Below are 1153433 nucleotides of genomic sequence, written 5' to 3' on the forward strand. Positions count from 1 at the left end.
GTGTGTCTGTGTCTCCTTCTAAATCTTCTTCATCTTCATCCATATAAATGGCTTCATACCATTTATTATTCCTTTTCAAATATAAATTTGCTCTTTGTACTTTCCGTACATCTACCAATTCCTGCCAAATTTTCGTATTCTTTGTAGGTACACCATTAACCAGAATAACTAATGGTTCAGTTTCCAAAGTATCTGTGTCAATAGTTTCCATATTTTTTTTCAAATCCAACGGCAAATAGACAACTCTTCCTTTTAAACCTCTCTGTAAATCTGAAGGAGGTAATTTGCCTGTTTTTGGCTCCATACGTACTATGGTCTGGAACGGATGAACACATTGAATGAGTATAGACTCATACGTATTTAAATCAGAAAGTTCTGCAGGAACTTCAACCAATTCTAAATTATTATGTACAGCTCTAGCTGGCATTTTATTTTCTTCCAACTTGTTGTAACAGTATTTACAAATACGATGATCTTCACCCAAATCAAAACAATTTTCAAGAAATATATATGTTGCAAAATCCTTCCACTTATAATTATCTTCTTCTTCACTTTTTTTGTGGAGATCAACATTCCTTGTTTGGATTTTGTAATGGCTTCTCCGGCAAAAAATACAAGTAATATTTGGTCTTTCATTAGAGATGATAGCAAATTTTGTAATTTGATCTTCAAATTTCTTATTTACGGAGGGTTCTACATTCTCTTCCACATTTTCCTCAATAACAGTGTCATTCCCTGCACTTTCTTGTTCTGGCCCAAAGTAACAAAACTGAATCTCATCAGTAACCTTCTCAACATCTGATACAGATCCACGAAACAGAGCCTTATTCAACTCATTTAACTTTAGTGCTGGACTTTTAGCAAAATACAATCTTCTCACAAATTTCCTAATTTCAGTATGATGAACTGCCAGCATCCTAAAATGGTGAAAAACACTTTGACAAACTTTCCTAGATAAACAAGCCAGAGAGTGACCTTGCAAACCAGTATTCTCTCTCACTCTGCATGGATCTAGTCCTTGAAGCACCTTAATCTTCTGTTTAACACTCTTTTTACTATATTCTCTTAAAAACTCACGTAATTTATCAATAGATTCCTGTCGCAAAGTACAAATACTACTACAATTCCAAGTATACACTGGGGCTTTAGGACGTCTCCCCATAACCTCATCTGCAATCACTTCTTCCTCATTTCTTGGAACCATTTTCTCCTTTTCCATTATACAACCATCCTTAACTTCATATGCTCGACCACTGGTGTCAACTGCATGCAGCAAACTATTACTTTGAAGATAACTCTCTTCATTAAAAAATGGTTCAGTACTTGAACTATGCATCCATTCTCCTAAAAACACTTCACAAAAGTTATTTCTTTTTACTACTCTTTTCTTTTTGCTTTGTGACTTCATTACATTAACTATTTTTTCTAATGTACGCATCCTGTTCAAAATTAAAATGAATAGTTTTCTTTTTAAATTCAAAGCTTTTGCTACAATGGCTTCAATATCTTTTTTTCTCTTTAAAAATTTTGCTCTTTTCTTATATTTTTTCACATCCTTTAGCAAATTGGACATCACTCTTCTTTGAAACATTTTCCTACGGATCTCTTTAAATGCTGATTTTCTTTTCAAATTAATTATTATAGCTTCTGCTTGTACATTAGCATTTAGTAAATTCTCACTATTCTCCTGTTGTTTTCTACTTGAAACAGTTTTTCCAATGGGGGCATTTTTAAAAATGTTCCTTTTTTTGAATATATTTTTAAAGAATTCCTTTGTCTGCTTACCAGAAGACTTTTTCTTTTTCCCAACATGAGCATCTTCAACTAACTTAGGTCCTCCAGTTGTCTTCAAATAAACCTTTTTTTTCTGTTGTTTTCTTTGTCTTGATTTTATAGGCATCTTATATTTCCTTCACTGCTCTGCAGCAATACCTGAAAGAAACTAAAAAAAATACCTTTTTTGTAATTTAAATATATTACTATATTTGTCATGATCATTTCTTTTCTTATAACACTATCTACCCCTTTCCTACAAGTGAAAAACACAAGAAAACCAACACGAATGTAATCTCTAAGATCAATTCCTGTGTGCACACAGACTCTTGGTGTAATTCTAGACAGAACACGATATTTCTTTTGCAATTCAAAAGCGCACTTATTTTTTTTTTTTTTGCAATTGTTAATTACTCTAACAGTCTGACACATTTTCTTTATAGTTTACAGAGGCAGAAAACAGCACATGTGAAATCTGCTTTTTTCGAGCATATGCATGTGTAACCTGGCAGACTGACTGCAAAGATAATGAACCTTGGTGATGTTGAATGCATTAGCATTTGTCAGGGGGTCCAAAAATGCCATAAAAGACTCATGCTGTGACTTTACGCAGAAAATGAAATTTGCTTGCCAATTTCAAAGCACACTTAGTACTGTTTTTTTCCTGCAAGCGTTAATTACTCTAACAGTCGCATACATTTTCATTACAGTTTTCAGACACAGAAAACAGCACATGTCCAAACAGCTTTTTCTGACCATGAACATGTGTGACCTTGGTGACTGACTACACTCCAGCAAAAGAAATCAGCCTTAGTGATGTTGAATGTATTAGCGTTACTCACTGCTTCCATAAAACACCAGTCACTTGTGAATACTCAGCATGATTCTACAGGATAAACTGCTGGGTGTGTGCTAACAGTCTGCTTTTGCAGACTGTGTATTTTCAGTTGCAAGAGACATACGCATGGTTACTTCCCAAAAGAACCAGAGAGACACCAAATACATCTCTGACAGCAATTCCTCTATGCTCACAGACTCATGCTGTGATTTTACGCGTAAAATGAAATTTGCTTGCCAATTTCAAAGCACACTTACTACTGTTTTCTGTGTTTTTAGGCAGAAAACGAAATTTGCTTGCCAATTTCAAAGCACACTTAGTACTGTTTTTTTCCTGCAAGCGTTAATTACTCTAACTGTCGCATACATTTTCATTACAGTTTTCAGACACAGAAAACAGCACATGTGCAAACAGCTTTTTCTGACCATGAACATGTGTGACCTTGGTGACTGACTACACTCCAGCAAAAGAAATCAGCTTTAGTGATGTTGAATGTATTAGCGTTACTCACTGCTTCCATAAAACACCAGTCACTTGTGAATACTCAGCATGATTCTACAGGATAAACTGCTGGGTGTGTGCTAACAGTCTGCTTTTGCAGACTGTGTATTTTCAGTTGCAAGAGACATACGCATGGTTACTTCCCAAAAGAACCAGAGAGACACCAAATACATCTCTGACAGCAATTCCTCTATGCTCACAGACTCATGCTGTGATTTTACGCGTAAAATGAAATTTGCTTGCCAATTTCAAAGCACACTTACTACTGTTTTCTGTGTTTTTAGGCAGAAAACGAAATTTGCTTGCCAATTTCAAAGCACACTTACTACTGTTTTTTTCCTGCAAGCGTTAATTACTCTAACTGTTGCATACATTTTCATTACAGTTTTCAGACACAGAAAACAGCACATATCCAAACAGCTTTTTCTGACCATGAACATGTGTGACCTTGGTGACTGACTACACTCCAGCAAAAGAAATCAGCCTTAGTGATGTTGAATGTATTAGCGTTACTCACTGCTTCCATAAAACACCAGTCACTTGTGAATACTCAGCATGATTCTACAGGATAAACTGCTGGGTGTGTGCTAACAGTCTGCTTTTGCAGACTGTGTATTTTCAGTTGCAAGAGACATACGCATGGTTACTTCCCAAAAGAACCAGAGAGACACCAAATACATCTCTGACAGCAATTCCTCTATGCTCACAGACTCATGCTGTGATTTTACGCGTAAAATGAAATTTGCTTGCCATTTTCAAAGCACACTTACTACTGTTTTCTGTGTTTTTAGGCAGAAAACGAAATTTGCTTGCCAATTTCAAAGCACACTTACTACTGTTTTTTTCCTGCAAGCGTTAATTACTCTAACTGTTGCATACATTTTCATTACAGTTTTCAGACACAGAAAACAGCACATATCCAAACAGCTTTTTCTGACCATGAACATGTGTGACCTTGGTGACTGACTACACTCCAGCAAAAGAAATCAGCCTTAGTGATGTTGAATGTATTAGCGTTACTCACTGCTTCCATAAAACACCAGTCACTTGTGAATACTCAGCATGATTCTACAGGATAAACTGCTGTGTGTGTGCTAACAGTCTGCTTATGCAGACTGTCTATTTTCAGTAGCAAGAGACATACGCATGGTTACTTCCCAAAAGAATCAGAGAAACACGAAATACATCTCTGATAGCAATTCCTCTGTGCTCATAGACTCATGCAAAATTCACCACATACATCCCCTCTCAAACTCATAACTCACCTTTAAAATTTGTTAGTTGAGAAAGAAATGTGGCACTCAAACAGCAGACTATCACAGTCAGAATATCAGAGCTGTACACCTCTCTCCTCTGAGCAGAACCAATTAATGGCAATGTTTCCCTCTCTTTTTTCACACTTATACATGTTAATTACAAATCTCTGTGCTTCCCACTTTTTTTTAAATGAAATCATACATTTCTATTGGTTGAAAACTTCAAACCTTTTCCAATTGTTCCCTTCCCCCAACTTGACTTTTGCCTGCTACCATAGCAACAGCTCATGGAACACTGCTGTGAGGAGAGAGGTCAGAAGTTCACCACACAATGTTTCAAATCGAAAGACCAAGAGTGCTTCACCTGTCCAACCTAACAGCAAATCCAAACTATTCTTCTGTGGGAACACAATTTTCTAAACCAATACAAAACATGCTTCTATAAATGTACACATACAGCCTAGTTTTTAGTGTAGAATGGTGTGAAACAGCCAATGAGTTCTTTTTATTTAAAAAAAACATGTATGCCTCCATTTTCAAACTGTCTTTCATTTCATTTTGCCATTCTACTGAAAGACACCTTCAGAGTGCATCCAGATCTCCTTGAAAGATGTTCACAGTGTGGATTGTAGGTCACAGCTATGTCTTCTGGAGTGAAAAATTTGCAGAAAAAAGAGGTATGGTGAGAGACCTTGCTTTGCCAAATGTAGACATTAAATGGATTGGTCAGAGAGGGTTAAAGTGGCACCAATTAATGCCTTTGGTGAAAACCTTTCTACATCTCCCACACCCTAACCTTATTATTGTGCACTGTGGTGGAAATGACCTAGGCACTTTAACTGGTGTAGGTCTGGAAATGCTTATTAAGGACACCTTTGTGCAATTGATGTCGCTTTTTCCTCATTCTGCCTTTGTATATTCTAACATATGCCAAAGGCAAAAGTGGAACTGGTCCTACCAATTTTGTCCGCAGATTGACAAAGCAAGAAAGCACGTCAACAAATCTGTTTCTGCTTTCCTCAGAGACTATGGTATGGGTTCTATATACCACAACAACTTGCGTTACAACATGCAAGACATTTATAGAGGAGACGGTGTACATTTCAATGATGAAGGGAACAGAGTCTTCCTCTTAAACTTTAGACTCTGCATCGGTACCTACTTGTAGGTACCAAAAAACACTCAATGAACACAACGGCTCTTTTTAGAGCCCCCTAATATCTTATCACTTAAATTTGTTTTTTTCTTCTTTTTTTGTTATTTTCTACCGTATGCGTACGGTAAGCTTACCGTACGGGCACCCCGCGATTTTTAAAAAAAACATTTTAATGTATTTTTCATACTTTTATGGCCTTCTTGGACCCCCTGACAAATGCTAGGGGGTCTGCAACTCTCTTCGTTGCCCCCTTTCCACGTTCTCCTCCTTTTTTTATCAGTGTGAGACACACAAAATGGAGGCCGACACTTCCTGATTTCGACCGATTCGAATGTTTACAGCCATGTAACCACCAATCAGAATTGAGCTCGCACATGGCACCGTGCGCATACGGTAAGCTTACCGTAAGCGCTCGGAGCGCGCCTATAGATATATATATTGATTCAAATGCTATTTTCTCAGCAAATACTGAACACATTTACACCAGACCTACAAAAGGCACATACCTGACCTGAGGACTACCTCTTTGCCAAATTTCAAGTAATTCTGTTCAGCCATTCGGGCTGCAGCTTGGACTAAAGGTCCTATGGAAAAATGCATGGGGAAAACGCGTTTTGGGACCCCCCATTTTTCTCAGCCCCCACTTGACGAATCCCCCCGAGACTTTCAGGGAAAGAGCGGAGCGGAGCGCCCCACCTATTTTGAAAATTTCGCGAGGATTCATCAATTGGCGCAAAGTTATTCAAAATAGAATGTTGTGGATTTCCTATGGAAACACGGCCCTAACTATAACTACCTACTGGCGACTGCCAGTAGGTAATATATATATATATATATATATATATATATATATACATACACTTATACACAAATGCATAACCAATAAAGGCATAAAGAAATAGCAACAGATCAAGCATTTCTCACTATTAAAACATAAGCATGATTAAGACATATTAAAAACATTCATGCCAAACAATAAAAGCATCTTTTTGGTAGAAACAGGTGGACAACGGGGAGGCGGGTGGGACAGTAGGAATCCACAGGCAGATACTGTATCCACCAGAAAAAGCGTTACCAAAGGTAAGTAACTTGCTCTTCTGATGGATACTTCTGCCTGTTGATTCCTCACCTTTTTAACAGAATCCACAAGCCGTACCTCACCCGGAGGATGGTGTCCACCTGACTAGACCAAAATATCTTGCAAAACAGATCGAGCAAAATGGCCATCCCTCCTAACCTCCGAATCCAATAATAATCGAACAATTTTTAGTCGAAATTATATTGAAAATAATACTTTAAAAATACTTTTATTAATACATTTAGACAAACACTTAAAGGAAAACTTTTATTTATAATTAATTTAAAGATATTTCATACTTTACAAATTACGCCGAAGTCGCGACCCCAGCGCGACTTTTCAAAATGGCTACCGGAATGCACGCAGCCATCGTGTAGGGTGTGCGAAGGGTGCGCGACTTCTGTATAATATAAAAAGAAAAAAAAGAATGAATATAGTTGTCCTTACTACAAATTATTCACAATTTTTTTAAATATATATACATGTATATAAAATAAAAAGAACATAGGATTGAGGTACATTAGACTTACAAATTTTCATTTAAAAAACCTTTGAAATTCACTGGAAAAACCATAGGTTTCAGGCACGTTGTAGTTAGAAATTAGCATTTAAAAAACCATAGAAATTCACTTAAAAAACCATAGGTTTCAGGCACGTTATAGTTAGAAATTAGCATTTAAAAAACCATGGAAATTAACTGAAAAAACAATAGGTTTCAGGAACGTTATAGGTAGTTGGACATTTCACTCGTACAAAACCATAGAAATTCTGGCGTTATAGTTAGTTCAGCTAACTATAACTCGCGCCCCCGCAATGCACTGCTGATGACGTCACATATTACATCATTCATGACATGGTCGGTGACATCACTGATGACATCACTGATGACATCTCAAATGACATCACTGATGTCATCACTGATGACATCATCCACGTGAAAATCTGATGCACCTCCTCACACCTGAATATAACCTTTGATACACCCACTCTAAAATACAGACTACCATTTTCGAAAAAATAGACACATCAATACCAGTTACTAAATACGCACTGACTGATTCCTAAGTCTATACGCACATCCACTCATTCACCCAAACAGTCACTCATACATGCAGTCACTCTTCATTCAACACTATCAGATACACTCATACACCTATACAAACACTCACACACTGCCACATATCCAGAGTTACTCACACACTTAGTCAGTCATGCAAAGAATCAATCATACTTCCATTTACTCACCTATGCAGTTATAGAGACACAACCTCACTTATTCATACAGATACTAACACATAATTACTCTCTTATAGAATCACTGATACAAATACACACTCATCCATGCAGCCAATCTCACAATTACTGACTCTCACATATAGTTATTTATATACACCATCACTCACATATACTGCCTTTTACATATTAAGTTACTTGCACATGTACCACTGAGACATCCATTCACTCACCAACACACCCATACACACACTCACCCACCCATACAGCTGTATCCACATGCACTCTTGAACCCATACACCTAGTGAATCAACCACTCACACATCTATGCACAGAGTCACACACCTCCCACCCACCCACACACACACTCAGGCAGCCATACAAATACTCAGGCAAGCAATCAATAAAACCATATAGACACTCATGCAGCTACTCACCAACCCATGCAGCAGCTTACACAACAACAGACAGACTGATACAGACTTTCACACAGTTTAGTCACCAACTCATGCATTCAGTAAGACACATTTAATCACTCACTTATACAGTCAGTCACGTACCTACTAAATCCTCCATACAGACACTTATATACCCACTCATTCCTCAATACAGCTTGGCATATATATAAAACACAATTAAACTTTACAGAAACACACAGTCACTGGATGATGTCATCAGTGATGTCATTTGAGATCTCATCAGTGATGTCATCAGTGATGTCTCTGACCATGTCATGAATGATGTAATATGTGACGTCATCAGCAGTGCATTGCAGGGGCGCGAGTTATAGTTGGCTGAACTAACTATAACGCCGGAATTTCTATGGTTTTGTACGAGTGAAATGTCCAACTAACTATAACGTTCCTGAAACCTATGGTTTTTTCAGTTAATATATATATATATAGATACGTAGATAGATAGATAGATAGATAGATAGATAGATAGATAGATAGATAGATAGATAGATAGATAGATAGATAGATAGATAGATAGATAGATAGATAGATAGATAGATAGATAGATAGATAGATAGATAGATAGATAGATGGATAGATAGATATTTGTGACACGTGGCAAAACAGCTATACGTATTTTCTAATGGTTCGTATAAGACAGACCTGGTTGTAGGATAACATGGTTATTGTTTATGCATTAATCTCATTAGAGAGTGTGGTAAAAGTGCAGAGCCTGGAAATTAATGTTAATAGTGCAGCTAATAAACTGTGTGCGTGACTGTCATGTGTTTCTTAGGCTCATATTAACAAGGCAGAAAATAAACTTTTCCTTTTCTGATGTAGAAGCTTTTCATAAGCATGGCAGCTGAAATGTGGCTACAAAAAGAGATGGTCTTAGGAAGAAGGAAGGAGATAAGCAGTAAGCTTCCATGTACTGATATACATAGAACAAGAAGGATTGTTCACTATCGTATATAACAAAACAGGAGCTGGGCATGAGCTGACCCCTCCTTGCTCCACAGGGCTTATAAGCAAGCTATATAAAATATCGGAGTAAGTATGGAAATAGGCACACAGACTTGTTGCAGAAAGGATCTGAAACACAGAGCTCTGACTTCAGGACTAATGGCACAATAAGGTACAAGGCTGATGACTTGGTATACTCTAGGAACCTATGCAGCCATTCAGTTACACAGCTTGTTCGACTAGTTGGAGTTTTATTGGGGAACTAAATTCATGGAATATAATGAAAGAAGAGTATTTGCTAGGTACCTGATGGAGAAAGTGAAAATGTAAAGATAACAAATAGAGAAATGAGAAAAAGGAAGACACTGAAATAGAAGGACTTAAAAAAGACTATAGAAATACATTTCTTCTGAATTGGCAGTATGAGCCAGAAGGTGAAAGATCAGCAGGCACACATTTTCCCCCAAAAATCACATGCATTGCATATTAACATATTGATAATTATAAGTTAATGACAAAGAACCGATGGTATCAAGACCAAATACCCTAATAAATATGTATACGAGAGGTCTGCTTGTATTTCGAGAAACCTATTGTTTGATGCTTAGCATCAGTTTTCTGAGTAAACAGCATTGCGCTCCCACCGTAGGTGGGTTCTAATGGTATATCTTTAATAGAAAAATTATTGTTATTCTCAGTGTGAGCGGTTAGTGACCTCAGTCACTGCTTTCAAAGAAACCTCTCCTCCCCTCCATCGTGTTTAGACTGCTCTGAGTAGAGTTAGAATGCTGAATCCATTTGCTTTCCTGTATGTATATGATTTTTCCAGGGCCCTCACGCTTTGCGGCCAGCATCTGCCAGTGTAGGTAACAAATTGTAGTAATTCCCACTCCTGCAAGCATTTGTAACCTGACAGCTACTTACTGATAGAGTAAGCGGGTTGGCGTATTTAGCCCTCCTCACCTACTGCAGGCTACGTACTGATAGAGTCAGCGGGTTGGCGTATTTAGACCTCCTCGCCCACTGCAGGCTATGTACTGATAGAGTAAGCGGGTTGGTGTTTTTAGGCCTACTCGCCTACTGCAGGCTACGTACTGATAGAGTCAGCGGATTGGCGTATTTAGGCCTCCTCGCCCAATGCAGGCTACATACTTATAGAGTCAGCGGGTTGGTGTAGTTAGGCCTTCTCGCCCACTGCAGGCTATGTACTGATAAAGTAAGCGGGTTGGCGTATTTAGGCCTTCTCGCCCGCTGCAGGCTACATACTTATAGAGTCAGCGGGTTGGCGTAGTTAGGCCTCCTCGCCCACTGCAGGCTATGAACAGATAGAGTAGGCGGGTTGGCGTATTTAGGCCTCCTCGCCCACTGCAGGCTATGCACTGATAGAGTCAGCAGGTTGGTGTATTTAGGCCTCTGTGCCCACTGCAGGCTATGTACTGATAAGAGTCAGCAGGTTGGGGTATTTAGGCCTCCCCCCACCCACTGCAGGCTATCTACTGATAGAGTCAGCAGGTTGAGGTATTTAGGCCTCCTCGCCCACTGCAGGCTATGTACTGATAGAGTAAGGGATTGGTTTATTTAGGCCTCCCTGCCCACTGCAGGCTATGTACTGATAGAGTAAGTGGGTTGGTGTATTTAGGCCTCCGTGCCCACAGCAACTATGTACTGACAGAGCAGGCGGGTTGGTTTATTTAGGCCTCCGTGCCCCCTGCAGGCTATGTACTGATAGAGTCAGCGGGTTGGTGTGTTTAGGCCTCTTCGCCTACTGCAGGCTATGTACTGATAGAGTTTAGCGGGTTGGTGTGTTTAGGCCTACTCGCCTACTGCAGGCTACGTACTGATAGAGTCAGCGGGTTGGCGTATTTAGGCCTCCTCGCCCACTGCAGGCTACATACTTATAGAGTCAGCGGGTTGGCGTAGTTAGGCCTCCTCGCCCACTGCAGGCTATGTACTGATAAAGTAAGCGGGTTGGCGTATTTAGGCCTTCTCGCCCACTGCAGGCTACATACTTATAGAGTCAGCGGGTTGGCGTAGTTAGGCCTCCTCGCCCACTGCAGGCTATGTACTGATAGAGTAAGCGGGTTGGCGTATTTAGGCCTCCTCGCCCACTGCAGGCTATGTACTGATAGAGTCAGCAGGTTGGTGTATTTAGGCCTCTGTGCCCACTGCAGGCTATGTACTGATAGAGTCAGCAGGTTGAGGTATTTAGGCCTCCTCGCCCACTGCAGGCTATGTACTGATAGAGTAAGCGATTGGTTTATTTAGGCCTACCTGCCCACTGCAGGCTATGCACTGATAGAGTAAGCGGGTTGGTGTAGTTAGGCCTCTGTGCCCCCTGCAGGCTATGTAGTGATAGGGTAAGCGGGTTGGCGTATTTAGGCCTCCGTGCCTACTGTAGGCTATGTACTGATAGTCAGCATGTTGGAGTATTTAGGCCTTCTCGCCCACTGCAGGCTATGTACTGATAGAGTAAGTGGGTTGGTTTATTTAGGCCTCCGTGCCTACTGCAGGCTACATACTTATAGAGTCAGCGGGTTGGCGTAGTTAGGCCTCCTCGCCCACTGCAGGCTATGTACTGATAGAGTAAGCGGGTTGGCGTGTTTAGGCCTTCTCGCGCACTGCAGGCTATGTACTGATAGAGTAAGCGGGTTGGCGTATTTAGGCCTTCTCGCTCACTGCAGGCTATGTACTGATAGAGTAAGCGGGTTGGCGTATTTGGGCCTTCTCGCCCACTGCAGGCTATATACTGATAGAGTAAGCAGGTTGGTTTATTTAGGCCTCCGTGCCTACTGCAGGCTATGTACTGATAGAGTAAGCGGGTTGGCGTGTTTAGGCCTTCTCGCGCACTGCAGGCTATGTACTGATAGAGTAAGCGGGTTGGCGTGTTTAGGCCTTCTCGCGCACTGCAGGCTATGTACTGATAGAGTAAACGGGTTGGCGTATTTGGGCCTTCTCGCCCACTGCAGGGTATGTACTGATAGAGTAAGCGGGTTGGCGTATTTAGGCCTTCTCGCCCACTGCAGGCTATGTACTGATAGAGTAAGCAGGATGGTTTATTTAGGCCTCCGTGCCTACTGCAGGCTATGTACTGATAGAGTAAGCGGGTTGGTTTATTTAGGCCTCCGTGCAAACTGCAGGCTATGTACTGATAGAGTAGGTGGGCTGCCAATTTCACGCCCACACAACCGCACAGGAGTGATTCAGATGCTCTTGCTGGGCCTGTTAATATTGGCTCATCCTTGCTGTCAGGTCTCTGCTTCTCACTCACTGGGTAAGTCGATTTTTTTGACAGCAGCAATGTATATATAAAAAAGCTACCCAATCATATTAAACGGTTGATATTTATGTGACAGTTCCACCTTCTATGACCCTCAGAGTGAGCATTGTATCTTATTTTGTTGTGCTCACCTGGGGGTTATTCTTCACAAGCCTCTATATACCATTGCGGTGAGCTTATGAGCCCATTTTTCTCTGGTTTCTGGCCATGAGTCAACCAATGATTTCTGGGTTTCTCTTTTTGGGCTAGCATTGAGACTGTTTTTATGACTCTGTGGTCTTTTGACCTACTACAAGTACCCTACCTACTATTGTAGTCAAGCCATGCAAGCTCTCCACTAAATATTATCTAATATGTATTCTTAGATTGATTTTTCATCTCTGTCCTAACGAGACCGCCACATTTTAAATGAGGTCGAACCATTGCTGGCAAATACTACATTCTTACTTAGGAACTTGGCGGCTTATTTACAAGCCTTGCGCCGCCGGTGCGTCTCTTTTAATATGGGAAAAAGTGATGCACCGTCAGTGCAAGGGGCTTGCAATAAACCCCGTCGTGGTTTATTTATAAGCCCCTTGTGCCTACCGGCGGAACAAGGGGCATGGAGCTAGCCCCATGCACCGCCGGTGCGTCACTTTTAATATGGGGTAAAAGAGACATATCGGTGGTGCAAGGGACTTGTAAATAAGCCCCTTTATGTCGTATATTAGACTCTTCGCAAAAAAAGTCAAGGCAAACCAACTGCCCTACCCTGTGTGTCTCTTTTTAAGTGATAGGGTAATCGGTTTGTCAAATACATGATATTGCTTCACCTTTTTTTCTGTGTGATCGCTGGGGACAAAAAGCACTTAATCTCCTCTGTCTCACTATTCAGTACCAAACTAAAAATATTTTTAGGAAGAATTCTTTTATGTTTATTTTTTTATGCATAACACATTTGCATAATGAACTGCTTGTAGCTAGATTGAAAATTTGGTTCTGCTTACATTGATTGTTGATTAAGGTGGGTTCTAATGGTATATCTTTAATAGAAAAATTATTGTTATTCTCAGTGTGAGCGGTTAGTGACCTCAGTCACTGCTTTCAAAGAAACCTCTCCTCCCCTCCATCGTGTTTAGACTGCTCTGAGTAGAGTTAGAATGCTGAATCCATTAGCTTTCCTGTATGTATAGGATTTTTCCAGGGCCCTCACGCTTTGCGCCCAGCATCTGCCCGTGTAGGTAACAAATTGTAGTAATTCCCACTCCTGCAAGCATTTGTAACTTGACAGCTACTTACTGATAGAGTAAGCGGTCTGAGAGCACTAGGGATAATATTGTGCAAGCCTGGCATGTACACTATGGCCCAGATTTGGAAAGATGTCACAGTACGCAGCACAACACCTAAATTAGCTGGGTTGTTCTGCACTGCGTTGCGTGACAGGGAGCGAGCAAGAAAGTGCGCTATCTTCAGAAATGCAGCACTATCCTACTCTCTCCAGGGGCAATGTCATGCTGCCGAGCACCACGCCCACATCTTTGCACTATGATCCAAGGGTCTGTGCATGATGTCTAGCGTAGGTTTCGTATTGGAAGGGTATCTTTCCAGCACAAAATACTATTGCTAGATAAACTTCAAAACGTTTCCCACTTCAAATGTGTGCTGTGCTGTACAGTGCAGCACACATGCAAAGTGGGAAAAGTTAGGAGAAATAATAGCATTTCTCCTTTTAACGCCTGCTTCAAAGTGGTTTTATTTATTGGCGTAAAACCCTGTCTACTACTGTTAGTCGTTAGGGTTTTCCGTCAAAAACCATGAGTAGTTTCATGGGAACGCCTATGTACCACGCGTGGAACGCTCCCTTGACGCAGAGTCACTCAAAACAGCGCAGCGATTTCAGTTACATTCAATCAACTTTCCAATGCAAATCAAGTTTTGTGTTGGAAAGTAAATAAAAAAACACATTTTGCACTGCTTTGCTTCAATTTCGTGACACTAACTCAGCACAAAATGTTTATAAATCTGGCCCTAAGTTTTTTTGAAGTGTACATGTCCAGCTGTCAAATTTAAATATTACTATTACTACATATTTTGGCATAGGGCAGCGCCACAAGCCTTTCTGCTGCACTGCCTTGTGTCAAAAGAAAAGAGCAGGAATGCGCTGTATCTATGAGAAACGACACATCCCTTTCCTCTTCCACTGCGCTGGTGCACAAATGGCTGCCACAACCTGATTACAGCACAGGCACCCTGGCACCATGGCGCAAGGGTGTCTATGTGGAAATCAGTTTGTTATTGTGGGGGAGCGGATACCTTCCCTCCCAAAAGCAACCCTTACATCACCCCTGGGGAGTCATAGGGTTTTGATGCATTACCAGGTTTAAAGCTTGTTGTAAATCTGGCAATGTGTCAAATGCCATGGGTGCTTCATGTGAAACCCACCGTAACACCCGTGGCATGCCTCCACATTGCAGCGTGAGGCAACACAGCGACATGCACTGCATTGCCTCACACCATAAGGCCATGAAAAGCCAAGCAGGGTGGCCGTACGTGGCCTCGTAGATATGGGTAAGCCCGGTGCGCAGCCGGAACGTCATTAAAAGTGACATTCCTGCAGTGCACTGGGCTTGTAAATAAGCCCCACAGTGACTTCTGACTATCACAATCCCTTAACCAGGGTAGCTTTGAAAGGTGATGGCCCTGAGAATCTGCCTCTTTGCTCACGTCTTAAAACATCTCCACTGGCAGCTTCTATATATAATGTTGCAGTATTATTTCCCTGAAACAAGGGGACAGATGTACTAACCTATTTTACAGGCATAAACACTCTGTATCACAAAATAGGAGCGTTTGCGACCTTCAAATCGTTTTTTCTTCTGTATGAAACCCATTTTACGAGTGATTCATCCTTTACTGACTCCAAAAATGGGTTTGGAATGGTTAGACATTTCCTGCTTGCAAGTGGCATGTGTGAGTGTCCCTTCCAAACTGCAAATCGGTCCCACATGAATCAATGGCATGCAATCAGAACTCCAGTTGAAAACCATTGAAAATTGACCTTCTAGCAAGTTGGGATGGTAACAAAGTCATAGAACAGAAGGTGTCGCCTTTGGAGCCCTTCCCCCTTGGTAATTGGTGAAAATGTTATAGGGGGACTAGACACCACTGTCAACAAGTACAGATACTTTTCAGAAAGAACATTTTACTTTTGTAATAGAAGCTATGTTTCTTTTACAGAATCTGCTGTCAAACTAAAAATCTTTATTAAAAATAAGGCTCCAAGTTTTCAGTTTTTACTGATTTTTACAGACAAATTTCGGACAGAAAACAATATGTTTCCTGTCTCTATTTATTTTTTAAAAGCAGAAAAATGCTGAATATTGTACTTCTAATGACTAACTTTCCATGCTGTCTGCTGTGAATTCCAAGACAATAGATGAGCAATGAGACGGCATGGGAAGTTATAAAATGAGTTAAGATATCTTTAAATACAGGCATATGTTAAAATATATCTGTAGTAAACTGTGAATATTTACCTGTGGTTGTTGTTTTGCTATAGTTGCCTGCTGAATTTGCTAAAATGCGACAGGCATCACAGTTTGAGTGCATGTTCATCTGTTAAATAAATGTGGAAATGTACCATTTTTTACTATATTTATTCACAAACCACAAAATAAATATGGATAAATACTAATAAGATGGGCAAAAAATAAATATGGATAAATACAGACGGATAGGTTAAACAAAATAAATACCATAAAACCGGGAGCCCTAATTAAAAGCAATCAGAGATATGTTGGCCTGCTGACCCTTGAGGGTTGTTTCAATTTAAGAGTGAGTTGCAATTTGCAACCTAACTAATTAATATTGATTAGGTAGGTCAGATTTTGTCCCACTCTGATTCCCTTTTTTGCAGCTGACCAATTAGTACATGAGGTCAGTTCACAAACAGTTTGCTCACAATTTGCGACCGCTTTTTGCGACCAGAATGTTAACATATCTGGGCCATGGCTGTTAAACCAAGAACTTCTGATTCACAGTGTCAGGTATTTAGTCTATGATAGGAAAGCCTTCTTTCTAGTGCGGCTTCGCTAAAAAGTGAGAGAAATGGAAATGGTAGATGCGTGTAGGAGGCAGAGGCAATGTGCCTGGCGTGCCCAATGGTTTACAATTTACTTTTAATGGACTCTTCACTTCTTAAATGAGGCACGGCACATTGAAGACATTTTCTGACCTTCTGCACACATTTAATTTCACTGGGAGCTCAGGTGCTGCGCCAATGGCTTTGGAGACAGCAATCTGTGCAGCGGCGGCAGGATCTTCCATCACCACATCAGCCATATTACCCAAAGTGCATCTTGGTCATCGCTGCTAGATTAAAACATCTGCGGTTACTGCTCCAGCTTCACAAGGCATGCTGGGATGTGCTAGAAGCGCTTTGATTCAGACACCCAGAGCTGCTGCTGCCTTTTTAGCATCCCTCTAGGCACCAGTATTTATGATCATGTGCCTAAATGCACAGAGTACAATTGATCACAGTAATCAAATATGAGCCAATCTCTTCTGCATGCAAATTAACAGATGGGGTCATTTACACCATGGCAGGTGAACTGCTGGCCCACCTGGCAGAGGATCACCCACCAAAGGTAGGGAACCCAAGTAGTGGCTCCACTGAAGGAACTGAACTTTGAGGAGCAGGTGCCTTGTTCCTTACTCATGCTTGTAATTGAATGGCCATAACAGAGATAGAGATTTCTCTCTGTGCCTGGGGGGGGGGGCAATTTTTGTGGTTTTCCTTTCCTGTGACTTCCAAGCCTGCCAACCATATAAAGGACAAGTGGTCGGGTCAAAGGTTTACACCAGCAGAGTCAGAAGAGGTTCAGCTTGTGTAAATCCAGTCATTCCCAGGGCTCTAACTAGAGCAGAATGGGATAGAACAACTGCTGGCTTACAACAGTGCTCCAGCTCAAAAAACTGTAAAATACAGCTGAGAGTGTTGATTCATAGATGCATGTTATTTATACAGTATCTCATAACGTACGTACCAGATGAGGCTCTGACGTTAATGCCGGTTTAGACCGAGGTATGTAGTCTAACAAGGACAACCCCTTCTATACCCACGGGGGACCAGGGTCAGGGTACTTTATATACAAAACAGTGTCCACCGTAGGACTCTTTTCAGAAAAATATTGGCAACCATCTTACATCAGTTCGGGGAAGCCCCCATTTCAATGATACCTACACACTTTGGCAATCTTTCATACAAATATGAGTGCAAACAACAATACAAATATATATATATATATTCACTTAAAAAACCATAGGTTTCACACACGTTATAGTTAGGAATTAGCATTTAAAAAACCTTGCAAATTCACTGAAAAAACCATAGGTTTCACACATGTTATAGTTAGCTGGACATTTCACTCGTAAAAAACCATTGAAATTCCCCCGTTATAGTTAGTTCAGCTAACTATAACTCGCGCAACCGCAATCCACTGCTGATGACGTCACATATTACATCACTCATGACATGGTCAGTGACATCACTCATGACATCACTGATGACATCTCAAATGACATCACTGATGACATCACTGATGACATCATCCAGTGAATATGTGTCTTTCTGAAAAATAAATATTTTTTATATATGTATATCTAAAGGTTAAAGGAAGAATAAATGGGTAAATAAGTGTCTAAATGGATGTTTTTTTTTGTAAAATTAATTGTATAACTGACTTATTAACAGTATCTTAGTGAATACAGTGATGTAATATGTGACGTCATCAGCATTGGATTGCGGTCGCGCGAGTTATAGTTAGCTGAACTAACTATAACGGGGGAATTTCAATGGTTTTTTACAAGTGAAATGTCCAGCTAACTATAACGTGTGAAACCTATGGTTTTTTCAGTGAATTTGCAAGGTTTTTTAAATGCTAATTCCTAACTATAACGTGTGTGAAACCGATGGTTTTTTAAGTGAATTTGCAAGGTTTTTTAAATGCTAATTTCTAACTATAACGTGTGTGAAACCTATGTTTTTTTTAGTGAATTTGTAAGGGCTTTTAAATGCTAATTTATGTATGTATTATTATATTTTTTATATATTTATTTTACAATAAACTACCTAGGTATATAGTTATAGATTGACTTTATCCTGTAATATGGAATGGCTCAGCTCTCTTTTTTGAATTTGGATAAAGTTGAACAGCATAGTTAATATCTTCTATAAACTTATAAACAGTTTAAAATGTTTTTTTTTAAGGGTTTTTCACGGTGCGTGCACCGTGCGCGCACCCCGCGATTTTTTGTAAAAAAATAAAATGTTTTTTTCACCCTTCGGGGTCCTTCAGGGACCCCCTGACAAAGGCTAGGGGGTCAGGAACTCTCTACCCTGCCCCCTTTTCAAGTTCTCGACCTTTCTTTTTCACTGTCACACACAAAATGGCATCCGACACTTCCTGATTTCGACCGATTGGAATGTTGACTGACATCTAACCACCAATCAGAATTACGCTCGCGGACATTTGGTGCGCGCCCTGTGCGCGCACCGTGCGTGCAAGGTGCGCGCATATAGATATTTATGTACTTTTAACTGCAATTTTCTCAGGAACTACTGAACAGATTGACACCATATATGCAAAAGGCACATGCCTGACCTCAGGACTACCTCTTTGCCAAATTTCAAGTAATTCTGTTCAGCCGTTCGGGCTGTACCTTCGACTAAAGGTCCTATGGGAAAATGCATGTGTAAAACGTGTTTTGGGACCTCCCTTTTTTCTCAGCCCCCGCTTGACGAATCACCCCGAGACTTTCAGGGTAGGAGCTGAGCGCCCCATTAGTTTTGAAAATTTCACGAAGATAAGTCAACCGGCGCCAAAGTTATTCAAAATAGAATTTTCAGATTTCCTATGGGAACTCGGTCCTAACTATAACTATCTACTGGCGACCGCCAGTAGATAATATATATATATATATATATATATATATATATATATATATATATATATAATTAATAATATAATTTTTTTGCTATTAATTACAAAAACGTTCTATATGCAGATAATCGTTTAATGAATAACGTAAGTGCAGTGCTCAAGTTGACAAACATATATTGGAATATACACATAAGAAGCAAGTTATAAAGGTTCACTGGTTATGTATTTACAGGGCAAACCTGCATTTTAGGCAGAGCAGCAGGCGCTAGCTGACAAACTCCCCTGATCCTCCCCCTCCTCCTGCTCTCAAAGAAATATCATCGAGGGCAACACAGCGGTAATTTTGAAATCGCGCTTGCTTAATATAATGTAAGCAGCCTACGCCTTTTAATTCATTAGAAATTTTGCGTTTTTAAACTTGCACTTACCCCCTTTGCAGTCTCTCCTGAGCCGTCTCCCCGGTCCACCACGGGATATCCCGGTTGTGTGGAGGGAGGTACTTCCGGCGGAAGGAGGTCAGCGCACCAGCTTTTCCCCACTTGCTCATTATAAAACTCATGGCCAACGGAGCGCGCAGCGGACGCGCCCAGCGGGCGCGCCAAAGGCAAGCCCGTCTGCGTCCGACCGCCACCAGCCGCCAGAGACTCTGCCCAATCCAACATAGACCATGGTGCCTGCGCCAAAATCATCTACTCTAGCAAAGAGCTGATGTTGATTGGAAGTCGCTCCCCCCTCCCCTCCCTCCACTGTCACAGCAAAGGGCCAACTCTACCTCTAGCCCTGGAAGGCTTCTTGTCCTGCCCCCACTGTCAATTTCAAAGCGTACATTGCGCTACAGACCACTGTAACACCCGCTCCCCCTCTTTCCCGCCCGCCACACACCACCAAGAGGACATAAGGTGGGCACCCTCCCTCAAACCCACTGGGAAAACTCTCCCCCCTCGGTGTAACTGGAAAGGCTTCCTGGGAAATGTAAGATCTCTCCCTAAGCACGCAGTAGAGCTTTGGGATCTTCTGGACAATGACTCACCCGACATTGGCCTCATCACTGAGACATGGCTATAACCCTCAAACACTCCAGCAATCACCATTGCCTTACCCGAAGGGTATAAAATCCTTAGGCTCGACAGACAGCCCAGAACCGGTGATGGGATTGCCATAATCCACAACGACCGGGCAAAAGTATCCATCCTGGAACAACACTCTAATGACACGATTGAGATCTTGATATTCAAGCTCGACCTCTCCCCTCAAATAAACTGGAAGGGAGCTCTGGTCTACCGCACCCCGGACCCCCTAGCTAACTTCTCTCTCTTGTTACTGGAATTACTTGCCCCCCATGTGATCTCCTCCAACAAATTCATGCTCATGGGAGACTTCAACATCCATAGTGAAATCCTTGCCAATACAGATACCGCATCCTTCCTCAACGATCTCTCCACCCTCAACCTTAATAAAAATTAACCATGGCCCTACCCACTCAGTCGGACAAACACTGGACATCATCTTTTCTAACTCCCCCCTTCTTACATGCAACGCTCCAAAACCAGTCACTTGGTCTGACCATGCCATCATTAATTTCCAGCTACAGGAACTTAATGTGACCCATCGTTCTACTACTCAAAACCGACCCTCATACAGACAATGGTATAAAATCAATCCTGACACTTTTGCCGCTACCTTTATCGCACCAATAAACTCCCCCATGACAAACTAGAAGACAGCCTAGCACACCTCAATCAATCCGCCCTGGCCATCGACAAGAGTGCTCCTATAAAAAAGAGCTCATCCAAACCCACATCACCCAAGGCAGCATGTTTCTCCCCGGAACTCCATGTAGAAAAAACCAGCTGTAAAAACCTTGAAAGGAAATGGCGTCGCACCAATCTTGAAGCCAACAAAGAGAAGTACAGAACCGCCTTGTCTCTCTATCATAAAAATATTAAACGTACTCGCAAATCTTACATAGCTCTTCAACTCAGTACAGCTAAAAACACCCCTAAAGCCATGTACCAAATTCTATGCGATAAAATTAGTAACCACTTCATACAAAAAATAGACACCATCTATAACAAAATCATCTCCTCAAAGAACCTCCCCTCTTCAGATACTACCCCTGATATCCCCCCCCACTCCACCTCACTACCCTCCTAAAATTCCCACCACTCACACAAGAAGACACCGAGTCCATAATGGCCAAAATCACCTCCGGCTCTCCCTTAGACATAATTCCGGCCAAGATCATGGCATCCTTAGCAAAACAACTCTCTCGCCCCGTCTGCTCCATTCTAAACCAATCACTGGAGGAAGGACATCTACCTCTTGCCTGGAAAGCGGCCCAAATCATCCCCATCAGGAAAAACACTAACTTACCCTCAGATAACTTGTCTAACCTCTGCCCCATCTCCCTCCTGCCATATCTAAGCAAAACCATAGAAAAACATGTGCATAAACATCTATCCAACCATATCGAACCAATCGGCTACCTTGACCCGACCCAATCGGGCTTCCGCCCAAACTACAGCACAGAATCTGCCCTCGTAGCCGTCACCGACAACATCAGACGCACCTTAGATCAAAACCAACCTACCCTCCTCGTGCTATTAGACCTTTCGGCAGCGTTCGATACGGTCGATCATCAGATTCTGCTCACAAGATTCAGAGAGGCAGGAATTGGGGGGACGGCCCTGAGATGGATGAACAGCTTCCTTGCTAATCGCTCCCAGACCATCAATCTCGGACCTTTCCGGTCCAATCCTCAAGACCTTACCAAGGGAGTTCCACAGGGTTCTTGCCTAAGCCCGACCATGTTCAACATATACATTGCCCCCCTGGCCACCTTATTGAGACACTATGGATTCATCCCAATATCCTACGCGGATGATACGCAGCTCACATTCTCCTTCAACAAAACCTCCCAGACAGCTCAACGCACATTCTCTTCTGGCATGATGGCCATATCTCGCTGGATGGAAAACAACTTCCTCCAGCTGAATGCTGGAAAGACGGAAGTCATGCTCTTCGGTGATGCCCCTCTCCTGTGGACCCCGCAGTGGTGGCCTCCAGAACTGGGCACCCCTCCCACCCCGGCAACTTCAGTAAAAAACCTTGGGGTGCTCCTCGAACAGTCCCTCACTATGAAAAAAAGCATATCACACACAGTGGGCTCATGCTACCACATACTGAGCCTTCTAAGGAAAGCCTTCCCCTTTCTCCCCGACTCCATCAGAAAGACCCTTACCCAGACCCTTGTGCTGAGTAAGTTAGATTATTGCAATGCTCTCCTGATCGCAGCCAACGAGTCTTCACTTGACCGCTTGCAGGTGGTACAGAACACCGCTGCTCGTCTGATCTTAAATGCACCTTACAGATCTGCCTCTCTCCCCCTCTTCCATCAACTCCATTGGCTGCCCATTCGACTACGCGTAAAATTCAAGATATGCTGCTTCACCCACAAAGCGATCTGGGAAACACCTCTACACTCCCCTCCGAGATCTACGCTCCAGCTCCAAATCGCTCTTACAAGTCCCCAAGATTAGGAAAGCACGAACAGGAGGAAATTGCTTCTCCTACCTGGTCCCTCGCATTTGGAACCAGCTACCGCTGGCCTTAAGACAATGCCCCAACCACTGGAAATTTAGGAAAGCTCTCAAAACCGCCCTGTTCCCAGCCTGATAACCTCGACCTATGCTTCACTGCCGCCTCCGAGCGCTGAGATACCCCCCCGGGGGTGATTCATTGCGCTATATAAAATAATAAATCAAATCAAATCAACTGCAAATGTCTCAGTTCACAGTGATGTACCAACCCCGAGTCCACAACACAGCCAACTTTCTGTCACACCACCCGCTAACAAGGACAAACGAAACAAGCGATAAAGAAAAATAGACTGAGGACTTTGTTAACCTGTTCATCCAGGACACATGCCCCACAGCCATCACAGCTGTGGGCATCAGGGATGCAGTCAAGGCAGACCCCTGCCTCCAGAAAGCCCAGAAGGCCCATCAAGACCACCAATGGAGTCACTTCCTAGAGGAAGCCAAGAGGTGGTATGCCCTAGATACAGCTGTTCTCACCCAGCTGTGGCCTGTTCGCCACAAGCTCATCGACACCTCGGACAGGCTCCTGTTAAGGGGGGGACCTTATTGTAATACCACTTAGCAGGTGGTTGACCGCGATCTACATGGAACATCGAGGGCACCAAGACAAAAGCCAGTCTGTGGAGGAAAGTCTGGTTCCTGGAGATGGACGAGCTGTTTGATGACATCATCGACAACTGTGTGACATGCCAGATCACTGGGGGTGGAGTAGCCCCAGTCGCTATGGAGGACTCCCCCAACAGCCATGGACACACCTCAGCATGGACTTGGGTCGCTTCCCCAATGGGTAGTCTGCGATCATCTTCATGGATGACTGCTCAAAGTACCCTGTTATAAATAAATGGATGGTGGACCACTCGAGGCCACTGTAAATAGAGTGATTCTGGTGTCTGTCTTGTTTCCCCTTGCCCAAGGCCTGCAGTGAGGGCCCCCGGCCCGTTACAAGCTACTGAGTCCTCTATTAACTTGATTTACTATTTTAAATAAAACTCTGTCCCCCCCTGACTACACATATGCCTTAAATCTGCACCGATCGCTCAATGACAGTGAACCATCGCAGCAACAATCCCACCACTAGTTAATTCCTGTTTAATCGCTGTTGTCGCCGCCAACTTCACATGAAAAGCAAGCATGAGTCTCCTTTATTTTATATTTATGTTATGCTCGAGCTGAGCCTCAATTCCCTATTAATAAGCAGAGTGCCACTGTTTTTCATAATTGCATACTGGGGCTCTGTAAAACCTGTAGTGGAACCCTGTTTTTCAATCATTAATTCGAGATCTCAGTACAACTTGAAAAAAGGTTGCCTCCTGTCTGGCTTAAAGTAATGAATATAGCACATCACCTTAAAAGACATTGACAAACTATTTTGTGTTTACAATGTGCTTAATGTATCTGTATCTGATTGTGTGTGAATGCTCCTAATTTTGGCTGAAGGTGATAATAAGAAGGCAGAGGGCTAATAACTCGTTTTCTAAGGATCACTCAGCTTAGTTAAGTGGGGAGCTGATATTACAATGTAAAGGAGTTATACTTTTCAGATCTCATTTACCTACTTGCTTCCTGCCTCGGGGAACTCACCAGTCTGATTTATACGATTTATCCATGTCATTGAGGGGGAAAAAAGGTGAAGCGATAACAAGGCAGCAAATTAAATGTATAGTTTTTAACTTTTTTTCCCTACACAATATGCAGTAAATTGCTCCATATTGCCGTGTATTTTTCATCGTTTTCTACTTGGGAGAACCCTCACCCCTCCACCCCCTACTAAACACCCTGATTGGCAGAATTGGTATATCCAGTGCTTAATTTGTAAAAGAATACATGCCGGGGGGGGGGGGGTCCAAAGGGTTTTTCAGAAGCCTGCTACTGGCACTGCCACACGTCAAGGATGCTGAATGCCTACGCTGTCTAATCTTTATTCCACCTCACTCCTCTTCTTTCAGTATTTGGATAAAATATCGAGTTTAAATATAAGGATTAGGGGGCGTGGCTTGGCGCTCAACGGCAATGGCGGCGCATCCGTGAGGCTCCCGGCTCGAGGTGGAGGCAGCACGTCTTTCTGCCCTTCGGCGCTACATATTTTTTGGAGTGCGGATGTGCGAACTGCTCCGTGAGGCAATGGGGACATCTTCGTAACCTTGTGCAGCGCCCTTTGTCCGCTACGCGCAGGTAATGAAGCGGAGCGAAACCGCACTGCCGCCATTTTACAGCCCGGACTTCTGCCGCGTATGGCTCGTATGAGCGTACGCTTGACGGGAGGACTCCCACGCTTGCTCCTTCTGTCAACACGCCCTCGCGTGGGTATTTAAGGCTCCACTTTATGTCCTCCTGCTATTTTTTTTTTTTTAAACGCGTTTTAAGCGGGAAAATGACCTATTGCCAACAAAGTGCATGTAAGGTCGCCATTTTGAGGATCTGCCAATCTCCTCAGAAGTAGTGTGAGACTGCTACCAAGCACCAGCTGTATGCTCAATATATAACAAGGTTTTTAGTGGTTATTCTTCATATCCAGAGAAGCTGAGACCCAGTTTCACCTCATCTTCCTTCAGTGGCTGAGTTGTTGTGAGTGAAGTTACCACTTCATGCTTTGGTAATTACTTTTTGGCAACATTAAACGGAGCACCAACTTTGTTATGCCATTTTGTGTGGTTTCACAGGACTCATTCTGTTCAAGTGGCTATGTCTTTGAATCCTTGACTCGGTCCTGTGTGTGGAGTGGTTCTTATCTCGGCGCTTTTCAGGTGCTTTTCTCGGAGTGCTGATCGACCTGGTCTTTCACGTTTGAAGCTGGCCATTATTCTCGGGTTGCACTTATTTACAATTTAATGAGGCGAACAAACAGTGCTTCCTCTGTTAGCTCGAAACCTAAGCGGGTCTTCATTAAAATCTCTAGGATCTTTTCGGAATTCTCTAAGCTGCATGATCTGGAGACTCCTGAAGCGGAGCAGGGCGACACAGAAATGGAGACTACGCAGGCACCACCTGGGAAGACGAATGTGAAACGTCTCAAAAAAGATCCGCCTACCCCCCCTAAACCATCTTCTCCAGTTTCCATGGAACTACTCTTACAGGAAATGAGAGCGCTTAGACCGTTTGTTGAGGAGACTAACACTAAATTACAAATCCTGTCTGATAATTGGTCGCAGCTGGATGTTAGACTCACAACCGTGGAACAAAATGTTTCTTCTTTCCAGGACACTACTAAGCATGTCTCCTCTTTACAATCTCAAGTATCTGCACTGCAAAAGCAGACCGAGGACCTAGAAAATCGAAACAGACGGAATAATCTTCGTATTTACAATTTGGCGGAAGGACTTGAGGGTACTGATCCAATTGCTTTCTTTAAGTCCTTCCTTCCTAAGATACTCCATCTTCCAGAAGACACTATCCTGAATATACAAGGGCTCACAGACTGGGGCGGATCACAGCCACCTCGTCTTCTCCACAGAGACCGAGAGGAGTCATTCTGTATTTCCTGGAATACACAGACTTACTTAGAGTTTTGTCTGCAGCCAAGTCTCTTCAAAAGATATCCTGGTCTGGCGCTACACTATTTTTCGCTCAGGATTACTCCAGAGCCACTGCGGCGCGCCGTAAAGCTTTCCTGGATATGAGGCCTGCCCTTCAATCTATTGGTGCCCGATATGGCTTGTTCCACCCTTGTTTGTTTAAAGTAACTTATAATAATAAGACTACTTCATATGAAGATCCCATTCGCCGGCAGAGCTTCATCAATGCCCATAAGACGGATCTTATGGACTCTGCGAGGCCATCCTCATCACATGGATCTTGATTCTCTCTATTATCTCATTCAATCTGTCATTTTCCTATTTAGATTGTATTTGCTGTTATTATATGTCTTTATGCATTAACTTCTCGTTTTTCATTTTTGCATTAGAGTTGTTATTATTGGCTTAGTAAATTTTTGTTCTTCTTGTTTCGCCCTTAGTACTTAGATTAGAGATAACCTTGCTATTGTATTGTTTCTATTTTTACAGTTACACCTATGGTCGACGTGCCCTCTATGCTCTCCAGCCTGGTCCTCATTGGATGTATCGTCTGTTGCCCCATGTGGCTCCACCTTCCCCCACCCTTATTTTCCCTTATTGTAGGTATGTCACTCGTTTTGTTTTTTGTTTTACCTTACATCTTCTTTTATTCTTTGTTCTTGGTGTCTTTTACAGATACTTTCAGCTTCCTCCTCGTCAATGCGATATACTCTTAGCTACTTCCTTTCTCTATTTCTCTTATTCCTGGTCTCCTCGATTTTTCGTTATCAACTTTCTTTTTCTCTCCTCTTTTCTGCATGCTTCAGTTTCATGGTCATTGCTGTTTCCACTGTATATTTTTCTATTACTCAAGCTGAATATTTTTTTTTCATTATCTTTATTCTGTTTTAAGATTCCGTGGTGTTATTATAGCGATTCAGACTTAAGTTTTAGAAGATTATTGCATTTTGTCATTAATTACTTATGTCATTGAAAATTGTTTCATGGAACGTTAGGGGTTTGCACTCCCCTATCAAAAGACAAAGGGTACTCACTCACTTAGCCAAATTAAATGTTGATCTGGCGTTTTTGCAAGAAACTCATTTAATAGATAGCGAGTCCTTAAAATTGAAAAAAGGTTGGGTAGGAGAGGTATTTTTTTCTCCTGGGGATGGCAAACGAAATGGAGTGATGATACTTTGTCGTAAAACACTTCCAATTTCACTTGTGTCGCAAAAATCTGATAAGGATGGTAGATGGCTCAATGTTAAATTGCTTTTAAAAGATGTTCTGGTTTCTCCTTTTAACGTTTATGCCCCCACATGTGGTGACTCCTCCTTTTGGTCTACGTTAGCCAAACAAATTACGCACTCCATGGAGGATAACTTCATACTGGCTGGTGATTGTAACCAGGTTTTCGATCCATTTATTGACAGGAACTCTAAATTTCCCTTTGTCCCTAATAAACCTCATAAAATTTTTGTCCACACTATTTCTCAGCATAAACTTTTGGATGCCTGGCGCTTATGTAACCCAACTACTAAAGAATTCACTACTCATCATATCCAGTCTAGACTTGATTATATTTTTGTTTCGCAGAACATATCTCAAACGCTCACTTTCACTGAAATTGGCCCTATACTGATTTCCGATCACGCTCCTGTTTTGCTGGGTATCGAGATTATACCCGTGTCCTCTGCTCCTAAACGCTGGTGCTTTAACAACACTCTTCTCACAGATCCAGATTTCGTTTCACTAACTTCTCTAATGAATATTTTGACCTAAACCATACTGATTGTTTACCATTTTCAACTATAAGGGATGCTTACAAAGCGTCGGCAAGAGATTTTATTATTGGGTTTGTTGCCAAACAACGCCGAGTTGCACGTGCACACGCTAGGACCCTTCTTCAAAGCATCAAGAAGCTAGAACATTCCTATTACACTTCACATTCACATGCTTCTCTAGAAGCTCTTGTTAGTGCTAAATTACAATTCAATAAAAAGTCGACAGATGATGCTTCACTTTTTTTATTAAAATCTAGCTCACGATTCTACGGAGGCAAAAATAAAGCTGGCAAAATACTAGCTAATTACTTAAAGATTAAGCTGAATAAATTGAATATAGAATCAATATACGATACCAACTCCAACCTATGTTTTAAGGATGCTGATATTCTAAATGAATTTTCCATCTTCTACAAGTCCTTATACTCGTCTGAGACACAACCCACTTCTTACTCCTTATCGAGTTTCTTTTCTAATATACCAAGACCTTGCCTTCCCCCTGCAGACTCAGATATCACACAACAAGAATTATTGTCTGCTCTTCAACTCCTTAAAAAAGATAAAGATCCAGGTCCAGACGGTTTCACTGTTGAAGTTTATTTGCACTTTTCCAAAATTCTTTTACCTAAATTATTTTCCTTAACCAATTTTTTTAGTTCTCAAGGTTAGTCCTGTGGCTCCTTTTCAGAGGCACATATATGCCTTATCCCTAAGGAAGGCAAAGACTCTAAATTTTGCAAGAATTATAGGCCCATCTATCTCTTTGGTGAATATTGACTATAAAATCTTCTCAAAGGCATTAGCTATCAGATTAGATTCCTATCTACCAGATGTATTGGGAAAGGAGCAATCGGGTTTTGTAAAAGGGCGTTTCATTACAGACAATACTCGACTTCTTTTTAACATTTTATCCAAATCTTCCCGTATGGATTGTCCCCTGGCAGCAATCGTATTAGACGCGGAAAAAGCATTTGACAGGGTTGAATGGACTTATTTATTCCATACCCTTAAATGGTTTGGCTTTGGTCCTAAATTTCTCTCTTTGATCTCTCTCCTCTACTCCAACCCTTGTGCTGCAGTTTGTGCCAACGGTTTAATTTCCCCTTTTTTTGATCTGGGTAGAGGTGTTCGTCAAGGGTGTCCTTTATCTCCTTTCTTATTTAATTTAGCTCTGGAACCCTTTCTTTCCAAGCTTCGTCAGAATTCCCACATACATGGGTTCCAAATAATGGATCAACAAGTTAAACTTGCAGCCTATGCTGATGATATCCTGCTCTTCATTTCCAATCCAAGCGACTCGCTTCCTGCTTTTCTGGCTGAAGTCCAGGCATATTCCCACATTTCTGGTTATAAGTTAATTAATGACAAATGCAGAATTTTACCCCTGGCAAAATACACTTTTAAATTGGATTTTGCCGCTTCAAACTTCACGTGGAATCCTAATCACATTAAATATTTAGGATTATACATTACCCCCAGCATTTCAGATACAATTGCTTTATGCATGAAGAAGTGTACTCAAAAAGTCTCAGATCTAACTACTAGATGGCACCCTCTTTACTTGTCATGGTGGGGTCGCTTAGATACCATTAAAATGATGTTGTCACCCATAGTGCTATACACTATATCCAATATACCAATTCCCGTCCCGGTAAAATCACTTAATAAAATTAATTCTATTCTTTCTACATTCTTATGGAATAACAAAAAACCCAGGATGTCTCTGAAACGATTAATTTGTTCCAAAGATGAAGGTGGAGTTAATTTTCCGGACTTTCGTGCTTATCAGAAAGCATTCCGTCTCCGTCAGGCATCCTTTTGGCTCCTTGACCTCACAGACGCTTCTCCTCTATGGACCTCAATTGAACATCTTTTTCTATCTCCCTTTTCTTTTCAGGAATATCGATCTTTTTCGCGCAAACCACAAGTTATGTCTTCCCCTATAATTAAATCCACATCCAAACTCCTTCAGCCATTTATCCCCCCCCATTGCACACTACAGATGCCTTCCTTGCTTCAACTATTTGGCACAATCAAAAAATGCTCATTCAAAATAAACCCTTTTACTGGAAGCCTTGGAGGCGGAGAGGATTGATTTGTATTCACCAGTTATTTTCCCATTCCCTTTTCTTGTCCTTTGCCTCACTTAGTCGCATGTTTAATTTACCTAATTCATTTATAGCTAAATATAATCTTTTAAAGGAGGCCGTGATGTCCGCCTATCTTCATATATCCAACACCTCCGCCTCCTCTAACACTTCTGACCCTCCCTCGCATTTGACTGTCATGTTAAAAAGCACGCCTAAAGCATCCACTATCTATAGCCTCCTATGTGCCAACGACACCATTAGACAGAAATCTAAGGTAGAAACAGCGTGGGAGCATGACTTCCAAACCTCCTGGCCAGTTCCCTTATGGGAAAAACTGTGGGTTAAATTACGCAAATACTGCAGAGCAGCAAATACGACACAAACACTTTTCTTTATGTACAACAGATTGTTACTGTCACCACATGTTTTAAGCAAAAGTTTTTCAACTGCATCGGATGCTTGCTGGACATGCTTATTTTCAAATGCTGATTTGTATCACATGCTGTTTTCTTGTGCCTATGTTTGTAAATTCTGGAAACAAGTATGGACTCAAATTAATTTGATTTTTGGCGTCAATTTTTCTTTCATTAATCTTTTTTTGGGAAGTCTCTCACCAGTTTGGGAAAGTACTACGTTAAATGTTAAAATTCTTGATCTGTTATTGGCTGTTGCTTTTCAACAAATTACTGCTAACTGGAAAGATTTTACGCAAATTTCTTTTAGAGCCTGGTGGTATGCCGTCTGCCACAACCATAGGTTAGATACTGCTTTTGTTTTTCTGGTCAACCTGGCAACGAAACGCTTGGCCTTATGGTCACCTGTTACGACGTTTCTTGATATGCATGCTCAAAAATCCTCCCAGCCACAACCCTCACAACAAGAAGTTCTCAAGCCCCCCTGACCCCCTCCTTCGTTCTTATATTCTATTATAACTTATTGACTTTTAGATAATTTGTGTATTAGTTATTTTTGTACTACATTACATAGTATCATTCATAAGTCTGATTCATGTATTCGCAAATATGTTCACCTTAGAGGCATTGTTATGAGGTCTTAATATGGCTGTTTATTGACACCCTTATAATTCTTAATAAAGCTTTTTGAACTAAAAAAAATTTAAGGATTAGGAAACATAGGGGGAAAAAATTGTGATACAAAAATATCATGATGCAGGAATATCAATTTCAATAATATTGTTTTTTTCAGGTAAGAGATAGCTTTGTTGTTAATATCGTTTTCAATAATATAGTGATACAAAATATATTTTTTCATTTATCTTAATGTGTCTTAGCTCATATTAATTTTATGTTATTATTGTTTGTATAATTGTTAATAATGTTTATAAATATAGTTTGTAATTTTAAGTGATATATAATTTTGTATTTAAATTCTAATAAGACTTTTTAATGTCATGGCCAGTTGCTAGGTTTGAAGGGGTATAGGGTGTGAAGTTAATCAAGTAATAATAATTAAAAATGTATTAGTAATGTATTGTTAATAATTTAATTGATTACTAATGATGTAAATTTGTAATAGTTATATTTTTAAGTCAGATTTTAGGTGCAGGCTTCTGGATTTGTAGAGGTATAGGGTGCAAAGTTAATTAAGTAATAATTAATTAACAATTCATTATTAACTATTTATTAAGTATTTAATTGATAATTAATTATGTAAATTGCATAATAATTATATTTTTCAGTGATACTATAAGTGCGGGCTGCTGGGTTTTAAGAGGTATAGGGCGGGAAGTTAAGTTATAATTAATTAAAAATTATTTATTTATCATTAATTAATTGATAATCAATTATGTAAAGTGTGTTATACTCATTTATTTTAGTTATATTTTTAGTGTGGACTGCTAGCTTTGTAGGGGTACAGTGTGGGGAGTTAAGTAATAAATAAGTAACACTTTTTTTATTTGTCATTATTAACTTGTTTAATAATCATGTAACTTGTTTAACTGTTTTTATTATACATATATATTAACTAAAAAAGAGCATATTAAGAATGTTATATTTTTTCTAAATTATTAGGATTGTTTAAATAAGTAATGTGTTTGAAGTAAAGTACTTTTCCTACTGTTGCTTGGTGTGGAGTGGGAATAGTAAATGTTACTCCTCCGAAGTCCAACGCTTTCCCTATTGTTGTACAGACTGGCGTGTGAATAGTAAATCTTAGCCCTCCGAAGTACAAAACTTTCCCTACTGTTGCACAGACTGGAGTGGGAATAGTAATTTTAACCCCTCCGAAGTCCAGGCTTTCCCTAATGTTGCACAGACTGGAGTGAGAATAGTAAGTTTTACCGCTCTGTAGTCAAACGCTTTCCCTGCTTTTGCACAGACTGGAGTGGGAATAGTAAATCTTACCTCTCCGAATTCCAACACTTTCTCTACTGTTGCACAAACTGAAGTGGGTATAGTAAACTTTACGCCTCCAAAGTTCAACACTTTCCCTGCTGTTGCACAAACTGGAGGGGAAATAAAAAAAAATTAATATAATGTAAAATATATATCTTTAATGATATTATTACAACATAGTTATGTAAATATAAATATACACACATATATGTGTGTGTGTGTTTATATAAGTAAATATTTATATGTAGTGTTAAATGTTATTTACATTTATTTAATTTACATAATATTAATGTTATATTCGGAAATTTTTAGGATTGACTATTTTAAACTATATATATATATCCCCGATACATGAGACTTTTGTATGTTTTGTGATTATATTAGTGTGAAACAATCTTTTTTCCCTCCAATATTTGTACTTACCATCCATCATACGTATAGATTGACGATAATTAAAAAAAATATATATTTTTCCCATGATATCTTTATTACACCATATTATTGTTGTCGATACACCCTGCACTCTTTGCCCATTTATCTCACTCTTGCAGATTCCTTTTAATTCTGAATTGTTCTCTTTGTCACAGTTTTTCAACCTTTCTTTTCCTCCTTCTGTCAATTCCCCCCCCCCCCACACACCCCCTCCCCACCTCTCCCCTCTTATCTGCAAGGGCCACTCCTGCTTTCTAAGGTTTTGCTGCAGCTATAGATTTCATTTTTAAAAGTTTGGTAAAATGAGCCCTGAATATATTGGAAAACAATAAAGATGAGCCCCACAGTCATGTAAACTGGTGTGGAGTTTGTTAGTCTATATGAGCAATTCTAACTTCTGTGGACCCGTTTCTGAATTACTATTGGAAGCCGGGGACCCCAGCCTAAGCAAGTTCTATGATCTGAAACAAAGAAAATCACAAAAATACAGAAAGACGTATGTAACAAATGATGCCCAAATTGTGAAATATTGGATCTAATTACCAGACAAAAAAGATACAAATTTGATATGTTAATTTTAAGAGAAAGTTCGTAGCTTTTCAAAATTTGGTTTTATTTCTAAAAGACAAAGCAATATGATAGACTCTAGGATGCCACTTTGCCTTTTATACTCCTGGTGCATGTTCTCTTTTTGTCAGCTCATGCCAGTACCCCGATTGAGCCATGAATCATCCTTATTAGATTCTGTTTGCTGTACTTTATTGCTCCCACAAACCAAGCTTAGGATAGCAACTTACTTTTTAGCCTCCAATTTTAAGTTCCTTTATATTCATAGTTTTTATTTAAAATGTTGCACTTTTCTGTGTAGTGCACTTTATTAATCTGCTAATATTATTTAATTTTCTAAAGAGTTGCATACCTCATAAGTGGTCATCACAGGCCGCCAGGGGTCCACTGACTCCAGTTTAAGAACTGCTGATCTATATGGTTAAAAATGACTTTACATTTTGTGTGTTTTTGTGTCAGCCGTCTTGAGCGGCTAGAATAAAAATATAGATGTACACACAGTCCGTAGGCAGATGACAGATTGCTGCAAGAATAGGTGTTTGGCCGTTATTGAGTCAGCATGAGGTCATCTCAGCACTCTTAATGGGGTGGGGGGGGGGGGGGCAGATCCCCTTTCCTAGGCACCCTTTAAGTGAACAAGTGGGTCACAGGAGACCGGGATAGGATGTGTAACCGAACCTGCTGAGATAGCCCTTTGCCATAGTTTGCATTAAAAATATCTCAACCCTGAGGGTTGTATGTCAGAATGTCATTGACAAAGATATCGTCTGACATGAATATTGTGTCCTAAATATTAGTTACAAAAAATATCGTCCCATTGGATGTAGACTATTATTAACTCCAGTGACGTGATATTTTGGAAACAACGCTTGGGACGCAATGTTTTTTTCAGACAATCTTTAGTCCATGCAATGCTGGTGCCATGTCACCCAGAGCAATTTTGGAAATGTGTTCACACCTCCATCAGAACAATATGCAAACAGACTTTTGCAGCAGGTCACTGAAGTTTACCTTGGCAGCAACAGCTCTGTGTGCAGCTGTTTGTTTGTGCTCAGCTCAGCTCTGGTGCCATGGAGGGCAATGGGCACCAAGCAGGGAGGGAAGCATTAACTCTCTGGCAAACACAGAGGAAGTGGAACAATCCATCATGGACATGACCCTGCCATTATCTCACAGTTACCAGAAAAAGAGCAGAGGGGGGCTGAGTCACCAGCTCGGATGGGCCATGGGTAAAAAACACCTTTGAGTGACAATTTTAACCTTAGGATGAAGTCAAGCTCCAATGTAAACTGTGATCGTGGGAAAAGTAGCAGAAATGAAAGCTTGCAAAGAGGTTGGCATGCAATACTGCTGGCTTTATCCTTTCCCCAGTTTTTCCCTTTCACAAGAACACTGCCGCCCTTTGCCTAAAATTAGCAACACTGATAGCCCGATATTGAAGCCTGTGCTTATTTTTAAATGTATTTATAAGTTGGTGAACTCTGGTTTTCATTCGCTTTACACTGTTACCTGTGATTTAATTGTTGGATGCTGTAGCGAATTTTAGAGAAATCTTCTGGTTCAGTGTGGAAGTGCACACCATCACTGACTTTTTTCCTGCTGATTCCTTATGAACTGTGCTCGGATACCAGGGGAAAATACCGGATAGTGGTACATGCGGGGTTCATCACCGGTCACCAGAGGGCTTGGGACCTTAGTACGTAAAACTGTTCCCTTCCACATTACACAGACATGGGAGACCCCAGATGGTTGTCGGGCCGCTGTCCCTGGTGCCTGGAATGGACTTCCCTTGACAGTTGTATCGTGGTACCTCCCATCCGGGACTGCAGACGGATGGGCTGGCGAACTTTGGGATTGGCTGTTGACACTCTCACCCTTTTCAGGGGACCTCAAAATGAAAGCACAGGGAGATTGAGATAGGATAGACAGTCGAGACAACCACCCAAGACTGACGCTTGCCTGACATCATTGATGGGATCCATGGGTCTGGCTGACCTATAGAAAGTGCAACATCCTAGGGGGCAACAATTCTCATATGCGGCCGACGACATGAGGCCATTTTCCAGACTGGACTACCTCTTGGTCCCACAGCATAAATCCCCTGGTGGAGAGACACCCAATTTCTGCCTTGGGGTATTTCAGACCACTCCCCAATGCTCACGATTTGTCAGGTGCCTGGGGGAAACCGTAAGGCAAGTTGGAGCCTTGACCTGTGGGAGCTCACGGATTGGGACACTAGAAAGTACTTGGCGGTTATGACCACCAGCTATTTTGAGAAAAAAGAAGGGCTCAGTGAAATCAGGGGTGGCCTTATGGGAGGCCTATAAGATGGTGATCTGGGTGAAATTGATCTCACAAACAATGGGGGGGAAAGGAGATGGAAAGGGAATGCTTAGACCTAGTAGCAAAACAGGTGAAAGGTGAGGCGGATTTCATCTCCCCGTCAACCCTTGACTTAGTGATCAGAAATTAAAAGACTAGAGCTATGTAGAGAACTGAAGAAACAGGAGGCCAAGGCACATTTCCGGGCGAAACAAGGGTGGGTATATGAATCCGCGATAGAGCCAGGAAACTCCTGGCCTGGCTGGCTGAGTGGGAAGAAGGGCAGAAATGGATGCACAGACTCAGGGGGAGAGGTGGAGCTGTGGTACAGACACCAGAGCGTACTTGCGGGAGGTTTACAGTCCACCCACCATCAAAAACAAGGAGGGGCTATTCAATTTCGTCTGAGATCTCCCGACTCCTTCTATTGGAGATGAGGAGCGAGAAACTCTTGAGTCTGAGATATCAGACTCTGAGATTGCTGAGTTCCTGACCCATCTGAAAGGAAGGAGGGCACTGGGATCCAAAGGTCTGCCCCCCACTGAGTTCTTTAAATGTCTTAGTACGCAGGTAGAGCCCCACCTGGGGGAGTTGTTTCATAGTGCGAGGATGGATTGGGCACTGCCGGACGGTCTGCTTAGGCCCTGATTGTCCCAATATATACGAAAGGAAAACCACAGGATGATTGGGCATCCCACCGCCCTATTTTGTTGCTACATGTGCAGGAAAAGGTGCTGGTGCTGGTGCAGGTCCTTACAACTCGCATGATGCACGTGGTGAAGTTTCTGGTGGCAGCTGACCAATCAGGCTTCATGTCACATACCGTGACACATCATGATCTTAAGCTCTTGTTTGGCTGATTGTCGCGCTGTGGGAGGATCAGGAAACTGGCAATACTCTTATCGTATGAAGCTGAAAAGGTGGTTGACTCTCAGGGGCACAGCTTCAGGGGCAAATTTGGGGCGTTACACCCCCCCCTACAAAATGTATTCTGTAGAGAGTAGTTAGGTACAGGTGCTATCAGTCGGATATGGTGAGTTGTGTGTCGGATTTCACCTAGGATTTTTACATGCCTCACACCAACAAAACACACACACTCTCTATCGTGTTTTGAAGACCTTAAAAAATGCTGGACAGTTTTAAAAATATTGTGTTTAAGTAACCTTAACAATAAGCAGTCCTCTCTCTCTTTCCACTGCCTCTCCCCCCTCATGTCCTGTTTCTCATATAATATATGTTAACAATATCTGCAAGCGTGTTTGTTTGGAAATCTAAAACTCACCCCCCAATCTTACTGACCAAGCTATGCCGCTGTTGACTCTCTGGAGTGGCCATACTTGTGGGCGGTCCTGAGGAAGATGGGCTTCGGCCAGCCTTTCATGGGGTGGGTCAAACTGCTTTATCGAAACCCCAGGTGCGAGTGAATGGTGACAGAGGGGATACAGATAGTACAGGGCACTAGACAGGGCTGCCCTGATGTCCCCAATGCTGTACGCAGTAGCACTCGAGCAGCTCACAAACTGGATACGTAGTGATGTTAAAGTCTGGGCCCTGAAGAGAGACCCGGACTGGAAAGATTCAATCCCTGTATGTAGATGACATTGTCTTATACCTGCAGAGCCTGGTCGATCTCTCCAGGGCAAATTAGAGATTTGGCATGTTTCTGGGGAAAATACAGGGCTCTACATCAATTGGAGCAAATTTGTGGCCTACCCTCTGATGGATTAGTAATCTTAACCCACCGGACCATTCTTGTTCCTCTGGGAGTCATATGGTTTTAAATACCTGAGCATATATGTTACAACTGAGAGGGAACTGTTCCTCTGTGAGAACTTAGGTAGGATTTTGGAGGCATATGAGAGTGATTCGAGACCCTAGCGACCCCTTCCGTTGTCATTGTTGGATAGGGCAGTGCTGTATAAAATGATATACCTACCCAAATTCCTATACGTCCTCCAAAACACACTACTCCATACCTGACAGGTTTTTCCAAAAGGTGGATGAGGTCACGACGAAACAGCTCTGGTACGGGTCCCTGATCACCCTGACGATGCTGACATGAAGGAAGTGGGACGGAGGCATCGCCCTGCCTAACCTGAAACTGTACTACTGGGTTGCTCTTTTGGTGGTCCTGAACAATTGGGTCTTTTCTGATCAAAGGGTGCACTCCCTTTTGGTAGCCAGAAGAGTACTGAAATGTACCGATTAGTTGCGCTACCTATACTGAAGGAGGAGGACTCAAGGAGTGCCACCACCAACAGTCATTGTGGTGGATATCTGGAGGAAGGCCGAACAGTCCATGGGCTGAAGGAGGGGCCTCAGAATGGCAACGCCTCTGTGGGAGACGGAGGCCCTAAAGGACCTTAGAGAGATTGAGGGACATAATTAATGCAACATGATGGGTATTTCCATAGTGGGAGATGTCTAGAAGGAAGGGGGGATGATTCCCTTCCCAGAGCTGCAAGGAGACTATGAGATGTCAGGCACCCAATACCTTAGATACCTGCAGATGCGGTACATCCCTAAGAAAAATAAGCTTCACCTTGTGGACCTGCTGCAGGAATTATCCCTTGAGTTCCAGGTGCTGGCCTCCCCCTGAATGTGCATCCCATATCGCTAATATACACTACACTACTGGCCCAAAGCCAACCCCCCACTAAACACACTTCGAGATAGGTGGGAGCTGGATCTGGGTAGTCTGGAGGATCCTGCATGGGGCGAGGCCTGCCGCTACCCATGGGAGGTGGCCATAAGGGTAGGCTTTCACCTGGTGCAGCTAAAATTGCTGCATAGAACATACTACATGAGGGAGAAACTACATAAAATAGGGCACAGTGAGGCTGACCTATGCCTGAGGAGATGTGGCCAGAGAGGTACCTTATTACATAGGCCCACTGGTGCAGAGATGCTGGAAGAGAGTTGGATGATGAACATCTGAGGTAACAGAGGTGCAAATACAACTCTAGCCTCAATTGATTGCCCTGGGCATCTGAGGGGAGCCACCTAGGGAGAGAAATACACTGCTCTTTGGCAAGGTAGCCGTAGCAGTGGCATGGTGGGGTATTGTCGGGCGATGGAATAGCCCACCACATCCACTGTGTGGCAATGGGAAAGTACTCTTGCCTGTGTATGAGGACGGAGAAATTGGTTATAAAGCCCGAGGTTGTCCTCGCAAGTTTGAGAAAATATGGAACCCCTGGCCGACGGAGGGGGCCGTTCACTGACAGCAGTTGAAACATGAATAGGGCTGAAAGAGGGAAATTGCCAAGGCTCAGGCACACGCAGGAAGGAGACCAACTATGGAGATGGAAGCGGTCGGGCCATGGGAGGATGAGCCGAGGCCTGAAGACCGGGGACCCCGGCTGGGCTACTGCTATAGACATCAACAAGTGTTCTGCACAACTGCTGAAATCACAGCAGGTGGTATAGCTCTTGGTGACCCATACAGCTTCAGAATGATTGATGCCATCTGCCTGGACAAAAGTCAAGTTGGAGCGGGGCACAATCTATTGCTTGTTTGGAATTGTCGGCGATAGTTCTGTGCTGTCACATAGGTGAGAAGCACCACTAAGTGGTGTGACAAGAATTACTGTATGTTATTTGTTGAAACGGCCATTAAAAAGATTTTTTTTAACTGTGCCTGGATACCAACAGTTGAATGAAAAAAATATTGATGTCTCTCATAGCAGCAATCCAAAAATACAGGTAACAAATCACCAGGCAACTTGCAATCACAGGGTACTTCACATTAGGAGGACCTTGTGAATTCCCTTGAACTAAGTGGGTCAGTAAGCGTATGCGCATAGGACCAGAACGTATGGTAGGCAGGTTTGGTAGCAGGTATGAGTTATTATTTGTTTGGCTGGTACAAAGGACCCCTTTGTGGGTTTTTTTGTGCCAGAAATAGACACGGAAAGGGAAAACAAGAAAGCAGAGTTTTCTACAAAGTCCCTGTCATATGACTTGCTAACTAAAGATAGCTTCAATGGCAACATCAATATGGAACAGTAAAAAACGATTTCACATAGGGAGAAATAGACAGAAAATATGAAAAAGTGCAAATACTCTGAATGCTAAAAACACCAGATACCGCATTTAAAATACATCACTGACATTTTGGCCGCATGTCACAACTTTGTTGCCATCTCTGCATACTAGTTTGGTTACTGTTTCTCCCTACCAAGTGGTGCAAACAACTTTCCTCGAAGACAGATGCCAAGACGTTTGGCAGCCACTCTTCTCATCTGGCACCAGTGGTGTCGTGGTCGAGTGCCCCAGGGCTTGGCCCTTGGCCCTACCATGTTCAACATCTACATGACCTCATTAGCAGCATTTGTTGAGTGTTTTGGGACAAGATAATCTCGCATGCCGATGACACACAGCTTGTGTTCTCCTTTAAGAAGGGTGAGCCAATTGCCCAGGATGCCATCAAGTCCTGACTGGCAGCAGTTTTTCAGTGGAGGAGCATCAACCAACTCAAATGTACACTGGCAGAACAGAGGTCCTTGGCTTCGGCTATATTTGCAATCTTAACCTGCAAGCACATTGGCCGGACGGGGCCGCCCCGCCCAGCCCTCAAGATGACGTGGTAAAACACTTGGGAGTCAAGTGTGATAAACAACTGACACTACACAATCAATGTAGCGCATGGCATAAAAAAGTTTGCATCTCTTCTCCTTACCCTTGAGAATACCAGTGATCCTGGCCTTGATCATGTCCGTGCTGGACTATGCCCATGTCCTCTATGCTGGTCTTCCACAATATCTGGTGAGGACACTGCAAACATTCCAGAATGCATCGGCTCGCCTGGTCCTCAGTCTACCTAGACAAGCACATGCGGACCCTGCACTGGCTCCCTGTTAATAAGAGGATTCTGTTTAAGACTCCTGTTCTCTTGCAAAGAGCAATGACCTGGATTCCCTTTCATCCAGGATTCATCACTATACTCTTTCAAGAACCTTGCGCTCTTCCTATGGCTATTTGACCAAAGTTCCGAGGGTCCGGCTTGCGAAGGCAGATCCTTCTCCCTTCTGGGCCCACCAGCCTGGAATAGGCTTCCTGCTGAACTGCGTCAAATAGAAGGCGAGAGGCCTTTTAGAAACAAACTCAAGACATGGCTTTTCACACTTTAGAATTTCTGCATCTTCTTTCATTTTATAATCCTCATAGCGCCGGGACATCGCGCTCTTAAGAAATCTGTGCATGCATTCATTCATTCATTCATGGCAGTGGTACTTCAGCTGTATAACTGCATTTGCATTGCATGGCAATGTGCATTGCTTGGAAGTGTAACTACGGAAGTCTTTCATGTCCACTTCATGTTCACATATTTAGTATGAAGACATCCAGATGTTAAAAGTGGTCCTGCAGTAACACAACAGTGTTTTAATTCATTTTCTTTATTAGGTTTTTAACAGTGTTACACTGTACACAGTTCCAGTGAAAACATACCTTAGGTCCGATACAACAAGCCACCTTGCACGTAGCAAACCTGCAAAAGTGCCAAATGAGTCAATCAAACCTCCTAGTCCTCATCAGGCCACAACCAATCGCCAAGGCCTATGACTCCACCTCCCCCTCCCCCCCCCATGTATGACCCTCGCCTTAATCCCACATCCCAGGGAACCTCAGAGTCACTGAAAAATAATTTGCCCCCCGCAATAAGAGAGAGGACTGTAAAGCTTGCCAAGGTGAGTCTCCCCCCCCATCTAATAGGAGGTACCCCCACTTTCAGTCTGGAAGGAAAGAATGTACCGACCCCTGGGCCACACAACAGCTTTGAATGTATATTAACATATAAATGCATTGCGAATGCAAAGGCAGCAACCTTTCACCTCTCATCTCTGGGAATATCTATATCGTGATAGTGCTGATGCATCCTCACAAATGTAGTTAACCTATATGGTAGTTAATATTCCTTGTATGTGTAACTAGAGGAGCCTTTCGTGTAGACTTCCGATCCACGCATTTAGTGTGAAAACAACAAGATGCCTGCAGTGTCTGATGCGACACTTGAGTGTGAACTTCAGTAGTGCTTCATTTTTATGTAATATATACACCTAGATCAGTGATGGTATCAGTGCTTAATTTGAGCCGGTGGTAGCCGGTGAGAGCCCCCGCACTTATTTTTGAGGAACAGCATCTATTTTGGCTGAATCAGGGGAAAAACACACAGATTGGGAAGACGGAGGAAGAGAAAGATGACAAAACTGTCACAAAGAGAGAACGCAGGAACCTGTAAGAGAGAGATGAAGGGGCAGGGAGCCTCTGGTGGTGGGTTAGAGAGGAATGAGGTGGATTTATAGCTACCAGCCTTGGTATTCGGCGTGCTGATGTTTAACTGCACCGGCCGCAGTGTACTGAGCAGAGCTTCAGGCGCCGGCACTCTTTATTTTACAAATTAAGCACTGGTTGGTATTTATAATGTGGGCTCTGATGTCATCTCTCTCAAAGGATATTTTCATGGGCATATGCATGATTTTTTTGGGAAGCCATCTGTGTTGCCATGTGTGAGGTTTTGAGAGCTGCGCAATGAGCTGAGTGTTGCATAGGTAATGCCAGGGACAACAAATTGGCCCTGGGCATCAAAATAAAAGTGGCCCGATAGGATAGAACAATGGCCCATGTACGGAAATCCGACAAGTTTTCAACATGTAAAGACACACTGCAGAGCTATTTTGCAACATTTGGGAGACTGCATGCATTTGTGCTTACTGCAAGCAATGCTTGTGGCAATATCATGGAAATCAACAGGAAAAAACAACGGACCTGGCCATAAAACAGGCCCACACACCATGTGGCAGCTGTCATAAGTGCTAATGTTGACAATTAAGTGCAGGTGCCGAGCACCGGAAACCACTGGCTCTAATGAAGCTCTGGTAATAACCATACACTGCAGCTACTGAAATTTCCCATTTAGGAAACGCTGCATGATCCAGGTGCCCCAAAACGACTGCCCATATTGATCTCACGCATGACATCACAGATAACGTCAGAAGCGTCATCTTTGATGACCTAGATAAGATGATGATCAGTGCGTTGAGTAGTTATGGTTTTGCTCCAATACTTGGGATATTCCAGTGTTTTTCAGACTAATGAGGCTTTCCCTGTATATTTCAGGTAGTTCCTCAAATGAAGTTTTTTATGGGGGTTATTTTGACCGGGTAGATTAGTTTATGATAAGAACGGAGGATTGGAGCGGCCAGATCATACCCACATAACACTTTCCCCTTAGAGAGGAGATTGACGCATTCAAGATCAAATATGGAGACACTCTTTTAGTGCTACTGTTTCTCCAGGAGACAGACTGACCCATCCGGCCATCAGAAGCCATTAACGTAATCACAGCCTAAGCACATTTGCGGCCTTCCTTCCCCAACAGGGGCCTCTGCACTTAAGACTTTGCCCTTCAGTGGGCGCCGAATGCCTTCAAGTCTGAGATATAAACAGACAAGAAATCGAATCCCTGCCTCAGCATCTCTGCTCACCTGACAATGCTTAATGCACTGAGAAGGGCTTGAAGCAGCGAGAGGAAGATGGCCAGTGGGAGATTACTGGGTAAAGCCCTTCCCATGCTGTGAGCGCTGCCAGGCTCCCACTGCAGCACAGGTAGGCGGGGAGGGGCGGGAGATGATGTGGTGGGCTGGTCAATAAACATTACTGGAGCTTAGTGGAAAAGAAGGATGAACCAGGACGTTCACACAGTAGAAAGACTGAGGCATGATTCACAAAGGTAAACTTGCACTTTTGTCTAAGTTTAAGATCGTTTGCTATTCACAAAGGTATTTTACGAGTAGTATCTTCATAAGTGCGGAACCTCCACGCATAGAAAGGTAGGACTATCCTCAGCACATAAAAGATGCTAAATACCTTTGTGAATAGCAAGCAATTGTAAAGTTACACAAGTGCAAGTGTTCCTTTGCGAAACTGGCCCTGAGTGAGCATTTGCTCTCTTGTCAGGTGGTTTGTCCTGCTGAATTTGAGAGTATTCCCAATGTTCAGGTCGTCTGCTGCTGCCGCCTACTGTGGGTGCTGTAGTTGTGGCTTAGTAGATCCATCTAAGTATAAGCTCCTCTGAGATGTTAAGCTGTGTGGAGTCTTTTCCTAGGGTTGACACCGCATTACCTCTTGTAGAGTCATTGGCTCTACCCTTCTTGCTGGACATTGTGGTCAGACGTTGGTCATCACAACTCGAGACACAAGAGATTTTAACTACCACGTTAGAGCGGCCAGGAGGCGAGGTGGTACTCACTGAACACTAGCAGATGGCCTAACAGCTAGGGCGGTCGACCTCGAATCTGGGGAACCTAGTTCGAGTCTCGGCAATGACGCTGAACATCCTGTGATTCTGAGCAAATCACTTAATCTCCCCGTGCCTAACAAAAAATGAATGTGTTCTCATGTAATGCATCAGGTGCTATGTAGAGCGCTCTGATACCCAATTCGGGTCAAGTTTGCGCTATATAAAACGCCGTAAAAAGTTTTTTTTTAAAGCCCGCTGCATCCAAAGAGACGAGCCTGAAGAAATGAAGTGTGACAAACCTCAGCACCCCACCCTCAGATCCAATGTTTGTCCGGAGGCCACCTACACACATCTTACTCGAAGGTACAGCTCAAGGGCGAAATGGCTCAACCCTAGAAGACACAAACATATTAACAACCATTGTTCACAGCCCGAGAAAACAGGAGTGGACCTTTCTCACTGAACTAATATTGGTTAGAATGGCCACCATTTAAGCAGGCACGCCCAACAAATGTCCAGGAGAAACAAATCAACGACACTTTCAGAATAATCACAAAGTACATGAATGATAGTAGATGGAACATTGACAAAATATTGGATGAGAGATTGGTCCAGAACACCCTTCTTTTCCTTTGGATTGGACTTTCCGTTAGGTTCAAGAAAATGGAAATGCTCCGAGAATAGAAAACATACATTGGACTCATTGCTCGATGTGGACGCATACTGATAGGGGCATATTCTCAAGGATGTATCGGCGAGTTATCGGCACTTAAGCGCAGCCAAAGTCGCGCTAAATTTATTTCCCCATTCACAAGCTGGTGCAAACAGCCGATATCACTAGTTAACCAGCGATAGCAGCCGCAAAAAAACACCACAGATGACCCCGGCAAATATCGCTAATGAGATGCAGAGTAGGCGTTCCCGAGCAAAAAGCCGCGACAACACCACACCGCAACATTCTCAACGACCAGCTAGATCGGCGATAAGATCCCAAAATATGCGATGAGGCACGTAAGCAGCAGGAAATTAACACCTGCTCTGACCTGGTGCAAAGTCGGACGACAGCCGGCACCAGAAAAGGGAGCCCAGCCCACAGCCACACCTGAAGAACAACAGATGCCATGGAGCTACTCATCATGCAGCTCGGAGCCCCTACAGGGCCACAACACCCAGGGCCACAACACACACCACCACCACCCCAAGGACCGCCACTCCCCCTGAGGCCCCCCCCCGGACCGCCACAGAGGCAGTGCAGACGTGCGAAGGAGGCAACTGACCCATGAATGAGAATGTACACAATGCCAAGTGTGCATGGATGTGCTGGACAGACTGCAGTATGCAGACCACAGACATATCCATGTCGACACAAAATGCTGGTGGTGGTAGTGTTGTGGACAGTGGATGCAACCATTTCACCCCAGTCAATGGGGAAGATCACAGAGTGGGCTGGCCCAGCGTACGTCAGGCTAGCGCAGGGGTGTGAATAAAAAGCACATAGCCATGGGCGTGGTTCTCTTCCTGAATGCCCAACGTGTCTGCCAGGGTGGCGCCTCTCACCCCGCCATGAGGCGGACACCATGTGCGGCCGTGCCTAAGATCCTGGGTGCCTGCTGCAGCCCGCACCGCTGCTCCCCGAACCAGTCTCGTCCGTCCCTGCGCATTACAGGCCTCACTGCTCACCTGTCGACACCGGTGTGTCTCCAAGAGTGCCCACCACATGCTAGTGCCAGCCACAAGCCAGAGGCCCGTGACCTTGGCAGCCTCCTCAGACCATCGCGAACTCCGCGAGCAAGGCCTGCAGTACTCCTTTCCCGTTGATGCACTCCACCAGCATGCGCAGCAGACAAGTAGGTTACACATTTGGAACTGAGTCTTGATTACACGATGGCAGAGTAAATATTCTTGGCATCGTTTAAATCCCTATACTCCCTTCGATGTAGTGCCACCAACTCTGTGCATAGCATTCCGACAACACGTGTCTGTGGGCCCCTGAGGACTTCTGCCTGAGGTCTACACACAGGTCCAGCAGGCCTCAGACAAATCCAATTCCAACCCGTCCCAGGCAGGACACGGCATTGTCGCAGGGTGTACACCCGCTCAGCTCTGGTGCCCCCACCTCCGTCAACCAGGAATCTTCCCCACACGCCATTCCAACGCCGTGTGTTAGAGATTCAGGAGGAGCTGGCTGCACAGCGGTTGCCCCACGCTGACCACTGCCTCCGGCATACACTGCGGTCGAGTAGAACACACAATTGGAACTGAGTCTTGATTTGTTCATTGCATAGTTTATATCATTGTACAGGCCTCATCGCAGACTGCATCCCCTCACAGCTCTGGATATGTGGCCGTGGCAATAAAAGGTGCCGGGCACACGTGCCTGTAGCCAGTTCCACAAATTCTCTCAGTGTGTCCGTGTGGTCATTATGTATGCATGAGGGCCCCGGGCCATACCACATCACGTTGTGCTATGTACAGTGTGCGCAACCTTGTCACCTTAGGCAGTGGGGTAGACCTGGGACATGTAGCTATGCTGGACCCCCTGTGAGCGTAAGTGAGTGGACCGGCGTACAGAAGCACGGCGCAGTGGTGTGGTCATTCGACACGTGGCTCTGGGCGTGGTTGAGTGTAGGCCTTGACAAGGAGGTAACATGCGTGTGCTTCGGCCGAGGGGTACATGAGGGTGAGCAAGCCCGCCCGGGGTCCGGGATCAGACATGCCAACTGTTGTGTGTGTCGCTATTTCCTCAGCATAAGCCAAACAAAGGTCTAACCTCAACCTCAGGGCGAGTTCAGCCAGGCATGTACTCTACATCTGTGTCCGCCCTGTCCTTACCATAGGCCTACACACACGTGGCTGCCCACCTTCAGCGCACAACATCACAGTGTCGTTGTCAGGCTTGTGGCCATGCGCCGACGGGCATGACAATAGTGTGCCGTATGGGTGCAAGTGATGCAACCGCACTGCGCACACTAGTGAATAGGCTAGGGGGGAGGGAGGAGCAACAGTGAGGATACGTAATACACATTGATGCTGCTCAATTTGCAACAAGTAGCACATGTCATACAGGAATCACAAAGTCACACATCAATGAACCAGTGAGCCTGCCAACACATCATGCAGAACTAACTATTGACTCATGTCTCTCTGCACTGTCACAGGTGACCAAGGATATGCACTCTGCGCTTGGATGATGACGCCCCTCCGTGCCCTGAACACACAGGCCCAGAGGCAGTACAATGCGGCCCACAAACGCACCAGGGGCATCGTGGAACGCACATTTGGCGTGTTGAAGTCACGTTTCAGGTGCCTGGATGTCACAGGTGGAAGGCTCCTGTACAGCCCTGACATCGTGTGCAAGATGATCGTTGCATTTTTTGTGTTGCACAACATATGTACGCAGCAAGGCACCATGAATACCAGTTCAGACAAGTGTTAGTGCGATATGTTTTGACGATTTTATGATGTGTTCATGGATGGTGGATGTGTCACTTCTGTGCAGAGGGGCTGTTTGGGGTGTCACGTATTCTAAATGCCAGTTCTGTGTGTCACAGTTAGTAGGGCATCCCACTCCGGCGTTTCAAGGTCATTCCATTTTGGCTTCCATTTGTGACCTACAGGTGACAACAGGGCTCCTTTTGGGGTCAGTTATGTACCACCATGATGCAGGGATGCCCCCTGTGACTAAAGTCCCACAACATGGGCGACATGTATGTAAGCAGGAGTCACTGTCCCTACATTCGTCCATGCTGTCATTATTGATTGATCATGGCAATGGCACGTCTGTGTGCAGGAGGGATAGCCTGTCCCTCTGCAATGTGAAGGGGAGATGCGGTTTCACTGTGTGTTCCATGCATGTGTCTGCATTGGCGCAGTTGACATGCAGACTGCATGTCAATGTACATTGTGACTGTGAGGAGATGCCTATGTGATGCGGGACAATGGTCATTTGTTCAACGTCACGGATGTGGGGTTGTGCTCATACATTGTCATTTCAACGTTTTTGTACTCTGCTTTTATGGTGCCTTTTCCCGCATGTCGCGTGTCTATTGCAGGCCTATTGCTGGTTATCGCTGATTTTTGTATCGCTCTTGGCCTCATCGCAGCTTTTTTTGCGTTTGTGTTTCGCATTTTTGCGGCGTTCTGTTGGTTTTAACGCGGTCATTTTACACGTTGTCGTGGGTCTATCGCATGGTGCCGCCGTGTTGTGAATACCACGTGAACACAGTTTTATTTTCCCGCAATAGACTGCGATGTGAATAGTTGCGTTGAGCTACTTTTGCGGTAGTTATCACACATTCTTGAGAATATGCCCCATAGAGTTTTAAACAGAGGACAGGGTGTGTTTACCATCTGATTATACTCATATTATACATATTATACAGGGAGGTGGTACACACACTTAACCCTTTTTGTAATTCATTTTCCTCTACCACTATGCAAATAATATTCATTTAGAGCCATTATTTGCAAATCTATTTTAGTCAGTTTACCTGAAAATCTGGGGTGGATTCAGTCCGACTATACCGGTGGTGGAGACCACTGTCCGAAGTGAATGCATGATTTTTGCAGAAGCATGCGATAGTCAATTTGCTGCACTGATTAAGTGGAATTAATTACTAAATTTCATTTCAGTGCTTAAATATTCTAGTGCTTAGCTGGAGAAAGAAATATGAAGACAGCTTCCGAACTTCTGGCCTGATTTATGTGGGTGGACAGCCCACCGTTCCGCCAGGGGAACGGAGTAAATTACTCCGTCCACATGGTGGAAAGGTCGCCAGCCCAATTTATGAATGACTGCCAAGCCGGCAGTTAATTATAAAAACATTGTGAGGAACCGCCCTCATGTCATGATGGTTCCTGGAAATGCAGATTACTCTGTGCTACAGGCAGCTGCAACCCGTGAAGTAGGAGCAGCAGGGTGGTGGGGCCTGTGGGGGGGTGGGATTATGACTGACAATGAGGGGAAATAAAATATGTATTTAATTTTCCCTCGTTATCATCCGTCGAAACAATAAGAAACACTAAACAAGCATTGTCATAGCCAATAGGTCTCGCCTATGGCTTCGCTATTATGTTTTAGTCATGTACTTTAGTATGCCTACTATTCAGTATGGATAATAGTTATTAATGTAAAGGGGCGTGGAGTGAAGTGTTCTAAAGTTGAGTAGAGTGTAAAGTTATGGAGTGGCATGGCGTGGAGTGGCGTGGTGTAGAGTGTAGTGGTGTGGCTTTGTGTAGAGTGAAGTGGCGTTTTGTGGAGTTGCGTTGCACAGAGTGCAGTGGCGTTGGGTGGAGTGTAGTAACGTGACATGACGTAGAGTGGAGTGGTGTAACAAAGAGTGGAGTGCAGTTATGTGGAGTGGTGTTCTGTAGAGTGGAGAAGCATTGCGTAGAGGGGAATGGAATTACGTGGAGTGGCGTTGTGTGGAGTGGTGTTGTATGGAACAACATTGCATGTAGTGATGTGTAGTGTTGTAGAATGGAATGGCGTAGTGTAGAGTGGAGTGCAGGTGCATGGAGTGGCGTTGCGCAGAGTGGAGTGATGTTGCATAGGGTGCAGTGGCCTTGTGTGGAGTGGCATTGTATAAAGAAGTATGGCGTAGAGTGTAGTGGTGAGGCTTTGTGTGGAGTGGAGTGGCATTGCGTGGAATTGCATGGCACAGAGTGGAGTGGCATTGCGTTGTGTGGAGTGGAGTGGAATAGCGTGGCATTCCGTTGAGTGGAGTGGTGTGGCAAATATTTGGGTGCAGTTGTGTGGAGTGATGTTGTGTAGAGTGGAGTAGCATTGCGTGAAGGGGAATGGCATTGCGTGGATTAGTATTGCGTGGAGTGATGCTGTATGGAGCGACGTTGCATGGAGTGATGTGGAGTGATGTAGAATGGAGTGGCATGGAGTAGAGTGGAGTGCAGTTGCATGGAAGTGCATTGCATAGAGTGGAGTGATGTTGCATAGAGTGCCGTGGCATTGTGCGGAGTAGCATTGTGTAGAGAACTGTGGTGTAGAGTGTAGTGGTGTGGTAAAGAGTGGAGTGCAGTTGCGTGGAGTATTGTTGCGAAGAGTGGAGTGGCATTACATAAAGTAGAGTACAGTTCCATGGAGTGGCGTTGTTAGAGTGGAGTGGTGTTGCGTAGAGTGCAGTGGCATTTCATAGAGGGGAGTGGTGCGTGTGTAGAGTAAAGTGGTGTGGCGTAGAGTGGCATTGCATAAAGAGCAGTAGCATTGTGTGGAGTGGGGTGCAGTGGCAGTGTGGGGAGAGGAGTTGCATAGAGTTGAGTGGCATTGCATGGCATTGCGTAGTGTTACATGGAGTCTCATGGTGCCAAGTGGCGTGGCATAGAGTGGAGTGGTGAGACGTAGAGTGGAGTTCAGTTACATGCAGTGGCATTGCATAGAGTGAAGTGGAATGGAGTTGAGTGCAGTTATGTGGTGTGGGGTGGTGTTGTGTAAACCAGAGTGGTGTTGTGTAGAGTGGAGTAACATTGCGTGGATCATAGTGATGTTGCGTGGAGTGGCACTGCATATAGTGTCGTGGTGTAGAGTGGTGTGGCGTGGCGTAGAGTGGCACTGTGAAGACTGGTGTGGTGTGGCATGGCATAGAGAGGAGTGCAGTTGCGTGGATTGGCATTACATAGAGTGAAGTGGCATTGCATGGAGATGAGTTGCCTTGCGTGGAGTGCAGTGGCATTGCATAAAGCACAGCTGCATTGCATAGACTGGAGTGGCACTGCATGGAGCAGAGTGGCATTGTCTTGAGTGAAGTAGTGTTGTGTTGTGTAGAGTGGCGTGGAGTGCAGTTCCGTGGAGTGGCATTGCGTTGCATAAAGCAGAGTGGTGTTGCATGGAGCGGAGCAGTATTGCATGGAGCAGAATGGCATTGCATAAAGTGGTTTGGTGTGGGGTGGCATGGAGTTGAGTGGCATGGCATAAAGTGGAGTGCAGTGGCATGGAGTGGCGTGGAGTGGCGTTGCGTTATATGGAATGGAAATATGTTGCGTACACCAGAGTGGCATTACATGGAGCAGAGTGGCATTGCATGCAGCTTAGCAGCATTGTGTAGAGTGGATTGGCATAGATTTAAGTGGTGTGGCATAGAGTGGAGTGGCATGGCGTTCGTGGAGTGGCATTGTGTTGAGTGTTGTTGTATGGAGTGGCATTAAATGGTGTGGTATTGCATAGAGTGGTGTGAAGTGGAGGTGTGGAGTGGTGTGGTGTAGAGTGGAGAGCTGTTGGGTACAGTAGCATTCCATGGAGTGGAGCAGCATTGCCTAGAGTGGAGTGCAGTTGCGTAGAGTGGCGTTGAATAGAGTGGAGTGTCATTGCATGGAGTTGTGTGGTTTTGCATGGAGTGCAACTGCATGGAGTGACATTGTGTGGAGCGGAGTGGCATTGCGTGGAGCGAAGAGGCATGGAGGGGTGTTGCGTGGAGCGGAGCGGCGGTGCGAGTGCAGTTGTGTGGAGTGGCATTGCATGGAGTGGCATAGAGTGCACTGCATGGAGTGGCATTGCATGAAGTGATGTTGCTTGGAGTGGAGTAGCATTGTGTTAAGTGGCATTGAGTGGCATGGTGTAGAGTGCAATTGCATGGAGTGGTGTTGCGTAGAGCAGAGTGGCTTTCTGTGAAGCGGAGTGGTGTCGCATGGAGCGAAGTGGCATTGTGTGGAGCAGAGTGGCGTTGCATAGAGTGGAATGGTGTTGCGTGGAGTGCAGTTGCATGCAGTGGTGGTGCATAGAGTAGAGTGGCTTGGCATAGAGTGGTGTAGCGTGGAGTGGCATTACATGGAGTAGAGTTGCATGGAGCAGTGTTTGCGTGGAATGATGTTTATTAAAGTGGAGTAGCTTTAAGTGGAGTGGCTTTGTGTGGAGTGGCATGGCGTAGAGTGGAGTGGCTTGGCATGGAGTGGAGTGCAGTTGCGTGGAGTGGTGTCGCATTGCATAAAGCGTAGTGGCATGGTATAGAGTGTAGTGGCATTGAGACGAGTGGTGTGGCATTGTGTAGAGCAGAGTAGCACTGTGTAAAGAACAGTGGTGCTGTGGAGAGCGGAGTGGCATTGCGTGGAGTGGCGCTGCATAGAGTGGAGTGGAAAAGAGTGGAGTACTGTGGCATCAAGTGGAGTGGTGTGGTGTAGAGTGGAGTGGAGTTTTGTGGAGTGTGGCACTGCATAAAGTGGAGTTGTGTTCTGTAGAGCCTAGTGGCATTGTGTGGAGCAGAGTGGCATTGCGTTAAGTGCCGTATTGTAGAATAGAATGTGTGGTGTGGCGTTTCATAGAGTGGTGTGGAATGGCATTGCATAGAGTGAAGTGGCATTGCATGGAGGGGAGTGGTGTTGCATAGAGTAGAGTGGAGTGGCATTGTGTGGAGTGGCATTGCATTGAATGGCACCGCATGGAGTGGCATTGTGTAAAACGGAGTGGTGTTGCATAGAGAGGAGTGGCATTGTGTGGTGTGGAGTGGCATTGCGTGAAGTGGCACAGAGTGAAGTGCAGGTTCATGGAGTACAGCTGCATAGAGTTGATTGGCTTTGCATAGAGTGGAGAGGTGTTGGGTAGAGTGGAGTGCAGTTGTGTGGAGTGGCGTTGCGTGGAGTGGCAATGAGTGGAGTGGAACGGTGTTGTATGGAGTGGCATGGCATTGCATAGAATGCCATGGCATAGAGTGAAGTGCAGTTGCGTGGAGTGGCATTGCATAAAGCAGAGTGGCATTTCGTGCAGCGGAGTGGCACTGCATGGAGAGGAGTAGCGTTGTGTAGAGTGGGCTTGCGCTATGCAGAGTGCAGTTACGTTCAGTGGCAGTGCGTTTCGTGGAGTGGTGTGGCGTTGCATGGAGTGGCATTGCATGGAGTGGCGTGGCGTGGAGTGGCATTGCTTGGAGTAGTGTTGCATTAAATTAAGTGGCATTGCATGGCATGTCGTAGAGTGTAGTGGCTTGGCATAGAGTGGAGTGGGGTTGTGTGGAGTGGCTTTGCCTTGTGTAATGTGCAGTGGAATTGCATTGAATGGAAAATTGCATTGGGAAAACCTGTTTTGGGGTCCCCCTTTTTTCTTGGCTCCCACTTAATGGATCACCCCGAAACTTTCCAGGAAGGAGCTGAGGTAGCAGGACATTTGTTCTGTAAAGTTTTGTGAAGCTTCGGCAAACAGTGCCAAAAATATTATTTTAAGGACACATGGTCGTAAGTATATATATATATATATATATAAATATATATTTGTATATATCTAAAGATATATACATATATATACATGTATATATTTATAATATGTGTCTATGTGTGTGTGTGTGGATTGAAAAAGGCATTGTGCTAACTACGACCAAAGGTTAAAAAGGCGTTATACTTATAGTTAGGTGAATATTTCAGTGACAACATTAACGTTTTGAACAAAACATGCCCTTTTCCCTTTAGATTTGGACCCCAGGGGGTGGGGTCCATGGGGCCAAAATAGGCTTATGGACTGGGGCCGCTCCCCCCTTTTTAAGTGCATTAGGCCCTGGGGATGGGGTTCCCGGGGTCCTATTAAGGCTCAGGCCGAGGGGGGGGGGTGCGCACTATACATATATGCATAGAGATAGACAGACAGACAGACTGACAGACAGACAGACAGACAGACAGACAGACAGACAGACAGACAGACAGACAGACAGACAGACAGATAGATAGATAGATAGATAGATAGATAGACAGACAGACAGACAGACAGACAGACAGACAGACAGACAGACAGACAGACAGACAGACAGACAGACAGACAGACAGACAGACAGACAGACAGACAGACAGACAGATAGATAGATAGATAGATAGATAGATAGATAGATAGATAGATAGATAGATAGATAGATAGATAGATAGATAGATAGATAGATAGATAGATAGATAGATAGATAGATAGATACAACTTGGGAGGTCAAGAACCAGCAGAATCTGACTTGTTTTCAAAAACTGCTCAAGTCTTCGATTTTTTCATTTCCTTTTTAAACTTTCATATCTGATACATGTCAGCGCCAAGACGCCTTCGGACATTCATGCTCTAAATAAAAATTATCAATATCAACAAGAGAGAAAGAATACATAATGGGTAAAGTTTGTTGGTATCTTCTACCACCAGGCCGAAAGCTGAGTGGTTTATAAATGTCCTGAACGCTGAGATCGCAATTGAGGTACATTACTCATAATGTTTTTTTTATATTACATGATTTATTAATTGATTGAAGTACTCTTTAGAAAGATGTAGGGCATTTGAGCACCATCCATTTACTATACATTGTTTGCCTGAGACTGCATTTATGTCTGTCAGTGTTTTGAGCAATGGGTGCATTTGCTCGGAGTAATGTGGTAATATTAAAAATATGTTTTATGCAACAATGTGTATTATTATACATTAAATTTTAAAAGCAAAGTGCATTATAAGGAAATTAAAAACATACATTTAAAATTCTTGTGTAGTACAGGTTTAACTAGACTATGTAAAGAAAGAAAATAAAGTGCAACGCTTTCTGTGCTAATGTTTATTTTCACTCACTGGGGAGGATTAATTGGTAGATACTTGCATCACAGCTGGGCTCCCAAGGGTGGGCTTGTCAGGTGTGCTGCTTAATGTTCTAATAGCACTGTCACGGTAAAAGCGATTTTTTTAACAGCACTGAAAGAAAAATTGAAATGTGTTCAGCTTTTTTTGTTTATTTAGGAGATGTAATTAATTCAGCATTGAGAATTACAGGAAAAGATTCACTCTTTTCTGTGAAATAGAAGATTTGGGAGCGATAAATAGATAGATAGACAGACAGACAGACAGACAGACAGACAGACGGACGGACGGACGGACGGACGGACGGACGGACGGACGGACGGACGGACGGACGGACGGACAGACAGACAGACAGACAGACAGACAGACAGACAGACAGATACTGCCAGTGCAGTCTTGCTCATTACATTTTTCATTTACATGTATTCTTTGCAAGAGAGAGCAATGCTCTATCAATGTGGCTGGGACTATTTTTTCTTCAATCCATTGTATTGCAGAAAAGGTTGATCTGAAGTGCGCGCCGCTCTAGAAGCCACAGTGGGAGGGGGACCAGTTGCGGGTGATGCGGGGACCTGTGTTACGCCCCTGAGGGGGGCGAGAGACGGACTGTGGACTAGTTTCTTGCAGTGATGGGAAAGTGGCAATATGAAATGCTGAGAGCTTAGCCATTAGATGTGATGTGATGGTTCAGAGGTAAAGTCAATTACTGTCTGCGAAGTGACGGAAGTAGCTTCAGATTAAAAAAAGTCTCTGCCCAGTCTTTGGACAGAAGATTCTTCACAAGACAACTTGATTGAATACCTTTATTCTAAATGGCGACCCCTACACACCTGTGCTTCCATTATTGGCTACAGAAGTGTCCAGGTGGAGTTTCCGGAGTTTGTGCACGCTTCCCAGGATCCCCAGGTACTTCCAGGTTGCAGAAGTGGCCATACAGGTTTCTAGGACCCTAGCTGCATTCCACATTGCATGGGCACAACCTTTGCACCTGCACCGTGTGAAAAGGTCATGCTCCCATTTACATGAGGGGTGACCCGGGCAAGTGGGGGGACGTGTTTACCCTGACACACTACCATGAGCTTAGCCTGCCGCGTCATCCACGGTTCCCTCAATATCCATCTCCTCTGTCTAGTTGAATTGCACCCCTGAATTATTTGTGCAAGGATATCTTCCATTTGGTCAGTGAGCACACATCATCGTCACGTGATGTAGAAGGTGCCAATAGGCTCCTTCAGGCATTACTGGGTTTGCCTGAGGATAAATTCTTCACAGTCCTTGAGGGACTGGGTGCCACGTTGCCTCGTGAGGGCCTCTACGGATGCATCATAGTTATCTACTTGGCCAGCGGCCAGAAGAGCGTAGAAGAGTTTGTGGACCCTTCCTCATCCACGTGCAGTAGAATCATGCATTTGATGGCTGAAACATTTTCTTTTGTGACCAATAGTTCTCCAGGCGAGCTACCCAAAGCCTGGCCCTGAGGGTCTCAGAGGAGTAAGGAGAACGTGTTAAATAGTAGTATTGCAGACAGGGCCGGACAGGCCTTTTTTCCACCGGGCACTGCCCGGTGGGCTGGAGCCCCTGGAAGATGGCTTTGACAGGCAAGGGCCAGCCCTGATGCGTCTGTCACCGCCTCAGCTCCCCGAGGGTACCTACAGCAGGCACAGAAAGGCTTCAAGAGAAAGAGGGAGGGGGGTGAGAAAGATAGGGATTGAGAGAGCTAGAGAGAGTGAGGTTCCCCGGTCTGGCGCTGAGCCTGCAAACCTTGGAGATATATATATATATTCTGATGATCCTTTTGGCCTGAGCACCGACATGTAAACATGGCTGCAGAACGCATAAGCGACCAGCAGCCACAGATTAGGAGAGGAAGGGGCATGCCATCAGGAAACAAGCATTGGCATAGCCAATAGGTCTCGCCTTTGGGGCCTTATAAGTGTTTAGCCAGAGCTATTGACTTTGTCAATGTCTTTAAGCTGTAGAGAAGTGTGGCTGCTGTTCAGCATGCTAAAAAGTTTTAATAAAAAAGTGTCACAAGCATTTTTGTTACCTGATATATGACCAAGAAGGCATTATGTACAACTGAACGACCATATTAAAAAAAGTATTTACAATAAAAAATGTCCTCAGTTTTCTTTTGTTCTTGCAATGCTGGCAACTTGTTTCTGCCTATTCCAATGGTTGTTTGTTAAAGATTTTTTATGAGTGGGCATAAACAATCGGAGGGTGAAGGTTGGGAACTAGTACCTGTATTATAACACTAGCAGCGGCCAGATGCTAGGGGAGAATCAACAGATGCCAGATTCCAAGAGCAGGCTGAGGTGGTGCTGAGTGATGCTGAGGTGGTAGTGGTGGTGGTGGTGGTGACTGGTGTGGAGACGATGCTGAGGTGATGCTGAATGATACTCAGGTCTTGCTGAGTGTTGATGATGTGGTGGTGTACTAGTGCAAAGGTGATGCTGAGTGATACTGATGTGGTGCTGAGAAGATGCTGTTGTGGCGCTGAGTGATGCTGTGGTGGCGCTGAGTGATGCTGTGGTGGTGCTGAGTGATGCTGTGGTGGCACTGAGTGATATTGCTGTGGCCCTCAGTGATGCTGTGGTGGTGCTGAGTGATGCTGCGGTGGTGCTGAGTGATGCTGTGGTGGTGCGGAGTGATGCTGTGGTGGCCCTGAGTGATGCTGTGGTGGCCCAGAGTGATGCTGTGGTGGCCCAGAGTGATGCTGTGGTGGCCCTGAGTGATGCTGTGGTGGCCCTGAGTGATGCTGTGGTGGAGCTGAGTGATGCAGGGGCAGACAGCGCCCGAAAAGCCTCAAGGAACACAAGGACCACCTCAGACCCCAGGGAGAAGAGGTAGAACCAGAGGCTGGGCCCACTGTAAGATCACACACACAGTGACAGAAGATAGCTGAACACACCTCAGCCGCAAGCAGAGGACAAGGCAGGGACAGCTCCACCGCCAAAAGCGCAGCCGGAAGAAAAAGGCACAAGAATACATCAAAGGCCACAATGGTGTATTAGAACAAACAGGCCTGCACCGGCATGCACAGCTGATATCTGACAACACCGCTGAATGGTGCACCCAGGACAAGCTAGATGCCAGCCAAAGGCAGAGGCCAGGAAGGGCCAGGAAGGGCCAGGACACACCCCAAGGGAGGGGCCGGCACACACTGACCCACGAATGAAGTGGAACCAGGCAGACAGAAAGAGAGGATGGGCCAAGCTGTCCACCAGAACACAAAAACCAGGAAAGCCAGTCCCCCCCCCAGAACACCAGACAGAGGACCAAGTCGGACAGAAGGGCAAAACCGCTACAACGCGATGCCGCAGACAGCAGGCCAGACTAGGCTTGCGACAGAGCGACCCAGGAGAAGGACGGACCGGGGCGCAACACAAGCCACTACAAAACAATCAGCAAGAAGATCGCACCTGCGATATACTGTGACGCCACGGAGAGCAGAAGCCCGAAGGGCGACCACACCTCCCAGCACATGATAGAGCTATGTAATAGCTACCATTACCCCACATATGGCATGTTACATCCCAAGAACATGGGAACCCTCTTAGGAAAAAGTTTCCGCAGCAGAGGACAAACAGAAAGACCTGCGGAGAAAACCGCAGACGGCTTGCCAATCAGCCAAGAAACAACATACAGAAGGCCTAATCTCAGGGCCTATTAGGCTCACAACAGCCAAACCACAAGTCAAAACAGGGCCGTACCAGCAGCCAACAGCACCAAAGTCCTAACAAAAGGACCTGAAGGCACATGAACCACACAGAACACACAACCGGGGCGACGCGCTACAATGCCCCACGAAAACAACAGGAGAACACCTCCCAAAACACAGACCGACTCACAGGTCACTGAGGAGGAGAAGGAGGAGGAGGAGGAGGAGGAGGTGGAGGAGGAGGATAAAAGCCCCGCAAGAAACCTCTGAATGACAGAGTCCGCAGGGGCGTGGAACAAAAGAGTGCCATCAAAAGGAAGGTCCACCAACCGTTCCCGCATGTTCTCCGGGAACACACTATCCTGTAGCCAGGCATGTCGACGAAGGGCCACCGAAGAAGCCTTGGTACGACCAAGCACGTCCGAAACGTCCAGAGCCGAGCGAAGAATAAAGGCCGCCAGCTCCCGGCCATCCAACACATGGTGCCGGAGATCAACACAGGCACCCTCCTGAGAAACGGCAGACATAAGGGACTACGCCGAGTCCCACAAGCAAGAAGTGGCCCTTGCCAAAACACAAAGAGCGTTAAGGGCCCACAAAGCCGCGCTGGTGGAGGCGAAGATATTGCGCCCCCAGGAATCTAACCAGTGGGCCTCCCGTGACGGGGGAGACAACACCGATGGTAGGGAGGGAAAGGCAGTCTGTAAATGAGGAACCCTGGTAGAGGGGTGAAGGGAAAGACAGACCGGGTCATGCGGCGCCGGATGGTGGCGGTGCAGAAGTGGCTGGGGCACCAGGTCCCCCGTGGCGGGCCGCCCCCAAAAGAGACATGTGGAGCGAAGCCTCAAAGGGAAGAAGCAGCTTCCGACCCCCATAACTCTGATGGAGGACCTCCGGAAGATGATCCGTGGGGAAATGGGCAGCTGGATCGCCCATGCGCAAGATCCCCGCCGCCGTGGAAACAGCCCGAGCGATGGCAGCACCGGCCTCCGTAGGGCCCCGTGGTGGGGAAAGCAGTTCCTCGGTGGGCGATGGCTGCAAGCTAAGGCGGCTGTCCCCAGGCCAACCGGAGGAAGGAAAGGCCAAGACCAGAAAGGAGGAAGGGGGGCCGAGGAATGGGGAACCTGAGGCCCTTCCGGCGAGGAATGCGGGTGCGGAGACGGTGATGAGCAGTCCTTGGAAGACGCCAGGAAAAACTCCACGACACGGCGGCCCGTCTCTGGAGAAGATGAAACCAACAACCGCCAAACCTCTGGAGAAGAGGGGGCATCCGAAGAGGACTCAACGACCCGACGCCGGCCCGTCACCGTAGAGTCCGTGACCGGCGTCAGGTCAACGTCGATCGGCGCCAAAGGGAACGCCGGAACGACCTCCACCACAACGCGCAGCTCAGGAGACCGGAGCTGGGTCGGAGCCGGGGCGGCTAAGGAACGGCGTCGAAAAGGCGTCGACTTGACCTCCGATGAAGCAGCCGCCTGCGTGGAGGAACGCGGGGGGCCCGGGGACATGCCCCGACCCTAGCCGGCCCCTGGGGCGCCGCCAGGGCCAGCCGCCACCAGCGCCTGAGCGGCGTCACCTCAGCCTCGGACAAGGCCGCCGCCTGCCCAGAGGACCGAGGGGGACTCGAGGACATGCCCGAGTCCAGGCAACCTCCCGCGACACCACAGGGACCCCCGCTGGGTTCTGCGGCGAGGCACTGGCGCCCGGGTCCGAAGGAGGGAACCCCAAAGGGCCGCACCTCAACGGCCCCACATCCTCCAAACCTGGATCCGAACCTGTCGGCGCCGGGGCTGGAGCCGCCGCCGATGCCGCAGAAGTCTCCGCACGCGGCAACGGATCCGCAGACGTCCCAAGAAAAGGAGGAGGAGAAGGAAGAGCCAAAGAGGCCTGCAAGGCCGCCGCATATGACTTCATCTGGGCTCTGGTCGCCCCCGCGCCGGGGAACGGTGGATAGGATGGCGACAAGCGGGGCCGCACCACCTGCAGAGAACCCACACCCCCAACAGGCCGGGGACCGGTCCTTGGGGACAAACTGCGACACTTACCAACAGGTGAGTGACGCCCTTGCGGCCTGGGAGAAGGACGATGTCGGAGACGGAGGCGGCGGTTCTTGAAGCCGTCCGCGGGGGACGGACACGGCGACGACGCCGACCTGGACATGCATGCCAAAAGGAGCTCCATCCGGCGCTCTCGCCGGGACTTCAGCTTCATTTGCTGACACGCCTCACAATCTGTGGAGTCATGGTGCTCCCCCAAACACCACATGCAGATGGGGTGAGGATCCGTCTCCGACATCTGGCGCGCACAAGATGAGCAAGTCTTGAAGTCCGAAGGCATTCGCACATTGTTTTCAAGCAAAAACGCTTAAAAACGGAAAAAGAAGGCCTGAAACAGGCCAGGAACACGATCTGGGTCCGCGGTGCAAGCGGAAAAGAAGAAATCTGACGTCAGCGCGCCGGGGTGGGGCTTATGTGACCTCGCTAACGTCACGCCCGCAGAGGACGTCAGGGCGGAGTCGCGTGTTACAGCCCCCCGGCACGCAGAGATGCTGGGCAAGAAAGTTTTCCGGGTCCAGTCTCACGCATGGGAATAATTTTACGTTAAGGAATCTGTGGCTAGTAGTTTCTATCAGATACAGAAGACTGTGTACCTTTTAAGAAAAAGACGTAGTCATTGAGGCACACACAGCCTCGGGATTGATGGATTCCTAAAAAAAGTGACAGAACTATGTTGAAGAATATGACCTTTAACTACCACGATGTCGCGTTGCAACCAGGCTCGAAGAGAAACAGCAATAAATTCCCTTGACTTCAAAGTGCATCCGTTCACTGCGTTGTAACCGGAGCACTGGGTGGAAAAGTCATTAAGTACCCAGCCGTCATGATGTGCACGTGGGGGGGCGCGTCGTGAGGCCATATGTTTTGAATTATCGCACCCGTGTCTGGGCACGATAATTCAAAACATATGGCGCCCGTGCAGGTAACCGCAAGCAATAGGCCACGCTCGTGCGTGTGTGGCCTATTGCTTGTGGTTACCCGTGTGTGGTGAGCTTTTGAAAACCCCTTACAATAAGTCTCACAGGGCAGCGCATGCGCGCTGCTAGGAGAGACCTAAAAATACACAGCTCAGCAGCGCACAACCTGTGTCAATCAAGTGTTAGGGAGGGGATAACTAGAAATGTTCTGGCCCACCGGCTCAGTGGGGCCAATGAGAGGACTATGTGCCAGAAAGAGAGCAGGCATCACAACTGCAGGGGTGCCTAGCGCACAGAAGACAGAGCGAGGTGCTGCAGGGGTGCACCTGAACCAACCCCACTTTTTTGCCAGCGTCGCCTTTGGTAGGCCTCTCAGTTTCATTAGGGGCACATGTAATGACTGCTACACACAGCACACACTCTGTTTACTTGGTACTGAGAGTGTAGGAGCCCAGCCGCCTCGCCTTTAATAAACTGTCTCGATGACCTCACAAGGTCAAGATAACAGACTCCTTTTGGAATATAAAAGCGCACATTGAGCTCTCGCTGTCTTTTATTAAATCTAAACCTCACAGGGCGCAGTGGTGGGGGAAGTCTTCCATAACATACAGACCATTCAAAGATGGGAAATAGAACACACTACCAGATCCAGTACTCCTCTGCTTTTCATTAGATCTATGACGTCACAGGGTCAGGCCAACAGGGCGCCGTGATAGGAGGAGGGTCGTGCGTGCTAGTCTTGCATGCCAAAACACTCCCATACTGCCAGTGCCTCCCGGCCATTTAACTCTATCACCTCACAGGGCCAGGCCAACAGGACGCAGTGGTGGGGGGAGTCATCACATGCCACAGTGAACATACCTCACAACCGGAGAGGGCACGTCTTGTACTGTGCACGCCTTCTTAAGACTGGCCCAGTTAAGTCTCCTGGCTTGAATATATTATTTTCTAAGAAATGGAAAAGAACAAAAATGGACTGCGCAAATGTCTCCACCCAGCTCCCCGCTTCCTCCCCATTAACTCACACGCACGTGCGTGCGTGCGCACATCCACCCACTGGTGTCAGCACAGCTTCTGGGGTTTTGCAACTGCCTGTTTTACTAAATTGACTTGCATTTTTAACAGTTTTTAGTGACAGGGAAAGTGTGAGGTGCCTTTTCGCTGCTTAACTGAAAATACATTTGAATATTGTATGCATTGCTTCTGTTTGAAGAAACACTCAACATCAGTGCGATTATGTCGGCATGTTTAATTTATGACTCCGAGGATTTGTTTGCCGATGTATTTTTTCACTGAATTCTCTCACTTGTGTCTCTATGCATCATCAGTGATTAGAAACATTTCTACCTGGCGGGAAAAACGCGTCTCTTTTTTCATGATAAGCAAGAGTTTTCATGATATGGTCTATGTGGTGATACATTAATAAACTGTACGTTATGACGCCTCTACGTCTATTTTACAGTGTCTGGATTACCATAAAAGGACAACCACATATAATAAAGAAAATAATCAACTGCTATTGAAAAATCGTCAGAAAACGTGCACTGGTTCCAATTAACAAAAAAAAAACGAAATAAAAGGACATATTAACTTCCCCCTTACACCTCATCATAGTCACTACTGCAGTGATACTCAAAGTACCGTTTGACCGTTACATGCCCCCAGCCCCCCCCCCCCCAACAGCAGCACCGGGCTGCTATTTACTCGACTCAGCACTAACATTAAAAAAAGGTATATATACAGCAAGCACCTATTTAAACGTTAATTGCAGTTAAACAAAAGGAAGTAACTTTAGGAACACTTTCATTTTTAAAGACAGCAAACATGTAAAAATATAATAGTCTTTTCAAAATTCGAAAAGGGTATTTCATTGACCCGTAGAACCATTTCAACTTAGTAAATCAAATTTGTAGCAGTGACTTCAGAAGTATTTTTTGGAAGTTATGATTTTCAAACATAAATTTAGAAACGTTCATGCTTCCCCACCCTGACAATGCCATTAGTGATTACATCGGATCACTGCCAGAATATCGAGGAGGAAAATATCGACCTGCCAAAATATCGAGGAAAAAATAGAGGGGCATATCAGCAACACCAGGCGATAATTATCGCTCAGCGCTCTTAGCGTGAGGATAATTATCGCCGGGTAACGTGGATTGTTATCGCTGAGATAGCGTGCTATTAGCAACGCTTATCTCCTCAGCGATAAAAATTCTCACGCTAACTGCCTAACGTGAGATTATCGCTGGAAACCCAGCGATAATCTCACGCAATGTGGAGTTAACTTGCTGATAGGGACTCACAAACTTAGCCATGATATCCACCTTCCATAGGATATCATGGCTAAGTCAGTCCTGAAGCAGGCGTAAGGAAAGTAGCGATAACAGGGGTTATCGCTACATTTCCTGACGCTATGCTTCATAGCGTGGGGCTTGATGATAGGAGTAATGTCGCTTAGCGACATTTCTCCTGTCATGTTAGGTCAGGAACGCCCACTTTGCATCTCATTAGAGATGCAAAGCTGGGCGTTAGGAATCCTGACGCTAAAGCAAGGTTTCACGCGTTAGCGTGGCCTTGCTAATTAGGCGATAAAATTATCACCGCTTTTTGGCCGAAAACGGCCGCAAAAGCGGCAATAATTTTTTATCGCCTGCTTGTAAATATGCCCCATAGAATGCCAAAATATCGAGTCCCTATCTACAAACAGGTAAGTACAAAAATATCAAATCCAAAATATCGTTGTAAAAAATATAGCCAAAATATCGAATTTTTTAAATGTCTTAAAAGTAATGTAAAATGAATGAAATAATAAATATAATTAACCAAAACATACTTAAAAATACTTAAATAAGTTTAAAATTAATAAATAATTAATGTAAGTAAAAAAAATAAACATTTATTTTTATTTTTTAATACATAGATATATTAACGTAATATTAATAAAAAATATTCAATATTTTTAGCGTAGGATAGTGGGGGGGTAAAATTTACTATTACCACGCCAGTAAGTGCAACAGTACGGAAAGCGTTGGATAGCGGGAGGGTAAAAATTACTATTCCCACTCCAGAGAGTGCAACAGTAGGGAAAGCGTTGAATAGCGGGAGGGTCAACATTACTATTCCCACTCCAGAGAGTGCAACAGTAGGGAAAGTGGTGAATAGCAGGAGGGTAAAAATTACTATTCCCACTTCAGAATGGAGTGCATGGTCATCATCTTGTAGGTGGCTAGTCATCAAATATTTTTCTTTTTCTGAAATACATTTCCAAAGCAGGATTTTTATTTTTTTATTATTTTTATTTCATGGTTGTGGGGGTTATTCTTGTTTTTTAATTCTTGATTTAATGTTTACCCAGGTGGTGATGGACAGGAAGCAAAGGACATCAGATCGACTACCCTAAATAAAAGTGGCGGTCTGATGCCCTTGCTCTGATGGCTTGTACTCCATTGGGCCAGCTAGATAGGTTTTCCGATAGAGGGTGGAAGGGGTGGTTTCTGGAGTCTGTTCGCTGAAGTTGTCGTAGAGGGCCCTGATTTTGAGGTGGAAGTAGGAGCCGAGCGTGTTGCAGAGGTCTTGGGAGGGAGTGACGTCCGTGTCTTCACTGGGGGGATTGGTGAGCTGCTGGATGATGTTGAAGAGTTTCTTCGAGTTGCTGGAGTTGGTGAGGATTTTGTTCTGGATGAAGGTCCTGTTGGTGGGTTTTATGAGATGGTGGTATTCTGTCATGGAGTTCTTGTAAGTGGTCTGGTCTTCGGTGGTTTTGCTATTTCTCCATCATTTTTCGATATGTCTGTAGGAGCATCTAGCTTCTTGGAGGTCAGAGGTGAACCAGGTGGCCTTCAGGAGGCATTGTCTGTCAGGGTTGTGAAGGGATGCAAGCTTGTCTGCGCAGCTGGTGATCCAGCGGTGTAGTTTCTTGGCTGCAGAGTTGGGGTTGGTCATGGCGGAGGAGGGGGATCATGGATGAGGGTGAAGGTGAGGTGCTCCTCTGTGACCTTGCTCCAATTCCTTTGTGTCTGGCACGGAGTGGGCTTCTGAGTGCGGGTGGTGTTGAAAGAGAAGTGTACACAGTGGGCGTCTGTTCAGAGGGGCTGCGAGGTGTGGCTAAAAAGGATGTTGGTCCCTCCTGCGAAGATCGGGTTGAGGGTGTGTCTTGCCTTGTGGGTGGGGGTGGAGACAAGCTGCTTCAGTCCGAGGTTAGTGAGGTTGTCCAAGAGAGTGGGGGAGTCGGGGTCGCTGTGGTTGAGGTGGAAGTTCAGGTCTCCAATCAGTATGTAGTCCATGGAGGTGATGGCGTGGGGTAGGATGAGGTCGGCAATGGTAGTAGTGAAAGAGGCGCAAGGCCCTGGGGGTCTGTAGGCGAGGGTGCTGCACAGAGTGGTTCTAGGGCTGGCCTGGAACTGGAAGTGAAGGTGTTCAGTGGTGGAGGAGGAGTCGCTCATGCTGGAATTGGAGCGTCGGAGGGAGCACTTGTGTGCGATGGCTAGTCCTCCTCCTGGTCAGTGGGGGGCGATCCTTCCTCTGGAGCTTGGATCTGTCAGGGATGGTGGTGGTGATGTTGGGAGTGGAGGAGGCATTGGTCCAGGTTTCAGTGAAGAAGGCAACGTCTGGAGAGAGGGTGTCGAGGAGGTCCCAGATCTCTATGCATGTCTGTGCAGGGAGTGTACGTTGTGGAGGATGCACTTCATGGCTTCGGTGGTGCGGGCGTCCGGCGTTTGTGCGGCGGTCATGGGGGTGCTGTGGATGGTCAACGATTGTCGGCAGTGCCGGCAGGAGAATTGGCCGTGGGTGGTGTTCGGCATAGACCGCTGGCAGTTGTTGTTTCTTCTGGGGTTGAGTGCGAGGAGGGTAGCAGAGTCGTAGCGGTGTGGGGTCGGAGATCTAGGGTCCCTGGTGCTGGTCACGGTTGGGTCACGGACAGGCGAAGACGGGATTGCCTTTGGCATGCCATCAAATAGGGGAGGGTGGAAGGCAAGCGCAGCTGGGAGGTGGGAGCGGGAAACGTCAGGGGCAGCGGCGGGAAAAAGCGCTGCAATGTGGGCATGGAGGAAAAGTGGCAAAGGACAACTAGAGAATAAGTAAAAAAGGCACAAAATAGGAAGGTACAATACAAAATGGCACAGTAAAAGAGGCATAATACCAAGAGCAAGAAGGCACAATAAAAAATGGCACAATGTAAGAGGCACAATACCAAGAGCAGACCGGCGGCAAGCGGACTTGAACCCAGCCTACACAGGGCAGTGGCACAACAACAGCAGCGGCACCACAGCAGAGCTGCAGGGGGAGAGAGCAGGTCTCTGACCAGGAGGTCAGAGGTCTTGCTTCCTGTGTTTGTGTGGCCTGGGTTAGGCTGTTATTGTGGGAAGTGGCAGTGGGGGGTGCTAGGTGTAGCGCATGATTATATCTGAACTTATAGGTTGCAGCAGAACAGGGAACTGGGAATGCCAAGATAGCGGGACTTCCTCAGGACTTGCCTGAAGTAGGGAGAAGATAGGAGGTGATGTACCTTCCTAAAAAGGTAGAACTGGAAGCTGGGAAATGCATATTATTTTGTTGATTTAGATGGATGATGGATAATGAAGTCTGCTTGTATGGCTTCTTCTTTTAAAATTCTGAGGCAATACATGCTGGAAGGTATCATATGCTATTGATCTGTCCCATTATAGAGGACCATAGGGAGAGAGTCCCTGTTATGGTCACGAGAATGACCAAACAAACTGTGTTACGACAGCCTGAATCATGGTTCCTCCGACTGACACCTTAGAATAGTATATCTAGCACAAAATGTGTGTATTTGGTATTGCTGTTGGCTGAACGAATGAGTGTGATAAATTGATATGCTTCTAGATCTTCTGACGTCACATACTGGATATTTGAAGTTTAGGAATGACACACCTTTGAAAATGCAATAATGTCTATAGAATTTTTTTTTTTAAAATACAAGCTAGAATGTCTGCAACCCTAACCTGCGATGAGTTTCTGATGGCACTGATGAGGAGGCACAATAATGGTAGACCACCGTGAATGTGCTGCCTGCTGAGCTAATAATTGAGTAACTAAATATATAGCAGATGAAAACATATTTTGGTTTGTTGATATACACTGACATGTAGAGAAAGGTCATTATGATACCGATTGTAGCGCAACCCCCAGATCCTTTACTCCTCAGTAACATTGCTGTGGACATGGCAATAGCTTGCTTATAAAGATTATGGGGTAGATTTATGAAACAGCCACGCAACGTAATGCAACGCAGTAAGACAACTTGCTGTGCTGCGTGACAGGGAGAGAGTAGAATGCACCAGATCTACTTAGATCTGATGCATTCCTGCTCTCTCCCTGCGCTGGTGCACTGAGTGCTGCCTAGCGCCAATGCAGGCACCCTTTCGCAATTGTGCAAGGGTGCTTGCATCACAGACAGAGTTGTTTTTCTGCCAGAAGGGACACTTTCCTGAACCAAAATAATCCTTTAAGGCATTTTCCTCTTTCTGCAGCACACATAGAACGGGCAAATAACAAGGAGAAAATAAAGATATTTCTCCTTGTTACACCTTTGTTGGGAAGGCGCAGCACAGTGGCGGCCGACACGGTAAGAGCGGTGGGGTCGTGGGGCTGGGTGGAGGTCAGGTAACATTAAATGAAAAATACATAAAACCACTTACCTTGCGCTCGCCTTATCTCCGATTTAGCGATGTGGCGAGAACAAGTTAAGTGAATTTTTAAAAATTTGATGTTTCTAATCCCGCCGTCTGTTGACTTACCTGACCGCCACCCCACCCTCACCCACGCCTGCCGCGGCTGCTACTGGTGTAGCATTTTGGCATATTCAGCAGCCATAGGGTTCACTATAAGCTGCTTTTCAGATACTGACTTTGATCACCTTGGTGATGACCACTTCCATGTTTCAACTGTTTCCAGAAGATAACTGAATGAAAAAGAGGATACTGGATGCGTCCCAAAAAGCACTAATTACCCATTGTCCCTTATAAGGTCCTACTTTCTTCAATATTTAGGGGATGATTTAGTCCTTTGTAGTCTTCACTGTGTCCGTCTGTGTAACAGAAGACAATATGTCCATCACCCTGATAAACAGAAGACCACCATACTTTGAGCTTACCACCAGCCTGCCAGTAATCTGTGCAATCACAGGAGTCACTGCCATGCGGCTCCTGTGAAGGCACTGAAAGTTGGGTGCATGGTCATCATCTTGTAGGTGGCTAGTCATCAAATATTTTTCTTTTTCAGAAATAAATTTCCAAAGCAGGATTTTTTTTCTTTAAACACATTTTATTTCAAGGTTGTGGGGGTTATTCTTGTTTTTTAATTCTTGATTTAATGTTTACCCAGGTGGTGATGGACAGGAAGCAAAGGACATCAGATCGACTACCCTAAATAAAAGTGGCGGTCTGATGCCCTTGCTCTGATGGCTTACTCCATTGGGCCAGCTGGGTAGGTTTTCCGATAGAGGAGCCAGCGGGACCACCACCATTGGAAAACTGACAGTCTGCCCGAGTCAAAATAGAGAGTGAGACCGAAGCTTTGGCGGGCAGGATACTTTGTCACGATTGTGACCAAGTGCCTTCTCTGCCAGACTCTAACCTATGTCCTTAGTTGATTGTCCTTGCAAAGCAGACTGTGGCACAAAAAACATTTTGCAACCTTCTCCCTAATCCCAACTTGGCCCAGTTCTTTCAACTCTCCAACAGGATAGGTGGCCCTTTTGATGGCAGGCCTATGATTGATGGGTTTTTGTACCAGAAAGAAGATGACAACAGGCGGGGCCTGCCCGGCCACTCCCCAAAGACATGAATATGCTGTCCTTCATCCCCATCTCATAGTAGAGTCGTTTGCTCAGATGTTGCTCTAATTGTTCACAGGCTCAGGATTTTAAGGTTTACCGAGAAGTCTAACTAGAATATTCCAGTCATCCAAATCACCTTTAGACTTCAGTTCAAACGTGTCCATAGAAGGCACCAGCACTATATGAAAAAATCATTTACTCAATGAAGAATTGGAGTAGTTGTAAGGGTCATAGTGAATTAACTGAGGCTGGGCTATGCTCCGTTCTGTTGCTTATAGCGATTCCTGCAGGCAACATAGACTAGATTCTCAACCTCAAGAAGGTCAACAGACGTTTTTCCTGTGCTGTGGCACACTTCTATCTGATTGTGCGGTACCCACTAGATCCCTAGCTTCATGCGCACCCCCTATCCCCCTTCACCCTAACGTATAAACATTTCGCTGCTTTTTGGTTAGGTAAAGTGATTTCCTGTTTTGCCATTCAGCATGTCTGCATTAAGACTGGCAAAATGTAAATTACGCCACTATAATTTGCATAATTTGGGGAATTTTGCATTATGCTTCTAACGTGAAATTCCTCAAAAATAAGCCATTACGCCACTTCGCATAATTACACACTACTCACTGTAACAATTTACAATGAACGTGCTATTTGCGATAAAAGTTTACTTCGAACACAAACACCAGAATACTAAGTCTGGTATTTGTAGTTCTTTTTTTAAAATGCGTCTTCAAGCCAAAAATGACACAGACCACTTTCACACTTAAATATAGCATTTTGTGTAAATACATATTATTTCACGTAATTTTGCGGTAATTTCAGATAATTATGGGAAAGAAAAATATATGAATTGCACACACCCAAGTTGCCATTTATCAGGGTGTTCACAAAAGTAGTTTCAATTGCGCCCTCCCCCTCGCTGCGTGAAGTGCAGTGTAGATTTTTCCTTATCATCAAGATGCTAAGAGGAAGAAAGGTGTCTGGAGGACACTATGGCATTTGGATCAGGGGTGGGCGGAATGTTTCATTCCATTCAAGGAATTGGTAGAATTTTGGTCACTCCACACTACTCTTTAACACAGAATTCCGGCCAAATTCCACCAAGTGCCACATGGTGGAATTTTTCTCAAGCTAGGCTACAGAAAATGTGACTGAGATTTGGTGTCCCTTAGCGCGATTTTCTAATGCTGGTGGTCGCAGGCAGTTGTGAGCGGACACGATCAGAGGGCTGCCACTCGAGTAGATTTGCTGCTGCTCAAGGAGATTTTCTGAGAGAAGAACACATGATGGCCCAAAGTGGCAGACGTGGTGCACACTCTTTGCCCTGGGGCAGAGGCTAAACAGGTCCCTATTCACTGCCTATCTCCCAGGGAGGTCCAACACCATCAAGTTCCAACATGCTTGTGATCATTTTAGAAGGACATTTCCTTCCTTGGTCTTCTATCATCTTTATTCAAAGAGCTTCATATCAGGCACCCAAGCTGGGATCTGCCATAAATTGATTTACGTACCTCCCAAAAGGATGCACTCTTGCAGTCCATCTGTTCCCAGGAGAACTGGCCATAGACAGTGCAAGCCAAATCTTTCCTCCTGCTGAGGAGGCTGCTTTGCATAGCTTTCCCTATTTCCCTCCTTCCGAATTACTGGGGAGGGTAGTGTTTCCTAGACTTTGACTGTCCCCTATTGGTTCAGGAGACCATGCTTTTCCTTTCAGCTCTTTTAAGACAGCCACTTCTGCAATCGATTTTAAATGATTTTTCTAAATGTAAGTCAGGCTTGACCTGACGGAGATGGAAGATTTGCATGAATATAGCTTATAGCCCACCATAGCGGGCTATACCGGCCATTAAAGTCCCGGTTAAAGGCCTACAGTATAGCCCAGCTACGGAAGGCTATCAGAACATTCTATCACAAGACGGCAGAATGTTCTAACAAATAAAACAAAGGCCTCACGGGGCCGGAGGGGATTGAAATCCCCTTGGGCTAAGTAAGGCCTTTGTTCACAGCAACAGCTGTGAACTACAACATTAGAATGCTGGAGCTCCGGGCTTCTACCGGCCGTTAGAATCCAGGAGCACTCCATTGTTTTCAATGGAGCTTCCAACATTCCAATGTTCTAATATGTCATATACGATTCGCAAAGGTAGGTATGGACTTCACTGTATAAAAATACATCTGCAAAATGCACTGATGTATACAAGAGTAGTTAGCTATCATGTTAGACTACAATATATACCTGGCTTTTCCCAGAGATGTGTCAGAGGAGTTGTCACAGAAACCATATGCTAATATAGTGAACACCAAATCCAACTCTAACTCAGGTGTAACTTCACAGAGCATTCTCAGACAAGTGGAAATGCACAGCTCACAGTTTAATACTAGAATTTGGCATTCAAGTAGGTTGTGTCGTGTACACTTTAAGCACACAACTTTAAGCAAACACTGAATCCATTATACATTGTCAAGGGCATGATGCCCAGGTTTGCGGATTAAATTAATATTATTCAGAGAACCGACGGAGTATATTTAAAATTTAAGAAAAACTCCAAGATATTTTGCAAAACAAGCAGCTACAAAATTATTATCGTTTGTGCACGTCATCTATAAAAAGCTTTACAGAGAAAAGTTACATTTGGTCTTTCATTCTTTAAAAAATATTTATGGCCTAGCATCCATTTTTAGACATTTCCATTGCGGAAGGGTCTGAAAGATGCCTTAGAAAATGTTTGATTCTACTTTAAGCTTTTTCAGCAAAATTCTATCACCCAAGAGCACATTAACGAAAATAACCAATCGTTGTGTCTTCGAATGTCAATGTTTGCGCTGGACATTATTTTTAACTCTGTAGTGTCATGTGCTTTTGGGACCTCTTGCAACATTTCTTCACTGTTTCCATGTACAGACAGACCAGCCGTTGGATGTACCAGAACTTTATAAGGGGAGTGTCGTGATCATCACGGAGGTCCCAGGACACCATGCTATCCCCACACCTTAGACTTTGCCTGTAGAGCAAAAACAAGCATTGGCAAAGACAATAGGTCTCGTTTACAAGAGCTATGACTTTGTCAATGGGTTGTTTAGCTATGTTGGACAGCCACACATCCGCGTGATATTACTTTGTTAAATTGATGGAGGCTGAGGTATGAGGCAAGATAGAGTGAGAGCCTGTGGAGGGGCAACACGCAGAAAAAGAAAATTTTTAAAAAGTAAGCGCCATGACGCGACCAGCACAAATCATGTTATTGGCCTTATGAGACGACACATACCAGAAAGACTAGATATGAAGGAATATACAGGCTAGGTTGTGCCTGGTTGTTTACTGTCATTATTTGAAAAAAACTTGACAACAATCCTTAATGAGCATGTTTCCATGACAGCAAAAGAAACGACGAGTGAAGTTCCAGCAAGGATATCATCGTCATGGAAGGAACTGGAATATACACTTTCTCAAATAAAGTTGGAAGTTGAAAAACACAAGTTGTCTTAAATTTATGGTGTGAAATCAACATCCGCTGCAGTTCTTGGTCATAAGACAGAAAGCATGTACACTGGATGTCCCCTAGAAGATAAAAAGGAGAAGCTCAGAGAAAGGAAGGCGTGGGGGTGGAGTGGCTACATGAAAAAACAAGCATTGGCAAAGCCAATGGATCTCACCTATGTGAGAGCTATTGGCATTGCCAGTGTCTAGTAGCCTGGTTGTACAGCAGCATAGTTGCTGTTTAGCATGGCAAAAGTTAGTGGCGTAGAATAGCATAGAGCAGTGTCGAGTGGCATAGAGTGAAGAGAAATGGAGTGGTGTACATTAGCATAGTGTTGAAAGGAGTGGCATTGAATGGAATGTTGTAGAGTAGAGTGGAGTGGTGTAGGGTACAGTGGCGTGGTGTAGAGTGGAGTGGCGTACAGTAGAGTGACATATAGAACAGTGGAGTAGCATAGAGTTGAGTGCATTGGGTAGAGTGGAGTGGCATAGAGTCAAGTGGCATAGTGTTCAGTGGCGTAGAATACCCTGGCATGGAGTGGCGTAGAGTGGCATAGAGTGGAGCAGAGTTGAGAGGATTAGAGTCGAGTGGTGTGGAGTGGTATAGCGCAGAATGGAATTGCATAGAGTGGCATTGCGAGGAGTGAAGTAGAGTGGCGTATAGCAGAGTGGCATAGAGGAGAGAGTTGTAGAGTGGAGCAGAGTGGCATAGAGTACCATAGAGTGGCACTGTGTGGAGCGGAGTGGAATGGAGTGACATAGAGTAGAGTGTCATAGAGTGAAGTGGAGTGGAGTGGAATAGAGTGGAGTACAGTGGCGTGGAGTAGAGTGGAGTGGTGAGGGTAATAGAATGGCATTTACTGGAGTGGCATACAGAGGAGTGACATAAAATAGCGTAGAGTGGAGTGGCACAGAGTTGCATAGAGTGGAGTTGCATAACGGGGCCTATAGTAGAGTTGCATAGAGTAGAGAGGCATAGAGCAGAGTAGAGTAGAGCGCAGTAGAGTGGCACTGTGTAGAGTAGGGTAGAGATGTGGAGTGGCGTAGAGTGGCATAGAGTAGAGTGGTGTAGAGTAGAGTGCTCTGGAGTGCTGTAAAGTGGCATTGAGTGGACTGGACTGGACTGGAGTGGCGTTGAGTAGTTTGGTCGTATGTAGTGGAATCGAGTGGAGTGGCATAAAGTGGAGTGGTGTAAAGTGGCACAGAGTAGAATGGCATAGAGTGAAGTGGCGTTGAGTGGATTAGAGTAGTGTATAGTGGTATGTAGTAGAGTGGTATAGAGTAGAATAGCAAAGAGTGGGATGGACTGGCACAGAGTTGCATGGAGTAGAGTGACGTACAGTGAAGTAGCTTAGATTAGATTGGAGTGGCGTACATTAGAGGGGCATTTAGTAGATTAATGTGGAGGCATAGAGGAGAGTGACTTAGAGCGCGGGGAGTAGAGTGGAATAGAGTGGAGTGGAGTGGCGCTGAGTGATGTTATGTTACATAAATTTATAGCGCGCACAGCTCTTCATTAGTATCCCGGCGCGGAGCCTAGCGGGGGAGAAAATGGAGTACTAGCAGAAGAATAGATGAGTTTTCAGTTTCCTCCTCAACACAGCAGGGTCCTAGATAGTGCGTAAAGCAAGAGAAATGGCGTTCCAGGCAGCCGCCGCCTTCACCGTAAAAGAACTGCCCCCTATTCTCTGAAACTTAAAGCGAGGGATCAGAGCATAGCAAACGGACGAGGACCGCAAAGGATGTGCAGGAACATAAAAGGAAAAACGCCTCTGTAAATAGAGAGGACCACAATCACGCAGGGCGCAGTGGGCTAAAATCAAGGATTTAAATTTAACTCGCTCCAACATGGGGAGCCAGTGAAGGGAGCGTAGCTGTTGCAGGACACTGTTTCTAGTCGGAATTCCCAACAAAAGTCTAGCTGCTGTATTCTGAACCACCTGCAGTTTTTTCAGCAGGTACCCAGGCACATCAGCATAGAGGGTATTCGCATAGCCCAACCTAGACAAGATCTGCGCACAGGTAACAGTTTTCTTCGCTGCTAGAGGGAGAAAAATCTTCTGAGGGGTTTAAGCAGGCCAAAACAACATCCAGCCAGCTCTTTGATGATGTGTGTCAAGAAGGAAAGACGTTCGTCAAACCAAACCCCCAAGTTTTTTGCTGCATTCCCTGATGAGGTGGGTGAGGGAAACTCAGGGGGCCAGAGCTGCTCTCTAAAATTTGCCAAAGAGCAGAACCTCCGATTTTTCTTCATTACATTTGAGCTGCGCCTCAGCCAGCCATTTGAAAATGGAGGACAGTCAGTGTTGAACCGGTAATACCATGTCCGCCTCTTTATCCCAGGTAAAAAGCAGCTGGGTATCATCTGCATATGCCATCACCTTAGCCCCTAACTCCTCCGCCAGATAGATCAGCGGGGTCACATAGATGTTAAAAAGAAGGGGGCTAAGGGAGGAACTCTGTGGAACACCAGTTGTTATGGGTTGAGGGGAGGAGGAGGATGGTGAGATCCAGATCTGCTCGGCACGCCCATCCAGAAATGACTGATGTAGAGTAGAGTGACACAGGGAGAAGTGAACCTTGCACTGTCACACCTTGTTTTCTCAGAAATGTCTTGATAACAATATATTTAATGTAAAACTATATACATTGTAGTTTCTTTACATTTATGTGTCTTCTAAACTGCCTGCAAGCATTAGTTGAGTTTCAAGTTACTTTATGTCATTGAATCATTTTATGACAACCTATTTATCCCTTATGTGTAATCGCACTTTCCGAAGGAACCACAGTTCTTTCTTCTTTACCTGCCCAGGTTCCCAGGGTTAATGAGCTAGCCCCACAGATGTAAATATATGTGTCTTGAACACTGGTTACCCTCTCTGCTCTGAAACAATATATTTATTTGGCTATTTTGTAAAGCACTGATTGTTGATAAGATTGGCCAGTTTTATGTCACCACTACTAGATTTGCCAATGGCGTATACTTTTAAAATATGCCGTTATTGGCAAAGCTAAAAGCGCAGACAAGCCATTTTGATGTTTGTTTCTTGTTGTTTCAAGACAGCTGCCATGTTGCATGACCCAACACAGTATGAGGCAACATAGTGGCTTTTCATAGTTTCAAGATGACCACCACATTGTGTGATGCAACGAGACACAACATAGCAGGTGTCTGAAAAAAATAGAAAATATTTCTTTCATACTTTCAAGATGGCAGTGGCATTGAGTCATGACACGTTGTGTCACACAACGTGTCATGACTTCTGGGCAAATATCAAAATAATATTTTCTATACTTTTAAGATGGTAACCTTGTCATGTCACCACGTCACATGGGACTGGTGGCCCTCAGAACTCAGACATACTCCTACCTCCACTGACCACGCTAGGTACCTAGGCATCTTTCTGGACAACAAGCTAACCATGGTGACACAGGTCACCTCCGTCTCCTCCTGCTGCTTCTTCACCCTCCACATGCTTTGTAAGATATTCAAATGGCTACCCCAAAGCTCAAGCCCCACCATCACCCAGGCCCTCATCTCCAGCCGACCGGACTACAGTAACGCTCTCTATGCACGGATCACAGCTTACCTCCTCCGAGGACTAACCTTAGCCAGGCTCATCCTCGATCTCCCTAGACAAACCAACATCAGCCTATACCTTATGGAACTCCACTGGCTCCCTTGTACAGAAAAGATGCCAATTCAAGCTCCTGACTCATGCACACAAGGCCTTACTCAACTGAAGACCCACCTATCTGAACCACCGCCTGAATTTCCTTCAGCCCACCAGACTTTTCCGCTCAGCTTCCCTTTCGTTTATCCTCACCACACGCATCCGACGCAGCAGATGCGGGGGTCGCGCCTTCTCCTATCTAGCAGCAAAGACATGGAATGAGCTACCCTTTCATTTACGAACCTCTCCATCTCTTTCAGAGTTCCAAAAGTGCCTGAAGACCTGGCTATTAGGCTAATCAACTGGACCCTACAAGCCCCTGGATACCCTCACGGGTGACAAGTTGTGCTCTACAAATCTTCTAATTGATTGATTGATTGATGTGTGTCAATTAAAGAGCTGCCTTATTTATGTCAAGGTTTAAAGAGGCTGTCTTTTTGTTCCTGGTGAATATACTAATACCAGCAGAAAATTTTTCCAGAGTTTTTTTTTTTTTAGCTTTTCATTACAGTGAAATGTGGTATGTAATGTTTGGGTCTGGGGTGCACTTTCCAGGTCCTGCAGCCCAGATCCTATCATTGATCAGTAAAATGCAGTCTGCTGTCAGCGTTAAACCTAGAACAGTGTTCATTGAGTTCAAACCTAATCACGCTCTTGCCTGAAGCAATTAATTTATCCAGATTTGCAACTATTAATTTGCTAATTTGTTTATGTGCACACTGCCCGGAAGCGAGAGTCAGCGCCTGTACAGCATCTAACACAGAACACATTAAAATAAAAAATAAAATAATCCTAACGTTAAGGTTAAGAAACTAAAATACCATTGTGTATTTTTCATAAATAAACGAAGCACGTTTCAGTGCAGACCTCAGTCTTGATATTTCTCCCTCATTCCCTGCGAGGGACGAAAAAGACCTGAGCCTCTGATACCAGACCGGATATGACAACAATTTTGTTGGGTTTAGCTAAAGGTCATGGGGTTAGTCAGCCAAAGCAACCCAAAAAAGACTGTCAGCAAAAAATCTTCCACTATATCCTCGGTTGCGGAGTTTAGATAACAAGCATTGTGTAAGACAATTGTTATTACTGCCTATCCGGGTTTACAGACCCACCCAGCACCAACCTGCAAACCAGATGCCCCATCATCAAACCGGGTGGCAGGATCACTGTCCATGCAATATTTTGCTCTTGCTAATGAGAGATGGAGGATGGGTGAATGGGGTGTCACCCAAAGATGCTAATGCTACACTCCACTTTTTTGGGTGGCTGGATGATGTCATGCTTTGGTCCTCTTGGGTCCTTCCAGACCAGAAACAGATGTTAGAAAAGGGTATGACACTGTCCTGGTGGGGTCTGGGCTAGGGAGCAGGCGAGTGACCCTCATGGAAGTTGTATAGCGTCTATGTTATGCTTGTTGCTGGTACTGGAAATGGTCTGACTTGGTCTGACGCATTTTAGATGGATTCCATGCGCTGTTAGTTGTTGCTGTTCGGGATGGGTAGTGTACTGCGGGAAGTCATTTTTAGCCACACCAGTTCTGGGCTCATGTAGTCAGTTTGGGTTTTAACTAAAGTTATTATTTGAAATATTAGGGATTTAAGTGATTACTTACAAGGAGGAGGGTGGGCTTCTAGTTGAAGCAAGACAGTGTCAGAATTACACTCCTCCAGGACATACACCTTACCAGGCAAAGAGGTGCCATAATCAACCAACCTAGAGGGTTTATTTTTACCATGCACTGCATTCCTAGCATGGACAGCTCCTGGACTGCAGGTCTCTGTCACACACTTAGAGGCATATTTACAAGACAATGGCGCAGCGCAGTGCCGCAAGCAATTTTGAGGTGCTGGGGGGCGTCATTGTCTACGTGCAGGAATGCTCCATATTTACAAGAATACGACACATTCCTGTACTCACCCATGCGCACAAAAAAGCAGACGTGCACCAACGCAGACTCCCTTGCACCATGGTGCAAGGGTGCCTGCATTGCAGGGATGATTGTTGTTGTGCAGAAAGGGACATCTTCTTGCACAAAAACGATCAATGGAGGCGTTTTGCTCCTTCAAGCGAAGTTTTTTGTGGTAGAGGCACACGTCAAATATATATATATATATATATATATATATATATATATATATATATATATATATATTTATGACTATACATCAACAATTGCCCGAAAGCTTGAAAAGGCACACTCAACGCTCCGACCATCCGGCCTCTCCTGCAAACTCCCTTTGGCACACCGATGTGTATCTCTGATGCCTGACGCGTTTCAAGGCTAAGGCGCCTCTTATTCATAGGCTGGCTTGTAAAACAAATGTGGCAGATAAAGCTCCTTTTTGTTTCTATTTCAGCATGCTTTATTGGTTAATGGCCCCCAGTAAGCCCCGTCCAGTGTGTTTTACAGTCCACATGCATGCTGGGACATGTGGTCCCTTTTCTCCAGCAAATTATTACCATAAGTTGGTTTCTGCTGCACTTTGTATATTAAACGCAAGTTTCAAGTCCTTTAGTAGGATACGATGTGCCGCATTGAGTTCAATTTAAGCTAGGAACGTCGTGCTGACCGGTACAGACTCCGGGGCAGATTTACAAGCCCCTTGCGCCACTTTTGCGTCACTTTTCCCTTGTTAAAAGTGACGCAAAAGTGGCGCAAGGGGCTGGTAAATCTCACCCTCAGTTCCTACCGCAGCCCCTCCTTTCATCACAGAGGTGGTGCTCCTTTCCACGGCAGGGCCGCCGTGTCTTATGACTATATACATATATATATTTATGCACATCTACCACAAAAAAACGATTACTCACGTCAGTCTGGGAAAAATAGACTCTTGTGTGATAATATTTTGCATTACATGAACAGATGCTGTTTATCGGTGGTGCAGAGCATGTATAAGCTTTCATATCCAAGGGAGAGTCTTTTTACGTCTACAGTGCTGAGAGAGATGATTCAGATGCATTAAAATGTGTGCCGAAAGTTATGGCCGTTTTTGCACTAAAACAACAGCACTTCACCTTGTCAAACAGTATGGGGCATATTATCAAGAACGGCGTTCAAATTATTTTCGCTTTAGTGGCAGGAAACTGCTGCTAAAGTGGCGATAATGGGCTTGATAATATACCCTGGAGAATTCCAATAGAAGCCCATGTTGAGACCAGAACATGGGCTTCTATTGGAACTCTCCAGGGCATATTATCAAACCCATTATCGCCACTTTAGCGGCAGTTTCCTGCCGCTAAAGCAGCGATAATTTTAACGCCGTTCTTGATAATATGCCCCAATGTCTGTGCCTGACTAAACTAGGCATGGACTAGGCCAGACCTCCATCTTGAATCTCAAACTCGGCCATGAACTGCGTGCGCTTTCATTTCTCCTCTCATCGCACTTAGCCAAATGTGCACTATGAAAATATTCTGTGTTGACATGCAGTTTATGAAGAACTCTGAAGACAGCCCTTTGCTACAATTCAAGGCTTTTCCTGCCTGTCCCTCTAGGCTATTCAAAATATGAGACTGCTACTATGTAACTAGATGTGTACTGTCAATTCCGATGACATTAGGTCAGAAGGGGTTGTATTAATATATATTTAGGGGATGGTGTTGGGATGGTGTTAGATGATGCTGCATTACATTTCGTGTTCGATCGCCTTATGCTGACTGAGATTTCGCTGTGCATGTTTCTATGAAAAGGCTCTATTTGGGAGGTGAGCCAAGTCTGGGTTTTCTTTTTGTTTTTTTTTATTTTTCATATGTATGTAGCCCAAACTCGACCCGAAGGTATTGGAGCACTTTACACAAGCACCGTATTTATATTACACATTCAGGCACGGGGAGATTAAGTGATTTGCCCAGAATCACAGGATCGGAAAGATTAAGGGGCATATTATCAAGGGACATAACGCCGCTTTTTTGGCACATAGCACCGAAAAAGCGGCGTTATGTCCCTTGATAATATGCCCCTTAATCTTTCCGATCCTGTGATTCTGGGCAAATCACTTAATCACTATTTATCGCGGTGATTTATTTATCGCACAATCATCAAGGCGACGCTAACATTCATTAGCGCATGTTAGCTGCCGTTTCCGTGACGCTTTGCATCTTAGCGATATACATCGCTAATTAGATGCAAAGTAGGCGTCCCTGCCATGAAACAACATGAAAGATGTCGCTAACACGACATCGTAGTATTTACAAGGTGGCCCCGGAACCGTGTTGCGATTGAAAAGTCTGCGCAAACCGCGGTTATCGACGGATTCTTACGCCTGCTTGAAAGTTGACTTTTGGTTACGTCCACACTCCCCTATTACCAATCTTTTCATTAGCGTGTGAAATCATCGCTGGGTTTCACACGCTAATGAGGATTATCACCGTCTATCGCTGGTTTGTACACCGCCTGTTGGCAGAGCGTTGTTAATACGCCGCTAACACAGCGATTTAATCCTGCGATAGACGGCGATAATCAAATTCGAGCTAAGCGCGACTTGCGATATTTATTGCTACCCGTTGATGATATGCCCCTAAGTGATTTGCCCAGAATCACAGGATGTCAACGGACCCCGAGGCTCGAACCCTGCTTTCCAGCACCAAAGTCGGCAGTCTAGCTGACGAACCACACCCTCACCCCGTTTGCCCTGCCTTTAGAGAGTGGACCCACGTCAGTCCGTCTTTTGCTTATGATTAGGAACGTTTTACTCAGGAACTTGACTTCATGTCAGACTCTTCGCTGCTTCTCATTGAGCGTTATGCTATTTCACTATATCGATTTACCAAGGATTTCACTATTATTTTTTCTTTTGTAATGCGCTTTAAAATTATTTAATAAACCTTCATGGTTTATACCCTCATTGAGCCTGAGCGTTCTTGAATCACATGACTTATTTAATGCTGCTTATTTCCTGACAATTTTGATTCGGTTAGGAGTACATTACCTCATCTATTCTTGAGGATACCACTGTTTCTTATCAAAGATAGGATCCGGTCAACAGTGCTTTTGCAAATAGCTTTTTTAGTCCAGAGTAGGACCTTCAAGGGAAATTTACATTAACCCAAAGATATAGAAAGCTTACCATTGCACTATGGCATGGTACTCTTGATTTGAGGGATTTATTTGACAGTAACATTAATATTCCAATCAAAGATGGTTTACAATAGCATCTGTGATGGTACATAGGTCAAAAAAGAATGAGGTGGTTACAATATATGAGGTAAAATACCTGCTGCATACATTATAATGATTTTCCTGTCACCAAGGAATTTTGTGACCATAATCGAGGAACAAGGTCACATAACTCCGAGGTGACTTGCCATATCCTTCTAGTTTATGGTAGGGGGTATTTTATTGCTTTTAATATATGGTCACGCCATAACCCTTCCCACAAACCACTTATATCCTTGGTCTTATGCTCTTTCATATGAAAGAGATAGGATGTCTGAAAATATGAAGGATACAATTTGAATCTCTAGTGCAAAACTAAACACACCGAAAAGTATTTAGATATTTGTTGGAAATAAATATATTATATTCAGTTTAGTACAAGTCAAATAAAAAAAGGTGTAGCGTAGAATGCGTAGAAATATGCAGCGAGATCTATCTTTTCTATAATTACCTAGAGGTGAAAACAATAAACATGGTGCCATAAATATCTCCTTATGCTTATCACTGTATGACTAGAAAAGCAGAGCAGTAGAAAAAAGCCATTTTTTTCATATTTTAAATGCAGCTTTAATTACCTGCCTCTCCTTTTTGCTGCTGGTTCTTGCAGCAGGCATTGTGAGGTAGGAACTTAATTGTAACAAGATATTGTTGCGTGGCTACGTAATTTCTTTATTACAGGCGAGTAAATGTATCACAAGTCCACCATAATAATGAAATTAGACAGTCCTTTATACAGGCATTACAGGCTCACATGTATAATAGGGTGAAATGACTGGCTGCATGGGTTAATTGCACCTCTCTCTGAGACTAAGCTTGGCGATGACCAAACATTAACTGGCTATTACAGACCGAATTATGGGGCATATTGTCAAGACAGGCGATAAAATTATCGCCGCTTTAGCGGCAGAAAACTGCCGCTAAAACGGCGATAATGTGTTTGATAATATGCTCTATGGAATTCCAATTGAAGCCCATGTTAGATGTCCTTCACATCTAACCTGAGCTTCAATTGGAATTCCATAGAGCATATTATCAAGCCCATTATCGTCGTTTTAGCGGCAGTTTTCTGCCGCTAAAGTGGCGATAATTTTATCGCCTGTCTTGATAATATGCCCCTAAATGTTTTGGCAGGGTGAGTGGATACGCACAAGAATGAGTATTGTGCATAATTACAGCAATGCAAAGAGTATTTAGTTGCTTAAGTTGCAAGAAGCGACTTTTTAGGCTGGTCTGAATTCATTGGCTTTGGTTTAGTCAAAGTATTTTATTTGAATCTTTCATCGTATTATTTAGGGTTTTGTAAAAGAGTAGATCAACATGTGAGTAAGACACAGCAGATAAGATGTTACAATCATGATTCAAATGGTTAAGGGAAGTGTACCGCCTTAAACAGTGTGCAGAATGTTTAGCATTCTGCTTAAGACAAGCAGGCACAGAAAGTTAGCTCCAAAAGGTAGGACCCATAAGAATGCAGGTAACTACCTCCAAATCGTTTGAACCATGACAGGAGCAATAGGAGTTAGTATTAGGACGCCGACCTTTAGCATCTGTTCCAGAGGCATCATGTAAATAATTTAGGGGCATATTAACAAGGTGGCGATAAAAAATGATCGCTGCTTTTGCGGCCGTTTTCGGCCGAAAAACGGTGATCATTTTATCGCATTATCAGCAAAGACACGCTATCACGTATTTTGCTGATTTATCGCCCATTACAACAACGCCCAGCTTTGCATCCCTAATGAGATGCAAAGTGAGCGTTCCGTGCCAGAATAACTGTAGAAATGTCGCTAACCGACATTTCTCCAATTATCAAGCTGCACGCAAACAAGCAGAGCGATAAGAAAAGTAGCGCTAACCACAGTTATCGCTACTTTCCTTACGCCTGCTTGTGATCTGACTTAGCCATGTAATCCAATGGGAGGTGGATTACATGGCTAAGACCACCCTGCCCTATCTGCACGGTATCGCCGGTCGCAGTGTGATTATTGCTGGATTTCCAGCGATAATCAGACTGTTTTCCAGCTAACGCATGGATTCCTATCGCTTGGGAGATAAGCGTTGCTGATAGCATGCTATCTCCACGATAGAATCAAGCGTTAGCCTGCGATAATTATCCTCGCGCTAAAAGCGCTGAGCGATAATTATCGCAGGCCCTTGCTGATATGCCCCTGAGTACTCTGGATTACAGCAGTGAAAAGCCTTGTGATCAGGCAGAGAGATTTATATTAAACCTTTTGGTTGTTCTATAGCCAGTGGAAAGGCAACATTGCTGGTGTGATGTGCTCAGTTCTTGTCAGCACTACATTGAGTCAGGTAGCAACATCATTCACTGCTTATGAGGAGGGCAAGCAGCTAATGAGAAACAGGAAGGGGAAGGATGTCCAAAAGCAATGACAATGCCAGAAGGCCTTCTTGGAGACATGGCTGATTTTGTGGATTTCTAAGGCAAAGATCATGCTGAGATTTCTTACCAGACTTAAAGAAGCAAAAGTAAAAGGAGAGGATGTAGCCTTACGGCTAGAGAGGTCGACCTCGAAGTTGGGGAACCGGGTTCAAGTCTCGGTAACGACGCTCAAAACATCCTGTGATTCTGGACTAATCACTTAATCTTCCTGTGCCTAACAAAAATGAATGTGTCCTTGTGTAACGAAACTGGTGCTCATGTGAAGCGCTCTGATACCCGGTATCTTCGTGTCTAGTTCACACTATACAAAACTCTTTTTTTTAAAAAAAAAGGGGTGTACTTAGGGTCCGGCCAGAGAGAAGAGAGCACTATTGGCCCTCTACAGCCAAGGAGCAGGAGCTCAGGTATACCTCCATCCATGCAGTGCCAGTGACCTGCCACCAATGTGCTTGGACCTTTGCAGGTTTTTGTCATGGTCCATTTTTCCTTTTTGATCAGTTAGCCGACAGCTCATGGGCAATGAACCAGAAATGGGTAGAAAACTACCTACTGCGGACAGTCTATACCCTGTGCAGAACCCCTCTACAGAGAGCCCCCTCTCTCTAGACACCTAAAGCTCCATCAGTGGTAACGATCCTACTGTCCCAGCCTTCACCCTGCACCGAATACTTAGCAGATAGCCGTCCACTTGTGGGCAATCAAGTAGACATGGGTAGGCAAGCACCAGATGCGGTTAGTCTTCACTCCGATGCACAGTTTCTCATGGAGTGCCCTCTCCCTCCAAACACGCAATGTCCTTAGGAGAGTAAGCATCTTCTACGACAACCTTCACCCTGTTCCAAATCTTTCACAGATAGCTGACCTCTTGTGGGCAATCAACGTGACACGAGTCTGCAAGTCTCTGATGTGACAGGTCTTCACCTTGTGCACAACCATTCATGGAGAACTCACTCCCTTTACTCTCAAGACCCGTTAAGAGGCCAAGCATATTGCTAAAGCTTACACCAATTAGCAGTAAGGAAGCATCAGAAAATTAGGTCAAGATGTAACTTAGTGGTGTCATCAATGATGTCATTAGAGATGCCCAACCCCACAGAGGTAGGCATCTTCCGCCCATCAATGTCGAGGGGTTGGTCGCAGGGCCTCGCCTGTGGCCAAGCACTGGGCCAAACCTTGTGGGCAGCCAACTCCTGTGGTCAGATAGTGCCCCACAGGCCTCCAACCCAGCAGGGACGCTCACCTCACATTTTCCATTTTTTGTCAGTTTACTTTTTAAAACATTCTCAGGGTCCCAAGCACACTTGCAGGACTACATGGGGTCCACGTTGGGTCCCACAGGAGTCATAGTGGACCACACTGGAGGCTTTGCTGTCTGCCCTGGAGTGCTGCAGAATGCGCAGCATGAAAAAAAAAATGGGGGTCATGGGTTTCTGAAGGACCCCCACACTAGGGCCAGTGGATCCAAGTACCTAATGTTTTTTTTTTCTCTCAGGACACAGGGACTGAGTCCCCTAATCCCTAAAGCAGCAGCAACAACATTTCTATTGATTTTGCGGTCAGCCAATCAGATTGCTTGGTGCACAGGATGATAGATTGATTGGTAGATAGATAGATAGACAGACAGACAGACAGACAGACAGACAGACAGACAGACAGACAGACAGACAGACAGATAGATAGATAGATAGATAGATAGATAGATAGATAGATAGATAGATAGATAGATAGATAGATAGATAGATAGATAGATAGATAGATAGATATGCTAATTGAAAAACATTTAATACATAAAACATTGAAAGAAGTTTTTAAGAGAAAGTTGAAATCTATGAAAAGATGTTTCGGTCAAAATAATATACTACATAGAAAAACAACATTTTTTTAAAAGGAATTTTTACAAAGGATGTTTTGGAAAATGATACAATCACATGGCACCCAAACCTGTACTAGGAATGGCACAGTCTTTTCTCTCTCTCTGACGTTAACCCATTCTTTTCACTCTTTCTTTAACTCCTGCCATTCACTCCTTTTTCATCCTTATGTTTTTTAATGGAAAAACATATTGGTGGGGGCCTCAGGTGAACCTATTTCCTGCAGTTGCTTTTCTTTAGTATGCACACCTCGAAAAAGATGGTTGTCAGGAGCGCAGCAAGGGTACCATGATGCAACCAAGAAAAACAGGATGCAACCGAGAAAACAGGATGCAACCAAGAAAGACAGGATGCAACCAAGAAAAAAGGACCCAACCACTGCCAGTTGAATAGTAACCATGCTAACGCTCACGCCTATGGACCTAGTGCCATTGCACGTACTGTACGAAAGTAGCTATGCCATGGTGACTGTCAGCTACACACCAGCTCCCCTGGTTTTGTACTGCGTGTTTTTGCCCCATTAACAGACTGGACAACACTTTTCTTTGACCTGATAAAGTTTTGTTCAGAGTAAAAGGTCTTTGTGCTTCATGATGGAAAGGTTAGCCCCTGTACTGGTAACTTCCTTTTAAGAACCTCCAGTCATATTTCATGCACATTTTTTTACATTTGTTGGTTGGGGCTTTTATTAAAGTGGTGGCAAATGAATATTGGACTTTCTTAACAATACATTTGCTCAAACTAAACATGAACAAACTGAACTAGTGATCTTTGGAAAGAAAGCATCCCCGTGGGACTCCACCTGGTGGCCAACTAACCTCAGACCCTCATCCACCCCATCACCAACGCAAGAAATCTAGCAATCATCCTGGACGAGAAGTGCGTATAACAGCCCGAGTAAACACCGTTTCAACCACCTGCGTCCTCCTCCTCAAGATGCTACGAGAGATCTTCAAATGGCTTCATGAGAAACCGAGGCAAACAGTTACTCAGGTTTTGATCACCAGCAGACTCGATTATGGCAACACACTCTACGCAGCCATGACTAAGAAGCGACACAACCAGCTCCAGACCATTCAAATGCTGCAGCAAGACTGATACTCACCCTCCCTTGCCGCACCCACACAAGCCACACCTCAGGGAACAATACTGGCTCCCCATCCACAAAAGTATCTACAGGGCCGGCTTTAGAGCTGTTTGTTGGCGCCCCCCAATGACCACCTCCGCCAAGGATTCCCGAACCACCGCCCTTTAACAGTGCCCGAATCTCCATAACCAATCTCTCTCAGATACATTTTTAGCGCCACTCATACCAGTGTAGGGTGTCAGAGCACTTTGCCTCACACACACATTACACAGAGACAATCAATCATACGTGTGTAACTCAGCGTATATGAAATGTTACAAAAGCCACAGGACTACAAGGTGTAGGAGTCACATGTCATCCATACTGGCAGGCAGTGTAATTTAATAGTGTTACTTGCAAATTATAAATTGAAATACTAGATTAGGATTTTAACTTATAAATTGCAAGTAACAAAGGGATCTCTCTTTTAAAAGCTGTAACCCACTGACCTATATACATTCTATGCACTGTGTAACCTGCTCGGTATTAGTTTTCTGCAACAGGCGCATTAACCCCCTGAGCTACTTTATAGTGAGTCAACCCCAATTAAACAAAACTCCGTTGCTCTTCAGAAAGAACATAAATCAAAGGATTTATCCTGACATTTTTTGTTGCCCGGAAATTGCTGGAGGGAACGAACACGGCAGCAGGTGCTTTAAAATCAATAATATTCTTGCAAATACGGCGCCCCCCGGAAGCCAGCACCCGGTGCGGTGGCACCGGTTGCACCGCCCTAGAGCCAGCCCTGAATATCTAATTTAAACTGTTCACACACACATACAATGCAATACACAACGCCAGCCCGCATACCTGAAAAGCCACATAAACTTCAACACACCTCCCAGGCACCACTGCTCAACCTAATTTTCACTGGCAAACATACCCCGCATCCACAAGTCCATCGGCGGAGGGTGCACCGTCTCTTAGCATGGAACGACCTCCCTTACCACATGAGAGCTCACTTCGACAGCTGCCGCCCTCCTGCCAAGCGCTGGGATACACTCACAGGTGATTAGTGCGCCACAAAAGTACTCATAACAATACTTAACATAACACAACACATGCTAGTGTTGTGGCAAATCACTCTGTCTGCAAGAAAGAAATGATTTAACCTTTGCTGTTACCAGCTGCATTAAAACTGTTCCATAATTATATATGTACAGTAGAAGGTGGAAACAGAGTTGCTTCATTTTTAAGAACTCTATTTAAAAACGGAGCTACGGGCCAGATGTACGAAATTCTTATTTAGCATTTCCAAAATAGGGACTCCTTAGAAACCGCTATTTAGGGAATGCAAAATGGAATGTACAAAAATAGGGATTTGCTGATAGCGATTCCTACTATATTGAAAGTAGGAATCGCTATTAAAAAATCGCTATTTAGGTAATTCTACGCCATTCGTTCCTATGAAGGCCCATAGGTATGAAGGGATTTGCAGTTCCTAATTTGTGATTTCCTATTAGGAAGTCGCACATACAGACATGTTAAAGAAAGGGTGATGTTCAGTCTAAGGCCCGCCCTTGCTGCACCCCAAACAAAGTAGTGCACATGAAGAGCACACATATGCCCTAGGAGCATGTGTGTACTTTATTGCACTTTAAAAGCTTATTGCGGTGCTTCTTTTTAAATTGCACATGGTAATTGCATTTCCTAAATGCCCAATTCTTATTAAGGAAATGCTTTCTAAATAGAAAATCGCAAATAGGAAATTCCTATTTGCGATTTCCTAATTGGGTGTCGCAAAATGCAATTTCAGCCGGGTAAAAATTTAATTCTGCGATTCCCAAACGGCCTTTGTACATGCCAAAAGGCTATTACGCATTTCTTAACGGGCCGAAATAGCGATTCGGCCCGTTAAGAGATACTAACTAACAGCCTCATGCATCAACCCAAAATCCAGTCGGTAAAATACCGATTCGGTAATAGCTCCAGGTATTAAGTAAAAAATACCCAATCCCAATGCATCAACCCAAAAGCAGAAATCGCTATTTAAGGAATCCTTAAATAGCGATTCTTTAAATAGGGATTCCTTAAATACCGATTCCTTAAATAGCGATTGCATTTAAGGAATCCCAAAGTGAGATTCCTTAAATGCAATGCATCAAAGTTAAAAAATTAGCGATTTCGCTAATAGGGGGAGCAAATTACCATGAAGATGAACTGCATGGTAATTTGCAAAAACTTTGAAAAATGCACTTTTGTGCATTTTTCAAAGTTTCATGTTGCGCACACACATGCCCTTAGAGCATGTGTGTGTGCAACATATGTGCACATATCATTTTCAGGGGTGCAACAGGGTGTCCTTTTGACACCCTGGCACCCTTGAAAGTGCTCCCGCTATTAGCGATTCGGTAATACCGAATCGCTAATACAGACTGGCTTTACATTCATTCCTATGGGCCTCCAAGCCCATAGGAATGAATGGGTAGGTATTCCTTATTACCGATTCGGTATTACCGATTCGGTAATAAGGAATATTAAGGAATCGCTATTTGAATAGCGATTCCTACATGCATAGCCTTTTGCTATTCCTTATTAGCGATTCCTTATTTTTCGCTAATAAGGAATCGCAAATGGCATTGTTGATGCATAGGCCCCTAACTTCCTACATCTCTGGCCCTTTGACTCTAATTGCAAAATATATTGACTTTAATCTATATTTTATTGCTGCTTTATACACATTGCAAAGTGTGTATGAATCTGTGTCTAAAGAGACAAATACATTTTTTTTAAACATTGTTATTATGAATTATATGAATTATATGCACATGTTAACAATTTTAGCTACATGGTATACAAATCCTAATACTGAGAATGAAGCAATAATTTCCAGTTAATCTCAGTTTTACAGCCTAGTCGGCCCGCGGGGGGGTTAAGAGTCGCGTGTTTCCTGAAGGAAAACTGGTTACATGAAATTAGTTTCAGTAATCTGGTCATGTCAAGAAATATGAGCTGGAATCCAAGATATCGCAGGCAATTCCTCCATTCATCAGCGCCGCAAACTACTTAACAGGCCTCTGTCCCACTCCTATTAATTCATCTCTTGTGGGACTGGGGCCATGGAATCATTAACATCTTAATTAATGTAAAACAATGTATCAGTCAGCGGCTGCACATGTTGATGTTATTCTGCCTATAGCTACATTTAGGAAGGGCTGCTTAATCACAGGCCGCAATTGGCTGGGTCCTTGTAAATGAATTGAGCGGTTCACGCCTGACCGCCGCGGGCCCCTGAAAGCAGCGCTTACAGTAGCGAAGATGGCCGCCTAGGAGGAGAGCGCGTTCCTAACCCTGTGCCAGGGAGAATCTGCTACCCTTTGGGGATTTCCAGGATTGTTTTTCCACAAGAGCAGTGTGGATCATTTATTTCTGATATAAGACATTGTCGTGTTGGCCCAGAGCTCTCACCTTGTTTAGAAAGGATACACACAGTGCATAGACGATTTAAAGAATGTCTCAAGTACCATCTGCAAAAAGAACATCGCCCATGCACCAGATTGGATTGAGTTTCAAGCTTTGTTGACAGTCAGTACTCACTGCTGCACTTATACCATACTTAGGTTTGTTTTGTTGCAGGTGTGGCGGTTTAGAGTGGATGCATGTGTGGTGGATTGGCATGGATACATGTGTAGGGGTTTAGCATGGCTACATGTGTGCTAGTTTTGCCTGGCCGCTTTGTGTGTTGGTTTAGCATTGCCACTGTTCTGGTGGTTTAACATGGATACATGTGGGGTGATTTAAAATTGTTTCAGGTGTGGCGGTTTAGCATAGTTACAAGTGAGGTGGTTTAGCATTGCTACCAATGGGGGCCTGTACTATTAGCAGGGAGGGGGGCAGTCGGGGCACAAACGTACACAAACACTCACTCACACTCATGCATTCACACATGCACGTACGCACACACACACACACATCCATTTGTAACACTCACTCCCAAATATTCATGGACGCACACACCAAACATTAAAAATAAAATCATACTTACCTGCGCAGCGCTGCCTTGGAGATATCACAAGAGATGGGACTGCTGCCTTCCCTCACTGGCTGACCTATGGTCGGCCAATGAGGGAAGGGATCAGTCCCTCATTCGTCAGAGTGAGATGGGGTCTGTGAGACTGCTGACCCCACCCCACACTGTGACCAGGGCCGGACTGGGAACCAAAACCGGCCCTGGCAAAGTGCATGGCCGCCCCCCTTTCCACCCTCTGGGGTTAGGGGGTGCCGCCGAGCTCTTTGCCAGGGCCGGTTTTAGGCCGATTTTGTTACAGGGCCGATTTTGCAGCTATGCTGCAAAAACGGCCCTGTAACAAAAATGGCCCCCAGAGGCCCAAAACTGTCCCCCACCCGTGCGGCACACTGGGGGTTTGCCCGGTGCCCGCTACGGCCAGTCCGGCCCTGACTGTGACGAAGTGGCAGTGATTGGCACTCAGCTCTGGGCACTTCAGGGCTTAGAACTGAAGTGCCCGGGTCCGGGGCAATCAATTACGTTCTCCCTTGTCAAGAGGCGGGAGGGCATCGAGGTTTTTTCCCAGGCTGAGGATGTCACGCCCACAGGAGCTGTGACTTCTTCAGCCCGGCAAAGTTCAGCTCAGCCAGTCAGGAGCCTGTGCATTTAGCTTATATCTGGTTCCTGGCTGGCTGACCCAAAAATAAAAAGTGTTTGTCAGGCTGGCCTTTGCTTAGCCTGACAGATATTCCTTATAGTGGCCAAAAGGTGAGTTGGTTTGTCCCCTCAGACCATTAGGACGGGGGCAGCTGATTGCTACCGGTGTGGAGGAGTAGCACTGCTACAGTGGTGGTGGTGGTTTAGCATTGCTACAGGTGGGCTGGTTTAGCATTGCTACAGGTGTGGTAAATTAGCATTGGTACGTGTGTGGCGGGTTAGCATTGCTACGGGGGTGTGTGTTTTTTATTGGTACAAGTGGGCTGGTTTTGCATTGCTACAGATGTGATGGTTTAGAATTGCTACAAGTGAGCTGTTTTAGCATTGCTACAGGTGGAGTGGTTTAGCAATGGTACAAGTGGGCTGTTTCAGCATTGCTACAGGTGGAGTGGTTTAGCAATGGTACAAGGGGGCTGTTTCAGCATTGTTACAGGTGGAGTGGTTTAGCAATGGTACAAGGGGGTGTTTCAGCATTGCTACAGGTGGAGTAGTTTAGCAATGGTACAAGGGGGCTGTTTCAGCATTGTTACAGATGGAGTGGTTTAGCAATGGTACAAGGGGGTGTTTCAGCATTGCTACAGGTGGAGTGGTTGAGCAATGGCACAACGGGGCTGTTTCCGCATTGCTACAGGTGGAGTGGTGTAGCAATGGTACAAGGGGGCTGCTTCAGCACTGCTACAGGTGGAGTGGTTTAGCAATGGTACAAGGGGGTGTTTCAGCATTGCTACAGGTGGAGTGGTGTAGCAATGGTACAAAGGGACTGTTTCCGCATTGCTACAGGTGAAGTGGTGTAGCAATGGTACAAGTGGGCTGTTTCAGCATTGCTACAGGTGGAGTGGTTGAGCAATGTTACAAGTGTGCTGTTTCAGCATTTCTACAGGTGGAGTGGTTGAGCAATGGGTCAAGTGGGCTGTTTCAGCATTGCTACAGGTGGAGTGGTTTAGCAATGGTACAAGTGGGCTGTTTCGGCATTGCTACAGGTAGAATGGTTGAGCAATGGTACAAGGGAGCTGTTTCAGCATTGCGACAGGTGGAGTGGTTGAGCAATGGTACAACGGGGCTGTTTCCGCATTGCTACAGGAGAAGTGGTTGAGCAATGGGTCAAGTGGGCTGTTTCAGCATTGCTACAGGTGGAGTGGTTTAGCAATGGTACAAGTGGGCTGTTTCAGCATTGCTACAGGTGGAGTGGTTTAGCAATGGTACAAGGGGGCTGTTTCAGCATTGCTACAGGTGGAATGGTTGAGCAATGGTACAAGGGAGCTGTTTCAGCATTGCGACAGGTGGAGTGGTTGAGCAATGGTACAACGGGGCTGTTTCCGCATTGCTACAGATGGAGTGGTGTAGCAATGGTACAAGTGGGCTGTTTCAGCATTGCTACAGGTGGAGTTGTTTAGCAATGGTACAAGGGGGCTGTTTCAGCATTGCTACAGGTGTAGTGGTTTAGCAATGGGTCAAGTGGGCTGTTTCAGCATTGCTACAGGTGAAGTGGTTGAGCATTGGTACAAGGGGGCTGTTTCAGCATTGCTACAGGTGGAGTGGTTTAGCAATGGTACAGGTGGGCTGTTTCAGCATTGCTACAGGTGGAGTGGTTGAGCAATGGTACAAGGGGGCTGTTTCAGCATTGCTACAGGTGGAGTGGTTGAGCAATGGTACAAGTGGGCTGTTTCAGCATTGCTACAGGTGGAGTGGTTTAACAATGGTACAAGGGGGCTGTTTCAGCATTGCTACAGGTGTAGTGGTTTAGCAATGGGTCAAGTGGGCTGTTTCAGCATTGCTACAGGTGAAGTGGTTGAGCAATGGTGCAAGTGGGCTGTTTCAGCATTGCTACAGGTGGAGTGGTTGAGCAATGTTACAAGTGTGCTGTTTCAGCATTGCTACAGGTGGAGTGGTTGAGCAATGGGTCAAGTGGGCTGTTTCAGCATTGCTACAGGTGGAGTGGTTTAGCAATGGGTAAAGTGGGCTGTTTCAGCATTGCTACAGATCAAATGGTTGAGCAATGGGTCAAGTGGGCTGTTTCAGCATTGCTACAGGTGGAGTGGTTTAGCAATGGTACAAGTGAGCTGTTTCAGCATTGCTACAGGTGGAGTGGTTGAGCAATGGTACAAGTGGGCTGTTTCAGCATTGCTACAGGTGGAGTGGTTGAGCAATGGTGCAAGTGGGCTGTTTCAGCATTGCTACAGGTGGAGTGGTTTAGCAATGGTACACGTGAGCTGTTTCAGCATTGCTACAGGTGGAGTGGTTTAGCAATGGTACAAGTGGGCTGTTTCAGCATTGCTACAGGTGGAGTGGTTTAGCAATGGTACAAGGGGGCTGTTTCAGCATTGCTACAGGTGGAATGGTTGAGCAATGGTACAAGGGAGCTGTTTCAGCATTGCGACAGGTGGAGTGGTTGAGCAATGGTACAACGGGGCTGTTTCCGCATTGCTACAGATGGAGTGGTGTAGCAATGGTACAAGTGGGCTGTTTCAGCATTGCTACAGGTGGAGTGGTTTAGCAATGGTACAAGGGGGCTGTTTCAGCATTGCTACAGGTGTAGTGGTTTAGCAATGGGTCAAGTGGGCTGTTTCAGCATTGCTACAGGTGAAGTGGTTGAGCATTGGTACAAGGGGGCTGTTTCAGCATTGCTACAGGTAGAGTGGTTTAGCAATGGTACAAGTGGGCTGTTTCAGCATTGCTACAGGTGGAGTGGTTGAGCAATGGTACAAGGGGGCTGTTTCAGCATTGCTACAGGTGGAGTGGTTGAGCAATGGTACAAGTGGGCTGTTTCAGCATTGCTACAGGAGAAGTGGTTGAGCAATGGTGCAAGTGGGCTGTTTCAGCATTGCTACAGGTGGAGTGGTTGAGTAATGGTACAAGTGGGCTGTTTCAGCATTGCTACAGGTGGAGTGGTTTAACAATGGTACAAGGGGGCTGTTTCAGCATTGCTACAGGTGTAGTGGTTTAGCAATGGGTCAAGTGGGCTGTTTCCGCATTGCTACAGGTGAAGTGGTTGAGCAATGGTGCAAGTGGGCTGTTTCAGCATTGCTACAGGTGGAGTGGTTGAGCAATGGGTCAAGTGGGCTGTTTCAGCATTGCTACAGGTGGAGTGGTTTAGCAATGGGTAAAGTGGGCTGTTTCAGCATTGCTACAGGTGAAGTGGTTGAGCAATGGGTCAAGTGGGCTGTTTCAGCATTGCTATAGGTAATTTGTAATTTGTAGGGGTATTTGTAGAGCGCAACGGTCGCTCCGGAAGGAGCATCTTGGCGCTGAATTTCCAGGTGGACGATTCAAGTAACTGCCTAAGAGGTAAAAAAGTTAGATGGCTGCCATGAGGTAGTCGTCGGGAAGATTAAAAATCCAAGTTTTTAGTGCTTTCCTGAAGATTTTTTCTTGAGTAAAGGACCTCAGGAATTTAGGCATGCTATTCCAAGCTTTAGAGGCAAGATGATTTAAGGTTTTGCCACCTTTGGTTTTCAAAGAGAACCTAGTAGGAAGGATTAGATTGTCTTTAGAGGAACGCAGGGATCTGCTAGGGTTGTAGTGAGGGAAACGCTTGATAAGATATTTAGGGCCGGAGTGATTAAAAGCCCTAAATGCTACCATAAGAATCTTGAAGAATATTCTTTTGTGCAGTGGTAGCCAATGTAAAGATTTTAAGGCAGCGGATATTGAAGATTTCCTGGGTAACTTCAGGACTAATCTGGCTGCAGAGTGAAGTACACTTTGGAGTTTTTTAAGTGTAGCTTTCTTGGCGCCAGCCAGGAGGCCGTTGCAGTAGTCCAAGCGAGCAAGAACTAGGGCTACTGCAACGGTTTTTCTGGAGTCCAATGGTAGAAAGTCAAAAAACTTTTTTAGAGACTTGATAATTCCAAAACACTGGCCGGCCACAGTCTTTGCGTGTTGAGCGAAAGATAGATCGGTGTCAAACAGGACACCAAGGTTCCTTGCAGTTGTTACAGTCTGGGGGGGACAACTGAGTCTTCAGGCCACCAAAGGCTGGGACAGAAATTTTCATTTTTTCCCATAGGGAGAATCTCGGTCTTGCTGGAATTACATTTTAGATGGTTTAGATCCATCCAGTGAAAGACAGCTTTCAGACAGCATTTGAGGTTCTGCTCCGCCTCAGTCGAGTGTTCCTCTAGGGGCACAATGAGTTGCGTATCATCGGCATACGAAGTTACGAGTATGCCGAATGACTCAATCAGAGAAATGAGTGGGATTAGGTAAATGTTGAAGAGGAGAGGGCTCAAGATGGAGCCCTGAGGAACTCCAGATGAGACTCTCTTCTTTTCGGAGAGAAAAGGACCTAGGGCGATCGTTTGCGATCTATCCGTTAGAAAAGACTTTATCCAAGCAAGAGCCATCGCTGAGATCCCAATATCTTCAAGTCTGCTAATCAGAATGGAGTGCGAGATGGTATCGAATGCCGCTGTAAGGTCTAGAGGTGGAGTGGTTTAGCAATGGTACAAGTGAGCTGTTTCAGCATTGCTACAGGTGGAGTGTTTGAGCAATGGTACAAGGGGGCTGTTTCAGCATTGCTACAGGTGGAGTGGTTGAGCAATGGTGCAAGTGGGCTGTTTCAGCATTGCTACAGGTGGAGTGGTTTAGCAATGGTACAAGTGAGCTGTTTCAGCATTGCTACAGGTGGAGTGGTTGAGCAATGGTACAACGGGGCTGTTTCAGCATTGCTACAGTTGGAGTGGTTGAGCAATCGTACAAGGGGGCTGTTTCGGCATTGCTACAGGTGGAGTGGTTTAGCAATGGTACAAGTGGGCTGTTTCAGCATTGCTGCAGGTGGAATGGTTGAGCAAAGGGTCAAGTGGGCTGTTTCAGCATTGCTACAGGTGAAGTGGTTGAGCAATGGTGCAAGTGAGCTGTTTCAGCATTGCTACAAGTGGAGTGGTTGAGCAACGGTACAACGGGGCTGTTTCAGCATTGCTACAGTTGGAGTGGTTGAGCAATGGTAGAAGGGGGTTGTTTCGGCATTGCTACAGGTGGAGTGGTTTAGCAATGGTACAAGTGGGCTGTTTCAGCATTGCTACAGGTGGAGTAGTTTAGCAATGGATCAAGTGGGCTGTTTCAGCATTGCTACAGGTGGAGTGGTTTAGCAATGGTACAAGGGGGCTGTTTCAGCATTGCTACAGGTGTAGTGGTTTAGCAATGGGTCAAGTGGGCTGTTTCAGCATTGCTAGATGTGGAGTGGTTGAGCATTGGTACAAGGGGGCTGTTTCAGCATTGCTAGAGGTGGAGTGGTTGAGCAATGGTACAAGTGGGCTGTTTCAGCATTGCTACAGGTGGAGTGGTTGAGCAATGGTACAAGGGGGCTGTTTCAGCATTGCTACAGGTGGAGTGGTTGAGCAATGGTACAAGTGGGTGTTTCAGCATTGCTACAGGTGAAGTGGTTGAGCAATGATGCAAGTGGGCTGTTTCAGCATTGCTACAGGTGGAGTGGTTGAGCAATGGTACAAGTGGGCTGTTTCAGCATTGCTACAGGTGGAGTGGTTGAGCAATGGTACAAGTGGGTGTTTCAGCATTGCTACAGGTGAAGTGGTTGAGCAATGGTGCAAGTGGGCTGTGTCAGCATTGCTACAGGTGAAGTGGTTGAGCAATGGCGCAAGTGGGCTGTTTCAGCATTGCTAGATGTGGAGTGGTTGAGCATTGGTACAAGGGGGCTGTTTCAGCATTGCTAGAGGTGGAGTGGTTGAGCAATGGTACAAGTGGGCTGTTTCAGCATTGCTACAGGTGGAGTGGTTGAGCAATGGTACAAGGGGGCTGTTTCAGCATTGCTACAGGTGTAGTGGTTTAGCAATGGGTCAAGTGGGCTGTTTCAGCATTGCTACAGTTGAAGTGGTTGAGCAATGGTGCAAGTGGGCTGTTTCAGCATTGCTACAGGTGGAGTGGTTGAGCAATGTTACAAGTGTGCTGTTTCAGCATTGCTACAAGTGGAGTGGTTGAGCAATGGGTCAAGTGGGCTGTTTCAGCATTGCTACCGGTGGAGTGGTTTAGCAATGGGTCAAGTGGGCTGTTTCAGCATTGCTACAGGTGGAGTGGTTGAGCAATGGGTCAAGTGGGCTGTTTCAGCATTGCTACAGGTGGAGTGGTTGAGCAATGGGTCAAGTGGGCTGTTTTAGCATTGCTACAGGTGAAGTGGTTGAGCAATGGTGCAAGTGGGCTGTTTCAGCATTGCTACAGGTGGAGTGGTTGAGCAATGGTGCAAGTGGGCTGTGTCAGCATTGCTACAGGTGAAGTGGTTGAGCAATGGCGCAAGTGGGCTGTTTCAGCATTGCTACAGGTGGAGTGGTTGAGCAATGGCGCAAGTGGGCTGTTTCAGCATTGCTACAGGTGGAGTGGTTTAGCAATGGCACAAGGGGGCTGTTTCAGCATTGCCACAGGTGGAGTGGTTTAGCAATGGGTCAAGTGGGCTGTTTCAGCATTGCCACAGGTGGAGTGGTTGAGCAATGGTGCAAGTGGGCTGTTTCAGCATTGCTACAGGTGGAGTGGTTTAGCAATGGTACAAGTGGGCTTTTTCAGCATTGCTACAGGTGAAGTGGTTGAGCAATGGTGCAAGTGGGCTGTTTCAGCATTGCTACAGGTGGAGTGGTTGAGCAATGGTACAAGTGGGCTGTTTCAGCATTGCTACAGGAGGAGTGGTTTAGCAATGGTACAAGGGGGCTGTTTCAGCATTGCTACAGGTGGAGTGGTTTAGCAATGGGTCAAGTGGGTTGTTTCAGCATTGCTACAGGTGGAGTGGTTGAGCAATGGTGCAAGTGGGCTGTTTCAGCATTGCTACAGGTGGAGTGGTTGAGAAATGATACAAGTGGGCTGTTTCAGCATTGCTACAGGTGGAGTGGTTGAGCAATGGTGCAAGTGGGCTGTTTCAGCATTGCTACAGGTGGAGTGGTTGAGCAATGGTGCAAGTGGGCTGTTTCAGCATTGCTACAGGTGGAATGGTTGAGCAATGGTACAAGGGGCTGTTTCAGCATTGCTACAGGTGGAGTGGTTGAGCAATGGTACAAGGGGGCTGTTTCAGCATTGCTACAGGTGGAGTGGTTGAGCAATGGTACAAGGGGGCTGTTTCAGCATTGCTACAGGTGGAGTGGTTGAGCAATGGTACAAGGGGGCTGTTTCAGCATTGCTACAGGTGGAGTGGTTGATCAATGGTACAAGGGGGCTGTTTCCACATTGCTACAGGTGGAGTGGTGAAGTAATGGTACAAGTGAGCTGTTTCAGCATTGCTACAGGTGGAGTGGTGTAGCAATGGTACAAGCGGGCTGTTTCAGCATTGCTACAGGTGGAGTGGTGGAGCAATGGTACAAGGGGGCTGTTTCAGCATTGCTACAGGTGGAGTGGTTGAGCAATGGTACAAGTGGGCTGTTTCAGCATTGCTACAGGTGGAGTGGTTGAGCAATGGTACAAGTGGGCTGTTTCAGCATTGCTACAGGTGGAGTGGTTGAGCAATGGTACAAGGGGGCTGTTTCAGCATTGCTACAGGTGGAGTGGTTGAGCAATGGTACAAGGGGGCTGTTTCAGCATTGCTACAGGTGGAGTGGTTGAGCAATGGTACAAGGGGGCTGTTTCAGCATTGCTACAGGTGGAGTGGTGTAGCAATGGTACAAGTGAGCTGTTTCAGCATTGCTACAGGTGGAGTGGTTGAGCAATGGTACAAGTGGGCTGTTTCAGCATTGCTACAGGTGGAGTGGTTGAGCAATGGTACAAGTGGGCTGTTTCAGCATTGCTACAGGTATAGTGCTTTAATATTACTACAGGAGTGGGGTCTTAGGATGATCTGGTAGTGTGTTATTCCACCTCGAGCTGACACACTCTGAATCCCAAACAAGGGATGTACTTTTCTGTGTTGACGTGTGAGTTTAGTGGACTCCGCAGGTCCTTGCAGTGCCCCTCCCAGATGAGGCTCACTGAAGGCGTGTGTGATGTGTGCGTGCGTGTATGTTCATTTCACGCTGCCATGTCATGTGTGCAATGGCCCCAGTAAAGTATATGTTGCTGTGACACATTGCCTGAGGTAAGTGCCTATTACATGCCAAGATTACACGTTAAAAGCTAAATACACATTTTATGCCAGAACCATGATATCCACTACCACGTGCCAGTATGCACCCATACCAGTTAAATATTGCAATTATAAGTGGTTCAAGTATTGCAGCTGCCCACTGCCGCCCACATCTGTCACTGAAGGCAGTAATATTTCCCACATTATGAAAAAAGAGGCATGGGTCGTAGCTGGCCCCGGGATTCAGAGTTTTTAATAAATAAATTAAATGCTGTAATAAACATAGCAGTAAAAAATGGGAGATTCTAACGAGCAATGCTTTTTATGGTTCATCAATCTGTCCATTTGTGGTCTAAGGACCTGCACGAGGAAGGAGGTGTTACTATGTAACCAAAGAGGATTATGACTACAGAGGATGTGTTGGGTTACCTGATGTACTTGTGACCCCTGACAACTGATCAAAGACCACCAATCTATATGAAAACGAGGAAGAGATTAAAAAAAAAACTTTTTTCATTAACAGCGTGGCAATACCAATCTCAGCAAACTGGAGCATACACCCATGCACAGGGGTACCACCTGCTACAGCGCTACACAGCTAAATAGTCCAATGATGCCTTTGGGTGCACCCATCCCCATGTAACCAACCCCAGATAGTCGAGTAAGAGACGAAGCAGTGTGTGGGGTGGAAAGAGAACACCAGCAAGGAGAAAAGACAACTGAAATATACTGGGTTGGGGGCACTTACGGCCAGAGATGAAAGAGTCCTAAAATCCGGCGAGGGCGAAGCAGCGTAATGAGGCATCGAGGAGGTCCCGTATACAGGATTGGGGGGGCCCTAGGGTCGGCTTTTGTAGGCTTGTAGGCCATGTCGGCAGCCAATCGAGGGCCAAACAGATCAGTCGCCCTCAGCAGAAGCAACTTCAGTGATTAGTACAAGTCGCCTCGTTGCACGGGCCATCCCTCATCCCTGGCCTTTATTGAAAGCTTCATAGACTGATCTTGGCCTCAGTGTCCAAGTTGCAAAAACTACAAAGCCTTTTTATTATCAACCAAAGACTTACTTTGCATACTTCCTTGCTAGAAATCACAGCAAAAAATATAGGTGTCCATGAATGAATGAGTGAATGAACATTGTTCTTTCTAGATAGAACTATGGAAATTCCATCTTTCTGTTAGCCCCCAAGAGACTTTTGGTCAGACGTTCAGTTGTGCAAAACACTGACGTCCGCTTGATTCATGTCCTTAACAAATCTGAATTGATTACCAAAGCAAGAACATGTCTTCACTGGTCTTCAATTCTTGCCAGAATCATCTATAACACTATCGCCTTTGTCCATAAATACGGCTATTTATGCTCACTCTCAAATCTTTATGGCTAAATCGGTGACACAAATTACAAAGAAATCTGAGGTCCAACAATCTTTTCCTTTCTGTCCCAAAATCTCGGACAACACGTTTTGAAGACAGTGAATTTTCTGTGGCCACAGTAGACATTTGGGACTCTCTGCCCCTTAGTCTCCGTAGTATTACAACCATTACTGACTGTAGAAAAGTTACAAAAATCTATCTTGTTACTGGGTTTTTTCCTCCTTTTTAAGCGCCAAGAAAATGTGTGCGCCATATCAAAAAACATATGTTCTTAAAATTTGAGGATCAGGTTATCAGTCATTTGAAAGTAGGTAGTTCAAAAGTGGAGAGTTAATTTATTTCTTATATATCTTGTAGTCGTTTGTAATCTAAGGCTGCTGTGGGCGCATTCGTTTCTGCTCCCAGCTAGTGGTGAAAGGTCTTGGCATAAGTCAGCTGGATAGGGCAACACCAATATATGCACCAATTTCCTCTCTGAACTTGTTTTGTGTGAATAGAGAGAGATACACAAACCAAAGCCATGAGGGTCTCGTTGAAATTGAAAACCAAACGACAATGTGAACAAATTAGATATATTGGATTTAATGATGAAGGGTGACATTGTGAATCCACTGGACTATATGTGAAACTCACGGTGGAGGATGGTAGAGAAAGAAACAAGACAAACAACTGTGAGGAGTTCTATAGTAACGAAATATTATGGCAGATGTGTTTTGAGTACATGGATCTTACGCAAGGTTTCAGGAGACTTGGTCTGTTCCACTTAGCTGCATAATTGGAGTAGAAACATCTTCAATAGACCGTGTATCTCTCACCTTATCGGCGGTCAGTACACGTTGCCTTTTCACATTACTTTCTATTGTGATACACGTCATCCAAACCACAGCTTTCAGTTTAGAGTTAGGCAGGGCTGGGGGGCTCTAGAATCACCATAAATTCCTTGCTTCACCGCCCACCTAAACTCATGGTTCCCCTCCATCGATTAGAGTCAGTGAGTAGCAGATCGACTACTTGTGTAACCCCTGCCAGCAGTCAATCATTGGTGTCACCCTGTCCCTCAGATTGCTGCCGACTTTAAAGGTTGTAAAGTTCCAGGTCCGGAACTGCGACACCACTACCGTCCATGGGAGGACAGAGTTTGGCCAACCCCCGCCTCCATCGGCCCGATCTCCATATAAGATGGAGTATGAGGGCGTCCATCTCGTGAACGATGTATTTCATTAACTAAAATGGCAGGAATGCAAAATAATATAGGAGACAGGGAAGAGAAACCATCTTTCACAGCGTAGCCCTTCTCGCCACAGATAAAGGTAGGGTCAGGCAAGCCAAAATGTGATAGAGGAACGAAAGGACGTCAACATAACCATAAGTTGTCCTCAAGAATACTGGCCACTGTGTGGTAAATACGAACACACATGTAGGAGAGTAGGATCTGCTTCACATGGGTACCCCACTTTTTGCTGGTGTTTCACTGTTTTTCGACCTTAGTCTGGCTGTGGCCCTGCTACTCAGGAACACAGTGTTATATCCTGCTAATGTCAATCCAATGTTATTCAATCACAAGTGGAATGTTAAGGTGATGATGCTATCAGAATGTTGGGAAGTCTGTCAGAGAAGGGACAGTTGACTGGGCTGAGCTGCCTGCTGGCTGCTCCTGGTGGGGTCTTTATCTGATCTAGACTTGGTCTTAATTTGATCTACTTATAATCTACCTGTGATCTTTTACCAACTTGAAATAAATCTCTTTAAAACATCCCAACTGAGTGGACTTGATCACTACAGAATTTTGGCGACGATTTGAAGTTAAAGAACCTGCTACTTCAACCTCATCAATCTTCAATCAACTCAAGCTGGCACCCCTCTCTTCTCTCATTCTAGACCCCACCAGTGACCCCCCATCGGTCGCCCTCTATGCTAAGTGCCAGTTCAAGTCTATTATCAATCTTCAATCAAAGTGCTTGTTCCAGTCTACACAGCACAGAGTTCTTTCAACTCAATGTACCAGTTTCTGTCTGCACAACACAGACTGCCTTCAAATCAAAGTGCCTGTTCCAGTCTACACAGCACAGAGTGCCTTCAACTCAATGTACCAGTTTCTGTCTGCACAACACAGACTGCCTTCAAATCAAAGTGCCTGTTCCAGTCTACACAGCACAGAGTGCCTTCAACTCAATGTACCAGTTTCTGTCTGCACAGCGCAGAGTGTCTTCAAATCAAAGTGCCTGTTCCAGTCTGCACAGCACAGAGTGTCTTCTAATCAAAGTACCAGTTCCACCCTATATAACACAGGGTGCGATGATTTGATCTTACCCTCTACGTGCTCAACTCAAGTTCAATCTTCAAGAAGGGAAGATATTCAAAAGCTTCATCAATCCTCAAACTTCAAAGACTCTGGCACCGCATCCAACTTCAAAGACTCTGGCACCGCATCCAACTTCAAATACAAACTGTGGCACCATGCCAGATCTATTTTCTATTTTCTTCAATTCAAGTTTGTTCTCAACATCTTCAACATCAAGCAGAGCTGAGTTCTTCCAAGCATTCACTCCTCAACCTCAGCACTACAACGGAAACACCTCAAGAACCAAGTCATCCACTAACTTTCAAGCGCCATTCAATATTCAAGCTTCTGTGTCTACAGAGCCTCTACGAGCAAGGTAATCAGCTGCTGCCTGTGCCTCACACTACGCAGTGTAATTCGAAGTGCACTCGTACACAAGCTGTTTTGACTATTCTCACAGTGACAGAGGCTAGTGGACATACTTCTACTATTGGAATAAGCTAGCAGTGGGGTATGCAGTGAGCAACAGTGTCCACTCAACTCTTAAAAGGTCTGTTTTTGCTGTCCCTTCAATGTAATTGGTCTGCTTCAACCCAGGTAACCTGAAGGGCGCACAAGCTGTTTTCCTGTTTTCACAGTGTAGAGGCAAGTGAACTTACTACAACCTGCCAACTTTTGGAAAGTGCGGTTATCAATGTCCCAGCGGCATCAAAGACATTGTCTCAATTAACATCATTACACCTTCTACAAGTGTATTTGTGGATTTCTGGGGTAGGTTTATTTTTATTGATTTTGGATTCCCCAGTTGCCCCTTTCGACGGGATCACAATCAACCCACCAGGTGATCTGGTTCTTTTATTCATTATGGGGAGGACTCAGGCTGTGTCATGGATTTATTTCTTCAGTACTTTCCCGTTTTTTACATTTGTGCCTCTGCCTCTAACTTTTCAATCGCAGTTGAACCACTGCCTGGCTTTTCAAATTTGCCTCGAGCTTACAAGCAGAGCGCGCGCAGCCTTACCTTCTTCGTAGAGTTCTCTGATGTCTCCATGGTTTCCCGCACCTTCTTCTTCTTCTTCGATGTCCATTGCTGCTTCTGGACGTCTACATGCCAAGACGTGCTGTGAGCCACCCGGCTCAGCGTTGGTTTCCCGCACCTTCTTCTTCGATGTCCATTGCTGCTTCTGGACGTCTACATGCCAAGACGTGCTGTGAGCCCCCCGGCTCAGCGTCACAAACATGGCACCATCTTGGGTTTGGAGGTACCACCGATTCCCTGGAGCCGCACTGTTTCATGGGTTTTAAAGAGTTCTCTGCCAACCACCTTCACATCTTGGTGTTTCAATAAAGTTATCATTACTTTCAATGACTTTAGATCGGTGCAGAAGATCTTCGTATTTCACTGCAGGTACTTTGTTTTCATTTTGGTAAACGTTCTGTCCCTCCTGCATTGGTCTATGAGTGAACTCTTCTATTCCAAGTGATTTTAGGTCGGCGGATTCTACTCCTTACAACAAAGTGCTCTTGGTTCCTGGACGCCTGTCTCGCTGATCGCGGTGACTTATGGCAATGAAAATGAAGACACAGACAATAAAGAAGAAATGCGTGAGGCCCTTAGAGCATTTGACAAGGATGGCAATGGTTACATCACTGCAGACAACGTGTCAATACTTGTGGACCCCATGTCTCTTTCTTTGGTTTGGACACACTCCAGTCATGACACATGTCGACCAATTTCAATACTTCATTACTTCAATATTTCTATGCGGTGAAGGTACTTTTCCATTTTGAACGCTACGCAATCGTTGGAACTGTTCAGGGTCTCCTCATGTGTTTTGTGTTAAGACAGCTCTAGCGCTGTGTCATCTAGGTTTTCAAGGAGCGTGCTGTTCTAGCTCAATGTCTTTCTTGTGCTTATTCAAGCTAGTGATCACACGTGTTTACCTGAGCACAACCTCTCCTCATGTGCTTTTCAAAGGGAAGTTTTTCATGTTTCTAGCACTATGTCAAAGACCAAGCTTCGCTGTGTTCTCTTTCATTTAGTTCAATATGCTCAATTTCAAATGCTATATATTTTTTATTTTTTTCTGCTTGGGCATAGTTTGTCCAGTGCAGTTTTTCTTTTAAAAGGGAAGTTTAAGGTTAACCATTACATGACCTTGTACTCAAATATTCGCTATATGGCATGTTATGTCTTTCTATTCAGTTTAAAGGGGTATATACGACCCTAGTTTCAAGCTTTCAATATTTCAATTATGCAATTATCAATGTACTTGCATGTGTTCAATTACTCAATTATTTCAATGTACATGTATTCCTTAGTAGGAAATGGGTACCTAAGTTCACTTATCGAGTTGCATGCATTCCAGTAGTATTTCCAGTAGTATAACCTCAACATTACAACAGCACCACCTCAACAAGGAAGGTAACTGGTGGTTGCCTGAGGGTGTCTCCCGTGCGTAGTAAGGTGTTCAAGTTCTGCGCATATCAACTTCAACCAAGCAAGTGTGGTAAATTGTTTATGTGCTGTGCTGGAGTGGTGTGGGCAAGAGTTGTGTTCAACAACAGAGCGGCATTTCTCCAGTGTCTCGACACTACACTAATGGACTTCTGCTCAACCTGCCAGTTCCTGTTTCTTGCCATTTCCTGCCACCCTCCTGCTGCGCTCTTAGTACCTCAACTTCTACCTCCACAAGCAAGGTAATAACTCTGGCTGTGTTTGTGATCAATACCTTTTGGACAAGCTTTGTCTGCACACAGTCAAGTTCACTTTTACTACGATGTTAAACTGCTTCAAGAATCAAGGGTTGCCACGACGTCTAGATGTGGGCGCTACAAAGGGGTGTGTACATGATGTTTTCAAGTGCTCCTTGCATCTACAGTAGGAGCAGAAATCTCTACATAGGGTCCTGCAATAAAATGGACCTGTCAAAATACTGTCAACTGTGAACATATTCTACGAGGAAAACATCGCATGTAACAGAGCTGTGCACATTTACAACGTTGATACTTCTAATCAAGCAGTTATCCAGTTATGAACTTATTTTTACTCAATTGTGGCCCCAGTCATCCCCTCAACATTTTGCAAGTTCAAACTGTCTGAATAAATGGCAATATTTTGTTTTTGTAAACACCATATTGGTCGCCCCAAACCTGTACATAACAGATTTTTCAACTCAAGTGTGTTCCCAAAATATTCAACATCAAGGGAATCGTAGACAACTTTTCTACCACCTTGCAGAGGGTAGCCTGACTCAAAGTGCTTCCCTAGAATCAACAAATCTGTCAGCTTTGCTGCATGTGGTGGGACTGTGTTTTACTATGCATCAAAACAACTGGGGAAGTGTTGGCTAGGATTTTTTTGTTTCACTCAATATTTTCTGGCAATCCACAAACTGTGTTTCCATAAGATGTCAACCGCTTTGCACGGCGTTAAATGTTTGATGGCAACTTTATGGTTCGGAGTGTGACCAGTGTCACACTTTGCGACATGTCCTGTTTTGCCGCGAACAAGTGTGGACAGCTGTTCATGTGCAGTGTCGGACCGGCATGCACAACACCGGAGCCGGGTTTTCCAGTGTTTCGGTTTAACATGAAGTGACTTCGCACAACATTACGAATGTCTCAATACGGCTTTCGGGTAAACCTATTTTTTTTTTTTTGGGGGGGGCCCGGCCGTTCTCTCGACATTTTCGGAGCTCAACTGCCTGTTTGAAAACTCTTCACGAGCCACCTGTTGCGCATTCTCCCTGTGCGTTCCTTGTTTCAAAAGATGCATCGCTAAAGCCTCTGCACCTTGTGTCTTACCTGTTCCAGCGAAACCCCGTGCATCCCTTGTGACGTCATTCTTTTGGAGTCTTCTATGTGGTGAGGTCTTCGCGACCGCCGGCTCCTGCTTGATGTTTGGATGCATAAACGTGTCGTGATCCACCCGACACTACCTGCAAAATGTGCCGCCATCTTGTGTTTGGCTGAGGCACATGACTCTTCACCGTGCTCTCCTTTTGTTTCTGCCAACCACACTCCGAAATTGGCAGTTTACCTTGTTGGTTTTCCGCTTTCATTCCTGTTCTGGCCAGTGGGTGCGTTTTGGGGAAGTCTTTTGTACTTTCTTATATCCTCGAACGTTGTTGTTTTTCTTCGCTGTTGTGTGAGAAGGGAGGATGGTTTCTATGTTTCATTTCTTTTCTGTTTCTTGGTTGCTCTCCTTTCTATGGATGTTCTCACATTGCTCTTCTTTTGATCGATGTTCTTTTATTGTTGTTCCTTTTGTTTGTATAATCATTCTGTTTTCACTTTATCAGGGTTTTCTGACATTTCTAGTTTTTTTTGTTTCCCGTATAAGAAAGGGAGATATGTTATATCCTGCTAATGTCAATCCAATGTTATTCAATCACAAGTGGAATGTTAAGGTGATGATGCTATCAGAATGTTGGGGAGTCTGTCAGAGAAGGGACAGTTGACTGGGCTGAGCTGCCTGCTGGCTGCTCCTGGTGGGGTCTTTATCTGATCTAGACTTGGTCTTAATTTGATCTACTTATAATCTACCTGTGATCTTTTACCAACTTGAAATAAATCTCTTTAAAACATCTCAACTGAGTGGACTTGATCACTACACACAGCCTAGCTGCTTCCTCTCTAAAATGGTTTCCATGTACATTAGGTACATATCTAATTGGATTCTGGAGTGCCTTATAAGCCCCTAGTATATGGTATGCTATGTACCTAGGGCATAGGTACCTCAGAGGCCTACCAGGGACTGCAGCATATATTATGCCAACCCTGGGAAGCACTCCAAAATGGCACCACAGGTCTGCTACTGCAGCCTGGGTAAGGGTGTGCTTGCACCCCTTACAGTGGTATAGGCTACCTATATCCACACATATATACAGACACATATAAACCTATAAGCAACTCCTATGGCAGGCCTTGACAATCCTGAAGGCAGAGTGCTTGGTTTTATGTGAGAGGGTGCCCAAGCATGAGGTGAGCCCCTCTGCAGCTTTCGGAAATACTTCCTTATGGCTGTACTGTGATACAGCCATACCATATACTCTTAAGTGCATTATAACCTTGCGGTAAAAGCTAACTTTGGAATGGCTGCATCAAAACATGTCGTGTTTGGTGTCAAACGCTTTGGAATACTACCCCCCCCCCCCCCCCCCGCCAGTTCTGGCGTCAGGGGTAGCATTCCACCCTTCTAGAGGGATAGACATGTTCACACTGGCTAAACCCAGTAGGACTTTCCTGAGCCCTGGGATCACAAAATGGATGCCTCTGCCACTGACACGGGTCTGGCCTCCTGCTGCTGACCGAAACTCCGGCAGGGGAGGCCTGGACAATAGTTTTCCACCTCCCCAGACAGGCAGATGTGTATTGGGGCTGGGCGGGAGCACTCTCTGGTGCTTTGAAGTCCTGCACTTGGGGCACGTTTGTTGTCCCTGTGAATAGCCCAGTTCAAACCGGTTGCAGGGTCTACCTGCCCCTGCTCTGGCGCAAAACTGGACAAAGGAAATGGGTGTAACCACCCCTCTTTCCAGGCCCACCCATAGGTGGGGCCTTAGAGTTAGTCCATCCCCTAAACTTACTATAATATAGGAATCCAGTCCCTAGGACTTTAGATTACCCTGGACGAAACTCTGCTACATATATCCTGGACCTTCGACGTTCTACTTTAACTAGAAGACTGAAGAAATTTCCCTTGGGGTCAAGGAGTGACTCCCCTGCTTGGCAGGCACCAAAGAAGCAACTGACCGGTCTGCATCGCTGAAGCTCCCGCCGGATGCAGAAGTCTTTGCATCACCAGAGGTGGATTTCCAGACTTTCCCGAGGCTACCCTGAGTCCACAGCAAAGCTGAGGCCCGTGGCTATCGTGTGTGACGTGGAACCGTGACCCCTGAACACCGTGAACTTTTGCAGCAACACTATCTTCCTGGTCCTCCTTGAAGTTGTGCTTTAGGCTCTGAGTAGCCCCAGCCTTGAGCACCTTCTGCACCGAAGATTGTTGGCCTCCACTCCACGAGTGATCCGTGGGCCAGCTTCAAGTGCGACCGCTTGAGGCTCCTTTGCGATCACTAGCCCGTTGGCTAGCAGGTCCCCAAGAAGGCAACTCCTTTTCTGCTTGCGCTTTTCTGGTTGATCCAGACGTGCCCTGACTTACCCTTGCTGGTGAGACCCTCAGACCTTGCTGGTCTGCACCGCAGTCCTTTCTCTAAATTCCAGTGACTTGCCGTTGCCAAGGTTTGTTGGGTCCATTCTGGTGGCTGACACCGCAGCACTCGCCAGACTTTGCGGGGCAGCTCAAATCCGGCTCATGGACTTCGTTGACGCCTCCTGGACCTCGTGGCTGAAGAGTCAAGACACCCATCAACTCACCTGAAGCACCCGACATCTGTGGGCATTGGTCCATCCTGCCCTAGGTCACTGGCAAGTGACCCAGACTCTGTCCCCTCTGTTTTCAGGTTCCTTCCATCCCAGATCAGGCTTGGATCTCTTCGGACACTTCTCCTCTTCATGGCAGCAGCAGTTCTTTGCAGGCTCCCATTGAAATCGACGATGAACCCCGACACCAAAAGACACCTATGCACCTGGCTTCCCTGGGTGAGGTAACTCGAGTACTCCGGTGCTCTCGTGGATGCTAGCCCTAGAACTTCTTAAGTCCAAAAGGGTTTGGTCCTGACTCGATTAGAAGTGTCCCTAATCTTTAAATTTCCAACCGCGACATTGCCCACAGAAGACACCGGGAAACCGCGGTTGTGTTTACACACTGCATACAGTCCCCGTGGGTCCCCTGTGTCACTACCTTGGGTGGTTCCTTGGGGTCCCAGCGATTCCAGTCATGGTTCTTATACCACTTTTTTGGTATATAGTTTGGTACGCCCCTAGGGCCCAAACGTGTATTTGTGCTATTACTGATAATTGCTGACTTGTAAACAAAGTACTTCGAACTCCAGTCTCATAAAGAGACTAGAGGGGTGTGTTTTATACTAAATACATATATTTTAAATATATACCTGTTGTGGTTGTCTTTTCATTTGATCATTCAAGAGATTATAGACTGGTAAAACAAGCTGCTTTACATTCCTTCAAGACTTAGCCTGAAGGCTGCTCTCCATTGCCACCACTAGGATAGCTTTCAATAAAGGTTGTTTTTAACCTATCACCATAAGGGGTTGTTTGGACTGATACAAGGTGCCCACCAGAACTAGTGGACAGCATATATCAGGCCACCTTCTTACAACACATATACCAAAATGTGTGTGGTTCCCATCGTACAGCAGAGCCCACCTCCAATGGAGCAGCAGTTGTGCCTAGTGCATGAACTGGAAAAGCAGTTGTTTTATCCTAGTTTACCCTAAGTCCTGATAAACAACCATACTTCTCCAGGGTACGACAAGTGCCCTCGACATCCAAGCATTGTCCTCTATGATATAACAACAAATTGTCAGCGTAGAGGGATAGGTAGAGAGGATAACCATCAATCTCCAGTGCTTGCTAATACTGTCAAGGCAAATACTGCTGTCAAACAATGTCATTGATTAAGGGATGACCCTAGGTAGGGGGGGTGATGGAAAGGCAGAAATGCATGTTATTTATCCAATACAGCGCATTCCTCTCCTTTCCCCTTGCGCTGGTGGCCTTTTGGCAGTATAGCACCAACGCCGACACCCTTGCACCATGGTGTAAGGGTGCCTGTGTTGCATGCAGGATTCTTTTAGTGCAGAAAGGGACACCTTCCTGCACAAAAACATTCCGGAGAGGCTTTTTCCTCTTTCTACATGTGCTGCACAATGAACCACACATCGAAAGAGGACAAAACAAGGCGAAATAAAGATATTTCTCCTTGGAAGGCATAGCTTTTTGGCGCATTCACAGGTTTACAAGTTCATGTACATCTGGGACTGCGTCAAAATCTATGGATGTTGCGTGGGAACAGCCATGCAACACTCATGGAAATGTCTCCCTGACGTAGAGCAATGCAACACAGAGATTTCTGCTGCGTTACATTACTCGAGATTTATGAAGCCACGCAGGGCAATGCAAAGTCACCGTTCATGGCTTCATAAATCTCATTTTACATTTGCGTCACTCTTGCACCACGTTGCGCGGTGCAAGAGCGACACAAAAGGGCTCATAGATATGCCCCCTGGTCTGGGAAGACCTTGTCTCATCTTCTTTCAATGCTTTATCTGCTGATATCTTGCTTGACACAATATCAACTCAGACCTGGTTCACCTATTGACCCATGCCATGAAGAAATTATAAAGGTTTTAGAACCAGCTGTCTTGATACCTTAAAGACACACCCTGAATTCTTCTTTGGCGCGAGGTGAACTTCCTCGACAATTTAAACAGGCTCAGGTTACCCCCATGGTTTGGAAACCTTGTGGCTGATCCTGCTCAGATGAGTGCTCACCACCACAGCACCCTTCTGGCAGCAGCCACATTCCGGCATGTGAAGTAGCAAAGGACATACCTGCCTTCTTTAATCCACCAGTCCTCTGGATCTTTTTAAGGATCCTGGCACCAAGATGGTGCTCCGGGCAGTGCTGGATGACCTCTGGATGGGGCCAGATAGCAGCGGTGTCAGCACCCTGGTTCTCCTGGATCTAGCCTTACTAGAATGACATTCCTGGGCAACAATGGACTATACGAAAATCAAGTCCTATACATCAGGAAATGATATCTACATAGGCTCAGTGTAATACAACAATAGTTAAAAATATTTCATTTTATTCATATAGGGTTTAAAATTCTGACATAGACAAACATAATGAAACATTAATGACATTACATACAATATACGACATTTTGTATATAAAGAAAATCATTTGGCACACAACCATCAAACAGTAAACTAGAAAGGTGTCAAACACATGGGATCAATATATAGGTGGTATGAACCCTGCGTGGCTCGATTCGTTTTTCAGATGGTTTTGAAATTTTCTCGCTGGGGGTCGCGTAACTAATCTCCTGGATCTAGCAGCAGCGTTAGATACCATCAACCACTCCATCCTGTTGCGTCATCTACAGGCAGCTGGGACCAGCCCCTCCTTGTTCTGCTCTCTTTCACCTTCTCTTTTCAGACATTCAACCTGTGATCCTAGCTGCTTCCCCTTCTACCCCTGCTCCACTGAACTGTGGAGTCCTCCAGGCTCCAACTAGCCAGGGCCACCATTAGCCATGGAAGACACCCTAATGCTAGCAGGTTGGGGTACACTATGCAAATAAAGCCCACAAAATGTCAGGCCACAATTATGCCAGTGGTGGCGACCAAGAGAACCACAATATGTCAAAATTGCTACTATTTGACCAAAGCCATCATTATGCCAAGGGTGGTGGCTGTCAAGCTACCGGGATTGGGGCAAAATATGCCAATGACGCCCACAATATTCCAGGGCCACCATTACATGAGCAACAACTACTAGTTTGCACCAAATGCCAGGGATGTGCCTCCCATCTAAACTCTTCAAAGCAGTCCATGGACACTGACACCAGTGATAAACTCAATGTGTGTACATACACACACACACACACACACACATATTGGTGCATACATTCACAAACAGGCTGATTCAAATGCTCTTAGTCCTTGCAGCCTGCTCTCTTTTATTGACTTACCTTCAAACCAGATAGTGGTGCTGATAGCTGCCCACATGGGTGGGCTGGGATGGGGACTGCAGGCTCATCAACCCAGGCTCTCGAGGGCTCAGGAAAAGAGAACGGCAGGAGACGGCCCAGAAACAAGTAAGGGACAGGCAAGGCCTAAAAGATATGCATCAGCAGGAGCAGGCAGACAACACTGAGCACGACTGGCTTCGGCGCTGGTGGCGCCCAGTGCAACAATGTTTGTTGGCGCCCCCTAATTACCCCCTCTGCTACAAATTCCCTCATTACCACCCTTTAACAGTGCCCCTCAAGTCTCCATAACCACTCTCTCAGATGCATTTAATAAGTTTTATAGCGCCACTCATACCAGTGTAGCGTGTCAGAGCACTTTACATCATAAGACATACATAAGACCGAGACTACAGTCAATCAATTAGAGGCTTGTAAAGCGCGGCTTCTCACCCGTGAGGGTCTCAAGGCGCTGGGGGTGGAAGGGGGGCTGCTGGTCGGACTGGTTTCTCAGACAACTTTGCTTGTTGCGTAATATTCTGAATCATTTGATTAATGAATGACGTTGCTTTCTAGGAACTACCCCTGATGAAGGGCAAGTCCCGGAATGCTTGGTTCTATTGACAATATGGATAACTGATGACCATTAAACTCATGTAGTGTGATTGTAAACACTATATTATGGATGAAGCCTACATGAATAATAAAAAAAGGAGCAATGATCAACTACTATGCGAGTACATGAATATCCTATCTTTGAAGAAAGTTAATAAACAAAAAAAGAACCCGTAAAATTTGACTTTGTGAGTGCCAAGTGGGGACGTTGTGTCCTCTTCAGGAAAATGCATTTTTGGGGATCATTCGAAGAGCCAGGTCTTGAGGTCCTTCCTGAATTGGGTCAGTGATGCTGATGGCCTGAGGTGCAGGGGTAGGGAGTTCCATGTCTTGGCAGCGAGGAAAGAGAATGATCTTCCTCCTGTTCTGGTCTTGTGGTACCTGAAGATGGAGGAGAGGGCGAGGTGGGCAGATCGGAGTTGTCTTGTGGGTACGTGAAATGTGAGGCGGTGGTTCAGGTACGCTGATCTTTAGTTGTGTAGGGCTTTGTAGGCGTGAGTGAGGAGCTTGAAAGTGACTCTTTTGTTGACTAAAAGCCAGTGGAGTTGTTGGAGGTGTTGCGTGATGTGGCTGCCACGGGGGATGTCAAGGACCAGTCTGGCGGTGGCGTTTTGGATGTACTGTAGTTTATTGAGATGTTTCTGGGTGGCGCCCGCATATAAATGTAAATTTGATACTTGTATAGCGCACTACTCACCCGCAAGGGTCTCAAGGCGCTTGTACGAATACCGCTGTGGAACCCATCCTGGCTTTCCCTGTGAGGCGTCCACTCCTGGGCACCCCCAAGGTGGAGGCCAGGCATCCTTAGCGTTGTGGGGGCCGTTGTGGAGATTAAGCAAGCTATTGCCCAGAGTTGCAGAGTGGGACTCCATGATTGGAATAGGCACCGAGACGAGAATTATCAGGTCCGTGGAATTTTTGAGCCCAAGACCCGCCGAGGCGGGGAATTGAACCCTGGTCCCGGACTAGACCTCTGCATCAGGGTCTGCCGCTCTAATCATTGAGCCACACTTCTCCACATAGAGTGCGTTGCCGTAGTTGAGTCTGCAGGTGATGAGTGAGTGGGTGACTGTCCTTCTGCACTCCATGGGGATCCATCTGAAAGTCTTTTTTGGAGCAGGCGGAGCTTGTGGAAGCAGGCTGAGGAAACTAGGTGTAGGAGTCACATGTTATCCATACTGGTATGGAGTATAGTTTAAGAGTGCTTGTTCTGGAGAAGCACAAACTCAGAATTTAAAACGGACCACCACGGTTGAGGGTTCTCTTTAATAATAACTGATTTCTATCCAAATTAATCTTTTTAGCAACATTAAGATTATGAAAGACTGGAAAAAATCATAACGGTCTAATCTATAGTTTGCATGCAGCTCTTTGATAACAGTTAATAGCTAACTCTTCTATATTGGGATTTTCACCTATACTGCAAGTAACAAACGGATCTCTCGGACACAAGGAGTAATCCACTGACCTCTTTACATTATATGCACGTTGTGATCCGCATGGTACACCTTATTTGCAGCAGGCATATTAATCCTCTGCGTTACCTTACCTCGTGTTAAAACTTCCACTAGACAAAACTCCGATCTCTCTCCAGGAGGAACATTAATCACCAGAGTTATCTTTACATTTTTTTTTTTTTTTTTTTTTTTGAAACCGTTTATTACAAATCTCAATAAGATACAATTATGGGCCCACAACCTTCCGGCCGGCCGCTAGGAATGGCAGAAACATATGGCATACGTTCATAGAACCCTTGGCATTACAAAGGAGCATAAGCAGGAGTCATCAACATCATGGGCCACAGCCATAATACGTCACAGTGCGGTTTCATTTTATACAAACAACAAAAAAAAAAACAACACCCACAAGGCTACCCTACAGTCGAAAGTAACAGCACGTGCTCCCAAAAGGGGGAACCCCAACTATTAGAGGAGTCCAAAGAGGGGAAGGGAAACAGAGCGAGGACTGGGGGAACCTGTACCCGGGGCTAGGGGAAGGGGTCAGCTAAGGGGACGGGGCTGGTGAGGCAGCAGGCAGCAATGGTGGCGCGCAAATACTCCCACGGTAGGCGTTCCAGGGGCCCCACACTTTCACCCATGTCGCAGGCTTACCCCTCGCCACATACACCACCTTTTCTCGAAACATGCACCAGTCCATGTGCTCTTTCCAGGCCGACACCGTCGGGGGGTTCTGGGATCCCCACAGTTGCGCAATGTCACGCTTAGCAATCATATATCCCAGAGTCACCCACCACGTTTGCGGAGCCGAGTAGTCAGTTGGTTCCCACACATTCAGCAGGCATCTCCTCGCTTCCGGCAGCAGCGCAACACGCGTAACCACTCGCAGGACCTCGTGCACACCGCGCCAGAGTCGCTCCACCTTCGGACATTCCCATAAAATGTGCAGGAAGGTCGCCACGGCACCACAACCACGCTTACACAAACCATCCACAGTGTAGCCCATGTGCAGAAGCCTTGGCCCCGTCATGTAGACCCGGTGGAGTATTTTGAGCTGGACGAAGCGAAGGCGAGCCGGTATAGCCACCTCCTTCGGAGAGGCCACCGCGGAGATCCAGTCCTCATCGTCCAATTCCAGACCGTCAGCAACCCAAGCCTCGCGAAGGCCAATCAACAAGCCCGATCGATCATTAATCAATTTTTTATAAATAAGGGAGATCGTACTATCTGGGACGTGGCCATCTAGCACTCTATCCTCCAGGGGGGAAGACTCCGGGATGGAGGCGACGTCTGGGAAGACGGAGCCCAGTGCATGACGGATCTGCAGGTATCGAAAGTATTCACTACCCTGCAACTGAAACTCCGTCTGCAGCATCTCAAATGTTTTAAATCCTCCCCTCGACCAGAGATCCCCCACTTTACTGATGCCTATCATGTCCCATTTCGCGAAGCCCTTCGAGGTCCAGAGAGAGCCCAGCTTCTCAGACGCATACAGCGGTGACGCCCGGGTCAAACGGTCCTTCCACCCCATAGCTGCATTAGCCGCATGCCATACTCTGATCATGACACGCGTAGGTCCCGTCAAGCGAGCATCGGGCGCGCCAGAGTAGAGCGCTCGATTGTAGTCGCCACCGGGCAGTAGCATCTTGTCCATCTCAAACGCCGGGTTCAAGGCGGGCCCATAGAGGCCATGGTTAATTGCAGCTAGCTGGGAGGCCCAGTAATACCGTTTAATGTCCGGGAGGGCAATCCCCCCGTCATACCATGGGAGCGTCAACTTCGCCAGAGCAATCCGCGGCCTCCCGTCCCAGAACAGGCGGCGCTGTAAACTCTCCACCTCACGGAAGTAGCGCGCCGGGACTGGATCCATAGTGTTCTGGAGAGCGTATAAGAAACGTGGCAACGACATCATCTTAAACAACGCCGCCCGGCCGAGCGGCGAAAGCGGCAGGCGCCGCCAACGCACGACGTCCTCCTTCAAGCGCTGGAGAGGGGGAAGCAAGTTCCGCTCGTAGCGAGCCTCTGGGTCCAGAGTAATGTAGACACCCAGGTATCGAAACCCCTGAGGGGCAATCTGAATCGGACAACCCGGCGGAAGGACCGGAGCCTCCCCAGTGAGCACATACACGCATGATTTAGCCCAGTTGATGACAAGGCCTGAGTTCCGGCCGAATGAACGTAAAACATCAACCAGGACTATGAGTGACTTACGTGGGGAGGCTAGATACAAAAGGATGTCGTCAGCGTATAGGGACACACGGTCCTCATACTCGGGGGTCCAACGGAGACCACGGATGGAGGGGTGCCACCGCAGCCACTCCGCCAGGGGCTCCAAGGCCAGCGCAAACAGGAGCGGCGACAAGGGGCAGCCCTGTCGCGTGCCCCAACCCAGCTCGAATGGGGCCGAAACTCTTCCATTCACCACCACCTGCGCCAATGGGCCCGAATACAACAGTTTGACCCAACTGATGAAGCCCGGGCCGAATCCAAACTTCGCCAGCATCGCCCAAATGTATGGCCACTCCAGCGTGTCAAACGCCATAGTGGCGTCTAAGGACGCCAAAATGGCCGGCTCCCGCACGAATGGGACACGTGCGAGCACCCCGTGCAAGCGCCGCAGATTAAGGGCTGTGTTGCGATGGGGGATAAAGCCGGACTGGTCTTGGTGGACCAGGTCGCCCACCACGCCGACCAGCCAATTGGCCAGCACTTTGGCGAGAATTTTGGGCTCCGCATTCAAAAGCGAGATAGGCCGATAGGATGTGACCCGGTCCCGAGGCCTCCCCTCCTTGTGGATCACCACGATAGTAGCCAGACGCTGGTCCGGCGGGAGGGAGCCCAGCGAGTGGGCCACCAGGAACATCGCGCGGAGGTGGGGCGCCAGCACATCTGGTCGCAACTTATATAACTCGATAGGGATGCCATTTGGGCCCATGGCCTTGCCAGAGGCAACCGAACGTATGGCGAGGGCAATTTCGTCGGATGTAGGAGCGGCATCCAGCGACACCCTGTCTTCCTCCGAGAGGGAAGGCAGCGCGATATCTCTAAGCAGGGAATGGGAGTCCTCCTCCGAGCAAGGAGAGACCGGAGAATACACCTCGCGGAAATAATCCGCGAAACAGGAGACAATTTCTTCTGGCTCGGTGACACTCACACCATCCGTCCTCTCAATCAGCGGGACCACACGATTCACTCTCTCCTTTTTATCCAACCACGCTATCAGCTTGCCCGCCTTATCACCCACATCATACAGTCGCCCCTGCTGCTCCCTACTGAGGCCCCTGGCCGCCTCCGTAACGAGGGCCCTGTAGGCCGCCTGCTTAAGTTGTAGGACATGCAGTGCAGCATCCGTCACTCCGCCCTCTAAATCACCCTCCAATTCAGCAATTTCGGCCTCCACCCGGGTAACCTCCTCCCGCTCGCGCCTCCGGGCATGGGAAATGAGGGACAGGGCCTCTCCTCTGAGAACTGTCTTGAAGGCTTCCCACAAGGAGATAGCCGAAGGAGTGGACCCCACATTCTCATCAAAGTATCGCTGCAGGGATTTAATCACAGCAGCGCGAATAGTGGGGTCGCGCAGGTACCAGGCATTGATGGGAACTACCCTGCCCTCACCCCTCGGAAGGACATCAAAATGGAACAGGAGCGGGGAGTGATCTGAAATAACCCGTGCCAGATGGCGCACCTCCCCCACACTCCCAGCATAGGCCGCCGGGACAAGGACATGATCAAGCCGTGAGAGGCTACCATGTGCCCCCGAGTGGAAGGTGTACTGCTGCTGCGTGGGATGTTTTAAGCGCCAGCAGTCCACCAATCCCAGTGTATCCAAGAGGCCAGGTAGCCACGCCTGGGCCCGGGGGAGGACCCTAGGGGGGTGACGATCCAGAGTCCCAGAAACCACCGCATTGAAGTCCCCCCCAACCACTAGGAGTCCCCCCGGAAGGCCCAGGAGGAGGCGCCCCAGGTCTGCAAAAGTGGTCGCCTGCAACCCCGGTGGGACGTATACCGATACAAAAACCACCACTTTGCCTTCCATTCTCCCCACTAAAACAGCATAGCGCACCCTATCATCATGGCGCACCTCATCAATTTCCAACGGGAGCGAGTTCTTCACCATAATGCCCACACCCCGTGAGCCCGACGTGAAGCCCGAGTGGGCCACCAAACGATAGCCACGCCGATTCATGGCGCAGAAAGAGTTTCCAATAAGGTGTGTCTCCTGCAGGAAGACTACATCGGGTGAGATTCGTTTCAAATACTGCAGGACCACACCTCGCTTGATCCTATCCCCCAGTCCATTGACGTTCCAGGACAACAAAGTCAACTCCCTACCCCCCATAACACACAGAAGCCATCAATCGTCCCCCGGAGAGCACCTTAAAAACAATACAGAAAAGGGTTTGCCTTGTGGTGAAAACGAACAACAACACCCCACCCCAACTCCCCCCCCCAACACAACTCCCCCCTCCCTGCACCCCTGCATGAGCCCAAACAGCCCCCCCAAAGTGCAGTGTGCCTGTCGCCCCATAGATGGTGAAACTAACTAAACCCCCAGAGGAGGAGGGAGAACCCCCAAGAGACCCCACACGACCTCCACAGGAGGAGACTTACTCAAACAGGTGAACAGTCTAACGTGACATCAATGTTGTCCAGAGCGAGGCATAATATTAGGCCCTCAGTCCTGATCCGGCGGGCCCTCTCCCCCCACCGCTCCCCCCCCACCCCCCCCGATCCCGATCCCCAGGCAAAGTATCTAACCAGTCCCCGGCTGCTTCAGGACGATCAAAGAAGTGCGTACGGCCATCCAACTCCACCCGCAGCTTAGCCGGGAAAAGCATAGCGTACTTGAGATTGAGGTCCCGTAGACGACGTTTGACTCCGAGAAAACTTAGTCTCTGCTTTTGGACCGCTGGGGTGAAGTCAGGATAAAAATTTATATCCATATTGTCGAGTCTGACCGGCCCTTGTAGTCTGGAGGATTGCAGGATAGCGTCTCTGTCTCGGAAGTTGAAAATCCGGGCGATGAGAGGCCTCGGGGGGGCTCCGGGCTTAGGCCTTCCCCCGGGAACCCTGTGGGCCCGCTCCACCGCGAAGAATTTACTCAGTCCCCGGGGCTGGAGGTGGGTAAGAATCAAGTCTTCCACGAATAGATCCGCCGCCGCCTCCTCCCGCCCCTCAGGCACCCCGAGAATACGGACATTGTTCCTCCGGGCCCGACCCTCAGAATCCTCCAGGCGACGATCCATCAGCGCGCTCGCCTGGCCAAGCCGGCGCACCTCCTTTTGGAGGGCTGCCACATCCGTCGTGAGGCCCGATGTGGTGTGGGCCAACGAATCAACCCGGTCATTAGTCTTGGATAAATCGGCCCTCACCAGGCCAACATCCACAAGGACCGAGTCAATTTTCTGCGCCAGTGTATCAAAGCGCTGGTCCACCGAGGCCTTCATCTCATCGATGGCGCCCATCACGTCTCGCAGGGTCAGGTCCGCGGGCAGAGCAGGAGCATCAGTCGGGCCCTCCGGGGACTTACGCGGCACCTCGGGAGATCCCTTCTGGAGGGTGTAGCGGTCCATGCTGTTAGACTGGGGGACTGCGCCACGTCGGGTCGATTTCACCTTTGCCCGATCTCCATCTTGCTTTGTGGACATGGTTCCAGTCCCACGGTCGTGCCAGGCACGTCGTAAAGGGCGGGCAAGCCGGTTCACGGGATCCGGGGGGGGTTCACCACAGGGCCACGGGGCAAGTCACAGCCGGCGGGCCGGCAGGGCACCCCAACGGGGCCACACTACCCCACAGTGCCCCGCAACCCAACCTCGCCGAAACAGCAAGGAGGGTGCAAAAGCGAAAGTGAAAGTGCGGGGTACGCGAGCCGCCGCGCCCAGCCCGCCGCTGTTGTTGACTTTGCCTCCGGATCACCCCACAACTCCAATCCGGGGTCCGGCGTGGAGAAGGCCGGAAATCTCAAACGGCGCTACCGCCGGAGTCCGAGGTCCAATTTGGAAGCGGAAAGCAGGTGCCACCTCAGCTCTGGCTCACCAACACAGTCCCCTCATCTAGGACAGGATATTGTCAGGATATATGTAGGAGGTCGCGGAGGTCCTCGGGAGCCTCGCACCTACGCGGCCATCTTGGTTGCGCGCTAGGCTCCTCCGCCTATCTTTACATTTTTAATGTTGCCTGAATATTGCTGGAGGCAAGGAATGCGGCAGCAGGTATTTTAAACCCATAATCTATTTGCAAACAGGGTGCCCTCACCCGAAGTCAGTGTCCGGTGCGGTGGCACCGGTCGCACCGCCCTGTATGTAACATTCTTTTCGCCTCACAGTTCATCAATGGCTTCATTACCGTCCAATGTATATTTTAATGGATTTTGTTTCTTCAAGGGCACAGCCTGAATGGGTTTCTTCTTTCTTGCACTCGCGTTTTGAATTGATACCTTTTGTTCATCCGAGTTACCCGGATTCCCCTGCAATCGGGGATAGGTTATGTGAATACAGCGCAATAATTAATATCTCTCACTTTGCTCCAGACATAATGCAGCTTTTATAAAGCGCCTCCGGAGCCTGAGAACAGGCGCTCGATGGACAAAGGAACAACGTCCGACATGTTTCCACTCACAAGGCTTTCAATCACATGTAGTGGAACGTCCACCCTATAGGTTGCCATAGTAGCCAGCGGCGGCTTTTCATAATGGCTTTGTCTTTCACAGACTGGAGTTTGGGATTTGATTGAAAGGTCTGGCGGTCTGTTATCAGGTGACATCCACTGCGGCGGCTGGAACACAACCCTTTGTACCTGTTCCCATTTCAGCACATACTGTGCTCTGAACGAGTTTGAACTTTTTAAGTGCCACTCTCAATCTATTTTCGTTTTTTCCCTTCATTCCGGCTTCTGTTTTGGCACAAATGTATGCCTGCAATCAATATTTAATGTTCCTTCCTGCCATGGGACTGTGAGAATTGCGTATAATTCATCACTCTTGATCTTTGCTCCATCCTTGAATTCTTGCTGACTGTGAACCCGGGCATCGGTGGTCTCAGACCTGCCTAATCAATCAACCACCCTTGGAAAAACAAGACTTGCTGCTGCTTCCCCTCTGCTATCCCAGGCATCGGCTGTAAAACCAGCTTCCATCGTGGTCTAAACCTGCCTAAACAATCAACCACCCCAGGAAAAACAAGACATGCTGTTACCTCCCTGCTATACCAGGCTTCTGCTGTAAAACCAGCTACCTTCGTGGCTCATGCCCCACCAACACAATCAAACACCTCTGGAAAAACAAGAACTGATGCTACCTCCCTGCAATCCCAGGCATCGGTTGTAAACCAAGCTACCTTCGTGGCTCAGGCCCCGCCTACACAATCAACCACCCTTGGAAAAACAAGACGTGCTGCTGCTACCCCTCTGCTTTCCCAGGCTTCTGCTGTAAAACCAGCTTCCATCGTGGTCTCAGACCTGCCTAAACAATCAACCACCCTTGGAAAAACAAGACATGCTGTTACCCCTCTGCTATCCCAGGCATCGGCTGTAAAACCAGCTTCCATCGTGGTCTCAAACCTGCCTAAACAATCAACCACCCCAGGAAAAACAAGACATGCTGCTACCCCTCTGCTATCCCAGGCATCGGTTGTAAAACCAGCTTCCATCGTGGTCTCAAACCTGCCTAAACAATCAACCACCCCAGGAAAAACAAGACATGCTGCTACCCCTCTGCTATCCCAGGAATCGGTTGTAAAACCAGGTACCTTCGTGGTCTCAGGTCCAGCCTACACAATCAACCACCCTTGGAAAAACAAAACATTAAGCTACCTCCCTGCTATACCAGGCTTCTGCTGTAAAACCAGCTACCTTCGTGGCTCAGGCCCCACCAACACAATCAACCACCTCTGGAACTGATGCTACCTCCCTGCAATCCCAGGCATCGGTTGTAAAACAAGCTACCTTCGTGGTCTCAGACCTACCTACACAATCAACCACCCTTGGAAAAACAACACATGCTGCTACCTCCCTGCGATCCCAGGCACCGGTTGTAAAACCAGCTACCTTCGTGGCTCATGCCCCACCAATACAATCAACCACCTCTGGAAAAACAAGAACTGATGCTACCTCCCTGCAATCCCAGGCATCGGTTGTAAAACAAGCTACCTTCGTGGTCTCAGACCTACCTACACAATCAACCACCCTTGGAAAAACAACACATGCTGCTACCTCCCTGCGATCCCAGGCACCGGTTGTAAAACCAGCTACCTTCAATCAATCAATCAATCAATCGCATTTATAAAGCGCGCTACTCACCCATCAAGGGTCTCAAGGCGCTGGGAGGGGGAGGGGGGGGGGGTCAGTGCTCGAAGAGCCAGGTCTTGAGCTGCCTTCTGAAGGAGAGGTGGTCAGGTATGGCGCGAAGGTGGCTGGGCAGAGAGTTCCAGGTCTTCGCTTCTAGAAAAGATAAGGATCTTCCTCCGGCGGTGGCTTTGCGGATGCGGGGTACGGCTGCCAGGGCCTGTCCGGTGGAGCGCAGAGTACGCGGGGGAGTGTAGAAGGAGACGCGGTTGTTGATGAGTTTGGGTCCGAGGTTGTGAAGGGCTTTGTGTGCGTGGGTGAGTAGTCGGAAGGTGATCCGCTTGTTGACGGGTAGCCAATGGAGTTTTTTCAGGTGTCCGGAGATGTGGTGGTGGCGAGGGATGTACAGGATGAGTCTTGCGGCAGCGTTCTGGATCCGTTGGAGTTTCCTCTGCAGCTTGGTGGTGATGCCGGCGTACAGGGTGTTCCCGTAGTCCAAGCGGCTGGTGACGAGGGCGTGGGTGACGGTCTTCCTGGTGTCGGTGGGGATCCAGCGGAAGATCTTGCGGAGCATGCGGAGGGTGTTGAATGCCGAGGTCACCGAGTTCACCTGTCTGGTAATGGTGAGGGAAGAGTCCAGGATGAAGCCGAGGTTGCGCGCGTGGTCGGTGGGTTGGGGAGTGCTGCCTAGGGCGGGGGGCCACCAGGAGTCATCCCATGCGGTGGGAGTGGGGCCGAGGATGAGGACCTCCGTTTTGTCTGTGTTCAGTTTCAGACGGCTGTCTGTCATCCAGTTCGCCACTTCCTTCATTCCTTCATGTAGTCTGGTCCTAGCTGATGTGGGGTTGTTAGTGAGGGATAAGATGAGCTGGGTGTCGTCGGCGTATGATATAAGGTCGAGTCCGTGTTTGCGTGCGATGTTCGCCAGGGGGGTCATGTAGACGTTGAAGAGAGTGGGGCTGAGGGAGGATCCTTGAGGTACGCCGCAGATGATCTCCGTGGCTGTGGATCTGAAGGGGGGAAGGCGGACTCTCTGAGTCCTCCCGGAGAGGAAGGAGACGATCAATTCCAGGGCCTTGCTTCTGATGCCGGCGTTGCTGAGGCGGCGTCTCAGGGTGCGGTGGCAGACCGTGTCGAAGGCTGCAGAGAGGTCCAGGAGTATGAGGGCCACGGTCTCTCCCTTGTCGGTCAGGGCTCTGATGTCGTCCGTTGCTGCGATCAGGGCGGTTTCGGTGCTGTGGTTGGCCCTGAAACCGAACTGTGTGGGGTCGAGGGAGTTGTTGGTTTCCAGGGCGTTGGTGAGTTGAGCGTTGACGATTTTCTCAATCACTTTGGCGGGGAACGGCAGGAGAGAGATGGGCCGGAAGTTTTTGAGTTCGGTGGGGTCTGCTGTAGGTTTCTTTAAGAGGGCGTTGAGCTCTGCGTGTTTCCAGCTCTCCGGGAAGGTGGCGGCGGTGAGGGAGGCGTTGATGACGTCTCGGAGGTGCGGTGCGATGATGTCGTCGGCCTTGTTGTAGATGTGGTGCGGGCAGGGGTCCGATGGGGATCCGGAGTGGATCGAGTTCATTATGCGGGTGGTCTCCTCGGTGGTGGTAGGGTTCCAGGTGAGGATGGTGGTGGTGTCGGTGGCGGGTTCCGGAGGGGGGCTTGTGTCGGCGGTCGGGAAGCTGTTGTATATGTCGGTGATCTTGTGGTGGAAGAAGGTTGCGAGGGAGTCGCAGAGGTCCTGAGAGGGAGGGATGGAGTTGTTTTCTGCTTCCGGGTTGGAGAGCTCTTTGACAATGCCAAATAGTTCCTTGCTGTTGTGGGCGTTGTTGTCAAGTCTGTTCCGGTAGGCTGTTTTTCGTGCGGCGCGGAGGTGTTGGTGGTGTTGGCGGGTGGCGTCCTTGAGAGCTGACATGTTCTCTTCGGTCTGGTTAAGCCGCCACGTCTTCTCACGGGCGCGGCATTCTTTCTTGGAGTTCTTGAGGTCGGGGGTGAACCAGGAGTTTTTCTTGTGGTTTTTGGTGCTGGCTTGAGTCTTCAGGGGGGCCAGGAGGTTGGCGCAGTCGGTCTAAGGCCCTGTCTACAAAATCAGTCAACTCTGAAAAAACAAAACATTATGCTACTTCCCTGCTATACCAGGCTTCTGCTGTAAAACCAGCTACCTTCGTGGTTCAGGCCATGCCTACACAATCAACCAGCCCTGGAAAAACAAGAAATGATGCTACCTCCCTGCGATCCCAGGCATCGGTTGTAAAACCGGCTACCTTCGTGGTCTCAGGCCCTGCCTACACAATCAACCAGCCCTGGAAAAACAAGAAATGGTGCTACCTCCCTGCTATCCCAGGCATCAGTTGTAAAACCAGCTGCCATCGTGGTCTCAGGCCCCGCCTACACAATCAAGCACCCCTGGAAAAATAAGAAATGACCATACCTGCCTGGTATCCCAGGCATTGGCTGTAAAACCAGCTACCTTAGTGTCTCAGGCCCCGCCTACACAATCAAATACCACTGGAAGAAAACAAGAAATGATGCTACCTTCATGCGATCCCAGGTATCGGCTGTAAAACCAGCTACCTTCGTTTTGGGCAGACCCCACCCTAATTCACATTTGCCCAAAAGAATCCCTGGCGTCTAGTGGTCTTTCTGCCCCTCCCGGGGGCAGATGGGGACATTAGCCCCCAATCCACCCCCCCCGGGGGGGCAAAAAGCCCACTAGATGCCAGGAGTGTTTTTTGGGCAAATTTGAATTAGGGAGGGGGCTGCCCAAAATGGGCATGCCCATGCCCCACCCCCTCCTCCACAAAAATTACAGCCTACTGCCCCCCTGGGGGGCAGATGGGGCAGTAGCCCCCAATCTGCCCCCCCAGGGGGGCAAAATGCCCACTAGACGCCAGGGATTTTTTTGGGCAAATTTTAATTAGGGTGGGGGCATTGGCATGCCCGTTTTGGGCAGCCCCCTTCCTAATTAAAATTTGCACAAAAGAATCCCTGGTGTCTAGTGGGCTTTCTGCCCCCCCCCCCCCGGGGCAGATGGGGGCATTAACACTCAATCTGTCCCCCCAGGGGGGGCAAAAAGCCCACTAGACGCCAGGGATTTTGTTAGGGCAAATTTGAATTAGCGTGGGGACTGCCCAAAACGGGCATGCCCATGCCCCCACCCCCTCCCCCGCAAAAATTACAGCCTTTCTGCCCCCCCTGGGGGGCATATGGGGCTGTAGCCCCCAATCTGCCCCCCCCGGGGGGGGGCATAAAGCCCACTAGATGCCAGGGATTTTTTTGGGCAAATTTGAATTAGGGTGGGGTTGCCCAAACGGGCATGCCAATGGCCCCACCCTCCCACAAAAACTACAGCCTTCCTGCCCCCCCTGGGTGGCATATGGGGCAGTGGCCCTCAATCTGCTCCCCGGGGGGGCAAAAAGCCCAATAGACGCCAACGATTACGCTGGCTTTTTTTTATGCGTGGAGGTGGAGGCTGCCCAGAATGGGCATACCAATGCCCCCCAAAAAATAGCCAAAGTGTTTCTGCCCCCTTGGGGGCATATCGGGGCAAACCCACCCCCCGATACCCCCCCACGGCGGCAGAATGACGAATAGGCGCAGACCTGTGTTTAGCAATGTGCCTAGCTGTGGATTTTGGGCCCTAGCACAGCTGGCACATAGGGAAACCTAGCAAACCTGTATATTTTTGTAAACTAGACACCCAGGGGAACCCGGGATGGGATGACTTGACTGGCTCTCACCAGGTTCTGTTACCCAGTATCCCTTGCAAACCTAAAAATTTGTCCAAAAAACACATTTTCCTCACATTTCTGTGGTGGAAAGTTCTGGCATCTGTGTGGATCCACAAATTTTCACCCATTCCCGCGTTCCCCAACGTCTTCCCAGAAAAATGGTACCTCACTTGTGTTGGTAGGCATAGTGCCTGCATCAGGAAACGCCCCAAAATGCAATGTGGACACACCACATTTTCTCAGTGAGAACTGACCCTTTTTTTGCAAAGTGCCTGGCTGTAGATTTTCAACCCTAGCTCTGCCGGCACCTAGGGAAACCTAGCAAACCTATACATTTTTAATAACTAGACACCCAGGGGAATCCAGGACGGGGTGACTTGACTGGCTCTCACCAGGTTCTGTTACCCAGAATCCCTTGCAAACCTAAAAATTTGTTTAAAAAAACACATTTTCCTCAAATTTCTGTGGTGAAAAGTTCTGGAATCTGCGTGGATCCACAAAATTCCACCCACCCCGCGTTCCCCAAAGTCTTCCAAGAAATACGGTACTTCACTTGTGTGGGTAGGCCTAGTGCCCACGACAGGAAATGGCCCAAAACGCTACGTGGACACACCACATTTTCACAGTGAAAACTGACCCTTTTTTTTCAAAGTGCCTAGCTGTAGATTTTCAACCCTAGCTCTGCTAGCACCTAGCGAAACCTAGCAAACCTATACATTTTTTTAAACTAGATACCCAGGGGAATCCATGATGGGGTGACTTGACTGGCTCTCACCAGGTTCTGTTACCCAGAATCCCTTGCAAACCTAAATATTTGTCTAAAAAACCAAATTTTCCTCACATTTCGGGTGCCGCGCATGCGCATTTGTGAGGAAGAAGTCGGCGATAAAGCAGGAAGAGGGAGCCCCGGGACGCCACAGCTCAGGTAAGTAATTTTAATTACTTTTAAAACGCGTTTAAAGATTGTAAGAGCATTTAAAAGAGGGCGGGTGGTGGGCATTTCCGCTCCGCCATGGCGTTTGCGTAGCCTGCCTACTACGCGGACCGTGATGTATGCAAAACTATGCACACTCCGCGGGTGGAGCGGAGCACTACGCCCACAGTTACCTTCTTCGCCAGTGGGCAGCATGGGCCCATATCTCCAAGATCAAATATGTGGATGGTACATGGTCTGCTTCAGAACGGGATAAGCAGTAAGCGTTCCATGCTTTCTTTAGTACACTTCATGAGGAAGAAAACACCTCCCAAAATGACATCAACTCTTTCATGTCCTCTTGTCCATGGACACCTCTTGATACATACCATTCACAACTCCTAGAGTCCCGATCACCCTAGCTGAGCTGCAAAGGGCTCTCAAAGGCCTGCCAGTTGGTAAAACCCATGGCCCAGTTTGCCTCTCGGTTTCATTCTATATTATATTTTTGCCCTAAATCCAGGACCACTTGTTGCGTCTTTTTAATCCGTTTTCTGAAATCACGGGCCTCACTCCTACTATGTCCGCGGCTGACATAGCTCTCATCCACAAACCGGGTAAAGACCCCTCACTGTGCACATCTTACCGCCCTACTGCCCTCCTAAACACAGATGCTAAAATTTACACCAAAATCTTGGCAAATCGAATGGAACCTTACTTACCCGGTCTGGTTGACCCAGACCAGGTAGGATTTATAAGCCAGTGTCAGGGGGTAGATAACATATGTCAGGTAGCACATCTAGTCGAGAAGGTCCACTGCATTTTTACTCTCCTTAGATGCTAAAAAAGCATTTGACCGTGTTGATTGGATCTTCTTGCATGCAGTTCATCTGAAAAAAGGCTTGGGCCCGACTATGATTTCTCGAATTATGGCATCTTCTGCCTCTTCCATAGCGCAGATCCGGGTTAATGGCTGGCTTTGCCCGCCCATACACATACAAAGGGGCACCAGGAAGGGCTGTCCGCTCTCACCCCTACTTTTTGCCCTGGAGGTTGAACCACTGGCAATCGCAATACGCCAAGCTGTGACATCAAGGGCATCCCCTTTGGTGGCCTAGAACACAAGGTTGCTTTATTTGAGGACAACCTCTTACTTATCATGACTAACCCTAGGACCTCCCTGCCTACATTAGTAACCCTTCTCCAATCCTTTCAGGTAATCTCAGGATTTAAAATCAACATGGCAAAATCCCAGGTGCTAAACCTTTTGATACGTGCCCAAGATATACCAGATTTACAATTACTTGCTCCCTTTCAATGGGCTCCACATTCGCTCTGCTATTTATACTTGAACCTAACTCCCTCCTTGGTCGTCTCAATGCGGTCAAGATGTCCCTTTTGGCAAAAATCCTACATCTATTCCAAATGTTTCCCACTCCTATTCCGCAGGCCACTATCCTATGCCTCCAACGTGATGTGACTGTTTTTATCTGGAGTTCTCTCTTTTTTTTTTTTTTTGCTTTTGAAAACCTTTATTAAAGATTAAACCACATGTTGCGTTACAAACTATCGGTGACAAAACGCCCGAGATTCTCTAACAAACTCCCCATGCTACCCAGGGACCAGGGGGCCTAGCGTGCCCCAACCTCTTGGAGTACTATTGGGCGTCACACCTCCGGTATATTCCGGAATGGGTTGTTCGCAAAAGCAAAAAACACTGGTTTCATATGGATCGTGCAGGGGCCTGCAGACCACTATGGGATCTGGCTTGGCTCCCGAAGCACTTCCGACCCCGTAGCGCTTATATAACCACCCCCACGAATATGGTCCTTGACATTTGGGATAAGACTGCAACCCATAGGGGTCTTACCTCCTTCCCTTCTCCCAACAGTCGTCGGGCTCGCCACCCTCACTACCCCCCTGCCTTGCAACCGCAATCATTCTCGGCATGGAGAGAGGGCAAGTACCACATGATTCAAGACCTCTTTGAGGGGGACTCATCCAGACTGCAATACTATCAACTCCGTCACTGGCTGCTCGAACCATTGAACACGCATGCGGCGACTCAGCCACTCAGCCCCTTTTGAGACACTGGTACGCTCTTTTGACGGCACACGGGGTTTGATCTCCCACACATATCAGGTGTTGCAACACTCCACCCCTACGCAGCTTCACACCTATCAAACACAATGGCACATGAACACTACAGAGAAAATCTCTCTGAAACAATGGGAGCAGCTATGGTGAGATATCCCTAAAATATATAGGAGCAGACCCCAACATAAATCCGCTGACAAAACTCATGACTAGATTGTATTACACTCCCCTATGCTTAGAAAAATCCACTTCTGGTGGTCCTGCCCGCTACTTGCCTTATACCGGAAGGAAGTCCTGCGCCACATAAAAGACACTATTAGTTTCCCTATTCCGAACTCACACACCATCATCATATTGGGCATTAGACCCCCAACACTTACTGCTATGAACCATGCCAAATGGCATCTCATTGCACATATGCTAGGTGCGGCCAAACAATTACTTTCCCTTCACTGGAAGAAACCCTCTGCACCATCTATCGTTGCATGGTTCACCCGCCTCTGGCATGTCATGGGGATAGAGTTCTTTCCATGCTGGGTGACACACATGGAACCCAAATTCACTCACATCTGGCAGCCACTGCTCGACCATTTCTTCAAACTGGAATACATCTGCTTCACCACTCCTCAGCTCCGCACTCTCCAATTGTTCAAAGACGTTCCCCTAGCCACTGGAACTGAAACCCCTCGGAGGAATGCCCAACCCAACAACATAGAAAGCCCAAGGCCCTCCCCTTAAATTCTAAAAAAGGCCTTGGCGGGTTCAACCCGGGATGGCCCATCCTGTCCTCTCTCTTACCCCTCTCTCTTTTTCCCTCCCCCCTCTCCCCCTCCTCTCGTTTTCTCTCTTTCTTGATTCCTTTCCCCCCTCTTGCCACAACTCCGCCCCTCCGGCAGGATACAGCTATGCTTTTAATCATTATGCTGCTGGATACGCAATACAAGATGACAATTGCCTTCAATGTATGCCTTATGTGTATAAGACCTGATTACCAAGATCAGCTGCCTGTCATATGTTTTACACTGTGGTACAAGTTTACAACCTTCTATAAAACGATCTGGAATAAAACATTTGTACTTGAGTGTTATGCCATCTGGAGAGCTCCCAGCAACAGTCTAATCCGATGAATATAAATTAATGATGAGAACACTGCTGTGTGATGGACTAGAGCTCACATTTTATGAAACAGTCTGGGGCGGGCCAAGCCCTGGTGCCTGGCACCAATGAAGACAGATCACAATACACACCAACGTATCTGGACTCTCCAAGGGTGACATTATGATGCAGAACTCTGGCATCCTGCTATGAAAACCAGCAAACCAATGTTTGCAGGTTGCAAAAGCCCTGCTTCTTCCACAAACCTCAGAGATCTCAAGCTGTCATGCTTCTGTACGACGCACAAGATACAGGCGTCAGTAGAAGTCTGTCCCATCATTTTAATAAGTTGGCAAAAAGCACTTTGGGCTGATATGGTGTAAATGCACACATACAAGAAGTTCTTTCTATTTAAAAAGCACTCTGAAGCTGTTAGGGCAGACAGAGGCGAGACTTGCCTCCCGCACAGTGGTGTACGAATATAGAGTTTCCATTTCGAAATACACTAATGGAACACAACATTGGGTTGGCATGGTGATAGCACTGTCTCCCTGCATCAAAGTCTCCAGCCTGCGGAGGAGGCAGAAGTGAGTGCCATGTGAATAGCGGGGTGAGGACATCAAGAAAGGTGTTTCAGTTTGTGGAATTCAGACTTACATACAGGAATATGTAGAACAATTTTCTTGACTGTTCTGGAAACATCTATAAATTATTCAACCATAAAGGCAACTCTCCACTCTCCCGAGTCCTTGTACCAATTTACATTTCTTCTGACTGAACTTAGGCGAGCAACCTCAGTGGACAATCACCCAACCATGCCAACATATATTTACTGTTATAGCACAATTGTCAGAAAATCAACTGCTTGCCTGTTTGTGAACTCATTTCGCCAGAAAAGACACAACCTGGCCTTGTATCCCATTGGGTAAGGCGGCGCCACATGCTTGGTTTTTGTTACGAAGACTAATGCACTGTATTAAGAACATAGAATCAATGCTCACCCAACATGGCGGCCGCAAAGCAGTCTGAGGTCAGTGTTCTAGTTGTTGCGGTCATTCTCCGCCTTTACGCCGCTTTGAAGCAGTAAAAGCTTTGCACTTCAACTGAATTCTTATTGAAGAGAAGAGCGTTTCTATTAGGTGCCTGCTTTGAAGAGATTTTTGAGTGTTTTCTCTTCGCGCCGGCAATTAAAAAACAATTTATTTCACAACTTTCGGCTCTGCCTTCTGTGGAGCAGTGAGCAACATCAGGAATTTTTATTCTCGGGAGATTAGCGTCTCCAATAAACCCTTGAAGAGAAATCAAGTTTTGTGAACCCAGTGAGAAGAAGTTCAAGCTTAGTGAACCCAGTGAGAAGGAGAAGTTTCGTCATCACCTGATTCAGGACAGTAAGAATAAGAGACTAAAGAATTTGTACTTAATTTGAATACCTTGAGCAACTCTTCAGACTTTGTTCGTAGTGTTAGTAAAACATCACCCTTGTGGTAAGTCTCAACTCAACTTCCAAGTCGTATTATTAATAAGGAAATGTTCGAGGATTTAAACATTTAATATTCATATTACTTCAGAGAGAGGCAAGCCAGAGCAGTGCCCAGGTTGCTCCACAGAAATGTTTCCCATGATATTATAAGTCTACCTAGCGCAGAGTAGACAATTACAAACAGTATCGTGAGAAGACTCAGGCAGAATTCCTGGACCTGGAGGCAGTCTCTCTTTCTTTCCCATTCCCCTTTCCCCCTGGTGGATGTGAGAAGCAGGTTTTACATACTGATCTGCACTTGCAGTCACACCGGAGATTTGGGAAATAAGCATCTGCTCCTGTGGAAGTTCTGGCACTAGTAAGTCCCTGAATGGACTGGAATTGAATTGTTTATCCTGTTCACTATTCTCATAATGCTAATTACGCTATTCTGTTTCCTTTTATTGATTATCGTAGTGCACATATTTTCTACAAGAATCACAATGCTTCAATAAATATTGAAATGCCTTGCTGGGTTTTTCTTGTGTATTTCTTTGGGTATGCATGAGTAACCATATGAAAGGGTTCTAGATCTGTTACTGTGATTTCCTTGAGGAGGCAGGGTTATTTATTTATTTGAGTTTTATATAGCGCTGGCTAGACCCGAAGGTATCAGAGCGCTTTACATGAGGTTTCACAATGTTACAAAGTTATATCAGTTACAAGTTACATCTGTTGCTAGAAACATTTAAAAAGCATAGAAGACGAGAGAAGTGGAGAGTAGAAGGGTAAGGGGGTGGAAGAAGGGTAGGAGGGAGATAGGGTGCAGAGACGAAGGAAAGGGAAGGAAGGAGCCATAGCAGGGAGACGAAGAGGAAACTGTGCCCAATGTCCGGCTGGGTAGGTGACGATCGAGGGGGAAACCCGGGACAATCTCCTCTATAGCTGTCTAGCAGCTCCACTGGACATCAGCCATGTTGCTCAGGTCTCAGTATTCAGAAAAGCAGATTCGAATTGAAACATGGGCTACAGTTGCAAAGTCAGGAAGCGGAGGAACATGTCCCCACTAGGGGGCATAGGTAAAAAGGAACTGGGGAGGGGGAGTAATCCAGAGAAGGAGCTGGGGCTGTCTTTAGGCTGCCGAGGGAACGAAGGCAGAAGTAGCCACCATATTAAAGTCAGGCACATCATGTCCAGGCCTCTGGAACCCTCTGTAGGCCCTGCTCGTGCCCACCTAGGATCAGATGTGGTGGCTGTTAAAACTTGCAGCGGTTGGAGACAGAGTGAGGCCCTCATAGGGGGTGCTGGGCATAGAAGAGAGAACAGTTGGGTGCTACTGTAGTGCATGGGGGATCGTGGACAATGGACGCCTGACATGGGTAGATCCCACATACCTCGAATCAGCGGCATGGCCATCTCCGGTGCAGTCACGCTTCAACAGTCACTGAGGTATCCTCAAATGTCCACTGTTCCTGTGCTGGCCGCCAGGGCTCTGGTCGAGTCCTCCGGGATGTGGAAAGACGGTAGCAGGGAGCAGTGCTAGAGGTAGCAAAATGGCGCCAGAGGGCGGATGGGCGGATGGGCCCGGTGAAAATTGCCCCCTTGTCGAGATCGAACTAGATGTCGGTCCTCCGTGAAATAAGGCGGAGGAATGCCAAACAAGCCCACATCGGGCTGTCAGCTAACGGGCCAGGTCTAGGACTAGGAGAGAGAGAGGCTGCAAGGAGGGTTGCACTGGGTGGTGCCGGAAATCCAATGGCGCTGGCTACCACTGCCGGGCAGCCGGGCTCCGGGCGCAGTGCCAGAATTGCAGAATGACACCGGAGAACAGGTGGGGGCAGTGGCGTCACTAGGGGGGTGCGGGGGGTGCGGACCGCACCGGGTGACACCCTCACATGGGGTGACACCAAAGGGCCGGTGTGTGTGGCAGTGGCTGTGCAGAGCAACGCAACCGCGGCGCAACGCAACCTAACCTGCTTTCAGGAGGAGGAGGTGCCTGTGCACAGTCACAGTGCGCACTGTCTCCTCCTCCACCACGTCTGCGCGCCTCGGCATCGTCACTAGAGGGGTGCAGTCACAGTGATAGTAATTTTGAATCCGGCCCGGGCCGGAAATCCCGCATGCGCATTGGGCCCTAAGTGCGCGTGACTAGTCGGCATCACGAGGGTCGGGGAGGAGGTCTCAGCAGGTTTGACCGCCCGCCATAATTTAATTTTATTCTAAGGAGCCAGGCTTAAGGCTAGCCACCGACCGACCGACGTAGTCCCCCCCCCCCCCCCCTGTCTGCCACCATTGCCAACTCAGCAGGTGAGTGTGTTTCTCCGGCACTGCAGACCGGGCGGCACCAATTGATTAAGCCATTAAGCCATGTGGGTCAGGTGGCGGTGGGTGGTGGTCAAGCCGCGGTTATGCGGATCTCCGCTCGTGTCTGTACCTCGAAGGGTGTTATACTGTGTGTATCTCTTCTTGTTGTAAATAACTTCAGGCCTCAGTCTCGCCTGCTAGCGCGGCAGTTCTTCTCTAGTCTGACTCTTACTGAAAACAGTGGCTGCCTGCAAGACGGGGTTCTCACTCTCTTTCCTCTCCTTTCTTTTATTTGCACCCCTGTGAAATGGATCCAAAAAAGAAAATCACTTTTGCTGGAAATCAATGTCGTATTTTTCTGACATTTAATTCCAAAGGGCAGCATCGTGAATAAAAGTTTAAAAATATGAAAAATGAATAACTAAATATTGTAAGACAGAGTGGTAACAAACTGGCCAGATTTATTGTATTCATACCCAAACACATTAGCGCCAGTTTTACAGAGTTTGCCAGTGAAGCGCTATTTTTGTTGTCTTGGCTTTGTTTTCCCTGGGCTTGGAACTAGTGCACCAATCCTGGAGGTACTGCAATGTGAGGATTGAAAAACAAAATTTGTACTGCTGCTCTGCATCTAGGGATGTTGTCTTTTTTTACCATACTGCTTACGGTTTTGTAAGGATATAAGCAATGGCCATTGAAATAGGTCCATTCAGGGCCCTGTAGTCATGTCCTTAACTTTTCAGACAAAAGCACTCACTGATTTCTGAACAGTGAGTGTAAAAGCGTTAAGGTAAGCATGTTGTTCCTGCTTACATTTCACATGGTTTGTGAAATTTTGCATCCCCTATGATTGTTTGCTTTTTCCAGGATGCTGTCACTTTTTTTTGTTGTAAATGTAGGCCACATATTGCTCTTGCCCAGTGTGTAATTTCAATTGAGCCGCATCCAGGTGTTTATAGCTGGCAACAATTGGGTTGTAGTTGAAGGCAGTGTGAGTTTTTCTCAGTGGGGCAGAATGGTGTTCAGTGTGGGGGAGAGGTTGTGGCACTATGGCCAGAGCTGCTGAATTTGGAACTGGGGAACCAGGTTCAGCCTTCATGACCAGTCCATCAGACCACTCTACTGAGAGAGCACTATCTCATGCTAGACCTTATATTAGAAGCCCCGGTGTCGTAGCACCAGCAGGGAGACCGTAGCATGACAAGTGTAGGTTAACTTTCAAGGCTTGTCCACCCTTATTCATACTGAAGTTCACCTCCAGTCTTGAGGGCAGGCCTATGAAGCAGCACACCCTAGAACAACAGTGACCCTGTCACTAAGATCACAGGACCCTTGATAAGGGCCAGCTCTAGGGTGGCGCAACCACTGTGACCGCAGCAGGTGCTGACTTTAGGTGGAGGCATCATTTTTGCAAGTATATTATGGTTTTAAAAGTGCTTGCTGCCTCCTTCCTGGCCTCCAGTAATTTTCGGTAACAATAAAAATGTCATGATGACTCTGGTGATTAATGTTCTACGTAGAGAGAGATCGGAATTTTGTCTAATGGAAAATTTGACTCATGGAAAGGTAGCTCAGAGGGTTAATGTATCTGCTGCAAAGAACATGTACCATGCAGATCACAAGGTGCACATAATGTAAATAGGCCAGTGGGCTACTGCTTTTGTCAGAGAGATCCTTTTGTTACTTGCAGTTTATAAGTTAAAATCCTAACATAGAACAGTGAGCTATTAACTGTCATCTACTCCGCAGCAACACAAGTCACATTTTTTATTAACTTTTGATACGTTTGAGCTACAAACATTTTATTCGTTTAAATGGTCAGATCATGCTGCAGATCTTGCATTATGAGGCAAATATGGCAGAGCCATTATTATTTAGAAAACATTTGCAAACTAGGATTTTTAGCCATTCATGTTTGAACTGCTGTTGTGGAAAAGGGAGAAGTGCTGATGACAGAAACTCCATGGCTCGGAGACAAATGGCTTGTGCTTTTTATCGTATTTGGGGACATTCTATAATTAGAAGTATATCCCACTTTGTGAATACATTTTACTGTCAATAACTCATTATAACCTTAAATAATCATGTGTTTCCATTGGTTGATTAAACTGGGCAGTCAAACCAAATACAAAAAATAGGGATGTTTGCGCATTCTGGCCACACCTCTGGCTCCGCCCACTGATCCAATCCTTGGGTTATTCCCGCCCTCAGATTCTCCACCCACAGTTCCCCTACTTTTTCCCCCCCCACTTCGACCACTGATATTTCATGTTGCCGGATAGTGGGAACACCACACCAGTATAAAGTACTATACCTATGATATTATAAATTCCAATAAACTGTTCACTAGCAGGTAGCCCACTGTACAACCTGATTAATGAGTCATTATCACACTGTTGTTAACAGGCATAGGGGTCTCTGTCTGCTGAGGCACGGCTGGGCGCTCACTGTCTACACAGATTTGGGTGGTAGAAGAATAATTTGGTTATATTTAAATTCATGTTTCATGCTCGACATTTCATTTTTTAGTGTTCTCTGTAGGAATGTCTGTGATTTATGACTGGATATCCTGGTGCTCTATAAGGTAATCATTTACTATGCTTTAAAAGTTAATACAATCTAATATGTAATGATCAATGTGTTGAAAAATGCTTTGTTTTGCCCTTTCCGTCTCCCAAATTTTCTTGGGGTGGAGAAGTTCAACCCCCCAAACTCCCCCTAGTAGTGGTTGCTCACTGCGCTTGCTCGCTACACACCATGTGGGGGCTGGTCTCACTTTTACTTTGTTCCCTCTGATTCACTACTTGTGTCTATTTTTGGTGTTCTCTGAAAGAATGTCTATGGGTACATATGACTGGGTGGGTAACCTGATGTTCTTTAAGGTCATCATCTACTATTTACTGTGCTTTGAAAGTTGATACAATTTGAATATGTAATGAAAAATGTGCTGTAAAATTCACTATCATGTGACCTGGTGTCCTGGCAGCCATCTGTAATTTGAAATGTGAAGACGACACAAGGGGTGAATCTGTGGTGCTATCATTTTTCAGACCGACCATTTACTTCTGTCACTCCCATAAGAGTACAGGAAGGGGGGCGGGGCTATATTTGGCTGCCCTTTATTGGGCATTTATGTGCTATTGATCGGAGACCTTTATTTGGTATAGCTTGTAGGAGCACCTCCCCCCCGATGTCCATGCCTGGGTGGGAGGCTCAACTACGGTGTCATTGCCACACGACTCCACCATGGTGGAGAGCTGCCTGGCAGAAACGCTGTTAAATCTGGTTAAACCGCCAGGCACGCCCTGAAATGAGGGGGAAGCCGGACTCGGAGCGGAGGAGGTCCATGCGGTAAGTCGTGAGGGGGTGACACCATGAGTTACCCGCACCGGGTGACACCAACCCTAGTGACGCCACTGGGTGGGGGCAGAGAATACTTCCCCCCTACTGAAATCAGGCGGCTCCGGTCGGGTCCTCCGGGATGCGGAATGAGGCCAGCAAAGAGGAGAGCAAATGGTGCCGGAGAGTTGTGCCCCCCCCATGAGAATGGGCGAAACGTCGGTCCTCTAGGGGTGTAGGGGAAAGACCCATCGTTCAGGTGCTGGCCGCCTGGGCTCCAGTCGGGTCCTTTGGGATGCAGAACGACTGCAGCAGGCATCTGTGCCAGGGGCAGCAAAATGGAGCCCGGTAGCAAATAGACCTGGTGAAAATTGCCCCCTAGCTGATGTCGGACGAGACGATGATCCTTCGGGGGGGGGGGAGGGGAAGCCTCACCCTTCAGGAGCTGGTTGCCGGGGCTCTGGTCGGGTCCTCCGGGACGCGGATCAATAGTAGCTGGCAGGGTCTCGTCGCCTAACGCCTCTGGCCAGCGGGAGAGACCTTACAAATGGCGCCTCCATACGAGGTCCCCACTGGCACCAGGAGACCTCGATCTTCGAACATCAGGAGGTCAGCAGGGACGGGATCAGTGGAGCCGCCAGCGTTGAATCCCATGGCTCGTCGCAGTGGATATATGCCTTCCAGCAGCAGATTGGCCACGGAGCGGGCGATTAGCCGAGTGGTGCCGGAGTCCGGGCAGCGTAGGACCGGAGCAGCCACGGTGGTCGATCCAGGGGTAAGATGTTGTCATGTTCTGAGGTTGCATAATCCACCTGTTGCCTGATTTTGTTTGGCGTGCAGATGGTGCACTGTGAGATAGCAGGACTACAGGCCAACATATCCTGAGAATGTGCACGGAATCAGTCTGGCACAATCCCAATGTTTATGTTGAGCAACCAACGCACAGTTTTAACAGAAAGGTATAAGCAGTACAACAATAGGCCCGCAAAATATGGAAAATATATCACAGTGAAATATCAGTTTTATAACTCCGTTTTTTGTTCAGAAAAGTAGCTACACGTACTATACACATGAGTGTGTATATTTATAAATGTGAAATCTGAAGATTCACGTGAGGTCAATCCTATAGTACAAGTGAAAAACGTGGTAATATACCAGAAACATAAAATAATATTTTCATTGGCAAAAATCCCCGGCTCCTCAGGACCGCCCCATCAATTGGATTAGGATAGACATGGACTGCTGCAACAAGAGAGTTTTACAAGATTTTCATTACTTAATGTATATCTGGCATATCTAGGCAACTTAAGAAATATATAAATAAATAGATTAAAAGATACACTTTATCCTTAGGTCTTATGCCATCTGGAGAGCTCCCAGCTACAGTCTAATCCAATGGCTATAAATTAATGCTATGATGATCGACTAGAGCTCAAATTTTGTGGCGCAGTCAGGGGTGAGCCCAGCCCTGTTACCTGCCACCAATGCAGACATACCACAATACTCACCAACGTATCTGGACACTCCAAGGGTGACATTATGATGCATAACTCTGTCATCCTGCTGATGAAAAACAGCAAGCCAATGTAAGAAGCTTGCAAAAACCCTGCTACTTCCACACACCTCAGAGATGTCAGGCGGCAGGGCTTACGCACGCCGCGTAAGAATACAGGCGCCAGTAGAAGATGGCTGGCCCATCATTTTAATAAGCTGGCAGAGAGTACTTTGGACTAATCTGGTGTAAATGCACCCATATACAAATGTTATTTCTATTTCCAAAGCACTCCAAAGCTGTTAGGGCAGACAGAGGCGAGACTGGCCTCCCGCACAGTGGTGCACAAGTATAGAGTGCATCTATTTCGAAACACACTAATGGAACACAAAATTGGGTTGGCATGGTGATTGCACTGTCTCCCTGCATCAAAGTCTCCAGCCTGCGGAGGAGGCAGAAGTGAGTGCCACGTGAAGAGCGAGGGGAGGACATCCAGAAAGGTGTGTCAGTTTGTGGAGTTCAGGCTTACATACAGGAATATGTAGAGCTTTTTTCTTGACTGTTCTGGAAACATCTACAAGTTATTCAACCATTAAGGCAACTCTCCACTCTCCCGAGTCCTTGTAACAACTTAGATTTCTTCTGAGTGAACTTAGGTGAGAACCTCAATGGCCAATCACCCAACTGAAGGAGCACAATGCCGACAAAAGTGGTTTACAGATATTTAAATAAAAGCTACAAAGCACAACATAGCAGAAATAGGATATTTTGTTTTTTGTTGGGTCAGTACTGCGTAATTGTTAGGCTAGGACAGCTTTGCTTAGAAAGCGCAAACTGATGGTAGGTCGGGAGGATGTCCACTCACCCTGTTTCCACTAAACCGATGTGGCCCACCCCCTCGGTGGCTTGGAGACCAGCATGATGGAGGAGCAGAGGCCACACTGCCACTCCTTGCTTCGGCTTCCTAATCACAGCACATAGGGGGGATTCTGTGGGCCTGCAAGATCGATTTCCCTAAACACAAATTACAGGATGCAGCCTGGGAATTCAAAGTCGCACTGCCTGAGAAAGGCACTATATTCTACTAGAAAAAATCGTAAAGGTAAATTGTTTGTTACCCACCTCAATGTCCCGCTGCACATTGACCAAACATTATAGACAAAATATGCAAAATAAAGCGAGAGGCAACAAACGTGAAAGTAATAAGAATAAATGTTCTTTAGTCCTGCATGTTGAAGCCGATAATATTTATTCTCAGAGACGCGCAGCCAATGCGTTTCACCTTGAAAAAGGCTTCATCAGGGCTGCAAATATGACACAATTATATTTATCACAAATAGAAAAATGACAATGCTGAAAATGTACAAGCTCCTAAATAAAAGAAATATTATTTTTAACTTTTTTCCCCTCTCTGCTCTCCTTTTAGGATTCTCCCTTTTTTGAGGACTCACTACACACAGTTTCAGCTGTCTGTTGCAGACGGCATTGTATACAGTATTACATAGAATGGACTTTAGGTAAAGCTCTGGTTGACAATTGGATAACTTACCTCCCTATTCTTGTGTTTGTCCCACCCCTGGAACAATTCTACTTTATTTGATTGGATTAGTTGTATTCTTCCACTGCTGACGTCATAGACCTATCAATCTTTTTTTTCCTTTCATTTCTCATTTAGTATCTAATGGGAGTGCATGTCCTGCTCTTTTCTCTCGCTCTCTGCATATACAGTGCCCTTGTGAACTCTACCTCACTCTCGCAGCCTCCTACTCTCTGTCTCTTTACTTCCACCCTCACTCCAAGTCTCTGACACTCAACATAGCTCTACTACAGCTCCATCCTCTCTCTTCCCCCGAGGCCTTTCTATCCCTTCTTCACTTCTCTCTCACCTCCCCGCTCTCTCTTTGCTACACATCGGCCAATATTGTTGGCTGGATGCTACTGAACACGCACTGGCATGGCAAAGCTAATAGCATCAAACAGCTATCTTTTTAATTTATTTTAGAATTTGTGAAGCATGCAAATGACTGTTATAGTGTCGTTGTGCTAAAATTCTGAAGATAATCTAGGCGCTGTCTGGTCAAGTAGATGTAAAGAGCCAGGGTTAACTGCTCTGGAAAAAAAATAGCTAGTAGAGATGCGTAGTCCGAGAGCCGCAGATTTACAAATTTGAACAACTTGGTAGGGGATAAGTGCAACCACATTAGCGTTGTTTGTTAATCAGTAGATGTGTTGAAAGAGATCCGACACAGCTTCTGAGTGCCGAACCAGGGCACCCAGAGTAATCACAACACTGCATTGCAGTATGTGATTGGCTCAGGAGAGCCTGGGTGTTTCCTGGCTGCTTCCTGTTATGGCCGGACAGAGAAGTGGAAATTAGCGACGAGGAGGACACAGTGAGAGGACGCGAGAGGTGATAATTTTAACTTGATTTTTTATTTATCCCCCTTCCCCTGCCTGCCCGCTCCGCCACCCAAGATCCACACGCCGGCTGCAACTGCATTTGAGTAAGAGGCAGGCTAAAGCAGTGAGAACCGACTGCATCTGATGCCTGTAGCAGGAAGCCCTAAAGACAGGGCGTATGAAAGGTCCAAGAGCAAGCCCACCACGGCTTGAAGAATTGGAAAGTTGATATGGTTATGAAGGAAAGGAAAAATCTTCCTTAAATGTATAAGGTGCAAAAAACATAGCAGAAATCCTTGCCATCTGTGGCTCAAAGGTGATCTTATCATCTGAGTAGAAGCCAAGATTCTGGTCTATTCTTTGTGGGAAAAAGGTCATAAAGTGTCAGGCCACAATGCAGAAAACCAACTATAGGGACCCACCGTCCCTAAAGACCACCACCTTATTTATGTAGGTTTTTAACTTGAGAAAGTTGACATCCACTTGGAAACTGCAGTCAAACCACATCTATGTGCCTGTCTAGCATCAGTAAAAGTCACGTATCATCAGCAGAACACTAAAAGGAAAGGCTGAACAAGCAAAGGAACTTACCTTACACATAAAAATTAAACTGGGAGTTGCTAAGGAAGGAATTTGATCTGCGATGCTACACTGATATAAAATTATGCACAGTCAAGCGTATTTGATATACTTTCAAGATGACTGAAATGTTATGCAGCGCAATATGACATGACACAATGTGGTGGCCATCTTCTTTTCTATGTTTTCAACATGGCCACCACATTTCTTAATGATTAAAATATTTTTGTAAACGGCTGCAACACTGTAGCATGCTACGCTCAATGTGGCAGCCATCTTGAAAGAACAAAATATTTTTTTCTATACTTTTAAGATGTCAGCCACATTGCATCATGTCCAAATGCTGCATGCAATATAGCAGCCAACTTAAAATTACAGAAACTATTTTCGCATTGGCCGGTAGCTTCTATTGGATTTACCAATTCTCGCACAATTTTAAAACCATTGGCTAAGCCTACACTGCGGAACAGTAAGAAATAGCAAAGTCAGACACACTGGGCCCGATTCACAAAGCTAAACTGAGACGAAAGTCTAACATGAAGACTTTCTGAATCCACAAAAGGCATTTGCTACTCATAAATGCCCTTTGTGAAGACCGAAAGTCAAACTTTATGACTTTGGGTATTCACGAAGGGCATTTATGAGTAGTAAAAGCCATTTGTGGATACCGAAAGTCGTAAAGTTACACTGTCTGTGCCAAAGGTTTTTTTTTATTACTGCAATGGGCATAATGTATTCCAGTGAGGTCTCTTTTCCCAATAAACTGAAAGTGTCTCATTTCATTCTTTCCCTGTGTCTCTTTGTAATAAAGAATTCTCACCACTGAAGCAGGTGGTAAGGGCAGAAGGACGGGTTACCTGCATTTTCTCAGAAAGAGCACCTCCTTTTTGCACTGATCACCCCAAACAGAAGTGCCTTTTGAAATTCCATCCTGACCCATCATCAGCTTGACTTGTTGCCACTTCAGAGGTAAATGCATTGTCACACGGACACTAGGCAAAAGTTCAGCAGGTATCTGATAGACAAAAGTCGATAACAGTGAGTTGAAAAGGTTTTGGACCAAACACTCTGGTGTCTGGATCTATGAAAGTCAACTAGATCATTGAGAATAGCCAAGAGTCAGACACTGCCCCAAGGCGTGCGACTAACACCCAGTAAGAGAACCTCTACTCCAAGGTGTGGGGCAGAGCTTACTTTGTGAAAATAATAGTGCTGGTGCCTGAAGCTCTGCTAAGCAGCACACGGCCCGTGCAATTAAACTTCAGTGCAGCAAATACTAAGGCTAGTAGCTTGAACTCACTTCAGGCCTCTTTAATCCACTACCAGACACTTCCTGTCCCTTTATTTCACTTTTGCAGTTCCTGCTTTCTCCATACCCTGACGGGTTTTCAGTCTTTCTCTTCCTCCTTCTTATCGTTTTGTTTGTTTTTCCATCTCTTGCTCTCTGGAAATTTTTGCTGCAGAAAATAAGCCACTGGCAACCACTGGCTCAAATGAATCACTGGTGTGGGATGCACACCAAATGAGTGAGGCTGTGTTGCAAGATATGAGACTCACATTAATTGAGGATGAATAAGGCGTAAACTCAAACCCAGTGAGTGTGGTTGTGCTCCAAGGTGAGAGACATGCCTCAAAGTAGACAGATGCTATACTAATGTGTGCGATACAAACTCATTGCGAAAGAATGTGCTCAAAGGTGTGGGATTTATGCAAAGGAGTGAGTTCATGCTTCAAAAAGTGAGCCTCACACCCATTGGATGAAACTGCTCCAACACGTAGATTTCAGGCTGAACAAGTGGAATGTATCACCAAGAGGTGAAACTGACAACCTAATGAGGGAGGCACTGCTCAAAAGCATGAGACTGCTACCCTACTGTTAGTCCCATTGGTTTCTGGCTGGCTGGGACTCATCAAAGCCAGACAGAATCCACCGTCCTAAATAGGATGAGTATGATACACTTGTTCGATAACCTGTGCTCACCTTTTGGTAGCTTGGCACAGACCCATCTGACATATCCTCAGGGTCCAAGTGTAAATTATTGGCACAACACCACCCTCTCAACACACTGAGTACGCAACAAAAAGACTCCACACCATATGTATATAACATTGGAATTTGAATTAAACACACGTTGAAATCAAAACTAAATACACATTGGACATATACTTTACAGTTAAATGCAATTGTCAAACTCTCTCATTAGCAGCAGAACAACATGAACATATATGCACTAGTCATAGGTGTTCTCCTGCGCTGCCCTCAGGCTCGTAAGCAACATAAACCCATGTTAGTACTTCCCTGAGGTGTTCACGATCCAAGCAATCACTCCCACATCAGAAGCAACAGAAACATATATGCAGGCTGTTCAGAGGTATTCCACTTTCCCACTAACACATTAGCATAGACCATGCCATTCCCAATATTGCATACCCCAGACAGTAGCAATGGTCAAGAAGACGGGTTTTTAACTACGCCTCGTGACCCAGCCACTCAAATGACACCAGCCAATGATACGGAGGCACCCAATCATAACACTTTGATTAGATTGTCGGGACCACCTAATGTGGAAGGAAACAGTTATCCCTCCAGATTAGTCTTCAGGCTTCCAGCAGCACCTTCACGAGTGTGGGATCACTATCCCCTCTTAGGCATAGGACTGCCACCAGGAGCTGGAGCGCTTCCAAAATGGAGAAATGTTGAGGTGCGACCTGCAGTTGCTCCAGGCAGCCAGCCATGTGTGCACACAAGGTACAACGAGACCCCTCGGGTCCAGTCACGATATTCTAAACAACATAGTACCATGTGGCGTGGGTCCGGGAATAGGGAGCTGGCAAACTCTGACAGAGGCTATGATGTCCGGCACTATCATCCACCTGAGCTGGAGGTCGGAGACAGTCTAGGCTTCCAGCTCAGGTCCCGCAGACTCAGCAAATGTCCCCCAACACACCTCGGACACCACACGCTATAGAGTACGAGCTAGCACATGTTTCCAGGTGCAAACATGGGTCCCTCGGACTCAGGAAACCTCCCCAGCACTCTTCGAACTCCTCACGTTCTGGCACCCCAGATAGGACATTGATCTTTACGAGCACACTCCTCTGCACAGTGTGATTATGATATACGTCAGGACGGTCCTTGTCCCAACCAACGATAACTTCTACCTGGGATCTCATGGACAGGAGGCAAGCCAACCAGCCCTTGGAGAATGCTTAGGGACCCAGGACACCACAGTTGGCAATTAACTGCAGGCCAGCAACATCCAGGCAAAACCCACCAAGTGATAGCCCCCTTCCTGGAGCATGATTAGCCCCAGGCCACCACAAGTCTGCGGACAATCCAGTTGCAGTCCCTCCTGCTCCAATGGTGCCTCTTGTCAATGTCCCAGCGTCAAACCAGCGTAGTATGGTTCCAAGCCGAAAAGCTTCTCTAACTCCGGAGGGCAGAACCCCAGTACTTATACCCACAATGGCCTTTGAAGATGAAATCAGTTCAAAAGGCCATCTTTGAAATGCACCGGACCTCTCTAAATTGTGTCCTGTCTGCCATCCTACTCTGGGAGGCTTGATCAATATCATTATTGAGGCCAAGACCTTGCCTCTTGGAATGCAGGTGCCAATTACACCCCCTTGTATCCGTCCCAAGAAGGCCCCTAAGAGTCAGAGATCTGAGATTTCCCAGAGCCCCTAGTTTATGGACTTCTCTCAGGAATGCAGATGTAGCTGCCCCACCAGCACCCAGATGTGGATTGGAGACAGGCTGACAGGCACACAGAGTCAACCGCACAGAAATGCCCACTTTCCCAAAGTGGCATTTCCACCTCAGTAATGCTGAATCCAGTCACACGACCAGAGAGGATCTGCCTGTGCTAACTCATTGTTACCAAACGCTATACTGCTACTTTTCTGCACGTAGGAAATACTGCTCAATAGCTTTTCCAATGGTCCCCCATGTTAATAAATGCGAGAAGCAAGCCCCACCGCACTGAACACACTATTGGGTGCCATTCACTACCAGTGCATGTAGTGAACCCGCGCCCATGTCCTGCCTCTTCCCGACACAGCACCCTGCCCCCAGGGACTACTACGATGTAGTGAGAGACATGCAGAACCTTGGTAAGTAACTTTTTAAATGCCAAGCCGAGCAACAGTAAGCTGCACACACAGGCCCGGCCAAGGCAAACCTGTGGCACATTTGAAGAGCTACCTCTGTGGGTAGCACAACCAGTGCTACAGGCCTACGGAGGAGCATTTGAGTGTCATGCCTAGGTATATGTCTTACCCCTAGACAAGGGGCTTACAGCTAACTCAAATCAGCCAATCATGTTTACACAAAGCACCAGCAAAATCACAGCGCTTCAGCACTGACTACCAGTGTCAAAGTGCTTAAAGTCCTACACCAGCAAAATAAGGTTGAAAAAGGAGGTCGGAAGCCAAAAAGGTCAGGAGAGGCCACTCTAAAAGCTGCCAGGTCTAACACTTACCCAATGAAAGAAACTGTGTAGGAAGTTGTGGAACTTGCACTAAATGAGTGAGACTTATCCAAGAAATGATACTAACAATGAGTGAGCCCGACCAACAGGAAGAGACACTGACTTTGTGGCATGATGAACTGTGAGCATGTGTACCTGTTAAGAGTGGAATGTTATAGTTTCAATCAATTAAGCAATCAATAAATCAGGGTTTATAAAGCACAACCACTCACCCGTAAGGTACTCAAGATGCTGGGCGGAATTGAAAACGGCGGGGGTCGGGGGGGAGAGATGTAGGCCCGTCAAATGCGCTGTGGTTCAGCGAAGAGCCAGGCCTTAGGGTGCTTCCTAAATTGAGACAGTGAGGGTGATTGCCTGAGGTGGAGAGGCAGGGTGTCCCAGGTCTTTGCTGCGAGGTAGGAGAAGGATCTTCCAGTGATCTGTGTGGATTTGTAAGTGCAGACATTTTTTGATGGTCACAGAGCCTTTACTTTACGATCACATAGACACCAAATGAGAGAGGGTGTGTTTCAAGGCATGAGACGCAGACATACAGTTTATTAGTGAGACTGCACTTGTTCCCCTCTGCTCTCTCTGCACCTTGTCATCCCATGCCCCATTCCTATGTGTTCCATTTGCTGCATGCTATTTAATCAGTAGTCACTGATCGTGCAGCTTTTCAAGATATCTCGCTGTCCATACTTTGCAGCTTCAGCCTTTGGCAGGATTCTATTTATGAAGCACCAAACTGAACACCACCTAGCATTAGTCTCAGACCACGTTGGATCAGATACATGGAAGAGAAACAAAAGTAGACATTCATTGGAATGATATTATCCTCACAAGGGATCTGTAGGCCATGTACATCTTGGTGAAGAGTCAGTGGAGTCAGTAAAACGCAGGATGAGATGGAATTATAGTATACAACTCACAGTCCTGAGGTTCCAGCAGCAGAACAGAGGCAGGTACCTGATCACTTACCATAGGTCTAGGTGTAAACCAGAATATTGGGCAACAAAATCTAATACTAGCATAATAGATAGCATAAATATTGATTCTCAAGATATTATGATGGATCTATATATATATATATATATATAGAGAGAGAGAGAGAGAGAGAGAGGGAGAGAGAGAGAGAGATATTTATTAGATATTTTATTGTTAATTCCACATCTATGTACCTGGAAGATTTACATTTTGTCAATATTTCGGTAGTAGTTTTCCTGCCTACGATACATTGGTAGCACGATCTCTACCACAGGATATTCCCGTAGTACACCCTGAGGGTTGCTTTAAGTGATGGGATTTTAGTAATCACCTGAACATGGGAATGTCGGTTCTATTTATAAAGTCAGGGAGTTTTACAGGGATGAGCCTTTCATGCAAAAGGTCTTTCATCTTTTCTCCTAAGTACTGGTAATGATTCATCCTTATGGATAGTAAGTCATGGTAGGCAGATCTTAGTTTTCTTAGAGAGTAAATTCGGAAATAGGCCATTTAAGGCTTTATAGATGAGGTGAATGGGTTAGAATGATTTTCCTTTCTTTTCCAGAGAGTCCGTGACAGGTTTCGAGAGGCTTGATGTGGTGGTGGTATTTGAGGCTAAACAGGAGACAAGCAGCACTGCTCTGCACTCTTTGGACATTTATTTGTTGGAAAGTCCACTATGAGGGCTATTGCAAAAGTCGAGGCAGAAGAGGAAAGCGCTATAGGGGATTACAGCAATTTTCTGAGAGGGATGGAGAAGGTGAAGAACAGTTCTGAGCAGCTGTGGCCAGCAGAGTGTGGGAGCTTTTATTATAGGGCTAAAGGAGAAATATTGCCAAATAGTGTGCAGATGTTGTAGGCTTTTTACCCAGTGTGAGGTTAATTTTAAGGATTTAGGTGAAGCCTGAGGCAGTGGAACAAGGTATCCAGTTTTTTTTGAGCCATTTTTAAATATGAGAGACAATGCAATACATTAATTGGGTTGCCGAAGTGCGTTCAAGTTTGATATGAGCTGAGCATGACCCACGTACAGATGATAGCCAATATTGCTCGTATCCAGGGCCATTTAATATTGAATATGGTCGAAAACAGAACCAGTCCTTGGAGTACCCCAAATACGATGCATGGGGACCTGGAACTAAAAGACTGGGTGGGTGTGGCATTGTACAGAATAGGTGAACCATTCCTGGATAGGAAGGAGCGCCTTTATGACCTACCACACTGTCCAGGAATTGTTAACTTCTCCTTTACAATACCACACCAGGAAAGGCAGATAAATGGTCTAATAAAATAAAGACACATTGTGTGCCCTGCTCTTGGGTTGGTAAAAGGTCTTTCATGTTTAAGGAAGGCCAGATTAAAAGAAAAAAAACAAATTCTTTGTATTCAGGGCTTACACCTACAACATTTAAACATTTACATATTTTTAGGGATTCATATAAATAGCCAGGAATTCACCCTGAAGTCTACTAACTTGAGTTATGTATATATTGGTATTATCTAGTGTGAACATAGCTGGACGGAAACAGAGCACTGTACACTCTGGATCCACTACTATGCAGGGATTTACATTTTCTATCAGGTAGGTACGTACATAGTTGAATTATGCAATTATATTTCAGATATTTACAATTGTATTTTCCATTTTTACATCATCATTAGGAAAAGGTCATGCGTTTGACTGAGTGTTTAATAGACTAAATAGCAACTTACATTCTAATGATTTATATGATGTTCTTATCAGTGGCCCTTAACATTTCTGTTAACGTAGCAGGTCCATATTCGAGGTTTTTGTTGACTGGTTTAATGTTGAGTGAGTTCACTGTTGGTACATTGTACCATCATCCTACTGTCTGAGGAAATTGTTGGTCGCACGTGTTTTTATGTGACGAAATGATGAACTAAATCGTCATGCCCCAAAGCTAGGGGACTTGCATATCTCTGATCTTTTGTACACAGACAACGTGATTCTCCTCAGTCAAACAAAAGTCGGCCTACAACGCCTCATTGACCAACTATCTGATTACTCAGTAATTAATGGCACGTCAATAAATCAAAAGAAAATCAAAGTCATGGATGTGAGTAACAGGACACAGAAAGGGCATACATGGTATCTACAAGCAGTTGGAATCAGTGAAAACCTATAGATACCTTGGAGATTTATTTGATGATAAGGTATCCTTCCACTAACACAGGCAGGAGCTTCAAAGGAAGGGTAGCTCACTGATTCTGGCATTTCGAACATTACACAGACACTTGAAAGGTCCAAGTTTCCGACCATTGCTAAGGGTCATAGCAACAAAATGAACTCTGAGCCTATTCTATGGAAGTGAGGCATTACGAGGCACAGACCTAACGACTTTGAACTCAATAATCACAAAAACATTCAGAGGGGTTTTTCGTCTCCGAATTACCATTCTACCACATTTTTAATGCAAGCTGCAAAAAAATTGAAAGACAGTGATACTCATTAATCTTGCTGCTTTGAGCCAACAGAGATCATTTTGAATTGCCATTTGAAAGCAAGCTGCAAAAAAAATTAAAAATAAACTGTGATCCTTATTATGTTTTTTAAATATCAAGTTCATTAAGTCCTTTTAATTGTTTAACGTCTTATGAAATTTGCTGTGGCTCTCGCAAACGTATCCTAATGTATACTGAGGTTTTTAATAACTATGCATAATAAAATGACCCTACTTACTTATATTATGAAATTTTTATATTTAATGAATTTGATCATATCGTTACTTTGTACTGATGGTTTTATGTACTGTTATGGTTCACCTAGACCTATGTCTCCATGCCAGGGTCCACAAACACCTGAACACACCTACCTCTGGCGCTGGGACTGTCCAACCACACTCCAAAATGTGCAAGTAGCCAACATATGGGTGAATTGCTGTACAATGGATGCTGAGGGATCAAAATTAAATGTAGCCCCCCATCCCCTCCCAAAAAAACCCGAGTGGATTTGTATCATACAGAGTGTGTCCAAGTCCAACATCCAAGGCAGTCTTGGACACCCTGTCCTTCACTCACCGCCCCAAAGGTCGATTCCTGGACTGACAGACTTTCGTAGTAGAACTGTTATTTCACAAAGTGATCTGTGTGACTACCTTACCGGAGATACCTTATCGGTGAAGACTAGAGGTAAGCAATTGAAGAGATCATGAAAATTCCTTTTGGTGATTGGCTTACAAAGAATATTGTTGTTAATGATAAAAAAAGCTTTCTATAGGAAGGACGAAATGAAAAGTGCTATTGTCAAGACTCCACAAGCCCCCTGACAGAGTGGAAGGAGCAGCTTCAGGCTAACGAGTTTCCATTCCTACGTATTTCACTTCCAAGATTCCCTCCTACCTACTTGTATGGTGTCACCACCTATAAAAAAAGATTTTTTTCAGAGCAGGTTAACTTACATTTTTTAGCAGTTGCAAAACTGTTGCAATTCCATTCACAAAATATACTTATTTTCAAGGTGTCACCAGTCTTTAAAAAAGGCAAAACACGACAAATGCATTAAAATTCAAGAAGTCGACTAAAAGTAGGACAAGCTAGGTGCCATCTGTCAGAACCAGTGCAAGATCACAGATGCACAAGGAAAGGGCATCCTTTGAGGTATCACCTCCCGCAGGTGATGCATTTCACCCGAATAAATAGACAAACCATTCTGCCCTGGAGAGAAGAAAATGTCTATTTCGAGAAGCGAGGGTCGCCGCTTGAAAGATCCGCGTCAAAGCCCCGGAATTCATCCCATTTCAAGTCCAGTACTCATATCTGACTGCACGCGACATCAGTCACCAGAAGAAAGAAATTGTAACCTATTTTCTGGGAACATGCTGCCAATCACAAGACAGATGTCAGATGCCACAAAACATGAAGTACCCATTTTTCAGCTCGCGAATGTCTTCAGATGTATTGCAATGAAAGTGCAGAAAAATCCCACACCTTTCAGCTTCATCTGTTTTGACAGCTGACAGAACACAAGGAGTCCCGTTTTATCTTCATATTGCAATAATCTTCATGAAATTTAAACAAGGTTGTGGGTGATGGCATCAGCCCGAATTGCACTATTTGCCGCGCAATAAACTTGAGTGAGTGGCTAAGAGAAGCAGCCTCCTGCCATTGGAAGGGAGGAATGATGCTGCGTCTTTTACATCAGAGCCTCCTGTTTCAATCTGCAGCTGAGGACAGCTTCAGAACTCTATTACAAGCATCTATGCACTCACCTACAACCTTGTGCAAATACAACAAGCACTGGCAAAGACAAACGCTGAACCCTTGCACAGTGACCGATACACACATCTAGGCACGCGTTGTCTTTGGTCAAACATAACTAAAAAACACAGCATCTGCCTCCACCTGCTAACTACCACGTGCTCACGTCTGCCGGGCAATGGACACGCAACCCGACCAAGAAGGTCCAAACAGGATTTTTGCTACTGCCTTCATGCCGCATCAATGAAAATCACAAAACTCTTTTGGTACATCCTTACAAAAGAGCTACAGTCCCTCTTGCATGTAAACACACTCCTCCTCTAACTTAATGAGACCTTGGTCTGTAATATAAACTTTATGATCGTTTCGGAAAAGTCAGTTCGGATTTTGGAAATAGCTGGAATGCCATGCTGATTCCAGAAAGCATGCTGACCAAATGTTGAATAACAGAAACACATGCAAACACTCAGAGTAGAATACCTACACACATCTATGTGAATATTTCCTGTACTCCTACAGACAGTCGTGTATTCAGACCACTTGACATGCATGTGTCCATGTACACAGTCCCACCTTTTACTCAGGCTGCAAGACATGCATTTGCACATGCACGCGTATCAACACACAGAGATTCACAAACACACAGACCGCATACAAGCAGGAACATATAGCACAATGTGCTAGACAAAGTCAGTGGAATAGACTGACGGCTGGAGGCTTCATATCAATTTATGAAGGCTGAGTCTGGTGGCTCAGTGGACTAATGCGTCTACTTCAGGGGCCTGTGTTCGGCCTCATGGTCACAGGTTCAAATCCCGACAGATTCACTCAGCCTTTCATCTATCTGAGGTCGATAAAATGAGTACCATCGAGTTGGGTAACAACAAACATCTGTTATTCAGCGCCAAGATACCCGTAGCTGTGAATGTGCACTTTACAAATACACATGTTTTGTTTTTAGGAAAACAAATCTGAGATGGAGAAGTGTTACGATCCACTGACTCCTTGGCATTTAATGGGAAAAACCTCCATTAGGTAATGGAATCCTTCCGCCTCCACGCCCAACCAATCCTGGCCCTCTTTGGAATGGCCACATGTAGGTCACAGTTCAGTGCTTAATACATCCCATTCCATCCTTGGGCTTTCTGCTATAACCACAAGTGTAGCACTATTATTGAGTACTGTTGTCTCTCTGCTAGTAACATACCACAAACCTAGGATTTGACGTTAAATGTACTACCGCCAACACTCTGTATCCTCCCTTTACCTTTCATTTACAAATCGCCGTCATCAATGGCGTTGGCGCAAATAAAGCAAAGTTTACAGCTCCCAGAATGCTCTGATGTATTGGCTGAAACGCTTCGACCAAAAAATATGACAGCTGTAGATGGCACCCCTGCAAAAGCCTACTTTACTGCAGTCTGCAAACATTACCTTTACCAGGCCTAAACTTCAACACAAACATACTACACGTGGTGTCCGTGATGTTGATAATTTCACTGATTTTCATGTTTCCAGTTATGAAACTAATTAAATGCCTAATTCAATTTTTCAAAATAGTAAAGAAAAAAAAGGTATTATTATATGTATTCCTTTGATTCCTTTCAGTCTGCTGAGCCATTGAAGCTTTTCATCAGCCTTTTAGATTTCATTTCCTTGTGTACAGCTGGTCTCAAGCAATAAGTGTTGGTAAAGGGAAGAAGGATGACAGACAACAAGCCACTCTGCAGTTGATGACATATGACTCTCTTCAAAATTGCTTCAGTGAAGACAGATTTAATTATTTTTTCCGGCACCACCAGTGACAACCACTGATGCCACATCCACGCGGTGCATCCGCTGAACTCAACGAAAGCATGAGTCTTATAAACCTTTGGCTAAGCCAACTGCAAACTCAGCAATTCTACTTGTCACACCCCATACCCAGGTATTTCCCAAAGGCCTCAAACAAGTATGTGATTTCACAGAGTAATCTTTTTGGTTGAGTGGAAAAAGCCACCATTCCGCAAGATGCGCGATTCATGAAGGGCCCCGTTCACTATGGAAGTCACTGCCCTGCCCAGTGCATTCAGGTGCTGCACAGAATTCATCTGTGCGGACTTCCTTTCTTTCCCAGTTTGGTTTGGCAGAAGCCAGGACAACCCACAAAAGAGAAGGATCAAACTAGTGCTCAACTTCAGATTCCCGCAGTAATCTGTTCCCAACCATTTTTGAGGAAGAACCCTGCAGACTCGTTGCTTAACCTTCTCGAACACTATCAAGTGTATTCAAGTAATAAAGACACATCTGTTCCTTTACACCCAGGTAGGGTTCAGCTACAACCAGACATCAAATGCCTGTTTCAAACTGTTCACTCCCTGCCAACTCAATGAGCCCTGCTCACTCATTTCTTCATCTGAAAACACCTGGATTTGGCCTCACAGTTGTATAAACTATTCACAAAAGCGAATTGATAAATACATGTGGTCTTGAGCCTCTGTGGTCAACTGCTTAAAGGTGAGACCAATGTTGTAATACTCGAATGCCCAATTCATCAAACTGAGTGATTGGGAAAAATCAGGGTCTCGGTTCCCCTGCCTACCAAAGTGTAACATTGACCAGATCCCGAGCAATAATTGTGAAAGAACAATCTTCCCAATGAATGGAGTCAGCAAACTTTTCGAAAGGTGTACATCTGTAACAAAGGTCTGATAATGGTTCCAATATTTTCGCAATTGTTTGTAAGTTTAGAATATTGATTGGCCTTGGAAGATACAGAGAGAGAGGTGGAGTGAAAGATGAGTCAGTTCTCCATCAGAGCTTCTTAAACCTCCTTAGGCTTTTTGAGTGTTTCTTGGAGCTTTTCCCTCGATCACTCACTCTTAAAACAACCAGACCCGCCAGTTTGGGAATACGTTTAATCAATAAGCAGGCGTAATACAACAAGCCAAAGTAAACTGGACTGATTAAAGTGGTAAACGAAAGTGCAAATATCTGGTCTAGAGGGCAGTTCCTTTCGCGTGTCAGCATTCGCATGGTAGAATTTACTTCATTTTTACTTTGGTAACCCAACACTTTGTTGCGAGTTCATTATGACCTCAAAATTACTATCGTTCAACACACCAACCTATCTGCCTTTAGACTTGATAGTTACTAACTACACTATCAGGAAAAGTTTAAAACCACAAGGATATGCACCTGTTTGTGCCGACAGCTGCACCATCTTACACCATGTTTGCATCATCCAGATGTTCAGATCCTAAAGACCAATGAGAAACTACCTTCACAATTTTATATTGCTCAACAGCAGAGAACATGGATCTACTGGACTGAGAGTGCACCCAAGGTGTGCACTGGCACCTAATCTAGGATGGTACCAGTTGATTCAAGAGAAAAGTGTACATACCTATTCACTCACCCCATCCCTCTAAGATAAAGTCCATTAAATCTTACAGAACTGGGAATCTTCATTTCTCCATGTGTATGTGGTATGCTTTTTAATGTATGTAACGTGCTGTCTGTGTGTATTGGAGGCAAAGAGTACTTTTCACACAGTCACAACAGCAGTTTACCACAAGGTTAGTCTCTGAGGGCTTGTCCAGCTGCTTCTAGTTCTCCATAGGCGCCTCTGCATAGATGTTCGGCAGAGAAGAGAGCTTCTATGCCCAACATCTACCCCTTGGAGCTTCACCAAAAATGCTCCTACATGCTTAGATTGGCATGGACAATAAACATTCCACTGGGCATCTGTTAGCCTCTCCTGTGCTTTCACTCCTCTAAGAAAGGAACATCTGGCAAAAAGCCAGCAGATGTGCCCACTGCTTTCCTAGGTCAAGGGATCCAAATCTGACTCCGGTGTGCCCCTCGACTTTTCACCAAATCTTCTCCAGTGTCCTGCACTTTGAGTAATCACCAGCCCTCTGCACTAGACTAGTGCTAGTAAACAGTACACCACTGAGTACCATTGAGTTAGGTAACAATAAACATCTGCTATTCAGCGCCAAGATGCCTCCGGGTGAACGTGCGCTTTACAAATACACGTTATGTTATACCTAAGACTTCGGGGATGAAATTTACAGGATGGCTGAGTTCTTGCCAGGACACGGATTCGCCAGCCTCTTCAGTGCTGGGAACAGGTTTTACCTGACAAATGTTTAAACTGCACTTGGAGGATGAACAGAAGCTAGTATGTCTTGACTGGAGCTGCCCCGGTCCCGAGATGAAGCGTCAAGGTGAAGCTGCAACTGCAGCATTGATGAAGATGCAGACAAGGAGACACGAGGAGTGAGGCCTGCTGATCAGGATGAAAGACAAAGAATTAAAACCCTGAGGTGAATGTTAGCAGTGAGACAGATTACCGAACTGCTTTGCCCAGAGACATTCCTGCAGCATAATGCTCTAGTCAAGAGATTGCTGATCCCGACATCCAGGATGTTCGTCTTTCTGCCATGGTTTGAACCACCTTTGACCTTCTGAGGTCAATGGGCTATACCAGAGCATAGCCATGACCTCTGGCCCATCCACCAACTCTCTCTCTTGCATGGTTTGCAAGTTACTGACAGTGCCTTGCCAATAAATGTCCCATGGGCGCCTTGACACTGAAAACCCTTCACTGCAACCAACATAAACTAAGTTGCAGTCAAGAAGTTTCACAACACCTTTGGGTGCCAATTGTGAGGTGCGATCTGGCTTCACAGCACCCTTCGGTAACCTCAACTAGAAAATACATTGCAGGACATTTAGGAAACATTCAAAGTGATGTGTGTGCACGAGTGGAAGCCAATCTGTGTGTAAATCAACAAATAAGAATGTGTTGAGATGTCCTATTGCCACTCCATATACAAGCATAACAGCAAATGTACTGGGTATGAATACGGCAGAAAATTCAACATATGATTAAGGATGGCTGACAGGATAAGCAGCAACGGTGCATAAATGGATTGAGGTTCAAAGGCTTTGATATTAGCAAAGTTTTCCGCCTTCAGTGCATTCTGAGTACATGGAACTGCCCGAGGTAAGTGCTCATAACTAGGAACCTGCGTCTCCCATGGACACTGGCCTGAAGGCACCACAAAAGGAGCTTGAGTCACACTTTGCAGCTAATGAACTTACTGCCAAGTAGTGTCACTGATGGCACTGGGGTGCGGCCCGCCTTTCCCAAAACATGATGAGCGAGTGTCAGGCTATGCAAAGGTCTGCCTGACACACACACACACACACACACACACACACTCGCCATCTCAGAGTCAGGCAGCAGGTGCTTTAGATGCACTAAAGCACAGGCACCTGGCTGCCTGAGGCAAGGATTGAGGGGTTGAGGATCTCATAGCCACGAGGGCTGTGACATCATCACAGAGGCAAAGCCCTGCGAGGATCCTCCCCTTGATGACGACGAGGAGCGTCACTGATACAGTCAGCCCTGGGAGCTTCAGATTCAAGCCGTGTGGTGCCAAGGGCTGACAGTCTATTAGTGACACCTCACAGCACCCTTTCCCAACTTGTCACAGAGTGGTCGAAGATCAGCGAGTCTTCCTGACCCAATGTCACTCTGTGACGAGTTCGGGAACGCCCTTCTCTCCTTGTCAGGGTCAGCCAATCAGAGGAGGTGGCAGGATCTTCTGGTTTTTTCCTTCCTTCTCTGAAGACTCTAGCTCCTTCCTTGGCCATTGGGCTTCTCCGTCCCACCACTCACTGGTGCTGCCTTCACCGCCTGGTAAGTGCCTTATCGAGTCTTTTGGTGTGAGCATGTATGAATGTGTGTGTATTTGCTGTGTATGATGTGAATAGGCGTGGGCAAGTGTGTGCATGAATATGCTTATGAATGAATGGGAACGAGCGTCCGTGCACCTGTAAATGAATGGGTGTATGTTCATCCATGAGCGCTTCTGAAGGGATGGGTGTGACTTATCTGCACGTTTTTGCTGCTGAATGGATGGGTGAGCGTGTACGCTTGTGAATGGGTGAAGTGAGTGAGTGCCGACCCACTACTCTTCTAATTAACCAGCCACTACTGAGCTCCTTATTGAGAGCAGCTAACCCCGCCCATATGACTGTTTCTGCCTTTGCCAACAACACAGTAGTTGAAGAAGGAAAACTAGTGCGAGGAGCACGGAGATTGCAGTGCACCACCATTGGTGAACTCTATGAATTCTGGTCTAGCCAGCACCAAAATCTGCATGTTATTCCCCACTGTCAAGGAAAAACGTGTATTTTGGAGGTATTGATCACACCTGATAAAATGTTATCACACAAATTACCGGCACACTTGTAATGAGGCTGCCCAAGTGAGGTTACCGGAGGAAATCACGGTGCGGAGGTCCATCAGGAACGTGAGAGAGGAATCATGCGTGGCCTAACACTCCTGGCTTTTTTGTGGCATAGATGTTGAGGATGAGAAGCAAGAGACTGAGTCCTGAGGCTTTTGAGATTCTAATACACCTCTATGAAAAGTCAGTTTCTGCAGCATTAAACCATGGCGTGCTTTCATCCACCCAAGACTCCGTAACTTTGAATGTTGCAGTGATGGTTTCCAGTTGCCATAGGGCACTGCTAGAAAGTACCACTTATAGCTGTAAAACCAAAAGCCAGCTTGTCTGAGGAGGACTCCCAGCAACTGCATGCAGAACACTGGACTTGGTAGAATTAAAACCGACAAATAGGCTTGAAAACAGAACTTGAAGCATGGACTGCAGGTGGCAAACAAGGATGTTAAAATGGAGAGTGTCAGAAGCAGCTGAAACGTCAAGCAGGATCCGTGGGGCTTTGCCATTCAGACATAATAATTTAAGAAGACTGCAGACTTCATCCATAGAAGTCTGGGTACCCTCTGTATCTTCAGATTGCACTAAAGGAAATCGACCGACCAAAGACAGACCAAACAGGAAGACAAAAACACATGGAGAAGAGGAAGAGCAGCCAAGCTAGAGAAGGCGGCCATGCCGTGGGACAGGGAGTTTTAAGAGAAAGCCAAACTCCCAAAGAACTTTGCACAATTTTTGTAATTTGTACCAGAAGGTCGTAAAAACAACACTTCATAACTTCACACACACACACACACAATTATTATTCTTCACACTGACAAACCCTTTCTTTCATTGGGTAAACCTGACATTCACCTTTTTGCAAATTTTATTTAAATGATTTCAAGAAAAACCTATATTTAGAATTTACATTTCTCCAGATTTCAGGCATATTTTTAAAATGCCTCTTGTTGAAAAGGTTCATGTTAGATGTAAATTTTGATGTCTTCACCATAAAAGCTCTGCCCCGTTTTTTCTATCATACTTCCCTCTATAACTGTGTTTTTAAAATTCTTAACATGCAAACAACAGCAATAGCAGATTCTAAAGATGTTTTCATAAGTATATCAGCATTACCACCTGGGCTTGAGAAATACGATGTGGAAGGGGCATGCCAATATTCATTAAGGTTAAAATAAATTTCCCATTTGCACAGTGAGCGGGTTTCTCGTTTTTGACGGTCACCCCTTCTGCAACCTGAGCGCAACAGAGGAGAGAACACACTTCCCTGAGAGGGAATTTAGAGTATGGCGGTTGGTAGAACATGTCTGGATCGCGTAGGCTTATCCACTTCTCAGCCTTGTAACACAACAGCGGCTCGCCGCTACACCAGCAGCGCTGCTCTCCTGGCAGCTGGCCGACATCGTTTCTCTGATCTCCACAAGTTGAGTCCATCAATAATATAAGCTTTCCTCTGGGACAATGCTGTGGTGAGGTGAGAGCGAACAGGCTTGGAGCCAAGATGGGAAGAAGCGATATTAGCACTGAGAGCGCTCATTAACTGGTGCCCGCGCATACAGAAGCGGCAGTTTCTGGAACGCAACACGGGAAGCACAACAATGCAAACCTCCAGGAGCAGGAGGGCTGCGTCACACAGGACTAGTGTTTGAATGATTAATGAGTGGTTCAATCCTAGAGTTATTCTTTCTGCTCTTTTCCAAGAAAGATCGGATTTTTGAAGAGCAGAACTCTTCTAGTTCGATTAATACGTAAGCATTCAAAGAAACTACTGGAAAAAAAACCTGAAAAAGTTTCAACTGTACAAATGAGGACTGGGCGATTTCAACCGCAGCAAGCGGTATTTCTTTTATCGTTTTATTTCCCACCAGTGTACCTTCAATTGAGCTCCTTCTGATCCAGTTTTTCCCCTCAGATGGTGCTAAACTAACAATATGGAGATGCTATTTGCTGTCACCAAGCTCGGTCTATTGTCAGCCCTCTTTGTCGCCCACATGAGAAGTCTATGGGCCCAACCTCTACTGGATTGCTTTAAAGAGAAGATACTCGTGCGCTCACGCCTATTCCTGTGCACCTATCAGCCGCTCCTGCTCACGAGAGCGTCATCTTGATAATGGCAATACATTACAACCTCACCTGCTCAAGTCTACCTTGGGTCCCCTCCACGCCACCTCATGTGGCTCGGTCCGACTCTTCAATGTTGCCAATACGTCAACCCACATCTCTCCACTTTGAGAAGATGGCTTCTTAAAGCCAGCCCACATATGAAATACCAAACACAAAACAGAACAAAAAAAAAAATCAAAATCAAACTCTGATCCAAGCTTTGTTCTGCCAAACTCCACGACTATGCAATCCACAGTCGCAAGATACAATACAAACCAAATCTGTCACTTTTCTGGAATGAATTAAATACTCATCATTTCAATATCTTAAACAACTCTTTCCTCCGATACAGGCTATCTAATGATTTGTCCTTGTTTCCTCTATAATGTGACCTACTGGTTTGTCAAGTGCTTTGTTACAACTTATAGCTTGCTCAGCACTTTAATAAATCAATTCTTTAAATAAATAAATACCATCTTACTGAAAACTGCAGAGCAAAGACACTTTGAAATGAGAGCTGAGATGCATAGCTTTACTCTGAGATGTGCCCGACTATTGTCAAGAGGTTGTGTAACTTAGACCAGCAGCATTCTTTAGTTAAACTGCACAAATAATCCAACGAACACCATTCATGGGCATCGCCTAACGGCTCCTTTGGAATAAGTCTGAGTTGAGTGAAACCACTCATCAGTGTGCCACAGACAGTCTAAGGCATGTCAGATTGCAAAAGTGCTCATGGTACATTATAGATCACAAAGCCTTAAGAGCCTGCCGGCTTAGGGCAGGTATGTCATACAGATCTATACTCTAATCTAGACAGCCTTTTAAGTGCAGTGACGTAAGAAAGCAGAATAAGTCCATCGGCCACCGGAGATAGCACAAATACATTTGTAAACTTATAATCAAGTGAGCTCTCTTTAGAAATGTTTTGCCTTGCTAAATGGTTTGTAATTATCAAAAAGCCAAAATTATATCTAAGATCTGCCATTCAGAGGATCCCAGTCAGAACAAAGCAATGGTTCCATGTTATCATCTCCTCAAATGGAAGATGTTCAGACATAGCCTCTTGCATGTCATTTGCTGTCACGATTCATGCATCGGCTAACTTGCTTCCTGTGACCCCAATAATTGTGTTGTACAGTTAGAATCACTTGTTTACTTAATCTATGCCAATATACTTTATATATGATCTGATTGGGTTGTCCCAAATAATGAATAAAGCAAAATCAATAACTTGTGGATCCACTTGTCTGGGGTGCTCACTGCATTTGTTGAATGATTTTTAAATATACAGATCCCTGTGTACGACTAGAGCATGTTGTTGAACTGGTTGGGTGATTGTTAAATGGCGCAGTTGTCCCATCTTCCTATGGTATTCGCTCATTTGCCCCTTGGAAGGTGGTGGCCTTATTTAAACTTCAGACTTCAATGACCTAAATAAAGCTTACATTATGCCTGGCTTTGTCCAAATTCCCACCTTTATCTAAATTTAGAGATCAAAACATTTGTTAAATGAGAAAATAACAACTGAAGACGGGAAGACTACAGCTGTGTAAAGAACACCCACAGGTTCCGCTAGGGCTATTACAATACCAAGCTTGAATCCTCTGTCTACAAAAGTCAACCAAGTTAAAACATTCTACGTTGTTTCATAATCCATAAATGTATGGGTGTAATTCACAAAGGTATTTACGTGTAGTAAAGTTACGGGTGTGGACTCTCCGCACTCTGTGTACCATCTCTGCTTTGAGAACTGCAGTGCAGAGATTCTGCTCCGAAAGCGGAGACTTTGCACGCACACGTTTACTACATGTAAATACATTTGCGGATCAGGCCCTAAGTGTTTACGACATTAAAGTTGTGATAGAAACCAGAACACCAGCAATCAAACTTCAGCCAGGATGGACTTGCTCAACCTCCCATTCGCAGTCACTTTGCTCACTGGAAGATGCAGTTTGTGAATATTGATTTCTCTATGTCCTCTCCTCTTTGACTACATTGTTGGGCACCACAGTTGTCCGTCTTGGTTGGGTATAATGGTGAGATCTGCTCTTTCAGAAATTTATATGAAGATTTATCTTGGCGTGTTGGGTCTGGAAAAAAATAAAAGGCAGAAACTCTTCCTTGACTCTCTTGATAACTGAATGGACGTCTTCTGTCTCAAGTCTTAACTCTATTAAAACCACTACATTCTAGTAACACCAAATGAATATTTCTTCCCTCAATGATATTCTGCCATCAATTCAATCCTAAATCAACATTCTGGGAACTTTACTCAAAGTACTGTCTCAGATGATAATTACAAATCTGCGTCTTACCAAAACGACCTTTCATGTACACTCAAACCACTAACCCCTTCAGAAGTCTTCTTTCTGGACAGTGGACATTCTTTTTCATTGGGATGGTAATAAAGCTTTAGTTATGGGTTACCTTAAATCAGCAACAAATGGAGAGAAATCATATAAAGTAATGCAAAATAAAATGCACATGGAACATACTCTCAGATCCCAACACAAGGACAAACATATTTACCATTAAAGCAATCAAACAGGCAAAATTGCCAATTATTGATTTGGATTTTGTATAGCGCGCTCAAATCCAAGAGTGTTCTGGTGCCGAGAATAGAACTGAACCAAATATATGGGTAAAAGCCTCGCTACCATCTTTGACCACTGCTGCTGTAATTTAATTTTCCTTATTCATATGATTGTATGACTACTCCCCTCATGTTCAAACTATTTTAACATGCTCATTTTTGTAAACATCTGCAACGCAGCTGCATAACTTAAGTATACAAAAAAGTGATGGATGGAATGCTTGAATTAATCTGAGACACTGGAATTTACTCGAGGCCACATCCCAGTCCTTTGTTATTTTGCACATCATGCCACATCAGTTTGGACCCAGCCACATGATGGAGGAGGACATGGCCTGGCAGTTCGGGCTGGACTGTTCCCACTGGAGCAGGGTCAAGATGCTGCCTCAAGTAATTATCAGTGGCTGAGACAAATTCAATCGTTCCATCCACCACTTTTCGTACATTTTAATTTGTCGCCCTAAGTGGGACGGGTATATCTGGGCATGGAACCAAGCTATGCCTGGCTGATGAGCCCTAACTAAGGTGAAACCGGTCCCAAGTTGCTTGTCTTCCAGTTCAGGGAGGTCCTGGTCTGGCAGTTCTGGCTGGACTGTTCTCATTGGAGCAGGGTCAAGATTGACTGAGGTGGCATAATGTGCAAAATAACAAAGGACTGGGATGTGGCCTCGAGCGATTGTCAGTGGCTGAGATGAAATCAAACATTCAATCCATCACATTGTTGTTGTTGTACGCAGCTGCATAAAGCATGTGGTGGTATTCATTTCTGTGTTCTACGTAGAGTATTCTTGAACCCATGGGGCTAGTGCCGCATTCATGAAATATACTCAACACAATACAAATCAATGACACTCCATCTAACCATATATTGAAGATGGAGTCACGTTTAGTTATTTATCATTCCTCTCTAGCTTTATATAAACTTTAACACCTAAGCATCAGTGTCGCAGATGCAGGTTGACCATTGCAAAAGATAAAAACTGCACCGGTTTTGATTTTGCAAGAAGGAAAAAGAATGTTGTAAACTTACCAATGTAGAATGAAACTTTTCACCACGTTGGTTAATGTGCTGTGGAACCCCAGCAGATATCCTGCTTTAACTTCATTACAATGGACGTCATCATAGAACCAGAGGGAATTTCATGAAATTAATAGTGTAAATTAATAGGATTTAACTAATGTACTATATATATATATATATATATATATATATATATATATATATATATATATATATATCACTGTTTATTCATGTGACAAATACCATCAGGGATTAGTTGTACATTTTTATTATAGTTTAACACATTTCCATGTTCTCTGAATAATAAATAAGGGCACAGTACCAGCCAAGTACCAGTTTCAGGTTAATTTCTGGTCCATATTTGTAAATAACACATAAAATGCAAATAACAGAATATTGCAGGATTATTTATGAAATGACACTGCTAGTCTCACAATAATCTTACTCTGAACCTTCATTTATGTGGCTGCGCGCAAGCAAAAGATAAGATGTGTAGTCTGCTGGAGCGGTCTTCCAATGCTGGTGTCAAAGACACCACGGTTGTTGTGGTTTTACCAACTCAGACTGTGATTCTGGGGTGCTGCTGGCTGGGAGTAGATACCTGATGGCAGGTGTGCTGGGGTAGACACACAGCAGTGATAGCCTGCAGAGCAGGCACTAACTAGACCTCGGTTTCTAATTAGAAAGTGAACCTATTATAACATAACACACTTGCCGATTAAGAACATGAGCACCACTGGAGTCGTGTCTTAACGCTGATAAGAGGCTATCAGTGTTTGTTTTATCGACCTCTGGTGGATGAAAGGGTAGGTGCACCTACAGGGATTAGAACCTCTGACACCCATGATGTGAGCTTCAGAGACTGCTGATCGAACAGACTAGCGATGATACGACTGTGGATTTAAGAAAATCTTATATAAAGAAGCGCAAGCTCAAAAATGTAGTGATAAAAAAATGAGTATCAAAATAGTTGGTAATTAACTTGTAATTCTATGTGCAATAAATACATATAGTGGTAAAAAAGTTACATATTTCCACGTATGCCTCATTACGATAATTTAAACCCACCGGTCAACACTTACCCCAAACTCTGTCCTGATCCTAACACTAAATATAGCCCTGACGCTGACCCTAACATAAACCCTTCTTCTTACCCTAATCCAAACCCTAAACCTAACTTAACCCTAAACCCCAGCCTTCCCTACACTTGACCTGCAACTCCCACCCCTTATTCTCTTAATTCCCCTTTGTATAAATCCATTTCCTACCCAAACCCTTACTACAGTTCACACCGTAAACTCATGCTTTAAACTGAACCTTTCCACGCGTCTGAATCTTAAACACTTTAAAAAAAAGTAATATGTAAACACATATGTTGATTTTAAGCCACAGCTTTACACCTTCTTTTTGGAAAATAAATTGCGCTATTTTTTCAGATACCTTTTGTGTGTCACTACATTTCTTTCAAACAAAAGCGATGATAGAATACTCTCACAGGGTTTAACCTTGCTGGGATGAGGTGAAGGATCAGAGCCTGGTCAATGACGTAGCCGGACTAGCTAGGGCGGTCGACCTCAAATCTGGGGAACTGGGTTGGAGTCTCGGCAACGACGCTCAGCATCCTGTGATTCTGGGCTCATCACTTAATCTCCCCGTGCCTACCAAAAACGAATGTGTCCTTATGTAGCGCAACTGGTGCTCATGTAAAGCGCTCCGATGCCTTCGGGTCATGTTCGCGCTATATAAAACTACGGGGGGAAAAAAAGATGACAGCTTGTTGTCAGCTTAGCGAAGCTACTGTAAGAGCCAAGAGGCAGAGTATGACGTACACAGCAAAATGGTTGCTTGCAAACTGGCATCCAGGCTGTTGGGCCAGAACAGTATGGCTCTCCAAATATCCCAGAAGAGGAAGTGCTTGAGGGAAGGCGCATTGTTTTTTACATTTAATAAAATAAGTCCTAAACCCTGAGACACTCATACGTTCAGACCTCACAGGCAAACTTAGAGGCGGTGACTGGTGATTATGATTTTGCACTTCCTTATTTATATATGGGATGTCACAGGAAGAGGGACAAACAGACAGTCTGATCTATTTTTTATGGTTGGGATTGACAGCTGGGAAATGAAGGCAAGAGTGTGGTTTGGGGGAATGCACAGGAACACAGATCTTGGCAGTCACCCAGACGCTGGACACCACTTCGGAAAGAACCACAGGCTGCACCAACACATCTATATGGACAACAGTGCAAAAGCACAAAGCAAATCACTTGTATTTCACCGGCCCTTTAAGCAGACACATCACCAAGTTAAAGAAAGCTAAATGCTCGCTGTGACTGAGCTGGCTCTGTCCCTAAACAAACTGTTCTTTTGATTTTTAGACCTCCTGGTTTTTGGATTTCTGCTGTGAGTACCTCCCAAAAGGAGTACTACTCACTGTAAGCCTTCTGTTAAAATAGATTTGAGCTGTAATCACTAGTGCCCACCAACTACATTCAGCTCCACTGCTACACAGCTATGTTAAGAGACTCGTTGCTAGTTACAAGTGAAAAGGTGAGCACAGCAGAGGAAGATTGGTGGCTGAGTCAGTCTAGTCTCTGTGCACATGTAGCTGAGTCACAGATGGGAAACACAATAAATTAGTTAAGTCCTTTTTCAGTTACTTGAGGCCAGGGCTTAATTTGTAAATAAAATTAAAAAAAAGTGCTAGGGCTCTCATCAGGAGGCAGCTTGCACCAGCTCATTTAGCTGCCTAAAGTAGAGCTCCTGTGCCGACCAAAAATGAATGTTTCAGCACTCCAATACCTTTGGGTCGAACTCGTGCTATAAGCGCCGATGTTCATGATTAAATTAAGCACTGCATGAGGCCACCTAGATCGCAAACTCTGCCCATAGGCCAGACTTAAAAATATGCAATGGATAAAGAGCAGAACATCAGCTTTTGACGTCATAGAAATGTTGGACTCTCAAATTTCATTTTCAACATCTTCTCCCTTATTTTTTCAGCAGAAAGCAACACTTTCAACAAGCATTTTTGTAAAGCTCACTAGAACAATTAGCTTAAGATCTACTAAATACGTTGATTTTGCTCTGGGTAGACCTTATAATTTAATTGGGAATTTAAAATGGAACGCCCCTCTTTTAAACCATAGTGTTTTAACATTTGTATTTACTATTTGGGTAAAAAAATCTTAAAATGTAAGTTTGGATTGGCTGAAATTAGAAAAGCTACTAACATATGTGTTTCTATATTTTTGCAGGACCAAGCACATGTACTAGAACCCTTCGGATCCATAGGCACTCCTTTAGGTATTTTATCCTTTGCAGTAATCCTCTAAAGCCAGTCCTACTGAGATTTGGGTTTTGAACTATCCTGTTGGGCCAAGTTAAGTACTCCCATGGCTAGCGCACAGGTCATAGACTCGCCCCGAACAATAGGCTCATTTGGTGAGATTAGCCTTCTGCATAGGGCGACTGGCTGCCATGCTATAACAAGCTTTGGTAGAGACAAAAACGGCATGCAGAACTCTGGCAACAATCACACCTGGGGCTTGCATTTACGTCTTAGCGGGAGAGAACCGATATTGGCTGGGTGGATTCAGGCTCAGAGAGGAGAACTTGCCGCAGTTTTCTCGATCCTGCCAATTTAAAACTTCCCAGAATTCAATGCTGGGGGTGGGACAGCATGTGGGATGTTCACAGAAAGTGTCAGTTAGGGGTGGAAGAGTGACGTGGCATCTATGGATTGGGTAAAGGCACCCACTCTCTAGAACTCTTCACCCCCACTTTTAAATGCCTACACAAATTCAGAGACTCTGACAACAATGTAAGGACAGACGAAGAAGGGCCGACCAGCAAGCAGGCAAACCCCTTTGTGGAGTGGAAGGACTCTAGACATCTGCTTTTTGAACTCTGTCTTCACAGCTTGTGGAATTACCACACCCTAGCAGTGCAGATAGACTTGCTGGGGACCCTGCAATAAAAGCAAACCCTTTGAACTTCTATGGGCTCATCCTATCTGGGGATGCCTTGGTAAGGGGTACCCTCCTCTGCAAGTGAGACAGGCGGGTGCTTGGGGAGTAGGAAGTGTAGTCTGCCTTAAAGGCTATGTGGCATTAATACAGGCAGACCCCAAGCCAAGAGACTGTCAGATACTGGGATAGGAGGCTCGGCCACCAAAGCTCGTTGCATTTTACTGCTGGTTGGAGTTGGGTTGATTATTGTATTGTAGATACATTTATAAGGCGCACAGCTACCCACCATGGGGTCTTCCGGCGCCAACAATAAGGAGGCTAACTGAGATAATTGTCTACTGCGCGAAGAGCCAAGTTTTCAGGCCCCTACGGAACTGTGTAAAAATGGATTGACATTTTAGGGATACAGGCAGGGAGTTCCAAAGCTTAGGGGCCAGATGCGAAAAGGAGCAGCCCCCCATTCTCGCCAATTTGAATCTAGGGATCACGTAATTGCCCTGGGAGGCTGATCTAAGAGCGCGCGAAGGGACGTAAGGGTGGACCCGTGAACGCAAGTACTGAGGTGCCGAACCATGTTTGATTTTAAACATGACGCAAAGAGCCTTGAATTTAATACGGCTCTCTATACGCAGCCAATGTAAGTCCCGCAAACAAGGGGTGATGGAAGATCTCTTCGGGGCCTTGCAAAGGAGCCGAGCGGCAGAATTCTGCACCAGCTGGAGCTTCTTACGTACCTCTTGTGTGCAACCTAGATAGAGTACATTGCCATAATCAAGGCGAGAGGTTACAAGAGCTTGGACCACTTTACGTCTTGTTGGAACGGGAAGAAGCCAGAGAATTTTTCGAAGCCACCTTAAGATGGTAAAACAGGTGGCTGAAATGCTGACAACTTGTTGGCGCATCGATAAAGAATCGTCCAGCAAGAAGCCCAGGTTGCGTACATGCGTAGGGCCAGTGATTAAGGCCCCAAAGATGTTTATCTTTGCCCAGTATGACTAACTCGGTTTTATCACCATTGAGTTTTAACAGGTTAGCCTGCATCCATTCAGCAACACGACCAAGTCCCTCCTGAAGTGTAGAAGAGGAGCATTCCTTATTAGAGGAGAGAGAAAAGATGATCTGCGTGTCATCTGCATAAGAGTAAAGAAATAGTCCCGCCTTCTCCACTATTGAGGCCAGGGGTCGTACGTAGATGTTAAAAAGCATGGGGCTTAGTGTAGACCCCTGAGGAACCCCATAAGCAGTTGTACGGATGGAGGAGGAGCAGCTTGATGAACAAACCTGAAATGAGCGCTGACACAAGAACGAGGCTAGCCAGGACAGAGCAGGCCCAACCACCCCAGCCTTTTTTAATGCGGTGATAAGAATAGAATGGGACACCGTATCAAAGGCGGCGCTCAAGTCAAGTAGTATCAGTGCCATAGTTTCGCCTTGATCCAGATGACTACGCAGAGTCTCAGTAACCCCCAGTAAAGCAGTTTCTGTGGAAAAATTTGCACGGAAGCCTGACTGAGAGGAATGCAAATAACCTGTTGCCTCTATATGTGCAGTTAGATGAGTATTAACATGCTTCTCCAAAATTTTTGAAAACATGGGTAGTAGGGAGATAGGCCGAAAGTTAGCAAAAATGTTGGGGTCCGCCCCAGGTTTTTTCAAAAGGGGAATCACCATGGCCTTCTTCCAGTCAGCGGGGACAGTGGACTCCCGAAGAGAGGCATTAAGCAATTCTTGAATCACCAAAAGGGGGGCTGGTGCGAGCTGTCCCAGAACAGTAGGAGGCATGGGATCTAAAGGGGAGCCAGATTTCACCTTAGAAAAACACAGACGTAGGGACTCTTGGTCCAGTAATGGTCATTCAGAGATCACTTCCTTAGGAGAAGGGCTCTCACCATACATAATGGGAGAAGACTCACTTCCGGGCAGTGGTGTATTAACTGCCAAGGAATTATGGATAGTTTCGACTTTGGTAATAAAAAAGTCAGCAACCTCATTACATTGGGATTCATCCAGTATTGGAAGGGCTGGAGAAGTATCTGCCCCAGCCAACTTTTTTATCATGGAAAAAAGAGCCTTAGGGCGATTGGTGGCCTTAGAGATGGATTCAGAGATGAAAGTCCCTTTCTTCTTCCTACAGGCTAGATGATAATGTTTTAAAGCTGCCCTATAAGTTAATTTACTCTCTACTGAGTAGGTTTTCCTCCAACACCTTTCCAGGTGTTTGCACTTAGCCTTCATTGTTTTGAGGTCCTGCGTAAACCACGGAGCAGGAGGCAAATGTACAAGGGGACGCTTGGTTCATAGAGGAAGATGGTGCTCAATTGTGGATGATAGCCACTGTGACACCTCCAAGTTCAGAGAGGATAAAGGGCCAAATGTATCCGGGCATGTAGATGTCAGCTCAGCGTTGAACTTATCCAAGTTCATTTTAGACCAAGCTCTAAATTTAGTAGCATTAGGAGGAAGGTCTGGAGGAACGCCGCTAACTGAAATAAACCTAAATTGAACAGCAAAATGATCGGACCAAATAAGGGGGAGGGGTGAAATACCACAATCCAGCGAGATATTAGATAAAACTGGATCAAGTAGATGTCCTGTCTGGTGGGTGGGTCCCTGATTGCATAATACTAGATTAATTGCCTCACAGTCGGCAAGGAACGCTTTGCTCAATTTGTCATTGGTGTCTTCTAAATGAAGATTAAAATCACCCAAAATAACAAAGTTTGCCGCCTTCAGAACATAAGGAGCAATCAGCTCTGAGAAAGAAGAAAGCCACTGAGTGGATTTATCTGGGGGACGATAGAGGAGAATCCCTGACATGGTAATGTGAGGTGAAAGTGCTAGTTTAAACAGCCCAGCTTCACAGTCTGGAAATGGCAGGGCTTCTAACCGGCATGTGTAGGTATCTTTAAATATAATTGCAATCCCACCACCTCTCCCCGAACTGCGATCTATTCTCAATATAACATAGCCCGGTGGAAGAGCACTGGCAACATCTGCGCAGGAACTGGCATAAAGCCAAGTTTCTGTGAGAAATAAAGCGTCCGGGAGAGCGGTGCTTAGGAGATCGAATATATGTTCCTTGTGTTTTGGGAGGGACCTACAGTTAATACTCCAGAAATTGAAAGTGGTGCTTACTGACCCCCGTGAAACTTTTGTTATAGAGGGTACAACTTGTGTTTTATCTCTATTATAGTTAAATGTAAAGTCACAGCCTGTGCAGTTGGTCAGAGGTCTAACTGACAAGTCAGATGGCATGCCAACGCATTCCTTACCCCGTAAGTGGTGCAATGCCTCAGCAGAGTATATGTGGCGAAGGCTGCCATCCCCTTCATCAGAGACATAATTTCTGGCCGCTGGGCGCTCAAGGGCGCGGACGAGCGCAGACGGGCTTGCCTCTGGCGCGCCTCCGGTGCGCCATCGGCGCGCCCGCTGCGCGCTTACATCAGATGGAATAAATAGCAGCCGGAGGAGCAGGGGGCGTGGCCTAATGCGGAAGCGACCCACCAACCACCTTCGCGGATTAGGAGCGAGTGATTGTGGGCGTCTTCACAACACAACACTGGTAACAGCAAATGTTTCCCACGTATGCCCCCACAGCCTCACACAGCAAGCGCTTTTAATGGCAAATTAAAGGAAATAAGGAACAAAGTTCCTCTGTTAAAAGTTTTAAGTGCAAGTATGAGGGCAGAATAATTGGCTCAGCGGCAGCGGAAAAGATCACAAAGGACTGTGATTATGTTCTGGATCGGAGAGGACCAGGCTTGAAAGTTCGCGCTGGGCTGGACCAAGTGTGATTTGCTTGTGGCTTGGTGACATGCTGTGCAAAAATACAGTGGACTGGGATGCAGTTCAAGTCAATACCTGTGCCACTGAATAATTCAAGCATTACCCCCATCACGTTTTTGGCTTACTTTAGTTGGAGGAAGCAGCAGTCCTGAGGGGTGGATACAAGTATTTACCTTACACCTGGGAAACCAGCAGAAAACTAAACTTCTAGACCAGGAGTGCCTGAACCAACCCTCCTGGAGTGTTCCACTAGCAGTGAGGAAAAAAACACATGTGATTTGGGCAGCAGGGCCTCATATACGTTTACTTGTTCTCACCATGACTGTGAAGTTGGAATTAACTGCAGTGGTGCCACAGAGCTCAGGGTACCACCATGGGTAAGCTAATCTCTAGTGAGATTTCAATATATCCCCCTGAGAGCCCATGAACCTGTGGGTCCACCCGGAAATGAGCACAACTGAAGCGGCATTGCGCTAATGTTCACCAATTACTCCTATTACATGTGGGTCGTACAGATGTTACTATTCGGGTCTGGAGAGTCTAGGCCTGATCTACATAGACAGGGCTCTTAAGGCTGCCGACGCTTGGTGTGCTATATGCCTTTTCCACCCTTGCCGACACAAACTAGAGTGTGCCGCCCAGGCAGAGAGCAATGTATGAATGCTAGAGGACACAATTAATGCAGTCTTTACACAATTCTAGTCAACAGTCAGATCCACTATGACAGAGGGAGTTCTGGGTGCAGAGTGGCATTCATATGATCCGCTTTTTTACCTGAGATGAGGGTAAGGATTTCTTTTTATTACCATGCTTACATCTGAGACAATCAACAATGGATAGAAAGAGCGATCGTAACATGTTTCCCTTTGTAGGAGTCTTTTGTGGGACATTATACCAGTCTTTTGGGGGTGCAAGTTACCTTTAGTTTACAAGACTAGTAGTACGTTTCCAGCGTACACAGAGAACATAAACCGACCAAAGAACAGGAAGGGGTCCACACCCTTGTTTAAGAGCTGCTCTGGAAAAGCCCCCCTTCTCATGACATTGACTGGTATTTGGACGAGGTCGACATTCTGAGAGTCTCAGGAGGGCACCATTATTTTAGGGATATGCACTACAACATTCACCTCCTTCCTGGGCCTCTGTAAATAATGGAATGTAGATAGGATAGAAGGCTTGACCCGATGGGGCCTGCAGAGCCCGGTCTACAGAGCCAGGAAAGAACGCGTCTGCACCTCCCGCGTGTCCTGCATTTGACAGGTTTTAAATATTCCTATTTGCTAATATCACAAGAATCCATTCATCCACGCGAACACTTTTAAAATTAAATTTAAAAAAAAGATAAACAATGTAGCTGCTTCAAATTCAACTGTGTTCAATATCTTCGATTGATTTCCTGATACACATCATAGATACAAATATTAGTCCTTCAGCGAGGCCAGGTGGAGAGGAAATAAGCAGGAGTCAAGGAAACATCTGAAAAGGCCCCTACAGACTGCCATCAAAGCATTAGCGCCTATCCATCCTTGAAGGTGCTGCGGAAGGTGCTGCGGCGACTGACACACAAGCAGGACCTCATTCCAAGGTACCCGCCGCCAAGACTTCTAAAGAGGAAAATTCGAGCTTTTATTCAATCACTTCAAACTGAGAATTGATAAGAAGATGGAAATCTGCACAGGCACTACCTCAATAAAAAACAATGCTCCAAAGTTAAAAAAACGTAAATATGCAAATAAAATAAAATAAATATATACGCAACAAACCTTTTACGACCAAGTGTTCTGTACTTGATATAGTTGTTGGAAAAAAAGATGTTCGTGTGTCTAAGAGTCTGCATGGAACTGCATGAATGGGCAGGGTGCATATTTACATGAAGTATTAGGCAATGGACTCCAGGGTTAGCGCATTTAATATCTTTGGAATTCCAAATCTATAGCTTTAAAATTGATTCCATCTATTTAGCTTGCTTTAGAAAATCCTGGACGTTTTCAATATAACATGAAGCAGGAGGGTACCCAAAGAATTGTATAATAACTGGGAAACTGGAGTCTGGTGCACCTTGGGGATAGGCGGAACAGCAATACACAAGAGGTGTTACAAAAAGTGTGAAAGTCACTTAGTAATCCAACCTGCAGCTGTCCCAGAGGCTGTGCAGTGTCCTAGTTCAGGGCTATGGAAGCAGCGCATCTCCATGAAGAAGAGAGGCGAAGGCGGGCTGCATCCGCTAAGGCCAAAGTGATTCTCAGCTAATGTACATTGTTTCATGTTAATTTGTTCACTAAGGGTACTAAAGTTTAGGGTTGGGTCTACGTCAGAGGTTCCAACTCATAACACTGCCGTTTAATGCTAAAACAAACATATCAGCTGGGAAAGGGTTCGAGATACATGTATATTTTAACAGGCATACATCAAGTATTCAGTTTTAGACCAAAAAAGCAGGGAGCATAGGAATTAGCTTAACAGAAAGCTAAAATCTTAACAACATAGTCGAGAGCAGTTGAAACTAAATTATATCAATATGGTTTTCAGGTAAAAGTAAACATAATTTTGAATTTGAATAAAAAGAAATGCTTCTCTACTTTACAATGGTTTGAGGGAAGTATTTTTAAAGGCATGAACCAATACTAGGAGACACATCTTTAGTTCTCTCTGCTCCTTAGACCCTCTCCCTGCCCTCTACTTCCCTCCTCAGAAGTTTTATTTGTAGGCTAGTAAGCATCACATGTTCCCCTTGAGGAATGGATCATTTGTCAAATTGGAGGGAAACTAGAGAGCCAAATGAGATGCCCATCCCAACTTAAGATCAGCATTAACATCTACATAGAATCCAAAAGCATTTAATAAATTATTAAGCAATTTTAGTAAGAAAAATAACAAGCCATATGGAAAGAAGCCTGGGTCAAATTGTGCTGTGTTCTGTTAAGTGGCATGTCCAGGCTTGCTCCTTCACACATAAATAGGTTGACAGACTCCGCAAACTACAAATAAATAAATTAATAAAATATCAATACCTTTGTTAACAGTTTCTTGATGAAATCCTTCACACCGCCTGTCTCATTACTGTACCCTTATTTGGCATTGTCCCTTTTTCACTTAAAATAGTATGACTGCCACCACAGGAAGTACAATAATTGAAATTGAAACATTTTACTTAGGTCTTTTTTAAGGCGAACTATCTAATTAATACTAATCAATATGTAGCAAGTAAAAAACTCATTCTTAAAAAATGTATAAAAAGAAAAATTAAGAACTGACCATATTATGTGAAAGTGTGACTCTATTCAAGGTTTTCAGTGCTCAACTCTGTTATGTAAATATCTAGGAAGCACCCTTTAACAAGTTGCTGCCCATAATGGGAAATAAAAGAAAGACGGGGTTAAACCACACTAGACATCAACTGGGGAACAGGCAGTCTTAAGTTGCTTACGAAAGGCTAGCCTGTACAGGATACTTGTAAGCAAGGCATTCGACATGGGAGGGGCGAAGGCAACTCAACATCTGCTCCGCTCTGTGATTTTACGGTTCTATGTTCTTTCGGAAGTACAATGAGGACTATCTTGGGGATATCCCTAATGTAAAGTAAACCACCTTGCTCTGGAGAAAAAGTGCCTCTAAATTGTAGACCCACATCCATTTTCTGTGAAGTGACGGTCTTCTGCCAAAACTGGGCTTTACCTCAATTTGTATGGCGTTGATATCATTGGGTAATTCCCAGAGTTGAGCCACTGTTTGCTTTGCACTCTCAGTAACAGACAATCACAGACCTCACGATGCAGGATGCCGAACAAGTTATTTTACAGTGGGGGTGAACACAGAGGGAAAGAGAGCACAGAAGAAACCTCAAGTGTTGATTGGTTAGAGAGTACTGGGGTCACCCGTCAGGTATGAGAGTCAAGAAACTAGGCAGGAGCCTCAGGAGAGGAAAGGGCTGTAAGGAATCCAACAGCACAGTAAGCATTGGAGAGATGGGCGGGTGGGGTTAATGTCTAATGCGATTTAGAATGAGGAAAAGAGTCCATCAGCGATTCCAGCCGAGAAGTGTTATTTTATGAACCGTCATAGAGAAGATTATCATTCAGGGATATCAGTTCAGGGATAATAGTTTAAAGGAGGGGAGAATGCCTGTCTTCCCGCCCTGGACTTAAGGCCTTGAGCGCCTGTTTGAAGGAAAGGCAGTTCCAGCACTGTACGGCTTTGCCAAGACGGAAGCCGAATGGGTTCTATTGTAGCTCTCCGTTTCTCATTTCTACATCGATCCCATGGTGAGAAGCATTCTGTTTTTACTCCCGGTATTAGCCACCAAGCTTGACGTGCTCACAACCTAAAAATTAAAGACGTGATTGATCATTTTATGCATAATATACAGATGAACTGTAGAAAATAATGAACGATCAGTGCTCTGGGGAGTCATTCATTGGAAAGGTGCCTGTGTTACAGCCTCTTATATCAGTGTAGCGTGCCATAACGAAAGACTAATATGTGCTGGTAGGCTGAAACCTCCACAGTGTTGCCAGCTGCAGCATATGGAGGGACTCATGTTTAGCGTAGTCCATAAAGCCCATTTCTTATCCCTGGTCTTAAGTGAAGGCGCGTCCCTCAAGAATGCTGTGTTCTGTAATCCGCAAGTTTGTTGGCAGCACTTGTTCGGTTCAGGAGGGGAACATGACTTGATGGCACCACATGCAGTCCATCAGGCTGGCACCCCGACAGAGGTGCCCTACGGTCAGTCACTGCCCGGGTGCACAGTAGTCGCTTCTCATCCAAACTTTCAAGGTGGTATTCACACAACTCGATCAGCGACTCCACCTGCTCATGAATGGGAAGGGTCTTGAACTTCCGCTGGGCAAGGTAAAGGAAGGCTTCCACAAAGGCCTGCAAGCACATGCCTAGGAAACAAAAGAGAAGAGAGGTTACAACACACTGTGTTCTTTCAGTTCACTGAAAGGCAACATAAACCAATGTATGCCACACTATCGAACGACAAAATATCCTCCGGCTATGTTATATGTTATTGTTTCCAGTCTACTGACTACCACAATGGTGTGAAGGCAAGTGTGTGTGTGTGTATATATGTACAAGTTACTTACTTGTGTAACAATGTATCTGGAAGAGACATTAGTTAGGGATAGATTCCTTATCTTAGAATATCCCCAGGCGTCAGACTGGATCCGGAAAGTTTTCGTCAGCAGTACCCCAGCACGTCGGTAGGCGTCGTCATGCGGCTCCGCGTACGTCGCTGGCGTCGTAGCCGCCGAGATGACGTCGTCGGAGCTACTTAGACGCGCCCACGCGCGCTGACATCAGTTATGTACACAACTTTTCCGTGCCAGGAGCGCAGAGCCATGCCAGAGACCGACTACTGGTGCAATATAACTAGGGCCCTAAAAGGGATAACCTGAACCCTAGAGAACAGTTCGCAGAACGGGGAGGATGGGCGGGCGGTAAGGAATCTACCACTAACTAATGTCTCTTACAGATATATCATTACACAAGTAACTTGTGAATCTGAAAGAGACACGTTAGTGATAGATTCCTTACCTTAGAATACATACCGAAGCAATACCAACCCCGGTGGTGGGTCTGCGAAGTGAGATTACACCAGAAAGTCACGGAGAACCGAACGGCCAAAGAAGCCGTCTCTCCGGACCTGACTGTCAAGGCAATAGTGCTTAGTGAAAGTATGCAACGAGGCCCAAGTGGCTGCCTGACAGATGTCTTGCAGGGGGGCACCGCGCCCCAATGCTGTAGTAGCTGCTGTCACCCTTGTAAAATGAGCGCGTTCCTTATTAGCCAGAGAGTAACAGGCTTTAATGCACAAGATAACCCATCAAGAGATAGCTTGTGCACAGCCCGGCCTTTCTTGGCGCCCACATAGCCAACAAAGAGCTGGTCATCCACCCAGAACTGTTGTGTGCGGTTGAGATAGAACGAAAGCGCACGTTTTGGGTCCAGTCGGTGGAGCCTCTCCTCTTCTCTTGAAGGGTGCGGAGGAGGAAAGAAAGTGGGCAGAGTGACAGTTTGCCCGAGATGAAAGGCAGAGTCTACCTTTGGTAGAAAGGAGGGACGCGGCCGAAGCACAACCTTGTCCGGATGAATCACCAGGAACGGAGGTTTACAGGAGGTAATGGCCACCAGGAAGTCAGTCTTCAAAGTTAATAACCGCAAAGGACAGTTATGAAGAGGTTCAAAGGGAGTGCACATCAAGTATGTGAGAACCAGGTTCAAGTCCCATTAAGGCATCACAAAAGGAATAGAAGGGAAAAGGTGAGTAATGCCTTTGAGAAATCTATTGACAAATGGGGACTTGAAAAGAGAGGGCTGATCAGGCAGCCTAAGAAAGGCTTTAAGAGCCAAAAGATAGCCCTTGATAGTGCCCAGAGCAGAGCCCTTCTGGCCAAAGAGAGAAGGAACAGTAGGGCCTCAGAAAGAGGGGCAGAAAGAGGATCTACAGCTTCCGCTGTGCACCATGCCACAAATTGTTTCCACGGACAGGCGTACACTGTTTTAGTGGAGGGACGCCTGGCTGCCAGAATGACATTACAGACTTCAGGAGGCAAGTCAAATGGAATCAGCTGTCGCCGCTCAATCTCCACGCAAGGAGGTGGAGGCTGGACAGGTTCGGGTGGAGGACCGTCCCCTGTTGCTGCAACAGGAGATCCTCCTGAAGAGGCAGTCGGATTGGGGGATCCACGCTCATACTGAGTAGCTCGGGATACCAAACTCTTCGAGCCCAGTCCGGTGCCACAAGAATGACTTGGGCCCGGTCGCGTCTGATTTTCTTCAGCACTCTGGGCAGAAGTGGTATAGGCGGAAAGGCGTACAACAGACCACAACTCCACTCACGACGAAAAGCGTCGCCTAGCGAGTGCCTTGGAAATTCCAATGCATAGAACTGCTGACATTGCGCGTTCTCTTCGGTGGCGAATGGATCTAACCAAGGTTCTCCCCAGTGCTGAAAGAGACCTTGTGCCACCTCTGAGTGAAGACGCCATTCATGATCCAACATGCACCTGCGGCTGAGTTCGTCCGCCCTGGCGTTCAGGGTACCTGCCAGGTGTTGAACCACCAAGGAAATGCCTTAACGTTCCAGCCACGTCCAGAGATGTAGAGCCTCCTGACAGAGTCCACGATCCCACCTCGCCCTGCTTGTTGCAGTACCACATGGCGGTGGTGTTGTCTGTGAACACCTGCACTACTCTCCCCTTGACAGAGGGAAAGAATGCTTTCAGTGCAAGTAGGATCGCCCTGAGCTCCAAAAGCTTGATATGGAGCTTGGACTCCACCAGATACCAGAGGCCTCTGATCTCCGCCTCTCCCATGTGGCCGCCCCATCCCAGGAGGGACGCGTCCGTCACTACTGTGTGCTCCGGTTGGGGAAGGGAGAGGGATCTGCCGCTGACCCAACGCTGGTTCGTGAGCCACCACTGCAAGTCCAGTGCAGTGCCCTCCGAGATCTGGACGTAGTCGGACAGGTTTCCCTGATGCTGAGTCCACTGGAACTTCAGGTCCCATTGCAGAGCCCGCATATGCCATCTGGCATGATAGATCAGCAGGATGCAGGAGGCCATGAGGCCCAGTAGCCTCAGGGTCTTCCTGACCGAAACCCAGCACCAGGGCCAAAAGATCGGAATCACAGCCTGACTGTCCCGGACTCGCTGTTCGGGAGGATAAACCCGAAACTGCGCTGTATCCAGAACCGCTCCGATGAAGAGGAGCTTCTGAGAGGGAATCAGGTGCGACTTCGGCATGTTGATGGGAAACCCCAGTAAATGCAGGAGGTCGGCCGTAGTCTGGAGGTGGGAGAATACTGCCTGGGGCGAGCCCGCCTTCAACAGCCAGTCGTCGAGATAGGGGAAGACTGAAACTCCTGATCTGAACAGATGAGCTGAGACCACCACCATCACTTTCGTGAACACCTGAGGGGCGCTGGTAAGGCCGAAAGGGAGCACGGGGAACTGAAAGTGCTCGTGGCCCACTGTGAACCGTAGGTAACGCCGGTGGGCTGGCAGGATGGGGATATGAAAATAAACATCCTGTAAGTCCAAAGCTACCACCAGTCTTGCGTGTCTAGGGCAGACAAGACCTGAGCAAGCGTGAGCATCTTGAACTTCTGCTTCCGGAGGAAGCGATTGATGTTCCGGAGGTCTAAGATAAGGCGCAGACCTTTGTCCTTCTTTGGAACCAAGAAGTAGTGGGAGTAACAACCACAACCTACTTCTGGCGTCGGAACGCGCTCGATGGCCCCCTTGGCCAAGAGGGCCGCAACTTCCTGTTGGAGAAGTGCCAAGTGATCCCCAGACATGCGGTGGTATGACTGGAGGGGTAGACTCGAAGGGGAGGATGTAGCCCCTTCGAACTATTTGCAGAACCCACCTGTCTGAAGTGATGGTATGCCAGTGGGGGAGGTGATGGCGAATCCTGCCACCCACTGGCGTCTGGTGGGTATGAAACACGACTAGGAAGGTTCTGAGGCAGCGGCAGGAGCGGTGGTGTATTGACCTGCTCGCTGGCCTCGGGATCCACCACGTCGGGTCCCACGTCCGCAGCTGCGCTGAGACTGTGGCTGCGCAGGCCTCTGGGACTGAAAGGAACGCGATTGGGCGCCTCGACCCTGACCTCGAAAGGAGCGAAAAGCAGGCCCCAAGGGAGTGCGCGTGGTGGCGAGACCCAAGGACTGGGCCGTAGCCCGAGAGTCCTTAAAGCGTTCCAGGGTGCTATCCGCCTGGTCTCCAAAGAGGAGTGTGCCATCAAAGGGCATGTCCAACAAAGTGTTCTGAACATCCCGGAGAAGCCAGTTGTCCTGAGCCAAGCGTAACGGCGGAGCACCACCGTTGAGGAAAGTGCCCTGCCGAGTGAATCGGCCGTGTCAAGTCCACAACGGATAGTGAATTTAGCAGCATCTCTCCCCTCGGTAATGGCCTGGGAGAGCACCGCCCGAGCTTCCACAGGGCACTGAGGCAGCACCTGTGCCACCATGTCCCACACAGAATGTGAATAGCGGCCCAACAGGCACGCAGTAGTCACCGCACTCAACCCTGAACTGCCAGAAGTGAAAATCTTTTTCCCAAACTGCTCCAGTTCATTAGATTCCTTGTCTGGAGGGCAAGAAGGGAATGTGCTCGGCGAAGCAGAGGCCTGGACAACCAGACTCTGAGGCATCGGGTGTTGTGTGAGAAAGCTGAGGTCGCCGGGCGGTGGCGGCGCGCTACACCCTTATCCATAGGAGCCCATGTGTTGGGTTTGTTCCAGGTGCTCAACAGGACGTCGGTAAGGGCATTGTTGAAGGGCAGCAGCGGCTCCACAGAAGAGGACGCTGGCTGCAGTACTTCAGTCAGGAGATTGGTCTTGATAGGCACAGAAGGGAGCTCGAGGTTAAGAGCCTCGGCGGCCCTACGCAACACTACAGAAAAAGTCCCAACCTCCTCTATAGCCACTGAAGAGGGGGGGACAGTGTACCAGGATGTGGAGAGAAATCCAGATCCACTAGACCTTCCGTATCACCTTCCCATTCTGGCTCATCCTCGCATTGAGCTGCGAGAGGGTCTTCAGACCCCTCCCAGTACTCCCCTTCGTCCACCAGTTGTTGAAGAGGCCGGTAGGGACGAGGTGCCCGGGGAAATGGGATAAACTCTCCACCCAGAAACGGAACCTGGGGGGTAATAGACCAACCCCGGTTCTGCGCCGTCCGGCGTCGCATCCGACAGGAAAGCCTGTATTTCGTCCGGAGTCGCGTGCGGGCCTGGAAAGGTCAGGTAGGCCGCAGACAACAACGGAGTCTCCATCGGAGCCGCGGGGTAGTGACCGCCGGCCCCTCCATCGCGTCCCGAGACCGGTGAGGGGTAGACAAAGAGCGACGTCACTTCTTCGACTTCTTATGGCGCCGTGACATACCAGTCCCCGAGTCCGACGAGCGATGGTGACGGCTCCGCGACCGGGCCCTCGACCTCCCACATGAGTGGGACCTCAATCGGCGCGGAACCGATTGCGGGACCTCCAATAACTTTCGGGAACGCTCCCGCAAAGCTTTCGGTGCCATGGCCCGACAATCAGGGCACGCCTCGGGGTCATGGGCGTGCCCCAAGCAGAAGAGACACACATTGTGCGGGTCCGCTACCGACATGCTCCGACTGCAGGTCCTACAGGACTTAAACCCGGGTATCCCTACTGCACCAGGAGTCGAGTACTCGACAAGATAAGAGAAGCAAGTTCTCAGAAACCAAGTTAAAATATTTACTAGGGGTACCGCTCTCTCTCGGATCTGCGCTTGCTGGCACGGAAAAAGAAAGAACTGACGTCAGCGCGCGCCTAAGTAGCTCCGACGACGTCATCTAGGCGGCTTCGACGCCAGCGATGTACGAGGAGTCGCACGACGACGCCTACCGACGCGCAGGGGTACTGCTGACGAAAACATTCCGGATCCAGTCTGACGCCTGGGGATATTCTAAGGCAAGGAATCTATCACTAACGTGTCTCTTTCAGATATATATATATATATTAAGGAATATTAGAACACTGTAATGTTGAGAGCTCCATTGAGGACAATGGAGTGCTCCGAGCTTCCAATGGCTGGTAGAAGCTGGAAGCATCAACATTTCAATGTTTGTTCCGAGCTGTTGCTGTGAACAAAGGCCTCACGGAGCACAGGGGGATTTCCACCCCCTTGGGCTCCGTGAGGCCTTTGTTTAACAAATTAGAACATTCTGCCCTCTATTAGTGGAATAATCGAATTGCCTTAGAGCCCTTAGGCTCTACTGGCCAATAAAGGCCCGCTCCCTTGATAAAGGCCCTCGCTGAACGCTGGAGCAGGCCTTTAATGGCGGGCTCTAAGGCTATAGTATATTTTCTGACAATGATTAGGAGCATCTGTGTGTGTCTAGATAGGCTAGCCTGTAGCGGTAAGAAGATGAACGTTGTTGTCTCCTCATGTTTTGAAGCCCAGTCTCAACCATATTTATTCTGGAATTGAAACCATAAAGTCTGTTGTTTATATTTATTGCTGCTTATGAACATTCTACCCATAGAGGTGGTAATTGGTGCTTGGGTTGGACTGCCCCTCAAAGAGTACATTTGTGATTTGTGTAAAAAGTCTGTGCAAAATTTAGATCACGTTTTATTCACCTGCCCTGCTTTGTACTTTAATTGACATCTGTTCCTAAAACCTCTGTTTCTGAAATACGGTGTACGCACAACAAAAGAGGCAACCCACTTGATATTTCACCACCCCCCCCCCATGAAATTATATTTTAAAATTTTTAAATATTTTGAAAGCTTTTTACATTTGTATTGATAATTGTTGATTGTAAATTTTAAGTTGATTGTATAGTGGTTTAAGTCCATCTCATTGTAAATCTGAATTTTCATAATAAACAAACATTGATACATGCAAGAGAGACATGAGCTGCATTTTCTCTAGTCACTCTCCCTCCATTAAAAACATTCTTGTACACTATGACCCTTTAACAACCATAATGGCAGTCCCTAGTTGGGCAGCAAGCACAGCCTACCAGAGTCTGATGTCTAAATCAATTCACCTTAAAGTGAGCCTGACAGAAGTTCTATGTGCTAGAATCCTCAAATAGTTTAAGAGCATGATTTCACCTCTAGACAACTGCCACTGGGTCTCGGAGGGATGCTCCACGTGGTGGGCCTGGTCTAATTAGCTGGCAAAATGGCTGCTTCTCAATGTTTCTAGCTCCACTACAATGCTTGAACCGTGCATTCCACGGCACAGTGGTCGCCCTCTTGAAGAAGCAGACAGTCCGGTACTGGACAACCAATGCTCTAGACATCACCGCTTGGCACAGAATACAAACACATCCTACCTAACATAGGGACCATGTTCACCTGTGGGCTCATTCTGATGTTGACTACGAGCCCAAATGGTGTGTGCACCAAATAGCACCTGGTTTCACATTCTGAATGGGGAAATTGCATTTCCATCGGGGTTTTTTCGATGCACAAATTCCTGCAGGTGTACCCTGGAGAAGCGCGAGAGCGATAAACTATATGCGGAACACTGTGAGGTTTTACAAGTCGGTAAGCCTAACACAGCACGTTATTCCCCATTCTGGTGGGCACGACCACTTTCGGGAATATTTTTGCCTCACTGAGACAAAAGTGAGTCTTTTTGTCAAATACACAACATCACCGGTGCAACCCTCGCATGTTCACCTGTGTGTCCATGCTGTACAGATTCCAGCCATGAATTCACTGCGCACACAACCCTTCCAGCAGAGGGACGGGGGAGTTTAACAAGCGCTTGTTGTTCGACCTTACAGGTTAAACTATATGACTTAACCGTGACATTTTCTGTTTGGGGCTGTTTGATAAATGACACGCAGAAGGTTAACGCTCTCTAAATGAGAGCACATTTTACGCTAATGTGTCGCTCCCTGTAGCCCTCTTAGCAGGCCCCAAGGGTGCAGTTACCACTTTGTGAAGACAGAAGGCGTCACTGCTTGCAATTTGACTCCAGACTGGGCAAATGTGTATCCTGACAGGGCTATTAGGATAACGAATGGATTGATGCTGCTGTTAAGGGGGAACAGGAAAAATGTACTGCAGTGGAACACTTTCAAGCAAATGTCTACAAGCCATTGCTTGTCTGGGCACCTTACTCCAAGATACTCTAGGTCACTGATGCAATGATATGTCCCAGAGTGTCATCCAGCAGAAAGTAGGAAGATGCTGTGCTTACAGTTTACACGGTGCAGGTAATCCGATGTGGTGTGGCGGTGGTGGTTCAGGCAATGCCGCACCCACGGTCCGACCGGCCTATTACAACTAGGGAAGTGGGATCGCCTTGGAACCGCCGCAGATGCAAGGGAACTGCCATTTCCTGGCGATGGTGTGGTGGTCAGAGGAAGCAATATGCTTGGCAGGACCGCCGTGGTCCCGCCAAGCATACACGAGTTTCCTCTCCGCCAGGGTTTTCCTCTCCGCCAGGGTTTTCATGATGGTTCCACTGCTGTAACACCCCTGGTGGAGAGAAAACAAAGTGGACCCTACAGAGCCCCCTAGCCTTCTCAGTTTGTGCATGCACAATCAATCAATCAATCAGGGGAACTTGTAAAGCGCGCTACTTACCCGTGAGGGTCTCAAGGCGCGGGGGGGGGGGGCGGGGGGGCCGCCACTGCTTGAAGTGCCAGGTCTTGAGGAGTCTTCTGAAGGTGAGTAGGTCTTGGGTCAGTCGTAGGTGGGTTGGGAGGGTGTTCCAGGTTTTGGCGGCGAGGTAGGAGAAGCATCTGCCGCCGGCGGTCGTTCGTTGGATGCAGGGGACGTCTGCGAGGGCAAGGCTGGCGGAGCGGAGCTGGCGGGTGGGGGTGTAGAAGCTGAGTCTGCTGTTCAGGTTGGCTGGTCCGGCGTTGTGGAGTGCTTTGTGTGTGTGGGTGAGGAGCTTGAAGGTGATCCTCTTGTCGATGGGGAGCCAGTGCAGGTCTCTCAGGAGGGGGGTGATGTGGCTGCGGCGGGGGGCGTTGACGATCAGTCGGGCGGAGGCGTTTTGGATGCGTTGTAGCCGCCGTTGGTGTTTGGCTGGGATTCCTGCGTAGAGTGTGTTGCCGTAGTCCAGTCTGCTGCTGACAAGGGCCTGTGTCACTGTTCTTCTTGTTTCGGTCGGGATCCATTTGTAGATCCGGCGGAGCATGCGTAGGGTGTTGTAGCAGGAGGAGGAGACGGCGTTGACTTGCTTGGACATGGAGAGGGAGGAGTCGAGGATGAATGCTAGGTTGCGTGCGTGGTCGGTTGGTGTCGGTGCTGTCCCCAGAGCGGTCGACCACCAGGAGTCGTCCCAGACTGAGGGGGTGGGTCTGAGGATGAGGACCTCCGTCTTGTCCGAGTTCAGTTTCAGGCGGCTGCTCCTCATCCAGTCGGCGATGGCCTTCATGCCCTCGTGAATGTTGGTTTTGGCGGTGTGAGGGTCCTTGGTGAGGGAGAGGATGAGCTGGGTGTCGTCGGCGTAGGAGATGATGCTGAGGTTGTGGTGGTGGGCCACTTGTGCGAGGGGGGCCATGTAGATGTTGAACAGTGTCGGGCTGAGGGATGCACACAGTTGGGCATAACATGTACCCCCCCTGTGCACATTCTCAAAAGTTCTTACACAGCATCAGTCCATGGCGTGCAGGAACCTTGTGAGGCGTTCCCATTGCCTTTGAAAGAGGCACCGCCCTGGGAATGCCACGCTGCCTGCCCGGAGTACAAATAACTTGTAATCTGGCAGGCACCGGCGAGTCTCAGGAGTGGGGGAGGGGAGTACTGCCCGCTCCTGCACCACCGAAAAATCGCAATCGAGCCCTTAGTGTCAATGCGAGATTCTACAAGAGGCCTGAACATGAATTAATGGACAGCTTTCAAAAGAAGTATATTTGTACAGGTTGCAGGCTCTACTGAAGGAGAAGTTATCAGGGACTGAACTAGTAAGGAAATTCAGGTTGTGAGGTTTCAAACCTACAGAGAGGAAGTTACCTTCCATGTGAGATCTGTAGTACTGAAGAAATACTCCGGCTTCACTGACCCTGCAATATTCCCAGAGGTGTTGCAGATGCAGTGTACTTCCTCAATGCTTTCACATTGAAGTTCAAACGTTTATACACTCGTTTCTCAGAAAAAAAATAGGGACCTGTTTGATAACACTAGCAAGAGTGGATCTGTGTGGACTTTTTCATTACACTGTGTATAGAAAAGAATAAGAACCTGGGCCGGGTAGGCAAAGCCGGACCCGATAGGGGCCCGGGTAAAACGCCGTCCGGGGGCCAGGATAGGCCCCCGCAAACGTGGCGAAATCAGTGGGTGAGCTTGTTAGGGCGAGGGGGAGATAAAAGGGGGCCAAGGGAGCACATACACCCCCCTCGCAATTAAGGAAGGAGAAGAACCTACCGACTGCCGAGCGACCGACGGCTGGCTGCTGGACGACCCTTGGACGACCCTGCTGAGGACGACTGCTGAACAGAAGACGGGCGGGCTGGTTTTGCGCCCTTTCTACCAGAGCCTCCACTCCCGCCTACCGCAGACCTACAGCGAGTCTTTGGCCCTGGGCTTTCTTCGCCCCCTTCCAGCAGTGGTCGTCAGGACCGAGGGCGGCGGGAGCAGCGTGAGCGAAGCTTCCACCCTGCCATCTCCAACGTGCAGCCTTTGTCGGCGGGGGCAGCGTGAGAAGAGCCTCCACTCCTGCCTTCTCAATCAGCAGCGGATCGGTGGGAATTGTTCATGTCGGGTTTCCTTCTCCCCCTCTACCGGCCTGAGTCGACGGCGGGAGCAGAGTGAGCAGAGCCTCCACCCCCGCCTCTGAGAACAGCAGTGGGCCAACCTTCGATCAGCCAGGGTGCGGCGGGCGCAGAGTGAACAGAGCCTCCACCCCGCCTTTGCTTCAGCTGACCGGGACGAACAGCAGGCAGCTGCTGGGCTTCTCTACGCGCCCTCCCCGTGGCGGCAGCTACAGCGGGTAGCAAGGACAGCAGGGGGTGGCAGAATGGGCTTTTTGCGCCTCTGTTCAGGGGCACAACCAGTAGGAGTGAAAACACGGAAACGGCGCAGGGGGTGGCACCAGCTGAAGGAGCACTCCTTTCTTAAAGGGACACGAACAGCTGAGACGCTGTGGATCGGAGAGTGGATGCACAGGTTAAGGGGGAAGACCAAAGTTATTCTAACTCTCTTTTGGACTAAGATCAGCAGTTTGGGTGTCTTATTTAGTGCACACTGGGCCCAGGGAATCACTGATAAACGAGCAGAAGCAGCACAAAGGGCAATTTCCCTCGCATTTGGGGCATAAGGACAGACAGAACATAAAGAAACAGGGCAACTGAGCCAGTGCAACACAGTTTTGGTAAACGCACTCAACAGGAGCTGCGCCTGGGACACGTGGGCTGCAGTGGGCAAAGGAGGTCCTACGACCGGCATGAACAGCACAGGAGTGCGCAAAGATGGCTGGCAAGAAAAGATCGACTGGGAGGAAGACACAGCCCCCGTTACGGTTCAGGGAGAACCAGGAGAGGCCAGCACCACCGAAGAAAGGCCAGAAAAGACGTGGTAAGGGATCAGGACCAGACCTGGATGATGACCTGCAGGCCATGCTGGAACAAGCCAGGGCCCTGGTTGCGCTAAAGGGACAGAGCTGGATGGACCAGCAAATCAAGGAAGGAGCCCAAGGAGAAAAGGCAGCGGCGGGCATTCCCAGCATTGCCGCCCCCTGAGAAGGGGGCAAAAAAGGTGTCTGCAGCCAAAACGGCGGCCCCAGAGAAGAGCAAAAAGGGAACAGGCAACAAAGGAAAGGGCACCCCGCAAGCCACGAAAAGAAAAGCGGCGACGCCATAGCAGGGGGCTAGCTCGGAGTCGGAAGAGAGCAGCGATGAGGAGGGGTCTGTTGCCAGCACGGCAGCCCCTCAGGAGAGACACGAGAGAGGAGGCGGCGTCGTCAAGGCACATGGTAAGCATGGCACGCGGAACAGCGAGCAAGGGCGCGGGAGAGGGCAGAGGGCCCAAAACAGCCTAGGGCAAAATGTTAATATGGGAACCCAACTAGGGGAGAACAAAGGAGGCAGGGTTAGGCTAAGGGTGACCAGAATTCCAAGGGGAGGCCTGAACCAAGGGGGCAGCGCAGTCAACAACATGGATGCCCTGGTGGCAATGGCCAAGGATGAGGGCTCCATTCCCTGGGAACACAGCATGGGGCGCAGGGGGTCAAGGGAGCAGACCGGCGCCAGACAAGAGGGCCGACAAGGGGGCTATGCAAAAGGGGCGACAGACAAGGAGCCAGGTGTGGCAAGCCAGTTGCAACAGGGCGAAAAGACAGGGACTGAGGCGGCCGCACACGGGAGTACAGGGGCCTCAGGGGGGGTAGAGCCCAAATACGACCAAGACAGGAGAGAAACAGGACAGTAACGGGAAGCCAGCCAGTGAGTACCTGCGCCCCTCCCCAAGCGACCCTCCCACGACAACAAAGATGTTAGGGCTGACCAACCTCATTCCACTTACAGTAAAGGAGACGATTTGGAGAAAAGAATTCATAGACAATTTTTCACTGATGGAAGTGTGCCAGGCAGGTTTAGACCTAACAGCGCAAGATAAAAAAGACGAGGAAAGGAGAGCCCTCCACAAACCTAGAGTAGACAGATCAATAGAAAATTGGCTGAAGGCATTCATAACACTAGCTTGCGTGTTCATTGAAAAATTCAATCGAAGCGCGCAGCACTGATCTTTTATGAGCAAAAGGTGCACGAGGCGCAGCAACAGTATCAGGGTGATGCATTGCTGCAATACGATGAGGGTTTTAGAGAGAGGATGCAAGCGTGGCCGTTAGTAACCTGGGACTGCCAGGACATGGAAGGTTTCACGAAACACATGGTGGCGGCCAGGGAGGGTGTTGGCGCAAAAGAGACCAATATTCGTCCCTACGGGAGTAAGGGCAAATTCGAGGGCCAGGGAAAAGATTTCAAAGGGAAATGCCAGGCTGGTAGCAAATCAATGTAAATGGGGAACGTCATGCAGGTTCAAACACGAAGGTGGGTCATGCCGGGGAAACCACCCCACCATATGCTGCCGGCAGGCCACAGGGCCAGGGTCAGACAAAGGCAAGACAGGCCCCAAATAATTAGGTACAGGCCCCTACGGGTGGGGACAGCGGGAAAAGGGGCGGAGGACAGACACTACCGACACCCATAAAGACAAGCGGACTGCTACATCTTTTGAAAGACTATCACAAATTAACAGACAGACAGCTGCTAGCAGAAGGTTTCACACAGGGTTTTCCAATCCCATACAAAGGGCCCAAAGGCTCACGGGAGAGAATAAACCTAAAATCAGTTAGAGACAGCCCCGGGGAAGCAAACTAGAAGGTGGAGAAGAAAGTACTACTGGGGCGGGTAGCCGGTCCTTTCCCTTTCCCCCCCGTTGGAGGATATGGTGGTATCACCACATCGGCGTAGTGCCAAAAAAGGAGCCAGGGAAATTCCGGCCGATTCATCACCTGTCCCACCCCGAAGGGGAATCCATTAACGACTGGTTGGAACAGGGACCTTGCACTGTGGCCTACGCATCTGTGGGCGATGCGGTAGACCTGATTAGGCAAGAAGGGAAAGGGGCCTTGATGGCAAAATCAGACATAGAATCAGCTTTCAGATTGTTGCCAGTGCACCCAGACAGCTACCACCTGTTAGGATATAAACTAAAAGGACATTACTACTATGACAAATGCTTACCTATGGGGTGCTCGATATCATGCGCACACTTCGAGGCTTTCAGTAGTTTTCTAGAATGGGAATTGGGAGCGCGCGAACCAAAGGGCGGGTGGGCGTGTCCACTACCTAGATGACTTCCTTTTCATTGGTAGGGCAGGCACAGAGGATTGCGTCAATCTCCTAAACAATTTTATAAAGATGGCCCAGGAGTTAGGCATCCCACTGGCGCAGAACAAGACAAAGGGCCCCACCACTAGACTGGATATCCTGGGGATAGAGTTGGACTCAGTAGCCGGGACATGCAAGCTGCCGTCGGAAAAGGTAGCCGAGCTACTCGAGAATATAAAGAGGTTGAGGCAGCAAAGAAAGGCAACACTGGGGGAAATACAGCAGCTGCTAGGAAAATTGAACTTTGCCACACGAGAGATCTCCGCAGGGCGCACCTTCGCAAGGCGATTAGCATGGCTAACTAGGGGCATGACACAGAAGCACCATAGGTTCCGCATCAAGTAAGGGGTGAAGGAGGACCTGGGGCAGTGGGAGAGTTTTCTGGCAGATTTCAACGGCACCCTGATATGGCGAGAACCTTGGGTGCAGGCAAGCGATCTAGAACTTTACACTGACTCGGCAGGGGGGCACGGCTTTGGAGCAATCCTAGGGACTGCATGGCCAGCGAGGGAGTGGCCAATAGCCTGGCAAAATGCTGGGCTAACAGCAAACATATCCTTACTAGAGTTGTTCCCCATAGTGGTAGCCTTCCACATTTGGGACCCACAGCTGGAGAATAGACAGATTACGCTGTGGTCTGACAACCACGCAGTGGTACAAGCAATTGACACAGGGTCCGCACAATGCGCAGCAGTAGCAACCCTGCTGCGGAAACTGGTTGGCTGCCAATTAAAGGGCATCATCGCGCTTAGGGCGAGACACATTCCGGGAGTATCAGTTCCGGGAGGATCAGTTGCGGATGCCATTTCTCGTATTCAGTGGGAGAAATTCAGAGAGCTTGCCCCAGACGCAGACAAAAGGATGACTCCAATGCCACAGGTGGTGTGGTCATGGGTGGAACCGGGTTGAAGTCATTACTGAACAATGCACTGGCCTTGTAGAAAAGCACCCATTATAGTAAGTGCTGGGAAACATTCAGGGCCAGAACAGGACTAGAAAGGGGATGGTGGGCCACGCAGGAGGAGGTCCTACACTTCATCGAGTGGGCTTTTCTGGCTGGAAAAAAGAAAACCTGGGCACAGGAACACTTAGAGCAGGAAGACCCAACCAAGGCTTCAAAATGCAGAATGGCAATGAAGTGCTGGGGTAGGCTACAGCAGACAAAGAAAGACTAAAGGCGCCCCATCCGCTTCAGCATGCTACAAGGGATGCTGGGCGCTTTAAGCACTCTTTCGGGCAGCCTTCACAATGGCATTCTTTGGAGCATACAGGGTCAGTGAGTTAGTAGCCCCATCAGTTGTAGACCCAGGATCAGCATGCATCCACAGAGGGGATGTAGAAATACACAAAGTCTACATGGACATCCTGCTGCGGCGGTCCAAGACGGACCAGACAGGCAAGGGAAAATGGACCAGGATACACTGCATTAAGGACGCAGCCTGCTGCCCGGTGTGCTTACTGCGAAAACACCTGGGAGAGAGGGAAGGGAACGATGGGCTGCTTTTCAAGCTCAAGAACGGGTCTTTCCTCAGCCGCTTTCAGTTCATAGGAGTAATGAGAAAAACCCTGGAAGCAATGGGTCTCCCTGCGCACGAGTATGGCTCCCACTCTTTCAGAAAAGGGGCAGCCACTACGGCAGCGGGGCTAGGATTGGAAAGTGGGCTGATCAAGGGAATAGCATTTAAGTGTTACATACGCCCGATGCCGAGCCAGATTTCTCCCGCCCCGTCTAGGTCCGAGCACTTCACGGAAGAAGGTGTGGATCATGAGGCACTCCTACGTGACGCGGGCCAACGATGGGCGGCAGCCAGATGCAATTTCGGTGGAATATGGCTGCGGGAAACCAAAATAGACTGGTGGGGATGCTCGGGAATGAAGTGGGACCAACTGCTACCCGCGGTGTGGGAAGTATTACAACAAGGTGGCAGACCAGACGCGGTAGTGGTCCACCTGGGTGGAAACGACTTGGCAGCATTGGGAAGGTGGGTGCTACTGGAATACATGCAGAGAAGCCTCACGGCTTTGGTACGCCTTATCCGCCCCGCAGAAGCCATCTTTTCAGAGATCATAGTGCGGAAGGACTGGCAGGAGGCTGTGGAAAAATCCAGACGGAAACTTAATATCACCATAGCCAAAGTTTGTAGGGCCAATGGATGGGGCTTCACGAGTCACGGGTTCATAAACCTGAGGTCCCCAGGGTATCACCTGGAAGATGGGGTACACCTCACAGGGGTGGGAATGGACATGTTCGTACTGAACATTGTGTGGGTACTGGAGCAGATGGGCTTCAATTAAGAGCGAAAGGGAGGCAGGGGTAGAGGGGAGCTCCCTCCGATCGAGAAACCGTAGGTAGCGTGGCAGAACAAACACAACAAAGTTAGTAAGAGGAGAAGATTTACTAGAAGGTAGATGGAAGGCCCTCACAGTGTCCTTGGGATGCCTCATGGCAGGGGCACTGAGTAGGCCAAGGGGCGGCGTGCCACCAGAGAAAGAATAGATGTGATGCTCCCGCAGGACCCTTGGGATGCCTCACGGCAGGGGTACCGAGGGGGAAGATGGCAAGGGCACAGCCTCATGAAAGGTAGATGCTCAAGTATGGTCCTTGGGATGCCACACGGCAGGGACCCCTGGGAGAAGGGAGGGCCCACGAAAGGGTTACAGGGCAAGCGGGACGTCACTTGCAGACCGGGCAGGTCCAGATGGACACCCTCCAAATCGGTAGCCAGCTAAAGCCTAGACACGTTAATCGGGAGCCCAGAAAAAGGGGTCCCTCCCCTCCCAGGATATTGAGGAGGCTGGGTCCATAATGCAAGAAAAAGGTTTAAAGAGCAATAGATGTAAATATATAACATGGAAAATTAATGTAGATATGACCGTGAACAGTTGAAATGTATAAAGTTATGTTGATGAATAAACTGCGACCTTTTCAGGCACCAAAGAACGTTGTCAGTGGTGATTTAACGTAAAAGCGCACAGTTGGGGAAAACGGGCAAAGGGAGCGGGGCGGAACAACTCGCCGCCTGGAGAGGGTTGAAGAAAAGAGCATATGACCTTCCTAGACAAGTGCAGAGGGAAGGAATATGACAGCCATTTTTCATTTACAGTATGTATTTATGTATTCATTTAATGCAGAACTTTATCATCTTACAGTCACTTCAGAGTGCTGGAACAGCAAACAAAGTAGACATCGAGCATCATAACTGAAGCCTAACCGAATACAATTGCCCCCTATCCAGTATTCTTCAGGTGCTACCCACTCGGTGAGCCTAGTTAAAAGGAGTTTACTGACCAGCTCCCTTTTCAGAAGATCCAGTTGTCTGATCACAATCTGGTTGGGATTATGCACGCTAAGATGTCAGGTCAGAATGCACCTATGAAACCTGGGCCTTTGCTTCAGCGCCCTTTGTGAGTAGCACATAGGATTGTGCATAGGAGTTTGAATGTCATTTGCTACTATGAGAGAGCCAGTACATGCTTTCAGTGCCAGCTTCACATGGTGACTTTTCCTGAGATTGGCAGGTAGGGTCTGCATTCTTTGAACCCCAAGTGAGACCAATGTCTTTTATGCTGCAACAAACAAGGTGTTCCACCCCCAACGCTCTCGTTAGCTCTTCCTTTTTCTGGGTGTTGAAAAGCTGGCCATTCAAACAGTTCTATGCCCAGCCCTGAACTTTTCACCTACAAATCACTGATTTCAGGAAAGTTTCTAAAATGCCATTCACTTCATTCAATGCAACACAGGTACAGTTAGCAAAGGCCGTTTTTTTGCCCATTGAATTGCCTTGTAATAACCTAGTGCTGGCTTGTTAATAGAGGAGACAGGGCAAAGTCCTGCTACCTGTGAGTGGCCAAATAATACCCAAGCCTCTGCTCACACTCTCGATTATTTATTTTAGCAGTGTTCCTAACAACACAAATGTAGTGTTTTACGAACACTACCAGTGCGCAGGCCTGGCCTTCCAGCTTCAACAGGCTCCTGATGACAGTGGAAGCACAATCCAGCTCCAGATTGTAGGTGGGTGTATGGATTGGGCCTGTGTGAGGACGTACCTGAGCCGTGTCCCCTCACACAGGCACAGTGCATATCATAACTCAATCAATCAATCAGGCATTTGTTAAGCGCGACTACTCATCTGTAATGGTCTCAAGGCGCTGGGGGGTGGGGGGGAGTGCAGGTTCCAGTCCATCAAGGAGGGGGTCTGTCGAAGAGCCATGTTTCGAGGTTTTTTGCGAAGGTGGGGAACGATGTTGTCTGTCTGAGGTGGAGCAGAAGTGCGTTCCAGGCTTTGGCAGCGAGGAAGGAGAAGGAGCCGCCTCCCGATCTGGTCTTTCTGATGCAGGGGACCACAGCATAGAGAGCTTGGCTGATCGTAGGGTCCTTTGAGGTGCGTGGAATTTGAGTCGGCTGTTCAGGTATGCTGGTCCAGTGTCGTGGAGGGCTTTGTGTGCGTGGGTGAGCATCTTGAAGGTGACTCTAGCCTCGATGGGGAGTCATTGAAGTGTGCGCAGGTGCTTGGAGATGTGGCAGTATCTTGGCAGGTTGAGGAACAGTCTTGCGGCGGCGTTCTGGATTTTCTGTAGCTTGCGGTGAGGTTTTTGTTTATTCCGTCGTAGAGTGTGTTGCCGTAGTCTAGTCTGCTGGTGACCAGGGCATGAGTGACGGTCTTTCTGTGTTCGAGGGGGATCCATTTGAAGGTCTTGCGTAGGAGGCGGAGGGTGTGGATGCAGGAGGACGAGACGGGAGTTGATCTGGCGGTCCATTTTGAGCTCGGAGTCCAGGATGATTTCCAGGTTGCGTGCGTTGTTCGTGGGGGTGGGGGGGCTTCCGAGGTGGGGGGGCCACCAGTTGTCGTTTCAGGTGTCGGGGTTTGGGCCCATGATGAGTACTTCTGTTTTGTTGGTGTTTAGTTGTAGGCAGCGGTTTTTTATCCATTTGGCGACGGCTTCCATGTCTTCTTACAAGTTGTGTCTGGCGGTGTTGGGTTCGTTGGATAGGGAGAGGATGAGTTGGGTGTCGTCTGCGCATGACACAATGTTGAGTCTGTAGTTTCTGATGATGGGGGCGAGTAGAGCCATGTAGACACTGAAGAGCGTAGGGCTGAGGGAGGACCCCTGGGGGACTCCGCAGGTGGTTGTTGTAGGGTCCGAGAGGAAAGGGGGGAGTCTGACCCACTGCGTTCTGCCTGAGAGGAAGAAGCGGATCCAGTAGAGGGCCTTGTCCTGGCAAGGTAAGAAAAGTAAATCCAATGTTGTTTCTCTGTGCATGAGTGAGTGAGGAATTTGCCTCCTTATTCCGCATGCCTTCACTCCGGATGCAATAACAACGCGGTTGTTCCAACGACCGCGTTGTAGCAACACATACCATTACCCTGCAAGTCATTACAACGACTTGTGGAGGGGGGCGCTGGATGTTGGAATAGTATAATTTACTATTCCAACTCCAGTCTGTGCGGACAGTAGGGAAGGTGTTGGATTTTAAATCCAACACCTTCTCCCCCTTACGCAAGTAGTTGTTACGACTTGCGGGGTAATGGTATGCGTTGTTACAACGTGGTCGTTGTAACCACTGCGTTGTTACAACGCGGTTGTTGTAACGACCGCGTTGTAATTGCATGCGGGGTGACAGATTCGTTGTAAGGGCTGTTTACCGTGAGTGAGAGTGAGTGAGGGTGTGAATGCGAGTGTGTTTGCGAGTGACAGAGTGCATACGATTTAGTAAAGGTGACAGAGTGAGAGTGTATTAGTGACTGTTAATGAGAGGGGAAGAGAGTGAGAATTAGGGAGAATGACAGAGTATGGATGAGCAAAAATGAATGCGAGGGAGTGAAGGAGTGCGAATGAGGTACAATTAGAGATATAGTAAGAGAGGAAGTAAGTCATAGGCAGAGGTAGGTACCAATGGTGCAGCAATGCTCAGCAGCCTGAGGGGCTTACTGAAACCTAGTCATTAAAGCACAGCACCTATACATCAGAAGGTCAAAGCAGAGCCACTGAACACCAGCGTTCGAACAAGAGTTAATGAGTGTAAAAGAGTGCATGTGTGTAAGTATTTGGGAGCGAGAATCGGTGATTGTGAGCAGGTTTATGTGTGAGTGACAGCGAGTTGGAGTGAGTATGAGTAAGAAACAATATGTGGGATGTGTGTTTTAGAGTGAGTGAGGGGAAGAGTGAATCAGAGAGGGATTGAGTGTGAGTGATCTATGTGAGAGTGTGAGTGTGTTAGCATGCGTTATGCCCACTGACCATGGCATACCTGAGATAAATCTTGACTATTGGAGGCACCAAAGGAAACACACTGTCTCTGGTATACTGGAAATAAGTCTTGACATAAGGGACACCACTGTTTCAAATGGAGGCCTTGACATAGAAGAAGTAATTCCTGGCCTGCGGGGACACCCAAAGCAAAATAATGGTGCTAGCATACTGGAGGTAATGTTTGGCCTTAGAGAGGGCAGCCATGGCATATTTGAGGAGGGAGTGGGTTAGGGGATGCATACCATAAGAAAATACTGGATGTGACATACTGGATTTAACTTCTGAAATATGTGTCACACATGGTATATGGGTAGCTTCAATGGAAATATTGTGGTACCAGCATATTGTTTTTTATTTTAAAGGTTTTATATAGCGCTGGCTAGACCCGGAGGTATCAGAGCACTTTACATGAGTATCAAACCACAGTTGCAGGTTACATCGTTATAAAGGTTACACAGTTATTAGAGCATGGCAACATAGTTATATGTAAGGTCGAAACAAACAATAAGGACATATACATAAGGGAAAAAGCAGGCAAGGGGAGAGATTCAGTGGGGGGGTAGGAGCAGGGGAAGTAGACAGAGAACGAATGAGGGAAAGAGGAGGGGAGGGTGAGAGACACAGCATGGAAAGAGGAGGGGGGTGACAGGGACACAAACTGGTAGACGAGTCATAGCTGCGTCCAAAGTCCAGTAAGCTGTGATCCCAGGGGAAGTGGTTCATTTCCCCATCTCTGTAGCGAGAGGTTCCCTTTACACAGTGGACTCTCTCAGAGGGGTCTCTGAGACTCCAAGGCCTACACACTGGATCCTTCCCCAAAAAGCGGAGAGGGAGTGCTTTGGCAAGGGGGGGGGCCATACCATACCATACCTCAACTGTGAGTGGCTCCCCTGGCGCTGTGGACTCTCGCAGCGGGTTCGCTGAGACTCCAGAGTATAAATATTGGATCTTTCCCCAACAAGGGGAGAAGGAGTGCTTAGTCAAAGGGCACAAAGGACAGGGGCTAGGCAGTGTAGCAGGCAAGGGGAGAGATTCAGGGGAGAGGGGATAGGAGCAAAGGAAGTAGTCAAAGATAGAAAGAGTACTATGATTTATGAGCGCTTTACATGAGGAGAGTTGCGTATCTTACACATTCTACATTGTTACATCAGGCACAACAGTTACAAGTTACATTTTTTAGAAAAATGGCATGTAGAGGGGTAAGGGGTAAAGTAAAAGGGCGAGGGGAGGGAGAATTTAACGGAGCATAGGCAAAAGGATAGACAAAGCAAGCCGGTGGAGAGGAATTCTGGGGAAAGAGGAAGGGAAAGTAGAGGTAGCCAAAGGATGAAGGAGGGAAGCGGAGGTGGAGGGGGTAGGGGAAACAGCGTGGTGAACAAGGAGAGTAACTGTGTTTGAACGTCCGGTAGGGTGGGGCAGGGATCATTTTTCAGTCCTCAGTTTTGTGTGATTCCCAAATTCACGGTGGACTCTCTCAGCGGTGAGACTCCATAGCATAAGAATGCAGGATCCCTCCCCAACAAGGGGCGAGGAGTACTTTGGTCACGGGCACATTCTGAAGAATGAGGGAGGGAAGTGGTGGGGGAGAGGGAGGGAAAACCCAGCAGGGACGCAGTGTCTGACGTCCGGCAGGGTAGAAGACGGTTCCCATTGTAAGGGGATCGGTGACCCAGGGAGTGGCACAGGGGCTCTCACCCAGTCTCTCATACCTCGGGTCTGTACTGTGATCACTGTCTCTGTATTGTATGTTATTCCTGGCATTACTGGAACCCCATGATAAAATGCTGGCATTGGCATACTGTCGGTAATTCTTCACATATAGAGGTCACCATATATTATGAAAACAATGGAGAAAAACTGTGGTAAGCGTTCACCGCGGGCCACTGGGAGCCAGAAGAGGTCTGTGCAGTGAGACTCCATGAAAATACAAGAGTCTAAATATAAATAAATAGCAGTGTGTGGAGACTAAGGACATTATGTGGTTGCTCACAGGTGGGAGGGCACTGCCCAAATGCCCCTTTTGAGGAGCCACCATGTACAAAGACCCTTTTACTGCCTTTGGATTTTTAACAAGTTTATGTGAAAAGTATGCTTGAAAATGTACTATTTGTTCCCATTTTTTTCAGAAGTATTTTTCAGGGGGATATCTCCATCAAGCCCTCTTATCTGGGCGCCTTCCGTTTGAACATTTACTGGAATTACTAGCAAGAGATTACCAGCCACCACTGTGGTAACCTCTACTGTGCATCTGGTGCTGAGGTTTGTAAATCTGGATCACATTTTAAGCAATTTATACCACATTTCCCTATTAGTTCTGCCATTTTACTAATAAACCATTTATTCTTAGTTTTGAGGTCTACCTTTTCTTTTTTTTTATATTGTGAAAATAATCTTTTTTAGCATTCTCCGAGGTAATGCTGACTTCTGAAAGCGGCATGACCAAGCGCCAACACATGCTCTCATATAAAAAGTACTAGTAACTATTGGCTTTACAAGTAAGACCTAGAGAGAAATATCCCCACTAGCTGGGACATCACGTTTTCAACATTGTACTTTGTAAGCTAGTTATGGCCGTGCACAACTTTCCATGCTTCTTGGAGAAGCACTGTGGTTAACCTTACAGAAGCTATGGGAAAGGGCACCCTTGTTACTTTATTACTACATGATCAGATATAATTATGTCAACTATAGTGATTGGGACAGATTGTCCATAAGGGTTGTTCAGTATGCAGTATGGTTTGTTTTTCTTGGCCATGTCCTGTCCAGTCACATTTGTTGTTTCCCCTTGCTTCCAGGTTGATGAGTATAATGATTCCAAAAATCCTAACTGCGGTTAGATCTCTGCTACTCCACCGTGAACAGTCGTACTCGCATAGTGTGGTATACCACCACAAGATCATATTAAAGTGCAAGGGGGGAGAGGCTGTGGAGATGGAGAGATGCAAGGATAGAGCAGCAGATGGGAAAGTTGGGGACAAGATAGGGACTATGAAAGGAGCCAGGTGGTCACTGTGCTCTCCAGTAAAAACCTACAATCAGCCTGGTCACACCGACAGGATGCTGGGAATTACCCCCTCTTTAAGGGCAGCGATGGAGAAAGAGCATGAAAGAGACCATACAAATAAACAACTATTTCACTGCATGCTAATAAGTTTACTCACAAAAGTAGGTAAATAGCCATCATCAACGAGAAAGATGCATTTTTTTATTTGCAAAGTGCTCAAACAAATAAAACAATAGCAATGTTAATCTTTGAAACTATTGATATTTCTGGGAATTATCATTTAATCCAATGAAAAAACAAAATGGTGCCGGAGACCGGAGTCATTCAATAATAAACCCGCACAGCAATGTTTTATGTCTGGGCTCTCCGATGGAGTGGCTGCTGTCTCTCCCACTCTTTTTATGAAGGTCATTAACGAGGTATTTTAATTTAGTATCTAATTCGCAATTTAAATGAGGTTTTTGTTGTGCATGGATGATATATTTCAAGACAATCACAGCAACAACAAATGAGAGGCACCTATGAACTCTTCTGAATTGGAAACTTTAATGTGATCCCAAATGTGATGTGAACAAAATGAGAAGAGCTTATTGCCCACAGCACCATGTAGCACCCAACGTCAAACAAGCACTGCTAGATGTCTGCTCATTACTCGCCTATTTGCATCAGAAACAAAGAGGAATGCAAATGGGCTGAATTAGAGAGCAAGGAAGACAAAGTTTAAATGTGAAACAAACCAGCACATATGCAAAGGAATCTACAATTTAATGTGACTGAGCTGACTATTAAATAAGGTATCTTCCAGTTTCATTAAATGGTGGCCAGGTTCCACTCTCTTCTTGGTTCACTGGACGGTGCAACGTTTATTCACCTTTTGATGTATGGCACTTTCCAGCACTTCAGCACTGCCAGACAGTTCTACCACTGCTAAAACCCTGCACGCTATTCAAAAGTAGGGATATCATTTATTCCAGGTAGTGAGTAGTCTCGAGGGCAGAGGAGTTTAATATCCTTAACAAACCCACTATATAAACTTCTCCTAAGAAACAAGCATTGGCATAGCCAATAGGTCTTGGTTCTGGGACCTTATAAGTATTTAGTTATGCAGCACAATATCCTTTGTGCAACAATATCAACTGTTGCATGGCTAAGCACTTATAAGGTCCCAAAGGCAAGACCTATTGGCTATGTCAATGCTTGTTTGTACAGCAGAGTGGTCCAGCAGCAATCTGCTGCTGTTGGGCCTTTAACATTTTTGTTTTGTTATATTAAATGAGATATGGAGATGGGTGACAGAAAGTGATGGGTAGGAAAGTGGAGAGAGCGGAGACGGGATTGGTATTCCAACTGTATACTGTTTTTGCTGAGATGCCAACTGTTGGGGTTTTGTGGGAGCAGATAGGATTTCCAGATGGTGCTCAGGGGGAGTGCTGGCTCCACATTTGTGGCTGATGCTGACGCGAGCCAGGCAGAACTAAAGAAAGGTATTATTAAAGTTAAAGCGGTGTTATAAGCGGCAACTCGTGAACCAAGCCACACAGAACAAAAGGAAGGTGCCTGGCGATAATAAAGTTAAAGCGCAGCATTGCGTGCTGCCAAAAATTCTATTTTATTTAAATAAAGGTTGAGTTGGGCGCGCCACACAAATGAGACAAAAAGCCCTACCATCATGTTAAAGATGAAGTGTGCCGCGATGTTCAAATAAAACAGATTGGTTTAATCCAGGCTCTCTTACTGAGCAGTACACTCTAAGGAGGAAGCGTGTAGCTGTCGTAAGATACCGGTTGTTGCTTTTGGGTGGAAGTGGATAAGATTTCCGGCTGGTGCTTATCGGAAGTTATGGCTCCACGTTTGTGGCTGCTGCTATAAGGGGCATCTTCTGACGAGAGCTGTGCAGAACCAAAGAAAAGTGCGTGGACGCCGTTATTAAAGATTAAGTGCGGCATGGCGCGCTGCCACAAATAAAACATAGATTGTTTTAATCCAGGCACTCTCACTAAGCAGCGTATGCTAAGGAGGAAGTGTGTAGCTGTCGTCCTGCTGCTATAAGCGGCATCTCCTGACGTGAGCTGTGCAGAATCAAAGAAAGGTGTTGCCACTATTATTGAAGTCAAAGCAGTGCTGTAAGTCGCATCCCTTGATGTGACACGTGCAGAACAAAAAGGCACACGGCTCCCATTATTAGAGTGGAAGCATGTCAAGGCCTACTGCTAAAAAACAAGCATTGGCCGCGCGGCAGTAAAAGTAACACCGCGCGACCGTGAAAGCAAAAGTCATCGTGATCGCGATCACTCTGAAAGCAAAAGTGATCGCGATGACGAGCTAAAGCACGCTAGGGATGCACGCCAAGCAGTGCGCGTGCTTGTGCGCGTGACAGTAAGCTGGTGGCCGCTTTGGTAGCATTTTCAAAAGCAGCTACTAAATGTCTCGGCCAGACCAGCGCATGTGCTGGATCAGGCAAGACCTAAAAAGGCAAAAGTAACAGACAGACCTCTGCCCACGGAGGTTAGTGATATCAAAAATCATACTTCAGACCTGAAAATGGGCTTTAAGCTGAAAAATATGTATTTTCATTTCCATGAATATTCAGCTACCCAAAATATACATCTGTTTTTTATAATTTGAAACATATTTTATTTTTTTATCTGCTTAAAAATACTTCCTGAAAAAAACCAGGTTTTTTTTACTCCTTAAGAAATGACTTCACTACCAACTTCCACAAGCAAGGCCTAAAATACTCACACTTCAAAACATTAGAAACTGTCCTGCGATAGTTTGCACAATCAAAGGGTCGTGACTCTTGGGATAAAGTACCCGCCGACATATATTATAAGGAGAATGCAAGTCACCAAGGAGTTCTGTAACTATATAAAGGAAAAAAGCTGAAGGCTAAGTTCCTTCATAAGGCAATGGAAGTCTGAGGTGACTTGCAATATCCATAAAGTGTACAGCAAAGGGTATTGTATTCCGTACAACACAGTCACACACTCACCCTTCCTGGAACCCACTTAAATACTAACACCCTTATGCATCAAGCCAAAATCCAGTCGGTAAAATACCGATTCCTTATTAGCTCCCGGTATTAAGTAAAAAATACCCAATCCCAATGCATCAACCCAAAAGCAGAAATCGGTATTTAAGGAATCCTTAAATAGCGATTCTTTAAATAGGGATTCCTTAAATACCGATTCCTTAAATAGCGATTGCATTTAAGGAATCCCAAAGTGAGATTCCTTAAATGCAATGCATCAAAGTTAAAAAATTAGCGATTTCGCTAATAAGGGGAGCAAATTACCATGAAGATGAACTGCATGGTAATTTGCAAAAACTTTGAAAAATTCACTTTTGTGCATTTTTCAAAGTGTCATGTTGCGCACACACATGCCCTTAGAGCATGTGTGTGTGCAACATATGTGCACATATCATTTTCAGGGGTGCAACAGGGTGTCCTTTTGACACCCTGGCACCCTTGAAAGTGCTCCAGCTATTAGCGATTCGGTAATACCGAATCGCTAATACAGAATGGCTTTACATTCATTCCTTTGGGCCTCCAAGCCCATAGGAATGAATGGGTAGGTATTCCTTATTACCGATTCGGTATTACCGATTCGGTAATAAGGAATGTTAAGGAATCGCTATTTGAATAGCGATTCCTACATGCATAGCCTTTTGCTATTCCTTATTAGCGATTCCTTATTTTTCGCTAATAAGGAATCGCAAATGCTAATGTTGATGCATATGCCCCTAAGTGTCTTTCGCTCTCATAAGAGACAGACATGAATAATAAAAGCGAAATCAAGTGCAAAATTAAACACATCAGAAAGTAGTTAGTAATTTGGTGCAAAAATATGATAGAATCGGTTTAATATAAGCCAGACGACCCAATTGGGAAACTCACACTGTTTAGATAAATGTAGAACGATTCTGTTTTTCTTAGGTGTAAAACAAAAATAATCGTGTTGCCTTAAATACCTCCTTTCTGCTCATCCCAGATCCTTTTAGAAAAATAGATGGGAAGAACAGAAGCTAGTTCTCGTTTTGTTTAAACTACTGCTGTAATGGTGCTCCGTGACCTGTCTTTGACCTTGGCTAGTGGCTCTAGCAGCAGGCCTTATGACGTCACAATTCAACTGTTATAACTTATTACAGTTGAGCCACCACTTTATTTTATTATTACAAATAACCGGAGACGTCACAATTGGCCTCTAATAAGGAAATTAGAGACAAGCTTTTAAACTGAAATTGCATCCTCTTACCTACATAAATGGGACGCTTGATTTAAACTATGCCTTTGGATCTGCAAATCAAACAATTCAACATGTGCGAGTGTGAAACAGGAGCTTCCTAGATAACTAGTTCCTGAAGTGAAGGAGACTAACATAGAATTTGTAGATTCCTTTAATAACTGAGGAGCATCAGTAAGATACATCATCCATCTCCTATTCCAGCAACGGTTCTGGTCAACCACGCAGTGGAACCAGAATCCCTTACAAACCCACACATTCTGTACAACACGAGGATGCAAGGTAACTAGTTACCAAGCAACACAACACTTCCCCTCTTTATATAAAAACAAGAATTAAATAATATATACAAGGGAATAACAAAAAAAAAGGTAAAGGAACAAGGGAAAGGACCATAAGAATAACAAAGAATATGGAACACACTATTATTACCATAACTGAACCTCACTCATTGTTAACCACATAATCCCCAAGCCACACGGGAGCTTTCTTTGAACGTGGAGCCCTCTGGTTAACAACAGGAAGACCAGAAGACGGAATGATCTCACCAGAGGTAGGAATATTCTCACCAGAGTTAGGACCAGCCAACTTTGGAACCTCCAATACCACCCCATCCCCCTCCTGAACCACAACAGGCTGCTGCATATTACAGCCATCTGCCAAATCAGAGGAAGGACACGCTACATTATTAAAATCATCTTCCAACCAATCTGAATTGTAAGGATCCTCACTGAATCTCTTACTAGTCTGACCGGAATGATCCATAGCAACCCTTTTCAAATTCCTAACCTCACAATTTTTAAGTCTCACGGCATTGTGAAGCACTTCTACCACTTCTTCAGCGTCAAAGAAAGCGCTCTCACCTTTGCACACAAACCCAGGCTTTTTAACTCTAACCCAGTCACCCACTTCAATCACAACTGGTTTGGTGGAGTGTTTAACATTGTAGTATTCACTGTTTTTTTTATGAATACGCTGCATCCTATTCCATACCTCATCCTTTGACCAATTAACCAGACCCGAAGGAAATAACCAACTAGGGTTAAATTTAGAGCGGGGTTTACGTCCACGCATGATAATAAACGGAGGTAACCCGGTCGCTTCGGTAGCAGTCACTCTGTAAGCCCAGACAGTCTTACCCACCTGTGAAATCCAATCTTGTGCATTACTAGAAGCAATTTGAATTATCCCTTTTAACACACGGTTAAATCTCTCTACCATGCCGTTCCCGCGAGGGTTATACAACGAAGTAGTCCTGTGATTCACGCCCAGTTTTGCAAAGTACTCCTTAGCCATATTGGACACAAATTGGACTCCACTGTCACTAATTAAAGACGCCGGAATACCCACCGAGGAAAAAACCTCATCCAAAAATTCAAGAACTGCCGCAGTATCCACCTTATCCACAATCTTCACAACTGGCCAGTGTGAAAAAAGATCCATAAGCACGAAAATATACTTCTTAGACTCGCTACACTGATCTTTAATGGGTCCAAAATATCAATACCGACCGTATCCCACGGATCCTTTGAAACTATAGTATCACACATAGGAGGTCTAAGGGTCTTTAAAGACTTGTCAGAATTACCACATGTAGTACAATTCCTAACCACTCTTTCCGTCTCAATATCCAAGCCAGGCCACCAGAACAATTTTTTAATCACAGCCTTGGTTCTGGTAATACCCGAATGACACAGTTCCACAATAGAAGAACGAAGGCTCAAAGGCGGAATAACCCTCTCACCTCTTAAAAGAAAACCGTCACAAAAGGAGAGTTCTGATCTGCCTTCCCAAAAAGGCTTGACCATGTCGGGTATATTATCCTTACGAGGCCAACCATTCAAAGTAAATGACACAACTTTAGATAATGTCTCATCACCACGGAATTCAGATTCCCATTCACCTTTGTTGATAGCAGAGCGGCCCTGACTGTGAATCAACGCAACCTGAAAATCATTCCATCCCTCATCTTCACATTTTTCCAGCATGACAGGCATTCTAGACAAGAAATCAGCTACTAGATTATCGCTGCCTGGGGTATAAACAATTCTATATGTAAAATTTAGCATCCGCATTGAAATTCTAGACAGTCTAGACGAGACATTAGAAGATCCTTCCGAGGACAAAATTTTGATCAAAGGTTTGTGGTCAGATCTTAGAGTGCATACCTTTCCCCATATGAATGATTTAAAATGGTCAAGACCCCAAGCACACGCCAATGCCTCCTTCTCAATTATAGGGTACTTCTCCTCACATGGAGAAAGAGACCTAGACGCAAAGGCGATGATGTTCTCTTTGCCATTACTCGCGTATTGAGATAAAACTGCCCCCAATCCCTTATTACTTGCGTCGGTAGTCACAAAACTTTCTGCAGCAGGATCAAAGCTACTGAGGCAGGTCGCATTTGCAATTGCGGTCTTGATAGCATTAAAATCCCTATCACATTGAGTAGACCAAACGAAATTCACATTTTTCTTCAGAAGTTGCCGAATATTGAAACACTTGTCCGCGAAATTAGGATCGTATTTAGCACAAAACTCAGCCATGCCTAAAAAGGATCTAACATCATCCTTACTGCAAGGAGTTGGTGCCTCTTCAATAGCTGACACTAAAGACGCCTTTGGTCTAACACCATTACAATCAATGACGTGTCCCAGATAAGTTACGCTTTCACAAGCAAACTTACACTTAGCAAACTCAATAGTAAGGCCTTTACCCTCCAAGATCCTCAAAACCTTGCTGAGCCTAGAGTCATGTTCCTCCTTGGTTCCCCCATAAATTAGAATGTCATCCTGGAAAAAGGTTACACCCGCCTCCTTTTTAAATAAGTGAAACATCAACCGTTGGAATACCGCACCAGCTGACACAAGGACAAAGGGCATGCGGGTAAACTGAAAACATCCAAAGGGGGTTATGAACAACGTGAGGTGTTTGGAATCATGAGACAAAGAAATTTGGTGATAGGCTGAAGATAGGTCAACCGTGGAAAACCACTTCGCACCCTTAAGGCAACTTACCATCTCATTGATTTCGGGTAATGGAAACCTGTCAATAACAATATTGTTGTTGAGATGGCGAAGGTCGACACAGAGTCGGATTTTTCCATTGGAACGTTTGGCGATCACAACTGGAGAAATCCACTCTGATGCCTCTATTGGTTCTATCACCTTCGCTGCCACTAATTTCTCTAACTCCCTGGCTACATCCTCCTTAACCAGTATAGGAACGTTGCGACAACGGTGCAGCTTGGGGACAGCGTTTTCTTTAAGGCGGATAAGATGTTCAAAACCACGTAAATTGCCCAGTTTCCCACCAAAAACAGATGGGAATTGTTTTATCATTCTCTCACCCAACGAAGAACCTTCAACAAGGATCAACACTTGTTCCTTGCTGTTAGGGTCAAGAATAATATGCAAAACTTTCTGATCCAACCATTCCCAAAACAGGAGGTCCATTCTTAGCAATGTACAATTTAGCACAACAACGTCTGTTTTTAAACTAAAAAACAAACCATCTGAAACCAACAAGGTCAATTTTCTCACCACCATACCCCTCAGGGTGGATATCAGGTTCGAACAATTGTTCACCCACCTTACTAATAAATTTATGTGATCGAACCTTCCCCCGGGTCCCCAGCCCCGTACGCATACCGCCCGGATTATCACCTCTCCGGTGTTCTCCCTTCCAGGACACGCAAAACAGAACACTCACCAAAGCGTCCGTGACAACGGAGACCCCACCCCTCTCTCTCTTACAGGGTCCAATCAGGAGAGACGACGGACTGGAAGGACTAACCCGGTGCCCCGGAAGTCCCCCCCCCCCCCCCCGGCCAGCCACAGAAAAGACGGAACAGGAGAGACAGAGAGCGTCGGAAGATCGTGGCAGGAAATCTCGACTGGAGGTACGGCGGGAGGAGAAGACGGAAGCGGAGAACCTGAGGAGTGGTCCGAAGACTGGTGGAGTCCCCCGGAGGTGGCTGAAGAGCGGCCGTAACTCGGAGGAGAGTTACGGCGGAGCGCGTGAGTACCATCTACCATCTCCCGAGCACGCTAGGTGCTCTGTAGGAAGAAGTACGACCCCTGTATATATTCCCTCTCTTTCGTAGTCACGTCCTTGCAAACCGGACACCCACCCTGTATATAAATATATAGCACCTTGCACTGTGTGACTCCCGTTACCCCCACGACCCCTTTCGAGCACCATTTTCTTTACCGAGCCTTACCCTGCCCCTTCTCTTCCCTTTTCCCTTACGGTCTATTTCCGCTTCACCACCTCAGGTCACGGTTACGGTATCTGGCTCAGAGTCCCAGCAGGACTAACGGCTCCTCTCTCTTTCTCTTCCGGTCCTCCAAAGAGTACCCGCCCGGCCTACGACCACCGGCTACACCCAAGACAGGAGAATTCCCAGAAGCATCACCCCAGACGACCGCGGCTGAAGACCATCGCATCGTTCCCCCTGCCCTTCTTCCTGTACAATCTGAACTTGTGTGCATTAAAGAAAAACACTATTGCCCACTATATCCGGCCTCCTCGTCTGCTTTTCCAGCCCGCCACCCACCCACGACCACAGGTGGTGTCAGAAGTGGGATTTCCTGGAGACATGGAGGCCGTGATGCAGAGGATGGCCGCCTCCCAAGAGCAATTGGGGAAACTGATGGAACGATTCCTGAAAACCGCCGAAGATGACCGCGGACAGCTCCACGACGTACTGAAAGGCCAGGGAGACACCCACGAACAAGCCATGGGAAAACTGACCACTGTTTTGGAGCAACAGAGACCAACAGCCTCCCTACCCTCTGTGGTCCTCCAGAAGTTCGTGCCGAGGAAGACCCGGATTTCTTCTTTACGAATTTTGAAAGGTTAGCCCAGGCTGCCTCATGGCCTATCGACCGTTGGGGCCATTACCTGGGGCCCTTACTGACTGGCGAATTACAGGCAGCATATCAACAAGCAAACGTCCAAGGCCTCACTCCTTACGCGGACATCAAGGCATGCATCTTAGAGCGGTTGGGCATCGATGCTGAGGCCTACCGGGTTAAGCTACGTCAGGTCAAGGAAGGACCGCACGGAACCCCCAGAGCCCTTTCATTCAGAATCAAAGACCTGACCTCTCGGTGGCTGAAACCGGATACCTCCACGAAGGAAGAGATCCTAGAAAAAATCCACTTAGAACAATTTCTGTCGTCTTTACATCCCGGTACGCAAAGGTGGGTACGTCAGCATGCCCGCCTATCCTTGGAGACTGCAGTGGAAATAGCAAGCGCGTACAGTCGCGCACAGGAGACGCCGCGAAGCAAGGAGGAACACCCGCAGAAACCCCATCCAACCACAGGCCTCCGACCACACCGTCCCCCTCTACCTAGAAGATCCGAGCTAGCCCCTCTGTTTCCTACCCCGATGGCCCCGCGACCTACCAACCCCGGACCCCAATGTTACAGTTGTGGGGGTTTTGGACACAATGTTCGAGTGTGCCCCCACAAAGAAGAACCGATGGAGGTCGGCCTTGCCCGAAACTATGTGTGTTCGATTCCAGGTACCGCCCCGCCCTCGTTCCATCGGCCAGTGAACATTGACGGACAAACCCTCATGGCTCTGGCAGACTCTGGGTGTCGACAGAGCGTTCTCAGGCCCCAGGCCATGCATAACCCTGTTAGCCCACCATCAGGTATGGTCGCCATTCAATGCGTTCACGGCGACACAAAGAGATATCCAACCACCCGAGTCCAAGTCCAACACCCCAAAGATCCAGGAACCACCCTCACCGTAGGTCTCATCCCCTCACTTCCGGAGGAGGCCATATTAGGGAGTGACTATTCCGGTCTACCCGGACTTCTCCAGGACACAACTGATTCCCTAACCAAATGGTGGGAAGAAGCCCCTTTTCCTCAGGGGCTATCCTCTCCCACAATCCAACCCAAGACCCCGAAAACCAAAGCACAGAAGAAGAAGGAGAGAAGAGACTACACCAATGTCTTCCCGGTGGTCCCGGACGAACACCCCTGGCAGATCGACAGAGAGTTCCGAGCAGCTCAACAAGAAGACCCTATCCTGCAGGAAGCATGGGCTATGGCGTTAGAGCACAAGGATCCCCTTACCGTAGGTCCTTACTTCTACAAGAAACATGGGTTGTTATACCGTAAGGGAGGGGCACAACAAAAGGCCCAACTTCTGATCCCCGGCCCTTTTCGAGACAAGGTCCTGTTCCTCGCACATAGCCACCTCCTGGGCGGACATTTTGGCGATGAAAAAACCAGCCAATCCATCCTGGAAAGATTCTACTGGCCCGGGGTATACCAACATATTAAAACCTACTGCAAGGAGTGCCCTGTGTGTCAAAAGCACAGCAGATACCGACCCCCTCGGGTACCCCTACAGCCGCTCCCTGTTATTGACGTCCCGTTCAGCAGAGTAGGGATGGACATTATAGGGCCCTTGTTACCCTCTCGAAGCGGCTGTCGCTACGCCCTAGTCCTCGTGGACTACGCCACGCGCTTCCCCGAAGCCCTGCCTCTGCGTCAGCCTACTACCCAGAACATCGCTAAAGCCCTCATCTCCGTGTTCTCTAGGGTGGGATTTCCCCGGGAGATCCTAACCGATCAGGGCACCCGTTTTGTCTCGGCCCTGATGAGACAGGTCTGCTCACAACTGGGGATCAAACAGATACGGACCTCGGCATACCATCCACAAACCGATGGGTTGGTGGAAAGGTATAACGCCACACTGAAACAAACACTTAAGAAGTTGCTGGGATTAGAAGCCAAAAGGTGGGAAGATATGCTGCCCCTGGCATTGTTCGCTATCCGTTGCAAAATCCAGAGCAGCACCGGCTATTCGCCTTACGAGCTACTGTATGGCCGACCCCCACGTACCCTGTTAGACATATCCCAGGAAGCCTGGGAAGCCGAACCCGACCGTACTCGTCCCCTCCCAGAATACATGGCCAACCTGAAAACACACTTAGCAATGATAAGGGACATTGTACACCAAAACCTGGAGAACGCCCAGACCAAACAGAAGGTACAATACGATAAGGGTACAAAAACCCGGGTCTTCTCCGTGGGGGATTTGGTTCTGTTAATGATGCCTTCCTCCGACCACAAACTCCTAGGTCAGTGGCAGGGTCCTTATGCCGTTCTTCGACAAGTAACCCCTGTCACCTATGAGTTAGACCTGGACCCCACACGGGGCACCAAGCAGATCTTCCATGTGAATATGCTGAAGAAGTGGGAAGGCCCGCGTCCCGTCCTATCCAGCTCTGTGGATCAGGTACCCCTTTCCTTTGCCGCCTGCATAGACTCGGGACTACGACCCCAGCAGTGTCTCGAACTCAAGAACCGCCTATACCCCTTACGCCAGGTGTTTTCTTCGTCACCTGGTCATACGACCATCACCGAACACACTATACGAACAGTACCCGGGAAGGTGGTCCGACAAAGGCCGTATCGAGTCCCTGAAGCCCGTAGGGCGATTATAAAAAGTGAAACAGAACAAATGCTGAAGATGGGCATAATAGAACCCTCGGTGAGCGATTGGAATTCTCCAATCGTCCTGGTACCCAAACCCGACGGGTCCGTCAGATTTTGCATTGACTTCCGGGAAGTCAACAAAATATCCTCTTTTGACACTTATCCGTTGCCCCACGTCGACGAGATGGTCGAACGCATAGGGAAGGCGCGGTTTATCTCCACGTTAGACCTCTGTAAGGGATATTGGCAGATACCCCTCAAGAAGGAGGACAGGAAGAAAACAGCATTTTCCACCCCTGAGGGATTGTACCAATTCCTTTTTCTCCCTTTCGGCCTTCACGGCGCCCCTGCCACATTCCAACGAGCTATGAACCACATATTAAGACCCCACACCCTATATGCGGGTGCATATCTAGACGATATAGTCATCTATAGTGATAGCTGGAGACAACACTTGGACCACCTTCACAAGGTTATCACCTCCCTCTGATCATATGGCTTTACGATCAACCCCGCCAAAACCACCCTAGCAGCCCAAACAGTTAAATATCTGGGATACCTTCTAGGGGAGGGCCTCATACGACCCCAACAAACCAAAACCGAAGCCATCCATTACCTCCCCTTTCCTCAGACGAAAAAGGACCTACGTGCATTCCTGGGCCTCCTAGGATATTATCGGAGGTTCGTACCCAACTTTTCTCAAAGGGCAGCACCGCTCACAGACCTGCGGAAAAAGTCCACAGACACTGAGACATTACTCCGAAACCCAACGCCCTTGTTATGGCAGGCTTTTTCTGATCTAAAACATGCCCTGACCTCCGATCCCGTGCTAGTGAGTCCTGACTATTCACAACCCTTCCTTCTTCAGACAGACGCCTCGGAACAGGGGCTGGGGGCGGTGTTATCACAAAAAGACCCCTTTGGGAACGAGAAACCCATCCTCTACCTCAGCCGGAAGTTATTTCCCCGAGAAAAGAATTATGCCGTTGTAGAAAAAGAAGCCTTGGCAATCAAATGGGAGGTGGAAAGTCTCCGCTACTACTTAGAAGGCAGGGACTTCACCATTTACACCGACCACGCCCCCCTGGAATGGATGGCTCGGAACAAAGGACACAACGACCGGGTCCTCCGATGGTTCCTGGCGCTACAGCCCTACCGTTTCACCACGGTACATCGGAAAGGGGTGGACCAGGGTAACGCGGACTACCTGTCCCGATATCCCATATCCTCGCCCGGTACACGAAAGACAGCTAGGGAAAGGGGATGTGATCGAACCTTCCCCCGGGTCCCCAGCCCCGTACGCATACCGCCCGGATTATCACCTCTCCGGTGTTCTCCCTTCCAGGACACGCAAAACAGAACAATCACCAAAGCGTCCGTGACAACGGAGACCCCACCCCTCTCTCTCTTACAGGGTCCAATCAGGAGAGACGACGGACCGGAAGGACTAACCCGGTGCCACGGAAGTCCCCCCCCCCCCCCGCGGGTGGCCAGCCACAGAAAAGACGGAACAGGAGAGACAGAGAGCATCGGAAGATCGTGGCAGGAAATCTCGACTGGAGGTACGGCGGGAGGAGAAGACGGAAGCGGAGAACCTGAGGAGTGGTCCGAAGACTGGTGGAGTCCCCCGGAGGTGGCTGAAGAGCGGCCGTAACTCGGAGGAGAGTCATGGCGGAGCGCGTGAGTACCATCTACCATCTCCCGAGCACGCTAGGTGCTCTGTAGGAAGAAGTACGACCCCTGTATATATTCCCTCTCTTTCGTAGTCACGTCCTTGCAAACCGGACACCCACCCTGTATATAAATATATAGCACCTTGCACTGTGTGACTCCCGTTTCCCCCACGACCCCTTTCGAGCACCCTTTTCTTTACCGAGCCTTACCCTGCCCCTTCTCTTCCCTTTTCCCTCACGGTCTATTTCCGCTTCACCACCTCAGGTCACGGTTACGGTATCTGGCTCAGAGTCCCAGCAGGACTAACGGCTCCTCTCTCTTTCTCTTCCGGTCCTCCGAGGAGTACCTGCCCGGCCTACCACCACCGGCTACACCCAAGACAGGAGAATTCCCAGAAGCATCACCCCAGACGACCGCGGCTGAAGACCATCGCATCGTTCCCCCTGCCCTTCTTCCTGTATAATCTGAACTTGTGTGCATTAAAGAAAAACACTATTGCCCACTATATCCGGCCTCCTCGTCTGCTTTTCCAGCCCGCCACCCACCCACGACCACAATTTACTTTTCCACAACTTTTCTTCAATTATGGTGTAAGGTGACCCTGAGTCAGCTATGATGTCAATATTCAAACCACCAATCAACATATTGCAAATCGGTTTGCTGGTACATACAATGTCGTTAATATTTAGCATCAAATTGCTTCTAAAGTTTTTAGACAAATCCTCATTCAAAATCATATCCACAGGATCAGGATTTGATTCATCCACACTCTCACAGTTCATATCCGTGACACATTTAACCTTGTAGTTTCTTCTTTTACATACCTTCGCAAAATGGCCTACCAAACCACAATTAGTAAATTTCTGCTTCATAGCGGGACAATTCTTACTATGAGCAAGGTGGTCTAAGATTCCGCACCTATAGCATTTAGCACGTTCCTTAAATGGAGGTCTATCTTTAAACTTGTGAGGAATTCTATTGAAATCATTAGGGAAACTCGGTTTACTAACTAGCGCAACATTTTGAGTATCATTCTTTAAAGCGACAGCACATCGACCAGAAATCTCCGCTTTCCTCACAATAGACAATATATATCATCCAGTTGGGCATCGCCGTTCACCCACAATCTATCCTGAATTGCAGGGTTGGAGGTATGCATAACAACCTGATCTCTAATTAGATCGTCGTGCAAAATTTCAGATTTTGACTGTTTCCTCTGAAACAATTGATACCTAGTAACACCAATACATACTTTTGGTTTAAAATAATTGTCTAGCTGTAATAATGCGATTTCGAAAACATTAAAATCCCCAGAAGTAATGCTACCAGTCAATTGGTGGAATGTCTTAAGTCCCATAGCACCCAGAGCATGTAATAACAATATTTTCTTCTGTTCCGCTGCCATTTTTTTTGCTTCATCGACAGCTTCGATGTAATTTACGAAATACGCCTTCCACTCAGGCCACTTGAGGGAAGGTTCATTTCCTGTTGCCCAGAACAGTTGAGGCGAAGAAATACTAAAATTAGCATTGTTTGTCTGAGCTGAACCAGTGCCCTCTGTAGTCATGGCGACTATTTACAGGGAAATCCCGTTTGTAATCCAATGGAAGATACACAGAAACCAATTTCCAGCAAACTGCAATCCCACAGTTCAAGTACCTAAAGGTTATTTTGAATACCTCAACAATGATGCTGTTCCTGCATGTAAATATGTGAGGCAAGAAAACCGATTACAATGGTTCAGTGCGAAGAATAATCCGGTCGCTCGTCTCTGATCCTTGGTAACTAGGCAACGAATCTGCAACAAGATGGCCGACAAGGAGGTCACGCAGCGTGATGACGTTACTCCGCAGTGCGTGACATACGCGATGACGCTGCTTCGCTTGTTTAGACGGACGTCACAGAGATTCCACGAAGCTCCAGCGGGGAACGTCCGTGAGGAAGATCCAGCGGGGAACGTCCGTGGGGAACGTCACCACGAACACAACGCTGCAGAAGATCCAAGATTGTGATGAGTTCCAGGACACTTCAAAAGATGCGATCTCTCAGCGGCAGGTAATCTTTAATCCTTTTCCGATCGCAATAACCGCAATGAAGGCACCTTACTTGAAGCGATCTCGCACGGTAGCAAGGCGCCAGGATCACATGATTAGATTCATCTCCAACTTAGCTTTACACCGTGCATCCACAGTTCCACAAAAGCACGAAAGTTCAGATTCCACAAAAATGAATAAATCCCATGACAAAGGGGAGGTCCAACGTGGGTTTGATGCTCCTCAGCTCCTCAGTCGCCAATTGAAGTGAAGGAGACGAACATAGAATTTGTAGTTTCCTTTAATAACTGAGGAGTCAGTAAGATACATCATCGATCCCCTATTCCAGCAACAATTCTGGTCAACCATGCAGTGGAACCAGAATCCCTTACAAACCCAAACATTCTGTACAACACGAGGATGCAAGGTAACTAGTTACCAAGCAACACAACATTTCCTCAAAATTCAATCAACAAGTTAAATTGAAGGATTTCTTTCCCCTGTGGTGTGGGATACGTTGTACTAATGCTTGCTGAAATCCTTTAAAACTATTTCTCCTATTAGAGACATTCAACACTGAATAAAGACTTTTTGGAACTGGTTGTTTTACATCATAGCATGGCTTTCCCATCAAGAACATGGTTGGATGTGTTTTCATCCAAAGAACGGATGGACGAGAAAGACCCGTTACCAGATTAACAGGTTAGGTCCCATAATTCAAGACTTCCATTAAATATGAGCATAACTAGCCATCCGTGGTTCAGCAGAAGGATGTTTCCAGTGCTGCTTCAAGGGAATGATACCTAAGACGCCATTAGCAGGAGATGTCCACCTTGCTTTAACAATCGGCAAATATGGTCCCATTACCAAAGGGCGACAGAAGGGAGAGGGGTGGGGGCAGGGGAGAAAACGTATTTGCACTAGTAATGGAGGCCATTTCAGGAGTCATTGCTGAATAAAAGAGACGATTGAGAGGGTCAGAAAAAGTTTTGCAGCAAGGGAAACATGACATCAGTCCAAACTGCCCCTGAAACCACCTAAGAGTTTAAGAATCCATTTTTAGGTCACAGGTTGGCAAGGTAATGCAAACAGGAAATGGATGTCACCTGCGAATTGCATTTGGATTAAAACAAGCTACGTCACTGAACTTGTGCAGTAGATTGGATGTAATGTACAACTTAAAGCTGGTGCTCAGCCTGTGTGTATTCACAGAGTGCGAGTCCCAAAATGGCTGCCAACACTTCCTGGTTAAAGTGTTGGAATCCACTCAGATCTCTGCATGAGATCTGTTGGATTTGCGAAGGGTTCATGCCTCTAGATATACAAATTTGTTTTTCTTTTACCACCACGAAAACTACTGAACTGTTTTACACCAAATTGCAAAAGGGGCATGTTGGAAAACGAGGCAGCATCTGTGAGGCCTGCACAAATAACATGACCACATTTGTCCTTCACTGGGAACCAAACACCCAATTGAAGCGCCTGACTCTCAGAGGGTAGCATTGCAGAGCAGTCTGAGGCTTACTCCAGGGAGGGGGTGTGGGCTAGTAATCGCCATTTGCAGGTGCGCAAAAATAACACTCAATAATTGATTGTCCAGTCTGTACTTTGCTTTATAAAAGTAAGAGTACATTTATTAAACACACACACTACTCAATACTATGCACCAATTTACAAATATACATAAGCTGTGGGAATTACTTTGTGACACTGCATAACATCTCCACCCCTCCCGTAGAGGGGGTGGGGTCTAGTACCACCACTCCCATGTATGCACATCAACTTGCCCCCAATGCAGATGGTTCAACATAACCTGGAGCGAGGGCCCTGCGCACTGGCACTAAACCAGTGGCGACCCATCCCATTACCTCAACAAGCATTAAAAAGGGGTACACCTGCCTTGGTGACACATGACCCTGACTGAGCATCTCCTACTGACCATAAAGTATGCACCTCTATATCTTAAGGGCTAGCAGTCTGGGGTCTTCGCCTAAGCGCAGCAGCAAGAATCCATGTCTACACACACTTTAGAATGACAGTATTCATCACCTTGGTTGATCATTTGAATGCATTGCAATTACAGCCCCTAAAGGCATCACAGATGAAATCACAGGATTACGCATATACAGCCAGACACCCTAGCAGGACTGTCTGGGAACATAACCCCACTTGGCTTATGACATCTCCTTACACATGTGACTTACAGTCCCTTCAAAAGAAGTACTCCTGGCAACTACACTTCTCCTGCAGTGCGCCTCTTCACTTTAAAAGGAATCACAGGTAAAAGCATGGGATTACATAAATACAGCCAGACCCCCTGGCAGGAAGGTCCAGCAACATAAGTCCATTTAGCTTAACATCACCTTACACAGGTACTTCATTTTACACATGTGACTTTCAGTCCACCTAAAAAGAAATAACCACTAGTAAATGCATTTCAGTGCAATTACACCACTTCACCTCCAGGGGATGCACTTCTCCACACATCCCCAACTCAGCCCTTCACTTCATGATGCACTTCTCCACACACCCTCAGCTGTAGAACAAATGTTCCAGCCTAGAAGGTGTTTAAATGCTAGTTGAGCCCTTGAGGGGTAGTTTCCTTTAGGTCCCCATGACACTGAGGGTGGGACTTTTCTTTGTGCTGGGGGGGAAGACTGCGCTTCTCCAGCCGCTCCACCCTGCACCTTTTCACAAGTGAGGGTGACCCCCCCCTCCTCTGGGGGCCACAAAGCACCAAAACGGCAGATTTCCAAATGCCTGGCAAGGCATTATGGGGCGCTTCATGCTCTCTTTACCAGCCCCAGCCACTGGGAACACTCTCCTCCGCCCTCGGGGTCTCTGAGAGGGTGGATTCACGAGGGAGTTGTCTTCACTGGCTCCCTGCGCCAGCCTTTCACCTGGTTCTCCTCCTTGGCCTCTCTTCTCCCTGCGCAGAGGCCACTACTCCTGCGCACCGGTCCTGGGCTTTTCTTCTGGTGCTGTTAGGGTCCTGGGGCAGTCAGGGGGTCTCTCCTTCCAACTGCCCATTGTGCCAGGCTCCAGCACCTTCAGCCTCAGCAGACCACACCCCAGAGAGAGCTTCTCTTCCTGTGCAAGCACTTTTTTAAAGTAGAGTAGGGGGCTGGCAGGAAGTCTCTGTTGGTCCTATCAAACAGTGACACATCACGTCCCTGCCCCTGCTCTCTCCTTCTTGTCCAGCCTCTGGGTTTGTTCAAAATGGCGGCGTCCAGTGTCTCTGGCCACATGTCTCTGAAGCCTCTTCCCCCACGCTGCCTTCCCTCCTTGGTGCAACCTGGTGCCTGGCACCCAGTGACAGCTGCTAATGGATGAGCCTGTAGCCCCACCCATCTTCTCTTAATGGAGAGGAGGCCCTCGCTTGTGGAAGAAAGGTTATCAATCCATCCAGCTGAGGTCAGCCCTCAGCCTGGGTCTGGTCATGGCTGGCTCAGAGAAATATGACAGTTCTGGATGACCCAAAAGCAGAACAAATATGACTTTGGACTCTGCAGAATACTTATTTTCACATCCTCTACCGTGCCATTTGGGTCTCCATTGTGTGACTCTTCAAAATGGCGTGCCACAGGGTAGGTTTGATCTTTTTTTTTTTATGGCTCTTATGTGCTGGAGTATCCTTTTGTGGCCCTGGAGAACCGTACTCCCAACATATTGTAGGCCACAAGGACACTCCAGCACATAAATTACATATTCCGTTTTGCATGTCAGATTTCTGTGTACAGATATTTCTCACTGAAAGGTGTTCTATATGAAGATTTATTTACTCCATGTTGACATGCTTTACATGACGTACATTTGAAAAAGCCCTTTCTTTGGTTTAACCAGGTAGTTTTTTTGCAATCCCATGGGTCATTGTGGACCAATTCGTCCCTCATCGAAGGCCCTTTACTGTATGTAATTTCTGGTCTATTAGGTAATGAGTGACCTATAATAGGATCACTCAATACAAGGGGCCAGTTTTTCTTAATGATATTGTTGATGACTTTGGCTTATTTGCTATATCCAATTATGAATCTAAAAGTTTCTACAGCTTTCGTAGATTCTTGTTGGGTATACATGCTATTAATACTATTAGCACTTGTCTGTGTTTTTAAAAGACTTTCTCTGCTGACTTTGTTACTTCTTTTTATGGCTTTAGCTATTATTTTCTTAGAATATCCTCTCTCAAGAAATCGTTTTGTGCTTGCCACCTGAGCAATCTGTAGGTCTTCATCATTACTGCTTATGCGTTTTAACCTGAGCATCTCAGAGTATGGTATACTTTGTACAAGATGTTGGGGGTGAGCGCTGATAGCATGCAGAATAGCGTTTCCAGCAGTTTTCTTACGATGTAATTTTGTGGCAATTTCTCCATCGTTGATATAGCCCGGTGGCAGTGGGCTGGCTGGTATAACGCTGGATAACTGGTCGCGATTTCCCTGCTCTCCGCCTCCGCTGATTACTAGCGCAGGCGATGTTTACTAGTACTGTATTTTTACTGCTATTAACTCGTTTTTAAAGTTTGTGCAGGTTTCTCACCTTATTGGGGTTTCAGAGTTGGGTTGCCAGGGCGGGTTGGCGTATTTGCGGGCTCTTAGCAGCAGCGGGCGCCATCTTTGATCGGGCTGCCTTCCTTCCCAGCCCTGCCCCTCCTCCACCGCCCCGCCCCTACTTAAGAGTTTGGACCTGTTCTCCTCTCGTGTTTGCTAGTAGCCCGGTGGCAGTGGGCTGGCTGGTATAACGCTGGATAACTGGTCGCGATTTCCCTGCTCTCCGCCTCCGCTGATTACTAGCGCAGGCGATGTTTACTAGTACTGTATTTTTACTGCTATTAACTCGTTTTTAAAGTTTGTGCAGGTTTCTCACCTTATTAGGGTTTCAGAGTTGGGTTGCCAGGGCGGGTTGGCGTATTTGCGGGCTCTTAGCAGCAGCGGGCGCCATCTTTGATCGGGCTGCCTTCCTTCCCAGCCCTGCCCCTCCTCCACCGCCCCGCCCCTACTTAATCGTGCAGCATGTGTCAGCGCAGCGGACGAGCGCAGCGGGCGCGACGTAGGCACGCCGGAGTTGCGCCAGAGTTAAGCCCGTCTGCGCCCGTCCGCGGCCGACCGGGGCTAGGGGCACGAGAGGCTACCCGTTTACTTACGTATTCGCCGGCACTACTACTCTCCTATTGGGTCCCTGGAGCGGTTGACCCTCTGATCAGTACCCACCTGAGACAGCTTGATTTATACTCCCCCCCTCCTCACTGTCCCCCCATCATCGGTCCACACTTAGTTCCTTCACCCAAAACACCCTCCTTTACTCTCCTGCCCCCATCAGCTCCCCCAGCGCCAACTTGCAACACCTCAGCAGTACTCCTAAACACTAGGTCCGCGGTTAGTCATCAATACGAGCTATTTGACTATATTGACACTCATAACCCAGACCTTATATTTTTAACTGAGACCTGGTTCAAGGCTGACTCCCTACCCAACGTATTAGCAGCGCTGCCCCCATCATACTCTGCCATTCGAGCAGACCGGCCTGAGGGCAAACGGGGTGGTGGAATGGCCTTAATAGCCCGGACCGACTTCAGCTTCCAGATTCTCCCTTCCCTACCCATTCCTGAGGTAGATTACCTTGTAGCTCGTTCAACCTTCCATCAGGTACCACTCACTTTTGTCTTAATTTACCGCCCTCCCCAGCCTACCCCATCCTTCCTTCCTAGCATTCAGGCTCTCTTAGCCACCCTGGTGGTTAACAACTCATCGGTACTAGTTCTAGGGGACCTAAACTTTTGGCCCAATGAACCTGCTGAGAGCCCTCAATCCAAAGAATTTACAGACTTTATGATTTCTTGAAATTTCTTACTGCTCACTCATGGCTCTACCCATACACACGGTCACATGTTGGATCAAATCTGGGCATTAAACATTCCATCTACATCTCCCACAATTTCCCCGTGCTCTTGGTCCGACCATTTTATCATTTCCTTTTCCCTTGCACTGACCGCGTTGGTCAAACCTCCACTTCCCAAAAACACCTGGATCAGGAAATGGGGAAAAACGGACATGCCCTCTTTTTGTTCAACCCTGGCCAAAACAGCTCCCGATCTTACAGACCTCACTGCTACCTCTCAACTGGTCGCCATTGACAACTGGCTGACTTTGGCGGGCGATGAATTCGCCCCCCTGAGGCAACTCACTGTTAAGCGGTCCCACGCAGCCAATCGATGGTTTACTTCAGAACTAAAAGAACAGAAATTAGCAGCTAGAAGAGCCGAGCGAGCCTGGAGGAAAAGCTATAGTCCAGAGCTAAAGACACTGTATTTGTCTGTTCTAAAAACCTATAAAAAGGGCATTCTTGTGGCTAAAACTGAATTCTACACCAGCAAGATTATGGCAGCTGAGTCTCGCTCAAAGGAAATTTTTACCACGGTCCATGAACTAGCATTATCCAGTAGAACCACGGCTACCATTCCCCCCTCTCAGTCCCTCTGTAACTCGCTCAATGAGTTTTTTATTGACAAAGTAGCCCAAATTAAACTTAACATTCCCCCACCTTCCCTCACATTTGCCAATCCCTCCCCTCCGCCCACTGTCCCTAAACTCAATCTCATTCCACTACTAACTGAGGATACATTCTTCCCATTACTTCACCGAGTCAAATCTGGTTCTCCCTTAGATTTCGCCCCAGCCCATATCCTTAGGGAAATTTATTTAACCTCCCCCACTCCCCCTCAGACCCTCCTTAATGACTCGTTAAGGAAAGGAAATGTCCCTGGCATAACCAAATCAGCGGTTGTAATACCTATTATTAAAAAATCTGACGCTGATCCTTCCTCCCCTTCCAATTATCGCCCCATATCCCTACTGCCTTACCTAGCAAAAATTCTGGAAACTCATGTCACAACCACCCTAAGTACTCATGTAGAAATCAATCACTGTCTTTCTTCTCGTTAAGCCGGTTTTCGCCCATTGCACTCCACCGAGAAAGTGGTGATCTCGGTAATGGATGCGCTACGTGAAGGCATTGACACCAACCTCCCGCAAGCCTTGATTTTATTAGACCTGTCCGCCGCCTTTGACACGGTGGACCACTCCATTCTCCTCAATCGTGTCAGGGCGGCGGGCATAGAAGGCCTAGCCTTCTCGTGGATTGAGTCCTTCCTCACAGGGAGGGCCCAAGCTGTCCATTTGGCCAACTTCACCGCGGACTTTCGTAAGGTGGAATGCGGGGTTCCTCAAGGCTCATCACTTTCCCCCCTCTTATTTAATTTATACATCCACCCCCTCATTTTTTCGTTACAGCAGATGGAGGTCACGGTGTTAAATTACGCCGATGATCTCCAGTTAATCTTTAATCTTTCTAATTCCCCTTCATCTGCCTCCAATGTTCAGACAGTAATGACATTCATTCAGGACTGGATGAACTGCAACCACCTCAAACTCAATCCGGACAAGACTGAGTTAGTCCTGACCGGAGGTGGTTGTAGTCCATGGACCTCCTCCCACTGGCCCCTGTCACTTGGTGTTCCCCTTCTTCCCGTCCCTAAGGTCAAAACTCTCGGGATTTTTCTTAACTCACAACTCTCCATCCACTCACAAGTCGGTTCAGTGGTTTCTGCTTGTTTTTTCTCACTAAGACTAATTAGGAAAGTATCCCGCTTTTTCTCCCTTTCTGCCTTAAAAATTATTGTGCTGGCCATGGTACTGTCGCGAGTTGATTATGGTAACATCATCTACAATGGAGCTCCTGCCTACGTGTTCTATCGCTTGCAGCTCATTCAGAATCAAGCGGCTCGTTTGATTTATGTCTTACCCAAATACCATCGTGCCACTCCCCTGCTTAAAGCTTTGCATTGGCTCCCGGTGAGGGAGCGTGCTCTTTTTAAACTCGGTTGCCTCACCTTTCAGGCCAGATCGGGTACAGCCCCCGAGTTTATATGCGCTGCCATAAAACCGTACCTCCCAGGTCGCGAACTCCGCTCTGCCCACATGGCTCTCCTGACCACTCCTCGCTTCAAGAAACAGAAATCTGGCGGAGCGAAATTCGCTGTTCTTGCCCCGCTCTTCTGGAACTCTCTTCCTGTCGCCTTCCGTACTTCTCCTTCATACATACAATTTCGGAAAGATCTTAAAACCCTGTTATTTGAGCAAGCCTACATTGTCTAGCCTTCTACTGCCGACTGCTACTGCATCACTTAAAGCGCCATGAAACCGCATGGTATAAGTGCGCTCAATAAATGTTTTTAAATTCAAATTCAAATTCAAATTCGACCGCCTGATCACTTATATTGGCCGTAAATTCTAAGTTCAGGTTATTGGAATTGAGATCTTTGATCAAACTTTCCGCCTCTGGCCGGGTCCCCTGCCAGATAATGAAAAGATCATCAATATATCTTAACCAGACTTTGATGTTGGTGTTGACTATGTGTGCATATCTCTTTAGGAGGACCAACTCCTCCCACCAGCCCATGTGTAGACATGCATAGCTGGGGGAGAAGCTGGCCCCCATCGCAACACCTCGTAATTGCTGATAGAACATATTTTTATACATCAAGATATTGTTATTCAGACAGAACTCTGTCATATCTCTAAGCATTTTGATATGATGTGAGCATTGTGAAGGTCTCTGGTCAAGGTAATGTTGTAATGCCTTCATTCCATCCTGGTGATTGATTGAAGTATAGAGTGTGGAGACATCTAATGCGATTAAAAAGTAATCCTTATTCCAATTACAATCCTTGATTTTAGATAGGAAGTCCCCTGTATCACGAATGTAGGATGGTAAATGTTGCACAAAGTTCTGGAGAAAGTAGTCTACATATATTGAAGTTCGTACTAAGAGACTATTTTTTGCCGAGATGATTGGCATTCCAGGTGGATTTTTGGGATCTTTATGTATTTTAGGAAAGAAGTACATGATAGGTGTTATGGGATGATCATTTTGCAGATACAAATATTCATCTTGTGTCAATAACCCTGCATTCTTCCAAGCAATCAATTTCATCCTATAGATGTTATAGGTGTTTCTGAGGGTTAATTGATCACATTTACAACAGCAATTTCTGTCTTGTAATTGCTTCATGGCCTCGTTATTGTAGTCAGATTTATCCCATAGGACTAAGTTTCCTCCTTTATCTGAATTGCGGATAACTAGATCGGAGTTGTTTTTTAACTTCATCATTAATGAGTGATATTGAATCTCTGTTTTGTTTTTCTTTGTTCTCATTATTCTTTGTTCTCTATGGTTGAGCTTTTTGATTTCCCCTACAACATGATCATGGAATATCTCAATTCCATCTCGAGGCATTATTGGATTAAAGGTGGAGGTAGGTTTAAACATTGTCTTTTCCATATATCGATTCGTAGGTTTATAAGATGCTTGTTGGTCTTGTATATATTGAGTAAATGTCATATTTTCATCTAACAATGTCTGCAATGTATTGAGCGTAGGCATGTCCACATTTGTCAGACCAATAGGTGGAGATTTTAGTGACCCAGATTCTTGCTGTGTGTTCCCCTCTGACTACGCAGGTTTCTTTTATATCTATCTATCTATATATATATATATCTCCAAGGTAATCCTTACTCCACAGGAAGAAGGCACGCACACGAAGACTGCAGGATAAAGCTTCTTTATTTAAAAGGGTCTCCTCCAACCCAGCGACTAACGAGACGTGTTTCGGCTGACTCGGCAGCCTTTATCAATCTAGTAGGCGCCATCTTGTTACAACTTATATAGCCAGTACACATTTAGAAGATATATATGTAGAGATATAAATATATAAACTGTGTTTTGGTCCAAGAAGGATGGAATGGCGCTCACACTTTTGCCAGTGCGTGGACTCCCCCGGCAGGACCACACCGGCAATCTTTACCAATTCTAGCACCACAGCACTAGACAAAGGGGGCGCACTCCCGGTTAAGTTTCATTTGCTTCTTTTATTTATTTAAAGTGAGTACAGCCACCCAACGCGTTTAGGTCTTCTCGCAGACCTTGATCACGGGTATATATATGTATTACACATTCGCCATTGTGTAGTTATAGTTAGCTCAGAGTTAACCTAGGAAGAACGTTTTTTGTTTCACTAATAACATTGGCACTGTTTGTCAAATCTTTCGAAAAAGATGTTAATCCACCTCCTACATGAACAGTTTCAGGGTGAGCCATCACGTGGGGACTAAGAAAACGTTGGGGGATCCAAAAACACGGATTTAAAATGTTCATTGAATGTGATTTAAGTATTAGTATTTTAAGTTGCTCCACTCACTTGGGTAAAGATTGTTTAAAATATGAAATGGTGCTATTTAGCTAAGAAAGAATGATAGATATGTTGACTTATGAATATCTCTCCCATCTGTAAAATACTTTTCTATGTTTATTTTCTGTATATTTGTGAACTGTACAAGCACCTTAAAATGCAGAATGAACAATGATATAAAAAGAATAAACAAGGCTCGCATAGAGCCGAAACGTGTCTTTTGTATCCACATAAAAAATACCTTTTACCACCAGATTGTGCACTTACAGCATGATGATTTGCAGGAGTTGATTCAGAATTACAAGAGGTCACAAATGTACATATTTGTGAGGGTCCACTACATTTTGTAAGGACAGGCCTTTGAAATGCCATCTGTCCTGCTCCTGTTCCTACAACTGGAACTACAAAGAGAAGGCTGTACTGGGAGATTGTCCACAACCTCAAGTATGATCTTTGAGAGCAAATGCCTATTGATCCTGGTGCTGTGGCTAAGGAACTAGGTATTTCAGTCTGTAGATTTGATCCTTTGCACATCTAAGTTGCACATATGTGCACAAACATGTGACTCGGGCCCCAAAGAAATGTTTCCAAAAACACATGTCAGACAACTGGGATCAGAACCCCTTCTTATTCTCTCTTTCATTATTTCTCCTTTTTCTTTTTTTTATTCCTTTCTTACCCTAATCCTTTGGTTTCCTAGCTCATCTCTATTTCTCTCTCTTATTCCTTCCTCTCCTCATTTTCTGTACCTTCCCCACCGTCCAATAATTTCCCATCCTTTCTGACTCGCCTTCTTCCTTTTCTCTGTCCTTGTTTCCATCCTCCCCTTCATGTAATCCTTGCTATCTCACACTGCTTTCTAGTCTCCTTTACCCGATGTCTCTTGTTTTTCCAACTTTTTTTTCTCTTGTATGTTCTATTAACTCACCATCCTTGTTCCTCACTTCCCTTTACTCTGCTCTTTGCAAAGTACTCCTACACCTCAAATAAGTGTACGGGATCTGTCTTCATAAAACATACCCTGCCACCAACAGACATTGATCACTGTTAATACCTGGCTAAAGATACCTTCAAGCAAGAGGGACTCACTGTCTGAAATCGTGACCGGTTCAGCTCAGCCTTTCATGTACAAATGGTGTCCATGCTTTGCTTAGAGATGCTAACATCAGCTATAAAAGCATTACTTTTGTGACGTGTGCCACACATGTATCTAAGAGTCGTAAAATGGTTTGCTACTAATAGAACCATAATTTGGCAAGAAGTATTCTCAAATAATCAATATGGAGAACCGTCACCAAAGCTAGAAGAGTTGGTTTCCAAGGTTCTGGGAAATGTGATAAGGTAGAGTACAGTTTAGGATAATGCATATCAGTATCAGACTGGGACCCTTGTAAAATTAGAACTGCAGAATGCCAGTTCTAGACGCGCATTGGCCAGATCATGAAAAAAAACCTCATGAAAAAAACTTAAGGTTGAGCCCTAATCTCCATTACCGTTTGTACATTTCAGCATGTCTAGTTTTGGGACACAAACATATGGTCCATTTTGAGTTGCTAAAACAAGGGGTTCCATTGGGATGGGCAGTACTTTATAGGGTTCAATTCACGCTATATTGTTCTTTTTCAGTTCTCACAGGAAGGTAATGTACCACACAATGGCAAAACGGTTTCAAATTCTTTGGTAAACCTACAATATCACACGGCATATATTTTGCTACAAAACCGCGCTCCAAATTTAAAACGAAACAAGAAAGCATAATCCAAAAAGAGCAGTATCTTGATGGAAAAGAAGCAGAGACACAGGATATCATAAAATCCTTCTACAGGTGACTCAGAGCTAAAAATATAAACTTTAAATTCAGGAGGGCATGTACCTGCAACTATATGGCTTTTATTGCTTGGGCACTATTTCAAAAGGGGTTACAAACTGGAATGGCATGGTGAGCAAAAAAACGATGGATTTAGGCCCAGATCTCTGTACTGGGGTGAATGTATGACATTGTTCTGCATTCTGTCCATCAATAGTTCTTTTTGCACTTGTCACCCCGAGTGGGACGGCGGGTATGCTCAGACGTGAGTCCCGTGCTCTCCATGCCACTGGAATCAAGCTATCCTAGCTGAAGAGGGGTGAAACTCCGAAACCGGTCCTAGGATGCATGTTTCCAGTCCAGGGAGGACCTGGCCTGGCAGTTCGGGCAGGACTGTTGGGTAAAGACTGATTTGCATATAGCTGGGTCCAAACTGGAATGGCATGGTGAGCAAAAAAACGATGGATTTAGGCCCAGATCTCTGTTCTGGGGTGAATGTGTGACATTGTTCTGTATTCTGTCCATCAATAGTTCTTTTTACAAACTGTAGCACAGTTCTAACCTTTAATGTTATATTCAAAATGGAAATAATACAACTCGCTCTAAAATGCCAACATAAACTGTATGCCCAAATGAATACAACTATTGTTCTTGGAAGGACCTTTTAGCTAGTCCTAATTTGCGGAAGAGTTACTTATCATCTGGTGGCTGGTCTTTCCTGGTGCAGGCTGCAAAGTGTTACAGTATGAACAACACTGACATGGCAATCAATGAAAAGCAACAAAGACATGTCTTCAAATGAATCCTGAAGGTAAACAGACAGGCAAGAATATCTGGGACTTACCAGATTCCCTCTGATCCAGGACCAGGCTGTTCCATCGTCTTGTTATGTCGATGTAAAGGATGTCCACAGATGCCATTGAGAAGTTGCTGTTGCTCAGCTTGCAATTCCTGAAAGAAAAGGAAGGACTGTAAACAGCACACACCTGCCTCAACACACTCACAGCGAACGCCTTAAAAGTAGGAAGGTGCACTTTATTTGAAGGCCTCACAGCACACACTTAATGTTGCTGGTTAGATTGAACCTGGGACATGTGTGGCATATTTAATATCGCTCAGTAGAAATCTACAATCTTCCAGGGATGTACATGGATAGAAGGCCTCCTGCCACCCGCAGACCTCTGACAAGCTAGGAGGTGCAGTTGGGCATTTAGCAACACTTATGGAAGAATTCCCACCTTCAGAACACAAGGCAAGTGTCAGCTTAGACCCAGGAAGTGGAATTTACTAACAGCCAAGGAGTGGCTCTGGTGGTTCAGAGATGTCCATAACCAAACGCCTTCCTCCCTGGGACTTGGAGATCCAGTGGTGGTGGTCTCCTGTGGCTTGCTGGGCACGTGCTGCAGGACACGGGGCCCCTGAAGCCACACAAGACCAGAAGATAGGCAGAACACCCAGCCACACCTCAAACCTTCCCACAGCGGAGCTCTTACCCAGTCCAGCATGTTCTCTGTCATTCTGTAGCTAAGACAGGCCTTCTCCTTTGATATCGGTTTGCACCTGCTATCCTCTGTGTTCAAATATTCACATTACTTTCGCTTTTTTTACACTTGAAAAGGTTGGATTTCTATTCTAACCACAGATGAAGTAACCAATCTATTGTGGGGTGGTGTCCACGTCACACTCAAAAACATATCTTCCACAGAATACATTTTATGAGCACTAACTCATAACCTAAATCAACACTATTTAACGTACACACATTTATCTGCTTTGCCTTATTATCGGTTGCATTGTGTTTAATAAAAGAAAATGTTTAGATCATTTTGTTTTCCATTTATGCACATTTCTCTGCACTTTTTGAGGGCTGGATTTCTACCACAACCACAGTAACCTGTCAAAAGTGGGATGAGATCCTGCAAGCCCATAATCCAAAAAACATTCAAGAAAATATTTTTCACAAAAAGTATTATATATCAATAAATCCTAAACATAATTATTGTTTGATCCACATTTACTTTCCCATAATTGTTTTTTTTACCATGAAAATAATTTGTCATGCAGAATTTGCAGTCTATCCAGACATTCCTTGTTTAAACCGTTTCAATTCCTACGATTAGTTGCGAAATCAATTTGCCACAATGACTTGTGATACATCACCATGAGTGTATGAAGAGTAACGGACCAGGGCCACTGGAAAAACGTGATTGGAGGCTGCAGCGATTTCAGCATAAATGGGATTTTGCAACAATCGCCAGATAATCCACCATCTGGTGCATAACTAGCAAACTTTGACAAATAAAAAACAGTCTCTGTCTCAAGAGGATGAACAGATATTAAAATGTGTACAGCCAAGGGGCACTGCCACGCCAGCCACTTGTGAAAGTTAACTGTTTACCTTCTTCCGATGATTGCTTTAACCATCCATTTAAACAGGAGCCGCCGGTGCCTTGTCAACTGTCTGATTACAGCGTCAACAAGTGAAGGTGACGAGTCAGTTTTACAAATTATGAGGTTTGTAAACATCTGCATTTAACGAGCTGGCAGGAGAGCTTTTGTCTGCATCAGGAAACAAAAGCCTTACATGTCTTTCAAACGTGGGCAGAATGATTCCTTTGTTCACAATTTCTTTTGTTTTATTATTAACATAAATGTATGTTTGCTTAAAATACACAGTTCTCAAAGCTGATGTTCTTACAAGATGCCACTCACACTTAAGGAGAATCACAATTGCATCTTTTTATGTTGAATCCTAAACTCCCACCTAGTCATACACAAAGGTAATAATTATGAAATTATCTGTACTATTCAGCAGAGTAGTTTTTAAGGGCACGTGGTGATGTATAATTGCAGAATGATTTGTCTTTGGCACAAAGTACCACCCCCTGCTCCATAATGTAGGCTTATATTGCCGCATAATTCCAGTGGCCCTGGTAAAAACCAGCAAAACATTTCCAAATGCATGTATTTTTTCTTTTTGACTGTCCTTTAAAAGCCATTCTTTGCATTATCTTCTTTGTTTCAAACTGTTTAGCAAACTTTATCAGTTTAGGTTATTCTCTGAACACTATTTAAACGGAAATTAAGGAGAAATCACCCAATGTTCATAAGTTAATAAAATGATATAAATTCAAATTTCTTTTGTCAATTAGCAGCCCAAAGAATACCTTGGTGAGTCGTCCCACATTCCAAAATGTCACAGTTGTCACTTTTGGGCTCTCTTACCACTTTATATCTCTGCAATTGGGTAAAATATTTCTGCAAATCAGAATATAAAACATCAGTCTGATGCCAATGACTACAGTAGATACCTAATGATCTAAAAAAGCTTCACAGATCTTCTTATATCCACCCCCGAGTTTCTGTGAAAACACTTTAAGGTGTCCATCTTTGGTGTTTATCCTGATGTTCCACGTGTCTGAAGACGCGGACATGTGCTCATTGCGTTAAGACTGATTATATAGAGGGTAAGCATCATCCTTAAAAACAACTAGAACAATGATTCGAGTTGATCCAAGTTTTCCATGTCTTCCTGATGCTGTATCTCTCGTGTTTCCAAATTTGAATCATGACACCTTTGATATCAAATCTAATCTGATAATCTTCCTTACACAAAAAGCCCATTTTCATTCAACTGATTTTGGGTGTCCTAAAGTCCAATCCCACTCTTAATACATTCTAAGCTTTTCTCACCACTTTATCTTAATTGTTCATGCACTGAATTAGCTACATTGAGTATTCATAACATTCTCATCCCTATAAAGACATATCCTATGTACTTATGTTCTGAATTTATTTTTTTAAATATGAAATGAAGGCTTAGACCTTCATTCCATAACCAGTCCATTTTTGTCACCACATACTGTAGTGTATCGTTTAGGTTAATTTTTAGCTGAATAGTTAGCTTTATTTTCATAGGGTTCTGATTCCTAAATCAATCAATTATATTTCTGTGTCCACTTTAAAAAGTTTTAGTAAACTCTTGTCTATCACAATGCGTAAAAAACTTTTTTTTCAGTGATCTTGAAAAGGTTTTTGCAAAGCACCAAATATGAAACCCAATATGTTTTTCTCTTATCGCTATTATTATATACAAACCTTGGTAGTAAATTGATTGTCACATTTCAATCATGCTTTACATTATATGAGATATTATAATTATCGCACGCACTTTTTATATTCACTACCCTTTCGTAGCCATAGCTTGTACCTTATGACCAATCAAGTCTCATTTGTGATCATGGCAAAAATGCCAATTTACTCCTCCAGAATGTTGCAGATGTTTGTCCTCCGCATTCATTACCTTTTCTTATAGACTGGTAAATATAGTATAACCACAATATAATAACATTCTATAAAACATATGAACTGCAATAAGTTGCGAAGTGTTTTACTGAAATATATTTCCTTCTGGAGGAAGGAATACATATAAACCTTGTTGCAGCTAGCGTATCTCCCTAACCCCCGAACCCTGACTTTGGTTCCCATAACGCCTGAATATACATACATGACCCCATCGCTGCTACACGAAAAAGACGATGTTAGTGCCAATATGCCAACCAAAACCATCTCTAGCTCTGGCACCTTGCCCTGAATTTGCCTCCTGATCTTTGGCTTCCAGTTGAAGACAATGCAGTTTCAGTTTCTCATGGCCTCTGACCCCTGCCTTTTAACCACTGACATCTAGGACTCAAACCTACTCCTAATACCATACACACAAAGCTAATACTCCTGCTCCACGACCTTCCAGACTCTATACCCTCCCTTAAGGGCACCCGACAATCTGCAAGCACCCTTCATCAAGGGCCCGAAGAAAAATGATCACATCACCTCATCTTTGGTACCTAAACCGGGTCTTTGCCAGCTGCACCATTTACATGAGCAGCTGCATCATCCAAAAAGCCATCACAACCAAACCCGCAGCCTTTCGGGCAAACAATCTCACCATCTCTGGTGGCTTTCGGCACACCTGCAGTGAGGACACAATGGGGAGACAATGTAGCATAACAACCAGAGCTGCTGACTTTGGAACTGGGGAACTGGGTTTGAGTCTCTGCATCGGCTCAACATCCTGTGATTCTTGGCAATTCACTTAATATCCCTGAGCCTGAAACAAAATAATGTGCCACTGTGTAATGTAACAGGCGCTCATGTAAATCGCTCCAATAACTTCGGGTTTAGGTCAAGTTATATAAAACGACAGAAAACTAAATAAATCCGACTGGAGATCAAGAAGGGCAAAAAAGAACATGCCTTCTCCATGTTGGCAAAATAAATACTAAAGGGCAGCAAGCCTTCTCCGTGTATGCACTCTTGATCTGAAACAACATCCCTGTATCCATCAGGACTTTCCAAACCCTGCCCCAATTTAGGTAGAAGCTGAAGACACGCTTCGTTAAAGAACACTACATCACAACGAAGGAACAGTCTAGCTCCAATATCGGAATCCATCTTCTGCTCCATGACCCTGTACAGCGCATTGATGCTTTTTGACTAGGTTTGCGCTATAGAAACACTACAGAAATACATTCACGACTCCTTTTTCCACTAAACCTTTAGCCCTCTTACTCCTCACTAGCCACCCTTTCCCCCAAACCCTGACCTCTGCATGCTTATCCTCTTGACACGTCAAGCATGAATCATTACAGCCGCGATGAACTTTAGGTAACATCTTAATTTCTAAAGTCATTACCAATGCATGACAAGTTTATTATAACTCAAGATTGCTACAGTCCGATGAAATAGCAGTAACATTCACACCCAGGATTGGCAGCAGTGTTGAGGCGCGGACACCTTCAGAAATTTCCTGGTGTGAAATGTGATAAAGGTGACAAATAAACACCAACATTACCCCTCGAGCCGCTAGAAACAGTTATATTAACTCATGGGCACGCTGGGCAGTTGCCCAGGGGCCCCACAAGCACAGGGGAGCCATGCAGACCAGAATATAATACAAATTTTCCGTTAAACATTTTTATTCCTGTGAGTGGTTGTGTAGGCAGGGCCCAGTGCACTGCTTTCCTGGGGGGGGGGGGCTTTAATGCTGTGAAGACAGCCCTGGCTAGGAGTATTGCAGTCAAACCCTATTTACAAAGCCCTTACAGGAGCTCAGTATTGTCCTCTTGATGAAACACATTACCTTTTTGTTTAAAGAGAGGAGACTCCACAACCCTTTCTGAAAAGCGACAGCGCAATATTTGGAAAAAAAGAACTCAATGAAGACGGCTGCTTTCACTGAGTGCATTCCACTGATGTGACGTGGGTCTTTCAGAATCCCTTTCATCGAACCGGGAGGTGGATTTAAAGAGCTATTGAGATGAAAAAACATAATGATTTTCTGAAATAGAAGTACATTCTATTCTGCTCCCCAGAAGGGGAAATGAGGATGAGTCACGAGCAAGCATTGATCAGGCTGGAGAATTGTCATTTGATTCAGTAAAGCCAGAAGGAAGCCTTCCCAAGAGGGCCGGGTTAATGGGGCCTTTGGAGGATAGAGATGCATGGAGAAGTTATGGCAAGTGAAGGGGCTTTGTTTGTAGATTAAACGGAGGTGAGACGCGGTGCCTATGCTGCACTTGTGATGAAGCACAGGGTCATCAATGAACTGATCAACAATACCATGATGAAACGAAAACACTACCTACAATAGGTGTATCTTGATTTCTACAAGACTACCCAGGCCTAAGGAATATGTTGCCATATGAGAGGTATTACATCTCATATCATTAAAAAGCCACAATCAAATGTAAAAAGCATGTGGTGGTGGTTTGAGTAAATCTGTTGCAAGGGAGCATGTTGGAATTTATTTATTTATAAAGTTTTGTATAGCGCGAACGTGACCCGAGTGGGTATCAGAGCACTTTACAGGACGAGAAGTAGGGTATCAATTGGACTGGTAAGCAAAAGACTCATGCGCGAGAGACAAACATATAAGAAAGTAAAATAGAATAAAAGCTTGATCTCCATTAAAGTCAGTAATAAGATGGTCAATCATCGTAGAGAGGTTAGTATGGATACATTTTCACAGGCACAGATATATTGTCTTAGGGTAAAAACTTAGTCAGCAGAAAAGATTTTCCTTATTGTATTAAGGAGGTGGTAGAAGAGATTAGGCAAACGTCCTGTGGTAGAGAGTTCCATATCTTAGGTGCAACAACCGAGAATGCTCAGGTGCCTGTTTTCTTTTTGTGGGTTCGTTGAGGTTTCAGAAGCAGGGTGCGCACACTTTGCGAGGGTCTGCAGCATAGCTTGGACCCATCAGGTGTTCAAAAATAAAACACAGGAGCACAGGAGTGCATTGTTTCAAAAACATAACATGGGGTACAAGGGAGCTCTCCAAAACGTAGAAGGACACAACAGCATGAGTGAGGTTCCTCGTGCAAGCCAATATTATCAATAAGGTTCATTATGGTTCAAAGTTCATGCTGTATCGCAATCTTAGCTTTCACTCCTTGGATTCCGTATCCCATTCATATTGAAGTGTATGTGAATAATCCTTTGGACTACTGTATCGGGCTTCTGTTGGGATCTGTAAGGAAAGTCTTGACCCCCTCCAAATGCTTGTTTCCACCTAGCAAGGGTTCCCAGAAAAGTAGATCTCCTAGGAGATCTCTTGACAGGCTTTCACAAGGTACCTCAAAATCCTGCATAGTTGTTGCTGTTAAGATGTAAAATCTGATTCTCTTGTTTTTTGATTAAGCTATGCCTCATCCATTTCTCACCCCTGCTCTGCTTTCAGCCCGGCTCTATCCTTGACACTGCATCTGTATTAACATGAGTAAAGAATCTAGATTGGGGCATTGTAGGCTGTGTATACATGCAGAGTCTGCGCAAAAGAACAGCTGGCATCTGCACTGGGTTTTTCAGACAGTGGTAAAGCCTCAAGTAAAGTTTGCTCAGATAGCATATCTTGTTGTGCAGCTTCAGGACGCGACAGTTACCCAACTCACCAAGGCTGTTGATTCTTACCGATTGTTTCATTTGTGTGTTCTTCCCAAAGCTCTATTTACCTCTGGGCGTCCCTTGTTTGTGATCTTTGCTATAAAAACCCATGTAACCATCGTTCGGTGTGCTCTCTCCTTGAGTATCTCTACGTTGCTTGTTGGACGGAGCCCCATTCATGAATGCTAATTAAATGACCTATGGTTTGTACTTCGCTCCAGTGTCGATTCCTCCTTACTTGTTAAGAACCCGTGGACTAAAGGGTGACCCTGCACCAGTGGGTTATTAATAATCCACTTCCACAAATTGGCGCCCAACGTGGGGCCCCATAAAGGGCTTGCAGTCGGACCAGGGGAGGAGATCAAGTCGGTAAGACGAACTTTGCTGAGGGGCACCCCACCTGAAGAGACTAGTGTTGCTCATGGTCCAAGGTGATTTTTTTTAGCTCTCCAACTCTGATCTTCCTGGCAGCTGCTGGCCTTGACTGGGGCCCTTGGACGGTCATTCTTTTGGATCAGTGAGGATCGATATGTGGGAGTTGAAGACTACACATAAGGTAAATCTGTATTGAACCGGTTCATTTGGTTCGAATTTGTTTTGTATTTGCTTTGGCATTTGTTTGGTATCCGTTCGGAATCTGCTTGGAATTTAGATTCCGTTTTGGAACTTGCTATTTGTTTTGACTAACATTTTTTCTTACAGGTAATATGAGAATATTTTTATTTCTCTCTGTTTATAAGTTTTTTATATCTTATATAACATGCCTGTGATTAGCACTCTTTGGAAGTTTTGTTGTTGCTGCTGCAATAAGCAGAGCATTTTGGAAGCAAGTCAGCCGGCACCACCAGAAGGTACGCCGAATTTTGAGATGTACATCAAATATGGTATTTGTCCCATCATGTATAATGCATTGTGGAACAAATATACAAAAGGGGATCCCCAGTTGCAATGACCATTAGAGGGAACAATGGACCCTCACAAACTCAAGTATCTAGAGAAACAACTGTTTTTAAAGAAAGTTAGGCCAGCTATGTTTGACAGTTTGCATATGTGGAGGAAAGAAGTGAAGGAACGGCAGCTCAAGGCAGAGACGGTACAAAGGAAAAAGGAAACAGGAAAGGCAGACAGAGTATCAGAAGTATAAGAAATTGAAGGATTAGGAAGTTGAGGAGAAAAAGGAATGTTTAGATAGAGAACAGATTATTAATATCTAAGGAATATATAGTTAGACCGACAGTAGCAGTTCACGTCCACCAAGAGGATGTGGATTCAGTCATTGATGGACTATTGATCGAACGTCCCCCACCCCCATATGTACCCTTAACACCTCTTCCTCCTGGACCACCAAATGTCGTTCCCCCGTACCTCCGGTTCCACCTCCTTTGCCCACTGTTGTCCAGCTCCCTATTTTCCAACCAGTAACAGTACATCCTCTACCCCCTCCATCCCAGGCCACTGTTCCCCCATCCCAGGCCACTGCACCCGAAACGACTGATGATCCTGTACTTTCTGTATCTGTCCTGACCCCTCGAATTCTTCGTTCTACTGTATCTCAATCACATCAGGATGTGATAAGATTGATGGTATTAAATTGGTTGAGTGATCTAGAAATGGAGGTAGGAGAAATGATAGATCAGATACAGGATTTTTCTGTGGGCGAGCTTCTTTGTCTCATAAATAAGCTTTCTCATCAACTTATGGTCCAATGGGAGATGACTACAGGACAGAATGTCCCTGATGATGTTAGAGCTATTAATCGACAGTGTCAGATAGGAGCCTTCCCTGTATGTAGGATTAACACTGCCATAGCAACAATAATTGGATATCGTAATGAACTCTCTTCCTCTCCTCGAATAAGACCTATGAGGGAAGCTGCACCACAGTTCATACCTGGAAGAGGGAATGCAGATAATGATGACCCTAATAGTCCTGATGCTAGAGCCCATTTTTTGTATAATTGGATATATACGCCCTGGAAAAGGACGGATGTACTCACTTTAACAGCCTCTTTACCAGACATACGGAAAAATCCTAGAGGATTTTATGATGATGTACAGGCAGTCATTGATATGTTTTTTGGTATGATCCTGCCACCAGATATGTGGCGACTTACCCAGAAACAGGATCATGCTGTTGACTTGGGAGGAGACTGGGCTGCCATAGTAGCAGCGGATAGGGATAGGAAGTCTGGTAAGAAACCTAGTCAGCTCATACTGGATCTTCCTGGAAACATACTCACTTGTATAAAAACAATGGTTCCGGCCAGAAAAATGGATTGGGCACTTCTCACTGCTTGTAAACAAAAACAGGGAGAGGCCGTCCCTGATTTCTTTACTCGCTTTGAGGAAGTGTTCCACAATTTTAGTGGGCAAGATACATCTACACCTACGGATGCACATTTACTTGTAGATCGATTTGTGGGAAATTTACTTCCTGAGATATCGGTTCGCTTAAAACATTCTGAGAGTACATGGGGTTCAGTAACCCCGAAAGCTATATTAGATATGGCTCAGTATTATCAGAATCAGGTGACCACTGAGCAAGAACGAAAAGAAGGAAAACTAAAAGAATTGAAAACTAAGGTGATGATGGTCGAGGCCTATGGACCTCAAGGTCGAGGTCGTGGTCAAAATTATGGTCAGAATTTCAGACTCCACTAGGGCTGGATCAATGTGCTTATTGTAAGGAGAAGGGACATTGGCGTTCCGAATGTCCTGTTTTAGCTTCTGGTGGAAGAGGAAGGGGACAAATGAATGGTAGTCGGGGGATTCAGCTTCCCGACAGCAGCCACAGCAGGTTCAAGCTCCAGAGAGAAATAGGTCAGGAAATTATTTTGATCAACGAAATAATCAATATTCTATGGAGGATTGGGAATCAGAGGAAACTGTGGGAACACATTTTGCCTAGGACAGCGTAGGACAAGGAGGACCAGTTGAGATACCTGTAGACCAGTCAGGGCCCTATATAACAGCCACTATACTTGGGCAGGATCAGAAATTTTTTGTGGATACAGAGGCGACACGTAGTGCAATATCTCAGAAACTGGTCCCTGGGATACCCTTGTCTGGCCAAGTGATAACATCGATTGGATTTGATGGAACACCAACTCCTAGCCCTGTGTCCCAAAAACTACCTTTGCAGGTCAAAAATGTCATCAGCACAGCCCCTTTTTTAATTCCCCTACATGCTCCAGATAATCTGATGGGACTCTATCTTTTGAAATATTTCCATGCTACTATACATTGTTCCCCATCTGGAGTACGTGTCATTTTTGGGAAAAAGACATTGCCTAAACAATATCATTTTTCTTTATGGTCAGACCTTGATTCTGTCCCTTCATGTGTTTGGGCGACTGCTGACACAGATGTGGGCAGAATGGACATTTCCCCAGTGCATATACAGGTTCGGGAGGATGCATCCTTACCAAGGGTCCACAATATAAACTATCAAAGGAAGGTGAGGATGTGCTGATATCTATCATTGATGACATGACACATACAGGAGTGGTTGAGGAAGTTTCCTCTAATGTATGCAATAGCTCCATTCTCCCTATCTTAAAATGGGGCGATAAGTTTTACCGATTCGTGATTGATTTAAGAGAAGTGATTCCTCAATATCCTGTTGTCTCTGATATTACGACCTTGTTGACATTAATCCCACCTACAGCTACTGTATTTTCCGATATCAACCTCAAGAACACCTTTTTCTCTATTCCTATACATGAAAACAGCAGATATCTATTTGGATTTTCATTACTGGGCTGCTCATTTAGATTCTGTAGGGCTCCACAGAGAGTCCTAGCATTTACAGTCAGGCACTTAAACAACAGTTGGATGAACTTCTTTTGCCACTAGGAGTTACACTTGTGCAATATATCGATGATATTTTGCTAGCCGCAGACACAGTTGAGCATTGTAAAGAGGCCACTCTCTCCCTATTGCATCATCTTACTGTTAAGGGACATAAAGTCTCTAAGAATAAGCTGCAATATTGTCAGTCTGAGGTCACTTATTTGGGTCACCTCTTGTCTAAGGAAGGCCGCACTCTGACTAAAGACAGGATTCAAACTATCCTAAGAATTCCTATTCCAAGTACTCAAAAAGAAGTCGGGGCACTTATTGGTATTACTTCCTACTGTAGACAGTGGATCCCGAACTTCTCACTTATCATCAAACCTCTTTTGTCCCTTGTTACTAAAGACACTCCCTCTCCTCTACCATGGACATCTGAATGTTAGGAAGCATATCAGCAGCTTCGTGCATCCCTTTGTTCTGCTCCAGTGTTAGGCACGCCAGACTATGCAAAACCTTTCGTACTATATGTACACTAGAGCGAAGGATGTGCATTGTCTGTTTTGACACAACCATATGGTAATAAGCATTGTCCATGTGCTTATTTCTCAGCTGTATTAGACCCAGTGGCCAGAGGACTTCCAGGTTGTCTTAGGGCAATTGCTGCCACCGCCATCACGATACGACAATCTGAAGGGATAGTGTTGAGTAACAAGCTTATGGTTCTGGTACCACATTCTGTAGATGCGCTCCTGAACCAGACTAAAACACAACACTTAACTAGCGCTAGACTCACAGGATATGAACGTACGCTTTTGGCACCTCATATCACACTCAAAAGATGTTTGACATGAAACCCAGCTACATTGTTACCTTTACCAGCTGAACAAACTCAAGATTTACATCACTGTATTTTCCTCACAGAAGAACAAACTAAGGGAAGAATAGATCTTAAGGATACACCTTTGTCAGATCCTGAGGGAGAACTATGGGTGGATGGCTCTTGTTTAAAACTACCTGATGGCACCACCTCTGCATCCTATGCTATAACCACATTACAAACTGTGGTGGAAACAGCCTGTATCCCACAAAAATCTTCCCAAGCAGCTGAACTCATTGGGCTTTTAAAGGATTGCGAACTCAGTCAGGGATTATCAGTAAATATTTAGACGGATAGCCAGTATGCATTTGGTATGGCACACAATTTTGGCAAAATTTGGAAGGAACGGGGATTCCTAACCTCCCATGGTTCTAAAATACAACATGGCGAATTGGTAAAAAGTCTTCTTACTGCCTTGACATTGCCAAAAAGTGTAGCCATTATCAAATGTAGGGCCCACAAGAAAAATTACCGACAAGGTGGGACAAGGAAATGCTTTCGCGGATGAAGTTGCACGAGATACTGCAAGAGTACTCACGAGTAAAGTATATGTACTACGATCCCAAGCTGAAAGATGGGAAACATGTATAGAGAGATTAAGGAAATACAGCAGTCAGCCACTGAACAAGAAAGGGCAGAATGGCAAAAGGAAGGAGAGTAAGATGATGAGGATGTTGGAGGTCAAAAGATATGTCAAAATAGAAGTTGTCTTATGCCTATTTATTATCTTTTGTGACTATGGCTCATGGACCTGCTCACATTAGTGCCAAAAACACATCTCCCAACTAGATCAGGTCTGGGATAATCCACTCATTCGGAAAACGGCTGAGCATTTGATTAAACATTGTATGTTATGTTTACAGTATAATCCTGGGAAGGGAGTATCAACCCCTACTGGTGGATTTTCTCCACCTCAGGTTCCCTTCGAAGCACTTCAAATGGATTATATTCAGTTAGAGTGCTGTAATAATTAGAAGTATGTGTTAGTTGTGGTTTGTTCCTTTAGTAAGTGGGTAGAAGCTTATCCCACCAAAGACAACACAGCCTTGACAGCAGCTAAAGTTCTGTTAAAGGAGTTCTTCCCCCGTTTTGGAATGTGTAGAGTCCTATGGAGTGACAACGGCGCCCACTTCACTGGCCAGATAATAGAGTACCTAATGAAGAGTTTAGGGGTAAAACAGAAATTTCATGCTGCTAATTATCCTCAGGCAGCAGGTCTGGTAGAAAGGTACAATGCCACATTGAAGTTGAAACTAGCAAAGATACAAGCAACAACGGGCCTTAATTGGCCAGATACCTTGCCTCTAGCATTGTAATCTGTTCGTTCCATCCCACATAGTAAGATTGGACTTTCTCCCTATGAGATAGTCTTTGGTAGGCCTATGAATGTATGGGGACTCCCAAGGCCAAATGTAATTAAAGAAATACAGTACCCCGTTTTGAGTGATTACCTAAAAAACTTGACTGAGAAACTGTGTCTGATTCATCAGCAGGTGCATGAAGCTATTCCAGACAAGTCAGAAGGTCTGGCTCATGGTCTTCAACCTGGTGACTTTGTCCTCGTAAAGAACTTTCAACGTTCTAAAAATTTGGAGCCTCGTGGAAGAATCCGGAGCAGACTTGCGACTCGAACTGCTGTCCGTGTCACCAGCAGATGCCAGTGGATTAATGCAGCACACTGCAAGCGTATCCCAGCAACTGTTCTCCAGCCAGAAGGCAGAAACGATCAGAAAGACATCTTACAGACTCTGAAAAGTGTTGCTCCTCTAAACGAAGACACTTTATTTCCTGATCAAACTACGCCTTCAGCAACAAGGTACGATTTACGACCAAGGAAGGAAAGGAGCAGATCGAGATACCGGAGGACCGGTTTCAATTAGTGGAATGGTGCGGCTGTGACACGGTAGGATCACCGAATCGGCTGAACTAGGTTCAGAGGGGATTGTGATACGTGTTCAGTGGTGCCTGGATCTCTCTCCGACCTGGGTTTGTATCGATACCAAGAAGGAGAAATGCAGAAATTGGGATCCAAGTTGCAAAGTAATGACAAGACTCTGTGTATGGTGACTCTGATCATATTGTTGATAATATTGGCAGCAGTTTTTGGGACAATGGAGAAAGTGATTCTGGCTCGAACCCTATTGCCCGCTACTACTCCTGTCCCCACGGAACATTATTACTTCACTCTTCCCTACCATGAAAAGAAACATCGGATGTCCTACCTCAATAACATTTTCATCCAGATGTTACATCATACTCATAATGCTATGAACACTACCAACTGCTGGGTATGTGGAATGATGCCAGCTCAAAGGGAGGAACACCTTTCATTCCCTTGCCATTTTTACATAATGGCTCCTGTAGAGCCTGGTTCGTACTTTTGTGGGCCTCTGCAATTAGTAATATCACTCAAACTGATGTAGGAAGACTCAATGCCCAGCTAAACAAGGTTTGTTACCCCGATGAGGAAGGAGATCTACAAGCCAAAGGAACTGTATGGGAAATGGAGGAGTATCGCAGAGGGAATTCCTCCACAAGATATGTTTTTCCCAACACTCGAACAGCAAAGGGTAATGGGCCTAATGTTATCGCTGTAACCAGAGCCCGAGCAGAACTTTGCGTGAGCAGTATTGGCAGTATTCCCATGGTAAAAAGTGAGTGTACTACAGTGTTGTATATCAATGGAATGAACAATAGCAGTTTTTTATCTTCCCATAACACTTATTTCATTTGTGGAAACAAAGGTTATTATCATCCACCAGTCAGTTGGTCCGGCATCTGTTATGTGTCCTTTTTGCTTCCCCCTGTGTTCTTAGCACCTGCCTCTTATCACAAAGACCAGAAACTGTTTAATGACATTTCTTTGAATAGATTTAAAAGAACTATAAATAATGATGATGTAGATCAGACTGATAGAGCATTACAGCAATACGTTGATTTTAATTTGTGACTCTTTTTCTTTGTTGGTGCAGCCCTAAATAGTAGTAAGATTAGACGCCTGACCCGAGTGGTAGAAGAAGTGACTAATCAGACAGCAATGGCTCTAGGAAATATTACAGAAGAGCTCCAAATTACAAGGATTGTAACAGTTCAAAACAGAATGGTGCTTGATGTAGTACTCGCCGATCGTGGTGGAGCATGTCGCATCATCGGTAGTAGCTGTTGCATGTTCATACCTGACCACGCCCCTTCTGTCTATGAATCCATTTCCAAATTAAATAAAATAGCTACAGAAATACATCAAGACCAAGGAACATGGTTATGGTCTGAATGGTTACAGGGACGTATTTCCACTTGGGGTTGGAAATTATTAATGGGAATAGTAATTATAGGAGCTATCTTTCTCTCTTACTGCTGCTGCATTCAATGTGCCCCTACGATATGTACAGCTTGTATAACCACCTGTAGTCATATTAAACCCCCCAAGATTAATGTTTATGAATTGAATCGAGAAATGATGATGCACACTGAAATTTATGAATATCAATATTCAAGATATATATATGTACTTTTTTAGAATGGATTCAGCATAGCTAAAAAGGAAGGACTGTTAAAATGTAAAATCTGATTCTCTCTTTTTTTGATTAAGCTATGGCTCATCCATTTCTCACCCCTGCTCTGCTTTCAGCCTGGCCCTATCCTTGACACTGCATCTGTAAAAACATGAGTAAAGAATCTAGATTGAAGCATTGTAGGCTGTGTATACATGCAGAGTCAGTGCAAAAGAACAGCTGGCGTCTGCACTGGTTTTTCAGACAGCGGTAAAGCCTCAAGTAAAGTTTGCTCAGATAGCATATCTTTTGTGCAGCTTCAGGACGCGACAGTTACATAAGGCACCAAAGCTGTTGATTCTTACCGATTGTTTCATTTGTGTGTTCTTCCCATGCTCTATTTACCTCTGGGCGTCCCTTGTTTGTGATCTTTGCTATAAAAACCCATGTAACCATCGTTCGGTGTGCTCTCTCCTTGAGTATCTCTATGGTGCTTGTCGGACGGAGCCCCATTCATGAATGCTACTTAAATTACCTATAGTTTGTACTTCGCTTCAGTGTCGATTCCTCATTACTTGTTAAGAACCCGTGGACTAAAGGGTGACCCTGCACCAGTGGGTTATTAATAATCCACTTCCACATTGATATATGTCAGACCCTAGTTATCTTCAGGATAAAGTCTGTCTACAAAGTCCCATGAGAATTCTGAGGACAGCCAATTGAAATCTTCTTCCCAGTTCCCCTTAAACCTTGTCACTGTGGGTGCACATAGAATAAGGCTTCTGGGTGCTTGCCTTTGTAACACTCCTCCACTTAATATTTAACTGGACTTTGATCTTTCACCTTCAAGAACAAACTTAGGACATTCATGTTCTAAAACCAGGTAATTTAGTAGTCGCTGCACTATATATATATATATATATATATATATATATATATATATATATATATATATATATATATATAAATGTCTTTCCTTTATCTGTTGTTACCATAAAAGTGCAGGATGACCCCAGCTCCTGCCACAAGAGTAATTATTCCTAGAAGTGCAATACAAGAGGGGCTTTAAAAGACCCACAGAAAAGGTGGGTAATTGAGAAATGTATACCTCCATAATAGAAGGGTTACTTGGAGCATCTGGAGAGTCCTGGAAGCGGATGGTCATTCTGTGGTCTCACATTACGGGAGACTTACGAGTGACAGTTCCCACGTAGCGCATCTATAGACAGAGTGAGGGCGGCCTCGAAGAACTGCTATGGTGGCAGTATAGGGGAAAGGGAGGCTTAAGGTGGCGGGAAGGTAGGATGGAGTTGTTGGAAGATGGGGGCATTAAGACAAGAGTTTAAGCAATGGGAAATTAAAACAACAGTTCCAGAAATTGGGTAAATAGGATAAGCCACGCCAATGAAACCAACGGCCAGTGACATATTCCACTGATACTTCCCAAAACCTGAACCATTTGCCTCACTGCCAAACTAGTGCAGTGTTAAATATCGACAGAAGAACACAACAAACTAACCTACACCTTGGAGAGGGGGAAGATGATGGACACATTCATGCCAAATTGATTCTGGGCAACTAAGAGAAGGCATGGCTATTAACCCGAGTAAGATTCACATTCATTGTTAACTGATGACCAACCTGATCGACACTGGAGCCTCAGTGAGTTTAATGTAAAGAATATTTTTCAACTGTTAAACTCAGCTATCCAATTAACGCAAACTGAAACCAAGACGTATGTCTATGTGCAGTGGCATGGAGGAGGGTGGTACAGAGTAGAGAAGAGTGGAGTTGCGCAGCATAGAGTGCAGTGGCGTAGGTTGGAGTAGAGTGGCGTAGATTGCAGTGGAAGGGAGTAGATTACTTCAGAGTAGAATTGTTGGGCTTGGCCCTTTCTGCAGGTTCATCCAGGGCAGACTGGGACCCCAAAGCAGCCATGGCAATATGGTTGGACAAGCCCCAGTAGGGGTAGAGTGGTGCAAGTGTGAAGCACTTCTGCTTTTGCTACTGGGGGCCGATATTGCAGCCCGCTGCAAAATCGTCCCCTAGTAACAAAACCGTTCCCCGCCTACAAAACTGGCCCCCACCCCTCCAGCCTACCGGGGAAACACCCGATGCCCGGCACGGACAGTACGGCCCTGGGTTCATCCCCAGACGTTTTGCCTTCACTGATCCATTTGTTCGCTGAATTAGGTTTTGCAGGCCTTAGGGCTCTGTTCACTTTACCACTAATAACCAGTGCTAAAGTGCTAGTGCTCTCCCCTTAAAACATGGTAGAAGTGGCTTATACTCAATTGACATATTACATTTACTTATATATCCCTAGTAAAGTGGCACTACGTGTGCCCAGAGCTTGTTAATTAAATGCTACTATTGGTTCATCAGCACCGATTGTGCCACTCTCTTAAGTAGCCTTTTAAACAGGTCTCTAACCTGCCAGTGCAGCCTTTGTGTGAAGTTTTAAACTGCAATTTCAAACTGGCAAAATAAACCTTTTCCAGGCCAAAGCTTCCTTTTTAATATATACAAGTCATCCCTATGGTAAGCCCTGGAGAGTCCAGAGGGCAGGGTGCAATGTATTTAAAAAGTAGGACATACACTTTTAGGTTTTACATGTCCTGGTAGTGAAAACCCCTTAAATTCGTTTTTCACTACTGCAAGGCCTACATCTCACATAGGGTAACATTGGACTTACCTTATTACATTTAATAAGTGTAAATTCCAGATGGCAACAGGCAACCAGTTCATGTTTGGTGTCTCTGGAATCGCAATTTAAAAACTTAACTTACTGTGAAGTCAGATTTAAAATAGTAATTCTTAAAATAGCACTTTTAGAAAGCTCACATTTTCTTGCCTCAGCCAGTTTGTGTAAGCAGCCCGCCTCTGGGTCACATGACTGGGTGTGGGTAGCAGGGGTCTTTGTGTATTCTTCCTACACAACCACACACAATGGTGAGCTTAGGTGTGACTGGATGGGACATCACTGGCAGAAAGAGAGGGAGGAGCTGGACCCAACCCCACTAACACTTGAATAGGCTGCGTCCTGTCTCCACACAAAGGACAGCATGCCCCCTGTAGTTAGACTGGAGCCTGGCCCAGGAAGACAGGGCACACATGCACTTCAAAGGCATGCCTCTAAAAGCTTCTTCCCACTTCAAAGACACAACTCGTATAAATACTGGACCTCAGCAACCAACCCTTCAGTACACTTCTGTACCTGTGGATACTCTGCCAGGAAGAAGGACTGCTGTGTTGATGCAAGGACTGCCACCCTGCTGCTCTGAATGAACTGCTGCCCTGATGTGCTGACCTGCTGCTCTCTTGCCTGTGGAAAGAGAACTGGACCTACAACTTGATCTTGGACTCAGGTCTTCAGAGTGACTCCTAGGGCTAGTCTGCTGCCCTCCTAATCTGAGCCTCAGGTACAGAAAATCTCCCCCTACATTCTACACCAGCCCCAGACCCAGCTGCAGACAGTTTCTAAAACCCAAGTGGTGCCTCTCAGTTCCTAGACCCTTGGTGTGGCTCATCTTCACTGAAATCAAGCTTTTGGGCTGTTCACAACCGCAAACTAGGCCCTTCACACCAAGACCTCGCCGCTCGCACCGAACTGCCGCGTCAACTGATTGCAGGGACCACCAACACAGAGATCAAGCAATGCCCACCCAACACCAGCCGGCTCCTCGCACTTCATCGACATCCTCCTGCGATGCTCTCCCTGCTCCTCGCAGCCCTTTTCAATGCAAACGGGACTCTTGGCACAAACGTGAGGAGGTAAACTTTAGCTGGACTGATTTGGGGACTGTATCCGTCCTGGGCTCCATCTAAACTTGTGACTCTAACCCTGTTCAGGGTGACCAGATATCGTGTTATGCTTTTTGGTGCTATATTCACTATTTTTTTCAAGTCTCTGGTTTTACTGATTGAATTTTTGTCATTTCGGTCTTGTTTTATTTATTAAATTCAGCTTTATTTTTCTAACCTGATGTGGGATCCATTTTGTGTGGTGTTTCCACTGTTTTACTGTTTGAGGCTTTACACAAATACTTTACATATTGCCTCGAAGATAAGCCTGACTGCGCTATGCCAAGTTACCAGGGGGTTGACTAAAGGTTAATTTGGAGATTAGTTGTGCCATACCCTGACAAGGATTGTGGTTGCTGCTTGACCAGGGCTCACACCCCAGTCAATCAGTAGCCCAATTTCTCACAAGAATAAAGTAGCATAGAATGGAGTGATGCAGTGTAGACTGCAGTGGCGTAAAGTGCAGTGGTGTGAAGTTCAGTGGTGCAGAGTAGATTAGAGTGGTGTAGAGTGGAGTGATGCAGAGTAGAGTGGCGCACAGTGCATTGGCAAAGAGTGCAATAGAGTGGCGCAGAGTTGAGTGGTACAGAGTAGAACGCAGTGGTGCAAAGTAGAGTGGCGAGGAGTTTAGTATCAGAGAGTGCAGTCTTGTAGAAAAGAGTGTCAGAGTGAAGTGCTGTAGAGTGGTGTATAGTGGATTGGAATAGAGTTTGTTGGCACATACTGCAATGGTGTAGAGTAGAGTGGTGTAGAGAGCAGTGGTGTAGATTACAGTGGGGCAGAGTAGAACAGAGTTGCGTAGATTGCAGTGACATAGAGCGTAATGGTGTAGAATGCAGGGGGTAGAGTAGAGTGTTGTTGAGTAGAGCACAGTGGCATAGAGTGCAGTGGTGCAGAGTACTTGGTATAGAGTACAGAGGCATTGAGTGCACTGGTTTTGAGTAATGCTGTGTAGTGTGTATTGGTGTAAAGTGATGTGGAGTAGAGTGGTGCAGAGTTGAGGGGTGTTAAGTAACACAGCGGAGATTGGAGTGGCGTTGAAGTAGAATGGCTAAGTGTGCAGAGGTGTAGAGTAGACTGTCTTACAGTAGAGTGAAGTGGCAGAGTAGAGAGGTGCAGGGTTGAGGCAGTGGATAGAGTAGTGGCGTAAAGTTCACTGGCGTAGAGTGGAGTGGTACAGAGTAGAGTGCATTGAAGTAGAGTGCAGTGGCATAGAGTGTAGTTTTACAGACTAGAGTGCATTGGTGTAGAGTGCAGTGACATAGAGTGCAGTTTTGCAGAGTACTTGCGTTTATTTACTGGCAAAACACATTGTGGCAGTATTGTCTGTCAAGATCTGGACTAACCGCAAAGGGCACTGAGAAAGGCCTTAAGTGGCAGGCAAATCATCCTCAGTTCGAGCAGATTTAGGTAAAGACGCTGCTTGTCTTGAGCAGTTGTGGCTCTGCAGGTAAGCGCAGTGGGGCAGGGGGGAGTTGACAGATGAAGGAGTAGGGAAAATAAAATACATAAATCCTATCCCGTGGCCTGTCGACGCCCCTTCCCCCCCCGCCCTGCCGCGCTTACATGCAGCAGCCATGACTGGTCTTAAGATCAAGGGCCTCTGATCATCATTCCCTCCAGATAAGCACCCACCCCAGAGTGGAGGCATCTGTCACAACCGTGGCCACAGCCAGTGGGGGCTCGAAGGAAATACTTCTGGACAGGTTACTCTCTGCTCCCTACCAGGAAGCTGCGCCACAGTGCCCCTAGAAACCACAATGGATTCTGCCATGTATCACCCATGCTGGAACCACTGCTTGTGAAGGCACCACTGGAGAGCCTTCATGTGCCAGCGGACATTCATGAAAAAGAGAATTGAAGACGATAGAAGACCTAACATGCAAAGGACCCACAGGACTTCAATCTGGGCCCCTTCCTGAAATCAGTAAAACAGTGCATGAATGTCTCACAGTGTCTACTGTGGCAAAAGCGTTACAACAAACAAATGATGGACGGAATGCTGACAATGCAGACATTCTCCCCCAGTCAAGAGATCTGGGTTAAATCCATCGTTCTTTTGCCCACTACGCCACCCCAGTTCAGACATGGCCATATGCAAATCAGTCTTGACCCTGTGCCTCATGGGAACAGTCCAGCCCGAACTGCCAAGCCATGTCTTCCCTGGACTGGAATCAAGTATCCTAGGACCGGTTTCTGGCTATCAGCCGTCATCAGCCAGGATAGCTTGACTCCAGTGGCGTAGTGAGCACGGGTCCCACGTCTGGGAATACCCATCCCACTTAGGGCGAAAAGCGTTACAACAAACAAATGATGGACGGAATGCTGACAATGCAGACATTCTCCCCCAGTCAAGAGATCTGGGTTAAATCCATCGTTCTTTTGCCCACTACGCCACCCCAGTTCAGACATGGCCATATGCAAATCAGTCTTGACCCTGTGCCTCATGGGAACAGTCCAGCCCGAACTGCCAAGCCATGTCTTCCCTGGACCGGAATTGTTGTTTTTACTGTGGCAAAAGGCTTGGTCCGAGATGGTATTTCGTACTGTCCCTATGAACAGGAGGCACTGAGAGCGCTTTAGGGGAGATTTGGACGCATATATAGAAAAACCCAAGTTGTGCAGCAGAGGATATTGTTGGCTGCAGATATGACCGCACCATCCCCAGTGTCCTGGCATGGAGAAGCCAGTCGTCCAGGTAGGAAAAAACACCAATCCACGACTTCCTGAGATAGGCCACTATAACTGCCATCACTTTTGAGAAGACTTGTGGTGCTGAAGTCAGACCAAATGGAAGGACAGCAAATTGGTAGTGAATCAAACCCACTATAAAATGCAAGCAGTTCCTGTGGAACTTCAGGACTGGTGCCAGAACCTTGTTCAGAGGGCAATGTGGCAAGCAGAAGCTACAGGTCCCAACTGTAGGGGTTGAAGCCTTTAACTCCTGAGAAGCCTGACCTACTATGGATCCTGAGCAACTGGGCCAAGTACCCTTTAAATACTTGACTTTCAGTGGCAGTGTGGATCAAGAAGTTCCAGGCTTCTTGGGGGGACGTAGACACGGGGGGGAGGGATGAACAGAGGATCACAACTCAAAATAGGTTCTGCAGCAATAAATGATTGTTCAGTCAAATACCTCCTTTTAGGAAAAAAGGAGTATTTATAAGTATTTATATGCTAACACAGAGGAAAATATGACATTCACAAACAATATACACAGACCCTTTAGATCAGGGCTCTAGAGTTTTTTAGGCGGGTCCCTGAGTCCCACTCCTCTCTCACTGGCGGTAATGGTTTTCCCCATTCACTATAGGCGACATTCAGGTTAAACTGCACTAGTAGTCAGAGTCTCAGGAGTTGCACTTTGACTTTTATGAAAGTCAGACTAGTTCCAGAGTCAAAGCGCTATACGGCAGACAACTTCCCCCAACACCATCTGCCCCGTAAATCAGTCTTACCCACAGCAGCAAAATCAGAGCGACCGGAGTCTTACAGCATACCCCTTCGTGGGCACTGAAGCCACAGTGACTGGCTCTGGTAAGTTCTGCACATGTGGCCCGGGAGGGGCAGCAGTCAGGTGTCTTCCGAGTTCCTCACACATGGTCCTGCAGAGGCAGCAACCGTGGGGGAGGGTGCTCAAGTTTCTTGAGATCTTCCACACAGGTGGCGCTGGGGGCTTGCGATGCTCCTGGTGCTGATCTTCACTCATGGTTTGGGCCTGCTCAGGTCACAATGGCAGTCTCTAACAACAGTGGTCTCAATCTTGTCCCAGTGGCCTCCGTGGCACAACACGGTCGCTGTCTCCACTCAGTACACAAGTTAAAGCAGTAAGACACAGTTGCAATCTTCACCGCGGCCCCACCTGGAATACAGAGTCACCAACTTATCTCTGCACACACGCTACGGCCTGATCAGCACGGCGGATCTCCCTGGCATACATAGTGGTTGCTGACTAGCCCAGCACATGGGCGAAGGCCCGATTGGCACAGCAGCACTTCTATGCTGCGGACCCACTTTGCATACGAGGTTGCCGACTTAGCTCCACACACTGGCTACGGCCCGATTGGCACGGCAATCCCTCTTCATGGCAGCCCCACCTGGCATATAAGGTCGCTGACGACCAGCGTGCACATGAATGATGACTCGAAACGGTGCCGCAATGGTCACAACTCACTTCAACGTGGCCCTCCCCTGGCATCCGGGGGGCACCGACTTTTACCTGAACTTTGGCAAAAACCAGTCGGCGCAGTAACCGCCTCCTCATACCTCACTACAAGGATTAAATCAACAAGATCCCCCACTGGAACCCGGCCCCTCCAGCGGTCTCCTCTTCCTCAAAGGGCACACTGGCCTTTGCCAGTAGGCAGGCAACTGTGCTCCAAAAGCAGGTGGGCTTGTAGTCCCTAGGTGATGTCCCCTCACCCAGCTGCGAGACTGGCAGACCTTGGCTCCCAGTCCTGGTCACAGGCAGATGTCTTGCAGAGCTTCTCCTCCTCACAGAGCCCGACTGGCTGCTTGACAGTTAACAATTTTGTGTGCCTCGAGCTCCTCTTCTTATAGTCCATTTCCAGACATCAAATGTCATTTACAGTCTGAGTCTTTGAAGCTTGTTAGGGGTCTGCTTCATTTTGAAGTGCCCTCTTCTCTGCCCTGTCCTTCCTCCAGAAAGCAGTCTGTCACAGCAAGAGTGATTCCAAATATTTTAGCCCCGTAGAAAAGGCAACAGGAGTGAAGAGAGTTTCACATCTGGATGTCAGCCATTGTGATATGTGAATCAAAAGTTCGCCTCAGGGCCTCAGCCCTACTCTTTATTATTCTGTTTTCAGGCCCATCTACTTCCTGAAAAGTGAACAGCACCCTTCCCAGTGACTACTATATGAATAAAAAAAATCCTCTGAAGTGTACTGGAGAGCATGGCTCTCCCTTTCTCCCCATTTGTCCCACCCAGCTCACAGGAATGCAACAATCTAGAAATCTGTCCGGGGGGGATTCCTCTACCTCCTCATGTTCCTCCAATTAGCCCTGGGTCTCAGAGAATGGAACTTAGAATCTTCCATGTATTGTTCCATTCACAGGAACCCATACAGACAGCACATATATATTACGCACACACACACTGCACTGCACTACATCTCCTATGTATTGTATCATTCACGGGCACACATACACTCAGCACATGGATAACACCCACACACTGCGCAGCACTACACATCAATCCGATATAGGCCAAGGGTGAGTTAAACACACAGCAGTGGAACTTTAAATAAGTGGGCCTGTAGGGCCTCACTCCAGCCACATAGGCACAAAGGAACTTTTCACTTTTACTGATAACTACATTGGCATGCTGCGGCCACTGCGCGCGTGCTGCTAAACTCCTGTCAAAGGCAGTAGCTTTTACCATGATGAGGGTAGGGCTTGGCGTGCCCATCCGGGCACGAAAAAACAGCAATCCAGAAGACAAGCCTATGGCATGGCAAACATGTATGATTTGTGTTCGCCCATGACAAAAAAAACAGCAACAGGGTTGCAGACATCTTTAGAGTTGGAGCACTCAGGGTAGGGGTGCAAGTCAACCACCGTACGAGTGACTGTTCAGTCTCATCAATTGATATATGGAAATACGCATTCTGTAAGCTAAGGGACACCATCCAGTCCCCTAGATCGAGCACTGACCAAACCTGCACAGAATCTTGAACTTCTCCTGGGGTCCAGGACTGGACGAAGTATGTTCCTTCTTTGGAACAAGGAAGTATCAGTAATAGCATCCTTGACCAACCTTTTGCTCTGGCACCAACTCCAAGGTTCCTTTCTGAAGCAAGGCTGACTTTTCTTGCTGCAGAAGGAGGAGGAGGTGTTCCTCTGAAAAGTCTGACTGGGTTGGGATCCGAGGAGGACATTGCTGGAATGGTAGGTGTTCCACAATTTGTAAGACCCACTGGCCAAGGTTATGGCCTAAAAGACCTGTAGAGAAAGGGAAGCCCAGCCTCCCACCAGTCTCAAATGAATTGACATCGGATAACTAGAGCTGCTTCCCTACAGAGGAGACTGAGAGAGAGGGAGGGTTGACTATTTTGGTGGCTTGATGTCCTCTACCTTTCCTCTTCCTTTACCAGAGCCCCTTTACTGGCACAGGATAAGGTGTTGGGTAGGGCAGATTGGTGATGGAGGAAGATGAGGTCTTTCCCAAAGCCAGAACACTTCCAGAACCCTTGGAAGTATTTCTTTTGGGGTTGCTGACCAAGGGAAGAGGCAGTGGCAGAAATTGTCTTAAAATGTTTCAAGGCTGAATCAGCCATCTCTCCAAATAGTTTGGTAACTTCAAAGGGAAGGTCCATCATAGAGCACTGGACATCAGATGAAAATTCAGACATACTCAGTCAGGTGTATCGGAGAACAACGATGAGTGTTGCCATAGACCTGGCAACCAAATCAGAGGTGTCCAGACCGTACAGGATTACCTGTCCAGATGCCACCTGACCATCTCTGATGCGGTCTTGAAAGTAAACCTGGAGTTCCTGGGGGAGATTAGGGATGAGAGTACCCAGCATATTACACAGAACGTGCACATAGTGTTCAAGCAGGTATGTATCATTCAGGGTCTCAATGTTGCTTGGGAAGGGAAGTCGCAGGCTCAAACCCCACTCATCCAGGGTGGGCACTCAAGATGTTCAACTCTGATGAACTCCTTCTTTTCTAGGTCGTCTCAGAACTTGGACTTTCCAAAGGGAGACCGCATACTGATATGAGATAGTCATCCATAAAGTACATTGGGGACCAAATGAGCATGAAGTCTGGGATAATCCAATGGGAGACCAACCGCATCCTAACACAAGATTATCGTTCAAGGAGTATGTTCAGGACTAATGAGTATGAAGAGGCCATCTCAGAACTGGGACCATCAAGACGGAAACCACATCCTGACAGGAGATGATATTCAGGAATAAATGAGCATTAAGAGGTTGTCCTGAAATATGAAATACTATACGCCCAGAAAGTCTGCTAATCTTCTTCACCAAAGAATTATTATGCCCATAGTGAATGCTCCAGCCATCTTTACCAACAAAATAAACTCATGGAGTGCACTAGCCCTCTTCACCAACCTCTCTCTCTCTCCCTCAGGCACAAACACACACCTCCTGTAATAACACACAGGTGTCTGGCAATACAAAGGCACAGCTTTTGCTTTGCCAGAGCTGCTGCTTCCCTTTATGTTTGTGCGGCACTTCATCAGCCTTAGGCATAGCTTTCTTAAAAGAAAGATATTAAAAATGCACTCACTAGACTGTAAAGCACATTTCCTGAGAAACAAAAACTAATTTTGCTCTGAGGCAAGACCAATGTCTGTGTTTTCGATGATAACTTCCTTTCTAATGGAAGACAAAATTAACATGCATTGTGCTCTTCAGGATGATTCAGGCTTTGTTTACAGCGCTACAAAAGAGCAGAAGGAGGCACTGACAGAAGACAATGACATGCGCCTTTTTGTTTCTGATTCCAATAACATGTTTAACAGAAAAGTAAGGCTGCCTTATGCAGGCAGGCAACAAAACCATGGCTTGAAACACTGGGTTAGAAGACAGGAGTATTCGGGGAGGAGGGAAGTCGGATCCCCAGTAATGACAAAGAAATAAAGGGCAGATTTTGGGAAATACTCGAAAAGATTTGAAACAAACTTTGGCAATGCCACTCTGCCCGTCGTTGGCTGCGAGCCTTTTGTCTTTGTCAATGCTTTCTTTGCCACAGTTTTTATAAGACTTTGCAGGGGGAGCGGTCGGCCCTCGCTAATATTAAATATAATACACTGTAAACAGTGGCGGCTCTCCGCTAAGGCGAAGGAGCGTCGCCCAATTGTTTTCTTGCAGTGAAACAAAGGGAAAATAAAATGATAACTTGCGTTATTATCTTATCTTTCCCCTCCTACTTACGCAGTTTTGTGTGAGTGGGCGGGGGCAGGAGCGGTTGGCAGCACCCTCCTAAGTGCGCAAAGATTGCTTGGCCGGCTCTCTTGGGCAGCCCAAAACAGTCTTGTGCACTTCGCAGGTTCTCCATGCAGGCTGCATCGCAGCCTACGTGGAGAACATGCCAAGGCCTCCAATCAGCGTCCGATCGCCGAAACACAGCGCTGAGAACGATCACAGCGCTGCTAAGGTAGCGTTGTGATTGGCTGACTGGGAGCCTGGGTGTGCTTCCTGTAGCTGAGCGAGGAAGAACTCCAGAGGACAGACGCTGCGAGGAAGCAGCGAAAAGGTTTGTTTTAAAAAAAAAAAATGTTATACCCGCTTCCCCCCGCGCATCCTCCCCCCTCCCGTCAATGCCCCCTACCTCTGATCCATGCTGGCCGCCGCCGACTGTTAAAAGGCAAACATTTTTCTTAGTCACATTGCCTAAGTAGTCCCTGGTACTGAAGGAAACTACTGTGCGTGTGGATGTATTTGTAAAGGAGCAGAATACAGTCACTCACAGGAAGTTAGCCATTGACTTAAGTGGGCTGACCACTTGCCCCCTGCTTTATGCTGTAGCCGGCACAAGAAACATGTGAATAAGGCAACAACAGAACAATGGATGAAGAGAGCTTGCTGAAAGCCCCTATCAGTAAATTATATCAATAACCAAAAGGTCTTAACTAACAACAGAGCTAACAAGCATTGGAAAGTAGGTGTCGCCTTTGCAAGAGCTATTGGATTTGCCAATTTGTTAATGTCATGTTGTGCACCAGCATGGCAGCTGTTCTGCATTTCCAAATGTTAGTGGCATAGAGAAAAGCGGTGTGGAGTGTCGTAGAGTGAAGTAGCAAAGAGTGTCGTAGAGTGTAATGGAGTGTTGTAGAGTGGGATGGAGTGGAGTAGAGTAGCATAGAGTGGAGGGGTGTAGAGTGGAGATGAGTTTTGAACAGTGGAGTCGTGTGGAGTAGAGTGGCGTAGAGTAGAGTGGCATAGTGTTGTAGAGTGGAGTGCCATAGAGTGGCGTACAGTGGAGTGGTGTAGAGTGGATGAGTGGAATAAGGGGCATAGTCTGGAGCAGTGTCATAGAGCAGAGTGGAGTGGTGTAGAGTGGAATAAAGTGGCACAAAGAGAATTGTGTAGAGTGGAGTCCTTGCTCACTTTGCCACTGGATTTAAGCTAGCCTGGAGGATGAGGGCTGTTAGCCCGAAACCGGTCCCAGGATACTTGTTTCCGGACAGGGAAGACATGGCTTGGCAGTTTGGGCTGGACTGTTCCCAGGCACAGGGTCAAGACTGATTTGTAAATAGCTGTGTCTGAACTGGGGTGGTGAAGTGAGCTAAAGAACGATGATGGATTCAGCCCAGATCTGTGACTGGGGGTGAGTGTCAGAAACGTTTCAGTGCTCCGTCCATCTCCTTGTGTTTGCTGAGTGGAGTAGAGTGTCATAGACTGGAGTGGAGGAGAATGCTTCAGAGTGGCATAAAGTGGAATAAAGTGTTGTAGAGAGGTGCATCATAGAGTGCAGTGGCTTAAAATGATAGAGAGGAGTGGAGTAGAGCAGAGTGGCAGGGCATATAGTGGAGTGGTGTAGACTGGAGTAAAGTGTAATAAAGTAGAGTGGAGTGGAGTGGCATGGCGCAGAATGAAATGGCGTGGAGTGACAAAGTGGAGTAAAGTGTCGTAGAGTGGAGAAGAATAGAGTGTTGGGGCATAGAATGAGGCGGCGTAGAGTAGAGGGGCACAGAGCGGAGTAGTGTGTCATAGAGAGGAGTGGTGTAGAGTGGAATAGCATAGTGTGGCATACAGTGGAGTAGTGCAGAGTGGAGTCATGGAGTAGAGTTAAGTGGCATAGGGTGGTATAGAGTGTCAGTGGAGTGGCGTAGAGTGGGAGGGGAGTGGAGTGTTATAGAGTGGTGTAACATAGAGTGGAGAGAAGAGTTATAGAGTGGAGTGTCGTAGAGTGGACAGTCAGAGTGGAATGGTGTGGAGTGGAGTGGTGTAGGGTGGCAGGGCGTTGAGCAGTGGGGCGTAGAGTGGCGGGCGTAGAGTGGCGGGCGTAGAGTGGCGGGGCGTAGAGTGGCGGGGCGTAGAGTGGCGGGGTGTAGAGTGGCGGGGTGTAGAGTGGCAGGGCTACAAAGTGGCGGGCATAGAGTGGCGTGGAGGGGCGGAGTAGAGTGTCAGAGTGGAGTGGTATAGAGTGTTGTTGCGGGGCGTAGAGCGGCGGGGCTATATAGTGGCAGGCATAGAGTAGAGGGGCATAGTATAGTGTGTTGTGGTGTGGCATAGAGTGGTACACAGTGTAGTGGTGTGAAGTGGAGTAGGGTTTCATAGAGTGGAGTGGCAACGAGTGGAGTAGACTGTTATATAGTGGAGTGAATTGTCAGAGAGAGGAGAGTTGGGGAGTAGAGTGGCGCAAAGGGGATTAAGGCAGTGTGGAGTGCTGTAGAGGGAATTGCGTAGAGTGGATAAGAGTATCCTAGGGTGGAGTAGAGTGTCGCACATTAGCACAGAGTGGAGTAGAATGTCGCAGAGGGTCGTAAAGTGCAGTGTTGTAAAATAGAGGGTTGTAGAGTGGAGGGGTGCAGAGGGGTGTAGAGTGTCGTACAGTGGAATGTCGTAGAGTGGAGAGTCACAGAGTGGAGTGGAGGGGCGTTGAATGTAGAGACTTAGAGTGGAGTAAAGTGTCATAGAATAGAGTGGAGTGGTGTCGATTGGAGTGTCAGAGTGGAGTAAAGTGTTGCAGAGTGGAGTAGCATGAAGTGGCGTAGAGTGGATTAAAGTGGTGTAGAGTGGAGTAGCGTAGAGTGGAGTGGCATACAGTGGAGTGTCACAGAGTGGAGTGTCATTGAGTGGCGTAAAGGCGAGTAGAGTCGTAGAGTGGAATGGCATAGAGTAGAATGGCATAAAATGGAGCACAGTGTAGTAGAGTGCAATGGTGCAAAGTGGAGTAGAGTGTCGTAGGGTCATAAAATGGAGTGTTGAACCATGGCACAGTGTAGAGTGGAGTGAAGTGTTGTAGAGTGGAGTGCCGTAAAGTGGAGTGCCATGGAGTGGCAAAGTGTAGGGTGGGATAGAGAGAAGTAAAGTGGCGTGGAGTGTCACAGAATGGAGTAGGGAGGCACAGAGTGTCATAGAATGGAGTGATGTGGAGTGCTGTAGAGTGGAATGTTGTACAGTGGAGTGGGAGAGAGTGGAGTGTCGTAGAGTGGAGTGGCGTAGAGTGTCATACAGCAGCGTGGAGTGGCGTAGAGTGGAGTGGCGCAGAGTGGAGTATGCATTGTGTGGTAGCCCACTGCCATTACGTACAACACATTTTCAATTGAAATTACCATTACACTTGCATATACAGTTTTACAATAATGTATGGAAATAGCATCACCTAGTGTATTAATTTATTTTGATCGTAATAAAATATTTGTTTCAACCACACTTCCGAATTACCCAAAATTTTGCTTTATTTGTGCTTTCTTAATTCTGATATATTTGGAAATATTTGCACAGTTCATTTACATTTACATTTTGTTGTGTGCTATAAAAAAAACCTTTCCTTTCCCACCCCTGGAATGCAGCAAGATTGCCACATGAATCCTCTCAGTTTGAAAAGAGAAAGAAAAGTTAACACCAAGCTCCCTCTGAAGACAGAGCCTGGCATTTGACCTTTGTCTTTCAATGCACAGCAAATGTGAGAAGAGAAGAACAAAAGTATAAGGCCTGTTTACAGAAAGGGAGCACTAGTGGAAAAATACGAGGGGTGAGTCAGAGAGATGGTAAACAGGCTATGCTCCACAGTAGGGACAAACACATGCAGGACAGCCTAAAATAAATAAAGCCAGCAAGTAGAAAGTAAGCAAATGTGAGTACAAATCACAAAGCCACAAATGAGAAGTAATGGGTGAAATTCATTCCCAGGGAAGCTTTCAGAAAGTCCGCACAAAGCCTTTAAGCAACCAGACAGCTGTGCTGTCTAGTAGACTTTGACTTAAAATGAAATGTTAAAAAACCTGCTAGAGTGCTATAAAAAGACATGAAGTCGTGGAGGAAAAAGATAAGGTAGAATCAAGACTAGGCCAGGGCTTAATTTGAGCTGGTGATTGCCAGTAGGCTTCATTTTTTCCCCTTAATAGGTTTTCACTCAAAGCAAGATGGTGAAAAACACACAAGGGGAAAAGAAGGAGGAAGAGAATGACTGAAAAAAAGGTGCCAAAGTGAGAAAACAGGAACCTGCAAGAGGGAAATAAAGGAGAAATGAGTGTCTGTTGGTGTATCAAAGAGGCGTGAGATGGAATCGGAGCTATGCGGCCAATGCTGACATACAGTAATATCGGCCGTGGGCTTCTTAGCAATCCTTTGAGCCCTGGTGGGTGTTCTTGCACAAATGAACCACTGGACTAGGCAGCCTTCGTATTCCGCAACCCTTCTAAGAAAACCTTCCAGACCCTCCACTTATTTTTAATAAGTTTTAGGCTTCCTGACCAAAAGACTAGGCTTGAGTGTGGTATTCTTACTTTGCTTTCAATTTCCTGCTCTCTTGTCCATATTTAACCCTTTCTACTCCTGCTCGCCTTTGTGCAGTGGTTTGCATTTAACCACTTTCTATTATCAAAACTAACAGTATTAAAGACTGCTTGAAATAAAATACATCAAGCCAAATGTTCTACCTCGGAGCTATAAACCGGCATTCAAACTCGTGAGAGCTCTGGCGAGGCAGCAGTGCCCCATCGGAGGCAGGGAGCGCGCATGCGGGTGAAGAGTCTTATATCTGAAGAAGCGGAAGTGAGTGATATCCGCAAGCGGAAGTAGGTCCTTTGGCAGTAAATAACGTTTTCATTTATTTAAACTGTATAGCATTAAACAAAATCACTGGCTATTCCTACCCTATTTTAGAACAGTTTCATGCAATGATGGTTGAAACCTTGAAGGTGTGCTGGGGACAAAAATATAACAATGTGGTATGTTACCCTTTTCACATCAATGAATCACTGTTATATACCATGGTGTGTGTTAGCAATAATATGAAATAAAGCAAAAAGATGCCTAAAAAAGCACAAGCATTGGGAAAGCCAGTTGGTCTTGCCATTAGCACCTAGTGACTTTGCCAATGGTTTCAGTCATACGGCACAGCATTACTGATGCTACACCACACAGCTAAATCAAAAAAAACAAAAAAACTTTTGACGTGGTTTACTGTGTGATGTTGCAAATGCGATCACCATGCATGCACACGCTCACAAAATGAGGTGCTTGCTTTTTATTTTATTTTTCATCACCGGTCTGAGTTTGATTGGTAGCTAAAAACAAAAAATACACAAAAGAGTTTTTGTGTTTTTAAGATGGGTGGGGGTAGATGCAAAACAAGGGAAGCAACACCGGAGAGGAAGCGAAACAGGGGGTGGAAGCAAAACAGGGGGTGGAAGCAAAACAGGGGGAGCGGAAGCAACACAGTGGCGCGGTGGGGGATGCAACACAGGGGGCCTGGTGGGGGAAGCAATACAGACTAAAGACAACAACGTGGAGCTGGCAGGGAGAAAGCATATGGGGTGGGAACGTGACATGGGGAAGTGGGAAAGAAGTTCAAGGGCAAGAGGACACATAGGAAACAATTGTAAAACATATGCACTCGCGTACAGTGCTTAAACAATAAGAAAAAAGTAGCACCTGAAAAAGCGAGCACTGCAAGTGCACAGTAATGCGCCCATGATCCAAGGAAGGGAAATACACAAGAGGAAGGAAAGCCCACACAGCCGATGAATAAGCAAGCCTAAGAGTGACAATGAAGACAACCAAAGGTAAGCAATGGGCGGGCTCTAAGCCCACTGTCAACTTACAAGAGGTTTGCAACTAAACAGTGAATGCGGGGTTTAGTTGGCAAGACTTAACAAGTGGACACACGGACTCAAACCAGCGATCTATTGCCTGCAGTCAAGTGCTCTACCGCGGAGCTATATCCACCCCCAAGCTACCTGCTTTCAATGAGTAAACTGCATCTCTAGTTTACTGTCGAATGTATTCTGCTTAGTATTAGATAGTTTGCGAAGGCTGGAACAATTTGTGATTCAGCAGTAGGTGTATAGTTATTGTGACAAATAACTATTCTACAACTGCTAGGTCTTTAAACTTCAATACTTTAGCAAGCACCCTTGAACCCGCATTTTACAGTACAGAGACAATGCCATGCGCACCGCAGTGCACAGATAATAAATGTGGTGTTAGTGAGAGACGGGATGTTCTGACGACACCTGAATTTAAAAGGGTCTAGGATAAGGAGAGTACACTTTTTATTATCATTTTATTTTTTCTTGTTGAGCCAAGTCCACGTCGGGGCGGGGCCAGGCAATCCACGTTGACAGCAAAAGCGGTGGCACCATTGCAAATGCACGTCTTAGGACGGCCAAACCGCCATGGGCATTTAGATCTCTCCACCAGAGTTGTGTTGCACAGTCAGGAGGAGACAGAAAAAGGCTCCCAGGCCCTGACTGAGCAGCAAACCAGGCTGCTCAGACCAATCCTGGTGCTGCTCTCATGCTGGGTATTACCAGCATGAGAGAAGTGTCTGGATTGGTCTAGGGAGTCTGGAAGCCTGCCGGAAGTCAAGAGGAGCAGAAGAGGACAGAGACGGCGGCCAGCAGGTAAGTGTTTATATATATTTTTTATTTATTTTTACCCCCACGCTGCCCCCACTCTTTTCTCACAGCAGCCACTACTGATGCAGGAATACATTCAAAGTGACAGCAACTGGTGTTTATGTATCTGTTTGGGAACAGTGGCTTTAGAGTTGACTGGTAGACCCGTGAAACTGAAGAAAACTACTTTGTGGGCGGACACGCTCCTTCGGAAAGGAAAGAATGCCGTCCCTCACAGTGAAGTTAGCCAGTGGCTGAAGTGGGCTGAACCACTGCTCCACACTGTAACCTGTCATGAGTGATGTAATATGTGAGGTCATAAGCAGTGTATTACTGGGGTGCGAGTTTTAGTTAGCTCAGCTAACTATAACTGCTGAATTTCACTGATTTTGCACGAGTGAAATCTGAGCCTAACTATAATGCCCTGTAACCTTTGTTTTTTTCAGGGAATTTCTAAGGTTTTTTTAAGGAGTAATGGTGTTTACAGAGTTGTGGAGAAAGAGGGTGGTGTCTCTGACCTGCTCTCAGAAATCCCGCTGTGTAGGACTTGCAAAAGGACCAGGATGGCTTCTTGGCCCTCAAGAACCCTCAGCATCCAAGAGGACGTCATTCCCCAATTAGTGCACCAGAGGACACGTTTGCAGAGTGATGGAGAAAGGGGACCTGGCCTCCGAAGAACTCTTAGCAATCTGGCTGTGTTGGAATTACTGGAGGTAACAGGAGGGTTTGTTCGCATCCAAGGACCCCCAGCAGCTAAGGGGACTTCCTTCCCCAACTAGTATTGCACCAGGAGGCGTGTTTACAGAGTGGTAGAGAAAGGGTGCAGGCTACGAAGGTCTCTCAGCAATACCGCAGTGTGGGACTTACTGAAAGTAACAGGAGAAGTACTTGGCCAACAAGGACGTCCTTGGGGGCCAACAACTCCTCCTGTTACCTCCAGTAAGTCCCACATAGCGCGATTGCTTAGCTGTCTTTAGAGGACATGCCCACTTTCTCCACCACTCTTCAAATGCGCCTCCTGGCGCACTGATGGTTGGGGGATGAAGTCCCCTTGGTTCCAGAGAGTCCTTAGGGGCCATCAAGCCCTCTTGTTACCTTCAATAAGTCCCACACAGTGAGAGTTTTCAGAGGCCTTGATCCCTTTATTCAGCACCCTGCAAACGCGCCTCTTGGCACACTGTTGCCTGGGGGATGAAATCCCCTTGGGTCCAGAGGGTCAGTGGGGGCCAACTACAGCTCCTGTTGCCTCAGTAATTCCCACAAAGCGGGACTCCTGAGAGATCTACGGTGGACACCCCCCCCTTTTTCCAGCACTCATATCGCTTTGCTTTCATCTCATTGGGTCTGTGCTCTCCCAACTGCCTTGCCCGTACCCTCTGCTTCTTCTCATCTGTCCTCATTTTCTTCCTGTGGTGCCTCCCCTACAGTTACAAACGAACATATCTTTTCACATTGCCACCTCAGCCAATTTCATAGTGCCCTTGCACAAATCTTTATTGTGTTGGTTTTATTACAACATCAGATATCCCTTAATATGCCCCATTACCAAGAGGCATTACAGAGATTCAGCCAGAACAACCCACCTTCAACATTTTTAAAGTGAACATTACTTTGTCTCTCAAAAAGAACCAACTACTAAGGAATTGTTCTGCAACAACTATAGTTTTGGTCACCCTCAGTCAGACTTAATTATATGACGACAACTGTTTTTAGTCAACCTCACCCAAACTTAATCTTAATCCTAACAGCAATATTAACCCAACTGAACTTTCACTCTGGCCCTATCCCTGATCGGATTGCTATCCTAAACCTAAACAGCACCAACACGCTCCCTTATCTCTTTTGTAATCACAACAATATTGAATTCCTCAATGTTTTAATTTTTTCATTGCAACACTAACTAAAGCAGATACGTTTTTTGTTACAAGTTTTTTCTATACTATTAATTTGGAGGGATAGTTACTTGGAAATACTGTGTCCCATGTGCAGCTACTCCATCACAGCTGGGCGTGGATATTATATCCTTATCCATAGACATTTGAACGCACCCTTTTAACGTCACCTAATAATATAGAGGATTACTAGAGGCTCGCCCTTACAGACTGTGGGATATCTCTGCTATTCTCATGTCATGATCCAGTCCACACTGGGTCAATCAATGTTTTTGTTTTCGCCAAGGTCCAAGCTGCACAACGTTTCTCCAGCCTAATAGACGAAGATAATGTGGATCTTCAAGATACTATAAGTATTGTTCACCCCAAATCTTAAATATCTTACCTTATAAACATTCGAAATCCTGTAGGTCCCATCTTCTTCATTCCTTTAATGCCAAGAAATCGAATAAAAAGGGATGCAATACGTTCCACCACTCTCAGATAGGTGAACTGCTTGGCATACTTTGGGAAAACTTGTTTGAGACATAGCGATGGTAGGCTGGTCTCTAGAATCACGGCGGCATCTGGATCGAATTTCTCTGGCGAGCCAAGTGGCTGTATCTCCTTCTTGACATCCAATGGCTTCTCAGGCGGGATCAACCTATTTCAACGTATGAGAAACACACCATAAGTACAACAGACTTTGAAGTAGAGGATAATAAAAGAAAGCTTAATTAACAGCCTTTGCAACTAGTGGTTCCTCTTCAGAAAGTGATAAACACATTCGAAACAAATCTCAAAAACGAACCTATGTTTCTTTAATTGTTTTTTTACACAAATCTCCATATAACAAAATCACACTAAAGCTGGATATTTCATTCTAAAAACCTGAAGATGTGGAACCATATTTCTAAAAGTAAATATGGATCTTGTCAATATACTGGGCGTACCACCATGCTTAATATTGAGGAGTGCTCTTTTATTAAATTAAAAGCATCCAGCATTTTCACTGGTAGGGCATTTGTTTATTTGTTTTTGGGTTGGGAAAGAACTGGTAAACTAATTCACTCTACTGTGTGATCTTAATATCATAGATTTTACATGCATTGATGGGACTACTCAACCTCACTTGTATCTAAATAAAAAAACACAATATTGCACTTGGTAATATTTACCCAATCCTAGATTAAATTTGTAACTTAGGATATACAATAGCAGTGTGTGTTTTTCATAAATATATATAATATACAAAAGGGGTGTCATATGACATGTAGAGTAGGTATTAGCAGCAGTAAAAGTACACTGAGTCTTTAAGAGAAAAAGGTTAGCCACAGGTCAGCTCTGTGCCACAATTCAGATAGAAACCAAAATCTTGAATTATTCTTTCTTGATCAATTGATAAACGTAGATGCACCGATTCTATGTTGTACAATTGAAAGGCTTCCCCTTTTCTTAATAGAAGTGCATAGTGGAATGTTCTGTTATTTTAGTACCCAATCCCTCACACCCCCACACACATGCACCAAATAGATCACCTCGTTGTCAACAGAAGCTATTTTTCCACTGGACACAGATCTTGGACTCAATAAAAAGGAGTCAAGCGGTCGCCTAGACTAGAGAAGAGTCATCTCTGCCTAGACTAGAGAAGAGTCATCTCTGGCAAGATCTAGTCTACACAACTACTCTGTGTCTTATTACAATTATATACATATGGGCCTGATACACATAGCTAAAACCTAGGATTGTAAGCAGCATAATTTATGCAAGCAAATTCAGGATTCCCAATATGTGAATTTGCACTAGTAAATGGATTTTCTGACATAATATTTTACCTCTACTACATAATATTTAAGTGCAAGCAAATCTCACTGTGGCGAGGTGCGTACATTTCGGGCATGAACTTCCACAAAAGGAGGAGGACAACACAGGGGAAAACAAGTGTAGAAGATCAGAAGCTGAGATGATGGTGTGGCATGGGAGAGACTGAAGTGGTGGTAGTAGGAGAGTGAAGTGAAATGCAAAAAGGGAGCAGGATAAGTGTGGTCAGTAAGGGTCAGAGCATGACTGAGGAGAAGCAAGAGAGATGAGGAAGGGGGTGGCAGGCTATATTGAAGCCATCTTTGCAATACTAATGTCCATGACTGACATGACGTAGTGATTCTTAGCATTAAGTCGGGAAGCCAGAGCACAATTGTGCCTTTAACATAATGGTGGACTTCCTTGGCATAATGTAGGTGTCTTTAGTATTGTGTTGGGCATTTGTGGCCTGACATGGCAATACCTGGGCTGGTGGAGCAGTCTCTGTCAATGGGATGAATGTGTACCAGGGAAATTACACGTTGACATTTGGGGACCATGCATGAAAGCTGATTTTTAAGGCACACCGTGAAGATTTTCTTCTGAGTGTGTTAATCCAATTTGGAAAGTGCATATTTGATAGAAAACATGTACTCTGAGAAAGGAATATACTGATATTTAAAATAATTATAATCTAAAACATATTTAAAGTAGCTCTTTGAATGATAGGTCAAACTTATTAGAGGAGATGTATAGTTGTTAGTATTTCCTTTGTGCTGGTGGGCACTTTCTCTTTTTGCTGTTATTTCATTAGTCACATGGAGGCTTTTTAAATTGATAAAGCTTTTCCTGGCATCGCTGTTTGTAACCCTGTCATATGCGTTGGGGTGGTTGGTGTTCTACTACAATATTTCGGTTTTTAATGTTGTCCAACCAAAATACTGTATGCAGAATATCGGCCAGAGCAATATAAGTAAGGTAAGTATTTATAGGTTAATTTTATTCACATTCTTAACTACATTTCCATTTACCTTGGAGATAGATGCTTCTTGAAGGTATGAAGATGTGGATTTAAGAATAGCAGATCTATACTTAACTATGTATATGTACTTTCATGATATTACATAGTCATATTCTGGATATATTTTGTTAGTTGATAGTTTGACATGCAACTGATTGGTCTCTACTACTAATCACACAAGGTGTGGTCACTGTTGATATTGTATTTGATGGACCACTACTATAACTATGGTCACAATCGATAATAGCTCTGGGCTATTTTCAATGATCAAAAGTCGCACTTGTTATAGAAACCTTTGGAGAGCCCAGGTCTAGAGACTCTAATATGGAGTTAGCGTGCCTGCAACCAAATACCTGTTCTAGGTTTGAGACAGTGATGGCGGACCTGACTCAAATGGTGCATTAATGCACCGTCTTAAAAGAAACTAGCAAATTGTGGGTAATAGGATATGTGATATATTTCATCCAGAACTAAAGGCGTACGCTTTTGGTTATAATGGGGTACATTAGCGAGTTGACAGAAGCATTAAATCAGATATAGTTATTTATTTGATTTCAGTTGCTCGTAAAACATTTTCTCTATTATCAGCATGGAAGAAAGATGTATGCAGGGAGACCTAGAGCCTAGTTCAGGGCAGTGATAGCGCCAGCATTTAAATGATTGGTCTTTCGCTACAAGGGAGTGGCTGCGCTGTCAAAGTATGGACGCACTGATAGTCTCCAGAGAGTCATACTCATTCCTTCTCAGGCTGAGAAAGAGTCTGGAACTCACAGAAATTGTGTGGAGCCTTGACCCTACTTCTCTCGAGGCAGGGGTACGAAAGAGCGAAGATCTCCCTAAGGAAAGGGTCCGACAGCATATGGGGCAAGGATTTGGAGGATATCACTGATCCTCAGGGATCCAAGTGCCCGACAGTCTGGAAATAAGCCACGTCTGTGCATTCAGCAGGCACAGTCAGGTTGATATAATGTGACTGCTGCTTGGCAAACCTACAATTCTCTGGATATTTTCAGTCATCAATCACAAATTATTCTTAAAATGGCTCCTAAATGTTGTCTACTTGATTTAGCGCACCAGGAGGGAGCTTGCGCCATTGGCCAAGGCTCTTGGCATTCATGCAGAGTTAATTCAGTTCCTGTATGCTTACCGAACCGGGACACCAAGCAACAACCTCATCCAAGTGGACATTTATGGCACTTAGGTTGTATGGACTACACACTTGCTTAATAAATGACTAGGCAAACAAACGCTTGCAAGTATTCCTAAGCAACACTCCGGGTGAACCTTCCAGTATTTGTTGCTTCTGTTTTTATTTTTTTATTTCCTTTGGGATCTGTATTTCTGACCTGGTTGGCTGTTTTTCTCTTGTGATTCTTCATCTTCTAGTGTGTGTGTGTGTGTGTGTGTTTATACATGCATGTGTGTGTATTTTTATCTCTCTCTCTATATATATATATATATACACACATGTATGCGAGAGAGACACACACAAAAAGGCCTTATCCGCACTCTGTGCTGTAGAAGGGGTTTCACAAGTTTGGTACAATCACTGGGTTCAACACCAGGATTTTTCAAAAGCCTTGTGATTTTAGTGAACAGATGCTACAGGCCAGCACCCCACTCTGAAAAGTGTTCCAACTTCAGACTCTAGCACATTTGATCCAATATCTTGGGCACAGCCCGATATCGAAGGGTGTGGTAAAGGTTGTGACTTTTACAAAAAATTGCTATTATTACAATAAAAAAAATCGCCCTTGCCTCGCATCCATTGAAGCTACTTGGGTCACGAACGGTTGTCGTTCTAAAAATGGGTTATGTTTCTGAAGAGTTTGTGAAGCACTGTAATGGATTATCAAGAAATCAGAGAAGAAAAATAGGTCAATTTACTACTTCTCTTTCTCTCATTCAGTGTAAAAGATTAGAAAACTGTTATGGTCAAGAGTATTAATTAAAAAACAAAAGCTTCATGAATTTATCTTCCAAGTTCCACGGTGGCTCTGATCCAGGGAGTGTATGCGACCACCCACCAACATCACAATAAGGTTAAACAAAAATAGAACACGTAAAAAGTTCTTAGTCCGGAGTATGAATGAACACAAGCCATAAGTTACAGTAAGGAAGAAGCATTAATCTTGGATGAAACATTCACAGGCTTAGAAAAAAAATAAAAGTAGTTCCCTGATCACCTTGGGCCAAGCATTGAGAACAGATGGAAGCCCAGCGATAAAATATGTTCCGTGCCGCAGCCAAGAGCAGGCACATCCTTCAAATAAAAAGACAAACCCAAGTTCACCCGCAAGATCAATCTTGCATTTCCAATCACTCAGCAGTAACACGCTGCATTAACTACATTTAATCAGGATTTTATTAATACAATTATGATGGACTATAAATCTGAAGCAACTTAGCTTGCTGAAAGAACACGGACTCTCAAAGGCCATTAAAATTTGCGCCTTACATCTTGTTGTGTTTTATGCTAATCCACGGGTTTCATTTTATGAAAAAACAATATGATTTTATAGCCAGAAGTGCTCTCAATGGTAAATTGACCCCGCGGTCTCATCTGCTGTGCGCGTGGGACTCACATTCTCACTCCTGCCCACTCCCCTGTTGGTGAGGGGCTGCCGTCCTATATGGTCTGCCCATTTCCCAGGAAGCTGTGGCTCACAGTTCTGCCCAATCGCCTGGGTGGGCCCACAGTTTCATCTGCTCTACCCATGTCTTGTTAGAGAGAGACATTTTCCAGGCAGATGTGGCTCATAATTCTATCCATTCTGCCCAATTATATGGCAGATTGGGGCCACAGTTTCATCTGCTCAGCCCAAGTCCTTGTCAGACTGGAACCACGACTGTTTCCCTGGCAGATTAGGCCCAGCCACATTTATTTTGTCTATTTTTCTTCCAGATGGGGCTCACTGTTCTGCCCATTTAACTGGTAGATTGTGCCCACAGTTTCATCCGCAATGCCCGTTCCATGTTGGAGTGGGGTGGGTCCCATAATACCACCTGGTGGGCTCTTTCCCCTAGAAGATATGACCCACAATCCCATCTTTTGTAAGTCACAGGAACATTTTCCTGGCAGATGAGGCCCACAATCCGATGTGTCTGTTTTGCAGCCTCCTGGTGGCAGACTCGCAGATAGGCCAGCCCTATAACTTGGAACACCCAGACATTTGCCTTGGAACATTTGGGGGCAGCAAAATCCTTTTATCCAAGGAAACCAATTCATCTCAGCTTGACTGTTTTATTTTCTCAAACAATATTTGTAAAGGCTGCTACTGGGGCAAATATGTTTCTCAATAGCAGCCTTCAGCGTGCTGCCACTTTTTGCATAAAATGCGTTATTTTATTAAAAAGGTATAGGCGTCACATGGCAATCCATACTCTTAACACAAAATGATTAAAAAAAGAAATACAAGGAGCACAGCTGAACTGCATGTTCTTGAGGTACCAACTAAGGTAAAGAGTACTTGTATGGAGGATTAAGTGTATCTACCTATGTAATACAGGAGGCTCAAAATATTTAGTTTTCTCTTTGGGAATTCTGATTTGCAGTTGTTAACAAATGCTCCCCGGGATTCAACCCATCATCGCCTTGAGAAAGCCCCAGGCCTTTGAGCCTCATAGGGGCCGTAACACGTGTCAGCTGCTCAAAGAACACTGCTATTATACAACTGGTGCAATTATTCACCTTGGAAGAAATACTTTGTTAACAACTGCAAAAAAACAGACATTTCAGAGAGAAAACAAAGGATTTTGAGCTCTCTTTATTACATGGGTAGATAGACTTTATCCTCCCTACTAGTATACCAATATTGAGGCTAAGTAGGTCCAAACCTCCCCAAGTGGACTACCACCCAACCAAGATTATTGGTAATACTCAAAGGGTAAGGAGAGCTGGACTTTGATGCACACCATCGTAACTACAAGGTAAAGAGGAGTTTGCTTAAAATATTTTCACTGGGAAACCCTCTTCAGACGGCATCGGTCATGGCCACATGAAAACACAAAAAGGTAAAAATATATCTGGATCTACGCACTTCCTGTAATCAATCAACAGCAAATAACCTGTGAAAACAAAATGCTGTCTGTAGGTATTTATTTTAGTGCATAAAATGTACTGAAAAAGCAAATAATGTTATCTGCTGCAGCAGCAAAGAAACAGGAAGTGCTAGATCAGACGACATTGGTGTGCTATTCTCCCAAATGTATAGCCTCCACCCTCCTGTTTTGATGAACTCGTTTTTGTTGGCTTTCCAGCGGCGGCCAACCCATTAGGGCAGAGGAGCGTCGCCCCCTTGCAGCCAAAGCAGTGAAAGTAAAAAATAAAATGGTAATAAAATGAATTACCTTTTAATTTTTCCCTGTTTCCAGCCTGAGCAGTGTGTGGGGCGGGGCATTGCTGCTGACTGGCAGCAGAGGGGTGGTGCTCACTTCACCAGTTTACACTACGTATGTCACTTTAGCCGGCTGTCTAGGGCCGGTCAGCCTGACATGCGCAGGGTAAACCTCTCCACCTAGCTGTCCAAGACAGCAGGGAGGAGAGCAGGCGCAGGCCCCCTGTGCCTGCTGGAGCGTCGTGGCAGCCCGCTCCAGCCAATCCTGGTGCTGCTCTCATGCTGCTCATCTGCAGCATGAGAGCAGCGTAGGGATTTGAAGAGAGAGGCTGGCGGAGGCTCCAGGGGGATTGCGCTGACTAGAATGAAGACAAGGAAGAGTGGGTAAGGTAAGTAGGTTTTTGATTTATTTGTATCTTTTTGGCATCGGGAACAAACGTAGGGTTTGTATTTCACAGGACAGTTGAAGTCATGTGATAGTCGTGGAAAACAGCACCTGAATCTGTTGACAGTGAAAGTACCTTGCTGTTCTTTGAAGTAATTATGACTCACTGCAGTAGAATAACTCGTATACATTTAATTACATAATGTGGTCATGCGTATTAGTTTATTAATCTTACCGACAGTATTTGTTCTGACCATTAGTTATACTGGAATTAAGTTCTTCCACTTTCTAAAATATCAGAGCGTCATCTTCAGGCTCAACACCAACCTTTGAAACATTCGACAGGTACTGTGAGAAACTCCCAATGTCTTCAGCCTTAATTCCAGAGCTCTCAGTCATGGCCTGTTATAAATTTAGTTAACAAGCCATGATTGAGAGCTTTGAAATGTGATAATAAAGGCATTGTGATTCATTACAGTGCCTGCCACTGGGTGTGGCAGTCAGCGCGATGACCCTCCACTGTTGAGGGTCACCACCAGCCACTGTTTAGGACTGTGCACATTACCACTGCTAACCAGTGCTAAAGTGCTTGTGCTCTCCCATTCTAACATGGTAACATTGGCCTTAACCTAATTGGCACATTTAGTTCACTTGGAAGTCCCTAATAAAGTGGTACTACATGTGCCCAGGGCCTGTAAATTAAATGCTCATTGTGCCACCGACTAAAGTAGCACTTTAAAAGTAAGTCTTAGGCCTCCCACTGCAGCCTGTAGTGCAGTTTTAAACTACCATTTCGACCTTGCAAAATACACCTTTTGTTAGGCCTAAACCTTTCTTTTTAATACTTGCAGGTCACCCCTAAGGAAGGCCCTAAAGGCTCATAGAGCAGGGTGCATTGTATCTAAAATGTAGGACATGTATACTTATGTTTTGCATGTCATGTCAGTGAAAACCTCCTAAGTCATGTTTCACTGTAGTAATTGTCTAACACTGGGTTACCTTATTACATTTAATATGAGTTAGCTTTAGATTTGGAGCAGATAGAAATATACTGTTTGCACTCAAATTAATTGTATATTTATAATCCTCTTTAACGGTAAAGCCTGATTTTAAGTTAGAATATTGAAAATGCCACTTTTAGGAAGTTGGCATTTTCTTGTCCCAACCATTTGTGCCTTTGCCAGTGTGCTGGGGCACACAAATGTGAATGGCTCTGCTGCTGGATTTGTGTATTGATTTCAAGCTGTAACATAAGGGGGCTTAGGTGTGGGCAGAATGGGCTATCTTGGCAGGATGTCTGGAGAGGGGAGGTACCCAGCCCTCTTACAGTTCAAAGGACTTTGCCTTACACACACACACACAAAGGAATCTGACACCTGTCCTGCAGTTTGTCACCCCCAGACAGTTTGGTGCCTTGAAAGGGGAAAAAATTTCCAGAACCAGATGGGTAGGAAAGAGAGTACCCCATACAAAGGTTGGCACTGGGTATAAATAATGGATTTCCTGAGTCACTCCTCAGAACACTCCTGGACCTGTGGAAGATTCAGAAGAAGGTTGTCCTTGTGTCAGCGGACTGCCCTACTGCTTGAAGGACAGCCTTACTGTCTGAAGAAGGAAGACTGGACTTGCTTGCCTTGCTCCCAGGCTACCTACAGTGACTCCAAGGTTCAGCTGTCTGACTGCCTGTATGAACAACAGGGAAACAAGCTTTAGAGGCCTCCCTGCAACTGCCCAGCTGACCTACAACTGGACCTGCCGGAGCCCTGCCTTAGCTAGAGCGAGTCCCTGATTCCCAAGAGATGCCTTCCCAGGTCCTGGACCCCCAGCTGGCAGCAGAGAGTACTCCTTCTGAGGAAAGGTGAGAATCCTGACGCTTGGGCTCCTCGCAAACAGGCCTTTTCATGTTAAGACACTGCTGCCCACGACAACAGTCAATGCAAAGCTCTGATGAGACCTGCTCTTTGCGCTGACAGTGACCGCCAGCGACGACGGGCAACGTGAAACATGCCCTTTGTGCTAAAGCAACGACAGCCCGCGATGACCACCAGCTCTTCGCGATAAAGTGACAACAGTCGTCTGTGATGTCCGGGCTGCCCTTTGCTCTACAGCTATGATTGTCCATGACGCTCAGCCTCTTCCTCACAGCCTCCTCCAACGCAAATGGAACACTTGGCACCAGAATTGAAAAGGTAACTTTTCAGCAGGACTAAGCTAGTCCCTAGATTGGACTCAGACTGCATCATGATCAGCCTGAACTTGTGACTTTTCGCCGGTCTAGCACGACTATATACTTATGCATGGGACTTTGCGCTTTTAGACGCTATTTTCACTTAAAACTTTAAAGCTGAATATCTCCAGTGCTACTGACTCAATTTTCCTTGTCCTGGTATCATTTTATTTATAAAAATTCCGTCCGTCTATGTTCTACATTGGTTAGGGATTTTTCTTGTGTTGTGGTTTCACTTTATTACTGTTTGTGTGTTGCATAAATACTTGCCCCTAAGTTAAGCGTAGCTGCTTTTGTGCCAATCTACCCGAGGGTTAAGCACTGGCAATTTATTGACTTTGGGGTTCATCCTCACACGAATTGTGGTTGTTGCCTGAGTGGGACTTCCACCTCCCTCAGCCAATAACCCAGTTTCTTACAGGAAGATTTTTATGTTGCTGCATAATCAGGCACATTTTAAAGATTTTGGGGGCCCGGGCCAAACATCATCTGGGGGCCCCTGTTCAGAATAACTCTGAATTTATTATCCATTTTCAACTCATTCACACCCTGGACAACTATGCCCTGATCATGGACAACCCTCTTCGTTGGTCCCCAAACCTTTAAGGGGATCCCAGTCCTCAGCTGGCCCCCATTCAATGCAAAGCCTTTGAATATTTATGAGATGTTGGAGACCTGGGAGCCCCTTTTCATATTATGCAGGAGTCCCAATTATTATTATTTGTGTGTTATGGCACTGTCTAGACCTTTCCTGAATGCTTAATGATGGGGCCCCTAGAAAGGTGGGGGCGGACCCAGAGCACACTTTGCCCATGCCTTAAAACATCTCTGCGCATAACATCTGACTGTGGGTACAGAATGATTAAGCTACTGTAGAACTGTCTAGACCTTTTCTTACTGTTCCTCATGGGAAATGTAGTTCAATGTTCTCTGTTCCTCTTTGCTGCAAGGAGTAAAGAAGAATTCTAATCTATAAAAAGGGCCTCGGTTCGTGCTACAAAATCTATTCTCTCCACAAAGCTTGCAAACTGAAATTAAACTCCCCTACAATGATTTCCACTTGTGGACGCGCTATCAATCACATGTAGTGACCATTCCCTGAATCCCTTCTGTTCAATCCTTACAAGTCAATGCCCAACCAGACTCTATTTCACTTCATTCAATATAATCAATTGTACAGCAGAGAGGACACATTCAATTGCCTCATGAGTTATAATAATGTCCAATGGCAAATAATTTTACAACAAACACAAACATACCAACAACTACTTTCCTGCAGTATTTTTGGGCCAACAATTTTCATAAAGCTCTGAGAACACAGATCCAGAAAAGCAGTGAGTGAATGACGCAAAAAAATCACTGAACTAAACAAGCTCCTGGAAGCATAACTGAATTATGTATGTATTTATTTTAAATCATCTGGACCTCTTACTGAGAGTCACAGATAGCGTGGCGGAGGAAGTGAAGTAGATCCAACCTATTGTTGCATCACCGTAGTTCCAAGTTGTCCTGCTGATGTGTATGTTTGTTCACTGCTCTCCTTCAGGTAATAGGGTTTACAGTCCGGTCTGACAGTCCTTTGTAAGGCTGATATGCATAGGTCTGGTGCCTGTCTGAAATGCAACAGGTGAGCCCCAAAAAAAATTGACTGGAATGTGGGCTTGCATAATTATCAGTGACTGAGGTTAATCTAAACATTGCACCCACCACTATTTCTGCCGACTACGTGAGTCTACGTAGGAGGGGTGTGACCATAAGCTGGTCTGCAGCATCCTGTGCCAATGGACTGAAGATGCATCTCCCGGATGATGGCCAACGAGGTCAACGCAGTACTCCTTGTATTCCTCCTAAGAGGAGATGTGGCCTGGCAGGTCGGTCGGGACCGTCTTTGGTGGCGCAGGGCCAATACTAATTTGCAGATGGCAGATTGCTGTATGTAATCAGATTCATGATGTAAAATATGATTGCTTGGAATACAGACCAAAGTAACCACCAACAGTTGTGGGTAACTCAAAAGTTCTTGCTCATCACATTCTGTGATGCTTATAATCATTTCAAGGCATCTTTGTCTATTGTGTGGCTTTGGTACAATTCTGGGTGTGGTAGGTTTAAGTTATTTTTCTTAGACAAGAAGACAAAGAAGTGCTGTTGAGGTGACCAACATTTTACCAACTATTTTACGTGAAGCCATGTTGGGTGTGTGATTGTGCCTAGCTCTGTGTCTATTGTGTACAGCTGGTATTTGGAGAAGTATGAGAATGTTTAGGTTTAGATGTGTGTTGAGAAGAAAGAAAATGCTTAGTCAAATACAAATCTTGGAACTGTATTGTGTGCAGGCTGATACCCAGCAGCGGTCCGTGGAGGGAGTTCCGTGGGGCGGAAAGGCGGGGCGGGGGAGGGGCAGGGTGGGGGGTAATAAACACCGGAACATGGATAATTGGAGGTAAGTAAACAATTAAATAAATAAATAAAACGAATTTCGTAGCGCACGCTGCACCGCATTTTGTGATGCAGGGCGCGCTACAAAATTAGTTTTATTTATTTAATTGTTTACTTACCTCCAATTATCCATGTTCCGGTGTTTAGTACCCCCCACCCTGCAACTCCCCCGCCTATCCGCCCCACGGAACTCCCTCCATGGACCGCTGCTGCTGATACCAGAAGCTCTATCTATATGTGTACTGTCGTTGCGTAGATAACTAGATCGCATAGAACTGAGCTGTAAGCACAATGGTGCCAGGGTTCGTGTCTAATGCATAATATGGCATAGAACAAAATGGATGTGCTCTTGGTGTGGCCAATACTACATGGCTTGCAGCCATATTGTGCATATGATGGTTCCAGGGGTTGTGTCTAATTTGTACTGCTGATGTAGGTTGAAGTAGTGACATGAAAGTATTAAAGCCATGCCACATTTGATCATGGTATTTGATATTCATGAATAAGGACAGTCCAAGTCTATGGCACAGATTTTTCTGCAGAAAAGAAAATTAGTTAATAGGCACAGAGTTGGGAATTGTGCTCCTCCTTTATTTTCTCTGATCTCATATTTAGCAAGAGGGCTTTAATCAAAATAGAACAGTAGCCAAACAGGAGGCATTTTGTGTTCTAGACAACTCCAAATTCAGCTCTCTGAATGTTGGCTTCAGCCAGCCAAGTGTGATGATTGTGTCTGCTGGACAATACAGCCCAAGTCTGTCATTGGAGACCATCTCAATGCTTACTTTCAAAAGACTATCCACGAATAACATGTGTGACTTCGCGGTAGCATGGTCTAGAGTGTCTACGGCAGCCCCTGGCTGGGGGACATTGAATATAGTCACTTCTCCCTCATACTCCGATGCAAACTCTCTTCTTGGATAAGAAGATTAGACTCTGTGTCTTGGGAAAACCATGCTTAAGAACCACCTGCAAGATTATGCAACTAAAATCATTGAAGAAGCTGTGACATTAGTGTTTAGCAAGAATACCAGCAAAGGGTTTATAGATCTTGAACGAGCATGTTCATTTAAATAGAAGACGGCCTAGTCTGACAGATGGTGTAATAATAGCATCCTCGAGTAAGCCTGAGATATATGTGAATATCCAAACAAATATTCCCAATGGTCTTGGAAGGTCAAGGAAACCTAGGGAGCAACTGGAGGTGCTGTATGTCTTTAGTAACTACTGTTCCCATTTAGTCAGTTTTTAAGTTATGTATTTTAATAGTGAGCTCGAGGTCATGTCATGCCAACAGTGCTAATTCGATGAAAACATAACATTTCCTTTGATGTCATTAGAGAGTGGAAAAAGTACAAACTGGTCAAATTTCTTTCAAAAAGAGAGGGGGTGAGCAAACTGGTTTTACCTTCTTCATTGAAGAGTACAGTACCTCATGACAATTAAAATGCACTGAAAAAGCATTGATTGAAAAGGGATACTGATTTAGGGTAGATCCATGCGGCTAGTCAAAAAGTACAGTTAGATATGAATGAATTTGGTTAACTTAATCACCCTGGTTATTCACAGCATTCTGAAACATCAACAGTACAGTGGTAGGCACTATATAAAAGTCAAGCTGTCACCTTTCATGCTTCATGTTTTAAGCTCAGAACTGGGCCTAATAGTTTCAGGTCACAGAGGAGGCCATGCATATTAATCCAAGGTCACTGACGTAGTCCATGGATCTCAAGCCAAGATCACTGAGGCAGCCCATGCATATCAAGCCAAGGTCACTGAGGCAGTCCATTAATATCAAGCCAAGGTTACTGAGGCAGACCATGCATATCAAGCCAAGGTCACTGGGGGTGGCCCATGCATATCAAGCCAAGGTCACTGAGGCAGCCCATGCATATCAAGCCAAGGTCACTGAGGTAGTTCATGCATATCAAGCCAATGTCACCGAGACTGGCCATGCATATTCAGCCAAGGTCACCGAGGCAACCCATGCATATCAAGTCAAGGTCACTGAGGTAGTCCACGGATATCAATCCAAGGTCACTGAGGCAGGCCATGCATATCAAGCCAAGGTCACTGAGGCACGCCATGCATATCAAGCCAAGGCCACTGAGGTAGGCCATGCATATCAAGCCAAGGTCACTGAGGTAGGCCATGCATATCAAGCCATGGTCACTGAGGCAGCCCATGCATATCAAACCAAGGTCACTGAGGCAGTCTATGCATATCAAGCCAAGGTCACTGAGGCAGCCCATGCATATCAAGCCAAGGTCACTGAGGCAGTCCATGGATATTAGGACATGGACACTGAGGTAGTCCACACATATCAAGCCACAGTCACTGAACCAAAGGTCACTGTGGCAGTCCACGGATATCAAGCCACGGTCACTGAGGCAGTCCACGGATATCAAGCCACGGTCACTGAGGCAGCCCAAGCATATCAAGCCAAGGTCACTGAGGCAGCCCAGGCATATCAAGCCAAGGTCACAGAGGCAGCCCATCCATATCAAGCTAAGGTCACTGAGGCAGTCCATAGATATTAAGTCAAGGTCACTGAGGTAGTCCATGGGTATCAAGCCAAGGTCACTGCGGCAGGCCATGCATATCAAGCCAAGGTCACTGAGGCAGGCCATGCATATCAAGCGAAGGTCACTGAGGCAGCCCATGCATATCAAGCCATGGTCACTGAGGCAACCCATGCATATCAAGCCACGGTCACTGAGACAACCCATGCATGTCAAGCCAAGGTCACTGTGGCAGGCCATACATATCAAGCCAAGGTCACTGAGACAAACCATGGATATTAAGCCAAGGTCACTGAGGCAGCCCATGCATATCAAGCAACGGTCACTGAGGCAGTCCATACATATCAAGTCAAGGTCACGGAGGCAGTCCAAGCATATCAAACCAAAGAACATAGCATGCCACTGGTGTTCTGTGACGGCTGACATTTTTTGAATGGTGCTACTTATAAAGATAAAATAAAAGCATGTGCGTCTAGGCCTGCTTATGGTAGCTCTTGGAAACACAGCCACAAAACACACCTTAGATGACTAAGTGCCTGTGAGTAGCCAGTGTTTGTTTAAATAGTGATTACAAGGGAGGAGCTTCAGCACAGATGGTAAGTACAACTTCAGAAGCTCCAAGCTGTAGGATGCAGGTCCTTAGCCATTCTACTTTTAACTTAGGATAAATCATCAGCCGCCCCGTCAGAATCAACTATTGCTCATAGCTCTTGTCTACAGGGGCCAAAATTTCTGTTTTACTCTTAGATAACAAGTTTAACTTTGGAGGAGCTAATAGAAAGTGTGAACACCTGCAGAGGAGTGAGTGGCACAAAGCGACAGGTACACCAGTCCTACCCCAGCAGGAGTCTGGCCTTTCAGCACTTATCATTGCCACCAGGTGGGACTTTAGCCTGCTCAGGTGAACGGCCAGTCAACCTTGCCCTAAACTTACAATTTCACTTGCTCAGAGTCTATGATTGAGGAAGTGGAAGAAAAGCAAACATCATTCTTTACGTTCTGTATTTTTTACCTAAGGGCCTTGATATACAGTGGGCGCATAGCGCTTCTGGCATGGTAAAAGGTAGAGCTTGGAGCATACCATAGAATGCAACCATTAAAAATACATGGAAACGGGGGTGTGGTCTAGCTGGCAACATGGTGAACGCACTGTAGGCGAGCTCTCAGCACTCGTCCCTTTATCGTTTATCATCCTGCCCACACTATCATCAAATTTTGGTGTTCTAGGTGTGAGACGTGGGGGAACTGTGGAGGCTCGCCGCTGTGGCCCTGGTCTGTGACCTTACCTGTTATGGAAGCTGTGGCTGTGGCTGGGCAGTGCAGAGTGGGAGAGCTCTGGTGCCCCCTCCATCGGACATAGCCTGGTGCCCCAGCCGGAGCGCCGTGGCTTAGCAGATCAGCGCCAGAGGCTTGTCAGAAGGACCTTTCTGATCCTGGCCAGTGCTGGGCCCCTTGCTGGCGTTGTGTCAGGGGTGAATGGCCCCGTGTAGACAGCGCAGTTGCAGGTGTCAGGCCCGGGTGGCTGAGAAGGCCCCCCATTGTGGACTTAAAAGTCAAATCTGGCTGTGGAGGGGTTATGGGCCCATCGGCGTCAGTGGGCATCACCTGGCCTGCGGGCCGTACAGTGATGATTATTGACCTACTGATGAGGGCCCTCTGCACAGGCAAGACAGCGTAAGGAAGTAAGGCCGGGCCCAGCCGCTTACTGCGCTGTATACAGCACTCATTAAAGGGATCCCAGAGAGAAGGCGAAGGCCAGAAGAGGCATTGCCGGTCCGATCACACGGATTCGGCGGAGCGACTTGTCCTTGGCAGCTTCCCGCCTATGTGCTGACTGGTCTGCAAAATTGAGGTGGCAACAGTGTCTGTGACACCCAGTGCACGACTCCATTAGGGGGGCCCCGCTGACGCTGGTGCCCCAGTCACTGAAGCGTTCAGGCCAGGTCCTGGTGCAGCTTGCGACAAGCGACTGGCACACGCTGGAAGAAACGCGTCAGGCGCGTCGGTACACTGTGGACTGCCTCCCCTCCTGTCCGTGGTGGGTTGCAGAGAGGGGCCACTGCCACCGACTGCTCGTGCTGCCTCTCGAGAGCGCACCAGTGAAACCAAAAAGTGACCCAGGGAAAGCCGATAATATTGCAGTCCAGCATGACCAAAGATAAACTACCCTTTACGATTGCCAAACAAAGCACCATGGACAAATATCGCCACATTGGCACCATAACAACAGAATCAGGCAAGGCATGAGGTGCCGGCCCAGACAACACAGTGATGCTGGTGGCCATTACACAGTCCTGAGATATACTGGACACTAAGACTGGGGCAGTCGGCTCTGTTGTTACCCTGCTTCATCAAGATTTCTGGAAAGCGTTGGAACGGATCACCGAGGCAGAGACGAGGGTGTCAAGAGTCAAAGACTCGGTTGAGGCCCAACAACAGAAAGTCAACACGCTGACAGTTGTGACAAAGAAACTGGCGGCACGGGTAGAGGATGCTGTAGACCCCACCCTTCATAATAATCTGCGTTTTGTTGGCTTCCCTGAGGAGTGTGAAGGCTCCTCTATTGAAAAGTTACTGACGTAATGGCTCTGATCGATAGTACCCGCAGAGTCCCTCTCTATGTGTTTTGTGGTGGAGAGGCCCCATAGAGCATTGGTGAAGAAGCCTCCTCCTTGGGCAAGACCGCAAACAGTCATCACCAAGATTCCCAATTACATGGATAGGGACGTGATCCTTAAATATGTGCAGAGCCAAGACAAGATCCTTTTCTCAATCCCAACACATAATGATAATCCCGGACTATATGAAAATGGTGAAACAACAGGGTCAATCATTCACGGCGGAATAACAGAAACTGCGAGACCTCAAAATTCAGTACAATTTGTTCTATCCTACACGCTTTATGGTCACCTTCAATTCAGAGACTCTGTTCTTCGACTACCCAGAAAAGGGTTTTGCCTGCGCGGATGAATCGGTCACACTCAAACCACACACTCCGACCCACATTGAGTCTCCTTCGTCCCAAAGCGATAGACGGAACCATCCCACAAATTCCACTGTGAAGCGCCGTAATCGAGCCCGCTCCTCCTGGAGGAACACGCATCGAGATGATGCACCCTAGTTGCCATATGATGGATCTGTGAGGCATTCATGTTCCAAGCCAGAGATTGACTGTTCTAGTACCACTGGCACCACTTGGGGTGGTGTACATTCTCTATGCATTTGTAGTGTGAGACCTGTATGTTCGAATGCACCATTAGACATACAGGTTCGATTCTCTCTAGCACGGTTTCTTAGTTGGATAGGGGATATTGGGATCTATTGCGGATGCCCTCTTGGTGGCCCCCATTGGGATGCTGGGAGGGTCTCCTCCGCGACAAGTACTTCTCGTTCACTGAAGTATGGGAGAGGGAGCAGGGGAAGGGGGAATTGCTTGAATATTTTTGTTTGCAATGTACAGACCCAGCACACACGCCCCCCATGGTCCATATGCAGAAGCCCAAATTTACTTACCTTAGCTGTTGATGAATGACACAGACCCCACTAGTCCCTTAGGGCATATCCGCGTTATTGCATGGAATGTGCGAGGGGTCTTTGACAAGATTAAATGAGGGGCGGTTTGAAAAACATTCCAACAGAATGAGGGCAGACATCCTTCTCCTGTAGGAGACATATTCTAGGCTCCAAAGTCCCTTGCACGAAGGGATCACAAGGTACAAGTATCCTAATCCATCGCAGAGTCCCCTTCCAGCCCACCAGAGTCTGGACAGACGGTTATGGTAGATATTTGCTAGTAGCTGGCACATTCTATTGGGAGCCTCTCACGTTTGGCAGTGTGTATGCCCCCCTCATGCTGGAACAGACTTTTATAGACTGTGTGATTGACATGTGGGGGGGAACTATCCGGTGGCCTTTTGGGAACTTGAACAATGTCATGCATCTGGAGGTAGACAGGTGGCGCGCTAGAGAGGAGGAGGGGAGGAGGGGAGGTTCAGGGGTCCAGGCTGGGCTCCCTGGTGTCCGCGCTGGGATGGGCGGATCCTTGTGGGACCTATCATCCAGCGGACGCTGGGTACACATATTATTCAGCGGTTCACGGCTTCTGCTTCAGATCGGACTACCTACTTGTCCCCAGCTGCTTCATCCATAGGGTATTCGATTTCGACATATTGCCCAGAGGGTTATCTGATCAATCCCCGTTGGCCCTGAAGCTCCATATGCGACGGGCGCTTTCAGCTTTTTACTGGCGGCTGTTGCCATTGCATCTGCAGAACCCTTTGTATTAAGTGCTCATTTATTGGTTCATTGACAAATATTGTATCTTTTATCCTCAAAACGGTTACAGCGGCCTCTGCAACAAGATTATGGGGAGCCCTCAAGCTAACGCTCTGAGGCGCAGACATTAGTTACTGCGCTGGAGAGTGTAGGCGTAGAGCCCGCACCCTGGTAGACCTTGAGGTGCAGGTGCGGATGCGGGAAAAGAGTAGTCGCCGGGGGGACAGTGGCGTGGCGCCAGCTGGGCCTGGCTCAGCAGCAATACCTAGCTACCAAACAGGTGTGGCAGGCTGTGCAAAGCTGCATATACCAATGGGGCGACAAATCGAGTAGGATGTTACACAGACTGTGTCAGGCTGCTCAGGATGCGTCTCCGGTGCGGTGATCCTGGACGCCTGGCGCGGGCTGCAGTCTGGTCCCTGGGAGGTGGCCCAAGGTTTTGATGCCTATTTTGGGGGAAGTATACGCTCAGAGGGAGGTGACAGACATAGATCAAGTAATAGAATTCACTGAGGCCTTGCCTCCGCGGTCCCTGACAGATGCCGCTCACGACCAGCTGGATGGCATGATCACCGAAAAGGAGCTCTCTTTGGCTCTGCAGGAGCTGCGGACAGGAGAGGCCCCAGGTCCCAATGATTTTCCCAGTGAGTTATTTAAAACATTTATGCCACAATTAGGGTGCATTTCTTGGGGGTGATCAATCTCATTCTCCCGTCGGACTGGAGGCCTCCTGAGATTGTGGTGTTCCTAAAGCTGGTCTGCCCACCTGAGGAGCACTACTCATACCACCCAATCTCTCTCCTCAACATAGAGGTGAAATTCCTAGTGAAAACCCTGCTCAACAGGAGTATGAAAACACATGCAAATGCTGGTCCATTCTGACCTGGCCGGATTTATACCCAATAGAAGCCACACGGCACAATATTAGGTGGTATACAATGCCTTGGTGCTGGCGCACCTTTAGGGGTAGCCAGCGGCAGTGCTCCTAGCGGGCATAGACAAAGCTTTTGATTCTGTTAGCTGGGAGTACTTGTTCGTTCTTTTCAAGCGTAGGCGGGGATGCTGGCGAAATGGAGTGGACGTCGGGATTGACGATAGCCGCCGGAGGGTTCAAATGTTTAGGAGTATTTGTTTCTTAAGACCCAACATTAACGTGGACCCATAAACGAGCCTCGGTGCTATCACACGTCAATGAGGAGGTGAAGGCATGGTCCCGGTTAGGTAGATCAGCAATATCCAAAATGGTCTCCCTACCCAAATTGCTATACCGACTACAGAACTACCCCTACGCTAGCCCTCTGTCATGGTTTGAATAGGTTACCGCTGTTCTGAGAGGGTTCCTGTGGGGGGGGGGGGGGGGGGGGGGGCGGCACGTATTGCCCTGTACATGTTTTCAGTCCACTTACATAGGGGGCATTGCCGCTGCTGATGTACATTTTTAATATGCTACCTCCCACCTATTAATTATATGGGGATCCTGTTGTTTTACCTGTCCACTGGGCGCACCACCCATGTGCCTGGACCTAGCTGCAGAGGGGAGCACCTTCTGGGTTTCTCCTAATTGCACTGCAACTGGGCCATAGCCCTCGCAAACCGTGACCGCTGGGGACTACGAGTCCCACAATTCCTTGCAAGACTCCCACCTGTGGCAAATTAGTTCTATATAAACGCGAGTCCTGCTACACCGGACGTGTGCGAGCAAAGCTTGGGCCACCCACTCCCTTCGGAAGCTGGGCTGCCCCCCCCACACCACACAAATATGTGCCAAGGGTCCGTATGCACACCTGTTTTAAGGGAAGAGCACTCTCTTTTGTCAACTAAAAAATAAATTACGCGTATTTCACAAGTGGACTGGCCTTAGCATGTGCTGCATGCTGTGATGAGTAATAAAAAGGCCCTAGCATAGTAGGAGCAAACTGTGTAATAGGCATAATAGATGGCCTGGTGTTTGTTGAAATTGAAGAAATGTTTAAATCATCGGATGATTCCACAGTACCCATTGAGCGGAAGCCCTAATCTAGCGTGACCAGGAGCAAGAAGGCGAAGGAAAGGGTCCCTGATATGTTTACTCTCTACTGAACCTCTCGTGAGCTCCATTTTGTCTCGCAGCACTGTGGAACAGGACTCTGGAGAGGAAGCCGTGACTTTAGTAAACTCAGATGTTAGTTGCTGAACAGATTTGCTGTTTTTAGCTTGCAGGGGGAGGGTGGGCCAGCAACAGATTGTGTCCCACACGCTAATACGTCATCAGATGTTGCTAAATTGATGGGGTAATGGAGGGGCGAAGTTTGTCAGATGAGAATGGTTATTAAATCTCTAGAAGAGAAAAGCAACAACCACAAACCAACTGTGAGGGACTTAATGAGCCCGTGTATCCTGCGTCACAGGGAAGGGGAGACATCATTACATCGTATGCTATCCACGCTTCCTAGACCAGGGGTCTTCAAACTGTGGGGCGCGACCCCCAGGGGGGCCGTGGAGTGATGCAAAGGGGGTCGCGCCTTCCCAGTCACACTTCTGCCCAGGCACCCCCCCCCCCCCCCTTCCCCCGTCCTGTGTCTCAGCCCGGGCTGCTGCAGTGAAACTTGAGCTGCTGGGGGCTCAGCTGGGCAGTGTCTGGAGTCCTATCTCCGGCACCGGCACCCCCCCCCCCCCCGTGTTTTTTCACAGGTCTTTAAAGACCATTTAACATGCCTTTGTAAACTGCTTACAGAGGCTTAGGTTTTTTTGCTGGTTCCAGTACCCCCTGGGTCCCCACTGCGCCGTTTCCTTACATTTGGATTTTACATTCACTGCCGTAGTGTGAGAGTGCATTTCATGGAAAGGAATACAAAGTTGGCTTCCTGGGGGCGCCGTGTGTGAAAGTTTATTGTGCTTTTGAAGCACCTGCAGAAGCGTTTCTTTCCCCCGGCAATTACCAGGCCTCACATAAATGTCAAGATAACTGGTGTGATTAATTATCTTCCTGGAGAGAGATCAGAATGTTGTATAGTTGAGGTTTTGACTTGGGTGATGTTAGTGCAGAGGGTTAATATGCCTGCTGCAAAGAACGTGTACCAAGTAGATTACAGAGTGCGTATGATGTGAAGAGATCAGCAGGTTACTGCTTTCAAAAGAGACATCCTTTTGTTACTTGCAATTTATAACTTAAAGTCCTAATAGAGAATAGTGAGCTATTAACTTTCATCCTAGAACAGCATGCACACTACAAAGAATACATTATTAGACCATTGATTAATGTTGCAAAAAGGGTTAATTTGTCTAGAAATCAATTCTTATTATTAAAGGAAACTCCCAACTATGCTCTTTCTTTTTCGACTCTGCGTTTGTGCTTCTCCACACTCTTGAACTATACTGCCTACCAGTATGGATGACATGTGACTCCTATACTTTTAGTCCTTTGGCTTATGTAACATTTCCTATACACTGATTTACACACTTATGATTGATTGTCTCTGTGTAATGTGTGTGTGATGCAAAGTGCTTGGACACCCTACACTGGTATGAGTGGCGCTATATAACTAATTCAATGCATCTGAGAGTGTGGGGTTATGGAGACTTGGTCACTGTTAAAGGGTGCTAGTGAGAGAATCCGTGGTGGGGGTGGTCATTGTGGAGGGCACCAACAAACATTGTCGCACAGGGCACCACCAGCACTAAAGCCGGCCCTGGGAAGTATGCACAGATAAGCGCTGAAAATACCGCTTTAGGTGACTGGTTTTTTTTGTACCGACTGGGCCACCAAAATAATCTGCTGGCAACCCTAACCATAGTTCTGGAAGTTTGTTGCAGGATCAGCACATTATTTATTTCCTTCACCCTCGATCCCCGATTAATGCCGCAATAGTTTAACTTAGATCTTAAAGTCTACGCCCCGTCAATAACATGCTGAGTTACTTCATGGGTCTGGGAATGCACCCTGCATTCAGACAACTCATTCCTCATTCTCGCCCTTCATTGTCACGCTCACCCTGCACTCACAGTGATCACAATGCACTCACACTGATCACCATGCACTTGCACCATTCACCCGCTCACCTTGCACTCACAGCGATCACAATGCACTCACACTGATCACCATGCACTTGCACCATTCACCCGCTCACCCTGCACTCACAGTGATCACTCTGCTCTCAAAATGCACTTGTCCTGCTCACACTATACCTCAACCTGCAGTCACACGAGTACACTACTCATCCTGCACTCATGTGACACTTCACTCACCTGTCCCCCTCACTACTCAATATGCAACTCACTCAAACAAGCCCATCAGTAATCATACATTCATTCATCCCATTCTGAACTTGCATCCGCACCCAAAATGAGAGAGGACAGCAAGGGAGTGAGAGAATTTGATTGAAGAGGTCAGGGATGAGGAGAAATGTGAATTGCCGAAGAGAAGTGTGGACACGCAAGAAGTGAGTGTGATCCAAAGGTGAGGGCTTCTGTTAGAACAAAGGGGAGATGTGAAAGAGGAATGGGGGGACTGGAGAGGTGTAAGATACAAATAGACAAAAATTTGAATGAAGAGACGAGGTGAATGAGAAGTGCTGAGGGGCACGGGAGGTGACAGGGCCAGAGAGGCCATGAGATAAATGTGAGAGACTGTTAGAGATGAGGGCAGTGAAAGGACAGAATGGCAAGAGGTGATTAAAGGTGAAGTGAGAGGTTGAATGGGGAGAGTTCAGAAGTTGTAAAAAGGGGTGAAAGAAAATGACCTGCAAAGTGAGAGAGGGATCCGGGGTTAGGAGAGGAGAGAGGGATGGAAGGGAGGGGGTGAGAGGAAAGCTGCATGGGTAAAAGGCTTAACTCTACACAAAACCGCCAGGGTTTTAAGGGACCCCTGCTTCTTCCGGTCAGGGCCAGGTGAGCTTCTAATGTGGCAGCACGTATTGCTGCAGAGTGGAAGGCCCTTCACAAAGGTTGACTTGAAATCTTTCTGATGATAATTGCTGTATGTTGGTTATAAATGGGTACTGATTGGGTGAAATCTTTCCTCAGCGTTGCTGTGTGTAAAAAATATCAAAATAATGAAGCAATGCTATCCCAAAATACGCGGCATCGCATAACCTTATTTACATTTTCATCCCACGCAATTTCGTCAACAGGTTTAGACATTTTTGTCAAGAGGGGGTCCTTACGCCTCAAAATGTTGACAGGGGGGTCTCGGCATCCAAAAGTTTGAAGACCTCTGTCCTAGACCCAAATAAACGACACAGCCTAGTCCCTCTTCTAGGGGAACTGTCTCAATTGCAAATGTTCGTTCCTGGAGGCAGGGGGGTGAGGGGGAGGGGGGGGGGGAGGTGTCCTCAAAGGATAGAGGTGGAATGGGTGCTTGTTTCAAACAGCCAGAGTCACGTGGGCGATACCGATACTGATGCAAATGCAAATACCGCCTGCCCAGTGGCGTACCAATACCCCCCCCCCCGCGGTGTAGGGGGTTCCAAGCTCCAGGGGGTCCCCACCTGCACTGTGCACGTGCAGCATCGGAGTGCTCAAGGCTGGGTCTGGAACCTGGGGACCCCCCTCCATGTACTTTGCAGGACGGCCCCCTCAAGTTGTGTTACGCCACTGCCCCTGCCCTGCAGATTTTTCACGTATTCACAGGGATGGTCTGGCAATAAGGGGGGCACCGCCACTTAGCCTCTATCCTGCAACTCAAACTCAGATTTTTTTAATACCAGGTTCCTAAGGTCACCCAGGGAGAATGGGAAAATCAAGACTCCCTTATTACAAGGTCATTGGTTCAGGAATATAAAAGGATGCTACTCAATTATTAGGAGTGACATCATAAGTCCCAAAAGGATAATGACCATAGGACAACCCGAAGATGTTGTAAGAGTGGTCTGGAGAAATGGCGATCTGGTCGATGGTCTATTGTCCATGGATGCCCGCAGGATATGTGGGGCTGAAACCAAAATACAGATCAGATACAGGTTTAACCCTGAAATGCAGTACAAAATGAGGTGGTCACAGAGGAAATACCAATAACATTAAACACATCACCTGTAATAATTAAATTTGCTCAATTTATTTATATTACAAAAATATTCACATCCGTATTTGGATTGGCAGCGTTATCACATATTTATACTGCGGTGCTCTAAAGGGATGGAGAATGGTGCTCAAAGGTGTGCGCTAGTAAGGGTTGTCAGAAAAGGAAAGGTAATGTGCAATATTTACATCAGAACGTGATTGTGACCTATCCAGCCACATCGAAGGCTCAACATGTATAGAAAAACACAGTACTGCAAATGACTACTAAAGGCTGGCAGTAGAGTGGAAATTTCCACTGCTACAAAGGGCTATAAAGATACATTGTTCTTTGCACGAAAATCATGAGAACTGGAGGTCTGGGAGACTTTGGTCAGGGCAGTCAAGAAAGGAGACAATAGGCTCTTTTGGGGTAAACTGGCACAACTGATTTTCATTTGCAGCAGCAGGTTTGGGTCCTACATTTTAAAAACGTAAAAGAGATGCTTCTGCCTCAAAAACCATTTAATATGATGTCCCCGTAAGAAACGCTGCTGTCCAGTTAGATTGCACCCTTAATGACGTAATGGGGGCAATCAAGGCTATTCGCCCATACAAAGCCTCAGGGCCTGATTTGGTGTCAGGTGACTTATACTTATTGTAACCTGCTGTCTGAGGACCTTATTTTCATGCGCTCTTTAAGTCTATCTTCGGAGGGGGCCCTATTCCTAGATCATGGCAGAAAGCCGAAATAGCCTCTTTTTTCAACAAGCATTTGCAATGCAATAGGTCTCGCATTTATAAGAGTTTGAGCTATTGGCATTGTAAAATTACAATGCCTTTTATTTATGTTTTGGTTTTAAAACAAATAAAGGGCATTGTCATTTACAATGTCAGTAGCATAAATTTGCATAAAAGCAGTGTGCGGCGTGCAGCAGTGTGCGGCGTGCAGCAGTGTGTGGCGTGCAGCAGTGTGTGGCGTGCAGCAGTGTTTCGTGAAGCAGTGTGAGGTATGCAGCACTGTGTGGCATGCAGCGGCATGCAGCAGTGTGCTGCGTGCAGCAGTGTCCTGCAGCATGCAGCAGTGAGTAATGCAGCAGTGTGCAGCAGTGTGTGGCGTGCAGCAGTGTGCGGCGTGCAGCAGTGTGCGGCGTGCAGCAGTGTTTCGTGTAGCAGTGTGAGGCATCCAGCACTGTGCTGCGTGCAGCAGTGTGCTGCGTGCAGCAGTGTTGTGCAGCATGCAGCAGTGAGTAATGCAGCAGTGTGCAGCAGTGTGTGCCGTGCAGCAGTGTGTGCCATGCAGCAGTTTGTGTAGCATTGTGTGGCGTGCAGCAGTGTGCGGCATGCAGCAGTGTGCGGCGTGCAGCAGTGTGCAGCATGCAGCAGTGTGCGGCATGCAGCAGTGTATGGCGTGCAGAGGCATGCAGCAGTGTGAGGCGTGCAGCAGTGTGAGGCGTGCAGCAGTGTGAGGCGTGCAGCAGTGTGAGGCGTGCAGCAGTGTGTAACGCAGCAGTGTGCGCCGTGCAGCAGTGTGCGCCGTGCAGCAGTGTGTGGCGTGCAGCAGTGTGTGGCGTGCAGTAGTGTTTCGTGTAGCATTGTGCGGCGTGCAGCGGCGTGCATCAGTGTGCAGCGTGCATCAGTGTGCAGCGTGCAGCAGTGTCGTGCAGCATGCAGCAGTGTGCAGCAGTGTGCGGCGTGCAGCAGTGTGCGGCGTGCAGCAGTGTGTGGCGTGCAGCAGTGTGTGGCGTGCAGCAGTGTGTGGCGTGCAGCAGTGTGCGGCGTGCAGCAGTGTGCGGCGTGCAGCAGTGTGCGGCGTGCAGCAGTGTGAGGCGTGCAGCAGTGTGCGGCGTGCAGCAGTGTGCGGCGTGCAGCAGTGTGTAATGCAGAAGTGTGTAATGCAGCAGTGTGCGCAGCAGTGTGCGGCGTGCAGCAGTGTGTGGCGTGCAGCAGTGTGCGGCGTGCAGCAGTGTCGTGCAGCAGCATGCAGCAGTGTGTGGCGTGCAGCAGTGTGTGGCGTGCAGCAGTGTGTGGCGTGCAGCAGTGTGTGGCGTGCAGCAGTGTGCGGCGTGCAGCAGTGTGTGGCGTGCAGCAGTGTGTGGCGTGCAGCAGTGTGTGGCGTGCAGCAGTGTGTGGCGTGCAGCAGTGTGTGGCGTGCAGCGGCATGCAGCAGTGTGCGGCGTGCAGCAGTGTGCGGCGTGCAGCAGTGTGCGGCGTGCAGCAGTGTGTGGCATGCAGCAGTGTGTGGCGTGCAGCGGCGTGCAGCAGTGCGGCGTGCAGCAGTGTGTGGCGTGCAGCAGTGTGTGGCGTGCAGCAGTGTGTGGCGTGCAGCAGTGTGAGGCATGCAGCAGTGTTTTGTGTAGCAGTGTGAGGCATGCAGCAGTGTGCGGCGTGCAGCAGTGTGTAATGCAGCAGTGTGCGCAGCAGTGTGTGGCGTGTGGTAGTGTGCAGCCAGACAGAAGAGAGGCAGTTGTTATTGCAGAATATAAATAACTTCATGCAGCATGGCTCACTCGGCCCCAAAGGGAATGCCTAAGAGGAGGGCTTGTAGATGCAGCATGGCTCACACAGCCCCAAAGGGAATGCCTAAGAGGAGAGCTTGTAGATGCAGCATGGCTGATATGGCCCCAAAGGGAATGCCTAAGAGGAGGGCTTGTAGATGCAGCACGGCTCACACGGCCCCAAAGGGAATGCCTAAGAGGAGGGCTTGTAGATGCAGCATGGCTCATACGGCCCCAAAGAGAATGCCTAAGAGGAGAGCTTGTAGATGCAGCATGGCTCATACGGCCCCAAAAGGAATGCCAAAGAGGAGGGCTTGTAGATGCAGCATGGCTCACACGGCTCCAGAGGAAATGCCTAAGAGGTGGGCTTGTAGATGCAGCATGGCTGATATGGCCCCAAAGGGAATGCCTAAGAAGAGGGCTTGTAGATGTAGCATGGCTCACACGGCCCCAAAAGGAATGCCTAAGAGGAGGGCTTGTAGATGCAGCATGGCTCATACGGCTCCAAAGGGAATGCCTAAGAGGAGAGCTTGTAGATGCAGCATGGCTCACACGGCCCCAAAGGGAATGCCTAAGAGGAGGGCTTGTAGATGCAGCATGGCTCACACGGCCCCAAAGGGAATGCCTAAGAGGAGGGCTTGTAGATGCAGCATGGCTCATACGGCCCCAAAGGGAATGCCTAAGAGGAGGGCTTGTAGATGCAGCATGGCTCATACGGCCCCAAAGGGAATGCCTAAGAGGAGGGCTTGTAGATGCAGCATGGCTCACACGGCCCCAGAGGGAATGCCTAAGAGGAGAGCTTGTAGATGTAGGCATGATCCAACGATAGGAGGCCCACCTTCTACAGGTTATGATCATTCAGGTACCATGGAAACCTCTATAAGCAGTTAGCAATCAATCACCACTAACACTCGCACATTGTGTTGCGATAGGATGGTAATGTGACTCCTTTTTGCAGATTGGATTTGATGCTAGCTTTTTAAGCCTTCCATCTAAATTTGAGTATAACATGTATCAGGAGGATGGTTATCCTTTTTTTAAATGTATTTTATAGTTTGTATCTAGTCTGTTATTAACTGTGTTTTAACAGATGTGGTAATTTATGATAGAAAAGAACTGTTTGCTTTATTGTGGTTTTAAGTGTCCTTGTGCATCAAAATAAACAAATGAATGAATGATTAATGACTAGTGGTACAGCCCTCAGGAGATCTGGCATATGTGACAGAGAGATGTGCGATGGGCATATGCCAGATCCCCTGCTTGACTACCTATATAGTGGGAAGAGGGTAGGGTTCCTCCCCGCGGCAACCCAAGTAGTCATTGATATATGGAGATGCTCCCTTTGGCAGAATGCGGGGGGGGGGGGGGATTGATGCAGTGGACGCCTCTGCAGCAGGGCACTCTCCTACAAGATGTGACACAATTTGGTGGCTTCAAGAAATGGGATACCACAGAAAAATCCACGCTAAGAGATGTTATGCGGGATACTGTGTTAAATGAAAAGTGACTATCAGCTACACCATAGCCAATTCTACCAATATCTGCAGCTTCGCCGCACCATATCCCCCTATCTCCGAGACCTCCAGGAGCAGCCAGAATTCAGCCCATTCGACGGCAAACTGCTAATGGGAGGTTTGGGTACCCATAAGATCACAAAAATACATCAGTTCCTGATTGCGAACAGCTCTGCCACGCTGCTGGCTCAAAGGGCGCCATGGGAGGCTGACATTCACAATTTGGATGATGAAAATTGAACGGAGGCCCTGGGGGCTCCCCGTGCAATGGCGATACCAGCCCGTCTCCGCTTCATACAACTAAAATACCTAGACAGAGACTACTATAAGAGGCGTTGCCTCTGGCACATGGGTGTGATCAGTGGCTGGTGACATTTGAAAGTGGTGCGGCGTAAAAGTTTAGGATGAGTCCCTTGTGGCGTGCGAGTGTAGCAAGTGAGCCCGATCGTCATAAGGGGGAGTTGTCTCCCTCCCCCCCCCCCCCCCAGGAATATTTTTTTTAAAAGAGTGGGCAAATGGTGCGTTTTCAAGCAAGTTTGATAAAGCAAGAAGGTTAATAAAGCAATTATAGTTAGGCCATCATTAGGGCACAAGAGAATTTACGCCTGTAACGCGTGACACAGGCTGATACTACTTTGCATATTATGGTGCCTCTGGTAGTCTTTTAATACAAAACACCTGCAAATTCGGAGAACGTCCACGGTCATATCATAAGGTGGAATACAAAACATCTAACCGTAAGTATTACAGAAACATACCAGGACAGCTATGACTTTTAAAACGTTGTTCCTGATGTCCAACCATCAGCTCACTGAGCCATCATTTCAGTCACCACACTACTGTATATTGTTTTGTCTACACTTTAGGCAAGAATGTACTTGGATGCAGCACGAGTCAAAATTCAGAAACAAAATATTATAACATTAACAAAAACAAGCATTTGCAATGCAATAGGTCTCGCATTTACGCGAGTTTGAGCTCTTGACATTGCAAATACCAATTCCTTTTATTTTTGTTTTAGTTTTTAAAACATAGATAGAAGGCATTGTCATTTACAATGCCACTAGCTTAAACTCGCGTAAATGCGAGACCTATTGCATTGAAAATGCTTGTTAAATATTCCAACCAAGCTTACCTCCCGTTTGGTTTAACACGTTGTCACTTTACCTAAGTTATAAGGTCATCTATTCCTTAATATGCAGAAAATGTTGGAATGTTTCCAATGCGCAAAATAACCTTTACAATTCTCCATGTTCTTGTTATATTTCCATTTGTGAAATCTAGCTTATCGCTGTTTGCATGGCAATCACAGGCAGGAGACTGCCTCAGAGTGCTAATAAAAGACGTGATCACAAAGTCCTAAGCTCCCTGCATGTACAGCTCAGCTCATGTCCCCAGAGTACTTTTTATTTTACAATTCCTCTGAAAATAAGAGCATTTTACATCACTCATCATTATTGATAATTACTTGATGAGTTTCAAACATAAAGCATAAGAGCATTGCTCAGCTTCATAAAAGGACATTTCCATTCATCGGCTTGCAATGCAATAGGTCTCGCATTTGCGAGAGTTTAAGCTATTGGCATTGTAAATAACAATGCCTTTTATTTGTTGGTTTTAAAAATAAATACATAAATAAAAGACATTGTCATTAACAATGCTAATAGCTGAAACTCTTGCAAATGCAAGACCTATTGCATTGCAAATGCTTGTTCTATTTGGCAGGAAAACAGTCAGATTTTAGAACTTTTCTTGAGCATTAAAGCCAGTGAAGGTGCAATAGAATCGGCTATATCGTGCAACACTTTAGTGGGGCAAGGGTCCGAAGGAGCTTCGTAGTTGAATATTTTTATAGGTTTGATCATGCATTTAGTGGAAATTGTAGGAAATTGAAGAGCTGGGCGGTTAGGATCTGAGGGAGTGGCAACTGGGACTGAGTGATCTGTCCCATTGATAACTTATGTAGGCCTGAATCTCCTAAAACCTCTAAGGGCAAGACCTCATTGTCGTTCTTGTAGGACCAAATGTTTTCTACATTACAGGTATTTGAAATTGTCACCTTCAACTTCTTAAATTGAGACAAGTCCAGTGGGGAGCTCCAAGATCCATCTAGGGGCTACTTCTCTCCTGATTCAACCCGACGCACCTTGGAGAAATATTGAATGGGTTACATACAACCACTGGCTCAAATTAAGCACTGCTTACAACAGGCTGTACCGTGGACCCTGGCGAAGATTTCAAAATTAAGGATGTGGAAAGAGACATATTTTGGGGAATTTGCAGTTATTTTAAGATAAGTCACGTTTACAGTCTAAGGCACAGGGAGGCAAAGAGGTGCTCCCTGAATCACACAAATCTTGGACAAATGTTGAAGCTGGGATTATTGTAAGTAGGAAAACCAAAGGGGATGATGGACGGAGTGTTGAACATTGCAAGCACTCACCCCCAGTCAACTGATGTGGGTTTAATTCATCATCCCCTTTGGTTTTGCATTATTGTAAGTAGGTCCAAATGCCCTAGGGTCAGCCATTAGTGTCTGCACTCTGCATTCTCAAACGTCATGGAGCAGCACACCCTCTCTTAAATGTGCTGTAACTCGGTCCTCTTGCGGGTGTTAATCTCTGGCATCTGTCGCCTGACTGTATTTATTTTGCGCAACACGCTATAGTGTTGCCACATTTATTTGTAACCCTGTCTCCTGCCTGGAACGTTTCTTTTTTCGTCTCGCATTGAGAGTTTCTTATTGTTGATTTAATGGATGTCTGGTATGTGTTTATTGCCAGCGGTTTTTATTGTAGCATAAAAGGGCAGATATTTGGTCTGCGGTATTTGTATAGTTGAACAGCAACTGGACAGGCCTTTCTTGGCAGAGATTCCCTCAAATATGAGGGGGTGGGCGGGCCGTTGTCCCCCGGGGCACTATGTAGGTAAGATAGCAGTGGGTGAACTCCGGGTGCTACTCCTGTTCTAATAAGAATTCCAGAAATTGTTGGTAGAGAAGACCAGCTTGGTGAGTTCGAAATATATTTAAAAGATTGAACAGATTCTTAAACAAACTTTGCATCCTTAATTTGTGTTTGAATACATGACAGACACCTTTGCTTACCATTCGACAACATTCAAAAGCATGGCTCAGCGAGCCATAAATAGGTGGTCCTCGGCAGGTCACTGGGTTAATCCTGGCCCTTGCAGGCTCATCTTCCCAGGGTTATTATATTCGATAATACAGACACCAGTTACATACAGTGCGGCAAGCCGACGGAAGTGTAGAATGAACCGCTATGTTAAAACAAGTCAATATTTATTATTTGAGCACTTAAGTAGAGTAATTAAAATAGGGAGCAGCAGCCAGGATTATACATCAGGGACAGCTCGAAAGGACAACTTTCTCTCTGTCCTCGAGAAGAGAAGGGGCATGGTGACATATCAGCTGGGCCAGCCTCCTATTTGCATATTCTCGAGGGCTTTGTGTAAAAATAAAGTATTAGCCGCTGTTAAGACGTGCATTTTTAGCCGCTCCACGTGAATTCTAATGGCGCTGGAGGGCTTGGAAGAGGGAAGACCTCCTCGCGGTGAGAGCCAGGCGCTGGCGACGGCAGGGGAACAGATTGGGGGGAGAGGGGAGATGTGGACTGGGGCTGCCAGCGAAGGAAAGGGGTGAGGGCATCGGAGAGTGCCAGGGGTCGGCGCCAGGACAGAGCGTGTAAAAGAGCTCAGTGGACACCTCCGAGGGTTGCATTAAACTGTGGAAAGGGGTGAGGGCATTGGAGAGTGCCAGGGGTCGGCGCCAGGACAGAGCGTGTAAAAGAGCTCAGTGGACACCTCCGAGAGTTGCATTAAACTGTGGAAAGGGGTGAGGGCATTGGAGAGTGCCAGGGGTCGGCGCCAGGACAGAGCGTGTAAAAGAGCTCAGTGGACACCTCCGAGAGTTGCATTAAACTGTGGAAAGGGGTGAGGGCATTGGAGAGTGCCAGGGGTCGGCGCCAGGACAGAGCGTGTAAAAGAGCTCAGTGGACACCTCCGAGAGTTGCATTAAACTGTGGAAAGGGGTGAGGGCATTGGAGAGTGCCAGGGGTCGGCGCCAGGACAGAGCGTGTAAAATACCTCAGTGGACACCTCCGAGAGTTGCATTAAACTGTTAATTGAGAGCTGAGGGAGGGAGGGCGAGAGAGAGAGATAGAAAGGGGGAGGGAGATAGAGAGACTTGATGGAACGACGGAAGCGGGGAAAGCGCTGCTTTAAAAAAGCTGCAATAATAACATGCGCTCCCATTACATAAAGTTGTCTCCAACCCGTGAAATAACCGCAGTGTAACATAGCGTCGTGCTTAATATCAGTGCCTGCAAAGTAGCTTAATCCCATGTTATCCAAAGCGGTGAAAGTGAAAGCAATGGAGCAGAGCATCAAAGGGCTGGATGAGAAGGGAGGGGGGAATGCAAGGGTCAAAGAGGCAGGGAGAGCGACGTAAAGCCATATGGCTGCTTTGCGCGCGTGCACGCCTCGTGCACTGTAGCTCTATGCCGGGGAAGCACTTTCAAAAATCCACTTACAAAATATCTCAAAGAGACAGCTTTCGCTGTCTCAGCGAGACCTAATAAACATCAAAGGCTCATCAACGTGAATCAGGCGCGCAACACCCATTGGACTCACAGGGCTTCAGCCCCCCCGTCGTGTGCGGCAGCCCGGGATGAGACACCTTCCCGGGCAAAAAAGCAGCCGCGCCCGAGCACTTTACAGGTCTTTAAAAGACCATTTGCATGTTAATGAGGCCTTGCTGTTGTTTCACCCCTTCTAGAGCCCCTGCAGCTCCACTCTGCCTATTGCTTAAAGTTCAGCCCCCCCCGAAATTTTTGCTCAGCCCCCCCCGAAATTTTTGCTCAGCCCCCCCCCGAAATTTGGCTCTAGTTGCGCCTCTGACGTGAATGGTGCGTTGATAAGGCGTGTAGATGCAGAAGGAAGGTTTTGCTTCATGAGCGATCCTCAAGCTTCTCTTATGCGGTTTTTGAAACACTGACTTTCTAAACGTTCATTCACTGCATTTAATAAAAGTAGAAATGCTAAGCGCTGTGAAATCCACAAAGGGAGGAGGGAGGAGGGGGGCTGATGGGCCTGCTCCCATACCAGGTCTAAGCCGGGATAAAGGCGACATTCAACCACGGGCGGGAGTCGGAGCAGAGAAACGCAGTAGAAACGGATTCTGCGTTTCAACCTTACAAACGATCGATGCTGCAGTCTTTCTATATCAGGACTGTCCGACTGTCAGCATAATTAGAGCAAAGTGTATCACTCATGTGAAGTTATCTTTAGGTAACTTTGAGTAATTAACACAATCACATCCTGGAAAGATTCATTAAGCTACTTTTTGAAAATAAACTTAGAAATCAACATGAACTTATGTGTGTGTGTGTTTTTGTAACGGGTGCTCTTTTCTTACGAATAATGACACCGGTGACCTTAAGGCAGAAAATGGTCGTTTCTGGAACATATAAGCCTGCTGCTTCTTGCGTGGCTGCTGATTGTTCACTCCCACGTAGGAGTGAAAGATTCCAAGACTCTTTAGAGTTTAGACCCAAGTAACTTGCCTGCGAGGGTTGACATTTATGAAACAAGGGAAGGAATCTCACCCGTTCACCCTGCCTGGCCTCATAAACGTCCTCACTTGTAACGGACTGTGGCCACTAATTACAAGGCGCTGAGGAGAAACGGTCTTGATTCATTGTTTTATCCGGAAGGCGCGGTCGGGCTCTGAATAATCGCCGGAATCACTGTTGTTACTGCTGGCTGTAGTTTACGCATTACGGCAGGAGGTCACACTACAATGATATCGTACTGAGTAAACTGTGCATTGTTCTACTGAAAGGCAATCAAACTAGGGCACTTACAATACACAGGCTAGTAATACAAGCAATGTGCAAGACCATGAAACGGCAGATTAAAAGTGAAAGCTCTAAAGTGCCCTGTGCGTTCGTGCAGGGCGCTTACATTCTAAAATCAACTCGTGCTCAACAGGGACAAGTGGCTAGAGAGCATGCGTCTCCTGGATGAAGGTGAGAAAAGCGAGGCAGGTGCCAAACACATTAGTACCTATACATGGTTGCGTGTTAACAGCTATTCCTGATGACACAGGATACATGGCTGCAGAGCCACTGCCGCTTCCAAAGGTAAGTCTTTCACGAAGTACCTTGCATATGGGCCACTTCCAGCACGCACCTCTGCGCCGACGGTCTTCATCAATGAAGGCGTGCTGTCCTGATCGGGGACCCAGCCGCGTCGCAGGGAGTGTCACTGCGCAAGCAACGCAACAGCAGTCATAGTGAGATCGAGTGAAACCCCCGTGGGCCGTGTGTGGGCTCGTCGGGTTACTGCATTTGCACTCTTGGCGAGAATATGCAGGTCTGTCCCACGGAAAGGTGAGGGGTGGGGCTCTCACCACATCCGCGGATTTCAAAGGTGCGGTGACAAATAGTAGAACTCCTCCACAAAGGCGAGGTCCGCCCCAAGAGCCCGCACGCTTCTCTTCCTTGGAGGCTGTGTCCTGCGTGTTGGTTACGCTGACGCAAACCTATAACCAATCCCGAAGCTTCTCTATGCTGCTTGCTTTCAGCATGAGAGAAGCTACAGGATTGGATGGAGCAGGCTAACCTAGCGCTCCTTTGGTGACTGGAAGTCTGTGTCTCCAATCCTACGGCTATTACACAGCTGCTAGATTGGTGAGGCAGAACTGCGCATGGCGGGCTGGCCGTAGCAAGCCAGCCGGCCAATCCCACATGCGCACTCTGAACTTGTAGTGTCATTGCTGCAGCTGTCAATCAGCAGCAATCACCCTGCCCTCACACTCGCCGGCAAGCACATCCTAGATGATTGACACCATTTCACTAATGTATTCACTGTAGTTTACTGCTGCGCTCGCAAGGGGGGAGGGGGGGTGGTGGGTCAACGCCCCTCCGCCCTAAGGAAGGAACAGCCCCTGGGTGTGATTGATTCCCCGTGTGCCTCCGTTGTGGACAGAGAAGGGTACCTTCCTCCACATGGTGTGGAGTTGTGTGGCATTGACTCGTTTTTTGGCGAGGGTTACATCCTGCCTTGGGGAGGTTCTCTTGAGTGATTCCACTTGATCTTAAATGAATCCTTCTACACAGTAAGGAGGGAATGGGCAGGGCCGGACTGGGAAGTCCAAGCGGCGCTGGCAATTTCGTCGGATGAGCCCCTGCCTGGCCCCGGGAGGCTGGAAATGCTTGCTTGCTAATTTTGTTACTAGGGGCCGATATTGCAGCACGGCTGCAAAACTGGCCCCCAGTAACAAAACTTTCCCCCACTGCTACAAAACCGGCCTCCACCCTTCCAAGCTCGATGCACGGTCCAGCCGGGGGGGGGGGGGGGGGATAGGTATAAAAGGCAGCTGTTATTTCTGGGACTCACATTGGAGAAAAGAGACATAGCTAGAATGTGGAAAGCGAACACACCTCCATCCGTGGAGGCCTATAAATGGGGGTTGGACCACAGCATTAGCCTTGAGGTAGCGGTGTTCCAGGCAAGGAGATGCCCCCCAAAACACTCGACTACAGGGGTATAGTTTAGCTCCTGTTTACACTATGGACTCCCTGCTTGACGCTGAAATACGTAACTATGGCACAAGAGACTGAGATGTGTGTCTAATGTTGAATCGATTAAGGGCTCTACTGGTGGCATGTGGCACGTGGGCGGGATGTTTAGGACTGACTCTGCAAGTTCATGTGTTACAGTTGTTCACTGGGGTTTATATTACAATCTCCTATGTATTTCTGTGGACCATTTCGGCCTTGATTTATTGCTAAAATACAATACAATTTGTCATGAAAAAAATAGATGGAAACAACGCAGAAGTGTAACCACAACATAAAGAGTATTAGGGTGCCCACAAAGCACCCCAAGATGAATCACATCTGCAGTCGACATTTGATATTAACGCAGTGAGTTGGAAGGTTAACGTTTCCTCCATTCCGGCTACAACGACTCTCTGGTTCCCGATTATTTCCCTAGTAAAATGCAAACGAGGCCTGAATTATACCAGCAGCTCGCGGAAACACAGGCACAAAGCACGCATTAAACGACTGGGCTGTAAAACAGTCAGGGAAGCAGCATTAAGCACCTGCACAAAAAGCCACCGATTACCTTGTATTTATTTACCCAGGCATTAGCTAAATGATGCTTTGGCAGACACCCCAGTCGAGAGGGCGACCACTTCCCAGCCCACAGGGCACCTGGCCCCGCTGCTGTCGGATGTGCAAACACTCCGCAGCTCGCTTTAATTGACTAAGAGGCAACTGAGAGCGTCAGGACACAATAACGGGGGACTGACGGGCGCCGAGAGGTTTTCATTACTCCCCAAGCCGGCAGCGCGCGCTTCTGAGGTGGAATGTGTCCGACAGCAATTTAGGCTAACCTGGTGTCATTACAGTACTGCAGCCTCAGCCCCTACGTCCACCTGGCGCGCGCACACACACCTGGATCAGAGCCAAGGCAGCCCCCACTGGGAGCCACAGGTGGGAGGTTTCAGATGGAGCCCAATTATGAGAACTTCCCGGCTCCACTTCTAGAGGTGCAGCTCTCTGGAACATTAGTATGCATATGTAAATGATTGATCGTCTCCTATAACAATAATAATAATCCATATTTGCAAAGCGCGAACATATCACCTCTTAAGGTTTCAAGGCGCTGGGGGCCGTCTGGGAGATTACCTGAGGTGTTGCCCAGAGTCCTGAGCTGAGCTGCCGCCGGTGCAGAGGATCAAACCGTGAGCTCCACAATCCGGAGTCAGCCGCTCTGCCCCCTGCGCCACACTTCTATCCTCTAACATAGAACATGTCAATTCGACTCCTGTACAAACATCAATGCAGACAACAGCACTGCCCATCAAGGCATATCACACACCATGTTCCAACAGCAACCATTAGGGTGGATTCTGAACACGTACCCAATGCAATCCAAGTATGCAAGTACAGACCTCAGCACTTGCAGCCATCCACTACTAACCATAACAAACCACCTGTTGCTGATGGGCACCGATGCCACCGATATAAAACATGGCACAGCCCTCCAGCTCACCCACCAAAGAAAACTCACAAAAACGGATGTAGTTATCATGAAGACAGCAAATCAACAAAACAGAACCAGACTCCAGCTTCCTATGGATACTATTGGAAATGACCCCAGCAATTGAAAGCCGCTACAATCTGGTACTAATTGAGGACTGTGCACTAGGCAAGAATAATTACCCCTGCTACTAATACTAATACTGCGACTTGTAGAGCACATGGCTACTTCTTATGAAGTGTCCCAGCGCTAGGATACTGACTTCGCAAAAAAAAGTTACCCAAATAGCTGGGTAGGTCGCAGCCGGATCTAAAGAGGACGTTTTTCAGTTTTTTCCAGCTAGCCGGAGTTTAGAGGGTAGAGAGTTCCAGATGTTTGGTGCAATCTGGCTTAAGGTGCTACCGCCATTTCAGGCTTTTTAAAATTTTGGGACAGTGGCCTGTTTTGCTACGGCCGAACTTAAGTTCCCAGTTGGGACATAAGGAGTGATCATGGACTGTAGGTAGACGGGACCTTGAGAGGAGACAGCCTTGTAGCAGTAACAGAAAGCTTTAAAGGTAATTCTTTGCTTCATCAGCAACCAGTGTAGTTCCCTCAATGCGGTACTGAGAGAGGCTCACCTAGGAAGTCTGAGCAGTGCCCGAGCTGCAGCATTCTGGAACCTTGAAGCCTTTTCAACCGGGACTGAGATAAAGAACATTGCAGTAGTCTAGTCTGGATATAACCAGAGCCTGGACTACCGTTTTTTGGTCGGAATCGGGGAGAAGATGGAGGATTTTCTTCAGGGATCTCAGCATCTTAAAACACTTTTTCTGCAAGGGCATTAATCTGGGCATCAAAGGAAAGTTAGGTGGAGGTAGAGGCCCGAGACTGAAGGGCCACCAAGCACTGGACCAGATATTCAATCAATCAATCAGCATTTGTAAAGCGAAGCAATAGTATCTGGATGCAGAGGGTGCCATGTCTCGGTCAAAAAGCCAGGTATTGAGTTTCTTTCTGATGTCTGCCAGGGAGGGTGCTGTTCGGAGGTGATGGGGTAGGTCGTTCTAGGTCTTGATTTAAGAGAAAGAACAGCGCCCGCTGCAGCTGCAGCGGGTGTGTGTGTGAGGTGGAGCGCAGGTATCTTGAGAGCAGAGGGAATTTCAGTTATTGGTTTATGTAGGATGGTCCTTGATCGTGAAGAGCTTTTTAGGAATGTGTGAGGATGTTGAACTGGCATATGTTCTGGATGGGGAGCCAGGGAAGTTTTCTAAGGTGTGGAGGGATGTGGGTCCATTTGAGGAGGTCAGGGATGAGTCTGGCTGTAGCATTCTGTTTGGTCTGGAGTCTGCTGAGGAGCTGGATGGGGATTCCAGCACAGAGAGTGTTGCCGTAATCAAGGCGGCTGGTGATGAGGGCCTACATGACAGTCTTTCTGGTTTTTATTGGGATCCATCTAAAAATTCTGTGAAGCATGTGAAGGGTGTGGAAGCAGGAGGAGGAGACTGCGTTGACTTGTTGTGTCATGGTCAGTTGGCTGTCGAGTATGTTTCCGAGACTGAGTGCATGGTAGGTCGGTGCAAATGTAGGTCCGAGTTCTGCAGGCCATCAGCTGTGGTCCCATGTGGAGGTGTTCTTTCCGAAGATCAGTACTTCAGTTTTGTCGGAGTTAAGTTTGAGGCAGTTGTCTCTCATCCATTTGGCTATGTTGGCCATGGCGTTGCAGAAGTTGGTTTTGGCGTTGGAGGGGTCCTCGGTAAGCGAGAGAATCAGTTGTCTGCATAGGAGATTAAGTTGAGTTCATGAGATCTGATGAAGTCTGCGAGGAGGTTAATGTAGATGTTGAACAGGGTGGGGCTGAGGGATGATTTTTGTGGTATGCCGCATGTGATATCCTTGGGTGCGGAGGTGAAGGGAGGTAGTCCGATTCTCCGTATGTGTGGCCTGTAAGGAAGCAGGTGATCCACTTGAGGGCATTTTGATGTACGCCGATGTTGTGGAGTCTGTCGATGAGGGTGTGGTGGAAGACAGTGTTGAACACAGCAGAGAAGTAGAGGAGGATCAGGGCTACAGTTTCTCCACGGAGAGTTTTGATGTCATCTGTGGCAGCAATCAGCGTGGTCTAAGTGCTGTGATTAGCATGGAATCCTGATTGTGAGGCATCGAGGAGCTGGTTGTGTTCCAGGTATTTGGTGAGCTGTTGGTAGATGACTTTCTCAAGTACATTGGCTGGGTAGGGGAGCAGGGATCAGAGGAGGGTTTCTTTAACAGGGGTCTGACCTCTGCGTGTTTCCATCTTTCCGGGAAGGTTCCTGTGGTCATGGAGGTGTTGGGGATGCTGGTGAGTTCCTTGCTGACTGGGTTGGTTCCAAGGTTGAAAAGATGGTGGGGAGAGGGGTCGGTGGGTGTCCTGCAGTGCATGGATGACACGATGGTTGCGGTGGTGTGAGCGGTAAGTGAAGCCCAGGTGGTGAGCGTTTGGCTGGTGTTCGCTGGGAGATAGAGGTTGTTGAGGCTAAGAGAGGAGGGATGGTGATCAAAGTTTTTGTAGATGGTGGCGATTTTGCTGTAAAAGTAGTCCGAGAGGGTGTCGCAGAGTGCTTGGGAGGGCTGGATGGTGTTCTCTGTGGTTGTTGGATCAGAGAATTCCTTGACAATTTTGAAGAGCTCCTGCAGTATTGATGCGAGTAGTTATGGCTGCTCTCTTGGCTTGAGGTGCTTGCCCAGAACCAGGACCTAAGTCTTCGTGGCATTTAGCTTCAACCAGGTAAATTCGATTCAAGCGGCAACCTCTGACAAACAAGCAGAAAGAGAGGAGGCCATGAGCTCACTGTTCCGAAATATGGTGATGAAAAGTTGCGTGTCATCTACATATGAAATGATGGTGAAACCATAACTCTCAATGATTTTATAGAGATAAGGGGTAAAAGGTCCCAATCCCTTACTGGCCGAAAAATGAACGTAGATTCTCTTATTGGTTCTTGCCCTTTACAGGGGGAAAAACCCCTAACCCCCTAATGTGAGCAAGGTTCAACAGGTTTGTCTGGGCAAGATTAGTTTCATCTGTTTTTTCTGGAAGAAATTCCAATCATGCACTGGTTTTTTGTAAGGTGTTTATAATAGTACTGATACTCTATCCATAAGAGTGAGTGAAAGAAGAGCCAACACGTGTGGGTGAAACACGTGTTGGCTGTTCTTTCACTCACTCGTATGGATAGAGTGTCAGTACTATTATAAACACCTTACAAAAAACCAGTGCGTGACTGGAATTTCTTCCAGAAAAAACAGATGAAACCCATCTTGCCCAGACAAACCTGTTGAACATAACTCTCAATGATCTCTGCCAGAGGGCTGACACAGGCATTGAAAAGGGATGGGCTCAATGAAGGGTCCTGTGGCACTCCTTGATGCAAACAGGGAACCGTCAAATGAAATGGCTTTTGTGAGACCTGAAAGGTGCATCCCTGCAGGAATCAGGCCAGCCAAAGCAGTGCTCTGCCACCGATACTACTGTTCCAGAGCCGCTTGACCAAGATATTATGGGATACGGTATCAAACACGGCTCTGAGGTCAAGCACAAGAATTGCTGCCGTGTCACCCTCTTCCATAATCTGCCTCGCGGACTCGGAGGATAGCAGCAAGGCTGAGTCAGAGCAGTAAAAGGGGCAGAAGCCTGATTGAGTCCTGTGCAGGAGTTCATTATCCTCCAGAAAACTGGAGAGCTGCCTATTCACATGTTTTTCTGCCATCTTAGAAAAGAGAGGCAGCAATAATATAGGCCGGTCATTTTCAGGCTTAGGTGGATTAAACAGAGGCTTTTTAGGAGGAGGACCAGCATGATCTCACAACCCTGCTCCAAAATGCAGGGAGAAATTAAGTCTGCTGGAGAGCTGAATGTGACGGCAGAGCAGAGAAAAGTCAATTCCATGGTTTGGATTGGACAGAATTGACTAAGCTTAACATTATCAGCCGAAGAGTCAAACCACCTCTACAACGGGGGGGTGACTTCTAGCTTCCACTGGGAAGGAGAACAAATGTCCTCCAATTTTTCAGAAAAAAAGAGGCAGCTTTCTTCTGAGGGGAGAGATGAAGGTGAGACAGAGGATAGCGAGCTGAGGAATTTAACAATCTGAAAGATTTCATATGAAGAAATGTTAGTGGCTTGAATTTTTGGTGTAGTGGTCTCGCCGGGACTGATTAATAAACTGATGATAAGCTTTTAATGCCACCTTGTAATCTGCCCTGCAACGAGGGTCGTAATTTTTACACCAGAGACACTCAAGCCTCCTACATTCCTTATTTAAGTCCAAAAGTTCAATATTGAGCCACCCTGCTGAGGGCTTTTGTCTCTGTGCGACTTCTTTAACCAGGGGGCAATGTGGTCTAGTGCTTCTCTGAGCCAGCTGATCAAATGCTCGTTGGCTTCATTTACACTGTGGCCCAGACTCGGACTATGATATTTCAGAGCTTGGTTGAGCCTATTGGGGTCTCTTTGGACCATTCTCGCACCCAAATGGGGGTGGGAGCAGGATTCACTGGTGTCTTGTTGTGGAAAATATTTATAGGAATTGCCAGGTGATCTGACCAGACCAGTGGGATGGGCGACATATTTTGATGTGCCCCATATTAGTGAACACAGGGTCAAGAATATGACCCAATCTGTGCAAGGGGAAGCACTCGCTGGAGCAGTTGCAAACTCTCCAGATCATCAATTAGCTTAAGCTGCTTGACAGTTGGCGTCATCCAATTGAATAATACAATCGCTTAACACCAACATATTAGAATAACGCATAGCTAGAGGGGACAATACGTCTACTAGTAAAATAGGAACGCTTTACACAGGCCTTTGGGGATCGCGATAAGGCTGCTGCCGTCTTAAACAAACTCCCAGAGTTTCTACTTCTTCATCTGTTTTAAGCATTTTAGTACAAAGCCAAAGCAGAAAGCCATAGCGCACTTTACCTGCCTTTCCCGCCCCAGTCAATCGCGGCTGATTGCCATTTGTTTGGAAGGTGTGGCAGGCAGCACCTGTACCATTAACACGACTTCCTGTTGAGGAGGGGGTGGAGTTGTTAGCCGCGCACTCTTCTGCTTAAATCAGATGTGCCAGCAGACGTGCAGTAGATCACGGTAAGGCCGTCTTAAACAAACTCCCAGAGTTTCTACTTTTTCATCTGTTTTAAGCATTTTGAAGCATTTTAGTACAAAGCCAAAGCACAAAGTCATAGCTCACTTTACCTGCCTTTCCCGCCCGGTCCATCGCGGCTGATTGCCGTTTGTTTGGAGGGTGTGGCAGGCAGCACCTGTACCATTAACACGACTTCCTGTTGAGGAGGGGGTGGAGTTGTTAGCCGCGCACTCTTCTGCTTAAATCAGATGTGCCAGCAGACGTGCAGTAGATCACGGTAAGGCCGTCTTAAACAAACTCCCAGAGTTTCTACTTTTTCATCTGTTTTAAGCATTTTGAAGCATTTTAGTACAAAGCCAAAGCACAAAGTCATAGCTCACTTTACCTGCCTTTCCCGCCCGGTCCATCGCGGCTGATTGCCGTTTGTTTGGAGGGTGTGGCAGGCAGCACCTGTACCATTAGCACATGACTTCCTGTTGAGGAGGGGGCGGAGTTATTTACTGCGTGCTCTCCTACTTAAATCAGCTGTGCCAGCGGATGCACACAGTGGGCACGCCGCTGGCGCGCCTAAGGCACACCCGTCTGCGCCCGTCCACGCCCATCCGCACCCGTCTGGGACCAGGGGCCAGAACCCCTGCCGGTTGGAAGCCCCGCCATAGATTTGAATATACAGTTAATGAACTGTTGAGATTGATGCCACCTTTTAGGGATGCGTGTAAGTACAACATTCATGGAGGTATGGAGACACTGACATGTGAAAACTACAGCAAGGACTTTACACCAACAAAAACTAACAAACAGCAGGGGGTTAAGCCGTCTTTCCTCCTATTGAATTGTCAGTCCCTAACTAAACACAAATACGAGATCTATGAAGTATTGAAGGAACAAAAGCCAGACGCCATGTTTCTCACTGAAACATGGCTCAACGATGGCTCTACATCAGATATCCTGGATGCACTACCAGGAGGTTATGGGATAGTAAAGCAGGACCAGGTTGGACAAAGAGAGGGGGAATCACAATAATTTATAAATTGCCAATGAAATGCTGTAAAAATGAAGTCAACCTAGAGAAGTTTGAGGGCATCTTTTTTACTCTCTCAGTGGCAGATAATGATACTATAGCACGTTTCTTGATTTACCGTCCACCTGGCCCAGAAACGCAGTTCATAACTAGCTTGGGGGAAAAAGTGATTCATACAGCGATCAGTCACAAAAAACTCCTCGTTTTAGGTGACCTGAACATACACTTTGATGAAACTGAGAAAGTAGAGGTACAAACTGTGTGTAAGGACCTCATGATGTTTAACTTAGCACAAAAGGTCAGCGCTCCAACACACCTAGCAGGTCATATCTTAGACCCAATCTTTACTAATATAACAGATATTGAAGTGGGAGCATCCTGGCCAGTTCCCTGGTCAGACCACCATATAATCCCTTTCCTCATTCCGCTTCAGGGTCCATCAGGAAGAAGCCTAAACAAACAGTTACCCGTAGGAAGTGGGACAACTTTAACCCTAGCTCGTTTACACAGGCACTGCTAAAAAATGAGCCCAAAATGCATAAGGACATAAATATAGCCAATAGACAGGTGGGAACAAGGATAAGAGAAGCACGGAGTGGAGCAGTGCCATGGACCACAATAAATACCAAGAGGGCGAAGGCATCAGCACCATGGTTCAATGAAACATTAGTAAAGGCCAAACAAAAGTGTAAACAGTTGGAACGCAGATGGCGTAAAAACTACTGTATCAAAATTGAGAGGGAGTATAAACGAGAACAAAAAATATACCACACATTGATAAAAAAAACTTGCTGTGATTTCTATACCGGAAAGAATAAAAGGGCAAAAATCTCCTCAAAAGAAATGTTTGCCATACTAAAATCCCAACAGCCAACGGAAAAACTAACGGAGCCCCCTACTACCTCGGAAGAGTCCTGCAATCCAATTGCTGACTTCTTTGCAAGGAAAGTGGCAAAGATGTATGACACCTTCCCTACGGAAGCACGTCAGGGCAGAAGCACTGAATGTACGTCGGACCCTGGATGAATTTAAAGTGCTAGAGCCAGATGAGATGAGGAAGCTAGCTAACGGAATTAAATCTGGCTCCCCGCGGGACCCAGCACACCCAGAAATCCTGTTGCAGGGAGACAATCGCATTATGCCACTCATCTTGGAGCTAATCTTCCGCTCCTTCCAATCGGGAGAAGTCCCCTTTGACTGGAAGCAAGCCATGGTTCGCCCACTAAGGAAAATCCGCAAATAGACCATTCTGTGCCAGAGAACCTACACCCCATCTCGCTTCTACCCTTTTTTGCAAAAGTTGCAGAAAATATAGTAAACATACAGCTTACCAATCATAGAGATAGAAATGCCCTACTGCACCCCTCACAATCCGGTTTCCGAGCTGCCCATTCCACTGAGACAGCTCTGCTCCTGGCCTCAGAAACCCTAAGACAATAGGCGGAAAAAGGACATACAGCTCCACTGATCCTGCTGGATCTCAGTGCAGTTTTTGACACCGTCTCCCACGGCCTGCTTCTTCAAAGATTAGAGACGTGTGGTATTAGGGGCATGGCCCTCCGCTGGAGGATATCCTTCCTAGCGTCGCGGGGTTTCCAGGTCACGCAAGACGTATATACATCCAAGAGATCTCCCCTATTACAAGGAATCCCTTAGGGCTCAATCCTGAGCCCCACACTGTTTAACTTATACATGGGGCCACTCGCCAGTATAGTCATAAGGCGTCCGTTGTATCATACACTGACGACACTGCGCTAATTGTCACACTGTCTTAAAACCCGAAACGCACTGCCCACCAAGTTTTCCAATGCCTAGAAGAGGAAAAAGCATGGATGTCAAATTACTGCCTGAAACTCAATGGCAGTAAAACAGAGGTGATGATAGTGGGAGGGGCTCCATCTGTCTGGACATCTGCATGGTGGCCTGAGACGCTTGGTCAACTTCCAACCCCTAAAACAGAGGTCAAAAACCTTGGAGTATGGCTTGACTCCAATCTGACTTTTGAGAGTCAAATCCGGAAAGTAACAGGCAAATGCTTTGGGACGTTGAAAGTCTTGAGGAAGGTCCTCGACCTACTACCAGTCAATGCCAGGAAAACTTTAGGACATGCCGTGGTCACCTCTCAGATTGACTACGGCAATGTCCTATATTTAGGCGCATCTAAAAAAAGGCTAATGAAGCTGCAATCGATACAAAACGCAGCTGCCCGCCTAGTGCTGAATTTCCCTAATAGAACATTTACTGCAAAAGCCTTAGCCAACCTGCATTGGTTACCTGTGGAGAAAAGAATATTTTTCAAGACAATGTGCTACTGTCACCGAATCTTGGCAAAAAAAGGTCCGCGGTACCTTCAAACGATGATAACAGCCTACATACCCAGTAGAAACCTGAGATCCGAAGGAAAGGCGCTAGACCAAGAATAAGGAAGGCTAGGATGTGAGGAAATATGAATTTTGTGATCAGTTATGTCCCCTATCGTAGACCCCAACGGCTCCATGTATATGCTATAAGTACATGTATGTTCCCTCCTGCTCCAGTTTTGAAGACGCAAATATATGTGCGTCCACCGTCAACATGTCCTCTTTCAGATCCACTATGAATGGGTCAGATATTCCTTTCCTAAGTATGAAAGGCCACCGACTTTATGTGGTTCACTTTCCACATTTTACAGATTCAGGCGAGTAGGCCCGAATTCTGTCATCAAGCCTTTTCCTGCCTTCTGCCTCTGAAAGCTCCAGTCTGAGCCTGCATCTGTGACCATGAACTTTGTCTTACTCCCTGCGCGGCTAACGATGCCTGATCCAGCCCGTTGCCTGCCAAAAACTGTATTTCACCTTCAAGATTATCTCCTCCGCCCCTCATCCGATGCATTCCTGTCTAGCAGTTTAGGTAAACATTCCTCCAGCTACCGTGCAAAGGGCCAGGCCTCGCTGTCCTCATGCAAGTAATTCATAGCCCTGTTACCATGGAATATTCCTACCCCCTCGCATCTAGTGTAGACACTTAGACGCTTGTACACGCACTAACAGTCAGTATAGTCAGTATAGAATAAGATTCTATCCTAAGAGACCTCTCTTTTTGGATAACACAGTTCTTTAAACATAGGATATTAGATATGATTTGGGATTAGGTTGACATAACCCCAGACTTCTGTCTCCACATGTAGAGCTAAATGTCAAGTCCCTTTCTCCCTCTAGTTGCACGTCAATCACACGTCATGCGGCTGCGCACGCATCTCTGCCAAATATTTCTGCTGACATTGCAGGATTCTCTTATGGATCCACCTACTTATGACATCATGTATAATGACGTTTTCTAGTTACGCCTATTCTAGTTACGCATGCATAGTTCATTTTGTCTTATCAGTTGATACGCCTACTGCATCTGTTTCACTGTAATGCCTTTTCTATAAAAATGATTACCTGTAAATAATATATGCCCTTCCTTCCTGAACTTTCGTGGTGATGGAATAGAACGCCAACAATTCGAATTGTATTCCTTTGTATAGGAATAAAGCCTTTTTAAACCTCTAATACCACGGATTCTGCCTCTCATTTTACTGAGTTATTCTTAATAGACTTTACCGCATAAAAAATAGTACCGGTAACGAAATATTTACCACATAAATTGGCGCCCAAACAGGGACACTTTCTCATCTCACGCGCCGGCGGTGCGTTGCAGGCCCGGTCTCCTGCCACAGCTGAACGGACAAAAACGCGTATCTGCAGGATTTCCTGTATCTCCCTCCGGCCAAGCGGGGACGACTGAGGCTGCGATCAACACCCAGACGAGGCGGTGAGAAGTGCGAAGTATCCCGACCAGAGCCTAGCTGAGAGAGCAAGATCCGAGGTACACAGAGACCCGCCAGGTTCCGAAGTTCCGAGTCCAGTCCGGTCCAGTCCAGTTTCAGTTCCGTTCCGAGGCCTTCCGTTCCGAGCTACCCGGTGAGTACCATTACCGGGGAGGCATTTAACATGCACATAGTCTGTGCCGGTCAAGACGGGTTTGGGTACACAAATCCGGTCTGCACTGTTTTAGCAGTGTATCTGTACTGTTTAGCAGTATATATAGTATGTTTTGCATATAAATAAATATAAATAAGTATTATCTAGTGTCAGCATTATGTCAGTAACTAGTTTTCTATTAGTTATCATTGTTCGTAAAACTGTTAAGTGTTAAATGTTTTAAATACGTTCTATATACTGTGGTGTGAATGACTGTTCATTATTGTGTTTTCTTGTATAAAGTGTGTTCTAGTAATAAGGTTTAAAAATGCCGCTCTTCTCGAAACTAAGACAGATCAAAACTAGAAAAGGAGTACTCGAAGAAGCTGTTCCCATCCCACCTAGGGACACTCCAGGGTACTTTATGTATCATAAGCATGGCCTAGATGCCGTATTATTTCTTGATTTATGGGTAGACTACACCAAAGAATTACCAGAGAGTCAGAGATGGCCCGCAGCGGGGACCTGGGATGCAGATTGCATCATGAGAGTAGAAGAAGAATTATGGAAAAAGAAAGCCAGACAGTCACAAAAAGATGCCATTGAATTATGGCGTAAAGAATCATATAGACGCACGGAAAAAGCACTCAGACAGGAAGAGAAAGGTAGAGAGAATTCAAATAAAACCCGAGAAAATCTATTACTTACTTACTTGAGGAAGGTACCCGAGTAAAATCAGAACAAATAGACAGACAAAGAAACGCCCTTATGAATGGTATGTATCCACTTCTGGCCGAAGGGTTACCTAAGGCTACTCCGGAAATACCAAAAGACTTGCCACCTCCATTGTTTCCAATAAAAGTACATCCCAAGGGGCATCCTAGAACCGCAGAAGACGTTTTCCTTTCCTCTTATTTAGATGACGCAGCTCCCGAGTATGCTAATACCGCACCGCATAGACCGCTTGTCGATGGTGCTCATCGCCAAGATTCTCCGTCTGTACCTCCACAACAACTAGCTCTGACACACATTCCGACAAGCACATCTGTTTCTACAGCTTTTCCCGCAACGACGGTTGCTGTCTCACCTTCAACAAATCCTTTCACGTCCAGCACCCCAGACGGTGCTACAGGAGGTACGACAGACATTTTTTTTACGCCACCCAGAGGAAATACATTTTCCCTTAGAGAATTAGCACACCAACGTACGCCCAAACTAGCAACTCCTGACATGCTCAAGGAACTTCTAGTAGATTGTAGATATGATCCTGTGCCCGGTAAACGGGACGAAATGCTGCTGTCATCATTACGTATTCGACGAGCTGCAATATATTTAACGAAGCTACCAGGAATGGCTACACATTTAGAAAATATATATCACTTTGTCCAGTCAGGACGAGGTCCTGAAAGTATTAGCAGAGCCATGGAGTACCAGAAAGCGGAGGTACAGGGACAACTGTTACGTTTCCTCATAAACTGTGTAATCAGAAATCAAGACCGGCCTGGGGTAAATCCGGAAGAAATGCAAAAACTTGTCACTTGGGGCCAGAATATATCAGACGGAAGACATGATAAACAGTTATGTATAGTAGCTATGTACCGAAAGATCCGCAAAGAAGTAGAACGAATACACGAAGAAAGATTAGAGGTAGACGCCACTGACCTAAACAGAGAGGAGGGGGAGCAAGAATCAGACCAAGTAGATACAATAGCCTATGTAGGTAGAGGAAGATCCCATAATAATACCAGAGGTTTTAACGACCCAATACGTCCAATACGTCCAGAATGTAATAGACATCTTCCAAACCCTATGCTAAATACGAAATCCCCTGAACACTTATTCCAAGCCGCTGATAAACTACTCCGAGATCGAAGGGGATACCACGTGCTTGATTCCATGGACGAACAAGAATTAGCCAGGTCAGCAGTACAATGGGCTGACAGTCCCGGCGAATACAATGATGATGTACTTGCACACACGTTTCTGAATCTAGACCCATATGAACAGCGTTTAGCTAGTATATACATGATTCAACACCTCCTTATATTATATAAAGGCCAACACTCCGATCCAGGACCCTTACCTGACATATTGACAGAACTGCTCACGAATATATGGAGAGGGTCAGGTACTGATTTGATTAAGGAAATTCTAGAATCCCGAAACCAATATTTAAATTTCGTATGCCCAGAACACGTTCCAGTTCCCATTATGGGAAGAAAAATGTATCACATAGATAGACAGAATCCGTTACGCGAAGTGCACCCAATAAGAGGTGCCGGTGATAATTTTACACGCGTGTTTGTATACACGCCTATAACTAAACTGGAATTATTAGAAATGAAGAAAGTAGTACCAAGCCATGACAAGGACCCAGCAGGTTTCCACCGTGAGATCAAAGACATGTTACTCATGGGAGAGTATACCTACCCCGACATTATGAAAATATTGAAAGTCCTATTACCCGCTGGTGTTTATGAGAAACTCAAAGAAAAGGAATGGGAGGTGGGAGACCAAAAGATAGACTGGACAGCATTAGAAAACGAAGAAAAGGCCCGAGCTGCAGGAGCAGGGCTTGGGGAAAAGACTACCGCACTAGCAGGATTACTAATACAGGTACTGCCACGTTTATTAACTACGAAAAAGGAAGACTGGGGTGCAATCTCAGCTTGTAAACAAAAACCAGATGAAGACACTAGTGATTTTTATTCCCGATTTGAAAAATGTTTTAGTATAAACAGTGGCATAAAAGCCAGTAGTGAGTCATATCCACATCTGTTTGTGACAAAATTAGTTGAAAATTCTCTGCTACAAGTCAAGAATAGAGTATTGAAATTCGAAAGTACCTGGCAAGGTAATACCCCATCACAGATGCTACAGATGTTACAATATCACCACAATAGAATTAGAGAAGAACAAGAACACGAACAAAGACGTATGAAAGATACAAAAATGAAAATGCTTGTTGCACAGTCAGTTCCGGCCGATAGTCATCAAAAGGGTGATTCCGCAGATCCTGCAAAAGGGACATGCAACTATTGTAAACAACCAGGTCATTATATACATGATTGTCCAGTCCTGAAACATAATATTGCCACAGGTAGAACACATGAGAGACCACGTCCACCTAGACAGGATCAGAATCAACAGCAACTGCCTCAGCAGGCACCACCTAGGTTAGCTCCGCAACAATTAGCTCCGCAACAGGCAGCTCCACAACAGATCGTAGCACCACCACAAGCGCAGCCTGTCGCTGCAACTCAAGCAACAACACAACAGATGTATCAGTAAGCACAAACAGATTATCCCGATTATCAGCGATACTCATGAGATAGCCTAGAGAGGGAAGTTGGCTTACCCCTTATTGAGGTTCCTGTAGACCAAGAGGGACCTTATGTACATAGTGAACTATTAGGGGAAGACAGAAAGTTTTTACTTGATACAGGGGCAAGCAGAACAACTATAAGACGCAGTGAAGTTCCAGGGGCACCCCTCTCAGGCTCACAAAATATTTCCCTTGGATTCTCAGGAAAACCTATAATAAATGACGTAACACAACCTCTTCCACTTACAGTCGGTCCATTAACACGTACTACAGATTTATTGCTTACTAAATCATGTCCAGAAAACTTGTTAGGTATAAAAACATTGAAAGCTCTAGGAGCCATAATATGTTGCTCTCCGGAAGGAGTACGACTATTTTTACGTGACTTTAAAGGTCACTACGTATCCAGAGACATGGATCACCGACTGCAGAATTTACCTACACATTTATGGGCACAAGGCCCCACTGATGTTGGTTGCATGAACATTACACCATATCGAGTCACACTAAAAGCAGGAGTGGTACTACCACGAATGCGACAATACAAGTTACCACCAGATGCTGTAACGGCTTTACTGCAAATCATTGACGAGCTCATTGCACAAGGAGTGGTTGTCGAAACAGACTCCAATGTATGTAATTCCCCGATAATTCCGATTCTTAAAAGAACGGATCCAAAAGCTCCGCCAGTATACCGATTAGTTATTGATCTGCGCGAATTAAATAAATGCATTGTACCACAATACCCCGTGGTCCCAGACATCTCTTCATTATTGACAGCTATTGACTCAGAAGCAACGTTTTTCACTGTAATTGATCTCAAGAATGCTTTCTTTAGTGTCCCAATTGATCCAGAAAGTCAATATTTATTCGGTTTTAGTTTAAATGGACGAAGTTTTAAATTCACACGCGCACCTCAAGGATTTACAGAAAGCCCCAGCATCTATAGCCAAGCACTGAAACGAGAACTTGACAGTATCCACATGCCAGTTAACACTGCCTTGCTTCAATATGTCGATGATCTGCTGATCACCGCCCGAAGCGAACCTGAATGTGAAAAAGCGTCACTGACGGTTTTAAAATTTCTGGCCGACAAGGGGCACAAGGTGTCCCCTTCCAAGCTGCAATTCTGTGTCCAGCGAGTTGTTTACCTTGGGCACTCGCTGTCCAAGGAGGGAAGGCAGCTTACACCCGATCGCATCCAGTTAATTGCTAATATGCCACCACCCAAGACACAAAAGGAGGTGCGGGCTTTCATAGGCCTCACTTCATACTGTAGGCAGTGGATCCCTCAATATGCATTTCTAGCAAAACCACTCATCCAGTTGACAACACAGGAGGCAGCCACATCGACTGTCCTCCCTTGGACTCCAGAACATACACATGCCTTTGAAAGCTTAAAGAAAGCTTTATGTCAAGCACCTGTCCTAGCAACACCATGTTACAGTAAACAGTTTACACTCTTTGTTACAGAACGCGAAGGTACTGCTTTGTCAGTACTCACTCAGGAACAAGCAGGATCACACAAACCATGTGCTTATTTCTCTAGTACATTAGATCCAGTAGCTCAGGCACTTCCAGCGTGCCTGAAATCAGTGGCAGCAACAGCTTTAGCAATCAGACAAAGCGATGCCATAGTGTTAGGACATCAATTGACAGTACAAGTACCACACGCAGTAGAGGTTCTCTTGAACCGCACACAAACACAACACTTGACTATAGCAAGACTCACCGGTTACGAATTAACATTGTTTCAGCCACACATAGAAATCAGACGTTGTAATACGTTAAATCCTGCCACACTGTTACCAGTAGGCGGAACAGATCCATTGGCACATGATTGTGTCGAAGTCATTACTATCACGACGAAACCCAGACAAGACTTGACAGATATCCCTTTGATAGATCCAGACTTGACATTATATGTAGATGGGTCATGTATGAGAACAAGTACAGGAGAGTTAGTGGCCGCTTACGCAGTCACAACAGACACTGAAGTCATTGAAACAAATTGTATTAACACTTTGTCAGCTCAAGCAGCAGAGCTCATCGCTCTGACACAAGCCTGTATTCAAGCCACAAATAAAAAAGTTAACATATACACAGATTCACGTTATGCATTCGGAGTCGTCCATGACTTCGGCGTACTGTGGCGAGAGAGAGGTTATTTAACTTCTCACGGTGCCCACATCCAACACGGACCCCTCATTCAAGCCCTATTAGACACGATTCATCTACCTACTGCAATATCAATTATGAAATGCAAAGCCCACACAAAAGTTACCGATACCATTTCTCAGGGTAATGACCTAGCTGACAGAACAGCTAAACAGACTGCTCAGAATCAGACTCACACAACTGACATGACAAAGACAATAGTCCTGACACCAACACATTGCATGACAGTTAAGGATCCCGCCCTTGATGTAATTGACATACAGACACATGCTACACCAGAAGAAATAAAGAAATGGACTGAATTAGGAGGGATCCAAACAGATCAAGGATGGATGACGAAGGAAAAATCTATATGGTTTCTTCCCGACTCAATGGTCCAAGTCATCATTAACACTATACATAGTCCAGCGCACCTAGGAGAAAAAGCTATGCTAGACAGCATTCAACACATTTGGTTCAACAAACACTTGCGAGCCGCAGCTAAACAAAAAGTTCGTACCTGTATGATATGTTGTCAGTTTAATCCAGGTAAAAGCATCCCCGTAGAACAGGGTGGATTTCAAACTCCCGATCATGCTTTTGAAGTCCTCCAGATGGATTATATCCAGATGGAACGATGTCGAGGATTCAAATATGTTCTCGTAGTTGTCTGTGCTCTTTCCCGTTGGACAGAAGCATACCCGGTTTCAGATTACACTGCCCCGACTACTGCCAAACAGTTAGTTCGAGAATTCTTCCCACGGTACGGTTTACCACGTGTTGTCTACTCAGATAACGGCCAGCCGTTCTCATCCGAACTAATGAAACACGTTTCCCTTCTATTAGGATACCAATGGAAATTCCACTGTGTCCGACATCCCGAGGCGGCAGGTCTCGTGGAACGTCATAATCAAACTCTGAAAATTAGATTGTCCAAAATATGTAGAGAAAAAGGAGTCGATTGGATAGTAGCCTTACCAGTTGCGCTCTTTTACATGAGAATGGTAGCACATTCTCGAACAGGGCTATCCCCGTATGAGGTGATCTTCGGTAGACCACCAAATATGTGGGGGACGCCTATACCTCGTAAAATAACTGATGTTGACTGTAATATGCTGACAGATTACCTGGCTTCCTTGATGTCTGCACTACAATCTTGTCGTTCACAGGTATCCGCAGCTTTTCCCGACAATACTGAGGTGAAGCCCCATGACGTGGTTCCTGGTGACCTGGTTTTGGTCAGGAATTTCGATCGAAAGACCCAACTGGATCCTAGGTGGAAGTCACCGAAGTTAGTTCTACTTACCACAAGGACAGCTGTGAAAATCGAGGGAAGGAAAGGGTGGTTGCACTCGAGTCATATCAAGAAATTTTATGGACTACCATCCAGCGTAGAGACTCAACGCTGTATTCCCTCACAAACAGACTCAAAGCTCCCTTTGGCTGAATTAACGAAACCAGAACTGTATAAACTAAAATTGAGGTCCAGTAAGTCAGACAATTTGATTGTTTAAGTCCTCTCCAAGGTGAATCGGTTGAATTTGTCTCTGACATGTATCCTCTGGACCGGAATAGAGAAAGAAATAATCAAATGCTGCTCAAGAAGCATGCGTATTGTAAATCATTTCGTAGTCATTGTACAGTAACATTATTAATTTTGTTTTTTCTAAGTCTTCTGATCATCATTATCAGCATCCTATTGCACATGTATTATCCTATTCCTAAGCGTGCTTATAATATAACTGCAGAACATTCTTTTAGTGAATTACCTCCACATGAATTGTCCTATAGATTTGCGCTGCGCAATAACACTTTCATTAGTATGCTACATCATTCTCATCAAACCAGCAATGCCACAAATTGTTGGATATGTGGCCGACTCCCTCCCTATCAGAACTATAAGGGAGTTTTGCCCCTCTTTCCCTATCCGTTCACACACAATGGCTCCTGTGGAGCATGGTTTAGTTTGATTAATTCCCTAGATTCGAATTCCGCAGTTTATCAAGACAACTGGGTATGGGGAAACCTGAACTTAGTTTTGCTTAAAGTCTGCTACCCTAACAAGGAGGGACTTCCCAAAAGAACAGGAACTGATCTAGAAAATGAAGTATATGGATTAGGTAATTTTACGCTTAACCTCATGATCCTGAACGTTGAATCTGAAGCTACACCAATCTTGCCCGCCATGTCCGTATTCCCAGTAAAAGGGGAACTATGTATAAGAAAGAATGGCTCCATACACATGGGCCATAGTAAATGCACCACTGTAATAAAATTCAGTGATCAAGGCAAGTCTACATTTAGAGCTTCTCGTCATTCCTATTTTATATGTGGCCAGACCGCATATATACGTCTACCTTTAGATTGGGATGGTACCTGTTACATAGCATTCCTCCTACCACCTGTTTTCCTAGCTCCTCCTGATTATTATAGAAATACTCATTTAGTACACAATAGACAGCAGAGAGATCTCCCAATTGTCGATTACACTGAAACAGCATGGGAAAAATACACAGATTTCAATAAAGGTTTCTTTCCTTATATAGGTACAGTCACTAATAGTAAGCTGATACGTAGATTAACCAGAACCCTTGAAGCAGTAGTGAACGAAACTATTTCCGCCTTAGGCAATTTAACAGAAGAGCAGTCTTCTATGCGGATTGTTGTGCTTCAAAATCGTCTTGTCCTTGACGTCATCCTGGCCGATAGGGGCGGAGCTTGTAGGGTCATCGGATCAAGTTGTTGCATTTTCATACCAGAAAATTCGCCGTCAGTATATAAAGCCATAACTCGCCTTCATAAGATTGTAAGCCAGATACACCAGAGTCCAGGCACCTGGACTTGGTCCGGTTGGTTCTGGGGCGTGTTGTCAGCCTGGGGATGGAGAATGCTCTCCTTCCTAGGTATTGGCTTCCTCATACTATTCAGTTGCTGCTTATGTCTACAATGTGGGCCAGCGATTTGTGGTCTGTGTGCCACCTCGTGTATCCCACATCCAAGTTTTCGTTCGAGATCCCGGAAGAAGAAAGAAGAGCAAATGATGCTATATGAACAGATCGATGGATTGATGAAGATCGATATCTCCTAAGGGTCCGAAGGGGACAAGGAGGGAATGAGGAAATATGAATTTTGTGATCAGTTATGTCCCCTATCGTAGACCCCAACGGCTCCATGTATATGCTATAAGTACATGTATGTTCCCTCCTGCTCCAGTTTTGAAGACGCAAATATATGTGCGTCCACCGTCAACATGTCCTCTTTCAGATCCACTATGAATGGGTCAGATATTCCTTTCCTAAGTATGAAAGGCCACCGACTTTATGTGGTTCACTTTCCACATTTTACAGATTCAGGCGAGTAGGCCCGAATTCTGTCATCAAGCCTTTTCCTGCCTTCTGCCTCTGAAAGCTCCAGTCTGAGCCTGCATCTGTGACCATGAACTTTGTCTTACTCCCTGCGCGGCTAACGATGCCTGATCCAGCCCGTTGCCTGCCAAAAACTGTATTTCACCTTCAAGATTATCTCCTCCGCCCCTCATCCGATGCATTCCTGTCTAGCAGTTTAGGTAAACATTCCTCCAGCTACCGTGCAAAGGGCCAGGCCTCGCTGTCCTCATGCAAGTAATTCATAGCCCTGTTACCATGGAATATTCCTACCCCCTCGCATCTAGTGTAGACACTTAGACGCTTGTACACGCACTAACAGTCAGTATAGTCAGTATAGAATAAGATTCTATCCTAAGAGACCTCTCTTTTTGGATAACACAGTTCTTTAAACATAGGATATTAGATATGATTTGGGATTAGGTTGACATAACCCCAGACTTCTGTCTCCACATGTAGAGCTAAATGTCAAGTCCCTTTCTCCCTCTAGTTGCACGTCAATCACACGTCATGCGGCTGCGCACGCATCTCTGCCAAATATTTCTGCTGACATTGCAGGATTCTCTTATGGATCCACCCACTTATGACATCATGTATAATGACGTTTTCTAGTTACGCCTATTCTAGTTACGCATGCATAGTTCATTTTGTCTTATCAGTTGATACGCCTACTGCATCTGTTTCACTGTAATGCCTTTTCTATAAAAATGATTACCTGTAAATAATATATGCCCTTCCTTCCTGAACTTTCGTGGTGATGGAATAGAACGCCAACAATTCGAATTGTATTCCTTTGTATAGGAATAAAGCCTTTTTAAACCTCTAATACCACGGATTCTGCCTCTCATTTTACTGAGTTATTCTTAATAGACTTTACCGCATAAAAAATAGTACCGGTAACGAAATATTTACCACAGATGGGTGGTCGGTCTTTCAGATACCTAGCAGCTAAACACTGGAACTCATTACCTGTTGACATGAGAACAGAGCCATGTGAAGCTACCTTTTGGAAAAAGCTGAAAACATGGCTTTTCCCCACCAGGAAATTAGAATGGAGCCCTGAGACCTCCTGATACATGCTCATGGGCTAGATGGGACATGCCTTACTTTCAAACTTTTTTAATTAAAGACAAGGGAACCCTACAAGGTAACCAAGGACCTAGGGTATCAATTTTTTGGAAAGACAGTGGTCCTTGTTGAAGATAATTCAGGAAACACGAAATAAATATAGAAAGAAATCAATTCTATGTATTTGCTATCCAGCCGGATAGTACAATTTCATAAGAATAATTAATTATTGTCAAGGGACAGAATTAATGAACAGTGGGATACAGTCCTGCATCCAAAATTCACATAAATAAAAATGTACAATTTTTTTTTTTACAAAAAAACATAAAGCAAACAGGCGAAACAGAAAAAGTTGCTTGTACTCCAATGTAAAAGATAAGACAAGCATGATAAGTGGCTACAGCCGTAACACATAATAACAAAATTATTGGTGTGTACGGTGTTTTAAAGTGTCGACGACGTTTCGATCCCTATTATAAAATCATTGGGATCATCATCAGGACAGTGATATTGTTGGCCTGAACAATTTACACAACTAATTAAACATATACATGATGGAGGAAAAAAGAGGGAGCAAAAATAACATAGCTTGTTAAAAAGAGCTTCCCAGTGACCGTAATGATGGCAGAACAACCAATACAATTTATAAGAATTTACATACAAGGAGCATCAATGTAGAAGAGGATTAAAACAATTGCCGTATAACCAAGTATTATGATTAAAGCGGTCGAAATATAGTGCTAGTTAGTTGCTTTGAAGTGAAAAAACCATGCACTAATATGCCGTGTTGATTAGGAAAAAGTCAGGCCACGTTGTTACTTGTGCAGCCGCGCTTGAATTGCCATCTGAGAGTCTGCTACTAGTGCAGGGACACACTGGCAGTGTAACCATGCGCTCTATAAATGGATAAATAAATAAAATAAATTAATAAGAATTCATGACCGAACATTTTTTGAGTGAGAGTCAGAGAGGAGAGGGAGGCTTTACAGCCCTCAATAGAGTTTAGAGAAGAAACATTGGAAATCTCTTTTAAAGATTAGAGCAATTCCCTCCTGCCTCCGTAACTGCCTATCTTGCCTGAAAATAGTGTAACACATTGCAGAACGGCTTGATGTATATCAGGGGAGGAATCATCATTAAGCCATGTCTCAGTCAGAAAGACTCGTCTGGATTGAGTTCCTCAAGAATTCATGCATTTCAACTTTGTGCTTGACCGGCAACCTGAAATTAAAAGAAAAAATGAAAAACAAGAGATGGTGACGCACGACTAGTTCTGGTTACCGTTGATATGGATGTTGGGAGCAAAAATCCGCAGTGGCCACACCAGGAGCCCATGTTACTGAGGTTCAAAGATCCGAAGCACGCTTTAGGAAGGACAGGGTGTAAGCCCAGTAGGTCATGTTTAGTATAAGGAGTGGTTGATGACAACTACTACTATCAGTAATAATAATACTAATAAGTTGCAATAATAATAATTTTTTTTTTTAGAAATAAATCAGTTTTCGTTAAATTACCTGATGCATAGAAAAGCAAATAAAAACATTTTTGCTTTGTCCAATAGACACAACCCTTTTTTGAGAGTGTTCTCTGGATGCAATGGCACAGGCAAATGGTAATAACCATTTATTCATCCATGTAATTAACCCATGGTAAATTCAAAACTGTCAATAATACCCTTTTTACAGTATGCACAATTTAAAACGGTAACAGTGATTACAATATCCTACAGCTTGTAATTTGAGCAACTTATGAAATGAAGTAGGTCTGTAAAATCTAAACATATTTTTTGCAAAACATTTATATATTTCAACATAGCTAATGCAGTTTGTAGAGAAGACCAGAAAACGAGCAGAACTTCAGGAGGGAATAAAGAAGCCTGGCTGCATTTTGGGCAAGCTGAAATCTTCTGACGTGACGACTGACTTGTGGCTAGAATGTTACAATAGTCTAGCCGAGACAAAATTACTGCCTGAATGATAGTTTGACGGGTGCTAAAGTCAAAAAAGCCACAAATGGGTTTGAGGCTTCTCAGAAACTCGAGACAAGTGCCTGCTACCGATTTAGCTTGGTCCTCAAAGGCCAGGGTGCTGTCCATGACAACTCCTAGATTTTTAATGGAGGACTTGGATATGGGGAGATGCCCAAGGGAAAGGGGCCACCAGTGGGTACCCCAAGAATGGGTGTCTTTTACCAGTAGAAGGACTTCAGTTTTATTCGCATTCATGCAGAGGTGGTTGGCACTCATCCATGCTACAACCGCTACAGTCCTCCTTGGAAATTAGACCAATCGAGCAATTGGTTATCTGTGAAGGAGAGCACACGCTGAGTATCGTCAGCGTAGGATGTTAGAGAAATCCTTGTGGATTTGATAACCTGTGCCAATGGTTGGATGTAAGCATTGAACAAGGTGGGCTCAATGAAGATCCCTGGGGTACGCCATGGGGTAAAGAGTGTGACTGAGAGCAGTAGGTGGGTGAAATGACCTTGAAGGAGCATTCAGATATCAAAGACGCAAACCAGGACAATGGCACCCCATCCATAGCAATGCTTTGTAAGTGCTGCAATACAATGTTTGGAGACACTATCAAATGAGGTGCTTAAATTCAACAAGATCAAGGCAGAAGATTGGCCTTCATTCAAGGCTCTATGGAGTTGCTCGGTGACTGTGAGAAGCGCAGATTTTGTACTGTGTCCTGGCCTGAAATCATTTTGGGAAATATCCAAGATGTTATTGTCCTCCAGGAACTTGGTCAGAATACCATCAACAAGTCTCTCTGTTGCCTTCACAAGGAAAGGGAGGAGAGGAATTAATCAAACATTTTCAGGTTTGGAGGCGTCCAAGGAAGGTTTCCTCAGGAGGGAAATAACCTTGGTGTGCTTAGTGTGCAAGGAGAAAGTAATCTTTCTAAGCAGAGTGGGAGGAGAGGGTCGTGAAATGTGAGGAACAGGTCAAGGTTTGAGCGGACCTGCAGGTGAGCCGGATTTTACTTGCCTACAAAGGGTGAGCATCTCAGGCAGACACAAGAGAGGAAACAAACTGAGTGCTGCCGTAAGGCTGCTGGCAATGCTGCGATGTCAAGCTTCGCCTCAGGAACATCCGAGGGAAAGTGCTGGTAAATATCCTCTATTTTGCTAGTAAAGTATTCTGCCAACTTCTCACAATGCGCACTAGAGGCGTTGATGGGGTTGGCAGAAAGTGTTGGTTTAATAAGACTATTCATTAGGTTAAAAATGTCCTTGGAGGGATTCTTATTGTTCCTTATTTTACTAGCAAAATAATCAGCCTTTGCTTTCAGAATCAGCTTGTGACAAGATTTAATGGTGGCCCTGTACTCTTAATGGTGGCTCTGTACTCTTCATGGTGGCTCTGTACTGAATTCTTTGTAGAGGACCATAAGGTTTCCTGTAGGAACTTTCTAGGACCTTACGACGCTTTTTTGCTGGATTAAGGGACGCAGTAAACCACGGAGCGGCGTGTTTTTTTCTGCTGGCAGTCTGTCTGTCAGGAACAGAAACAACGAAGGTTGAGGTAAGCCAGGATTGCAGAGTGTTGTTAGCTGCTTCTGCATTTGAGGCAAACTGCTGGGGCCAGTTAGCCTGAATGAAATCCCCAAATTTATGGGGGTCGAGATTGTGCTAAGGGCGGTTCGTAGTGCAGTCTGAGGTGATTGCCAGTGTTTGACAGGGCAGGCGGAGAGTCAGGGGGATCATATAATGATTGTTCCACAGCATGCGAAGGGGGTTGCCGCCCAGAGGGTGCTGAGGTTAGAAATAAATGGATCCAAGAGGTGAACAGGAGGGTGTATGGCACCAGACACCAATTGGGTTAGTTGCAGAGTGGAGAAATTATCTATAAAATTGGCAGTCTCAGGTTCATGGATAGCATCTAAGTAAAGATTGAGGTCTCTCAGAATGTTAAAGTTGACTGATTTGATAATCATGGGCGATACAATTGGTCAGCGCCTCCCTAAAGTCTTTGGAGGGGCCAGGTGGGCAATAAATGAAAAGTCCTGAAAAAGTAAAATAGCAGTTGAGGGAAATTTGAAAGAAAGCACTTTCGCAGTCTGGGACGGCGCGATGGGATAGGCTACAAGCATATCTATCTTGATTAATAATGGCAATGCCAATCCCTCTGCCGCTAGTCCTGCTAAGGCAGGTTCTGCTACAGTAAACTGGTAAAGTCAAAGCTCATGCAGATCAGAAACTGTGCCTATGAAATATCAGCCCAAAGCATGGTGACATTATATGACATGGCTCAGAACATTCTGTGGCATATTAATGTCATCAAATGCAAGCTGTGTGATGGTCTGTGGCTCTGCTCACTGGGGCTCCTACTGCTGCCCACCGAGTGCAGAGGCCCTGACTCTTACCGAGATGTAACAAAGAGGCTCCTAACCCCTAACAAAGGTGGATCCCTGGGGTGGAAATGAAAGCAACAACACCAAGCTGCATCACCAGCCAAAAGCAGATCAATAAAAACGATGTAATGAAGTGAAAAGGTTTCTATTAATGCTGTGTTTGGAGCGGTCTGTACAACAGTGAAGTATTCCTAAACCTTCCGCCACCAAGTTGACAGATTTTAATACTGTTGATTCTCAAATTCATACACAAAAATGTGTTATTATCACTGAAGTCTTCCTGAATGCACACACTGCAGTTTTGAGTACATGATTACAGAGAACTTTGTCCCTGAATGGGTCAGTGGAAAAGGTCCACTGTAGTCGATTCGGGATCCATTCCAGCAATTCATTGATTTTTTTCTTTCTTTAATAAATGCCATGCCTCTCATCCTTGCACCATACGTTAGGCTCGAAACGTAAACAATGCAGGTTGTGAAACTCATTCAGATAATTGTTGCCAACATTGCCCTTGAGATCTGACAAGACAGAGAAGAGAATAATGCACACATTGCTATGAATTTCAGAAGTATATGATGATACGTTTTATGCAATATTTGGTAAGATTTCAACAATTGTTCAGCTGAAAGATGAAGTAAGCTAATTCGTTTTCATGTATATCTATGACAAGAGATATAAGACTGTGAGCAAAATGCCGTACAGCTTTGCGGTACAAAAGGGGCTGGCGATGGACGGAGCATCAGAACCAATCAAACACTCACACCCAGGCAACAGATCTGGGTTTGATCCATCACCGTTCTTTAGCCCACTCTGCCACCCCAGTTCAGACATAGCCATATGCAAATCAGTCTGACCCTGTGCCTCATGGGAACAGTCCAGCCCGAACTACCAAGCCATGTCTTCCCTGGACCGGAAACAAGCTTCCTAGGACCGGTTTCTGGCATTTCAGCCGTCTTCAGCCAGGCTTGCTTGAATCCAGTGACAAAGTGAGCAAGGGACTCACGTCTGAGCATACCCTGCCAACTTATGGCGAACAAAGCGGTACAAAAGGGGGTGGCGATGGACGGAGCATCAGAACCAATCAAACACTCACACCCAGGCAACAGATCTGGGTTTGATCCATCACCGTTCTTTAGCTCACTCTGCCACCCCAGTTCAGACATGGCCATATGCAAATCAGTATGACCCTGTGCCTCATGGGAACAGTCCGGCCCGAACTACCAAGCCATGTCTTCCCTGGACCGGAAACAAGCTTCCTAGGACCGGTTTCTGGCATTTCAGCCGTCTTCAGCCAGGCTTGCTTGAATCCAGTGACAAAGTGAGCAAGGGACTCAACGTCTGAGCATACCCTGCCAACTTATGGCGAACAAAGCGGTACAAAAGGGGGTGGCGATGGACGGAGCATCAGAACCAATCAAACACTCACACCCAGGCAACAGATCTGGGTTTGATCCATCACCGTTCTTTAGCCCACTCTGCCACCCCAGTTCAGACATGGCCATATGCAAATCATGAGGAGCTTGGTAACAAAGTCTTAGACTGGTTGGCTCGCAATAGAGGCTTCGCACTCTTGTATGCGAAGGACATTCTGTTGACATGGATAGTGAGGTGGATTGGACCTGGTCCTATTGCCTCAGAAGGGGACAGTATTATTATTAATTTCAATTCCCCTTCTCTGGCAAGGAGTGTCCTCTTTGGCCCATTTGTTTTGGAGGAGTTGAAGGGCAGTATGGGGTGTGTTTTCCCTTGGTTTCTCTACAGGTACCGTCTCCGGGCCCCCAATAACAGGGCAGCTACAGCCAGCTCATGGTCTGCCTAGTCCGATCTTGTCAACACAAGGACGACTCCTTTGTATGGAGACCACAGCATAGGCACCGGAGCGAATCCTGGCTCCATAGTCAGACCTTAGGGTTTCAGCCTCCATATTTGCTAAGATCCAAGTGTCATGGTCAACTCCAGATTCTGAGGGACATTATATAAATTAAGCCCTCGAGAAAGAAAAGGGTTCATTAAATGATGCATTCAACTGTTCATTCATATCCCAGACATCTGCAGAACACTAGAACGTTAAATATCAAATACACCCATACACTGAATTGATAATGCTACCGCAAATGAAAAAAACACAGAACGGGGGTATAATAAACCGATTTAGCAGGTCATTTACTAGACAGGATAAGAATCAGTCACTATAATGAGATGAAAGGTAACAATGTATTAAACCACCCACAGCGAAGCAAACCAAATTCGCAGTCTCCTTAAAGAGGATTTATAGCAGTTTAAAATTTTCAAGACAGAAAAAAGATTTATTGGGAAATAAAACTAAAAATAATAGACATTCAAACTTGAAGAGACTTTAGAGGTCCATTTAAGATGCAGTAAAATAATAAAGGCACTTTGCTGGTCTAGTTGCAATACAACCCTGCATTAAAGTCGTACCGAATCCCTAAAACACCTGTATTTAAAACAGCAGTAAACTGCAGCTGGCCCAAAGTCTCCATTCGGTTAGCCCCGATTCTGCTAGGTAAGAGCAGTGTAAGTTATACAACTGGAGGATGACCGGGGAGGGGGGCTCTCTTGAAGTTGGCATTCTTGCATCAGTGCCACCATCTGGAAATTTACAAGCCCTAAAAACTTTCAATGTATGCACAACCCTGCAGGAGAGGAGCTTTAAAGGATAAAACCTCAAACAACAAAAAACTCAATCAAGTACGCCTAACTGAGCTATAGTAAGTGGTACTGAGTAGTAACTGCAATATTAAGAAATGTAGAAGCTGTCCTTAAAATTATTGCAAGTTCCGCGAGTGCTACCTGTGTGGAGAGGGTAGCTCTTAGAGCACAAACATCCACTGCCCCCAGTGATCTCTTTGTGTCTGTTCATGTTGCCAAAAGTACACTCACCGCAGTGTTATTGTAATAGTTGTGCACAATAAATTATGCCAGGGTTCTCCAAAGTCAGTCCTAGAGGGCCAGATCCATGTCAGATTTTTATGATGACTACATTTATCTAAATGGGGATATGCTAAAAATATGGCATAGTTCTGGCACTCCAGGGCCGACTTTGGAGAACCCTGCGTTATGCGATATGCAGGTGGGCAGAAGAGTTGAAGTAATTAGTCACATCTATGCCAAGCTTGTAATAAATGTGGTCCAGAGAGAAGGGGATGACATGAGGGATAAGGGAAGGTAACAGTCCCCCTCCCCCAGTAACAATCTATTTAACTTTCTTTGTCCAAAGACATTCAGTCCTGTGGAATATTGCACATCACTTCCTGGAACAAAGCACGGAGCTCTGCGCGCACTGCCAGCCCTCTGGCACTGAAGAGTGCTCGAGAGGGGGCTGGAGTTTGGTGAACATTCACTGAGAAGGACCAGAAGCCACAGTATGCTCTGGTTGCAGACTTACCGACCTTGGTTGCATTGAGTGTCATCTCACACAGCACTGATGCTATTGCACCACAGTAACTGGAGTACAATGTCAGGGTTTCAAAACTCGACCCCCTGATCCAAATGTGCTTGAATACCATGGATAGTCACATGTAATCTACTTTTGACCACACATTCGACCATGGTGCACCGGAAGTCCATCACTTGCCCAGCCGTTTGAACAGGCACAGCGTTTACTTGTATTTATGTGGGTCTCTGGTCTGCTTCTGATATGTGACCCTGTGTAATATACAAAAGTGGACAGGCACCATGTCTGTCCATGCAAGGGTGCTTACAGAAGTCTCCAGACATGCCAGATGCATCAGATCAAGTGCTTAGCAGATGAGCCGATAAATGTCCCAGTACATATTAATCATACCGTAGGACACAATGGTTGTGTGAATAACTGTCTACTCAGAAATGGTCTAATCTTATGCCGTTTCAGAGCTCAGTGAGAGGTCTGTAAAACAGGGACGCTTCATGGCGGTCCGGACTAGTCCATAGCAGTTCTGTACTGGCCAATAGGGCAATCTGGCATTGCAAGAAGGGCCGGTCTGGGTGGTCAGAGTCTGTGAAGAATTTCTGGCTCTTTGAGGGCCTGTCTATGGTCTGATGATCCTGATTTTACTGTTGATTCCTTAGAGATTACCACACACATTGCCTGCAGCAAGCATGAATGCATGAAGTCTCCCATACCTTGCATAGAGTGTGTCTTTATAAGTTCAAAATGCCCCCGATTTGCAAATGTGGCCACTATTTAGTTATCTGATTAGCTAATGTTGGCCACTTTTTGTTTGATACCCGAGCCCAGTTTCTGTCCTAGTCGACCATAGTCCACAGATAAAATAGTTTTCTTTATTATATATTCCATAGAATTACAGCCAGTAAGGTACCGTCAACGAAACATTAGAATTAATGTTTACTTCTTTGCAGCGCTATGGCAGAGTAGCGTCACCCTCCCCGCCCCCTAGCAGCCTCAAAACTTGAAGAATAAAACGATATTAAAACAGGTTTACTCTCGTTTTTTTTTTCAACTGCTAAGGGCCGAGTCTTGGGGGCGGGCCATGTGATCACAGTCACGGAGGGTGAGTGGGTGGCACTGCTGTCAGTGCGCATGTCGCTTTGGCTGGACGGCTTTGATGGCCAAACCGATTGCGCTCTGTGATGTCTCCAACCCAAGCTGCATTGCTGGGTTGGAGACAGCAGACACAGACTCCCAGTCTCTCTGGGAGCGCAGATCCAGGGTGCTCAGGCCAATCCGGACACTGCTCTCATGCTGCCAGCAGCATGAGAGCAGTGTCTGGATTGGCCACAGGGGAGTCTGGGAGCCTCTGCTGCAGTGAAGCCAAAAAAGAGCAGAAGAGCAGCGATGCAGCTGGTGTCGAGCGGCAGGTAAGTTATTTATTTTATTTTTTTGTATTTTCATCGTCGTCTACCTGCCCCCCAGTGCCTGTGCCCTGACACCAGAGGTTACTGCTTTTTTGTCACATACGTTTTCTTTTAATATTATGTGGCCCCGCCTACTTCCTTTTCTCTTTCTTGCTTTCATGCACACATTTCACCTACCTCACTCATCATTCACAGTATGCCGTTCTCCTTACACTACAGTCACACGAGGTCCGCATTAGAGGCAATAGGTAGGGTGTCAAACCCCACTAAAGTTATTGGATGATATACATCCTTGGTGATGGTGTCTCTGTGTTCTCAAGAGGGCCCTGGCAGGGCACAAGTCCTAAAAAAAGAAGTGGGGGACTAACCTAGTTAGGCAGTATGCAAGTGACATCACGGTGCGCAACATCACAGCGCATGACATCACGGTGCATGACATCACGGTGCTCGACATCACAGGAATTGACATCATAGAAAGTGGTATCACAAGCCAGCGGAGGCCCACGGAGTTGCAAACAAACTCCGTGGAGCTCCGCTACGCCGCCCGCCTCCACCCACCAATTAATAAGTAAGTTAACAGTCATTAAAAAACAAACTTAAAACCACTTACCTCTTCACTGCGTAGTCCCTGGGCTGCCCTCCTCCTCTTCCTTGTTGTACCAGTAATACTTAAGAAATGCACAGTTTTCATAAGCATTACTGGTACGGCGAGGAAGAGGAGGTGGGCAGCCCGGGGACACCGCAGTAAAGAGGTAAGTGGTTTTAAGTTTATTTTTAATGACTGTTAACTTACTTATTAATAGGTGGGTGGAGGCGGCGGCATAGCGGAGCTCCACAGAGGTCCATGGAGGTGGGGGCTGGCCAACTCCGCTCTGCTGCACAGTGTGCGGAGATTTGCCTTCTCCGCGGAACGCGGAGAAGGCAAATCTTTGCACACTCCGTGGTCAGAGCGGAGGTCTACGCACAGGGTTAATCTAAAGCCCTCACATACATGTTTAGCAGGTCTATCATGTGTACGTTTGAGCGCATTGCGAGGATAATAGCACAGTGAGCTACGGAAGATGATATGTGACTTCTACAACTTGCAATCCCCCAGTTTTAGGTAACATCCTACCTTCATTTTCAAACATATAATTTATTGTACATGTAATATGCACGTGTTGATATAAAGTGCTCTGACACCCTCCATTGGAATGAGTAGGGCTATACAAAAAAATAGTGGTACTTAAATTATTTCAACGCCTCCTCAGGGTAGGTAAGCTCTATACAAATGCAATTTTGCTTTGTGTAAATACTGGCAAAGACCAACACATCTGATATTCTTACAGTGCATGCCTATCTCCTAAACAGTGACTAACCGAAGTGAAAAGCTTCCTCTCTTGTGGGTGTGAAGAGCTAACAAGGTTTGAGCCTTTGTTTCCCCTCCGCCTCATTTGCATCAGGAGTGAGGCTCCTGACTGCTCCCAGCCAAGAGACTCGAACAAAAGGGGGCCTGATGACCCCTCAAATTCAGCCTTTGTTATGGCAGGAGTCTAAAATAGGAAAGCTTCCTCCGCGCCTGCACGTTGTTGCTTGTTGCAGATACAAAGATGACAATGTGCAGGCGCTGCTGAAAGTGTCCCGGTGTTTGGAAATTACACCAGGACGAGTTCAGCACATTATTCAGTGGGGCCCATATTCTTGGCAGGGGGTAGGGCGTTCACCCGTGAAAAAAGTGGGCGGACGCCATCCACCAGAGTGTACCCCTGACTCGTGCCCTGGGTGTAGCGGTCTAGATGTTCAAGGCACACCGTGGGCCCGAAAGATCTCCACACAATGTATCACTCTCTGGCCAGGCGTGGCCAGAGAGCATAAATAAAGGGGCCGAGGTCGCTCGAGACCTTCCGGCCGGCACCAGTACCCCAGTGTGTAGTGTTGTCATTGCGTCTGCATATACCATATACACATTCATGCTTGTCTGTAAGTTATTTGCATCGCTCACCTGAGCCGCGACACTGGCAACGAGCGTGGGATGGCATCATGCCCACGACCCATCTGACGGCGACATCATCAAGCGGCAACTTCCCCTGGCCGGCGTAATCCAAATCCACTGCAGCCTGAAAGTCGAATGTGCTTGCTGCGTAGAGGAGAACCCTCCAGAAGCATGCAAAGGTAATGGGCCCCCGAGACGAATAGCGCCACTACTAGAGCGCGAGCAGACACACCAGCGCCTGTGAGGAAGGCATGCGAGACGCGTCTGAGGCTCCCGGACAAGGCCGGTTGAGCGCGTCGCATCGCGGGAGGTGCGCATGCGCATATGCACCACCTAAGGCCAGGAAGCCGGCAGGAAGATAAACGATCACCTGTCAACAGAGGAGGCACCCTGCTAGCGGCACCAGAGCGCTCACGAAGCACGTGCTGAACGTTGTCAGCGAGAAGGGCAGATTCTGGCCACAGAACAAATAAGCATTGGCCAATACAAGCAAGAAATAAGTGGACAGCCAATTAACAACTCATTCAAAGCCAGCAAACTACCCCAAAACAGCTACAGGCAGCACCAGAGACTGACAGTGACCTTCAGAGCCACAACCTAACCAAAAAAAAAAAAAAAAGGAATAAACTCCAAACATGGTGCGAAAACAAATTGTTCGCGCACCTACCGAACACAGGGCCACCCACGGACTACGACGCAGCGATAAGAGCACTGAACGCTCATTTTGACCCCAAGCTCAACCCAGATTACGAGCGTTTCAATTTGCGGCAAGCTCGACAGAGAGAGGGAGAATCAATGGACACATTCCACGCCCGTCTCCGGGAATTGGCCAGCACATGCACAGAGGATGACCCAGTAAAAGAAACGCGAGCACAGCTAATCCAAGGTTGCCGGAATAAAACCTTGCGGACGCTCATCCTTCGGCAACCTCGCATATTTTCTGGAAAACATACTAATCCTAGCCCGCTCACACGAGCTTTCAGATGTCCGGGCGTCCGCGATGGAAGCCGCCCTCCACACCACAACTGAACAAACAGTGACCGCCAAGACCGAGCGAGTAGACGCAGTATGCACAACAACTCGTGGAGCTCGAGGGAGGTGGTTCAATAGAAACCCGCGACAGCTCCAATGTGGGTACTGTGGGAAAGAAGAACACCCCCAAGACAGATGCCCTGCAAGAGGAAAGACATGCACAAACTGCAGCATTCCCAACCATTTCGCGAGCGTGTGCCGGGGAGGCGTGAGACCTCAGGACGTAGACCGCCATACAAGCAAGTGAAGCAATTGTCACTGGAAGGACCCGCACATTCAAAACCGACAAGTGCAGAACCACAACATCGACGATACTTGGAAGATTCGTCATCGGAGGATGAGGAAGAATGCCATTTCGTGTCCTTCGTAAATGACCTCAAACAACGGCGACGCCCGCAGCCCACGTGTGCCATCAAGATAGCGGGGACACCTGTCACAGCCCTCATCGACATGTGAGCGTCAGTGAATATCATGGGATTCCAACATTACCAGACACTAACACCAAGGCCGGCGCTAACTCCTTCCAAAGTGAAGATTCTCACGTATGGAAGCCAGATCCCACTCCCGCTGAGAGGCAAGATGTCGGTACCCGTCCAAGCGGATGACCAAGAAGTCACCACAACCTTCCACATTGTAGATAGGGAAGCAGACATACTACTTGGAAGTCACACGGCCGAAGACCTAAGTCTGGTCACGTTCACCAATGCAGTAAAAACTATTCAAACAGAAGAGATCCTAGAAGCATTCCCACAGCTGTTCGAAGGACTAGGAAACATAAAAAGGCCACCCATCAAGCTACACATTGACACGGCAGTGAAACCCATCGCTCTACGACATCGACTGATTCCATTCTACCTGAGGCCGCTAGTCGAACAAGAGCTGATGAAGCTCGAGCAGCAAGGCGTCATAGAAAAGGTGACAGGCCCGACCCCGTGGGTGTCCCCCATGGTAATCGCCGAGAAGCCCCGCCAACCTGGGAAGATCAGGATATGCATTGACATGAGGATGCCCAATCAAGCGATTAAAAGAGAACGACATCTGATGCCAACTGTTGACGACATCCTAGCAGACCTCAATGGGTCACAATGGTTTTCCAAGTTGGACTTAAACGCTGGTTACCACCAGCTGAAGTTAGACAAAGACAGCAGGTACATCACAACATTTTCGACACACCTGGGCTTGCAAAGATACAAAAGACTGAACTTCGGAATATCTTCAGCCGCAGAAATATTCCAAAACGCAGTGAAAGAAGTACTGTCGGGATTGTAAGGTGTCATCAATGTGAGTGACGATATTTTAATACATTCGGCAACTCTTGAGGATCACCATCGTCGACTCAAAGCGACTCTACGACGGCTAGCGGAACATGGGGTGACACTCCACAAAGAGAAATGTAAATTCTTTCAACGATCAATTGAGTTCTTTGGGTATGTCTTCAGTCCAGACGGAGTCAAAGTAGACCCCAAGAAGTCTCAAGCGATCCAGCTAGCCCCAGCACCTACCACCGCCTCAGAAGTAAGAAGCTTCATGGGAATGGCAACATACTGCGGGAGGTTCATCCCGAACCTTGCCACAATTGCGGAACCATTACGCACCTTGACGAAGAAAGACTCTATGTGGCGGTGGACTCGAGTGGAATAAGACGCATTCCAGAAGATAAAATCGGCTCTGTTGGCCAGCACGACCATGGCGTATTTTGACGTCAAACGGAGTTGATAGTAGATGCCAGCCCAGTAGGGCTAGGCGCTGTGCTAACCCAAGAAATGGAGCCGGGGACCTGGGCGCCATTGGCCTTTGCCAGCAAAGCGTTAACAGCGACAGAGGCCTGTTACTCCTAAATAGAATGGGAGGCACTCGCCATAAAATGGGCTTGCAACCATTTTCACTTATACGTCAGCAGACACCCGTTCAGAGTGGTGACAGACCATCAACCACTACTTCCACTCTTCAGAGGAACAGCGCCCCATCCCCCACCCAGGATTGAGCGGTGGGCGATACAACTCCAACACTATCAAATGGAACTGGCATACCGACCCGGGGCTAAGAACCCGGCGGACTTCCTGTCGCGCCACCAAGCACAGCCAGCAGAAGCAGACTCTGCTCAAGAGCGGAAGACAGAAGAGTTCATCAACATGATTTCTCAATGGGCATGTCCCCAAGTAATCTCAAGGGAGGAAATAAGATCCCACATGGAGGCAGACATGGTCATCAAGAGAGTGATAGATACCATACAGAATTCCTGGATGGTTCCTGGATGGCTTTCTGCAAGACGTCCAAGGATGGAACGAGGCAGAGAGGTCCCGGCTGGGGAAGATGTGGAAAATCCGGGATGAATTAAGCACCTCAGAAGACGGCATTCTGCTGAGAGGATCGCGCATCGTCATCCCTCAAGGCCTGCAAGAACGCACAACCATACTGGTGCATGAAGGTCATCAGGGTACAGGAAGAATGAAATCTCGGATGAGAGAAAAGCTGTGGTTCCCGGGGCTCGAAGAAGCCGTGGACAACGTAGTCAGGAACTGCCAAGCATGCCAACTCACAGGGAGCGCAGAATCGCCAGCACCAGTGATAACCTAAGATCCGGCTCCGGCACCATGGTCATGGGTGAGTCTGGACTTCGGGAGTTTCCCCGACGGGAGGGTCACAGCAGTGCTGGTTGACAGCTACACGAAGTACCCCTGCGTTGAAATCCTACCATCTACAGCGTTCATTCATTTAGAGACAGTACTCACAAAGATGTTTGCACTATTTGGTCTACCACGCGTGATTAAGACCGACAACGGGTCTCAGTTTCAAGGAAGCGAATTCAGAGAATTTCTATCTCGGCTAGATATAAAGCACCACCGCATCACACCACAGTGGCCACAAGCCAATGGAGAAGCTGAGCGCTTCATGCGGACTATAAATAAAATCTTACGAATAGCAGTGGCTGGACACATGGATCCTGAAGTGGAGCTACAGAAATTCCTACGAGAATACCGCAGTACGCCCCACTGTACTACCCGGAGATCCCCGTGGTCGCTGATGTTAGCAGGACCACGACGTGACAACTTCCCAGTGGCTGATAACTGGGAACCTGAACCATACAATCCATCGAGTACCCAAAATCGAAGGACAATGACCAATGACAAAGCAAGCCACCGGAGGCGGGCAAAAACCCGAACACTGATGCCTGGGTGTACAATGCTAATAAGGAACCGTAGATGCGGAGGAAAGTTCTGCACCCTATATGAAGTAGGACTGTGCGAGAAGTCCAAGGCACAGCAATAACAGTGGAACGAGATGGAGAAGTGATAACCAGAAACATCTCATGGTTTAAAGAAGTACCAGGACCAAGTACTGAACAACGAAGCCCTGAACAGTTGGTAGACTTGAGCACTACACTCAGAGATATAGAACCTGACCGCACTGAGGAGTCTCCTCAGAATCAAATTCCATCAACACCGGAGACCGAGTGTAACCCTTCAGCGACGGACAGGGAGGAAGAGGCTGCCAGATTTACCAGAGGGCTGAGCAATAGCAGCCATCGATACAACTTAAGACCGAACCCTAGACCGAACCACCGGCTGGCTGAGTTTGCGTAGGGACGTGATCTGGAAGCAAAATAAAAGAACTGATTTGGAATGGGATGTAGCGGTCTAGATGTTCAGGGCACATCCGTGGGCCCGGAAGGACCTCCACACAATGTATCACTCTCTGGCCAGGCGTGGCCAGAGAGCATAAATAAAGGGGCCGAGGTCGTTCGAGACCTTCCGGCCCACACCAGTACCCCAGTGTGTAGTGTCGTCATTGCGTCTGCATATGGCGTATACACATTCATGCTTGTCTGTAAGTTATTCGCATCGCTCACCTGAGCCGCGACACTGGGTACACTCTCCCTGCTATTGACCGGTTTAGGGAGGGGGGTGCTGAAGCGCCCACAAGAGGCTGCTCGTAGGCTGCTTGGCGCTTGGTCCTATGCTGAGGTCTGTTTTCACGCGCACTAGGCCTTGAGCTACTGGGCCTATGGCTATAACAGCTACTAAATATGGATTCTATTGGCTTAGTTGCTGTCTGGAAAATATTAGGGCTTTTTTACACAGTCCTAGTAAACTGAAAAATCTACAGGGTAAATGTCTGTCTGTGGTTAGTTTGCAAGGACTCCTGTTCCACACTGTAATGAGGGTGCGGCCAGGGCTTTAAGTGGGATGAAAAAACTGGGGGTCACTCAAAGGGGCGTGGCCGATGTAATTAAGGCTGTGGCTTAAAAACATATAAGCTGAAAATCTGTGCTTAGAATAGTGTGCCGCTCGACTGGTTTTTTGCCTTATGTCATCGCATCCAGATATATACAACAAGTAACATACCTACAACAAGCCATGACTATTGGCTTTGTCAATAGTTGTTAGCTGTGTCACATAAATAAGCAACAACTATGGCTTCGTTGTATACAATATTCAAAAAATGCTTCAGTCCTGAATTGATGAGACTGTGAAAGAATAAAAAGGGGCCTCTTTGAAGTTATATCAAAGGCAGCCAAGGGCACTGCTGAAGAGTTAAGATACTTTTTTCACCATGAGGGTGAGGGCAAAAAATGGAGAGCCCGATAGGGACCCGCCTCAGCACCTGCTTTGAAGAACTGTCGGTGCTAAACACCGGCAGTACCCGGGCCACTTTAAGCCCTACGAGCCTGCTGGCACGGCTGAACATTCTGAACACAGCAAGAGTGTGTCATTTGCTCTGCTCTCTTTATTTTGTTGATGTAAGAAACTCAGGAGCAGGGAACAACCCAGGGATATTATCTAAGTAATCGAAATCGGGGGGAGCGTTAAAGGGCAAAATACAAATGAAAAATAAGAAATACATGCCAGAGTCTTGTAACCCGCGGGATATAATAGAAGCTCCTTGTAGGCTCAGCCTGGCCTGCATTAGAATTGTCTCAGCTCTCATATACCATCACTTACCATCATTAGCTCGCGCTCTCAGCGGGGGCCACGTGTGCTGCAGACAAATTGGTACTTGAATATAATTGGCTGTACTGACCAGGCAGACATTCATCCCAGGCCAAAGGTCATGGTGAGATCGAGGGCGCAATTTGGCGACCTGATTAATAGCATCAAAATGAAACCTGCCATGGACGCCTGGCCTGGCCCCTGTACAGTAATAATTGCTGACGTAGGTGTTCGGAGAAGTAGCAGCGCGAGATATAGTCCTTAATGTTGAACATCTTAACTGTGTCCATGCAAATTAAATCCGCTGCTATTTCTGTTTCATGCACCATTACTAATTTATTAAGGTTCATTTTCATATTTGCATCATGAGCGGTTTTAACCATTATGCAAATAAAGATGCTCAGGGACTGAGAAACAAGCACCTAATATTTATTACACGGAGCCAGCAGCTCAAAGGGTCTTAGAACAACTCAACACCATGTGCCAAGTGCTTCGAAATAATTGGAGACAGTTGTGGCCGCTTTAATACCGCCAAGAATAGCAGATTTCACGTCTGGGGCCTGCTGCGGGGTGGAAATACGCTGAGCAATGTTTTGAAGTTGCCCACAAGACACTGCCTTATAAAAATATGATGCGTTGCTTAGCACTCGAAATCTATAATTGTTCCCGCAGTTGACTCTCAATTCTCCAAGCTGAATGATACCCGAAGCATCTTATAAAATTATTTTCTTTACGGGGGGGGGGGGGTGGGGGGGGGGGTGAAGCTGAGATACAGTCATGGCTTTTAATAACAGAACATAATTTGTACATAAAAAACACGTTTACGGGAAACGATAAACAAACTAACACACCGCATGCTTGCATATAATACTAAAGTATAGAGCTCGTCGCATAAATATCTGAGTCCCATTGCAATGTTAATAGACCCATGGACTCTACTTTTTCTCACTTTTTGTTTTTTTACTTAAACTGGACGCCTATGCCAGAAAACCAGAAGGGTGTCTATTTCAGTCTGACACACAAGGAAGTCTTTCAGTCTTGACAGACCTCTTACACTCTGGAGGGACCTTTCTTGGGCATTCCTAACCCTACTCGGGGGAGCAACCCCTTGATCCAGAGAAACTACAAACGCCGAAGGCTGAACAGCGGTGTTGTAATCACCTTAGGAGACCACACAGACATCAACACAATGCATGCAGAACTTGCAAGACGGCTCATCAGCATCCTCTGCTGACCGTTTGCCCTTCCTTGTAGCCAGTATTCTTGGCCACCTGCGACACCCTAGTGAAGCATTGCTGAGAGGTGTCTAGGCGCTGTCTACCTGCAGCGTACACAGACACTTTCTTCTTCAGTCGTTCTAGTGCAAGGCAACACATGTAATGGGATGGGACTATAATCTGGGAGTTTCCCTGACAACATGCTTGAAGTTAACACTCCTGGGAATATTTGGCAACACCTGCACTTCTCTGTGGGTGATTTAAGTGAGATTTCACACGGGCAACGTTCACGGAGGCAAGGGTAGCATTCAAAAGCAAGGGTCATTAGCCGGTGTGAGATGCAGGGTTCAGCATGCTAATGACATGACCAGACCCTTCATTAGTGCTTCTTGAATATCTGAAATAATGCCGGTCCAACACAACTGGATTCACGTCTAGCTCATGACAGACCATCATCTAATTTTTGAAACAGTTCTACAAGACTGTGCTCAGCTAAATCCAAATTTAACAATACCTCCCAATCACAAGCTGCAGTGCCAACCTCTCAAGGCCAAAGACTTTCTGTCGGCAAGTGCTTTTGGTTCAGTGTTTGATCTGCAGCGACACGAACTCATGGAACAGCTCACTTCCTGGCTAACAATTGCAAAGCTTGACATGCTCCGATACAGGGCTTAAGCTACTAGCATCACTTCTTTCGCTGACTTGCGACTCAGGACTCCCAAGTCCTTCATGAAGGCCTCCTTAAGGGGAGAGGTGGGGGAGCTGTTGTGATATTCACAGTTCAGGTTGCTTTTTTTCTTACACACAGAACACACGCAGGGATTGATGCATTATAAATGCATTCCTAGAATACCTACTGCCCACTGAACAACAGAACAACATCCTTTCTATACCCGAGAGCTCCAGACACAAACATTTAGACTCCAAAGCCTAGAACAGGGATTTAGACAACTGGTCTCATGCTCTAGACATTCATTAGATCATAAGGTCAGAAGTATTTCACACAAAAAATGTGTATTTTAATATGTTCGCAGTCACTATGGGAACTCACCACCCGAAAGACAGAGTCATTTAGAAGAGCCTGCTGTCCAACTACATAAGGGTCTTTCACAAATCCAAAACAGAACATTGGAATGACCACAAGCCTTCAGCACTGTTCAGATCTTGTGAATCCTTCAAAAGGTCTCTGTAAAGATAATCTTGGTATTCTTTTACTGAATTCAAGGATCCTGGAAACAACTCTTTCCTTCATATTAATCTACGTCCCTCTGACTCGTTATTACGTCAGAGTCTGGACTGGTTTATTAAACACCATCTGCCTATTTTTAGTAGGGTTACCCAAGCAGTCATCAACAAACTTATCTCCGAGCCTCAATACCCACCATCTTTACATGACAAGATGGCGGTCCATTTAAAAAGAAACCAGTTTTCACCCATAGATCTAGTACAATGTTCACTCTATCACCAATCTACAGATCTTGTCTGAGGAAACGGAAAAAGTCACGTAAAGAACTAGCTCCCCGGGTAGGGGCAACAAATCCAGAACTCTCTTCCCACTGGGCTGCGGCTGCTCACATCTCCGGCAGCATTCAGTGGAGAACGTGGAATTCTTCATTTCAAAAAGCTCCTGTTATACTACCGCTTCTGTTTCTTTGTCCCCAACGCCTCAAGAAGCCTTCCACAATGGGCAAGATGATCAACAAATCCACCTAGTGAGGACATGCCTTTTCATTTGTTCACAAGAATAGTCCCCAGGTATATATGAAGTGTAAAGACATTTACTACTGTCCCATGCTCTATTACTTACCATCAGTACGCTGACATCTACAGGCCACCTTACCTTTGTCATACCTACTCGGCTAAACATCAGATCTGAGCACCTATCCGTCTGCATTCTGATATTGAACTTTACTTACGTAAGCCATTGTAAATTGCTTTGGTTTGAATCATTCAGGGATCTTGACACCCAAAAGAGCTGTCGTTTAATTGAACATTTATGAGAAAAGTGTTCAGCTTTGCTGTTTATTTTAGCCTCATTTGTCTACTATCACAAAACTTATAAATCACTCCTCTTCCATACATTAAATTTGAATCAGCACTCTCATGAACGTGAGGGACTTGGGAACTCTGCGGCAACTTAATAAATAACCAAGGGCCAGATGTATCTTAGGGTTTTACCCATTCTGTCTCCATGGGAAAATGTGTTCGTACATATGGCCCCAAATCTGTAAGTAATTAAAAGGTGGTCCTACACCAATTGCACACTTTTGGAAGGAGGAAATCCTGCCCAAAAATACACCACCACTTGCAACTGATGAATCAATGTGCTTCTTTTATAAGGTACGACATTGTGCTTTTATGCCAACTCCAGCCTGACCAGACCTGGGGCCTGTAGATAGAAATTGCTTCTTTGACATGAAGAAAGGTAAATATGTTATGTCTCTCACAACTCAAGAATCCAAAGCATCCGTAACAGGTGCCACTATGAATCCTATTCTAAACAAGCATTGGCATAGCCAATAGGTCTCGCCTTTGGGACCTTATAAGTATTTAGTTATGCAGCATAATATCCTTGGTGCAACAACATCAAGTGTTGCATGGCTAAACACTCATACGGTCCCAAAGGCGAGACCTATTGGCAATGACAATGCTTGTTTTGCAAGGGAAGCTAAACCCCCATTGTACACTCATCACACATATGGCTATTCATTCTATGCCCAAAGGGAACATAAACTTCTGTAACCCAAGGAGAGTCTGGATTGTATGGGGGCAAACAGGACAATTCAAGTTAGACAGCATAGAGTATGTGCACCAAACCGATAGCGGAGGAGACAGAGATAAAAATGGCGAGTTGAATAGAGAGGAAGGGATGGTGAGGTGGGAGAGTTAAAAGGGGAGAGATCAAACGAGGGAAGTAAGAGAGAAAAGTACGTCAGAGGAATGTAGAGCTTGGAGAGAGGTGTCAGATAGAGAGGAATAAGGAGATATGGAAGTAATAGGAAAAGGAGAGATCAGTGGAGAGGGATATAGAAATAGGAAACCTGGAGGTGGGTGGAAGAAAAAGAGAGTGAAAGAAAGAGAAGGGAAGCAGAAACATGTAAAGAGTGGAGGAGGAGGGAGTAGAAGAGGGAGTGGGGACTTAGGAAGGAAGAAATACATGGAAAAGGACTGAGAGATGAGAGAGTGCAAGATAATGAATAATATAGAGACGGGAGAGAGATAGTGGAGCCAAAAGAATGAAAGAAGGAGTTTTCTCAGGTGGAGTTAGGGTCGAAAGAAAGACCAAAAGAAGGAGAAGGACAGTGTAAAATACAGAGGGAGGTGTGGGCTGAGTGAGAAAGAGGAACGCTTATAGAGCTGTGCAGACAGTTGGCAGAGGAAAAAAATGACTGACAAAGTGTCCACCTCCACCTACAGCGCTCATGGGAAGGTTAAATACTCACAAAATAGAGTCCTATGTGGAAATGCAACTTCCTGTTGTTTAATATATCATGCAGACACGGATTAATGCTCTCACAGGATTGCACATGGCGAGGAAGTAGACTGGTTCTGAGTGTAAGAGAAGATGCAGAGCCAAAACAGTGGTTGGATGTCACAAGCTTTGCAGAAATGTTGTGCTGTGAGGAACTACTTAAAGGTAACTGAAGCATAATGCCTTTAATAAAATTCAGGCACAATTTAAAGACCAGATTCCTGAAAACGATCAAGATCTATTTTGATGGAAACATATAAAATGATACACAGGTTAAATATTCCATATGACCTAAGCTATATCAGTACAATTAAAGACCTCTTAATCTTATTGGGGTATTTACATGTGAAATTGTGTTTTGCACAGATATTACAAAATAATCTCTTGTGCTTATCCAGTAACACTCAGATCTATTGAAAGCTAAAATATTATTTTACTCTGTGGATCTAGCTCAGAGCACATGTCTATAAGAAAATCCTTAGATAAAAAGAGGCAAAAATGTTCTTGGTTCTGAACATCCGCGTCTTTATGTATTTTCTCAAGTACAAGAGTTCAACCCACTAATCAACTTCAAAGCAAGTTTGATTTATGTACATAGCATAAGGCATTCTTCATCTCAGAGGTGTGAAAACACAAATTACTGGAGATTGATACCAAGTTAATTGGACAACACTTCCTCTATTTAATTTTTTTCCAATATATATGTCGACGAATTCAGGTCATTTAAGGTTTACTAACCCTATATTGAAACAAAAACATTACAGTCAAACCTTGTTTGTGAGATCTTTCCTTTCGAGTAGTATCCTATTATTATTGTAAACACATTTCATATTCCTCATCAAAAAGATATTCACATTTTGAACCCCGTGAAAATACGCCTGGTCCCACAATGCCCTGGGTTAAAAAGTGTAAAGTTTACAGTGGTCACCATATAATCCATATTCCCAGTAGTACAAGCTTCTCCATAAAAGATAGAATAAACAAAGTTCAAAACATCGTTATAATTCATACAATACATAAAATGGTAATTCTAAAAATGCATATACTATATTAAAAATCTATCTAGGTTGTTACGACAATGTGTAACTAAAACCCAAGAAACCACCAAGGGCTCTATTACCTGGGAGATCCCAGGGAGACATTTTATTAACCTTACAAAACACACAAAAAATTGCTACAGATAAAATGCGAGAGCAACTGCTGTAGGTAGGATAAAACAGGTCTACATTGCACAGAGGCTAAATCCTTCAACAAAGGCATTCTTCCTCGGGAAATAATACACATAACAAAATAATACGAGATGTAAGGTTGATTGTTCTAAACACATTTCCAGTCAAACCTTAAATGTTTTAAGATTCACAAAGACCCCCAAAGTACTCAGGGAAATCTGCAAGAGTCAGAGATGCTCAGACATGCTCCTGCTGGCAATATTCCCTCTTCTGGATGTATCACTAAGTGAGAGATCCCCATGAGTAAGTCAGTCAGAAAGACACATCTTTATTTTATCTGTTGATGTCCTTTTAGCTCTGTGGAGCAAATATTTTCCCTATATAGAAACGTCTTCCATTATACCCCCTCCATAGCAGTTTCAGGGCGTTCTCTACCGATTCCCACCAGGAAAATGCAACAAGTATGGAGGCAGAGATGCCTGACTTGCCCCAGTATAATCTTCCCTTTCATTTCTTTAGGTCCACAGCCTGAACTAAACCCTCTACTTGGCCAATAAAGCGATAACACCTTCCTTAACCCATATACATCTTCAAGTACCAGACAGGAACTGTTGCATAACTCACACGTCCATTAATTGAGGACACAAGGCCATATTATATACAAGTGCTCACCTCAGATGCTCCACTCTGAGAGCCTTTAACATTTTCCGTGATATAGGTGGGATCAGTTCACCACTACACGTTCTGCGTGTGCACCTTAATATAGCAAAATCGAATGCATTTATTTTTTTCCCTGCTTCTATTCCTTTCAGTGCTGTACTTTTTACATCAATACAAATCATAATAATTTATGCCAATTTTCCTTGTACTCCCTTCAAGTGTCTTAATGATTCTGAAAAACGAACTAACTGTAAATGAAATTCATAAAAGTAGCGCAGTTTGTGGAACACTTTGACCGTACCCGACTATCTTTTTTCAACATCACCACTGTTCGGTCTACCACATCACATTATATCTGTGAGTCTCTGTATCTCAAAACCAGCTGTATGTACCTCTTGTCACTCATGTCTGAAGTGACACTTTACTCCATTTATCACTGCAAAATGAAAATACCTCATTAGTAGTTCAGTTTTCTTTTCTGATTGACATGTGTAAGTGAAACTCTTTATATAACTAATTGTATACAGGGTTCTCAAAAGCAAAGCAATCTTACAGAGACACTCCGAATTTACTCCACTTTGTACTTCCAGCAAAGCCTCTGGTCTGTTCTCTGTTCCTCACTAGAGCTCATCATGACCATAAACCCAAAGGACCTACACCCAACATGACTGACGCGTTCCAGCTGTGAGCACAACACTACACAACCACTAATGTGCCTCCTACTCAACCATCAAAAACACAGGAGACCCAAGAGAGATGCCCCGCCAGAGACCACAGACAGACCGCCTCCAAACAACCCCTCTCTTCCGAGACGGGACAAGGTGAGCCATGGAACACTCACACTTTCCCGTCCAATTAAGTTCCAATAAGACAATATATCTCAGCTGCTGTGGCCTGCAGCCCCCCATGACATTTGCGTAAGCACTTTTGCGTAAACACTATTTTAAACCAACATATGTTCTATACCCATGCCCCACTTTAGAAAATATATTCTCTAGTCCTGTCGCAGAGAACTCCATGCACACACTTCTCCAATGCTACCCACACACCAATTTCTTTACCGCTCCACCAACCTGACTAGTGGTACAACCGAAAGTATTATGAATGTACTGTCATGCAGCTGATACCCATATTACAAGGCCCAAATTACCCAGATATCTCCTCACGTGCTACCTTTCTCCATTTGCTCCACAGGTCAATATCCAAAGATCTAATTAGCAAATGGCCTCTAAGTGATGTTTGACTGTTCGCTTCAGAATGGTCCTCACACGCCATGCGCTTCATTTGAACTCTTTCTCGCACAGACACTCATTCACCAAACTATACTACCAAAGTAACTTTTGCAACCCCTAAACCAATTCTCTGTCCTCAATTTCCCCTAGAACCTTTTTAAAACCAGGTTTATTGTAAAAATATTTCACCCAACACCTCTGGAGTGGGGAGCAGTGTTTCACAACAGCAGTGATTTTCACTTTGTACACGGGGATAAAGTTGGTGTGACAAACGCACAGGAACAATGCATACTCCTTACGGTAATATATTATTATACTATCATACTTACAGCCTTGAAAAGCATAACATCGAGCCCTAGACCAGAAACTTACAAAAGTAAAGGAAACTGTGTCTCAAAAAATCTAAAATAATGCAAAGTCTTGTGTTTTCCTCTTGCCAGCTTGCACCTCTGCCCCGCGTCCCACACTTATAAACAGGATTAGATTTGGGTTCTGCTATATTGCACGAGAACATAGATTTACAGAGATCACACTGTTTGCATTAGCAACTCCAATTTCGTTATTTATACCTGCTTAAAGTTCACGTAAGCATTAGAATAATTTGTACACATCCATGTACTTTAAATGCACTGCCATTTTGTTATCCAGTGATGCGCATTGCACTTTTAGCCTACCCGTCCTGTAAGTGTAGTCTCCTTCTGGAGTTGGCAAAAAGAAGTGAAGAATTCAGAGATTCATCAAGTCAGCTTTTTACTCAAGGTGCTGTTTGTATCCACCAAGGTCTTCTCACATTCTTCCCATGAGAAGAGCTTAGTACCTGCTGAGTAGCACCTATCTGCAGTTTCGGGCCATCATGCGTTCCCGCCCCCAGTCACATGCAGTGAGAAAAAGTGTATAAAAGTAGTACCAAAATGGACGGATGGATGTTGGCATCGCAACATTGGATGCATTCTAGCACAGCATGCTCGGGGGCAAGGGGGCGAAGCTCTGGTCCCCTCCATTGACATTTAGTCTTTGCTTTATTTGATGCCCACTGGCTATTTTTGTATTGACCATATGTTAGACGTCTATGCACAAACCAAGTGTCCGTTTTCTTTTACACACATGTACTTTCAACTTGATAAATCTTGTCATTATATGTTGCCTAAACCCTATTGTGATAAATGTATCTTATCGTGTCGGTTTAGGGCTACCCATAACAAGGCAGGATACAAACTACTTTATTTCAAGTATACATTAAGAGCATTAGTAGATACTGACAGGATTAGAGACGTTCCTCTTACATATAACTCAGCAAAATACAAGTTCTGGAATTTCGTTTCTACAATGTGAATTGATTGTAACATGACCCCTGATACTCACAAACATATGAAATTGTGGGAGCTGTATACATTAAAACACATAGAGGAGAGTTCTTCAGGAGGGACAAACTCAAACTTGACCCTATTTTTAGTGGAATCAAGAACCCAGCCACATGGATCGCGGGGGATCCGTGTGGTGAGATCATAGTGTCTTCACACACCTGGTAGAGTGTCATGCTTCATCATAGGGCGCTCCTAGTCAAGCCAGAGCAGCAATGATTGACGAGCCTGTGGGCTCTTTGGTGGAGATCTGTTGATCAACAAACACCGTTAGATGAGTGCATGTGAGGAGTTGAGGCTAGAGTGGTGAAGGGAGTAGTATAAAAGAGTCTAAGGCAAACAATGGAGTTTTATGGGGTCATGGTACCTTGACACAGTGAAAACAACAACGCTATCTTGAGGTAATAATGTACTCTAATACATAGCATGTGATATGAACGGTGGGGTCGATATTTTTCATGCGTTGGTTGTCAGGAGGGCCAATTGGCATTTCATCAGGACCGGAATATTACCTACCTAATATAGTAAAGAATTGGCGCCCACCACTGGGTTTTGGATGCCCACTAAAATAACAAATACTGTACCTGCATCGATGCAGTGGAATGATTAAACCCAAAGTTCAGGGGAGAAATAACCCTTAAATGACGCAGAGGTGCGCGACTTAGCTGCGGAAAGAAGTGATCCTTGGGGGAGCTTTTCCCTAGACCTACCCTTCTCTGCCAGCCTGTAGTATACATTATGCATGACCAATTCTCTGACCCTCCCCCTTTCCTATTTCTGACACCGAAATTACAATGGTGCAAAATCTGATATAAAATTTCATTTTTCTTAAATGCAGTGAAATTTACTATTCTAAATTTCATATTATCTTGATTCTAGGCCTCAGGATATGGAATTTCAAATTGCAGACTCTTATATGCACCCAAGTTGCATTTTAAAGTGCAAAAACATTTGTGAATCGGGCCCAAATAACGTGTAGTTTATGCGTACACTGCATGTTTCTATCCACAACACACTCCTATTAATCACCTGCAGTGGTTCTTGTAAGTTAAACTTTGGGTAATAATGCAAGCTTTCTGGGGGGCACAACACTGGGTTTGCCGGGTGTGAATAAAACCAACACAACATATGATCCAAGCAGAACAACTAACTTGATTCAGATCTCCCCTTGAGTTTCAAGCGTCCACCCCTATTTCTGGATTCAGTTGATTTCTCGGGAAAGGAACACTTCTTTGCTCTTTTCCACCTTCTGGCAATCACAGAGGAACTAGACACCTGGGACACAATGAACCCCCAACGGCTTTCAATCTTACTTCACACAAAAGGCCTGGCACAGGGAACAACTAGAGAGTCAGTGAATGTTGGATTCTAGACAAAAGAGGGTTCTTGCTTAGCTACAAAAGTGACAGGTATCGAGTTGAAATAAGGATCAGAGGAGATGGAGGTTGGCTCTGAAATTTGCTCATAATTTGATAAGGGTAGGAATTACAGCGTTTAATGAGGTTAAATGTTTTTTGAGAGCATTCACAGAGAACTAGCAGTATCCTACTCAAAGGAAAAAAAAGGTTTTCATTCAAAGGGAGGAGTTGCCCAACCCAGATATAAATTCTGTTGGGGCTGTTAGATCCCTGCCCTGAATAACTTGCCTAGGTCCAGGCAATGACATTGTCCATCAATAAGTGGCAAATACGTGTTAGTGGGCATAAAAAGCATTAGCCTCGGTTTACCTGTCACTCTGCTTTTAGTCAACAGCCATCAACCCATTTAAGGAGAAATAGAAGCTCAGTTGTGCATTCAGTCACTGGTCTATTTCTAAGAAAGCCATGGGAGAAACAAAACCGTCCCACTGTATTTACCGCTGTCTACGACAGCCCGGACGGTACATTATTCTTGGTTCTGAAAAATGAAGATCAGATTTAAGAAACAAATAGAACAGCATAACCCCCTCTTCCAATGAGGACCATGCACTCTTTTGTACATGGACTTCTACTTTAGATGTGATTCTGCAGTCTATACCACTGGACAAGAAAGAAAGAAGGAATCTAGATCTCAAACTGTGAAATTTCAGCGAGGGGGTGAGGAGCGGGCTCTATGAGCAGAGGGCGACCCTCACCGATCTTACACTGTGGACACAAATCCTTCAACGACAGAAGCACCAACAGAGACTAGAAATACATAGGCAATGACAGTCATACCCCGGAATTAAGGAGTTTGCCAGGATCACCAGGAAACATCATGTGGTATAAAAGCCACCAGATGGGTCAGTCGAAAAAAAGCATAAAGTTAAGAGTAGTGTTCGCAAAGGCAGAGAGGGCATGGAGGAGCATGTTCAGTATTGTTGTATAGCCACACCTGTGCACCTTGATAAAAACACAGAGTCATTTCCCATATACTGCTTAGACATTTACAATGCCATCCCCGCCTGTTTCTGGACAAGCACACTCATTACTACCTTGGTGCAGTTTACAAAGCAGTTGACACTGTCAGTTTTCAATATTACCAATAGTTTTAATACTCTTGCGATTGAACCTATTGTGAAACTTATGAGCCACGTTTTGAATATTTTGAAATACACAGAAATATGAATCAAGAGCTCATTCCTTCAATGATGCCAAAGATAATCAAATAAGACACTGCTAATGCGGGTGTACAATAGAGTTCTCCTACAACAATCCTGAATGGGGCAAATCTGGCCCGATGACTCACCAAGCACTACAACAGTATTGGTAACAGAGCCCAGGGTGAACCATTCAATACAAACACCCTGCAAAGGTCGTGGAACAATGACTAATCGCTCATTACTAAGACAGGCTCATTGACATGTTCACGTATCTTTACATCCAGTTACATGAATTACTACACACTTACAGCACTTGTAAACATGCTCAGGAGATGGTGAAAATGCAAAATGGCATAGTGTTCGTGCAAGCCAATGCTACTTCAACATATACAAAGAGGCATTGAGGGAGTTCTACCGCGTCTTAAGATTGCATTTGTCTCAGCCACCTCCAAACAAACATGCTCAACTACTTCCATATATTTACCCCTCTGCTTTGATTCAGTGGCAGTGTTCTTTGATTACTGGTATAATATTATTTTATGCTGCTGAAACTGATTTTACCGACTTCTTTTACATCCTGTGTAAAGTTGTTGAAGGAGAAAGTTCAGTATCTCTACAGATTGGAAGCTATCCTTAGGGCTGCAGAGTTGTATTAGTTATTGTGAACCGTAGGTTGGGGAGAAGAAGAGGCGTCATAAAGATGCCACTAGGTTTATGCAAAATATTTCTTGGTACCAAAAACATGCGTGTGCCATACAATGAAACATGGCAAAAACAAGAGTATGCAGTCCCTAAAGGGGGGGGGGGGGGGGGGGGGGGGGGGAGAGAACGTTTTTTTTTTGGTATAACCAGGTGTACACTGGGGAAAGAAGAGGTGAAAATGGAGTAGCTTCAATTAGGAGCAAGAGCCCTCACACACCCCAAGGACCGTCATGCATCATCATCGGGCAGCTCCTCATTGGGCCAGCGCTGCAGTGCCCAACTGGCTCCGCAAGGGGGCTCTTTGCCGGAGATCTTCTCTGTTTGCCGATGTGAAGCTAAAAAGAAGTAGTGGGGCATATGTGTAGAGTAGAGATGGGAGAAAGTGTGTGTGAATAAAAAATAGCTATTGGAATCTCACAGAATATTTTTATATTATTATACGAGTAAAAACAAACAACCTAGAGCTTAAGCAGGTATAATTTCCCCTTTTTAGCCACGACTCTCTAGCAATGTGAGTGGTGTGAAGGAATACCGACACCGTCCCCACTAGAGTAGATGAGGATCTCCTGGTCCTGATGAAATGCTAAGATCCTTTGGATGATACAAGGTATGAAACATGGCGACCCCCTTCACACCACTCACATCTTTATTTTCCATCTGCTTTTTAAACTGCTGTTATAACCTGTTCAAGTGACATTGAAGCTGCTTGTGATTTGAGGGCTTGGGTAGGGTGTGATTTATTCTAGTGTCCATCAGAAACAAAAACACAAACAAATCTCAGCATGGAGAAGCAGGAATTGTTATTTAAAATAATCCCTAGCAAAGCAGCCATATTACTGAATGTTTTCTTTTTAAATTACAATTTTATTGCAAGCATCGGGTGGCCAGGTTTAGGTGAAGCCATATTTGCATTTCTTCCTTTTTCTTTTTATGGCATATTCTTCCAATAAAAAAATTAACCATTGCACCAGCTTGCCAAGGTCAGATCAATTGGCTTTCCCAACGACGATTGGTCAATCAGTGATTTATTCCGGCCTCCTTCACAAACAGTAATAAAATGCATGGAACAACTAAACGTTTGTTGTTTAACATGACTGCTCAAATGGCCTCACCAGCGAAAGATTTTTAAATGTAAAATTCATAATGCAAGCTTGTGGCAATCCCCTTAGTCCACTATCTCTGTAAAATAGAACATGCGCGTTATCTACCCTCCAAGCTTAGAGCGTTCCGACTTTTGGAAGATGCCATACTCACTTCGGACCCCAATAGGCTCCTTGCGTAACCAGACCAGCCCTGGGCGACGCTCCCTACGGCAAGCCTCAAGATATGCGCTCTCAACACCATGCACTGCTGCGCGCATATACCCGTCCGCCCACCTAGCCGCTTTTGTTGCTGTATACTTCCTTTTTCTCTTCTCCTCTCTTCTTTCGACCCTTTTCTGTCCCTTCACTACTATCCACTTTAGATGGGCCTCTTGCCCATGTTCTTACTGTTCTTGTTGTTACACCAAAAAGGTCCTAAGACTTCACACACCACTCTAATATTGCCATATATGCAATGTCACGCGGCCGGCCCACCAAGGGTTGTAGGCGACAAGCTGTGTTTTCAACTGTCTCTTAATCCCTTTACAAATTCTTGGAGAGCCTTGGGTGAAACGCGGCCGGCCATAAATGGGTTGTAGGCTTAACGCTGTGTCAATTTGGATCTCTGTTCTACTTTGTTTGTAGAAAATAAAAAAACAGACCTTTAAAAAAAAAAAAAAAGAATTAGTCATTACACAATTGTGACGGGGTGTCAAGGAGGGACACTACACGAGGTCTGGGTATATGTGGTTTTATTGATACGAGTTTTCTCTTAGTCCGGCTGGTTAGCCTTTCCCTCGCAAAGGAGGCGGGATCCGTGGTGTCTAGTCCTCCGTGGGCCTCTCGTCTGGTCTAGTTCCCTCTGTCGGCCTTTTCTCCGGTCGCGAGGTCGGCTCCCGGTACGCCCCAGAAGAAGAGAAAGACAAGGGACGAGATTAGTCTCGATCTCTACAGGCGCGTCACCTACCACCAAGGACCGGGAGTGAGGAATCACCTTCAGTGTGTGCAACAGAAACATCGACTAGAGTGTCAGTAACGGTGAGGGGTTTATAATTAAAGAATAGGGGGATAGCTTTAAACAACGGCCGTTCGGTTAACGCGGGTACTCCCGCCTTCCCATCCAACCCGCTACCCGGTCCCGTACCTGCCCAAGCCACGTTCCTCCCCTGGGAACGTGGCGGGGCGCTTCGCGGGGTCCGTAACCTCTGGTCCTCTCGACTCTCTCTCCTCCGGTCTCCGCCTGCTCTGGTTCTCTGGCCTCGTCCGTGTCCTCGTTTCCTTCGCCGCTCCGCTCGTCTCTGTTTCCTCCTGGAATCGCCGTCCGTCCACTTCCTGGTTCCTCCCCCTTTTGGAGTCCCGGGCTGCGTGACGTCGTCTAGGGGAGGGGCTTGTGATCCCAGATCGTCCCAGTTAAAGGGCACCGCATCGGCTAATAGTAGCCGGTCTTCAGTATCCGATGCCCACTTGTCCTGTTGAGAGGGGAGAACGTTAGGAACACGCGCTACCGGGGTCCACCAGTCCGTTCCCCCTTGTGCCCCCTTGTCCGACCGTAGGGTCCCGTCACAACAATCAAGGCCAGGCCTATTGGCTTTGCCAGTGCTTATTCATTTTAGCAACTGCTGGAGGAATTCCATTGCAAGCATTCTAAACTACAGATTAATTGCCTTAGAATGACCCTTTGGGTGATCTTTGAGGAGGGGCATCCTTGTTGGCCTCTCCACCCTTTGCTCCACAGAGGTAGGTCTTGGAACCCCTCAATGGTTCCTGGCTGGGGGCACCTGCTCTGTTGTGTTTTTGTGCTCGGGAGCATCCATGGAAACTGCATTTGGCCTATTTCTTTAAACTGAAGCCCAAGGGCTTTAGGTGACTGGAGTCCTTTCTCGAACATGTTTTTAATATTATGTTTCGAAGCATTAACATAGGGCTATTGCTGGTATGACCCCAGTGTATAAATTATAACAGATTACAAAAATGACCTCTCTGCATATAATAGGGTCACCCATGTGGGCTCACAGACTGAAGCTTTGCTTCCCTTGCATAGCATAGCATGAACGCACTAGCCAGCCCCAAAGGATCCGGCATCTACTGAGAGCCCAAAAGAGACCTGAACACCTTGTACTTCTCACCACAAGTCATGGGTGTGCTGACATGCATTAATCTCAATCAAAAACAATATTTGTGAATCGCTCCTGAGCCCTCGCTCTCCCCCAGCCCATGCAGCAGTGTGGGGACTGATCTGCCCAGATCAAACCTATAAGTATATTTCAGATGGTGGTCTTCAGCCTCGCAAGCACACTCACTTTGTACCAGCTATTAGTTTCAGCAATTTGATTGGGTGAGCTAGTCCACCACCAGAGTTTGGAAAGTTCACCAGGGTTGCAATGGGCATGTGCACCTCCATTGGGCGTTACTGCGCCCCTTCCTTATCATGGAGCAGAGGTGAAGTAATGCTCAATCAGGTCACAAGGTTACTGCACCCCTGCTCAGGCGTTGGGAATAAGGCTGCCGGATCGTGGCAAGCCTTTTTCGCATTCTTGACCTTGCGGCAAGCTAGGTGCAGAACGAATACTGTGATTGTGTGCACTTAGTCTGTAGCAGCATATCACTGAAGCAAGCCCCTTAATGAATATCGGGAATTCCTACCAATTAAGGTAAAGACATTATGTTGCTCTGTAGGGTTCACCGTCCTAGAACCCAAGATTGAGGTTTGGACCATTAAGAGTTAACGGTCCAGTGAATTGGCGTCCTGGCAAATACCGAAGTGCCCTTGTTCCCCAGAATTCCTGTCCTGAAGAGACCCCGATATCCCTAGTGGGGTCAAAACGTCATCGGCAACCAGTAAAGGATAGTCTGAACAACACTAGAACATACTCTAGGACCTAATGATTTATTCAGAATCCCTAAAGGACATCCTTTGAATTCCAATAACCAACCTTTAAAAAAAAGTCACTTTATGTTTGATCGCATGTTGGTTATGGTCACTTCACTGGGGTCACATACGTCACTCCCATTAACTCTTTTTAAGTATGTAAATAGTACCAATATCTGTTGGGTTTTGTGAGAATATATATTTTTTTATTAAGAACTTGTATTTGCAAATAAATATCACCCATTGGGTAAAAAAAGGTTTTTTCTTTGGGCCACTCTTCACTATTTACAGTTCGATTGAACACTGAATAGTGCAAACCAATTTGTACTGATTGACTATACAATTTTTATCTTTGGTCTGTGATCAAATTGTTGAAAAAAGTGGGATATTTGCTAAAGTAAAAAATCCTTGTTTAAATGAGTTCCTTGTGAACGCTTGTACTGAAGCTGATTTGTATTACAGAAGCTGGCACTGAGGCAAACATGCGCTTAGGAGGCGCACTGGAAGTATGCAACACAAAGATGGCTAAATGCCACCATGTCCCCTGAGGGCAGCCTCTGGAAGGGAGTTAGGAGATCCCATGGCCCAACCAGATATCCTCCTGTAATCAGGTGCAGTCACTCACTGAACCAGCCTGCTAGGAGATCTGTCTCGTTTTTAAAATGTAGACGGAATGCACAGAAAAACACAGAACGGCTTTGAAACAGGTCTGAATTTCACTGAATGCGCAGCACCCAGGGCAGTGGAATTTTGCAGCCGCCCGGAGGGTAGTGTATCACATCATAATAGGGCACAATTTTCCTGTTTGCCCAGCGCACCTGATTGAAAGTGCGCTGTGGTGCAATAAGGAAGTGCGCCCTATCTGAAATACTGGCCCAGGTTGGCTGGCTAGCTAGACAGCTGGCTCTTGGGGGGTTTGTGGTCCACACTGAGCCCTGTGAGCTATTGTGATGATGAACTTCTCTGCCTGTTGGCACCACCAGGTCAATAAACCTCCCTGTAACCCCGACGTACGTGTAGGTGTTCTGAGACACTGTCTGCTTGTCGTGCAGGTAACAATGACACTGTTGCTGCTGTGAAGGCACTGTTTTTTACCTATAATTCATGCTGTCAAGGATGCAGATTTGGAACACCATAAAGTAGCTTAGGAAGCACAAAGCATCCTGTTTTGCCAGGACGGTACTTTTCATCCTCCATGTTTGACAGCCGTATCCCTAGGGATTTGTGATGCTGCATTCGTACTGCGCTGCATTACCCCTTTGTCTTTCTGGAGTGTGACTGTAGTGCGCATGTTTCAAGGTTCACACACATGAATGTCAATAGGACCTGGTTACTGTGTTCGACCAATCTATTTTAATGTTGTATTGTGTTTACACTACTACCGTGTTCAGTGCTGCCGCTGGAGATTACCATTCTTACAACGAGAGCCCGGCCTCACTGTCTTGTACTGGGTGGGGTTACATCTGTATAGTGCTTAGTACTGTGCTCTCTTGTGTATAGTTCATTTAGCCCATCAAGTTCATACTGAAAAAGATTTAAACTAGCAGTTATTCCTGAAAGGGTTACTACGTGTTGATCCGCCCATTTCCCACCTGTTAGAAATGGGATTTCTGGTTGGCTAAGGCTGGCGCCAAAGCCAGGCAGAAACCACCACTCTAGTCAGGGCAAGGGAGTTACATGCCAAAGATAACCCCTGCTCACCCCCTTGGTAGCTTGGCACGAGCAGCCAGGCTTATCCCGGAGGCCATGTGTAAAGCATTTGCGCACGCCCACAACAACATCCCAGGCACACCACAAAAGGAACTCCACACAAGGTTATATCAAAAATAGCCTTTGTATTCTCATAACACCTTAGAATAGTAATCACACAATATACACTGTGCCAACTGGCACTGGGCAATATTTACAAGGGAATATGTACACATGACAGGGCCACATGGACCCCTGTCAGAACCATCACAAAGCGAACTTAGTAAAAGTAAAGCAGATCATAAACGTACAACCTGCAACCACTGGTAATCACTGTACTTAGCATCAGCCTGTAACATAAACTACATTATGCACAACATCACATCAGGCGCAAATTACATTCTGCGCCAACCTCACCAGCATAAACACATTATGCAATTATCTCAAAAGTCTAAACGCATTAGACCCTAACCTCCTAAGTATAACTACATTAGGGGCATAACTCACACAGTGGTACATAATCGCACTAGCATAAACCATGATATGCAAAACAACCTCATAATCATAAAACACATTTAGAGCTATCGACATAGGGTGCGTAAAACATACTACATGAATTACCTTTCCTAGCACCAAAATACTTTTAGCACACAGATCACTTTAGGGCCTGGCGCCCTATAAACCTAACAATCCCCCTGGCCAACTGGCCATCCCAAAGGGGCTCAAATGCCCTGTGTCCAGAATGTCAGGGCGCGCTGCCAATGCAGCGGGAGTCAAGGGTGCAACAACTTGCTGGGCAGCTGTGAATCTCAAGAAGGAGGCCTAAACGGCGCAGCTGGCACTAAGTGCTGTGCAGCTGTGGGCCACACCTGCAGGCCTGGCAATCACTGTGCCCTCTGATCGATTAGGCAAAATGGGCCCTGACAAGGCTGTGACCTCGGGGGCCTCACAGGGGCTTCTTAATAAACTCTGCCCCCATGTTGGAGCCACGCAGGCTCTAGGAATAATTTAGGCTAAGCGTTGGAGCCACACAGGCTCTGTAAACAAATACACGCCCCCTATTCGTTGGAGCCACACAGGGCTCTGTACACCATATGCAAAACGGTGGATAATTAATGCCCCCATAGCGTTGGAGCCACCTAGGCTCGGAACAACTGTGCCCCATGTTGGAGTGGCACGCAACGGCAGGTCCGCTCAGGAAATAGGCACTGGCAGGGTGCCCCTAATGAAGCTCCTCTCTGGGTGTTCGCCAAATGCAGATGCCACAGGTAGGGGCGGCCCGCTCTCTCGTGGGACCACCTTGACCACCCAGGACTGCCCCGGTGCCTTGCGGGCACCACAATGAAGAACAGAGGACGGCCTAGGCCCCACTCACCGGGCTGCATAGGCTCCTCTCGGGGGTCTTCTGGTGCCGCTTCGTCTCCCCTCACTTCGCCCGGTCCCTCTTCTGGGACCGGGACTTCTCCGGATTCCGCGGGCGGCAGGCGGGGCTCTCTCGCTCATGAGAGCCTCGCCGATGATCTGGCGACACAATTCTTCACCCGGGCCCCCTCCTGGGACCCGGGACTCCTCTGGAATTACGTGGGGCTCTCTCTTCCACACGGGAGCCGCGCATCACGTCACCGGCCTTCCTCTTCCCCGGCGGCAACAGGGCCCGCCCACATCCCAGGCAAGGCTTGCCTGACTTCCGGGTCGCGCAAAGCACGGCCCAGGGAGAAATTCCTTAGCGGCTCTGGCCGCAGCGGTGAAACACGGGGTGGATCCTGCTATGGAATCAAACAGGCACCATGAGGGGTAGGCTCCCTCCGAATTGGGATATAAAGCAGGGTGGGCACCTGCTCCATTAAATAACAAGCGGGGTGGGCACCCGCAACATTAGTCAAACGCCAAAGCGGCCATGTGGGGTGGGCACCCACCACCCAAATACAATAATAAGCGGGGTGGGCACCCGCAACCACAAATCACGGGGGAGTCCCTGCGCTGGGGACTCCCTCTCTCCCCCCACGGGCAGCACGGCACTGCAAAGCTGGCTCACTCTTCCTCTGAGCAAAAATGGGAATCCAGCACAGCGCTCACGAGGCGCTTAGAGTTCCAGAAGATTCCTTTTCCAAGATAAAGGGGGCAATGCAGTGCCCAGGGAGGTAGCCCTCCTGGCAAGTCCTCCTGGGCCCCAGCAGCAGCACGCCCCGCAGGGATCCGGATCCAAAGCAGAACATTTTTCTTGGGGTCACAGCCCCTGCTTTTATATACCATTTCCCTTGGTCTACAACTGTAGGGCAAGGGGAAAACCAGATACAACTGGTTCAGGAGCACTTCAGCACTTTGTTTTGCTCAGCTCCTCTCTTCTATTCACAGGACAGGCCAGGGACATCAGACGCACCACAGGGGGTGGAGCCATCATTGTGGAGGGAAGGCACAGCCCTATTCAGGTCCCAGGTGCGACTCCTCCCTCCCATCTACATGCAGACCTCTCCATTCACCACCGGGCAGACTCACCCTGGCTCCTGGAATTCCCCAGCCCTCTCCGCTCCTGTCAATCACAAGCCAGACATGCACTCCACGTCAGGCAGGCAGACACACAGTACACAGAAAGGCCAACTTCTAGATGTGGCACTTCTCCACCAGTCACCATAAATCTGCGCACACCATTGCGCAGCATTTATTCTCACGAGTTCGCACATACCAAACTCGACCCTGCACTCCTCTCACACCAGGAACTACCAGGGACACACATATCCCCCATGCATTCCTATGGGAGGGCAGGCCCATGTCACCACACATATACAGAGAACGCATGCACTTTACACTGGACCCCAGTGCTAAAGTGCTCAGAGGCCTAAAATCACCAACACCAGGTTACAGAAAAAGGCTAGGAGAACGCAAAAAGTTTCGGGGTGAACCTGCCAAAAAGGCCAAGTTCAACACCGCCCATCTTTTCAATTGGCTCCTGTTACTGTCCTTGTGAAATGGTTGCTTTTCATTTGTGAATAGGCTTAGTAATCCCTCCTTGCGCGATCTTATCTGCATCTGTTACCTCCCATAACGACAAGACTTTTTGTTTGTATTGTTACACATTCTGATTCATAAGTCGGTGAGCACTATTTTCTGTTATGAACTTCTGCTATTCCACCCACGACATTGCAGCAGGATGCCTGCTTTTATATTATTTGTATTTAAATTATAGCGCGGTCCGCTTTAACTATAGCGGCCGAGCTTATTTAATGATTTAATTTACAGCAGGGGCTGCTTTCAGTTTAGCGGGCGTGCTTATTTATTTAATTTAAAGCGCGGGCCGCTTTCAACTTTAGCGGCTGCGCTCATTTATTTATTTAATTATTAGCGTGGGCCACTTTCACTTTAGCAGCTGCGCTACGAAACCTTTTAAATGTTTTTTTTTCCCGCTTTAGGTGAAAGTGGACCATATGTGCTTTCACTTTAGTGTTGGCCGCGCCTCTTTATTTAGACTCGGCTCGCTGTAACCTGAATACGGGGAGCAGGGTCTAAAAAAGGGGCGCGGCCACAATTAGAGTGGTCTTGCATTTGCGAGCGTTGAGCTTTTGGCATTAAAAATGCCAATGCCTTTTAGATATGTGCTGGTTTACAAAACACATAAATAAAAGGCATTGTCATTTACATTGTCAATAGCTTAAACTCTCGCAAATGCGAGACCTATTGCATTAAAAATGCTTGTTATTTCTTAGAAACAATGTTGAATTGAATGCTTTGCGTATTTGCAGAATCCATCACATTTCTTTGCACAAGATGAAGAATCATTGAATTGAAAATGCACAAGTTGAATAATTTCAGCATCTAAGTGCCCCTTGTACAAGACGAAGCGACAGTATGAAGCACCACAGTGTGCCTGCTCCTGCAAGTACAGCATGTGGGCGCAGCGAGGTAAGAGGATCACCAAGCGCACATTAGAGATATGGAACAGTATTGTAAACCACCTTGGGGGCAGCTGTATAATGGAACTCCAGATATAGCGCATTCACAGTAAACAGCAGCGCTATGCCCAGCAGCATCCCGCTGCCAGGACAGTCTTAAATGAGAAGACAATGTATAGTTTTAGGAAGACATCTGCTCGCAGCTCATCTCTGGGTCCTTCTCAACCAATCCTTTTCTGCAGTAGATGGGGTTGAGTCACCAGAGACTAATTACCTCTTAGGTGTCCAGATGTGTCCCTACAATCAGACCTTAACGTAAGCAAAATAAAACATGACCTGGCTTGTCACAAAGACACCAATTTCGGCCACTGTGAAAATTGCAGATGAAACCATCCCTCTGAAGCGTGATGGAGGCCAACACAAGGATGAACTCGGTTTTAAATAGAGTTACAATTTTAATGAACGCTTCGGGGAGCGCTGCTTGTGCGGCTTGTCTTTCAGACCTGGTGGTTAAGTTAACTTATAGTGAATGCAAAGGAGATTTCTAATCCCCAGACAAACCCCGCGGCGGTCTGCGACTATGATGTGGGCGCCTTCAGCTGCGTGAGATGGATGCGATGCGGGCAGGATGCTGCGGAAGGGGCACCTGAAGGATGCTCTCAGGGTGGCAAAGGGCATTTCTCTGCTTGATTGCCCTGCTTAAGTCGGAGTGGAATTTAAAGCAGCTCGTCCTCCTGCCCTTTAATGCGGCACTTTATGGCTCGTTCGCAATAATTGTGTAATTATAAACAGTAAAGGCTCGGGAAATATTGCTAGGGAGGGCTAGGAAAAATATTTTCATCATCAGCTGACATCTCGATTGGCTTAGAGATAAGCAGCAAACTGGGGAAATAGCACGTGGCAAGTTAAGAAAAAAAAACATCACTACAAGAGCCAGCCACAGGCAGCGGCGGCTCCTGCGCAATGGCGGAGAAGCGTAGACCCATTGCTTGTCTCAGGGCCAGCAAATGAAAAATAAAACTATGTTGTAGCATCATTTTATTTTTAATTGCCGGTTGTGAGCCAGCACTGCAGGGAGGGGCGAGCCAAGGCATGGGAGGGGGTAGAGGAGTGCTATGTGTGTTTTGGCCGCCAGTCTCAGGCCGGCCAAAACACACAAGCGCACTTAGGTTTCGCCAGGCCGACCACTCAATCCAGCCGGGCTGGAGAAACCCCACAGACTCTCTGACCTGAGCGTCTTTTCAACCCGCTCAGGCCAATCCCCGTGCTGCTCTCCTAGGAGAGCAGTGCAGGGATTGGATGGGAGTCGGTCACAGAGGCTGTCGGGAAAGAGAAGCGGAAGCAACGCAGGAGGCGAGGCGGTCATCTGCTTTATGTAAATTCTTTTTTTAAGTAAGATTTTCTTACTACCCACCTCCCCCCCCGTGTTCCCTCCTCCCGCCTCACCATCCATTGTTTGTGGGAGCCGCCATTGTACGCCAGGGGCGTAACACAGGCCCCCGCATCCCCCGCAGTGCGGGGGGGCCCCAAGCTCCAGGGGGCCCCCTCAGCACTGCACTTCGGTCGGGGAGCATTCTGATAGAGTCCGGAGGGGGCCTCTCCATGCACCTTGCAGGGGGGCCCCCTCAATTATTGTTACGCCACTGCTGTCCGCAGGTAATGGTCTGAACAGCCAAAAATGGCTGATCTCCCATCTGCATAAAAAAACAAGCATTTTCAATGCAAATAGGTCTCGCATTTGTGAGTTAGAGCTATTGACGATGTAAATGACAATGTTTTTTACCTACACATTTTATTTTGGGAGTGAATGTATGTAGTGTGCAAAATCCCTTGGAAAGGTCCTGGACTTCATAATAAATATATTGAAAAAGACGCAAAGTGTGGATTGTATCAACAATTGCTTGGCATGTTCCTTATGGGTGAAGTGTCCCCACACATGCACACCGTGGTGCTTAACTAATGCGGAACTCATTAATAAAAGTAGTGCTTACAGACTAACCAACACAATTGGGATCGGAGTATGGGACCGAATCCCGGTTTCTCTTTCATTTTCTAGACTATTTGACTCACTCTCCTGCGACTTGGTTATCTCCCAAACACTGGGAGGCAATGAAGTTTGCCAGGGGGGCAGGGGTGCTTCGGGGGTACATGAAAATGTATTCATTGCCTACTTGTCAAAGGTCGCCCGGTGCTATTAGTTAAAAGAGTGCAGATTTCATTAAGATATTAAGAGTACTTTAATCGCATCTATGAGGAAATCGACATTAACTAAACAAAATGCCAGAATGCATGTCAGTTTTCCCAGTGTTTTAGACAGTACTGTTTGCTTAGTTTCATTGCATTAATTTTAATCTTTTACACAGCATCCAAAGTAGGTTACCTAACCCCAAAGCCCCGAGTTGTTAAATGACCCATAGAAGGGAGTCTTTTACAGTTGAGCAAAAGTTTTGGTAGTGCCATGGAATGATCAGACAATGAGGTACTCGATGAGCAGTTATTTAACTACATGTTCAAAACGTACGGTATTGTGGCTGTTGTTTGTTTGTACCCAACCACCTCTTTGAATGTGTTTATTAACACAGAGGTTCATCTACCAGACAGTGGTCACAGAGGGGCGACTAAAGCACAGAACAAAATGTATTCATTTATCCTGAGTGTGAAGGCACCTGGAAGGCATAGGTTCCTGCCCGGAGAGGATAGGGATCCTAGCGCTTCTACTGACTCTGCCGTGCTCCTCTGCACCAGCAGGGCACAGCTCAGAATCTGCTGCTTCTGCTAAGAATAGGTGAGGGGGATGAGGTTGGGGCATGCAGGAGTTGCCGGCAGATTTCCAGGTTATTGAAAGTGATGATTCTGACGTGGGGCAATGGAGACTGACTTTGTCTGTTTGTCTGCACCAGTCTATTTTTCTACCATCTACCGGGCTCACTGTCATGTATCCATTCATCTCTCTTTGTTAGAGGTGCGCAAGCCAATATATTAATTAGCAGGTAGAGCCAGCCGGAGAAGAGCCAAGCGTATACGAGCCATTTGGCGACACGTGAAAATGAATGGCATGTTAATCATACAGTAAACATGATGTAAATGTGCGATAATGTCTTCTCAGAATTAAAAAAGGGCATTTCTTTAGCGCGTCACCTCAGTACACAAGATTATAGCACTGAATTGAGAGGAAGTTATTAAAAGTGCTTGTTTTAAGCATGAGTTAAAACACTGGTGCTCCCCCTGCCCGACAACAATGCCATTTGTGAACTAGGAGGCGTCAGTTGCCATGCAAACCCTGAATGTTGCCTAGAGTCTTATTATATTTAGAGTAACATTAAAATCGAGTTCATTAAACAAGAGAAGTTTTTGTACAGCACGCATCTTGAACTCGCATATTTCAAGGTGGCAATAATAAAGATGAAACAGAAGTGCCGGCAGGCAAGAAAACATGAACGAGAGTGGGGTGGTGGGGGAGGGGCAGGGGAGGTTGAAAAGTCACAGACTGAGGGAGGGGGCGATGGGGTGGGGAGACAGGGAAGAAAATAGTGTTAGGAGTAAAGGGGCCAATAGCCATGGAAGGATACAAATGAAGAATGAGGAGGGACTAACAAGCCTCAAACCAATCGGAATGCAGCATTTAAGACAAAAGTCAATGGGTAGAGAGTGGGAGGAGCTTCCACGAAGCTTCCACACCACAGTATATACTGCACGCTTTGCAAAGCGATGGCAGTGCATGCGCGCTGCAACGCTAGATGAGGCGTAAAAGAAATTAGTGCTAGGAGTAAAGGGGCCAATAGCCGTGGAAGGATACAAATGATGAATGAGGAGGGACTAACAAGCCTCAAACCAATCGGAAGGCAGCATTTAAGACAAAAGCCAATGGGCAGAGAGTGGGTGGGGCTTCCAAGAAGCTTCCACACTACAGTATATACTGCATGCCTCGCAAAGCGATGGCAGCGCATTCGCGTTGCAACGCTAGGCGAGACCTAATGAATAACCACAAACGGCTGATCTCACAACTGCTTACAAAAATAATGGAAAAGGTTGAAGCCCATACACTGGACAGAAAGAAATCATTTGTCAATCCAATTGAGTTCACTTGGTCATTATGTGTTCGCTATCTTGCACAGAGGACATTCAGTGATACCCAAAAAATAATAATAATAATAATATCTTCTTTATTCGTTTTTTTTTCCACAATGAAAAACCATAAAAGAAACATTTTAAGCATACAAATACATGTTAAAACAAAAGTAATATTACAAAATTAAAATTAAGATTGAAATTGGAATTCACACCGATACAAAATCGTATATCCTACAATTAAGGACTCTCATAGTATCATTACATCGTCGGGGCTTAGAACCAGCAGAAATTTTACAGATTTTTCCTATGCTTTGTAATACATTTTAGAAAGTTAAGAACGAGATAACACACCAATTCCGATTCTAGCAGTTGGAGGCGCAGCATGGCAGGGCGACATTGTCTAAGTCCCCATCGTTTTAATAGAGATAGTAGCCAAACCTTCCTATGTGAATGATAAAATTTGCAAAACAGAATTGTATGTAAATTAGACTGCATTGATTCATCATCACAAGGACACAGAGTGAGAGTTACATCCCACGTATTTCTCTCAGGGAAGGTTACTAGTCTATAGAAAAAGTTCAATCTAAATCTTGTCAGTAACATTCTATCATAGGTACTAATCTGTAATGTTAAATATGGCTGGATAGAGTAAGTAGTCTGAATCATGTTAGCATGGAGGACCGAGGATTTTGTGGACTCAGATGTCAGCCTCAAAGACTCTAAATGAGTCAAGGCCAGTTTTTTCAACTCTCTCTTCGATATTTCACTAATATTTTTTGGTGTTAGATAATATTTCTCCAGGCCAAGATCCTTGAAGAAGTTTCTTACATACCGAAGCCATTTTATTTTTAGAGAGTGATCAAGAGTCATGGAGTCTATCATAATTTCCTGGGTTAAGGCATTTTTATCAGAGGTCCAGATACGGCGCCAAAGCAATAATGGTTGAATCCGTAATAGATCCTCTAGGTAGGGGATTCCAAGTTCCAGGTGAGCAGCGTAGATTGAAGTGCTACTTGGAGTAGCTAGGAGGAATCTGAGGAAAGTATTTTCGGCCACCTGAAGGGCGCCAACATTTACAAATCCCCAGATTCCCGCTCCATACAGAGCAATCGCCTGGCACTTGGCTATATAAATTTTTAATAACTCTACTGGGGGCCTTTTCCCTAATCTCTGTGAGAAGCTCATCAAAGACATTATGGCTCTTTTGAACAGATGGTACCTGGCCTCAACTGCTGGCCTCCAGTTAAGTCTTTCGTCGATCATAATACCCAGGTAGCAGTACTGGGCAGTTACCTCAAGTTTTTGGTTTTTAAGGTAGATATTCTTTGATCGTGTTTTTCCTCTACCTGCTACCATGACTAACGTTTTTTTAACATTGACTTGTAAATCCAACCCAGCCATGAAGTCCACGTATCTATTCAAGGACTTCTGTAATTCACGTGAGGTGCGTGCCAGAATGACTGCGTCATCAGCGTAGAGCAGGGCGGGGATCAAGCGCCGTTTTACCCGAGGAAGGTCCGTGGCCCCCCTCAACATCTCTACCTCCAAGCCATTTGTGTACAGAGAGAAGAGGAAGGGGGCCAGGACACACCCCTGCCTGACTCCACGCTTTACTCCAAAAGGCGCCGTCAACTCCCCCTTCGTACCAAACCGCACCCTTGCTGATGCTTTTGAGTATAGCTCTCTTAGGAAGTCTATAAGAGGGGGATCCACTCCCATGTGTGTCAGAATTGTCCAGAGTTTTACGTGTGACACACAGTCGAAGGCGGCGGATAGGTCTACGTAGACCATATACACCGTGTCCTTTTTTGCTTGAAAATATTTTGCCAGTATCAGGCTAAGATTAAGGGCCTGCTCCACTGTTCCAAACCCCTCCCGAAATCCGAATTGGATGTCTGAGATAATATGTCCCTCCTCTGCCCACTGCCGGAGACGTTCAAGCACGACTCTTCCAACGACCTTGCCCAACGAGTCCAATAGAGAGATAGGACGATAACATTTAACGTCCTGACGATCTCCCTTTTTAAAAATTGGGACCATGATTGATTTGGTCCAAGAATTGAACAGGCCCACCTTAGCCGCTGCGGTGCATACTCTAGTAAGGATAGGGGACCAGAGATCCAGATTGTATTTAAAGAGATCTACTGGGACCCCATCAGGGCCTGGGGCTTTTCCGTTTTTACTTAATTCCAGGGCCACTACAACCTCAGTAATATCAAAGTACAGAAAGATTGGATATTCAACTTTTGGGAGTGGAAATTCTAACCCTGTTGAAGGATCTGTATCATTAAAAATCTTAGAAAAGTGGGCCACCCAGGTATCTTCGTCTATGGCCACTTCTATCTTGGGACTATTTTTGTCCAGTAAATAGGGGGATTTGACAGTTCGCCAAAAAGCCAGACTGTTTTTAGAGACGGCACTAGTATGTAACTCGTCCCATAGTTTCTGTTTTAATTCATTAATCCTTTGCTTGCGTACAGTTCCGTATTGCTGTCTCAAACGTTGGATCTGGGCCGGGTCTCTATCTGTTTTCTTCAGAGCCTTCTTTAACTTAGTTAAGGCCACAGTACAGTTATGATTAAACCACCCTTTGGTAGTTGGATTTAAGGTCTTTGGAGTTATTGTAAGAAGTCCCTTAATTTTCTCTAGTATTTGTGAGAAATTATTTAGGACTTCTTCATCAGATTCTGATAAATCGAGGCACTTAGTTATGTTTGTATATGCCTCCTTCACCAGTTTTCCAGTTATTTCTTCTGGATTTATCACCCCCCATTTCAGAGTATATCCATTTTGCCTTCCTATCTCCAGGTTATTCTGTGCAAGAGTTTTCGCAATAGCAACAGTTAAAGGTTGAGAGTTTATTGGATAAAACTCAATCCTGAGAGCGGAATGATCACTTAAAGTGTTTAACAGGACCTCAAATGACTTAACTCGGGGGGACAGTCCTAATGACAAGAAGATATAATCCACTGTCGTTTCATGACCCCTACCCACATATGTCGGTTGCAGGAAATTTGAACCTGGACTTGGCTCATTGGCTATTACAAGTTCCAGGTCTAATAGGATATTATTCATGGCGGTCCCCATCTTGCTATGAACAAAGTGCATAATGGGGGCGTCATGTTCGTCCACAATCCCACATCGATTTTTTCCGACGTGTGGGCATGGATGTAGGTTCAAATCTCCTCCCCATATGAGATGAACTGCCCCTTTTCCTACCATAAAGTTATGGGTTAGTTTGTCTTTAATATTAATAAGAAGGGTCAAAAATTGGTCCTCCTCTAAATTATTATAGAGGTTAAGCAGAAGGACAGACTCTTTTTTATTGAAGGCTAAGATAAATAATTGAAAGTTTGGGTCGGAAGCAACTACTGATACTTTTAGGTGGTTAACTGTATTAGCGATGTATGTAATCAACCCCCCCTTGGGTCTGCCTATGCTATTGCCCAGGGCTGGAGTGAAGTATGTTTTAAAGCCCGGGAGATGGAGCTCCGTCATGGACCAGGTCTCCTGTAGGCATATAATTTTCCCCTGCTCCAAAAAATTCGCAGCCGACCCGTCCTCAATTTTTGAGTGAAGACCCGCTACATTCCAAAAGAGGATAGGTAGAGGCTGCGATTCTATGTTGGTCACGACTTCGTTTGCTAATCGAGTCGTATTTCCCTCAAACATTGGATTAGGTATCTTAAAATTAGTAGCCAAAAAATACCAAGTTCAATCAAAAGTCAAAACCAGTGAAATGATAAAACATGAACAATCGAAAACTGAAGTGAAGCACTTCACCTTTTGATACAGTGCTTCTTACCGCCTTTAAGCCCTTCTAAGATCCGGAAATAAACAGGCGTCACCATTACCCAATTAACTGGTAATCATGTCACCAACACCATACCATGCCAGGGTTCGAACTCATGACCTGCAGATCACACTAGATGCCCGCGGAAATTCATTAATCTAGTCAAGGTACAAGATTAGCCCCTGCTTTTCTCTGGAGGCACAAACGAGGAAATAGTTGTCGATTTTCTATGATCTTTTCAATAGAGGAGGGAATTTTTTTTTTCTCGCTTGTGATTGGTTTTGTTGCAAGCACAGAATTTAAGAGGTTAATTAATTTGGCTGCTGCAAATCACATATTTTCCATAATTAATTTAGGCACAAAATTCAATGATATTTGCACAATTTAGCATGCTAAGCATAGCCTGTTGCTCATGCATTAAGTTACCCACATTTTGGGTACATCTAATGAATGCCCAGGGGCACCCGGAGGTTTGCACTCGTTGCATCGCTTCTTGCACCCATAAAGCACATTTGTGTTGTCGAAGGAGTCTCAGATACCTGCGCGGCCCCTTCTATAGAATGGATCATTTCGCGCAATATGAGGCTTGTACCTTCATTTGCATGGGGGGCATGGTTCTGGACTGAGTTTCACTAATGTGCTCCCCTAAGGGCTGGAGCCAGTTCGCGCATGCGCTGTGGACAGCACCAGGGCCGGCTTTAGGGCAGTGCGACTGGTGCGGCCGCACTGGGCGCTGACCTGTGGAGGGGGCGCTGTGACCTCAGGGGGGTGCTGTGCTTAGCAATATCTTATGATAGGAGAGATGAGGGGCACTTTTCCAGGTGGTAGTGAGAGAATCCGAGGAGGCGGTCTAGGGACGTATTGGCGCCAAAAGTGATTGTAGGACCGGGCGCCACCAGCTCTAAAGCCGGCCATGGACAGCACATTTGCTATGACTGGGCACACTGTCCCAGGCTGCGCACCAGTTAATCTGAAGACCCAGTCACTCTTAAGGAAAAGGCAAGCACAGAGTCATAACTGCCCTCCCATCTCTTGGCAATAACGATGCTGGGTACTTATTTTAATAGTTCACATGATCTAAAAAGTTATTTGGCAGGTGCAAGATTGATTATTTGCCGCAAAGGTGGCAATCCTGCAGGTATCCTCAAAAACGGTGCTAAGTAAAGCTTCAGCGCAAACCACTGGTCTGGCTTCAATGAGTGCAAAAAATGCTTTCTCTTATTGTGTGCAACAGTCTATCAAAAACAGTGGTATGGGGTTTATTACTATCTAATGAAAGACCACTTAAAGTGATATACTTCCTTTCTCTAGAGCACATAATCCATAATGGATGCTTGGTGGTATGAGATGAGAGGTGCAAATCCAGCTTGTACTGAGTTTAAACACCCCTGGATAGGCACAGACCATGGGTTTCTTCAAAGAATTGTTAGAAAACGAGGCATGGTAGGAATATGGTAATTTGGACCACATCAAAGAAAAGAGGCCAGTCTCCTTCAAAACCAGTTCAATGGATGTGGGGCTAATGGCAGGAAGATCTTCTGCTCTAAAGATACTGGGCCCGATTCACAAAGGTAAACTTAGACGTTTGGTCTAAACTTAGACCAAAAGTCTAAGTTTACAAGTTTGAGAACCCACAGAGGGCAGATCCGCTGAGGCAATGCATCGGTCCTGAGGGGATGAGAAGCGGCGTGGCAAGATCCTGTGTCATCGCCGAAGATCCCATCGACGTGGGCATGCAATGCAAAGTCCGGCGTCAAGAATGAGTCGCGCAGCTGAGGAGGTGCATCAGTTCAGAGTAGCTGCGATGTGAGAACCTGCAGCATCGTCAATGCTCCCATCAATGACAGATTTGTGATGCGAGGATCTACGTTGCCGTTTCGATACAGGCTGCAAGGTTGAGGCGAAGTCCTTGTACTAGGCGAAGCCTCACAGCAGAGGCGATGCGTCAATTCTGCTCAGAGTGCGCCACGCAGCAGAGGAGATGCGTCAGTTCTGCTGGATAGACAAATGGGCACGCAGAGCACCTTCTGGCCCACTTACAAGGGTCCAGGCCTGGGGAGGCACCACTTGGCAGGGTAGGACTCACAGATGGCAGAGTCCAGGTGCTGAGTTCAAGGTTGTTGGAGTCTTCTGTCCCTAAGGCTCTAGTCAGGAGGCCAGCCAACTAGCCCTTCGAGTCACTCTGGGGCCCTGGGTTCAACGGATGCTGGTCCTGTCCTTCTGACCCAAACAAGAGGGCAGCAGGTCAGCACAGCATACCTTCTTTATGGCAGAGTCCACAGGTTCGAAGTGCACTGAAGAATTGAAGTCTGAGGTCCAATATTTATACCTGAGTCTTCCTTTGAAGTGTACAGGTGTCCTGCTTTCCCTGCTCTGGCTCCAGACTAAGTATAGGGGGTATGCAGCCCTTTGTGTGGAGGCAGGACATAGGATATTCAAGTGCAAGTAGGGCAGTGCTCAGCTGCACCCTCCCATCCTGCTGGCGATGGCCCATATAGACACACCCAATCTCTCTATTCTGTGTGGCTGTCTAGGAGGAATACATAAAGCCGAACTGTCAGCTACAGACAGTCATGTGATCCAGAGACAGGCTGCAGGCACTAAACGGCTAAAGCAGGAATATGCCAACTTTCTAAAAGGGCCATTTTTAAAATTGTAATTTAAAATCCGACTTCACCATAGAAGAGGATTTTTCATTACAATTCCAAATACACCAAACATGAATTGGTTACCTGTTCCTATTTGGAAGTTATAACATATTAGTTGTAATCAGGTAACTCCAATGTTAACCTATGGGAGAGGTAAGCCTGGCAATAGTGAAAAATGAATTTGAAAGTTTTTCACAACCAGGACATTTAAAACTTAACAGTTCATGTCCAAATTTTTAAATACACTGAACCCTGCCCTCTGGGCTGTCCAAGGCCTACCTTGGGGTGACTTATATGTATTAAAAGGGAAGAGTTAGGCCTGGCAAAAGATTATTTTGCCAGGTCCACATGGCAAAATAAAACTGCACACAGAGGATGCAATGGGTGCCCTGAGACATGTTTAAAGGACTACTTAAGCGGTTGGCGCAACCAGTGCTGCAGGCCCACTAGTAGCATTTAGTTTACAGGTCATGGGCACAGGTAGTGCCACTTTATTAGGGACTTACATGTAAATTACATATGCCAATTAGGAATAAGCCAATTCTACCATGTTTTAGGGAGAGAGCGCAGCCATTTTAAAACTGCGCAGAATTCCAAGGCCAGCAAAAATGCAGACACCAAAACAGGAGGGTTGAAGGCAAAAGGTTATGGGGAAACCACACCAAAGATGTCATGCCAAACACCAACTTTTAGTTTCCAATTTCTAACTGTTTTCCATTTACAGAGTTTTCTTAAACATTTTTTAATGTCACATGTTGCTTTTTTCTGTATTTATACTTAATAAATCTACTAATAATATTTAATCTTTTAATGAGTTACAGACCCCTTGAGTAGGCATTGTACAGGGTAAGAACCACTGCTATAATGTTAAGCAGTCTTATGTACACCATACAAATTAATCTGTGTGTGCCCCTTTTAGATAATAAAGACTTGTAACAAAATATTCTGTCTGAGAGAAACATTCCTTGCAAAAATAGCTCTGGTCTTCAGTGTTACATACAACATCTCTCAGTGAAATCACTGTGCCGCCTGCAATTCCTTCTCTGAGACAATAGTCTCTTTATGTCGGCGTACAGGCTGTGCTCTGCTGCAGTGAGCTGTGTCCAAGAACTGACACAATTGTGAAACTGCATCATGATGGCATGAAGAACTGGGGTGATCTGCCATAAGTAGGAGTGGTGGAAACATATTCATGTGAGTATAATGGTAGTTAATGTCTAGATATTGATTCTTTAAGCATCGATGCTGACTCAGTTTGATGAACTATCTACACTCCCACTGTCTACCTGACACGCCAAAAAACTGGTGTTATGTTGTTTAAGGGGCTTTGAAGAGTACAGATGCAAGCGCTCACACACAGACTGACACCACTTGTGCTATGTGTATAACCCAGTCTGCCACCGCAGGCTTGGAACTCGGTGACCACCACCCGAACACACCTGCATAGGTAGGCCAAAATGGTGGCGTCCCAACATTACATTCCTCTTTAACCATTAATCATTCAATAAATCAATCAATCAGCATTTGTAAAGCGCACACTGTCACCCCTAGGGTGTTTGGGTACTGAAGGTGCTGTGTCTTCATCAAAAAGCCAGGTCTTTTGCTTCTTTCTGAAGTCCGGCCAGGGAGGGTGCTGTTCAGAGGTGGAGAGATAGGTCGTTCCAGGTCTTGGTGGTGATGTAGGATGAGGAGAGGCTGCGTCTGCGATGAATGCGGGCAGGGCGGGTGATGGCGAGTGAGGCAGAGCGCTGGTGTCTTGCAGGCAGGTGGGAGTCCAGTTAATGTAGGATGGTCCTTGGTTGTGTAGAAATGTTTATGCGTACATGAGGATCTTGAACAGGCATCGCTTCTGGATGGGGAGCCATTGGAGGTTTCTGAGATGAGGAGTGATGTGGGTCCATTTGGGGAGGTCCAGGGTGCATCTGGCTGCGGTGTTCTGAATGGTCTAGAGCTTTTTGAGGAGTTGAGTGGAAATTTCGGCTTAGAGAGCATTTCAGTAGTCGAGGCTGCTGGTGATGAGGGCCTCCGTGGCAGTCTTCCAGATGTTGACTGGGATCCAGCTGGAGATTCTACAGAGCATGCAGAGGGTGTGGAAGCATAAGGAGGTGACTGTGTTGACTTGTCATTTCATTGTCAGTTGGCTGTCGAGGATGATGCAGAGGTTGCATCAATGTGGGCGCTGGTCCAAGTTCTGCTGTTCACCAGCTCTAGTCCCATACGGAGGTGTTCTTCCCAAAGATCAGTACTTCTGTTTTGTCTGAGTTGAGTTTGAGGCAGCAGTCTCTCATCCATTTGGCTATTTCTGTCATTGCACTGCAGATGTGGTACTGGCGTTGGTGCGGTCCTCAGTGAGTGAGAGGATGAGTGTCATAGGAGATTATGTTGAGGTCGTGGGATCTGATGACATATGCATGGGGGGCCATAAAATGTTGAGCAAGGATCGGATGAGGGATGATTCTCGGGTACATCGGGGTGATGTCCTTGGGTGCGGAAGTGAAGGAAAGCAGTTGGATTCTCTGTGTGCGTCCTGAGAGGAAAGAAGTGATCCACTTGAGGGTGTTTTGCTGTAAGGAGGCAATGTGGAGACTGGTGATGAGGATGTGGTTGGAGTGGGTGTCGAACGCAGCGGAGAGGTCGAGGAGGACCAGGGCCACAGTTTCTCAGTGGTGGAGGAGAGATCTGATGTCGTCTGTGGCGGCGATCCGCGCAGTCTCAGTGCTGTGGTCGGTACGAAATCCTGATTGGGAGGTGTTGAGTAGGTGGTTGAGTTACAGGTATTCGGTCAGCTGTTGGTTGATGGCTTTCTCAAGTACTTTGGCTGGAAAGAGGAGCAGGTAGAGCAGTTGGTAATTTTTTAGGTCGCTTGGGTCGGCCAATCATTTTTTTAGGGAGGGGTCTCACCAGTCAAACAGTCAAAACTAAGTGGCTCAAAAACAAGCAAAACAGTAATGGAACATCAATAAGGCTGAACTGCTAGTCCAGTACAAAGTCTTTATATTGTTGGAAAGTGGTAGGGTTGGTCTGAAGACTACATCTCAAGGCACCACTTTGCTGATCTTGTGCTTGGTTCACCTGAAACTCATGTCCCTTCGGGTCGCTGCTAACTCGGTCCTTCGGCCAGAATCTTGTATGTTTTGTCTTGGGGAACAAAGTATCACGCAAAGGAGGTGCTCTGCCTCCTCACTGCTATCGTCCCAGACACTTCACTCTTCACAGCCGTCGGCCCGCTTGTTTCAGGTTGAGGGTCACTTATCGGCCTTGTGAACCGCTTGAAGAATGACACATTTCTGGTAACCCTCTTGGCTTCTTTGCAGTCGGACACCATGGTAATCTGTGTGATCTTCCACGGCTTAGATTCGAATAGAAGCTAGTCCATACTTCCAGGGTGTCTGTCCTTTACTAGCATCCAGTCTACTACTCGTAATCAGGTGGATTGTGCCCTGCGCAACTTGCTGATGCTGGAGTTCCCCTATGCCTGCCGTTCGGATGACTTATTTGTCGGCGGTGTGGTTGCTGCCCAATCTGGGTGGTGGGGAATGGTGTCGTCCACTTGCCGACTAAAACACATCAGATTCAGAGCAATACATGTGGTCACATGTAGGGTTAGTCAGTACTCTCTGAGGAACACAAAGATCACCCCCCTCAACATTCTGCTCCGATGCTTGGGCAATGTGAATCACCTTTGTTAAGGTCCTCATAAAATGTAAACCTTCCTGAGGCATCTGGGAAGTGATCCTCCTGTGTTTGGTCACTCTGGACTTAAGGTAGCCAGCCACTTCATGCCCACTGAATGGAGGTCCGTTATCTGTGGGGAGCTCCTATATCAACCTGTGGGTTGCCATGGCCTTCTCCAGGTTTTGTATGGTTTCCCCAGCCGCTCTCGAGTGTACAACTTCCACTTCTGGAAGTTTTGAAATATCATTTATGAGGATGAGAATGTATTTCCCATCAAGGAGGCCCCAGAAGATTGTGCTGGCCCATGGAGTGGAGTGGATGTTCCCAGTTTTGATTGGAGCGAGGTATCTGGGCACCCAGTGACCTGGCACAGTTTGCACTGACTGTCTGCTCCTCAATTTAATCCATCCTAGGGATCTAGACTTTGCCCTGAGCTGGACCTTTATCTTAACTATGCCATGGTGAGAGCAAGACTTCGGATCCACAACTCGTTGGGCTAGGCAGCGGTCCTCTTATCAGGCAGCCTTCTGTGCTCATAGCCAGCTCATCACGCACCCAGTACAGGAAAGCAAACATCTGCCTAGCCTCTTCGGTTCTTCTTGCGCCTTGCGAGTAACAGACTTCCAGTTCCCGACTTGCACAGCAGCTGAAGCTAGCTGCAGGCAGTCATCTGCCTGTTCGATGTGTGCCAACAATATCAGTCTCTAAGGCTCTCTTCTCTTTGTCCACCTTAGCTGTATGGGCCTGGCTTGACAAATAGTCTGTTGGGCTTTGTACCCCTGATTTGTACATGACCTTGAACTGGTATTCTTGCAACTGTAAATCAGTTTTTCAATCCACGGGGAGGCTTGAATATGACCCCTTAAGCAGCAGCATGAGAGGTTTATGAATGCCATACACTGTGAAAGGATGGCCATACAGGTACAAATGAAAAGGTATACATCCCCAGTGAAGTGCTTTTGCTTCTTTCTAGATGTGACACTATCTCTGTTCTGTAGATATGAGAGCCTGACTGGGGTAGGCTATTGGTGCCCACCCGCCGCAGTATTGCTTTAGTGAGAGTACGACTCCCAAACTTGTGGGACTGGCATCAACTGACAGTTCTGACTCCTTCAAAATATGCAGTGTGGTGTCCTTCAACAAAGCTTGTTTGGTGGCCTGCTCTTCCCCCCACGTCCAGGGAATGTGCACTTTTGGGAGTACTCTAAGGGAACCGGTGAGGGTGGTCAGGTTTTGCAGACAGTAAATGACCCTTCTTCAGAAACTTTGGATTCCTGTCATGGGTTTTGGAACTGGGGCACACTAGAAGTCGGGACTTTGGCGAGATTGGGTGCCACTCTCATCGCTGAGAATCGATTTACAAAGAAGCATTTCTTGTCCTTCAGGAACTTGCACTTCTCCCGGTGCAAAGTAAGCCCACTGTCCTGGAGTCAGCGCAACATGGCTCTTGTACAGCTGGGGTATTCCTCGAGGGGTGGAGCATGCACTATAATGTTGTCGCTGCTGTTGAGGACTACGGGGAGCCCGGCTAGCAGTTGGACTGGGACCCTCAACTCTTTTGATATTTGTTGCTTTGAGTTTCCGCAGCTTGGCTTCTACCTTAAGTCTGAAATGGAAAGTCACTTGCTGGTGATGCAGAGCTATGGGCAGGATGGACTGGTCAATGTGAACTTTCTCTTGCCAATCAAATCACCACCACCACCGTGTTCGGAACTTGTGTGATCCTACTTAGGCAGCTGAGGAGACTCTCCCCCATCCTCTCCTTCTCAACCATGAGGACAGTGGGGGCTGCCCTGATCCTGGCCCGGCTTGACTACGGGAATTCGCTCTATATCGGACTACCGGACTCATTGCTGGGCAAACTCCAGGTGGTGATGAATGATGTGGCCGGGTTGATTTTCAAGCTACCCAGGCGCACTCGGGCATCACCCCTACTGCAACAACTGCACTGGCTACCCATCAAGGAGAGGGCCAAATTTAAAGGCCTCTGCATTACACATAAGGCCCTGTTTGGACAGGCACCCAATTACATCAAGGAACGCCTGGAGAAATATGCCCCCTGTTGCTCATTAAGGCCCTCCACGGATGGCCTTCTAAAATGTCCACGATTCAACTACACCTCTATAGGCGGTCGAGCCTTCTCAGCCCTTATGCTGCAACTTTGGAACAGACTGCCAGGCCAGCTTCGCTCTGAAAGGTGACTCCTTCCATTCAGGAAGAAACTTAAGACCTTATTGTTCACAGAAGCCTGGGCATAACACTCCCCGCTGCGATACTATGCTCCCGTAAACTTCCGTAGATCTTCTTGAAGCACTTAGAGACCTGCAGGTATTAAGCGCTCTACAAGTCAAAATTAACATTAACAATGTGGACCACCCTCCCTTTCAGACACCCAATGTCAATGAAAAAAAGAAGCATGAACTCGTCTAGCAAAGCGTCTATGGTGTTCACATGGAGGCTGAATGCTAACTACACCAGCTGGAGTCTCTCTGCCATTGAGAACCTCAATAGCATGTCTGATCCCCCTTTAGTGATGTACACTTTAGTGCTGGTCAAGTGCCCTTGGTGTGCAATGTCTGTGATGAACATTCCCGATAAGGAGAGATGTGTGGCCGAGCCAAATACATAGACTTGAATGCTTGTTTAGGTAGGGCTGTCCTGGTCACAAACAGCACTTGTGTCATAATATTTATTGATGTCCCTCTGCCAATGAGTGGAGTCATGGGTTGACTTCCTACTCAGACCCTGGGGGCAGTCCTGGTGCAGTTGAGGACTGGTTTAAATACACGAATCACATGGAATGTGAGCTCTGGGTCATCCTCATCCATGTCTTCCTCTTCAAAAGACTTTGTGGGGAATTCCATGGCATTTATAACCTTCTTTGGACAACTCTGCGATGTTGGGGTTGAGCAACACAACTTGGCATAGTGGTTTCGCTTTCCATATGCTGAGCATTACTTGTCCATCGCAGTCCTCTTCATGGGAGAAAGGTCCACCACGGCATGGTTTGTTGGTTGACTGAGGCTTTTGTCGGTCTATCTTGCATGCTGAGAGTCCACGTACATTTTAGTTAACTGGCTCGGCTTTGATGGGTTGTTGGAGCACCATCTCCATATGGGAAGCCCATGCTTTGGAGTATTCTTTGAAGCACACCAACATGTGGCTGTCATGCATGGACTTTGCTGGGTTTTGCAGTATGTGCTCCCATCGGTTTGTCGTGGCCCAGCTTTGTATTAATTTTACCCTTTTTATAACTTGCCATCAGGGAGGGTGCATGTGCTGGCAAATTGCCAGAGTCACATGTAGAATGTGTCTACGTGTTCTTTATGACCTTGGCGGATTAACTTTTCATCGTTGGGGTTTGAAATGTGCAGCCAACGCTGCCTTTAGTGTTGCATAAATGAACATGGGCCAGCCTCAATCACAGTCTTAGATAGTTTATATATGTTCTCTCTCACTAGCTGTAGCATCAGCTGCTGTTTTGGTTGTTTTCTATGCACTGGCCCACAAAGTACATCTCCAACCTCTTGACCCAGGTTTCTACCTCGATGCTTGTGAGGATGGGGGACCTACCACCATGAATGGCTCTATCGCTGGGATTGATGTCATGAGATGTCTTGAGTACTTCCGTATTGTGGGTCCCTGGAGGCAACTGGCGTATGTGCCCCTTGAAGGACTGCACTCAGTCTCAGTCCGTGTTCTTGGGGCGGGTCATAGAAAGTCAAATAGTCCACTTGTGTGCCTGCTCGAGGCAGCATGAGACACAACTAGTCTACTGTGGGTGTGACAGCTGTTTGCAGGGTAACTTCACCTCTACAGGCTTGTTTTGATGTTCGTGGGACGTACGCTCTCTCTGGCAGTGGCGCCGCTGCTGTCCCTGCCGGTGCACCCACACATCCACTGGTGGGAAGCAATGGAGCTTTCGCTGTCGGGCCGTCGGAGTGCCATATGAGCACATGGACTTGATACTCAACAGGAATTTTGAAGGCCCACAGCAGGGTGGAGTTGGGTGTGCATTTTATAGAAAAGGGACCCACTGCAAATATGAGGTAATGGGGCAGATGAAATTCAAATAACAAAAGAAAAAGCCCCCCTCTTACCAAACAACACATTCATAGGCATAATTCTAACCTTATTTGCTCAGATAAGTCAATTCTATTACAGGACCGGAGGCTTCGTATTATGCTTCTCTTTCTATTTATTGCCACTCACAGCAGCCAATGAAAATCTTGTATCATGTAAATAAAACTACATTTCCCATGATGCACATGTTACTTCACATCCTGTCAGTGGCGTAACGAAACTTGAGGGGGCCCCCCTGCAAAGTACATGGAGGGGGCCCCCCATTCTCCTCCCCAGTCATGAGCCCTCAGGCCAGCGACCCGCCATACTGCAGGGGCTCACCCCAGCCATAAAAAAAGGATTCTGGTTCCTCTATTGGTCACATCCGCCCTCTCATCGAGCGATTTACATACATCAGTAAATGCTGCTGCGCCCTCCAGCAAAGTTACATAACACTGCCTCCAGCCGGCCCACCAAACACATCCTCCAACTTGTTGACCCACCTTCAAGTGAAGACCGCTCAGTTAACCACCTCCAAACGCAGGTCACTTCCGTCGTGCCTGCTACTAACGCATCCATTACACACTACCCTCACCCCTATGAAACCCGCAATTATGCTTTTCTGCCCGCCTTTAAAACCACCCCTCGGATGTCACTGCAAACCTGTGACCGCCGCCTACTGCTCCCCTGTCCATCACCCACAGAAAGACTGATGACCGGTCACCATCTAACCACTGCCTACCAGTAAAGACAGAGCCTTTCAGCTGCTGGCCTCCCTAATGCCACTATGGAAGTTTTAAAAATTTTGAACAATCTCTGCAACTGACCGCCTCAAAACATTTCTTCCTGCTAGCCTCTACGGCATCAAAGCCGTTCCTGCTACTTTTCATCCTCTGCATGATGCACACAATAATATCAAATGTACAAAGGGTCCGATTTTTGTTTCCTCACGCCAACATTAATTTACACTATGTACCCCACTAAACCATACCTGCTGTCAAAGGCAAACCAGATCCCATATGTAGCACCAGTCAACAAGTACCCCAAGGACAAACACCAGAGAGAATGAGCGATTCATGAATTAAACCTACAATGACAACGTAGCATTTCCCCACCAACTGTCAGCCCAGCGAAGTCTGCAACCGCACAGTAGCCATCAATACCAGCAACGTCTAAAGCGCATTTCCACTTACTTTCTTTGGCAGCTCCTGATACATATACGTATGCCTTCTGGGCGCCATCTACCACAGACCACAGCATTCTTTGTCTCCCTAAGACTAACCGAATGCTGTCGGTGAACGCTTCTCTTCCCCCTTCCTTACTAATAACTAATGGAGGATAACGAAAAAAATATATAGTATTTTCTTATGCAAATAGCGTATCAAGCACTTGCTGCCCGCAGTCCTCACCAGATCCACACAAATCAATATTCTGCTATCGCACCATCCTGTCACCCCTATTATTATCTGAAGATATTTTTTTATCCCTTCCTTGAACTGGGAAAAACAATACTTTGCACAAAAACAAGTCCCTTTAAAACCTTTGCTACTTACAGACTCGCAAAGCACTTCCTTGTTTTACTAACTGTTGTAAAGCAAACGGATAACTCATTCTAGGATTGGGATTGTTGTTTAGAGGTGTGGAAGTTAGTACTGAGACATAGGATGATTTTTTGCATACACTCGTTCTTCCCTGCATGCGCACACAAAGCAACATTACAATTTAGCTAAACAAATTGTTCAGAAATGTACCACAAGGTAAAGAAACAGCCCAAATTATTTTTACAAAGAAAAATGGACAATCGTCAACTTTATACCCCATAAAAGCCTTAGCGTGCACAGCTTGCTCAAATCCACGCTACCTAATTCTACCAAACTCAGCACATTTGAACATCTCATAATTCCATGCCACACAATTTAACTATAAATAATTTAACCCTACATTCCATACCACATAATTACAATCCTAAAAATGAAAAAACATATATTTCTACTTCACTCCATACCACATAAGTCCACATCACATAATAATATTCCACACAACTTAATAGCACTCCAAACCACAAAATTACACTCCACACAACACAATTTAAGTATACATAATTCCACTTCAACCTATATAATTATACGTCACACAACATATTTACACTCAACTTTAAAACACAAAATTACCCTCCACAAAATACAACTCTGCAACATGCTACATAATTCCACTCCGCACAATTATACACCACACCATGCCACATAATTCCACACGTCTCACAATTCCACAATTCATCCCCACACAATTCATCACACATAATTACTCCACATAATACCACTCAGCACCACATAATTACCCTCCACATAATTATGCTCTCATCCATATTGCATAAATACACTCCACATAAATCTAGTCTATGCCACGTAGCAACATTCCACATACACTCGTTCTTTCCTGCATACGCACAAAAAGAAACATTACAATTTAGCTTAACAAATTGTTCAGAAATGTACCAGAAGGTAAAGAAACAGCCCAAATTATTTTTACAAAGAAAAATAGACAATCGTCAACTTTATACCCCATGACATAAAAGCCTTAGCGTGCACAGCTTGCTCAAATCCACGCTACCTAATTCTACCAAACTCCGCACATTTGAACCTCTCATAATTCCATGCCACACTATTCAACTATAAATAATTTAACCCTACATTCCATACCACATAATTACAATCCTAAATATGAAAAAACATATATTTCTACTTCACTCCATACCTCATAATTCCACATCACATAATAACATTCCACACAACTTAATAGCACTCCAAACCACATAATTACACTCCACACTACACAATTCAAGTACACATAATTCCACTTCAACCTATATAATTATACGTCACACAACATATTTACACGCAACTCCAAAACACAGAATTACCCTCCACAAAATACAACTCTGCAAAATGCTACATAATTCCACTCCGCACAATTATACACCACACCATGCCACATAATTCCACACATCACAATTCCACAATTCATCCCCACACAATTCATCACACATAATTACTCCACATAATACCACTCAGCACCACATAATTAACCTCCACATAATTATGCTCTCATCCATATTGCATAAATACACTCCACATAAATCCAGTCTGTCACGTAGCAACATTCCACATAACTACACTTCACACCATGCCTCATAATACCACTCAACATAATTTTCACCCAGCAGCGAACACTTCCACGTCACACATTTCAACTCTACACATTTCCATTCCACACCACATAATTCAACAACAAACTACATAATTCAAACCAACAACAGAATTACATAACACACCACATACATCCAATCTACACCACAAAATTCCACATCATGCTATAATATTTAACAGCACACCACATAAGTAAACTCCACTACATACCACTCCACAACGCAAAATACCATTCCAGATAATCTCACTCCAAGACACACAATCCCACTCTATGACACACAATCCCACTCCACATAATTCCAGTACACTCAATACCACATAATTACTATACACATAATTACATTATTTCGCTACACAGATCCAATCCACACAACACAATTCCACAACTAACAATTCCAATCCAAACCACATATGTCCACTTGACACCACACACATTCACTCCACTCCAAGCAGAAAACACATAGGTAAAATACACTGTCCTTTACAATGTCAATAGCTCTAACTCTCACAAATGCGAGACCAATTGCATTGCAAATGCTTGTTTACCTTCCAATGCGACCGAGCAGATCCTGTTCATTTTTTTTATTTTTATTTATTTTATGGAGTTTTATATAGCTCGAACTTGACCCGTATCGGGTATCATAGCGCTTTACATGAGCACCAGTTGCGTTACATGAGGACACATTCATATTTGTTAGGCACAGGGAGATTAAGAGATTTGCCCAGAATCACAGGATGTTCAGCGTCATTGCTGAGACTTGAACCCAGTTCCCCAGATTCGAGGTCAACCGCCCTAGCCGTTAGGCCAACTCCTCTCCCAAGTATGAGTAAGAATAGGCATTCGAAGGGCTAAGCAGAAGAGCTGAAGTATGTAGATGTAAAAGTAGCGGAAGGTAGGTTCAAGTAGGAGTATGCAGGAGTAAGAGTGCAAGTAGGAGTAGGTAGGACTAAGTTAATGGTAATAAGGGCATTGGTAAATACGGTAGCAAAAGTAAGAATAGCAGTTAGAAGACGTAATAGGAGTAAGAGGAGAAATGAGTAAGAGCAGGAGGAAATAGGCGTAATAAATTGTAAGTGGAAGCAAGAGTATGTTGGAATAATAAAACGTAAGAGTGGGAACAAATATGAGGTGTAAGAGAAAGGTAAAATTAAGAGGTTACGTAGCACAGTAAGAGGAAGTATGAACCCTATGAGTAGAAACAAAAATCAGCAGTAGGCATAAGTAGGAAAAGTTAGTAAATTAAGTGCAAGATTAATGAAAGTAAGATTGAAAGAGACCAAGATGAGAAAAGAAAGACGAAGACAGCAAATCCTTCCATATTCTTCTACGACTCCAGTACTAACAAAGCGTGACATGCTTTTCAATTTATGCACACATCAGATGAAGAGCAAGGACCTTCCATTAAGCGCTATTGTAACACGCTTCAGTTGGTAACTTGCGTGCAGCTGAAATAGGTACAATTTATGTGTTTTATAGCGCTCACAAACAGCATAAGCGTGTTTCTTGGCACTATTTCAACAAAAGTTAACACTATGCCACTGGCAGAGGTGCAATTTGTTTTATTAATGGGTTGCACACAGACCGGTCTCTGTGACGTGCTGTTCGACGAAAAAGTGCAAGAAAAGACTTCTTAATACCACGTGAGCAGCACTTCAGAACTGTTTGGATAAAGCTTAGCCGATGCCCGGGAGCCGAATAGTGATTTTTGTGTGTCTCTGGCGCCCAGTAGCAGTGCGTTTACCCCGAGGGCCACATTTGGCATGTTCTGATTTGAACTCACCATTATAGAGAGAATGTAATACTAGGTCATTTATTGTCACATGCAACAAGGGTAGTCAATCCCGGCCCCCTTTCTCTGTAGTCCCCGGCACCTGTTTAGAGGTGGACAGGAAGGAGCCCTCTCTCCTTCCAGCACAGCAAGCAATACCACAGAACAGCACCAAGACCAACACAAACGGCTCCCGGTAGCTCAGCTCATGTGCCCCGGTAGATGTGAGGCTGTGAGCTGATGAGTAATAGGTTTAGGAGCAGGGTGAGGAGCTGGCAGCCTACACCAGGGTGGAGCAACAGCACCAAGGCGTCTACAGCAACAGGGGACGGGGCTCCTCAGCTACGAAGTGTGAGGCCAGTACGTGGGAGCCATGCAGCGGCAGCCAATGCTTGTGAAGCAAGTAATCAAGCATTGGCAAAGGTAAAATAAAACCAAGCTAGTGCCAACTAACACTAAGGGTGGGACGGGGAATGGTAAAATTGGGGGCAGGAGGCAGGCCCGGCTCCGGGAATTTTTATTTGGGTGGGCCAAGGGTACATTCGGGTGGGCCACTGCTGGCCCGATTTATCGCTTATATATCTAGCCAGGCCTGCTTCTGGGCCCTCCTTTATCTCTCCTTACTCTTACAAGGCACAGTAAAACGCACTCTTTTCAAAGTCTCTTTCTAAATGTTATCACTCTCAAAAAGTGCTTTTCTTCCATGCAATGTCCCTTTGATGGGAAGAGGAAGTTTCTAAGGTGGGAGTATCTAGCAAGTGACACTACCCGGGCTTCCTCTGTGCGAGCCTTCAGGGTAGTCTTCATTACTACCTCCACCTGACCTCTGACTCTGCAGCGCACTCTCTTACAGGCTTGATTATCCACTTTTCTACCACCCTTCTCCATCACACCTTATCTCACACCTGACCTTGGGCCCTAGCCCCATATCAGCCACCATTCAGTTCCACTTTCACTATTCCCAGTAAAAAACAATAGTAAAATCACCTTCAAACTTGAAACATTGAATATAGCAGTAAAAATAATTAGCATGCATGATAAAGTATGCTCCACAGTTGTCCTAATCACCTGACTGTTAATTAAATAAATGAAAACAGAAAGGCCATGACAGGGCCGGCTTTATTGCTGGTGCAAACGTCTTTTTGACCTCTTTTTTGACCTCTTTCTCTGTAGATAGCTTAACTACCACCCTCCAACAGTACCCTTCATCTCGCCATAGCCACTCCCCCTCATGGCCTCCACCTCAGACTCCCTAACTACCACCCTCCACCAGTGTCCCCCATCTTTCTGTAGCTCCCCCACACCCCATGACCTCCTCCTCAGATTCCCTCACTGCCACCCTCCACCAGCGCCCCTCATAGCTTCGTATTTCCCCCCACCCCATGACCTCCTCCTCAGATTCCCTGCCACCCTCCACCAGTGCCCCTCATCTCTCTGTAGTTCCCCCCCCCATGACCCCCTCATCAGATTCCTTCACTGCCACCCTCCACTAGTGCCCCTCATCTCTCTATAGTTCCCCCCACCCCATGACCTCCTCCTCGGCTTCCCTCGCTGCCATCCTTCACTAGTGCCTCTCATTTCTCTGTAGCCCCCCCACCCCATGACCTGCTCCTCAGATTCCCTCACTGTTCCCATAACCAGCGCCCCTCATCTCTCTGTAGTTCCCCCCCACCCCTGACCTCCTCCTCAGATTCCCTCACTGCCACCCTCCACCAGTGCCCCTCATTTCTCCATAATTCCCCCCACCCCCATAACCTCCTCCTCAGATTCCTTCACTGCCACCCTCCACCAGCACCCCTCATCTCTCCGTAGATCCCCCCACCCGTGACCTCCTCTTTGGATTCCCTCACTGCCACCCCCCACTAGTGCCCCTCAGGTCTCTGTAGTTACCCCACCTCATGACCTCCTCCTCCGCTTCCCTCACTGCCAACCTCCACTAGTGCCCCTCATTTCTACATAGCCCCCCACCCCATGACCTCCTCCTCAGATTCCCTCACTGCTCCCTCCACCAGCGCCCCTCATCTCTCTGTAGTTCCCCCCCACCCCATGACCTCCTCCTCAGATTTCTTCACTGCAGCCCTCCACCAGTACCCCTCATCTCTCTGTAGTTCCCCTCCACCCTGTGACCTCCTCCTCGGATTCCCTCACTGCCACCCTCCACTAGTGCCCCTCATCTCTCTGCTGTTCCCCCCACCCCGTGACCACCTCCTCTGACTCCCTCACTGCCACCCTCCACCAGTGCTCCTCATCTCACTGTAGCTCCCCACCCCATTACCTCTTCCTCGTTTTCCCTCACTGCCACCCTCCACTAGTGCCCCTCATCTTTCCACAGCTCCACCCCCACTCCAGGACCTCCTCCTCGGCTTCCCTCACTGCCACTCTCCACTAGTGCCCCTCATCTCTCTGTAGTTCCCCCCACCCCGTGACCTCCTCCTCTGACTCCCTCACTGCCACCCTCCACCAGCGCCCCTCATCTCTCCGTAGCTCCCCACCCCATGACCTCTTCCTCGGATTCCCTCACTGCCACCCTCCACTTGTGCCCCTCATCTCTCCGTTGCCCCTCATATCCATTCCATTTGTTGTACAGCGCTACTCATATGAGTGTAGGGTGTCACAGTACTTTACATAACAGCACGCATTATACAGAGACAATAAATCAGTCTATGGGGAATGTCACATAAGCCAATGAGGATTACAAGGTGTAGAAATCAGGTCATCCATACTAGTGGGCAATATATTTTACGAGGGTTTGGACTGGAGAAGCACAAACTCAGGATTTAAAGAGTACTCCAGTGGTTGGGGGTTGGCTTTACTGATAAAAATGTAATAACTTCCCAAACAAACTCTTTTTGGCAATATTAGAATAATGAAGGAATGGAGAAGTTCTAACTATATCACAATACAAAAAAGCGAAGTTTGTATGCAGCTCTTTAAAGACAGTTCATAGGTCACTGTCCTATGTTAGGATAGTAACTTCTGAACTGCAAGTAACACAAGGATATCTGTGACAGAGGTAGTAACCCACTGAGCTATTCCCATAAAATTCAGTTTATCAGCATTTAAAAACTACCAATAGACAAATGGTTACTCTGCAGCAGGATCGTAAATCACCAGTTATCTGCACAGTTTTTATGTAGTTGTACATCGGTGGCAGATTCACTGGGAGGGCCATGGCTCATGTTTGGGTGGGCCTGGCCCACCCGGCCCACCCCACCCTCTAGAACCGGGCCTGGCAGGAGGTAACATATCCTGCACTTGTTAGTGGTGTGAGACAAAGAAAAGGGTCAGCGACAGGAGGATATTTACAGCTGGGACTAATTAAAGTCCCAGATAACCTATCTGTAGAAATGTAAATGCTGCATTTTAAAACATATTAGGCATTTGTTCTCAACCCACAACATAGCATGTTTTTGAAGGAGCACACAATTAAAACTTCACAATTAAAACTGCTAGACTTACCGACAACGCTGCAGAATGTGATCTGTCCTGCTCTTTACAAGTCTAACCTCTCTCCCTGAAAGCCCCGGTGTTTCTGAATGGTGCAGGGCCCCATCCTTTTTCCGGCCGGGCTCTGACTGAAGAGAAACAATGTAACTTGTTACTTTGTTTCTCTTCAGTCCTGCCCTGGGTCTACGGGAGGAGCGCAGAGCAGGCTGCAGACTGCACCTGCTTTTTAGAGCAAGCCTTTTCACTCACAGAGCTGAGGGGGCCCCCTTCACCTACCGAAGACTGGGGGCCCCCCCGCACCGCGGGGGCTGCGGGGGCGTTTGTTACGCCCCTGCATCCTGTAATGCCCCATAAGAGCCACCATCACCAGAACTCGTCCTCTTTGTTTGCTGCTCACGCAGGCAGTTAAGTGTACCTTATGATTGTTAAATCGATGCTTGACATATGCAAATTTATGCTTGTTTGGTTCGCGCCGCTTTTATTTGCTTGTGCGCGACTATTGCGCTTGTAATTTGCCTTGCATTCGCGCTTGTAATTTGCCTTGCATTTGTGTTACTGTATTTTCCCTTGCTCTGACAGCGCAAGCCTCGCGCCCGGTCTCCCGCCGGGCCGCGACGCTCCCGCTGCCATCAGGCAACATTCGCTCATGCCGGTGTGTTCCTGGCGTTGAAGAGCATTGTTTTGGGTCCCCGCTGCAGGACGGTGTCAGTGCTATGAGCGCTTTACAATCTCAAGCATTCTCTGGTTCTGGTAGACGGTGTCAGCGCTACGAGCGCTTTACAGTATTAAGCATTCTCTGGTGTTCTGGTACCGCTCCGCCTACGGCGGTGAATTATTTAACTATTTAATAGCGCGAAGGCTCCCCTTGTCAGCCGAGTGCGCTAGGAGCCTTCACTTTCGTTTTTTCTTTCAGGTTTCGACGTGCGTAGCCCAATTGGGCTGTATTTGGTAAGATTGGGCTACGCACGTCGCTACTGCCCGGTTTTCTTTAGTTTTGGTTCATTCTCACCGGGATTTTTTCCAATGAGCATCACGCTACGCCCGGCTGGCTGCAAAAACGATCTGGGCCTGGACAATCTTGCTCGTTGGCTCCACTGTGCCCTGAAGGATGCAAGAACTGTGATACAGCTTATGCTGAGGAGCTAGGTACCATTTTATGATCTGTGCTGTGGGTTGGCTCCCCCTTGTTACTCCTCTTTGCCCCTTGCCTTATGAGCAAATATATTTACAAGTTTGGTTCCGCAATGGAGAATTGGGTCCATTATTTTATTTAGAAATCTGTTTATTGAGGTTTAAGTGACATACATCACATCATGAAACAGAATAATGTACAGTTACAGATGACGTGTAATCAAACATTCATATTAGTGTACCATTAGCTGCAATACTGGAAGCATCTTGCATTCCCTTTCCACAATGAAGGCCCCTATAACAATAATTACAATTGCTGAATCGCTATGTCTCCGAAATTCTTACTCAGTGTGGGGATCTATAAGGTAAAGACATCACAGCTGCGTTCACTTCCCAGTAGTGGTTCACCCTAAACAGATAGCCAATTTCTTTATTAATAACAAGACTACGCAGTCGGGAAACTATCACCCCTGCAGAATAACAACTATAAGAACAACAGCATCACTCGGTGTTTGTCTAAGCATCCTCCTCCCATCACCGCCCGGAAACTCCTCTGCAGCCCCGCATCCCCCGCTCATGGTAGCCTACAGATAGTGTCGCGTGTGCTCCAATGTCTCGCCAGTCCGACCAAAGCTACGATACCATGTGTTGCTGCACTCCATCGGGCAGATCCACCCCTCGCCAGCTAGCGTGGCTCCCTCAGTTTACCCCCCATCGTCCTCTGTGACAGCCGCTCCCAGTTGCAGCATGGACTGCAACAGTGACTCCCATTGGGCCGCTATGGGCGTCGTCCTGAGCCCCAGTGTTTCCTCTCTCCGGAGGGCTACGCCATCCGCCTTCGCCCAGACCAGAAAGGAGCCACGCCATGCCTTTACATGTGGGGGAGCATCCGCCTTCCAGCGCTTGGTGAGAAGCCGCTTTGCCACTACCAACCCCAGGTCTATGAATCTAGAGGTGACCTTTGTGGAGGGCTTTCTGTAAAAAAGATGCAGCAAGTAGGATGACCACTCGAAGGGGACAACGCGCCCCGTGCACTCGCAGAGTGCATCCCGTATTGTCTGCCAGTAGGCGCTCAACACGGGGCAGCTCCACAGCATATGAATCATGTCAACATCCGGCTCTGCACAACGGGGGCGGCATGCATCCGTACGGTGGAAGTATCTGTTAATGGCGGCGGGCATGAGGTACGCCCTGTGTATGATGAAGAATTAGATTTGGCGGAAGCGCATGTTCCGAGGAACTCTCTTCGGAACCCTGTAGCACCCCTCTCACTCTTTGTCGGTCAGGGGGCGATCAAGATCCGCTTCTCACTTTCGACGTAGCGACACCAAGCTTACCGCCACGTGCGTACGCAGAGCTGCCGCAAACCATTTAACCAGGTGTCTCCCCCGTCCCATCACATGAAGATACTGTACCACTAAGTGTTGCTCTGGCTCCTCCTTTCGGTCTCCCCAGCGTTCCGCCAACGTTTCCACCAGGGCCCGGTGTCGAAGAAACTGACTCGGGGCTAATCCCGTCTCCTCCGCCAGAGCAGCAAATGAAAGAAGAGTCCCATCATGATAAAGGTCCTCTAAGGTGCGGACGTCCGCTGCGTTCCAGTCTTCCAGCTCAGAAGCCCCAAGCACCCCTCGCCCACTAGGGGAGCCCTCCAATGGTATGGCTGGTGCATAAGGGATCCCAGACCGGGTGAGACGAAGACATCTACGAAAACATTTGTAGGCCACTGCCAGCAGGAGCGGCACAGGCCTCTCCACCTCCGCAGCCGGGTGAAAAAGCCCGAGAAGGCCAGTCAATGAAAGAGGGGGGGATGTCGCAGTTGCAGTGTCGTCATGGCCTCTGTCTGCCAGCCAGCGAGCGAGCTATCCATTGGCGCTGCGCCGCCAGGTAGTAGTGCTTGAAACATGGCATTGCAAGTCCCCCCTGAACAATGGGGAGATACAATTTGGATAACGCGACCCTGTGCCGCGCGGCACCCCACAAGAAGTCTCGAAGAGATCACGTTAAGCCCGTGAAAAAGGACACCGGGACATAGATGGGCAGGTTGGCAAAATAATACAGTTAACGGGGCAAGATCACCATCTTAACCAATGCTATTCGGCCAGTAACCGAGAGAGGGAGTGTACTCCAGAACTTCATCTGAGCCCGGACCGCAGATACAGCCCTACCCAAATTGCCCTCCAGAAGATCCGCCGGTTGGCGGTATATCTGGATACCCAGATAGCGAAAGGTGTCCGGCCGCCACTGCACCTGCACTCCCCCAAGGCGATAATTAGGATCCGGGTTATCAGCCCCGAACGCATAAAGACAGGACTTGGCGGCATTCACCCGGAGCCCCGAAAGCCCCTCGAATTCGCACAAGATGTGCTCCAGTTCGACAGGGATACGAGATACGTCCCGGACAAAGACCTGCAGGTCGTCTGCATAGAGGGACACCTGGTGCGTAGCATCACCCAGCGGGATGCCGTCAGCCAGCCTCTTGCGAAGCGTAGCCGCCAACGGCTCCATCGCGAGCGCGAACAGGAGGGGCGACAATGGACACCCTGCCTGGTGCTACGACCAATCGGGATAGCGTCAGATATGTACGGTCCGGTTCTTACCCTCACTGTAGGGCTCTTGTATAGAAGGGCTGCGAGTTGAAGAAAGCCGAGGCCCAGCCCAAAGTGTGACAGTGTCGCCACCAGATATCCCCATTCCAGACAATCAAATGCCTTTTCAAGATCCAGGACCAAGCAGCCCGCCCTGGGCCAGTGCTGGACACTGTCCGCTGCTACACGAAAAAACCGCCGCAGGTTGAGAGAGGTACTGCGTTTAGGTCCAAAACCATTTTGGTCTACATGCACCATCGCCAGCACCGCCTGCGCCAAACGTTCCGCTAACACCTTCGCCAGGATTTTGTAATCCGTATTAAGTAGGGCAAGGGGGCGGTAGGACCCCAACTGGGTGGGATCCCGCCCAGGTTTGAGCAGTGAAACCAGATAGGCTTCTCGAAGTGACCCGGGCAAAGCACCCTCTTCGAGGGCGGCCAGATAAAGAGTGTGAAGCTTGGGTATCAACGTTTCTTTGTAAGATTTATAATATTCCGCCGGGAGCCCGTCAGGGCCCGGCGCCTTCCCGGTGGCCAGAGAGGCGACAGCATCTCGGATTTCATACGCAGTGAGGGGGCTTTCGAGTGACTCCTGATGCTCATCTGGGACCGTGGGCAGGTCAGCAGCCTCCAAAAACTGATCTAAATCCTGCGCCTGCCGCCCTCCCGTCGACTGATACAGTGACGCGTAATGTGCCGTCAACGCCTGGTGAATCTCTCACTGCGTGTACACTAACGATCCATCGGGTGCGCGTATAGCGCTTATCGGAGTATGAGCAGCCTCCTGCCGGAGCAGCCAGGCCAACAGCCTCCCCGCCCTATCCGATGTGGCATCAACTCGAGCCGAACGGGCCGCGTAATTGTGGCAACGCAGACGCTCCAGCAGCTCAGCATGGCGTGCCCGAAGTCCCAGTAGTTGGTCCGAATCTCGACCGCTGCCCTCCCCTTGCAGTTCGTGTGAGAGCAGGTGAGACTCCAAGTCAGCAAGGGACCGCGCAAGTTGTTTGCGAATGTTCCACGTCGCGCCCAAACAATGCCCCCTAATACAGACCTTGTGAGCATCCCACTCCAGTAATTCACTGCTCGCGGTGCCTTCGTTGAGGTCGAAAAACTGTTCTATCGCAGTGCCTAAAGAGGCACGAAATTCTACATCATCCAGGGCCACTGATTGGAGACGCCACGTAGGGACCGGAGGTCGGTCAGGCAGCCACTGGAGACACACTCTGAGAGGGTTGTGGTCGGAGTGCGTCCGACCTAGATATTCAGCCCGAACTAACAGGGGAAGCATTGAGTCGGAGCCCACCACCCTGTCGAGGTGGACATGGAGGTTGTGCACCGCCGAATAATATGAATAAACACGGTCATCGGGGTGTAAATTGTGCCACACATCCAGCAAAGCCCAGCGTGACATCCAGTTGGCCAAAGCCTGCGCGTTCGAGCCCACCCGCGTATCACGAAGAGGCGGGAAGGATCGATCGAGTTGCACATCAAGGACCGAGTTAAAGTCCCCTCCCAGCAGCCAAGGAAGACCCGCATAGGGCGCCAGCGCAGCGGACAAACTAGCAAGGAATGAAGACTGCTCAACATTTGGGGCGTACAGTGAGCCCAGCACCACCTGTTGCCCGTCGAGCCGCCCGTGCACTAAGGTGTACCTCCCGACCGGGTCAACCAGCGTCTCCAGACATGTGAACGGAATGCCCGCCCTTACCCAGACCAATGTACCCCTGGCACGCGCTGAGTAAGTGGTGCCGAACACCTGTCCCCTCCAGCGAGTAGGCAGCCGGTCTATTTCCCTCGGTGTCATATGTGTCTCTTGAAGTAGGGCTATGGACGCCTTGTGTCTCTGCAGATAAGCAAATATGGAGTATCTACGCGCTGGTGTGTGCATACCGCAGACATTCCACGTGATTACATTTGTGGTGGCCATTTGGGACTATCGCATTCTATATGTGTAGCGGGACCGGGGAATTCCCAATCGGCATGGGGGACAGGATCTCCATAAGTCAATCCGGAGCGCTGCATTGAACAACAACAAAACCAAGAAACACTGACGTGAAACCATGCACGTAAACTAGTTAACAAGGCCAATATAACTGCCAGGGCAAATCCCCTTGCGAGCATTCGTCCAAACTATAAGCTAACGCTTATGAGGTACAACTAAGCCCAATGATGGCTGGTAGGGGTGATTGTGTGGCGTTGGCTGCTATGGATTGCTCCTGTACCGTGGTGCTTTCGCATGCACGGTGTGGGTGTCCCCTATAGCATGGGCTCGGGTCAGCGCGGACGGGGGACTTAGCCTACACTGTCTGTGCCCATGGGCGCAGGTATCACCCAGTATGCCGTCCTCCCTCCTTGGGGAGCCACCCACAGACCCTCCCATCCCCTGTCTGTGACGTACTCGCCAGTTCTGCACCTCCCCCCATCTCACCACACCACTCGTACCATACTTTAAAGTCTTTAGGTGACAATCGTCAGTCCTCATCAACTGTCTCTGGAGGACATGCACAGCAGCAGAAGCCGTCTCTACCTCACCTCCGATTCACACGATCAGCTCCGAAGTTTGGGGGGTCACCAACGGCATCAGCAGGTCGTCAGAGAGCGCGGTGGACGGGGAGGACGAGCCACTGGCCTCAGGGTCGCTACGTCCATGGGTGATCGCATCCCCCCGACCATCAGGGGGCCTGAGTGTCGCTACCGCTGCCATTGCTCCCTGACGCTCCAGGCGCATCCGCTCCGGGCTGGGAGCCACCCCCAGACCCATTCCCCCATCCCTACGGGGCCCTCTCCCCCTCCTCCGTCTAGACCTTCTCCCTCGACGTGCGTCGGCCTCCGAGTCCGGCGGTCTCTGCCCGCCACTTCGCCACGTCTCTTCCAGCCAATCCCAGACCTCCGACGAAGCATCGAAGAAGCGAGTCCCCTCCTTTGTGATCACTCGGAGGCGTGAGGGAAACAGCAGGGAGTAGGAGATCTCCAGATCATGCAGACGGCGCTTCACTGCCAGGTAGTTGCTCCGGCGTTTTTGTACCGCTGCCGTATAGTCCGGAAAGAACAGCACCTGTCCACTTCCCACTTGGATGTTGCCCATCTTCCTGGTTTTGCGGAGTACCACATCCCTGTCACGGTAGTTGAGGAGCTTAAACAAGAAGGGACGGGGCCGGGCTCCCGGCTTGGGTCGCTGCGCTGGGACCACAAATTGCGGAGAAAGCACCTCGGGCCCAAGTAGATCTCGCAGCCAACCCTCGACATATTGCTCCGGTTGCCGACCCTCCTCGCCCTCCGGCAAACCCACCACCCGGATATTGCTGCGTCGGGAACGCCCTTCGGCATCCTCAACCCGATCTTCCAAAACGTGGACGCGGTCTATTAGGTCTTGTAATGTAGCAGTGTGGGTGTTCACCACTGGCTGGACCTCCTGGAGGGTCTGTCGCTGCTGAGCCACCGTATCCACTAATTTGCGGTGGTCCGCATGAAGGACTGTGAAGTCTACGGTGACCTTGTCAATGCGGGACTCTAGGGAGCCTTTCGTCTGTTCCAGCACCGTGTCCAACTTTGCCGCCAGTACCTCCGTTTGCGGCGCAGCACCTCCCCCATTGTTTTCCGCCACATGGCCCGAGTTGGTAGCCAGCGTCTGGCCATCCCGCGTCGTGTTCCGCAGCCGGCCCATGACCAGTTGCTGCGCTGTAGGCATCTGCTGGGGATCGTATCGTCAGGCCGCCAGTCCAGGCCCGAAAACCGCAGCCCACCACCACTGGAGGCGGTCGACGCCCACCGTGGAATCAGGGAGCCAGAAAGGAAAGCCAAGATCCTCTCCAGTAAGGTCACCGTCACAGGCCTAGAGGCATCTGTTCTCTGCTACTCGTTAGTGCCACGGTACTACAACAGTTATCATGCACTATTCCCCCAGTATCGCTGGGTCCGTTCGCAGCCACCCCTCTTCTGTTCAGGCACTGGCGACTCTCAGTGACTGTGGCTTACTCGCGTCCGTCACCATACCTTTCTGTGGCTGTAGCTGTGCTCTCACCCGCTTCTGGGCAGCACTACGGCACCGCCGTCGTGTCCTCAGCTCCGACACACCCCAAACGGCCTCTCCGGCGCTCGCGGTGCCAGGTCCTCACTGGAGACGGCCGCCGTCCCCTAATCCCTGTGCACCTCACTGCGTGCTGGGAGTCGCGCCGGCCGCGCCGCGCTGCAATGTCTATTTTGGGCACTCAGGGTCCAGGTGTTTCCCCGTGCCAGCGTCCATCCGGGCACCTCCGTCTCCACCTCCGCTACTTGCCCAGTGCAGAGCTAGCGTGTTCACCAGGCGCTCCTCAAGTCTCGGGGGGCCCATGCCCCGGCATCGTTACAACACGGCGCCGCGCGGTCCGCACCAGCGAGGGCTATCCCCGTCTCCAGCTCCAGGCCTCTCAGTCCACGAATCCCCACAGCTGTCTCTCTGCCTCCTTCTGCTCCGGCGGGCCCCTCAGAGGGATACGCCGCTCAGTGGACTGCCCGGTTACTCTCCGGGGCACCCCTGGCACCTGGGTCGAGTCTCCGTCACGCCTCACGAGTCCAAGGAAGAGTCTGTTTCGCGAGCCCGTCCGACCCGCAGCGCCAACGACAGGCCGCAGCCGGCTCCACTGCTCCACCACAAGCCGGATCGCGCTGGGGGCAACTTACATCGTCCGGGCAGCCCTGGTCGTGTGCCCCACCTCCAACCTTGCTTCCGCTGTCATTCCCAGTCCAGGGCACCCAAAACAGGTGTGCCAGCAGCGCTCTGACTCCGCCACCCTCGGGCTAAAGTTGCAGGCAAGGCCGGCCGCCACTCACTCTCGCTGTGCTGCATCCGCCGGCCGCAGGTGTCGCTCAGCAACGCCAGAGCTCCCAACAGCCGCGCCTGCCAAACTGTGCGCCGCTACGTCGGGGGGTTCCCAGGCTTCACCCCCGCCAGCGGTCAATGCCCAGAAGGAGCCCAGCCAGGAGAAGTGCCAGGATAACGGCACCGATCGGCCGGAGCTTCACTCGCTCACGGCCATCTCGTCTGCGCGCCTAGCCACGCCCCGAGAATTGGGTCCATTATGTGGAGGATGATACTTTATATGAGGAGGAAGTGGATACCCCTTCCATAGAGGACAACATTGTTGAGGCCCTGGACGCCTCTGTCCAGGAGTCGGTCAACAAGGCCCTGGAGAAAGCAGTTCCGGGAACTGTGCAGCAGGCGCTAGCTACTGCGTTAAAACCTATAACCAAACAACTTGAAAAATTTGCGAAACGCCATGGCTTCACTGCTCCGGCAGGTGCTCTCACAGACGGTCCCCAACCTAAACCCTGGCCTCATTCTGTCTCATACTCTTCGCTTCCTCGCCCCGATGCTGACATAGATAAGGCTCCGGATACCGATACAGATCCCGATACAACGAGCTCTGACACCCCAGACAAATCCCCTCTCAAGAAGAGAACGAAGAAATCGAAGAATGTGGAAACACCTCAGGCTATTCCCACTCCATGTACCTTTAACCCCGCTGATATAGTTCACCCCAGGTCGTCGGATTGGTTACCTGCCATTGAGGTGGCGGCGTATTTGCACGAAAATCTTCGCAAACGTTTTGATAAAGAGGTGCGCAACAGGCTACACTCTGAATGCCCTCGACCAGATATCTCTGATAAAGTGGCCGAAACCTCCGATATAGACTCTAGCCTCTTGACCTTCCTAAAAAAGTTCGCAAAGGACCCCAAGAAGGGTATCGCCCGCGCATGGCGTGGGTGCCAGGATAAGCTCTTGGATGTGGTCGGCTCTCTGGCCAAGATTCTGGAGGTGGCCCTAGAAGCACAAGAATCGGGGACTGCAGTAGACTCCCATGTATTGGCAGGCTGGACCCAACGAGCCATATGTCTTTTGGGTAATGCCAACTGCGCCATCTCCACGGAGCGGCGCAAATCCATACTCATGTGCATGGACTCTAATCTAACGGAATTGGCGGCGGCAGAACCTGGTCCCCTGGTGGACGGAAACCTTTTCGGGGACCGTTTCATCAAGGACGTGGTTAAGTATGTGGGCACATTCACGACCTTGGATAAGGCGCAGTCAGGCATTAAAAGGGTCTTTCAGGCTGGTGTTTTCAACAGGGCCGGACGAGGCCGGGGACGCTCGTTTGGCCATCAGTTCTCACAAGGTCCTCAGCAAGGAGACTTCGGTCGAGGCAGGGGAGAGTGGGACTCTACCCGTGGAGGAACCTTTTATCCCACCAGACAGCGCTTCAACAAACGGCGCTTCAACAGAGGATCCTACCGGGGAGGCTTCCAGAACACAGAATCTACAGGTGAGTGCCCTGGACATATTCATTCTACCCCTGGGGGGACGTACTCAAATTTTCTATCACAATTGGGTTCAACTATCTCAGGATGCTTGGGTCTTACAGACAGTTCAGGATTTCCAACTAGATTTCTTCCAAACTCCTTATCAGGCCCGACAACCCAGGCAGCTTTCTTTTTCCCAACTAGAGTGCGATGTTATAGATTCCGAAATCAAAGGATTGCTGCAGAAACGCGCGATAGCGTCTTGCGACGAGGGCCCTCGCGGTTTCTGCAGCAATATTTTTCTGGTGCAGAAGAAAGACGGAGGTTACAGGTTGGTACTCAATTTAAAGGACTTCAATCATTACATGACGTACAAACATTTCAAGATGGAGGGTATCCATCTCTTAGCGGATCTCCTGAAACAAGGAGACTGGTTGGTCCGTCTGGACCTGAAAGACGCTTATCTGTCTATTCCCATTTTTCCCCCTCATCGCAGATTCCTACAATGTCAATGGCGGAACCGATGGTACGAATATTTGGCCCTTCCTTTCGGACTTTCCTCGGCACCGTGGTGCTTCACCAAAGTTCTGAAGCCAGTGATAGCTTATCTCAGGGAACAGGGTGTGCGCATGATAGTTTATCTAGACGACATTCTCATCATGGCGCAATCTCTAACTTTGGCAGCTCAGCAGTTGCGCATGAACATTGCTACCTTGCAAAATCTGGGGTTCGTGATCAACGAGCCCAAGTCAGTTCGGTGTCCTACCCAGACGATAGATTTCCTTGATTTTGTCATAAATTCTCAAATGGCTCAGTTGAGTCTTCCGCACTCCAAACTTCGGGATATCAAGAAGGAGCTATGCTCCCTGTTATCCAAGCAGATGGTCTCACTACGAGTGATTGGCCGCATAGTGGGCCTTCTAGCGTCCTCCATTCAGGCAATATTTTCAGGGCCCCTTCATTACCGGGCCCTTCAGAGGCAAAAGATTCAACACCAGCAGAAAGGTCTCTCTTACGCAGACCTAGTACCTCTCTCCCAGGACGTAAGAGAGGAACTCCAATGGTGGCTGGCACACGTGGAGGCATGGAACGGCAGGGCCATTTTCGGCTCTCTGCCAGAGGTCGTCATAGAGTCCGACGCCAGCTGTTGGATCTGGGGAGCTCGCTGCGGAAACATTTCCATGGGAGGACATTGGTCCTTGCGCGAGCTAGACCTGCACATCAATTGCCTAGAACTCCTGCCGGGGTCGTTCGCGATCAGGACTCTATCAACCAAACAAGTCTCGTGTTGCATGCTATTACGGATGAACAACATATCAGCGGTTCAGTATATCAACAAATTGGGAGGCACGAGGTCCTCAATGTTAGTGGAAATAGCAAAGGATTTTTGGCACTATTGCAACAGTCATCAGATCTCGGTCATAGTCGAATGTAGTGGCAGACTGGAACTCCAGACATCTCAAGGATTAAATCGATTGACAACTGCAACCCCAGATAGTGAAGTTGTTGCAGGAGATCTGGGGACAGTGCAAAATAGATCTGTTTGCCTCCAGGCTGAACCGTCAGATGACCATGTTTTTCAGCTGGAGGCCGGATCCATTGCCCTTGGGGACGGATGCGTTTTCACAGGATTGGTCTCCGAACCTGAATTATGCCATTCCCCCCTTCATTCTAATTCCCCGGGTGTTCATACAGGTGATGCGCCAGCAGGCGGAGGTGATTTTGGTGACTCCCCTATGGAAGTCGCAGCCGTGGTTTCCACTCCTGTTGGAGGCGAGCTGCGACTTCCCCAGGAGGATCCCATGGTCCTCAACGATGCTCCAGGGCCCTCTTGGAGACATGCACCCGATGGTAACATCGGGGCAGTTGTCCCTGATGGCCTGGAGATTTTACGGCAACGCTGGCAGTTGCCAGGCTTTTCGGAACAAGCTTCGGACTTTATCAACCAAGTTTGGGCCCCCTCCACCAAGAAGAGGTACACTTCAGCCTGGAGGAGTTGGGTTCGTTGGTGCGTGGAACAGCACGTGGATCCCGGGGCGTCAGATTTACCCTATGTTGTCAATTTTTTGTCCAAAAAAGTTGCTGAGGGTTTAGCATACCGCTCCATCAACAACTTCCGTTCAGCCATTTCGGCGGGTCACTCTCAACGTGAGGGCAAACCAATAGGGATGCATCCACTAATTTGCAAACTCTTGAAAGGTATTAGAGTAGCTAATCCGCCGAAGCCGAAGTATTCTTCCTTGTGGATGTCTTGTTAGTTCTTTCCTTGTTCCATCAATGGCCTAACAACGATATTTTGAAAAGGAAACAACTATCATCCAAATTGGCCATGCTGTTATGCCTGGCGGCCTGTAGACGTTCATCGGACGTTAAAGCTCTGGATATTACCGGTAGAGTTTTTACTCCGGAAGGAGTTTCGTTCAATATCACTTCAAGAACTAAAACTATGTTGCGTCACGTAGATTATCATGCCTTTCCTGCTAGTACCAAACTCTGTGTGGTTCAATGTCTCAAGACCTATGAGGAATGTACCAGGTCTCTTCGGCCTGCTGGTGTGGTGGAATTACTAATTGCTTTACAAAAACCTTACAAACATGTTACTGCGGCTACTATAGCCAGATGGTTGAAATATGTTATGCAGGAAGCAGGTATTAATACTCATGTATTTCGAGCTCATTCTGTCCAGGGCGCCATGGCCTCTAAGACGTTCATGCTGGGTTCTACCGTTCAGGATATCATGCATTCTGCAGATTGGTCGTCTGAGTCGACATTTAAACAGTTTAATTATAAACCGGTGGGTGACATATCCTCTGTGGTTTTTAATCGGTGTTAAACTAGCATAATACGAAGCCTCCGGTCCTGTAATAGAATCAAAAATTAGCTAGCATTTGCGCCAAGAATTTGCAATTCTATTAAGGACACGGAGGCGAGGATTATCCCACCCGGTTACATTACAGTATTGTAATTGTTACCCACGCGATTTGTATTTATATTCTGGTTACGCAGAAGTTACAGGTTGTTCTATCTCTCATTTCTTCAGGGTCTGAGAAGAAGATGGATTAAGTGTAATCCTGGTTGGACGATGTACCTCTCAGCTGGTCTGGTTCTTCCACGTTGGAAGCTATTGTTTGGACTTCAGTTATATTGTTGGACTTTTACTGTTCGAAGCAAAGAAAGAGGACGAGTTCCGGTGATGGTGGCTCTTATGGGGCATTACAGGATGTGATGTAACATGTGCATCATGGAAAATGTAGTTTTATTTACATGATACAAGTTTTTCATATGCTGCTGTGAGTGGCAATAAATAGAAAGAGAAGCATAATCCTCGCCTCCGTGTCCTTAATAGAAATTAAAATTCTTGGCGCGAATGCTAGCTCATTTTTGATTCTTCTTATTGAATAGGCTTTTATTTAGTACTTGCTTAACTCCTTTGGTATGTAAATCAATATTTTCCTATTTTTTTTGTTGTAAAATTATCTACATTTCATATTCAATAATAATCTGCAGGCCTCAACGCAAAACTTATCTTAAAAACCACTGCAACATCCTCAGTCCCTTCCCTTTCATAAAAACCTTACACGTATTATATGAACTTTTTAAAAATACTCATATGGCAGGTCAATCAATTATTGTTACAAACATGATCCATATGTGTTGTCTAAAAAAACGATACAATTATTTTAAACAATTATTTAAATCCTTTCATTCTGTGGCTGTTGACATTATACTACGCGTATTTCGGCGGAAAACATTTTTCAGGCAACACACTTTTCATTGGGTCAATGAAAGGCCTCCAAATGACCTGCAAAAACACAATATGTGCATTCACAATACCTACATTTAGAACATCATTCCAATAACATCCTCCTCTTGTTATACGTCCCGGTTGTAATGGTTGTATCAAAATGTGATTCTCACCATCGAGCCATACCTCATACAAATACCATGTGCAATCATGCTCAAAGTAGTGCAGAGGAGTTGGCCTAATGGCTAGGGCGGTCAACCTCAAATCTGGAGAACCGGGTTCGAGTCGCGGGTAGGACGCGCAACATCCTGTGATTCTGGGTAAATCACGTAATCTCCCCACGTGCCTAACAAAAATGAAAATGTCCTCATTTAACCCAACTGGTGCTTGTGTAAAGCGCTCTCATACCCAATACCTTTGGGTCAAGTTCGCGCTATATAAAACTCCGTAAAATATATATATTTTTTTTAAAGCGGTCATCAGACCGGCACCTACTCCCTCTCGTCACCGTGCCGTATTGAAATTTCGTGACACTTAAAAGATCCTCAAGTGTCATTCACCTCCTATGTTTAGGGCTCTTAAACCACTCAAACTCCATTTCACACCAGAAATCGGTAGTATAAACACACGGGTGTGGATCTGTATATTTCCGTCCCAAACTGTCAAATCTTCCTCTCCAACTCAAATGTCGCAGGTTTCCTCATAGTCTTTGGGATAGTCTATTAAATAATGGAGAGCACAGAAATTGTGCTGAATGTTGTTGAATTAAAGAGGGTGCCATGGAGTGCTCCAAACCCAACTCCAAATACCTGTTGCTATCAGTGAGCCTCTGAAATCCAGTCCAAACGCACAACTTCCAGGTGTCTTACCTTGTCTTTACTCTTTTTAGAATGCGGACCTTTAGAAGGAACCAAAATCCGATAATCAGTTAACTGCAGACCCTCACACTAAAACAGTATTTACAAAAAATATATACTTTAATAATCCCGGCCAATCCGGACCTAATCAGTACCTAGCTAGAGGTTGCGTAACTATTCGGGGTTCCTACACCACAGAAGCCCGCCTCCTCCCTTATCTGTCACTCTCATTGAGCATGTCTTCCAGCGATCGCGCGTTCTGCGACCCTTCTTTCTGAAACCCGAGATAAACATAGTGCGAGTTGAGTGTACCTTTATGCAGATGCATTTGCCGCCACCACATGCTGACCTGGATTTGGGGCCGGAAGAACCGCATGACTGGGAGTGACGTCCAGACCAGAGGTGACCATGTGGTGGCGCCAGCTGCGGAAGGTATTGCAATACACACTACTTGTGTCACAGAAGCGGAGAGCATAGTGCCGATATTGGCAACCCCCCCTGCTTGGCAATAATAGTCACACTGCGCAAAATAAACAGTCCACACAAGTTTTGTTGGGAAAACAGTTTGCTGCAGGTTTATTACATACAAGGGGTATGCCAACTTGGTGGGTTAACTTACGGGCGATCCAAGGGCAGGCAGCGGTTGACTAACCTAAGCTGCCCTGCCCGCCTGATGAGCCAAACTGCACCGAGCCAAACCAATCGGTGCTACCATTTATGTGGGGGTTATCCCCCTTACATACCATAGACCCCTAGTCCATCACTTTTACTCACGCCTTTTTAGGGGCGGAGCGTATCCAGACAGGTCCCCGGTTGCTCAGACTTACAACCGCCCAAAGGACTAGCAGGCGTCGTTGTTTTCAACCAGAGTCCTACTGTAAAGACCCCTGGGATTTTGCCAGCATGCACCCCTATTGTGCTCCTGAAGGGGTACCCCTCGTACCAATCAGCCTCCGGATTGCCTAGTAACTCCGCTTGCAACACAAATGTATACATTAATACTTTCAATTCGTTAGCCAGCCCTCCTGCGGACACGCAGGGTAAGCGGATGGGAGGGTGACAGCGTGTCCAGCGGGGGACAAAGAGGGTGGCCAGTGGGTGGGGGCAGGTATAAGTACCATGCACCAGCCCACTGCCCACCGGAAATTACGCCAGGAGGCGCCAGACATAGGAGGGACTCCCGGGTTAGGGGGTCCCTGCAACAGGGTGCAGTGAGGTGCCTAATGCGGCACTAAGGGGGCCGCCCTCTTACAGGGCCCACTACATGCGCCGCGGGTAGCTGCATAGTGCTGATATTGGCAACCACCCCCTACTTAGCAATAATAGTCGCACTGTGCAAAGCAAAAAGTAAACACAAGTTTTGTTGGGAAAACAGTTTGCTGTAGGTTTATTACATACAAGCAGTATGCCAACTTGGTGAGGTAAGTTACAGGCGATCCAAGGGCAGGAAGCGGTGACTAACCTAAACTGCCCTGCCCGCCTGATGAGTCAAACTGCACCGTTGCCAACCCAATCAGTGCTACCATTTATTTGGGGGTTATTTCCCTTACATACCATGGTCCCCTAGTTCATCACTTTTACTCATGCCTTTTTAGAGGCGGAGCGTATCCAGGCAAGCCCCCGGTTGCTCAGGCTTACAACCGTCCGAAGGACTAGCGGGGCACTGTCGTTTTCAACCAGGGTCCTCCCGAAAAGACGCCTGGGATTTTGGCATAATGCACCCTTATAGAGCTCCTGAAAGGGTACCCCTCATACCAATAAGCCTCCGTCATATCCGGGGCCCACCCACCATAGCAAGCTCCATAACCTCCTGCAACGTGCGGTTACCAGTTCTTCTACCTGGACAGTTTCCATCTACCTCTGCAGGTGTTCCCCGTTCCCTATTTTACCAGGCCCTTCTTATTTTAATTGATTTTGAATTACAGTTGAACCAAGCCCTCCGGCTTGGTGGGCTTGTGCATGGCTCATTTACCCTTCCGTAGCAAGTTCGATGGCCTCCACTTGAATTGGGAACTACTGTTCTCTGTTTTACCCACAGCTTTATTTAACCAACCGTAGGCATGTTCAATGGCCTCCCCGGAGTTGGGAACAACTGTGCTCTACTTTAATCACAGATCAGGGTGAAATCCCCAAGGTGCCCACTGTGCCAATAAAGTTCTTCTTGTTAAGTGTTGCTGGGTCGTGCATTCACCCATGACTGCCCAGTCCCTGAGTGCAGGTTTCGCTGGTAAGCATAGTGGAGTTTGCCTCCAAGGCCAACAGTATATTTGATAACAAGTTATTGTTTGTGGCCAACACCATACCCTTATCTCTATGCGCTGACCTCCACCTGTATGGGAGTTCAGCACCAGCAAGAATTGTTAGCCCGTGGGGAATGCAAAACTGCTGCTCTCTACGTAACCATGGTTCTGTCTGGTATAATCTATGGTGTACTGCGTGCAATATGTGCCTTTACATTTGGGCTAGTCTAAACCCTTGTATAGGATTTGTGGGGACATGATTGATCCTATGAGCAAATTTACTGCACCTTCTAAATTTGAATGCACGCTGAGTTCTGGTACTTGTCAGCATTTGTGCACAAACCCAACTGGAGTCACAGCACACACCTTTTTGGATTGACAAACTTGTGCAGCCCAACTGATTACAACCCATTCTATTTGCAGGTACCTGCCACTGTAACCTTCTGCCCGATTATGGGCAAATGTAACCCTATAGCATTGCGCTTGCATCATCCGTCTACTGCTTCGGTTCATGTCCATATTGCATGCCAGCCCCTCACTGTCTGACTGCGATATTTCGGTCTTGTGTCGTCATGCTGATGTCCCCACCCTAGCATAAGAGGTCCAATTCCAAGCTTCTGCTAATGTAGGCAAGTAGGTTGGATCAAGAGGGGAACAATAGGTACAAATACCACCCCTTTCTTGAATAATGGGGGTGCCAGATGTACCTAATACATTGTAGCCTTTTTACATTCTAACCCATTGTTTCCCCAACTTTTGGGACCGCAGCACATTTGTTAGATGATAACTTCCACAACCTGCCTAGCCACCTTGGCTATAGAGTGGGTAATTTTTAGTTTAACTGAAGCCACCTCTAACATGCCCTCGTATACAAAGTGCACAAGTGTCATTTTTGGTTTCAGTGAATGTTTGTCTATTGTGCATCTGCCCATGAGTACCTTTTTTTTTATTTTTGTTTTGGCTATGTTAAACTTGTTGCTTGCGTCCCACTGTGTGATTCTAAACTTGTGCTAAATCTCTTGCTTTCTACACTGCTGAGTGAGCCCTGTTCCTTCACTGATATTTAGTTACATTTCCGTTTTGACAGCAAATGGAATGAGATTGCAAGCACCAATTCCAGGCAAGTAAAATTTCACATATTCTATCAGCGAACATGGCCTTGTATTCGCCCTCAGTGGTGTAATCTGGACTGCTATGATGGCGTCAATAAGGCCACGGCGATCACATGTAACCGTTCATCTTGAGATACTCATCCGCTGAGATACTTAATATGCTCCCTATCCGAGGTACATTGTGATAAAATCAATGATGACAACAGCAGGGCCTTTGCTGGGATGTAACCATGGTTGCTTAATCCAGGGATTGGACCTAGGTCAATGGGTTTATTCTTGGGATTAAATGTCCTCCACCAGAAACAAAGGCCTGCCTTATTTACTGGTCTGCCTCCTGGAACCATTCTAATTGGTGATACGAACCAGTTTACTCAGCGTAAGCTAAAAGTGTTGCGTTGCCAATGCCATCACCCATCCTATGCCCGTTGTAATCACCCTCCATCCTTCTGTGCAGTGGTCTTTTGGCGAAAAGCCATAGAGACCCTGAAATGCTCTTTGGCCCTCATATCCTCTGCACTATTAGCAAGCACCACTCTTGTTACCCACAGAGGGGTTCTCCTGTTAGTAAAAGAGTGTGAAAATGTCTTGCTGGAGTGGACACAAAAGACTATTATTATAGGTCTGTGGCAGTCCTCACCAGCTAAGCGACTGTCCAGCTTCTGGGGCTTGAAAACAAGTGGCCTGGAAAAAATGCAGGTCTGTATAATTTCAATATGACCGGTAAGTTGAAACATGTGCTGTTCAGTTGCCCATCTTCAACGTCTGTTTAACTGTTAACTATATGAGTGGTGCGGAGACATTATGTCGGAATCTAAGCGTTGCAGTTTCATGTTTTGGTGCTGTTCCCACTTATTTGGATCCTACTGGAACCACTCTGCCTAATGTGCGTGACCTAGGTTCTTAGTCCAGCTCCCTTGACACACTTGCATGTGACTCAAGACAAACTAGCATCAAGTGGACGTTCTGCTGCTTAGGGGAGGTTTCAAGCAGTTGCACCTGCCTCTGGAGAGGTATCTAACCACATATAGAAGGCCTGGAGACTATTATAGACTTTCTGCAGTTATTTCCAGCATCTTAAGACCTTCCTGACAATGCTGTTCCCGTATTCTTAGAGAAGTAGGTAGAGATGCGCCTGAAACACTTTGCACTTGGTCCCGTGAACACAAGGACTTCCGCTGAAAAGGCTGTACCAGCAGAAAGCCAATTCCCCAACTACACCCACTCTTGTGACTGCCCCCTTGCAGTGCCATTATGCACAGTGCAGGAGAAGCCCTATAGTGCAGCAGATACCTGTGTTGCCTTCTGCAGGACCGTGCTAGTTTCCCCTGCTCACTCAGTTAGCATGCCTGCTGCAAAGCGTTGCCCTTTGCTGCTGGGTCCTACTCCCATAATAAAGCGCCCCTTGCAAGGCTTGGGAAATTTCATCACACTCAATCCATACCTTGTAGTATGCCTGTGGCTCATGGCGTCAAGTCCTATGGGGGACTTGAGAATTTTAACTTCTAAACTGCTGTACAAAGGATCTCTCAGGCTAGAGCAGTCACCCACTAACCTATTTGCCTTATATGCGTTTGCGATCTGCAGAGTACATGTTCTTTGCAGTAGGTTCATAATCTCCCACAACCCACTTTATTGTGGGTCTTCTTAGTATAAATTGGAGGACCGCTGAACTTTATGGCTGACTTGGCAGAGTGGGTGGTTAGTTTATCCCTATTATTCACCTTTCTGATTCATGAATCAGGGTCAGACCCCATGACACTTAGCATGACCACAATCAAAAGAGCAGTTGGGTTTGTATACCGTAGGATGTGACAATGAAGGTGTTCCCACTGCAAGTCAAAAAGTTGCAAGATGCTATAGCAAGGGAGTCTTTATACTCATTTACAGGAGAGAGGTGCTCTCTACATGTTATGCTCTGGCTAAGTAACACACAAACCCCACTTCGCTGCACATGACCGCAGTGGCCGCCATCACATCTATGTAGTGAAAGCATTCTATAGCAATCAAAGGGGGCTACAATCACCTTGACGCCTTGCCCGCAAGGCCTAACAATCCAGGGGTAAGTTTAAAGCCATGCTTTACCACATTCCTCATGTAGCCGACAGGCATAAGTTAGCACTAACATGCTAGACGTTCCTGTGTCGCTAGCACTGCTCAATAAAGGGTGGCAGTCCTGAAATCAACTGATGCACTTGGATTTCTGAGTTATTCTTCAATAAACAGCCAATAGCCATCAGGAATGAGTTCTGATACTGGCTAGCCGGAGTCCAGCAGCCCCTCTATGCTTAGTTAATCATATGTGTTTTGCTAGTTAATAGGTGTTGCTTGGTAAACACAAACCACAAGCCCAGACGTCAGCCCTGGAAATGCCCACTATGGAAACCAAAAGAACTACTTCTAACAGAGCCTAGTGACAGTATTGAAACAACTCACGATGAGCCCTGAACACATCAACCTCACTGTCGGCCTAATACCATGTTGCAAGAAAAGCTGTGGTATTGTACACCCCAGCCCGCACACCAAGGTGCATCCATTGATTGTGTGCTGAACATACCAGGTGAGCTATGTTACCTGGCTCAGGAAACGGGGGGAGAGGTCCCATGGCCCTAATGCCAGACTCTGCGCACAAGCAATAACGTGGAAAACATTCAAACCGCAATTACGTATTAACCATAGACCCTAATTCACTTGTGATTCCCGACCCCAATTCAGACTGCAACTGAATCAGGCAGTCCGAGAGTCCAAGCCTGATTCAGAAACTACGCTAAGACCTGCGCATGACAACCCAAACCACCGGGGTGGAGGAGACGTCTCCCTGTGCTTTGGAGGGAACAAGACACCTTAGGCTTAAATGTGGCAGCCTTCCTGAATGCCTTTATGCCTTTGATGCATAGTGTTGCTTTTGACCACCCTTGGGATTGCACACTTTGTAAATGGTCCCTTCTCGCCTACTGCGCTGTCCGCCCTAGACTTTCTGGTTGTCCATGATAGTCACCAACAGGCTAGACATATCAACATGTTCGCAACGAAACACGGCCCTTTATCAGTTTGGCAAAAGTCAAGGACATGTTTCTATTTATAAATAATTCTCAACCTGTAAAAATAAAATTGTCAGCGATACCTGGCACAGTTAGCCTGTAATATAGCAAATGCAAGTAAATACAGTGATAGTGTGTGAATCAGGGTCTACCCCGGCACTGACGAGTCCCTTACATAGCTAGGCCTAACGTGGGCAACCAAGTATTCTTCACAATGTACTTTTCAGCAGACACTAATCTTGTAATGAAAAGGTTCCTTGGCACTCTGCCCAGAGTTGGACTGACAGAATGGGTGACAGTGACTCTTACCGTCAACAACCACCCACTAGGATACGATGAGCAAGAGGAATATGGGGAGGAAAACAACCGACACTCCATCCCTACCCCAGCCACCTTCACCAAAATAGAATTCAGCGCAACCACATTTTTTCCCAAGTCCACTGCTGTAACCCTGTGGCTGGAACTCCCCTTCTTCCACGGCAAACCCGACGTACAATCTGTCACGCCCGAACTTTGCATCACCAAACCTGTGCTGCAATGAACCTCGACCAACCATTCGTGCATCCACTGGGCCCAAGGCCAAACAGACTTCGGGAGAAGGAACCTTCATTGGTGTTCCCAGGACAAAAGAGTTGCGAACCGGCGCCCGGACCCGACCTGGTCCCCCACTATTGGCTTTGTCAATGCTTGTTAGTTGCATACAATAATTAATCAACAATTATAGCTTTGTTGCATATCATATTGGAAAACCTTCCATTCTGAAATGTTGAAACTGCGAAAGACTATAGTGAATCTATTTAAAGTCACAATCAAAGCAGTGCAGTGTGGTACTGCTGCTGTTTTATGTGTATTCATCGGATGCTATCACTTACCACACGACCCTACAGCTGACAATCCTACTATGGGGACATGTGAACAGAGGGAGTGCCTCTACCCTCCCCGTAGCTACCTCTTTATGGGCTGAGTTAACCTTGCAGGGTTTATGCCAAGGTCCAGGCACCTCCCACTCGAATAAACCGAAACACTCTGTGTTTGCTTCCAGTGTAAACTTCCCTTCTCACCAACCAGAGCCTGCAGGCTGGATCACCCTCTGCCCACCGGACTGTCCCTCCATCCAAGACATGCTACTTGGACACCCGGCGAAAACCAGTTGTCACAAATGCTTCTGATCAACCACAAGCAGACAGACATTACATACAGGTATGCAGCAGCAGGAGGGAGATGGATGTGTCTGCTTGCTTACGCCGGAGCTATTGGGCGTCTGGCCCTACCATGGGGTCCTTGAGTCGACCAGGCCACGGGCCTTCTGAATGCGTTGCTCTTAGTCACCCCCCCGCCCCCACAACCGGACAAAACAGTGCAACATGCGGTGGCCGTAGCCACCTAATCGGTCCTCGCTCGGCTAAAAAAAACATAACCCGTCACCTCCCAATCAGGACCCAGGCCACAGGGTTAATGCGCCCATCGTGGGTCCCAAACCCAAGACCTTCCCAGGAGGGGTCTTACTAACTCACCAGGCGACCAACAAGCCCCCAATGGGCCACTCTCCTTTCCAGCACCGTCGAGACCAGAGCACCCAGGGCAACCACGACCCCCCAGACCGGGCAACAACAATATGTGTGTTCATGTGCGTGCGCTTATGTGACTATGTAAGGACTTTAAAGATCTTGATAGGCCGGGTCTCCTGCTGGTCACGTGCCCTGCGACAACTTCACATGTATATTAACCAACCCGGAGCAGGTGCAGACCTGCGTTAAATTTAACATCAAGAAATGAGCAACTCTCACGAAACAATGGTCTCTCTCTAGACCCCCTCCCCCGCGCGCTCTGTGGATGAGGAACGTACAATGCGGGTTTTCATGGAGGTGCAGGCCATACCCCGCCACCTCCCATTCGGTGGCCCGGGCACAGCAAGACAGCACCAGGCCCCCGCCAAAGCACTGAGAGCAATGGGCCCCAACGCGCCCTGCACTCACACTAACACGGATGCCCGACACCAATGGTGGGAACCCTGCCCCCAGCGGGGTTGCTGGCCACCGTCGTGCAGCTCCCTTGCCTCCCCCCCCCTGTGGTAAATAATTTAATTACCGGAACTTAATTTGATGCGGAAAATCTGTAATAATAGCTCAGTAAAATAAGAGGCAGAATCCGTGGTATTAGAGGTTCGGAACGGGCTTTATTCCAAAATCAATTCGAATTGATGGACTCCATATTCCATCACCACGAAGGTTCAGGAAGTGAAGAACAAACTTTATTGACAAGTAATCATTTTTATACAATAGGCATTACAGTGAAACAGATGCAGGAGGCGTAACAGTTGATAACAAAGATAAGAACATACATGCGTAACTAAAATGGGTGTAACTGGGCGTAACTTAAAGAACGTCATTGGATATGATGTCATAAATGGGTGGTTCCACGGAAGAATTTCGCAATGTCAGCAGAAATACTTGGCAGAGATGCGCGCGCAGCAGCATGACGTGTGATTGACGTGCAACTAGGGGGTGAAGGGGACTTGACATTTAGCTCTACATGTGGAGACAGAAGTCTGGGGTTATGTCAACCTAATCCCAAATCATATCTAACATCCTATGTTTAAAGAACTGTGTTATCCAAAAAGAAAGGTCTCTTAGGATAGAATCTTATTCTATACTGACTATACTGACTGTTAGTGCGTGTACAAGCGTCTAAGTGTCTACACTAGATGCGAGGGCAGAAATCTTCCATAGTAACAGGGCTATGAATTACTTGCATAAAGACAGAGAAGCCGGGCCTTTTGCTCGGTAGCTGAAAGAATGTTTACTTAAACTACTAGACAGGAATGCATTGGGTGAAGAGCGGAGCAGAGCAGATAATCTTGAAGGTGAAATACAGTTTTTGGCAAGCAGACAGGTCGAGTCAGGCACCGTTAGCCGCACAGGGAGTAGGACAAAGTTCATGGATACAGATGCGAGCTCAGACTGGAGCTTTCAGAGGCAGAAGGCAGAAAAGGCTTGATGGCAGAATCAGGGCCTACTCGCCTGGACTGTAAGAAATGTGGGAAGTGAACCATATAAAGCCGGTGGCCTTTCATACTTAGGAATAGAGTATCCGGCCCATTCATGGCGGGTCTGAAAGAGGACATGTTGACGGTGGACGCACATGTGTTTGCGTCTTCATAACTGGAACTGGAGGAAACATACATGTACTTATGATTTATACATGAAACCGTTGGGGTCCAAGATAGGGGACATAACTGATCATAAAAATCCATATTTCCACATTCCCTCCTTGTCCCCTACTTGCCCTTAAGAGATATCAATCTTCATCAATCCGTTGATTTGTTCATATAACATCATTTGTTCTTCTTTCTTCTTCCGGAATCTTGAATGAAAACTTGGATGTGGGATACACGAGGTGGCACATAGACCACAAATCGCTGGCCCACATTGTAGGCATAAGCAGCAACTGAATAGTATGAGAAAGCCAATACCTAGGAAGGATAGGACCCTCCATCCAAAGGTAGATAATACACTCCAAAACCAACCGGACCAAGTCCAGGTGCCTGGATTCTGGTGTATCTGGCTTACAATCTTATGAAGGCGAGTTATGGCTTTATACACAGATGGCGAATTTTCTGGTATGAAAATGCAACAACTTGATCCGATGACCCTACAAGCTCCGCCCCTATCGGCCAGAATGACGTCAAGGACAAGACGATTTTGAAGCACAACAATCCGCATAGCAGACTGCTCTTCTGTTAAATTGCCTAAGGCGGAAATAGTTTCGTTTACTACTGCTTCAAGGGTTCTGGTTAATCTACGTATCAGCTTACTATTAGTGACTGTACCTATATAAGGAAAGAAACCCTTATTGAAATCTGTGTATTTTTCCCATGCTGTTTCAGTGTAGTCGACTATTGGGAGATCTCTCCGTTCTCTATTGTGTACTAAATGAGTATTTCTATGATAATCAGGAGGAGCTAGGAAAACAGGTGGCAAAAGGAATCCGATGTAGCAGGTACCATCCCAATCTAGAGGCAAACGTGTATATGCAGTCTGACCACATACGAAGTAGGAATGGCGAGAAGCTCTAAATGTAGATTTGCCTTGATCACTGAATTCTATTACAGTGATGCATTTACTATGGCCCATGTGTATGGAGCCATTCTTTCTTATACACAATTCACCTTTAACTGGAAATACTGACATAGCGGGCAAAATTGGTGCAGCTTCGGATTCGACATTCAGGATCATGAGATTAAGCGTGAAATTACCTAATCCATATACTTCATTTTCTAGATCAGTTCCTGTTCTTTTGGGAAGTCCCTCCTTGTTAGGGTAACAGACTTTAAGCAAGACTAAGTTCAGGTTTCCCCAAACCCAGTTGTCTTGATAAACTGCGGAATTCGAATCTAGGGAATTAATTAAACTAAACCATGCTCCACAGGAGCCATTGTGTGTGAACGGATATGGAAAGAGAGGCAGAATTCCCTTATAGTTCTGATAGGGAGGGAGTCGGCCACATATCCAACAATTTGTAGCATTGCTAGCCTGATGGGAATGATGTAACATACTAATAAAAGTGTTATTGCGCAGCGCAAATCTATATGACAACTCATGCGGGGGAAATTCACTAAAAGAATGTTCAGCAGTAACATTATAAACATGTTTAGAAATAGGATAATATATGTGCAACAATATACTTGCAGCGATTATTAAAAGACATAAGAAAAACAGAATTAATAACGTCACTGTGCAATGACTACGCAGTGATTTACAGTACGCATGTTTTTTCAACTGGATTTGATTATTTCTTTCTCTATTCCGGTCCAGAGGATACATGTCAGAGACAAATTCAACCGATTCACCTTGGAGAGGACTTAAACAATCAAATTGTCTGACTTATTGGACCTCAATTTTAGTCTATATAGTTCTGAGCTCGTTTGCTCAACCAAGGGGAGCTTTGAGTCTGTCTTTGAGGAAATACAGGGTTTAGTCTCTATATCGGATGGTAGTCCATGAAATTTCTTGATATGACTTGAATGTATCCAGCCTTTTCGACCTTCGATCTTCACGGCTGTCCTCGTGGTTAACAGTACGAGTTGAGGCGATTTCCACCTAGGATCCAGCTGAGACTTCCGGTCAAAGTTCCGCACTAACACCAAGTCCCCCGGAACTACGTCGTGGGGTTTCACCTCGGTGTTGTCGGGAAAGGCTGCAACTACCTGTGAACGACAAGATTGTAGTGCAGACATCAAGGAAGCTAGGTAATCTGTCAGCATATTACAGTCAACGTCAGTTATTTTACGAGGTATAGGCGTCCCCCACATATTTGGTGGTCTACCGAAGATCACCTCATAAGGGGATAGCCCTGTTCGAGAATGTGCTACCATTCTCATGTAAAAGAGTGCAACTGGTAAGGCTACTACCCAGTCGACACCTTTCTCTCTACATATTTTGGACAATCTAATTTTCAGAGTTTGATTATGTCGTTCCACAAGACCTGCTGCCTCGGGGTGTCGGACACAATGAAATCTCCATTGATAGCCTAACAAAAGTGAAACGTGTTTCATTAGTTCGGATGAGAACGGCTGGCCGTTATCTGAGTAGACAGCACGTGGTAAACCGTACCGTGGGAAGAATTCTCGAACTAACTGTTTGGCAGTAGTCGGGGCAGTGTAATCTGAAACCGGGTATGCTTCTGTCCAACGGGACAGAGCACAAACAACTACGAGAACATATTTGAATCCTCGACATCGTTCCATCTGGATATAATCCATCTGGAGGACTTCAAAAGGGTGATCAGGAGGCTGAAATCCACCCTGTTCTACGGGAATGCTTTTACCTGGGTTAAACTGACAGCAGATCATACAGGTACGGACTTTTTGTTTAGCTGCTGCTCTTAAATGTTTGTTGAACCAAATGTGTTGAATGCTGTCTAGCATAGCCTTTTCTCCTAGGTGCGCTGGACTATGTATTGTATTAATGATAACTTGGACCATTGAGTCGGGAAGAAACCATACAGATTTTTCCTTCGTCATCCATCCTTGATCCGTTTGGATCCCTCCTAATTCAGTCCATTTCTTTATTTCGTCTGGTGTAGCATGTGTCTGTATGTCAATTACGTCAAGAGCGGGATCCTTAACCATCATGCAATGTGTTGGTGTCGGAACTATTGTCTTTGTCATGTCAGATGTGTGAGTTTGAGCAGTCTGTTTAGCTGTTTTGTCAGCTAGATCATTGCCTTGGGAGATGATATCAGTAACTTTCGTATGAGCTTTACATTTCATAATTGATATTGCAGCGGGTAAATGTATTGCTTCTAATAAGGCATGAATGAGGGGTCCGTGCTGAATGTGGGCACCGTGAGAAGTTAAATAACCTCTCTCTCGCCACAGCACGCCGAAGTCATGTACAACTCCGAATGCATAACGTGAATCAGTGTATATGTTGACTTTCTTATTTGTGGCTTGAATACAGGCTTGTGTCAGAGCGATGAGCTCTGCTGCTTGAGCTGACAAGGTATTAATACGATTTGTTTCAACGACTTCAGTGTCTGTTGTGACTGCATACGCGGCCACTAGCTCTCCTGTACTTGTTCTCATCCATGAACCATCTACATACAACGTCAGGTCTGGGTCTGACAATGGGACGTCTGTCAAGTCTTGTCTGGGTTTCGTCGTGATAGTAATAACTTCAATACAATCATGCGCTAATGGGTCTGTTCCGTTTACTGGTAACAGTGTGGCAGGATTCAATGTACTACAACGTCTGATTTCTATGTGTGGCTGAAACAATGTCAATTCGTAACCGGTGAGTCTCGCTATAGTCAAGTGTTGTGTTTGTGTGCGGTTCAAGAGAACCTCTACTGCGTGTGGTACTTGTACTGTCAATTGATGTCCTAACACTATGGCATCGCTTTGTCTGATTGCTAAAGCTGTCGCTGCCACTGATTTTAGGCACGCAGGCAGAGCCTGAGCTACGGGATCTAATGTACTAGAAAAATAAGCACATGGTTTGTGTGATCCTGCTTGTTCCTGTGTGAGTACTGCCAAAGCAGTACCTTCGCGTTCTGTAACAAAGAGTGTAAAATGTTTATTGTAACATGGTGTTGCTAAGACAGGTGCTTGACATAAAGCTTTCTTTAGGCTTTCAAAAGCTTGTGTATGTTCCTGAGTCCAAGGGAGGACAGTCGATGTGGCTGCCTCCTGTGTTGTCAACTGAATGAGTGGTTTTGCTAGAAATGCATACTGAGGGATCCACTGCCTACAATATGAAGTGAGGCCTATAAAAGCCCGCACCTCCTTTTGTGTCTTGGGTATTGGCATGTTAGCAATTAACTGGATGCGATCTGGTGTAAGCTGCCTTCCCTCCTTGGACAGCGAGTGACCAAGGTAAACAACTCGCTGGACACAGAATTGCAGCTTAGAAGGGGACACCTTGTGCCCCTTTTCGGCCAAGAATTGTAAAACCGTCAGTGAGGCTTTTTCACATTCAGGTTCGCTTCTAGCGGTGATCAGCAGATCATCGACATATTGAAGCAGGGCAGTGTTGACTGGCATGTGGATACTGTCAAGTTCTCGTTTCAGTGCTTGGCTATAGATGCTGGGGCTTTCTGTGAATCCTTGAGGTGCGCGTGTGAATTTAAAGCTTCGTCCATTTAAACTAAATCCGAACAAGTATTGGCTTTCCGGATCTATTGGGACGCTGAAAAAGGCATTCTTGAGATCAATTACAGTAAAGAATGTTGCTTCGGAATCAATGGCTGTCAGTAATGAAGAAATGTCTGAAACTACGGGGTATTGTGGTACAATACATTTATTTAATTCGCGCAGATCAATAACCAATCGATATACTGGCGGGGCTTTTGGATCAGTTCGTTTAAGAATCGGGATTATCGGGGAATTACATACATTGGAGTCGGTTTCCACAACCACTCCTTGGCCAATGAGCTCGTCAATGATTTGCAGTAAAGCCACTACAGCATCTGGGGGTAACTTGTATTGTCGCATTCGTGGTAGTACCACTCCTGCCTTTAGTGTGACTCGATATGGTGTAATGTTCATGCAACCAACATCTGTAGGGCCTTGTGCCCATAAATGTGTGGGTAAAGTCTGCAGTCGGTGATCCATGTCTCGGGACACATAGTGCCCTTTGAAATCACGTAGAAACAATCTTACTCCTTCCGGAGAACAACATATTATAGCTCCTAGAGCTTTCAATGTTTTTATACCTAACAAGTTTTCTGGACATGATTTAGTAAGCAATAAATCTGTAGTTCGTGTCAAGGGACCAATCGTAAGGGGAAGAGGCTGTGATACCTCATTAATGATAGGTTTTCCTGAAAAACCAAGGGAAATATTCTGTGAGCCTGAGAGGGGTGCCCCTGGAACTTCACTATGTTTTATAGTTGTTCGGCTTGCCCCTGTATCAAGTAAAAATTTTCTATCTTGGCCTAATAGTTCACTGTGTACATAAGGTCCTTCTTGATCTACAGGGACCTCGATAAGGGGTAAGCCAACTTCCCTCTCTAGGCTGTTTCATGAGTATCGTTGATAATCAGGATAGTCATACTGTGTGGTCTGGTACATCTGTCGTGTCGTTGTTTGTGTGGCAGCAATAGGCTGCGGTGGTGGAGCTGGCAGAGACTGTTGCGGAGCTGGCATGGACTGTGCATGCTGCGGAGCTCCTTGTTGGTTCTGATCCTGTCTAAGTGGCCGTGGTCTTTCTTTTGTATTACCTATGGCGATATTATGTTTTAAAACTGGGCAATCGTGTACATAATGGCCTGGCTGTTTACAATAGTTGCATGTCCCTTTTACAGGACCTGCTGAAACACTAGACTGTGTCATACCCTTTTTATGACCGTCAGCTGGAACTGTCTGGGAAACTAGCATTTTCATTTTCGTGTCTTTCATGCGTCTTTGTTCATGTTCTTGTTCCTCTCTAATTCTATTGTGATGGTACTGTAGCATCTGTAACATCTGTGACGGAGTGTTACCTTGCCAGGTACTCTCGAATTTCAATACTCTATTCTTAACTTGGGGCAAGGAATTTTCAACTAATTTTGTCACAAATAGATGTGGATACGATTCGCTACTTGCTTTTATTCCACTATTTATACCAAAACATTTTTCGAATCGAGCATAGAAATCACTAGTGTCTTCATCTTGCTTTTGTTTACAGGCTGAGATTGCACCCCAGTCTTCCTTTTTCGTAGTTAATAAACGTGGCAGTACCTGTACTAGTAAACCTGGTAGTGTTTTGGTCTTTTCCCCAAGCCCTGAACCTGGACCTCGAGCTTTTTCTTCGTTTTCTAATGCTGTCCAATCTATCTTCTGGTCTCCCACCTCCCAGTCCTTTTCCTTGAGTTTTTCGTAAATGCCCGCAGGCATTAATACCTTCAATATTGTCATAATGTCGGGATAGGTATATTCTCCCATGAGCAACATGTCTTTAATTTCACGGTGGAAACCCGCTGGGTCTTTGTCATGACTGGGTACCACTTTCTTCATTTCTAATAGTTCTATTTTAGATATGGGTGTGTATACAAACACACGTTTAAACTGATTGTCATCACCTTTTATCGGGTGCACTTCGCGTAAGGGGTTCTGTCTATCCATATAATACGTCGTTCTTTCTTTTATGGGTAGTGAGACATGTTCGGGACATACAAAAAGAATGTACTGCTTTCTGGATTCTAGTATTTCTCTAATTAGCTCAGTACCTGAACCTCTCCATTTATTCGTGAGTAGTTCAGTCAAGATATTAGGTAAGGGACCAGGATCGGAGTGTTGGCTTTTATATAATATAAGGAGTTGTTGAATCATATAGATACCAGCTAAACGCTGTTCATCTGGGGTGAGGTTCAAAAACGTGTGCGCTAATGTATCATCACTATATTTTCCGGGACTATCAACCCAATGAACGGCTGACCTGGCTAATTCTTGTTCGTCCATAGAATCGAGTAGATGATAACCCCTTCGTTCTCGGAGTAATTTGTCAGCAGCTTGGAACGAATGCTCGGGGGACCTTATATTTATTATAGGGGTTTGGAAATTTCTGTTATTATCTGGACGTATCGGACGTATCGGATCAGTAAAGCCTCTAGTATTATTACAAGATCTTCCTCTACCTACATAGGCCATGGTTTCTAACTGTCCTGTGGGCAGTTCTAATTCTTCCTCCTCCTCTGTTTGTTCAGGCTCGTCTACTGCTAATCTTTCTTCGTGTATTCGTTCTACTTCTTTGCGGATCTTGCGGCACATAGCTACTATACATGATCGTTTATCATGTCTCCCCTCTGATATATTCCGACTCCATGTGGTAAGAATTTGCATTTCTTCCGGATTTACCCCTGGTCGGTCTTGATTTCTGATCACACAATTTATGAGGAAACGTAACAGTTCCCCCTGTATCTCCACTTTCTGGTACTCCAAGGCTCTATTAATACTTTCAGAATCTCGTCCTGACTGGACAAAATGATATATATTTTCTAAATGTGTAGTCATTCCTGGTAGCCTCCCTAAATATATTGCAGCTCGTCGGATACGTAATGATGCCAGCAGCATTTCGTCCCCTTTTCCGGGCACAGGGTCATATCTACAATCTATTAGAAGTTCCTTAAGCGTGTCGGGAGTTACTAGTTTGGGCGTACGTTGGTGTGCTAATTCTTGAAAGGAAAGTTTATTTACTCTGGGTGGCGTGGAAAAAATGTTTGTTGTACCTCCCGTAGCACCACCTGGGGTGCTGGATGTGAAAGGATTCGTTGAACGTGATATAGCAACCATAGATGTGGGTACAGCTGTAGAAACAGATGTGCTTGCCGGAACTTGTGTCGGAGTTTGTTGTTGCGGCGGTACAGACGGAGGAGGGTCTTGGCGTTGAACCCCCTCGGCAGGCGGTCTATGTGGCGCAGCATTAGCGTACTCGGGAGCTGCGTCGTCTAAATAAGAGGAAAGAAAAACATCTTCTGCGGTTCTGGGATGCCCTTTGGGATGTACTTTTATCGGGAACAATGGGGGTGGCAAGTCTTTTGGTATCTCCGGAGTAGCCTTAGGTAACCCTTCGGCCAGAAGAGGATACATACCATTCATAAGGGTATTTCGTTGTCTGTCTATTTGTTCTGATTTTACTCGAGTACCTTCTTCAATTAATATATTTTCTCGAACTTTATTTGAATTCTCCTTACTCTTCTCTTCCTGTCTACGTGCTTTTTCTGTACGTCTATACGATTCTTTACGCCATAATTCAATGGCATCTTTCTGTGATTGTCTAGCTTTCTTTTTCCATAATTCTTCCTCTACTTTCACGATGCAATCTGCATCCCAGGTCCCAGCTGCGGGCCACCTCTGACTTTCTGGTAATTCCTTGGTGTAGTCTACCCATAAATCAAGAAATAATATGGCGTCTAGGCCATGTTTATGATACATGAAGTACCCTGGAGTGTCCCTAGGAGGAATGGGAACAGCTTCTTCGAGTACCCCTTTTCTAGTTTTTATCTGTCTTAATTTCGAAAAGAGCGGCATTTTCGAGAGCTGATCTGATCTGATACCTAATTCTAAACACGTTTAATACAACAAAACACAATAATGAACAGTCATTCACACCACAATATGCAGAACGTATTTAAAACATTTTAACATTTAACATTTAATGAACAACAATGATGGCCATTTAGGGAACTAGTCACTAAACATGATACTCGGCACTAACTAGGTAATTCTGGATTATATACTAGACATACTTGATATACTGCTAAACAGTACAGATACACTGCTGAAACAGTGCAGACCGGATTTGTGTACCCAAACCCGTCTTGACCGGCACAACCTATGTGCACGTCAGAACGCCTCCCCGACAATGGTACTCACCGGGTAGCTCGGAACGGAAGGCCTCGGAACTGAACTGGACTCGGACCGGACTGGACTCGACTCGAAACTTCGGAACTTCGGAACCTGGTGGGCCTCTGTATACCTCGGATCTTGCTCTCTCAGCTAGGCTCTGGTCGGGATACTTCGCACTTCTCACCGCCTCGTCTGGGTGTCGATCGCAGCCTCAGTTACCCCCGCTCGGCAGGAGGGAGATACAGGAAATCCTGTGGGTACGCGTTGTTGTCCGTCCAGCTGTGGCAGGAGACCGGGCCTGCAACGCACCTCCGGCGCGTGAGATGAGAAAGTGTCCCTATTCGGGCGCCATATATGTGGTAAATAATTTAATTACCGGAACTTAATTTGATGCGGAAAATCTGTAATAATAGCTCAGTAAAATAAGAGGCAGAATCCGTGGTATTAGAGGTTCGGAACGGGCTTTATTCCAAAATCAATTCGAATTGATGGACTCCATATTCCATCACCACGAAGGTTCAGGAAGTGAAGAACACCGCTCAATCCTTAGAATGACCGGACTGAAGGCCGTAATAACAAGCCCCAAAGAGAAAGGGTTATGAGCTGACAGTAACTTACCATGACGAACCCAACGCCTGCGGTACCTCCGGACCCAGGGATACAACGCAGCCGGACAGCGTGTCTAGCGGGGGACAAAGAGGGTGGCCAGTGGGTGGGGGCAGGTATAAGTACTTGGCCCAAACCCACTGTGCACCGGAAATGATGCCAGGAGGCGCCGGACATAGGAGGGACTCCCGGGGTAGGGTTCTCGGCAACAGAGACTAAGGGGGTTGGCCTCTTACAAGGCCCACTGCGTGTGCCGTGGGCAGCCGTAGATGGCGCTGAGGCAAGGGGGATCGCCCTTGTGATTCCTGGGAATGATGGTGGGTGTTGTATTATACGCCCGCCTCATCGCCAATTGTTATGTTGGAGGGGCGTGGGGCATGCAGGCGCAGGTGCTTGCATCAGAAATTGACACCACTCGTGTTATGTGTATAACCAGTCCGGCGCCCCTGGCCTAGCAGCCTATATGTATCAACTCCCTCACGTGATAGTGGGGTCATCAGTGCCGGACTGGCCGTAGCGGGCACCGGGCAATCCCCCGGTGCGCCGCACGGGTGGGGGCCGGTTTTGGGCCCCTGCGGGCCGCTTTTGTTACAGGGCCGTTTTTTGCAGCATAGCTGCAAAATTGGCCTTATAACAAACTCGGCCGAAAACCGGCCCTTACAAAGTGCTCGGCGGCTGCCACTCCTCCCCCCCCCCTGGGGGGAGAGAGGGGGGCCGGCCGAGCACTTTGCCAAGGCCGGTTGTGGTTCCCAGTCCGGCCCTGGGGGTCATTCCATTCAGGCTCGGAACTAAAGGACAATCACTAGAACAACCCTGTACAGGTTGACCTCAGTGGTGGCATCCCAACATTACAACGCGATGGCTTTTCTAGTGTCTGGTCTAACACTGACAAAAGAAACAAAGCCCATGGCTAAAGGGGGCTTCTCCACTGCCTCACTCTAAGTCTGCTCTGTGTGTGGGCTAAAAAAAAAAAACTAAAAGCTACTTCTACAAAGTCCGGCTGAATGGGCTGACCGAAAGGTCCTTTCAATTTTATCATTATTGCTGGTATTATTATTATTATTAGTCGTAGTAGTAGTATTTGTGATTGCCATATGCTGGCAACGGCTAAATATCTCTAGGCCAGACCTAAAATGTCATTATTGTAGTGGAATGGGACAAGCAGCGTTTTCCAGGGCCCTTGTAAAGGCCTTTTAGGCTCGCTACACTTTGCCAAGTTTAAATATAGTGGAGAATTAAACTTTCACTGTAAGATGAAAACAGAACAGCTGGTGAAATGCATTAGCTCCTAAATGCAGCAGCAGCAGCAACAGACTGCAGGTAGAAAGAGGTTTGAAAAACCCAGCAAGAGTCAAGCAGAGAAAAATGTAGTGAAAACTGATAAAGGAGCTTGTGAATTCACCGCAAGCCAAGACATGCGGGAACTGGGCTTTAGATAAAAAGTCATGTTGAGCTCAGTCGGAAGAAAGCTTTTTTCTTTTAAGTGAGAGGTTAAAAAATATTAATCCCCTAAGAGTTACTCTAGTACACACAAAAGAAAAATGCTTTATTCTTGTTTTTCCCCCATCCGCGCTGTTGTCCATTTGAAAAGTGCCTTTGGCAGGGTTCTCTGGGGCACTTTCCTCAGCCAGTGAATTATATATATATATATATATATATATATATATATATATATATATATACAGGAGATTTGCGTTAGCTGCTGTGTCGTGTGTATAGGAGAAATCGCAGTCTGCTGTATGGATCTGGGTGCTGGGACAGGTGGGTGTATCTATGCTGTCAGCTAGTTTCATTAGAAAAATTGCAAGGCATCCCTGTGCTCTCTGGGGAACCTGTGTGATACTGACATCATGAAAGGATGCCCAAAGGGAGACAGGTTGTAAATGAGAAATGGAAGATACTAAAACACAGGAGAGTAATCTCCTTATCGGAAAAAGGTCCTCACACACCCAACAAGTAGGTGTCTTGCTTCATCATCGGGTCTGCTCCTACTCGGGCCGGCGCTGCAATGCCCGATCAGGCACCCGTGATTGGGCCTACTTCACGGAGATCTTTATTCCTCAGGCCGATGGGTGATGTGCAAGTAAGGGTCCTAGTGTTGTGTAGGTGAACGTGAAGTGTGAAGTGAAATTTAAAATAGGGAAAGATAGTCGAATCAAAACAATTTTAATGAGGTTGGCTACTCCCCTAATTAAAAAGAAAAAGATGCACGTATATTCACTCAATGTTGTGAGGTTCTACGCTTAGTGTTAGGTGACCACTACCAAAAAGTGTAGGTAGTACTCCATAAGGTCCTGAGGAATTGCCATCTACTTGATACAAGGGCAAGAAACATGTCGACCCCATTTATAAGCGTAGAACCTCACAACATTGAGTGAATATACGCGCATCTTTTTCTTTTTAATTAGGGGAGTAGCCAACCTCATTAAAATTGTTTTGATTCGACTATCTTTCCCTATTTTAAATTTCACTTCACACTTCACGTTCACCTACACAACACTAGGACCCTTACTTGCACATCACCCATCGGCCTGAGGAATAAAGATCTCCGTGAAGTAGGCCCAATCACGGGTGCCTGATCGGGCATTGCAGCGCCGGCCCGAGTAGGAGCAGACCCGATGATGAAGCAAGACACCTACTTGTTGGGTGTGTGAGGGCCTTTTTCCGATAAGGAGATTACTCTCCTGTGTTTTAGTATCTTCCATTTCTCATTTACAACCTGTCTCTTTTTCAATAGGAACTGCATACCAATACTGTTTATATGTTGACTTCTGAGCTCTTGCCGCTCAAAAGATCTTCCAGCGAAACTTGTGATTACTCGCCCTAACTTCCCTAAGGGTCAAGTCTGGAAAGGGTCGTACAAGGCCCAGTGATATAATAGGAAAATATATAGGAGAAGAGTGTCTTCTCCAAGTTTTATTTGTGGACAAGTCCTCAACGAAGCAATTCTCAACAATGTAGGGAGCGCTACTAAATATTAATAGCACACTTGAGTGATTCAATTATACAATCATTAATTTCCTCATCAATCTGTCTGTCACAATAAAAAGTTCTTCATTCAATCCACAGATACACAAGAGCCATAATGTTGAATCTTCAAAAGACTTTTATTCTTCACATACAAAAATCCAGATCAGCCAACGCTGATGTTCCTCTAAGCAGACTTCACCAGGGATAAACATATTTCTGTGATAGACCTCAAACTCCCTCCTGCACATATATGGAAGATCCCTCCTGCACAGATATGGAAGAGCTTGCAACAACCACCATGCAGAGAACAGTCCCAAGTAAACTGTCCGTCAAAAGTGTTCACCCCTTGCATACGTAATGTTCTTCTGTAGCCAGGAGAATCACGTGCATATGGTATCTCTGGAATGAACAACATTCCATCTTGATGGACTGATTGATGATTCATTTAATGAACGAATAATTGAATCACTCAAGTGCTCTATTGATATTTAGTAGCGCTCCCTGCATGGTTGAGAATTGCTTCATAGAAGTGGAGGACCTTTTGAAAGGTGTAGCACTGTATTTTGATTTATATGTAATAAAACTTGTGCAGTCGTGGAAAGCCACCATCGCTCTTTTTAGGAATTTTGCACACGTCCTCAATGCTTCTTATACTGAGAAAATCTTTGAGCCCTCATCGCTGAAGGATAAATGGCAACTTGTGAGAAGTTCAAGTTCAGAAGTTGATGGTCGTGGAGCAGAACTGGCAAGGGTGAGCACACAAAGGGAAGATGTGAGCCTGCTAGTGTTGGGTCTTGCTGGACCCCTTGGTGGTTGAGCTGCCAGACTCATTGTGGATGGACACCGACAGGTGCTCCCTGCGGCTCATGCTCCACAATCCTGCTACATTGTTCTTGGAAGGGGAATGTGACCCTGGAGGTTCTTCAGGGAGGAGAGTGCCTTTGACACACCTTGCAACCACCAAACAATCTGCTACAACAGCTGTTACTCTGAGCATTCACAATCTGCGTATTGGGCAGGCCTCAGGCTGACACATTGGAGTCAGGGGGTAGTGATGGAAACCTCATGATGAGCCCTTTGTTTGGAGTCTCAGATGCTACCCTGCGTTTCGCATCACACTACATCCCATAGTTGCCACATTACCCGTTTTTGAAGGGACAGTCCCGGCACGTTAGAGACTATCCTGAGTAATATTGTTGCAGAAACTGTTCTTCTTTATTACACACAGGTACGCAAACAAGAACTTTCTATCTGCAGCAGCCTTGTGCTGCAAAGTGTCCCAGGAATCATTTTTCAAATGCTGGCAACTATGACATCCTCGTATCCACTTTAGGAGGGAATGTTGGAACGGTCTCTTCAGAGTTACTATAAACGGATTATTTACCAGAACAAAGGGTAACTCGTAATAATCAAGCTGGTAAACTGCACCTCACCGAAGTGCCTAACAAGTCTGAAGCCTGGTTGTGCTTGCATTGAGAGATGATGGGGCCTTGCAGTTCGGGGTGGGCTCTCCGCTGTAGGGTGCTGCTGAGACTGATTTGCATGTCACCGGGTCTGCAATGGTACAAACAAGGGGGAAAAAATCAGCATGTTATGGAATTAGACCTGTTCAGTTCTACTGGAATAACACACATTTGCCGCTCCGTGATAGGCCATGATATGGGCACCTGACCCTTGATACACTCCTCTCTACACCCTAATTAATGCTTTTTTTCCACTTGCATGTGGAACGCTCCAAGGCTGCTCGGTTAGGCTCCACTTAAAAACATTTCAAGAAATATGAATGGATACACGACCCTAAAGCTAGAAAGCACAGTTAGACTGCGCGGCTTTCCAAATTAACTGACCTGAGGGCTCATACAGTGAGACATCTCAAATAAATATTAGATGTGTTTGTAATGCAGTACAGAAGAGCTCATGACCCTACAGGGAACAGAAGCACAAACTACTCATAAAATAACGGCGCATTTGGACAGGTACCTCCGAAATTAATTATTAAAAATTAATCAAATTGATCAAAGCGAGGTAAGCATTAAATGAGGTGAAAGGATGGCTGTGAGGGGAGGGTGCCAAAGAGAATTTAAGAAGATGGATTAATCGTGGCTAAAGCATTCCGAGTCAGCTTTAATTGGACAAACAGGGCTCGGTTTGCCACCTGACTGCATAAAAATCTAGAGCGGGGTTAACGCCAGCGCTGGGGGCACTGCAGAATTCCAATTACTGCAACAGTATGTTACATCGAGGGCCAATTAACTTGATGCTGAAAACGAAGCCCTTTAAAATTCTGCAACAAGCATCAGTTCTTCTCCATTAACAACGGCAAACAGACTCCAGGGCTGTCACGCGACCCTTCCGCCTCGGAGTGCTTTGAAGCACTTCCGCCTACCTACATCCGGCCCCGCGCCAAGGTAAAGAGCCGAGCAGCGCTGCCTTTATATACAGACGCCATATTGAGCACAGAGATATGAATGCAGCGTGAAATGTCTGTCTACCTGCAGGGTCGGTAACCTAGATAGTAGCTGCGGTGCGGATATACTATCACGATACACAGTAAAAGTAACGTTGCGTTCATATATTAGACTGCTCCACCACAATACTTTAGCCGAATGGGTATCTCAGAAGGAAGAACTGTGCACTCTAGTAAAGTGCAACTAATATTCGAAGAGTTTCACCCGCCGATGCCTGCCCACAGTTTAAAGGTCACTGCTGCTGGTCACTTCAGGTGTAAAGGTGTGGACAGAAAATTAATTGAACGGATCCTTTTTAGGTCTTCGCTTTGACAGCACAGCTGTCTATCAGACCAACTGCTAACAATATGCAAAGTGCTTTGGTTCCTCCCTTTCAACAGTTGGCTTTCCTCGACCAGCCTCTTCCAGCCATTGGTTTGAAACTTTGTCAAACACGTCCTGGCTCTGCCCAGCGGAGCAATCATCTCCACATATTTCTATTGACTGTTTGGGTCTGTCCTTCCACCTTCACTCGGGCTTGCTTTGATCTCCATCAGGGATTACTTTACGGCTGTAGCCCTCTCTGTCCGCTCCTGCTGGTCCCTCCTGGATGTCTCATGCTAATATGATAGCACTGCATGTCTTAGCATGGCTATCCTAGACTTATTGGTTATACAATGCTCGTTAGGTCTGGGTTTGATAGTCTCTCTGTTTCAGCTACTGGCTAGAGACTGTTAATTAGATCTTGGTTCAGCCCAGAGGTACAGTCCGAAAATATGTGTCTCACTAACCTAATGCGGTTGACTGGTTCCACCTTCCACCGCCAATTGAAGGCATGCACTGGAAAGCAGGTGAGACTATTTTACGTTCTCCACCTCACCTTCCATCAGCTTCTCGTTGTTAATATATGCAAAGTGAACATTTATGCATGCCTGCGTTTACTTGTGTCAGCATATTAAACATGCAACAATTGGTTTTGCCAATAGTGTATCGCAAACGCCTGGTACTTATTCCAACATCTTAAGTGACTCTGATGGACCCATCTTAAACTGAAGAATGCAATGCTGACGAACATATAATGACGAGCCTTTATAATGAAAATCCATTTAGTGATTACTCTAGGCTGTGACACGAGGATCAGCCTCCAAAGGATGATGAGCATTCCTTGAAGGACCCACAGAGGGACAAGCCCCGGTCTGCTTGAAAAAAGGAGTCTAGTGAATGGAGCATGGAGTGGGAAGGTAAGGAGCCTTCGGCTGCACCCCATTGATGGTGGTCATACCGGGCCCGCATGGGAAGCGAGAGTTCACTTGGCTAGCAATGACCACTTCTGCATACATAAACAATAGGATGGGGGAGAGTTAAAACAGATACACCCCCACCCGAACTGTATCAGTACTGGATTCAATGCATTACTTTTCCCTAAAATCTCACTGGTCCGATAGACCAGTACTGACCCTGAGGAGTGTTCTGTAGGGGACTGAGCGAGACTCTGGGGTCAGTGAAGTCAAGGTGAACAAAGTGGAGCTGCGCCTCGGTTAAATGAGGAGATGTAACAGAGCCCAGTCAATGAGCAGCGCCTGAGAGACGCCAGTGAGTGGGGATCAGTTCACCAGTATACACCCAGGGCACATCTCACCCTGTGGCAAAGTGAAACCTACAACAGCAGAACCAGGGCGGGGCGCATCATAAGCAGCAGAGGCCTCAACATACCAATCAGACATGGCTTTGATTAAAGCCAAAATTTGCACTACTTTAAAGGACATGCTATCCAAGCATTCTGTAAAGAAAGCTGATACCCCCTTCGAAGTCATATGGAGATGGGGAACAATTCAGGCTCTTCCAACAGCCAATGCAGCGAGATAGAGAGCCCCCACGACCGGGCCCCTTTGGCAAACTTGGAGATTTCAGGGAGGAGGAGATACAGGCCTTGAACTAAAAGATGATCACACTGAAGGAACATAATCTAGACTTACAACAACATCTGGATGACCTTGAAAACAGATCCCGAATATCTAACGTTAAAACTTGCGGAGTTCCATGAGATGCAGAGAAAGACAACATTGAAGGATATGTGAACTGGGTGTTCAGAAAGATTCAGCCGCAAGTTTCAGTGATTCAACTAAACAGAGTGGGCCCAGTCTCAAAAAGCCTCAAGGGAGGCCTGGACATTTAACAAGAGTGCAATTACCACAGCGATACAATGAGGATACCCAGGCAGAGGCATGAGAGGCAGGTGCAGGAACCTTTAAGGGAGCCAAGCTCTGGCTTGACCAGGACATGTCTTCTTTAACCTTGCAGAAATGCAGCCTCCTTGGCACAGCGACTCGCTTTCTGAGGGAGGAAAGAGTGAAACATAAATGGGGGCCATCCGTTTACATTTATGTTTATGTGGGATGGCACATCCCACCCAATATGCTCCTTTGAAGGGGTGTAAAGCATCTGAGGCTCGGTGGGGCCCAAGAGGGGGCAAAAGCATCACACTCAGCATCTGGTTACAGCCCACTCCAAAAAACACAAACCAGGAAGATGGACCAAAGCAAGTTCGAAGAAAATGGCCCATAAACCTACAGCGGAGGAATTCCGGAGGGAAAGGGGAGATGTCATCCGCAAACTCCAGTCAAATGTAGATATTCAGGAAGGGTGAGGCACCCATCCAAGGAAGACATTGCAGCAGGATTTAGATATCAGACTGCTGTGGGTCTGGGGAATAGGGGCCATCCTCCAGGGGTGGGTTGTGGTACACACTAGAACTAGAATGACAAGGAATAGGGCGGAGCAAGACATGACTATTTGATAACAGTCAGGAGGGAGAAGGACAAAAATCGTATGAGGAGTACAATCATGACCAATTGCCAGTTCTAGTCATTCCCAGTTGGCGGAGGGCAGTTGTGGAAAGTTACTATCATTAGTTAATGTTTAAGGGTCGGGCAATCCCAATTCCAGACTTTTTTTTGAGGAGGTAGCTATTTCTAATCATACACCTGTGCACATACGACTTGCAGTGGTAGCCAACTCAACCCCAAACTAGTCATACTCTTAAAATAGTGAGGATAAATGTTAGGAGTCTTAATGCCCTAGCAAAAATGTTGGCTCTATTAAATATACAGAAGTCCTCAGAATGCAACATTTACTTTGCCCAGTAGACACACCTCCTCAGGTGGGACTGGAGTTGGCTTCACTCTAAACGGTTCCCTAGACAGTACCTATCATTAGGCCTCATGAGTTGTGGGGAGTGGCTGTATTGCTGGCCCCCTCTTTCAGGAGGGAAGTCCTATCCATGCACGTGGAGAAAAAACAGAGAACCTTAGCTCCAAGGCTAGACATTAATGGTTATACATTTGCCATTGCTACAATATGCACACCAAGTGAACGAACCAATGAAAGACAAGAAAAGTTTGTCAAAGATGCCCTGGCTAGGGACATCTTGTGATAGGCAACCTAAATATTGCCGTAAACTCTGCACTATTTTAGATGGGAACAGAAGACAGGAGGCCAATCGGACCCAAGACACAAAAGGGGTTGGTTGACTTGGTGGAGGTGTTATGGGCATCCCAGATATCTCGTGTTCAAGTCACTCAGAGTCTAAAGACAACACATTTTTCTCAAATGTGCATCGGACCCATACTAAGTTAGATTATTTTTAGGCACATCATAAATTATACCTAAGATTGAATTGGTGGAAACTGTGTCCAGTGCCCTGTCAGATCAATCACCACTATTTGTTACATTGCTCATCTCAAGGACACTTGGACCTGGAAATGACTGGAGGACCATCGACAACATACTCAAACCGGAGTACCACAGAGCTGAAATTCTGGACGTTATTCAAATACGAGGTACTGACCGAGACAGGATGAATATACAATTACCATGGCACACAGTCAAGGCTGTAGTGAGAGGGGCCATCATAGCGATTGGGGTCAAGGTCAACAGGGGTAGGAAGAAGAAACAAGCATTGGTAAATGCAATAGGTTGTGCTTATGTGATTAATATTTTTTGTTTTTGTTGTTGTGAGCAGTTGTGCAATATACATTAATGAAACTACATAAAAGTGTTATGACTTGTTTATTGAGAAAGCCTATATATTGTGCAGTGACTGGTGGTAATATAATGTGGGGAGATTAGGTAAAAGGCAGAGGACAAAGAAAAAAATACATGCAGCTGGCTTGCCTCACCGCTGCTCTATGCCCCTGAGAAGAGCTGTGTGAGAAGATCAGAGTGTTATTGAAAACTGCAAGACAAATATTGAGAAACACTGAAAAAAAGCCAAAAAGCTGGCAACCAACGTCAGACCCAGTGAATTTGCCCGTACCTATTCCAATAAGAGGCTGGAATAAGTATGGCTCCTTCTGTTAAGCTGTTTAAAATGTGTGGTACAATACTGGAATGTTCAGTTCAATACATCCTATAAAAGTTAGTTCAAATACTTCAGCAGCTTGATAACAGTTTCCTACTCTCCATCTCTGCATCAAAGTCTGTGCCAACATTTTTGTCGCAATTCTGGAGAATGCCAATTCCAAGACTTTCTGGACGATTTCTTTTTACAGGCTTAATAGATACATTCACTGTACATATAAGCCAATAACTAATAAATATTACAGTTTTGGCAGGCACTTTCAACCTGGAACACCTTTGAATGCATAAACAACTCTACAACTAAATATATGTTCAGTGGCCCATCACAGTGACTGCCCGAAGAGCACAACACGCTCCTAAATGGCCCATTTACGATTTATGAGGGGCCACTATGGAATGATAGTACTGATTACTACATTCAGCAGTCTGGCATTACATGTCACTATCATTTGTTGGCTAGAACAGTAATGGTGCCCACCAGCCATACGACAATTGATACATGCAATTACTAAAACTTACAGCTGACAGATTGTCAAGTTCCTGAGGAATATAGAAAACCAGTGGTATAAGCGCTAGAATTCAACTTTACAAATGCTTGCTCTACCTGTAATTATGCAACAACATGGGCCAATCATGTGGCTCCTTATTCAATATTACCCATGAGCTCGAACCTAAATGTTAACCTTAAAGGGACATTAAAGGTAATGTCGGCAGTAGAGATAATATCGGCATGCTGCTCGTCTTTCTACTGAAATACTACAAATGTGGCAAGAGAGAGGCACGTTGATCATTCTCGATTCCCTATTAAGCAGGTTAGACCTTTGGTTCAATGTAATGTTTGATTTGTAGGCTCAAACTTAAAAGTGACCGCTCAGAAAAACACTTTTAAAAATAATTCCTGCATGCAGATCGCCTTTCCATTAGTACCACGTCAATATAAAGAGAGTGTAAGGCATGCTAATTTTACAAGGTCAAGGGCTTAACCAAAAGAAAACTACTGATTGAAACGCTGTGTAGAACTGCCTCAGTGTAGATTATCATGCTAAGTAGGACAACAAACTCCCGGGTAACAACAACTGCCTGACTGCCAATCACTAGAACTATGACAGAACAAAGTGATTTAAAAATGAGGGCGAGGGGATTCCTCTACCTTTACAATCCCTGAGGAATTACTACCGGGGTGCTCTAGTCCTGGCCGCAAGTCTGTGCTGCCAGTGGACGCCAGGAGTCACGTGTTTTATCCGCCAAAGGTGAATTAGCTGTTATTTAGTGACCATTGAGTGGTGTAGTATTTTTACGGCGGCCATCTTGAAGTTCTGTCCTTCCATTCCGAGTATCTAGAGAAGAATATTATTGCTATTTTGAGACTCCCTCACATGAGTGTGTCATCTTGCAATATTGATATTGGACGGCTGCATGCATTATGTGTTCAGTTTCGGCAGCCATGTTTGAGCAGGCATAATGCTTGGTTTGTGATTCTTGGGGGTACCCAATCCTCAGGAGGTTAATATATTCAACTCTTGTTCTCATGTAGGAGCTGACAGGGACTTGCTATGAGCCTCTATGGGAAATGTAAGTTGGCAAAGATGCCCCTAGATAATAGAAATGGACAGTCCAGAGTATAACATAAATACCACTAAGAATACATGACTTTTCCTTAGATGAAAAAATGATCCAATTCAAGTGCTGTGCAGGCAAAAGCTTTAAAAAAAAAAATCCACAAAAGCAGATGAAAACAGTACTTGAGCCTTGGGACACTGATAAGAGCAAACACAGGAGGAACGACAGGAAATAGTGTGCTACAGCCAATAAAAATGGAGAACAAATAAGTGGCAAACACAGGAAGCAATTAAATGCAAGGGGATGGGATGTAAGCCCCTTTTAAGATTTATTTTGAATGCCGTAGATTTCACAAGCACAGCCCACGCAATGTGTCGGCAAAACCTTACAAGTAGACATGAAAAGACAGGTAAACGAATTGGAGGTAATGCACAAGCAATCCAATGCACGGCACGTATGCCGGCTATTTTCCACGGCTAGAGAGCAATTTAAATTATTCGATATGAATAAAGTTGCATATGTGCTGCGCCGCACACATCAGACTATAAAGTGGGGGGAATAAAGCTGGAAGGTTACTAGTCTATAGACACAGGGTCAAGAAGTACTGGGACAAGTTAACAGAGAACATGGGTCAAAACATGGTAAACCCATACTCCAAGGTGAAGAGAAAGGATGGAGTAAAGGTGACAAGGTTATCAGGAACATCACTCCAAACCACAAGACAAAACAAATGACAGGTACTCCACCCTAACTAGTGAGAGGTGGCTGTCACCTTGGACTTTTGGAGACAGGTCGTCATGTTTGATGCACCAACAAGTATTTTGTTCTCCAAGAACAAAGTTGGAATGGCCTAATGTGCCCCGTGCTGTGGTTCCACTGTCCCGCACAGTGGTCCCAGGTAAAGAAATCTAATGATGGGTGCCCCACCTTAAATAAGGCCGCTGACGGCCACTGTGAAGGGGTGGAGATGTGATGGATGGACCACTTGAGTTACCAACTCTGCTGGCTGAGGCTCCACGTGCTGCTCTTGCAATAATCCAACAGGCCCCCCTCTTGTGACAGTCACAACTTTCCAGAAATACACAAATTCATATGCAGTGAACATTTACGCATAAGTTAGTGCACAGAAAAAATGCAGTTGCATTTGCTACCTTTCGATTCCTTTTTTCCTCTTTGATCTGAGAAACTCAGTCCCTTTTCCTGTCTAACCGTTTTTGCAGAAGTTATTTATTTCCCCATTCTGTGCCTTCTGTCATATTTACTCCTAACCCCTGACTGGAGTAAATCTCTGACGACATCAACAGTGGGAACGTGTATTGTAAATATTTGTAAATATCCCCAAACGTGCAGGTGCGTCAAAGTTCAACACTTTTTCACAGCATCCTGCCCCTGTGAGGAGATTCACTCACATGTAATATACTGGTGTAAGGTTACATGTGAGTAAATCATAGTGCAAGAGTAAACACTAGTGAATACAAAACGTTAACCTTCATAACAAAAGCCATTCGCACTGAAAAGTCCAAAATAGGTGTGCAAATGGCTTAGTGAATGAATCATGCCCAACAAGTGAACACCCGCTTGAATCAGAACGGAAACGCCTCACTCTCACGGCTGCGCTGCTGTATTTCTTAGCAGCCAGGAATCCTGCACACCGAACACCACAAAGGGTGGTTTTCACCATGAGAGGAAAGTCGGAGAATTACCGGAAGGGATAAAAGAATCTCGTTAATTGCAGAATATTTGAAACCAGGCACGAAAATTAGGTAACTGTTTAAAAAGGAAGGAAGCTGGAACACATTATCTCTGCCCTACAGACATGTTTCTATAGCAACAGGGAAAATGCAAGGCATTGCATTTTCATGAATCCCTGAATACAGAAACCACTGGAAATTAAAAAAAAAAAAGCATATAGCATACTTCAGCCACATCAACAGCATTTAAAAGGATATTTAGCAATGCGTCCTCTATTCAACTTGTCCAGTCATCTATCTGTAAGGGACACACGACGACACTTAGATGTAAGACATTACAACAATACGCACATAGAAAAAACATAATTTGATATATTAACCTTCGAAACTTTACAATCACGTATTATGCCATGCCTCCATGGATGTAAATAGTTATGTGGCTGAGAAAAGCCAGCAGAATAAAACGAGGCAAGTGCACACACTGGTCGCGTATTATAATAATGCAATATATTCACCAGGATGCTACATTTTAAAAATAGAAAAGTAAATTATAATGGTTAGAAATCCTCACGCCTAACAGGACAAGGGGCCCGTGTGAAAAGATGAAGCTGGCAATGTACCTAGCAAGTTGAGGGCTCCCTTCTACCAGCTGTCATTGACTCAAGAGTAAGTGAGCAGTGTGGGGTTTTCGTCAAAGGGAGAGATCGCGATGGACGTGGAAGCCCCGCCCCTTTCATTTTGTTTCCTGAAACTCCTTTCGTGTACCTCCTTCTGGGTCTCTTGGAGTCTCCTGAGTGGTGTAGGCTGTGTTAGACAACAAGGAGTGCCATAGAGTTCCATGCGGGACTTAAAGCGAGTCTTGGACATGGCACTTCTGCGCAAGAGTGACACCTCTCACACAGCCAATAGGATGGCTCAATATGTCGACTACCGCTGAAACGTAACTTGGTCATTGTCATGTCACAAGTTCAACTCCTGGCAACGTCTCTTACCTGTTATTTGAAGCACTTAGTAGCAGCCGAAACGCCCTTTGAGGTGTCCTAAATTTGCAGTTAAAGTCCAACCCACAGCACCTTGGGTTCCAGGCACTACAGTTGCGGAATAAAAGGATCAGCGACACATGGGCGGCACACCATGTCGGAGGGAGTCTGGTCCCAGAGGCGTTCATCCTGAGGATAAGTTCATGGCTCCCAGGGGCGCATTCAGGCAGATAGGATGGGAGGAAAGCCAACACGGTTTCACAAGTATTGGTCAAAAGGCACGGCTTTTGGTGGACGCGACCCCGCCTCCCAGCTGACCCGCCCTCCCGACTCCCCTCTTAAGGGGAACCCGCACGCACCTGGTCAGCGACCACTGCGCCTCCGGCCTGGTTGCCCCCTCGCTGCTCCTCGATCCTGCTCCTGAGCCCTTGCTGCTCCAGTCTCCTTGACGCCGAGAGCGGCGCCCCAGCCGCCGCAGGGCCGCCCGCCCAACCCGATCCAGTTTCCCGCCGCTTCCTGACCGCGGCCCGCCCCCTCGCCAGTCCATTGGTGGACGCGACCCCGCCTCCCAGCTGACCCGCCCTCCCGACTCCCCTCTTATGTCGACCCCTCAGCGACCGCGCAGCGGCCGCACGCAGCGGGAGCACCGATTGAGCGCCGAAGGTGCGCCAAAGGTAAGCCCGTCTGCGCCCGTCCGCGCCTGGACCGCACCCAGCGCCAGAACCCCTGGCCCCCGCAGAGGCCACCCCACCCGCCGGACTTACGATGCCGCCACCCTCAACGCACTCAACACCGGCCGAACCCCCGGGTGCTACCGAGCCACTCCGAGACGCACCCACGGACCCTTCAGCTGCCGCACCTGCAAGTTCACCTGCATCCGGACCCGCCCCACACCAGCACCCGCCAAGCCGAACACCAGCAGCAACCACCTCAAGTGCATCCTGCTCAACACCCGCTCCGTCCACAGACACGCCGTTCAACTCTGGAACCTCCTCGACACCACAGCTCCTGACGTGGCCTTCCTCACGGAAACCTGGATGAACGACTCCTCAGCGCCCGACATCGCCATCGCCATCCCAGAGGGCTACAAGATCATCCGGAGAGACCGCGACAACCAGACTGGAGGAGGCATCGCCATCATCCACAGGGACACCATCCGTATCTCGACCAACGCCGACGAAACCCTGACAACCGCCGAACACCTGCACTTCCAGATCCACACCGACCCCAAGACCACCCTCAGAGGTACCCTGATCTACCGAGCCCCGGGACCACGCACTCAATTCAGCGAAGACATCGCCGACTTCATCAGCCCGCACGCCCTCCCCTCTGCTGACTACATCCTCCTCGGGGACATCAACTTCCACCTGGAGAACAACAACGACCGCAACACCACCACCCTGCTTGACAACCTCGCCACCCTCGGACTCAAGCAGCTGGTGACCACCCCCACCCACCTCGCCGGACACACACTCGACGCCGTCTTCTCGTCCAGCAAAGACATCTCCTTCAGCCACGCCACTGGACTCCACTGGACGGACCACATCTGCATCCACTTCACCTTCAAAAGAACCACGGTCCACCACCACCAGCAACAGGCTGCACGAAGAAGCTGGAACAAGATCACAGCCGAACAACTCGCCGCATCCCTGAGCCAGCACCCTCCCGCCAGCTCACCGAACCCCAGCCAAGCCGCCGACAACCTCACGAAATGGATCTCCACCTGCGCGGACGAGCTCGCCCCTCTGAGGACCCCGCCCAGCAGACCCGGAAGCAAGAAGGCCCCGTGGTTCACCGACGAACTCAAGAGCTCCAAGAAGAACTGCCGAGCCCTCGAGAAAGCCTGGAGAAGAGACCCAACGCCGGACAACATGACTACCCTCAAGCTCGCCACCCGAATGCACCATCAACTGATCCACGCCACCAAGAAAACAGCATTCAAGGACCGGCTGGACAACAACGCACACAACAGCAAGGAACTCTTCAACATCGTCAGAGAGCTCTCCAACCCCAACGCCGGAACCAACGACATCACCCCATCACAAGACCTCTGCAACTCCCTCGCCTCCTACTTCCACAACAAGATCGCTGACATACACAAGAGCTTCAGAACACAACCAACGCTCCCCACGACCAAACCAACGCCCCCCACCACCACCCTCAACGCCTGGACACCGATCAACCTCGAAGACACCATCAGCACGATGAACTCCATCCACTCCGGATCCCCAACCGACCCCTGCCCTCACCACATCTTCAACAAGGCCGACGCTGTCATCGCACCCCACCTGCGGGACATCATCAACACCTCCCTCGACACCGCCACCTTCCCTGAGAGCTGGAAGCACGCCGAACTCAACGCTCTACTAAAGAAACCAACGGCGGACCCCACCGAACTCAAGAACTACCGCCCCATCTCGCTCCTCCCGTTTCCAGCCAAAGTCATCGAGAAGACCATCAACAAGCAACTGGCAGCATTCCTCGAGACGACCGGTTCCCTCGACCCTTTCCAGTCAGGCTTCCGGGCCAACCACAGCTCCGAGACCGCCCTCATCGCTGCCACCGACGACATCTGAACCCTGCTGGACAACGGAGAAACAGAGGCCCTCATCCTCCTAGACCTCTCCGCGGCATTCGACACTGTCTGCCACCGCACCCTAGTGCAGCGCCTCAACAACGTCGGAATCCAGGAGAAGGCACTGGATTGGATCATCTCCTTCCTCACCGGAAGGACACAGAGAGTCCGCCTGCCCCCGTTCAGATCAGAAGCCACGGAGGTCATCTGCGGCGTCCCTCAGGGCTCCTCGCTCAGCCCCACCCTCTTCAATGTCTACATGAGCCCCCTCGCGGCCATCGCACGCCAACACAACCTGAACATCATCTCCTACGCCGATGACACCCAGCTGATCCTCTCCCTGACCAACGACCCCGCCACCGCCAGAGCCAACCTACACGAAGGGATGAAAAACGTGGCCGAGTGGATGACGACCAGCCGCCTGAAACTGAACACAGACAAGACGGAAGTCCTCATCCTGGGCTCCTCACCCTCCGCCTGGGACGACTCCTGGTGGCCTCCCGCCCTGGGCTCTGCACCCAAACCAACAGACCACGCACGCAACCTGGGCTTCATCCTGGACTCCTCCCTCTCCATGACCAGACAAGTCAACGCCGTCTCCTCGTCCTGTTTCAACATCCTGCGCATGCTACGTAAGATCTTCTGGTGGATCCCCACCGAGACCAGGAAGACGGTCACCCAGGCCCTCGTCACCAGTCGATTGGACTACGGCAACGCCCTCTACGCCGGTACCACCGCCAAGCTCCAGAAGAGACTCCAGCGGATCCAGAACGCCTCGGCGAGACTCATCCTCGACGTCCCCAGACGAACTCACATCTCCAGACACCTGAGAGACCTGCACTGGCTCCCGATCAACAAAAGAATCACCTTCCGGCTCCTCACCCACGCACACAAAGCCCTACACAACCAAGGCCCGACCTACCTCAACAGCCGCCTCAACTTCTACGCTCCCAAACGCCACCTCCGCTCGACCAGTCACGCCCTCGCAGCCGCCCCCCGCATCCACAGAGCGACAACAGGAGGAAGATCCTTCTCCCACCTGGCCGCCAAGACTTGGAACGCCCTCCCGACCGACCTACGCCTGACCCAAGACCACCTCTCCTTCAGGAAGAAGCTCAAGACCTGGTTGTTCGAGCAGTAGCGAACCCCCCCCCCCCCCCTAGCGCCTTGAGACCCTCCGGGTGAGTAGTGCGCTTTATAAATGCCTATGATTGATTGATTGAAGTGTTCTAGAGGGCTGCATCTGCCTTATATTTTATGAATTGTGTCTGAATATTTTCAACTCCATGTACCTGTGCCTTTGACTAGTTTTCTCCTTCCTTTATTTTCTTGCTTGAAGACGGATCACTTCCCTTTTCAGGCGTGACTGCAAAGAAGTCTCATCATGGTAAATAATTTGGATGTTGCTCCATAACTCAATCAAACAAGGAAAACGTTTCGCAGACACATTTTTCATCCTGCAGGAGAAAAGTATTGATTTTTCTTCTGGAGAGCTGGGGTTGTGCTCTTCTAATTCAAAGGAAACAGAAACAAGCATGCGGTTTGATGCTAATCGACATAAAACAGATGGGATTTAAGAAATTGCTCCATTTCCACCGGTGAACAAATGATCCTTGAAGGCAAGTGGAGAAATTCTGGAGTCACAAGTAAATTCTGGCATCTGGATTGCATCTGGACTGCTTAGTCTCCACACACCCCGAAACAAGCGTTCTTTTATAGTCCCAGCAAGGATCCTAAGACTGTTACAGTCATCTACCAGAGAGGGATTTCCAGCTGCATAGGGGTAATAATATTTCTAATATCTTTGTTTATTACAAAAAATGCATAACCTTGTGCGGAAACATTCAAATATTAAAGAACTTTGTTGGTTGTGTAATCATTCTGAATGTCACACGCCCTGTCTAACAGATGAGTGAGGTTTGGTATCTATGACCAATGCTTTCAGGGCTAGATTGACAAAAATAACCACTCCATCCTCGTTCTGTCCCCTGAGATCACACACTGTGCTCAACTCAGTATCTTTGAGCTTGCATAAGTATGCACAAGTTGACTAATTCCCCTACAAAAGTACTATGTCATCCTCCAAATTCATTATTAAGTGTTGTCGTGTAAGGGAGCCTGTCTATCCCTTGGCATTGCTGAAGATGGTTTTTGCCAGCACCATAAGGAAAGGTTAAACAATAATGCCGTGCAGCAAGATCAATTGGACAGAAGCACAGGGAACACATAAACTAGATGCAGGTGTGTCGGACACAAACTGTGGTTTTAGAGTGGTTCACTTTGATTAATGGCCTTTCGCAAACACCCTTATCCCCTGTGCAAACAAACCAAAAGTATATTGTTGGACTTGGCCCTTTTTGCAGGGTCATTCCTGAACTTTTTGCCTTCCTCCTAGTCATTTTTTTGACCTAGTGTTGGTGGTTTTAGGACTCTGGGCACTTCAGCACTGCTGTCCAGTGTAAAGTGCGTGTGCTCTCTGTAGTAAACATGGTAAGATTGGTCTACACCGGTTTGGCGTATTTACTTTACCCATCAGTCCCTAGTAAAGAGGTATCTCATATACCCGGGCCAGTAAATTAAATGCTACCCTGATAAGTGTTTCAGTGGTAATTTCTGATATGAGAGGAGCAGCATGGGCAAGTTTGGTATGGTTGGAATAATGGTGGCGCAAATTTCTGAGCCCTCTTTTAGAAATGCCACTTTTATAAGTTGGTATTTCTGTGTGCTATGTGTCTTTGCCTGCCTGATGTGTATTGCATGTCTGGCTCTGGAGTGACAGGGGCTGGTGAGGTGTGTGGGTCCAGAAGGGCAGGGTGAGTCAGTGCTAGGCTGAAAAGGCAGATCAACATTTAGAGTAGTGGGAGGAGTAGCCCCTGACCCTGAATGGGTCTGTGCCAGCCTGGTTCAATGCTGGCTCCGCCCCCCTGTGGTGTGTCTGAGGACAGAGCCCAACCTGACAAAGAAGGTTCTGAGCACTGTAAAGAAAATGCTCCCAAACCCCCCAGATCCAGTTGGGACCGGATCCCCAAGCCCTGCGCCAGGGCAGAACAAAGACCAACCTGGTATAAATATCGGGGCTGTGACCCCTTGTAAAGTGTGCTGAATTGTAAATTTCTAGGGGCTGAAAGGACTGCTGGGCAAAGAGGAACCGCTGTGGGACCCAGCTGCTGCTTCCTGAGGGGCCCTACATGCTGGCCTGCCTGTGTCCAGCTCTGACCTTCTGAGGCCTGGTGTCCTAGTACCTTGTGAGCGCTACATCCTTGGGGCCTGATCCCCAAGAGTGGGATTCCACTTTGCCTGTGCACCAGGAGCCCGAGGAGGGGGCTCTCACCTTGCAGCTGTGAGGGCGCCATGGCGCCATGGTAGGAGAGCCCTGGGTGCTGCAGAAGTCCCCAGAAGGTGGGCTTCAACTTTGTCTGGCCAGAGTGCGTGACGAGCACTCTAGCGTTGCCCTTTGCGGAGTATTGCTGAGCCCTGAGGAGAAGGGCTTCAGCTCCGCTCGCGGAACAGAAGTCAGGCAGAGGCTGCCTGGTTGTAGGCGGGGCTCCCGTGAGGGTGAGGAGAGCCCTGTGTTGCCCCAATGCCTTGTGCGAGCTAGTGTCTTTGGGCGTGTATGCCCCCCAGGAGTGCGTGGTGGGCTCCTCTCGCCACCATATAGAAGTGGGCTCAGGTCCCCAGTGCTGCGAGAGCAGCTGCGACTTGAAGCAGAGGTCAGGCGGCGCCTGACTGTGGGCGGGCCAGCCGGAGGTGGCTCGGCTGGAGCGGAAGGCAGGCATCACGGTGCCTTATTCGAGGCGGGCCCCCCGTATTGGTGAGGGAAGCCCCGCGTGCCTGCACGAAGAGAGACGGAACCTGGTGACGGCTCACAACAGCTGTGCACTGCCGACGAGGAGAAACTGTGGGAGGAGGGGCTCGACCAGAGTCTCTCGGGCTCCCAGCGCAGATCAGCGGAGCTCTCCCTGCCTGGGAGAGAGAGGTACCAGTGAGTGGGGCCTGGAAGAGAGGATTGCTGGTGATGGTGCTGATTATTTACGGCTACACCACCAGAGTGCTGGCAGCAGCAACGTGGGGGCAGTTCGTTATTTTTATGAAGAGGAAGGGGTGAGATGCAGCCCGCCCCCATTGATTTCCGCACGCTGTCATCGCTGCAGAGGCAGCTAGAGGCACTCTGTTGGTGCCTACTTGTTACACAGCTGCACCACCTGATTGCGGGCAGCTGCAACATTGGGGGCATTGTTTAGGGTCTCTAGAGAGACATGGGTGGATTACACCCTCGCCCTAATTTCTGGTTCTGGCCTGTTAAGCCTGCACCCTGCTGCAAGTGGCAGCTTAGAGCCCTGACTTTGGTGGACATAGGCCATTACGGGGAAGTCCCAGATGGGCCCCCGAGGAAAGACCAGTGGCCTGTGAAGCACCTGATGTGCTGGGTGGGCGTAAGGCCCTAATGTGATGCATAATGTGTTTATGCCTACTGTGATCATGTTGAGTACATTATTTTAGCAGTAGTTACTGGTTGTGATTATTTTTACTACTTGTGATTCTAATGGTTCTGACAGTGGCCCGATTGGCCCTGTCCTGTATATAATCCCCTGTAAAATATTGCCTGGTGCCAGTTGGCACAGTGTACATTTGTGATTATGATCTCATTTGTTTAGGAGTAATAATACAAAGGCTATTTTGTATATAACCTTGTGTGGAGTTTCCTTTGTGGTGTGCCTGCTGTGTGTGTGTTTAGCACAAACACTTTACGCATTGCCTCTGGGATAAGCCTGACTGCTCTGCCAAGCTACCAACGGGGCGAGCAGGGGTTATCTTCAGCATGTAACTCCCTTGCCTTGACTAGAGTGGTGGTTTCTGCCCGACTTAGGCGCTTGCCCTAGCCAACCAGAAATCCCATTTCTAACATATTAAGAGTCAGGAGAAAGGAAAGAACATAATGAGCATATACAGAAGACAGTAAGAATGATCCTAGCCGCACATGATCTACAGGGTATCATATTAAAGAGACAAAGAATGGTTTAGTGGAGTCTGTAACAAGAACTGAACAACAAAGAACAATTTATTTTGAGAATCTTTTTCTCTCTCTCACACACACGTATGTTCATGGAGTTGATCGAAGGTGTGGAAAAAATAAGCCCCTAGTCCGTGCTAGCCTAGACATCCACCTCATCACACTCAGCTTGGTACACATCTTCAGACGATGTTGCATCCGTGGACCTCTTTTACATTTTTTCCCTTGAAACCCTCAATCTTTTATTGTGCCAGATGAAGTTGTCAGTGCAGGATTCAAGTTTAATGGAAAGTGTTCCAGGAACATGGTCAATAATGTGTTAAAATAAAACTACCAGTTTTGAAAGTACTACCATTTTTATACATTTAACCCTACCTGCAGGGAAGGGAAGTTCTGATTGAAGTCTGAGAGTTGTTAATCGTTGCCCATGTATCTCGATAATTCCTCCCAAAAAAGCCTTCTGTTTATTTGGCAATAATCTCTTACATTAAAAGTTTTAAAACACAGGGAGAAACTGAGTTGAGACAGAACAAGAATTCAATCCTAGCAGTTGAAATCTTGTATCATGGAAATGTCTTCTTGAGATCCTAGGAACAGTAACTCATCGGCATCGAGCTTCAGTTTCTGTTGGGGGAAGGGGCCCAACTGGTATCCATGTTTGTTGTTACTGCCTGTAATGAAGCAGGCTACGGGTTGTAGCTAGGAATACAGAGATGAACTAGGGAGAGAGAATCATCCCTTCCTAGTGCCTCGCTTATGTGAGAAGGCAGTGCTGGGACTTCCATTGATTTTTACTGAAGCGGTATGATGTTGGTGAAAAGCTCTGAAGTGGTACATTTGGGGTAAATCTAAACGTTGACAGAAAATTATTCCAAATGAACTAAACTGAAACCCGTGTCAGTATTTGCCAAAACAACTACGAGTTGACATGAGAAGGCTCCCATCCGTACAAGCCAGACAGTCAGAAATATTTTTCCCAACTGCCTTGTCTTAACAAATTCTGGCTAGTCTTAATTGATCATGCTTCAAGTACTGTCTGAGGCGATTCTACCAGGATTTTAGAATAAATGTTAATATGTCCACTCATTAAGAATATGGATGTGTATTCTGTGCAAGACGCCCGCTCTTTGCTAGGTTTCAGCAATAAGGCAACACAGACACCTTGACGGGTATCAACATAATCAGAAACATTTCTTTAATAAGGTAAAAGAAAACACAATTTATTTCTTCATTTTTAAATTTTAGTCATTTTCTGTAGACTTATTTCATATAACAGCATCACTCGAAAGATGAAGGCAACAGAAAGGAAGTGGTAAAGAGGCATGTTTCTCTCACTAGTACTTAGAGCAAACTAAAAACAAATTCCAAATCTCTTTGTCGGTTATCCAACAAAGCCAATAAAAATGCAAACAAAAAATTACAATAAAAAAAGCGTCAAGTTTTGTGGCTTCAAATGCAATCTGTAAGTGATCAGGAAAGTTAACCATCTGAGGAAGCTGGAATTTTAACTTTGTTCTTGAGTTTTGGGATCCAACAACCTAACTACATCACACACCTACATACACACACCTACCCCTAAACTGGAAGATTTGCAGTGCTAACAAGGTGACCAATTAAAAAGCAACAGAGCACTGATCATACTTCCAGCTAGTTTATGAACAACAGCTCTATTATTTTCTGTTGTCTAATTAGCGATATTAAACCGGGATTTAAATGCATTTTTTTTTAACACAATGGGGAAGGAAATCATTAGTGCTAGAAGGGAAAAGCTTACTAATTGCAAGCTCTTCAAAAGACATTTAGATGCATAAACTTAAATGACAAACACGGCTTCTAATGAAGCACCAGTCTCACAAGCACACCGCGTGGCTGAAATACAACAAGCAGCAGTTATACCTCCCATGATTCTGAGTTTACCATCACTGGTTTAGACACAATTCTTTCCTCAACAGGGATATATTTCTTGGAATTAGGAGATTTGTATTAGTTAAAAATTCTAAACTAAATTTGAAACTTTTGTTGCAAATGTCACAAAGAGCCAGTTTTGAGATAAAACTGAAAAAGTAGAACCTGGAAACCCGCCTCACAGTACCTGGCTCTGGCTGGCAGTAAAGTTTTTGCTGTATCTTGTCTCGATGAACATTGTAATGCAAATACTGTTTATTAGCGAAGCTTCTTTGCTTCAACGCTCACTGGCTTCATTAAGCTGTCCACTTAATTGCACACATTAACTGACACTTAAATAACTTCAGCTACCTTGAGGGAAGACACAGATGATCACATCTATGCACATCTAATTCAAAGTTGAATTAAGAGGGTTGAAATTGCAAACTTCACCCATGGGTAAAAAGTGAGGTGCAAGCAGAGCTATATTAACAGAAAGGTGCTGCAGGCGACGCTATCTGCAGGGAATCTGCATTGCTTCCCTTCTTATAGTCCATATTTCTGCTGGTTTTATGACTCTGTGCTCTGTGGCGCTGTCATTCAGCTATGCTTAGTGTGCGCTGCCCCGAAAACGGGTTTCACTCTCTCCAGCAAGGCCACTGTAGGTTGGTGCAGAAAAGCACTTGTGATGTCGTGTCCCCTCGTGCCTCCATTGCCAGGGTTCCAGATTTGGTCCAACTTCGGGACGTACTCTGGATTTTCTATCTATTGGTCCAAGTCGGTGATGTACTTGCTTCTAAGGCCCGCCCCGGTCCTCCCGTTGGAATGTGGAGCAAACTTAGTAACAGACGGTTTTCGCTATCTGGGAATCTTTGATACGGTCGACCCATCAATCTTTCATCCACATAACCAACTGGCCCCCCTGAAGCATTTTCAGAGTGACTTCCTACAGAACACCCCATACAACGTTCCTGAAACGTACATCAACTTAATAGACAGTGAAATCAGGACACTACTATGGGATGGGAAACCACCTTGTATCACGACATCCAAGCTGGTCCGGGGCTGGTTCGATGGGGGGATAGTGCTACCAAATATCTGAGCCTATTATTGGGCTGCACATTTCTCGATTGTGAATCAATGGGTGTATGGCAATCAGCAAGACCCAGCCTAGCGAACGGAAAGGTGGTTGATGAACAAGGGTGATTTTAGAGGAGCCTTACACACGAGACTGGGTGGGCAGAGACGCACAGGCCCTATGACCCTTACAGTGTCCTTGTGGCACGCCGTCACGAGAAGGCTGGGCTGGGGTGGCAAACTTACACTGAGTACACCCCTGTGGCATGTTGAGAAACTATGTAAGTTGATCAGTTATCGAGGCTTTGACAAATGTGCTACCATCGGCCTGTCGACGGTGGGAGATCTTGTTAAAAAAGGTAGCATACTTACGTTTGCGACACTACAACAAGAGTATGAGCTCTCCGATGGGGAGGTGTTTAGATACACTCAAATACAACACGCATTGAGGTCGGCACTCAGAACGGGGGGTATGTGCCAGAGGCTACCCCGCTCGAGGACAGGTTACTCACCGAACATATTGACCGTAAAATGATTGCACTCACTTATCGCAAAATAATCAACTACACTCCGGACCCATTACAACAACTACATACACGCTGGCAGGTGGACCGGGTGACTTGGAGGATGAGGATTGGCGGGAGGAGTTGTCCTCCCCTCTGGAAGTTGCCATATCATCACGCCTGAGGTTGATCCAGTTAAAGATTCTCCATTGAACGTACATCTCGTGCACAATGAAAAGATGGGCAAGATGGGCAGAAGTGTTGATGCTGAGTGTAAACGAGGGTGCAGGAGGGTGAGCATGTTCTATCACACTCTCTGGGAATGCCCGGTCATCCAGACGTACTGGACTAAAGTGGTGTAGGAGATGGGCGAGGTCAGTGGCGTCACCCTGTCTGTGGCTCCCAAACTGTACTTACTTAATGTGTGGGAGGGCACTGACATGAATCGTACTGGGCAACTCTGGGCCACTCTGGGTTTTACCATCGCCAAACACAACGTACCCCCGAGATGGGGGGTGCCGGAGCCACCGACCCAGGGGGAATGGCAAAGAGATATGGATTGGTGTATGTTGGTTGAAACAACGGTTTATAGAAACATAGGGTGCCCAAAGAAATGGGATCGGGTATGGGGGAAATGGAACATACACAGAGGCAATATTTGTGCTTTCCCTTCAGTTCCGCAGGAGGGACCACCGTGGTTAAGAACTCTCACAGATACTGCTGATGATGAATATGGATAGGGGGGTGAAAGCTGAGCTATACTGATCCCTGGATGCACTGTTTGAAAACATTAATAAAAAGATTTTTTTTAAAAATAAGCACTTGTGACATGGAAGTTAAATGCCATTTGTGGGCTGCAAATGTATATTTACCCTATCCACATGTATGACAATAATGTTTGGCTCTAGAGGACATCACCGGGCACTGCTGGGGCTTTAGTTTAAAGGTGCCTCAGTGTCAAATGGCATGTAAAAACGCATGTGACACATACAAAAATCCAACTTTTATATATTAGCTATGTTAACCCTAATGTGTTGTGAATGTACATGGTTGGGTGCTTAACATATAAAAGTTGGGCATGCTAGATCTGGGGAAATGTATGTCCCCGAAGTGAATAGTTCTGAAAAACCATCTGTCACTGTGCAGGTAAAACTGTGCTTTCAATGAAGAGGCCTCATTTTGAATAAAATTACCCGAGAAGGTGAAAGTAGATTTGTAATAAGTTTAGAAGAAAATTCAACATTAGAAAATTTAACTATATGCATCCTGAGAGTAAGTTAGTTTAGAACTGAATTTCCTTACAGTCCTGCTACAGACACTGAGTACACACCCCTGGATTGGAAACAGCCATTTCAACGTGGCCATTACCACGCATAACCATTACAACTCGCTGTTAAATTGCAGGTACCATTACCACCCATAGCCATGACCACAAAGGATTTTACAACTCATTTGCCTTTACCAAGCCTGCCTATACAATTTTGTTGTAAAGGCATGAATGGTAAAGGCATACACGTTTTAAAACTAAGTGAGCAAGACCTTTCTGGTTGAAATGCGTAGGTGGTGGTGATGGTTTTATTGTAATTTTATTTTTGCTTACAGTCCGCCGGGGGCGGGGTCAAGTCGTAGCATCACACAGCAGAGGGAGGAGGAGTGGTAGGCACTAAAAGTGTGCATGTCGCCTGGAGGGAGCAAAAATTCGGAGCTGCTCTCCAGGCGGGCGCCATACTGGCTGCCACTGCATGTGGGGAGGCGGCTGGGGCTGCAGGGGCTTGAAAGTCCCCCTATGGTCCCCAATGAATGTATAGTGAATGTCCTGGGCGGGCAACAGGGCAACCATCTTTATTGATGAGGGTCCCGGGGATGATGTCCCAGGAGCTGGAATAGGCTTGGGGAGGTGGATAATGTCCCCCCCTCCGCTTTAAAAAAAATTGTCCCCGGGGGATGGGGTCCCAAGGGGCTAATGAGGCTCAGGGAGGGGGACCAAGCAGCCACCCTCCCCTTTATTATAAAAAACCCTGGGGATGGAGTCCCGAGGGCCTAATAAGGCTTGGGAAGGGGGCCATGCAGCTCGGAGCATAACTCAGGCACTGTGTGGCCACTTTTCTCAATCTGTGAATCATTTTGCTGCTGGTGGTGAGCTCTAGCCACCAGGTGCATTTTCAAACTCATTTGGATTTGTAGAGCTCCTCGTCTCAAAATCAGAATTTGCAAGGAGCTGGATTTACCATGCACCAGTCTTCTCTTCGACTGGTGCTCCCCTCCGGCTGGTGGGGCTTCTTGTGCAAGCCATTCACCAGCACGCAGCAAAACAACTTCCTGCCTGCACTTGCAAGCTCCAGAGCCTTCTGGCTGTCTTGCAGAGCAATTGGGTGGAAAAGGAGTAAATATCTTCCCCCAACTGTTAGTCAGGGTGCAAAAAAGGGCAATGGAGGGACCATCTGCCATGGGGGTTAGCTGCCAATAAAGTCCTTAGTCCATCTTTGCAAGGCATCAAGTGGCTTTCTTTCCACCTGTCCATTGTTACGCTTTTGTCGCCTTCTAGGTCCAGTCTTGTTCTGTGTCTCTCCCAGGTGCAAGGGTTTATAAGTGGGGGTGTGAGTGGCCATGTCTGAACTGGGGTGGCAGAGTGTGCTAAAGAACGGTGATGGATCAAACCCAGATCTGTTGACTGGGTGTGAGTGTTTGATTGGTTCTGATGCTCCGTCCGTCACCACCCCCTTTTGTACCGCTTTGTTCACCATAAGTTGGCAGGGTATGCTCAGACGTGAGTCCCTTGCTCACTTTGCCACTGGATTCAAGCAAGCCTGGCTGAAGACGGCTGAAATGCCAGAAACCGGTCCTAGGAAGCTTGTTTCCGGTCCAGGGAAGGCATGGCTTGGCAGTTCGGGCTGGACTGTTCCCATGAGGCACAGGGTCAGACTGAATTGCATATGGCCATGTCTGAACTGGGGTGGCAGAGTGGGCTAAAGAACGGTGATGGATCAAACCCAGATCTGTTGACTGGGTGTGAGTGTTTGATTGGTTCTGATGCTCTGTCCGTCACCACCCCCTTTTGTACCGCTTTCTTCACCATAAGTTGGCAGGGTATGCTCAGACGTGAGTCCCTTGCTCACTTTGCCACTGGATTCAAGCAAGCCTGGCTGAAGACGGCTGAAATGCCAGAAACCGGTCCTAGGAAGCTTGTTTCCGGTCCAGGGAAGGCATGGCTTGGCAGTTCGGGCTGGACTGTTCCCATGAGGCACAGGGTCAGACTGATTTGCATATGGCCATGTCTGAACTGGGGTGGCAGAGTGGGCTAAAGAACGGTGATGGATCAAACCCAGATCTGTTGACTGGGTGTGAGTGTTTGATTGGTTCTGATGCTCCGTCCATCACCACCCCCTTTTGTACCGCTTTGTTCGCCATAAGTTGGCAGGGTATGCTCAGACGTGAGTCCCTTGCTCACTTTGCCACTGGATTCAAGCAAGCCTGGCTGAAGACGGCTGAAATGCCAGAAACCGGTCCTAGGAAGCTTGTTTCCGGTCCAGGGAAGGCATGGCTTGGCAGTTCGGGCTGGACTGTTCCCATGAGGCAGAGGGTCAGACTGATTTGCATATGGCCATGTCTGAACTGGGGTGGCAGAGTGGGCTAAAGAACGGTGATGGATCAAACCCAGATCTGTTGACTGGGTGTGAGTGTTTGATTGGTTCTGATGCTCCGTCCATCACCACCCCCTTTGTACCGCTTTGTTCGCCATAAGTTGGCAGGGTATGCTCAGACGTGAGTCCCTTGCTCACTTTGCCACTGGATTCAAGCAAGCCTGGCTGGAATGCCAGAAACCGGTCCTAGGAAGCTTGTTTCCGGTCCAGGGAAGGCATGGCTTGGCAGTTCGGGCTGGACTGTTCCCATGAGGCACAGGGTCAGACTGATTTGCATATGACCATGTCTGAACTGGGGTGGCAGAGTGGGCTAAAGAATGGTGATGGATCAAACCCAGATCTGTTGACTGGGTGTGAGTGTTTGATTGGTTCTGATGCTCCGTCCATCACCACCCCCTTTTGTACCACTTTGTTTGCCATAAGTTGGCAGGGTATGCTCAGACGTGAGTCCCTTGCTCACTTTGCCACTGGATTCAAGCAAGACTGGCTGAAGACAGCTGAAATGCCAGAAACCGGTCCTAGGAAGCTTGTTTCTGGTCCAGGGAAGGCATGGCTTGGCAGTTCGGGCTGGACTGTTCCCATGAGGCACAGGGTCAGACTGATTTGCATATGGCCATGTCTGAACTGGGGTGGCAGAGTGGGCTAAAGAACGGTGATGGATCAAACCCAGGTCTGTTGACTGGGGGTGAGTGTTTGATTGGTTCTGATGCTCCGTCCATCACCACCCCCTTTTGTACCGCTATATCCAGTGTGACAGCTAATTATCAGATGTAGAGTTTTCTCCCCACCCCTTTCTTCCAAGGAACTGAGTCAATCACTGATCATTTCTCCCTTAAAGTGTGGAGTCCATTGTTCCCTCTGCTGAATAGCAGAGTAAATTACTTGGCCCAGAAGGTAGGACAAAGGGCTGGAATTTGTTGAGGTGAACTAGAAAAATATGACCATTCTTGACTTCCCATAAGATGTATATGTATGTTATTGGAACTACAAAATCAAACTCGGCATGAATGTTTTACCCCAGTTTGAGACGTTGCTGGACTGTCTAGGCCTAAATGGAACGACACTGTGCAGATTTCACCCATTTGTAAAATACAGTGAAAGCATTATAGATTTTGCAGTAAACCCAACTGAGCTATCTATGAATGCCCACTAAAATGATATGGTCTACCCCAGGTGAGCACCTATCTTCACAAAGTGCCTTTTGCGCCAGTCTATCAGTGCCAAACCCCTCAAAATCACTAAGAACAAGCATTGGCGTAGCCAATAGGTCTCGCCTCTGGGCCCTTATAAGAGTTTAATCATGCAGCACATATCCCAAAAATAATCATTTTAAAATAAGAGCGTGGGTGGGACTAGGGGGCAGAAACTGGAGTGAGAAGTGATCAGCAGCAGGAGACTGAGAGAGGGCATCTACTGGAAGAGGGATGGAGACAGGAAAAAGCAGCACTCTTCCAGTGCCCAGAATCACAGAATGTTAAGCCGACACAGAGGAATACAAAAACAAGCATTGGCATAGCCAATAGGTCTCGCCTTTGGGACCTTATACATGTTTAGTTAGTGGGGCATCGAGAGCTTATATATCTGGAGCTTATATACCTGGAAGCGCCCCCCCCCCACTACACTCTCACCAGGCACACAAGCGGGGGAGACCCCCGACACGGGACCCCGCTCTGCCCAGCGCTGCTGCTCTGCTTCTGGGTGCTACGGGCGGAGCTACAGCCACCCCTGGGAGCGGCCCCCCCCTGACTTCCCTCTCAGCCAGGCACACAAGAGGGGGACACCCTCCTAGCCCCCGCCATGGGACCCAGCTCTGCCCAGCGCTGCTGCTCTGCTTCTGGGCGCTACGGGCGGAGCTACAGCCACCCCTGGGAGCGGCCCCCCTGACTTCACTCTCAGCTGGGCACCCAAGGAGGGAGACCCCCACAGCCCCCCGACATGGGTCTGGGCACTGCCCGACGCTGCCTGCTGCGGCTGCTCTGCATTAGCATAATGCAACAGAAGCCCCGCCTTTTTATTTTTCATGAAAGAAAATGCTCTTGTTTTCAGTGGAGGGTTTCTTAAAATGAAATGCTCGAAATGTTCCTTAACTAGCAATCTGTGAAGCTTTGATTGAATTTATGATATGCAAGAGGTGGAGGTTATTACTCACTGTAAATCAGCACATGCCTAGAGCTGTGCCTTCGCGTTAGCGCACTCTGGCTGCTGGTTAAGAGTAGAATCGGCTTTTGTTACAGTATTCAGAACATCCGCTCTTGATGATCAAATTGAAGAGATGCATGAGAAGATGGACTGCTTTCTAACAGGCTGACCAAAATAATTTATTGAAATTCAAAGACAAAAATCTTCAGTTTTTATATGCATACAGGAATTATTTTTCTTTTTAGACCGTGTTCAGTGAAGTACTTTAACGGGAGTAGGCACACGGCATTAGACAAGCTGCTGAGGCATTTCAGAATTTCTTTTAGATGTCTGTGTGGCTTTGATGTTTTTAATGTTTTTAGTTGGCTATAAAATAACGTGCACGTTACCGCAGAAAATTTCCACTCGTGACTCTCACCGTCACAAAACCTTCGTGACCTTGAGGGCGTATATGGAGATTGTGACCAGCTTAGCCCTCCAGCCCCAACCCTGTCTTCTCAGGTAGTCATGACGGTGTGTCCTTGCTGGGCATGTTGGGTTGGGGCAGTGCAAGGCATCTATCTGTGCAACCTAGCGTGTTCATTTCACTCTCCGGCGCACCCGAACCTGTGTCAATCATGATTGAAGCTCCTCCCCCCGCCACCCACGTCCCCAATGCTCTCCCTCACTCTCATGGAAATACTAAACTGCTGCTTCATCATTTAATGTGGAGAACAACAGGTCCGGGGGCAGCAAAACAAACACAGGGGCAACGTCCGCATGCCGAAATAAAGACGCCGCCTCAGTTTTAACAACTTTTATTTAAATTCTACGTAAAATGTGTTAAAATGCATCAATTTGCACTCTATATTTGTGTGAGAGTCTAGGGGAGGGGTGCCCGTAGATCCGGAAGTTGCTGCTTTATAGAAACCGGCCCTAGAGGAGCCCGCCTGGTGCCCCGTCCATTGTCATAAGAAACAAGAGAAGGCTCTTTCACCATGTGGCAGTCACAAAGCAGGGTGCTGTGCATGGTGCGCACTGTTAGAGAACACGTCTCGATCTAACAGTGAGAAGTGACGACTGTGTGGGCAATATTGAGGCACTGACCTGGCAGCTCTGATTAGTACCGAACCCGGGTCAGAGCCAATGGCGGCTGCCGGACAACACAGCTGAGGGCCAGGAAATAATTTTTTTAAAAGCCTGCCAGTGGTGCGCGTGCGCTTGGGAGAGCGCACAGCCCATCTGTTTTCAATTATCACACCCGCGTCTGGGCACGATAATTCAAAACAGATGGCGCCCGTGCGGGTAACCGTAAGCATTAGGCCGTGGGCGGAGCAAAGGCGGGACATGCACCCGCCTTTGCCCAATTGCGTGCTGTCTTTGTTAGAAAGACACACGCAAAGGCCAATAGCCTGTGACAAAAACAAAAGAACACGCATGAGCGTGTGGTCAGATTTTTTAAGCCCTTACATAAAGTCTCGCAGAGCAGAGCATGTGCGCTGCACTAGTCTCGACCTAAAAAGTAGGCTCAGTAAGTTAAAGTTATACAATACCCCTTTTAAACAACCTTAACTCTGGGCAGGATCCACCACATCCATCTTTGAAAGCTCCCATATAAACCATAAGGCACACACACCTCTAAAGTCAAACATTCAGGACTTGCTATTCCCTATATTTTTTTAAATCCACAAACTGTAAAGGGCCTGACCAATGTATAAAAATAATTACTGCCTAGAAGTCCTAGGCTGACATCCCATATACCCTCAGACAAATAAAAAGCTTACAAATGTGATAACAAAAATGGACCCATAAAACATCCGAAAATTTGGCTGTAATTGGGCATGGCTTATTGATCTAAGACACTACAGTAAAACTAGACTCTAACATAACAGACCAATCGGCATGCCTCCATGGTGCCTTTTGTAAACCAACAAAATGAATGTATAGATATTACAAATTCATATATGGATTCATATATAGATTTTAATCTTTCTGATGAGATCAGATCCTTCAACCCCAGCATTCTCATTGAAAGTGCTCTTTTGGTGCTCAGTTGGACCAAGTTTCCAGGGAGAAGCACGCGGTTTATTAGGGTGGAGTTTAATTCCACTTCCAACTTCACCTTAAGACTGTAACATAGTCAAAAGAGAACAAAAACGTGCTTGTGGTATGTTCCAGGTTGTAGTATGCGCTCCACTAGAACTCAATCCTAGATTTTAACTCGTTCTTTACTACTAGTGGAGAAGTGTGGCTCAATGGTTAGAGCGGCAGACCCTGATGCAGAGGTCTGGCCTGGGACCAGGGTTCAATTCTCACCTCGGTGGGTCTTGGGCTCAATTTCCTTGGACCTGTTAATTCTCGCCTCGGTGCCTACTCTAATCATGGGTCCCACTCTGCAACTCTGGGCAATAGCTTGCTTAATCTCCACAACGGCCCCAACAGCGCTGGGATGCCTGGCTTCACCTTGGGGGTGCCCAGGAGTGGACATTTCACAGGGAAAAGCCAGGAAGGGTTCCCAGCGGTATGAGTACAGCGCCAGGACACCCTAGGGTAACAGTGCGCTATACAAGTACAACACATTTACATTTACATTACTATTACTATACACCCTCCTTCCCTGACATAACAAGATGTGCACTTTGGAGAAAGAAATCAGTTCGAAAGTATACTGTTGAGCAACAAGACAGTGCCGTTTTAGACCTTCCTATGGAAGTATGGCTCCACCCATTTATACTGTTATTATTTTCAAATAAGATAATTCATTTATTTTGAAGATGTCTCTACCACAGGTCTTAAACATATCTTTCTACATTATATAAGATCAAATGCTTGATGTAAAAATTACCCTCATCTTATAATTTAATAAAAAATATGAGACCATTAGATTGAATGTTCTGTACAGGCCAAAAAAGGTATAAATACTCTGATGAGACATAACTTAGCATAAGTTAACATAACAATGTACATTTGTAAAGTGCACGTTCACCCATTGGAGAATCTTAGTGCAGAATACAAGAAGTTTATTGAGTCAGTCATGAGTCAAGTGCCATCAGACAAAACAAGGCACTTAGACTGGCACACTGGCTTCTTGAACTGATCTGTTTGTGGCCAAAACCAAAGGGCATTATTCCACGCTGTTCCCATGTGACCACTCACTTTACTTCAACACAGCGAACCCTGAGACTATCACCTCCCTACCACAATGAAGTCAAGGCTTGGCTCAAAAACCATTAGCAATACAATAGCTGGAGACCTTTTTTAGTGTAGGGCAACGAATAGTCATCAGATATAGACTCCAGTCTCACTGAAGTTCATCAAACATTAAAATTATGTGTGGAGATGCAGTGGACGAGGGCTGCGCACAAAGGTCTTTTATCGATATAGAGCATTTAGCCATCAATGTTGTCACTGAAGGTTTTAAGGTTTGTGAATGAAAATAGAACACTTGATAAATGTAATCACTCGAAAATGGAATTACTGTATACATTCTACCCTCTCGACCCTCTTTAAAAAGACAAAACGACATTATAAAAGGAGGCGCTGTACTTAACCGCGTTTGATGCTGAATGCTCCTTGCTAACATAACTTAAAACAGAAACTGCATCTGTCACAGTTTACATTTAATGTCTTCTTATCTTTTTTCCCCATGTTGATATGCCTTAATATGAGCATTCTCTTTGGGAACGTCTCACTGTCCTGGTTTCTGCTGTAAAACGTACAAAATACAACAAGTTGCACCTTGTTTGCAGAAATTGGACCAATTCAACAGTGGTGCATTCTCACAACTGGTGAGGTGTCCCCCCCAAACTTAATGGAACATATCCCTCCCCCTTCATACGTCGTCATGCAATGATAGGTTGTTGCAAATTGGTGGTGTGTCTGTTTCTGCAGTAGACCGGTCTCAAAAAGTGGTGGCTAATGCTAATTCCATTTATGGGGAAACGGCGAAGAGACGGAAGCATCCGGTTTGGCCCGAGTGGTGCGACATGTCCTAGTGTGTAGCTACCCCCGGTGATCCCACTGGTGAATCTATGAGGGTGTTGGGGTCTGGAGTAGTGAAGCTATCTACTAGTGTTTCCCAGGCATGGGCCAGGTCTAATGTGCCTATCCCTCGGCTGACCTCTCTCGAGGGCACTCTCCCCTCACATCCCGCCCATTACTCAATTTCTCTCCTCCAGGCATTCACTCTGGGCTCTCCAGACGACTTCCAGTTTGTCATAATTTGAACCTGGTGGCCCCCCGCCCTTGGAAACCCACCCACCCCAATGGACCATGCACACAACCTCTGCATCATACTGGACTCACCAGGAATCGCCAGAGCAACGCCGTCTCCTCCGCATGCTTCAACACCCTCTGCATACTACACAAGACGTTCAAGTGGATCTTCCCTGAATCCAGGAAAACCATCACTCACGCATTCATCACCAGCAAACTAGACTACGGCAACGCCCTCTACGCTGGTATCAACAAAAAACTCCTCCACAAACTCCAGACTGTCCAGAACGCCGCAGCCAGACTAATCCTCGATATCCCACGAGACAACCACACCACCCAACACCTCCGTGACCTCCACTGGCTCCCCGTCGAAAGAAGAATAACTTTCAAGCTGCTCACGCACACCTATAAGGCCCTCCACAACACCAGATGCCAAAACCTCAACAAAAGAATCTCCTTCCACGCCTCCAAGAGAAACCCCAGCTCAGCCGACCTCTCCCTGGCCACCATCCCTCGCATCTACAGGACCAGAGCAGGTGGAGGATCCTTTTCCCACCTCGCAGCTAAGACCTGGAACGAACTCCAACTTCATCTCTGATGGAGCCCAAACTTGCACCATATCAGGAAGGACCTCAATACCTGGCTCTTTGAACTGAGATGCCCACCACCAGCGCCTTGAGACCTTCACGGGCGAGTAGTGCGCTTTACAAATCCCTGATTGATTGATTGATTGAAACTTGATTGTGAACTTGGTTTTGGAAGTATGTGGGAACCACCCCAGGAGGCAGTGGCCAGGGGAGCAAGGAATATCCTTTTTGATGACAGCCACTATCGTATTGGTAACTTCCTCCTAGAAATTGTGTAGCAAGCGATATGTCCAGAACATGTGAGCTCCTACTTCCCCGCAATGGGGGCAGGCTGCATCAATCCAAAGGAAATATCTGCCAATACGCTCTGGAGTAAGGTACGCTCTGTGAAAGAAATAGTAATTGATTAATTTGAAGTGGGCGTTTCTGGATACCTTCGGTGTTCTCTCCAGGACAGTTTCTCACCGATTGTCAGTAATAAGGACCCCCAGATCCACTTCCCACTGTGCTCTCAGGTGCCCCAGTGGTCATTGTAGGTCCTCCCCAATCACTCTGTACAGGCATGAATCTGCCTGGATAGTGCCCATGGAGAGAGACACATAATGGCAGCCCTTGAGTGCTCACGGTTTGGAACAGCCAGTCCCCAGTGTTTCGGAACACCGTTATGAGTGCTCTCTGCAAGAGAAAGTGGCCATGTGGCAGGTTGATCTCCGAGCGAAAGTCTTCGAATGGGAGCAGTTCCGACTCACTAAATAAGTGCCCCACCGTCGTAGTCCCCTGCCACGGTCCAAGTTTCGAGCCCCCCTCAATGTTCACCAAGTGGCAAGTCACTCAGAAAATGATAGGTAGGTCAGGGGGAATATGGTATTCTGGTATTTGTTTTTTGCAAGCATCTATTGCAGCACTTAGTTACCACCCGGAATTCCAGGGTGTCTCCGGAAGAGGAGCGTCTCACTCTCAAGAACACCTTAGTGAGGACGTAGACCGACTCCTTTCTGATAAGTTCTGAGAGGGTTGGGATGCTACGTGCATCCATATTAAGGATCATCTGTCCTATACCATTTAGAATAGGGCTTCAGCATGACCAGTTGAGAGCGTTTAAGAAAATCTCTTGAAATCAACCTGTGTTCAGCAGAAGGATTGGAGAAATGATGAACAGCCAAAAAGGTCATTTGCAATGTTAACATTTTCACTCATTCAAGAAGCCGAAACGGAGGTATCACCTGTAAATACCATTCCATATATGGGGAGATCAAAAAAGGATAAACAAAATACTTCCTGTGGATTTTCAGGATTTCGATATTTTTCAAACTTTTCTCGTTTTTAAAGTTAAATCTGACAGTCAGCCACTCATGCATCTTGGGACATTTTTTAATTGCCTTAGATTATAGAAAGGAAAAACGTCTTTTTTGGAAGTCAGGGAACAAAGGTACTCGGCATGCTGTCTCCTACGCTGTGACTCTCCCTGAAGCTTCAGATACATCGCCCTGCTGTAGGCACAGCCACATGGTGCTGGAGGGTGCTAGAAGTAGAGAATCGTCCTCCATGGAGGGTCCAGAGAAGAAATGTAAACAATGTTGTGCCTACAGCAACACATTGTCCAAATTTCGCTGGGTATCAGCTGGGCATCTGTTCTATCCTATCGAATGCAAACTTCAATTTTGCCTTTTTCCAACATAGGGAACTCAAACACCAGGTCCACAGAGGATTAAACCTGTAAATGAGATGAATAGGCAAAGAAGAAAAAAAAGGACAGTGGGACTCTGCTGAAGGGACTAACATCACCCCTAGGTACAAGCATATACAGCCTCCGTACTCATAGATTTGTAGGTTACAGAAACAAAAAAATAATTCAGCATGTTCTACAACTCTATGGAGACTGCATACGTGGCAATTTCTGATCTAGTGTTCTTCCCTAAATTCACTTCTGAGTCGTTATGTGGCTGAAGCCAGCAGGACTGGTAGGCCTCACATACTAGATTCTGTGTCTCGCATCTGCGAGTCTCGCACCCGGCTCTTTGATGTCCTTCACTTTGCTTAGTTCTTTCCTCTTTGGTCCTTTAGAGATAGGACTCGTACCCCCCAGGATGGCTCCCGGCCCTGCCCCCAACCAAACCCACAAAGCAATGCTTGACGACCAGAGCTGTGGGTTAAAAAAGGCCATGTTTATTACAAATCATCACACAAACATGACAATATATAATTCATACAATTTAATACGATATGGATTTATCAAATTCAATCGTTAATTAATATTTATATTTAAGTTGCCCCTATCTTCATGCTCCATCCGCAAGTCGGGCAGAACTCAATTTATTTACACAAAGAACGTTGTCTATTGCTCCAGCACTAAGGGGCCTTCTGACTCACGTCCCCCAACCAACTGAGAACCACGCAAGGCGCAACCCACCTGCGTCCTTGAGGGGTGAGCCCCTGTCATCTGGTCTAGGTCCGCCACTTGAGGGGCCCACCCCTCCACCACCAGGCTGCCCATCGGGGCTCGTAGGGAATAACCAGGGGCAGAAGCCCCATGCCCTATTTTTAAACTGGCGCCCTTGCCCCCAGCCGGTGTCCCATTCTCTCTGGGGTGAGCTTACCGTCTCTCCACCTCAGTGCTGGCCTAAGGAGTATGCAGGAGGACTCCCCTTAACAACGTAAAGGCAATTTATGTGGGCTCTTTACCGCCACAAGGGGGACCAGGGCAGACCGCCCTTCGCCCTCCCCACCCCAAGGCAACCTCTGAACCCCTAGGTTCCCATCAATCTTCAGACTTGGAGGAAGAAACATCTATCTAAAAAACAGAATCAATGGGAATTGAGCCCTTAACCATGAGAGTAAGAGTCTCAGACCTTAACCATTAGTCCACAGGGACCCTGTCATGACCGATCCAAATGCCCTGATTCGTCAGTCTCATTAACTCATCAATGCAGGACAAACCAACTCAAGGGGACTGCAGTCCCACATGGCGTTTCCGGCCAGCTGCTAAATTGTGGGATCCCAGGATCACCCCTGTCACTCACCCGAGGGAGACATTTTTAACCGCCCCCGCTTCACTCGAGCTGCTGCTTACCAATGAACCGTCCAAGCAAAAACGCACGGTCAAGTGATTCAGTGTCTGCACCGATTAGGGCAAACATACTACCTCCATCTTGCCCGGTGAAATACCTGGCTAGCTGCGCCTGTCGCGGCCCCAATTCTGAATCTAGTGACCCACCCTCCTTGCTCTCTCCGCTGCAGGAACTAGTCCAGTATGCGATATGCCCCACCTATGCACCAGTCTGCCCCTGATACCTGCTGAGCATTTTTTTCCACTCTGAGCATCACCCAGCCGTTACCGGACCCTTCTTAATATGATCAGATTATGACCTCCTGTAGGGAGCGGGCCTGTCTTCTTTAGAAAACCCCAGTGCCCAGGAACTGCAGGCCTCCCATTGCCCCGAGACCTGAAGCCCCCACTAGTCTGCTCCGCCTGGGGGGTCCCCAAAAAATTAGTAAGGGAAGTCTGTCGTACGACTTGCTAATACCTATTCCTCCTGAAGGAGTTGCCCGTATTCCGAGTCCCCCAAGTCTGGCAGTGAAAAATGCCCACCCGCAGTTGTGCTCCCAGTCCTGACCACTGAATGCGCTCACAAGTGATACCCCTCCCAACTACAACAGCCAAGCCGCATAGCTGCTGCCTGAATGGATGCCTGTTGGACCTTTAATTAACACCAATGTTATGTGCGCAGCCTATTCCCTAGGCCAACCCAGCTGCTCGGAATGGCCACAATGCAGATGTAGCTGGAAGTGACCCAGCGTTCAACCCCACCCCCGGGAAAGAGTGGCCTGCCTATTCCTGTGTGCCCCCTCTTGGTCAGATGACCAGCGAAGCATAAGGCATCCTCCACCGACTAGTGCCCTACTTGTTGTCTAAAACCTCATGAAGACGGACCTCATTCTTCCTCCCACCCCGCTTGCTGAAGCCACCGAACACCCTCCGATGCTGTAACCGGCGCCCTGGTGTTCCGTGCACCCTATCATTAGCAAATCAGCCCTGCGCGAGCCCTCGGGGAACCAAATGGTTAGGTTTGTTTCACTGCCTTCACTTCACTTCCTTCTGAGTGTGCTTGCAGCGCTAGGGCCAGCTCCAATCCCCTAACCGTGGTATCGCGACCCCGCAGTCTAATCCCAACTGCAAATGTAGCCCCTCACCAACTAGCAACGGGGGGCCCAAGCAACTACCAAATCCTCCCTGCGATACATACGTTCTGCCTATTCTATGATGCACAGGTGCAGAAGAACCTGCATACTAAAAGATGAGGCTAGCCTCCTGAATGCACTAAATGCTTATATCTACGCGGCCGCGCCGGACCTCTCCTTAACGCCTAATTGTCCTCAAAAAAGGCAGCACAGCGATGTCATCCAGCAATGAACCGCTGCCATTGCCAGACACGGCAAAGATGTGGCCACTCGCACAGAGTGAGATGATGCTTATGTATGCAAAGCAAGAACTTTATCTTAACCCTAATTAGCAGACGGCAGGGCATCTGACCCCTTGGTATCCAAGATGTGCACTCCTGTGCTCCTGTAACCTGAACCTTCCGCCTAGCGCCCTGTCGAATTCTACCCAACAACCGGTTCACCCCTTCTTGTGCCAACCCTGGCGTTTTCACTAGCAACGTCCCTCTGCAAGAATTGAGAAAATTCCCCGATTTGCAAGATGTTGCACACCTCCGTCCAAACTTGAAACCCAATCGGGGGCCACCACAATCTTGCCAATGCTACCAATCAAATTTCTTCCGCAGCCCTCTTGTCATTATATTATCCCCACCGATTAGCCATGTGATTTCCGAGCCCCTCTCACGAGCTCCAGTATGTTACCGAACGGCCCTCCAAAAACGCGGGACTAAGTGAATTGCCCTGAGTCGCGCATTGTCAGGTGCTCACGCCGAAATTCAAGCCCGGCTCCTCAGAAACGCTGACCACCACCACAGCCAAAGGCCCCACCGTCTGCCCTTCAACCTATGCAAACCGCTACCTCCGTCTACATCCCTCTCGCACCGCCTAGATCTTGATGCCCACAGTTGTAACCACAAATTAGCCTAAATACCAGCTTTCGGCCTATCCATCTTCTCGCTACATCAGGGTTCCCACCCCATCCGCAACTCATGATAGAGTATCCCCAGCAATATTTAGGTGCCTGCAGCCTCCCCAAAAAACGCCAGCAGTTGCGAGGACAACATGTCGACTTATGAAATAAAAATGCCCTAAAGCCCCGGCAAGGTGTCTGCGCTAAGAGCAAGCCAGTCACAGCTTTCTGGGAACAACTGAAGCACCCCGCCTGCCCCATCCCGCCTGCCCCACTCCCTGCGACATGTATTAGAACATCCGGTTACCCTGGCACCCAACCTGCCCGTCACGTGGCTGCCCTCTGGCCAGTCTCGACCCTGCCTTGCCCTGCCAGGTTAACATTGCTGAACCTCTCCCTAGCTGATATCCTCGCTGAAATACCATGTAATCTTGGGACCGACCACAAAACAGTAAAGGGCAGCCGACCACCCCATAACCACTCCTAGAAATCAATATGACATCGTAATGTATCATAGAAGCCCAGCCCCTTAACCACACCGATCCGTGGTCAACAAGGCCCACATTGCTGCTTTTTCTCAGGGCCACCCCGGTATCGATAAAGGCTGATTCACAGTATGCCGTCCGTGGGGGAGCCGCCGCCAAACCGACACTAATCCCCGGTCGGCAAAAACCAGAATCTACATAGCTGGGACCCCACAAGGGTGTTCAGGCTTTTCCACGGTATCATCCCCCGCCCAACCCGAAGACAGGGATCCCTTTTTTCAAACAGAAAAATGCCCAGGCTTTCTACGAGGTATCTGTGGTAACGGAGCCACCCGGCCCGTTCAGCCACGCTACGCACGCACCCACGCACCCGGAGGGCGGGCACGCCCGAAGGCATAAATAAACGGGCAGAAGACCGCTCGTGGTCTTCGGCCCACACCAGTAATCCCGACTGCTGTGTCCTCTGTCATTCCCCCATAGCTACGCCCTGTCCTTAGGCCTGCCCTATACCCCCACCCCACGATACCACATTGGCGACGAGAGCGGAGCCTACCCGCGCCTCGCCCCCCCCCGCGCACCTGCTGATCCGGCTGCTGATCCGCGGAGGCGGAACACGGAGGACTTTCTTGGGCGCGCCTTCGCGTTGGCTGGCTGGGGCCGCGCGCGCGTGGTCCTGGTGCCTGTGGAGGATCCAGCGTCCTGTCAAGTGCCGGTAAGCTCTGTCGGAGGGGGGAGTCGGCCCTCGTGAGCCCGGCCCGCGTCTGGGTTGGGAGAAGTGAGCAGATTGCAGCTCTGGTGTGCAAGGGCCCGAGAGTGAGACGAGGGGCAGGGGCGTCCATGCGAGTGCCTGCAGGGAGGAATCGGATGGCTACAGCTTGGTGAAATTGAAGAAGGACTCCGTTGGTCTCGCCCTCGCGCAGCACCAGCCAGGCAGCCTACCTGCGTCACGGTGCACGGCCGTTGGTCTCGCCTGCGCGCAGCGACATCCAGCCAGCCTGCGTCATCCCTAAGCGGGGGAGGAGAGCGTCAAGGGTCTCGCCTGGAGACCAGATCGGCAGCCACGGCCTGTGTGGGGAAGAGGTGACGGAGAAGGGCGGCGACCATGACTACCCCTGTCACCAGCGGAGGTAGCACCGCGCAGCCACCACAGCAGCGGGCCGCGCAGCCAGCTGCCGCCGCACCTGGACACAGTGCGGTAGCCCCGCTGCCACCGTTCAGCGAGCTGTCGGACCCCTCTACAGCGGCGGTGCGATGGCGATCATGGATCGGACGGCTGGAGCACTACTTTGTCGGGGTGCGGGAGACGGACAATACAGTCAAGAGGTCTCTCCTCATGTGCTACGGTGGCGAGGAGCTGTACGACCTCTTCGAGACCCTACCAGATAGAGGGAACGACAACGACTATGCGGGCGCCATAAGGGCCCTAAATCGCCATTTTGACCCCCAAACCAACCCCGACTTCGAGTGGTTCAAGCTCCGCCAGGCAAGACAAGAGGAAACAGAGAGCGTCGACGTCTTCTACGCCCGCCTTCGAAAACTCTCGCTGTCATGCGAACTACCGGACCAGAGAGCAGAGATTCGGGCGCAGCTCATCCAGGGATGCAGGTCGGTCCCGTTGCGGCGCCTAATCCTACGGCAGCCAGGCATCTCGCTGGAGGACATCTTAATCCTGGGCCGGTCTCACGAGCTATCCAACGCTCGGGCGGACGTGATGGAAGCAGCCCTCAACCGGCCGGCTGTGGCCACGAAACCGCCGGCAGTCAAGGAGGAGAGGGTGGATGTGCTGCAGAGACGGCCGAACCAGCAGCGTGGAGCCGCGAGGGCTCCACAGAGAGACTCCTGCGGCAACTGCGGCCTAGGTCACCCGCCTGGCGGGCGGTGCGTCGCAAGAGGACAAACGTGTCTGAAGTGCGGACGAGCAAACCATTTCGCGAAGGTCTGCCGAGGCGGACGGATGCGCGGCGGTGCTGGGGGCCCGCGAGGTGCAGCGGCGAGCGTGCACCAACTGACGGAGGAAGAATCCGCTGCCCTGAGAGACAACACCAAGGCGGAATTCGTGGAAGAGGTAGAGGATGATGAAGTGTTCTTCGTCTCGTTCGTCGGCCGGGAAGGCACGAGGCGAAGGCCGCCGCCCATGTGTGACATCATGGTGGCAGGATCCCCAGTAAGCGCTCTCATCGACACAGGGCGTCGGTGAACGTGATGGACAGCTGCCAGTATGAGAGGCTATCGCCACGACCGCCCCTGAGGCCCTCCAAAGCCCAAATCTTCACATATGACAGTGACAAGCCGCTGTCCTTGCGAGGGGTGATCGACGTTGAAGTCGTCAGCGACGGGAGGAAGCTGGCCATGACGTTCCACGTGGCGGAAGGCAAGTGGGGCACCTTACTGAGCTGTCACACCGCCGAAGATCTGGCGCTGGTGTTTTTCGCGAATCAAGTGCATGATCTGCATGCCAGGGAGATGTTGAAGGACTTCCCCGCGCTGTTCCGAGGTCTAGGGTGCCTATGCGGGAAACAGTTCAAACTACACGTGGACCCGACGGTCCGGCCCATGGCGCTGCGCCACAGGAGAATACCATTCCTCCTGAGACCACGAGTGGAGGAGGAGTTGAAGAAGTTGGAGGACCTGGGGGTGATCGAAAAGGTATCCGGCCCAACCCCGTGGGTGTCCCCCCTAGTCGTGGCGCCCAAACCCAAGCAGCCAGGCGCCATCCGTTTGTGCGTAGATATGCGCCTCCCGAACAAGGCAGTCAAGCGCGAAAGACACCTCACGCCCACCATGGACGACATTGTGGCTGACCTCAACGGCGCACAGTGGTTCACAAAACTGGACCTCAACGCGGGATACCATCAGCTAGAGCTCCACCCGGACAGCCGCAACATCACCACTTTCTCCACACACGTTGGCTTGCGGAGATACAAGCGGCTGAGTTTCGGGATTCGTCAGCAGCTGAAGTGTTCCAAAATGCCATACGGGAGACTCTCTCGGGGCTCCAGGGAGTCATCAATTTGAGCGACGATATCTTGGTGTTCTCGAAGACTCTGGAAGAACACCATCGGCATCTTCGGGACACGCTGCAGCGGCTGGCGGACAGTGGCCTTACCTTGCACGAGGCCAAGTGCTCCTTCTACCAGGAGTCGGTCGAGTTCTTCGGCTATGTCTTCTCGAGGGAAGGCCTGAGAGTGGATCCGAAGAAGGCGGAAGCAATCCGAGCAGCCCCGAGGCCCACCTCCGCCACCGAAGTCAGGAGTTTTCTAGGGATGGCAACCTACTGTGGACGTTTCATTCCCAACCTGGCGTCCCTGTCGGAGCCGCTCCGGCTCCTCACGAAGAGTGGCCAAGCCTGGACCTGGGCAGCGAAAGAAGATCTCGCGTTCCAGGCGGTCAAGGACGCGCTAATCGACGACAAGGTCATGGCGTACTTTCGGCCTCAAAGGCGGACGGAGGTGGTGGTGGACGCGAGCCCTGTTGGGCTGGGCGCAGTCCTGATGCAGGAAACGGAGGCGAAGGAATGGGTCCCGACCGCATACGCCAGCAGAGCTCTGACGGCCACCGAGATGCGGTATGCGCAGATTGAGCGGGAGGCGCTGGCCATCAAGTGGGCCTGTCAGCACTTTCATCTCTACTTGTATGGTCACGACTTCCGGGTGGTCACCGACCACAAACCCCTGGTCCCGCTCTTCGCTGGCACGGCACGCCTGGGCCCCCCGCGGATCGAGAGATGGGCAGTCCAATTGCAAGCCTACCGGTTTGAGGTCGTCTTCTGACCTGGGGCCAACAACCCGGCGGATTTCCTGTCCCGGCACCCGGGGCCGGCCCCACCACACCCTGATCAGTCGGATGAGAGCGGCACGGAAGAGTTCGTCAGGATGGTGTCGCAGGCCGCGTGCCCGGTGGCACTCACACTGGAGGACATCGGCAGGGCCACGGAGCTGGATGAGTGCCTCGTGAAGGTGAAGCGCACGCTGGCGAACCGCAATTGGCGGAACTTCCTGGACGGGGTGCAAGCCCTCACCGAAGACGAGAGAGTCTTTCGACAGCAAGTGTGGAACGCGCAGAGTGAGCTCAGCGAAGGGCCGCATGGAGTGATCATGAGAGGCGCAACCCTAGTCATTCCGAGGAGTCTCCAAGGGGAGGTAGTTCGGCTGGCGCACCAAGGGCATCAAGGCGTCTCCAAGACCAAGGCCAGGCTGCGGAGCAAGGTGTGGTTCCCTCGGATGGATGCCATGGTTGAGGAAGTCGTCCGTAACTGTCACTCGTGTAACATCACCGGGGGCGAGCCGGCACCTCATCCGGTAATCACGGAAGAACCATGCCTGGAACCCTGGTCCAAGCTGTGTGTGGATTTTGGATCCTTCCCGGACGGGCGACATACCTTGGTGGTGGTGGACTCGCACTCCAAGTTCCCGGTGGTGGAAGTGGTCTCCTCCACAGCGTTCAGCCAGGTGAGAGCGGCGTTGGACCGCATATTTGCCATGATGGGACTACCTGAGGAAGTCCGGTCGGACAATGGGCCACCTTTTCAAGGAAGAGAGTTCCACGACTACCTAGCAGCTCGAGGGGTCAGGCATAGGAAGATCACCCCGCAATGGCCCCAGGCGAATGGAGAGGTAGAGCGGTTTATGCGCACGATGAACCGGGCGCTGAGGATCGGAGTCGAACAAGGGGAAGACGCGGATCTATGCCTCTCGCAGTTCCTCAGCGCGTACCGCAGGACACCTCACTGCACCACTCATTGTGCGCCAGCACATCTGCTGTTCAAGAAGGCCCCTAGGGACAACATCCCGGCGAGCCACGTGTGGCAGCCTCGGCCGCTGGATCAAGGGGCGGCCCAAGAGAGAAGGCGGACATCCAACGAGAAGGCCAGTCGGGCGAGGAGAGCCCAAGCGAGGAGTCTCCAGGTGGGGGACGTGGTCATCATGAGAGACCGGTACCCAAATTGGAAGTATCGCACCCCGTTTGAACCGGAAGTGTGGGAGGTGACCAGAGTGCAGGGCACCATGGTGTCAGTCAGGAGAGGAACACGGACAGTGACTCGAAACGCGTCCTGGTTCAAACAGGTCACCTCAGCTCCCCCCGAGACCGACTCGCAGGAAGAGGAGTTCGAAGCCGGAGAAGGGGGCAGCTCACCAGAAGGGCAGGCGAGCACTTCGCGAAGCGCGCCCCCACTGTCCGGCGCAGGGGAACGAGAGAACGGGTCCTCCGAAGATATGGGGGTACCCAGTGAGAAGGGAGCCTGTGGGACTGGACGAGGAGACGTTCCCCGGAGCAGGCCGTACGGCCTTCGGCCAAACCCGGCCCCCAATCAGAGACTGAGAGACTTTGCGTGGTGTGCGCAAGAGCCGAACTGTTCTGTGATAAATGATCTCTGTATCTGAAAGATTGGAGGGATGTGGTAACAGAGCCACCCGGCACGTTCAGCCACGCTACGCACGCACCCACGCACCCGGAGGGCGGGCACGCCCGAAGGCATAAATAAACGGGCAGAAGACCGCTCGTGGTCTTCAGCCCACACCAGTAATCCCGACTGCTGTGTCCTCTGTCATTCCCCCATAGCTACGCCCTGTCCTTAGGCCTGCCCTATACCCCCACCCCACGATACCACAGTATCTTCGGAGCAGGAGACGCTACTCTAAAGAAGGAAACTGCTCGGGCTTACAAGATATTGGCGCCCATCCACCCTTCGGACGCCAGGATCGCTATACTAAAAATGAAACTTCTCGTGTTTTAAAAATATCGGCACACACAAAACACTCCGAAGCAGAAATCATTCTAGCGAGAGGAATCCATCTGCTCGGGCTTTCGTCGCAGTTTCAGCGCCCTTACCTCGCACGCCGGGATCATTATACCAAAGAAAACACGTGCTCGGGTTTACTTCGAGGTATCAGCGCCCACCCGAACGCCCCTCGGACGCCGGGATCGCAAAATTAACAAGGAAACTTCTCATGCCTTCAAAATATCGGCACACACAAACCACTCAGAAGCAGGGATCATTATAGCAAGAGGAATCCACCTGCTCGGGCTTTCGTCGCAGTTTCGGTGCACCCACCTCGCACGCAGGGATCAATATACCAAAGAAAAACGTGCTTGGGTTTGCTTCGAGGTATCGGCACTCACACACCTCGGAAGCTGACACGAAAGGAACCTGCCCAGGTTTTCATTCACGCTAATCACGGGCACACCCCTCACAAGCTGGGATCCGTATATAAAAAAGGAAACTGTGTTTCAGAAAAGGCAAACTATCTAATCATGAGTGCCCGGTACCCCTCTACTTCGTCGAAATTTGCGTTGCACCACGCCACCTGCTAATTCACAAAACCGTATTAGCCCCAATGAAGCCAGCCTCCTGCTACTGAATCAGTGACCCCCAAATCTGCCAACATATCCGCACCTATGAACACCTACAACTGATTCGCAAATCACCATTCCCTAGGCGTCGGTACTACACCTTGCGACATAGGCCTATATGGCCACACTTGATATTTCGATCCTCCTTCGCACCCTACGGATCCTGCATCTCGCCACTCAAGTCCGAGTGCGCTCAACCACCCTCGCTGTCGCAATCAGTGCACATCTTTATGCCCAGTACGAAAGAAAATGCTGCTAACATCGAGTATTCCTCCCCAAGGATGTATTACCACCCGGAAGTAGTATTTGGCAAACCTCGGACCATCCGCTTCGAGCCCGCAGCCCATGCTCCCGCACTTGTGCCCGCAACCACTCGCTTAGCAATCGGGCACCAGCCTGCCCCAAACACGACCCCGACGCCATCTCCTAACTTACAAGCTCAAAGGCGGGCGGGCGGGGGGGCTCACCCGTGCCCAATGCAATGCGGTCCCCCCCACGCCCAATCCACTAAACCTGACCCTTGCTACAAGAACGCTGCCAACGGCCGCCACAATCGCACTCACCGATATACTTTGGCAAACCGGGTGTAATATCCCTGTTAGTATTTCTTCTTTATTTATTGTTCCTTGTATGACGCTTGTATTCTAGAATGTGTGTGTGATGTCATTCTAGCCTACTCGTTCATCGAGACAGTACGGCCTCTCTGCGGGTCCGTTATTTAGAGACTTTATTCTTTTAAATAAAGGATTACTTGGAAAGCGACTCTCGAGTTGTTTGTCTACCGCCACATAATTTGGTACCAGGAGTGGGGTAGAATCATCAAAACAACTCTCGTCCTTCAAGTTAAGTTTCGCTGGATTCTCCGTTGCTGTTTCATCATCGCTTCTTTTTCAGAAAGCTATGGACGTTCTTTTTAAAGATGTTAAGAATGTCCAGGCTTTTCAGGATGATATCCTTGTTTTTACTGAGACTAGAGATTCACATTTAGATACTCTACACAAAGTTTTTTCCATTCTGTCTGCTAGGGGCATTACTGTTCAACCTGAAAAATGCAAAATTCTAGCGGAGCAAATTGATTATTTAGGTCATAACATCACATCAGAGGGTATCAAACCTAAATTCAGTAATGTGGAGGCTATTATTAAAGCTCCACCTCCACCTGACAAGGATGCTTTGAGATCTTTCCTAGGTCTTTGTGAATATTACGCTCGTTTTGTACCTGATTATACTCAATGTATCCAACCTTTGAGATCTCTCCTTAAAAAAGGCTCTACTTTTGTCTGGTCGGAGGACGTAAACACAGCTTTCACAAATATTAAGGAATTGGTTGTTAATGCCCCTGCCCTTAGTCCCTATATTCATGGTCTCCATTGTACAGTCACCGTGGATGCAAGTCTTAATGGTCTTGGTGCGGTTTTCGGTCAGCAAGGTTCTGGCAAAGATCACACTGTTGCTTTCGCATCTAGATCTTTGTCTGATGCTGAATCACGGTACAGTACAATAGAAAGAGAGGCTTTAGCCTGTGTTTGGGCTGTTTCCAAATTTAAAACTTATCTTTGGGGTTGTCCATATTCTCTGTATACTGACCACAAACCCTTGGTCTACCTTTTACAAGGTGATGGTCTTGGCAAAGCCTCTGCTCGTCTTGTACGTATCCTCTCTAAATTGCAGGAATATAACTTTACCATAAAGTACATACAGGGCGGAAAGAATTTCAGAGCAGATTGTCTTTCTCGTCTCCCTTTACCTTCAATGGATGATTTTGTTGATGATTTTGACTGTGTAGTAGCATCTATTGATGTGTCTTCCACTTCAAATGGAACTATTTCGGAAAAAGATTGGATTTAGGCTTCTTCCACTGACCAGACTCTTAAAAAAATTGCTAATTTTATCATTAAAGGGTGGCCTCCTATTCGCAATGTCTCCAAGGATTTAATATCTTATGCTCAGGTTGCTTCTGAGTTGTCTTTGGAAAATGACATTTGCACTAGGAATGGTTGTTTTATTCCTCCAATTTCGCTTAGAAATAAGATTATTTCTATTGCGCATGCAGGTCACCTTGGGGTAACTGCCACCTGTAAGAAACTCAGAGAAAATTATTGGTGGCCTTCTCTTAATGCTCAGGTGTCCTCGTTTATAGATGTGTGTCCTCAGTGTGTGATTTCGGACAAACATTGGAAGACTACACAAAACCCTCTTCGTCCGGTACCTCTACCGGAAAATCCTTGGTCCAAAATAGCTTTGGATTTTGCTGGTCCTTTTAACCTTTTACCAAGCACTTCAAGGTTTTTGTTGGTGTTGATTGATTATTTTTCTAAATGGATATATTTTTCATTTGTGGAGTCTGCTTCAACTCATTCTGTTTTAAAATTTCTCAAAGCTGTTTTTTCACTTGAAGGCCCACCTAAAGAACTTGTCACGGATAATGGTACACATTTTGTTTCTATTGCAATGAAAGAGTTTTTGAAGTCTATGGATGTTAAACACATTCAGGTAGCTTTGTATAGTCCGTCTGCAAATGGTCTTGTTGAAAGAGCTAATCGCTTCATTAAGGAGGGTATACAGACTGCTCTTTCTTCTGGTTTAGATGTTAATCTCTTTCTTAAGGAAAAGGTTAATGCTTATCACATTTCCCCTCACTCAACTACTGGTTTTACTCCGTTTGAGTTATTGAGGGGCAGGAAATGTCGCACTTTGCTTTTGCCTTCTTGGCTTGAGAGGTTTCCTTCTTTTTCTGACAATTTCAATTCTTCAGGTGAGGGTAGTTCCTTAAGTCATAATGTCACTTTAGCACAAAGCAAGCAGAAGTCTCATTTTGACTCTCGGAAACATTTTCAGAGTAAAGAATTTACACCGGATTCTTGGGTGTTGATTAGGAAACCTTACGGGGTTAAAAAAGGGGAATCTTGTTTTACCTCTCCTCACAAAATTAGGAAGGTTGGTATTAGTTCTTGTCTTCTTCAGGATGGGAGGTGGTGGAATAAGAGCAGACTCGTTCCCATTTCAGAAATACAAGCCAAGATTCATGTTCAAACGGATGTTACCTCTGATTATGATGATTATATTTTATTTGAATCTCCAGCTGTTACTTCCAATGTGTCCATTGAATCTCCTGTAATATCTTCCAATGTTTCCAATTCTCTTTCTCAAGATGAAATAAACACCACTTCTGATTATCTTCCTCAGAACAGTACCGATAGTGTTAGCTCACTGTCTAATTCTCTCTGCTGCAATACCACCTTAGCCACCAGGAGAATTTGTAAATTACCTGCTCATTTTAAGGATTTTGTTATGTCATGATTTATATAGTTTAAGGAGATATTTGTTTTTTGTATTTCACATGTGTTATATTATTTTGTGTTATGTTTCTTGCTTACTGTATTATATTTTGTTTTTAGTTTTGTTAAGGAAGGGAAGATGTGTAATATCCCTGTTAGTATTTCTTCTTTATTTATTGTTCCTTGTATGACGCTTGTATTCTAGAATGTGTGTGTGATGTCATTCTAGCCTACTCGTTCATCGAGACAGTACGGCCTCTCTGCGGGTCCGTTATTTAGAGACTTTATTCTTTTAAATATAGGATTACTTGGAAAGCGACTCTCGAGTTGTTTGTCTACCGCCACACCGGGCCCACCTGCCCCCGCATGGAGCCAGCGCCGGGCGCTTCACTCCAGCAGGGCGAATGCCCCTCAAACCCCATGCGGCCCACGGTCAACGGGCGGGGCAGCACCCCCCAACGGATTCCAACCGCGCCGAGACTCCAACCGCGCCAACCTCTTCCGGATACCGCGCCGACCCCTTCAGAATACCGCGCCGAATTAGGATACCGCGCCTATACTACAGGAGACCCCTGCATACCAGGGCCGGCGCAGTCAGAAAGAAAGGGCGAGGACAAGGGCAAGTTGCCCTAAATAGGTCCACGCCCTCTCAACCCCTCGAAGTGCCGGCTCCGGACGGAAGTGACGTCACGTCGTCGCTGACCCGGAAGTACTTCTTGCTGAAATCCCGTTTTCTCCAAGGACGAGAACCACCAAAGGAGAGGGGCGTGACCGGGTGCCCGGGGGGCCGAGTCCTAAGTGCGCGCTTCATTATATTTCGCGCTTGGCATAGTTGCCTTATTTTCCCTTTATGCTTTGCCTGGAATTGCTGTTGCCCTCGGTAGGAGTTACCGTGTGGCATGCTGGTCTCGCATGCCAAACTCCACTCTTTCACCTTGGATGCTGAGAATGTATCCTGGTCCTATCCTAACCCACCTGAGCACTCATCACACCATCCCTGTAGGAACTGAGCGGCTAGTGATCTCTGTTCTCCTTTTTTGTAAGTTTGGGTAGTGTAGAGTTTTCTAAAACAAGACCATTAGACCTCAGTTTATAGAGATTGCCTTAATGCCCGAGACCAGACCAATTGCGGAGTGCGTCAGCCCTCAACCTGAAGATTCCAGACGAGGAAAGCCGTCACTCTTTCTACTCCCTCTTTTCCCATCTCGAGTGAATCTGTAGTTTGTTAATCTGTACTTTAAACACGAGTAACTGTTTTACATATACAATATTTTACCTACTACCATGCTACTGTCCTTCCTTGTGGATTTTGCTTCGCTCTATTGAAGCGCTCTGACACCTCTGGGTAAATTTTGCGCTATATAAAAAGCACAAATACATAAATCAGACTCAGTCGCCCCAACTGTTTAACTCCTGTCGGGGTACCGAGTGGGACTACAAAAGGATTTATCACACCCCGAGTTTGACAATAGAGAAGGGATTTTTGGAGTGTTTCCTTCAACTATTCTCCCAGTTTAATATTTCTTAATTTCATTGCACAAACTCGCTTCCAAAAGTCTTTTGCCAGGGATTTTAAGTACTATATCCAACAATGTTCATGTCCCCATATTTACTTACCATGCTCTTGGCTAAATGATGTTTGCAAAGGGTGCTTTTCAGAAAGAGATCCGCTGGGAGGGAAAGATAATTACCCCTTTGTCTCTTAATTACACAATTGAGAAAGAAGTGGAGTGTGTGTGGGGGATTAAAGCACCCCCTAAAGCGCTCCTGCTGGAGACAGGGTCATGAAGTCTAACAGCAGATTATCCATTCTACAAACTGACGCAGACCATCTCGGCTGACCTTTGAGATAATCCCGCGGCCGCCGCGCGCATCAACATTAACTGCAGAGGGGCCGAGCGCGGCCGCCGCCTCCAGCGGATCACCGCACTGGCGCGAGGCTTACTTGGTATTTCATGAAGTGAGAGCACATTTCCGCTCCTGCACCAGGACTAAATCAAAGCAGGTGGAATCTTCCTTGAAATGAGGCTGGGCGATAAAGAAAATCACTTCACTTTATCTATTATTAGAACACATTTTCCCAGAGCCTCGGGTCACACTTGGCAGACACCGCATGCGGAGTTTTCTCAACCATTCGTTTTAAGTGCCGGGCGCGGGGTGGAGCGGTGTGAGCAGAGGATCAGAGACAGGTGCTCTTTAATGCCTCATTCAGGCTCGTGGACCAGAGACTGCTGATGAATACAGGCCAGTGGACCAGAGACAGCTGATGAATACAGGCGGGTGGACCAGAGACAGCTGATGAATACAGGCCAGTGGACCAGAGACAGCTGATGAATACAGGCGGGTGGACCAGAGACAGCTGATGAATACAGGCCAGTGGACCAGAGACAGCTGATGAATACAGGCAGGTGGATCAGAGACAGCTGATGAATACAGGCCGGTGGACCAGAGACAGCTGATGAATACAGGCCAGTGGACCAGAGACAGCTGATGAATACAGGTCAGTGGAGCCAGAGACTGCTGATGAATACAAACCAGTGGACCAGAGACATCTGATGAATACATGCCAGTGGACCAGAGACAGGTGCTCTTAAACGCCTAATACAGGCCAGTGGACCAGAGACAGCTGATGAATACAGGCCAGTGGACCAGAGATTGCTGATGAATACAGGCAGGTGGATCAAAGACAGCTGATGAATACAGGCCAGTGGACCAGAGACAGCTGATGAATACAGGCCGGTGGACCAGAGACAGCTAATGAATACAGGCCAGTGGACCAGAGACAGCTGATGAATATGGGTCAGTGGAGCCAGAGACTGCTGATGAATACAAACCAGTGGACCAGAGACATCTGATGAATACATGCCAGTGGACCAGAGACAGGTGCTCTTAAACGCCTAATACAGGCCAGTGGACCAGAGACAGCTGATGAATACAGGCCAGTGGACCAGAGACTGCTGATGAATGCACGCCAGTGAATCTGGATCAGAGACATGTGCTCTTTAATGCCTAATACAGGCCAGCGGACCAGAGACAGCTGATGAATACAGGCCAGTGGATCAGAGACAGGTGCTCTTTAATGCCTCATTCAGGCTATTGGATCAGAGACTGCTGATGAATACAGGCCAGTGGACCAGAGACAGCTGATGAATACAGGCGGGTGGACCAGAGACAGCTGATGAATACAGGCAAGTGGAGCCAGACAACTGGTGAATACAGGCCCGTGGACCAGAGACTGCTGATCAATACAAGCCAATGGACCAGGGACAGCTGATGAATACAGGCCAGTGGACCAGAGACAGCTGATGAATACAGGTCACTGGATCAGAGACAGGTGCTCTTTAATGCCCAATACAGGCCAGCGGACCAGAGACAGCTGATGAATACAGGTCAGTGGATCAGAGACAGGTGCTCTTAAATGCCTCATACAGGCCAGTGGACTAGAGACAGCTGATAAATACAGGCCAGTGGACCAGAGACAGCTGATGAATACAGGCAGGTGGATCAGAGACAGCTGATGAATACAGGCCAGTGGACCAGAGACAGCTGATGAATACAGGCCGGTGGACCAGAGACAGCTGATTAATACAGGCCAGTGGACCAGAGACAGCTGATGAATACAGGTCAGTGGAGCCAGAGACTGCTGATGAATACAAACCAGTGGACCAGAGACATCTGATGAATACATGCCAGTGGACCAGAGACAGGTGCTCTTAAACGCCTAATACAGGCCAGTGGACCAGAGACAGCTGATGAATACAGGCCAGTGGACCAGAGACTGCTGATGAATGCACGCCAGTGAATCTGGATCAGAGACAGGTGCTCTTTAATGCCTAATACAGGCCAGCGGACCAGAGACAGCTGATGAATACAGGCCAGTGGATCAGAGACAGGTGCTCTTTAATGCCTCATTCAGGCTATTGGATCAGAGACTGCTGATGAATACAGGCCAGTGGACCAGACACAGCTGATGAATACAGGCGGGTGGACCAGAGACAGCTGATGAATACAGGCAAGTGGAGCCAGACAACTGGTGAATACAGGCCCGTGGACCAGAGACTGCTGATCAATACAAGCCAATGGACCAGAGACAGCTGATGAATGCACGCCAGTGGACCAGAGACAGCTGATGAATACAGGCCAGTGGACCAGAGACAGCTGATGAATACAGGTCAGTGGATCAGAGACAGGTGCTCTTTAATGCCTAATACAGGCCAGCGGACCAGAGACAGCTGATGAATACAGTTCAGTGGATCAGACACAGGTGCTCTTAAATGCCTCATACAGGCCAGTGGACCAGAGACAGCTGATGAATACAGGCTGATGGATCAGAGACAGTTGCTCTCTAATGCCTCGTACAGGCCAGTGGACCAGAGACAGCTGATGAATCTAGGCCAGTGGACCAGAGACAGCTGATGAATACAAGCCAGTTGACCAGAGACAGGTGCTCTTTAATGCCTAATACAGGTCAGTGGACCAGAGACAGCTGATGAATACAGGCCGGTGGATCAGCGACAGGAGCTCTTTAATGCCTAATATAGGCCAGTGAACCAGAGACCGCTAATGAATACAGGCCAGTGGATCAGAGACAGGTTCTCTTTAATGCCTAATACAGGCCAGTGGACCAGAGACAGCTGATGAATACAGGCCAGTGGACCAGAGACAGCTGATGAATACAGGCAGGTGGATCAGAGACATCTGATGAATACATGCCAGTGGACCAGAGACAGGTGCTCTTAAACGCCTAATACAGGCCAGTGGACCAGAGACAGCTGATGAATACAGGCCAGTGGACCAGAGACTGCTGATGAATGCACGCCAGTGAATCTGGATCAGAGACATGTGCTCTTTAATGCCTAATACAGGCCAGCGGACCAGAGACAGCTGATGAATACAGGCCAGTGGATCAGAGACAGGTGCTCTTTAATGCCTCATTCAGGCTATTGGATCAGAGACTGCTGATGAATACAGGCCAGTGGACCAGAGACAGCTGATGAATACATGCGGGTGGACCAGAGACAGCTGATGAATACAGGCAAGTGGAGCCAGACAACTGGTGAATACAGGCCCGTGGACCAGAGACTGCTGATCAATACAAGCCAATGGACCAGAGACAGCTGATGAATGCACGCCAGTGGACCAGAGACAGCTGATGAATACAGGCCAGTGGACCAGAGACAGCTGATGAATACAGGTCACTGGATCAGAGACAGGTGCTCTTTAATGCCTAATACAGGCCAGCGGACCAGAGACAGCTGATGAATACAGGTCAGTGGATCAGAGACAGGTGCTCTTAAATGCCTCATACAGGCCAGTGGACCAGAGACAGCTGATGAATACAGGCCGAAGGATCAGAGACAGTTGCTCTCTAATGCCTCGTACAGGCCAGTGGACCAGAGACAGCTGATGAATCTAGGCCAGTGGACCAAAGACAGCTGATGAATACAAGCCAGTTGACCAGAGATAATGCCTAATACAGGTCAGTGGACCAGAGACAGCTGATGAATACAGGCCGGTGGATCAGAGACAGGTGCTCTTTAATGCCTAATACAGGTCAGTGGACCAGAGACAGCTGATGAATACAGGCCGGTGGATCAGCGACAGGAGCTCTTTAATGCCTAATACAGGCCAGTGGACCAGAGACAGCTGAGAAAATACAGGCCAGTGGATCAGAGACAGGTGCTCTTTAATGCCTAATACGGGCCAGTGGACCAGAGACAGCTGATGAATACAGGCGGGTGGACCAGAGACAGCTGATGAATACAGGCCAGTGGACCAGAGACAGCTGATGAATACAGGCAGGTGGATCAGAGACAGCTGATGAATACAGGCCAGTGGACCAGAGACAGCTGATGAATACAGGCCGGTGGACCAGAGACAGCTGATTAATACAGGCCAGTGGACCAGAGACAGCTGATGAATACAGGTCAGTGGAGCCAGAGACTGCTGATGAATACAAACCAGTGGACCAGAGACATCTGATGAATACATGCCAGTGGACCAGAGACAGGTGCTCTTAAACGCCTAATACAGGCCAGTGGACCAGAGACAGCTGATGAATACAGGCCAGTGGACCAGAGACTGCTGATGAATGCACGCCAGTGAATCTGGATCAGAGACAGGTGCTCTTTAATGCCTAATACAGGCCAGCGGACCAGAGACAGCTGATGAATACAGGCCAGTGGATCAGAGACAGGTGCTCTTTAATGCCTCATTCAGGCTATTGGATCAGAGACTGCTGATGAATACAGGCCAGTGGACCAGACACAGCTGATGAATACAGGCGGGTGGACCAGAGACAGCTGATGAATACAGGCAAGTGGAGCCAGACAACTGGTGAATACAGGCCCGTGGACCAGAGACTGCTGATCAATACAAGCCAATGGACCAGAGACAGCTGATGAATGCACGCCAGTGGACCAGAGACAGCTGATGAATACAGGCCAGTGGACCAGAGACAGCTGATGAATACAGGTCAGTGGATCAGAGACAGGTGCTCTTTAATGCCTAATACAGGCCAGCAGACCAGAGACAGCTGATGAATACAGGTCAGTGGATCAGAGACAGGTGCTCTTAAATGCCTCATACAGGCCAGTGGACCAGAGACAGCTGATGAATACAGGCTGATGGATCAGAGACAGTTGCTCTCTAATGCCTCGTACAGGCCAGTGGACCAGAGACAGCTGATGAATCTAGGCCAGTGGACCAGAGACAGCTGATGAATACAAGCCAGTTGACCAGAGACAGGTGCTCTTTAATGCCTAATACAGGTCAGTGGACCAGAGACAGCTGATGAATACAGGCCGGTGGATCAGAGACAGCTATGCTCTTTAATGCCTAATACAGGTCAGTGGACCAGAGACAGCTGATGAATACAGGCCGGTGGATCAGCGACAGGAGCTCTTTAATGCCTAATATAGGCCAGTGAACCAGAGACCGCTAATGAATACAGGCCAGTGGATCAGAGACAGGTTCTCTTTAATGCCTAATACAGGCCAGTGGACCAGAGACAGCTGATAAATACAGGCCAGTGGATCAGAGACAGGTGCTCTTTAATGCCTAATACGGGCCAGTGGACCAGAGACAGCTGATGAATACAGGCGGGTGGACCAGAGACAGCTGATGAATACAGGCCAGTGTACCAGAGACAGCTGATGAATACAGGCAGGTGGATCAGAGACAGCTGATGAATACAGGCCAGTGGACCAGAGACAGCTGATGAATACAGGCCGGTGAACCAGAGACAGCTGATGAATACAGGCCAGTGGACCAGAGACAGCTGATGAATACATGCCAGTGGACCAGAGACTGCTGATGAATACAAACCAGTGGACCAGAGACATCTGATGAATACATGCCAGTGGACCAGAGACAGCTGATGAATACAGGCCAGTGGACCAGAGACAGCTGATGAATACGAGCCAGTTGACCAGAGACAGGTACTCTTTAATGCCTAATATAGGCCAGTGAACCAGAGACCGCTAATGAATACAGGCCAGTGGATCAGAGACAGGTTCTCTTTAATGCTTAATACAGGCCAGTGGACCAGAGACAGCTGATAAATACAGGCCAGTGGATCAGAGACAGGTGCTCTTTAATGCCTAATACGGGCCAGTGGAACAGAGACAGCTGATGAATACAGGCTGGTGGATCAGAGACAGGTGCTCTTTAATCCCTGATACAGGCCAGTAGACCAGAGACAGCTGATGAATACAGGCCGGTGGATAAGAGACAGGTGCTCTTTAATGCCTAATACAGGTTAGTTTACCAGAGACAGCTAATGAATGCACGCCGCTGGACCATGGACAGGTGATGAATACAGGCCAGTGGATCAGAGACAGGTTCTCTTTAATGCCTAATACAGGCCAGTGGACCAGAGATAGCTGATGAATACAGGCCGGTGGATCAGAGACAGGTGCTCTTGAATGCCTAATACAGGGCAGTGGACCAGAGACAGGTGATGAATACAGGCCAGTGGATCAGAGACAGGTGCTCTTTAATGCCTAATACAGGCCAGTGGACCAGAGACAGCCAAAGAATGCACGTCGGTGGACCAGAGACAGCTGATGAATACAGGCCAGTGGATCAGAGACAGGTGCTCTTAAATGCCTAATACAGGCCAGTGGAACAGAGACTGCTGATGAATACAGGCCAGTGGACCAGAGACTTGTGCTCTTTAATGCCTAATACAGGCCAGTGGACCAGAGACAGCTGATAAATACAGGCCAGTGAATCAGAGACAGGTGCTCTTTAATGCCTAATACAGGCCAGTGGACCAGAGACAGCTGATAAATATAGGCCAGTAGATCAGAGACAGGTGCTCTTTAATGCCTAATGCACGCCGGTGGACCAGAGACAGTTCACTGCTTTTGCTGCGGAGTCCAAACCAGGGACAGCTGATGAATACAAGCCAGTGGACCAGAGGCAGTTCACTGTCTTTGCTGATCAATACAAACCAGAGACAGCTGCTGTATACAAGGCTAGTGGACCAGAGACAGTCAGAGACAGTTCAATGTCTCTTTGTTCAATGCAAACCTGTGGATCAGAGATAGATTGTGCACTCTTTCCTGCTCAATACAAACCAGAGAGAGTTCACTACCTTTGCTGCTCAGTTCAAACTAGAGATAGTTTGCAGCCTTTGCTGCTGAATGTAAACCAGTGGATCAGAGACAGTTCACATTCTTTACTTCTCAATACAAACCAGAGACAGTTTGCACTCATTGCTGCTGAGTACAAACCAGATACAGTTTGCACTCTTTGCTGTTCAATACAAACCAGAGACAGTTTGCACTCTTAGCTGCTGAATACAAACCAGAGACAGTTTGCACTCTTTGCTGGTTGATGCACACCAGTGGATCAGATACTGGGCTCCTCAATACACACCAGTGGGTCAGAGACAGTTCACAATCTATGCTGCTCAATAATCACCAGTGGATCAGAGAAGGCTCATGCTCTCTGCTGCTCTTCCAGGGAGTGCACAGCTCAGTGGTTCGAACCACAGAGACTTTCAGCACTAGCCGTCACTTTAATGGGTTGGTTAGATAGGTCTTGGGCAATTTGCTGGCCACTTTGCAGCTGCTGCCCAATGCTTACAGTCTTTGGTGACAGTCATCGACAGTTAAGGCCTCCATAGGCAATAAGAGGTGGTGAATACGTGACCCTCCAACTCTGAGGAATCTCAGAAAATAATACTTTGGCCTGGAGTGCAGAGGTAGAATCCCAGAGAGTGCAGTCTTTTGAAAGGACGGACCTCCTAAACAACCCCTTGGTTAAAGATGAAGTTTGTAGATTTATATAGTGCAGCTTATCACCCCTGAAGGTATCCAGGAGATGTGCATGGGCACGGGGAGATTAAGTGATTTTGCCCAGAATCATAGGATGATGCGCAGATGCAGAGATAGCTAAATAGGTAGATGGTTGAGGGAGGGAGTCCAAAGGTGTCTAACAATGTAGCAGGTTGCTCTAAAACCAGTACTGTTCTTCAGTGAGGCTATGACTATGAAATAAGAAATTTGTTTGGGTGTTTACATCAAATGAGTTTGGTTTGCCATCATCAAGTCCCAAAGGAGCAGATGTCCAAATTACTTAAACAGGTGTCATAATTAAAGATTATGCGCTCTTTCATTAATAGGGCTGTTTGGTGAACGATGGGATCAACATACAAGCTGAACAACCAACCACCAGCTACAAAGTATACCTTGCAATGTAATTCTAAAATCCTCGAAAGGAAAACGTGGGAAATTCATCGATGACTGCAGTCAAATCCAAGGTCTGCCTACATGAAGACAGAATTAATATAATTAATACATAGTATACATGTAGTGAAGAAGGCACTGTGCACGCTCATCAAAATACAGATGGCGTCAGCAGGGCCAGAGTAGCCTTGGGTTGTAGGGCCCACCCCAACCTCACTGCTACAGCAGCACCTGTAAATGTTAACGATCTGTCATGCTCAGGTGCTGAAACACCTCCAAGCTGTGTGCACCTTCAGGTTTTTTTGTTTTTTTTATTTTACAGAGTTTTTATTTATTAATTTCTTTATTAGGTTTTCTCCAACTCGGCAGCTCACCTCCAAACCAACAAATCTACATTTCGTCCACCACAGCTGAGGTGAGGAACATCACAGTAAGAATACCTGATAACGACAATGTCTGAGTTCGCCACCGGGGAAAAGTCCATCATCTTCAACATTATCTTCTAGCTTGTCGTTTTATATGCATTATCAAACCCAACTGTAGGAAACTCCCCCCCGCCTCCCATCCCCATCCCAACATCCCCCCTTCGTGCCCTCCCCCCCCTTCTGCCGGGTCTAAGTAACTCGAAGTCCATGTATCGAAGTAATCATGCGGGGCCACCCTCTGTCTCCCTCCCCTGTCCTGGCCCCCCCCTCCCCCTACGAAGGACGTCTCAACTGCACTGGACATGGTGACTTGTGAGGCCTGTCCTGCTATCTTCTGTATCATTGCTCCCCATGCCAGTAACACCTCGGGCAGTTTGGCATCCCTCCTGGTGCGCCGTATGTGCCCCTCCTCTGCTAGGGCCCACTCCCATAAATCTGACCTCCATTTTGCCAATAGCGGTCCTTGCTGTGTTAACCAGTGAATCGCTATACGCCTCTTGGCTATAACTAGCTCCAGGATCAGGAACCGCCTGCTTATCCTGCGTTTCGGGTCCCGAGGAATCAAGCCCAGTAGACACGCGCGGGGATCCAATGCTATAGTCCATCCGGTTATCCAGGTCAGATCACCAAGAACCGCCCCCCAATACGTCTGGATCTTTGGGCACGTCCATGCCATATGCAGGAAATCTACCGGATCATAGCGACATCTGGGGCAGTGGGGGTCTCTGGAGCCATCAATGGCGCGCAGCTTCCTAGTTGAGAGGTATGTCATATGTATTATGTTGTACTGGATTTGCTTAAAGCGATTGCTCACTGACACCTTCCGCACACTCTCGTGTATCTTTTCCCAGTCTCGCGACGTAACCTCCTGTGGACACACACCTGCTGCCATTTTTCTTCTATTTTTAGGGGGCCGTTCTTTTTATCGTCCCTCAACGCCCTATAGAGGTGAGTAACACACTTTCGCCCTCCCGCCATGGTAATCATAGTGACCAGGGTTTGGGTGTGCCCCGGGGCCTCCGGAAAAGTAGGCCATAATTATCGTGCCGTTGCCGCTATTTTTGCATATTGCAGAAACTGCCCTGCCCCTAACTCAAAGGTAGTCACTGCCTCCTGATAAGTGATAAATTTACTGTCCGGGTATAGGTCTGACAACATCAGGCAGCCCCCCGCCTTCCATGCCTCCGTCGACATCACCTGGTCAATCTGAGCAAAGGGCGGCAGCTGCCAGAGGTCCGCCTCCGGGGCAAAAGGTCTGTCCTGAATGATTCTACGGACTACTCGATTCCAAATTGCAGCCCCAAGCCGCAACAGAGGCGGACCATGCACTGTGCACCCCCCCGGCCCGCCACAACAATGCCCCAAGCTGTTGGTCCCCATTACCTGCCAGCAGGGATCTCTCCCAGGAGGGATCCGCGTCCAACCAGGCTATGGCATGTTGCAATTGCGATGCAAAGTAATAAAGTTCCAAGTCTGGGATCTCCAAACCCCCTTTACCCCAACTACGTTTCATGACCTCTAAACTAACCCTACATCGCTTTCCATTCCATAATAGTTGGACCAGCAGTGTATCGAGTTCCCGGAATACCCGGTGCGGAATTTCAAAGAAGGTGCCTTGCATGGTATAGAGACATTGGGGCAGGACTACCATCTTTATGTGTGCAATCTTTCCCATCAGGGAGAGGTTAAGAGTGTTCCAAAAGGTAATACTAACCTGCAGCCCCCAGATTATCCTCCCCATGTTGCGCTGATAAAACCCTGCCTCGGACATATCGACCCATATCCCTAGGTATCGGACCGTGTCCTCTGCCCATGGAAGTTCCAGCTCCGGTCGTTGGTCCTCCCCCCAATCGATCTCTGTGCCAATCGTGTAAAGCTGTGACTTTCTGTTAGTGTAAAGCCCGGAGGCATCAGCGAATTGGGCCAGCGCTGTTATCAATGTCGGCAGTGATTGGGTCGGTCGACTCAGGTATATTAACGCATCGTCGGCGTACATTGACACCACATGCTCCGAATGCCCCACACACATGCCCTGTCCTACAAGTATCCTGCGTAGATGACATGCCGACGGTTCCATTGCCAAGGCAAATAGCAATGGGGAAAGCGGGCAACCCTGCCGCGTTGCCCTTGCTATAGAAAATGCGTCTGACACGTACCGCCCCTTAAGGACCCTTGCCATCGGCCGAGCATAAAGTAACTTAATCCAGTTTACAAACCCCTCCCCCAAGCCCATTTTAAGCAGAACATGCCATAGGTAATCCCAACTGATCGAATCGAACGCCTGTTCGATATCAAGGAACACCAAGGTGCTCTGTTGGGCCCGTCCTTCCACAGATTGCATAATGTGCGCCAGGCGGTGGATATTCCGCAACGTATTTCTGCCCGGTATAAAGCCGGACTGGTCATCATGGACCAGCCGCCTAAGATAGGGGAGGAGCCTAGACGCCAAAATCTGGCTGATAATTTTAAGATCAACATTCAGCATAGAGATGGGCCTATAGGAGCCGGGGAGGAGGGGGTCCTTCCCAGGTTTGGGGATCATCACGATCAGTGCTTCCCGCATGGAGTCTGGGAGCATACCGCGTTCCTCCGCCTCCACTGTGATCTCTAGTAGTTTGGGGACCAGCACTCCGCCGCACTCTTTATAGAGCTCAGCGGGTATACCATCCATTCCCGGGGACTTCGCCGTCTTTAGGTGGGCGATTGCTGCCCTTAGTTCTTCCCCACTAAAGGGGCCGCCCAGGGCTTCCCGACTGTCCGCGTCTATACTGGGCAATTCCACCCCTACCAGATAGGCCTCCACAGCCTCAAGGGCCGCGGGAGACTGTGTCTCGGAGTATATTTTACGTAAGTGGGCCACGAATACGTTATTTATTTCATGTTGGGCATACACCATCTGTCCAAGGTCGTTTTTAAGTGCCAGGATTGGGTGAGGCTGAGTCTCCGCCCTAATCAGGCGTGCCAGCAGCCGCCCTGCCTTATCCCCTTCCGTGTACCAGTGACGCCTACTCGTAGTTCTAGCATATTTGCAGAGCGAGTCCCATATGTCTCCTATCCGCCGCCCCACGTCGTCCCCTTCAGCCGACCTCTCTCTATTCGTGGGGAGTTCCTTCTCCAATACCGCCAATCGTTCCTCCTGCCGCCACAGATCACGCTCCAACACTTTTTTAACCCCCACCTCCGTGGACCTACATATCCCCCGAACCACCACTTTCATTGCATCCCACTCGGTCGCCCTGGTGCTAGCGGAGCCCCAGTTGATCTCCATATATTCATTCAGCCCATTCGATATGGCGTCTTTATAAATCGGGTCGCCTAAGGCTTCAATATTGAGCCTCCAGAGCGGTACCTTAGATCTCGGTCGGGCCAGCAAATAAGCAGTTAGGAGCGGGGAGTGATCCGCCAGATAGCGGGTTAGGTATTGCGTCTCTGCTACCCGATAGATCGCTGTCTTTTGAATGAAGAAGTAGTCCAATCTACTAAAGGTATTGGCAGCAGGTGTGTGACACGAGTACACTCTACGACTAGGGTTATGGTGGCGCCACACGTCCAGTAAGCCATAATTATGAAGCATTTGGCCTATCACTTCTCTGACACGAGGCTTGGCATCCACTTTTGGGGGGAATCTGTCGAGCTCCCCATCCAGGGCACAATTAAAGTCCCCTGCCACCACCAATTCTGTATCCGGGTCCAGATCCAACAGTCCCAGTACACAGCTCAAAAACCCACCATCATCACTATTCGGGGCATAAACATTTACCAGGCAGATACTGCACCCATCTAGGGTCCCCTCCACCACCACAAACCTCCCGTCAGGATCCTGTTTGACATGCAGAGCCTTAAAGGGGACTCCTGGTGCCACCCATATAAGCGCTCTCCGAGCAAACCCCGAGTAGGATGTAGCAAAAAACTGACCCCTCCATCTGCGTTGGACGAATTTAAGACAGTCTCCCCATAGGTGGGTTTCCTGGAGTAAAGCTATACTGACCCCATAGCGCCTAAGGTATGATGCCACCCGGATCCGTTTCACCCTGTTATTGAACCCCCGAACGTTCCAAGTAATCAGTTTGTAATTCTGGTTATCCCCTGTCATGCGTGAACAGTTGTCGGTAGCACAGTCCCCGTCTGTGGTGCGGAGACTCCCCAGCAGTGTCATAGCTTGCCCCCGCTTGAGGCGTAAGTCTTCGATACCCTGTGTGCCAACATAGATCCGACCTGGCAGCAACCCCAACAAATCCCCAACTGGAAACCCCAACTCCCCCCACACACAGGCGGTAGCCTGTCATTCTCACAACCAGTCCTGGTTTGAGGACTCTAAACCCCGCCCCAAAGCTCCACCCACCCCCAAGAATACCCCTCTCAACTTGAAAGAACAATTACAACCACACTTACCCCCCCAGGTCCATTTAAACCTTCCTCCCTCCTTAGACTCAGTAAATCAGCCGACTGACTGGCACCGTGCAGCCCCGCCCGACCGAGGTCTAGCCAGGTTGCCTCGGCACTCCACAGCCGGCGAACCTAACCAGCATATAGGCGAAATAGTGTACCCTCCTTCAACATTTATCAACCCGCCCCCCCCCCCCAGTCCAGTGGGCTCAATGCCCGTGCACATGAGTCTCATAGTAAAGTCAAGCGCCCCGGTGGGCCAAACCCAGTACTCACAGTGTCTATGGCTGACCATCGCTCAATCTCAGCGTCAGGTCCCTCACTCGCTTGCTTCCAGAGCCCTCTACATCCGGGCCAGTGGCGCCCTCCAGGTCCGACTGTGTTTCCTGCACTAGACAGAGTGGAGAGAACTGGTTCTGCATCGGGACCACCTCTCGCTCCGTAAGGAGAGTGCCATCCGGTCCCACCACGATGCGTCCCCCGTCTGCCCGATCTCGTTCCCGCCGCTGTCGTCCTTCTTCACGACGTTGCTGGTTCCTCTGTCGATTGCTCCGGTGTCTCTGCTTCTGCCATCCCTGGTTTTGGTCCGGGCCGGCCAGGCCCAGCGAACCCATCCAATCTGCTGCCTCCGACAGGACACCAAAGAAGTGGACTGTGTCTGCGTACTGCACTCGGAGCCTAGCCGGGAACATCAGGCTATATTTAATATTGTGGCTGCGCATCCGGCGCTTAACACTCAGGAAGTCGTTCCGCAGGTCTTGTACTTTTTTAGTATAGTCAGGGTATATGTGAATGTCCTGGTTTTTAAATCGAGGCGGGCCTTTGGCACGGCTATACTGTAAGATCATGCACCGGTCCCTAAAATTGAACATCCAGGCAATCAAGGATCTATGCGGGGATCCTGGTTTCTGTGTTGGCCCCAGCGATCTATGTGCCCTTTCCACCGCAAACATTTTGGATAGCCTCAGATGGGGGAACGCTCTGCCAATTCAGTCCTGCAAAAATAGGTCTGCTGCCGGCCCCTCCGCCTTTTCAGGAAATCCCAAAAAGCAGAGATTTTTCCATCTAGAGCGTCCCTCCGCGTCTTCTGTCCTGTCCTCCAGTTGGGCCGTATGGTCCTGGAGTGCCGTCACCGTCTCCCGCAGCTGTCTGACCTCCGTTTGCAGAGTGCTCAGGTCTCCTTCCATAGTGGTTACCCTGTCTGCCACCTTCCTGAGATCCAGGCGCAGGTGATTAATGTCAATGGCCATCCCATCCATTTTTGTTTCTAATGCCACCCTGGAGTCTCGAATCGCTGCCAATATGTCTTCTTTATCCCGTGTGGCCGAGTCCTGGTGGGCCCCCTGCTCCATGTCCGCACGAAAGCGGTCCGACGCTGTCGGCCCCGGGGCCGTGTATTGCACAATTTTATTCGTTTGGGCGCCTCTCAGGGGTCAGTCCTTCCCCATTATCCGCGAGGCCGTCCTAGGGGATGTCGCAGTGGCCCCTCCGTCCAGAGACTAGTGGTGTCGCAAACAAACCAGGGAAGGGGTTCCCTCAAACAGTCCACCTCCCCACTGGGGCTTCAGTGTTGTCTACGCCAAGCAGGCCTCCCGTCCGCCGCTCGGAGCAGTTACCTGACCTCCTGTCACTGTTCTCCAGCCTCGCCGGACTGGTCTAGTGGAGTACCCTCGTGAGTCCGAATCTTGTAAACGAATTCCTCCGGCCCACTTCCACACTCCAGGGGGTAACGCGAATCAAAGGGGGAACCCTCACCTCACCTCCTGGGGTACAACCCCCAGCCTCCGGCACTGTGCACCACTGACTAGCCCCCAAACATTCGCCAAATCTTGCTTCCGATTCCCCAGCTGAAGTGCAGGTAGGCCTCACCTCGCCTCTTCCGCCTCTGTCAAGGCCTATCTCCGGCCTCCCGTTTCGGTAGCGCCAGGCTTCCGGGGGGCAAGTCCTTCACTGGGCACGCGGGCTAGCTCACCTCAGCAACCGGGCTCTAAATGCAGCCCTCAGACATCCGAGGCCCGCGACCGGGCCCCCAGGCAGTCTCTGCGTGGTCTTCAAGCCAAATAAGAAGCAGGCCGCACCGCCGCAGCCTCGCGTAGATCTCTTCGCCGACCCGCGAGGTCCCGGCAGCTGCCTCCTCCCTCTTGTGGTTTATTCTCCCTCTCCAGGGGCCTTACTGTTAGCGCAGTCGCGCAGCCAAACTGACCAAGGTCCCGGGGGCTCCTCCGCTATCCTCCGATGCCCGCCTCTCAGCGCCACCCGGAGGTCTCCAACACAGGGCTCAGGAGTCTGTCACGGCCGTCGCGGCCCTCAACACGGAGGTAGGCCCCAGTGCAGTGGCCTCTCTTAACCCCTTCCCCCAGTCCGTGGAGACCCGTCTGCCGGTCTCATACTTCGGTCGCCATCATCCCGCGGGTTGGCCCCCCTCCTGCTGGGATCCGAGCTCTGTTTCTGCCTCGCATCGGGACTCCCAGGGGCCGTGGGCCTCCACCACTACTCTCCGATTTCCCCGGATCAGAGTCCAGTGACGGCCGCCATTACCGGGATCATAATTCCCCCGGGTTTGCCGCGGTCCGTATCGCCGGTCTCTTACTGCAGGCTGCTGCCACCAGGAACCACCGAGTCAGGGGAGGTTTCCGCCGCTATCATGCATTATGAGGGTCATCATAACGCCAGGATTCTGTAGGATAACTGCTATTCAGGGCAGGAGCACCACTGAGACACGTCTAACCCGCCATGTTACCTGACCACACCCCCCGTGTGCACCTTAAGGTTATAGTTAAATGCGGAGATCCAGTCGCGTCATTAACTGTAGATCACACACAGTCGCCTTTTAAGACTACTACAGCTGGTACATCAGATGAATAACAATAAACGTCCCAGGGGTGGGGCTGAACATTCCAATGGTCCTCGGTAATGTACTGTTATAGTGATGACAAAAGCCTAGAGGCCAGCAGGAATACAGGCTTTAATTAAATTAATAAAAGCTGTACGCTAGGGTGGCACAGCCCTACTTAGACTTCAAAATGACAAAAGTAAAAGATTCCAAGCTGGCTGGTATTTAAGACAACCACTAGGGGCCATATTATGGAAGTACCCCGGGGGCGCAACGGGCATTTGACCTCACTGTGTGTGCCCCGGGGGCACTTTGCTATTACGAAAGGGGCAGCAGATGCTTGCGCGGCCCCTTCTGTAATACCGACAGTGCTGGTGCACATAAAGCGCCAGCGCTATTTTCAGAGTTTGCTCCCTCATTTGAATGGGGGCATGGCCGCCTGCAAATGAAGGAATCCCTTTGCCTGTGCGCCTGCGTCATATTATAGATGCAGGCATAAAGGCAAAGAAGATGTCAGGAGGCGCACTGGCAGTGCACCACCTTGGTGCGCCCGGCACTAGTGCATGCGCAATGCTTGTTCACTAGAGCGGTCTAAGTTTTTCACGGTTTGGCTCACAGTATTTCCATCAAATCAGATACTCTATTGACCTTTACTTTAATTGATTGTGCATTTATTCAATCTTCACAGTTACTTGCCAATATACGATCCGATACAATGATCGAATCTGTGGATCTTGAGATTAAATTGGCAGGATTGGGTCTGAAAAGAAGAAGCAGTATTCAGTGGCAGTCAAATGTAACAGATCAAGGAACAGACTGAGGATAGCATGCTGGGAGTTAGAGTCCCCTCCTGAGCCCAACTGTGGGAGGAGCGCCATCTCTATGATGTTAGTAAGAGAGGCCGTGCCGCGGAACTGATCGGTGGCAGTTCGGCGCTGGAAGTCAGGAACTAATGCTTTTAAAAAGAACATTTTCACTAGAAACCCACTCAGGGAATACAGTTGGGCTCAGGAGGGCCTCTAACTCCCAGCATGCACTATAATCACAGCACTATGCGGACAATGCTTGCTTACAATAGAAATAAAAGAGAGCCTGTTCTATGGAAGTGTGATAAACAAGCCTCCGATGAGATGTAAACTGCATCGGAACGCGTCCGGCAACAATGAATAACTGAGGCACATTGCGGAGAGCCCTAATTACAGACCGGATGGTGGGCTTCCAGCTGTTATATATATATATATATATTGCACCTCCTCTCGACTGGGTCCAGGATGCACCCTTTCACTCGTCCTACACTTCCTTGATGTAACTGTACTGCCTACTATTTTAAATACATTTGTACCTACTTTACTTTTAAATTCATTTGAATCCGTGTTTTTCATTTTGAAAATAATAACAATATGGCTGCCCTGGATTTCAAATGAAACAAGAACAAATATAGAACATGAAATATGTGCAAAGACAGGACGTAGCCAGTAAGTAAACTTGACCATAAAGTACGACTGTGTTGGGTGGAAAACAAAACGATAGAGCAGGGTTATTCGGACATAGGACCATGAGGGCCGCATCCACGTCAGATTTAGACATCATCATCATTAGATAAATCTCCAAACAATGATTGTAAATGGAATTCTTTTGACCTGGCCAAAGGTTACCCGAAAAATCTAACGCTTACAGCAGAGCAGTGAAACAGCAAGTTCTTGGGGATGGCTCTAATGAAAGTCAAGAAAAATCATAGAGTGATGGGAGACAGTGTGGTGGGGGTCAAAGGGGAGGGTCGAAGCATCGTCAGGGATTATGAAAAGTAAATTAGATTTTGTGAATCCTTATTAATGAGTGCATTTGTCCTGGGCTCATGGGATTACATGTTAGGTCTTTAGAGCTCATATGCAGGCCACAACGAGACATTTCCTCCCCCAGCAGAAATCTGCAGGTTCTGGAAATAAATAATACCACTGACAGCTTTCAACAAGCCTTAAAGTGTTGAGACTATGCAATATTCTCAATAGTACATCACCTGCCTCTTAGCTAGGAACAGATCGAAAAAAATGATACGAGTAATTATATGCAGATTAGACCAAGCAGTCGAGAGAGAACAACAAAACGAGACCAGCACTCCCCTGGTCGCCTAAATAAGATGCACAAACGAATGCCCTCTGCTCCAGTGCAAATTGCAGAATAAATGAAATGGTGTCAGTCGCAGGAAAACGAGGGCACTTTAGTGAGATTGCAGTTTATGTTTGACCTACCATTTGTTCCTGTTAATGAATGAATGAGCTTTAATATGGGCATTCAGTGGGCTGTTTCATTTATTTCAATCTAACGCATGAGCGAGACATTGCATCTTCACCCCTACAGCGAGATTCACCTGCCACAGCCAAGGCAGGCGGTTTAAAAAAATAATAATTGTGATTAAACGAGGAATTAGGTTAACAGAGTGTACGCATATTCAGAGACTATGAAAAGGACCCATCATCCCGACCTCCTGGACGAATCCTGCGCACCCGGACTGCGGTGGCTAAAATGTCTTTGACCTTTTTAGGTGTCGCCTGAGCCAGCGCTTTAGCGCTGCTCTGGCGAGAGTTTTAGTAAACGGGTTTTGGAAGTGCTAACTAGTGGCTTTTTTCAGGCCTCCAGCTACAGTGCATGTGCGCCGGGCGCGCGCACCATTTGTCAGATTGCGTGATCACTTTCGCGGCCGCTTTGATGTTCTCAGTGAGACTCGCGGCCACTGAGAACATCAAAGCGGCCGCAAAAGTGCACACTATTTGCCATCTTGCATGCCTCTCTCCGCCTTAGTGCGCGCGACGTGCCCTACCCTCCTCCCTTATCCCACTTCCTGCTTGTTTAAATTTAGAATTGGCCACTACGTATTTGATGAAGCATATGTGTTTTTTCAGCAGGCTTTCAAAGGCGTTTTTTTTTGTTTCTATATTTTGTCCCCTGATGCGCGTCTCTCTCTCATTGTCTCTTCACTGACCTGGCTTGACCGCTCTCTCTGAACCACGTGGAGCGCTCATGCCAGGGACACCTGGGCGGCTGCCTTGGAGGGTTTGCTGAGCCCGGACGTTAGTGAACAGCTGCCACGGCCCAGTGCAGCCCCGGACTGTTCTGAAAAATAAAGCTTTCACTCGGGATAATGAATGCCACAACGCACTTCCTGTTATTGATCCGCAATGCAGTGCAAGCCCACCACTGGCAACGTATTGTGATGCTTGTGAGAAATGGCTTTCAGGATATATTACCTGGCTGTGCACTGTAATGCGTCCCCGTTCACTGCGCCAAGACTTCACGGACAGACGCAGTCGATCCCTTTAATGACCCTGTTTTTTTCGTAAACAGCATGATGAACACTCAGGGCACTCCCGAAAACAGTGTCTGACAGAAACACGTCCATATTCATGTGCACGAGCCTTTGGAATTTATAGCGCTTCCGCAGCTGACATGCTACAGGCACCCTAGCTAATTAAATGGCACAACGGGACACTGACGAAGCAAATGTTCCTTTCTCATCCAGCCAAGCAGGGGAGCACCCGGCCATGTTACCACACAAACTGAATTGACCTTGTTTCGGAAGCATTACGCACAGAGAGGTGGGTTATTTCAGATGCGGTTTACAACCGCCCTAGACTAGAGTCAAGCCCTTGTTGGTATACTATATGTAAACCTTTAGTAAAATCAACAAGCATTGGCATAGCCAATAGGTCTCGCCTTTGGGACGTTATAAGTGTTTAGTTATCCAGCACAATATCCTTGGTGCAACAACATCAAGTGTTGCATGGCTAAACACTTATAAGGTCACAAAGGCGAGACCTATTGGCTATGCCAATGCTTGTTAACCTTTGACACCTGGATCCCAATCTTGGCGCCAACAACTGGCCAAAATTGACTCTGGGCAAAACTCCTTATCTCGGTTTGTCTCATCTACTAGTATGTGTTAAGTTATAAACTCTTAGATGAACTAGTACATCCCTAAATACATGAGCAGGCCCATCCCAACCATCATATGGATTTTCTGTATCCTTCTCTTAGGCTGAACATGCACAACCTACGGTTCTGTATACAACTGCTTATTCCAGAAAAGATCCTGCTACAATAAAAATCACAGGTCCTCCAGATGCGCACCCCAGCCTAGGGTGGATGCATTTGTTACACTGTGGTCACAGCTGGCGGGGATTCGAAGGACATGCTAGCCGCAAGCCAGTTCCATTGCAGTGTCATGGGAAATCCCAAAAGTGTCTGACAGATCTCCCCCATGCAGCAACCACTGCCTTGAGAGGAACCACTGCACAGTCCTCACATGCAGTGTACAAGGATGACCAGGAGGATGCAAGAAACGAGCAGACCTAGCAGGCGCAAGACCTTCAGGACTGGAATCCAAGCTCCTTCCTAAAACATCGGAGTCATATACTGAATGTCCCGGATCTTCTGAGTAGGAGTAAAGGCCCGGAGTGATGCTGTGTGCAGTACTGCTCCTATGAACTGGAGGTGCTGAGAAGGTTCCAGGTGAGATGTGGCACACTGATGCTCAAGGCCAGGTCGAATAGCAGGGATGCCATCGACTGCAAGTGCTGTGGCACCATCTCCTTCACCATGGTCCTTTCTCCATCACCATGCTCCTTTCAAGAGCCATTCATCCAGGTATGTGAATACTGGGATCCCAGACCTTCAGGGATGAGTCGCTACATATGCCATTTCCTTCGTAAAGATCGGAGGTGCCAAAATTTGACCAAAGGGGAGAACGACTACGGTTACTGAGTGGACCACAGCATGAAGTGGAGGCATCTCCTGTGGGACTCCAGGACGTTGTGTGGAAAAACAACTCCATCTCATAGCACCAGAAGAACCTGAGCCAGGGACGACAGCATCTTGAATTTCTCCTTGGGGAGGAAGAGATTTAAGACCTTGTGATCTAAGATGGGACAAAGACCGCCATCCTTCTTGGGAAGAAAGAAGTACTGACAGTAGTTCCCCTGACTAATCTCATGTTCTCGAACCAGCTTCACAGATTCTTTCTGCAGCAGTGCTGCCACCTCCAGCTACAAAATAAGGAGATGTTCTTCTTTCTAACAAGAATATTTGGCAGGTATCTGGGGAGAGGACTGCTGGATGGGCAAGGCACACTCCCTTTCTAGGATTTGAAGAACCACTGGTCAGAAGTTATGTCCTTCCAAGCCTGTAGCGAGAAGGAACACAACCTCCCATTGGCCTCTTGTGCACCAACAAGGGCCAACTAGAGCTGCTTCTCAGGTAGGGCGGGATAGGAGCAGGAGGCTGTTGGCATACCTGGCTCTGCCTTTTCCATGGCCTCTATACTGACAAAGCAGTAGGTCCTGCGATTGCTGCTGGGGTTGTTGTCACTGGCACGCCTGTTTGTGCAGGGATTACATGGAATGTACATGGAATTGGCGCCAAAGTGTAAAGTGGTAGTTGAAAGAGTGCTAGTTTACAGAGTACTGTTCCCGTGGTAGAGGACTCTACTTTTCAAATGAAATCTATTTAGTCCTGATAAGCACAGTCCTTCATGTGTTCTTACATATATGCAGTGAGTAGTGGCTTGTGCCATGCCAGTAGAGTAATATTCGTAGAAATTAATGCGCTGTCCTCCCTAAGTTGGATTTTCACTTCCTTCTGGACATGGCATGCCTCATTTAATTCCGTCTCGAAGTTCCCATTTGAGATGCTTCAGGAAATACAAAGTCATATGTACCAGGCTTGAGGCCTGCTGCTGAACCAATGAGTGACCAAGGCAGTTTTTAGCCATTTGACATCTCTGTTGGTAGATCTGCCCTGCAACAAGTTACTCCTGCTTTGCGAAACTGCCCCTAACCACTCAAACCTTCATCTGATGATCAACTGTTGCCTCTCTCTAGTCATGCTTTTGGAGGAATCTGAAAATTGCTTTGACCTCCCATAGGAAGTCCACAGTGTGTTCCTTAGGATACATATTTTGTTTATCAGCTGGTGGAACCTCTCACCTCTCTATTGTGGGGAAAGCGCAGGAAGATGTAACCTGCTCTAACTGTCCACCGTCATGACACTCATGAGATTCCGGCCCAAAAAGGATGATACCTCCCCTCTCCAGCCCTCTCCCCACACCACCCCACCCCACCCCACACCACCAGGAATAGACATTAGGCACTAGCCCATTTCCAGACCAAGTAATCCCACTTTGAATCTGGAAAACAGTCGAAGCTGTACCAGCGCGCCCCCCCCTCCTACCCCCGAATTATTTCCTGTGCCGCAGTCATTAACTACTGGAGACCCAGTGGCTCTCTTAAATGAACCCTGGATGTTGACTTTGGAAACACCCATTTGTCTTCTTGAAATCGTTTATCTTGGATGGTCACATTTTGAATATTCAAAATATTTTTGGGCTGTGTGACATACTTGGCAGTTTTTTCAGCAGCCTCGATAGCTGATAGACTGCACTGCTCTTGGCTAGCAGATGTTTTTAGGACTGTTTTAGTTCTATTATTTTTCTTGTTGCTTAACCTGTGCATAATGCATTCAGTTTTGTTTGTTGCATTTTATCTTTGTGAGCTTTTTCTATGTGTGGGAACTATTGACCCTATCGGAGATCTATTTCATAGACAGGTCATTGGGAAGACAGGCAGGCCGGGCTGTATGGGGGGTCACAACAAAGGTCTAGACATATCACCAGGCTTCTGTACAATACTTAAGCTGAACCAAAAGTGCAGATTGGTTGAAGGTCTACCTTGAAAAGTTTGCCCGATGGGGCAAACTGCATTTAGAAAAATTGCAGTTTTTTAGTATAAAGGCTCTACATATTATGGACATATCCAAGTGGTGGATAACAGCCTACATAGGTATGTGGGTCAATGGTCCTTTGCAACTTCTACATTGTTGGACGGCGATCAGCGCAATAATACAAACTGAATGTTACACCTAAAGTGTGCAATTTGCTACCACCTTCCCCACTATGCGCGCCCAATCTTACCCTTCTCCGCTGCAAGATCCCTCTCGTGTCCTAAACTTCCTTCATGCTCGAAAGTATATTTCAAGCTGGAGTGAGCTCCATCTTGAGGTACTAATTATATTTTACACTGTCAACAACTTCATTAAACGTTTTGCATCCTCATAACGTCACTCACCAGCATAAACACATTCACTTAGTTTCCAGAACTATAGCAAGTGAAATTATATCCTTTACTTTAATATGTACATGATTTTATAAAACTCTAAATCAAATTGGTGTTGATCAGGTGTTTTATCTTAGGATCACACACTAATGAGTTAATGTAAGATTAAGAATAATTAACAGGACCCTTACGTAGGGACAAAAGTTGCACTGCTGAGATCTGATCATTACCTAGTTAATGGTAGCACTCCACTTCCAGTTCTAATGCATTGGGGATTGGGTGACCCAAGAAGTTCTTTCTGCACTGACTCAAAATCCGCGGCTCGCGCTCGTATCAACATAATGGGCAGGCATGGACACTCACTCCCACAAACATCTTAGGTGCTCAAGTCTTCCGTCGCAGAGGACAGCAGCATGGGCACCGTAAATGTAAGGCTTTTTGTCTAATGTTTGCACTATGCAAAATGCACAAGTGCAATCAACACACATTACATATACCAGGGCAAAGTTAGACACTCACAAGACTTACAGTGATGGCGACCACGTGTTCAGAACGTTCCTTTCCTGGCAGGCAAGATACTTATTTGTTGTAGCAGAACTCTTGCTTCCACACTCAAAACTGCTACCAGCTGAAGTCACCAAGAAGTTAGGAAAAAAGAGAAGTATTCTTGCAATTTTTTTTTAGATTAATGATTTAGACTCCGATATTTGTATTTTATTTCTAGAGTCATCCTTCCACAGATTTTAAGCGGGGCCCTGGGCCAAAAGGGAACGTGCGAGGCCCCTCTAATTTACATAAGCGACACAGCTCTGGAAGCTGCTTTGTGGAGACTCCTCCTGGGCTGCAGCTCCTCCTCCCAGCCTCCGCAAAGCACCTCTTTTACAGCTCCTATGGCTGAAGGTGTGAGAATTGCTTGTGGGTTGAAAAGTTAAAACTGAGGGGGTGCTAAAATGCTGGACAATGAGCGTCCCACAGTGTCTCTGAATGGTCTCCTTGCAATTGGGACAAGAGGAAGTGTCTCCCTCCCTTAGGCCTCCCGATCCCATCCCTGAGAGGCCCACGCCCAGGGAGGGGGCCCCTCCCATGGACCCTAATTGCAAGGAGACCCCTTTCTTTCAGTTGGATCGGCAGGGAAACAAGAGGACACACCACTGGTGCGGGGCCCCATGCTGGTGGGCTGAGTGCGAGGCCCACACTGCGCATGCCTAGCACCGGCCCTGATTATAAGCTCTAAGTTTTACTTATTCAGTTACAAGTGATACATGAAGAATCCTCAACTTGTACAGACCTTGTTTATATTTCTGTTGAGTCACGCACTGGTACCGCACGGATTAACTTTTTGCATTTTACATTGAGAATCATTCAGATCATTGACTTAATTTATAAATCACTGAAGCTCTAGAAAGTCACAGAGTTTCAACCAACTGCAGTGTCCAAAATGCAGGGGGTGTCACAAGACACCAACTATAGGGTGCCCAAAATACAGAAGGTTTTAAAAAATATGAACCCTTATGCAGGCAAGGTTCAACACAGCGGTAGGAGCAGGAAAAGTTTACCTATCCAGTGTCTCCTTCTCTCTCTTGTCCAAGGTCCCATTCCTCAGATCTACTGATGACCAGTATACTATCTTCTGAATGCTGACAGTAGGTTCAAGGAAGTGCGGAGATTAACATTGCTTCTATTGGATCAGACTGCCAGGTTAATGCAAACGTAAGATTTAGGCTTTCTTTGCCTCAAGAATGACATAATTTAGACAGCCACAGTGTTGGCAGTACCTCCATAATGCCCTTTTGTATGGTTAAAAAACACATTACTGTGCTTCACACGAGCGTTTAAAAGGTGTAAAGGACAACGAACCCGCAAATATTTTTTATATTTAAATCTTATAAGCAACCTTCCCACCCAACTTCACATGCCTTCAGGACAAGGCATGAAAAGTCACATCAAGGCACTTCTTGTCCCAACAAAGGAATCAACATTGCAGGAGTCCACTATTGGTAACTCTTTCCCAGAGACTCCTTCCCTATCCAGGGATCTACCCTGGAGAGAGAACATCTGTGGGGTGAGAACATCTCCTCAGAAAGCTCACAAAAAACAGACAGCAAAGTGGAGCCAGCAATGATTTGTTTATAGCCCTAAGCGGTACAGGCACGCGCACGGAATACTAACCGTACCCAACAATGGCGAAGGTATTCTGTGCATTAACAAACTGGTTATGACCATGAACCCATTGGGTAAAAAGAAGTCTTTCTGACCAACTGCACACTGTTGAGTCAAGACGGCTCCCAAAGCCAACTCAATAAAGGTACTAAAGTGGTTTGGTGAGAAACATTAAAATGGCCCTGTTGGGACAGAAATGTCCCTTGCGTGGATGACAGACGTATACCCATGCCTAGAGTACTCCAACTGTAATGATGTCTGGATCCCTAATGCTGAATTTACTGTCAAAGGCGTACATGGATCATGTGAGAGTGCACCAGGACATAGGGGCGTCTCATCGATTGCGCCCTTGCTGGACCGGGGAGGAGCGCCCAAAGCACTATCCTCATGGTGCTGAAAGGCTAGTGCCGTTACCAGGTGTTAAGAAGCAGGAGCGCAGTGGTGGCAGCATACCATGTATTGATCAGTAGAAGTGAACAGAGTCACTGGAGAGAGGCCTACAGGCTCACTCACTTAAATTTATGCTGCTGTTTGCTTTACTCACCCCTGGCCTACATTGGTCTGGTGTATAGTACTGTGCAGTGCATGTGTAGAATCCATGTGCTGGGTGCACGTAGGCCTGTGAATGGTACAATACATGGATAATGCAGTACTTTGCAATGCAGGTATGTTATCTGCAAGTGCTGGGTGATTACATAGGCCTACAAATGTTATATTACGTAAAAGGCTGTGCAGTGTGTGTATGCTACATGAATGTGCTGGGTGCATGGGTGTCTGTGAAAGATACAATACATGGAAGACTCTGGGTTCCATTGTGGGAAACCCAGGTCTGCATGGTGAAACATGAGGAGAGGAGGTAGAGGAATCCCCTCAGACAGATTTGTGTATTGTTTCATTCCTGTAAGGGGGTGGGACACACTGGAGGAAGGGAGAGCCTGGCTCCAGTACACTTCAAAAGGTGCTCTTTGAATCAGAGAGAGGTGTCAGGGAAGCGGCCTGGGCCCACCTCAGGAAGGAGACAGGGCTGATAAGAAAAGCTTAACGAGTACGGCTGAGGCCCTGGGATACCCTTTTGATACATACACATATCACTATGGTTGACATCCAAACGTAAACCTTTAGTCACTCCCAAGGCCCGTGTTATGGGGCTATCAGATTTGGAGTCGCTCCTGCTGTGACTGCTTTCTGGCAGGAGAGAGAACAGAGGAGTGGGCACTTCAAAAAGAAGCAGCCCCTTACAAACTTCAAAGACTCAGACTCTAGGTTACATTTGATGTCTGGAAATGGACTACGAGAAAGAGAGAGTGACACCAAAAATTGTTGAATATCAATGTGCCAGTCAGGATGCTCTGTAAGACTTTTGCCTGTTACAGGAACAGGGGGCCAAGGCCTGCTCGTTTCCTAGCTGGGTGAGGGGACATCGCCCAGGGAATCAAGGACTACCTGCACTTGAGCCTGGAGCACCTACACCTGCATGCCTGCTTGTCAAGACCAGTGTGCCCTGTGACAAAGAGTAAAACACTGAAGGGAGCGAAGTCCAGTGGAGAATCCAGGCAAGTGGATTCCTTTAGCAAGGTGTGAGGTGAAGGCTGCTGCACTGATTGGGACGCTGCCCGTGTGACCTGGTAGCAACCCCCATATATCACAGGAGGGCCACCGTGAAGTGAGCCATGATCACTACTGCCCCAAATGGGCCATTGCCTGTGTGAAGTCGCCTACCCGACATGCCAGGTGGGCACCCGTGAAGAGTGCTGCTGTGCCAAGTGTGCCATAGCCTGTGTGAGGTGTTAAGTGGGTAACCCCTGATGCCAGGGGAGCTGCCGTAAAGTTTACCTCTGCTGATTGGGCCGGAGCATGTGTGCAGAGGAGGGGCAGTGACCACGTATGCCAGAAGGGGCCAGCGGGCCCGAGAAAGAAGTGTGGGCTGGTCGGAATCTTCATCGGAGGAGAGAGGCTGTCATGGTGAGCCTAGATGGCCTGAGCCGTGACTGAGTGCCAGCACCAAGACCCTCCCACTACTGGTGGGAAGAACCAAAGAACTTACCCAACTTGGAGGAGTCGCAAGAAGACCCGGGTCACTGAAGAACCATGTATGGGAGATCTCTAGAACAGCCAAGCGCAACACGGCTGGTCTGCATGAAAATAACTTACCAGAGACCGCAGCTCCAGCACCCGTTAAGAGGGCACGCTCAGAGACAATGGGGGCTCGGATTCTGCTGTTACAGGTAAGACTGATTTCAAGCCAGATGGCTGTGGGGAAACTTGCTTGCCAAATAGTGGTGCAGTACTAGAACATTTTTGACTTTCATAAGGAGTCACAGTGGGATGCCTGAGACTCGATCTACTAGTAAGGCTTTACCTGAGTGGCAATTATGGTGAATGGGGACTAACCGCTACCATTAGCTTAAGGAAAGAGGGACTCACCTATGAATCACTAGAGCCATGACCTCAGGGAACTGGTTGTATTGTTTGTGAATGTCGTATTTTGCTTGGTGGTTGTATATAAATAGTCCTGTTTTTCATTAAATCAAGTATTTGACTACGGTCATTTATTGCCGTTGCTGCGCATATTTTGAATTGTGAGCCTGTGTTAAGCTCCCCGTGTCTACCTACCCCCCATAGCCTCGCCATCCCTCTCAAGTAAACGCAGACAGCTCGACCTGCTCTACCACTGTGAGTCAAGTGCTGAAGATGTATTTGGCCCAGTTGCTGAGGACCATAGTAGGTCGGACCCTGGTATATCGGGAGTAAAAGGCTTCAACCCCCATGGTTTGGCCCAGTAACCCCTGCTTGACCCATGGCTCTCTGAACAGGGTTCTGACGGGCCTTTATTATGAGTTGCCCGTTTTTCCTGGTCTTTGCACGGGAAACAACCTTTACAAAGCAGTCATTACAATGCACTACCTTTACAACACAGTCATTACAACACAACATCCTTTACATCGCATGCCCTTACAACACAGCCATTACAAAGCATGTCACTACAACGCATGCCATTACAACGCATTATAAGGTAAGTAATGGGGAATAGTAATTTTTAACCCTACACTATCCAACACTTACCCTACTGTTGCACTCACTGGAGTGGCAATAGTCATTTTTACCCATACACTATCCAACACTTGCCCTACTGTTGCACTCCTTGAAGTGGGAATAGTAATTTTTACCCTTACACTATCCAACACTTACCCTACTGTTGCCCTAAAAGTAATATGCATTGTAATGGTATGCGTTGTAATGGTATGCGTTGTAATGGAATGCATTGTAAATGTAGTTTATAAAAATGCGTTGTGATGGTATGCGTTGTAAAATCATGCGTTGTAATGGATGTTGTGATGTAAAAACTGCGTTGTAAAGGCATGCGTTGTAAATGTTTGTGTTGTAACGTCATACATTCCCTTGCACAGACTATTTGCACAGGCAAACAGAAGTACATGTTTTGTGATAAATACTGAATCCCTGCAATTTTCCATATGCAAATTGTAGTAGGTCAAATCTGCCCAATTTTATTGGGAGGGGGGATGCCCGGTTAATATTATGCCCCATTTTAAATGGCAAAACTGTAACAAGTGTTGACTATGGCACCCATTAAATTCTGATCCCCGTGGTGTTAGTGTTTTGTAGAAAAAGGTATATATACACATGATGAAACTTGGGTTTTACATCAAATATCACTGCTCTCAACTGCAAAACATCCTTTTACGAACATGCTCCTGTACGCTTATCCAACAAACGCTTCACCTGCTGTTTTTGTTTAATGTATATCAAAAGAAACGATAAGGGCTAGCGTTTCATATGAACCAGTTCAGTAGAGGTCTGCTAAAATGTCCTGAATCCATCAGAAGCATATCAAAAAGGATGAAAAAGGAGAGTAAAACGAATACTTTAAAAAGATTGTAGTACAGGAAGAAAGTGAGGATAAAAGGGCCCTGCTCATGGTCACAAAGGGAGAAAAAAATTATACATGGCCTAAAAAAATAGGAACTTCCTTCAAATGAAAAGTCTCTTGCTAATAACCAGATTTACTAGACCACAGATTACAAATGAATATGTTGGAATTTGGGTGACGTTTTCCAATGTAGCAATCTAAACAAATGTAAGGCAAATATTGATAGGGTGCAGTTTGCCGAAAGTGCATGTGAATGTCAGTGTGTCTCCCCTCTCACAGATGTGAGGTCAGAACAACCTACTCCTTCAGAGAGATTCCAAGGAGGAGCGATATATAATGAGACGGGAACTGCCTGAAGCAAAGCAGGGGACATTTATTTATATAACTAGGGTACCCTTCATGTTATTGAGGCCTAAAGTCCAAGGAGGATATATGTCAACTTTTATGTAGCTGACTGAAGTGTTTGTCTGAAGTCTATATTTATTGGAACCAAAGTCTATAGTGATCCTTCTTTTGGGTAAAAGAGAAACTGAGGACTTTCTTAATACTACGTTAAAGAATTAAATAGATGCTCACCACCAACCAGTGCCTACTTTGAGGTGTTAAAGGGGGTTACATGTGAATTTACAGTTACTTGCGGTGATGTCAAGTCAAGACTACCTGCTGCTTGCTATTCCTGCTCATCCAAAAAGCAGACTCAAATACGGAAACGCCCTCTACGCTGGAATCCCAGCCGACTTCAAACCACTCTGAATGCTGGCGCCAGATTCACCTTGGACATCCCACGAAATGTCCAAATCTCAGCACCTCAATGCACTCCACTCGCTCCCAGTCCAGGAAAGATGCGGATTCAAGCTGCTCATGTATGCTTACAAAGCTCACCACAAAATCGGACCAGCATACCTCAACCAGGAAACAGACTCTACACTGCGTCTCAAACCATGCTTTGCCAACCCCGAATGCATCTATACAACGCATTACTTTACCACGCAAGTCATTACAACGACTTGCGATAAGGAAAGCGTTGTTGAACTGATGTTGGACTTTAAGTCCAACACTTTCCCCACTATTGCGCAGACTGGAGTTGGGATAGTAAATTATACTATTCCGAAGTCCAGCGCTTTCCGTAAGGCAAGTCGTTGTAACGACTTGCATGGTAAAGGAATGCATTGTAAAGGAGTACTCGTGGTTCAGACCACGTTGTTAAGGCAGGCGTGGTAAATGCCTGCGTGGTTCCAACATACAACCACCTCAACCATCGCCACAACTTTTACCAATCCAGCAGACATCTTCGGTCAGGCCTCCCAGGCTACCGCATGCACCCATCGCATCAAGAAGACCAGATGCAGGACACGTTCCTTCTCATACATCGCAACCAAAGTCTGGAACGACCTCCCGCTACACCTCAGAACCACCCTTTCCCTCATGGACTTCCGAAAGAAGCTCAAGACTTGGTTCTTCCAGAAAAATAGCCATGATTTCATCCGCCCACCTTTCTCGGGCCCTCGCACTACTCAGTGCCTGGATACCCTCATGGGTGATTAGCCACGCTTTACTAATCTTCCTAACATAGCACTACATAACATAATTTAGATGCTAAAGGTTTGCCTATGGTACCACCCGATACTTTAGCAGAATAAGTGAGCTGAAGTTCAAGAGGGGAAATCAACAACAATCACCAGGAAGGATGAAAACAAGATGGTAACAGTGAACATAAATCGGAAATGAGGATGCAAAATAGTTAAAAACACATTCAATGAGAACATTAACAACAGAACACATGCACTAGAAGTGAGCAGCGCCGAGACACCATTGCCCAGCGCCGAGACACCATTCGTGGTATTTGTTCGCGCTCTAAAAGTTTAGAAAATAAATAAATAAATAAACAAAATGAGAGACAAGCAGTACAGAAATTTGCTAAAATATCGAGTGAAAAACGAACCATGGAAAGTATTAATAATGCAAAACTTAAAACAGAAAGCTTCAGTAGGACTGAATTAGTCAGTGCTTTTTCTTCCCTTGTCACATCGTGATAGAAGTGCAAATTATGCTGTGAGTAGCATATAATAAATGACACATTTTAAGTGTCTGACCCTTCAGTTGGGCCCAGCTGAGGACAGGCCCTGCTGGCCTGCAGCAACGCCCTGCGTCAAATCACTTTCTGTCCAACTCTGCTACTAATGTTATTTCGCCGCTTCCAAAGCAGGATCTGGTTGCAGACCCATGTCGCAACTACCATTCCACCAACCCCCCGCTGTGCATGCATGAAAGTTAAGTTAACACCACCTCAGGTATCTTATCTTTAGCGCAGAATCTTCAAAAGTCATCAAATTTATTAGTAAATCGCAGCTTGATTTTTGAACTCCCCCCACTACTATACCCCCTTCTCAGATCCGCACTGAACTGCCAGCACTGGTCTTAGTTTGCTAAATGCCTGTTATGTTTCATGACTACTCATCAAATAGCGCCAACTGAAATTAACATTGTTTCCTCCTTGCACCATGTCTCTCTTGAAAGATCTGCATGAAACTTGACATACCAAGAAGAGGAAGATAAACATGTTTAACGTCTGCCGAATTTTGTGCAAAGTCGACAAATGAAAACCAACATTTTCTATCATCTTTATTTTTAGCATTAGAGAAACCAAACCATACAAGGAAAACACTGGAATCAATCTTGGTACCATGGTAATATTAATGTTCTATATGTTCCCACTTTTAAATACTGTGCATACTAACATGTGAGCTACAAGGTCTGCATAGGGGTGACTTACTAATATTTAAAAGGGGTGTTTTTTTATCAGAAAAGTTGATTTTAACAGGTCACGTTGCAGGTTTTACACTGCAGCAGTCAGACTACTATAGTAGATCTGAAGTCATGTTTTCCTTTGTCACACTAGTGGATGGCGCAGTACGTGTTGCAGTTCACAGGTGACTTTTAACTTTGCATGCCAATGGTGTATTTCCACTCCATATACTAAAAACTCCTAGAAAACTGAAAAAGTGAAAAACGCCAATCAGGGATCAGACAATTTCTACATATTTTAGGAGTCAGTGCACATACACTGCGCATTGGACAGCAGTGCTCCTGTGTGCAGAGACTATAAACCTGTAATAAAATTCAGCAAAAAAAGTGTGACCACACAAAAATGGGGCAATTTCTTAAAATTAGGGAAATCCCCACCAACAATTGAATAAGCTGACAGCTTTCTTTAGTTGAAGTCTAAGAATAGCAATAAAAAGAAAAGTAAGAGATGAAGGACAACATTCTGAAGCATACACTGGAACCTAGAAAGAGGTGCAATCAGGCCCCATTATCCATTCAGTTGCAACACAGCAGATTCTAAATGTACAAAACATTTCCAGTTTGTCCCACTTCTACACATAGAATGTGAACAGTTCAGGAATGAGTAATTATGATATTCAAAGACCAAAAAAAAAGATACATATATTAGAACAACGATTCAGAAAATAGTCTTCTTAGAAGACGATTCTCCAGACAAACAAAAGCAAAGCAATGTGCCATAGTGTCTCAGGATCTACTAAGAATTGTAAAATGCTTATTTGTGAGTTGGCAACAATAGTGAATACAATACATTGCAAAACGTTTTAGATATTGCACAAACACTGGATAAAATTGAAACATTGAACATTACCATGGCTTACTCTAACCACAAGTTGGCAAGAGTACAATCTGGCTACAGACAGGGTTAGAATAGTAGATTAAAAAATATGCTCAGCTAAAGTAAAAGCAAGACAATTAAGCTGATGTTATGACCAAGTTTAGGGTGCATTTAGAAAGCAGTGTTTAAACCTTTATCTTTCATAAATTTCGTAAAATATATACACTGTTTATAATTTTAATTAAAATGTTTTAAAATATTTATAACTGAGGGGCTGATTTAGAGTTTTATGGGTGGAGTACAGCCCGTCAGGTTGTAAGAGAAAATTACCTGGTGCCATTGCCAGTACAGACAGACTGCCACCCACCAAATCTAGAGACGACTGCCAGCCCGATGCCCATCTCTGTATATTGAAGCGAACCGCCATCATGGCAGTTCCATTCCATGTACTACATGTTTGGTGGACAGCAGCCGTTGGTTTTGATGGCCGTCCACCAAACATTTAACTTTATTTTTCTTTTCTAAAACAAACTCCCAAAGCGGGAGTTTGGTTTAATAAACAAAAAACTAATGAGAGCCACACCCTGGGAGTTTTCTCCCAGTCTGTGGGAGGTTATTACAATTTGTTTCCTGTCGCTCACTGCATGGTTTTTCTTGGCAGAGAAGGACAGGAAAAAAATACATTACACTGTCCACCCTAAATAAAGCTGGCAGTGAAATGTTCTTCCTCTGATGGCCCCTACTCCCTTCAGCCTTCCGAGAATGTATGCCTTCAACTGAGCTAATGGAGGCTATGAAGACAGATTACTTAAGGTCCACAATCTGTAAATGATATGGGCAGACTCAAGGCTTGGCAGAAATAGTACTCCTGATCACCAAACTCTAAATGTTTCCAACTATTCACCTAATTCCTTTGAAGTTTGCACACTTCCTCAAATAGACATCATGTTCTCAAGACCAAGATACAATTATGCAAGTGTGGGGTACGAGGTAAACAAACAGCTAGAAGTACAAGAAGAAAAGAGGGAAGTAAACAAAATATTTAGTAAGACCTTACACTGTATTCACACGACTTTAATGTAACTTGCTCTGGCACAGGATGGTTCTAGACCAAAATATATTACTATCAAATGTCCAGGCGTGGACATATTTTTAAAACAGAAAAGTGTTTGAGTGTTCAGGTGAAAACATAACTGGCAAAAGTTTAATTAGTGCACAAAAAATATCCAGAGGCTACTACATTAATATTAATAGTCGGCATCTATCATCATTTCCACATTAAATTGCAGGCTATTGTGTAAGGATTCAAGCATGTCCAAGTTATGTTGTTCCTTTGAAGGCACATGAGCTTTCTATCTTTAAAGCACAATAAAAATACACTCACTGATTGTGGTGGATTCTTCTTTTTAACGGATCTACCAGTCGAAGAGTATCTCTGATAACTGCAATTTTGACTTCTTCATCCACAAGGCTTGGGACAGACTCAAACACCCCTGGAGCGAGCTTCAAGGTATAAAAAAAAACAAGGTATTACAATATTATAATACATCTAAGGCAACATTTAGGCTACATTTATCATAATGCTGTAAAATCCTATTGACGGTCACAGTTGAACGACTAATAAAATGCAAAGAAAATATATCGTATTAACAAGTTTTGTCTTCTTTCATTAGTTAAGGTCACTCAGATATAAAGCGCCTTTATTTATGAAAGATTCAATTTAATAATTTTAAGAATGTGTTTACAATTACACAGAGATACACAAACACTATTAGAACTTGAACAAGCAGGGTTCAGTATTTGTTGGTCAAAGGCAGAATGATGAAACCAAGTCCTGTTATCTCAAAGCCCATTGTAATCGGTTAACATTTATAATACAAAACAAGCATGGACAAAGCCCATAGGTCTGGTGTTGGATGCCAGCCTTTTGGCTTTGCCAATGGTTGTTTTATTTTTACACCTTTTTTGTAAAACTTTTTTGTTGGGGGAGATGCTAGGCCTTCTTTAATGAAAAAAATGACTAAAAGTAAAAATATATTTTAGGTCTCACAAAGTACACATTAACATAACAGTGCCTGCCACTGAAGGGATCTACTTTGTGTGCAGATGTTCTCTCACAGTGAAGTTAATTAATAGCTGAAGAGGGCTGACCCGCTGCGCCATGCTGCATGCTGGAGTGGGTGTAAGAAAAATGCGAAAGACACAACAGTAGACCAATAGATGGAGAGGCCTGGCTAAAAGCCCCTAGATTAAGTACAAAATATATCATTTTAGTCAAATTCAAGGGTCTTGTCTAATACCGGACCAAAAAAAACCATTGTAAATTATGGATCTTAAACTGAATTGGCTGGAAAGAGACATGAGAGGCGGCATGAAGTCGGTGGCGGCCCGTGCAGGCAAGTGCGGTGGGTGGGGCAGGTGGGGTGGAAGTCAACATATGACGGGATAGTGAAACTCAAATAAATAGCGCAAGGTAAGTGGTTTTAATTATTTTTATATTTTAGTTTCACTATTCCGTCATATTTTGACTTCCACCCCCGCCCCATAGCAGCACTGCGTTTACCTTCACTGGCCGCCACTGTATGAAGTCATATTTAATTTGTGATTTCAATCTCAAATATATAAGGAATCAAGAGACAAACGTGCATTCTCTGTCTGGTAATCTCTACTTTGGTGTGTGAAACTAAAAACAGTAACCCCTCTACCTCTGAAAGTTTGACCACAAAATCTGTTACCTGACGCAACCAAACTAATTCAACAAATGTGTCTGTTCATAATATAAAGTGAATAGAAAAATAAGGGCACCAGAGAATAAGGAGTAGAAAACAAACATTAGTTTGGAAGCGAACACAAAGTTGTTACTGTGTTAAAAAGGATTTTGATCCAAAGTGTAATGATGCAACCTCTAACCACATAGCCTTAACACCTATGTTCTTAATCTTCAACATGTAATCCATAACCTCTACACTCCAAAACTGTAAACCGTAGCATCTATACCCCAAACTGAATACCTTATTTAACCACAACACGATACACCCTTTACCCTTAAGCCACAACTCCCTTAACCTCTTTCACACTGTCCTTACTTCAATATATTATAGGACAAATTATTTGTCAAATGTTCCTTTTTTGAAGTACTAAAAACTGAGAAGAGTTGTGTATAAAAATGTGCCCCTTGAAGTTTTGAACTAAGGAATATGTGTATAAACGTGTAGTACAGGACATTAAAAAAGATTGAAAAAGATGAGTGTTGTAAATAAACAAATGCTTCCAAGGTACAATTCAGAAGAAAGAAATACTTTATTAGGAGCGCAGAGACAGCGTAGACAATCCCACTGAAGTCAGCTCACAACTGGCATTTCCACAGACCATAGCAACCCTGGAACTATAAAAGAACCTTACATTTAAAGCAACAGAACACTTGTTCTGTAATCTGACAACCTAAGATTACAACAATGAGCTGAGTGGGTGGGTTTTTGGAATTCAGTGTGTGAAATATAATGTGATGATAGGTACTTAGAGGAAAGATAGTTTAGGTAAAATCACGGCCGGACTGGGAACCTGGACCAACCCTAGCAATTCGGCAGACCAGCCCCGGGGGAATGGGGGTTGGTGGCAGGTGTACGGGGGTTGCGCAGGCGAGCACTTCTGCTTTTTGTTACTGGGGGCCAATATTGCAGTGTTGTTGCATAACTGGCCCGCAGTAACAAAACCACTCCACTACTGAAAAACCAGCCCCCACCTTTCCAGCCTCCCGGGAAAATGGCAGATGCCTGCGACGGCCTAGGGGTGGGCGGAATTTGCGTAGTCGCGCTACGCAAAGCTTCACGAAACAGTAAAAAACTCCGCGAGCACGCAGAAATTCCACAAACATGCGAAATTGCTTGGTCCGCCCGTTCGGGATGCTTTTTTTCCTGTTTGCGAATGCTGTTTGCGTGCTCGGGGGGAAATATCTTGCGAACACGCATTTTGAAAGCGCGAACAAGCAAAAAATTCCGCGAAGCCGCGGAATTTTGGGCAATTCCACCTTCTCCGCGGAACGTGAAATTACCCAAATTCCGCAAGCGGAATGGAATTTACCGCCCAGGCCTACTACGGCCAGTCTGGCCCTGGGTAAAATGATGGATAAATAATTATCCTATTGTTTGCACTGAAGGAGAGTTGCTAATTGGATGTTTAAGGAATAGAAAAAAGAATAGAGCTAAAAATTTCTGGAAAAAAAATTCCCATTACATTTATTGAACTGTACTCGCAATTTAAGACTGACATCTACATCAATTACATTTTAATGCCCTATTTTTCACAAAATATGCCTTAAGTGTACGTAGCTATACCTCACTTACAATGTCATGGTCGAAAGATTCTCATTTCAGATATTTCTACTCATTCATATTGTAAATTCTGGACTTATTATGAGCATTCTTAAACAATCCTGAAGAGGATTAAACTCACTTCACATGCCCTCTGTTACAACCAGTGCCTTCACCCTCACCCAATTTTAATAAAATAAATACAAAAGCAATCCAATGTCAATTATCCTAAGCCTAGAATAACAGTCTAAGGATAGTGGCATCAAATTTTCAGATTCTTGACAATTCGCTATATCAGTATAATAGGTGTAGCACTTATTCGCCTTAAATAGGAATTATTATTGTTAATAAAGAGATACCCCTGGTCTCTGGTTCTACCAATACTCCTATATAATCAAATATAAAATCATTTAAGCTGAAGGGCAATAAAAAAGAGCTCCGGAGGAGAAGCAATTAGGTGAACTTTTAATATTAAAAGCTAAACTTCTGCTGCTAGGTTATTTAATTTAGAGGTCATATATTTTAATAAAGAGTGATAGATGATGGTGAGAGCACGCACTTCCATGTCCTGGCAATCTTGATGAATTATAGGAACATAAAGGAGGCAAGCCGATAACAGGAGGATTGGGATTTCGGTGGCCATGGAGTTTAAGTCCTTGAGTCCTGAAATGACTGCCAGCAACATTTTTCTCATGTTACTGCCAGCCAATCAAAGCACTCGTTCCTGCAGGATTCTGACTCCCACAGGAGCGCATATGGCCCAAGGGCAAAAAGTTTCCCTGGCCAATCAGAACTCTCTATTTTTAAATTGGCGCTCCGTGAGACTCTCGCGGGCCCAACTATCCAGATACACAAATATCATTAAACCTTGATTTCTCAAAAACTACTGAACAGATTTACACCAACTCACAAAAATCACAATCGGTGGACCAAGATCTAGTTTCCTGCCAAATTTGGTGTAATTTCGTCCAGCAATTCTTGTGGTGGTGATTTTTAAAGTAGTCTATGGAAAATGCATGGGGATTTGAGAATTTAGGGACCCCTCACCCCCCCCCCCGCCTTTTTTCTCGGCCTCTGCTTGATGAATCTCCCCAAAACTTTCCAGGGTGGAGCGGAAGTGAATTTACAATTTTTGGGAAAGTTTTGTGTAGATTTGTCAAAAGGTGCCAAAGTTATTAGAAAACCAAAAAACGCCTTGTATATGAAAAAGCAATTCTAACTATAACTACCCAGTGATGACCTCCACTGGGCAATATATATAGTAGGTTGTCACCCTAACTAGACCCCTTGGGGAGCCAGGGTTTTTTTTTAGATGTGCTGAGAGATGTCCCCGGCCAGGTGGGCCCCCAGGCCCTATTCCCCCATTTCTATTGGCAACCTCTTTTGTCCTTGCTGCTTAACTTGGACAGCAGCACCGGGGCCCATGGATAGGGGGCTTTAAGGTTGTGTTGTCGCTATTAGAAATTGACCTCTAGTGCCCCTCTTGTGCTATGGAGAAAGTGGAGGAGATATAATCCTCTAAGCCTCCATGAAATCAGCAGAAAAAACCAGTGGAGGAACCAGTGGAGCCAGCCAGCCAGATGGGGTGGGGTTGGAGGGAGTTTAGCAGAGGGGCTAGCCACTCTATGGTTTTAATATCTTTGTTTCCACTATCACCAGCGGTCAATAACCTAATGCATTTAAGGACTAGGGTCTGATTTAGATATTGCCAGACGGGTTACTCCGTCACAACAGTGACGGTTATGCTGTCATGCCAAAATATAAATCCAGTAGGATATACCTGGATTTATATTTCGCCAGATGGGATATCCGTCACTGTTGTGACAGAGTTACCCGTCTGCCAAGATCTAAATCAGGCCCAAAGTCATTAAGACCAGGAGGATAGAATTTAAGCCTTCAACTGAAGGGGGAAGGAACGTTCTGTGGGTGGTGGTGGCGATGCTGTAAGGCCACAGGTAGGAGGTAAGTCGATTATTGTTGCATTCCAGTGGTGCTCAGCCATTTTACAGTATCCTACTGGTTTTTTGTTTATCAATTTTTGTATTGGCATAAATTAGGTACAAAAAAAGAAATATCAGAAAATTCAATGACATGCAAGTCCAGCATAAATCCATAGTAGGATACAAATGCTGTTTGCGATACATGTACCAATACCAAAAGTGACTAAAATATAATAAAGGAAGAGAAAAGATGGAAAGGAGTGAGAAAATAAGCCTAGATGGAGAGAGGAATAGAAAAGAATGGAAAAAGGACAGGAGGAAAAAGAAGGGAGGGAAGACAAATCTAAACTAGAAACCAGGGTAAAGACAGCAGGGAAATGGAGCATTCAGATGAAGCCCAAGTATAGTAATGCTGGGGTGGGGCATGCGGTGACAATGACAAGACCGAATCAAGAGTCGTGGCAAATTGGGTGGGAGGAGGCATCCTGCAGAAAGGGAGACCGCATGAGAAGAAAAATATCTGCTTTGTACATTAAGTTGTAAATGAGCTTTTCATAGGACGCAGTCTTGTACATTTCAGCGAGCCATTCCTCATGCGACAGCAGTTGTGGAGAACGCCAATGTCGCAGAATACAGATCTTGGCAGCTGCAAGGGCAGTAACAAGCAGATGACCGGCATGGCAGGTCAGCTCAGAAAGGTCGGATAAGTAATGGAGGAAAATTAGGGAGTCCAGAAGTGGCGAGGGCAAATCCATGCACTCCTGGAACGTACACCCCACTGCTGTCTGGAAGGGATGAATGGCAGGACAATCGAGTAATATATGAACTACAGAGCGTGTGAGGGAGCAACCCTGCAACCTGAAGCCATGCTGGGGTCCAGTGCCAGCCTTGAAGAATCCCAAATAGACTGAACTTCATACGTGCTACCCGAACTCCCCATTACAGGGCCTTCAATAGTTCTACCCAGTCCTCCTCATCATGTTCCACCTGCAGGCGAGCCTGCCAGGTCGTCATGAGACTAGCCAATTGTGGCTGAGAGTAAAGGGGGCAAATCAGAAGATTGTAGAACCCAGACATCACACTTTTAAACTGACCCCAAGCGTTAACATATGAGAGCACCGGGGAACAGGAGATGATCCAGATTTGAGGAACCAGTTCGCTCAGTAGGCAATGACGTAATTGTGTGTAGCGACATTGCTGAGTATGCAGCAGGCCAAATTCGTCCTGTATCATCTCAAAGGACTTGAGTTCGCCACCAGCAATCAGGTATGTGAGGGTTAGAATCAAGTTCTATGCCAGGGGCCCCAGTCAAGCATGGCCCCCCCCATGCGAATATCAGTATTGTACCAGAGAGGAGCCTTGTCATGGAGATGTGCAGCAATCGAAAAGAGCTTGTGAGCCCGTATCTAAGTGGCATACATGGCTTTCAGCATAGGGTTGGAGGATCCGGCAGCTAGGCCAGTATGATAGAGGGCCTGTAGTCCCAATGGAGCCTCTTGGAGTCTGCGTTTGATCGCAACCCATAACAGGGGTCTTGGACCGGAGGGTGCATGTACGCCATTTGTGCCACGTATAATACTAGACAATAATTCTCCACAGAGGGCAGGCCCAGTCCTCCTACTGATCTATGGGAGATAAGCTTCCGGATGGGCAGACGAGGTGACCCTGAACCCCAGATGAAGGCCTTAATAGTCTTGTCTATCTGACGGTGGCTCGAGAGGGGTATTAGTATCAACCTGCAGGGCAATCGTACAGTGGTCTGAGAGTGCTCTCTCTAGTATTGAAGTCTTGCAAAGAAGGGGAAGCATGGAGTGTAACATCAAGAAAAAAACCAGCAGTGATTGTGTGCCATGAACCGGAGACAAGTACATGTATTCCTAGTGTAATGAATGTAAGAGTTGCCATGTGCCGTGAAGGCCATGATCAGCCACAATAGTTCGTAAGAGAGCTATGTCTGCATTATTAGATACATCAATCAGACCATTTGGGTCTAAGACCGCATCCCAAGCCAGATTCCAATCCCTGCCTATCAGGATGTTCGCTGTATCTATTTCCGTCAATACACAGGTGAATTGAAGAAGGAAGGCATGCTTTGGAACTGTGAGCACATACACAGAACCTATGCATAATACCTTCCTGCTGAACTTTTGTTTGGCAAATAGAAAGTGACCCTCAGTATCAAACTCCGGTTCTAAGCACAACATGGGGCAGTGATTTCCAAATCAAAATAGCTACCCACATTTCCGGGACATCGATGGGTCATCTACCGCTTGCGGAGGACAGCAACTGTGTATCTCATTGCCCACCAAATCACGACGTAGCTTCTCAGCCTCTGCCTCTGAGATGCGTCTCCTGAAGTAGAGTTATATGAGCATGTTTGAAACTGAGATAGGAGAGCACATTTTTGCATTTGATATAATGTGTTAGAACATTGACGTTCCACAAAAAAATATGCAAGGGCATGTGCACGGACATAACGTTTGCGAGAACCAAGAAGTAAATCAAAAGGTAAAGAATGATACTGGGCGGACAGGGAGGTTAGTCAGGTAGCAGTCTACAGCGGGGGTGGGGAGAAGATAGAGAAAACAGATGAGAGGGAGAAGAGAAAAGAAAACAAGAAAACAAGAAACAAGTAGCCAGAAAAAGAGAAGGAAGAAGAGTACAATGCACATATTAACAAAATGCTATGTGAACCAAAAAATCAACCATACAAACAAGTACACTGCACTGAGAGTCCTATCAACTGTAGTCCGGAAGTCTCCGCCTGAGGGACCATCGCATCTCGCATTGGTCGAGAGGAAATGAGGTTGTTGGGAAGTAGACCCTACAAAGGGTTCAAAGTATTAGCAGTGTTGAAGATCTGTGGGTGATAGTGTGTAAGAGAAAGGAGCGCCTGCTCCGATACCTACATGTTGAGTGGAAGGGCAATCGATGTGAAGACCGGATCCACTGCACTAGACAAGACAGTGTACCAGTGGGGGAGGGAATGCAGCCTAGAGAACTATTACCCCATGAAGTGTATACTCACGGACAAGAGGGAAAGCTATTTGCGCCATAACCTACAAGTATTAAATGGAGCGTAACATAGGATGAGGAGGGGAAGTAGATATTAGTTTTGCCGAACCACCTACAGGCAAATTCAGACATATGACAATGAACTTCATTAATAATCGACTAAAATAACAGATGTGCCAAAGTCAACAATAACAAAAATGCAGTCTACTATTCTCAGTCTGCAGGCTGGGGGAGTTCTGAAGGATCAACATTTACATCCAGTATATCAGTCATCAAACTGCAGGCAGGTCCGGTTTAAGTGGTGAGAGGGATTTGTCGCGCCCCCTGTGCTGTGTGTGTCCTACTGTTTTAACTATTCCTCGGTTGTACTGAACTATTGCTTCCTTATCCACTCATCTACTCCCACCATTACAAATTTAACTCATCAAGCTGCATGCTGTTTCGCTTATTGCTGCTCACTGCTATTGGCTGTCCCTAGTGTGGTGACTGTGCAGTGTGTCTGTTTCCAGAAAATGAGAAAGCGCAAAGTGGGACCTGAATAATTTAAGACAACTAGGATACCTAGAATCCCAAGACCTCCCTGTCTTCCGATGCCTTTTACCTCTGCCACATCAACAATCAGTGGGTTCTAGCAAGGGCAGTGAAGGTAATATCCAAGGAAATTGAATTGGCAGAGAGAGCTGCTTGCCCCTTGTAAACGAAGCAGAGCAGCTTTCCTCCATCTAGCCTAAGGCTTTTGCTTCATCTCTGGGCAGGCCTCCTAGTGGTGTCTGAAGGTGCTCGATGGCACCGCACATTCCCTCCAGTCTCCTTAATCCCTTCAATCCTGCCATCTATTTGGGGTTCCTGCACCTAAGCGCCAAAAGTGCCTGTTCAATCAAAGGTGACATGAGGGAGAGCCCCAGCTCTCTGCTGTGTCCTCAGATAGTGCTGGAGAGAGATCAAGGTCAATTCCAATCAAACATTCCACTCTTCTGGTTCTGCTGTGTTCTAAGTTTTCTGCTATACTAGATGAACAAGTTGCTTACCTTCAGTAACGCCTTATCTGGAAGAGACATGATCTAGCCGCAGATTCCTTACCTTTGAATTTTCCAGGCATCAGACTGGATCCCAAAGATTTTTCTTTAAGCAATACCCCTGCACGCCGGTTGGTGGTGTCGGTCGGCTCCACATGGCATCGCCGGTGTCGTCTGCGCCGGAATTGACGTCCATGTCACCTATAAAGGCGCCACCTCTGTGCGCTGACATCAGTTACTTTTTCACGACTTTCCATGCCAGAAGCTTGGAGCCATGAAGTGTACTGACATTATTGTGTTTGAAAACTAGGGCCCTGAAAGGGATTAGCCCTGACCCAAGAAACTGGTCTGCAGTGATGGCAGGATGGATGGGTCGGAAAGGAATCTGAAGCTAGATCATGTCTCTACCAGGTTAGGCGTTCCTGAAGGTAAGTAACTTGTTCATCTGAGACATCTAGCTGCAGATTCCTTACCTTTGAAAAGCTACCCAAGCAACACCATCCCCTGAGGAGGGAATGCGGACATGTTTACACAAGGAAATCCTGCAGGACTGAGCGGCCAAAATTGCCGCCCCTACGAACGTGACTGTCTAGGCAGTAGTACTTAGTAACCGTGGACATGGATGCCCAAATTGCCACCTGACAGTTGTCCAGGACTGGGACTCCATGCTGCAATGCCATGGTAGCAGTCCTAGCTCTAGTGGAATGAGCTCTTAAACCTTCAAGAGGCTGTTTCTTTGCAACACCATACTAATTTGGGATGCAGAGGACAACCCATTGTGAGATGGTCCTCTTCTGCACCGCACAACCTTTCTTCGTTCCACCCCACGAAGATCTGGTCATCCACCCAGAACTCTTTTGTGTGGTCAAAGTAGAACGACAACACTCTTTTTGGGTCAGACGGTAGAGTCGCTCCTTCTCTTCAGAGGGATGCGGAGGAGCGTAGAGAGTGGGCACGGTGACAGATTGTCCCACATGCAATGGTGTTACCACTTTCTGGAGGAAAGACGCCCTAGTGTGAAGCACCAACTTGTTGGGGAATATCTCCAAAAAGGGAGACTTGGATGTTAAAGCCTGCAGCTCACTCACCCTCCTGGGGGATGAAATTAGCACTAAAATGGCTGTTTGTAATGTGAGCAGCAGGAGGGGGCAATTATGCAGGGACTCAAAAGGAGTATACATTAGGAAAGTGAGAACCAAACTACAGTCCCACTGAGCCATAATGAAAGGGGCAAGTGGGAACATATGTACCAGGCCTTTCAGGAATCTATGTACAATGGGTGATTAAAATAAGGAGGGTTAGTCTGGCAGCCTCAAGGAGGCAGACAAAGACGAAAAAGACCCTTTCAGGGTGCCCAGAGGAGTGCCCTACTGGGCAAAGGTCAAAATAAAAGCATCCCATCTGAAAAGAAAGCAGAAAGAGGGTAAATAGACTTTTCTGTACAATATAATACAATTTTTTTCCATCGGCAGGTGGAGGGGTGCTTGGCTGCCAGAATAACATTACAAACTTCAGGAGAAAGGTCGAAGGCTATCAACTGCTGCCGCTCAATCTCCACACAAGAAGGCGTAGAGTTGACAGGTTTGGGTGAAGGACCCTCCCCTACTGATGCTAAGATCCTCCCGAAGGGGCAGCCTGATCGGAGGATCGATGCTCATTTGCAGAAACTTGGGATAACAGACTATCTGTGCCCAATCTGTAGCCACAAGGAACACTTGGGCTCAGTTGTTCATGATCTTCCTGAGAACTCTGGGCAGAAGTGGTATGGACACATAGGCGTACAAGAGGCATGATCTCTACTCAAGATGAAACGCGCCTCAGAGTGAGAGCAGCCTTGGAAACTCCAGAGTGCAAAACTGCTGACATTGAGCATTCTCGACAGAGGTGAACTGATCTAACCAAGGCTCTCCCCACTGCTAAAACAGACCTTGCGCCAACTCCGGATGGAGACACCATTCGTGATCCGCTAGGCATTGACAGCTGAGTTCTCCCGCCCTGGCGTTCAGAGTACCTGCCAGGTGTTGAACCACCAGAGATATGCCCCGCTGTTCCAGCTATGTCCAGAGATTCTGACAAAGGGTCCACGAACCCATCTCGCCCTGTTTGTTGCAGTACAACATGGCAGTGGTGTTGTCCACAAACACCTGCACTAGCCTTCCCTTGAGGGAGGGTTGAAAGGTTTTCAATGCCAAATGGATAACTAGGAGCTCCAGCATGTTGCTGTGGAGTCCGGATTCAACTGGGGACCAGAGTTCTCTGATCTCTACCTCTCTCAGATGTCCGCCCCATCCCAGGAGTGACATAGCTGTTAATACCGGGAGATTTGGTTGGTGAAGGGAGAGAGGTCTGCCTCTGACCCAATCTCGGTTCATCAGCAATCACTGTAGGTCTAGTGTAGTTCTCTTAGGGATCTGGACTAAGTTGGAGAGATTCCCCAATGCTGTGCCCATTGGAACTTAAGGTCCCACTGAAGAGACCACATACACCATCTGGCAAGTGTCACTAGCAGGATGCAGGAGGCCATGAAGCCCAAAAGCCTCAGAGTCATTCTCACCAAAATTCAGGATAGGGGCTGAAACATTGATATCATAGCCTGAATATCCTGGACTCGCCACTTGGGAGGATAGGCCCATAACTCACAGTGTCCGGAACTGTTCAGATGAAAGGGAGCACTTGAGAGGGAATCAGGTGTGACTTTGGCAAATTAAAAGTAAACCCTAGCAAATTCAGGTGGTTTGTCGTAGTCTGAAGGTGGAGATGACAGCCTAGGGCGAGCCAGCCTTCAGCATCCAGTTGTTCATATAGGGGAAGACTGACAGCCCTGACTGCACAGATGAGTTGCAACCACCGTCATCACCTTGGTGAATGCCTGAGGGGCACTAGTAGCACCAAAGGTGAGAACGGTGAACTAAAATGGTCTTGTCCTACCATAAACCGCAAATGGCGTTGATGAGCAGGAAGGACAGGAATATGAAAATAAGCGTCCTGCAAATCCAACACTACCATCCAGTCTCCCAGGTCCAGGGCAGACGGGACCTGAGCTAATGTGAGCATCTTGAATTGCTCCTTTTTGAGGAAGTAGTTGAGGGCTCAAAGGTCTAAGATAGGACAAAGGCCCTTGTATGGGACCAGAAAGTAGCGGGAAAAGCAACCACGATCTACTTCTGGCACCGGAACCTCTCTATGGCTTCCTTGGCTACGAGTCATGACTCTCTCCTGGAGCAAAATCAAATGATCCTCCATCAGCCGGTTGTTGGAAGGAGGCATGGAGAGAGGTGTGGTCTCGAAGGGGGGTGGAGGAGTAGCACCTTCAGATGACCTGGAGGACCCACTTGTCTGATGTTATATAGTGGCAGTGGTGGAGGTGATGGCTGATCCTGCCACCAACTGGAGGCCATGATCTGGAAGGGCAAGACTAGGAGGCGAAGCTGCGGGGTGTGGGGTGGGGTGGGGAGGGGTGTTGTTATTTGACCGGGCCTCTGGTTATCTGACCCTCTGTGCTCTGGACGAACCACGCCCGCATCCGAGGAGGGGTTGTTGAACTTGCAACGCTTTGTGCCTGGGATAGGGTTGGCACAGTTAAAAGTCCCTTCTGTAACCATGAACAGAGTAAAATGCAGACTGGGAACAGGGGGCAGCTGACGGGCCCAAGGACTTGGTCATAGCCTTTGAGTCCTAAAAGCGCACCAGCGCCGTTTCTTCCTTATCTCTGAAGAGACGGATGTCATCAAAGGGCATGTCCATCCCGCTAAAAGCCAGATGTTCTCAGCCAGGCGTGGCTTCTAACAGCCACCGTCGTAGAAATTGCTCTGCCCAGCAAGTTCTTCATATCTAAATCACAGCAGACAGAAACCTTTTCTGAATTTCTTGAGTCTGATATTGCTTGGGAGAGGATGGCCCGGGCCTCCTCCGGGACCTGTGGCAGCACTTGCGCAATAGTTTCCCACAGAAAGTGGGAATAAGGGCCCAATACGCCTGCGGTGGTAACCGACAGCAATGCAAGACTGACGGAAGAAAATATTTTCTTGCCCCAGCTGTCCAGCCTCTTTGAATTCATGTCCGGGGGAGCAGCAGGGAATGTGCCATGGGGGGTGGAGGCTTGGACCCCTAAGGTCTCTGGGGTGGGGTGGGTAGTTTGGATGGCCCGAGGCAGGATGGTGGTGGCTGGCGATCATCCTGTTCACAGGAGCCCCTGTCCTGGGCTTGAACCAGGTTCCCAGAAGGACATCCAAGAGAGCTTCGTTGAATGGGAGTAAGCATTCGGAGGAAGTAGCTAGCACCTCAATCAAGATGTTAGCCTTGAATGCCACTGTGGGTAGCTGAAGGTCAAGGACCTCAGCGGCCCTGCGCACCACCATCGCATAGAACACATCCTCCTGCGTAGCCATGGTAGGAGGAGAAAGTATGCCAGTATCCGGGGAGGTATCCAGTCCACTGGCTTCCCTCAATTCCAATACCAATTTATGTCCTAATCGTATTGCTGGTATTCTAAAGGGTCCAGTGACCACCTCCCATTCTTCTCCCAATCATGGCCTGTCAACATAAGACTCAGGGGAAGATCTAGGGCAAATATGCCCTGTCAGCGCCGAACTAGATGGGAGTGGACACAGTACCAGCTCTTTGTCATCTGTGGTGAGAATAGGACCGGCCGAAAAGGTACGACCGGTGCCGGCCTGGGGGGAGGAGAGGCATCGGCGCCCGAGCCGCTGGCATGAAACCCCTTGGAGACCCCCCCGACCACACGGGGCCTGAAGACGCGCAGGAAGGGTCAGGCTGTTAAAAAATGAGAAGCATAAAAGCCCTTGAGTTGAGTGGGGTCACTCCGGTTCCCGTAAAAGTGGAGAGGTGTGGAGCTGACCTAGGTGCAGGTTCCTGAGAACGAGGCCTTGAATGCCAAGGCTATCCCGTCACGTTGGCAAACGGACGGGAGAAGTCGAATCATGCTTCGACTTCTTGTGTTTCTTTTGCCTTCTATCAGAGATCCCGGAGATCTGGAGTGTGAGGAAGAGAACTTGGTACTCCTGGAGTAGTTCCGGGACCTACCTCTTGAACGGGACCAAGGTCTCAGAGGAAACCAGCATGGCTTTGCCTGCTGGGTCACAAGCAGCTTTAGGGACCCTCACAGCCTTCGGAGCTTTGGCCCAAACAGTCAAAGCACGTCTTGGAGTCGTGGTCGCGCTCCAGAAACCACAAGCAAACCAAATGGGGGTCCGGCACCGACATGGCATGGTGACAGGAGCCGCACGGTTTGAACCCTGAAGTCTTTCAGACATGGCTTCCTACACCCCAAAAAGGAGTCAACAAAAAGTCAAAAAATCGTGTCAAAAAGTGACAGAGGTTAACTCTCTTCACAAATCAGTGCTTGACTGGCACGGAAAAAAGAGAACTGACATCAGCGCTGAGGTGGCGTCTATATAGGTGACGCAGACGTCACTTCTGACACGGAAGAAGCCATGCGGAGCCGACCGATGCCACCTACTAGCATGCAGAGGTATCTTCCGGATCCACAGTCTGACGTCTGGGAAATTCAAAGGTAAGGAATCTGTGGCTAGATGTCTCTATCAGATACTAGGCCACGTTCCATCTATGCTCACAATCACTTGGTGAATCTGGAGGGGACCTGCAGCTGTGGCCACGGGGGGTGGGGGAGGGATCATAACCCATAACCTAAAGACTTCCTATTCTGCTCAGGAAATTGAACGGAGACAATCTGGGGAAGGCAACCAATTCCCCTGGCCCCTCTTCCTGCCTTTTTTCTATTCAGTCTGCCCCTCCCGAAAAGGCTAGTCACGCCAATGGGGGCATGGCAGGGGAGGCTGTGGTGACTGAGATGCACGAGGATGGGTGACCGGGACTTAGGCGCTCAGATCTGCAAGTTCCACAGGCCAGGTTGGAGGAGCCTGCAATCCATCTTCCTGCAGATGCTTGCCCTTATATATTTGTTTTAGCAAATATCCCCCCATTGACTGTCCGTATATTGAACTCCAAAGAACAGCTAAAAAAACAAGTTCACCCATTAGCTCCATTGGCACAGAAGGCACAACATCAGCCTGTTAGATGATATTCTATTGGTAAGATGGGTGAGTTAGATTAGGCCTCTGGGAAAAAACTTTCCTGGTGATTGTGTTATTGTCAACTTTAGGAAACTGGACATCCCCAAAAATGTTTCTGCACCATTTTCATCAATTTCTCAACTATTCCAGTCTATAGAAAGTCTCCCATTAGGTTATTTTTATAGGCTCTTAAATCCGGCTGTGCAAAGCTTTCCTCCACGCCCATTCTGTAGGGACTGCTTTTAACCCAGCATATTCTCATAGAGTATTGCAGCTCTCTTTGATGCACTGAAAATGTACATCTGGAAAGATTTAAAACCCACATTTAGGCACCCTAACCAACTTGTAGAACCACAAGAAATGCACTCCTGCCAGCAATTAAAAGAGGAGATAGAGCCATGTTTGCAGAAGCCATGGCATGCTACTTCTAGCAAAAGGAGAGTGGGAAATGAGAAGGTGGGATAATTTACTAGATGCAGCTAAAATTAACGATGCAAGAAGTTTCTGGCACATAGTGAGCGATGGCTGCCGCGACATTGCCATGAGGCCAGAAATCCATATCCAAGCCAATAATTGGGCAAACCACTCTGAATCCCTTTACTCCAGTCCAACCTTGAAGCACTACCCCCCACGTTGCAAAAACACTGATTTCAATACAACTGAACTGATGCAACTTCCTACCTTCTCTGTGCAAGACACTGAGAAGGCAGTCTTATCTCAGAAGCAGAGAAAAACTCCAGGCCTGTATAGGGTCCCTACAGACTTGTCTACCTCAGAACCCAAAATCTCATACCCTATATAAATGCCTTTCCAGTGCTATAACTGCCGGTGTACCAATTCCCCCTCAAGGAAGGGGGCAGAGATAGTCCCTATTTTTAAAAAGGGTTGTAAAAAGTTGCTAGAGAATTATCGCAGTTGGTCTCCTGGATAATATCCAAAAGATCTATGCTGAACAAGTACTAGTAAAACTCAGTTATAGGATTAAAGAAAACAACATCTTAAGTCATTATCAGACAGGTTTTAGGTGTTTTGACTTTTAATGATTAGGTGGAAGACAGTCACCATTGGTGACGGTAACCTTTATGTCTCCTTCCTCGATTTTACAGCCGCATTTAAATATGGTTGCACAGAGAAGGATGTGGAAAGTGCTTGATTACATGGGAGTTCGCCAGACCTCCTAAAACATATAACTCACCTCTATGAAGACAACTTTGCCCAGGTCAGATAGGGCACAAAGGGTGAGCTGACATCCACAATCAGGGGTGACAAGAGTGTTTGTCAGGGTTGCATCCTAACTGACTCTCTCTCTCTTCTTTTTATTCATGGCTTTATACATTTTTTGTCTGGTTGCGACAATGATGACCCGAGATGAGCCAGGGAGAGGATCCTGGCACTACACTTCGCTGAGTATAGCCTGCTTAACTCTAAGTGCCCTAAGAGTCTACAAACCTTGGTTTCTAGGTTTACTCTTTTTTGCAATATACACAGGTTGGAAATCAGTTCATGTGTTTTAACCAAAAAAAAAGGTTTTAGGAGGGAGATAAGGTCAGGGGAGAACTGCCTTGAGAGAGTGACAGAATGTGATTATCTGGGTATCAGGTTATCTGACTGCAACGTGTGACAGTCATAAATCACCAAATGCTCCCTACTCATAAACCATAGGGCTTCGGCTGTTCTCAAGTTTGCAAACCGTACTTTGGTCTATCCAATCTCCCCTGCAATAGAAGTTTACAAAGCTCAAGGAATTAACACCACCCTTTAGGAGCTGAACTTTGGGGCCACTGTGATGTCTCAAACCTGGGAACTGAAGAGCATAAATTCCTAAAATAGTTAAAGAAACTTGGTCAGAATACTCTCCTCCTTCCCTTAAGACAATACTTTGCATTGAAACTTAAGGTAGATCTTCTTAAACTGAGGCCCATAATGCATTGGATCCGTATTTGGACTGTGGACGAATTAAGCCTTAAGCCCATTTAGAAATTCTCTCTTTGATACAATCCATCATCGAGGGATAACTAGGGTTCCCTGGATAGGCTATTTTGAAAAAGAATTGGTAGAGTTCGCTTTGGAGAATTTTCGCGCAACCCATTTCTATCTGCCAGAACGCTGCTGTTAAAACAAAGATTAGACATTGGGATCTATTTATGGAAAAGAGAGAATGGACTATTGCAGCGGGCACTTTATCACAAGCAGTTTTTCAACACAAACTGTGTTTAAGTTTGAAGAATTTTTAGACTACACTAATCCATTAAGATCTTTGTATCTGAAGTTTAGATATGGTGTCTTACCTTGAGCTAATTGTACTTATAACTCATATGCAACGTCTAAACAATGCCTCTCATGCCTACCACCTATTTCTGGCCTATGGCTAAGTGGGTCTACAGGACGGGATATACACTTGAGAATATGCAAAACTGACTCAAGAACGCTCACTGTTTATTCTGTTTCCAAATTCCTTTCTGCATCATGGCTTATAAGATCTAACACTTTTGCAAGCTTCTAAAGGTCTGATTCATAACAAAGTACCTGCTGTCTAAATGTACTCTTTTCCTAATTGTTTTTCTTCAAGTGATTTTAACTTTTTAATAATATTTCTAGACTTCTCTTAATGTATTTTCTCAAATTTATGTTGATGTCAAATTGTTTATTTTGTGTTTTGTTGATGGATGTTGTTTTATCAGATCTAACAAGAAAGAAAGAAAATCAGAAGAGAAGAGGGTGAACTGACAGAGGAAGAGAATGAGGAGTATGGATGTATTTGATGCAGATTACTGCATTCCTGAGCTATTGAGATTGTGAAGGTGAACAAGAGCTGTAAAAGTCTGCAAAAGAGGAAGACAAAATGGTGCAAGATCTATTCAGCAGTAGTATATGCAAACCAGGGAAGATTCACCAATTGCATTCAGAAGATTGGTTTCTCATGAAATGTAGGGTACAATAAATGGGGGCAAAATGATTGCTTCAGAGATTGATTTCCCATTGTTACCAGTCTGGTAAAAATGAAGGCTACTTCCCCAGGTTCCAGGCTCTCATTGGTGCTTCACATACTGGTGACGGGGTCCAGAAGAGAAAGGATGGAGATAACTTTATATTCTTGCGTGCTTCAGGCAGTCTCAGGGCAACTGATAGTGTTCCTCAAAATTTCAGTTAATGGAATATTACACCAGAAATGCATTTCTTAGCTGATGAAAGGTATTTGATATCCAATGAAATGCTATAAATGGAAAAGAAAGGAGCAACAGAATTGTTGGTTTGACAGGAGTCAATTTGTCCAAGCAACATTTACTTTGATCTGGAAGTAAAAGAAGGTTTGCAGAAACAGGGTCTAGTTCAGTAACAACTATAAGGCACATGAACAAGCAGGTCATCTAACATAATTTTCAGTATTGAGCAGTGTTAGTTGGAAACAAAAGGAGGGCTCACCTAGATTTATAGGATGCATATAACATGATGCCATTATATCAGAAACATCTGCAATTTCTACAATTCCAGTGGAAGGACAAGATTTCTCTTTGCATTGCCATCTATGCTTTGATGTGTCAGCATGATTTCAAGAGCGGTTGCAGGGTTTTTTGTTTTAGAAAGAGATATTCATTTAATAATATATTTAGATACCATTCTTCAGAGGTCCGACATGGATTTGTTTGGTGTGATTATTCAATTACTGCTGAATTTATGCATTTCAGTGAGCACATAGAAGCTGGTTATGGAAAAACAAGGCAGGTATCAAATTTGGGATTTATGATCAATGAAGAGAAATTAGAGCTTTGTTTGCAACTGAGAAAGATGAGGAAAGAGTTAACTGGAGTTGTTATCGAAGAATAGGTCGGCTTTGAAGGCAGCGTCAAGAGTTTTGGTTTTGTTATTCGTGTCAGCTCAGGCTATTGTTCCAAATACACTGCACTGCAGAGGCTAACGAGATTTACTCAGAGAACAGTTCTCATACAATTTAGTTACTTTAAATTCAGAAGGGAAGAAAGAAATTTTGAGATGCTTCAGAATATGGTGAGTTGAAGTTGCCCTACTACACTTGGAGGTAAGGCGGGCACCGTAGTGGAATCAGACGCGAATCTAGTGTTAAGGTTGGCTATTGACTGGAGGGAAATTGTCCAATCAGAAGAAGGAGACACCTATCAGTTGTTCCTTTAGTTGACCTTCTAGTAGGAATGTTTGCAAACCTATCAGTTGTTCCTTTAGTTGACCTTCTAGTAGGAATGTTTGCAAACAAGAGAAATGAAGGAGAAAAGGAGATGTAAGTTTAGTTGACAGTGAACAGCATGTTCAATATGCCAATCGATTGGAGGAGACAAGATAAAAACATTTAGTAGGGTTGACAGAAAAGATTTTGTACTTTTGACTAAAGCGTCAGATATCATTAAAGACATGATATCTCCACAGCATGTCAAATGCTGCAGCACATTGGAATTCTTACTTTCCCTCACATCTAAGCAAGTGTAGGGTGGATAAGAGGAGCATCTTTCAGGAGGTCATCAACCAGTCATAGCCAGTAAAGGGGAATTTCTTAACTTTTTTGCCTGACAAGGTGGATATGTTTTTTTGTTGGAAGCCGGATCAAACTCTTTGGCAATGGAAACATTTTAGCTTTTTGATGGGGCTGAGAGGTTATTTGCTGCCTCAGTTTGCAATCATTAAAATGGTCTTATTGCAAGCCAGGAGAAACAACATTGGTCAGATCTTAGTAGCTTCAGTGTGGTAAATGCAGTTTTGATTCACAATTGTGTGTGAAATGTTTGTGAAAGTTCTGTTTCTGATCCCCACATATCTGGAGGTGGAGGAAGAACCAGCTGCAGCTGGAAATATCCATTGAATTATTGTTTTTGATAATCTTTACCTCACTGATTGTTTACCTGCGGTGAATCTTAAAATTTCTGAAGATCTTTCAAATAGGATATTCAATATGGGGCAAGAGATGGAGGGGGTGGGGGGCTTTTTTTGCAATCATTTGAAAGTCAAAAACAGTATTTTTTAATTATATATTATCCATACATTGGACATCATCAGCATGGGCCTGATTTACATCTTGGCAGACGGGTTACTCCGTCACAACGATGATGCATATCCCGTCTGCAGAAATATAACTCCCAATATATCCTATGGGATTTATATTTCCGCAGATGGAACACCCGTCACAGTTGTGACAGACTAACCCGTCTGCCAAGATCTAAATGAGGCCCTATGTGTTGGAATATATTTGAAGATTAGGAAAGCAAGGGAGCAGATGTTTTATGACCATCTATGATCAGCTGTTGATATTTTTTGGTAAACCTTGCCTACTGGCTTCTTTAACCAGGTTATTCAGATGTGTTACATGGGCTGTAAAGAAAGAGGGAATCTTTTTTGCAATGGGGCGCTATGGCATCGAAAGTGTTTACAATGAGAGGATTCTTAGATAAGCAGACTGCTTGAATATCTCTAAGTTTGCATGTTCTTATTTTATCCTCTATAACAAGCATGAAATATTGTGGGTTATGATGTGAGGAGCACAGTGAGCACGAGACCCATGCCTGGGTGTACCCGTTGCACTTAGGGCGTTGCAGTGATGTAAACAAAAAAGTAACCCATGATCGGTTCCACCCTGATTGGGGCTCTGCTTGAATCAATCTCAGCCACGGGTAATTACTTACGGGTATTTTGCACACCATGCCACCTCAGTGTGGACACATCCATATGCAAATCAGTCTTGACCCTGCTCCAACGTGAAGAGTCCGGGCCGAAGTGCCAGACCAGATCGTTCCTAAACCCGTACCGAAGCAACCCAACACTGGCTTCACCCATATTGGGATGGGGTAGCTTGGTTCCAGTGGCACATCGAGCACGGGACCTACTTCTGGGCATACCAGTCGTACGTATCATGCCACACTTAACTATACAAAAATGTGATGGGCAGAATACTTATCAACATGCTCCTAATTTTTTTTTACCTATTTAACTCAATAGAATTTTTCTTAGGGAGTGGAAATAAAAACATTATGCATAATCTATTACTCTGTGTCTTTAATAAAAACCCGATTCTCCTAACTTTTAAACTTGGAAAATCAACACTTTCTTTTAGGTTAACACTTGGCTTTTGCCATCCATTAATTCAACATACCTGTGCATCTCTCAATCAAGTAAAATAAAAATGTTCTTCTCATCACAGTAAACAAATAGGTCATTTTAGCTAACATAAGTCTCTACGCAGTCAGTCACTCCTACTCATTTTTGGAAGCATGACTGGGGTATCATTTAGTAGTTTTCGGGCCTAAGGATATCTCCTCGATGGAAATAACGGAGTTGACAAATAATTGTCGCCTCAGGAAAATAGAAAAGCAAAGTCTTTGCCTGCTGCTACATTTTAGCCTGGCATGGCAAATCAACATACATGTTGGTTTAATGGAAATTAAGATCTGGAACATGGCTTGTCTGTTTTTTAGTTGGCTGTACAAAATGGAATTAAAACAGTACTTGGTTCAGCTGGCTCTGAAGTATAAAAATATTATTTTGAGAAGCACTGCCCTCAAAGGAGCTCTCTGCTAGGGCATGCCAGGGATACAATCTCCATTCCAACTGGTGGCACAGCAGATGGCACTGCCAGTTCATTACAATGAGAGAGAGCTGCCTTGGCATTTCATTTCAGGCGGACAAGAGAAATCAATAAAGTGAAATGCCACATTTATGCTTGCAGGGACTTTTATAAAATGTTTCATAAAGATGTCGGAAATGAAACAAATAAAATACATTAAACTAAATGTTTAGGTCAAAAGGAAAAGTGTGGATCACACGGCCATACATTATAGAAATGTGTCACAGGAACATCAGTTTATAGGCTTTTATTACAAGAAACCCGCTTGTAAGTTCAAACTAAGTTACCAGCTGCATGTCAGACTGTTTAATATTTTTCACCTTTCTTTCTAAAAGGGCATCACAAGTATATTAGATTAAAACATGTGAGGCCTTTGGCTGCAGCTTAGTTGTGCCACGTTGACATGTGGAGTTTAAGAAAGAACTATTTGGGGTACAGCAGAAAGTCACGTGATTGCTGGCACTGCGACTAGAAATGTCACAGTCTGTTGTGTGAGAATGCACAAAGTTAAGGAGCGCATTGAAAGATGCTCGTAATATTTTCAAAACAACCATGAAGTAACTGCAAAAAAGGCTTGGGAACTTAATGACTTTTACATATTCGAAAATAAGTAAAAAATGTTGCCAAGTGTGTATTTACTTTCTAAAATGGAAAAAAGCAGAAAATAGGTATTTTTGTGTCTATGCGGTCAGTCATTACACTCGAGGCAACAGCTGTGCACATTAACGGCCGAGGATGACATATCGTAATTACTCTTACATAACTGGCTATATTATTTTATTGCATATGGCTAGTAAGAGCACAAAACTCCCAGGGATAAAGTGTGAGTGACCCTACCTGGTAGGTCGCTCCCGCGCCGCACAGCACCGCCTGTGGGTCTGCCGCTGCTGAGTTAGGTTTGATTCCCTATTGTATTGCCTGTACTGTTTAACGTTTTTCTGTGCCCGTTACTGCTGTTCTCTGTCCTCCCCCGCTGCCTGTACTTGCTCTGTGCCCATTGTTCTCCACCTGCTCCCCTCACTGCCCGGTTTTGCCTCTGTTCCCCTCGCTGCCCCGTGTCTCTCTGCCCGCTGTTCTCCCCCTGCTCCCCTCGCTGCCCGGGATTTGCCTCTGTTCCCCTCGCTGCCCCGTGTCTCTCTGCCCTTTTGCCGTTCTGTTCCCTCATTGCCCCGGTAACCCTGTGCCCGTTTTTCCTTCTGTAACACTCGCTGCCCCCTTACCTGTGCCTTTGCCTTCTGTGCCCTCGTCGTCCCGCTCCGCTCCCGCCGCTGTGTCCCCTGCGGCCCCGCCCCCCTGACTGCCCATTCGCTGCTCCTCCCTCCCACCTCCCAGCTCCTCCTCCCTCCCACCTTCACAAATATGCCGGCCGCTGTGCGGCCGCGCCGCTGGCGCGCCTAAGGCAAGCCTGTCTGCGCCCGTCGTCGCCTGGACAGCGCCCAGTGCCAGAACCCCTGGTCCCCACACCCGCCACAAGTAACGCCGCCAGTACGATGCCAGCACTCTACATGCTTTCAACCCCCGGATGGACCCACACCTGCTTCAAGGGCTCCCCGAAACGCACACACGGTCCCTTCACCTGCCGGAACTGCAGCTACACCAGCCTCAGAACCGACGAACTACCCGCCAAAAAAGACCTCAACCACCTCCAATGCATACTTCTGAACACCCGCTCCGCACGCAAACACGCCGTCGAGCTGTGGATGAACGACTCCTCCGCACCCGACATCACCATAGCCATCCCAGACGGCTACAAGATCACCCGCAGAGACCGCACCAACAGAGTCGGAGGAGGAATCGCCATCATCCACAAGAACAGCATCAGGGTCTCGACTAGCACCGACGACACCCTCAGCACTGCGGAACACATGCATTTCCAGATCCACACAGACCCCAACTCCACCCTCAGAGGCACCCTCGTCTACCGACCCCCCGGACCCTGCCCCCAGTTCAGCGACTCCATCACCGACTTCATCAGCACGTACGCCCTGACCTCCACCGACTACATCCTCCTCGGAGACCTGAACTTTCACCTTGAGAATAACCACGACAGCAACACTACAACCCTGATCGACAACCTCGCCAACCTCGGATTGAGGCAACTTGTCACCACGCCCACCCACTCTGCCGGCCACACACTCGACCCCGTCTTCTCCTCAAGCCCGCATGTCTCCTTCAACCACACCACCAAACTCCTCTGGACCGACCATCGCTGCATCCACTTCACCTTCCAGAAACCCACCACACACCACCGCACCCAACAGATCCCCCGCCGCTGCTGGAGCAAAATCACCAGAGATCAACTTCATGCAAACCTCGCTCTCAGCCCACCCACCGTACCCTCCAACACCGACAATGCTGCCCACAGCCTCAGACGCTGGCTCGAGGACTGCGCCAACACCCTCGCCCCGCTGAAGAAACCCCAGAGACACCAGCAAGAGGGCCAGCTGGTTCATCCCAGAACTCCTAGCCTCCAAGCAAGCCTGCCGGAAGCTAGAGAACAAACGGCACAATGAACAGACCCCAGACAGCCTCGCAGCACACAAGGAAGCCATCCGCAACCACCACCACCTCATCAAGGCTGCCAAGAGGACCTCCTTCAAAGACCGCCTCGACAACAATGCACATGACAGCAAGGAGCTCTTCAACATCGTGAAGGAACTCTCCAACCCAAGCTCCAACACCAACGACATCCCGCCGACGCAAGCCCTGTGCGACTCCCTCGCCACCTTCTTCCACCGCAAGATAGCTGAAATCCACGACAGCTTCAACACCCAGATAGCCCCAACAGACAGCAACACAACAGACTCTCCTCACATCATCGACTACGACCCCCTGCTAGCCTGGGCCAGCGTCAGCATCGATGACACCATCAAGACCATGAGCACAATCCACTCCGGCTCTCCGTCAGACCCATTCCCGCACCACGTCTTCAACAAAGCAAGCAGCTCCATCTCACCCCACCTGCGCAATGTCATCAACCTCTCCCTCGAGACCGCGACCTTCCAATAGAGCTGGAAACACGCCGAGATCAACGCTCTACTCAAAAAACCCAAGGCAGACCCAAGAGATCTCAAGAACATCCAGCCCATCTCTCTGCTCCCCTTCCCGGCCAAAGTCATTGAGAAAATCGTCAATAAACAGCTATCCCGATACCTCGAAGAAAGCAGAATCCTGGACCCTTCCCAGTCAGGGTTCCGCAGCAACCACAGCACCGAGACCATCATCATCGCCGCCACAGACGACATCAGGACCCTGCAGGACAACGGTGAGACCGCAGCACTCATCCTCCTAGACCTCTCCGCCGCCTTCGACACCGTCTGCCACCGCACACTACGCGCACGCCTCCACGCCACAGGGATCCGAGACAAGGCTCTGGAATGGACCACCTCCTTTCTCTCAGGCAGAACCCAGAGCGTACGCCTCCTCCCATTCCGATCCGAAGCCTCCGAGATCATCTGCGGCGTATGCCAGGGCTCCTCCCTCAGCCCGACACTGTTCAACATCTACATGACCCCGCTTGCACACGTCGCCCGACAGCACGACCTCAACATAATCTCCTACGCTGACGACACTCAACTGATCCTCTCCCTCATCAAGGACCCCATCAGCGCCAAAGCCAACCTCCACGAAGGAATGAAGGCCGTCGCCGACTGGATGAGGGCCAGCCGCCTGAAGCTGAACTCGGACAAGACAAAGGTCCTCATCCTCTGCTCCAACCCTTCAGCCTGGGGTGACTCCTGGTGGCCGACAGCACTAGGGACAGCCCCGACACCCACAGACCACGCACGCAACCTGGGAATCATCCTAGACTCAACGCTCTCAATGACCAAGCAAGTCAATGCCGTCTCCTCCTCCTGCTTCAACACCCTCCGCATGCTCCGCAAGATCTACAAATGGATCCCAATAGATACAAGAAAGACAGTCACCCAGGCCCTCGTCAGAAGCAGACTCGACTACGAAAACGCCCTCTATGTGGGAGCCCCGACCAAGCTCATCAAACAACTGCAACGCATCCAAAACGCCTCGGCACGACTGATCCTCGACGCACCACGCCACAGCCACATCACCCCCCACCTGAGAAACCTGCACTGGCTCCCCGTCAACAAGAAGATATCATTCAAGCTCCTCTTCGACACACACATGGGACACCACACGACCGGCCCTGCCTACCTCAACAGTCGTCTCTCCTTCTACATCTCCAACCGCCAGCTACGCTTCGCCGACCTCTCCGAAGAACTACCACCGGCGGGAGAACCTTCTCCCACCTCGCCGCCAAAACATGGAACACCCTCCCACAGAGCCTACGACAGACCCAGGACCTGCTGACCTTCAGGAGAACACTCAAGACCTGGCTGTTCGATCAGTAGCAGCCCCGCCTCCCCCAGCGCCTTGAGACCCTTGCGGGTATGTAGTGCGCTTTACAAATGTTTGATTGATTGATACATGTTTATATCATCAATAAATGTAGAAATAAGTGCAAATTATTCTTCGCATAACGGAAAATAATTACGTTTAAATACCGATAAGATGATAAACTATATCAGTAAATTCAATTTGCAATGTAGAAAAACAAATGTAAAAATGCCGGAAGCCGTCACTGAAAATGAAGCTACAAATCCCTTAATCATGACACAAAGACTACTGGAACTTGTAAGAGTTATTACCAAACTATGATTACTGTACAAATGACCATATTGTACGACTGCATGGCTGCGATAATGATGTAAAGCTCTGAATTAAAGGGCCCCCTCCCAATCTCCACTCATGGCGCAGTTCCATGTAGGTTGCTAAAGTATGCGTTGGCTTAGTCTAAGGGCCTGATTTAGATGTTGGCGGATCTGGTTCCACCGTCACTTTTTCAATGGTTTCCCATTCACGAATTGGTGGTCCGCCCGCTGTCTTTAGATGTTGGCGGGTCGCTAGAGAGTCTCCCGCTGCCTCTGCCAGGATCCGGCTCCCGGAGCAGAAGCAGCTGTCGGAGGGAGTCCCGCCAAGAATACCACTGTCCCGATTACAATGTGCCTTTCTGCCGAGGCAACTATGGCAGGGAAACCTCCAAGCTCGAGTTGACGGAACGATAGTAAAAGAGGCAAACACATACCTTTTTTTGGGTTCTCACTTCAGTTTTGGTCTTGAACCCCATTGTCCAGGTCCTTCCTGTGCTGCTGCTCCTTCACCACGATGCTCAGCAACCAAGCTGTCGCTGGAACCTAAGGTAGGCTTCAGGGTCACTTGTCTCACTATGAATTGTATTTTACTTTGCTTTCACATGGAATTTGTTTTGTGTGCCATGCATATGTGTTCATCTTACTACTTATTGTGTTAATATGAACACACCTGTATTGACACATCAAAAATATTTTGGTGGCGGCAGTGGTTGTGGGTGTTGACTTGTGGTGCCTGTGGGTATACATTCCAAAGTGTGTGTATGTTATTTTTTTTTTTTTTAAAGTTTTCAACAAGTCTTTATTAATACAAAGAAGCAATACAGGTACAGTCGCCCTCCGGGCATATCACAACACAGGGGGGGAACCCCTCGTGCAGGCAGTTGGGATCACTCTTACACAGCCATTTAGCCGACATCCCGGAGGACCGGCGGCGTTGCCACCTTCAATACGTTAGTAGCACCCAAGCAGTGCCCCAACCGCAGACAGGACCACGGTGGACCTCCCGCCCTAGGATAGTGTGGCAGTAGATCTTGTGGCCACACACGCACCCACTAGGGCACGTACCGCCGGCCTAGCCCCCTGCAAGCTCCAACCGTACCCCTAACCCCCCCTCCCACCCCACCCAGCACACACGCACCGCCTTACCCCCATGTCTCTGTGATGTTACCCGCATCTGCCATCCCGCCATCCTGGCAAACCCAGGCAAAGTGCCCTCCCGCAGTCAGTCTACATTTCCCCTGGCAGCACACTCACCCCTAATGTGGTCCCAACGGGAACCCGACCCTAGTCAAACCATGAGTTCGTCCGTCCACACTCTCCGCATGCAGCGCTCTCTACCATTCTGTGCTACTGAGTGCCTCCTGGGCGCTCCTCCCCGGCTTCCCGGCCATGCTCGGCATCCCCGGCCGCCGTCACACCTCCACTGGGCTCCACATTCAGTGTCCCCCCCTGACTATCCACTGCAGGGTCTCCGGTCTTCAACGACGCTCTATACAGCCCCCAAAAATTCTTGGGGCGGCTTTTAGGTGGTAGTAGTTCACTATATATCTCCGCCTGCGTACTACAATACAACAGGTCGCTGGCCCATCGCTTCACAGTAGGCAGAGGTCCTCTCATCCAGCAAAGCGCCACCACTCTCCTGGCGATCAACAGAGCAATGTCCGCCAGGCGACGCAATGCCGGTCGGAGGGGTCGAGAGTACCCCAGCAACGCCAAAGCGGGGCTAGGAGGAATCTCAACCTGCAGTATCTTACTGAGCTCCCTGAACACCCCCGCCCAGAACCTGGCGACCCCCGGACAGCTCCAGGCCATATGCATGAAATCCGCCTCCGGATGGTGGCAGCGCTCACACTCCGCAGATGGGCGCAGCCCATACCTATGTAACCGCTGCGGGGTATAATATACACGCTGCAGGAATTTAAAATGCACCAATCTGTGCCGGCCGTTCAAGGACACCGTCTTAGTGCTGGCGCAGCAGTACATCCACATATCATCTGTGATCTCCATGTCCAGGTCCGTCTGCCATGCAGTTCTCACCGCTTCGCACCGGTGTGGCATACACTGGTCCCCCAGCTTTTTGAGCGTCGTGTCCAGCTTGGCAGACGCCGCGGTCTTTATTACAGAAGTGAGTTCCAAAACCTCCGGGGGTTCCACCATTCCCGGCCCCAACATGGTAGAGAGCGCAGCCCGCACTCTGTGGAACTGAAAATGCTGCAGTGGCGTGGGAGCCGGCGGCGCCGATCCGAGCTGGTCCCACGCCCTGGCCACCCCGTTAACGAATAGGTCCTCCATCCTTGAAATGCCCAGAGCGTTCAGCGCCTGTAACACACCCCTTTCTCTCAGCAGGGGGAGCCACACCGCCCACTCCACTGGTAACAACGGGGAGTACAAAATCGCGCAGCCCCGGGCCTTCGCCAACTCCCACCAGGCGTGCGTCGTGGCCTTAAGGGAGTCAAGACTGCCCACCCTGCGATCTACCTGCTGAAGGGCAATAGCCGGTAAGGGGAGCGGGTCTGCGAACAGTTTCTCCAGGATCACATGGGGGACCCCCGGATCAGCATGAATCCATGTATGCAGATGCGCCGCCTGCGCTGTTCTGTAGTACCTTTCCAGGTCTGGAGCCCCCAGTACCCCTTGTTCGTACGGCAGCGTCAGCACGTCCCATCGGACACTGGGCTGCTTGCCCCCCCAGGCCAGGGCAGTAAGCGTTTGGTTGAGCTGCTTGAAAAAGGCCTTAGATAACACAACCGGGATATTATTAAACAGGAACAGGAACCGCGGCAAGACCACCATTTTCATGATGGCTATTCTGCCCAGCAACGTCAGGGGCAGCCTATTCCACGCCTCCACATCCTCAACTAACTTGGTGTATGCCACTCCGTAATTTTCCCGAAGGAGCACCTCCGGGTCCCTGTGCAGCTGAATCCCCAGGTACCTTATCGAGTCAGTGGTCCACTGCAGGGGGTACTCCATGGGAAACGGCTGTGTCACTGGCGACAAAGGGAACGCCAACGACTTACTCCAGTTAACCCGAAGGCCCGACAGCGCCCCGAACCGGACCAGCTCCCTGAGAATGGAAGGGAGATTCACCTCCGGGTCCCTGACATACAGCAGCGTGTCGTCAGCATAGGTTGAGATGCCGATCTTATAAGTGGGAAAGCTGATGCCCTCGTGTCTATGGTATTCCCTGATAGTGCAAGCCAAGGGCTCCGCCACCAGGGCGTATAGGAGCGGAGAGAGGGGGCAGCCCTGCCTAGTTCCCCTGCCGATGTCGAATGCGTCCGTGACACGATCCCCAATCCGCAGCCTAGCAGTGGGGCGATAGTACAAAGCCCCCAACATCTGCAGGAAGGGCTCACCCAGCCCCAACTTACGGAGTACACGCACCATGAATGGCCATTCTACGGAGTCAAATGCTTTTTCCATGTCCAGGAAAAGCGCCAGAGCCTTGCAATCTGGACGTACATGTTGCATGGCCCCCAGTACCGTACGGATGTTGTATGTGAGGTTCCTCGATGGGATGAAGCCCGCCTGCTCCGGGGCAACCAGCTCCGGCACCAAGAGTGCCAGGCGCGTGGCCAAGACCTTAGCATACAGCTTAGCGTCTACGTTAAGCAGAGAAAGGGGCCGGTATGACCCACATACATTAGGAGGTCTCCCGGGCTTCAGGACCGCAACCAGAAGTGCCTCTCTCATGGTATCAGGCATACACCCCTCCTGGCATATCTCATCGAAGAGCGCGATCAGTTGGGGCAGGAGCACGTCCTGGAATGCTTTGTAGAAGGCCACCGTCAACCCGTCCGCACCCGGCGCACTACTCGTCCGCATGCCCCCCAGTGCCTCCCGTATCTCGTCGTGTTGTATAGGCAGCATCAAAAACTCCCTCTGCGAGTTCGACAAGAAGGGCATTTTGATGTAGCTGAGGTAATCATCTATTTCCTCCTCCATCCGTGACGACTTAGAGGAGTAGAGGTCTGCATAAAACGCTCTGAATTCAGCCACAATCTCCTCTTGGTCCGTGAGCACTGCGCCTGCAGGGGAGACCAGCTCCTCAACTACCAGGGGCCGTCTGCGATTACGCAGTAACTTTGCCAGCAAGGAGCCCGGGCGCTCACCCTCCCCATATGTACGGGCGGTTGCGTACTTGCCCATGTGTTGCACCTCTCTGTCTGCCTCGCTATTGTATTCTGAGACCAACTCGCGAATTCTTTCTTCGACCCCGGCTGCTGGGGATCGCAGTAGCTGCCCTTCAAGCTGTGTCAACTGCGTTTCAATGGTCCGCATGCGCTGTCGGATACACTTAAGGACACTAGAGTGCTTGGACATAGCTATGCCGCGTATGTACGCTTTGAAGGAATCCCAAAGCGTGTGGAAACTCTGTACCGAGCCCAGGTTCTTATCAAAGAAGGATGCAATGTCTTCCGCCAGCTCCCCCCTGAAGACCTCGTCCAGCAACGAATAAGGCGGCAGGCGCCAGGTGAACGGCGGAATCCGCCTAATCGGAGAGGCCAAGGTTAGGAGGAGGGGGGAGTGATCCGAAAGCGTACGGGGGAGCACTATGCACCCCTTAGACGCCGCCAGTAGTGAACGCGACACCAACCAGTAATCGATTCGGGTGTGCACGTCGTGGTGTGCGGAGTAGTGCGTGAAGCCTCCCTTCCCCGAGTGACCGTGTCTCCAGGAATCAACCAGGTCAAGCCTAGTCATCTCCGCCTGCATGCGCACGGCCGCAGCCGCCGGGCGCCTCACCGACCCCGATGATCGGTCCAGCGACGGGTTAAATATAAAATTGAAGTCGCCCCCCCACACCATTCTTGCATGCTCGTACTGCCTACAAAGTGCGGCCAGCGTACCGTAGAACTCTGGGTCGTCAAAATTTGGGCCGTACACGTTAACCACCACTAGGTCATGACCCTGCCCTGTACACCTAGCGAGTAAGTAACGCCCGTGTGGATCAGCCTCAAGCACCGTAAGCTTCAATTTGGAGGTCGGGTTCACCCACGTGACCACCCCCCGGGAGTGTGTTGTAAAGCCAGTCGCCACGCTGTTGCCCCCCAAGCCGCGTGCCGAAAGCATTTTACTCCCTGTGGGAAGGTGTGTCTCCTGTATTAAGGCTAGGTCAATGTGGTGCCTGTGGAAATAGTTCAGCACTTTCCGGAGCTTACGGAAGTCATTCAGTCCTCGTACATTCCACGTCAGTGCTCTTAAAGTGCCAGGATTACCGTCACCGGTCACCACGTCAGGGGCTGCCATCGCAACATCCACTCAACAGTCGTGCCAACAGAAGGAGTTTCACACATGAGAGCACCGACTGGGCCGCTCTCATACCTCCACTGCCAGTATGCCAGTAACCAACCAATACACAGGTCTCGCAGCGCGTAGTGTGCCCAACCTCCCCACTTTTCAAACCCCCCCCCCCCAACTGCTTCCCCCCCCACCCACAGCCGACCTCCCCCAACCTGGCCAGACAGGACCCCAATCCCACCCCCCACCCCTCAAAACCACAAACATCACTCAAGAACATTTCCCAAAGTAGCCCCAACTGGGGCCACCGATAGCCGCAGCGTGGGGGCAGAGAGAGCTAGGCGCCAGGTACTCCCAATTAGATAGCGCCTCTGGGCAGTCGCGTACTCTCCCCGCCTTGCCCTCGTACACCACCCAACGTGTGCCGCCCCACCCGCACAACCCCCGGGGGACCGGGGAAGGACTCAGGGCACCCCCTCGAGGAACCAGGCCAGATGCTATGCAGCACAAGTCCGCTGGGGCCCCCCCGCCCGCCAGCCCCCCACCCGGGGAAACTCACGTCAGGGGAGCAAATAACATACCTCATCCCGGGGGGGGGGGGGAAGGGCTCCCAAGGTCCCCAGGAGTCGGATCACTCATGCCGCACCTCAAAAGCACGCCACAGGGCCCCCAGACACCCACCCACCCAATATGTCAGAAAGGTCTCACCAGGAGGCTGCAGCAGTGTCTCCATGTATGGCCACGCCAAACTCAGCTAGGCGGGTAACTCCAAAGTCCCTTCCGCCGCCAGGCCATCAATCACCCCCCCGCCCGCGGAGCAAAAGCAATCTGCCCCGTCGTACCCAAAGCCCGACAGTTCATCTCGGGCTAGTCCTGCTCCTCCAGGCGGGAGGACTCCTCCGAGGTGTCATTTTGTCGCCGCTGACCACCCCGCTGCTCCTTTGACCAGTCCTTCAAGGACCGATGCAGCTCCTTGGGGTCAGTAAAAAAGTGGGAACGGCCCTGTCTGTTGATCCGCAGTCGCGCAGGGTAGAGCATTGCGTAGTCCAGGCCCAGTTCCCTAAGCTGTTTTTTATATGGAGCAAATTGTCTGCGCTCTTCCTGCACCCTGGCCGTGAAGTCGGGGAAAATGGATATGTCCATGCCTTCATATTGGAGCGTGCCCTTTTCCCTGGCCACCCGCAGGGCCACATCGCGGTCTCTGTAATTCAACAGCTTTGCAATTATGGGCCTCGCTGGTGCCCCAGGTTTCGGGCGAGGCCCCAGCAAGCGGTGCGCTCTTTCGACTACAAACATGGGAGAGAACACGTCCTCCCCCAACAGGCCACGCAGAAGCTTCTCCACAAAGAGTTCCATCCTCCCGGTCTGGTCGTCTCCGCGACCCCCGTGATACGGATGTTAGACCTCCTCGAGTGGGCCTCCAAATCCTCCGCTTTGTCCTGGATGACCTGCAACAGCCTGCTCATTTGCTTCCTATCCGCATCACACTCCGTCTGCGCGTCCTCCACGTGGGACACCCTTTTTTCCATCGTGTCGAGGCGCTCCGAATTCTTATCTACACGCTCCGACATGCGGTCCATTCGGTAAGTGAGCGCGTCCAGCTTGGCGTCGATTGTAGTGAGACTGCCCTGGAGGCCCCTCTCCATCGCCACCAGCATCTCTCGGATATCCGCTTCCGCGGGGCCCCCCGTGGCAGAGCCGCCCGCCGCCGCCTCGGCCTTCTCCGCGGCCGGCCCCTTTGCCCTGCGGGGGTCGAAGGAAAGCTTGGGCTGTGTCTTATCGGTTTTCACCATGGCTGCCGTCCGGGTTAAGCACTACCCCAGGTCCGTGCTCCTCCAACAGACACTAGGGGCTATCAGACTCCGGTGCACCTCGTCAGCCACCTCTCGAGCGGGCCTCACCTCCTGGCCCAGGCCGGCGTTGTCAGGAGAGGCGATCCCCGCAGGCAGACCCCATCCACGTCAGGTTGCACCACAGCGGCAAACGCACCCGACCCCGGCACGCCGCACAACCTCCAGGCACTTCCAAAAAGGCAGGCAAATGCGCGCCCGAGGGGGCTACTCCGGGCCCCTCATGCCACCCGGGGCGCCCAGCAGACTCGCCAGTAAGGATCCTCCAGCAATGGGGGGGGGGAAGAGGGGCCAACGCGCCCACCGCACCTCCAGATACCGGCACCAGGTGCTGTCCCCGCACCCACCGCCGGTCACCCCGCTCAGCAAGTCCCCAGAGCAGCCCGACCGCCACACTGGCCCCGGGACGCTCCAGGGGGTTTTCCGTCCGGGCGCTCCGCAGCCGGCCTCGGGTCCACCAATGCCTCAGGGCTCCGCCTCGCCACCGAACCCAGGACGTCCGTCCCAGCCCGTACCTGGTCCAGTGGTTGCCGCTGCAAGGGTCTCAGGGCCGGGCACCGTCCGTCGGAGCCGTCTGCTCCGCAGATTCGACCTCCGGCGGGGGGTCCAGATGAAGGCCCGGGGGATCGGGTTCACTTTCGATCTTGCTGCCGCACGTCGCAGCACGCACGTCGGGGACGTCCCCAGGAGAGGCCGGTGACGCCGGGCCTGCCCGCAAGTCACAGCCTCGGCCCCCACATCAGCACACTCGGCCCCCTATCTAGTCGGGGGGGCCCCACCGGCAACACCGCTCCGAGGAGGGAGGATTCCCCCTTGTTCCCCACTAGGCACCACCGTTGGGCAGGATCATTGGGCGGATCTTGTGAGGGTTACAGCGAGGAGCTCCGCACTCATGCGTCCGCCATCGCTGCCGGCTAGCTCCGCCCCCCCGTGTGTGTATGTTGTTGGTGTGCAATGTTCTATGTAATAAAAGGGCATTACACATTATCTACATATTTAATACATGCACAACATATATATGTAATAAGATAATGATGAACCTCACTCAGTCAGGACTCTGCCTCAAGTACAATGGGAACATCTAAATCGGCTCTGCGTAAACCCGCTGGCTGGATTGTGACAGAGTGCTGTTTAGCGGTACAAAAGGGGGTGGTGATGGACGGAGCATCAGAACCAATCAAACACTCACACCCAGTCAACAGATCTGGGTTTGATCCATCACCGTTCTTTAGCCCACTCTGCCACCCCAGTTCAGACATGGCCATATGCAAATCAGTCTGACCCTGTGCCTCATGGGAACAGTCCAGCCCGAACTGCCAAGCCATGCCTTCCCTGGACCGGAAACAAGCTTCCTAGGACCGGTTTCTGGCATATCAGCCGTCTTTAGCCAGGCTTGCTTGAATCCAGTGGCAAAGTGAGCAAGGGACTCACGTCTGAGCATATCCTGCCAACTTATGGCGAACAAAGCGGTACAAAAGGGGGTGGTGATGGACGGAGCATCAGAACCAATCAAACACTCACACCCAGTCAACAGATCTGGGTTTGATCCATCACCGTTCTTTAGCCCACTCTGCCACCCCAGTTCAGACATGGCCATATGCAAATCAGTCTGACCCTGTGCCTCATGGGAACAGTCCAGCCCGAACTGCCAAGCCATGCCTTCCCTGGACCGGAAACAAGCTTCCTAGGACCGGTTTCTGGCATTTCAGCCGACTTCAGCCAGGCTTGCTTGAATCCAGTGGCAAAGTGAGCAAGGGACTCACGTCTGAGCATATCCTGCCAACTTATGGCGAACAAAGCGGTACAAAAGGGGGTGGTGATGGACGGAGCATCAGAACCAATCAAACACTCACACCCAGTCAACAGATCTGGGTTTGATCCATCACCGTTCTTTGGCCCACTCTGCCACCCCAGTTCAGACATGGCCATATGCAAATCAGTCTGACCCTGTGCCTCATGGGAACAGTCCAGCCCGAACTGCCAAGCCATGCCTTCCCTGGACCGGAAACAAGCTTCCTAGGACCGGTTTCTGGCATTTCAGCCGTCTTCAGCCAGGCTTGCTTGAATCCAGTGGCAAAGTGAGCAAGGGACTCACGTCTGAGCATATCCTGCCAACTTATGGCGAACAAAGCGGTAAAAAAGGGGGTGGTGATGGACGGAGCATCAGAACCAATCAAACACTCACACCCAGTCAACAGATCTGGGTTTGATCCATCACCGTTCTTTAGCCCACTCTGCCACCCCAGTTCAGACATGGCCATATGCAAATCAGTCTGACCCTGTGCCTCATGGGAACAGTCCAGCCCGAACTGCCAAGCCATGCCTTCCCTGGACCGGAAACAAGCTTCCTAGGACCGGTTTCTGGCATTTCAGCCGTCTTCAGCCAGGCTTGCTTGAATCCAGTGGCAAAGTGAGCAAGGGACTCACGTCTGAGCATATCCTGCCAACGTACGGCGAACAAAGCGGTACAAAAGGAGGTGGTGATGGACGGAGCATCAGAACCAATCAAACACTCACACCCAGTCAACAGATCTGGGTTTGATCCATCACCGTTCTTTAGCCCACTCTGCCACCCCAGTTCAGACAGAGTGCTGTTTAGCAGCAGAAAAGACTGCTGCAGCGGGCCAAGGTCTATTGCAGCAACATCTAAATATGGCAGACGGACCACTGTCAGCTCGATAGAGTACATGGAACCACTGTCGCAGCGGGACAAGGGTAGGTCCACCAAGAGCTAAATCAGACCCTAAGTCTCTCACAAATTAGACACCCAGCCGCCCTGTACCAGAAGGAGCTTCTTGTTCCCCCACACTACTAGAAAGAGGACTTCCTCCAAGATCTTGAGGTTGCCTATTTACCACAGGATAGCAACATGGCTGCCACAAGGGCCTGACTGGCTAACCCGCCACCTGTATACACCAATCACTACAGCACACATGAGTCACCCAATCAGCATTGTGTCCTTTTTCAGTAGGCAGTGAGATCAGTTCATTTACTAATGGGTTATGAATGAGGCAGCCCTATTTCCCCTTCGGCCATTCTTCATCCTTGTTCATACTGACCCACAACGCCAACTGCAATACCTGCTTCTTGAACTTAATGAAACCAAGAGCACAATTAGCATGGCTTACAAAACACACTCCATTTTTAGTGCTACTCTCAGAACAGCAGCCACTCCTAGTAAGCAGACGCTCTGCTAGTATTCTCCATATTCTCACTTTTCCTTGAACAACTTCAACCCATCAAGGCCTACATATATTCCCCACGGGTGCTCCAGCTCATCCAGGATTCGTTCCCTAGGGAGAAACCCAAACACTTCTACTCCCACTATCTTACTAGATATCAAACAAAAACACCAAACCCCTTAAACGTATACCCCTACTATTGATACGCAATCTCTACAGACCCCCTCTTACCTAAACCACAGTGTGTTTTCCCACTACAAGATATAACTATTGTGGCACACTTTCATGAAGACTCTTTGCTACACCCTCCTCTTCTCCATCAACCTATCAATTCTGAGGCACTGTTGTATAAATAACTCTTTATTTTCTGACTCCCACTCAGTGAACGTCACACTACACCCTTTACTATGTACCAAACACATATCTGCCTTATCTTGATAAGAGACCCTCTAGTTCTGCCTTCAAAACACAAGGCCAAAATCCAACAAGTTCCACTTTTAACCCAGACTGTTTTGACTCTCAATTCCTCCCTTGAATTTCACTGGACTGAATGAAACTTGATCCAGTTCAATGACACTACCACGCCAGCAGATTTTCACACTTAGTGCACAATGTTCTTTACCCTTAATGAGCGTTTGGCCTTAACATTGAACTGTTTCCCTCTCCAACAAAACTGTGTGTTCATTGAGCAACTGAAGATTGCCTAAAACCCTTCTTGCCATGTACCTGCTGACTCCCTTTGACAATGTTAACAAGGACACTCGATTTATAGGTAAGGAGGATGAACTCTCCCACCTTCTCTCCACCCTCATACCCCTTCACTAACTCCATACAATTCTTCACTATACACAATTGCATCAAATTTCCCCACCTCCACATAATACAATATTAGATGGACAGCCTGTAATAATAGAGATGTGCTATCTCAGCCTAGAACAGCCAATTCCCTATCCGAGGTATTACATTTATTTACCCAGGCTTCTGTTAATACTTGATGCATATTACTCTTCTATACTTTTACACCAGGCGTCTCTAAAGAGTAGCATGTGAGCTACCAGTAGCTCTACAGCTACTTGTGAGTAGTTTCCCTGTGTGCATCTCAGACTACTACAATGAAAGCCTTTGCTTTGTTTTATTATTATTTGTACGACAAGATTAAAAAGCGTGCATTTGAGATGAAAATGTGTGTATTTTCAGAACTCATGAGCTGATGTTTGGAGAAAAATGGTTCAATTTCCAAAATAAAATAAAAGCTATTATTTGAGTGCGGAGACATTTATTTCTCATATTATTACCTTGGTGCCGGGGAATTGCAGCTAAGGCTGTTATATATTACCCATGAAGATACATTCCAAATTGATAGCGTTTTTTTAATTTACTGCTGGCAACCCTGCCTAATGCGCTGACGTGATCACTGCTGACAGTCTTGGATGGACTATCACATCACTTACAGTGGCTCGGGATAACTTTCATTGAACATAAGTGGCTCTTATTACAGAAAAGGTTGGAGGCCCCTGGTTTACACACCACACCAGTGATTCTAGCCCATAGATCACTCTCCCTTACCAGAATTTGAGGGCCTGCCTTTACAGAATGAAAAAGGGCATTTTACTCTGATCTACTTAATGTATGCGTCCCCTCCCTCTACCAACTGTACTCACCTACACTGGACCCGACCAAATAACACCCCACTTTTATTCTCCCTAATCACCCAATCCTAGGACATTCTAGGACTCTGCAATCTATCCAGTTTTTACAATGCATATTCCTCAACCCCTTTCACTTAATATTATGTTGCAATCTTCTCAACATACATCCAAATCATCAGAACATCCCTCTTGACCCTTCTCACGGCATTGCCCACCTCGTTTACTTGACCACTCCTCTTGTGATGGAGACAGCCATGCTCTTGAGCGTGAACGCTGCCCCAGGGTGCACTTAAAGAGCCTTCAAAGAGGAGGTCAGATTCCAAATTGGTCCAAATATGATTACATTATCATTGGCTATAGAACTTGGAACCTGACGGAATGTTATGGAGAAACAGACATTTTAAAATAAAGTCCCACACATTAAAACTCATTATTGGGCCATCTTCCTAAACATCCTTACAAGTTAAAGGACCACATACAAGACAAAAAACATTCCATGTTTACCATCTCCTTTTGCTTTGGTTTAAAAGGTACCCAGTCTGCATATTTTGTGACAAAATTTGAATCGTTTTCGACCCTTCCCATTTATATCTTGGCCCCATATTTTTTTATTTTTTTATTTATTAAATTTGTATGGCGCAACAGCTACCCAAAAAGGGTTTCCCGGCGCCGCACGGACTAGGTGTAAGTAAGGCAGTAGTAGATGGAGTTATAATTTTAATGCTTTTTTGTAGACATCTTTGGAAGCAGGCGCGTAGTCTCTTCTCTATCTCCGTTTAGATTTCTCTGCTTTTAAATCTTTGTTAAACCAAGGGGCCGGAGGTCGATGGTTATTGAATTTTTTATTATTGAGGGGGAGGCAAGAGTCTAGGGCACCTGAAAGCCAATCATGTATATTACCTGAAAGCACGTCTACCGTTGAGTCGGATGTGGGTGGGTTGGAGCATAGAAGCTTGTTGAGGATGTTTATATTCAGTTTTTTCCAGTCTCTTTTAGGGACCTTAAGGGAGGGGAAGGAAAGTGTGGGGAAGGAAGGGGGTGTAAGGCTGAATTTGGATAAAAAATGATCGGACCAGCATATAGGTGCTGCAGGGGCACAGTGGATGTGAGGGAGGCTCGAAAAGATGGGGTCAAGTAGGTGACCAGCACTATGGGTGGGGCCTGAGTTTAGTAGGTTAATGTTCATAGCAGCGAGGTCAGAAATGAAATTGCTGCAGGTAGAATTAAGGGGATCTTCAAGATGTAGATTTAAGTCGCCTAGGACTGAGACGTTTTTGGAGCTCAAAAGGAAAGGGGTTATAAGGTTGGGAAAGGATGTGGCCCAATGAGTAGGGGGTCCTGGCGGGCGGTAAACTAAAACACCGGAAAGTGTAAAGTTGGGGTTAAGGGATAGTTTAAATTGGGCGGCTTCGCAATTGGGGAAATCTAACGGATCAAATTTACATTGAAAAATGGTTTTGAAAATAATGGCTATTCCCCCACCGCTTTTTGCCACTCTGTCCTTCCTGACAATGGCATAATTGGGAGGTAGTGCTGCTGCCACATCCGGGCCGGCACTCTCATGGAGCCAGGTCTCTGTAAGGAACAAAGCTTCAGGTTGTTCGTCTAGGAGAAAGTCGAGGATATCCATTTGATGCTTGGGGAGTGAGCGGCAGTTAAAACTAAGGAAAGTGAAATCTTTAATGGGTCGGACTGGCGAGTGAGGGTTTGGTCTATTCCCTGGAAAGGTGATGAGGAGGGACTGAGAGGTGAAAGGGGCAAAATTGCAGCAGGGACAGATCTCCTCAGCTATGCTATCAGCTGAGAACCGGGTGCATTTTAGACTGACTGGGGGGTGGAGAGCTATAAGTTGCTCGGAAGAGAGACTGAGCCGATTTATGTACTTTTGACCAGGACTCGTGGCCCCTGGCCCCGTTCGGGCGCAGACGGGCTTGCCTTAGGCGCGCAGGTGGCGCGCCCGCTGCGAGCGTCCGCTGCACGTGAGAAGAGGCATTGACTTGAAGTAGTGAGGAGCTCTAGGTCACGTGACCGTCGGAGCGCCACCCCCCCCAAGCCCGACCAGCTGAGAGCAATCAGGAAATGAGTGCACACGCCCAACACCCTCCACAACAATCAGGGTAGAAGCCCCGCGGTGGACCGAGGTGAGAGCGCGAATTATCACAAAGTGCAGTGAGTAAAATACAGTATTTGATGCTGAGTGAGATTAGAAGTTTTTTAAAACAAAGGACAAAATTCCTCTTAATAAAATAGCAAGAGCGCTAGATTTAGACAGCAGCAAGACTTCGCTTTCTTTAAGGATCTCACAATTCAGTTACTGCGCGTATCCGCTGCGCGTGAGAAGTGACATTGACTTGAAGTAGTGACGAGCTCTAGGTCACATGACCGTCGGAGCGCCGCCTCCCCCAAGCCCGACCAGCTGAGAGCAATCAGGAAATGAGTGCACACGCCCAACACCCTCCACAACAATCAGGGTAGAAGCCCCGCGGTGGACCGAGGTGAGAGCGCGAATTATCACAAAGTGCAGTGAGTAAAATACAGTATTTGATGCTGAGTGAGGTTAGAAGTTTTTTAAAACAAAGGACAAAATTCCTCTTATTAAAATAGCAAGAGTGCTAGATTTAGACAGCAGCAAGACTTCGCTTTCTTTAAGGATCTCACAATTTAGTTACTGCGCGCGTCCGCTGCGCGTGAGAAGTGGCATTGACTTGAAGTAGTGAGGAGCTCTAGGTCACGTGACCGTCGGAGCGCTGCCTCCCCCAAGCCCTAAAGTGTCTCGCAGGTGGACAGTTTGTTTTTTATTTGGACTGTTTTTCATCCAAGTCTAACATTTAGCTTGCTGCAATGCACATTTCAATTTTTACTGATGTATTTGTATTTTTCTGTTGTTTTTTCATTCCTAGCTTTCCTCTTTTGTTAATTGCGTTCACATTTTAAACTTTATGTTGTCCAATGTAGCCGATGGTTGGGAGATTACTTGATGCACAAAAGGCTCATGTTGCCAAAATTAGTTACGAACTTACTTTCCATTCCACAACTTCAACCTCATACTCACCACCTTCCTCCATAACATCTTAGCCCAACTCACCCTACTCCTCTATATTAATCCACTCCTGTGCACACTCAACCCCTCCACTCCACTATCATTGATCACTTGCTCGCATCCGGCTTCAACCTGGCTATCTAGCATCCCTTCTGCTGCAGGCCTTTCCCTTATTGCCTCTAATCACTTGCTTTTAAACCAGACGTTTAGAAATATTCTGCTGATGCAGCACACACCTCTTCCAGACATGCTAGTTACTTTCTTCTCCACAGATATAGGGAGGGTCATAAGTAGCAGATCTCACGCTATACTCACAAGTACCCTGTGCAGCTGGTCCTCTGCAGGATTCCCTCCACTGGGATTGAGCACTTTAAAATCTCCCACTTCACTCCCCCGGCCCCTTGCTGGTACTCCTTTTCACACCCCTCTTTGAAAACCTGACTCTTGCTAATGGCACCGGTGATTAAGAGGATATCAGCTCAGCAAGCCGTTAGCAGTGGAATTGTACGGTTGTGTCCCTGCATCTACCTCGATGACATGACATAACATAATGGTACTCATTTTATTGACCTTAGAAGGATGAATGGCTGAGTGGACCGGACAGGATTTGAACCTGTGACCATGAGGGCGAACACAGGCCCCTGCAGTGGACGCATTAGTCCACTGAGCCCCAGACACCACACCAGGCATGACATTTCCTACTCAGTTAAGACTATACCATAATACATATTGATGATGTATATTTTTTCGTGATTTCAGGTGTGTTTGTTTTGTCCCACATCACTTTTCCATCTCCGCCCTGATGAAGGTGCTGCCCCGGCGGGGGCTAAACACCGAAATGCGCGTTGGCGTTTAACCTATCTCGTTTGTGGACTGTAACTCCTCTCACCACCAGGATGATACATGAGAATTTGTCATCTGAACATCATATGGCAGTTTCACCATCTTGATGTATTTGTGATGTTATAAATTTGTTTGCCGTTTAAGTATGAATGTATGTGCCAATCTGAATGCATGTTAGTATGATTGATAGTTTTGAGTGAGCTGTGCAGGACACTGTGTATCTGTATATTTATTGTTTAAATACCATATCTTTTATATATCCTGAAAAAGTTTGATAATCTTGTTTTGATAATATGAAAATAAAAATGAAAAATATTTTTGATAAAATTATCTGATGGTCAGACTATTGAATATTTGCAAGTGTCAGTGCTGGTGCGTGTGGGTAATACTTGGGACCCTCTCCCTAGGGCCTTTATGGAAGTATCTTATATAGGCACGTAACTCTTTTGTATATTGGATTTCCTACTCAGTATTCTGGTGCTTAAATTCAGCTCCCACTCGGACCCAGTGCACTCGCTCTCCCTTTACAAAATCATTTAGCTACATGATCTCCTTGTTTTGGCTTTTCCAAATACCTCTCATCCAAAGGCATTGATTCCTCTGACTGTCTTTTCATCCATCACCCTCAAGACTGTGGGACTTGACACTTGTACCAGATGGCCTCCCAATGATACCAACATTCTATTATACCTAAGGCTGTTCGGTGCAAATCTGTACCCCGGCCCACCTCTCATTCGCCAGCTGATCCTGCCTTCTCCATACCCACAACATGTACTCCAAGGTATAGTGACCCTGTCTCCATTCCACATCATAGCAAGGGTGTAGTGGGTTCTAATGTGCATCAGGAGCAATATTACGCATTTTCATTGTTTGCGCAAACAATGAAAATGCGCCCCATTACATTGAATGCACTGCCCCAGGGCAGCCACGAACTCACGCTGCCCTGGGAGCACTTAGTGGGGCAACCCACCTGCACTTCTGAAGGGGAATAGAGATCTCCTTGCAGGCGCGTACAGGCCCATAGTACCCCCTCCAGAGGAATGCTCTTAGGGGGCGCACTCACAATGCACCAGTTAGAAGGTGCCGCCCTGTGAGTGCGCCCCCTGAGAGCTTATTTGCCTCTGCGCCCGCGTCTGTAACGTCACGCAGAGGCAAAGGAATTCCCTCATTTGCATAGGGCACACCCCTATGCAAATGAGGGGACGCCTCCTGAAGGTAGCGCTGGTGCTTTAAGTGCGTCAGGCATGTCGGTATTACAGAATGGGACACACAAGCGTCTGCTCCCTCTTCTGTAATACCAAAGGGCCCTGGGGCGTGCAAAACTATAATACGGCCCCGATACGCTATTGAGACCTCTGCCCCGGAACACAAGTGTTCACAGGACTTCATGCTAAGTCTCAGATCTAAAGTAGACTTAAAGGGCAAACACTGACGGGATGTTTGCTGTCAGATGTATCCAACTCAACCTCATTACACGTTTTACCGTTGATTACTGCTCATGAGTTTTCCATGCTTCATCGATGAAGTACATGGGGAGCACTGGAGGTTAGGGTGCACAGGAACACAGTGTAGACTCTGCCCCATGGGCCAAGATGATCCATTCTGTTTACAAATTCAGAACACTTCTTAGACGTAGTCTGATCTTACACATAACAAAGGAGGGTCATTTTTGATGGCTCCAATAATAATATTGCGAACCATTTGCTGCGATAACTTTTACAAATCGTATAGTTTACAATTGCGATGATCGTTATACTATAAAATTACGCCAACATTGAAAAACTAGTAGAAGTAGTATTTCACTATGATTAAGTTGCTGGCCCACTCCACTTGCTGGTCTTTTCTCCACAAACCATCCTCACACTCACAAATACTAGCCCGCTTCTTACCACTGCCCCTTCTTCCCCATAATCTGACCTCCCCAGTAAGTTATTTACGAAAAGCACCTATAAGTACTTCCAACTACTCGCTTTTTGCAGATACACCCCCTTTCAGCAACATTTTCAACAGCAGAAAATTCTTATTTCCAACACAAAAACCTCTCGATTTATTAAAAAGAAATATCGCAAGTCCTATGTCATATCTATTACAATTTTGATTGACATTAGAAAACCAGGTATGAGATTTAGCGGGTGTGTAGTGCAATGTGAATGTTGTGAAATAAAGTTGTCTCGCAATATTGTATGTATTTTAAAAGATATTTACCTCTTGCCCCTTAATATTATCTCCTGTTGTCCCCACTTAATCACCTGCTCCTCAAAAGACCTTTATTGTGGGATGGTGGGGACAGAAGGGTCGGAGGCGTCCTCCAATGCTGCATAATTTGGTGACATCCTCTCTGTTCTGCCCATTGTATAAAGCACGACCCTCTGAAAATACTACCTTATGATTCGTGCTTGGGCAACACCCAATATTAGAAAGATTAAACTCCATTTCCCACACTGAGAATGTTTTGAGTTATCCTTCTGACAAAATGTGTTCCAAAATACGGATTCCCGTAGACATATCCGTGCTTTTCCGACCTCAAATTGCAGAAGGCAACTACGAGTTTAAAAACAAGGATATAAACTCATGACATCTTTTGAAGGTTAGCTCCCACCCGAACGTGCACAATGTATTTCCATACTTTGTTCTTAAATATTTGGATTGTTGAAATTTAAACAATTAATGCCTTATACCATAGGAACGTGTCTTGTGGGCACGTCAGGATTTAATGACATTTTTTGAGGATACAGTAATTGCAACTAGCTAATTTTTCTCTAAGCCCACCCCAGCTCATTCAACCCTAATGAGATCTCGGTTTGTCTTTTTCTTGTTGACTTTGCTTTTTTATGAATCCCCAAAAAATGCCTAATAACAAAATTTATTGTACAGAAAAAACACCTTGGCTAGGCAACAGGGCACAGAATGTAAAAGGAAAAACGAATTGGAGGAGAGCGTAGATTAGGAAGCGCGGGGACATCCCAGAATGGGTAAGGTGGTTGAGGGTGTGTAGACTGACGCATAATTGTCCCACTTGTGAGTTCACTCCACTTTTAGCATGCGGTATGGGTTGTGCTGTTTTTGCTGTGTAACATTTGCCACTATGTGTTTCATTGAAAAGCGACTGTGGACTTGCTAGCAGCAGTTGTACTATGCTAGAACACATTAATTGTTATCTCTCTACCCTAGGTATTTCATTTAAGGACCTGTAAGGTAGGTAGGTCCTGCCTCTCACCTAATTTTCACTTACCCTAAGATAAGTGTAGAATAGGGATCCATTTAGTTAACCCTGATAGAACCCTATCGAATGCCTATGACTCAGAAGCAGAAACATGTTGGCTAAATTTGGGGACTCCTGGCCATTACACTCAACAGCATCCCCTGATTTAACTTTTCAGGAATTTTTATCTGTGCCTAAGGTACCACCAATTAAAGAAATTCTTTGTGGTTTACCTTAAGGCATTTTTAATATCTCTTATCTGGATCCCTTGTACATTATCCGGGAGAATAATGTACTCCTTCAAATGAGTTCTTGAGGGCATGTCTGCTTTGGTAGTACAATCTTACCAGGGTGGGGTAAGGTGGCCGGTGATGAAGCATGCCACATTACGTGGGTGAGCCCACCTCAACCAATAACATTTATGCTCTTAACAAGAGCTATTACCTAGGGAGATCACTGAATACTTAAGGAAAGGGTACAGTTTAGCCCTCTCCATCTTGAGACAGGTCACGTCGTCCATTTTGGTGTTAGTTTCAACATTGGAGGAGAACCGCCACTGTAATGAAGTAGACTCATCCTATTACAGAGAAGGGAGAAGGTTCCAATCTCTTTTGAATATCATCTAATAGAACAACATTTAAAGTATACTGGCAACATAAAATGTAAACTACAGCAAAATATTTGGTCATCACTAACAGAAAATTGGAGAAATGCTCACAAAGAGGATGCAGATGAAGGGGGACATGGAGTCTTGCTGAAAAGCAGGACGGGTGTACAACTACAGAGCGGAGTATGTGGATGTGGTGTGTGGGCTCTGTAAGAAGCAGTAATGGTTTGCAGCAAAATTCTGGAAGGATTATGGCTACATCAAAAAACTGAGGTAGATCCATGTGGCGTCGGAGCTCGGGAGAGGTCAAGCAGCTTCCCGACATGTCTCCCATCAGGAGGGAGTGAGCAGAGTCAGCACAGCCTGTGGACTCCACTGGGCTCACAAGCCTACCTTAGACGGAACAGATGGTTGCATTGCAGGGAAGCTGCTTGCTGGGATGCCGGCGCTCACACCAGACCTTGCCTCTAGAGAGTGTAGTGAAGAACGGGTTATGTTAAAGGGAACAAAAGGGCAGGCATTGGACGGTTTATCCACCCTAGAGTCCTCTCTTAGTAACAAGCATTTGCAATGCAATAGGTCTCGCATTTATAAGAGTTTGAGCTATTGGCATGGTAAAATTACAATGCCTTTTATTTATGCTTTGGTTTTAAAACAAATAAAAGGCATTGTCATTTACAATGTCAGTAGCATAAACTCGCATAAAAGCAGTGTGTGGAGTGCAGCAGTGTGCGGCGTGCAGCAGTGTGCGGCGTGCAGCAGCGTGTGGCGTGCAGCAGCGTGTGGCGTGCAGCAGCGTGTGGCGTGCAGCAGCGTGTGGCGTGCAGCGGCTTGCAGCGGTGTGCGGCATGCAGCAGTGTGCTGCGTGCAGCAGTGTCGTGCAGCATGCAGCAGTGAGTAATGCAGCAGTGTGCAGCAGTGTGTGGCGTGCAGCAGTGTGCGGCATTGTGTGGCGTGCAGCATTGTGCGGCGTGCAGCATTGTGCGGCGTGCAGCATTGTGCGGCGTGCAGCAGTGTGCGGCGTGCAGCAGTGTGCGGCGTGCAGCAGTGTGCGGCGTGCAACAGTGTGCGGTGTGCAGCAGTGTGCGGCGTGCAGCGGCATGCAGCAGTGTGTGGCGTGCAGCAGTGTGCGGCGTGCAGCAGTGTGTGGCATGCAGCAGTGTTTCGTGTAGCAGTGTGAGGCATGCAGCAGTGTGGCGTGCAGCAGTGTGCGGCATGCAGCAGTGTGCGGCATGCAGCAGTGTGCGGCGTGCAGCAGTGTGTGGCGTGCAGCAGTGTGTGGCGTGCAGCGGCATGCAGCAGTGTGTGGCGTGCAGCAGTGTGCGGCGTGCAGCAGTGTGCGGCGTGCAGCAGTGTGCGGCGTGCAGCAGTGTTTCGTGTAGCAGTGTGCGGCATGCAGCAGTGTGCGGCGTGCAGCAGTGTGTAATGCAGCAGTGTGCGCAGCATTGTGCGGCGTGCGGTAGTGTGCGGCGTGCAGCAGTGTGCAGCGTGCAGCAGTGTGTGGAGTGCAGCAGTGTGTGGCGTGCAGCAGTGTTTCATGTAGCATTGTGTGCCGTTCAGCAGTGTGTGGTGTGCAGCAGTGTGTGGCGTGCAGCAGTGTGCGGCGTGCAGCAGTGTGCGGCGTGCAGCAGTGTGCGGCGTGCAGGAGTGTGTGGCGTGCAGCAGTGTGTGGCGTGCAGCAGTGTGCGGCGTGCAGCGGCATGCAGCAGTGTGCGGCGTGCAGCAGTGTGCGGCGTGCAGCAGTGTGAGGCGTGCAGCAGTGTGAGGCGTGCAGCAGTGTGTGGCGTGCAGCAGTGTTTCATGTAGCATTGTGTGCCGTTCAGCAGTGTGTGGCGTGCAGCAGTGTGTGGCGTGCAGCAGTGTGCGGCGTGCAGCAGTGTGCGGCGTGCAGCGGCATGCAGCAGTGTGTGGCATGCAGCAGTGTGCGGCATGCAGCAGTGTGCGGCATGCAGCAGTGTGCGGCGTGCAGCAGTGTGAGGCGTGCAGCAGTGTGAGGCGTGCAGCAGTGTGTGGCGTGCAGCAGTGTGTGGCGTGCAGCAGTGTGTGGCGTGCAGCGGCGTGCAGCAGTGTGCGGCATGCAGCAGTGTGCGGCGTGCAGCAGTGTGCGGCGTGCAGCAGTGTGCGGCGTGCAGCAGTGTGTGGCGTGCAGCAGTGTGCGGCGTGCAGCAGTGTGCGGCGTGCAGCAGTGCGCGGCGTGCAGCGGCATGCAGCAGTGTGCGGCATGCAGCAGTGTGAGGCGTGCAGCAGTGTGTGGCGTGCAGTAGTGTGTGGCGTGCAGTAGTGTGTGGTGTGCAGCAGTGTGTGGTGTGCAGCAGTGTGTGGCGTGCAGCGGCGTGCAGCAGTGTGCGGCATGCAGCAGTGTGTGGCATGCAGCAGTGTGTGGCGTGCAGCAGTGTGCGCCGTTCAGCAGTGTGTGGCGTGCAGCAGTGTGTGGTGTGCAGCAGTGTGTGGCGTGCAGCAGTGTGCGGCGTGCAGCAGTGTGCGGCGTGCAGCGGCATGCAGCAGTGTGTGGCATGCAGCAGTGTGTGGCGTGCAGCAGTGTGCGGCGTGCAGCAGTGTGCGGCGTGCAGCGGCATGCAGCAGTGTGCGGCGTGCAGCAGTGTGCGGCGTGCAGCAGTGTGTGGCGTGCAGCAGTGTGTGGTGTGCAGCAGTTTGCGGCGTGCAGCAGTGTGCGGCGTGCAGCGGCATGCAGCAGTGTGCGGCGTGCAGCAGTGTGCGGCGTGCAGCAGTGTGCGGCGTGCAGCAGTGTGCGGCGTGCAGCAGTGTGAGGCGTGCAGCAGTGTGTGGCGTGCAGCAGTGTGTGGCGTGCAGCGGCGTGCAGCAGTGTGCGGCATGCAGCAGTGTGCGGCATGCAGCAGTGTGTGGCGTGCAGCAGTGTGTGGCGTGCAGCAGTGTGCGGCGTGCAGCAGTGTGTGGCGTGCAGCGGCATGCAGCAGTGTGCGGCGTGCAGCAGTGTGCGGCGTGCAGCAGTGTGAGGCGTGCAGCAGTGTGAGGCGTGCAGCAGTGTGTGGCGTGCAGCAGTGTGTGGCGTGCAGCAGTGTGTGGCATGCAGCAGTGTGTGGCGTGCAGCAGTGTGTGGCATGCAGCAGTGTGCGCCGTGCAGCAGTGTGTGGCGTGCAGCAGTGTGTGGCGTGCAGCAGTGTGCGGCGTGCAGCAGTGTGCGGCGTGCAGCGGCATGCAGCAGTGTGTGGCGTGCAGCAGTGTGTGGCGTGCAGCAGTGTGCGGCGTGCAGCAGTGTGCGGCGTGCAGCAGTGTGCGGCAGTGTGCGGCGTGCAGCAGTGTGCGGCGTGCAGCAGTGTGAGGCGTGCAGCAGTGTGAGGCGTGCAGCAGTGTGAGGCGTGCAGCAGTGTGTGGCGTGCAGCGGCGTGCAGCAGTGTGCGGCATGCAGCAGTGTGTGGCGTGCAGCAGTGTGCGGCGTGCAGCAGTGTGTGGCGTGCAGCAGTGTGCGGCGTGCAGCAGTCTCGCATTTGTGAAAGTTAGAGTTTTTAGCATTGAAATCTAATGTTTTTTTACTTTAGTCTGTTCATTTGCAGAGGAGTGATTATATTTGCATAGTGCTATTGCCATTTATTTTGACGTTGTGGCGCTGGAGAACCTGGAAATAGGTTATAAGGGAGGGGAGACAAGAGTGATAGGTGCGTGAAAAATAAGTAACAACATCCTTGAAAAAACAAACACATAGGTAATGCAAGATTAAGTAAAGCATGTGAAATCTAGTCAGGAACAACATGTTTACTTTAAAGGTTTTGGTTAGTTAGAGCCAAACGCAATTTACCGGCAGAACTGCTCGCCTCTATCTAATGTGCTGAACCACCGTAGTGCGAGCGGACTCAAACTGTGAAACTGTGAATTCACTCCAAAATACGATGACAATGACAGCGACATTAAACGAGGAGGGAGTGGGAGGGGGGAGTGGGGGCGGGCCGCAGTTGTAAAAGGCAGGGAGAGGGTGAGATTGAAGGGAAAGATAGGGATCAAAGGAAAAAACAAGGGGGTGGCAAATGGTGTGCACTTTGATGTCCTCAGTGTCCGCACGGCTCACTGAGGACATCAAAGCAAGTGATCAGGCAGTGCTTTTCAGGCTGCCAAATGGTGCGCGCGCCTGGGGCACATGCACTGTATTTGGAGGCCTGAAAAGCCACTGTTTGCACTTCCAAAACTCGCTTACTATAAGTCTCGCCTGAGCAGCGCTAAAGCGCTGTCTCAGGCGAGACCTAAAAATGGAGACTTGGCCTGTTGAACTGCAGCTGGTGCTTATAAAACTAATAGATATAACTTGAGATCCGGAAATGTGCATGAGCCACAGAGTGGTTCGCGGTGCTGAGGGAGGAAAGCAGTGTGTCTCTGTGTGGTGAAGCCTGGAGAGAGGGCTAGAGGTAATAGTAGGAAAAGACAAGAGATCAGAAATAAAAGGTAGGCGTGTAAATAGGCCAGCAGTGGCTGGGGAAGCGGAGACAGGCAGCTGCAAAGGGGAAAGTCTACCACTAAAGTGACCCCCTCACTCAGGTCCTTCTTTAAAGTGACAGTGGAGCCCAAGAGCGGGAAAGGAAGTCTGAAGGAATCAGTGCAGGACTAGGCAGCGAAACCCAAACTGGAGGGACAGCGCTGTGGAGATAGCCTTACGCGCAACTTGGTCAGTGAGCCATAAAGCTCGGAGTATGGGCGTCGTTACTGCTAATAAGTTTGAGCCCCTCTTGACCCTAGTGATGGGGGACACTGTGAGGGGTGATACTTAAGGGTGTGCGGCAGTTGAAGAGAGGCAGAAGAGCACTCTTTGTCAGAGCGTGAAGTAACTGTTCTGATGAAAACAAATCGTAAGATGAAGCCATAGGTAGAAGAGAAGATCTTTATTATGTCTCTTACACCATCACAGGTTTCCAGTCAGCTGGAGTCAGTTGTAGAATGTTCATATGATGGTTGGGGAGGGAACGTTCCAAAGGAGGACGGTGGGAAGGGGGAGAGGACTGAACTAAAGGAAGGTTAATTCTATGTCAGGTCTGGAGGCGAGGATTATGCCTTCTTTCTTCACCCTTTATTTAATAGCAGCTCATTAAAGGTTTAACATCTACATTTCCCATGAACCCTAGGGAAAGGTAGTAAAGAAACAACACATGGCAACAGCCAATCAAATCCATGTAACAGTGTCCAATCAGGGGCCTCCGAGCCCAACACAGTCCTCTGTCAGTGTCCCTTCGCCCTCTTTCTTCACTGCTATGCAGCCAGTTAAGTACCCTTCAGTCGATTTGCTGTTTGGTGGTACTTGATATGAGATTGAGTTGATATTGGGTATTTCACTTTAAGTATATCATTGACGCTTGCTTTGCGTAGTTTTCATTGCTGTGTGCATAATTATGATGCTATAACGCTCGCGTGGTTGCTCACGCTCGTTGCTCCTTATTTGCATGCTTCATTGTTTATTTGCCTTCGCGTTCGTTTCCGATCGCCTTTTTAGGTCTCGCCTGAGACAGCGCTTTAGCGCTGCTCTGGCGAGACTTATAGTAAGCGAGTTTTGGAAGTGCAAACAGTGGCTTTTCAGGCCTCCAAATACAGTGCATGTGCCCCAGGCGCGCGCGCACCATTTGGCAGCCTGAAAAGCACTGCCTGATCACTTGCTTTGATGTCCTCAGTGAGCCGTGAGGACACTGAGGACATCAAAGTGCACACCATTTGCCACCCCCTTGTTTTTTCCTTTGATCCCTATCTTTCCCTTCCTCAATCTCACCCTCTCCCTGCCTTTTACAACTGCGGCCCGCCCCCACTCCCCCCTCCCACTCCCTCCTCGTTTAATGTCACTGTCATTGTCATTGGTATTTTGGAGTGAATTCACAGTTTGAGACCGCTCACACTACGGTGGTTCAGCACATTAGATAGAGGGGAGCAGTTCTGGGCTGCCGGTAAATTGCGTTTGGCTCTAACTAACCAAAACCTTTAAAGTAAACATGTTGTTCCTGACTAGATTTCACATGCTTTACTTAATCTTGCATTACCTATGTGTTTGTTTTTTCAAGGATTTTGTTACTTATTTTTCACGCACCTATCACTCTTGTCTCCCCTCCCTTATAACCTATTTCCAGGTTCTCCAGCGCCACAACGTCATATAAATGGCAATAGCGCTATGCAAATATAATCACTCCTCTGCAAATGAACAGACTAAAGTAAAAAAACATTAGATTTCAATGCTAAAAACTCTAACTTTCACAAATGCGAGACTGCTGCACGCCGCACACTGCTGCACGCCGCACACTGCAGCACGCCGCACACTGCTGCACGCCACACACTGCTGCATGCCGCACACTGCTGCACGCCGCTGCACGCCACACACTGCTGCACGCCACACACTGCTGCACGCCACACACTGCTGCACGCCTCACACAGCTGCACGCCGCACACTGCTGCATGCCGCTGCACGCCGCACACTGCTGCACGCCGCACACTGCTGCACGCCACACACTGCTGCACGCCACACACTGCTGCACGCCACACACTGCTGCATGCCGCTGCACGCCGCACACTGCTGCACGCCGCACACTGCTGCACGCCACACACTGCTGCACACCACACACTGCTGCACGCCACACACTGCTGAACGGCGCACACTGCTGCACGCCACACACTGCTGCACGCCACACACTGCTGCATGCCGCACACTGCTGCACGCCGCTGCACACCACACACTGCTGCACGCCACACACTGCTGCACGCCGCATACTGCTGCACGCCGCACACTGCTGCATGCCGCTGCACGCCGCACACTGCTGCACGCCGCACACTGCTGCACACCACACACTGCTGCACGCCACACACTGCTGCACGCCACACACTGCTGCACGCCACACACTGCTGCATGCCGCACACTGCTGCACGCCGCTGCACACCACACACTGCTGCATGCCACACACTGCTGCACGCCACACACTGCTGCACGCCTCACACTGCTGCACGCCGCACACTGCTGCACGCCGCACACTGCTGCATGCCGCTGCACGCCGCACACTGCTGCACGCCGCACACTGCTGCACGCCACACACTGCTGCACGCCACACACTGCTGCACGCCACACACTGCTGCATGCCGCTGCACGCTGCACACTGCTGCACGCCGCACACTGCTGCACGCCGCACACTGCTGCACGCCACACACTGCTGCACACCACACACTGCTGCACACCACACACTGCTGAACGGCGCACAATGCTACATGAAACACTGCTGCACGTCACACACTGCTGCACTCCACACACTGCTGCACGCTGCACACTGCTGCACGCCGCACACTACCGCACGCCGCACAATGCTGCGCACACTGCTGCATTACACACTGCTGCACGCCGCACACTGCTGCATGCCGCACACTGCTACACGAAACACTGCTGCATGCCACACACTGCTGCACGCCGCACACTGCTGCATGCTGCTGCACGCCACACACTGCTGCACGCCACACACTGCTGCACGCCACACACTGCTGCATGCCGCACACTGCTGCACGCCACACACTGCTGCATGCCTCACACTGCTACACGAAACACTGCTGCATGCCACACACTGCTGCACGCCGCACACTGCTGCACGCCACACACTGTTGCATGCCGCTGCACGCCGCACACTGCTGCACACCGCACACTGCTGCACACCGCACACTGCTGCACACCGCACACTGCTGCACGCCGCACAATGCTGCACGCCGCACAATGCTGCACGCCGCACAATGCTGCACGCCACACAATGCCGCACACTGCTGCATGCCACACACTGCTGCATTACTCACTGCTGCATGCTGCACGACACTGCTGCACGCAGCACACTGCTGCATGCCGTACACTGCTGCATGCCGCACACCGCTGCACGCCACACGCTGCTGCACGCCACACGCTGCTGCACGCCACATGCTGCTGCACGCCGCACACTGCTGCACGCCGCACACTGCTGCACTCCGCACACTGCTTTTATGCGAGTTTATGCTACTGACATTGTAAATGACAATGCCTTTTATTTGTTTTAAAACCAAAGCATAAATAAAAGGCATTGTAATTTTACAATGCCAATAGCTCAAACTCTTATAAATGCGAGACCTATTGCATTGCAAATGCTTGTTGTTGTGTGACAACGCAGGAGCGTTCTCGCTGGTACGCGATGTATGCTGGTGTGATCGCTCTGCACCTGGGACCTCCCAACGCTAGACGGCGTGAGAGGAGGCACGGAGTGCGACGCTCTGCTTGCATTCCTCGCATTCTTGTGAGGTCAAGCAGAGCGCACATTCCTGAAGCTATCCGGTCTGAGGGAGATGCCCGTCTGGGTCTGTATGTGGTCGGGCTGGTATTAATAGCTCAAAGTAGCCGACCGCTTTGTTTGACATTTAACGCTCTGTTCCCCGTCAGTGTTGGTAAAACATGGGGAACAGAGTCAGTATTTGATTTTCCCTGAACGTCCTGTTGGGTCTGTACCTGGCCTGAAGGCCTTCTTTGGGACACTACCCAGACCAGCTCCCTTACGATAGGGACGATTTTGCCTACTTTATACATTTAAATCCACCAGCCTTATTGTGTCCCTAGGGCTAGAACCCCATTGAAGTCACAGAGAATCCGCTTAAATATTCTAGGCTGACACCCAGCTCCTTAAAGATTGTGGCCCTGTCGTGAGGCCAGGTGTGCTGAGTCACAGATGCCTTTTACGTAGGTCCCTGACCTCCAATTAACTAGATGATGGAATATCATGATGAGTATGAAGAAGAGGACCCACTGGCTGGCCTCCCCTGGGGTGACACCTTCAATGAGGCTGTCGACACCTCTATCTATCGAGCGGTGGAGGAAGCCATGACTCCTTTAGAGGAGAGGCTCTCCCACCAGATCGCTCAGGCCTTTGATAGGCTTACATCTCAAGTCCCTACCACGCCAGCAGCCGCCGAGGGCCCAGCAACCCAGGGTTCACCGCCTTCTAAACGATCCCGAGATTCTGGGGTGGATCTGGACGCTTTTGCCAGATTGAAACAGGCTTTCCTGGATAGTCAACCTACCCTCCCAGCAAGGAATTCTCTCCCTCCTTCGCCAGTTGTCCCTCACACTGACCCTAAGGCGGTAGAAGATGCAGATGAGGAACCGGATCTGTCCAGACCCTGGCTTCCATCCCGCCCTTCTCAGGCCCCTCAGAGTATGTCGGACATGCTCGATCCCGGCGATATCGTCCACCCACGCTCCTCAGAGTGGGCTCTCCGGCCAATAGGGTAGCTAGCTGTGTGGTAGGGCACATACGCAGACCGCTTGAGAAGGAGGCCCGCAATTGCCTCCGGGCGGAGTGCCCCAGCCTGTCCCTGGAGGGTAAAGTGTCCCTTACCCCAGAGATTGACCCCCTGCATGGCCACCTTTTTACAAAAATTCATTAGGGACCCTAAGAAAGGGGTCGACAGGTCATGGAGGGCATGCCAGGACAAGCTCCTGGATGCCCTGGGCCCCATGACCAAGATCCTGGACATGGCCGAAAAGGGCAAATAATCCGGCTCTAGGATTTCCCGGGAAACCCTTTCTGGATGGGCCCAGAGGGCCATTACATTTTTGGGCAATGCGAATTGTGCCCTTTCCACCGAACGCCGCCACTCCCTGCTAATTAAGGTTGACCCAAAATTGGGCGATCTGGCGGACTCGGAGGCGGGCGCCGTTGCCCAGGGAGGTCTCTTTGGCAAGCCTTTTGTAAAAGAGCTCGGAACCTTTGTCAACACATTCACTTCATTAGATAAATCGCAGACTACCATAAAGAGAGTGTTTCCTCGGGCCGGCTGAGGCAGGGGCCTTTCGGCCGGTCCTCATCCCCACCAAGGTGCGCAAAGGGGACAAGGCTCCAAGCAGTACCAGGATCAGTCCCGTTTTGGGAATTTCTACCAAATGAGAGGCCTTGTGGCAAGGGTAGAGTCTTCAAAGGAGGAGCGGCCACCTCAAATCCCGGTGAGTGTTCTCCCCTTTTCCTATCTAAAAATAGGGGGGCGACTGGCAAATTTTTTCCAGCCCTGGATTTCCATCATACAAGACTTGTGGGTACTGAAGACGGTACAAGGGTTCCACATAGAGTTTGTAGGGGAACCAGTTCAGCTTTCCAGGCCCTGCCCCATTTCGTTTTTGCTTCAAGAGGCCGACCTTGTGGATGAGAAAGTCGCATCCCTCCTCCACAAGGGCGCCATCGCCCTATCCTCCCCTCATCCACGGTGCTTCTTAAGCAATATATTTTTTGTCGTCAAGACCGATGGTGGATGGAGGCAGGTCATAAATCTGAGCGAATTCAACGAGTGGTTGGTTTACCGCTACTTCAAGATGGAGGGTATCCATCTCCTCTGGGATGTCTTGTGGCCTCAAGATTGGATGGTTCGATTGGATCTCAAGGATGCCTACTTGGTAATCCCAATCTTTCCTCCACACAGGCGCTTCCTCCAGTTTGCCTGGCGCCATCAAACGTACAAGTTCTCCGCTCTTCCATTTGGCCTTTCATCGGCTCCCTGGTGTTTCACCAAGGTCCTCAAACCAGTGGTGGAGTTCCTGAGAGTGCGAGGCATTCGGATGATCGTTTTCCTGGACGATCTCCTTCTGATGGACTCTTGTTCTCGCTAGTTATCGGCCCATCTTCGGGTGGCAGTGGACTTGCTTCAGAGTTCAGGATTTGTGGTGAACAAGAAGAAATCTCTGTTAGGGCCCACACAGTTCATTACCTTCCTAGGTAAAAGACTCTGTTTCTTCCACCCTGAGCCTTCCCTCCAGGAAAGTGACCAAGATTCGGCACAAACTGAGGCGTGTACTTTCCAGACAACAGGTGTCTCTCAGGCAACTAGCTCGGGTGGTGGGCCTACTTTTGGCGTCAATCCAAGCCATCTTCCCGGGCCCGCTCCATTATCGGACTCTTCAGCACCTAAAGGCGTACTTCTTACATACACAAGGGTTACCCTTATTCGCACAAGGTCACCCTGTCCAACGATGCCCGGGAAGAGATCCAGTGGTGGCTGGACCACATGGAGACCTGGAACGGCCATGCAATTTTCGGCTCTGCACCAGATCTGATTATAGAGTCTGACGCCAGCAAGCTAGGCTGGGCCGCCAGGTGGAGAAACCTCTCTACGGGAGGATTGTGGTCGCCCGACGAACAGAAGTTACACATATCTATTATTTGGAACTTCTGGCGGGATCCTTTGCTGTCTGCTGTTGGACGAGGGACTCGGTGCAATCATGTGTCCTTCTCAAGATGAACAACATTTCGGCGGTCCGGTATATAAATCACCTAGGAGGGAGAAGATCCAAAGCCCTCTCTGAATTAGCCGCAAGTTTCTGGCAGTACTGTCTGGAAAGTCAGGTTTCAGTCACTGCGGAGTACCTACCGGGGCGCGACAATCAGGGGGCGGATTTTCACTCACGGAATTTCAGAGATTCCAGGCTCTGGATGCTCGGCCGGGGCATTTCTGCGATGTTGAACGACCGCTGGGGTCCCTTCTCAGTGGTCTTGCTCACCTCTAGATTGGACCACCAGCTACACTGTTTTTTTGGCTAGACGCCAGATCCCTCTGCGGTAGCCACGGGTGTATTCCTCCAGGACTGGAGCTTCGAGAAGGGGTACGCTTTTCCCCCCTTTGCGATGAATACAAGAATAACTGCCGAGATCCGCAGACAGTCAGTGGACCTCGTTCTGATAACTACCCTTTGGAGATCGCAAGTCTGGTTTCCAGTTCTTCTGGAACTTTCGTGGGATTCTCCAATCCTACTCCCCCACTTTCCGACCCTCCTCTCGAGTTCCGACAAAGTTCCACATCCTCTGGTGTTGGCGAACTCGCTGTGGCTCATGGCGTGGCGGATTTCAGGGGAAGATGGGAAGTCCTGGGCCTTTTGCAGGATGCTAAATCTTTCAGCTCCAAGGCTTGGGCAGATAGCACTGTCAAGAGGTACAGATCCGGGGCGTGGCCAAGAGGTCCAACATTGTGGACGGGCCTTAGACGAGCTCCAAAGGCCCGTTCTAATACCCTTATCTAATCCTGTGCCATCTGACAATATTTTCCCCCAGGCTCCCTTATACGGTGTCTCTCTGCGCCCACCATCTGGTGGAGGTGTTGAACGGCAGACCCGTAGTCGGAGCAGCAGCCTGGCCACAGACCGGCTAGGGGCTTGAGGTGTGGGCCCTGGCTGCGCCACATCCCGGTTCCTCTGCTGTGCTGCGACCGGACCGCCACTGGGGCCACCGATGGGCGCACACAGAACTCCTTGGGGGTACGGGAGCGGCGGCTACCCTACATCTGCCCTGGGGACCACGGAGTAAACACGCCAGAGCTCCGGCGCCGTATCACGAGACCCGGCCGGCGAGGGGATCGATTCCGGAGGCCCGGACTCAGTGGCTCCCCCCCCGCCGCCTACTCACGTCGCCCGCCTGCTTGGTGGCTCCGGTGACGGCGGAGGCCACTGTCTCTCTCTTGCCTTTGGCTGGTGGCGGCCCCTGGGGTGGAGCCAGGGCTGCCGTGCTGAAGCTGTGCAGCTTGGCCGCGCCCGGCGGGATTGGCGGCCGCTGGAGTTGGGCCCGACTGCCTGCCCAGAAGGAGTCTTCACTGTGCACCGTGACCCCTTGAGGCTGCCGAGGATTGCCTTGGAGACCAGTACATGGCCCTCCCTGATGCTGCTGCGCCCCGTGGGCTCTTGGATGCTCTCTTGATGTGCCACGTTCCTGCCTGGCCTTTCTGACTGCACCCGCTGTGGGGCCCCCTTGGGTCCTTTAGGAGCCTACCTTTGCGCTCCTGGCTGCCGGCGGGGCAGTGGGGCACTGCGACATCAAGCGTATTAGGTCAGCGGGGGACTACGCACATGGCCTAATTCCTGCGTGGGGCCCCTCCGTGTCCACGCCAAGCCTGAAGCTGCAGGGGCTCTGTGAGGCCTAGATCTCTTCCATTATCCCATGGAGCAGAGGGAGCGACGGGGCAGGAATAATCATCTTTCCACACTACTCCTGCGAGAAACCGCCCCCCCCCCCCATACACTGACCGGTGCCTGGAGGAGAGCAGCTACCAGAGTGAACCAGGGATTACTATTGCTCCGCCGAAATCCGGGTGCGGTACCTCCACATATAGGCCGCACGGCGCAGCAGAGATATACCTAAGCATAGGCGCCCATTAGGGGGGCGAGGGGATGCCAGTGCACAGAAGGAGCCGGGCTAGGTCCTGGTGCGGCTTGTTTGTGGGTGGTCTCCACACCGGCCTTCCTGCCCGCCCTATTGGTGGAGGCTCTCTAGATTGACCACTCACTGCGAGCCGTCCTTTCCTCCTCTTCCTCGTCAGGTGCTGCCGCTGCTACAACCATCACCTTGGGTGAGGCGGCATTATCTACTAGCGGTGCAGACCCTTGTTGGCATTGTAAGGACTTACCTGCTGTCAACAATCATGACTTGTGACAAGTTGCAGACCACCAAACAAAGTACACTGGATCGTTATGCCGCCTCAGGGACGCAAACGGCTGATTTGGCGAGTCAGAGCTCTCCTGTTCCGGACAACGCTGCATTGATGGCGGCAATAACGCAATCGCGAGACGCGCTAGAGGCCAAGATCGGGGCATCGGATCAGATGTGATGTTGATCTGCCAGGATCTCCGCAAGGCGGTGGACAGGATAACGGAAGCTGAAACTCGGATATCAACTACAGAAGACACAGTTGCATCTCTCCACAAGAAGGTATCCAATCTAGAATCCATTACCAAAGGCCTCGCGCTCAGGGCGGAGGATGTCGAAGGCAGGGCCCGGAGGAACAATCTTCGCTTTGTGAGTTTCCCGGAGGGATGCGAGGATTACAATGTGGAACGATTCCTCACCAGGTGGATAGCTGGTTGGATCCCATGTTGTCTCTGTCTACTTGCTTCATCTTTGAACGTGTGCACCCCGCCTTGGTGCCAAAACCTCCCCTGGGGGCCAGGCCTCAGCCCATCATAGCTCGGTTCTTAAACTTTCTCAACCGCGACGCGATCCTCACACAGGCCAGATTGGTGGGCCAGCTTCAATATGACTCCCAACGCATTTTAATCTTACCAGACTATACAAGATTGGTGCAGCAACGTCAACAATCGTTTACAGCAGCTAAAGCCTGACTGCGAGATCTCAAGCTCCAATATGCATTGCTCTTCCCGGCCAGGCTGAGAGTCATCTTCGAGTCACGTACGCTCTTCTTTGATACCCCCGAGGAGGTGTTCGCCTGGACGGACGAGAGGCGAAGACTCAAGACGCACACCCCGCCGCACCTTGACTAGGAGTCGCCCTCTGGAGAGGCCGTGCAGCAGCCACCCAAACCTAAAGGGAAACCAAATTGTAGATCGCGCTTGAGACGCCGCTCCAAATCTCAAGGCGCTTCCAGCTCCCGGACATGTGGTGGTCCACTGGACTCATCATTGTCGCATCATGGAGACTGAGGGTCGCAGGTAACATAGTTCTGCAAATCAGACTGGCTGGTAAGCCTCAGCTCACTTCCTCTAGATGGTATACTTCCTCAGACTGTCTGGAACTGGTGCTGAGGTCTCGGAAAGGAGACTTGAATGTCCACAACGGTGATGTCACAAAGCATGGGCCTATGCGAGGCCTTCCCCTCATCACTCTCGTCTCAGTCTTTGAGACCGTAATACCTATTGGGGATTGTTTTATGGGGAACCTTTGTTGTGGGTCAGTGTTCTGCCCCCGTTGGGGCAGCGGTAGGACGCCCACCGCAACAGATGCTTCTACTGTTTGGAGGTATTTTGGAGGAGTTGGGTTCTTGAACTGTTTGATGTTTGTTTTACTGCCACTAGCTCACCTGGTGTCTATGCTCATGGGATTGCCACTGTCATTCATGTTGTTGCCTTCTTATATACATGCCACAACCATCTAGAGTAGAGTGCTCCGAGTACTTAGCTGGAATGTAAACGGTCTACTTGATAAGGGTAAACGGGGACTGTGCTGCGCCAGGTGAAGCGCCACAGGGCGGGTGTCCTCTTGCTGCAAGAGACCCATTTGGCGGGCACCAAGACGCCTTGTTTGGGGAGGTTCGGATTCGCACACATGTATCATGCTGGCTTTAATAGAGGTTCCCGAGGGGTTGCCCTCCTCATACACCATAGTGTCCCCTTCATTCATAGCCAAACATGGTCGGACCCACAGGGCAGATATATTGTGCTCTATGGGACGCTAAATGGGGAACCCATTGCTCTGGGCAGTGTCTACGCCCCCCCTCTCTCATGATCCCTAATTGAGAAACTGACGATGCTCTGGACTGACCTCCCATCGGGCTTGACTTTAGTTGGGGGAGATTGGAATGATGTCATGTCCCCATTGCAGGATAGGTGGCTCTCTATTGCTCCAACTGCAGAGACCCCGGACTCTAAATTATTGCCCCTGGTTCAGGGCATGGGGTGGGTGGACTCGTGGAGGACCTTACATCCCATCACATGTGCATACACCTATTTCTCTGGTGCTCACGAATCCTTCTCTCGTTTAGACTACATGTTCCTCTCTGGGGCACACACTCATAGGTTGACCGAGGCTGTCATTCTTCCTCGGGGTCTATCGGACCATTCACCGGTGTCTATTCTCCTGTCTTTGGATCCCAGGTGCTCCCCATTTCAATGGCGTTTGTGGCCGTGGCTGCTGCGAGACGATAATTACAAGACACATATTCACAAATTTATAGCAGACTATTTCTTACTCAATACAGGAACGATAGAATCTCCAGTCACCCTGTGGGAAGCAATGAAACCCACCCTCAGAGGAGCAGATATTGCCATCTGTACTGCGCAATGCCGGCAGCGGAGCGATAAATTGTTACAAATTGAGGCCCTGTTACTGGATCTTGAATGCGCGAGTAGGGACATAGCAGGACAGGTCGTGCATAGACAATTACTAAACGTCCAACAGACGTACGCCAAGGAACTCCTAAATGAAGCCCAACTTTATTGGCTTGCTACCCCTGGTCGGATATACCAATGGGGAGACAAGTCCAGTGCCCTGCTGCATCGTCTGTGTCAGCAGACACTACGCCCCCAGACGCTCCGGTGTATACAGGTCCCTGATGGGACTGTTCCTACGGACCCGTCCGCCATTGTGGACTGCTTTGTCTCGTATTTTGCAGATCTCTATGCCCCCCATGAAACATTACCCGCTGCCCTTGCACATAAATTTATCGCTGACTTCCCTCCTCGGGCGCTGTCGAATGCAACACGGGATGTACTGGACGCCCCCCTGTCGATAGACAAACTACTGACTGCACTGCTAGGCATGCGGGTGGGAAAGGCACCAGGTTCAAATGGTTACCCCTGTGAATTTTTCCAAAAATACCACCACAACTACTAAACCTCTACCTCGCGGCACTGGAGGCGTCCTTGGAGAGCGGTGATCTCCTGCCGGATTGGCGGCATGCGGAGGATGTTGTATTCTTGAAACCGGGTTGCCCGCCAGAACAATACTCGCCATATCGTCCAATCTCATCACTTAATGTGGAAGCTAAGTTTCTGGTGAAGGTGATTGCTAACCTCTTAGTCCCATATATTACAGAAGTGGTCCACCTGGATTAGGCCGGCTTTATGCCGAACAGTGCTACGCGGCACAATATCAGACGTGCCCATAATGATATTGCCGCAGTTGACAAGCTTGGTAGCCCTGCCGCGCTCCTCCTGGCAGATATGAACAAGACCTTCGACTCCTTTAGCTGGATGCATCTCTTTGCCTTGCTTGACCACCTTGATACAGGTCCCCGACTACTAAGCCTCATTAGTCTGCTGTACACAAACATAACCGCCTCGGTCCGAGTGGCCGACTCAGTTTCCTGTAGCTTCCCTGTTGGGCGGGGGACGCGCCAGAGCTGCCTGCTCTCCCCCTACCTTTTCACACTTGCTATGGAGCCGCTAGTGGCTTGGGTTCGCATAGACGCACAGATTCGAGTAGACACCGAGCATCTCCGACTGTACAGTGCTTTATGCGGACGATGTTGTATTCTTCCTCACAGACCTTGACCGAACTGGGCCGCGCCTCCTTCGCATCATGCAGATCTTTGGCGAAACGTCCGGTCTCTATATGAATCAGGGCAAATCATTTTTGTGGCCGCTGCGAGGCGGAGATTGGCTGGGTGACTGGTCTCGCGGGGTAGTGGTGGTTCCAGATGGCTTCAAATATCTGGGAGTATATTTCTCAAATTCTCAGGCGTTGGCGTGGACTAAGAACCTTGCCCCCCCTATGGGCCCAGGTGAGTGAACAGACGCAAGTGTGGTACCACCTGCCCCTATCTATCCTTGGTAGGTCCGCTATTTTTAAGATGATTTCTCTACCTCGTCTCCTTTATCAGCTGCAGAATCATCCCTAGCCGATCAAACCAACATGGTTTTGTCAATTGAAAGCTATTATCGCCCGCTTTCTTTGGAGGAGTGGTGCCTCACGAGTAGCCCTGAAGACATGCTTCCAGTCTACTTATTGCGGTGGAGTGGCCAACCCAGACGTTCAGGCATATTACATGGCCTCCCACCTGCTCGTCCTCAATGACTGGTGGTATGGGGACCGTGGGGACCCGGCCTATGCTGTGGAACGTTGGCTGCTAGGCGACAACACTCTCCACATGGCTCTCTATTCAATGGCACTATAGCCACAATCTTCAAGATTTGGAGATCGTCACTCTGCCTGATGGGCTAGTGGGGAAGACTCACCAAGGAAACTCCATTGTGGAACAACAGACAGTTGCCGCAGATGGCGCAACTGTCCGGTTTTAGGGGCTGGGAGGCAATAGGGATAGACATACGCGGATGTACTCTAAAATCCTTTCTCGATATACAAATGGAATACAATATGCCCCGCACACAGTTTTACCGCTATAAGTTCCGACATACCTTCACCCCATACATATCCCACCTTACAGAGATCCCTGAATATAACCCCATTGAGGCAAAAGTTTTTATGGGCGACCACAAGATAACAAAAATATATTGTACACTTATTAACAATACCCCTACCACACTACATAAAACCAGAGAGGCATGGCAGCAGGACTTAGGCCCCTTGGATGAGGACGATTGGGTCGAGGCTCTAGAATCACAGCACAGTGCCGCTATCGCAGCCCACCTGTGTCTTATTCATTTTAAATACCTTCACAGAGCTTACTACACCAGACACATCTGCCTACGTTGTAGATCCATGGAGGGTACCTTCCTACACACCGTGTGGTCCTGCCCGATTTTGTCAAGGTTCTGGACAGGGGTGTTTGCACGCCTATCCGAGGTTCTGGGGTGGGACACTAAATCCTCACCGAGGTTGGCCATGCTGCATGTTATGGAAAACATAGGTGGCAATAGATGTAAGCGCCACCTCCTATTTCTGGGTCTCACGCTGGCGCCTGGAAAAATGAATCTCCGCCGTCGCTTGGGGTCTGGAAGATGGGTCTGTACTTTTGCATGGGCCTGAAACTCCCGGTCTTTGAAGCGAGGGGATGCCCTCGTAAACACTACAAAATTTGGAAACAGTGAGGCGACTACAGGGGTTTGTTTCTGGAGCCTCCTCCCCTCCCCCGTCTGACGCTGAAGAATTGTTGCTATGACACTAGTGGATTGGCATTTTCTTAGTATGTTTATTCGCTGCAACTGTGGGTGGCAAAAACTTTCCCTTATATTCAAAACTGTTCTATTTGTTGAACGGAGGCAATGTGGCGCAGTTGTTTTTCTTTCCTTTTTCCTTCTTTTATTTTTATCTTCCTTCACAATATATTGTACCTGCAATCAATCCGCGAATGTTGTTGAAAATGTTGACTCTCGTTTATGTCATCCTGATAATGTACCCTGGGTCCCCTGCAATGCCCACGCACTGTACAGGCTGTCAACAATAAAATTATGTTTTAAAAAAAAAAAGAAAAGAGGTACAGATCCGCTTGGGGCAGATGGTCCAGTTGGTGCTTGTGACGGGGTTTTGATCCCTTGGTCGCAGACGTTGCATACGTCGTCGATTTTTTGGCACAATTGGCCGCCAAGGGCATGGCACACAGGTCAATAAACACCTTTCGTTCTGCCATTTCATCTGGGCATGTGTCAATTAATGACATGGTGTAAATATCCTCCAAACAGTCAAAGGTGGAGTAAAGCTTCTCTATTTAAGTTATAGGTAACACCTCAGCCTGCTAGTACCACCTTCAGAGCAGACAACAGAATAACTGCTTCACTAAATCAAAGATATACATTCCATGCTGAAGCTTGGCAATCAGAGTTCCAGAACTCTGAAGTATGAAAGGCAGAAATAAACTTACAATGGCTGACAATGTAAATAAAGCGAAACACATACATATAGTACAGAATATTACACATCTTCCTCTCAATAACCAAACATAAACAATAGAAATACCATTGTAAGTTAATAGTTAATATTGAACAAAATCATCTAGATATTTTGGCTTGACACGTGTTCTCACATTTCCCTCACGTACCATATCCTTTTCACAAATTTCCTTGTTAAATTGTGAACCATTTTTAAGAATAACATCAGAAGCAACATTAGGAAGTTTTGCAACTCTATTCAAGTTCCATACACTATGGTCTTCTGTTCTTATGGTATTCTTGAACACTTTGATGACTCTCATGGGACGTAAGAACTTAGAACCCTCAGAGACAGATGTCTTACGAGGGCTGCGAATTTTAACCAAATCTCCAACCCTCACAACAGTTTTTTTTAACGCTTTTCTACTGTCAAAATTTCCTTTATTCATGTACATATTCTTAATCTCTTTCTCGATACGTTCTTTGTCTTCGTTTATGCACAAAGAATCAGACGAACCTCTGGGTATCCAAGAAGGACACAACAAGGTTGAAGGTTTACGCTTACGAAAAAGCTCTAAGGGTGTACTACCTGTTGAAGAATCAGGAGTTAATCTGTAATTTTTTACTTTATTATGAATTTCTACTTCCCAAGGGATATGATTAGAAAGAGCTCTCTGAATAGTCTTTTTGAGAACTCTGTTGAACCTCTCGATGATACCGTTTCTGGATGATAAAGTGCTGACTTTTTGTGCACAATCCCTTTATCATCTAAGAAGCTAATCATATCCTTGGATGTGAACTGGACACCATTGTCCGAAAGTAGAGTTGAAGGAAAACCCTCCCTTTCGAATATGTTCTCCAGAAACCGTATAACGTCCTTGGTTTCTATTGAATTAGTCATTCTTATCTCAGGCCACCTGGAATAAACATTAAGAAGAACTATAACAAACTTATCTACACTTGTGTGTTTGATAGGCCCCAAGATGTCAATAACTACTTCCTCCCAGGCATTTTTAGGAAGAGTTCTCAAAGACATAGGTTGTACACGTGGTTTTAAAATCTTGTCACATCTGTTACATTCATTACAATCTCTAACAACCCTCTCCACAAAAGTGTCCATCCCAGGCAACCAGTAGGTTTGCCTAAGAATCTCCTTTGTTTTTGAGATTCCAGGGTGGCTCTAGTGAGCAAAGTTTACAAGTTGCGACCATAAAGAGGTTGGTGGAATGAGTCTTGTGCCTCTCATCAAAATTCCATTCTGACATGCCAGTTCATCCTTAACTTGAAAGAATACACTAAGAGCTTTGTCTACCTTTGCATTCTTAACCCAATTTCCGGCAATGACATTACATACAGATTGAAGAGACACATCATTTGAGAGCTCATGTTCCCACACTTCGTTCTTGATGATACTCTCATTGACAAGGCAGACAGCAAAGTCATCAAAATCATCACGGTCATCCTCAAACTCACCGTCCTTGGTATTTTCAGTGTTTACCAAACGTGAACAGTAATCCGCTAAATTGTTCTTTGCACCAGGGACATAAACAACACTAAAATTGAACTCTTGGAGAGCTACAACCCACTTTCTTATTCTGGAGGAGATGTTGTCAAGACCCTTTTTTGTGAAAATTTCTTTCAATGGTTTGTGGTCTGTCTTTATAGTGAAATAAGTTCCCCAAAGAAATTTGCTCAATTTCCTTATTGCTCAGAATATACCCAGGGCCTCCTTCTCAACCACAGAATAGTTGTGTTCAGCTCCCCTTAGACCTCTGGATAAAAACAAAATAAATTTCTCTATACCTCCATGATTTAGTAACATAACCGCACCCAAACCTGCAGAGCTGGCATCTGTCATGATGACAATGTCGTGACTAGGCTCAAAGCTGCTCAAACAGGAAGCTTTAGATAACATATGTTTGATCAAAACAAATTCTTTTTCACACTCATTATTTCAAGTGAAAGCTGCTCCTTTCTTTAGGAGCAGCCTCATATTTTGTGTCTTGTGTGCAAAGTTAGGGATGAATTTTTCATAATATTCGGTCATAACTAAGAACTTTACCACTTGTTCTTTATCACTGGGACTGGCCAAGTCACCTATACTATCTACAAGTTCTTTCTTGAGCTCTCTACCTGAACCAGAAATTTTGTGACCAAGATAATCTATTTCAGTGAGATTGAATTTACATTTTTTGCTTTAAGAGTGAGACCATTAGCCTCCAGTATCGTTAAAACTTGTCTCACTCTGTCATCATGTTCTTTCTTGTTGCAACCATAAACAAGCATGTCATCTTGATATAGCTTTATTCCCTTGATCTTAACAAAAATGTGTTCCATTATCCTTTGAAAGACGGCAGCGGCATATATTAGTCCAAAAAGCATTCTAAGGAACTTGAAAGTCCCAAAGGGAGTAATAAATGCCGTTAAATCTTGTGAATCTGATGGTACGCTGAAGCCAGATCTAACGACGAAAAGAATTTGGCTGCTTCTAAGAGGGACAGCATCTCAGAGATATTAGGTAGGGGATAATGGTCAATAACAACACACCTATTAAGTTCTCTCAAGTCTATACAAAGTCTTGACTCTCCATTACTTTTAAGCGCCATGACCACTGGAGATAACCATTCTGAGGCTTTAACCTCTGTGATAATACCTGTTTTGAGTAGTTTTTCTAACTCAACCTTCATATTTTCTTTTACTTTGATAGGAATTTCTCTAACTTTACTGATGACAGGGGCAGCATTTTTCTTCAAGATAATGTTGTGTGAGTAACCTTTTAGGCATCCCAAATGTTCATTAAAAACTAATGGAAATTCTTTTTCAAATGAAATACCAGAATTACGCGACTTGACTTGACCCAACTGAGGTTGCAAATCATTACTGGGATAAGTTAAAATTGGTTAAAATTTGCAGCCTTCGTAAGACATCTGTCTCTGAGAGTTCTAAGTTCTTACATCCCATCCTCGTCACCATTGTAAAGATCCTCCAAACAGTCAAAGGTGGAGTAAAGGTTCTTTATTTAAGTTATAGGTAACACCTCAGTCTGCTAGTACCACCTTCAGAGCAGACAACAGAATAACTGCTTCACTAAATCAAAGATATACATTCCATGCTGAAGCTTGGTAGTCAAAGTCAAAACAAGCTTTATTCGGTATAAAAAATATCCATAAAAGCATTCTACATAATAAAACATTTCTTCATTTTACGTTCCCCTTTTCCCCCCCTCATAAGAAGATTGATTAAAAAAGGATACATATTTCATTTACGATGTATAAACACCATATTAGTCAGTAACATTTCATGGGGTACATAGAGTTACAATGATCTTAAAAAGGTACTTGAAATAAAACCCAAACATTTGATCAACTAATCAGTCTCATAGACAAGTGTTTCCAAATATGAGAGCATTTTCCTTCGCTTAATTGCTAATTGAATGAAGGAAATTACCGCATTACACATCGTAACATGATCTAATTTACATATGAAGCTTGGTAATCAGAGTTCCAGAACTCTGAAGTATGAAAGGCAGAAATAAACTTACAATGGCTGACAATGTAAATAAAGCGAAACACACATACATATAGTACAGAATATCACACATGGCTATAGGCGCACACCCGATGGTTTGTAGATTGCTACGTGGCATTTCACTCTCCCTACCCCCGAGCCTCGTTACACGGCACTTTGGGACATGAACCAAGTCCTCAACCTATTTTTGTCTTGGCAACCGAATCGTTACCTCTCCAAAAAGGAGCTTTCCGCAAAGTTAGACATGCTCCTGTGCCTCATATCCTGCAGATGCGTTTCTGACGTCAGGGCTTTGGACATCACTAGCAGGATGTTTACTCCGGATGGACTGACATTCAGCCTTCTCAGACGCACGAAATGTCATACCAGGGTGATTTCTTATCCGGAATTTCCGGATTCTCCCAAATTGTGTGTTGTCAGATGCCTCGAATCATATAAAGAGATGCCGGACGAGTTCCGCCCTCCGGGGGAACGTCAATTGCTCATTGCACTTAGGAAGCCCTTTAAGGCAATGTTGTCGCATACTATTTCTAGATGGGTCAGATGGGTGATGCAGGAGGCAGGCATCAACCTTTGTCAGTTCGAAGCTCATTCAGCTCGAGGGGCGATGGCCTCTAAAGCATTCGGCTTGGCTGCCTGCTTAGAGGATATCCACAATGCAGCAGACTGGTCTTCGGACTCCACATTTAAGAGATTCTATTTCAAGCTGGTGCTGAACATGGCTCACCTTGTTGTAAGCAAGCTTTGAAATAGCATAATCCTCGCCTGCAGTCCTGACATAGAACGAACACTTTCCTAGCTAACGTAACGGAAAGTTTCAATTCTATTAAGGACTCAGAGGTGAGGATTATCCCACCCAAGGGTCCGAGAAGAGTCAACCCTCCCCGTTCTGCAGTATGTAATCATGTTTGCATGGGTATCTTTAGCCTGTTGTGCTATTTTTGTGTTACTGTTTATCTTGCAGGCTGGTTCAGTCGAGGTGCAAGTGGTAATATATCTCTGTCTTTGCAGGATTTGATGCTAACAAACAGGATGCCTGAAGGTGTTCCGATGGCTGACTTCGTGGAAAGAAAGAGGGCAAAGGAACACTGACAGAGGACTATGTTGGGCTCGGAGGCCCCTGATTGGACACTGTTACATGGACTTGATTGGCTGTTGCCATGTGTTTTTTCTTTACTACCTTTCCCTAGGATTCATGGGAAATGTAGTTGTTAAACCTTTAATGAGCTGCTATTGATTAAAGAGTGAAGAAAGAAGGCATAATCCTCGCCTCCGAGTCCTTAATAGAATTGAAACTTTCTGTTACGTTAGCTAGGAAATTTTTCATTACAACATTAACACACAAGACTGTGAGGATTAATAAGGAAGTGAGTATACAGAAAATGCTTCTAAGCCTCTCGGCAGAAATGAAAGGTTTTGAAATCTTGAAAGTAAATCAAACAGAAATACAGATACATGTGTAGGGTTTGAGAAAAAAATGGACTGTTTAACTACACGCACAGATGTTAGAAGAGGCAGTTGAGAAGTTGTACACTGTGGCAGAACCAAGTAATACATAATGCAGCTCCTGAAACAAAATAATAAAATGGTCCTTGAAAAAAAGGAAAGATTGGAGAATAATGTGAGAAGGAACAATCTAAGAATGCTGAATGTGCTGGAGGGGTGGGCAGAAGGAGATGATCTTAAATGGTTTGTAGTAAACTTGCAAAAAGAGGCTGCGTTACAGGTAGATGCTCCAATAAATTTGGTGCAGGGTTGGTGCAGGAGATTCAGCGAGTGCACCAACATACTTTTAAAATTGCACCAGGCCGTAGGGGGCCTAGGAAGATTCTTGCAAATTTTCTGTCGTATAGTGTGAAAGAGCAGATTTTAGGTGCTGACTTAAAGCTGAGGTCGATGCAAGCAAGAGGATTTCGTTCTGCATTTGTTCAGATCTAAAACTACTTTTTACTGGCAATCGGAGCTGGGTAAGGTCATAGATGAACGGTGCAAGAGTAGTAAAAGTACTGGTAAGGCAGCGATCCGGAGTGGAAGTAATGGAGGAAAAGTAGTTGATAGAGGTAGGTGGGAAATAGTCAAACTCAGGGCACAACTGAGGGATTTTATTTGTGTCAGGAACTATGGTCCTAATATTGATGGTCCAGGCCCCCTGAGGGAGATTTTCTCTAATCTTTTGGAGTTCAACCACCCGATTATCATAGGGGTGTATTTCATTATTTTATTAGACAGCGTATTGGATAGATCTACCTCGCATAAGCAAATGCAAGATCCAAAATCACTCTCCTGCTTATCCTTTTTTGAAAAAGAGCTTGCGATTAGCGATGTCTGGAGGCTGAGAGTTGGGAGCACAAGTGGGTATACTCACCAATGCAAAATGTATGGTCACTATTTCTGTATAAGCTTTTTCCTAATATATAAAAATGAAGTGGATAATGTAAGATGTATCTAACAACACCCTATACATATATCAGCCCATGCTGTGGTTTATATGGAACTTGATATGAAACATCAAAGGGCTGAATCAAGATGGACCCTGTATACGAGAATTCTTTTAGAAGAGGACGTCAGTTAACAGCCGATGGATGGTACTGGAGCCTTCTTTGATTTAAATCTGGGCACAGCTGGCATTCACACAGTATGGGACACATGTAAAGCTTTTTTAAGAGGACAGGAAATAGGTACAGTTTCTCATATTGATAAAAAATAAATGGAGAGAGGAAGCTCAGAGGCTGGAAGAGGAAATTGAGGGTAGTCAACATAGAACGGTGTAAATCTGGGTGAGATGGACGGATTATGTTTATTACTGCACAATGTGCTCTTTACGATCATTTGGAAGTACAAATCAAGAAAAGGTGGGAAGCTTGCAAGATCACTCATTATGAGTATGCTGAGAAGTGTGGGAAACTGCTGGCTTAGAAAGCAAGGACGAAACAAAACAAAAATCATATTATGGAAGTTATAGACAGTAGCACAAATGCTACTGTTAATAATTTCAGAAAATAGGGAAAGGCTTTTTCACTTTTTTTGTGAACCTGTATAGAGATAAATGTGTCCCTGATGCTTCTAAACTGAAGACCTGGTTAGGAGAAATATATGAATAAATAAGATCATGAAGAACAGGTGCATTGGGTCAGGAAATCAGTGAAGCTGAGACTCTTGAGGCACTAAAGAAGAGCAAGAAAGGGAAATCCGCTGGTCCAGACGCCATTTTAGCAGAGCGTTATCTGAAAGCTAGCGGAAAAAATAATCCCAGTCCTGAAGACGCTGCTTCATAACAACATCATCATCATTATCAGCCGTCATTTCTTTGATTTTGAAACCAAAATAAACCCCCGGACAAATGTGACTCCTACAAGCCAATATTTATTAAATGTATTATATTAAATTACAACTACAAAGTCTTTACTGCTATCTTGGTAAAGCGGATGGCTCAACAAGTAAAATAATTTTCTCCGTGATGATCGGAAAGGCTTCGTTCCTGGACAGTTCTTACACGAGCGGACATGCACTCCAATAGGCTCTAGGGATCTGGCCATTATCCACTCTGCCATCTTAGGGGAGGTATTGATAAGGGTTTTGATCAGGTCAACTGGGTACACTTTACAGTGCCCTGAAAGCAAGGATTCTAGTAAATGGAAATCTGATGTGGCATGCAAGAATAATGAGAGTGACGAGACAATGGTACCACCTCTTCCCACTTTTATTCAATCTGAATAGTGAGCCCTTTGCCCTTAAGTTAAATAACGATGGCTCCTTTTGAGTAAAAGGGTTTCAGGAAGAAGTTAGCCGTATAAGCAGACAACCTCATTGTTTACACTGAATATGTCGGTAAAACCCTCTTATATCTACAGCTCGGAATATTAACCTTTTATCAATATTCTGGATACCAAGTCCATAATAATAAGATCAAAATATTGTATTGGAACTGTGAATGGGGAGGGGGTGTGGAGAAGGAGGCGATTATAAACTTAGGGGGTCTTTTAGCTAAGGATTTAGGAAAAATCCCTGAGATTAAGTTAATTAGGGTGGTGAGAGAGATTAAAATGAGAACTTGCTCTGACAATATATGGCCGGCTTAACCTAGTTAAGATAGTAGTTCTACCAAAGTTAACCTTACTATTTGATAATATACCTTTGATATTTGATAAGAAAAATACAACGGGATATAAGCAGTTTTGTCTGGGCTTCAAGAGGAGTCAGAGTAGTGTGAAAGAAACTCATGGGGAATTTAGTTAAGGGGGTTTAGGCTTACCAGCTATCTAGCTTGACTGTTGGGCATTCCAATTTAAAAAACTGTAGGATGTTAAGTGGGTTGACGGACTCGAGCACAATTGACAAAATACTGCACTGTTTGACTGAGGGTATTTCTGAATCGGGTTTTCTCTATCAGTTTGGGTTGCCAACGTTTTTTTTTTTAAAGTTAGACTTAAGATTTTACAGGCAGCAGGGAGGCTATGGTTTGAGATAAGAAATGTGCTGAAAACCCCATACCTTAGAATATTTGCACTAGTTTGGGACTCTCCTAGGACTCCAGGGTGTTTCGGCGATTAACTGAATAAACCCATTACAAAGGAATTGGTTGCAAGGTTAGGTGACCTGTTGTTTGAATGTAAACCATTTACCTAGGAACAATGGACCAAACTGACTGAGAGCTCAATTTCGTCTTTTAAATACTTGCAATTCACCTCGTAGCTAAAGCATAAGGACGGGCAAAAGGTCAAGTCAAACCAGATGGAAAAGGGCTTGCAAAACTTCTTGCCTAAGAAGAAATACGTCTCTGTCTGGTACTGGTATCTGGCTACAGCCTTGGATGAGAAGTCCAAGGGCCTTATTATGACTATGGCAGTCCATCGGACAACCGTAGCCACGGTGGTAGTGCGGGCACTGCCGGTACGACCGCCCCATTATGAGAGCGGCAGTTGGACTGCATTGGCACCACCGCAACCTACAGGGATCCCTGGCGGTGTTGCAGCGGTCTTGAGGCTGCAATATGCAGCAGCCCCGTCAAACAGAGTATGAGTTTCCTCTCCGACGCGTTCTTCATGGTGGTAAGCCCGTCATAAAAAGTGTGGCGGAGAAGAAACAAAGGAAGCCTTCCAGGCTCCCCTGTTGCCTCAGCACCAGGGGATGCATGCAGGGAGGCATATGGTATGCCCCTCTTTCTGCATGCACCCCCACTTCCTGCAGGGCATGAACATGACAGTCCATGCCCCGCAGTATCCTGCAACAGTGTTCCCATTGTGGTGCCTGTTACGGCTCTCCAATGAGCCTTTAAACAGGCACCGTTGTGGGCCAGCCGCCAGAGGCCCAAAGTCATAACAAGGTCCTAAGCCACTGTATGCATCTCGGGTGACAGACTTGCTGGAAGCTGAAATCAAAGAATTATGGCAAGTGTCTTCGAAAACTTTGTATACTACGGTTAAATCTGCCACTCTCGAAAGGAATCAGTGTTTTACAATACACAGGTGCCATTGGTCTCCTTTAAAGACGGCAAGGATTAGGAGATATGAGAGTAACAGAAGAAAGCGGTGCGTGTCCTATTATGGATCCTTCTGGCAAGATGTGGATAAATTATTGTTAATCGTGTTCAATTTGGACATTCAGGTAAGCCCCATCTTGGCCCTCTTTGGTACAGAATATGGTGACTGGGAGGAGAATGCAGCACAAGCAGACTGGTGTAGGTTGCTTGTTTACATGATTCTGCTGGCCAGGAGGGAAGGATGCAGGAAGTGGATACAAGTGACCCCCCGTTAATGGCTAACTGGCTCAGAGCTGCTGAGTGAGTATATGTTTTAAAGAAGGCAGTGGATACAGGAAAGTCTTGTAAGATATGGGAACTCCTTTCAGAGATGGTTAAGTGAAAGGTACCAGCTAATATGGTCCAATGATTACAGCAGGTCCTCATGAAACGAAAAGTCTGGAGGAACCCGAGAATTTCTTTTGAATAAAGTAGAGGGGCGGAGCTCCGTGGTAGAACTCGAGTGGGATGTTCCACACACTCTAGGGTTGGTGGCACTTTCAGAGTGTTATGAGGACCAAAAAACAGGAGGATGTAAATGAAGGAATGAAATATAAAAATGAAGATGTTACAAAACTGCAGAGTTCTCTATCAGAATCTGTCAGGACCAGTGGCACCGGAGATAGACATGACGCAAGCACGCTTTGTTTAGGCCCCCACGCCGCTTAATGATATGATGTGCAAAGAATCTCAGGGATAGTCGAAGATGGGCTATATAAGATAATGGTCTCACTGGGCACAATTATTTATATTTCTGTTGTGTCTGTGATAGGTAGTGGTTAACCGTGACATGACACTATATTGAGAAAATATATTTTATTTAATATATACTTATGCATTTATAGATTTAATAAAAAAGATTTGAAAATGAAATGATACGAAAAGTGGCAATTGTAGAACTTCTGTGTGCTGCAAGGCTTTGAGGAATCCGCGTTCATCGTGATCACTGCCCCCTGGACTCCAGCCCTTTGCTTAATATTTGTCTGCTTTGCACATCTCTGTTGAGTATGTTGTTGTCCCTCACAGTGATAATTCCACTGTGTATGTATTCTCTTCTCATTTTTGGTTTCATCGGGAATTACACAGTTCCTGTCCAGTCCTTACACCCCTTAACCTCTGCATGGTACTCCAATATGCACTAAACCTCTCCTCCCGAACTTCCTGGTCTCTGCAGAGGCCCTGAAAATATCACGAGAAATAGAACTCCTCAAACAATTATTTTTGCATTGAAACTTTTGTCTTTCTGCATTCTTCATCAGCTCAGACAATGTACAGTGCTTGTCAGGATACACCATAGATTCCAGCAGAGGAAAAAGAACACACAAGTACAAATAAAAGGCGAGAACTTCGAAACAGGTTCTCCCGCATGACCCACAACATGATATGGGCACAGCCTGCTCACACGGATATTAGTCGTTTTCGATTATTACGCACCAACAGGAGTTTGGAAGCAAAATCATTGTCATTATTACAATCATCCACATCCTAGGAAACTGTAATTTTTTGTGCTTCCTTCGGTATATTCACCACCTTTTGTGTTATTCATCTGAAGCATTGTTTCCTACGCAGTGAATCCTATTTCCAAATACGTTAACTAATATCTGCTTAATCAAAAAAAAAATATATATATATATACTGCTGATCTAATTGTCTTTGAGTATCTAATTTACTTCTTAGTCCTGTATAATTCATTATTGTTTGGTTCCTTCATTAACCCATTGTTTCGCTCTCTACTGTTTCTGGCATAGAACTCAATTGATGTCCTCCCTCTCTACTTCTATGTTTTCTCTATTTACGATAATCTATTATATATATTTTTTTCACTGGCATTGTCCAGAATTAATTTCTGCTGTCTCTGCCTTTAGCTATGTTACATAGGAAATACAGGTTGTTTTTACAATTTCAATTTCTCTACCATTCCATTCTTGGATGGAACAAAGCCCTGCTAAGTTCTGCTCGTGGATGAGATTGACATATCCATGTTCCGCCTCTGTCCCCCGTGTGCAGAGTTTGCAGCTGTGGGTGCAATTGCTCAAGCAAGCATCCATCTTTGCGCACTTCCAGTCATGATCCTCTGCTCTCTAAATGCCACAGCTACCTTTAAAATGGCAAACAACTTTATGCCTTTGATGATGGACTCCAACTTTATGCACCACACTTTGGTGGTTTTTTGGTGACTTTGATTGTACTTACTGCTACTGTTGACTAGTTCATCCTGCTTATGAGCTGCATCAATAATGACTTTGCTTGCCACACACTTGTGCCCACGTCATACGCGTGGCCTTCATTTTCTGAATCATTCCCTTTTTGCTATTGCACCCTTTAGGGGCCTTTATTTTGTAAGCAAATCTCATTTGAGCGTTGGATGTCCCCCTTTTTGGTAGGGTTCCCATTACTCCTGTTTCACCTTGTCACCTTCGAACCTCAACGGTGCCTTTGGACACGTTCTTCAGCATTTTGATCTAATTAGTTAAACTCTCAATTGTGCAGCTAAATATATGTGCAATTCATGTGACTACCGTTTTGGCACTCTTTATCCATTTGATTACCCATGTTATCAAAGGATCTACTGACTTTTAATTCTATATATATACCATGTGTGTGGCCACACTTATAATGTCCATTGATTGCTTCTTCTCCTTCCATTCAGTGTTTTCTGAGATCTTTTATCAACACTACCAGATACAGTGGTTTTAAGTTTCTGGCCCTTGTAAGTTCCTCTCTTTGGAAATCATATTGTTGTCTTTGACCAGCTCTTTCCTAACCTATAACTTATTTCTATTTGTTATCTATAACTTCAGTGGCACTTAATTAGGATTGTCCTGATGATGACCTTGATATACTTGAAGAGGTTGAAACGTCGTCAACACGGAGACAGACTCCCAGACCATACTTCCTCAAATTAATCTACTGAATCTTGGGTCATCTGGTTTTTGTATGCACACCTTTTACTGTTCACATTTACTGCACTGTGTAATTACTATTTGAGCATTATATTGTCCATGATACATGAATAAAAGGTTTATTCATCTCATACTCATTATATCTCTTGGGACCTGCTAGTTTTTCTTGCATTTAGTTGTACTGATTACATACTGGAATATTGACTCATCCAGACAAATAGTTATTACTTTGCAAAATGAGTCCACAGTGACCCACTGTGTTTATAACATTCTGCTTCAGCCATGGTTCTCATACGACATATTAGGTGAAGGCCAAGCCGCTCCTTCATTCCATCCAGCAATCCCTTAATTTGCTTTTCTTGATGTGTTTTCAGCCTAACTAGTGTCTTGGGTATGGATTTCAGATTTTCATGATGTCGAATGCTTCAATGTTGTTCCCACACATTGAAAAGGTCTTCATAGTGCAAAAAGGGTGAAGAATTTGAAAATTCACTTATGCATTAGCTTTTCAAATTCAGAAATGTAGATTGATTTCCAAATATGTAACTGTATAAATGATAATACATGTGAGTACTTCTAGGAAGCAGCTTCCCAGTAGCATTCGTGTATTTTTTATGGATTCCAAGACTTTGGAAAGTTGTTCCAAATGAAGTAGTTACCTATAAGAGCAACAATATAACTTTCGTTGTGAACTAAGTTGCATAATATCAGATGGCACTGGTCACTCGTAGGTAATAAAGAGCTTTTTTCATCAGAACAGGTGGGGAGAAAACAGAACAGTATTTCATTCAAATGGAGAGAAATAGCATCAGATGTGCAGATTAAAATATGGTAATATCAAATGACATGAACTGTACGGTCTGAAAGACAAAGCAGCCAGGAAGTACACAGTCTGCATGAGTCTTGCTGTATGTGCGGCAAGTGTCAATTCTAGGTGATGTTAAATACTATGTTTATAATGTTTTGTAAAGCCAATCGACTTTAATTAGTTCCACAACACGTTGGCATCCCTTGTTTTTATCTTGGTGGGGTAGATTGGATTCTATAAAAATGATGTTGGTCCCTATAATCTTATTTTTCTTATCTAATCTGCCTGTTAACATCCCTAAATCTTGTTACAAACAAATATATACTATTTTATCAAACTTTTTGTGGCAGAACAAAAAATCTAGGATGTCTTTTTCCAAACTTAAACAACCTAAAAATTTGGGTGGGGTTAATTTCCCTGATTTTGCATTATACCATACTTCCTTCTTTCTTAAGAATTCCTCTTCCTTACTATCTCAAAATACGACTGATTTGTTATCATTGCTTCTGTGGGTAGATATTGAATCCTCTTTCATTTACCCTCTCTCATTTGATGATTTTTTATCCATATCGAATACTCCTCAGAAATTCTCCCTTCCTATTCTTAAACATACTCGTAAAACTCTTCATCCTCTTATACTAGATGGTTTAGATGACTGTACCCATTTCTTACAATCACCGATTTGGTATAATACTCGTATTAAGATAAAAAATCGGACCCTTTTTTGGAAAGAATGGTTCAATCTTGGTCTTAAATGGACTCATCAACTTTTCATAGGCGATACTTGCATTCCTTTCCGTATATTGCAACAACGCTTCTCTCTTCCCTCCTCATTTCTTTCTAAATATAAATTATTGACCTCAGCTGCCCAAAGTTCCTATGATAAGCTTCTGACTTCTTCCACACAGATCATTTCTTCTCCTGTTGCGATTTCATTCTTGAAATCGAACCCCTCAGCCTCTCAAATTTACAATAAATTGAGACTTACTAATCAGACTCGAGACAAATCTGCAGTTGAAACTAATTGGGAATCCGACTTAAACACTTCCTTTTCCACGTCAGTATGGGATAACATTTGGATTAAGATAAGGAAATCTTCTAGGGCAGCAAATACTACACAAACATTATTTGTGTAGTATTTGTGTTTATACATAAATTAAATTTTATTTATTTACTATTAATTACTCCAGCCAAATTACATCAGATTAATCCTATCTCTCCCTCTACTTGTTGGTCATGCCCAGCTCCTGTTGCAGACCTTAAACATATGTTGTTTACTTGCCCAGTCATTCAAGAATTTTGGATTAAAGTTTGGCAGCAAATTAACAAAATATTTCACACACATATCCCCTTTTCTTTCTCTCACATTTTTCTAGGTAGTGTTGCGGAAGTTTGGCCCTCATCCACTTCCCTTAATACTCTTATTATTGACTTACTCATTGCTGTTGCCTTTCAACAGATCACTAAGTCGTGGAAAAATGCTTCTAATGTCTCTTTTCAAGCCTGGTGGTATGGCGTTTGTTATAATCATAGGTTAGATAGAGCTTATGTTTACCCAATTACTCTGGCTATTAAACGTGACTTGTTATGGCTTCCTGTAACCAGTTTTTTAGATTTATCTGCTCAATCATTACCATCCCATGTTCCTGCCATAGAAGAAGTTTCCAAGCCTCCTTAAATTAAGTTTAATTCCATTAAGGTAACTTAAATGTTGTTCTATTTTATATCTACTTTCAATATATAAGTGAATTCGTGGTAGTGAGTTCATTATGATGTACCTGTTATATTTGGTGTATAATACTGTTCTATGGTATTGTTATAGGATTTACATATATTTTTCTTTTTTCTCTCCCTCCCCCCTTCTCCTCCCCTCTTTTCTTTTTCTCTTTCCTTCGTATATATAGCCTATTTTCTATTGATATTGCTTCTATATGCTAGATTGTATTATTGATGTATCTATTGCTTTTATTCAATAAACTTTCTTTCAACTAAAAAAATAATGTTTTGTAAAGGAAGTAATATAATAGTAATTGTCCAGTGTGGATTTGTTGATAGCCTGCTATACAAACAATATATGAACTGTGAAAAGTGCCCTTGTGTCCTGATCCAAAGTCAAGTTGCATCTCAAAATCCTTTGCTGTAAAATATGACAATAAGAACTATTTCGTGTTGTAGTTTTCTGTATTAAAAAAAACCTCAAGAACTTGGTATTTCCAAAAGCACAATTTACTTTTCAGACTGCAGCAAGTTCAAGGTTAATTGTTAGGTTCTGCTCAAACCGGAATACAAGAAAATACTTTATGCTTGAACCAGGAAATTCAATATTTCAGTCGGAAACAGTTCCTTTTAGCTTAATCATGACCAATTGTAAAACATGGCTTTCAGCTTTTTTAGAACTGTTTTAACCTTCACTCCAGTAGTACTTGTGGGTGAGAAGATGAAGAAATTTTTAGGAAAAATAAATTGCTGCGGGTTTGGATCTTTGAGGTACACGATCAACATCACTGAAATGGGACCAATGGGAATGCTACAAGCGCTGGGCTCTGGGAGTATTAATCCCCACGCCATTCCCTGCGCCTCCGCACTGCCGCACAGAAGGCATTTAGATTCTTATCAGAATATGGAGCATGGCCATACCATGCTTCCAAATCACTAAAACTAATTTAAAAAGTGTTTACACATTCTAAGCTACTTTGACATTATCAGAGACCTTAATTATCTTCACTAAGGATTATAATAATCTGGCTCATCACTCTGTAGGTGTTTATCACACAAATTTAACCAAGTATTGAAACAAATGCAACCATTCATTGTCAGTGCAAAACACTGGGAACCCTGAAGGTGTTTGGGAATCTGTTTTCACATTTCTCAGTAAAAGTGCTTTAAACCTCGGTTATTGACTAACACATGATTTGTCATTTTGTCAATTCAAACTTAATTATATTAGTATAAAGTCACAAAAACAACATACCATGCGAATCTCCTCACCTCTTGTTCATGCTCTATCCTCATGCTGGGATTTGCATTTACTTCAAGTAGAACAGGTTTCAAGTTTTTCATAAGAAGGACATCAAACCCTAAAATCTGTACAAGAAGGAAAAAACGAATTATTACATTTTTCGGCTGGAAATTGCAATGCATATCTTTTTTAACATCATTTTATGATAACACATTTTAAATACTTTGATAGCATATAATGCTAAGAATAAATATTTTTTACCGTAGTTGTTTTCAATGTAGTACATGCTACAAATTTGCATCAAAGGCCCCGTTTATCTAAAGCACTAGCTCACCCCCGCAGAGATGTAGCTGAGGTTCAGCATATGACACCAGATGTGATCATTCATTCCACAACCACTAAAATACACAAAAATCCCTGCAGGAAATCCAGAGCAAAGTAACAGATAAAACCGGTTTGAATATAAAAAGCCGACTATGTGTACTTGTGTGCTAAATCAGATAATGCTAAAATATCTAACACAGAACAGTTATTACTTTGCCAACACATAAAGCATTTCTGACTGTGAAGAAACAGTGCCACATAACACAATTATTTAATGAATGGCTCAGTAAGTAGATATTACCTTAATACAGTAGTTTACTGCTATGATTCACAAAAAGCAAAAAGCCAAAGCAAGGTCAACAGTTGGCTAATCCAAAAATCAAGAAGGCCACGTTGTTTACAATATAAAGCAATTACACCTATCCTAGATGGGTGGTAATTGGAGCAGAAAGGACACGGCGTGGGAGACGGAGCCCATAGACGCAATCTCTAATTGGACCTAAAAGCACATCACCATACAGCTGGGATTCTGGACACAAACGGCAACTATTTCATTATAAAAGTCCACCTTCATCACTGACCAGACCATTCGGAAATTAGCAGGATGTGCAGACAGATATTTACTAGTTTCAAGATTAGTCGTGGATAACCTTACCACTACTATCTAGAGGATTCAACATTGCGAGCAACCAGCCAAGGACAAACAACGCAGGAGATTTCACAATTCATTTACTGATAACGATGGCCCTTCTGAAAGTAACTATACTGGGACAGTGGTAGGGTCTGCTGGTGCCGTCCTCTCATTACCGGGGGCTGCCTCCTCTGCCAGGACACTTTACTGGGGGTAATTTAATTTTAAAACACTGATCTTTTACACTTTGCTATTATTGTACATTTTAATATCAGCTCGCATTTTAAACTTTTTAACACTTACATGTTTCTCTGCTGCCGGTGTGCCGAATTCCGCGGCGGCAGTATTGCCGTTTGCTGCGGAAGGCTGAAACTCGGCCTAGGCTTCGCTTACGGCTATTTACGGGCAGGCTAGTCTTTGGGAGGAAAACTGCACATAAAAATAATAACAGAGCGGAGGAGCAGTGGACGAGCGCAGCGGGCGCGCCACTGGCACGCTATAGGCGCGCGTAAAGCAAGCCCGTCTGCGCCCGTCTGCATCCCGGAGGTGACCGGCGCCGGCCATGCTGCCTCCTCAGTTAAAGATAAAAGTCTAAAGAGACACTATGATAGCGACAAATTGCTTAGCTTAAAAACAACTTGCTCAGGTGAATGCTCAAGGGCTGAGGTAGATAAGTGGGAAAACTTTCAATGACTTGGTTGCAATTGGTCCTTCTCTCAGTTCCCTAATGAGCCCCCCAAGTCCTTTCTGGCAAGTACCAGGGCTTGTCCCTCGGATTCAGACAGGCACTTCAAAGCCATCTTACTCAATACTCATTCGCTGCAAAAGCATGAGTCACATATTCATGACCTTTTGGTAGACAATCAACCAGACCTCCTATTCCTCACCAAGACGTGGTGCCTCTGCCATCCCCTTAGGCTACAAAATTCTTAGAAAGGATCGGCATATAGGGAAGGGCGGCGGCGTTGCCATCATTTTCAATCAAAAGTTCAAATGTCTCTCCCTTATATTTGGCAGCATTGAAGGTGCTGAATGTTTGGGTTTTCGCTGCACGCTCTCCCCTCATCAATCCCTATCAGGTGTTCAGCTGTATAGACCAACATGGGGCACTTGGTAATTTTATCTCCTCACTTAACGCTGCCATCACTCCGCTGCCATTAGATACAATCAGTTCCTCCTTCTGGGAGACTTCAATATACATACGGACAAAACACAGGATCTTCTAGCAATCTCTTTACCTGAAATGCTGAGTACTTGCAACGTGACCCAGTGGATCTCATCTCCCACGCATAATAAGGGTCACACTCTGGACCAGATTTTCTACAACACGTATTTAGTGTGTAACCCTCCACTCCCCATTACTTGGTCTGGCCATTTCCTTATTAGCTTTAAAATTCCATATGATAATAAGCTCCCCTTACCAAATACGATAAGGCAGGAACACAGCTACACAAACTTACATCACATATCAGTACCCGCTTTGGCAGAGGCTCCAGAATGCTCTAACCCGGCACTACAAGGCAATCCTGACTCTGACGTCCTTAGGTTGGAAACATGGTTAAGGTCCAACATTGATACTGTGGCCCCTTTGATTTCTCGCCCTGCAAGGAGGATTCACTCTTCCGCACCTTGGTTTAATGAACCTCTTCGAACCAGCAAAAACATTTGTAGAGGTCTCGAAAGGAAATGGCGAAAACACTACTCTCCTGAAGACAGGAAGACCAATAAGGCAGCCCTGAAATTGCATTATAAACAAGTGAGAGAGGCCAAGTAGAACTTCCTACAAAGCAAAATCGATATAGCTCACAACAAGGGTGAAGAAATCTTTAACATAGTGAAATCTTTCATTTCCCCTAGGGCAGCCAAGAAGGAGGCCCCTCTTTCTGCCAAGTGGACAAAGCAAATAGCAGCATCCCCCCACAAGAAGATTGCTCTTATTCAACAGTCTTTTGTCATGATATCAGTGGAGGACTTACGCTTTGTTTCAAGCCCAAAATGAAACATGATGTCCTGTGCAGCCCCCTGCACGATTAGAGTTTCCAGAACTACAATTAGAGGAGTCACTCAACTACCTCTTGAGCCATAAATCAGGATCCCCCACAGATGCCTGCCCCGTCAAACTAGTGACACCTTTCAATCAATCAATCAATTCATTTGTAGAGCGCACTACTTACCCGCGAGGGTCTCAAGGCGCTGGGGGGAGGGGGGAGGGGGGGGAGGGGTGCTGCTACTGCTCAAACAGCCAGGTCTTGAGGAGTCTCCTGAAGGCCAACTGGTCCTGGGTCTGTCGTAGGCGGATGGGAAGGGTGTTCCAGGTTTTTGAGGCGAGGTGGGAGAACGATCTGCTGCCGGCAGTCGCTTGACGGATGCGGGGAACGAGGGCGAGGTCAGCAGAGCGAAGCTGGCGGTTAGGGGTGTAGGGGGGCTAAGTCGTTCATTGAGGTATGCTGGTCCGGTGTTGTGGAGTGCTTTGTGAGCGTGGGTGAGGAGCTAGTTGACGGGGAGCCAGTACAGGTCTTTCAGGTGGGCTGTGATGTGGCTGTGGCTGTGGCGGGGGATGTCGAGGATGAGGCATGCAGAGGCGTTCTGTATGCGTTGTAGTAGTTTCTGGAGTTTGGCTGAGGTTCCTGCTTAGAGAGCGTTGCCGTAGTCCAGTCTGCTGCTGACGAGGGCCTGGGTGACCGTCCTTCTGGATCCGGTGGGGATCCATCTGTAGATCTTGCGGAGCATGCGGAGGGTGTTGAAGCAGGAGGAGGGAACGGCATTTACTTGCTGGGTCATTGACAACACGGAGTCCAGGATGACTCCCAGGTTGCGTGCGTGGTCAGTGGGCGTCAGTGCAGCTCCCAGTGTGGCGGGCCACCATGAGTCGTCCCAGGTGGAGGGGGTGTATCCGATGATGAGGACCTCCGTCTTGTCCGAGTTCAGTTTCAGGCGGCTGTTCATCATCCATTCGGTGATGGCCTTCATCCCTTGGTGGAGGTTGGATTTGGCAGTGGTGGGGGCCTTGGTGAGGGAGAGGATCAGCTGGGTGTCGTCGGCGTATGAGATGATGTTGAGGTTGTGCGCTCGAACGATGTTGGCGAGCGATACAATGTAGACATTGAAGAGTGTCGGGCTGAGGGACGATCCTTGGGGTACGCCGCAGATGATCTTGGTGTCTTTAGAGCGGAATGGGGGGAGGCGGACACTCTGGGTTATGCCGGTGAGGAAGGAGGTGGTCCAGTCCAGTGCTTAGTCGCGGATCCTGTGTTGTGGAGGCGTGTGCGGAGGGTGTGGTGGCAGACGGTATCGAAAGCAGCCGAGAGGTCCAGGAGGATGAGGGCTGTGGTTTCTACGTTGTCCAGCATGGCCCTGATGGCGGCGCCGGCGATGAGGGCTGTTTCAGTGCTGTGGTTGCTGCGGAATCCAGATTGGGATGGGTCCAGTATGTTGTTCTTTTCGAGGAAGGAGGTCAGTTGCCTGTTGACAATCTTCTCGATGACTTTCACCGGGAACGGGAGGAGGGAGATGGGCCGGAAGGTCCTGAAGTCCTTGGGGTCTGCCTTGGGTTTCTTGATTAGGGCGTTGTTCTCGGCGTACTTCCAGCTCTCTGGGAAGGTGGCAGTCTCGAAGGAGCTGTTGATGATCTTGCAGAGATGGGGTGCGATGGTGGAGCTTGCTTCGTTGAAAATGTGGTGTGGGCAGGGGTCAGATGGTGAGCCGGAGTGGATGGTGTTCATGATTTTGATGGTGTCTTTGTCATTGACGTGGGTCCAGGAAAGCAGGGGGGTCGATGTGGCTGGGGGGCGGAGAGTCTGAGGTGTCTGTGTCTGTCGGGGGGGGCCTGGTTGCTGAAGCTGTCATGGATGTCTGCGATCCTGCGGTGGAAGAAGGTGGCTATGGAGTCGCAGAGGTCTTGTGATGGCTGGATGTTGTTGGAGTTGGAGCTGGGGTTGGAGAGTTTCTTCACGATGTTGAAGAGCTCTTTGCTGTTGTGTGCGTTGTTGTCAATGCGCTCTTTGTAGGAGGTCCTTTTGGCGGTTCGGATGAGTTGGTGGTGTCTGCGAATGGCGCTCTTGTAGGCTGTGTTGCTGTCCGGTGTCTGTTCGTGATGCCACTTCTTCTCGAGCCTACGGCAGGCCTGCTTGGATGCCTGGAGGTCGGCGGTGAACCAGATGGCTTTTCTGTCGGTGCGTCTGTTCGAGGGTTTCTTGATCGAGGCAAGAGTGTTGCCGCAGTCGTTGATCCATTGCCTGAGGTTGAGGGCGGCGGAGTCGGTGTCAGTAGTGTCCGTTGGTGGGTTTCAGGCGAGGGTTTTGGCAAGCTGGTCTTTGGTGACTTTGCTCCAGCTGCGGTGGGGGCCCCGTTGTGTGCAGTGGTGCGTGGTAGGCTTTTCAAAGGTGAAGTGGACGCAGCGGTGGTCGGTTCAGTGAAGTTCGGTGGTGTGGCTGAAGGTGACGTGGTTGCTGGCAGAGAAGATGGGGTCGAGCGTGTGTACGGCGGAGTGGGTGGGAGTCGTGACGAGCTGTTTGAGACCGAGGTTGGTGAGGTTGTCGAGCAAGGTGGTGGAGTTGCTGTCGTTGGTGTTCTCGAGGTGGAAGTTCAGGTCTCCGAGGAAGATGTAGTCCGTGGATGCAAGGGCGTGCGTGCTGATGAAGTCGGCGATGGAGTCGCTGAACAGCGGCCGGGGTCTGGGAGGTCTGTAGATGAGGGTTCCCCTGAGGGTGGTGTTGGGGGTCAGTGTGGATCTGCAAGTGCAGGTGTTCGGCCGTGATAAGCGTGTGATCTGTGCTGGTCGAGATTTTGAGGGTGTTTCTGTGGACGTTAGCGATTCCTCCTCCTGTTCCGTTGGTGCGGTCCCTGCAGGTGATCTTGTAGCCATCAGGGATGGCTATGGCATTGTCGGTGCCGAGGAAGGGTTCATCCAGGTCTCCGTCAGGAAGGCGACGTCTGGGGAGGAGGAGTGGAGTAGGTCCCAGAGTTCGATGGCATGCTTGCGGCCGGAGCGGGTGTTGAGTAGAATGCATTGGAGGCTGTTGCTTCCTACACCGGTGGACGTGGTGGTGGTTTGGAGGCTGGTGTAGCTGCAGTTCCGGCAGGAGAAGGGCCCATGTGTGTGCTTCGGGGTGGCCCGGAAGCAGGTGTGTGATCGGCCGGTGTTGAGTGCATGGAGGGTGCTGGCGTCGTAGAGGCGTCTGGGTGTTTGCGAGGGCGAGGGCGTCTGGCGCTTGGCACGGTCCAGGTGCGGACAGGCTTACCTTAGGCACGCCTTCGGCGCGCCGGTGGCGCGCCCGCTGCGAGCGGCCGCCATAAGAAGGGGAGGTGGGAGGGAGGAGCAGCCGGGAGGCGGGACGAATGGGCGCGCGGGGGGGTGGGCAGCAGGGGCCGCAGCGCGCGGAAAGGGAGAGCGGAAACGGGCGGGAAATGCGAGGCACAATACAATGCTACAACAGAAGAATTACATCAGAAAACCGTAACACAGAAAATAAAAACAGTGGCAGACAGGCAGAAGGGGGCACAGGGGGTACAGAAAAAGATTACACTAAATAACGGAAATACAGAAGTTAAAACAGAAGGCAGACAGACAATAACAGAGGCAGACAGACAAAGGGGGCTCAGGGGGCACACAGATACTTACGGCTCCCCACTGGGCCACCAGGTATGAAGGTGGAAGCCTGCGGGTGGAGGAGGGCCTCGAACTCACAGCAGCAGCAGCGAACGGGACACCGGCACAAAGGTGGTGCTGTGCGACGTGGGGAGCAACCTGCCTGAGAACAGGGTCAAGGGTCTCTCTCCCCACCGCGCAGCGGCTGCCATAAGAAGGGGATGTGGGAGGGAGGAGCAGCTGGGAGGTGGGAGCAGGACGATTGGGCCGCAGCGGCGGGAAAGGGAGAGCGGAAACGGGCGGGAAATGTGAGGTACTATACAATGCTACAACAGAAGAATTACACCAGAAAACCGAAATACAGAAAATAAAAACAGTGGCAGAAAGGCAATGACAGAGGCAGATAGGGGGGTACAGAAAAGGATTACACTAAATATTGGAAATACGGTAAATAAAACAGATGGCAGACAGGTAATAACAGAGGCAGACAGGCAAAGGGGGCACAGGGTGCACACAGATACTTACGGCTCCCCAGTGGGCCGCCAGGGATGAGGCGCAGGTGGAAGCCTGCGGGTAGAGGAGGGCCTCGAACTCACGGCAGCAGCAGCGAGCGGGACATGGGCTCACAGATGGGGCTGTGCGGCGTGGGGAGCGACCTGCCTGAGAACAGGGTCACGGGTCGTACCTGTAGCTCCTTTTGTTGACCCTATAGTTAACAAGGTGCTGAACTTATCCCTCTCTGCCGGCATTATGCTGAGGATCTGAAAGCCGGCAAAAATCCTACCTACCGTGAGCCCGATGCTCCGAAGTCAGCTACCCTGGCCGATGGGCCACACCTCTCCCTCTCACTTCTAATAGATGCCACAGAATGCCATGATACAATCTGATTCTCTAAATTGAAATGCTATTGTGTGTTTTAAAAAACAAACACTTTTTTGAAATTTGAAGAGTCTTTTTACGGGTCATTTGATGCAAGAATTAAATGTCAAATAATGTTGTCATCTCGGGTCGAGTTGGGGCTTTCAGTGCCAAACCAGACCCTTGGCTCGGCCCTCTTTGTTATTTTGCTGGCTCGCCCACCTCTAATACAGTCATACACTGAATACGAGAGCAGCATAAATAACTAATTTATGCCGAAGCATATTTGTAACTAGTGCTGGATTAACCCATTTGGAGGCCCCTAGGCAGTCGAAATTTCGCCCCCTTTCCCTCGCAAATTCTCTCTTAATACACAATGCACTGTATTTTTTTTTACAAACTGACAGCTGCAAGATGAAGAGCTTTTAAGAGAAACTGTTATGTGAATCTGATATATCTGGTTTATGTACTTTAAGTTGTTAATGGGTACATTACATTAATACAGTATTTTCTCCAGAGCGTCTTTAATGAAAAGTTTTCGTTTCTTTGAGTTGATTCATTTTTTTCTATCTATTGGAAACAATATTTAAAAAAACTTGATTGTAATTTTGTTTCGAGATCAAATCAAGATTATTTTAATCCGTTGTTGTTGGGCCCCTAAAAGGAGTGGGGCCCAAAGGGCGGTGCCTACTTTGCCTATTTGCCAAACCGGAAGTGTTTGTAACCGAGGAATTATGGGCAAGCTTCGCAGAAGTTCTATTTAATCAGTGAATAAAAATCCACCTACTGATTCAAACAAGACTACTATATTGCGAAGGCCTACTTTTAGCAAATGCAAAAAGTAGGCTGTGCGTGGGGCTATCCTACCACTCTCACACACAAGAGTCAGACACGATCTGCAGCAGGGCGCGTGCGCAGGCACGCGCAAGGTACCAAAGCAGCATCCTTTGTTCATGTCTATAGCAGACCAGACTTGATGCAGCGGACGTGCTGCCGGAGTTTCAGCTGCTTGGAGGACCCTTTAAGGCCACTGGTCACTGAGGCTGCTGATGTCGCAAGCCCCTAGTAAGTCCTCCACTGTGGCTCTTGGGAGCAAATGCACATGGCTCTTTTTCCATGCATAAATGTGGCATTTGCGTCTTTTTGCACATATAAATGTGGCAAGTGTGCATTTATTTACAAGTTAACGTGCCAAGCAAGTGCATTTGCTACATTTATTTTATGTTTTTACTCCTTCGAGCATATTACCCCTGGAGAAAGGCATTCCACTGCATTTCTACCACATTTGGGAATGTTTTTCCTCCATTCCTAACCTGAATAGAGAGTAACTTGTGTCCTTGACCGGAGTAAATCTCTTAAATTATGATGGTTACGCCTACCAAAGGTTTGTGAAAACCCACAATCTCTCAAATTTGTCAGTGTTCCTCCATTTACGCAGGAGTCCTCGCTCAGTACACACCACCTCCTGTCCTGGAACAACAACGACACCATTCAAATGTAATATTATGCAAGAGCGAAACATTTACATGTGTAAATTCACCCTTTGTGAGTTCACGCTTTTAAATAAAAGTATGTGCATACAGAAGTTGAACTCTGTGAATTCGACTCCCACTTTGTAAATATTGACAGATCATTTCGTCAGGTTGTCAAGCTTTTTCTGCACATTTCTGAGCCTGTGACCCACATCAGGCTCATATAATGAAAATAACCTCAACAATTTACATCAAGGGAATTGGAGCACATCTAATTGATTGACTACATTATTTAGGCTTTAAATGTCCGATACCATCACTTGTAGGGGGTTTAGGCAGCCATCTTTATCCACTGGCTTGTTGTGTCATTCACACTTTCTTCTGCCCAACTCAGCATTGGCTAACGTCACTGCGAGTGATGGTATTCTGCTCTTTGACAAGGAACACACCCAAAGACAAAGTAGTTCCTTTCAGTGCTAGGGATACTATGGCAATGTGTGTTTTTGAAAAAATATATTTTTTCCCTTTTAGCCAATGTATTATTTTAATATTGTGGTAAGGACCCTGCCGTTCCCATAACAATAAAGCTGTACAAAAACCTTGACAAAACAAATCAAACATTAACAAAGCCAAAAGGCATGCAGCTACTGGTTTTACCAATACTTGTTATTACTAGCACTTTAAAAGATTGATTTTTAACATAGAACCCATTTCGCTTTGAAAAGCTGCAGAGCGTTTTAAAAGCACATCGTTGTAGCAGGCACATCTCAAACATGAGGTACTGTGCATGAGATATGGTCAGGGGCGGCTGGTGGATTTTGAAACTGGTGAAGCGAAAAATTTGTACCCTTGTACAATGCGCGAGCGAGCGAACCCAAACTGAAAAAGGAGGGTGCGGGGGGGGGGATTCCCCCCGCAATAAATTTTTGCAAAAAATGTATTCAAATGGTGGGTTTTACACCACATATTTACTGTAAATTTTTGAAAAAACGGGATCCAAATATAGCATTTTAAAGCACAAGTGTGAAGAAAACATTACAAACATATCAAAATTAGATGTTGCAGTCATCTTGCATGAGTCCACAATATACGTGTGAGGAAATGTCAAACTATCAATGCAACATATCAATGTCTGTACCGGACTCAGAACAAGAAGGCTATGGCTGACTCTGCGGGATGCACCGGGACTCGGAGCCACGTAAATGGAATGCGTGGTGTCCGAACTGCGTGTGTAATGTGTACACAGTTACACACTAAAGCGCCGCCAAGGCAAGGCCTCTCTGAAGCCACCGCCACCACCACAGAATGAAAGTCACCCTGCCTGCCGGCCAGGTCCCCAGGCAGTAAAGTAATAAATTATCGGATTCGGCTCCGAGTCCCAGCACATTGACTGTCACCCCTGCTCTTATCACACAGGTGGGGGTTGCTTCTGCCCCTGTTCAAGCTATCCCAGTCCAAGCCTCACTGGATCTTTGGGGGTCGCCTTTAATGGTCGACCCTTAGTCTGTGCTCTCACCCCACTGCCGAGGCAGTTCTTGGGGTTGCCGGAACTCTATTGCCCTGCGCCTCTGTCCCCTCCCCCATGCGGGGCAGTTTTACCGGCCTTGTGGTACCTGCTGTAGAGAATCAGGGTGGGCTCTTCTGCAGCTCCCTCATGCAGAGACGAGACAAGCATGCATGTCAAATCACCAAAATGTCAGGGGGAGCGGAAGCGACATCACATGCCCTTTGACCTTCAATTTTACTCACATACACATGCTTACACATACACACATTATTCACTATTAGTGTAATAAACAGTTTGAGAGAAAACAAAGAGAGTGGATGTAGGAGAGTAGGGTCTGCTATCCTATGGTCACCCCAAATTTTTGCTTTTTGCTTCACTGGTTTTTGACATATTGAGGCTGTGGGCCTGCCAATCAGACCCCCAGCCTGCTGTTCTCTCTACTAAATTAAAACTATGCACCCTAGGTGCATAACCAATTGGAAGTGGATCACCCTGTCAGCCCCTGTACCAGTGTACACTAGGTACCCAGGGCATTGGTGTACCCAAGGCCTGCCAGGGGCTGAAGCATGTATTATGCCACCCCAGGCTTGGCCTAACAATCTGACACAACTGGCTGATCACTCAGCTGGGGTAAGTTGGTGTAATCACCTCTTACTTAGGTGTAGTATACCTATACCTAACCTTAAATGGGACACCTGGTAACCTATAAGTCACTCCTATGGCAGGCCTTAACAATCCTGAAGGCAGAGTGCTTGGTTCCATGTGAGATGGTGCTCTGGCATGAGCTGAGCCTGTCTGCAGTGGTCGGAACAACTTCCTTCTACTGTTTCCAGATATCGTCATACCATATACTCTTAAGTGCATTATGAACCTCGCGGTTAAATGCTATCTTTGGTTTGGCTTTATCAAAACATGTCGAGTAAGGTGTCATACGAATTGGAATACTAACCCCTCGCCAATTCTGGCGACGGGGTTAGCATTCCACCCTTCTAGAGGGACACGACATGTACAGTACCTGAAACCCGGGTAAAATCAGACCTAGCCTCAGCTCCACAAAATGGATGCTGCCACCACAGACACAAGTCTGCCCTCCTGCTGCTGGGAGTCCTTCCAGCTTGGGAGGTGTGGACAAAGGGTTTCCTGCCAGGGGAGGTGCATGCACCACCCCAGACAGGATTTTGTGTATTGGTCAGGTAGGGCTTGAAAGAAACCAGACATGCCTGTGGCTCACAAGGAGCCTCGGTGCATATGCCAGTTCAAACCGGTCCTGGGGCACACCAGTCCCGGACCTGGGGCGAGCTGGACAAAGGAGGGGGTGTAACCACCCCCCTTCCTGGTCCCACCCATAGGGAGGGACCTAGCAGGTAGTCCGGCCCCTAGAATCCGCTTAAAGGTAGGAGCTGTGTCCTAAGACTTCAGACATCCTGGAATCAACTTAACACTAAGAAGAAGACGGGAACTTCGACGCTCTGCCGCACAGAGGACTGAAGCCAATCTCCCCTGTGGTCAGGGAGTGACCACCTTGCTAACGCAAGCACCATCCAGCGAATCAACGTCTGCTTTGCCGCCGCCTCCCGCCGGAGCCCGAGCCCAGAGACTGACAAGACCTGGACCTCCAGACCTCTCACCGCCCGATCCACAGTCCCTGAAAAGAGGAGACCCGTGGAGGCACCGAGACACGTGGAGCCAGCCATCTTGGAACGACTACGACAAGCTGACAAGTGCAACAACCGAGGCTCCCTCCAAGTTGTGCTTTGGGATCTGAGAAGCCCAACACCCGAGCAGCATCTGCACCAAAGGTGAGCCCTCCAGCATCTCCACGATCTGCGTGGGGCCCTTCTGCATTTTGCCACTCGACGCGCCTAACCGGTTGCTGGCCCGCTGGCTAGTAGCCATCTTGGCGACGAACTTCAAGAAATACACCGCTGGTCTGGTTGCTCCAGACTGGCCCTTGCTCCCCTCCAAAGGAGCAGTCCTTCTGACCTTGCTGGTCAGAACCATCAGCTTATTTCATCTCCTACAACAATTGCTTTTGCCAAGGCTTGTTTGCTTCGATCAAGTCGCCGACACCGCCGACAGCGAGAGCCTGCGTGGGACAGCTCGTGAACCGACTCCTGGACGTCGTCGACCTCCAGGGACCACGTGGCTGCAGAGACAAGCTACACCTTTCTTCCTGTTTGCACCCGACATCGCCTGGTACCCACCTGGTGCCACGCCGGTCACTGGCTAGTGACTGTGAACACTGTCCCCTCTGCTTACAGGTCTTCAACATCTCCGATCCACTCTTGGATCCACTGCATCTCTCCCGGACCGACCGCCTGCAGCATCTTTGTCTTCAGGCTCCACGGAACAGATAGAAGAAACCCGACGCACTTCGAGGCCTATGCACCCGCTTCCTGTGGGTGAGGTAAAGCTGGCACTCCTGTGCCCAAGTGTAGTAATACATCTCTAGTGCCTGTGTTCCAAATCTTGAGTTCCTAGTCCATCCGGAAGATCCTCTTTGCAGTAACTTTGTACTTTTTACGCACCCATTGAAACCTATGGGAGCACGCGTGTGACTATTTGCTCTGCACACGCCACCCGTGGACCTCCTGGTCACTAACTGACGTTAGCTCCTTGTAGGCCCAGCGATTCTAGAGGCCCTAGGCCTTTTCCCTTTTCTGTTCGTGGTACTTATACCACTATTTTAGTATATGGTTCGAGTGGCCACCAGGGCCTATCCATATAAAGTGCAACTTCTGTGTATTCTACTGTAATCTTGTTTGACGATTTGTGCTCCTGTGCTCATAAAGAGACTAGGGGTTACTTTGAGAAATAAATACATATATATTTTGAATATATATCTGTGTGGTGTCCTTTCATTGGTATAAAAGGGGGTTGCATTTGGTAAAACAGCTGGCTTAACACGCTTCACGAGTTTAGCCTCAAAGACTGCTTAGCCTACGCTACCACTAGGGCAGCTAGTCCGAAAAGGTTGACTTACAACCACACCATAAGGGTTGCTTGGCATGGTACAAGGTGATCACTTTAACTAGTGAGCATCATATAACAGGCCAACTTCTCACATTGGTGAGCAGCGGTGGGATTTGAGCTTGCTGTGTTTTACCATTGTAATCTCTTGGTTACCAATTGAAAGATCACATAGGTACCTGTAGGTACATATAAAACAAGATTAGATATACATAAGTTCTACTGAACTTAGTTGTTGTAGAGCAAAGGGAGTAGCACACCCTGACTACAACTACTAGATAGGTTTAGTAGGTAAACCCAAGTGTAGGTAGGTTGCAACACATCCAACCACACTTAAGAGCAATGGCCGGGGCAGAGGGGTCCACTGTACCCATCTCTGTTGAGAGTGACCCCCAGAGGGCACCATCCAGCTTTGCTACCCTTAACCAGAATGAGCTCAGGCATTTGGCAACTCTTAGAGGCCTTAAACAGCCCAAGAACCCTACCTCTGCTGAGCTCAGAGAACTCTTACAAAATGATGAGAATCAGAGAGAACTCAGGAAAGCTTCCCAGTTAGCTCCCTTAGGGTCAGGAACAGGAGGCCCCCCTTCTGAAGATGCTACAGAGGTACCCAGTTCCAATAGCCATCCCTTAGATGAGAATCATACTACAGGGGAGGAAAGTGGTGAGGATACAGAAAGTAGTGATGATGAAGGGAGAACTAGCCCAGTGCCAAGTGTTATACTTGGCCCAGCTAAACTAAGGCTATTGGGGATTGACAGTGGGTTTACCCCATTGGATCTCCCCAGTGGACTTAACACAGGGCTTGGGAGGCAAAGGCATCGCTCAGGTGACTCCTATGCTTCCCATGGCTCTAGAGGCTCTCAAGGTCACTCCAGGAAAAGGATGACCACCCCTCAGAGGAGGGAACATGAGGCCAGAATGCAGGAAGCCCAGCTGAGGATCAGGAAGCAGGAGCTAGAAGTAGCCCTGATGGAAGAAAAACTGAACAAGGCTAGGCAACCTAGAGAGAGTGGGTCTATACCCACTGGTGGCAGCATTGTCCCTAAGGACAAAGATAGGGTCTTTGATAATAGGAACCTGTCTAAGGTTGTGCCCCCCTACAAAAGTGGGGATGACATCCACAAATGGATAACTGCTCTTGAGAGAGCCTGCAAAGTACAGCAGGTTCCTGAAGACCAGTGGGCAGCAATCCTCTGGCTCTCCTTTGAAGGAAGAGGCAGAGACAGACTCCTCACTGTTAGAGAAGAGGATGTCAGAAATTACAGAGTCCTGAAGAGTGTTCTGGTAGATGGGTTAGGCTTAACCACTGAGCAGTACAGGTTAATGTTCAGAGACACCCAAAAGACACAGACTCAGGACTGGTCTGAATATGTTGAATGTGCCACTAAGGCTTTGGAGGGTTGGTTGCTGGGAAGTAAGGTATCTGATTTTACAGGATTGTATAATTTGATGATGAGAGAACAGATTTTAAATAACTGTCAAAACCAGCAACTGCATCAACACTTGGTTGACTCTGATCTGACCTCTCCCCAAGAATTGGGAAAGAAGGCAGACAAATGGGTCAGAACCAGGGTTAAGCAAAAGAACCAGAACCAGGGCCAAGGGGGTGATCAGAAGAAAACAGACCAAAAGGGTGGAGATCAGAAATCTAAAGACCAGAAGTCTTCAACAGGGCCCCAAACTACTGCTAAGGAGGGTGGGTCCCAACAACAGTCCAAAAAGAAGAAAGAAGGTCAAAAGAAACCCTGGTGCAATCATTGCAAAAATACAACTCACTGGACTAGTGATTGCAAAAAGGGTGGAGCCCCCAACACTGTTGCCCCTAAGGCACCTGCTCCCAGTACTACTGTTAGCAGTGTTGGTCCCCAGACAAAGGGTGTAGTGGGAATCACTATGGGAACTGAAGGAGATTCTGACTTAGACAGAACCCTGACACAGGCAGTCTTGATCTGTGATGGGGACATTGATTTGTCCCTGACTGTGAGCCCCAGTAACCTGGGCAAGTACAGACAGACTCCTTTAATTAATGACAAAGTGGCTCAAGCCTACAGGGACACATGTGCCAGTGTCACTATGGTGACACCAGGCTTTGTGGACCCTGGACAGTACATACCAGGTGAGAACTACCTGGTGACCAATGCCAGCAATGCCACTACTTCACATAGTGTGGCAGTTGTTAACTTCTCATGGGGAGGGGTAACTGGCCTCAAAAGGGTTGTGGTTAGTGCAGACCTCCCAGTAGAATGTTTGTTGGGCAATGACCTAGAGAGTTCTCTATGGTCAGAAGTGGAGTACAGGACTCATGCAGAGATGTTAGGAATATCATCACATGTCCTTGCTGTGACCAGGTCACAGGCCAAAAAGTGCCTCACTGAACCTCAGGTCTTGGATCCTGGAACAATGGACCAAGCACCTACCAAGAAGAAGAACAGGAGGGTCAAGGCTGTGCCTTCCCCCCTGCCTCAGAGTGATGATCAGCCTTCCCAGGAAGCTGATCTAGAGGACCCTGAAGGAACTGTCCCTGAAGAGCTTGAACCTGATCAGGTTGAGTTTCTGGGGACAGGGGGACCTTCAAGGGCTGACTTGAGGCAGGCTCAGTTATCCTGTCCCTATCTTGAACCCCTCAGACAGCTGGCTGCTGCTGAGGCTGCTGGGAATGCTCAAGGTACCCATAAAGTGTATTGGGATGAAGGGCTCCTTTATTCAGAGGCTAGAGACCCCCAAGCCTGGTGCTACCAGGAGGTTGGTTATACCTCTGCAATTTAGGGGCTTCCTTCTTACCTTGGCCCATGACATTCCTTTAGCAGGACACTTAGGCCAGAATAAGACTTGGGACAGGCTTGTCCCTCACTTTCACTGGCCTCACATGAATGAAGATACAAAGGAGTTTTGTCGCTCCTGTGTTACCTGCCAAGCCAGTGGCAAATCAGGTGGCACAACAAAGGCCCCCCTAATACCACTACCTGTGGTGGGGGTCCCCTTTGAAAGAGTGGGAATAGACATAGTGGGTCCCATGGATCCTCCCACTGCATCTGGGCACAGATTTATACTGGTGGTAGTGGATCATGCCACCAGGTATCCAGAGGCAATTCCCCTTAGGACCACTACAGCTCCTGTTGTGGCCAGGGCCCTGCTGGGAGTATTCTCCAGAGTGGGGTTTCCTAAGGAGGTAGTATCTGACAGAGGTACCAACTTTATGTCAGGATACTTGACAGCTATGTGGAAGGAATGTGGTGTCAACTACAAGTTCACCACCCCTTATCACCCACAATGCAATGGGCTTGTTGAGAGATTCAACAAGACCCTAAAGGGTATGATCAAAGGATTACCTGAAAAGCTCAGGCGAAGATGGGACATCCTTCTACCCTGCCTTCTGTTTGCTTACAGAGAGGTCCCACAAAAAGGAGTTGGCTACAGCCCCTTTGAATTGTTGTTTGGGCACCCTGTGAGAGGCCCACTGTGTTTGGTGAAGGAAGGATGGAAGTTACCTCTCAAAAAGCCTAAGCTAGACATAGTGGACTATGTACTTGGTCTCCGCTCCAGGATGGCTGAGTATATGGAGAAGGCATCCAAAAACCTTGAGGCAAGCCAGGCCTTACAGAAAGCTTGGCATGACCAAAAGGCTGTCTTGGTTGAGTTTCAGCCAGGACAGAAGGTATGGGTGTTGGAGCCAGTGGCCCCAGCAGCACTCCAAGACAAATGGTCTGGACCCCATACAATCCTGGAAAAGAAGGGAGAGGTCACCTACCTGGTCGACCTAGGAACTCCCAGGAGTCCCCACAGGGTACTCCATGTTAACAGGCTTAAAGCATATGTTGACAGGGCAGACATGGGCTTGCTCATGGCTACAGATGAGGGACAGGAGGAAGAGGGTGACCCTCTCCCAGACCTGTTGTCTCAGAACCCTGAAGATGGCTCAGTTGAAGGAGTGACCCTTGGAGGCAACCTCACTGCCCATCAGCAGACTGAATGTAGACAGGTTCTACAATCATTTTCACATATGTTTTCCTTGATACCTAGTCAAACTAACTGGTGTACCCATGTGGTGGACACTGGTGACAGTCTGCCTGTAAAGAACAAGCTTTACAGACAACCTGACCACGTCAGGGACTGTATAAAGGCTGAGGTACATAAAATGCTGGAATTAGGTGTCATTGAACCCTCAGAGAGCCCCTGGGCTAGCCCAGTGGTTCTGGTCCCCAAACCTCACACCAAAGATGGCAAGAGAGAGATGAGGTTCTGTGTGGATTACAGAGGACTCAATGCTGTCACCAGGACAGATGCACACCCTATTCCAAGGGCAGATGAGCTCATAGACAAACTAGCTTCTGCAAAGTTTTTGAGCACATTTGACTTAACAGCTGGCTATTGGCAAATCAGATTAGCTGAGGAGTCTAAGGCCAAAACAGCATTCTCAACCCCAGGTGGGCACTACCAGTTTGTGGTGATGCCCTTTGGTCTGAAGAATGCACCTGCCACCTTCCAAAGGCTGGTGAACCAAGTCCTTACTGGGTTGGATGACTTTTGCGCAGCATATCTGGATGACATTGCTGTCTTTAGCTCCACCTGGGAGGATCGCCTGATCCACCTGAAGAAGGCTCTTGAGGCTCTGCAAAGGGCAGGCCTCACTATCAAGGCTACTAAGTGCCAGATAGGGCAGAGTAAGGTTGTATATTTGGGCCACCTTGTAGGTGGAGGCCAAGTTCAACCACTGGAGAGTAAGATACAATCCATCAAGGACTGGTCCCCTCCAACCACCCAGACTCAAGTTCGAGCTTTCTTGGGCTTGACTGGGTACTACAGGAAGTTTGTTAAGAACTATGGGTCCATTGTGACTCCTCTTAATGATCTGACATCCAAGAAGATGCCCAAAAAGGTTCAGTGGACAGTAAGCTGTCAAAAGGCATTTGATGACCTGAAGGAGGCCATGTGCTCTGCACCTATCCTGAAAAGTCCTGACTACTCCAAAGAGTTTATTGTCCAAACAGATGCTTCTGAGTTGGGTGTGGGAGCTGTGCTGTCACAACTTAATGTAGATGGTCAAGACCAACCCATTGCTTTTATTAGCAGAAGGTTGACCCCCAGAGAGAAGAATTGGTCAGCTATTGAGAGGGAGGCCTTTGCTGTGGTGTGGGCCCTGAAGAAGCTGAGGCCATACTTGTTTGGCACTCACTTCAAGATTCAGACCGACCATAAGCCCCTCTTGTGGCTAAATCAGATGAAGGGTGAAAACCCCAAACTGCTTAGGTGGTCCATTTCCCTACAGGGGATGGACTTTACAGTGGAGCACCGGCCAGGTACTGACCATGGGAATGCAGATGGTCTCTCCAGGTACTTCCACTTAGGACATGAAGACGAGACTGGTCAAGGCTAGTTTAATGTCCCAGCGTTTGGGAGGGGGGTTGTGTAGGAGAGTAGGGTCTGCTATCCTATGGTCACCCCAAATTTTTGCTTTTGCTTCACTGGTTTTTGACATATTGAGGCTGTGGGCCTGCCAATCAGACCCCCAGCCTGCTGTTCTCTCTACTAAATTAAAACTATGCACCCTAGGTGCATAACCAATTGGAAGTGGATCACCCTGTCAGCCCCTGTACCAGTGTACACTAGGTACCCAGGGCATTGGTGTACCCAAGGCCTGCCAGGGGCTGAAGCATGTATTATGCCACCCCAGGCTTGGCCTAACAATCTGACACAACTGGCTGATCACTCAGCTGGGGTAAGTTGGTGTAATCACCTCTTACTTAGGTGTAGTATACCTATACCTAACCTTAAATGGGACACCTGGTAACCTATAAGTCACTCCTATGGCAGGCCTTAACAATCCTGAAGGTAGAGTGCTTGGATCCATGTGAGATGGTGCTCTGGCATGAGCTGAGCCTGTCTGCAGTGGTCGGAACAACTTCCTTCTACTGTTTCCAGATATCGTCATACCATATACTCTTAAGTGCATTATGAACCTCGCGGTTAAATGCTATCTTTGGTTTGGCTTTATCAAAACATGTCGAGTAAGGTGTCATACGAATTGGAATACTAACCCCTCGCCAATTCTGGCGACGGGGTTAGCATTCCACCCTTCTAGAGGGACACGACATGTACAGTACCTGAAACCCGGGTAAAATCAGACCTAGCCTCAGCTCCACAAAATGGATGCTGCCACCACAGACACAAGTCTGCCCTCCTGCTGCTGGGAGTCCTTCCAGCTTGGGAGGTGTGGACAAAGGGTTTCCTGCCAGGGGAGGTGCATGCACCACCCCAGACAGGATTTTGTGTATTGGTCAGGTAGGGCTTGAAAGAAACCAGACATGCCTGTGGCTCACAAGGAGCCTCGGTGCATATGCCAGTTCAAACCGGTCCTGGGGCACACCTGTCCCGGGCCTGGGGCGAGCTGGACAAAGGAGGGGGTGTAACCACCCCCCTTCCTGGTCCCACCCATAGGGAGGGACCTAGCAGGTAGTCCGGCCCCTAGAATCCGCTTAAAGGTAGGAGCTGTGTCCTAAGACTTCAGACATCCTGGAATCAACTTAACACTAAGAAGAAGACGGGAACTTCGACGCTCTGCCGCACAGAGGACTGAAGCCAATCTCCCCTGTGGTCAGGGAGTGACCACCTTGCTAACGCAAGCACCATCCAGCGAATCAACGTCTGCTTTGCCGCCGCCTCCCGCCGGAGCCCGAGCCCAGAGACTGACAAGACCTGGACCTCCAGACCTCTCACCGCCCGATCCACAGTCCCTGAAAAGAGGAGACCCGTGGAGGCACCGAGACACGTGGAGCCAGCCATCTTGGAACGACTACGACAAGCTGACAAGTGCAACAACCGAGGCTCCCTCCAAGTTGTGCTTTGGGATCTGAGAAGCCCAACACCCGAGCAGCATCTGCACCAAAGGTGAGCCCTCCAGCATCTCCACGATCTGCGTGGGGCCTTTCTGCATTTTGCCACTCGACGCGCCTAACCGGTTGCTGGCCCGCTGGCTAGTAGCCATCTTGGCGACGAACTTCAAGAAATACACCGCTGGTCTGGTTGCTCCAGACTGGCCCTTGCTCCCCTCCAAAGGAGCAGTCCTTCTGACCTTGCTGGTCAGAACCATCAGCTTATTTCATCTCCTACAACAATTGCTTTTGCCAAGGCTTGTTTGCTTCGATCAAGTCGCCGACACCGCCGACAGCGAGAGCCTGCGTGGGACAGCTCGTGAACCGACTCCTGGACGTCGTCGACCTCCAGGGACCACGTGGCTGCAGAGACAAGCTACAACTTTCTTCCTGTTTGCACCCGACATCGCCTGGTACCCACCTGGTGCCACGCCGGTCACTGGCTAGTGACTGTGAACACTGTCCCCTCTGCTTACAGGTCTTCAACATCTCCGATCCACTCTTGGATCCACTGCATCTCTCCCGGACCGACCGCCTGCAGCATCTTTGTCTTCAGGCTCCACGGAACAGATAGAAGAAACCCGACGCACTTCGAGGCCTATGCACCCGCTTCCTGTGGGTGAGGTAAAGCTGGCACTCCTGTGCCCAAGTGTAGTAATACATCTCTAGTGCCTGTGTTCCAAATCTTGAGTTCCTAGTCCATCCGGAAGATCCTCTTTGCAGTAACTTTGTACTTTTTACGCACCCATTGAAACCTATGGGAGCACGCGTGTGACTATTTGCTCTGCACACGCCACCCGTGGACCTCCTGGTCACTAACTGACGTTAGCTCCTTGTAGGCCCAGCGATTCTAGAGGCCCTAGGCCTTTTCCCTTTTCTGTTCGTGGTACTTATACCACTATTTTAGTATATGGTTCGAGTGGCCACCAGGGCCTATCCATATAAAGTGCAACTTCTGTGTATTCTACTGTAATCTTGTTTGACGATTTGTGCTCCTGTGCTCATAAAGAGACTAGGGGTTACTTTGAGAAATAAATACATATATATTTTGAATATATATCTGTGTGGTGTCCTTTCATTGGTATAAAAGGGGGTTGCATTTGGTAAAACAGCTGGCTTAACACGCTTCACGAGTTTAGCCTCAAAGACTGCTTAGCCTACGCTACCACTAGGGCAGCTAGTCCGAAAAGGTTGACTTACAACCACACCATAAGGGTTGCTTGGCATGGTACAAGGTGATCACTTTAACTAGTGAGCATCATATACCAGGCCAACTTCTCACAGTGGAGCTCCATCCAATATCCATAAGGACGAGCTGACATTGTGTTCCTGGCACTGATTTTGCCACCTCTGAGGTCCAGGGTCACAAAGACAGTGCCAGGGGTCATAAGGGGAATTCAGGGGTTGCAGCTGCAACCCCTGAAGATACCTTAATGAGGTCCATACAGAAAGGTTGCACGCCTGCTGATGATAAACTAAATACAGTGTATTTACATACAATCACACACATTAACACATACACTGGGCAACCAGTTACGATTTCTCAAAGCGTGGAGCCACAATACTAGCAGTTCAGTCTAATGGGACAAGCAGGGGGCTGTAGTGCTGCAGGAAGTTGGGCAACACCATGCTGTGCGCTGCACAGGAGGGAAATCTGGTACACCCCCACATGCGTAAGGCAGTAGTGTCTGGAGTATGTGCCAAGTGAGATAGTAAATAGCCCAGGGACCAGGGCGTGGCCAGAGTTGAAACCACCACCTTCGCACCTGTGTGCGTAGTCTTTATTGCAAGGCCAGGGTCTGGCTGCCACTACACTACTGGGAGCACTCTAAAAAGGGGTGTGATTTCTCACACCAAGATCTTGTGAGAGTTTGGGAGGCGGCCATCTTGTAGTCAGGTCATCATGCCCAATTAGCCCCCGTTCAATCATTATTCTATCTCATATGTATAGTTTAAGAGTGCTTGGTGTGGAGAAGCACAAACTCAGTCGAAAAAGAAAGAGCATAGTTGGGAGTTTTCTTTAAAAATAAGAATCGATTTCTAGCCAAATTAACCCTTTTTGCAACATTAATCAATGTTCTAATAATGTATACTTTGCAGTGTGTATGCAGTTCTAGGATGAAAGTTAATAGCTCACTATTCTATATTAGGACTTTAAGTTATAAATTGCAAGTAACAAAAGGATGTCTCTTTTGAAAGCAGTAACCTGCTGATCTGTTTACATCATACGCACTCTGTAATCTACTTGGTACACGTTCTTTGCAGCAGGCATATTAACCCTCTGCACTAACTTCACCCAAGTCAAAAGAAAACCTCTCTCTCCAGGACGATAATTAATCACAGGATTTTTCTTGACATTTATATGAGGCCTGGTAATTGCTGGGGGAAAGAAACGCTGCAGCAGGTGCTTCAAAAGCATAATACACTTTCAAACACTGTGCCCCCAGGAAGCCAGTACCCGGTGCGGTGGCACCGGTCACACCGCCCTAAAGCCGGCCCTGCTGGGACGTGTTTAACATTAATGCCAGTAACATTCACACCTGACGCTTTTCTAAATAGAGCGAGATATCCGAACTTGTCACGTGTCTCGTGCCATCTATTCGTGACCTGCACCCTGGACACGAGTGCCTGCCTTTTACAATCCACCCAAGCTCGGGTGCAATAGACTGCCTTAGTTATTAGCACGCTCAAAAAAAATGTTTTATTTTATTCAAACACAACCAAACAATGAAACCTACCACACTAAGTTTCCCATTATGCCCCCTTTCGCAGCACAATCAACTCAACCCCGCCACACAATCTGCCCCTTCCCTGTAGCATAATTCCAGCGGCCCTGGGTCTAGTTCTTAGCACAGGAGGGCACCTATGGGGCTGGAAATAGAGGACAGTGCCCGGTGCCGACACCTCCTTGTCAGCAATGATACCGCATCGACAGAACTCCACATCAGACATTTTGGAAATGTCACCCACACAGCTGGGCTGGCTTTAGGGAGTTAAGAGTGACAGAGTTAATCAGCACAGCCCAGGGGAGGAGATGAGGCTGTGCGAGGCCACAGGGTGCTAAACCAAGGTGCCCGAGGCGCTGCTGGGGGTTGCGCAGAAGGTGAAGTTAGGCTCCTGGCCAAACCTAGATCCTTGAGATCAGGTTTCAATATCGAAAATGTATGGGCAAAAAGGGTACAAGGCAAGCCACGCCCCCTGGAGGGCAAAGTATCCAACTAAGGCCATCTTGACAACAGTGTGAGGTTACTATGCAGAGTATCTTGGGGGGGGGTGCAGAGCACCAAACACACCATGAATTAGGAAGGGGTGAGGGTGCAAAACAGAGCACAACTGGAGTGCTGGGCACAAAAAGAGCGTCTGTGGATCAGTGGATGGCATGGCACTAAGCACAGCATGTATTGAGAGAAAAGGGGATACGGAACGTAGCATCAATAGGGCGCAGGCCTACGGTGTGGGGGACACACTATCTCTGTGCACGCATCGAACAGGTTCCTATAGCGCTGCAGCCTGAAGAAGGCCTCGGAGGGTCCCTGTCTTGGGGTCTGAGAGCCAGTGCAGCTTAGTGGGTTGTGCCCTGTCCCCGGAAGGTGTCACTCACCATCTCTCAGCACTGAATGTTTTTGAGATAGAAAACTACCTGCAAGTTGTTGGTAAATACCCCTAAACTTGCCAGATTCTGGGTTCAGCCTCTTTAAGAAGTGCCCACTCTACAAAACCGAAAAGGATAGTAAGTGTTCTCACTTTGAAAATCCAGAGTCTTCTGTCTTTACTGTGCAAATATTTTCCACGTGTGATGGCCAAATCACACAGGGGTTTGCTCTCAGGAAATTATAAAAAAAATGACACGCCTCAGTTCTAAATAGGTATGCAAAAGTGTTTGTGCTTCAGTTATATTAGGAGGATAAGAAATACGTGCGTGTAAAACCCTGATTATAATAACTTATTTACATTATTGTCAATTCCCTGATCCTAATGTGCCATGTGCAGCACGTGGGCTAGGCCAAAAGATATGAGGTAGCTCCGCTCAGATATCCCGGGATATGCCTAGGTCAGGTCTGGTTTGACAGCCTATACCTGGTTAGTGCCCCTTGTTGCCAGAAGGCAGCTTCAGAGCACTTGATAAGAGATAGAATTTGCATACCAAAAACACCCTAAATGCATTCAGAATGCACTTACAACTTTTGGTTTACAGCTCAGCGTAGATATCCAGGCAGACCAGCTACTCCTTGCAGGGGCTCGTGGTCAGTGTCCAGGTCTTAAGTTGCAGATCTCAAGAGAACTCAGCCTTTCATCCCTCTGAAGTCGACTGATCGAGTGGCATCGAGTTTGCCATCTTGCAACCAGGCACAGACAAACACAACCAAACAACCACACATATGGAAACACACCCAATCCTACACATTCAAGCGTAGCCACTATACTCAGCGGTGGATGGAAACCCTAAAACCACATACAACCATCTGGAAAGGGAGCCTTGATCGAGACAGCGCTTCAGTGCAATACTGTTGGTAGAAAGCACTATACAGATAATATCAAATTAAACAGGGTTTAGAAGCAAACTTCCGGTTACTACTCTTTCCTACTAAGCCATGGATCAGCGAGGGGCGCCAACCAACATTGCTGTGAGTTTACACTACATTGTGACTCAGTCACGGCTCTGAGAGACCTATTTTTCTTCTGACTATTGCGTTCCTGAGCAACACAACGGTGATATATGTCCTACAACAAGCGTCATCTGCTGGGTCTTGTACCCACTGTCAAAAATCACGATTCCACAGAGTGTGTTGGGAACCAAAGGTGGACACAATGGGGCAGATTTACAAGCCCCTTGCGCCAATTTTGCGTCACTTTTAACATGGGACAAGTGACGCAAAAGTGGCGCAAGGGGCTTGTAAATCTGCCCCAATGTGTTTCCCCAAAACACGCAGATGTAGTAAAAAAGGAACATATTTAGAGAAAAAGAAAATAAGTAAATGGATGTCAGAACACATATCGAAAGCAGGAGTGGCTGCCGAAGGGTCCGCGCGACGGGCGTCTGTCAATTAATGAGCAGCGCCCACCACCCCCAAGCGGCTTAGCGGAGATTTTATTTATTTATTTAATGCGTATATAGCGCGGACTTTACCCAAAGGTGTCAGAGGCTAGAGCGCTTCACAATAGGAATAGTGATGATACATGAGGAAAAAATTAATTACAAGTGAGCATGTGATGTTACAAAAACAAACGTTACGTTACATGAGTGAGTTAGTTTAACGCTCTGCTTCCACAGTCCACAACGACTCCTTCACTCCAACTGTCTCCAACCGCCCTCTCTGGAACACTCGGCCCCCGGCCTCTATGGAACGTTGCCGTCATTCTAGAACCCTCTGGGGCGTCCTCTCAGGAAGCCAATGCCTGTAACTTGCCTCGCTCTCGCCTGCTGCTCTCTCTTATCTGCTCCCTTCTTGTGTCTCTCACCGAGTCCTGGGCCCTGTCTTTGAATTCAATTCACTGCTCGTGTTCACTTTCACCTCAACGCCGCCCGCGGCCTCTGTCTACTCTAATCTATTATCTTGCCTATTTTACCCTCGCTGATAAAAACCCTAAACAGTCAGTGCCCCTGTAATTAAGAGGTTATTGTGGGTGGTGGCGGCCGGCATTTACTTACCCGTGTGTTCCGACTCCGAGGTGATGATGCAGATGACCCGGCGCCACCGTGACCTCGATGTTGTTCAGTCCAGGCAGTGTCTCACTCTCAGACAGTAACTAAGCCGGGGCTCCGTGACCAAGAGGACTCACTGCACCAGTTCACTCTTCACAGCGTGGCAATGGCAATAGCTATGAGAGCATGCACGCACAAGCCACCACGACGACGAAGCAAGCCAAAAAACAGAAAATACTGGATTTTTTGGCTTTCAACTCCTCCCCCAGACCCCAGCAAACCAATCAATTAAAAGCAACAACAACTGTTGCTGGGTCTGGTGGAAGAGGCAAAGGCCACTGCCACACCCCCACAAACTCTAAGCTTGCCAGGCAGCCCCGCCCCCAGCCATTGGAATGAATGGAGGGTCTCCAACTCCTCCCTGGGCCAAGGGGAAAACGCCCAAAATCGAAATGCTATTCTGAAAATGAGAAACAGGCTGCACCCACCAGTGTGTCGTCACTGCCCTGCTTTCTGGCTCCAGGTCGAAGAAATCTTCGCCCAGCCAAAAGCATGTGCAGAGCAAAGGCCATACCCCCCACCCCCCCTAAAGAAAACCCCAAATTTACACATGTTTGTTCACTGAGCACTAGCAGCCAGCACAATTTATTCCTAGCTGCTCAGTGTTTTTCATCAGGCATTTCTTTTGTCCCCCAGGGTGGGAGGGCGACGCCCATCTCGCCACTATGCACCAGCCTCCCCTGGATATGGTTGGGATCAGTTTATAGAAACCACAATGTGACACAAGAAGGTCCATGCAATTGGTAAACTGGGCAACAGCACACTTTGCAGCTAGGTCCAATTCACAAAGTCCATTTCTGCACCTAAGTTCAAAGTAGGTCCACAAGTGGCTTTATTTAGGAGTGCACATCCATGTTGAAAATTACTCATACATTCTTGTTTGTGAGTAAATGTTCTCACAGGGGCAGAGAGAGGAAGCACTTAGAAGGTTGAGTGTACCCACAAACTGACATGTTTGTGGGTATTCACAAACTTTTCCACTACCTGTTCCCACCATGGAAAAGGAAGGAAACACCACACAAATTGATGGGTGTGTGGGGCGGTTGTTTTCTTCATATGAAATTGTTTCCCCCAGGGAGATAATGAAAAGTATTTTTTTTTTTTTAAAATGCAACTGCACTGGTACATTACTATCCACAATGCATTAAGTCACATGCGACACTACGCTCCAATAGAAGAACCTACTTTTTAAATCTGCTGCTAAAAATTTGATTGTATGTGATTGAAAAAAGGGGTAACTTGACATAAAGGGAAGTGATTTAAAAGGGTTGCACCCTAGCACTTTAACCTAGAGTGGGGTTGGCACTCTAGTGTTTTCTGGCTCTACCAGCACAAATGATGACGGGGGCGCGGGCGCGCGCGCAGCTGAGCCACATGCTGCACCGCGCTCTAACTGGAGAACTTCTTTTTGGAACTTGCTGCTAAAAATTGGATTTTATGAGATAAAAGCTAACAAAGTTTTAAAAAGGGGGAACTTGACATAAAGAGATGCTGGAGTGATGCTAATGTACACAAAACGCGCTTTCAAAGCCACAGGGAACTTACCAGGAACCCTCGGACCTGCCGTGAGGGGAATGGCTCAGCTTGCTCGAAAACTCCGACGCACCCAGCAACGCCGTGAGGGGAACGGCTCCTCTGGACCACACCACCCAGCATTCCCCGGACCCGGCGCAGTGCGTGACGTCACCCGGGCGGCCCGGACCATCTTCAAAGCCGCCGGGTGCCTCCGCAGCGCGGGACGCGCTTTCAAAGCCACAGGGAACTTACCAGGAACCTCGGACCTGCCGTGAGGGGAACGGCTCAGCTTGCTCAAAAACTCCGACGCATCCAGCAACGCCTGAGGGGAACGGCTCCTCTGGACCACACCACCCAGCATTCCCCGGTCCCGGCGCAGTGCGTGACGTCACCCGGGCGGCCCGGACCATCTTCAAAGCCGCCGGGTGCCTCCGCAGCGCGGGACGCGCGCGGGCAGCGCCCGGGCAAAACCCGGGCAAAGGGCGGGCCCGTCCTTGCCCGTCACTGACTGGAGCTGACGGGGCGGGGCAATCCCCCTTAAAACCGCCATACCATCTTTGTTCATCCCAAGGTACTGTGGTCTTTGCATTCTTATGGGCTGATTGCACTGTTTTTTGTTAACCTAGTCTTCCCTATCGACCATTTGTTGACTATTGCAGTGTCTGGCCTTTCTCTGCTAACTGCCCTCCTGACTTTCGCTATGCCATCTAAAGATCGTAAAAGCAGAGCGGGCAATGAACATCTCTCGGGAACGATGGACCAATTTGTCACCAAGGTCAATTGTGTTATTGATAAAGAAATTATGCTCCTGGAACGCCGCGTTTCGCAGGACCTCGCAGCAGCTAGGAGGTCCTCCATGGGCTATCTTGCCAATGTCCGCTCTCCTGTCCAGCACAATCCCGACCCTGCTACCACTACTCGATCTGATGTGGATTTTATCACCCAGGGCTTGCCACCTAGTGGATCAGTTGCTACTGTTTCTATGGAGGACAGTCCTTGCCCCTTGACTCTTTGTTAGCTTCTCCTCGATTGTTACCGTCTCCTACTAGTATTGTTCCAGAGCCCGGTATTAGGCAGCTGCGCGCACGAAACCCTGGGGCAATTCCTAAAACCAAACCTGGGTGTACATCCTCTAAGGGTGGGAAGGGCAAGATCACAAAAAAAAATCAAAAAATAATAAACCATCATGGCCCATTGAAAAAGACCTTATTCGTTCCCGAACAGCCTACGTTAGATAAGGCCATTCTCCAATTACACTCCTCACTTATTATACCACCGTGTCAGGATGCTATGGGGGGGCCAAGTGAAGTAGACAAGAGAGGGACCCCAGGTTTATTAAATACACATGAAATTGTCGATGCGATCAGGCTTTTGCTTCATCCTGTGGAGAATAGAATACTTAAAATCGAACAGCAGCTCTCCAGGATTGAATGCAGCCTTGGGGCCCTCACCAATATCCAAAATAATATTCTGAGATCAGGGGTACTGAACGTCCCGGTTAATACTAGAGCTGATAAGGACATAGTGGCCCCCCAAATTCATCCACTAGTCTCCTCACAATGTCAATCAGCAACTGCAACCAAAGAGTCCACCTCGGTCCCTGCCCATAGAAATTTTGGACACCCTAGCACTACCCAGTTAATAGAGGTTGCTAGGACTCCAAAACCTATGTCCCCAAGCAGGGCAAATATCCCCAACTTACCACCTGAAACTGCCCCATATGTCGTAATTCTGGCAGGGGTTCCAGAACAGGGCAAAAATGAATCTGAGTCTCCCATAACTCTCAGGTATAGGGTGATACACTGGCTCAACAAAAACAGACCATTGCCAATGTACAAAAGTAGTAGAATACTTACGGTAAGAAGGGTCCCATGGGTGGGCCACTTGGCAAAGAATATAAAGGGGGACTGTATCCTAATTAATTTCAACGATCCCCAAATAGTTGAGCATATTTGCAACTGGAGATACCCCAGTACGGGATCACTTATTAAAGCTCTACCTTTGGCTTATTTTTACCCCCCAGGCCACTTTACGGAAGTCTGGACACATGTCCACCGGAACAGGAGAGGCATCTTACAAATGAGTAGGCCCTCACCTCCATTGATGTTAGATCCTGTCCCTACGGAAAATCGGTATGGCTGCTTAGAGGCTGTTGACTGACTACAGGGTAATGGAGTCACATCAATCATTCCCCTGACTCCCCTAGGTCGCTCTACACTAGGCCCCATCACACCATCAGCTCACCTAGGCATGGACTCATCTACTCCAATGGATTCATCCTGGAGGCCCACCATCAGTCATGAAGACTACCTGCCAAGTGCCTCTACTCTTCAGGAAAAACTCCTTGGTCATATCAAGTTTCTTTCCTGGAACGTGGCAGGCTTACGCAATAAGCTCACTCTTCCAGATTGGAGTGAACTAATTGAGGAACATGACATATGCATGTTTCAGGAAACCTGGAGTGTAGAGCCACTGTACAAGACAGGGTACTGTTGCTTTTTTGAGCCAGCAATCACAATCGGGCGAGGCCGTCCTTCTGGCGGACTTACGGTTTGGGTCAGGGCACACCTCAATCTTAGGATCACACACATTAGTTGTTCCACGCCAGATATAATGAGACTCTCCATCAAGGGCCCAAAGAATGGCCATTCTTGGGAAATCTTCAACGTCTATGCTCGTGGAACACCTGGGGGTGCCAAGTCCCCCACCATCACATCTCTTTCAGGTATGCTTTCTACTTGCCCTCCTGATTCTCTCCTACTAGTGGCTGGCGATCTCAACTGCTCCTTTGAACCACTTGCTATAGATGATATCCTGGGAACTCACGACGAGGACACCAGATGGGGTATTCCTTTACTATCTCTCAACCCCGTAAAAAGATGGTCCCCGGTCGTGATCCAACTAAACGCCCTAGCCTTAGAATTTGGTCTAAGAGCTGCAAATGGACGCACAGCCTCTGACCTGGGGGGTGCAAACACCTTCAACAGGGTCGCCTGTCAAAGCAGAATCGATTACATTCTGATTGACAGGAGAGGCTGGAAATTTGTTGCTGATATGATAATAACCCCTTCAACCAGCAGCGACCATAACCCTTTATCACTTAGCATGAGAGAGTTGTGTTATAGCCATGGTCAAACTTCTTCACATGGATTGCAGATGCTCACCAAGATACTCCACCCCTCTAATTGCAACAGATTCCTCAGGTGGTCTAAATTTGTCCTGTCTAACACAAAACTTGCTGCTCTGGAAAAAATCCTTGTTGATTATACTGCCAGGCTCTCCATGGCATCCAGTGATATGCCTGGTTATACCAAAACCTTCGAGGAGACCATGGACTCGATTGGTATTTTGTTTCTTGACCATAGGAAAAAAACAATACCAAAAACTAAGTCAGAAAACAAATGGTTTAACAAGGACTGCAGACACCCTGATCCTTGCAATTAAATCTAATAAACCAGGTGTGGTCAGGGAAGCGAGGCAGCTCTATAGACAGGCACTTGTCACTGCAAGGAAAGATTGGGATGAGCAGCGTTGGGATGCTTTAACATCTGCAAGCCACTCAAAAAACGGCGAGGTCTTCTGGTCCATTTTGAGAAAATCCTCTATGTATGACCAGGACAAAATTCCCAACCACATTACGGACAGGGAATGGTTCGACCATTTTAGGAACTTATATGTAGGGGTGGGGCCTGAGGAGGATCATTGCACCCATCTGAGGCCCACAGCTACTCCCACTGAACAATTCTCATTCGACAAGATCGAGAAGAAAGAGGTAGAGATTGCCATCAATAAAATCGTTTCTGGAAAGGCCCCGGGACCAGATGGCATCCCGGGTGACCTTTATAAAGCGAACGTTGACGGATGGGCAACGTATTTTGCAATTTTTATTAATAATCTCCTGGATGGCTCCCCGGTGCCTGATTCCTGGAGGGGAGCAGAAGTAATTCCCATTTTCAAAAAGGGTTCAAGGAGTGACCCAGCGAACTATCGCCCAATCAGTCTAATAGACGCTGGTCAGAAATTGGTCGGCAGGGTCCTCCTGGAGAGGATCCATTCCTGGGTGGACGAAAAAGGCATCATGACAAAGTTCCAGGCAGGCTTTAGGGCTTGCACTAGCACAATCGACCAAGCATTTAGGCTGGTGCTACTCTACTGGAAGGTGGTCATTATTGGCAAGGGCGCCTTATATTTGGCGTTCATTGATCTCAAGACCGCCTTTGACCTGGTTCCTCGTGATCGCCTGTGGCTGATCTTGGAGGAGTTGGGGATCCCCCCTTACATCCTGAACCTTCTCATCCGGATGCACACTAATGACTTTGCTTGCATCAGATGGGGAACTCAGGAACAAAAAACCGATAAAATCCCGGTTAATAGAGGGGTTCGCCAAGGTTGTGTGCTGGCACCTACGCTCTTCACACTTTTTGTGAATGGTGTAGTCTCTTATTTGCTCGAAATTGAAGCTGACGTCCCCACACTGGCGGGTGACAAAGTCCCTGCCCTTCTTTTTGCGGACGACACTCTTCTAATTTCAAAAACACCAGCAGGACTACAGAAGCTTCTAGATCGCTTCTTTTTGTTCTGCGAGCTGAGAGGCCTTGTCATCAACACCTCCAAAACTAAACTCCTTTACTTCAACCCTACTAGATCCTTCCGGTCCACCCTGACCCTAGATGGAAAACCACTTGAGCGTGTCAAGGAGTTTGACTACTTGGGGATCAGAGTCACTGATAGGCTCAAGTGGCAGCCCCATATTGACAAAATGACACTCAACCATAGACGGGAAATAGGAAGCCTGGGAAAGGAATTTCGTGCCTCTACCACTAAACCTATCGCCCCAGCTTTGGATATCTATGCTGCAAAGGCGGTAGGCAGCGCCCTTTATGGCGCAGAATTATGGGGCTTCTGCTGCGTAGATACCCTAGTGACCAACGAAAACAAGTTTTTTAGAGACCTTCTATCACTCCCGAGGGGCACCCCGACTAGTCCTCTATTGAGCGACCTTGGCAGGCGCTCTATTAGAGACCTAGTCACCCTTCGTCCTTTGTTACACTGGGCCCGGCTGTGGCGCACCCCCGAGCTCTCTAATTATGCTGATGGCCTCAGGGAGGTCATGAACTTACAAGGAGCTCACAAGATTGAGTGGTTGACAAATATTAAAAAGCTCTTGGTCGCAACAGGTCTCGCATTTGACTGGGTTCTGGGGACACCGATGCCGAAGGATGCAATCAAAAGAGCATATTGGGCATGGGTTGATGCCCGGAACCATAGTGACCCCAACCATGGTAGACTTAGAGGCATTTCGTCAACACAAGCTTGTCCCTTTTTTAGAACCATATCTGGACTTTATTTCCAAGCCCAAAGACAGAACGCTTTTTATCCAGTTCAGGTTCGGGACTCTTCCCCTCCGCGAAAGCACCAGTAAGTGGAATCCCCCGCATAAGACCCTCCTGGATTGCCCCACCTGCCCAGGCGTTGCTGAAAACATTTCTCATTTTCTTTTTGTTTGCCCAGCTTATGCGTCCCCAAGAATGAAATGGCTTAGGCCCGTCTGCCTGCAGCTTGGGACAAGGGACTGTTTTACCGCCCTGAGAATCCTAAAATCGACAACAAATACTACTATAATTTGCGGGGCGGCCAAATTTTTAGGATGGGCATGGCCGATCAGGCAGAGGCTGATTAGCACCAATTAACCTTTCTTTTATATCAAAGCTGCTAAGTTTAATTTATTTTTTAATTATTTATTGCGCTTTATGCATTCAGATCCTTTTTACGACATGTTTTTAAATGTATCGTTTTTATGTGATTGTGTCTTTATAGTATTGTGCTTTTATGACATCACATGTCGAAATAAAGCTTGTTGATTGATTGATTGAAGCATATGATTGAAAGTGATTCTATGATTACTGACTTGTGTACCATGGCGACGGACAGAAATATGTGATGCATGAACTAAAAAAATATATAAAAATTGAAAAGTAACATTTTGGCTGGTTCTCTATTCCACACCCTAGTGTCTATTTTCAGGATGAGCCCAAACAACTGAATTCACCCATGGTGTTTAGGACAATATAAATACATTAAGTAAATATCTGTAGAATCCATGGATTCTCTCTCAGCAAATAATACATTTCATATTTTCTTATTTGTACAAATTGTGCACTCTTCAACACAAAGGCATAATGCATAATTAAAAAACACAATACAGCGACTTACAAATGAACCAGTGCTGCAGTACTCACCGGAAGCTGTTGTTGGCATGCACTTCATTATAAATGCCATTAAAATATGTGGTTACATTAGAACTGCAAAAATCATCTCTCAAACACCCTTTTCCAGCACAAACCGCAGCAAACTGTAAAAACACAATCAACTAAGCAGCTCTGTCTCGTGACCCAGTTTCAGAGCAGACCAGTAAATAACTTAATGAGACCATCACCACTGACGTGTCTTACAGCGATTGTCACGAAGCTCTAATTTGCATATGCCGCGAGGTACGTCTGATCTAATATACATAAGAGCCAAATAAGACACTGGAAAATACCCTGTGCTATGCAGGAGCTCTAAACTAATGAGGTAGCCTGGTAAAAATAAGAACCATGGTCTATAGCGTGGAGAAATATAAGCAATTCAGGTATTAAAAGAAAGCCGCTGGGGCTCGAAAGAGGATCATTTTTAAAGCCTAAGGGATAGAGGAGTAGAAGTAAAGGAGGATCCTGAGGAATTCCTCATACTAGCCGTCTTGCTTTTTATGGAAGACTCTATTGGTCTTGGAGAGAAAATAGCTTTCCCCCCAACTTATTCCTTCACCCTACACACCTCTCTCAACTCACCTTTGCCAAGGGTCATGCACGGCTACCAATTCTCTGTCCTGAGCTCCCAGTTCCCACGTGATTTACACGCAGTTTGGTGCTCTGCAGCAATGACAAATTCCCATACTATAAGCCCCATGAAGGCAGTTCCCTTCACGACTGGCATCTGAATCTGTGCAGAGACTGGGCTGTGGAAGACGAACGGTCAGCAGTGGGCCACTCACATACCTTGATCTCAATAGCATCCTTTCCCAACTACAACATTGCTTCTGTTCGGCTTCTACGGAAACTGGTCACCTTCATAATGACTACTGTGCTTTAAATGAACCCTCAACAATCTCTTGCTTCAACATAGTTCCTCAACCTACCCATTTAAATACTCATCTTCGCATTTTTGGCTCTGTTCTAATTTGCTGCACTTCCTACCCTTTTCCTAATTCTTTCCCTATATCTTGGTCACTTCACTCTCAGTTACTCCTCACTCTAGTGTCCTCCAGGAGTCTGTACTGAGCCCCTTCTTGTTTTCTAACCCCACCTCTTTCTCAGCTCTCATCACCAGACCCTTTAGTTGTCAATTATATTTCTTACTAATGATTCAAATATTTTCATCTCTTGCTCTTCTCCTTCATGAAGCCTGGATACCAACTACGCCGTTTGCTGGCAATTTCCACTCTAATGACAGAAATTCTGTGCTTTCCTGTGCCAATACCTTGCTCTGTTTCCCATACCCAGAGTATTTTTACCCAACTCTGCTTTCTCTTTACCTCTCTCTCCCACCAGCTGCCCAGAGCGGAGACTCATCTTTGTCTTTCACTATTCTGTTGTTGTTGTTTTTCATGCTTGCCAATTATAACATTTAATATAACGTTCAAATGATGGGCTCTTCATGAACCAAGCTACTAAGAAATTGTCACTGTGCTATGTTGAGCAATAAATACCCTCTCACCCCCTTTATATTCAGTCTTGAAAGTCATCTATTCATATCCTTGCACGTTGTCGTTCTCTACATCAATTATTTCCTAGGCATAATTCTTTTGGCTACCTGCCTTTCCAATACCTCCATGAACTGTGGTTTCCAATTATTGCATTCAGATGTATCCATGGTATTGCCCCATTGTTTGTATTTGTAGTTTCTATACTTTGGCTGATCATCCCCTTCCTTGTCATTGGCATTCACTTAAACAGGCTGCCTAGTTAGAAATACACACTACAATCCTTATCATTTAATATATTATTTTGAAAAGTGTACAAAAAAAGCATGTTATATATAAAACCATATATATATATATAACCTACTGGCGGTCGCCAGTAGGTAGTTCTAGTTAGGACCTCATTTCTATTCAAAAAGCGTTTTGTGTTTTCCCAATAACTTTGGCATCGTTTGACGAATCTTCGCAAAATTTCCAAAACTAGTGGGGCGCTCCGGTCAGCTCCTGTCTTTAAAGTTTCGGGGTGATTTGTCAAGCGGGGGCCGAGAAAAAAGGGGGGGTCCCAAAACACGTTTTCCCCATGTTAATTTCCATAGGAAACTTTAGACAAAGCTACAGCATGAACTGCTGAACAGAATTACACCAAATTTGGCATAAAGGTAGCCCTTGGTTCAGAAAGAGCCCTTTTTAGGTCTCGCCTGGCGAAAGCAGCGCATGAGCTACTCTCGCCATGGAGAGGACCTTTTGTAATCGATTCAGCCAAAGCTGAATGCACGCGCGTGGTGGATGGACAAAGATGGCTGCTCTCGCCATCCACCACGCTAAACATGCACACGTACTGACAAAAAATGCACGCACATGTGGTCAGCCTGATGCCATCTTTGTTTACTTTCATTAGCGTAGGGCTGTGCACACGCGCGCACATTTTTTTGTCCGAACGCGTGCTTCCCATTGTCATGGTAACTCGTCACGCTGCCTTGTTTAGGTTTGGCCTGGTTGACTTGTTCTTGTTGCACGGGTGAATACACTCGAGAAAAACAGGCCGCCCCTCCCCATCACAAACATGTTAGCTATACACCAATCCCTTATACGATTACCCACCATGTCCATAGAGAGATTATGTAAAGAGAATGTTTTGGTACGACAAACACTTCCGGCTAGATCGAAGTTTTTTTTTCTTTTCTTACTTCATTATTTTTTTTCACACAATTAACGCCAGTAGATGCAGTGGTGGGAAACAACGCAATGTAGATTTACTGACGCCCTGCCGAACAGCCTGCAGAGGCCCAGCCAGGATCTCCAACGCCGACGTCCTTGAGGTGTTGTTGTATGCCACTAGAGTGATATCTACTAATTGATGCAGTGGTGAAAGCAGTGCTACATGACTTATTCGGTGCAGTTTGTAGCTCCTGTTTGGCATTAGTTATGCAGAGCTGGACTGTTTGGCATTAGTTATGCAGAGCTGGACAAAACTGTGTATCGAGCCATATTCTTCGAGGGTTACACTTCATGGACATTCTAACCCCTAAATTCCCTAATATTTGACCCACATTAAGTACCCATTAACTTCTGACACCCTGTGTAAAATTACAGGAGTCCAATTCAAAATACAGAAACTTCAAATTGGATCGGCACTACAATCTCAAATGCTCGCTTCCAACAGTACTGTAATTGCTTAAAAATTAGGAGGGTGTGGGTGAATTGAATTCTCGCATCAGGGTCATAGGCATGCTGTCATTGTATGCGGAAGTGGTGGCTGTTAGAAGGACGTGGCGCTCTCCTACTGTGTTGACTCTTCTTGTTCCTCTTCCCCATCCGTCGCAGGTAGTTTGGCACATGCCGCAATGACACATGGGAATTGTAGTTTTCTTTTTTCTCACCTTAGTGCATTAGGTTGCAAGGTCACCTTCGGTTCAGGAGATGCCCAGTCAACAGGAAGATAATATAACACGCTAGGGAATTAGTAGATTACAACTGCTTTCTTGAGAGTGTGACGCCGGTTGCAGCATCCTAATAAAATGCATCTGAGGAGGTTTATCCAATGTAATGACACCTATATTGTTCAAGGTGCAGACGGCCTGCCAAAGAACGGGTGGCACTTTTTTTCCTTAGGGAAGAAAAACTAAGGACTGGGTTTATGTAGTTTTATATAGCGTTAACTTGGCCCAAAGGCGTTAGAGCACTGGCCGATTTGAGAATGTACAGAGGAAACTAGTCGAACTCATAGGTGCAAACAAAACAAGAATTTGCAATGCACTAGGTCTCGCATCTACGCAAGTTTGAGCTATTGACATTGCAAATAACAATGCCTTTTATTTTTGTTTTCGTTTTTAAAACATAAATAAAAAACATTGTCATTTACAATGCCAATAGCTTAAACATGCGTAAATGTGGGACCTATTGCATTGCAAATGCTTGTTGTTAAATGGTGTAAATCTGTTCAGTAGTTGCTGAGAAATTAAAGAAAGAAAACATTTATGTATCTGAGCACCAAGGAGGGTTCGCGAACCCTCCTGCGCACGACCTTCATTCTGATTGGCTGCCAACACTCCAAACCAGGAAGTGTTGGCAGCCATCTTGTGACTCGGTAGACCCGAAGCACAAGAAAACAGTGAAACAGAAGAAAAGGGGGCAGGGTAGAAACACCCTGACCCCCTAGGCCTGCTAATTTCGGCGGAATTTGCGTTGGGGTCGTGTATCCCGCCGCAAAAAAAAAAAGGAAGCTCCTGCGCTTCATTTTAATGAGGCCCCCGGGTGGGCCAGGTACTGGGGGCAATGTGAATTTAATTTGTGGGGGCCACGGGCCCCCGCAGCCCCAGGGACTGCCACATACCCGGGGCTATAGTAATTATACGCGGGGGGCACGCGGCCCCCCTGCAGCCCTGAGGACCACCACCTCCCTGGGGCTTTGAAAATAAATGTGTGAGGGGGTCCCAACCCCCCCACGGTGCCCCGGGGACCGCCACCTCCCCGGGGCATTGATGAAAATGGGTGGGGGGGCCTAGCAGGCCTCCCGCGCCCAGGGGACCGCCACGTCCCTAGGGCTATACAGAATAATTAATGTGGGGGGGGCTCAAGCCTCCCCACACTACCCCAGGGACCACCACCTCCCCGGCGCATTTAATATTTAAATACGGGGGCCCGCCCTTGATGGCCCTGGGGACCGCCACCCCTTAGGGCTGGCTCCTGCAGTGTCCCGGGGTGCCCATCCCATGCTGTTTTGCTATGGCAGGGCGGGAGCTCCCGCCCTGCCATAGCAAACGCTGCTTTGCTTCCTAGAAGCGAGAGCAGGGAAACCTGCTCTGGCTTCAAGGAAGGAAAGCAGAATTGCTTTTGAGCAAGGGGAGCTGCATGTCAGCAGCTTCCCTTGCTCAAAAGCAATGCTGGCTCCCGCAGGAGGTGGGGAGCCGGCGGGACCGTGGGGTCATTGGGGCTCCCCCCACGTTCTCCACCGCAAAGTGCCGGCCCCAGGGGATGGGGTCCCCGGGGCCAGTATTGGCCTCAGAAGGCGGGCCACGCAGCCCCCGCCTTAAAAAAATATTTAAAAAATAAAAATAAATATGTGGCCATGCCCCAGGGGATAGGTCTCCGGGCCGAAATTGGCCTCGGGAGGGGGGGCCCCCCTTCCCGTTTTTTTTTTACTGTAAAAATCAGGTCAGGCCCTGGGGGAAGGGGTCCCCAGAGCCTCAAATATTGTAAAAGAAGGGGGGCCCCTGTTCTGAAGCCACGCCCCTTTTTACACCTCTCTGTAACGCAGCTCTCTAGCGCTTACTGGAGGTACCTGGTGGGCTAGTTGGCCCCAGGAGACCCTCCGGACTCAAGGGGAATTAATCCCCCAATTTACAACGCGCCAGGGGGTGCGTTTGCACAGTGGTGCAGGGAGGGGGTGGGCCTGATATAACAAGTTAGCAATCTTGCTGTGTGGGACTTAATGGAGGTAATAAAAAGGGGTAGTTGGCCCCCATGGTTGACGTTGGGGGCTAACTATCCCTCCTGTTACCTCCAGTAAATCCCACACAGTAGGATTGCTAAAAGGTGTTTGGAGACCACACTCACCTTTCTACACCACTCTTAAAACGAGACTGCTATCTTATAGTTAGAAATTAGCATTTAAAAAATCTTTGAAATTCACTGAAAAAACATAGGTTTCAGGGACGGTATAGTGAGTTGGACATTTCATACACTGCTGATGACGTCACATATTACATCATTCATGACATGGTCAGTGACATCACTGATGACATCACTGATGACATCTCAAATGACATCACTGATGACATCACCCACGTGAGAATCTGATGCACCTCCTCACACCCTAATATAACCTTTGATACACCCACTGTAAAATACAGACTACCATTTTCGAAACCATCGACACACCAATACCAGTTACTACATACGCACTCACTGATTCCTAGGTTTACACACACATCCACTCATTCACCCATACCATCACTCATACATGCAGTCACTCATCAATACAACACTATCATATGCATTCATACACCTATACAGACACTCACACACCACCACTCATCCAGAGTTACTCACACACCTAGTCAGTCATGCAAAGAATCAATCACACTTCCATTTACTCACATATACAGTTATACACACACCACATCACTTATTCAAACAGAAACAAACGCATACTTACTCTCTTATACAATCACAGATACAAGTACACACTCATCCATACAGCCACTTTCACAATCACTGACTCTCACGTATAGTCATTTATATACTCCAACTCTCACATACACTGCCTTTTACATATGTAGTTACTTGGACATGTACCACTGAGACATCCATTCACTCACCAACACACCCATATACACACTCACCCACCCATACAGCTGTTTCTACATGCACTCTTGCACCCATACACCCAGTGAATCAACCACTCACACATCTATGCACAGAGCTACACACCTTCCACCCACCCACACACACAGACTCAGGCACCCAAACAAATACTCAGGCAACCAATCGATAACCCATATAGACACTCATGTAACTACTGACCAACCCATGCAGCAGCTTATACAACAACAGACAGACTATACAGACATTCACACAGTTTAGTCACTAACCCATGCATTCAGTAAGACACATTTAATCACTCACTTAAACAGTCAGTCACGCACCTACTAAATCCTCCATCCAGACACTTATACACCCACTCTTTTTTCAATACACCTTGGCATATATATAAAACATATTTAAACTTTAAAGAAACACACAGTCACTGGATGATGTCATCAGTGATGTCATTTGACATGTCATCAGTGATGTCACTGACCATGTCATGAATTATGTAATATGTGATGTCATCAGCAGTGTATTGCGGGGGCGCGAGTTATTGTTAGCTGAACTAACTATAACGGCAGAATTTCTCTGGTTTTGTACGAGTGAAATGTCCAACTAACTATAACGTCCCTGAAACCTATGTGTTTTCAGTGAATATATATATATATATATATATATCCGGCTCAACTTTCCGTCACGCCCCTTCACTCGCGGTCGGGTGCTTTCTCTGCGGCGACGGACACCGCACTCAGTCAACGCTCCGGGTACACAAGCACCAGCACTCACGGGAACAGTTATCCAATTATTCTTTATTGGAACAGCTCACAGCAAAACGCGTTTCAGCTATCGCCTTCGTCAATTGCTAGAGGCAACAACTTTGGAGTGGACATAAATACTCCCTTTGCATAGACAACAACATAGGACTTGCTTCAGTCCACTTTGGCGGCCATCACTGAACATGCAAGTACAAATACATTTCTTTGTTGCAATACAGTTCAGCCCTAAATCACACCCTGGATGGGTTTGAAATCCCCATTGGCGGCCATTACTGAACATAAATATAGTTCTCTTTTCAATAATACTGCCCTGAATGGGCCATCCACAAAATCACACCCTAAATGGGTACTTTGTCTGTCATATGTTGAAAAAACAATTCAAAATAATTAGAATTATATGCAGCATAATCAAAATCAATATATAGATACTTTTAAACTACAGGTGTACAGCCAACTCCTCCCCACTATTCAAACCAAGTGGCATTTTGGTCTGAACATCAATGATATACCTTGATTCAAGTTTCCTTAGTTGTAGCTGCCTGTCGCCCCCTCTGACATTTAATGGAACATGATCCAGGCAGAAAAAACTCAATAGATCCCTATTGCTCTGGTGAAAAGATTCAAAGTGCCTCGCCACCGGATATGACACATCTTTGTTCTGAATCGCCCTCATATGCTCCAAGATGCGAACCTTAGTTGGGTGAATGGTGCTCCCTATGTAATATAAACCACAGGGGCAAACCAGGCAGTACACTGTAAAACTGGTATTGCAATTCATCAGTTTATTGATCTTTCTGGGAGACTTAAGACCTGGGACTTTATAGTGTGTTGTTTTCTTGCTATTCTTACAGGCCCTGCACTTTAGGCACGGATAAAAACCAGTTATTTTCCCAAAGGGTGGTGCTATCCTTTCTTTATTACAGTGGCTTTGTACTAGGTCATCTCTTAACGTTCTGGCTCTTCTGAATGTTAACGGTGGTGCTTTTGGTATGTCTTTTCCTAAGACTGAATCCGTTTTTAGGTTGTACCAATTCTTTCTCAGTATGTTTCTGATGACCTGAGCATCCTCAGAATAATCTATGATAATCCTGAATTTGTTGTCAATCTTACTTGCTGGTCTAGTAATGTGATCCTCGCTTTCAATCAAATCAAGTCTAGATTTTGTTTCTGCTTTCCTCATAGCTTCATTAAGGATGTCCTGATGATACCCTCTTAACTTGAACCTATTCATGCTTTCTCTTGCTGCTACTTGATAGTCACTATCTAGGGAGCAATTCCGTTTAATTCTAAGAAGTTCACCATAGGGTATGCTACTTATGGTCTTCTCAAAATGGCAACTCCGAGCATGCAATACGGAATTCCCTGCGGTCGGCTTTCTATGCAAGCGAGTGCACAGTCTACCTTCCACAGGGAACACCTCTAAGTCCAAGTAGTTCACATGTTTATTACTAATATCCCCTGTGAACCTGAGGTTAAGGTCATTGTTGTTGAGTACTTCCACGTAATTGTTTGCCATTTGTTCAGTTCCATTAAAAACAATGAACAAATCGTCAATGTATCTAGTCCAACAAATGACTCTATGAGTCCAACATACATTGGTCTCCGCCCAGGCCACCTGCTCCTCCCACCAGCCCACGAACAAGTTCGCGTAGCTGGGGGCGAAGCAGGTTCCCATCGCGGTACCGCGTATCTGTTTAAACAAGACATCCTGAAACAAAAAGATGTTATTACACAGGCAGAATGTCACAAACTCAATTATCATTTCATTATGTTCTGCCAAATTAATTGGCCGATCATTCAAGAAGTGTTGAATCGCCTGCATTCCTTGATTATGATTGATACTCGTATATAGACTAGATATGTCTAGAGTCATCATTACATAGTCATTCTCCCAGTGGATGTTTTCTACTCGTTTTAAAAAGTCCTTGGTATCCTTGATGTAGGAGGTGAGTTTGGTGACTGGTTCAGACAAAAAGAAATCCACATATTGGGACATGTGCTCAGTTAGACTTCCCAAAGAGGAAACAATTGGGCGTCCGGGGGGGTTTGTAGAGTCTTTATGTAACTTTGGTAAGTGGTAAAATGTTGGAATTTTAGGATATCTGCACTCCAAAAAACCATATTCCTCTTTGGATAGCATCCCCTTATGGTACCACCTATTAAGAAGATTCCTGTAAGATGTTACGCTACTTTCAAATTCTTTGCGTGTTATCTTCTTGTAACTAGATGTATCATTTAGTTGGTTCAGTGCTTCTTTTTGATAGTAATCAAAGGTCATCAAGACAACATTCCCCCCGTTGTCAGACGGTTTGCAGATAATTGATTTGTCATTCTGTAAACTTTTGATTGCCTGTTTTTGTTCTGCAGTAATGTTGCCCCTCCTTCTGTTATTCATGTTGCTTCCTCTGAGTTTGATTAGATCCTGAGTCACTGCCTCAGTGAAAATATCTATGGAGTCAGCCGGCATCATCGGCACAAATTTGGACGTTGGTCTGAATGGGCTGCCTGGATTTATTTGAATGATCTCAGATTGATCCACACTTTTTTTTGCAATCAGTTGTCTAGGATCGCCCTCATGTTGCAAATCTTCCATGACTGCCAATGTTTCCAGATCACCGGCTGTAAGATTTTCGATTTCACTGATAGATGTTAATTCTTTCTGTTTTGTGGATTTTTTGCCCTGAAAATATTTTGCGAGTTTCATTTTTCGCGCAAATCGGAACAGGTCAATTTTATTTTGCGTGTATTCAGATCTCCTTGAGGGGCAGAAACTTAATCCATATTGTAGAACTTTTAGTTCCGCCTCCGTTAGTGTTCTTGGTGTCAAGTTTACCACCGTGAGAGACTCTGATGTTACCGTCTCGCCCCTCTCCTGCTCCGGGTGATCCGAGGCGATGCGGTGCTGCTGCTTTCTCCAGCCGCCCCTCCTTGTTCTACGTCTGCTTTTTTCCTTTGTGGCATTGGTTTGCCTCTTCCACCTCGGCTCCATGTTTCCCGGATAATGCGAAATTCCTCGTGAAAAGGTGTCGCCGCTGCTGCCTCAGCACGCCTTGCTTCTCTTTCATCACTGCTCAACTCGGCATCAGTGACATCAGACTCTGATGTGTCACGTTGCTCAGTTGTTGTTTTGCCTCTGCGACTTAGTAATTGTCTTCTCGGTAAGTCATACCTTTTGGCAAAGGTCAATACGCGTCCTTGTTCATAGTCCCGCTCATCGCGTTCAAACTTACTTTGTTTCCTTTGCCTGATTTTGAGTTCATAAGTTGTTAAACGTTTTTTCATTCCCTCCTTGAACTCCTCCATTTTACTTTTGTCGCCTTGTTCTTCAATTTCCCCTTCCAATATTGTTATCTCCTGTAGCGTGGTGTCTCTGTCGCTCCAGGCAAACTTAATCAATATCAGTAACATGCCCTTCGAGGAGGCAGCTGTGTGCTCTGCCCATTCCTCCAGCAATTTGGGGTTCGGATTTTCATAGGCAGGGATAGTGTAGATTCTGAGACCGCGGGGGACTCTTTCCACGTCAATATAATGTTGCAGGGAGGTAGCCTCCCACCATTTTCGTATTTCGCGTTCGTGGAGTCTTTCTAAACGCGCAAACTGTTCCTTTAAGGGATCGGACCCACGGGTCCCATTTCGTCCGCCGTCACCATCGCTCCCACCTGAGCGTGTATCTGTTCTTTTTTTGAATATTTCATTGGCCACTTCACGTCGCGCCTCTACATTAAACATAACTTGTTGTTTGCATTCAAAAAATATAACTGCTGTATGTTCCCTCGACCTGCCGCAGTTCAATACTTCGCTATAATGGATATATTTCCGTTTCCTACCCGCTCCGGAGATTCTTCCGCCCAGTACGAGTCCAAACGCGAAGGTGTTCACGTCTTCCTCTGCTCGGCTACAGTAGCGGGTCTTCGATGAAACAATGTTGCAACTCTGCGGCGGTGAAGAGGAATTTCAATCCGGCTCAACTTTCCGTCACGCCCCTTCACTCGCGGTCGGGTGCTTTCTCTGCGGCGACGGACACCGCACTCAGTCAACGCTCCGGGTACACAAGCACCAGCACTCACGGGAACAGTTATCCAATTATTCTTTATTGGAACAGCTCACAGCAAAACGCGTTTCAGCTATCGCCTTCGTCAATTGCTAGAGGCAACAACTTTGGAGTGGACATAAATACTCCCTTTGCATAGACAACAACATAGGACTTGCTTCAGTCCACTTTGGCGGCCATCACTGAACATGCAAGTACAAATACATTTCTTTGTTGCAATACAGTTCAGCCCTAAATCACACCCTGGATGGGTTTGAAATCCCCATTGGCGGCCATTACTGAACATAAATATAGTTCTCTTTTCAATAATACTGTATATTTCCATTTTCCCCTTCACGCACACCGCCCTCCAGTATCCAGTGTGTCTTGAGGGCGAGCAGAAGAACAGCAACACCAACTCCTGTGTAATGAGGTAACTCGTTTTTTATTTTTCAATGTTTCAAATGGCCTCTACTACTCACGGGGCCATCACAAGCAAATTGCAAGAGTGCATACAACCAGAAAAGATGACCTACGCATTAGGGCTTGCGCCTTCTACTGGGTCATAGAGTGTTGTGCTGCGTGTCAATTTAAAGGGAAAACATTCCTTTCACCACCACCAATTAAAAAACAGGTATCACTTTTAAAGAAGATACAACCACAAATGAGGTTAGTAGAATGAAGAATTGCTATATCAAACAAATTTCACGATAGATGTAATTGAGCAGCATCAAGAAAAAAATTATTGTAAAGTACACTTAGTCAGGGACTTGTTTGTAATGAATCTAGTTTGAAATAAAGACCTGTCTGTATTTTCATCTGAAAGATGGAGTATGCTACGGGCAGGACAAATTATCTCTGGGAAAAACATATGTATATATGTGTGTGCATACTCTATTGTATATGCCGCTGGGATGGAGGTACTCCTTCATTTGCTATTTACAGTGACATTCCTTGGGCATAAAGTAACCACCTCCATACCAAAAAAGATAGACATATAAATGTATAAATCTTTTTGCAAGTAAAAGTACTCATCTCATCCTCATTATATATAACTGTTTTTCCACTGATAATATTATCATTCCACATGTTGATTGCCACTTTACCCTAGATATACATCATATAGACATTTAGCACAAAAATAAACACTTCCTAATATAAATGTTCCACCGTACATTTGCAACGCCCTAATGGTGTATTCCTACATTGATCACCCATTCCAATACACATCAAATCATTATAATCAAAATAACCGGTTAGTTCGAGCTCATGAAAAGATATGTGTAGTTAATATTCACCATATCTTCCACAATTAAAAAAATGCAATGTGCATGTATTGATCACTACATTCAGAGATACCAACCAATTCTATAATCCTCCTCTTATTTTAGTTCACTCTATAAAGAAGAGGTCCACTTAATAGTGCAAATAGTGCAAATTACTGCTCACGAAGTGAAGCATGCAGGCATTAAACATTCTGAATAAAGTGCAAAGTGCAATATTCTAAAGCTTGCTCTAACCCGCCAAAAAGAAACACTAACTCTAGGTTCTAATTTCCATTGAAGTGCATGGTACATGACTTCCAAGAAGAACACTTACCTCTGGTTCAATGTCTTTGCTAAAACATTATCTTGGAATCATTGTAAATAAGTTGATCAATGTGATTTCCTCAAAACTAATCAAAGTGCAACAGTACTCTGTTGTATAAAAAGTGACATGTGCAATCTTAGGATATCAATGGACAAGTATTGGCCGTGATCAACCATTATTTCAAAAACAAGACCGTAGCATTACAATGGATTAAAGCACTGAAATATCATGGATCTGTACAGGGAGTAACAGCCACTGTTATCATATGGTTATGCTGTAGTAAAAACAGCTTTCAAATATCATAGTCTTACAGAAAGGTATATAGTTCTGCATCCGTATTCAGGCCCCAAGGAATTTCTGTGCCCAAATTCACAATCCATCGCGATTTGGCATGCCGTAGGGCTAATTCTCTATCCCCTCCCCTGATCTTTATTGGGATGTGCTCAATGCCGGAATAGAATAGGTGGTTTGTATAAAAAATGCCATCATGATCTTTCCAAATGTGCTTAGCCATTAAATACGTGAAATCTTTATTGGTCACAGCCCGCAGATGCTGGAGGATGCGTAACTTAAGTTTATTCACCGTACTCCCAACATAACGTTGTCCGCATCCACATTCCAGCAAATATACCACACGTGTGGTCTCGCATGTGATCCTCTCTTTAATGGACTTCTTAAAACCTTGGATGGTTGGTATTTCCACTATATTCTGCCCATAGTTGCAGGCTTTGCACTTATGGCATTGGACAAACCCCTTGTAAGACAGCCAGGCACTTCTTTGGGCATTTTTGATGGTAAAGTAACTTTGAGTTAACAGATCGCCCAATGATGGTACCCTTCTGTAAGTGATGTTCGCATGCTGTGCAATCACTAGTTTGAGATCTTGGTCCTTTTTTAGAATAGTCCAGTGTTTATTTATTGCCTGTTTTACTCTGATATCGGAGCTATTAAAATCCGAAATAAATCTTGTAGTTTCAACAGTGGATTGAGATGATGTCTCAGTACTTTTGGGTAGTAATAGATCCTCCCTCTTCATGTGTGTGGCCCTCAGTCGTGCATTTTCCAAAACCATAATTGAATATCCTCTTCACAAAATGGTCGAACATTAGGTCTACTTGTCTCATGTACTCCCCATCCTCAGAGCAATTCCTGCAAGCCCGGGATTCTCCATTTTAGGGCCTTTGGGTGTGTGCTGTTCGCTGATAGAATGCTGTTGCAGGATGTGGTCTTTCGGAAGAGGGTGGTGCATATTTGTTCGTTCTCAATATAGATCTGTATATCAAGATAATATACAGAGTTCCTGCTGTATGTATGCGTAAACCGTAGATTGAGAGAATTATCGTTGAGCGATAATAGAAAATCCTTCAAATCATCTTCTTCTCCCTCCCATATGAGATAGAGATCATCGATATAACGGACCCATAGCACCACCCTCTCCAAGTTGATGTTATTAATTTCTGACCACAGACATTCTGCCTCCCAAAAACCCATGGTTAAGTTTGCATAGGTTGGAGCAAATGATGCCCCCATGGCAGTCCCTTGATTCTGCCTGTAAAACTTGCCATCAAAAATAAAAACATTGTAAGACAAAAGGACATCATTTCGAGAAGCATTTTCGTGTGGCTCAACAAATTGAGGGACCTTAATCTTAAAAAATGCTCGCATGCTTTGAGACCATCCTCATGAATTATTGAGGTGTACAACGAGACTACGTCGACCGTAACCATGATGTAACTTGGTTTCCATGGGATGTTATAAATCCGGTACAGAAAATCCATGGAGTCACGGCTATACAATGGTAGATTTGCAACATACGGGAAGATAAAAATGTCTATGAACCTTGAGCTGTTTTCAAGAAGAGATCCACACGAGCTATATTGGAACTCACTTGAGCACCCATTGGAGAGTGGTTAATTGTTTATAAATTGCGTGGGAGTGTCCAAATCAGCACAAATTTCTTGGTCGAAGCCTCTGAGGAAGGAGCAAACATGCTCCGAAACGTGTCAGGCTAGAACTTTTGACACAAGAGCTGGAAATCAATTGAATGCGGTGGACAGCCTGACCTATGAATATTACTGCAAACTGTCTGTAGAGTGCGGCCTTGCCTGTGGGCATCTTGGAACTTCATGTATCGCGCAGCAGACCAGCCGCGAAGGATCGCACGCCCCATGATCACGGAGCTTGGAATCTTGCAGAGCCCCAGAGGTGATACAGCAGTTCATGGGATTAATGACTGTCACACATCCAAGGGCCATTTTGAGGGCTTTCAAGTCAGCAATAATATCGCTCGAGCAACTATACAAGGTAGATACGTGGGACACGAACCACAAGGCCCAGGACGTATTGCGTTGGAACTCATTTGAGCGCCCATTGGAGGGTGGTTAATTGTTTATATATTGCGTGGGTGTGTCCAAATCAGCACAAATTTCTTTTGTCGAAGCCTCTGAGAAGGAGCAAACATGCTCTGAAACGTGTCAGGCTAGAACTTTTGACACAAGAGCTGGAAATCAATTGAATGCGGTGGACAGCCTGACCTATGAATATTACTGCAAACTGTCTGTAGAGTGCGGCCTTGCCTGTGGGCATCTTGGAGATATACATCTGCGACGGCCAGTAGGATATATAGATATATATATATATATCTATATATCCTACTGGCGGTCGCCAGTAGGTAGATATAGTTAGGACCTATTTTCCATAGGAAATCCGCAACATTGTATTTGGAATAACTTTGGCGCCGATTGACAAATCTTCGCGAAAGTCTCAAAACTTTTGGCCAGCTCCGGTCCGCTCCTATCCTGAAAGTTTCACGGTGATTCGTCAAGTGGGGCCGAGAAAAAAGGGGGGTCCCAAAACGCGTTTTCCCCATGCATTTTCCCATAGGACCTTTAGCCGCAGCTACAGCCCGAACTGCTGAACGGAATTACACCAAATTTGGCAAAGAGGTAGTCCGTTCAGTAGTTCCTTAGAAAATTACAGTTAAAAGTACATATATATCTATGGCCTCGGAGGATCCGCGCACCCTCCCGATCACGAGCTGAATTTTAATTGGGTGATGTCATTTGAGATGTCATCAGTGATGTCACTGACCATGTCATGAATGATGTAATATGTGACATCATCAGCAGTGGATTGCGGGCGCGCGAGATGTAGTTAGTACAACTAACTATATCGGAGGAATTTCAATGGTTTTGTTTGAATGAAATGTCCAGCTAACTATAACACCCCTAAAACCTATTGTTTTTTCAGTGAATTTCTAAGGTTTTTTTAAATGCTAATTCCTAACTACATCAGGCCTGAAACCTATGTTTTTTTCAGTGAATATATATATATATATATATATATATATATATATATATATATATATATATATATATATGGAAACAAGAGTACCATATTTCACAAGGAGAGAAGGATTGCTCTTCTTGGAGTTTGTGTGTAAAATGGATGCTTCTATAGACAACTCACAACAGTCATGCTACAAGGTTTAAACCAGAACACTTAGTGATTGTGGATCCATGGTGATTTGCAGGTAATATAAACTTTCAAATGTTTTTTATATTAGCCTGTGTGCTGCGGTACTGTGTATTTGAATGTATGATGGAATTAATATACAATAGGATCTGTGCAATGGGTGGGGATAGAACAATGGGGACAAGAGCCCTAAAAAAGTAATGGGCCACTTATTTGGCTACAGCTCTTTCATAGTATACTTATTTTTCACTATATATACCGGTCTCTACTCCAGCTTGAATACCAACAATGCCTTCAATGTCCATGATTTGTATAACCGTCTTTTTCTAGGGCAACAAATGAAGAGTACTGAGGACCTGTGTAGTGCTAGAGGAACTCTTGTGGTTTGACACCCAGTAATGACCTTTGACTACCATTATTTTAACTGACTTTAGTGTGTTATTTCATGCTAGCCTGGATGTACGACAGTCCTGCATATGCCTTGCTTCTCTTACAAATTTCTTTCTTATAATCTTGCTGTCTTTCAGTGGGAGCTGTCATGGAGTAGGACAACCTTGCCAAGAAAGGAACGTGTGGGATGTGCATTTGAAAGCGTGAAAGGGAGAGAGAGTTGTGGAATGTACTTTTGGTCTTGAAGTGCAGTGTTGTGGTCAGTGATGCACAAATGTGCTCGGTGTTGTACATTGATAGATTAAGTGTGTGAATCTATAAGCAGTTGTGTACAATTGTGCATTGCGGTGTACATTGATGAGAATTATGAAGTTCTTACTATTGGCTTTGACATGGCCTCATGTCATCCTTTTTCCTCACTTTGCCTTGCTTCAGCTTTTCTGCCTGCACAGCAGCACTTGCAAGTTGCTTGGGTTATTCACGTTCAAGGTCTTTATGTTTTCGTGAGGGATTGTTTATGTACCCGGAAGGCTTTGTGAGCTTCATCAAGGTAAAGGCTGGAACATGCAAGATTTGAAGAAGGGGACATGAGAACTCCTTCCTGCAGTGGGAATGCTTGCTTGGAACCTGGCCAGTTCTGGTAAGATTCCTCTGGCCCGGGGGGATGTCTTTCCCAGACCTACTAGTGTGTTTAAAGCTGAGGGTTGCTGACTCGAAAACCGGGATTTTGGAATCCGAACGAGGACGGACACGTCTATTTCGGGACAACCTGGTTGCTGAGCTCTGAACCCCGGCTGTGAATCCCCCGGTCAGAAGTTGGCTAAGATGCAGATACAGTGTTTTTGCACCAGGTGAAGTGTTGAGTTTTGATTATTGCTATTGTGATGTGAGCCAGTGGCTGTGATCATTTGATGTGTTGTCTTTGTGATGTGTGAGTGAGTCAAGGCGCACCTCTAAAATTCTCATTTGATCTATTCAGTGTATATATCTTTCTGATCTTTTGCAGGACGTCCAGTATATTTGCTTGAGTATTATCTCATATTATTTGCTGCTTGTTTATTCATCAATATTATTCATGCATTATATTTACCAAGTGTGTTATTATTGCTTGTATATATATATATATATATATATATATATATATATATATATATATTCACTTAAAAAACCATAGATTTCACACATGTTATAGTTAGCTGGACATTTCACTCGTAAAAAACCAATGAAATTCCCCCGTGATAGTTAGTGCAGGCAACTATAACTCACGCGACCGCAATCCTCTGCTGATGACGTCAGATATTACATCACTGTATTTAGACACTTATTTACCCATGTCTTCTTCCATTAATCTTTAGCTATACATATATTACAAATATTTATTTTTCATAAAGACACATGTGTCATCAGTGATGTAATATCTGATGTCATCAGCAGAGGATTGCGGTCGCGTGAGTTATAGTTGCCTGCACTAACTATCACGGGGGAATTTCATTGGTTTTTTACGAGTGAAATGTCCAGCTAACTATAACATGTGTGAAACCTATGGTTTTTTAAGTGAATTTGCAAGGTTTTTTAAATGATAATTCGTAACTATAACGTGCGTGAAACCTATGGTTTTTTCAGTGAATTTGTACGTTTTTTTTAAATGCTAAGTTATGTATTTATTATTTTTTTTCCAGGTTTTTCACCGTGCGCGCACCGTGCGCGTGCTGTGGGCGCTCGGTGCGCTTCGCACACCGCGCACCCACGGTTCGCCGTGCGTGCACCATGTGCGCACCTCGCGATTTAAAAAAAAAAAAAATTGTTTTTTCGCCCTTGGGGGTCCTTCTGTGACCCCCTGACCAAGGCTAGGGGGTCAGGTACTGTCCACTCTGCCCCCTTTTCACGTTCTCCACCTTTTTTTTTCACCCCCTCAGACTGCGAGAGACAAAATGGTGGCCGACACTTCCTGGTTTCGACCGATTCGAATGTTTACCGACATCTAACAACCAATCAGAATTGCGCTCGCGCACGGCAGGGTGCGCACACAGTGCGCGCGTATAGATATTGATATGCTTTTAAATGCTATTTTGTCAGGAAATACTGAACAGATTTGCACCAGACCTGCAAAAGGCACTTCCTTGACCTTATGGCTACCTCTCTGCCAAATTTCATGTAATTCTGTTCAGCCGTTCGGGCTGTAGCCGCGACTAAAGGTCCTATGGAAAAATGCATGGGGAAAACGCGTGTTGGGACCCCCCCTTTTTCTCGGCCCCCGCTTGACAAATCACCCCGAGACTTTCAGGGTAGGAGCTGAACGGAGCGCCCCATTAGTTTTGAAAATTTCGCGAGGATTCGTCAACCGGCGCCAAAGTTATTCAAAATAGAATTTTGAGATTTCCTATGGAAACTAGGTTGTAACTATAACTATCTACTGGCGACCGCCAGTAGATTATATATATATATATATATATATATATATATATATATATATATATATATATATATATATATATATATTACCTACTGGCGGTCGCCAGTAGGTAGTTATAGTTAGGACCACGTTTCCATAAGAAATCCGCAACATTCTATTTTGAATAACTTTGGCGCCGGTCGACGAATCCTCGCGAATTTTTCAAAATAGGTGGGGCGCTACGCTCCGCTCCTACCCTGAAAGTCTCGGGGGGATTCGTCAAGCGGGGGCTGAGATAAAAGGGGGGTCCCAAAACGCGTTTTTCCCATGCATTTTTCCATAGGACCTTTAGACAGGGCTACAGCCCGAACGGCTGAACAGAATTACTAGAAATTTGGCAGAGAGGTAGTCCTCAGGTCAAGGAAGTGCCTTTTGTAGGTTTGGTGTAAATCTGTTCAGTAGATTTTGAGAAAATAGCCTTTAAATCAATATATATATATCTGAGCCAGCTTACGGTGCGCTTACGGTACGCTTACCGTACGCGTACGGTGGCGTGCGCGAGCGCGATTCTGATTGGCTCTTAGATCTTAGTAAACATTCGAATCGGCCGAAACCAGGAAGCGGCGGCCGCCATTTTCTCTCTCGCACTGAGAGTGATTTTTAAAATATAAATCCCAAAAACATGTAAAGGGGCTGTTTAGACAGCTCCCACACACATAGCCATGTTGAGGGAGTCCCCAAAGATCCCCCAAGGCCAAAAACGGAATTTTTATTTTTTCGGTAATTTCGTCGATTACGCTTACCGTACGCGTACGGTAAAAAATTAAAAAAAAAAAAAAATTATCCACACTCTCTCCACCCCGTGTGCAATTGGTGCCCGCAGGGCACCAATTGTGCATGGCTTTTTACAGATGAGATAAACTAAAATATAAAAAAAAAAAACAAAAAAAAAATTATCCACACTCTCTCCACCCCGTGTGCAAATGGTGCCCGAAGGGCAACATTTGTGCATGGCTTATAAAATATACGAAAAATTAAAATATTACCTTTCAAAACGAAGTGCATCATATGTCCTCCATGTGCGCATCGTGCGTACATGGCCCATCTAGCGTAACGTGGGCACGCGGTGCGCGTAGCGCACCGCGTGCCCACCGTGCGTGCACGGCACTAACTGCGTAAAGTGGGCGCGCGGTGCGCGAAGCGCACCGCGTGCTCACTGTGCACGCACGGTGCGCGAAGTGCACCGTGCGCGCACGGAACGAACTGCGTTAAGTGGGCGCGCACGCCACGAATGGCGTAAAGTAACTTAGCATTTAAAAAACCGTAAAAAATTCACTGAAAAAACCATAGGTTTCACACACGTTATAGTTAGGAATTAGCATTTAAAAAACCTTGCAAATTCACTGAAAAAACCATAGGTTTCACACATGTTATAGTTAGCGGAAATTTTACTGATAAAAAACCAATGAAATTCCCCCGTTATAGTTAGTGCAGGCAACTATAACTCACGCGACCGCAATCTTCTGCTGATGACATATGTGTCTTTATGAAAAAAAATATTTGTAATATATGTATAGCTAAAAATGTATGGAAGAAGACATGGGCAAATAAGTGTCTAAATACAGTATTAGCATCAGCAGAGGATTGCGGTCGCGTGAGTTATAGTTGCCTGCACTAACTATAACGGGGGAATTTCATTGGTTTTTTATCAGTAAAATTTCCGCTAACTATAACATGTGTGAAACCTATGGTTTTTTCAGTGAATTTGCAAGGTTTTTTAAATGCTAATTCCTAACTATAACGTGTGTGAAACCTATGGTTTTTTCAGTGAATATATATATATATATTTCTCTTTGTGTATTTGAATCTTGTGCATTTGGCTTCTGGGAAAGCCTTTCTTTAGAGAGCATTGTGCAAAATGAAACCCCAAGCCTTATTCTATAGAGCGAGAGTCCTTGCATTTTGTAAAATAAAACCCTTTTCGAAAGGTGCTGTGTTAAAGTCTTTGCTTCGCCGGGTGTTAAGCCATCGTGTGGGAGCTGTATTATCTGATAGGCGAAGCAAGACAACTTGGCGTCACGAACAGGATTCAAAAAGAAATTTAAAAGGGGAAAATGCTCTCTAAAATGCCTATATTTTCAGTTTCAGAGTCCCAGATGCCAACTGAGTTATTTGAAGAGGGAAAACAACTTGGTATTTCAGACAGAAACAGTGGTGTCATTTTGAATGCATTGTTTAGCATGTATCAAAAATTTTAACTTTTAGAAAAAGAATGTAGTGAGCTAAGACGAGCGTTGGCTGACGCTCAGTTTGAAATCAAGTCTTTGAAAAAAAGAGTTAAACATGTACCTAGCTCTGAAGCCTTTTGTTTTGACCAGCTATTCCGATAGCCAGGATGAGTCATATGTGAATAATGTGAACTTAGAAATGTTGCCAGTTAATCTACTGGCTTCACAAGAGGTCTTAATTAATTCTTTTGAGGATGTTCCTTAGCCAGAAATGAATTTGAACCGAGAAAATGTGAATGTGCAGGAAGATAAATAGACCAGTTTCTTAGAATAAGCGATCGCTGGTTGCAGGTATAAATCAGGCATGTCAGTAAATGATGAATCTTGCTCTATATGGAAAGACCCTGTCTTGAAAAAAGAAATGCAGCAATGTGCTTTTGAATCTGCACAACAGACTGCGCAGTACGTTTTTAAAGTATGGTCAATTCAGAAAGGAGGCAGTGAATTTGATGTGCCAGTTCAGGAGCAGTGTGCTATTTTTAGTACTTGTGAAATACGGGGAAAGAAAAGTATGCTTTTAAAGTTGTGGACTGTAACATTTCTTAATGCTAGACAGATGCCTTTGCGCATTGAAAGACACAGGGCAGATGACAATAAGACATAATGTGATTTGTCAATGGGAGGAAGCAAATGTGATAAAATGGCATATACAGACAGAAAATGCAGTTTTGCATGAACAGTTGGCGCAGGTCCCAGGGATGGTGTTTGAGACACAGGATTTGCCAGTGAAGTGGCAGATTGTACTGCAAAGCGCAGGTACTGTGCATGACAGAACCTTTAATTCCCTTACAGATGAAAAGGCTAAAATCTTGAACAGAGGTGGTGACACGATTCAGATTTGGAGTGCATGACTAAATGCGGGCACCTAGGAGAGAAAGACCATACAAACAGGTGAGCAGAGAATTAATAGATGTATATCCCCGAGATTTACCTAGAACTATGATTTCTATGTGTCAGGATGAAAAGCGCAGACCAGTCTCACAGAAGGTGAGGGACGAGTTGAAGAAAGGAAAATTACCAGAGCAGACAGAGCAGAGCAAATGAATTGCCTTGGGCTTCTGCCAATTGATTAAGGGAGCACGTATTCAGCAGTAAGTGGAAAAATAACCAGGAAGGACACTGCCCCAGCCCTTCTTACTGTGTAGGGACAAGGAGAGTTTCACTCCAATATCAAGAATTCAGAGGCTATAGCGTGGATAGAATTCTCAGATAATTCCCCAGAACCAGAAGAGAACCGTGCAGACAGGAATGATAATATTGTGCCTTCAAACAAAAAACAGAAAGGAAAACGTGCGCTTTTTGAAAAATATTTTTGGCAAGAAGAGTGATGCTTGTTTCTTTTCCAGGTCATCATACTGCGACGTGTTGGTGAACTTGATGTTCCTGTCCGTGTCTGTGTACCCCGTGTGGGTGTGGGACCCTCCCCTCCCCAACCCTGGGGTGATCACCGGACGGTACAAGCTGACATCCTGTGGCTGAACAAACCAGACAGTCCTACCAACCCAAGAATCATGAACTGATTTTATAAACATGCAGTTGTCATTTTAACCCCTTGCGCGCTGCGCAAATTCCCCCCCTATGCGGGCGTATTAATGAGTGGGCGGGGATTGGACAGCCCCCGGCCGTCCTCCGCACATGCCCACCGTGACGTCGGGCGTCTGACGCATGCAAGGGGTTAAATGCAAGAAGGCTGTGTGTCTTTCACACAGAAGGACATTATTTGTTCTGCAGATGCTAGTTACTTTGAAAAGAAAGAATATTGTGCAATTGAACTTGCAAAAGATGTTTTTTTCACTTTTGAGATGATCAAGTTGCCTTTATTTTTTAGCACAAAATATATAGGTTTGGCTCCTTCAACAGTAGAAGTTCCAGTATTAGCCCTTTGAGAAATTAGGAGCATTACAGAGTTCATATGCTTGATTCAATTTGCATCATTTATTTTGTGTATCCATCAAAAATTGACTCTTGCTGAGTATCCAGATATGCATGAGCTATTTCTACATGCTTTGACATGATTATTACATGCCTTTATGATTTCACTGTTTTAATGTGCGTTTCAATTATACTTGTGCTTTCAGTTCAGCGCACAAGTCTATAATGTTACTGTTTTAACATGTGTTTCAATCATAGTTGTGCTTTCAGTTAAGAAATGCAGTTTTTCAATCATAGTTGTGCTTTCAGTTAATAAATGAAGTTTTTCAATCATAGTTGTGCCTTTAGTTAAGAAGTTCCGTTTTTGATATATGTAGATGATTATAGTCAAAGGTCTTGGGGTGGAATGTAGTGCTAGAGGCACTCTTGTGATTTGACACCCAGTGATGACCTTTGACTACCATTATTGTAACTGACTTTAGTGTGTTATTTCATCCTACCCTGGATGTATGACGGTCCTGCATATGCCTTGCTTCTCTTACAAGTTTCTTTCTTGTAATCCTGCTGTCTTTCAGTGGGAGCTGTCACTGAGTAGGACAGCCTTGCCAAGAATGGAACGTGTGGGATGTGCATTTGAAAGCGTGAGGGGGAGAGAGAGTTGTGGAATGTACTTTTTGGTCACGCAGTGTTGTGGGCAGTGATGCACACATGTGCTCGGTGTTGTACATTGAGAGATAAAGTGTGTGAATCTATAAGCAGTTGTGTACAATTGTGTTGTACATTGATGAGAATTATGAAGTTCTTACTATTGGCTTTGACAGGGCCTCATGTCATCCTTTTTCCTGACTTTGCCATGCTTCAGCTTTTCTGCGAGCACAGCAGCGCTTGCAAGTTGCTTGGGTTATTCACGATTAAGGTCTTTTTGTTTTTGTGAGGGATTGTTTATGTACCCGGAAGGCTTTGTGAGCTTCATCAAGATAAAGGCTGGAACATGCGAGATTTGAAGAAGGGGACGTGAGAACTCCTTCCTGCCGTGGAAATGCTTGCTTGGAACCTGGCCAGTTCTGGTAAGATTTCTCTGGCCCTGGGGGAGGTCTTTCCCGAACCTTCTGGTGTGTTTAAAGCTGAGGGTTGCTGACTCGGAAACCGGGATTTTTGAATCCGAACGAGGACGGACACGTCTATTTCGGGACAACCTGGTTGCTGAGCTCTGAACCCCAGCTGTGAATCCCACGGTCAGAAGTGGGCTAAGATGCAGATGCAGTGTTTTTGCACCAAGTGAAGTGTTGAGTTTGGATTATTGCCATTGTGATGTGAGCCAGTGGCTGTTATCATTTGATGTGTTGTCTTTGTGATGTGTGAGTGAGTGTGCTTTCTTTTTGATGTGTGAGAGAGTCAAGGTGCACCTCTAAAGTTCTTATTTGATCTATTCAGTGTATATATCTTTCTGATCTTTTGCAGGATGTCCAGTATATTTGCTTGAGTATTATCTCATATTATTTGCTGCTTGTTTATTCATCAGTATTATTCATGCATTATATTTACCAAGTATGTTATTATGGCTTGCATATAAACATGTATATATCTCTTTGTGTATTAAATCTTGTGCATTTGGCATCTGGGAAAGCCTTTCTGTTAGAGAGCATTGTGTAAAATAAAACCCCAAGCCCTATCCTAGTCCTTGCATGTTGTAAAATAAAGCCCTTTTCTAAAGGTGCTGTGTTAAAGTCTTTGCTTTGCTTGGTGTTAAGCCATTGTGTGGGAGCTGTATTATCTGATAGGCGAAGCAAGGCAGTCCTGCCACCAATTTCCAATGCATGTTGTTCTGACTTTACTAACAAGTAATGGACTGTTCTCGAGAAGCCCTTCCATTTGTCCTGGATCTCCTCATGTGTGCATCCAACTGTTGGAACAGCATTCCCCCTTTCCACAGCTTATTTAGAGCTTGGTGGGCTGTGCTTTTCTTTCAAATTTTTTTTAATACTCACAAATTTGTGATACTTATATTCCGGTACCGCATATATTCACGAAATCTGCATGATTTTTCGGAAGTGTAAAAAGTATATATACGTATATTGTAATATATGTTTGAGATCAGTAGTTTACTAATATAACATTTGAAGTGAGATTTTTATAAGTAATTTTATGGTTCAGCACAGTTTTTTCTATGCCCCATTATTCCATGGAAGAAAGGGATTTCTTTGGACAAAACACTTTTCATTATTCTAGAATGGTTCTTTTCTTGACACTTCAAGTGCTAAGATTGGAGGTTCTTTTTCCAGAACCCGCTGTTGTTTCCAATATGGAAAAGCATTTTGGAGTTTTGTGGCAGTTTTAAAAAAAACATGGCATCTGGGAATATTGAACAACAAGAGCCACACCTCGAGAAGCAGAATTCATCAAGGGAGGAGCCACCGATGAAGCGCCAGTCCATAGCATGGGAATTTTTCACCAATCCCTCTGGGGAAAAGAAAACAGTGTTAAAGCACGTGAAGTGCTCTTTTTGTAAGAAGACCCTCTCCAGGAGTATGCCCAAGAAATGCTCCTGTGGCACAACAAGTATGCTCACCCACCTATAGACTCACCACTCCAAACACTTGATCCGAGCCCGGAGGGAGTGCAGTGCAGCAGACACATCATCATCAGATGCAACACCAATTGCGCCAGGGGACCTTATACCTACCGAGGTTGAGCAACGTATCCCAGAGAGGTCCCCAGAGCTCCTAAGAATCAGGACATTATGTTTAGACTGTAAAATCAGTTGCTGCAGTTCTGTAGGCAGCAAAACACCACAAGAGTTTTTGAGTAAATGACACTTGTATCCCCAGTTTTTAGTTTTTTTCAGTTAATATTTTTTTCCAGTAGCCATTTTATTTGTAGAAAAAAAGCACAAAAAAATTAAAAAAACTTTTTAAAAAATCCCAATACTTCAAAGGTTCTTGTTAAAATCACCTTTCTTGGTTTTAATAAAAAATAAACCGTATGTGTGTGCATGTACAAGAAACCGTATGAGGGTGTGAGTTTCTGTGTTAGTAAGGGAATGGGTGCATGAGTGAGTAAGTGGATGTGTAAGTGTTTGAATGAGTGGTGAGTGGGGGTGTGGGGGTGTGACACTGACTGTATGGATTCATGAATGAGTGTGCGAGTGTTTGTATGTATAAGTGAGTAGATGCACGAGTAGCTGTATTGGTGAGTGACTGGATGTATGAGTGGGTGTATGGGTGATTGAGAGGGTATGTGAGTGGATGTATGAGTGTCTGAATGGATGTGTGAGTGGCTTATGGGTTCGTGAATGAGTGTGTGAGTGTTTATATAGGTAAGTGAGTGGGTTTGTGAGTGGTTGTAAATGGTGAATGAGAGGGTGCACGAGTGTATAGGTGAGTGAATGGGTGCATGAGTGTCTGTAGGGATGAGTGAGAGGGTAAATGAGTGTCTGTATGGGTGAGTAATTGTGTCAGTGCCTGCATGAGAGACTGGGTGTGTGTGACACTAGCTATATGAGTGAATGATTGGCTGTGTTAGTAGCTGTATAGGTGACTGAGTGTATGGTTCAATGAGTTGAAGTGTTTACAACGGTATGGGTGAGTGATTGGGTGCGACTGAGTGGGTGTATGAGTGGGTCCATGGGTAAGTGGGTGGGTGTGTTTGTAGCTGTACGGGTGAGTTATTGGGTGTGTCAGTGGTTACACGAATGTTATGTTATGTTATTTTAATTTATTCAGCGCACAGCTACTCGGAAGTGTCCCGGCGCTATAGACCGCTGGGGAACCCGTCCTGGCTATCCCTGTGAGATGGTCCCTTTCTCGGTATCTCCAAGGTGAAACCAGGCATCCCCGGCGTCTGTGGGGGGCCGTTGTAGAGATGAGGCAAGCTTAATGCCCAGAGTTGCAGAGTGTGTTCCTGATTAGAGTAGGTACCGAGGCGAGAATTATCGAGTCCGTTTTGACCCTGGTCCACGACCCTGCCCCGTCGGAAATTGAACCCTGGTCCCTGGCCGATTTTCTGCTTACGGGTCTGCCGCCTCTAACCAGTGAGCCACACCTCTCCAATACCTACGGGAGTCCAAAAAAGTATTTTGCATTGTACCCTAATACTTTACAACTGCTCTAAACTTTTATTACATTACATGTGGCTAAGAAAATAAACCCTTGTTAATTAATAAGGAGTCTAATTTTCTCTACTTTTAACCAACAGACTAGAGTCTGTGTAATGCCCTTACCCCACACTCTCTCAGCAGAGTTTCCATAGCAACCCCCTTTAGAACACCCTCCTGAACCAGTAGGTCACAAGTTCACAACACATTCTAGAAGCAGCACATTAGTCTCCAAATCTACTGCAGCAGGAGTGGTTGACTATTTACAATTAAAAGCATATCCAAGACTGTGCTACTTTTTAAACCAGAGCCAATAACCAATCTACTTACTTTTTTTTAAATGACTACCTAATTTAAACTACCTCCATATTTACACCATCCAATAAAATATGTTGTTTGTTTAAAACAGGTGCTGTTCTCCATTCTAACTAGCATTTATTTTGAAAACTCATTCTGCTCCAGTCTTCTCTTCTCCTGCTTGCCTTAAAACTAGTTAGATTGTCGGTCCCAGTTGTGTGTTTTCGGTTAGAGAGTATGCTAGAAAGAGTAGCATTGAAAGGGACCTCAGTTTGCCAGATATGGACATTACTTGGATTGGACAGAGAAGGTTAAAGTGGGTGTTCTCCAAAATATGCCAAAGGCAGAAATTGAAGTGGCCAAGTGCATTCTGTCCACAGATAGACAAAGCTAGGAAACTATTAATAAAACTGTTTCTGCATTCCTCAGAGACCATAACATGGGTTCTATCTACAACAACCTGCGCTTTGACAAGGCCAAAAGGTTGTTTCTCAGCATCTTGACACGCTGCATCCTGTTTTATGTGTAGTTATTAATTGCACACAATAAAAACCAAGGCTCCTTTCAGAGCCACCATATTTCCCAAACACTCTCTTATTTTCTTTTTAAACACCTTTTTCGCGAACACGCTAAACATAAGCAAACATTCAATAGACACCAGCACATTTAAAATTCACAACTATATAAGTGAATATGGACATCTGACTGGTTGCGTTACTGTATGAATTTGTCTGTGAGTGGGTGTAAGAGTGTCAGAGTGGGTATGTGAGTGGGTGCATGAGTCTGTAAGTGGGTGCATGAGTTTCTGAGTGCTTGTGTGACTGAGTGTGTTAGTATTTGAGTGGTTCTGTTGTAGGTGCATCAGTCTCTAGCTGGGTCTGTGACAGAGTGAATGAGTGTCTGAGTGGGCGTATGAGTTTCTGAGTGGGTCTGTGAATGGGACAGGATGTGGCCTAACAGCTAGAGAGGTCGACCTTGAAGCTGAAAAACTAGGTTCGAGTCTCGGCCAGGAGGCTCAACATCCTGTGATTCTGGGCAAATCACTTAATCTCCCCATGCCTAATAAAATTAATGTGCCCATCTGTAATGCAACTGATGCTCATGTAAAGTGTTCTGATACCTTCAGGTAGAGTTCGTGCTACATAATTTTTTTTAAAAGGGGGTGCGTGAGTGTCTGAGTGGGTCTCTGTGTCAGTCTGTGAGTGGGCGTGTGTGTGAGTGACAGTTTGTGAGTGAGTATATGAGTCACTGAGTGGGTTTCGGAGTAGTTGCACGAGTCTATGAAGGTATCTGTGAGTAGATACGTAAGTGTCTGTGTGGGTCCCTGAGTAGGTGCATGAGTCTCTGAGTGAGTGTGAGAGTGAGTCTGCAAGTGGGTACCAGAGTCTCTGAGTGGGTCTGTCAGTGTATGCATAAGTCTATGAGTGGGTCTGTGAGTGAGTGCATTAGTCTCTGAGTGAGTCTGTCAGTAGGTGCGTGAGTGGGAGTCTGAGTGGGTCTCTGAGTGGGTGTGTAAATGTCTAAGTGAGTCTGAGAGTAGGTGAATGTGAGTCTGAGTGAGTGCATGCATGTCTGAGTGGGTCTGTAAATGGGTGCATGAGTCCCTGAGTGGGTCTGTGAGTGTGTGAATGTCTGACTGGATCTCTGAGTGGGTCTGTGAGTGGGTGCATGAGTGGATCTTTGAGTAGATGCAGGAGTCTCTGAGTGCGTCTGTGAGTGGGTGTGTAAGTCTCAGACTGGGTGTGTGAGTGGGCATGAGTCTGAGTGAATCTGTGAGTGGGTGTGTGAATTTCTGATTGAGTCTGTGAGTGATTGCATAAGTGTCCCAGTGTGTCAGTGAGTGGGTGCGTAAGTGTCTGAGTAGAACTGTGAGTGTGTGCGGGAGTGTCTCAGTGGGTTAGTGATTATGTGTGTAAGTCTGTGAGTGGGTGAGTGTCTGAGTGGGTGGGTGAGTGGCTGAGTGGGTCTCTGAGTGGGTACATTAGTATCTGTATAGGCTCTGAGTGAGTGCATGACTGTCTGAGTGGATCTATGAGTGGGTGCTTGAGTGGGTCTCTGTGAGAGTGTCCGAATATTTTTTCCATGTAGTGTCTGAATATTTTTTCAATTTTTTTGACAATGGTTGCGAATTTGTCGCGACATTACAAGGGAGGCCACGCTGAGCATCGCAACACTTTTGCGAATATCGCACATGGGGGAAAAGATTTTCCAATGTTTAAAATGCATAAGGTGTTAGACAAACACCCCTATATTCCAGCCATGGGATCAGGGTATCTCTCTCCCGACCCATTATACCACTTTTGTTCTTTATTTACAGACTCAGGGATCGTGTCCCATTGCTTAAAATGACGGGTGCAACTTTCCTCTAAGGTTGCGGCCAGCCAATCACAGTATTCCTGTTGGCGCGTGTATTTGCAATGCATAACAATATGCGTGGGTAGAAGCAGTGCATGGTGAGGAGAGGAGTTATAGTTACGTTAGGGTATGCATTACAGTTACTTGTTGTAGTTAATGTTATTTTTACCCAACTAATAGGTCTCTTTAACCTTTTGTTTCCTGGTGATTTTATTTTCTTTTCACATATAATAAGATGTCCATGGCTGTGTGTGGCGTGGGTTTGGTCTCAAGGCCTTGTCTGTGGCCAGGCCCACCTCCCAAAACCCTGCAAGCTCCAAACCCCCTATTTTGATCTTTTGGTGCACTGTTGATCTGCAGTGATTCTCCAGGGGCCTTGTGCGGCGCTGTGTTGGATGCCCAAATCCACGCCACACCTACTCTTCTGCTGCAGTGTATGGTTGGGTGCAGGGCCTGGCATCCAAACCTTTTTGTTTCTTATTGTGTGCTGTGGTTCTGCCTTGATTCTCCAGGGGTGTCGGACAGAGAGTCGCAGTAGATGCACAGATCCATGAACTCCGTGAAAACGTTTTTCTAAAAATATGTCCCCAGGGTGGGCCTCTCTGGGAACCCCGCACAATGCCCTTGGGTTAAGGGTACCCCTAACCTGCCCCCTTATATCTTATTATGGTTTATTTTGTAGGACTCAGGGACTGAGTCCCAGAGCCTGGAGATGGAGGCTGCAACATTTCCTTCAGGTTGCAGCAGACAATCACACTGCATGCTTGCAGATCCTCCTCGGCCTAAAATAAACAGATTTTGAGCCTATCATTTTCAAAAAGTACTTAACAGATTTACACTCAAAAACAAAGACCCCACTTTCTGGAACAGATCTATCTTTCTGCCAAATTTGGTGTAATTCCTTTAAGCCGTTTTTGCAGTATCGCTGTTTGATTTTTTTATTTTTTTTTATTTGAGTTGACAGATGTTATACACAGAAAATCAGCAAAACAGTGAACTTAGTTATACATCAAATGCCTGAAAACATGAAGGTACATAAGGGGAAAATGCCTGAAAACATGAAGGTACATAAGAGGGAAAAATTACATAAACAGCTGCTAGCAGTTTCTCCAGCTGGTTAATGGAGCCCAAATGGCCCGCCCCTTATCCCTTACTGCGGGACTTTTTAAATCAAATAAGCAAGATTCTATATTATGAATCCCGAGCAACCTTGCCAGCCACATTTGAAAAGTAGGGGGAGAAGAATCCTTCCAGCCTGCAGAAATAATAATGCGAAGAACAGCTATAGAGATAAAAACCAGAGCTTCCGCATTATTACATAAATTCATACTTCTATCTACTCCCATTACCATCAATGTGGGAAAGATTATAATTTTACATTTTAAAAGCCCCTCCAAAAAGATTGAAATTTCTTTCAAAATGATAGACAGTTTTTCACACCGGTAAAACATATGTATTAAATCCGCTGGGCTTTTATCACATCTAGGGCAGCTATCCTTCGTCACCAAACCCCACGCCGCAAGTTTTGCCGGCGTAAAATACAAATTAAAAATTGTTTTATAGTGCTGTGCCCTCAGGTTAGATGAACGAAATAATTTCCTATTTAACATTAAAGCAAGATCTAAGTCCACATCAGGATCGCCTATTTTGACTGCAAATGAAGCCTCAACTTTCTCTAGATCGTCCTGTATTCCCTCCAACAGATGGCTATATATGATTTTAATTTTACTACCCCCGTTCCCAAAATAGTCTACCAGAGGAAAACTGGTAGATGATGTAATTCTGGGTCTAAAAGCTGTCGCTGTTTTTACTATCTGACCATACAAGAACCAATGATTAGATGAGATCCCAAATTTTAACTGGAGTGCTTCAAAGCTTAAGAATTCCTCCCCCACCAGCAGATCCCCTACGAACCTAATACCGTTTTCACTCCACAGAGGATTACTCATATTCATACCCAAAAACGGAAATAGATTAGAATTCCAGAGAAGGAGATAGGGGTTGTACTTCGGGATTACCAACAACTTTTGGACTGCTTTCCAAGTCCCCCAAATCCCATCCGCTACCTTCAGTCTGGGCTTTTTATAAAATCTCCTATCAACCTCCCTTAGGAGTAGCCCTGTAGCGCTTTTCCCAAAAAGGAGCTCAAAAATAGAGGGCGGGGGCTGATGATTTCCCTGGGCCACTGATGGACTAGAGTCCCGATAAAAAAGTATTGACATATGAGCAAGTAGACAAGATAAATGATATAACCGAAGGTTAGGAAGAGCCAGACCACCTCTATCAGGCGGCAGTGACATAAGATTCATCGAGCGTCTGGTTTTCCCGTATTGCCAAATGAACCTATTGAAGAGGCCTTCGAGATTTTTTAGGATTTTTTCCTCTAATAATAACGGAATAGCTCGAAACAGATAAAGAATCTTAGGAAAGAAAGACATTTTTAATACATTTACCCTTCCCACCAGGGAAAGGTGTAAAACATCGAGCCTTTTTAATTCTGCTTCCATTACAGTCATGAGAGGGCTATAATTTTCCAAGATAATTTTATTGACATCCATATTAATTCTAACCCCAAGATAGACTGCTGAGTCTAAATATCTATTGTCAGATCTCTTAATGTTCTTCGTACAGATGATCTGGGTCTTCTCTTCATTCAGCAAGTAGCCAGAGCTACTCCCAAAATCCTTGGCCAGCTCCACTAAGGCGTGCATTGCCTGATGTGGGTCACTAGTAAAAATCGCCAGGTCATCCGCATACGCCAGCACCTTAGTTGTATAACCATTAAAAATAACTGGGCAGATCCGATGGCAGCCCAATATCTTTAGGATCAACGGGTCAATATAAAGTGCAAATAAGATCGGGGAGCAGGGGCACCCCTGCCGCGTGCCTCTTTTGATTAAAATCTTCTCCGACTTCTCACCCATTACCGACACCCTGGCCACCGGGTCTAAGTACATGGCTCGCAAGGCTTTGATGATCTTGGGACCGAAGCCCCTGAGAGCGAGAACATGCCATAAAAAGTTCCAAGCAACGCGATCAAAGGCTTTCTCTGCGTCGAGGAGGATCATGGCCATCTCCCTCCCCGCGGCAGCATGGGCATCAAAGAGAGTAATAGCCCGACGAGTGTGGTCCGTGGTGCCCCACCCGGGCACAAACCCATGCTGCCATGGGGAAACAAGACCCCCAATGACCCTCCCCAGCCTTTTAGCCCAGATTTTTGAATATAATTTAGTGTCAGCATTAATAAGTGAGATAGGCCGATAAGACCCCGGTTTCTCTTTGGGCTTACCCTTTTTATGAAAGATAATGATATTGGTCTCCTTCCAGGATTCCGGAATCAATCCTGAACACAAAATACCATTAAAGAGATCCAGCAAGATGGGAAGTAGCTCATTTTCCAAGGTTTTATACACCTCCATAGGGATTCCATCGGGACCCACCGCTTTTCCAACAGCTAATTCTCGGAGGGCATCTTTAATCTCACATGTCGTTAGATCCCTATCCAGCTCCTCTCTTAGAGCTGTATCAAGTGATGGGCCTGTATTCCCATTCTCTAAACTAGGGCAGTCAAACTGTTCATTTTGAAGGTTCTCCTCGTCATATAGTTTTTGATAAAACTTTTTAAAGACATTTAATATGTCTTTGGTCTCCGAGTAAGTTTTTCCCTCATCCTGTATACTTAGGATAGCACTCTTTGATCTATCCTGTCTAATGCGTAATGCCAGAATCCTACCTGCCTGTTCCCCGGTCTCATAACGCTTCGTCTTGGAAGCCTGGTACTCCCCGACCGCCTTCTGTGTAACTAATTTCTGCAAATCCGCTTTAATGACCGCCATTTTCCTAAAGCACTCCAGCCCATCTGATCCCCTACCTATTTGCACGCCGTGTTGAAACTCCGCTTTTGCCAGATCAACCAAAAGTTCGTCAACCATTGCCTTATCCTCCTTCCTTAACCTAGCCGCGCAACTAATAGTTTCCCCCCTAAATGCGGCCTTATAAGCTTCCCAAACCCCATTCCTAGAGGCACTGTATCTATTCGCATCAAAAAACTCCCCAGACCACTTTTTAATATGTTCGATATACCTCTGATCTGCTAATAATTTTCTTTCGAAAGACCAATTTGAGTACTTTTTACCCAAACCATCAACCCTATATGACAAAACAAGAGGATTATGATCAGAAATTAATCTGGGGAGTTTCTCGATAGTAACCTTATTTACTTCCAATTGAGAAATAAAGAAATAATCTAGTTTAGAAAATTTTTGGAACGGATTTGAAAAATATGTGAACCCTGGGTCCTGAGGTTCCTTTTCGCCCCAGACGTCTTTAAGCCCATGTGTAGAAATAAGGGAGGACAGTGCTCGATAGACCCTAGGTTTCCTTCCTCGATAATCGGCTGAATTATGCCAAGCTGCAGAGATATTTAGGTCCCCGCAGAGTATAAGAGGAGTTGGCCAAGCTGCCAGCTCTTCCTCCAAATAATCAAAGATATCTGGGTCATCGCAGTTTGAACCATAAATAGAACAACCTGTAACTCCTATAGCAAGCTCTGCAATGACCCAGCGGCCTACCCTGTCACTTTTCGCCCTTTTCACACCCCCTAGTGCAGTTCTAGCCAGCACTGCCACACCCCTAATCGTAGAGGTCTGTGACGAACAGGCGATCAGCTCATACCCTCTTATATTCATCAGATTGCGTTTGACCCAGGGGAGGTGGGTCTCCTGTAAACAAATTATATCTAGCCTATTTTGTTTAACTAAAAACTCAAGCCCTTGACGCTTCTTCCAGTCATTCAAACCACAAACATTAATAGTACCAATTTTAATACTCATGCTCATATTGATGGGAGTTTTCTGCACAGCCTAGCCAGAGCCAGAGCCAAACAAAGCCCCTATAAAAGATAACATTACCTAAACAGGCATTTCGTATGTCAACAAAAAAACAAATTTCAAAGCTATAAATCATTCTACAACACCTAATCAACTGATTTTTTATTTTTAAGCCCCCTAATCTAAACCAGCCCCCGTGTCCACCCCCCCACCCCAACCCTCCCAAGCGCCCCTCCCGCACCCCAAACCCCTTAGATGAGGCGCTCAGACCTAGTCTGAGCATATGATGTGTGCAGAGGTCACAAACGAGGAATAAAGAGAAAAATTCCCACATATAGATCCAATAGATCACAAAAAAATAAAAATAAAAACCATCTAGATTAAACCTGAAGGAAGACAAAGAGGAACCGCCGAGGGGAGTGCCCCCACATACATATACCATAGTACCTAATTGTCCAAAGAGTCGAGAAACTCCTTCGCCTTGATCTCAGAGGAAAAATAAAGCGATTTCCCTTCCTTGATAATTTTTAACTGGGCCGGGTTTATCAAATAAGCTTGTAGCTTCTTGTCCTGGAAAGGCTTTATAAGCTGCCTTAACCTCCACCTCCTTTCGACCGTGGCATGGGAAAAATCCGGGCGAACAAAAAACGACACTCCTTCGGCGGTCCTCTTTGCGTCAGGTCTAGCTTTCTCCGCAACAAGTTGCCTTAAAGTAAAATTACCAAAAAAAATCAAGATTGCCCTCGGCTTGTCCCCAGCTCTGGAGTTTGTACGGGCCTTAAAGGGGGTACGGTGAGCCCTCTGAATCTCGGACTGCCAATTCCAAGAGGCAAGCTCCGGGAATGCTAGAGCAAACAGATTAAGGATAAAAGCTCTAATATCCGACCCTTCAGCCCCCTCTGGGACCCCCAGGACCCTAAGATTATTCCGTCTTTGCCTGTTCTCCAGGTCCTCCAATTTCCATTGAATATCCGACACCTGTGAACACTGGGCATCGACTTTGCTTACAGCATCCGCAGCCTGGGCTTCTGAGGACACAATCCTCTCCTCCAGATTTGATACTCTGTCCCCCAATGAGGCGCTAACCTTTGACAGCCTCCTCACAGCCCCCTGCAATTTCCTTATTGCGGCTTGTGTCTTTTTGCTGTCTTGGCGTGTATCCTCACGATGAGAAATGATTTCCTGGTGAATTGATTCCAAAAGGGCCACCTGAGAGGTGACCCCAGAAGGGCTTGCTTGAGATGACATGGCCGGTGGGTGAGCCCAGCTGTTGTCATGATTGGTTTGCTCCTTTAAGATTGCACCTTGCCGGACCACAGTAATGGGGGGCTCCTGCTCAATATCACTATCCGTATCGTGTGTGCTGCCATCTAAGGAAGAGCGATTTTCGTCATCCTCTGACCACTCAGACACTGAGAAAAAACATTCGCTAGAGACTTTTTCCAGTGTGCTCGACTCTACGTCCCCAGGGACAGGGGCAAGGGCAGGGGCAGTCCCAAGAGTGCCTGTCCCAAGCGAAAGTTCTTTCTCAAACTGTGCTCCTCCATTAAGCTGATGGCCCATCTTAGGGCTCCCTGCAGTTAAGGAAATCTCCCCTAAATCATCCGGAGGCTTCCCAGTGGGGGTAGCAATAGTCGTTGAGACAGCTGCCTGCATATTCCCTCCATCAGAGGGCGAGGTAACTAGAGCTCCCTCCTGGATATTAATACAACAGTTTTTACTAACAGCCAGCGAAATCCCTCCATTGGAGATAGAGGTAGCTGAAACCTCAGGGCTCTCAACTGTACCGACTATGTCGTCCGTCTTCCCAGGGGGGGTCAATTTAGCAGCGGCCTGCGTATTCCCTCGTTCGAAAGAAGTAGGATCCAAATGCATAGTGCTTTTAGCGCCCTTCTCCTTACTGGATTTGAGAAACATGCTAGCAATAGGGAGGGCTGTAGTCGCTGTGGTGGCCGGGGCATCAGTGCCCTGGCGGATCATACCGGCTTGTTGTTGCTTCCTGGCGGGGATCTCAGCCGGGTTATTAGCCTGCTCCTGCCGCGCTGTTCCACCATCCGTTCCGCCCGTTCCGCCCTTCCTTTTAGCCCCGGTCGCTCTGGCATTGCTGCCTTTGGGGGGCATGATGTCGGAATCGGTATTTGACCGTTGGATGTCTGGTCTTAATGAGGGGGGGCACACGCTGCCTGGATTGTCCTCACAGTCCGCACCACGAAAATCCCGTGACCCCTCCAACAGGCAGTCGTCCCCTTCTCCGTCTCCGTCGGCCGGCTTTCGCGCTCTCCGCTGCCTTCGCAACCACCACTGTCTCCGCCCACAGCTGACCACAAGTCTACACCGGTAGAAGGAGCGCAGAGCCGACGCCGCCAATGCAGAGAGTATGCCGCAGCCTGGACCGCCACCACTACAGTCACAACGAAGCAAAACGATCATCCCAAGCTCATTCCTCCTCCAGATCAAAATGAGACCGTCATAACGCCCCGTTTCTCCTGGGTGATCTCAAGTATCGAACTTCATCCTCCTTGTGACCTACTGCTTACGACCGCAACTACACGGCCGCCATCTTGCCTCCAATTCCTCCTGTCCATCGCTGTTTGATTTTCTTATTGAAAATTGCATGGGGGAAATGTGTTTTGGGATCTCCACTTTTTCTTGGTCCCTGCTTGATGTGTCACCCAGAATGTTTCCCGGAAGAAGCTGAGGTGGATGAGACTTTTATGGTCCTTTCTGTTTATCACATGGTTTAAAAGTTATTAGCAAATTTAAAAAAATCAATTTCCTATGCAAATGTGGTTCTAACTATAACTACCCAGAGGCCTCACCAGGCCAGTATTGGCATTTTCTCAGTGAGATGGAGAAAGGAAAAGGTGGCACAGGAAAGCAAAAGGTGGCATAGCAGTCTGTGTATTTTTGTCAATTGATATTTATTTCAGATTTTTTTCTCTCTTCCCCACGGTTCACAACATGTCTGACCCATTTTGGCAAAGCCTTCCACTGGGTGGAGGGACAGGAAGGGGTACACAGACACACACTCAACGGGATCATTCACATCTTTGTAGACACTACAAAATAAAACATGATGGCGATGTTTCATCGTTAAGATTTTGGGAGACTGACCAATTGGAAAAAACAATAAGAGGAGGGGATAGAACATGCCTCAAGACAATTAGAATCAAATTCCATTATCAAATACAGAACAAAAAAAACATATGGGCATAACCAAGAAAAGGGAGCTTGATGTGCATTTATGAATAATGAATTAGGAAAAATGGTGAGCATCCAGTTTGCCAAAAATTAATTGTAATACATTTTTGAGATAATTTTACAGGCATCTTTGCGAATAAGGGATAACAAAAACAAAAATCACCATCATTAAGTGTATTGACCGTAACTTTCAGATATATAAGAATAGGTTAGAGGTTGCAAGCAAATGAGTTCATAGGCAAAGGTTAACCCGCTATAGGGTTATACAGGGGTTTGAGACATCAACGGAGAGGCATTCCATAAGCCCACTAACAGTATTGTTTGACTGCCGACATCAATGTGTTGAAGAGTATAATTTTGTGTCAAGTATGTGAGTTTAAAGGTATGTTGCAACTAAACTGCAAGTAATCTCCGTTATATGAAACACACTCATGAACAGCAAAATTCATTGTAGAATGTCTGACACAAGCACCTTTTTCACTTGCAAGTTGGATTTTTTTCTGTCCTTGAAAATGAACTGCATATACCAGAATGCATTCCATTAGGAATGAAAGGGTAAAAGGACAATAAAAAATGGTACCTTCCAAATGTGATCCCAACTGCAAAGTTGAAACATGTTATTTTGTGCTGCTGAATTGTATGTATTAAGAAGTTGAAACCCTACCTGGAGTGCCACCTTTGTAACAAGATGTTACTGGCCACCTACTCCTTCCACCAGCCTAGGTACAAACCTGCATAGCTGGGGGCGAAGCAAGTTCCAATCGCTGTCCCCTGGGTTTGGCGATAGATTATATGATCAAATAGAAAATAATTGTTAGTTAGGCATGTGTACAACATGGTGAACAGCATTTCTGTATGCATATAATAGGATAAGTCACGTTTTTCAAAAAATGATGACTGGCTTCCATATCCAGATTGTGAGGTATGCATGTGTACAAACTGTTCACATCAAGAGTCAATAAAAGCCTGTTATCATTGATCAATCCAAGGACATCTCCGGAGGAGCAGGTGGCCAATAACATCTTGGCATTTACCCAACACGTCGTCCTCTGGGCTAGGTATATAGATGATGTTTTCTGTATTTGGAGGGGTACTGAAGAGGAAGCTAAACAGTTTGTAGAAACATTGAATGATAACCAATGTCATTTGAAATTCACAAGTACTGTACATGCTGAATCTATTGAGTTTCTGGATGAAGAGGTTAAAGTTAAGGACAACAAACTGGAAAGCAAATTGTTTCGTAAAGCTACGGCTGGGAATAGTTTGCTTCATGCAAACAGCTGTCACCCGAAGAACCTGATAAACAGTATACCTCCTCAGAGCAAGAAGAAATTGTAGCTCTGAACAAACATTTCAGGAGGAAGTGATTAACATGAAGAGTAGATTTACTGAAAGGGGTTATTCCAATAAAGTGATACAGCAGGCATGTGATAAAGTCATGGCAGTACAAAGACCAGACACGCTATCAGTAAAACACAAAGATTTGAGTACAGATTAACCGATTCGATTCATAACCACGTACAGTAATCAATCGTGGAGGTCAGGAAATGTCTAAAAAAATATTGGCATGTTTTGAATACAGATGAGACGGTGAAGAAATACATAGGTGGGAATCCCATAATCACTTTCAGAAAATGTACAGCATTAAACGACATACTGTGCAGTAGCACCATACTAACCACAAAAGATCCCAATCCCATACAGGGCTTTTTTGTATGCGATTCATGCAAAGCTTGCAAAAAGAGCATAAACCGCAAAGAGATTAAGATCTCTAAAGATCAGAAACCATTCCTCATCGCTGAACATGTAACATGTAAATCCGATTTTTGTGTGTACGCTTTGCGCTGTCCTTGTTCATTGATTTACATTGGCAGCACTATTTATCCAGTGAAAAAACGGGTCTTGGAGTATATGAGGGCCATTGCCAATAAGAATAGTAGTCTTTTGCAATTCTGTGCTGTAGATGGAATTCCTGTATCAGAAAGAGGAGGCAACAGAGTGAGAGAACTCAGACGTTTGGAATCTAGAATGATCATTAAGTTTGGAACAGCACGTCCAATGGGATTGAACAAAGATGAAGAATTAGCGGTCCATTTAGGTTAATAGTTGTACCCTACTACATTATCATCCACTGAGTCTGATTTTATATATACTTCTCGTATGCTTATTGTTGTTCGTTTTTATTTAACCACACTGTATTGATTGCACTGTTTTTTATTCTTGTAAGAGACGAAAAATCAGCTTGCGGAATGACAGAAATACTAAAGAGCTAAAATATCTAAGCAGCAGGAGATCAGAACTGAAGATAGGTTTTGAGTAAGAATTCTTGTAGTGATTTGCTTAAGCCCACTGGGGCATGATGGACAATATTTTTGAATCAGGCAGATTTGTGTAACAATTGGTAGAGAGTGCTTGAGCACTACCATGTGATTGGCCCACAGGGGCGGAATTGAAAATTATTATAATATTTTTTAAGACTTTCGTTACATTATAAATCATTTGTTGATGGTACAATTGTGGTGTTTTCTAAGGTGATTTTACCACGTGAAAAAGCCTTCTGCTGGGATATCATGAATCATGTTCAGCGAAAACTATTTTCTCATGCTTTTCCCACAGAAGTTTGGAAGGTGATCTATAAACTAAACTGAGAGCATATTTTCTGTAAATTCACATTATCTTTCTCTGTCATGTGAGAATGAAGTCTGACATTCTCAGTAAAACATGTACATCCAACAAGGGCAGAGACTGTTAGTTGATTCCTTTGTGTTCTACTGCAGCTTCCTAGAGTGTTCTAAAGAACAACTAGAGCACTAACAGTCCTACTTATGACAAACGTATGGCACACCTGAAGCCATCTTGATTGGAATAAAGTGGTAACTCTTAAAACATTTAATTTAAAAAGGAACAAAATGAGGGGGTTCATTTTGCCATAGAAAGTATGATTAGTGCTGCAGAAAGAAAAATTAGGGCACATTTTGAGCTACTTCTCAAATCCTCGTCTATTAAATTCTGACATGCAGACTGAAACATGCACTTTCAATACCAGCAGCAGACTTCCCTGGTGAGCAGTAGCTTTACTACAGAGATCTAATGAGCAACTAGAGTGCTAACATTCAGAATTTTTGGCAAATGTGTGACACATCTGAATGCCTTCTTGATGGAACCAAAGTAAACAAGCATTGAAAATGCAATAGGTCTTGCCCTCGTTTAAGTTAAAGCAATTCTGTTTGTAATTAGGCAGCTTTTTAGCTTTGCTTTTATTAGTGTTTTTCAAACTTTCATGTACATAACATGCATATGTATGCATATATGTATATGCATATGTATATGTATGCATGCATTTATATTTGTATTTATATAGATATGCAGATTATATATATGTATGTATATATATATATATATATATATATATATATATATATATATACAAATACATATATTTAAATAAATGTGCATATATATGCATTACCTACTGGCGGTCGCCAGTAGGTAGTTATAGTTAGGACCACGTTTCCATAGGAAATCCGCAACATTCTATTTTGAATAACTTTTGCGCCGGTCGACGAATCCTTGCGAATTTTTCAAAATAGGTGGGGCGCTACGCTCCGCTCCTACCCTGAAAGTCTCGGGGGGATTCGTCAAGCGGGGGCTGAGATAAAAGGGGGGTCCCAAAACGCGTTTTTCCCATGCATTTTTCCATAGGACCTTTAGACACAGCTACAGCCCGAACGGCTGAACAGAATTACTTGAAATTTGGCAGAGAGGTAGTCCTCAGGTCAAGGAAGTGCCTTTTGTAGGTTTGGTGTAAATCTGTTCAGTAGATTCTGAGAAAATAGCCTTTAAATCAATATATATATCTGAGCCAGCTTACGGTGCGCTTATGGTGCGCTTACCGTACGCGTACGGTGGCGTGCGCGAGCGCGATTCTGATTGGCCCTTAGATCTTAGTAAACATTCGAATCGGTCGAAACCAGGAAGCGGCGGCCGCCATTTTCTCTCTCGCACTCTGAGGGGGGAGCTGATAAACAAATGCCAAAAACATATAAAGGGGCTGTTTAGACAGCGCCCATGCACATAACCATGTTAGTTGAGTCTTCAAAGATCCCCCAAGGCAAAAAACAGTAATTTTTTATTTTTCGAAAATTTAGCCGATTACGCTTACCGTACGCCTACCGTACGCGTACGGTAAAAAATTTAAAAAAAAAATAATCCACACTCTCTCCACCCCGTGTGCAAATGGTGGCCGAAGGCCACCATTTGTGCATGGCATATGAGTTTACAGCATTTCCCCAAAAAATTTCAACAGATTACCTATCACAAGGAAGCGCATAATATGTCCTCCATGTGCGCACGGTGCGCGAAGCGCATCGTGCGTACATGGCCCATCTAGCGTAACGTGGCGCTACGCGCACCGCGTGCCACCGCGTGCCCACCGTGCGTGCACGGCACTAACTGCGTAAAGTGGGCGCGCGGTGCGCGAAGCGCACCGCGTGTTCACTGTGCGCGCACGGTGCGTGAAGCGCACCGTGCGCGCACGGAACGAACTGCGTTAAGTGGGCGCGCACGCCACGAATGGCGTAAAGTAACTTAGCATTTAAAAAACCGTACAAATTCACTGAAAAAACCATAGGTTTCACACACGTTATAGTTAGGAACTAGCATTTAAAAAACCTTGCAAATTCACTGAAAAAACCATAGGTTTCACACATGTTATAGTTAGCGGAAATTTTACTGATAAAAAACCAATGAAATTCCCCCGTTATAGTTAGTGCAGGAAACTATAACTCACGCGACCGCAATCTCCTGCTGATGACATATGTGTCTTTATGAAAAAAAAATATTTGTAATATATGTATAGCTAAAAATTTATGGAAGAAGACATGGGCAAATAAGTGTCTAAATACAGTATTAGCATCAGCAGAGGATTGCGGTCGCGTGAGTTATAGTTTCCTGCACTAACTATAACGGGGGAATTTCATTGGTTTTTTATCAGTAAAATTTCCGCTAACTATAACATGTGTGAAACCTATGGTTTTTTCAGTGAATATATATATATGTACATATGTGTGCGTGTAGAGAGGTGGAGAGAGGTAGAGGTGTAGAGGTAGAGAGGTAGAGGTGTAGAGAGGTAGATGTGTAGAGAGGTAGAGAATAGTAGAGAGAGGTAGAGAGAGAGTGAGAAGTAGAGAGTAGTAGAGAGTGAGAAGTAGAGAGTAGTAGAGAGTGAGTAGTAGAGAGTGAGTAGTAGAGAGGAGTAGACAGTGAGTAGTAGAGAGTAGTAGACAGTGAGTAGTAGAGTGAGTAGTAGAGAGTGAGTAGTAGAGAGTGAGTAGTAGAGAGTGAGTAGTAGAGAGTAGTAGAGAGTGAGTAGTAGAGAGCAAGTAGTAAAGCGAGTAGTAGAGAGTGAGTAGTAAAGAGTGAATAGTAAAGAGTGAATAGTAAAGAGTGAGTAGTAGAGTGAGTAGTAGAGAGTGAGTAGTAGAGAGTGAGTAGTAGAGAGTGAGTAGTAGAGAGTTGTAGAGAGTGAGTAGTAGAGAGTGAGTAGTAGAGAGTGAGTAGTAGAGAGTGAGTAGTAGAGTGAGTAGTAGAGAGTGAGTAGTAGAGAGTAGTGGAGTAGTAAAGAGCGAGTAGTAGAGTGAGTAGTAGAGAGTAGCGTAGAGTGAGTAGTAGAGTGTAGTAGAGAGCAAGTAGTAGAGAATGTGTAGTACAGAGTGTGTAGTAGAGTAGTAGAGATTGAGTAGTAGAGAGAGTAGTAGAGAGTGAGAAGTAGAGAGAGTATTAGAGAGTAGTAGAGTAGTAGAGAGTGAGTAGTAGAGTGAGTAGTAGAGTGAGTAGTAGAGAGTAGTTGAGAGCGAGTAGTAGAGAGTGAGTAGTGGAGAGTAAGTAGTAGAGAGTAAGTAGTAGAGAGTGAGTAGTGGAGAGTGAGTAGTAGAGAGTGAGTAGTAGAGAGTGAGTAGTAGAGAGTAGTAGAGAGAGAGTAGTAGAGAGTGAGTAGTAGAGAGTAGTAGAGAGAGAGTAGTAGAGAGTGAGTAGTAGAGTAGTAGAAAGTTGTAGAGAGTGAGTTGTAGAGAATGAGTAGTAGAGAGAGAGTAGTAGAGAGAGTAGTAGAGAGTGAGTAGTAGAGAGTGAGTAGTAGAGAGAGTAGTAGAGAGTAGTAGAGTAGTAGAGAGTGAGCAGTAGAGAGTGAGTAGTAGAGTGAGTATTAGAGTGTAGTAGAGAGCGAGTAGTAGAGAGCAAGTAGTAGAGAGTGTGAAGTAGAAAGTGTGTTGTAGAGTAGTAGAGAGTGAGTAGTACAGAGAGTAGGAGAGAGAGTAGTAGAGAGTGAGAAGTAGAGTAGTTGAGAGTGAGTAGTAGAGAGTGAGTAGTGGAGAGTGAGTAGTAGAGAGTGAGTAGTAGATAGTAGAGTAGTAGAGAGTGAGTAGTAGAGAGTAGTAGAGTGAGTAGTAGAGAGTGAGTAGTAGAGAGAGAGTAGTAGAGAGAGTAGTAGAGAGAGTAGTAGAGAGTGAGTAGTAGAGTAAGTATTAGAGTGTAGTAGAGAGCAAGTAGTAGAGAGCAAGTAGTAGAGAGTGTGTAGTAGAAAGTGTGTTGTAGAGTAGTAGAGAGTGAGTAGTACAGAGAGTAGGAGAGAGAGTAGTAGAGAGTGAGAAGTAGAGTAGTTGAGAGTGAGTAGTGGAGAGTGAGTAGTAGAGAGAGTAGTAAAGAGAGTAGTAGAGAGAGTAGTAGAGAGAGTAGTAGAGAGAGTAGTAGATAGCAGAGTAGTAGAGAGTGAGTAGTAGAGAGTAGTAGAGTGAGTAGTAGAGAGTGAGTAGTAGAGAGAGTAGTAGAGAGAGTAGTAAAGAGAGTAGTAGAGAGAGTAGTAGAGAGTGAGTAGTAGAGAGTGAGTGGTAGAGAGAAGTAGAGTGAGTAGTAGAGAGTAGTAGAGAGTGAGTAGTAGAGAAAGTAGTAGAGTGAGCAGTAGAGAGAGTAATAGAGAGTGAGCAGTAGAGAGAGTAGTAGAGAGTGAGTAGTAGAGAGCGAGTAATAGAGGGCGAGTAGTGGAGAGTGAGTAGTAGAGAGTAGTAGAGAGCGAGTAGTAGAGTGAGTAGTAGAGAGAGTAGTAGAGAGTGAGTAGTAGAGAGTTAGTGGTAGAGTAGTAGAGAGTAGTAGAGAATAGTAGAGTGGTGAGTAGTAGAGAGTAGTAGTAGAGAGTAGTAGAGTAGTAGAGAGTGAGTAGTAGAGAGTGAGTAGTAGAGAGTAGTAGCGAGTGAGTAGTAGAGAGTGAGTAGTAGAGAGTGAGTAGTAGAGAGTGAGAAGTAGAGAGTGAGTGGTAGAGAGTAGTAGAGAGTGAGTGGTAGAGTAGTAGAGAGTAGTAGAGAGTAGTAGAGTGGTGAGTAGTAGAGAGTAGTAGTAGAGTAGTAGAGTAGTAGAGAGTGAGTAGTAGAGAGAGTAGTAGAGAGTAGTAGCGAGTGAGTAGTAGAGAGTGAGTAGTAGAGTTTGTAGTAGAGAGTGGTCAGTCAGTGTCAGTCTGTGTCAGTCAGTCAGTCAGTGTCAGTCAGTCAGTCAGTGTCAGTCAATCAGTGTCAGTCAGTCAGTCAGTGTCAGTCAGTCAGTGTCAGTGTCAGAGTCAATCAGTCAGTCAGTGTCAGTCAGTCAGTGTCAGCTAGAGCAGCTCTGCTGACCTGGTTCTCTGGCTCTACAACAGCTCCGCTGACATGGTTCACTGGCTCTAGAGCAGCTCTGCTGACCTGGTTCTCTCCCTCTAGAGCAGCTCTGCTGACCTGGTTCTCTGGTCCTAAAGCAGCTCTGCTGGCCTGGTTATCTCCCTCTAAAGCAGCTCTGCTGACCTGGTTTCTCTGGCTCTAGAGCAGCTCTGCTGACCTGGTTCTCTCCCTCTAAAGCAGCTCTTCTGACCTGGTTGTCTGCCTCTAGAGCAGCTCTGCTGACCTGGTTCTCTTGCTCTAAAGCAGCTCTGCTGATCTAGTTCTATGGATCTAAAGCAGCTCTGCTGACCTGGTTCTCTGGCTCTAAAGCAGCTCTGCTGACCTGGTTCTCTTGCTCTAAAGCAGCTCTGCTGATCTAGTTCTATGGATCTAAAGCAGCTCTGCTGACCTGGTTCTCTGGCTCTAAAGCAGCTCTGCTGACCTGGTTCTCTGGCTCTAAAGCAGTTCTGCTGACCTGGTTCTCTGCCTCTAGAGCAGCTCTGCTGACCTGGTTCTATGGCTCTAAAACAGCTCTGCTGACCTGGTTCTCTGGCTCTAGAGCAGCTCTGCTGACCTGGTTCTCTGGCTCTAGAGCAGTTCTGCTGACCTGGTCCTCTCCCTCTAAAGCAGCTCTGCTGACCTAGTTTCATTAACTCTACAGCAGCTCTGCTGAACTGGTTCTCGGCCTCTAGAGCAGCTCTGCCGACCTGGGTCTCTTGTTCTAGAGCAGCTCTGCTGACCAGGGTCTCTGGTTCTAGAGCAGCTCTGCTGACCTGCTTCTTAGGATGTAGAGCAGCTCTGCTGACCTGGTTCTCTGGCTCTACAACGGCTCTGCTGACCTGGTTTCTCTGGCTCTATAGCAGCTCTGCTGACCTGGTTCTCTGCGCTCACGATGCACGCACCCGACTTCCCGAAAAGTATATTATAAGTACAAATATATTATTTTTATGAATATCTTAGATAATCTCTTGCCCTAATATGTATATTAAAGACACATACACTTTTTTTTCCGGCGGTCGCGCACCCAGCGCGCCCCAGCATGTATATGACGTCACGCTGCACCCGCCACCGCGCAAGCATCTCGTACCGTAATGCGCATGTGTCGCGAATGCGCGGGAGCAGTAGTCGCGGACTGGTCACATACCAATCGCGCACATCACGTAATATTAAATGTATATTATGTAACTGAAAAACACGCAGCCGTCGCACACCGTACGCGGATACTTCACAACTTTTCTAAAATGGCGGCTAGAATCCGCGCACCCACCGTGATGTGTACACTTTGAGTGCGCGACTCTGAAAAAAAATTGGATTTTTAAAAAAAAGAAAATAATATAAATATATTAAAATAAAAAATGAAAACAAAAAAATTAATCATATTTCAGTTTGAATGTCTTTAAAAATCTTTTTTGCAATTTTCAGAAAAATATATAATGTTATTTAATAAAATATTTATAAATAAACAGTTAAACTGTAGAAAATCAGTACAAAAAAATAGGTATAACTACTATCACATTTAAAAATTAGCATTTAAAAAACCTTTGAAATTCACCGAAAAAAAACATAGGTTTCAGAGACGTTATAGTTAGAAATTAGCATTTAAAAAACCTTAGAAATTCACAGAAAAAACCATAGGTTTCAGGGGTGTTATAGTTAGCTGGCCATTTCACTCGTACAAAACCATAAAAATTCCTCCGTTATAGTTAGTTCTGCTAACTATTACTTGTGCGCCCGCAATGCACTGCTGATGATGTCACATATTGCATCATTCATGACATGGTTAGTGACATTACTTAAATGGTGTAAATCCGTTCAGTAGTTGCTGAGAAAATCAAAAGTAAAATCATAGATATATCTATGGCCTCGGAGGATCTGCGCACCCTATGCGCACCCAGCACGCACCCTCCCGATCACGAGCTGTATGCTAATTGGCTGTCAACACTCCAAACCAGGAAGTGTTGGCAGCCATCTTGTACCTCGGTAGAACAGAGGCACAAGAAACCTAAGAAAAAAACGCGCAAAACGCAAAAAGGGGGCAGGGTAGAAACACCCTGACCCCCTAGGCCTGCTCAGGGGGTCCCACAATGACCCCCAGGGCCCAAAAAAGATTTTTTTTTTTAAAACAAATCGGCGAGATTTGCGCACCCAGCGCGAATTTCGGCCGAAATAAAAAAAAAAGGGCTCTTGCGCTTTGTTGTAAATTAGCCCCCGGGGACCTCCACCCCCCGGGGCAAAGCATTTATAGTTGTGGGGGGCACATGGCCCCCCCGCAGCCCCGGGGACCGCCACCCCCGGGGCTCGAGTGAAATTTGATTGCGGGGGGGGGGGGCACACTGCCCCCACCCACAGCCCTGGGAACCGCCACCCCATTTAAAAAAAAATAAAAAATACCCTGTGTGTGTGTGGGGGGGGGGGCTCAAGCCCCCACACACGCCCCAGGGACCGCCACCTCCCCGGGGCTCTAAATATTTAGATTGGGACCCCGCAGCCCCGGGGACCACCTCCTCCCGGGGCTTTGAAAATGTGAGCCATTGATAGCCCTTGAGACTGCCACCCCACAGGGGCTCCTGCTGTCTCCCGGGGTGCCTACCCCCGGGACACTGTAGTTTGCTATGGCAGGGCGGGAGCCTAGCGGCTCCCGCCCTGCCATAGCAAACTTGGTTTGATTTTTGAAAGACAGAGCAGGGAAACCTGCTCTCTCTTTCAAAATTCAAACCAAATTGCTTTTCCACACGGGGAGCTGCATCTTAGCAGCTCCCCATGTGGAAAATCAATGCCGGCTCCCGAAGGATGCGGGGAGCCGGCTGGGACCGTGGGGGGATTGGGGACCCCCCCATGGTCCCCAACAGAGAGGGCCAGCCCCGGGGGATGTGGTCCCCGGGGCTACAAGTGGCCCGGGAGGGGTGGCCACGCGGCCCCCCTCCCCAAAAGTTGAAAAAAAGAAGAAAAGAAAAGAATTAGGCCAGCCCCGGGGGATGGGGTCCCCGGGGCCGATTATGGCCTCGAGAGGGGGCCATGCGGCTCCCTTCCACATTTTTAATTTTTTTTTTTTAATTAGGGGGCAGGCCCCGGGGGTTGGGGTCCCCAGGGCCCAAAAAATAGAAAAAGAAGGGGGGCTACACAGCCCCCCTTCTTAACAAAAAAAAAAAAGACCGGCATCGTGTCGAGGCCAACGCCCCCACCATTCAGCACTCTGCAAACGCGCCCCCTGGCGCGTTTGCAGATGGGGAACAATTCCCCTTGAATACTGGGGGTCCCTGGGGGCCAACTAGCCCACCAGGAACCTCCAGTATGAGCCAGGGGGCTGCATTGCAGAGAGGTGTTCTGAGGCCACGCCCCTTTTTACACCTCTCTGTAACGCAGCTCTGTGGCGCTTAGTGGAGGTAGCTGGTGGGCTACTTGCACCCCAGGGACCCTCAGGATTCAAGGGGGGGTAATCCCCCAACTTAAAACGCGCCACGGGGCGCGTTTGCATAGTGGTGAAGGGAGGGGGCGGGGCCTGAGTTCACATGTGTGCAAACACGCCCTGTGGCACGTTTTAAGTTCAGGAATTAATTCCTCGTCAATCCTGAGGGTCCCTGGGGTCCAACTAGCCCACCAGGTACCTCCAGTAAGCGCCACGGAGGTGCGTTGCAGAGTGCTGTAAAAAGGGGCGTGGCCTCTGAACACCTCTCTGCAATGCAGCTCTCTGGCGCATACTGGAGGTACCTGGTGGGCTAGTTGGCCGCTTGGGACCCTCGGGATTGAGGAGGAATTAATTTTCCAACTTAAAACGCGCCACAGTGCGTGTTTGTAGACATGTCACCTCAGGCCCCGCCCCCTTCCTTCACCATTGTGCAAACGCGCCCTGTGGTGCATTTTAAGTTGAGGAATTCATTCCTCTTCAATCTTGAGGGTCCCTGGGGGCCAACTAGCCCACCAGGTACATCCAGTATGCGCCGGGGAGCTGCGTTGCAGGGAGGTGTTCAGAGGCCACACCCCTTTTTACACCTCTCTGCACTGCAGCTCTTTGGCGCTTACTGGAGCTACCTAGTGGGCTAGGTTGACCCTAGGGACCCTCAGGATTCAAGGGGACTTAAAACAGACACAGGGCACGTTTACACAGGGGCGAAGGGAGGGGAGGGGGCCTGAGGTGACGTGTGCAAACATGCCCTCTGGCATGTTTTGAGTTGGGGAAATAATTCCCCTTCAAGCCTGAGAGCCCTTGGGGGCCAACTAGCCCACCAGGTGCTTCCAATAAGCGCCATTGTGCTGCGTTGCAGAGAGGTGGTCCAGGCCATACCCTTTTTTACACTTCTCTGCAACGGCGCTTACTGGAGGTACCGAGTGGGCTACTTTGACTCTAGGGACCTTCAGGATTCAAGGGGACTTAATCTCCCAACTTAAAACAGACACAGGGCGTGTTTACACAGTGGGGAAGGGAGGGGACGGGGCCTGAGGTGACGTGTGCAAACACGCCCTGTGGCGTGTTTTAAGTTGGGGAAATAATTCCCCTTCAATCCTGAGAGCCCCAGGGGGTCAACTAGCCCACCAGGTGCTTCCAGTAAGCGCCACAGCGCTGTGTTTCAGAGAGGTGGCACAGGCCGTGCCCCTTTTTACACCTCTCTGCAACGCAGCTCTGTGTTGCTTACTGTAGGTACCTAGTGGACTACTTTGCTAGTTGGTCCCAAGGGACACTCAGAATTCAAGGGGACTTAATCTCCCAAATTAAAACGGCCACTATATAACAGAGGAATTTCAATGGTTTTGTACGAGTGAAATGTCCAGCTAACTATAACACCCCTTTAAAACCCGGGAAGCCTCCTCATGACTGCGCCTCCTACAGACCTATCTCACTCCTTAACGTAGAAGCAAAAATTCTAGCGAAGGTGCTAGCGACCCGTCTACAGCCTCATTTGCAGACGCTCATCCATCCTGACCAATCCGGCTTTATGCCGGGACGCAACACAGCGATGAATATTAGACGGTTGCATGGCATACTGGCCGGAGGGCCCTGCATTCAGGAGGATGCGGTTATCATATCGCTGGATGCCAGTATGGCGTTTGACCGTGTGGAATGGCCCTTCCTCTTTGTAGTGCTTGCGCGTTTTGGTTTTGGGCCCAAATTTTGTGCTTGGGTGCGTTTGTTATATAGCGCGCCTCTGGCACAGGTGGCGGTGAACGGACGGCTATCGGAGGACTTTCCGCTGGGGCGAGGAACTAGGCAGGGGTGTCCTCTCTTCCCACTACTGTTCGCCCTAGTGCTGGAGCCCTTGGCGGCATGGATTAGGCAGGATCCGGTCATCACAGGACTGCAGTGGACTGAGAGCTGGGACGACCGTGTCTCGCTATATGCAGATGATATCTTGGTATACCTGACGCGGCCAAAATGGTCTATCAGTAGCCTGCTGGACATTTGTGAATCGTACGGTAGATTATCCGGTTATTTGATCAATTGGGCAAAGTCAGTACTTTACTTCCTACATGAACCCATACCACAACTCCCTAGAGGAGTAACACGGTCGGTGGCGGTGAATGGTTTCCGATACCTCGGCATTAACATCACGCCTGACCCAGCCCTATTCTTTGAACGCAACCTACTTCCGCCCCTCCGCAGACTCCGGAGCGATGTCAAACACTGGCATTCTCTCCCGCTGACTTTGCTGGGAAGAGCAGCCCTGTTCAAGATGATGGCCCTCCCGCGCTTCCTGTATGTGCGACAAAACACGCCCATGCCGATCCCTGACTCCTACTTTAAATTGGTGGAGGCGGAGGTGGGTAGTCTGCTGTGGGAGGGTGGGCCCCACGCATAGCTCTCTGCAAACTGATGAGGAGTTGGTACGACGGGGGAATTGCCCTACCCAACATACGCTTGTATTACTGGGCCTCCCAGCTCACGGTAATCAATCAGTGGCTGCATGAGCCGCAGGATGATCCGGCCCTGCGCATGGATAGGCATAAGATGGGGGTGACAGGAGTACTTCATGCCTTGTACGATAAATCCCTAAAAAATACCCTAATGGGCCCCACAAAACACACCCTACACATATGGCACACGGCGCAGCGCAGGCTTGGTTGGGAGGGGGTGATCACTCGACAGACACCGCTATGGGTCTCTCCCGCGATAGGCATGATGCATTTAAGTAAGGAATTTGCGGGGTGGGACCCGATAGGCATCTCCAGGGTCGGTGACCTCTGGAAGCGGGGTGAGATGGTCCCGTTTGAGCAACTGCAGATAGAATATCAGCTGCAACGGGCGGAAAGTTTCAAATTTCTGCAAATTCAACATGCCTTGAGGAATGCCATACCTAGAGGGACCACCCCACCCGATTCCTCCCCACTTGAGGATCGCTTACTCACAGACTATCTGACCAAGAAAGCTATATCACTGACGTATCGTAAGTTAGTGAACCATCAAAAAGACCCCACAGAACTTCTTAAACGAAAATGGGAGGTTGACATAGGGGACATGGATGAGCACGAATGGCAAGAGGCGACTGCGTCTCCGCGGGAGGTGGCGGTTTCGTCCAAACTAAAATTGGTACAGCTTAAAATACTGCACAGGATATACTATACTAGATCCACGCTACATAAAATGGGGAGAGCGATTGATCCGCTTTGCCTGCGGGGATGCGGCCTCCAGGGTACCTTTTTTCATACGATTTGGGAGTGCCCTGCCATTGCCGGATATTGGAGGGAGGTTATGGCAACGGTCTCCCGAGTAACCGGTCGTGAGGTTCCCCCTGAGCCTCGGATGTGTTTATTGAATATATGGGATGATACAGACCTAAACCACGCTGAACAAACCTGGGTGACCATAGGACTAGTATTGGCAAAGAGGAATATTGCACGGGAATTGGGGGGCGCAAGCAATCCCCTCGCACGCATGGTGGTGTCGTGACTTAGATGGCGCCATGGTAGCGGAGAAGGTGGTATGTGGTAATAGGGGTTGCCCCCGGCGATGGCAGAGGATATGGGGAAAATGGAACACATTCAGGGGTCATATATGCGAACCCCCGGTGTCGGGATCAGAGTCCGACCTCAGCGAATAATGCAGAAGGTACACTTCACTATTAGAGGGGATGGGGTCCACGTATGGGAATGCTTGCAGGAGGTTACCTGTGTTGTATGTACAGATGACGTATGGCCGTTACAAAATGCTATCACCTATGTTAATGTTGACAGAGATGAATACAACCTGTGTCGTGAACATGAACTCTGTATACGGAAAGGTGCAAAATTACTGTTAATAAAAATTGTTTAAAAAAAAATAAAAATATATAACACCCCTGAAACCTATGGTTTTTTCAGTGAATTTCTAAGCTTTTTTTAAATCCTAATTCCTAACTATAACATGTCTGAAACCTGTGGTTTTTCCAGTGAATATATATATATATATATATATATATATATATATATATATATATATATATATATATATATATATATATATATATATATATATACACACACACAATTTATGTACTTAGAGTCAAAAAAGGCAGGGACCCTTTGGTAGTTGGCACACTCTACAACAGCTCAGACACACAGATCGGCTCACCACAAATGTCGGTTTTTCTAGCAGTTTTAAGTTTAAGATTAGCATAGTAGTATTCACACCGAGCTAAAAAGTGACCAAGCCTTTTACATTTTTACAGCAAAGTATTTTGGCACAGGATTAGCAAGTGCAACCCACTCCGAGATGAAACATGACTAAAGTCTTTTACCACTCCAGGTACAGTATTACAGTTTTGGTTTGAAAAAAAAATACCATCCAAGCCAATCTGGAATAAATAAAAGCAACCCCCAAAACATGAGTTTTGCTCTGATTAGAGATCTTCAGAGAGGTATAGCTTTGTCCAGACACAAATGATCAACCAGTGTAAGTTAAAACAATGCCCTTTAAGGCTTAGAGTGTAACATAGATTATGCAAAAAAGGCATGGAACCCTGGGTAGTTCCCAGGTTTTAGATGGGGAGCAGCTCCTTTATATGGCGCACTCTAAAACACCATCAACATTCCAAATCACTCCACCTCAAATGTCTGTTTTTCTAGCAGAGTTCTTAAGCATTGGATTTGGGGCATGCCATCCAAGCCGAACTAGACATTTCCAAAGTCTTTTGCATTTTTACAGCAAAGCCTTCAAGCATAGGATTATCAAGTGTCATCTACCCCAAGCTGAAAAATAACAAAAGCCTTTTTACCACTCAATGCACAGTATTACAGCTCTGGTTTGGGAAAATATCAATCAAGTCATTCTAGACTGAATAAAAGCCACCCCTCACACATATAATTTGCTCCAATTAAAACATGTCAGAGATCTATAGCTTTGTCCAGACACACGGGAGCAACCAGTATAAAACAAAACTATACCCTTTGAGGCTTAGAGTGCTACATAAATTATGCAAAAAAGGCAGAAAGCCCTGGTAGTTTCCAAGTTTTAGGTGGAGAACAGCTCCTTTGTAGCTTGGCGTATATAACAAATTTCTAATCCTATGCTTAAAACTCTGCTAGGAAAACAGACATTTGAGGAGAGCAGATTTGGAGTGATGGTGGTATTGTAGAGCGTTCCATACAAAGGCACTGCTTTCCACCTTAAACTTGGAAACTGCCCAGGGTTATATACTCATTATACAATGGAAATAGTTACTGTTTAGTTTTGCTAACTTTTGACCTCAAACAGATATACACCAAATTTGATAATTGCTTTACTTACTCACCAGAAGTCTGGCATGACAATATTCGTGCCAATCTGTACAGGGAGAGCAGTTAATACTAAAAAGGCCATATAAGGATCAGGATAAGCTCATACGGAACTCTAAGCTACAGTGGCGGACAAAGAGACCAAATTGGGTTACATTTTTTAACAACCATTTACAATGCAACAGTCTCGGCAATGTTAAAGTTAGAGCTATTGGCATTGCTCATGACATTATTTTTGTTTATGTTTTTAAAACAAGACTTTTTCACATCTAAACGTGGGCGATGGAGGCTTATGACTATCAACAGGGAATCCATGCACCGTCTCCAGCAAGATGTATTGTCCAAACGAGTGGTCTGTATTTGAGATTTCAGGTCAAGGGGCTAGTATGATTAGTGCAGGAATTCCAGTGTGACAGGAACCTCGGGGTGTCGGGGCCCCACTGCATCCCAATTATGGCTTTCTTTTACTCCCCAAACAGTGTCCCCAGTTTCCTTCCTTGCTTTTGGGTTCACAGCATCCTTGCTACTGCTGATGGGGGGAGGGGTGTGGGGGGGGGGGGAGGGGGTGGCAGGTTTAGGACTAACTATATATTTTTATAATCGTAAACGTCATGAACTCATAAGAAAGGTGGACAGCTGCAGGTCATGCAACTGTGGGTGTGTTAAGAGCAGCCCGTGAATAGCCTGTTGGATTGGTCCTGCAGCTATCTGCACGTCATAGTGTTTCCAAAGGGCAAGTAAATAAATGCAACAAAATACAGTTTTCAGAGGCTTGACATATTTAACGGAAAAAAAACCACAGCTGGAAACGTGCTGCATCCGATTCTACAGAAAATTAGAGAAGCTATGGTATCAAGACACCTACAGTGAAATAGTCTACTCGACAGGCGTCACTCTATAGTCTTATTTACTCTTGTAACACCCCCCCCATCCCCCCCAGGATATAGAAGTCCATCTACTACACGATAGAACGGGGAAAGTAGGCTATGAAATAAAACAAAAGATGTATTGCATGTCCCATTGTTGTCCTTGAAAATGAAAATATTGAAGAATGAATACACATGGGACACTACAATTCTGAAATGTCAGCTGGGATATAGCCAATCGCCTCTATGAATTCCTGCAAGTGACAGCAATAGGCCAGAGGAGCTTTACACTTTAGATTACGTCCCATGACGTCTACGCTGCTGTTTGATCTTTTATTTGGTGCAACCTTCAATAATTTATAGATCACAGCTGACATTACAACTATCGTTTAAAATTAGGAATTTGGGGGTAATAAGAAACAGAGTGCGCTCGCTTTTAAGTTTTCACCTAGCCATATAAATCTTCCATTGACGAGATTTGGGTTAAAAGGGCTGCTTTTTTACGACTTCCAGGTCACACGTGCTCATTTTGTCAGTCTCCAAAGCGGGGCAGGGTGCGATCACCGTCTTCCAAGTGTCGCTTCTCACTGCAGATCACATCAGGCAATCTGCAGCCAATTTTCAGGTCATTTTCATGATGACAGGTAGAGCTCAGCTTGAGTGTCATTAGCCGTTTAACGGCGCACGAATCAGAGAAGGAAGCGCAGAAGTCTTTCGGAGCCAACTAAGTAAATTCAACGGGGAGTTAAGGGTTCAGCTGACGAGACCCGAGTTTGATTTTACAACGTGGGATTTAGGAGGGGAGGCAGGGGGAGGGATGCAACAGTTTAATTACTGCAACGTAAAGATGTGAGGAGAACACTGAAAACAAACTTTAACAAACACGTGTTTTAATAAAATGGCCCAGGCGCGTCGGAAAGGTAGCCGAAGAAATGGCAGCAGTGCTGAAAATTAGAAACCTGCCGTTTATTGACTTTGAGAATGCAATGCATCTACACATCAAACAAGCCGAAAATCACACAGCAAGCAAACCCCAGGAACGAGCTGCCATGTTAAAAGTTGAAGTGCGGTCGGCGCCGTGTTGATGAAAGAAAACACGCTACGCTCCTCCGGAAGTGGCCGGCATACTGCCGCCATGCCAGTAATAAAGTCGTGATGCTAATTTAAAGGAATCTCTTCTTAGCAATCAATTAAGACTTAAAATTGAAAGGACATTTTTTTTTTTTACCTTTGAACACGTGATTTTAACAGGCTGAGTTAATCAAATCATGACGGTGAGTCCACCCGTCCTGCGCCTCTGCTGGAAAGCGTAAAGGCACACAAAACAAGCCGAAAAACACACAGCAAGCAAACCCCAGGAACAAGCTGCCATGCTAAAAGTTGAAGTGCGGTGGGCGCCGTGTTGATGAAAGAAAACCCGCTACGTCCTCCGGAAGGGGCTGGCATACTGCCGCCATGCCAATATTAAATAAAATAAAAAATACAAACACGCCCACCAGCGAAACAAGCACACCACTGCCTTTCTCCGAGGCGAAGCAGAAATGCCTCGGAGAAAGTCAGCGGCGTTTCCGGATTCGGGGGCGTGTTTTTCTTTTCTCTCCTCTTGCCATTGGCTGGAGGAGATAATGAGAAAAGTAGCAAAAAACACGCCCCAGAATCCGAAAAGGATGGGGCCTGTTCGGAGAGACAAACCTCTTCTCCAATGGCTGGCCAGCATTCAAGAGGCCAGCCAATGGAGAAGAGGGGAGAAGAGGGGCGGGTTCAAGCCCCTCTTCTCCAAGTCATTAACTCTCAGAGCGAGACTGCGCAAGCGCAGCCCTCGAGCCGAGACCTAAAAAGGAGCCGTGGCGTCCCTGGCAACTTCACAGAATTAGTGGATCCCTGACACCTAAAATGGTGGGTGTTCACAGTACAGACACAAGTACCATGGACCCTGACTGTCATTTTAGGGCTGCTATTTCAGTAAAGCTATTTATATTAGTTTTCTTGAAAGGCTCTGTTACTTACTAGAGTATTAGCACCCCAGATGTTGCTTTTCAGTATCACCGTGATGAAAAAGGTCATATAGAGCAGGCTTTGTTAACACCTCTAAAGATTGTGTCACACTAATCCCCATACGATTTAGAAGTGTTTGGAAGGGACTTGACTTTCTCTTTATTTGATTGGAATTCAGGTTCTCGAGTTGCCAATACTGTTAGAACAGTACCGAATCTCTGACCGCTTGACATTCATTTGACAAGATCACATGTCTTTTGATCAGATTATTGAAGGCACATATATGTCCAGAATACCAGCCAATGAAAGGTTTCTAAACAGCTTGTGTTAAAAGTAATAACAGCCAGAGTTGTAACATTTCTATTCCTATCTCTGTCTGTTGTAAGTCATTTCCAGAATATAATACCATATGCTTTCTAAGGTCTATTTACAATGGCATGCACATTCCACTCTATTTAGCAGCATTAAGCGACTCGATACCCTAATTTCCTAGAGCAGGCTAACAGCATTAGGCTGACCTAAAGATACAAATGAAAATGGCGGCTCAACTATTTTGCTCAGGGTATAAAATCAAGTGACCAATCAGCTGGAAAGAGGCTTTTAGTATCTCAGATATAGAAACCATGTAAAGTGATTATAACAAATTCTACAACTTCTAACACGATATGAAGATCTGAGACCAATTGCCAGTGTTGACATCACTAAAAGAAGAAAGGTCCAGCTGATAGGTGTCAGGACACTTTACTTTGGGTACTATGTAGTTATTGATAACTGAACACCTTTTCATAGATTTACTCCTTTTTTGGAATCACCTATTTATGCAGTCGGAAAACTATGACAGTCTTGATTAATAGGTATTTGATTGTTTCCTCCAACCCTTTTCTGTGTTTATCACTTTAATAGAAGATTGGCAAATATTTTAGATACAATCAATAAGGTGAGTCTGAAACAGAAGTTGTCCGGATTTGCAGGTATTCTTTACTTAAATAAGTTTTGCTAAAACATCACCAAAAGCACCAGAGGAAAATTAAAAGTGTCTGCAAGGTTCCGTTCAATATAATGAAAACCGGCTTACCAAGCACATTTCAACCACCAAAACTAATTCAATCAGGAGTCTAGCGTGTATCAAAGGACTTTGTAAAAGCCTTGAGTGCTGTCGTTCCACTTTGATGATTTAAGTGAATAAATGTGCGCCTCTGACTGTATTTGCTTTATAGCTCCAAATTTAGATTAAAACATTGTCATTATTAAATTCAATTGTGCACGACTTATATCAGCCAATTACAGGAGTCTGGTGGTTCATAACTTGAATTATGTACTGGCACTGCCTTCTAAATTAATAGCTTGAAGTTGAGATACAGAAAAGCAAAATGTTTTGAAACGTCAGTTTTTAAGCCTTTACCATTGGTCAAAATTGTTACAATAATATTATCAACTGCAATACCGTAATAACTAAGCTTATCAAGAAACATACTGTGATATTTATAGGGGTGGGCGTAATGTTCCGTTTCGGCTTCAGAATTGGCGGAATTTTGACCACTCCATGTTACTCTTTAACCGGAGTTCGGGCCAAACCCACCAATCGCAGCGTGGCAGAACTTTTCACTCACGAGGCTCCAGAATATGCGAGCTTGTGAGCACGAGCGAGATTTGCCTCCCCTAGTGCAATTTTCTAACGCGGGCGGTTGCTGGCATTTGCAAGAGGTTGAAGCCAGAGGGCTGCCGATTGAGTAGATTTCAAATAATCAGGATTTATAAAGCGCAGCCATTCGGAATTCGGGAAGTGAGATGATGGTCCGGACGTGTTTGGGGAGGCTGTTCCAGGTCTCTGCTGTTATGTGGGAGAAGGTGCATCCTCCACTTCTGCTTTGATGGATGAGGGGCATATGGGCAAGTGAAAGGTAGGCGGGCGTAGTCTTCTGAATGTTTGGTGGAAGTTTAGGCAGTGGTTAATGTATGCGGGCCCTTGGTTATGTAGTGCCTTGTGTGCGTGGGTTAGCAGCTTGAATTGGCATCTTTTCTGCACAAGGAGCTAATGGAGTTTACTGAGGTGGGGTGTGATGTGGGTTTGTCGGGGAAGGCTGAGGATGAGTCTCGCTGCGGCGTTGTGTACAGCCTGAAGTCTCTGTAGGAGGTGTGCAGCGATTCCTATGTAGAGGGCGTTGCCATAGACCAGTTGGCTAGTGATGAGGGCATGGTGCGCCTCGAGTGTAGGGGTAACCACTTGAAGATCTTCCGTAGCTTGCGTTGAGTGAGGAAACAGGCAAAAGAGACAGTGTTGATCTGTGATTTCATGGTGTGCTTGTTGTCAATGAAGGATTCGAGGTTTCTGGTGTGGTCGGAGGGAGTGGGTGAGGGTCCTAGGTCTGATGGCCACCAGCAGTCATTCCATGTGTTGCTTCCGCTGCCAAAGTCGGTACTTCCATCTTGTCTGTGCTCAGCTGCAGGCAGCTGTCCTTCATCCAGTTGGCGACGTTTGTAATGCATCTGTGGAAGTTGGTTCTGGTAGTGGTGGGATCGTCGGGGAGTGAGAGGAAGAGTTGGGTGTTGTCTGTGTAGGAAATTATGTTGAGATCATGGGATCTGAAGATGTTGGCCTGCTGGGTCATATATGCGTTGAAGAGCATGGGGCTGAGGGATGAGCCTTAGGGGACAACACAGGTGATCTCCTTGGGTTCAGAGAAGAAAGGTGGGAGGTGGATCCTCTGGGTTCTTCTGCTGAGGAAGGAGGTGATCCATCTGAACGCGACCCCTTGGATGTTGATATAGTGGAGTCTTTCGATCAGTGTGTGATGGGATATGGTGTCGAAGGCTGTGGAAAGGTGGAGGAGGATCAAAGCTGCTGTTTCTCATAGATCAAGGAGGGTTCAGATGTCATCGGTGGCTGCTTTTATGGTGGTTTCGGCACTATGATTGCTGCAGAAGCAAGATTGGAAGGCGTTGAGTAGTTAGTTCTGCTCCAGGTTTGTCATGAGTTGATTGTTGATGATCTTTTGCAACACCTTCACTGATAATGGGAGTAGAGGGATTGGCTGGTAGTTTTTAAGTCCGCTCGGGTCGGCGGAGGGTTTTTTGAGTAGTGGTCTCACTTTGGCGTGTTTTCAGGCATCGGGAAATGTTGCAATGGTGACAGAGGGGATTGAGTGGGTGTTGAGTTCCTGCCCGATCCTTTGGTTTCCAAGGCTGAAGATATGGTGCAGGCATGGGTCTGTGGGAGCTCCCGAGTTGATAGATTTCATGGAGAGGTGGTGTCCTTGGTGGAAAGGATGTTTCAGGTGGTCAGTGTGTGTTTCGTGTCAGTTATGGTGGTGGCCTATCTGTCGGCGAAGTCCCTATGTGTGGGATGGGGTTTGAATATTCTGTATATGGTTGCGATCTTGTTGTGGAATAAGTGGGTGAGGTTGTTGCACAGTTCCTGTGAGTATGATGTTGTTTTCGCTGGCAGCCAGGTTGGAGAATTCCTTAACGATGTTGAAAAGTTCCTTGGTGTTGTTGCCGTTGGTTTTGATGCGTGTGGCAAGGATTGTTTTCTTCGTTGCCCTAGAGGTAGAGGTTGAGGTAGGTCATGAAGTCTGCACAGTTGGAGGTGTCCTTGCTGGCACGCCACCTCCTCTCCTCTCCAACTGTTTGCTGTCCCATTTTGCAGTTCTGAGTTCTTGGGTGTACCCGCTGGCCTTTTTGGAGGATTTTCTCTGGATGTTGCTCTTTATAGGGACGATGCTGTCGGAACAATTAGTGATCCACTCCTGATCGAGGTTGGTACAGGTTACAGGGTTGGAGGTGTTGAGGGAGTTTGCCCAGCTGGTCTCTGAGATTATCTCTCATCTGATCGAGCCGATTCTCGAACAGATTTTCCACTCAAGTGACATGCAATGCATGGTGAAGTTTGTGCTGCTTTTCAGCGCTGCTTGTGCTACCGGCGCTAAGTGCAGAACGGGCAGCACAAGCTGTATATTTTCTGCCCACTGGAGGAATTCCACTTAATGAAACTCAACAAGTTCCGCCCACTCCTAGATATTTACAAAAACAACAGTTAATGTATTAAAATACTACAAAGTGCTGCCCCTCATTTTATTGTAAAAACACAAGGGAACAAGCTGATATTGCTTTAAGTAAAAAATGCTTAGCCAGTGCAGCGTCATTATATAAATTATATAAATAACCAGCTGTTGTTAGGTAGTTCAAGCGAAGCAGGCTGACACATGGCAGAAGCACACATAATTTACACTCCTTACATGACAAAACCATTTGGGGCATCACTCCTCAGTACTAAAAGAAGAAAGATCATGCTGAATAACGGGACAGGGTCTACCTCCTCCAGCACCAGGGGAGCCATCTTGGACTGGGTGGAAGGCAACCGAGCATCATTGGCACACTGCCTTTTGATTTATATGCTTCCCAGTGATGATTCTAGCTTTCTGGGCTGGTAAATAAGCTTCCGTCACTGAATGTCATGTCACTGTATCACAATTGTGGAAAATACTAACCACGAATCGCAAGCCTTCGAGACACTGATGCAACGCAGGCATCGTGCACAGGGGCGTCGTTTCAGGGGCGGTGTTTGGGGTTACATGCCCACCAATAAATGTACTTTCTGATAAATATTTGGGTACCGGTGCTTTCAGTCGAGTATGGAAAGCATTCTGTTGGATGTCACCAGGAATTTTTACATTCACACAGACAAAAAAGCACAATACACTCTCTCTCTCCCTGTTTTGAAAGTACTGAAAAATTTAAATTTACAAAATATTGTGTTTTCCCTCAGTTAGTAGTTCATCCGATCCGCAATGCTGACCTTTTCCACTGCCCCTTAGGTCCCTCTCATGGACTCTGCTTGTCCTATAATGCATTATAATATTATATGCCAGCGTCAGTGCTTTAAATGGGCCGGTACTCACCGGTACTGAGTACCGGCACTTCTTAGAATTATCACTCTGAGTACCGGCACTTCTCTACTGCCCTGGAGAGTACCGGTACTCATGAAAAGGTAGTCTCATTGGCTGTGCTGGAGTGGAACGTGTCTCTGGAAGCCAAGGTGCCACTTCTATAGACCTGATCTGAGCCCCAGCTGAGCTATTCAGCAGGGCTCATTGAATAATGTCCGGGTGCTCGCCATCACGCTGTGATGTGTTTGATGGAGCACGGTCCGTTCAGGCCCTGTGCTGTCAATCACATCGCAAAAACGAAGGTTGCGATCGCACTCCTTTAAGTATAAACCAGTTTAATGCATGAAGTTGTCCCTGTCCTTATGTTTAGGGTGCCAGTGGGTCTTCCTTGCCTGAATTCGACCCACAGTACGCGTCTTACTGGCGTGGTTTCCATTCACAGTTATTGTACACTGGAGACAGTGACTCACATTTATATTTTGTGTTTCCTTTCAAATCTTCGTCACGTTACACGTTCTTTTATTGCATGGTAATGGACACCACGTCCCGGCATTGCGGACCTCTTCTATTTTAGGAGAAGCGGGGTTCACTTTATTAACTTCCGGGTTGTACCGGGTTCTCATTCACTTGGATTCTGATCTATGTCAGGAGCACTTATTGAAGTTCGGTATCACAATTAAGCAGACACGCTTTCTTTCTAACGGGGCACATTATTGGGCCAGACACCCTTATTTTCTACAGTCACCCTTGGGGCCGCTGAGCCACTCGTATTATGAACGTCATTTCACGTGGTCAGGAACTTGAACGCATGATTGTGACATTAAGACACCATTGTTGAATGGTAACTAGGTGTTACTGGAGCAGTACATCATTGTACTTTGTTTTTTTGAATGAGTTTATACACACGTTGGTATCAAGCGCTTGGATTACAAAGAGTGATATTCTTGATTTTGGAATCGGGGTTTGTGCTAAAGCAATGTGAAGATGTATGAAGTACAATTTGAAGTCAACATTAGTGCTGCATAACCACAAGATGATTTAAATGAAATTTGTAACAGAATTAAATTCAAATTGGCCAAAACTGTGATTGAAAGAATTATTATTAAAAAAGCTACAGCGGAGTGCCGGGAGGGTGCGATTTTCCTCGTGGGAGAATATCCTCTTTACACTGTCAACACATTCACACTATCCTGTGCATTTGTGCAAACACAGGAATCATGGCAGTCCCCTGGCAGTGGCAATCAGGCTACGGCCAGTCCGGCCCTGGTGGCAATTCAAAAAGCAATGGTAGGTGAAGAGTATAACATGGCTTTTATTGTACCCGAGTCTTTTGTGTGTCTGCTTATGTTTGTGTGCTTGCCTGCATTTGTATGCCTGTTTTTGTAAGAGAAAAGTGAAAGAGAGAATAAAGACACTCTCAGAAGGTATTTTAAAGAAAATGTGTGGCACTTTGTACATGTCTGACCGTTGACAAAGATTAATAAATAACGTAAAAGGGAGGGTTGGTGGGTTGATGGGTGAGTGGATGAGTGAGTGGATGGATGAGTGAGCAAGGGTGGATGTATAGATGGATGGATGAATAGATGGATGGATGAGTGAAAGCATGCGTGGGTGAAAGAGGGTGGATAATTGGATAAAAGGGTGGATGATGGGTGGATAAGTGAAAGATTGGATGGATGAATGAAAGGTAGGGAGGATGGATGAAAGGGTGGGTGATGGATGAGTAAAAGGAGGGATTGAGTGAAATGGTGGATGGAATAAAGGAGTGAAAGGGTTTATTTTTATTTTATTTTTTTTAAAGACCTTTATTGTGCTAAAGAATGGTCACACCGCGTCACGCCAACAACCCGGAGGCAGGCCGCAATATCAACAAGTGTTTACAATTAAGGTGTGCCAGATTAGGAGACGTAAACAATGTAATATCCTAACATTCATGGCGATACACACCCTCAACCCTGGTGAGGAGTACCAAGGTGTAACCAGTGCAGAGTGGATTGGTCTTACATTTTTGGGTTTGTGAACTGGAAACGAATCCTAGGCTCACGGTCTCATCCAGACATTCCGGCGAGTACCAGGACCGCAGCACATGAAAGAGATACTGTATAGGTAAATCGTCCACTACCACCTTTACACCCAACCCCCCCGCAACAATCGGAAGGAAACAGCAAACTTCGGTGCAGAGCTATTACAAAAAGAAAGAAAAAAGAACCAACAGACATCTCATCTCGCATACGCAGGGGCTCACGTACAAGGACCCGTCCGTCATTGAGGGACAACTACAAGCAGTATTGGTGGCTGCAGGAGGAACGCAAGGCAGCGGCCATGGGGCGGGGGCGGGGGAGGGGGGGGGAGAGAACGCGGCAGGACAAATCAGCAGGGCGCCTGGACGGGAAGGGGGGCAATACGTCCACCCGATAGGATGCAACAGGCATGGGATCCGGCAAGAGCAACACATTCCACAGCCCTCACACACATCAACAAAGCATGTATCCATCCATCCCAACACAATGCACACAGGGCTCAAAGGTTCACCCCATGTCATCCGAAACACCCGTCCCAGGGGAGTCCACAGAGGCATCCGAACCCGCCTGCTCTCTAGTCCACTGCAGGAATGGTTCCCAGATGTCATTGGGCCTAGACGCGGTAAGCATCGTCTCCCAGTAGTTCGTGAGTTGTGCCTGACCATATGTAACGTCTCGAACCCATGCGGCGAACGTGGGCAAGGCTCCACGGCCCCAGTGTATCGCCACCTGGCGTTTAGCGTAAAGCAGCAGCATCGCGTGCAGTTTCCTGTCAACGGGTTCGGTGTCTTTAACGTATCCCAGGAGCCCCAAAAGCGGAGTGGGTTCATCTGACCTGTGTAAAATGTGATTGATGGCCTCAAAGATGCTTGACCAGTACTCATCTAGCTTTGGGCAGCTCCACGCCACATGGAGAAAGGACGCGTCAGCTCCGCCACACTTCCAGCATGAAGCGTCAGTGCGGATTCCCATGCGGTGTAGCAGCACTGGTGTGCGATAGTACCGGTGCAAGAATTTGAAGTGGACCAGTCGTAGCCTATAGTTCGGTGACAGCGCCGTGAGCTGCTTACAGCAGTATTCCCACACGTCATCTGACAGGGCACCGTCCAGGTCTGCGGTCCAAGCCAGCTTGGCCACAGGCACAGTGAGCGGGGCCTGCTCCTGCATGCAGTTGTACAGTCTGGATACCAGTTTCGCGGGGGAGGGTCGTGACAGCAAGTTCTGCAGGGCATCCAGTTGTGGAGGTGCCTCAGGGAATTGAGGCCACATCTTCTTGCAGGACTCCCGGAGGGAGTGATACAGAAGCGCGTCCGAGAACGAGGTAGGCTGACCGTCCTCACGGACACCCAACGCTCCAAACGTCCCATCAGGGTAGATGTCTGCGAAAGTGGCCACCCGCCTCCCCTGGAGCGTGATGGTGTCTCCCCTAGCGCAAAGGCAGGGCAGCATCGGGTTGCTTCGCAGCGGAATGGCCGGCGCATAGAGCAAGGGAAGGCCCGCCCTCCGGCGCAACTCCTTCCATGACCAGCGGATCATTTCAACGGTGTCCACCTCCTTCGAGGGGCGGGAAACCCTGCCATACAACGCCACCCGAAGCGGCAGCGGGGCAACCGCGGCCAATTCCACCGCTACATGCGGCTGGTAGGGGGTGGGGAATACCCAGAAGTGCAAAAATTGAGCCTGAGCGCACAGCGAGTAGAGCTTGAGGTCAGGCGCCCCGAGGCCCCCCTGCCGCAGCGGGAGTGTGAGCAAAGCCCAAGAGGTCCTTGCCTGCCGCCCAGCCCACACCAGAGATACAAGTAAGGAGCGGACTCGTGCATGGAAGCATGCAGTCATGGGCAACGGAAGATTAACGAACAGATATAGGAATTTCGGGAGAACTACCATTTTCGCCAGTGCAACCCTCGCAACCAGGGACAGGGGAAGTTTGTTCCAGACCTCCACCCTCCGCTCCAGCCAGTCGACCGCTCTGCCGAAGTTAAGTGACCATAGTTCCTGCGTGTCCCGACTAATCCAAATACCTAAGTATTTGACCGCGTCGGTCTCCCAACGTAGGGGGTAGTCCGAAGGAGGTTGAGCTGTCTCGCTAGTTAGAGGGAACGCAACGGACTTGGACCAATTTATAGACACGCCCGCCAGACCCTCGAAACGTACAAATTCTCGGAGCAGTGGATTCAAATTCTCTGCGGGGCTGGAGACATACAGAGTGACGTCGTCCGCATAAAGAGAGATCAGCAGACTACGAGAGCTGAAGCTTATCCCTCTCGCCGTGTGGTGTTGGCGTATTCTGGCCGCCAGTGGCTCCATCGCAATAGCAAAGAGGAGGGGCGACAGTGGGCACCCCTGTCTAGTCCCCCTGGAGATGGGAAAGGGCTCGGACACCAGGCCATTTACTCGCACCCGAGCTCGAGGTCTGTCATAAAGCAATTGGATGAGCGTAATAAAGTTACGACTGAAGCCCATCCTGCTCAAGACACGAAACAGGTACGGCCACTCCAACGAATCGAAGGCCTTAGTCGCGTCCAAAAACACGACTGCGGCCTGGACAGAGGGGTGGAGATAATGTAGGATGGAGAAAAGTGTTCTGAGGTTGTGCGAGGTGGCACGGCCAGGAATGAAGCCTGACTGGTCCGGGAGAGCGATGATCGGCAACAGCGGCTGCAATTTGTCTGCAATGACCTTGGCGAAAATTTTGGCGTCCACATTTATGAGAGAAAGGGGACGATAGGAGTCCAAGTGTAATTCGTCTTTGTCGGGTTTTAATAGGGTGACAATGAGTGCCTCGCGCATGGAGTCTGGGAGGGCACCCAGCTCCAGCGCCTCCACGAATACAGAGTGCAGTTTCGGGGCCAGTTCTTCAGCGTATGTCTTGTAAAACATTGTGGTTAGGCCATCTGGGCCGGGAGCTTTATTAGCTGGCATGCTCTTGATAACCTGAGCTATGTCTTGGGCCGAGACAGGCAGGTCCATGTATTGTCTATGGTTGTCATTGAACCAGACAAGGGCGATAGAATCAAGAAAACCGTCCAGGGGAGGCGGAGCAGCAGAGTGCTTGGACGTGTAAAGGGAAGCATAAAAATCGGCAAAGGCCTTCAGCACCGCCTCTTGGCCCGTGACCTGTGTCCCCTCACTATTCCTGATAGTGTGTATGTAATGCGCCTGAGCCTGGGGAGCGATCAGTCTAGCTAGTGTCCTGCTCGGTCTATCACCTTCCCCATATCTGCGGGCTTCGGCCTGTTTCCCTAGGAACTTCACCTCCCTCTGTGCCTCCTCGTTGAAGTCCAACAGTTTTGCTTTAATACTACCTGCAATAGCCAACGTCGGGTCTCGGCAGAAGGCCAAGTCCAGTTCCTTGAGTTCTTGCTCTAGCTTAGCCAGTGTCCGACGTATGGTATGTAGCACCCCTGCCTGCCGAGCTATGCACTGGCCCCGTATCACCGCCTTAAAAGCGTCCCACACCACGGCCTCAGAGGAGGCCGAACCCTCGTTTTCGGCAAAGTACTTGACAATGTCATCTCTGATTTCTTCCGTGAACACCTGATCCGTAAGGGCGTGGGGCGGCAGCCGCCATGAAAACGCCCTAGGAGCCACGTTGGGTATCCGCAGCTCTAGCATGCAGGGGGCGTGGTCCGAGAGCGACCTGGCCTGAATGTCCACCTCCCCCACCCATGTAGCCACCTCAGGAGACAGCAGCCAAAAGTCTAGGCGGGACCAAGCGTCGTGATGACACGTAATACAGGTCCCCATTCTCTCCCCAGGGTGACGAAGTCTCCACACATCAGACAGCCTCCCCTCCTCCATCACATCTAGCAACGCCTGTCTCGCCTTCGCATGCGTAGGTCTACTAGCACCCCTTCTGTCCCAATCATCGTCCAGCACTACATTGAAATCCCCCCCCACCACTATCAAGGTACAATCGAGCAACACAATTTGCGCCCATACATTGCGAAAAAAATCAGGGTCGTCTACATTTGGACCATATATAGCGGCCAGAACCAGCGGCCTACCCTGCAACGAGCCATGCACCAGTACATAACGACCCTCTTTATCCAGTACACAATGATGCTCTCTCCAATCCAACCCTTTCCGTATGAGGACAGCCACCCCCCTGGCATAGTTAGAGTAGATAGCTGAATATACATGCGACCACCTGTGGTGTTTCAGCCTGGGCGATGGGGTCGAGTTGATGTGAGATTCCTGCAGCAAGCAAATGTCAACATTGTGTCTGGTCAACATGTTATGCATCAATCTGGCTTTTTTATAGTCCCCAAGGCCACGAATGTTCCAAGTCCACAGTTTAACTCCCCCCATGTCTATAGCACATCCAGGGCGACCAGGCCGCCACCCCGCTCCCCCCCCTCACACCGACAGGCCCAGGCCGCCGCACACCCCCGCGCAGCACAGTCATGAGAAGATAGATTGCAACTCGCTCCACCAGCACCGGTAACCAAACATTCAACATCCCCCCCCAACCCCCACCCACGCCAACCCCCCAATCAGGTTGCGCTAGAATCCCATACGTGCTCTGAATCGCACTTGAGTCAACCCAGAACAAAAACAACGGGAGATTCCCCATGGGGCGAGGTGCTCCTAGCTGACACCCCTGAATATACAGGGTGGCTGCACACTGAAGTTTATACGCGACACCCGAGGGGTGCCCAGCAGCATGGAACAAACAGTACTTTAGTTTTCGCCGTCCAGTACGCCTCGGACCTGTGACACAGTCAACAACCAAGACCCTCCCAACATGAATGGGTCAGCTCCAGCAGTTCCAGTAGTGCCCTCCATTTCACCTCTCGAGGGAACCAAACAAGCCAGCAAATGTCAGCTTTAGTTGAAAGGGGCAACACAGACCCCATTACCCTCAGTCCCTCAATCATTGTCGCTTGTGCGGGCCGCTTCCTCCTCCAACCTCGGCGATTTGCGTCTGGCGCCAGGGCCACTGATATGTTTAGCAAACTTCAAGGCTGACTTAGCGTCGGTGAAGAAGTGGGCAGTTTGTTCATGGAAGACTTTCAATTTGGCTGGGTATAACAAGGAGTATTGGACTCCGGCCTGCATCAAGAGTTTCTTCGCAGGTATGAACTCCTTTCTGGCAGCCTGGACGAGGGGGGTGAAATCAGGGTAAAATGAGATATGATTCCCTTTATGGATGATCTTGCCTTTTTCACGGGCCATCTGCAGGATGCGGTCCCTGTCCTGAAAATTGAGCAGCTTGGCCAATATAGGGCGTGGGGTGGCGCCTGGTGGCGGTCTCTTGCCCAGTGTCCTGTGCGCCCTCTCCACCGTGAATACCTGGGACAGGTCCGGGTCAAACAGCTCGTGTAGTAGATCAGTCACAAAGACCTCCATCTTTCCGGTGTTGTCCGTCTCCGGAATGCCCGTGATTCTGACGTTGGACCTCCGGGAGCGCGCTTCTAGATCGTCCGCCTTGGCCCGCATGGACTCCAGTTCGCGCTCAATATTGGTGATGTGATTTTTCGCCTGCTGCCGAAACTCGGCACATTCGGTATGCCCGTTTTCTAGGCAGTCTAGCCTCGTTTCGTGTACGTCCACTTTGGACTTGACCGCCTCTAGCTGTGTGGCCATAGCATCCAACTTTGCGTCGATACTCTTCAGGCTAGATCTAACCTCCATCATTAAAGCGCCAAAGTCAATCTCAGCTGCAGGGCTTTTGGGAGGAGACGACGCGGCTCCCGTGTCCGCTGTATGTTGCTTGGCCTTCTGCTTATGGTCAAAAGTCAGTTTGGGCTGCTTTGCATCCTTCGTGCCCCCCATCTCCGACACGCGTGGAGCACGGGGTGCAGGCTGTGGTGGGAAGCACTCCCCGGCACACCGCGTAGGCCCTTAGGGCCGACAGGCGCAGTTCGAGTCGTCGCAGGAGGGAACTGGGGGTCAGCAGCCCCAATCCACGGTGGGCTGCTCAGTGTCCCTCTGCGACCCCACCAAGTTCCCCCCACGAGCTCCGGCTGGAGGACAAAGCACGGGAAGGGCTCCGGCAGGATCAGGCTGAGGTTGCTAATACGTCGCTGTGTCCGGGAGCGGAGCTCCTGGTATCAGGGCAAGATCGACACCTGTACACCAAACGGCGATCTGCAGGGGTTCAGGGGCACGCCAAGCAGGGTGCTCTCGCAGTGTGGGCTGCAGTGCGCCACGGGTCCGCAGCTTCTCCGCTATCGACCCGGCCGCACCTCAAAATGGCGGCGTCTCGCTTCAGCCCAAGCCCCGACCTTCCCCCGAGCTGTTACCTCCGTCCAATGGCCGCTCCGCTCCCTGCCTCCGGTCACAATGGTCTCCGCGTAGTGGCCGCCGGCAGCTTCCAGCCCCGCGCCAAGAGCGCCAGAGTGGTCTCACCCCCGCCGATCTCCGTAGGCCCAGTAATCCCCGAGGCTCAGCCAGGTGTCACAGCCGCCTCGGGCTCCTCAGCAGCAGGCGGGCTTTGGTATGCGGGCCGGCGTCACCCGCGGCCGCCAGATCTCGGCGCGCAGTCACCCGCGAGCGGCAAGGATTCAGTTTATCGTGCCTCCGGACTGCCGCATCAGTTACCCACGGAAGCCGGGCCCCTCGGTAGCGCTGTGTAGGATATTAAAGGATTAATTCATGTGCAGCCGGCGGAGCTCACTCAAAGAGCGGCCATCTCGCTGCTCGGTTAGCCACGCCCCCCAGGAGTGAAAGGGTTGATGGATGGATGAGCGTAAGGATTGATGGATGAGGGAAAGGGTGGATAAAGAGATGGATGAGTGAAAGGATGATTGGATAGGTTTGGAGATGGATGGATAGGTTTGGATATGAAGGGTGGATAGACGGAATGTTGAAAAACTGAATGATTGATGAAAGACTGAATAGACAATAGCATGTAAAGGTTAAATGGTGGACATCAGCAGGTAAATGGTAGGATGAAAGGATGAATGGATAGATTGATGGAAGAGACAAGAGATATCTTCTGGGGAGGGTCATGATGAGTTGCTTCATTTGCTTGGTGCCATAAGAGCTTTGGAGCGACGTGAGGGTATTTTCAGTCTCTTCCTACTTGTGTGCTCAAAAATATATAGTATTGTGCCAAACAGCAATTAACAGTATGACATTAAGAAGGTGCAACTATTGCAACAAAAGGAAATGTTAACATATTATCGCATTTCTATTTCATTTTGTGTAATGAGTTAAACTGCTTTGTTTATATAAACACATTTCTCATGTGTTTTGGTATGTGCTGCAACTAATATAGAAGTTGTTAAGTTTCATCATGTCTTACCCTTAGCCCCGCCCCTAGCCCCGCCCCCTCATTACACCTCTAGCTCATTTTAATTAGTACCTGCACTTATTTTTTCCCATTTAAAGCACTGGCCCAGCGTGATTGTTGGTAAAGTCTGAAGCTCACGCCCCACCAATCTCACTGCTCAAGCTACGCCCCTCATCATTTTTAAGGCTGACACAGGATTGAGGGGCGACTGTTTCCATTGGGTAGCACTCCCTTTAGGGCCAGCTTGCATACAGGATGGCACTATAGTGGCAGAAGTGCCCTATGCAAGCACCCATATTATAATATAAATGCATCCCTCTTTCTTCCTTTCACTCTTTGTTCCTCTAGGCCCCTGAAGCTCTCTCCGCCCCACTGCCCTCATCCGTCTCAATTCACATGACTATCACAATGTCCGTCTTTGTCTTTTACTCCCATGCCCTCCCATCCTTGACCCTCGAAGCCAGTGTAAAAGCCCCCTGCCCTTCGGCTTAATTTAGCATCAATGTGGTATTTAGGCACGATGGCAATAGAAACGTAGCACTGGACCACTAGTCAGCGGTGCACGAAATGTAAATAATGGTTTTAATTCAGGCTAAACAGTGAACATTGACCAGTAACTTTGTACATTTGACGGCCAAGAATAAACAGCTGTGTATGAACGTCAGACCTGCCTGAATCCTATCTGCAGGCTCCAAACCCTCCTCGCCTACCGCCTGCTGGGTCTAGTCAGAGCACTGCAGGGTGGGAGCCCAAGGTACTGGCACAACTTTCAGGGGTTTTTGGAGACAAAAACCGACAAATATATTCAGTATTACATCCTGAGAAACATGGGATGCAGATTACACCTTCATTTTAATGTAAAACATTGTGGCCAAGTGATGGTCTGTGCGGGAGACCACAACAGATGCTGCTCTGGGGCAGAGTGCCCCATATCTGCTCGAGTAAGCATGAGGTGTGCGGGAGTCATGGCGATGTCTCTCGCTTCACCAGTAGCACAACACAAAACACCTCAAAGGAGGAGTGACGTGTGGGGGCCATGGCAGTATCTGAGACAAACGCCTTTCAAAAGAACGGCTCCTGCTTCCATGAAAGGGGAAGAGATCCAAAGATCCAATTGCCAATAGCTGTAATTCGTGCAGGTCGAAAAAGTGAACAACACTTGAAACACCCAATGACAAAGCAGGCTAACCCACTACCCCAGTCTTTATACCATGTAAATCGCATAAGGTACAGCACAGCAAACAGCTAAAACTATCATCCGGCCAGACCTAAACATCGAATGGAAAACGCAAAACATAGGGTGAAATCTAGACTAAGGCCTGATTTAGATCCTGGTGGACCGGTTACTCCATCACAATGGTGACAGATATCCCGTCCACTGAAATATAAATCCCATAGGATATAATGGAGTTTAGATATCGGCGGACGGGATATCCGTCACTGTTGTGACAGAGTACCCTGCCTGCCGAAATATAAATCAGGCCCTAAGTCTCTTGATACATTTTTCTGTACATTCAAAGTTTTGTGGAAGGCTCACATGTTTAATAAGGCAATAGTGCTTTCCTCAGTGATGGTGCAACTACGTTGCACTGTTGTGCTCTGTTTCGATCCAATATCCAATGAAGTCCTAGGAACACTTTTAAATGGCTACTGAAATTCTTTGAGACAGAAACTATTTGAGGCAATGTGCCTGTCACGGTACTATGATGTGCAGGGTTTTCTATAGGATTTTTATTAAAACTCTTTTGGTAGATAGTTCCTATACCCTTATACACGCTTCATTTCTTTTCTCTTCATTCACACCGAAGTGAATGTGTGCACTGTTCTCAACACAGGAACACCAGTTCAAGAGTCAAAGCTTTGAATACCCCGTAGGTAGAGTTACAATAGTTGACTCCATCACGACTCACTGGAAGGTTCGGAAGCATGAAAGTTGTGATTGGTGGATAGTAGCCTACTTATGGGTCCATGATTTTAACCAAAAGGACTGGGTCAATCTGAACATCAGGCTTCAAGTTAAACACATGAGAAGCAACCCATATGGATGCCGTACACATGACGCATACAGATTGCCGTGCACAAAAACTAAACCATAATCATGGACATCCCTACAATAAGCATTCCCCACCTTGGTACAGCATTCTATAATGCAATAAACCAATAAGAGAGCACATGGGATTAGTACGCTAGCCAGCAAGAAGACAGAACTTCAAGACTCGGGAATTCAAAGACCTGCCCTTAGCTGGATCGCCTCCTTCCTCCCCAACAGGACACAACAAGTCAGACTCTCCACTTTCACCTCCAAACACAAGAAACTTGCCAGCAGAATCCCCCCAGGGTTCCTCCCTCAGCCTAACCCTGTCCACCGTCTACATGGCACCTCACGCCCGCATCTTAGGAACCCACGGCATCAACATTGTCTCCTATGCTGACGACACTCAGCTCATACTCTCCCTCACTGACTTGAACACCACCACCAGGACCAACTTCATCACCTGCACGTCAAATGTGGCCAAATGGATGTGAGAGAAGTGCCTTAAACTCAACACGGACAAAGTGGAGATCCTCATCTCGGAAGTCAGAGCTCCGCCTGGTGGCTACCCAACCTTGGTATCAAACTTACCCCCACAGACCATGCCAGAAACCTCAGTATCATCTTTGATGACAAACTCACGATGAACAAACAGATCAAAGCGGTGATCACAGAATTCTTCGCAAGAACTGGTACGTCAGACGACAGGATGGTCTAGCTAGAAATGAGGTAAGTGCACCATCTGCAGCAAGGCATCAAGATGAAAGAAAGGCAAAGCCAGCATCCTGGATAAAGAGCAAATGTGAAAAACACCAAAGGCAAAAAAACGTATGCACCCTAAAAAACAGACTGAATGAAAGCTAAGTAAGATATCCAGGGAGGAGCATTGGTAAAACACTAATCCGCGGACCAGGGGTTAAATAATTTAAATGCAAGTCCTATTGGTCACCAGTTAAACAGCTTTGGTTGACATGGATTCAAAAGGTTTAGTATCCGCAACTGGGAGAAAAATATATTAAGGTGCCAGTCTACAAAGGGCTTACAAAAAGGGGAGCAATGTAACCCATGAGCATTTTAAACAGATGCTTCATCAAGTTGTTCTGCAAAGTTTATTTTAAGAAGCAATAGAGGCAGAATAAAGGTAGTGTTATTCGATACAGGTAAAAGGCTGGACCAGCTCCGGCTAGTAAATAAAAGATGCTTGTATAAATGGCCTGCGCGTTAGCGACCAAATATTAGAACAGCTTTCAGAGCGAGTGCTCCATAAAATAGGTCAGTTCAAGAAGGATAAACAAACGCTACCATCAAATTTATCAACAAAAAGTCAACTCGCACAATAACTTCTGTACAACTAAACTTACATTAATTACCCATGAAGTTACAAATAAAAAACAGTTACAACAATATTCAGGACACATTTTAAGTCCTAATAAACAAAATAAATCATCACTGTAATACTTTCTTCTTGCACGGCAAAGAAACACAGTCCTGGTAGGATCAGGCTGCAACCAGGTCAGCTGTTGCGACTCCCACCTTCGTGACATGGTACTCTGGTTTCCCATTTCATATAAAATAACTAAAGACATGAAATTCGGAAGTTTCGGGCACATTAGGTGTTTGTTCAAAGCGGATTGTCCCCCTGAAGAATCTTCTCTTGAGCTATGAAGTCAAGGCAAAGGGAGAGGTGATGCTGGCCACAGGCTTGGTGCAACAAAAGCCCCCAGCCTTGAAAGATAAAGTCTTGGCCGGCTGGAGGACTGGGATCTTGTTGGCAGTGGGTGAATGGTATGATTTGGCTGTGACCACTTGAGTCGTTTATTGTTGAAGCACCTCATCTGTTAAACTATCAAAGAGGTTCTTGCCTGAATTCACAAGGCTTCACACAGATTCTCTACATCATGGAGAGTGTGGTGGTCACGCTGCTAAAGTAGGTCTATGAGCATCTTCTCTATGACTGAGAACAAATTAACAATCCTCCTGGACATCTGCCAAGCAGGCAAGTGTAACAGCCAAATCTGTGCCACGGTGAAGACTGTCTCATGCCATGAATGTACTGGAAGTAGCCTGACCAAGCATGAAACCACATACCAAAAAGGCAGAACTCCTCAACACATTTAGTGTATCACTTTGCATTGCTATTCACATTGGAAACTGGCCTCCAATTGCCACCGGAGAGTAAGCGAGGGGCCAAGCATTTGTTGGTGACCAGATACCTTGGAATCACAGGTCCAGAGTTTGGATTCTTCCAGAGCTCTCTTGCTTGCAAACTTGAGGAACATAAACACTGGTGGAGGAACTGACATGGGCATCGTAAACTGCTTTGTCCTCTTCGAGGAGCCAGGATCTCAATGGCCAATCCTTAATCCTCTGCCAGAAAGTAGAAGTTCCTGCTTTTTGAGTGCTCACTGGTGCCAGGGCCGTTAGTATTCAGATTGGATATGGTAAACTAGATGTTCGAAGCGACCACTGAATTAACCCAACAAGGAGCTGAAGCCAGAAATATCAACACAACAGAGGGTTCGCAGACAGCAGGAGTACCAAGGCTGCCAGGGGTGCCTAAGGCTCCTTCTCTTTGGAGAGGGGCTGAGAGAAACTCTACTGATTCAGCGTCACCAGACATAATTGATAAAGCCTCCTCGTTGCCACCCTGATGACAGGGTTGAATTGAAGAGCTGGCAATGTTCTTTGCTGCTTCTTTGTGACAGTCCATGCAGTGAACGAACCAGAAGATTACAAAGGGCCAGCAGCGATAACCCTTGGCAGATGCTCTACGGCCACCATCATTGGGGTAGAGTTGACCCAGGCAGCTTTATTAGATCCCTGGGGTGCGGTCATTACTGCATCCGGGGAAGTCTTGTGATATGCAGAAAGGAGAGTCACTATCTTGGAGGGGAGAGGAGTTTTTTTCAAGTAGTTGTTTTATCTACCTTCAGGCTCTGTGTCTCGATACCCCCCATCGTTTACTGGAATAGAAGGATTGAGGCTGATGCTTTCGTAAATACAATGGGGCAACAATGTTTCTGGCTTGATTTCCTTTTCTTTTGCTGGGCTGCTAACGTTTGTCCCAACTGGGACACCATATCAAGATGACAGCACCTGGCAACTGTTGTGGCTCTCCACCCGGTTCCATATTCTCTGGCTTCATCACAGAGGTTAACCCGCCTGTAGAAACAACGCCTGGGAACCTACCCTTCATAACCAACAGATGTCTTGTGAGCTAAATTCAGAAGCCATAAAAGACCAATCTTTACGGTCAGCTGGGAGCGCATGCCAAATGTGTGAGAGTCAATGGGTACTACATTAGTCTCCAAATGTGCTATCTGGCACTAGTACCGGGGTCCCTTTCCAATGAATATCATTGCTTGTCAAGTGCACTGTGACATCACTGCAAATTCATCCAAGGCGGAGCTATTTGAAAGGATGGATCTAGCGAGGAGCGAAGATGAGCAGAAGCAAACTCGTAGCACTGCTCTTGTGACTTCACTTCCTAGAGTACATTTGATTTGATTTTAAATGTATAAAAAGCAAACTAATGCCCAAAGGCGTCTAGGCGCCACAGACCTGAAAAAAGGATTATTAATGAAGAAGAAAGATGAACATTAGATGCCTAAATCCATAAAAGACAGTATTTACAGAGTAATGCCAGGTCCTATGGGCCTTTCTAAATTAAAGCAAATCATCGGTGCTCCTGCCAGAGAAAAACAACATAAAATATCTAGTTATCTAAGTCACTTAATAACAGTAGAGGAAAAAAATTGCTAAATATCCTGGAATCAAGGACCATGTGGCCGGGGTATGGGGCAGTTGAACATGTGAGAAGCAGGATGAACTCCACATCAATCAGTGAAAACAACACTGGCTAAGACCCCTGGAAGGGAAGGGGAAGGGGCCACATAGGTGTTCTTACACATGCCCGATGGATGTCACACTGAATTATGTCTACTTTATTAAGAAGTTTCAGGTTCCGCCACTTGGAGTCAGCGTGCCTACTGGTTGGATCGTGCATAGGATTGAGCCTGATCAACAACATGATTTTTTTTTTAAACAAGAACAGAAACATTTGTATGAAGCAATTATTCACAAATTTCATACCTCCCAAGCTACTACCAAATAAAAAGATATAATCAGCAAGTCAGAAGGTCCCTTTATGAAATCAGAAATTCTGGGCCAAAAACTGATAACATTACAATCTAGAAATCTCTATTATGCATAAATGGAGTTCAACACATCCCACAAAAATAGGCTTTCTGTCTGTTAATGGGAAATATGGTAATGAATTCTCACCTTTTAGAACAGAATGTTATACATTTCCCCGCCACCGATTATGAAATAAGGCCTTTTCCAGAAATAATACTTTCTTTCAACATATTTATGATCATCAAAGACACTGGAGTGCTTAAAATGAAGAGTAAATTAGCATATCTGCAAAAAGCGAGCAGTTGAAACTTCGATTTATATTGCTGCTGAGCTGGAGGAGTTTTTTTGTTTTACCTCAAGAAAAACACATTTATCCCTGAGCTGGAAGAGGCTGCCGTGCCTAAAATCACGGTTTTACCTAGCAGTTAGAATGAGGAAAACCAGTGGTAATTCAGCAGAAACATAGCAGGCGTAGTCACTCTGAACACGTCTGTAATAATGGATGCAAAACGAAACCCGCAGGAAAAACAATTGTGAATGGTATAGGGTGCGTGGTTTACCCAGTGTTAGAAAGAGGGGTCTCTAGTTGGCAATGGTTTGCACCTTTGTCCAAATGGAGACCCATCTTCCTAGTCAGGATAAAGGGGTTACACTCCTAAAATAACCCCTGCTCAGCTTCTTTGTATCTTGGCACAAGCAGACAGGCTTATCTCAGAGGCAGTGTGTAAAGCATTTGTGCACACATACAGTAATACAGTGAAAACACTACAAATGGACACCACACCAGTGTAGAAAATTAAGTTATCTTTATCTAAACCAAAGAAGACCAAAACGACAAAAATCCACAATACAGTAATCAAAATATGTCTTTTGAAAGGTAAAAATAGTTCTGTTCAAAGCAAATTGCAGATGCAACACATTTCACACAAAGTACCTTGGATGCGTCGTCCATACAAACTAAAACTGTTGCAGGGAAGGTGATGCGTTGGTTCCTTACTTCAGGGGAGGTGATGCGTCAGTTTCTTACTCTGCGGGGAGGTGATGCGTCGGTTTCGGACTGCGACCCCGGTGTTCTTGCCTGTGTGGCACCCAGATGTGATGCACAAGGATTGGGGTTGCATCGGTTCTCGATGCGGCTGTGGTGACAACACTGAGTTGTTCTCTCCATCCGTGGTACTATTGGTTATTACAGCCGCACAGCAGGGTCTGCGTCAGAATGGGTGTGGTGATCTCGGACTTCATAGATCAGTGCACTCGATGCAGAAGCAGCGATTTCTCGAGCCGCAGCCAGGCACTGCGTCGATTTCTTCAGCGATGCGTCGGAAACAGGTACGGATGCATCATGCAGTTGCATTACTTTTCTAGGTCCAAGTGGTAAATAGCCTCCAGAGGTCTAAAGAAGCAGCAGGCACCTCTTAGCAGGTGAGAACGACCAGCAAGGAAGTTCAGAGGAGCTGGTGGTGAAGTATTTGTGTCCCTGAGACTTCAGAACAGGAGTCAAGCTCCATTTCAAGCCCTTGGAGATCTTCCTCAAGCAGGGGGCACAGCACAAAGCAAAGTCCTTGTCCTTTCCTTGGCAGAAAGAGCCACTGCAGGCCAACGCCAGACAGCAAACAACAAAGGGGCAGTACTGCTCCTCAGTTTCTCCAGCTCTTCTCCTTGGCAAATGTTCCTCTTGATTCCCAGAAGTGATCTAAAAGCCTGGGGTCTGGGCCCCTCTTTTTATAATACAAAGTCCTTTGCTCTCTGCCGCAGAGAAGCTCTTTGCCCAGCCAAAACCAGTTCTGTCCTCTCTGGCGTGTTTCCTGACAGGAGGTGGAGACAGCATTGTCCAAGGCAGACCAAGCCCATTCAGGTGTGAAAGAAATCTCCCCCCCCAACTCTGAATGCAGCCCAGCCCGACTCACCGTGAACAAGTAGGACACACCTAACCCCCATAGTGGCTGTCTGAACAGAAGTCACATCCCCAGCCCCTGTCACTCCAAAGCCAGACAGTCAATACACAACCTAGCAGAGGCACACTTGATGGTTAGGCACGAAAATACTGACTTACTAAAAGTGGTATTTTAAAACACAGAATGCAAAACTCACCCGCACTAAAAGACGCATTTTAACATTCTGAGTTCAGGCATATAAAACTTTGTTTTCCTATCTTGTTCCCATGGGCAGTAATGCTTATAAGATGTTATGAACAAACTACCCATTCTATCCTATGGGACAGATAGCCGTTCAATAATGAAAAACGAAATTGGCAGTATTTCACTATCAGGACATGACACACACACACCTTTCACATACACTGCACCGTTCCCACAGGGTTACCTTGGGCCTACCTTATGGGTGACTAACATGTACGAAAAGGGAAGGTTAGGGCCTGGCAAGGGGTTGCACTTGCCAGGTCGACCTTGCAGTACTAGACTGCACACAGGCACCGCAATGGCAGGCCTGAGACCTTGTTGCAATATTGATGCAGCCCCCGTTGCAATATTGTAGAATATTATCAAGGCATATATCTGGGGTGTCACAATTAAGTAGGTCACTGGTAATAATACAAAAAGACGCAATAGAGAGGTTAGGGTTCTACATGAGCTTATATAGATAGAGATCGTGCTAGTGAAAGCCATCTTGAGAAGGAGCGCTTCTATTGTGTGGTGGATTTGTAGGAACTGTGAAACTGAACTGTGAAGAAGAAAATAGCTACATCATATTTGATGAAGAGGGCGTCGACTATAAATATGGAAAATCTATCGGCAAAATTCTGGCCTATAAAATTAAGGAAAAACAATATAGAGTCAATAATTCAAGAATCAAAGAGAGCAAGGGGAAAATCCTCAATCAATCTCAGGAAATTTTCAAATCAATTTTGGGAATTATCTAGGATGTTATACAGAGCTGAATTTGATCAAATAGGGGAAAATTGAAGAGCATTTAATATTTGTCATGATACCTCATTTGAACAACTTTCATGTAAGTATGCTTGAAGCAGATATTTTGACAAAAGAAGTAAAGAAACCACTAATGTCTCTATTTTCAGGCAAAGCGGTGGGGGAAGATGGGATCCCGGCCGAATTTTCTGAACTATTTATTGATATCATCAGCTGCCTTCTTTCTACAAATGAGGAATATTGATCTTGAACAAAGAATCCTGGTGTAATGATATTCTGTCAACATTGCCATTTTGTTTAACCCCTTCCATGCGGGGCGGATTCCCCCGCGGTGCTGGCTGCTGCTTGCGCGGGCGTGGTCATGACGGAACGGTTCCGTCATGAGCACAGCTCAACCGACGCTCATGACGGAACCGTTCCGTCATGAGCGTCGAAGGGGTTAAAGAAAGGGAAGCCCCCGGTGTAGAGAGAATCATACTGAACTATTTCACTTATTAACACCGACGCTAAAAATTTTTGAGACTGGCCACGGTTATTGAGATACTTACTAATCCACGGCAGCATGGTTTTGTTCCTTGTGGAGATACTACTATACATTCCAAAACAGCCATAGCACCTTTTGGTATGATCCTCTTAGACATGAATACAGCTTTTGATAGGGTCTCTTGTGCCTTTCTATGGTTCACCATGCAAAGTATGGACTCTGGTACTCAATTTATAAATCATACTCAAGCCCCATGGGCCAGTCATAATTGGGGGAGATATATTGAAACCCTTCACTATCTGTCAGAGAACCAGTCAAGGATGCCGTATGACCCAATATTGTTTATAATCTACTTAGATTCCTATTCATCCCGTTTGTTGAAATATCCAACTCCTTCAACCTATTGAGATCAATGAGATTACATTTCCATATTACCACATACGCGGATGAAGTTGCAATTTACTTTGGAGAGGCAATTTCTGACATACCACATACTGAACAGGAAGCCCTTGAGTTTGGAAGAATCTCTCAGTATAAGCTCAATGCTAATAAAACGTAAATATTCCACCATCGACCATTAACAGATTTCTCCAGCATTCACACACCATTAGGTATAGGGCGCTTTACAATATAATAAGAACAGTGACGCTAAGTCCTTACATTGAATAATAAACAGTATTAGTGAGTGAAAATAGAGTTTAAGGATGTGAGATAAGGGAAGGGGTGGGGCCAAGAGCGTTCAAAGACACTAAAGAGGTAAACTAAGAGGCAGAAGTGCAGGTGGGGAGAGAGAAGAAGCAGAAGAAACAGGAGAATAAAAAGGGTGAAAAAGAGGTGGGGGTGAAGGGGTGGGGGTGGGGTGGGGAGAGGTGAATCGATGGACTGGGCAGGCATAAGGGAGGAAGTGGCTAGAGGAGAACAGTGACACTGATCGAAAAGGATGCAGATAGATGTGTATAAGTAAGAGGCGAGTAGGCCTTTAGAGTCAGACAAATTCAAGAGGTGCGTTTTAGATATTGGCAAAATGACAGCGGGTGGATTTAGTGCTGAAGTCAGCAGGGAGAGAATTACATAGACGGGTACCCACTCCTGAGAAGAACTGGTGCTGGGCATGGGTGGTTTTGAGACTTGTGGTTTTAAGTAGAAGGTTTCTTTTGCTTTTGACCCGCTGATGTCACCTGTTATTTTGTGGAGCTAAGTGACTTGAGGTGGAGAGTGGACATGTCCTGCTTTGAAAGGTAACCATCTAAATTTAAAGTTTATTGAAAAACTCAATGGTGAACCAGTAGAACTCAATGAAAACTGGAGTCATATCTTCAAATTCTGAAGAAAATGTCAATTCCTATGCACACGCGGTTGAGTTAAATGAAAAAGTTCTAAATGATTGAAGATGCAAAGACGGAGACGAGTGATTTCTCTTGAAATGTTCTCTTTGTATTTATTCAAAGAAAACATGGGGTCCAGCCAACACGTGTTTCGTCTTTAGGGTAATAACCCTTGACTTCTTCAGGGCTGCCACGTCAGGTGTATGGTATCTCTGACCTAAACACCGGTTATACATCCGACCCGGCTGGTCATGAGGGGAACCAATGTATCACATCCAAACAAAATTCCGTAATTCTTAGAGTCAAAGCATCATGTTATTTTCAAACGTGCCAGAGTACAATGTTGCCATAGTATGGAGGTGGAAAATACAAACGGAGGCCGAAGTACGTCGTGCAAATAGTCTTAAGCGAGTACGCTCGTGTTTCCAAACACTCTCCCGGGAACACATTCTGAACCGGTTCAGAACGGGTTTAAGAATTACAGAATAAACACTTGTTGATCGATACATTCATGCTGAATAGCAACTGCTGGACAAATTGAAGTGAGAGTGAGGTGTATAAGGCAGAGGTGGATTTAATCAGAAAGTCATTCAAAAGCTATTAATGGGACATAGATAGTAGCTGCCTCGAATACAATTACTCTGGTTAAGACCTAGGGTATGGGGGAGAAGGTGTGGATAGTCCTAGCCAAAACGTAGGACTTTGCTTTGGTTGTGAACTCGTCTACTTTTCCTCCCAAAGCTACAAACCTCAGGAACACACCTCTGAGATGTCTTGCTCCTACACATCTTTTGTTAAAATGCACAAATCAATTGCGGTTTCTGGATGGCCAAGCACATGTTGCCCACGTAATACCATCAAGGACTTCCTCAGTATAAACAGATGAAAATGCAGTGTTTAAAGATGAAACAAAGACCCTAATTTCTCTTTCATACAGTAAATATGCTTTGCTTGAAAGAGGAAATGGCTCTGTCGCTTGCATGTTGGCTCAAACTGTCACATATTTTGCCCCTGTTCCCTCCTGAAACAGGTGGAATTTTACATTGAGTGCCAAATCACTCACTTCAACGCTCTTTTGTTACGTTTTTGTCTGTTTGTTTGATGTGAGATTGTATGTCTGGCTGAAAGCCAGTGAAACATGTTGGCCTTTGATAGGGTGCAGTTTATAAGGTGGCCCTCCCTCAGTGAGACCCTGTCCAGTAGAAACAATCATCAGGCTGTTTTTGGTGTACATTAGTCAAGCTGCATGAAATATTACTCTTGTCAATTACGTTATTGTAGGTAGAATGATGACGTAGATCTGAAGCGAACCAAGACCCTTTGTTTAAAAAAAAAATGCACACATACACGCATAGAGGGGCTTTAAGCCAGCCATCTTCATCCATTGGTCTGTGTCATTCAGATTTGGCTTTTGTCCATCACAGTTTACATCATGGGCCATTTGGTACGCTCTATGCATCCTTTGGCTGTCTATAGGGAGATTGATGGCCTTTTTCATATGCACAGTTGCACAGAAAACATAATTCTCCTAACTGACAGTGTTTGTGGGCGCATGTGTGCTTTCCACTTAACAAAAAAGTACTTTTTTCTTTCGAAATTTTGCCTTTTATGAAGGACAGGTAGCTGTCAGCAGAGTCCTCATCCCGCACAGACCACATCGTGGACAGCCATCTTGCAAAGGGGATTCCCATTCTGTATTACTAACACAGCATTAAAACACCATTCAAAGATGGCTGCCCATGCATGTGCACTCAGGCGCATACTGAGGTGGCCACCCTTGAAAACTTTTGGTCTTACCCTATGATAAAAAGCACCCGATCTGATTGCCCATCAATAATACATTGCCGTAATGAAATCACCATTTACCGTAGAGCGCTGGAACTTTCCAGGGCCTATTGATGCTTTGACTGATTACTTGTTTGCTTACCTTCTTGTTCTGGAATGCTTATTAGTTCCTGTCCAATTATATTTCCCCAAATCAGACGCATGGTTTTGAGCTACCACCTTCAGATAAACCTATCCTTGAACTTTGTTTAAGTCCTGTACAGCGGAGTCTCTCACTTGTCAAGAAGATGTGAAGAGTGCCTCTGACGCAGGTGAACCTTTCTTCTGCATAAGCTCTTGTAGTCTATATAGTGCATTATGTTATGTTAATTTCAATTAGTATAGCGTGAAATCACCAACAGGTCTCTAAGTCCTCGAGCAAGACCCTCACCTGGACCTAACATGTCTGCAAATGCCTGAGTAAACAGAGTGGTCTTAAGTTTCCTCCTGAACGGGAGTAAGGTGACTTCCCTTCGCAAACTATCCGCAAGCTTGTTCCAGAGCTGGGGAATTACGACTGAGCTATATAGGGCGTAAGTGTTAATGGGGATTGAAAAAAAAGGTTCTTGGGGCACCATGGGAAGTGCCTATCAGCTCCTGAGACTGAGGTGAAGAAAGGAATGCGCCCAAGCATGACCACAGGAGGGCTCATGGATGACCTGACTGAGGACCATCCTGCAATACCACCCTTTTAGGGGTCTCTGGTACACCTTTAACTAATATCCCTGATCAGGAGACTTATGCCACAGGAACCACACCCCAATAAGTGATACAGACATAAAAAACTCCAACCATATCCAAGGGCAGGTTTAGCGTTAAAGAGGTCTGGTGCTCTTTTGCACAAGTATATAAATGGCCTGGAAGTGTGCACCTCGAAGTCACCTTTAACACATCTCTTTTGTCCCGAATATTTTAGGGTTCATGATTGTGGAGGTGCTGCTAGGTACAAGCAAAAACTCTGGGGCTGTGTGAGCATTTCAAACATCACTCTGGCATTAAACCTATTCACCTACCACAGGGCAAGATGCAGTCTAAACATCTTCAGATTTAGATCCATTTGGTACAACAAAGCACGTTGGTTTGAGACAGGGCTGTGTGGTACCTTTAGGCCTGTGTGCCCGCACAAGCCAAATACTTGTGTTAGACACTGAACTCAATCCAGGGTTACACGCAGAAGAAGAAAATACGACAAACAACCAGACCAGGACTCGGACAACTTGACTCTAATTTGCAGGATGGCTTTTTTTAAAGAAAAAACAAATTGACCTATCGGGGCCCAAAAATAATGGCCACCTCAGGCTTCTCCTGTGCTTCTCATGAGCAGACTCAAGATTCTGTCAATCGTGAGTCGTAAAAATCTCAATAATGGAAGGATGCTAAAGGTGCCTGTAAAGAGACCAAAAACTATGAAACTCAAAGAGCCAGGAGTTAGGCTAGAGATGCCCTTGCTCCAGGCAGTGAGGACAGACACTAGGGGTCAGTTTCAAAGAACTACAACTATATGGAATAGTGTCACTTACAGTCAGTCACTGAAGATGTTAGCAGGAAAGGTCCAAGAGCGGAGCCTGAAATGGCAGGCGCTCAGGGCAGTTAAAAATAAGAAATATCATGGGGTCACCAAACACAATACAAGGAACACCTGCCTGTGCGCTGCAAAGAAACGGACAGAGATGCCATGTGCAGATAGATAAAAAGGAAAGTGGTGGATACGATGTGGCCATGCGTGTGCAGACAAGTAAATGGGAAGGGGTGAATACCCGGTGGTCATGCATGTGCAGACAAGTAAATGGGAAGTGGTGAATACCCGGTGGCCATGCCTGTGAGGACAAGTAAATGGGAAGGGGTGAATACCCGGTGGCCATGCCTGTGCGGACAAGTAAATGGGAAGGGGTGAATACACTGTGGCCACGCCAGTGCAGACAAGTCAATGGGAAGGGTTGGATACACTGTGGCCACGTATGTGCAGAGAAGTAAATGGAAAGGGGTGGATACGCTGTGTCCACGCCTGTGCAGACATGGAAATCGGAAGGGGTGGGTATGTTGTGTCCATGCCCGTGCAGACGAGTAAATGGGAAGGGGTGAATGCCCGGTGGCCATGCCTGTGTGGACAAGTAAATGGAAAGGGGTGGATATGCTGTGACCACGCCAGTGCAGACAAGTCAATGGGAAGGGTTGGATACACTGTGGCCACGTATGTGCAGAGAAGTAAATGGAAAGGGGTGGATACGCTGTGTCCACGCCTGTGCGGACGTGGCAATGGGAAGGGGTGGGTACGTTGTGTCCATGCCCGTGCAGACGAGTAAATGGGAAGGGGTGAATGCCCGGTGGCCATGCCTGTGCGGACTAGTAAATGGAAAGCGGTGGATATGCTTGGCCACGCCAGTGCAGACAGGTCAATGGGAAGGGTTGGATACACTGTGGCCACGTATGTGCAGACAAGTAAATAGGAAGGGGTGGATACGCAGTGTCCACGCATGTTCAGACAAGTAAATGGGAAGGGGTGGATACGTCGTGTCCACGCCTGTGCAGACAAGTAAATGGGAAGGGGTGGATACGCTGAGGCCACACCTGTGAAGACAAGTCAATGGGAAGGGGTGGATACGCAGTGTGCACACAAGTGCACTGTTTATTTTTTTTAATGCAGCTTTAGTTCCTAGAAGGAGGCTGGGGTGCGCTATCATCCAGCCAAAACATCCCACGAGTTAAGAAAGATGGAGAATAGACATTTCACTGTAGTGACGAGAAAAACAAGTGTCTCTTTCATTACACTCGTATACTACTTTACTTTCACTACCCCATTTCAAACAACTCAATTTGACAACAAATTGTAATGTGTAGGTGATAGACAAAAATACACAGTGCATGCATTCGAGTTTTGCAAACGACAGAATCGTTTGTGTTCTTACAACAGACCATACTAAGACTCAAGCGAGTACAGAGCGACACATTCCATTAAAAAAAACAAATCGTCGGTATCTGGTAAGGAAAACCCTCTGGTCTCTTTCATTGCACTCAGCTCAGATTTCTGCCCATCAGTCCATTCTACCCAACTCAATTCGACATTTATTAATCAACAGAATGAACGAGAGGTTGGCATAAAAAGAATACGTATAGGTCATATTGTATGTCCAGCTCATCCTTACTGCTGTTAAGAAGCCAAAAGGGTAAAGCGTAGCGTGCTCTGCGGTAGCAAAATAAGAGAACTCCAAAGAAGAAAAGATAAAACACTATAATCGTTTAGTTTATTAATCAAGTTTCGCGCAGATTGTTTCGTGCTCAAAAATACGGAATTAAACAATACAAAAACTGTGTTTTGAAAAAAGAAAACTTACAAAAGATACGATCTAACTCATTAAACTTCCTTACGAAATGTAGTGTCCTTTCAAGGATAAAAACCAGTTCTTTTCTATTTCATATGCAAACCAGAGCAATGTCCTGTGTTCCAAAATGTGAGAACTTTATGAACAGCCTGACGAATGTCAGTCTCCCCACTGGAAGCTTGAATGTGTGAAAGGAGTGTATACACACATGGGCTGCAAAAACCGGGCCCAAAAGAGGATTAGGACGACCAGTGGCAGAATCTAAATTTACGAAGGAAGAAAGTAATACCGTGCCAAGCTCCTCCCACAGAGTACAACGGCAGACGGGTAAAGAAACTGAATCCAAACAAACATTGGACATGCCAATAGGTCTGGTTTTAAAAGAAAGTTGTATGGTAACATGATGCATTGCAAGTAAACACCATGGGAATAAATATGCATTTGTGTGGAAGCAAAGAACTGTGTAGTGATAATTAAAGTATGAGACCCTCCTGACCTTTACATGCGGCCCCCTGGTGAACAGCAACACTGGGCTGCTGTTAACTTGAGACAGTACTAACATTCAGAAAGATGTTAAATAAACAGGCAAGGTTCTAGTTACAGGTTAACTAAAGTTAATGAAAAGAAGCAAAGAGGTTGTCCTGCTACATTTAACTTTAGGGACATCTTCATTTTTAAAAGCGTTTTGCAACAAACGTGTAAAAATATCATAGAGTTCTTTTTAAAATTAAAAAAAAATAAGTGTTTTTCATTAACAGGCAGAAGCGATTCACCATAGCAAATCAGTTAATGTCAGTGCATTGAGAAGTATTTTTTAAAAGTAATAGTTTTCTAACTTGAAAGTAGAAACAGTCATGCCTAACACCCCTCTACCCCGCCCTGACAACAATGCCGATAGTAAACTAACATGCAAGTCAGTGGTCAGGTGAGCCACTCTGGGTGGCCCGTGTTATTATATATAGATAACATTATAGTTTATTAAATCAACCACAAGAGAAGGTTTTGTACATTGTAAATCCTGAACTAATGTACTTCAAGGTGCTCTTATATGTGGCAAAGAAGAAAAAGGTCATAAAGTGAGTTAAAACAATTGCCTAGGATCACACAATTTGGTTTAGTGGAGAAACCGGGACTGACTGCATGTTTTCTGGTTTCACATTGCGTAATTCAATTTCATTCTAATTCACTACTCAAGTTAGTTGCTTAGTGCACTCTCCTCGGCCAGGGTAGGGATAGAAAGCAAAGAAGGCTTACCCCAAGATGCGTTAGAGGAATACTGACTTGGATGCTGCATAACATCTATGACTCTTCTAGAGACTAGGGGCTTAATTTAATTTAGAGGGCAATTTGGAATGAAACCCTCAAATTAACTTCATGACTCACTGTTCACACTATATACATGCTTCACTTCTACACCCACCGTGCGCCCCCCCTTACCCCAAACCCCTGATGACCCACCCCATCCATGCGGCACTCTTTCACACTACAGATCATACTATTTGGCCCCTGGGAAAATATTTGTAAGTATCCATCGCACCTTAAGAAAATCAGTGCACTTTCAAGGATAAAAAAAACGGTTATTTTCTATTTAGTATGCAAATCAAGAGCAATGTCTTGTGTTCCATAATTTAAGAAATTTACAAACAATATGACAAATGTCATTTCATTTTCTTCCCATTGGAAGCTTAAATATGCGAATAGAAAGAAAAGGAGGGCACAAATATATGAGCTGCAAATACCAGGACCAAAAGATGACTAGAACTAAAATTTAAAGCTGACATTTGCAGATTCTACATTTACAACAGTGGAAATGAATACAGTGCCAAGCTCCTTGCACAGTATACAATGGTAGATAGGTAGATAGCGCAAACAGCTACCTCCAGCAGAGGGGTCCCAGCGCTAAAGACAATAGACGGCGCGTAGCCATGCCGCACACCGCAAGAACCCTGAGAGCAGTTAAACTAGACTGAAGAGCCATGTTTTTACAGCTTTCCTAAATAGTGGTTCTGACTCAATCAGACGTATGCGGTTAGGCAGGGAGTTCCATAGCTTGGACGCCCCCACCGTAAAAAATCTGCCGCCATGGCGGGCTTTCCTAACTCGCGGAATACAAAGCAAATTTTGAGAATTGGACCTCAAAGCTTGATTCTGTTTGTAGATGCATAACCGTTGCCTCAGATAACTGGGGCACTTCCCATGGAATGACCGGAATGCTAAGGTTAGGACCTTGAACTCAATTCTTTTTGCCACCGGCAGCCAGTGAAGCTCTTTAATATGCGGAGGGATATGATGTTGAAATGGAACACGTCTAATCAGTCTCGCAGCTGCATTCTGTACCATCTGTAGACTTTTGATAAGGTACGCTGGCAAGCCCATATATAGGCCTTTAGCATAGTCCAGCCTGGATATCACAGTGGCATTGACTATGACATGGCGGTAATCCTATGGCAGCAAATCTAAGAATTTCCGCAAGTGTCTCAGCTTGCTGAAGCAGGAGGCTGTCACTTGCTGTATCTGCGCAGAAAAAGAGAGATTTGCCTCCCACTTTACTCCCAGATTTTTTACTGTGCCTGCTGGAGTGGGCGGGGAGCCCATTTCCAATGGCCACCACAGATCCGCTGAAGGTGGCTGGATCTTGCAGAAGAAGAACACCTCCGTTTTCTCAGCATTGAGTTTAAGTTTGTTCTTATTCATCCAAAGAGCGATGTCCTTTAGACAGCCTTTGAAATTCTTGAAAGAATCCGCCGACTGATCTTTAAAAGAAAATACCAACTGTGTATCGTTGGCGTATGATAAAGCCTTCACACCCCAGTTGGCTATTAGTGAGAACAATGGAGCCAAGTATATATTAAAGAAGAGCGGGCTCAACGCCGACCCCTGAGGAACCCCACACCATAAATTTTTGGGTTCGGATTGATGAGGTTGTAGAGAAACCCTTTGAGTGCGATTTTTGAGAAAGGACCTTAGCCAGGCAAGGGCTACACACCCAATGCCAATGTCCTGAAGAAGTTGCACCAGCATTAAATGATCTACTGTATTGAATGCTGGCGACAGATCTAGGAGCACAAGCATAGCTGATGCCCCTGAATCTGTAGCCATCCTCACTGGCTCTGCCACCTTTAGAAGCGCCGTCTCGGTGCTGAAACCGGCTTGGAATCCAGATTGGGTATCATGCAGGATGCCTAGACTCTCAATGAAATTGGCCAGTTGTCGCTGCACCAATTTTTCCAGCATTTTTGCCGGCGCTGGTAGCAGTAAGATTGGTCTACACTTATTCAATTGCCCTGGATCTACACTAGGTTTCTTCTTAAGTGGCAGGAGGATGGCGTGCTTCCAAATGTCTGGGAAAATTCCCAAGGTAAGAGATCTGTTCCATATGTGGGACAACACATGGATAACAGAGTGCACCAGCTCCTTCCACATGTTGGGAGGTGCAAGGGTCCTCCGGTGAGACTTGCAGAGACTTGCATCTCTGTATCTCTGCCATGGCTTCCTGATGAGAAATGGGAAAAAATTCCAAGAGGGAGGACTCAGATTTTCTACCTTCGTTCACATCTGTTTTAGCAGTCATTAATGCCGGTGAGAAGAAGTTATAGACTTTGCGAATTTTACTGTCGGAAAAGTCAGAAATTCTTACACACAGCGAGAGAGAAGACTGTACCTCAATCTCCAATTCCCGTGGTTTAAGAAAAGAGTTAACAACCTTGAAGATTTCTTTTCCTGAGTTATCAGCATTGCTGATGCACATCGCTATGTAATCCCTCCTGGCCTCTCTCATTAGTTTACGGAGCTCTTTCAATGCGGACTTATAAGCTACTTTGGCCAAAGTCCCATAATCCACCCTCCACTGAAGTTCCAGGCGTTTGCACCTGCTTTTGTTTGTCCTAAGCGTCTCTGAAAACCAAGGGGCCGAGGGGGATTTCCTCATCGATTTAGTGACTCTAGCTGGGGAACTGGATTACATCGCCTCGGAAATCCATTTATTTATGGCCCATGTGTCCATGTTTGAATCATTAGTTAATGGAGGTTGGCTGTTCTGCAAACCTGGGTCTAAGAACTCCACGGTCAATTTCTTCCAGTCTCTCTTTAAACAAAAGCGAGTGCTCCCTTGCCGACCGGGTTTTTCCACATTAAATGAGAATGGAATTAGGCAATGGTCGGTCCAGGCCGTTTGTCTTGGGGAGTCCGTTTTCAGAGAAGGGATATTTGAAAACACAAGGTCAAGAGTATTTCCTGCCTCACGTGCTGAGTCAGGTTAGCACCCAAGAGGGACAAGACCACCTGTGTTGCCTCAAAACAGGTTGGGTCATTCACATGAAGACTAAAATCCCCTAGTGCAGTGAAATTAGAATGTAATAGAGATTTCTGGGCAATGTAATTGCACAGTTCCAGGTGCATACTTTTCACAGTCTAGGGGTCTATAAATCAGGAGCCCTGCGAAGGAGGTTATTGGGCTGATCTTGATACAAAAGTTGAGCCCTTCAATCCTATCCATATAAAGTAGCGGTGAGGATGCTCTTTCCAAGTGCCTTTTAAAACAATGGCCGTCTCCCCTCCCCTCCCCTCTTTGCTCCCTCCCTGTTAGCACAGCATATTTTGAACTCAGGTGGGACGGCGAATGCCACTGCAGCGGAGTCATATTCTTTTAACCATGTTTCCGTCAGGAACATGACTTCCCACTCATTCTCCGCAAGTAGGAGCCATATATCCTCTGCGTGCCTAGCCAAAGATCTACAATTGATTAGACACACCCTAATCACATCAGCATGCTTACTCAAATCTTGCTTGCAGCCCTTCTGGTTGTACTTGCCTGGATACCCAGTGGTGTCACCGAGAGCCTGGTTACAGCCAGTACACGCGCTCGGAAGTGCTTCAATGGACAGGTTCTCTAGAACAAGGTTGATCTCTAAGGGACAGGAGGTCATTTCTAGACCATTGGATTACCTCATTACTGATCAACTGGGCAGCATGGCTGGGGCTGGCCACGATCCGGCCGCGGACGGGCTTGCCTTTGGCGTGCCTTCGAAGCTCCGGCGGCGCGCGGGGCCGGGCAACCATGTGGTCTAAGTACTACCACCAATACTGGAAGTAAGGGCTCAGAGGGAGGAGCCGCGTCCCTCCACACAATCGGCAAAAAGAGCTGCGGCAGGCCAGCTATCAAACAAAGTGCCAGTGCTAAGGTGAGCTTCAGTTAAAAATGACTTGAAAACAGAACGTTTTAAAATATCAGCATATAATCAACAAGCTAAAACTGCAAGTACTACTTTTTAAAAATCGTGTCACTGTGCCTGCCTGCGCGCTGCTGTCTATTGCTGCGCGGCTGGGCAACCATGTGGTTTAAGTACCACCACCAATACTGGCAGTAAGGGCTCCAGGGGAGGAGTCGCGTCCCTCCTTACAATCGGCACCGGTGGACCGGGGACCGGCTATCAAACAAAGTGCCAGTGCTAAGGGGAGCTTCAGTTGAAAATGACTCAAAAACAGAACGTTGTAAAATATCAGCATATGATCAACAAGCTAAACACTGCAAGTACTACTTTTTAAAAATCGTGTCACTGTGCCAGCTGGCACGCTGCCGTCTATCGCTGGTAAAGCAACTGAAACCTAAAAGAACATTGGAAATGCCAATAGGTCTGGTTTTAACAGAATATTGTATGGTAACGTGAAGCATTTCATGTAAATAACATGTGAATGAATATGTATTTGTGTGAAAGCAAAGACTGTTGAAAAATATTGGTGTAGGTTAACAGGTCAGGTGACAGTTCCACTGTCAAGCCAGACTTAAAAATACGTGCATTTTAAGTTACTGCCCTCATTCCATGTGTGCTGCTGCCAGAAAAAGACAAATGCAAAAAGAACAATCGATGGACAGAATGCAGAACAATTTCATACATTCACCCCAGTAAAGAGATCTGGGCCTAAATCCATCGGTTTTTTGCTCACCATGCCATTCCAGTTTGGACCCAGCCATATGCAAATCAGTCTTGACCCTGCGCCCAATGGGAACAGTCCAGCCCGAACTGCCAGGCCAGGTCCTCCCTGGACTGGAAACAAGCATCCCAGGACTGGTTTCGGGCTTTCAGCCCTCATCAGCCAGGATAGCTTGACTTCAGTGGCATGGAGAGCACGGGACCCACGTCTGGGCATACCCGTCCCAATCAGGGTGACAAATGCAAAAATAACAATTGATTGACAGAATTCAGAACAATGTCATGCATTCACCTAAGTATAGAGATCTGGGCCTAAATCCATCTTTTTTTTTGCTAAAGAATGATGATGGATTCAACCCAGATGTGACTGGGGGTGAGTGTTTGAAAAGTTTCAGCACTCCGTCCATCATCTCCTTGTGTTTGCCAGAAAAAGACAAACATCAGGAATTATCTAGTTATCTTAAGTCATTTTAATAGCATGTATGTGCCCCTGAAAGTTCAACCTCAGGCTGCTGGATAAATAAACAAAATTCCAACAGCTGCAAGGAGGGTAAATACTTTTTTTGTGGAAGCACCCAACACCGGCCCAATCAAATCATGTACTCCTGACTCCCAACTTGTGGGCGGAGCCAAAGCCTCTCTGTAGTGATGCACACATAATTGCCTAGTAACAGCTGCCCTGTCAAACCAGACCATACAACGTGATCAGTAGCTTGGACTTAACGAATTAAAAAGCGATTATTCTAACATGTAACTACTGTGACATTGTAAAGGACCCGTGATTTATGGTTGTATGACAGAAGCATACAGGGATAAACCATGCATGCCTCTACAACGCAGCCAGAACAACAAATGCATCTAAACAACATATTCCTTTACAATGCATGCCTTTACCTCGAAATTGCGTGGTAAAGGCATGATTGGTAAAGGGATGTGTGGTAAAGATCACACCCCGGCCCTTCCGTCCTAAGCCCTAAAATCCTGGCCCCCATATAAACAACCAGACCCCCTTGAGCCCTAAAACCTACCTCCACCACCACTCCTAAAACCAAAAACTACCTGACCCCCCGCCTGAGCCCTAAAACCCTGCTTCCTGCCCTATAAACAACCCAACACCCGAACCATAAAAATAAACCCCATCCCTAAAACTACCCTGACCCCCTCTGCCTTGACCCCTAAAACCCGTCCCTCTGCCCTATAAACAACCCTGACCTACCTGAGCCCTAAAAACTACCCTCATCCCTAAAACTACCCCCAAGCCCAGTCCCAGCCCTCTTACCTGCCCGAGACGGGCTTTCTGTCCCGATGCTTCCTGTTCTTGTTCTTGCCCATCTGGACATCCAGACCATGTGCTCCCTTAACCACGCATACGGGTGGTTAAGGCATATGCGTGGTTAAGGCAAGCGTGGTTGTGCTTGCAGGTAACTGCACATGTGGCTCTGCCCTCATTGTAAAGGCTGTTTCCTGTGATTTAGTCCTTACGACTGACAAAAAGTTGCTCCCGCAATTGATCTCTTGTAAGAGAGCTAAAAGAAATCAGTCACAACCATTCACCCTCGAGAAATTCCAGGAAAGATGCCGAAACAGGCTGCGATAATGTCTTTCTCAAAACAAGTTTCTGTTTTTACTTTATGAACATTGGGCTTTGTCTTATGTAGCACAAATTTCACTTTGTGAAGGATGGATAAATTAACTTAATATTTCTGCCCCTGCAGGCAATGTAATGATCCTTTTTAGGTTTGCCTGAAATATATTGTATTCAGTATAAATCTTAAAAGGGGCTTACATTCCGCCTCCTTCCTTTTGATTAGTTCCTGTTCTTGCAACTTACTTTTCCTCAGTTTCTATTAGCTGCAGCATACTGTTTCCTGTACTTCCTCCTCTGCTTCTCTTATCAGTTTCCCATGACCAAATTACTGTTTCAATCCACTTTGCTGGAACTTCTTTCAAGCATTACAGCATCCCCTGCTGTCGCTACAAGAGCAACACCCTTCCTTTACAGTTACATCGCTGTCCCAGTGGCATGGGCTCAGCATGCTGTTATTAACTCCACGGAGATCCCTCAACAAGCCTTTAATTTCTTTTCCCCACTCCGGACAAAGCCTGCACTACCTAGTGTCCCCGGGGCACAAGCAGGGATCCACTTGAGTGCGTTTGTCACTCCACCGCACAAGCAGGTATGCATTGTGCGCAGGCACTGTAGAGAACAGCCCTTCGGCGACTAAGCATACACCCAGTCCATCTGCACAATATTCATGTGTGCACTTTATCAATAAGGTTCAACCATGAGTGATAACTGACAAAACCAGGCAGTGCCTGCTATGTTCCTCCAGCCATACACCCCGCACTTTTAAGGTGCACGGTACGTTACCCTCTGAACAAGTCTCAGTTCACAGTGCAGCAGCGGAAGGCACTGGGAGGGATGTCTAACGGAGGCTCTACCCAGAAAAGCATCATGGTGTAAATTCTGCAGCTATGGATGGCCGTAGAGCCCCGCCATAACACCACCTTATAGCCAGTGCTTTAAATGAGCCGGTACTCCCGGTACTGAGTACTGGCACTTCAGAATTTTCTGGCTGTTTACAGGCAGGTCGCTCCCCACGCCGCACAGCACCACCTGTGTGTCCGTGTCCCTGAGCCCGCTGCTGCCGCTTGCCGTAAGTTCGAGGCCCTCCTCCACCCGGACGCTACCACCTGCGCCTCATCCTTGGTGGCCAGTGGTAGGCCGTTAGCTTTTGTACTCGCTGTGCCCCTTTTGTCCCTGTCGTGACTGTGCTTCTGCCCGCGTACTGTAATTAATTGTATTTCGCCTTGTTTCCTTTTTTTTACTGTTGTACTGTTATTGTGCCCTTCTTTTGCCTTCTGTATCCTCCGCCTTATCTACCCTCTCGCTTTCCCACCACTGTGTCCTCTGCGCCCCCGCCCCCTGCTCGCCCATTCGCCGCCCCGCTCCCGCCTCCCAGCTGCTCCTCTCCCCCACCTCCCCTTACATGGCGGCCGTTATGCGGTGAGGAGAGCGACCCTTGACCCTGTTTACAGGCAGGTCGCTCCCCACGCCGCACCGCACCACCTGTGTGTCCGTGTCCCTGAGCCCGCTGCTGCCGCTTGCCGTAAGTTCGAGGCCCTCCTCCACCCGCAGGATACCACCTGCGCCTCATCCCTGATGGCCAGTGGTTGGCCGTTAGCTCTTGCGCTCGCTCTGCCTCTTTTGTCCCTGTCATGACTGTGCTTCTGCCCGCGTACTGTAATTAGTTGTATTTCGCCTTGTTTCCTTTTTTTCCTGTTGTACTGTTATTGTGCCCTTCTTTTGCCTTCTGTATCCTCCGCCCGCTCTACCCACTCGCTTTCCCGCCGTTGCGTCCCCTGCGTTCCCGCCCCCTGCTAACCCATTCGCCGCCCGCTCCCACCTCCCAGCAGCTCCTCCCTCCCACCTTCCCTTGTATGGCAGCCACGCCGCTGGCGTGCTGAAGGCGCGCTTAAGGCAAGCCCGCCTGCGCCCGGCCATCCCTGCACCGTGCCCAGCGCCGGACCCCCTGGCCCCGAGAACGCCACACCGAACGCCGCCACTACTCCGCCAGCACCCTCCACGCACTCAACAACGGACGACCGCACACCTGATTCCTGGCCGCCCCGAAGCACACCAAAGGACCGTTCTACTGTCAGAGCTGCAACTTCACCAGCCTCCGAGCTGCCAAACCGCCCACTGCAAGAGGACGCAACCACCTCAGATGCATACTACTGACCACCCGCTCCGCACGCAAACATGCCGTCGAACTCTGGGACCTACTTGACACATCCTTCCCGGACGTCGCCTTCCTGACAGAGACCTGGATGAATGCCTCCTCAGCACCGACATCGCCATAGCCATCCCGTCATGACCAGCACCGACGACACCCTCAGCACTGCCAAACACCTGCACTTCCAGATCCACACTGATCCGAACACCACCCTCAGAGGAATTCTCATCTACAGACCCACCGGACCCCGGCCTCAGTTCAGCGACTCCATTGCAGACTTTGTCAGCACGCACGCCCTTGCCTCCACAGACTACATCCTCCTCGGAGACCTGAACTTCCACCTCGAGAACAACAACAACACCAACTCTACCACCCTGATTGACAACCTTGCCAATCTCGGTCTCAGACAGCTCATCACAACTCCCACCCACTCCACCGACCACACGCTTGACCCCATCTTCTCCGCAAGTTCCCACATCACCTTCAGCCACACTACCGAACTCCACAGGACCGACCATCGCTGCATCCACTACACCTTCCGGAAACCCACAACGCACCACCGCACTCAACAGATCCCCCACCGCAGCTGGAGCAAAATCACCGAAGACCAGCTAAACACCACCCTCGTCCAAAGCCCACCCACCGAACCCACCAACGCCGACACCGCCCCCCGCAACCTCAGGCGCTTAATCGACGACTGCACCCTGATAAAGAAACCCTCCAACAAACGCACTAACAAGAAAGCCAGCTGGTTCACCGCGGATCTCCAGGCCTCAAAGCAAACCTGCCGAAAACTAGAGAAGAAATGGCACCGCAAACAGACACCAGACAGCTATGCAGCCCATAAGAACGCCATCCGCAGACACCATCGCCCCATCAGATCCGCCAAAAGGGCATCCTTCAAGGACAGCCTCGACAACACCGCACACAACAGCAAAGAGCTCTTCAACATCGTGAAGGAACTCTCCAACCCTAGCACCAACACCAACAACATCCCACCATCGCAAAACCTGTGCGACTCCCTTGCCACCTTCTTCCATCACTAGATCGCAGACATCCACGACCGCTTCAACAACCTGACCACCTCGAAGGCCACTGACACCTCAGACCCCACGGCCACCACCCACATCAACCCCCTGCTCACATGGACCAACATAAACAACAACGACACCATCAAAATCATGAACACCATTCACTCCGGCTCTCCGTGAGACCCATGCCCGCACCACATCTTCAACAAAGCTAGTGCCACCATCACACCCCATCTCCGCAAGACCATTAACATCTCCTTCGAGACCGCGACCTTCCCGAAGAGCTGGAAACACGCCAAGATCAACGCCTTACTCAAGAAACCCAATGCGGATCCGAGGGACCTCAAGAACGTCTGGCCCATCTCCCTGCTCCCGTTCCCTGCGAAGGTCATCGAGAAAACCATCAACAGACAGCTGACCCGCTACCTTGAGGAGTGCAACATCCTGGACCCGTCCCAGTTCGGGTTCCGCAGCAACCACAGTACCGAAACTGCCCTCATCGCCGCCACCGATGACATCAGGGCCCTCCTGGACAACGGCGAAACCGCGGCCTTCATCCTCCTGGACCTATCAGCCGCCTTCGACACTGTCTGCCACCGCACCCTACGCACACGCCTCCACAACGCATGGATCCGAGACAAGGCACTGGAATGGGCCACCTCCTTCCTCTCCGGCAGAACCCAGAGCGTACGCCTCCCCCCTTTCCGTTCCAAAGCATCCAAGATAATCTGCGGCATACCCCAAGGATCATCCCTCAGCCCAACATTGTTCAACATCTACATGGCACTGCTCGCCCATGTCACCAGACTGCACGACCTCAAAATCATCTCTTATGCCGACGACACCCAGCTGATCCTCTCCCTCACCAAGGACTCCCTCACCGCCAAAGCCATCCTCCACGAAGGAATGAAAGCCGTCGGCGAATGGATGAAGAACAGCCATCTGAAGCTGAACTCGGACAAAACGGAGCTCCTCATCCTCGGCCCCACCCCCTCAGCCTGGGACAAATCCTGGTGGCTGACCGCACTGGGAGCAGCACCAACACCCACCGACCACACACGCAACCTGGGGGTTATCCTCGACTTAACACTCTCTATGACCAAGCAAGTCAACACCGTCTCATCATCCTGCTTCAACACCTTCCGCATGCTCCGCAAGATCTACAGGTGGATATCCACCGAAACAAGAAGAACGGTCACCCGGGCCCTTGTCAGCAGCAGGCTGGACTATGCAAATGCACTCTACGCAGGAGCCTCGGCCAAACTCCTGAAACGACTACAACGCATACAGAACGCCTCTGCACGCCTGATCTTTGACATCCCTTGCCACAGCCACATCACACCCCACGAGAGACCTACACTGGCTTCCCGTCAACAATATGACCAAGCAAGTCAACACCGTCTCATCATCCTGCTTCAACACCTTCCGCATACTCCGCAAGATCTACAGGTTGATCCCCATCGAAACAAGAAGAACGGTCACCCGGGTCCTTGACAGCAGCAGGCTGGACTATGCAAATGCACTCTACGCAGGAGCCTCGGCCAAACTCCTGAAACGACTACAACGCATACAGAACGCCTATGCACGCCTGATCTTTGACATCCCTTGCCACAGCCACATCACACCCCACGAGAGGTATGCTGGTCCGGTGTTGTGGAGTGCCTTGTGTGCGTGCGTGAGGAGCTTGAAGGTGATGCACTGGCTTCCCGTCAACAAGAGGATCACCTTCAAGTTCCTCACGCACGCACACAAGGCACTCCACAACACCGGACCAGCATACCTCAGACGACTCACTTTCTACACCCTAAACTGCCAGCTCCGCTCCGCCGACCTCGCCCTCGCCACCGTCCCCCGCATCCGAAGAGCGACCACCGGCGGCAGATCATTCTCCCACCTCGCCGCCAAGACCTGGAACACCCTCCCCATCATCCTACGACAGACCCAGGACCTACTAACCTTCAGGAGGCTACTCAAGACCTGGCTATTCGAGCAGTAGCAGCACCCCTCCCCCCCAGCGCCTTGAGACCCTCACGGGTGAGTAGCGTGCTCTACAAATTTCTTGATTGATTGATTGATTGATTTGCCGTCAGTAGTGGGACTTTTCTTAGGTGAGGGAGAGTACCGGTACCCTCATTGAGAGCACAGCAGGCTCAGGTTCGGTATCTCCTCCAGCTCAGGGCAGATGCCGCACTGCTTCCGAGGAGCCTGCAAGTCACTGTGCCCCTCAGTGGCCTTTTGTGGAGTCGCTGCTGGAGATTCCAGCAGCGCCCACTTGAATGTCCCCAGACTGCAGGGGTTGAGAGGGCTTGCCTTGCGTCATGCTGTGATCAACAGGACAGGGTCTAGACAGACCCTGCACTGTTGATCAAGTGCGCAATGGCTATTAGGCTTAAAGTGCTTAAGGCCCCTCCACCCCCTTCCTCCATCAGGCGTGTGAAATGGGCTAGGACTGCCAGTCAATAATCCTGTCCCATCTAAGGGAATGTACTGGCCGTACTAAAGTGAGCGGCAGCAACAGACAATCCTCTACCTTCCCCAAAGCCGTTTTTTTCTCTCCATTTTTTTGCTCAGCACAGAGGCTGCTTTCCTCTGTGTGCCGCTCTGTTGAAGCAGGAAACGAAGATGTAAAGTGGATAAATGATGTTTATTCAAGTGGTAACATCATAAGGGCCCACACGCAGGTGGAAACAGTAACGTGTGAAGAACAGCTCTCAAAAGATCAAATCCGCCGACCATTCTATAAGGTTATTTATATAAGATAAATGAACGTTCCAACAGATGACATAATAAACACTAGTCTACCAATGAAATAAAGATATGGAAAAAATATTAGATGATGCGTATATACAAAACAAGCATAGAAGGAAGAGGGAGGGATGAATGTATAGAAGTGAGGTGACAGGTGAAGTTAGGATTGCCACTTTCTTCACATAAAAATACCAGATAATTGTTGAGTTCTGAAATCATGAATGGGCTCTGGAATGGTATTGTTGTAGGTATTTTAACACAAATTTGTGTCCAGTCAAAAATCCTGTGCATTTCCTGTTAACTTAAATAATCGTTTATAAATACATATACATAGGTCTGTGTGCTTGCCGACCTGTGTATGCCTATTTTTGCGCGAGAGAAAGAGGGAGAGAATCGGGAAACTCTCAGGAGATATTTTAAAGGGAATGGGTGGAATGCTTTTGTGTTCATTTCCGCTTGTTTCGCTCTTTATGTGTGTGTGTGCTTCAGAATATATAGTATTTTCCAAACAACAACAAATAACATATGGCATTAAGAAGCAGCAAATATTACAAAACAAGGAAATGTTAACATATCATCCTGTTTGTTTACATTAATGCATTTCTCATGCGTTTTGATATGTGCTGTAACTGGTACAGTAGTCATTATGTATCATCGTATCTTGCCCTTAGCCCCGCCCCTAGCCCCAGCCCTTTTGCCACACCTCTAACTCATTTTAATGAGTACCTGCACTTATTTTTTCTCATTTAAAGCATTGCTTATAGCAAAAGACGAGTCCTGCGCCTGGTTCTCCGGACACTCATCTGCTGTTGTCATTGACTTTCCTGTAGTCGTCTTTAAGTGATTCCTCTCTAGGTGGAGACTATCTTCTGATGTTGGAGGTTTTGTGGTAGAAATGGCATTATACAGTGTGGAGTTTGTCCAGTTGAATGACCATGTTCTCTTTTGCTCTTATATATTTCTAGCCAGTACTTAGCGCTGGTGGCCGGCTGTCCAAAGTGAGATACCGTGTTTGCCAATCGCTATTTCATGTTTAAAAGTCGCAGAGCTTCTATGTAGAGTGTAGACTGAACTAGCATTTAAGTAAACCAGTCGAATTCCACAAGAGCGACGAAGCTACAGTGAAGTGACTGCAAAACCACACTAACAATGCTATTAAGTGAATGTGGCACCACATTGAAATGCATCGAAGTGACTGTAATACAACACTCGAATGCACCAAATTTAATGTGGCAATACCAACAGAAAACAGTGAATTACCCATGGTACAAGTGCACTAAAATAACTGAGGCTTAACACTGAAACACAGCCTGTATCCACCTTCAGTGGAACGCGACTTTGTTTACAACGGTGGCAGGGGTCGCTTCACAAAAAAGACCAACGTTCCTCCGGTTAAAGAGGTGTGATACAGACAGCGCCCCATTTGACACACAGCTGCGTGTCGGATTTTATAGGAAAACAAATGCACGCGATGCAGCATGCACATCCGCTTGTCAGTTTTTCTTTCGCACTTCCGATGCATGCTTTTTTCAAGAGGACATCTATCGAGATGAACTACCCTTTCTGCCAAAACCATTCTTGCATATTGACGTATGTACTCCTGGTATGAAAAACAACACATTTTTATATAATCAATACATAAAATAAGTGCCGTAACGCCATCTAACCACTACAAATAATAGGGGTGGGTGGAATTTGCGTAGTCGCGCTACGCAAAGCTCCGCGAAATGGTAAAAAATCTCTGCGAGCACGCAGAGTTCCACAAACACGCGTAATTGGTTGTTCCGCCCGTTCGTAATGCTTTTTTCCTGTTCGCGAACGCTGTTTGTGTGCTCGGGGGTAAATATCTTGCGAACACGCACTTTGAAAGCGCGAACAAGCAAAAAATTCCACAAAGCCGCGGATCGTGGAATTTTTGGCAATTCCGCATTCTCCGTGGAACGCTAAATTATCCAAATTCCGCATGCGGAACGGAATTTACCACCCAGGCCTAATAAATAACAGGTGTTGCTTTCATCCAATGTTACTGCTCTTGAAAGGATGGAGAGCTGGGCCAACCCGGCAGGGAGTAAAGCCTGCCAAGGCGGCCCTGTAACCTGTTCCTAAATTATATGAAAGCAGCTCTTTCCACAGAACTTGGATTTTAATTCTAGCTGTGCGTGATGTGTACATGTGTTCTTTATTTGGGGGCGATTAAAATCAAATACCTGATGTTAAAATCTGAGAATATTCATTTATACACAATAACACACAGGCATGGTAAGCATAGTAGCCCAGTCAGTGGAAATAAACGAGCCACATTATGTACAGCAACTCTGCTAATAACACATTATCACACATTACGGTAGCACAAGGGTTATTTCTGAAGTTATTGTCACTGCAGCTGAAACGGACATGAGAAAAAAAACTGTTCACAGGTTGCATGTAACAAGGTCTCTCAAGGTGATTGTACATACTATCCACATTTAACCCCTTGCAACCTGGCTTTGGTTAAATGCCTTTTGTCAAAAAGAGCAGACATGGAAAAACACATAGCATACACAAGGCCCGGATTTGCAAAGATGTTGCTTGGGGGTTGCTCGCTTTTTTGACGCAGCCCAAATGCGATTTACAAAATCACAGACATTTCAATTAATGCGAAAATATTGCACATATTGCCTTTGTCAAAAAACAAGTCATAACACTTTTACGGAGTTTCATTAACAAATATTGCACAACTGCTCACCAGGCTAAAATGGACAACAAAAAAACGCATTATTATTCACACAGGCGAAACCTAATGCATTTACTAATGCTTATTCCTATTACCGTCTCGTGACCCACAATGATACATTTATTAGATGACAAGGTGTAGGCCCTGAACGCCTCGTTTTCCTTTGAATATCACTCACATGGACAAGAGGCAGCTACTGCACAGCTTTCCATAGTATGCTTCCTGGTCAACACCCTGCTTAGCACTGCACAGAAAAGCTTCATGAAATGCTGACAGAACATACATCTAAACAAACCAAAGCATATGCAAGCTGAGATGAACCTCCACTCACAACCAGGTAGAAACATGGAGGTGCCAAATGATCACTAAAAGGGATGCTCAAGGTATTACTTTCAATGCTCAAGAGATGTCTTTCCAATAGAGTCATTCTCACCCTAGAGCTCAAGGGCTTGCATGCACTATTGGGGAATTCATAGCAGAGACCAAAGTGGGAAAATGTAAAACCTGCAAATGAAGGCTGGGTAGTGACAATGGTTGTACAGGACCATGCTTCTGCAATATACAGGAGACATTGTCTAAAGTTTGTATAATAGCAGTAGTTCAGACACTCAAATCTAATTCCTGCAGCGAAGCATGCCAGCCCTTCAAGCCCCTCTTCAGTGCTCCTAATGTTATGGCTTAATATAGTCATCAATTGGTTCTCTTTGGATTGTATCACAGGGTGTTAAGAGCCTGTTGTAAGCAATCTCTGGTCTGAGACATTAAGACAGTTGTGCGGCATAAGTAACATCAACACCAAAAGGTCGGTTTTGGGGATGAATCAAGCACTGCAGCGGCAGTGATCTCGGACAGCTAGAGTTTGAACAAAATGGGCGTGTTCTCCTGTTCAAGGTCATTCTGCGACAAGATGTGCATAGATGCACCTAGGATGTGGTCCTATAGTGGTCATTCTGATCCTCAAATAGACATTGGAGTAAACCAACCAGATCACCGTTGATGGAGCCCCCAGAATACTATGGTCCATCTAATCAATTCCAGCAGTATATTCCATTTATGTTTACTAGCCTTTAACCTGCAAAATGTCAAAATAAAATGGAAAAATCTGTAGAGAAAAACAGACCATCTCGAAAGGTAAATTGGTGCAATGAATATAGAAGTTACCTTTTTTCAAACTTTATCTGTTCCAGCATAAAACAATAGAAAAGAAAAAGAAATGAAAGAGGGGCAACATCACTGCAATATAAAAGACATGTGAGCGTCACAGATAATGCAAACCAACGATGATATTATCATGGACATCAAGTATTTGCCAGGCATGAAAATCCCCATAGACTCAGTCACTTAAGTGCATGTTTCTTTTCCGCAGATTTTACACATGCGTGGGAGGAGAAGATCCATTACCATATATGCTCTCCATCAATTACATGACTTCGTCATCAGCCTGCATTTATTACAATAACATTCAAAGTGCACCGCACCAAGCACTATTGCAATGGGACCTGTAATGCTCTGGGCGCTAGGTCCACATGCAGGACAAAAAGACGACACAGAGAACTGGTCAGCCCACTGACCCTTCTATTGACTGGGTCACCTGAGGGGTGACATCAGTGTTGGATGGGTAAATGTAAGGCCAGCCCTCGGGAGTGGCTGGAAACAAACTTCGTGTCCAGCAAGACACTACAGGACCCATATGTATCTAGGCCTAGACCTGGGCGGCATGAGCATTCTGAAGCTGCCTGATTGACGCAGTACTGCAATATCGAAGATGCTTCACCCAGTCGCTGATAGTCGGGAGCGAACCCCTACCCCATCACATTACACACACCTTTTAGCCAGCGGCAGTGCAAGTGAGATGTATGTACACAACAGTACAGAAATATCCTTCACATCTCCAAGCAGGACCACAACTAGGTCAGGCGCTGATATGGATACTGATATGTATCATTCTATCAAGTTCCATTACTGCAGAATTCGTGTAGACGGGGACACCCCTGAGATAAATGCATAAAGTCGTACTTCGACAGAACGTAGGAACTGGACTTCATAATCGGAAGTGAGACGGGTGAGGAGCAGAGCGGAGTTCCTAGAGTCGGGAGGAGACCGGATCGAGAGTGCTGTGAGGAAAGGAGTAGCAAATCCATCGGGCTGATTGAGGAGGACGAAGAAGAAGACACGGAGAAGGTGGCGGCAGGAGTCGTCGACGACTGGAGCCCGGAAGAAGAGAAGAGGGAGCCGGACCCTCTCCGGCACCGTCAACAAGCCAGTCGCACTCCTGGAGGGCTAAACGGGACCTCGGGAGAATAGCTCAGGTCGGGGCTCTGCTCTCGCTCTAGCTGTAACACACATTACTTGGTGGCGGTGTGTGGTACTTGTGCTCCCCCTCTCGACCCTCCCTTGTATCAGATCAACAGTCAAGTCCGTCAGCTAAATCCCCTATATTTTTTTTTTTCTTTTCATGTTCTCGGGTGACAATACCTGAACGGGGACGAAGCCCAGTCCCTACCCTTCCTCTGAGAACAAGGCGGAAGACCATAGGAGAACTTTTTGTGAAGCTGTAAAGAAACAGTCAATAAAAGCCTTTACTTTTGAGTCACTGCCTCTCAGACTCTGCTTACCCATTCACACATGGTGGAGAATGAGGGCAGGATAAGCTCCATTGTACATCCATAATGGAGAACCTAATCCAGCAACTAATACGAGACCAGGAAAAACTCGAATGGGCCGTCAAGAGGCACATGACCTCTGCACAAGCTGATAGGCATTTATTCACCGCCTCCCACAATTAACAGCTTGACACCCTTCTTAAGATGAATGAAAAACAGGACCGGGCCACAGTACATTCCTCTTTTAAGGCAGGGACCCTGAACAGCTTTCCCACTATAGCCCTGCAAAAGTTTGTGCCTGGAGACAACCCAGACGCATTTCTTCTGAACTTTGAGCGAGCAGCCAGGGCCTCATGGTGGCCGGAACAGAAGTGGACCTTCTTCTTAGCCTCCCTGTTGTGTCGTGAAGCCCAAGCCGCATATCAACTCGCTAACCCCACCGGTAATACCTCCTATCGGGAGGTGAAGGAAATCAACCTGGAACACTTAGGGGTAGATGCAGAAGCCTACCGAATACGGTTTTGCAAAGAGAAGGGGTGTCCCGGGGATAGCCCAAAGACCCTGTATTTCAAATTAAAGGCTGCTGCTGACAAATGGTTGAAGCCACAAGAGAGAAGCAAAGAAGAGATACTATCGCTCATATACCTTGAACGATTCATGGAAGCCCTCCCTTTTTCTACCCAAAGGTGGCTCAGACAGCATACTGGTCTCTTCGTAGAGCAGGCAGTGGAAATGGCCACCACATACACCCGGGCACAACCAAAACCAAGTATATGGGAGGCTAAGAAGCATCTACACCCCAGTCCAGGGAAACCAGAAAAGAAACACACAAAACTCCCTAGTGAACCCCTGAAGCCACGCGTGTTTAAACCAGAGATCCCTACTCCAAAAGGGTCCCAGTGTTTCGATTGTGGGACCTGGGGGCATATAGCTCGTTTTTGTTCCCAGAAGAAAAACGTAGACGAACCAATGGATATCAGCTAAGTGACCAAACACGTCCTATACACAGTAGAGATGGCTCCTGCTTCTATGTAAGTCTGGTGATCAATGGGATACATGCAAGAACCCTGCTTGACTCCGGCTGTAGACAGTCGGTTATACAATCCGGATTAGTCAACCCAGAAAACCTTCTCAGCCACAGACAGATACCCATTTGTTGTGTCCATGGAGATGTTAAGGTATATCCTAAGGCTAGGGTGGGAGCAAGGTTACCTGATGGGAAGGAACTATACGTCACTGTAGGAGTCTTGCCCAGGCTCCCTGAGAAACAGATTTTAGGGACTGACAACCCCGAGTTTATGTCACTTCTTGTAAATAAGGTCAATAAATAAATAGGGCAGAGAAGACCCTGTCCTCCTCACACAAGCACCTTGGCAAGGGGACCGACGCTTCAAGTTCACCCAGAAAAACCACTGCATCCTTAAAACAGCCTGGCAACAGGCGTCCTCTTCCCTTTCCACTGCTACTACTTATCCTACATTTCTAATAGAAGAGGACCTCTTCTATAGAAAAGGAAGCGCCTCAGTTCCAAAATAGCTGCTCGTCCCACAGGCATTTAGAGACCAAGTAATGTTTTTCGCACATAGCCACCTCCTGGCTGGCCATACCGAAGCCCAGAAGACCAGTCAAAACATATTAGACCACTTCTATTGGCCGGGTATACATGTTAACATTATGAAGTTTGCCAAGAATGTGAGGTGTGTCAGAGTAAGAATACCTACTGCCCACTGGCTGTCCCTTTACAACCCTTGCCAATCATTGGGAAGCCTTTTGAACGAGTAGGCATGGACCTTATAGGTTCCCTTCCCAGATATCGGGAAGACAATGTCTATGCCCAGGTCATCATTGATTATGCCACCAGATACCCCAAAGCCTTCGCCCTACGAACACTCAATGCCACTTCTATCTGTGAGAAATTACTGGACCTATTTTCCAGAGTGGGGTTTCCTCGGGAGATCCTTACGGATCAGGGTACCCCTTTCGTTTCACGTCTTACGGGCCAGGTTTGTAAATCACTTCAACATCACCCAAATACGAACCTCAGTATACCATCCCCAAACAGACGGGCTGTGCGAAAGGTATAATGGCACCATCAAATTAACACTGAACAAGATGATGACCACGGAAGGGGCTGACTGGGATGCCCTTCTTCCTGTAGCTCTGTTTGTTATTCGTTGTCAGAAGCAGAGTAGCTTAGGGTGTTCCCCATTTGACCTCCTATATGGGAGGCAACCGCGCACCCTCCTTGAAATGACCCGGGAAGCCTGGGAACAGGGAAAACCCGATGAGAAGCGTACCCTTCTCGAGTACACTCAAGGTCTGCGTTCCAGCCTCCATACATTACAAGAGTTCTCCCATGACAACCTAGAAAAGGCCCAGATAAAGCAGCAAACCTTTTATGACAAAGGAAAAAGATGGCGTCATTTACAGGTACATGACTGGGTTTTGGTCCTTCTACCCTCATCCCTTCCTAAGGCGCGAGCAGAATGGAAAGAACCCTATGAAGTGGTGAACAAGATTGGCCTAACCACTTACCGCCTCCGCCTAAGTAAAAAGAAAATCCAAATCTTTCATATTAACCTCCTAAAAAAATGGTTAGGCCCTCTTCCTCAAAACATCCTTCAAGGTACCCAAGGGGACCAGATGAATGTCTCCACACTCTCGGACTTAAACATCAACGACTCTCTCCCCAACACACACACAAAAGCGTTGGAACAAGAATTGTCATCCTTCGCCCCCATACTCACTGACACTCCAGGCCGTACATCCCTGATTGAACACTCCATTCCTTCAGCACCCGGTAAAGTGGTTAGACAACTCCCATACCGTATCCCTGCCGCCCGTAGAAAGGCTATTGAGGATCAGATCAGCAAATTGCTAGCTATGGGTGACATTAGACCCTCTCAGAGTAAATGGTCGTCTCCTAAAGTCATCGTACCCAAACCGGACGGCTCCCTGAGATTTTGCATTGACTTCAGGGCAGTGAACGCCATCACCAAGTTCGATTCATACCCACTGCCGCGGGTTGACGAATTGATCGAACAGCTTAGGGAGGCCCAGTATATCACTACATTGGATCTCACCAAGGAGTATTGGCTGGTGCCCCTCTCCCCAAAGGACCAGGTTAATACCGCATTCATCACTCCCTCAGGACTGTACGAGTTTACTGTCCTCCCTTTTGGCCTCCACGGCACCCCAGCCACTTTCCGACTCATAGACGTGGTTTTACGGGAACACAGAGGTTATTCCTCCGCGTACTTAGATGACATAGTCATCTAGAGTCCTGACTGGGAGACGCATCTGGTACATTGTAAACAAGTACTCCAGGCCCTCAAGAAAGCCGGTCTTCATATCAATTCGAGAAAATCAAGGGTTGGCTACCAGAAGGTCCGCTATTTCGGTTATCTCCTGGGAAATGGTAACATCGCGCCCCAGGAATAGAAAGTCAGGGCCATCACCAATACCCTTTTCCCCACCCACCAAAAGGGAAGTTGGAGCGTTTCTGGGTCTCTTGGGGTACTATTGCTGATTCATTCCCAGATACTCAGCGATAGCATCCCCGTTGACGGATCTCCTTAAAAAGAATGTGGGTGTTAAAGATCTCCTATCCCCCTCTCCCTTAGCCCGACAGACCTTTCACGATCTCAAAGCTGGTATCACCTCTAGTCCTGTTCTGGTATCCCCTGACTTCACAAAGCCATTCATCCTTCAAACTGATTCCTCTGACTTCGGCTTGGGTGCAGTATTGTCCCAGGTGTCGACGGAGGGCCTAGAACGCCAGATATTGTTCATTAGTAGGAAACCTTTTCCCCGCGAGAGGAACTATCCTGTTATCGAAAAAGAATGTCTAGCCGTCAAATGGGTGGTGGATAAACTGCACTACTACCTGGAGGGGAAACACTGTGTGCTGTTTACGGACCATGCCCCCCTCCAATGGTTGAGACAGAATAAGGGGAACAATCCACGTATCCTGAGGTGGTTCCTCTCCTTTCTGCCCTTCTCTTTTGATGTCCGTCACTGGAAGGGCTCTTCCAACGGGAATGCAGATTTCCTTTCAAGGGTTCCCCAGTTCCCCGATCGTGAACTGTCTAGGGGAGGGGATGTGTCATGTGGTTCCATCCCAGGACATGGAAGAGGGCTGTGACAACCTATTTCCACCTTATGTTTCCCCTGTGCTTTATTTGCAGTCTCCCTTGGAAGAGGCCGATAACGACCCCTTTAATTCGCCGTATTTCCTGGAGACCGGCCCATATCACGTGATCACATCACGTGCGCCAATGGACTCCGAACGGAGGAACTGGACTTCATAACTGGAAGCGAGATGGGTGAGTAGCAGAGATGAGTTCCTAGAGTCGGGACGAGACCGGATTGAGAGCACCGTGAGGAAAGGAGTAGCAAATCCATCGCGCTGATTGAGGAGGACGAAGAAGAAGACATGGAGAAGGTGGCGGCAGGAGGAGTCGACGACCAGAGCCCAGAAGAAGAGAAGAGGGAGCCGGACCCTCTCCGGCAACGTCAGCAAGCCAGCCGTGCTCCTGGAGGAGCGTGGCTATAAGAGGTATAGACATATCCAGGGATTATTCGAGAGGGGGAAACCTAGAGATAAGGGACCCCCAGGCAAGGCAGGGGAGGGATAAATGGGACCTCGGGAGAATAGCTCAGGTCGGGGCTCTGCTCTCGCTCTAGCTGTAACGCACATTACTTGGTGGCGGTGTGTGGTGCTGGTGCTCCCCCCTCACGACCCTCCCTTGTATCAGATCAACAGTCAAGCCCGTCAGCAAAATACCCTATATATTTTCTTTTCTTTTCATGTTCTCCAGTGACAATACCTGAATGAGAACGAAGCCCAGTCCCTACCCTTCCTCTGAGAACAAGACAGAAGACCATAGGAGAACTGTTTGTGAAGCTGTAAAGAAACAGTCAATAAAAGCCTTTACTTTTGAGTCACTGCCTCTCAGACTCTGCTTAATCATTCACAGTGTGTAATGAAAGTGTCCTTCAAAAGTAGTGATAGCTAATTGTATAAACCTTGGACAGGTGAGCCAGACCTTTAAATCTCCTTATGCACACGGCTCCCTTGAATTTACTGTTAAATCACTTTTATCAAATGATTTGCATTTCACAGTAAACAGGTGTCTTAGTAGATAATATCATTATTGTCTTTGGAGTCTCTGACAGTTCCATCACTTCTCTCCTCTACAGTTGTGTGTGTACTATAACAAGAAATTATTTGCTTGTTCAGATGCAGAAGCTACTTCTGCTTCAGGTGGGCAGGACAAACGTCATCGTGGAATTATTAGAATTCAGGTGATGATGATGTGTCTAGCATGGGGGCGGAGTTAACTGTGCATAAAGATGGTTGTGTTCTAGTGCAGCTTCATCACCCCCATCAGGGATCCGGTATAATTTGCTGTATGGCAGCCAATTATTGCCTGTTTCCTCCACTGTCGCAGAGGACCCTTGGTGGCCAGCGATAGATGTCTGTTTAAAGAGGAAGTATGATGATGATACCTCTGCTAAGTTTTACCAATATGGCGTTCTGAGGCTCATTAGCATCTTTGTGATCTGGTGTGAGAGAGGCGTTCATTGGACCCAAGGGGGCATCTCCCAGTCAGAAAAAGGGTAGACTTTTGTGGAGTGAAGCGGGAACTGCCTCCAACGCAGAGGTCTTCCTAAGTCCGAAAATTGATCAGAGGAGCCCGGGGTGTGCGAACACTGAGTGCGGCATGTGCTGTGGTAGTGCGAGGGTTTGGGCCTGCCCACCTTCTTCCCCAGAGTAACATTTTGGTACCTCCTGCCTGCTGCTTGTCCAGTTGCCCCCGGCGGGCACTAGACCTAACCACACAAGTGGGTGGGTGGAAGTTTGTGGCTCCCTGCACATTCCATAACTTTTCTTCACAGAAATGTGAAGAAAATGTGTTTCTTTATACAAAGTTTGAGGTTTGCAAGGGATTCTGGGTAACAGAACCTGGTGAGAGCAACACAAGTTACTCCATCCTGGCTTCCCTGTTTGCAAAAATGTACACGTTTACTAGGTTTCTCAAGGTGCCGGCTGAGCTAGGGTCCAAAATCCACAGCTAGGCACATTGCGAAATAAGGTCACCCTACGTATAAAAAACAAAACAAAGTCCCTGATGCCTAGTAGGCTTTCTGCAGAAAGACTGTGGCTAATGTGGTTGGGGACATTAGCATGCCCATTCTGGGCAGACCCCTCCCCTGTATATAGTAAAAACATAATCCCTGGTGCCTTGTGGGCTTTCTGCCCCCCCGGGGGGTGAGGCAGATAAAGGGCTACTGCATTCATCTGCCTCCTGGGGGGGGGGCAGAAAGATTGTGGCTTTGTTTTTGGGGTGGGTGCATTGGCATGCCTATTCTGGGCAGCCCCCACCCCTGCCCCTGAACTATAAAAAAAATCCTGTGTGCTTACTGCCCCACGGTGGGAATGGGGGGGGGGGGGAGATTGGGGGCCTCTGCCCGCATCTGCCCCTCCGGGGGAGGCAGAAAGACTGAATATGCCCATTTAAATATCGGGGGAGCAAAGACCCTTCCCCAAGGAGCCGCTCCCTCTCCCTGGTGCCTAGTGGGCGTTTCCCTGCTCCCAATCGGCTCGTTTCCGGTTCGGTGAAATGATGTCAGAGCTCCATGCACGCTGGTTGTCATTTCACTGAGAAAAAATATCCCTCAGGAGGTTTTCCCCACCTCCTGAGGCAAACAAAAAGGAAATCCCTCTGCTGTTTACAGCAGAGCGATTTAGTGCTAGTGTGCACATGACGGAATGAGAATGGAAAGGGTTAAAACCCTATCCCTCATTCATCCCACCTCCAAGTACCCATGACCCTCATCTTAGTGGACTGTGAGAAGGTTTTGTTTCAGTTTGATAGGAATATCTCTTTGAGGTCCTTGCATTGGTCCTAAATTCCTATTCCATAATCAGTTGAGGGGCCCGCTTTTAATTCATCAGCTTCCTATATTACATGTAGCCAACTGAGAAGAGGAAATGGCAGGGTCCCCTTGCTGTTCACCTTAGCCATGAAACCTCTGGCATGATTCCTCAGAGGGAACCAGGCTATAATGGGGTGCACAGGAGGATGGGATTGAAGACGAGGTCTCATTTTATAAAGACACCTGCTGATCTATCTGAGTGATCCCCAGAGCTCAGGCTCACAAGTGCTCAGAATTCTCTATCACCTAAGACAAGTCTATAACCTTGAAATTAACTGGTCAAAATTATTTGCTTTGAGACTGTGTGAAGACTGTCTGCTGCTCAGAACTGATGGTGGTTTTGGAGGGTTTTCAGTGTCTGGGAGTATATGTGACATTGTCAACATCGAAGATATCAGAATAAGAACATCCACCACCCTTGGAAACCCTACAGAGAGACTTGAACCATTGGGCCCCTCTACCTTTATCTATAATCGAACAAGCAGCCATCACCAAAATAGATGTGTGCCCAAGTAACCATGCATATCAAAATGACCCTTTCCATAGGCCACCATGCCATCTTTCTTAAATGCTTCTCTCCCAAATTTTCTTTGGCAAAACAAGACTTTAATAATGTGAACGGCAAAGTTCTTCAGAAACCCTTTTTAATATGGGCTTGAGCACGACGGACACTACTTCTTACTATAGACCCTCTTATTTAATAGTCATTAATGACTGGGTTTATGGCCTTGGGAGGAATGCTTGCAATTTCTCTAACCACTGGCAATCGCTCGGGTACCATCCCAACCCATTGTTCTTTTGCTCACCATGACACCTCAGTTTGGACCGAGCTGTATACAAATCAGTCTTGACCCTGCTCCTCATTGGAACAGTCCATCCGGAACTGCCAGGCCAGGTCCTCCCAAAAGATGTGTGCAGAGTGTTCTATCAAACCACTATCACCCACTTACATCATTCATTCACATCAAATGGAACATAATTCAACCTCATTCTGCCACTACCCCCAAACTGGAGTCCAGTCCCAATGATTGTTGTGGAGAAGTAGCACATTCTAAACTCAACACAAAGTGCTATCACTGCAGGTCTCTCAAACAAAGACCATGTTTTCTAAAATGATGAGAACATAATATAAAAATATAATATTATGCTCTAAAGAACAGGTGCAATAGGCAGAACAGTAGTCAAAATACAATTAAGAAGACCGTTGTAACAATAAATAAATGAATCCCATACTATTAATAAAAGAGAAGAAAAAGTAATTAATTTCTTCAAGGCGGTTCAAAATTTTCAGAAGTAATACGTGAAACATTTTTCCGGACCATCCGATCTAAGTATAAGGTGAGGGGCAACCAGAATAGAACTCTATTAAGCGTGAGTTTACATGAGAAAGCAAAGGCGATATCAAGCCTGTGAAAGTGACAGAGAGAATTCCACCAGCAGCGGATGGATAGTTTTGTGAGACATTTCCAGTTAGAGGAGATGTGTTGAAATGCTAAAGCAAGCATGAGATCAAAAAGACCACGAGAGTGTAGAGGAAGATCTAGAGAGTCAGATAAACTACCTAGGAAAAGGGTAGAAAGTGAGAATTGGGAAGAGAGAGTAAATATGCGAGACATGTAAAGCCAAACACCACTCCAGAAACAAGAAACAGAAGGACATCGGAATAGAAGATGCAAAAGGTTAGCGTTAGGGGCAGAACAGGTCCAACAACTAGAATCAGAAGAGGAAGAAAAACGAGCAAAAGAAAGTGGAGAGAAATATAGTCTATGGTACAAGTAAAACAAAGATTGAGTGAGAGAGGCAGAACGAGAGATTTTTAAAGACCTGGACCAAAGTTTATCCCAAAGGGCAACGGACCAAACACAGCCCAAATCCGCCTCCCAAGCTAGCTCCAACTTAGATTTGACTCGATCCGGATTAGGAGAGGAAAAGAACTTGTAAATAAGGGAGGCTTTGGGAAGAGTTGAAAGAATTTGAAGAAAAGGAGCTTGGGAGATAGAGGAGGGAGAGGCAGGAAGAGAATAAAAAATATCAAGGATAAGAGCCATTAAAGAAACAAATTTATGAAAAAAGGAACGAGGACAGCGAAAGGACAACTGAAATTGGGGAAAGGTACAGGGAGAGGTTTTATCAAAAAACTGATGGACCCATATGATGCCCAAAGAACTCCAAGACTTCCAAAAGATGGGCCTATTGTTTATAAGGATGTGCGAATTATACCAGACAGTGGACCCCCAAAAAGATTCCTGAGTAATAGGCATAGGATGTAAAAAAGGTTTTAAAAGAGAAGAAGTGTGTTTAAATAAAGGAAATGAGGAGTACGGGGATTTGGCAGAGAAACCTAGGAGTTCTTCAAACAATCAGATCTTCTAAACAAACCTGACTTCTGCCTGATATCCGATTTTGCTTCCACATCAGTGATACAAGTAATAAAAAATAAAACTCTCAAGGATGCGTAACCATAGAGCCCCTTATCACAGAACACAAGAAAACCCCAAAGTAATAATTTCAAATAAGCCAACCTTGGGTTTGCCGACTCAGGGCCAAGGCAATTAGTCTTTATGTCACAGTCTTCTAGACTCTACTCAACCTTCTTCTCCTGCTGAAGAACTCTGAATAACCCTCAGCCCCAATGTCATGCACTCTACTACTAAGGTAGAGATAGTCCATTATTATCAGGTCCTAACTTGCAGTCATCCATTTCACCGAGACCTATGCTCCTCTATGTTGTTTTGTCCTCCTGTATGGTGTTTATTGTAAGTACCTTACTGACACCAGGGCTTTGTTCACACTTTATAGTTCATTAAATAATATTGCTAATGGAAAGCCTCTAGTGGAGGAACAAATTCCCATGGTGGTCTGTAACCATGATCTACAGGCCAGTGGGTCCCCCAAAGAGAAATGTACTTCTACAAAGTTAGTGAGTAATGTAAAAAAAAAAAGGTCCACTGAACTACTAGTGCAGAGAGAAAATGCTACAAACAAAAATTGACTTTCAGTGGAATGTGTAGGAGCATGACGTTGGAAATCTAAAGTCAGTAAGTGAAGAGTAATTATAGCGCTACTTTTATGATTTATACTGTGAACTAAGATATTAAGTGAGCAATGTTTCATACTTCTAATAAACTACTAATGAATACATCAGAAGCTCAATGCCATATAGTCATTTCATATAAGAGCAAACATTGTATGTACTATCCCCTGTCACAACAGGCACGGTGTGATGAATAGATCCATCCGCCAGACCTTACTACAACGTGTATTAAGATGTGCTGATTGAATTTTGCGATAAAAATGTTGCTACGTGGCTAATCGTCGGTGTAGCACTAAAGCCCACAATTCCAATAACTGTGTTGATTCAACTGAGAACACACTGAGCTATACTTACAAGAAAACAAGAAAATTACAAACAAGCATTGCATTGCATGCAATGTCACACCGTTAAACAATTCAAGTACCATTGGTCACGTCACACTGTTAAACAATTCAGAGACAAAGAAACCAGACTTACTTGGAAGCATGTTGGCCCAGGTTTTCCTGGTGGGATATCAGACTGGTAGTAAACCTTGAGTTCAGGAATCAGTGCAATAACAGTCTTGATTACCAGTGAAATGATATCTGACCATACTTTCTTGATGTCTACCCCTTTTGAAGAGAGTCGGTAAAGAATGCTGGAGAGAGTCCTTTTGCTGCCAGTGTGGGCATTGTCAGAGTGGATGAAGTTCCCACTGTGGACGTTAAGGGAATAGTTGGTTAAGTGCATAAATACGTGGTGCAGATTTTTGTGGTTCGGCTCTTGATATGGCTCTGTGCAAAACCTAGAGAGTCCATCTTTGGCTATATAGATTTCGAGTGGCTCTAAAGACTTTAGTAAGACATAGAGACGTATGTCAAATTTCAGCTTGTCAATGAGCAGTGGCTTGCTGATATATTCCTGGACCACGGATGGTCTGCTCTGAATGCTTCCCATCATCCTGATGTCTACTGGATCTTTAATGAGGTAGATTCCATCGCCTTGACTTCCACCGTCTGGTTTCACAATGAAAGTGGGCTTCCACGACGGGTCTTTGTCTTTCACCATGCTTACCTTGGGAAGAGAAGGCAAGATATTAGGCGTTGATGCCTTTTACAGTTTAAATTATGCAAACAAATTCAAACTTATCTGTAAGCTAGAAGGAATTCATGTTGGTGAGTTTGACAGACACAAGGACATGTTCCTTGTGTTAAAATTACCAGGTAAATTTATTTGCCCCAAAGAGGAGCCGAGTGAAACACTTGGACCTGCAGTAATGGTATGCGTTAGCCGAATAACAGGGGCAGTGGAAGTCATCGCTCAGCAGTTTCACAACTCAGTAGGCAGGATTAAAGCGGAGTCCGCCTATGCGGTGACGGATTATCATTGAGCAAGGAGTAAAAGTTGAGGGAGATCGGAATCAGGGCTTGCCAATCGAACTTTAATTTCAAATCAACAACTCATTTCGCAGCGGTGTCAAACAACTTGGAATCTGAACATGAAAAGGAGCACATCAATATCCGTCAAATTAGTTCGCTATCCATACTTCTAGTTTAATTAGCATTAACCACAGTGCACTGCAACAGCAATACAAATATGTATGCGTACATCACATTTTGCTATATGAATAGAGTTAAGGTTGACGGGTGTAGAGAGGAGAGACACATGCCCAAAACATATGAAATCCAAGAAAACATGAAAACTACAATTTAGGATAGTACCACGATCTTACTTCACGCACGCAACACAAATAATCTTATGTCCTTCCTCCACGCTCATTTGCAGATGAAATGCCAGTCGTGTACCAAGTGAGTAGTTCGATGTGCAAGATTTTCCTGATTCTGTATGTAGTAGCAGTGAGTCTAAATATATATATGGTCACTGTATGTTTGTTTTTCATGTATAACGATATTGACAATATACAAGGGTTTAATGTTGAGGACATAATGTATAAATGAAAGAATATATCAAAATACACACAGACACACGCCACTCTGTCACAGTGGCACAGGAATTAATTCAAAAGGTAGTTGGAAGTCAGATGACAAGCCATCACCCATAGACATAGAAGGATTGCCACTGAATTACCATAATTCAGAAACAATGCAAAAAGCCAGACAAACACCTCACCACCAGAAAGGGAAGTAGTGTGCCCAAGTCTCTTGCCCATAGGAAAGCAGAAAGAACCCTTGAGTTCCTGTTTTTGACAGCACTGTGCGCGAATGCCCCTAAACACAGCACAGGACAACATGGGAATAACATAGTAACTTGTGCAAGTGTTTAGTTTCAAAGCATATCACCACAAAGAAATGTGTTTACTTTCTTTATTTTTGATTAATAATGGTGGTACCGTCAAATAATCTACAAAATGAGCTAACATCAGCAACATCACCATAAATATGTGCAAAACGTTATTGACCTCTCATGGATAAATACTTCTTTCACGTTATAACAATGTGGATAAAAGAACTCCAACTATTCTAAAATATGCATCCGTTTTTTCCCCATCTGTACCATTACAGCTCTTAGGTGCAACATGCTGGGGCTGAGACCTTTGGGGACACAATTTGTGCGTTAGGTTAAAAATCTAAATTCATCATGAACACCCGAAGAATTGCCTTAGGGTGGTATATTTTTACATTTAGAGGTCTGTTAGAAAAAATGAAACAAGTCCATATTTCATTCTCTTAAAAATGCATGAGATGTGGGAATGAAAATCCATATCAGGATAAAATGAAAACATCAAGAGAGGACAAATGGAGCAAGGGCATGAGAAACTAATACGAGATATTCTCTTTAATGGATCTTGTACAGGTATTGTTTATTCCCTCTTCCTGAATATGATCTACATGTACATTGTGCGCACCACCATTATCATACCACTGTGGCGCTGTCATGATCTGGGTGCCCTTTACATACAGTTCTGAATTTCAATCGATCTGGTGTGTATGATAATTGGGTTTCAGTTATCTCATGTGAAAGTAAAATGATTTGAATCCAAACAAAAGATGTTTTAGTATGCTCGGTGCATGCAAGCGTGCGTCAAAATATTTTATAGTTCTTTTTTTGCTGTTGTTGATCTGGGTGGTACATTTGCTTTATGCCTAGGCACTGGTTGCTAATTATATTAGTATATTGCTATGTGGTAAAAGTGAGTAAATGTTATGGCTGTAGGGACATGAAGTGGGCATGAGGAAGGAGGAGCTCTGTCTAGCATGTTCCATTTGAGAAAGTCAAATAAGGGGTGCAACTGCAAATGTGTTGTGTGATGGATATTGTTGAATGGGTTTTGCAGCTGGGTGTCTGATGACAGCCTTTTATGACCCACATTGTGGCTTATCATACGTGTGTTGGGTTCTGGTGGTAAGGTTAATCTCCCCTGCTGGCCAGAGGATTAAGGAACACAGGTTAATCTTACACATTTGTACAGCTTTACCAAATCCAAGAAAGTGCAAAATTCTAGGCAGATCTGAAAACCCCAGATATATTTGGCTTCGGTATAATTGAGGGACATGAACGTTTGTGCTCCATGTCAAAGGATTCAGTTCCCCAATTCCCTCACAATCTTTTCTTCTGACCTTATCACATCCCTTCATACCAGGAGAGGAGGCTCCCACAAAGTACCCAGTTCCGAATATACTAATGCCACTTTTATATAGACGACCCAGTTCTTCAACTTTACCACATTTCAATGACTTCCTTATACCAAACCTGGGCTTGGTGCAGAGGCAGATCCAAACTCAAGCGGCTTCAGTGCTACTGTCTCCTTTATTAGAACAATACATGTCTCTGTGACGGCATGCCAAGAGCCCCAACCCCCACTGACGGGGTGCCATTTGCCATTATTCCAGGAGCCGTATGCCACAATACCCCACGTCACATGCCGTGGGGGAGATAACAGGATCCACCCTGCCGATCGTGTCTTCACTCTGCTAACCCAAAACTAGCGATCAACGTAACCTACAGAGGCTCTAATAGGAAGAAATCTGTATTGTTCTGACCAACCGCAACCCGTGCAGTTAAGAGCAGTGGGGCGGTTGGGCCGGGTGGAGGGGGATTTCAACGGAAGATGACAAGAGAAAATTAATTAGTTATTTCATTTTCCCTCGTCATCGTCCGTTGAAATCCCCCCACCACCCGGCCCCACCGCTCTTACCTGCACAGGCCGTGGCTGGTTCTGCTCTTCCTAAAGGGTAAGGAGTCCACAATCTCTTCATACCCTTGGACTTCCTAAAAGGTCATTGCTGTCATGGGTGTAAATAGAAAATGGTCTATGGGTGATCCTTGTTATGTCACTCGTGTTACTCTCATAACTGAACATTACAGCCTTTTACAGGGAGCAGGGATGCTGATGCGGTTTACACTATCTTCTAGGGAAGGAAGACACCACTGCAAAAGATAACCTTTCTTTCAGTGCTACTGGCCCATGCCTTGCAAAACTGTAGGGTGGAACATAAGAAAGGCATTAGTCAGTAATGGAAGCCTATCCCCTACTTTTGAGATCGCAACAGGTCCAAGGCAGAATTACAGAGACTGAATTGTTGGATAAGTTGAGAGGGATCCGACTACCATATTTAACCAAAAAGCAATGTCCTTGTGGTGGTAAAATATGCCTGGGATTGTGGAACGCGTGAGTCCAGCTGTAGTATAAACTCTACATTGTTTTTGGTGAAAGTGTCCAGGAAAATCATAAGAAAGCTTTGGTGCAGGCACATGACACTTGAAAAAGGGCCACTGCACCGATTGATATTAGAGCTCTTTACATAGAACGCGTGAAGAAAACAAATAAGAGATATTTGTACAAGAGCAGCAACTGGTGTGGAGAACATTGGAAGAAACATGTGGGGTAAATAAGGAGGTCCTGGGAAGAGAGCTGATGGGAAAAAAGGAAGGATGAATGGGAAGACGGGGCCTATGCGGGATATTTGAGAGTCCGACGGGTAGTGATAACTAAAGTCTCTCAGATGAGGATTCATGCCCAATAAGTTTGCAAACAGCCAAAAGGTGAGTGAGTGCCCGGCCTGGTGGCTATCAGTTATTCATGGAATGACTATTAATAGGAGTTGCACTAGCGAGGACATAAAAAGTTCTTAGACGCCTCTTACAAAAGGTAAGGAAAAAGAATCCATCATATAAGGAAATAACCAATGTAGTCTCACTTAGGAACCCCCTCAATCGAACATGAAAGGGTGTATCACTCCATTCCACGCAATCCATTACATGCATGCACAAGGTCAATTTGCTACCTTTGGAGAAGAGAAAAAGTCTTATGGATGGGAACAGCAACTTCTTCTTTGGCCAAGTGATGACTTTATAGTGGTGTGACCACATCACTTCCACCTGCCAGCCCTACTCATTTATCACCCTTAGGCACCCTTGGTCTGCTTTTGTCTAAGCAATAAAGTTATCCTTGCTTAACCATTTTAGGTTCAGTCTAATGCTAGTGCTACTGAACCAGAGCGACACACTCCCAGCAGTACCTTTCCTTCACCTCTATGGCTTGTTCACGTGCTCAAATTTGATTTTGCGACCAGATGTATCAAATACCACAATGGATGTCAAGAGTGTAATATACTCTAGCAACACATTATTCTCCGAGTACTGTTTTGTCACCAAAAAAGGTAACACGTCTGGAAATGCCAAAAACGATTTCTTCTCTCAGTCTCTGGAAAGTATTCCTTTATTTTAGTAGCTCTTCCTTTTATAGGTCTGTAGTCTTTGAGATACAAACACATAAATACATCCATACAAAGTCCTTACACCAGGGCTCTCTAAAGTACAGGTCTTCTCGTTCGTCTGTGACCTTTCTGATAATTTGTCACTTTCAAACTCTGAACTTTGCAGAAAAGTAGGTGTGTTCTCCTCAGTTCTCACTTTTTAAATAACATTCCTCTTCCATCTATTCTGGGGGTTGTTCTTGGAAGATGGTAGGATCCTCCTCTTTCCAGTCCTCAAAAGAGGGAGTAATACTAAGCCTGGACGTAGAGCATGCAAATCACCTCTTCCATCCTTTCCATTTCTAGATCACATATTTTCCCTAAGGAGAAATATACCTTTTCCTCTTCTCCTTTCCCCCCCGTTTTCCCAGATACATACCCCTTGTTCTGTCCCTCTCTACTCATCACCACTTTCCTGAAAAGATGCAGTAAAGGTCAGTCTGGCCCTAGAACCAGGAAATCTCGGTTTCTTTGAACATTTGCTCTTTACGTAGAGAAGACAGGTAAGTGGATGTGGTCAAGTATTTTTTCTTGTTATTTGATAGGTAACTATGGTTACACTGAGACCTGTCAAGAGGGAATTGCATTTTCTTTTTGGCAGTTAGCCCGTATCCTATTATTTCCGATAAGCTACTCCTAATAGACCCAGGTGTTCTCACATGGTGGCCTTCATGAACCTTTGTGCTTCGCCTTATCAGTGTTATCCACCATGACTTTGCACACACCTCGCTCCTCTCCAGTACCCCTGTCACCCCTAACAACAAACACAGGTGCTCCCAGCCATTGAGAGACTCCACAGTGGACATGGGAGACACGCCTCCTCTTTCTCCCTCTCCTGCAGTCCGTGATGCGCCAATTCGTAGGTGAGCTGCAACCAAGTCACCAGTAGATCCACATGGTGTGGAAGTCTCTTCAGACCGCTCCCACACCAGTTTCTGTCCTAGTCAAGCACTCTGAGTCTGGGTCATATTGGAGTTTCCATACAATGTAGAAATGAGTAGAAATCATTTTTTGAAGATTACATAGAATCCAGATTGACTCGAGTTAAAAAATTCCTCCAACCCCTATTTCCAAACCTAAATCTAGGCGAAAAAAATACATTCATTTTTTTAATCAATAATTTCAAAACAATCATATGCAAATACTGTAGTCTGCTAAACACTGTAGTATTTTTAACACATGTTGCGCTATCCATCAAAAGGTACTTCTTGATTAAATTAATGCCTATATGATAATTGGAAGAGCAGTGCCATATGTCACTCTCCACTCCTCAACCTTTGGGTCTTCTCCTCCTAATGGATAATAATATCAACCCCTAACTTATCTCATGAGAAAATACTTCTTCAACATACTTCTTTCATTGGTACATCTTTGCCCACATTCAGTCAATTTGATAATACATTATGGGGCCGATTCCGATCCAGGTCGGAAGGGCACGAACGCGATCCGGTCGGAAAAACTACGAGCCGAACGCGTGTTTTCAGGCCGACTCGTACAGCTGTACAAGCGAGCAAGTACGATGCGAGCTACATGAAATTCACCGACCGAGTCGTTTCCGCGTCCAAACCGCTCCGTACGTGTCGGTCGGAAGGTAACCGTGGCGTGCAATGGATGCGATTTACAACCGAGCCAGTACGATGCACGCGTCGGACAGCCTGTGCGAGCCGGAGTGTCCGGCTCGCAAAAGCTCCCGGAGTCGGACTTCGGGGGTCGGCGTCGGACCCCCTAACACCCGCAGCCCTACGACTCGGACACAGGGGGAGACCTATGGGTCTCCCCAACACAGGCATGTACAGTGGGGATGGCACCGACGCGTACCCACTGTAGGGGGCGCACTTGTTTGAGACGTACCCATTCAGTCAATGGGAGCCCATGTACGCGTCGTACGACCGGCTCCCATTGACTTCTATGGGAGTCCGACCGAACCGAGTCCGACAGCATACGTGCGCATCGTACTCGCTCGGTCGGACTGTAGGGGTCCGGCTCGGTCGGACCCGGATCAGAATCGGCCCCTATATGTTTTCAAAATAATGCTTTAAAATATACAGATATCAAACAAAACACTAATTTAACCATAACAATTATTTTTAGTTCTGATTATATGCCTCTACCAGCACTCAAATGCTACAGAATTAAAAATAGTACAAGTGTATGTATATATGGTCTGGTTTGACAGCACAGCCGTCGCCAGACAATTATGTGAGCTTGCTCCACCCACATGATGGGAGACAGGAGGACATCTTTGGTTTGATTGGGGAGAAGTTGTGTGGTTCCACACAAAAAAGGATGCCCCCCGCCCCCCGCAGCTGGGATCATTTTGTTTATTTATCCACCTGTCTATGTTGGAACTTTCAGGAGCAGACAAATAACATTGGAAGGTTATTAAAGTGTCTTCGATAACTAGATAATTTATGGGGTTTTTTTCAGTCAGCAGCACAGATGGGAGGAGGGAAGTCCTTAACCTACAAGGAATTTTAGGTCTGACTTGACAGTGCAACTGTCACCTGACTTTTTTTTTTTTAACTTACACCAATATTATTCTACAGCTCTTTGATTCCACACAAATACTTACCTAGTGCAATACTATTTACTTGAAATGCTTCATATTGTCATACAACATTCCTTTAAAGCCTGACCTATTGGCATTGCCAATGTTTGTTTCAAACTGCATATTAGATCTGTTTTCATAACATCACGACATATAGACTCCTACACAATATCAGAATAATATATGCAACTCAAATGCACACTGGCTTAAGCAACAAGAATCAGCAATGCCAATTGGTCCGGGTTTAATATGCCAATGTACATCTGTGAATTTATGGATGAGTTAGCAACGAGGAGCCAACAAAGAGAGAGAGGCTGGGAGGTGTAAAATAGTCCCTCATGCATTGTAATGCAGATGGTTAAGGTTACACTTAAATAACCAACAGCATTAGGTGACGGAGGAATTATATTCTTCTGGGCTTAGCCAAGATGTCATTGTCAAAGTCTCAAGCCTATGGCTCAAACAAACTGGTAAAAAAAACACATCATACGTCCTTGTTTCGTTTAGAGTGTACTTCCTAGTCTGGTTTCTTTCTCTGTCAAGTCTCCTTCTCAGTTCCACCTCCCCCTGCACTTTCTCTCTGACTTCTAGTCTCCCTCTTGCTCTACCTACACCAACCCAAAATACATCTCAGTTCTCCTGTGGTGATGTACCACAGCTAGCAAAAGGATATGCCTCAATTTTCAGAAGCAGAACTGTTTCCTTTTTATAAATGTAGTACGAATAACTAATTTAGCCAGCAGCGCTGTCAAGCCAGGTGTAAAGGGCGAAATATCTGAACAGGGAGAGCCTTTTTGAATACAATAGAAAAGATCAGGATAATCAAAAACAGATAGTGTGTGTGTGTGACTTCTTTTTCAAGTAGGAGTAATAAAATAGATTGTTTCTTGAGACCTATGGTCTCGAAACAAACCTCATATATAAAGGATACTACAGATATGATTAAAACAATATGAAGGATGTAGTTTTGATTCAAATAGTAGTAGTAGTAGTAGAAAAACTTTATTCGATTGAGAACAATCAATCATAAAAGTGTACATAAAAATGAATATTACATTATAACATAAAACTTTGATAGAAAATACATGATGCCCAAAGATTTACAGAAAAATACATTAAAATATCATCCTTTGCCTGATAAAAATCACTCTTTTCAAATACAGATTAAGCGTTGCAACACAAAGATGATTATCCAGGCGTTGAATCTCATAAAATGCACGGCGACATTGGCGATGGCCAATCATCCTTAAAAGCGGCAATAATACGATTCGCCTATCATAATTATAAAATTTGCAGAATAATACGACGTGCATAGTACTTTGGGGAGAAATTTCATCACAGGGGCAGGGAGACAAATCATGGGACCAATCATTGATTGTGGGAAAACTAACCAATCTGTGGAAAACACCGAATCTAAAAGACACAGTAAAAATCTATCATAATTACCCGGAACATAAATCAGGTAGGGTTGAATATTAAAAGAAGTTAAAATTAAGTCATGTTGAAGAACAGTGGGTTTTAAGACCTCCACAGTGCATCTTATTGATTCTAGAAATGACAAAGCCTCTTTTTTAAGGTCCTTCCGTGTGATTGCTGAGATAGTAAGTGGATTTACAAAATAATCCAATTTGCCTATATCAGATAGGAATTTTCGAACATAGCTCAGCCATGGTATCCTCATATGGCCATCTAATTTTAAAACATCTAAGAGAATATCTTGATTAAGCTTAGGTTCTTCTTTTGACCATATCCTGTGCCACAGTAAAATAGGTTCTATCTTAATGAGATCTGATATAAAAGAGAGTCCCAGTTCTGTATGACAGTTATAATTAGAGGAACTCTTAGGGACCACAAGGATGAACCTCAGGAAAGTATTCTCAACTACCTGGAGCGGGATAGGATCCAAAAAACCCCATATCCCGCTACCATACATAGCACCGGATACACATTTAGCTTTATAAATTTTAATTAACTCTGCAGGGGGTCGGGTACCTAATTTCCCTGCAAAGGACCTAAGGGCAGCAGTCGAGCGAATCATCGCTTGTTTTTTTGCAGCCAATGCCTCGCCCCAAGAGTCCTTATGAGTAAATAAGATACCAAGATAAGAAAATTGTTGCGTGAGAACCAACCGTTGACCTTCAATAAATATAGGCTTCTTTGATTTTACATTTCTGCCACACTGCATGATAAATGTTTTGGCAATATTTACTTTTAAGCCCAGTTCGGTCATAAAAAGGGCAAAACTAGCAACCACGCGCTGTAGTCCCAATGGAGTACGGGACATCAATACAGCGTCGTCCGCATACATTAGTAAAGGAATCGGACGGCCAGCGATGCGCGGGGGATCAAAATTATTATTGCACAAAGCTTTCTCCAAACCATTTATATATAAATTAAAAAGGAAGGGGGCCAGGACGCATCCTTGCCTTACCCCACTCCTGATTGGTATTTTACCTGTGCATTCCCCATTTTGACCATAGCGTACAGACGCTGAAGCTTCACTATAAAAACATTTAAGAAAATAAATAATGTTGTCTTCAACCCCAATTTGTTCCAGTAATATCCACAGTTTGGAATGAATCACACAATTGAATGTGGCTGAAAGATCAACAAAAGCCACAAGCAAATTCTCTCTCCTTGCTCTAGTGTATTTCCCAGTCAACATCAGGAAATTTAAACCCTGTTCCACTGTTCCTAGGCCAGTACGAAAACCATATTGTAGGTCAGATAAAATTGAATTGTCCTCAGCCCATATGAGTAGACGGTCCAGAATAATTCGTCCAGCTACTTTTGTGAATGAATCTAAAAGGGAAATCGGTCTATAACAGGCCGGATCATGTCGATCCCCTTTTTTAAAAATAGGGACGATTATGGATTCCACCCAGGTGGGCAAGAATTTTGACACACAAAAGGCATTTAGCACCTGGACCAGAAGGGGAGCCCACAAAGGCATATCTGCCTTAAATATATCTATGGGTACACCGTCAGGACCAGGGGCCTTCCCACCCTTACTTGCATAAATCGCTTTTTCAATCTCAGGCAGAGTGAACTGCATACCCCTCAAAGATGGATAATCAGAGGGATTGCAAGAGGTAGAAAACATTCTATTCCCCTCATACACCCTTGAAAAGTGATCGATCCACTCGTCCTCAGAGATTGCTATTTCAAGGGTGGGGCAGGACTCTTCAGTGAATAGGGGATTCCTGATGATTTTCCAAAAACTAGCACTATCGTTGCATACCGATGCCTGGTGTAATGCATCCCAAGATTCCTTCCTTATCTCCTCTTTCCTATCTTTGATAGCAAGTTTATATTGTGTCCTAAGTTTACGTACATCTTCTGGACACCTAGGTTGTTTATGTAGTGCCATCTTTAAGAGAGAGTACGCCTTAGTGCATCTAGAATTAAACCAACCATCCTTCTGAACTTTATTGTGTCTACATTGTCTCGTTAATGAGGATCTAATCTCTTTACATATTGACAGAAAGGATGCTAATATGTTTTCTGGGGTAGCATCCACAGTTAGGCACGTTGAAAAATCGAGGGCACAGTTGGTAAATACCCTTTTAAGCGTATTAGTTTGATCCACCTTGTCCCATTTAAGCGTAAAGCCATTGATAGAACCAATGGCAAGGTTTTCCCAGATTATATCTTTGTCAGAACCTTTTTTTGGGGCAGACCTCTTTGGAATAAAAATGGAAAAACAAAGTGGAAAATGATCACTTAATACAATATCGGATACGTTAAAAGTAACAATGCCACAAGCATGCCTATTTGTAATAAATGCAAAGTCAATCGTAGAGGTGCAACCTTGTCCATTATAAGTTGGGGGAAGATGAAGTGGTAATGGGCAAACCTCATTTATAAAGCCCAAATCAAATTGACCAATAAGTTCATTCAATTGTTCTACCAGAGTAGAATGGTTAAAATGAGACAAAATCAAACCATCATCTCTATCAATGCTACATCTATTATCTGCTATCATATTACATAGAGTGCAATTAAAGTCTCCCACCAGGAGTATAAGCATATTAAATCCAAAGATTTTTTCCTGTGAGAGAATTACTTTAGCCATCTTCTTACAGACGTTAGAGACTTCCCCAGGAATAATATTATTGTAAAAATTGATTAAGACAATCGGAGTGGAAGAATCCAAAATCATGGTTAAAGCCTGGAAGTGAGGATCTTTAGCTGGCTCCGTTATCTTCATTAGATACAATTTATTTGAGATATAAGTCGTCAACCCCCCCTTGGCTCTACCGTGGAGGGTATCCACCGCTGGAGTATGGAACGTTTTGAACCCATTTAGATGTACCGGGTCCTTGCTCCATGTTTCTTGCAGGCAAATAATATCTTGTGATTTAATGAAGTCTTGCCAAAGTGGATTACCGATTTTGGATCTAATACCAGCAATGTTCCAAGAACAAATGGTACTGGGTAGAGATCCAAGGGGGGGACAGACAGACGGAGCCGGGATGGAATCTACCAAAGGGGATATAAGTCCACTCTCATTCCTTTCCAGTAATCCCACTTCCAGTGCAACCGGGCTTCCTGCATTCCCATCAAACTCTGGTAAGCAACGAGCTACCTCTCCGAGACAGCCCAATTGTTATCCTTAGGATCACACCTAGGCTCTGTGATAGTAGTAAGGGTGTTTTGGAAAGGATAAGTTTGCTGTCAGTCGTTATTATCTAAGCCACTTAAGATGTCAAAATGATTAAATGTTGATATATTATATCTTTCTCCTTCAGAATACCCCTGATTGTAAAGTTGGGGGACACAACCCCACCACCTATCTTGGCGTACTAGGGGATAAAAGAAATCAAGGGGAACAATATTGACATAATTAGCGGCTAGATGGCCGGTATAGCATTTTTCTAATATATGGTTAACCAACAAAGGGGACCGGAAAGATACAATCACACAGTCCCCTCTCAACGATTTTGTTGACGAACCAAGCCAATGGACTCTTCTGACCATCTTAAAATTTGAAAAGAGAGCAGTATTTGACCCAAATTTAATAGACAGATAGTGGAGGGCTTTATTCCTCAAAGTTGACCAATGTTCGAGAGTATCTGGGGCAAGAGGCGGGACATTTGCTAGCACCACAGTATAGGGTCGAGCCTCAGGAGGTAAATTCAACGTAGGTAAAGTGGATGTAGTAGTTTTTTCCCTAATACCTGCGACAGGTCGTGCAGTGGATAAAACTATATTAGGAGCTGGATTAGAGGGTCCTGCAGGGATAATTCCATTTGAACTAATAACGTTGGTACCAATAGACTCCTTCTGCTGACAACCACCAGACATCTCTGATGTTTTCATAAGTTTGCTATGTGCATCACACAAAGATATTTGGGGTGCAACAGACTGTGAGGTAGAGGGTACATTTACCTTTGAAACTTTTGAAATCCCCATAACGTGAGATTCCATATGGTTGACCCTAGCTTCGATGTGTACTAATTTTGTCAAAATGGGTGCCATCAAAATAGTCAGCATGTCCTCCATTTTTTTCCAAAAAATCTCTCCTGTGGATAAGTCGCTCATACAACTATTAGGGTGGGCAACTGAGGATTTGTTCTTTTCGTTTTGTCCTTGTTCCACATTGGTTTTACTAACAGTTTTACAGGGTTTATTAGTTCTCTTTTGTTTTGCATTTAATGACTGCGGCCCTTCCTTGTTGCAATGTTTTAGCTTACTCCTCGCCTTCTGGCCTCTAGTTGTCATCTGCGGTATATCAATAGGAATATTTTGCACAGAGCCAGTAGTAGAGGATGGGCTTATGAGTAATTCAGGACCCACCTGTGCTGAAGGACCTTCATGCATAGATGAAATCTCAGGCGTTTCATTTATAGAAAATATAGCCGGAGACAAGGAGAGCCTAGAATGAATAGACCGCAAGTCATCGGCTGACTGCTGCTGAGGGGTTGCTAAATCCCCAGATTCTTGCCGTGCTCTGGGTAGTGGAAGCCCAATAAATGATGGAACTATTAAGGAGTCCTGTGACATAGTAGTATAGATCGATGCATTAATTACAGGTAGAGGGGGGTGCAGGCCAGCAGGAAGCGAAAGACGCCTTTCGGTGCTCTCAATGGCCGATGCGACCACCCCAATTGTTTTTTGAAGCATACGATCAATAGCAGTTAAGGTTGGCAACGATGTATTAGCTTGCCTCGTGTCAATATGGGCATGAGAGACCTTGTGCTTCCCCATAACTACAAACAAACACGATGCAACAATATCGGACTTAGTTAACTCCTTGAACGGTATATGAGGATGGTTCTGCACCTACACAGATAATATTTCCAATTGGCACAATACAGTAAATGGGCAACGGAATGAATAAATGGGGGTAACTTGCATCAAGAGATGTGGCCAGGCCCGGCTTCCTCCGGCCCCGGACGGCCACAGACGGTCCCGCCCTTGTCCCGGGCTTCTCCCGGCGCCGCCCGCGCGCGTCCCGCAACGCGGAGGGAGCCTCTCGCTTTTCTGCGCCTCCTGGCGCGACGGCGGGCGGAAGTGCCCCAGTGGCACTTGTGAGGCTGGGAAATGTAGTCCTTAGGATGGCAGGACGGCGGCAGCAAAGCTGATAGCGCTGGTGTAGGGGAGCGTTATTCGCGGGCCTCGAGGTATGTACTATCTCCTTTCGCCTCCACTCACAACTGTTTCTGGTCCCCCGCTCCACCGAGGGAGCCTCTCGCTTTCCTGCGCCTCCTGGTGCGACGGCGGGCGGAAGTGCCCCAGTGGCGCTTGTGAGGCTGGGAAATGTAGTCCTTAGGATGGCAGGACGGCGGCAGCAAAGCTGATAGCGCTGGTGTAGGTGAGCGTTATTCGCGGGCCTCGAGGTATGTACTATCTCCTTTCGCCTCCTCTCACAACTGTTTCTGGTCCCCAAATAGAGAATGGCTGGTCTCATTGGACATTGAGGAGCTATATACAAATATTCCCCAAACAGCCACAGTTGAAACAATAAATAATATATTACAAGATGACCAAGGGAACTTAACGCCTTGTGAGAGTTTAATCTCGGAATTTGTGGAACTTATGCTAAAATATAACATCTTCCTAGTCAATGGGGATTTTTATTGTGTGACTAAAGGGACCAGCATTGGCGCATCATGCGCCCAAAGTCTAGCATGCCTGTATGTGGGAGGTTTGGAAGAAAAGCACATTTTCAATGAAATGGCACCCTTCTTTAAGAATATAACAAGTTGGGTGCATTTCATTGATGATGAGTTTTGTATATGGCATGGAAACAAGGAGGACCTAGATGCTTTCATAGAGTGGTTGAACTGTGGGGATCCTAAACTGAAGTTGACATCCACATATAGTCATTATTGTGATTTTTTAGATATTAGGCTCAAGGTAGTAGAGGACATTCTAGAAGTAGAACTCTTCACTAAACTCTCGGACCGGAAAACTATTTTACATTATGATAGTAACCATCCGAATTGTCAGAAGGACAATATACCCATTGGGCAGTTTTTATGGTTTGATAAGGAACTATACAAATAGGAATGATTTTGAAATACATGTTGAAACACTGAGAAGTAAGTTGCTAAAACAGAGGATACATGATAGAATAGTAAGACAGGCATACAAAAGAACAAACAATTATAATAGGGAGAGCCTTTTTGAATAAAATAGAAAAGATCAGGATCATCAAAAGCGAATAGTGTGTGTGAGTAATTTTTCAAGTATGAGTAACAAAATTAAAAACTTAATCAACAGAAATTGGTCCCTATTGAATGAGGAATGAAAGGATCAACTGAAAAAAAACAATTTCCCTACAGGAGAAATCAAACCATTAAGTGCATACATGAGGAGAACCGAAAGGGTAACAACAAAGAAGTATCATGGATGGAAGTAAACTAAAAGGAAACTTCCCATGTGGTCAATGTGGGAATTGTAAAGCCTTGAAAGCAGGGAATAGAGTAGAATTGAATGGTGTAAGACACCACATAAATACAATGATGAACTGTAAAACAAAAAATGTACTATAGATTATAATTTGTCCTTGTAATAAAGGATGTGTAGGCGAAATAAAAAGAGAGGTACGGATTAGAGGAATGAGCATAAATCAGCCATCAGGACCGAAAGGAAAAATGCACCACTTACAGAACATTGGTTGGAATATGATCATAAAGAAAGTGAACTAAAATGGTGCTTTTTAGAATTTACAAATAACTCAGTAAGGGGAGGAGATCAAAACAAGAAAAGGAAAATAAGGGAACAGTACTACATGAGATCATTTGACACATATAAACATGGGTTAAACAATCAAGAAGAGTGGGAAAGTTTGTTTAGGTAGGCGGAGTACAAAGAGGAGCCAATACCAAAATATGGAAATTCGAGATGGAAACTGATCTTAAGGCAGGGAGTTATTTAACATGTGCTATATAGGTAGAGCGAAAGAACCTCCACTGACATTATGAAGGGATAATATCTACTGGTTTTAGTATGATAAACTCATAGGGCTGGTATGATACTTTTATTCTTTCAAGATTGATACAATAAATAAGAGGTAAAAGATTGATATAGGGTATTACTAAGCGGTATAGATAAGAAAGTGATATCTGACAATATTACTGTTAATGCTATAATAAAAGAAAAGAAAAGGAGCAACGTAAGATGTTTTACTATGGGAATGTGTGAAAGTTGTAGCACACAAGGATATAATTCAATGTAGGTGGTAAAATGACTCATTAATTAACAATTATAAATGTATTATGAAGGAAATAATGTGATTATATCAAGCTATCTTTTTAGAACTATGTAACAAAAGCCTGACAATATGGCCGCCAGCGATGACACTTCGTAATCGTGCATGCACGTTAAGACTCGGAGGGGAGTAGAAACATCCCCGGAAACGGGTTTGGCAATACAGGGACGCATGAAAAAGTAAAGCCAGGTTGATATTGGAAATGGGTCTGGAGGCAGAGCCGGTACAAAGAGATACAACTACAAAAACTGGAGGCCAGGAATTTGAGGTATTCCGCACAAGTGGAGTTTAAAACTGGGGTTTAAATGGAAGGGTCACCAGTATGGGAACCTCTTTTACAATAATTGATCGAGAAAGATGGCAACGTAGGAATAGATGAAAGAATGTACGTATGAATCACAGATTATGAGGTAGGATACAGAGTTGTAGCAATAAGGAAAAGTTGTTTAGGAAAGACTGCCACCAATAGGACTGGAAGGATGGGAACAATCAAACAGGCAACTCGAAGTGAAATGAGGAAATGATATATTTTGGCCAAGGTTTATGTAGTGTTCACCTAGTGTCTTCTAGATACATTTGTAAAGTTACGAAAATTGGTACAGCATACGGAGAGAACCAGTAGTTACAGCTTTGCACTTGAGAAAAAAACGGGTAGGTTTTGAAAGAGACTTGGATGCCATAGCGTGTTCATAGGATCAGCTTGGTGAAATGAGGTCCATTCAGGGGACCAACTATCTGTGCCCCATAAAATATACATATTATATTCCTGGAAACTGATAGAATGTGACAATAGATATAAGTAAATGAAAAAAAACACAACAAGTATAATTGATTTATAAGTTGGGGGGCTTTCTTAAACAGAGTAAGAGGAAAAACATAACAAAGACCCCTACTCCAAATCGTAACTGTAATTGAGAGAAAGGAGCAAGTGAGATTACCCAAGAAAGAGAGAAAAAAATTAAGAAATAGAGAAACTGGTTGTCTATGCAACAGATCATAGCCACAATAAATTGAGGTAAGAGGATACAATTTACAATAGAAGGGTTAGAAAAATATGGGACAAGCTTTATGGAATAAATATGTTGCCTATATTCTCTATACAGGATTGTCCTAATGAGAAGCGGACAAACGGGAAAATAAGCAACTTGACAGGGGTTTCAGAAATATAAGATTCTTTCTGAAATAAGTGTAAGAAAGTATGAAAACAAAAAAAACCACAGGGGGGTCTAAGTCACTATTATGTATAAGGTTACTGAAAAAACTATTTTGTATGTACAGATTAAATAAGGAAAAAAAACTATAAACCTCAGGTGACAACCAGACAGAGAAAGAGGAATTTAATAACGCCTCTGCCACAAAGGTATGTGTAATACATTTGATATGCCTGTATGACATGAGAACTAAGAGGGTTAGATGAATAGAAATTAAATAGCCTTAAAACTATAACCTTGGAGGATTAGTGGTATATGAAAAGCATTTCTTGATATAACAGGAAACAGATAGCCCGAGAGTATAAAAGAATTGAAATTTTGAATAAATGGTTTTTGATAAATGAATGTGTGAAAGAGCGATAGAGGTGGATGTTACCCAAGGGGTTGAATTAGGTGATACATTTAATTACACTGAGCCTGTTTTTTGTAATAGGTTGTTAATTTGTTTTCGTTTTGACATTTTGGTTTGAACATTGTTTTCTTATTTTGTAGATAATTCTATAAAAATTTAAGTCCTGAAGATGGTGGGGCTAAACCAGTATATACCACCGAAACGCCACCTCGACAACTTAGGATATAACTTTGTAATGTTTATAGAATTTGTGTTATGATAATCTCGGACAATTTTTACTGTCTAGGACATTTGCAATATAGGTAATTGTGGATCATAAGACCATCGGTGTATTACGTAAGAAAAATGTGATTCTGACGAAGAACTGGATGTGTGAAGAAAATATTTTAACATATACAATGTTTTTATTGGGATGATATTTTATGCAGAATACTTTTTATGGTATATGGGATAGTTTTTAAAGAATAATTCTTTCGAATAAATAAGACACTTATCGCACAAAACAGTGTTCAGTGTAAGAAGAGGAAGCAGCTTGTAATAGCAAAAGATGAATGTCACTTTGTACCTGTAAAGAAATGGTGAGACTGGCATGAATGAACAAAAGGTTTTTTTTTGTCTTTACTCATTGACCATATCCCTTTTGACTTGAAGGGTACCTCTCCCTTTTTGTTGAGTAAAAACAACCTGCACATATAGTGGTAATTACCTAAACATGAAAGGCCAAGGTAGCGTTCTCATTATAGTCCCGCAAAATATAGATTAAGTCACATGTTGCTCCAGTTTTGAGGTACATTTCTTTTGTTACCAATGCTAATTGGGTTTCTTTCTTAAAGTGTGGACCTCCCCCGGGGGAAGCATGGTCCTGTACGCTCCCATAGGAATTCTAAAAGAAGGTATGGACTTGAACACAAGAGGACACGTCTACGAGGCACGTGCAGGTCCTGGGGACAATGCATATGCACTGATAAAACCAATATATGAACAGGGGCACATTGAATTGTGCCCTACCAAGACTTTTGTTAAAATACCTTTCTAGTGGAAGTGGGGAGGGGGAGCCGAGTTCAGCAAGGCCATGACCACAACTTCATGAAGCTCTGTACGGTCTCAGCTGTCTCCCTTCACCATCAATTTGTATTATTATATTTTAGAATTTTGTACGCTGCTTGACAGATGAAACAAACAGCCAGCTGGGCCAGACCCCATGCCAACAGCTGCTGTGCCAAAGCAAAATATCTCATTCACAAAAAGAAATACACACTAGCGACGTCATCGCCTCTTTTCTTGCCTTAATATTGCCTGTTGACACTGAAAGTATTCGCTCAATGGGCTCAAGAGCCTTTTCTACTGCCTGTTACTCAAATTACTAATTACGTCAAAAGACCATCTTTGGGTTGGAATTATATGTGATATCAATTTTAAAATCTAGGGGCATGCTACAGAGTAGGCATAAATAAAAGGGAAGAGAAAAAAAGTTCGATGATGCGTCGGTGTCATTTTGTAGGCGCATCCGCAGCATTTTGTAGGTGCGCGCTTGCATGGTCCTATGCATGCATGCTGACAGGGAAGCCATATTTTTTTCATTTATCGATCTGAGATGGATTGGTGGATTAATCTAAAATTAGGCTTTTGGCCTCCCCAGAAGAAAATGCTAAAATTACACACAAAAAACCCAAAGGGGAAGCATAGGAGGAGAATATTGGGGTAGTGGGTCGAGTGGACGATAAGAAAAGAAGCCCATGAGGGAGAAGGCAACAATGAGGGTGAGCAACGAGGACTGTGGGGGACAGTTTCACAAGAATAAGATCAAAATGAAGCACAGTAGGGAGAGAAGTACAAAAGAGGCACAGCTGGAAACGATTTTACTCTCATGGAGAGCTTCAGCAAAAGAGAAAAGTAGTTCCATAAAAATGACCCGTGGAAGGACACAAGTAAAGAGGTTCTGATCCAAGGGAGGGACAAACACAAGAGGGACTAGGATAAACACAAGATGGACAAGGCAAGAACCGAATAAGAAGTAAGGAAATAAGAGTGACAACAAAACCAGCCAATGCTAAGCAATGACCGGACTTCAAGCCCACTGTCAATGCTTGGTAAGCTGAAAATAGGTCTTTTGCAACCAGACAGTTTGCGCTGTCTGGTAAACTCAATCTTAAAAATGTAAGGTAGTTTCTCCACATGTTTGCAATAAGGGCATAACATAGCTTTAGTGCCCTAAGTGTGGCATATTTGCCTATTCTCCCCTTTCCGTACAATAAGAGCAGCAAAAACTATGCAAATGGATATTCTCCATTTTATTTTCTATATTCTGCACCAGTGTTAACTATCTCTAATGAGGTCCCAGGACTATTAAGTTACATATTTTAGTTTCACCAACATCTCTGGTGAAAAGATTTCCAGAGGTTAGGAAAAATAGGACAAAATTCTATTTTTTGCTTTGGGAAGCACTATTTCCCCTGGCATGAAAGGTGATTAGTTGCCATCTGACTCACTCTTGTGGCCATCTGTGGTGGTGTTGTCAGGCAGCGGCCTATACTACCTATAATGTGGTACTGATTGATCCAAACGCCGCATCCATAGAGTGACAGCGAGTTCTCGTCACCTCTCCCCTCTCCATCCCAAGCAACCAGTGACAAACATCTCCACGCACCTGCCACAATTCCCCACCCTGGTTTAAAGCAGGCGCTGCACTGCATGAATGGAGCCAGCACTCATAATGGCTTTGGGCGAGCCATGCACGCGGAATATAAATACCGTCTCTGAGACATATCTGAAGCAGGAACATGCGGTAAAGTAGCAAAAACGGCAAGAAGCCGCATTACAGGTGCTAAAACTGTCAACGTCTAGTGATTAGGGAGCTTGTAAAAAGTCTGTCCTGGGTGATTTTCTTACCCTTGCGCCCTTCAGGGAATCGTTAGCGATGTCTACTAAATGTAATAGGTCTTGTATTCCCACCATTTCATCTATGTTATAGCTCATTTTGGAGAAACTACACCATCAGGTTCTCTGTGGACGTACAAGATCCTGCCTTCGTTGTGCCAATGGGCTATATCACCTTCTCAAGGACAGTGTGACCTCCAGTTACCAGGTATTGTGGAGAGGAAACAGAGCAAAGCTGAAGGAGTCAAAAAGTGTGACTTCCAAGGGTATGGAGTGTAATTTTCTTCCAAACATAACATCCCGAAAAGAGGAACACAAATACCACCTAATGAGAGGGGTTATATCACAAAGCCAACTTGAGGTATTTGATATAGTGAACAAAAAAAGACTTGTACCAAGAAGCAGAAGAGCGCACCGGAGCAAACTTTTTTCCAACAGCAGGAGTATCTCAAGCATAATGGGGCATGCACCAGTAGGTATGTTACATATCAGGTCCAGCTGAAACAGGATTTCAAAAAAGAGGATTTGATAGCGGACTGAATACGTGTAATTGGCCACTAAAATTTTATTTTAGATTATTTTTGTGCAGAATCCAGATATTGGATGTTTACAATTTTAAGAACAATTAACAAAACATCGGGATACCATGAAGTCGGAACCTTACTGACTCCTGCACAAGAAAATGCATTTCTCTGTGCAAGTCAAAAGGCAGGAACTGACAGCGGATTAACATTACATATTGCCCAAGAGAGAAAATCTTTAAATGGGCAGAGACACAGCTTCAGATACCAGTTGGAGAAATGTCCATGATCTCATCAGAGGTGACCAACTTCATCAGGTGGATACAGCTGGATCTAAGCTCCCACTCACAAGATTGTTTAGATGCTCAAATATCAATGTTTAAAGGCAGGGCTGTTTTGTTGTACCAACCTATGCAAGAGGCCAACCATGTCTTCGAGGAAGACAATCAGTCACTTCACAAGAGATTGTTGCATCCCTATTCTTTACCAGATTCTATCAATAAACCTTTATTGCAAGGCTTTGATACACACTTCCCACATGCTGGCTGTTTCTGTCAGCCCCACTGGAAGTATGCGTATTGGATACGATTTATTTTGACAAGATTAGAAGAACATAGAATCTTGCCCATTAGAGTATACAATCACTTTGATAAGAAGACTTTTATATATCACCTACTCTTGACTCGCTCCTTTGTCCCCCCCTCCCTGGACAGGATTCGTTACTAATCAATGTGTTTACTATTGTTTTAACTTGTATTCGATTGCTACATAACAAATGTTGTAAAGCGCTCCGATGCCTTCGTGTCTGGCCAGCGCTATCTAAAACTCCTAAATAAATAAATAAATAAATAAATAAGATTAGTATCTGGTGAAGGATTTACTTTGTCTGAACGTTACAATCTCTGTATTTTTGTTTGTGCTATGCTAAACTTTGCAGCAGCATCGCTTTCTTCAGGGGTCAAACCTTAAGTTTTGCAATCAACCACAACAGTTCATCCTTGATAGAATGGTGTATCTACATAGGTGGGAACTTGGATAATGTGAATTAGGCCCCGTTTCAGTGTTCTACAGACGGGTACCCTGTCATAAACGTATTACAAGTGCCATAGGATATAATGCACTTGTAACAAGGCAGATGGGACGTCCGTCACGTTTTTTAGGGCGCACCCGTCCTCCAAACTCTAAATCAGGCCCTTAGACCTTTGTTTCTCCCTCCCCACTGCCAGGCCAGTGAATGTTTTGCAGCAGTGCCTGTTAACACTGCCTCGAATTTCTATGCCAAATCGATGTACATCGAGATATATTTGTGTTTAAGAATGTAGATAAAGGTATGTCATTAACAATGTCCCCAGCCGGACCTTGTTTCTTTGATCACTTGCTTCTTTTCTTTGCTCATTGTTATGAAACTCGATATGATCCATAAATTCTTTAATTGTTAAAACAAACAATGCATTTGAGCAAAAAGAGATGCCTGTCACTTTAAGTTCTTCACTAAAACAGCATCTTACTGTGTAGATGTATATTTTCAGGTCTACTAATTACATTTGATTTTGTCTGCTCTCGATTCCTATGAAATATGCATAGCCACATAATGATTAGCCGCAAGTCAAAGGCCGCACCCTCTCCCCTCTCTTTTCTCAAGGGCCATCACCCACTAGAGAAAAACAGCCCCCACCAGGCAGTCTGGGAGGGTAAAATGGTGATCTGCATAAACATATGGTTTGCACAACCATTATACATGATAAGAACAAACACCTCACCTATATGTATAACAGGTGTGATACATAAAGTGAAAAACATCCAATGTACATAAAAATCACCAAAATAGAATTTTAACATTTCACAATCACTAAAAATGTGATGTCTCTGCAACTTAGTACACTACCGGCTCATTAAAACAATCGATCAATTGGGGATTTGTGAAGCGCACTACTCACCCGTGAGGGTCTCAAGGCTCTGGGGGGAGTGGGGAACGAGCAGCTCCGTCTCATCCGAAGAGCCAGGTCTTGAGGCTCTTCCTGAATGCTTGCAGTGTGGGGGTTCGTCTGATGCTGAGGGGGAGTTTGTTCCAGGTCTTGGCTGCAATGTAGGAGAATGCTCTTCCTCCTGTTCTGGCTCTGCGGATGCGTGGGATTTTGGCCAGGGCAAGGTCGGCAGAGCGGAGGTTGCTCTTGTGGGCGTAGACAGAGATTCTTTTGTTGAAGTATTGGGGTTCGGTGAATCAAGAAATTAGCTATGCAAACACAAATGCCTCATATCCCCAGGACATCCAACATAAACATGAATCAAAACCTGATCACCACCAGAACCCCCCCCCCCCCCGATATCTTCAATAGTACTGTGAACTCCTCAATCGGTTCATTGTGCATCAGTCAAGGCAAATAATGTCAACACATTGTATATTGAACAGTGTGTACATATCATCTGGACTTGTATAGAGATGTGAAGAGCATTCGAGGAATACTGCAATGCCACGTGCTTGTGGCTTCGAAAAGAGCCAGAAAGAACTATTCAGTTGGTGTGCCCCCTACTACACATATTTTATGTTGCAAGAAAGGAGAGTTTCTAAAAGCACCACATACAAACTAACTAATCAACAGATGAGGACAAAAAGATGACAAAGCTATATTACTTTTTACCGCAGTTTCATTTATTTTTTTCACCTTTTTTTAATTGCTTTATTTGTGGGTCTAGATGTTTGTAAGATACAATCATCACCCCACATTAATATGGCATGATGTGTTGTATAAATGTAATAAAAACAAGCTTGGCTCCAAGATATGAGTGGAAGATGGAGTTTGCCTCATGCTCTCTTTGCCTGATGTTAAATAGCAGGATTGCACATTACTTTTGAGAAAATAATACAATTTCACAAATGCACTCGACAAGCCGGCAAAGTAAGGCCTTGTTATCAACCCAGTAATGAGTTCTTCTTCTTCCATCAATAACACAGGTTTTGCATTGAATTTTGTGCTGGAATATAATAGGTTTACGATAGTGCAAACCCTTGGGGTACAAGGCGCATTAGGGAAGACAAATTTGTGCATCAAGCCACAACACGGCGCGCATGTACACAACCTGAATAAATTCCGCAGCACGTGGCATCGACCATCAGTGTAAACATCAAACTCCAGCAGTGTGTATGGTTTTGCTACACATTATTCTCTGAGAGTTGTTAATGGTGCAGAGGTTCACAGACGAGAAGTTGCCTCCATCTGCCATTGAAGGCTGCTTCATCAGTGCGGAGCAGTGACAAATGCCACGAGAATACAGAGTGGAACGTGGGAGTTGACTATTATTGCCAGCCCACAAAAGAAACTTTATACAGATATGATTTAGCTCACAGCAAGCTATGTAACCAGAACTCTGTCTATGGGGTCAAACTGCAGAAGCAAGGACTAAGGAGGGACCAAGCCTGAAATTCGGCCACTTGAGATTTCCATCTGGAAGATAAGCCAGAGGATGCCATACCATTGCCAGAATTAGGGAATTCGTGTTTTTCGTGAGTAGCACTCACTTGTCGGAAGCTTACGGGACGTGTAGGGTGTCAGGATTGGTCAATCGCATTCTTGTTGAAACATGAGATTCGAGCTCCACCTACCACAGCCATGTTTGAAGATTTAGCTGCTTGAGGTCAGGCTTAGCTAATCCCATCTATGTACCGGATACCTTTGTGGCTAGTTTCAGATAGTACTGGAGCTGTCCTGTGACTATAGACTCGCAGCGGAAAGGGCCACATTTGCTGTAGTTCATCGCCCACAAGCTGAGCACCCCCAGCAAACACCCGATCAATACTGAAGGACAGTACAAGAGATCTTAAAGGAATAAAATCAAAATAAAAAGTAAATCAAAGAGACTTCACAACAAGGATAAAAGACCAGTATTCTGAAGCACCGGGGGGCATATGTATGGAAGGACAAATTAGTCGCAAACGCTGCGAATCGCAAAAAACAGCGTTTGCGACTGATTTTTCGCTATTTCATATGTATGACACACTTCCACACCGAAAAATAAGAAATCGCTAAATTAGTGATTTCTTAGGCTGCGAAACATGAAAACAGCGAATTTCCTTGCCAATACTTAATTTGCGATTTCTTAGCTTAGCGAAAATCGCTAACAAGAAATCGCAAGCTAAGAAATCGCAAACACATGTATGAAAATTTCGCAAATTGCGATTTTACTAATTTCGCAATTTAAGAAATTGCTATTAACACCAATTGCTTGCAGGTGGTAAACTGGTGCAAGGTACATAAACCAGCCCACAATGCAACAAACACACCCACAATGGCTGCAATGTACGTGATAGCCAGGAGGCTGCGTATTCGGGCCCTTGCTCACAGGAGAATGAGACAGGAACGTATATTCAGGCTGCGCATCACCCTGTTCCAGAACACTGAAGAGGACATCTATGACAAGTACAGACTGCACCCACAGTCCATAATGGACCTGATTGAGCAGCTGAAACCCCACTTGGAGCACCCTACACGCAGGACACAAACAATTCCCACACATGTGCAGGTCCTGTGCTCCCTGCACCTCCTGGCGTCAGGGAGTTTTCAACGGGTCATAGCGGAGGTTGGTGGGGTGTCACAGAGTGCACTTTCGCGCTTCTTCCATGCCTTCCTAGATGCAATGCTACTGAGGCTCTCACGTCACATTTACTTCCCCACCACCCAACAGGCATTACAGCAAACGATACTGGACTTCTACCAGATTGCACGTTTCCCCCACGTCATTGGCTGCATTGGCGGGACCCATGTGGCCATCACACCCCCAGCAGAAACTGAATATGTCTACAGGAATCGGAAATGCTATCATTCCCTCAACATACAGATTGTGTGCAACGCTAAGTATCACATCACAGACATCGTAGCCAAATACCCCGGCAGTACACATGACTCCTTCATCTTCAGACACAGTGGAATACACAGACGTCTGAGTGCTGGAGACTTTGGGGAGGGGTACCTGCTTGGTAAATACATTGCACACATCAATACATCCACTACATCACTTGAGGGGGGGGGGACATTGACTCACCTATTGTGTTTTTTTCCATGCAGGTGACAGTGCCTATGCAGTGCGCGACTTCATTCTGACCCCATACCTGGATCCTGCAAATGCAAGTGAGAGGAGCTACAACAGGGCACACAGATCTACACGCTACGTCATTGAGCGAACCTTTGGAATCCTGAAGAGCCGCTTCAGGTGCCTGCATAAAAGTGGAGGCGCACTGCAATACAGCCCTGAGACCTGCTGTAAAATCGTGGCAAGCTGTGCAATGCTACATAACATGGCAATGAGGAAAGGCACCACAATTGATGTGACCGATACAGACATCGGATGACGAGCACCCTGCTCCCCCTGCCAGACCTGCAGCAGGAGTTGGGGCAGCTGCTGGACGCCAGAGACGGACTGAGATCACACAAAACTACTTTTAGGTGAGTATGGATGAAATGAGACAACAAAGCCTGATGATGTGTCAAGTGTTTAATCACACTTCACATGCAAGAAATAGTAATTGTCCCCAGCACATGTTGTACACACAGTGCAGAGAAGGCACAAGTAATAGGGCAAACAGCCTTTTTGGGTTAATGCACCCGTGTTGCAGGCAGTGTCCCCGCAGATGATCACCTCCGTCGGTGCCGTCCAGGGTGAGTGCCCCCCATGGTGCTCCCTTGGCCTGCTACCTGTCTGCCACTGCGGCGTCTTTCACCTGGCAAGGTTGGAGTGATGCTGCTGCGACTTGATGTGTCCTCACTCTCAGCAGAGGCCATTAGTGCGCTGCCACCAGCATTGGCTGTCTGCAGCTGTTCCACAGCAGTGGTCACCTGCGCAAGCCCTCGTGCAATGTCCTGGCAGCAATGTGCCATGTCCACCTGCATTGTTACGCTTCTGCGTGTGAGTGCACTGGTGGTGGTGCAGAGGCGGTTGACTGCCTTTGTATAATTGTGTAGGCGTGCATTGGCACGTCGTCCAGCCCTGTCATTGGCAGCTTGGGTGTCCCTCAAAGTGTCACAGAGCTCATGTATTGCCACTGCCATGTTCCTATTGTCCTGATGTATGCGGCATAGCTGGCGATTTATTGACCGCATTGCCTTGCTTTGCAGGCGCTGTTCCTGCAGCATGCACTGTTCCAAGCCGGAGAACACGGACCCTTCTCCTGTTGCAGTGCTGCTCCTGGGCCTTGATCTGGATGTGGCCTGTGCCCTTTGCCTTGATGTTTGTGCGTCATGACAGGGCATTTCTGTCACACCCTGACTCCCCTCTCTCCTGTCGGTGTCATCGCCTGTTGCTGGGAATTCCTCGTCAAATGGAGGCAGTGGGGGCACATGTGCGCGCTTCCTGCGCTGAATTGGCTGCTGCTCTGTGTCATCGCTGGAGTCCGCAGGGTCTGCAGGCTCCTCTCCCTCTGCGCTGTCTTCTTGTGGCATGCCATGTGCTGTGGATGTAAAGGGGACTACATGAGTTTGTGTTACTGTCTGCATGTGGCACTCAATAAAGTTACAATTCTTTGACGGCTAACCTCTGACACATTTTCATTCAATGATCCCCAAAACACATATGTTGCATTTAATTTTGATGGTGTCATGGACACACAGTCAGACACAGTACTACGAGTCCCATGATGCTTTGCTGTGTGTGCTGTAAGACCTGGCCTGGATTGACATTTTGGGAGTTTACTATGCGCATTTGGGGGAGTGTGCAAGGGATGGGGAGGAGTGCAGGTTGATTTTGCATGCATCTTACCTTGTCTGCTGGATGAGGGGTCGGAGCTGTCTATTGCAGCTACACCACCAACGCTCTCAGGCAGGAGGGTAGACTCCACAAGCTCCTCATGGGGGGTTGGCTGCTCTGCAGTGGATGGTCCTCCTCCAGTCTGATTGGAATCCTTGAGTCTGGCTGCCACCCTCTCCTTGGACCTCTGGCGCATATCGTACCACCGCTTGCGCAGCTCCTCGATGGTACGTGTGGTGACTCCAACAGCATTCACCTTGCTCTGTATTTCGAGCCAGATTTTCCTCTTCCTGGCCTCTGGGACTTTGAGTGCCTTCTTCCCAAAGAGGAGCTCATGGCTGCAGACCATCTCCTCAATGAGGACCTCCTGCTCCTTTTCAGAAAACTTGTGTTTTCGCTTTCTTTTCTCAGCATCCTTGCCCTGCTGTTGTTGTTTGGGATCCATTGCTGGTTGCTGTCTCCAGGAAAGCCTCCTCACACTCCACAAGCAGCCTCTGGGTGTGGCTCAGGTGAGCAGGTGCAGGCAATCACTCCAGTTTCCTGTTTGTGATGTCATCAGCCTGCACCAGGCTTGCAGATTCCCGTTTTTGCGATTTCTTAATTTGCGAATTTCGCTATTAAGAAATCGCAATATGGGATTCTACGATTTATTTGCGACTTTTAAGCAATCGCAAATGATTAGCGATTTATTTTTTACATCCTGTTTAGCGAATCTGAATTTGCGAATCGCAAAATATCGCAAATTAGGATTCGCTAGAGGGGAGTTTGATACATATGCCCCCAGGTCCTAACCATAGGCAGGACATGCGAGACTGAACAAATGGATTAATATCTAAAACACTTTTAATCCTACTTTTTTTTTATATTTCATAGGTTTTTCTCCATTCTTCCTTGTGCCTACTTTTTATTGATATTTTCCCTCTTGGAGAAGGGGCACATTAAATCAGACAAATGATACAAGGATTTTGTTAGTTATTAAATCACATGCTAGAAATATGATGTCAATAAGAACCGTAGAAAGGTGGAGTAGACTAGCCAGGCTTTGTACCCATGACCTTCAAGTTACACACGTATACCTATAGTAAGTACCACATTTGCATAGAAAATGTATTTTTGGGTTTGCTAATAACTTTGGCACTGCTTGCCGAAACTTCACAAAACTTCCCAAAAAAACTCTCTCCCACCTCAGCTCCTTCCTGGAAAGTTTTAGGGTGATCCATCAGGTGTGGGTGAAAAAAGGGGGAGGTCCCAAAACTTGTTCAAGAAAGTGTGATTTTTGCAATTTGGTGTAAATCTGTTCAGCAGTTTTTGAGAAATCAAGGTTCAAAATGTATGTATACATCAAGCCACAAAGGATCCGTGGATCCAACAGATCAGAAGATATGATCTGATTTGCTGCCACCACATCAACAAAGATGTGGAGGCAGCCATTTTAGAACTCAGGGACTCAGTCCTCTGTTCTGAAAAACGGATGGTAGGAATACCCTGCTGGCCTAGGACTGGTGGGGGGTATCAAAGGGTCCCCCAGAGCCAAAACCGTAATTTGTTTTGGTTTAACAGTACTACGGACCCACGCTTTTTAAAAATAAGCCCCCAGGGGCAGGCCAGAGTCCAGGAGGTCGTCACAATGGTTTGTTTATTAGGGAGGGAAAGCGTGTGGCATACCTCCCTGAACCATCTGGGGCCCCGGGGACCCCATTCCCTGCAGGCTAATTCAATAATATTTAGTAGAGAGGCATGTGGCCCCTCTTCCCAAGCCTTAAGAAGGCCTTTGGGACCCTTATCCACTGAGGTAGAATTTTAATTTTAAGGTGGGGCATGCAGCCTCTCTCCCTGAGCCTCATAGGGGTCTCGGGAACTCTATTCCCTTGGGTCGATTAATTTTGTTAGGGGAACTGGCTAATGCCTGCCTCCCACCCAAGCCTTAAGACGGCCCTGGGGCAGAGTTTTAAGTTTTGGAGAGTGGGTGTGAGGTTGCTTTATCCGTCCTTTTGATCGGCCTCAGGGACCACATTCCTTGCGGCCGAAGCGTGCTGTAGGGTCCCATACAACTCACCCCCTAGGACACTGGTGTTCCTTGCCCAGGAGAGTGTGGGCAGGGAATATAAATTTTCCCTATCTGCACTCTCCTGGGCAGGGAACACAACTTAGCTCCTGCCTGGCGAGAACACAAAAATAAGCTGCTCCTGTCCAGGTGGGAGCAAAGAAATGAATCAGGCTCCAGCTGACACGACCGAAGCCGCTGAAACCGAACTCTCCTGGCATTGGCCATGACCTAAGAATCCAGGGTATACAAACCCTTCCTTTACATAGAAACCCCTATACGTGACCACCCGCCCTGAGGAAGCCCTAGGCCAGATGGCCATCTAGAGGGCGAAACACGTGTTGGCTGAGCCATTTTCTCTCTTTTTCCTACCTGACGAATAAAGCATAAATATATGACCAACACCACCGGATCTCTTTTCACTAATTTGGATATTTTATCCTGAATAACTCAAAAACTTATAACTCTAGCCCAGCTACTACTACAAATCCAGCTGCACCAAGGAAGGGTGCTGGCTTGAAAGCCGTCAGGGGCTGCAGAGGCCTTGGGATTCTCCCCATGGCCCCCAACATGTCCACATGTTGTGGGTGGGTGCCCCAGGTTTACACGAATGCCCCCATAAAAAAAAGTTTAACAAAAAAATCTAAATGAGCATTAGGAGCTGCTCATTTATTATTCATTGCTCCAGGGAAGAAGCATCCCATAATGCCCTCAGAGGGGTTTTAAATTGCATTTATTGTTGCCCTAGAATGGGCAGGGGAACCACCAACCATTTTTTTTAATGTTATGGAGGGCTGCAGGGAGCGCAGTAGTCCCACAGCAACATTAGAAAATGAAAAGAAAATACAGTAAGTCTTCTGAGTCATTGAATTCATGACACAAGAGAGCTTACCACCTTTTTTTTTAAAAGCACTCCAAGTTGCAGCTGTAGGCTCTTCAGCTGGACTGCAGAGAACCCTTGTGGTTGGCTGTATGACTGCACTTTGTGGCCTGAAATTTTGTTTGAGAAAAAGACTCTTAAAGTCAAGTTTAATGTTTGCATTTAAAAATGCTCCATTGAAAACATGTTGTAACAGTCATTGTTATTAAACATTGCAATGTGTGACTTTATAAAATATTACATTTGATTATAGTTATTGGTGACTTTTTGACAACACCAATAGTTCTGCTTTATATATGTTGATGTGCTGACTCCCTTGATAAAGCCAATAGTCCCCCTGCTTTATATATTTTGCTGTTTTGACCCTTTGACAAAGCAAGTAGGTTTTTCTTTTTTTTTGTTTTTGAGTTTTATATAGCGCTAACTAGACCCGAGACATCGGGTATCAGAGTGCTTTACATGAGCACCAGTTTCGTTGCATATGGACACATTAATTTTTGTTAGGCATGGGGAGATTAAGTGATTTGCCCAGAATCACAGGATGTTGAGCATCGTTGCCAGGTTCGAACCTGGTTCCCATAGAACATGTCAATAGTTTTGTAATATGGGAAGTAATTATAAGTGCACGGTGAGGGGACAAGATATAATTACTTCCCATATTACAAAACTATTGACATGTTCTATGACATCATTGATAACCTCACTGCACCATATGAAATGACATCAATGATGACAACACTGTGCATGCCTTTAATTGAGACAACCTGCTTGGTGTCTCCGAGCTCTGCTCCATCGCGGTCTGCCTGACATTGCAAGTTCCAGTCCACTGTGAACTGTTGTTTTTCAACACTGCTTGGCTTTTTCAAGGCACATTTCTGCTTTAAAAGTTTAAAATCCATATCTCAAGTTTTCCCTAACCTATTCCGATGATCTTGGTGTGTTTTTGCTCATTACATATTTCACTAAATTTCTACGTTAGTTTGGGATTTTTATTGTGTTGTGTTCTTTACTTTAAAATTGTTGCAACCGCTTGAACTTGGTAGAGAGAAGCCTGCTGCTTGTGCCATAGCTACTAGGGGTTGAGCAGAGATTCTCTCAGAATGCTGTTTGGACATAATCGGAGTAGGTTTATTGAACTGGCAGGGGTGGCCCCTGCTGAATGAATAACCCCATTTCTGATATATATATATATATATATCTATCTATCTCGCTCTCTCTATTTCTCTCTCTCTATATATATATATATATATATATATATATATATAGATATATATATATAGCTATATAGATATATATATATAGAGCTATATAGATATATATAAAAAAAAGACCAACAAGACTGAACTAGTATATAAGATTTTCCTCAAAGTCTAGTACTTAATTCAAAGCCCTGATGAATACCAAGAAGATTCCAACCTAAGCAGTAGTTGCTGAGGGACTTCTACTCAAATATTCAGCTAATATATCATAGTACTGCGACCACTTTTCCCAGAGGCAGTGTAGAGAGAAATACTGCACCTCTGAGCATGGGCTCGCAAGGTGAAAACTCATGAGCAGGCTGTCTTTTCTAGTTCGCACTTGTTCTGGGGACGGCTGGCAGGGCTGTTGGCCAGTGAAGGGTCTCTGATCTCCCTCAACTCCTCCCTTGTGTCAGGGTTTTTGATCCTTGTGAGTTCAAAGCCTGGAAGAGCAGCATACCTCTTTCCAGAGCAAGGCATCAGGACAAAGAAGCTGCATGAAAGGAAAGAACACTGCTGAATGATGGGATGATAAGCGCAGCCATGCTTTTAGAGAGGCCAGCACAATGCAGATGCCTATCAGAGAAGTGGGTGAATGTATCCAAAGATGAAGTGGCATGAGAAGCAGGCCTGAGAGCCACTCAAGGGAGTTGAGGTCAATTTGACTCTTGCTGTACTCTGAAGGCACAAGACCAAAGGATTCCAAACACCAGAGAGATTAATGAAGATGACACAGCGAAAGAGATGTGCTCCCAAGCCAGCAGCATTACTCACAATAGTCGACAACACTTCCACCAAGCCCCCAATTCCCTTATTTCCTCAACAGCTCAACAATGAAAACAGGCTTTGGAAAAAAGTTCATTAAGCTAAATTATATAGTGCAGACTTTTCGAAGAAATATAGTGAGCATGAGGGGTCTAAACTTTCTATAGTACTATTGTGATGTTAAAGGGGTATCAGATGAAAGAGGGGCTTGTTGTGGAGCTGCACCTGCACGCACTGTAAAATATAATTGAGTCATGGAGTGGAGTAGGAATGTCTTCGAAGCGTCAGGTGAACACCCTAGAGGGACACTAGGAAAGCGCTCATGATCTCTGCAAACAGTGGACTCCTTTCTAGAGTGAGACATTAAACGACGAGAGCCTCAAGCAATTGTCCTACCGGTCTCCACCCTTATATGGAGAACATGCTAGCAATTGTCGAGAAGGTATAAAAGTACTTTTCTTGTTGTAAATTCTGCATTTGGGCAGTTGGAAACATCTCAAGAGGTTGGTGTAGAATTTAACTCGGTTTCAAAAGCTTCTTGTATGTGTGGCCCTCGGTGAGAAATAAAGTACAAACAAATAATGTGGTCATTTTTCATAAGTACCTTTTAAGCAATTGCTATGGTGTTTATTATCCCTGTCCAAAGAAGCTCTCAAAATTAAAGCAAATATAAGTGTCAACTTACTCATTGCAATGGAACCCTGACATTATAATACAGACGAGTATTCATTAGGACCCTCTCGTCCATCTGCACACATATAGTATTCACAAACACACAATGTACGGGGACACATACAAAATTTCCAAAATAAAAAGAAAATCGTAATAGAGGGCATGGTAGATTGAAAAACTCTTCGAAATAACAATTCAAGTGTATTTGGATGTATTAGAAAACAATATTGTTTATCAAATGCTTAAGTAATGCCTGCAATCAATCATGCTGACAAGTATTGAACAGTCCCATTGATCAGGCCAGGAATTCGGTTAGTTCACTTATCTGGGTAACCAAATACATATTGATTTACATCCTTTTACTATACATTAGTTTCTCAACCTGTATCTGCCCTGGATAAAACCAAAAATGATCACAAAGACCAGAAGGAAGTGAAACATCTTCAAATTAAAAGGGCTTGTGTTTTTATTAATCTTAATAGTAAGCTACCTTTTTCCAGGATCAGAGCTACATCAATCAAAAAAGTAAAATCCGGAGTGATAAGTTTATATAAGACTATGTTAGCGTATTTTCCTCTTTGATACTCTTTGCACAAGCTACGTGTACACTTAAAGTCGATACACTGACGACACTAAGGTGCACAGATCACGATAGTCACATCACATTCTCACAACTGGGTCCCATCTGCCACCACCCCTTTCACAATGCTAGTGACTGTGCCACACAGGATAATTTCTGAATCAAGTTCCGGGCCGGCGACTCCATAATGCTAGGCTATCCTTATGGGGTCACTAAGTGATTGTGTTAAATGTTTGCAAAAACCAAGCAAACTGGTACATTTCTTGTAAAAGTGCATGGGTAACACTCCAACAGGCTCACTTTTGCTTTGTGCACCGAACTTCCAACCGGTGTCCCCGTGAAGGGCTATAGCAGGCTTACAGAGATGTCTGCCGTGGTACCAACGGAGGTAATGGAGGTCTTCTGAGCTAATACGAGTTATAAATTCATGGGACTGGGAGTATATGGCTCTGAACACCTCGCAGGCTAACATCACTACTGTTAGACGCTCATTTATAGCTGTGTTACCTATACTGTGAAGCAGCGAATGTGTGGTTCTTCGAGACATGTAGTTTCCTGGTGACATTTTATCCGGCATTGAAGACTGATATTCCAGGATTGGTACTAAAAATAGCTTGTACGGGTCACTTGGTGCAGTTCCAAGTGTGTTAACCTCTAAATTAAGTTACAGATTTGAGAAACTCCGAAGAGTACTGGGGTGAGGGCCTATTCCATAAGCTACAAAGTTGTAGGCCTCTGGAAGTGTTTAGTATCCACACTGTGAGCAGCAGCATCCCACCCTGCAAAAATAACATTCCAAGTCTGTGTAAAAATATCTTAAGGATCTGGTACCCACACATTTAGAGCTGTGTGTTCCTTGGTAGTACTGAATCTTTTGAATTTGTCTAACTCAACTCTCAAAGGATTTGGCTATATCAGCTCCTTGGTAACTAAGATATCCAAGGAAACGTCACAAGAAGAAATTACATCTGAGCCCGGCATACATGGTAACTAAGATTTCCAAGGAAAACTCGCAAGAAGAAATTACATCTATTCCCGGCATACATGGTAACTAAGATATCCAAGGAAAACTCACAAGAAGAATTTACATCTAAGCTTGGCGTACATGGTAACTAAGATATCCAAGTACAACTCACAAGAAGATATTACATCTAAGCCCAGCATAGATGGTAACTAAGATATCCAAGTAAAACTCACAAGAAGAAATTACATCTAAGCTTGGCGTACATGGTAACTAAGATATCCAAGTAAAACTTACAAGAAGAAATTACATCTAAGCTTGGCGTACATGGTAACCAAGATATCCAAGTACAACTCATAAGAAGAAATTACATCTAAGCTTGGTGTACATGGTAACTAAGATATCCAAGTACAACTCACAAGAAGAAAATACATCTAAGCCCGGCATATTTGAGGTACTCAAAAAACACAGCCTGCTTGCATTCCATCAGTTTTGAGATCCTTTTCCCGCATATCCGACTCATGCTTTGTTGCACACTAACTTGGTTGATGTCCTCATTAGGAGTCGCCCAGTATTCCCTTGTGATTTGGAGCAGCTTGGTGTTCCCGCATGCGGGATTTCCCTCTTTATTTTATGGCTGTCCCTGTTCTGTAGGGTGAACGTGCCATGTGTTAAAATAATATGTGTAATAATTGCTAGAAACTTAGCTAAATATTTACTCTCAATTTCACCATGTTTTTTTTCTGATTTATTTAGAATTAGATTTATTTGGGAATTTTACAATTATTAAAAATCATTACAAAATAAGATCCCAAACACTTGATGCTAAAATTCAGCATACACATAGAGTACAGTGTAATTTGACTACAAATCACAGGCACGTAATACATCAAATTGAGCATAAATATTCACCTAAAAATTAAAATTGGACCGTCTCCAAATATTGGCCATATTGACATATCAAGCTGTGCTAACCGCTATCAAACATCTGGGTTCTGCCCCTTCCAAAGAATACCCAAAGATAAATCCAACAACAGGGAGGGCAAAGCGATAAAAAGCTATGGTGAAAAAGCAAGAGACGGTGTTAAAACTATAAGAAAAAAGAAAGGGTGACCAACTACACTCCCCCCCCCCCCCCCCCCACCAACTGTCACCCCTGTATAAATTAAAGTGCGGTTAATGCAATGCAGTACCAAATGTGGAGGAGGAGCCCACATAAGCCTGTTAAAGAATTTTAAAGTGTTGTAGGTGCATCCCTGTGCAGGAGGCTGTAGCTTCCTAATCAAGCTGGGAACTGCTGCTGCAGGCGGGGAGCCTGGCTCACAAAAGGGGACTGCTTAAAAAAATTTATACTAGTTAAGGAGTGTAGACTCTGTGCCAGGAGGCTAATTGCCAGATTAGATGAAACAGCAGTGCCAGATTAGATAAAGCAACAGCCGCCTCAGGTTAGGGAGGGCTTAGGGTCCCAGTCCCACCCATTCCCTCTGTTTCAAATCTTTTCAGGGAGTATCAGGGCCAGGGGCAATTACGAGGTTCCTAAAGAGCTCGGCCTCTCTGGGGCAGCCTGAAGGGCCATATTGCTGCTTTTAAAAATTACAGGAAACGGGCGGAAAACTGGGGGAGGATTACCCCTTTAAGCAGCATTCAGCTGCCTCATTGCAGGTGCGTATATTCAGGGAAGATTTGACCCTACCACAATTTTGTAGATGGTAAGATATTTTTGCAAATGCAGACCATATGAATGAACGATTCAGTCCCCATATGACAGACTCAGCACAAATTGGCAATATCACTGTTGCTCCATTGAGTGCCTCTAAATTGTTCAATGAGGTGCCCGACTACTGTGACCATGTAGAAGTCTCCTGTATAATTGAGGGCCAAAAAGATGTTTAGAAGTGATGGCCATTGTCCTTTTCAATTTAAGTGATATGACAGAAACCTTGTATTGAGTAACAGATACTGCCTAGTCAGATTAAATTCTGGTATTTGGGGTTGGGAGGTGCAGTCTGGTAGAGAGAAAGGTTTTCTGAAGCAGTTGCTTTCGACTTTATCCAGCCAGTTCCGCAGACTATTTTTGAAGACCTTCAAGCCATAAGCCACTAGAGGCATTAGCTTGCTTTGGACTACCTTTTGTGAGGGCTCTTTTAAGGTCTGGGCAAATCAAGGACATATACAATTTGCCAAATGCCCATGTCACGGAGTTGGTGGAGCTCTGTTGAGCCTTGATATGTGATGTGGTCTGACCTCTTTCATCCAGCCATAGTCCTAGCTATCTGTAGGATGACACCTACGCTATCTTTCCATTACGTAAAGATCAAGAGCCACTTTTGATTAATTTGCTGCCTAAGATCATGACATTGGTCTTGGCTATATTAATGGACACATAATTTAACTCATAGTAATGGGCCAGTGCGCTGAGCGATCTCTACAGAACAATGGGGGTCTGGTTTATAAGCGCCGCATTATCCACGTATTGCAGAACTTGTATATTCTGACTCACTAATTTGGGCGCTGATTTGTAATCACTCAGCAAAACACACAAGATGATGGATGGAATGTTGCACATTGGCAAAACATTCACCCCCAGTCACAGATCTGGGTTGAATCCATCGTTATTTTGCTCACCACGCCACCCCAGTTCAGACATGGCCATATACAAATCAGTCTTGACCCTGTGCCTCAAGGGAACAGTCCAGCCCGAACTGCCAAGCCATGTCTTCCCTGGACTGGAATCAAGCATCCTAGGACCGGTTTCGGGGTTTCACCCCTCTTCAGCCAGGATAGCTTGACTCCAGTGGCGTAGTGAGCACGGGACCCACATCTGGGCATACCCTTCCCACATAGGGCGAACAGCAAAACATACAAGATGATGGACGGAATGTTGCACATTGGCAAAACATTCACCCCCAGTCACAGATCTGGGTTGAATCCATCGTTATTTTGCTCACCACGCCACCCCAGTTCAGACATGGCCATATGCAAATCAGTCTTGAACCTGTGCCTCCTGGGAACAGTCCAGCCCGAACTGCCAAGCCATGTCTTCCCTGGACCGGAATCAAGCATCCTAGGACCGGTTTCAGGGTTTCACCCCTCTTCAGCCAGGATAGCTTGACTCCAGTGGCGTAATCACTGACATTAAACTGCGCTACTTGATGTTTGTACAAAATCAAAACGTACGTTTCAGTGATAAGTGATATAGGAGGTTGCTGCTGATAGAAGCATCCCTGTCCACAGAGTGTTATGCATTAGACTGTGTGTTATCATCAACAATGCTTCATTGATGTGAGCTTAATACAAACAATCAGCATTACCTATCATAGTACTGTAAACAAATTAAAAGTCAGTTAGTGACAGAACAGAAATATTAAGGTATGCCATGTGGTATGTGGCAGAAGATTCAAGTACTTTATAAAGTACATGCAACTTGTACAATATAACAACCAACATGGTGTTCAGAGCAGAAAAAGGAAAATAAATCGTTACACAAATACTGAGATTCCCCCCTTGGAGTATGGGTTGGCAGTCAGTATTTTATTGTATCAGACTTCCGATGACTCATCATCTTAGCTACATCAGAGCACACCACCTGATAAGAATCACTAGATTCAACAAGACATTGCCTTATGAAATGAAAGCAGAGAAATGAACCACAGTCCACAGCTGGCACACTGTTAGACCTGGTATCCTTGATGTGGTTTTCTCCCTACCTTTTTGCCTCAGACCTCCTGCTTTTGCCCAAATGGTATATATAATTTACTTGTAGATCCCTAGTAAAATGGCACTACCGGAGCCCAGGATCTGTAAATTAAATGCTTCTAGAAGGCCTGCAGCACGGAGTGCGACACCCACTTAAGTAGCACTTTAAACATGTCTCAGGCCTGCCATTACGGCCTGTGTGAGCAGTTTTAAATTACCATTCAGACCTGGAAAAATAAACCTTTTCCCAGGCCCAAACCTTCCTTTTCAATATATAGAAGTCACCCCTAGGGGAGGCCCAGGACAGCACAGAGGGCAGTGTGTACTGTATGTAAAAAGTAGGACATGTACTTTCAGGTTTTACATGTCCTGGCAGTGAAAAACTCTTAAATTTGTTTTTCACAATTGCAAGGCCTACCTCTCCTATAAGATAACACTGGAGTTACATTATTACATTTAATAAGCTGTAACGTCCAAATGGTGACAGGTATCTCATTTATGTTTGGTGCCTTTGGAATTGCAATGAAAAATCCTAATTGATGGTGAAGTCATATTTTAAATTACAATTCTGAAAATGTCACTTTTAGAAAGGTGCCATTTTCTTGCAGTAGCCATTTGGTGCCTGCATTCTGTCTCTGGGTCACATGACTGGGTGTAGATGAAAGTTGGGCTTTGTGTATTTCTCCTAGACTGCCACAAACAATAAGGAGCTTAGAAGTGCCTGAACAGGCCATCACTAGCAGGGTGGAAAGCAGGAGCTGGGCACATCTGTGTCATGTCTCCACACAAAGGGCTGCATACACCCTGTTGTTAGTCTGGAGCTAGGTCAAGGAAGGCAGGGCACCTGTGCACTTTGGAGGCATGCCTCTAGAAGCTTCTCCCCACTTCAAAGGAACAACTGGGTATAAATATTGGACCTCAGACACCAACTCTTTAGTACACCTCTGGACCTGTGGATAGTCTACCAGGAAGAAGCACTGCTGTGCGGCTGAAAGGACTGCCAGTCTGCTGTTCTGAAGGACTGCTGCCCTTCTGTGCTGGCCTGTTGCCCTCCTGCTTGTGTGAGAAGGACTGGACTTGCATTTGTTGAACCTAGGACTCCAAAGTGACTCAAACGGCACTTAGTTGGCCTCCTGACTAGATCCTCAGGTACAGAAGGCTCCAAAAACCTTGAACCGAGCACCTGGACTTAGTCATCTGTCAGTGTGACTTGTCAATTGATGCTATCCCAGTCCTGGACCCTTGGAAGTGGGCCTAAGATGCTCTGCCAGCCTCTGTTGTATCCAGCGGAACCAATGCATCTCCTCTGCTGCGAGGCACAACTCCAAGCAGAAATGAAACATTGTTGCTGTGGGTGGATCGGTACTACCGCAAAGACTCACATCGCATTACAGACAATCTTGCATCCTCAGCGCTGACCCTCGCATCCCTCACCGATGGCAGCCTCGACAACGACGCTGGACTCGTCATCGCAGCCACGCAGCTCCTCGGATCTGACGCATTGCCCGAGTGTGCAACGCATCCCTGATGCCAGACTTTGCATTGCAAGCCCTCATCAATGGGATCCTCGACGATGATGCAGGACCTCATACCTCAGCCTCGCCTCACCTCAGAACCAGCTCATCACTTCTGTGCGACGCATCTTCGGCTCGGATCCTAGTAACGCTCCACAAACCAGGATTTAAGGTACTTTGTTCAGCTAACAAAACTGGGTCCCTGTAGTCAGCCCGCCCTCCACTGCAGTCAGCCTGAACTTGTGACTTTGTTCCAGTCCGACACAAACTGCAACCATATATCCAAAGTTGGCACTTTGTGCTTTTTGCCACTATTTTCACTGAACTCTTTAAAAGTACATATCTCCGGTTCTGCTGATTGGATTTTTGATGTTATGGTCTTGTTATACTTATTACAAAGTACTTTATCTTTCTAACTCAGTATGACATCCTTTTTTGGGTGGTGCTTTTCACCTTATTGCTGTTTGAAGTGTTACACAAATACTTTACACATTGCCTCTAAGCCTGACTGCTCTGTACCAAGCTACCACAATCTTGAGCACAGGTTAATTTAGGGTTTGCGTGTGCCTCTCCCTGATAAGGGCTGCGATTGCTGCTTCACTAGGGCTCACACCCCAATCACCCAACAACTCACTTTCCTCAACATGTTTCATCACACTATAGCAACTTTAAATCTCCAAATCAAAAATATTGCATATTATATAGGTATATATGCAAGTACTGTCTTTAACACAGTAATATCTAGAATAACTATCTTTGGTTGACAGAAACGTAGAAAAGTTAAATACTGCAGCAAATTAAGGGTGGAGAAATACTTCTTGAAGTGCATTCCTTCTATCTCTTGTGGCCTTTCAAGGGTGAATGTTTTCATCTTCAACTGAATACCCTGCTGAAGAAAGGCATCTGTTGAAGGCTTTAACCCCTTTCCTCCCTAGCAATGGCAACAAGCACTTTTCATACACATTGATCACGAGTCAAATTCTACATCTATTCACAGTTCACGATACCCATAGTCTTGTTTCACGATGACAGACAGTAAGCAGAGCTATTGCCCGCTATGATGTTAAGCTTTTCTATAGCTGGCAGTGGATACTGCTATGCTCTACCTGACCCAAAAATAGAGCAGCCACAGCTTCATCCTCAATGGACATCCCTGGCTAAAATATCTGTATTTTTGGGAAAATGTGGTAGCCTGACACATCCAAGGCCTATCAGGACAAGATTTGGCAGAAACTCATTCCACCATTCCCACCAATGCTATTTACTTTACCATTTCAAGAAGGTTTAACACAAATGTCATATTTGTCTACTACCCAAATTTCCAAGGAAACCAAACATATTCCGTGTAGGTTGCCTCCAGAAATAAGAGCTAATCAAATCTACAGTCAGATCTTCCTCGACCAAGAGGACAATCACTTTAATCGAGGAACTACAGTGCTTAGCTTATTACTCAACTTTGTCTCTAAATCAATGTCCTGGTTTATGCAGAGAGCAGGAAGAGTGATTGGTGTGAACAGACACCATTCAGCACACAAAGGTTTATGGCTTCACAACATCTTTATTTCAGGATTCTAATTCTCATAAAAGCTGGTGGGTGCCCCTGAAGTCTCAATAAGACAAGAAAAGATACTCTTGTTGGGTGGTTCGGCAGTGTCCAGGGGTGTTGAGGCACATATATTCCAATGTCTTTTCATGAAAGATACAAATACCAGAAATAAATTCTTGAATCCTCAGGAACAATCCCATTACCAAATCAAATGTTAACTCTAAAAGATCGAGTATTTGAAAAGACGCTGAATGCAGTCTTGGATCTACAATTCTTTTACGGTAAATATGTGAAATACTGACAACCAATTGTCCAATAAGGTCCCCTTGACGAACCAATAATTAAAAAAGTACCTTCAAGTTTTTAAGCAGCAATTGATTTTACACAAAAGACTCATCCAAGTATATTTAAAAAACACATAGGGAGGTCCCACAAGAAGCAAACATGGCACAGACCAAAACAACAAAGAATATACATTGTATGGCAATGTACCCATCCAGTTCATCTGTGTTTAAAGAGTGTGGACAGGAATTATCTACAAGTTTGGAGTCTAGCACGCATGCTCAATATCCAGATAGTGATTCTGAGAGCACCCTTATTTCATAAACAAACATCAGTCACCCTACACTGCTAAAACACAGTGTAGTCATTCTAAAGCAAAGGCTAACAACCACTTTAAAAAAAAAAAACATCTTGGATGCTCAGATCTGCAAAACCACCCAACACCTCTACAGGACAAGCTTTGGCAGATTCTCCTCCACCATGTATTGCACAGTCAAGTCGCATGACTACCATAATGAAGAGCATTCTCCTCAGGACCAGAGTACAACAAGACATCGATTTTTGTGAATTTTCCCCTTCCAAGGTCTTATAAAAATTTGTCTAAGTGATGCTCTTTACAAACATAGGTGCAATAACCAAACCTGGCCTTTTCCTGGTCACATCTGCTATCGCTGAACGTCTTGACTTTTTCTACCTTTCTGGTGTTAAACCACCTGAAAAAGACTAAAGCACATTCGAAAGTCTGGGAGGTGAGTACAAAGTCTCCATATCTAAGGCGGACAAGGACCTTTGGTAACTCCTTATCTGGTAGAGACATAATCTAGCTTTAGATTCCTTACCGTAGAATTTCCCAGGCGTCAGGCTATATCCAGGAGACTTTTGCTTGAGCAATACCCTTGTGCGCCACTAGGTGGCATCGGTCAGCTCCGCATGATGTCGTAGGCATCATCCACGCCGGACGTGACACCCACGTCACCTATATAGGTGCCACCTCACCGTGCTGACGTCACAGCTTCACAGAGGTTGCTGAACTTGTGCGTTCTTGTGGCTCAGATATGGCTGGTGTGGCTGAAAACCCTTTCCGTGGCGACGAAATAGGCAAAAAGTAGGTGGGGATGGGTGATCACCAAGCGGCCCAAGGACTTGGCGACTCCATATAGCACCCTAGGGCCATGTCTGCCTGGTCTCCGAAGATGGATGCCATCAAAGGGCATGTTCATAAGGGAAGCCTGGACATCCACAGAAAACCTAGAAGTTCTCAGTCAGGCGTGGTATTGAACAGCCACTGTTGTTGACATTGCTTCAGCTCCTGGAAAGGCAGGGAAGTATTCCGCAGAGCCTAGAACGTCTTTGAGTGGGAGGATGAGGACTTTGCGACTCCCGGAGCTGTGTTCAGACATTCCTCTCGACCAGGACCGGCAAGGAGGCCTCCACGGCGAACGGCATGAAGCCGAATGCTGGGCTGCAAGCAGCTTTAGGGATCGCTCCCTCAAAGCCTTCAGAGTCATGGCCCGTCAGTTGGAACAGGACTTCGAGTTGTGGTTGCGCTCCAGGCACCAGAGACAAATGAAGTGTGGATCCGTCACAGACCTGGCTCAGTGGCAGGAGTGACACGGTTTGAATCCAAAAGTCTTCTTCGACATAGGAAAAACCTCCACACCAAAGATTGTCGAAAAAAGGCTGTCAAAAAGTGACAGAGGGTAGCTCTCTTCACGGATCTGCACTAGCTGGTGCAGAAAGAAAACAACTGACATCAGTGCGCTGAGGTGGTGCCTATATAGGTGATGTGGACATCATTTTCGTCACGAACGACGCCGATATCACGTGGAGTCAACCGACAACATCTACCGACAACATCTACCGGCACACAAGGGTAGATGTGAAATAGTATGGTAAGGAATCTGTGACTAGATGTCTTTATCAGATATTTCATTTCAACACATTGATTCAGCAGCATATTTGGATCAGATACTTTAGAAGGAAGTCTTCCATAAGTGTAATACCCTTTTATGTAACATTACAGTCAATAATTATTTGATGGTATTATTTGATGTAGATAAAGTGGCCAAGACAGATTATCGTGTTTGTTCTTTTTTTCCTATTGTAAAAACATGACTAGGACTCAGCTGTCACGCGGGAGAATAATCACAGAAACCCTTCTAGTTGATGAAGCATCAGCATGCCAGTGTCTGCAGGGACAACATTTTCTTCATTAAATTTCCTTCATTTTTTGGGTGTCTTGGTTGAAGGTTACAAGGAGGAAGAATGATAAATGTTGGCACAAAGCAGTAAAAGAGACCAAACTTCTGATAACCTCTTGTTCCAGATTTCAGTTCAATAATAAGTTCTCTGCTCTTGTGGATTCAGAATTAGAGACATATCCAGGCATTATAATCACCACAGTGTTTTTCAATAAAGTCTAGATTTTCCCCTTGTGATAGCTTACAAAATCCTTGTCTCAGTTCACAGTCAAAGCCAACCCTTTGGAACAAGCTGGCCCAGTGACACACTGGGTCAAGGTGGAACATTTGGCAGCCTTGGTGATCTACCTGTAATACCCGTAGAAACACCCAGTCATTGCTGGGGCCTATGCTGGAAGATATCAAGATATGCATGAATGTCAGAAGAGGGATTGTCATTTTGTTTGACTTATCATTTGCTAACATCTTGGAAACATGTCTGAAAGGGTGGCCTGCCAGTTCCAGCCAACAGTGAATGATCTGCAATCCCTTTTGCTTGCTTCTAACCACCACCGACCTCTCTGTTCTGAATACTCAACAATGGCATCCCAAAGGTTCTGCACTCAAACCTGTTGGTTTCAAGTCCTTTGTAACTCTTGAAAAGAAGTGCTCGATCAAATGGTTTCCATTTTGATGGTGATGTCAACGCCTTTCAGGTCTTACTCAAACTGGTTGCCGACTGAAGTGTCACAGCTTCTAACTCAGATTAGGTTGTGCATATTGGGAAATCATGGGATTCAAATGGCTAAAAGTGAGAAGTGACAATACACAGATCTTGTTTAGGGGTGTAGGCAACAATCTATTTGGACTTCTTCCTAGCTCAAAGTAATAGGTGAATTCCCTTCGTCTATGACGTTTATGGACAAGAAACTTGGATTTACGATTGATGTAGAACTGATATGGTGCCAGAGATCAGGGTACCAGTTGATTCCACTCATTCCATCATCTGAAAATTCTGCCCTAAGAACTATATTGGCAGTGGCAGCAAATGGAGCTTCCTGAATCGATTATGGTAACGCAGATTATCTGTTCATTTTCAGCCAGTCAAAAACTTTAATGCAAGTACTCTGGTCGGACTTTAGTCTCGTCAATCCTCGAAACTTTTCATTGGTTCTCTATTTTTAAAGTTTGGGGGCCTATGCTGCATCAGAAGCTCTGTGCTCCACACAGCAGAACCTTTTATTGATTGTACATTTGATAGGGGTACATTTTTACTCTTCTATCAGTCTTCTTTTTATTGAAAGGTTTCACTTTTTTTCATGGACATACCACCATTTCAGTTTCCTCGAAAGTTTGCAAATTAAATGTGGATTGCCTTGCATAATGCTTGATTACAGTCATCTATAACAGCCAATTTTTCTAGATAATATTAAAACCAGATTACCGTAAAGCCCTGTCTCCGATTAGAGTTGTCGAGCCCATATGGCATCCTACGCATGTCTGGACAAAACCAGCTGGTTCTGTAGAAATCTTGCTTATACCTTGATACTTTTAAATGTCTTTGGCTCTTGTTCTCGTGGGCTGACCCCTGTACCTGATTGTTATAGTATTGAAACTTCTCGGACATGTGAGTGAGTCCAGAAGCATCTGTATTAGGGTGCAAATGTGTGCTTCGTCTCTCCTCAAAGAGCTCATCTCCTTGACTGACTGAGGCGGATCACCTTGCTCCATTGTTATGACATTCACAGTTTTATTTATTAAATACATTTTCAGACTCATCCAAAACTTGACGCTGGAGTTTGTTACCATAAGTCCTTTCCTTTCTTATCTCCATTCAACTTTAGCGCTAGGCTCCCTATGGCGTAGTTTTGTGCTTTATAAGCATTTTACACACACAGCACCACAAGCTGCCTGAAGAACAGGAGTAACAGGTCCAACAAACCTTAGAGACAGTGGTACATGAAATGAGTCACCATATGTTTATATGGTGACTCATTTCATGTACCACTGTTCTCTAAGGTTTGTTGCATGAGTTACTTAAAAGGTAAAGAGTAGGATCAGTGCCTGTGGTTGGCAGCCTCAGAAACCAGAAGTAAATTCCACCCTGCCAGGGGCTGGTGCACATGGCATCTTCTAGGCTACACATGGCTCTGTGAATTGTCCTGGAATGGCAGGAGTAGAATGGGACAAGCAGCATTTCCATTTTGGGGGTTGCAGTAACAATCGCAGCGGGAGACCTAGAATGTAACAATGCTGTTCATTAAGAGTAAACGTGAGTACCAGTTACTAGCCCTGGCTTGCACTTTGGTCGGCCTGGCCTTGCTAGCCATGATCTCAGGGCTCAGGAAGGCAGTGGTGGGGACAGAAAGTAAACAGAAGTTTTAACAGGCCTTTTAATACCTAAGGTTTCTTATCCTTACCATTAGTCTAACCCCCCTAACAGAAAATAGGGACATGTTTAGGAATTAAATGTGGAGCGAGGGGTTAACCTGGTGATGTCAAAGGGTGGCCAAAAGGAGAGTGATGTCACTTCGCCTTGAGTTTTGCTGAATCAACGTCCATGAATAAAAATGTTAAAGCTATGATTATCCAGAACCTGAAAATTATCAGACGATTCCTCTCGTTTTCATTAAAAAGTATAGTACCCTAAGCAACTTATAGGTTACACTAGCTTATATTGTCACATCAGCAAACTCTACTTGCAGTATTCATTACACGTGTCAGCTGGTCCAATCATTCTCTTTATCAGTGAACGCATTCCCCGGTAGGTTGCCTTCTCTCTAGAGAGGAGGTTACCAGACACGTCTGCATGGATTGCCTCCACTTGCATCTTCAAGTGATGTTCCTCAATCCCCTGTTTCAGATATCTACCTGAGCACGAACACCATGTGAATAATGGGTTAAAATTGTGTCTCGAGGTATGAGGCAAACACACTGAAAGCTTTATAAAAAAATTATGTTCTAAATAGTATGTCCTCTAAGAAATTCAGTCATACCAGTTCCTGGAAAGGGTGTTAGAAGCTAACTAAGATGGACACAAGATGTTTCTACCTCTTATCTGCAGGTGACGAAATTAGAGAGGAATGGCACATATATTAAGACAGTCCTGGATAACTCCATCAACTACAAAGACAAACAAACTAAACCACTAATACAGTTTTAGGAGACCAGCGAGGAGCAAGGCTGGGCCTCAAATTTTCTTGTAGCTGAAATGGATCTTTCTATAAAAACTTGACATCGTTTTTCTCTCCAGTTTCTTGAAGTATCTGTATGTTCTACAATTAAACATTTGTCATGCAGTTTAATCCACTAAGCAATCTTAGAGAAATGTCCACATGCGCATTTTTGAACCATGACATCAAAAGCAGCCTAGGAAGACGACGGAAGCGATCCTATTGCTGTGCATCCCTTCTCACGGTTCTATCTATGCCAGGCTCCCTCGTGCTATTCTGTCCCATCTGCTGAAGTAACAGGGGCCTTATGTTTATAATGCACAGGGAAGATGAAATGGAATGACAACCGGTGTCACCATATTGTCGGAGTCATTATGATATTAATTAGCCTGCTGCTTTGTGTATTCTAACAAATCTCAGTCCACCCTCAGAACTCTGGTCTCGTGTTTACTCTCTGTTCTCCTCAAACTTCTTGCATCCCCAACTTACCAGCAAGATCCTACTTTTGAATTTCTTCCTCATAAAATACAGTTTTTCTTTCTCGATCTCACAATGTCAAACTGTTTCAAAGCAGCTGCTGTCTTCTGCCTTTACTCTTCACTGCTGACTACAGTAGCAGGTTCTTACTTTCCATTAAAATCTAAGCGAACGCCGTCTCATCATCCCAAATCTCTACAGGAAAGGACCATGCTATTTATTTATTTATTCTTCATTCACCAATCTTGTTCTTTGAGAAGACCAGATGGAAGTTACAGACATGTAGAATTGCATGAGGACCTAGAGAAGGGATCTGCCTTTGAATTAGGCAGCAGTGTCACAGAAGGTGGACTGAGCAAGCAAAGATCTGGCTGCTGTAAGCGATCTATGAGGTAACTGCCATGTCACTGGGCGCCTGTACAACCGTAGAAAGCTGCCAGCAGAGTTCGGTTTATTGTTTCTGCAAAGGAGAGGCTGGGGTCCAGTCCTTGAGCAAAATAAGAATGATGTATAAATTGAGCTAGGTGGGTGTGGGGGGTTGAAAGCAAATTACTGTAGGGGAAAACACGGCCATTGACCGCCAATGCTGCAGGAGCAGCACCCCAAAATGCCAGGCCTCAGTATCCAGAGATCTGAGGATAAATCTCAGGGCGGTGGAAGAGGTGGAACACCAATCGTTCATTTAAATGAATGGGAAGTTTGCAATCACTTGCTGAAAAAACAGACCGAAAGTGTTAAAGCAAGGACCAGATTTAGAAGGAGTAGCGAAAGCAGACAAAAAAATACATCAGGGAGAAAAAAGAAATGCAAGTGTATGACGCATAACTCAGATTACTTGTCTTTAAGTCTCTAAATACTTCAATGTTATTTCAACTGCTATCTACAAACACACTTTAGATTAAAAAAACGTTTTACATGTGTAGGCACTGAGGACCCAAGCAGGATGGTGAGTTGCCTGGGCAACTGTTCACTCCAAGCACGTGTGAGGATCACTTGAGCTTTCCTACCAGTGTTAATTTATTTACTGTATTTATTAGGCGCTACAGAGTGGAGCCTCAAAGCACAGAAAGTATCTGTGCTCGACAGCCGGCATTTTAGGACCCTCATCCTTCTAGTGCTTGTCAGAATGGTAACTCTCTCACAAGGCACTGCCTCTTTCTCGGATTCTGGAGGCCTCATGGTACCTCAGGAGCTCTACTCTTCAACATGTAATGCACTACAGCCTACCTTCAACCTTGCAAACTTCATGAGGGAGGGCGATCCATTTCAATGTTCATATTTGTTGTGCCAATGAAGCTCTGTTTCAGTTCTCTACCTCAATGATCACTCTAACTTTTGTAGACCTCAATGTCATATTACTCAAGGCCTCCAACCTCCATGACTGAATGCTTCCTACAGTAATGCATCACGCCAAAGCCTTCCAGCTCCTTGATGTACACCTCAGGCCTCAAGCCAGCCATTCGTGGACCATATTAAAGTCCTTTTCAGAAACCGTCTGAAATAATCCTCATCTACCTTCTGAGTTCTCCCTGAGCCTAACAAGCCAGAGCTATTAATATGACCAAACATCAGGTCGATGGAGACAGTCGAATATACCAGTGTTTGTCATCCTCAAATTCGTCCCATCGATGCACCTGTAACAGCAGAGCCATGGTACACAACGTCACACGTGCCAAGATTGCAGGCACACACGCAGAAACACTACGACACGCATGCACACACAAACATCAGCGCCAAATTAGAAAACATTAGGTGTCATGAGCGTTATGAAACAAGGGCACTAAAATAAATTACATAATATTTCATCCCTCAGATACATCTGTGACGTACGGCCAGCTTTTAGCAAAAAAAGGAGAGAAGGGTGAAGAAGCAAAAAACACTTCAGGGTCTTCCCACATTGAAAAGTGTAAAAAGATCGAACGCTACACAAAAAACACACTACGAATATCTGCTTCTTTAAGGAATTCTACACAACGTAACCGAAACGCTGTACTAATTAATGCATGTGTTAGAAAAATACCTGCCCAACTTGTAGCTCACAGATTTGATCCCTGTAGGATGGAGTAATTCGGTCTCCCACAATGCCATGGAAACAAGCACTGCAAGCGAAAAACTAGTTGTTGTGAAACAGAGCGTTTTCATGTCACAAAATACAACACTTCTGAAAAACGAAGATATTCTGATGTAACTTGAGTCAGGATCCCAGTTCCTTCACTGCGAGATATGATGAATGGTATCCCTCTGTTGATAGGGTGTCGGCTAGGCCTCCAGAAGGGAGAGTGACCAATCACGACGGGTTACACTTCTACACGCTTTACTACTACCAAATCTATCAAAGGTAAGATTTAATAACAATTCACGTTAAAAGAAACACCCCTTTATAAAATCACATCCACAAACAATGAGTAAACATGCACCAACAAAAGTAAAAGACTGAACTCTAAACAACAGGTCAAGAGTAAACAAGGGTTGGTGCAAGGGTGAGTGACCGTGCATACCGCACTTGTACCTCGCGAGCCAACGTTCATATTTTTCCCAATAAAGAAAAATCCTGCAAAGGATACAGACAACAAAAAACAGAGCTGCACCTCCCCTATATGCAACAATCAACTTGCCATGGGTCATTTGCCCTAGTGCATACCTGGTATGCCATGATTCAGGGTTACAAATGAGCAATGACTACAGGAATGCCAATCCATGGCTCATGGCGTCTGAGCTCAAAGCCTCTCTCCGCAGACACTCCATGAGCTTTGGGAGACACCTGCCACACCTCAACTGACTGTTCGAGAAGAGAAAGAGCTCCTAACTTAAGACCCAAGATACGGTGAACAATCCTAGACTGTTCAGACACTCTTTAGAACACAGCCACATCAGCACCTTGACAGGAGGGATGGTCCACGGTGCCATACTGCAAGACACTCAACAGCACATCATGTTAAAGCCAATATCCATCCACACTCGCCACCCAAGCCCTTCAGAGAACTACCCCAGCCCAGGATATGTTCACCTAATAGTATAATTCACTTTGTTTCGGATCATAAGGGACAACCGTTGAAGAACACGCAAGTTCATTACTCCATTCCCCAGTACGCACTGTCCCTCCTTGATAACCTGACCTCACACAACCCTAAGAGCCACGTCTGCCACAAGGGTTCTCATTACTGTCTGTGGAGATGTGGGCGCGCAGTGTAAGGCTAAACTCAGAGGGTGAGTGGATGAGTCTAGGTCTGATGCCACACTTATCACAGCAACAAAACATTACAACTCTTCAAGCAAAGGTTGTGGGTTCACAGCCATTTTAATGATAACTCAGATACAGCTACAAATTTACAGCACAAAGACGATTTAAGCAACTGGAATCACACAATGCATGGCACACAACCAATACACACAATAGCAAAGTTGTACAAAAAGTATACAAATACGCAAAGCTACATCCAGGGATCTACAGGCCTCGGTCAATTGAGTAAACTCAATAACTACACATTGAAGTGCAAGATTCTACCATTATGAATAAACTGAGCAAGTATGGCTTTCATGGAAGGGTAGTCAGAAGAAATCCCCTTTCCACAGAAGAAAACTTTGCTGCAGAGCTTAGGTTTGCAAAACAAAATAGTACTGCTTGGAAGGAATGCTTAAATTAATTGCAGCCACTGGTAATCATTTAGACCATATCCCGGTCCATCATCATTTTGCACACCATGCCATCTCAGTTTGGGCCCAGCCATATCCAAATCAGTCTTGACCCTGTTTCAACAAGAGTGCAGCCTGAACTGCCAGGCCAGGTCCTCCTTGAACTAGAACACAAACAACCCTGATTGGGGCTCGTCAGTTTGGTGCAGCTTGGCTCCACTGGCACGGTGAGCGGGGGACCCAAAACTGGGCATCCCCAGAGCACTTAGAGAGTCACAATGAAATATAAAAAAAATTGTGATGGACACTGAATGATGTAAAAGGTCATGATGGAATGCTTTAATTAATCCCAGCCACTGGTAATCACTGTGGCTGCAGGATCCATTATTACTTTTACCACCATGCTACCTCAGTTTGGGCCCAGCAATAGGCAAAACAGTCTTGATCTTAATCTATTAGGAAAAGTTTAGCATGAAATGCCGGTTCAGATGGCATGGTGGCCAATAAAACGTAGACTGGGATGAAGCCCGAATAATTACCAGTGGCTGAAATTAATTCAAGCATCCTTCCCATCACCTTTGTTTACTTGGGTTAGCAAAATGCTACCAGAATAAACTACAAACGGTCTAGACAATGTCCTTTAGACAGAGGAGAATAGTATGGCTGTAATGCACAGCAAGTTCGCAAAAAACAAGGGTTTGCGTATGTCCACAGAAACCTCATGCCAATGGTTAAGCATGGTGGGTGGTGGAGGGGTGAGAATTTGGGCCTGAGATGCTGCCAGTTATTGAGCCTACCATGAATTTCTCTCTAAACCAATGTAGAGGAAAATGTGAAACCATCTGTTTAAGAGCTAAACCAATGCTTAAAGTAGATCATGCAACACGACAACAACCCAAAACACCAGTAAATGTTAGACTGAATGGCTGAAATAGGAAATAATCTGTATTTTAGCATGGCCAATTCAAAGTCCAGAAGTCAACCCCAGTGAGATGCTGTGGCAGGACCACCAAAGGACGACTTTGCATAAACAAAAGCCCTCAAACATCAGAGAGTCTAAGTACTTTTGTAAGGAGGAGTGTGCCTGAATTGCTCCCAGGTAATGTAAAAGACTAGAGGTATTTACTTCAATTTACTGCTATTATAAGAGGTTCCACAGTTTACTGAATCAAGGGGTGCACTTACATTTTTACACTAGGCTACAGAAATGATGGTTGATTGTTTTGTTAAACACGCACGCATGCACACAGACACAGACACAGATATATATATATATATATATATATATCCCGAAAACTCCACCGCTGCTTGGCGCTTCAATTACTGAAGAAAGGAGCACGGACCACAAATCGGTGCATTCAATCAGTTTATTACCTCAAGGTACATCCGCCATAACGCGTTTCAACTCCGTAGAGCCTTGATAATAGGATCATATATATTTTATCTACAATGTGATCCAATAGTCCGGTGCGCTCAACAGCGGATGGTCAGCGTAGGGGCCGGATCCTGGCCCTCTTTCTGAACATGCATCACAAAGGACGCGGTACTCTGGAGTTAAGTTTTGAAAGATTTATTCGGCAACACTCAACCAACACGTTTCAGCCCTCTCAGGGCTTTGCACATATATATATGTATGATGTTACAGAAAACGTGCACTTTTGCAAGAAATACCGGCACTCAAGGAGTGGTCTGCAAATCTTATTTATTGGAAATCCAGAAGTGTGCACATCTATGTGTTTCGGGTTTCAAGAAGCCTTAGTCATGATGTGAGTTGCTATTTTGAAAAAACATTTAAATACCCCATGGGCAACCTCGGTGCTAGACACAAAAAAAATGCTCTGTCTTAGTCACAATGCAGGAGCAAACACATTATTGTCTTCATCACAATACACCACAACAAATGCCACAACATTTATCATTTTAGTAACTCAACAATTATACTGCCCCAGTAGGAATTCCTCTGAAGAGAATATATACCCATTCATCTACCTTCGCACTGCTATTTTAGGCACCTTAATACTGGACCCAAAATAATTCCCAATCCTATCAAAAAGTATTCCTGGTGAGAATTGCATCACGGGGATAAATGTACACGGACGGCATCAACCAAAATCCTGCCCCAATAGGCAAATAAATTGCCCTCATTGTCCACTCTCTACTGTAATAGCACAATAACACCATATATTCCAAATCTGATCCTATTCATCTTGTGGCAATTGTGCAGTGCAAATGAATCTCAGGTACTTCAATAGACTTTTGACTGCCAGAATTGTCTGTAAAGAAAATTAAAAACTATCACCTTTTACCTTAAAAACATTGATCTTGTAAAGACGTTAAAAATATTCATTTCAAAATAATAATCTTACCAGGCTTGGCTTCCTCATAGGTACACAAATGGACATGCATCTCCTCATCAATGTTCAATCCATAGGGCTCCTCACTATATAGGGCTAGGATATATTTGGACTCCAATCTCTGTAACTCTCTTTCTCTGCCTCCCAGCCTTGGATTAGGTCTTATGGCATCAATTACCGTATATCTCATTGCATTCAGATCTCCTTCATGGTTAGAATGAACATATCTGGCTACTTGGGCAGCTCATGTCTTCATTTGTTATCGCTCTCAAGTGCTGTAAAATCTTTATACTGATGTACAATTTGGGGCAAGGACATTTACGGATATAAACTGTCTAGTCTGTTTTACAAGTCAAATGGACATTTATTTTCTGACTCTTATTGTGTGAAAGTTCTATGCTCTTTGTCTTCTCCCCAACCCGACATGCTTTGCACTTGAAGCATTTGGTGAACCCTGTACGACCAAGTCTCCTTCTCCATTCTGGTGTTACTTTTAACCAATTGGTCTCTCATCGTTCTTGCTCTTCTAAATGTGATCTGAATCCTCCTACCTAATTTGTCCCCTGTTATAAGATCACTTCTGATTAAATGCCAACTCCTATTAAGCTCTTACTGCTGAATGTTTATTGTGATAGGCTGTAATTAATCTTTTCACACTAGTTATTTGGAGTCTCACTTCTGGAGTCCGTGAATAGTGCTTGCTCTCTTTGTTTTTGTATATTTTTATAGAGCACATACAACCAAAAGGCATCAAAGCACTAAGGTCAGACACATCAACACATTGGTGAAAGGCAGCTGGCCAACCACCTAGACAGAGAAGCCCCCGCCCATCTAAGGAGATGCAAAGAGCCAAGTTTAAACATGCCTGCGAAACCTAAGATAAGGGGCAGCCCTCCTGATAGGCTAAGGAAGGCTGTTCCACAGCAGCCACCAAAAAAGCACGTTCCCCCCACCATCTGGTTTTACAAGACCTGGGGATGATAAGGTTTCTTTGACTCACCGATCTGTTGGGAGCATACCAGTTAAAAACGGACTCGAGATAGTCTGCACCCCTTTGGTGGAGAGCCTTATGCACTAGACATACCGATTTAAAGATTACTCTCTTTCTAACTGGTAGCCAATGGAGGGACCTCAGACCCTCCGTAACAGAACAGGCTTTCGGCAGGACTAGAGCCAATCTAGCAGCTGCATTTTGAATCATCTGTAGTTTGTTTAAAGAATATTGATTTACGTTTAAGTAGAGGGGATGCAGTAGTCAAGGCGTGATGTAATAAGTGCTATGACCACTGCAACCCTCAACTCCTGGGGTAATAGAGGAAGAATTTTCTTTAAGGTCCTGATAATCCAAAAGCATGTGTTCACTGTTTTGTTGACCTGCATATCAAAGGTCAATGAATTATCAAATACTACTCCAGATTTCTTGCCGTGTTAACTGGCACGGGGAGCATCCCACAGGTTTTAGGCCAACAAGAGTTAGACCAGATCGAATTCTCTATTCCAAAAACACTCTTTCAGTCTTTTTTACCATTCATTTTAAGCCAGTTAACCTTCATCCTGCTGCTGACTGCGTCCATGCAAGAGTTAAATGTATTAGCCATATCATCCAAATCATCCGAAATGGAAACAATGATTTGGGTATTGTCTACATAGGAGCAGACTTGAAAGCCAAAAGAGCACACTAGCTTAGCCAAAGGGGCAACGTACAAATTAAAGAGTGTGGGGAAACGTACAAATTAAAGAGTGTGGGGATCAACGAGGAACCTTGGGGGACCCCGCATGGAAGCTGAAATGGTGGAGTCCTGAACTCACCACAGCTCATTGTGAGAGTTCTATTGAGCAAGAAGGACTCTAATAGTTTTAATCATCGTGCAATCCTGCCTGTCTCAGCCTTTGCACCAAAATAGATGGAGATAGGGTGTTAAAAACCGCAGACAGGTCAAGGAAAACCAGAATAGCCACTCCCTCAGAATCAACCTGATGGCGGATGTAGTCAGCTGGCATAATTAAGGCAGATTCCATGCTGTGATTACTTCTGAATCCATTTTGGATGGATCCAGACGTCCGCGTTTATTGAGAAATTGTTCTTATTCCAGGTTTCTCCAGAATCTTTCAAGGTGCAGGCAGCAGAGAGATCAGGTGTAGATTTTTAAGATCTCCTGTATCTCCGTTAGGCTTCTTCTTTAGTGGAATCACAATCGCCTCCTTATATCACTGGGGAAAGATGCCAGACTCCAACACCTGAGAGTAAACTTTCTCCAGGAAATCTTCAATAATATCAGGGACCAGTTACAGCATCTTAGCCGGGCAGGGGTTATCCGGTGAGCTTGACGTGGTTTGCTAGAGAGGCATCAGCAGACATGTCATAGGAGGTAACTTCCAGAGCAGTGGTAAGCTGGTTATCCTCTAGTACAAAATCCACATGGATCTTCATATTTTTCTCTGAAGAACTCCGCCTGCTACCCTATTGCAGAAATCTTGAGAGTTCTCCAGAGCTTGTGGAATGGGAGGAGAGATTAGTGACCACTTAAAAAAGTTATTTCGGTTTGTTAATGGCCAGTCTTATATTCTGTGAAAAAAAGAAGATTTAGCCTCATTAATCGTACCTTTGTATTCTTTCACCAATTCCCTATGCTTAATCTTGTCCTTAGTGAGCATAGTGAGTCTTCATCAGTGTTCTTGTCTCCGACATTTCCTTTGCAAGTTTTTCAGGTCTCCTGAAAACCACGGACCTGCTACCAATTTGGGTTGAGCTGGGACCAGTTCTTCAATAGCAGAAAAAAGTCACTTATTAAATTTCACTGCTAGTGATTCAGAGTCCTCTAACACAACAATCTGTGATTTAATCAATACCTCTCTAAACTCCCTGCCAGAAAGTTTACTACATTTCCTCACACAAATAGCTTTATCTCGGATTCTTTTAACTGCCTGCTCCTTTGATTCTTTGATTAGGACTGCATAATGATCTGAACAGCTAAGCTGACTACACTATGCATGTAGTCTAGAAATACAACAGCATCCTCATCATCCCCTTTCTTCTGGTACAAGTTAAAATCCCCTAAAATTTTACAATTATTGCTGGTGAGGAGGGGTTGAAGCACCTGATTCCAGTTCACTTAAGAACTGTGCTTTGGGACCTGGTGGGTGCTGCGCTAGTAGTCCTGCCAGTAAATGCGAGCGGTTGGACCGTATCGTAAAGTGCCCTACCTCACATCCTTCAATAGGCAAGGATGATAGCAATTCGAGGTAGCGTGCCAACCTGTCTTTGTAAATAATAGCATTTACCACCCTCCTATCCGAGTGCCTCTATCCATCCTAGCATTAGCATATACTGGCAGGGTAGCAGTTACAAAGTGTGGCCCAGAATCCTCTCTAGCCCATGTTTCAATAATGAACAGATAGTCAACCCGAGTCGCACCAATCAGTTCACAAAGTTCTATATAGTGCTTCGTCACAGATCAAGCATTACCAGAGCACATTTGAGGATGTTCTTCTCTTCGCTATCATTCTCCTTCGCCTATCTCTACCCTCACCACTGCTAAGAGACCAATTACAGGCTGGACATACCAATTTCCCACTTTTATCGGGGTCTCCCCGCTCACAGATTGCCCCAGAATCATTATTGTCTAAATCAAGCAGAGCTGCCTCGAATACATCAGCCTTGATTTACCAGTCTACTGACCGGCAGCATCCCTGGCCCCTGGCGCAGGCGATGAGCAGACTGGTGCAGGGGGGCTTGTCTTTGGCGTGACAGTAGCGTGTACGCACATTGACATGCTTAAATGTGGTGCCAGTGCACATAGGAGGAGCGCTGACTGATCCTCCAAGTGACGCACCCAAAATAGCCACCAAAGTAATGTGAGAAGGGTCCTAGCAGGCCCACAGTCCCATCAGCTTCCACTTCCCGGTTCAGATAAAAAAAAAAAAAAGATGAATTCACCCAGGGCTTTAAGTGGGCCGGGTCTCACCGGGTCTGAGCACCGGCAGTTTTTTGAAGGGGGCCTCGAAACGGGTCTCTATCGGGCTCTGTTTTGTGCGCTGGCACAGATGGCCCGTTTTTTCCGGACTGCAGTGACAGCAGAATGCTGTCACTGCAGTCCGGAAAAAAGTGCCAGGGCACAAAACAGAGCACGATAGAGACCCGTTTCGAGACAACAGGCACATCGATGTATCCTGCTCACATTACTCACAAGTGGAGAAGTTACGGCATGACGTCATGCCAGGTGAGCATTGTAGGGGGAAGGGAAATCCTTTAAAGAATCATTTTCCCTCTGGATTTCCCTTCTCTTATTGAAACGCAAGAGCAGCAACATTGCTGTGGTGTCACCAGGGCTTTAATTGTAAGCTTTTTCAATATTCTATACAAGCCATAGTTGCTGCTTATTTATCTTATGCAACTAACAACCATTGACAAAGCCAATAGTCCTAATTTGTAGGTATGATGTTACTTGTTGTATCATATATCTGGATGCAATGTCAGAAACAGCAAAATACAAGTCAGGCGGCACACTATGCTAAACACAGATTTTTAACGTACTGTTTTTAAGCCACACCCTTAATTACATTGGCCATGCCCCTTTAAGGGACCACCCAGTTTTGTCATCCCACTTAAAGTCCTGAATTCACCCAACACAATCCCTGTTAAAATATAGCGCAATGCAACTCCAAGGTACAGGTAAGTGGCAAAAACATTCAGGTGGATAGCAGTTCACCAACTGAACCTCTTTGTCAGACCTTTGCCACATCCAATACCTTCTCAGTATATCCTCGCTCTGTGAACCTGGCAACCATATCTTTAGCCACCATTTCATAATCTTCTTGAGAACTAAAAATTATTTTACCTCTCAAACGTTCTCCACATAGTATACTAGCTTTTACAGGTTCAAGACGGAAACACTTAACGTGTAAAGTATTGTTACCAGCAGTGGGTTTCCTAATCACAAACCAGACCCATATAGAACCTGGTCCTCCCACCAGGGCATATGCAAATTTGCATAGCTGGGGGCAAAGCAGGTGCCCATTGCAGCCCTTAACAGTTGCTCTTAAAGTAGATCATTAAACAAAAATATATTACTCCTCAAGCACCAGTTTAGCACACAACAGCATCTCTGTGTGTTGCAAATATCTCGATCTAAGATAGTGTCTAACCGCCCTTATCCAAATTTCATATTGGATGCTAGTATATAGGGTGGCTACGTCAAGAGTCATCAATAACATCTCCTTTTCCCAGCTAGCATCAAATATGCATTTCTAAAAATCTAATGTATCATTCATATATGACATCAAATATGCCATATGTTGTCTCAAAAAGCTATCTAAATACTTTGAGATATCTCCAAAAAGTCCTTCTTGGGCTGCTGTTTAGGTTTACCTTTGGATACTTTATCAATCAGGATTTCAATCAATCAATCAATCAGGATTTATAAAGCGCTGCAAATCGCCAGTGAAAATGACTCATTTATACAGTCAGATACGTACCCACTAAATCATCCATACAGGCACTCATACACTCATTGATTCATTAATACACCTTGGTGTACATATATTTAACACAAAACTTTTTAGAAACATTCATAGTCACCAGATGATGCCATCATTGATGCAATCAGTGATGCCATTTGAGATGTCATCAGTGATGTTACTGACCATGTCATGAGTAATGTAACATGTGAGGTAATAAGCAATAAATTGCGGGGGCGCAAGTTATGGTTATCTCAACTACTATAACTGCTGAATTTCTCTGATTTTGTACAAGTGAAATCTCAGTCTATCTATAACATCCCTGTAACCTGTGGGTTTTTTCAGTGAATTTCTAAGATTTTCTAAATGATAATTCTTAACTATAACATCCCTGTAACCTTTGTTTTTTTCCAGTAAATTTCTAAGGTTTTTCAAATTCTATTTCCTAACTATAACATCCATGTAACCTGTGGTTTTTTAATTGAATTTTTAAGGTGTTAAATTGTATTTTTTTAAATCTAAAATGGCTCTATAAGGGGTATTTTATATGCTTGTATTTTCTTCAGTGGATAACAAGAGTTGTTTTATTTATTTTACATTTTTTATATTCGCTACAACGTCAACAGGGTGATTCTAAGCAACCTGAAACTCTGCATCTGGTCTTATGTATAGCAACCATATACACACAATCAACGCAACGGCTTGTCAGAGCCACCCTAGTATCCGAAATATTGTAAAGGTTTTTCTAAAGGGTTTTTGTTTCTTTTGTTTTTTTGGGTTCTTTGCAACGATGTCGTGATCCCTGTGGAAAAGTCGCGAAAACAGAAAAGAAAAGCAGACATTCAATGACCACCAACACATTCAAAAATAATATGTATATTCTTAACATTACCCTACACTTAATACTATATACACACTTCTTTAAAAACCTGTTGAAACTAATTTTTTGTACTAAGTTTCATTAAAATCCATCTTTCAGACCTATTTTCCGTTTTCGCAGTTATTCGGGACGTCACAATGACGTTGTTAACCGTGACGATCGCGCCTTATCCATAAAGTCTAAAACACATATATCGAGACATACTACAGTATTTTACACACTAGTGGTTTCTTAAAGTATTCTCCAAAGTGTTTCTTGAGAGTTTATATAGAAATTATCTCTAAAATCTGTTTTCCGTTTACGTGGTAACAACGGAGATCGCAATGACGTCGGTAATCGTGATCCCTGTGGACATGTCATGAAAACAGGAAAACAAAAACAGACATTCAATGGCCACTAACACATCCAATAATAATATCTAAAAAAATCCAATCTGAACATAGCCCTACACGTATTGCTAGATACATACTTCTTTCAAAGCATGTTTAAACTTGTATTTTTCTACCAAGTTTCTTTAAAAATCATCTTTCAGACCAATTTTCTGTTTGAGGTTATTTGGGACGTCACGATGATGTCATTAATCACGACGATCGCACCTTTTCCATAAAGTGAAAACACATATATGCACACATATTACAGTATTTTACACACTAGGGGTTTATTACTGTACACTTCAAACTCATGTTTGCTAGTGTATTTCTACAACAACCATCTCTAAAACCTATCTCCCGTTTTCGCAATAAGGATGGAGCTCACATTGACGTTGGTGATCCCCACGGTTACGTCGCAAAGGCAGTAAGCAAAAGGAGAAATTCAATAGCCAACACCACATTTAAAAAAAATGATAACTTTATATTTAATTATACCCATCACAGCAGATAACTCAGTATATAAATAACTATAAAAAAAAAAAATCAAAATCGCTATAACAAAGCATATTAATGATTCACCGATATTTTTTATATTTCCACCAATATTCGCGACAAAGTTAATGGTCGTTATGTTCCCATGATGGTACACGGGGCCCCGTTGGCGGTCGTGTCCTTGTCGCAAATATTGCGCATGATTAAAAAAAAAAAATTTGGGACACATAACTTGAGTCACTAACACCCCCATTTCTTATCCAGGGGGTAAGAGTATCTCCACACTGACCCCTTATGTGGGCTTTCACATAAAAATTTCAGCCCCAGGAATCGTTGCTGATAGATCAAATGACATCCGCAACTTTCCATTCAGATTGCGTGGAGCCAATCAGAGCATTCCTGTTGGTGCGTGCATTCGCGATTCATCGTGAAACTACTGCGAAATATCTGCTGCCAGAAATATCACTATAATTTTAAACTTAAATTGCTCAACAACTACTGAACGGATTTACACCAAATAAGCAAAAAGCACTTCCTTGTACTGGCATCTACCGCCCTGCCAAAGTTGGTGTAAGTCTGTTCAGAGGTTTGGGCTGTAGGTGTGGCTAAAAGTTCCTATGGCAATTAACCATAAAAACGCAACCTTATTTTGCTCCAAATTCTCAGTCCCCACTGCACGGATCACCCCTAAACTTTCCATAACTATAGAACCCACCTTGACACTACTTGGGGAAAAGTTTATGCAGATAGTTCAAACAACGACAAAGTTATAGCAAAGTCAATATATACTATTCCTATAGAAACTAGGTCCTAACTATACCTACTGTCTGCCACCAGTTTATAATATATATGTATTGGAATTAGGCCTCTCATATTGTGACGCTAATGATTTTAATTATGCTACAAGCAGAATGGACCTATATAAATTTGTGCGAAAACTCAAGTTAATGAAATTACACAATGGGAAAAACACCTACTCTCCACCCACAATAGATATGAACGCCCAAAAATGAACCAGGTTCACTGATTGTGACAGATGTATTGATTCTTGAAGATTTGTGGTCACTGTATAATGTAAATGGGGAAGGTGCAGCAAACAAGGAGTATACGGGGATGAATGATGAGGAATTCGGTCTCCATAATCTGCACCTAACCAAAGAAGATCACACACCATTTCGCCCACGATCAAGGTTTGTAACACAGTTGGCACGTGACAATTTAGATGTCTTCTCAGACAATGTAATACAGGACTTGAAAAACCTCCAGTATAAAACCGCACGAGAAAAGAGAAAATCTAACCCCCAACAAATGCAAATGCAAAGGACGATAAATAAACTTCAAAATGAGGATGAAATATTGGTAAAACCCTCAGATAAGGGAGGAAATGTCGTTCTTAGGGGGCGAGAATCATATAAAAAAGAGGCACTATGTCAATTGGAAAACAGAGAGTGCTACAGACAGATTGAAATAAAAGATTATGAATCAGTAAAAGAAAGATCCTTTGAGCGACTGGAACACTGGCAAGAGGAGGAATTGCTAACCTGGGACGAACATATGTTTATGAGGCAAAGCAATCCAGTGATACCAGTCTTCTATATGTTACCAAGGTACATAAAAACATTAATTGCCCACTTGGCAGACCGATCATATCCTCGTGCGGGGTTTTATTTGAAAATGTGTCAAAATATATTGATTATTATCTTAACCCAATTGTCAAATCTCACATAAAAGATTCTACTGATTTTTTAAAGCATATTTATGATATACGTTGGGAAGATACAATGGTTTTGTTGACATTAGATATTGCAACTCTCTACACAAGCAAGAATAAGACATGATGATAGACTCAGAGCCACAGAATATTTCCTTAATAGAAGACAATTGAGATTCTTGAAACATAACAGAATGCTGTTGGAAATGATGGAGTGGTGTCTTACAAAAAATATTTTTGGGTTTGGAAAAGATTTGTTCCAGCAGGGACGGGGCACGGCCATGGGCTCCCAGTTATGCTAATCTTCATCTTGGCTGGTGGGAGGAGCAGGTGCTCAGGGGCCCTGAACTGGAAAAATGGACCTACAGTATTTTCCTGTGGGTTAGATTCATAGACTATGTTTTCGTACTGTGGCAGGGTGCAGAAACAGAAATAACTGATTTGGTCATGGATCTTAACACAAATAATCTAGACTTGAAATTTGTGGAACACCATAGCAAAACCCACATCGATTTCCTGGATATAAGAGTCAGCGTAGAGGGAGATAGGTTGGAAACTACTGTTTTCCAAGAACCTACAGCTGGGAATACAATCCTACAAGCAGGAAGCTCCCATCCTGCACCACTCATTAGAAGAATACCTTTTGGGGAGTTTTATAGAGCACGAAGGGCATGCAGTAGTGAGTTGGAATATGAGAAAACAGAACAGAAAATGACTAACCCCTTCTTACAAAGAGGTTATTCATTAGAAATTGTAAAGGGAGGTGCCATGAAAGCAAGGACATTAGATAGGGAGAAAGCACTATTCGAGCCATCTAGAACAGAAATAAAAAAGAAAAAACAAAACTGTAAGGAAACTCAAAGATTTGTCACAACCTTCAACACGAGACACAAGGATTTGAGAGCCATTTTAGATAAACATTGGTATCTTTTGAAAGGGGACCCAGGGTTAGGATCAAAAATAAAAAAACATCCAGAAATAACATATAGGAGACCAAAATCACAGAAGGACCATATAGTAAAAAGTGAATATAAGGAAAAAGAAGGAACTCCAATGTGGCTCCAAAGACAAATGGGTTTTAAAACAGGTCTTAAATGTAAGGCGTGTCACAGTGGAGTGAATCTAACAAATTTTAGAACACCCTTTAGCAAAACCATCAATATAAGGGGCTTCCTGACATGTAGATCTAATTTTGTGGTCTACATGTTAAGGTGACCCTGTGAAAAGGTGTATATAGGGAGCACTACTTTACCTGCCTACAAACGGATACTACAGCACTGGAGAGCAATTGTAAACAAGGATAGGACATACCCGGTTGCCAGGCATTTTGAGAGACTTCATCATAGTGACCCAGTCCTCCTACAATACAGCTATATTGCAGAAATTCCAAAGGAAAAAAGAGGTGGGAACAGGGAAAAGGAACTCCAGAGATTAGAGACATATTTTATCCTGGAGGTAGATAGTAAAGAACCTAATGGTTTAAACGTAGATGAAGACTTGTTCACATGCCTGGACTAAAAAGAGTTACCGAACCATTACACCCATTTGACCAATTTCTTTTAAAATTATTTGTAAAAAATAATCATTTTTTTTTTAAAACAGCGAAGATAGGATTTTAGGGACTGAAAGGCTAAAAAGGTTTTTTTATTCTAGGAATTTGCAGGAATTATGAAAGACATCTCAACTGTGAATTGATTTGAAAATAAGCATATGAATTTTATAATATGATTGTTTTTAGATTATTTATTGCATTTGCACTTTGTATATGAAGTACAGGAAGGAGTAACAGGGTACAGAATAGTGAAGTACTAGTATTAGCACCTTATAAAGTACTTGCAATTTATTAAAGAAAATAATTTTGCACATAGTCTAGTATAAAGTTGTATATATATATGAATTTTAATATGTATACATTTTCGACCATGAAAGACTCTGGAGAATATTAGAATTGTCTAAAAAAATCAAAGAGTAATCAAAGAGTAAAAGCACTTGCACTTTAATGAAAGAAAATAATATTCACATAAGATGACTTTTAATAGAAAGAGGGAAAAAAAAGGAAAAAATTCCTAGTATAAGTACCATTCGGATAATGACCTTTGTATGGGATAACCATTAAACATGTAAAGCGAGTTAAAAAGTATGTATATAGTTATGAGCTATTTACAGTAAAGTGACGAAGTAGGTTTGTGTAGCAATCCACTATGAAAATATCAAAATCGTCATGAAATATGCTTTAACAAGATGTTAAATTATGCACTTGCAATAGAATGAGTGAAATCCACAAACAAAAAATGTAAGATTAACGCAGAAAAAACATGTGTAAAAATGGTGCCCATACAATGTGAAAAACAACCAGCATCTATTAATGCTGGTTTCTTGTGTCCTATATTGCTGTTTGTGACATATTGATGTTTTTATTTAAAAGTACTGGGAAAATGGCACCATACATCGTGAACAAGACAGCAGGCAGCTGTTGAAACGTGTAGATGTTGCCATTACTTAAAAAATAAAGGAAGCGAGTTAAAATCAACTCACGGAGTGCTGGATCCTTTCTGCACGAGCGGAGAATCTTTTTTTTAATATATATATATAACCTTGCTGCAGTCCTCACTGGAAGAGGTCTTTTCCGAGTGGGGGTCCTCACAGAGGGTAATCTTTTGTTGTTGGAGATAGATATATATAGATATATATAATATAATTATAAAGAGTCTTCGTTAGCTACCAATCTCCTCCTGGAGATAAAAACGAGTGTAGACCCGGCTTGCGTGCAAAATTTACATTGAGTCATACATATATATTTTTTTTCCAGATATATTAAAATAAAAAAAGTAGAATCTCAAGGGGGATGCACTTTGTTTTCTTTCACATCACAGTAGGTGTTCTGAACATCCACCGTATACAACAGCAACAATGCAGTCACAAGAACGTGCAAGGAAAGGGTGTCTCGAGCACGTGCACATTGAACGTGATAACAGCAACACACGATCCACTCCCATGAGATCAAGGAGATCAGAGTGGACCACATAAGGTCCCTGGATCCTGCTAACCAGGTGCCGGGTGGCCGCACACAGCAGGGGAAGGGAGTAATGAGGAAACGGGATGCAAATAATATAAAGGTATTGCCAAGAGGTGAATGCTCGCCAGGCTGGGCCACCACCATCACTCCCACTCTGTCCACATCCTGAAAATAGCGCAGCAAACCAATCTGCAGTACAACTACTAAAAAGCCCAAAACAAGTAGTAACTTTGTTCACCAGAACATGTTGGGGCAGCAAAGAAAAGTGCCTCCAGCTACAAGAACGTATTTAAGTTTCAAGACCAGAAGAAAGGATGTCAACAAGTTTCTAAAAGTTTCACATGTAGAAGGCAACAAGGCCATTGGCTAAAAACACCTCTTAAACGAAGCAGCAGCAGTAGCATTTACCTCCATCGAGGTTAACTCTCATTTTCCCTACTCTAATCTTAGCCTGGCTCTGGGTTTAGGATTTTTAAAGAGAGACATGTTTTACTCATGGTGGGAATCTTTAACCATGACGTATTAATAATTATTGACTGCAGCGTTTGAATGGACCATCAGGTGAATGATGTAAAAATATGTGTCAAAACGCAAGCGGGCATCCTCAAACGAAGAAACATTCTCGAATGCTTCTTGCTGGTATTGCCATCGCCATTCCCTAAGGATACATGATCTCCAGGAAGGACCGTCCCACCCGCACGGGAGGAGGAATCGCCATCGTCCACAAATCCAACCTCCGCCTGAGCACACTCCCTGACAAGCCCACAGACCTGATGGAACACCTTCACTTCAAGATACTGGCCAGCCCTACCTCCACCCTCAAAGGAACCCTCATCTACCGACCCCCTGGACACCGCTGACTTTTTGCCAACTCCATCACGGACATCATCTCCCCGCATGCCATCGCGCCCACTAACTACACCCTATTGGGAGACCTCAACTTCCACCACGACAACCAACTGGACCCCAGAACCACATCCCTTCTGGACGACCTCCACGACATTGGACTCCGGCAGATTGTGACCGAACCCACGCACTCAGCAGGACACACCCTCGACCCCCTCTTCACAACAGGTAACTCCATCACCTTCAGCCACACCACCAAACTCCCGTGGACTGACCATCGATACGTCCACTTCACCCTCAGAACACCCACCATCCACAGACACCAGCACCTGCTCCCACGAAGAAACTGGACCAGAAACACCAACGACCAGCTAACCTCATCACTCAGCAACTCCACCCCAACCATCGCGGAAAACGACGACCCCAAAACCGCAACCCGAACCCTGCACAGATGGATCTCCGACAGCGCCAACACCATAGCCCCCCTCAAGAAAAACAACACCACCCATGCCAAGAAAACCAGATGGTTTACCACCGAACTTTGAGAGTCCAGACGCACTTGCCGCCACCTCGAAAAGGCCTGGAGAAACACCAAATCCACAGAAGCCTACAACTTCAGAGCCGCCACCAACGACCACCACCAACTCATCAGAAAAATGAGGAAAAAAGTGATTGAGGACAGACTCTCCACTCATGCACACAACAGCAAAGAACTCTTCAACATCATCAAGGAGTTCGCCCAACCCACCAGCGAGTCGACCGACATCCCTCCCTCACAAGACCTCTGCGACAAACTCAGCACCTTTTTCCACCACAAAATCAAGAGCATCTATGACAACTTCGACGAAGACAACCAACACACTGAACCCTCACCAACCACCGCCGACACCCTGAAGCCAGCGATCGACAACTGGACAGCCCTCACCACCAAAGACACACTGAAGACGATGAAGTCAATCCACTCCGGTGTCCCCACGGACCCCTGCCCCCCCCACATTTTCAACAGAGCCACCGACACCATCGCACCCATGCTCTGCCACACCATCAACCGCTCCCTGGCAACCGCCACGTTCCCCGACTACTGGAAACACGCCAAGGTCAACCCCCTCCTGAAAAAACCCTCGGTGGACCCCACCGACCTCAGAAACTACAGACCCATCTCCCTGCTCCCGTTCCCAGCACAACATCCTCGACTCCTCCCAATCCGGCTTCAGAAAAAACCACAGTACGGAAACCGCCCTCCTCGCTGCAACAGACAACATCCGCACCCTACTGGACAAAGGAGAAACAGCAGCCCTCATCCTCCTCGACCTCACAGCGGTGTTCGACACAGTCTCTCACCGCACCCTAATACACAGACTCCACGACGCAGGGATCCAAGACAAGGCCCTCACCTGGATCTGCTCCTTCCTCGCCGGCAGAATGCAGCCGGTCAGACCCCCCCCCCCCACTTTTCTCTCCGACCCTACACCTACCACCTGCGGAGTCCCCCAGGGGTCCTCCCTCAGCCCTACGCTCTTCAACGTCTACATGACTCTGCTCGCCCCCATCATCAGAATCTACGGACTCAACATTGTGTCATACGCAGACGACACCCAACTCATCCTCTCCCTATCCAATGAACCAAATGCCGCCAGACACAATTTTCGAGAAGGCATGGAAGCCGTCCCCAAATGGATGAAAAACCGCTGCATACAACAAAACACAAACAAAACAGAAGTACTCATCATAGGCCCAAACCCCGACGCATGGAACGACACCTGGTGGCCCCCCGCACTCAGAAGCCCGTCCAACCCCACGGACCACGCATTCAACCTGGGAATCATCCTGGACTCCGTGATCAAAATGGACCGCCAGATCAACTCCGTCTCATCCTCCTGCTTCCACACCCTTCATCTCCTACGTAAGACCTTCAAATGGATCCCCCTCAAACACAGAAAGACTGTCACTCACGTCCTGGTCACCAGCAGACTCGACTACGGCAATGCACTCTACGCCGGAATAAACAAAAACCTCACCCGCAAGCTACAGAACATCCAGAATCCCGCCGCAAGACTGGTCCTCGACCTGCGAAGACACTGCCACATCTCCCAGCACCTGCGCACACTCCACTGGTTCCCCATCGAAGCTAGATGCTTACCCACGCCCACAAGGCCCTCCACGACACCGGACCAGCATACCTGAACAGCCGACTCAAATTCCACGCACCCCAGAGGACCCTACGATTTGGCCAGCTCTCCTACGCTGTGGTCCCCCGCACCAGAAAGACCAGATCGGGAGGCCGCTCCTTCTCCTTCCTCACAGCCTGAAACGCCCTGCTGCTCCACCTCAGACAGACAACATCGCTCCCCATCTTCGCAAGAAACCTCAAAACCTGGCTCTTCGACAGACCCCCCCCTTGATGGACTGGAGCCTGCTAAGCCCCCCCCCACCCCCCCCCACCCCCTGCAGCGCCTTGAGACTCTTACGGGTGAGTAGTCACGCTTAACAAAAGATTGATTGATTGATTAGGGTACAGGACTGTGGAAAGAGAAAAAGGCGTTTCTCCTCAATGGGTGGAGCCTTTAAGGCATCCATAGAATGTTATAAGCGTGTAAAGGGGACGAGGGCATAATGGTGACTGCATTTTGCCTCATTGTTGTATTCACGTTTGTCCTTTGCTGTAATGTTCTGTAAATGGAAACAAAAACATGAACTGTGATTGGAAACAAAAAAAATGTATCCGTGGCTTTACAATACCACTGTGACTAAAAACTGTTGTCAGAGCAAGGTGATTCCTACAGGCGCTAGTTACTGTTTAAATTAACCAAGTGCGCATGCTCAGCTCCAACTACCGGCGATACTAAAGTTGCAAGAATTTGAACCTGAAATTGCTAAGTCACACGCTCTCAAGAATGACTTTTTATTGAGCTGTTTAACAACAAACATTGAAAGCCACCTGGCTTTTAGCGGACAGGTTTCCAATATTTCTCCTTCATCTATACACAATAAAAGTTTGGATGAAATCTTCTGCAATAAAATGTTAAAATGTTACTTAGACCACAGTGCCATCTGCTGTTCATACGTAGGCACTATGAAATACATAAAGCACATGCAGCATTTCAATTGTGAATTGCAATTTGTGATTCTGTAATGTTCCAAGACACAGATTGAGAATTGTGTCAGTACAATGCAAAATTCTCGAATCCATGAATTGAGGACTTTCAGACATTGCTAAGGACCAATTTCCAATATGTGACTAATTTGCAAAACGCAAATGCCTAAAACACAAAGCCCATCAGTCCATCCACAGTGTAACACGTCCATAATAGGAAGAGCTGAGAATCCTCAAATTGAAATTGCAAGTGAACTGACGTGAAAACATGCATTATACGACTTACTTGTTCTGTTGTTTGGCTATTTTCCTGCGTTATGACACCTACGGGTATGCACGCGCGCGTAATAAAACTAATTTAATTAATTAATTCATTATTTCACATTCAGCTTCACTGCTGCTGCTAATACTCCTGAAGTACATGCCTCCATTTGAACAGTTTCTCACTTTAGCCTCATTATTTATTTTCCCTTTTCCATGTCCTTTGGTGATTGCTAGGCGAGAATCTCTGTATTAGAACAGTGGAATGTTGGGAGCTCTATTGAAAACAATGGAATGCTCTGGCCTTCAAATGGCAGGTAGAAGCTCGAAGCATCAACATTCCAATGTTTAACAAAGCCACGGAGCCCGAAGGGATCTCAACCCCCTGGGCTCTGTGAGGCCTTTGTTTTACAAATTCAAACATTCTGCCCTACAGGGGCAGAATGTTCTAATAGTCTTAGAGCCCTCCATAGGGGCTTTACTGACCGCTAAAGAAGGCTCGGGCCTTTAATGGCCGGTAGAGCCCGCTTCGGAGGACTCTAAGGCTATATTAAACACTACGTCCCGCACATGATAGGACACCCTTAAATTTGCTTGAAATGGTTATGATACAGGATTGCGCTGGACACAGTTCTGCTTTCCCAGCAAGCAACAACCGCCTACCTGAGCAACGAAGAGGTGGTACTCTTCTGGAAGGATCCACGAGCGGGGGTAGAAGTTGTATTCTTCTGGAAACAGTTCCTGCATTGTCCGCACAGCTCGACTTAGGGTAATTTTACGGACCATCTCTATCATGCCTAGGAAAAAACGTAGGTGTAAAATGTCAAAGTTGGGTTTCTACACTTTTTACCCCAAACAAGATATCCAATGGTTATACAGGAGCAGCCTTCTTAGACCCCACCAAAAAAACTCTTTGCGCATATTTGACAAATACAAAATGTTCAGCACTGCCGTTCTCTCTACAGAAGCTTTCAGGCGGTGAGTGTATTGTAGTCTGAGACACGGGTGAGGAAGGCGGAGACTGAAATTTAAAGACAATCATAGCAGTGTGTCCAACTAAAAAGACACACAGACCTAATAAAGCTTGGCTGATATATTGGTTGTGCCAATGCTTACTGCTGATTGTGCATATATGGCTGGCAATCTTGAAATAAACAAAACCCATCCCAAGTTGGCCGCTAATGTGCACGCATGCATCATGATGCCTGTGTGCACCAGATCATAACAATTGTGTACACATGCATCATAACTGAAGGGCTCATTTTCTAATTTACAGTTCCAACTGAAAAATTACTGAAAATAATCAGCACAAGACTGGATGTGTGCAGCCCAACACCAGCATCTGAAATGGCATTAGTGATATAATCAATCAATCAGCATTTGTAGAGCGCTGCACTGTCACCCAAGGGAGTATCAGGGTGATGAGGTGCAATGTCTCCATCATGCCAGCTCCCCCTGCAACAGATCTTGAGACGGCAGGAAGAGGGAAGAAATGAGCAGAAAAGGGCAAAACAGAGGGCAGAAAAACAAGCGAGCAGAAAGGGCAAAACAGAAGGCAGAAAAACGAGCAGGAAAGGTAAAACAGAGCAAGAAACGAGCAGAGACGGCACAAACAGAGGGCAGAAAAACGAGCAGACAGGGCAAAACAGAGGGAAGAAAAACAAGAAAAAAATGCAAAACAGCGCAGAAGAGGGCAAAACAGAGGTGCAGAAAAACTAGAAGAAAAGGGAAAACAAAGGGCAAAAAAAACAAGCAGAAAGGCCACACAAAGGTTCGAAAAACGAGCAGGAAAGGAAAAACATAGCAGAAGAGGGCAAAACAGAGGGCAGAAAAATGAGCAGAAAAGGCAAAATAGAGGGTGAGAAACGAGCAGGAAAGGCAAAAGAGGGAAGAAAAATGAGCAGCGCAGGCAAAACAGATGGCAGAAATACAAGCAGAAACGGAATACGGAGGGCAGAAAAACAAGCAGAAAGGCAAAATGGAGGGCAGAGAAACGAGCTCAAAAAGGCAAAAGAGGGCAGAAAAATTAGCAGGAAAGGCAAAGTGAAGGCACAAAAATTTGCAGAAAAGGCAAAACAGCGCAAGAAAAGAACAGAGGAGGCACAAACAGAGGGCAGAAGGTAGACAGGCAGCAGAGGGTAGCGGACTGTGGGCAAGCTGGACAAGAGAACTGCCGCTGGGGAGCTAGCACGAGGACCTGCTCAATGGGCTTGCGCTGCAGCCTCCATTAAGTAGGTCTGGAGGGAGCAGGGCTCTGGGTGGTAGGAGAAGGGAAACGACAGGAAGAGGGAAGAAAGGAGCACGAAAAGGCAAAACAGAGGGCAGAAAATGAGCAGAAAAGGCAAAACAGAGGGCAGAAAAAATGAGCAGAAAAGGCAAAACCGAGGGCAGAGAAATTAACAAAAAAGGCAAAACAGAGCACTATAGGGAAAACCAGAGGGAGGGAAAACAAGCAGAAAAGGCAAAACAGAGGGCAGAAAAGGCTAAACGGAGGGCAGAATAACGAGAAGAAAATGCAAAACAGAGTGCAGCAGGTCAACAGGCAGCAGAAGGTAGCGGACTGCGGGCAAGCTGGACAGAACTGTTGCAGGGGGAGCTGGTACAGGGACCTGATGTTATTGAACATGTCATGAGTGATGTAATATGTGAGGTCATAACCACTGCATGCTGGGGAGCAAGTTATAGTTAGCTCTGCTAACTAGGACTGGCGAATTTCTGTGGCTTTATAAGTTCAAAACATTAATGTTGTCACTGAGATATTCACCTAACTATAACGTCACTTTAACCATTGTTTTTCAACTTTTTTTTTGTCAAACAAAAGCAAATATTTTAATCACACCCAACTATAATGTTACTTTAGCCTATCTATCTATATATATTTAAAACCTAGTTGTAGTCGCCACTGGGTAGTTATAGTTAGGTCCACGTTTCCATTGGCAATGCATTTTTTGAGCTGCTAAAAATATTGGCATCGTTTGACGCATCTCTTCGAAATTTTTCCCCAAAATGCTCTTTTTCCAGAGTTTGTGCATGGAAAGTTTCAGGGTGATCCCTGAAGTGCTGGCCGAGAAATAAGGGTGTCTCAAAATGCAAAATTTCCATGCATTTTCCATATACATTTTTAGACAGCGCTACCACACAAATGGCTGAACGGAATCACACCAAATTTGGCCGGGATCCTAGATCTTGGTTCAGAAAGCGTGTTTTTTAAGATTTGGTGTAAAACCGTTCAGTAGTTCTTGAGATATGAGCATTTAGAAATATCTGTATTTCTGGGCGGTTGGGTTCGAGGAACTCTTGAAAGTGCTCTGGTTGACTGCCAGAAACATGAGAAAAATGTTGCTGGCAGACATTAGAGGACTCGGGGACTGACTTAACCCCCTGACATGAAGTACAGAAAAAACAATTATATTAGGGGACAGGGTTGGGAAACCCTGCCTCCCTAGACCCCATCCCTGAGGCCCAAAAAACATTTAAAAAAATAATCGGCAAATTTTGCTGTGATCCCGCAGGAGTCCTGTGGGATCGCGGCAAAAAACCCTAATAATATTAACGCTGTTTATAGAGTGCACGGTTACCTCACATGAGGTTTCCCAGCACTAGGAGGCTCAGTAAGGAAAGTAAAGCACAACAGGGAAGCCTAACTGGAATCAAAAAGCCATGTTTTAAGTTGCTTGCTGAATATCACTCAGGTGGGTGCCAGCAAAGGTGGAGCAGTAATGAGTACCGAATCCTGGGACCCAAGAACTGAAGGCGCAGCCACCCACTCTCGCCTTCTTGATTCTACAGACGGTGGCCAAATTGGCCCCAGCCAAACTCCGCGCTCTGCTCGGAGCGTAAGGAGTAACCATATCCTGCAGATAAGCATTGCCTTGATGGGCAAGTGCTTTGTAGCATAAACAGAGAGCACTGAAGGTGATTCTCTGTTTCACTTGTAGCCAGTGCAGTTTATTCAGTGCAAACCAATAGAGGCTCGCCTCGGGAGTCCGAGCAGTGTCCGAGCTGCATTATGCATGCGTTGAAGCCTCTTCAGTTGTGAATGGGAGACACCCAAGAACAGAATGTTACAGTAATGCAATATAGATATAACCAGCACCTGGATAACTTTTTTTGGGCAGACTTATGGAGAAGGTAAAACATTTTTTTAGGGATCTCAATCTCCGAAAGCACTTTCCGGCAAGGGTATTGATCTGGGCATCGAAAGAGAGCTGTTCATCGAATCAGATGCCCAGGTCCTTAACCTTGGGCTTGCGAGATAGTAAAGGTCCAAGGTTATCTGGCCACCAAGCATTACACCGGATATTGAAATGCTTGCCCAGTACCAGGACCTCAGTCTTTTCAGCATTCAGTTTTAAGCAGCTGAGGTCCATCCAAGCGGCAACATCAGACAGACACGCATGTAGGGAGGACGCCATCTGCTCATTATTATGAGACAGAGTAATGACACCATTAAAGTCTATAGAGGGACTTTATTTCTTATGTATGGAAATACCAGTGAAAAGTGTGTAACATCCAACAAATAAGGCAGACTTGACAGATATGTGTCCAGCATATGATCAAAAGCTAAGTCCATTATCAAGTGATAAAAAATTGGCCACAGGTATAGAGTGTCCACAAACTCTATAGGACGATGTCAAATGGACTGGATTATGTCGTCAGTAATGTCACTTGAGATCAGTGATGTCTTTAATTGTGTAATTTAAAATGCCAAGAGTGATGTTATAAACAGTGTATGGGGGTGGAAGTTATAGTTAGCTTCCTAAACTGAGATTTAAATTTCAGTTTTTTGGGGTTTCTAAATATAAATATTCTTCTATCATTTCAGAACCTAAATATAACTACACAGTGGCTACCACCACTATGATGTGATATATATATATATATATATATATATATCTGCTTCCAAGGTTGCCCTCCCAGTTAAGGAGCACTCTGACACAATTCAAAGCCAATGCTTTATTCAGGTTTATGCACACGCAGCATGGCGATCCGATAACAGCTCCGTTTAAAAAAATGCCTGACGTGTTTCTGGGTGATTGACACCCCTTCCTCAGAGGCTCCGGCAGTTCCGTGTGCATGTGACATCTCCCTTTATAGAATGCTGAATAGCACGTCCTGTTTGGACTGCTCGGCTACGTCATGGTCCTGAGCCTTCTGGGTATTGTAGTGTCACAAAATTAAAACCTGGATGGTTGCACGGGAAATATTGCTGTAAAGTTTACAAGCCCCCACATGGGCCTCGCCATGGTGATGTGCATTCAATCTTCACCCAGAAACGCGTCAGGCATTTTTTACGGCGGAGCCGTTATCTGATCGCCATGCTGCGTGTGTATAAACCTGAATAAAGCGTTGGCTTTGAATTGTGTCAGAGTGCTCCTTAACCGGGAGGGCAATCTTGGAAGCAGCGATATTAGGCGGCCGCCGAGGAGCACCACCCCGGGATTTGTGGGGACCATGCCGGTCTGGTATAAACCAGGTCTGCCTTTGGGGCACAATTGGAGGATTGAATGCAAATCACCATGGCGAGGCCAATCTGGGGGCGCTTGTAAACTTTACAGCAATATTTCCCGTGCAACCATCCAGGTTTTAATTTTGTGACACTACAATACCCAGAAGGCTCGGGACCATGACGTAGCCGAGCAGTCCATACAGGATGTGCTATTCAGCATTCTATAAAGGGAGATTTCACGTGCACACGGAACTGTTGGAGCCTCTGAGGAAGGGGTGTCAATCACCCAGAAACACGTCAGGCATTTTTTACGGCGGAGCCGTTATCTGATCGCCATGCTGCGTGTGTATAAACCTGAATAAAGCATTGGCTTTGAATTGTGTTAGAGTGCTTCTTAACCTCTTCGCTGCGGCGCAAATTCCGCCGCAGCGCTACCGCAGTGCTGACATTCCGATCGCGGGCGTGGTCATGACGTCTCCCGGCCGTCGTCCGCACACGCCCATCGTGACTCATGACGGCCGGGAGACGTCATGAGCATGGAAGAGATTAACCGGGAGGGCAACCTTGGAAGCAGCGAGAGATATATATATATATATATATATATATATATATATATGTACAAACAAAATCTTGACAACTGGAGAGCCTCATCCTCTCGGGTCGGGCCTGTTGCAGGTGTGTCAGACACCTTCAATATTCCATATAACACACGTACCTCTCCGCAACGTGAGACAGGCCACACCAGCAGTGCTTATTTCATTCTTTTATTCGAGGCAAGCATTACGCGTTTCGACTCTGAGTCTTAATCATATGCAAATGTTCAATAGGTGGGTTTGTCAGCTTTTTAACAAAGTAACTTTAAACATTGAAAAAGGACCAATGCCCTCAAGTTTGATTTAAAGCGGCAGTAGGTGTTCCGGTTCAACAAGTTTTTTTTGCGCAGAGATGAAAAGTACACACATTTTAATATTCCGTTCAGGTTAATCCTTCGAAAATAAAGTATTTTCCAAATTACTGTCACCCATCACTGCAATATTCATTTGCCGTATTTTGTAGTTGCCTTGACCACAATGTCCACAATGCACCATTACTGCCGCTTTTCCCATACTCAGTATTTCAATGCAGATCTTGGCAGAACTTAAAACTCGCTTCCACTGCACACCCAGTTCTGCCTCGAATAAAAGAATGAAATAAGCACTGCTGGTGTGGCCTGTCTCACGTTGCGGAGAGGTACGTGTGTTCTATGGAAAATATATATATATCATTGCATTTTAAAAAAAATATTTTCTTAATAACTTTAGCACTGTTTAACAGTTTTGCACAGTACTTTCCAAAAAATACATCAACTTTAGGTTCTTGATGACAAGCCCCAAAAACACCATTTCCCATTTTAAATCCTTTAGGATTCTTTGTTTTTCAATACAGAAAAAGGATAATTGGCACAAAGGTTATATTTTATTCAAGTAATGTGCTTTTGTTAGTTTGGAGTAAATCTTTTCAGTAGTTTTCAAGAAATTAGTGTTTAAAAAAGTATTCTGGTTAGGCATGAAGAAGCTACATTTTGGAGATATCAGGACTGTTATTTTGTTACTCTTCCGTGGACTTGTGAATCTATAGTGGATTCACGGCATCAATTCAAACAATGCATACATTCCAGGGACCAGGGAGTGTTTTCTTCCTTCGTGCATTACAGTTTGGTGAATCCAGCTCCAGATACACAAATCCCGATTGGCAGGTCATCACATGGACACTTCTGTGGTGGCCCCCATTGCCCAACATGGTGCCCAATGTTGGAAAAAACTAAAAGAAAATGGGCATTAAGGATAGGGTGAACCTGACCAGACCCCCTGGCCCATCCAGTGAGAGGGCTTCCAAAGAGATGCCCCCCCCCATATTAAACTAAACATATATTTTTAGCACTGAATTAGAGGATCCAGGACTTTCTCGGGGTCCAGTGGACACTCTTGGGCCTCAAGGTTCGCAAATCCCACATAAGATGCACACACTGTGTACAAATTTGAAAAAATAACGATTTTAGAGCAGAAATGCTGCACTTGACCAACAACGAAAGCAGTGATTTGCCACAAGTGGTGGGGTAGGAGTATGGCTGGGCTGGAGGCCAGGACATGCACTGACCCCACTGCATGACTGAAGGCAGTGTGTATCTAGTCACCCATAGATTGGTGGGTGCAGGGCCTGTCCCTGCAGTCATCCCCCTCTGCACATGGCCAAAGGCCGAGAGCTGCATGTGATGGCCACCCGCAGAGAGATGGGCACACAGGCTGGCATGAAGCAAGGCCCTTTGTTCAACTCTGCTGCACACTGCCAAAGGCTATAAGCAGCAGTGTTTGACCGCCTGAGGAGGGTTGTAAATCTGCTCTTTGGGGGCACCATGGCTAATCATGGTCATTGAACTTACAGAACAGGGGTGAGGTAAAGGGCAACAGTTAACAGTGTTGGAGGGAACAGTCTCATATCGGTGGGGAATAAAGACTCTGTATGAACTGCACAAAGCATGGGAGTGTAGCACGCAAACAAGAAGTGCTTCGGTGATGTTCTTCGGAGGGGGTATGAGCGCCCAAACAATAAGTGCTTCAGTAAGTTTTTTTGGTGTTGGGTATGAGCGCCCAAACAAGAAGTGCTTCGGGGATGTTCTTCGGAGGGGGTATGAGCGCCCAAACAATAAGTGCTTCGGTGATGTTCTTCGGAGGGGGTACGAGCGCCCAAACAATAAGTGCTTCGGAGGTGTTCTTCGGAGGTGGGTATGAGCGCGCAAACAATAAGTGCTTCAGTGATGTTCTTCGGAGGTGGGTGTTAGCGCGCAAACAATAAGTGCTTCAGTGATGTTCTTCGGAGGTGGGTATGAGCGCGCAAACAATAAGGGCTTCAGTGATGTTCTTCGGAGGTGGGTGTTAGCGTGCAAACAATAAGGGCTTCAGTGATGTTCTTCAGAGGTGGGTATGAGCACGCAAACAATAAGTGCTTCAGTGATGTTCTTCGGAGGTGGGTATGAGCGCGCAAACAATAAGTGCTTCAGTGATGTTCTTCGGAGTTGGGTGTTAGCGTGCAAACAATAAGTGCTTCGGGGATGTTCTTCGGAGGGGTTATGAGCGTGCAAACAATAAGTGCTTCAGTGATGTTCTTCGGAGGGGGGTATTAGCGTGTAGACAATAAGTGCTTCGGTGATGTTCTTCGGAGGGGGGTATGAGCGCGCAAACAATAAGTGCTTCAGTGATGCTCGGAGGAGGTGGGTATGAGCGCGCAAACAATAAGTGCTTCGGTGATGCTCGGAGGAGGTGGGTATTAGTGTGCAAACAATAAGTGCTTTGGTAATGTTCAGAGGAGGTGGGTATGAGCGCGCAAACAATAAGTGCTGCAGTGATATTCAGAGGAGGTGGGTATGAGCGCGCAAACAATAAGTGCTTCAGTGATGTTCTTCGGAGGTGGGTGTTAGCGTGCAAACAATAAGTGCTTCAGTGATGTTCTTCGGAGGTGGGTGTTAGCATGCAAACAATAAGTGCTTCGATGATGTTCTTCGGAGGTGGGTGTTAGCGTGCAAAAAATAAGTGCTTCAGTGATGTTCTTCGGAGGTGGGTATGAGCGCGCAAACAAGTGCTTCAGTGATGTTCTTCGGAGGTGGGTATGAGCGCGCAAACAATAAGTACTTCAGTGATGTTCTTCGGAGGGGGTATGAGCGCGCAAACAAGTGCTTCAGTGATGTTCTTCGGAGGTGGGTATGAGCGCGCAAACAATAAGTGCTTCAGTGATGTTCTTCGGAGGTGGGTATGAGCGCGCAAACAATAAGTGCTTCAGTGAGGTTCTTCGGAGGTGGGTATGAGCGCGCAAACAATAAGTGCTTTAGTGATGTTCTTCGGTGGTGGGTATGAGCGCGCAAACAATAAGTGCTTCAGTGATGTTCTTCGGAGGTGGGTATGAGCGCGCAAACAATAAGTGCTTCAATGATGTTCTTCGGAGGTGGGTATGAGCGCGCAAACAAGTGCTTCAGTGATGTTCTTCGGAGGTGGGTGTTAGCGCGCAAACAATAAGTGCTTCAGTGATGTTCTTCGGAGGTGGGTGTTAGCGGGCAAACAATAAGTGCTTCAGTGATGTTCTTCGGAGGTGGGTGTTAGCGTGCAAACAATAAGTGCTTCAGTGATGTTCAGAGGAGGTGGGTATGAGCGCGCAAACAATAAGTGCTTCAGTGATGTTCTTCGGAGGTGGGTATGAGCGCGCCAACAATAAGTGCTTCGGTGATGTTTTTCGGAGGGGGTATGAGCGCACAAACAATAAGTGCTTCAGTGATGTTCAGAGGAGGTGGGTATGAGCGCACAAACAATAAGTGCTTCAGTGATGTTCTTCGGAGGTGGGTGTTAGCGTGCAAACAATAAGTGTTTCAGTGATGTTCTTCGGAGGTGGGTGTTAGCATGCAAACAATAATTGCTTCAGTGATGTTCTTCGGAGGTGGGTATGAGCGCGCAAACAATAAGTGCTTCAGTGATGTTCTTCGGAGGTGGGTATGAGCGCGCAAACAATAAGTGCTTCAGTGATGTTCTTCGGAGGTGGGTATGAGCGCGCAAACAATAAGTGCTTCAGTGATGTTCTTCGGAGGTGGGTGTTAGCGTGCAAACAATAAGTGCTTCAGTGATGTTCAGAGGAGGTGGGTATGAGCGCGCAAACAATAAGTGCTTCAGTGATGTTCTTCGGAGGTGGGTGTTAGCGCGCAAACAATAAGTGCTTCAGTGATGTTCTTCGGAGGTGGGTATGAGCGCGCAAACAATAAGTGCTTCAGTGATGTTCTTCGGAGGTGGGTGTTAGCGTGCAAACAATAAGTGCTTCAGTGATGTTCTTCGGAGGTGGGTATGAGCACGCAAACAATAAGTGCTTCAGTGATGTTCTTCGGAGATGGGTATGAGCGCGCAAACAATAAGTGCTTCAATGATGTTCTTCGGAGGTGGGTGTTAGCGTGCAAACAATAAGTGCTTCAGTGATGTTCTTCGGAGGTGGGTATGAGCGCGCAAACAATAAGTGCTTCAGTGATGTTCTTCGGAGGGGTTATGAGCGCGCAAACAATAAGTGCTTCAGTGATGTTCTTCGGAGGGGGTATGAGCGCGCAAACAATAAGTGCTTGGGTGATGTTCTGCGGAGGGGGGTACGAGCGAGCAACAAATAAGTGCTTCAGTGATGTTCTTCACAGGGGTTATGAGCGCGCAAACAATAAGTGCTTCAGTGATGTTCTTCGGAGGGGGTATGAGCGCGCAAACAATAAGTGCTTCAGTGATGTTCTTCGGAGGTGGGTATGAGCGCGCAAACAATAAGTGCTTCAGTGATGTTCTTCGGAGGGGGTATGAGCGCGCAAACAATAAGTGCTTCAGTGATGTTCTTCGGAGGTGGGTATGAGCGCGCAAACAATAAGTGCTTCAGTGATGTTCTTCGGAGGGGGTATGAGCGCGCAAACAATAAGTGCTTCAGTGATGTTCTTCGGAGGTGGGTGTTAGCGTGCAAACAATAAGTGCTTCAGTGATGTTCTTCGGAGGTGGGTATGAGCGCGCAAACAATAAGTGCTTCAGTGATGTTCTCCAGAGGGGTTATGAGCACGCAAACAATAAGTGCTTCAGTGATGGTCTTCGGAGGGGGTATGAGCGAGCAACAAATAAGTGCTTCAGTTTTTTCCTTCGGAGGGGGTATGAGCGTGCAAACAATATGTGCTTCAGTGATGTTCGGAAGGGGGACGGGGGGTATTCTTCTCCCTTCCAGATAATAGCGTGACATGAACTAGGAGGTGACAGGGAAAGGGAAGGTTGCACGATCCGGGAGGCTGGATGAAAACGGATGGTGGCAGGGGCTGGGAGGTCACAGAAATAGGAAGTATCACGGAATCTTTGGAGGGTGAGGAATGGGGAGGTGGACAAGGACTGGGATGGGAGGTCACAGGTATGGGAAGCATTAATGGATCTTGGAGGGTGATGGGGATGGAAATGGTAACACTGATAGGGAACATGATAGAGGTTAAAAGGGTGACAGTGATAAGGTGCATGACAGGTAAGAGAACATTGACAGGGATGAGGAGGATAACAGATGGGGAGGATGACAGATGACTAGGACGGGGAGGATGACAGGGATGGGGAGGATGACAGGGATGGGGAGGATGACAGGGATGGGGAGGATGACGGATGACCAGGACGGGGAGGATGATAGGGATGGTGAGGATGACAGGGGTGGGGAGGATGACAGGGGTGGGGAGGATGACAGGGGTGGGGAGGATGACAGGGGTGGGGAGGATGACAGGGGTGGGGAGGATGACAGGGGTGGGGAGGATGACAGGGGTGGGGAGGATGACAGGGGTGGGGAGGATGACAGGGGTGGGGAGGATGACGGGGATGGGGAGGATGACAGGGGTGGGGAGGATGACAGGGGTGGGGAGGATGACAGGGGTGGGGAGGATGACAGGGGTGGGGAGGATGACAGGGGTGGGGAGGATGACAGGGGTGGGGAGGATGACAGGGATGGGGAGGATGACATGGGCAGGGGTTGGGAAGGCTGACTAGGAATGCGAGAGTGTGAGAGGGGATTGGATGGTGATAGATTGGAGATGAGTGACAGAAACAAAAAAAAAAGACACGAAGAGGGAACAGGGATGTGGAGGAATGTTATTGTTACAGGGTTTTCGAGGGTAACAGGGAATGAGATGGTGAAAGGGGTGTATAAAGGGACATGGACTGGGTGTAGGACAGATGGGGATTGGGTTGGTAACAAGGAATAGTAAGGGTGGGAGATGGGAGGGATTTGAAGGCTGGCAGTGATCGTTAGAGTGTCACGGTTTAAAAGGCTAATGGTGTCAGGATTCGGGCACAACGTGCCTGCCAAAACTACGACTCCCAGAAATCCCGGCGCATGAAATCCCAGCGCATGAGTGGGAGGAGCCAAGGGCATAAAACGCCCGGGACACACGCACTACGTTGTGCGTAATTGACAAACTTGAATCCAACGAGCTGAGTTCTCGTTACGACTTTCCCGCTTTGGATTGAGAGCCGCGGGGATTGAAGTCGCTACGGACGAGAAAACGGCATCCGAGTCTCGGGGAACGAGACAGGGAATCCTTGCTTGCAGCTCCAGCGGCCCTCGCTTCAACATGGAGAGACAGGGCCGGAGGCATTATCGTTTCGCTAAGGCTCAATTGCAGTCCACAGGCGGAGTCCGTTGTACACGCGAAAGCTAGCGTGCAGACAAAAGGCGGAGTCCGGTGTAAACAGCAAACCGCAAGTATCTGGGGTGACATGCACTTCTCCCTGGGGGTGGTGTGTGTTTACGGATCCAGAGAAGTCCGATTCCTCGCGCAACTTTAAAGGTTCTCATTCGGGGGCATTTGACATACGCTCCGTTCAGTAGAAGTCGCTCCTCATTCCCGAAGGGGCTGGATGAAGCTACCAGTGTTTCATATTGGATATATAACGCGGTGAGGAAACCGCATTTGACAGCGCTCAGGAAATAGGTCAAGTTTCGTATTCAGGCTTGGTGGCATTTAGATATAGTACGGGACTAGCGCTGGAGAGACATTCCGGCAGACTCCATTGCAAACCCGTAGCAGGAACTGTAGAACATACCCAACCATTGTTTGCTGATAGCGTGCCCCACTCGGGTGTGTGTTGTATTCTATAAGGGTGCCCGCCACAGCGTCCTGATAATCCCTACAGATAGGACCAGAGCCTCTCACGCAAACAACCGTAGAGTAGGAGACAGCAGATCCTCTCTAGTGTCTCCAACAACTTAGATGTAACGAACCCAAAAATACTGGGGATGATTATTGCTTGGTCAGCTTGCGCATGTTGAGTATGGCTACGCAATCGAGTTGTGGTGTGCTTGTTTATGAGGAAATAAGGAAACTCATTTATTAGAACAGGTGGCATGGTTAGCGAGAATTACTGAGAGTAGCTAATTGGTCTTGCATCGTATTAGGTGTTATATTTTTGTATGTTAACTTTTCTTTACAGGTTCTACTCCCCGCTGTTCCCATCCTTCCCTTCCCTCGCTTGATTGCTCCAGTCTTCCGTGCCTTTAGTGCAGGAAGTTGGTGACGTCGAGAGGTGGACCCCATATAGCGTCGCCCGAATCCTGAGGAGTATCGGACCTGGGACTGATTCACGACAGAATTACGCACCCACGTATTGAGACTCCTCCCGGTTCGGGGGGTGGGTAGAGACGCAGTATGGAAGAGGTCTTAGCTGCACTGGCCGCAGTACAGCGGGAGTTGGGGGCCTCTAGGGCCGAAACGGCAGATTTACGTGACAAGGTGGATAGGCTGTCAAGGAACCCCTTTGATGTGGGATCAGGTACACATTCCATTCAGGTCACTGTACCTCCCCCCATTCCTTTAGCCAACCCTGAGAGATATTCCGGAGCCCCCCATAAGATACAGGTGTTTCTAACTCAGATATTGATGCACTTCTCCTGTAGGCCTTCCTCATTCCCTACTAATCATTCTAGGGTGGCGTTTGCTGTCTCCTACTTGGCTGGAGATGCAGCCAATTGGGCGGTTCCTTTAGTTGGCCATAACGATCCGGTCTTATCAGATTGGGACAATTTACGGACAGCTTTGGAGGGGGTTTTTGACAGGAGAACTACCACGTTCAGTGCGGATAGAGAGCTCTTGGAATTAAACAAGGGAGAACCGAGTTAGTGACTTACTTAACCATGTTTAATCGTTTGGTAGCGGAAGCAGCGTGGCCGGAAGAGAAGAGAATGTCTCTTTTCTATCAGGGATTATGCAACGATTTAAAAGACGTTATAGCTCGAATCGATCCTCAGCCCAGAACCTGCGAGGCTCTAATTAGTCTAGCCTTACGTTTGGACGGTCGTATCACCGACAGGGGAGGCGATAGGTTCCGGGGAGAGAGAGAGAGGAAAGAGGCAACGGTAAGTGAGGCGGCATCTGAGCCCATGGAAGTGGGAGCGGTCCGTGCTCAATTGTCAAGGAACGAAAGAGAGAGCAGACGAACACAAGGCTTGTGTATGTACTGCGGAAAGAAGGGGCACTACGTCCGTGAGTGTCCTGCTCGTCCCAAAAGACCAGGGGGCAATTACAGGAATAAAAAAGCAATAGCCACTGTGGCGGGAGTGGACTGTCCCGTAAGGGAGGGTGAAGCCTCGGAAGAAGTAGAGGTTCCCAGGTGGACGATCCCGTCCCTAAACCACCAATCAACAGGGTGATACTGAAAGACATTTAGAATTGATCATGTGGTTAGAAACCAGCAGACAAACTTATCAAATCAACGCTATGTTGGATTCAGGGGCCACGGGTAATTTTATCCATCGAGGACTGGTGGACAGATTAGCGATAGGAAAGATAGCGTGTGAAATCCCCAAAGAAGTGTTAGCGGTTGATGGCAAACCTCTCACCTCAGGACTCCTCCTAGAACACACCGAGACGTTAAGGTTAACGTGCAGAGTAGGGGAGATGCGCCACATTGACTCCTTGGCATTGAATATCATCGATGCTCCGCAGTACGAGGTAATCTTGGGGATGCCTTGGTTCAGCCTTCACAATCCCACCATCGATTGGAGAGGCCGAACCGTTCAGTTCTTATCTGAGGAATGTCAGGAGCATATGATGCTAGGGGCGAATTCGGGGGCCACAGTTTTGGCCAACACGTTGGTAGCCGCCACGGCAGCGGAAAAGGACGTCATTCTACCCAAAGAGTACCGGCTATTTGCCGATGTGTTTAGCAAAGAACAGGCCGAGTCGCTTCCTCCACACCGTCTGTATGACTGCCAAATAGATCTGGTAGAAGGAGCTACGATCCCCACGTGTAGGGTCTATGCCCTCTCCGAACCGGAAACTAAACATCTCCGTGAGTATTTAGACCACTTTTTGGAGATAGGGTTCATTCGCCCGTCCCGTTCACCAGCGGCCTCTCCTTTGTTTTTTATTGCGAAGGCTAATGGGGATTTGAGAGCATGCTGTGACTATCGCATGCTCAACAAAAACACAGTACACAATCGGTATCCTCTACCCCTTATCCCTGTCCTTTTGGATCAAGTAAGGGAAGCGAGGATTTATACACGGTTGGATCTTCGAGGGGCGTATCATCTGGTGCGCATTCGTAAAGGGGACGAGTGGAAGACGGCATTTAAAACCCGCTATGGTCTTTTTGAGTATCTGGTAATGCCGTTCGGGTTGTGCAACGCCCCGGCGGCATTCCAGTACTTCTTGAATGACGTACTGAAGGACTTCGTGGATAGAACGGTAGTCGTATATATAGACGACATTTTTATTTATTCTGAGAGCGTAGACCGTCACCACGAACATGTGTTACAGGTATTGAGAGAGCTAAGAAAGCACCGTTTATTTTGCAAACTAAGCAAGTGCGAGTTTGGGGTGACGGAAGTGGAATTCTTGGGAGTGATACTCCGTCCGGATGGTGTGAGTATGTCAGAGCGAAAGATACAGGCGGTACAGGAGTGGCCGGTCCCCAAAAACATGAGAGAAGTACAGTGTTTCCTGGGGTTTTCTAATTACTACAGGAGATTTATACAAGGTTTTTCACAAAGGGCCATCCCGATTACACGTCTTCTCAGAAAAGGCGTGGCATTCGCCTGGTCCGCCGAAGCTAACCAGGCCTTTGAATATCTGAAGAAGGCCTTTACCTCTGCACCGGTGTTGCGGCACCCTCAGTTGGATGTTCCTTTCATAGTTGAGGCATATGCATCTAATGAGGCTATAGGGGCCATCCTTTCGCAAAGAGACAAACACACAGGGCAGCTGCACCCCGTGGCGTATCTTTCACAGAAATTGTTACCGGCCGAAAGGAATTATAACATTGCAGAAAAAGAGCTCCTCTCTATTAAAAAGGCTTTCCAGGAATGGCGTCTGTATTTATGGGGGTCCAGATTTCCGGTAACGGTATATTCCGATCATCGGAATCTACAGTATCTGCGAACAGCCAGGCGTCAATCACCAAGACAAATGAGGTGGATGCTTTTCTTCGAAGAGTATAATTTCATCATCACCTTCCGCCCCGGGGCAGACAACCGAAAGGCCGACTCTCTGTCTCGAGTGATGGCTGTAGAGGGAAACGATGAAGAAACCAAAGAGGCCATTATACCTCCTTCCAAGGTAATATGTGCCATACGAGCCGAAGAATATCTGGAAAGCATACGGAAAAACAGGAGTCCGGAGGCTTGAAGCGTGTGGGCGGAAAAAGGCCCGGAACGCAAGATCCAGGGGGTCTGCCGTTCCAGAACAATAAATTGTTTCTACCAACACAAGCCCTTAGACGACGAGCCTTTGAGTGGTGTCACGACTCTCCTTTAGCAGGGCACCCGGGCATACGAAAAACCACTATTGGTGCAAAGATATTTTTGTTGGAAAACCCTCGTCCAAGACGTTCAGTAGTGGGTGTCGAGGTGTGAAGACTGCGCCAGGGGGAAGACCGACACGTCCGCTCGCAGGGGCAAACTGGTCCCCTTACCAACACCACAGGCACCATGGCAAAACATCAGCCTGGATTTCATCACAGGTCTCCCGGTGGATCAAGGGTATTCTGCCATCCTGGTGGTTATCGACAGTCTCACCAAGATGGGCCACTTTATTCCTTGCAAGACGCTGCCCACCGCGGGTCAAACCGCCCAACTGTTGTTACAGAACATAGTGAAACTGCATGGAATACCGCACGTTATTGTGTCCGACAGGGGCCCTTAGTTTGTTGCACGCTTCTGGAAAGGGTGGTGTAAGTCTCTGCACATTGACTCGGCGTTGTCCTCGAGTTTTCACCCACAGACTGATGGACAAACCGAAAGGTTAAACCAAACTGTAAAGAAATATCTACGATGTTATGCAGAAAGCGCGCAAGAATCATGGGTATCCATGTTATGGATGGCGGAGTTGGCGTATAACAACGCCTCCCACAGCTCCATTGGTTTCTCGCCCTTTGTAGCCAACTTTGGGTATGACGCTAGAATTTTGCCAATTGTAATGCCAGGACGGGTCATAAATCAGCCGTCGATACAAGCCCGCATGAGGGAGTTGCGCCAAGGACACTCACGAGTAAAGAAACTCCTGGTAAAGTCCAAGATAAGGTATAAAAACTGGGCTGATAAACATAGAGTGGAGGGCCCGCAGTACCAAAAAGGGGACCGGATATGGTTGTCCACTAAAAACTTCCGTTTTAAGCTACGGAGCGTGTTCCACCCAAGATACATCGGCCCATATCGAGTGCTCAAACAAGTCAATCCGGTAGCGTATAAATTACGTCTTCCGGGCTCGCTGCAAATTCACCCGGTGTTCCACTGCAGTCTTCTAAAGCCGGCGAAAAGTGGATTGCGGAAGCCTCCACCTGCAGTTTCCACAGAAGACGAACAGGAGTATGAGGTACGCCGCGTGGTGGATTCCAAGTATAGGGGAGGTAACTTGTGGTACCTGATCTCATGGAAGGGGTACACTGCTGAGGAGGATTCGTGAGTGCCCAGCGCCAATGTGCACGCGCCAGCCAAGATCAGGGCTTTCTATCAGAAATACCCAGATAAGCCAGGTTCTAGGAGGCACCTGGAGGGGGACCTACTGTCAGGATTCGGGCACAACGTGCCTGCCAAAACAACGACTCCCAGAAATCCGGGCGCATGAGTGGGAGGAGCCAAGGGCATAAAACTCCCGGGACACACGCACTACGTTGTGCGTAATTGACAAACTTGAATTCAACGAGCTGAGTTCTCGTTACGACTTTCCCGCTTTGGATTGAGAGCCGCGGGGATTGAAGTCGCTACGGACGAGAAAACGGTATCCGAGTCTCGGGAAACGAGACAGGGAATCCTTGCTTGCAGCTCCAGCTGCCCTCGTTTCAACACGGAGAGACAGGGCCGGAGGCATTATCGTTTCGCTAAGGCTCAATTGCAGTCCACAGGCGGAGTCCGTTGTACACGCGAAAGCTAGCGTGCAGACAAAAGGCGGAGTCCGGTGTAAACAGCAAAGTGCAAGTATCTGGGGTGACATGCGCTTCTCCCTGGGGGTGGTGTGTGTTTACGGATCCAGAGAAGTCCGATTCCTCGCGCAACTTTAAAGGTTCTCATTCGGGGGGCATTTGACATACGCTCCGTTCAGTAGAAGTCGCTCCTCATTCCCGAAGGGGCTGGATGAAGCTACCAGTGTTTCATATTGGATATATACCGCGGTGAGGAAACCGCATTTGACAGCACTCAGGAAATGGGTCAAGTTTCGTATTCAGGCTTGGTGGCATTTAGATATAGTACGGGACTAGCGCTGGAGAGACATTACGGCAGACTCCATTGCAAACCCGTAGCAGGACCTGTAGAACATACCCAACCATTGTTTGCTGATAGCGTGTCCCACTCGGGTGTGTGTTGTATTCTATAAGGGTGCCCGCCACAGCGTCCTGATAATCCCTACAGATAGGACCAGAGCCTCTCACGCAAACAACCGTAGAGTAGGAGACAGCAGATCCTCTCTAGTGTCTCCAACAACTTAGATGTAACAAACCCAAAAATACAGGGGATGATTATTGCTTGGTCAGCTTGCGCATGTTGAGTATGGCTACGCAATCGAGTTGTGGTGTGCTTGTTTATGAGGAAATAAGGAAGCTCATTTATTAGAACTGGTAGCATGGTTAGCGAGAATTAGTGAGAGTAGCTAATTGGTCTTGCATCGTATTAAGTGTTATATTTTTGTGTGTTAACTTTTCTTTACAGGTTCTACTCCCCGCTGTTCCCATCCTTCCCTTCCCTCGCTTGATTGCTCCAGTCTTCCGTGCCTTTCGTGCAGGAAGTTGGTGACGTCGAGAGGTGGACCCCATATAGCGTCGCCCGAATCCTGAGGAGTATCGGACCTGGGACTGATTCACGACAAATGGTGCTGGGGAAGGTTTCGGAGATATGAAGGGTAAAACCATTGCCCCATGGTTGCCCAGACCATATAAATAATATCCACCAATCCCACACCGGTTATGTTATGTCTATTTGTATAGCGCGGTAATCACTCGTAAGAGTATCAAGGTGCTTTGCCAGGTTGGGCAGAAGCTGCCTCCTAGGAGAGATTATTCTAAGAGCGAGGTCTTCTGCTTCTTGAGGAGCTCAGGAAGCAATGAGAAGGCTGAGATGTGATGTGAGAGGTCATTCCATGCTTTGAGAGGGAGGCACGAAAAGGCGCAGCCTCCGGCTCTGTTTTTCTGTATGTGGGCTACATGTGCTAGTGAGAATCTGGCTGAGCAAAGGTGTCTAGGAGGTTGGTGGAAGTGTAAATGGCTGTGGAGGTTGGCGGGACCTAAGTTGTGTAATCCTGTGTGTGTGTGATTTGAACTTGTATGGGGAGCCACTGAAGTTCATTGAGGTGTGGGGTGATATGGGTGCAGTGAGGTAGGTTGAGGATGAGTCTTGCGGTGTTGTTTTGGATGGGCTGGAGCCTGTTCAGAAGCTGTTTCCTGCATGCAGTGCATTGCCGTAGTCGAGCCTGCTGGTTATCAGGGCCCGTGCCCTCTGCCCACATGTCATTCAATGCCCACCTGTCCCCTACACATGACCCGACCTTAGCCACTAATTGCCTAGCTGCCCTGCAGTGCCACCTGCTCCCACCTCCATCCTCATTTAATACCTGCCTGCCTATGTCCCTGCCCCCAACTTAGCTCCCACCTTAACTTCCTCCTGTCACTACCCACCCATCCCAACACATGCTGCCACCCCACCCATCACTACCTTTCTGAATGCCGCATCCGTGCCCACATTCAACATAGTACCTGCCTGCCAAACACCTCTGCAAACACACACTCTATTCATTAACCACTTACTTCCTACACCCCTGACCTTACCCGATTCCACCCAAATCTACCCTATCCCAATCTAATCTACTCCACTCCAATCTACCCCACTCTATTCCACTTCAGTCTACCCCGCCCCATCCCAATCTACCCCACCCCACTCTACCCTACTCCACTCTACCTCTCTCCAGCCTACCCCACTCCAACCAACCCCACTCCAACCAACCCCACTTTAACCCACCCAATATACCCCACTACAAATATACCTCAATTTACCGCACTCCACTACACCTCAATCTATCCTCTCCAATCTACCCCACCCCAATCGACAACCTACCCGACTCTACCCCACTCCACCCCAATCCAATCTACCCCACTTGAATCTACCACACCAATGTACCTCAATCCCCCAATCCAATTTTCTTCACTGCAATCTACCCCACATCACATCTACATAAAAGCTAATCTACCCCACTCCACCCCACTCCAATCTACCCACTCAACTCCAATCCAATCTACCCCACTCCAATCAGAGACATGAGACGCAACAGGATTGTCATTCGCTGAATTAGTACGGACAATGTTTTGCAGTTTTTGCAGAATATATCGACGGCAGAATACTTTATTTGAGAAAAAAATGAAATGCTCTAAGTACACTCCTTTTCTCCAAAACATCATTTTCTTTAGCAGCTGGAAAATGAAAAGTTAAAAAATTGGAAAATCTTTATTGCATTAAAAAATGATTAATGTAATAACTGTGACTTCTGTCTTTAAACCTTTTATAAGGAGCAGCTTATCTGTACATCTGAAGCACTCTCCCTGGCTCTCCATCCCCCTTTAGAGCCTGCTAACAGCAGCAATAAATCTGAAATGAAGGGTTTAAGAATATCAATACCTTGCCTCTTAGTCTGGCGTGCTGAAATCTAGGCTGGGATTAAATGAGAAATAAAAGGATTAGGGCAGAGGAAAGAAAGTCAGAAAAAGGTTCCTATGGGACAACAAGCAATCAATATTCAAGCAAATGCCATCAATAAGCATTGGTTGTACACAGTCTGCAGAAGAAACAAGCGGTCAGCGGATACTGCTGACCGATTCATTTCCATACAGGGATGGGTAATACATTAATTAGAAACTTCACAAGAAGAACCCCCTCGACCAGTTCCCATGACTTAGACTCCATGAGGCGGGTGGCTCAATACCTGCTGCACAGCTGATTGGTGCTATAAACCGCTACTGACCTTACCTGCAAAGAGGGTCACCAAATGCAGCTTTTCACCAAAATCAATACACAGGCAAATGACAGCTATTCAAATTTAGTGCATGCAAACCCATCTGATTAATATTTACTGTGATGACCCTGAAGGCTGGAATGGACAGGGCACTCTGCGTCCATCACTTGTTGATCACATTTTATCCCACTGTCCGTTTATCTAAATGTTGGAACTGTGGCAACCAAAGTTCCTGATTAAATGAACTTGCCAAGACACAGCAAGGAAAAAATCATTTTCTGAACCTATGTGAGCACCTTCGATAGGAAAAGGGCGAGAAAATGAGTGTTCAATGTCTGCCTGGAGCATCTCACACGGTACCGCCAGTAACTCTTGAACCTTTGCTTATGTTTGGTCATCTTAGTCTATGTAGCCGAAAATAAACTACACCATTATGTACCACGTTGTGAATAACTCTTGTTCGCTTCACTTTGAAGAAGACATTAGAAAGTGAGCGCAATAAAAAAACAATACAAATACATCAATGCGACAAGTGCTCACTGCCACACTGTACTGGGAAGTAGTGCTTAGTTAAACAGAACACCAAGCTACCTCACTCCAAAGTTGGTAAATACAAGTCCTGCCTAATTGGTCAGGGAAGCTGCTCTCCCCTCGTGCAGCTCTGTCATTGTGCCGCTGCCCCCAGCGCCTCTCTGGTTCCAGATAGGTGTTCGAGGTCCTCCTCCACCCGCAGGTTCCAGCCTGCGCCTCATCCCAGGTGGTCCAGTGGGAGAGCCTTGCTCTTCTGCTGGTCCGCTCGGCCAGCCTTTCTGTAGTTTTCTGCATTGTCTTTCTGTCTGTCTGTGCCCTCTTAGTGCCTCTTGTGTGCAGTTTCTGCCTTTTTTGTGCCGGTCTGTCCATTTGTTCTCTTTGTGCCTTTTTGTGTACTAGTTCTCTTTGTGCCTTTTTGTGTACTTGTTCTCTTTGTGCCTTTTTGTCTATTTGTTTCATTGTGCTGTTTTCACTCTTCTTCCCGGTTGCCATTTTTCGCTCTTTTCCCACCGCTGCTTCTCCCGCAGCTCCTCCCTCCGCCTGATCCCGCTCCCGCCTCCCAGCTGCTCTCCCTCCCCCCGACCCCTACTTTATGGTGTCCGCTGCCACCCGACTGCGCCCGTCTGCGACCCGACCACGACCAGCGCTACGGACCCTGGTCCTCCGACCCCCGACCGCTATGACTCAGCAGCCCTCCACGCACTCAACCCCGGAAGAAACAACAACCGCCAGCTGTTGACGCCGAACACCACCCAAGGCCCTTTCTCCTGCTGACACTGCCACAGCACCATCACCCACCGCCGGACCCCTACAGCTACCACCAACCCACAGGACACCAGGGTAACCAAATCCTTGAGCTGCATCCTCCTTAGCTTACGCTCCCTGCACAGACACACAGTAGAAATCTGAGAACTCCTCAACACCCTGTCACCCGATGTCACCTTCCTCACAGAAATCTGGACCTATTCCAGCTCCGCACCCAACCGCCAGCCCCGACGGGTACAAGATCCACAGGAAAGGCCTCACCATCGTACACAAGAACTCCCCCAACTCACAACCACCATCTCGATCAACCCCAGAACGACACTACACGGAACTATCGCCTACAGACCTCCCGGACCCCGCTCCCCGTTTACCAACACCATCGCAGACCTCATCGAGTCCCACACCCTCGTCTCCATGGACTACGCACTGCTCATAGACCTGAACTTCCACCCTGACAACTCCAGCAACCACAACTCTACCACCCTCCTGGACAACCTCGCCAACATCGGACTGAAGCAGATCGTTACCACCCCCACCCTCAAGGCAGGACACACCCTCGACCCCATCTTCACAGGTGGGAATAACATCCACTTCAGTCACACCACACAGCCCCTCTTAACAGACCACCACTGCATCCACTTCTTCTTGAAACCCACCGCACACAAGCTTGCACCACGCCCGAGCAGAAACTAGGGCAAAATCACCGAAGAGCACCTCAAATTCGCCCTCCGCCGCACCCCTCCACCCAGCACGACCGACGCCAACTCTGCTGCCAGTGAACTCCACAGATGGATCATGGACTGCACAAACCCACTAGCCCCCCCTCCAGAACTCCAACAGACAACGCACCACAAAACCTACCTGGGTCTTCACGGAACTCCCAGAATCCAAGTGCATGTGCCGATGACTCGAGCATGGAGGAACAGCAAAACCTCGGAAGCATGCACCGCCTACAGGACCACCATGACAGAACACCACCAACTCATCAGATCCACGAAGAGTGACTTCATCTAGAATCCTCTCCAACTCCCGCAACTCAAAGGAACTCTTCAACATCATACAAGAATTCACCAAGCCCCCCAGCGAAACCTCGGACGTCCCTCCCTCCCAGGACCTCTGCAACAAACTCAGCTCCTTCTTACATCACAAGATCAGGACTCTCTACGACAAATTTGACAAACAGAATTAATGCACTGACAACACCGGCCAACAGCAACGCCACCCAACCGACAATCACCGACTGGAGCCACGGAAGATACCACAAAGACCATGAAGAGCATATACTCCGGAGCTCCCATCGGCCCCTCCCGCCGCACATCTTCCACAAGGCTGCCTCCGCCATAGCACCTGCACTACAACGCACAACCCTCGAAACAAGCACTTTCCCCAACAACTAAAAACCTGCAGAATTCAAACCCCTCCTCAAGAAGCCCTCTGCAGACCAGACGGACCTCAAGAACTACAGACCCATCTCTCTCCTCCCCTTTGCCTGAGAAGATTGTCAATTGTCAACTGTCAGCTCACAAACTTAGACCTCTCAGCAGCCTTCAACACCGTCTCCTAATGCACACTAGCAGCCAGACTCCACGACACCGGCATACAGGGAACTGCCCGTGACTGGATCCGCTGCTTCCTCGCCAGCCGAAATCAAAGAATCAAACTCCCGCCCTTCCTCTCCGAACCCACAGAAATCAGATGCGGAGTACCCCAAGGACCCTCCCTCAGCCCCATGCTCTTCAACATCTACATGGCCCTACTCGCAAACATTGTCAGAAAACACGGACTCAGCCTAGTATCCTACGCCGAAGACACCCAACTTATTGTCCCCCTCACCAAGGAATCTGACCTCACCAGACACAGTTTCCAAGAAGGAATGAAGGACGTCGCATCCTGGATGAGCAGCAGCTGCCTGAAGCTCAACTCAGAGAAAACTTAAGTCCTCGTCATCGGGTCCACCCCTCTCTGCTTCGGACAACACCTAGTGGCCTCCCGCACTCGGCTACCCTCCCACGAAACACGCCCGCAATCTCTGCATCATACTCAACCCCTCCCTCACCATGAAACGACAGATGAACGCCGTATCTTCCGTGTCCTTCAACATCCTCCGCATACTCCGCAAGGCCTTCAAATGGAACCCCCCAAATCCAGAAAGACAGTCACCCACACACTCAGAACCAGCAGACTGGACTACGGGAACGCCCTCTATGCCAGAATCAACAAATCCCTACTCCACAAACTCCAGACTATCCAGAACGCCGCAGCCAGACTCATCCTCAACATCCTACAACAAGACCACCTCACATACGAGACCTCCACTGGCTTCGTGTTGACAAAAGGAGGACTTTCAAGTTGCTCACACATGCCTACAAAGCCCTCCATAACACCAGACCCCAATACCTCAAAGAAAGAATCTAATTCTACGCCCCCAAGAGGAACCTCTGCTCTGCCGACCTTGCCCTGCCCAAAATCCCACGCATCCACAGAACCAGAACGGGAGGAAGATCCTTCTCCTACATCGCATCCAGGACCTTGAACTAACTCTCTCTCAGCATCAGGCGCACCCCCACACTGCAAGCATTCAGGAAAAGCCTTAAGAGCTGGCTTTTCAGATGAGCCGGAGCTGCCTGAAATCCCCCCTCCCCCAGCGCCTTGAGACCCTTAATGGTGAGTAGTGCGCTTTACAAACCCTTGATTGATTGATTGACCTTCTTATGGCCACTTGACAAACTGTACAGAATGTGTACAGTTCACAGTTGTAGGTAAGGCATGTACGAACTGTGACTATCCGCAATACAATAGGAAGGCCGGGCAGCTGGCAGGACGAGAGACTTCTTGGTAAAGCCGTGACTGGTTTAACGGGCTGAGTGCACAGTCTGGTTGGAAAATTGAGGTCAGTTTCATCCTAGCAGGAAGACAGTGGGTAACCACTTCCTCCAGTCAATACACTGTAAAAGGGTATAAACAAGGAAGTCTGTCACCAAAGCTTTAACAAGCTATACAATTACAATGAAAACGCAAAAAGTGATGGATAGAATGTTTGAACTCTTCTCTGCCACTAGTAATTATTCAGGTCCACATCCAAGGCCATTGCTTTTTGGCCACCATGCTAACTCAGACTAGGCCCAGCCATATACAAATCAGATTTGGTCCTCCTCCAGTAGGAAAAGCCCAGTCTGAAATGCCAGAACGGGTCCTCTCTGAAGCAGAGCACAGGCACCCAAAGAGCGGTCTTCAGTCGGGTGCTGTTTGTTTCCAGTGGCACAGTGAGCAAGGGACCCACGTCTGGGCATACTTGTGACACTGATGGCGGGTACGTCCAGACATGGGTCTGCTGCTCATTGTGACGCAGGACTCAAGCTAGATTTCACTGATGAGTCCTAATTAGATTGAAACAGGTCTGGGACTGCCTGCATTGCCATTGGACTGGCATTTTGGGCTGGGCTGTGCTATACAGCAGGACCAAGACCGATTTGCATAAGGCAGAGGGGTGTAGCAAGGAAAGGCGGGGGCGGACCTCCCCGGGTGGCATGAGTTTTAGGGGTGACGCTCTTACCTGCGTCCATTGCGGGGCAGCAAAGCAGGGATCCCCAGCACCTCACCCTTGCTTTTACCTGCGGCAGGGTTGGCAAAAGCAGGGACAGCCACGGGCGGCCAAAGGTCCTGCGACGCCACTGGGTGCAACTCTTTGTAGAATGGCGCAGTCGGAGAAAAATGGTCAGGAATAGGTCTTGAGCGATCGGCAGTGGCTGAGAATAATACATGCATTCCTTCTAGAACATATCATTGCTATGAGAAACCGATCATAAAAATGTATATTTGTAATCTTTTGAAAGCCACTCATTTATAAAGGTGCAAATCAATTTTTGTTGTGTTCATACCACAGTGAAGTAAGTGTCCAAAAGCATTTAACGCTGATGAGGTTTACCAGATGCAACAAGAAAGAATAAAGCAAAACAAGTTTATAACCACAGTTGTGAAAACAGGAACCCAATACCCATCACTTCTTGAAAGATAAGGTCCTGATGGATTGTATTATGTAGTATTGAAGGGACGGATTTGGGAACAAATGAAACAGAAGAGCTTGTCAACAGAAATATTTGAAGATGTTGAACCTGAACATCAGAGGCAGGAAGATGGACTTAGATACTATGTTGTAGTGTGATGATTCATGATTGATTATTTATGAATAATACCAGAACAAAGAAATTATATAACCCAGATATGCGTGGGCTCTGTCACTGCAACCCAGCTGCTTGGGGGTTGGCACGGTGTAAGGGTTAATGACCGCAGCAACAATATATTAACAATTCCAGGGTATAATAGGGGTATGTGGGTGATCTGCCTGTGTCATTTGAGCCACAGGACACTACATGTCAAGTCCAATGAGAGCCACAGTCACAAACTGGTATACAATGGCAACATTTTACAAAGGAATGTGGATGACCTCACAATGCCATTCCCCCAACAATGAGGTAACACTCTTTAGGAGTCCAGGAGGGCTCTGATGTAATCAGAGACAGCCCTGATCACAGCCACTGATGACATCAGGGCCCTCCTGGACCGCAGCGAATCAGCTGCCCTGATTCTCCAGGACCTTTCAGCCACCTACGATACCATCCCCCTGCACATCCTGGATAACAGATTCCACCACATCGGAATCCGGGGAGATCGCCTCATACCTCACTAGAAGAACCTAGAGAATCCGTCTCCCACTGTTCACCTCGGAACCCAAGAAGATCTGCCGTGTCCCCCGAGCCCGCAGCCCCACTCTCTTTAACATGACATTATCCCCATCAGCCCCCGCCCAACCCTCCTCCCCCCGCTCCCTGGCCAACACAGTCCGATCGCACAGACTTAACTTCTTCTTCTACACCGCCGACACCCATCTCATCCTCTGGCTACCAAAAGACCCCTCCACCACCAGAGCCAACTTCCACAGATGAATGACTAATGTCGCCGACTGGATGAAGGACAACTGCCTCAAGCTTAACACGGACAAGACAAAAGTCCTTATTTTTGGGAACAACATGGAACGATGCGTGGTGGTCTGCTGAACTTGGCCCATCTCCAGCCCCGAAAGACCACGCCTGCAACCTCATATCTTGGACAGTAGGCAGTCTATGAAGAAACAGGTAAATGCAGTCTCATCCTCCTGCTTCTGCACGCTGGACTACAGGAACACACTCTACATAGGAATCACAGCACATTTCCTGAAGAAACTCTAGACAACACAAAACTGAGTGACCAGACTCATCCTCCACCTCACCAGATGAACTCACATCACACCTCACCCCAAGAAGATACACTGGCCCTCGATTGAGAATAGATGCAAATTCAAGATGCTGACTAACGCATACAAAGCCCTGCACAAGAGACCAGAATACATCAACAAACGCATGACCTTCCACCAACCGAACACACACCTATGATCTGCCTCCCTCTTACTCGCAGCCCCCCCATCCCATTCTCCCGAATCCACAGAGTCAACAGCAGGGGATGCTCCCTGTCACACCTGGTGGCCAAAGCTTGGAACGGCCTTTCCCTGCACCTCCAGGGGCGTAACACAGGCCCCCACAGCCCCCGCAGTGCGGGGGGGTCAAGCTCCAGGGGGCCCCCTCAGCACAGCACTCTTGCCAGAGAGCTCTTGATTGAGCTCGGAGGGGGCCCCTTCACGTTCCTTGCAGGGAAGCCCCCTCGATTGTCAGAGGACCATCCCTTCTCTACGGCAATTCAGAAAAGGACTCAAAACCTGGCTGTTCGAATGAACAGTTGACCATGAAGAAGCTAGCAACTCCAGAGCCTCAAGACCCTCACAGGTAATTTGTTGCGCTTTACAAATCCTTAATTGATTGATCCAAAAATAATAATGCACTTGAGAAGTCAGCCATTTTAAGAACACAGACTGGTAACCATTGCTCCAGCTTGAGTCACACTGGACACTTCACTATCTGACCAGCAGTAATGCATATTCCTAAAAAGTACTTGTGCACTCCATGCTTGTTTTTTAGTATGTAGGAAAGGTAATGTAACCTTGAGCACCTTTAACTCGTCAGATAATTAAGAGGGTTAATAGTTACATAGGACAGGCCAGTTTTGTGCACATCTGATGACATATGCAGTTAAAATTATGCTTTGAAATCACTCAAAATAAGCCTGCATTTTATAGTTTTATGCAGTTCACATGGAACCAACAGATTCTGTTGTCCATCCAGCGTGTGCCACCCCAGGTCTGGAGATGCATTCCCTCATAAGAGGGTTCGTGCAATGCAAGTTTAGTTGTAGGATTACAAGGCTGGGTTTACTTCTTTCAGCAAAATGCCTACAGCTTCCTTAGATGGCTAGAGAAATTGTTAAAGAGCTCATATAAACCTGTTGAGGTGTATTATTTTCATCAGTGTTTAATCCAGGACTTCATGTGCCTTGAACCTTCAGTCAGTATTCTGTGACCTTCTTTGAGGTCACACGCTAATTACTGTTTTACAACTGATTCTTTTTTATGATCTTAAACATTTTAATAAAAAAATGTTTGTACAATTTAGTATATAGGTAATCAAGTTGTTATAATTTTAATATTTTAATAATGGATTTCTTCAAGCAATAGACTACATTTCTTCTCCCCCTCCCCCTTTATATCCAGCACTAACCTACATAGAACATAGAAGGATTTTGTGGAGATTTAAACACTGCCCATAGGCGTATCATATCTTTAGTTCGTCAGATAAAGAGTACCGGAACACGGAGAAGATTTATTTGTAGGAGTAAATCGGTGTAGGACAGGCCTATTCAGACAATCCTCACTAGTGTCAGTGGTGAAGGCTACAATATAGGTTGATGAGGATACTTAAAATTGAGATAAATCCCCAGCTGGGATAAAGCAACTTAGGTAAAAGGAGGTAAAAAAGCATGCTGGCGTAAAATAGATGGTGTATGGAACTCCTACGTATGGTATTACCTTACAAGACATACTAACTATTAAAGAGCTGTGTAATAATCAAATAATCAATCTGGATTATTTCGAAATACAAGTTTCATAAATCCACATAAGAATTACAAATAGTTATGCACAAAACCAACAGAAAAGCTCAAAGAACTAAAATTAAAATGTTCAAAACTACTCACAATCATTAGTTTGTTTGATAGTTAACACAGATCATGACCCTCAAGCAATGAATCCCAACAATTTCAAAAACACTCGTTAGCAATCCTAAAGAGACTTGATTTGGAAAAAGAGTTTTTGCAACATAATTTAGAAAACAATATAGATGATATTTAAGTTCTTTGTCATGCAGATAGACATTATTACTGAGATTACGACATCTCTTTTAATCCTCCCACAGGTAAAGTTCATAAACGGGTTTGCTAGTCCTAACTACCCTACAGCCAAAGCGAAGTGCAAGATTGAAGGGAGTGAGGGAATAAGGAATGGAATGAAGAAAAGAGGATCAGATTCCTGGATTGCACATAATCCAGGCATTACCTTTCGCTCCTTCTTGTCCCTACCCTTAACTCTGACGACATACTGAAGCGGCTGCTTCAGAATCACATCATGCATAAAAAGCACATACAACAAATAGATTGAAACATCTCTGTCCCAGTTAATAAAGCACACAATGCCACCATGTCATGGTAACCGGAAGCTAGAACAACCTCATCAAAAGAAAATGAGGCAGCAACTCCATATCCAGCCTTCGGTGGGACATAAAGGTCGAGGGTGAAGCCCATGCGGCTAACTGGCAAGTACCCAAAAAGGAAATAACTTACGGCTAAGCCCAAGAAGCTGCAATGCAATGGAGGGTGTAACCTGCATAGATCTAGCAGGGTCATAGGCTAAGGAAACACCACTCTCCTTCACCCAACAGATCACAGGAGGCCATGCAGAGATACACCAAATGTCACAAAAGACTCTCACAACACCTGAAAGGCATGCTGTGATCAAGATAGGCGTGGACAGCCAGACATTAGGGAACACAATCTCAGGGTGCAGATGGATTCGAGGCACCAACTCATGAGGATCCCCAGCCAGTCAAAATTATTGACCATATGATCAGGAAAAGAAGGGCACCTGGGACCGGCACAACAGAGAACCCCAACTCACACACTCTTCTGGCTCATCTGAAAGAAGGACGGTCTAAAGGGACAACAGCTTGTGAATGCCCTCCGACAGATGCTGAAGGGCAATCAAAACAAGCAACAAACCCCAAGGTGAACCCGGACCATGGATCGACAGATGAGTCCGTGAAAAACCTGATAACGCCAGAGGCAAAGCACTGCCCTGCTCCAATCACGCCCCGGGGCTCGCAAAAAGAACTGATCTATCTATGCCCATAGGACTATCAGCATGGCAGAAGACAGGCCCCAAGTAAACCAATATTGAAGGAATTTCGGAACTCACACCAGCTCCCATTCTCCTGGTATTTCATCCCTCTCAACACATGGCCTCAGAAAGGTGCACTGCGAGGACCACTCCCAGATACAGCCACAGACGTTTCAATACATAATGTTTCGATGCCACACCAAGATGCGTATCCTCTAGAGAAAAAGAGCCAAAGGAGGAGGAGGAGACTGGAAGGAATATGATACTATAGCATCCCGCCTCCAAGGGCCAAAAAGGAACTATGACCACAGCACTCTCTTGCCACTAAGCAGCCAAGCCTGGGAATTATGAGGCAATGAGTAAAGGCAAACAAGAGAATCTCTGGCTACGCACACATCAAATTATTCACTGCCAAAGCACCTTTATCAGGAGCCTGGGACAGAACATCAGAAGCAAGGCATTGTCCCAACTCACAAGAAATCCACCCCTCGGGTGCCAAACATACTGCAAATCTTCCCTAAGAATACACAGAAGAGGGGAAGACATTGCTCAGTGAGTCCTTCAGGGAGTTCTTACCCCCGATTTACACTGCTAACAGGGACAGATGTTCCTTTGCTCCCTGCATGGTCCTAAATGCAAGCTGCCTGCACCATCGGTAGATCGAAGTACAGCCTGGTTAACAAATATCTACGCAACTCTTCACTCTCTCTAGCGGCTTCTTAGATAAGTCTCAATCCTAAATAATTCTTAACATTGACACTTTCCGAAAAATTACCTTGAACTTTAAACATTATTAGGGATTTTGCATTTCAAACAGTTATTACTTTTGCATTTGTATCATTGATAACCATTTTCTGTCTTTCACAGTATTCACTAACTTCCTGAATCAGAGCCTTCACTGAGTGGAACATCGCATTTATTCTATATAACGTCCTTTCTAAATTATTTGTAACAATAGTAACTAAGCTTGAAAGAGACACCAGGGTCTGGCAAAGCAACTAATCCAACCACACCAACTGGGCGAGAACTTAATAAAGCTCCTAAAACCATCAGGTCTCCTCTCAACCTTGTTTTCTTGAAGAAGAAATACAAATATATATTTTAGGTACAGGCGCTTCTATTCTGTGAAAATGAGTGCATTAAGCCTAGGGTGGTGGCTCAGTCGATTAATGAACCACTGCATGGATGCATATTTGAGGGGAACTACTAGGATTTGATCCTGTGACTTCCAGGTTTGACTGACTGACTAATGCTGATCTTGGAAACTAACACCTGTTATGTGTCAATAACTTCAGGGTGGGATTGCGTCAGACAAATGGATCTATTATGTGTTTTAATGTTTTCATCACTTGTTATGTGATGCAGTAATGCTGGGAGGTGGGAAGGTAAGACAACCAAATGAGGGTACGTGGGTGGGGACTTACTCCGCACCAACCCATCACATATTACAATGCACAACTGATATAACAACTGATTCTTCCCCAGCCCAGATGAAATTTTACAGGCAGTCAGTTGCCTGTACTTTTTCGTAGGTGGCCACTGCCCACTAGTGTTGCCTACTGTCCCTGCTGACTCCACCCACTGCCTGCATGTACAATGCCTAAAGTAGAAGCGCAGGGACAGCGCAATGAGCATGACGGACGCTCTTAAAGAACTTAGGAAGGTGAGATTTCATCCAAAGAACATTTGGGGAAAAAAAGGGATAACAGTGAATTTTTCAGCCCAGTTTTCACTTAAATTCCCTAAAAAGCCATACCCATTGAAAGGGTACTCTCAAAGGGTAAAATATGCCAGTACTGTTGTGGTTTAGGTTAGGCAGAGGGCAAAGGCTGGGGCATGTGAAGAGGTAGGTGGTCCTGATTCTTACTGTTCCAAACAGGTAATTAAACCCACATGCAAATTTTGTAGCAAACATAACCAAAACAGAGTAAAAACAACAAACTTTGGCACATCAAATTGAGTAAAATTAATAGTACACTTGAAAGAAACCCTTGTCAACGGTAGAGGGCTGAGGTTCAGTTGATGACAGGTTGATCCCTTCAGAGGAACAAACGTTTGGAAAATAAATATAAAGAACTGTGTTTATTACAGATTTGGCTTTTGCTGCTGTTATTTATAGCTGAAGGAGGTGCATATATACTATCTTTGGAAAACCAGGAATAGGAATAACAATTGAACAAAACATTCAACCGCATTTCTTAACACAGGGATGATACATTACTTACATCTGAACTTTTTAATTGAAGACATTTATAAACAAACATAATGAAAATGAAATCAAAACAGACAAAAACATATGAGGACAGCATAAACAGACAATAAATAGAAACTCCAGATGCAAATGAATACATCTTATAAAAAAAATTATATCTGATAAAGTATTTCATACATAAAATAAATAAAACATACAAAACAGACGAAAACAGAATATACAAAACAATCTTTAGATGTGCATTGCAACATTCAGCTAATTCTAAATCAATGGCGGACGGCACAGGTATGTGCGGTAAGGCGGTGCAGGGGGGAAGCCAACGGACGATGGAGTAGGTGTTATTTATTGATTGAATTAATTATACCTATTTCGTCATCTGTCCACTTCCCCCTGCTCCCACCCGCCCCACCGCGTTTACCTGTGCCGGTCGCCGCTGTTCTAAATGTAATTTATAGCAATGGAACATCTGCCATAAATACTCATTCCTCTGTGTCCCAAAATAATCTAAATTCCTTGTGCCGACTCTTTTCTTGCCTTGCTTCTAGTGTCATAAGTAGCTCTTCATCCTTTTGCAAGCCATGACTTAACATAAGGGATGAGGTTGAATCTATTCAATGGTGGGCCAACACGATTTAAGAACATCAAAGATGTGGTGTCAGTCAACAGCGATTGGAAAATCCTCGCTCATATTCCGCTATAGAAATGGCAATAATGTTCACTGCATTTAAAAGCTCCTTGCACTCCCTTTCATTTCTTTGCCGCCACATCCCTATACTCATATAAGCTTGTATTGCTTCACTGCTGCTGAGGTCAAACCTTTCAAAGAGAAACTCAATTCTGCTTTCTTCAAGAAGGGTAGGCAGTTCTTCAGGCTAGTACTGTCTGTCCACAACTTTCAATCCACTGATCAATTCGTCACACCCACTCATGGTTTCAGTAGCAGTACCACCACGTGTGGAGATTTTTAAAAAATAATTCTGCAAGGCTACGAAAAAGTTGATCCTGCTGAATTATATTACTGGTAGTGTTTATATCTTGGAATGTATGTCTTCAATTACCTTTTAACACAGCAAATATTTCCCTTCCTTGTTTACTATTGCCTTAAACACAGATATTTATCAGTGAATAGCATGATGAGCATCAGTGATTGTGATGTCACCTTTCTGTAACTCAAGACACAGCTCTGATAACTCTTAAAGAGCATCAGACATGATACTTAGATTAGCGACAAACAAGACAGGTGATAACTGCCAACCTAGGCCTGTGTACATGTTCCATATTGAGCTGTCAGATGAACCATTATCAGCTACGATAGTAAAGTACCTGAAGACAGCATGACAAGTAGTCCATAAAGCCTCTCCTATGCTGAAGCAGGATGAAACCCAGGGAGAATCCAATACCCGACCTATTCTACAAAGCTGAATGTCAAGAGCTTCTGCACATTCTTTCAGCTTCATACTTTATTTTACAGATGTGCTAAATGGAGAATACAGCGCTTCAAGCAAGTTTTTTAAATGATTTGTAACGCCAACATCATACATGACATCATTGACTACAAGTTTTATACAAGCCTACGATATTGAGAACAGTTCTTTCTTGGAATGTCTTTATAATACCACTATTATGAACAAACATCACTGATGTTCCATCAGCAGCAATTGAAACTAAACATTATATAGGAAAGTACTCTTGTGTTAGTTGGGCCTTTTTGGGTGTAGGCAGTAAATCGGTTAACAATGCTCAATGAGGTAAAACACATTATCTGCAGACTCCATGTCAGCCAGCTGCATTAGCATGTACAAAATTAAAATACTTTTCTCACTTTAAGTAGTGGCGTCATCCAACAAAAACAAAATCACATTTACGGAAAACTCAATTATGTTGGATATGTGTTGTAGTATATTTGAACAGGCTGCAGCAGAGTGCAAAATTCAGCCCATATCCAGTCCATTCAACTGATGGTAATCGATCTCTGTTCTGTTGGTTTGCTTTGCTTCCTTATAAGCCAGACAACATTTCTAACTGTTGTTAATATTTCTTCTGATTGGACGTTTTTTTTGCTTGCTCTAGGCTCCTTGAAACTATCATGTGTGCTTTCTTTTGTGCATGTTCAGTTATTTTGTTCCTTAGTGACTTCCTCGATTTGTCTGTATTGGGACAATCGGAGTATAGAGTTGACTTCATCCATTTCTGGGCAGTTTAATTCCGTGAGGTTGCTTTATTCCAAACCAAGTGGCTTTGTGACAAACAACTGTGTTTCCAACATATGGACCGAACGCGTCTCTGGAAAAACTGTAGCTACATGTTTTCAAAGAGTAATGTTGCAGACTGCTTGCTATTGCTTGATGTTACCTCAGTTTCAATATTACAGTTATTGTACTCTTCTATGAGCAAACTGACATATGTCTCCACAGGGGATGAGAACGCGGTTGCAGGTATCGGTCTCAAACCCATCTAGTGCCTTTTCTCACACTTCACAATCCCCACTGCTCCCTTTATCCAGTTTAGGAGAATCATCTTTTTTAGCTTGTTTGTGAGTAGGCTACTCATCATCTTTGGTCCTGGATTTTGCAAAGAAAGCTCATATTTTCTTCTGATCACCTTGTGATATTCTAAAGGGAGCAAAGAAAAAAAAGACTAGATGGGTGATGTCAATCCGATCAGCATTTATAGTACTGAACAAGGATAATGTTCATTTTTTACAAACAGCATCTCTACACCAGCACTTCTACTACCAACCCGAACACAGGCAAATCCTATCCTAACCACGTTGCCTCCCCTGTTGTAAACTGTGGCTTTCGTTACATTAAGAGACACCGCTTGTTCTGAATTCTTAGAAGTGGAGATACAAATGAGCATCTTGGTGGGCTTTTCAAGCAGAGTTATATCACTCAACATAAACTATGGGCTGAAGGCATATTTCTGACCGGTATACCCCATGCGGGTGAAATTGAGGCCAATGCAGGCAAAACCAGTAATCCGGTGTTTTAAATGAAAAGCTATTGTAAGGTACCTGTATTCTTTAATTAGAAGGTTAGAATACCAACACTTCTTAGAGATACAGTACCTTTGATGAGAGAGGACCCACACTTCTCAATAGCTAAAAGGTACTCTGAGGTAATGACAGTGATTCAAATGGTGGCGGGGGGACGCCCCTGCACTTTGAGAGATCGGATTGCGGATTGCTCCTGGGTATCGGTGGCATTCCGGGGACTTGCCGGACGTGCCTGACCTTAACATGGCGACCAGAAGCTCTTTCACAACCCTAATCCCGGCGCTACTCATCCAGATGCTGGCATGTCCCTGCTCGAGGCCCCCTTCGAGCGAAAGACTAAAATGAGTACCGACTGTTTCTAACTCCAAGGTCAGAATCCCTGGCCTAACCCCAAGATGGCTGCCACAGTTTTCCCTACCACCGGACTCTGACCAGACCTTGATCACATCCCCCATCGGCCAATACGGTAGCCCCAGCTCCTTCTCTGGTTTGTTTTTACTCCCTCCCCCCGGCCTCCTTCTGTTACCTCTATCCTCATAGCCTATGTATGTAATCAAAACTGTTTTTCCCGATTGTTGAGACCTGAGCAACATGGCTGATGCCCGGTGGAGTTGCTAGGCACCTAATGAGGAGATTGGCCCTGGTTTCCCCCTCGACCGACACTTACCCTGTCAGACATTGGACACAGTTCTTCCTCGTCTCCCTGCTATGGCTCCTTCCTCCCCTCCTTTCCCAAAAATTCTCTCAACCTCGTAGTTTGTTTACTGTACCTTACTACGCTATTGTATCTGATGTAATTTGTAAAGCAATGTTCCTCTGGTATAGCGCTCTGATATCTCCGGGTCTAGCCAGCGCTATATAACCTTCTCAAATCAAATAAACTAAAAACTGGTTTACCTGAATGCTGAGACCTGAGCAACATGGCTGATGCCCGGTGGAGCTGCTAGACAGCTAATGAGGTGATTGGCCCTGGTTTCTCCCTTGACCGTCACCTACCCAGCCGGACATTGGGCACAGTTCCTCCTAGTCTCCCCGCTATTACTCCTTCCTCCCCTCCCTCCTACGAATTCTTGAAACATTGTTTATCTTTACTGTACCTTACTATGCTCTTGTAACTGATGTAACTTTTAATGCAACAATCCTAAATGTAAAGCGCTCTGATACTCTCTTGGGTCAAGTTCGCACTATATAAAACTTTATAAATAAATAAATAAAAATAAATAAATTAATAAATACATGGTGAACCACACCTAAATATAAGAGAGGCCACTTCTGCTCTGGCCCCCTGCCTAATCTGCATACATTAATGGACCGGTCCAGCTGGAGACTGGGAATGACCCCTCCGCCCCGTTGGTTAAAGGGAGGTAATAGAGGCCCATCTGCCTCTGGAAAGGCCGCTAAGACCCCCACTGGGCTGCTCATGGCATCTGTCACAGCCCAAATAGGCCACCACGCTGCTCAAAAAGGAGGCCAACAGGTGCAACTCAGATACCGGCCCATTGACCACTGCCCACCTTACCAATCCGACCCTGCCGGCACTTGCAGTTGGAGAATCTGATCCACTAATTCCTCATAGAAATACTTGAAATACATACTTGGCAAATAGCATCATTCTGTCCGACACTAATGCAAAAATGAAGTTCACCACTTTAGTTATTTGTTACACATGCATTGCTAAACTGCAACTTAACTTTAATAGATTTTAACCATAAGCATATCCTATACACCTAGGATCACCTGACCCGCTATCAATTTGATGGGTGATTTGTATTTCAAGATGCACTATGTTACATGATTTAGGAAATGTTATAGGAGGCGCCCCAAACACCCCCACATGTAGTTGTAGTTCAAGCGTATTCACATATTCCTTTTTTCAAAATCCAGCATTTTATAGTCCCCTTTAAATAAGAGGCATGAACTCCTAACTCTTACTTTATGTAGACTCAGAAGCCAGTCTATTTTATTGTATTGTATTCCTCTTTTCTGGTCAGTGCCCCCCAACCCTGGTCCAAGCCTGACCATCAGTGTGACCGTTGGTTATACCATACCTAAATTGTACTTTTGGGCCCCCGAGCCAATGCTTGTGAATACCCATGCCCTAGACCATGTATGTCACTTTCAGCATGTTCTGTTGTTTAACCAGCAGTGCATTGCTTTTTGGGACTGGTAGCTATGTTTGTCACACTGTAAGCTGGAGCTCATGAATCCGACTTTGCAGAGTGACTGAAGGTGTAGCACATCAGATGGGGGTCACTTGGCAGCCACGTAGAAACAGCAAACAATAGTTACATTTTCTATCTGGATTCAAAGCAGAAATGGATGAAAAGTTTTAAATCTGACAGAATTCCCTCGGTGGTGTTTAGTAATCAATCTGCCTCACATTGCGCCGATTAGTTTCACATGGGTGTAAGGGGAAAAAGCACAACTGGACATGCCTAGCATTGCAGACACATGAAATCCTATCCTGAAAAACTAGAATTCCAGCAGGCAGGCGTTTGACGCTAAACAAAAGCCATTTACTGACCGGTGTCTTAAAAAGACCACTTACTATCCCCACCACCCCCCACACCCGCCAACAAAAAGAGGCGTGAAGTGCCGGCCTTTAATCATGCCCACTGGAATTATGGGTCAGTGAAGGTAGAGATTATGCAGTCGATGGTTATGTCACAATTGAGGTAAATGTAGACCACTAGTTATGCTAAAAACTCCAGTCAGTACTTGCAAAATTGCAGCAGCCCTGCCCATAGTCCAGGCATTCATGGATCAGATCTGCCTGACAGCACTGACTCCATACACCACAAATTTAAGAGTAAAGCCGAAATGGAAGAGTTTCTTTATTGTAAAGTCTTCCGGTGCCCTGGGCACCCCCATTATTTTGCGTACTGGTACTGGTGGTAGCGGACTCCAACTGCCTAACCAGGCCCAGGGCAAGTGCAATGCTGAAACACACTTCGAATACAGTGAAAACACCTACATACACTAGGGTACACTATGGGTTAGGGTACCCCTATAATTGGCATGACCATCCCTGTAAGACCCTAGTACATATAAGTCAGGGGGATTGAAACTACCTTTAAGTCCCTAATATATAACAGGGCATGACAGTTTAGAGGCCAGCAGCCCTGTCTGCACTTGCATGTGTGCACTGCTGAAGCCGGAGGTCGATTTTAAAGCAGCCATGTGCTGCAGGACAGCTTTTAAGATGTACATTGTGCCCAAACTCTTCTTTGGTGTTTGGGGTACTTACAACATTGATAAACTACAACATTTTGGCATATTAGGTACCCCCAGGGTCTCTCTCCCCTAGGAGGTCCCTTATAAAAGAGATTTTATATGCCCTGGGGATAGTGAAATTGCAGTGCAGACATTGTAGTAAAGTGCTTCCCAAAATTGACTTTTGTGCTAGAAGCACTGTGAAATGAGGATCTGCTATACTTTTACATATACAGAAACGCTAAAGTCTCCCCTAGGTGTTCTAAAGGTGGAGGGTCCTGCAGCTATAGACATGGTCTTTACAAAAGTTGTTTTATAAGCCTTGGTGGTGGAAACATTTCCCAGTTAATGTTCCCCATTGTAGATCCCGGCCCACATAGGTTACCATGGCAATCAGTTATTATTTAATAACAAACGCTAGACATAACAGAAAAAAATATCATTCAAGGACTTGGGAGAATGATATTGATGAATCCAACAATATGCTGTTGTTGAATTTATCATACAATGTACAGAAAATAAGTTAGAAGACTTCAACTGTAAGCCAAAATTCAGCCTTCCAGTGATCTGTCCTGATTGGTCAGTTAAGTGGATTAGCCAGGCTGCTTTGATGAAGTGATAAGTGGTACCTGAGGTGAAAAGCCATTCTGGGAGGAGAGACTTCTGCTGCATAGGTATGCCAGAGCAAGGGGGAGGGGCATAAACCATGAGCTTCAAAGGCCCGGGGGACAGGCAGAGAAAGCCAGGTCCATCTATGACCACCGCTCTGAACCCAGCCAGAAGGCTTAAGGAAGGAATGTACAGATGCCAGGGGGAGGCAGACTATGGAGATGAGCCATCCCAGCTTGGTTCAGCCAGCTCTTGCCATTCTGCTTCAGCCATATTGAATTTTGGAGAAATAGTGCTTTCTGGGAGACCATGGTGCCACACTTTGGAGGGAATGGTCATGCTCTGGGGTGTTGCCCAGCAACTCATTGGACAGCGTTGCCCTACTGTTTGACCCCAGAGAAAACTGAGTAAGTATCTGAGAGGGGCAGAGCCTCCCAGATCTGCTGCTTGAAACCACAGAAGAAGAAGGGTCCATGCTGGAAATTTGATATGTACCAACCAGGCCCTGCACTCTGACTGGCTGCGCCTGCTGCACAATCTGAAACTACAGCCCTGTGGATCAAACCTGCTTCAAAATGACTAAAGAGTGGCCTCCCTGCAAGCTTAAGGTTAACAGAGCTCACCTGGACTATCACAAAATCCCCAGCCTGGAGTGACTCCTGTGGATTTGTAAGGGTTTTGTCCAAGTGGTTTGTGAAAATTGAAGTCCCAAACTTTCAAGGACCATCTTGGAGCTTCCAGATCCTTGGAGTAAGTTTTGGACATGTGGGGACCTCAAAGGGACTTCAGGAAGAAGTTCCAGAAGTTTAGAGTACTTTGGAGCAATTCTGGAAAAAAGTTCCATAAATGGACCGACTCGACCTGGCCAGCCAAGCCAGCGACCCTCAACTGCGAGCAGGCTTGCCCTCCAGGTTCGTCCCACTGAAAAGCTCTGGAGGTCAGACTTCCAGAGTTTGAACGAGAGCTGGTCGAAACCCAAGCCGGCGAACCCTCATCAAATCGAGCCTGGTGAAAAGCACTGAGGAACCCCAGGAGAAAAAGCTCCAGTAAAGTTTCGAAGTCAGAAGGTAAAAACTTTGACAGAGGCCTACCGCGAGGGGTAGCTGCACAGGGCTTCATCGCGGAAGGCGTGAAACTTTGACTTTGTCCCGGTCTAGAGCAACTGGCTGTCGTAATAGGCGCTATAAGTTTCTATGTACTATATTTTGCTAACCCTTTAAAAATTCATATCTCCGATACCCTACATTGGATTTGTTTCGATTTGGTGTCATTTAAAAGATACAAATATTTCCTATCTTTATAGATTGGTGTTGGATTTCTATTGTGTGTTGTGTCTTAATTAAACTTAATTGGTGTTTTTAAATGCTTTAAATACCTGTCTCTTAATTTAAGACTGCCTGCTCGCAGCCAAGCTACCAAGGGTTGAGCCGCGCGCGCAGCCACGTGTGAGGGTATGATGAGCAGACAGATTGACCCAGGCACATCTGAACTCAGGCATACAAAACTAGTCAGTACGGGCTGAAATGTATTCTGGCGTGACACATCAAGGTTCGGTTGCCTCTTTTCTTAGAAAAAATATCAGACGTTAAATCTTAGATGTTTGTTTAGGGTTTGCTACACTGGAACCGCCAAGGGTTGGCAGGTGAAAAAATATTTTGCCAGAGTTCTTCTTTAACATACAGTTAACCCCTCCATATTTACAATACATTAAAACTTTGCAGTGATTAAAACAGATCACTTTCAAGACAAACATTGATTGGAAACAAAGTTGAGACTACATTTCAAAGAGCAGTTATAGCCCAGGCAATGATCTTTTGAATGCATGATTCGATCGTGATAGGTTTCTTTGATAAACCTACATTTACTTCAGAGCTCCTAAAGTCGTTCCGAAGTATTTTTAAAGGACTGACAGTATCTGCCGAGAGAAGCCGAGTCGCTAGATTTTGGAGACAACAGCATCACCGGACCTAATATCTAAAGCTTGTTCTCTAAATGCAAGCAAAGAAGAAAGTTAAGCTCCAATCTCAGGCACCCTGATTTAATTCTTTGTTTGTTGAGTGAAAGTCTGGTACATTGTCTCTGGATGGCGGACAGCTGTTGCGGATCGGAACACTGAGCCTCCCGGAGGGCGGACAAAGCAGAATTGCAACGCGGCCACCAATACAGCCAGTAACAGTGATAAGCCCCGGGGGAGACAAGACTCCTGTCCCCGTGGGTAATTGAAGATGAACAATCAGCGTTGGACAGGTACAGCCGCCCTACGCATGGGAACTGCTGCGAGTGCTGGTTAGAGAGAGGACCGGTTATGGGGTGAGTAAAGCGCTGCAATCCACCGCACCCATGCCCGGAGAGAACAACATTAGTGAGCGGCTGCTGATGATCCGGATGGTGGGGCGGTGAGGGAAGAGCCGAAGCCTTGAATGATGACAAGATGGCGCATGGAGGATATTGAGCCGGACAACAATGTAACCTCTTGTAAAGCGCTCCGATACCTCCGGGTCCAGCCAGCGCTATATAAAACTCAGCAAATAAATAAATGAATAAAAATAAGCATGGGAATCATTTTCACAGACCTATTTTGAGCCCTAGTTTGTGTCAGTTGCCTTATTGCCAGTGGTAGATATATATTTGCCACTACTAATAATCCACTTTCCAACATTCTGCCTGTTGCTTGGTTCTGGGCTGAAATCTTTCCATTAATAGCAGTGAGTGGAAGATGAGAAAACCGATTATCTTTTCTATTGAATGTTACAGTGGAGACATTGGTGTTAATATTATTATGGTGAGCTGTTTTACTCAGTGTGAGCATTTCTATGACCTATAATGAATTACATCTCCTCATGGCATGAGAGCATCACGAGACCGGACCGATGCAGACAAACTAACGCGATTATTGAAAAAAGGATTGTTTCAAACACATTTAGAGACGGGTCACAATAACTGTAGGCGACAGTGGCTCCCCCTCCCTTTTTTGCAGACATGAAGAGTGTCTGGCAGCCTTAGCAAAGGTCAGTCTGACAGACACTATGTTCAGGTCTCAAGATAGGCGCTTGACAAGCGCTAAATGCGAGGTGCCTGGCTGTCTGTGATGAAATTTGCTGGATTGAAGATGTCACAGCTACTGTGGGCATGACCTCTTCAGCCTGGCAAAGCACTAGGCATACCTCCCCCTCATGACTAGGGGTAGTGCCACTGATAGCCTCGGACCTGCGCGCTTCAGTTTTAAGCCCGGAGGTGCCCAGGTCTAAGTGTATATTACTGACACCTCATCACAGATTGGGGTCAGCACGTCTCATTGACCCCATCACGATCTGCCGGGATAACTATTTAAATACAGTCACGTTTCAGAATATGTAAGTTGGTTTATTGAAAAAAAAAAAAAAAAAACATGAGAGCCAGGTGAAGAGACTGCAAACCACTGGGCTTCTCTCAGAGTACTGAGAAAAGCAAATATCACATAAAATGGATATGGCCATGCTGGGGTAGTACACCAAAGGTTTTCAGAACTGTATCAAATAGCATAACGCTTACAGAAGTGCAACAGAACTTCTCATTATTTTCCCTGCTTATGACCTCATATATTACATCACTGATGAAGTCTGAAAACTATGGCAGTACAAGTTATACTAATGTAAAATTGGCACATTTCAGTGCTTTTTTGGCGTTATATATATAAATATATACATATTTATTAAAATTAAACTGCATTTTCTAAATTATTATTTTATTTTTCATAGAAAAAAAAAGTTTAGTTTTAATTATTCCTAAGTAATATATAAAAAATCATACTCATCTCTGAATCCTAAAAAAGGAAGGGACTGGGAACAGCCCCCCAGGCCATCCTGCTCATTGAGAAAAACCGCTTACCACCCTTTGTCCACTATCTAGGATCAGTAAACATTTAATCACGAGGGCCATTAACAATCAGATGACACTAAACACTGACAGAAAGCCACATGTAGCTTACAAAGGAAAAATCGTAACTTGCCCTTTCCAAAATAGTAATGCAAAATCCGACTTGATCAGTAATTTGAATCATTTTTCTAGCTATTCCCAAAACTGAAGTTATGCATCTTTGGCTGTTATAATGCAACCCAGCGAATTTCTATGGGAGAGCTAGCCTTGCCACAGTGAAAAACAACTTTGGGGATTTTTACTGCCAGAACATAAAAAACATAATAAACATACATGTCCTACTTTTTAAATACCATGCACTCTGCCCTAAGGGACTTTAGGACCTACCTTATGGATGACTTGTACCTATTGAAAAGGAAGGCTTATGCCAGGCAAAAGGTGTATTTTGCCAGGTCGAATTGGCAGTTTTACAACTGTCTAACCAGGTTGCAGGGTCAAGCCTGGAGACATGCAACTTTAATGGAAGCACAATAGTGCTGCAGTCCACTCGTGCCTTTGACTTACAGGCCCAAGGTACACATTTGTACCAGATACTATGCACTTATAGCTAGGTTAAATATGGAATTCAGGAGTGTGGCCAATTTCAGCATGTTTAAGGGGTCACTGGTTAGGAGTGTCCCAGTGCACAGAGAAAAAAACACCAGCATCAGTCCAGAAAAATGGGGATTACCATACAAAAAGAGGCATTCGCCAGGAACAATTTGTCCTTAAATCCTAAAAATCAGTTGATACCCCAATTCACATCCCATCATTGAACCCTAACTATTACTTTACACTACACAGACCTGAACTCTAAAAACCTATTTTACTCCTTAAAACTACACACCCTAAACCATACAAAAGCTTACTACACCTATACACTAACCTTCCCTGAACTCTAAAAACACCTTACTACCCCTTAACATAAACCACTCCTGAATACTAAAAAACGTTTAACTAGCCCTATAAAAACAGTAAACATTGAACCCAACATACATGTATGTAATTTTTTTAAATTAATTATCATGTATTATTTACATACAATGAATTTCTTTGACAATTCATTTTATTACTTACATTTAATATAGATTTAATGATTTCCATTTATTAAAAAAACTCACACTTATTGTATATTTAATATTAATTATTATATTATTTAAGCAACATCACCCAAAAAATAAAAATGTAAATAGGTGTATTTGACATGCACTTGCATATCAAGCTTGGAGTGCAGGACAAAACTATATGATAAGACATGGCAGCAGTAAAGGAGCAGACTTGGTGAATAAACAATATAAATTTGGTCTACATCATTGGTCTTCCAAGTTTAACCTTATTTTAAAAAAACAATTCTCCAACTATCTTGCTCCCTTCTAGACCAGTTAGGCATTTACAGTATTAACACAACTGGGAAGGGGGAAAGCTGCTAGCAAGGGGTTCCTAAATTACAGAGTCCAATACACCAGATGATGCAAAGGCAAACAGACTATGATGACACAAATTGTTACCTGGAAACTTGTTGACTTGACCTGAGCAGATGTTATCACTGTCATGAAAGGACACTCCATGCCAATAGATATCACAGGGTTGCCTTCTACCAAGGGGAAACTGAAAGGAAAAAGAATTGTTATCAACAACTAGATTAAATTGACTTTAAAGTAATATTCTTGGCGCCTCCTTTATACAACCGTCTTTGAACATATAAGATTTACTTTAGCCCCTCTGGTCCTCTGCTGAACTTGAGGTAAGCTACACATAATTATCTTCCCTTTTATATGTAAATTTTGCCAAATCAGTTATTTTTGATTAGGTAATCTTTCCAATGCAAGAATGCAAACATGATTGTACACAAGGAATTACAGACGAACCTGAACATATAAATACCTTTATATTAAAATCATTACAAAGAAAAGGGATTACAAAGGAAATAAATGTAGGCTGTTAAAATGAAAAATAAAATTCATTAAAAATGTCCAATTTAAGATCAGTGAACATATGTTTGAATAAACACCACGTGAATTTGGTAAAGGTTAGTATAAGGGAGTCAAGTAGGAATATGGTTTAGGACTGAGGACTAACATGGAGGTTATGGTAAACTTAACAGTGTTAGGGTTTAATTTATATTTAAAGGTTAAGGATGGAGTTAGCTAGTTTAGGAGAAGGTGTATAAAGTACATTTTTTGTTATAAATCAATTTGTTGGATGGGTTGTTTTAGGAGCTTTCATAATGTAAATTGAAATCAATTGCAAAAGTATGTGTTGTAATAACACACATCTTGCTTGTGCAGAAATCTTTAAGTAAAACATTTTATAATAGTCCCCTATAACCGTACAAATCGTTTATACATCCTAATGCGTTTTTGCTTGTTTGAGTCAATCCCTCCCCAACACACTGTTATCTGAATACCTCTAATATCCCTTAATTTGGTTCCAAAATCCATGTTCATTCATGCAATTCCTATTGTTCATCTGGTCCCAAGTAATCCAGGCCAAACGCCTTGCAAAGCATCAGTGGCCTGATTGTATGGACATCCACCCATAAATAGCATAAAGTTTTACCTCCTCTTTAACGCTGCTAAGTGGACTCTTCATTCTGAATGCTAAATCCTCCACGCTCCGAGGGGAACTCAAGTAATGGGAAACAGCTTCCCGTGTTTTAATTGGTGGCATCATACCAGGAGACCTCTTACCTCCGCTTTGCATGCTATACTTTCTTGTTCCGATTCACCAGTGGTCCCTACTAGGTTTTACACATAGCATACCAACACTTTTTTCCACAGAACCACTTTGCCTGAAGACCGGTGCATACCTGGGAGATACCAGCGATTTGCTATACTGTGATATTCCAATAGTCATTGGGAGAGTAGATTAAGATTGTTTCTGCCCACAATAAACTTTACAAATGCATCATAAAATCTTTACACAATATAGCATTCTCTACTCCACTACGCACCCCAAATAAACTGTGTTGCAGAGGAAATTACTCAATCCAATGTATGGAGGGCTTTAGAAGTGAGTCCGACAAATAGATGCCCACTCTCGTGCCAGCAGTTTCTGTCCTCAGAGAATCATTTTTTATTTTTTATTTTAATTTCAATCTAAACAATAAATATATTTTCAGAAGCTCGCTCCCTCCGTTAGTGATGGGATGTATTTTAGTGTGTATCACCATAGTCAGGTAAAATTATGTTTAGGTAGTTGGTAGAGGACTGTGCCTTCTTGATGAGTTTCTTGTAAGTGGAATATTTTCTAGAATTCATTAATCGTTTCCAAACAAAGTGTGCTTTTTCACCATTTTCACACATAACACAATGGACAGCCGAGACATGTTTTGCCCATTTGGCCCGACGGCCGTGGGCTTTCTCAAGGCTGATTGGTTGCAGAAACATCATATAGACATACGACAGTTGATATTGAGAATGTTTGGACCATGATAAAGGTGTAGGGGGCAGTGAAAATATGTCACAATAAGGTTGTAGTGATTGAGGGAGAGAGAGAGGAGCCGGAGAAGGGGAGAAGGTGATGGGAAGGACAGGAAAAAACAGAAGAAGACAGAAAAAAAGCCCAGGAACACAATGAAGGGGAGAATGAGAGGGAAGAAGAAACAACAAAAAGAAGGAAGAAGAAACAAAAGCAAAAAAGACAAAAAGACAAAAAGCTGGAGAACCAGCGAATTATTCATGTTTCATACTTCACATTATCCCTTCAAATCATGAAGGCTGAATGGTCTAACACGTTTTAGTCTCATCATAAACACAGAAAAATAATGAAGGGGTGAATGGGAGGGAAGAAAAAACAAAGAGAAGGAAGAAGAAACAAAAATAAAAAGGACAAATGCATGAGAGATAAACCAATGAATTATTCATATTTCATAATTCACATTAACCCTTCAAATCATGAGGGCTGAATGGTCTAACACGTTTTAGTCTCATCATAAACGACGTACATTTAAAGAGAAATACACTTGATGTGAAACATTGTGAGATACATGACAGCTTTTAAGTGTTATATTGCATCAATGGAATAGGGAGTGTTACTTCAAAGGAGAGAGCAAAACATTAAATTATGTAATACTGGGCGCATGAGACAGGAGCCAGTCGAAAGGGTTGCCTATCTGCCTAGCAGTCTTAAATCCCTATATTGAGGATCATCAATGAGACAGGCATACGCGAAAGAACATATGCATATCCTATTGCTGTAGGCTATTGTAACCAACTGGTGCTATGCGCATGAGTTATAGGGCAGTCAGAAGGGTCAAAAGACACCTGTTAGCCTCGTATTGATGTACACCCATGATAAATAGTCAAGAGAGCTAACATGGAACAGATCTATGCGAGAGAAAAAGTCCATTTACTATGGTACCCCGAGCCATGGTTGGTGGAGTTAGAGGTGTAAAGAAAAATTATATTGAAATGTTGGAGGGCATCGTGCTTACCAGGGAGTCGTCGCTGGTAATCCAGTCCCTAGAACAAAAGACATGGCAAGGACAGAAGTAAAAAATGGTGCGACTCAGAACGAATGGTCATACATGCATGTTCTAAGGGTATTTATAATATGAAAACCAGGGGCGCTTTACATTGGGTTTGTATGGTTGGAAAATTTCGGCAGAAAATACATTTAAGTCGGTAGTGGGAGGAGTGGTTGTGCAGAAACTGACAATGTACAAATCAAGTAGGAGATGAGGAAACGGGAGTGGGACGTGAAGGATTTACATGGCAAGTTGAAAGGCAAAAACAAACAAGATCCCTCGTAATGGGATACGTATCTCACGTTATGGGAAGTAAAAAGCCTAAAAAGTGGAGCGAGTGCTCCGACTAGGATTCAGGACTGGATAAGGGAAACGGAGCGTCTCAAATATCAAGCGCAGGTAGCGGGAGTGAAAAATAAGAAAACGCTACTGGGAAAAAGTTCAGACAGCTGGTATGCCGCGTGGGCGTTTCTTCCTGCAATGGCAGAGAAGTTACATCTAGGCAATGTCATCTAGATTCAGTTGAAAGACAGGCGCTCGGGAGCATGTTGGAGGTGCCGATCTTACCGTAATTGATATGTGTAGTGGTCTCTGCGGGCCCAGGAATGAAGTGAGTTCCGGGACTGGCTGCAGTCAAATAAATCGATTCTTGTTCTGACGTCAGGGTTATGCTCTGTCACTACGTACTGTTGCGTGCAGGGCAACAGAAGAGTTACTATCTCAGGGTTATGTCAGAACATGATGAAGGAAATCTAGTATAGATGGGCAGGGGTGTGGAATTTAATAAAATATCTACTTGTCCATGGGGCAGGTTGCTTCATAAATCTACTTGTCCTGTAACAAAATCCACTTGTCCCTTTTTTGCCATGTAATACGGCGACAAATTACGGCAGCAATCTCATTATTTAAGAGTTCTGATATAGCCTCTCTAATTATGCCAGGGCTCGTACCATAGTAGGGTTGAATATTAGCAATTCCCTTATGTTGCTACGTTTCTGCAGATCTACATGCTGGGGCTGAAGGTAGTGGTAAGCAATAGTTCAAGGGTTGGAATGCCCTTTTGAGTCTGTGCTAACCTACTAACTTGCGTGTTTTAAGGGTTGGCACCAACTCTTTTCTAATCTTTTCCCATACTGAAAAAGGTTGGAAATTTACTCCTGACAGTGGCAGAGGTAAAACTTCTTCCAGGGTTGGGAAAAAAGTGGTTGGAGGAAAAGTGAACTTGAAACATTCAGATTTTCACATGAGCAAATCTACACACGCACATTTGCTCATGCTAAAATGAAGTTCATATTTTCTAGGAGTACTATTTCTTGGCCTACTTCTGTAAATTCTTGTGAATTCACTGATCTGTATATATGCACTTAATTCAAGGATATATACAATGGATGCACTTTTGAGACTTTCTTCAATAATTGGGCCTCTAATTAGGCCTGGCGTTAACCATGACCCTTTGTGTTTAATAAAATTCTGTATCTATTTTTTATTCTCTCGTTCTATCAGGTGGCTTCATTGTCAGTGACAGTATTCTCCTCTTTTACAAGGAGCATATTGGCACACAAAGTAGTTTTGTTCAGTGCCTGGAACTGCTGTGGCAATGTGTGCTTTTTGAGAGCAAAAACAATTTGTGATTTTGCCAATGCTTCTTAGAATGGTGAGGGCCCAGCAGCCCGCACACCGATAAGGTTTTAAAGAAACCATGCCTAAACAAGTCACGCATTGACAAAACCATAAGGCTGACCACCAATTTTAGACCTACTTGCTTTGCCAATGGTGGTTTATTTTTGTTTCCCATAATCGTATTTAAACTGGGTACACTGATTTTCCATTATGAATATTGTTGGGAAATGCAAGCAAACATCAACATGGAACTAAATGATGCTGCAAAGATTTGGTACCTAAAACCTTACAGTAGTTTAGCAAAATGTTTTTTTTCCTACTTGCATCTTTAGTGAAAGTTTTATTTTGAAAGGAAAGAATCATCACTCTTGCTTTCAAGCTTCGGCAAATATTTGCATATAACCAGAGAGCATTCTGGGAGAATTACACATAGCCTCATATTACTATACTTTGAAAACGTGTGTACACATTTATACTGGAACCGCCGTCAGTAGTGAAGGCAGAGCTTACAGCATTTACTTTTAGTACTCACCCTAATAATAAAGGCTTTGCATTAATGAACCATAAATACAAGCGTGAACAACATTTTACACATGGACACAAATATTACCTTAACTGCAGACATTGCCCTTTCCTGATCTGTAAACTGGCAGCCAAAGGTTTTGTGCTGTATGGGGTTGGCCCTACTTGTCCCAAGGACAAAATACATACACATGAAAACTTGTTGCCCTTGACCCCAAACAATATGTCCCGGGCGTCGGGCTATAGGAATTCCACATCCCTGGATGGGGCTCAAAGAGTTACTGTCTTAGGGTCATTTCAGAACCTATTATGATATCTAAATAGACTATGGCAATGGGAACGTGCTTAAAAAAGAGGGGATAAAGCCTGAAAATAGGAATTATGAGTATGGGGCTGTGCTATCAAGCTGGCGGTCGCGGTGAGAGCTAAAAATGAGCCTACCAGGCAGAGATAACATTTTTAGAGCTTGCCTGAAAGGAGAGGGTGGAAGCCTCAGGGAAAAGAACACATGATGAGCCATTGTATTGGGCAAAAGCAGGCAATGGAAAAAGTATTCGGGGACACTGGTGTGGAGTTGGAAGGAGGATGTGTGATTGTTTGTTCTAAATTGAACAAGGGGAGACATCAGGATTGTATCAATCAGGTTGTTACGTGCTTATAACTGGAAGAGTTTTAAATATTAAGAGATTTGTCGTCATGTTTACCCTAGCGTGAGTTGGAACAATACTCATCCTATGTTTCTATGGTCACGGGGTCCCTTGGGCGAGGTTCAACCTAGATGGAATAAGTACAGGGTGAAGATGCTGGTAAGTGGTCTAAGACACCAACGTTGTCAAAACGACGTGTTATCCTTTCACAATATGGTGTGTGAGATAGATGTCATGGTGTTAGGAGAGTCAGGTGTTCCAGGAGCAAGGGAGACTAGGCTAGTTCCCCGGTGTACAGAAAAAGGGCTAATATGCCGATTGTCCAATTGTATGCTCTAGATGTTGGACTTTCAAGCATGACCGATTTGGTTAATTATATTCAGTACAGCCAATAATGCATTTCTGCATCTTTGTTAAGTCCCTTTGTCACGGTGTTCAGGCGCATTATGTATTCACTTTCTTTTCGCCTCATGATAAGTTCTCGATTGCCACCTCGAGTAGATGGTTTCACCACTTCCAGCCCAAAGAATTTGAAAGTCTTTCTGTGGGGGTGGAATTCCTGGAAATGTTCAGTTAGTGGTGGTCCTACCTCTTATTTGTTGATGTTACGGTAGTGTTCCAGAATTCTTATTTTCAATGCTCTGATGGTACTGCCTATGTAGATTTTATTGCAAGGGCAGATTGTGATGTTAATGGTGTATGTTGTGGAGCAGGTGATCCAATCCCTTATTTTCAAGGTAGTCTGTGAGTCCCGTTTATACTCCACTTGTTTATTGGCCCCCAATTTGCACGCGTTAATGTCATGACAAATGTAGAAGCCACAGGGCTTCGTTAAAAAATAGATTTTGGGTTTATTCAGTTTGTCGAAAAATTCTGATTTGCACAGGATCGGTTTGAGATTTGTAGCTCTCCTGAAACCCATTTGTGGGAAATTATCCATCTGGTTAGATAGTGATGAGTTGTTGGTTAGGAGATACCAGTGTCTTTTAAGAGTTTTTCGGATGCAATGGTGACCATTATGGTAGTCTGTTAGAAATCTGATTTTGATAGATTTCTCTGTTTTTGTAACGTCTTTGGATTGTAGTAGGCCATTTCGTGACAGTTTCTCACAATCTTTAGGAGTTTGTTCCAAGAGTTTTTCAGGGTGACCTCGATTAAGTAATCTCTTTGTGAGCTGTTCTGAGCTTTCTTTATAGGTCTCGAGATTGCTACAGTTCCTTCTCATTCGTTGGAATTCCCCTTTCGGGATGTTTTCGATGGTCTTGTGAGGGTGACAGTTGTCCGCCCGGAGAATTGAGTTAACTGACGTTGGTTTACAGAAGTTCTTTGTTTGTAATTTACTGTCCTCCACATAGATGGTTATATCCAGAAAATCTATTTGGCTATGAGAAATGTTATTGGTTTTTCGAACGTTCCACCTGTTCGTGTTGATGTTATATAGGAATTCTTTAAGTGGAGTTTATGGGCCCTGCCAGATGCAGAGAATATCATCAATGTAACGCCCCCAATAGAGTATATGAGGGGTGTATTTGGAGAATTTATCGTCCCACAGCCAGTATTTTTCCACAAGTTCCATTAGGATGTAAGCATATGGTGGGGCAAATTTGGCTCCCATAGCGCTCCCCTGTGTTTGTAGATAGTACTTGGAATTGAAAGTGAAGACATTATTAGTGAGACAGAAGCATAGCATCTCTAGAATCATCTTGTTTGATTCTAGAAAGTGTACTGATTTGGTGGCTAGTGATTTTCGTACTGCTTCTATCCTATTCTCGTGGCGAATTGAAGTGTAGAGGCTTACCACATCAATTGTGGCAAGCAGGCACTCTTTCTTCCACAGGGTATCATTTAATTTGTGCAGGATGTCTTTTCTATCGCGGATGCAGGACGGAAGTTCCTTTATCAGAGGTTGCAGCTGGAAATCAATGTATTCTCCCAATTTTGAGCAGGCAGAGTTGATGCCTGCAATAATCGGTATTCCTGGTGGGTTGGACTTACATTTGTGTATTTTTGGCAGGAGGTATAACGTTGGCATGGTCGGATGTTCTATATATATAGTTCATTCTGTTCTTCCACAGATATTAAATTCTTTGCATACCAGGAATCTAGTTTCTTTTTCAGTTCCTGGAGTATTTTGGTGGTAGGATTGGCTGCTAGTTCCATGTAGCAGGTTGTGTCGTTCAACTGTCTATGTGCTTCTGCTACGTAGTCATCAGTGTGTATTAGCACTACATTGCCCTCCTTGTCTGTTTCCTTAATTACCACTTCTGGGAGGTCCCTCTGTTCATTGAGGGCTTTGAGTTTGTCATTCGGGACGTTCTTTGGAAGGTAATGTTTTCTTTTTTGATATTCGGCAGTGAGGTCTTTGGAAACTGCTGTATAGAATACGTCTATGGTATTACCTGGAGGCAATTGCGGACAGAAAATAGATCTTTGAGTAATGTTACTAGTGACGGAGTATGTTGTGTCAATTCCCAATTCACATGCTAATGTGAGGGAAGTTGATCGGTCATCTGGATCCTCGGATAAGGTAGTCAGTAGATGTATGTTTTCCAAGTACTGGACTCATAGGGGACTGGTAATTGGTGCTCTTCCTTCTTTCCGGGGGGGTGGTTTGTTGTGAAAGAATGCCATCAGCTTTAATTTCCTCGTTAATATGTGCAAGTCTATCATCGTCCTGGTAAGATCCTAATATGCAGTGGGGCAGAATGATAAGTCTCTATTGAGAATCTCTGCCTGTGCTGTGGTGTTTATGTGACCCGAGATACTGATCATCAAGTTGTTCGCTCTTTCGGTTCCGTTTCCCGTTTCTTCCTTATTCTGGTCGTTACTCCTGCAGTTGGTGTTGGTGTTGATGTACTTGGGGTATTTTCTGATGGGGTTCTGATATCTTGGTTTAATTGATTCCGGAAACCCAAGCGATGCCGAGGACCTCCTCTAAAAAATTCACTCCTACTTTGTTTGTTGTGGCTATTGTGTCAGATCCAGGTAATTCAGCTTTCGAGCTCGTGACTGTGTCGTATGCCGGTCTGATCTGTGATACCAGTGCTCCTTTTGAGATGTTGTTGTACCGTTTCGCGAACGTGTATACTCTTCCAAGTTAGTAATCGATTTGGTCTTGTCGAAAGTTTCTGTTTTTCCGTTGGATCAGGTCTTCTTCATAGTCGTCGATTATTCTGTTGAGTATCTCGTAGTTTTTAGTGGTGATGTCCCCCCAGTTCGATTCTTTGATTTTCTTTGTGAGATCATCTACTTTTGTTATATGTTTGATGTGTTCTTCCTCTGCAATGTCTATTAGTTGACGTATCATGTTATTAGATGCCTTCCTCAGATATTCTTCTTATTTCGCGATCTGATCTGGTCTTGTTGTCTCAACAGGAGGGAAAATCAGGATCCGAAGTCCCCTCAGTATTCTTTCGGCTTTCAGATATTTTTTGAGACTCGCCGCTTCCCACCAGTTATTTCTTTTTTCACAGCTCTCTCCAAGGCTTGAAAAAAGGATTTCGCCGATTGTGGATTCAATCTAGCAGGTTGTGCAGGTTTTCCTGATGTAGAGAAAATGTCCTCTATTCTTCAGTTGCGGTCTTCTCTCCGGTCTCTACAGGTGGCCATGTGGTCCGAATCTCTGAATAGGTGAGGACATGGTATTCTCGGTATAGCGGGCAAAGTAGCATATAGAGTCCCAGATAACTTGTTGCAGGTTACTGAGATGGATGGCAGACTCTGGGCTTTAGTTCTACAGTGGTCAGGGCCCAATGTTGAAAGTGGCACGTGCCTCATGAATGGCTACACCCAAAAGCCATTACGGAGTACAAGTTTAGGTAGTTGGTAGAGGACTGTGCCTTCTTGATGAGTTTCTCGTAAGTGGAATAATTTCCAGAATTCATTAATCGTTTCCCAACATGGTGTATTTATTCAAAATTTTCACACATAACACAATGGACAGCAGACATGTGTTTCGCCCATATGGCCCGACGGCCGTGGGCTTTGTCAAGGTTGATTGGTTGCAGAGACATCATATAGACATAAGACAGTGGATAGTGAGAATGTTTGGACCATGATAAAGGTGTAGGGGGCAGTGAAAATATGGCTCAGTAAGGCTATAGGGATTGAGAGAGAGGAGCAGGAGAAGGGGAAAAGGTGATGGGAAGGACAGGAAAAAACAGAAAAAGGCAGGAAAAAAGCCCAGAAACACAATGAAGGGGAGAATGAAAGGGAAGAAGAAACAACAAAGAGAAGGAAGAAGAAAAAAAAGCAAAAAAGACAAAATGTATGAGAAATCAACCCGCGAATTATTCATGTTTCATAATTCACATTATCCCTTCAAATCATGAAGGCTGAATGGTCTAACACGTTTTAGTCTCGTTTTTTTAACGAAGCAATAGGTTCTGAAATAACCCTAAGACAGTAACTCTTTGAGTCCCATCTATACTATCTTTCCTTCATCATGTTATGACATAACCCTGAGATAGTAACTCTTCTGTTGCCCTGCACGCAACAGTACGTAGTGACAGAGCATAACCCTGACGTCAGAACAAGAATCGATTTGACTGCGGCCAGTCCCGGAACTCACTTTATTCCTTGGACGACAGAAGAGTCCACCACACTTATCAATTACGGTAAGATCGGCACCTCCAAAATGCTCCTGAGCGCACGTCTTTCAACTGAATCTAGATGACATTGCCTAGATGTAACTTCTCTGCCATTGCAGGAAGAAACGCCCACGCGGCATACCAGCTGTCTGAACTTTTTCCCAGTAGCGTTTTCTCATTTTTCACTCCCGCTGCCTGCGCTTGATATTTGAGACGCTCCGTTTCCCTTATCCAGTCCTGAATCCTAGTCGGAGCGCTCGCACCACTTTTTAGGCTTTTTACTTCCCATAACGTGAGACACATATCCCATTACGAGAGATCTCGTTTGTTTTTGCCTTTCAACTTGCCATGTAAATCCTTCACTTCCCACTCCCTCACCTCCTACTTGATTTGTACATAGTAAGTTGCGGCGCAACCACTCCTCCCTCTACCTACTTAAACGTATTTTCTGCCGACATTTTCCAACCATACAAACCCAATGTAAAGCGCCCCTCGTTTTCATATTATAAATACCCTTAGAACATGCATGTAGGACCATTCGTTCTGAGTCGCACCATTTTTTACTTCTGTCCTTGCCATGTCTTTTGTTCTAGGGACTGGATTACCAGCATCGACTCCCTGGTAAGCACGGTGCCCTCCAACATTTCAATATAATTTTTCTTTACACCTCTAACTCTGCCAACCATGGCTCGGGGTACCATAGTATATGGACTTTTTCTCTCGCATAGATCTGTTCCATGTTAGCTCTCATGACTATTTATCATGGGTGTACATCAATACGAGGCTAACAGGTGTCTTTTGACCCTTCTGACTGCCCTATAAATCACGTGCATAGCACCAGTTGGTTACAATAGCCTACAGCAATAGGATATGCATATGTTCTTTCGTGCATGCCTGTCTCATTGATGATCCTCAATATAGGGATTTAAGACTGCTAGGCAGATAGGAAACTCTTTCGACTGGCTCCTGTCTCATGTGCCCAGTATTAAATAATTAAATGTTTTGCTCTCTCCTTTGAAGTAACACTCCCTATTCCATTGATGCAATATAACACTTAAAAGCTGTCATGTATCTCACAATGTTTCACATCAAGTGTATTTCTCTTTAAATGTACGTCGTTTATGATGAGACTAAAACGTGTTAGACCATTCAGCCCTCATGATTTGAAGGGTTAATGTGAATTATGAAACATGAATAATTCATTGGTTTATCTCTCATGCATTTGTTCTTTTTATTTTTGTTTCATCTTGCTTGTCTTTGTTTTTTCTTCCCTCCCATTCACCCCTTCATTGTTTTTCTGTGTTTATGATGAGACTAAAACGTGTTCGATCATTCAGCCTTAATGATTTGAAGGGATAATGTGAAGTATGAATCATGAATAATTCGCTGGTTTATTTCTCATGCTTTTTGTCTTTTTTGCTTTCGTTTCTTCTTCCTTCTCTTTGTTGTTTCTTCTTCCCTCTCCTTCTCCTCTTCATTGTGTTTCTGGGATTTTTTCTGGTCTTTTTCTGTTTTTTCCTGTCCTTCCCATCACCTTCTCCGACTCCTCTCCCTCAATCACTATAACCTTACTGTGTCATATTTTCACTGCCCCCTACACCTTTATCATGGTCCAAACATTCTCACTATCCACGGTCTTATGTCTATACGATGTCTCTGCAACCAATCAGCCTTGAGAAAGTCCACGGCTGTCGGGCCAAATGAGCGAAACACGTGTTGGCTGTCCATTGTGTTATGTGTGAAAATTTTGAATAAACACACCATGTTTGGAGACGATTCATGAATTCTGGAAATTATTCCACTTACGAGAAACTCATCAAGATGGCACAGTTCTCTGCCAACTACCTAAACTTGTACTCCGTAATGGCTTTTGGGTGTAGCCATTTATGAGATACGTGCCACTTTCAACATTGGGCCCTGACCACTGTAGCACTAAGGCCCAGAGTTTGCCACCCATCTCAGTAACCAGGTAAAATTAAGTGTACGCACTTGGTAAAGCTGCTCTGCTGGCACCAGCAGGCTTCATCCCAACATATTTATACCAGCTTATTGTCAAGGACACGCGCGGCCAACTCGCAAAACTACGGAGTCTCTTCCGTTTAGCGCTGTAGAGACCCAGAGACTACATGTCCCATGACCACTAGCACCGCAGGCATGCGCGCGCAGACGCGGAAGGCTTCAAAGAGCACTTCCGCGCTGGCGGCGTTGCCGATTATCCTGATTGTAGTGAGGACGCAGCGTGTCTTGGTTGCAGTCCTCGTTCCTTCGTCTGAACCCTCAGCATTTCCACGGGATTTGGTGGCCGTACAGAGCGGTGATCTCCGGTTTTTTGGTCCTTGTTCCGCAGCAGCCTGTTGACAGTGGGAAACGCGTGCAGAGCTGGCGTTTCTCTTCCTCCGGTTGGGGTATCGGTAAGGGTGCTGTGCACCGCCTCGCGTTAATCAATCTCCACCGCTTGGGACAATCCCCTTCTAGAAATCCTCGGTTACGCCTAGCAATAACTGACTTAAGCAAGGCGCTGAGTGGAATGTCCGCACCTGGTGTTCCTCCTCGTTGGAGGGCCACACGTTTGTAGGCTATTGCGGGTTGCAGGAATACCGGTGTTGGAACCCTATCCATTCCACGGGCATTAAGTATTTATGGAACTCATAACAAGACCGTGTGGTGTTTAACACGGAACTTTGGTCACTTGTATTCCGCACACAGGAGTGTGGAATTGTTATTTGATTTCGTTATTGTATCACCTACAGAAAGGTCATAGCACATAAACTGTCCTGATTGTGTTTCCTTAGCAGGGGTATGTGGTTGACGGGTGAAGAGCTCATACTACCTCTGTGATGCAGAACGCCTATAACACATGGGTACGTTGGGGGTTAGAAAAGAAATACTAGAGAATGAAGAATCTGGACCTACTATACTGGCGGCGCTTACAGCCGGCTATGACATATTCTGTCACAACCGTCCCGCTGGTAAAAGAGGAGGTGGGGTAGCTTTCCTGTTCAAAAAACATCTAAGGATAGAGAAAGTCTCTGGTGAAACTCTGGCAGGGGCTGACATGCTGACAATCAAGCTATGTCATCACTCCTCGAGCATCACGATCTCCATGCTCTACCGCCCCCCGAAGTGCCCCCCTAACTCCACCAACCTCCTAATTGAATCTATCACCAACCTCCGCTCCCGTTTTCAACACCTTCTGATAATGGGTGATTTTAACTTTCATTGGGATCAACAACCCAGGGAGGCCCAGGCTCGCCAATTTGATGAGACCCTCACCGATCTCGGCCTCTCCCAACTAATTACTACTCCCACGCATGTGCATGGACACATTCTGGACCTGGTTTGGTCCACTATTCCTTCTTTATTACTGAAAGAAGTCACCCCTTGTCCCTGGTCCGACCACTCCTGTATCCATTTGATACTCCCCCTTACTGAACACACAAGGCCACCCACCGCGACCTGGAAACTCGCGCGTTCCTGGTCCAAAATAGAAGGCCAGACACTGTTAAATGCCCTCCGCGATCTCCCTCCCACAAAATGGAGGTCAGCGGATATAGAATGTGAGGACGACTTAGATCGTAGGGCCGTTGCTTTTTCCGATCGATTCTGTGCAGCAATCAATACAGTGGCCCCGGAAAATAAAATAAAAACTTGCACTAAATGCTTGCTGAATGTGTGGGAACCAAATGACTATTCGGTCCCGCAGACGCGGTGGGTGACTCTGGGATACATGATAGCTAAGCGTGACATTGCTCAATTGTGGGGATCCCAGAGGCCCCCAGCGGTGTTGGCCTGGAAAGAACATATGGATTGGTGTATGTTTCGTGAAAAGGTAGTGTATGTGGCGAGGGGTAAGCCTGGGGCGTGGGTGAAAATCTGGGGCCCCTGGAACGCCTATCGCGGGGGTATTTGTGAGCCGCCACTGCTACCGGCCGCCTCACCAGCTCCGTCCCCCTAGCCGACCCCCTCCCTCAGCCACGGGCATGTGGTTCCCCAGTCCCTGATCTATTCCCATTCCCCTCTTCAGAGTTTGGCTGCTGGTTGGGATCCCCCACTTAAGGAGCACGTGCCGTCACTTTGGATGGCGGGTTGCCTTGCGGGTGTGGTTTTTTGTGTTGTTCTGTTTTGAAAAAAGGAAACCGTATTGTGGGCTTGGAGTTATGTGGCCTGCGCCATTGATATCTCCTGATTTACCAATCTGCACCGCCAAGAGACTTTTACTGTAAGTATGTCATATGCTTCTGCCACTCTAGCGGCCGGCCGGATGGTTGTAGGCCCATACTTGTAACCTTTTTAAAATGTAATAAACGGTTTCAAAAAAAAAAAAAAAAAAAAAAAAAAAAAAAAAACTTGCACTAAAGGTAAAGGGGCCCCGTGGTTTACGGAAGAACTTAGGACTTCCAAACGAGGTCTTCGCCAGCATGAACGACTCTGGCGTAAGAACTACAATCCGATGGCTCTGGCTGAGTACAGAAGAGAACTTGCCTCATATAAAAAAGCGCTGTTGCGTAGCAAGGCAGTCTTCTATGAAAACAGAATACTGTCCGCCCCCAATAAACAAAGAGAAACGTTCAGAATCCTGAAAGAACTCAGTCAAAAACAATCTCAGTCCACCCCACCCAGCAAGGAACAATGTAATAACTTCCTTACATACTTTACAAAGAAAATTCAGGACATCCTGACAGAGATCGATAACTCTCCCAGCACACCTCTACCCAAAATAGTGGATGACTCACAAGTCATTTTGCCCGATTCCCTCTCCTCCTTCTCACTCCTCGACATGGACGTCCTTCGAGGGCTGGCCAAAAAGACTAAATCTGGCTCCCCAGCCGACCCCTGTCCGCCCAGCATCTTCAATCTGGCACTCCCAGAAATCGAGCACGACATTCTGGCTCTCCTCAACGCCTCCCTACGTGTAGGGAAGGTTCCTAGCTGCTTCAAGGAAGCTAGAATTATTCCTCTCCTTAAAAAACCTGGTGCGGATATATCCAATATGAAGAATTACCGCCCCATCTCCCAACTTCCCTTTCTGGCTAAAATACTTGAACAACATGTGTTGCAAAATCTCTCCAGGTTTCTTGAAGATCACCATCTTTTGGGGGACAGGCAAGCAGGCTTCCGTGCTCACCATAGCACTGAATTGGTAATGCTATCAGTCCTCGACGACATCAGATTAAATGTCGACAATAAGATGCCTTGCGCGCTGGTCCTCCTTGACCTGTCGGCAACGTTCGACACAGTCAACAGCGCTACACTTCTGGAACGACTACGTTCACTGGGACTAGGGGGATCCGCCTTACAATGGGTCACCTCTTTTTTGACGGATCGCACCCAAAGAATCCAGATGGGCGATTGGGTCTCGGAGAAAGGCCCTATTACGTGTGGAGTCCCGCAAGGTTCCGCACTTTCACCCCTTCTGTTCAACATTTATCTCAGCCCTTTAATCAAGGCTTTGTCGGCTATGGACTGCCAGATTTTCAACTATGCAGATGACACTCAGCTCATCCTTCACATTGATAACTCTCCCCAGGCGCAATCCAGGGTAAAAGAGATTTTAAGCTTTACGGTTAATTGGATGACGGCCAATTCACTTAAAATCAACCCTGACAAAACCGAAGTCCTGGCAATGTCAGACGACCACAATCCATGGAACTCTCTGTACTGGCCCCAGGAGCTGGGTGAGGCCCCTGTCCCGCTCCCGGTGGTTAAAAGCCTGGGCATCAAAATAGATGACAAACTCACCCTGGCCAATCAAGTTTCCACGGTCTTCGGCACCTGTGTGGGACTTCTTCGTTTACTAAGGAGGCTCTTCCCTATTCTCTCATTCTCTACCATGAGAACTATTGTATCTGCCATTATTCTGGCCCGTCTCGACTACGCTAACTCCTTGTATATTGGACTTCCTGACTGCCTGGTTAAAAAATTACAGATAGCAATGAATGACGCTGCTAGGCTCATTTTCAAATTACCACGACACACTCGAGCCTCGACTCTTCTCCACGCCTCCATTGGCTCCCTGTGAAACAAAGGGCTAAATTCAAGGGCCTGTGCATCGCCCATAAAGCAATTTATGGCCAAGCTCCCTCATATATCAAACAACGCCTCACAAAATATGTGCCAGGGCGTGTACTCAGGTCCTCCACAGGAAGTCTGCTTTACTGCCCCAGTTTCAACTATGTCTCCAAAGGAGGTAGGGCCTTCTCCTCCGTCATTCCCACTCTTTGGAACAAGCTTCCCAGCCAACTCCGAGCTGAAGACCGCCTTCTCCCTTTTAGGAAACAATTGAAAACCATCTTGTTTATAGAAGCCTGGGCTTAACATAATCGTTCAGTGTTCTGCTAAGAGTCTATGCTACTCTTCTTCTACAGCGCTTAGAGACCTTTCGGTATTAAGCGCTCAACAAATCCAAAATAACATAACATAATTGTCGTGGTGGCGTATAATTAATCCTGTGCTCTCTCTTATAGTGGGACATCACTGTTATTATTTGAACAAGCCTAGTCCTCAGGACCCTCGAGCTGAGGGTGAAAAGACCGAAGGCCACACTTGCTGAAAATTGTACTCCATTATTTTCCTTTACAGGTAGTGTGGATAGTGAGGGAACTGCACTCACATACGACCTAGTAGGGGAGAGAGGTGGGTGGAGGATCAGTGTTTAACGTGCTGTGCTTATATCATTTCAGATCGCCTTCCCCGCTGTCCCCTCCCTTTCCTTCCCTCACTCGACCACTTCAATAATCTGCGCTGTAATAGCCATAGATTTGAAGCTGTCGAGGGGTGGACCATAACGAGCATCGTTCCGATCCTGAGGAGCTGAGGAACCCGACACTTATGAAGTACCTCTATTGTGTCCACACTACCAGCTTTATCAGCAGATGTGTTCCTAGCCGTCAAGCATCCGCATTTTTATCAAAAGAGATCACTGCCCGAGACATTCAACACAAACTCCTCCTTCGTCAAGAATGGGTCTATGCGACAAAAGGGACTTCAAAAACATCTACTGCAAAAACACAGGGGATGTACTGGATTGATTTTTTGCTTTCTGCCCTGCTGCCAGCTCCTCCCTGGCTCTAGGCTGTCTAGACACTGCTGGACTGTCAAAAGGAAACACCATTCTTTGTTTTAATGTGCTGGCCTACTGCATCTCTGTGCCCTAAGTTTTCTCCCAGGCACCTAATGCATGGTGAGCATTGGTTGCTGCCCCTGAAATTATAGTGCATGGTGAGGGCTTCATACTGTTTGCTTGACCAGTGCAATTGTGGGGCAGTTGGAGCGCTTCATTTTCGGCCAGGACCGGCAGCTCAGCACTTTGGATTTTCCCTGTCCCTTGCATGCGGGGGGAGTGTGCCTCATACCCAGCGCTTTGTGTGGGTCCTTCATTTTGGGGCAGCCTGTGTGTGGCGAGACTTCTTTCCCTGAGAAAGGCACGTGTGGAGGCCCGATGTGGCGTAGCACTGGCCGGGGTGTGCCTAGTGTCCTGGGCTCCCCCAACATCGCCCTCTCCGAAGTTAGAGAGCCGCCACAGCGCCAGGAGAAGCCGCCTGCCTAAGGCACAGAACGAAAGCATGGCAGAGGAACTCCACTGACGTAGTAGAGTGGGCGGAGCCAGCCCACTCTGTGTTGATGCACCGGCCGTCGCCTTTAGGGAACCTTAGGAGAGGGCGCTCAGTTCGGCCCTTCATTTTCTCAGAGTCGCATCCCCCTCTGGGTGTGAGAATTACTCCCCACCTCAGTGGAGAGTCTTGGGGGAGTTGTTCAGCCGTCTCACATCCTGGCGTGGGCGGTTCAACTCTTTGAGGCAGCTGCCGTTCATTATTGGTATGCGGGGAGCCAGTGAGATCGCCCCGCTGAATTCAGCAGTGGGTGTAGCCCTCTCCCCCATCGTAAGACATACCTGGGGGTGCCGTCTCGTTAATAGCGTTTTCTAACAGGGTGAGATTTCGGGGGAGGCCTCAGTTTACTGCATAATGTAAAATTACTGTATTACAGTGAATAGGCATGCAGGCGCTGCTATACCTTGCACTTAGGCCCTACATTACCGTATATAGCGTGATAGGAGCATAAGAGTGCGGGCCCTACTTTAAAAGTAATATGTGGGGATTCATGTGTGGTGTCCCCATAAGGTCACTTTACTTGCCCTAATGTGATGATGGATGTGTTCATTCATAACATGTCCTGATGGTGTAATGTATGTCCTTTTGCATCACATTAGTCAGGGTCACGACTACTATTTCAGGTTTAGCATAGCATGAGAAGAGTTTATGATCTATGACACTTGGATACACAGTATTAATTACTCGTGTCATTATTTCACAATCTGTTGCATTTTATACCCTGATGTTATAATGAATGATTCTTGCATTGTCAGGATAGTGAGTGTTGACTCAGGATTTTCAAAGTATACCTAGTATTTCTAATTCATTTTGTTTGAGGTCTATATGGTATGTACAATATATGCAATATTTTTATATGTGTGTTGCGCAAACGCTTTACACATTGCTTCTGATGAGAAGCCAGACTGCTCTGCGCCAAGCTATCTGGGGTGGGCACAGGTTATCTTTGGTGTGTAACTTACTTACCCAGACTAGAGTGGTGGGTTCTGCCTGGCTTAGGTGCAAACCCTGGCCAATCAGAAACTCAATTTCTAACAGTACCTGAATATTTTTAAGGCTCTTCTGGGGATGCAATCCAATTCTGGGGGCTTCCCGAACATTCTCATACTCTCATGTCAAGCACTATCATTCAGTAGCGACAGGCCACAGACAACCACATCATCATCCAGAGGTGGTGGGCACTCTTGGTCAGTTTAAGGTGCCATGCACCTAACACTAAATACATTTAGAAAATTCCATGCAAGGCACAACATTCAAATACCAGGTACTTTTTGAGTTTGTATTTCGTTCCCCCATAGATGCTGATATATGCTGAGAAAATTATGGATCCCTACCCAAGCACAATGTGGCTTTCAAAATCCTTGCATATAAAGCCACCACTTCAATATGAGGAAGAACGTGGAAAATGTGACTATTCAACAACTCATTAGACAGGGGATGAAGCTGGCCTTCGTGATGTGCTCAACAATAAAGGTACTTAGAAATGGAACCGAATGTGCCACTTCAACAATACCTTTGGAGGCAACACTGAAAGCAGAGGCAGCTTCACTTATGTGACTGATATAAGGAGGGACGCGGGTGTTATTGCAACACTGATCTGCACCATGATGGAAACAAAAGTCATGCTGAATGCTCGGCTGAAGCTGAAGAGTTTCATTGGAAGAATTGATGTAACCTCTATCGGTGAATTTGTACTGATTATCAATTGTAACAGGGAAAATGTACTTTTGGGTAACTATTGGGAGACTGAGAGACAGCGCTGACGTTGAGTGGTTAGCGAGGGTGGATTGCAATGAATGTATTGACAAAATATACTGGTATGCACTTTGACTGAAGTATTCTGTGGTCCTGGCAAGGGTATCCATAGAGAGATCAAGAGACTAGAGCCAATGCGCTGTGGTCAGAGAGGGTGGCTTGAAATGATCATATTGAAAAGTTATTCCGAACCCACCGCGCTGCTGGAATCCTAGGAAGGGTAGCCATTTGGAGATCGAGAGACTAGAGGAGACGTTGCATGACCAGAGAGATTGCATGGACTCAAGGTGCTGGCATGCACTTTATGTTCCTCATCCTCCAATTGAGTATTGTTTTGCAATCCTTGGAAGCGTAATAACTGAGAGAGCAAGAGAGCTGGTGCCTCATTAATACCCTCTCTGTATAGAAATAATAAACCAAGAAGCCCTGACACAGGCACTCACAAGTGTTCCTTAAATTACAAGACCTGACTTTTAAACAATTGTCTATGTATGGGCACATCTCATACGAGCCAATTAAGGACAACATGTTTTGAGAAGCAAGCCACAACTGAACTAAATAAGTCAGCTGGCTTCCTTCATATCTCCTTGTGTGGCTTTAATGTTGCAACTGGTATGCTTTAGCAATGTGGTGGATAAGGACTGATGCAAAAACAGCAGTTGATGGACAGAATGCAGAACAATGTCATACATTCATCCCCGCACAGAGATTTGCACCTAAAACCATTGTTTTATTGCTCACCATGCCATTCCAGTTTGATCCCAGCCATATGCAAATCAGTCTTGACCCTGTGCCTCATGGGAACAGTCCAGCCCAAACTGCCAAGCCAGGTCCTCCCTGGACTGGAAACAAGCATCCTAGGACCGGATTCGGGGTTTCACCCCTCTTCAGCCAGGATAGCTTGATTCCAGTGGCATGGAGAGCACGGGACCCACATCTGGGCATACCCGTCCCACTCGGGGTGACAAATGCAAAAACAACAGTTGATGGACACAATGCAGAACAATGTCATACATTCACCCCCGTACAGAGATCTGGGGCTAAATCCATCGTTTTGTTGCTCACCAAGCCATTCCAATTTGAACCCAGCCATATGCAAATCAGTCTTGACCCTGTGCCTCCTGCCTCATAGTGGGCAAAAGAACGATGGAGTTAACCCAGATCTTTTGACTGGGGGAGAATGTTTGCATTGTCAGCATTCCGTCCATCATTTGTTTGCTGTAACACTTTTCGCCCTAAGTGGGATGGGTATGTCCAAACGTGGGTCCCTTGCTCACTGTGCCACGTGATTCAAGCTAGCCTGGCTGAAGAAGGGTGACATACCCTGAAATCGGTCCCAGGATGCTTGTTTCCGGTCCAGGGAGGACCTGGCCTGGCAGTTCGGTCTGGACTGTTCCCATGAGGCACAGGGTCAAGACTGATTTGCATATGGCTGGGTTCAAACTGGGGTGGCGTGGTGAGCAAAAGAACAATGGATTTAACCCAGATCTTTTGACTGGGGGAGAATGTTTGCATTTTCAGCATTCCGTCCATCCTTTGTTTGCTGTAACACTTTTCGCTCTAAGTTGGATATGGACTGATGGCCACCCTCAAAAGTTTTATTTTTAGCTCTTGTTATCTTAAACTCTAAATCTGAAGGAACATTTGTAAGGACAGTAGCATGGCTGTGATAATTAGATGTTAGTTTCTCAGTGGCTACAGAACTGCCCTTGAGCTGACCAGAACAAATGTCCATATCAATACAAGGGAGCGAACGTCAGGACAAAGCGTAAATAGTGATCGTGGAAACAAGTTAAGGTAATGTCACTCTGCCAGACAGGGCGGCTTCGAATAATCTTGCTGACAAAAAAGAACTAGCATGCAATTGTGGATCCTCATCCACCGAGTCGAGAGTTATTGTGCAATCCTATGAAGGTTAACCTTTGGGAGCTTGAACAACTAGAGTGGATGCAGCGTTGCCAACGACAAGTCTTGCAGTATTGGATAGAGCCTATATGGTCTATTACTTTGTTTTTGACCGCATGCTTTTTTGTTCAGACAGCAAGTCGGAAGTTCTGCCAAATAGTGGAGCACATCTACTTCCAGTGTGGGTAATCAAAAATCAATTGGCATCATATGATCAGAGCACAATATTGAATCTTCTATCTCAGATATGATAAATGTCCCTACTGGACACTATGTGGATTTAGGCTGTGTCAGTCATCTGAAAAACTGTAAGGCCTGTTTCAATATCCCTCCGCTGCCTCCTTGGAAAGACCATGTGTACAGTATTAAAGTACAGATGGGCTGACCACAGAAAGCATTAACAAGGATATAGAATTAATCCACAGGCTGCCAGTGGAGCAGGGATTTCAGTCTATGTGAGTGGAGTATCTGCCGATGAATATATGTTATGTTACAGAGGTTTATAGAGCACTCCTTCACCAATCGGTTTGATGGCGCTGAGGAGGAAACACGGAAGGGGAATACAGGTAGGTAAGGTGTTCATGATAGGCTTGCCTGAATAGCCAGGTTTTCAATGCTTTCCTGAATTCTGAATAAAAGGATGCTGAATTTATTTCACTGGGGAAAGAGGTCCACAGGCTGGGAGCGAAGACGGAAAATTTGGTACGCGCCCAGTCTCTTCCTCTTGGATTCGGGTACGGGCATGTAGTTCAGGTGAGCAGATCTTAATGAGTGCTCGGGAGTGTACTTTTGAAGGCGGGAGGTGGTAAAGGAGGGGCTTTTGTTGTGAAGAAATTTGAAGATGACACATCGGACTTTGAAGGTTATGCGTTCTACAGGCAGCCAGTGGAGGATTTTCATGGGGGGGGGGTGAAGTGGCATCGCTTAGGTTGTTTATAGATTAGACGGGCTGCCCGGTTCTGCACAATTTGGAGCCTTTTAATAAGGCATTTGGGCAGGCCAACACATAAGGAGTTGACATAATCAATCCTTGAGAACTCAAGGGCGATGACTGCTGTGATAAGGGCCTCAGAGAGAAGGAAATTGGGGATTTTCTTGATTTTGCGGTACATTAGAAAGGAAGATTACGGAGCCTATTTGTGGCGACAGAGAGTTCAGTGTTCGCCACTCCAAGACTTTTTACTGCTTTTTTCGGAATAGGTGAAACTCCCAGCTCGAGAGGCCAAAGAGAGTCGGTCCAGTACTCAAGCTTGTTTTTGGTAATGATGACCTCTGGTTTTTCCACGTTCAATTTCAAGTGATAGCTGTTCAGCCAGTCACGGATGAGCAGCATAGTGGACTGAAACTGTATCTTGGATTCAGGCGTGTTCTGTAGCCTACAGAGTAATTGTAGATCATCTGCATAGTTGTAAGTGATGCAATGCATTTTTTCAGAGTATGGACAAGTGGGCGAATGTAGATAAGATATTGAAGAGGTATGGGACAGGGAAGATCGCTGGGGGACTCCACAGTCTAAGTGGACATGGCAAGAAGTCAACGAAGCAAAGTGGACTCACTGAGAATGGTCTTTCAGGAAGGAGGTAATCTAGTCGAGTGCAGGGTCCCTCAGCCAAGTGACCTCGGCACGGTCCACTAACATGTTATGGTCCACCTTGTCGAAGGCCGCTGATAGATCGAGGAGCAGCAGTGCCTGGGTGCTGCAGTTGTCACTTTCCGCCCGCATATCGTCCATCACAGGGAGGATGACTGCTTCTGTAGAGTGGACTGGGTGGAAGCCGGCCTGACCTGGGTCTAGAAACTGGGACTCCTCTATCAAGGTGCAGAGGTCACATGTTACATGCACCTCTAGTACTTTTGCTAGACAGGGAAAGAGGGATATTGGGTGGCAATTCCTTAAGTTGAAAGGGTCTTCACCTTGTTTTTATTTTAGAAGGGGACTACTATCGCTTCTTTGAATATGCCAGGTACTTTCCCTGAGTTGCGGGAGAGGTTAAAGAGGGATTGGACTGGATCTGGGATGGTGGAAAGAACCATTTGTAGGGTCTTTGGAGGGCAAGGATCGTTAGGCGAGCCTGATTTTACTTTCATCAGTAGGTCCATAAGGCAGTCCTTAGTGATTGCTGGAAATTACCATATGGTAGTTGGATTCATGTCATCAGGGTTGTTTTTGTTAGCCTCACTTTCAGCTAGTTGGGGCAACTTAGCAACCGAACTTTCCACACATCACCTATTACAATACCTACATGTAATGGGCACAGGGGGGCCCCTGATACGTTGGTTTGCTTCCTCACTTCATTAACACACGGCAATATCACTGATCCCCTTGAAACAATACTGGGAGGAAGACCTAGGTCGACCCCTATCAGAGAAGGAATGGCTGGCCATATTAGAAGGTCCCACAAAGTATACCACACAATCAGCACTTCCGGCAGATCCAATATTTTACTCTTCATCACGCGCACCTTTCCCTTGCTCAGATAAATCAGCTCTTTCACAGGGAAGACGCTGTATGCCCCAGATGTCACCTGACCAACGCAGACCTCCTCCACATGCTTTGGCGCTGCCCTGCACTGGGTGATTCCTGAACAGACGTGGCAGCCACCTTGCCTCAAGTGTGTAGTTCCCTTCTCCTGGGAGGTGTACATATTGTATCTCTTCAAAAGGAGAAAACACAAGGCTGCTACACGATTCTTAGATTGGAGTTTAATTACCGCAAAGCGCCTGATCACCAAAAGATGGAAAAATCCTGTGACGCCCCCGTTGCTGGCCTGGCAATATTCTCTGCTCATTTGGGCCAAGGCGGAGGGCATGGCACTCCAAAGGGAGGGCTTACTGGGACTTCGTAAGTTCCCACTTGCTACAGATTGGGGGGCTATGGTGATCGAATTGCAGAGGTCAATCTCACCTACAGCAGGCATGAGGGAAACAGCAGAGGTCACCTCGGTGCCACGTGGACACTCCAATCCCGCTAGCGTGGTGACATAAAAGGGGGGTTACCTCATGCAATCCTTGCATATCTCGCAGACACAGGGGGTCTTCATGGACTGCGCATGCAGTCGCTTAGTTGTTACATTTCAGGGTCTTGGGTCACGGGCGGTTTTCCCCTTCCTTTAGAGGAGTTATTTTGTCCTCATTACGTTGCACCCAATTCCCACTGTTCACTGTGTTGCAATATTGAACCCACTTCATCATTGCGATACACATGGTCTACACATTTGCTCGCACTGCTTCTCAAGCGTTTCACAACCATAGATACCATCGCTACGCCATAACCACTATGGTACATTGCTGGAATTGTAATCAGGGACACCTCAAGGATTTACTACACTGTATTTGTTTGGCAATTGTAGTTTTTGACATATTGTTATACTGGAATGTTAAAATACAAATGTCAATAAAGAGATTTAAACAAAAGAATCAGTGTTGTTTTTGTTTGAAAGGGAACTGGTAAGGAATGCTCATTTTTATAGTCTTGAGTTGATCAATAAAATAGGCGTTGAGTGAGTCGCATATAGGGTAAGAAGGGGCGATGGGTAGTGTAACTCTGTCCAGATTGGAAAGTTCTGAGATTATACTCAATATATCCTTTGATTTGTTAGTTGATGTGAGTATTTTATTTGTGAAGAAGGTACATTTGGCTTGGTGAATATGGTTTTTGTATTGTTTGTGATGTTGTCATTACGATATCTTGGCCTCTAAATCGTAAGCGAAGATCTAACTTAGCGAGTTTTAGCTAATCGGTAAACCATTTTGAGGCTTCATAGCACCTGGTCATCCTTATTTAGCACAGGGGTGCCACTGGTTTTTGTGATGCAGATGTATATAGCCTTTCCGTATAGGTCAATGTTGTTTCAGGGTCGGGTGTAGTTAATCCTAGTGAATTACAAAAAATAGATGGAAAATGAATGCATGAATGAAAGGAGAATGAATGAATGGAAAATACAGGAATGTAAGAAAAAAATTAATGAACAGAGGAAAAATGGAAGGAGGAATCAAAGGAAGAGACTTCTCCTGTACCACCAAGAGTGGTCCTAAACCCATTTACCACGGCCGAAAATCTGCCGCGGTGCGGCGCCTTTGAAGAGTGAGCGGGGCCGCGTCGGTCAATGGACGTGCGCAGCACTACGGAGGTAGTGCTCGCGACGGCCGTTGGCCGACAGAAGCAGCAAACGGGTTAAGATCCAATCACAGACGCTACCTTACTGTCCCCTGCTTCTCTAAAGCCAGGCAGGGGGGTAGGTCGTTCTTGAAGGGGACTGCAAAACTATGGGATGACTTGCCTCCCCACTTACGCATGCTGAACACTGAGAAGGAGTTCAGAAAGACACTGAAAACCTGGCTCTTTAAGCAAAGGGATTAGCCGCCTGGTACTTCTACTCCGCTGTCTTCCGCGCTAGCACCGGGACAACTCGCCCGAGGTAGCTGTGCACTTTACAAATGCCTATTATTAGTAGTAGTAGTAGTAGTAGTACCTAAACGCTAAAAGTGATGAAAAATGAAATGAACATAGTGATGAATGAAAGGACAAAGTAAGAATGGAATGAGGATGAGAAAATAGAGGTGGTGGTTATGATGATATTTATAATTCTTACTATATCCTTGTTTGAAAACAGGGTCTGCCCATATTATGAAAACACCAGAACTTGATAAACATACAACATGGGTTCCACGTGACAAAGGATTATTCAAATTGAAGACAACCCAGTTAATTAAATTGTTGGAAAAGAGAGAGACATAGATTATGCAAGCATTCAATATTTTACTGCTGTATAAAAAGTGCTCATGATTTTTCACACAGTGATAAAAAAATAATAATGTTGAGTGTAAAGAGACACTAAGGCAAAGTAGCCGAAGGAAATAATGATGGAGGCTGCTGTTCGTGCATTCAATTAGGAGTCAACCAATGACCGCAATCACATGGGTTCTATCTGCCATTTATATTGACATCGTTTCGACCCCAACCGTGTAATCGGTCATCATCAGGACTGGAATAATTCATGCGAAGCAGCAATCCATGTTTGGATCTGGTACAGCAATCAAAATTTATAAACATATTTCCCACCTAAACATTCTGCAAAACCTGTGCAGCAATGGAAACCACAGATCTGTGAGCAAGGGCAACCGCCCGAAACGCGTCAGATTTTTGCAGCTCTGTAAATAATATCCATCTTTGCCCCATCTCTGGGATTTGTGGTGTCTCTGTTCGCCGTGGAGGAGGTGCAGGGACATCATGGTTTATTTGATATATATATATATATACACACATATACACGATAGATAGATAGATAGATAGATAGATAGATAGATAGATAGATAGATAGATAGATAGATAGAACAGCAGGAGTGGAGAAAGAAACAGGGACATCTTAAGGATTTTGAATTATAATTTAATTTCAGCTCTTTCATGCCCTCTTCGGCCAGGGCACTGACAATTGTCCAAATTATAAATGTATTTACATCTAATGTTCAGGGATAGTGAGGTGTGTTATCAATATTGTAACACATCAGCAGTTCACTAATATTACTGCAAATAATATCTGTGACACACACTAAGATGAAACTGATGAGGGTGGAGAAGAGGCTGTAGGCAAAGAGGACGTTGTCGTCCACACGGAAACAGGAAGCTTCCCAAAAAGCCCTTTAAAAGTCAACTGTGAAAGCGCTTACAGCGGACTTTTAAAGGACCTCTGAGGAAGCTTCCTGCCAGTGCCGTGTGTGACATCACAGAGGCGGGCACAGAGGCCGGAAGTAAACACAGAAGATGGCCGCAGGAGCATAGGTAGTGAATGCATATTCAATACGTATTCACTAAGTATGCTCCTACGGCCATCTTCTGTGTTTACGGACGGCCTCACTGGAAACGTAGAAAAGGCACGGGCCGCCAAATACGGATGGGCCGCTGGCGGCCCGCGGGCTGTACTAGGAGTACCACGGTTCTAGGCAGAACAGCCACAGAGCTAGGTATCCCGATACAGGGAAAGGTAAGCCAGTCTGATCTTTCTCTGCATCATGATGTCAACCCGACGAAGATAAGCAAATCTTAGTTCCTTCCTATAGCAATCTGCTCTAGTTAAATAAATCCTCACTTTTAGGTGACCAAGAAACTGTCACCAAGAAAGTCTTAACCCTGTGTAAAACCCAATTGTCAAGTATATGATTTAGCTGTATAAATCTGATGCGAAGTTGAGGACACTAATTATTATGAAGGCAGTCAATCCCATGCTCTCAAACGAAGATATACCGGCTTCCTAGCATAAAGCAAAGATTGTCCTTAGTTACAAAATGGGCAATAAGAACCCTTGCAATTCCTGCCATATTAGTATTGCTCAAGCTGATTTCAGAAGTAACAGAGGTACCACTCAACAAAGCTTATGTCTATACATCAGCTTCCAGATACATCGCACACTTGATTGGGGAAGTCAGTATAAAGACTTCTTCTATCAAAAGTCAGCCTTCCATGAGTTAGACCATGTGAAATCCTTCAAAGTGCTGAGTGAGGAAGCCGTGCACCCAGTATGTTCAATTTCTTTGTACATTAAATATGGTTATCAAGGCGCAGGTAAGGGTTGGTACCAGGGTAATTAGAAAGAGAATATTAACATACACAAATGGCGGATGTGAGCACCAGCATTATTCAATACAATTAATAATGATGTGTATGAGACCAATTTGTTGGTGGAGTATTCACTTTCTTCTCCAGGTCGCTGGGCTGAGGGGCCCTGTGCACGACAAGATTACCTCCTTCCTGAAAGACCGTGCCCCAGATGTGCTCCTCCTCCTTAAACGTTCACATATTCCATGGGCTCCAGATGTGCTCCTCCTTCTTAACTGTTTACATATTGCATGAGCTCCAGATGTGGTCCGCCTTCTGAATAGTTCACATATTCCATGGGCTCCAGATGTGCTCCTCCTCCTTAAACGTTCACATATTCCATGGGCTCCAGATGTGCTCCGCCTTCTTAACAGTTCACATATTCCATGAGCTCCAGGTGTGCTCCTCCTCCTCCTCCTTAAAAGTTCACATATTCCATGGGCTCCAGATGTGCTCCTCCTCCTTAAACGTTCACATATTCCATGGGCTCCAGTTGTGCTTCTCCTTCTTAACTGTTTACATATTGCATGGGCTCCAGATGTGCTCCTCCTTCTTGAGAGATCACATACTCCATGGACTGGAAATGCATAGAATCGATCTGTCCAAAGAGTAATCAATCAAACTAGATTGGGGGGAAATGGTGCAGGTTTTTCAAATTGCCTTCTACATTAGATTTCAATTGTCAACAAAATAATCTTATAAGAGACATGAAGAAGAACATTATGGGTAAAGAGTAAGTCTTGAATAATTATTATACACGGAACGAATCCGTTTTTTCTTTCCGAATGGACATGTATCATCAAAACCAGAAATCTGCGCCCATGGTAAGGGATGCAGTTACTCCTGTGTAGTAACTGTGTGCGTGTTATTCCTATTTTAATCTCTCTTACTCACGTCGCACTTCATAGTTTATCTTTACTGAAATAATTGCATCTGATCACCTATATCGAGATTAATTTGTGGCAATCATGGAAACGTCTGGAATGTTCTACCAAGAAATATGCCCTTGTGTTTTTACTACAATGTTCGTTTAATCCACAGCGATGTATTTTAAGATTTGTTGTGTGTTTTATGGTACTGCCCGAAATAAACCTATTTATTGATTGGCTGATGGTGTGCCTGACCGTGTTCTGCCAAGGTATAAACGGATCAGAGATTTCGTGGGGTCATAGGGTGGACGCCGTTCTTACTGGCAAGAAGTTGCACCCCACAGAAATATGCTGAACGTGTCCCGGTGTAAGCCCTGTACGTGATCTGCTTTCCATTCCCAGCAGCAGCGAGGAAGCTTTTTTTCACCTTCAGCTGGGCCGGAGTTAAGGAGCCATCAGGCCTCCTTCTGTTTGAATATCCTAACTGGAGGTGGCCTGGAACCTGCACTTAAATGTAAATGTCGCAGAGGGGAAAGGAAGGCACACAGCTTGTTATCTCCTCGCAGGTACTGAGAGAGGCAGCCTTTGCCTTTGTTCAGTCCTTGTATAAAAGAGATGCATGCACTGTAAGAATGTCCGAGGTGTTGGTCTCTTCTAGTATTTACAAAAAAAACAATTTCAATAGCACGATTTTGTTTCTTTTATAGTGTTACGCCCCCCAATGCAGGGTGTCAGAGCTCTTTACATAACATACGCATTATACATTGACAATAAATCATGTACATGTGTAAATAAATGTACAAGAAGAGTTATATGAGACAGGGTTACAAGGTGTAGGAGTCACATGTCCTTCATAGCTCACTGTGCTATATTACAAGGATTACAATTTATAAACTGCAGGAAACAAAAGGATTGCGGTGTTAAAAGCAGTGACCCACCTTACTATCTACATAAAATAAAAATCGGTCATCTGCATGTTACGTGATGTGCTTAGAAGGAGACACATTTACCTTATACTACTTCGATTCAAATCTGGGACTTCACAAAAAAACAGATCTCTGCAACAAATGCGTTAAAACACCAGAGTTATCTCACAATTATTACTATTACCAGAGATTTACTGGGCACCTTTACCGCATATGCCTTAACCCAATCAAATATTTTAAAATGTAGACTTCGCAACCAATTAAACATAACAGAGCTACTGCCGTGCTTCTCCTTGTTGCCAATTTTTTGTTGCAGGGCTTAAAAAAATGTATTTGTAATTGTGGCCCAGATTTTGCGTCGGGACTGCAACACTTTTTTGGCACAACCCCGACGCACATCTCATGTACTAGATCTCTTAATGTGCTTAAATGTACTCATGATATACCTGATAATCATGTGTGTGAGGTTTTAATATCTGATGGTACTTCTTGTAATGTCACTTCCAATGAGGTCCCTTCCTGTGATGTCACATGCAATGTCACGCGTCGTTACATCATGCGTTGTGATGGCACGCCTCATGATTTCACTTGCATACTGCCTAACCTAGTTAGTCCCCCCACTTCGTTTTTTAGGATTTGTGCCCTGGTAATATTTTATGTGCTATAATGTCAATCATCGGAATCCAGGAAAATATGAAATGGTGAGTGTCAAGCCAACTTATTACATTAAAGCAAAGCTGTTTATAGTTTTTAGGTGATTGCTTGGGGCAGGTCCATGCAAATGATGCTGCTGTTGTCTAGATGTGTCAAGGTCAAAGATCTGTTGACCTCGTCCCGATGGGTGGTCTGTGGACGAGGACGACCCTTTCAGGCCACAATCTGCTGCCAATGCGCCCCGTTGACTAACAAACACTTGTAGGCGGAGGGAGAAGGGGAGGGCTGAAGGTAATGTACCGATAATTCAAATATTGAACTGTCGTCTCAAGTTACAGAACGAGGAAGTCCTAAGTTTGCATGTTTTGCTGCATGAACCACCACCAGGACAGCACGTTGTGGTTCAATTCTTGAAAAGGTCACGACTGATCGTAATAGTATTTGCAGTCACTATTACCTTTAACTAGAACTGAACTGCAGAGGACATCCATGAATTACCTGAAGAAGGGGAAAATTCAAAATCTGTTTCAGAGTGCAGATAAATATATGTATCTGCAGTGCATCGTGGCCGCTGCGAAAACCTAGGCTTAGCTAAGAAGTTGCCACACACGGTAGTTTGCTGTCAAACATTTGATCTATTGCTTCTGTGAAGGGAACATGTTTTGTTTGTCTGCACAATGTGACTGGTCAGGAAACAAATTTAAAATTCACAACTGCAGTATTAGCAAACGCCTCTAGATGGCGATCAGATACAGCATGTTTCCCTTTAGGTGTTAAAATTTCTCAGCATCAGGTCGCCAGGACTATAAAAGGCTGAGCATTTACGCGCAGGAAACTGTAAATGATGCTGCACAAGGGTGTCTAGTCGGGGGTTCATGTCTTTATTAGAAGGGGGAAAAAAGAGGCCCGCATACCTTACATAAAACCATTTAAGTAGGGTGACCAGATTCTAAGAAGCAACAAGCATTTGCAATGCAAATAGGTCTCGCATTTGTGAGTTAGAGCTATTGACGTTGTAAATGGCAATGTTTTTTACCTACATGTTTTATTTTTGGTGTGAATGTATGTAGTATGAAAAATCCCTTGGAAAGGTCCTGCACTTCGTAATAAATATATTGAAAAAGACGCAAAGTGTGGATTGTGTCAACAATTGCTTGGCACGCACCTCATGGTTGAAGTGTCACCACTCATGCACACCGTGGTGCTTTACTAATGCGAAACTCATTAATAAAAGTAGTGCTTACAGACTAACCAACGCGATCGGGATCGGAGCACGGGACCGAATCCCGGTTTCTCTTTCATTTTTTAGACTATTTGACTCACTCTCCTGCGTCTTGGTTATCCCCCAAACACTGGGAGGCAATGAAGTTTGCCAGAGGGGCAGGGGTGCTTCGGGGGTACATGAAAATGTATTAATTGGCTACTTGTCAAAGGTCGCTCTGTGCTATTAGTTAAAAGTGTGCAGATTTCATTAAGATATTAAGAGTACTTTACTCGCATCTATGAGAAAATCGTCATTAACTAAACAAAATGCCAGAATGCGTGTCAGTTTTCACAGTGTTCTAGACAGTACTGGTTGCTTAGTTTCATTGCATTCATTTTTGTATTTACTCTTTTACACAGCATCCAAAGTAGGTTACCTAACCCCAAAGCCCCGAGTTGTTAAATGACCCATAGAAGGGAGTGTTTTACAGTTGAGCAAATGTGTCCAAATGTAATTTTGGTGGTGCCATGGAATGATCAGCCAACGAGGTACTCGATGAGCAGGTATTTAACTGCACATTCAAAACGTACGGTATTGTGGCTGTTGTTTGTTTGTACACAACCACCTCTCTGAATGTGTTTATTAACACAGAGCTCCATCTACCAGACAGTGCTCACAGAGGGGTGACTAAAGCACCGAACAAAATGTATTCATTTATCCTGAGTGCGAAGGCACCCGGAAGGCTTAGGTGCCCGCCCGGAGAGGATAGGGATCCCAGCGCTTCTACAGACTCTGCCGTGCTCCTCTGCACCAGCAGGGCACAGCTCAGAATCTGTCGCTTCTGCTAAGAATATGTGAGGGGGATGAGGTTGGGGCATGCGGGAGTTGCAGGCAGATATCCAGGTTATTGAAAGTGATGATTCTGACGTGAGGCAATGGAGACTGACTTTGTCGGTTTGTCTGCACCAGTCTATTTCTCTACCATTCACCGGGCTCACTGTCATGTATCCATTCATCTCTCTTTGTTAGAGGTGCGTGAGCCAATATAATAATTAGCAGGTGGAGCCAGCCGGAGACGAGCCAAGCGTATACGAGCCAGTGAGCGAACCGTGAAAATGATCGGCATGTTAATCATACAGTAAACATGATGTAAATGTGCGATAATGTCTCTTCAGAAATTAAAAAAGTAAATTTCTTTAGCGCATCACCTCAGTACACAAGATTATAGCACTGGATTGAGAGGAAGTTATTAAAAGTGCTCGTTTTAAGCTTGAGTTAAAACACTGCCGCTCCTCCCGTCCGACAACAATGCCATTTGTGAACCAAGAGGCGTCAGTTGCTATGCATACCCCGAATGTTGCCTAGAGTCTTATATTTAGAGTAACATTAAAATCTAGTTCATTAAACACGAGAAGTTTTTGTACAGCACGCATCTTGAACTCGCATATTTCAAGGTGGCAATAATAACCCCTTCGCTGCACGTGTCGGCCGACGGCCGTCGCGAGCACTACCTCGGTAGTGCTGCGCATGTCCGTTGGCCAACGCGGCCCCGCCCACTCATTGAAACCGCAGCACCATGGCGGAATTCGCGCGGCAGTTAAGCGGATAAAGATGAAAACGGAAGTGCCGGCAGGCAAGAAAACACAAACGGGAGTGGGAGGGGCGGGGGAGGGTGAGTGTGAGAAGTCACAGACTGAGGAAGGAGGCGGTGGGGTGAGGAGACAGGGAAGAAAATAGTGTTAGGAGTAAAGGGGCCAATAGCTGTGGAAGGATACAAATGGTGAATGAGAAGGGACTAACAACCCTCAAACCAATCGGAAGACAGCATTTAAGACAAAAGCCAATGGGAAGAGAGTGGACGGAGCTTCAACACTACAGTATATACTGCATGCCTCGCAAAACAGGGACAGGCCAGACATAAAAGTAGGACTAAACACTTGCAGGTCTGTCCTGTTACGGTTTTTGCGTAATCTGGTGATATACACACACACAAAAATATAGATATATACATACACACATATTATATCTCACTACAACGAAATCCGGCCCTGCTTTAATCAATAATATGAGCATCCTGGAGACAGACAGACAGACAGACACTCAACTCACGCTACAGTTAGGAAATATAAATTGTTACAAAACTTAGAAATGCACTGAAATAACAAAGGTTACAGGGATGTTATAGTTAGGCTCAGATTTCACACTTACAAAATCAGTGAAATTCAGCAGTCATAGTTACCTGAGCTAACTAAAACTTACACAACCGCAATGGCCTTAATAGATTGGATATCAAAAGGGAGGGGAGGGCGTGTTCTGCCCCTCCAGCCGATATCAGCTCGGGAGACCCAATCCCATGGCCTTACACAGCTGAAGTTGCACATTGTCGCAATGGTACAATTTTGACAGGCAACATATTCACTTTCATTTAATGAAAGCTTAGGACCTAGCATGTTTCATGTGTCTATAATAACAGGTATAATAAAGCATATAAAAGCAGCAGGAATGGGTATGCTAGGACAATTAAGGACATAGTAGGGTCAGCTTTGTATAAACTAGGGTGTATACTTAATTGTTTTTCACAGGATTGTCTCCAATAGTGGGTGCAACCACATTGGCTGCGATACTGATAATGAAGAAATTGGGGAGAGGGTGTGGCCCAAGGGGCTGGGGCGGTCAATCTCAAATCTGGGGAACCAGGTTCAAGTCTCGACAATGACGCTCAACATCCTGTGATTCTGGGCAAATCACTTAATCTCCCCATGCCTAACAAAATTGAATGTGTCCTTGTGTGGCATAACTGGTGCTCACGTAAATGGCTCGGATACGTTCGGGTCAAGTTCGTGCTATATAAAACAAAGGAGGGGAAAAGGGCAAAAAGAAATGAGTGGACTCAGTAGAATGAAGAAGGTGCACCAAGTGTGGTTAAGTTGAAGTTGTAAGAATGGGTTTTTCTATAACCCACAGCAATAAAGTGCACTAATTTGGGGGAAACGGGGGATTTGAGTGTTTCTTATCTGAAAGTTGTCGTCCGGAGAACACATGAAGGATGACACTCCGCAACTCTGCAGCACAATGAAGACTCACAGCACAAACAAATATGGTCAGAAGCACGGAGTATTAATCCAAAACCCAGCGCTTTTCTTTTTGCTCCCAGAGCCCTTCCATTTCATTACAGCAACACTACATACACGTAGCTATGACTACATATTGAGAAAAGATTGTCTTATTAAATTAACAAAAATGGCTTGCCATTATGAAGGAAGAGTAATGCATACAAGGCAGGGGTCAATGATGATCAATCTATGATCATCCTTCAAAGGGGTCCTGTCTGGTCCAATTGCGCGCCAACTTGAGAGACACCAACTCTTTAGGAGGAGCCGTTCTTAAACTTGGGTCCCGACACCTGTTCATATTAGCAGAATAAGAACGTTTATACACCTAAACAGAAAATGTAACTTCTGAAACACATGAAATTGGAGGATTAAAAATGAAGGTGGTCCCCGTAGCTTGGTTTGTAGGAGCAGCACAAGCACAGCAAACTGAATCTAAAATAGAGGATTAGTGACATCAATTTAAGAACTGACCATAAGAGCATACATGATGCGCAAAAGAGAGAGAGCGGCAAGCTAGAGTAAAGCCTATTGCATTGTCTTTTAGAAATAAAAACCAAATTCTGAAAAGCTCCAACCAATGTTGTTTTTTATTTTTTGTTGTTTTTTTATTTTTTGTTAATTAAATAAAATATTTCAGAAATTGTGTATCTCTCTGTTGTATACTGGTTTCCGTATTTTTGTGTATTATGATGATGCTCGTAGAAATTGCTCAGGTGGGGATCCTGGTCTTCAGAAGGGGTTCAGAGGTGGTCCACATTAGTCAAAAGTCTAAGAACCAATGTGGTGTATAATCGGAAGGCTTGAGGTCCATAGAACTAATATTCCGAATGGAGATGTGAGCTAACAGAGAGTGGGATTGCACATCACTTTAGCAGCAGGATGACGTCAGTCACAACAGAGCGGAACCTCCCATTCTGCTGAACTGCTGGTAGGAACTCGTGTAAAAGGAAAGAGAAGGAGAACTGATTGCAGCTGCCTGCCTTCCATCTGACATAGGCTCTGTTGGTCAGTGCTTTCCATTGCATACATGAAAGGCAGCACAGCACCTCCCCCCTACACACACAAGCGTTGGGGAGACCGGTATAAGAAGACCCAGGAATTTGGCGATGGGAATCAGGTTCACCATGCTGTCGGTGTTTTTCAGCCCATTTGAACAGCTTAATCGTGGGGAGATGTCGAACGTTTCCCGCTGTATCCCCTGACTTGAGTGCTCAGTGGCCCATGGGAAAGACCCAAGAATAAGAATCGTCACCAAAACACCTGAACCATGAACAAGCCGCTTCTGGTCCAGATTACAAAGACCGCATTGTCAATCTCATGCACAAACAGTGAAGGGCAGGCTAAAGGCATACACAGCTTTGGGATTCAGGTGTACAGTCCAAGCAGGGCTACAGGGATGCAGTAACTATAAGCATTGCCTTCAAGGCCATCCACAAAACTGGACCCGATTTCCTAAAGAAAGCTTTGTGTGTCTATACTCCCAATAGACCCTTGCGCTCATCAACGGCCAACCTTTTGAAGGTCCATCGCACTAAAAAAGTTTCCTGGGGTGACAGAAGATGTACTGTAACCACTGCCAAATTATGGAACACCCTCCCTCTATATATTAAATCCTGCCCAACTCTATTTGCCTTCAGGAAACTGGTAAAAACATGGCTTTTTAATCAATAGGCACCCCACTTCTGGCTCGATCTTCCACACAGTCCGCAGTGCCGAGACACCCAAAGGTATTTGTACGCTCTACAAATTACTTAAATAAATAAATAAATAAATAAATAAGCATGCCATGGGTAAATAGCAGGATGGCCTCGGGACAAAAAGACCCTCCTAAAGATACAAGAAGCCCTTGCATGATGTCCAAGCCAAGAACCTTGAGTTCAACACTCACAGCAACTACATGGAATAGTAGCCAGCCTGGCTCAGTTACCGTGCAGGCCTGGACTAGGATGTGCTGATGATTGGGAAAGAAAGGTTCTATTTTAAATCACACCTCTTTTTAGGTGTTTGTACCAACAGCTTTCCGTGTCTGGCATATCTCATATTATGAATACTCTAAATAAAGAACATGCAAGAAGTATTACAGAGAGAGAGGGTTTGGCGTCAGCTCACTTCAGCCATTACTTTCATTAGTTTTTCATTTTGCCATTATTTAGCAGGGCTGCCCGTCAAGGCTGTGGCATTTCGGGGATGGTAACATTGTGCCATTTATGCTTTTTTGGGGTTTTGGTGATGGGCTCAAAAAGACCTTCATGAAACTGCTGGAAACAATGAAGTGTACCTTGCAATTCAGAGGCAGTGTGTGTTCTTTGATGCATTTATTATATTGACATTATGATATGTTATTTGCTGGTTTATCGTTTTTTGTTTAGGTAGTATGCCCCTTTTGTCTCTAGGGCAGGCTAAGTCTATTCATTAATCACCCTTGCATGTTCATTTGTATTATTTACTGTCATAATAATATTTTTGGAAAAAGAGCATTTTGTTCACAAAGTAAAAATGTGCAAAAGTATGGCTTCTTGTAGACGAACCAAAAATACTGGCACAGTGTCAAATGCATCTACCATGCAATAATGTGGTATCTATGCATTTTAAGTTCACCACTTTATTTTCTCTTTTTAGGTCAAAGCCCACTGCGCTGTCTGGTTTGTTAAAGACATCTTGAGGTCATTCAGAAAGCTTCAGTGTGAATGCCTTCTGTCCATTGTTTACTATTGGCTATGTGGTTTATAACTCACATTTTCTGGCTTTCTATTTGCTAGCTTTATTTGTTTTAGGGTGTTCAGCTTGAGTTCATCCCTCCCAAGATGAAAAGCCTTTTCAAACTACCTCTTCTTGTATTCTTCCATGAGTGCTCTTTTCAGTAAACAGGCTTGTGAATCTTGTCAGATTTGCTGTGCATTCAAAGATAGAGGCTTTAAAAGTCTTTGTCTTTTGAGAGAGCTTGGCGTTTACTTTTCTTTTTCTGACTTCAAAGTGAGAGCATTTATGTAACATTCTTGCTTGATAATGGGGGTAGGAAAGTGTTTTTTCTAGAACACAATAACATTTAAATGACCTGTGCAAGTATTTCAGAATATATCAGATTAGAAAAGCACAAATGAAGTATATTTTTGTAAACTCTAAAGTGTGTTGGAAACAAATATTTTAATCTGATCACAACAAATCAATATACTAGGTGATGCCATTTCCACACATTATCGTTTATGAGCTGTATAGTTTTATTAGTAAAACTGAACGTCCGTGAAAATGTAATGGCCGTGTGCTATCACACTAAACTCCACTCTACACCACTCCACTATGTACCACTCCCCGCCATTGCACTCTACTCTATGCCACTCCACTGTACACCACTCCACTGCACTCTGCGACACTGCACTCTACTCCATACTGCACCATTCCACTCTGTCACTTCGCTCTACATATCTCTACTTTACTCTACACCACTCTACTCTATGCCAGTGCACTCTATGCGACTCTACTGCACAACACTGCACTCTTCACCACTGAACTCTACTCCATTGCACCACTTTACTCTACACCATTTCACTGTATGCCACTCTATACCAATGCACCCTGTCCTGCACCACTCCACTGCATGCCACTTCACTCTACGCTACTGCACCATTGTATTCTATACTACTGCTCTCTACACCAGTGCACTCTATGACACTCTACTCTGCAACACTGTACCTGCGGCCACTGAACTCTATGCAAATCCACTCTAATACTGCACTCTATGCCACTCTATGCCACTCTATGCCACTCTACTCTGCACCAGTGCACTCCAAGCCACTGCACCCTGCAGCACTCCACTCTACGCCACTGCACATCTATACTTTACTCTGCACCATTCTATGCCACTCTTCTCTACACCAGTGCACTGTAAGCCACTGCACTGTACTATGCACCACCCAATCTGTGCCACTGCATTCTAAGACACTGCATTGTTCACAGCTAAATTCTATGCCACTGCACTCTACACCACTGCACTCTACTAAGCACCTCTCTATGCCACTGAATTCTATGCTGTTGCACTCTTCACCACTATACTCTGCGACACTCTACGCCAATGTATTCTACACCAGCCCACTCTACACTACGCAACTCTACTTTACGACGCAGTAGACAACTTTACTCTATGCAACACCAATACATGACACTATAACACTCAACTCCACTCAACTCTTCGCCATTCTGCTCTACGACACTCCATGTCAATCTCCTCTATGCCACTAACGTTTAGCCATGCAGAACAGCAGCCACGCATGGCTAAATCACAGTGCCAAAGCCAATAGCTATTGGCTTTGCAAATGCTTGTTAAATATAACATACTCCTTGGCGAGTGTAGCTTAAATCTTTTCATCAATGGGCCTAACCCCAGATCGCATACTGTTACAGCCCAAAATGTTGTGTCACTTTGGTATTTTGTTTCAATTACAACAGCGAGGAACAAGCATAAAGTCACCCATTACCAAACACTTCTAAAAAACATAGCCAGACCTATTGGTGTTGCAATTGCATGTCCAAATAAGTGAGACCTACTTGCTTTGCCAAAGCTTGTTTATCTAAGCTGCATGGATACTAGTTTGCCACAACAAGCATTGCTACACTATGAAGGCTCACAAGGCGCGGGAGTGCGTCCAGTTCCACGGCTGCTGAAGGCTGGATTGAGCTGGGAGGGGACAGGTGCCTGACGGTGAACCACAGCCTCCCACCGGGTGCAGTGGACGCCCCAGCCACCAAGTGGACACAGGAGCCTGGTGTATCTGTGGAATAGAAGCCAAGTCCTGGCGCTAAATAAACACATAGTTCAAAGTAGGTGAACATTCAAAGTGAACAGAGGGCGGGCAGAGAGTTCATGACTCTTAAAATGAACCAAACAGGAGGCAAGAAAGCAACATTGATACACAGTGTGAAGCAGAGGCGCGACTAGAGCCAAATTTCGGGGGGGGGGGGGGGCTACTAAAAATTTCGGGGGTGGGAGGGGCTGATTCTTCCAGAAATAGGCAGAGTTCTCTAAGAAGAGGTGAAAAACAATGGCGGCTCCTCGAGGGAGTGCTGCGGGCGGTGGGCGGGGTGGGGGAGGGGTAGGGCATACGGCCGACCAGAGTTAAGTAACTAAATAAATAAATAAAACAAATTACATTGCGCGCGCTGCATCGCCATTTGGCCCTTTGTGCCCAATGGGAGCCTGGTGTGAACACTGATGTGCAGAAGGGAGGCCCCGATCCACCCTTGAAACACGCAGGCTCCACACGGTGTTTGCCAGCACAGCACCCCGCCAGCATCACCCGCCGCACAGGTAATGTTAATATTTATCTCTCTGCCTCAGACTCACGATTCAGCAGAAGACAAAGACGTCTGTCACTGTCTTCTGTTCCCAAACAAACCGGTGCACGGGCGGCCTTCTCTGCCGCCCCCACCCACCCACAGGAGCTGTGGAGACCGCACGCTGCTGCTTGCCACCTGCTGTGCGAGGACCATCTGATAAACACAGCTTTACACTCAGGCCAGGGGTTCTGGAGACTCTCAGAACTTGTATTTTATTAAACTAAGAAGCTGGACTGTAAAAACACGAACACTGCAACGAATCAAAGAGGGTTCAACCAAAGGAAACAGAAGGCAAAGCTTAAAATGTCAATTAAAAGACAAGACAAAGTTTGTGAAATTTGTACAGGCAGGCCATGCCAAGACAGTATTAATCGATTGTATGGTGCTGCATGATTACAATTGAAGACTCAACGACCCCTGTGTACCAACAATGACTACCATGAAGATTAAAGCAAACACAAGGAGATGATGGACGGAGTGCTGAGACTTTCCAAACACTCACCCCCAGTCACAGATCTGGGTTGAATCCATCATCATTCTTTAGCTCACTTTGCCACCCCAGTTCAGACACAGCTATATGCAAATCAGTCTTGACCCTGTGCCTCATGGGAACAGTCCAGCCCGAACTGCCAAGCCATGTCTTCCCTGGACTGGAAACAAGCATCCTGGGACTGGTTTTGGGCTAACAACCCTCTTCAGCCAGGCTAGCTTTAATCCAGTGGCAAAGTGAGCAAGGGCCCCACGTCTGGGCATACCCTGCCAACTTAGGGCGAACAAAGCAAACTCAACCCAGATCTGTGACTGGGGGTGAGTGTCTGAAAAGTTTCAGCGCTCCGTCCATCATCTCCTTGCATTTGCTTTGTTTACCATGAAGATTAAACATGCACAATAAGAAACACAGAGGGCCATTAAGAGGATGTGGCGTAGCAATCAGAGCTGCTGATTTTGGAGCTGGGGAACTAGGTTTGAATCTCGATGTCAGCTCAACATCCAATGATTCTGGGCAAATCACTTAACCTCCCCTCCCCCCACCTCCAAAAAACATGTGTAATGTAACTGGCGCTCACATAGAGCGCTCCAACACTTTCGGGTCGAGTTTGCAATATATTAAACTAGAAAGAAAAAAAATACAATCAAATACATTTAGGTAAAATAACATGTGAAAGTCGGTGAAATAAATGAAAGAACAATGATTCACTGTTTGTTGAGGGTACGAATAACCGAAGAAAATACTTCTTCGAAGAATATTTAAGAAGGTCGGAAGGGAGACCCTTCACCAGTGGCAGTGCACTCTTAATGCACCCTTCAAATGCACCCAATGCAGAGAATATTGTAATCAGAGGAGTACTGAGAGATGTGTGAAGTAAGCCACATGGACCGCAGGAGTAGAGTCATAGAAGCCTCTTCAACAGGAGTAAATCTCAGGACAACAAATGCCCTCAACTCCTCTCCCATCTCTGGATCCACTTCTATCCCTGCAGTCCTGCGCCTCAACAGCTCACGTTATGGTGAGTCCCTGCAGTCCTGCGCCTAAACAGCTCCTCTCATGAGTCCCTGCAGTCCTGCACCTCAACAGCTCCTGTCGGGAGTCCCAACATTCCTGCGCCTCAACAGCTCCTGTCGTGAGTCCCTGCAGTCCTGCGCCTCAACAGCTCTTGTTATGGTGACTCTCGGCAGTTCTGTGCCTCAACAGCTCTGGTTATGGTGAGTCCCTGCAATCATGTGCCTCAATAGCTCCTGTTATGGTGAGTCACTGCTCTCCTACGCCTCAACAGCTCCTGTTGTGTGTCCCTACAGTCCTGTGCCTCAAGAGCTCCTCTTGTGAGTCCCTGCAGTCCTGTGCCTCAACGGCTCCTGTTATGGTGAGTTACTGCAGTCCTGTGCCTCAACAGTTCCTGTTATGGTGACTCTCGACAGTCCTGTGCCTCAGCAGCTCCTGTTATGGTGAGTCTCTGCAGTCCTGAACCTCAATAGCTCCTGTTATGGTGAGTCACTGCTCTCCTACGCCTCAACAGCTCCTGTTGTGTTTTCCTACAGTCCTATGCCTCAACAGCTCCTCTTGTTCGTCCCTGCAATCCTGCGCCTCAACAGCTCCTGTTATGGCAAGTCACTGCAGTCCTGCGTCTCAACAACTCTTGTTATGGTGATTCATTGCACTCCTGCACTTCAACAGCTCCTCTTATGGTGAGTCACTGTAGTCCTGCACCTCAACAGCTCCTGTTCAAGTAAGTCTCTGCAGTCCTGCACCTCAATAGCTCCTGTTATAGTGAGTCACTGCAGTCCTGCATCTGAACAGCTCCTGTTATGGATAATCACTGCACTCCTACCTCAACAACTCCTGCCAAGGAAGTCCTTGCAGTCCAGCGCCTCAACAGCTCCTGTCCTGGTGAGCCCCTGCACTCCTGCACCTTCAACAGCTGCTGTTATGGTGAGTCACTGCTCTCCAGCGCCTCAACAGCTCCTGTCATGGTGAGTCCCTGCAGTCCTGCGCCTCAACAGCTCCTGTCATGGTGAGTCACTGCAGTCCTGCGCCTCAACAGCTCCTGTTATGGTGAGTCACTGCAGTCCTGCGCCTCAACAGCTCCTTGTTGGGGGTCTATCCTTGCAGTCCTGTGCCTCAACAGCTCCTGTCATGGTTAGTCCCTGCAGTTCTGCCCCTCACCAGCTCCTATTGCAAGTCCTTACAGTCCTGGGCCACACCAGCTCCTGTCATGGCGAGTTTCATGACTGGGCTGAGCTTTCTTTCTTTTGGAATCCAGACATCCTACAACAACAGTAAGAAGGGCAGATGGGTAGCAGCTCCGCGGTTCCTACGCAGGTTGCCGACAGGCTTTGGTAGGGCATCCTAGCTGGGTTTAGGAATACCCCTATTCTTACCTCCCCTTCTTCTTCTTCCCAGACCCAATCACTGCTGTTATTACCCATCCCACATAGAAGGGTAGAAGAAGTTCGAGGGGCCAGGCGTTCCTCTATTATCAGCACTATTAGTGTAATTGAATGTAATAAATTAAAGTATATTCAAGATTTCTTAAAAAACAAACACCTAAAGTAAAATGTTTATATTTATGTATTATCAATTAAAACTTAATTGTTATGTATATAATAATTTTTAATCAATGTAAGTGTTTTAAAAAAAGTTACATTTAGAGTATTTTATAATAAAATGATATTTATCATTCATGAATATATATATTTTTTTTAAGGGTATATATAGTTTTAAAAAGTTTGAATAAATTCATTTATATTAACATTATTTACTAGGAGTTTTTATTTTAATTCTCTACCTCCATTATTTTCTATGAGAGGGAGTTGTAGTGCCTGTGAGTGGTCCTGGACGATACTGGACGTACTCTCTGCCTGAGTTGGATTATTTTTACTACAGTAGTGGGTCCTTTTTGCCTGAAATAACCATAGAAGTGCAGTTTGTGAATAACAATGGGCTCTTACTGTTTTGTGGATGGGTGAATGTCCCACCACAAACCTATCCCTAGCCAAACATTAACCACTCTGTACACCTCCCTAAACCCCTTCCATTTATTTGTAAATATTCTACATTTTCCAGCCACTCCCCATTGTCCTTCCCACATCTACTACTGAGACAGAGGCCTATGAGTGCCGAGGTTTGTGGGCGATTTCATAGAAAAACGCATTTCTGCCTATTTCAGCTTAACAGTTTAAAGGGAATTTGCAGGATGAATGGCTTTTACCGTGATAGAAACTAATTCATAGACTGTCTTTGTTTTCAAAATTGGCTTCTGAAAACTTATTTTTTGAGGTGTAAACATATTTGTTGCAAGGCTTACTTTCAGAAACATTTTTGTCCAAGCTATTTATTTTAATCCTTTACTTCAGGTGACATTATTTTAGATTTACATCTTTGACGTTGTTAAACAATTACTTTGTATGTTTTTAATCCACTGACTCCTTACCACCCCTAAACACCATCCATCTCTGCCCCCTAAAAATGCTTCCCCACATATAATCTACACCCATACCTGGCACCTAGATTCCACCAATCCCTCAACCCTAAAAGCCCTTCCTAACCCTAAACTTCACCCATCCCTGAACGCTAAAAACCCCTCACTCCACCTAACCTCCACCCACCTCTGACCCCAACAATTCCTGAATCCAAACTGTACCCAGCTCTTAACCAAACCCTCCCCCAATAAGCTTCACCCATTCCTGAACGCTAAAAATCCCCTTCTATGCCTACACCAGACACTTTCCTGATGCCTTAAAGTCTCTCAGCACCCCTAAACTACTCATCCCTGAACCCTAAAACAACCCTCAGTAGCTCTGAAAACCACCCATTCATAAGCAGTAAAATCCCTCACCACCCCTAAACTCCCCCATCCCTGAACCCTAAAAACCCTTTCTACATATAAACTCCATCTATCCTTGAACCCTTAAAACCCCACACCATCCTAAACTTCATGCAGTCCCAAACACTAAAAACCCTTCACCACCACAAAACTCTACCCATCACTGAACCTATAAAACACTCAGCAGCCCTTAACTCAACCCATCCGTAAAACCTAATAAACATAAACACCCCTACATGCCACCAACCCATGAACCCTACAAACCCCTCACCACCCCATAACTCCACTCATCTCTGAAACCTAAAAAAATCCTAAATCGTCCCTAAACAGCTCCCATTTCTGAGCCCAAGGATTTTGAATGTTTCCTCAAAATTATATTTCCTTTAAAATGTTTCCTTTAATTTTAGAGTTATTTATATTTCATTAAAATTGTCTTTCCTTAAAATTGGTTTTCCATGATTTGTTTTCCTCCAATGTGGGTTCTCACTTTTTGTTCTTCCAATCATTTACATACATCAAATGCGGAGAGCCCCCACCCTCCCCCCAACTCCCCAGTCAGGGCAAAGGTACTCTCAAAGTAAACATAGGCGAAGGGGGGGGGGGGGGGGGGTAGACCTTTGCATGTAGGTTTGTGAACAGCATTTTCTAGGACGAGTAGTACAATTATGGAAGGCATGAACTAAACTGGTCACTCAGTGTGCACTTTTTACCCTATGTGGTATCACCCAGGTCCCGCCTAATAGTAATATGAAGTGATAAGTCCACTGCTCCGCAAAAGCTACCTTGTTCTTCCTACCCCCATCACTACAAACAATATCCAACACACGGCCTTATGTGCTGACGAAAAAACAGTGATATTTAGATTAAATAAATCCAAGGATTCTTTACAGTTAACTCAAATCGGGTCAGGCAGAGCTCCAAATACACGCTTACGTCTCCCTTCACGAAAATTCTGACTGTCATATATAAGAACGTTTAACAATCAGTTTAGGCCTTGTAATACAGCCCTAGGAAAGCTCGTAGGTGGTCTCTAACACAAATATATACACAGAGGCAATCACATCACCCTACAAAAAGTCAAGATCTGATGGACTGTATTCCCTCCCTCATGCACTTTATGGACTTCTTCACAATAATAGCTAAGTGCCCGCCTCGTTTGTCCACTCAGCACGCGGATATTATTTGGTAATCTGGAGGCGCTGGACCTTTTCGTGCAGTGGTAAGTAACCTTTCATCCACGTTTGTTATACTTCTAATGTCTAGGTCCATTTCAATAAACCGCTCATGAATGATGCAGCAGCTCATGACAGCTGAATGAGCTTTCATTACCCAGTGCTAATAAATGCTCGATTTCTCCCAACGGCTGAGTCTACTGAGGCCTTTCTCATTTGTGTTATTGATATATTATGTGTGTTTGATTGCGTGATTAGTGACTCTCACGCTGTGTCTCAAAGCTGTATGCATTACACAGCTTACAAAAGATCAACATACCATACAGTAATATTTCTGTCCCATTTATTCTCCCCACCCACTATCCACACTGATTCCCAAAATTAACAGTGAGCATGCCATTACTACAATTACCCCCACGTATAAACCCAAACAAAAATCAAATGTTACCCATGTGTGGAGGTGAATCTAGTGCCCCAGATAGCTGTCCACAGAATGCATTTTTCGATACATCTCTTACTTAACATCGGATCACTGAAACAGAGCGGTGGCATTTGTGTAAGAAAATGGAGTATTAGTTGAGTGAGGTGTTAACCCTGCTCAAGCAATAGCCACAATCCCCATCAGGGTGAACTGCACAAGTCACTAAATGAACCTGTGCTTAACCCTGGGAAGCTTGGATCAAAAATGCAGTCAGGCTTAACTCAGAGGCAATGTGTAAAGTATTTATGCAGCACTTTAAGCAGTAATAAAGTAAAAACACAACACAAGAAAAATCCCACACCGATTTAGAAAAACAGAATACATTTTGATAAATAAACTGACACACACAAAACAATAAAAAGCTCATTAAGACACACACACACACACACACACCCCACCCCCCCACCCCCCCCTCCCCCATTCCAAATCTATTTATAAAAATATTTCCCAAGAAAAATTATATGAACAAATAATCACGTTGACCTGCATAAAAATAAACATAATCCCTGAAGAAAATGTTGGTCCCTGAATCATTCAAATCTTCAGATTCACCGGTCTTCGCACAAGACCCACAGAATTTGGCCTTGAAAACTAGTTGTTAAAGCAGGTCATAAACAGGACCAAAGATGGCCGTGGGGCAGGTTTTTCTACTGCGTTCTGCCATAACCATTCTGCAAATCTGCCATAATTCTGATTACTTCCCAACAGTTATTCTGTCTCGGATCTGGTGCCACTACATATAAAAAAAACAAGCCTTTGCAAAGCAATAGGTCTTGCCTTTGAGACCTTATAAGGATTTAGTAATGCAGCATATTCTGTGGCCCTGGAGCTTTCAGGGTGCCGAGTAGCTGATGAGCAAGTGGTTTCCTGTGATTTTGGGCAAGTCACTTCAAATACAAGCAGCGATCTCGGAGGGACGGTGGATGTGGGGTGAAAGGGTAGGGAGAGATGGCAAAGGGCAAGAAGGAAACAAGATGCGATAGTGAGAATGAAAGCGGTGAGGGTGTGTGGAGAGGCGGCATGCAATGTGACTGGAACAGCATTTGAGCTTCTAAATGACTCCATCTGGCAACATTTAGAAAACAGAAATGAAAATGCATCAAACATGCTGTGAAGGGCGGAGGGTCAGAGCTGCCGACTCTGGAGATCGAGTCTCGGCGTTGGCGCAACATCCTGTCATTTTGGGCAAATCACTTAAAATACAAGCAGCGATCTTGGAGGGGTGGTGGGGGCGGGATGAAGGGGTAGGGAGAGACGGCACAGGGCAAGCAGGCTGCCACGAGCAGGAAACAAGACGCAATGGTGAAAACTAAAGCAGTGTCCTGTGATTTTGGGCAAATCACTTAAAGTACAAGCAGCGATCTCGGAGGGGTGGTGGGTGCGGGGTGAAGGGGTAGGGAGAGACGGCACAGGGCAAGAGGGAAACAAGACGTGATGGTGAAAATGAAAGTGGACACGTTGTTAAAAGGCGCACGGCCTCCAAAGTAAAACAATAATTAAACCTGCAATGCAAATGCCAATTGAAACATGAAGCACAGGGTTTGTGTAGAGGGCGCTGTGCTGATACACAACCTGAGCCAAACAAGAATAAAAATAGTGTGCACAACAGAACCTATATGAAAAACATCATATCATCGAGTAGAACAGGGTCAGTCTCCTGGGAGGGTTTGAAACACAAAAAGGCGGGACTAATTAAGCATGCGGACCAACCGAAAGCATGCATTTATGAAGGGCATTAACTGGAACAAATTGAAAAATAGGAGGTGCTTCAAGCCACGGTCTAGATTACAGTATACCTCACAGAGCAACGCATGCGCTGCCCAGGCTCGAACTTAAAAGTGTGAGACTTCCAAAGAAAAAGAAGCAAATCCCGGTAAACATAGCCACTCTGTCATACCTGCAACTGAGTGCAACATTGTCTTAGGGTCGTCACAGGACATTCTTGTTTGTAGACAGGTGTCCAGTGTCACAGTGACCCAAGCTTAGAGGATGGAAGCAAGTGTCTTTGGTTACATTCTGTACTCGGGACAGCTCCTTCCTCTAGTAACAGTCTACCTGAAGCAGTAGGAGCTACGGAGACTCCTTCAAGATGCCTCTAAGGTTACCTGTTCGTTTTGCCTTTTAGTAATACTAAACCAGGCCCTGCTCCAAAGTCCCCAAGGAGATCAGGGTGTTTAGTTGTCTTTAGAGCTACGCCTTCTTCTTCCCTCTACCGAGCCAGTCCATTTCTTATTCATTGAGGGGTGCTCTGTTAGCCCTTCAATGCAGGCGAGACCGCGCGAAAACATGTGATAGAATCATGCGGGGCCACGTGGTAATATTAACGCTACAGATGCAATTAAAACATTGAGTTGCTTTCTACCGTTTTAATATCGCATTCGAAAACACATATGGCTGCTATCAGACACCTGCCAGGGACGCAGAGGCAAACAACTTTCATCACCCGATATGTATTATGCAGGGAATGAGGCTGGCTGCTAATGGCCTTTTCATATTTATTATACTACATCACAGCAGCTGACAGCCTGCATCTTATTATCCCTAAAGTATCCAGCCTTCTTCCAATAATGAACAAAATAAGCAATAATTAACTAATAAAATGTCACAGTATTCCTAAAGTAGATCCTTGAGCAAAAGGCATCTTTTAGAACAGCCTCTGGTATAATATAGAATGTAAGGCAGGGGGGGGCATGACGTTACTGGAATAGGGAAAAAAAGAGAAGCTAAAATACAGAAAATGATAAAGGCAAAAATAAAAGAAGGGCAGACAATCCTAAGAGTTGTAAAATTATTATATTTGCTTTATAAATCCTCATTACAATTGGAACTATTTAATAACCTTTAAAACCTTGGGCGTTACCAAATTGCTATTTCAAGGTAGTAAAAATCGAGTCCTCTTGTATTCTGCTAAAATCAGGGTTCGGCAATTTATTATATAAGGGGATTCCAGGCAGATTAGTAGATTACATAGCAGAATGGAGTTGCCTATGCAACACGCAGTAGGGCTAGCCTATCCAGCACGTTAAGAGGGACTGCCTATCCAAAATGTTAGTAGAGATTGCCTATCCAAAACATGTTAGTAGGGACTGCCTATCCAACACGTTAGTAGGTTCAAAAGAATGTTCAGAGCACCACCACAGAAATACAGTATGAAGGTCTGTAGCTCTAGCGGGTTCGTTCGAGTAAATTCAACGGCAGGCAGCAAAAAGTACATCAAGACGGAAGGTTGGTTTCATTATATTTATTCCAAATGTCCACTTAGGCTATTGCTCTGAACATTCTTTTGAATCGATTTGTATGGGTTTCCCCCTACACATTATGCTATTGGGATAGCATAGTGTCTTTGTTTTCATTGAGCACGCCTTATCTACTTGGGATTGCAAAACGTTCCTGAATTTGTGTATGTGCTAGCACCCTCTGTTATGGTTATGTTATAAATTGTTTGTAAAGCGCACGTACACCAGAGTGGTTTCATGGCGCTACTCTAAGGGGTGCTTTAGTCCTGGGATGTTACTCGTATGCCGGTCTAAAAACCATGTTTTTAGGAGCCTTCTAAATGCCTGTACATGTTAGTAGGGATTGCCTATCCAATACATTTTAGTCGAGATTGCCTATCCAACAAAGATTATTAATAATCGCCTATTCAGCACATTAGTAGGGACTGCCTATTCAACGTACGTTAGTAGGGATGGCCTCTCCAACACGGTAGTAGGGATGGCCTCTCCAACACGGTAGTAGGGATTGCCTATCCAACACATTAGTAGGGATTGTTTATTATAACACATTAGTAGGTATTGCCTATCCTACACATGCTAGCAAGGATAAGTAATATTGATTTATATCAACTAATCAAACTCGCTTCAGTAAATGTACATTTAAATTGAGAATTCCCGATATCCACCTACAAAATATAGAAACAATAAGAAGAGATCGAATAAAAACAGGTTTATTCAGCTCATCAGCATTATTCATTTGGTTATCAAGCTGTAGTCGTGCTTCCTATATTGCTCCAATATTCAAAGTAGTAGTAACTGTTCAAAAAATAGTTTAAAGGCCATTGGGCCAGGTGTACAAAAAGTAGGAATTGGGCTTTCCGAATTGCGATTCTTACCGAATCACAATTAGGAAATAGCAATTCTTAATGTAAGAAAACGTATTATTATTAAATAGTGATTTCCTAGTGGGACACAAATCAACCTACCTCATGAATATCAATGAGGTAGGTCACAGTTTGCAACCCATTAGGAATGATGACCATTATAGTGATGGTGGCCTGCTAGGGTCAGTAGAACACCATGTCTGTGATTGTGTTTTTCTTTTTTATACAGCCATTTGTCCTTAAAGGAAAAAGGGATGAGTTTCAAAAAAGAAAATGAAATGTATAAGGTTATGTTTTTTAAGAGTAAGCAGGGGCCACTGCCTGCTGCTTAAAAAATGTGATTTGGTAACATGTTACAGAATCGCAGTTCGGGATTTATATATAGCAAAATGCTTTTTGGGGTTCGCAAACACCCTGTTCTGCGATTTAGCCCCTATGCAACCACAAAAATGTTTTGTACATCTGGCCCATTGTGGCTATTTTTTATACCTTGATTGAAAGAAAAAACACAGATCCTTTACTGTACGGCAAACTGCAATGCCCTAGTCACGAGGCACTGGGTGGATGGGACTCTCCCTCTGGTTTCATTGCCTCTACAGTAGGAACTATCAGTCCTGAAATTTGCTAAATCACACAAATTGCATTCTGTTGACCACTTTGGTTGCTACTTCCTGCTTTTAAAGTCCATGAACTCATGTAACTCATTCTGACCTGCAGTCATGTTAATGTTGCCAGTGAACTCCATCTTTGAGTAAATGACCCAAGACAACTCTAGCCGATGGCTTTGTCAGTCACATGAAAATGTTGAATCTTAGTCAGGGAACTGCAGGGTGTACCCAGCTACACGGAGGATTTTTTGTTGACTGGCATAGGACTTCTGGATTTAGTGATTCCAGGTCCTGAAACAATAGGTTTCCTAGCGTGTGACATACAAATATAAATACATAAATTTAACTAAAGTAATAATGGACCATCCATGACATACTTATGGGCTTCTTGGAGACACCGTCGCTATCCGAGGTACAACAGTGGCATTTCCGTAACACAGTAGTAGGTATTATCAGCAACATTCTAGTAATTCCTGCACAACAGTGGCCTATTGGTGGCCATTCTTGTCTTGGTGACATTTAGGTAGTTTCCCATTTTATGTGAATATTTTTGGAACTATTCTGACTACCTCTGACATAACTGTGGCCCATCCTTACTAAATTGCTGGGATTCTTGCCGGCATTATGGCTATCCTCGGCATAAAAGAATGCCATTGCTTCAAGCAGGGGTCGGGGCATTTCGCCACCTTCACAGCATGATGGAACTGCAGGAGGAGGTGGATGGGGAGAGTGTGCGTGTGTTTTTTCTGGAGTATGATACATAGCGCGGCCTGGGAGAAGCAGGTACGATCAAGGTTTGAAATCATAAATGACATGCAAAATGCATTAATTCGCAAAATGCCATGGGCTTGGATAAAACATATGACGTTCAACCAGTAAGGCAGTGCCAGAAGGGTATTTGCCCAAACTAACCAAAGGCTGAAGGGGAGTGGAGCCAAAGCCCCTTAATGTATGTGTATGTTGTGGGTTGCGTGTAATGATGACATGAGATTCTGACAGACAGCTAACGTTGTCGCAGCCAGACCTAAGGGGGGGGGCATTATCCCCCAAGACTTCTTATTTCCGATGCCTGTTGCAGTTTGTATCCTCTTCTTAAGCTCATATCTACAGCTACTAAAGAAAAATGCATGGTCCACAATTATACCACAGTTCATGAGATAATAGCCATGTGGCTCCTTTATTTCTCTTTAAAGCATTATCCTCTGGATTCTTTTTGTGTCCATGTGATCCACTCCCTTGGAGCAAGCCCCTCTTCTAGTTTTGAAATTTCAGTATTCATTTACTGGGGGACACTGAGCGCTTAGATGTCAACTGCATCTAAAAACATACTTAGTCTTCTATCAAATATATTCAAAACTTACTTATTGCATTCAATATATAGACACTTCTAGCAATGCAACATATTTATCTCCGCACACCCATATATTCAAGGTTTTTTTCAAGATAGAGGTAAACAGACAGAAGTCACCCAAACGTGCAGAATAACAGAGAATAACTACCTATCATTCTTTCATGAGGACGCGTAGCAGTGTAGCGTAGCGTAGTCTGTCTGTACTGAGCGGTCAGTACCATGGATGACTCCAGTGGGATCACATATTGAAGCAGACGGATGACTTCTACCAGTGGATAATCAATGTAAATCTGAACTCCAATCTTCCTTCAGATTCTTTGAGTCTTCTCATAGAAATCTTCTGGACATCTTACTTTAGAAGGCTCTCATTCTTTAGCCCTTCAAGTAGTCTGCCTAATTTTGCTTTGGTAATGGATCTGCCTTAGATTATTCTTTAGTGACAGCTGCAAAGTTCCTTTTGCTATCGTTCCACGAAGAGAAAATGATCCCCTTAATCAATTGTCACACATAACTTTTGACCTCATTAATAAAACCTGCTGGACAACTAATTGTCACTTAAATGCATTAAAACCCGAGTTTATAGCTGTACATTCCACTTTCTGAATCTCGGAATACAAATTTGATTTTCTTTCGAATGGAACTGCTTCCATGTGGATAACACAACCCTCGGGGTGTATTTGCCTGTATGAGTATGTGCTTTATGAGAGGATAAACAGATGACGGGGTATCACATGGTGGTCATACAAATGTGTGTGAACACCTTCATAGCTGTGACTCTGTGGGTGTTTTCAAATGTTTGTATGATATTTAAAGCCCTGGAAGCAACCCGAAAATTACTCCTGCAAAAGCCAGGAGTGTTACCAGGAAAGGAGAGAAAAGGGAAATTGGCGTTTATTTTTAATTTTTATTGAATTATATTGTCAAAAATACGACAATACAGAAAGTTAATACAGCACTTGTCAACATTTTCAACTTTACAGCACTTCGTATACACTGCAGACATTGGCATCACATAGTTAGCTTGTTACGTTTTAACATCTTGACTTTACTGAGTGGCGGGGAGGCCCTCTGGGATCCCCAGCAAGTGTGCTGTGAGGCGAGCCCACATATCTTTCGAGCGCGACGTCACAGGTAGTTCCTCTGCATATATTTCTAAAGTGTCTCTGCCGTATACCATGCCGCTCAACCACCTCTCATGTTTGGGTGTAGCGCGTTGTCCCCGATGTACAGCAGCGCTTCTCTTAGCCAATAATAGCAGCGCTATTGCCACAAATCTGCGCCCCTGGGGTCTCAGCTTCTTAACCAAAGCCAGAACACACATTTGGACAGTACAAATTACTGTATTTGTCGTCATTAAGCACAGGACTCGTTCCACCAGTAACCAAAACTCCTGAAGCCTGGCACATCTCTATGCCAGGTGAACAAAACCAGCATCCTGCTCCCTCCATCGTCCACACGGTGTATCACCCTGCAACCCGCATCTGTACTTTACAGGGGTGCAGTACATTTGCTGTACGAATTTAAGGTGTATAACAGTGGTGCTCCAGTGTAAGGAGATTTGAAGACAGGAAAGGTCCCCAAGGGACTAGAGGGCATATATATACACAATCAAACGTAGGACTGGTGGTTAAGAACCAGTCATCAAAAACCTGGCCAAATACAATGTTTCATATATTCAATCCATACATAGAATTTTTGAAAATGAAAGGGATTTATCTCCTTTAGTAGAAGGAAGAGGGGCACAGGGAATTTTGGTCCAGGTCTGGTTGGGGAGTTGAGCGCGTGGGAATGCCCGATGAAGTTTGCCTGCAAGGATCTGCACTAGGATTTTTGTGCCTACGTTAATTAGCGAAAGGGGTCTGTATAATTTGCGTTGCTCCGCCCATTTCTCCGACTTGAGAATAGCGATGATTAGGACAACTCGCCATCTTATTGCCTCATTGCTGTGTTCGGGAATTGTAGGAAGATTCTCACCAATATTTGATAGATTACTTAGAAACCTGGTGAAGGGATGACTTTTTAATACCGAGTTGGAAAGTTCGTTTTTTGGGAAAGATTGTTTAACTGCATGTCAGGCCTTTCGGTTGTCTTATTTGGCAACTCAATAAACCTCACTGCCAAAACAACACTGGCACAAGGGCTTTATGCATGACTCAGCTGATTTTGCCTTGATCAGATGAAGTTGGTTCATGTTTTTTTAGCCTCTTTTTATTAAATGAGCCCAGGTCAAAAATCAACTATTGAGTCAGGCACAGGTTGTAGATCTGTGCTAAATGCATAGGAATTGTGCTATGTTTTGGTCTAGTACCTATGTATAATAGGCGTGCTTATTGGCACAGCAGAATAGTCTATGCACCTATATACGACAGGCATAACTTTATGCAGATTATCAAAACATGGTCTCAAAAACCACAGGGGATACAATCACATTTTGCCCTTTTATGTTATTGATGTTTAAACTGCTAACGATCAACTCTTACAAAACTTAATATGGTTGTTAGTATTTAAGGGCACAGCAATATAGCCTGTTTGTTATGAAATGTGCAGAAGGCGCTTCATGGGTTTCCTTGCATCTCATTGTACAGCAGTCATAGGTTCAGACCTGCCACAGTGTATCTGTGCATTGTATGAATGAGCAAATCCTGTGCAAAAGAGCAGATTTGCACTAACGGCAGAGTAAAGGCAAGGCCCCCCATTGAACAAAACATTGCGTAATCACTTTTGTCACAGCTTAACCCAACCCCCTTTGGAGACAGATTTCTGTGGTGTGGGTATCACATGCCCTCTTCATATAGGTTGGGAAACACCAGATATCCAGATGCATAGGAGCATGCTGCAGTAGGTGTATTACAGAATTACAATTTAGCCCTCTGGGACATCAGGCAACACACAGAAATGTACTTCAGTCTGTGAATTGTTAAAGTGCTATCTCGTTTGTGTTCTTTAAAACAATGTTTGCAATTACAGTTCCATACCTTGTTACTTTTCTGCACTCTCGGATGGCTTGTCCTTATATACACACACAAGATCTGTTCTCTAAGAGCGTACAAGTCACCACCAAAGAGACCTCAATAAAAAGACCCTTTTTACTCCTCAGTATGTTGTGGTTATAAATGTTTGTGTTCAAAACTATCACGAGCAAGCTTAGGACTTCTTGATCTCTTCATGTGCATAACTCCTCGCAGACTGCTCGTGACAATAGACTCAGTGCATCGGTCTTGCTACCCTGCTGCCTCTCCAGTCACATCAATCACTAACTTATTGAGTCAGTGGTTTCCAGCATCTCTACATGGCTGTCTTTGGTGATCCAATATAAAAAAGAGGGGGGGGGGGGGAGGGGGGCTGGGTTCAACCGCCTCTACTAGTAACTTATTCCAAAAATAGTAAGACCTGGTACTGTCATGAACATAATTAGTAACTCTCAACCAGAAAAGAAAAAATCTGAGTTTTTGTTGTAAAACCCTCACCCACCAGGGTTACCCCTTGGTGACATGCTTCATCACAGGGTCCATCCTGAAACTCTATGGATCGGGCGTGCTGCGACCTAAGAATTATGTTGGAGCACTATTGTCTTTTTCAATGATAAAGGAGGGTGTTTAATGAGGGGGGAGTGGGGGTGGTGATATAGTTTCAAAAATACCTAGCTGGTAGCTATACCATATTTTATTCCTACCTCCAGTCGGTATGGTTAAAAAGATAGGGGGGGGGGGGGGTGTAGGAAAAAAGTAAATGATGATACGAACTTCCTACAGGTTAACATGTTTCAAGCCGTACCTCTAATTAGGTCTTTCTCCAGGACCTACGGAATCCAGTTCCCTGGTTCTCCTCCTTTGTTACTTAATTTTGTGTACACTATTTGCATGCCAAAAAAGTTTTAAAAATATATATTTACCACCTAACTAGGTTTTGTTCCCTGACTATCTGTTAGGGACATAAAACGGAGAGTTAGATTCTCTAGCCACTTGCGTCATACGTATTGCTTTGTATACAGACACTGCATTGTTGTGAGCACTTCCCTGTGAGGTATACACTGCCAAGTGAGCACATCTAGTGAAAGTGAAAAGTAAAGAATTACTGTGAAGATAACTGACTGAATATAACTTGCCCATTTGAAAAAAGATTAGTACATTAAAGGTCTAAAATATGTTTTTTTAAACGGAAGAAAAAAGAGAAATATACATCATAAATGTATATATTGTTTCATTGAGAAGTCTACATATTAAATACATTCTCGTTCATTTTATGAGAAAATAAGAGGGATAGAGAGGGGAAAATGAAGTTGGTTTTGAGGCAGTCTTTTATTATTGTGCTATTAAGTGAAGATTGTGGAGGGTGAGCATAATCAATGCTAGCAGATGTTTGGTAGAACAAAGAACGATACACGGATCAGTGGGCATCAGATGGATATCTTATTCCACTTATGGGAACGGCCAGTGGGGTGGTTATTGCTGAATGAAATAGCCCCACGAGTTGTTGTCATTCAGACATTTGATATGGGTTTTCAATTTGAACACCCAGCGTTGTTCTCGTTCACAAAGTCTTTGTTCAGAATTTAGAGGGTCTCTAATGAGTTCAAGGACCACCCATTGGAAATCATGAGCAGTATGTTTCATTTCTAAATATTGCAATGACATTTTTGTGGGTGTGCGACGGCACCTTAAATTACTGCGGTGTTCCCATATTCTGCTCTTAACCTTCCTGGTTGTCATCCCCACAGAATGTAAGGTAAGTTGCTGGGGCAGGTTATAAGGTATACTACCCGTTGTGTGTTAAAATTCGTAAAGTTTCTTAGTTGCCAAATCATCTGATTGTTGAAAGACATTGGGTTTTTTTGATGGCTAGGAGGCAGGCACTGCAGGTGCCATATTGGTAGTGGCCCATGGAAGGTATAACTGTGCCATGTGTGTTAGATGTAGTGTTTCTACGTGGGTGTGTGGGTACCAAAATGTCTGTTAGACTCTTTCCCCGTCTATGACAGAAGATGGGGCGTGGAATGCATAAAGATCCACGATTCAATATGCTCCAGGGCTGCTGGATGATCTTGGTTACTGGATTGGATGCAATGTTGTAGTTGGTATTACATATTGTTCTCTCATCTTTGTCTTTCTGGGGCCGGGGTTCCAGGAGGGCATCTTGGTTATTATTTTGTGCCCATTTATTTGTGCTTGACACCAACTTCATAGTCTCAGGCTTCAAGTTTGTGAGCTAGGCGGTGTGCCTGTGTCTTGTAGCTCAGATCTGTACCGTTTCTCCTAATCCTTAAGAACTGTCTAAAAGGGAGGTTCTCTTTCAGGTGCCTTGGATGAAAACTGTAATATCGGAGGAGGCAGTTCTTCGCTGTAGGCTTTTCATGGGTTGTAGTCTTCAGGAAACCATGGTTTTCTGCAATGTTTTGATCTAAGAAGACTAAATTTGTTCTGATCATAGTCTTGGTAAATTTCAGAAAAGGGTCTTATGCATCAAGCCAGGAAAGGAAACGGATTGCATCCGCCTCTTCTCCTTCCCAGATCACTAATACATCGTCAATGTATCTCTTCCATATCTCAATATGGCTTAGGAAAGGGTTCTATTGGCAGAGGATCTTATGTATTGAAGGTAACGTTATTACCTTCGTGGTGGCATTCAAGAAGCGGACAAGCTGTTTGTACAATGCTGGCGTGTTCAGCATCAACAACGCATACAGCCTCGCTCTTGATCAACTAAGCTGAGCTTGAAGACTAATGTGTATTTAAACCGCTTGGTGATTCGGTAGCAGTCATTGGCTACCTTTGAAGACAACCATGAGGCAACTCCTCGGTAAACTGGCCGGCACTGTGGGATCCAACAGGGGTCGCTGCTACACACTGTGTTTGCCTGACATTGGTCTTGTTGTGCATGTAGCTGACTGATTTGTTTCTTAGTTTGAGGACACTACCAGTGAATGACTTACATGAAAAGACACATGGAGACTAGATGTGTTGTTATTTTAGGTTCTCTCAATTCCTACGCTCGTCACATCGCCATGAACCTAACTGATGTTAAACGGTACATCCTCGGTGTACCCCAGATCCAATACCGTCTCCGGCTCCACAGTCACCACCATCATTGTCCCTCACCTCATAAGCACTTTCACGTGTACATATTATAACTGCCTTCTTGTTCGAATTGTAATTAGATTATTGTTTTAAAATAAAAACAGAAATCTATTTTTTTCTTGAGTGTCTTGCCTAACGCGTAGAGCGAGAGACAGCTCCAACGGAAGACATGGATCGAAAGCAGGCTGCAGATTTACTGAAGCTCTGTGAAGAAAAACAAGGCCATGCAGCCATGAATTACTTCAAAGTGCTGCCAGGCAGAAAATTGGCAGCAATTTAAATAAGATGAAGTATAGCTGATGGGCTATGGAATCTTTTTTTAATACTTAAAGCGGCTGCTTTCAGGTTGGGAAAGAGCTGAGAGTTTCGTGGTTAAGAGACGTACTGCAGATAACTAAATAATGCACACTGCCATTCACCGTGCGCATCTATGGCATGTTCATTCCAGGGCCTGTAACCTCTGCAGCTTTGCAGATGTTACCTCCACCTTGAAAAGCAGGTGGCAGGTGCTGATGTGCAAGCTGCTGTAAGGAGGTAGGGCAAGCCTACAATTGTCCAGCACCCACTACCATGCTGACCCATCTCCTCTGCCCTGACCCTCCTGTACCATTATGCCAGAAATTGCAAGAATTAAACCATAAATGATGAGTAACTTGAGGATGGGCCACTGCTATGCCAGCGATAAATAGTCTTTTATCAAGAATGACCTCAATACGCCCAGACTGAGCCTCCAGAATGTCGCAAACATGCCCTCAATGTGGCTCGGATGAACCTCTACTATGCCAGAATGTAGGCAAAAATGCCCACAGAATACCAGCGAAGGGCCACTATTATGCCAGTGAGTGCCTTATGGTTGCAACTATTTCCCATAATGCTTCTATAGAAGAATAACCGGTGTATAGCCTTCAGTGCTAGCATTGAAACAATCTGAGATATCAATTTCTAAACTCGTCATCAAATCTCAACAAAACAAACAATCAGAAAACTGGTTCAATAATTCCTGCTCATTGCAGTCATCAATCAGGTCAGAACAGTGCGTAATTTGAGCCGGAGCTTTCTGGTGCTCGGCACCGGCACTTAATTGGTTTCCGGTGCTCGGCACCGGCACCTAATTATCAACACCACACTTAGGGCAGTCTGCTACAAGGTGGTGCTGCTCATGTAGTTTAGAGGGGAGAAGTATAAGAGCTGTTTAGGGAAACAAAATACATTTAAAAAATTACCTCCCCAGACATTCCTTTTAGCTTTGGGGACCTGGAATAATCTGAACTGTCGCAAGTACATGCGAGAGAGATGGTTAGTAGGTGTTTTGGCAGAGATGACAGGGGCAATGGATGGTGCAAGCTGCAGTGGCCTCCTGGTCAGAGCCCTGGCACTTAATATTTTACAAATTAAGCACTGGGGCAGAAGACATCACAAAGACATGAGGCACTAGTCAAGCTATGTTAATATGATGGAAGTACTCAACAACAGCAAGACCTCTGTGCAGAAGCTCTTTCTAGTTCTCCAGCAGCATCCAAAGCGTGGGTTAAGAGCTGGATATCCAAAGAACATATCGATACGCTAAGACTGCCTTAACTTTTAGCGTGCAAGGACAGTGAGTAAGTAAGACCCATGTCCACAGTCCCTTCACCCCTTCTGGCTGTATATCTCACTCCAATGACCTTTTTTTGTAGTTGTGTACCCTGTTCTGCTCTACCACCACCTGCTATCTGGGTGCCACCCCAGAGAGCATGGGCAGACCCATGCACCCCCTCAGCTCACACCCGCTCCTGTTCAACACTTGACTCTATGGTCTGCCTCTTTGCATACATTTATTGTGCTCGGATTAAAAGACTTTAGGTAGGTAGAGGCAGTTGCCTTCCTTTGCAGAGCATCCCTGTCTTTGGTAACACAACAGTTAATGTGAGAGGCATAAAACTGAACAATCAATACAGAGTGTAGATGATCAATACAGAGTGTAGATGGACAGAAATGTCTATTAAGAAGCGGAAAAGAACAAAGCCATATGAAAAGCACTCCAACCAAAAGCACTCAAGAGTTTCTCAGTAATGGAGTGGAAAGACCAGCTGAAATCCTTCTTCCTGCTCTGACATGAAAAGGTTTACAGTATGTTTGTCAGTCGCAGGATGCACGGCTAGCCGCAAACAATTGCATGCAATCAAGGTTATATTGTACATGTCCTCATGAACCGTCCCTCTTGCCCTCTCTGCCCATTCTGCCAAGTCCCCGAGTAACTTATAATGCTTAAGCAGGCGGTTCCATGCCCGACTGATTAGACAGCAGATGCCGCCTTAGCTGCCATCAAAGCTGACGACGCCCAAGAGTGCGGATCACTTCTAAGCCGTTTAGGGAAGGGTTGGATCAGCAATCTGTCAGCTAAAGTCCTGAGCACGCCACCCCTGCACGAAACCCTGCTCAGGATGACTTCTATGCACTGTCCGGGACCGGTCGGTCACATATGTGAGAATCCTACGCATGTGGAAGAGAAAGTGATCTTTTCTATTGAAGCATCTTTGCAGCAGCACCTTTGTATGTTGCTGCCTCTGGAACACGTTTCGAATTGTATTGATAAACCAGCCAATGTACTCTAGACCGATTTTTTTTTTAAAACTAAAAGTCCATTTCTCTGAGCCGGTCCTCTGCTGAACTAATCTAAATACAGCGCTGCACAGATTTGAGAGGAAACCCGATGGTGGGCTAAAAGGTTTTAGTGTTTACAGATAAATGTAAATGTAAATGTAGTTGAGCTTATATAGCGCACAGCTACCCGCAGTGGGTTTCCCGGCGCTTGCTTAGGGAACCCGTCCTGGTATTCCCCTGTGAGATAGCAGGGTATCCACAAGGTGAAAGTCAGGCATCCCGCCGCAGGGGCCCTTGTGGAGATTAAGCAAGCTATTGCCCAGAGTCGCAGAGTGTGAACCCGTGAGTCGAGGAGGCACCGGGGCGAGAATTATCGAGTCCGTGGAATTTTTAGCCCAAGACCCGCCGAGGCGGGGAATTGAACCCTGGTCCAGGACCGATCTCAGCTTCCGGGTCTGCCGCCTCTAACCCCTGAGCCACACTTCTCCACAAGATAAGACACCAGGGTTGTGGTGATGGGTTTAGCAGTGCCTGGAATCAGAAGCTGCATGACTAGCAGAAGAAGAAGAAGACCACAAACCTGGGCTAAAAGTAACATTAGGAGTTGAGAATCTCTAGCAAGCCAGGCTCCAATCAACAAGGCAGGCCTCTATTGGGGCCTGGACAGAAAATAAACATCTGGAAGGCGATAAGGGCGATAGAGGACTTAAGAATCCCTCTCGTTCGGGAGCCAGACCTCCTAAAAAAAGATATTCGCCTCCATTTTAATTTAATAAGGAACCGATGGTAAGTGCCCTCTGGACTGCTCCTCCCTTCCTGGCATGCAAGCTTGTTTATTTGACCCACTCAAGAACAGGTGAAAAGAACAACAACACCATTTAACCAAGGTCTACAAACTGCTGCACTGTTCCTGCCGGAGAAGCAACATGAAGATGGGAACGGAGAATGGCTGTGTCCTCCAAATGTTCTATTTTTATTTGATTTCAAAAGTTGTGCTGGTACCTTGATATAGGAAAAGATTTGATCCGTACATTACACACAAATGGTTTTTATTGTTTGTTCTCTTAAAGCACATTATGCAGCTAGGAGCCCCTTCTAAGCCCTCTAGATGGGACATAAAGAAGAATTCAACCGTGGGAGACGTTCTTGAAGAGGCACAGGAAAGGTGTTGAATCCCAGGATGATGGCCACACTCCACTCAATGGAAAGGTCTTCCGTCATCCAAGATGGTTTTGCACAGAGTTGTGCTGGACGAGAGATCTCTTCAGTGTTGGTCTTATGGTCGGTCTAAATCATATTCACAAGTGAAAAAGATGCGGTTATGTAGTGTGTGTTTTATTCTAATAAAGGTGACTAACCAGATAACTAATTACAGTGAGTGGCGAACTGCTTTATGGGATATTATCAGGAGGGTGACTGTGCACATTAAAGTCCTCCCTGTGCAATGGAATTTATGGGGTTGAGCACGCTGTCTCTTGGTCTCACTCTGCAGTAACATAGGAAGGCAATACTGACCATACAGTGCAAAGTAGACGGTGGCACTGGCAGATCAAACCCCACTACGCGATCCCAGGCAGAGGGCGATACCGACAAGTGCTGATATTATTGTACGTTGCCCATTGGAGGCTATGACAGGTGAAGTCATCACTATACTACGGCGGGCAACGGGTGGCATGGTCACATTAATCTTCGTTGAATAGTGTCATGAAGAGGGCAGCATTGGCTGGTTCTGATCCGAAAGGTATTGAGATGCTCTAGCTTGCACTGCGCTGTGAGAGCCAAACTTTGTCAAGGTAAGGCTCGGGACTTCAATGCACAAGACTAGAAGGAAACTGGTATAATTAACAAACGTAATGTCGTACTGTAATCCATCAGGCGGTGAGCACCATCAGTAGGCCGCCATTTTCACGGTTCTATGCCATGCAGTGGTTGGTTTTTGCAGGCTCTTGTCTCACTAAACAGTGCCAGGGAGAGGCTCAACTTCTCATGAATGTACCATCTGGTAGATGTGGTACTGACACGCTTTAGTACTCAATGTCGTATGCCCGTCAGAGTGGCATTGGAAGACAGACTGTTGCAGTTTACTGAGCCACTCTTATGATGGTACTCAGGGGCCAAGCAGTGGATGACACTGACACAGTGCAGAGCGCACTGCGGGCTGTTTTCAATGGACAGGCAGGATATAGACAGGACAGACAGAGGGAAAGTGGAAACGGAAAGGAAGGAGCCGCAAAAGGCCAACAGATTAGCCTGTGAGGCAATATGTGTTTCACATATGTCAGTTGGGCTTCAGCCCAATAATTAACATACAAGTCCGTGGTCCATTTTTAAGGACCAGAAACGCATATTCAAGAGAAGGGGCATGAAGGAGCAACAAGCAGCATGCTAAGGGAGAGGTATAATATTCCCTTTTCCATTGCAGTTCAAAAACTTGATTGAAGGCAAAAGGATTCACACCCAAACAGCCAATGGGGCGAGTGTATAGATATAACACACAGATCTAGCACCTTAAAAGATTTATTTTCACTAGTATGGTTAGGTATGGTACCAGAGCAACACCAACTGGCTGTGTATTTACTTCAGACATGTCCTGCGGGAAGAATACAACTCAGTGCCAACTGCCTGCACAAATTCACTGTACTGTGAATCTAAATTGGTTGGGGGAACAAGGAGCACCTCATTTTTTCAAGTGCTAGTTGTACTGTCCAAATGGAAATCAAATCAAAATATTGCAAAATTATTTTTTTAAATCTTTTTAAGACTGATCTCACGTTGTGATTTTACTGTAATAATTGACATCTGGGGAGGGGGATTTTGGAGGTCTGTCTCATGTAGAGCGATTAGCGCTCTAGTCTATCAGGGAGACTGTCTCACACCCCTGCCAGGTGCATTTAAGCACGTCCGTAGCACGGATGCGCAGCGGGCGCGCCAAGAGGGCGTGCTACTGGAGAAGAAGGGGCGCCAGAGGCAAGCCTGTCTACTACACCTGTCCATGCCCAAATGGAACCAGGGGATAGGAACTATGGCCCTCCTGCGCCAGACAGGTTAGTGTATTCAGCATCATGCCTACTTGCTCTCTGTCCCGGTACACTAGCTACCTGTCTCTCCTCTATTGACCTAAGTGCCAACCAGGATAGATGTGACTTCCTGAATAAAACATAGGCCTCATGAAGCTAAAAAGTTGATGCCAGGTCCTAAACCAAAAGTTAGTATACACAAGATAGAACCAGCTTAATGCCAATTCTTTAGTATTAAATAACGCTCCCTGGTAAAGCACCAAAGAGAAATTTTTGACTTCCTAGCTGACCATAATCCGGACACTCTTTTTCAGACTGAAACTTGGCTTAATGAAGCCTCTGTTCTAGACAGAATTGCCGCCCTACTCACAGCATATAGTATGATCGGACTGGATCATTAGCATAGGGCGGGGAAGGGGATTGCGATCATTTGTAAATCCCTATACCATTGCAAAATGGTGAACTTAGAGATCCCTGACTGCGAGGGATTTGTGTCCTCCCTATCACTACCAAACAACTTTGCTTTGTCAGGATCCTTAATGTATTCCCCCCGAAACCAGTGGGTAATTTGTGCACCCATGTCTTAGTCGCCATATATACTGAAATAAGCTCATTTCACAATAGTAGGGGACTTCAACATTCATTTTGATAGCAATGAGTGTAACATAGCGACAACAATTATAGAGGATCTCGGAACCTTAGAAATGAAGCTTGTTAACGTTATGCCCACACATAGTAGCAGGCCATTTGCTAGACCCCCTGTTTTCACATTTAAAGAGCATTCAACCTGAATCCCAAATTCCCATGGTGTGGTCAGGCCACCTAGCACTGCAAAAACGTGACATATCCATAATACTGAGGAAATTCTCCAAAATTGATATGAGCTGTAGGTTAAAGACTAGTAACGCAACCACAAGTCATTTGGTGGAAGCAGAATGGACTATCATTCATGATTGGCTCTGATCCTCTATTGATGTCTTACAACCTTTGACCCAAGTCACACATCACAGAATGCCTCCTCTAGCACCATTGTTTAGTGAAGCAGTGCACAAAGATAAAAGAAAGTGTTAACACCTAGAAAGAATTTGGCAGAAATCATATGCTGAACGTGTTAAAACGGCTTATAAAATAGCGCTGATGAGCTATCACAAAAAATGCTGTACCTCTAAGACACAATTATTAAACCTCATAACCCGCTACCTCCTTTGTTTTTGGGTACGCTGGACCCACAGGTGTTGGAACTTCTAACACAGCATCTGAATACCTCTCTAAGGGAACGGTATGTTCCCAAGGCATGGAAGCACACAATGGTTAGACCATTATTGAACAAGCCAAACTTAGATTGTGCCAAGTGGGTAAACTACAACCCTATCTCCCTTCTTCCAATAATGACCTCTATCTTGGAAAAACACTTAAATGACCAGCTTACAATGTTTGTTGAGTCAAATGATCTTCTCCACCCGTCCCAGTCAGGCTTTAGAGCTGGTCTTAGTATGGAGGCAGCCATACTAGGATGACAGAAAATCTTAAAGCACAGTTAGAAAGAGCTGATACCGCTGCTCTGATTTTATTGGACCTACGTACTGTCTTTGACACAGTGAGTCATAACCTCTAACTGCAGAGATTAGACAACATGGGTGTGTGTGGCATCGCCTTGCAATGGTTCAAGTCCTTTCTGCAACACCGCTGTTTTCAAGTTCATACCAAACAGCAATGCTCACAGATTTATTCATTATCCTGTGAGGTACCGCAGGGATTGACCCTTAGCCCTACTATGTTTAATGTGCATGTACGTCCTCTGGATGACATTAGAGAGCTGTGGTCTGACTCTGTTCAGATACGCGGACGAAACCCAGATCGTGGTCTCTCTGATAGCCCAGGAAAGCCAGAATGCAGAAGTCTTAAATACCTACATAGCTAACCCAAGGGGATGATGGACGGAGTGTTGAACAATGCAAGCACTCACCCCCAGTCAACTGATCTGGGTTTAATCCATCCTCATTCTTTAGCTCACTCCGCAACCCCAGGTCAGACATGGCCATATGCAAATCAGTCTGACCCTGTGCCTCATGGGAATAGTCCAGCCCAAACTGCCAAGCCATGTCTTCCCTGGACCAGAAACAAGCCTCCTGGGACCGGTTTCTGGCTAATCAGTCGTCATTAGCCAGGCTAGCTTGAATCCAGTGACAAAGTGTGCAAGGGAACCACGTCTGGGCATACCCTGCCAACTTAGGGCGAACAAAGTTGCATTTGTCACCCCGAGTGGGACGGGTATGCCCAGACATGGGTCCCTTGCTCTCCATGCCACGTGAATCAAGCTAACCTGGATGAAGAGGGGTGAAACCCCGAAACCGGTCCTAGGATGCTTGTTTCCAGTCCAGGGAGGACCTGGCTTGGCAGTTCGGGATGGACTGTTCCCATGAGTCACAGGGTCAAGACTGATTTGCATATGGCTGGGTTCAAACTGGAATGGCATGGTGAGCAAAAAAACGATGGATTTAGGCCCAGATCTCTGTACTGGGGTGAATGTATGACATTGTTCTGCATTCTGTCCATCAACTGTTGCTTTTGCATTTGTCACCCCGAGTGGGACGGGTATGCCCAGACGTGGGTCCCGTGCTCTCCATGCCAGTGGAATCAAGCTATCCTGGCTGAAGAGGGGTGAAACCCCGAAACCGGTCCTAGGATGCTTGTTTCCAGTCCAGGGAGGACCTGGCTTGGCAGTTCGGGCTGGACTGTTCCCATTGGGCACTGGGTCAAGACTGATTTGCATATGGCTGGGTTCAAACAGGAATGACATGGTGAGCAAAAAAACGATTGATTTAGGCCCAGATCTCTGTACTGGGGTGAATGTATGACATTATTCTGCATTCTGTCCATCAACTGTTGTTTTTAAATACCTACATGTCAAAAGTGCAGCCCTGGATGAATACTAACCATCTCAAATTGAACGGTGACAAGACCGAAATATTGGTGGTAGGAAACCAACACCAATGGTGGGGCCCTCATCTATGCCCTAAGATCCTTGGGATGTGCCCCACTCCAATGCCAGCTGTCAAGAATCTGGGCGTATGGATAGATAGCAGGCTGTCAATGAACACCCACTACACCAAAGTAGCGGTGTCTTGCCTTGGAATGCTCAGATGGCTGAGAAAGATTCTTGGATGCCTGCCACCCCCAGCACAAAGTAGTATATAAATCAGGACCCCATGCTGCTGATATTAGTTCCCTGGGCAGGGAAACTACAACTGTACATACAAATCCCTAGGCAACTAATTATTTACTTAGCATTAAATGAGATAGTTGCTAATTTATTACTAAGAATGCCAGGTGTACAACTAGAGACAAAGCTAAAATATTATTTTATTGTATAAAAATAATTAAAATCAATGATATACAGTGTCTGTACAATTACACAACAAGTTAAAAAGCAGTAGTTCATGACAAAGTTGCCTCTGATCTGCGTGAACATAACATAATCAAGAAATAAATTATACAATTTCAAAAATGCAGCATTGGTGTCATACTATTTCATGGTTTAGATACAAATCTTACAATAATGTAGGCATTTTTCTCATAGGATCACATCTGATGGTCGGCAGGGATAGTTTCTCCATTGATACAATGCATCATAGAATATCTCAACAGGTGTATACAATCAAGTGGCTTCGATCATGGATGAATCTTCATAGGATCGAGTCTATGTGCGGTTCGGCAACCCAAGCCCCTTCACCAGGAAAGTCACAAATGTAACATGTCAAAGTGCTGGATCCCATTAAAGAAATGCAACTGTGTGTGTGAGGCCCAGTAAAATGGCGAAACCAATGGATCTAGTAGGGGCCACTTGATTACTTCCCCTGTGATGTTACTTTAAAACACAGTGCTAAATGCACAAACTACGATCAAACATTGTCCCCAAGTGCCTCAGACACCTGGCATCACACTAACTACCACATCGCTTATTACGATCTACCAGCGTCAACCATGCTTCAGTTTAGTTCAGAAAGAACACGTCTAGTAGGCCATGCATGGTCCTACTCCTACCTGGGACCCAAACTATGGAATACAATGCCACAGTCGCTGAGATCCTGCCTAACTCTCTCCATCCTTCGAAAACAACTGAAAACCTGGCTGTTTGAGTAAACCAACCTATCGTTCTAATAACGTACCTTGTGCTGGCCTAGCGCTGGGAAACCCACGTGGGTAGCTGTGTGCTCTACAAAACGTCATTAATAATAAATAATAATAATAACGCTCTCTACCCCAGTTTGCATTACTCGCTGGGTACAGGACCTAGTAGCCCTCCATCAAGTTATGAGTGACAATACCGTATTCCAAGTTTCTAAGAAAATCAACGTTACCATCATACTGTAATTTAGGTTTTTAGGAATATTTAAAATTGGGCAGATGTTGTTGTGTCTGAAATAAAACCTAATAATGTCCTGTGCTGGGCGGAGTAGTATATGCAAGCCCAGATCTGGGACAGGCAGAGAGTAGCAATGAAAGACTCTGGTCACTCCGAGTTGTGACAAGCAGAAGGCAGCAATGAGAGGCTCCGATGACACTGATGGGCAGAGTAGTAAATGCAAGTCCTGATCTGGGACACGTTTTGTTCACACTGTGCTGTGGCAAGTAAACAGTAGAAATGAGAAGCTCTGACCAATCTGTTCTGTGCCAGGCAGAGGGCGGTAATGTGCAAGCTAAGATCTGAACAGGCAGACGGTAGCAATGAAAGGGTCTGGTCAAAAGTCATCTGCAAGCCCATGTCTGGGCCAGGAAGAGGTTAGCAATGACAAGCTCCACTTACACTCTACTGGCCCAAACAGAGGGTAGCAATGACAGACTATGGTAAGACCGTGCTGTGCCAAGCGGAAGGTAGCAATGGCGAGCTCTGACCACCCGGCGGTGTGCCAGGCGGAGGGTAGCAATGACAGGCTCTAGTCACCCAAAGCTGTACCAAGAAACTGGTAGCAATGAGATGCTCTGACCACCCTGTGATGTGCCTGGCAGATGTATATGTAATACTGGATCTGGGACAGGCAGAGAGTAGCAATGATAGGCTCTAGTCACCTGAAGCTGTACCAAAAGGTTGGTAGCAATGGGATGCTCTGATCACTCTGTGGTGGGTCAGGCAGAGGATTGCATCCGAAGGCCAGATCTGCGCCAGCCACAGGGCAGCAATAACAGGCTTGGGTCACATTATACCGACTCAGGCAAAGGGATAGGTGTGGCACCGGCAAGTCTGTGCCAAGCAGCAGATAAAGATGACCGGCTCTCGTCACCCTGCCCTGTGCCAGGCAACTGGTAACAAGGACAGGCTCTGGTTACTCTGCGGTGCGCCAGGCAGAGGATGGTATCTGCAAGCCCAGATCTGGATCAGCCAGAGGGCAGCAATTACATGTTCGGGTCAAATTAAACTGACTCAGACATCGGGTAGGTGTGGCGCCGACTATGGTAAGACTGTGATGTGCCAAACAGAATGTATCGATGACAAGTTCTGCTCACTCTGTGCTGTGCCAGGGAAGCTCAGTTTTTACTGTAGTGATGCAGTAGGGTTGCAAGCAAAAACAAGGGGGGACGCGGACCTGCCTCTTCTTACCTCCCTCCAGCAGAGCTCCTTGATGCTGGTTCTCAGCGCTTCCAGGGAAGTCTTGGCTTTGGAGCTGTCCACGGTGACGGTCCTCCTGCCTCGCCTCGAGCCCCGGCTTGTCTCCTCCTTCCTCTGGCCGGGGAACCTCCTGTGCGGTAGGAACCGGGGACCCCTCCTCTTCTCGGATAGAGGGGTGCCGAGAGGCTGCGTGGAGGGGGCTCCGGGGCTCCGCTGGGGTGTCCCGTCCACGGTGGGCAGATGCTCGCTGTCTCCGACCCCTAGCATCGGTGCCTGCCCCCCGGAGCCTGCATTCTGCCCCTCCCCGGGAACCGGTATTTTCTTCCCCTGCACCACCTCCCCGGGGACCGGTATCTGTCCCCCAGGGTTTTGGCCCTGTTGCTCCCCGGGAGCCGGCACCTTCTGTCCCCGCAGCCCCTCCCCGGCGGCCGGCGCCTGCCCTCCGGGCTGACCCCGCTGCACTTCCATGGGGACCGATCTGCACTTTGCCCGCTCCAGGGAGGGCGGCCCCGGCTCTACCCGCGGCTCGCGTGCCTTCAGGCCGCGGATCGCCCGCTCGAAGTGCGCGCTCATGGCCGGGGCCGCCCGTGATCTCCTCGCCGGGGCTCCCGCGGCATCACCGGGCAGGCAGGGCAGGCAGGACTGCGGGCTCCATCACGCTGCTGGCGCCATGATTGTTTGGGTCTGGTTGACAGCGCAACGCACGGGAGCCCGGGAGGGACAGAATTCCAAGCCCCTCCATAGGGCGCCTTTGACATCCATCGGCCCCGCCCCTTAAAGGCCCAGCTGCCCTGGATGGGCACTGACACTTCCCAGCAAGATTTTTAGGGTGTCATTGCTTTAAAGCTGACCTCAAGCATGAGCTCAGACAATGCCCACTGGATGGAGTGATGCCCTTGGAGCAGAGATTGAACATTTGGTTAAAATGACATAATAAAATCAAACTAACTAATAATGTATAATCTGTAAGTGTTCAACTATGTGCAAAGTATTGATAACTGATTTTTAGACAGTGCTCCCTACTATTTTATTGTGCTGGCAGTTCAGGTGTAATAATCAGGGCCACTTGAATTATATGACAATTATCAAATTATGAGTCATGGTTTTAATCAGTTATGCGATAAGAAAAAGGCAAATTATGTGGCATAATGTGGCATTTTGCGTGCCAGTATAATTTTGCTATTTAGTTCTTTTACACCCGTTAATTCTCTCTGGGCAAATGTTATACCTAGTTATTACCAGTTTAACATCTATGTACAGTAATGAGCAATTTAAAGGTGGCCTATTAACATTTTTGGAGGGTCTGCTATTGTGCAGCTGGGCGTGTCTTGCATTTTAGTAACGTTTGATCTGTTTGAGCTATACAATCTGAGAATTAGGCAGTCAATTAAGGATTTTGTGAGAAATGCAGAAAACCCACAATCATGCAGAAAATGCCATAGCTGCAGAACCACATAATTTCAGTAGCCCGTTCTACAATTAAGCAACTTAGTGGTACCACTCACTACTGTTGTCATAGTTAAAAGCATGAGAACCTGAATCCACCATGTGTGGATAGTACCTGCAACCTGTATACGGCACACAGATTTCAGGAAGACTAGTGCTATACATATGCAGGTGCTGTCAGATGGTGAGTACCTGCACGTCACTGTTTTGAAAGGGAAAGTACGATCACTTGTCAACACTAGTGCAGTCCTTTGAATGGGGGATATCTGGCACTTCTCAGTAGCAGAGACACACTATGGAATAGCGAGTAACCGCACCTTTATGTTTCCACTTCAAGCATTGAAATACCCACCTCGATCTGAGGTTTTTCTTTTAATTATTAGAGACGAATACTAATTCACAAGTTTGGCTTCTTCCCAAAAAGTGATGTGGCATAATAAGCTTTGATATCAATTTCCTCTGCAATGGAAAAACAAGATGTTCAAAATGAATGCAATTTGCAACTCACATAAATATTACTTAAATAAACACACGATCAACGTACAATAAAACAAATAAATAACTTATCTAGTTATCTAAATTCATATCTAAAATATATTTCCTCAGATCTGTGGCACACAGGTCTGCCAGCAGAGCATTTCGACCCTCCTAGATATAAAGACGCTGTGGGGCGGGGGCATGTGTGTGTGGCGGCTTCAGCTGTAAGGGGCTGCTTTGCACATAGCAGAACTTTAGGGAAAGCAACACACGGAGGTCAAGTTCTAGACCTTCCGACCCAGTTTGAGCTCTATCCATCTTCTATGTGTGAATCTCGCTCACAATCAAAGTTGCTACCGGGAAATTCTGCAAACATGTTACATGCCATGAAAGTGACCTCCAGCCAGTCCAGTGTTTTCAGCCAACATCACGGCTCTGGTTGAGATTTGCAGTTTGAGATGATCCACTCTAGGCATGGGTCTGCTCGTTCCTTCATCTTGACTTCTGTTGGCTGAAAAACCAGGAAAGGAGCCCTCCTAACATTTGGCCATCTAGCAGGTATGTGGTTAATACTGAGACTGTCCGCAAGCCCTTATTATATATCTTTTTATGCATTCTTTTAAAGAATACTCAGCACTCTTTACGTATAACTAGAGGAAGTCAAATACGTCTCTATCACAGAGAAAATGTTAACCAGCAAGAAGGCTTAAAGACAGACTTTAAATAAACATTTAGTATGAATGGTTAAAACCAGCAGGAAAGCAGAAGGCAAGAACTGATTGGGGGAGAGAGAAAGAGAGAGTCAAATGGGCAGCAGGAAGCATGAGAAGGAATGGAGAGAAGAGTAGATCAAGAGGTTGGTGTCTGACTAAGGCCACAGACAAGAACTAAGAAAAAGAACGTTAATCCGACCTTAATTCTGAGAATGCCCCACCTGTCTTAATGTCTTAATGCACAGGCTGCGCCTCGTGTTCTTATTACATAGGTCCTTTTGTCTGTTATTGAGACAGTGCTCTTAAGACAGAGACTATCCCACCTATGATTAATGCAGAGCATGTGCCATCTGTCTGCGACAGAGTGAATATGCACCAGTCATTAGCAAGTGGCGCCTTCTTAATCCTTGGCTTTGCAGTATTTCCTTCATACAGACAATCACGCGCCTCTCCAGAGACCAGGTAATTGCTGCTTTCCTTAGTGCAGACTTTGCCTCTCTGTTATCTGTCCCGAATGAAGAGACCGCCTCACCTGTCTTTAATGCTAGGGGTTTGCCACCTGTCATTCAGGCACAGCTTTACCACCTGTCTTTAATGTGCAAAGTGGGCCACATGCGCTTCATAAAGAGAGTGCACTGCATGCCCTCGGTACAATACAGAATCCAACATTAATACAGAGGGCTGTGGACTCTTGTCAACACCGGCCCTCCAGTGCCGATGGGGAGGGGGCTCCAGGACGGCCTTTTTCGGATTGCTCCAGTACTATGCACTTCACCCCTCACCTCCCCTTCCACACACCGACCCACTTGCAAACCCCTGCAAGCAGGTACAGGATTGTCCACACGTGCCCTTTACCCATGCCTGTTACCCTCAAGCACAAGTTCTACATGTTCAGATCCTGGCTAGGCCCTTCCCGTGGACCTACGCACTAGCTGTCCCCCATGCTCCCAGTGAAAGGAAATGTGCCAGCACAGACCAGCCCAACACTCTGTCCACACACTCCTGCTTCCTGCATCCAAACTGGGCATGCGAAACCTGTTTGAGACCTACAGGACCAAACCTCCCTCTCCCTCCGTCTCCCTCCCTCTCCCTCCGTCTCCCTCCCTCCTCCATCTCCCTCCCTCCTCCGTCTTCCTCCCTCTCTCCTTCTATCCGTCTCCCTCCCTCCCTGTCTCCCTCCCTCTCTCTCCCCCTCTCTCTCTCCCTCTCTCCCTCCATCTCCGTCTCCCTCTGTCTCCCCCCCTCTGTCCCCCCCTCTCTGTCTCCCTCCCTCTCCGTCTTCCTCCCTCCATCCCCCTCTCCCCCTCTTCCCCTCTCTCCCTCCCTCTCTCTCCGTCTCCCTCCCTCTCCCCATCTCCCTCCCTCTCAGTCATGGTTACCTTTTTCCTTTTACACTCATTATTCTGAAATTAGTGAGTGCTTTTGCATGAAAAGGTAAGGCCATGACTACAGGGCCCGGAAGGGACCCGTTTCAGTGCCCATTGCTTATATTCTTTCAAAACATAGGCAGTATGGTATAAAAAGACCACATTCGTGATCACACAGTCGCTGTACACATTTTGTTTTCCAATTCACCCATCAAGCAGGTATTTCAGTACCTCCAGGCAAGGTGCACTTTCCCACACAGGGAAAACTATGTTGTTCAAAGAGAGAGGAGTAAACAAAAGTATCACTTCACTGCCAAACACTGTAAAGTGGCACTAATGTGTTTAGGTGTAAATAAATCAATCTGGACATCTTGCAACCACTCTGTCTTGCTTTAATTAATTATTTATTTTTCACATTTGGAATGTTTTATTTCTCTCCACCTGGAGGCTGCACTTGTGTCAGAGAAAGACAACGTTTCCAGCAAAAATGTTATTCTTTTTCTGATCCATTTCACAGGGGAGCAAATAAACGAAAGGAGGAAAGAGAGGGTAATACCCGTTTCTTGAAGTCTCGGTTTTCACTAACTGAGGAGCGAGACAGAATGACAGGGAAGACTCTGAGGCTTAGATGCCGTCACCTGGTGTGCGTGGTGTGCGCGCACAGTTTAATTTATGGGGACTTGGGGAGGCTGAAGAGGATTGCTTCCAGGCGCAGCCGTCTCCCTCGCTTAGAGTGAGGGGGCCCCTGGAGCGTGGGGGCCCTGCACCGCGGGGGCTGCGTTATGCCCCTGGCAGCCGAGGCAGCTTCCCTTCCGGGGCACACACACAGCCCCACCCGAGTACTTCACAGGTCTTTAAGAGACCATTTGCATGATAACGAGGCTTTGTTGTATTTCACCTCTTAGCGCCCCAGCAGCTCCACGTGTTTGCTGACGCTGTTAAACAAACACCGGTACGATGTCTGCAAGGTCCGTGGGCCGCCAAGAAAGGCTTGCCGGGCCGCTGGCGGCCCGCGGGCGCGGGCCATACTATGAGTACCCCTGGGCTAAAGCGTGGGTCCCGGCACTAGGGGGTGGGGGGGGAGAGGCGCCGTCACTGAGCTGATGAAGATATGTCTGGGACAGCAGATCATTGCTGGGCATTTGTGTCAGGATAGAATTGTTCTCCCTTGTTTTATTTCTATAAAGTGTCAGCGTTTGCAGACCTCGATTAGCACTATAGCCCCCCCCCAACACCAGCGGATTAAAATATTTCGTCTGAATACATTTGTATTTTCAGCACATATTTTGCTTCGTGCCCAAAAAATGAATTAGTATCCCAGATCATAGTTTGTCTTTATGAATGCAGTTAGTAAAGACTGCTTAAAGGCCTGGCTAGCCACTCGACGTATATGTGGGCGTAGAATGCTTCTGTATGTGAACGACAGCGAGCACCATATGGCTACTAATGCATACACCAGTGCAGGGCCAGCTGCTGGACGTACAATTCCTAATGCATGAATATATTAAGACTCAGGCAGGGATCCCGGTGATTTTACTATGCTTAAGGCCTTGGTAATTACTCTGAGCATATTCCATTCTATCGCTTTTTTGTACACTATTCCATGTGGAAATCAGATCCGGCTCGCACATTGTACGTCACGGGTGAGGTCGTATAGGCTGACACTGGACAGATGGCGATGACTGTGTTCCCATCCCTAAGGCATGTGGCCTAGCAGCTTGGGCTGGCCGCAGTCAAACCTGATTGGCCTGCTACTGGTCCCTCTGTGTAATGGCACAGTGGGCTGCAACGTGATGGAATGGAATGATATCTAGGGCAGAGGCGATGGCTACAATTAATTGAAACATTCCCCCATCTCCTTTCCTTTTCGTTTCGTTTCGTTTCTTTTCAGCAGTACTTAGCATCCCGTAGTGTTTTTTATTAGAAGCATGAGCTAAAAACCCCACCATGCAAAACGCTGCTGCAGAAAATGCCAGGCGCAGGTGAAGGCGTCTCACCTGCCTGCCACGTGACATCTCAGCAGCTCAAAGAGTCGCGCATATACATGTTGTAATGATTACAAGTAGTTTAAAAAAAAATGGCGATTAATACGTTTATTAACTTGTAATGAGGGTAGCCACACAAAGTGTAATAATCCCTTCGAGCTGCAAAGACGAGTGACCGCCAGGCACAGTGTAAACCACAGGAGAGCAGACATAGGCACAAGGCAGGAAAGGCCGGAGACGAGAGGTATTTTTCATCCATGTTGTGGTGCAAGTGAAGACAGCGTTGCCAAGACACAACCTACAATATACCAGCTGTGAGTTTTTGTATTGGAAACTGTGAGTCAGAAAGTCTATTTGCGGACAATGTATGTGTTGGCGACCGAGGGAAGTGCTGAGACAAGCCCTGCTGTGGCGCTGGGGCCGAGATCAGCCAGCTGTTTCCGGGAGGCCGCGGAATGCCTGTAGGTCCGAGCCGGGCTTTGGGCAAGAATGTGGTTTCAAGTAACATGTGGAGGGAAGGGGCTATGAGAGTGATGGACACAAGCTGCATTGTGGTGACGCTCTCAACGGGGCCTTTTTCAGCTTCCCTAATGCTTTTGTTACCTTATGTAGTGGATCTTATGCTGAAGCACAGCAAATACTCTCTTCGGGCATCTTGGCGCTACAGAGCAAAATAACTTACACAGCACACCGTGTCAGACCTCTTCCAGCTTACGCATCTCAAACAACTCAAAGTAGCCAGGCCTTGGGCAGTTCCCATCCCTCATGACTCCTGGCTGTGCTGGCAACCTATTCCATATGTAGCACAAAGGTGAATCATACAGGTAGGATCTGTATGTAAATACAAATGCCTTTTATTCTTTTTTAAATACATCTTTATTGAGTACATGACCGGTCCAGGCAGCAGTATTCAGTTGCAACTTCGACCACGACATACCATCATTTCAACAGTGCCCCCCTCCCCTCCCCAATCTCCACCGTGACACAGTAGCGCACATGTGACACAGACACGCAGTATTCTTCAGCAGAGGTCTTTTGTGTCCCAGTCATCGAACTGAGAGGTGTTTGTTTTGACTCGTGCCCTCCCCTCTCCCAAAGAACACACCCACTCTCTTTTTATTTATTTTTATTTTTGTATTTTATTTCATGCAGGCAGCAATAGTACATTAATTAATTCAAAGACATACCAATGAGCAAACAGAAACATTACAACAACTTATTTCCTTTGACGAAGCAAACACAAAATTGCAAAGAATAATATGCTAACCTGACAGACCCTTACTTCCTGGGCATAGTTTATCTTTATCAATAATCCATATTACCGACCCAGGTTCGCCACCTAAGACGGTAATTATTCCATCTTTGGCCCCCAAATTTTATGAGCCCTTGCCATCCCACTCCTACCCTTACATTTATAGAGTATCAACTCTAAATTAAAAATATGATAGACTCTGGCATACCAAGCCTGGTATGTAGGGGGATCCGCGTCCTTCCACCTAGTGGTTAAAAGTATACGATAAATAGCAGTTGCCATAAAACAAAAATAAACTGAGCGGTGATCTAAATGTAAGCTTTCATCAAATCCAAGTATCAACAATGTTGGAGTAAGAGATACTGATTGCCCCTGATTTTGACATAAAAAGCATTCAATACCTTCCTTCAAGCTGATCAATTTATAGCAATCTGCAAGCATATGGGTTAAATCTGCTGGCCCCTGATCACATCTAGGACATTTATTATTATTTCTTCTCCCCCATGCCCAAAGTTTAGCCGGAGTAAAATAGAGACTAAACACTGTTTTAAAAGTTTGGGCTTTAAGGTTTGCCGTCAAGAAAGTTTTTTTGGACAACTCAAGTGATCGACTAATGTCTACGTCTGGCTTATTTAGTTTGCCTGCCCAGGTACTTTCCACTTTAAGAATATCATCACTATTAACCTCCATCAACATTGTATATATATCCTTAACTTTATATTGTTTTTTTGTCGCATAATCAAGAAGGGTAATTCGAGATAGATCATCTAGTTTTGGGGACAGATTACTTATTATCGCCTTGATTTGTATGTACTTAAATATCGAGCCGGTATCTACACCAAATCTTTCCTGGAGGTCCCCAAACGGGATTATCCCATTTAGATCCTGTGACAGTGCGGGACATGAGGAGGACTATAACTATAATGAGTGGTGGACTCCCAGACCGGTCTCACCTCCTCTTGTAACCCCACAGCAGGAGGACTGGTTCCCCTTCATGGACCAACAGCAAGGATCGAGACCAGAAGGAGCAGGTCCCTTTAAGTGGAGCGAAGGCTACGAGACGCTGTACCTGCCCTCCTATGACGTCACCGAGTGGGAGCAGCCAAAACAGGAAGAACCGCACAGAGAGTCGGACGGCGTTTCCCGGAGGAGTGTTGGAGCGGAGCGGAGTGAACAAGGACGAGGAGAGGAGCGGAGCGAACAAGGACGAGGAGAGGAGCGGAGCGAAGAAGGAGGAAGCGAGACGGACTTCGGACGGCCAGGAGGCCCAGGACACCGCGCTTCGCCCAGCCACGTTCCCAGGGGAGGAGCGTGGCTCGGTCAGGTACGTGACCGAGTAGCGGGCTGGTTAGGTAAAGAAGGCAGACCGCCGGTGTAGGAGAGGTGTTTCCCGTGTTCCCTTCCCTTAGTCAGCACTTGAGTAGGCACAGCGTGAGGGGAAAAGGGGTCAAAGCACTGGTGGTAGTCTTTCCTCACACCCGGTCCTGGAGTTAGGGAACGAACCTAGCAACACGGTCCCCTGACATAGCCTTTGTCTCTTTGTTTCCTTCCGGCTGGGAGACCACCTTGCTCCAGGGAGAACCTGCCCCCGTACCGCCTGGAGTCTGGACGGAATAGGAAAGAAGAGGAGAGAAGATAGTAACAACAACGAGAGCCTAAAGAACTGTAAAATCATCTCGAACACTGGCTGACCGTGTATCTAGAAAGCACTACTTGTCAATAAAACCCCGTTTAAAACAACGTTGCGTCCCGCCTGTCCCTGACACTCCGTCACAGATCCGTAATATCGCCTACATTTTTTATACCTGCTCTGTCCCAAATTCTGCCTATATTATCATATTGTATCGCCGGAAAAACTGATGAACGCCACAATAATAAATATCTATTAATTCTGGGTATTTTCATGTATTTACTGATCTTGTGCCATACATTCCAGGCAGATCTAATAACCTTAAAACAAGTTTTTTTGTAATAGCTACCTTCCAGCTGCCTTAAAACCAAGCCTGGTGCAAGTTTACCCATAGCCAGTTCGTAGATAGATGGTGGGGTATCTTTATCCCCTTCTATAAGGCTATTTACCCCATCTGAGCCAGAGATCTGTGGCCTAAAAAGGATACTCATATGTTGCAGCATTACTGCCCAGAAGTAGTATAACATATTTGGAGCGGCGAGGCCCCCTCGATGTTGTGGTAGGGACATATATTTTAATGATCTTCTAATTTTCCCATAGCCCCAAATAAATTGGCTAAATATCTGCTCCAGCTGCTGAAATATTAACTTTTCCGGCTCTACTGGTATACATCGCAAAAGATAAAATATTTTGGGAAACATCGTCATTTTAATAATATTTACTCTACCTATGATCGATAAATGTAGATTATCCAATCTCTTCAGATCCGCCTTAATTTTTTTAATTAAAGGTGACATATTTATTTCCCATATTATGCCAATCTCGGCTGCTATAGTTATCCCTAAATATGTGGCTACCTCTGTCCTACGTGTATCTTGAAGCCACGTATTTTTTGTACAGATGATTTGTGTTTTGTCCGTATTTAAACTGTACCCTGATTGTTCCCCAAATTCAACAGCAAGTCTCTCGATCTGATTTATAGCGCCAGATGGATCTGTGGTGACTACGGCAACATCGTCTGCATAGGCTAAAAGTTTAGTGCTATGTCCCAGTGTTACTATTGGTTTAATCGCCTGATCCTCCAATATAGACCTAATCAAAGGATCGATATAGAGTGCAAATAATATAGGAGAGCATGGACAGCCCTGCCGTGTCCCCCTAGTAATCCTAATCCTGGCTGATTCCTTCCCCATTAATTGTATTTTTGCGTGTGCCTTATAATACATAGCCTGTATAGCTATTAAAATCCGTGGACCAAATCCCTTCTGTCTTAAGTTTTTCCATAGGTACCCCCATTCAACTTGATCAAACGCTTTTTGAGCGTCCAACAAAATCATCGACATATGTGTCCCTGTAGCCTCAGCGATATCAAATAATGTAATAACTCTACGGACATGATCCGTGGTGCTTTTGCCTGGGATAAAGCCGTGTTGCCATGGGCTGACGAGGGTCCCTATTACCTTAGATAGTCTTAAGGCCAGTATCTTCGAGTACAATTTCTCGTCTACATTAATTAATGATATTGGTCTATATGCGGCAGGATCTTCCGGGTTCTTGCCTTTCTTTAAAAATAGAACGATATTAGTATCCTGCCAAGATTGTGGAGGAATCCCCTTCTGTTGAATGGATAGAAATAGATCCAAGAGTAACGGGGTCAGTTCTTTTTGTAGCGCTCTGTACACTTCCATTGGTATCCCATCTGGACCTGATGCTTTGCCCATAGCGTCACTCACTGCCCCATTCCCCCTTCCTCTGATCCCCCTCCTGTCCCCCGCCCCTCTCCTGTTCCTACTCTAGCCTCTGCCCACTTACTTAACACCCGTTCTGCCGTCAAACACCAGACGGCACTCTTCAATCTCTTGACCACGGACTCTCCCGACTTTCTGTTCTTGACTGAAACCTGGTTCTTCACCGATTCCCTTCCTGATCTTCTGACCATTCTCCCCGATACCTACTATGCCCTCCGAGCTGATCGTCCGGTCGGCAAGGCTGGGGGTGGTGTGGCGATGATCATCCGGTCGACTCTCAAATTCCAACTTCTTACTCACCCCCCCATACCTAACGTGGACTACTTGGTGGCCCGCTCACTTAATCTTTCTGCCCCCCTCACTGTTGTCCTTGTGTACCGTCCCCCTCAATCTATGCCTTCTTTTGTAGCTTCCCTCCAGGACCTTTTGGCCACTTTGGTGGTTAATAACTCTTACGTCCTTTTGCTCGGCGACTTTAACTTTTGGCCGGGCGATCCCAGGGAAGATCTTCCCTCTAAAGACTTTTCTGCCACCCTTCAGTGCTTGAATCTTACATCTCATGTTACAGTCCCTACCCACGCACAGGGTCACATCCTGGACCAAATTTGGTCTACACGTCCTGTCATCTCACCTCCTTCTATATCCCCTTGTGTCTGGTCGGATCACTTTATTATTTCTTTTTCTATTTACTTGGGCGCGGTCGACAAGGCCCCCCTCCCGAAAAGCCTTCTAGCCCGTAATTGGAATCAGACCGACCTCGATTCCCTCTCGCTCACCTTGGCCTCCTCTGCCCCGGACCTTAATGATCTTCCTCTCGAATCCCAGGCCGACGCTGTCAGTACTTGGCTCTCTTCTTCATGTGACCTAGCTGCCCCGCTAAGAAAGATCAAAGCGGTTCGCCCCTACGACGCGCACAAATGGTTCTCTCCAGAGCTAAAAGCGCTTAAACTCGATCTTAGGCGGTCGGAACGCCACTGGAGACGGAACTACTGCTCCTCCTTGCGCGTCAAATACAAACTACTCCTCACCGAATATAAAAAAGTGATCCTAGTGGCTAAAACCTCATATTTCACCGAGAAAGTGGCTCTTGCCGCTAATAAATCTCGTGAAATTTTTTCCTTGGTTCACAATCTTGCCACCTCTGATCGCTCTACCCCCAGTCTTGTCCCTTCACAGTCCCTCTGTTCTTCACTTAATGATTTCTTTATCGACAATATTTTGAAGATTAAAGCCAATATCCCTATTGTGCTTCAACCTAGTTCCACTTGCTTCCTTCCTCCTCCCCTTCCTTCGTTCGCTCTTTTCCCTCCCATTTCCCTTGAATTATTCTTTAAACTCCTGGGCAAAGTCAAGTCTGGCTCTCCCGCGGCCTGTGTGCCGGCTCGTATTCTCAAAACTCTGTTCACCAACTGTCCTGCCCCTCCTCTTGCCCTTCTCAATTCCTCTCTGGCTCTTGGTTCTGTCCCCTCCTCTTTTAAATCTGCTATAGTCCTTCCTATCTTAAAAAAAACCGGTCTGGATCCCTCTCTTCTTTCTAACTTTCGACCCATTTCTCTTCTTCCCTACCTTGCCAAGATCCTCGAGGCCCATGTCACCTCCTGCCTCTCCACTTATGTCGAGGAGAATGGCCTCTTGGCATCCCATCAGGCGGGCTTCCGCCCGGGCCACTCTACGGAGGTGGTGGTCCTCGCGGTCTTGGATGAACTCAAGGGAAAAGCCGACTCTAACCTTCCCCAAGCCCTGGTCCTTCTCGATTTGTCCGCTGCGTTTGACACGGTCGACCATTCCATCCTTCTCGACCGTGTCAGCTCAGCTGGCATTCGGGGCGCGGCCTTCTCCTGGCTCGCGTCCTTTCTTCGGGAGAGGTCCCAGGCGGTTCATCTTTTTGGCTTTTCTGTCCCTTTCCGCCCGGTCACTTGTGGTGTCCCCCAAGGTTCTTCCCTTTCCCCCCTTCTTTTCAATCTTTATATCCATCCCCTTATCACTTCCCTTCTTGAGCTGGGGGTCTCTGTGTACAACTACGCAGATGACCTCCAGCTCGTCTTTGACCTGTCTTCTTCCCCTGATTCTCTCCCTAAGTTTAGTTCCACTTTAGTTTTTATTTCTGAGTGGATGAGTGCTAACCACTTGAAGCTTAACCCGGACAAGACGGAACTTGTCCTCACTGGTGGCCCCTCCAACCCTTGGTCTCCTGCACATTGGCCCCTTTCTTTTGGTCCCCCCCCTTTGCCCGTCCCCTCTGTACGCACCCTTGGTATCAAAGTCAGCCATGACTTATCTATGCACAGTCAGATTAGTTCCGTTGTGTCTTCCTGTTTTTTGTCCCTCCGTCTTATCCGGAAGATTTCGCAGTTTTTTTCCACCGACGCACTCAAAACCATAGTCATGGCCCTTGTCACCTCTCGCCTCGACTATGGGAATGGCCTGTATGTGGGCATACCCGCCTGTGAATCCCGCCGACTTCAGGCCATTCAAAATCAAGCGGCCCGCCTCATCCTCTCCCTCCCTAAATCCTCTCATATCACACCTGCACTCAAGTCCCTTCACTGGCTTCCTGTTCGTTTTAGATCTTTTTTTAAACTGGTTTGTTTAACCTTTCGGGCTCATTCCCGCTCTGCTCCCCTTTTCATCACTTCTCTTATCTCTTCTCACGCCCCCAGCCGCACTCTTCGTTCTTCTTCCCTGTCTCTTTTGCACATCCCCCGCTTCCGTAAATCCAGAACGGGGGGTACCCGGTTTTCAGTCCTGGCCCCTCAGCTCTGGAACAGTCTTCCACTCTCCATTCGCTCTATTCCCATTTACACTCACTTCCGTAAGGCCCTCAAAACCTTTCTTTTCTCTCAGGCTTTTCCTTCCTAGTCTCCCAGGGTGTTCTCTGTGAGTTCTGATCAGGTCCTCAGCGCCAGGAAGCCGCTTGGCCGCAGTGCGCTTTATTAAATACTTTTTTCATTCATTCTTTCATTCATAGCCATTGTTTTAATAGCTTCGGCGACCTCATTCAGGGAGATGACCGCCTCAAGCCCTAACAACTGGGAATCTTCATTAGTCAAAGTTATCTCCGTTCCATTCCTTATCGGACCTCTAGATCTATACAGATTCTGATAAAAATTTGTGAGTACATTAAGTACGCCTGTTGTATCTGTAGCCATCGTTCCGTCTTCCCCTTTTAATCGTATAATATTATTTGCCGTGGCACTTTGCTTTATCCGTAACGCCAGATGTTTCCCCGTCATTTCCCCATACTCATATTTCTCCTGTGTTGCCATTTGATACCTTTCGGCTGCCTTTTTGTTATAGATTCCATTGAGTTTGGCCTTTGTCCTAGTTACTTTTAATTCTAAGGTCTTTTGTCGCTCTATTTGTTTATGGGCTATGGCTTCCATATGTAGTCTCTCATCCCTATTCAACTCTTCGATAAGGGCTGATATTTCCCTGCTCAGTTGTTTCTGGTAGAATATCCCAGAGCTTGTAATTTCGCCCCTAAGCCCTGCCTTGTACGCATCCCAAACAACTTCCCTAGATGTACTGTATCTATTAATATCGAAAAACTGCTTTGTCCATCCCCTAATATGTGCAATAAATCCTTCCCTTACTAGCAGTTTTTTGTCAAAAGACCATTTTTGCATACCCTTAATATATGCCGGCACATCAATGCTCATAATTAAAGGGTTATGATCTGACAATACTTTTGGGAGTCTTTTAATATCTATTCCCTCCATGAGAGAGGCTGAAGCTAAAAAATAATCAAGTCTGGCATACTTCCTATGCGGATGTAAGAAGTAGATATACCCTGGATATTCCGCATTCTTACAAGCCCACATATCGACCAGCCCATGGCTATCAATGAGAGCATTTATAGCCTTAAAAACCTGTGGTTTCCTCCCTGTATATCTTGCCTTCCCCCATCCGCCTATATCCACATGGATGTTTAGATCTCCGCATATAATCAATGGTGCTGGCCAGGAAGCTAATTCAGTTTCCAACTTTGTCCATATCTCTATATCATCAAAATTAGAGCCATACACTGTACAGATAGTGACTAAATTTGGTATGGAAGCGATAGCCCACCGCCCCCATTTATCCGATTTAACACGGTTGATCGGTAGCAGTCGCTGAGAGACATGTATAGCCACCCCTCTCGTATTGGTAGACTGTGAGGAACAGGCGGCCAGAGCATATCCTGGAATAAAATTAATCCCTCTTTTCTGCCATGGAATGTGCGTCTCTTGCTGACATATGATGTCTGCCCCAATTCCTCGTAGCAGTTCTCCAGCCCTATTTCTTTTATCTCTATCATTTAATCCAGCAATATTGATTGTAGATATAATTAACCTACCCATCTTAACTTATACTTGTTTACTCCCTTACCACTCAAAACCATGTTTTTACCGTAAAACTTCCCAAACCGCTTTTGACCCCTCCTGACATTAACTGTTGTAGCTCCTCTAGTATGTCTGACTTCCTGTCCAATTACATTGCTGTCCTGATTTTTCTGTTTTTTTACCCCCTTACCTACCCTTACGTTCCCGCCCAACCCCCTGCCCCCCCCTACCCCTCTCCCCGTCAAATAAGGCAGCAGACCTCTTAGGTCTGTATATGATGGATGGTGATCCAGTCCCAGTAATAGCGTATTTCAAAAACATTTTATACTTTAATTCATACATATGTCTCTCCTAACAAAAAAAACAAAGAGAGAAAAGGAAAAAGAAGGAAAAGAGGCAATAGCCGGCTCTATGTAGACTCATAGATATATATCTTGATTGCCATACATGCTCTTATTAACTGCTGAGTGAGATCTTATGGGGGAATGGCACCATTATTGGTTCGCCCCTGTGCATTCAGAAATTCCTTAGCTTTAATTTCCGACACGAAGAACTTAGTCTGATCTCTCCAAATGACTTTCAGTCGAGCCGGGCTGAGAAGGAACGCTTGTGCTCCTTTCTCTTGAAACTGAGAGATTAGTTGCCGAAAAAGCCATCGTCGCTCCACTGTAATGTGGCAGAAATCCGGCCTGGTAAAGAAGGAGAAACCATCAGCAGCCCGCTGAGCCTCTGGTATTGCTTTTTCCCACACATTTTGTCTCAGTAAGAAGTTCCCAAAGTAGACCAGAAGTGCCCTAGGCTTAGCATCCGGGCGAGCTGGTAATCTGATATTAAAGGGGACTCGATGCGCTCTTTGCACTTCTTGCGCCCAGTTCCACCCTACTAAGTCAGGAAATGACCTCTGCAAAAGTTGGACCATAAAGAGGCGTGCGTCTGGCCCTTCTTTCCCCTCCGGAATTCCGAGAAAGCGTAGATTGTTCCTTCTCTGTCGATTTTCCGCTTCCTCCAATTTCCAATGAATATCCGTGAATTGTTCCTCATGCGCAGTAGTCCGGTCTCTTACAGCCACTATATCATCCTCCAGCGCTGCCGTTCGTGTTTCAACCTCCGTCATCCGACTACTTATATCATTACAGGTTTTGGCGATTTTCCGAACCACCCCCTGAAGTTTCCGGTTGGCATTTTGAGCGCGCTTGCTTTCTAGTCTGGCTTCCTCCCTGTGCGCCATTACACACTGTAATATAGACTCTAAAGTAGGAGAGGGTGTTTCCAAACTTTCCACTTCATTAGGCTGATTTTTACCCCCCATCAATTGATCTCCCGTAGAATAATCCCATCTGAGATCCGTTTGTTTTGCACTCCCTGCTCTCCCCGATCTTGGGTGTGTTTTCCTGACAGAAGTCACCCTGCCCCTGTCTTCTGAGCCTGAGATACTACCCTCCTCACTAGACTCCGAGTTGGTCTCATGTCCAGAGCCTAGGCCAGACCAGGTTGCTTCTGATAGTGAAAAAAAGTCATTAGTTTCATTTGTTTCAGAGTCCAGATCCTTCTCTTTGCCTTTGCCTATGCGCTGCCCCGCGTGAGGTTTATGGGGAACTTTCGGGATCACTACCTTCACCCCTATCGGCTGTGGCATTTGATCCTTTCCACGTCTTTCTAGGGAACCTGAAGTGTCATTCGATACACCCATATGCGCTAAACCAGCACTATGACCAGCTTGCAAGGCATTATCAGTACAGTCAGTCTTCTCCAAACTATTTGGCAGTCCAACAGTCTCGCCCTGAATCAGTACCTCCCCTTGCCCCAGCGATGGCTTACCCACGGGGGTCTGGTCATCTGTTATCTCTGCCCGCTCCTCCTGTAACCTCGTACGATCGGCGGGCGGCTCTCCCACTGCTGTAAAGCCGACACTGCTCCCAACACCCCGGAACAGGTCCATGATCGAGGCGGTCGACTGTGGCTGGGGCTGTGGCAGGATCCTCCCCTTCCCATCCGGAGCGTTCTCCGGACGTACTCGCTGCTGCCGGCGCCCTTGAGCTGTAACGGGTGCTGCAGCTGAATCCATCTGCGGGGTCTTGCTAAGGGCCGACTGCCCAGGTCCGCCTCTGGTCCTGTTTCCAGTCTTCGGGGGCATATCGAAGCAGACACTGCGGGACGTTTCTACGCTGTTCCGGCGCTGCACCAGCTCCCGCAAGAGGCTCCGACAACCGGTGATCAGCACCTCCGCGAGCCTTGCCAAAACCTCTGCCCCACGTTTGATAACTGGTGAGTACAGCTCTAGCTTTGATAGAGATCTCCGGGTACTGTATCTGTCCTGGTAATACGCCATTCACCGTTCTTATCAGCCTAGGTTTGCAAACGCCATCATTGGGGTGGATCACCTACGACGTGACTAGCACCATGCTAGCACTCAGTCGCCATCTTGCCCACGTGTAGGCTATGCAATCCTTATCCGTCTTTACATCGCTCGAACACACCCACTCTCTACAGTATATTTCACTTTGGCGGCCCAGTAACTCCGGTGAGTGACTCCTCTCACTCAGTATCCGCCTCCCCCTCAGGCTCCATACCCCCACATTTGTAAGTCTTCCTTCACTTTATCATCAGTGCGCTCTTCCCTCATTCGTCTTTCCTCCGCAGCGCCCATTCCCTCATATCGTTTTGCCAGGATACATGAGTGGGAGCTCTGAGGAATAACCAGTGCACCCCTAATCTGCATTCACCCAAACACGACCCTGACGAGGCAAAGCCGTGTCTGATTCTCTCATTTTCTGTGTGTGGTTTGGACCTCAGCAAGCAGTGGTTGAGTGTACTGTCCAGTGCTTTATTTGTAAAAATACAAGTGCTAGGGCCCTCGTCGGCAGACCACTGCAGCTTGCACCACACAATGCCCCTGCACAACTAATAACCATCATACTCCCACAAGTGTGACAATTCTGACTATTACAGGCCCCCAAAGCTATAAGAATGACTTTGGCTGCAGTTATTAGTCGTTTTTAATGTGCTTTGAGTTAATAAACAACTGTTATTATGTTCGTCTCTAAATAAGACAAAGAGCACCACCATGTGGCAGACTTTCATAAGTGCCGTGTTGACAATTAAGTGCCAGTGCTGAGGACTGAAAACCACTAACCCTGGGCGTAGTTCGCGAAGTAGCACTTCGCGAAGCTACGCAAAGTGCAGTTCGCACTACGTGAGCTACGCGTAGCACTTCGCGAACTGCGTAGTACCTTGTTCGCACTGTGCCAGATGTCGTTTTCAATGATTGCACAGTGCGGACAAGCAACCGGCACTGTGCAATCATTGAAAATGGCATCTTGCACAGTGCGAGCTGTAGTTTTCTGCTGCTCGAGTAGATTTTTACTCGAGCGGCAGCTTTCTCAACGCGAACTGGTAGTTTCTCATCGCGAGCAGTCGCGAGCATACGCGACCACTCGCAATGAGAAACCTGATCTCCTCGCGTTGCGAATCTCGCCGGGAGATTTATTTTCCATGCTCGCGATCGCCAACTTGATGTTGCTGATCGCGAACATGGAAAAAGTCTCGCCGGGATGTCATTTTGCTTGCTCGCGGTCGCCAACTTGACGTTGAGGACCGCGAGCAAGCAAAAAATGACCGCAGCACTACGCAACACTACGCTACGCGTGTTCGCACTGTGCTACGTGCAATTCGCGTAGTGCGAAGTAGCGCGAACTTCGCAAACTACGCGAGCGTAGCGTAGTGCTTTGCCCAGGCTTAGAAACCACTGACTAAAATTAAACACTGGTACTGTCTATACAAATATTGGTCATTCTTTTTAAGTTCTTCGCTACCTCCTGTAACATTTACTAGGGAGGTCTCTAGAGTATGGGGGCCTCTTGAGGACTCACTTAACTGTCATTTCCAATACCCCTATCACTCTCCATTTTATGAATGGGGCCTCTTTGGGTTACTTCGCCTCCTTCATTAGACACACTGGCAATGATTCAGTTTCTATCAATCCTTCTAGAACTCTTTTCTCCCAGTTCTCAGTATCTCTGCACCACATCACTGCATTTGATGCTGAGTGGCTAGATAATAAAGGGCCACATGTACAAACACATTTATCCATAGCCACGGAATGGGTAAAACCCTTTGATACATCTGGCCCAAAGTTCTATATCTGGCAAACCCCAAGCCTCCCTCCTGTCTGTATCTTTTCAGTATTGCCACCTGGACCCTGCTTATTTTACCTGCCCACACTAACGAAATCAGTAAACTGTCCAGCTCCTTAAAGGTGGCCCAAGGGATCAGGTCTAGAAAGTTCTGTGGCGTGTACATAATGGTAGGAATACCACAGTCGCCATTGCCACCCTTTTAATCACTGAGAGCAGTAAGGTATGTCAGAATTAAACTGAGTTACGAAGATTCTGCATAATCCTCTCCATGTTATAATTATGTTACTACAGCTCAGTGACTGCTACCCTAATACCCAGATATCGAAGTGGTCTGTTTCTCATCTCAACCCCAATTCCGGTAGCTCTTCCAGCACTTGGTTCGACAGCGAGGCCAGAGGGAATAGTAAGGTTTTCTCTCAGTTGGTCTCAAGTACAGACACCTCCCTGACACAGGCGGCTCCTCCATTAGGGTGGATGAGCATCGCCCCACTGCTTTCTCGCAGTGCGAGAAGCAGAAACACAAAATAGTAAAACTACCATTTTATGTTCCTGCTTCTCGCACTGCGAAAAAGCAGAAGGGTTTAGTTGGGGGCGGGCAGGTTGGCAGGTCTGCTTTAGGGCAGGGGAGGAGTGGCTTGCCCACTGCTGAGGGCGCTGACTGTTTGGTCGGCCCTATAGGGCCAACCAAACCAGTCATGCGCACTCTGCATTTTCTCCATATTGGCTGCATGTAGCCTACATGGAGCAAATGGCCTCCCCATAGGTGTCTGATTGGTCGGCGTCCCGACCAATCACAATGCTGCCATTGCAGCATTGTGATTGGCTTAGGGGAGGAGAGGGAGGCTGCCTGCTTCCTGTTCCTGTAGGAGGCCGGAGAGCAGGAAAACCGGGACCCGCGGACAGGTAAGTTACAAAAATGTAATAAATCCAACCTGCCCGACCCTCCCATGCGACCCCCTCCACAGCCCCCCCACCCGCAATTAATGCCGGCCGCGACTGCTCCCTGAACCCTTGCAGTTCAGCCACTATGACAGGAGCCAAAAAACAACACCAGAATTGCCAACACTGATATCTTTCTAGAAAACAAATACAAAGGGTGCAAGGAATTCAATCAGTGTCACCCAAATCCATTTTTATCAAAAATTCTTTTTTATTCAATTTCATGAAAAAAGGACCACATTTGTCTTTTCGTTAAAATGTGAGTCTCTTGTTAACAACAGACGTAATAACTCATTAATCAAACAATTGGACAGTACAAACAATAAATGGATGAGAGCCTGTAGACAAATCAACTAAATGGCACGTTCTCTATACAAAACTCAGACATATGACTCGGACAACACATAAGACATATAACATAGAACAATTAAACATTCATAAAATGGAAGATAATTTCATTACAACCATTTATGAAAGAAAAACAACACAATTTGACAAACAAGCAGTGTGAGTTTTTTTTTAACAAAAGGATTTCCGCACTGTGGCGATGTACTAAGATTCAATGATTTTTCAAACAGGCAGAAACCTAAAAATTATAACCACAATTGTTTGTACAGAAGTAGTCGATGCGTTTCGAACCCCATGTTTACTGGATGGGGGTTCTCTTCACGACCAAGCACTGAAATAGAGAAGAAAAAGAGGGGGAAGTTTTTTAATCTCACAGTGCTGATTATGCTCTCACAATTCTCTAAAGACAACAAACTTAAGACCTCCTTGAGTCAGTTTCAAAAAAAATGCCAGGGTGCTTACCTATTAGTAGAGAATAGCCGATCTCACAATCAAATCAATTCAGCCTTCAAATCCAAATTCTAATTGAAAAAGAAAATAATCAACATAAAGGACAGTGAAAACAAGTCTCGGTTAGTCTTCATGTTTAAAAATAATAAAAACCCGACAAACATGTTGGGATGAACTTACTTCATGTCCAGAAATCAACGTCTTGTCAAGTGTTAACGAACGAAGCTTTGGGGATTGGCAGACCTGACAATGAAAGGCACAAACTTTCGTCAACAACAGAAACTGCTTCAATATTGTCAAAGAAATACTCTAAATTCGATAAAGACATACCTCTTGGGTACGTGTGTAGATGTCCGGGAAGCTCTCTTCAAATCCCAATGTCAATGGAGTCTGTTGGCAAAAATTATTTGTGTTAGACTCTGACGGAAAAACCAAATTAATATGCATATGAAGCGTAAGCTGATTCCGAAACGGCTGAAGTTATTCAGCCGATGTTATTTGGAAACTGAGGTTGTGGGAGAAGACTACTATGTGCGTTATGCGCTTAGATTAAATAAAATAGGATGTGAATTGCAACTCAAACGCCTACCTTTTATTGCAAAATTTGTCAGTCGTCCGGCGTCCCTCTCTCGCTCAAATCGGAATTCATCACGAGCAAGTGAGAGAGGGACGCCGGACGGCTGGCAAATCATTTTTACGGAAGATCCCCTTTATAAGAAAGGATATAGGTGTATTGAAACCAAATGCAGCAGAGATTTAATGGTTCTGACAGTAGAAACGGCCCAAAGGATCTCTAAACAACAACTTGAAGAAATTGCGGTCTTGGAGCAAGAAATCAATGATAACCAATCAATATCAGATGCAAAGGCTTTACTTTCGAAAGTTGAAAAAATAAATATTAGAATTTAAGGACTACACTATAAACCAAAAAGGAATTCAATTTGAAAAAGACAGAAAGATCTTCTCCTTGGAAAACACCTATCCATATCTTCAAACAGATTTCTATTCCCGCCCTGAATCACGTAGATTCCTTCCGGACTATCAGGCAAGATCCAGGAACAGGGGCGGCTGGTGACATTTGAAAGTGGCGGGGCGTAAAATGATTGCAAAGGAAGCAAACGAACGTGTGAGCAGTCGCGGGAGGGGGGGTCACGCACGGGGGGGGGTCGCCTGGCATCGATTCAAATGTTAATTCTATTTGCATATCTCCAAGTCAAATGTATGGGAAGAAAAAGCTCATTTTTGTCTATGCCGTAGAAAAGTCCCACTTGATCATTTGCCCACTCTGCCCTCATTTACCTTCGAGTTTTCACTGAAGAATGCAGATGTGAGCACGTGATATGTGGATATGCAGCATTTTATTGAAGAACGCTCAACACACAAAAGCTCTTCATTATAAACCTGCAACCAGGTTTGTGGCTCGCGCCCTAAAGGGGAAAGTTCTAGAACGCGACTGCAGTTCAACAAGATGCATCTTACAGTGGCGCGTCACTCTGGATAATGTTCCCCAGTATATGAGGAAGTTTCGTGCCCTGGAGCAGCGGGATTACTCACTGGTCCGCTATCCCAGTTCCAGGTGCTCCTGATTCAAGAGCACTCGCCACCTTAGAATTAAAAGGAAAACTTTCCTGACCGCCTCTGCTCCTGGTCCGCGTTGGCGCCTCTGCCCTCTTCAAACTGGATGGAACAGCACCGCACGTCACGTCAGCACTGCAGTGGCAACCCCTCAGCCAATCCTGGCGCTGCTGCAGCGCCAGGATTGGCTGAGGGCACAGCCTACTCCTCGCCCGCCGCCTGCCCATTAGGAGACCGAGGGGCTCCGAATGGGCATGCGCAAATCCGTGAAAACACAAGTGCGCATGACTGGGCACGGGCTAAAAACTAGCTCACCATACCCATTCATGCGCACTTGTGCTGCAGTGCTGCCTGGTCTGACAATGCTTGTCAGTCAACATGACGCCTGACCGCCCACGGTCCGACGTCATGCTGACTGACATGCATTGTCAGTTCTCCCCACCCTCGGTATCTCTGAACTTAAGTAAACTAAGTTCAGAGACACCGAGGGAGCTGCAGGCGCAGGCGGGTGCGCGGGGGCGGGGGGGGGGGGCAACGCCCCCACACCCCAATGGACAAACCGCGCCTGTCCAGGAATAAGTTTATTTCCTTTTCGGACACCTCTTCTTCTTCAGGTGGTGAAACAGAGAATAACGAAGGACGATTTAATACTAATCGATGGGGCAATTATCAACAACAGCAAGGCACTTCTTTTTTGGGCAGAGGCCAGCAAAAACCATGCGGGAAAACCAGATGCACCAACCAACTTTGGAAGATTCAAACCAGACGACAACATGACAAAAACTAACCCCGTCGCCTATTTATAATCTATCAAAGCGACCTTTAACTGAGATAGATTAAAGTGTTGCAAAAAGGTTTATCCTTCTTGCCCACAAAAAATACGGACTTTGTGAAGATGAAGTCAGAAGTTATTGAATTTTGCAAAATGATACGTTTGAAGACATATTTTTCTGAGAATCCATTACGTACTAGTACTGAAGTCACAGGACTTAGAAATAAGTCCACCTTGTGCCCCCCAGCCAATAAAATACCAAAGGAAGTAATTACATTTGAAAGAAAGGTGCTTTCAGTGATAACACATATGGAAAAAAAGAAGTTTGTCAAACACTATATTTCTAAACAAGGACAGTAATCAGGGATTTTAAAAATGACTCAACAATAGTTATAAAACAAGCAGATAAAAGGGGCTCGATCATTATATTGAGTACCCCTGATTACACCACTGAAGTCATGAGACAACTAGAAGACCAGGAATGTTACTGCAAAATCAATAAAGACCCCACGACGGAGCTATAAGGGGAATTGGCAAATACCCTCAAGGAAGGTTTTGATCAAGAAATTTTGGGAAAAAAGGAATTTGAATATATAAATCATAAACACCCTAGGATTCTGATCCTATACGTCCTTCCCAAGATACATAAAAATGAAACTCACCCTCCAGGCAGGCCGATGGTGTCGGGATGTGACTCCTTAATGGAGCCCATCGCTAAATATGTGGATCATTTTTTGAAACCATTTCTAAAGGATGTCCCATCTTACCTTTGGGACACAACGGATTTCATCAATAAAGTTGAATTGATGAATTTTGAAGCAGGAAGCATTTTTTTAGTCACGCTTGATGTAGTATCAATCTACACCCAGATACCACAGGATGATGAACTCACAGCAATTGAATGTTTTCTGAATGAGAGGCACAAACCAGAAAGAGTCCCTACAGATTTCATTTTGTGATTGGCCAAGTTCGTATTAAAGAAAAATTATTTTAAGTTTGGGAATAATTTTTTCTATCAAATCAAAGAAGTAGCAATGGGGTGTCCATTCGCCCCAGAACTGGCAGTTCTTTTCATGGCAAAATATGAAGAAAAGTACATCTATAATAGCAACCCATTTTTTCAATTCATTTCAAATTGGGCACGCTATATAGATGAAATATTTTTGGTATGGACAGGAAATGAAGACCAGCTGGTGCAATTTCATGGATGGCTTAACTCAAGATCGGCAGACATTAAATTCAGTTTGAATTATGCTTTGCAAAGAATGACGTTTCTAGATGTGGAAGTTTATGTTTCAGAAAATAAGTTGGTGACAACACTTTTTAAAAAACCAACAGACAGAAATAAAGCACTCCACTTCACTAGCAATCATCCACGCAGTTTGCACAAGAATTTACCTTATGGTAAATTTTTAAGGATTAAGCGCAATTGCTCGTTCAAAGATGAGTACATGCACCATGCCAATATTCTAATGGAAAGAATACTTGATCGAGGATACCCTAAAAAACTCCACAAGAATGCCTTGAAAAGAGCGTGGCGGACACCACGTGAGTCATTACTACAAATAAGAGAAACAGTCGCTAAACAGAGTGGTTTGTGTGACAAATTTCTGCCCTAATTACAATTTATTTAAATAAAACATTTATCAGAATTGGCATTTGATTGAAAATCTTGATCCAATATTTGCAACATACACCCTCTTCGCTTTGAAGAAAGAAAAAAGTATTTCAAATCAGATAGTACGGGCAGCATTACCGAAAGTAACATTAAAAACACATTGAGAGACCACATGGGCTTACCTGCCATCAGAGGACACCACAAGTGTGGCACCTGTGTATGTTGTGAAACAACTATAGAGGGTTCCCTGTTTTCTCATAAGACCATAAATTGGAAACATGATGCTTACACAAACTGTAAAACAAGAAATGTGATTTATGGCATCTTATGCCCTTGTCCCAAACTCTATATTGGGAAAACGAACCAGGAGGTCAGACATAGGATCTCCCAACACAAATCCAGAATCAGAAAAAATGCACAATCAGCCCCTTTGGTAAATCATTGGAAGAGTAATAATCATTTGGAAAGAGATTTGAAGTGGACAGTCATTTCCAAAATAGAACAAGACCCTCGAGGTGAAGATTTAGACCTTAAACTAATTCAACGGAAAGCGCTACTTATAGTCAAGTTTAATACAGCGGTAAACGGCTTGAATGAATTGTCCGAAATTTACAGGCTCAAAAAATGAAAATAGACGTTCATCATCATAATATCTTGAGCGGCTAAAACGTTAAGATGCAAAGCAAAAGTCTCCTTTCTAATCTTAAATAAGGCGCAAGCCTTTTTAAGGCAATCTCAAACTAGGAACCACAAATCCCATTGAAGCTTTATACCGGAAGAGATTCACAAGACAAACAACAATCGTGATGAATTCCGATTCGAGCGAGAGAGGGATGCCGGACGGCTTGCAAATTTTGCAATAAAAGGAGGGTGATTGAGTCGCAATACATGTCCTATTTTTTTAATCTAAGCGCATAACGCACATAGGAGTCTTGTCCCACAACCTCAGTTTCCAAATAACCTCAGCTGAATAACTTCGGCCGTTTCGGAATCAGCTTACACTTCATATGCATATTAAATTGTTTTTTCTGCCGGAGTCTAACACAAATAATTTTTGCCAACAGACTCCATTGACATTGGAATTAGAAGAGAGCGTCCCGGACATCTACACACGTACCCACGGATCTCTCGGCGGCATTTGACACCGTCCCCCATGGCCGCCTTCTAGCGCGCCTTGAGGAGATCGGTATTGGTGGTACGGTACTCAACTGGTTTTCGTCTTTTCTGTCCAACCGCCAACAAACAGTCTGGGCACCCCCACACTCCGCGGTAGTGCCACCCATGGAGGTGGGTGTGCCTCAGGGATCAATCCTGAGTCCTACTCTTTTTAATATCTATATTTCCCCTCTGGCGGCACTTGCGGAGTCTTTCGGTGCCCAGATTGTCTCTTATGCTGATGATACTCAGCTCCTTTTCTCATGCGAGAAAGATATGGACTTCGATGGTGCTCTCATCAAAGGCTGTCTGGAGGCAGTCTTTAATTGGCTTCAAATGAATCAACTCAAATGCAACTCGGAAAAATCCGAGGTTCTCTTTTTTGGCTGTCCCCCTGATACGTGTTGGAAATCCTGGTGGCCGCTGGACATGTCCCCCCCCTCTAATGCAACACCGGTGGCAAAAAATCTTGGGGTTAAGCTGGACACCTCCCTCTCTCTGAAACCACAAATTATGAGTCTGGTTGGCCAGTGTTTTGGGGTCTTGAAAGCACTTAGAAAATTCCTTCCCCTCCTCCCCATTGCCCACAGGAAGACGACAGTGCAGGCCCTAATAGGATCCAGGCTTGATTATGCCAATGTCCTTTATCTGGGCCTCCCGAAGTCTCTCCTCTCGCGCCTGCAGATTGTGCAAAATTCGGCCGCTCGTGCGATTTTTGGTCTTGGTCATCGCGCCCATGCGTCTGGCCTGTTGCAAACCCTTCATTGGCTGCCGATCCAGAGGCGCATTGAGTTTAAAACGCTCACCCTTGCTTTTAAAACCCTTCATGGCATGGGCCCTAGTTATCTCAGAAAGAGGTTCATCCTCTATAAACCAGCCAGAGCTTTGCGCTCAGCGTCTCTATCTCTCTCCACGGTCCCAGCAATTAGGCGCTCCCGCATTGGTGGACGCTCCTTCAAGTACCTTGCGCCCCGGGCTTGGAATGCCCTCCCACTCTCTTTACGGATGAGTGAGAGCTTGCTGTCCTTCAGAAAAGAGCTCAAGACTTGGCTCTTTAGCCAATAAGCCCCCCCCCCCCCCTGTTTAGAGCTCTGTGGCTTCGGGTCTGATAGCGCCGGGACACTCTGCTTGAGTAGCTGAGCGCTTAACAAAACCCCGTTTAACATAACATAACATAACATAACATACCCAAGCGGTATGCCTTTATTAAATTTAGAGTATTTCTTTGACAATATTGAAGCAGGTTCTGTCGTTGACAAAAGTTTGTGCCTTTCATTGTTAGGTCTGCCAATCGCCAAAGCTTTGTTCGTTAAAACTTGACAAGACGTTGATTTCTGGACATGAAGTAAATTCATCCCAACATAGTTGCCGGGTTTTTCATTATTTTTAAACATGACGACTAACCGAGACTTGTTTTCACTGTCCTTTATGTTGATTATTTTCTTTTTCAATTAGAATTCGGATTAGAACGCTGAATTGATTTGATTGTGAGATCGGCTATTCTCTACTAATAGGTAAGCACCCTGGCGTTTTTTTTTAAACTGACTCAAGGAGGTCTAAAGTTTGTTGTCTTTAGAGAATTGTGAGAACATAATCAGCACTGTGCGATTAAATGACTTCCCCCTCTTGTTCTTCTCTATTTCAGTGCTTGGTCCTGAAGAGAACCCTCATCTAGTAAATGTGGGGTTTGAAACGCGTCGACCACTTCTGTACAAACAAGTGTGGTTATAATTTTTAGGTTTCTGCCTCTTTGAAAAATAATTTAATCTTAGTACATCGCCACAGTGCAGAAATTCTTTTGTTAAAAAAACCGACACTGTTTGTTTGTCAAATTGTGTTGTTTTTCTTTCATAAATGGTTGTAATGAAATTATCTTCCATTTTATGAATGTTTAATTGTTCTATGTTATATGTCTTATGTGTTGTCCTAGTCATATGTCTGAGTTTTTTTATAGTGAACGTGCCATTTGGTTGATTTGTCTACAGGCTCTCATCCATTGATTGTTTGTACTGTCCAATTGCTTGATTAATGAGTTATTGCGTGTGTTTTTAACAAGAGATTCATATTTTAACGAAAAGACAAATGTGGTCCCTTTTTCATGAAATTGAATAAAAAAGAATTTTTGATAAAAATGGATTAGGATGACACTGATTGAATTCCTTGTACCCTTTGTATTTGTTTTCTAAAAAGATATCAGTATTGGCAATTCTGGTGTTGTTTTTTTGATATTGGCTCAGCCTTACTGATTAGAGCCAAACCATTTGTTGTTAGACTATGTCGGGAGCCGCCATCTGGGTCACGTCAGAATCATCAGGGTGCCATCTGCGTAAATCAACACCACACGGGTTGTTGCTCCAAAATTAATTCCTCAGGGCTTCAACTCATCCTGCAGCCATGACACTAATGGCTCTACCAGTAGGACAAACAATAATGGTGAATTGGCCATCCCTGCCTCGTGCCCCTTTACACTGAACAGCTGCGGCAGACTATGCCCCCAGACAGCACTCTGGCCGCGGGGCCATTGTACAACAGTCTAACCCAGACCTGAAACCATTATCCAATGCCCATCTTCTCCAGCACCGCAAACATAAACTCCGAGTCCAGACTATAAAACGCTTATTCTATGTCCAAGGTGACCAGTGCACCCTCCATATCCATACACGTGGTCTCTTGTAACATATGGCTAAGCTGTCTCAGGTTCATGTGAGTGCTACATACCGGGATAAAAACAAACTCGTCCTCATGTACTAGTGTCTTGACCACTCAACTTAGCCTATTGGAAAGAGTTTAGGCCAGTATTTCGGTGTCATAATTTATCATGGAGAAGGGTCTATAAGACCCCAGGGCCTCTATTTGGTTTGGGAGCATTATTCTAGTAGATTCTCTCATAGAGACAGGAAATCTGCCCATCCATCAGGCCTCGTTATATACCTCAACTAGCTTCTGGTGGAACATGATATAAAACTCTGCCGAGAGCCCATCAGTTCCCCGGGTCTACCCCCCTGACATACTCTGTATTGCTTCCAACACCTCTTTCAGATGCAAATCTGTGTCTAGTTCCAGTGTATGAGCCCCGGAGAGCCTTGTTGTGATGTCCCTCAAAATTATTTATTGCCCTAGTCTGTAGTGCTTGTGGTCTTCTATACACTTCTCCAAGATACTGCCCAAGAGCTTCAATAATAATAGCCTGCTGGTTGTTCCAGTCACATCTACTAGGGTAAGTATAGTGGGAAGTGGCCTTTCCTATTTTAACAACCAGGTTAGCATCCATCCAGATTTATCGCCCTGTGAATGTAGCTGCTGCCTGTAGCCCATGCGTCGTAGTCTGTCAAGTGCATCCTAGGTCTCTCCCACTTCACGTTGGGTGTCCAGAAGATCTGCAGCACTGAAGCCCCCCTTCAGTAGGTTGGTCAAGGGGTCTTACGCTCATTTCAGGGTATATTCTAACTGCTGGTGGAGCCCATAGACTGTTTCCAAGCACTCCACCACTCAACACCATCTTAAGGGCCTCCCATTCTGTCCCTCTGCGTTCCATCAATCCCTAGCTGTGATCCATGTAAGTGTTTATAGCATCCCATATTCCTTGTCTGAATGTAGGATCACCAAGCACCTCCGGGTTCAGATGCCATGTGGGTATCTTAGCTTGGTGCACCTCTTTAGTGTATGGGAGGAGGAGCGGCAAATGATCGGAAAGGAATTTGCCCAGTTATTGCGCTCACCTGTACATTCAGTGCCAGAGTCTGGGAAAACTGATCCAGTCGACTCGAGGTATTATGTACCACAAAGTGGTAGACGAATTCCTTAGGGTGAGGATGCAGATCCCTCCACACATCTCACCACTGAAGGGTTACAGTTTAACATAGTGACTGAGTGAGTTAAGCCATGTTTGAATCATGCTGTGGAGTTTGGTAGGTATTGCAGGAGGAGCTCTGTTTAAAGTGGGTTTAGTTTTTGGACGCAATGTGGTAACCAGGAGTGAATGTGCTCTTGAACTTTAGCCACGAAGACAATGTTTTTAGATGAGGAAAGTTTAAGATAAAGCTGGGTGTTAGTGGTGCAGAAGTATCATGGGAGTCATCGGAGCAACTGTAGGTGGAGCCCAGAGGCTCAGTGTGACAGGTGAGGAGAATCGGAAACAGAATAACACCATGATGCATTCCTTGGTGGATGGTAAAAAAGTTAGAAAAGGAGTTGCCACTTGTATTGACATCAGACGGATCTAATGAGAACCAGTGGATGGCTGTGCCATTCATCCCTTCTCTGTCTTTGAGGATTTCCAGGAAAGTGACTTGCTTGACCCAGTCAAAAGTTTCTTACCAGTCTAAAGGGAAAGGGAAACAGGAGTCACTCTTATCTAGAATGTGGAAAGCATTGACTACTATTTTTTAAATTGCTTTCTCTGTGCTCCATCCTGATCTGAAGTCTGACTAGAGCTCAACTGAATTATTCTCCTCAATGCAGAATTTAAGCTGGCGCTCCATTTAAGCTCTCCAGGACTTTTGGTATGAAATGTAGATTCAAGGACGTGGCAGAGTTATTCAGGGGAGCATGGTCATCTGCCATTTTTCCTAGAGGTGAGACCTGGCCCATTCATTTTGGAGTTGTTCCTTGGGCAACAATATCATTAACCAGGTTGGCCAAGGAGGTAGCAATGAATTTCCATGAGGTGTGAGGTGAGAATGGGTTGTTTGAGTTCAAAAGGGAGTTTATTGAGATAAAAGAAAATACTAGCACAGAAAATATAAGGATAATAATAAAAACAAAAAGAAAAAATTACACATAATAAAGCAATGCAATGTTGAGAAACTTAAAAGATCAAAAAATGTAAGTCACGTAAACATGCCAACTGTAAGAGAAAGAACAATATCATATAAAGAATCGGTGAACATATGAATATTACAATCTATGGGAATATACACACTACATGATAAAACATAGTTAAACCATAATATAACAATATGAAGGAAGTCATGGAAGTTTAGTCACTTCTTGCTGAAGGGGAGTGAGAGACAGAGAGCGTTGAGCACTAGCATCAATAAACAGTGTAACAGGCGACCATAGGTCCAGATGTTTGGATGCCATATGCAATGGGTATCCAAAAGTTGTGTCCAATCTGTGATTATAGCAGACAGCATACCACCATGCTTGATACTACAATTTAGTAAAGTCTTTCCAATTCTTAGTTATTTACTGAAAGGCAACTGCCAACAACAAATCTATAATTTTTACATTGGAACCAAAACTTGCCCAAATAGGGGATAAACTACCCAAAAAGATATGTGAAACAGAGAAAGGATGACGGGAGCCAAAGATCGAATTAATTTGAGACCACACTTTTTCCCAAAAACTGTGAACAAGTGTACATGTAAAGAGTAAATGAAATAGATCCGCGAGTGGTGAGGAACAAGTCCAACATACGTCTGAGAGTGCAACATGTCTCGCATTTAGAGTGAGTGTGGAGAGGAGGAGCCTATTGTAAATAAAAGAGTGTCTGTGTAGTGTTTGCAGCTCTAGAGAACTTCCTAAGTTTAAGCCAAATTCTATCCTAAAGTTCCACAGGCCAAGAAGCTTTTAAATCCTGTTCCCAGGATAGCTCTACTTTTGTTTTTCCTCTTGGAATGAGTGAACTGTGTAAGAATTTATATATAACAGAGGCCCTAGAGTTGTGAATTAGAAGAGTGTGTAGCTTATCTGCAGAAGTAAGTTCACGCGAAGTAGGAAGGGATGGAGTTTTATAATGAACAAGAGCATTTTGTATGGCTTGTGACAAAAGGGAGTATTTCGGGTGGAAAGATGTGGGTAAAACAAAAAAGCCGCTGGTTTGTGAAAAATCTCATCCTGGACATACAACTGTCGCACCCAGACCAGACCTCGCTTTCTCCAAGATTTCCAAAATAGAGGTTTATTATTTATTAAAATAAAAACATTGTGCCATATGGTGGAGTTGAGAAAGAAGGTCCAATCATTGGAGTTCGAGGGAGAAATAGATAGTAAAATCTTGGAGGTGTGTTCAATTACAGGAGTGGACACAGATTGCGGCTTACGTGTAAAAGACAAATATTCTCGAAATGAGAATGGGGAAATGAAGGACTGTTCAAGCGTGGTCCAAAGAGGACAGTTTATAGAAGGCTCAGAGAGCCATCTCGAAGCCTGATGCAGTAGAAAGGATTTATGATAAATGAGGAAATCAGGGTAATTCACCCCACCCTCTGATTTTGGACGAATCAATTTTGATAAGGACATACATGATTTCTTATTATTCCATAGAAAGGAGGATAAAATGGAATTGAATTTCTTAAAATATTTTAAGGGAATAGATAATGGAATATTAGAAATTGTATATAAAATTATAGGAGATAACATCATCTTTATGGTATCCAGGCGACCCCACCAAGATAGATACAAAGGATGCCATTTCGTGGTTAACAAAGACAATCTCTGTGTACAATTCTCCATACATCGTGATATTGTTCCTGAAACTGAGGGGGTAAAATGAAGACCTAAATACTTAATAAATTGGGGACTCCATGCGAAACCTGAAGTGGTAAAGTCGGCTTTAAAAGTATATTTTGTTAAGGGTAGAATTTCGCATTTATCTCTGTTTAATCTGTATCCAGATACGAATGCAAAGGAATCAACCTCCTCCAAAAAGGCGGGGAGAGAGAGTTGGGGTTGTGAGAGAAATAAAAGAACATCGTCAGCATAAGCTGCCATTTTGATATTGGTCTCTTTAAAAGTAAAACCATGAATATAATCATTTTGGCGAATTCTCAACAAAAAAGGTTCTAAGGCAAGGTTAAAAAGAAACGCAGAAAGTGGACAACCTTGTCGGACCCCTCTGCCAAGTGGAAAATAGGAAGAAATACCCCCTTTTGCACAAACAGCCGCTCTCGGGTTGGAATACAAAATGGAAATCAGAGCAATTATTTTTGGGCCAAAGCCAAACCATTTAAGTGTATGAAAAAAGGAATGGGTTGTTTGATATCGGAAGACTGTCAGGTTTTGGTGATTGTATGCAGTAGTATGAAGGAGGACCATGTTACCTGAGCTTCTTTTGTATGTGGCTTTATAAATCTAGTGTTCTGTGGAGAGGGGAGCAAGAGTTCTATCTATCTGTGCACCATCTATTTTTCCTTATTTACCCCGCACCATTTTTCTTGTTTTTTTCCTAAGACCGTTGTAATATTTCACCCAATTGTCATTACTATGACGCATACGTCTTAATATTAATATTAATTGGGTTTCAACTAAAAAGAAATGCACCGCATGTGTAATATTTTGCTTTATTTGTGGTCTCATGTCTTGGTAGTGATTACCTTTCTTATTTCTAGGACCTTATCCCCTGATGAAGAGTCTGAATGACTCGAAATGCATTGGGATCATTATATTTGCTACTTCATCTAATTGATTATACTCTTCGTTTCCACTAAAGATTGGAATTTACTTTGATGTTACAACAGAATAAAAGTACTTTTGACCACGCTTCAAGTAGCCTTGTATAAAATATTTTGGAGAAACAACGCAACTAAAATCGGATTACCCTATTTTACTCCTCTACGGATTCATTCAGGTGTGCACTAGAGGGACGCCAGGTAATCCACCTGGCGCACCTTAACTATGTTGTTTTGATCCCTTCCGGACAGAGGGATTCACCACTGCTGCACCCAAAAACTTTTTGACATCATTGAGATTTTCGCATTTAACTCTATAGACAAAAAGTGTGCCTCACTTCTCATAGGTTTCAAACATGGGAGGGTGCCACACATGCCTGATCCTAACCAGTCCCACGGGGGGCCAAATGTCTCTAATACATGTCAATGGCCCCTTTAGATGGTTTATGACTGGGAAAGAGATATTTTGCTACTAGTGGTGTGCTCCAGCCACCAGAAGCATTTTCTTTGTTTTAATTCTTGGCAGGATGGGTTTTTACTACTATCCACTGTTAAGTGGGACCTCAGATCCTGTTCTCCTGCCCTTTTGTCCATTACACAGGACCCCAAATCAGGCTGTCTTCACTGTCTATATCCTCTAGGCCCACCAAGCTCCTAGGGCCTCTTGCAGAGCAACTGTGTCTGCACAAATCAACCCCCCCATACTCTTGCAGGACTTGGCCACAGAAGATGCTGGTGAACCCTCCAGAGTCCCCACCAGAAAGACCATCCCTCTACTGTCCCCTAGAGGGTGTAGCATAAGCAGCCCCACTGGCACTGGACAAATAGATCTTAGTCCATGGGTGCCAGTTGAAGACAAAGATTCCTCAAACATTTCCGAGCGAACCAGATGTCATCTCTGTTCTAGCTAGGCATTCCTCTGGCATCACTTTCTACAGGCTCAAACTTTTCTTAAAAGTCTCTCCCTTGTGCAAGGGTTTCAAGGGAAGTGAGGGTTAAAAAGCTCCAGAAGCTAAGCACCACTACCCAATCGTATGGTGACTGACACATCATCACCTCACCCCTGCCCAAACCCTCCACAGCATTTTGAGAATTTACAATATGGCACCTTCAAGTAGTCTATTGAAATTCCTTCTATGAGTCCCTTAAACCCCGCCTTTAACTGTCATATCTTCCAAGCCCCTTCCCTCCTAAATTTCAAAGGTTACTAGCTCCTGAAGTCTGGCTAACTTATTTTGTTTCTGTGGGGTTGAGCATTCCCAAGCCAAGTACAATGCGGAAAGTAAATTAGCACATGCAGATACCTTCCCCAACCTTTCTCTCCCAGGAACAGGGCTAATTTCTGGTAAATAGCCCTAATATGTGTGGGAACACTTTGTTCTTCCAGCTGGCCAGCAGAGTATTTAACTTGGCCTAGCTGGGCCATTCACAATTGCCGACTCTTGTTGTGCCAGAAGCCCAGGTATGAATTAACATCAGCTCCTCATTTACTATAATATTGGTGAGTCAATATAGACTCCAGGCCTAACTATGGCAAAAATTGAAGTTTGATGCTGGTTTGGGCCAAAGCGTACAATACAGTGAAGCACGCACGCTTTTCACTTTTCAGTAAATTACTACAGATGTACAAACTCACAGTATGAATGCCCACACACAAGGTATGCACAGGTTGTCACCAATTCCTGAAAGTCTCCTCTGCAGCAAGCTACCTGTGCACAGATACTGGCTACGTTAGACAGCAGTCTCACTCACTCAGCTCTCACATGTGTGCACACATGTTAGCACATAAGCACATGCAACCAGCCCAGAGACTTTTACCTTAACTGTGCAGCAGCAGACCGTATCTTAAAAGGTGGATTTTGGAGGTTAGCAATCCCAAACATGTTAACAGAACTTAGAATATGAGACTCACTAATGGCAGAAGTCCAAAAAGCAAAAATTTAGAGGGATGAAATGGGTTAGAATCTCATTTCTCACAGTACCAGAATATTGGGGCTCATTATGATTGCAGAAGGTACGCCACCGCCGGGCGGCTGGTGACAGTCGTTCCGCCATCACATAGTGATTTACCCACCACCAAATTATAACGGCGGTGGGTACCACGGCAGACGGAAAGTCAGTCCGCCGCTTTTCCACCGGAGGCAATCGCACCGATTGCCTGGCGGGCGGAGCAAGGCCACTAATATGGTGGTGGTGCCTAGCAGACACCGTCCGCCACATTAGGATGTGGGTTTGTAGAGGCCTTTCCATGGCGGCGATGCCGTCATGGAAGGGCTGGCAGGGATTGGGTTTGGGCACCCGTTGCGGGCCCCCCTTGTTTGGGGGTGTGTCGCTGCACTGGGGGGTACCCATGGTACCCCCTGCATTTCCATGCACCAAGTGGCAGGCACCACGTGGTGCCTGCCACGTGGTGCAGGGAAATGCAGTGCAAGCACTTTTAACATTGCGGATGGTGCTGCAGCCAGCAGCACTGCCCGCAATGTTAAAAGCCCAAGATGTGCCCGCCACTATGGAGGGCGCATCCTAATCGCAGTGGTGGGACCGCCGCATGTCTGGCAGGCTTTCCCAAACACTGCTACGGTGGCGGGCGGACCAAGTCCCCCAGCCATTGTAATCAGCCTCATTGTGTCCTAAATGCTGTTTACAAAGCATCTGCCCATTGGGTTTAATGATAAGAAATCTACAATCAATAGAGCAATATTTTTTAAACAATGTTTAGGGCAAAATATTTATGTAAGATGGTATTTTGTTCTGACATACAACCACTTACCGAGAGCCGGAGCAATCATTTTATTCCAATTAAAGGACATTAGAATGAGGAGAATCGCTTTCTTTCTTTAGTCGCTCTCATTTTATGCCTTTTTGTGAATTACTGCTATCCTGCTGCCTATTTTCTCTGTTCTGTCTAAGAAGATAATGAAGGATTCAGGTCAGAAAAACAGGTCAGCACTTGTTAACGCCAGGAAAGAAAATCCAGGTTGTTCAAAGTACTTAAGTGCAGTCCCTCCAGACTGTGTTATTCTGCTGAGCTGCAGTGTTACAAGAATCACTTGAGGGAAGAGTGCATAGCACAGCTAATGGGAGCCATTTGTATTTTAACTTCTCTCAGTCTTTCCACGTGGATATCTTTTTCATTAAGGCCTCTACCAAAGGGATGATGTGGACCCCTTGCGGTCTATTCATCATTGCGATGTTCTTTAAGATTCGCAATGTCTTTCTTTGGCAGTTATTTTTTACTGTTGGAAGATTTCTTTTTTTTTTAGCTCACGGCTCTCTGTTACTGTTAGGTCTAGATTCCAATATAGATTTAGAGGAGCTGTCTGTGAATTATGATGTTTATCAGCAGACCTGTGGAAAGAGGCATAAGATAAGAGAGAAAACAGAGGTACTGCAGATCGCCACTCTGACTTTTCACTCAGCTAGGTTCTGCCTTCTACTAGGTCATAACAGATGTCTAAAAAAATAAGATCTTTAGTATCCTGTTTGTCACAGTGTCTAATTACATAGCAAAATAATATATCTTCAGAATAGCTCATGCTTCTTCTGACTTGTTGTGTTTGGGTGAAACTCTGATATTCCTGGAAATGTAAGTATAAACATTATTAATCTAGCTCGTAAGGGTCTAGAAGTATCTCTATTCTTTCATTGATAGGTAACTACTTTCTGTTAAAGAATGTATTCAAGCTTGTTTTCTTAAAAGCAAGATAACAAACATTCATCAAAATTACAAAGTTTATGTGGATATGAAATAATTACTTCCCTATCCTATACCGCATCCTTAATACAACATATGCAATAAGACATTTTTTTTTTAAAGTGATGAATTTCCTTCTTGTTTCTCATGTAGACAAACAAGATGTGAAAAGTAAATATGAGTTTATATTCCCATGAGGCTGTATCAGAATACACTAACCTTGCAATCCAGATCCAACAGGAGTGATGTGTGCTTCCACAGTTCTCCGATCAACTGACAACCATACACTGATAATATGTTGGTTCAAAGTAGATCCGGAGAAAGGGGAATTGGATAGGTCATAGAAACAGAGACCCTGGATATCCTCACACTGGCTATTCACAGAGGTGTCCTCATTGATCCAAATTACTTTTAAATTATTCATACTCATTCAATGCAACGCCCTATTGACTGGCTGTATTCACTCAACAATGAGTTCCAGGTAAGACTTTCAGAGTTTAGGTAGAGCTATGGGATCACCAAAGCAACTTTTGATGCAGTCTCATTTATGAGTTAACACTACTTTATACAATAAACAGTGTTGCTTTGAACAGATGTCTGTAAAAAACATGCTTTAATTGATTGTGAAGTTACTGAAATATGTTGCTTTCTGAGGGTCATCCGTTGGATTCCCTGTGAGGACAAATCATTTTTTCATCCACTTGAGGTCAATAGACATTGGGTGCAATTTAATTTGGTGTAATTAATATGTTAAACACAAGGGGGATGGGAGCACACTGCTTAACTTCCCAGCACAGTTCACCCCTTAGCATTATGGTAAATGCAGTTCACTTTAGACGCTTACTTGAGTTTTTGCTGAAGTATTTCATCAAAGTTGGTGCAGGTTAATGCTGTGAATCTCTAGACACATGTGTTTCTGGATATTAACCTTCATCAGTAGAGATAAAAAACGGAATTCATCTGGGTTTGCTGAGAAAGCTGCCACAATCCTCTCAGGTCTCAGTACCTCTCTCTGGGGCACAGGTGCATCTCCAAAAGCTCATCAGCACAATGGCTCAAGGGATCAATATGTTACTTACAGCACTTACAAATGAGAAAACTGGTATGGAGTCCTGTACAAAAGCATCCTGCATAGCTGGCTCCATAATTGTAAAGAATACTCTTTGTTCCTGTGTTTTTATTTTACTGACACCATTTTGCATTTTTTATCATAATGTATTACATCAGAGGTAGTATTGAGCATTGCAAATGCATAATAGTTAAACGAGAAGGATTGTAATATTTAATAAGCACCCTTTAAGAATAGCTTTTTAAAGCTATAGAATGTTATGGAATTTTAAAAAACATTCCTGCGGTATCCCCAGCCCATACACCCTTTCGGAGTGCTAGCAGTTGTTTCTGACCCCCGCTTTAAAATTGTGCATTTAGGCAATGAGTATGTAAACGCAGCCTATGGATAACAACAGGATCATTCTGAAATGGTACTTTAACAAAAAGGATTGTCTCCACAAATATGATTAGATTCCCAAGAATACTTTTCTGTTTTCTGTCCATAATTCTGACATTGCCAAAAAACAATTAAAAAACAATCTCCAAGGCTTTCCATGTTCTCGGCTAACAAGGTCTTGGTGCAGCAGCATATGTATCTCAATTACATAACAAGGGCATTCTGGACCATGAGGAACTTAAAAACTTCTAAATGGCCGCTGCCATTTACAAACCTTAAGAAAGTTCTGTGACTCCATGTGAAATGCAGTTTTCTTAGTTAGAATCAGGCACCATGTGTAGTGCATCCTTTGAAGATGCATAGCCTCCTTCCAACTGGAGTCAATATTCTGTGTGTAGCTGTATGATAGAATATCGAAAACAACAATATTGACTTATAAGAATATTGTGTTAAAAATATGGTCTAAAACAAATCTATAAATACTTTGAACATAAGCTACCAAAATATTGTGTAAAAATAATGTGGAATAGAATATCATCAAAAAAGCTAAGTATGAAGAAAATGTTCATATATGTATATCATTATAAATAATTTATTTAAAATATTAATTTATAAAAGAATAATATCATTGAAAATAAATAGTTGTGATAAGTAATGTAAATAATACACACATATATATGCAAAGAATAATTAAATTTGCAACCTACATTAAATGAAAAATGTTACTTAACAATTACTTAAAAGTAAAAGTAAAAAAAAACATATACATAGACTAAACAGATATCTAACATAATTTAAATTAATATAAAAATTGGTATAATTAATACTGTGAACTAAACATATATAACATTAAAACTCACTAAAAACATCTTTCATTCATCCTCACAGGTCAATATTCCATAAAGATCAGGTGCAAGCCCCCGAAGGCTGATCCTCTAATTCCCGGCCTACAAATGTACATGTAACTCTTCATGCACATTCATCGCATCTGGGATTATGCAGCCCGGCTTTCAAAATCTTTTTTAACTCCATTATTCTGAGTTATAGTACCATACTGCCTCCTCTAGGGTGTTTCGGCACTATATTCAGACAAAACAATCTAGCCTGTTCCCAATCTCCAACAATCTAGCCTGTTCCCAATCTCTATCATGATGCCCATTAAAATGTTTGGCTGTACTGCAGCCCATATCATAATTTGTGGTTTCTTGCCAATGTTCTAAGAGGCGTTTTTTTCATGGACCCAATGTACCACTTGCCACTTGGCTAGTGATAGCATAGACCACATATTCTGTTTCGCAAGTGATGTATCTAGGTATCACCCACTTCTTTTGTAATCAGGCTAACTCCTTTCCTTAACATTGGTGCTAAACCTTCAGGCCTTACATTGTCAACATTTTCCGTTGTTGCAGCCAATTGTCTTGCTTTGGTGTCAAGTAATTTGGCTGAAACGTGTTGTGGATCAATTGTCCACTGAAAGAATCTGTTGTTTGCTGCATAAACCAACTGGAGTGGCTTATTACTTAACCAGGACTGTTAGAGATGTGTGAAATATATAGAGCGGGGACGCCCGCTGAACAAGCCCCAACCCAACTGATAAAGTGCTCATAGCACTGTGTTATCCCCGTGCACTCAAGAATATAATGGAAAGTTCAGAACGTTTGCGTTGGCGCTCCTAGTGTCACGCGGAGTCCCACCGCGTCTTACAAATGAAAGTATGTAGTCTCCTCACAACATACTTTCAAAGTGCTCATAGCGCCACATGTCTTGGAAACAAAATAAATATATATTATATATACATAAAATTGTTAAACTACATTCGTATTATTAACATACCTAAAACAATTAAGTTAACAAACATATATTAACAATAACATATATCACAATTAATAAAAAAAAATACAATTAATATAAAAAGTAAAACAAATAAAAAACATTTAAAAAAAAAGTTATAGCAACAGTAAGGCCCCAAATACGAGTCTGGTGGTACAAGGACTGCCAGACTCATGGGGGCGCGGGGTGGAAGTTTCCAGACTGCCCTATTAGGAGTTGCCGGATGGACCGCATCAGCCCTACCGCAGCCACCAGGGAACAGCCGTTCCCTGGCGGTGTTGCATCGGTCAGGAGGCAGTAATATGATTGGCAGGACCGCAGCGTTCCCGCCAAGCATAGTACAAGAGTCGTCTCCCCCACGGTTTTGAAAATCATGGTTGAGAGGAAACAAAGGGGACCCTGCAGGGCCCCCTGTGCCTCCTCTGCATGGGGATACACACAGGGGGATACAACATGTACCCCCCTGTGTGCATGTACCCCAGTTCCTGTACGGCATGGAATTTTCAGTCCATTCGGTGTAGGAACTGTTTTTGCCATTCCCATTGTGGTGCCCATTTTATGAGGCACAGCCATGGGAAAGTAAAAGAACCAGCCCGCCAGAGAGGAGGAAACTCCTAATCTGGCGGGCGGTCTAACCATGACTTTGGCAGTGCGGTGGAGGGGGAACCCGGCGCCACACCGCCAGAGTCGTAATTAGGTCCGAAATAAAAAATACAAAATATTAAAAAGTAACAGCAATCAAAAATAAACAGTAGCAAACAGTTCATACTTCAAAGGAGTCAGATTGGCTAATTCTCATCTGATTTGGGCAAAAGTAGGAAATGTGTTGGACTTTGGAGGGGTCATATTTACTATTTCCACTCTAATGTAAGCAATAGAAGGGAAAGTATTGGACGCTTAAGTGGTTAGATTTACTATTCCCACTTCAGCATGAGGAGCAGTAGGGAAAGTGTTGCACTTTGGAGGGATTGGATTTACTACTTCCACTACACACTGAGCAGCAGTAGGGAAAGTGTTGGACTTTGGAGAGGTTAGACTTACTATTCCCCCACCAAAATAAACAAAAGTGGGAACAATGTTGGACTTTGGAAAGTTTATATTTACTATTCACACTCCAGTGTAAGTAACATCAGGGAAAGTGTTGGACTTTAACCTCTTCAGTGCCCCGCCCTTTCCACGCCCTGTGCCGGGCGTTTCATTAGCGGGCGGGGTTCATGACGAGATGGTCTCGTCATGGGCACAGCGCAACCGCGGCTCATGACGAGACCATCTCGTCATGGGCACTGAAGGGGTTAAAGGGGTTAGATTTACCATTTCTACTCACACGAAAGCAAGGGCAGGGAAAAATTTAAGGATCAGTAGTGAAAGTGATGGACTTTGGAGGAGTTACATTTATTATTGCCACTCCAATGTAAGGGGAAACAACATTTAAATAGCTAACAACATAAAATTATGGAAACATGTAAACCAAACAAATATACCACGTAGATTGATAAAAGTAAATGTAAATAAAAAAATAATTCATACAAAATAATTTAAATAACAAAACAAAGTTAAGATAAATACAATTCCCCAAACTACCCTCCAAAACAACACTAACCTCAAAATATATAAATGATAAATTAAAAATAAAACATAACATTAAAATCATTATTAAAGAAAACAAATAAAATTAAAGCTTGTAATGAATAGAAATATGTATTTTACAAAGTTTCATTTTTAAATACACATATGAATCAATTAAAAATTAAGAAAACTATAACAGATAATTTACATAACAAACCGTTCACATAACAAATAATCAATTAAATAATTTACATAATTAATTACCAATTCAATATTTTTTAAAATATATATTATTATACAATATTATAATAATATAAACAAATGTGTAATCAACCAATATTATAATGTAAGTAATTTCCTATACTATTTCCCTACAATCCCAGAAACCTGCTATTAAATTATAGAATATTACACTTGCTAATTAAATCTAAAAAAATATTTACAATTTAAATATTACAAACTATAATAAACAATTGAAAGAATTATTTTAATAATACTAGCAGCTAAAATGAATAGCAATGTTTAACTAACAGAATATGTTTACATCAACATTTGTGTAATTGACCCTCTGTGCACTGTTAGACTTTCCCTTCTCTAAATGCACACATTGCCAGCCACTTCGGGATATAGCTCATGAGGCCCCTGCTGAGTGTGAAGGTCAGAGATCATGACACTTGCTATCATTTCACTGGGGGTGGTTAACCCATTCTGTGTGTATTTTGACATGCACTGTGGTGGAGATTTTAGGAACGGGATAAGATTCCTCAGTGGTGTGTGGGACAGAGTCTAGGGATGTTTGGAACTCCAGAGATAGTGATGAAGGCACTAGGTGCATCTCTTAAACACTTGCATGATATTGTGTACTCTTGGGCTGGGCAAACCGTAATGCGCACTTTGCATGTTCCCCACCAGGCTGCAATATACAGCCTGGTGGGGAACATGCACAGACTCCCAGTCCCCATCTGAGCGCCGAACCATGATGCTCAGACCAGTCATAGTGCTGCACTGCAGTGTTGTGATTGGCTAAGGGGAGCCTCTGTGCTTCCGGGACCGAAGCTGCGGAGAAGGCGTCCGTGAAAAGGTAAGCGGTCTTTTTACTTGTTATTTTTTGTTCCCCCAGTGAGTAAGCAGATATTTAATAGATTGTAAGGAACCTGATGCCTTGTGGTGCAGAATTGGAATTGGTGACTTTGGTTGGAAAACAGGCTGGAAGGTCGAATCAGGTTGAATGTTACCTCCCCCTGACTAAGTGAAGGTGGAGGATGGGAATTTCTTAAGATTTAGGCAGTGAGACACTGTCTTCAAAGGTATAGGTGATGGGAAAGGGAGAGGATGAGGTAGGGGTTTGGAAATGCCTTTATTGGGAGGAATGGAAGTCTTTTTGTAGGACAGTCTCAGGTGTTTCGCAGTAAGCGTGTGATAGAGGTGTGTGATGTATCATTACGGTACTGCTAGGGTCTACCTTGCTGCGGATGAGGGAGACGTCAGTCATGCTAGGGGACAGCAGCAGGAGATGTTGTGGTTATTAAGAGTGTGAGAGTAACACCACCGCATCATTTGTCTCGGATGTCTTTCATGTTGCAACGAAATGTGGGTGTGCAATTGAATCTGAGCAGGATATTTGCATATGTGCAGTCCTCTGCTGTCTTGTTCTCATGTTCATAGGAGACATGCATCAGAGGGTCCCTGCCAAAATACTCTTTAGTTAGAGGAGAGAGGCGTGCCATGTTTCTCTGGAAACATTGTAATTTTCCTGGCATCTGCAGGAAAAAAAGCTAGTTGCCCGATTTAATGCATATTTCCCTTTAGATATGCGCACTCCCTGCTCCTTAATGTGCATCATGTGCAGAGAGGATGTGAGGGTGCTCAAGCGCGCATCACAGCTGGGACATGGGTGATGTGTTGTCCTACCGTAGGAGGTGAGCAGGAGGGAAAGTTACCAATAAGTATCCATGGACATGACAAATCGCCTGACTTCAAGATGGCATCATAGAGAATCACAATAAATACCTCAGATCCTGGACAAGAGTGAAGACCATAGCTCTCATGATGAGTGGTCTGCACATTCTGATGAGTTAAGCTTTGTTTGGTTTTTCACGTGGTGAATGCCTCTGTTAAAAGCATCTGAAATCTCTGTGTGAAACTGTAGGGGAAACCAAGCAGGAATCATCGTGGAAACACAGATTCCCATAGGTTATTCCACAAAAATTGTAGTGCTTGTTATCCTTCCCCTCCATCTGATCACTGGGATCCCCCCTAATAGTAATTTTGGAGCAGGAAAATAACAGGAATTCAATGAGCTGCTCTGTAATGAGATCCAAGGGGACTCCTGTTTCCAACCAGACAACATCATAAGAAAAAACATGTATATTCCGACCGCTTTATCCCCGCAGTTGCAAACCCTCATCACTCAACAACTTGTGTACTGAAGTAATGTCAGCAAGTGACTTTAGCAGGTTGTGGTTTGATGGTCACAATATCCCCGTCAAAGATTTACCACTGATATTCCCCCTGATCAGGGGTGGCTCCACCGCTATGGCGGGGAGCGGCGGCCCACTGATTTTAAGCAGTGAGAAACATAAAATGACAATAAATTAGAGTTATTGTCATTTTATGTTTGTGCTGCTTTGCGGGTGGGCGGGCTGCTCTGCTCACGGAGCAGGGCAGGGAAGGAGTGGTTTGCCCACTCCTAAAGTGCGCAATGACTGTTTGGTTGGCCCTCTCGGGTCGCCCAAACCAGTCATGCCACTTCTTTGTTCTCCATGCAGGCTGCATTACAGCCTGCGTGGAGAACATGCCCACCCCTCCAGCCCCTGGCAGACCAATCACAACGCTGCATTGCAAAGTGAGTTAAGGTGCCCATTTAATCAGCATGTGAACTGATTATGAACAGAATGATAAAAACATGTTGTAGAACGGCTCCACTGGGATGTTATTCCATACCACGGTTAGTGGCAAGCTTGCAACTAAATATATAACAGTTTCAGGTCCACAGAGCAATGAGAGCAAGAGTTTATCATCTGGAAAAAACATTGACATTATAATAATCGCACGCCACATAGGAGTGGGATTACAGGAATAATATGGAAGGGAAGTCTAAGAATAAACAAGACTCATGCAAACCACTTGTGTGTCCTACTTGTTGCAGCGAAGGGAACACATTATAACTAGAAACAGTTGTACGGTGGACACAAGAGATATTGAAAGCTCTACGCAGCAACCCTACACACATACCTACTCCCTGCTGACGAGAGGCAACTACCTCGAAACACGTGTCCAGGGATGGCTAACGCGACACTGATATACATTTTAAACTTTTGGCATAGGCGTACCCGCCGACGCTACTTCATGGACCACAATTCTTTGGGGTAACACGCTGTTAGGACTAGCAGAGTGCGGCCAATCTGATTTTTGTTTATATTCAGGCTCCCTTGAGCCGGTGGGGCTGACGAGCCCATGGCTACGCACCTGCGCGCCTTGAGTGGTACTTTACCTGAGAATATTTTTTGGCAGCCTACGCAGCAACCCTACACACATACCTACTCCCTGCTGACGAGAGGCTACTACCTCGAAACACGTGTCCAGGGATGGCTAACGCGACACTCATTTTCATTTTAAACTTTTGGCATAGGCGTACCCACCGACGCTACTTCATGGACCACAATTCTTTGGGGTAACACGCTGGTAGGACTAGCAGAGTGCGGCCAATCGGATTTTTGTTTATATTCAGGCTCCCTTGAGCCGGTGGGGCTGACGAGCCCATGGCTACGCACCTGCGCGCCTTGAGTGGTAGTTTACCTGAGAATATTTTTTGGCAGCCTACGCAGCAACCCTACACACATACCTACTCCCTGCTGACGAGAGGCAACTACCTCAAAACACGTGTCCAGGGATGGCTAACGCGACACTCATTTTCATTTTAAACTTTTGTCATAGGCGTACCCGCCGACGCTACTTCATGGACCACAATTCTTTGGGGTAACACGCTGGTAGGACTAGCAGAGTGCGGCCAATCGGATTTTTGTTTATATTCAGGCCCCCTTGAGCCGGTGGGGCTGACGAGCCTATGGCTACGTACCTGCGCGCCTTGAGTGGTACTTTACCTGAGAATATTTTTTGGCAGTCTACGCAGCAACCCTACACACATACCTACTCCCTGCTGACGAGAGGCAACTACCTTGAAACACATGTCCAGGGATGGCTAACGCGACACTCATTTTCATTTTAAACTTTTGGCATAGGCGTACCCGCCGACGCTACTTCATGGACCACAATTCTTTGGGGTAACACGCTGGTAGGACTAGCAGAGTGCGGCCAATCGGATTTTTGTTATTCTTCCCCTCCATCTGATCACTGGGATCCCCCCTAATAGTAATTATGGAGCAGGAAAATAACAGGAATTAAATGAGCTGCTCTGTAATGAGATCCAAGGGGACTTCTGTTTCCAACCAGACAACATCATAAGAAAAAACATGTATATTCCGACCGCTTTATCCCTGCAGTTGCAAACCCTCATCACTCAACAACTTGTGTATAATGTCAGCAAGTGACTTTAGCAGGTTGTGGTTTGATGGTCACAATATCCCCGTCAAAGATTTACCACTGATATTCTCCCTGATCAGGGGTGGCTCCACCGCTATGGCGGGGAGCGACGTCCCACTGATTTTAAGCAGTGAGAAACATAAAATGACAATAAATTAGAGTTATTGTCATTTTATGTTTGTGCTGTTTTGCGGGTGGGCGGGCTGCTCTGCTTATGGAGCAGGGCAGGAAAGGAGTGGTTTGCACACTCCTAAAGTGCGCAATGACTGTTTGGTTGGCCCTCTCGGGTCGCCCAAACCAGTCATGCCACTTTTTTGTTCTCCATGCAGGCTGCATTACAGCCTGCGTGGAGAACATGCCCACCCCTCTAGCCCCTGGCAGACCAATCACAACGCTGCATTGCAAAGTGAGTTAAGGTGCCCATTTAATCAGCATGTGAACTGATTATGAACAGAATGATAAAAACATGTTGTAGAACGGCTCCACTGGGATGTTATTCCATACCACGGTTAGTGGCAAGCTTGCAACTAAATATATAACAGTTTCAGGTCCACAGAGCAATGAGAGCAAGAGTTTATCATCTGGAAAAAACATTGACATTATAATAATCGCACGCCACATAGGAGTGGGATTACAGGAATAATATGGAAGGGAAGTCTAAGAATAAACAAGACTCATGCAAACCACTTGTGTGTCCTACTTGTTGCAGCGAAGGGAACACATTAAAACTAGAAACAGTTGTACGGTGGACACAAGAGATATTGAAAGCTCTCGCGGCCAAGTGTTTCATCGAGAAGGCATAGTTAGCACAGATAAGCAGAACACCAGAAAGCGCAGAGTGCCAAGACTGCCATCGTCTACTGCATGGAGATTCTGCTCATGGCTTGCTTTCCTGAGTATTCTTTAGGACGCTGTGCTGTTGAACCAATCTGCCCTTCTTGGTTTCAACCTACATGCTTACATTTCCTAATTTAAAATTGAAGGCAATCTTCTTCTTTCCTTTGATTCTAATGCCATGACATATGTTGAAGTAGACAAAGCACTCTGAATATGGTGGAGAAGAACCTTTATTAGTCTATCCTCAAGCACCAGCTGACGTTCGAAGCACACCCAACATTCTACAGTAAGCATCACCTGAAGATTCTACCGAGAGGTACGTACCAATGGGAGTAAAAGGGGAGGGGGGACCAGGAGAAGGGAAAGAAGGAAAGGCAAGGTGAAGGAGGGGAATAAGGAACGGATTATAACTTACAACACATCTCCCTTTGAATAAGTAGAAGCATGGGAAGACAATTGTAACAATAAAGATAACTCTGGTTAGAGAATGCATTACAATACATTGCCAATTAAACATAAAGATTACATATCATAGTCCACATGCCAAGATGGTGGTCGACGAATTCTGAGCCTTTTGGGTTCTTGGGAACTTGAGGCTGATTCGTCCAGGCTTTCCTCATTAGAAGACATCAGGAAATACACACTAGGACAGCAAGCCACATTGTCCATGCTCCAGGTAAATTACATCTTCCAACACTACAGAGTTACTGTTGACACGTTTCATTCTTAGAGGTTTCGAAAACAAGGAAACTTTAGAACAATAGGCATTGGGTCTCTTGATAACCACCCATTGACTTTCCTGCCAATTTCTGCTGACAGTTCCCCATTTCTGGTTGTACCTGGATTTGTAATCTTGTTGATGATGCCAAACTTTTTCCATAACTGTCTTCTTGTCTACCCAAACAAGACACCCCCATTAAGCCAATTGGGAGTTAGCTTGGAACCAGGATTTCTCCCTTTAAGGGAAACAAATGGAGAAACACCGGAAATCCTGTTGGGCGTGATGTGCTATGACCATAGCATTTTTCTTATTGCTTCTTCAACAGGTTCTTGAGAGGCAAGGGACACTTGAATAGTGTTTTGTATCATCCTGTTGGCTTTTTCTACCAACCCATTGGCCTAGGGACAATAGAGGGGGTTCTGAGATGGGAAATGGACAATTTACGCAAGAAGTGAGTCATCTTGTCAGAGGTAAATTGAACACCCTTATCTGTGATCAAAGTGCTAGGTATGCCTTCTTTAGAAAACATTTCTTTGAGAAAATTAATAAGAGAAGATGTAGTGATGGTAATGACCAATTTAGTGGAAATCCAATGGGAATCAATTAGTACAAACATGAATCTCTGTGAGTAGTTAAGAAGGTTTAGAGGACCTATGACGTCCAGGCCGAGCTTGTCCCAAGGTTTGGAAGGAACGGACACCGGATTAAGTGGGGTTTTATGACTGACTTTAGTTTTGTCACTGGATCCACATAGCAGACACTCCTTCACAACTCTTTCAACCATGGAGTCCATATCGGGAAACCAATAGTCCTGCCTGATTTTACTTTTCGTCATACTTCTACCAGGATGGCCCTCATGGGCTATCTCTATAATGCCTTCATACATGTTTTTTGGAGGAACAATTCTATTGCCTCTATAAATGTGGTCATCAAGGATGGACAATTCATCTTTAACAATCAAGAAGGATCTGAGATCTTCAGGTAAGTCTTTAAGATTCTTGGGCCAGCCATTACTGATATTATTCTTAAGATCAGAGAGGATAGTGTCATCTTTCATACATTTCTTCCTTTTTTCTCTACTGATCACTGGAATGTCAATAGAAAGGATAGCTTCTTCGGGAGGATTACACTGGGAGTTTTCATTGGCGATGGGGAGTCTGGATAAGCAGTCTCCAACTTGGTTCTTGCTACCAGGTACATAACGTATTGTATAGTTAAAACCTTGTACACCCAACACCCACTTGGAGATGCGGGGAGTGGCTTTTTTAATGCATTTGGTGGAGAACATGGGAAGCAAAGGTTTAAGATCCATTCTAAGAGTGAATGGAATCCCCCACAAAAATAATTTAAAATGGTTTATAGCCCAATAACAAGAGAGAGCCTCTTTTTCTATAGTGGAATAGTTACTTTCTGGATCTTTTAAGTTCCTGGACGCAAAAGCTATTACTCGTTCTTGTCCCCCAATGATTTGTATAGGAGAGGCTCCCAGTCCTTTCATGCTGGCGTCTGTAGTCAAAGTGATTTTCGCATTGGGATCAAGCATACCTAAAAGAGGAGCTTCTGTGATTGCCTGTTTAATGCGTGTAAAATCATTTTGACATTGGGAGTTCCATTCAAAAGGGGTACCTTTTTTTGGTGGTTCTCTGAGAGAATGCACCTACTCTGCAAAATTTTTAACATACTTGGGCATGTACTCTACCAGGCCCAGGAAGGATTTAAGTTCCTCTTTGTTAGTAGGTGCAGGGGCCAACTTGACGGAATCAACGACGCTAGTTTTTGGTCTAATTCCTTCGCCTGAGATGGTGTGACCAAGATACACAAGATTAAGAAGCAGGGCCCTACTTTAGAGTGTAGGGATCAAGTGTTGAACTCAAAAATGATAAAAAATAATAAAAATAAGGCAGTCAGATAATTACACAAAGGTTATGTAGTACATAAAGGACGATAAAAAACGTAAATATAAAAATGTTAAAATTCAGTTTATTTCATATTTAAAAAAGACACAGAGAAAAATATACAATAAAACCATTACATAGTTACAACACTCAGTGTTGCAATACGGAGAAACAAACAGTCAACGTGACGTTTCGGTGACACATGAAAATGAACACCTTCTTTTACAATGGGAGCAAACTATTCAGAGCTCTTTATTCTCTCAATCACACCACTAGCTTCCATTTTGTCTAATTATTTTCTGAGGGGGTCCCTTATTAACAGCAGAATAGATCTAGCTTTGTGAACAACAGGTTTGTGTTGTTTCTTTAGCTTAATTTTATGCATGAAACCTTTTAGTAAGCCTAAGTTGTCGGAGAATACCTCTGGAAACTTTTCGCACACTTCTTTGCCAACAACAGATCTCTCAACCAAATACACTGGTTCAGGTGCATTGGGATCCAACTTTATCTAAAAAAATCAGTAGTAGAGTGGATCACTGGTCCTGGGAAACCAGGGTATTGCATGGTTAGTACTTTGTACTGTTTAAGAAACCCTCATTCACGTTTGGTTAAGGATCGGGATTAGCGGTATATCTTGATTCTCCGCTGGATTTGGTATTAACGTGATCGCATAATCATTGGGTTAATCCAATGCTTCCTCCACCCGGAGGCTTTTACCACTGGTAATCACAGTAGTGATCGTGAATAAAAAAGGTGAGGTGATTGTGGTGAAGAAAAAAGTTGTTTAAAAATCTCGTAAAGCCAGTAGATTTCTTTATTAGTACTGGATTCGGGATAGGTTAAAAAAAAAAGTTTTTTAGTTGTGCACGTATCCGACTTATTATGGTCAAGTGCACTTTTTAAAATTGTGTCCAAAAAAGGTCGACATGTTTCAGCCCTCGTCAGCCCCTAGGGGTCAAGTGGGCTTTCTTCAGGACCTGGTGCAAAACAGAGTGACCTTAACTACAGGCACCCTTGTGGATGTGCAGGAATATTATTTCCTTCTTGGTTGCACATTCAATCTAAAGCCATTGAGAGAAAATGTTCGTGGGGGGGGGGGGGGGGGGGAAAGAAAGAAAGAAGGAAAAACACAAAAATCATTGTGAATCCATTCAATACATATGCAATCATAAAATGGCAAAACTTTGTTTGAGTGAGACCCCCTAGGTGGGGAAACACTTGGTATGGCAAAGTTCGTCCCTCCTTTACTTGTAAGAAACAGACCCTATTCACAATCCATTTTGTCATATTCCCAGAGTGGTGATAAACCAAATCTCCAAGCATCTCCTCATTAACAACACAAGAAGTGCGTGCTCTGTAGTCCCTTATGAGCTATTCAGGTTAAGGGGTCGAGAGAAAAACACTTCTAGATGTTCATCGAGGGTGACTGGGATCTTGGTCATCACGTGGGACCATATTGTAAATCAGAATGAGGCTGTGCTCTTTTGAAGGCTTGTAAATAGATACAGTTCTGGACAGTAAAGTTTTTTCAGACAGACTAAGTTCAGCGACTTTCGTTTGTGTTACTTCCGAATGAGGCTGTGCTCTTTTGAAAGCTTGTAAATAAATACATTTCTGGACAATAAAGTACTTTTCAGACAGACTCCGCTAAGCGACTTTCGTTTGTGTTACTTCCGTGGTTAAGTGTATCGGGCTCTGAGAGATAATGCCCTCTATTATGAAATCGAACCTTGAATTTGAAAAAATATCATGCGTTATTACATTCATTTTAGTGGCTTCTAAAATACACGGCAATGTGAGTTCGCTAGAGACAGAAATGTAGAAATTGTCGTGGTTACCTGGTCTCCTTCGTTACAGGCCACCAACGGGTACTCTAGGGGGGTCGCTTCACGCTCTAATTTTGTTTGAAGAAAAAGCAGTGCTTCAAAAGAAAGTAATCTTGGGAATACGTTACGTGTTGTGCTCTCGGCGCTCTGGATCTCCTTCCATTACCTCTTTGGCGTCGGTCTGTGACCTGTGCTGACTCTGCCTCCTAGGACCCGGTGAAGACAAAGGTTCCGGGTCGGCTAGCTCTTTTGAAGGCAGAGTGGTCATAGGCATGGGAAAAAGACTCGCTATTTTCATAAAAAAAAATTTCTGATACACAACTCGTTTTTGTAGTCGCCTAATTCTCATGTTTTAAAAAGTGGTATTTGTGGAAGATAGTTACAAAATTCGTATAGAGTGAGTTCTTGTACGTCTTGCCATAAATATTCGTTAGTTAGTTCAATGTTTTTTCTTACCATGGGAAATCCGATACCGTGATCTTTTGAAGCAATTGGTGATCACGTTTTTTAACTGGGATCGACTGCATTGGTTTCATTAAGTTCAGGTTAGAGCTGGAAAGCGTCAGGTGGGTAGATAGGTCATTTGCACATCTACTTACTATGGCAGATGGAAGGATATGGCCGCATTGTCTCATTTCTAGACAGAAAGGAAGAGATCTCGGTTTCGGAATAACGCTCGATTTCACAGAAAACTTCACATTAATGGATGTTGATCTATCAAGTGTTCTTAAGGCTGAGCCATGGGATATTATCGTTCAGACCTCGTCTGTGTGTTTGGAGACGATATACCCATCTTTGTTCCTTTTCGAACAGTGTTCTTTCGGCATTGAAGTTTCTAAAGGGTAGAGTCTCTAAAATTACCCATTGCAGATCATCCACAGTGTGTCCTTGCTCTATAAAGTGACAACTCATCTTTGTGGTCATTTTTTTGCATTTCACATTGCTTCTATGTTCACATAGTCTCGTTTTAGCTTTTTGTGTGGTCATGCCAATGTATCTTAGGCTACAAGGGCATGTAATCATGTAGATTACATGGGTGGTGTTGCAGTTTGTATGTGATCTGATTGTTCATTTTAAATCAGGCAGTAGTTGCAATGTTTTGGTCGCTGTAGTTAGGTGACATACTGAGCAGGTGCCACATGGATAGTGTCCTGTTATGGGCGAGTTGTTCCATGGACCGCGTGGGATTTCATTGATAGTTTTCTGTGGAGGTCTTGTATGGACGAGTAGGTCTTTTAAGTTCCTAGTCCTTCTATTCGAAAACCTTGGTTTAGGCCATTTCAGAGATCCAGAGGTGAGGATCTTCCAGTTCTTGTTTACAATTTTCTTGATGTTATTGGACACCGTACTATAGGTACTTACACAGGTGATGAGATCTGGTGTTGGTTCTTTTATGATGGTTTCGAGTAGTACTTCTCTCTGTTGATTTTTGGCCCTCTTTTGGCATTTTTCAATGGTCTTGACTGGGTAGTCTCTTATACGGAGTTTCTCACTGAGGTCCCGGGCTTGACTTTTGTAGTCTCTCATCTCACTGCAATTACGTCTTAACCTTAGGAATTGCCCATAAGGGAGATTATCTCTTAATGGGCGTGGGTGAAAGCTCTTGTAGGACAAGAGACTATTCTTGGCAGTTGACTTAAAGAACGTTTTAGTGTGTATTGTATTGTTTTTGATGAATATCGTGACATCCAGGAAATCAAGGCTGTTTGAACTTGCTGTATATGTGAATTTTAACCACGCATCTCTCTCGTTCAGCCAATGGTGGAATTCAGTCAGGGTATCTCTATCCCCTTCCCATATTAGGAGCACATCATCGATGTAGCGTTTCCAAAAGATGATTTTGTTTCGAAAAGGGTTAGAGATGTCAAAAATATGGTTTGTCTCAAAGTCACTGACATACAGCCCTGCCACACTCGGCGCGAAGGTGCTCCCCATAGATGTTCCGTGGCACTGTTTGTACATTGTTTTGTTGTATTGGAAGTGGTTCTCAGTTAGTGCTAGTCTGCAGCATTCGAGTACAAAGTGTCTAGGTGTATTATGCTCCCATTGTTGGTTGAAAAGAAGTGTCTCTAAGGTTTCTAGGGTCTTCTGTTGGGTTAGGCTTGTATATAAGCTTTCAACGTCTAGACCAACCAAAAGCATCTTATCCTCAGAGAATTGTAGGTTCTGAAGAAGGTTCAAAAGATTTTTCGTGTCCCTCAGGTAGGTGGGAGTCTGTTGTACTAATGGTTTTAGATAATGATCGGCAAATTGCGATAGTGGTTCAAGGATAGACCCTATTCCTGAAACAATAGGTCGTCCTGGTGGTGGTCGTTTTTCCTCATGGATTTTGGGAAGGGAGTAGAAGTACGGCATCCGGGGGGATTTGGTCAGTAGGAAGTCTGCTTCTGATTTCGAAATCCAGTTATTGGTCTCTGCTTCATCGACCATTAAAGCAATCGTATTCTGTAGGCGTGGGGTGGGATCTACAGTGATCACTTGGTAGAATTTGGTGTCACTGAGAAGATCAATACATTGTTGGTTGTACCCTTCTCTAGTTAGTACCTTCTTCAGAACCTACAATTCTCTGAGGATAAGATGCTTTTGGTTGGTCTAGACGTTGAAAGCTTATATACAAGCCTACCCCAACAGAAGACCCTAGAAACCTTAGAGACACTTCTTTTCAACCAACAATGGGAGCATAATACACCTAGACACTTTGTACTCGAATGCTGCAGACTAGCACTAACTGAGAACCACTTCCAATACAACAAAACAATGTACAAACAGTGCCACGGAACATCTATGGGGAGCACCTTCGCGCCGAGTGTGGCAGGGCTGTATGTCAGTGACTTTGAGACAAACCATATTTTTGACATCTCTAACCCTTTTCGAAACAAAATCATCTTTTGGAAACGCTACATCGATGATGTGCTCCTAATATGGGAAGGGGATAGAGATACCCTGACTGAATTCCACCATTGGCTGAACGAGAGAGATGCGTGGTTAAAATTCACATATACAGCAAGTTCAAACAGCCTTGATTTCCTGGATGTCACGATATTCATCAAAAACAATACAATACACACTAAAACGTTCTTTAAGTCAACCGCCAAGAATAGTCTCTTGTCCTACAAGAGCTTTCACCCACGCCCATTAAGAGATAATCTCCCTTATGGGCAATTCCTAAGGTTAAGACGTAATTGTAGTGAGATGAGAGACTACAAAAGTCAAGCCCGGGACCTCAGTGAGAAACTCCGTATAAGAGACTACCCAGTCAAGACCATTGAAAAATGCCAAAAGAGGGCCAAAAATCAACAGAGAGAAGTACTACTCGAAACCATCATAAAAGAACCAACACCAGATCTCATCACCTGTGTAAGTACCTATAGTACGGTGTCCAATAACATCAAGAAAATTGTAAACAAGAACTGGAAGATCCTCACCTCTGGATCTCTGAAATGGCCTAAACCAAGGTTTTCTAATAGAAGGACTAGGAACTTAAAAGACCTACTCGTCCATACAAGACCTCCAGAGAAAACTATCAATGAAATCCCACGCGGTCCATGGAACAACTCGCCCATAACAGGACACTATCCATGTGGCACCTGCTCAGTATGTCACCTAACTACAGCGACCAAAACATTGCAACTACTGCCTGATTTAAAATGGACAATCAGATCACATAGAAACTGCAACACCACCCATGTAATCTACATGATTACATGCCCTTGTAGCCTAAGATACATTGGCATGACCACACGAAAAGCTAAAACGAGACTATGTGAACATAGAAGCAATGTGAAATGCAAAAAAATGACCACAAAGATGAGTTGTCACTTTATAGAGCAAGGACACACTGTGGATGATCTGCAATGGGAAATTTTAGAGACTCTACCCTTTAGAAACTTCAATGCCGAAAGAACACTGTTCGAAAAGGAACAAAGATGGGTATATCGTCTCCAAACACACAGACGAGGTCTGAACGATAATATCCCATGGCTCAGCCTTAAGAACACTTGATAGATCAACATCCATTAATGTGAAGTTTTCTGTGAAATCGAGCGTTATTCCGAAACCGAGATCTCTTCCTTTCTGTCTAGAAATGAGACAATGCGGCCATATCCTTCCATCTGCCATAGTAAGTAGATGTGCAAATGACCTATCTACCCACCTGAAGCTTTCCAGCTCTAACCTGAACTTAATGAAACCAATGCAGTCGATCCCAGTTAAAAAACGTGATCACCAATTGCTTCAAAAGATCACGGTATCGGATTTCCCACGGTAAGAAAAAACATTGAACTAACTAACGAATATTTATGGCAAGACGTACAAGAACTCACTCTATACGAATTTTGTAACTATCTTCCACAAATACCACTTTTTAAAACATGAGAATTAGGCGACTACAAAAACGAGTTGTGTATCAGAATTTTTTTTTAATGAAAATAGCGAGTCTTTTTCCCATGCCTATGACCACTCTGCCTTCAAAAGAGTTAGCCGACCCGGAACCTTTGTCTTCACCGGGTCCTAGGAGGCAGAGTCAGCACAGGTCACAGACCGACGCCAAAGAGGTAATGGAAGGAGATCCAGAGCGCCGAGAGCACAACACGTAACGTATTCCCAAGATTACTTTCTTTTGAAGCACTGCTTTTTCTTCAAACAAAATTAGAGTGTGAAGCGACCCCCCTAGAGTACCCGTTGTGGCCTGTAACGAAGGAGACCAGGTAACCACGACAATTTCTACATTTCTGTCTCTAGCGAACTCACATTGCCGTGTATTTTAGAAGCCACTAAAATGAATGTAATAACGCATGATATTTTTTCAAATTCAAGGTTCGATTTCATAATAGAGGGCATTATCTCTCAGAGCCCGATACACTTAACCACGGAAGTAACACAAACGAAAGTCGCTTAGCGGAGTCTGTCTGAAAAGTACTTTATTGTCCAGAAATGTATTTATTTACAAGCTTTCAAAAGAGCACAGCCTCATTCGGAAGTAACACAAACGAAAGTCGCTGAACTTAGTCTGTCTGAAAAAACTTTACTGTCCAGAACTGTATCTATTTACAAGCCTTCAAAAGAGCACAGCCTCATTCTGATTTACAATATGGTCCCACGTGATGACCAAGATCCCAGTCACCCTCGATGAACATCTATAAGTGTTTTTCTCTCGACCCCTTAACCTGAATAGCTCATAAGGGAGTACAGAGCACGCACTTCTTGTGTTGTTAATGAGGAGATGCTTGGAGATTTGGTTTATCACCACTCTGGGAATATGACAAAATGGATTGTGAATAGGGTCTGTTTCTTACAAGTAAAGGAGGGACGAACTTTGCCATACCAAGTGTTTCCCCACCTAGGGGGTCTCACTCAAACAAAGTTTTGCCATTTTATGATTGCATATGTATTGAATGGATTCACAATGATTTTTGTGTTTTTCCTTCTTTCTTTCTTTCCCCCCCCCCCCCACGAACATTTTCTCTCAATGGCTTTAGATTGAATGTGCAACCAAGAAGGAAATAATATTCCTGCACATCCACAAGGGTGCCTGTAGTTAAGGTCACTCTGTTTTGCACCAGGTCCTGAAGAAAGCCCACTTGACCCCTAGGGGCTGACGAGGGCTGAAACATGTCGACCTTTTTTGGACACAATTTTAAAAAGTGCACTTGACCATAATAAGTCGGATACGTGCACAACTAAAAAACATTTTTTTAACCTATCCCGAATCCAGTACTAATAAAGAAATCTACTGGCTTTACGAGATTTTTAAACAACTTTTTTCTTCACCACAATCACCTCACCTTTTTTATTCACGATCACTACTGTGATTACCAGTGGTAAAAGCCTCCGGGTGGAGGAAGCATTGGATTAACCCAATGATTATGCGATCACGTTAATACCAAATCCAGCGGAGAATCAAGATATACCGCTAATCCCGATCCTTAACCAAACGTGAATGAGGGTTTCTTAAACAGTACAAAGTACTAACCATGCAATACCCTGGTTTCCCAGGACCAGTGATCCACTCTACTACTGATTTTTTGATATATTGAGACAAGGAAGCTGAGTGGACCTAAGCCCCTTCTTTCTCCCTCCTATCTGATTTTTGAATATTTAAGCAGCGTGCAGCTGTGGGAGTTTTCTCCTTAATAGATATAAATTACATATATTCCTCTTCTAGTGAACACTAACTATGGCCGACAATCTAGGCCTAAGTTACTCTACAGAAGAAATTAACGCAATTCTGTCCCTCCCATCACTTTTGCAAGATAAAGACATCACACAAACCTTGGCCCAAACCACCGATTGGGAAGAACTCTCAGAGATCAAAAAAGAGCAAGTACGAACAGCTATCCATGGCGTAATAATGACAGAATACTTACGCGCGAATGCGGCACCAAGAGGACTTTGGGTAAACAATGCCCCACGCATCTTCCTACAAGATCTGATCTTCCGTAAAGACTGGTCTTACATCTCTTGGAAGTGCACAAGAGACTATTTAGTTTTAATAATTAAGACAGCTACAAGACTCACCGAAGAACTTACCATCAAAATCCAGGTGATCGAGACGAAACTAAAAAACATGGTACAATTGACAGTTTACAAAAAACGATTGGAAGAGATCAACAAGGAAATTAATGAAACCAAAGAATACATTACACAGAACAAAATTCGGAAATTAGGGAAAGATCTCAAAAAATTCTCTATGGAGCGAATGCACCCATACAGTGCGGATGATTATAAAATCCCAGACAACACAACTGACAACCTAAGCAACTCTAGTATGAGTTCTTCAACCAATGGATCAGATTGGAGTGGCGATGAAGCGTACACACCAAGAAGAAACAGAGGCCAATACAGACGCCAAAACAGGAGGAGATCAAACATCTGGTTCAACCCCTACTTTGGCCCACAGCCACATCCAATACCTTTCAACACTTTCAATCCGAACCTTCAAGGCTGGGCAAACCCATTCTACCCAATTCCCCCTCCTCCTATGGGGAACCCAACACCACCAGACATGGGACAGAGCTACACACATAGGCCGCCTTTTTTAGGGAGAGGCCAACCGAACAGCAGAACGAGATGGAAAGGAGTGACCTGGTTCGACCAAGAACGTCAGGTACACACGAGAAGCATGACGAATGCAAAACCAGGGACCAGCGCAACAACCTCGTCTTCAACCTGACCGATATTCCACTCACAAAGGAACAGGAAGACGTCCTCAATAAAGGCCTCAGCTATGTCCCCACACCCCCACTTGATTTATTTAAACTTCAATGTGAAATGGAGGATTTCTGCAGAACTATCAAGTTGAAAGCATTTTTTAACAACCAAGAAGAACCATCCAGAAGCTGCGACACAACATTTTGCCGCAAGTCGAACTTTTGCCCACTGAACCATCAGGTTCCAGTAGAGATCCTTGCCTTTGAACAGGCAATTATGAAGGAAGTTGAAGATCTCAAAGATTCGACCAACAAACCCTTCATCAATTTCTCAAAATCTGAACAAAAAGCATTAGACTCATTACGTCTAAACAGTGAACTAGTAATCAAACCAGCAGATAAAGGTGGGGGGATTGTGCTACTAAGTAGAGAAGGGTACAACCAACAATGTATTGATCTTCTCAGTGACACCAAATTCTACCAAGTGATCACTGTAGATCCCACCCCACGCCTACAGAATACGATTGCTTTAATGGTCGATGAAGCAGAGACCAATAACTGGATTTCGAAATCAGAAGCAGACTTCCTACTGACCAAATCCCCCCGGATGCCGTACTTCTACTCCCTTCCCAAAATCCATAAGGAAAAACGACCACCACCAGGACGACCTATTGTTTCAGGAATAGGGTCTATCCTTGAACCACTATCGCAATTTGCCGATCATTATCTAAAACCATTAGTACAACAGACTCCCACCTACCTGAGGGACACGAAAAATCTTTTGAACCTTCTTCAGAACCTACAATTCTCTGAGGATAAGATGCTTTTGGTTGGTCTAGACGTTGAAAGCTTATATACAAGCCTACCCCAACAGAAGACCCTAGAAACCTTAGAGACACTTCTTTTCAACCAACAATGGGAGCATAATACACCTAGACACTTTGTACTCGAATGCTGCAGACTAGCACTAACTGAGAACCACTTCCAATACAACAAAACAATGTACAAACAGTGCCACGGAACATCTATGGGGAGCACCTTCGCGCCGAGTGTGGCAGGGCTGTATGTCAGTGACTTTGAGACAAACCATATTTTTGACATCTCTAACCCTTTTCGAAACAAAATCATCTTTTGGAAACGCTACATCGATGATGTGCTCCTAATATGGGAAGGGGATAGAGATACCCTGACTGAATTCCACCATTGGCTGAACGAGAGAGATGCGTGGTTAAAATTCACATATACAGCAAGTTCAAACAGCCTTGATTTCCTGGATGTCACGATATTCATCAAAAACAATACAATACACACTAAAACGTTCTTTAAGTCAACCGCCAAGAATAGTCTCTTGTCCTACAAGAGCTTTCACCCACGCCCATTAAGAGATAATCTCCCTTATGGGCAATTCCTAAGGTTAAGACGTAATTGCAGTGAGATGAGAGACTACAAAAGTCAAGCCCGGGACCTCAGTGAGAAACTCCGTATAAGAGACTACCCAGTCAAGACCATTGAAAAATGCCAAAAGAGGGCCAAAAATCAACAGAGAGAAGTACTACTCGAAACCATCATAAAAGAACCAACACCAGATCTCATCACCTGTGTAAGTACCTATAGTACGGTGTCCAATAACATCAAGAAAATTGTAAACAAGAACTGGAAGATCCTCACCTCTGGATCTCTGAAATGGCCTAAACCAAGGTTTTCGAATAGAAGGACTAGGAACTTAAAAGACCTACTCGTCCATACAAGACCTCCAGAGAAAACTATCAATGAAATCCCACGCGGTCCATGGAACAACTCGCCCATAACAGGACACTATCCATGTGGCACCTGCTCAGTATGTCACCTAACTACAGCGACCAAAACATTGCAACTACTGCCAGATTTAAAATGGACAATCAGATCACATACAAACTGCAACACCACCCATGTAATCTACATGATTACATGCCCTTGTAGCCTAAGATACATTGGCATGACCACACGAAAAGCTAAAACGAGACTATGTGAACATAGAAGCAATGTGAAATGCAAAAAAATGACCACAAAGATGAGTTGTCACTTTATAGAGCAAGGACACACTGTGGATGATCTGCAATGGGTAATTTTAGAGACTCTACCCTTTAGAAACTTCAATGCCGAAAGAACACTGTTCGAAAAGGAACAAAGATTGGTATATCGTCTCCAAACACACAGACGAGGTCTGAACGATAATATCCCATGGCTCAGCCTTAAGAACACTTGATAGATCAACATCCATTAATGTGAAGTTTTCTGTGAAATCGAGCGTTATTCCGAAACCGAGATCTCTTCCTTTCTGTCTAGAAATGAGACAATGCGCCATATCCTTCCATCTGCCATAGTAAGTAGATGTGCAAATGACCTATCTACCCACCTGACGCTTTCCAGCTCTAACCTGAACTTAATGAAACCAATGCAGTCGATCCCAGTTAAAAAACGTGATCACCAATTGCTTCAAAAGATCACGGTATCGGATTTCCCACGGTAAGAAAAAACATTGAACTAACTAACGAATATTTATGGCAAGACGTACAAGAACTCACTCTATACGAATTTTGTAACTATCTTCCACAAATACCACTTTTTAAAACATGAGAATTAGGCGACTACAAAAACGAGTTGTGTATCAGAATTTTTTTTTAATGAAAATAGCGAGTCTTTTTCCCATGCCTATGACCACTCTGCCTTCAAAAGAGTTAGCCGACCCGGAACCTTTGTCTTCACCGGGTCCTAGGAGGCAGAGTCAGCACAGGTCACAGACCGACGCCAAAGAGGTAATGGAAGGAGATCCAGAGCGCCGAGAGCACAACACGTAACGTATTCCCAAGATTACTTTCTTTTGAAGCACTGCTTTTTCTTCAAACAAAATTAGAGCGTGAAGCGACCCCCCTAGAGTACCCGTTGTGGCCTGTAACGAAGGAGACCAGGTAACCACGACAATTTCTACATTTCTGTCTCTAGCGAACTCACATTGCCGTGTATTTTAGAAGCCACTAAAATTAATGTAATAACGCATGATATTTTTTCAAATTCAAGGTTCTATTTCATAATAGAGGGCATTATCTCTCAGAGCCCGATACACTTAACCACGGAAGTAACACAAACGAAAGTCGCTTAGCGGAGTCTGTCTGAAAAGTACTTTATTGTCCAGAAATGTATTTATTTACAAGCTTTCAAAAGAGCACAGCCTCATTCGGAAGTAACACAAACGAAAGTCGCTGAACTTAGTCTGTCTGAAAAAACTTTACTGTCCAGAACTGTATCTATTTACAAGCCTTCAAAAGAGCACAGCCTCATTCTGATTTACAATATGGTCCCACGTGATGACCAAGATCCCAGTCAACCTCGATGAACATCTAGAAGTGTTTTTCTCTCGACCCCTTAACCCCTTCGATGCTCATGACGGAACGGTTCCGTCATGAGCATCGGTTGAGCTGTGCTCATGACGGAACCGTTCCGTCATGACCACGCCCGCGCTAGAACCCTTCAGCACCGCGGGGGAATCCGCGCAGCGCTGAAGGGGTTAACCTGAATAGCTCATAAGGGAGTACAGAGCACGCACTTCTTGTGTTGTTAATGAGGAGATGCTTGAAGATTTGGTTTATCACCACTCTGGGAATATGACAAAATGGATTGTGAATAGGGTCTGTTTCTTACAAGTAAAGGAGGGACGAACTTTGCCATACCAAGTGTTTCCCCACCTAGGGGGTCTCACTCAAACAAAGTTTTGCCATTTTATGATTGCATATGTATTGAATGGATTCACAATGATTTTTGTGTTTTTCCTTCTTTCTTTCTTCCCCCCCCCCCACGAACATTTTCTCTCAATGGCTTTAGATTGAATGTGCAACCAAGAAGGAAATAATATTCCTGCACATCCACAAGGGTGCCTGTAGTTAAGGTCACTCTGTTTTGCACCAGGTCCTGAAGAAAGCCCACTTGACCCCTAGGGGCTGACGAGGGCTGAAACATGTCGACCTTTTTTGGACACAATTTTAAAAAGGGCACTTGACCATAATAAGTCGGATACGTGCACAACTAAAAAACTTTTTTTTAACCTATCCCGAATCCAGTACTAATAAAGAAATCTACTGGCTTTACGAGATTTTTAAACAACTTTTTTCTTCACCACAATCACCTCACCTTTTTTATTCACGATCACTACTGTGATTACCAGTGGTAAAAGCCTCCGGGTGGAGGAAGCATTGGATTAACCCAATGATTATGCGATCACGTTAATACCAAATCCAGCGGAGAATCAAGATATACCGCTAATCCCGATCCTTAACCAAACGTGAATGAGGGTTTCTTAAACAGTACAAAGTACTAACCATGCAATACCCTGGTTTCCCAGGACCAGTGATCCACTCTACTACTGATTTTTTGATATATTGAGACAAGGAAGCTGAGTGGACCTAAGCCCCTTCTTTCTCCCTCCTATCTGATTTTTGAAGATCCAACTTTATCCCCAAGTCTTTTTGGTGTTTCCATCCTAACAAATGTGAACCATTTTTCGTAATATAAACTTTTCCTAAGGTGGATCTCTCCTTGAAGCTGATATGCATGAGAAGCATGCCTATCAAAGGTGTAGGGTCATGGTTGTAACCCCCCGGGTTGAAGTCAGGAGGCAATAATGAATAGTCTTTGCTTTCTGAGTTTTCCTTTAATGAATACTCATTAATAAGAGTATAAGGGGAACATGAGTCTGCAAACACAGTATACGGAACATCATCTAAAAGAATCTTGCACTTGGGATAGTTGTTGCCAGAAAACTCCTTATTGTCTGCAACCTGGAAGATGATATCTTCATTCAGAACAACTTCATTGCTAACCATATGAGTAACATTGCTTCTTGTTTCTCTGCAAACTTTAGCAAAATGTCCCCTTTTATTGCATTTTCTACATATAACACTTATGGCAGGTCATTTGATGTTATTAGCTAAGTGATTGGGGTTACCACATCTGAAGCAGTTTGCTACCTCCCATTTTTTGTTTCATGACATCAGTTGAGAGTGATCTGTTCTTTTCATCTTTTGCAGACAATTTATACTCTCCTTTGCCCATAACTTGCTTAACCTCAACAGCGTCTGTCATTTCATTCATGCAAAATGCAGTGTGCTCTATGCTTTTCGCAATGTCAATAGCATGTTTTGAATCTGGGGTGTCAGCTAATCATATTTCTTGAATCTTCTTGTCACGGGTACATCTAACTAATTGATCCCTGATTCAGTCACAGTACCAAAATCACAAGTAGATGCTAACCCCCTCAAAACAGCAATATAATTACACACTTTTTCATGTTTTTCTTGCGATCTAGAAAAGAAGTTATACTGTTCTAAGACCACATTAATCTTTTCCCCAAATTGCATTTCTAATTTCTTAAGAGTATTTTGATAAACATCAAGTTATACGTCACCATGCGCATCTTCGTTAACCTCTTCACCTTCAATTATAGAATCGGGAAGATAATCAAATATCTCTCTTGCATGTTTTCCTAAATGATGTAGAAGAATATGATGTTTACGTATTGACGAAAACCTATCACCCCCAATTGCGATCAAGTAAGACTCAAAGAGGTTCACCCATTTTCTCCATGGGAGATAATCATTATAATCATTAAAAAATGGAGGAGGTTGAGACATTGCAAACGCTGCCATTAGGGTGAAAGGATTAAAAAGGAAAGAGAACAGTAGAGAAAGGGTGAGGAAAGGGAAGTAGAAACAATATTAATTGAGAAAACAGAGAAAGAGTCAGAAATAGGATGAGGTACAATATAGAAAGATAAAGAAAGAGAAACGTGAAAGATGAGGTAAAAGTGATAAGACTGTGGAAAGAGTGAGAAGGAAAAAAAATGTAATTATCCACAGTAGGTAACACTAAATATGTAGAAGAAGGCTGTGCTTGTCAGCGAATGAAAGCACCAGGGTTAATAAATAATTAACTGCAAAGGTTCCTCTATCAAGCAATAAATACCCTGAGGCGAGGATTAGCAGAGAAAGCTGTGCCCATCAGCGACAGAAAGGCAAGGTTTTTCCATCCGTGGAGGGGAGAGAAGATAACAGAGCAAAGGCTCACCAAACCGGACAGATGTCTTGAGTGACCGCGTGCTCAACTGCTCACCACGGGTAGAAGTTCAGTAACAGCATTCTCCACTGTTCACCCACAAGTATAAGTTTGAAGAAGTAGTGGTGAGATTGCAGACACTCAGACAGCTGGTGATGTAGAAACTGGGGAGAGGATCAGGAGCTGTCCCATCACAGCACGAATCGTCGCCAAATTGTTGAAGTAGACAAAGCACTCTGAACTAGTGGAGAAGAACATTTTTTCCACATAGATCCTCAAGCACCAGCTGACGTTCGAAGCACACCCAACATTCTACAGTGAGCTTCACCTGAAGATTCTACAGAGAGGTACTTACCAATGGGAGGAAAAGGGGAGAGGGGAACGGGAGAAGGGAAAGAAGGAATGGCAAGGTGAAGGAGGGGGAAAAAGGAATGGAGTTCCAATTATAACTTACAACATCATATATCTGCATAAAACCTAATTAGAATGTCAAAATCGCTCATCTTTTTTACTTAGTCAAATTAGCCAATGAAAAACAATGGAGCTAATTTTTTTACCCTGTTGTCAGAAGTGGGTTTACAAGCCACACTAAGGGGTAGGACTGGCAAGCATCAAGTGATACATTTAACTCTGCCACACGTTTAACAGAGGAAAGGAGGGGACTTTCCCACTTCTGTATCCCTGTACCCTTATAAACTAATGCACTAAGAACCTCCTCCCAGGAGTCCTTTAAGCCGAAAATATGTTGTGCCAACCGCAAGTAACCTTTAACTTTTGCCCTATAAGACCCATTTCCAATCGAATCACCTCCTACCACAGTTTTAATAATATTCCTCATGTTCCACTTCACCTTGTCAAGATGCTGTTTTCCTTTGGATGGGAAGCATTGCAAAGAACAAGTTAACATTGTGCTCGGTTTAACCTCCTGTAGCCTAATGTGGCCCTCAGTTACCTCATTGAGCCTACTTTTAGTCAGGTGTGTTTTTGTTATCATCCAAAAGATGTGAGAGCACCACGTCAAACAGTGAAATCCCCTCGCTGCTAATAGTTCTGCTTTTGAGATGTGACTGTGATGCTCTACACTTCTTCCTTTGCTGTTTCTAAATTTACCTTTCGGTTGTTCCTTTCATAATGAAACTTAGGACATCTATTCCCCAGGACCCAATCAGGTTAAGGTCTAGTAGAACAGAGTCATCGGTACAGCAGAGGTGAGCTTGGCAGCTTTGGGGCTAAACTTCTACATGGCTCCAGAAGTAGTACCATATCATCAACATTAATTATGGGCCCAAAACACACCCTTTCTACCACATTTCATGTTTCATTTTTTCCTTGTTAGTCGCCTTGCTTACAAATCTGCAGCTTAATTCATGTGTTCTTGTGTGTGTGTTAATTTGTAGGCATTGCCATGATTTTTCTTAGAATGGCCATGAGGAGAATATATTATTATAACAACGTGTTTGTCCAATGATTGTTCACAGTGCACAAGGTTTCTTTGAATATCCAAGACTGATGTTTTCTGGGGGCAGGACACCTAAAGTCAGTAAATTTTTTGAGCGCGCTGGGATGGATAACTATGGACAGCTGACTTGTTGTCGTCGGTCATGAGTGGTTGTTTAGCAAGCTGTGTAAACAAACAGTTCATGCTCTTGACTGTGGGCTTTACATCTTCAATGTGAAAAGGTTATCAGATAGCCCATATACTTAATTTATATCTTGTGGATGGTAAATGTTTTTACGTCACGACAAGGACAATAGGCCTAGTTATAAATTATTCATAAGTAATATGAAAGACTGTAGATCTTTTACATTGATTATCACTTGCCTTGGCTAAGCCAGTAGGCATGCCTAGTTGATAGGGAAAAGCCATATTTATGTTCTATTGTAGGCGTATATAGGAATATTGCTGTTTTTAGAGGTAAAGCCTACTAATGCACACATAGTTATATGGTATAGGGTAGATTTAAGGGATTAGCTGCCATGTGATGTGTACCTAAAGTACGTGTGCTTTGCAAGGCCTTTATAAAACACGTCCCTATTTGTAAGTTTACCAGGGACCTTGTAATATTTGTAATTTTATGCATAGTGTTTAGTTGTGTGTGCATTTAAGTAATTTTCTTTAAAACAAGACACTGGGTGATTCAATTAGTGTTATTTTGTGTTTTTGTGAGTTTTTAGGGCACAGCACCTCCTTGAGTCATCATCCTTGGTCGTCTCTGCCTCACTGCCCCTAGACTCGAGTGCTAAAATATGTACTTGGTCCAGTTTGAAGGGCTGATACATAGAGTTCTCAGGACACCAGTGATGAAAGACCCTCCGCGCCCCCCACCCCTTAACACATTTAGGGCCCAGTAGCCTCTGATTGCACTACTATATCCCAAACCTGATGCCACACCATTTATATTGATATGCATCTATAATGTATGTCTCTTAGCACAGTGAAAGGCCTTTCTTGTCTCTGTGCCTAAATCATTTGTACTCTGTGATACTATCTATTGCATTACCCATGCATATTCTCCGCTGCGAAGTTTTCTGGCGCCAGCTTCATACTTATGCGTGATAAACAAATTAGGTATGTTGTAAAGATGTTCTGAAAATCTGAAAGACACGCTGAAGACACATGAGTTGAGTTGAGTTATGAGAGACACGAAAGCTTGCTAGTGCAAAACTCACTAATAAATGTAAACATTCCAACCAGTATCCTATAACCCTTGAGCGCCTCATTACCCCAAAATGGCCATTCGCATCTGACAAGAGAAAATCATATTAGATTGGGAAGGAATGTGCGAGGCATAAGGTAAGATAATAGAGCAGGTGTATTTCTGCTGTCTGCCCAGAAGGTGGGGCTGCAGACCACTGGTAGAAAGCAAATGAAAACATACAAAAAACACCAGGAACGTATTCTCATGAATCTGCTTTATTAGGATGTTCTAGGACTTGTAGAGAATCTCATATGGTTAGATTTAAGAAGAGTGCTAGGCTTATGGGCACGAATCCTTGTCATTAACCCCTTCGCTGCTAGGCTTCCAGTGCTAAGCCTTTTTTTGGGCTATTTGGTGTAGCTCGCATTTAGGCCCCTGTAACATTTGGTCCACTTAAGGTATCAACGTCAAATTTGTGCCCTTTTTTCCAACACCCTGAGGGTTCTAAAGGAGCCCAGGGTTTGTAGATTCCCTTGGAAAAGACCCAGAAATTAGCCAAAATACAGAATTTCTTTAGTTTTTGTTTTTAAATGGGAAAAAGCTTGCTGCAGAAGAAAGTGTCTGGTTTGTTCCCTGGAAATGGCATCAACAAACGGTTTGTGATGCTGAACACACCATCTACCCAGCTTTCAGGGACAGGCAGACTTTTGTCAGAAAAGCAACATTTTCTATACAGTTTTGTCATTTTACTGGTACATAGCCTATTTTTCCTATCTGTTGTCAACCTTCTTTCCAGTTAGTGGTAGAAATGGGCGTGAAATAAATAATGGATCCGAGAAAGCTATACATCTCTGAAAACTAGCCAAATTCTGAATTCAGCAAGGGGGCATTTGTGTAGATCCTTCAAGGTTTTTTTTTATAGAAACTAACAGTTGAAAATAGAAAATATTGAAATTGAGTTGAAAAAAACAGCCATTTGTGCCAACGTTTTCACCTGTAACTTCTTCTAAGTATGACAGATTTTTTAAAGCAATATATCGTTACATCCGATGAACTCTCAGGTTGTGGGGATATATAGCACTTGATGGTTCACCGAGGACCCCGTGGCCAATAACTGAGCTGCGTCATGCAATGGTTTTTCATTGTGTACCGGGTATATATCGCAATTCATTTGGTAAATTTTAAAGAGTGAAAAATAGGTACCAAGGAAACCAATATATTTCTGAAATGGGAAAAAAACATTAGAGTTTAGAAGCAGTGGTTTTTTGCACATCTACAAAATTGTTGGTCCCTATACAAGCATGTGAATTTGAGGTCATTTTTCAAAATGACCATTTTTTACAAATGGACTTACATTTGGAAGGCAGAAATGCAAAGAAATTCAATTGGTAATAACACTTGTTCTTGTATTCTGTGTTCCCCTAAGTCTCTGATAAAAATGCAACCTCACTTGTGTGGATAGGCCTAGTGTCCGCGACAGGATACGGCCCAAAAAGCAATTTGGACACATCCAATTCTTCCAGTGAAAGCAGACCCTTTTTTTGCTAAATGATTAGCTGTGGATTTTGAACCATAGATCTGCCGGCACCAAAGGAAACCTACCAAACCTGTATATTTGTGAAAACTAGACACCCAGGGGAATCCAGGAAGGGGTGACTTGTGTGGCTCTCATCAGGTTCTGTTACCCAGAATCCCTCGCAAACCTAAAACTGTGGAAAAAAAAACATTTTCCTCACATTTCTGTGATGGAAAGTTCTGAAATCTGTGTGGATCCACAAAATTTCACCCACACACTACATTCCTCAAAGTCTCCCAATAACAATGGTACCTCACATGTGTGGGTAGGCCTAGTGCCTGTGACAGAAAACGGGCCTAAACGCAACATGGACACACCACATGTTTACAGTGAAAACTGAACCTTTTTTGCAAAGTACCTAGCTGTGAATTTTGAACCCTAGCTCTGCTGCCACCTAGGGAAACCTAGAAAACCAAATACATTTGTGAAAACTAGACACCCAGGGGAATCCAGGACGGGGGGACTTGTGTGGCTCTCACCAGGTTCTGTTACCCAGAATCCCTTGCAAACCTAAAACTGTGTCAAAAAAGAACTTTTCCTCATATTTCTGTGATGGAAAGTTCTGGAATCTGCGTGGATCCACACAATTCCACCCACCCTGCATTCCCCAAAGTCTCCCAATAAAAATGGTACCTCACTACACCTAGTGCCTGTCACAGAAAGCGGGCCAAAACGAAACGTGGACACACCACATTTTTATACTGAATACTGACCCTTTTTTTGCAAAGTGCCTAGCTGTGGATTTTGAACCCCAGCTCAGCCGAATACTAGGAAACCTATACATATTTTTAAACTAGACAACCAGGGAAATCCAGGATGGGGTGACTTCTGTGGCTCTCACCAGGTTCTGTGACCCAGAATCCCTTGCAGACCTCAAACCTTGTCAAAACACATTTCTGTGACAGAAAGTTCTGCAAACCTCCACCGCATTCCCCAAAGTTTACCAATAAAAATGGTACCTCTCTTGTGTGGGTAGGCCTAGTACCTGCGACAGGAAACGGGCCAAAACGCAACGTGGACACACCACATTTTTACAGTGAAAACTGAACCTTTTTGCAAAGTGCGTAGCTGTGAATTTTTAACCCTAGCTCTGCCGGCACCTAGGGAAACTAAGCAAAACTATACATGTTTTTAAACTAGACACCCAGGGGATTCCAGAATGGGGTGACTTGTGTGGCTCTCACCAGGTTCTGTTACCCAGAATCCCTTGCAAACCTCAAACTTTCTAATAAAACCCACATTTTCCTCACATTTCTGTGATGGAAAGTTCTAGAATCTGCCTGGATCCACAAAATTCAATCTAGCCCGCATTGTCCGAAATCTCCTGTTACAAATGGTACCTCACTTGAGTGGGTAGCCCTAGTGCCCGTGACAGGAAATGGGGCAAAACGCAACGTGGACATACCAAATTTTCACAGTGAAAACTGACCCTTTTTTTGCAAAGTGTCTAGCTGTGGATTTTGAACCCTAGCTCAGTCGAAACATAGGGAACCCTAGCAAACCTATACAATTTTGTAAAGTAGACACCCAGGGAAATCCAGGATGGGGTGACTTGTGTGGCTCTCACCAGGTTCTGTTACCCAGAATCCCTTGCAAATCTCAAACTGTGTCAAAAAAAAGATTTTCCTCACATTTCTTTGATGGAAAGTTCTCGAATATGCATGGATCCCCAAAATTCTACTTACCACGCATTCCCCAAAGTCTCCGGATAAAAATGGTACCTCACTTGTGTGGATAGGCCTAGTGCCCACGACATGAAAAGGGCCAAAACGCAACATGGGCACGCCACATTTTACAGTGAAAACTGACCATTTTTATGCCAAGTGCCTAGCTGTGGATTTTGAACCCTAGCTCTGCCAGCACCTAGGGAAATCTAGAAAACCTATACATGTTTGAAAGATAGACACTCAGTGCAATCCAGGATGGGTAACTTGTATGGCTCTTACCAGAATCCCTTGCAAACCGCAAATTCTCTAATAAAACCCACATTTTCCTTACATTTCTGTAATGGAAAGTTCTTGAATCTGCGTGGATCCACAAAATTCCACCCACCCTGCATTGTCCAATGACTCCTGATAAAAAATATACCTCACTTATGTGGGTGGGCCTAGTGCTGCGACAGGAAACGGGCAAAACGCAACGTGGACGCACCACATTTTTCCAGTGAAAACTGACCTTTTTAAAAAAAATTGTCTATCTGTAGATTTTGAACCCTAGCTCAGCCAGCACCTAACAAAACCTACCAAACCTACACATTCTTTAATACTAGACACCCAGGAGAATCCTGGATGGGGCGACTTGTGTGGCTTTCACCAGGTTCTGTTACCCAGAATCCCTTGCAAACCTCAAACTTTGTCAAAAAAACACATTTTCCTCACATTTCTGTGATGGAAAGTTCGGCAATCTGCGTGGATTCACAAACTTCCACCCAACCTACATTCTCTTATGTCTCCCAATAAAAATGGAACCTCACTTGTGTGGGTTGGACTAGTGCCCGTGACAGGAAACGGGGCAAAACACAACGTGGACACACCACATCTTTACAGTGAAAACTGGCCCTTTATTGCAAAGTGCCTAGCTGTGGATTTTGAACCGTAGCTCAGCCGAAACCTAGGGAAACCTAGCAAACCTATACATTTTTGAAAACTAGGCAACCAGGGGAATCCAGGATGGGGTGACTTGTGTGGCTCTCACCAGGTTCTGTTACCCAGAATCCCTTGCAAACCTCAAACTTTAAAAAAACAACAACATTTTACTCACATTTTGGTGATGGAAAGTTCTGGAATCAGCATGGGTCCACAAACTTCCACCTATCCTACATTTTCTAAAGTCACCTGATAAAAATGATACCTCACTTTTGTGGGTAGGACTAGTGCCCGTGATAGGAAACAGCCCACAACGCAACATGGACACATCACATATTTCCAGTGAAAACTGACCTTTTTTAAAAGAATTGTCTAGCTTAGGATTTTGAACCCTAGCTCAGCCGGCACCTAGGGAAACCTAGCAAGCCTATGCATTTTTGAAAACTAGACACCCAGTGGAATCCAGGATGGGGTGACTTATGTGGCTCTCACCAGGTTCTGTTACCTAGAATCCCTTGCAAATCTCTAACTTTGTAAACAAAACAACACATTTTCTTTACGTTTCTGTGATGGAAAGTTCTTGAATATGCATGGATCCACAAACCTCCACCCACCCCGCATTCTCCAGATTCTCCCGATAAAAATGGTACCTAACTTGTGTGGGCGGCCAAGTGCCCGCAGAAGGAAAAGGATCAAAATGTGTTGTGGAGACCTACCAAACCCACACATTTCTGAAAACTGGACACCTGGGGGAGTCCAGTGAGGTATGGCTTCCATGGACCCCCCCCATGCTTTCCTACCCAGAATGCCCTGCAAACCTCAAATTTAGCTGGAGAAACAAAAATCACATTTTTCTCAAGGTTCAGAGCATAACATTTTATTAACAAGAGATTTCATAAAAAGGAAATGCACTGTTCACCAACCTCTTTACAGGCCAGTCACACACCTTTCATACGTGACACACAATACCATTCACACTGCCAGCCACGGGCCCATCACATTACAATATTCACATCAACAGTCAACGCCATTCAAGGACACAACACTTTCATACACCCACATGACTGTCACAGCAATCACACCGGCTGGTGGTTGACATAGTATGTAGCGTTTGGCTAGCAGAGTGTGTAATGACCAGCAGCAAGTCACTACTCACACAACATCAGCCAAATGCCAGCCCACGCACACAACCAGACAAACGCCAGACCACCCACACCGCCAGCCAAGCGCCAGCCCACCCACACTGCCAGCCCATCCACACTGCCAGCCCATGCACACTGCCAGCCAAGAGCCAGCCCACGCACACTGCCAGCCAACACACCAGCCCACGCCCACTGCCAGCCAAGCATCAGCCAACACACACTGCCAGCCAAGTGCCAGTCCATGCATACCGTCATCCAAGTGCCAGTCCACGCACGCCACCAGCCAAGCATTAGTTCATGCACCCCACCAGTCAAGCAAAAGTCCATGCACACCATCATCAAATTTCTTTTAACAAGAAAGAAAACACAAACCAATTGGAACTATAAACACAACTATTACTACAAACATAACAGCCAACCTTGAAACTGAACAACAAATATAAAACCATACAGACCAGGCAGTACACTGTTAGACTCATGGTTGCCCTAAAAAACTCTTTTGAGTGTGATACAATCTGAAACATGTGGGCACACACAGCCCAGTATTAGGAGGACAATCAGCACAGTGCATATGACTCCTTCCGCATACCTCTTCACAAATAGACTCTACATCTCTTACAGGGATTGGTTTTTTTGGGCATGGAAGAAATTAAATCCAGAAAGTGACGATCTTTCAATCTAGCCACATCCTCCACCTCTCCACTTCTAGGAACACGTGCCTGTTCCACTAGGCTGCCTATCGCAGACTCCTGAAACTGAACAAACATCATCTTTGTCGCTGGAGAACATTCCTTGAACACAACAAAAACATTAAAAGTTGCTAAATTGAAAAGATGGATGGCCAACTTATTATAACAAATGTAAGCCTTAAAACAGCAGTGTCAGGGTAGATCAAACCTCTGATCTACCCTATCAACACCACCCATGTGCTTATTGTAGTCTACAATACACACAGGTTTGCACACTTCAGCAACCTGACCCCAAACAGTCACAGGTGAAGTACTGTCATAATGGATGGTAGTCAGCATGTCCACATCCCTACTGTCCACAAATTTCGCATCTAGCAGTTCATCACTATGCAAGGCACTGCTCTGTCCCCACTGAAGCAAACAAGCTATTTTGGGTAACCTTTAAGGTTAGAGTAGATTGTGCCACAAGCAAGAGTGTCGACTTTGAACAATTCTTTAAACAATTGAACAGCAGTGTAGAAGTTATCTAGGTACAAATAGTGACCTTTGTTAAAAGGTCCTCTAGCAAGTTCCCACACATTTTTTTCCGAAACTCCTGAAGTGGATGGACAACCAGGGGGTCAATAGTGTAATCCCTACCAGTGTACACCCGGAAATTATAGACATATCCTGTCCTACTCTCAGACAACATATACATCTTAATTCCATTATGTGCCCTCTTTCTAGGAATGTACTGCCTAACAGCCGATAATCTTTCATGCCAACTTAAAGATAGCCCCATTCTGGATAGTGAAAACATTCTGTTCTCCCTTCACCTGCCACCCTCTACGACACTCTCTGGTGCCCTAATCTACCGCCCTCCGGGACAGGTAGGGGGTTTCATAGACTCACTCACAGACGCCCTCTCCTCTCGGGCTTGTGTTACCCCTAATTTTACAATCCTTGGAGACTTAAATCTCCACTTCAACGATCAAAGCAACAAACTTGCAACTGACCTAAAAGCCGATCTGGCTTCCCTCAATCTTCACCTCCTTAACAAAGAACCCACCCATACGAAAGGTCGACTACTTGACCCAATCTTTTCCAACCTCTCCACCCTCACTGTACAAACTCCTCTTCCCCTCCCCTGGTCAGACCACTTCCTGGTTCCTTTTAAACTGCAACTTCCAGGCAAATTGCCTGACATTCCCCTTCCCCGAGCCCCTTCTCGGCCCTGGAAAAAACTGGACACAACCTTGTGGGATCAAGCACTGACGGCTACGACCCCCTTAGTAGACCCTAACCCCTCGTCAGCTGAAATCCAACTTCATAACTGGATAAAAGACTCCCTCGACTCAGTCTTACCTCTTAAAACTCTCCCATCCAGTAGGAAATCGTCCAAACTGCCTTGGTTCACAGAGGAACTTCGCGAATTAAGAAGAAAGGGAAAAAAGCTCGAACGCCGTTGGAGAAAAAACTGGAATACAAACGATAAAAGCGACTATAGAACCCATATTAGACTGTACAAAAACGCATTAAAAACTGCACAGGCCAACTTCTTTGAGGAGAAAATAGCTTCAGCCGCTAACTCCGCGAGAGAGACCTATAGAATTGTGAAACTCCTCACCAAAACACAAGACCCTCCATCCCCCCCTGACGTGGACGGTGCAAATTGCAATAAAATGGCAGAGTTCTTCTCGGCAAAAATTACCAAAATCCTAACCTCCCTTCCAACCCCATTGCCAATCCAAGCACTACCAGGCCCCTCCCCTCTCCAAGACACCCCGAGACTAACCTCTTTCTCCCAAATCTCCATCGAAACGTTCCTCAACGTTTTACAGAAAGTCAAAAGTGGCTCCCCATCAGACCCAGCCCCAATTAGTAAATTGAAGCTAGTTGCTTCCACTATTGCCCCCCTATTTACTAAACTGATCAATGCTTCCTTTGAAAACGGTATAGTCCCGGAGAACTGGAAAAAAGCCACGGTCAAGGCCCTCATCAAGAAACCACACTTGGATCCCTCAGACCCCTCCAATTTCAGACCAATCTCGTTGCTTCCAGCTATGAGTAAAATAGCCGAACGAGTAGCAAATCGGCAACTTTCGGATTTTTTAGAGTCCAACCATCTTCTTCGCATGTCCCAGACAGGCTTTAGACCAGGACAGGGGACTGACACCGCTTTGTTAGCCGTTGTCGAGGAAGCCAGAGGCATACTGGACGCAGGAGGATCAGTGGCAGTGATCCTCCTCGACCTGAGTGCCGCCTTCGACACGGTGGACCATGCAACCCTTGTCCAGCGCCTTGGCCTAAGGGGAGTGGCCGACTCCGCCCTGGTCTGGATATCATCCTTCCTCAAAAACAGGTCCTTCCAAGTAGCGGACGGGTACTCCGTCTCCTCTGCTCAGCCTCTTGGGTGTGGTGTGCCTCAGGGATCTTCCCTGAGCCCCACACTCTTTAACGCCTACATGGCTCCCCTTGAGGATGTTGTAAAGCCGTATGGCATTAAATCAATAATGTATGCTGATGACACCCAGCTGATCGTCTCCCTTAACCAGGCGGACAATGCCCTGTCCAACCTGAGCAGCTGTCTAGAGGGGGTGCATCAATGGATGTGCGAATCAAGGCTAAAATTAAACGGGGAAAAATCGGAAATTCTCCTTTTAGGGACCTCCAACAAAATTCCCACTTCCCTTCCTTGGCCTCCGTGCATGGGAACACCACCCATCCCCAAGTCCGAAGTCAAGAGCTTAGGGATTTGGCTTGATCAGGATCTAAGCTTCAAAACTCAGGCGAGAAAAACGGCGGGAACTTGCCTCGGCCTGATAAAGATGGCTCGGAAGATCTTACATTTACTGCCACTCCAGTCCTGGAAACTCTTGCTGCAAGGGCTCGTGAACTCCAGACTGGACTACGGAAACGTCCTGTATCTGGGAGCCCCAGCATCGGTGACCCATAGACTCCAATGCGCTCAGAACGCAGCGGCGAGAATCCTCACAGGAACTTCAACGAGGAACTCGGCTAAACCAGCTCTCAGAAGTCTGCACTGGCTGCCAGTGAAGGAGAGGGTCAATTTTAAGACCCTGTGCATCACCCACAGAATTCTGCACAATGAGGGCCCTCCCATACTCAGGACACTGGTGACTCAACAACAGTCGAGTCGCCATCTGAGGTCCAACTCTCTTTCCCTCGCCAATGTCCCCAGAATCAGGAAGGCCAGATCAGGAGGTCGCCTGTTCTCCTATAATGCTCCTAGATTGTGGAACGCCCTCCCCCTTTCCCTGAGGCAAGAACACAACTACCTCAGGTTTAGGAAACGCCTAAAAACTCTACTGTTCCCCTGAGTTCACCTCCTGACCCTTCCTTCCCTCAGTTCCGTAGTCTTTTTCAGCGCCGGGATGCCCCAGGGTAGCTGCGCGCTTAAGAAAACATAAAATCAAATCAAATCAACAGCCAAACGGCCTTGAACAGGACCAAAGACTTATCAAAAGCTATTTCTGTCCCTGGAGTATAGATCTATCTACAAAGTGATCAAGAACAGGCCAAATCTTAAAAAGACAGTCACAGTCATGGTGATCTCATGGCAACTCCAAAGCATTATCAACAAAATGCAGCATCCAAAGCAAAAGTAAGTACAGATCATGACTCATAATTACAGGAAATATGGCCGTTGCCATCAATGGACTGGTAGAAAAAAGTCAAACCCAAAAACTGCCTCATCTTATCCAGGTTCGTGGGAACCCACCGGGTAGCCCTAGATTGTGGCCTAAGTCTGGCATTGTTGTCCCTCAAATACTGTTCAGCATACAAATTAGTCTGCTCAACAATCTCAGCCAAAGCTACATCATCCATAAACAACTGCAAAAACTGTAGCGGCAAAAAAATTCTCAATTTACTCTTCATCCTGCATCATCACTAAAGGCAGACAACACTAGCTGCACCATCTTTGGATCAACCCAGAGTCCAGTATTTCCAATGGGAAGCTTTGCAGCCCCATGCTACAATCCAGATGCCTCTTGCTGCACCATCGACACATCAGTGTCCTCCTCTAAAACAGGCACTTCATCTGCGCTGAGCGTAGCTTCATCATCAGATGATTACTCATGGACAAAAACCTCACTGCCAGAATCTTGTTCTTCCTCCTCTCCCTCAGATGCACTGTCCGTCTCATCATCATGGTCAGAGGAAGGTTCAAAAAGCATACCAAACACCTGCTGAGCAGTAATTTTGAGGCTAGCCATAATCCTAACTAATGAAGGTAACTTGTCAAACAACTAAAAAGCAACAAACACTTTTTAAAATAAGTAATAAACAAAGTTTGGCTTAGTCACAAAGACCTATATACTCAAAAACGATACCACTCACATGCCAGAAGCAGCTAGATTCACCACCACCCACTCTGCAGAAACACAGCAACAACCTATAATATCCCACTAAAAAAGAAGAAAATGAAAAGAAAATTAGTCATAAGACAAAACACATCACAAAGAATTTCACCTTCAAAACACAAACTAAATATGCTGCTATTATGACACCACTTACAAAAAAGTCATTCATGCATGACAATAATACTCAAGTCAAGAATGACTTTATTGCAGTTCACAAAACCATAAAAGTTTGACAGGATAAAACTTTACAGTATTTTTTTTTAAACAATCACGATAAAAAGGATAAGAAAACAATTCATAAGATTTTACAATTAAAAAGATTAATTAGTGAGAGTAAAACATTTAGTACGGCATACTGTTCCATAAGGCAGGCCAAATTCCAGTGATATAGAAATTAACTAAACCAAAATTGCATTATTCTTGTTCAGCCTCTAAGACTCATAGTGCTTTCTAATAGCCATCAACACTTTAATGTAGTTAGAAACCGCAGAGCAAATAACAGGGGTGGCCAATGTATGCAACTAATAAAAACCATCAATATATGTGCAAGGGCCAATCTTTGCTAGTATTGGGGCTAATAATGTGCTCCTCGCCTCTTTATATAAAGTGCAGAATAAAATAAAGTGCGTGGTGCTCTGGCTGGCCAAATTATCGCACGGGCAGGGCATAAGCTTGTCAGCCCACCCTATTTGGCGTGGAAAGGCCACTAAAAAGTGTAAAGTGCATAAGCGAAATCTGGTTAAAAGACATCTGGCCTGACCATTAGTGGTAAAAGTTAAATAATATTGCTGTAGCACGGAAAAGGAACATGAAGGGCCCATCTCCTCCTATTGCAAATAGCGCATGGCAGCCTTAGAGTGGCTTGCCTCTTTAATAATAGCTTTTGTGTTTGTGGGAATGCTTTCTGGATTATGATAAAAATGCCCCAATCCTACCTCTAAAAATGTATCACCCACAAATCGATCCAAGGAATCGTTAGGGCACTATCCAGGTTAATACAATCTTTGATTACTTTCCTCGAGAACCTTAGTTCATTTGTCAGCCAAATTTTTGACCATTAAAGCAAAGGGGCACTATCGATGCGGCCCTCTATATACTCTAACCCCAGTTCTTCATGACCGACGCTTGTGGGGGCACTAGTCGGAATCATAATTAATGTTTTTATACATTTATTTTCCAAAACTTGTAATTGGAAACTTTTATGGTGTCCCCACACCCTTGCCCCATATGTTGCAACAGACAAACATTTGGCTTTATAAAGGGTAATCAACTCTCTCACCGGCTTGTGACCTAATTTGGATGCATAGCGAAATAACCCCTCTACAACCCTCTTTTCTAATCTTATTCCTTTCATAGCGAAATTCCTGGTTTTTGTCAACTTAGAGCTGCACACCATTATATAAGATTTAATAACATTTACTTTTAAGTTAAGCAACAACATAACTTCAGCAAAAGCGCTAAGTGATATTTGGAGGCTATTTGCTGTCATTAGCACTGTGTCATCTGCATATGATAGTAATGGAACAAAATTACCACCAATTCGAGGGAAATCAATCTCCTTGCCTAATAAGTAAGCCTCAAGTCCATTGGTGTAGATTAAGAAGAGGTAAGGGGCCAAAATGCACCCTTGCCGAATGCCTTCTGTGGACATGATAGGTTTGGTCTTATCACCATGATGGCCATATCTTATAACAACTGAAGTATTAAAATGTAACCTACGTAAAAGGAAAATCAATTCTTCTTCTACACACATTTTTCCCATCATGTCGCACAATTTGTCCAGATTAACCATGTCAAAAGCACTGGACAAGTCCATGAAGGCCAGGTGAATAGAACCCTTCCTGGCCTTCATGTAGTCGTTGACAATTAGGGACAAGTTAAGGCATTGCTCACTAGTACCCAATCCTTTCCTAAAACCATATTTTAGTTTAGACATAATACCCATATCGGACATCCAGGCCTCTAATCGGGCAAGGAGGACCCTCCCCAAGACAGTTGCTGTGGCATCAATAAGCGAGATTGGTCTGTAACACGCTGGGTCACTCCTATTGCCCTTTTTAAAAACAGGAACCACAATAGCCTCCTTCCAACCGCTGGCACAATGCCAATGACTACTGCCTTGAAAACATTTGTCAATAAAGGTGCCCACTGGTTAGGATTCCTTTTAAACAAATCAAGTGGGACCCCATCCGGCCCTGGAGCTTTCAAACAAATTTCCTGAACCAAAGCCTCCTCAACCTCAGATACTGTGATGGAAAACCTTAGGTGGGAGGCGTAATTAGGTCTACAGGAAAATCCCCTGAGTTCTCCTCTAGCTGCTTAGACTGCGGGTTAAATATAGCAGTAAAGTGACTTTCCCAGGCATCTCCAAGGATCGATGAGCTTACCTGAGTTACTTCTTCCGTAAATAGCGGTGGGTTAGTAATAAAAAACTTTTAGAATCTTTGAGGTAACTTGCTCTCTCCAAGTCTTCCCATGCCTGTCTCCTCAATAGACGCTGTCTCTAGGTAAAGCAGGAAGTGCCGTTTTGAGATTTTTTAGGGCCTTTGTACATTCAGTATTAAACCACCATGCCTTTTGAGGTTCCCTGTGGCGAGCAGGTCTAGTCAGCCTCTGAGCAGAGCAGCCCGAATTCCCGAACAACCTCGGCTGGGGGAGTGTCATACTGCAGACACTTTATGATAGAGTGGTCATTTTCCATAATTGTGTCTGCCTTTGAATTTTAGAGGGTTTAAATTGCTCCAATTGAATCTTACCCCTTTGTTTGGATTGTAGAAAATAGGGCGCTCATCGCCCTCCCACACCTGGGTAATTGTGTATAGATACTATTACGGCATTGTGGTCACTGGTACAGTTAGACTTCACCGTAAAATCATAGACAAGCGAAATGAATGTCCTAGATATTTACATGTGGTCAATAAAACTTTCCCTACCTCCGCCCACATCGGTAGGGTACTGTGAGGAGGTACCACAAACCAAGTTGTTAATAATAGCTAGATCATTACCAATGAGAAAAGAGTTTAAAGCTTTGCCTTGAGGTGGATGAATAAAGTGTGGCTGTGGCTGACCCTCAGTGTCCGCCAACCCACAGACTCATTGGCCACTATGCTTACAGGTTATCCAATTAAAATCCTCCACCCATAAAATGCATAATGGCTGCCACTTTCTGGTTATTTTTGTAACTTCTGCCTGTAAGGATTCAATAACATGACATCTATTTGGATCAAAGATATTGTAATTCTAATTTACCACTAATGTCGTAGCCTTAATTAAATTAAATAGGATAATCAGTTGGTACCAGGGTGACGAGATTATACAGGAGGTTTTTAAAGTTCCATATTTAACTGAGATTAGCAACGCAATCCCTCCTTTGGCTCTTCCTGCTGAAGAGGGTATTGCGGGTACTGTGAAAAAGCGATAACCATCTAGAACAACGCCATTCCTAGGCCAAGTTTCTTGGAGACAGATGATGTCAAACCCTCTGGTATAATCTAACCATACCTCATTCGTAACCTTAGGGCGGATTCCTGCAATGTTCCAGGAAATAATTTTAAAGGGAAGTGTAGTGAATCTCTAGATTGATGAATCATTGGGAGTGTTCTTGAAGATGGGCGATATCTCATGACCCAAAGGTTCGAGACCTTCCACTACGGGTTCGCCTACAAGAGTGTTATCAGAAATTAAAATGTTATCTTCCTGATTATCTGGGCCCTTACTAATATTTATGATTATATCTGGTGTTACATCAGCTGAGTATTCGCTCCCTATATCCGGGCTCATCTTCATCGCAATCGGTATCGCTCCCTAAGTTATTTCAATGTTGTCCCAGCCCTCCTTTTACAGCAACATGTCTACGATGAACGTGTAGTCAATCAATATCAGTGAGGCCTGAAAGTGCCTCTAAACTGTTGCGGTGAACAAAAGAGGGAGGCTATGTGCATGGGTATGGATTTACGCCTGTCAAAAGGGGCCCTTGTTTTTCCCTAGATCCCCGATCAGGTGGATAAAAAAAAACAATGAGTAGGCCCTTATCGTTTCATTCTCGTTAGGTGTATATTTGAGGTGACTTAAGAGAAAATGCACAGTTCTAGCATCCCTAAAGTTTAGGACCACACAATCCCCTTCACCAGACCTGGCTGTATGTCCCAACCAGTTCACCCGCCTAGCCATGATGCCATGATGATATGGTCAAACCAGTTTATCTGGGACAAAATTTTACCAAGGCACCAATGGGCTGATTTGTTTATTAAGCTTTGGCAACTTTCTTGACAACCACTCTTTGGGGGCCGATCATAACGCAGGTTATCAATGCCAGATGCCAAACCTGACTTCCTAAGACATGGGGGGAGTCAATAATTGTCCCCATTTGTTTAGAAAAGGAGATCGCCAAAATCCGGGTTGCTACAGATCAATTTCCTTGCTTGACTCTATGGTTAAAGTGGCGGGGCGGGTGATTCTGGAACGCTTGCAAGACTGGGCAGAAGAAACGCAGGTGTTATCAGATTTACAATATGGTTTCCGTGAGGGGCTGGGCACATTGGAGCAGTGTTTAAATTTGGCCAAGTTAACTAGGAAATACACAAGGGCAAAAAAAGGTAGACTGTTCCTGGTCTTCGTGGACCTAACCGCGGCGTTTGATTCAGTTAGGCATGATAGATTATGGAAGGTCCTCGAGGACTTGGGGGTTGACCCAGAAACTAGTATATTGGTGTGTCAGCCACGGACGCTTTTGCCATACGGAGGGGGGTGAGGCAGGGCTGGGTGCCTGCCCCTTTTCTTTTTAATCTGCATATCAATGGACTGGGTGATGCATTAGTCAGAAGTACTCAAGATTTCCCACAAGTTGCTGGTCGTCCCATTCCAGTTCTCCTTTATGTGGACAACGCAGTTTTAATGGCAAGAACACAAATTGGTCTCCAACGGGTCCTTGACTGTTTCTCAGTTTTTATGAAGGATCTTGGTCTTAGCACCAATATACCCTTGTCGGAGCGGAGTAAGTTTGATATTAACTTAACCTAGATTAGTTATCCCCAAAAACTTTTTTGACAAACATGGTTGTTTGATCTGAACGAAACTATTAATATGTGCATTTGGTTTTGTCTCTTGGTCCCTTTTTCGATAGGTCTTGGTTGGCACACACACGTGTTTCCAAGTGATTATAAGGAACTCTGTCCTTTGAGACATGTAAGTCCTCTTTTTTAGGGTAATACAGGGTTTTGGTTCACACTTGGTGTTCGATATCGGTATTGCTATATTAGAATGGTTATTTCTTACTCGTTTTAGGTATTTATGATTATTTGAAGGATCTGTGCTGTCCGTTTTTGTACTGGCATCATTTACCTGGATTAAAATCCTGTTTTAAATGAGGTAAGCTGAAGATTTGTTGATCGCGATTTAAATTTGGGACTACTGGTGTACTTGAGCTGGTTTTGGGCTCGTGAGTTGGGTCCTGTAAATATTGTGAACAGTTTTCTGACAGTGTGTGCCTCTTTTTCTTCTTTCAGAATTTTGAATACAATTTTAGTTCCAGTCTGTGTACCGACAAGGCTGTTATTTGAATAAACCGTATTTTGGTTTATCTTATTGAACGCATATATCCTTTGTGGTGGATTATTTCCTGTTCTTTTTGGTAAGATGAGTTCATCATGAATTTCGTCATTACATGGTTGTTTCGGTGTGTTTGGTTGTCTGTCTGCACTTTAGCGATTGTGGTGCAGGGACTGACCTATGTTGGAGTATTTTCTAATAATGTGTCTTTTTTTCGTTATGGTTAGTAATTGTCCGGTGTTGGGTTCCCCCATTTCGTCACATGATTGGTCTACTCTCTTTCTTTTGGTTTCCACGAGTGTTGGGTGTGTTGTTTTTTTTTCTTTCTCTTCTCTTTCAATTGAGGGAAGGGTCGATTTTAGCATTTTGAGATTATATTGTATAGTGTTTTGTGCTCAAATTACCTGTTTGTATCATTTCCAGCCCTGAAGAGTCAGAGTTTGACATTTACTCTGATGAAACACGTGTCGGCTGGCTGTTTTTTGCCTGATGACCTATTAAAGAAAATTCAAAGATTGCTACGCTGAAGTATCTTCATGTCATACCGAAGACACACTTACTTTGTGTAACTGATTATTGTATGAGTGCACGGGACTTGCCCTATTCGTTTATGTGTTGGAATTTTCCCTCACTGATTGAGGGGTTTTAGGGTCTTCCCCTCCCTGTTAGCACCGTACTCATAAAATTATTTTCATTGGTAATTCTATTGCGTATATTTGGGTAGAGCGCCATTTTCTTCCTGTTCATAAAAACCCTTTCTTTTGTGTACAATATCTCTGTTATGGGCAGTATTAGAAGGAAGTTCTACTTCCCGCCGAAAATGGACGTATGGCAGTATCGGAAGGAAGGTCCATTCACCTTCGAAAACACCCGCAAACCTACGTACTGACGACCATTTTCGGTTGTTGGGAAGATGTACATCTATTTTCGTTGTGGTCAAGACATTGTGGGAAGTCTTCCCTGCCGGCCATAGCTTGTTCGTGTAAGGACTCGGAGGACACAATAAGGGACAGAATGCGAGGTAGCCTTTGGTTGCGCTCACTCTAAGGGAGACATTTGAACATGACCGTCAGTAGCAGGGAGCAACTTTGTCAGTTTGGAGGTCACACTGAACACCCTGGTCATAACCCAAAGTGATATTTAGTCATGGGAGACATTGATGACTTTGAACAACGCTGATGTACCAACAGTAATGTCATGTTTTCTTCCCGTGTATTTGTGCCGCATATGCTCATTATGGTGTGCTTTTATATGTTTCACCATATTTTAAAAACAAATCATACATTTTTGACATGATGCGCTGTGTTATGTATGATGTAAGGATGTAGCTGTTCTTGCGTGTCATTTTATTTGTTTTGTTTTTCCCATAAAATAAGCACATAATTATTACTAGTGAAGTATCCTTGGGGATGACTTTGATGTGGTAAATCACCCATTTTGTAATAGTGTGTGTTTGGTATGGTGATCACTGCGTGAGGAGGAGTCATTCATGTTTGACGACTCTATGTTGTTGTGGGACAGTGTAGCGGTTGGGTTGGTGTCTACCACTCTACGTGGGTGTGGGATGTTGGAGTAATATCACCAACCATTGCATGTTTTGACTTCATGATTAGTAGTCATTCAGAATAGAAGGGCAGAGCTAAGCCCAAACTACTTGTGGCAACTAGGTGTGCCACTCTATCTATGGAAGTGTGGTCGAAGAGCAGAGTTGACGTTGTTGTTCCACCCTACCTACAGGGTAAGGGTGAAGGGCAGGATTTAAGCCAAATGACTAATGTAAGTGTTGTTCCACCCTTACTAAGGGTTAGGGTGAAGGGCAGAGCTGAAGCCAATTGACTTATGTGTTGTGTTGTTCCACCCTTACTATGGGTTAGGGTGAAGGGCAGGGTTGAAGCCAAAATATATGTGTGTGTGAAGTGTTGTCCCACCCTACTAAGGGTTAGGGTGAGGGGCGTAATATAACCAAGGTGGTTCACCAGTTTAGGTGTTTCATCTTTCCTATTCATTTGTGTTTTTTGCTATAGGCTGTCCACTACTGCGCCCCTGTGGTTGGTCCCCATCTTGTTTCTGTATGTCAGCCTGGCCAGCTGGCATGTTTACAGCATTTTCAGGTCTGTTCGAGGATTAGTGGTGTGTATGTTGTGTGCTGGTTAGAAAGGGAGAAGTGATTATTATTATTAGGATTATTTGCTGTTGTTATATTCATGGTCCGTTGCAATTATTATGTTGCTAATTCAGTTATGCATAATGCCTGCAATGTTTTCACCTATTTTTCACATGCACTTTTTTGTGTGTGTTTCGTGTCCAGTTGTGCATGATGCATGGAATGTTTTCACCTATTTTTCTCATGCACATTTAGTGTGTGTTTTGTGTCCAGTTGTGCATAATGAATGCAATGTTTTCCACCTGTTATCTTCATGCGTCTGTATTGCTTCTCATTGCTATACGGTAAACCCCATGCAAGAGTCTATTCTGTGAAAAGAAGGGAGATGTGTTATACCTTCTGCCCAGCCTGTGTGACTGTGGTGTGGAATGTTGTTGTGTGATGATGTTGTGGAATGTTGGATGAGTGAGGGAGTCAGTTGGAGGATGGGCTGAGCAGCAGGAAGGTTACTCCTGGTGGGGCTCTTGTTATCATCTTACTTAATAAACCAACTTATCTAATCTACTTTGGAACTGGACATCTTCTTTGTACAACAGTTAACCTACTCAATTACTCAAACATGAGGGGTACTTTTATTATACAGACAGATAAACGGAGCTCAGGGCTTTTGGGCGATGTGTAAATTGTAACTCTAAAAACACAAAACTAAACTTCCAGAAAGAGATGCAAGACGTCATAGTCTGGATGACCAACAGCTGCCTAAAGCTCAACGCCGAGAAGACAGAAGTCCTCGTCCTTGGAACCACCCCTTCAGCATGGGACAACATCTGGTAGCCCACCGCCCTCGGAAGCCCACCTACCCCCACAAACCACGCCAAAAACCTTGGCATCATACTCGACTCATCACTCACCATGAACCGACAGGTCAACGCCGTCACCTCCAGCTGCTTCAACACCCTCCGCATCCTTCAAAAGTCCTTCAAATGGATCCCCCCAGAGTCAAGGAAGACAGTCACCCACTCACTTATTACCAGCAGTCTGTACTATGGAAACGCTCTCTACGCCGGCATCAACAAGTCCCTTCTCCGCAAACTTCAGACAATATAAAACACCACAGCCAGACTCGTCCTCAACATCCCCTGGACTGAACACATCAGCCAACACCTGCGGAGACAACATTGGGTCCCCGTGGAGAAGAGAATCACCTTCAAGATCCTCACCCACGCCTACAAATGCCTACACAATAACTGACCCAAATACCTCAACAACAGAACAAAGTTCCACGTACTCAAAAGAAATCTCCGATCTGCCAACCTCGCACTGGCTGAAGCCCTGCACATCAACAGATCGTTCTCCCACATTGCAGCCAGAACCTGGAACGAGTTATCAACAGACATCAGACATCAGACTCGCCCCCAACCTGAACATATTCAGGGAGACCCTCAAGACTTGGCTCTTCGGCTGAATGGATCTGCGCAAGCCCCCCCCAGCACCTTGAGACCCTCAGGGGTGAGTTGCGCCCTTACAATTCCCTGATTGATTGATTGATGGGAGGCTTCTTGCAATGAGTCTAATCACTGGCAATAGCTTGGGTAGCACTCCAACGCATTGTTCTTTTGCTCCCCATGCCAACTCAGTTTGGACCCAGCCAAAGGCAAATCAGCCTGACCATGTCCATCTTTTGAACAGTCCAGCCAGAACTGCCAAGCCAGGTCCTTCCTGAACCGGAGCACAAGCAACCCAGGACCGGTTTTGTCCTAGTCAAGGGCTCAACAATCGGGTACAGCATGGTTCCACAGACACAGTGAGCAAAGGATCCACGTCTGGGCATACCCTTGCTATTTAGGGCAGTACATGAAACACACAAAAGGTGATGTGAGGCTGCTTGCAATAAGTCTAACAACTGGTAATAGCTCGGGGCAGCACTCCAGCCCATTGTTGTTATGCCCACCATGCCAACTCCGTTTGGACCTAGCCATATGCAAATCAGTCTTGACCATGTCCATCATGGGAACAGTCCAGCCGAAATGCTAAGACAGGCCTTGCCTGAACTGGAACTCAAGTAATCCAGAACTTGTTTCTCCCTAGTTATAGGCTTATCAGCCGGGTATAGCTTGTTTTCAGTGACACAGGCACAACCTAGAGTGCATGCATTATTTAACTGCGAATACTTAATTCATGCACCCCAAAACTCTCCACACCCAGAACCCCTAAACCGCTAAAAGTCTTCACACTGAGAGGAGAGTGCACATATTATATATATATGAATGGGAATGTAACTGGTTGTGTGGGTGTGTGAGTGAGTGTGTGAGTGCTTGTATGGGTGAGTGAGTGACTTTGTTGAGAGGGTATATGAGTGAGTGAGTGGCCATGTGACTGTCTGTATGGGTGAGTGACTGGTTGTATGAGTTGCTGTATGGGTGAGTGAATGGCTGTGTGAGTGGCTGTTCAAGTGAGTGGGTGTGCGAGTAGCATTATGGAGTTGTGAGTGGGTGTGTGAGTACTGCTTTGGGTCTGCATTGGGCATGTGAGTCGTTGTGTGGATGTGTGGGTGGGCATACAAGAGGTTGTATGGGGTGTGTAAGTGCTTCTGTGCATGATGTCATCAGTGATGAACTTCATCCCCCAACCAGTAGTGCTCTGGGAGGCACGTTTGCAGAGTGGTGGACAAAGGGGATGGGGCCTCTGACCAGCTCTCAGCAATCGCATTGTGTGGGACTGCCTGGAGGTAACAGGAGGGGTTCTTGGCTCCCAAGGACTCTCGGCATCCACAGGAACTTCATCCCCCAAACAGTAGTACATTAGGAGGCAAGTTTGTAGTGTGGTGGAGAAAGGGAGCTGGCCTCCGAAGACCTCTCAGCAATCCTGCTGTGTGGGGCATACTGGAAGTAACATAAGGGCTTGTTGGCCCCCAGGACCCACAGCATGCAAGGGGACTTCATCTCCCAACCAGTAGTGCACCAGGAGGCGCGTTTGCAGAGTGGTGGAGAAAGGGGCGGGCTTCCGATGACCTCTCAGCAATCCCGCTGTGTGGGACTTACTGTAGGTAACAGGAGGGCTTGTTGGCCCCCAAGGACCCTCAGCAGGCAGGGGGACTTCATCCCCCAACTAGTAGTGCGCCAATAGGTGTGGTTGCAGAGTGGTGGTGAAAGGGGGCAGGGCCTCCGGCGTCTTGCCGGGGCTGGCTTTTTAAAAAACAAAAACATTTTATTAGAGAAGGAGGACCGCGCGGCTCCCTCCATGGGCTGATTTCAGCCCCGTTGACCCCATCCTTATAATAGCGGAGGGTGCCACACGCCCCCACATCCCTGGTCCGAATTCGGCCTGGTGTTCTGCCTTTTTTTCAATTTTATATTGACATTAAGGGAGGGGCCCATGTAGCCCCCCTCTCTGCGCCAATTTTGGCCCTGGAACCCCATCTCGCGGGTCCGGCCTTTAACAGCTGCGAGGCCCACCTCCCTTTGCCCGATTTAGCCCCAGGGAACCCATACCCCGGGCCTGTCTGTTTGTTATGTGTGCCCTCAGGGCACCCACTCTCCATTGGGACCGCGGGGGAGCCTGCTGGCCCTTGCGGTTCCTGACAGCTCACTGCCTCCTGCGGGAGCCGGTATTGCTTTTACACAAAGGGAGCTGCTGGAAACGCAGCTCCCTGCGTGTGAGAGCAGTTTTACAATGCTTCCAGCGAGGGAGAGCATTTTTTTTTTTTTTTTTTTTTTTTTTTTTTTTGAAACCGTTTATTGCATCCATAAAGAAGGTTACAGGTATGGGCCTACAACCGCATGGCCGGCCGCTAGAGCATCACAAATGTAGTACATACAGACAGTAAAAGTCTCTCAGCGGTGCACAGTAGAAACACAGGAGTAATCAACGGTGCAGGCCTCACGGCGTCCTGCCACAGAGTACGGTTTCATTTTAAGGACTAACAACATCAACAAAAAACCACAACTGCAAGGCAACCCGAGATTCCAGGTGACAACACTTGCTCCATAGTGGGGGATCCAAACTGGTAGGAAAGATCTGAAGAGGGGGATGGGAGGAGATCAAGGACTGGGGGGCCGCGTGCCCGCGGCCGAGCAAGAGGGTCCAGCTAGGGAGACGGAGCAGGGGAGGCAGCCGGCAGCTGTGGCGGCTCACAAATGCCCCCACGGTAGGCGTTCCAGGGGCCCCAGATTTTCACCCACGCCCCAGGCTTACCCCTCGCCACATACACCACCTTTTCACGGAACATACACCAATCCATGTGCTCTTTCCAGTCCGACACCGCAGGGGGCCTCTGGGATCCCCACAATTGAGCAATATCACGTTTCGCTATCATGTATCCCAGAGTCACCCACCGCGTCTGCGGAACAGAGTAGTCATTCGGTTCCCATACATTCAACAAGCACCTCCTCGCTTCAGGCAGCAGCGCTACACGCGTGACCACACGCAGGACATCATGCACACCACGCCAGAATCGCTCCACCTTCGGGCATTCCCACAGTATATGCATAAAAGTCGCCAACGCACCACAGCCACGCTTACACAGTCCGTCCCCGGCAAAACCCATACGTAGAAGCCTCGGCCCCGTCACGTAGACCCGGTGAAGGATCTTGAGCTGGACGAAACGAAGGCGAGCCGGGATGGCCACCTCTTTCGGAGAGGCCACCGCGGACATCCAATCCTCGTCGTCCAGCTCCAGCCCGTCGGCCACCCAAGCCTCGCGTAGACTAGTTAACAGGCACGATCTATCATTAATCAGCTTCTTATATATGAGGGAGATCGTGCTGTCCGGGACATGGCCATCCAGCACTCTGTCCTCCAGGGGGGAAGACTCCGGAATGGATGCAACATCCGGGAAGACGGAGCCCAGCGCATGGCGTACCTGTAGGTACCGAAAGTACTCACTGCCCTGCAGCTGGAACTCCGCCTGCAGCGTCTCAAAAGTTTTGAATCCCCCCCTCGTCCAGAGATCCCCCACTGTGCTGATTCCGATCGTGTCCCACTTCTCGAAGCCCTTCGATGTCCACAGGGAGCCCAGCCTCTCAGAGGCATACAGTGGAGACGCCCGGGTCAAACGGTCCTTCCACCCCATAGCTGCATTAGCCGCGTGCCAAACCCGCACCATGACACGCGTCGGTCCCGTCAGACGGGAGTCGGGCGCGCCAGAGTACAGCGCTCGATTGTAATCGCCACCGGGCAGGAGCATCTTGTCCATCTCGAATGCCGGGTTCAGGGCGGGCCCGTAAAGGCCATGATTAATCGCAGCTAGCTGGGAGGCCCAGTAATACCGTTTAATGTCCGGGAGGGCGACCCCTCCATCGTACCACGGGAGCGTCAGTTTAGCCAGAGCAATACGCGGCCTCCCGTCCCAGAACAGGCGCCGCTGAAGGCCCTCCACCTCACGAAAGTAGCGTGCCGGGACCATGTCCATAGTGTTCTGGAGGGCGTAGAGGAAGCGCGGCAAGGACATCATTTTAAACAAGGCCGCTCGACCGAGCGGCGAGAGCGGGAGACGCCGCCAGCGCACCACATCCTCCTTCAAACGCTGGAGAGGGGGCAGCAGATTCCGCTCATAGCGGGCCTCCGGGTCAAGAGTGATATATATACCCAAGTACCGGAAACCCTGGGAGGCAATCTGGATCGGGCAGTCCCGCGGCAGGACCGGAGCCTCCCCGGAAAGCACGTAGACACAGGATTTCGCCCAGTTAATGACTAGGCCTGAGTTGCGACCGAAGGAGCGCAAAACATCCACTAGGACGATCAGGGACTTGCGCGGGGAGGCGAGGTACAAAAGGATATCGTCCGCGTAGAGGGACACACGGTCCTCGTGCTCGGGGGTCCAGCGGAGACCACGGATGGAAGGGTGCCACCGCAGCCACTCTGCCAGGGGCTCCAGGGCCAGGGCGAACAGAAGAGGCGACAGGGGACAACCCTGTCGCGTGCCCCGCCCCAGCGCGAACGGGGTCGACACACGCCCGTTCACCACCACCTGCGCCATCGGGTCCGAATATAGTAATTTGACCCAGCTGATGAAACCCGGGCCGAACCCAAACTTCGCGAGCATCGCCCAGAGATATGGCCATTCGAGCGTATCAAACGCCATGGTGGCGTCCAAGGACGCCAAGATGGCTGGCTCCCGCACAAATGGGACACGCGCAAGCACGCCGTGCAAGCGCCGTAGATTAAGCGCCGTGTTGCGGTGTGGGATAAAGCCCGATTGGTCTTGGTGGACCAAATCGCCCACCACGCCAACCAACCGGTTAGCCAACACCTTGGCGAGGATTTTGGGCTCCGCGTTCAAAAGCGAAATCGGCCGATAGGATGTGACCCGTTCACGGGGCCTCCCCTCCTTGTGGATTACCACAATTGTGGCCAGACGCTGGTCCGGCGGGAGGGAGCCCCGCGAGTGGGCCGCGAGGAACATCGCACGCAGGTGGGGTGCCAGCACATCCGGGCGTAGCTTATATAGCTCAATGGGAATGCCATTGGGGCCCATGGCCTTGCCGGATGAAATCGAGCGAATAGCCGAGGCAATTTCGTCCGAGGTGGGAGGGACGTCCAGCGAATCCCTGTCTTCCGCCGTAAGGGAGGGGAGTGCAATATCCCGAAGCAGGGCACGGGAGTCCGTCTCCGAACTGGGAGAAACAGGGGAATAGACTCCGCGGAAATAATCCGCGAAACAGGAGACAATAGCTTCCGGCTCCGTGGCACACGCACCATCCACACTCTCAATCAAAGGCACCACTCGGCTCGCTCTCTCCCTCTTATCCAACCACGCAATCAGTTTACCGGCCTTATCACCCACATCATACAAGCGCCCCTGCTGCTCTCTACCAAGGCCCCTGGCCGCCTCCGTGACGAGGGCCCGGTAGGCCGCCTGCTTTAACTGCAGCACATGTAACGTGGCGTCTGTTACCCCGTTCCCCAGGTCACCCTCCAATTCCGCAATCTCGGCCTCCACCCGGGTCACCTCCTCCCGCTCGCGCCGCCGGGCATTGGCAATAAAGGAGAGGGCCTCCCCTCTAAGAACCACTTTGAAAGCCTCCCATAGGGAGATGGCAGATGGGACCGACCCCACATTCTCCTCAAAATAGCGCTGCAAGGATGTGATCAAGTCGGCACGAATGGTGGGGTCGCGCAGATACCAGGCGTTAATCGGGGCCACCCTGCCATCCCCCCTCGGGAAGACATCGAAATGCAACAACAATGGGGAGTGGTCTGAAATACCCCGTGCCAGATGGCGCACCTCTCCCACCCTCCCCGCATGGGCCGCTGGGACAAGGATGTAATCAAGCCGCGAAAGACTACCATGGGCCCCCGAGTGGAAGGTGTATTGTTGCAATACGGGATGCTTTAGGCGCCAACAATCCACCAGGCCCAGTGTGTCTAAAAGGCCAGGCAGCCACGCCTGTGCCCGGGGGAGGTCCCTAGGGGGATGGCGATCCATAGATCCAGAAACAACCGCATTAAAGTCCCCTCCAACCACCAATAGGCCTCTCGGAAGTTCCAGAAGGAGGCGCCCCAGGTCCGCAAATGTAGTGGCCTGTAGCCCAGGCGGGACGTACACCGACACAAAACTGAACACTCTACCCTCCATACGTCCCGCCAGAGCAGTGTAACGTCCCCTCTCATCGTGGTGCACCTCATCAATCTCCAACGGGAGCGAGTTCCTAACCATAATACCCACCCCCCGCGAGCCCGAGGTGAAGCCAGAGTGGGCCGCCAAACGGTATCCCCTCCGATTCATTGCATGAAAGGTGTTACCTATAAGGTGCGTCTCTTGCAGAAAGACAACATCTGGGGAAATACGTTTTAAATACTGCAGGACCACACCACGCTTAATCCTATCCCCCAGGCCGTTAACATTCCATGACAACACAGTCAAGTCCCTACCCCCCATCATACGTCGAAACAATCGGTCGTCCCCCACCGAGCAGTCTAAAGAGAACAAAACAGTTGCAGGATTGCCTTGCGGTACGAACAAACAACACACCCCCCCCACCCCCCGGTCCCAACAAAACTCCCCCCTCCCTGCACCCCTGCATGAGCCCAGACAGTCCCCCCAAAGTGCAGTGTGCCTGTCGCCCCATAGCTAAATACTAACTAGTCCCCCACAGGAGGAGGGAAGCCCCCAGCAGACCCCACATGACCTCCATGGGAGGGGAACCTACAGAAGCAGTATGTGGTGAAGGAACAATGTCTCGAGCAAGGCAATACAGTCACCCCTCAATTCCGATCCAGCGGGCCCTCCTCGCCAGCCGCGCTCCCCCCACCCCCCCGGCCCCGATCCCCAGGCAAGGTGTCCAACCAGTCCCCAGCCGCCTCGGGCCGGTCGAAGAAGTGCGTGCGACCATCCACCTCCACCCGCAGCTTAGCCGGGAAGAGCATTGAGTACTTAAGGTTTAGGTCCCTTAAACGACGTTTGATGCCAATAAAGCTCTGCCGCTGCTTCTGGACCGCCGGGGTAAAGTCTGGGTAGAAGTTTACGTCCATGTTGTCCAACCTGACCGGTCCCTGTTGCCTGGAGGTCTGGAGGATGGCATCTCGGTCCCGAAAATTAAAGATTCGGGCAATAAGGGGCCGCGGCGGGGCACCGGTCTTAGGGCGGCCCCCGGGGACCCGGTGGGCACGTTCCACCGCAAAAAACTTACTCAGCCCCCGGGGCTGGAGATGGGTCAGGATCAAGTCTTCCACGAAGAGATCCGCCGCCTCCGCCTCACGTCCCTCCGGTACACCAATAATGCGGATATTATTCCTCCGGGCGCGACCCTCGGAATCCTCCAGTCGCCGGTCCATCAGGGCGCTCGCCTGGCCAAGCCGGCGCACCTCCTGCTGGAGGGCCACCACGTCAGTCGTGAGGCTCGTTGTGGTGTGGGTCAGGGAGTCGACTCGGTCGTTCGTTTTTGACAAGTCCGCCCTCACAAGGCCCACATCCACCAGGACCGAGTCAATTTTTTGCGACAAGGTATCAAAACGCTGGTCCACTGAGGCCTTCAGTTCAGCGATGGCGCCCATGACGTCCCGGAGGGTTAGATCCACTGGATGGGCAGGTGCCTCCGTCGGGCCCACCGGGGACGACCGCGTCGTCTCCGGAGAACCCTTTTGGAGCGTGTAGCGGTCCATACTATTGGCCTGGTGCGCCGTGCCACGGCGGGTCGTCTTCACCTTCGCCCGGTCGCCATCTTGTTTGGTGGCCATGCTGGCCCTTCCACCGTCGTGCCAAGATCTCCAAACGGGCCGTCACACCAGATCACGGGTGTCAAGGGGGCGACCACAGAGCCGCGGGTCGACCCACCGCCGACGGGTCAGCTGGGCACCTGGACAAGGCCACACCACCGCACCCCGCTCCGCAGCCCGACCTCGCCAGAGAGCAAGGAGGGCGCAAAAGCGAAAGTGAAAGTGCGGGGTACGCGAGTCGCCCAGCCCCGCTCGCCGCTGTTATTCACCTTGTCCCCGGATCGCGCCACTACTCCAATCCGGGGGGCCGGCGAGGAGAAGGCCGCAACCTTCAGTCGAGGTTCCCACCGGTGTTCGGGGTCCGATTCGAGCCCAAAAAACGGGTAGTGCCTCAGCTCGGGTTCCCCGACACAGTCCCCGTAACAAGGACAGGATATTTCCAGGATTTATTCAGGAGGTCGCGGAGGTCCTCGGGAGCCTCGCACCTACGCGGCCATCTTGGTTGCGCGCTAGGCTCCTCCAGGGAGAGCATTTTTAATGCTCTTGCTTGCTGGAAGTGGAGCATTTCCTGCGACTAGGTGGGAGGGGTAAAGCTTCCGCCTAGCCAAAGCAAACAGCTATATCCCGGGGTGGGAACCTCAGAAAGTAGCAGGAGCCGGCCCTGGGGGGTGGTGGTCCCCAAGCCTTCAATGGCTCCAGGTGGGTGGGGCCACATTCCCCTCTCTTTCCCTATTTGTAGGTGGTGGTCCCTGGGGCTATTGAAACACAATGGATGCTGGTGGGGAGCTAACTGGGGCCACAGGGAAAAATGTATGATGTCAGTGCCCTGAGTGGGCACTGGGACCCCTACAACGTAAAAAACTATGCAAAAAAAAGAATAATAAATTAGCGAAAGAAGTCGCTCCTTTATTATTCACTGCTCTGACAAGGAGCACTCCATAATGCCCTGCAAGGGCTTTTCAAATACTTTTTTTGGGTGCTTGGTGGTGTCCCTCTAAGGGGCAGGGACACCACCAAGTGTTTTTTAATCTTATGGGTGGCCACAGGGAGTGCAGCAGCCACCCCAGCAATATTAAAAAAATAGCAAGTCTCCAGGTTCATTAAATCCATGAACCCAAGAGAGCGTACTATACTTTTATAAAGCACTCCTAGCTTGAGATCTGTGGTCTTCAGCTGGAGTGCAGGGCACCTTTGTGGTTTTGATCTATGGCTGAACTTTGTAGCTTGAAAACTGTTGAAAAAACTAAATTTATAAAGATCTTTAGGGGGTCTCAGTCCTCCTGTGCTGGCTCAGAACAGGTACTTCTGCACATAGCTCTAATTTTCAAGGCAATATGTATGTCTTTCTTATAATTTCATTGTCTTCCTTGTCTCTGTAGCTATCAGGCACCCCACATCAGCCTTCGGATTATTGCATTTCTGTGCAGGAAGCAAGCTGGAGCATGGGCAAAAGGAAGAGGTCACATCTTTGCTTTATGGTAAGTCAGCACTAAAATGCTGTTTCAGTCCAGGAAAACCCCCATTATAAGGGAGAACAGCTCATACTCACCTTTTCTAAAGAGTCTGGATTTTCATTCTCCCCACTACTGCACCAGAAATGGCGGACACTGCACGAGGTGTTGTAAATACCCTATATTGACTGTTTCATTTGCCAAAGATTTGTGGCACTTGTCTTATAATTTCCCTAGGCTCACCTACATCAATACTGTCAGCATTTTTACACTCCCAAAATCTAGATTAAAACTGATAAGCTCTAATAAGGTTAGTTTAGATTCGTAGAATAGCCTACTTTTCAAGGTGCTGCAGATCACAGGCTCAGGGGAGGGAGGAGGTAATTGGGGGGATTCCATATACGATCTACCACAGCAAGTGGCCATGAACATCTTCTTAAACTTGCAAAGTTTTGGAGTCATTAGTCTCAGTTTCAATAATGTTCCACCTGCACAGGTTGATCAATGAGCCTTAATGAACCTCACAAGCTAATTGAATTTCTGCATGTTCGATATACAATGAAATATCAATAGGAGCTGCAGCTCAGTTATTGGCAATGGGTATCGCTTGTTTTTGGGAAACCTACAAACCATATATATCATGGGGACCAGAAGGGTCTAATGGATGTAATAGCATGTTGCTTTTGTAAATCGGCCATCATGAAAAAACATTTCCGATGAAAATGTCACCAATCACTTATTGTCAATACTTTTTGCTATTTCAACTATTAGTTTCTTTAGGAAAATGCTCTGGGGTCTACAGAATGCACTGAATTAAGCATTTGTCTACTTTGCAGAACTGTATAGCTTTCCGGGATCAACCATGGGTTTCTCACTTGTTTCTGCAATAAACTGCAAGTAGGTTGAAATCACAAAAAATCAGCAAATTGGACTACCTCTTAATGAATGCAAAAACTGTGATTATAAAGGATTTTTGATACATCTCTGCTTGTTCCTGAAAGCTGTGGAGATGGTGATCGAACCACAGCAAACCTTGCGTTGATGCAATTTTTAGGAAAAAAAGATGCTTTCTTATACAGCACTTTCCCCCATTTTTCTCCCAAAAAAACAAAATGAGCCATATTTTAGTGATTATATCTATAAGCCCTGGGTACCTTTAGAAACACCCACGATTTTGGAAATAAAATACACATTTTGTGTGTAAACCTTATGTGAAAAAGATTATGAAGACAAAAGCATAAAGTATCCCAAATATCTAAAAAGGGCTCAGCACTGTCAGTAGAAAAGCCTCAGGAGTTAAGGGGTTAAACTGGCGTGTCTTTACCTCTTTCCTAAACTGGAGCAGCGTCTGCGCATTCCCGTCTGCACTGGGATGTTATTCAAGGTGATGGGCCGATAGACGAAAAGGCCTTTTGCGGCATTTTTCTTTTTAATAATCTTTATAAGGAACAGTCAAGCAGACCAGAAATTACAAATCTCTGAACCGTGCAGGACGTTTCTTCAAGCTTGAATTCTGCGTTCTTTCTCGTTTTATTTTGCTGTCTTCGGGCGGCCTTTGCTCAGCTCAGCTTGTCTCCACTGCTTTGGTCGGAGAGCGAGCTCAGCTGTGATATCATGAAATAAATGCAATCTGGAAGAAATTAGCACATAAAAGAGAGTCTACAATCTTCTTTCCGGCACCAGATCAAAGTCTGCCAGGCATTTTGGTGGGAACATTTTTTGTCATAAAAGAGAAAGTTTAATTAGAATCCGTGTCTGATGTGATGCTCTAGCTGGGATAGTGAAAGTGCACTGACGCAACATGCTAAGCCCCTGCGCATCTTAAGAGTTTGAGGTAACCACACAATCCTGAACAAGTCCATGACAATATAAGGTGCAAAAAAACGTAAAAATATTATTCGCTATCGCCTGATGAATGTGGCATGTTACATGAAAAACAGCCAGGCGATTCCTAGATCCCATTGTTTATAAGAGCTTAATAGAAAAGTATGTGGCTGTTATGTTTATAATAAACATCCTATAGATGTTTTCTATATTAAGCTGAATAAACACGCTGTTAATTAAACTGCTTGCACTCTCTCTCCGTCTCGCTCTATAGCTCCCCTCCCCTCTCTTTCCAGGTTTGCATATTCCAATGTTTCTATTCTGGACCTGCAGACACACATTTTGCACATGCGCAAACTAGTGAAAGGTGTTGCATAATTTTGATCTTCTTATGGAAAAGGAGGTTCCACCTATTTGCCAATGCGAGTGGGTCAGGGCAGTCCATTGAGCCGCCTGTGTGAGTATTTGAGAAGCTTCACTTGCATGAGGATGGACTCGTGCTCTCGATGGCATGTGTGCCATGCCCAGTGGCTTGAAGGAGGAAGCACTTGCAGATGTGGTCACATAGGCGTAGATCTAGTAGTTGTCTTGCTGCTGAAGTTTGGAATCTTTGAATCTTTGGAGTAGAAAGAGTGGCACCCCTAGGTGGAGTCTGTTTGCAAAGCCCAAGAAAATTAGAACTAGGGTGACGGGAGCCTAGAGTTTATGTGAGAAACATAGATGCCGAAAAACGTGTCAAAGAGTTTGCAATGTTCAGAATATACTTCTTGTGATGGTTTTCACTTGAGGGACAAGTGGTGGCCCCTGTTCTCTCACAGGCATCTTACTCCATTAGGCCTTACTGAAGGAAGGATGTGCTCCTGGGGCCAGTAGTGCGCTGGTAGTTCTTTCTTTTCCCATGGGTTGGGATTTCATTTTCCGATGAGTTGAGTTTCAAGTGGTCCCTCAGCTTCGGTTGGTTGATGGCTCAGAGGCAATTGCCCTAGTCCCATGCTGTCTACATCATTTGAGGTTTCCAGCAACACGATGATCCATGCTTTGTTGGGGTACTTGTATTAAGTTACGTTAACAGGAATAATGAGATTTGGTAGAGAACTGAGGCAATCGTTGAAGAGGAGTGGCGACATGATGGAGCCTTTAGGTACACCAGAGTTGGTGAAGAAAGGGCATGTTTTGAAATGGAGAGAAAGATGATACATCATCTGTCGCGAGATGGTCCGTGATGCACTCTGGGATTGTCCCAGGATGATAACTTCCTTAAGCCATGTTTGTCCATAGCTTTCATTAGTTCCTCCCAAACATGAAAATGTCAGGTCTCACATTCTCATGGATCAAATCATTTCTCACAGATCAAACTCTGTTAGTTAAAAATTGGTTCCATTAAATTGAAAGCCAATAAAATCGCCCATGATGCCTCACATTGCTCAATGTTATCACCCCACCATTTTCACAAACTTTGTACACCCTGAAGGACATCATGGGTTTCCGTAGTCCGAGACTGAGAGATCCTTCCAGTGGCAGATACAACAACTAACGGTGCTGACCTCAATACTGACAGTTCTTCTCTATATTCCTCTTACTTCCTGCTTCCAGTGGACATCAAGTCATCTCTAGTGGAACTTATATCACAGCAATTTTCAGGTCCATGTAACCATTCTGCATCTTTAAGGTCTTTGAACTGGTTTGTAATTGTCTCATGTATCTTTCCTTTGATTAAACGTTGACATTAATGGTTGTTTCCTCTTGTCCCATGTTCTCATTTCTCTGCTCACCCCACACCGAGGTGAGGATGGGTGGTGAAGAAGCCGCCACAGAATTAAAGTTGGCTTGTGATGGTGCCCCTGCTACAGCGTCATATGGCTCACAGAAAGCACACTGATGCACACTCTTTTGGAGTGTTGCACTACAGAGCTCTAAGCATGGAATGTGCAGTGGAGGTTCCCGGGTGGATCCTGGCCGGCTGCAGCAGGGCAAAAATGCAAATTGGTCTGGGAGTTTGAGTTAACAATGTTCCTGTGTTGGAGATCTCATGAGTCACAGGGTCTTAAATGGCAGTGGAGTGTCCCCTTTGCCTATCCCTAGAACTTCAAATACTATCCAACTTTCAAACTAAGAAGACCGTCCCAACAGGGAGAAAAATCAAACCGAGCTTCAGAAAACTGAAGGTCTATGACTTCCTGAGGATAGGAGTCATAGATTTTTGACTCTTTATTAGCAAAGAAATGTGCAATCTCAATACAACTCTTGAGCGAAGTGATATTGTAATTCTCCACCCGCTCCAAAGATGAAAAATAATTAACTTTAGAGAAAAGGTTTCTTGAAGAATTTGTTGAGACATAAATTTTCTGAGCATAAAATGCTCTGCATGTGTTGCATATATGCTTATGAAGTGTTCAAGCGCTGCTGTAAACTTAACCATGCTTTCTGCGCTGTACTCCTTCTGCCGTAAGAGCACCAGGCATTTTCAAGACTTCTTCAAGAGGTCCAACTCATTGTTAAACCATTCCGCAGTTGGTAGTGCACGTGTCACCCGGATCTGGGCCATATGCGCCACTCTATCCAGAGGTGCCACTATCCAACTCTCAATACTAGAGCTGACCTTATCCACATCTTTGCCTAACACAGGTCCAGTTCGTAAAAGTGCATTCGTAAGAGCCTCAGATGATATTTTGGCCCATTTGCGAGATTCAAAGGACATAGCTCATTTAAACACAGTAGCAGGCTTTGATAGATGTACATGGAAAGATATGATAAATTCCTTTCTCCAGGTTGATCGTGGAGAGAAGCCGTGCAAGCCATTGTGAAAAAGATGGAGCCACCGGGTCTAGCCAGGCTGTAGCAATACAGATCTTAACCACTGCCATTGCCAAAAAAATATAGTATGGTTGTGCACCATTCAGATCCTGTGCTACTGACCCCCAGTAACATCACTTCCAGAGTTAAGACCACATTAACCTTCAGGGTTAGCTCTAAAAACTGTTCTATACTTTTTCTAAGAGCATCCAGCTGCGGACAAGCTGAAAACATGTGTACCACATCTGCCCAAGCAGTTTTACATCGTGGACAACTAACGCCTACAGACCCGTCCCATTTTGCTATTTTATCAAGTGTATAATACAAGTCTAAAATCGTTTTGAAGTGCTGCCCCTGTAACTTTGATGAACAGAGTATACTATGTCCTTTATCTAACGACTCAAGAAAGCCGGATCCTTTTATCCCGAGCCTTTGATACCATTTTTCCGACTGTCTCTCTAGATCGTCTGGCTGCACGGCGATCAACTCCCTGTAAATTCTGCTAATAGTACATCTTCAAATGAAAGCCTTCCCTACCACCCTTTTCCGTACATTCGAATACCTATCCCTAGAACTTCAAATACATCATGGCTCACCTTTTAGATTCCATGCCATCTACCACCCGCCCGGTAACTGCTCTTCCTTTGTGGAGGAACTCACTGACTTCATCAGTGACCAATTTTCTCAAAGTGACAGACAGATCTTCCTGGGTGACTTTAATCTCCATTGGGGCTCTTTGGAAGACTCGGCTGCCAACAAGCTTGCCACCTTTCTCTCAGCCAACGATCTCTTCCAACATTGCTCTGAAACCACTCATTCCAAGGGCTCAATACTGGATCTTGTTATATCCAAAGCAGATCTGCTGACTACTGCTCCCCCCATCCATGTAGACTGTTCTGACCACTTCCTCGTTCCCTTCCGTTTTCATCTTTCGCATATTATAACTCTCGGCCAACCTAAAAGAGCTACTACCTGGTTCCGCAACACTAAAAACATTGATTTTGACACTTTTTGTGACTCTGCTATGCGGTCACTTCCTAGACTTGACCCTAACGTGGATGTCAATGCTCTCACCACTCAGTGCCTCTCAGTCCTAGCAGATGAAATCGACAATGTCGCTCCACTCCAAAGCAAAAGGAAAAGACACACCCCCTCAGCGCCTTGGTTCAATAAAGCTCTCTACAATGAAAGGAAAAACCTTAGAATCCTGGAGAAACATTGGAGAAAATCTCTTTATACCTTCAATCTCTCTCTGCTACGTTCAGAAAGATCCAAATACCACAACCACATCTTCCATGAAAAAGCATCCCATTTCAGATCGCTCCTTGACTCAGCCAAAAACAGACCCAAAAAACTCTTTGACCTCATCAAAAACCCAAACTGTTCTCCCCTAACTACTAAGCCCGAGGACTCCACAAAGAAAGCAGCCGACTCCGCTATTTTCTTTGATGAAAAGGTCAAAGCACTGGTGGATCAAGTCGCCCACCCCACCCCCTTTGAGGAGCGGAAATCCTTAGTCACTTGGCAATACTTTGACGTCATCTCGGAAAATGACCTCCTCAAATTCATCCTTGAAACCAAACCATCCAACCACTCCTCTGACCCCATCCCTAGCATCATCGCCATTGATTTCTACACCCATACTCTCTCTTACTGGACCGGGCTAGTTAATCTCTTCCTCAGTCAAGGCTCCCTCCCTGTTGCCCTTAAATCAGGACAGGTTACCCCTCTTCTAAAAAAAACCTCCGCTGATGCAACCGACCTCAACAACTTCCGCCCTATCACCAACCTCCCTTTTCTTTCGAAAACGACTGAAAAATGTGTTGCGAAACAACTTTCCCTACATATTATGGACAATAATCTCCTCGATGTTTTCCAATCTGGCTTCATCCAAAATTGCAGCACTGAAACAGCCCTGCTGCAAGTGATTGATGATGCGTTGCATATACTCGACTCCGGGGAATCCTGTCTTATGATTCTTCTTGACCTCTGTGCAGCCTTTGACACTGTTAATCACAGCACCCTCCTCAACACTCTACAACAGAGAATGGGATTGGATGGCACAGTGCTTAAATGGTTTGCCTCTTTCCTCTCAGACAGATCCCAAATGATTAAGATAGTGAACAGTCTTTCATCTCCATTGGCTGTAGGTCAAGGTATCCCTCAAGGCTTTATCCTGGCACCCACTCTGTTTAATCTCTACCTGGAACCATTAGGGAACCTCCTAAGCAAATCTGGGATCCATTACCATCTTTATGCGGATGACACTCAAATCTACCTCAAGGTGTCTACCGCACACGATCTCTCTTTACTCGACTCTATTCTCAACTCCATCCACAACTGGATGTTAGCTCACCAACTCATTCTAAATCTCGCCAAAAATGAATTCCTCCTCCTTTCGACCTCTCTTTCACCTCCTCCTGTTCAATCGTGGATGGATCAGCTGAACCTGCTCAACAACAAACCCATCATTGTCGACAGCGCTAAATCTCTAGGTGTCATTCTTGACAAAAGACTCAACTTAATCTCCCACATCAACTCTATTGCCAAGAACGCACGGTACCAGTTGCGCTTTCTATGGGGAATCCGTCGGTTCTTCCCGGAGAATGACTTAAAAACCTTGGTACAATCGCTAGTTCTCTCAAGACTGGATTATTGCAATTCTCTTCTGACGGGCCTACCCAAATCCCACCTCTCCCCTCTCAAATCCATCCTCCATTCAGCAGCTCGCTTAATTTCAGGGTCTAAACGAAGCGACCACATCACTCCTATCCTGTCCTCTCTTCGATGGCTTCCGATTGAGGCAAGATCTATTTACAAAACTGCCTGCATCACACACAAAGCCTTGCACATGTCCTTCCCTCGTCTGGCAAATAAATTGAAATTGTCCGGAGGCTCTCGACCCTCTCGTAATGCGGAAAAGCTTCTGCTTGAGCCCCCCGTCTTCAAAAGGGAAAGATCGATGGCGCAATCCTTCTCAGGCAATGCGGTGAGAATATGGAATTCACTTCCCCCATTGCTCCGTGCCACCTCCTCTACCCGGCTCTTGAAAGCTGAACTAAAAACTCTTCTCTTCCAAAGACACTTTCAGAACTAATACTTTCATACTCCGACCCCTCTTGGAAATTCGCTCTTCATTGTAAATTTTTATTTTTTCCTCTGCATCCCTCACCCCTGCGTGCTGTGTTGGATTTTGTGTTTGTGTACCCTTTATTCTCAGGCCCCTCTTGGAAGTTCGCTCTTCGTTGTAAATTTGTATTTTTCCTGTACATTCCTCACCCCTATGTGCTGTGTTGGATTTTGTGTTTGTGTATCCTTCATTTTTTTTCTGTGTAATGTTATATTCTGTACCACTTTTCTCTTGTAACGTAACTAGCTCTATTGTACAGCGCTCTGACACCTTTGGGTAATGTCCGCGCTTTATAAAAATGCACTAAATAAATAAAAATCAATCGTGGTGTTCCTGGCTAGCCCATTTGGATCCCCTGTTTTCTTACCCAGACAACTACAAACCTGCAGGTATTAAAAAAAATCCCTCCTCTCTACCCCATATCTATCCTATAACTCTGAGAATGGCCTGAGTCCAGATACTTTGACAAAGTCCCCCACTATACCGACCCCTAAATCTTTCCATCGTTTCATTACATAATCATGAACAACTGTTGATAATGCTGAGTTTTTATACAAGGGGGTATAGTAGTTTATTCTACCTATTCCTGTCTTCCTTTTTAATGTCTTCCACACCTGACCTGCTGCCAATAGCAGCTTTAATTTTACCTTCTTATAGTAACTAGGTTCAGTGAACCTTAAAAACAGATTTCAACGTCCTTCCCCACCAATAATTCATAAATGTCTGGCACCCTCCCCTGGTCCCAGGGATCGACGGGGTTTCCCCCCACTAACAGGCACATGTATTGTAATACTGATGCAAAGTAATATAGTCTAAAGTCTGGGACTGATAATCCTGCTTTCTCCTGAGGAAGAGACATGAACTTCATGACCCGTCTTGTCTTGCCATATGCCCATATAAATCTATTTACCAAGCCATCCAACTTTTTAAACCATACTGTCTCAAATATCAACGGCATTGATCTAAAAAGAAAAAAAACGTAAGGTAAAAAAATCATTTTCACCACATTGCAGCGACCTATATTGATAGGTCGCTGCAATGTGGTGAAAATGAGTTTTTGATGAAGACTATTCAACCGGGCAAAATCATGTGATCCTTTATAGATGACTGGGGCAAGATTCAGCTCGACAATTTCCCCAGTATTGGATGATATGTTCACTCCTAAATACATGGCCGATTGCACAACCCGAGGGTCGTTCAGCCTGAGATATTCATTAATTACGATTTGGGTTTTATGCTGATTAAGAGAGTACACTGATATTTTCCCGAAAACCAGTGTTTCTTTCGCGATTTCGGCCAGAGCTGATTCTGGTATTGATGTCATAACTGCTAAGTTGTCTGCATAGACCAAGATCTTGGTATCCATCCCACAGCTACTTATAGGCTTTATCCTGGGGTTAGCATCGATTCTGAGAATCAAGGGGTCAATATAGTATGCAAATAATAGCAGAGCGCATGGGCAGCCATGCCTAGTCCCCCTTTTTTACCTTGAATTCCTCTGTTTGTCCGCCAGCCAATACCAGTCTGGCTATGGGAGCGGCATATAATACACATAAAGCTTTTATAAAACCCTTACTTACCCCCAGTTGTTCGAGGACCGCCCACAGAAAGTCCCAGGAGACCCTATCAAATGCTTTCCCTGCATCCCAAAAAATAAGTGCCATAGTGTCTCCTGAGACTGATGCTGCGTCGAAGAGCGTGATGACTCTTCTAACGTGAGCTGTAGTGCCCCTCCCAGGTATGAATCCGTGTTGTCTAGGCGAGATAACTCGCAGAACTGCGGTCTGATATTGTATGTCTCCAGGAGACACAGATTATGGGAACGGAAAAAAAAGTTTTAGAACAATTAGGGTATAACCTTGTAGCATACACGTCACAGGGCACTAGAACTAGGGGCGTTGCTGTCTTACCCCGGGGAAAAGGGATTTTCTGCAAGAAACAACTGGGTGATAAATATGGGCGGTGGGTCATAGAAGAGTTATATACGTCTACTTTTTAATTTACTCTATGTTCAACATATGGGCCAACGGTTGACGACCCCGAGGTTTTTGTCTTTTTGAATTTAGAATTAGCAGGATGGCTGACTCTCATTATAATGTGTGCTGATTTGAACATCAACGGGATTGGGGTGTGCTGGGGTGGCAGCCCTGGACTATATAAAGGCCGAAAGCATAGGCTTTATAGGGCTCTGTCCCACTTAGCTGAAGGGAATGGATTAGTAGATACATGGAGAGAGTTAAAAACTGCAGAATCTGACTCAGGAAGTACTTATTTTTTGGCCCCTCACGGTACATTGGCCCGACTGGATTATTTTTTTGTTTCTCAGGGCCTAATCTCAAAATGCCGCATTGAAAAATTTCCCCGAATAATGTCAGATCACAGTCGTCTAGTGTTGGAGATATTACAGATTAGGGGCAAGAGGGCACAACAGAATTGGACTTTTGAAAGGGGACTGTTAGTGGACGAAGGGTACATCATCCATATGAAAAAATGGATAGAAGAATTCCTGGGATATAACAGAGGAAGTGCTCAAACAGGTAGTGTGTGGGATGCTTTCAAGGCAAGTATCTGTGGAGAGACACTAAGCTTTAGCCTACGCCGCTCTAGAAATCAACGTCAACAGTTAAATGAATTATACCAGGGATTAAGGGCAGGGGAAGAGGATTTAGTTAGGGCAATAGAGTCTGGAGACAGCATAGAGGGTATACTGAATAAACTTGCCTGAACAGCAATAGGGGATGTGGTGGTAGCTAAGGTCACTGAGAAATATTTGACACGAAAGGAGGAATGTTATGAGTGTAGCGAGCGATCTGGGCGCATATTAGCAATCCGAACTAGACAGAAGAACGTACAGAACGAGATAATATCAATAAAGAATGAGCATGGGAACTTAGTGACGACAGTTCAAGGAATCCGAGAGGAATTCCGTAGGTTCTATATGAAACTATATGATTCCGAGGAAACTAGGGAGGATATTGTCGAAGATGTAATTAAGAAGTATCTAGACGCTAGTAGTCTGCAGGAATTCTCCTTGGAAGATCGAGAATCTCTAGCCCCCGCTTTTTCGTGTGATTAAATATTTAAAGCAGTCAGTGAGCTTGCAGCTTCCACTCAAGTTTTATAACATTTTCTGGTCCGTTCTCGGGGAAGATCTCTCAAACATGCTCTGTGGGGTGCAAGCGGGAGACCCACCCCTTGAATCCTGGGCCCAAGCCAGTATAGTGGTATTTTTGAAGAAGGGGAAGCCAGCCACAGACCCAGGTTCTTATCGGCCGATCACGCTGATGAACACAGATACTAAAATATACTCAAAGGTCCTGGCAAATCGCTGGAGAAAGGAATTTATGAAAGAAAAGGTTGAAAGGTCAAAAAGCTGGGTAAAACAATATGGGCTCCAATTTATCAGTGGAAGGAGGAGACAAGAGACCTCTGAAATAATAGCGAACTGAAATTCTCTATATAAAAATAATGTCGCTATAGCATGCAGGGGTGAGTTCTCTATCTTTTTTCTGCTTTCTTTATTTTGATCCTCCAATGTAATAATCACCTATCAAAAAGAGTAATACTCTACTGAAAAAAAATGAAAAAAAATGAAAGGTATGATATAATGATCCGACCAGAAGACCGGAATGGGATCTTTCACAGTAATTGAGGCAGAGTTTGAAAAAGGTCAGGTGCAAAGTGTGCCCTAACCAATGAGGGGGACCGTAAACTAACTGTGTCAATTGCAATGTCTCCAAATCCTCAATGAGAGAGTTAGCCATACTACAAGCTATGTCATCAAAATGCAGATTAAATTCACCTAACACTGTGTCTATAGCATAGTGAGAAAGACAGTAGAAGATCCGCCAGTGTTGAAGTAAAATTCATGGCTGGTCCAGTAGGGCGATATGCTAAGAAACCAGCTAAAATAAAATGACTGCACAGGGTGAGAGTAAAAAAAGCCACTTCACAGTCGGCTATATCCATATCCATCAGTGAACACTGAAAATATTGTTTTAAAATAATTGCTCTGAGGAGCACGGTCATGTCTGACTATCCTGTACCCGATGGGAATACCATTAGGAATATCGAGATCCCAGGTGTCGGAGAGCCAAGTTTCCATTAAGAATAGCACATCTTGTGTCTGTTCAGAGAGGAGATCAAAGATCTCCATCTTGTTTTAGGCAGCGAGTGGCAATTTATTGGCAAGCAATACAATGCTTATGCTGCCAGCCCACTTCCTCCTTCAGTTGAGAGCCCTGTGAGCAGTCCCTTCAAACAAAAATTACACTTACGACAATTGGTGAGAGCCTTGAAAATATCCATAACATGGCGGCACTCCTCTGCTATTGCGGGAGCAAAATGGCAAAGCTCATCACTCAAGTAACATCTGGGGTGGGGGCCTGGACAGGTAGGGGTCCTGGTCCCATCCGGGTGCAGTCGGGCTTGCCTTTGGCGCATCAGCGGTACATCCACACATCAGCCATCCTTAAATAGCCTGCCTTGTAAAGTGTGAGATTAAAGGGTAATCCCCGGTCGGGAGAAAAGTGAGCGGGACAAAGCCAAACAAAGCCCAACAACCCCTCGCCAATCAAGAAGGCTTAGCTTGAGTGACGATACTGGCAAAATCAAAGTAATTAAAATAAGAACTAAGAAAAAGGTGAACAAACTCATGAAAGCATGTAAAAAAAGAAGGGAGCTAGGCACCTCCCCGCACCATACTGTGCTATAAGAAAACCAAATAGTGTGCCAAAACACACACAACAGTCGCTTAGAGTGTAGGCTCGTACGGGCCTTCCGTACAGGAGTACCAGACATCCCCTCACTGGTCACAATCACCAACACAAGAGAGTTGATGTTATCATATCTTGACAGCACTGTTGAGCGTAATATCCAATTGTCTATTAAAGGAGTGATCAATGACGCCTATACTTTTAAAATTAGCTTTTTGCCAAAATCAAAATGTGAATGATCCACATCAGTTGTCCAACCAAACTAGAGTCTACAATGCAGTTCAGCAGCCCCTTTTGAAAGCATAGAAGAAAACAGTACCTTTATCAATACAAACTAAGGAGCCTGGGTCTTGAGGTACTATAGATGATAAGCCCTGCATCAAGTGACGGCGCAAAGCCACGTAGTATTATAAAGATATCTCATGCAGGAAGTGATAGCATAGGGCCATAGGGTGATAAGGAGGTACATCTTGCAGGAAGTAATGTCTAGGGTCATCGGATGTCATAGATATACCGAGCCATGGTGTACCTTATACATACGTCTTGTGAGAAGTGATGGACCAGGACCATCGTGTGTTACAGAGATGAGTCCTGCAGGAAGTAACAGAGATACGTCCCACAGGATGCGATGGCCCAGTGTCATGGGGTGTTATAAAGATATGTCTTGGAGTAAGTGATGCTCCGCGGTCATGGGATGCAGCAGGATTAGGAATTTGCACGGGATGCTGAGAGTCACATGTGGTGTATATTCATTTCTTGCCTATTTGTGTAGAGGAGAAAGTGATATAAGAAATCAGTTTCATTGCAAGTTTTATTTATTGTGTTTATGTATTGATGTGTAGTTTAATCAATACAGGGTTTGCTAATATCTTTTTTTTAAAACTATTTCTCCCTTCTATGCTGGATTGTTTGTTGTACACGGGATGCTCTGTGAGAGGCGGTGCTTCTTGTGAGAATGTTTGATTCCCCCCCCCCCCAGAGTGATCTGTAATTAGCTTCATTTCGTCCACCAGAGCATCTCCATTGCCCAGTGTCCCAGGCATCTTCCCTTTCTCCCACTCCACAATTATATCAGCTCAACAACTACTTAAACATTGTGTGAAAACTTCGCCAACTTATTCGAAGAAAAAATCACCAAAATTGAGCTCTCACTGGACATCAACGTCAACCCTGTCTGCAAAAGCCTGCCCCCAGTGACAGTTGATAGCACGCCCAAGCACCCCACAAAAACCTGGAAGTCCTTCAACCCCATCCCGGAAACTGAGATCCTCAAACTGATCTCCACCTCCAAACCAGCCTCTCACGTCCTTGACCCGATACCCACCGAACTGACCAAAAAACTGAAACTTTCCATAGCCCCATTCTGGTGCAAGATCATAAGCAGCTCTCTGAAAACCGGCATTATACCTGAATGCCTCAAAGTTGGCCAAGTCATGCCACTACTGAAAAAACCAGGCCTTGACTCCAAGGAACTGAATAACTTCAGACCAGTCTCCAATCTCCCCCTCCTATCAAAAATACTTGAAAAATGCGTCCTCCAACAAATGACTCAGCACATGGATAGCATCAACCTTCTTGACCCCCACCAATCAGGTTTCAGAAAAGGCTATAGCACCGAGACCGCGATCTTAACATCACAGACGACATCCACAAATCCCTCGATACCAACCAATGTTGCCTCCTCAATCTTCTAGACCTATGGCAGCCTTTGACACGGTTGATCACCAACTTCTCATCAAGGCTTTACAAGAAAGGGTAGGAGCTGATGAGGTGGTCCTACGCTGGTTCTCCTTCTTCTTAAACAGCCGCTCACAAAGGATAAAAATAAAATACTTTACCTCCGACCTACACTCCGTCAACAGGGGCGTCCCCCAAGGATCAGTGCTCTCACCTCAACTGTTCAACGTATACATGGAACCCCTCACCACCCTACTCAAAAATGCTAACATCCCTTTCCACCTCTATGCAGATGACACCCAGATCTATCTAGAAACCTCCTCCATTGATGACATTCACAGACTAAATGTCACTCTAAAAGTAATCCAACATTGGCTGTGCCTTAACCACATAAAACTTAACCAAGACAAAACCGAAATACTACTCATCACAAACAAAGAAGGGAACCCGCATATTTCAGAATGGCTAAAAGCTTTGGATGCTTTTAACGGCAATTACACTCTGACCCACTCCGTTAAATCATTAGGAATTACCCTAGACTCAAAACTCGACATGGCCAAACACATCAAGAACTCCGAAAAGAGAGCCTTCGTCAACCTGAAGCTACTTAACAAAATACAACCCTTCATTCCAACCAACGACCTCAAACAAGCCATCCAATCACTGCTGCTTTCCAGACTCGACTATGGGAATGTCATCCTCACTGGTACAACAACATCTCACCTAGCTCCCCTCAAAACTACTCTCAACACAGCAGCTAGAATGGTCACTGGAGTCAGGAAATACGACCATATCACACCAGCCCTCAGAGAACTAAAATGGCTCCCAATCGAACTGCATGTCAGTTTCAGAACTGCCTGCTTCACACACAAAACCCTGCACACAGGAAAACCTGAGTATTTGGCTGCTAAACTCAAGAGAGCTGGTCAGACAAGGAACCTCAGGAGCTCCAGCACCCTACTACTCATCGCTATGAAAACACGCAAAGAAAAAACTGCTGCACGGTCCTTCGCCGGAAACGCACCCAAAATCTGGAACGCCATCCCAGCCCACTATCTCGTCCTTCACAAAATTAAAAAAACACCTAAAAGTCCTTTTCCTCAACCGCTCCCTCCCAAATGGATAGCCGCCATCTAAACGCAAATCCCTGCTCGTCCTCTCTCCCAGACATTGTGGATCTGAGACTTACCTCCTCCCTGCTATTTGACCCTTAACTGCTCCCCCCGCTAAGTGGTTCAACCCCAAGACAATGTGCACTCTATGAGGTTATCTCAGGACTCAGGGACTACCTCAATGCTGCTCAGCACACTTGGACTTCCGGACCTGTATGTAGAATACTGCTTTATTGTATCAATCCCAAGACAATGTACACTCTATGAGGTTATCTCAGGACTCACATACTACCTCAATGCTGCTCAGCACACTTGGACCTCCGAACCTATATGTAGAATACTGCTTTATTGTATGACTCTTGCTCAAAAACTGTTGTGAAGCGCTCCGAAACCCTCAGGTCAGGCTGGCGCTACATAAAACTCCTTAATAATAATAAGAATAAGAATAACATGATCATTTAGCTATTATACCCAATAAATATGCATTTTAATTACTCTGCCTGCTTTCGCCTTCATTCTCTGGTTCATGCATATGCCCTCTTGTTTGCAATCCTTGTTCTGCAGTAATGCTTTAAAAGCTTTTAAAGCGCTGCACGTCACATGCTCCAGACCTGTGCTCATGATCCAGCGCCAGAGGCGTAGCTAGAGCTTGTGGCGCCCGGGGCTATCCCTCAAATTGCCGCCCAGGGGGGGGGGGGGGCTTGCTGGGGAAAAAGGACGGCAAGCACTTGAAAGAGGACCGAGAGACACGTAGTATCGCCGCTAATAGTTACCTCGATCATGCAAGTTACATGCACATACATGACATGGTCCAAGGCTACACAGTTGAATACACCGGTGACTGGCAGTACAAAAGAGAACACACAGACTGCATGATCTATCTGGGGACTCAGAAAAACCACATGTGACATCCATCAGAGAGCTGCGTGAACAATTACCTGGTAATCCCCTCAGCACAATACAAACATGCACATACATGACACTGTTCAGGGATCCATCATCTACTGCTGACATTAAATGACCATTCATCATGGTCCCCCCATTAAAGCAGTGCACTTTGTGATCTGCATGGTACATGTTCTTTGCAGCAGGCACATTAACCCTCTGTGCTACCTTTCCAGGAGTCAACCCTTCCACTAGACAAAACTCGGATCTCTCTCTAGGAAGAACATTAATCACCGAAGTTATCATGACATTTTTATTGTTTCTGAAAATTGCTGGATGCCAGGAAGGAGGCAGCAAGTTTTTTTTTAAACCATAATATACTTGCAAACGCTATACACTCACCCGAAATAGGTACCCAGTGCGGTCACACCGTTCGCACTGCCCTAACCTGCTCAAGGTTCATGTGACCTCAGTGACAGAGTCACAGTGACTGGATCACTGTTGCTCTAGGGTGTGCTGCTTCGTAGGCCTGCCCGCAAGACTGGAGATAAACTTCAGTATGGATTGTGGTGGACAGGCCTTCAAGGTTAACTCGCAATTGACACCACTACGGTACACCTGCTTGTGCTAAGACATCAAGCCTTCTAAGGTCTAGTGGGGCCTTGTAAGGTCTAGCATGGGAATATGCTCCCTCAGTAGAGTGGTCTGGTGGACTGGTCATGAAGGCTGAACCCAGTTCCCCAGTTCCAAATTCGACAGCTCTGGCCATAGTGCCACATCCTCTCCCCCACTGAACACCATACTGCCCCACTGAGAGAAACTCGCACTGCCTTCAGCTACAACCTAATTGTGCCCGCTGTAAACACTTGGATGTGGCTCAATTCAAATTATGCACTTGATAAGAGTAATATGCTGCCTAAAAAAAAAAGTAAAAGCAAACACTCATAGGGAATGCAAGATTAAGTAAAACAAGTGAAATGTAAGCAGAAACAACATGGTTACCTTAACGATCTCTCACTCACTGTTCAGAAATCAGCGAGTGGTTTTACCTGAAAAATTAAGGACATGACTACAGGGCCCTGAAGGGAACCGTTTCAATGTCCATTGCTTATATCCTTAAGAAACGTAAGCAGTATGGTTTAACCCCTTGGCAGCGGCGCGAATTCTGCCGCGGCGCTGGGGGGGGTGCGGGGTGAGCGCGGCGCCGCCATGCTCGCGACGGAACCACTCCGTCATGAGTCACGGGCGAGCTGTGCTCATGACGGAGTGGTTCCGTCACGACTCCGCCCACTCGTTAATTCGCCCGCACAGGCGGGGAATCAGCGACGCGTGGGCGGAGCGGCTGCAGCATGACGGAACCACTCCGTCATGAGCACACGCCGCCCGTGGCTCATGACGGAGTGGTTCCGTCATGGGCACGCAAGGGGTTAAAGAGACCACATCCATAAACAGAGCCATGGTACGCATTTTGTTTTCCAATCCACCCATCAACCAGGTATTGCAGTACCTCCAGGAATGGTGCACGTCCCCATGGGGACAACAATGCTGTTCAAAGAAAGACGAGAAAACAAAAGTAACGCTTCACTGCAAAGTCTGTAAAGTGAGGCTGATGTGTTTGGATGTGAATAAAACCAATCTGGCCACTTTGCAACCACTCTGTCTTGCTTTATTTAGTTATGTATTTATTTTTCATATTTAAAACCTTCTATTTCTCTCCATCCCGTTTTTCTTTTTTGGATCCATTTCACAGGGAAGCAACTAAATGAAAGAAGGAAAGAGGTTGTGAACCGTTTCTTCAAGTTACGGTTTTCAGTAAGTGAGGAGCAAGACAGAGAGAGAGGGAATAATAGGAAGAGAGGGGGGGTCAGCTGCCAGCACAAAAATGAAGATGACATTGCCGGAGTCCTATTCCTTCTCTGCCCGTCCCCGAACGTCCACGAAAGCAAGCCGAGTCTTATCTGAATGCCTTTGTCCGCCCCCAAAATAGTGCCGCCTGGGGCGGACCGCCCCCACTTCCCCCCCCCCCCAGCTACGCCACTGTCCTGCGCGAAATGGGGGGAAAAAGGGCAAATTTACAACCCGACGTCACATTAGCTCATTCACACACGCAGTCATTGGTGGGGCCCATAACACCAACACTCATACGTTTTCTCTCTCACTCGAGTCTGCACACAGGAGGGAAAATGACAATCAAGCGCTGGACATGTGGGGGGTACCTTATTTCCTATAGGAAAAATATTTACATTAAATACATTATGTACACCTGCATCTGTAGAATCCTAGCTCGATGGACCAATTAGTTGGACTGGTTGATGGTGATTGTCAAGAGCAGCTTAACCTCACTACAACTATACATTGAATTGCATAATTAATTGACTCTAAAAGAATCATGAACACCTGAAATCATTTTAAAGATTTTACGTAATTAATTTGCATAAAGGAAATTATCATTTATTCTCTCACTATTAATTTTCACTTGAGCATTGCCATTTATTCAGGACATAAATCAAGAAACTGTTTAATAAAAGTCATGAAGAGAAAATGTAGGTTTGCATTCATTTCATTATTCTCAAAATGGTTAAAAATCAATCCTTGGTCATGTAACTGACAGAGGGTTCCAAAATGAAGGATCAGTGAACCATAGTTAAAACATGCATTTAATTCTAAATATTTTCTACACTAAAACCTTCCTACCCAGCACTAAACCCCCAACTTACTTAATTAACCCCTGGCCTCCTCAACGACTTCTCTCACCCAGGCTAGTGTTCCACAACGATCTCGAACCTACAGGGGTCATCAGTGCGCAATCTGGCATAATTCCAAGCTCCCAGCATCTCTCCAAAGCAGCTTTTCTCCTCCGCCTTCTCTGACACTAAACCCCAATTTTGGTCTGGTATTTATACTGTGTTTGCTGCCTCTCTACCCTCAAATGTTTCAACTCTTGCCGTTTCCCTTGCTCTGATTGGTCATGACAATGCAGTTCTCAGCTCTCAGGCTGTCCGTTAATAACAATATAGTTCTCAGCTCCCAGGATGTCCGTGAATAACTTTATGTTTGACAATCTGATAGATATAAATTCAACTGTCCCACAGTTCATTAGCAGGCATTCAAAGGTTCATTGGCAGGGATTCAACTGTTCAGTGTCAGGGATTCAGCTGTTTCTACGTGGTCATTCTTTGGCAGACATTCGACTGTTCTTCTTTTGTAGGCATTCAGCTGTTCTCGTGCTATTATTCTGGCTCTCAGCCACTCACCGGCATTCACACCAAATGGCCTCGAACATAGTCAGCTGGAGTTGCAAAGTTCAGTGGAGCACAGTGCATGCACGAGGTTCCTCCAGCCAGATGATGCAAGCATTCTCTACTGTGCAGAACCGGGAAAAACAAAGCCATCTTGAAACTGGCCACCAGCCAAACTACGATAAACACACACAAAGAAAATGTGAATACACAGAAAATAAGTGTTTTCTGTCCCCCCACCCGCCAGGGCTAATATTTATCCCCTAAAAACTGTTACCTAGCGGAAAACAACACACACTGCAAGCCATTAAAATGAGGCAAAAGCAGCATGCAATACACAATGTACACTACAACATAGACATGCACTATTACACTACTTAAATGCGCAAAATAGATTAAATGTGCTCTTTACACCATTAATTAATATGTTAATCAAACCTGTTAATGCAGAGCATTTCCCACATGTAATGTGTGTGTTTGGTTAATACACAGCAAACAAAATTAATATATTACTTTGTTGTGGGGGGGTGATTGGTCTGAAGGGGGTACACACAAAATCTTCTGTACTTCGCTCCATCAATCCCTCCTTTGATGATTACATCATCACCAAATCCCAAACCACCCATTCATCCCACTAAATTATATTCGATCAGACACTTCTTCTCAATAATTTTGTTAGTTCAGCATATTTCTTTCTCATTTCTCTTGTTCTCGACAATATTATTATCTTTAGTTCTAAATCTAAGACTTACTTATCCTTGTGAAGTGCAGTTCTATCTACTTGTGCAACTATTGGTACATTGTTAACAGCACCATTAGTAAAATGGTACAACATAAACACATCCTACACCCAAAGCAAAAATGTTATATCTATTTTTAGGACTGTCCATATCCGGTATATATGGTATCTAAGTTATCCTATAAATGAAATCTACTAAATATGTTCCGTATGTACAAAGTGTGTTTTCACACTTGAATGACTTTCTGTCCTTTGCCCCTGTTTTTATTTTAACCACTTGGAAATGGTTCATGAAAAATCGTCTTCGTCTTGTGTGCTAAAACCCAGAAGTGTTTTCTGTAACACTGTTAGGGTGGCCTCAAGCTGTTTTCTTTGTCCTGCTCACTGTTGTTGTCCCTGTCCCTTTCCTTTCTTAAATCTACTTCTTCTATCTTTTGTAAGACTATGTAAGTCCACTCAGGTGGCCTGTTCAATTTCTCCTGTTCTAACTTGTTTGTCATTTCAGAGATCTAACCTCTGAGCTGTTGTTCCTTTTCTCACTATCTTATACTTGAGTCTCTTTACTCCGTTGGGCCACATGTGTGAATCATCCTTCTCCATAGGTTCACAGTCTTTGTTCAGAATTTCCTGATCATCCGTTTCTTCTCTAATGTCAGACAAAATAACCGTCAGGATTTCTGAACCTTCTTCTCCCTTGCTTTCAGTCTCTGTGTCTGCTTGTATTTCACTTCCCTTTATCTTGAACTGTATGATTTCTGAGTCTTCTGTTCTCTCTTTTTCATGTACTTGCCTCTGCTCTTGACTTTGTTTCTGTCCTAGTTCGGCAGTACCGTCTAAATCGTTCTCAGGTGAAAAATCGTTGAGTCTTACACCTTGCTGTACACTTGCAGAGTCTGTTGATCTAGTATCACCAGTTTCACAGTCTGCTTCTCTTCTGTTACCAGCTTCTGGTTGCTCAGCACCTGATTCTGAACTTGTATCCAAAATCTGCAGTCTATTTCTCAGTGGCCTATCTTGTGGATCAGGTACATATGCTTCTCTCATTGCTCGTCCCACTAGTATCTTGTAGGGATTTAAACGTGTCCTTCTGTCAGGTGTACTTCTCATGGTTATTGGAACTAGGGGCAAAGCATCCGGCCATTTCAAGTCAGTGGAATCACACTTTTTTGCTAATTTGCCTTTCATTGTGCCATTCACCTGCTCACCAACTCCAGAAACTTCTGGACAAAAGGCACAATGCAGTTTCTGTTTAGTCCTCAGTATTTCACAGATCTGACTGATAACTTTGTTGGCAAAATGAGTTTCCCTATCTGTGTGTGCCTGTCCATGATACATGCGTGCAAAATGGGCAAACATACTGTGGGGCATAACAGCTCTTTCATCTTGGTAAACCCAAACATCATCCTCTTCTTTTTGTGTGCAATCTTCTTTTACCCATGTTTTCTTTTCCTCATCGCTTGCCTGATCCTGCAACTGCCTCACTTCTTTCCATGTTTCTACTGTGTTAGTAAGCATGAGATATTGGGAAAAAGTGTCTTCCTTCGCCCGTGCCTGATTCAAAGAACAATTCTGTTTTGTGCAATAATTTGCCAATTCATCTGCAAACCAATTCCCTCTGGTAATATAGTCAGTTTCACATTTGTGAGCATCAGGACATGCTAATGATCCCCTATCAACTATTCGTTTCTTCTTCTTTCTCCACCTGCTTCTCCATTTCTCAACATCCCTCCTTTTTCTCAATGAGCAAGCAAAAGCTTCTCCCTCATTCTGCTTATTATTTTCCTCAACTAAATCTGGTGGTTTCTTTTTCTTATCCAGTTTCCCGGCTAGGTCTGGTGGTTTCTTTTTCTTCTCATGTTTTCTTGTGCACTTGTCTCCTAATTTCTCAAACCCATTGCATTTAAAAATATATTTCGTTTCTGCAATGTGAAATTGTATTCCTGAAGAACTCATGGTCTTATTTGCTTCATCATCCATATGTACGCTGAAACTTTACTGAAATGGAAAACTTCCTGAAACATTAATTTCATATTTTTGAGCCAAATCAGTCAATCTACCATGTGTAGTTACTGCACATGTATTTGTTTCCTTACTCAGGGAAATTAATTATTTTTTCTGACACTGGTTCATATTTTCATAATTTAAATAGCAAGGACTGTTAATTTCTTCATGCTCAAATGTTGAATTTAAAACACTAAGCTGTTTCTCTTTCTCAGGCTCTGGGTTAATTTGTTCCCCCATGCTTTCTATCTTTTTAATTACTGCTGCTTCCTCAAAGCATGTTTGAAAAATCCCATCTCCAAATATATTTATTTTATCCTGGGCTGTGAGTGCTGTAAACACAATTTCCCCCATCTTTCAATGCGTGGACTGTCTGGGGTAGTTTCTGTTCAATAATCTGTGAATTCTGAGATTCCAAAATAAACCCTGACATATTTACTCCTTCTACAGCTGTTTGAATCTTTTGAGTAGGGACCATATTAATTTGGACAGTCATGATTTGTCTAGGCACTGTCTGTGCATCTGCAGTTTGTAGTGTTTGCACTGAATCAGTCACATTTAAAGCAGTAACACCTGGAGGTATCACTGTCAGTACTGAATCAACAGGTAGTGGGTCAATCTGAAATGTCTGCACATTTCTCTCATTTTGTATTTCTCTCTGTTCAACAGAAGCAGTAGACACTGTAATTCTTACTGGTACAATATTTTCAGTATTTTTAATGGGAACCACATAAAGTGGCGGACACTCAGTTAACAATGCATCCATTATTTCATCCCCTGAATCATTATTTATTTGAGGCTTTTTGTCATCATTAATTCCCTTCTCCTGCATCTGGTGCTTTACCTTTTTATCCTCACTTTTGCAAACAGAAATTTCAGAATCTATATTCATCGGGACTGTTGAAGCTTCCATATTCATAGGCAGTTCTTTCAATTTTTCAGACAATTTTTGTGTCCTGACCGCTAACTAATTTTCTTCTTCTTCATGATTTGACCTATTTATCACTTGTGTTTCTTGCCAAATAATTGTACTGCTCATTGGAAGAAGTTCTGGCTTTGTTGCTGTACTATTAATTTGAACAGATTCCTGTCTATCTATTGCACTATTCCCTACGGGGACTGGAACAGTTTGGAAAACTTTTGTCGTTTCTGCTGGCGGTGCCTTTGGCACCACTGTCGCAAGCTCCCCTTGATATGGAGGTGGTCTGTTACCCAGAATGTCATCCAGCAACTCATCTTTAGTATCACTGTACCTACAGCCTGAAATTTGAACATGCTTCTTTTCCTCTTTCTTTTCACCTCCAGTAGATCCTCCCATACTCCTGACAGGAAACAAATCATTTGGTACATCCACCTGTTGCCATGTACATATTCTGTCCTCAATATTCTCATTCCGATATTTATCCAAACCAAAATCATAACCTCTTCCTGATCTGTGGCGTTCCTTCTCATACACTGCATTTTCCCAATCCATTAATGCTTCAAATTGCACAGGTCTAGGTTTAGGCTCAAGTTTCCCCATTGTTTCTCTCAAATGCCGCAAAACTTCTATGTTAAAAGAACCTTCTTGAGGAAATGCAAGCGCACCATCACCTTTTGTATATCGCACCCAATTCTCTACCCACAAGCAAGTGTGATAGCCATACTTCATTAGCATGTGAAATACAGACGTTCCCAGGGGAGAGAATGGTCTCCACTCCTGCTTTACTGCAGGCTTGTCTTTCACAAACAATCTTTTTACCTTTCCAAACAGTGAAACTTTCTTCTTCTCTTTACCAATACAATACATTTTTCGCGTAACTTTTGTCTTCGCGTTCAGCTAGAAACGTCAGTGCAACACAAACTCTCTATCAATCAGCTTCCTCTGTGTGGTTTCCTTTCCAACCAATACCACTGTGGAAACACACTTGTAAGCAAATCAGAAATCTCTATGTCACTTCCGCACCCACCTATCCCAGCACGACTCTCACTAACGCACCAATCCGGAGCATCTATGTCACTCTGTAATTCTCCACTCCTAGCGCGGCCTACACCAGCGCATCAATCCGTGAAGACCTCGTCTTCCTATGGCTGGCCAATCCCAGCGCGGTCTTTCTGACGTCAGCTTGTCTCGCTACTCCTGCTTCTGCTGACCCTCCTTTACAAAATGTATTGGCAAACTTTCTTCACGCTCTCTTACACTCAAAATCTGTTAGTAACAACATAAAAACACCACCATTGTCTTTTTCGCTAACAAAAGACCTTTACCTTTTTCACAAGAATTCCGTCTTTCCCGAGAACAGCCCTTACCTCTGCCCTACTACGGAATTATTACATTCGCCTATAAAGTAGCACTTCCCTCTACCTAACATTTCTTGCAAGCATTAACTAACCGTTTCTCTGGAGATAAGACACCTGTTGGAGACGCTCTGCTCCTGAGAATTAAGACCAGAGTTTCACAATTAAGTCGAATGCTATTTCATTTGCACACATTCATACAGAAAATGTAGTTCATTCACACATAATCCTGTCTTTCCCAAGAGCAGCCCTTACCTCTGCCCTACTACAGAATTATTACATTTGTTAATAAAGTAGCATCTACTTTACCCTTCTATCAAGCATAGGGAACACCTATTACCTTTCCAGTGATAAGCGTAATCAGAGTTCACGTGGACTCCTGTTACTTAAGACCAAAATTTCACAGGAGGCCTTCGCTACCCATAAACCACTTTCATACAGAAATGTCCCTAACGATAACACACGGCGATGTTACCAAATCGAACCCAGACAATGCGTCGTGCAACTCCAATCATCATACGTTTTCCCCATGTACCTACAGGGCAACAAACAATTCACCATGAGGCTTCACTTGCTACAGGGCATCCGACTTCCTATATCCCAGAAGTCTTCAAAAACAACATAGATTGCAACGCGACTCAACATAGAATGTTAGCACATAAATCAATCAATATTCAAAAATCGGAAATCAATAAGCAATAATCAAATCCATAAGCAGTAATCACCAAACCAATGCAATAAAACCATCATTCTGCTACCAGAAAAACTGATCCAGCGCAAAATCGGGGAAAAAGGGCAAATTTACAACTATTCCTACCTACGTCGCAGACCCGACGTCACACTAGCTCTTTCACACATGCAGTCATTGGTGGGGCCCATAACACCAACACTCATACGTTTTCTCTCTCACTCGAGTCTGCACACAGGAGGGAAAATGACAATCAAGCGTTGGACATGTGGGGGGGTACCTTATTACCTATAGGAAAAATATTTCCATTAAATACATTATGTACACCTGCATCTGTAGAATCCTAGCTTTAACATCAAGGCACTCCACCACTTGGTCAATGGACCAATTAGTTGGACTGGTTGATGGTGATTGTCAAGACCAGCTTAACCTCACTACAACTAAACATTGAATTGCATAATTAATTGACTCTAAAAGAATCACGAACACCTGAAATCATTTTAAAGATTTTATGTAATTAATTTGCATAAAGGAAATTATCATTTATTCTCTCACTATTAATTTTCACTTGAGCATTGCCATTTATTCAGGACATAAATCAAGAAACTGTTTAATAAAAGTCATGAAGAGAAAATGTAGGTTTGCATTCATTTCATTATTCTCAAAATGGTTAAAAATCAATCCTTGGTCATGTTACTGACAGAGGGTTCCAAAATGAAGGATCAGTGAACCATAATTAAAACATGCATTTAATTCTAAAGATTTCCTACACTAAAACCTTCCTACCCAGCACTAAAACCCCAATTTACTTAATTAACCCTTGGCCTGCTCGACGACTTTTCTCACCCAGGCTAGTGTCCCGCAACAATCTCGAACCTACAGGGGTCATCAGTGCACAATCTGGAATAATTCCAAGCTCCCAGCATCTCTCCAAAGCAGCTTTTCTCCTCCGCCTTCTCTGACACTAAACCCCAATTTTGGTCTGATATTTATACTGTGTTTGCTGGCTCTCTACCCTCAAATTTTTCTACTCTTGCCGTTTCCCTTGCTCTGATTGGTCATGACAATGCAGTTCTCAGCTCTCAGGATGTCCATTAATAACAATGTAGTTCTCAGCTCCCAGGATGTCCGTTTGTAACAATGTAGTTCTCAGCTCCCAGGATGTCCGTGAATAACTTTATGTTTGACAAGCTGATAGATATAAATTCAACTGTCCCACAGTTCATTAGCAGGCATTCAAAGGTTCATTGGCAGGGATTCAACTGTTCAGTGTCAGGGATTCAGCTGTTTCTACGTGGTCATTCTTTGGCAGGCATTCGACTGTTCTTCTTTGGCAGGCATTCAGCTGTTCTCGTGCTATCATTCTGGCTCTCAGCCACTTACCGGCATTCACACCAAATGGCCACGAACATAGTCAGCTGGAGTTGCAAAGTTCAGTGGCGCACAGTGCATGCACGAGGTTCCTCCAGCCAGATGATGCAAGCATTCTCTACTGTGCAGAACCGGGAAAAACGAAGCCATTTTGAAACTGGCCTTCAGCCAAACTACGATAAACACACACAAAGAAAATGTGAATACACAGAAAATAAGTGTTTTCTGTCCCCCCACCCGCCAGGGCTAATATTTATCCCCTAAAAACTGTTACCTAGCGGAAAAGCATCACACTGCAAGCCATTAAAATGAAGCAAAAGCAGCATGCAATGCACAATGTACACTACAACATAGACATGCACTATTACACTACTTAAATGCGCAAAATAGATTAAACGTGCGTTTTACACCATTAATTAATATGTTAATCAAACCTGTTAATGCAGAGCATTTCCCACATGTAATGTGTGTGTTTGGTTAATACACAGCAAACAAAATTAATATATCACTTTGTTATGGGGGGGTGATTGGTCTGAACGGGGTACACACAAAATCTTCTGTACTTCGCTCCATCAATCCCTCCTTTGATGATTACATCATCACCAAATCCCAAACCACCCATTCATCCCACTAAATTTTATTCGATCAGACACTTCTTCTCAATAATTTTGTTAGTTCAGCATATTTCTTTCTCATTTCTCTTGTTCTCGACATCATTTTTATCTTTAGTTCTAAATCTAAGACTTACTTATCCTTGTGAAGTGCAGTTCTATCTACTTGTGCAACTATTGGTACATTGTTAACAGCACCATTATTAAAATGGTACAACATAAACACATCCTACACCCAAAGCAAAAATGTTATATCTATTTTTAGGACTGTCCATATCCGCTATGGTATCTAAGTTATCCCATAAATGAAATCTACTAAATATGTGCCGTATGTACAAAGTGTGTTTTCACACTTGAATGACTTTCTGTCCTTTGCCCCTGTTTTTATTTTAACCACTTGGAAATGGTTCATGAAAAATTGTCTTCGTCTTGTGTGCTAAAACCGAGAAGTGTTTTCTGTAACACTGTTAGGGTCGCCTCAAGTTGTTTTCTTTGTCCTGCTCACTGTCGTTGTCACTGTCCCTTTCCTTTCTCAAATCTACTTCTTCTATCTTTTGTAAGACTATGTAAGTCCACTCAGGTGGCCTGTTCAATTTCTCCTGTTCTAACTTGTTTGTCATTTCAGAGATCTGACCTCTTCAAGAGCTGTTGTTCCTTTTCTCACTATCTTATACTTGAGTCTCTTTACTCCGTTGGGCCACCTGTGCGAATCATCCTTCTCCATAGGTTCACAGTCTTTTTATTTATTTTTTAGTCCTCATAAGCCTCTTTATTAGGAAGACAAGACAACGTTCTTCCTCTTTTGCACATTTCGATGGGCACCTGACGCCTCTGCCCCTTTATGCTTTGGCAATACGGGTAGGTATGTGTAAGAGTACAAGAGGAAAGAAGGGGGAAAACGTACCAATTTGTCCGCTTTTTTCTTTCTCTTTTTTTCGCCCAGCAGAAACCAAGGCACATACACCATAAACCCGAATGTTTAGCGAGGCTGGTAGGCATAATCATAGGACTGTTGAGGGATTACCTATTATTATTCAAATCATTACAACATTCAGTAAAAGGGAGCCAAAAATGTACATCTCTAGTGCTCTTTTCATCTAAGGTGACTATATAGTTAACAGAATGTAGCAAGTTATCTATATTTGGGGAGAGAGGAGACACCCACAGTTTGCAGATTTCTCTTCGTGCAAGCAATGCAATGTAAAAGGTAAGTCTCGCCTGATCTTTAGTAAATTTTACTTCGGGCTCCAATTGCCCAAATATAACTAATAAGAGGCTTACCTTAACTTGCAGCTTAAGCATTTGGGATAACATCACAGTCACTTCATTCCAATACGTTTGCAACTTTTCACATTCTAATAACATGTGGACATCATCTGCCATCGTTTTACCACATTTTGGACAAAGAACTTCTCCTCTTCTCCTCTTCTCCCAAACTTTGACAACTTCAGAGGTGACCAGTATGCTCTATGGATGGAAAAGAGATGATTTCTTCTCAGGTGCGCGGGCTTAACTGATTTAAATAGCATAGCCATAGATACTTGCCAGTACTTTTCCAGCGATGATTCCGGCAAGTATTTCTCCCACAGCTCCATTGGAAGCGTAAAATCTCCATCTTCAGCATCCACCAGGCCAAGAAGCTGTCCGCCACCTGCTTTGGCCTACTCAGAATTCTGAGGAAGGTGCTCCCGTTACTTCCCCTAGAGGCCAAAAAGGTGGCAGTCCAAGGTCTGATTCAATCTCGCCTGGACTCAAATAACGCTTTATACTTGGGGGCCCCGGAGATGACCCTCAGGAAATTGCAAATTGTTCAGAACTGTGCAGCACGCACTTTGCTGAAAATTCCACGGACCCAGTCGGCCAGACCTGCTCTGAAGAGCCTCCACTGGCTGCCAGTGAAGCAGAGAGTGTCCTTCAAGGCGCTATGCTTGGCACATCGCACCTTTTGGAAGACGGGACCTGCCATATACACTGGCTTGGTTACCCCCTACCATCCTAAAAGGAACCTCCGGTCTTCGGAGGCGTTCCTGGCCGTTGTACCCAGGGTGAAGCGAGCTAGGTCTGGAGGCAGGCTGTTTTCCTTGAACACCGCTAGGCTATGGAATGCTCTTCCCATCACACTCCGCTCCAACCCTGACCTTCTTGCATTCCGGAAAAACCTAAAAACACTGTTGTTTGTTCAATCCTATGTACCTTAAGCTCCCTCAGTCACTTTCCCTCTATCCAGCGCTTGGACGCCTGCGGGCAGCAACCACGCTCAATAAATACTGTTACAATTACAATTACAATTACAATTACCAATAACCAGTAGATCATCGCCACCTCCTTTTTTCGACGTAGTTGCAGCATAAGTTGAAACTCTAACTCATTCTGTTCCCCTATTTTTGTTCGTGGATCAGAGAACCAGCTCTGAATTTGTATGTATTTGAATCTGGAGAGACTAAAATTTGTGATCTGACTACAGCTCTCCCAGGAAATAAGTCTCCCATCCTTTATTAGCTGGTCCCATTGTCTAAGACCTCCCTGTAATAGGGGTTTAGCCAAGCTATCTTTTGTCCACTCTGGAGAGCCGGGGCTGTCCCAGATAGGGTGCTAGAAGACTATAGTATGGAATTTTCAAAGTTCTTCTCACGTTGTACCATGTCTCTGCAAACCCTTTCAAGATTTTCAACTTGACCTTTTTAAAGAATTTGGGGTCGGCATATTTAAAAATAAAACCTTTCTTCCCACCTAATTCTAGGTTTGCTATAGTATACCACAAGCCTCCTGCGGTTGAGGGGTTAGGTGAGTTAAAGAGATACTTGCCATTCTTCAAAAGAAAAGCCCATGAGTAGAAGAGGAGATCTGGTAAAGCAATTCCTCCTTTCTCAGACCTTCTTCGTAGCTTCTTCCACGCTATTCTTGGTCCTTTGCTTGCCCAAATAAAAGAACCCAAGTCACCTTGTAGCTTCTTAAGCCATAGCGTTTTAAAAGGTAGAGGTATTGCGTCAAAGAGGAAAGTAAGCTTCGGAAGAATTACCATTTTAATTAAGTTACTTCTTCCGAAAATTGTTAATTGGAGGTGAGACCAGGATTTTAAAAGTTTAACAATTTCCTTCCCAACCTTATCAAAATTAAGTTTTGCTATCTTGTCAATGTCATGTGGTATAATTACTCCCAAATATCTAATCTCATCCTTCCCAGGTGAATCCTCTATGTTCCAAGTCATAACTTCGGACTTATCTTCATTAACCTCGTAACCTGAGGCCATCCCAAAGTCAGTTGTTAAGGCCATTAAGCGCGGCCAGGTTTCACTTATATTTGTAGAGAGGATCACTACATCATCAGCATAAAGCCCCAGTTTTTTCTCCCAACCAGCAAATCTAAAAGGCTGAAGTTCTGGATCTTCTCTGATCTTCCTAGCCAGAGGCTCTATATATAAGTTGAAAGGCAAAGGCGATAGGGGACACCCCTGCCTCGTACCTCTTGAGATCTTTACTGGTTGATACAAGGAACCATTAATTAGAATTCGAGCCTGAGGAGCTTAATAGAGACCAGCCAAAGCGTTACTAAAATGTATACCTAAATTCAGGGATGTAATTACTTCCTTCAGATATATCCAATTTACCCTATCAAAAGCCTTGGTAGCATCCAAGGCCACCAAGGCTAAGGGCAAATTGTAAGTAGATGGTAGATCAATCGTGGCGATCAGGGAGAAGGTCAGGTCTTTCAAAAACCTCCCCCGGGTAAAACCTTTTTGGTCATCATGAGTTAAATCCACCATCAGCCCGTTTAATCTATCCGCCAGAATCTTCGTGTAGATCTTATAGTCGCTGTTCAGTAGGGAGATGGGGTGGTATGAGTCACATTTTTTTGAGCATTTTCCAGGTTTCAGTATCTAGGCTATCGTGGCTTCCTTCCAGGAGGCTGGCAAGACCTCATGTTCAATGTACAGCTCATTAAACATTTTAGTTAGGATGGGAGCTAAGGTATCCGCCAAGATTTTATAAACCTCTTGTGGGATGCCATCTGGCCCTGGGGACTTCCCCTTCTTTAGATGCGCCATTATATTTCCCACTTCCTGAACTTTTATTTTATCATTAAGAAGATCCGCTTTTTCTCTTGACAAGGAATTTCCCATACCTGATCCTTCTCATTTATTAAGCGTATCTTTAGATCGCTTAAGATCTTCCTGATATACTTTATTAAAATGATTATGGAAAACTTGCTCAATCACTTCACTGTCCTCAACTAGCTTGCCTGTTTGTTCATTGATAATTCCCTCAACCCTATTTCTCAGTTGTTATTTCTTTGCTTTCCAAGCTAGGAAGCTCCATCACCAATACATGAGCGATATAGCACTAGCCAAAAAAGTATACTTGGGAAATAGGATAGACCAGGCCGCAAACTCACATAAAGAACTCTATAAAATAGTAAAAGAGTTCTCCAACCCTCTCTCCTGTCAACCTGTTGCAAACGCTTCTCGGAATTGGGTCGACACTCTGTCATCTTTCTTTTATAACAAAATAAATGATATCTACAAATCATTCACCGACTCCACCACTTTGTCCTTCTCTCCTGATCCTCCCATCAATACAGCCCTGCCTGCTCTCACCACTACCCTAAATCATTTTCTCCCATTTTCAAATGACGAAGTCACTCTGACTATGAACAGAATCAAGTCCGGCTCCCCTATTGACCCAGCCTCCTCTCCAATCCTTTCCAAAATTGCGCCAATTTTGATCCCACACTTAACAAAAATTTTCAATCTTTCACTCTCCCACTCAACAGTTCCTGTTCATTGGAAAGAAGCCATCATCAGACCGATTCTGAAGAAACCCTCTGCTGACCCTGCCCTACCCATAAACTACAGGCCTATCTCCCTTCTCCCGATGTTCGGCAAGATCATCGAGTCCCTCATCAACGCCCAACTCATTAACCACCTTGAATCGAACAAACTGCTAGACCCCTCCCAGTCAGGATTCAGGGCGTTCCATAGCACCGAAACAGCCCTACTTGAAACGGTCGATAACATCAGGCTTGCTTTGGATTCCAAACAATCAGCCATCCTGATATTGCTAGATCTATCCGCAGCCTTCGACACCGTCTCACACAGCATTCTGATAGAACGGCTGGCAGAGGCCGGTGTCGAGGGCTCTGCTTTGGCTTGGATCAAAAGCTACCTGACCGGTCGGAGCTCCAAGGTCCAGATTGGCAAATTCTCATCAGCCAATCAGCCAGTCGACAAAGGCGTACCTCAGGGTTCGATCCTGAGCCCTACACTCTTTAATTTGTACGTCTCCCCCCTTGCTAGACTAATTAAAGCCCATGGATTTGATACTGTGTCCTATGCCGACGACAATCAAATCCTTATCACCTTGGGTCCCAACTCCACTCACATCAAACCAAGGTTCCAAAAATGTATGCTAGCAATCAAAAACTGGATGTCAGACAACTACCTTTTGCTCAACGCTGCTAAGTCGGAGATTGTGCTTTTTGGAAACGCTCACAAGCACTGGTCAGACGAATGGTGGCCAGCACAGTTGGGTGCCTGTCCTTCCCCTAAGTCAGCTGCTCGCAACTTAGGGATACTACTTGACAACAAATTAACCTTGGCTGATCACATCAAAACTATTTCTCACGCCAGCTTCGGACTCCTACGCAGCCTAAAGAAGATCTTTAAGTGGATCCCTCTAGCCTCGCGTCTACCTCTAATTCAGGGACTAATTATTAGTTGCCTAGACTACGGCAATGCTCTCTTCGCCTCTATCGGCGAAACTCTCCTGAGCAAACTCCAGGTCCTTCAAAATACTGTAGCTAGACTGACCCTGGACCTACCTGCCCGCACCCCTTCTGCCCCCTGTCTAAAAGCGCTTCACTGGCTTCCCATAAAAAAGCGTATCAAGTTTAAAATTTGCTGTCTGGTTCATAAATCCCTAAATGGCAAAGGCCCAGTCTATCTAGCAAATAAACTTATTGACTATCATCCAACGAGAACTCTGAGATCCTCTAGCTCGCACCTCTTAAGGGTGCCAAAAGTACGTACTGTCAAAAATGGGGACAGGTCCTTCTCTAAAATTGCACCTGAAAGCTGGAATGCTCTCCCCCTTCACCTAAGACTGGAACCCAGCCATCAGAAATTTCGTAAACTCCTAAAAACATGGCTTTTCTAAATTCTGCTCATCTTACATCTTACATCTGAGAGTCTGCTGGCGCTATGAGACCTTCGGGTGATATATGCGCCTTACAAATTCCAATACATAGACATAGACATAGGAGTTTCCCACACCCTTCACTATACTCAAAATGTGCCATTTGACTTGCTTCCCATCTCTTTCTTACCCTTTCTTGTATTATCACTGACATATTAGCCTTCTGTTGCAACAGTTCTTGTAGGATACTAATCCTCGTCTGCTCATCTATGCTAGAGTTTCTTAATTCTTTTTCTAAAGAACGGATCTTTCCTTCCTGTGATGATACTTCTTTATAGTAGTTTCTCCTTTTCTCAGCTCCTAGAGCTCCTAGACTCCCCCTCAGGAACGCCTTATAAGTATCCCAAGCAATACCAGGGGCCACTGATCCCCAATTGATTTTAAAAAACTCTTCTGTTTCTTTTTTAAGTGTTTGTATCACCTCCTCCTCCAGTAAAATTGTGCGGTCTAGAGTCCATCTAGACTGAACCGCAACCTCCTTAACCTTTAAGATAAGCATTACTGCCGAGTAGTCTGACAGATGGGCTCCTATATGCTCAACCTGCTGTACCTCATCCCTAATCTTATAGTCAACCAAGAAATAATCTATTCTGGACTGATGTCTATATTTTTTGTTAAAGAAAGTAAAGTCCTTTTTCTCACCTGCTTTCCATCTCCAAATATCAAGCAACCCTAAATGTTCGATAATTTGTTTAATTAATCTGAGCATATTAGGGTTTGTTTGTGCTTTGCTGCATATGGACCTATCTAATGTTTTGTTCAGCACTACATTAAAGTCGCCAGCCAGTATAATTGGATCAGATGAGTCTAAAAGCCTCTCCCAAAGATCTTGCAAGGGTCTCACATCATCCTGGTTTGGCCCATAATATCCTGCTATTATGAATAATCTAACTGAGATCTTAACTTTAGCAACTATCCATCTGCCTGCCTTATCTGATGTAAAGGTATCTAAGCTAACTTGAGCCCCACGCTTCAAAAGAATCACCACCCCTTTAGTCACTGCTGTCTGTGCTGTACATGCAAACTGTGCCACCCATTTCACAGACTTAATTAATTCCACTGCCTCTTTCTCGGTCAGGTGAGTTTCCTGAAGTATGATAATATGGGCTGGAGAATCTTTCAAGTACTGAAGTATTTTCATCCTCCTACTCCTTACCCGTAGGCCATTTACGTTCCAGGATAATATTTTTATGTTGCCAACTTTTTTACTACCCATCTTCTAATGCTATTAAGTGTCCAAATTCTATAAGCAAATTATAAGAGGTTATAGAGGTTATAGAGGACTTATTTTTTTAAATTTTTCCCTCTGCTCCCCACCCTGTGTGCTCCCCTCCCATAGAGAACCCCCGCCCCACATCCTCAATGACCAATTGGTCATCTGGATTTTCCCCCAGAGTGTATACCACCCAAATTTAAAAAAGTGTTTTTTCCATGCCCTATTAGAACCCTTAGGAAAAGAAAAGAGGAAGGCCCTTAGGGAAGGGAAAAAAAAAAAAGAAGAACAACAACTATCTATACAATAATTATATTTTTATACTTTCTATTTTAAGTTTTTGTTTGTTTTTTTTTTGTTTTTTTTTCTTTTCCTTTTTTCTCTTTTTTTTTATTTGTTTTTTATTTTTCTCCTTCCCTTTTAAACCCCAGACATTCTAAAAAGTTTTTCCCCCTCTCATTCTTTAACACCTCCACCCTTGAAAAAGAAAAGCTATATCATCACTCTTTCATCCCCATTCTTTCCTTACGACTTATATTGTTTATTTACTGACATGACCCAGAAATTTTTTTTTATTAATTAATTTTATTTTCTAGTAACTTGAAAGTCCTTTAAGAACTCATCTACTTTTTCGGCAGAATGGAAAATAAGCATTTTATTATTAATCATCACTTTTAAATAAGCAGGGAATCTTAACTGAACCACCGCTCCCAGGCTTCTCAGCTGATCCATCCTTTTGCCTAACTCCCATTGCCTGTTTGAGGTAGCAGCTGAAACATCTGAACGAAATTCATACTTTTCTCCTTCTACTTCTACTGATTTCAAACTCAATGCTTTAGAAAGTATTTTCTCCTTTAGGGAGAATGTTAAAAAATTTATCAAAATTTTCCTAGGTTTTTTCCTATTTGAGTTTAACCTGAACGGGTCTCTATGCACACGCTGGATATCTTTACTTATTTCATCTTCAGACTCTTCCAGCTGTAGTTCTTTCTTAATTATTCGTACTACAAAAGTTTTTATATCCTCCCCCTCTCTACCTTCCGGGACCTTTAGAAGTTTTATGTTATTCCTTCTCTGGAAGTTTTCCAACCTCTCAACCCTCTCCAAGTATTCTCCCTCAGAGGACTTCAGCTTCGTAATTTCAATTGTATTTAAGCTTACTCGATCCCTCATCTCCTTAACTTCCTCCTCCAACTGGGCCGTTCTACTACTGAGATCGTCAATCTTTTTTTCCAAGTTATCACAAGCTTGTCTTATCTCTTTCTGATTTTCCTCTGATGTCTCAAACCTAGACCTTATCTCCACTGTAAGAGCCTTTAACATCCCACTCAGCATCAACTCCTCTCCCGCAGCCCCTCCTAACGCTCCTAGATCGTCTAGATCTTGACCCTGAACTTTGGGAATTAATCGTTGCTGTGATTTATTTTGGGGCACTAGGGGGTTCTGGGTATTCATAGTAATATCCTCCTCATCAGGAACCTCAGCCAGAATTTGGTATCTGTTAGGGGAGATGTTTTCACTCCACTTGCTGACCTCTATAGGTGTCAGGTTTCGCACTCGGTAATGCGCTGAGTGTCGCATCCCGAAACTCCCGAGCTGGGACGGAACAGCCATTCATGTGACAAACTACGATTCCCAGAATTCCGGGAAGAAACCCGCACCACGTGATACGCCTACGCGGAAGAGAACGCATATAGGCTGCAAAGACGTCGAGGGCGGTGCCGAATATTCCCGGACGTTCCCGTCGTAGCAGAGAAGCGTTGGCAGTTCTCGTCGGCTGGAACTGCGTACCTTAGCGTCTTGAAGTACGCTGCCTCCGCACCGCCGGTACTGATCTACCGGTCCTGAGCCCTTTCTTGTTGTCAACCCAGGAGAGCAGGGCCTCTCCACCTTCGCGTCGGACGCTCCCCGGTTCTCGGCTCCTCCTAGAGCGGGAGCAAAAGCAACGCCGCCAGCAGCGCCCTTGGATTTCCGGGCATCCGCGCGCAACCTTCATTGCCCCTGGAGTGCCGGGCCGTCATCCAGGGGAGTATCGCTCCTCTGCTCCAGGCTCCGCCAGGAGCATTGAGTTGTAGCGAGTCCTACCAACTCTTCGCCCCAGGATTTCCGGGGCCCCAGACTCACGCGCTCCTCTGCTCGCTGGGCATCCGAGCATAGAGTGGCAGCGCCAACACAGCATTCAGAACCCGACCTCACTACAACCATTCCAGTAGAGGGGATACCCAAGACGGGCATAGCAGAACCGTGAACTAACGGTGCTGGAAGACCCTCCCCAATTTGTTTAGTTGGTTCCGACGAATCAAGTCACAGCCCCTGGGGAAGACGCTTCACTTTCTCAAGGAGAGCCGCTTCCGGCTCCTTGATACTCGAACCTCGCAGGGTCACCTTGGCCTTGCTCCCCCACGTCCCTGTGACTTAACAGGTGGTGTCGTGGAACAGAACTTCCCAACAAAGTGGCGGGAGGAGACGACAGGTAAGAAGGAGTACCCACGGAAGGGAAGCCGGGGAGGTTGTAGGAGAGTCTCTAGCTCACAGTTTGTTTTGTCTTGTTTCAGATCTCCCTCCCAGCCGTCCCTATCCTTCCTTCCCTCGCTCACCTGCCTCCTCCGTCCGTGTGTGTCACACATCCTCCGGACTAGGGGCAGATGGGAGGTGGACCCCATAGAGCATCAGCGTCATTCTGAGGAGAGAAACCCGGAGGGGACGCGACAATAGGCATGCTATTATAGAAATCTCACTTTCTATGATCTTCTTCTTTTTTTCTGTTGCCTTTTCACCTTTATCACTCTTCTCCCCCTCCATCCTGCTCTCTGCAAGGAAAACTGTTTGAGGTATAGCCTTAAAAAAAGTCCTTAAGGAGGGAGTAACCCTTATGTCCTGCCTAGATTTCTCCTTTTGAATGGTAGTATTCCTGTCTTTTGTTCTCTTCGCCGTTTTATTTTTGTCCTCCTCTCTCTCCGCTTTTCCACCTCCTGATATTAATTTTATTTCACCTCCCTTACCCCCTCTTTCTCTCTTAATCTTCCTTAAGAGATATCGTGGGTGTGGGTGTGGATGTGAGCCTGGGGGCAGAACCGAAGGAGACCTCCCTTGAAAATTGTTTAACACGATGCTAATGCTACAGGAGCTCTCACTTCCCAATAGTGTCTCTTGCAACTGACCTTTACTTGAGTCTGCCAACTCACCGGAATCGTAAATGGCTGTGTCCAGAGTCTCCTCTGCACTCTTCGCAACTCTTCTCCCTGGCAGACCCTCCAGCCCACTGGCTCCGTGACCCCCCTTCCCCCGGAAGGAGATTCTAGCAGCCGCACCTCTTCCCTTTCGGAGCTCCAGGGACGCCCTCCTCCACGGCCGCTCCGCTGCTTCCGCCGTCTCCTCCACCCTGATGCCGAAGCGCCGATCCCAAAGGCTCAGGAGGCCCTCCACCAGAGGAGAGCGCTCAACTATTCCACTGCTCCACTACCTCGCTACCTCGCAACAGGAATGGAAACCACCAAGCAGCACGTCCACGGTGAGTGTTGGGAGTACGGGAGAAAAACGGGAAGCGAGAAACGAGAAAACGAGAAAAAGGCTTTAAAGTAAACCTAGGAACAGGAGTCTAAATAGAGGGTATTCGGGTCTCCGCTATAGATTCTGCTTGTCTGTTTTGGCTATCTAGGGCATGGGAATCGAACTATCCTAGCAACGCTCTGGTGGCACCTCCGCGACCCGCTAGACGCTGGCCGCCATGTTCTCCCAGTAGGTTCACAGTCTTTGTTCAGAATTTCCTGATCATCCGTTTCTTCTCTAATGTCAGACAAGATAACTGTCAGGATTTCTGAACCTTCTTCTCCCTTGCTTTCAGTCTCTGTGTCTGCTTGTATTTCACTTCCCTTTATCTTGAACTGTATAATTCCTGAGTCTTCTGTTCTCTCTTTTTCATGTACTTGCCTCTGCTCTTGACTTTGTTTTTGTCCTAGTTCGGCAGTACCGTCTAAATCGTTGTCAGGTGAAAAATCATTGAGTCTTACACCTTGCTGTACACTTGCAGAGTCTGTTGATCTAGTATCACCAGTTTCACAGTCTACTTCTCTTATGTTAACAGCTTCTGGTTGCTCAGCACCTGATTCTGAACTGGTATCCAAAATCTGCAGTCTATTTCTCAGTGGCCTATCATGTGGATCAGGTACATATGCTTCTCTCATTGCTCGTCCCACTAGTATCTTGTAGGGATTTAAACCTGTCCTTCTGTCAGGTGTACTTCTCATGGTTATTGGAACTAGGGGCAAAGCATCCGGCCATTTCAAGTCAGTGGAATCACACTTTTTTGCTAATTTGACTTTTATTGTGCTATTCACTTGCTCACCAACTCCAGAAACGTCTGGAAAATAGGCACAATGCAGTTTCTGTTTAGTCCTCAGTATTTCACAGATCTGACTGATAACTTCGTTGGCGAAATGAGTTTCCGTATCTGTGTGTGCCTGTCCATGATACATGCGTGCAAAATGGGCAAACATACTGTGGGGAATAACAGCTCTCTCATCCTGGTAAACCCAAACATCATCCTCTTCTTTTTGTGTGCAACCTTCTTTTACCCATGTTTTCTTTTCCTCATCGCTTGCCTGATCCTGCAACTGCCTCACTTCTTTCAATGTTTCTACTGTGTTAGTAAGCATGAGATATTGGGAAAAAGTGTCTTCCTTCGCCCGTGCCCGATTCAATGAACAATTCTGTTTTGTGCAATAATTTGCCAATTCATCTGCAAACCAAGTCCCTCTGGTAATATAGTCAGTTTCACATTTGTGAGCATCAGGACATGCTAATGATCCCCTATCAACTATTCGTTTCTTCTTCTTTCTCCACCTGCTTCTCCATTTCTCAACATCCCTCCTTTTTCTCAATGAGCAAGCAAAAGCTTCTCCCTCATTCTGCTTATTATTTTCCTCAACTAAATCTGGTGGTTTCTTTTTCTTATCCAGTTTCCTGGCTAGGTCTGTTGGTTTCTTTTTCTTCTCATGGTTTCTCGTGCATTTGTCTCCTAATTTCTCAAACCCATTGCATTTAAAATATATTTCGTTTCTGCAATGTGCAATTGTATTCCTGAAGAACTCATGGTGTTATTTGCTTCATCATCCATATGTACGCTGAAACTTTTCTGAAATGGAAAACTTCCTGAAACATTAATTTCATATTTTTGAGCCAAATCAGTCAATCTACCATGTGTAGTTAATGCACATGTATTTGTTTCCTTACTCAGGGAAATTAATTATTTTTTCTGACACTGGTTCATATTTTCATAATTTAAATAGCAAGGACTGTTAATTTCTTCATGCTCAAATGTTGAATTTAAAACACTAAGCTGTTTCTCTTTTTCAGGCTCTGGGTTAATTTGTTCCCCCATGCTTTCTATCTTTTTAATTACTGCTGCTTCCTCAAAGCATATTTGAAAAATCCCATCTCCAAATATATTTATTTTATCCTGGGCTGTGAGTGCTGTAAACACAATTTCCCCCATCTTTCAATGCTTGGACTGTCTGGGGTAGTTTCTGTTCAATAATCTGTGAATTCTGAGATTCCAAAATAAACCCTGACATATTTACTCCTTCTACAGCTGTTTGAATCTTTTGAGTAGGGACCATATTAATTTGGACAGTCATGATTTGTCTAGGCACTGTCTGTGCATCTGCAGCTTGTAGTTTTTGCACTGAATCAGTCACTTTTAAAGCAGTAACACCTGGAGGTATCACTGTCAGTACTGAATCAACAGGTAGTGGGTCAATCTGAAATGTCTGCACATTTCTCTCATTCTGTATTTCTCTCTGTTCAACAGAAGCAGTAGCCACTGTAATTCTTACTGGTACAATATTTTCAGTATTTTTAATGGGAACCACATAAAGTGGCGGACACTCAGTTAACAATGCATCCATTATTTCATTCCCTGAATCATTATTTATTTGAGGCTTTTTGTCATCCTTAATTCCCTTCTCCTGCATCTGGTGCTTTACCTTTTTATCCTCACTTTTGCAAACAGAAATTTCAGAATATATATTAATCGGGACTGTTAAAGCTTCCATATTCATAGGCAGTTCTTTAAATTTTTCAGAAAATTTCTGTGTCCTGACTGCTAACTCATTTTCTTCTTCATGATTTGACCTATTCATCACTTGTGTTTCTTGCCAAATAATCGCACTGTTCATTGGAAGGAGTTCTGGCTTCGTTGCTGTACTATTAATTTGAACAGATTCCTGTCTATCTATTGCACTATTCCCTAAGGGGACTGGAACAGTTTGGAAAACGTTTGTAGTTTCTGCTGGCGGTGCCTTTGGCACCACTGTCGCAAGCTCCCCTTGATATGGAGGTGGTCTGTTACCCAGAATGTCATCCAGCAACTCATATTTAGTATCACTGTACCTACAGCCTGAAATTTGAACATGCTTCTTTTCCTCTTTCTTTTCACCTCCAGTAGATCCTCCCATACTCCTGACAGGAAACAAATCATTTGGTACATCCACCTGTTGCCATGTACATATTCTGTCCTTAATATTCTCATTCTGATATTTATCCAAACCAAAATCATAACCTCTTCCTGATCTGTGGCGTTCCTTCTCATACACTGCATTTTCCCAATCCATTAATGCTTCAAATTGCACAGGTCTAGGTTTAGGCTCAAGTTTCCCCATTGTTTCTCTCAAATGCCGCAAAACTTCTATGTTAAAATAACCTTCTGGAGGAAATGCAAGCGCACCATCACCTTTTGTATATCGCACCCAATTCTCTACCCACAAGCAGGTGTGATAGCCATACTTCATTAGCATGTGAAATACAGGCGTTCCCAGGGGAGAGAATGGTCTCCACTCCTGCTTTACTGCAGGCTTGTCTTTCACAAACAATCTTTTTACCTATCCAAACAGTGAAACTTTCTTCTTCTCTTTACCAATACAATACATTTTTTGCGTAACTTTTGTCTTCACGTTCAGCTAGAAACGTCAGTGCAACACAAACTCTCTACCAATCAGCTTCCTCTGTACGGTTTACTTTCCAACCAATACCACTGTGGAAACACACTTGTAAGCAAAATAGGAAATCTCTACGTCACTTCCGCATCCACCTATCCCAGCATGACTCTCACTAACGCACCAATCCGGAGCATCTATGTCACTCTGTAATTCTCCACTCCTAGCGCGGCCTACACCAGCGTACCAATCCGTGAAGACCTCGTCTTCCTATGGCTGGCCAATCCCAGCGCGGTCTTTCTGACGTCAGCTTGTCTTGCTACTCCTGCTTCTGCTGACCCTCCTTTACAAAATTTATCGGCAAACTTTCTTCACGCTCTCTTATACTCAAAATCTGTTAGTAACAACGTAAAAACACCACCATTGTCTTTTTTGCTAACAAAAGAGATAGTCTTTACCTTTTTCACAAGAATTCCGTCTTTCCCGAGAACAGCCTTTACCTCTGCCCTACTACGGAATTATTACATTCGCCGATAAAGTAGCACTTCCCTCTACCTTACCCTTCTAGAAAAAATTAACTAACCGTTTTTCTGGAGATAAGACACCTGTTGGAGACAAACTGCTCCTGAGAATTAAGACCAGAGTTTCACAATTAAGTCGAATGCTATTTCATTTGCACACATTCATACGGAAAATGTAGTTCATTCACACATAATCCTGTCTTTCCCGAGAGCAGCGCTTACCTCTGCCCTACTACAGAATTATTACATTTGTTAATAAAGTAGCATCTACTTTACCCTTCTATCAAGCTTAGGGAACACCTATTACCTTTCCAGTGATAAGCGTAATCAGAGTTCACGTGGACTCCTGTTACTTAAGACCAAAATTTCACAGGTGGCGTTCGCTACCCATACACCACTATCATACAGAAATGTCCCTAACGATAACACACGGCGATGTTACCAAATCAAACCCAGACAATGCGTCGTGCAACTCCAATCATCATACGTTTTCCCCGTGTACCTACAGGGCAACAAACAATTCACCATGTGACTTCACTTGCCACAGGGCATCCTTCTTCCTACATCCCAGATGTCTTCAAAAACAACATAGAACGCAACGCGACTCAACATAGAATGTTAGTACATCAATCAATCAATATTCAAAAATCGGAAACCAATAAGCAATAACCAAATCCATAAGCAATAATCACCAAACCAATGCAATAAAACCATCATTCTGCTACCAGAAAAAGTGATCTAGCGCGAAATCGAGGAAAAAGGGCAAATTTACAACTATTCCTCCCTGCGTCGCAGACCCGATGTCACACTAGCTCATTCACACATGCAGTCATTGGTGGGGCCCATAACACCAACACTCATACGTTTTCTCTCTCACTCGAGTCTGCATACAGGAGGGAAAATGACAATCAAGCGCTGGACATGTGTGGGGGTACCTTATTACCTATAGGAAAAATATTTACATTAAATACATTATGTAAACCTGCATCTGTAGAATCCTAGCTTTAACATCAAGGCACTCCACCACTTGGTCGATGGACCAATTAGTTGTACTGGTTGATGGTGATTGTCAAGACCAGCTTAACCTCACTACAACTATACATTGAATTGCATAATTAATTGACTCTAAAAGAATCACGAACACCTGAAATCATTTTAAAGATTTTATGTAATTAATTTGCATAAAGGAAATTATCATTTATTCTCTCACTATTAATTTTCACTTGAGCATTGCCATTTATTCAGGACATAATTCAAGAAACTGTTTAATAAAAGTCATGAAGAGAAAATGTAGGTTTGCATTAATTTCATTATTCTCAAAATGGTTAAAAATCAATCCTTGGTCATGTAACTGACATTGGGTTCCAAAATGAAGGATCAGTGAACCATAGTTAAAACATGCATTTAATTCTAAAGATTTCCTACACTAAAACCTTCCTACCCAGCACTAAAACCCCAACTTACTTAATTAACCCTTGGCCTCCTCAACGACTTTTCTCACCCAGGCTAGTGTCCTGCAACAATCTCGAACCTACAGGGGTCATCAGTGCACAATCTGGAATAATTCCAAGCTCCCAGCATCTCTCCAAAGCAGCTTTTCTCCTCCGCCTTCTCTGACACTAAACCCCAATTTTGGTCTGATATTTATACTGTGTTTGCTGGCTCTCTACCCTCAAATGTTTCAACTCTTGCCGTTTCCCTTGCTCAGATTGGTCATGACAATGCAGTTCTCTGCTCTCAGGATGTCCATTAATAACAATGTAGTTCTCAGCTCCCAGGATGTCCGTTCATAACAATGTAGTTCTCAGCTCCCAGGATGTCCGTGAATAACTTTATGTTTGACAAGATGATAGATATAAATTCAACTGTCCCACAGTTCATTAGCAGGCATTCAAAGGTTCATTGGCAGGGATTCAACTGTTCAGTGTCAGGGATTCAGCTGTTTCTACGTGGTCATTCTTTGGCAGACATTCGACTGTTCTTCTTTGGCAGGCATTCAGCTGTTCTTGTGCTATCATTCTGGCTCTCAGCCACTCACCGGCATTCACACCAAATGGCCTCGAACATAGCCAGCTGTAGTTGCAAAGTTCAGTGGAGCACAGTGCATGCACGAGGTTCCTCCAGCCAGATGATGCAAGCATTCTCTACTGCGCAGAACCGGGAAAAACGAAGCCATCTTGAAACTGGCCACCAGCCAAACTATGATAAACACACACAAAGAAAATGTGAATACACAGAAGATAAGTGTCATCCGCCAGGGCTAATATTTATCCCCTAAAAACTGTTACCTAGCGGAAAAGCATCACACTGCAAGCCATTAAAATGAAGCAAAAGCAGCATGCAATGCACAATGTACACTACAACATAGACATGCACTATTACACTACTTAAATGCGCAAAATAGATTAAATGTGCGTTTTACACCATTAATTAATATGTTAATCAAACCTGTGTTTGGTTAATACACAGCAAACAAAATAATATATTAATATATTACTTTGTTATGGGGGGTGATTGGTCTGAACGGGGTACACACAAAATCTTCTGTACTTCGCTCCATCAATCACTCAACCACTTTTCCCATGACATTGCATACCCTGCACATGTAATGACATACAAAACTCTCAAAGTTCTTTCTCTTCTACAGCTTTCAAGACTTTGTTTCTTTAAAAACAGTGTTTAAAGAATTATAAATAGGGACCTTTAATCCAGAAGTGATAAACTCACACTAAAACTGTAGCTTTGGATGATATATGTATTAGAACTTCATCTATCACCCTGGAGACAGGAAACTTCCTTGGCCCCCGTCTGTCACCAAAAGGTAGGTCTTCCCTCAGGACCAAATAGATACATGTTTTCTTCCAGACTGTTTGGGATTTTTGCTGTAAAATTCCAATGTCCTTCTCTTCTTTAAAGTTTTATGTCTCCACTAACGACAGTTGTTTTCAATTCCCTCTGCCCAGCTGACGGGTAAGTGCTTATAGTTGGCTATTTTGCGAGTGGAGACCTTTCCTAGTGATATTAGAAGATGTAATGGTCTCTACTATAAGTTCACTGCTCTGCACCAGCGAGTGGTGGAGCATTGCATTGGGATATCCCAGGCGGCCTCATAAATGTGCTAGAACTGACAGAATATACACTAGGGAAGAAGACAGACCATACACCAGCCAAATAGGCAGACTACATACCAGGGAAGAAGACAGACTATACACCGGCGAAATAGAAAGACTACACACCAGGGAAGTGGACAGTCTACAGCTGCCCTCCTAGAGCTCAGCTCTCCCTCTCACCTCTGATGCACTTACCTCTCGAGGTGGATAGCAGTGGGTGGCAGTTGGTGACCCACAAAAATAGTGTCTCAACATAGATAAAATTTAAAAAGATACAAATGCATGTGTACATTCTAAAATGAAGAAAAAAGTTTCACTTACCTTTTTAGCCTGCAGCACGTCTGTAGTGCTGCGTACAAGCAAGACGGAGACTGAGCTTGGTTTTAAGGTGTTTTATTGACCAACAGAGCGTAGGCTTCACTTTTGTCAGGTTGTAGAATGGGGTCATCTTCTATCAGTCTATTCTTTTCAGAGACCGGGGAGGGTTCTTTCTTGCTTCGGGTAGGATTCCGCATTCCTCAGAACAATTAAAGAAAGAAAACAAAACAAAAGAACTCTGTGAAGTCGTTGCCCTAGTGGGTCTTATCGTGCAAAGTGAAGGGTGTGAAGGGAGGCTTCACTTGAGGTCCGCCACCAGTGTTTCGTCTTGTGCCAGTACCGCGCTATATTTTACGTGCAGCCTAGCACACCAAACAAGCCCCGAAACCTCAATCCCCTCCCTTCTCGTCCCTGGGCGGCTTTCTGCCTCGGCTTCCCTTCCCACAAGCGGCTTGGATATGTGCACGTACCTCGTAGAGCCACGCTCCTCCGGGAATGTGGATGGCCTGTTCGTAGTGCCGAATAGGGTCTGGCTCCCTCTTTTCGACGGCTGTAGCAGAGTCTGTCCTTTTCTTCGTTGTGTCCTGGGCTTCTCTTTCCGGCAGCGAGTTTTCGTCTTCCTTTTCTTCCGTTGGGACGCTGCAAGAAGTTTCCGCTTGGGTTCTACCCCTAGGCTCGAACTCTTCAGCCCCTTCTCGAAGGGGAGGACTCTCTTTCAACTGCTCCGCTGTGTCAGACTCCCTGCTCATTGGGGCATGTGACCATATCACATGGGCAGGTTATGAGTCCCGGACATCGAGGCCCTTAAAGGTACAGTGTAGGTCTTGTAAGCTAAAATTGGACGCGGACTGGAAACAGAGGAGAGGAGATAGATAAGGGGGAAATAGTTCTATATCGTCCTCCTTCATCAAGGCTCGTTTTGGCAACTCTCCAGCCGGCTCCCGACTCCTCCAAGCAGCTCCCGACTCCTCCAGCATGAGGTCTTGCAGCTTCTTATCTAATCCAGACACTGCTATCATGCTGCATGAGAAAAGTGCCTGGAGTGGCTGGAGCAGGCTGTTTCAGCGCTCCGTAGAGCACTAAAGTCCTGTGCCTGCTCTCCAACCCGGCTGTCTATCCGGACACTGTCATTGCTGCCAATCAGCAGCAATGACGCACTAGCCCCGTCCTACCCTCTCAGTTCGGCAGAAAGCTGGAAAACTAAAACGGCATTACATCCTTTTTTATTTTTCCATCTTTCTGCAGCTGTGTGGGGAGGGGGGCAGTGCTCCTCGGCTCCCATGGAGGAACCACTGCTGGTGGGCGGATGTTAGACTGCATATCTCAGCCTGGTGTGGTCTTGCGCTGCTCTTGCAAAATAGCACATAACTCAGCAAGTGCAAAAGCCATGCACTAGACATGCAGAAAGTCCAAGATCCCGCATTCATCAGGGAATGGGGAAGCCAGGGTGATGAGTGGGAAGGCACAGCAGGAACTAGGTTTCAGCAGAAAGAACCCAGCTGTCTCCACTTGGTGTAATGCTGTGCAACTCACACAGCTGAACATTTATGTGTAGTCAGTCATGTTCAGGTGCAATGTATTTGCACTAGATCCGAATCATGATCTTTAAGTGGTTTACAGCCACAGGGCCAGCCTGCCTGAAACACAAATACAACAGTGAATACAAGCAATGGGATAGGTAATTGATCTGCCTTTTGGCTGCGTCAATGCAGACCTCTCGTCCTGTGAAAGAGTGCCTATTTTTTGTAAATTGCTACTCTTTAGAAGGTGATTCGTGTATAGCATGAATTTGTCATACAGTTTGCTGTTTCAGTGCAGATTGACATCCCACTACCTGCTCAATTGTGGAGACCTACAAAAGCATTGCATATGCTGTCAATGTATTCCAAGGGTAGCCCCAGTGGATAGTGGATGAAAAGGCTCCAATATCCTGACCATGAAGGCACTTCTGGTGACACTAGCAATAGCACATCACAAAACAATTAAAGGAAACATCAGTATGCAGCCTGTGCTCAAGCCATGGTCCAGGAGTCCCACTCCCCAACCGTAGTCCTCACATATAATCTTGCAAGAGTCTGAGTGACACAGCCTGTTCTAGTAGTGATTGGACAAAAACCCTTTGCAGTACCGAATTCGGGAAAAAAACATTAGGTTCAGGGGCCCAAAGATTTTTTTCTCAGTGGCCTAATACCCATAAATCCAAATGCTCTGGTTTGCAAATCCCAAAGCTGCTAGTCTTGATTCCACCTTATGCCTCTTTCTTCCACTGCCCTTCACTTCCACCTTGTTGTCTCAGACTTGTAGGCTTTTCTTCAGCCCTTCTTTTCAGGTTTGGCACTGTTTTTCTATAATGCTATTTCCCTTTCTTTTCTTTATTCTGCCTATCTCTCTCTGTTGCTCGAACAGCTCAAGCTGTCTGGTTGAAAAAGATCTATTGTCAGATATTATGATTTTATAGGGGTTTCAACCCTGCCCACTGCCTACCACTGATTGACTTTATTGTCAGTCTCATTTTCTTCCTTCTTATTAGATTGCTTTTTCTTGTTCCTCTTGTGTATATGCCTCCTTTGGAGTATAGCCTCTTTCGTTGCATCCTTTCACTTCTCATTTTTAGGGGAAAACATTTTCTTTTTGCTTAAGTACTCCACAAGAGTGCATGTGTTTTCCAGCTTTCTCCCTTTGTGCTTCACCCCCTAGTCCATGTTGCTCTTTCTGTTTTTTGTCTGCTGCCACCCGCAATGCTTGTCTCTCCCCTCTGTGTTGTTCTCTCCCATCCATGTGCCTTTCTGCCTCAGTGCTGTTTTCTCTCATCTGTGTACTTCTCTCCTCCACCCCATGTATGGTGTTGCTCTCTATCACCCATGTGCCTCTGTGGTGGTCTTTCCCTCTTGCGCTTCTAACACAGCCTATGCTGCTTTTCCCTTTCTTCCCACTACCCGTTCCTCTGTTACCCTCCATTCCAACATCCACAGTCGTTTTTTTAAAATTAGATATTTGAGACTATCAATCAATCAATCAATCAGTCATTTGTTAAGTGCACTACATACCCCTGAGGGTTTCAAGGTGCTGGGGGGGGGGCACTTCTGATCAAACAGCCAGGTCTTGAGTGTCCTCCTGAAGGTCATCAGGTCTTGAGTCTGACGTAGGCTCAGTGGGAGGGTGTTCAATGTCTTGGCGGTAAGGTGGGAGAAGGATCTCCCACCGGTGGTTGCTCTTCAGACACACGGGACGGTGGCGAGTGAGAGGTCGGCGGAGCGTAGCTGGTGGTTGGGGATGTAGAAGGAAAGTTGTCTGTTGAGGTAGGCTGGGCTGGTCTTGTGGAGTGCCTTGTGTGCATGGATGATGAGCTTGAAGGATATCCTCTTGTTGACGGGGAGCCAGTGCATGTTTCTCAGGTGGGGGGTGATGTGGGCGTGGCGTGATATGTCGAGGATCAGTCGTGCCGAGGTGTTTTGGATGCGTTGTAGTCGTTTGATGAGCTTGATCGGGGCTCCCACGTAGAGGGCATTTCCATAGTCGAGTCTGCTGCTGACGAGAGCCTGGGTGACTGTCTTTCTTGTATCTGTCGGGATCCATCTGTAGATCTTGCGGAGCATGCGGAGGGTGTTGAAGCAGGAGGAGGAGACGGCGTTGGCTTGCTTGGTCATTGAGAGTGGGTGTCACGGGTGTCCCCAGTGCCGTCGGCCACCAAGAGTCGTCCCAGGCTGAAGGGTTGGAGCCAAGGATGAGGACCTCTGTCTTGTCTGAGTTCAGCTTCAGACGGCTGATCTTCATCCAGTCGACGACGGCCTTCATTCCTTCGTGGAGGTTGGCTTTGGCTGTGATGGGGTCCTTGGTGAGGGAGAGGATCAGTTGAGTGTCGTCGGCGTAGGAGATTATGTTGAGGTCGTGCTGTCGGGCGACGTCTGCGAGCGGGGCCATGTAAATGTTGAACAGTGTGGGGCTGAGGGAGGATCCCTGGGGTACGCCGCAGATAATTTCAGAGGCTGCGGATCGGAACGGGGGGAGGCAGACGCTCTGGGTTCTGCCAGAGAGGAAGGAGGTGGTCCATTCCAGAGCCTTGTCTCGGATCCCTGAGGCGTGGCGGTGTGCGCGTAGTGTGCGGTGGCAGATGGTATTGAAGGCAGCGGAGAGGTCTAGGAGGATGAGTGCTGCGGTCTCACCATTGTCCAGCAGGGTCCTGATGTCATCGATGGCGGCAATGAGGGCGGTCTCGGTGCTGTGGTTGCTGCGGAACCCTGACTGGGAAGGGTCCAGGATTCTGTTTTCTTCGTGGTATCGGGTTAGCTGTCTGTTGACGATCTTCTCGATGACCTTGGAAGGGAACGGGAGCAGAGAGATGGGCCGGAAGTTCTTGAGGTCTCTTGGATCTGCCTTGGGTATTTTGAGTAGGGCGTTGATTTTGGCGTGTTTCCAGCTCTCTGGGAAGGTTGCGGTCTCGAGGGAGAGGTTGATGACGTTGCGCAGGTGGGGTGCGATGGAGCTGCTTGCTTTGTTGAAGATGTAGTGCGGGAATGGGTCTGACGGAGAGCCGGAGTGGATTGTACTCATGGTCTTGATGGTGTCATCGGTGCTCACGCTGGCCCAGGCTAGCAGGGGGTCGTGGTCAATGATGTGCGGAGAGTCTGTTGTGTTGCTGTCTGTTGGGGCTGTCTGGGTGTTGAAGCTGTCGTGGATGTCTGATATCTTGCGGTGGAAGAAGGTGGCGAGGGAGTTGCACAGGGCTTGCGACGGTGGTATGTCGTTGGTGTTGGAGCTGGGGTTAGAGAGTTCCTTCACGATGTTGGAAAGCTCCTTGCTATCATGTGCATTGTTGTCGAGTCGGTCTTTGAAGGAGGTCCTCTTGGCAGCCCTGTTGAGGTGGTGGTGGTTGCCGATGGCGTCCTTGTGTGCTGCGTGGCTGCCTGGGGTCTATTCACTGTGCCATTTCTTCTCTAGTTTCCGGCAAGCTTGCTTGGAGGCTAGGAGTTCTGGGGTGAACCAGCTGGCCCTCTTGCTGGTGTCTCTGTGGGGGGGTTTCTTCAGCGGGGCGAGGGTGTTGGCGCAATCCTCGATCCAGCGTCTGAGGCTGTTGACAGCGTCGTCGGTGTTGGAGGGTATGGTTGGTGGGTTGAGAGCGAGGTTTGCATGTAGTTGGTCTTTGGTAATTTTGCTCCAGCAGTGGTGGGGGATCTGTTGGGTGCGGTGGTGTGTGGTGGGTTTATGGAAGGTGAAGTGGACGCAGCGGTGGTCGGTCCAGAGTAGTTCGGTGGTGTGGATGAAGGAGACGTGCGGGCTAGAGGAGAAGACGGGGTCGAGCGTGTGGCCGGCGGAGTGGGTGGGCGTTGTGACGAGTTGTCTCAGTCCGAGGTTAGCGAGGTTATCGATCAGGGTTGTGGAGTTGCTGTCGTTGTTATCAAGGTGAAAGTTCAGGTCTCCGAGGAGGATGTAGTCGGTGGAGGTCAGGGCGTGCGTGCTGATGAAGTCGGCGATGGAGTCGCTGAACTGGGGGCAGGGTCCGGGGGGTCGGTAGACGAGGGTGCCTCTGAGGGTGGAGTTGGGGTCTGTGTGGATCTGGAAATGCATGTGTTCGGCGGTGCTGAGAGTGTCGTCATTGGTGCGGTCTCTGCGGGTGATCTTGTAGCCGTCTGGGATGGCTATGGCGATGTCAGGTGCGGAGTAGTCGTTCATCCACGTCTCTGTCAGGAATGCAACGTCTGGGGATGTTGTGTCGAGCAGGTCCCAGTGTTCGACGGCGTGTTTGCGTGCGGAGCGGGTGTTCAGTAGGATGCATCAGAGGTGGTTGAGGTCTATAAAAAATTTCCTTTTTTTACTTGCATCCTGTGATGTCTACTATCTTGGATCGGTAAGTAAAAATGAAAGCACATGGCATTTGTGTCATGCTGCATTCTGAGACTTGCAAGAATCAGCAGAATGATGCAACAGTCTTTATTTTGTTTTATTTAGTCAATGCTGCACAGTGCTGTGCAAAGCCAATAGGTCCCAATGGAGCGGCCTATAGGCTTTTCAAATACTTGTTTTTCATGGTGGGTGTGAAGGGTTCGAAGACACAAGGACAGTCTGTGCAGAGGATGCACTGTACTCATAAATACGAGGAAAGAAAAGAGGGTATAGCAATAGAAGACTAAAACACTGCAGCACTGAGATAATATGTCACCTCAGGTCAAATTAGAAAATGGAACAGCATACAAGGAAAAAGATGTGGGAGTGGGAAGATGGTCATGGCTCAGGGCCACCTGGAAGCAGCAACATCAAGGTATATGGGTGGTTGCTGGGGGTGTATCACTTTGCGATGTGCAATTATTCTTGGCTTATTGAGCCAACGTCTAGGCATAAAACATGGTCAAAACATCACCTTCCCACAAACTGCTTAAATCATTCGTGCCTTTCTGTGTAAAATGAATGAGATAGTGTGATTGCAGATATGGAGAATAGAAGCAGAATCTGTAGTGCAAAATTAAATACATCAAAAAGCAGTTAGTAATTGACTGTAAAAAGATATTAGACTCGTTTGCAGTGAGCCAGATTATAAAATGCGGTATGCAAAGATATTCTATCTTTCCTGTAATGACCTATAGAAAAATGAACTTGTTGCCATAAATATTTCCTTCCTGCTGACTACTGTTCAATTTTTCTTTTTTAAAGAATAAGAATGAAAATCATTACCTGTGACCTGCATTTCTCGTTGGCCTGGGGCTGTGGCAGGAGGCATTACAACCTCACAAGTCAGCTGTAATAACTTTCTACAGTTGAGCAGCTATGTCATTTCATTATAACAGAGACTGGAGACATGAGAACTCACTTGTAAAAAGGAAATTAGAGATGGACATTTTAACAGGAATTGCAGCTCCTGTGTATTAAAAGATTTGCATGCGGAGATTTAAAAATGCATTGCAATCTAAGAGAAGGTTACACTGTGTGTCCTTGCCCTGCCTGGCTAATGGATGCAAATCCTGCTAAACCGTGAACAGAATATCAAGCAGCGAGGATTGGTGTTCACGGTGCCTCAACTAAGGCATGACAAAAATGTATTAGAAGAAGTCTGCTCCAGCTGATCTTGACATTTCAATGGTAAAGCACAGTCACAAAAACAGGCACAGGATGATGCCACTTTCAAAAGGGGGATTCAGCCAGGCATGGGTCTTATGCGCAGATGTCGACAGTGGAGACTAATTACAGATGCAGAGTAAACTAACCTCCTGTAGATCGCGGGTGGGTTAGGGGCGGTCACTAATTTCATCTACGAGTCATAAATATTAATTTTATTAAATCGCATCCTGCTAACGGTATTCTGTTCCTCACTGATTAAAGGGCTGAGGACCATCAGTCTCCCGTGGGTCATACTCCAGCATTCGTCTTTTTCTGACGCAGGTTGTCTGAAGGACCAAGAGTTGGGTTGGGGAGACGGAAAGATCTCATTGGCTCTGCTTTGTATAATTTTGTTCCATCTCATGCCTCATTAGTATCCAGACTGCCATGTCTGTTTGCTCCACACACTTGTCAAAAGTACATATCAGCTAGAATAGAAAAGAAAACTCCTCGGGTGTCTCTATGGTAAAATGGATGGCAAGTCAGAGAAGACCGGGAGCAAAGTTAGAAGTATTTTAGAATGAAGGGCTGCTGGAAAGCGGGTTATTAGTAGTGGTAAATATGCAACTACGACTGGTAATAAGGGCACTAACACAGTCTTGGGCCCAGGATAGGTCTCAATACATTATTCACATGCTCAACCCTGAGCAGCTTGGCTTCGAGCAGGCAGGCTTAACTTAGGAGACAGGTATGTAAAGCATTTCAAAGCACCAATTCAGTAAAAAATTAAGACACAACACACAAAAAAAATCCCACACAACTTTATAAAAACAGAAAATTTGTTTATCTTTAAAATTACCCCAAAGCAACAAAGATCCAATGTAGGGAACCGGAGATATGAATTTTTAAAGATTAAACACTTTCTAGCACTTAGAAACCTATAATGCCACTCCGGGACATCTGGTCGCGCTTGAACGGGACAAAGTCAAACGTTCAGGCCAACCACAATGGATTCCTGCTCAGATACACTGAGCAGGAGGCCTTAGCCAAAATGTTACCTTCGGACTTGTCAGAATGCAGGGCCTGGTGGTGCAAATCAGGTTTCCAGCATGGCAATTTTTCTTCTACTCTTAGTTTCAAGCTGCAGATCAGAGAGGCTCTGCACCTCTCACATATCTATTCAGTGTTCTCTGGGGTGAAACATCAGAGCACTCCTGTCTTATGAGGGGCAAGGCAACACCCCAGAGCATGACCACATCCTCCAAAGTGTGGTATACCCTTCTCCAAGAAAGCACTATTCCTCCAAAATTCAACATGTTTGAAATCACAGCACTACATAAAGAGATATCTAAACCAACTCTCAGTATGACTCATTTCCATAGCTCTTCACCACTAACATCTGCAGATTTCTTCCTTAAGCCTCCCATTAAGCTGGGCATTCCCCTGTGATTCTAATTTTGTCCTTTTGCTTTCAGTATGTGGCGTACGCTTTGACGGCACCACTTCTCTACATTAATTGAACATAATATAATCAAGGTACGTGCTATTCAATCATACCAGTTACACTTTGATCAGTCCAATAGGGAGTCCTCGTGACTATCTCTTCACATTTATCGTTTACAGAATTCATGACCAATTTATATGTCGGCTGACTTTCCCTTTAATGTGATACCAGGAATCCATGTCCTATTAAAACGCAATTCTGACCCCAGGTGAGCCACCCCGTCGCGAAGTAAAAAATGCTTTATTGTTTCCTTGTAACTTGACACACACATGGCCCTGACGTAAAATCTTTTACGTTTACAGGCCGCCAGCCCTCCTTTGGTCCTGATGAAGACCCACATTTGATGCACGTAATTCGGCACTACTACATAGGGTCGAAACGTCGACGTTGTTTGTCCAATTTTTCCACGCAATTCCACAAACAGAACTAGGAAATCATATCCTGCTGTGGTCTATGCTTTTCATGTTGGATCTGTTTGTTTATTATTGTGTATTGTTCATTGTACATATTTGTCATATGTGAACTTTGTGGTCAGTTAATCAGTACGTTGAATCACCAATTGTTTTATGTTGTATGTGTTCCTTGGTTGGTCAATCCTGTAAATATTTCGGTGTATATACTTTTGATACACACCGTTGAGTAAAATGAATTCAATTTCTGAATTTCAGGATCCATGTGTGTGCTTCGTTGTCTCTCATTGAATGTGTACCTGCTTATTAGTTTATTGTATTAAGTACATATTGAAATAAGTCTGTGCACTCCCCAACAGAACCATTGTTTTTTGTTTTGATTATAACGCCCAGGTTCTGAGGGTTACTGGGTTACCCCATTATTTCTAATGGCTGTCCCATTTAGCTGGGTCAGAGGGTATGGACCTGGAATTCCCTGCTAATCCTATTACTCGTTTGAAGCTTCATGCTTTAAGACACACACCCCCCCCCCCCCACCCCGCTTGGGCATTTTCTATGTTCTATTCTCTCCAGCAGATAACATCTCCCTGGGTGAGCAACTTATCACTTCATCAAAGCAGCCTGTCGAATCCTGTTAACTCTGACCAATCAGGAAAGACTACAGAAAGGCCGAATTTTGGTTTACAGACAAGAAAGTCTTATAACTTCTTTTCTGTACAAGTTAGGATAAAGTCAACAATGGCATATTGTTGGATTTGGATTTATGTATACCATTCTCCTAAGTCTTTGAATAAAATTTAATTCAATTCCTAGCAATATTTTTGTGTTCATAAACTATTGCAATGTTATCTATGGGGATAGGCAGCAACAATGTGGTAGTTGAAATGGGAAGTTTCTCCATCTTCAGGGCTTATAAAACATCTTTCAGAAGGACTTGCTCATAGTTACATGACCCCACACACCAGGGACACCTAGGGGAGATCCTGGGGGTCCAGGATATGCAAAAATAGTGTAGATCCTAACTTCCACAGAGCTCATAGCACCAGAGTCATTTTTGGGAGGCACTTTACTACAATGGGGGAAGTGAAATGTGCAATTTCTCTATCCCAGGGCATTTAAAACATTTTGTTATACGGGCCCTGCTCATGATTACATGTCCCCCACCCCTGGGACACCTAAGGGGGGCCCTGGGGGTACTGAACATGCAAATATATTGTAGAGTACCACTTTTTAAGAGCCCCTGCCACCAAAGTCGAGTTTGCAGTTGATTTACTTTTAAAAACAGTGCTGCAAGGCAGGGCTGCTTTTAAAATGAGTCAGGTGCTCATCAGTGCACACATGCAAGTGCAGAAAGGGCTGCTGGCCTCTAAACTGTCCTGTCCTAATGTATACTTGGGATTTAAGGTAGATTTCATCCCCCTGCCCTATTATCTACTAAGGACTTATAGGGTAGGTCATGCCAATTGTTAGTGTATCCTAATACGCAGTGTACCCTAATGCATGTGTGTGTTTTCACTGTGCTTTCAACATAGCACTGGCCCTGGGACAGTCAGTTATCACCAGAACCAGTCACCAAAAAATGGGGATTAACAGAGCACACAGGATGCCTTGCCCGAGACCCTCCACCTGAGCTCTCCGAGACCGACGCAGCAGCCCACAACTTCAGACAATGGATCGACAACTGCGCCAGCACCCTCGCCCCAATCAAGAAACCATCCAACAGGTGAACCGACACGAGAGCCATCTGGTTCAACGCCAACCTCCAGAACTCCAAGCCCACCTGCAGAAGACTCGAGAAGCAATGGCGCAAGGACCAGACACCAGACAACTACGCAGCCCTCATGAACGCCAGACGCAAACACCACCAACTCATCCGTTCCGCCAAAAGAACCTCCTTCAAGGAACGCATCGACAACAACGCACACAACAGCAAAGAGCTCTTCAAAATCGTGAAAGAACTCGCCACCCCCAGCTCCAGCTCCAATGACGTACCGCCATCACAAGAACTCTGCGACTCCCTGGCTACCTACTTCCACCGCAAGATCGCAGACATCCACAACAGCTTCGAAACCCAGGCACCGACGACAGACGCCGACCCAACACCCACCAACCACACCGACCTTCTGCTCTCCTGGAACAACATCAACGATGAAGACACCATCAAAATCATGAAAACCATACACTCCGGCTCACCGTCCGACCCCTGACCCCACCACATCTTCAACAAAGCAAACTCCATCATCACACCCCAACTCCAAAAGATCATCAACAGCTCCTTCGAGACCGCCACTTTCCCAGAGAGCTGGAGATACGCCGAGATCAACGCACTCCTCAAGAAACCCAAGGCGGACCCAAAGGACCTCAAGAACATCCGACCTATCTCCCTGCTCCCGTTCCCGGTAAAGTCATTGAGTGTCACAGCACACCGTGGGCGCCACCGCAGAACACTGACGACGCTCGCGGCCCCCGGAAGGCAGTAGCGAGAACTGAGAAACCACATTACCCAGGATTCCTGTGATCAGCGCGCCAGCGACGACGTCATGACGCCCGTCGGGGAATCCTGAAATACTTCCGGATTCCCAAGGAGCGGCGCCGCTAATTCCGGATTGAGAGCAGGGTTTGGAGAAGACGCCGAGAGACAGTAGGGGTGCTGTAGCACCGGAGCAGGTCTTGTGAACACCCTACGCTTCTCGTTACTCGACTCTGCGTTACCCTCTATGCCGTGTGCCACTTTCAGCAGCGCTAAGAGAGGGCTGCATGGTGTCTTGATTCCGAGGAGGAATTCCGACTTCCTCCTTGTTCTGTGATTCCCGTGGGCGCATAGAGCCTGATAACCTTTATCGCTGTTTAAGCTGAGGGAGCGACTCGCTGGCCTGTTGGACGAGCCGAGATTGGCTCTTGCGGGCTTGCTAAGCACCCCACTCGGACAAGGAAATGTCCATGCCGCAGTTGCGGACTACACCATTAGTTATTACCTTCTGTAGTGTCTCTTAAGTTCTGGGCTGTATGAGATTAATACAGCCGGAATAAAGAAGACGCGTGTACGGGAGCAGAAGGGTTTCCGGAGAAGCCCTCACCTCTTGGTATACGCTCTGACTAGTTTGCAAAAAGTTCGGGTGGGAAAAAACTAGTATGGCCAGGGAAGGCCTGACAATTACCGAATAGACCTTTGTCTGTTTTCTGGCTCTGTGGTGTTTCTCTTATCCAACGGGGTAAACTAATATTACTTCTGCTTGTCGCCTTATGTAGCAGGGGCTGGGTGTCAGCTCCAAAAAAACCCTGTAACGAGCTGCTGTAGGTCTCTAGGTACGCGCTATTTATATCTTTCTATATGCAATGTGACAACACAATTGTAGGACGCACTTGTATGGCTGTAATAACTTTGCTCTCCCATCTCTAGAGCAAGATAGAGGCCGTGGCTTAACACAGGCTATTCCCTGGCATAAAGAACCGTTCTTTTCCTTTACAGGTATTTAGAGAGAGAGAGGGGGCAAGAGTCTTGTTGTTGTAGGTGCCATTGGTAGAAGTGCGTATGGTACATTTATTGTCAAGTGTATTGATCTCTGTGTGCTTTCCTTTTCAGATCTCCCTCCCTGCTGACCCCATCCTTTCCTTCCCTCACCTGATCACTCGATAGAGCCTGTGGTTTCATTCAGGCCTTTGAGCTATCAGGGGGTGGACCCCTTAGAGCATCGTACATCTCCGAGGATCTGCGGACCTGACAGAATTAGCGGCCCAAGATTTACACATCCTCCTGGACGTACGGTGCCATGGCCACCTTAGAAGACGTTATGGCCGCCTTGGCCCTAGTTCAGAGCGAGCTATGCGCGTCTAGGGCAGAAACAGCAGCGCTTCAAGCACAAATGGATGGAATGCAGCGCAATGGGCAGTGCCGTTAGTCAAGAGGGATGATCCGTTAATGTATGATTGGGAGGCATTCCTAGCAGTGTTCGAACGAACATTCAATCGCCGAGCTGTTACCCTCTCGGCAGACCGGGAGCTGTTGGGATTAAAACAAGGCAATCGGGACTTGATCTCCTATCTCAATGATTTCCGACGCCTAGTAACTGAAACTGAGTGGCCTGAAGCCAAACAAGCGGCGATTTTTCATCAGGGACTAAGGGAAGAGATGAAAGATGTCTTGGCGCAAATCGACCCCCAACCTGACTCATGCGAGGCTCTTATCCAACTAGTGTTACGGTTGGATCATCGTCTATGTGAACGTAAAGGGGAACAAAAGAAAAGAGATAGGTACACGTTCAGGGTGGAACCGACTCGTCCATCCAACAATGCCCCCGGCTCTAAGGCTGAGGCAATGGAAATCAGAGCGGTACGCGCTCCCTTAACATCGGAGGAGCGTGAGTATCGGAGAAAGAAAGGGCTATGCCTCTACTGCGGACGAAAAGGACATTTCCTTAAGGAGTGTACTCTCCGTGCAAAGTCTCCGAGGGAGGAGTATCGAAAAGCAGCGGCAGCCATCACAGGTCAGCAATCGGGAAACTACCAAGCTTGAAGAAGATTGAAGGGAGCCCTTCAAGCCAGGCCGTTATCCCTTCACTCGACGATAGCTCTGCCAGTAAGAAAAATCACTTTTATATAGAAATACGCCAGGAAGTGCAAGACAGATGGCATACAGTACAAGCCATGTTGGATTCGGGAGCAACAGGCTGTTTCATGGATCAGCAGCAGGCCACTACGTTGGGGATCACCTTATGAGAAAAAGACACGTCTGAAGCGGTATTCGCGGTCGATGGGAGACCTTTGGATTCAGGGCCCATTCTTTGCCATACAGGAGAACTGTGGGTATGGACAGGAACAGCCCACGTCGAACGATTGGACTTCAACATAATACAAGCACCTCAGTATGGGGTGATACTCGGGTTGCCTTGGTTGAGAACTCACAATCCTATAGTGGACTGGGAGGAAAGAACCCTACTGTTCACCTCGGAATACTGTGGAAAACAGTGCAACCAACACCAGTTCAATCCAGCGACTTCCTTGGCACAGTGCCACCACATCGCCACAGCGGAGGAGCATGAGGTAACCCTTCCTGAAGAATATCAAGAATACGCCGGGGTGTTCGATGAGAAGGAGGCGGAGATCCTACCCCACACCGGTCATACGATTGCCAGATTGACCTTGAACCCGGAGCCATAGTGCCCTCGGGTAGAGTGTATGCACTTACAGAACCAGAAACCGCGCATCTCCGAGAGTACTTGGATAAGTACTTGAGACTTGGTTTCATACGTGATTCCAAGTCGCCTGCGGCCTCTCCTTTGTTTTTTATCCCAAAGGCCAACGGCGAGCTCCGCGCGTGTGTGGATTTGTCAAGAATTCCTGTCATACAATGTAATGTAAATGTAATGTAATGTAATGTAAAAGAAACTTGTAAAGCGCGACGTTCACCATGCGGTTTCTTGGCGCTAGGGTAAGCAGCTACCTGGGGAGGAAGGGGTGGGAGAAAAAGAAGGGGGAGAAGTTAGTTATAAGCGAAACGGAAGAAGTGAGTCTTGAGAAGAGATCTAAAGTGGGGATAAGATGGGGCCAATCTTATATCCAAGGGGAGAATGTTCCAAAAAGACGGGGCGAGAAACGAAAATCTAAGACCGCCCCATTTCTTGCGCTTAATTCTGGGAACTTTGAGGAGGGCCAGATGGGCCGAGCGCAGATTGCGAGTAGGAACATAGGGGTGGATGAGAGAAGAAATAAACACAGGGCTGAGACCAGCCAAGGATTTGAAGATGAGGCACCCCAGCTTGAATTTGCAACGTTCTGAGACAGGGAGCCAATGCAAGGATTTTAACAAAGGGCGAGTGTGACAGTGCCTAGGTTGATGGAAAATGAGGCGGGCTGCCTGATTCTGGACGAGTTGCAAGCGCTTTTGCTGATAGTCAGGGATGCCTACATATAGGGAATTGGCGTAGTCGATTCTGGAAATCACTAGAGCTAAGAGGGCCAGAGTGAGGGCTTCCGTAGTAAGAAAGCGAGCAATTTTGCGGATTTTACGCAGCTGAAAAAAACAGGCAGAGACAGTGGCGTTAATCTGAGGTTTCATTGAGAGGTCATTACTGATGATGACTCCCAGACTTTTTGCCGAGGTGGAAGGACGGGGAGGCGAACCCAGACTGATGGGCCAGAAGTTAGAGTTCCAAGGATTGGAAGGGCCTCCGACAAGAACCAGTTCGGTCTTGTCGGGATTCAGTTTCAAATGGTTAGCCCCCATCCAGTTTCTGATGTGACAGAGGGTGGTTTGAAAATCGGTAATTGACTGGTCCGAGGAGTCGATATTGAAAACTAATTGAATGTCGTCTGCATAATTAAATGCAGATACATTTTTGTCTCGGAGAGAGCTGATCAGGGGAGTGAGGTAAAGATTGAAAAGTAGAGGGGACAAGGAGGATCCCTGAGGCACACCACAGGTCAAATCGACCTTGTCTGCGGAGAACTGTGACAGACGAACCGCTTGTTGGCGGCGGGAGAGAAACGAGCGAACCCAATCAAGGGCAGTACCCTCGATCCCGGCCTGTCTGACACGGTCGACCAAGATCGCATGGTCGACCGTGTCAAAGGCGGCCGACAAGTCCAGGAGAACCAGGGCCTGGCAGATGTTAGAGTCGGCTCCTCTTCGTAGTTCTTCCATAACGGAGAGTATGACCATCTCGGTGGAGTGAGCAGGCCTAAATCCGGCTTGTTGGGGGTCAAGAAAATGGGAACGCTCGACATGGGAGCTCAGAATGTTAGTGACGTGGGTCTCGAGAACCTTTCCAAGATAGGGGAGGAGGGAGATGGGGCGAAAATTACTCATAACTGTTGGGTCCGCAGTCGGTTTTTTCAAAATAGGTACCACTTCTGCTGTCTTGAAGATGCAGGGAACTTGGCCAGAGGTGAGGGAGGAATTCAGGAGAGCCAAAGGGGGAGCGGGGCAGGCCAAGAAGGCCTTGCATAAGATCTTGGGGGGGCAGCAGTCAGTGGGGGATCCAGAGGAGACTTTGCTGAGGAGGGCAGGAAACTCCAATTCCGTGATGACAGGGATCCGTGAAAGGTGCGGAGAAAGAGAGGGGTCTACACAGGGGGGAGCTGGAGACAGGCAGGGGAACGGGATGGGCGGTGCCTGGATACCGTTTTTAATTTTTGCAACCTTCTCAATGAAGAAGTGGTTGAGGGAATCGCAGAGCGTCTGGGAAGGGAAGGGTTTAATGGACACTCTGTCAGGATGGGATAGTTCCTCGACGATCGCAAAGATGTTTTTAGCTTTATTGGCTGACTCCATGATTTTATTGGAGAAGTGTGAAGTTTTTGCGGACGCAATGGCGGCTTTATAGCCTTTAAGAAGGGACAAGAACTCTGCCCTTGCTACGGGGGAGTAATTTTTACGCCACTGGCGCTCGGCTTGCCTAAGGCCGAGTTTTAGGGCTTTTAGGTCCTCAGAGAACCATTTTTGTGCGTCGTGGAGACGTCTAAGTTTGATCCGTTTGAGGGGAGCGACCACGTCACTGGCCGACTCGAGCCAGAGGTTTAGGTTCTGAGCATGGGTGTCCACAGAGTCGGATTCCAAGGGGATGGAGGTCCTAAGTAAATGAAAGAAGTGGTCGATGTCCGCTTTGTTCCAGTTACGGGCTGAGTGGTTAGAATCAAGGGAATTACTAGGGGGAGAAAGGATTTTGAGGGAAAAAACAATAGAGAAATGGTCGGACCAGGCACATGGCGAGATGAGAAGGGCCGATATCACAAGATTGGAGGACCAGACCTGGTCAAGGATATGTCCACTGGTATGAGTGGCAGCATTAACATGTTGGCAGCAATTAAGGCTGCGCAATAGCTCAGAGAAGGCTGCCGAACAGGCGCTTTCCTTCTCGTCCAGGGGCCAATAGTTGAAGTCCCCGAGGACAAGAATTTTGGAGTTATTAATAGTTATCTGGGAGAGAAGATCTCCAAACAGGGATGGAAAGTCTGGCATAGGTTGTGGGGGACGGTAAACTAAGACGCAAATGAGGGGGGGTGCAGAAGAATCTAGTCTAACGACAAGACAGTCAACCTGGGGGATGCAAGAGGTGGTAATGACAGAAAACCTGAGAGGATGTTTAATGATGGCAGCTACGCCACCTCCAGGTTTGCCGGAGGCCCGATTGCTTTGAATGATATAGTAGCCAAGAGGGATGGCGGCCAGAACGTCAGGGGAGGAGCCGTCATGCAACCAGGTTTCGGTGAGAAATAAAATGTCGGGGCTGTCGGTGTCGAGAAGGTGGAAAATTTCAATCTGATGCTTTGCTAATGAGCGAGTATTGAGGTAACATACTTTGAGTTCCAGATTACGAAGCGGACGCCGGGAGGGAGGGTGAGGAGAGATAGAAGGGACGATGGCGTGTGAACGAGCAGCTAACTCGGGAAAGGAGCGACGAGTACAAGCTAACCCCAAGAGGTTGAGCTGTGAACATGTAGCGGGGGCCAGCGGCCAGGCGGCGTGCAGTTTGAGAATATCCGCAGAGGAATATTGAGTTGCAAGGATAGGAAGGGCAGAGTGACTAGCCCCGAGCCCCAGTCGGACGCGGACGGGCGCAGACGGGCTTGCCTTAGGGAAACACGCCCTTATGTAAACAGGAGAGCTGTTACATAACTCAAGGAAACACGCCCTTATGTAAACAGGAGAGCTGTTACATAACTCAAGGAAAACACGCCCTATAAAGGGAGGAACCGGGAGGTACAACGCTGTCGGATATTGTGTTCACACCGACGTACCTGCTTCGTGAAGAGCAGTGTTCCGGAGTGGTGCTCCAGTAAGGCAAGAACGGAGGTAGGTCGAGTCGTTACTCCCTGGGCCGTGTCTTGCCCCATCGTCACCTGTGAAGGACCCGGAAGCTCTACCGGTCAACCATTGAGCTTCGCTTTTTGACTCGGCTGAGTCCAAGCGCAGTGGCGCTTTTGCTGGTTGGAGTCGTAACTCCCAGCCCGACCAGAGACACCGGGACTGCCAGCTGTAACGCACACCAGGAGGTGTTTGCCGCGTTACAGACTCGGAAGTCCACAGGATCGATCGAGCGGCTGCTCTCGGTTCAGTCTTCTTGCTTGTGATTGGGGTATCGGTGACGCATCACCAGGAGGTGACTCCGCGTCCCGGTGCAGTCTGAGGAAGAGGTTGAGCGGCTGCTCCCTTCAGGTAGAGACCCCGGCTGGGTGTTTCCCTGACTCCTCGATTCTCCCCAACACTCTTCGTGCCCCTCACAGCCTACCGATTGGCATTGTCGGCCATTTCATTTCTGCCCTCTGTTGGCATACGCCGGGACCGGCGTATATGCAGAGGCCGGTTAGGACCATCCGTGCTGTGGGCTGGTAACGTACTTAGCCTGGAGGATTCCAGTGACTATAACTTGTTTATTCTTTGTATTATATTTGCCTTCATTAAAACAACTAACCCTTCACTAGTGGTTGCGTCCTCATTGTCGTGTCTGTTAAACGATCCTGAGACGTTCAGGGCGTTACAAAATATCCGACCTTAATAACACTAACTGTCTCCCGGTCGATAACAGACATGGCAACACTTGATGATGTGCTGGCTGCTTTAGCGGCCATGCAAGTTGAAGTGGCTGCCTCTAGGCAAGAAACAGCCGATGTAAAAGCCAGACTGGATGCTATCCAATTGGACCCGCTCACGCCCAGCACCTCCCTCACGAATCAGACCCCTGCGGTAGTAGTGGAAATGCCGGTAGCCATCCCCTTGGCGACACCAGAGAGGTACAGTGGGGATCCTAACACAGTGCAGGTATTCCTCACACAAGTGGCGCTACATTTATCGTGCAAACCAAAGGCGTTCCCCACGAGTCAGGCTCGTGTGGCTTTCCTTATATCCTATTTGGCTGGAAACGCGGCACAATGGGCCGTACCTCTGGTGAGCAGGGACGACCCCCTCTTATGTGATTGGGGTGCTTTTCGCGAGGAATTCCTGAAGGTATTCGACAGAAGGGCTGACTCGTACACGGCGGACCGTGAAATGCTTGAGTTGAGACAGGGATCCAACGACCTGGTGCAGTATCTCAACGCGTTCCGAAGGCTGGTTGCGGAAACCAAGTGGCCTGTTGCTAAACAGGCGGCGCTCTTCCATCAAGGGCTGTGCGATGAGCTCAAGGACGCCGTGGCTCATATTGACCCTCAACCCAAGACATGTGAGGGCCTTATCAACCTGGTATTACGGCTGGAACATAGGCTAAGTGAAAGAAAGGGGGATCATGGGAGAAAAGGAAAATCCCTTCCATCCTATGTGACGGTGGGAAGTCCTGAAACTTCCACCGCATCCAAGGGAGAACCCATGGACATCGGCGCAATACGAGCGAGCCTCACAGCCACGGAGAAAGAGTCACGCCGTAAACAAGGATTGTGCCTATATTGTGGCAAAAAAGGCCACTACGTACGTGAATGCCCTGCCAAACCGAAGACGTCACGTTATCGGGCCAACCGGTCGGTAACAGCCGTGGTGGACATACCGGCGGAAAACTAGAGGACTCCAAGACCAGAGAAGGGACATCTCGGAGTCACTCATCCATCCCTTCACTTTCCAACTCGGTCACTAAGGGACAACGACACCTGTTTATCACGGTGCACGTGGGAGTACATGACCAGTGGATACCCGTTGTGGCCATGGTGGATTCAGGGGCCACTGGCATGTTTATGGACCACAACGAGGCATGCAGGCTAGGGCTAGTGCTTCTTCCCAAAGCTGTACCCGAAGACGTCTATGCTGTAGACGGAAGGCGATTGGTGACGGGGCCCATCGGGCAGCACACGGGGGTCCTTCCGATGAGATATGGGTGGAACCATTTGGAACAAATCGATTTTAACATCATCCGAGCGCCCCAATATGGCGTCATATTGGGATTGCCGTGGCTACAGAAACACAACCCCTTTGTGGATTGGCCAACACATCGCATCGAAATGACGTCACCGTATTGCATCCTGCATTGTGGAATAAGAACGGAATCCCTTGACGCAGATGAGAGCGGGAGTCAGACGGTGGCTACAGCGGCAGAAAAAGATGTGGCTCTCCCCCAGGCTTATCACAGTTTTGAGGATGTATTTGATGAGGTGAAGGCGGAAGTGCTACCACCACATAGACAGTTTGACTGCCAGATCGACCTGGTGCCAGGGGCCAGCGTTCCCAGCGGCAGGCTGTATGCCCTGACGGAGCCTGAAAACGTGCATCTCCGGGGGTACCTGGATAAACTCCTCAAGCTAGGATTCATCCGCCCGTCCAAGTCTCCGGCCGCCTCGCCACTCTTCTTCATCCCGAAGGCTAATGGGGAGCTGAGAGCCTGTGTGGACTTTAGGGCATTGAATGCGATAACCATAAAAAATCGGTACCCCTTGCCTCTCATCAGTGTACTTCTGGAACAGGTCAAGAAAGCTCGTATCTACACCAAGTTGGATTTGAAAGGGGCATACCATCTGGTGCGCATGAGGGACGGAGACGAGTGGAAGACCGCCTTTAAGACCAGGTTCGGCCTTTTTGAGTACCTCGTCATGCCGTTCGGTCTGTGCAACGCCCCGGCAGCCTTTCAGTACTTTTTGAATGAGGTATTCAGAGAGGAGTTGGATATCTACGTGGTCGTATATATCGACGACATCCTCATCTATTCGTCCAGTGTGGAGGAGCACGTACACCACGTCAAAGCTGTGCTCCAAAAGCTGAGGGAAAACATGCTGTTTTGTAAACTCAGCAAGTGTGACTTCCACGTCACATCCGTGGAATTCCTCGGAGTGATGCTGAGTCCAGAGGGACAGGAGATGGCAGAACGAAAGATCAAGGCGGTGAAAGAATGGCCGGTGCCCCAAAGCGTGAAGGACGTCCAAAGTTTCATTGGCTTCGCCAACTTTTACAGGCGGTTCATAGATGGATTTTCAGGAGTGGTGGCCCCAATCACACAGCTACTGAGGAAGTCCAAGGAGTTTGTCTGGTCCCCTGAAGCGAACAAAGCCTTTGAGGCCCTGAAAAGCGCCTTTGGTAAGGCGCCGGTGTTGGCTCACCCCGATCCGGATCTCCCCTACGTGGTGGAAGCGGACGCGTCGGATGTGGCGCTGGGGGCTATCTTGTCCCAACGCAACCACGACACAGGAGTGCTTCATCCCGTTGCGTACATATCCCGCAAACTCAACGACGCCGAACGCAACTACCATATTGCGGAGAAGGAGCTTCTCGCAATCAAGGACGCCTTCACCGAATGGAGGCATTGGTTGATGGGGGCAAGACATGTGGTATCGGTGTACACGGACCATCGGAACCTACAGTTCATGACTGCCACTAGACACCTTTCTCCCAGGCAGCTGCGGTGGATGATCTTCTTTGCGGGGTTCAACTTCCGCATCACATATCGGCCGGGGACGGAAAACCGAAAGGCGGACGCCCTGTCCCGTCAATCTGCAGTTAAGGAACCATTGCCTGCGACCGAGCGTTCCATCATTTCCCCGAGGATGGTATTGGGGGTTATCCAACCGGATACTTTCCTGAGGGGAATAAAGAGAGGGATCAGGTCATTCGCATGGCGAAGGTGGCTCCTCAGTCACAGAGAATGGCAGCTGAAGGACGGGATACCCCTGAAGGGCAGGTGCCTATTGATACCCACGCCTAGGCTAAAGAAACAAGCATTCATCTGGTGCCATGACTCTCCATGCGCAGGTCATTTGGGCTTTGAAAAAACGGTGGCTAGCATGGGACGGCATTTCTGGTGGCCAACCATGAGAGTGGATGTCAGGAGGTGGGGACAGGAGTGTCCTACGTGTGCTACCATGAAGGCCGACCATGGCCGAACCCAAGGGCTCTTACGTCCACTTCCAACCCCGGATAGACCATGGGATAGCATATCACTGGACTTCGTGGTGGGCCTACCGGTAGACCAGGGGATGACGGCAATACTGGTGGTGGTGGATTACTTGACGAAAATGGGGCACTTCATCCCCTGCAAGAGAGTCCCTACGGCCGGGGAATTGGCGTCACTACTCCTAAAGAATGTGGTACGACTGCATGGATTACCTGGGGTGATCGTGTCGGACCGGTGGTCGCAGTTTACTGCGCAATTCTGGAAGACTTGGTGCACTGCGCTGCATGTTAAGACCGCCCTGTCCACCAGCTACCACCCTCAAACGGACGGCCAAACCGAGCGCCTGAACCAAACGCTCAAACAGTATCTGCGATGTTTTGTGGACCAGGGCAGGGAAGAATGGGTCGACTTGCTATGGGTTGCAGAGATAGCCTATAACAACGCCACTCACAGCTCCACACAGTCATCTCCGTTCTATAGCAACTATGGCCAACATCCCAGGTTCTTGCCATTTCTACATCCGTTCAGAGAGGACAGGATTCCCGCCACAGCGGACAGGGTGGCACACATAAAAGACACATTGATGCGCTCAAGGGCTGTCCTAATAGAGGCCAAGAGAAGATACAAGGCTGCGGCAGATAGGAAGAGAAGGCCCGGGCCACTGTACCGCACTGGAGACTACGTCTGGATATCCACAAGAAACATGAGGTTTCGAAAGAACAGTGTGTTCCATCCCAAGTACATGGGCCCCTATCGAATTACCAAGTGTATGGGTCCCGTGAACGTGAAGGTGTGCTTGCCCCAGTCATTGCGGATACACCCTGTCTTTCATGTATCATTGCTCAAACCAGCACCCTCCAAGCCGTCTGGGACACCTCGGCCGGTATGCGTGGAGTCGGAGGTGGAGTATGAAGTGTCGGGCATACGGGCGTCCAAATGGCGCAGGGGGAAGCTGTGGTACCTGGTTGCGTGGAAAGGCTATGGCCCGGAGGAGCATTCATGGGAACCGGCTGAAGGGGTTCATGCTCCGCGCTTGGTCTACTTGTTCCATCGGCGTTTTCCTGCCAGCGCTGGACCCGTGGGGAGCCGCTGAGAGGGAGGATGTACTGTCAAGAATTCCTGTCATACAAGGGAAACACGCCCTTATGTAAACAGGAGAGCTGTTACATAACTCAAGGAAACACGCCCTTATGTAAACAGGAGAGCTGTTACATAACTCAAGGAAAACACGCCCTATAAAGGGAGGAACCGGGAGGTACAACGCTGTCGGATATTGTGTTCACACCGACGTACCTGCTTCGTGAAGAGCAGTGTTCCGGAGTGGTGCTCCAGTAAGGCAAGAACGGAGGTAGGTCGAGTCGTTACTCCCTGGGCCGTGTCTTGCCCCATCGTCACCTGTGAAGGACCCGGAAGCTCTACCGGTCAACCATTGAGCTTCGCTTTTTGACTCGGCTGAGTCCAAGCGCAGTGGCGCTTTTGCTGGTTGGAGTCGTAACTCCCAGCCCGACCAGAGACACCGGGACTGCCAGCTGTAACGCACACCAGGAGGTGTTTGCCGCGTTACAGACTCGGAAGTCCACAGGATCGATCGAGCGGCTGCTCTCGGTTCAGTCTTCTTGCTTGTGATTGGTGTATCGGTGACGCATCACCAGGAGGTGACTCCGCGTCCCGGTGCAGTCTGAGGAAGAGGTTGAGCGGCTGCTCCCTTCAGGTAGAGACCCCGGCTGGGTGTTTCCCTGACTCCTCGATTCTCCCCAACACTCTTCGTGCCCCTCACAGCCTACCGATTGGCATTGTCGGCCATTTCATTTCTGCCCTCTGTTGGCATACGCCGGGACCGGCGTATATGCAGAGGACGGTTAGGACCATCCGTGCTGTGGGCTGGTAACGTACTTAGCCTGGAGGATTCCAGTGACTATAACTTGTTTATTCTTTGTATTATATTTGCCTTCATTAAAACAACTAACCCTTCACTAGTGGTTGCGTCCTCATTGTCGTGTCTGTTAAACGATCCTGAGACGTTCAGGGCGTTACAGGATTATCGCTCATTGAACGCCGTTACCATCAAAAATAGATAACCGTTGCCCCTTATCAATGTTCTGCTGGAGCAGGTCAAAGAGGCGGTGATCTACACGCCTTTGGACTTAAAAGGGGCGTATAATTTAGTCCGAATGCGTAGTGTAGACGAATGGAAAACGGCGTTTAAAACACGCTTTGGGCTGTATGAGTACCTTGTTATGCCCTTCGGATTGTGCAATGCTCCCGCGGCCTTTCAATATTTCTTGAATGACGTGTTGCGGGAATACCTAGATAAAATCGTCGTGGTATATATAGATGATATTCTGATCTATTCATCTAGCATTGGGAAACACGCACAACATGTAAAGACTATCCTGAAAACCTTACAGAAGCACAACTTGTACTGCAAGATCAGCAAGTGTGAGTTCAACGTAACCTCTGTCGAATTCCTGGGGGTAATGTTGACACCGGAAGGTCAGGAAATGTCAGAACGGAAGGTGAAGGCGGTAACCGAATGGCCCCGACCTATGAACATCCGTGATATTCAGTGCTTTCTCGGATTCGCCAATTTTTATCGTCGGTTCACAGATCGATTTTCAGACTTGGCTGCCCCCCTCACACACTTGCTATGAAAAAAGACTGTCTTCCAGTGGACCGAGAAAACCTAAGAAGGGTTTGACGCCCTTAAACTCGCTTTTGCGTCAGCCCCGGTCCTCATGCATGTCGACCCGGAACGGCCCTACATAGTGGAAGCAGACGCTTCAGACACGGCAGTGGGAGCAGTGCTTTCACAACGACACAAAGAGACTGGGCAGCTGCACCCGGTAGCATTCATGTCCAGAAAACTTAATAAAGCTGAGTGCAATTATACCATCGCAGAAAAGGAGCTGCTTGCCATTAAGGAAGCATTCACGGATTGGAGACACCTCTTGCAAGGAGCCCGACACATCATGACGGTATACACCGATCACCGGAATCTCCAATTTATGACGGCCGCAAGACACCTCACCCCGCGACAATTGCGCTGGACTCTGTTTTTTGCCGGATTCAACTTTTTGGTGACGTACAGACCTGGAAAGGACAACAAGAAGGCCGATGCATTAACCCGACAAACCACAGCATTAACACAGATGACCGACTCCAAACGGGCTATCATACCCCGGCGAAACCTGGTTGGAGTTACCTACACCGACGCTTTTCTTCGGAGCGTGGCACATAACTGCTGCACTGTAAAATGGCGGGAATGGCTAAGGAAGAACAAAGACTGGAAGTTGAAGGAGGGATTACCCGTTCGTGGAAGACAGTTACTGCTACCTATTGTGTCTCTCCGCAAACGCGTCTTTGAGTGGTGCCACTCCCTGCCCTGTGCCGGGCACAACGGTGTGAACAAAACCATCGACAGAATTCTACGACAATTCTGGTGGCCTTCCTTATGAACAGACGTCACTAGGTGGATAAATGAGTGTGAGAATTGTAGTCAAATGAAAGCCAACCACTCTAGACAGGCCGGGTTGCTACACCCCCTCCCTTCTCCTGAACAACCCTGGGACAGCATTTCAGTGGATTTTATTGTAGGGATGCCGGCGGACAAAGGACATACAGTGATAATGGTGGTTGTGGACTATCTGACAAAAATGGCACATTTCATCGCCTGCAAAAATATTCCCTCGGCCAGTATGTTAGCACAATTGATGTTGACGCACATAGTGCGGTTACACGGATTGCCCAAGAATATAGTTTCGGATAGGGGGTCCCAGTTCACCGCGAACTTTTGGAGGATAGGGTGTTCGTCCCGGCTGTAGTTCCTAACATCTCGACCAGTTCCCACCCCCAAACAGATGGGAAAACCGAGAGGGTTAATCAAGCCCTTAAACAGTATCTCCGCTGCTATGTAGACGTCACCACGGAAGACTGGGTGGACAAACTGTGGGTGGCGGAAGTGGCATACAACAGTGCAGTGCATAGCTCCACCAAAACTTCCCCATTTTTTTGCACTTACCGTTTCCATCCGAGGTTCACACCCCTGGTTTTTCCGATACATGCCACACAGGTGCCCGAGGTACGCGAGAGAATCTCCAGTATACAGAAAACGTTGAGGGAGGCGCAGAAAGAACTAGGCGCAGCAGATACAAGGCATATGCTGACAAACATTGACGTCCTGGTCCTGTGTATAAAAAAGGAGATTACGTATGGTTGTCCACTAAACATATCCGATTCAAGCGATACAGTGTGTTCAACCCTAAGTATATAGGCCCCTACAGGGTGGTTAAGCTAGTTAATCCAGTTGTGGTTAGATTAGCACTACCCTCCTCTCTACGTATCCATCCCGCTTTTCACGTGTCCCTCCTTAAGCCTTCCCACACTACCGCCACGAAGGGTCCTGTTCCTGTTTTGTCCAATAACGAACTAGAACATGAAGTACGTGGCATTGTGGACTCCAAGATATACAGGGGCAAGCTGTGGTATCTCGTTGCATGGAAGGGATACGGCTCTGAAGAGGACTCCTGGGAACCAGCGTCAGGAGTACACGCACCCCGGTACACGAATCTCTTTCATAAAAGATTCCCTGCTAAGCCTTGCCTCTGTCAGTGTTCTTCGGGAGAGGGATGTACTGTCACAGCACACCGTGGGCGCCACCGCAGAACACTGACGACGCTCGCGGCCCCCGGTAGGCAGTAGCGAGAACTCAGAAACCACATTACCCAGGATTCCTGTGATCAGCGCGCCAGCGACGACGTCATGACGCCCGTCGGGGAATCCTGAAATACTTCCGGATTCCCGAGGAGCGGCGCCGCTAATTCCGGATTGAGAGCAAGGTTTGGAGAAGACGCCGAGAGACGGTAGGGGTGCTGTAGCACCGGAGCAGGTCTTGTGAACACCCTACACTTCTCCTTACTCGGCTCTGCGTTACCCTGTATGCCGTGTGCCACTTTCAGCAGCGCTAAGAGAGGGCTGCATGGTGTCTTGATTCCGAGGAGGAATTCCGACTTCCTCCTTGTTCTGTGATTCCCGTGGGCGCATAGAGCCTGATAACCTTTATCGCTATTTAAGCTGAGGGGGCGACTCGCAGGCCTGTTGGACGAGCCGAGATCGGCTCTTGCGGGCTTGCTAAGTGCCCCACTCGGACAAGGAAATGTCCATGCCGCAGTTGCGGACTACATCATTAGTTATTACCTTCTGTAGTGTCTCTTGGGTTCTGGGCTGTATGAGATTAATACAGCCGGAATAAAGAAGACGCGTGTACGGGAGCAGAACGGTTTCCGGAGAAGCCCTCACCGCTTGGTATACGCCCTGACTAGTTTGCAAAATGTTCGGGTGGGAAAAAACTTGTATGGCCAGGGAAGGCCTGACAATTACCAAATAGACCTTTGTCTGTTTTATGGCTCTATGGTGTTTCTCTTATCCAACGGGGGAAACTAATATTACTTCTGCTTGTCGCCTTATGTAGCAGGGGCTGGGTGAGCTCCTTGGATGTCAGCTCCAAACAACCTCTGTAACGAGCTGCTGTAGGTCTCTAGGTACGCGCTATTTATATCTATCTATATGCAATGTGACAACACAATTGTAGGACGCACTTGTATGGCTGTAATAACTTTGCTCTCCCATCTCTAGAGCAAGATAGAGGCCGTGGCTTAACAGAGGCTATACCCTGGCATAAAGAACCGTTCTTTTCCTTTACCGGTATTTAGAGAGAGAGGGGGCAAGAGTCTTGTTGTTGTAGGTGCCATTGGTAGAAGTGCATAGGGTACATTTATTGTCAAGTGTATTGATCTCTGTGTGCTTTCCTTTTCAGATCTCCCTCCCTGCTGACCCCATCCTTTCCTTCCCTCACCTGATCACTCGATAGAGCCTGTGGTTTCATTCAGGCCTTTTGAGCTATCAGGGGGTGGACCCCTTAGAGCATCGTACGTCACCGAGGATCTGCGGACCGGACAGAATTAGCGGCCCAAGATTTACTCATCCTCCCGGACGTACGGCGCCATGGCCACCTTAGAAGACGTTATGGCCGCCTTGGCCCTAGTTCAGAGCGAGCTATGCGCGTCTAGGGCAGAAACAGCAGCGCTTCAAGCACAAATGGATAGAATGCAGTGGAATCCCTTTAGTGTAGGGGCTCCTCGCGGTCCCTCGATCCCATCCGTAGTAGTAGAAGTCCCTACCCCGATCCCTCTAGCTTCCCCAGAGAGGTTTAATGGGGACCCGAGTAAGGTACAGATTTTTCTCACGCAGGTCTTGCTACACTTCTCCTGTAGGCCGAAGGCTTTTGGCACAAACCAGTCCCGGGTAGCCTTTTTAGTGTCTTACCTAGTCGGGGATGCAGCGCAATGGGCGGTGCCGTTAGTCAAGAGGGATGATCCGTTAATGTATGATTGGGAGGCATTCCTAGCAGCGTTCGAACGAACATTCAATGGCCGAGCTGCTACCCTCTCGGCAGACCGGGAGCTGTTGGGATTAAAACAAGGCAATCGGGACTTGATCTCCTATCTCAATGATTTCCGATGCCTAGTAACTGAAACTGAGTGGCCTGAAGCCAAACAAGTGGCGGTTTTTCATCAGGGACTGAGGGAAGAGATGAAAGATGTCTTGGCACAAATCGACCCCCACCCTGACTCATGCGAGGCTCTTATCCATCTAGTGTTACGGTTGGATCATCGTCTATGTGAACGTAAAGGGTAACAAAAGAAAAGAGATAGGTACACGTTCAGGGTGGAACCGACTCGTCCATCCAACAGTGCCCCCGGCTCTAAGGCTGAGGCAATGGAAATCGGAGTGGTACGCGCTCCCTTAACATCGGAGGAGCGTGAGTATCGGAGAAAGAAAGGGCTATGCCTCTACTGCGGACGAAAAGGACATTTCCTTAAGGAGTGTACTCTCCGTGCAAAGTCTCCGAGGGAGGAGTATCGAAAAGCAGCGGCAGCCATCACAGGTCAGCAATCGGGAAACTACCAAGCTTGAAGAAGATTGAAGGGAGCCCTTCAAGCCAGGCCGTTATCCTTTCACTCGACGATAGCTCTGCCAGTAAGAAAAATCACTTTTATATAGAAATACGCCTGGAAGTGCAAGACAGATGGCATACAGTACAAGCCATGTTGGATTTCGGAGCAACAGGCTGTTTCATGGATCAGCAGCAGGCCACTACGTTGGGGATCACCTTACGAGAAAGAGACACGCCTGAAGCGGTATTCGCTGTCGATGGGAGACCGTTGGATTCAGGGCCCATTCGTTGCCATACAGGAGAGCTGGGGGTATGGACAGGAACAGCCCACGTCGAACGATTGGACTTCAACATAATACAAGCACCTCAGTATGGGGTGATACTCGGGTTGCCTTGGTTGAGAACTCACAATCCTATAGTGGACTGGGAGGAAAGAACCCTTCTGTTCACCTCGGAATACTGAGGAAAACAGTGCAACCAACACCAGTTCAATCCAGCGACTTCCTTGGCACAGTGCCACCACATCGCCACAGCGGAGGAGCATGAGGTAACCCTTCCTGAAGAATATCAAGAATGCGCCGGGGTGTTCGATGAGAAGGAGGCGGAGATCCCACCCCCACACCGGTCATACAATTGCCAGATCGACCTTGAACCCGGAGCCATAGTGCCCTCGGGTAGAGTGTATGCACTTACAGAACCGGAAACCGCGCATCTCCGAGAGTACTTGGATAAGTACTTGAGACTTGGTTTCATACGTGATTCCAAGTTGCCTGCGGCCTCTCCTTTGTTTTTTATCCCAAAGGCCAACGGCGAGCTCCGCGCGTGTGTGGATTATCGCTCATTGAACGCCGTTACCATCAAAAATAGATACCCGTTGCCCCTTATCAATGTTCTGCTGGAGCAGGTCAAAGAGGCGGTGATCTACACGCCTTTGGACTTAAAAGGGGCGTATAATTTAGTCCGAATGCGTAGTGGAGACGAATGGAAAACGGCGTTTAAAACACGCTTTGGGCTGTATGAGTACCTTGTTATGCCCTTCGGATTGTGCAACGTTCCCGAGGCCTTTCAATATTTCTTGAATGACGTGCTGCGGGAATACCTAGATAAAATCGTCGTGGTATATATAGATGATATTCTGATCTATTCATCTAGCATTGGGAAACACGCACAACATGTAAAGACTATCCTGAAAACCTTACAGAAGCACAACTTGTACTGCAAGATCAGCAAGTGTGAGTTCAACGTAACCTCTGTCGAATTCCTGGGGGTAATGTTGACACCGGAAGGTCAGGAAATGTCAGAACGGAAGGTGAAGGCGGTAACCGAATGGCCCCGACCTATGAACATCCGTGATATTCAGTGCTTTCTCGTATTCGCCAATTTTTATCGTCGGTTCATAGATCGATTTTCAGACTTGGCTGCCCCCCTCACACACTTGCTACGAAAAAAGACTGTCTTCCAGTGGACCAAGAAAACCTAAGAAGGGTTTGACGCCCTTAAACTCGCTTTTGCGTCAGCCCCGGTCCTCATGCATGTCGACCCGGAACGGCCCTACATAGTGGAAGCAGACGCTTCAGACACGGCAGTGGGAGCAGTGCTTTCACAACGACACAAAGAGACTGGGCAGCTGCACCCGGTAGCATTCATGTCCAGAAAACTTAATAAAGCTGAGTGCAATTATACCATCGCAGAAAAGGAGCTGCTTGCCATTAAGGAAGCATTCACGGATTGGAGACACCTCTTGCAAGGAGCCCGACACATCATGACGGTATACACCGATCACCGGAATCTCCAATTTATGACGGCCGCAAGACACCTCACCCCGCGACAATTGCGCTGGACTCTGTTTTTTGCCGGATTCAACTTTTTGGTGACGTACAGACCTGGAAAGGACAACAAGAAGGCCGATGCATTAACCCGACAAACCACAGCATTAACACAGATGACCGACTCCAAACGGGCTATCATACCCCGGCGAAACCTGGTTGGAGTTACCTACACCGACGCTTTTCTTCGGAGCGTGGCACATAACTGCTGCACTGTAAAATGGCGGGAATGGCTAAGGAAGAACAAAGACTGGAAGTTGAAGGAGGGATTACCCGTTCGTGGAAGACAGTTACTGCTACCTATTGTGTCTCTCTGCAAACGCGTCTTTGAGTGGTGCCACTCCCTGCCCTGTGCCGGGCACAACGGTGTGAACAAAACCATCGACAGAATTCTACGACAATTCTGGTGGCCTTCCTTATGAACAGACGTCACTAGGTGGATAAATGAGTGTGAGAATTGTAGTCAAATGAAAGCCAACCACTCTAGACAGGCCGGGTTGTTACACCCCCTCCCTTCTCCTGAACAACCCTGGGACAGCATTTCAGTGGATTTTATTGTAGGGATGCCGGCGGACAAAGGACATACAGTGATAATGGTGGTTGTGGACTATCTGACAAAAATGGCACATTTCATCGCCTGCAAAAATATTCCCTCGGCCAGTATGTTAGCACACTTGATGTTGACGCACATAGTGCGGTTACACGGATTGCCCAAGAATATAGTTTCGGATAGGGGGTCCCAGTTCACCGCGAACTTTTGGAGGATAGGGTGTTCGTCCCGGGTGTAGTTCCTAACATCTCGACCAGTTCCCACCCCCAAACAGATGGGAAAACCGAGAGGGTTAATCAAGCCCTTAAACAGTATCTCCGCTGCTATGTAGACGTCACCACGGAAGACTGGGTGGACAAACTGTGGGTGGCGGAAGTGGCATACAACAGTGCAGTGCATAGCTCCACCAAAACTTCCCCATTTTTTTGCACTTACCGTTTCCATCCGAGGTTCACACCCCTGGTTTTTCCGATACATGCCACACAGGTGCCCGAGGTACGCGAGAGAATCTCCAGTATACAGAAAACGTTGAGGGAGGCGCAGAAAGAACTAGGCGCAGCAGATACAAGGCATATGCTGACAAACATTGACGTCCTGGTCCTGTGTATAAAAAAGGAGATTACGTATGGTTGTCCACTAAACATATCCGATTCAAGCGATACAGTGTGTTCAACCCTAAGTATATAGGCCCCTACAGGGTGGTTAAGCTAGTTAATCCAGTTGTGGTTAGATTAGCACTACCCTCCTCTCTACGTATCCATCCCGCTTTTCACGTGTCCCTCCTTAAGCCTTCCCACACTACCGCCACGAAGGGTCCTGTTCCTGTTTTGGCCAATAACGAACTAGAACATGAAGTACGAGGCATTGTGGACTCCAAGATATACAGGGGCAAGCTGTGGTATCTCGTTGCATGGAAGGGATACGGCTCTGAAGAGGACTCCTGGGAACCAGCGTCAGGAGTACACGCACCCCGGTACACGAATCTCTTTCATAAAAGATTCCCTGCTAAGCCTTGCCTCTGTCAGTGTTCTTCGGGAGAGGGATGTACTGTCACAGCGTGGGCGCCACCGCAGAACACTGACGACGCTCGCGGCCCCCGGTAGGCAGTAGCGAGAACTGATAAACCACATTACCCAGGGTTCCTGTGATCAGCGCACCAGCGACGACGTCATGACGCCCGTCGGGGAATCCTGAAATACTTCCGGATTCCCGAGGAGCGGCGCTGCTAATTCCGGATTGAGAGCAAGGTTTGGAGAAGACGCCGAGAGACGGTAGGGGTGCTGTAGCACCGGAGCAGGTCTTGTGAACACCCTACACTTCTCCTTACTCGACTCTGCGTTACCCTGTATGCCGTGTGCCACTTTCAGCAGCGCTAAGAGAGGGCTGCATGGTGTCTTGATTCCGAGGAGGAATTCCGACTTCCTCCTTGTTCTGTGATTCCCGTGGGTGCATAGAGCCTGATAACCTTTATCGCTGTTTAAGCTGAGGGGGCGACTCGCAGGCCTGTTGGACGAGCCGAGATCGGCTCTTGCGGGCTTGCTAAGCACCCCACTCGGACAAGGAAATGTCCATGCCGCAGTTGCGGACTACATCATTAGTTATTACCTTCTGTAGTGTCTCTTAGGTTCTGGGCTGTATGAGATTAATACAGCCGGAATAAAGAAGACGCGTGTACGGGAGCAGAACGGTTTCCGGAGAAGCCCTCACCGCATGGTATACGCCCTGACTAGTTTGCAAAATGTTCGGGTGGGAAAAAACTTGTATGGCCAGGGAAGGCCTGACAATTACCAATTAGACCTTTGTCTGTTTTATGGCTCTGTGGTGTTTCTCTTATCCAACGGGGGAAACTAATATTACTTCTGCTTGTCGCCTTATGTAGCAGGGGCTGGGTGAGCTCCTTGGATGTCAGCTCCAAACAACCCCTGTAACGAGCTGCTGTAGGTCTCTAGGTACGCGCTATTTATATCTATCTATATGCAATGTGACAACACAATTGTAGGACGCACTTGTATGGCTGTAATAACTTTGCTCTCCCATCTCTAGAGCAAGATAGAGGCCGTGGCTTAACAGAGGCTATAACCTGGCATAAAGAACCGTTCTTTTCCATTACCGGTATTTAGAGAGAGAGGGGGCAAGAGTCTTGTTGTTGTAGGTGCCATTGGTAGAAGTGCATAGGGTACATTTATTGTCAAGTGTATTGATCTCTGTGTGCTTTCCTTTTCAGATCTCCCTCCCTGCTGACCCCATCCTTTCCTTCCCTCACCTGATCACTCGATAGAGCCTGTGGTTTCATTCAGGCCTTTTGAGCTATCAGGGGGTGGACCCCTTAGAGCATCGTACGTCACCGAGGATCTGCGGACCTGACAGAATTAGTGGCCCAAGATTTACTCATCCTCCTGGACGTACGGTGCCATGGCCACCTTAGAAGACGTTATGGCCGCCTTGGCCCTAGTTCAGAGCGAGCTATGCGCGTCTAGGGCAGAAACAGCAGCGCTTCAAGCACAAATGGATAGAATGCAGTGGAATCCCTTTAGTGTAGGGGCTCCTCGCGGTCCCTCGATCCCATCCGTAGTAGTAGAAGTCCCTACCCCGATCCCTCTAGCTTCCCCAGAGAGGTTTAATGGGGACCCGAGTAAGGTACAGATTTTTCTCACGCAGGTCTTGCTACACTTCTCCTGTAGGCCGAAGGCTTTTGGCACAAACCAGTCCCGGGTAGCCTTTTTAGTGTCTTACCTAGTCGGGGATGCAGCGCAATGGGCGGTGCCGTTAGTCAAGAGGGATGATCCGTTAATGTATGATTGGGAGGCATTCCTAGCAGCGTTCGAACGAACATTCAATGGCCGAGCTGCTACCCTCTCGGCAGACCGGGAGCTGTTGGGATTAAAACAAGGCAATCGGGACTTGATCTCCTATCTCAATGATTTCTGATGCCTAGTAACTGAAACTGAGTGGCCTGAAGCCAAACAAGCGGCGGTTTTTCATCAGGGACTGAGGGAAGAGATGAAAGATGTCTTGGCACAAATCGACCCCCAACCTGACTCATGCGAGGCTCTTATCCATCTAGTGTTACGGTTGGATCATCGTCTATGTGAACGTAAAGGGTAACAAAAGAAAAGAGGTAGGTACACATTCAGGGTGGAACCGACTCGTCCATCCAACAGTGCCCCGGCTCTAAGGCTGAGGCAATGGAAATCGGAGCGGTACGCGCTCCCTTAACATCGGAGGAGCCTGAGTATCGGAGAAAGAAAGGGCTATGCCTCTACTGCGGACGAAAAGGACATTTCCTTAAGGAGTGTACTCTCCGTGCAAAGTCTCTGAGGGAGGAGTATCGAAAAGCAGCGGCAGCCATCACAGGTCAGCAATCGGGAAACTACCAAGCTTGAAGAAGATTGAAGGGAGCCCTTCAAGCCAGGCCGTTATCCTTTCACTCGACGATAGCTCTGCCAGTAAGAAAAATCACTTTTATATAGAAATACGCCTGGAAGTGCAAGACAGATGGCATACAGTACAAGCCATGTTGGATTTCGGAGCAACAGGCTGTTTCATGGATCAGCAGCAGGCCACTACGTTGGGGATCACCTTACGAGAAAGAGACACGCCTGAAGCGGTATTCGCTGTCGATGGGAGACCGTTGGATTCAGGGCCCATTCGTTGCCATACAGGAGAACTGGGGGTATGGACAGGAACAGCCCACGTCGAACGATTGGACTTCAACATAATACAAGCACCTCAGTATGGGGTGATACTCGGGTTGCCTTGGTTGAGAACTCACAATCCTATAGTGGACTGGGAGGAAAGAACCCTTCTGTTCACCTCGGAATACTGAGGAAAACAGTGCAACCAACACCAGTTCAATCCAGCGACTTCCTTGGCACAGTGCCACCACATCGCCACAGCGGAGGAGCATGAGGTAACCCTTCCTGAAGAATATCAAGAATGCGCCGGGGTGTTCGATGAGAAGGAGGCGGAGATCCTACCCCCACACCGGTCATACAATTGCCAGATCGACCTTGAACCCGGAGCCATAGTGCCCTCGGGTAGAGTGTATGCACTTACAGAACCGGAAACCGCGCATCTCCGAGAGTACTTGGATAAGTACTTGAGACTTGGTTTCATACGTGATTCCAAGTCACCTGCGGCCTCTCCTTTGTTTTTTATCCCAAAGGCCAACGGCGAGCTCCGCGCGTGTGTGGATTATCACTCATTGAACGCCGTTACCATCAAAAATAGATACCCGTTGCCCCTTATCAATGTTCTGCTGGAGCAGGTCAAAGAGGCGGTGATCTAGACGCGTTTGGACTTAAAAGGGGAGTATCATTTAGTCCGAATGCGTAGTGGAGACGGATGGAAAACGGTGTTTAAAACACGCTTTGGGCTGTATGAGTACCTTGTTATGCCCTTCGGATTGTGCAACGCTCCCGCGGCATTTCAATATTTCTTGAATGACGTGTTGCGGGAATACCTAGATAAAATCGTCGTGGTATATATAGATGATATTCTGATCTATTCATCTAGCATTGGGAAACACGCACAACATGTAAAGACTATCCTGAAAACCTTATAGAAGCACAACTTGTACTGCAAGATCAGCAAGTGTGAGTTCAACGTAACCTCTGTCGAATTCCTGGGGGTAATGTTGACACCGGAAGGTCAGGAAATGTCAGAACGGAAGGTGAAGGCGGTAACCAAATGGCCCCGACCTATGAACATCCGTGATATTCAGTGCTTTCTCGGATTCGCCAATTTTTATCGTCGGTTCATAGATCGATTTTCAGACTTGGCTGCCCCCCTCACACACTTGCTACGAAAAAAGACTGTCTTCCAGTGGACCGAGAAAACCCACGAAGGGTTTGACACCCTTAAACTCGCTTTTACGTCAGCCCCGGTCCTCATGCATGCCGACCCGGAACGGCCCTACATAGTGGAAGCAGACGCTTCAGACACGGCAGTGGGAGCAGTGCTTTCACAACGACACAAAGAGACTGGGCAGCTGCACCCGGTGGCATTCATGTCCAGAAAACTTTATAAAGCGGAGTGCAATTATACCATCGCAGAAAAGGAGCTGCTTGCCATTAAGGAAGCATTCACGGATTGGAGACACCTCTTGCAAGGAGCCCGACACATCGTGACGGTATACACCGATCACCGGAATCTCCAATTTATGACGGCCGCAAGACACCTCACCCCGCGACAGTTGCGCTGGACTCTGTTTTTTGCCGGATTCAACTTTTTGGTGACGTACAGACCTGGAAAGGACAACAAGAAGGCCGATGCATTAACCCGACAAACCGCAGCATTAATACAGATGACCAACTCCAAACGGGCTATCATACCCCCGCGAAACCTGATTGGAGTTACCTACACCGACGCTTTTCTTCGGAGCGTGGCACATAACTGCTGCACTGTAAAATGGCGGGAATGGCTAAGGAAGAACAAAGACTGGAAGTTGAAGGAGGGATTACCCGTTCGTGGAAGACAGTTACTGCTACCTATTGTGTCTCTCCGCAAACGTGTCTTTGAGTGGTGCCACTCCCTGCCCTGTGCCGGGCACAACGGTGTGAACAAAACCATCGACAGAATTCTACGACAATTCTGTTGGCCTTCCTTACGAACAGACGTCACTAGGTGGATAAATGAGTGTGAGAATTGTAGTCAAATGAAAGCCAACCACTCTAGACAGGCCGGGTTGTTACACCCACTCCCTACTCCTGAACAACCCTGGGACAGCATTTCAGTGGATTTTATTGTAGGGATGCCGGCGGACAAAGGACATACAGTGATAATGGTGGTTGTGGACTATCTGACAAAAATGGCACATTTCATCGCCTGCAAAAAAATTCCCTTGGCCAGTATCTTAGCACACTTGATGTTGACGCACATAGTGCGGTTACATGGATTGCCGAAGAATATAGTTTCGGATAGGGGGTCCCAGTTCACCGCGAACTTTTGGAGGATATGGTGTTCGTCCCTGGGTGTAGTTCCTAACATCTCGACCAGTTTCCACCCCCAAACAGATGGGCCAACCGAGAGGGTTAATCAAACCCTTAAACAGTATCTCCGCTGCTATGTAGACGTCACCACGAAAGACTGGGTGGACAAACTGTGGGTGGCGGAAGTGGCATACAACAGTGCAGTGCATAGCTCCACCAAAACTTCCCCATTTTTTTTACACTTACGGTTTCCATCCGAGGTTCACACCCCTGGTTTTTCCGATACATGCCACACAGGTGCCCGAGGTACGCGAGAGAATCTCCAGTATACAGAAAACGTTGAGGGAGGCGCAGAAAGAACTAGGCGCAGCAAAGAGCAGATACAAGGCATATGCTGACAAACATAGACGTCCTGGTCCTGTGTATAAAAAAGGAGATTACGTATGGTTGTCCACTAAACATATCTGATTCAAGCGATACAGTGTGTTCAACCCTAAGGAGATAGGCCCCTACAGGGTGGTTAAGCTAGTTAATCCAGTTGTGGTTAGATTAGCACTACCCTCCTCTCTACGTATCCATCCCGCTTTTCATGTGTCCCTCCTTAAGCCTTCCCACACTACCGCCACGAAGGGTCCTGTTCCTGTATGGCCAATAACGAACTAGAACATGAAGTATGTGGCATTGTGGACTCCAAGATATACAGGGGCAAGCTGTGGTATCTCGTTGCATGGAAGGGATACGGCTCTGAAGAGGACTCCTGGGAACCAGCATCAGGAGTACACGCACCCCGGTACACGAATCTCTTTCATAAAAGATTCCCTGCTAAGCCTTGCCTCTGTCAGTGCTCTTCGGGAGAGGGATGCACTGTCACAGCATACCGTGGGTGCCACCGCAGAACACTGATGTTGCTCGCGGCCCCCGGTAGGCAGTAGCGAGAACTGAGAAACCACATTACCCAGGATTCCTGCGATCAGCACGCCAGCGACGACATCATGACGCCCGTCGGGGAATCCTGAAATACTTCCGGATTCCTGAGGAGCGGCGCCGCTAATTCCGGATTGAGAGCAAGGTTTGGAGAAGACGCCGAGAGACGGTAGGGGTGCTGTAGCACCGGAGCAGGTCTTGTGAACACCCTACGCTTCTCCTTACTCGACTCTGCGTTACCCTCTATGCCGTGTGCCACTTTCAGCAGCGCTAAGAGAGGGCTGCATGGTGTCTTGATTCCGAGGAGGAATTCCGACTTCCTCCTTGTTCTGTGATTCCCGTGGGCGCATAGAGCCTGATAACCTTTATCGCTGTTTAAGCTGAGGGAGCGACTCGCAGCCCTGTTGGACGAGCCGAGATCGGCTCTTGCGGGCTTGCTAAGCGCCCCACTCGGACAAGGAAATGTCCATGCCGCAGTTGCGGACTACACCATTAGTTATTACCTTCTGTAGTGTCTCTTAAGTTCTGGGCTGTATGAGATTAATACAGCCGGAATAAAGAAGACGCGTGTACGGGACCAGAAGGGTTTCCGGAGAAGCCCTCACCGCTTGGTATACGCCCTGACTGGTTTGCAAAAAGTTCGGGTGGGAAAAAACTTGTATGGCCAGGGAAGGCCTGACAATTACCGAATAGACCTTTGTCTGTTTTATGGCTCTGTGGTGTTTCTCTTATCGAACGGGGGACACTAATATTACTTCTGCTTGTCGCCTTATGTAGCAGGGGCTGGGTGAGCTCCTTGGATATCAGCTCCAAACAACCCCTGTAACGAGCTGCTGTAGGTCTCTAGGTACACGCTATTTATATCTATCTATATGCAATGTGACAACGCAATTGTAGGACGCACTTGTATGGCTGTAATAACTTTGCTCTCCCATCTCTAGAGTAAGATAGAGGCCGTGGCTTAACAGAGGCTATACCCTGGCATAATGAACCGTTCTTTTCCTTTACAGGTATTTAGAGAGAGAGGGGGCAAGAGTCTTGTTGTTGTAGGTGCCATTGGTAGAAGTGCGTAGGGTACATTTATTGTCAAGTGTATTGATCTCTGTGTGCTTTCCTTTTCAGATCTCCCTCCTGCTGACCCCATCCTTTCCTTCCCTCACCTGATCACTCGATAGACCCAAGCACTCGTCAGCAGCAGGCTGGACTATGGCAACGCCCTCTACGCAGGAACCACGACCACACTCCAGAAGAGACTCCAACGCATACAGAACGCCTCCGCACGCCTCATCCTTGGATTCCCTCGCCACAGCCACATCACCAACCACCTAAGAGATCTGCACTGGCTCCCGGTCAACAAGAGGATCACTTTCAAACTCCTCACACACGCTCACAAAGCACTCCACAATGCCGGACCAGCATACCTCAACGAACAACGAACAACTGGTTTCATACATGATTCCAAGTCGCCTGCGGCCTCTCCTTTGTTTTTTATCCCAAAGGACAACGGCGAGCTCCGCGCGTGTGTGCATTATCACTCATTGAACGCCGTTACCATCAAAAATAGATACCCGTTGCCCCTTATCAATGTTCTGCTGGAGCAGGTCAAAGAGGCGGTGATCTAGACGCGTTTGGACTTAAAAGGGGAGTATCATTTAGTCCGAATGCCTAGTGGAGACGGATGGAAAACGGTGTGTAAAACACGCTTTGGGCTGTATGAGTACCTTGTTATGCCCTTCGGATTGTGCAACGCTCCGGCGGCATTTCAATATTTCTTGAATGACGTGTTGCGGGAATACCTAGATAAAATCGTCGTGGTATATATAGATGATATTCTGATCTATTCATCCAGCATTGGGAAACACGCACAACATGTAAAGACTATCCTGAAAACCTTATAGAAGCACAACTTGTACTGCAAGATCAGCAAGTGTGAGTTCAACGTAACCTCTGTCGAATTCCTGGGGGTAATGTTGACACCGGAAGGTCAGGAAATGTCAGAACGGAAGGTGAAGGCGGTAACCAAATGGCCCCGACCTATGAACATCCGTGATATTCAGTGCTTTCTCGGATTCGCCAATTTTTATCGTCGGTTCATAGATCGATTTTCAGACTTGGCTGCCCCCCTCACACACTTGCTACGAAAAAAGACTGTCTTCCAGTGGACCGAGAAAACCCACAAAGGGTTTGACGCCCTTAAACTCGCTTTTACGTCAGCCCCGGTCCTCATGCATGCCGACCCGGAACGGCCCTACATAGTGGAAGCAGACGCTTCAGACACGGCAGTGGGAGCAGTGCTTTCACAACGACACAAAGAGACTGGGCAGCTGCACCCGGTGGCATTCATGTCCAGAAAACTTAATAAAGCGGAGTGCAATTATACCATCGCAGAAAAGGAGCTGCTTGCCATTAAGGAAGCATTCACGGATTGGAGACACCTCTTGCAAGGAGCCCGACACATCGTGACGGTATACACCGATCACTGGAATCTCCAATTTATGACGGCCGCAAGACACCTCACCCCGCGAAAGTTGCGCTGGACTCTGTTTTTTGCCGGATTCAACTTTTTGGTGATGTACAGACCTGGAAAGGACAACAAGAAGGCCGATGCATTAACCCGACAAACCACAGCATTAACACAGATGACCGACTCCAAACGGGCTATCATACCCCCGCGAAACCTGATTGTAGTTACCTACACCGACGCTTTTCTTCGGAGCGTGGCACATAACTGCTGCACTGTAAAATGGCGGGAATGGCTAAGGAAGAACAAAGACTGGAAGTTGAAGGAAGGATTACCCGTTCGTGGAAGACAGTTACTGCTACCTATTGTGTCTCTCGGCAAACGTGTCTTTGAGTGGTGCCACTCCCTGCCCTGTGCCGGGCACAACGGTGTGAACAAAACCATCGACAGAATTCTACGACAATTCTGGTGGCCTTCCTTACGAACAGACGTCACTAGGTGGATAAATGAGTATGAGAATTGTAGTCAAATGAAAGCCAACCACTCTAGACAGGCCGGGTTGTTACACCCCCTCCCTTCTCCTGAACAACCCTGGGACAGCATTTCAGTGGATTTTATTGTAGGGATGCCGGCGGACAAAGGACATACAGTGATAATGGTGGTTGTGGACTATCTGACAAAAATGGCACATTTCATCGCCTGCAAAAATATTCCCTCGGCCAGTATGTTAGCACACTTGATGTTGACGCACATAGTGCGGTTACACGGATTGCCAAAGAATATAGTTTCGGATAGGGGGTCCCAGTTCACCGCAAACTTTTGGAGGATAGGGTGTTCGTCCCGGGTGTAGTTCCTAACATCTCGACCAGTTCCCACCCCCAAACAGATGGGAAAACCGAGAGGGTTAATCAAGCCCTTAAACAGTATCTCCAGCTGCTATGTAGACGTCACCACGGAAGACTGGGTGGACAAACTGTGGGTGGCGGAAGTGGCATACAACAGTGCAGTGCATAGCTCCACCAAAACTTCCCCATTTTTTTGCACTTACCGTTTCCATCCGAGGTTCACACCCCTGGTTTTTCCGATACATGCCACACAGGTGCCCGAGGTACGCGAGAGAATCTCCAGTATACAGAAAACGTTGAGGGAGGCGCAGAAAGAACTAGGCGCAGCAGATACAAGGCATATGCTGACAAACATTGACGTCCTGGTCCTGTGTATAAAAAAGGAGATTACGTATGGTTGTCCACTAAACATATCCGATTCAAGCGATACAGTGTGTTCAACCCTAAGTATATAGGCCCCTACAGGGTGGTTAAGCTAGTTAATCCAGTTGTGGTTAGATTAGCACTACCCTCCTCTCTACGTATCCATCCCGCTTTTCATGTGTCCCTCCTTAAGCCTTCCCACACTACCGCCACGAAGGGTCCTGTTCCTGTTTTGGCCAATAACGAACTAGAACATGAAGTACGTGGCATTGTGGACTCCAAGATATACAGGGGCAAGCTGTGGTATCTCGTTGCATGGAAGGGATACGGCTCTGAAACGGACTCCTGGGAACCAGCGTCAGGAGTACACGCACCCCGGTACACGAATCTCTTTCATAAAAGATTCCCTGCTAAGCCTTGCCTCTGTCAGTGTTCTTCGGGAGAGGGATGTACTGTCACAGCACACCGTGGGCGCCACCGCAGAACACTGACGACGCTCGCGGCCCCCGGTAGGCAGTAGCGAGAACTCAGAAACCACATTACCCAGGATTCCTGTGATCAGCGCGCCAGCGACGACGTCATGACGCCCGTCGGGGAATCCTGAAATACTTCCGGATTCCCGAGGAGCGGCGCCGCTAATTCCGGATTGAGAGCAAGGTTTGGAGAAGACGCCGAGAGACGGTAGGGGTGCTGTAGCACCGGAGCAGGTCTTGTGAACACCCTACACTTCTCCTTACTCGACTCTGCGTTACCCTGTATGCCGTGTGCCACTTTTAGCAGCGCTAAGAGAGGGCTGCATGGTGTCTTGATTCCGAGGAGGAATTCCGACTTCCTCCTTGTTCTGTGATTCCCGTGGGCGCATAGAGCCTGATAACCTTTATTGCTGTTTAAGCTGAGGGGGCGACTCGCAGGCCTGTTGGACGAGCCGAGATCGGCTCTTGCGGGCTTGCTAAGCGCCCCACTCGGACAAGGAAATGTCCATGCCGCAGTTGCGGACTACATAATTAGTTATTACCTTCTCTAGTGTCTCATAGGTTCTGGGCTGTATGAGATTAATACAGCCGGAATAAAGAAGACGCGTGTACGGGAGCAGAACGGTTTCCGGAGAAGCCCTCACCGCTTGGTATACGCCCTGACTAGTTTGCAAAATGTTCGGGTGGGAAAAAACTTGTATGGCCAGGGAAGGCCTGACAATTACCAAATAGACCTTTGTCTGTTTTATGGCTCTGTGGTGTTTCTCTTATCCAACGGGGGAAACTAATATTACTTCTGCTTGTCGCCTTATGTAGAAGGGGCTGGGTGAGCTCCTTGGATGTCAGCTCCAAACAACCCCTGTTACGAGCTGCTGTAGGTCTCTAGGTACGTGCTATTTATATCTATCTATATGCAATGTGACAACACAATTGTAGGACGCACTTGTATGGCTGTAATAACTTTGCTCTCCCATCTCTAGAGCAAGATAGAGGCCGTGGCTTAACAGAGGCTATACCCTGGCATAAAGAACCGTTCTTTTCCTTTACCAGTATTTAGAGAGAGAGGGGGCAAGAGTCTTGTTATTGTAGGTGCCATTGGTAGAAGTGCATAGGGTACATTTATTGTCAAGTGTATTGATCTCTGTGTGCTTTCCTTTTCAGATCTCCCTCCCTGCTGACCCCATCCTTTCCTTCCCTCACCTGATCACTCGATAGAGCCTGTGGTTTCATTCAGGCCTTTTGAGCTATCAGGGGGTGGACCCCTTAGAGCATCGTACGTCACCGAGGATCTGCGGACCTGACAGAATTAGCGGCCCAAGATTTACTCATCCTCCCGGACGTACGGTGCCATGGCCACCTTAGAAGACGTTATGGCCGCCTTGGCCCTAGTTCAGAGCGAGCTATGCGCATCTAGGGCAGAAACAGCAGCGCTTCAAGCACAAATGGATAGAATGCAGTGGAATCCCTTTAGTGTAGGGGCTCCTCCCGGTCCCTCGATCCCATCCGTAGTAGTAGAAGTCCCTACCCCGATCCCTCTAGCTTCCCCAGAGAGGTTTAATGGGGACCCCAGTAAGGTACAGATTTTTCTCACGCAGGTCTTGCTACACTTCTCCTGTAGGCCGAAGGCTTTTGGCACAAACCAGTCCCGGGTAGCCTTTTTAGTGTCTTACCTAGTCGGGGATGCAGCGCAATGGGCGGTGTCGTTAGTCAAGAGGGATGATCCGTTAATGTATGATTGGGAGGCATTCCTAGCAGCGTTCGAACGAACATTCAATGGCCGAGCTGCTACCCTCTTGGCAGACCGGGAGCTGTTGGGATTAAAACAAGGCAATCGGGACTTGATCTCCTATCTCAATGATTTCCGATGCCTAGTAACTGAAACTGAGTGGCCTGAAGCCAAACAAGCGGCGGTTTTTCATCAGGGACTGAGGGAAGAGATGAAAGATGTCTTGGCACAAATCGACCCCCAACCTGACTCATGCGAGGCTCTTATCCATCTAGTGTTACGGTTGGATCATCGTCTATGTGAACATAAAGGGTAACAAAAGAAAAGAGATAGGTACACGTTCAGGGTGGAACCGACTCGTCCATCCAACAGTGCCCCCGGCTCTAAGGCTGAGGCAATGGAAATCGGAGCGGTACGCGCTCCCTTAACATCGGAGGAGCGTGAGTATCGGAGAAAGAAAGGGCTATGCCTCTACTGCGGACGAAAAGGACATTTCCTTAAGGAGTGTACTCTCTGTGCAAAGTCTCCGAGGGAGGAGTATCGAAAAGCAGCGGCAGCCATCACAGGTCAGCAATCGGGAAACTACCAAGCTTGAAGAAGATTGAAGGGAGCCCTTCAAGCCAGGCCGTTATCCTTTCACTCGACGATAGGTCTGCCAGTAAGAAAAATCACTTTTATATAGCAATACGCCTGGAAGTGCAAGACAGATGGCATACAGTACAAGCCATGTTGGATTTCGGAGCAACAGGCTGTTTCATGGATCAGCAGCAGGCCACTACGTTGGGGATCACCTTACGAGAAAGAGACACGCCTGAAGCGGTATTCGCTGTCGATGGGAGACCGTTGGATTCAGGGCCCATTCGTTGCCATACAGGAGAACTGGGGGTATGGACAGGAACAGCCCACGTCGAACGATTGGACTTCAACATAATACAAGCACCTCAGTATGGGGTGATACTCGGGTTGCCTTGGTTGAGAACTCACAATCCTATAGTGGACTGGGAGGAAAGAACCCTTCTGTTCACCTCGGAATACTGAGGAAAACAGTGCAACCAACACCAGTTCAATCCAGCGACTTCCTTGGCACAGTGCCACCACATCGCCACAGCGGAGGAGCATGAGGTAACCCTTCCTGAAGAATATCAAGAATGCGCCGGGGTGTTCGATGAGAAGGAGGCGGAGATCCTACCCCCACACCGGTCATACAATTGCCAGATCGACCTTGAACCCGGAGCCATAGTGCCCTCGGGTAGAGTGTATGCACTTACAGAACCGGAAACCGCGCATCTCCGAGAGTACTTGGATAAGTACTTGAGACTTGGTTTCATATGTGATTCCAAGTTGCCTGCGGCCTCTCCTTTGTTTTTTATCCCAAAGGCCAACGGCGAGCTCCGCGCGTGTGTGGATTATCACTCATTGAACGCCGTTACCATCAAAAATAGATACCCGTTGCCCCTTATCAATGTTCTGCTGGAGCAGGTCAAAGAGGCGGTGATCTAGACGCGTTTGGACTTAAAAGGGGAGTATCATTTAGTCCGAATGCGTAGTGGAGACGGATGGAAAACGGTGTTTAAAACACGCTTTGGGCTGTATGAGTACCTTGTTATGCCCTTCGGATTGTGTAACGCTCCCGCGGCATTTCAATATTTCTTGAATGACGTGTTGCGGGAATACCTAGATAAAATCGTCGTGGTATATATAGATGATATTCTGATCTATTCATCTAGCATTGGGAAACACGCACAACATGTAAAGACTATCCTGAAAACCTTATAGAAGCACAACTTGTACTGCAAGGTCAGCAAGTGTGAGTTCAACGTAACCTCTGTTGAATTCCTGGGGGTAATGTTGACACCGGAAGGTCAGGAAATGTCAGAACGGAAGGTGAAGGCGGTAACCAAATGGCCCCGACCTATGAACATCCGTGATATTCAGTGCTTTCTCGGATTCGCCAATTTTTATCGTCGGTTCATAGATCGATTTTCAGACTTGGCTGCCCCCCTCACACACTTGCTACGAAAAAAGACTGTCTTCCAGTGGACCGAGAAAACCCACGAAGGGTTTGACGCCCTTAAACTCGCTTTTACGTCAGCCCCGGTCCTCATGCATGCCGACCCGGAACGGCCCTACATAGTGGAAGCAGACGCTTCAGACACGGCAGTGGGAGCAGTGCTTTCACAACGACACAAAGAGACTGGGCAGCTGCACCCGGTGGCATTCATGTCCAGAAAACTTAATAAAGCGGAGTGCAATTATACCATCGCAGAAAAGGAGCTGCTTGCCATTAAGGAAGCATTCACGGATTGGAGGCACCTCTAGCAAGGAGCCCGACACATCGTGACGGTATACACCGATCACCGGAATCTCCAATTTATGACGGCCGCAAGACACCTCACCCCGCGACAGTTGCGCTGGACTCTGTTTTTTGCCGGATTCAACTTTTTGGTGACGTACAGACCTGGAAAGGACAACAAGAAGGCCGATGCATTAACCCGACAAACCACAGCATTAACACAGATGACCGACTCCAAACGGGCTATCATACCCCCGCGAAACCTGATTGTAGTTACCTACACCGACGCTTTTCTTCGGAGCGTGGCACATAACTGCTGCACTGTAAAATGGCGGGAATGGCTAAGGAAGAACAAAGACTGGAAGTTGAAGGAGGGATTACCCGTTCGTGGAAGACAGTTACTGCTACCTATTGTGTCTCTCCGCAAACGTGTCTTTGAGTGGTGCCACTCCCTGCCCTGTGCCGGGCACAACGGTGTGAACAAAACCATCGACAGAATTCTACGACAATTCTGTTGGCCTTCCTTACGAACAGACGTCACTAGGTGGATAAATGAGTGTGAGAATTGTAGTCAAATGAAAGCCAACCACTCTAGACAGGCCGGGTTGTTACACCCACTCCCTACTCCTGAACAACCCTGGGACAGCATTTCAGTGGATTTTATTGTAGGGATGCCGGCGGACAAAGGACATACAGTGATAATGGTGGTTGTGGACTATCTGACAAAAATGGCACATTTCATCGCCTGAAAAAATTCCCTTGGCCAGTATCTTAGCACACTTGATGTTGACGCACATAGTGCGGTTACACGGATTGCCGAAGAATATAGTTTCGGATAGGGGGTCCCAGTTCACCGCGAACTTTTGGAGGATATGGTGTTCGTCCCTGGGTGTAGTTCCTAACATCTCGACCAGTTTCCACCCCCAAACAGATGGGCCAACCGAGAGGGTTAATCAAACCCTTAAACAGTATCTCCGCTGCTATGTAGACGTCACCACGAAAGACTGGGTGGACAAACTGTGGGTGGCGGAAGTGTAATACAACAGTGCAGTGCATAGCTCCACCAAAACTTCCCCATTTTTTTGCACTTACGGTTTCCATCCGAGGTTCACACCCCTGGTTTTTCCGATACATGCCACACAGGTGCCCGAGGTACACGAGAGAATCTCCAGTATACAGAAAACGTTGAGGGAGGCGCAGAAAGAACTAGGCGCAGCAAAGAGCAGATACAAGGCATATGCTGACAAACATAGACGTCCTGGTCCTGTGTATAAAAAAGGAGATTACGTATGGTTGTCCACTAAACATATCTGATTCAAGCGATACAGTGTGTTCAACCCTAAGGAGATAGGCCCCTACAGGGTGGTTAAGCTAGTTAATCCAGTTGTGGTTAGATTAGCAGTACCCTCCTCTCTACGTATCCATCCCGCTTTTCATGTGTCCCTCCTTAAGCCTTCCCACACTACCGCCACGAAGGGTCCTGTTCCTGTTTGGCCAATAACGAACTAGAACATGAAGTATGTGGCATTGTGGACTCCAAGATATACAGGGGCAAGCTGTGGTATCTCGTTGCATGGAAGGGATACGGCTCTGAAGAGGACTCCTGGGAACCAGCGTCAGGAGTACACGCACCCCGGTACACGAATCTCTTTCATAAAAGATTCCCTGCTAAGCCTTGCCTCTGTCAGTGCTCTTCGGGAGAGGGATGTACTGTCACAGCATACCGTGGGTGCCACCGCAGAACACTGACGTCGCTCGCGGCCCTCGGTAGGCAGTAGCGAGAACAGAGAAACCACATTACCCAGGATTCCTGCGATCAGCACGCCAGCGACGACATCATGACGCCCGTCGGGGAATCCTGAAATACTTCCGGATTCCTGAGGAGCAGCGCCGCTAATTCCGGATTGAGAGCAAGGTTTGGAGAAGACGCCGAGAGACGGTAGGGGTGCTGTAGCACCGGAGCAGGTCTTGTGAACACCCTACGCTTCTCCTTACTCGACTCTGCGTTACCCTCTATGCCGTGTGCCACTTTCAGCAGCGCTAAGAGAGGGCTGCATGGTGTCTTGATTCCGAGGAGGAATTCCGACTTCCTCCTTGTTCTGTGATTCCCGTGGGCGCATAGAGCCTGATAACCTTTATTGCTGTTTAAGCTGAGGGAGCGACTCGCAGCCCTGTTGGACGAGCCGAGATCGGCTCTTGCGGGCTTGCTAAGCGCCCCACTCGGACAAGGAAATGTCCATGCCGCAGTTGCGGACTACACCATTAGTTATTACCTTCTGTAGTGTCTCTTAAGTTCTGGGCTGTATGAGATTAATACAGCCGGAATAAAGAAGACGCGTGTACGGGAGCAGAAGGGTTTCCAGAGAAGCCCTCACCGCTGCTTGGTATACGCCCTGACTGGTTTGCAAAAAGTTCGGGTGGGAAAAAACTTGTATGGCCAGGGAAGGCCTGACAATTACCGAATAGACCTTTGTCTGTTTTATGGCTCTGTGGTGTTTCTCTTATCGAACGGGGGAAACTAATATTACTTCTGCTTGTCGCCTTATGTAGCAGGGGCTGGGTGAGCTCCTTGGATGTCAGCTCCAAACAACCCCTGTAACGAGCTGCTGTAGGTCTCTAGGTACACGCTATTTATATCTATCTATATGCAATGTGACAACGCAATTGTAGGACGCACTTGTATGGCTGTAATAACTTTGCTCTCCCATCTCTAGAGTAAGATAGAGGCCGTGGCTTAACAGAGGCTATACCCTGGCATAATTAACCGTTCTTTTCCTTTACAGGTATTTAGAGAGAGAGGGGGCAAGAGTCTTGTTGTTGTAGGTGCCATTGGTAGAAGTGCGTAGGGTACATTTATTGTCAAGTGTATTGATCTCTGTGTGCTTTCCTTTTCAGATCTCCCTCCCTGCTGACCCCATCCTTTCCTTCCCTCACCTGATCACTCGATAGACCCAAGCACTCGTCAGCAGCAGGCTGGACTACGGCAACGCCCTCTACGCAGGAACCACGACCACACTCCAGAAGAGACTCCAACGCATACAGAACGCCTCCGCACGCCTCATCCTTGGATTCCCTCGCCACAGCCACATCACCAACCACCTAAGAGATCTGCACTGGCTCCCGGTCAACAAGAGGATCACTTTCAAACTCCTCACACACGCTCACAAAGCACTCCACAATGCCGGACCAGCATACCTCAACGAACAACGAACAACTGGTTTCATACGTGATTCCAAGTCGCCTGCGGCCTCTCCTTTATTTTTTATCCCAAAGGCCAACGGCGAGCTCCGCGCGTGTGTGGATTATCACTCATTGAACGCCGTTACCATCAAAAATAGATACCCGTTGCCCCTTATCAATATTCTGCTGGAGCAGGTCAAAGAGGCGGTGATCTAGACGCGTTTGGACTTAAAAGGGGAGTATCATTTAGTCCGAATGCGTAGTGGAGACGGATGGAAAACGGTGTGTAAAACACGCTTTGGGCTGTATGAGAACCTTGTTATGCCCTTCGGATTGTGCAACGCTCCCGCGGCATTTCAATATTTCTTGAATGACGTGTTGCGGGAATACCTAGATAAAATCGTCGTGGTATATATAGATGATATTCTGATCTATTCATCTAGCATTGGGAAACACGCACAACATGTAAAGACTATCCTGAAAACCTTATAGAAGCACAACTTGTACTGCAAGATCAGCAAGTGTGAGTTCAACGTAACCTCTGTCGAATTCCTGGGGGTAATGTTGACACCGGAAGGTCAGGACATGTCAGAACGGAAGGTGAAGGCGGTAACCAAATGGCCCCGACCTATGAACATCCGTGATATTCAGTGCTTTCTCGGATTCGCCAATTTTTATCGTCGGTTCATAGATCGATTTTCAGACTTGGCTGCCCCCCTCACACACTTGCTACGAAAAAAGACTGTCTTCCAGTGGACCGAGAAAACCCACGAAGGGTTTGACGCCCTTAAACTCGCTTTTACGTCAGCCCCGGTCCTCATGCATGCCGACCCGGAACGGCCCTACATAGTGGAAGCAGACGCTTCAGACACGGCAGTGGGAGCAGTGCTTTCACAACGACACAAAGAGACTGGGCAGCTGCACCCGGTGGCATTCATGTCCAGAAAACTTAATAAAGCGGAGTGCAATTATACCATCGCAGAAAAGGAGCTGCTTGCCATTAAGGAAGCATTCACGGATTGGAGACACCTCTTGCAAGGAGCCCGACACATCGTGATGGTATACACCGATCACCGGAATCTCCAATTTATGACGGCCGCAAGACACCTCACCCCGCGACAGTTGCGCTGGACTCTGTTTTTTGCCGGATTCAACTTTTTGGTGACGTACAGACCTGGAAAGGACAACAAGAAGGCCGATGCATTAACCCGACAAACCACAGCATTAACACAGATGACCGACTCCAAACGGGCTATCATACCCCCGCGAAACCTGATTGGAGTTACCTACACCGACGCTTTTCTTCGGAGCGTGGCACATAACTGCTGCACTGTAAAATGGCGGGAATGGCTAAGGAAGAACAAAGACTGGAAGTTGAAGGAGGGATTACCCGTTCGTGGAAGACAGTTACTGCTACCTATTGTGTCTCTCGGCAAACGTGTCTTCGAGTGGTGCCACTCCCTGCCCTGTGCCGGGCACAACGGTGTGAACAAAACCATCGACAGAATTCTACGACAATTCTGGTGGCCTTCCTTACGAACAGACGTCACTAGGTGGATAAATGAGTGTGAGAATTGTAGTCAAATGAAAGCCAACCACTCTAGACAGGCCAGGTTGTTACACCCACTCCCTACTCCTGAACAACCCTGGGACAGCATTTCAGTGGATTTTATTGTAGGGATGCCGGCGGACAAAGGACATACAGTGATAATGGTGGTTGTGGACTATCTGACAAAAATGGCACATTTCATCGCCTGCAAAAAAATTCCCTTGGCCAGTATCTTAGCACACTTGATGTTGACGCACATAGTGCGGTTACACGGATTGCCGAAGAATATAGTTTCGGATAGGGGGTCCCAGTTCACCGCGAACTTTTGGAGGATATGGTGTTCGTCCCTGGGTGTAGTTCCTAACATCTCGACCAGTTTCCACCCCCAAACAGATGGGCCAACCGAGAGGGTTAATCAAACCCTTAAACAGTATCTCCGCTGCTATGTAGACGTCACCACGAAAGACTGGGTGGACAAACTGTGGGTGGCGGAAGTGGCATACAACAGTGCAGTGCATAGCTCCACCAAAACTTCCCCATTTTTTTGCACTTAAGGTTTCCATCCGAGGTTCACACCCCTGGTTTTTCCGATACATGCCACACAGGTGCCCGAGGTACGCGAGAGAATCTCCAGTATACAGAAAACGTTGAGGGAGGCGCAGAAAGAACTAGGCGCAGCAAAGAGCAGATACAAGGCATATGCTGACAAACATAGACGTGCTGGTCCTGTGTATAAAAAAGGAGATTACGTATGGTTGTCCACTGAACATATCTGATTCAAGCGATACAGTGTGTTCAACCCTAAGGAGATAGGCCCCTACAGGGTGGTTAAGCTAGTTAATCCAGTTGTGGTTAGATTAGCACTACCCTCCTCTCTACGTATCCATCCCGCTTTTCATGTGTCCCTCCTTAAGCCTTCCCACACTACCGCCACGAAGGGTCCTGTTCCTGTTTGGCCAATAACGAACTAGAACATGAAGTATGTGGCATTGTGGACTCCAAGATATACAGGGGCAAGCTGTGGTATCTCGTTGCATGGAAGGGATACGGCTCTGAAGAGGACTCCTGGGAACCAGCGTCAGGAGTACACGCACCCCGGTACACGAATCTCTTTCATAAAAGATTCCCTGCTAAGCCTTGCCTCTGTCAGTGCTCTTCGGGAGAGGGCTGTACTGTCACAGCATACCGTGGGTGCCACCGCAGAACACTGACGTCGCTCGCGGCCCCCGGTAGGCAGTAGCGAGAACTGAGAAACCACATTACCCAGGATTCCTGCGATCAGCACGCCAGCGACGACATCATGACGCCCGTCGGGGAATCCTGAAATACTTCCGGATTCCCGAGGAGCAGCGCCGCTAATTCCGGATTGAGAGCAAGGTTTGGAGAAGACGCCGAGAGACGGTAGGGGTGCTGTAGCACCGGAGCAGGTCTTGTGAACACCCTACGCTTCTCCTTACTCGACTCTGCGTTGCCCTCTATGCCGTGTACCACTTTCAGCAGCGCTAAGAGAAGGCTGCATGGTGTCTTGATTCCGAGGAGGAATTCCGACTTCCTCCTTGTTCTGTGATTACCGTGGGCGCATAGAGCCTGATAACCTTTATCGCTGTTTAAGCTGAGGGAGCGACTCGCAGCCCTGTTGGACGAGCCGAGATCGGCTATTGCGGGCTTGCTAAGCGCCCCACTCGGACAAGGAAATGTCCATGCCGCAGTTGCGAACTACACCATTAGTTATTACCTTCTGTAGTGTCTCTTAAGTTCTGGGCTGTATGAGATTAATACAGCCGGAATAAAGAAGACGCGTGTACGGGAGCAGAAGGGTTTCCGGAGAAGCCCTCACCGCTTGGTATACACCCTGACTGGTTTGCAAAAAGTTCGGGTGGGAAAAAACTTGTATGGCCAGGGAAGGCCTGACAATTACCGAATAGACCTTTGTCTGTTTTATGGCTCTGTGGTGTTTCTCTTATCGAACGGGGGAAACTAATATTACTTCTGCTTGTCGCCTTATGTAGCAGGGGCTGGGTGAGCTCCTTGGATGTCAGCTCCAAACAACCCCTGTAACGAGCTGCTGTAGGTCTCTAAGTACACGCTATTTATATCTATCTATATGCAATGTGACAACGCAATTGTAGGACGCACTTGTATGGCTGTAATAACTTTGCTCTCCCATCTCTAGAGTAAGATAGAGGCCGTGGCTTAACAGAGGCTATACCCTGGCATAATGAACCGTTCTTTTCCTTTACAGGTATTTAGAGAGAGAGGGGGCAAGAGTCTTGTTGTTGTAGGTGCCATTGGTAGAAGTGCGTAGGGTACATTTATTGTCAAGTGTATTGATCTCTGTGTGCTTTCCTTTTCAGATCTCCCTCCCTGCTGACCCCATCCTTTCCTTCCCTCACCTGATCACTCGATAGACCCAAGCACTCGTCAGCAGCAGGCTGGACTACGGCAACGCCCTCTACGCAGGAACCACGACCACACTCCAGAAGAGACTCCAACGCATACAGAACGCCTCCGCACGCCTCATCCTTGGATTCCCTCGCCACAGCCACATCACCAACCACCTAAGAGATCTGCACTGGCTCCCGGTCAACAAGAGGATCACTTTCAAACTCCTCACACACGCTCACAAAGCACTCCACAATGCCGGACCAGCATACCTCAACGAACAACTGTCCTTCTACACCCCGAACCTCCAGCTTCGCTCCGCCGACCTCGCCACCGTCCCCCGCATCCGCCAAACGACCAGATCATTCTTCCACCTCACCGCAAAGACATGGAACACCCTCCCAGCCCACATGCGCCAGACCCAGGACCTGCTGACCTTCAGGAGACATCTCAAGACCTGGCTGTTCGACCTGTAGCTACCCCCCCTCTCCACCCCTTAACGCCTTGAGACCCTCACGGGTGAGTAGTGCGCTCTTCAAAGACTGATTGATTGATGTGTTTGCAACAAGGGCCCAAAAAGTTGATGCATAAGAGACATTTTCAATAAGAAACACATAGCTTAAGGATCTTTCTATTTGTAAAAGCAAAAAAATGTATGTCTAGATGTTGGACCTGTCAGCCCAAGGGTGGTCTCCCCTTCTATTTTTGTATCGTGCCTCATTTTTTCCACCCTCATTTTTATGTTGGACTAGGTCTCCGGGCGCCTTTTCATTGCCAATCAGTGTTAAGGTGCAGGTGCTCCCTTCTCCCAAGATGGCTGCCACAGACCCCTGCTACTGCAGGGTGGTCGTTTTTCATAGTAGCACCCTAGCTGCCAGGAGCTGGCTGGGACCCACAACAATGTTGCGACACCAGCCCGCCTTTTTGTCCCATAGGTAGAGTGGGGAAGCTCCTGGAATATGCTGGAACCTTCTAGAAGGGAGGTGGGGTTTTACTTTTGCCGCCTTGGCTAGAGGTCACCTGACCTAGGGCTACTTAAGAGTGGGAGGGAAACTTTTGTGGTGAGTTGGCCATTGGGGTGAAGCAGAGCTGGAAGAATCCACCAGGAGTGTAGGCGGTAGGGCCTAGCCAGGGACTTATGCCTCTGAGAGTGACAGGATTTAGGTACTGCCTCTTAAGTGAGTGAGGTGCCCTGTGAATCCCACTGATCTTGCCCAGTAGTAGGAGGACCCAGAGACTCTCTGCCAACCTGACTAGGAAGGACCTAGTCGCCCTCTCCATCCCTACCCCTGTAACAGAACCCCTTAAGGGCGCCAGATACATCTGCGCCACAAGACTTCATCTGTCAACTGAGAATTGAAACCTAACTGCAAGAACTGAGACTGCATGACAAGAGCGAGCTGTAAGCCTTGAATGCCAGAGCTGAGACTGCGTGTCCAAGCTAACCTAGTGAACTATTTACTAAATCGATTGTCAAGCCACCGGGGATCGACCAGGTACTAGCGCTGTGACCCCCGCGCTTCCTGCCCTGGTCTGGGACCCCCGGCAGCGTGCTCCGCTGAGCACCATATCCCCATCCTTAATTTGAGCCCCCCCCCCCGCGACGACGAAGCCAGCGCACTCACCGCCGCGGCCTGGAGGCCTGGAGAAGTGCCCTGCTGTGTCGCGAGGCCCAGGAGAAGCCCGGGGCCCCGCCGCTGCCGTCGCAGCCGTGTGAGGAGGAGCGCAAGGTCGGGGCCGAGTTCCCCCATCGTCGTGAGGACGGACGCCTGCTGACGCCGAGACGGAGGTAAGCCCGGAGGCCGAGATCCCCCCTGATGCGCCCCCTGCTGGTCTGGGAACCACACCGCACTTGGCCCGGGTTGTCCCCTCCGTGGGAGTCCCCTCCCCTGCCTGCGCAACGGAGAGACCCCGCCGAGGGATCCTGTCCGTGTCCCCCCTTCCGCGATACTGAGCGCGGTGCTCTGTGAACTGCACCGGAGCATAGGGACTTGCTCCTCGAGTCCGGTAACACTCCCCGCTGGAAGCCTTCCGAAGTACTGACTGACATTACCCTCGTGTGGCGCTTCACGCCACCGACCCTGCTTCCCCAGCCGGAGAGACCGGGACTGCGAGTAACCCACTGTGTTATGTGCTCTGCTCGAACGTAAATTACATGCCAAGGGATGCGAGTAGCGCACTGTGTTATATGCTCTGCTCGAAAGTAATTACCTGCCAAGGAATGCGAGTAGCGCACTGAGTTATATGTTCTGCTCGAAAGTAATTACATGCCAAGGAATGCGAGTAGCGCACTGTGTTATAGGCTCTGCTCGAAAGTAATTACATGCCCAGGAACGCGAGTAGCGCACTGTGTTATATGCTCTGCTCGACCGTAGTTACATGCCCAGGAATGCGAGTAGCGCATTGTGTTATATGCTCTGCTCGAAGGTAATGATATGCAACTGATTACGAGTAACGCGTTGTGATAACTGTTCTACGCAAACGTTTCCACATGCAACTGATTGCGCGTAGCGCTGTGTTTTATATGCCTTGCTTCACAGTACTAGGGGCCAGTGGTCACGAGGAGCACTCAGTTCGACAGGCGCCATGTTGATGAACCCAATGTTTCCCCTTACAAGTATTACGCTGTGTTAGACGGCCTGTTCAGGGACTGACTTTACATAAGCGCGCACAGCGCTAGAATCTCCCGCATTTAACCAGCGGGCGTGGGTACATGAACGAGGTTAGGCACTGCATAGATATCACCAAGAGTGTCGCATGTACTGAACGATGGTATTATGATTCATGTATTACCTTGTTATTTCCTGAACTGCAACTGACCAGCTATACTTGGATAAACTTGAAGTATTTGCATAATTTAAACGGTGTGGCGTCCCTTATTGTGTGTGACTCTAGTCCATGAGAAGCGTGTGGTGTATGGTTGCTTAACACATAGCCCTCTGGTTGCCCGACCGGCTCGCGCCACGTCACCGCCCTTAGGGCCTGGTGAACCCAGGTTCCTACATTGTTGGCCAGCGGTGGGATCCTTGGGACTTGTGACCATACAGCACCCTTCCGTGAGGCGAAGGGCGCCACAATTAAACGCCTATTGTGTTCCAAAGCTCTAAAAACATTGATTGCTGCATTGTTAGTTCCACTGTCCAGGTTGAGAGTGCAAGAAGCCTGGTGAGCCGTTAACTGTTGCCTATACCCTAGGAATTTTTCTCCTTAGTGTCTAGGTCCCCACCTGCTAGAATGGAATTCCGGTTAGCTGACCTCGAGGGGTACACTGTGAAGCAACTAAGGGAGTTCGGGCAGGGGATGGGGGTGCCTGGGATGCGGAAGGCCAAAGGACCGGAACTCCGCACCGCCATTAGGGCATGGGTAGAAGCCCACCCAGAAGGGAGAGGGGATGAGGGGCAGGAGGCGCCAGATGCACCTCAAGAGGAGAGCGCCCAGGAGGTGGTTGACCTCTTGAACGTGGATATTTCTGAAAATGTGCCCCCAGGGAGACGTTCTGGGGCCAGTAGTAGGACAGGGTCTAGTAGGAGCGCGTCTCCAAAGGAGTATGAGGACAGGAGGGAGGAGAGGCAGTTAAAATGGGAGCTGGCCAAACTGGAACAGGAAAGAGAGAATAAGAAATGGGCAATGGAGGAGAAGAAGCTGGCGCACGAGCTTCAGTTAAAGGAGCTGGAGCTACGCGCCCTCCAATTGAACGCGTCTAACAAAGACAATGGTGGCAGCATACCCAGGGAACCTCAAGAACCAAAATTCTATCTACCCAAAGAAGTCATAGCCAATTATACATTAGGGGATGACATCATGAAGTGGTTGGAGGCATACGAGGTAGCCTTAACGGCCCATGGGGTACCCGAGAGTAACTGGGGAGGTGGTCTCTACCGGTATATACCTCCCACTGTTAGGGACACCCTGTTATATTTGGCCAAGGCGGATCAGGTTAAGTACGCCCCCATGAAAGAGGCCTTGTTAAAGAAGTTTGGCCTTAACCCCGAGAAGTATAGGCAGAAGTTTCGTGGCAGCCATAAGCTGTCCACCCAGACATGGGTAGATTTTTTTGATTACGCGAGGAAGGCACTAGATGGTTGGGTGCGTGGCAGCGAGGTGCAGGACTACCAAGGGTTGTACGATCTTTTTTTAAGGGAGCACCTCTTGGATAAGAGCTTTCTGGAGCTGCGCCAACATCTGGTGGACCGCAAGCTGAAGGATCCTCGAGAGCTTGCGGAGGAGGCAGATATTTGGGTGAGCACCCGGGTGTCTCACAAGGGCCCCGGGGGAGATGGCTCGAAAGGCGGACAGGGTTTCCCCCAGAAGAAAGAGGGGGGAGATAAAAAGGTGGAGTTCTCGAAAGGTCCCCAAAATAAGTTTGGGAAGGGAGTTGGAACCCCACCCCCGTCCAATTCCACAAGACCCACTTACCCTGACAGGAGTCAGCAGCCAAGGATATTCGGTGCTACGAGTGTGGGGAGATTGGACACTACAGAGGAGATCCCAAGTGTCGCAAGCGACCACCAGCCCCATTGGGCGGGAAAAGTCCCGGGGTGAGTAGTATAGCGCTTGGGGTGGAGCTGCCCTTAGATAGGGAAGGGGAGTGGACAGGCCTGACGCTGGTTTCACTCGGGGATAGAGAGGTGGTCCCCGTAGTGTCCCTGCCCCCGAACACTGCTAAATATCAGCAGAGGGTGAGAATTAATGGGGAGGAGGTGGAAGCTCTGAGGGACACAGGGGCCAGCATGACCACTGTCGTGCGGCGGCTGGTGTCCCCAGACCAAGTAGTCCCCGAGGAGTTCCATCCGGCCGTATTGGCTGACGGCAGTTTGAGTCACTATCCAGTGGCTCGTGTTCCATTAGAGTGGGGAGGAGTCAAAGGCCTACTGCGAGTTGCTGTGAGCCCTGCCTTGCCTGTGGGGTGTTTGCTAGGGAACGACCTGGAGCACACCAAATGGAAGGACGTCGAGTTTCACGCTCACACTGAGATGCTGGGATTACCAGGGTGGACTTGCGTGAGCACGTGGTCCATGGCTGCCCGGCATGGAACTCACCCGGAGTTGGAGCCTGGAATTATGGCCCAACCCAAACCCAAACGTGGGAAGAAGAAGGTGGTAGAGGACATGCCCCGTGAGTCGGATGGGGAGGCCGCAGAGGTGCCCCCGGAGTCCGCGGAGGTAGATGTCGTTCCTGTGGAGGACTTGCCGACCCTTGCTGACTGGCAAGTGGAAGGAGGGCCTACCCGGGAGGAATTTTGTCAAGCACAAAGGACGTGCCCCACTCTTGAGGGTATGCGGCGGCAGGCCGAAGCTCAAGTGGCTAGTCAGGAACTGGGAGGTTATCATGTGTATTGGGAGGATGGTCTCCTATACAGTGAGCCCAGGGTGCCGGTACATGGATCTTCGAGGGCCATAGTGGTCCCCCAGTGTTACCGGGCCTTCCTGCTGGAGTTAGCGCACGAGATCCCCTTAGCTGGACACCCGGGCCAGGACAAAACCTTTGCACGGTTAGTCCCCCATTTTTATTGGCCCAGGATGAGGATTGCCTCAGACGCCTTTTGCAAGACCTGCAAGTCTTGTCAGGCTAGTGGCAAGACGGGGACAAAGATGAAAGTCCCGTTGGAACCGCTCCCCGTGGTCGGGACCCCTTTTGAGAGGGTCGGTATCGATATTGTTGGGCCATTGGACCCTCCGACCGCAGCGGGACACCGGTTTATCTGGGTTTTGGTGGACCACGCCACAAGGTACCCAGAGGCTATTCCTCTGAGGACCATCACTGCACCGGTGGTGGCGCAGGCACTGTTGGGAATTTTTACCCGAGTGGGATTCCCGAAGGTCGTGGTGTCGGACAGGGGCACCAATTTCATGTCGGCCTACATGCAGGCCATGTGGAAGGAGTGTGGAGTGACCTACCGGTTCTCCACCCCTTACCACCCCCAGACTAACGGACTTGTAGAGCGCTTCAATAAGACATTGAAGGGGATGATCCGAAGCCTTCCAGAAGGCATGAGGCGTAAGTGGGACGTCCTCCTCCCCTGCTTGTTATTCTCCTATCGGGAGGTACCGCAGAAGGGAGTCGGGTTCAGCCCGTTTAAATTGCTCTATGCCCATCCCGTTAGGGGTCCCCTCAGTTTAGTGAAAGAGGGGTGGGAGAAGACTTCACAGAAGCTTCCCCGTGACATTGTCAGCTACATGCTGGCGTTCCGCAGCCAGATGGCCAAGCTGTGGAAGGCAGCCACAGAGAACCTGGAGGCTAGCCAGACCGTGATGAAGGAGTGGTATGACCGCAACGCTCGGACGGTCGAGTTGGACGTTGGACAGAAGGTGTGGGTTATGGAACCTGGGGAGCTGTGTGCTCTCCAGGACCGGTGGACTGGCCCGTTCGACATTGTGGAGCGGCGAGGCCAGACCACATACGTTGTGGATGTAAAACCCCCCCGTCAGCCCCTCAGGGTGCTCCACGTCAACCGCCTGAAGCCGCACCATGAGCGATCGGAGCTTGCTCTCCTTATGGTGACGGATGGGAGCGAAGAGGAAGAGAGTGAAGCTCTTCCTGACCTTCTTGCGGTACAAGAGAAGGATGGTTCGGTGGAAGGTGTAGTCCTCTCCCCATCCTTGACCCCAGAGCAGCAGAGGGACTGTCGCCATGTCCTGGGACAGTTCGCCTCGTTGTTCTCCCTCACGCCTGGAATCACTCATTGGTGTACCCATGATGTGGACACAGGGGATAGCCCCCCGGCTTTCTGACCGAGTGAAGGATAGCATCCAGCGTGAGGTGGCAAAGATGCTGGAGCTGGGGGTGTGTAACGCCCTGAACGTCTCAGGATCGTTTAACAGACACGACAATGAGGACGCAACCACTAGTGAAGGGTTAGTTGTTTTAATGAAGGCAAATATAATACAAAGAATAAACAAGTTATAGTCACTGGAATCCTCCAGGCTAAGTACGTTACCAGCCCACAGCACGGATGGTCCTAACCGTCCTCTGCATATACGCCGGTCCCGGCGTATGCCAACAGAGGGCAGAAATGAAATGGCTGACAATGCCAATCGGTAGGCTGTGAGGGGCACGAAGAGTGTTGGGGAGAATCGAGGAGTCAGGGAAACACCCAGCCGGGGTCTCTACCTGAAGGGAGCAGCCGCTCAACCTCTTCCTCAGACTGCACCGGGACGCGGAGTCACCTCCTGGTGATGCGTCACCGATACCCCAATCACAAGCAAGAAGACTGAACCGAGAGCAGCCGCTCGATCGATCCTGTGGACTTCCGAGTCTGTAACGCGGCAAACACCTCCTGGTGTGCGTTACAGCTGGCAGTCCCTGTGTCTCTGGTCGGGCTGGGAGTTACGACTCCAACCAGCAAAAGCGCCACTGCGCTTGGACTCAGCCGAGTCAAAAAGCGAAGCTCAATGGTTGACCGGTAGAGCTTCCGGGTCCTTCACAGGTGACGATGGGGCAAGACACGGCCCAGGGAGTAACGACTCGACCTACCTCCGTTCTTGCCTTACTGGAGCACCACTCCGGAACACTGCTCTTCACGAAGCAGGTACGTCGGTGTGAACACAATATCCGACCGCGTTGTACCTCCCGGTTCCTCCCTTTATAGGGCGTGTTTTCCTTGAGTTATGTAACAGCTCTCCTGTTTACATAAGGGCGTGTTTCCTTGAGTTATGTAACAGCTCTCCTGTTTACATAAGGGCGTGTTTCCCTTGAGTTATGTAACAGCTCTCCTGTTTACATAAGGGCGTGTTTCCCTTGAGTTATGTAACAGCTCTCCTGTTTACATAAGGGCGTGTTTTCCTTGAGTTATGTAACAGCTCTCCTGTTTACATAAGGGTGTGTTTCCCTTGTATGACAGGAATTCTTGACAGGGTGATAGAACCTTCCAGCAGCCCGTGGGCTAGTCCAGTGGTGTTGGTGCCGAAAGCGGCCCCACCGGGTACGACGCCAGAACTTCGGTTCTGTGTGGACTACCGGGGGTTGAACTCTGTCACGAAGACAGATGCTCACCCCATCCCACGTGCAGATGAGCTGGTGGACCGGCTGGGAGCAGCCCGGTACCTCAGCACCATTGACCTGACATCCGGATATTGGCAGATTGCCATGGCCGACGGAGCACGGGAGAAGACAGCGTTCTCCACCCCAGAGGGCCACTACCAATTTCGAGTGATGCCCTTTGGGCTCAAAAATGCTCCAGCCACATTCCAGCGGTTAGTGAATCAGGTACTATCTGGCCTGGAGTCCTTCTCAGCAGCCTACTTGGATGACATAGCTGTCTTCAGTAGCAGCTGGGAGGACCATCTGCAACACCTCCAGGAGGTATTGCAGGCGCTGCAACGCGCTGGCTTAACCATTAAAGCCAGCAAGTGCCAGATTGGACAGGGATCTGTCGTGCACCTGGGACACCTGGTGGGCGGAGGTAAGGTGCAACCCCTCCAGGCCAAAATTGAAACCATCTTGGCTTGGGAGCCCCCCAAGACCCAAACAGAGGTCCGAGCTTTCCTCAGCCTCACTGGGTATTACCGCCGGTTCGTCAAGGGATATGGTACCATCGTGACCCCCTTGACGGAGTTGACCTCAAAGAAACAACCTCGCAAGGTCATATGGACAGCTGCATGCCAAGAAGCCTTTGATACGCTGAAAAATGCGATGTGTACAGCTCCAGTACTAGCAACACCCGATTTCAGCAAGGAATTTATTGTACAGACCGACGCCTCAGAGCACGGCATAGGTGCGGTGCTCTCGCAACTCAACACCGAGGGCCAGGACCAACCTGTGGCCTTCATATCTCGAAGACTCCTCCCTCGGGAACGGCGATGGAGCACCATTGAGAGAGAAGCCTTCGCGGTGGTATGGGCTCTGAAGAAGTTGAGGCCATACCTCTTTGGCAACCACTTCCTTATCCAGACCGACCACCGCCCCCTTCGCTGGCTCATGCAGATGAGAGGCGAAAACCCCAAGTTGTTGAGGTGGTCCATTTCCCTACAGGGGATGGACTTTCGGGTGGAACATCGGCCCGGAGTTGACCACGCCAATGCTGACGGTCTCTCCAGGTTTTTCCGCCTTAGTGAAGAGAACTCCCTAGAGGTTGGGTAGCTCTCCCCTCTTTCGGCTGGGGGGACGCATGTTGGACCTGTCAGCCCTAGGGTGGTCTCCCCTTCTATTTTTGTATCGTGCCTCATTTTTTCCACCCTCATTTTTATATTGGACTAGGTCTCCGGGCGCCTTTTCATTGCCAATCAGTGTTAAGGTGCAGGTGCTCCCTTCTCCCAAGATGGCTGCCACAGACCCCTGCTACTGCAGGGTGGTCGTTTTTCATAGTAGCACCCTAGCTGCCAGGAGCTGGCTGGGACCCACAACAATGTTGCGACACCAGCCCGCCTTTTTGTCCCATAGGTAGAGTGGGGAAGCTCCTGGAATATGCTGGAACCTTCTAGAAGGGAGGTGGGGTTTTACTTTTGCCGCCTTGGCTAGAGGTCACCTGACCTAGGGCTACTTAAGAGTTGGAGGGAAACTTTTGTGGTGAGTTGGCCATTGGAGTGAAGCAGAGCTGGAAGAATCCACCAGGAGTGTAGGCGGTAGGGCCTAGCCAGGGACTTATGCCTCTGAGAGTGACAGGATTTAGGTACTGCCTCTTAAGTGAGTGAGGTGCCCTGTGAATCCCACTGATCTTGCCCAGTAGTAGGAGGACCCAGAAACTCTCTGCCAACCTGACTAGGAAGGACCTAGTCGCCCTCTCCATCCCTTCCCCTGTAACAGAACCCCTTAAGGGCGCCAGATACATCTGCGCCACAAGACTTCATCTGTCAACTGAGAATTGAAACCTAACTGCAAGAACTGAGACTGCATGACAAGAGCGAGCTGTAAGCCTTGAATGCCAGAGCTGAGACTGCGTGTCCAAGCTAACCTAGTGAACTATTTACTAAATCGATTGTCAAGCCACCGGGGATCGACCAGGTACTAGCGCTGTGACCCCCGCGCTTCCTGCCCTGGTCTGGGACCCCTGGCAGCGTGCTCCGCTGAGCACCATATCCCCATCCTTAATTTGAGCCCCCCCCCCTGCGACGACGAAGCCAGCGCACTCACCGCCGCGGCCTGGAGGCCTGGAGAAGTGCCCTGCTGTGTCGCGAGGCCCAGGAGAAGCCCGGGGCCCCGCCGCTGCCGTCGCAGCCGTGTGAGGAGGAGCGCAAGGTCGGGGCCGAGTTCCCCCATCGTCGTGAGGACGGACGCCTGCTGACGCCGAGACGGAGGTAAGCCCGGAGGCCGAGATCCCCCCTGGTGCGCCCCCTGCTGGTCTGGGAACCACACCGCACTTGGCCCGGGTTGTCCCCTCCGTGGGAGTCCCCTCCCCTGCCTGCGCGACGGAGAGACCCCGCCGAGGTATCCTGTCCGTGTCCCCCCTTCCGCGATACTGAGCGCGGTGCTCTGTGAACTGCACCGGAGCATAGGGACTTGCTCCTCGAGTCCGGTAACACTCCCCGCTGGAAGCCTTCCGAAGTACTGACTGACATTACCCTCGTGTGGCGCTTCACGCCACCGACCCTGCTTCCCCAGCCGGAGAGACCGGGACTGCGAGTAACCCACTGTGTTATGTGCTCTGCTCGAACGTAAATTACATGCCAAGGGATGCGAGTAGCGCACTGTGTTATATGCTCTGCTCGAAAGTAATTACCTGCCAAGGAATGCGAGTAGCGCACTGAGTTATATGTTCTGCTCGAAAGTAATTACATGCCAAGGAATGCGAGTAGCGCACTGTGTTATAGGCTCTGCTCGAAAGTAATTACATGCCCAGGAACGCGAGTAGCGCACTGTGTTATATGCTCTGCTCGACCGTAGTTACATGCCCAGGAATGCGAGTAGCGCATTGTGTTATATGCTCTGCTCGAAGGTAATGATATGCAACTGATTACGAGTAACGCGTTGTGATAACTGTTCTACGCAAACGTTTCCACATGCAACTGATTGCGCGTAGCGCTGTGTTTTATATGCCTTGCTTCACAGTACTAGGGGCCAGTGGTCACGAGGAGCGCTCAGTTCGACAGGCGCCATGTTGATGAACCCAATGTTTCCCCTTACAAGTATTACGCTGTGTTAGACGGCCTGTTCAGGGACTGACTTTACATAAGCGCGCACAGCGCTAGAATCTCCCTCATTTAACCAGCGGGCGTGGGTACATGAACGAGGTTAGGCACTGCATAGATATCACCAAGAGTGTCGCATGTACTGAACGATGGTATTATGATTCATGTATTACCTTGTTATTTCCTGAACTGCAACTGACCAGCTATACTTGGATAAACTTGAAGTATTTGCATAATTTAAACGGTGTGGCGTCCCTTATTGTGTGTGACTCTAGTCCATGAGAAGCGTGTGGTGTATGGTTGCTTAACACATAGCCCTCTGGTTGCCCGACCGGCTCGCGCTACGTTACCGCCCTTAGGGCCTGGTGAACCCAGGTTCCTACACTAGAGAAAGCAATATTTTTCTTACTTGTGCGTGGACGGTTGGACAACTTTTTTCAACCGAATTCTGATTTAACAAGACCAAAATAGAGACAGATCTTTGTTTGTTTCTTTTCTGATGTTCTGATTCCAAATGGTTGAAGTCTCAGTTTGTTTCTATTCCAATCTCATGACTCAGATGGGGAAATCTTTTTTTTGTTTCTCCTACGGTCTCCTGATTTAAAATGGCTGAAGGCTTGTTACTGTTTGTAACAGGTGCTCTGTCACAAATATAATGGCTATCCAGTCTGCCTTATTACAAGCACATTAGGGTACAATGAGCTTCTGGTAAGGGTGGCGGGATGTCCATCATCTATGTGACAGATATCCTGGTCACATTATTACAAGCGCATTAAGATATAATGCACTTGTAATAAGGTAGATGGAATATCTCACATTTGTGATTGAGTACCAGTTATCACAAGTGCATTAGTATACAATGGACTTGTAGTGAGGCAGACGGGATTTCCGGCCCATGTGTAACAAAGTCCCTGTCTGCCAAATTATAGACCGGGCCTCAAATCTTTTGCTTGTTTTCGTTCCAGCCTCTGGCATATCTCGAGTGCACCCTCATGCAGAGGTGCTTTCAGTCTCTTTAACCCCTTCGCTGCGGCGCGAATTCCGCCGCAGCGCTGGGGGGGTTTGGGGTGAGCGCAGCGCCGCCATGCTCATGACTGAACCACGCCGTCATGAGTCACGGGCGAGCTGTGCTCATGACGGAGTGGTTCCGTCATGACTCCACCCACTTGCGCTGAACGCCCGCACAGGCGGGGAAACAGCGCCGCGTGGGCGGAGCGGCCGCCAACGGCCGCAGCATGACGGAACCACTCCGTCATGAGCACACGGCGCCCGTGGCTCATGACGGAGTGGTTCCGTCATGAGCATGCAACGGGTTAAAGCACACTGAATACATGGCTGTCACATTCACGCCTATTCAGAACCCACACCTGCTACATTTGTAGATCTTCAATCTAAAAACCATCCATTTGCTATCAAACTCATGAACCAACTTTAGCTTAATTGTTACTTTTGAAACTGGGCTCTTTTTCACCTATTTGTATAATCATCTTAACTTTAGTAAGATCCCACTTTCTGAAATCAGTTACAAAATTATTAAAATATGCATTAAACGCGCAGATCCGCAGAGTGTAATAGGGTATTTATTGCCTTAATATGCTATTATTTACAGAGTGTGAGGAGGGGCCATAACTCAAGAGAGGCGAAGCCTCCCATGGGGTATGATGTCTCTCCCCTCCCTCAACAATGGTAATAAATTGCATGTTACCATTTGCACCGATGCATATATGGTTTAGTCCATGGCTCTTTTTCATGTGTATTTGTTTAACTAAATGTATTTAACTAAAAGCAACATGACTGCGATTACGTTTGGGCAATAAAACAAAATTACACTGAAGAAATCCCCTGAGTATGCTTTCGCCTTCACGCTGTGTACCCAGCATAATTTTAAGGCAAAAGCCGCAGGAGGAATGGAGACGGAGAGGATGTTCTTTCATGGGCTGCAAAACCCAGGTGCAGATTGATAACATCACAGAAGAAATCCCTTCTTCAGGAGCCAAGAGAACAGAGCAGGCTCATAAGGACCAGGGAGCTTCAGGTAAATGCAGATCCCCATTTGGCTCAGGTGTATGCTGTGTTTTTTTTTGCTTTTCTCAGATGCGTTCAGGTCTCACAATAAAGGAAAGAGGTGCTGTCTTTGTCTAGGACTGAGAGATGTGTCCAAGGAGCAGTGGCATAGCTAGGCCTTTTGCCGCCCGTGGTGATCCTAGCATTTGCTGCCCCACAGCTGCATGTAAGAGCAGGTGGGGGGGGGCGGGGGAGGTGCTGGCAATTCTTGCTTTTGCCACCCTGCAATGGCCGCAGGTAAGAGTGGGGGGGCGACACCCCCACAACTTGTGTCGTCCAGGGCGCACCTCCCTCCACTTCTACGCCATTGAAAAGAAGCGCCTACATGGCATACTGACACTTGTCAGAATTGATAGGCATTTCCATTGAGGGGAGTGTAGTAAACGGTGTACCCCATTCCCTCTGTATCTGAGTGGAGGGGTCTGATAGAATGATGGTGAGTGGTGTGGCGTGGACGCTAGGACAAAGGGACAGTTGGATGGAGCATCGAGCCCGACAGGACCTGTTGCTTTCTCCATTGCTGTGTATGTATGCCAGTGTAGCTAGTGGGGCCCCCTGAGGAGCAAAAGAGGTGTGTGTGGGCCACTGTGGTTTTAGAATCTCCTTCTCAGAGCCGACAATGCACCAGATGTAAAGCCATTTTTCTTGCCTCTAAAGCCTGTGTTGAAAAGTTTGGGGTTGGGGTTGTGGGTTAGAGCCTTTCATAGTCACCAGGAGCAGGCTCTATTTCATTCCTGGTTGCTCGTCTGACGTGTGTGGGAGTTTCTCAGCAACACACTCTCACAGTCCATATATACTTGTTTTTTGCGAACATTGTGCATACGTGTAAAACCATCATATCACGAATTGAGCAAAACATGTGGGATTCGTTGGTACCTCCATATTAATCGAGAAGCCCCATCCATATATGACTTTGCGTGGAGCATGGTAGTGCCGAATGGTTTCCGGTCGCACCACTCATGTCTATCAAGTGATATTGACTCTTCTCTGATGTAATTTTGTTTGTCAAAGTTAACCCACTACCGTCCCCAACTTTCTACCAAGTATTTGTTCACGTTGCTACTGTATACATGTAATGTTGCTCTTTTTATCCCAGCCTTCCCACTTTAGTCAAAAAAACATGTTTGTTTTTAACTGGTTTCCGAGGTCCTCTTGCTAAAGTTACAAATTATTTGCCTCAGAATGGTAACTATGTTGGAAATAACAACTGTCAGTTCAAATTCTTGTTTATGTTCATTTTGATCTGAAATATCTGGAATTATCTGTGTGAACTGCACAACTATCCAGGAATAAACAATGTGTGTTCCAGTTACGTGATTATTCAGTTCGGAGACTCTTCCGTGGGTTTAGAGTTGCCAAAAGTGTCATCTCCGTTGAAACAGACATTTTTTTAAATGCCGTTTTTAAGAGAAATGGTGCAATGTTGCTGTTTTTTATTATCCTAAAAAGCAATGCCCATATTGGGATGGTTTCCTTTTACAAGTTCCTCTCATCTGTTCCACCACACAGCCTTTGTCCAGAGGGCCACATGCCTTACAAACAATGTATTAAAACATATATATAACTACAATACAAACAGATTAACACCTTATAAACAAATTCTTTAAAGGAAATTCATTCCCAGCTTTAACAATTTACTTAAAGTAGTATACAAATTAATGACGTATTAATGACATAATATAAAATGATTTTTCAATCTTAATAGGACCAAACTAATCAATTCTTTTTGACTGGCTGTTATGAATCAAGTTACAGCCAATGAGAAAACGATGCATTGTTTCTTCATTACCTGCATCCCATATGCCTAAGAAGGCCAAAACCATATTCATGTCCCATATGACAACCAAACCACTCCACCAATGTTAGTTAAATATCAACTTCAGGGACACACATTTATGAGAAAAGTCCTCATATTTGGGGCTAGCAGAACCTTAAAGCGCTAAATAAATGAGTGAGCATGAAGGTAAGGCAAGTTGAGGCTGATGTAAATCTTTTCTGGGCTTCCTAAGGCTTTCATTCCGGTAGGAACACATCTAGCATTTCTACCTCTTTGAGAACATCGAACAGCGGGTCTTTATTAAAGGCTTAATTATTGCTGTTTACACTGGCATATCAAGTAACAATTTCAGATGGATGGGATCTATATGAAAAAGGACCTGGTGCAAATTTGCTCTAAGGAAATAATTTCAGAATAATAGTATTACTGAGTCATTGAACTCAGTCTTTTGAATGTGTTCCATCTCGACAATTCACGTTCAGTAACTCTTTTGCCAGTCACATTAGTCAACTTTTCCTCTTAGAGGAAGCTATTTTCCCTTTCTCTACTCTCTGTTAAGTCTTTGTGCTTACAAAGAGAAGACTATCTGAACCCTCCTTTGTTTTTAATTTGTGATCTGTCCTTTACTCCTCTTCCACCCCATACCTCCTTCAGTAACTCTCCTCAATTACCCTTACTCCTCGCCTCAATCCTACTCCTTCGAACCTTTTTCCTTCTGCCTGCCTTCCTGTCTCCTGGTCCAGTGTCCTCTGCCGCTTTCCCTTCCTGCCCATTATTTAGAAACACATGTTCTTACGTTTTAATTTATTTTTGATGAATTACAAGAAAGTTTAGTTTATTTGTTTTTCCCTTTAAGACTCTGTGTTCAGTATTTCTTTGTTTAAAATAACCAGATTTTCAATGAAATTACACCTACATCATCACGCCATTAGACCTGTATTTACCATTCTGTGTTTTCACCATGGTTTAACATTGGATTATTCAAGGCCATCACCAATTAAAAAAATCACCAGGCCCACTTCCAAGAAGCACACAACTTGTAAATCTGAGGCACCAGCAAACCTCTTTAAAACCCCACAATAAATGCACCCAGTGTTTCAGTCTTTGTGCTGACTGGAGGCACATGCTACATGTCTCACAGTTCCTTCTCCTATTCAGAACGCCGGAAGTCAATCTATAAGGCTAAGGCTTCAACAAGTAGATTAGTAATGCCCAATATTGATCAATAAGGCGGAGCCTTGCCAGATTTTGAAGATATTCACTTGAGATGAATATAAAACAATGAGTCATATGGGAATCATTCACCAAGCCATTGTTATGTACAGAAAGTTTTGGCATGGCTCCATCTCTTGTTGACTTATGCTTCACACGGCGGTATCAAAGCTCTTCCAAGTATGGTTAAGGGTGCCTCTTGTGCATTGCTAACCACAAGTCATGGTTGATTTATTGGGCTTTTGTAAGGTGCAATGTACACTCCGATGGAGTGTCTTGATGCTGTGCGGGTTTCACGGATGCAAGAAACTGGTGGACCATGCACAAACTTAAAAGCAAACCTGCAGGTTCATGAACCGAGGTCTAGGTGAGAATTGTGCAGCGATCATCATGATATTTACTCTTGTGGACCACAGTTTCCCCCTTTTCTTCTCTGACTTTAACAATAACCCCTTTTCTTAGGCCCTAAGTTAAATTTCCCCAAAACTTCCGCCAGGTAGATCCAGTTCACCCTATCGAACGCTTTAGTAACATCGAGGGTCATGGCTGCTAATGGGAGAGAATACGCGGAAGCCAGATCGATCGCCCCTATAAAGTCGTAAGTAAGATCTGATAACTGCCGTCCCTTGACAAAGCCCTTCTGATCCAGATGGAGAATGTCTTCCGCCACCAGTCCCAATCTGGCCGCCAAAATTGAAGCGAAAATTTTATAGTCCGCATTCAAAAGTGAAATTGGCCTATTTGACCCGCACCTTGATGGAGCTTTCCCGGGTTTCAAAATCAGGATTATTGTGGCGTCAGTCCACAAGACTGGGAGCTTTAAACCCTCCTGTAATATCTGGTTGAAGAGCATCATCAAGGTGGGTACAATCTTGTCACTCATTAGTCTATAGATCTCAGCTGGGAGCCCATCGGGTCCGCGGCTTTCCCGTTCTTACAGCGAGATATGGCTTCCCTAACCTCCACTTGAGTAACTTCCCGATCTAATTGTTGTTGCTGTTCAGACTTCAGGGAAGGAAGAGAGATATCCTCAAGCCAGCTTTGGACATTGGAGTTGTCCACCCTTTTGTCCTCAGAATAGATGTCCTGGAAAAAGGTCTGGAATGCATCGCAGATTTCCTGATCAGATGAAAGAGTAACATCTCCGCTCATGATTTCCTTAACGTGGTTTCTAGCCCGATCTGTACTGGATTTCCACGAGAGGAGCTTCCCAGCCCCTTCTCCATACTCGAAGTGGGCGATTTTACTTGCTTCCCATCTTCGAGTAAGCCTAGTGTGCAAGACACTCTCCAACTGACCTTTCAAATTATCAACTTGGTCTGGCGCTTTTGCTAGATTTCGGGGGGAGTTTGGCAAATTAGATCTCTTCGTTGTATTTTTTATTTCTACAGCTCGACCTGCTTGTAATTTGACCTTGCAAGTAAGCTTTTAAAGAGTCCCAAACAACTGATATTGGAGCCGAATCTAAATCCACCCTCAGAAAACATTCACTTTCCTGGGATACGAAGAAGGAAATCTCCTCTTCCTCCAGAAGAAGGGTACGGTCAAAAGACCATGACCTGGGGAGACTAGGTGTTGGACACTCTAAACCCAGCAAAATGCCAGAATGGTCTGAGAGATGCAATGCCAAATAAGATTTTTTTTTTAACTCTACCTCTTAGCGATTGACTTATCAACACATAATCTATTCTAGATTGGTGCCGATACTTAAAATTCCTAAACGAGACTCCTAACTGCTGGCCTGATCTTTCCCTCCATATGTCAGAGAGGGCAAATTGCTTCATAGCCCTCAATAAAATTTCCCGCAATTTAGACGGGACCTTGGCTCTATTATTTGGTGACTTGTCTAGTAAGGGATTCAGGATGATGTTAAAGTCTCCTGCTATAACTACAGGGTCAGGAAGATCCAGCAAGTTTGAAAAAATAGTCCTGAGAAAAGAAGGGTCATCTTGGTTGGGCCCGTAATAGCCGACCAAGGTAAATTGGATCCCCATAATAATGGCTTTCACAATGACCCATCTGCCACCTGGGTCAACTAGCTGTAAGAGGATATGAGCTCTAGCTGATTTCTTAAATAGAATTAAGATCCCCTCTAATATTTGCTGACTGGCTAGTGCAAACATGCTGGCTGAACCATCTTTTATTTTTTAAAAGAGTGACGACCTCTTCTTTAAGTAGATGTGTTTCCTGGAGGACAATGACCTGCGCGGGGGAATCCCAAAGATATTGCATAATCTTGGTCTGGTGCGCAGGCCATTGACATTCCAGGACAGAATCTGTATAGAACTCATGGTGGGTCGTACTGACGACCTGCTGCCAAGAAGGGAAATTGAAAAGACCACCACCAGCGCCAATAAAATTCCATGATTGTTGCTCTTAAAAATGAGATTGGTAAGATCGAAAAACCCCACTGCACCCAACCCAACCCCTGCACCCCTCCCGCCCCTGGAGAACCCTTACCCCAATAATCTGGACAGATGTAGTCCAGAAGGTTGCATCCCGGAGATACCCGCCCCAACCGCCCTCAAACAGGTGAAAAGTGTGAAGAGGCAAAAAGAAAACAAAAGAGGAAAAACCATTCCAACCCCAAGTAACGATCAAGGGCACTTATTACTTTATATATATATATATATATTTGTAGGTCTCGCGCCTAGCGTTGCACTGCACAGCAGTGCTCGCGCAGCGCGAGACATTTAGTAGGTGAAAAACGGGGATTTAGCACTGACCTAGGAATTGCACACACTCGTGCGTGTGCGATTCCTTTTGTGCTACCCCATTGGCCTTTGAGTGCATCTTTTTATAAAAGACTGCACGCAATTGGCCAAAGATGGGCGCATTGCTCCGCCCATGGCTTATTGCTCCGCCCATGGCTTATTGGTGTCTATTTCGCGCTTGGTGAGCGTAATAGTCACCAATAGGCCATGTGGTTTCAATTATCGTGCCCAGACACAGGCGTGATAATTGAAAGCACGTCTCTAAGTGGCACGCTCTCGCGCACCACTTTCGAGCTTCTTTGTTTTCCAAGCGGAAGTGAAAGTGAACGCTTTCCCTGCCGCCTGTTCCTTTGGTTTTCCTGAAATGATTCCTTTTGCCCGGATCACATGGATCTCAGAGGCCGAATCAATCCATCCCCATTTCTTGTCTTGACTCCCCGGTGGCAGCTGTGGTCGAACAGTCAAGGCACACTCAGAGGAAGTTGTGTGGGGTAGGTCTGTGATTAACTTTCTGGGATGTGCCTGTTTTTCAGGCTAGATCCGCATGTGGATTCTGTGACCACGTTTTACTGGGCTTCACACAATCATACCGTTCGTTGTCACTGGCTTTTCAAGCCTTCACTCATTCCCTTCTTCCCTCATCCTCATGTATGTCTTTAACAACAGCTAAACAAGTTGTATTCTCTCTTAATTCATTTAATCCCATCACTGAGGCTGTAACCGTCAAAGCAAGTTAGGGAAAGGGAAAGAGCAGTTTTAGCGTGACATTTAGGTGCAGGAGCAAATTACCCAAAAATCAAAATGTCCGTAATTTAAAACGAAACGGGAGCGCTCCAGCAACCAAAATGTTATTTTGCCAGTGCCGCTGAAAATACTTGCACTGTTTCTGTGATAAAGCTGCAGAGTGATGGCGGCTTGGGTCAATATTTGCAAACTGGGCACTAGAAAGGATTTATTTTGAAAGGCTGTTTGTCTGCTAGGATTTTATGGGATTGTCAGAGAGCAATGAGATAGACCCTTCTTTACCATCTCCTTCTCCGTCCTAAGCATCGTCCGAGCTGGATATAAGATTCGCTTGCAGGTGCTGCAGGTCTGTTAGTTGACACATTCAGCCAGTACTTTATGTTTAGCCAACATCATGTTCCATTCTGGGACTTATAGGTTTGCTTCTGGTATTACGAGAACCGATTCCCAAAACTTTCAAGGTTACAAAGATTTGTCAAACTTTATAGGGATGTGTCTTCGAGCACACAAGCATAGAGAACAGAGAACTGCCCTGTTTAACAAGGTTACCTTCTCTCCAGATGTTCGATTAAATAAAGGAATCCACATGTAAACTGTACTTGGATAGTAAAAAAAACAAAAATGTTTCATTGCCTCAAGAGAAGTTAGAAGGAATGGGCTGCAATGTAATTCAGCCTATTTCGCTCTGGTGGAGAAAGTAAAGTTATGTTTGTAGTATTCTCTGTAAAGTGCCTTAACTCATTGTGTTAACACTGGTCAGCTGTTATGTGGCTGTAGAAAGACAGGCCACGTGACGGTGGAAGCATCTTGCACCAAATGGCTTCAATAATAGCCCTGTTGCTAAGAGAAAGGGAGCGCCCGAATGGTAAAATGTCATTTGGCCGAGTGGTCCCAAAGTCTTGCAAAGTGATGTTTCCAAAAGGCAAGAGCTGGAAGAAGGTACCTCATGACATTGGCCACTTGGCAGCTATTTTGTTTTGCCACCAGCATCTATGCACGTCTGCTACCGAAGCGGTAGTCATCTGATAGTTTTTCCGGAGTCCTGTCCTTTTAACCCTAGCTCTCCTTGTCCCATAACTCCGTGCACTTTGTTCCTTCCATTCTGTTTCATGTCAAATGCCTTTCATCTTGGTTCATTAATGCTTTTGACTGGTTGGGCGCTGCCAGCGCTGTTCTTTGGTGTCAAGCATCACAGAACTCAAACAATGATTTAATATATCAATGGGTAACCTGCCAAGGGCAGAATATTCAAAATGGCGCATGAATATTAACGACCTTGGCTCGCGCTCATGTGTGTTGTTGGTGCAGCAGATGGGGATGGGTTTGTTGGAAATAGCTTTATACATCCATATATTTAGGTGTAATAAATTCACCTCGCTTCTAAGGTCTACTCTTAACCTGCTGCTTAGGTTGTTTGCAAGTAATAACTTGACAGTAATTCTGCGGCAGGCAAGTGTTTCCTAGATAACATTTTCAATGTTTGCTGGCATTACAAAATCTCGTAGAACCCAAATGTCATGTACAATAACATTGCTCTCGATTGCATTCTATGTATGTTTTCATTTTTATAAACGGCGAGGCAAGTTAGGGACCATGGAGCCATGCATATCAATATGGAGAACTTATAGACTTGGTCAAGAACAGGGATGGAAATAATTTGAGTCTGTATCCAGTAGTAGGAGGACTTCTTATCCATTTTGTATTGATTACTCCCTGGAAAGTAAATCTTCTTTACTTGTATCCTTCCACTGCTCACTTTTAGAGAACAACTTTTTTTTTTGTGCTTAAGCTTTCCGCGAGATTGCATGTGTTTTTTAGATCTCTCTCGAGTGCTTTCCCCAATCTCTGTGTTGCTCTCTATCTTTCATCTGCTTTTCTCCACCTGCGTTGTTCTCTTATTTGCTTTCTCTTAAGAATTCCATGAGTACATGTGTTTCCAGCTGTCTCCCTCAGTGTTCTTCCGCTCTGTCATGTTATCTCTTTTCTGTATTTCTTCCTGCCCCCTGCTGCTCTCGCTTGTTTGTGTTCTTCTCTCCCCCACCCCGGGCTCAGTGTTGCCGTCTTTCGCCTGTGCACTGCTGTGGTGTTCTCTCTCTCCTGCTTCTGCACCCTATCGTCTTTGTGTTGTTTTTCCCCTTTATACCCACCTGTTCTCTGATGCAACCCAACACTCACAGCACTTTCGAGCTACACAATTGTCTTTTTTTTTTTTTGCTGTTTCAAGTGGTGTTTTCCATCTTCCATTAGTAAATAAAAAATTAAAGCAAATTGTGCCAGGGTCATTCTACTGGCGTGTGCATACATTTTGATCTATGTAAGCGTGAGTGGAATGACACATGTTTGCATTTTATATTTTGACGATGCTGCACAGCATCCCGATGCAGCGCGTCACCCCACAAGCAAGTGGCCATGCCAGTAGGTCGGAAAGGCGGGACCTATTGGCTTTGCCAATGATTTTTTTATATGCGGTGGGCTCTTGCTGGTCACTTTCAATTTTGTTGTTGCACTGAAAAGCATCAAACTCTTCATGTGGGAGGGTCCTTAGTGGTGACCATTGATAATGCACCTTGCAGAGGCGGGTCTGTAGATCCTCTCTATACTGCAGGGGTGAGAATGCAAGTGAAATGCAGGGAAGAATGAGATTCCAGACCCTTGGTGCACAGTGTAGAGAACTTGAATCCTTCTTTCCTCCTTTTTAGCTTTCTCCCTCACAGCGATTGTGTGTGCTTGTGAAATCTCTTGTATTTAATATATCTTAAAAGGGGCTCTTGTCAGTTCCCAGTGCTGAATTACTGTGTCCATCTGCTGTTGTGTGGATTTTTTTGTGTGTGTTTACTTGCCCTGGATGCACACAGTAAAACAGCTGTATTACATTCCTGATCTTTTCATCGTGGACGCCACTGAGGAGTATTCATTTGATCTCACTCTACATTTTATGTGTGCTTAAGTTCTTGAACTCAATTTTATGACATTGTTTTGGGCAGCTATAATAGTGTGAAGATCTCACGTCGCTCTCTCCACATATTGGAAGAACTGGACAACACTGGCGTCTACTGGTTATTTTTTTAAAATGAATAAAAAAAAATTATTGCTTAAGTTGGTATGTTGAGCAAGCAGAGTATGTAATTAACAGGGATAAGGTTAGTGAAAACTGCAAATTGCAGAATTTCAACACCAAGTGGTAGTAAGTCTAATGAGTCGCTACTTGTCCTGTGCTTCTAATGAAGAAAAGTGAAAAAATGAAAAAAGCAAAAAGAATCGGAATAACTACATTATTCAATCCCATAATGAAAATAAGTGCAATTTAGAAGAATCTCTTATCTTGTAATCGGTGCTGATGACGATTTTGCAGAGGAAAAGGGTAGGGAGCCTGTGACGTGATTTAAAAGGTGATGGTTCCCTTCCTTTCCTCCTGTGAAATAAACAAATAAGAGAACATTAAAATCAATTCTATACACCTCTTAAACAGGTAAAAAAAATAATCTACATTGCTGTTCAGATCAAGTTATCCATAAAAGGTATATTTACAGAAGATAAAATGGAAGTCATATATACTCATTCTTCATGCAGATGTGTTGCTAATTCCTCATCGAGGTTATGGCCTCCGGGGAATCTGGTTTCTAATTCTAATATCCATTTGGACTCTTTTTTTTTAGTGCTAACTCTCTGTTGCCCCCTCTGCTTCCTAGGTTTACCTGTTCGATCGCAAAGAATTGAAGAAATGAGTTTTTAGATTGATGTTTCTCCTGAAAATGTCGTGCAATAGGGTAGTGCGTGTCGATGTTAGTGATTGCCCTGAGATGTTCTTGGATACGTTTTTTGACCATACAAGTTTTACTACCTACGTATCTGAGTTTACAGGGGCATTCCAGAACATAAATAACGTAGCTGGTACTGCATGTGAGAAATTGTGTTATTGTTCTGTTCTTTTTAGATCCTGGTATTTGAAATTCTTTTACCATTCTACTGGATTTGCAAGCTTTACAATGCCCACAAGGATAAAATCCTTTAAGATTGTGAGTATTAGCCTTTTGGGAATTTGTAATGTCACCTCTGACCAGTATATCTTTAAGGCTTCTGCCTCTCCTGTAAGTTACCAGTGGTCTTTCACTCAAATTTGGGCCTATGATGGAATCAGTTTTAAGAATCTTCCAGTTGTCTGCTAGAATTTTATGGACTTCTTTAGATTGATGATTGAGTGTCGTGATCACCCTTGTAGGTGCTGCAACGTTGTTTTCTTTGTTGGTGTATTCTAAGGATTTCGCCCTATCTGTGCTGTTGATTTTACTCAAAGCTTTTTGGAGTACCCACTCAGGATAGCCATGCTTCTTGAATCTTTTCAACATAGTTTCTTGTTCTATGTTGTATACTTCTTCCGTACTACAGTTTCTTTGTGCCCTAAGTAACTCTCCGTAGGGGATGCTCCATTTAAGGGCATCAGGATGGGCACTTAGTGCGTGAAGAAGACTGTTTCCTGCGGTTGCTTTGCGATGTAAGCTAGAAACAAGCAAACCATCTTTGACCGTTATTTGTGTGTCAAGGAATTCTACACTCTCTTTACTGATGTTATGTGTCAATGAAATGTTGTAAGGATTCCTATTGAGTTTCAAAACAAAATCAGCGACCTCCTTTTCACTGCCTTTCCATATTAAAAAGAGGTCGTCGATGTACCTCAACCAAAGTATTATTTGATCAAAATCTGACTGAAATTTACCGTCCTCACGAAGTTCCTCCTCCCATTTACCTAGGAAGAGGTTCGCAAAGCTCGGCGCAAAGCAAGTACCCATTGCAGTACCGCGTGTTTGCCTGTAGAGGTCGCCATTGAACATAAAGATATTATTCGTGAGACATATCCTCATCATGTCTGCTAGCATCTTTGTGTGCTTTAGGTAGCAAATGTCTCTTTTTCCTAGGAAATGCATGCATGCATCGATACCCTGTTCGTGATCAATGATTGTGTACAGGGAATTCACGTCTAGGGTAATGAGAACATACTCTTCCTCCCATGTAGAACCTTTTATTTTATTTAGAAAGTCTTAAGGTTCCTCTATATGAGATGGTAAGTGAGTGACATATTCCTTAAGAAAGTGGTCTACATATTTTGATATGTTTTCATTTACAGTGCCTACTGACGATACTATGGGCCTACCAGGAGGCACCAAGGGATCTTTGTGGATTTTAGGAAGTAAGTACAGTATTGGTAGTTTAGGGTAGTCTTTTTTTAGAAAGCGATATTCATGCCATGTAATTAATCCTGATTCATGCCACTCAGCTAGTTTTTCCCAGGTCGTAGTGATACTCATATTGTAAGCAGTAGTGTTACATTTACAATAGAAATTGACATTATTATCAATCATATAGGCGAACGCTAATGCATTTACTAGTGCTTGTTAGATCTGGCATCCGCTTAGATCTTTTTATTTTGCTACAATTAGATATAAAATATACTTATATGGGCTTTTAACAGCATTCTTCATCCATTGGTCTCTTATTGTGCCATTCACATTTTTCCTTCTCTCATGTAGCATGGGGCAGTGGGTCAGCCCACTTCAGTCATTGGCTAACTATAGTGTGAGCAGTGGCACTCTTCCCTTTCACAAGGAGCATACCCAAACACAAAGTAGTTCCCTACAGTGCCAGGAACTTTTTGTGTGCTTTTTGAAATCGAAAATATTTTTGCTTGTAGACTATTTTTTTGTTTTAAGGCTCACGAGGGCCCGACAGCTTCCCCAACAATAAAGTATTGCAAAAGTCATAGTAAAAAAAAAAAAAGTTACATTTAGAAAGCCAAAAGGCTGGCTGTCCATGTCATAGCTACTGGCTTTAGCAGTGTTTGTTTGTTGTTGTGCCTCTGTGTTATACGAGTTAAGTAACTGATATTGTCTCTAGGTGTCGTCTCTAGATAGCACTGAGGCTGAGCAGCAATGGCTATGACTAAAAAATGTGTGAATATATTTTTTTATTCTTTATTTCTTCTTGTTAAATATATGTATTTTTTAATTATGTAGCCTGTGGACTGTTCTCTTAATAAGAACCTTTGATGCTATCAAAACTTCCACCAAACTGTCTCTGAAACTTTGATTTCCGAGGTGCTTAGATGGACTCTTAAGGTAACACCTACAAACTCCATGCAAGTGGAAAGGCCTGCAATCATCTGTTTTAGGTCCTTCTTAGATCTGGCTACAGACTGATTTAGTGGATTAGACCTCATGTTATCAGTTATTTGAAAGAGTACGTAAGTAGCAGTACATAGCGAGTGATTTTAGTGTCACACCTTTAGCCTTTGGCTTTCATGCTTTTCTTAGGCCGAGCCTGGGCAGCGCATGCGCTGCCCTGCAGCATGCAGTATTGGAGTATGGATTTGAAGCCCCGCCCACTCTCCACCCATATTTGTCATTGGCTTGTGTCAATGTCCTTTGTAAATACTGGCTTCTGATTCGTTAACAGGCTTGTTAGTCCCTCCTTAGTACTGCCTTGTCTTCATTTGTAGCCTCCCATTAGGATTGGCCCTCTTACTTTGGTTGTAATTGTAATTGTAATGGTCATTTGTAGAGCGCACAATCACCGTCAGGTCTCTAAGCGCTGTGAGAGAGAGCCCTACCCTAGCACGTGAAGGGGATGTAATTGATTAGGTTGTGCCCCAGGCTTCCACAAAGAGGAGTGTTTTTAACTTCTCCTAAATGGGAGGAAGGTGTGTTCCTTACGCAGATTCTGCGGCAGCTTGTTCCAAAGAAGAGGAATTGAGGTTGAGAAGGCTCTGCCTCCTTTAGAGGCCATGCTAAAGCGAGGACAGGCCAGCAGGCCGGCTTCCAAGACCGTAGCAACCTGCTAGGAGTGTAGTTTACTAGACGATCTTTAATGTAAGTTGGGGCTTGGCCATACATGGCTTTGTGCGCAATGCAAAGGCCCTTAAACCTGGTTCTCTGCCTGACCGGGAGCCAGTGTAACTGGCATAGGAGGGGGGTGGCATGGGCCCCCCTACGCAGTCTAAAGATTAGTCTGGCAGCATCATTCATGATGACCTGTAGTCTGGCAAGCGATTTTTCTGGGAGGCCGATGTACAGGGAGTTCTCATAGTCCAGGCGTGACACTATCATGGCTGATACTGCCGATCTGAGTGTTGCAAATGTAAGAAGGGGGGCTAGTTTCCGTAACTGTCTTAGCAGGCCAACACATGTTCCTACTACAGCCGATACCTGCTGGGTCATAGAGAGCTTGGCATCGATTTTGATGCCCAAGATTTTTACGGCCTGGGCCGGTTCAGGATTTGCGTCCAGCTCTTGTGGCCAAAAGAGGTCGCTCCAGGGGTTGGAGTCTGTGGTGATGGCCAATACCTCGATCTTATCAGGATTGATTTTGAGGGAATTGGCCGTCATCCAGTTGACTGTGTATTATAAAATGTTTTGCATTTGTATGTGGGCAGCAGGGGAGTTGTCTATCTGGGTGATAATTTGGGTGTCGTCAGTGTAGTTATAAATCTGGCACTCCAAGAGATTCAGTGCAGGTACCAGGGGCTGGAGGAGGCTTGAATAGGAGGGGGTACCCCGCACAAAAGTTTGCCGGCATCCGACACATGGTCAGCCAGCTGTACTCTCTGTGATAGGTCAGTGAGGAAGGACGTGAGCCATTTAAGGGCCGTACCCTGGATGCCTAACTCCGAGATCCGTGACAAAATTTGGTCATGATTGACCATATCAAATGCAGCGGATGGTTGTAACCCGGTACGTCTTTTTTAGTCTGTGAGCACTATTTTCTTTAATGAGTTTCTCCTACTGCAGACACAACATGCTTTCCTGCAACAGTCAGCGCGCCATGCGTGCTTTCACTTTCTGAGCAGCCTGGGACAATGGCGGTCGCTTCTTTGAATACGTCTCGCAGTTACAAGAGTCTGAGCTATTGGCATTGTACATGATAATGCCTTTTATTTATGTGTTAATTATCAAAACAGATAAATAAAAGGCATTGTCATTTACAATGCCAATAGCTCAAACTCTCTTAAATGCGAGACCTATTGCATTGCAAATGCTTGTTTTTTTTTATTCTATATTCTTTGTGTCCCCCTTTTTAAAAAATAAATTGAGGGATTTCCTACCCTTAAATCTAAGCGCTATTGTTTCTATTAATAGTGGGTATAGATTGGGTTAGTATATTTTCTATTCAATTCAATTCCTCACCGCTTTTATGCCACTTCCTGCTACTTCCTACCATTATTACTTTATCTATTGCTCTAAAACCTTGGTCAATAATTGACTATCGGTCAGGTGTTAGTGGGGAAGAGAAAGAGAGAGGAGTGAAAAAGGAAAAAGAAAAACAAACCGCTCTTGCTGGGAATGGCTACTCTAGGGCGACCTAGGCTAAAGCCCAGACCGAGATCTTTTCTTATGAAGCCCCCTTGCTGATTATATCCAACAACTCGTCCGCCTCCTGGACTGATCTTAAGTTATGCATTTTATTGTTGTGCATTACTTTCAGGAAAGCGGGAAATTTCTGCTGGGCTACTGCGCTATATATTTAAAAATCTTCTAGCTTCCTTCCCAGTTCCCACTGCCTATCCAATGTAAGCCTGGAAAGGTCAGAGCGGATTTCAAACGAAAACTCTTTAGCCTTCACTGATTTCATTTTCAACGCTAAATTGCGGATCTTTTCTTTAAAGCATAAGTAAGGAAATTAATTAATATTTTCCTAGGCTTAGATCTGTTGGGGTTCCTACGAAAGGGATCCCTATGTACCCTCTGAATGTCATGACTTAATACGTCTTCAGAATCCTCAAGCTGTAAGGAGGTCTTAAGCAATGAGACAAATAGGGTCTAAGATCAGATCCTTCACTCCCTTCTGGGACATTCAAGATGCGTAAGTTGTTTCTACGTGTGTCATTCTCCAAGCTCTCCAATCTGTCATGCAGATCCGCCCCTTCTTTCTTTAGCGATGAAATGTCCGATTTTGCCATCCCAAGACGTTGTTTTCAAGGGTAACAGTCCTAGAGTTCAATAAATCCACTTTTTTTCCCAGAGATTCGCAGAAGCTTCTGATTTCTCCCTGGTTGACTGCAGAAACCGCGAAGCCTTTTTTGATATCTTCAGACAGTGTAGCGAAGAGAGCTTCCAAGGCTGAGGATGAAGAACCAGCCGCCATTTGTTCCCCCCCAGAGCCGCTATTGGGAACAGCCGGTAACTGCAGCTGGGACTGAGTCTGAGCCTGAGTATGAGAACATTCTGGGAGGCTACTGGAAGAGATAGTGGAAAGGCCGTTTGTGGCCGCGACGGGGTCCGAAACCATACTAGTATTAGTACTGCCCTGCTGAGAGAACAAGTCCTTTACTGACTGCATGACTCTCTCAGATGACACAGCCCGTGTTGGTGCAGAAGTGTCATGAGCGCAATCTTGCGAGCGCGCGCTTCATGATGCGGAACACTTCACCGGTATTCCGTTCTATTTAGGAAGAACTACAATACCCATGATTCCTCGCGCGTCACGTCCGATGTCGCGAGAAGACGGCATAAAGAGGAAATGGTTTCCCGAACCGTCGTCGTAAATTCTTCGTCTCTGGTTGTATTTCCAGACCGGTAAGGGGGCCCTGCACCACTCGTTATTCCTGCTTTAGCCAACCTCCATTGGTGAGCCGCTTGCTCGTGCGGAGGCTGGCTCGTTCTGTGGTAGCTTCCTCGGCTGGCTTTGTCGGCTGGCGGCAAGGGAGTAGGAGTGTTTTGCATTTGCTCGGCCTGCAATGTCGGCCGGCGGGGGGTCTTATGAAGAGCGGTTCTTACCCGCTCTTAATCAGAGTATTTCCTTGTCCTTCTGAGCACACCCTCTAAAGCTCTACCCCGTGTGTTCCACGTGCTTGGTTTGCTGCATTGCTAAGATACTTCCGTGTAAGAAGCATTACACAAGAAGTACTTTTGGATACTGTCATATGGATCCACAAAGGTTTATTTGAGGATTTAAGCTCCACATATTGTATTACTACTCCTGTGACTGAATGATTCAGGATTGCTTTTGTTATGTACTTGGAAGATGTCTAAAGTCTTGTTATAAGTGTTGTTTCTGGCTTTATCTTTAACAGGTGTTGGTATGAGTGGTAGAGGTCTACGCTCTATCCCTGTGAAGTACGGTGGAGTCTAGATAAGGGTAGGTTCATGATATATGTTTTTGACAAGGTTGTTGATGTTTGATATCTACAGGAAAAGAGTGAGTTTATGAATATATGGCTATCTGCTCTTTGTTTCATTCCTGCAGTTATAACACTACAAGTCCGTCCACACAGAAGGCACCCCATTCTATCCAAGCAACAAACTCTACAAGGGTATTCCTTTTAATTACAGGTATAAGAGGTGTATCCACCCCTTCGGGGGTCTGTCATTTCTAATAGGTTTTTTCATGATTTGGTATATGTAAAGAAGGTGTTCTCAGTGTGGTCTTCTCATTCTCGTTACAAATTTCCCTCCCCGCTGTTCCCTTCCTTTCCTTCCCCCACTTGATCCTTCCGAGGACCTTTGCCATTATGGCTTGTAGGCTTGGTTAGATCAAGAGGTGGACCACTCCTTGAAACAAACCGATCCTGAGGACTGACCATTGTCACAAGAAGTATTTAAAATAGCAGGGCTTTTCCTACGGGTTTCGCCCTGTGTGGTAATGTCCAAAACCTCTAGTTGCACCCTGAAATATGAACGCAGTGATGGAGTAACCCTAACTGCAGTGTTTGCGAGGTTGTGTTTAGATCTCTTAGGTTTAATAGATCTGTCTTAGACTTGATATGTCTGGAAGGCTGAACTACTAGTTAAAATAGGCGCTAGTAGGGGAAAAGGAGAAACTGTTGACGCAGGTATAGCATTAACGTTATCAGCATTAACATTATCAGCATTTGTTTCGATGTCGTGGTCAAACTCGGGGGTCTTGCAGGAATTTGCAGAGTCCTTGTCGGAATTATTTTTTTGTGATGCCTTGGCAGGACCCAAACCACCCCCAGCGCCCTTTCTGCGCCTCTTAGGACCCCCTTTAGTGACAATGGCAGGCTGCGGGACTTTCAAAATGGGAGAGACAACCACCTGAAGGGCTTGGGGAGTTTGAAATACCGGGACCGATACCTCCTGTGAGGGCTGTAGTATCAGGCGATCCGACCCCCCTTCAGCTGCCCCTGTACCTGGGCCCAACGATGCGGCTGTAATCACCGCAATCTCACCACGACCTTCCTGCTGATTCCTCGGCTCACAGGTCTGAAAGAATCCGCTGATGCTCTCTCTGCCGCTGCTCCCCTGGAGGCAACCACGAGCGGCTGCTCTGCGACCCTTGCAGAGCTCCAGTGCGGCCTCAGACCAGCGAGGCAGAAAGGAGATAACGGAGAGACGTACCGCCTCACCTCGACACATCCCCAGCCGGGAACTCGCAACAGTGTCGGTTCTTTAAAACTCCACGGCGAGCCAAAGAAAAAGAGAAAACTAAAAAAAACAGAAAAACATGGGCCCGGAAGGCATGCTAGCGGCTAAAATGAGCAATTAAACCCGGCAGCGGGAGAGGAGCTCCGGGAGCAAGCGGCTGCTAGCGTGCAGACGCCATGTTCCCCCCTCACTAAATTCTGTCGAACAGTGCAGTTGATCTACGAGGATCCGACGGCCAGACTTTTCATTAATGGCAATACCACTGAGCCTTTCAAGATCTCGAGGGGGACAAGGCAGGGCTGCCCACTCTCCTATATATTGAGCCATTTGCTCAACGGCTCAGGGACGATCCTAACATCCAGTTGTTTAAATATGGGGAGTGGGAGAGGAGGGTCGCCCTATATGCTGACGATATTTTAGTTCTGTCGGCCAACCTGTTAACAGCTTTCCCAGCTGTGATCAGCCTGGCGCAGGAGTTTGGTTTGGTCTCAGGCTATGATATCAATGCCTCAAAGACAGAAATTATGGTTTGGAATCTTGGAGGGACACAGCATCAGCATCGGATTAGCTCTAAAATGAGATACTTGGGGATCAACATCGTGCAAGACATCACTAAGATCGCCGAGAGAAACATGGCTGGGGTGGCTAAAGAGTGTCAGAGGCTGATGAAATCTTGGGCCCTACTCCCTTTATCCATTCTAGGAAGGGTCACTTTGGTTAAGATGCCAATACACCCTAAGGTCACCTTTCTTTTTAATTGTATCCCCCTCCACTTTGAAAAATCTGCTATTGACAAACTACAGCGAGATATTAATTAATTTGTCTGGGCATATAAGTCATCAAGAATAGCATGGAAAAAGTTGAGGCGGAGGAGAGAGAAAGGCGGCCTCGCTCTGCCGGATCTCCAGTTTTATGCTTGGGCGTTTCAACGTACACACTTGTGTATGCTTTTGAAATTGCCGGTTAGTACCGGAGCAGGGGGGATGTTTTACAGCTATGCTTAGAGGCACCAATCTACCTGAGGAGGGGTTTTTGTTTACATTCGGGGACCCAAAATGTTTTAAAAAGGTTAAGTTGAAGGTTCTACAGGGATTTGCTAAAACGTGGGCGAAACTTAGGGGTTCGGCTGCGCTTAGTTACTTTTCTAGCCTGGCTCCCCTCTGGGACTCTCCTGGTGCCCCGGAGTGTTTGAGGGATATGCTGGCAGTACCCTTGAGAGAAGCTGGGTTAGTGGTATGGGGGGACCTGGTCTCCGACGGTATTTTGGTTTCATGGGAACAACTTAAAGATAGAGACGGAGCAGACCTCTCAAGGTTTAAATACCTTCAGTTGAAAAGCTGGGCCCAATCGAAATTAAATCAAAGGAAACCTGTAGGGAGTGGCAGTTTTTTAGAACATCAGCTGGTGGCTAAGCCCCTCGGGATAAAGGAGGTTTCTTTTTGGTATCAAGCCATAATTGAATCTGTGGATGGCGAATTTAAACTGGCCGAGGAACTGTGGGGGGTACCTTACCAGCACAAGATTGCGATCACTTATGGCAGAAATCGTGCAAGTTCTTGTATGAGGTAGTAAAACCTGCATGGCTGAAAAGAAACCCCCTGTTTACCACTCATAGGGTCTATTTCTCCCCATTAAAACTTTCTAAAATCACTAGTGGCCCACCGGTGTGCTGCAAGAAATGTGGGCTGGCCTCAGCTTCTGACACTCACCTGTTTAAGGAATGTCCCGCCTTGGATACCTTTTGGGATAGTGTCGGAAACTTCCTGGCAAGTACTTTGTGCTGTCCAATCCATATCGATTTACCCCTGATTATCTTCGGTTTTTCAGATAAATTTATGGGTCCTTCTAGATCGCTGCATTTTTATGCTATCCTGCTAGCCAGGAGAGAAATTTGCAAAAGATGGACAGAATCCTTTCCTCCCTGCTTTTCAGACTGGCTGACTTCAGTTGTGGCGGTTTCTAAGCTAGACCTAGCTAGACCTTGCAGTAAGAAGAAGATAGCATTTTGGGACTTGTTGCAACTCAGATTGGGCTCAGAGCTGTTTGACTGAGTCTTCTTTTTTTTTTTTTTTTTTTAATCTGAGTCCTATGATTTTGCTACCTTAACACTCTTCGGGCTATGTCGGCTACTACCAGTCTCCCACCTGGAAGTTTTTACGGCGAGTGTTGTCTAGCTTCTGGAGCTTGGTGGATGAGTTATCTAAGTTGGTTTCTTCATTAGCACCCAAGTAAGTCCTGGTACCTGTAGGGGGGGTCTCCATTTTCAATTCCCTACCTTTCTCAGCTTGCTGAGTATGCTATAGACATCTTGGGTGCGAAGTGAGATTGGTGGCGAATGAGGATATTAAAAAAAAAAAAAAACTTTTCTAAAACTGGAAAGTCACCAAAATGAGAGACTTACATATGAGATTGGGAAATATTATCTTATTAAAAGTGAGAAATTTAAGATGGCTGTCCAGCAATATCAATTTGTGAATCAGCTTAACTTCTGGACTGGCCTAAATTAAAAGGTGTACCAGTATGCCCTAATGATGACTAACTATATATATATATATATATATATATATATATATATATATATATATATATATATATATATATATATATATATATATATATATATATATATATATATATATAATATATATATATATATATGACACAGACATGAGATACATATTTGAATAGATGTACCGCTCAAACATGTGTAAATAACTTTATGCAAACAGGAGAAAACAATATCTGACACATGAGTGTGCAGACAATGGGGAAGTCAACAGGTTAACATGCAATAACATGCCGTTTTGAGATAAGGCTTGAGTTTTCAAAATAACATGTGTCAGGAATCTGGCCAAAAATGTGTCTCATTCAGACTTTCCCTTGTAGAGGCCTACAGGGCCCTATCATCTGTGGCAGTCCTTTCGGTGAGAGGGGGTCGGGGCTGTTTAGTACATCTTATGGCTCAGTTCTCTGTGTTTAGGTAACAAATCCAGTTGGCCGCACACTGCTCGTCACACCAGCAAGTTGCCCCAAGGAATTCTGGTAGATGTAGTGGCGACGGCGAGTACGCCTATGCCACAGTGTGTGAAAAAAAGTATGTGTCGCATTAGCCATCCCTGGACACGTGTTTCGAGGTAGTTGCCTCTCGTCAGCAGGGAGTAGGTAAGTGTAAAAGGGTGCCGCGTGGACTGCCAATAACGTAAAAACAGGTAGAGTACCTCTCATGGCGCGCAGGTGCTGGTCCAGAGCTCGTCAGCCCAAATGGCTCAGGGGAGCCTTTATATAACAAATCCAGTTGGCCGCACACTGCTCGTCACACCAGCAAGTTGCCCCAAGGAATTCTGGTAGATGTAGTGGCGACGGCGAGTACGCCTATGCCACAGTGTGTGAAAAAAAGTATGTGTCGCATTAGCCATCCCTGGACACGTGTTTCGAGGTAGTTGCCTCTCGTCAGCAGGGAGTAGGTAAGTGTAAAGGGGTGCCGCGTGGACTGCCAATAACGTAAAAACAAGTAGAGTACCTCTCATGGCGCGCAGGTGCTGGTCCAGAGCTCGTCAGCCCAAATGGCTCAGGGGAGCCATTATATAACAAATCCAGTTGGCCGCACACTGCTCGTCACACCAGCAAGTTGCCCCAAGGAATTCTGGTAGATGTAGTGGCGACGGCGAGTACGCCTATGCCACAGTGTGTGAAAAAAAGTATGTGTCGCATTAGCCATCCCTGGACACGTGTTTCGAGGTAGTTGCCTCTCGTCAGCAGGGAGTAGGTAAGTGTAAAGGGGTGCCGCGTGGACTGCCAATAACGTAAAAACAGGTAGAGTACCTCTCATGGCGCGCAGGTGCTGGTCCAGAGCTCATCAGCCCAAATGGCTCAGGGGAGCCTTTATATAACAAACCCAGTTGGCCGCACACTGCTCGTCACATCAGCAAGTTGCCCCAAGGAATTCTGGTAGATGTAGTGGCGACGGCGAGTACGCCTATGCCACAGTGTGTGAAAAAAAGTATGTGTCGCATTAGCCATCCCTGGACACGTGTTTCGAGGTAGTTGCCTCTCGTCAGCAGGGAGTAGGTAAGTGTAAAGGGGTGCCGCGTGGACTGCCAATAACGTAAAAACAGGTAGAGTACCTCTCATGGCGCGCAGGTGCTGGTCCAGAGCTCGTCAGCCCAAATGGCTCAGGGGAGCCTTTATATAACAAATCCAGTTGGCCGCACACTGCTCGTCACACCAGCAAGTTGCCCCAAGGAATTCTGGTAGATGTAGTGGCGACGGCGAGTACGCCTATGCCACAGTCTGTGAAAAAAAGTATGTGTCGCATTAGCCATCCCTGGACACGTGTTTCGAGGTAGTTGCCTCTCGTCAGCAGGGAGTAGGTAAGTGTAAAGGGGTGCCGCGTGGACTGCCAATAACGTAAAAACAGGTAGAGTACCTCTCATGGCGCGCAGGTGCTGGTCCAGAGCTCGTCAGCCCAAATGGCTCAGGGGAGCCTTTATATAACAAATCCAGTT

At 46.1% G+C, this 1153433-nt stretch overlaps 1 protein-coding gene across 1 annotated transcript; it reads right to left on the reverse strand.

The window, feature by feature from the left end:
- Nucleotides 1–174440: 174440 nt before the first annotated feature.
- On the reverse strand, nucleotides 174441–923976 carry TTLL11 (tubulin tyrosine ligase like 11). Its single transcript, XM_085613706.1, has 9 exons — nucleotides 923260–923976; nucleotides 853657–853756; nucleotides 808845–808978; nucleotides 737877–738452; nucleotides 587741–587836; nucleotides 506936–507054; nucleotides 263882–264139; nucleotides 227979–228085; nucleotides 174441–176956 (listed from the first exon to the last, which is right to left on the reverse strand). The coding sequence occupies exons 1-9, from the start codon at nucleotides 923839–923841 to the stop codon at nucleotides 176667–176669; spliced, it is 2262 nt and encodes a 753-aa protein (XP_085469832.1). The 5' UTR covers nucleotides 923842–923976; the 3' UTR covers nucleotides 174441–176666.
- Between the last annotated feature and the right edge of the window lie 229457 nt (nucleotides 923977–1153433).

The sequence above is a fragment of the Triturus cristatus genome, chromosome 1_2, assembly GCF_964204655.1.
Source record: "Triturus cristatus chromosome 1_2, aTriCri1.1, whole genome shotgun sequence".
Classification (NCBI taxonomy): Eukaryota; Metazoa; Chordata; class Amphibia; order Caudata; family Salamandridae; genus Triturus; species Triturus cristatus.

Excerpts from the sequence above, each read along its gene's own strand:
- TTLL11 (XM_085613706.1), bottom strand. The coding sequence starts at position 923,841 with ATGAGCGCGCACTTCGAGCGGGCGATCCGCGGCCTGAAGGCACGCGAG. Across the intron at positions 738,453-808,844 it reads ACCACCTCTTCGTTGCTCAG|GTAAGCATGGTGAAAGACAA; the intron begins GTAGGCGGTTGT and ends TCTCTTCCCAAG. Across the intron at positions 228,086-263,881 it reads GGATTTCGAATGTTTATAAG|GAATTGCAAGCTGAGCAACA; the intron begins GTAAGATATTTA and ends CTTTTCTTTCAG.